Source organism: Typopeltis vanoorti, chromosome 1, assembly GCF_054136105.1.
Source record: "Typopeltis vanoorti isolate ZY-2024b chromosome 1, IOZ_Tvanoo_1.0, whole genome shotgun sequence".
NCBI classification, from domain to species: domain Eukaryota; kingdom Metazoa; phylum Arthropoda; class Arachnida; order Uropygi; family Thelyphonidae; genus Typopeltis; species Typopeltis vanoorti.
The window spans coordinates 57,659,963-58,692,724 of NC_143549.1; the positions used below are offsets into that span (position 1 = coordinate 57,659,963).

Below are 1,032,762 nucleotides of genomic sequence, written 5' to 3' on the forward strand. Positions count from 1 at the left end.
CTTCTCTTCCCCTCAACTTTCCCTTGTAATATAGTTCTTGTCAGGTGTCCCGAAGAACCTCTCAGAAGATGTCCTGCAAATCTAGTCTTTCTTTGCATAATATTCTTTAATAGTGTTCTTTCCATCCCAACTCGACTTCTTGATTTGATATTCTTTCTGTATAGCTAATCTTTTCCATCTATAACACCACAACTGTGGTGTTATAGAAAGAAGGAAAAGACGACTAAAAAAAAAAAAAAAAAGAAAAAAGAAAAAAAAAAGACGCATAATACATTTTATTTCAAGCAATTAACTTAGCAGTTGTTATTCCATCAAACATTTCATAACACAAAATAATAAAGCAATCAGGTACTCAAAATCAACCCATTACATTCTAAAAGATTTTACCGTCGCCTGTATTTTCTTTAAGAATTCTTCGTTTCCCTTTATCGACTGATTGAACTCTTCGCACAGTTCAGCAATATTGCATTTTGTGATTATCACAGCCTTCAGAGTGTCGACCTTTAGTTGGGTTTTTCAGCCCACGTATTGTTTATTATGGAAAATACACGCTCTGTTGCTCCCGGTAAGCACAGACACAATTCAATCATTAATTTTAAAGAATTAAAAGAAACATGATTACTCCGAAAATGGGAAATAATTTCAATCAATTTCAGTTTTATTCTCGGACCATTGTTGAATTTTTTTTCAGCTGTTACAAATCTTTTTTAATTCATCTGAATACAGGGTAATAAATCGAACACTGTCGAGTGTAACCTTTAATCGGCAAAGAGAATAAGGCAGGATAACATTTTTTACAATTGCTTCAATTTTTGTGCGAACATAAGAAATTTCTGTTCGAACAAAGATTTTATAATTATAGACGTACAGTCCATTGATCTGAACGTATGATTGTGATACACAGAATGAAAAGAAAAGACGGCTTCGGCTAATTCAATCTTTCTTTCTTCATCGTTAAAAGTTTTTGTGAGAACAAATTTAAGAATATTTTGAACCTGCAGCTGATTGTATAGCCCGCTTACGTCTGTCTGATTGAGTGTGTCTTGTATCATCGATCTTTGCACCAGAAGAAATTGAAAATTCTGAATTACAAATCATACACTGAACATTTGAGTCCAATTTGACTTTTTTAATAAATGGAAATTCTTTCGAAAGTTCTTCATTAAATTTACAGGCTCTTTTCGTAGAAGCCATTTCTGAAATTAATAAAATTAGAGAAAAAAATATTTAAACTCGAGTTATTAACATTTACTCGATTATTTTTTAAAAGTATTCATTTTGTATTGGAATAGAAAAATAAACGGGGAAACATAATTACAATAATAAAATAGACACTTCTATAAAATCGTTGACCTTTCGCTGCGTCGCTGTGTGTGAAGAATGAAACTTGAATATTGTGCTCCTTTTTACTAAAAATTTCACTTTTAAATAGTGCAGTCTGAATAAAGAATTCATATTTTCAAAATAAATAAATAAATAAATAAAAGAAACAACATTTAACGGTACCCGCACAAAAGAGAATACAAATAAGCTGTCAATTGGCAAGTTTCTCCTTTCCCAACCCATTACCTATACACGGTACTAATGTACTATAGGTTGATCAACCAACCTCTCGTGTATGGGCACCCAACATAAAAAAAAAAAAAAAAAAAAAAAAAAAAAAAAAAAAAAAAAATCAGCGTCGTCCGCAGTGAACGAGTTAAGGAAGGCCCACTTTTCAAGAGTCGAATAATTAGGCTGTTTATTCGATGATTGTAAAGGCGTCTTAATAAGTAAACATAAAACTTACCGATAAATCCACGTTACAGCACTACCAAAATAAACGTTGAAATTGCAAACACAAAAGTGCGCCTAAATTATGTGAGAGTTTATTCAGAGAAGTCTAATCTAACTTGCAACACACTGTAGCACTAGCAAAGTTCACATCCTCTATTTACAAAATCCGAGACTATTTACAGAATCCGGGAAATTTTCCGGGAAATATACTGAAGTGGACACTGCGCTAAAATCTGGGACGTCTGGTCATCCTAAATATACAATAATAAAGATAGAGTTTCTGTAATGGCAAAATATTATGAATGGCAAACAGATCGTTGGTTGCATATGCGAAGTCAGTAACGGCTACAGCTGTAATTATTATATTTTGTATTCGTATCAGAGGAAGCAAATTGTTGTAGTGTCTCCATCCCAACAGGTGATACTACATTGCAGTAAGATATTTACCAAAGAATGGTATAAGCATCATAAGAATGCTGCATTTTCAAATTTTTTTAACATACTATATCCTGTTAATTACGAACCTCAACTTGTTTGTTAAAACTGATCTGTGAATTCCATTTCAGATTGCTATCAATATGGAGGACCAAATACAGTACTTGATTTTTTTTTTTTTTTTTTTTTTTTTTGACTTAGCTACAGTTACTATTCTGGATATCACTACATTTCGTTTCATGCTATTTATGGCTATATTGTGATCTAGCTTACCTATTAACGTGAAGTACATATATCTCCTTTTATTGTTATTATTATATTCAGTTTTATCATGAGTTTATCGTTTCAGTATATACTAATGCCGTGCCATCAGCGAACGATATCATTTTGCAAAAAATGGGAGGGAGGGATGAAATCTCTTCTCTTAGCTACACGACTGGCCCCGACATCATTGAATATTCTAACGAAGTGAATAATTGGTACGTGAGTATTCCATAAGTTCCTAAAATTATTCTTCAAACTTTAAAGAAGAATTTTCGTGCTGGCAAAAGTGTCTTCACAGCAAATTCAAACTGAATGTTTGAATAAAATAAAATATATTAATCCATGGGAGAGATTCCTCTACCTCTCGGGAAATAGAAGCAAAGTAATATTGTAAACTTTCGGTTGAATAATAAACAGATTAGCGACAAAATGCAGTAAATTATATTAATAAAATTTTAAAAAATAGAAAGCTAATAATTATTTATCAGTCATACTCCTTCCTCAATATCTCATTAGCAAACTCAATAATTATCAATTGTTCCTTGATTGGAAAGGAGGAGTTTCCCAGGCTTCTCTCAACCAAACCTAGTTTCTCAGAGAGAGAGAGAGAAGTGACAGTTTTTTCTATACAAAAATGTGTGTATTAGATTTAGATTTCTTCGATTTTCCATGGTACTTTAATATATATATATATATATATATATATATATATATATATAATAGAAAAAGTTTCCGTTAGCTACACAAAATATAGAACACGATTAGCCGTTTTTTCTTCCATCGAATTCTGAATTGAGTGATGAAGAGTCCATCAAATATCAATTTGTGGTTTTGAACTCTAACAAAAGAGGATTTTTGTGGTTTGATTACAATTTCGGTCAAAATAAATAAGGCTACGATATTAGTATATTGTAAGAGGGTGGTCTGAAAAGTTCTTGGCCTCAACCGTAGATGGCAACATTATCACCAAGATTTCTTTTTCTAAGTTGGTACACCTGTCATAAGCATCAATGCGAAATTGCAAGTCATTCTATCAAGTAGTTTGTTTTATACAGCTGTCTGAAGCAAAAGTGTTGTCTGCATCCCTTGAAATGGATAAAAGTAAGTATCGTGCAGTTATAAAATTCTTTCTAAAAGAAGGTTTAACGCCAAAAGAAATTCATAAAAGTTTATGGGCGCTCTTCTCCTTCGTTTTCGACAATTAAGAAATGGACCGCCGAGTTTAAACGTGGCCGTACAGCCTTGAAGATGAACACGTGAAGGATGTCCAAAAAGTGTAACAACACTAGAAATCATTGATCAAGTACATGATATGGTATTGGATGACCGGCGAGTCAAAGTATGTGAAATTACTGAGACTATGGGCATTTCAAAAGAACGTGTAGGATATATTTTGCATGAAGAATTGCAAATTCCATTTGCAATTCTTCATGCAAATTTCATGCATAAAGCTTTGCGCAAGATGGGTGCCACGCTTCCTCACAGCAGATCAAATCCGCACTTGCATGAAAATCTCTGAACTGTGCTTGGAGCGTTTTAACAAGAATAAAACTGATTTTGTGCGTCTATTTATTACTATGGATGAGACTTGGATTCCCCATTACAAAACAGAATCCAAACAGCAGTCAAAACAGTGAACAGACGCCGGTTGTTCAGCGCCAAAGAAGACAAAGTCGGTTCCATCAGCAAGAAAGGTCATGACATCGGTGTTTTGGGATGCCAAAAAGCATTTTGTTTATTAATTATCTTGAAAAGGGTAAAACAATAACCGGGGAACATTATTCCGATCTTTTAACCAGACTAGACGAAAAAATTCGTGAGAAAAGACTCGGTTTGCAGAAGAAAAAAATCATGTTTCATCAGGACAATGCACCTGCCCACAAAAGTGTTTTGGCAATGAGAAAATTAAGGGATCTGCATTATGAATTGTTGGAAAATCCACCCTATTCCACCAGATTTGGCTCCCTCTCACTTCCATCTCTTCCCGAAACTAAAACTGTTTCTCTCTGGTCAGCGTTTTTCTTCGAATCAAGAGGTGATTGCAGCTGTAGGGGGGGGGGGGGGTATTTTGTCGATCTTACTGAGAACCACTACAGGGACGGGATAATGACGCTGGAGCAAATGTATTAGTCTTGAGAAAGATAATGTTGAAAAATAAAAATAATTTTGAAATTATAAATTCGTTTTTTCATTGTTAGGCCGAGAACTTTTCAGACCATCCTCGTAGTGGTATTATCATCTGCGGGCAGTGGAAAAGTCCGCTGTATGAAAACAGCTAACTCACTTTCCACTGAAAAGTGCTAATAGAGATTTCTCATGTATTACACTACATGGATTCCAGTCTTTCTGACTGGAAAAAAATGTCACCTTTTCATCTTCGTCCAAACTCTACATGGACGTTCTTGGTTGGAGTAATTCCTGAAAGAAACAGTACATAGTAACTTAAAAGGAAATCAGAAACCACTAACAGTGGACAGAGCAAATAACTAGGTGTGTGCATCATTAAAAAATGTTAATGATAAAAGACATAAGAATAAGCAGATACTTGTGAAATGTTTATGTACATTTGTAGATGTACATAAACGTGTTGTAGAGAATAATTTAGAATTTATGTTTATAATAGATTCTCAAAAATACCAAATTTGACCTCAATACTCAATTTGACATATTTGTAAACATGAAAATTTTAAATAAAAGTTCTTTACTTATTGTCAGGGTTGGCCCAACACGGTAAACAAGATAAACATTGCAGGAAATCGCTGTCGTTCTGTGACACGGAAACGAAGTATTTAAAAAAAAAAAAAGAAGAAGAAAGGAATAAAAAATGAGAAATTAAAAAAAAAGTTTGATAACATTACGCTTAATAATTGCTTTTAGATAATAAACTATTTGATACAAAGCAATTTCTATCATACTTCTTGTATCAATAACTATACTGGTGTTTCTAGTTAATTTGGTTTTGTTTATTGCCGAAAGGCCATGAATGGTTGAGATTGTCAACGGAACCACAAATCACAATACTGTGAAACACGGCTAGTGCCATGTTTCCCAGTATTGTGATTTGTGGTTCCGCTCATTGTTGTTTTATACAACCTCCATTCAATTGAGAGCGCTTCAAGATAAATTATTATCTTGCTGATAAAATGGAGATCATTGCATTCGAACTGTGCCGATCATTGTTTGTATGTATGTACTTCAAAAACCTGTTTTAAGTCCGAATTGTGATTTTTATAATCTTTATGAAACACTTCAATTCGCTCAAACACTTGTGATTCCTGAATTTGAATATTGCTGAAAATTCTTGTCAGCCTTTCCAGTGGGAGGACGGTCATTTTCGCTATTAAAATAAATAAAAAAATAATGTTGAAATACAAGCTTCTTATTATACATTCAATTGGAGAAAAAAAATTAGCATTGCATGAACAAACTAAAAGTTCATAAAGGGTTTCGGGAAAAAAAAGAAAGAAAGAAAGAAAAGAGCTACATAGCTCACCACAGTGGCACACCCAGAGAGGGGGCCCAAGGGGCCCTGGCCACCCCCCAAAAGAAAAAGAAAAAAAAAACAATAGAAAATTTTCCAAAAATCTTTTCCTAATTAAAATTTATTTTTTATTTATGTTGTGTCTTCTATTTCTATACTACTTATGAATTAGCGGCCACATAAGGTGGGAATACCCTATAGCTCTCGGGAATCCCGGCCGCTGTGAATGCAAGGCGAACGAAGTAGTGCTCTTTGGAATCAAGCACTACTTCGTTCGCCTTGAGGAGATTCACGGGTATCATGTATTGGCGATCACTGCAGATGCTCAGTCATAGGTCGTATGCAATGCTTAGTGCCTATTCTCAAATCGTCTACTCAACTCGCCCCCCCCCAGATTAATTCATGAGTGCCCTCCCCCAAGCTACTGGCTCACCATTAATACGTGCATCAGGGAAGAAGGGTGCCGATTTATAGATTGCAGAGTTGAGGGTGAAGCCATAGATCCGAGCATCGTAACTACTCCTTGTGACCAGCCATTGCTATTTATTGTTTGGTCTCACTGAATGCAGTTAATGTTTTAAATTCTGAATTCAGCATGCTTTTCACATACTGAATTCAGAATTTAGATGCCGAATATGCATTTACAGGATTCAGCATGCATCAACACTAAGTCTATAGACTTAGTGTTGATGCATGCTGAATCATATCGTGATATGATAAAATCATATCGTAAAAGCAGTGTTTTCAAGATAGAATTTTTGTGCGTTTCGTAGAGATTTCTAGAAAATGCGAGAGAAAGGAGCAATTTCATAGCATACAGTTCAACATGATAACAGCTTTACAACGAGAAAATATTCTTACGGCAGTGAGTGTAGCAGAATCCTCATGTGAATATATGAATTATCCATGCTGCGTAAAGCGTGTTCAGTATACAAAGATGGGAAATTTTGTATTTGGCTCAATGCCAATACCGACTGTATTATCACATATTGCTCTGTGATGAAGCTCATTTCGCCTATGAGTGTGTCATTACACTTATATTTCATGAATGATTACAAACAATCATGCTCTCTGCAAAATAATTTTCAACATCATTTCAACGTCAATATGAGGCTTTTCTATGATTTTGTGACAACACCTATCCCAAAATATCATAAATGTCCCAAATCTCAAAACCCAAACAGTTTGGAATTTTGTCTTGTAAGTGGAGGAAAGAAATGGTATACCAGACACAATTGCTCTTGCATTCTGAATGCGGTAGCCTGCATCAAGTCCTACATAAAGATTTGAATTTTGTAGTTTTTTTTTTTCATTAAAAAAAAAAAAAACTACAAAAATTCTTTCTTCTTGGTGTAACTGATCCTCTGGTGCAGTTGCAATATCAACTGAAGTAAATTCTTATTGAGAATTTTCATGCTTTTCCGCATGAAAATAAAAAATGCTCCTCTGGAGCAACCAACTTCTTACCAAGAAGAAAGAGAATTTGTTCCACTGAAACAACGTCGACTCCTTCCTCTTGGCGCCGCTGTTTCAATACAGTAGTTGCACCAAGAGGAAAGGGACAAAAGGATGCTCTTACCCAGAACAGCAAAGTCTGAAGTGTTAAAAAAACAAAAGCTAATATACTAATCTAAATATATAAATGAGCTTTTATTTTTGTATGTTTTGGGATCAAGTTGAACTAACACATACATATAAAATCAGTTTGCTTAAACTGCATGCGTAATAATAAATTACAACTGGAGAAAATTTTATTATTACGCGTGCAATTTAAAGAAGGAAATAAGACAAAGACAAAAAAGTATATTGGAGAAGTCTCGCGGTTTGAAATTAGCTGAAGATAATACTATGATATAAAAGATTCAATTAATTAAATATTGATTTTATTGCAATTTCAGACCTACTTCAAAATTTCGATTTTCATCATACTGACAATTCGTAACTGTTTCAAATTTAGAGGATATTTAGCTGCTGGATTACTTATCATTATTACAATTTTCAGTTCATCGTTACGCTGCAAAAATATCGCTGTTATTTCTTCTTACTTGCGCAATCAATCACTTAACTTTATTCACAGTAGCATTAATAGAAAATCATTACTCATGAAGTAAACATATTTTTTGTTATATAACTCTGTAATGCTTTCGCGCGCGCGCGTGCGCGCACACACACGCACATAGAGAGAGAGAACAGTTGCTGCAACTTATAAATCGATATTTCTTGTGCGTCTTTTGTGCTTACTTTGTAAAGATTGTAAATAACAGATGACCATCCTGTCCACAAGTGGTTATTTTGTTCAATACGACAGTTTCTGGTGATCTGTTCTTAGTATTTCATTCTTTTCAACATGAAGAATAAATATTGATGTGTGTGTTGGTTGCACAACTTTTGCGACCAATAGTAACCACAAGTTGTCAAAAGCAAAAGTAACTTTTGCTTTTGTGCTTTTTATTTTCTTACTAAAACTTGGTTAGTTTGCAGATTATTTATGACGCTTCACCGCTTATCAATGAACTAAAGAGTCAAGTCATAAATCTGGAAGAATCAGGTTTTATCTCTTAATGTGGATCAATGACCTAAAGGAAGTGGATTCACCGCTTGTCAAATAGAAGACTAATAACAGCGTTGATCAATTTATTATAACTAGGACTATAGTTGTAAAACGCATACTGTTATTTTTGTATAAGTAATTCGGATGCACTATTTAATTAAGACAGGTTTTGTGGAGTACTGCTATATATTATTCTGTACTACAATGCAACGGATCGAGACAATGCTATTGGGGGTGGGGGGGATGAGAAGGAGCGAAGGAGAAAAACTGAATTAAAACACCAACAACGTTGCTTGTTAATATTGTTTAACTTTTTAATTAAACAATATTAACAATATTGTTTAATTTTGTTAATATTATTTAACTTTTAAATCGCTTATATAATAACCTTCAATAAATGTATCTTTCTAATTTTCAAAATTAATGCTTTAAATCGTGTTTAATTTGAGAATTTCCTTCCTTCCCCCACTTCGGATCCGATCATGACTCAGCCCAGATTATCAAGTTGAAAGTGCGGAACGATATATTGTGATATAGCCAAGACTGAATTGCGACATGCACAACTCGGCACAAGGTCATAGTCGGCAACTACTAAAAGTAATCACTCTTCCTTCGAGCAACGAACGCTTTACCCACACAGCTGACGTGATCGTTTCCCCCCCCCCCCATAGTTGGAAGGCCATATTCCCTCAAGCATATCACACTTTCCCTCTGCGGTAACCCCTCTCCTCTGAAAACTTAGGATATCCTTTATGACAAGGCGTATTGTGAATCTTTTAGCAACAAATAATATCTGTCTCTCCTGCGGATATCTACACAACATTGTTCAAGTTTCATTCCTTACCACTATCTGCTCAGTATTGGGATGATAAATAGTATAAAATTATACCAAACTGCTTCTTGAGTTGTAGACTAGATCATGATTTGAGTTTCTAGTATGGACAAACACTCGGCCTTAGAATTTAAGGCGACACAATGAGGAACTGTCAGTAATATTTCGCGGTCGGACTTTAGTTTCGCAAGAGTCAAGTGGAATGCGAGGAGATGGCTTTAGTTTCACAATGTAACTATATTTTCTGCTTTCGGAAGTAGTTTTTTAATGATTATTACCCTTTAGCTCTTTTAGTGTCTCTCTGAAGGGCTCCACCCCCATTATTATAGTTTACCTTAGTGTAGTTACGCCACTAAAGAGTGCAACTTCCCCCCCCCCCCCGCCTTCTGGTATCGCTGATCACTCGATGCGATCCCATTCTTGACTTTAGACAATTTCATTGTCCAGGTTTTCACCTGGGAGGAAAGTAAATAAAATGTTAGTGGGCGCTAGTGCCGCGTTTAAGTGCACCGTATTTTTACTGGAATGCGAGATAATTTCTTCGCGTTTGACCTATGCTAATTGTATTATTAAAATTGCTTAACCTATTGTAACGGAGTTGTGGCTCAAGTTCTATTTTTTTATCACTTTTCGGAACTCCTCCCCCCAAGCCCACGTGATATTGGCCATATATAGTCATTGACTGAAATATTTGCAGCCCTCGATTAAAAGTGTAAATATGAAAAAAATAAACAAATCGTTTGAATTCAGACGAAATGCAATAAAATTCTCTGACCTAGAGAAATACTTAAACGGTGTAATATTTTCTTATACATAAATAAATAAAAATTACCAACATTTGGAAACTAGTGGGCAATCGATCTCCATTCGTTGTGTTACTAATAACTGAGCTCATCAGTACCGATTTTAAAGGCATCGGGGCCAGATTGCGATAATTGACTTCGGCCATCTAGTGATTCTAAACTATAATGTTGGTTAGTTGCCAGAGATTAAAAAACAAAACACAAAAACAGTTCTGACTATAAAAAAAAAAATTGCTTGCATCAAAATCAGTTAAGTCCAAAATCAAATGAAATAAAAGCTCAGAAAAAGTTTCTTTAGTGCGAGTAAAATTAAGCCTGTGACAGAAAGGTTCCCACAAGGTTACACTACACAGGCACTTTTATAATAACAACATTATTATTATTATTATTATTATTATTATACACGTGCTATTTTATTTTTATTTCGTATGATGATTCAACGGCCGTGAACCCCTTTTACAGGGAAGTACGGCACCATCTCAGTCTCCTCCCCCCCATTCTTATCCGGGCTCGAGACCGGCATAATCTGAAGATTCAGACCTATGGCTGGAGGGACCGTGTTAAGTATTCCGTGTGCGTTTAAGGGAAATTTTTAGCAACGATTTGAATAAGGAAGTAATACTGATGAAGGTTCGAGAGTTTCATAGCTCAGCCGGTTTCGACGATGCCCTTCAATTTGAAAGACCTGGATTCGAATCCCATTTAAGGACACGAATAACCTTTATCAGGGCTTTTCGAGTGAAGGTGAGTTAGCGATCTCATTCGGAGGGATCGGGTTTATACTACTGGAAACTCGTTTTTCAACAGGCAAGCTGGCCAGGAGAACATACGCAATTTGCATACAAAATATACCATACGGCTGACCACTATTATCCTAGAAACATGATTACGAAATCCAAGAACACTTTGGACGGTTATGGGCGCTTAAGAACCCCTATAAAATCCTAGAAGAAGACTTATGAAGGCTGACATTTTAGGAGGACATGTGGGGGAGATATAGCCAGAACGAAACCGATCACAAAGAATTCGGCATTTTAGCAAAATGTATTTTTATATTACAAATATGGCACCTTCATATATTTAAACGCATAAAAGCCGTTTAAAAATATCTGATCTGATTTTTCCTTTCAGTCGTTTCCAACCGTAGGTGACTTTGTAGGCATTGCCCACAAAGTATTCCTGGTGAGATTTTTACAGGGTAGTTCACCATTGCTTTTCCCAACTCCCCCATTTTATCCGGCATATGGCTGGGACGTATTCATAACTGTAATCCATGTGTGTTTATGGGGCCGGTTTACATGTTCTAGGGGGACGAAAAACCCGAGTTTCCGTGTGAAAAAACTCTACTTCCGCATGAGACCGGCTAACTTACCTTTGATCGAAAGAGACCAGATAAAGGTTCCTCACGTCACTGACGGGAATCGAACACAGGTCTTTCAGACCAAAGGGCTTCGTTTATACTGACTGAGCTACGGTGGCTTCTTCGAAAATATGCGCAACAGAATTATATTTTAGACTTCGCGGAAACAAAACGATCAAATAAATATTCTATATTCACCAAGATTAACTTATAAAAAATGCAAGCAATAACTGAAAATGAATAAATCAAGTTATGGAAACAGAACTGTCCGTAGCGTGACTGGAATAGCAATTGTTATAGGGATGTTCTACAGCTACAGGAAAATTCCTCTTACATCAGCTACAACAAGAGGAAATGTCTGTTCCCCCACCACCACCACCACTACCAACATATCTTTGACTGCCTGCACATCGATAAAGAAGGACTACTGTCCAATACAAAAGAAGTCTATTTCACAAAGTAGATCTAAAAAATAAATAAACAAAAAATGATAAATAATAATAAAAATCTACTAAGTGTGCTGATATTATATGTAGATTAGATAAGAAAAAATAAATAAAATACTTGAAAATCTGGAAATGTTAAAAACAAAATTTTGTGCATTTGAAACATCATTATTATTACTTTTAAGTCGACATATTTATGAAAATGGTCGAAGGATCTTAAAAAAAATAAATAAAATAAAATAAGCTTGAGAATATGATTTAGATGATCTGTGGTAACATCAACTGGTGATGGTCAAATCATAATATGTAATACGGAAATAAATAATATGTTTTTTGAGCAAAGGCTCCCAACTGCAAAGAGTTAATGAAGATCCTTAATGATAAAATAAATCATAGATAATAACTTAATTACAAATATAAGACAACAAAAGCAAAGTTAACGCAAACACTTCTAGGCTGTTTGTTGATTTGCATTAGACTTGCCAATTACACGCATAATAGAAGCACTTCCTGCGTTTGGCATAGCGTTCGAGATTTCGAAATCTAATGCCGTATGCTAACGCTCTGAATATTTATTTTATTTGACATGTCAGCCGAAGTGTGGCGTTTAAGACAACCACCACCTTGCTCGACTTTTCTCTCTACGACCATACTCTCTGCACATTGGACAGTTTAGGATTATCTATCAGACCGAGTAGATTAGTGCTTTATTCAGTATGGAAACGGGAAGAGATAACGTGCAATAAAAGTGTGATAACTTATTTTATTTTATAAAATGTGCGTTTTTAAAAAGTCGGAGAAAGAATCTAGAAGGTTTAACAATTTGGCAGGTAAAGCTATGAACCTTACCTATCCTCTTCGCTCCCTGCGGAACATAGGGCCTCAGCCATTGACTTCCATCTAACTCTATTCAATGCTTCTTTTTTGATCTCTTTCCAGGAATATCCCAGCCGCCTTGTCTCTATTTCTAGTTCTCTTCTCCATGTTATCCTGGGTCTACCTCTTTTCCTCTTGCCTTGGGGATTCCATTCTAGTGCAATTTTTGTTATTATTTTTTTTTTTTTTATCTGGGTTCCTGATTGTGTGACCCATCCAGTTCCATCTTCTTTTAGTGATTTCATTTCTGATGCTGGTTGGACTTTTTCTCTCCCAAAGTTCTATGTTTGTTATTTTATTTGGCCAGTATATTCCTAGTATCTTCCTCAAGCATTTGTTTATGTAGACCTCTATTTTATTTATGTTTTCCTTTGTTAGTGACCATATCTCAGCTCCGTATAGTAAAACTGGTTTAACATTAGTGTTGAAGAGCTTAATTTTGATTTTTAATTTTATTTCTTTGGACCCCCAAATTTTCTTCATCATACTGAATGCAATCTGTGCTTTCTGGATTCTATTTTGAATGTCCTGTTTGGTTCCTCCTTGTGTACTGATCACTGATCCCAGGTAGATAAAGTTATCTACCTGTTCCAGTGTTTTCCCTAGCATTTCAAACAGTAATTCTTGTTTGGGGTTTATTTTCATTACTTTAGTCTTGTTAGGATTTATTTTCAATCCACATTTATTTGATTCCTGGTTTAGATTATCTATTTTATTTTGGAGGTATTGATGTTTTTGTGCCAAAAGGGCATATCTCGTCTGCAAAATCCAGGTCACTGATTTTATTTGACCATTCTCATTGAATGCCAGTTCTTTCTTCAGATGTTTTCCGCATCATCCAATCAATAACAATAAGAAAGATTGTCGGGGGGAGAGTATACATCCTTGTCTTACTCCTGTGCTTGTTGTAAATGTTTCTGATAGTTTGCCATTATTTATTATTTGGATTTTCTGTTTTTTTATGAGTTCTCTTTGTTATTTTTAAGATTTTCTGAGGAATCCCGTGGTGCTTCATTAACTTTCATATAGTCTTTCTGTCTATGCTATCAAATGCACGTTCAAACTCGATGAATCCCAAATATAGGCTACTCTGCCACTTTATTGATTGTTCAACAATTATTCTTAATGTCTGGTCAATACAAGATCTGTTTGGCCTGAACCCAGCCTGTTCTATCCTCAATTTTGTTCCAATTTCTTGTTTCAATATTGCTAGAATATCTAGCAATATTCTAGTAAATACTTTACTTAGAACATTTAGAAGTGAAATCCCTCTCCAATTTTTACAAAGTGTTATATCTTCCTTTTTTTGGTAATTTCACCAGGAGTCCTGTATTCCAATCTTCTGGCCTTTTTTTGATTAAATAGCGAGTGTAGAATTTCAACAGTAGTGTTCATATCTGCTTTAAGTAGTTCAGCCTGTATATTGTCACTCCCAGCTGCTTTATTATTTTTTTGTTTTCTTTATTGCCTGAGTTATTTTTGATTTAGTTATAATTACTGTATTTATTTTAAGCATTTCTTCTTATGGTGTTTCTTGTATTTCTTGTTCTAGGTTTTCTATTTCTCCATTTAAAATTTCTTGGAAATGTTCTACCCATCTTTTTTCTATGTCTGCTTCATTTCTGAGTAACTTTCCTTGTTTATTTTTTACAGATCCTTCTCTTTTAAAACTCTTCCCAGCTAAGTTTCTTGTTGTCTCAAACAACCTCTTTGAGTCGAAATTTACTTGCTGCTTCTTCGGCTTCTTTACACATTTCCTCCAGGAAAACTCTTCTATCTTTCCTTGCACTTTTTTTTTTACCTGTCCGTTTTTAAGTCTGTGTCTTTCATTTATCGTATTTCTTTTGTTTTCTTCCGTACTCTGTAGAAGTATATTCCATATAGCTTTCCTTTCTTCACATAATTTGATGTTTTTTCAGACATCCATTGTTTGCTATTCCTGCTCTGCCTTCTCAGAACTTCTTCGGCAGTACTATTAAATATATTCTTTATTTTTTTCCAGTCCTCTTCGATGTCTATTTCCTTATGTTGTTCTATAAGGCTTCCATATTTATTCCTTAATGTTATTTTATATTTGTCTTTTGAGTCCTTGTTTTTCAGTTTGGATATATTGTATTTAATTCTTTAATTCTTACCTTTAAATATTTTTCTTAGTTTCATTTTTATTTTTGCAATCAATAATAAGTGGTCGGTAAAGGCATCTGCACCTCTCCAAACTCTTACATCCATCAAAGAGCTTCTCCAAGGTCTGTTTATTAAAATATGTTCTATTTGGCTTTTGGATTTCTTATCAGATGATATCCAAGTCTGTTTATGGATGTCTTTATGTTTAAATAAGGTTCCACCTATGATTATATCAATGAAAGTGCAAAAGTCTTTTAGGATTTCCCCATTTTCATTTCAGTTTCCTAAACCTTTTCCCATTATTCGTTCATAGCCCACGTTACTATCTCCTACTTTTGCATTCATGTCACCTATAATTAAAACATGTCTTTACTTTTCACTTCATCTACTTCTTTTTTCAGCATATCATAGAAGTCTTCTTTCTCTTCTGTTTTTGCATTGTTTGTTGGTCCATATATTATTATATGGACCAACATTTATTATAGTCACATTTCTGTATTTAGTTTTAAATCTAGCTTCGTTTCTTTCAGAAACTGGTTTCCATTCAATTAGTGCTCTTCTAGTCTGTTGTTAGCATGAAAGCTATACCTTTGCTATGTGTGTCATCTTCGTTCTGTTTTCCAGAATATAAAAAGTATTTGTTTGTTGTTAGTTGGATTTCTCCTCTACCGTTCCATCTTGTCTGGTTTAGACCTAGTATTTCTATTTTGTATCTGTCCATTTCTCTCACTAGTAAATTAGCTTTTCCACTTTCGTACAAAGTCCTAATATTCCAGCATCCAATTTTGGTTAAAAGTTTTGGGCCAAAGAGGTTTTTTTCTTGGAGTTCCCCAATGGGGCTTTCACTGGCTTGCTTCATTTTCTCCAGTACTTCTCCCTCTTGGTTTTGTTCGTTTTTTTCCAACAATGGTTGAGGTTTCTGTAGCAAATGTTTTTTTTTTTTTTTTTTTTCATATTGTGGTTGCTAGCCACAAGTACATCCCATCTTCCTTTCTCATCCGGGCTTGGAACCGGCAATGGAGGCGTTTGAAAGGCTGTTAAAAATCCATGATTCTTTCAAAGCCAAATATTTGAAACTTCAAAGTTTCGAAATTGATTCTGATGACCAGTTTGTATTCTCATAAGCTCTTCAGTCAATTTCAAAACTTTTTTAAGTATTTGGATTTGAAAGAATAATGGATTTTCAATAGTCTTTCATTCAAATGCCCTTTTCTGTTTTATTATTATTATTTTTTAAAATTTATAATCAATGCATTATCATAACAGTGAGTAGCTGGAAACATTATTACTTTCTTCACTTACAAGTTAGCTATGCCTCTTTTCATTTTTGGGCACACTGGCATTATTAAGTAGTTTGATAATAACTGAACTGCACATACCGGCCATTGAATTAGAAACCATTATGCAGATGTACGTAAACGTCGCTTACGCAGCGTATATGCAAAATATTTGGTTATGCGCCACCACGTGTTCTAGGCAACTATTTAAGAATGCTGCTGGTCGGTAATCGTCAACACACACACCGACTACGTCACCACCAAGGCCAACCAGGCCATAGCACAGCTGTACCCACTCCTAAATAGGAAGAGCTTCCTAAACCAAAACAACAAAATCCTCATATACAAAACAGTAATAAGACCCCAACTAATCTATGCATCACCAGCCTGGGGACACGCGACAGAAAGAAACATTAAAAAATTGCAAACAACTCAAAACAATGCCTCAGAATAGCACTAAATGCACCCTGGTTTGTCAGAAACACTCAACTTCATCGCGATACTAAACTACCAAGCATCAAGACACTCATGAAAAACGTCGCAGAAAAATTCTTCGCAATAACAGAAACCACCAGAACTAATTAGTAAGACAGGCATCAAACTACAGCCCAACAGACCACTTCAAACTCAGAAGACCGAAAGCCATCTTAAAGTAAAAACCAACACAAAAGCTCACAAAGAGCGGGTGTAATACCCACACAACAATCCCAAACTCAAGTAAAATAGCGATAAAGGGATAAAGAGCCAAGGGCGCATTCCATCTGCCACAGAAGTTAACAGTTAACAGTTAATCGTCAACAATGATGATAACAGTGGGAAAAACAAAGGATCTTTCGGAGTTCGATTAACGGTGACTGTGGGTGTCCGTCTAGTTGCAGCCACGATTCTGAAAATAGTAGAGCTGACTGGTTTCTCAAAAAGTAAGATATCCCAGATATTTAATCAGTGGAAAAATAACCCACTCTTTGTCTAAGAAGTGTACCTGCGATCCTAACACAGTCTGTCTGTCTGTCTCTAACGAGATCGCCGTCGTCTGAGAAGGAACCAACGAATAGAGTTCCTGCGTGCAGCAATTGCCCGAAGCATTTAATGAAGGCTGTTCCCGACCCATCTCGCCGAACTATGCGCAGGGAATTGAAGAGGATTAGTATTGGCAGTCGCCTGCCCATACGTAAAATAAGAGTTTCTAATTTAGCGGCTGGTATCGGTAGAACAGTCTTATAAAACTGCCTATCAGTTAAAATAATGCAAATATTGTTTAAATTTAAGTAAAATAAAGTCTACTTAAAGTATAAGTAGAGTATTATTGTGAAGATAAATACTGAAGCATTCTTAATACTGAAAATATGTAAATATTCAGAGTGCCTTCTTTGTACTTTCTGATAAGAGCCAATAGTTGAAAAACAATTTCAGACCAGTGAAAAAGGTGAATATACAAGTCCTTGGTAATTTTCGTGTTTTTTAAATAGTACGATATCAATGCAGTTCACATCGAAGATTTACATTTGTTCACCTTTTGATCACCCTTTCGAAACGTTTAGAGGCAAAAAATATTTGCCTACTTGGATCTAAGATTAGAATAATTTCATTAAAAGAAGATTATATCAAAAATTCCATATTCTGTTAACTTTCCTATAAGAAAATATTTTTATTCTAGCAAAAGTTTAGTGTCTATGCTTACAATAAACTTTACTGAAAACAGGAGCTGCAGATTTATTATCAAGAGCGTGGAACGAGTGCCTAGAGTCCTGTTCGCCATCAGGAGAGGCTCACGTTGTCGAAAATCAATAAACATCATATACTGATGTTTTGGCAGCCTGATCCCATGCTTAGTACCTCAAATAACTAAAGTCGGTGTTGACTTCATAATACCTGATGGGTTCAATAGCAGCTCGTCATTAGAGAGACAAACGGCCACGCACCACCAGAATTTCGATAATGTGTATTGAGTATTAAAGATTAGAACAAATATATTTATAAGCACATTATTTATAGAAACTCATTCCCGAAGTATCTTATCTTCTTTGTTATGTCTTCAATACTGAAAAAGTAAACCAATATTTTCTAGGCGGTGGATGACTTTCATCGCCTGGTGAAATACTGCTGCCCTGCTTATTGGAGGCTTGAAGTGACTGTTGTCATGTTTTGCTTATAAAACAAGATTTTCGCTTTCTGTATTCCTCTTACGTTGTTTACATGAAGTGTAAGTGACACCTTTCACGAACATACGTAACACACTGTAATTAATACCGCCTTAATTCAAGAGTAGAGCAATAAAGTGGTTCTATAGGCAAGCCACTAGATAATTCAATGGACCGAATTTCCACGTGAACGAGAGAAGGCTTCCTGACCAGCTATGAAGAATCTTGCTCCCACTGATATTCCTGTGCTAGATCTTACTTGTAGAGTCCAAGTACAGCAATATGCAGGAAGCACTGTCAAGGCCACTGATAGACATGAAAGGGAGCACTTTCAGTGGAAGAAAATGCTCACGAGTCTTTTACATGGAATGCTCTTACTCTGTAAGTTTCTAACATCACAATTCATAAAATACATCTTAAAAACAAGGCATTATGAATTTTAAAAAAAATTCTTCCCCAAGAACAGTGAAGAAATAATTTTAAAAATCTTCAAAAAATAAAAAATAAAAATAAATAAATAAAATAAAATTAATAAAAAACTTCCATATTCATGTTAACATTAGTGGCTTGAACGCAAATATAAAATCTGGCCTTCTATGTCAGAAAATGCCAATCCTGTAACCCCTTCTTTGTGAATCTGGTCTGGCTCAAAATTTCTGCGCCACACTTTTTTTTTATATTCATTTGCTGTATTCATCACTCAACAAATCTGATGGCCACTTTGACATTTTTAATTATTTATCTCTTGAAGCGTGGTTTTCTATAGCCTAATTACCCGAACAGTATTTCAATGTTCATAATACAGGACTTCAATGTCCATAAACCAAACCTGATTCCCTTTTCTAACTCTGATGATCAAGCTGAAAGAGATGCAGAAGTATTTCCAGTAATAATCTCACTCAAATATAGTAGCTCATCTTCCCCACCAAAATACCAGATAATCCTCATCATCCTACTATCACCATCACTCATCTCCTCCCTGGATCTTTTCTTAATATACTCCTAAATATAGTGTAAACATCAGGCCTCCTCATGGAAACTTGGATTAAAAAACTTGCCCATATTTCGTTTCGTTTCTATGGCACATCTTTCTACCAGATGTGTTCGTTTGCTGGCACCAAACTAGATGATTGCATTGATTTTTATGCCTTGTATCCATGAAATGATTATCATTTACATTCTACTGACCTAAATACATGCTCCTATAGAATAAATAATTCTAGGTACTGAATGCCTTTATCCCTATTCTACTCAAAATATCTGAACATTGCCTATACGTTGGATCTCTGTGGCAAAGTTATCCGAGATAAAAACTCGGCATATTGCAGGTAATTCGTTTAAAATCCCTCCTATATATTCACTCTACATTCTAGTCTGCAACATCTGTAAAAAAATCCATCCTGAAATCCAAATTCAGATTTTAAAAGAGCAGACTGGGATTGGCTAAGTGGATAACATTGTGCTCTTCATAATACTAATGTGGCTCGAATACTAATGTGGCATGGATGATTGTGGATATTTTTAAGTGGCAGACGTTTTTGTTGCACTATGCGAGATTATCATCATTTTGTTAACTGCAGAACCTGAAGTCATTTGAATAGCACTATGTTGGGTCTCTAGGTTTGGATTTCCATAAGTATCTTCTCACGTTAGGCTACTGAGCTTAAGTGCTGCCTTTTCGCTTCCTATCAAATCCACATGGCACTATCGTGATATCATCCAAAGATAAGGCGGACTTCCTGGCTTAAATAATTTCTTCAAAGTATTGGATTAGCGACATCTCAATAGTATCAACTATAGATGACTAGGAAAAATCACTTCCCATATGGATCATTGGTTTCCTCCTGTGATATTTTACTAGAAAGATATCAGAATAATATTTACAGCTTAGATATCAACAAATCTTTAGGTCCTGATAGTATCTTTCAACCAAAATTGGGCTAAAAATTTGTGCTCTAGATTTAACACTCATCTATTAGGGCTTTGCAATTTTTTCATACTCTGTCTAGCAATTTATCGCAGAATGAATGAATATAAACTTACAGCCATCTGTACATCCTATCCCTTGATAGGAGATAAAAGTCGGCTACCAAACTATCGTCTCATGATCCTCTCAGAAACAATGAAGAAAATCATTAACAGCGAATATCTTCACTACCTAGAGGCTAACAAATTAATTAGTGATCACAATATGAATTCCAGCATTTGGTTTCACAATGGATCTCATAGCTAACACATTGAAGATACTCGGATACGAATATCAGAGTATCTCCAGGATTTGTACTTTCTCTCACGCTCTTCTTATTATACATTAATGACATCTCTCACGTCGAATCTTATCCATAGTTTCCTTGACAATATTAACTCGATTTTTCTTCTTTATTTGACAGAACCTTATATTGTTTGAATAATCCGAACTTCAAGATCCCCCATAATCAATGTCTTAAACACGGATCTTTTTGCCACTTCCCAGTGAGATGAGAACAATCTAATAAACTTCAATACTCTCAAAAGCGTATTTTCGTTTCTGATATGAATGATTTCACTTCATATCGTCTAAACTTACGATAAAGCTCAGATATTCGGTCATAGTCAGATTTCATTTCTTATGTACTCTAAACTTTCCTGGCACAAACGCATCGCAATTATCCATATCTTCATTAATATCGCTTAGTCTCTACCAAACTTTTCCGTGTCCTTTTCCGTTCAAAGCATTAATTCTCAGCTATACAACTCTTAATACTACACAACTTTCAACTTCTCGTGACCATTCATGCTTTCTAGAAGAGGTGATCTCTCTCTCTCTCTCTCTTTCTCTCTCTCTCTCTCTCTCTCTCTCTCTCAAAAACTTGCTTCAAATACTTTCTAACAGAGACGTTCTGTTTCTGTTTTAAGCCTTTTTCATGGGTATTTTCATAGGTGAATAGGTGACAAGAACTGTTCTACTGACGGGCCATCACCAACATTCCTCCATTTTTACTTTGAACGTGTAAAATCACCAATAATACATAACATTCACACATAGCTTGAAACTTCAAACCAACTTTTCATTTTCCTTTTTCATCCCACTTATCACTGATCTTTTGACCAGCCTCTGTGTCTGTTGTGCACAAATTTGCTAACATCCTACCAAATCCGTAAAGGCTAACTAACTCACTTTCAGTTTAAAAAACAATCATACGGACTATCCACGTTCTAGATGGATTTGAACACAAGTCTCTTCAGCCAAAAGTCATCTTCATTATCAGCTGAGCTAAGTAAGCTCAAAAGTCATCTTCAAGTTTTGTTAATGAAATTTAAATAATTTTCAATTCATATAAAAGGAGGCAGAATGTAAGTATAATACAAAAGCTTTTCGTCAAAATATATTAAAACGCAAAGAACAATTTTTATCAACTTTCTAAGATGTTAAATTTTTATGTCTTCAAATGTTTTAGATGGTATTGTGCTCAATAAACATTTCGATGCACATGCATTTATTAAAATTAAGTGTTTAATGCTAGTTTAGCCTTCGGCCAGCTGGCTCAAGGCTATCAATTATTTCATAGGCGTCTGAGGAGATATATATTATTTATTGAGATAGAGTGAGCTCTACGATTCCACGTTCTTGATTTGTGGGTTATAAACCCGAGTTACTGGAAGAAAAAAAAAATCTCTTCTTAACTGTGTCAAAGGTCCACTAACTCGAAAACCAGCTGAAAGAGGCATAGAAAGGGTTCCTCTAGTCGAAGACTAGAATGCAACTTTTAACCAGCTACTTACCGATTTACAAAAGTAAAAAGTAGAAGAATTCCTGCTACTCCCTTTGGGAAATTAAAAAGGCCCTGGAGGTAATTAATTTTCTAGTCTAAAATATAAAAGTAAAGATTAATCAAAAGAATTGATTATGTGACATAAATATTACAACTCACATATCTAGAGATGAGGCAGTCAGAATTTAAGTAAATTTCAAATGAATTACCAAAAAAGAAAAATAAAGAAAGAAAGCAAAAAAAATCCGCATAATATTTAGATTATGACATCAGAAATCGAGACGCGGAAATAGCGTGTAGCAGTAGGAGAATATTTAAGTTATTAAATTATTTAAGGACGCCTCCGTAGTGCAAAGCTTTTCGGAAAGTACCAGTTACCTGGAAACGAGACAGCTTCATTTGTGGCTGATGGATAATATATCTCTTTCACTACCGACAAGATATGGGTTAGAATCGCACTGTGGCATGAATATCATAGATTCATTGAGTCTCGCCTGTTTTACTTACTTGAAGTTTGAAGTGAAAAAAACAAGCAAACCATGTTTGGCTTTGGAGCAAAGCAGGATTCTCAGCTTAACGATTACTAATTTGAGATAAGTTTCCAACCTTTCGTCGGTAGAATTCAAATTAAAAAACAAATCTCCTATCCGAATTAGAAAAACCAGCTACTCGCCATAACACACATACCATGGGCCTATTTTCTTTAAGGATTCCATAATTCAGAAATTTTGCTCTAAAGATGAAACACGGAACTTTTTCAAGTCACGTTTGGCTTCAAATAAGAAGAGTAATGGTTTATCACCGAGTTCATCTACTACGAGTATATAATGACATTTGCAAAACATCCGGATACATAGTGGGATCCGCACTCACAACCTATTGGTTGGAAGGCAAATATGCTAACCACGGGGCCAACCATGCCGGTTATCCAAAATTAAATTGGTACTTGTATGGATCAGACAGATTGTGCATGAGGTATAGACCAGTGTGCTAATGCCAGTAGGGATTAAACTTCGCGGCATACATACACTGTGTTATAAACTGGGAATATACAAAAAAAGCACAGAAATCAGAAATAATCCAACCGACTGATTTAAAAGTTGTACAATACTAAGAATGATAATTGTACTAAACTATATTTAGAATTCTGGGATCTTATTTCCTCTATTTCTTCAGGGGCTAGAGCGGTTTTGACAATAGTAAATCCAACCCGATGTTGATAGAGAAGGTTTTATACTGTCATATATTATATTTGCATTTTAATGTAAATTAAAACAATAACAACAACAACAAAAAGGTTTCACTGTATATATGTACGTTTGAAGCAGAGAGAGGGGAAATGAAGTGAGAACTTACTGTAAGTGACATTAGAGAAACTCCATTACAGCATTAGTATATTTCTCCTTTTACGTTTCCTTTCTTCGTAAATAGATCTTGCAGCTGAGATAAGTACAGTAGTTGACTATTTTCAGAAAGCCAATCAGCTAGTTCTTTTCGTATAGCTCAATTTTACAGAATATTATACATGTATCTGTATTTTGCAAATACAGAGAACCAGGGCTCCAGAAATACCACTTAAATATAAGTGGTATTTCTTAGTATCCATTTCAAGTATGGTTTGCATTCCATTTCATTTATAACATTCAAATTCAAATTAAATATTTTGCAATACCAATTACCAGTCTTCTATGAGAACTTGTTCATTTCACACCCTCATCTATCGAAGTACGCTGAGTTTTGGAGAGGAATCATGTCAACAAATGCCTCCGCCGATATTTTTATTTATGCATTTCATATAAGGGGCGATCGCTCCTCATTTGCAATATCTGTAGAAACATGTAGAAAGAGACTCGCTCCTGGATTTTTGATTTCCTCAACTAATTTTTGTTTGACATCAGCAGTAACTGACTTTAAATTTCATGTCATTTTGATACTATTCTACTACCGGGTCTATGAAGCTTTTTTTTTTTTTGAAGTCAGTAAACGGTTTATTGAATTTAGCTTTATAACAGGCTGTATTAAAAACACACTTCAGATATTCAAACATTTTCAAATCCATCTTTATTTGAAGAGCAGCTAAGGATGTTTCCCGGGAGATTTCTGGTCAAGTCTACGTCATAGCATTTTTTGTGAAAATTGAACTGATGGCCTCGAAAACATTATAAGAGTTTCTGTCAGCAGTCCCAGAAGATGTTTTATTACGTTACAGAATGCAACTTCGTATCATAATCATCATAATCACTTGAATTCCTTGAACCATTTGTCTTAAAAGCAGGTTCTCCAGAGTTTTTTTTTAAATATTTTCTTTCACGTTTACTTTATTCACGTTCAGTTTTGTATTTTCGAAAACTGAAAAGCATGGTTTGCATTCCATTTCATTTATCGTCCATAATGAAGGGTCAATTTATATAACTTATTCATAAAAATAAATCAATAGGAAAGACAGATGATAGTTTGCTAAAACAACAGCAAATGGTAAACGCTAGCAACGGAGATAGACTAACTTATCACGATGTTATGTCAATAATGAGATCAGTTTCCGGCTAGTCTTTGAAAGAAAATTGTCGTTTTTTAAATGTTAAAAAGCTATTTTTTTTTTCATGACGTATGTTCAAGTACATACATCGAGCTAATTCATGTTTTGAATTCTTAAATAAGCTTATGCTAATACTACAATACAACTGTATACCTACTTAAGGCTTCAAGAAGGTCAACGTTGGTAGCATAGTGAAATAAATGAAAAGCGGTCTTGTAAAATAAATTTTAAATGTATGTCTGATACTCTTAAAATTGAAGTTATGGGACCAGTTGAGAAATCGTGGGAATATGACAAGGATTCGTACATCAGTTTTATAGATCAGTAAAAGGCATACGACAAGGTGCCCAGAGAAAAGCTTTTCAAAACACTACAATTATATATATGTGGAACATTATACAGAACAATACCTAATCTACACCCTCGCTCCAAAAAGAAACCGAACTTTTCTAACATAGAAGAAACTAGTGGAGCCACCTATTGTATCTTTTTGTTATCAAAAGCGGGAACCTTCATTAGTGTTGTGTCAACTGTTTATGGCATTTGTTTCATTAGAAGCCGAGTTATAGTGCCTAGAGTGACAGTGTGTTTTGATGAACGGTCGCAAAATGAGTTTCAAACAGAGAGCTGCGATTGACTTTTGTGTTAAACTTGGTAAAAGTTTTACCGAAACGCATCAAATGCTTCAAAAAAGAATACGGTGATGAATGCTTATTTCGTACTCAAGTTTACGAAATAAGCATTTCGTAAACTTGATGCAATGATGACAATATTGGAGTTCTCACAAGTAATAGACTGATTTGGAGGGAAATTGTTGATAGGAGATTAATAATAATGTAAACTTAATCATATAGTGCTGTCATAGTAACCTGAACACCTCTTGAGGAAGTACATATCAGGAAATTGTGAAGATGATGATGATGGTATCTCTGATTTTTATAAAAATGGTGATCACATGCAAGTTTCGCAAAATAAAATGGTGTTTGAGAATACTTCATTATTTAGCTCAAAATTAATCTGCGGATGTAGGGAAGTTTTAATTTTTATAACAGGGGTGAGAGATGATTAGTACTAACTGTTGTCATAGATTTGAATTACTTCACATTTGGTAAAACACATCATCAACGTATATTTGAGAATATCTTCGTGCAAGCTAACTTATGGTAGAAACGAGTAGTCTACGAAGGAATTAACTTTTAAATTAATTACATAAAATACTATCTCCTGTTGAAAATAACAGTTCTTTATTATATTAGGTTGAAACAGTCCATGATCAAATAGTATGATAATGAATGAGATGATATTTTCAAATGAAAAAATTTGTAAATTATGCAACGAAAATAAAGCAATGCATTTAAAACGAGGTTGAAATTTCACTTGCGATTTGGCTTTGATAACCTGCCCGATGAGAGATAATTTGATTTCTGGAGCCCTACAGATAACCCTTCTTCCTTTGTGCAAGATTTTTATCTGACTTAGGCCTGATTTCCTGCAAAGATAGAATATTTGAGCCAATATCTGTTTTTCCACCTGAGTGTACCCGTTACTAATACTGAACTGGGTTAATGTAGGGTTCTGGTATACATTTTTAGAAGCTCCCTTTTAACTGTTTTCCCATACATGTGCTAGCATACTGTTTTAATAACCGCTGTTAAAAGGCGTATGATACGCCCTTCTTTCTTAAAGCGAGGGGCCTTGGTGATGGCCTGCTTCATCCTCGTAAAAGAGAGTTTGATTCTGATATGTGTGTGTAGGGGGGGAGGAACAGAGCACGATTCAAGGAAGAAAAGCCCTTCCGCTTCCGTATGAGACCAGTTAAAATTTTCTTATATTGAAATATCTCGCATAAAGCTCTTTAAGTCAGATTTAAAATCTAACTTAATCGAAAAGTCACGTGACCTTCCACTTCGTCATCACGGAAGCATCCGATGCAGCTGTCATCAGACGACAGCATCATATTCAGGGTTTGGATAAATAGAATACTGTACTCAGAATCTGCTGTAAATGCATAAAAATGTTTTTTGTCCTAAATGGGATTTGAGCGCAGGCTTTTCCAATGAAAGAACATGTAGCATTCTTTTAATTGCGCTAAAAGTCGTTGACGACTTTTAACGCATTGAAAGGTCTTTTTTACTGACTGAAATGACTCGTCTTCATTCCGGTGGGAAGTTAGATAAGAATCGCAGAGTATTTGATACCATATAGTCTTCCAAATGCACAGAGACAATTACGGCTGAGTCTACTGTAGCAAATGTAACTCGTTTCATTGGATTGTCTTCTCTGGACGTCTTCAAAGCTTTGACAATTTCTGACTAGTACCGCCACTACTTTTCAATCACAAAGTTTGACACCTTCAAGGCTAACTGCCAAAACTATCATTTAATTTTTCTACCATGTTTCGGACGTGCTCCTAAATTGATAGCTTGATTTGTTCATTACAAGAATCGTTTCCCTCATTTTCAGATGACGAAGACATCAAAGTGGCCTGTTGAAAGTGGCTAGCCTTCTCTTGATTTTCTTTTTCTAAAACTTTCTGTTCGCTTCTCTGCTGCAGCTTCTATTTTTGCAAGTGCCCTCTCTATATTTCCAATGTTTCCTCTGCGATGTATCTCTCTGTCCCAATAAAAATTCCTTATCTTCTGGAATTTTTATTATGTCCAAAGCATTAGCATCGACTATATCAAAGAGATATTCGAGACTTTCTTTCCACTCGTTTTCCTTCTTCTTTAACGCCCTCTGAATTCTTCGTCTTGTATTGCTCTTTCCAAGATTTTCCCACTCTCCAAATACGCCTTCGACTTTGTCTACAACGTGCTTTTTTCAACTTTGTAGGTATATAAGAATATCTGGGTATTCTTATCTGATTAAAAGCAAGAACTTTTACCCAGATCGAAAACATATCACTGGCTGTGGAATGAGTTGTCTCCCTGTTGTTTTTTTAATTGCCTTTTTTGTAATGAAAAAAATAACGCCATGACTTCTTCTGTGGAGATGATTGGGGCAACGTAGCTGGCATCTGCTCAATAAGCCATATTTCAACTGTTTTCCGGGTAGCAATGCTGTTCGCCGATGATCATGCCATTTTTATACCGTAACTGAAGACTTTTTTTTTTTTAACAACGTCAAGATTAGACGTTGTTAACGTCTAATCTTGACTTTAACAAGTCAAGATCAGACTTGGTAAAAGATGTTTGGGTTGGGGACATGCACTTGTAGTTCGCTTATTATTCGCTTATTATGCTATTTCAATACGCAGACTTTGAGATCTCATCACGAACCCATGAACATTCAAAGAATTTGGTAAAACATTTTATTGTATTTTTGCTTATCATACAGAAAAAAATTAAATGATTCCGCTTAGAAAAATCTAAAGTTTGAAAATAAGGAGCACCCTTACGGTTTGCCAGAAACCGGCCAGTGGTTTCCTTGGGTATCCTGATATAGAAACTATTCTCATGGACATTACTGGGTCCTCTCATCGCAACTAAACACACCTTGATGCTAATTCTTACTTAGGGATTGTTTCGAAAGAGTTATTGCCTTACATGGAGACAGTGTGGCCTGATGGATCTAGACAGCAAGACAACTCGTGTCATGAGGTCAGCATGACACGAGTTGTCTTGTCATGCTGACTACCACTCAGTAGCTGAATACCCCAAGGCATTTTGTCTAGTCGGTCCAGTACACCTCCGTGGTCTAGTGGGGTCAGTATCAAACGGGTGTTAGTAGATATCTCGGCCAAAGAAGGCCGAACACGCTGCTACATAGGTGGTCATAAGGTTTTCGCTCGTAGGTGTGTATTGCTAATTTTAATATTTCTTCTAACATCCTCTCTAAACTACTTATTCTACAAAGGAATAACAATGAGGGATGTGAAATCGGTTTGTTGTTGTTGTTGTTGTTATTATTATTGCTTTGAAATGGCGACCAAACTACTAACTCATGAGGCCACTGTATTATGTTAAATTGGGTGTGTTATTGTGACTAGATTGTCTGTTTTACAGGATGAAAAACAGTTTATAGGAGAGGAAGAGGTTTCGCGTTGTAGACAGGATTCAAACCAATTCTTTCGAACCACAGACCATCGTCGATACCAAACCGGTGGTTTGCGAAATGAGAAGTAGGCCATTTTTTAACTTAATTTATTATCACTGCTCCCCCCCCCCCCCCACACACACACCCTTTGTGGCGATCAATCACTCAAGTCTACATTACATTCTACTCTAGCAGATGATATTGATTTCCTTTTCAGGTTATTTTCATTTTATTTATTTTATGTTTTACTTATTTTACATATATGTTATTTTTTTAGAGAGCAGTATAAATCAATATATTTTATGGTGTATTCTCGTTACATAATTTTCCGTCCGCGAGATTGTCATAAAAAAAAGTAACAGCTTATGACGTCAGTTTAAAAAAGACGTCAAATAAACATCCGTTGTCTTTTTCATAAACAGTATACATCGTTTAGTGGATACTTTAAAATTTTTTATTACAATAACTTTAACTTAACGTAATCAGTTTACAGTTTTAAATACTTTTTAAAATTACTATAAATAATTTAAAAAGTTATTTAAAACCGTAGAAAAGTTTTAAATTGTTGACAACAGCTGCAAAATGAAAGGCGCTGATATAATAAACACCAGCGCCTTTTATTTTGCAGCTGTTGTCAATGACGCTCTTTTGTTGGAAAGACCTGGATTTAATATATATATATATATATATATATATATATATATATATATATTAAATCCAGGTCTTTCCATTCTTTTATTATATATATATATATATAATAAATTTTATTGAACTTAGATGATACATGCTCAAATGATTATATCTGAAGAAGTTTGAAAAAGCTAAATTTGCCTTCTCATGTCTGGCTGGGATGTAAAGATTATTTATTGTAGCTTTTCAGCCGAAGGCATGTTTCGGAAAACGGCTTTTTCCTTCTAAAAAAACCAAAGGATTTCCCAAGAGAACACAGATAAATATGATGGACTATGGCAGCTGGATCAACGTCCATCACAGATAATTTATTTGTTTGTGGCCCTAACGTTTTGATAAAAGATTAATGATAGGGTAATAAACCTTAAAATAATAAATTTTATTGAACATTAGATGTTACATTCTCAAATGATTATATCTGAAGAAGTTTGAAAAAGCTACATTTGTCTACTTATGTCTGGTGGCTTAGTGTATCTTCAAAAGATTAAAAACATAACTGAAATTGTCGGGATTACTTTCTCCAGCAGCCGAGACTCTGTCACCAATTTATCATGTCTTATCTTGTGTGTCTTCTGGCAGATTTGCCTGTATTCCAGAATGAAAAATCACAGCAAGGAAAAACCTGCCACTTTCATGTGAGATCGACCAATTCATTCATTTCCAACTCGGGAATCTGACTGGTCTTTCCAATCAAAGGGCATGATCAATATTGCTGTGCTTTGTTACTTACCAAACAGAACAACACGAAGTCCCGCTTTCGGGGTACATGATTGGAGTTTAATGTTTGGTTTAGGGTTCAGTTTCATAGCGCTAAAATGTGTCTTTTGTTGCTGTTGCGGCTGCTTATTGTGTCAAAGAATTTTAAATTGATGTGTAACACTTTTTCGTTGACCTCAGAAGGGTTTCCTTGGGTCTTTTACTTCAGTGCGCCCATTCGTCCCGTTTTCACAAAATTGCCCAGGCATTCATACTTTCCGGACAGCAAGTAGCAAGTATCCCGTTTTTCGATATCCGATTACTGAGAGGAAATGTTGTTATTATTTCATGGCACCTCCAAGGACTCATCACAGAAGGCACTCATATATGGATTTATTTCCATTATCAAAATATAAGTTTTTTTTTTTTTTTTTTACTTAAATATAAAGAGCCAATAGGCAAATATAAAGAGACAATATAAATATAGAACTCTACAAAAATGCAGGTGAAAAATTTAATGAAAGACTTTTGAAATTTTTTAATATGGTTTGGATGTCCGGACAAACCCCTAACTCTTGGAAAAAAGCACTGGTCATCCCAATCTATAAAAAAGGAAATAAAGACAATTGCAATAATTATAGGGGAATTAGCCTGCTGAATACAGGATATAAAATATATGCAGGAATATTAAAAGAGAAACTAAGCAGCATTGTAGAAAACAAATTACTAGAAGAACAAAATGGCTTCCGAAAAGGCCGATCCTGCATAGATCCAATTTTTACTTTAAAATTATTAATAGAAAAGAGAAGAGAATTTCAAAAAGAAACACATGTGGCGTTTATTGATTATGAAAAAGCTTTTGACAAAATTAGTCGACAAAAATTGTTTAAAATATTAACCAATTTAAACATACCAAACCAACTTTTACAATCTATTCAAGAAATATATACAGGAAATAAAATAGCAGTTAAATTAGAACACACCTCAGAATGGAAAGATATATCAAGAGGAGTACGACACGGATGTACCCTCTCACCTCTGCTTTTCAATATATATATAAATGAAATATTAACAATCTGGAAACAGCATAACCCATTTGGTATACAAATGACCCCGCAAATGAAGATAGATACACTACTATTTGCAGATGATCAAATAGTATTAGCTACATCAGAAGATGACTTACAAAGATCATTAAAATCATTAAATGATATCTCAAAGCAATATAATATGACAATATCCAAAGAAAAAACAAAAATAATGGCATTCAAAGGAGAAAACCCAATAAGAAGTAAAATAGTGATAGATAATAAAATACTTGAACAAGTAAACACTTTCAGATATTTGGGATGTGATCTATCATACGAAGAAGAAAAAGACATAGACACTAAAATATCAAACTTTGTCAAAGTAAATGGCATAATAAACAGTATATTTAAGCCATCCCTGGTACAAAAACACACTAGAATCAGACTATATAATGTCTTGTCAAAACCAACTCTACTATACGGAAGCGAAACATGGACCATGAAAAGGAAAGATGAAAAACGAATTCAAACAGCAGAAATGAAGTTCCTCAGAAAAACAGCTGGATATACCAAGTGGGACCACAAAACAAATGAAGAAATCTTACAATCCCTAAAAATCAAACCAATTAATTACTACATAAGACAGTATAAACAAAAATGGCTAGAACATTTAAATCGAATGGACAACAGCAGACTACCAAAAATATTATACAGATACAAAATAAGTGGAAAAAGAAGAATCGGAAGACCAAGAAAGAGATGGCATGAGACCGGAACAGGCCACATGGCCTATATTCCATGTTAGGAAGAAGAAGAAGAAGAAGTTTTTTTTTTTTTTTTAACCTTGTAAGTGCTAACAAAGATATTGCTGTTGCTGACGAAAACAGTGAGCGCAGTGTCAGCTATCGAAGCATAGATAAGTAATGTTTTACTGACAGTATTAATAATGTTTGTTATGGATATGTTGTACTTTTGTATATTTCAGAGTTACGTTTATTGTTACAATTACTACATGATTGGTCATAAGAGTCATGTCCAAAAGAAGATGTCATGAACATACTAAATGACATTTAAGTAGTTCAGTGCGTATTCTATCAGGCATAAAAGGATTCATTAACTGATATTTTGCAACATATCAAAATCAAATTCAAATAAATTCAAATTCAATCAACATATCAAATTCGCTACTATTTAATAGAAAAACTAATCCAAATAAAAGTGTTGAAATTTACTAATTTACCTAGAGAAACATCTGATTTAATCCCCGATCATGTTTTAAATCATTTGTATAGATTCCAGAGATCTAAAAATTATCGGTTTCTCAGCATTTAACACTAATACTAAGTTTTGGTGGTTCCAAAGGAAAAGGAAAGGCTTAAATTAACCATTGAAAAAAAATTATCGGCTCCTCAGCGTATAACAAAATGCTAACTTTGATGGTTCCAAATGAAAATAGATCATTTTTGCGAAAATTTGGGAACACAAACAAGGAGAAATGTCATTGGAACAGAGTATACATTGCCATAGATTGTTAGCTAATCGATTTTCCAACATTTTCGCAAAAATTTATTATTTTAATATTTAGGCCGCAAAGGGTGAACAACTAAAATCGTTTTTTGTGACTTTATTGATGGTGGATATAAAACTACATAAGGACAAAGCAAAACACGTTGGTTATTTTTATTGCCTGTTTTATGTTTTAAGGAATTAAATCTGTGTGTGTGTGTGTGTGTGGCCATAATTAAAGAGGATGTGTTCACAGCCCCTGTAGCGAAAAATGTATTGGACCAAATACAACCAAACTTGACGAAACTCTAGAGAATGGGGTTTTGATTTACATAAAAAAAAAAGTACAAAATTCTGCCATCATCAGACAATTGGCACTAGAATTGCGTGATATGTTCATAATATCACTGTTTCTACTGACGAGTTGGTGGATATAAGGAAGATCGAAACGGATTCGCGTCATTCTGATAAAAATGAAGTGCTATGGATCTCACCTTACTGGAACGTGCGTTGCTAGTCAAATTTTACCATTAACAAAGCGGTAACACTAATGCCGCGCTTCGAGAATTCTGGCGTTTGAAGAAAAAAATAAAATTTCGAATAACAAATCTTAGAAAAAATGATTTTACTATTTGAAAATAGCCGATCTTTAGGGGTGAAGCCAGGACGAAGGCACAAACAGATTATTCCTCAACAAGATGACGAAGTTGCAACCGCCGTCGTAGAACACGAAATGAACAACGCCCAGGGGTACAGTAGTGCTTGGGAAATATCAAGGCAACTGGACATGCATACTCAACTGTGTGGAAAATCCTGCGTCAAATGCTGAAGTTTTTTTCCCCTACAAGTTCTCCCATATTCAAGCTTTGCTTCATGGTGATGAGGAAACCCCTGCAGTTTGCCCTGACGTTCTTAGCTCGAATGGTGGTGGATGAGGCATGGCCGTAGAAGATCTTGTGGAGTGACGAGGCACATTTTTATCTGAATGGTAGTGTGTCGGTTCGTACTTTTTTGAAGAACTTCGCCCGACAGGACCAGCGACTTGTATCATCTCTGCCCACTCCTCCTTCAAAACAAGGAACCCCTGTTTGTTTTTTTGGAGGGGAATTTCGAGCAGCAATACGTCTCCCTATTGTGTCCCAAAAGTGTTCCATGGGATTGAGATCTGAGAAACGTGCTGGCCATTCGATTCGATTAATGTGGTTGGTCTCCAGAAATATCTTCACTGCTCGTGTACGATGTGGTATGGCACTATCGTCCATAAAAATGAATTCTTCGCCTACACCACAACGGAACAATCGAACATGACGTTGCAGAACTTCGTTGCAATATCGCTTGCTAGTCACAGTCCCTTTTTCTAGCATTTGTAGCTCGGTGCGTCCTGTCCACACTATGACCCCGGCGCCGCCGAATCTATCCCTTTCAAGAACATTCTCGCGATGGTAAGCAGTGCCACTTTCACTCCAGATCAAGTCTCGTCTAGAATCGGAGGAAAGACTCATCTGTAAAGTGTGCATTAGTCCATTGGTGCCTTGCATAATTTTTATGGATACAACACCACTGAAAATGTGCTCTACGATTAGTTGTGAATAAAGGGACACAGATGCAAGCAGATACAGGTCTTCCAGCCTATAGGCCTACTTCTGGCAGACGCCTTGCCACAGTTTGTCGAGCTATCCGTGTACTTGTGCTTGAATGGAGCTGACTTGCCGTGGTGCGTCGATTACGTTTTGCTGTTATAACCAAAACTCTGTTTTCATGCTCCGTGGTAGAAGGAGGGCGACCTCTTAGCCAAGGTCTAAAACACATTTCATTGGTTTAAACGCTGCACAGAGCCTGGATAGAAGGCTATGTAAGATTTCAAAATTCCCTGGCAACATCCGTAATTCTGCGGCCTTCTTCAAGCTTTCCAATAATTCTTCCCCGCGTGAAATCATGTAGACAATATCCTTATCACATTACAAGACATCCAAGTTTGCAAAAGGCTACCCTTTGCACGCGATTCGAAAATTTGAATGTGTACCCGCTCTCTACTCGAAATCGTCAGTTATACAAATTGCCACAAGGTGATTCGTCTGTATTTGCGGTTGTAATCTTCAGAAATAATGTTCTTCCTTTGGTTTTGAACACCAGTATATGAGACCAGAACACTCCAGCTGCATCAGCCACTACAACAAAATTTTAAGTAACAAATACTAGGAGTTCAGATTCAACAAGAGAGAGTCATTTTGACTACTTATTTTGCATTTTGCTTTAAATTTCCTTTCTTATTATTTTAAAAATGAATGCAATTTAATTTTTTGATTTTATTTACTATTTAATTTATCCCTTTATTAATTATTTAATTAGCTACTACGAAGACACAATTACAGTACTTTGTATGAACTTACTGTAGCAGGCGAACAAGGTACCTATTTAAAGTACCAAGTTTCGTTCCGATTTGCATTAACGATTTTTTGCAATCAAAAAAGTGAATCATTTTAGGTAGGTTATTGAAAATAATTTACCTTTTTTAAAGAAAATTTCGAAATGCCCCTTGAAAGTTGTGCTGCCTCACCCCCCTTAAAAAATCATGGTCATCGTACCTTACTCAATATTTTAACTGAACCTCTGCGCTTTCTCCTCCTTCCCATTATCCGATTTTGTACAGAACAAGAGGTACGTCATTTCATTAAACCTAGCACGACTGTCTGTCGTGTTTTATATATTCGTATTTTACACCCGGTCATACATAGTAACTTATTTCGATTTTTTTTTTCAGTGTATTAAAAATTACGCAATATGCACATTCATGAGTTAAGTTTCAGTATGATAAATATGTTACGAGCAGAAGAGATTTTCCATAAACTTTTGTAATAGGTGTACATTTATTTCACATTTGCAATGTAATACAATGTATATTTCTTATGTAATTGTTAATTGTATACCTCTCTCTCTCTTGATAAGTATTTGACTCCAGGAGAGTTGATGTAATAATAATAATAATACCTTTTCCTCGCAATAGAAACTTAAAACCCTCCACCAAATGATCGCTGTACTTGAAATCCAATTCTGAACAACATTTTACATCCTGACATTCTTCCTTCAACTAACGGTGAGCTAGCTGATGGTGGTAGTTTTTATTTTACTTTTATTTATTTATTTTTAGCAAACCGCAACAATTTACGCGCATAACACACCCGTCTTACAACCTTAGTTGTTTTGGCATAATCTAAACAAGTAACCAGTAGTGGGAGGTTTGAAGACGAGACAGATCAAGCACTGACAGGATAGGATTGCCCACGATGAATATTCATTTCCGGAAAGAGTGAGTTGATCCTTTGATTTTATCTGCAGACGTTTATCATTACGCAGTAATAAATTACGAATAAAGTTAAATTGGAAGAATCCACTTATCTAATCATCATTTGAAAGTTTATTTATTACCCTAACAAACTAACACAGTCGTTAAAAAAAAAAAAAAAAAAAAACCAGCAATACAATAAATCACAGGCTCTGATCTTGTCATGTTCATAGTTCTTGCTGTACATAATTCTTTTAAATCAATTGAATGCCATGCTCAAACTTTGTCTTGCCAGTGTCAATATACCTCGAATTTAATTAACGAGAACCATTTTGGAAGGCAGAAAAATTATATTTCGGACTAAAGCGAGTATTCGCATTTGCGGTGCTCAAGATGATTTATATTAAAATAATAACGACGACTCCTCCTTTTTTTTTTTTTTTTTTCATCACTTTTCTTAGTGGAAACTTGATGATTGTTGTAAGTTAATTTTTTCTCATTGTAGTAAAAATCTCCACATTTTGCTTTTTATCTGCCTTGCAAAAAATACCAAAAATGTTTAATTTGGCAACGCTACTATAAGCATCATTATAGTACTATTACCGCTATTTATGAGGTATTTCTGCTTAAATGCATGATTTAGGCTCTTTTAACAGCAGGTGCGAAAAGTATTGATCTGATAATATCACTAATATTCGAATGCTTTTTCGCAGAACAATTACTATTGAAACTATGCAACACCATTTCTTATCAATTTTAGTACATTCTATATTTCATTGCAAAATATAGATTTTAATTTATCAAACGAAGTGAAATGAAACTGCAATGCAGAACTATTTAATCGGCTACAGTACAACGCGTAACTATATCCGGGGTCAGTGCCTGAGTGATGCGGCCCCCGTGTATTTTCCGCCATTACAACTGAACAATCAAGTTTGATAGTATGGTGCAGTGCAAGTAGTTTTTTCGGGGGATTTGATTATTTATTGTGAATCAATTTGTTCCTTAGTGATTGTGGAATATTCCTTATATCCCAGAGAATGCCGTACGGATAATGTGCATAGGAATTCTGCGACCACAAGAGAGTGATCGCCATGGATAGTGACCCGAAGCAACGAAATCAAAGGCACAAACGCCGAGACAGGGCTGCAAGAATGCTAAAGCAGAAGCAAGCGGCCCAGGATCGTCGTCGAGGTGATGTTGTAAGTGCAGACGAAGGAGATGATTCTCCTATTCGAGAAAAACGGCCCCCTAATCGCAAGAAAAGGATTAAAGAGCCACTTTTTCAAGAGGATATTGTTGATGGATTTGCATTCCTCAGCTTTAAGACGTACGAAGATTTAGAGGTAAGGAAACGGTTAACCATGCTATAAATTGAGTGACGTTTCTGGTCAACGGCCTTACTGAGAGTAATGTTTAGCAACTTTGAGTGCACTAAAATTCTTATAACGAAATGCAAACCAACATCTAACACTTGAGCTTTAGCTTGCTTTTCATCTTCTCTACAAAATAAAGTTCGATTTCTTTTACTTCTTTAAAAGATGGGTTTGAGTGGTTTAATATAGAAACAAACAAACAAAAAAAAAAAACGACTTGCATTCCATTCCTTGGGGGAATCTGAACTGTATTTACTGAATTATACATTAAAATAGTCTTAAATACAAGAGACTAAATCTTAATAATGTAGATTGATGCTTACCTGCTACCTGTTTTAATTCCGCAATATTCTCCTTATTTTTTAAAGTGTACTTTTTAATTTTTATAATCGAAGAAATGAAATAGTTTACCGTTACTGAAATGATTTAACACTAGAAATACTGAAGTATTTAAAGTTCATTTTCATGTCTACCATATTAAATTCTTTCTTTCGTGGATTGGCATAAAAACCAATCAAAAATTAGTGACTTTTCGGAAACATCACATGTACACTCACTACCGTTTTATAGCAACTTTTCATAGTGCATATATCATATGTGAATTTGTATATGTTATTCGTTGTCAGACAAACTAGAATTGGTAATTAAATAGCATTACGTGTTGGTGCTTGACGTAAATGACAATGTCTGCGGAGCTGCCATACTAAATTACGAAGCTGGGAATATTTTAAAACTGTTGAGTAAGCGAAATGAAATCAGTAATTTACTTTGCATTCTGTTAGATCTAGTACATAATAGCAATGTATTATGTATTTGTTTACTGGAAAAACTATCTTATTCGAAGTCTTATTTCAGACATCCTCTTTTGTTCATTAAAAAAAAATTAGCCGTGTTCACTTTTCAGTATGTAATTTTGTAATAAGATAGCGTATTAATCATTATCTGTACACAATGATCGATTTTGCCAAGAAACATGCAAATCTTGATTTATTTATCGGAATGATTACTACACTAAGTGGCATCCACTTTTTGTGGTAGCTATGTTTTTGTACAAATGCCAAACATTATTTAAATAATACACAAAAGCAAGGATATGAACAAAAATAATTTGAAATGACAATGTTAACTGTTTGTTAAAAAAAAAAAAAAAGTGTTTCCAGTTTTTATATAATTCAGGAATGATTCGAATCTACGATAAATTCTATTGTATTTTCATCCTACTATAAAATGTATGTGAAGCGTTCAGTCAGTAATTGCATTTTCTAGTATAGAACCAAGCCGGATACGGCTTAAACGTGCTTATAATTAGTGTCTAAGGGGATCGTAATATTCAGAACTCATCCTCTTGAAATACTATCATTAGACGTTCTATGGCATCTGATGTATGATGTGGAGAAGTCGAATTTCGAAACAATATTTTACATAAAATTCATTCAGCAGAATTGTCTGTTTTCAATTTGGATCCAGTTTTATTTTCAAACAACTAAATTTATATCAAATCACAATATTAAGAATTTGGAATCTGACAGTATGAAATTCAGTTGATACTATCACATTCTAAATCTGATTCCATAAACTTTTGTGGTCTTGAGTTATATGAAATTTTTCTCTGATTGATAAAATAGCTCAGTATGATTGTAGATTAAATCAGTGATTAATCTTTTAGTCTGATTAACTATTATTTTATTGACTTTAGCAGTCAATAAAATAACTGGCAGCATCTTTAACTTTTTGAAAAATATATCTGTACCCACAATGGAAGTCCAGGTAAAAGTCTGAAAAGATAACTAATATATTAATGGAGAGGGAACTACACTCTAAAATGTTTCAGATTTTAAAATCAGAAATGATCCTAAAGAATGACTAAATTTAACACACGTGAACCACAGTAGCAGGTATTTTTTATTACGTAAATATTTCGTCCTAGGTATCTTGGGACATCATCAGTACAGTAGAACAATACTAGGCATACCTAGTATTGGTCTACTATATTGATGATGTCCCAAGATACCTAGGACAAAATATTTACGTAATAAAAAATACCTGCTACTGTGGTTCACGTGTTAAATTTAGTCATGGTTTCTCTATATAATCAAGATCCTAAAGAATATAATTAGAAAGCTCTCTTCTTAATTTCCCAAAATAATTATTATAGATACTTTGTAATGAAATGAGTGGTTACCTCCTTTCAGTAGATCTACTACATGAATTTTAATTATGTGCAATGATAGTATTTTGAAGAATAATATTTTAGTATTTATATCTGATTAGACACTAAAAATATGGGCTATTGAATGGTTAATGCCAGATGCTGTCTGTATTCTGTAAGTTTCAAAAAAAGCTGTTGTATACTTGCCTCCCCCCACTTTATAGCAAATTAGACCCAGCATTACTCTGCTAAGAGAGTGATTATGAATCATGATGGTATAGAGAAAAGTGCAGTTACACCCAGTTCAAAATGTTAGGTCTGTTTTAGTTGTCAAAAAAACTAAAAAAAAAAAAATTAAAGTAAACTCAAAGGTAGGAAAACAGATAAATATTGTTTGTTGCTATTTTTGATAGCTTGTTAATCTAAAGTATCGAGCAGACTTTCCAACATGGTGTTGAGAATAAAATATGCGGTTTTTTATTTTTTTATAGATTTTAAATATTTTTGCCCGAAAACAACAAGCTACATCTTATAGTTGCAAGTCTACTTATGTTGGCATTCTGCTTGTTCTGTTAAATTTAGATGTACCCACAGGGAAAAAAAAAACAGTGAATGAGGATAGTGCTAACTTGCTCACACTTTTTTTAATAGACATCAACAAATTCCTGATACGTATTCTCAGAGAGTGTACAAGATAGTACTACATGAAAGGCTACATCAGTACTTTCTATCAACAGTTTTACTCCAAATTAATCTGTTATCTGTCAAGACTCCTGACTTGTTGAATTTGCATAAAATGGAGCCTTCTTTAATTGAATTAAAAATTAGGCACTTTTTTATATCTTATACTTAAAATATCCCACTCTTGTGGGAGGACATTTTATTATCTGGGAATGTATTATTTAGGTGTAAATATCAGCACACACTTTTTTACTTAGTATCGTGCATAATGCCACTCTTATTGAATAGTATCTAATCCTGTAAGCAGCAGAAACAACAAAAACTGCAATTGGTTATTGGTGTTCAATGCAAAGACTGACAAATTGATCTCTTGCTTCTGCAATAGATTTCTAATTGCATTATATAATAATGCTTTAGATATCAGATGTTTAAAGCATTGATTGAAATATTAAATATAGCGTTAAAAATTGCTAAGGTGCACACATTGGAATGCTGTTGCCATTGCTGACAAGTGAACAAAACATGCTTGTCAGCAATGGCAATTTATAAGTCTTTTTGCACTGTATTTCAGATAAACTGCTAATTTGGTATTATTAGTCCATTTTGATTAAATTAAATTCAATGTTTGTGTCATCTTTAGTTGGTAGGGAAGTGTATAATTAAAAAAAAAATTTAAAAAAAATTTTAGTCACATTGCTTGCAGACAAGTTGATTGGAAGAATTTGTATCTGGAAAGAAAGGAAAAAAAAAAACACTTTCAATATAATAGGGTACTTATTCATGTTGAAAAATTAATTCACTTTATATATAATTCTTTTTTTTTTTCTTCTCGTGTTTCCCTTTTTTTCCCCCTTTGCATGCTTATAGCAACTTTCAGGCTAGATATTTAAATGAAATTTGGTATTTAGAATGTTTTAAGTTTCTTCAAGTTTTTTGGTTTCAAGGACTCATCGCAGTAGGGCACTATATCTCTACACAACTACATCCACCAGTACATTACATAATCCACCATCACTATAACATCTTATTATTCTTATTGCATGACACCTCTCTCTACCCTCTAATTTTATTTTTGTCTGTTAATTGCATGTGTTCTCTTGCCTATTTACCTCTATGTAGGATGAAAAAACCTAAGGTTTGAGATCAGCTAACACCTTCATTTGAAAAAGGGAACAACTTGAAATGATACTCAGTAATAAACTTTTCTTGCAGCATTTTACGAGCAAAAATGGCACAGGATTCATTTATTGTAAATGCTACTTTCTCAACTGACTGACTAGTTTGTCTGATCAGTTTTTCAATAATAGTAGTTGTGTATATTATATCTAGGTTGTGGCAGAAGCTCAAAGAAAATGTGATTCCCATTTCCATACTTTTCGTCCCTCTCCTCATACTATTTTATAAAATAGCTAATTTTGTTTACATACTTTTTCATAGTTAATGAATTGCTGATAATTTGACAGTAGAAAAGTACTGCATATATATCATTACAGGCTAGCTCAGTAAGAACCAAAATTCACTTGTGTATAAAGGAAATGTGTAGTCAGAAAGATTACATGAATAATCAAAGCATCTGCAGTTATGACCAATTTTTCAAAATTTTAAACTTATTTTTAAAATAGTCAAGAAAATTCGAATTTTAATATCTGTTTTTTTTTTTTTTACTTTATTAGAGACTACAGTAAACTCATTCATTCTATCTTTTTCTTTCTTTCTTTTAAGAAGGATAAAATATTCATTTATTTTTATCAAGCTAGCAGATTGATATTTTTGCTGAGAAACTGAAGAGTTTCTGAGATTGATAGCATTATGCCAACTTATGTGCTATTGCATAATGTTTGGCATGAGTTACTTGGTATTGTGTTACTTGAAATTGTATAAATAAATACTTGGACTGATTTGTAACAGTTTCATCTTGAAGCTTTTCCATCAGGATCAAACATATATTAACTTAATTTTATGCATGCTTAATTAATTATAATGCTTTTGTTTATGTATTTAATAAGTAGGAAAAATAATTTAAAAAAGTTCTGCTTTTCTAAATAACAGTGTACATGGGGACAAGATGTACTTAATACTTTTACTAACCATTTTTTTTAAAGGAACACTCGAATCAAAAGTAACTTAGAGTGCCACGTTGATTAGTTTTCAGTTTCATTTTTGTTTAATCACTATATCATGGTATAATGGTTAGTTTATTAGGAGATGTACAACTATTTGCAGATGATGCGACGATTAGAAAAATGAAGGTTAAAAATTGATATGATGAAACTTTAAAATGACTTTATCTTGAGTATGCTGTAGCTTTTCATTAGAATCATAACCAATAGATTAGAAACAAGACTTGATTCAATACAACCCTCTGAACAAGCTGGTTTCAGAAAGAACTTCATTGCAATAGATCATGTTCAATCAATAAGCCATCTTATTGAAAATTGCAACGAATACAAGCTTCCTCTTCACGTGGCTTCCATAGGTTTTAAAAAAGATTTTGATTGCATAAAAATATCATCAATAATAGAAGCTCTGAAAGATTATGGCATTGAAAAACAATTTATTGACATAATAAAATAAATTGATGGAAATGCTACATCAAATATCATTCTTAATGAAATAAGCAAAAATCAAGGAATAAGGCAAGAAGACACCATTTCTCCCAAACTCTTTACATTAACACTGAACATATGAGTAATTTAGAATGGCCCAATAAAGGGGTCAATATTAATGAAATTAAATAATCTATGATTTTCTGATATTCTTATTGCAGATGATGTGGAAGATTTAAAAGAAATGATAGATCTAATGACTAAATCGGTAGAAATAGGATTGACATTAATTCTGAGAAAACCAAAATAATGACAAAGAAAAGGATGCGATGAAAGACACAACATTATTAAGGTAAACAAAGAAATTGGGGTGCGTAAGGGTCAAAGCTGTATAACTGAGAGGAGACCTCCACATAGCCTTTAAAGGAATGCAGAGAACCGACCAGGGCTTCTGATCTAATGTCCAATCCTCACCTTCTCGTGGTGCACCCTGTTGGGTATCTACCTGGATAATGAACGAACGAGGATGGGCTGGCAATTTGGGATTTAGCCGACCAAATTGTATTCTTATTGGTTAAACCAAAATACAAAATGATGGTACAACATGACAAAATTTCATGCCGGCTGAGGCGTCGCCCGGTTAAACAAGGCCCCTGTTGTTTTCGCCAGGGAACCAGGGCAAACAGCGAAAAGTCAGCTACTGGTACAAATCTGAAAACACACCCCAACTCAACATCACCAGAGTTAAAGATCGGTACTATCAACATAAGAAGCCTGAATGGCAAAGAAATGGAGCTAGCTGAGGAATTAGATAAGTACCAGATTGACATAATAGGGGTGACTGAAACAAAAAAAGACAAACTGGCGATCTTTCTGAGCAATAAATACAAAATGTTATATTCAGGCAATGACAATCAAGGAAAAGGAGTAGCCATAGTATTCAACACAAAATACGAGGCTAATCTTCTTGGTTATTACTAACACCATGTTCCAAAATGAATGTGCACAAATTCACATGGAGAGAAGAGGCAAAGAATAAGAAAAGTCTCATTGACTATGTTGATAGTGATGTTTTCTCCCTGGTGCAGGACACCAGAGTGTACAGAGGATTTGAAATTGGAAGTGATCACTATTTAGTCTTGAGCAGGATAAAATTGAATTTCATATTGAAAAGAATAACATTTTAAGAAAATTTTAAAGCAAATTAAAGTTGAGCATCTCTCAGATGTGAACTTTAGACTAAAATACACAAAAATGATTGAAGAAAAAATGAAAGAGTTTGAGAACAGGAACCAATTTTTCAAAGTAATTACTCCATACTTCAAGGATATCTTTTTCTCCCATTTTCATGTCACCTCTATCATCTCTAACTCCATTTACAGCACTCTTTCCTCCATTCCTAATTGCCACTGAATCTCCAAACCTTGGAGATCAGTGGCAATCCTTGAAGAAAACCCTGATTGATTCAGCCCGAGAGGCATGTGGTGAGGTTGTCTGCAAGGATAGAAAAATTAGAACTCCATGGTGGACACAAGAAGTTAAAGAGGCAGTGAAGGAAAAGAAGAAAGCATATCAAAAGTTCCTGGCAAATAAGTCTGCTTGTGTTCTTAGAGAATACAGAGACAAATGTAAGAAAGCTAAACACTGTAAAAACTAGCTGAACAAAAGTCATGGGAGGACTTTGACAAGAACATAGAAAATAAATATCAAGAAAGGTGGCAAAATATTCTGGAGGTTGTTGAAGATTAGGAATGGAGGAAAGAGTGCTGTAAATGGAGTTAGAGATGATAAAGGTGACATGAAAACAGGAGAAAAAGATATCCTCGAAGTATGGAGTAATTACTTTGAAAAACTGCTAAATTAAACAAGGAGTGATGACAGCAGTGATTAAAAAAAAAAAAAAAAAAAAAATGACCAGCATGCAGTCAGGAATACATATCCATACTTGAAGTAGAAAAAGCCATCAAAGGCTTGAAATGTGGATAGACAGCAGGTGTAGATGATATTGAACCAGAAATGCTGAAGTATGGCAGTATAAAAGTCTTACAGTGGCTGCACTGCATAGAATACCTGGACAGAGGGACAAATTCCAGATGATTGGAGTAGAGCTCTCATAGTACCCATATATAAAAAGGGAAATAAAACTGAATGTGAGAATTACAGAGGTATATCCCTATTGAGTGTTCCTGGCAAGATCTATGCAGGTATACTTGAGAAATGGTTGAGAAGAATTGTGGAAAAAAAGCTTGGTGAAGAACAAGCTGGATTCAGGTCGAATAGAGGCTGTCAGGATCAGATCTTCACTTTATGACAGATAGTGGAGAAATCATGGGAATATAACAAAGATCTGTATTTAAGTTTTGTCGATTTGAAAAAGGCATATGAAAAGGTGCCAAGAGAGAAGCTATTCAATACGCTGCAGTTATATGGTGTCAATGGGGCATTATATCAAGCAATACTTAGTCTTATTTGAGTTGTAAGTCAACAGTCAGAATTGAAGGAAGTACAGGAAGATGGTTTAATGTTAAATCTGGTTTGAGACAAGGATGTACATTATCCCCTCTGTTATTCATTATCTATATGGATCCCATTATGAAGGAAAGTGGTATTAAACTTGATATCAAAATTGGAGATGTTAATGTCAGCTCTTTGCTTTGTGCAGACGATGTTATACTTCTAAATAAATCCGCTACAAGTCTGTGAGAGTCTCTGACTAAATTGAATAACTGTTGTAATAGATATGGTACGAAGGTCAGCAATAAAAAGACGATGAAAATAGGCAGAATCATTGAAAATGTCAACTGTGTTGTGAATGGAGAACCTGTAGAACAAGTAAAACATTTCAGCTACTTAGGCACTATTTTTAGTGAAGATGGTAAATTAAATAGACAACAGAATCAACAAAGCTGGTATGGTAGGAAGTCAGTTGAATTTCAATTTCATATGGAATAAGAGAGAAATTAGTTTGAACACTAAATTAGCTATATACAAGACGGTGGTCAAACCAGTTTTAACTTTTGGATCTGAGAGCTGGGTCAGAAGTAAAACACTTGACCAAAGACTAGAGACTGCAGATATGAGAGTCCTGAGAAAGATAGGCATGAACAAATGGCATCAATGGCAATATCATATTAAAAATGAGGATATTAGGAAAGAACTTGACATTGTCAGCATCCAGGAATGTGTTAACAGAGCTAAACTCAGATGGTATGGTCACTTAAATAGAATGGGCAAGGAAAGATTAGCAAAACAAGTGTTCTCTGCCAGGTTGGCAGGAAAATGACCCAGAGGAAGACCAAGATATAGGTGGATTGATATGGTACAAAGTGCCTTAGACGATAGAAATATAAAATCTGATAATGTTGGAGTCTTTACAAGTAACAGACTGATTTGGAGGAAAATTGTAGATAGGAAGTTATTAATGATGTAAATTTTTCATATAGTACTATCATATCTTCTATACCCCTTGAGGGTACATGGCAGGAATTTGATGACGACGACAAAGAAATTGAAATAGTAGACGAGTATGTATACTTGGAAAATTGTTAACAGTGAAGAAGTGAAAAGAAGAATATGAATGGGATGGTCAGCTTTTAAAAAATTAAAGAGATTTTTAAACAGCAAAATAAAGCCTGAGGATGGAGCAAGACTCTTCAACCAATGTGTATTACCTGTTATGACATACATAGCAGAAACTTGGCAATCAAAAAAAAGGAAATAATAAATAAAGCGCAAAAAAACCCCCCAAAAAACAGAAGAATGGAAAGATGTCTGCTAAACATAAGACTTGGAGATTAAATGAAGAAATAAGAGCTAAATCAAAATTTTTAGATATTGGAGAAAACAACATACTTCTGAAGAAATATAAATATATGGGACACATTACAAGACTTAAGGACAATAGATGGACAAGTTATACTGGAGTGGTGGCCAGGTAAAAGATTAGCTGGAAGACCTGAAAGAAGATGGTTAGATGATATACAAAAAATGATTGGAACTCTTTGGCACCAACAAACTCAGGATAGAAACAGATGGAAAGAATTGGAAGACACCTATAACCAGAAGTAGCTATAAAAAAAGGGTTAGAAGAAGATGTTACAGTGTAAGTTCATAAAATACACTTTGATCATCATAAGGTTCAATCAAAGAACTAGAAAGAACTTGACATTATTAATATTTAAGAATGTTTAAGCAGATTAGCAAAACATTTGCTTGAAGCAAAAATGACAGGAAGAAAGACTTGCAGGCAGACTAAGATATAGATGGGTCATTGCATTATAAGATGTATTAAAAAATGGGGAAAATAATAGCTGATCAAATAATACATCTGATGATAATGCTGTTCATTCCATTAAACCACATGATGAGATCTAGCCAGCACTTAAGTCTGCATGTACATGGATTGACCAATTTATTAGGTTACACCTATTGAATAACAAGTATAATGTAAATGATATGTGCATGCAGTCACTAACACTAAACAAATATGGCTGAACTAGGACCGACTTCAGTTGTTTTCTTCAGCCATATTTATGGATTACCAATGTATAAGTTTATCTAAAAGATGCTTATATTGGATGGAAATCCAGTATTCTGCTCAGTCATTTGAAAATCTGGTAACTGAGCAATCCCTCGAAGTAATAAACCCACTTGCATGCATTTTTTTTCTCAAGTGATATATCCTTGTGACATGAGGGATTATCCAGATACATGGAACTAATACTACAGGAATAAACTGAGTATGAAGGGCTGCACATGGTAGGTAGAAATAAGGGGTGAATATTCAGGTTGTGCTAGGTGTACGCTGCTCATCCACTGAATAGCAATATCATCAATATTATATTTTTGCATTTATGAATGAATGAATGCAAATATTTTTGCATTTATGAATGAATGAATGCAAATATTTTTGCATTTATTCCCGTTAAAGACTCCCCTGATTGTTTCCAGACTTCGCATGATTTATAAAAGTAAACACAGTATACTAATACTTCATGAAGAGGACTCTTATCGATGTGTAAACATTGCATCACATTAATAGCCGGATGTGCATTCAAAATACATACACCTTTCAGCCCGTTTGAAAAGATTTACTGATGGCACAGTGGGTCAAATTCTTAGTATTCTGATAATTTTTAAAAGGTGAGGCAGGGTGAGCTCTGAGACAATAGTACCTAGAGGCCATGATTGGTTATTGTGTCAACCGATCCAATTGAATGTTGTCATTTGTTATGAGTTGCTGTTTTTTGTTTTCTGAGTTTCATCTGTTTTGCATGCTTGAAGTGTGAATTGGTATAGACAAGTTTTTATATATAATATACACAAGCATTTAATATATAAGTTTTGATAAATTTATCACTTCTTTTGCCCATCTTTACAAGGAGAAACAGTATTGTAGTCGAAGGAGGTAATCCTCGTCCTCTTCCAAATTTTACACCTTTTGAGTAATTCAAATATACCAACCAAACATAGCATTCTCCTTCATTATTGTTTTCTAATATATGGTATCCTAAAACAAATGCACATTATTCCCCACTTTGCAACAGATTTGGTTACAATCAGTGGTGAGCTATGGAAATTTTAACAAAGGGCTCGCATCATGGAGCAAAAAAAAAAAAAAAAGCTAACTTATCTCTTGTAATACTTATATTGCGACTTTGTAGAGCTTCTGACAGATGTGATAATTCCCGTAGGATATCAATCATTAATGCTAGATCTTTTTAAAAAATTCCAAATTGAGAAGTCTGTTTAAAAAGCCCTTATATTTATCGTTCAATGCAAAATGCTTGCATAAAGCTGGGTAATTTCTCCACAAAGCAAGAGCCGTTTGTAAACTGCAAGCTGCCCATCGTATTCCAAACACACGGCCGATCTTTAAAATTTCAATACCAAGGTCTTTTGCAAGCATTTTTAATTTTTGGTGATTGATGATAAAAAGCATATAATTTATCCATAAATATTTCAAAATGATTTATTTCTTTAATGTACTTTATCGAATTGTCTAATGCTAAGTGTAAACGATGAGTGCAATGCCAAATCAGAACGTTGGAAAATTTTTTTAGAAGTTTGATCGACACCTGATTTGTTTCCTAATATTACACTAGCTCCATCAGAACAAAATGCAATGAGATGATTTTTTAAATAGTTATCAGAAAATCCATATGAATTTCAAGTAGCAATTATAGTAGCATGTATACATTCCTTGGTGGTATTTTCTAGTTCTACAAGATTATTAAACAAGAACAAGGGGCTTGCAAATTTCAGAAAAATTTAACAAAGGGCTCCTGCGAGCCCCTATAGCTCACCACTGGTTGCAATTAATTAATAAATTAAAGTATTCAAAGTTATCCTACAATTAATTGCATTAGACCAATTAAGATGAGCACTGTGCTATACACTTAAATTCATACACCGATAGAAATGCAATCATATGGTCAAACTGATGTGAATTTTGTAGCGTGGGTTGCATCAGCCACGACAGCACACCCCACCAAAATGGGCACACGACACCGTTGGAGACCTAATGCATGCTATGCCATACTACCAACTTACTGTTTTTCCACCTGGTATGATTCATACTGTCCATACCTTGGTCCTGTCAGCTGTATCTAAGATAAGGTAATCCTTTCTGCATCTCAAGTGTCATTTGTTTTGTATTGTCATTCCTGGATCCCCATGGCCGTTTTTTTTTTTTTTTTTTAGCTAACAGGAGTAGAACTCTGTGGTCATTAGCTATTTTTATCCCATTTGTGGATTTGGGTATGCTACTTTGTTGATTACTATTGTGTTTCCATTTGACCAGTTGAAGTCTGCAAGTTCACTTTTCAGGTGGTGCTCCATCACACCTTTTTCATGTCGGTTGCTCACATCAGCAAGCCAGACCTCTTCAATCACAGGAATACTGCTTACTTTGTATTTTTCTTGCTAGCAGCTTCTGTGTTACATTCTACTTATGTCATGGTGTTGATTAATAAATGTGTAAATCACACACATATACACAGCTTTAGTTTATTGTAGGTTTTGAAACATGTATTGAAGTGATATATAAAAAAAAAAAAAAGTGGACATCAATCAATTTTCATTTTGAATATGCATAGAATTACAAGAGGCCAGAAGTTCAATTACATAAGCAATGTTGCAGTTATTGATTGTTTTGAAGAAACAGTTTCTTTTTCATGCAAAAATCTGAAATTTTTGCAAAAGGCATGGTACCTTTTTTTTTTTTAAACAGAATTATTTTCACGAAAGTTGCTGGAATTGGTTACAAACCACAGATCTGAGTTGGTTGCACAATACACCAATCCTATTTATTGTGATCCTCTTGCAACTTCCATATATCTTCTGTAACTCTGCTGCCACATCGCTTACAAATGTTCTTTCCCTCAGTAATTTATATTGCAGTCAAATCCTTTTCTGCATTTTTAATATATCAGATAGTCCATAAGAAATGACTCCATAACCATGCAACTTTATATGTATTATTACAACAAAGACCTGAGTTTTGAATCCTGTCTAGAATGCAAAGAATCTTTTTAAGAGCTTTTCATCTGGAGGTAGGTTAGTTGGTCTTATCTGGAGTTGGCAGGGTTTTTTTTTTTTTTTTGCCCAGAAACTGATTTTTCATCCTACACATAGACAAACTAGATATGAGAACAGTTCTACAGACAAAATATATTCCAAAGGAATAAGACTAACCATACTTTCCTAATAAGGTTAGGAAAGCCAAGTACATGTGGCAGTCAAGGGCTGTAAGTACTAGTGATGATGGTGAGGATTATAATAAACTTCTGTAGTCAAGATAGTGTGAAAGTCTCATTCATGTCTAATATATTGAAACTTACAGGCTTTCATGTTCCAAGCATTCACAATGCATTTTAGCAATACATTCCACTTACCCACCACTCTTCATGGAAAAATCTGCTTCTTGTTCCCTTAACTATTTTTACACAACTCATTTTATAGTCTCTTGCCTTTGACTTCTTTGTTCTGCATTAATCTAGTAAAATGTCCTCATGGAGTTGTTTAAAAATCAAAGCTAGATAACCGGGAAGACATTGCCACATAGCCTTTAAACAAATGTGAACGCTGGTGCTTCTGACCTAATGCCAATCCTCACCATCTCATGATGTGTCATCCCTTTAGTAGGTATCCATCTAGATACTGAATATACAAGTATCTAGAATTTAGCCAACCAAATTGTATTTTTATTGGCTTGAACCAAAATACAACATAATGGAACAGCTTGATGGAATTTCATTCTGGCTGAGACACTGCTAGTTAAACAAGCCCCCCCCCCCCCCACACACACACTGTTTACTTCAGGAACCAAGGTGAACAGCAAAAATTTGACTACTGGAACAAACTGCACAAATTCTAAATTACCATCAGCAAAATTCAAGATTGGCATAAGAGATCTCAATAAAAGAGAAGTGAAACTGGCAGAAGAATTTGAAAAATACCAGGTCAGTATAAGTCAGCATAATTGATGTTACCAAAACAAAAAAAAAAAAGTCTCTCTCTCCACCCACAATAGGTTATAAACCTATAGTACATTTTGTACTGTGGGTGAACTAAGAATTTCTTTCCTCCCATTTTTATTAATTTTATATATTTTTTGTAATTCTTTATTTTTTGTAGTCTGGAAACCTTGCTCTAGAGACCAAACATGAAACTTTTTCAAGCTGTTTCTTCTCCAATAAGTATAATAGAGATTCTTCTAAATAACTATTACAAGATGTTATATTCAGCATTAGTGATTCCACTCCCTTTCCAAGGGAGCAGAAAGAGGACAAAATTCTTTTTGCATAAGAGAGGTTCTAAGACTGCAATAGCCAATCAGTATCTCAGGAGTGGTGGTAAAAGTACTGAAAAAATTGGTCAAAAAGAGAATTCAGGAATGGGTGGATAGGAATATGATACTCTGTTACTATTATTATGATTCGGGCCTCCATTGAGTCAAAAGATTCATTGTGGGAGGTCCATCCTAGAAAACAGTATCATATCACTTCTTGAAATCATTTGAGTGTTCATGCTCTCACCACTCTATCAGGCAATGAATTCCACGGTTCAATCGCCCTTCATGCAAAGAAACCACTTCTCGCCCACTGTGAGGGACATGGCTTTGTGAAGGGTCAGTCTTGCCTTAGTAATGTAATTTACTGACTTTTCATAATGGAGTGACAGCTGATTTGGATAAGGGAAATGGCTACACGATGATTCTATTGGTACAGTAGATTCCACTTATTGTGATCACGGATAATATTATCAATCGGCTATTGTTATCAAAATCAGTTGGTCCCAAAACACACAATTTAAAATGAATAAAAAATAATCCGTGTATTATAATCAAAGTTCAGATTATTGTTATCAAAATCCTCGAGTGTTTGGCCTTTAGTGTCTCAGAATTCTAAGAAATGCAAGTTAATCAGGAGAAAATTTGACAAGGAATATTTGTCGAAACCTGACTTTTTTGTTTAATCTTATTCTTCCAGGAAAATGCAGGTGTGTGATCTTAATCTTTGTTTGATCTTAATGTTCTGTAAATCTTAAATCTTCCAGACAAATGCAGGGCAAGTACAGTCCGATTGTAATTTTTCGAGTTTATTTTTGTGCTCTTTTTCAGTAAGTGAATTTGACTTTAAGTACTCGTTAAAACAACCCTTAGCATTGTAAAGATTTATCTTTTCAAGAAAAGCAAAGAATTTTGGAGTGATAAGTTGCCCGAAATGAGTCGGTGTACATTTAAAAATTTTACAACCATTCTTGTGTAAGATCTTGAAAAACAGATCAAACATTGAAACTTCAGCTCTTACTAATGAGAACATGGATTGGATGAGAACCTGATCTGGTAAGGATACCCAAGTTTAAACAGCATTAAAAATTTTTGGTTTAGTAATGTTCGTGAAAAGAATGCTTCGATTAATGAGCCTTTGATGCATCAAAAAGCAGAAGAACTTGCAAAAACAATGGGCAAAGAAAATTTCACTGCAACTGATGGATGGTTTAACAGGTGGAAAAAAGCGAGAGAATATTGTGTACAAGCGTATTCATGGTGAAGAAAAAAGTGCTGAATTTTTATCAGCTGATGTATGTGTTAAGACCAAGTGAGCAAAAATTATTGCTGGATATTTACAATGCAGACGAAACAGGACTATTTTCGTGCAATGCCTGAGCATACTTATTTGTTTAAAAACAAAAGTACTAAAGGATTTAAATCTTCAAAAGAGCCAATGACAGTTCTTTGTTGTGCTAATATGAAGGGTGAGAAACTGATTGGAAAAAGTAAAAATCCTCGGTGTTTTAAAGGTATTAGAAGTTTTCCTGTTGACTACTGTTCTAGTGCAAATGCTTGGGTGACTAATGACAATTTTCAACAATTGGTTAGTTAAGTGGAATCTTAAATTAAAATGAAAAATTGTCTTGTTAGTAGACCACTGCACATGCAAACAATTTATCATTAAAGAACATCAAAGTAACTTGCCTTTGAACATTGATCGTTAATTCAACCATGTGACCAAGGGGCATCATATGAGCTTTTAAAGCTTATTATCGCAGGGAAGTTCATGCGAGAATTATAGCTGAATTTGATTATATAAAAGACCAATCTGATGCAATTGCAAAAAAGATTTTCCTTCTTGATGCATTGCATTTGGTAGCTATGTCATGGCAACAAGTCTTAGAGAAGACTATTGAAAACTGCTTCCAAAAAAGGTGAATTTTTAAGACAAACTCTGAAACTCCTTCTTCCAAAGAATTAGAATAGCTTACAAATGAAATTTTTGATAAAACCCCAGACAATGTGTCAAAAGAATAATTTGAAAATTGGTGGGATATTGATAACAATGTTGAAGTGGTGGCTACAATAATGTCAGAAATATGTTAAGCTGCTTCCACTGAGAACTTTAAACTAATAGAACAAAGTGAATCCTTTCTTTTAAGCTTACACGGTGATCCGAATGCATTATTGAAAATTATGGAGACAACTACCATGTTTGAATAAAAACTTTAATATAACTAAAATCTACATTCGATGTTTCGACCTTTATGTCAAGGTCATCTTCTGGAGCATACAACTATACACAGAAAACAAGCTGCACTACAATCAAACTGGTTTGTTAAAGACACTGACCAACGCTACAACAATTGTTGGCCTGACCTCTGGTGGGAAGAAAAAAAAACAAAAAAAACCAACACTAGAGTCCTATTATTAGTGTTATCTGTTGGTTGTAGAAATACATTGGGCTAAACAACAAGTATCTATCTACATACATATATTAACATCATGCACATTCCAGCCATTTGGTATGGAATGGTTTCTAATACTAGCTGAAGATTGGCTAGAGTCCTGACTTATGCTGGATCTTATATATTAGGTAGGCTGAATGTGTGCCATCTAGATCCTTGGAATTTTCATGCCATCTTTGTTGTTGATATTTGGGTGGTTTATCAGGATTTTGCAGGCTTCCTTACATTTCCTTTCATACCAGGTTTTTGTGCGGTGTAAAGAGCAGGTTGCTTTTCCTTTGATTTGGTGTAAGGTGTTGAGTGCATGGTCTGAGAGGCCTGCTTCACCATAATGGTTATATTTAATGTGTCTAATGTGTTCTTTCTCATTAGACACATTAAATATAATCATTATGGTGAAGCAGGCCTCTCAGACCATGCACTCAATACCTTACACCAAATCAAAGGAAAAGCAACCTGCTCTTTACACTGCACAAAAACCTGGTATGAAAGGAAATGTAAGGAAGCCTGCGAAATCCTGATAAACCACCCAAATATTAACAACAAAGATGGCATGAAAATTCCAAGGATCTGGATGGCATGCATTCAGCCTACCTAATATATAAGATCCAGCATAAGTCGAGACTCTAGCTAATCTTCAGCTAGTATTAGAAACCATTCCATACCAACTGGCTGGAATGTGCATGATGTTAATATATGTATGTAGATAGATACTTGTTGTTGTGCCCAATGTATTTCTACAACCAACAGATAACACTAATAATAGGACTCTAGCGTTGGTTTTTTTTTTTTTTTTTTCCACCAGAGGTCAGGCCAACAATTGTTGTAGCGGTTGGTCAGTGTCTTTAACAAACCACTTTGATTGTAGTGTAGCTTGTTTTCTGTGTATAGTTGTATGCTCCAGATTTTAGTTATATTAAACTAAAGTTTTTATTCAAATATGGTAGTTGTCTCCATAATTTTCAAAAATGCAGAAGAAAGTGAACTTAATACAAGTATAGAAGAACAAATTTTAGAAGCTCCTCCAACCAATGCCCAGATGCAAAAAGCTCAACAAATACTTTGTTGAAGTGTGCAACATAGAGCGACAAACTTCGAAAGGCATTATGAATATGAGCAATTTATTCATGAACTACTATATTCAAAGACAGGCAAATACATACTTTTGCAAATGGATATCTCTTGCATATTCCTTGAAAATATGTCATGATATACTGTATATTGTCCATTTCTCCAACTTTATTAACATTTAGCTCAGTCAACATTTGTAGTCAGAGGTATACCTCTGTTCTAATCCCTATATATCAGTTTCTTCACTTATTAGGTGTTTCACAGGATCATTTATATATGATATACACCGATAAAGCATGAAATACATGTGCTACATCCTTCACAGTGGTCATCGTACTACTATTGTTCCATCTGCCAATGTTGCCTTTCCATAATTCTTCCTCTTGTTTGTTACATATCAGAATAATTCCAGTTTTCTTTGACTAGACTGGCCCGTCTCTTCTCATACTGTATATTCTCTTTTGTTAAACATGCTTGTCATTTTTCTGGCTTGCATTTTATGTCCATGTATCTGATCCACATAACAGGCTATGTAGAAGAAATGTTGTCTTCCATAACATCTTTTTCCACACTGGTTTCCTGTTCATCCATTTCATTTCTGCTCTATGTATTCACCTAACTGTTATTCTGGTAGATAGGCTTAGCATTGTTTCTCAAAATTTTATTTTTCAGAAATAACATATACTAAAATATTAATTATACTTTTGATACTTTTCTGTTAGTCAAAATGCTTGCTTATAGGAAGAATGCTACTAGAAGTCAAATTGCATGGATGCAGATTTACATCAAAAGCTTATTGATACTTTCCATTTTTACAGATCCATGAGAAGCCAAACAGTGCATAATTGCATACAACTGAAATTGAATGTAGATCAGGAAAGTTAGTAGAAATGATTATTCTTAGAAATTAATAGCTCTGTGATGAAGAGCTATAAAATTTATTGACAGAAATTTAATCCTTTGGAAACATAAACAGTTTATTTTTTAGTGACATGACATGGGTGTAAATATTGCACAATATTTAGTATCAGAGATAAATACTTTTAAACAGTTGGTGATTAAATGTCATCTAGAAACTTTTGGGTAAAATTTCAAATGAGAGTTTGAAAAAGAGGATACCAAACAAATGATGCTTTTGCCATTTCTGGAGCCATATTACTATCTTGATTGGCTGAATGGATGGCATCTCCACTTCCTAATCTAGGATGTGTGGGTTTGAATCCCACTGTGGTACGGATATTTGTGAATGTCTTTAACTGGTCTTTATGAAGGTATGGAAGTGTTATGGGGGGGGGGAAATACTGCATTCGGTCTCTAGAACAAGATTCCCAGATTAACTAATCCTTGGCTTACTTACAGTACTAATATGCTGTGATTATACAAGCTTCTTTTCAAAATGGGATGGTAATAAAAAATGTATTATAATAATGCAATAATTAGATTTCTGAAATATAATTTCATGGCTCCAATCATTTGATAATATGTAATAGCCAAAGCTTAGTGGAAATTTCTAGCCTCCTATATTGGTTATAGGAACAGCTCCACTCTGCAAGTAATTGTTATATTAATTATTATATTACTTCCTCCATGCAGTCAGCAGACTCATCACAGGAAGTTCATTGAACTGGCAACATATTTATCATACTGAATCTTATAAAATCTAAAATAACTCTGGATTAACAGCTTATTCCAGTAAATGTGTTCCATTCACCCACAATTCTCCATGTAAAAAAAAAAAAAAAAAAATCTACTCCTCTTCACCACACCCTTACACAACTTCCAGGGATGACCTCTGATTCTTCCCTTCTCACTTTCTACTCTTTTTATAATCCCCTCTGGATTAATCCAGTATAATCCTCTCACTAACTTAAATGTCTTTATCATAGAATTTTTTTAGAAATTTTAAAATTATAGAATAATTTTTCTTGAAATGTCTGTATTTACTTTTAAAAAAAAAAGTGGTAATTTTCTTCCATTAAACCAAAAAGCATCCAATAAATGTTTACTGTGTAATACACTTATTTTGTGAAATTCAGGTTTTTATTAATTTGCTTTCTTTATTTTATTGGACTTTTTTAAAAAAAAACATAAAAAAAATCAGTTTGTCTGCAGTCACTGAAAATTATAACATTTTTTAAAATTAAAATTTTAAATTAAATTAAATTTAAATATAAATTTTTTTTAAATTATAACACTGCATTCTGGATCAGTCATTCATTCTAGCTTAAATTTAGTTCTGCTCCCTACAACATATTTGAAAACACTTATTATGAAGCATATGGGAAATTACATTGATTGAAAACTAATCAAGGCTAGATCATTTGATATAAGCAAATATTAGCACAAGCCTAGCAGTAACATAATATTGTCTTTCCTATTGATTATTGCACATTCCAACATGGCAGTGAATCTGTAACCTTGCTGCTAAAATCATAATTACACATTATAATTTGTTCTTACCAGTATAAATTCTGAATGTTAAGGAATAGTTCCCTACTTGCTGTACAGTTTGCATTTCATGATTGTGGTGGTGGGTGTGAGGGAGGAGAGAAACATGGAATTATTCTTCATCTACCAGTCAGAATTATTTAATAAAATGGTTTTGCTAGGATCTCTGCTAACTCCCACAAATTGAACCACTTATTACAGTGCTAAGAAATAATGTATCAGAATGAACTTCAGGAGATGATTTTCTGTCACCCCTATGGGTTCAGACTGGTTATTGGAGGTCTGAAATGTATAAGTGTATAAACAGCTTATTTTCAGTTCACTAGCATGTTATCTAATTCTGTACAACATTACTGACTTGTCATGTAACAATCTATTAAACACCTTTTGTAAAACTTAAATTTATTACTGTATATTTTCCTTGTCTAATACTTTTTTTTTTACTATTGCTTCCACCCACAAACTGATTTTTTTATTGATCTGTAGTACATCTGTACTGTTGTCAAGCTAAGAATGATTTTATTTTATTAAATTATATATATTTTTTAAAATTCATTTTTTTTTTTTTTTGCGTAGTCCAGAAATCCTGTTCAAGAGATTAAACATGGAATTTTTTTCAAGCCATTTCAGGTCTCTAATGAACAGAGTGGTGTTGGTGATGAAATTCATCTCCCATCTAAAGATAATCACAAGCATTCATGAACACAGTGGGATTCAAATCCACAGCCTCTTGATTGCAGAGCAGATACACTAACTACTCACTAGACACCCTTTTGTAAGACATGAGTACAGGAATCTCAATTATCCATCCACAGTAGGTGAGAAATTTGCTGGTCAGAATAATTGAAGGGATGGATAACTGAAGGTGCAGTTACATAGCATTGTACCAGAAGTCGGTTGATATACTAACCCATTCAAGGGTCAGATACTCAATTGAAGTTAATATTTGAGGGATCACTCTATGGAACAAGACCTTCCTTTAACAAATCCCATGCTGACCATCATATAGAATTCTACTAGTATGAACTCGCTGCTTGATTTTATCCCTCAAAAAATCTTTCCAGCATGTCAGCAATAACCCAGAGTCAGTAATTTAAACCCCCATTTACTTCTTCAAGGCTTACACTGTTGCTCTCCAGGCTGGCATTAACTCATTGCAAGATACAGTGATATGCCATTTAGTCCTATGCTTTATGTTTATTTAAATTATTGTACGCCTCCTACTTGCTCACTACCAGTCCTTTTGCCATTCTCATTACACAAGCTCTGCTTGATATCACACATTTTTGTAAATGAAACACTTTGATGAATTGTTCATTAATCTAGAAATCTTCATCCATTTTTATATCTATTTTGTTTAATTTTTATATCTATTTATATCCTGACCTTTGTAATACATTGATATTGCTGTGGTTAAATAGTTTTTGACCAGTTCCCAAACAACATTGATCTTCTATGTTGTTTGGGATTATGCTGTCCATTGATTTAGGAACTCTTAGGCTTAAGAGTTCTTCCTAAATCAGTTTCTCCAAAAGACAATTTGACAATAACATTTTGTATCTTAGAAATGGCAGTCTGAATTAACCGTATTTCCCAAAATTTCTGAAATACTCAAGTCTGTTCCTTACTGATAGCTTGTGTGCTCTTCTTATCCTGTTTATGCTACATTCTATATACACTGTAATTGTATTCTTGTCTTCTATAGCATTTACAAACATTCATTCCAGAAGTTAACTAAATTAAAAATTTAAGATCAGAACAATTCATTTGCAATCATTTTATATATTGAAAATGAAACTGGGCGGTATTTGAATTGCATTAATATTTCTCCAATGCTTATTGCTTATGGCAAAATAGCCGTAATTTTTTTTTTTCTCTTTCATCACATTAATCATTTATAATTGTGATATTTTGTTGCTCTGAACATCAGTTTCAAAATTGTGTAATGTTTTTGAATTAAACTTAGTTTATCAGTTTTAATATTCTAAAATCACATCTATTTAGTGCTTTCTGTGACATCAGTTTTAAAATAATATTTGTACAGGACATAATTTTCATTAAAATTTTCTGGTGATACATCACATATAAACTATCTGTCTTGTTTTTATCAATAAGTAGAAGTTTTCTATGATGAGGAGATATGGAAAAATATAATTTGTTCTTGACTCGGAGATTGCAGAGGTTCAGCTATCCTTGTTTGTCCATAGCAGTGCTTCTTGTAGGAATATGAGACTGCATCAGTTACTGGGTTATGACAGTGAAGAAGGGGTCCTTGTTAAATGGAAGGAATACTGAGATGTTCTTGGTTGTTTGTAGGTTATGTTCTCAGAAGCTTTTTTTTTTTTTTTTTTTTTTTTTTTCCCTCTTCATATGTTGGGAATAGTAACTTTTGGGTGGGGAAGCGATTGTGATGCTTCTAGATACATGATTTTACTATTTTTTTTATTTTTAAGAAAGGTACTTTATTTCTGCATTGTAGTATTAAACTACTAACACTTAATCCTATGTTTAATTAAATTGTCACTGTATTAATATTCCTATTTTTTCTTAAAGGTTATCAAGGAGTTCATTTTGGAAGTAGTGGATACTCTAGTGAAAGCTTGGTGTCCAAAATTATTTTATCCAATAGCTTTGTTTTTCATGTAATGAAAATTCCAAGAATTTAAATTTAATAATGAATAACTTCTGCCTTTCAATTAATCAGCAAAAAAAAAAAAACTTTTTCATCTAGTATAATCCAGAAATACTGCCAGTAGGTGAGAATGAGGTATTGGTTTGGGAGCTAGTCAGAGTAGAAGATTATTATGAGGGGATATATATGTGAAATTATAAGGTAGATGATTATGGGAAGCTCTATAGTCAACTGGCATTAATGCTGTGGACTGATGAGCTGGAGAGAAAAAAAAAAGGTTGATAGAGTGAGAATTTATAAAGTATATCTGACATAAGCAGGATACAATTGTAATACTAGAGTTAGATGAACAGATAAAGTAGGGATGAAGTGATTGTATTAGGCAAGCAGTGTGTGAAATGCTGCTATGGAGAACATTCAAGACAGTCAATAGTGATCAGATGTGTGTAGCATAACATGAAAGCTTGAAAACTGACAAGCATAATTAAGAAAGAAAACATGCATTATGAAAAAGCCACAGAAAATTCAAGGGAATTCTTGCGCTATGTGGCAAGTTAAATAATTATTTAGCTTGTAATTATTTTGAGACCAGATCATGCTGAATTTAGAATTTGGATAAATGTCATGACACTTCACATATTGGCTCCTAACCAATGCAGAAACATTGCATTTTTCACAAAAGTGCAGCTGTCTAATACTATTCACCCATGTTTTTGTTTCCCTGATTTTTAGCCACTGTTTTGACTGATTATATTGAGATATCAGTTGTAGTGTATTGGGATGAAAGTGCTGGGATGAAACTATCAAACAGTAAATTTAAATAAGACAGTTTCTCAGTTTTTTTTACTAGTGAGGTTACTTTTTCAATTTGCATGTGTTTTTTCTTCATAGTAGATTTCATTTTCTCCATGTGCCTTGGCTTGACAGCAGATGATGTAGTTACAGGGATTGAATATGAGGGGGGGGGGAGGTTCAGTATTTTCAAGGAAGATAGAGAAAATAGGATGGAGGAGGAGTACTGCTAATGACAGCAGATGAATTGTAATAAAAAAAGAATAGGAAACAGGCAGGAGGGTTGCTGTTCATTTTGAAGTAATCTAGTGTGAAATTAAGACCAGTAAGACAAAATATACAGTTGATTGTTGCTATAGGCCAGAGAGTTCCGCAGATTATCTGGAAGACATGCATCACCAAATTAGTACAATGAGTACAGGTTGAGTGATTATTATGGGGGACTTCACCTATGGAGATAGACTGGAAGGAAGAAAGATCACATGGCAGAAAGGAAATAGAATTTATATGCCTGCTGAGAGAGAGATAATTACTTAAGGCAGCATGTGATGGAGGGGGGACTTGGGTGAGAGAGTATTGGACCTGGTCATAGGATCAGAAGAGCTATCCATAACCAAGTTGAGAACATTGCCTCCAAGTGGTGACCGTGCAGTTGTAACTTGGGAGATTGTAAAACATGAGGAATGTTCTATCAAGAATTAGTATTTGTGGAACTACAAAGCAAGTGATTATGACGTGCTTAGAAAGAAACTTAAATCTATAGCATGGCATGAAACACTGAAGGGTAAGGATGTTAGTAGTGTATGGGATATATGGTTAAGGTTTGTCTAGAGGAAGCCATATTAAATTGTATACCTAAGGTAAGGAGGGTTAACTGGGCAGGAGTTAGATGGATGAGTAATATCATTAAGCACGAGCTGCACAAGAAGAAAATTCTGTGGAGGTATATAAAGAGAAAGGTGACCAGCATGGCAAGGAAGGCAAAATCAGATTATGAGAAGAATCTAGCAGGAGGCTACAGGAAATCCCAAAGAGTTCTTTCATTATGTGGCAAGTAAGAGGAAGAATGACTATGGAAGATTAACCTTAATGAATGATGATGGTCATAAGGAGACAGAAGTGGATAAAATAGTTCAGGTACTGAGTGACCGCTTTGCAAGGGTATATCATCCTAGTGAGGTTACTGTTTTAACCTATGTGACGGACACTAATGTGAGAACAGAGGTGGATGAATTGGAGGTTCTTAAGATATACTGCAGGATCACAATATAAATACAGCTGTGGAATTAGATGGGATATCAGCTAGGATTTTGCAAGAATGTGCAAGGGAAGTGATGCAAGATGGAAATGCATTTGACTAGGCTGTTTAATTTAGGTCTCAGCTCTGCTAGAGTTCCAAGGGAGTGGAAAGAGAGCACAATTATTCCTCTGCATAATGGAGGTTCTAAGACAACAGCAGCAAATTACAAAACCAATCAGTATCTTGGGCATCATGTTACCACCAAGTACTAGAAAAATTAGTAAAAAAAGATAATTCAAGAATGGGTAGATAAAAATATTATACTGTATGAGGGTCAACATGGCTTTGTGAAGGGTCAGTCATGCTTTTAGTAATTTATTAACTTTTTATATTAGAGTAACAGCTGAGTTGGATAAAGGAAATTACTATATGCTGATTTTGTAAAAGCATTTGATAGAATACCACATCTAACTTAAGCAAATTAGAACAAATTGCACAGATACTGGTTAAGTGGATAAGACAGTGGCTGCTGGAGAGATATCAAAAAGTGGTATATGGATGGGCAGAATAGAGGCAAAAGCAGGTGACTAGTGGTGTACCATAAGGACCATTGCTGTTTAATTTATACATAAATAATATAGGAATTAACCTGAAAGGAAATATTCAGTTGTTTGCTGATGATGTAAAATTAGGTAGAGTAATAGTTAATTAAGGCAATGTGGAGAGCTTGCAGGATGATTTAAATAGGCTGTCAGTATCAGTTAATGGTGTCAGTTTATGCATTTTGGGATAAATAGATTACAAGCTATGTATCGCATTGATGGCACTGTACTCCAGGAAATAGATGAAGCTAGAGATTTAGGTATGGTGGTAGACAGAGTTAAAGTTTAGAAGATATATTGCTAAGGTTGCCCAAAAGATTACTTTGCTGTCGAAGAACACATTAAGAAGTAGAGAAAAGGAAGTTATTTCTCTTTATAAGGCCTTGATACATCAACATCTGGATTACTGTGCTCAAATCTTGTTTCTTGAGGAAGAGGTGGAGAGGCTTAAAGGGTTTTATAGGGAAATGTTTCAGCACTTGGCTAGAGGGCCCAGAGCAAGGGCTCAAACCCCGTAAGTTGAATAAGGGTGTGGTCAGTAGGGGTGTGAGGACTATATTTTTTGCTTGGGGAGCAGTGAATGGGCTGCCAGAGTTGGTTGTGAATGCTTTGTATGTTGAAGGAGAGGTATGATTGGGTCTCCTGCAATCTCTTCAAACTCCGTGGAGGATCTCGTATAATAATAATAGTAGTAGTAGTAGTAGCTGTCAGTAATAGCTTTTTGTTAGTCTGCATATTGGAGTATGTTACTTGTTGCTAATATCTTGTTTTCTTTGATACACATAGTATTGACTTCTGTTTAGATGTTAGATTGGGGCATGTTTAAAACATGCCAGTATTTGTCGTCATCATAAGACTTAGGATACAGACCATATTGACTTGTTCTTGTCACATTTTCAATCTAATATCCTCTTTTAAGAGGCCTGTGTAGCTCAGTGGAAGTGATGCTTTCATCCTCTGCACTAGGTTGCTTGAAGTTAGACTTAGGTTCAAGTCTAGTCACTGACTGGAGGAACTTTTTCTAAGCTTATCTTCGAACTGTTCCCAAGTTAGTCAATCTCTGGCAGGGCAAGCGGGTTTTTCATCCTGTAAACTCAAGAAAATTGACTGTAGAACACGCATTATTTCAGACAGTAACATATCCTGTTAGGTACAAGAGCTGGCAGCACTTGTTTGCCGGTCTCTTCATCAGTGGCTGCTTACAATTAGTGATTAGTCATGGGCCAGCTATCTCTAATTGGCTACTGGTGGATATTGAACTGCTCGATAGATGAGGTTAAAAGGCCTTGCTTATTCCTTATAAGGGAATAAAAGGTGTTAGCTGATTTATTTTTTAAGCTGATTTTTATCCTCTTAAGTTCTGCCTGCCTTACTTTCCCATTTGGTTTATATTTTATTATTTGTTTAGGATATTGGGTGTTGGCCATTCATTTTAAATGTTCTATCTAATATTGTTTGTATTTCTTTAGTTTTTCTTCTTTTCAATTCTTCGATTGGAAAAGGCCCGAGTTTGATTCTTGTTGCGACGAGAGGAATCTTTATATTGACTTTTCAGTTAGGGCATGGGTATACTGATCATCTTGCTGTTTATGTTCCTTCAACAATGCTTTCGTTTTTTTTTTTTTTTTTTTTTTTTTTCAGCTCCTGCTTTATATTGTAAGTCATCCACTTAATTCCTTCTTGGTTTGTCCTCTTGATCCTGTGTATGCACTCTGATACTGCCTTGCTCAAGCAATCCTTGACCTAATATCCTTTCCATGCACTAATAGAATTCATTCCATGTTGTTTTTTATGCCATGGTCACTTTCCTTGATCAGAGTTAGTTGTTGCTGCAGTTATAGATAGCTCTTCTGATGCTATTACCATATCCAAACTCTCAAACTCCTGGTCCTTTCCATCATATGCTATTTCAGGTAATTATCCTTTAGTAACTGTATAAATTCCATTTCCATTTTACCATGTGCCCTTTCCTCTTTCCAATCTTTATCACCATAGTTGAAGTCTCCCATGATCATTGCTTGGCCAGCACTCATTGTGCTAATTTGCTGATGCATATTGTCCACATCTTCTTCTGGACCACCAGGTCTATAGCAGCAACCAACAATATATTTTGTCTTGTTGGCCACATGAGACCGCCTCAAATGAACCATCAGATCCACATCTTCCTTAACTTCTATTTTTGTTGGTTGAAGCTCTTCAGCTATCATTAATAATATCCCTTCTCCTGCCCTCTTTCTTCTATTTTCTCTGAAAATATAGAGAAGATATCCTGTAACTACATGTGTAGAGGCTTAAGTGCTATGAGGACATCATGTTGTGGAGGCTTAATGGATTATATAAATTCTGTTTTAATCTTTTCTGAGTGCTGTATACAATCCATTAAGCCTCCAACATGAGATCCTGTAACTACATCATTCTCTGACAACCAGATCTTGCTGATGCCAGTAATTTTTGGTCAAGTTGAGCTGACTAATGCAAAAAAGCTCTTCTCCTTTATTTCTGATATTTTGGACATTCGTGTATGTACATTTCCACATTTTCTTGGGCTCAGTTATCCTTACATAATGTCATTACCTGCCCATTCAGATTTGAAACCTGGGAAACTGCATCCAGCTTTTCATAATCATTCCTGCACTCATATATATATATATATATCCTAGTGGTGGCTATTTCTGCACAGTCATTCCTGCACTCACACTAATTTTCCTGGGGGGTGGCTAGATGCATGCTTTATTATTACCCTCTAATATCTAGTTTCCCTGGTTTTTGCACTTCCAACATCTCACTGAACAACACTTTTTCCAAGCATCTAACTCCAAAATCATTTAAGTGCAGTCCATTAGTTAGGCATATACACAGTGGCATAGCTCGGAGTGGGGGGGGGGTGGTCTTCCCCGGGCAGCACTTTGAACCTTATCCTATATGTCATTTTGACCTTTTGTAATTTTGTATTGAGAGGGACGGGAAACTCGGGGACCGGGTCGGTCCCTGAGGTTGTCATCTCATATACAGGTTCTTATGTCCATCAAATCCACTGCACCATTCCTCCTGCACAATCCTCTGATTGGCAATCATGGCCTTTCTCAGTTCTATCCTATCATACTGAGGCATCAGGCTCACAAACATTACTTTCTTACTCTTTATTTTTACTTCTAAGAACTTTCATATTTTCACTCATGTTTCTTGCCTTTCAAATCATTTGTGCCTGTCAAAACAATTAATTCATTCACTTCTTTCTTTTACAAACTAAAAGCTTTACAACATCTTTATCTTTGCACCTGGAAAACATGCTTTTTTCACTTTCTCATTAAGTATATCTCTTATCACTGAATCCCCATATAATACTATCTCTTTTTCTCCCAGTTTCTTGCATTTTTATGCTTTTCCCATTCACTCTTTCTTTTATTCATCATCTTTTTGTACCAAATGCCAATCATTTCTTCATGATACTTTTGGATTTTGCTACAACTTTTGACAGAATACAGCATGGTAGACTGTTGCATAAGTTGAAGAAAATGGGTTTGGGTTATATATTATTAGCATGGATAAGAGGATGGCTGACTGACAGATATTAAAAAGTGCAAGGTTTAAGGTAACAAGTAGTGTAGCCTAAGATCAGTGTTTGGTCCACTGTTATTCAGTCTGTACATTAATGATATGGGGAAGGATTTGACAAGCGACATACGGTTATTTGCTGATGATGCAAAGATAGGTAGGGTAATCAGGAATGCTGCTGATATGCAGTCTTTGCAGAATGATTTGAATAGGCTTGAATTGTGGGAATGAGAAAATGGGCCTCAGTTCAATGTGAGGTAAATGTAAAGTCGTTCACTTTGGCATGATTAGATATCTAATGTCGTATTGTTATATTGGGATTAGGCTAGAAGAAACAGGCTAGGGATCTTGGAGTGTTAATAGATAGGAAGTTGAAGTTTAGGGCCATGTGGCAAAGATTGCAAATACAACTCAAAAGATAATTGCAATGCTGAAATGAACATTCATTAAAGATAAGGATGTTATTTTGCCTCTTTGCAAGGCCTTGATAAGACTTCACTTGGACTATTGTGCTCAGGTCTTGTCTCCTGATTTCTGTTGTGATTATGATATATTGGAGAGAATATAAAGGAGAGTGTTAAAAATTATGAAGACAGATTGAGAATTTATAGACTTCAGACTAACAAATAGGAGAAAGAGGGGTGATATGATCGAGACTTACAAACTTCTGAAAGGATCATACAAGATTTCAATTGATGGAATTTTTCAATTTATGGAAGGTGGGAAAAGAACGAGAGCATCCTTGGAAGCTGAGAATGAATGCCTCAAGGAGGGTGTGAGAAATAGATTTTTCTCTCAGAGGGTGGTGTGTGATTGGAATGGATTGCCATTGGATGTTGTGAGTGCAAGCAGTGTGAATGAATTCAAGAATAAGTATGGTAGCTGGTGTGTGTGTGGCATGTGGCCTCCCTCGATGAGTGTGACTACCTGGAGGTCTCTCTTAATAATAATATTGAAGAAGTACAGCACCTGGAATAAAACACTATTAAAATCAAATATATTGTGGATTTTGGCCAGTAATTTTTTTTTTGTGAATGACACTGATGAATGGTTATAAACCTATAGAACATTTAGTACTGTAGGTGGATAAAGGTTGGAATCCTGCTCTAGAGAGCAAATGTGGAAAATTTTCAAGCCATTTTAGCCATCTATAAGCAGGCTGCTAGTCTCATCATAAGCAATAAAATTCACTTCCCACCTAAAGATATTCATATCTTATGTAGGATAGGATTCAAATCTACAATCTGTTGATTGGTACTGAGTGGGCTGTTTACTTAGTTAATCAGGTCAAAGAAAATGTTTTAATGCTATTATCTATGTATTGTATTGATGCTGGTAAAGATGAATGTTTGGAAATATGGCTATATCCATGTTGATACTATGTCCATGCTGTTACTCACACAATACTTCTCATATCGCTTTAAATTTATGCACTGAAAAATGCATACACAACAACCTCTTGCAAATCCTTCAGCTCCCATGCAAAAAAAAAAAAAAAGAAAAAAAGTCTAATGCTCTTGCTGAACTTCCACTCTTACACAACTTCAAGGTGATGATTTCCCCCCCCCCCAACCTTGATCTCTCCTAACCTGTTATCTGTTGCAATATTTCTTCAGCATGTACTCTATATAAGAACCCTTTAGTGACTTATGTTGCTATTCTTTTCTGTCTTTCAATTGAACTTTGTAACCCACAAAACCTTCATTTCTATCCTCATAGATGGGCTGAAGGTTTGTGCATTCCACACATCATCATTTTGGTCTCTTACCTCTGGATCCTCTTCAATATTTCCAAATCCTCACAAATCTGTGCAACTAGTCTATCTGATGAGGTTTCAAGGTCCTTATCAGGTACTTCTTATCATATAAGACAGTGCATGAATCTTGATTAACTGTTAATATACATTAGTCATGACTCAAAATCATCAATGAAGAAATATTAAAGGGTTTAGTAGTGTGGTTGATAGAAATTTCTGTTCAAACAATTTAATAAAATAGCAAGAGGGGGAATTCAGGAACTCTTCTCTTCATCTTGTTAATTTTATATTTTTTCTTACCATGTGAAAAAGGCCATCTTGAATAACGGGATCATTTCATTGCATCTGGTATGAATTCTTTCCTCAGCAAATTTTCATTTAGTGAATTTTTCGAATTTAGTTTAACCCAAGTTTCTTATTTAAGATTAGTCAGTCAAGATATTAAATTAGTTTGCTAGCTTATGAGTGGGATGATGATTTCATCCTTAAACCTTATCAGTGCAAACAGGAATGTAAAGAAAAAGTAAAAAATATTTAGTTAACCAAATGTATATCTGAAATATATATAATTCTTTTCAATGTTAGTTTAGGCCTATCTCTTTTTCCTTTTATCTTCTAGGATCCATTGTTAAGTTATCCTTGAAATTTCTGTTCTGTCCATTCTCAGTATGTGACTAATTCACTTCGATCTGTTTATTTCACTAAAATACTTTTTTTTGCTTTGTCTGTTTATATAATAATTTTTGTTTCCAAAATAGTTTTAATATTTTATGAGTTGTTGTTATAATAATACTTTGAAAACTACTTGTCTTCTTGTTTTCCATGTCACTGACTCAATATAATATGCCATAGTGCTATTGAAGGTCATTATTTTGGTTTTATGATATTTGGATTATTTCTATATATTATTCAATCTTCTGAAAGTAGTTTATGCTTTCATCAATCTTTCTCTTATATCAACATCGGCTTTCAAGTTTTTTGGTCAGTTTTTAATTTCATTCTGGCATTTCTTGTTCAATTTAAAAACTGGTTTGATTCATATTGAAATCCAACTTTTCAGCTGCTTTCTACACGTCATCTGATTTTGCTTGTGTGTTAGTATTTTGGTGATATTAAAACTGTCACTGCCTAATTCAGATCTTCCAGCTGTGGTGTGGGATTTCATTCAGTTCTCCCGTTATACTTGTGACCATTTTGATAATCGGTGACTATGCTAAAAAAAAAAAAAAAAAAAGAAAGTAATTTGGACATTATGCAGCTTGTGCTCACACTTGGATAAAAGATTAAACTAAATTTATTATAGTCCAACCAAGTGCAAAATAAACTTCCAATAAATTTACTACTGTGTAACACCAATTCTTATCTCTAGCTATTCTGATGCTGCTTGCTATTCAGTAACACAACTTTGGCCTTTTTTTATACATTTCTTTTATTATTTTCATATTTTCAGGAATTCCTTAGCTTTTTAATAATCCATAATATTTCTCTGTTGATAATGTCAAAAGTTTTGGCAAAATTTATAAAATTTAGATAAAAGGAAGTTCTAATGTTACTTTAAAAAAAAACATGTAAAGGAAATTAAGATTTATTTACAACTTCTATATACGCTGCTCGGAAAGAAGTCAACGAACATGCATTGTGTTTGTAGCTGGTATAAATTGGAGGAATATGATACTCCCAAGTCAGTGCAACTGTTACCAGTTGAAATAGTTGTGAGAAGGGAACTGATGTAGTTTGAAAGAGGCATTGTGATAGATACCATGTTGCAGACCTATCTGTTTGGAAAATTGTTCACAAATTGGGCCATACCAGCTCAACAGTCAGTGATACCATACTGAGATTGAAGTGCAGGTGCAAGTGCTACCCACAGTGGACAACCCAGCACACTCACTGGATCTGACCATAGGGTGCTATGAAGGATAACTGCCATTTGTTAGCCAACGTGTTGAATGTGGAGTTCCAGCATTGACTGGAACATGAATCTGCACAAAAACATTCAGAACCGAAGCTCACAACATGGTTTTTCATGGTAGAATTGCAGTATGCAAGCCCAACTTTAATGAACCAATATTCAGTGTAGTCTAGTCTTCAATAGTGCAAAGAGCATGTCTAGTGGGATGCAGAGGCTTGGAAAGCTGTGTTATGGAGTGATGAATCACTCTGCACCCTCTAATGAGCAGATGGATGAGTATGGGTGTGGAAGATGCCTGGGGAAACGTCTCTTAGCAAAGTGTGTGTAACCCCAACTCTGAAATTTGGAGGTGATAGTATGGTCCTGTTTTTCCTGGTTTGTGCCATGAACATTGAACTTTGAGAGGTATCTGAATATTCTGAACAATGCAATGCTCATGAGGCTGCTGCTGTAACTGTGTGGTTTGTGGACATGAATGTAGTCAAGTTGACAGGCCTCCACAGAGCCCTGATCTCAACCCTATTGAACATCTGGGATAAACTGGAGTGACAGGTGAGGTCAACAAACACCCAGTAACAATCCAGGACCTCATTACATGCCCACAGGAAGAATGGTCCAAAATTCCCATTGATTGCTATTGTCTGGTTGTAGAAAGTGTGTCCTATAGGATTGCTAGCAGTCATTGCAGCGAAAGGAGGCCCTACATCTTATTAAGGTAGGCACCATAGTTGTTTGTTCCTCACATTACGGTGTCCATTGATTTTTTTTCCAAGTAGTGTATATGTATTTTTCAAAGTGCAGAAAGTGACATTTCATTTTGGTATGCCTGGAAATTTTATAAAGATGTAGTGAATAAGAGAGTGATGAGAACATTTTTTGTTTCAAGAGTAGTGAACTAATGATGTTGCCAAAAAGGATGATTAATTATGCAGATCACAGTTGAATACATTTTCATTTAAGATCTACTTTATAGTTAGATTTATGAGCTTGTTGACTGCTACAATAATATACTTTTAAAACATGTTTATTATTATTAGGGGCTACTCCATGGAGTCATTCAGTCATGGCACCCACAACAGATTTTGGCAACCTATTCCACTCATTTGCCACTCTCCAAACAAGTTCTAACATCATTGCTAACTACTCTTGATCAGTTTCCAAGGATGGGCCCCTAGTTCTCTCACCACTAGACCTGTTCTGAAAAATTTCCTCTGTATTTATCTTATAAAAACCCTTCAGTAATTTGTATGTCTCAATCATGTCCGCCATTATTTGTAATCCACAAATTTTCAACCTGTTCTCATGAGGTTTATTCCATAGACTTGCTACCATCTTGATCACTTGCCTCTGGATCCTCTTCCTCATTATCAAGAAACCTAGGTAACCAGATCTGCATGCAGTATTCAAGATGGGGTCTTATCAAGGCTCGATAAAGAAGAATAATAACCTGCTTGTTTCTTTTCCAAGTATTCTTCAGTTACCAAGTAATCCGATGAGCTGCTTTAGCCACTTTTGCTATGCATCTTTTAAACTTTAATTCCCTATCCAAATTTCTTGCTTTGTCAATTTCCTGGCATAGAGCTGGTAATCATTTCACCCCAAAATGCATAACCTTATGCTCTCTCACATTAAACTGATATCCATTCTCCTTCATCCAGACTGCCAAATTATCTTGCAAAATTTTAAAATCATCTGTATTAATTATTGCCCTACCCAAATTTGCAGCATTGGCAAATAACTGAGCAGTTCTTCTCGGATTCTTTCTTATATTATTAATGAACAGTAGCAGTCTAAGAACAGAGCCATGCGGCATGCTACTAGTCACAGACCTTCTTTTGGACTCTACTCCTGAATAAATTACTCTGATATCTCTCCATCAACCACCGTTTTATCCATCTCACTAACCCTATATCCATCCCCCATGTGCTGCAGTTTACTGATTAGAATTCCATGTGGTGTCCTGTCGAAGGCTTTTGCAAAGTTCAACAGTATCACTGTAAACTCATTACATTTATCCAACTGTCACTATTATAAAACGTGAGCAAGTTACTGAGGCATGACCTACCCTTCACAAAAACCATGTTGCCCCTCCCCCCATACAGTATGCCATTTCCATCTGTTCATACTTGTATTTTGCTCTTGACCAACTTCTCCAGTATCTTGACAATAATTCCTGATTGGTTAGTAATTTGCTACATCAGTCTTGGAGCCTCCTTTATACAGTGGATCTATTTTACCCTCTTTCAACCCATCTTGGGACTAACCCAGAGCCGAGACTTAAATTAAACAATGTGGTCAAAGGCATTGACAATTCCCTAACACCTTCATGTAAAATTTCAAACCTCTATACCATCTAATCCCATAGCTGTATTACATCAAAGTTCTGTAATATGCTATATACCTCCATTTCATTTACCTCACTTCCCAATAAGTCTTTTCCTCTCTTATTACTGCAATATCTCCACCTGGATAATATACTCTTGCAGAGTGTTCACTTAGTACGTCTACTATTTCAATTGATTCACTCGCCTCCCTACCATCGGCATTCATTAAAATTATTCTGTCATAAACATTCTTCCTTTTACTTGCAGCATATTGAAAGAACTGTCTGGGATTATCTTTGGCCTGCACTGTTAATTTCTTTTCATACTGTTTTTGCATTTCTTACCACACTGGTTAGAAATGCAAAAGTTCTGGCTTGTGCTTTGTAGTGCTCATCTACCTGCTGGTCACCTTTCTTCTTGAATTTTCTGTACTATTTTTTTTTTGTAGCTCCATCCTTAAGGGTGATATTCATCCATTTAATTTCCACTTCATTCAATCTCTTGACTCTTAAGTATGCAGTTTGTCATTACTTCCCTAACACTCCTTTACCACTTCCCATGCACCATCAACATCCTGCCCTTGCAGTTTCATATGCCATGTCACTGATCCAAGCAATCTCCTAAGCTTATACTTGCCAGCCATGTAATGCCACTCATACCCCCCCCCTTAACTGAATGAAAGTTCCACACATTTAGTCAAGATCATATGATCACTTTCACCATTTGGCAGCAACAATGATCATATGGGTTACAGACAAATTCTCAGATACAGTTACTAGATGTAGCATTCTCAAAACCCTAGTATATTTTATCACATGTCTCAGGTAATTATTCCTCAGTAACTGCATAAATTCCTCTTCTCTTTCCATGCCATGTTCCCATAGTTGAAATCCTCTCCCCCCCATAATAATTACCTCCCCTTTATTCATTGAGCTTATTTGCTGATGCATACTATCCCTGTTACTTTTTCTATCCCCTGGTCTATAGTAGCATCTAACTGTATATTTTGTGCTCCTGGCCTCTATCTCGCACCAGATTGCCTGAAAGGTGCTATTTTCACTGGCATCAGTTATCATCAATAACACTCCCCCCTTCCTTCTTTTCTCTATATCCTCTCTGAATATTATACCCTTCACGTTTCTTCCCACTAACTATATCATTTTCTGTCAGCCATGTCTCACTAATGTCAATGACATTTGGCCACGATAAACTAGCCAATGCCTAAAACTTCTCATCCTTGTTCTGAATACTCTTGGCATTAGTGTACATAAAGTGCAAAAGCCCTGTAGGCCTACTGCTATTCTGACATTTTATACTTTTGCATACCAAACTCGCTCCACACACACACAAACCCTCATTATTCTTCCTGCATAACCCACACATAGTCATTTGCTATTATGGCCCTCCTTTTCAGCTCTACTCTACTAACAGACACTATCTTAACTCTCTCACTCTTTTCTTTTGCTACTTCCAATAATTCTTTCATGTTCTCTCTCATGCCATACTTTTCTCCTTTCAAATCATTCATTCTAGCCAAAATGATCAACTCTTTCACTTTACCCTTTTTGCACTCTAATAACCTCACTAACATCATTAATTTTTGCACGTGGAAGCACAATTTTAGCAATCGCTTGCCAGTTACACCTCTTATGATGGAATCAGCATACAAGACTCACCCCTTCATTTTCTATTAGTCAATCATTCATTTCTCTTTTCTTGCACTTCTTTCTGATACCAGCTGACCCACTTGCCAGATGTTTCTGTATTCATTTCAGCTCCCACTTCATCCTGTGTATCACTCTGCATAACCAAGCTATCTCCAATTCTTCATTCTTTACATACATCATACTACTACTATTCTTTCAATCAAAACTTTTGTTCTCTACACACAACAGGAACTGTTTTTGCATACAGTAACCAAGGAAACAGTATACAGGGCAGAGTGAAACATTTTGCTGCATATGCCTGTGGAAAAATGTGTTTGAAGGGACTGAGAGATCTTCAAGATTTGCTTCCTTCTGTCAAAAGCATTGTCATGCAATAGATACTTCCTTGGCTCACCCATTCAGTTGATCCTACATATATATAATACCAGCATGGCCATAGATATTGTTATTTGACACCTCCAGGGAGTCCAAGTAAAGATATGTGCACAAAGTTTTGAAGATGTGATAATATATTCTTCAAAGGAAAAGGGGATGACATGCAAAATAAAGAGTGGAATTGTGATGAGTTTGGTAGCTGTAATAAATTATGGAAAATAAAAGCAGAAAACATTTATGAAAGAACTTATAAAAATGGATGTTAATAGCTTGAACATTACAAGGAAATGAAAGGGATCTGTAAAAATGCTAAAGTAAACAAACAAAAAAAAAAATGAGAGTGGACTTGTTTGTGCTGCTGGGATAATATAAGTGCCAAGGTAAGTTCTGCATGACACATGGCTCATTTGTGCAGAGTGGAAGAGAGAAAATGATCCATAGTTTGAATGGTTGTTATCATGGTATTAAGTTATCAGAGTAGTGATGTGGATTGACCTTACACAGAAAAAAGGTTGGTTATTCTGAATTGGTAGAAACTAATTGTTTTTGGGTGAAAGGAAAAAGTTTTGATGGTATATTGCATGCTGGTTTATAGGAGTAGCAGTGAGAAATTCTTTACATGTTAGTCAGTCTAGCCTTTGTTCTTTGTCTTGCAAAACTCCCTCCACATAATTTTCTTCATATAAAGCTCTTGCTTAATGAATTTATTCATCTATTTTACTCTCTTGATTTGTTTTCCAAACTCTGGGAATGCACTCGCACATTTCTTCTCCCTTACACTGCTTATTTATTTCTCTTGAAATGTTTGGCATCATGGCTCTGCTTCTAAATGTTTCTAGAATTTGTTATAGTTTTGTGCTTTGCAGTAGTTCAGTTTATATATATCCTTAGATGCATCCCCACTATTTCTATATAATTTACATCGCTGAAATAAAGCTATGGTTCTTTCTTTATTAATTATTTTATGTGCCGACAGAGCTCACTTATGAAAAATAAATTTCTGTGGCATTGGATTTCTTTAGTACTGAATCAGAGTTTTTGCTCTCTTTTTAAGCTTCTGCTGAAGTGTTCTCGATCATTGCATTCCATTAGATGCTTACCTCTGGTATGGCTTCTACTGATATGGCCTTTATTGGGCCCTTTAGTTGGATTTTTCCACAGAAGATGAGCAATTCTGCTCAGTGGTAGGGTGAGCATCTCACTGAGTAGAACCGTCACTGAGTATCTTTGAGTTATGAGTTAAAATGATCCTTCAGGTCACTCATTGAGGTTAGAGTGATCTTCTAATTTTTGGAGAGGACACTTGACTTATATGGTGGTCTCCGAAGAGAACCAACCAGTTTGTAGCAGCTGTCACACCAGTGAAATCTTTATCATATTCACTAAAATAAAGGAAGAATATTTAGACACTTAGGGAGTGGTCATGTTTTTTCAGTAGTGTAAGCTAAAGCAACTCCAATGCTGAGAATGTATCATAAGCTCTCTGGTCAAAATTATGAAACTTTCATAGTTTCTACAAATATTCAGCTTTGAAATAATGTTGGATCTTTAATATCCACTATTTTTATGTAATTTGCATTGGCAAAATGAAGCTATATGGCTCTTTCTTTATTAGTATGAAACTATATTTGGTATCATCTTCAACAGTGAAGTTCAATCTCAATAAGTACAGTATATTAGTGTACCCAAAATTTGCAAGACATTTTAAGACCACATTCAGCCAAAGGTCAGGCCGCAGATTATTTTGTTTAGCCCCAGAAAGTTACATGATAGTGTTAGTTTTTGTTACAGTTTGAATTGTTCCTGCAATTAGTCAACTGTAGTGCCATATGTTTTCTGTGACAAGCATTTTTATTCTCCAAGCATATTTCTTTTGTTGTTGCATGGTATTTTGAGCCAATGTTATCAAAGTTAATATGTAGTGAAAAAGAGTTTTTTTTTTTTTTTGCTTTGCAGTTGATAAATGAGTGGAATTCATTGCCAGAGTGGGCAGTGAAGTCTTCAACACTGAATGCATTCAAGACTCATCATGGGAGGCAGTGATAGGTCGTTCATAAGGGCTGCATTGAATGCAGCTCCAGCACTGAGTATACTAGCCAGTACTGCTTGCTAGTATACTCAATGCTGGAGCTGCATTCAATGCAGCCTTTATGGATGAGCTGTCACTGCCTCCCATAATGAGTCTTCTGGTGCCAATGAAGACTTGATAATAATACTAATATGAATAAGATTTGTATTAGCACTATGAGAATTTTGAGTACTTTTTATTTTTTTAAATGATTGCATTTGCCAAAGACTATAAACTTTCATATATTTGTACTTGTGGATGAGCTAAGAGGTAATTCAGAAGCCCTGATCCAGACATCAAATATGGAACTCTTACAAGCTGCATCAGGCTTCTGATAAGCAAGGTGGTAGTCTGTAGCAGGTAATGAAATTCATACACATCAGTGCCAGCAGTGGATTAAACCTGTGACTTATTGGTTGGAGCGTGAAAATGTTATGCATTTGAGCCCAACCAGTGCAACAAGGATAGATTGGAGGAGCAGAGTTTGTAATAGTTGGAAAATATGAGGAGTGGGAGATATGATTGAGACATAAATTGTGAGCCATTGTTCTTCCAATTTCTGCTAAAACCTACAACATGAGCAGCAGCTACTGCTGCTTCCAACATTTATTTCCAGTTCAACTTGCCACCCCACAGCACCCTTTAGTTCACTCATCTTTCATTACCATTTCATTTATCTCAAGCATTTTTTTAAAGAAGCATATCTACTAGACAAGTTTCTAAACATGTGCACAACTAATGCATGTAGGAAAATATAGAATATATTTAAAATCTCCAATATGTTTCGTCCAGTGTAATGTGGACATCATCAGGGAGAAAAGAGATCAGTAACTAGTTCAAAACATGAATCATAAGATAGTAAGCACATGCTATGTGACTCGTATCTCAATCATAGTTAAGTTGACAGAATATACTATGAGTTCAAAGGAACCAATGGAATAGCTTTTGCAACTAAAATTAAACTAATCAATATTGTTAAAAAATCGTGAACAATTTCAAAGTTTTAATAGTAATTACTATTAAAACTTTGAAATTGGCATGCAATCAGAACAATTAAGATTCATACAATTTCATAATATTTCAAAAGTTTCAAGAAAAAGATTATCAGATTTGACTCTTTTCAAATAAAGAATCTTTGTTGGGTTTCAAAGAACTGTCTATCAATAGCATGGAAAGCAAGGACAGACTTGTTGGATTTTCTAAAAATGCAATATAATCCTGATATTCTTGATTCTAATCACCAGTTGTTACTGGTTGTTGTTACTGTCCAAAGTAACAACAAAAGTGACATAAATAGGGCACTTGATAGGCACCTGGTAAAGAGAGGGAGGAGACCATTTGTCCTTGACAGATGGTAGAAAAGTCTCCCAAGTCTCTGGCTTCATCAATTTCCTGGACGGAGTAGACCTACACTTTTTACCGTGTAGGCATTTGGAACTGAAATCCTACGGAATAGATTGGATACCTCCTTATTCCTGGAGGTATCTTATGACTGTAGCTCGTGTGTTTATGGGGCTGTTTGCCTGCTTGCAGGATGAAAAACCCCAGATAAACTGGGGGGGAGGGGACCCTACTGTCCATTCCCAAGGCCGGCTAACTTGGTTATGGATGAGGAGGATCCTTATGCTCCTCCTGTCATCGACGGGAATCGAACCTAGGACACTCCTTCCCCAGGCATATGGTTATCTTTCCACCCCAAAATGCATAACCTTGCGCTTTCCCACATTAAACCATTAAACGGATATCCATTCTCCTTCACCCAGTCTGCCAATCTATCCAAATCATCTCCTGCAAAATTTTGACATCTGTATTAACTATTTGCTCCACCCAATTTTCCATCATTGCAAATAACTGAACAGTTCTTCTTAGATCCTTTCCTGTATCGTTAATGAATGAAGTAAACAATAGCAGTCCAAGAACAGAATCCTGTGGCACAACACTAGTCACATGCCTTCTTTTGGACTCTACTCCTGAATAAATTATTTTCTGATACCTTTCCACCAACCACTTTCCTATCCATCTTCATGTGCTGCAGTTTACTGATTAGCAAGTCTGTAGTATCCTGTCAAAGGCCTTTGCAAAGTCCAGCAACATCACTGTAAACTTATTACCTTTTTTATCCAACTCAGATGTCACTGTATTATAAAATGTGAGCAGGTTACTGAAGCATGACCTACCCTTCACAAAACCATGCTCCCCCCCCCAATAAAGTATCCCATTTCCATCTATCCATTTTCTTGTACTTTGCTCTTGACCAACTTCTCCATTACTTTGTCAACAACTGTTGATAATACTGATTGGTTGGTAATTTGGTACATCAGCCTTGGAGCTTCCTTTATGCCATGGAACTATTTTTTCTCCTCTTTCCATCCTCTTCTAAGATCTTCTAGAACTGATACTTCAATTAAACAATATGGTCACGAGCACTGACAATTCCTTCACTGCTTCACATAAAGCTTGAGCTGGTATACCATCTAATCCCACAGCTGTATTCATGGTTCTGTAATATACTATGCACCTCTATTTCACTTACCTTGGTTCCCATTTAAGTCTTTGGCTCTCTCTAATATCACCACCTGGATGATATGCTCTTGCAAAGTGTTCACTTATTAATTCTACTATTTTGACTGATTCATTTGCCTCCCTACCATTGGCATTCATTAAAATCCTTCTATAAATCATCCTAAATAGTTCATGTCATCTCAGCTGTGACTGAGAAATGAGTTAGTGAGCATATGCTATGTAATTCATATCTTATGTGTTCAGTTTTGAATCTAATTACTGCTTTTCTCCTTGATTATGTTCATGTTCATTAGATGAAATATATTGGAGTTTTTTTAATAAATTCTATATTTTTCTATGCATGTTAAATATTTAAAAATATCAAGTTTTCTGTGTTCTCTGGAACAACTTCCCCATAGAATATACCTGAGATTACAACTTTCTGCTCTTCAAAAATACAACAGATTCCTTCTTTCTTAATTCCTTCTCACACATGGTTATCAATTTGCTGTGTGTGTGTGTGTGTGTGTGTGTGTGTGTGTGTGTGTATGAAAAATAATGTATTTTACTAAACAAAATTCATAACTGTTCTTTGAATTAGAGGCTATTTTCTTCATTTTATTTTAAAATATCAGATTAGAAAAATCATATATATTTAAGGTGCTCCAGTTTACCCTTGGTGTGTGTGTGGGGGGGGGGGGGGGGGCAAACTGAAGCCCCTTAAATGAGATAGTCAAAAATATGACTAATCTAGCACATTTTTTTTTTTTTTTAAGTGATTAAGATATAATGCAATAGCCACCTCTGCTGGACTTATGTCCCTGTGGAAGGTGAAAATAGTTAATAAACTACTGGAACAGTAGTTTAGATGTGACACATTCCTAACTGTTTTTACTGTGTAGTATTTACTATTTCCAATTTATTTATTTTAATTTCTGTAACTTCCACCCATGAAATGTTGTATATCAATAAACATTAAATTAATTATGAAATAATATAAAAATATAGAATAAAATAATGTAAACATTAGTACTGTGGATGAGGTAAAGAATTTTTTTTTTTTCTATTTTTATTAATTATTTTTACATGATCTTGGAAACCTTGCTCCAGACTAGACAAGGGACTTTTTTTAGCCATTTCAGGCTTCCAGTAAGTGGGGCAGAGATCTCACCGTGGGCAATGAATTTTGTAATCTGCTTGATAATAATCATCCACTTAAACGCTCACAAACATCCATGTCCAGTTTAGACCAGATAAAAATGGTTATCCCTTTTGTAACATAGAGAATAATCATTATTGTATAGGAATGAAAAATTTATTTGAAAAACAAACTATATGGCTTACATAAAATTTCTATTTCACAGTGAATTATATAATCATATTAATAATTTCTGTTGATTTGAAAATACCATAATTATATGCAATTTATTCTTGCTTATCTTCATTAGAAAAGGCATACACATTTAGGCAGAAAAGCCACATTTAACAGATATAATGCTCTCTCCTAACAGATTGACTGTCTTATTATAATACTACACATCCAGTGAGCTTCATTAACATAATTTCATTCTCTAGGCTTTTCATATTAATAAGGAATGTGATTTTAGTCTTATATATAATTCTTTTCCAATCCTCTATTCATTGTTTTGTTTCTCAATTTCATATTCTGCTGTGCCACTAGTGATTTTTAAGAAGTTGATGTCACAATGGAAAGGATTTATAAAATAATCTATTTAATGTTTTTATAGGTTTTATGTATTTTCCTTTAATTGTATTTAAATATAAGTTTCCAATTATATATTTAGTTTAATCCTTTATCCAAGTGTAAGCAAACACAGTTTGTGCCTGAAGTATTTTCATGGCTGGGGCAAGGGCAACTCGTGGCAAATGTGGTATAACTTCTCATCACTTACTTGCCTTAGCATCCTATAATGCAAAGCACATTTCCTTGCAGACATGTATAACGCTATTCATTAAGGGAAGGGTCACTATCCAGACCGGTTTCGACTTTTATTGAGGTCTCATCAGTGGGAGCCAGACCCAGAGGTGGTGGTGATACTAAGGCAGAAGTAATGGAGAAGTCCTATTTCCATATACCAGTTGCCAAAAGGTGTCACACCTTATTATTAAAATTCTATGGATTAGAGATAAGTTGATGGAAGTTTTTTCACTTGGCTATGCTACCAATTATATATTTAGTTCAATCCTTATCTAAGTGTAAGCAAACAGTTTGCACCTGAAGTATTTTCAGGGCTAGGGATGAGATGTTATTTGTTCTCATCACTTTCCTTAGCATCCCATAATGCAAAGCACATCTCCTTGCAGACGTGTATAATGCTATGCATTAAGGGAAGGGTCACTACCCAGAGGTCTCACCCTGGGTAATGAATTTTGTAATCCGCTTGATAATAATCAAGTAGACCTAAATACAATTTGTGTAATTTTAAATGCATGACATTTTAAAGTTGTGTAAATGTGGTTTACTTTAGCCTGCTTTCTTATTTATAATTCTATAACAAAAATTAGTGGAAAATTATTCATCCATTTGTTGTGGTCTGTGGCACATGCAGTATTTGCATTAACATTATTAGCAGTAAAAAAATTTGTGATAAAACATCACCATAGCACAGATTGTTTTTATACTAGATGGTTTCTATTAGTAATTTCTAAAAATTACTAATATACAAAGTTATAAGACATTCCCATTATTTCATGCTTTATGAGGGTGGTCTGAAAAGTTCTTGACCATAGATGGGAACACTATCGGGAAGATTTTTTTTTTTCCCCAAGTTGGTACATCTGTCAGAAGCATCCATGTGAAATTGCAAGTCATTCTATCAAGTAGTTTGTTTTATACAGCCATTTGAGGCAAGTATTATCTGTATCCCTTGAAATGGATAAACTTGAGTATCGTGCGGTTATAAAATTCTTTGTAAAAGAAGGTTTAATGCCAAAAGAAATTCATTCAAAATTCATAGAAGTTTATGGGCACTCTTTTCCTTTATTTTCGACAATTGAGAAATGGGCTGCCGAGTTTAAACATGTCCATACCAGCCTTGAAGATGATCCATGTGAAGGATGTTCAAAAAGTGTAACACCACCAGAAATCATTGATCAAGTGCATAATATGGCATTGGATATGACCGGCGATTCAAAGTGCATGAAATTGCTGAGACTATATCCATTTCAAAAGAATGTGTAGGATATATTTTGCATGAAAAATTGCAAATGAAAAAGCTTTGCACAAAATGGGTGGCATGCTTGCCCACAGCAGATCGAAAACTTCTAGTAGCAAGGCTTATACGTTGGTCATACATAACTGTACTGGTTTCACCAGTACAGCCGCTCTGGGCTGGCAGACCATGCCTTAGATACCCACCATAGAATTCATTGGAAGAAAACAAAAATAATACACCGCAGCAAGTTTAAATACGAGAGATTATTCAAGGAATCTTCAGCAGCTCTAAAAAACGTTCCTAACCTCAACAAATTTGGGTGCATGAAACTACCCCAAATTTGGGAGACTTACATTTTGAGAACTTCAGCCCAACTGCCAAGTCAACCAAATTAGCCCAATAGAGGGCATCATTAGGACTTTAGGAACAATATTAGTTTCTTGCTTTCTTCATTTGCTTTTGTTAGTGCCTGCGTGCACATACCATATCTTTATGTTCCTGAAGATGGCAACGTGACGTTGCCAAAATATAGAAGTTATGTATTAAAGTTACCTTTAATTAATATACTTTATATGCATTGTTAATTCCGTAAACTAATTACCAGTTAAAGATCAAAAACTTACATGAAAATCTCTGAACAGTGCTTGGAGCATTTTAACAAGAATAAAACTGATTATGTGCATTGATTTGTTATTATGGATGTGACTTGTAATCACCATTGCAAACCAGAATCAAAAAGAGTGGACAGAAGCTGGTTGTTCAGTGCCAAAGAAAACAAAGTTAGTTTCATCATCAGGAAAGGTCATGCCATTGGTGTTTTGGGATGCTAAAGGCATTTTGTTAATTATCTTGAAAAGGGTAAAATAATAACTGGGAAATATTATTCCGATCTTTTAACCAGACTAGATGAAAAAATTCGTGAGAAAAGACCTGGTTGGCAGAAAAGAAGAAAAAAAATCATCTTTCATCAGGACAATGCACCTGCCCACACCTCCCTTTTCTGTTTTGGCAATAGAAAAATTAAGGGATCTGCACTATGAATTGTTGGAACATCCACCTTATTCCCCAGATTTGGCTCTCTCTGACTTCTATCTCTTCCGAAAACAAACTCTTCCACGCTGGTCAGTGTTTTTCTTTGAATCAAGAGGTGATTGCAGCTGCAGAGGGGGGGGGGTATTTTGCAGATCTTGCTGAGAACTACTACAGGGACGAGATAATGGCACTGGAGCATTCCTGGAATAAATGTATTAGTCTTAAAGGAGATTATGTTGAAAAATAAAAATAATTTTGAAATTATAAATCTGTTTTTTCATTGTTAGGCCGAGAACTTTTCAGACCACAATCATACATATTGTTTTCTGGCATCCCCATTCTCAGCAGATTTCATGTATACATTTTAATTAAGAGTAATTAATAACTTCTAAATGAGAAAAGTATATTTTTAATGACTGGAACAACTCCTATCCAGAATATTATCTATAACTATAGCTTTGATATCTAAATATTGCAGCTTATTTAGATGTCAATATAAATATTCTGCTAAGGAATACTTCACTAGCCATGTAATTCTGACAAGTAATAAGTGCCTTATGAATATGCCTTCACACTCATTATTACTAAGATACTACATACTTGGAAGGTATCCATAGCAATGTCTAATCCATTGCTATTTCCAAGATAAGTTTTCACTTATCTTGATGTAACTCATTAAATTTAGGAATAATTTCAGCTCATAAAAATAAACTGAATTTAAAGAGTTTATTTAAATTTAAGAAATGTTTACTTTTTCTATATTTATTCAGTGCAGATTTCTTTTTTGTAACTATTTTTATTTAAAAACATGGTGATTTATAATTTTGATATTGAACATTCTTCCGTATCAGTCTTCATAGGTATTACTTGAGAGATTATTATTGCATGAACACCTCCATGGAGTCCTAAGACTCATCGTGGGAGACCCTGACTATCAACACTATCTATTCTACCTCTCCTTGAAACCATTAACAGGCAAAACACTTAACTGACTCAGGCAACCCATTCCATTCATTCACCACTCTCTAAGTGAAAAATGTAGTCTTCACACCCTTGCTAACCACACTCTTATTCAATTTCCAGGGATGATCTTGTTCTGCTCCCTCTAGACAAATGCTGAAACATTTTCCCTGCATCAGTCCTATAATATCCTTTAAGTAACTTAAATGTTTCCATCATATCCTCTGTTTTCACCTATAAACTAACTTTTGCAATCCACAAACCCTATCTAGGGGAGCATTCCACAGACCACTCTCCTCTGGATCCTCTCCACTTCCTCATCCCCAAGGGATGAGGAAGTAGAGAGGTCACCTAAGCACAGTAATCCAGATTTTGCTGTATTAAGGCTTTATAAAGAGGAATGATAACTCCTTTATCTCTGTATATAACCAAGTAATCCCGTGAGCTACCCTAGCTGCTTTAGCAATATGCCCTCAAAGCCTCAGTTCTCTATCTGCCTACCCCCCAGTCACTAGCTTCATCAGTTTCCTGAAGTATAGTTCCCTCAGTTGGTGCACAGGTTGTAATCTTTGTATCCCAAAATGTATAACTTTACATTTTTCCACATTAAATTAACATCCATTATGTTTTGCCCATACTGTCAGCCTATTCAATTCATCCTGCAAGCTCTCTACATCACCTTGGTTAAGTTTTATCTTACCCATCTGCATCATCAGCAAACAATTTAATATCTCCTTTCAAACTAGTTCCTATATCATTTATGTACAAATTAAACAGCAGTGGTCTAAGCATAGAGCCCTGCAGCACACCACTAGTCACCTGCCTTCTGGATCCTGCTCTTCCACATAATACTTTTTGGATCTGTCCATCAGCCACCCTTTTATCCATATCACCAGTTTCATATCCATTCCCATTTGTTGCAGTTTGCATAATAGAGTTCCATGTAGTATTCTGTCAAACACATTTGCAAAATCCAGCAGTTTCGTCATGTATCCAACTCAGCTGTTACCCTGTTATAAAAAGCCAATAGATTACTAAGACAACCTACTCATCACAAAGCCATGCTGCCCCACCACTCAACCACTTCTGAGATGCTGATTGGTCTATAATTTGCTACTACAGACTTAGATAATTTTTTTTGGTCCTGTAGCATTATTACTCACGCATTCTTTTAAGAGGTTTTTCATGCTGATTTCAAGAACGTTTTGCACATTTCCATGAAACTTGTCTGCACATCTGTTGATCAGGCATAAATGGCTAATAGGGTGATATTTACAATTGTGTTATGTATTAACTCTGAGTATTTGAAAGTCACTCCTCCCCACTTGATTGATCACCTTGAATGTTATTTTTCTGCCAGAGAGGCTTGAAGTTTATGATAGCCACATATCTTATTCTGAGGAATATCCATTGCTTAGAATCGGCCAAAAGACTGATATGATGCCTTAGTATTTATGTCTGTTGATTGCTTATTTTCTTTTGGCCAGTTTGCATTTTTTTTTGCATAAGAATTGTCATGGCATTAATGTAGTTAAAAGATTCAATTTTAGTGATATCCACTAAAAATAGTAGCTTTTTATTATGTTAAATAGCATTCCTCATAGTAACTTTGGAAGATATGTTTCAGCCAGCGTGATTCAACATTAGAAATTAATCACAAAATATTTTATAAAATATAATATCAAGTGATTAATTTCTAATCCTGTAGAGGCATCTCATTTATGGTATTTGTATTGTTATCTTTCATCATCATATCAGGAAAATATCTACAGAAATCTGAATTTGCTTTGTTATTCTTTTAAGAAATATTAGCATAATTTTATGCTGCTGAATCCAGAAATTATTAGAAGTTTTGTATTTGACTGTGCTCATTATGCCATTGGCATTACCAGCACTATAGAGTTTTTATGTGATGTGTAGCTTATAATTAAACTATCTTAACAGTAGATTACAAGTCTTAATACACTGCAGTTTAGTGAATCTGATTATTAAAAAAAAAGTGTGAAAAAGTGGATATATCTAGAAAAGAAATTCATTTCTTTATTTTCTTACTTTCTTTGGAAATCTTATTTGTTACATTGCATTGTTTGTTGTAACCTAGGAAATTTCTACCCCCCCCAGGATTCTGATGTAATCATGCTACGGTAGGAGTGAACGTTTACAACAATAATTTGTTGTAAAAGTTATTACTTTGGTTAAGTAATTTTGTATAACTTAGCCAACCAGTTAAACAGTTAATAGTAAGCTCTGAGGTTCAGCTAGGAAAGTTGGGTCACCCACACACAGATATGACTACTGACCTTAGGCTTACTTGCAGTCCACAAGCTGTTAATAGGGTTATCATCATGTATGATAAATATATGCCCTTCATAGATAGGTGAAATTACTCAAGTGCTCTCTCTCAGTGAGGAATAGTTTTGTTTGTGAATTTCACTGAACAATAAAATAAGTTTTTTTTTTCTTTGTCATAACTGGTTATGCTGATGCATTATTTTGCTGCTGATTATTATTAAAGGAGCAATTCTCCTCTATTTTCTCTTCTATTCATAAGAAGAAATTTACACTTGCATTGTTTCATAAATGACTTAGCTGATACAACATACCCTAAATTAGCAACTTGTTATATTGTGGCAGCAAACATAATGTATAATCATAACACATCATTATGTTTTGTTTATGCAGTTTACCATTCACCCAGTCAGATTACTTAATTATGCTTTAATAGATTGAATATTAGCTTTAGTTTCCCAACTCCCCCTTTTAGGATTTTTGTTTTTTAATATTATGGAAGTTTAAGCCTATGTAATTGTAATACTCAAATTATTTATTTCATTTTTTTTTAATGTATGTATGGTATAAAATAATATATTATTATTATCCTGGCATCAAAGACTCATTGTAAGAAGAGTTTCAACAAATCTTTATAACTTATTACAACAAATTATCATTGCAACAAACTTCTATGAAGTCCTCAGATTCTTCATAGAAGGTCTACTTTAGTTGACAACATATCTTTCATACTTAAACTTATTTACTCTTATCAATCATAATACTTTCCACATGAAAAACACTATATTCACCTATTCTTGTTCTACCATTGGTGTGGGGAGGGGAAGAGATGGAGAGACTTTCTTGCATTTATCTTTCGACAGCATAAACATCTCAATCATATCACTCTTTATTGTCATGCAGCGCTAGAAACAAAATATGCAGTTTAAAAGTATTGTACAGAATATAAAAATTACAACATACTTCTCAGTTTGACTTGGAATTTTGGAAACATGCAGTGGGGGAATGGGACTTAAATTCTTCTTCCACCTACCAGACTCTGCAGATTTATGCCCTTAATCTGGCCTCATACCAAACATTCCACACCTCTAAAATTATTTTTTTGTCTCTGTATCCTCTCAAATCCTGATCAGTTGAGCACAGTGGTGTCCTTTTAGAGCAGTAGCATTCTGAATTGTCTTCCTATTTTTGCAGTATCTTCCTTGAATTTCAAATTTCTTTTGAAATTTGACACTATTAGTTTGTGGGTAACTGGTAATTAGTTTACGGAATTAGTTTGTGAGGTTTGGCATTTAACAAATCCCTCAAATAAGAAGTTGCAAAATCTGTAACATTAGTGCTGTGTGCAAGCACTGAATTTATATTGGTGTCTGCAAACAGATTTAATATTTATATCACTTTATTTAATTTGATATTCACATTTTTTTTTTAGATAATCCTTAAATAGAACATCAGTGATTATTTTTTTACTCTCCCCCTCACATTTATATATCAATGGATTATTATTATTATTATTAGACACCTCCAGGGAATCCAAAGACTCATTGAGGGAGGGCACCTGTTCTTCAACTCGGTCTCCACCATTCAATTGCCAACATCCATGCCCACAGTGGGATTCGAACCCACAGCCTTTAGGCTGGAGAGTGGCTACGCTATCCACTCGGCCAAAGTTCCTCCTCTGACTGAGGCTTATAGCTCATTAATGCAACTGGATCACCATTCCTTGCTGCATCCCTGAGGGCAGTACTTCTGACTGGACAGAATTTGCCTAATTATTAGGATATAAAAAAAAAAAAATCCCCTACCTCTGTGTGAGACTGGCTAACTCACCTTTCATCAAAAGAGACCAGATAAACGTTCCTCGTGACAATGACGGGAATTGAACCCAGGTCTTTCTGACCAAAGGGATTTGTCTGTACTTACTGAGCTATGGAGTCTCTCTCTCTAATATATATTTTTTATTTTTTTAAAGAATTGAATGACTAGAACCAAGATTTAAGTAAAAAGGTTTTAATATAAAAACACAACTAGTTTCGGCTTGTAACAGCCTTCATCAGGTGACATTATAAAAGAAAGAAAAAAGAAAAAAACACTGAAGCTTAAATAAACTATGAACATCATAGAATCTCTATACATAATTGACATTAAATCGTTATGATTGTATTTAAAGCTGTTCCTTCATTAGTTGTATTGTTGGGAAAGTGCGTGCTAGTAGCATCTTGTAAACGCCAGTACATGATTACAACTGAATGACAATCTGGGAGGTTGTAGCTCAAGTTATTTAGATGAATAGGATTGAAGATGATTTCTCTAGATTCCACGATTTTTCTCTCTAGTTCATCATTGCAACGGAAGATGTTAGTAGATTTTTCCCAGCAGACTTTGACTTTGGTTTTCATCATTAGGATTAGCCAAGAAAAGGATATGACTTGATAATGCACTGTCTCTTGTAAGTAATGTCCCTCGTGTTCTTCCATACGCAATTAGACAGATTTGTCTGTCTGCCCAAAATAAGGAATATCACAATCGCACAATATTTTATATACACCAGGGTGTTTGAGATGATAAGTTTTTGGGTGACTTATTAAGAAATGGATTTTTGGAAGTGGAGTGAACAAGGTTCTGATATTGTATTTTCTTAGAACTTTTGCTAATTTATGTGAAACTGTACTTATGTAAGGAATAGATATATTGCCTTTGAATCTATTTGTTTCTTCTGAGTGTCTAGGAGGATTAAGAAGGAATCTTTCAATGATTCTCTTGGAATATCCATTAACTTCGAAAGAAGTTTTCCCTCTAGTTCCATATATATATAAAGATTTTATTATTAAATTTCAAAGTAATATTGTCCTTTTAATTAAATACATTGTATTCGTGGCAAGTAAAGTTATCTAAGATTCATCGCTAATGGAAATTCCTATGATCTACAAAACAGCATTGTAGAAGTAGTTTTAGTATTCAACACTAAATATGAGGATAATCTTCTTGAATGGCAGATATTACTTCTGTTTGATTAATGTTCTTAATTTTCTTTTAAGAAGGAATGGAAAAAAAAGAAGAAAATTCCAGAATTTTGACATGGAAAGATTTTTTTTGAAAGATAAGTGAAATTCATTGAATGATTGTGTCTGAGCTTCAAATCTATCAAAAAAAAAAAAGAACTTTTGAAATCAAGGGTGGCATCGATGAAATTTTGCTGTGGGTCATTATCTTTCATATTTGCTTATAATTCTCTTCTCATTTTTAGTAGATGCATTCATAAAATCCATATACAGCTAGTATATGTATTCTATAAAAAGTCCTTAGACTTGCATGACCTGAATGTACAGAGATTGTTTTTCTTAGCAAGTAACAGAAGAAATAGAAGATTCTTGACATCATATTCAGTTTGGTTGGTTGATAAAGAATTTTGTTTGCATGGTGATGGTAGCTTTTTACATCTGATGTAGAAATTTCTTTTGAATAAATTTGATATAAGAGTACTATATTTCTATTAGTCTATACATAAGAGACTTGAGAGAATTGTGAATGAAATAGAAAACTTTGAAAAGTCACTCAATTTTATACACTTTATGAGTTGACTGCTTGAACCTTTCAAAGAAATTGAATGAAGCATGCATTTTCTGCATTTCCATTTAGTCTTTTCCTCTTACAAAATATTAGTGATTGCTACCACCAGAAAATAAAGTTGGTTCCATTTTCTGGAAATATTGCATATCATCCAGTTAGATGATATCCATATTTTTAGCAGACTGGTACTGGAATTATAAGGTGGTTCTTAGAAATGCAAGTTATTGGCTAAAAAATTTAAAATTGAGGTGTTGCACTGTTTGGAGGTCACTTTAGGATCAAAGTAGGATAACTGGCACAAGACCTCAACATAATCTTTAAAGGCTTTCTAAAACATTTGGGAAAACCTTTAAAGACTATGTCTGGTGATCATTTCCTACTTTACTGTTTGACTCTCCAAGTAGGACCAACTTGTTGGGGATAATGAAGGAGAGTGTGAAGGAATGTGAAGAACTGACCAGGTTTGATTTAGCTGACCCAATTGTATTCTTATTTTCTTAAACCAAAATTAAATGATAGTACAACATGACCAGTTTCCATTAGGGAATCGGGGAACAGCAAAAAACAGCTATTAGAACAAATCCCAACTCAACAGCAGAGTTCAAGATTGACACTAACAACAGAAAAGAAATGGAACTAGCCAAAGAATTGGATAAGTACTAGATTGACATAATGGATGTTATCAGAACAAACAAGGGAAAATTTTTTAAGCAACAAATACAAAATGTTATATTTAAGCGGTAACAACCAGGGAAAATAAGTAGCTATAGTATTTAGCACTAAATATGAGGATAATCTGTTTGAATGACAGGCAATATCAAGTAGTGTGAAATGGACAAATATTCGAATATCAGAATAGGGAAATTGGATAATAAGACTTATGCCTACAAAAGGAAAAGATTCTGCAAAGAAATGAGTGGAGGAATTTTTTGAGGCATTAGAGAAGGCAGATAACACACAAAAAAAAAAAAAAGATTTGGTCCTTGTTGCAGATCCAAGCAGCAAAGGACGGAAATGATTATCAGACATGTAGAAATCTTTTTGGAAAGATTCTAGAAAAGATCAAAACTTCAGGACAAACGGATCATTAAGAACACCATTCAAACATATATATGCACAAATTCACATGGCAAGATGACACATGAAATAAGAAAATCCTCATTGATTATGTAGCTGATAGTGACATCCACCCATTGGTTGGATACACAAGCATACAGAAGATTTGATATAAGGAACACCATTTAGTTTTAAGCAGGATAAATTTGAATATCATTGAGAAAAAAAAGTGTGTAAGAAATTTATGAAAAGAATTAAAGTTGAGCAGTATTCAGAGGTGACCTGTAGACACAAATATTCAAGGATTTCTATTTCAGTTTTGTAGAGCTGGAAAAGGCATGTGCCAAGAGAGAAAATTTCAAATTACTGCAGTTATATAGTGTAAATAAGACATCATATCAAGGAATACATAGTCTTTATTTGAATTTTAAGTCGGCAGTTAGAATTGAAGGAGGTACAGGAAGATGGTTTAAAGGTGAAAGAATCAGAGGTGTATCAAGTGTTGCCTGAGTTAGTTGTTAATAAGGCTGAGGAATTATTATTATATGGGCACCTGTATGGAGTCTGAAGACTCATCGCGGGAAACCCAATCTATCCACATGATTGATCATACCTTTCCTTGAGCCCATTAACAGAAAGAATACTCACGACTGACTCTGACAACCCATTCACCACTCTCCAAGCAAAAAATCTAGTCCTCACATCCCTACTGACCACACCTTTTATTCAACTTCCAGGGATGACCCCTTGTTCTAGTCCCTCTAGCAATGCTGAAACATTTCTCCTTCATCTATCCTATAAAATCCTTTAGGCAACTTAAATGTTTCTATCATATTCTCTCTTTTTCTCAAACAAATTTATCAACCAAATTCTGTAATCCATACACTTTTTTATCCTCATAAGAAACATTCCATAGGCCACTCATCTTGGTCACTCACCTCTGAATCCTCTCTACTGCTTCCACATCCCAAGAAATCCAGGGAACCAGACTTGAGCATAGTAATTCAGATGTGGGCATATCAAGGCCTTATAAAGAGGAATCACAACTTCCTTATCTTTGCTTGTTAATGTGTTCTTCACTAGCCAAGTATTCTTATGGTACTACCATATCAATATGCCCTCTAAACTTTAACTCTCTATCTACCACCACCTCTAAATCTCTAGCTTCATCTATTTCCTGGAGTGCAGTGCCATCAATGTGATAAATTTCTTGTAATCTATTTATCCATACTGACATCCTATTTAAATCATCCTACAAGCTCTCCACATTGCCTTAACTATTACTCTATCTAATTTTGCGTCATCAGCAATTAACAGAATATTTCCTTTCAGGTTATTTTCTATGTATAAATTAAACGGCAATGGTCGAAGCACTGAACCTTATGGCACACCACTAGTCTGCTTTTGCCTAGATTCTGCCCCTGCGCCTACTATTTTTCTTGTGTGTGCGATTAATGTTCAGCGCTTTTCCAAAAAAGTTTTTTTTTTTTTAATAAAGTGTGAATAAAACGAACAGGAAATGAAAAACAAATGAAAACCGATTTACAGTATAATGTTGCCTATGGATTAGTCCTGCTTATACAATTTTTTTTTACACGGAACCCAACAATTAATCATAAGTTGATTTATGATACATCAAAAAATAAAGAACTATTTTAGGTATATTTTCGTAAATTTTAATCAAAAATTACAGTGATATAATCGGGTCCAGGATACAATTTCAGAATTTATTTGTTCGTTTCCGGGAAGATCTGAAGGGGCCCGAACGGAAGACGGCATACATTCATAATTATATGTACCGTTCGTTTAAACTCTTATCTCATATTTTTTGACATCTTTTAGGTGCCTTTTCTTCTGCAGTGCCTGAGTATATTGCACACTCCACCAGCCGGGCCTGCCCTCCATATACCACTTTTTAATATCTCTTCAGCAGTTACCCTTCTTATCCACTTAACCAGTGTCATATCCATCCCCATTTGTTCTATTTTTGCGTAACAGTGTTTCATGTGGTATTCTGTCAGATGTCTTTGCAAAATTCAGCAAAATCATCACACTCATTTCCTTTATCCAACTCGGCTGTTATTCTATTATAAAAAGTTAGTAAATTACTAAGGCATGAGCAACCCTTCACAAAACCATATTGATCCTCATACAGTATCATATTTTTGATATGACATTCTTGAATTCTTTTTTACCAATTTTCTAGTACTTTTACCACTATGCCTGAGATACTGATTGGTCTGTAATTTGTTACTATAGTTTTAGAAACTCCCTTATGCAAAGGAATAACTTTGCTCTTTCCACTCCCTTGGAACTCTACCAGAGCTGAGACTTCAATTAAACAGCTTAGTCAAAGGCATTGCCAGTTCTCTTGTGCCTTCTCGCACAACTCTAATTGGATATCCCATCTAATAAGTGTCAGAAATGGAATGGATGACATGTCATCACATATTTTTAAAGAATATGCAAAAGAGTTAGCAATGCCCCTGAATTGGTTATTTAATGAAAGTCTTGCAGTGGGGAGGTTCTTAACAAGTGGAAAGAATACCTCTCCATATGCATTGTTCTGGGACAGAAGTATTAGATTATAGACCAGTCTGTATATCTGCAGTTATGATGAAAGTGTTGGAAAAATTGGTTAGAAATAGAATACAGGATTGGGTTGATTGACATAAGATTCTCTGATGGACAGCATGAGCATGAGGGGCAGAATGTGCTTTTGTCAGGTCTAACATTGAGTCAAAAGTTACTAAACATCGAATCCCCTTTATATCATCTGTTCTGGCTTAGGATTTCCTTTGAGCTCTCTTCAAGATTCTCTCACTTTATTGCCTTCATTTGCTGCTCTCCTAATTCTTCTGATTATATGGATCTCTTTATTTCTGTGAAAGTTGATTTGAATACGGTCTAATTACTCAAATCTTCCTGAGAGACTTTAATCATTCGTAATTCAAATGAGTTCATCTCTAATTTCACATTTCAAGTGAAAAGTAAAATCGAAACAAATCAATGTTAGCTGTTCATCTTTGCAACTCTGGCCACAGCCTTTTCCACGTTTCGTTTTCTACAAATCAACCTTCACCAGGTCTTGGCCTAGTGTCCTAAGCTTCTTTTCCATGGTTTGGTTTTTCCATTCTTTGCTCCTCCATCCAAATAACTGAAATAAAGCTTGCATGAATGAGGGCATTCATTCTCCACTCAAAACCCCAGATCCCTATCCAAGGTTCATATCCTTCAAGTTTGCTGACACATCTCAAGATGAAAATTTGGTGTGCATTTAGTGCTCAAGTCAGTATCCGCAGATTCTTACTCAGCCTGCAACAACTGTAAAATAAATTCAAAGATAACTTCATGAGTGGCAAATGCAGAAAAAGAAAAAATCCCCCCCCCCTTTTTTTTTTTTCTGTATTCAAAGCCATCATTAGAGAATGATGGTCATTCTGCTCAAATGGCAGTCATTCTTTAATCCATTGCTAAGGCTTTTGGACATAATTTTTGTCCTTCCTTGTTTCCACCCCTCTCACATTCTAATTACATTGTTATATCACCTAAAGATAAGACAGAGCAGCACCTTTTTATGTTTTTTTTTTCTCCATCTTTTCCTTCAACCCTGGCATAGACAAAGCAAATCTCTTCCTGTTATACCACATACAGCTCGTAGCATGCCTCTTTGATCTTTTGCCAGAAGGACATCAGAAAAATCCTCATTAGTCTTCAGAATTAAAACCCATCCTGTATTGCTTTTACAACCTACATACTCATTGTCTATCCAACTGCATGAAAGCAACCTTTATCTGGCATATCCCAAAAAATGGGGATAAAAGTCAGCCATCATCCCATTATCTTCACTTCTGTATTCTCAAAAGTAATGGAGTCATTACTATCCAGTTTCTTTTTCCTGTAGGCTCATCAATTAACTGGTGAACACCATTGTGGATTCCACTACTCTTATTCATAGTAAATCTCCTAATGCATTCACCTTTGCCATGGAAATGGCAAAGGTTGGTGTGCTACATACTATGGAAATGCTTGTAGAAACTCATCAAATGTGGATATTTTTAAGGGGTATTTGACTACATCTGGTATAGAGGCCTTCTTACCAAGCTACAATCTTATGATCTATCTGCTACCTTTTGTGATCAGAATTGCCAACTTCCTCTCTGGTTTCTTAATGGAATGGTAGACCATTTCATCTCGTTAATTTTGTATCAATGCTGAGGTATCGTAAGGCTGGCTCTGTGCTCTTACCACACTCTTCCTCCTATATATCAGTGATGTTCTCTCACATAATCACCATCCTTTGGTCTGCTTGTCATCCTCTTTAATTTGGGTGGCTTTCTCTCTTCATCAGTAAAGATGCCAATAGGATTAGTGGTAATTAAGAGCTTTTTCATGGCCAAGTTAGCCAGTCTTAGGCATGGACAGCAGGGTTTTTCTCCCCATTTTTATCTGGGGTTTTTCATCCCTTAAGCAGGCAAACCATTCCCCCCCCCCCCCCAAAAAAAAACACACACAGGCTACAGTCATAGGATATAGTACTTAATCCCTCATTAGGAGGGCTCAACCAGTCCTAAGGGGTGGTCGAGGAACGGGGTAACCCCACATGAATAAATACAGAGCTTTTTCTCTTATACATAAATGACCTACTCTTAATCACCACCAATCCTATTGACATGTTGGCTTAAAAAGATCTAGACAAAGGTCTAGAAGAAGAATGGGAAACTAATGAAGATAATTCATAAAGCAACCTTGTACTTGAAAATAAAAATTATTAAAAAGAAAAACATTTAAAATCTGGAACACAGATATAGAAAATGCAATAAAAGAAAACCAATGGCAAACATTCCTTCACTGACTTACAAATCCAATGCATATCTATATACACAAGTATACACAAGCTGTGTATTTCTGTTTCCTTTGTATAACCATCCAAAGGAAACAGTAGAAATATACAAAATCAAAAGAAAAATAGCTAAACCCATAGTACAGAAAGCTCACCAAGATTCTTGGGCCATATTTATTAATAAAATAGAAGACATACATGGAAGACAGGACATAGCCTACAAAATATTAAGGAAACTAATCAATGAAGAAAGGGATACAGCACAAATCAACATGATAAAAGAGAAACAATGGATAGAACATAAGTATGGAATGATCCAAATTTAATAACAAATAATAATGAAGTTAGTAGAGATATAAAACTAATTAGATTAGAACTAAAAGAAGCAATAACGATATCAAAAGATAGAAGGTCAATGCATTAAATTTCATAAATGCAGAGCTTTTGAAAATATGGTTGAGAATTTTTTACGCATATCAAAAGAAGAAAGCATATCAAAAGTTCCTGGCAAATAAGTCAGCTTTTACTCTTACAGAATACAGAGACAAATGTAAGAAAGCTAAACAGTGTGTAAAACTAGCTAAACAAAAGTCATGGGAGGACTTTGGCAAGAATATAGAAAATAAATATCAAGAAGGTGGCAAAATGTTCTGGAGGTTGTTGAAGAAGCTTAGGAATGGAGGAAAGAGTGCTGTAAAAGGAGTTAGAGATGATAAAGGTGACATGAAAACAGGAGATAAAGATATCCTTGAAGTATGGAGTAATTACTTTGAAAGACTGCTAAATGAAACAAGCAGTGATGACAGCACAGTGATAAAAAAACACTGACCAGGCATGCAGTCAGGAATACATATCCATACTTGAAGTAGAAAAAGCCATCAAAGGCTTGAAATGTGGAAAGGCAGCAGGAGTAGATGATATTCGACCAGAAATGCTGAAGTATGGTGGTATAAAAGTCTTACAGTGGCTGCACTGCATTGTTCAGAAAGCCTGGACAGAGGGACGAATTCCCGATGATTGGAGTAGAGCTCTCATAGTACCCATATATAGAAAGGGAAATAAAACTGAATGTGAGAATTACAGAGGTATTTCCCTACTGAGTGTTCCTGGCAAGATCTATGCAAGTATACTTGAGAAACGGTTGAGAAGAATTGTGGAAGAAAAGCTTGGTGAAGAACAAGCTGGATTCAGGCCAAATAGAGGCTGTCAGGATCAGATCTTCACTTTACGACAAATAGTCGAGAAAGCATGGGAATATTCACAACATAGATCTGTATTTAAGTTTTGTCGATTTGGAAAAGGCATATGACAAGGTGCCAAGAGAGAAGCTATTCAATACGCTGCAGTTATATGGTGTCAATGGGACATTATATCAAGTAATACTTAGTCTTTATTTGAGTTGTAAGTCAGCAGTTAGAATTGAAGGAAGTACAGGAAGATGGTTTAATGTTAAATCTGGTGTGAGACAAGGATGTACATTATCCCCTCTGTTATTCATTATCTATATGGATCACATTATGAAGGAATGTGGTATTAAACCTGATATCAAAATTGGAGATGTTAATGTCAGCTCTTTGCTTTATGCGGATGATGTTATACTTCTAAATAAATCCGCTACAAGTCTGCAAGATTCTCTGACTAAATTGAATAGCTGTTGTAATAGATATGGTATGAAGGTCAGCAATAAAAAGACAAAGACAATGAAAATAGGCAGAATCATTGAAAATGTCAACTGTGTTGTGAATGGAGAACCTGTGGAACAAGTAAAACATTTCAGCTACTTAGGTACGATTTTTACTGAAGATGGTAAATTAAATATAGAAATAGACAACAGAATCAGCAAAGCTGGTATGGTGGGAAGTCAATTGAATAAGAAAGATATGGAATTTCTTTCATATGGAATAAGAAAGAAATTAGTCGGAACACTAAATTAGCTGTATACAAGACAGTGTTCAAACCTGTTTTAACTTATGGATCTGAGAGCTGGGTCAAAAGTAAAACACTTGACCAAAGACTAGAGACCGCAGATATGAGAGTCCTGAGAAAGATTAGAGGCGTGAACAGATGGCATCAGTGGCAATATCATATTAAAAATGAGGATATTAGGAAAGAACTTGACATTGTCAGCATCCAGGAATGCCTTAGCAGAGCTAATCTCAGGTGGTATGGTCAGTTAAATAGAATGGGAGAGGAAAGATTAGCAAAACAAGTGTTCTCTGCCAGGTTGGCAGGAAAACGACCCAGAGGAAGACCAAGATATAGGTGGATTGATACGGTACAAAGTGCCTTAGACGATAGAAATATAAGATCTGAAAATGTTGGAGTCTTGACAAGTAACAGACTGATTTGGAGGAAAATTGTAGATAGGAAGTTAGTAATGATGTAATTTTTTTTCATGTAGTATTGTCATATCCTGTACACCCCTTGAGGGTACATGGCAGGAATTTGATGATGATGATGATTTACACTTTAATTACGAACGTTATTTACGCAGTCGGCTGCTCACCTTCATCACGCGATGTATTTTAATCTTTAGCGACAATGCTTCTGTAATTAAATGCAGTATTAACAAAAGATCTCGCGGCTCAACAACAAAAGCAAGCCGACAATTGTTCAGTTAAAATGCTGGTTCTCTTCAACCGAATTCCAAAATATCTGAAACTGCCATAACAACGTTCACTATCTATTTCTTAAAGTTTTAAACTTTTTCGTGTGCGAGGTATATGCCAAACTTTTTAATTTTTTTTCCTTAAAGTAAAAGTAGGGGCGCAAGATATACGCGAGGGCGAGTTATATTAGAGTAAATACGGTATTAGTCATACCGACATTATACGACTTTTCATTTCGTAGTTTTGTATGTTGGTATTCGAACAAAAGATTCCTGGTTACGGACATGCATTGCAGATCTGGACCCACCGTGTTAACAGCGTAATAAAATGATCAAATAATAGTTCCTACACTTCAGATATTGGTTGGAATAAAGGTAACGATATAATTGAACCACTGTAGGTTTTGTTACTCATTTGAAAGTTTGAAGTGCCTGAACGCCTTCCGTTAAGTAAATACCTTAAGTCTCCTTTTATTGGCATTCTTCAGAGTATGGTGTGGCCAATAACTTCTGGCAGCCTGCCAGACATTTCGTGTGTTCATCGTATGAGAAACGAAAATCTGCACAATAAATTTTTCAGAAACATTATTCCTTTAATCTATTTCTTGAGCCATATTGTGCTTCCCATCCCCCTCCATTCTATACTTCGAATTAATTTCTTTTGATTAGCTTCGACAACATATACTGTCTGTCATCTTTCTTTACTAAAGAAATATATACTTGAAATAATTCATGGGGTGTTTTTTGTTTAAATGTGTGTTCTTTCTGTATTTTTTTTTTATAGAACCGGTATTTTGAAAAAAAAAAAAAAAAAACTCGGGTAGTTTTCATTTATTTATTTATTTTTATTTTTTAACTCATTCTATTTATAATACTTTGAATAGTTTGTAACTATCAAGAAAACATAAGTACAAGAAGAAACTTTTGGAATTCGTACATTGAAATTTGCGCAAGTTGCAATTTTCAGGAAGTGCATGTAAATAAAATATGCTGCGTATAGAAATAAAATTAAGACGGGTCAAGAAAAAGAAAAATTAGCTTAGCGAATTTATAATATTCAGTAATAGTAACTTAAATGAATGACATATACAGGGTTGAGTAGTTCGATCTTCCTTCAAGCATTACTTAAAATGGCGATTTATACTCATGTGAGATATATATATATCTATATGTATTTCTTTTTGTGAAACAGAAGCGATATTTTTTATTACTGGCATCATGGGATCCAAAAAACTACTTTTCACCTTTCCCTCTCATGCCCTCCTTATAGTTTCCAGGAATGGTGTTAGCTTGTGATTATTTGATCATTTGTAATTATATTAAAACGGAATGTCACAGAATGTGACATTCTTTGATAAAAGAGAAGTTACATAAATGTTCTAATCAAGTAGTTTCGTTGTAAAACTAGTTTTACAATGTCTATAAGGATAAATATTACATAGATCAACAGTGCTGTTTTCTTTCAGACCGGAAAAAAAATAAAAAATAAATAACGATACCCAGCGCTCTCTACCGGCACAAATGGGCGTTACCAACGTTAAATTCATGTATTGCAGTGTGTTTCAAGAGCTGTGTTAAATAATGCATTAATATTAGAAAATTGCTTAAATACGCACGACGTAGTCCAAAAGAAGGCCTGTGACTAGTGGAGTAATGCCAAGATGTCTATATGACATTATACAGACATCTTGGTGATTCATTTTAAATTCTCTTCATTACTTAGAGTACAGATTTCAATATCGTAATTTCAGTATCATAATCTAATGTAAGTGCATTAATGCTAAATGGATAGATTCTTTATCATTGATAATGTTTTACACACAGAGAGGGGAAAAATATTTATTGAGCTCATTAATATTTTGCTGGTTTTCTAACCAGCATCGTCAGAGCTTGAGCAGCATGCATATGCTGAACATCCGTTATATCGACACGGGGAAATGGTTACATTTTAGCATAAAGATCAGTGCTTTTGTGAGTAATGCTGTTGATTAATTGCTGGCAAGTTTTTTTTTTTTTTTTTTTTTTTTTTTTTTTAACTACCTTCATAGCTCTGATTTTATTTTTAATTTTATTAAATTGCGTGATTACGTCCTGTTCCTTAAAGTCGGCCTGGTTGGCCGAGTGGTTAGCGTACCACCCGTTCTCTAACCAACAGGCTGTAAGTTGGAATCCCGCTGTAGATGGATGTTTGTGATTGTCTTTAGGTGTGAGATGAATTTCATCGCCCTGTGTGGGACTACTGCTTAGTGGAGGTCTGAAAAAGTTCCATGTTTTGTCTCTAGAGCTCGGTTTACGAATTATGTTAAAGTTGTAACAATTGTTAAAAAAAAAAAAAAAAAAAAAAATCCTTAATCCCAACCACAGTACAGAATGTACTATAAGTTTACAAAAAAAAATTAAATATTCTTACTGCATAGTTAACCTAAAACTCTTTTGTATTTTGACGAATTTCGTCTTTTATTTCACCAGTTACGTCTTACATCGGATCCATTCTTCGTTCTTTAAAATCATTTATTTGAACTTTACCTGAATTGTAATATCCCTATATCAGACTGTTTACATTTGACGTCCAAGGCAAAAATGGAAGAAAATATTTAATATTTTTACTGCATGGTTAACCTATACAACCATTACAAAAGCCCCGCCACTGAAATATCACTATATGCTCCACAGTTGAAGCACATCGTTAAAATCGAGATCATCACCATTATTATGATTTCAGAGAAAACGAAAAGTAAATTACGCTGCTCTGAATATATCGCAATGCGAATCGACCAATACGCAGTGAACACCAAAATATAACTGTTCTAGCTCTCATGTCAACTAAATAAGATAAATTACAACCCCTTTACTCTCAAACCAACCCAATTCCATCTGATATCTTTTGTTAATAACCACGAGACACGTTCACACACACAGGTTATCACTTTTTTCTATCTGATGAGTTCTCCGTTACGGTCAGCACACCGTCATATCGCTAGCTTTTAGTCATCAGCTCTCCTTTTAGTATTTATAATTTTCCATTATTGTGTATTAGTTTGTTTTATTTTTATTTATTTCTCTAATATATTTAAGTTTTATCTCTCCTTTACTAAAGTTTAGCATAATCGTTACCTCCAAATTTCAGAATTGTTTTAGTTTTCACTGTAATATAAAAATTTACAATTAGCAATTATTTCATTAGTGTGATTTATTTTGCAAAAAAATAAAAAATAAAAAAGGCTATTCTTAGGGAACTAATCTTTGGAACAACATGAAATAATTTTCAGAAATACATAATTCTTGCCGAATTGTACTGATTTTGATTGATATATACTAAAAAAAAACCTAAAGGTTTGAATCCCTTAGGGAAATCTGCAACTAGAACTCTCTGGGGAATGCCATGTAATAATAATGGCTCGCAGACAAAAGTTTCAGAACCTTACCAGATAAGTGCCATATGCGAGCATGTGTTAAGAGAGAAGGAATTTATTTTATTTATTTTCTCCTCTCTCGAATAGTGAAAGGTTATAACTGTACCATGCCAGCTCGTTCCGTGGAGTTCCTCTCGGCGATTTAATTTTAATTTAATTCTAATAATCATTTGACTATGTTTACATGAATCAGGTCTAAAATTCGATATTCTCTAATTTCGGTTATATGGTGAATATTACATAACATAGCCCAGATCTGAAGAGGTAAATTCAGTTAAAATCTTGAGCACTGATTTCTTCTCAGTTTTAAATGTCCAAATTTGTTTTTATAACGGCTCGGAAGGGTTCCTTATTCGCTTGATCGGACTGAAATGGATTTTTGGTGCGGGTCGGTAGTCTTTCTTTGTCGACACTTTACAGGTCTCATCATTCTCCTAAATTCAAGAATTTAATCATAATCAAATATGTGCCCTCAGGGGATGGGAGGTGGATACATAGCATACATTAGCTGTTAAAAATAATTCTGAAATTCTAGAATATAGCGAAGACCAATAAGTATTGCTTTTTAAGTGTGGAAGATCATATCAGTAAATTAGCTGCTCCTAAACTGCAGCCAGATTCCTGCTTCATCACTACCACTGTCTCACCTTTGTTTTTTTAATGCATTCGTGATTGTATTGTTTCTAGCAGCAATCATGAAGTGTTTGCTGTCATGTATATTGTACTGATGTGTACTCCACTAATATGAAACTATTAGGTAAACTTTATTATTATTGCATGACACCTCCAGGGAGTCCAAAGACTCATCGAGGGAGGGCACCTACTTCACAATTCTCCATTTCTACCACCAACTGCTTTCGTCATCAACGCCATCTACCGCCGACCACAACCATTAGTATTTTCATAGAAAATCACCAACATCAATGCCCACCGCAGGATTCGAGCAGCCTTTTGGCTGAAGAGCGGATACGCTAACCACTCGGCCGGCCAAGTGGTTAGCGTAGTTTGTAGTTTTCTTATGCACTGTTTTAGCTTTGATATATTTACTAGTATGATTATTTATCATTGATTCATCGGAGAGCGAATAATTGCTTTACTTCGCAGTACTTTTTTTTTTAAAAAAAAGTACTGCGAAGTAAAATAAAATATATAAAAATAAAATATTTTTATTTTTTGGTGATAAGTGACTTATAATATTGCAATGGTAGCGCAGTATATTTTTATTTTAGATTCATTGATCAAATATTTATGATCTTCACGATATGTTTATCACCAGAAAACCAAACAATATATATGTACTGAACGACTTTCTTTTATCTCATTTTAAGTTGAAAATAACCTGGCTTTAATGGCAATTAAAAACTTCTGAACTTAAAAATATATATAATATATAGTGCTTTTCTATTATCCAAATTAAATTCAGCTGAGAGGCGTTGTTCAAATAAGAGAGCAAATTCCGAAATCATCATAGTCAGCGGTTTATTTGACAGCATTTTACGTTTGAGTGACAATTAATGGAATTGCACCCAGCCCTGCACGATGTGCATCTTCTACATTGCATCGTATAAGAATTGAAATGCTTTTAATTATCAGTAGCTTTCTTTTTTATTACCATATAATGTTATACAATTGAAGATCGAAATTTTCTGAAATAACCAAGTTTAGTGCAATGCAGTTGCTTAGCTACCTTAACATTCTATTAGTAGTCAGTTGATTTTTACCGAGATAGTCATATCCTGAAGAAAACATTGATTGATTCAGCCAGGGAGGCACTTGGTGAGGTTTGTAAGGATAGAAAAAATCGGAACTCAACGGTGGAAAGTTAAAGAAGCAGTCAAAGAAAAGAAGAAAGCGTATAGAAAGTTCCTAGCAAGTGAGTCAGCTTGTGCTTTTAGGGAATGCAGAGACAAATGTAAGAAAGCAAAGCACTGTGAAAACTAGCTGAACAAAAGTCATGGAAAGACTTTGGTAAGAACATAGAAAATAAATATCAGGAAGGTGGTAAAATATTCCGGAAGCTATTGAGAAAGCTTAAAAATGGAGGAAAGGGTACTGTAAAAGGAATCAGATGTTAAAGGCGACATAAACACTGAAGATAAAGATATTCTAGATGTCTAGAGTAATGACTTTGAAAGATTGCTAAATCAAACAAGCAGCATCAGCACAATGGCAGAAAACTACCAACAGGAATGCAGTCAGGAATACATATCCATACTTGAAATAGAAAAAAGTAATCAAAAATCTGAAATGTGGAAAGTTAGCTGGAGTAAATGAAATTCGTGCAGAAATGCTCCAATATGGAAGTATGAAAATTTTTACAGTTGCTGCATTCGATAATTCAGAGGGCCTGGTCAAAGGGTCAAATTCTTGACCCTTTGAAAACGCTACAGTTATATGGTGTAAATGGACATTTTATCAAGCAGTACATGGTCTCTATTTAAATTGTAAGTCAGCAGTTAGAATTAAAGAAGGTACAGGAAGATGGTCTGAAGTAAAATCACATGCGACAAGGGTACACATTATCTCTACTGTGATTCGTTATCTACATTATGAAGGAAAGTGGCATTAAATCTGATATTAAAATTGGCGATGTTAATCTTAGTTCTTTACTTTATGCAGATGATGCTGTACTCTTAAATAAATCCAGCACAAGTCTGCAAGATTCTCTAAATTGAATAACTGTTGTAATAAATTTGGTATAAAAATCAGCTATAAAAAGGCAGAGATAATGAAAACATCAACTGTATCCTGAATGGTGAATCTATAGAACAAGTAAAACATTTCAGATATTTAGCCACAATATTTAGTGAAGATGGTAAATTAAATATGGAAATAGACAACAGAATTAGTAAAGCTAATATGGTAGGAAGTCAGCTGAATTTATATGAAATAAGAAAGAAATTAGTCAAAACACTAAATTATCTGTATACAAGACAGTGTTCAAACCAATCTTCACTTATGAGTCTGAGAGCTGGGTTAGAAATAAAAGACTTGATCAAAGACTAGAGACATCTGATATTAGAGTTCTGAGAAAGATTAGTGGAGTGAACATATGGCATCAATGGCAGTATCATATTAAAAACGAGGATATTAGTAAAGAATTTGATATTGTTAACATTCAGGAATGTATTAGTAGATCTAATCTCAGGTGTATGGTCACTTAAACAGAATGGCAGAGGAAAGATTAGCAAAGCAATCTTTCCTCTGCCAGGCAGGAAAAAGACCTGCCTGGCAGAGGATTGTTGGCAGGAAAAAGACCCAGAGAAAGACCAAGACATAGATCAGAGGCGAATCTTGGTCTTGAAATTCACGCTTGCTCTTGTTATCATTCAGGGAGTGATTGAAGTCTGATTAGCGGGATAATGAATTACAGACCATTTATATATTTAGAAATTTATGTACTTTTAATCATACAAATACAACATTTATTTTACAGATAATATTCTGTCTTTTTCAATTTAGCTACTTGAATGCAAATTCTACCCTACTATTCTTCGATGTTATTGTTAAAGAAGAATCGTCTTCTTTAACAATAACATCGTCATAAAAAGTTGGTTGTAACTTAATTTTCCCAAGCAACACGCACAGCTGTAAAGGCTGCCTGAAGCTCACTGGCTAGAGGTACTTTCACTGCGTATGGCCTGTGTTTAAGACGACGTGAAGGGATCGGAAATGACTATGCGCGCGCTTGAAATCACAGTGCTGTAGCGAGGATTTGGAAGCTCACACAACCGAGTTAACCAAGGTAGCTTTGACTAAACGAGCAAGCATCGGCCTTCGATACACAACGCAAAGCTCAATTATTGCCTCGCAAGCTTAAGACATCTTCTGTCTACAAAATTAAAAACCTAAATGGAATGCTTATAAATGCATGCATTTATTAACAAATAAATATTACTTCTTTCTCAAGTAATGAGCTTGCGCAGCAAGCATGGAGAATTCGTCCCTGATGTAGATGATTGATACAGTAACAAAAAAGCACCTTAAAAGACAGGTGCTTTTAAGATCTGATAATATTGGAATCTTGACAGATAACAGATTCATTTGAGGAAAATTATTGATCAGAAGTCAGTAATGAAGTAACTTTTTCATGTAGTACTACCATAATTATCCTGTACAATCCCTGAGGGCACATATCAGGAAGTTGATAATTTAATAAAATAGTCAATTAAATATGAAATGTACGAACATTTAACAGCTGTTTTTAGACCATTTATGAAAAGTTAAGAGTTCATTACAAGTTTCATTCACTCCATTCGAATAAAATCCAATTTATTCACGTGGTGAATATTACTCAATAGTGAATAAAGTACTTATCGGGATTTGCAAGCATTCAGCAACACCAAAAGTTCACTCGTGGTTGTCCTTTAGTGCTCTAAATCTTGCATATGGTGTGGACGTAAACTTGAAACACGTATTACTCGGAGAATATCCGCACATCTCGAAGTTCCTGAAACGCCTTTTTGATTAATTTCAACTTAGCACCATATTATAACACCATATTATCCAGTGTTATAATATAAAACTGGATAATCATGGTATAACACCATATTATCCAGTTTTCAGCAGCCGTTGATATATATGCGGGATATTAATAAAAGCTTCTCGAATAAGAAGAATACAGATGAGTAATTGCTGTCAGCATCTTATCAGTAAATGTACACAATTATTTACAAGCCCCGAGAATGCATGTAAAAACTAGACTGCGTTATTAAACTATGGTATATGTATCAGAGTTGCAGTTAGCAGTCACATCACGAAATGACCAGTATATGCCACCAATTCAGAATTATGAAAACGCCTGTTTCCTTGAATAGCGCATTTCCTGCTATTCAGCATGGAGACAAACCATGCTGAATAGCAGGATATAAAGAGAGGAATGCAAACTAAATAACTGCATTTGCGTACACTACTTGAAATAGGGAAGGGGTATTTGTATTTCACTGGTCTATACTTAAATGAACGGTTTTGAAATTCCAGCTCTCACTCTCAAAGATAAGATTTAGTGGCTTTCCAAAAATAGCTTGGAAATACTGTTATACTGTAATTATTATTACAACTCTTATCAGTACCCTATTCTGAATATCAACACAATTTCATTCTTGACTAGAGAAAATAGTAATTAAGGTTTATCTGCGAAATTCCATCAAGCAACATGCATTTGATGAAAGCAATGACTTGTAGACGTGCATTCTGTATACTTTTTTGTTGAGCCAAATAACAATTCGTATATATTCTTGTTAAAAATGTAATTTTGTTAATAGTTATAGACGAAATTTTCCACACTTGAGAATTGGTCTATTTCAAACCTACATTGTACGTTTCTAATTATATAAATTAATTTTAGTAAAAGCATTATATCTAATTAAATTTTGATATTTGCAGATTTTTATTATTGCACCATTATTATTTTTCCTTGCAAAAGTGTAAAATTATGCATTTTGGAGCGAAATGATCCCCATCTGTGTACCACATTAATGGGACTGTAAACCAGGGATTGAGGGTGTTGGTGGATAATGAGATGAAATTCAGAGGGCATATTGCAAAAGTGGCTAAAACAACTCGTAGGATTAACTTGTTATTGAAGAACGCCCTGACATGCACAAATAAGAAATTTGTTATTTCTCTTTAAGGAAATTGTTATTGCGCACAGATCTATTCCTGGATTTCTTGAAGATGTGGGTGAGACGGATTCAGAAACGAGTAACTAAGATGGTGGCAGGACTTTGCAATGCTCCATATGAGAAGATTTGTGGGTTACAGAAGCTGGTTGAACGTGATAAGGGAAGGATATGATAGAGACGTAGAAGTTGCTTAGAGGGATTTATAGGATTGATATGGACAAAATATTTCAGCATACGATTAATTTGAGGAAAACTAGAGGTTATCCATGGAAATTGAGTAAGAGTGTGGTTAGCAAGGGAGTGGGGAACAAGATTTTTTTTTTTGCTTGGAAAGTGGTGAATGAGTGGAATAGATTGCCAGAGTCAGTTGTGTGTGTGTGCTTTGTGGGTGAATGATTTCAAGACAGAATATGACATATTGTGCAGGTATTGATGATTGTTAACGTTTTTGAAATGGATCTCCTGCTATGAGTCTACGGACTCTAAGGGAAGTGCCTGTATAATCATACTATTTCAATCTTTCCCTTGCTATAGACAGAAACTTAAAGATATGTGTTTTAAAGATCACAATAAACATACTTTCCCTAATTTGTAGGAACTTCTAACAACAATGCTTTTGTACTGTTTCTATGGAAGTCGTCCTTCTCGGTTTCTAGAATTGTCCGCCAAAACAGTGATATGTTGACTAGTTGTTTATTATTATTAAGAGAGACCTTCAGGGAGTCAGGAACTATCAAAGGAGGCCATACTATTCGTATCAGCTATCATACCTGTTCTTGAATTCATTCACGCTACTCGCACACAACATCCAACGGCAGTCCATTCCAATCACAAACTACTCTGTGAGAAAAAAAAATCTAGCCCTAACATCCCTTGATAGCATTCATTCTCAACTTCCATGGATGCCCTCGCGTCCTTTTCCCAACCTCCATAAAATGAAAAATTCAATACTATGTCGGTTATGTTATCCAACATCGTATTATTTGTGGGCATGTGAAAATGGCTTACATTTATTAACATTGAAGTGACAGCCATTTTCACATGGCCGCAAATCCAGCCTATTCAAATCATTCTGCAAGTACGGCATATCACCAGCCATCCTGTTTACCCTACCTATCTTTGCATCATCAGTAAATAGCTGTATGTCGCATGTCAAATCCTTCCCAATGTTATTAATGTACAGATTGAATAACAATGGACCACAGACTGATCCTCGAGGCTCACCATTGGTTACCTTGAATCTTGCAGATTAACACCTCCCATATAGGACTTTTTGATATGTCAGTCAGCCATTCTCTTATATTTTACAATCCACACCCCATATTCTCCAATTTATGCAGCATTCTTCCATGCTGTATTCTGTCAAAAGCCAAAGGTTTATCCATTCTCCTATTTTATTTTAATAGGAACTGTCTGTCTTCAAATCAGTGTCCTGCTTTAGATAACAGCCTTCCCTTAGTAAGCCCATGCTGCAAGTAGAGATTCTCTGTCAACCACTTTCTGAATGCGAGCCCTCACCAACTTTTTCCAAAATCATCACCACCACTCCAGAGATACTAATAGGTCGATTAGCTGGATATATCAGTCTTTGCACTACCCTTGTGCAATGGGATTACCATACATTCCACTCCTATGGAATCTTCCCTATTCTGAGATTCAAATTATATAGCCTGGTTATGTGGTGGATTAGAGGAAGGGTCTGGGCCTAACGCAGCCTTCGGGTTTACTTGCCAGACACTTTCCTATTAAAAAATCAAGATTTTGATATTTTAATAGGAACTCTGTCTTCAAATCCATGTCCTGCTTTAGATAACAATCTTAAATAATTCTGTAGATTGAAGTCTCTCATCCTTTAGATATCCACCAGGGGCAGATGCTGGTCTTGAAATTCACACTTGCTCTTGTTATCATTCAGGGAGCGAGAGGTGTGGTTGAAGTCTGATTAGCGGAATAATGAATTGCCGACCATTTATAACTATATATTTAGAAATTTATCTACATTTAAGCATACAAATACAACATTTATTTTACAAATGATATTCTATCTTTTTCAGTTTAGCTACTTGAATACAAATTCTACCCTACAGTTCTTTATGAACTGGTCAATAACATCGTCATAAAAAGTTGGTTGTAACTTAATTTTCCCAAGCAACACGCACAGTTGTAAAGGCTGGCTAGAGCTACTTTGACTGCTTATGGCCTGTGTTTAAGACGACGTGAAAGGAGCGGAAATGGCTATGCGCGCGCATAAATTCACAGTACTGCAGCGAGGACCTGGAAGCTCCGACAACCGAGTAAGCCAAGGTGGCTTTGACTAGACGTCCAAGCATCGGCCTTCGATACACAACGCAAAGCTCAATTATTGCCGCGCAAGCTTAAGACCTCTTCTGTCTACAAAAAAAAAAAAGCCTAAATGGAAAGCTTATAAATAAATATTACTTTTTTTCTCAAGTAATGAGCTTATGCAGCAAGCATGGAGAATTCGCCCCTGAATCCACTCTATATCCACTCAAGCCTCTTACAGAATCGGAGACGTCGAGCTAGAGAATAAAGATAGTTATTTAAGGCAGGACATGGATTTGGAGACAAAGCATTCCTATAAAAATATCAAAATCTTCCTATTTTAATAGGAACGTGTCTGACTAGCTAACCTGAAACTGCACGCCGACTCGAACTGCCGAATGCAATGCACAATACAACGCAGTTCAGAAGTGTACAGTTGCGTTATATTATATCTTCTTTCTAATGACTATCCTAAACTAACTTGTAGCTCTCTGCAATGAATATTGGTAATTTAACTATCGCCCTAAAGTGCGACGAGCTCAATACTTGGTAAATACACCAAATAATACAATGCGACTCATTGGAGAGGGAAACAACCGTATTTTAATATTACCTGCCTTTATATATCTAAATAACGAACACCTTTTACGAAATACCTTATAATTTTCAATTTGAAATCAGTCCAATAGCAGCAAGAAGCTGTTCAATTCCTATCCCTATGGCTTTAACGGGCCTTTAAGGCCCACAACCCTCCAAGCATGCTTGGATTTCGTAACCGAAGTACGAGAATAGGATGGTCATGGCTCTAAGTATTCCTGGCTGTATCCCTGTGTGTTCACGGGAACGGTTTTCCTGCTTGCGGGATGAAAACCCCCAGCTAAACTGGCGGAAAAAACCTTGCTGTCTACGCCCAAGACCGGCTAACTTGGCTATGGCTGAGGAAGATCCTTTAGTTCCTCACGTCGGCGACGGGAATCGAACCTAGGACACTCCTTCCCTAGGCATATGGTTGTGAAGCGCAAAGCCACTAGGCTAACCGCTCGGACTGGTGTTCAATTGCTTACGGCAATTTACATCACAATGCGAGTCATATCCCGTGACTGCTGTGCCTTTGTTAAAGTTCATCATAGGTGAACAATACTGCATTTTCCCTGTAGAAGTACAGTTTGAAAAGAAGTATACATCTCTCAACGTATCTAATCTTAGAACACACGTTAAGTGTGCTAAACTTATTAAGAATACAGTACAACAATCAATCTTACGTCAATTCAAGTAGCACTGAAAGTACACGCACAAGTATAGTTATCCTATTTTGCTTTGAATTACACATTCACTAGGCCTGTCAAATGTAATTCTTCATCCCATAGAGGGGCATGCTTATCCCTGCTGGATTGATCAAATTTCATATAAAATATGATGCAAAATGTAACTTTTCAATATATGCATAAATGGTTTAATAGTTCAGTGTGTGGGCGAATGATTTAGGAAAAAATAAGGAATACTCTATTGCTGTATTTCTTGAACAGCCGGATGTGTTCATGTGGGAAAACGGGAACTGGATGTTGACCTACAGCTGCTCGTATGTTTTTGTGTAGTTTGTAGAGGAAAGTCCTTTCTTAGACTTTTCTCATTCTGCTATAACTTCTTAGAAAAGACATGTAGGAACTGAGCATCTATGAGAAAGTGATTGGTTGGAGTTGGTTTTCGAAACAGAGAGAGAGAGAGAATGAATGAATCATCTGGTAAACATATTTTCCTCTTCTTGATAGCATGAAGCATTCGTAAAGAGGTTTTTTGGAAACCATCCTAAAATTGAAGTGCATAATGTTTTGGCTTTGGTTTCAATTCTGAGGAAGCAAATTCCAGCAGTAAGCTGAGTCATATAGTACTGTTGAACTGCCTTATGTACTTGTATATACAAGTGCACAAGGCAGTTCAGCAGACTTAAAACCAGTTTGCTAAACTGCCTGCTTCTATTCTTATCATTGTGTGCGCGTGGCGCGCACTTATCTGGTTGAGTTGTCTGATAAATTCGATACATTTAGTAAGTTATTACAGGTATCCAATTTCAGGCTTTAGATAAAATCGGATATTCAGACGATATATGCTGTATTAGAGGATGTTCATCCAAAATGCTGTCTGTAGGTACTAAGTGGCATAGGAATTCTCACTTTTTTTTTTTTCCATTTTTTATATAGCTCCCATCTACGAAAGGTTTTATATAAGTTTTTATAGTACAGGGTGTCCACATTGGACCTACCTACTTTTAAAGAACGATAAAAGATCAAAATGTGGAAATATGTAAGGTTTGATTTATTCAAACGTTCCAGACACTACAAGTTTCAGCCAGAATTTTTTTCTGCGTCGCAATGCGGTGGCGCTGCTGGATAGAGCTGTCGTAGTTTTGGTACAGTTTTAAACATGGCGTCAGGGGCGGAGAAAGCGCAAGTTGTGTGGTGGAATTTTTTATTTTTTTTCCCTCCTTGGAAAGCAATATCGACGGGATGATTTACTTCGACATGCTGGAAAATTTCATCTTTTCACTACTCGAAGACTCGCAAGCGCACATCCTCTTTCAACACGATGGTGCCCTGCCACACTGGCATTTGGAGGTTCGTGCAACTCTGACAGAGTCTTCTCCCTCAGCGGTGGACCGGACGTGGAGGAGGACCTGGCCACCATGATCGCCGGATCATATCCCATTCGATTTTTTGTTGTGGGAGCGGGGTATGTGAAGGACACGGTCTACGCAACTAAAGTGGACAACCTAGAGAACCTGATACATCGCATTTCTGCTGCTGTGTGTCCTCCATCACCCCTGACATGCTTCAGAGAACCTGGTCGTAGATAGACTATCGACTTGGCATTGTGCATGCTACTAAAGGAGCACACGTGGAAGTGTGCTTTTTTTTTTTACAAAAACTTGAGTGTTCTTTCTCATTTGTACAATTTCGATACCATGGTTGATACAGTTGAGTAGTGGTAACACTTTGAAACTAGGGAGGTTCAATGTGGGCACCCTATACATTAGTACCGTGGGTGGGCTAAGAATCCCCCCTATTTTTTATTAATTTTATATTTTTTATTTAATTTTTACATACTTAGAAAATCCTACTATAGAGACCAAACATGGAAATTTTTTCAGCCAGTTGGAGGTCTCCAGTAAACGGAGAGATGATTTCACACGGGCGATGAAATATCTCCCACCTAAAGACAATTGCAAACAGGTACGCACGGCGGGATTCGAACTCCGCAGTTCTAGGTTGGGGAGCAGATACGCTAACCACACGTCCAGCTAGGCTGGTGTGACTTCGAAAATTAGTAGCTAAGGTGATTTAAAGGCAGTTTCGGAAGTACTTATCTGAAAGAAAATAATCAAATTAGGAAGCGAATTCAATATTGAATGAATGAATCATCTGGTAAACATCTGGTACACCCAAATCCCGTAATACCTTTCATTTCCCAGCGGGGATAGGCAGCATACTTTTAGCCGGTCTCTTCTTCTCATCATTGTCGAAAACTTCCACGGTGTACTTTACCGGAAGTACACTGTGGAATTTTTCTGATCTCGGACCCTGTTATGTACACTGCTTGGAAAGAAGTCGATGGCATTTGTAGCTGGTATGAACTGGAGGAATATGCTCCCAAGTTAGTGCACCTCTGTCCGGGTGAAATAACTTAGAGAAGGGAACTGTCGGAGCTTGAAATTGGCGTGTGATAGATTACCATGTTCCAAGCCTATCTGTTCGGCAAATTGTTCACAAATTGGGCCACCCCAGGTCAACAATCAATGATACTATACTGATGGATGCGCAGGGAGACAAGTGCTACCCGCAATGGCTGACCCGCCACTGTCACCGAAAGTGACCGTAGGATTCCACAAACGATAATATGTAAAAAAAAAAAAAAAACTGCCATTTGCCGGCCGACACGTTCAATGCCTCCATGCATCGACTGGAACATCGACTCTGCACAAAAACATTCAGAACCAAGGCTCACATAATGGGTTTCCACGGTAGGACCGCAACATGCAAGTCCCACATTACTCGAGCCAGCATTCAGCATCGTCTTCAGTTGTGCAAAGAGCGTATACAGTGAGAAGTTGGAGGTTGGAAAGCTGTGTTATGGAGCGACGAATCACGCTACAGGAGACAGGTGTGGCGGATGCCGGCGAACTTCTCTTACCAGAGTGTGTATCTCCAACTATGAAATTCAGAGATGGCGGTGTAGGTATGGTCCTGGTTTTTTCCTCGAATCCCTGTTTGTGGTACAATGGTACCACGAACATTGGACTACGAGAGATATCTGACAATTCTGGACAATGCAAATACTTCATACTTTGTTCCAGTTTTAAGGAACTGACTATTATCTCTTTTAGCAAAGAGACAATGCATTGTGTCATAAACTGCTGCTGTAACTGCATGGTTTGTGGACATGAATGTCACCACACTTGACTGGCCTCCACAGAACCCTAATCTCAACTCTATTGAATAGTGTTGAGATCAGGTCCATCCCTCAGTTAATGTGTGGGATTAACTGGAGCGTCCCTCTTCATAACAGTCCAGTACCTCATTACATGTCTACAGAAAGAATGGTCCAGAATTTCATTAATCGCTATCGTATGGTTGTGGAAAGTATGCCCACCCCCCGTTGTATTGTTGCAGTCATCGCAGCGAAAGGGGGTCCTACAGCTTATGAGTATTAAGGTGAGCGCCATGGCTGTTTGTTGCTCACACTATAGTGTCCATTGACTTCTTTCCAGTTTGTAGTTTGAGTATTGTCAAATTTTTGAACCATTCAAATCTCGTTTGAAATGTTCTTTGCACATTTTAGGGCGAAGACTACTTAATTTTCAATGCAGGATGCTTTCTCCTTGAATCGCTAGTGTTTTCTTCTCCTGAAACAAACAAACAAAACAAAACAAAAAAAAAATTAAAGGGAAAAATACAGACTTACTCGCGTAGTACCCTTATGGATGTCGCTAGTAGATTAGGATCGATTAATTTCTTCACATTTAACTAACACATCATGAAGAGAGGGGGGAGAGGAAGCCCAGTAATCTCGGTTCCTTGTATTATATAGATATATCAAAGAGGGGAGTAAATGGTATTAACGTATTGAATATATTGTGGAGAAAATGCACACCCCTTTAAGTCCAAAGTTCTCTTTGGCGTTTCTCTCCATTTTACAAGACATTAAGAGAATGTCGAAGTTTAAAGTCTTGTAATGATTTAGTTCGTTATTTGTTTGTTGTATATTCGCAAAACTGGAATAATTCCCTATTGTGGGATTGGGTTGTAAGTAATCGCTAGTGCTCTTATATACTTTTCCTTTTTATGACTCGCAGTTTATTTCATATTCCTTTTTATGTGGATTACAGTTTTTACTACATTGTAACCGTCTTGACAGATTCCAGAATGCCTGTTTTAGAACTACGTAAACGATTTCTTCCTTATCATGACCTGCGGACTCGGTATTCTGGAAGATTCTAAATTACTTATCATAAAATATTCAATTTAAATTGCATCTTGAAACTTCTTTCAGAAATTCCCGAAATGTTCGTAGTTAATAATTAATATTCTCTTTAGAAATATTTTTGTAGCTGCATTGTTAAACAGACGTATACAGAAAAACATACCTATTTCGATTATTTCTTTGTCAAAAAGTTTTAAAAAATATGCGTATAACGATATAAAATATGGAGTGAGTGAGATGTGCGGTAAGTTATGTTTATTTGCTATATGAAAAACAAGCTGCAATACTAGTTGTGTCTGGTATCGATTTTTAGTTCCCTATGCAGCAAGAAGAGAATCTTTGCTTTTCATGTTCTCATGGCTGGAGACCGCAGTTCATCAAACTTGTATGTGTTGGCGAGCAGCCAGTAGAGAAAGGAAGGTTCCTCTGCGCTGTCTACTATCATAGAAGCGGGTTTTACTTGGATTTTATTTTCTTTGGACATTTGTGCGTAAAATGCAACTTAGTTCTTATGTGAAACAAGAGTGACACAGTTGCAGTATCGTAAGAAATTACAATGCATATATGGCAAGCTTACCTTTTAGTCATTAAATCAGGGATGTTTTTTCCTTTGTTGGAGTTTATATTTTAGAAAGTAATCTAAAATGGCCATACATCGTATGCAGGTAGCACATTATACTGAGTTTTTCAAGCTATTGAAACCTAACCTAAATCATTCGAAGATTATATATTCAGAGGACGCAGCCAATTCCATGAAACACACGCATACAAATCCCATCTTGATCAAATTAGATACTTAAAATATGCATGGTATAGATAATGTAATGAATTTGGTGTCTGAAATCGTATTATCGCATCTACAAGCTTTGGAGGGACGTGTGAACTGAGTTGTAGCCAACAGTCATTAGACTACAAATGATTATAAAAGACTAGGTTCTGGACGATTTTCACTGTCTGTAGCGAGATCACCACCTCACTTATTAAAAATCTCCTACGCGACTTGGAAAAAAGAAAAAAAAAAGTTGTCTGTAGAACTTGGTCCTTACTTCGCCCACAATACTAATATGCTACATGTTTGCAACTTTGCATGTGTGAGATTATCATTAAAAGTGCAATTGCAAGAATAGTTAAGAATAACTATTAGGCATCCAGTAAGCTGAATTTGTTGACTTTTCGCTTTCCATTTTTGGATTTTATGGTCGCTTGTTTACTGCTCATTTACGAACAGTTTAATTTTATGCTATATTGCATAGATAATTTCATCTTTGGGACTTTCTCATCTTGAATTCTGTCCTCTCTTTTACGTATATGCTTACAGAATAAGTATATCTTTCTATGTTGTGTGTGTGTGTTGATGCAAGCTTTCTCAGCTGATAGTAGTAGTTTATATGGCTTAACTCCGAAGGAACCAAAAAATTAAGGTCAACTATTTTAATATAAGAATAGTTAGACTAGTTTAATACTTCTGTCAAGATCAGGTGCAATATCTAGAGGATGAAAAATTCAGAGAAATGCAGTAATGTCTACTCTGGGGGGGGGGTATTTTAAAATGTTCTGGACCTGTTGATTTTGTGGGTTTCTTTCACACCATAGCTGAGTCATAGCTGAATAAAAGCAAGGTTTATATTCAGATGGTTCGGGTTGAGCATAATTTTATCCAACAAATTATGGGTTTGATCATAGTGCGATATGATATTTGAGAAAGTCTTTAGGTGGTAGATGATTTTATCATTCACTGTGAGACCACTAACTTGCTTAGGCCAAGCGGCTTGGGTAGCGTGGACAAGTTAGGTCTCTAGATCTGAGTTCCATGGTTATTCAAATCCTTAACTCAATCGGGATGTTAAATTGAACTGTAGATTTTCAATATTTACTGTTTTCTAGGACTGCCATAAAAACTCTTGCTCAATAACTTTCATTGAATGAAGGGAGTTCGGGAAATTAAGATGACCTCCATTAAAGTACAACAGATACGTAATTCTTTTAACATCAAAATATCAACACAGGAAAACAAAAACAGTATTAATTGCAAAAGAACCAATAAGATGTAAATTGAAGCTAAAAACTGAAAAATATTAAACATTTATGAATTTAAATTTCTTGGAATAACTGTTAATAATGAAATATAACACACAAAACAACAATTCTTGAAAGCTGATAAAATATCAGTATGTTTAAATTCAACAAACAACACGAAAAAAAAGAAGATCGAACAACGAGTATGTTGTGCGAAATTATAACATTACGAAAAATAGTAATAATAATGAGTAAAGAATTAGTGAGCTAAAAAGTGAAAGTGTGAGAAAGATTCGAAAAGTAATCTCATTGAAGAAAAACTTGAAATAGTAAAGAAAAATGAACAAGGTGAGTTCAGAGCAAAGATAGGACAAAAACGCAAAATGGGTGAATTAACTATAAGAGCAATTTTAAGCAAAGCTGCTGAATACAAAGAGAAAGGTTAAGGCCGCTTCAATTTCATCATACATGCAGACCACTTGAAATCAAAGTATTATAATGATTGAATTAGAGACTTCTTTCTATATGGATCGAAGATTGTAAAAAAAACGGATCCCTCTAAGCACTGACTTTTTTAAATCAAAAGCATTAAGTCTCTTTGCAACCTTGAAAGAAATGATTATCAATGATGGAAAAGAAGAATTCCACGCCACTGGTTGGAGCGTTTCAAAAAGAGAAATAGCCTACATAATGTTCGAAAATCACAGGCGAAGCTGCAGGTGCAGATAAGGAAGTGGCCGCAAATTATCCAGAGATTTTGAAGAAAATTGTGGAGGAAGGGGATTATTATCACCAACAAATATTTAATTTGGATGAAACCGGCCTTTTTGGAAGCGAATGCCTTCCAAGAATTTTCTGGCCAAATCGGAGAAATTTCAGTCTGGTTATAAATCATTAAATTGGAATGGAATTACTGCTAGCAATACAATCCGAAGCGTTCTTCAACGTTGTGGAAATGATTTTAGAAGCTTCTCAAATGAAATGGATGTTGTTGAGGAAATTGCCGACATCGGGCGTGAAATGGGTTTTGATGAGATTGACAATAATAACGTCCAAGAGTTAATTAAATCTCATTCTGAGAAATTGAGTGATTTCGACCTGCTAAAATTAGATGCACAGCGGGAAGATTCTGAAGAATATGAAGAAAATTTAACCACTGACAGTCAGCCAAGAGAAATTTCACAGAAACGGTTTGAAAATATTTTTGGTACAGTCGAAGTTTTTAAGCAGCAATGCTTCGAGGCTGACCCTCATGAAGAGAGAAGCAGTAAAATTTGCAGACGAGTAGAAGAGGCAATAGGGCTATACCGTCAGTTGTATGAAAAAAATTAAAGAAAAAGAAAGAAACAGAATGCCCGCCAAACTACGTTAGCTCAATTCTTTGTTAAGAAGTAGAATAATAAATTTATATTCTGAATATGTTTTATTTTCTTTCAGCTTCATGGTTTCCTTTAACTAGGCACCGAGACATTATAATTCTTTTGTAAAAAAATAAGGGTCAAAAAATTTGAGGAACGAATACTTTTTTCCATAAGTTATTATATTCGATTAGTGCGTTTTAGATTAATACGCCGGTTTTAAAGAGCGCATTAATCGAGTGATTGCTGTAATTTGCAACCATTAAATGAACGAATCAAAAGAGATCGGAATAGAATGAGCATATTAATAAATGGACTCCAAAAAGAAGAGCTGAGTTAAATCAGTCAGTTTTAATTGAGGTTGAATGTATTATGAAACATGGAAATTCCTATTATAAATCTTTGCGAAATGAAATTCTTAGGCTGTTAAATTAAGTTTTATTTATTTTATTCAGGAAATTCACTGTGCTGGCAATTTCAGAATTTTCCTTTTAAATCAGCGCAAAAGACTGGTTTTTCAGCTGTGTAGAGGAATCGACAACTTTGTAGAAATGCATAATTTATCTGTTTGTAGGTCTCAATCTATAAAATTGCTCTATCAGTTGCATCTTATTACAAACGTGTCAACTTTTCCTTGAAGCGACCTCTTCCAGGAGAAAAGGCTTTTATTTATGTTTATTAATGCCGATATTTCCTTGAACGAAACTTGCCCTTTCTTCGAGCAGTTCTATAGATCGAGACCTACAAACAGATAGAATATGCTTTTTCCACAAAGATGCCGATTCCTGCACACAGCTAAATATGACTTGAATAAAGACTGTAGAAAGAACAACAGGAAAAGCTTTTGCGCTGATAAAAAGGAAAATTCTGAAATTGCTAGCACAGCGAATCTCCTGAATAAAATAAACTTAATTTAAAATTTAAGAGTTTTCATTTCGCAACAATTTATAATAGTCATTTACATGTTTCATAATACGTTCAGGATGGTTTTCAATATAGGAAAACCATCTTTATAATTAAGACAATAATTGTAAAGTTTTGTGATTAACTTATGCACAGTTTTCTGTGCAAAAGTATGTTTTGCTGAGTTTCAAAAACAGGATGTAGTTAGCGACCCACTCGCTTTGTGTTCTTCACTGAGCAGAGATTGTAGAATAAATATCGAGAATGTTGAAGAAAAACAGTCGCTAGAAATGACCGACCTTTACTGAACTATATTTTACATACAGTAGGAATTTGATTAAATAATTAATGATTATCAAATGCCAATCATTTTCTATTTTTATGTTCTATCATATGAGAAATTTTTATTGTACTGTTTCCTGTGAGGTCTTCAGCCAAGAAGGATGTTTATCATTTTCCAGAGATTCCTAAGTTTAAGCTTATTGTTACTGAGGAACTTTATAGAAAATCTCATAGAAAGACTTTTCAATCCAAACGGGGTGGGGATGTATTGTTTTTACCTGATACGCAACAATAGAATCATATGGATTGGAAATTTAATATTTTTAAGAAATATAAAAAAAAAGACTCAGTTTTACGAGATTCATATTAAATGTAATGCAGACTTCACAGAATCCATGTAAAATCACGCAAATCATTTTTATATTTAATTTGAATTATTCCATAGTGTAGAATATAGTCTGTGTTCTGTTTGAGATGGATGACAGAACAAAATATTCCGTCTGGTCAGGTATAAGAACGTGTGTTTTTGAATCAGCTACTTATAATTAACTTCATTAATATATCTCCTGAGCTTTTTTACGCATTCATGAGAAACTCGTAACATTTTCTTTTTGGTTGGAAAGACGATTCGAATCTCGTCTAGGAGAGAAGAATCTAAGTATTTTTATTTTCAGCTGAAGGCGATTTAGCCATTCTCCTACGCGGATGTGAGGATTTTTGTCATTGCAAAACAAACAACCAACAAGAGAACACACTCAATTAATATGCATAATTCTGGCTCATAGTAACTTCAGCCTATAATCCCAATCCTTGGGAAAGTTCATGGTTTTTTCGCTGATGAGAAGTTAAGCGAAAGTTTTTTCATTCAGAAGAAAAGATTTGCTTTATGAACTCCTCTCTGCAATTTTTTGTATTAAATTTGTTATTACAGAAAAAACGTGTGTAAGAAGATTCATTTTTAATTCGAAAGTTATTACTGGAGCGGAATTGTACTTAAAATGATATGGAATTATTGCATCTCTCTCTCTCTCTCTCTGTGTGTGTGTTACTACTGTTAAAAACATTTGCGGGATCTAAAAAAAAAAAAAAAAAAATTCATGTCATTGCACAGTTTGACTTTTTTTGGAGAAAATTGATGGCATTTGTCGCCTATGTTTCACATATAGCGAACTCTCAAACGAGTTTTTGGAATTACGTGATGTGGTTGTTAACCATGCTGGAATGACCTTTCTCTCTTAAAAGTTGGTTGCACGAATCTGTCACACCTAGTCTAAAAATCTTGACCTCCAATTACTCTTCAGTAATTAATATTCTTAAACATTTTGTTAGTTTTTCTTGTTACTGTTCAGTAGTGTGCGTTTTATCAGTGCTGTAATTATCAATTTTATCTTATTCTCCTAGCTGGGATGGGGAAAGGGCGGACTGAGAATCCTAATTTTCAAGTAGCTCTTTAAATTTTATGAGCTTTTACACAGTTTAGCTTCCGTCGTTTTTTCAGGGATTTGAAGATCTTATAATAATTCATACGCATCATTTTGTAGAAAAATATCAACCACGAAGACCAGCTGTATGTCGTAAAGCGAAACCAGTTTGTCATTTTAATTATTTTGAGATATACCGTAAGAGGATTCTTTAATTTTAGTTTTAGCATGTATTGCATATTTCAGTAGTTTTAATATGATAAGTTTGTTTATTTGTAAAGAAGATCCGATCATAATCAGGTCTCCCAAATGGCAACCGATGTCAATCTACTGAATGTATTTTATTTTATTTTGAAGAACTTATTTATCCTCCTTGAAATCACACGATTCTGAAATTACTAATATGCCATTTGTAGCTTCGTCCATAGCTGCGTCTTCGTTGTTAATCATATCCACTTTAATTAAATGTTCATAACATACATGAAAGCTGAAAATGTTATGTCTTGGAAACAATAAAAATGGCCAGTTACTAGTCGTTGGTTATCCTACTGTACGCCCACAGATGCGAGACCCTTCGACACTTCTGCGCATGGCAAAAGGAGAATCCATTCCGATAATAGGATGATCAATCCGTCTTGTGGGAATGAGTTGTTTATTATTACACGTCGGAAAATTAACTTTTCTTTTATGAATATTGTAGTTTTTAAAGCGGTAACTATTTTGCTTGTATAACAGTTAGAAAATCGTACGTATAAAGCACGTGATTTTACGTGTTGGTGACCAATTCGTACATCAGCTTATTTCTGTTTCCTCCTTCAACATGAATTGACTCTCCTTGGCAAGTTGCCAGACTAGGGTCTCGGATCTGTGGTCGTACAATACGACTAGTAACTGGCCATCACAACAGTGGAGTTGCAACTCCGTAAACGGTGGTGTTGCAGTACAAAAGTTTAGAGAATTGAGACGATCGATACTAGTACGAGACGTCCTTGACCATTGTAGAGTGCTTGATTCCTCTATTAGTGCCGTTTTTAAGGTCATTCTTATTTGCAATGTTCCTGAAATTTTACTGATGATCTCAAGATAGACTTGAACACCTGATGAAAAATAAAAATGCGTTTTTTTTCCCCCGTTTTTGAAAGTATCAGTTTAGTCTTCTGCACTAGAAGATTAAAAAACGTTTCATCAAAACATTTAAAGGCAATTACAGAGAAGTGCTTCGAAAGAGACCACAGATATTATATTCGCTATTGGTTTCTCCATCATGAAAATATGCCTGCATTCTCTGTGCAATAGATTCTTCCAAGGGGGGGGGGAATGGTAACGCAAACCCGAACTAGCATTTGTTTTTGGATTTCAAATTCCTCAATTCGGAAATAAAAGTTTCCGAAAATGAAAATCAAGTTACAGAGCTTCATTTTAACAACGCGATCCTTTCGGAGACAGCCATTGTTACTAAATGATATCCCATTGTAGATTTCAGAACGGTTTTCAACACTAGGTACACCAGCAGCGAAGGAACTTTTATGTGAATTCATATGGAATAGTTCCTGTTGCACTGGTAAGACTACCACAAATTATAACTTTTTAAAAATTAAATTTTCAAGCTAAATTTTTGACGCAGGTTTAGACCCTCCTGTAGTAAATGTGAAGATTTCTCTGATTTTCACCTCTGTAGACCTATTGTTAGCCTGGGAATATTTTCTAGTTATAGCTATGAAACTGCCATACTAAACAAAACCACCTGAAAGTGAGCAGTCAACAGCAGGAAAACGTCCAGGCCATATCTCCTCGGTCACTCACTAGGTAAATGACATCTCCTGGAGGCGTGCTTTGCATTAAGGGTAAATATTAAGAATAGTGATCAGAGCTTATCCATCTTTTACCATGAGTTGCCTTGGTCTTGCACTACGTGTGGGATCACCTAGACCTGCAATACTTGCAGGCGCAAACTTGACTTACTTATCTGTTTGCTTACTTGGGAAATGGAGTGAAACCAGGCTCCTCCTGAGATTTTTATTTAATAAGGTCAAAACACCTTATGGTGGCTTGTTCTGGTAAAATACTTATAAGCTCTATATTACTAAAATCTTGGTATTTCTAGCTTGGCTCCCACTGATGAGACCACGATGGGGATTGGAACTGGTGGGGACTGGGCTTTGAGAGGCTCTGCTTGGAGATAGGTTTTTGCCTGTCTCTGAGTAGGGCCACGCTGAGATTATGGCTCTGGCTGGTGGTGGGGTGAGCCTGCCACTGGGTAGAGCCAACGCCGAGAAGTTCTTCTCGGTGACGGGGTGAGCCTGTCACTGAGTGGAACAACGCTGAGTTGGACGGTCTTTCGGCCACTATGGAGTGGTCTAGGGATCGCCCTAATATTTAGAGGTGTCTTTACTTAAATACACCTCAATAAAGATCGAAACCGGTCTGGGTAGTGGCCCCTTGCCTTTAATACATAGCATCATACATCTCCTCCAGGAGATGTGCTTTGCATTAAGGGTAAATATTAAGAATAGTGATCAGAGCTTATCCACCTTTTACTATGAGTTGCCTTGGTATTACACTACGTGTGGGATCACCTAGACTTGCAATACTTGCAGGCGCAAACTTGACTTACTTGTCTGTTTGCTTACTTGGGAAATGGAGTAAAACCAGGTTTAAAATAGCTTGGTATCTTTAACATATATAAGTAATCCTTAGCCCACCCACAGTACTAATATACCAAAAGTTTACAATCTTTAACGTTCATTTTATTGAAGCATCAAACCATCTTTGGCTAGAGAATAATTTTATTTATTTATATGTTTACGTAATTTTATCACTTCGAATGGTCAGATGGAAATCAAAATTTAAGTGACTGAAACGATGTCAAACACGAGCGTTTGACATGAACTTACGGGAACATACATCATTAAAAATAATGGGAGATCTTGAGCGAATACTTTTTTTTTTTTCGTATCGAGTAGAATTTTGCATGATCTGTCAACCCCTGATCATTATCATTCGCAATCAAATGTGAATAGGGAAATATATACAGAAATATGCATATAGCTCAAAGTCTTAAATGAAGGTGAGCCAAGTTGCTCTGTTATGTGTTAAGTGGTAAATGTCAGATAGTTCATGAGTCATCTTCAAATAGTTTTACTTGTGTATTACATTGTTATTTTCTTGGCTTTTCTTACTGAACATAAGTGAGGGTGGGTGTCTAAGTTGATGTATCAATCACCTCAGCTGACTTTTCTAAATTTTCTGTTAGATGACTTTCGTCAAGAATGACAGTATTAGGAATGTAATATTGCTATGTATACCCTAATATTGATTGAAGTTATGGTGTTCCACATCTATTGATAATATAAACTACATGCCGAGAGTGATGTTGCATGTAACTACTTTCACCCGTCGTAGGTATCGTTGTTTTTTCCTCTCCTCCTCACTTGATATGCTGTGTACTTTGTCGTCCCCCCCCCCCTCAGAATATTGATGATGGTGCGATGTAGCAAATAGGTATCATTTTTGTTGGCTTTCTTTCTGCATGCTAAATATGTAATTTTGGTTTGGCTTGAGATATGGATTAGTACATATGCTCGAAAATGGAAACCTGTTGTTTTCTGGTTAACCTGTACAACTGATTCTAGGATGCAAAACTGTTTTAATAGTAAATTCAGTAAGACGGTCCTTGGATCTTGGCCACTTGAGGGAAATGTCAACATATTTGATACTTTTTCATTTCACCACTAATAAAACGAGTTCTTAAAGATAAGAGATGAACAATTACTACTACCATCCTGTTTGGTTGTCAGCAGCTCTTGCCGAGTAGAAACGTGGCTGCAAATTAAACATTGTTACCGACACACATATATATATATATTTTTTTTTTTTTTTTTTTTTTAGCGCAAAGAAAATTATTAGAAAATTTTAATTTTATTGTTTAAAGTTTAAAGAAGTTTACAAATTAATTTTAATTAGATTAAAGGTAATTAATTTTTATTTAAAAAAATTCAGATGAAACTTATTTTTATTTCACATAAAAATGCATTTCTGGATAAAAATATTTTATGAAACATAAGCCAGGAAAGGAACCTTGAAACAGCTACTAAATATCTGCAATATAATTCTATCTACGTTCAACATTTTATCGCAATGGAGGCAGGTCCTAATAATACCAAAAGAAATAATCTGAACACCCCAGAAAATTACAGAGAATTCGCACTACCCCCTTTCACACTAAAAATAATGTAACGAATTGCTTCTAAACCGAATTGAACCATATATAACCATAACTTCCTTTGCTCAAAAAATCAGACAGGTTTTTTTTTTCAAAAATGAGGCATTGTGTCGAGCACTTCCACTCTTAGAAGGATCAAGAGATTAAAACCTTTCTCTACCCTTCATAATTTCTCAAAATGCACTCACCCAGAAGCCTTAGATTCAATCAAGACAAAGGATGATCAAAATTCTCAGTTATTATGGCATAATTATGAAAATAATTAAATAGCAGAGCCGTACAGAATTACCACACATAATGGACAGTGGAAAGTTAATAGTTCTACTGTTTCCACTGAAGTTCTTTAGGGGAGACTTTGTCATTATGGGCCAAACTTACATAAACAATCTTTGTTTTGCAGATGATGTGCTAATCGACTCTAACACTCAGATTGCCCCACACCACCTAAATAATCTATGTATACATGCATTCAACAGCAGTAAAATAAAGTCCTAAAAATAGAAGCAAAGGAAACATTAAGCTAAACTATAAAACCACACTCCTTGAAGTTAAATATTTTCAGTACCTTGGTTCCTACATAGATACGCTAACATAGTGAAAAAGAGAGGACAGTACTCTTCAATTTCATAAAAGCCCAACTAATATCTGTAAATCTAAATTATCACAAATATCATAATTCGTCTGAACAAAACTATTAGTTAAGCCATATTTATAATTCATATGATTACCAGCCATGGAACATTACTGCTCAGCAGTAATTAATATCATCAATAGGTTTAGAACACCATGCCTCAGTCATTATTAGAATTTACATAGCAATATTACATTCCTAATACTGTCATTGTTGACAAAAGTCAGCTGAGGTGGTTGATACAACTTAGACACCCACCCTCACTTATGTTCAGCAAGGAAAGCCAAGAAAACAACAATGCAATACATAAGTTAAAACTACTACTTGAAGATGGCTCATGAATCATCTGACATTTACCACTTAGCACATAACGGGAGCGACTTAACTCACCTTCATTTAAGACTTTGAGCTGTATGCATATTTCTGTATATATTTCACTATTCATATTTGATTGTGATGATGATCAGGATTTGACAAACCATTCAAAATTCTACCCGCCGCGAGAAAAAAAAAAAATGTATTCTTCCAAGACTGCACACAATCGCATGTATGTTTTCCGTAAGTCAAAGGAGTTCCATAAAGCGATTTGTGTTGTAATGTTATTTGGAGAACATTTCTTTTGTGTAAGAACCATTCCAAGAAGAAGTCAGTGATAAGAATAAGGAGGAACAGTAAAAACAAAATTGCATTGATTTTTTTGGGAAAATATTATTTGTTACATTAATTTTTTGTTACTATTATTGGCCTTTATATTACGCATATTGTTATGTGTTTTCTTAATTTTCTAAACAAAATCTTTTTTTTAACTTTATTTTTTTATTAAATAACAAAACATCTATTTGTCCAGTCTGCAGCTACTCGCCACGGGGTGAGTGTATTTGTCGAGCCGTGATCTGATGATGATGATATAGCCATAGATTTAGTATAGAAAACTATCAGAGCAAAACAAAAATCATTTAATATATCTCGGGTTCTAATCGCGATCATCTAGGATGTAGAAGTTTAGTGTCGATGAAAAATCTTTGCCAATTAATAATACTTTCTTCATAAAAATTCCACATAATCATGTTGCACGAGAAGCACAATGAAACTCTCCCATTGCATGTTTTTGAACTGTGTTTAAACTGAACACAAATTAAGAGTGTTTGTCTTTAAGGAATAGCGTGCTTGCTTGCATATGACTTACGAAACGTATTTAAATAAGTGCATATGTAAAATGAATATGTTACACAAAGTATTCCTAAAGTCCTTGCTCCTGGTGAATTTTTAATAACTTCGCTTCTATATAAGACAACCTGCAAAATTCAAAAGAAATGGAATTTATTCAAGGTTTAAATAAAAATGTTACTGAGTCATTTGTTTTAATTTTCTTTTATTTTCCAGGTAATGAACTTCATTATACTGAATGAAGAAAAGATCAGTGTTGTCTGGCTAGCTGAGCTGAAGTTTGTATCAGCCAGAAGAAAATTTAGGACTCATTACAACAAGGAAGTGTCCTAGAAATTCATTTGCAAACTGTAAGGGGGGGATTAAGAGACCAGTTTCATTAATAATATGCCACGAATCGGAAAACTTATGAAGCTGCCTGTAGTGTTGTCTGTAGAACAAACGTTTACAAACAGTCCAGAAAATCAAGAAGACGGACTTTATTGGAACGGGTATTCCATCAGCGAGCGTACGTGATTCCCGTCCACTTAAAGTTAGAAGCAAGCTGCCATGCAAGAGATTAGCTTGCTATTTTTTGCCATTTTAATCACGAAGTTGAAAATAATGCATCACTTATGGACAAATTATTGTTTAGTGATGAAAAATTCACATCAGCAGCAAGATTTAATTGCCATAGTTGCCTTATTTGTGGGACAGAAGCCACAAGCAGTTTGGGAACATGAAAGATTTTCTTTAGGTGAACGTCCAGCATGCTCTAGGAAAATCACGCACCTTTAATCCATTCTTATTTGAAGGGACTCTTGTGCTTCAGAATTACTTTATTCCTGAAATGAGGCAATTGATAAGTCTCGATCGTTTATTAAAACTTAAACTTCGCCTGCAGTATTCGAGAATTTTTAATTTATATTTTCCCCCCACGATAAATGGATCAGAAGAGTTAGGTCAACATCTTGGTCAGGTCTCCCCTCTTTTTTATTCTAGACTTGTCCCCATTAACTTTTTTCCTGTAGTTGTGGGGGCATATTAAACCTAAAGTTTACTCAACAAAACCTCGTCCTCTAATCATTCTTCATGTTAGGATAACAAATGTGAACACAACTTCAAGAACATTTTGAAGCATAGCATTTCAAAATCATGCTATGCTTCACATCCATACTGATGGCGGATATGTTGAATATGAGCGTTCCTACAATTAAATAAGCTAAATCTTGAATAAATTTCATCTGTGTTGCACTTTGCCGATTGTTTATATGAAGTGAAGTTATTAAAACTTCACAAATATTTTATAGATATTATTTATTAGTAGCCCTCAAATCTTGACTTAAGGTGGTAAATAATCATTTACACCTTAAGTTAAGATTTGAGGAATCATTGAGCTCCCAATACATTTTGATATATGAAAATGTATGGGAGCTCAGTGGCTCTAGTGTACGTAATGAAAAAGGTATTAATCAGTATTAATATATATATATATATATATATATAAATAAATTTTTTAACTTGGGGATATTGTATATTAGGATAACTAAGTAATTTTATAAACTTGGTTATTTTAACTCCTAATCCCAAGTATGCAAACAATTAAGTTTGTGCCTGAAACAAAGTTCAAGTCTAAAGATAGTACAACACCAGGGCAACTCATTGTAAAGGTGGGTAAAGCTCTGATCACTATTCTTAGTATTTTCCCATAATGTAAAGCACATCTCACTAGAAGATGTATACTGCAATGCATTATGGGTGGGGTCACTACCCAGATCAGTTTCAACCTTTTGCCTATCCCGTTTTTTCCTGAAGGAAATGTTTCTTGCATTTTTTTTTTTTTTGCTGATTAATAACTCATTTATCCCTTCCCATGTTTATTTTTAGTACCATTCACTGCGTGCATATTATCCACATTGAGTAATTCTTCCCATTTCCGTTTTCAGAAGAAAATTGAGGAAAATGTTTCTGTTTAATTCAAATCATGTTCATGCTGCTATCGCGGAAGAATCACTTCATATCCTAGTCAGTCATATGTGCGCAATGCAGATTTAAGTTGTTTATTTCCTAGGAATATACTACTGAGAAAACTGTTATGTGAAAATTTGCGCTTTGTATAAGTTATGTCTTCTCTTTCGCTAGAAATATCGTGATTTCACACATGATGCAATTCCTTAATGATCACACATATATATCTTCATTTTATAGGATGGTCACGAGACAAAAAGCAACATACTGAAGTACATTAGATTTATTGATACATTGCTTAATCATTTTTGCGAGATTACTCCCCGTCAGGTTCTGTGAAAGATTAGATCTAGGCTATTTCCAAAAATCCGAGAATTTTAAATCGGGGGGAGGGGGGGGATATTTCGAAAAAACTTTAAGGTCTCGCAACCTCTGCGACCGTAAATAGTATGTGATCTGCTCACATGCTTGTCATACCGTCAAGGTTAGAGGGTTGTACTTGTTCCCCTTCGTATTACAGGTCTATGATCGTCTAGAGTTGAACGCTTTGTAGTCAAATTCTAGCTACAGAAAGCAATAGGCAAAATTCGCTCGCTATGCAATAAATTATTAAACGCGCACTCTTATTATATATATATATGTTAAAATTTCAGAGCGAACCTGCTGATTGTTTGGATAGTCGCAATTGTAGTGGTTACCAAACTTGCATAAATGCAAATCTCAGTGACATACCAGCTGCCGATCAGTTCTTTCACCTTGAATTATCAATGTTCAATATTCACAGACGCACGATTTTCCTGATTGCAGCAGCGACCTTTCACTAAAGAGAGATCGTTCCACTACCCCATCTCAAAACTCGAAATCTTCCGGTTGGTTAGAAAATCAGTTGAAGAGAATGAAACTTCGAACCACTTATGAAACTAGTGTCGTTATTATGAAAAACTAATAAATATTCATTATTTTTATAGCCCAGTAATAAACAAGGTTAGTCTTCTGAGACATGAAAAAAAAAATCGGAAGTGATCAAGAGCTCGATCGCTGTATTCAGATTTTAGTAGTACTTTTGTATAAGGATTTCACTATTTTAGGATAAATTATATTTTAGAAAAACTGTTAATACCACGTTATGGTAAATCATAATAAATCATCAGTGTTCTTTCATCCAATCTTATAGTACTGAATTAGCCACTGAAACGCCCCCCCTCCCTAGAAAGTATTTTTTCCCCCATAAAACAAACAGGAGATAAATTGAGGTCTCTCTCTGGTGGTAAGTTGAGATATTTCCTGATATAGACATATAGTTGAGATGATATATGAACATCGTCTATATTGACATATATAGACGATGTTTATATTATTAACTAATATAATACAGACTTTTATTTTTATTTCGAAAATGTCAATAAACACATTTCCACATTGTGTACAAATTCGATTAAACAAGTATGTATACAAAATGATTGTTTGAATTCTATGTAATGCAAAATTTTTAATCCTGAAAGAGTTTAATAACAATATATCGACGCTCCCTATTATAGAACCAGCGTCTCAGCAGATAACAGATTACATTTCAATAGGTAGTCGTATCCCCCCCCACACACACACACTAGATACATAGTTAGTTAGTTTTCCTGTTTCAGCTTTTATTTAGTTCACTTATACTATATTGGACATTGGACTTTTGTTTTTCTCTGTAGATAGGTTTCTTTTGAGCACATATTCACTGTTGTGATAATATGGAGAATCGTCGTAGTTACACAGAATTACATCTTTAAATATGTACTTAGTTTAGTTTAAATATATCAAATTGAAAGCCAGTGGATGCTAAAGAGATGAGCCAAACTGTATTGCTTCTGTTGGCGCTTATTTTATATAATAATTATGCTTTTGTTGCAAACAAGTGATACTCGTTTATCTGGATATACGGTATATTTTAGATTCTAATTTCCATTAATCCATCCAGCAGTAGCCGTGGAATGACCAGTATAATGGACAAAGCAAAAGTCTAAATAGGAACGTTCGATTTTTGGGAAAAAAATAAACAAAAATCTAGCGTTCCAACAATCTATTAAGCTGTTTAAAAGTAGTGAGCTTTGGAATTAAATGGCCTATATTCCGAAGCTCGCAACCAAAAGTTGTAAGCTTCGGAATTCACAGATTGTTGGGACTCTAGTTTTTTTCCTATTTAGATTTTGCTTTGCCCACTAAAGGTCATTCCACGGCTATTGTTGGATTGATTTTTGTTGAATTTTGGTATCTAGAATCTAAAATTTATCAGGTCATTTCGGTTTGGGTTAGGAGCATTTATAGTGCAGAATTATTCGAAATCATAGTTGTACACATATACTACAAAGTAAGGAAATGGTAGACAGTTTTTTTTATTTTTTTTTAAGATGATTGCGTAAAACATTTTTCTAGTGACACTGTTCGTCATCCAAACAGCTGGACTTAGAGAGCCATTTTTAGGTATACGTTGCAAAATAGTTAAGAACTTATTCCGTTCGTTTGGTCCAATCTTTTCTTATACAAGTCGTTCCTGTACTCTAGTAAGACGAATTTTACATGGTTAGATGACATCTTGACAGAAATAGAGATGTTCGGATATTTTCGTAAAGACAAACAGGGAAGAAATGAAGGAGGATTACTATTGATGGTGGCAGACGAATTGTGCCCATCTAAGTTGGATTTACAAGGTGTAAATAGTGGCCAAGGTTTTGAGGCAGTATGGTGCGAGGTAGGATGAAATTTTTTGTTGGGTGTTGTTATAGACCTGGTAATATGGAGGGTAATGAGAAGGAAATATATAGGTAAATTAGCCTGGCTAGTAAGAAACGATGAATCATTATGGGTAACTTTAATTATTTTAATATAGACTGTAATCAAGATACTGCACCTGGGAGCGAAGAAAATGCATTTCTGGAGTTTTTAAGAGACAGTTACCTCAGGCAGTACATAACGGGAATTGGATTTGATCTTCTCATCAGATGATGTTATTATAAAAAGCAGCACAGTTGGTGAGTGACCATGAGATAATCTCTTGCAGGATGACCAGTCATTTGAGGACGTCTGGTAATTATGAAAAGCTCAGGAAACAGCTTGCAGAGCAGTAAATTGGAAAGAGGAACTGGATGGTAAGGATATCAGTGCTGCTTGGGGCCTACCCAAGAACTATTTGGAGGCAGTATCAGACTGTATTCAAAAGGTTAAGAAGGTAAATAGATCAGGTGTGAAATGGATGAATCAAGAGATAAAGTATGCAATCTGGAAGAAGCAGCAGCACAAGATGAGTGGTTACAACAACCAGATGCATGAAGAGCAGGCGAGGAAGGTGACTCGCTTGATAAGGGTAGCAAAATGCAGCAGCGGTTAGGTAATGCGGCAAAAATCTTAAGGAATTTTATCGATATACGGCCACTAGAAGAATGAATGATTATGGAAGGATGGCATTGATTGATGAAAATAGAGGAATGATAACCGCGTGGAGGTATAGTTAGGGTATTTAATGAGCAATTTATAAAGGTATTTCATTCTTGTGAATGTGACATCATGCGAACTTGAATGCAGTGGAAGAGGAACTGTTAGTAAGTGAGCAGGAGGTATATGAGGAATTGAATGGATGATGGAAATAAGGCTGTAGGACTTGATGCTATTTCATCACTTGTTTTGAGGGAATGTTCCTAGAGTTAACAACTATTACATATCTTTTTAACATTAGTCTTGCACTGGGCCAAGTTCCAAAGTAGTGGAAAGAGGATAAAATTGATCCAATTCATAAGGAAGGTGATATGAATAGGGCTTTGAATTATAGGCCAGTCTGTTGCGGTTAAGGTGTCAGATGGACACGGGATTTTTCCCTTCAATTTGGTTTTTAATACCGTTCACAGTGATGGCACTGCTTTTGCTCCAACTTGCTTTGCTCGTGAAGCTGTACTACCTAAACGAATCCAATGCTGTTGCTGCCCTCCTCAAATTTTGTCGCCTGAACAAATGTTGACGAGGTCCACTATCTCCATGTGTTCTGCGACGAATGATTAGTTGTTTTGAAGAAACGAGATCGTTGTGAGTTTAAACCTGGAGGAGGTCGCAAACCCATCAGTTCACAACAATGGAATGGAGTTGTTACTGCCGTTGTGGAGCAGGCCATGAATAACAACGTTGGTTTCTGCAGTGAACGTGCTCTATCAAGACATGGATGTGCCTTTACACAACTCTTTGGAAAAGTCTACGGAAGATTCTGCATTTCTACGCATTCAAGATAACTCTGACAAAAGAGTTGCGCCCACACGACTTTGAAAGTCGACTGACACTTGCTTTAACATTCCCTGCTCGAGTGTCGTTGGCCACTGCTTGGCTGTGGATGATTTTGTGGGGAGATAAGGTTCACTTTCACCTGAACGGAGCTATGAAGATCCACAATTGCCAGGTATGGGCCACGCAAAACCTGCATGCATTCCAACAAATTCCTTTGCATTCACCGAAAGTTACTGTCTGGTGCGGGTTTACAACTTCGTTTATCATTGGACCATTCTTCTTTGAGAACATTCGGCATTACGGTCCTGTGACTTGCTCAGTTACTGTCGAGTTGCATTATATGCAAATTCCATACTTTTGCTGTTTCCAACGTCCCTCGTGGTGGAACTACTCCTTCCCCTCAGATATCTATTCCACATGACACACAATGTATTCATGCAAAGTTTCTCAGCATTTGGATCACTGGGTGGCCCTCCGCAAGGCCTTAAATAGGGATAATTTAATTTTGATCATCTTGTAAATATGGCCAAATACCCATTGAGTTAGCAGGCTCATGTAAATATCTAGCTTGAAATCCTACAGTTGAATTTTCGATTGTCGATATTTTCATTTTCACGAAAACTGTGTGTGAGACCGATATACGGTACTCATAGAGTTCCGGTTACTGGACTTTTGTAATAACAAAAGTATCGAAAGTTATAAATTAGTACTCACTTTTGATCCAGAAACACTGAGTGTTTCTGGAGCTCTAGACTTCTTATTGCATAAAGATAACTTTGTGAGTCTGAATATATTATGCACCTTTGGTAGCACTGCTTAAGTATAAAATTCACTCTGTCTTTACTTCTATATCCTGATTATTCCAGGCTTCATAAATTTTGTTGAAATTGGTATTTAGAGTCCACTGGAAAAATTGTCATGCTAACTCACTTTTTGTTTCATTCAGACCAGTTGGAAGGGCCAAAAGTATCGAAATTATATATAGCAATAATACCGGCCTATCTGGAAGTAATTTAGGATATACTTTGCAGTCCACTGTGTTCAATTTTGGTTTCATTGAGATCATTATTGGCATAACAATTCCAGCTGATATTGATTCCAAACTGACTGGATGTAATTCAGTGAAATTTATCATGTAGGGTCGCATTTAAAATTTGTCTCGTGATTTTTATCGGAAAATTTGAAGTAGCATAATTATCCAAAAAAGTCGACGCTATCGAAACACCGCTCTAACTTTTGAAATGATAGTTAACTTTTTACAGCAACATTCACCTTCAACAGAGCTCTTTGAATAAAGTAAATTTGTCACAGATATTTTAGTAGTTCTCTCGAAAATAATGGAATTATCAAGGATCTACTACTGGAAATCGGTTGATATATTTCATCATATGTACACGCTTGCAGTATTCACTTTTAAACATTCCTTTATGAATATTTCTTTCACCCCAAAAGGATCAATTTTATTGGTAAAGTGGCTTGAAATTATGATAATAAAACCATCTGTTAGTCTGTGGAATTTAATACTTAGGATATATTGATTAAAATTGGCTGTGATTTTCAATTTGGTTTTGAATCTGATCATTTCATGTAGAATTGGACAAAACTGCAATATACACAGGCGCCGCAACGAATGGTACATATAATTATGAATGTACGTCGTCTTCCGTTCGGGTCCCTTCAGATCTTCCCCGAAACGAACAAATAAATTCTGAAATTGTATCCTGGACCCGATTATATCACTGTAATTTTTGATTAAAATTTACGAAAATACATAAAAAAATAAAGAACTATTTTAGGTATATCATAAATCAACTTGTGATTAATTGTTGAGTTCTGTGTAAAAAAAAATTGTATAAGCAGGACTAATCCGTAGATAACAGTATACTGTAAAGCGGTTTCGTTTGTTTTTCATTTCCTGTTCGTTTTATTCACACTTGATTCAAAAGAAACTTTTTTTCTAAAGGCGCCGAGCATTAATCGCACACACAAGAAAAAGACTAGGCGCCGGCGCTGAGTATACAACATATTCAGTATGTCTGCAGTATACAAATAGTTGGTAATACAAGAAGGCTGTTACTAAGTGTACCATTTTATGATTGTATGCTTTCATTTCTAGTTGGATTATGTACTGAAATAATACTGTTTTGTCTAATGTAGTCGCTAGCAAACGGTCCGATTGCAGTGACTAGAGGGATTGTAATAGAGATTCTAAATACCAAATTCTATACAATCGCATGGTTTTCACCAAAAAAAAAAGCCGGTAAGGTAAAAGAAAGTCGAAATTGAATCACGTGGACACTGTATAGGTTCCAAATTTTATTCATCTAGTTGGAGCGAATTCATTATTATATTTTGAACATTTTTACAATTTGCTAATTGTATAATATCGAAACAAACATTGATATCAATTCACGGATAAATGGGCAACGGATCTAGACTTGCTTACTCACATACGCACGAATATTGTCCCTAGGTTTAGTTGAGTTAATGGTAATAATGATGCTTATTTTGTCCTTATATATATATATTTAAATTTTTTTTTTTAATCAAGATTCTTTTGACTCCCCCAACTGTCGGGGGAGTCAAAAGCGTTCCGTTTCTTTTCAAAGAAACGGAACGCTTTTGACTAGGAATAAAATGTTAGTGTATGGAATAAATCTGAAAGAATAGTCCGGTTTTCTTATGAAAAAAGGTGAGCCTGTATAATATAGGCTTTCCATATTGGATCTCCCTAGTTTCAAAGAACGGCAAAAATGTGTAAGGTTTGGGTTGTTAAAACGTTCCAGAGGCTCTAAAAGTTCCTCGGTAAAAAAAAAAATAAATAAATAAAAAATTACAAAAATTTGGTGGGTGTTCCTTCTCATTTGTACAATTTCAACACCATGGTCCATACACTTAAGTAGTAGTAACACGCTGAAATTAGGGAGGTCCAATGTGGACACCCTGTGTATTAAATCAACACAACCCAGGGACGATGTTCTGGTGCGTCTGCGAGGTAAGCAGTCTTTAGATCCGGTTTCACATCTGTCCTTCAATTCATCTAAATTTTTGTTTCGATATCATACAGTTCGCAAATGTAAAAACGTTCCAATATATAGCATTGACTTCGCTCCAACTAGATGAACTTTAATAAAATTTGGATCCTACAGTGTCCGCGTGATTCATTTTGAATTTTTTTCCCCTCCTTTTTTTTCTTTGTCAAAATCATTCGAACTGGTAGTAATCATCTCGCACCGGCTTGGTATTTCGAATCTCTATTACAGTATGTCGAGTCGTAATTGAACCGTTTATTAGTGACTACATTAGAAAAAACAGTATTATTTTCAATGCATAATCCAACTAGAAATGAAAGTAGACAATCATAAAATGGTACGCTTAGTAAGAGCCCGCTTGTATTACCAACTAGTTGTATACCGCTGAATAGCTTCCTTACACAAGGCTTAAAATAAGGTTAAAATTTAACTTTTTCTCAATCAGTTAACTCACTATTCAATGAGCAATATTCCACCTCATAAATAGCATACAGCTTTGCAGATAGCTACAGTTTTGTTTTCGTTTCAATTATTTGGATTTTGTTTATTACCAGAATAATTATTCAGAATAATTCAAATTTTGGGTATATCATTAATAGGATCTGTTTCTTTGATTTGTCGCATTATTATTTAACATATTTAACACGGTTATTATTTAACACGACTTCGCAATTACAAGAACTGACTTTGTGTTAGATTAGTAGATACTATCTAGCATCCAAATCGTTGGTGATTACTAGCAAAGCTGAAATAATCGAACGCCTTGATTTTACCGAAAGCGTGCTTTGAATTAATGTTGAATTAGTCTTAAAATTGTTTTAGTTCGAAATATCCAGATTCGAATTCAGTCTAGGACACAAGAATCATAAGGGCATTTCAACTAGAGGTTAGTTATCCTGGTTCATACAATGGAGGAAGGAAAGGAGGATTAGGGAAGTGTGCACATTGGTCACGTTAAGGAAAATTTATCAATTATTAGCAAAAACAAAACATTCTAGGAGTATTTTTAATTATGGTTGCACGATAGACAAATGCTAATAGAAAATTTGTACAATATTAATTTTCCTTTATAATAATTGAAGTACAATTTAAAAAAAAATTCACTATGACAGGAATGAGACTCTGTGCCTCCCACATTAGGAGCGTATCGTATATTAATACTGTCGGTGGGGAAATGATTTCGATAACCTGAGATCCCTGCTATGGAGTCCGAATGTAGTACTTTTTTCAGTCTATCCGGGCCTCTTAATAAGCGAGGTAGTTATTCGGTAAGGAAAATCATCTGCTACCTTAAACTTGATTAACATATCGGTAAAAAAAAAATAAATAAATAAAAGTCGAAAAAAAAAAAACGTTTTCCATCAAACAAATACACGTCTCCCCCCCCCCCCTAAATTTCAGTAAATTGTCTCTAGTTTGAATATATGAAATAGGTTTGGAGAGTTTCTCTTAGTTGAATAGTATGTTATACTTAACAAAATATTATTTTCATCCACACTACCTTAGCTTAGGATGCAAAACCGTATACGTGAAATATACAAAGTAAACGGATATTATATTATGTGACGAAATCATTTGCGTTCAGAATATAAAATAATGCAAACAATAAAAGTTTCATATACAAACTTTTATTTGCTTACACTATGGTAAAATTTGTAAACTGATAACTGCTTGTCAGGTATAATTGAAATTGCATTTATGATATTTAAGAGTATAACATGCTCGTTTTAAGCTTATGAATAAATATGAATGAAGTAATGGTTTTAATCCTTTACTTAAGTGCGTGCATACGTATGTATATCTGTATTTACTGATTGATAAGTAGAAAATAACTGCGCTATGAACTCAGCTTAGTCAGCCTGATTCTCGCATCATTACGTAGGGTGTTAAAAGTAAACTAAACAAATGAACTAAAAGATAAATCGCATCCGTCGATTTTTGTGATTTAAAAATAGAAAGTGGTTGATTCGTGTTCACTGATCGCATTTGAAATGCATGCTGTTGTAGCAGTTTCGAGTTTTGTATATAACCTGTATTTTTTGTATAGGTTAGGTTATTTTGGAATAACGGCCGAGTAACTCAGATTACAAGGCCAGTGCATTATGTCTATTAATTGCGTGTGTTCTTATGGCCAGTTTGCCTATTTTACGGAAGGAAAAAACCTTGCCACCGCCGTAGGCGAGATTTTCCTACAGTTAATTCACCTACAGTTGAAAAGCCCCGATAAAGGTTCTTCGCGTCCTCGACGGGATTCAAACCCAGGTTTTTCCAACCATTGTAACCAACTGAAATACGGACCTTCTTTTTTGTGTTTAATGCCAACACTGGTTCCAATCCAGCTTTGAGAGAGTAGATGAATTTCATCGCTCGTTTTGTGCCTACCAAAAACTTTTTGGTAATCAAGTAATTTTGTAATCAAGTAATTTGGTAATCATTGGTAATGAAGGATCAGAAACCCGAGGATGGTTTGTGGGTCGAGGGTAGAAAAACGTTTTGCTTTTACCGCTGCAGGTTAACTTTTCATGGCGAGATTCAGTTATACATACATATAATATACGAGGGTGGTCTGAAAAGTTCCCGAATTCGACCATAGATGGCAACACTATCGGCAAGATTTTTTTTTTCTAAGTTGGTGCATCTGTCATAAGCATCCATGTGAAATTGCAAGTCATTCTATCAAGTACTCCTAAACCTCTTTTTATGCGAATTGGGATATCAAAAATACTTTTTTTTTACGCGATTTTTATTCGCTTTTACGCGACCAACCTAAAGTCTAAGTTAGGAAAAAATCCATAATTCAAGAAAATTCTGAGAATTTTGAAGAATTGCATTCTCGTTTCAGTTAAGAAAATTCTTACGAATTTCATTTATTGGGAATTCCCCGAATTACATAATTGACTGCGCATAAAAAAGCAGTTCTTAGCAGTTTGAATTTGGTGTTTGAGTAGACAACACAGTTACCGCATTTTTTGCATTTTTTAAGTGAAATCAAAATAAAAATTGCATTATAAAATTAATAATTTTGCCAAGAAATAATAAATGATAAGCTATATGTAATTTTCAAACTTTCATTTTCATTAACCGAAGATTTTAATCCAGCCTTCACATGATGTTGCCGATAAAAAAAAAAAAGGAAAGCCGTTTCCTTGGATATAAAAATTCAAATTTTAGATCGTCTTCAAACTGGGGAAGGTGGGACGGCTGTGGGTAAGCATTTTGGAGTCCGTGAATCAACTGTCAGATCTATAAAAAAAAAAATGAAGAGGCTATTAGAAAAGCGGTATGTTCTGGTACAAAATCGAGTGCGAAATTATCATCATACACAAGAAATGTTCTAGAAAAGGGCCGAAAAAAAAGCTTTAGTGATGTGGTTAGAAGATAATGTACAAAAAAGAATGCCAGTTGACGGAAATTCCATCAAGCAATCAGCATTGAGATTTTATGAACAGATTAAAAAACTGCAGCCAGATACTTCATCTCAATCGAGGAAAAAATATGAATTTCATGCAAGCAATGGTTGGTTGGCTAAGTTTATTAAAAGACATACTCTTCATAATATAAAAATTAAAGGTGAAACGGCTTCTGCTGATGAAACAGCTGCTAAAGCATTTCCACAAAAACTTGCTAAAATAATTGAAGATGGAGGTTACACTCGTGAACAAGTTTGGAACATGGATGAAACCGGCCTTTTCTGGAATAGAATGCTAAACAGAACTTACATATCAAAAATGCAAAAAACGGTTGGTGGGTTCAAAGCAGCAAAGGATCGCATAACACTCCTATTTTGTTCGAACGCTTTAGGAGATCGGATGTTAAAACCACTGCTCATAAATCGATCATTAAAACCACGGGCAATGAAAGGCGTAGATTTTCAAAAATTGCCAGTTCATTGGATGGCCAACATAAAAACTTGGGTGACCATTGAGATTTTCACTGAATGGTTCCAAACATTTTGTGCCAGAAGTTAGACGCTATTTGAACAAGGGTCTCGAATTTAAATTGCTTTTGATTCTTGATAATGCACCCCGTCATCCTGCCATAGAACACCCAAATGCGCATTTTTTTTTTTTTTTTTTTACTGTCGCCCAATACCACATCATTACTACAACTTCTAGATCAGGGTATAATTGCGACTTTTAAAACATTATGTCGGACGAACATTTCAGTACGTTTTGAACAAGCTAAATGATGATGAAACACTGTCAGTTATGGATGTGTGGGAAAAAATTTCAATTATGGATTGTATTGATCAGGTTCGATTATCGTTATCTGAATAGAGACCAGAAACTATGAATGCATGCTGGAAATCTATTTGGCCCACATGTGTTAAAGAGAATGCTCCTGTTCCCCTCAATCATACTGCAGAATTCCCCAATATAATAAGTTTGGCATGTGAAATTGGCGGAGAAGGATTCGATGATCTTACGTCGGCAGATATCGAAGAATTGTTAATTGATAAACCTCTTAGCGAAGACGAAATAGTGAAGATTGTTTCTAAGACTCCTGAAAGAGAAGAAGTTAATAATAATGATCATGATAATCCTACTTTTATTGCTGATATAATTAAAATAGGTCTTAAACTGGCCAGTAATTTAGGCAATTATTTTGCCCGACATGATCCAAATGAAGAACGTGCTGGGAAGTTTTCACGTGAGCTTAAGTTGTTAATGTCTTCATATAGAGAATTATCGCGACTTATATAAAGCATCAACACAGCGATTAATAACTGAGTTCATGCCTAAAACTACTGAAACAACCAGTGGTACTTTTGCTCAAGACATGACAAGAATAATTCCACAAGTTGAGGCAGAAGTCGATGACGATAATACCATTATTATTACAGTCTCACGAAAACTTTCGCGTTTATTGTCAGAAACTGATATCGAATAACATAATTTTTTTATAGAATCCTTAGCAAACAACTGAAACGAATGTTTTTTTTTTTTTTTTAAGTTATTAAAATTCATTATGTATGTGTGTTCTCCATGAAATGTAAATAAAAATCTTATGATCCTACCGAATTTAATGTTTGTTTTTTTTCCATTATTTTGCTTATATTTCAGGTTTGGAACCAATCTTCACTTTTTCTATGGAGTCAGTAGTTCTTTTTACGCGTAATTTTTAGGAACGTTTCTATCGCGTAAAAAGAGGTTTAGGTGTAGTTTGTTTTATACAGCTGTCTGAAGCAAAAGTTGTCTGCATCCCTTGAAATGAATAAAATTGAGTATCGTGCGGTTATAAAATTCTTTGTAAAAGAAGGTTTAACGCCAAAAGAAATTCATTCGAAGTTCATAAAAGTTTATGGGCACTCTTCTCCTTCGTTTTCGACAATTAAGAAATGGGCTGCCGAGTTCAGCCTTGAAGATGATCCACGTGAAGGACATCCAAAAAGCGTAACAACACCAGAAATCACTGATTAAGTGCACGATATGGTATTGGATTGACTAGCGAAGTCAAAGTGCGTGAAATTGCTGAGACTATAGGCATTTCAAAAGAACGTGTAGGATATATTTTGCATAAAGAATTGCACATGAAAAAGCTTTGTGCAAGATGGGTGCCGCACTTGCTCACAGCAGTTCAAAAACTCACTCGCATGAAAATCTCTGAACAGTGCTTGGAGTGTTTTAACAAGCATAAAACTGAATTTGCGCGATTTATTACTATAGATGAGACTTGGATTCACCATTACACGCCAGAATCCAAACAGCAGTCAAAACAGTGGTGAGAAGCCGGTCGTTCACCGTCAAAGATGACAAAGTCGGTTCCATCAACAGGAAAGGTCATGGCATCGATGTTTTGGGATGCTAAAGTTTGTTTATTAATTATCTTGAAAAGGGTAAAACAATAACCGGGGAATATTATTCCGATCTTTTAACCAGACTAGACTAAAAAATTCGTGAGAAAAGACCGGTTTTCAGAAGAAAGAAACTATTTTCCATCAGGACAATGCACCTGCCCACAAAAGTGTTTTGGCAATGGGAAAATTAAAGGATCTGCACTATGAATTGTTGGAACATCCACCCTATTCACCAGATTCGGCTCCCTCTGACTTCTATCTCTTCCCAAACTAAAATTCTTCCTCGCTGGTCAGCGTTTTTCTTCGAATCAAGAGGTGATTGCAGCTGTAGAGGGGTAATTTGCAGATCTTACTGAGAGCCACTAAAAGGACGGGATAATGGCTCTGGAGCATCGCTGGAATAAATATATTAGTGTTAAGGGAGATTATGTTGAAAAATAAAAATAATTTTGAAATTATAAATTCGTTTTTTCATTGTTAGGGGTCGAGAACATTTCAGATAACCCGCCTTTATACACGTATATATAACAACGTGAAGACTGAGAAAGACTGAATAAATCCATGCTGGAAGTTGGCTTCTAATTTGCTTCCCCCCCCCATCTCCCTTCCAACTTAGCATTGTATTTTTTTATGAAACATCACAACTCTTAAATAAGAATTCTAGCAAAATAAATTCCTCTCCCCGGTCACTATAGACAGAGATTATCTGAAGATACTATCTTCAGATAATCTGAAGATATGTTGAAAGTTGACAGCTTTAATTTGATTTTCTTCACTACTCCCTAACGAGACACTAGTGATATGATACATATTGCAGTTGTTGCAAATATGTATATCTGAAACGGTCAAGGCTTAATAGTTCTTCTCTCTCTTAAACCGAAGTCATGCTTGAATAGCTGATTGTGATTTTGCATTTTATGTTAATTTTCACTTTTTGATATAATTTTTTTATCAAAGGATTTTGGAATTTTTTATGGGGAATTTTTATTCTTAATACGTAATTAACATATAAAATAAGGAATGACTAAGTTAATGTAATTGATAAATCCATGTTTGTATTTAAAACAGCTGTTATATCTATTGACATTTTCCTAGAACTGCACTTAGATTAACATTAGATGAATCCGTTTACATAATACGTTATCTTCAGTACATATCGATCTGCTTACGACGTCTGTACCATATTACTGCCTTTTGCGATCAGTAAAACCAGTCTGGTTATAGTCAAGTTATATTGTGCACGTGATAGATAATTGTCCATAGAAATGCTTAAATGATGTCATAAAAATACACATACACATTTCATGGACTTATAATGGCGTTTAATCTTTTATCTTCACTTACTATAATTTGCGATAGACTGAGTTTCTAAAGTAGATATGTGGAGTAATTTCTTAGCAGTGTAGATTTCATACAATTCCAACTATGGATCACGAAATGCTGATGGCACATAAGAGTTCATTGCTATTAGTTTTGTAATTGCATTTGCGGATTTTGAAAGTGATGATAAATGCTGTTGATAATACATCGAAACTTCTAAATAAGATGCTAAAATATCTCTAGATTAATATAATCGTTGCCTTCTGGAACAGCACTTAATTGGACTACTAACATCGTTTTACTCATAATTAGAAGTTTTTGTTTTATTTATTTAACTCTTATTTTGTTTCCTGACTCCTGTAAATCGCATCGCATCTCATTCGCGCGCAGACAGATAAACACAAACACACACGTTTTGCTGTGCACTTGTATTTTGAAGAGGTCATGTCAACCCAAGGAATACGTGGATGTAATTAACACGTGAAGACGTGTTAAATTAAATTCGGCGCAGTGGTGTAACTGTCGTTTCCCGAAATACATTACTACGAAGGGGAAAGTTCTAGTCAAAGTTTGGGAATTTTGGTCCTTTAACGCATTAAATGGATCCAAGAATGTGTCCGATTAATACTCTCACGATACCAAAGATAATATGTTGCCGGAATTGGGAAACATTACACTCCTAATGGAATCATGAGTATTTTTGTAATTCTTGATTGCTGTGCAGTTCTCATCTCTGTGAGTTCGTATTTCGAACAGAAACAGTTCATTATTAACTGATTATGATAATTATCTCTACGAACAAGGTAATTTATTTTCCATTCAGCATCATAATCACTTCAGAATATCATGAATGAAATAGTTTTAAAGCTTGAATAAATTGATTATCATAATTTGTGATAGCTGAGCTATCACATTGGCTTTGGAGTACTTTCTCAAATGATCTTTCAAATTTCTGAAAGAGTAGCTGACTTTTGTAAATGAGCTTTTAGTCTGAAGCCATAAGCTGTTTGTTGGAGGGCGTTTTTGAGAAAACAGGTTTAGTAGGTTCCGGTTAGGGAATGTTTGTGAGAGAGAGGGAGGGAGGGAGGGTTCCCGTATTAGGCAATTGTTTGCCTGTAACGTTCTCAAGGGTTTAAAAAGTCTTCTGCCCATCTCCTCCTCCATCTCTTCCTCTTGATCGGTGTCCCTTTGGTTTATATTTCCAAGCAGTGGTGAGCTATGGAAATTTAACAAAGGGCTCGCATCGTCGAGCAAAAAAAAAAGAGGCTAACTTAGCTCTTACAATACTTATATTGCGACTTTGTAAAGCTTCTGACAGATATGATAATTCTGTAGGATATCAATCATTAATGCTAGATCTTTCAAAAATTCCAAATTGAGAAGTCGGTTTAAAAAGCCCTTATATTTATCGTTCGATACAAAATGCTTGCATAAAGCTGGGTAATTTCTCCACAAAGCAAGAGCGTTTCCCGAATTGCCATCGTGGTCCAAACGCATAGCCGATCTTTAAAATTTCGATACCAAGGCCTTTTGCAATCGTATTAATTCTCGTTGATTGTTTGGTGATTGATGATAAAAAGCATATAATTTATCCATAAATATTTCAAAATGATTTATTTATTTCATGTTTTTTTATCGAATCGTCTAACGCTAATTGTAAACGATGAGCTACGCAATGCCAAATCACAATGTTCGGAAATCTTTGTAGAAGTTTGATTGCAACACCTGATTTGTTTCTTAACATTACACTAGCTCCATCAAAACAAAATGCAATGAGATGATTTTTTAAATAGTTATCAGAAAATCCATATGAATTTAAAGTAGCAATTATAGTAGCATGTACACATTCCACGGTGGTATTTTCTATTTCTACAAGATTATTAAACAAGAAAAACAAGGGGCTCGCAAATTTGAGAAAAATTTAACAAAGGGCTTGCGCGAGCCCCTTATAGCTCACCACTGTTTCCAAGTAATATTTGGCCATCTGTCCTCATTCAATCTTTCTATGTGGTTTTTCCAGTTCTTTCTATAGTTTGTGATGTCTTCTGTTATGTTAATTATGGATAACTGTTTTCTTATTTCTTCATTTCTTATCTTGTCTATTCTTTTATAGCCTGCAAGCGGTCTTAGGAACGTCATTTCTGCAGCTTCCACTTGTCTTTTATCTCGTTCTCCCCAAGTCCAAGTTTCACTGCCATATTTCAGAATTGCTCTGGCTATTATTTTATATAGTTTTATTTGGGTTGTTCTAAACATCTGTTTACTGAAATGTCTATTCAAAGTTCCAATGACTGCTAGGAATTTTTGCTTTTTATATGCAATGTCAATTTCTCCATTGGGGCTTATGTAATTTCCTAGATATTTAAATTTGTTCACTTGCTCTATTACTTTGTTGTGGATGACTAGTTCGTATCTTTTAATTTCTTTACCTTGAAATGCTATTGATTTCGTTTTATTTATTGAGATTTTCATGTCATACTGTTCTATTGTTTTGTTCAATACGTACAGATTTTTCTGTAATTGGTCTTAATTTTCAGCAAAAATAACTTGACCGTCAGCATACAAAAGGCTGGTTAATTCAATTCCTATGATTTTGTTTTTCCTCCATTCTCTTGATTTTTTCCCCATATATATATATATATATATATATATATATATATTGAAGAGTATTGGTGATAATCCACTTCCTTGAATGAGACCTATTGGTTTTAATTTTTTTGGTTGTTTCATTATTAATTTTAATATAGCTTTCTTCCATTATATTTGTTATTGCTTTTGTTGAGGTGGAGCTTTCAATTCATTCAGTATATTGATTAATTTTGTTCTGTTGATTTGATCATATGCTTTCTAATAATCTAGGAAGGCCATATATGTTGGCAGGTTAAATTCTATTCTTTTTTCTATAATTTGTTTGAGTGTAAATGTGGGATCTGTGCAGGATCTTCCTTTCCTAAAGCCGCATCGTTCTTCTCCGATAATTTTCTCGGCCCCATGGCGTTAATTTACTTTTATTTTATAGCATGTATGGCATGTATTTAATAAGGATATTCCTCTGTAGTTTCCGCAATCCTTTCTACATCATTTTTTGAATAAGTTTGACTATTGCTGCCTTCCATTCTTGTGTGATGTTTCCTTCTTCCCATATTCTGTTTAGAAATTTAATTAATCGTAATTGAAATGGTTTAGAGCTGTATTTGTATAGTTCTGAATTTATTCCATCTTCTCCTGTAGCTTTTCTATTTTTTAGTTTTTCCAATATTTTCTTTACATCATTTAACTGTATTGGTTCTTCATTTGTTTCTTGACTTATTACTTGTTTTATTTCAATTTTATTATTATTGTTTAGAAGCCGGGTGTAGTGATTTGTCCATTCTTTTGTGGAGGGGCCTTCTAATAGTAGATTATCCTTTGTTTTTTGTCATTTTTTTAAATTGTTTTATGACTCTTTAGTTGAGGTCCATTTATGTCATGCTCTAATCTTGATACAAATTTTTCAAAGTCTTATGATTTTCCTGGTTTCTCTTGTTATTGCTGTGATTCTTTTATATTCTATTTTGTTTCCTATGGTTCTGTCGTTTAACCATTTAAGGTTGATTTCTTTTTTCTTTCTTATTAAAGATTCTGTGAACAGAGTAATACTGAACAGAATCCAAAACACTCTCAGAGACGACTCCAGTAGAGAGCAGGCAGGATTCAGAAGAGGCTTCTTCACAATAGATCATATCCAGGTCATTTCACAACTAACAGAAAAATGCAGAGAATACCGAATCCCTCTGTTTCCTCTTTATTGATTTAAAAAAAAAAAAAGCATTTATCAGTGCCTTACTGGAAATAAATTGGACCCTACTTACATCCACATGATAAAAGAAATTAACAAAAATCAGACCACACAAATAACCCTATTTGATCAACCTATAAATATAGATATAAAGAGAGTGGTGGGTCCGCCAAGGCGATGTGATCTCCCCTAATCCATTTACCAGCACGTTAGAATACATTCTGAAAAAAAAATAGACCTAAACGGAGGAATAAGCATAGATGGTGAAAAACTACAAATCCTTGTTTTCCGATGATCTAGTACTGATATCCCACACCCCAAAAGACCTAGAAGAAATGGGTGAAAAAATATACTCCAACTGCAGTAAGATAGGCTTAGAAATGAATCTAGAAAAAACAAAATGGATCAAAAACATTCTACACAAGTGACAGTCACCTATGTATTAATAACATCCCTATAGAACAAGGTGACTACTACAATTACTTAGGACAAACAATAAAAATGAATAAATTTATCTGAAGAATTAGCAAAAAGAAAGAAAGCTGCATGGCTATCATTCAACAGACTAAAAGAAACATTTACTGAATCCAAATCTTGACATCTTTGCGAAGGCAAAACTATTTAATAGTGACATTCTTCCATCACTCACGTAAGGATCAGAAACATGCTACACGACAAGAAAAGAAGAGACTCCCAGAATAACTCAGCGTGCAATAAAACGTAGGATTTGAAACATCAGCAAAATGGAACATGTTAGAAACACGGAACTAAGAAAGAGATCAGGCATAAAAGATGTAGTAACTGCAGTATATGAAAGCAAGATGAGATGGGCAGTTCACATAGCCAGACTCAGGGATAACAGATGGACATATAGAATACTGAACTGTCAACCACAAAGACCACCTATAAGATGGGAAGATCCACTAGTGAAATCTATGGTTATAACATGGAAGAGAGAGAGGCTCGAGATCGTTAGAGGCATCTTTGTGACCTGTACTCATGGAGAAATCCTGGGTCCATCAAGGTAATTAAAGATTCTATTTCTGGGTTCCAGGTTCTTAGTCCTTTCCTTTTTCTTCGCAGTTTTGTTCCTATGGCTTCATATTCTGCTTGTTTTACTATTTGTTTAATGTTTTGCCATTCATTTTCTATATATGCATCTTCATTTATTTTCTTTGTATGATTTGTAAGTCTTCTTTATAGTTCTCTGATACTATCTTGCTGTAACAGTTCTATCTTAAATTGCTCCTGCTTTTTTTGTTTATTTCTCTTGTTTGGGATCTTAATAGTACTGATTAATAAATAGCGGTCTGAGTAATATTGCATCCTCTGTATACTCTGCAATTTCTTACCAACTTCTTTAGTTTTTCACCCATCATATAGTCAATGATGCTTTTGTATCATCTGGCTTCCCATGTATATCTTTGTTTAAAGAAGCAGTTGGTGATTTTCAAACTATTATAGGCCATAAATTCCCTGAGTTCTCTTCCATTGTTATTTATGGTGTTATCTCCTTGATTACCTATTAAATCTTTAAAATGGTTTTACTCCGATAGTATCAGTTTCATTGTTCTCAGTTAACTTAGAGCAAACTATCTGACCGTAAATATCACTCGACCGATTCTAATTGAATATATCATGTATATATTATAATTTTTAAAAGAGCAAATAACAGGTCTTTGTGTCTAGATATTATTTACGTATTACTTTGTTTCACGTTACCTGTATACATATGCCAAAAATGAAACCCGTATGAATATTCATATCCACAAACAAAAATGCAAATATTGTCCCCCCTCTATGGGAGGCCAGAACTTGTATTAGCTTAATGCTTGCCTTTGGAGGATCAAAGATTAGATAAATTGGAATTCTGATGTAGAGACCAGAACATGTTTTGATATATAGTATTAAAAATGTTAAGTACCTGATCATTGTTGAAGGAAACTAGTTTCCTTGTGGATATTTTACTTCTTGTCTTGCATGTACATACGGTAATAATATGCGCCTAGCAGTAATATTTTAAGAACATTGTTTAAATACTGTTCTTAAAATATCATTGAAATATTATTCGTTTTTTTTTTATTTATTTTTGACTGAAAAAAATTTTAAGAGATAGAAACATCCATTTTATTGAATAAGTTAATATTTTCAGCATCTAGTTTACCATAGTTTTTCATTAGACCAGTGATCCCAATTTCACCTCATGGCTTACTAACCTCATATATTACTTCATACTCTTTCGATAATTGCATATGTGATGTAGGTCACAGCCTTAATGGCTGCTGTTCTAAATCAAAATACAAGAAAGTGTGTGCTGTTTTGCTTCGAGGTGGGGAGGAACAGTACTACAGGTTTATGTAATTTAAAATTGATAGGCCTTCACCTGTGCATTAACTAATAATACGAAATGTTTGGTTTCGATTACTAGTATTAACATTTGTTGAATGAGAATTTGTAAATTATGCCCAATTGTAAATTGAACTCTTCTAGAAGGAAATCTGTGTGCGCGACTTTATCAATATTTACTCTTATTGTAAATCCTACAAGAAAACATGCTGTGGTTCTAATTTAAATACTAGTTGCATATGATAGAATCTTTGCAGTGATGTGGTGGTGAAGATATAAACGTCTACATACGTCATCATATATCTTTGCCTTAATCATACTTCAAATGACCTTTGGGATTTCAGAGTTTCGTCTTATTGATCCATCAAAAAGCACCTCAACAGCTTAGACGTTTTTACAGGCACAGTAACATCAGTCTGTGTAAATCTGTTTGTCAGTCCTATCCATGAAATGTAAATGTATAGCACATTAGTATCATGGGTAGTTTGAGGATTAGGTAGACCGGCTAGAGACCAAATACTTATTTTCAACCAAACCACTTCATATAGAATGAACTCGCATCGGACTATGAAATCATCCACTACCTACAACATTCTATACGCTCTTTGGATTCGAACCCCACAGCCTATAGATTAGAGAGCGGAGGCGCTTTTTCACTCGGTCAAACACGTTAGCTATTAATCATCCACTTCCTTTTTGCTGAAAAAATGTTCACTAGTTCTTTGTCTTTAGATTGATATAGCTGATAATCGCCCAATTTCTGTCTTTAGCATAGTTGAATATGGTATCTACTCCAATTATATAGTGTAGTGATTATCCCAAAGTAGGTTTTGCCATTCGTCTATGAATGTAATCAAAATTCATTACTTGGCAATTCTTTTCGAAACATTTGTCCTATGCCATCTTAGTTGGTCGAGTAGATAGCATAACCGCTCTCCAATCAGTAGGCGTGAATTCGACTCCCTCGTCTTCAGAGGGAGTCGAATTCAGATCCTACTGACATGGATGTTTGTGAATGTTTTTGTGTGGTAAGACGAATTCGCTCAGTTTGAGACCATCGTCCTGCTTATTGGAAGCTTGAAAGAGTTCTGTTTCTTTGCTAGAGCAGGATGTCCTGATTATCTAATAGTCCGCCTGTGGTTCTAATACTAATGTACTATTACATATTACAACCTTTAGTAAGTAGATCGACATAAAAATATCGTTTTAAGATCAGCCACATACAGGGTGTTCGGGATAAATTTGACATATTTATAATTAATTATATTTTTCCGTAAGTTACATGTATTAACACACACTTCTCTTCATTTAAAAGTTTGGACCCTTCTTCATTCATATACAAGATGTCAGAAAGGATGGATAGCTGGAACCCACCTGAATCATGGAAGAGAATAACTTGTATCATGATGATTCGTGCCCGCCATCAAAATAAGGATATTACGACTGCTGCCCAGTGCTCCCTGAATACAGTAAAAACAATCAGGCATGAACTAGAGACTTGCAATGGTGACTACGAGGATGTAGCAAGAAGAAAGATCCCTAGCAGACGATCTGATTGCGTTCGTACAGCAGAATTCCTCGCAAATCTGCAGGAACAGGTGTTGAAGAACCCTGGCATTGGAATTCGGGCTTTGTTCGTGGAGTTGCTAACTGTAGTCAAGCCCTGGATAACAAGGGTAGCCAATGGTAGGCCGTATGTATGGCAGCAGGATTCGGCCCCTTGCCACACCTCTGGGAAAAGTCAAAAATGGTTGTCTGAAAATTTCTACGACTTCACCAGTCCAAATGTTTGGCCTCCAAACTCCCCAGACCTTAACCCCATGGATTATTTTGTATGGGGCGCAGTTGAAAAAGACACCAATCGCACTTCCAGTAATACAAAAGCCCAGTTAATGGATAAAATTAAAACAGTTTTTGCGGCCCTTCCCAGGGAGACTGTAGCATCAGCTTGTTCGAGGTTCCGAAGCAGAATTGAAGCTGTGATCGATGCTAATGGTGGTTATTTTGAGTAAATCTTGTTGATAGTATTGTAATTAACTCTGCCTGTAATGTTTTTTTGTCAATTCATTAAATTTAATAGATACAAAGAAGATTTTCTTTTTCCTTACGAAACTGTCAAATTTATCCCGAACACCCTGTAATTTTTTAAGTTTTCGTTCTCCATCATTCTCTTTTATCTGCGATGGTGTATTCGTCTTCGTCCAGCATGTTCCTTGACATATTTATATATCAATCCTTCTCCCAGACACATAAGCCGTTGCAAAGCCTTATCCAATGTGCGGACAGCGTCTGTGATGTACTAATCCAACTGACATTCGTAATCTAATATATATATATATATATATATATATATATATATATATATATATATATATATATATATATATCTGAAATTTAAACTTATATAAAATTAATAATATATTATTAATATGTCAAGCTTATAGAAACTGAATTCTCTGATTTGAAGAACTGAAAATTTTGTTTTAGAGCAATAAGCGTAGGTTTAGATTTACTTCTCTCTTCCCCTCCATCAGAAGATTTCAATCCATTTGGCAGTCATGGCAACCCAACTTAAGCTAAATTGTTTAACACACACACACACAACTAAGGTTTTTGGACCTGCAAACTAGTTACGATTTCATTTGAGAGTAATTTACAAGCTTTCTTTTTACTTGTTTTTTCTGATGGTAAAAGGCTGTTTGGCTCTTTTATAAATTACATTTATTTATCGCATGATGATGAATATGTACTCGTATACTTCATCCTGTTTAGTGTTGTTCATAGCTAGAGATGCTCTAGAAAGTCTATAATGTCAGTAGTTGGGGGGGAAAAGATCTTTTATTTTCCAGGCGTCTCTACGGATGATGCAATTATGTCTGATATGAATGTTGATTATGTTTGTTATGATGGTTATGTCTGATATGGAAGCAAATTTAACACTGACATATTTAATTTGCATTGCAATGAGAAAAGTATACTTCCCGAGAGGTGAATTGTCTTGCTTGGAGATATTTATTTTCCCCCTTGATTTCTTTCCTTTCATTACTTTGTAGACAAATTTCTAATTTCAACCCAGTTTCATATGGTTGAATCAGTTTTTCACCACAAAATGTATGCGCGCGCACGCACACACTTCATAGCTTTAGTTGCTATGTGTTAAATATAAACGACTAGATAATTAACCATCTTCAGACTTATCGACTAATACAGAACCATATCAGTGTTAATCACATATTTTGGCTTGTTACTGTCATTCAAATAACAGGAGTAGGAGGGAGGGGGATTTCAATTTAATTGACTTTAATGCAATTAAAACGAAAACTTGCCTTGTTGCTTGCCAGGAGTTCAAAAATTCTCGAACTTACGCTGTGCTCGTTTCGAGTCCCGTGAGAAGACGCAATTAACACAAAACAACTCGGTGACCTATTCCTCTCTCTCTACAATATTATTTTTAAAATTATTATAAAATTTTAATATAAATTAATTTAGCTTAGTTTTCTATAAACAGTAAACATACACGATATTAGGCTAGTCAATTAATTATTTGACTACATGCCTAATATCGTGTTGCACTGCATTTCTTCTGCTAGATGCCTTGACGTATGCAAGGTGCTCCCATTGCACCTGAATGTGGAAGGGACGTGCGGTGTTTACGTTTTCGTTGTTTTAGCTAGAATGGGTGTTCGATTGGCTCGAGATCCAGTGAATTCACCGGCTGTTCTAGTTGGATAATGTCCTTCTGTTCCTTGACCCAATGACGTGGCACATTATCGTTCTGGATGACTCTTTGTGGGAACAGACACAACACGACAAGTCTGCTACTAGCTGCCAGTGGGTAACACTTAGTAATACGTTGAACAATACGGAATTGAGGAACGAATTCTGACCTACAGAACAGACCATAATGTCACCATCAGCCTGGATGATGGAAACTATGAGAGATCCGTCGACTCGTGCTGTTTGTTCCATATGCTTAGCCGTTCCTCTGCACGTTGCAGCAAGAACTTCTACTGGTTGTACCAGTATACTCTTTTCCGTTCAACTGCAGTTGGATACGGAAAAAGGCGTGCTGCTTTTATCGATGATCTTCGTTTCGCGAATCGTATATTTGCGAGTGCTGCTCATGCTCATTTGTAGTATTGTATTGCAACAAGAATGGCAGTAACATCAACTTGTCCAATAGCACTAGGTATTGTACCTTTCCGCTCACCGTGAGCATTTGTTTTTTCTTTTATTATTTATTTATTTTTTTATTATTATTGGTTCATCGAGCTCTCATAGTCAGACGATCACACCCCTTTTCGACTTCTGTAATATCGTTGCTTTATATCATGACTGCAAATTTATCACTCTGTCTTGTACAGTCTTACCCAACTACTCGAGTATATGCGGCGCGTATACGTATGCCAGCATGGTGTAGTTGACATAATAACTAGTCTCATTCCCTCTGGATGAGGGCGGTTATAATCCAACATTATGTGAGTGTATTTCTTCAGGATAACATCTGAAATTCAACCTAGAACAGGAACTCATTTCTAAATGAATAAAAGAAGTATACTTTAAGCGACTGATAGCAGTTTCAAAAAAGAATGCCCATTCTTCTGTACATTACCGCACTTAAAAAGGTAATTTCTTATTCTAAGTTAAATCTTCACCTTTTTTTTTTTTTTAAAACTTAAATCCATTCTGACTAGAAGTGTGGCGTTTTGCTTAAAATGGATTCATTTTGCTTAAGGACTTGAGTGCTAAGTTTATTAAAAATTCAAACTAGAACACACCAAAATGAAAAGAAGCACATTCATTGGGCTCTAATGATGTACAGTGAAATCTCCACGAGAATAGCAAATTTCTGCTGTTTATCATAAAACTTTTTATAGTACTTTCACTCACAATTAAAAAAAAAAAACATTATGAACTTTACTATAATCAGAAGTTGGTCACTTAGGGTTTTCAAGAAAGTAGCCAACTTTATTATATTGACGGTAAAATTTTGTCCCTCGTGAAAGTCGTGGTCCGAGTCGGTATTTGGGAAGGTGGTTCCAGATTATTTTTTCACGGTCATAGTTTGCAAGTTTGCCACGTATTTATAAAACAGGCGTAGCTAACACGGGCTGATTTAAATTTTTTTTGCGAAGAAACGGTGGTCCGACGTTTTGTGAACCACAGTGTCTACATAGCCAACAGACCAGGATAATATCATTTATTACAATGATATAATTAATCTGATAGATGTTTTATTCGCAATAAATGGTATACTGTGCCACTAAGTAAAAAATTATCTTAGCGATTATTTAAATATAAAGAGCCAATAGGCTTCATTTCGGCGATATAAACATTATTTAAATTAAGGGGATATTAAATCCCACATTGTTTTAAAACCGAATAAGAAACTCAAAGATTGGAATCAGAGTTTCATGCCGAATATAGTAAACTATAAAATTATCGGCGATTACTAGCGTGAGCTAATGCAAGTAGTCCTAGTACGTAGTATAATACCGGGCAACTTGCAGCAACGGTAGTAAAGTTCTGATCGCTATTCTTGGTATTTTCTATAATGTAAAAACACATTTCCTAGGAAATGTATGCTGTTATTACATTATGGCAGGAGGTCACTACCCAGACCGGTTTCAGCCTTTTTTGAGGCTTCATCAGTGAGTAGCTAGACTAAATTAATACCAAAGGGTATAGCGAAAAGAACTTGTATACTCTGCTATACGAGTTGTCAAACAGGTACACCCATTAAGTTACTTAAATATAAAGAGCCAACAGGCTTCATTTCGGCGATATAAACATTATTTAAATTAAGGGGATATTAAATCCCACATTGTTTTAAAACCGAATAAGAAACTCAAAGATTGGAATCAGAGAGTTTCATGCCGAATATAGTAAACTATAAAAATATCGGCGATTACTAGCGTGAGCTAATGCATAGTTAACTATATTCGGCATGAAACTCTCTGCTTATGTTTTTATTTTATCGAAAATTTTATGTTTTTACATTATGGAAAATACCAAGAATAGCGATCAGAACTTTACCACATTTGCTGCGAGTTGCCCGGTATTGTACTAGGATACTTGCATTAGCTCACGCTAGTAATCGCCGATATTTTTATAGTTTACTATATTCGCATGAACCTCTCTGATTCCAATCTTTGAGTTTCTTATTCGGTTTTAAAACAATGTGGGATTTAATATCCCCTTAATTTAAATGATCTTAGCGATATTATTTTCATGTGTTTTTCATTTCCCTGTATACTGGAGAACATACACAATTGACAGAAATAACTTCATAACCTGATTTTCTTGGTGTAATGTAACCAACAATATTTCAGCATCCTATCCTTCTCATCCGTCTAGGACAGGTTGAGTCCCCTCCTAATGAGAGGTTACTGGCTTATTAATGCAGCCTGCTGCATCCTTTAAGGGCGATATTCATGACTGTATCCGTGTGTTCAGGGGGACCGGTTTGCCTGCTTGCGGGATGAGAAACCCCACATAAACTGGTGGAAAAAACCCTGCTGTCCGTGCCCAAGACCGGCTTTGGCTATGGCTGAGGAAGATCCTTAAGCTCCTCACGTCGTCGACGGGAATCGAACCTAGGACACTCCTTCCCCAGGCATATGGTTGCGAAGCGCATAGCCACTAGGATAAACGCGCGGGCATTTCAGTATCACAGTTATATATATTTTTTCTCTTTGTATGTCCTCATACTTTTTTTTAAGACGGGAATGTATTATCAGGTAGTTAAATTTGTCAAGAGACAAGGTGTTTTGTGAACTCAATGACGCATATCTATTGGCAATGCTGGAAGAGATGTACGATATATAAAAATCAGTACTGTAACATCTTTGATCTAATTAAGAAAAGAAAATTCTTTACTCGTACACTTTGCAACAAATGAAAACGAGTTTAGCATTTTCCATAATGCATCTGTTTATGAGAGGTGGCTTAATTTTTTTTTTTTTTTTAAATGTGAATCCCTCCCATTTAGTGTATTTATTCATATGGAGTTTCCTTCCTTTTCTCCCCCGTCCCTATTGGGGCGAGTTGAGCCCCCTCACGGGGGGTTAAGTATTTATGGCTGTAGATCCGTGTGTTCACGGGGACGGTTTGCCTGCTTGCGGGATGAAAACCCCCAGATAAACTGGAGGAAAACCCTGCTCTCCACCCCCAAGATCGGCTAACTTGGCTATGGCTGAGGAAGATCCTTAAGCTTCTCATGTCGACGGAAAATCGAACCCAGGACACTCCTTCTCCAGGCATATGGTTGCGAAGCGCAAAGCCACTAGGGCTAACCGCGCGGACTATCCCACCCATGTGAGGTGGTAAATCTAACATACACTAGTATCCTGAGTTTGTTAGGGATTAGATAATCCGGAATGCTTTAGAGCCAAATTTTTCAAGCCACTTCAGCACCGCGGTTCCACACCGGATAATGAAATTTCTCTGCCATCTTGGGTTCGACTCATAAGCATCGACATCCGCACAGGATTCGAACTCATGGTCTATTACACAGCGGGGGCACAGTCTTCTCGTCCAACCAGACCTTATACTACCATTTACATGAAGAAAATTATACGAGAGCTGCTTCTTTTATCGAGAATTTCGAGCAATTTGAGAGAACTAGTTTCTTTGTATATGTATATACGTGGGCTGTTCAATAAGTAATAAGACTAATTTTACTGTGGCGAAACCACTCATCACAATATTAATTTCTGTGGAATAAAGAAATGTTGCTGTATGTATTAACAAAAGAGGTTGATAGATGGCGTACACGGGCTGATGAGCCAGAGTGTCATGTGATTAAACGCAAGTGCTCATCGGCGCGCCTACGAGGTGCGACCAGTCTTCGAAATGGAAGCGTCCTTGGAACAGCGTTATGCGATTAAATTTTGTGTGCCTTTGCAAAAATCGGCATCGGACACTTTTAACATGATACGCGAAGCTTTCCACGATGAAGCAATGTCGAGGGCAAGTGTTTTTCGCTGACATAAAACTTTTAAGGAAGGAAGGCAAAATGTGGAAGATCTTGAACGTGAGGGAAGACCTTCAACGTCCATCACAGAGACAATGATCAACACAGCAGCGATTATAATCGCTGCTGTGTTGACGTGCTTGATGATAATTATCATCAAGCACGTCAAAAGGAAGCGTCCATTGCTGCAGAATGGCTTCTTATTGCACCACGATAATGCAAGGCCACATATTGCTGGTTGTGTAGTGGACGTTTTGCAGAAGAACAACACAGATATCCTACTACACCCTCCATACAGTCCTGATCTCGCACCGTGCGATTTCTGGCTGTTTCCTCAACTCAAGAAACCACTAAGAGGCTGCCATTTCGAAAGCAACAAAGCATGTGTAAAAGCTGCCGAGGCGGTTTTGAAAGAACTCTCAAAAAACGGACTCTCACATGTGTTTTAAGAAGTGGACGCAACGTTGGGACAAATGCATCGCCTCTCACAGTACTTACTTCGAAAAAGACCATGTAAATGATGACGATTAAAGGTAATCTGTTTTCTGTATATAGTCTTATTACTTATTGAACAGCCTACGTGTATATATATGTGTGTGTATATATATATATATATATATATATATATATATATATATATACATACATACACACACACCATGTTTATTTAATCATTTTATATAGCCGAGTAGATCCGTTGCATCAAATATATGTAGGTGTCCAAAAGCTAAGGACGATCTACATTTTTACCTGCGTGTGTATTGCAAATTAAATTGCAATGTGTTTGGCTAAAGTTACAAATTTCTTAAGGACGAAGTTAAGGAATTAATATACACTGCTTACAGAAAACCATTCGGAGACATATTCAATATGGAACATGTCCGTCCCGAACTGCGATGCAGCTCTCACACAACGTCGTACCATTCTTAGCACCACATGATTCGGGAGTTCTTAAGGCAAACTGGCCCATTCCTCCTTCAGATCAAGGATAAGGCCTTGTTTGTTTCCTGGAGGGGAATTTCGAGCAGCAGTGAGTCTCCCTATTGCGTCCCAAACGTGTTCTGTCGAGTTGAGATTTGGGGAGCGTACTAGCCATTCGATTCAATTAATATCCTCGGTCTCCAGAAGTATCATCACTGCTTGTGTACGATGTGGTGTGGCACTGTCATCCATAAAAATGAATTCTTCGCCTAGAACAATGGAACATGACGTTGAAGAACTTCGTTGCAATATCGCTCACCAGTCATAGATCCTTTTTCCAGCACTTTAGCTCGGTGCATCTATTAAGCATAATGTCTCCCCACACCATCATGATCCCCAGCACCACTGTATCTGTCCCTTTCAAGAACATTCTCGCGATGGTAATCAGTACTACTTTCACGCTAGAACAAGTATCGTTTAGAATCGGAGGAAAGACTCACCTGTAAAGAATACATTGGTGTCTTGTACAATTTTAATGGATATAACACCATTGAAAACGTGCTCTACAATGAGCTGTGGATAAAGGGACACCGACCGCAGGCCTTCGGGTGTATCGACCTACCTTTCGCAGACATTCATCTTGCCACAGTTTGTCGGAATATCCGGGTACTTGTGCTTGAATGGAGCCGACTTGCAAGCTGACCTGCCAACGTTGATTACGTTTTGCTCAGTGGTAGAGCGAGGGCGAACTTTTAGAAAACCTCTAGAACACATTCCATTGGTTTGAAACGCTGCCCAGAGCCTGGATACAACGCTATATGAGATTACAAACTCTTGCAATATCAGGAATTCTGCAGCCTCCTTCTTGTTTTCCAGTAATTCTTCTTTGTGTGAAATCATCTAGATGCCTTGAGACATTACAAGACATCCAAGTTTGCAGCTTCATTCCTTCACGAAAAGAGCTTCTTTCAAACACAGTTTCGCTTAGCGCAGTTTTTTGCCTTTTATCCTGTTCAGTGATACCACGTGACCCCTTTGCGCGCGAATCGAAAATTTGAATGTGTACCCACTTTCTACTCGTAATCGTCAGTTATACAAATTGCCACAAGTTGATTCGTATGAATTTGCGGTTGTAATCTTCAGAAATAGTGTTCGTCCTTAGGTTTTGGGTACCTGTGTGCGTGAATAAAACGTGTATATACTGTGTGGACGGAAGAAAGTTGTTTATAGGAAACCTCCCATGAAATATTGTGTTGGATCATTATACTAGAAATTGTTTTTCGGCCATCATTTTCCCATGATAGTGATTTGGGTTCGACTCGAATTTTTCATCTTTAGTATGTTAATTTGGGTCAGCCTGACGAACACCCTTACCATGTTTCAGATCTTCATATATAAATATAAGTCTTCTCTTTGCTTTTTTTTTGTAATTTGAGTGGACTATATGTGGAATGTATTTCTAAACAAGCTTTCCGATTTGAGCGGTACGAAGATGCCCATTGTCCCATCAGAAAATAACACCCTTGCTACCATTCAAAGAAGCACGTTTCAGTGCGGTGCAGCGTTTGGACTTTAGAATTGCTAGCAGTGGAAATTTTGATTTTTCTGGATTTATTGACTTGTTACAGCATAAACCTGCCCAATATCCAACAAATCATCCGCTTTTAATTTTCGTCAAAGTCTTTAGTGTAATGATTCTGTGACCAACTGTTGATGGTGCTTAACGTTGTGATAAAACACACACCATTCCAACTGATGAGCTGATTCAAAAACTGCGTTTTAAAGTTAACAGTAAGCAAGGTAGTGAAGCTTAAATGTATATTCTAGGATTATCTGATGACATCATATGGGAATCCACTTTTCAAGTTCTGACATTTCCCAACCGATAAAAAGCGAAAACATCGAGTCGAGCTTCTGACAAATATTTGAATAGTTGTAACAGGAGTAAGTGTGCAACAGCGAAATATGATTGAACTGTGAACAGGTTTGCCGGAGCGCGCCTCATTGATTTTAAGCTGTAATCACCAGACTTTAACTCAAGAACCACTGGTGGCATTTCGTTCTTAAAGTTTTCGCATTATAAACATTTTAAATGTTTTTTGTTAACTGCGATCGCGTTCTCCTTCTTTGTCTTATATTATATGACTAATGCTTTCTGCTTGCATATCTCTCTCCCTCTCCCCCCGTCTGTCGGTCTTTATGAATTTATGAAAATAGAATATCTTACTCTTCAAAACCTACACTAAAGCTGATGTCTAAGAGAACACACACAGCATCATAATTAGTATTTTGTGCAGTGTATGCATGTACGGGAATAAATTTATTTGGCCACGGGAAGGAAAAAAAAGAAAAAAAAAAACATTTCTTATAAGATAATCCAATACCAACATTTTGAAAGTCATTGTTACAAGTAAAATTTTGGTCCACTAATACATGCCGATTTAGAGTACATAAGTTTGCTTTCAAAATTTAATCATAGAAGGTAATATAGAAGAACAAAGTAGTTTTATAATTTCATATGTACAGTTGAATATTATTGTTATTGAGTAATCAATAATATTGAACGTCCTACAATTTATAAATAAAGTAACGAAACTACAATTGTCCCGCAGTTTCATGAGAATTTCCACATGAGAAATGTTTCAAATGCATAAAACGGCTAGAAAATGTTTCAAATAACGATTTGAAACATTTTCTATTCGTTTAAAGCTCTTTTCCACGGTGGTTTCGCATCGTGGAAACGAGCATTGAGCTGAACCGAAGTTCAGCTGCATCAGGAAATTGAGTTTATTGGATCTTATATTCCATGCTTCAGCTTGAACACAGTTAGTCGTCTTCTTCTTTCATCGAACAGTTTGTTCTATGGCCCAGCCTTCTTACCTAGTGTTTCCCAATGACTCTGATTTCAAGTTGTTCAAGGAACACAAATTCGTTCCCTCCTTTTAATCATTTGCTCACATACGGCACTATATGCTATACGTTGTTCAACTTATCTTCTGCGGAGTTGTGTAATTTAGCTGCCATAAAGCGTTCTAGTATGCAGGTGCTTATAGAAATAAAATTAGTCGCTTCCGACATTTGTCCTTTGATTATAAAAAAACCCGAGTTCGTCTACGATGCAAGGAATCTTTCAGAGGGCTTTTAAAATTGAATATATGAATTAACTGATCTGATACGGAAGCAGTGGGGTTTTCCTCCCGCCAGAAAACACACGCAGTTATATACTGGCCTTATAACTTCAGTTGCTTAGATCGTAATTCTGACTACTATTATTAGTGATAGTAAATTGTGTTGAATATGAAAGAAAGAAAAACAAAACTAAAGTTTAGGTAAATATACGGAAACATGCTTAAGTATAATGAAAAGGTTCAATATTTATTGCAGAAATATAATTATGCGAACCATTGTTGATTTATTGAACCAAATAAAGTTTAAAAATTCGAACCCAAGTTAAGGAAATTATCATTGCTGCGGAATATATCACCTCAGCGATATTGAAATTTCCTTGGCACAAACTCACAGACTGTTATCTTTTGTGTATCCTGAGTATAAGAAACCGCTCTCCCCACCACCAAAGCAATTATCTTATTCTCCAATTTCAGTTGGAAGTGGTCGCAAAAAAGATGCGACAGCTATTAACGGATAGAGAATTGTAAACTTTATAAGTCTTAAATAAAGTAACTTATTTTACTCCTTTAAATAAATGAGTAAAATGAAACCCTTAAAATGTTCAAAAACTTCAGCTTTAGTGACAGTTCGTGAATCGCGTCTAAAAAGTTCTTAAGGCGTCTTGGAATAGTTCACTCACACACATAATAATAATAAGGTGAGAGGTAATAGATTATTAGCTGGCAGGTGAAAACCACCTCGTTGTTTTGTTTACATATGAAGTGTGCTTCATCATTAATTTAATTAAAAGTTGCTCCGCTATCATTTTTAAACATTATATAACTTTAAATAATTGTTTTGCGACTCTAGTTTAATTTCGGAGGTCATTTGTCCTGCGTCAGGCAACCCCCGTAACTCTTTGGAAGGTTGAAATTTTATTACCGAACTTAGTAATATGAAGTCTAAAGATTGCATTTCCTCCAGATTGATAAATAGGCTTTATTGAATATTTTCTCGATTGGCAAAGTGGATTTCCTCTTTACACAATAAACAATGATCGGCAAAAGTATATGTAACGATTAAAATGCTACTTCCTGTTTTAATTGATTACATATGCTGAGTTATGTATCTTTGATATCTCATTTGTTCGTTAAAAAATAAATAAATAAAATAAAATATGAAATTAGAGTACATTAGCACTGTGCTCTTTCTTTAAAGAATGTAAACAACTGTGTGAAGCTTTGGTTATGATTCGCTGCTTATTATTTCCTCGTCCACCTGCTTTGGAAATGTCGAAAAGTGGGTTGTTACATGAGTCGCAGTTACTTTTACCATCGTGCTTTCGTGTCATCATTGTTTCGCCACTAGGTAGCGACACACTAATAATTCGCTATTAATTTCACGGTAAGTATACTTTTCCGTTTCAGTGTAATATATTTGGTGAATGCCTTTCGGTACTTACTAGCGCGAAAAGGAATCTGGAGAGTAAGGATACAAAATTTTATCTTCCACGATAATGAAGGATAAAACATATTTAAGGAAGATTTTATTTTTTCAAAAAAATAAATAACAGAAATAAAACGTAAAGATTTAGAACATGGAATATAATCATACAAGTTTTGGAAACTGGTTTTAATTTGAATTCCATATGTAATGCATTGTTTTCATCTTGCAAAACAGTCAAACCAGGCCAAGAACACAAACACAAGTAATATACATATAACCCATTGCCTTTATGACTTCGGTTTTCGTTAACTCCAAAACAACAGCAGGAATGTGTTTCAGTAAAGAATATATAATGTTTTCAATATAAATGAATAACAAACTGCTGACCGTAGAACCTTACTACCAGAATCTTACTGCCGGCCTGGTTGGCCGAGTGGTTAACGTATCGTATCCGCCCTCCAGCCAAAAGGCTGCTGGTTCGAATCCCGCCGTGGGCATGGATTTTGGTTGTGAAAAATACCATTGGCGATGATGGGCAGTAGATGATGGTAGTTGCGGTTCGTTGAAGTTGGTGGAGACAGTTGTAGAGTAGGTGCCCTCCCTCGATGAGTCTTTGGATACTCCCTGGAGGTGTTATGTAATAATAATAATAATATTTTCACCCTAAACCTTCATTTAATGTTGCTGACTTACGTAATAATAAATCACAGTTGATCAGAAGTATCTTGATGGGAAGTTGTATTATTGTCGAATCCTATTACTGACAAGCAAGTTATTTCAATATTTTCTAATACAATTTCCTGTTAGGAGTAATAAACAGTAATGTGTGGATTGGATCTTTAAGTTATTATTATCTTTTTTTTTTCTTTTTTTTTTTCAAATCGCTCTCGAAATATTAGCCTCTCTCCATTGAGACCTCGGATAATAAATAAAATAAAATAAATGCGATTATTGTGATTTGACAACCTTGATTATTTTGACATGAATTTCATGTTCTTATTTTCGATTGATGATTTAAAATGCCACTGTTATCAAGTTGACATTCTTAGTCTACGAAACTAAATAAGAAATAGAATATAGCTTCATATTTATTTATTTTTAGCGTCATAAAAAATATACATTCTGAGTTATTCAGCATAAGAGATATGTAAGAGATTTTGTTTCGCACTTACATATTAAAATCTAAATCCTTATTTCTCAAATGTAAAACTCATTCTGAAAGATGTAAAGCTTTCTTGCTGTAATCATTGTTCACGAAGGAAATCAGTTGTTGGAGGCGAATGTGGCAAACTACACATTACCATCTGATTAGCCGTCTAGAAGTCCAGATATGAATCTGTTGGACTTCAAATTGTGGTCAGAGCTTGAGAGTAGCTTGCAAGAAACGATATCATAGTATTGCCAGCCTGAAGGGGGGATTTGGTGTGAGCAGTGGCAGCCTTAGTTTCCGTTTGGATTGGATGTTTTGCGTGCCGCCATTGATATGTGGCCTCACAGACTTCGGGCATGCATGAAGACAAAAGGGGGACATTTTGAACATTGAGTGCTGCTATATGCACATTATATATGCGGTTTGTATGCGTACTGGAAGCTGTAAATGATTTACTGATAGTTAAAGGTTTATGTACTGTTTCAAGTTGTAACTGTTTTTACGTAATTTTGTAACTGTATTTATGGCTAGACTAGGTATATATTGACCCTGACCCTCATTTTACGTTTAAGCCCAGTGGTTTTATTCTAAACTTAAATTTCTAATATATATATATAATTTGTTCCGTTTTTCTTATTAATGTTTTTCCATTACGTTTAATTTAAAATGATTTATTATTATAGCCAAAAAACAACAACAAAAAAACAGTCCACTATTGTAGGGAGTCCCATATTTATTAAAGTTGTGTTTGTCATTTCATATTTAAACCCAAAGGAACTGCGTGAACCACAGGTTCTTATATACTACGAAGTTATTATTTTTTTAATATTGGAATGATAGGATAATGAATTATATAGTTTGCTATACAAATAGAATTGCTCTAGTTTCAGGATACAAAAGTTTTTTTCATCACTCTGTACGAAGCCAAATAACTTACTTTCAGTTGAACAAGTCCTTCAGTGTTCATGTGATTCAAGGAGAATAGAGGCTTTTCGAATTCCGGTCTTTACAATTAATTAGCACCTTAGGTACGATGACAATATAAAAATCATTGATTATTATGAAATTAATTCTACATTATACAACCAGAATATTAAAATAAAATTTCTTATTCGTTATTAAATTCTAAAATATAAGTCCTTATCGGTAAATGTTTTGTCTAGTGTAACTAGTTGCGGATTAGCGATATGATATGGTTATATCTTTGACTGTGCTGAGGAATATAATAGAGGGAAAAATTCGCACCTCAAAGAATACTTCCGCCTACTCTAGGTTGTAAATAGTATATTAGTACTGTTGGAAGGCTGGAGTATACGGGTGAAACCCCTACCAATAGAGATCAGACTGATAGTTATGCAAACTGTTTCAGACTCCCCCCCAAATGAGCAGTTTTCATTTCATTGTGGTCTCACGCCGGGCGATGAAAATACTCTATCACCTAAAGACATTTTATCCTGTAGTGGGATTCGAACTCACAGCACGTTGGTTGGCGAGTAGATGCACTCTGTTTAAGCAGTGTGCACCCCGTCCTGATCCCATGACAGTTTATTGTAACCTATGGTTTACATTCATATTATAACACGCTTATTTTTTTTTCTTGTTTGTAAAATTAAATTAAATTGTTAATGACTTGTTTTGTATATACCTATATACTCAATGGCCACTGTATTAACTACACCTTTCATCGCACATGGAATCAACATTTAGTTAGACATCCCTCGTGTTGTCCTTCCAAGCTGTATAAAGCAGATTTAGGTAATTATCAAATGCGCGTTTGCCTGCGCAGTACTACCCACCCTTTCTCTTATACACACACATTAACAGTTCGAGAAAACTCTCATAGTTCGAAAGCGACTTCATCATACGTCACTGTCTGCTTAATCTTCAACCCACTCCATTTTAGCATCTGTCGTACGGGAATATGTTGGCATCCATGTAGAGGTTCTGTCACCATATGGAGTTCATGAGTCAAAATGGTTCTGAGGCCTACTCACTTCTAGGCAATTACCTAAGAAACTTTTCGCTCATTGCAGATATATGGTATTGCATTTCAAAATTGAAAATGGATAATTTATACTTATATTTAAAGTTGGTAAATATATTTTTTATTAAAATTTTATATTATTACATTTTAGAAAGGCCATCTGTTAATAGTTCTTATCTTGTACATTTTTGTAGTTTCGTTTCCTCTCCATCATAAACGATTCTGACATGCACAAAAAGCTGGTGAAAATACTATATTTTTGTGCGTGAATAAATACCACCTTCAGCAGCATAAAATATGCTGCTTTTCAAGATAAGTTTACAAATTATTGAATTTCTTATATCATGTAGAAATATGAACTTATTTCCTTTTGTTGAGAGCATCTTTAAATTCTTCATTACATCCAATTGTTTAATATTTAATTTCTGCGCAATGAGAATTGAAGTGCATTAACTAAATTGGGTATCCATACTTACATTCGGTATTTATTATTGATGTTAATTCAGTTAATTCTTATGCTGTAGTTACTTGATATAAGAAGCTCCTCTTCCGAGATTTAATTCTTTAAATACAGTCACACCCCGACTTACGCTACGCGAATCCGTATTTACGTGGTTTCTTATATGTATTCCCTTCACGCCTCACCACTAGTCGTATCTTTCAGGCGCCGGCCGCATTCGTCAGTGTCGTACATGCTGTGAACAAGTACTGACGTGTTTCGCGCGGTCTCCATTCATACACGATTTTTATAGTCTACAAACCTTGCGATTGTTTAATGTTATGTTCTTGATAAAAATTTTACCACATAAAAAATAATAATGTCGTCCAAAAGAAGCAAGTCCGATTCTTCTCCTGCTAGCAAGAAAAGAAAAACATTGACTTTGGAAACAAAACTCAACATTATTAAGGATTTTGAAGGCAGAATGAAAATTTGTGAGCTAGCAAAGAAGTTCGAACTACAGGAATCCACAGTAAGAACAATCATAAAAGAAAGGTTTACAGATTTTGGGGAACATAGATTCTAACGAGGAACGAATTCTAGCCACAAGGCAAGGAATAAAAACATTAGGTTGCTATGAAGAAATTTTGCGTGACAAGAAAAAGACATGCCGTTAGACGAATCTATTAGATTTTATGAAACCATCGACATCGAAATAACTTTCTTTTTTTTATGTACGAAAAACTACAATTATGATTATATTTCTTAAAAAATATAGATGTTTTTGTAAGCTTTTGGTCCGAATTGTATGTTTGTATATATAAATTACATGCAAATTATACCCCGAGTTACGCGAATTCGACTTACGCGCTTTTTGTTGGTCCCACCTACCGCGTAATTTCGGGGTTTTACTGTACTTTGTTAATTAATATTATACAGCTTGAGCTACACGTACACCTTCTGTAGTTTATTATCTATAATCAATTATAGTGTGTTGGATGTTTCTTTTCTACACGTACACGCTGTAATAACAATTTCTAATATTATTGCATTAATGAACGGAAGGCTAGTCTTCGTTGTATTTCACTGTTGCAAGAATAAATTTCAGATATAAATTCTGATATAAATGTTTCATCGTTTTTAGTAATCTTAGGTATTGAATAATTAAAATGAGGCAAACTAAAAATACCACTTTTCAAACCCATTTTTCTGATCTAAGATGTGCGTGGATGTTTATCCATTTCGCTAACTTCATTATGATAAGATGCAGTTTATTTATTCAAAATCAGTTTTCTTTATTGATTTCCTATTGTTAAATATGCATAATTAAAAAGTTTAGAAATACTTAAAGTTCCAACTGTAATATAGATTTGCCTTTTTTTTTTTTTTTTCAGCAGTACACTTTTTCAACATTTGTTGATACCCACATTTATTTGAAAACATGATCAAGTTTGATTTATTTGTTAAAATTGTTGATTTCCTTCGTAGCTAAGAAGCCTTTGAGCGAGAATGCGCTAATGTTGAAAAAATGGGGAGGGGATATTGTTTGTCTTTTGTTCTTCGTGCGACGCTACCCACAGTTCTAGGTTTTGAATATAAATATCAACTTAATTAGGATAGTCTTCATTGCAAGCTGTTTAACAAATTTTCACTCGCATCTGTTTCAGTCAATAAATTAGCATTTTCAAACTAGCTGTTTATAGCAACTTTGAACTAACTTCATTATCATTTTAAGTGCCTTTTAAAAAACGCGAAAGCCCATTAGATTTAACCTCCCTCCAGGATGGTTTACACTGAAATTTGGTATTTGCAATATTTAAAAATTTTTTTTCAAGTAATCTGGAAGTTGTTTTAAGTCGGACCATTTTTAGTAGTAAAATTTCAAACAAAAAATAATGATTGAAACATTGTATGTGGCAATAAATAAACTATGCCTAGCACATTAAGCCAAAAATAGTTTTCTAAGTTCAGTTGCTTGATAATGAATGACATCATATACGATAATGTTTTTATGAAATTTGCTTTGTATGATTGTTTCGAATCGTTTTCATATCCCTCCCCTTTCTGTTATAATAAATAACAGTTGCTCAACAGGTAGGCCATTGCCTGCGGCTTGATTTTGTCAAGCCTGTGATTAATGATGGAGGTTACAATCCTCACAATTAATTAATGCAGTTGGTTTCTGCATTTAATGATTGCGGACTCGGTTTACGCGATTAATATGATCTGTATTTTAGGTGCTAGAGGATTGTCATCGCCCACTATTAGGCTACTCAGTTACCTGAAAAAGTATTATGCTCTTGAACTCTACAGTAGTAATCTGCGATTATCGAAATCCTTTTTAAACCATGGTATTAACGTGCTTTACAATATTCATGGTTAGGATTGACAAAAAATTAAACTGTAAAATAATGTACTACTGTTTTGTGTTTATTTTATCAAAAGCTAACACTTTTCTTACTATCATGGGAATTACTTAGACATCAATAAACGTGCTGCAATGCAAAAATATTTGTTAAATTCATTTTCTTGGCAATGGTTTCGAATATATTATTTGTAATATTTATTACAAATATATTATTTGGAAGATCATTTATATATGGCTATCATATACGAGAGAGATAAACCAAGGGGTCCGACAGGGATGTCCCCTCTCAGCAACTCTTTTTAATATTTACCTAAATGAAATAATAATAAAACGGAATAAAAATTTCCATCAAGGTATTAAACTTTCTCTTACTGTGAACTTAAACACTCTCCTTTTTGCCGACGACCAAATAATAATTACAAATTCTGAAAATAACTTACAGAAAGCTATTTTAGATCTAAATGAGATATCCAACGATTATGGTATGATAATATCAATAGAAAAATCAAAAACTATGGCCTTTTACAGGACAAGAACAGGTGAGTTCGTTTAACTACCTAGGATGTATGATCACATATGAAAATGAAAACAATATAAATGTAAAAATTGCAAAATATTTAAAAATAACAGGTGTAATTAACTCTATATTTAAACCAAACCTAGTTCAAAAACAAACCAGACTAAAAGTATACAATACATTAGCCCTACCAGTCTTATTGTATGGAAGTGAAATCTGGACAATAAAACAAAAAGACAAACAAAGATTAATAACAGGAAATGAAGTTTATGAGAAAAACTGCAAAGTATACTCTATTTGATCACAAAAGAAACGAATAAATTATGAAAGAATTAAACCGAGAATCAGTAATAGAAAAAATTAAAAAATATAAACATAAATGGATGGAACACGTTCAAAGAATGAAAATAGAAAGAATATCAAAACAAGCCTTAAAGTACAAGCCATTAGGAAAGAGAAAACCAGGACGTCCTCTTAAAAGATTCAACGATGACTTCTAAGGCCGGAACAGGCCATGCTAGGCCTAAATCCTTGATAGGCATGATGATTTATATATGGTTATGATTCGTAATATTCGCTATCTAGATAACCTGCGAATATTGCGAATCATAACTATATATAAATGATCTTCCTGATGCAGGAAGACCCTGCATAACGCAGACTATTTTATTGAAAAACTTGGATTCGATTCTCTTCTTAGTAGGAACGTTTATGAGGATTCTTCATTTGAAGTTGCGGTGGTTGTGGAGTTTTCCCCTTACGAATCCTTATCAATCCTAGAGAGCACAAGTAATACTTGTATTATAGCCTTGATTGCTTTGGCGCAATCTAAATTCTAGATTATAGAATATTTTTAGAAACGAAAATAGTGGTGTATATGAGACATCTGATAAAACATTTTTAAGCTTTTCAATTGAAACTGGGTTAGCTCGTCTTAGACCGTTTCTTCTCTGAAAATAAATATCAGGAAACGAGTCTTAACGGATGTATTGCACTCGCCTCATGACTGTAGATGCCCCGATGAATTCTAATTCTAACAACTAACCCAAGCTGTGGGGGGGGGGGTAAGGTTGGTTAGTCGGAATAATAATCAGAATCCTTATTCTGACCAATAATTATAGGCGCAAGCTGCAATATGACATCCGATTTTCAATAGAAAATGAGGTAGTAGTGGATCTATAGTTAATAGAATGCTATTAACTTCCAAGAATCTGCACATTATAAAAATAAATAAATACAAATTAAGCAGTTTGATGGTGAATTTTTATGGGGGTGAGCGATTTGTGGCTGCCTTATAAATAACAAAATTAGAGAATATATCGTCCCATAATAATAGTTCGAGATATCTCATAAGGCATTCATAAGGTAGTCTTGGAAGAGACATTTCCTTTCGTCTAAAGCAGAAATGTACCCAACTTCCTCAACACTTAGCACGAGTAGAATCAAGTCACATTACATAATCTGAATGCTGAGACTAGCTCAGCATTCAGTTACCCTTGGTGGAATGAAATATTGAATAAGGAACCAAGCAGCAAAATCATACCGTGAAACCACACGATTCAGTATGAAATAATGATTTGAATTATTTTATTTTACTAGATGTGCATCCATTGGAAATATTTACCAGAAAACAATCTACTAAGCCTTCTGTACTGCAATCGAAAGAATATGATGCGTGCATTCTGTATTGAAGTTCTATCTTTTAATCCCATCAAGAACGATAGGAGCAATTTCCAGACAGACCTTTGCAACTGAAGCCGTTTCTAGTGTCAGACGGATGGACAATTTCAACGTACAAGGCGTGTTCAAAAAAAAAAAAAAAAAAAAACACTGAATTTTTACTGCTAATTTTACATTTTAAGCACTGTCCCCTTCAAAGTAGTTCCCTCAACTGGTGAGACACCGTTCCCAACATTTCTTCCATTGTTGGAATGCTTCCTGGAACGCACTTTCTATAATAGCCCGCAGTTCTCTTATCGCATTTTTCTGAATCTATTGTATGGTTTGGAAACGACGTCGTTGCAAAGCGTTTTTAAGTTTGGGAAACAGGAAAAAAGTCTGCTGGGGCTAAGTCCAGAGAGTAGGGTGGATGAGGCACAACGGAGGTCTGATATTTTGTTATATAACTGCGGATGAGGAGCGGCGCATTGTCGTGGTGCAACATCTGAGTCTGGTTTTTCCACAATGTAGGCCTCTTCCTGCGCACAGTATCCCTCAAACGTGTTAAAACTTCCTGGTACAACTCTTTGTTTATCATCTGACCACGTGGTACAAATTCATAATGGACAATGCCTTTCCAGTCAAAAAGTACAACCAGCATCACCGTTCTGCTCTTTTTGAAACGCTTAAACCACGAATAGCACTGCGTTTGGCTCATACAGTCCTCCCCGAATGCTTGGTTAAGCAATTGAAATGTCTGTAAATTTTTATCAAGTTTGCAGCGAAATTTCACACGTTATTCTTCAAGCTCTTTCATTGTCAGTTTGTTACTAATCCGACGAACAGCATGTACACGTGCTCACTTCAGCGATTGCAACTCGGCGACTAATGCTCATAGCAGAAGGGGAAAATGGCAGTTTGTTGTCAAAACCTGCCGCTAGGTGCACTCAGTAGCTGCAGCGCGCTCTCAGTTACGGTTGGCGCGCTATTTAAAAGTTCGGTATTTTTTTGAACACGCCTTGTATACCGCAAAATAAACTGATTGGTGAATATACAGCTGACGAACACCATATACTTTCGCCTTATGGTATTAAGCTGCCTTGCTTAATTCTGAGTAATTCGATAAATCCGAACTTCTTTCGAATGGAAATTGCTTTCTGAATATCATAGGAAGCCAGTAGAGTATTGAAAGTATTACGCCTGTTTTAGCAATCAAGTATGTGGCACGAAATTTAAAAACAAATTATATTTTAATTGTTTACATTTTATTTCTCGACAAGACACACATACAATCGACGTACCCGTTAACTTACGGATTAGCCGACCCAAGAGCTTGAGTATTTGAAAAAATAAAAGCATGAAAGTGTGAAATTAACTGCATCTGATTCTTTGAGAATTTTATATCTGTATTAAGTACCTACCTTCTGGAATGGGTTATAGCGTATCCCAGTTTTCAATATTGTAGCATTTCTAAACTATTGCCATACCGGCGGTTAAGAACACCCTCAACACCTTTTTTTGTTCTGGAAAACCAGATTTTTCATCCCATGAAAATATAACACATAATTCACTTATAACATCATAGTTTTTTCGTCCGTACTTCAGAACAACTCAATTCAACCCTGCCCAATCAAATTGGAATATAATTTTGATAACGTTTTAATAAATCATGCCTTGTCGTCTTAATTATATGCTGAGAAGGTATAAATATGAATAATTTCGATGTGAATTATTCATAAACTTAAGAGTCTGAATTCGTGAGCTGGAAAGCTTGTAATCTTAATTATCATGTATTTAATTTAAATATTGTGAAAGAAGGGCACATTTTGTGTTCTTTTATGTGCATAATGCATTACTAGGAAAATGAAGTCGCATTTTTCATTATCAGTATGATTTCTGCTGTCTGCGATCCGATGGAGTGTCCTTGAAGCGATTTCGCTCTTCTGATTAAATAGATAAGGAAAGTCGCACACATAATGAAAACGTGTTTTATAATGGCATTTTTGTTTAATGACTATTTGTTAATACAGTAGCTAAATTGGAGCCGTTTTTTTATTTATTTTTTATTTATTATTATTTTTTTTTAAATATATATACAACAGACATAAATTTGTTTAGGTTCATTTTTCCATTAAAATGTGACTCGACAAATGTCGATACCGTATTTCATTAAATTCGATCAGCCCAGAAAAGAATTGTTTCGAATAGTTTTACCAAGAAAAGTGGAATTATAACTTGGGAGGAGGGAAAGCTTCCATCGGACTGGTTTAGCAACAAAAATTACTTTGCACTTGACTAAATATACACTCCACTTAATAGGCTTTAATTATTTACATAGAGTATATTTTGAAATTGTTCAGAGCATCGAACATTGATGTTCGATATTTCTGTTGTTTTCGCAAGAATTATCCATGATATCTATGGTACATTTTATTCAAAGAGATCGATCGATCGTTCATACTTTTTTTTTTTTTTATTTACAAAAATTGACTAGTTTGTCAAAAATTATAACGCGTTTATTAAACCACAATGAACCCTGGACATATAATGTTCTTTTGCCTGATTTGGCCAAAAGATTCGACTCAAATTAAAAAGATTCCATCAGTTTAGAGCAGTTCCTACATTCCAGATTTCATTGTTCCATCCAACCAAAGTGGAGTTATTGTATAATTTCAATGCATTTTGTCTCTTGCTAACTCGTAACTTGTCCGATTAATACTGACGAGAGAAATTTTTTTATAGACATTTCTAAGGATTTCAAATGCTATATTTCAATAAGATCTTTTCAGTCAGACTCCCGGGATAAACTGTGCGTACTGTCAGACAAAATGAAACTAACGATTGCTAATTGATTTTGGGAAATGAAAATTTCCCAAAATCTTTTTGTTTCTTTCTCGCTCCTTCTGTTATCAGAAAAATAATTTGATGTTGACTGTCGCATTAATCGGTCAACAATCAAAATATGATTGACCATGTCATAATAGTTGACTCTTTCAAAAGCAGCCATATTAAGTAATGCAAAAAGTTGACCAATTTGAACTATATCTTGAGAAGATGATGGGCCTTTACTATGTCCATCTGTTGTTAAAAAAAAAAAAAAAAAAAAAAAAAAAAAAAAAGAAAGCTTAAATAATATTTTACGATTGCTTTGAGTCTGGTCAAGGACGCTTTTACTAGATCCATTTCTTATTGAGACTAAGTGGGTTTCATATACAAATATGCATAATTTCTAGGCAAACGGATATATCTTATTTACCCGTACAAGTTCAACTTATCGTCACTCATCAGAGAGCAATTAACTTCCCAGTTTCTCCATCGTCTTAGCACTGTTGCAAGGACTTCGTGACATATGATCTTCATTTCGAAAGACTGTGCTTCGAATCCCGTCTGTGACGCAATGAATTTCACAAGGGTTTTTCTGCTGAAGATTGTTACTTTGTCTCATAGAGTGAGAGCAGAATTTTTCTTCCCGCAAAACAGGCAGACTAGCCAGAAAATACAGACAGTTATCAGTCTCGTAGCCTTTAATGCTTTGGCTATGAGTCACCCAAAATAGGAATGAAGCCTAGAAACATGAGAAACACACACACGCGCGCGCGTGTGTGTGTGTGTGTGTGTGTGTGTGTGTGTGTGTGTGTGTGTGTGTTTTCCCGACATCAATCCCACACCATAGATTACAAGATCTATAAGTATACAAAAGAGCCTTAGGTAGGCAAGTTAAAAAAAAGTTCTTGAGTTGCTGGAGACTGTAGTAAATAAACCAAGAAAATGATCAGAGGAAAGACCATTCCAAAAAACGGCAATAGAACCTTTTTTTTTTCCAGTTCATTTAATCGTTCATGAGTTTTTGAAGGTACTTGTGTACGGACGTTGATCAGTAGCACTCATAGTTTCATGCTGAGAATGAAGTACTGGAATGATGGTGACTGTACAGTAGAGTACCGGCAATGAAAATACTTAAACAGAACCTCTGTGATAGTGATTGGAGTTAGATGGAGCCTCCGTAGCTTAGTCGGTATAGACGAAGCCCTGGGTTCGATTCCCGTCTATGACGTGAGGAACCTTTATCTGATCTCTTTTGACTAAAGGTAAGTTAGCCGGTCTCATATGGTAGAGGGTTTTTCGGCCCTCAGAACAGGCAAATTGGCTTCGTGAACATGCGCACTAATCTTCAATCATAAAAAATATATATGTACTTAATCCCCTATAGGCTCAACCAACCCTCTTTAAAATATCTTTCTTATGCTTAATCCAGAAAGTTATTTAAAGTGTTGTTTTTGAAATCGGAAGAAATCATAAATTAGAAGACGCTAAATGAAAGCAAAGGTGGATGTGACATTAAATTGTTAGCCTGAGCGCAAGACAGTGACTACGTCTATTAACACAGATTCTTATTAAATCCTCAATGCTTCTCAGTAAGTTGATGAAGCAACAATGCTTACTGATTTTCCAAAACGTTTTCCAAGATGGGATAGAAATCAACGCGCGATAAGTCGCTCGCGATGTTAAGCTTTCCAATAAATATATGGCTATCCTCTTGGAGTTGAACAAACAAAATATTTGAAAATCAATACATGATTTGTCAACTTCTAGATCGAGAAAAAAAATAAGTACGAGGTAATTATTTATCCTTTATAAAATACACTAAAATTTCATAACATACACTGATAACTTGCATAGTGCACTTTCATGGCCTTGGCTGTCTGGACGTTAATTCAAAATAATCGTAATAGAAGTTGGACTGCTGCCTTTTTTTTTTTTTTTTTTTTTTTTTGTTGCTACGAAATACAACTTAGTTTTTCCAGGACACAGAGACTCATATTTATTGCCTGCACTCTCTCTCTTGTATGAGAGAGAGAGAGAGATTACTGGTATTTTCTTCATACAACTAGAAAAGCATATCTAACTTCATCGCCGCCCAGACCGTCGTATACAGCATGTAAGGAGTAGAGAAATAATTGCATACAGACTCATGATTGAGTTACATATAAAGGATACACTGAAAACTAAAATTTGGAACATTAGAACTTAATGATTTCTATTTTATTGTTATTTTCTTTCTTTTTTTGAATATTAATATATTTGTGCTTTTCTTCTATAAGTTCATCCCCCCCCCCCAATATAACAAGTAGATTTGTTATGACGGGAAATGGATATGTATGTTAATTACGTTACTAGGAAAATCCTCCCTTTATAACTTTCTTTATCACTTTATATTTTGCAGCTTGTGGTGTGATATTTTGCTCTTTTCAGATTCTTCTATTGATTTTCGAAACCTGTTTAATCTTCTTCGTTCTTTGTTTCACAGTGATGCTGTAACCTGATTTTGCATCTTTAACTGTGCTGTCGTTTATTGTAACTATGCTTCCCGAGCAGTATAGCAGTGGTGATTGACGAAAAATGTGACGAATACCAGGCCAAGGTTGACATTGCAAATCAATAATTTCTCATTTCCGTGCCTGCCAGGTGAATTCCATATACTCAGAAGTGAGATGAATAGTTCGTTCTGCAAATTAATATGCGTATCATGGGATGAACGCATTAATTCTCGCAATGATGATACAGAAAGTGAGACGCATTTTCAACTTATATTACGGATGCGTCAGCTATATAAAGAAGAATATTACTGACTGTTGAATAGCCACCGTTAGTCATTACCTTGTCATCTTTCATAATTGGTGATAACCAGTATTTACTTTAAATTTAATATAATAAACTATAACTGCACTTTTCCGTTTTTATGTAGATAGATTAATTCCAGATTATATTGTCCATTATGAGAAAAACTGCAAAGTATACCCTATTTGATCACAAAAGAAACGAAGATAAAAGAATTAAACCAAGAACCAGCAATTGAAAAAATTAAAAAATATAAACATAGATGGATGGAACACGTTCAAAGAATGAAAACAGAAAGATTACCAAAACAAGCCTTAAAGTACAAGCCATTAGGAAAAAGAAAACCAGGACGTCCTCTTAAACGATTCAACGATGACTTCTAAGCCCGGAACAGGCCATACTAGGCCTAAATCCTTGATACGTATGATGATGATTGTCCAGGTGATAATTTTCAAGTGGGGAAAGGGACACTTTTTGAGGAGACGTTTCTTTATATTGCTTCTGGTAATATTATAACTTTCTCTTTACACAGGTATTTGGAAGACAACTTTTATATATTTTCTAAAAATATTAATTTTTTCTTTTTCTTGCTTTACCCTTTTTCATTTTAGGGGAAGTCACAATTTTCTTTTTTCTCTCTTTCTTTTTTTTTTTTTTTGTTTTGTTTTTGCATGATTCAAAAATAATACCCACGTGTGTGTGTGTGTAATAGAAAGTATATATAAAGTTCCCTTGTTTGCATATATTGTATACTTTGTTTAACTAAAATGATTTTGAAGTCTCACCATCATAATGAATACTTATAAGCCGTTTAACGGCTTTCTTACAAAAGGGAAAGGAATGCTTCTCTTCCTTCAAACTGCAGTAATGTTTACGAGGGCGAAGTTGTTTAGTGAAGGTAATCCTTAAATGAAGAATTGCTCCAGAAATAGAATTACAATGAAGAAGAAAAAAAAAAATTGAAGTGGCATAATGCGTGTAATATGCCAGACAATTATTTTGTGAAAGGATTATCTTTAATCCATTGGAATTAGGGTCCTCATTCTCCACTTCAAAATTTCATCCAGTATCCAGTCCACTGGTTTTCAAAGGGTTGCCAGGATAGTAAATGTGTGTGACATATCGTCATCATCGTATGTTACGCTTTCGCGCAGGCCTACACATTTTACCGCATAAACTTTCGTAACCGATGATCCCGCAAAATAGATTGGTTGCTCCTTATTCCCGGTAATATCCCATGTCTGTCAAGGCGTGTGTTCGCGGGGCCGGTTTGCCTGCTTTGCGGGATGAAAATCCCCAGATAAACTGGCGGAAAAAACCCTACTGTCCACGCTCAAGACCACTTTCATGTCGTCGACGGGAATCGAACCTAGGACACTCCTTCCCCAGGCATATGGTTGCGAAGCCTGGGTCCACGCAAAGCCACTAGGCTAACTGCGCGGATACGCGCGTGTGTGTGTAAAATCACTTGAAGGATTGAGGTTGAGGTAAAACTATGTTCTAGGTGTTTATCATAACTTTTCAGTCCATTGCAAAAGCTTTTGAGCGCTATTTTTGTCCGTTTGTGCTCTCATTCACCCAGATAGCAGTATTACAACTTCACCTGAAGATGAAGCTGATCTCCTCGCATCATTCCTTCCATCCTTCTCTTGCATAGCTTACCGGTGATCATCTGTGCAGATGGATGGAACATTGCATCCTATAGCCTTCCGGCAGAAATTCGCCAGATGAATCTTGAACAAGGTGTTTATCATCAAAATGTCGACCTATTGCTCCTACATCAGTGCTGTCTAAACTAATAGAAGTCATTAACGGCCAACTTCACAACCCGGAAAACTCAACTAATCAGTGACCTGCAATATGGTAGTCACTGACGATGTTCGAGAGGACAGTTCGGCTAATTGATAACTCTCTTCAGCCTCTTTCTCACAGACGGTCAGTTTACGCATTGTTTCTCTTCTACAGATATTTCGATAAGCGTTATTCAGCAGAATTAGCATCCATCATGTTCCCCCCCCCCCTCCCCATTTCTGCTAAAACTAACAGCTACACCTTATTCTTTTGCAGTTGAATTCCGAACTCATCGAGACTGCTACTTACTCTCATTCATCTTCCATTTCACTACCTCACTTTTGTGAAACAGATCCACTTCCCCAAAGTATTTTCGAAAAACTATAACCTCATGCTTTTCTAAAAAGAATATTTAACGGATTACTCTTCTGTTTCCCTCCTGCGATTTATAGGCTTAGCAGCTTCTGGTGTGTTTGTGTGATAGTATATGTACGCGCGCACACATCTGAATATACTGAACAGTTTTCGAAAAACATATATGAAAATTTGTGCATTTTTATTTTTATCAACGTACTTCCTGTAAAGTGTCGTTTCCATCCCCAAGATATTGACTGTTATCGATCGCCATATATTTCTGTCTTGGGCTACTCTGTTGCTTTCTGCTTAGTTCTGGCCCAACCGATGGTTTGTGTTTGAACCATGTGTGTGTGTCTGCCTTCCTTTCTTTCGCTCTCCTTCAATTCTTTCCTCTAATAAATCTTCTTGGACTTTCCGGTTTCAGTATGACCCATATATGACATTTTTCTTTTCTGTATGTTCTTTATTAGTTTATTTTAGTACTCATAATCTCCAAAACTTCTTTTGAATCCATTAGATCTTTAATAGTCTTCTGTACGTCCAGTCTCAAAAGCACCAGTCTGTCTTCTTTGTACTGTCTTCTTTGTTTCTGCTCCATGAGAAAAGCAGAGTTAAATAAGGCATTTAATTATTCTTAATGTAAATTTTGCTTCTGTTAATGTTGATATATTTTTCATTCTGTCGAAGATTGATTTTCTGTTCTTGATCTATTTTTCATTTTCCATCCTCTAATTAAATTATCTACATAAATAACATTTCCTTGTTTTGTATGGTTTTTCTACTTAAAGATTTTATCTATGTATATATGTATTTTTATTTACATAAAATACATGGATATGTCTTTTTCTCTGCTTACTATTATCATGACTTGAGTTATTTTGGAATTTAATGTAAGACCGTCTTTTTCATTCTGTGTAGTTATTTGCTCTGCTAACTTTTACAAGTCCCCTCCCCTCTCTTTCTCAGCAATCAGTACAGTATCCATCTCATAAACGAAGATTTATATTTTATGTTGTTTTCTATATGCATTTTTGCACTGCCCAATTGCAATTAAGATGGTTATTTATTTTCTTGTACTCAGCATGCTTTTTATTTGCTGAACCCCAAAACTTCATATGCTATAAAAGTTGCTCATGTTTGTCAATGTAAATAATAATAAAATATAAATTTTTATTACCGACATGAGCAAATTTTATAGCATGTGAGTTCGCCCCCCCCCCACCTTTTGTTTCAATTTGGTGAGCTCTAAATTCAGATTGTGTTTCATCATGAAAATGTTCTCAATATTAAAAAAAAAAGTTTTATATTATAATAATATAGTGGTATTGATTGTATTAGTGAAATTTATTATGCAGTTACTACATGCCAACTGAATGATATATATTAGCAGAAATGTAAATATTTCTACCAGTCTTTCTAAAATTTGTAAAAATAATTTACATTTCAAATTTATATTTCCGACTAATTACTTACACGGACGGTAATATAAATTAAAAGTAATTTATATTTCTAACAGTATGTATTTTAGCACTGTCTTTCTAAGCGGTCTTTAGAGCAAATAGCAGAAACAGACATGCTTATTGGGCTGCAGCTGGAACGCATAAAGGTATTCAGCCGAGTGAGATGAGGTGAGGAACCTCACTAGGAAGCTCGAAAGAACAGGTGGCATTGCCAGCGTCCAGCTGCTGCTTTAGGGGGCTAATCGTAAAAGTTGCCAAGGTCATTGGTAGCTCAGAACACCATGAAAAATTTGACCTACCATGCAGAGAAAAAGCTATATTATTTGCATTCAGAGTCTAACAGACTTGCAAGAATAGAAAAGAAGGCTTTGCTGGAGAAAACTTCATTCTATTCGAAGGATATTTTATCTGCATATCGATTGTCTTTATCTTGTTTCTGTAATAGCGAGTGGGCATTGATTATTTTATTTTCTGTCCGAAGTCACTCATAAGACTACCGTACAGAGGTTCACTCTTTCAGGATTATCCATAGGCTAATGCCTTCAGAAACAGCTTAGTGTAGAGTGACAGATGAAGTTGATTGTTTGTCAATCGGAGGCATCTAATAGAAATTAAAGTACAAACCTTTTTAAGAACCTTTGGTAAGTCTATTTCAGCGAAAATCAGTTCAAGAGTGAAAACATTCTGTGTGATCACAGAATTGGGGTAAAGTTATTTTTAGTGATATGCTAATATGATATGTGATTATGATTTTATTTTTCAGCATGGTAATACACTTCACATTGTAACAATGTTGTCAAATGGCTAGCAAAACACAGTATCGTCGTCTGACCTAAACTTATTAAAAGAAAATCTTTGGCATGTAGTAGTATTTCAAGGTAGCTGAAAAGAAACTATCAACTCGACAGCAGTTGACTGTTCCAGTCGTGAAAGTTGTATCATGCGATTTCGTCGATTATGTGAAATTATTTATCAGATCTACACATAAAATCTGCCTCCTTTAGCAGTAAATTACTCTGTAAAGATGTTATTTCCTTTTAAGAACATTCATTACAAAAAAAAAAAAAAAAAAAAAAAAAAAAAAACCGTGTTAGTAGTAAATTAGTTTATGGCTAAACATTTCAGATCCGCATTGTTTCAATTAATTTGCGCTTCAAAAAGCATATTTAATTAATTGAAATCATTTTAATATTTTAATTATGAATTATAAAGATGTAATGCAGTGTGTACAATAAAATAGTCAGTATTTTGGATACTTACCGAGATATGGACTTTCAAATCTTTTTAAAAAACAAAACAAAAAGAAATAAAAAAGAAATCACTATTGCAAATGAGCTCCACAATATGTATACATGTTTTTATGCCTCTTGGTGTAATGGTTTCGTTATGAGCTACTTGGTTGGAAATAAACCTTGTGCTGAACTACACTTAGAAGAGAAAAAGGTTGCCAGTCGTCGTGGTCTGACGGAACTATTGACTGAGAGTTAAACGTTAAAAACTGAATGAATGCTTCTGTAATGCTGAAATCATTACCAATTGCATTTGAGCTGAGAACAATATCATTTTTTTTTTTTTTTCATTCAAATTAAGTGGATATTGAAACCAACATTATTTCAAAGCCGAATAGAGAAACTACAAGAGTTTCATGCCGAATATATGTAGTTTCTCTATTCGGCTTTGAAATATGAATCCAATATCCACTTAATTTGAATGATTTTACATCGCTGAAGTGAAGCCTTTCGGCTCTCTTTTTAAGTCTTTTTTTTTTTTTTTTTAAATTACAGAAAAAGGGGAGGGATCGGGAATGAAGTTTATGTAAAATTCAAATTAGCTGTCAGCCACCAATAATAATGGCTACCGGACTTGCCGGTCCGTTATTTACTCCAACAAGCTATTCATAGCCCCCCCCCCCCAACACACACACACACACACACACACACACACACACACACACACACACACACACACACACACACACACACACACACACACAAATGTAGCTCGGACAATGACTTTGAGTCTCCTAAATGCCTTTCATCGTGAGCAGAAGGGGGAAGATTTCCCCCTCCATAACTCCGTCGCTAACGATATCCTTTGGCTCAGAAAACCTTGGATTCGAATTCTGTCTGGGACACAAAGAACCGTCATACTTTTTAGCTGAAGTTTTACCGGTCTCATACGGAGATGGGCGATTTTTTTTTTTTTTTTTTTTCATTCAAACTTGAGTGTTTCATCTTACAAAACAAGCAAATCCCCCAGAAGAACATACACACAATCAGACCTAATAACCTGGCCTCACAACCTTAGTTACCGCTCGTATGTCGGCCTGTAAGATGATATTCGAAGTTACAGAAAATTATTTGCTGAAACAAAAGATTGTTTTATACTCTGGTAATAAGATCTGCACCTTTGAATTCGGCAAGAATCGTTAGATAGATAGATAGATAGATAGATAGATATCCATTAACGGAACCGGGCTCGCGTAATTCTGTGGGCACCGCTAGGATGTGTGGAAGTTGTAACAGTATTTATGCCAGAAATTGGTATGCACTTGATATCTCTCTCTCTCTCTCTGCATGCATTCCTGAAAGGATAGTGAAACCAAAGTTTCCGACGTTGGTTTCATGGTGCTTTAGAGAATACATTGTTTTTAAATTAAGAACACTGTTAGGAAGCTGGAATAGGCAGATATTAATATTTGCTTAAATAGGAGAAAGCAAGAATTAAGGGAATCATGGCAAAAGTTAAGACATAATTAATAAATACAGCATACAGATTGCTAAAAAAATAAAGAAAAAAATAAAGAAATGAATATGCTAAGGCGTATTGCATTTCGCATATGAGAGAGTCGGTGCAGATCTAGTGTGTTAAAAGTTTGTAGTTCTTTGAAAACAAAAATGAGGCCTCGATCTTTTGAATAATTTTTGTTCATTATTCCATCTATGATAAATAATTGTCACACAGATAAGAACGATCTTACAATCATTTCAAGAACACAATAATTGTTACGTAATAGCATCCTATAAAACTTTAACTATTACGGATAAGAATCCAAAGTAACTTAGAAGACAAAGCTTTTATAATAATATCACAAAGTTCTTCTTTTCTTGCAACATAGATTAAATGCCAAAAGTTTCATTTTATCCTAAGAAAGATATCACTGTCTTATTCAAAGCATTTAACTGTCTTCAAAATTCCCCAAATATGAAATGCAAAGTATTTTTCATCTTCAAAATTGATCCTTTCTTATGACTGTTCTGTTATTCTGTATGAATGTAGTGGAAAATATTCTGGCAACTTTTCTTATTTATTTCAGATAGAGCTGCTATTATTCAGTTGAAGGGGGGGGGGTACTTTCTTTTAAACAAATATTACAAATAGAGGATCTCATGATTACGAAGGACAATATTAATTATACGAAAAACTTCCCTAAATAAAATCATTCAGAGGGCATAGCCATTCATATCTCCTATTTTTGTGTGTATTTCGTTTCATGGATCATTTTGAATATAAGCTGCCGGAAGTGGCACGTAGGTTGTATTACACTGTGAGATGGGAAACATAGGTGACTGCCATTTTCGGTGAAGTGGATAGCTCAATGTTTCAAAACGTGTGACGCTTGCTTCGATTTTTGGCAAAAAAAAGTCTGTAATAGTAGATATAACGTATAAATATCAACAAAAAGAAAGAAAGAAACTAAAATCTAAACATTGTACAGTGGAAGAATATGTATTGTTTTCTGTGTCTGCATAAATATACTTTCATATTCTGCATTTCTGTGCATGTATGTACAAATATTTTGGAGTCTGAATAGTCGAGCGCTAAAGATTTATGTCTAAATCGTTTTTTAGATATAAAGGCACATAAATCAGTCGAATGTAAATATGAAAATGCAGTCTTTTTAATTAAAAAAGTTTTTACAAGCTTGTAACAACCTTTCAGTGAAATACTAAAATTAATTCAGTAGGGCAGTTTTCTCAAACTTCAGATATCTGCATACCCCTTCTTAAATTTTCATTATTACCAAGTATCCCCTTATCAAAATAATAATAAATAAATAAATAATATTTCATTGTAAATGTCTATTTTATTTGAATTTATATGTTCATGTAAGCAAAAAATGATTTATTTTTAATAGAACAAAGTTTGGAATAGGTTCCTCTTCATTTCCCGTCCATGAAAATCCACATTTCAAGTAATTCATATCATACTTATGAAGATTTTTTCATCTTCTTCCTAGTTGGTTCTCTAGAGAAGTCAGACGACATACTCTTATCAATTTCATTTGATCCAGATGCAATATCAACGTTTTCTTGTTGCTTACAGCTACTTGTATTTACTATATTGCTCTCTTTTGTTGGTTTTATAAATCCAATCTTTAACCAACGATCCATACTTAAGAATTTGAAAGCTAAAAAAATTCCCGTATTTACTCGAATATAACTCGCACTTTTTTCCCAAAATTAAAGCTAAAAAATCGTGGTGCGAGATATATGCGGGGATTTTCGGAAACTAAAGTTTTCAGAAAAGAACTGAAAACGATGCGACTTACCAAGAAGCTTCTATTCGCTATCGCCACTTTTGGCATCGAGAACAGTTTCCTTATGTGCATCGTTAGTCATCTACCCAAATAGCTTCATCTTCTTTCCCATTCTTTCAAGCAAAAATTACCAGTAATTTACAAGACTTGAGATATGTAATGAGCAGTCCTTCACAAATGACTAATGAGAGGTAAAAGCAGAGCGCGAAACAGACAGCAGTGGTAGGCCCAGTAGAGATAGAGCAGCTATGAAGAAGTGCATATGATTGGTGCGGTATTAACAAAATATCGCGCGAACCAAAGACAAAGGCAAGCCAACAGTTGAGTTAAAATGCTAATTCTCTTCAACCGAATTCCATCATATCTGAAACACATTTACTATATATTTCTTAGTTTTAACACGTTCACGACGGGGTGGTGTCAGGCAAAACCATATGTTGCACTGGCAACATATGTTTTTGCTTGAGTGTATACAGCAGTTTCCGTTGGAGGGGATATGTGATTCATTAGTTAGTGCCGTTTTTATTCCAGCTGTCTCTAATTGCATTATTTGTGGAGAAATATATCACACAAACTGCAAATGTCTCTGTACCTTATTCAATGATACAATAAAACTACTTGTTTTTCTTGCGTTTTCAGTATAGTGACGCTGTTGGGGCGGGCGTGTTGTTTACTGCAGGGAGCAAGTTACTATCGCCAGGATGTGAACGTCGTGGCGATAGTAACTCGCAATTTGAATAGGAGAATTCATACATAATATATAATTTATTGAGAAATATATAGTTTAAAATAATTCTTTTTTTTTTCTTTCTTAATCCATGCGTTAATGATGCATAGCCGAAAATTGCCACGTACCCCATGAAAACCTTTCGCGTACCCCCGGGGATACGCGTACCACACTTTGAGGAACACTGCAGTAGGGTATTGAGTAGTGGCATTTTTTTATTTGGATCGCAAATGGATTTTTATTGTACTAAAATGTTTTGTTGATCATCCGAACAAAAAAAAAGCTGTGCAATGTAAAATGACCGATGTTTCACGAGACTCTCGCAATCTGTGCTCGGCGGTCTTGATGAAGGTATGAACGTAGCTGTAGATATATAATAATACTATTCAGGGGCCTCCAGGTAAATCTGTCATTGAAAGAGGGCTTCTTTCAAGTCGCATAATACCTTATTTAAGGTATAACTCCAAGTTTTCCCTTCACATGTGAACTGTAAAATCTCACTTGTTTCTATACTGCAAGAAAGTTTTGTAAGAAAGATCCTCTTACCAGCTTTATACCTTCTCTATTTTCTCTAACTCAAACTTTGAAGTCTTTATTCTGTCCTCATATTCAGAATTTCATGGGCACTTTGTCATCGAATACCCTCCTCTGGATCTTTTCATTTGGCTCTTCATCTGCCCAGACTACCATACCTGAGCATGGTAGTCGAGATGTGATCTTACTAAACATTGTACAATGGAAGAATATGCATTGTTTTCTTTTGTCTGTATAAATATTCTCTCATATTCTGCATTTATGTGCGTGCATGTACGAATATTTTGGAATCTGGATGAAAAGAATGAGTGCTAAAGAATGTCTTCTATTCTAAAAAAATCAATGAATGTTAAGACAAAATACTTCTAATGGTTGACAGTTACACTAAATTTACTTGAATAGAAGGTGTTCTTAGTACCCAAATATCATATTTATATACTAAATATCGGATTTTTTTTATTTCGAAATAAAAAGAAATATTTATATTCGAGATATAATTTTCATGTTTTCCTAAACCTCTAGTGAGCCTTTGGTGATGATGGGATAACTGTTTGTAGCTATCATGATATATCACCATTCATCTCATCCGCTTGATAATGGGTTGAGTCCACTAAGAAGAAAGGTTCTCCACTTATCGCGATCTTTAGCCATCTCAATCATGACTCTATAGCTGGGTGGATGGGAATGTTCTTTCAGCAACTTTATCCAAGTACTTCTTGGTCTGCCTCTAGGTCTTTTTCTTCCTATATATCCATTCAGAGCTAAATATGGGAGCCTATGAGGGGGCCATTCTCTGAATATGACCAAACCATCTCAGTTGATGCTTCATGACGGTGTCTATTATATTTTCTGGGAAGTTTAAATCTATTCTTACTTGATCATTAATTGCATTGTGTTGCATCCAGTGGGTGTTATTCATTTCAAATGCTTGAAGTTTCTTGATTGGTTGTTGAGTTAATCGCCAGGCTTCTGAAGCATAGGTAGCCGTTGGGATAATATTTGTTTTATATAATTTTAATTTTAGACTTGTTGGGATTTTTTAATTTTCCATATTTTGTTTAGTTTATTCATGTTGGTCCAACCTAGGTTTAGCCTGTGTTTTACTGTTTCCTTATTGTTGAGATTACTGGATATGACTGCCAAGATAAGCATATTTATTAACTTGTTCCAGCAGGTGATTTTCGAGATTTATAGAAACATTTTCTTTTTCTCTACCTATCTTCTTCATTATTCTTGTTTTTTGAAGATTTATTTTCATACCATAAATTTTAAGAGTCATTTAAAATATTAATAGTTTTTTCTAGCTGTGGTTTAGAATCTGCTCAAATAATGATATCATCCGCGTATTTTATGTGATTAATGTTGGTACCATTTGCTTTTTACACCTGGTTCATCAGCTATGGTTTTACAGACTTCTTCTAGGAAGATGATAAAGAGTTGAAGGGAGAGCATCCCTGCATTACACCTTTCTCGACTCTGAAATCCTCGGTTTTAATGTTGTTCGTTTTAAAGAAAGCTTTAGTGTCTCCTTAATAATTTGTAATAAATGTTAAAATATCAGAATCCATTTTCACGTTTTTTAGGATAGTGATCAATTTTTTTCTATTAGCTGAATCAAAGACTTGCTTAAAATCTATAAAACAACAGTATATGGGCAGGTTGTATTCCCAATATTTTTCTGCTATATTATTAATGGTGAAAATATGGTCTATAGTGGATCTATGTGGCCTGAATCCTGTTTGGTTTTCCTCTACGATTTTTTTCTGTAAGCACTTCTGTTCTCTTTTGTATAATTCGAATGAATAGTTTATAACTATGACTTAAGAGTGTTATGGATCTATAATTTTCACATATTCTTTTGTCTCCTTTTTTGTGAATTGGTATAATAATTCCTGTTTTCCAGTCAGTTGGAATTACTCCAGTATAAAGAATTTGATTAAATAAATTCATTAAGAAATTAATGGCTTCCTTGCCACCATTCTAAAGTATTTAGAATTTCAGGAGTTATCCATTCATGATTTGGTCTTGTAAAATTCATTAAGAAATTAATGGCTTCCTTGCCACTATTCTAAAGTATTTAGAATTTCAGGAGTTATCCATTCATGATTTGGTCTTGATGTTGTACCAAGTATGTTTCTTGCAGTACTTGTAACAATTTTTTTACCTTGATTCCATGAATTTTCTATGTTGTCATAGGATAATCTTCTAAACTCATTTCCTATTAGTGTCTGATAGTTATCTTACATAGATTTCTTTTTCAGTTTTGACAGGTCCACTTTGTTGATAGGAGCTCGTGATTTACGATATTTGAATTTTAGTTTAATTTTTGCTGCAAGCAGTTCATGGTCAGTGTCGAAGTCTAGAGTTTTTAAAGTTCTAACATTTTGCACTGATGATTTCCAATTGCGTTTGATTAGAATTTAATCAATATAGTTCTTCATTGTACCATCTGGTGAGGTCCATGCGTATTTGTGGGAAGGTCTATGGATAAAAGGATATTACAGATAAATAGATTATTTGCTTTACAAAATTCTAATATTCTTTCTCCTCTTTCATTTCTGTTATCAACTGCGAACCTGCCCATCACATCCTCCATGCCTGGGGTGAACTTCCCAATTTTGGCATTAAAATCTCCCATCACTATTAATATATCTTTCTTATTGGTCTTGTCTATTAGATCTTGCAACTTATCATAAAAGGTATCGATTTCTTCATCTTCATGTGATTGGTCGGGGGGGGGGTGGCGTAGATTTGAATTATTGTAAAGTGAACATTTTTTCTTTACCTTTTATCTGATAGCGATCATTCTTGGGCCATGTGGTTCTATGGCCATGACTGCATTTTGTAGACTATTATTCACTAAAATGGCGACTCCTGTATGTATATTGTCCTTTCTGCGCGAGTAGAATAGTTTTCCTGAAAAGAACTTGCTAGGATTAAATGGGACCTACAATGTCCCATTTAATCCTAGCAAGTTCTTTTCCATCAAATTTGTTTTCCCAGGTTTTTAACGGTGTCATTATATTTAAGGTTAAAGAGATGCGAAACTCTATTGGCTGACCACAACTTCTCGACTGCTCCCTGTGATCTAGGATCAGTCGCGTCGGTGTCCTCGGATGCAGTGACATTCTCTTGACACAGTGGAGACTCCTGATTCATAGGATTGAGTGGCAGCATAATGCAGCCGGCTTGCCACTACTACTAACCACTACTAACCATCCTTTGGTCCACGACTCCTTATTCTTTATTTGGAGCAACCCGTTGGGGTTTCTTTCCCTCATCCGCCACCTGAGGGACGCGCCTGGTAGGAGTCAGGTCTCCCCCAGGCATGATATATTATCTGTGAAATTAAAACATGCGTTAAAAAAATTCGCCATTTTTTTGGCAAATTATGCTATTGTGCAACTTTCTTTCATTCTCTCTCTCTCTCTCTCTCTCTCAGAGGCTTCAGCTAAAGAGAATTTCAGGAAGAAGGTGGTTGCTTTGGAATTACGGCCGAAACAACAAAGAACTGACGCCAGAGCATTGTGCCAGCATGAATTATGTGTGTTCTGGCTGGTTTTCTGTTTGGAAAGTCCGAGTTTTGATAGAGACAACCCAACCAGCCAACTCCGTATGTTTGGATAAGGCTCTTCGCGTTCTTGACGGAATTTGAACTAAAATATTTTTCCAACAGAAGATAAAAGGTATCCCTTCGTACGATGTCTCGACACGAGTCTTAATAGTGAATGCCTTTAGCCTTTGAGCATCGCCATTTTGTAGCATTTCATCTTGAACCTTGCGCTGTCGTTTATAATAGTCGCGTTCTTAAGTATCTACCGTTTTAAGTAACTTTCATCTTAGAAGTTTAGCTGATCAGCTGTTGGACAGCAATGGCGCCGAAATTAACAGTAAGAAGTTATTAAACCATCGACAGTGACAACGCCGTTATCATGAAAATAAAAATATAGCATATGATCGGAGATCAGTAATAACATCAGTATTAGCCATAACAAATTATCAATCATATTTTTCCCGAGAGCAGTTCAAATCCTTCAAGATTGTCTTACTGCTTCCAGAGATTTTTTTTTTTTTTTTTCATGATTAGGTCTTGCAGATTTCATCAGAGCCCAAACCTTTTTAAGATGCTTTAAACTGAATTACCCAGCAGATTAAGATAAAAACCACCCATAAAGAGATAAAATCAGAAAAATTGTCTCTGATCATATCTTGAATGATTCGAGCTGTAACAGTTCAGGCTTCTGTTAGAAATCTATTTTGGTTGGATGTTTTCTGGTTTTTGGACCATTCTTGATTAACTAATAATACACACACACAGTATGTGTGTGTGTGTATTATTAGTACACACACACACAGTTAGGAAAAATTCTTATAGGTTGTTGGAAGTTTATTTTGCACTTGGTTAGACTATAATACTTTTAGTTTAATCCTTTATCCAAGTGTAAGCAAACAAAGTTTGCTCCTGAAAATATCTTCAGGACTGAGGTAAGGTGGTGCAACACCAGGCAACTCCGAGCAAAGGTGGACCAAGCTCTCATCACTCCTTGTCTCAGTATCTCCCATAATGCAAAGCACATCTCCTTGCGGACATGTATACAGCTATGCATTAAGGGAGGGGCCACTACCCAGACCGGTTTCGACCTTTATTGAGGTCTCGTCAGCGGGAGGCAGACCCAACCGTGGAGATACTAAGGCAGAAGCAATAGGAGAGGTCACCACCTTATCTCAGTTCTGAAGATATTTTCAGGCGCAAACTTTGTTTGCTTACACTTGGATAAAGGATTAAACTAAATTTATTATAGTCTAACCAAGTGCAAAATAAACTTCCAACATCTTTCTCTAAATCCAGAGTAATTCAATAATAAGGTGGTACACCTGTTGGCAACTTGTATAGGTAAATATGACCTCTCCTATTGTTTCTGCCTTATTATCTCCACGTTTGGGTCTGCTTCCCATGCTGGATATATATACATGAGAAGCTCTGCTTGGGGTAGGTTTTTGCCAGTCTCTGAGTAGAGCCACGCTGAGATTATGGCTCTGTCTGGTGGTGGGGTGAGCCTGTCACTGAGTGGAACAAAGCTGAGTTGGGCGATCTTTCTGGATCGTCTAATTTTTAGGGAGGTCTTTACTTAAATACACCTCAATAAAGGTCGAAACCAGTTGGAAGCTTGGGTGATGAATGAGAGTGCTGTAGCCCGTGAAGTTTTAATTGAGACTCGGCCGTTGCTGTCACCCAGGGCCTGTGTGGTGGGGTAATGAATGGCAATAATGGCCTGTGAAGTTACTGATACACGGCTGTTGCTGTTACCCTTCCAGATGAACAAATGAGTATTTGACCTTCTGATCCTGTGGGTCGCTCATTATTGGGTGATCCGGGGGATTTTACGAGTTTTTGGAATGGTATTCCCGCACTTAAACAAAGGGAAACCAGTCTGGATAGTGGCCCTTCCCTTAATGCATAACAGTATACATGTCCGCAAGGAGATGTGCTTTGCTTTATGGGAGATACTGAGACAAGGAGTGATGAGAGCTTGGTCCACCTTTGCTCGGAGTTGCCTGGTATTGCACCACCTTACCTCAGTCCTGAAGATATTTTCAGGCGCAAACTTTGTTTGCTTACACTTGGATAAAGGATTAAACTAAATTTCTTATAGGTTGTGTTTAATCATTTTTATTTTGAGGTCTGGGATTCCCGAAAGACTTTTATTAGACTGGAAAACAGATACGAAATGCAGCCCTCCTTACAGCATTACTTGCGTTGACCGTTATTTCAGTAAGCCATTGAGAGATTAAAATTTCGCCCCTGCATTCTTAATGGAGATGAAAATAAAGGAAGGTAAAGCACGCTGTTCTTACTTTTAGGATTAATCAGTCGTCTTAAAGCCTACTGTATTTGACTTACAGAAGCTAGGATATTGTTAAGAAAATTAAAAATGAAATAGTATCCAAATAGCTCGTCTGCAATGACGTCAGTGTCGCACATTCTTAACTACTCCTTTCTCACAAAGTATGCATAAGCGAAAGGAAGATAAAAGGCTTTTGTCGCCTCACATGTTCTTTAGAAAGACATGTGTCCATTGAAAATATTGTTCCATCTTGTATTTTTGAAAACAGTATTTAAAGTTGAAGCAGATCTTGTTCAAATTATACGTGCTTGTTAGTTCATGATTCTGGCTAATTTATTGTTGCGAAATATTAAGATTAATACGCACTCTACATAGATAAGAATAGTCTTTATTGATTAGGTTGACAGGGTTTTCTCCCTTTCGGAAAGCTGTGTTTTTCATTTCTTCCAAAATGGGTAAACTGGTCAGAACACGCAATTTAGACATAAATATACTCATCTCATAGCCTTAATAAGTTGTGTGAACCAGCAACGTCATGGAACGTTTGCAGCATATCTTGGTCACTTCCGACGCATCACTTTCTTTTGAGTGTTAAGAGGTACTGATCGCTGTTAGGTATGTGAGTGCCTAAAACTTCCTACTCTGTGTATGAGTAATAAAATTTAAAGGAAAAAAATCACATATTCAATTTTTTTAATAAATTTTTATAAAAGATATATATACTTAAAACCATATTGATTTCAGTTGTTTGTTTAAACTTAATGAGGTTGCAAACTTGAAATTCTAAAATTTGAATGCCCTGTGGTTGGAAACGCCTGTGTTCAAATCTTGTCTACGACGGGATTCATCTTCACTTCTCGTCGCGAACTTTTATAAAGGTTTTTCAGCTGTAAGTGTTAGCCATGCTCATACGGTGGTTCTTTCTGTTTTTTCCCACCCAGAGACTTGTTGTTCATCCCATAAAACAGATAAACCAACCAGATGAGCACACACAATTAACAGACACTGGTCGCATAACCATAATTTCTTCGGCCGTAATGCAGGGTGGCCATAATTAAAGATTAGGTGTTCAGAGCCTTGTAGCGAAAAGGGTATTGGACGAAAATTAACAGAACTTGGTATAAGTACACTCTGGAACATGGGGTTCTCTGGAACATTTTAATTTACAAGGAAAAAAAAAATTCTGCCAGGAGCAGACAAATGGCGCTAGAATCACGTGATATTTGATCTCACTGTTTCTACTGACGAGTTCGTGGATATAAGGAAGACCGAAATGATTCGCGTCATTCTAATAAAACTGAAGTGCTATGAATCTCACCTTACCTGAACATGCGTTGCTAGCCAAGCTTTGCTATCAACAACGCAGTAACGCTAATGCCGTGCTTCGAGAATTCCTGCGTTTGAAGTCCATTTCAAACGCAGGAATTCTCAGTCAGCAGAAAAAGTCCACTGACAATAACAAATCTTGAAAAAAAAAATGAGCTGATCTTTAGCAGTGAGGCCAGGACAAGGGCGCAAATGGATTATTCCTCAACAAATTGACGAGTTGCTGCCGTCGTGGAACACGGAATGAATAATGCACAGGAGGTAGGTGCTCAGACAATATCAAGGCAACCGGACATGCCATTCTCAACTGTGTGGAAATTCCTGCCTCAAATGCTTTTTTTTTTCTCTTACAAGATCGCCCATATTCAAGCTTCGCTTCATGGTTTATTTATTTATTCGTATGCTTCCCCCTCCCATTTTTTTTTTGGGGGGGGGGTTGAGCCTTCCTATGCGGGATTAGGTGTGTGTGTGTGAATATATATATATATATATATATATATATATATATATATATATCACATCTTATGACTGTAAATCCGTATGTTCACGGGGCTGGTTTGCATGTTCTGAGAGACGAAAAACCCGAGTTTCCTGGCGGAAAATCCCTCTACTTCCGTATGAGACCGGCTAACTCACCTTTAGTCAAAAGAGACCAGATAAAGGTTCTTCACGTCATAGATGGGAATCGAACCCAGGTCTTTCCGACAAAGGGCTTCGTCTGTACCGACTGAGCTACTGAGGGGTTCTTTGTTTCATGATGATGCAGAAACTGGACTTCAGTTTTCCCTGACGTTAGCTCGAATGGAGGTGAATGATGCATGGCCATGGAAGATCTTGTGGAGTGCCGAGGCACATTTTTATCTGAACAGTAGTGTTAACTCACAGTTGCCGCATTTAAACTGCGATTAACCTTTATGTATTCCTTCAGACCTCTTTATACTAACCAAAAAAGTCACAGTATGGTGTGGTTTCACTGCATCGTTTATTATCGTTCCGTGCTTTATGGAAGAACTTCGCCCGACAGAACCAGTGAGTTGTACGTCTCTGCTGTTAGGTATCGAGAGATGCTGCTCAATTTTGTTGTTCCGCAACTGCAGCAGCGAGGATGCCTCGACTACCATATTCATGCAGAATGAAGCACCACCTCACATTGGATTGCTTGTACAGCGAATGTTACGAAAATACCAGTCGTGCATTTCCCACTGCATGACCACCAAACGTATACCTCTCCGCCTGATCTCATCCCTGTGACTTTTGGTTGTGGAGCCATCTGAAGGATATGTTCCTCATTTAGCAATCTTGAAAGACAGAATGACGCAGCATGTGAGGCAAATCACTGTAGATCTGTTGCGTTTCGCTCTGTCATTCACAGAATGAATGCAATTCTTAGAACATCTGAAAGGAGGACATATTGAACCACATCTGTAAGTTATACGTAAACGAAAATTGATTTGTTGTTGTCTCTTCTAGCCATCACTGTTTACTTAATCCTAAACCACGCGCTTATAGCGCCAGATGCTGCCCCCCCCGTTGCAGAATTTTGTACTTTTTTTTTTGTCTTCTGTAATTAAAAACTCCATGTTCCAGAGTGTACTCACACCATGGTTGAATTTCGTCCATTACATTTTTCGCTAGAGCTGTGAACACATCCTCTTTAATTATGGCCACCCTGTACTAAATTACAATCTAACAACGTGGTGGAGGACGGATAATAAAATAAACGTACCAAACCCTACAAAAATTTCAGTCTGTAATTAGCTCATGCTTACAGATACACAAGAGTAATAGTCTTAAATCTTGTTCCATAAATGCACTTAATAAATGCAATTTTTTAAACCTGCCGCATTTAACATAAAGCATTGTTGAATTGGAAAAATTACTTAAAAATTTAAAATTCCGATTATCGCCACATTTTTAAATATGAATCATATTCACGAAATTATCTTATTAGGTGCGTTTCGCAAAATTCGTAAGAATGAATCTGTTAGATTCCTATGTCTGCTTTGATACAAGTTATTTTGAAATGTCAGGAAGAACGGATTTTATGGAAATTTTGTATTTTGAATCCTAACAAAAATTTGACACGCTATCTTACTAAAATTTTACAGGGTCACAAATAGGCAAAACTTGTTTAAATCATACGTATTGCAGTAACTCTGTCCTGACTGTAGAGAAGTTAATAAAATTTGATTTTAGGTGAAAGCATGAACATTGTTATTACACCTCTAAGCATTCATTAGGAGCGCACTCCATTCCACCTAGATTGATTAATGTGTTATTTATTAATGTGCTACAGTCTTCATTTCTATATTCTCCATATGCTCATAACGGCTCAATTCACTATCAACAAGCGACGCTAGCTATCGCCCATCAGTAACATCTTTTTATTGTGTGAATGAGCCGAGTTTCCAGTTTGGAGATAACTCTGAGATCGGCTAACTCACCTTCAGTTGGAAAAAAGTCCATGTAAAAATTCCTCTCGTCATGATGAGAATCGAATTCGGGTTTTTTCCACTTAAAGGAGCGCAGTGTTCGCCGTTCTTCCAACTGTGCTACAATGGTGCTTTTTAAACTTTTTTTTTTTCTTCTTTATTTTATTTCAAAACGATTCTAAAATTGATATTAAGAGCTCGCTGGCTTTGAATTTCATGACATTTGATGTTTAGTTTATAATCTGTTAAAATTGTAGAGTCTTCTCTATTTTCAGTTGACCATTTGTAGTGGGAAATTGTGAGTGGGGGAATATGTCTAGCGCATATCATACTCAGAAACGGGTCAGCGTTTTGTAAACATGCTGTAACTTTTGACACACTTCGTGTTTTTAATAAATGAACTCTACTCACTAGAGCTCTTCGAATAACCAAGTGTCACAGAATTTTTTGAAACCAATATAAATACCATAATTTAAAATTCAACCCAGATTCAGTATCATTTTACTTTCGTAAAAGCTTTTTTAACAAAAAGCTCTTTTTAGAACAGTTGACAATATTGACAGTTTCCGAGTTACTTCTACCCTTCCAATATTATCCTACAGTCATGCTTTTTCCCTGTATTTTTCAGATCACGTCCTTTTCCCCATGTCGATCCACAACTTTGAATGAACACTGCGTCACACACACACACCTCCAGTATCATATACTTGCTATCACCTTGATACGACTGCCAGTGGTTGATTAATGTGTTATTTTTTTATCTGTTTATTTGGCAAAAGGCTCATCCTAATTACCATTTGGCTTGATACAATTTAATGAAATTTGGTTATTAAAATCATTCTTAAAAATTGTTTCACCTAATGTCAAAATAGAATATTATGTATAATACGAAATGCTTATCTTTGATTTCAACCATTTCGTTTGTTATTTGATGAGTTTGTTGTTTATTATAGAATTAATGTTGTTATAATTATTACATTAATTATATAATGTTATAATTAAAAATTAATAATTATAACATTATATAATTAATGTTATGTACATTAATTAACATTTCGCTCTTTTCTGAACTATTTTAGGGTGTAGCATCCCTTGCATCAAAACGTGTTCTAGCTATATGCAGATAGGGACAGATAATGTGACTTCTTAATGTTCATTCTAGAATAAGTTTGCTTGCCTAATGAAAAGAAAATCCTTATCTATTTCTTTGTTCAAGATTAACTTAGCCTTTCTTGAAAAGACCCAAAAAAATTGCTCTTGTCGCAAATATGATTTCATTCCTGGTCTCCCTCTCTCCTAGCTGCACGAAGCGTGGTGAAATTACGGAGGTGACGAACCATCAATTAACATGTTGGTTAACGTTAGTGATTGTGCCGCCACCTAGACATTAAAGTAAGTTTCAGTCATGGCGTCATCATTCTGCCTAACAACGACCATCCGATTGCTTTGCGTGTCATCCAGTTCTGATGTTATCGTCAATCGTGACATCAGCACTACTGACAAAGCCGCAGAAGTCTTTGATAGAGATCAAATTCTTTTGTTTTGCAGCGTTTTCACGAAGTGCTTTTATGAATATTTTGCAACACATTTAGTATCCACACCATTTCTAGCATTGGAGTTTTATTCATTTAATTTTATTTTATTTCACTGATTTTGTCACTTTCGTTCTTCCCCCTCCCCACTTTTCTCAAATTATTTATTGAATGGCTTTCAAGATTGTTTTCTTTTGCTTATTTTTTATTGCATTAGTTTTTGAGATTATAGATTTATGCTATTTTAACGTTAAAATACTCTGTGAGGAAGTCAAAGTTTTGTCATATTTCATCTTAATCGGATCTCATTTGTGAAAACGATTTAAAAATGTTAACTTGAAATGAATTTTCTTAAATTAAAACGTTTTCAGTAAAAGCTGTTATTAGAAATCTTGGCGCACATAAATAGGATATATTTTCCTATTTACTCATGTCAACCTAATGGCAAATTCATTGACTTTCACCAACCGATTTATGTATAGCATGTTGAACTGATGGACCAAGCAGAATATGTAGAAAGCATTCAAATTCTGTTTGGTCTCTCAGTTATCTGAATTCATGAACCTGTCTGAAATAGGAAAAACCTTGACATTTGCTAATTTTGGTCCGTTTGGAAAGGGGGGAAAAATCGATCATAAGACGTCTTAACTAGGAAATAGAATTAAATGATAGAAACTCTGCATTTGTTTACAATTTTTTTTTTCCCCAAAAAAAGTGATACTTTTTTGAATAATTTAAGAAAATGCATGAAGCAGTTACGAATTGTCTGTATAATGATGGACAGCGGGGTGTAGGTAGATCAGATGAAATTTACATTCACATTCCTGTTCCTGACTGGACTTCTGAATAGAATAAAGGGTTTTAAAGAACGTTTAAAAGAACTATTATAAATATAGGAACATATTTTTAAAATAGAATGATTGTGGGTTCTATATAAAGTTGTACAAAGTAAATGTCATTAGAGAGAAAGGTGAGTTTTTATGCCCAGTAATTATTTAAGGAATTATTTGTTTGAAACCGTCCATTGCGGAGCGTAGATTTTTGAGTTAGTATTGCTCCGGCAATTCCTTCCCTTTCTCGAAATACCTGAAAGTCAGGAACTTTATATACATCAGGAGGAACATTGGTTCATCTCCTGTTCATTTTTGAGTTTCTCTTCGGATACACAACAACATTTTCCGGGATAGTCTCAGCAGAAGAATCAGCAGCTAAAGCGTCCACAGTGGCTATAGATTCCGCATTTGTTTCTCTTTCTCTTAGTTCTTCATCTAATTGTGATATATATTCTTCAGCAACATCGTCAAAAAGCTGAGAAATCGCTATCAAAAATATCGTTTTCTAATTCCACATCTGAATCATCATCTGATGAAGCAACTGACGATACTTCCTCTAAAACAGCGATTCTCAACCTTTTCCAGTGGCGTACGACTATATTTAATTCAAGATATTAGATGTACCAGTAAGTATGTGTTTTCGTACCACCCGGTAGTGGCTCACGTACCATAGGTTGAGAATCCCTGCTCGAAAAGATCTCTCAACTCGGAACTGGTACATCTTTTTTTTTTTTTTTTTTTTTCCTGTCATAATTATCTAAAATATCAAAAGAAAAAAAAATTCTATGAAAACTACAACAAAACAAAACTTACAAGCTTAGTAGCAATAAGTAGTAGTAAAATAAGCAGTAATGAAGAAAAACAGCAATAAACACAGCAGATAATAGTTCGTAATTCGCAAGACAATACCAAATACGAAAACCATAAGCACTTACCACAAATTCAATGAAAACCATATCTTACTTCTTTGAAACACAAGCAAAGACTGAACTGAAACTGCATCAAATCATTTTAGATATAATGAAATTACGCTACAGTGCACACCAGTAAGCTGAACAAAAAATGACTAAAAACGAAGAAAAATATACATGCTCATACAACGATATTTGCTACCATATTCACTTTGGAACACATTCTACTACATTCAGATTCACCGATTTCAATGAATTTTTTTTTTTTTTTTTCTTTTTTCAAATTGTGTGTGAAACATATCATAGATAGCATTCCTAAGAAAACTTTGGAAAATTTCCATTCGGCAACTTTTTATTTATATTTTTATTAGCCTGGGGTGCGTTGCACCCCTGTACACAGAGAGAAGGTTAAGGTCACTTTTAATATTATTGATGTTAACCTGATTATTTTCCAACTTTTAAAAAATCCTGTGAATTTTTCAAAAGTTGGAGAAGATACATTTGAGAGCATAAAACACCGGCCACTATTACATTCATTGTGCTAGAATAAATCAGATAACATTAAGTTACAAGCTAAAAAATTGTTTCGATAAACGTTAAGAGAGGAGTCTGGTATGGTGTTCTCATATCTTCTCCCTTTTTTTTTTTGAGGAGAGGGAGTGGACATTTGCTCAAATCTTTAAAGAATTTAAATTTTTTGGATAACATTATAGTTCATAATAAATGAGCTGAATAGGAAAGCGGTATTAAATTAAATTATCAGAGATCGAAGTTACGTTTAATTCAAATCCATGTAGGATAATATGGTATAAGAATAAATAATGAAATACACCATGTCAGGATTTTAAAAAAAAAATTTTTTAATTAAAATTTTTTTTAAATATGTTTTTTTTTTTTTTTTTAAGGTGACCTCAGCCACTTACAATAACATTTTACTGCAATAATAGCAGGCGTTTAGCGAAGAGAAATAAATTCGAAAAGTCATGCGCGTATTAACATAAACCTGCTTAAATGACCAGATCATTAAAAGAAATGCAATAAATATTTAACCAGCAGTTTTGTTTCAAACGTTAGGTGCATTTTCAACGAAGGCTAATTTAGCGAGTGTTACACAACGCAGGAACACATTCTTCCGATGGTACACACACTCAGCGCAGAAGCATGAAATTTACAAGGTCTTAGTTGCCGTTGCATTATGTTAATAACATAGAAGTTAAAAAAAAATGTTCAGGGCAGAATTATTTAAAGAGAAACTTGACTGAAATACTAGTTAAATATATTTTCTTATGTAATATGGTAACTTAATTATTTAAGCTACAAATGACTTTGGAATAAAATAGAGCTAATAAGAAGTATCTTATTGTTTTATGAATTACCACTTTATTTCAAATTACCAGGACTTCTAATTACTGTCAGCTAATATCGTAAAGTGATTTTAAAATGATAACCTTTTTTTTATGATAAGGCCATTAATGAGATTTTCTTTTCTCTTATATCGTGTACATCATGTAATGCAGCAAACCGTATAGTTCAGCATCCTTGTATACAACCGTGTTCTTTCTTTTCTTTTTAATCTAATGCATTTTGTGTTACACACACACACACACACACACACACACACACACAGCCGTGTATTAGATTTTCCAGTCTTAATTGTCAGTTATAACATCTGCCGAATAGTACTAAGAATGATAATTCAATTTTATAATCACATTTAGAAAGATAAGTTCATTTTAAAGTCGATGTCAAAATAAGTAATACAAACAGTTAATTACATATATATATATATATATATATATCGTTAGTATTAATTATGGGAATCTTCCTCAATCTAGAATTATTTGTGCATGTCGTAACACGCGTAGGCATACTCTGAGTGAATGCTATATTTATTTATTAATAAGCTTTAAGCATCAACAACATGCAAGCTACTTTAGATCGATTTCACCCTGCACATACAGCAGGATCCTTTCTGTCCGAACTTGGATAAAAGTTTGATAATTGGGATGTTTACTATTATAGCGAGATTTGATTTTAGATTGGCTTAGGGAACCTGTGGCCTTTTTTCACTACTAGTGCGACCTGATACACTTCGTTTTCTTCATTTTTCAGATAATTAACTAATAATGTTAACGATTATATAAATATTAACTTTTAAAAGTATTGTTATATAAATATTAACTTTTAAAAGTATTGTTATATAAATATTTATTGGCATTATAACATCCCACTTGAATAGGATATGGTCTACCGATTAAAAAAAAGTTCTCTAATTCTGAGGTAACTAATAAATTATATAAAAAGATAAACTATATGAAGCAGTATTATACAAACTCAAGACATTTAATTTGCAGTTGCTATGTTGTTGAATATTATTCGATGTTTAAATCATATATACTTTTATAATATGAGAGAAAGAGAGAGACTGCCTATAAAATGTCCCACCTGCTGGACTACACTGGAACTATTTACTCCATGCCTGCGAGAAATTATTCTTGTTGGAGCTTCCCTTTTGAGTAGATTTTATTTTTCTAATTTTCCATATTTTGAAACTTAACAGGTAAGGTTTTTCAACGTTGATATTTATGACTGTATTCCACATATGTTTAATCGCTCTTGGTCTATAGAACCAAGACTGAATTTCAATTCTGTTTGCACGTTTCTTTTGGCTCTCAGTTCATAGCTACGCCCACGTAATTTCACAATGGGGATGTTGAGTATTGTGGAATAGTGAGTATTTCATATGGAATGTTTAATACGAATACTTGATATTTCAGCTGGGTGTCAAAAAACTTGTTTGTGATTTTCACAAGTAGGCTTGGTTATTTTTGTCTGGGATTATTATTCCACACTACTTCCCCCCAAATATGTATTTTTGAAAATCTTTGAATAAAAGAAATGTACTCGAGATAAAGGTAATTCGTAAACAGCAATTGAGATAAACCATTCTGGGCTATATCTTAGTACAGAGAGAGCGAGAGATTTAAGTTTTCATTTTTATCTTGCAGAAACAAAATGGTAATCCGTATTACCCGAAGTCTCTCTCTCTATAATGCACTTAAGTGACAAGAATGTGTCTTTTTTCTTTTTGTTCTTACGTTACTTAAATATCCTAATAGTATCCTAGCTAATAAAATGTTATCTTCTGTCGATTTAGTAATAAAATTTTCTTATGACTGATGTTAAATCACGAGTAAATTATATATATATATATATATATATATATATATATATACATACATACATAGTAATAGATACTGCGTTGTTGGAAACCAACAAGGGAATAAATTCGCCTCAGTAGTAGTAATGATTTCTTTGGCATATTTCTTCAGTCTTGTGCATTTATGTAACCGAACAATGTCGTCTGTTCGCTTATATTGCTGCGAAAAGGTATCCTTGAAGAAAATATGCACTCTTCCTCGATCGATATTTCTTGGAAATGGGCGCTCGCAAAAGAGCAATTCTCAGATAACAGTTTAGATATCTATTAGCAGCAGCCTAACATTAAATATCGTAGATTACGGTATTCAAAAGTATAAAGGTATCAGTTCTTATACAGTGAAGATACTGTTTAATATATATGGTTGTCATATTGAAGAATTACTCTCTCACTGATTTTAAGAAATTTCTTACATTTCTTTTAATGCTGCGGTTCTTTTGATTTTGAAAGAAACAAAAATTTTGAACCATGGATGGATATCTAACTGGTATATCATTTAAAACTATTAATTGTAATAATATTGAATGCATAATTGAACTTGGCAGTTTAATAAGTTGTGTATGTTAGGTGTGTGGAAGAGAAATTCTTAATCATCACCAGCAGCCATTTTCTGTCAACTGCTGGATGAAGGCCTCCCTCAAAATTCTCCATTCATTTCAATCCTGAGTTTTTCTGTGCCATTGAATTCCAACCATCTTTTTAATCTCATCCTCCCATCTTCTCTTTGATCTTCCTGTGACTCTCTTTCCATCTCTGGGACACCATTCAGTTATTAACTTTGTCCCTTTTTGAATGTTTGCAATATGACCTTTCATTGCCATTTGGATCTTAATGGCTGTTATAATGTCTCTCACCCTAGCTCTGATCAAAGTATTACGCTTTCTATTTAAAATGGTAATATCGAGTAATATTACCATTATCTTTTAATTTTCCTATGGGTAATCCTCAACTTGTTGGTGAAGTTTATTTATTTTTTGTCAAAGTCCACGTTTCATTTCCATATGTCATGACTGGCAGTATACAACAGTCGAATATTTTTCTTTTAGAGCGGATAAGCATGTTTCCTTTGAGTGCTTCATGGTGTTTTCCAAAGGCTATCCAACCAAGCTGAATTCTACGTAATCTTCGTCGCAGTTTTCCTGTCTATTATGATCTTTGTCCTAGGTAAACATAGGAGGTTGCTATATCAATTTTCTGGTGTTCCATTTGTATGTATGTTTGGTGATGTGTTTATTATATGTTATTTTTATTTTATCTTTGTTTATATTCTTTCTTTTTACTTGCTGCATTCAGTGGTCATTTGTTTTCTTATTAAGAAAGCCTAAGCAGATACTTAACACTATTTTCTTCTATAAGTCTACACTCTCTCTCTCTCTCTAAGCCAAGATGATAGCTAATAGTCTGGTATCTAAACTGATACTAGGCTAATTATTGGACTGCACTGCCTTGTATTGTCTTTTTTTCCTCATGCATATACTGTTTTACATTCCGTTATTGGCTACTATTCCTCGAATGGTAGCCAATAACGCTACCATTTTGCTTCCATTTTTCTACCTTCTATTTTCTCTCTCTCTCCCACATCACAAAATCTCCGCTCCACACACTTGTAGTTTGATCCTTCGTTGTTTTATACGCATGCTATGAGTGAGGATATTTTTATATCATTTTGTTGCAGGGTTCTTTTCCATTGTATTCAGCTGTACTAATGCTTTAAATGTCGCTTTACCTTATTTTTCTAGTCTCCTTCTTTGCTTCTCATTTGTTTACTATTCCTATGTCGTTTTCCTTTCCTTCCTTCCTTTCTTTCTTTTCTTTTTAGTGTGTGATTTCAATTTCCCTTATCTCTTAATACTCCATTGTGACACACACACACACACACACACACACACACACACACACACACACACACACACACACACACACACACACACACACACAATCTTCATCGTTCACATCATTATTTGTTTCATTCTGATCTGATATCTTTTGTCCATCTGCATACCCCAGTTTGACTCCCGAAGTTTTCGTCCATCACAAAGAGTTCCGAATATATAAATACTTGAATGAATTTTTGTTACTACATCGTTCAGGGTTCAGGAATAACTTATGTTCGTTAGCACATAAGTTATTCCTAATCTCGTCTAGACAGGTGTTGGAATCCTTTATTCCCTTTGCACTCCATACCATCGGCAAGAGTGCAAAGGAGTGAAAACCTATAAAAATTACATGTCGCAGTAACTGCTTTAGGATCTGCGCTAGAAAATGACTATGTACTCAAACGTTAGTTTTGATCGGATCTTTTTTTTTTTTTCTTTTTTCAAAAAACGATTCTAAATGATAATCATAATTTCACATTGGCTGAACGGAATTTAATGAAATTCGGCATTTAGAATCCCTAATGAAATTTGCTGTCATTTCAATTTGATTTCTGTCGGACCATTTTGGTGGCAAAACTGTGCGACACATTAAATAAGTATTTGATCGTAGACAATCGTAAAAAAGCATTTCGTATGCATGTATAGTGATATTCATTATCGCACCTGGAGCTGTTTTGAAACATATGCATAGACATCATTTTGTTTTCCTAATTTTGTCATTAAAAGTGGTTCGTTTGAAATTGCTCCATGTATTTTAATAGTGGTCCTAAATACCATATTTCATTAAATTTCATCAGGTAAGAGAAATTGTCATTTCGAGTACTTTTTGCAAATAAAATCTGTACATTTACAATAAGACAACAACAAAAACTATCATTTCACATTATTTCGTCAATAAAAACAGAATTATAACAAAATATATATTTTTATTGAACTGTCTGGATCATGAGATTGAACCGACGGAAATCTGCACTAAAGTGTACTGAATAATTAGCTTTTGAATTGCAGGCATGAAGATGCCTGCAATTCAAAAGCTAATTATTCATTTAATGAATCACTTTTTTTTTAATGAAGTGAGTAAAACAGTAGTGATTGTCAAAATTGGTTGAACGATGTTATCTGTAGGTAAATCCCCGATTTTTACTTTGTTTCATTTCCTTCTGACTCAACTCTGTCGAAAATGTCAGAGGATTACGCAACACAAGAAACAATTATGTTCTTAATTGGGTCGAAATCTGCTGAAAGATGCGATCTTTATAGAGTCAGAGGAAGGATCTCTCTCTCTCGCACACACTTTCTATAAGCTATGTGAAATATGTATATTCCACTTCGATCAAAATCTGTTGGACGATATAACATATAGAAGTATCTACAGAAAGTATCGCTCACTTTCATTTTAATCTGATATGAATGTATTTTCAGGGGAATTAAGCAACCAGAAAAACATCCATATTCCAAATTTGATCACAAGCCTAACTCTTTTGGACAGGCAGCTCGAATCCCACTGGGGACATGAATGTTTTGTGAACTAGAAGGCATACGCAAGAAGTTGCAATCCTGAATCTGATTCTTCTGCTGTTTCTGAAGGCAATTAATTCTCTTGTACTTTTCATGTTTGTATCTGAACATGCCGAAAATTGTTTGTCACGTGCCGTATTTGTGAAATCCTCTGCGCTCTTCCTTCCAAATTCGATTTCATTTATTACCAGGTAGCAAGAGTAGTCTCTACTTATTGGTCGTATTGTGTAGACCAGTGATTCTTAACCTTTTCAAAGTCACGGAACACTTTTGATTATAAGAAAAATTTGGGGGGACACCGAGAGCATTATTAGGGCCATAAAACTCTAACAATAAAAATATGCATGGACTTGCCTTTTATAAAAATGGAACTTATTTTAAAACCGGTGATATCGGCTTTCAGCAATATCAGATCTAATATGTGATATAGCTACCCTCATCTCCTTGTCGACATTAGTAAGTCTTTCACGCGTTTGAGTTTTTATATGGGTTAATATTGAGAAACCGAGCTCACACAAATATGATGTTGAAAACTGTAACAAAATTTTTTAAGTGCTCTTGTGGAGAGAAGTTGGGTATTCGGCTTGGACAAAAGTACTGAATTCCTCAAGAGTTATTTCAGAGAATTTCATTTTTAGAGATCCGTTGACAAGGTAACTAATTGTTCTTCTTCTTGTAACGAAAATTCACAACTCGATGTATTAATTGTGTCAAATGGATTTCGTATCCAGTCATAATTGTGTGTATTGAAGGAGGGAAAGTAACTTGAAATCTTTTCTTCCAAAATAGTTAATTGTTTTGTTATAACGGAAATAATTCCCTCGACATTTTTGTTCAGAGTAGCCAATTATACTCAGAACTATGTCATGTGACATCTTTTACCTGCAGAACGCTTGTAACCAGTTCGCGAAACACCGGTTAAGAACCACTGGTGTAGACCTTTTTCTGTGATTTGTTATTTACTGTTTATAGGTAGCTAAATGGTGTATGATTCATAGGTGAATCAGATCCATTGTCTGAAATGAAAACGATATATTATGACCCCTTTTTTTTCACCCTAGGATCCGATCGACATATTCTTTTCTTTGTAATTAACTAATTTCTACTTCGAAGAAATCGACTGTTATCTTTACTCCTTATCTTGAACCTGCCAGTTACAATTGAATTGTTCCCATGGTACCAATAGTGTATTATCCTGCTAAAAGGATAAAAATATGACATGTTTTCTATCAAAACAGCCTTTATCTGAGTTTGTGATTACTTTAGCTTTTATTAGTAGCAGACGTCTTCTGCGATATATATATATATATATATATATATGTATATATATATATATTTTTTTTTTTTTATTTGATACTTTTGTTTTTATCTGTACATGCATAAACATTTAATTCGGTTTTGTGAGGAATTTCTGGTCATAAAACCGAATTGAAGCAATCGTGGCAATATTTTCTTTAATACATACTGTGTATTGATATATATATGTTGGTTTTGTCTTTTCATCCAACCTGATATTTGCTAGCTTTTGGTTGATCCCACTTTCAAACATAAAGAAATTTTTTTATTATATTGCGCCACTCTATGTTTGAAATCCCACAGTTATTGTGAAGGAATCAATCATCAAATAGCACAACAGCAATGTGAACTTACTACAAAACCGAAAATTTCTTACTTATACATAAGGTTTCCCGCGAGATTCGTATTTTAATGAGCAGTGCAATGAAACTGAAATTAGGCAAGCACAAGAATCAAGTTAAACAAGATATTTAATTCTCTCACAAAATTATTCTTACATAAGAAACAAGAACTCTATTAAGATCAATGCAATTAGAAAATAATTTATGCATTCTATAAAGTATTTAGATTCTACTCAGCTGAGTGCATCATTTACTGCTAGAACATATATATATATATATATATATATATATATATATATATATATATAAGGCTTTCACAATTCTCATCCGTTAGAATTTCAACTTAGTTTCACCTTAAACAACATCAATATTCAGGAAAACACTATGAGACTAAAAAGAATTAAAAATTAATTCTTTTTAGTCTCATAGAATAATCACAAACTTCAATTTTATCAAACATTTAGCTGGCATCATCAATATCTATCAGAGGATTAAAATAGTTCTTAAAAGGCTCAATTTTGAATTTACATATACATTGTGAGATAACACATTCAAACACGAACTAATTCTTCAATGAAGTTTCTCACATTAGTTTCACAAGGAAATGTTTTATAATATCACTCATTCAAGCTTGACTAGCTGGCTCCAGCAACACGAAATTAGATCAAGTTCGGCGGACAGCAACACTATCACACGTTAGCTATAGAATAGATATTCTTAACCGGTATGTGATCGTCATAGCTTGCACATTATGGAAAACTCTTACAACACTTCTAGGCTCTCGATAATCTTCCACTATAGGCAACACAAAACTTCTAGTATCCCTGAGTTCAATAACTTATTTGTTAAGACTGGAAAATGTATTTTCTTGCTCGTAATAACTTGTCTTACGATAAATCTCGATCATATTATTATCCTTTAACTCAGGTAAATTCCTTTACAAGGTGACAGGAAACTATAAATAAATATGAGTTCGAAGTAAGATTCATTAAAATAGGAACAAGTTTCCAAATCTTTATTACATCGTACGATCCCAGGTTAGATCACATCTCACGACATTCCTACTCTCTCTCCATTTTCCTTCTGGTTCCTTTCTCCTATATCCCATAAATCCTCTCTCTTTTCCCCGCCCAACATTAAGTTGTAAAGTTCCCAACATAAGCACGCGCTATCTCAAAATAACTTGGTTTTCTGACATCAGCCAATCAAATCACAAATACTTTCACTTTCAGTAACAACAAATAAAATGCATATATTACAGTTTGCTTAGGATACATTTACAAGTTAATATAAAGAATTTATATAAGATAAATAACTAAAACATTTACAATTATTATTTCGTTGAACACAGTAAGCGTTTAAATTACAATTTACTTAGGAGCACACTTAGCTCAGGAAATGCAATTCATGTTAAATCATGAATGAAGTATTAATAATCATAAAGTTCTTCATTCACAATTTACAAGTACTAATGTACTGTTGGCTGACAGTACTTTACTCAGTCTCTGTTGGACTGACTAAACCCTGCTCTAGAGACCAAATTTGGTATTCATTCCAAGCCAACTGAAGACTTAATAGTTATATATTTTGACATTTTCAAGTTCATTGAAACCTTGGAATAAAAAAAAAAAAAAACTTCGATGAAGGTGGAAATGTTTTAAATTTAAAGCATTGTGCAAGATACTTATTATATGAAATTAAAAGGAAAGTAATGGCTTATCATTAAGCCCATCCTATAATATATCCAATCTCTGAAGAAAGAGTGGAAAACACAGGGTTCTTTTTTAATTTCCTTGTCGTCCGAATTTCCTATATTATAGTCTCACACCCGTAGTATTTTCCCGATATCTTTCCGTGCCTTATATGTGAGCGTTTTCAAAAGGTTTTAAACTGTTTAAGAAAAACATTAGCAGGTCTGTTCTTCCAGATGTACTAATGGTTTTACGACCTCTCTTGCTGTGGGATTAATATTAACATATGGATAATAAATTTTTATGGTTTATTTTGTTTCTCTACTATGTTGCCATTATGTCAGTAATTCATTTCTTTGCTCATCGTCTACGACATCGGTTCCCAACCGGTGGTACGTGCTGGACCATTCCTGGGTACACGAAAAATAATCAGTAATGGCGGGAAAACGGATTTAAGATTGTATCTTACATCTTTTGAGACACTGAACAAAACTGTCGGTATTTAACAACTATTTTAAAACAAGGGGTGCAATTTATAGAAAGGGATACACAAGTGGAAAAAGGTTGCGAACCACTGGTCTACGAGATTCTGAGTTTGAATAAGTGAAGAATGATCCCTGATTCCAGTGAAATACTAAAGATATTTGCATCAACTGTTTTATCCCCATAGGACAGTTAGAAAAACGATGCGACATACTGCATACTCCGGTTAGCATGATCGTCACAATGTGAAAAATCTTCATATGGCTACTCTCGTGGATGATCAGTTAGCTGGTATCATTAAGAAATATTGTATACACATTCTTTCGTTGCTTTCTGTAGTTATTATTGTAGTTAATGATGATTCAGCTACAACAGAGTTGAATCATCACCATCCTAATCTAATCAAAATTGTAAGTCTAACATTTGACTTATTATTTACAAAATTTTACTGTCATCACAGAAAATCGGTTTTCTTTTAGCTGTAACTTTTACCTGAAACCAGCCTCGAGAGCCCCTGTAGCTCAGGAAAAACTCTCTTCTTTCCAGGGAAGAAGAGTTTTTCTTCCCTGGAAACTCGGGTTTCACATCCCTACAGTTAAGATATGCGTAGAGAGAGTAGACAGATATTTAAAAGTTGTATTTAGATATAGTTGTGGAGGGGTGGGGGTATTCCATGAAGGGAAAAATATTGTCTGTGTGTTAATATTACTGTCATTATTTATTAAATTTACTTACTGATATAAGTATGCAGTCTAAATTAGATTTATTTTTAAAACAAGTCTTTTTGAATGTTTGTTGAGTACAATATCCTGCATATAACTGTGCATTGTCATAATTTCTTTTCCTTTAATTTGTTACGAAAATTTTCTTAGGAATTCCGCACTCTCAGAATGTTTAAGAAACACTGCATCAGAATGTATTTTTGTTTTATTACATGCATTTACATTACATTTCTAACAATTTCAGAAGTTTGATTAGAATGAAATTAAACTGTCAACAATACACTATGGCACATTATAGCCAGGGCTGACGTTATATTGAGTTAATCTTGGGATTATACCCTACTTAAAAGAAAAGTGTATCACTTTTTCATTCTGGCTTTCTTTTGAATGTATTTTTAGCATATTAAGCTAAAAAATGAAACATATAAATGTGAAAATTAATTTCTGTATTTAATCCTGTATTATTCAATAAAGCCTTCCTAATAATATACAGGAATTTAAAAAATAATATCGATTTAATACGAAAACATTCTATGTTTTCGTAGTGTCGGTGATGAATGTTGTCGGTGTAACCTCAGCATCCATCTGATTAATATCTTGCAGTATTATTAGGTCTCAAAAGGGGACACTTATGCTAGGATAACCAAATAATCTCGAAACGAAATATTTTGTGAAAAATAAAGGTGCAAACCATAGGATGTTGTTCGATTCACACTCTGGCATGAATATTTGTGAATGGTGTCAGGTGATAGATGATTTTCATTGCACAATGTTAGATCCAGAAATGCAAACACAAAAAAGTACAATGTTTGGTATGTAGAGAAGGATTCAATAATATCTCAGTCCTTCCTGCCACATGTAACTAATGTGCTGTAGATTTCCAGCCTTTAATAGATGGGATAATCATAAGTCATTGTGTTTACAGATTTACAATAAGTGCAGTCGCCTGCGTGATTTTTATTTTTTTCGAGACGAGGTTAATGCACCTGCTGGATGGATTGGCGAACAGTTGAAGGTGTTACTAAGATAATGATGCTATCAGGAACATACTCGGGCTTTGATACCTCGTGCCAGATATATTTTCTGAAATATGTCAAGTGCATATTCAATTCGTTTATATTAAAATATAAATAGGCATTTCAGAAAATTTTATGCTTCAGAAATAAATGAGATCGGTCTTCTATTATTTAACGATAATCAACGCTGCATAAGGGAATTGAGATTCCTGACTGACTGAGCTGAGTCTGAGGTATTAAGATTTACATTAATTCGTAATTAAATCAGGTGGTGTTCAGCAATTATGGCGCCAAAAAAGCTAAAATTATGAGACCAGTGTATTATATCTGCAAATTGTGTTCTGCTGAATAGTTTGCCTGATGATAAAACCCGAGTTAGCGAGAGAAAATCCTTGCAGCCCAGGTAGGCGAGTTAGGAAAAGGAAAACCTTTATAAAGGTTCTTTGTGTGTGTCCTAGACAGGATTCGAACAACCAAAGTTTTTCCAACCGAAGCGTATCTTCAATTCAGTGACTCTGAAAACCCAGGCAGTACAGCGCATGAAATATAAAAGACTGAAATGAATTAATTTTTTGTATTTCAACAATCTCTCTCTCTCTCTCTCTCTCCCCCTCTGTCTGTGTGTGTGTGTGTGTGTGTGTGTGTGTGTGTGTGTGTGTGTGTGTGTGTGTGTCGGGGTACGAACAGTGTCACAATGCAGGCCCGTTCTTAATATTAAGACCTTCAAGTTTGTATGGTCATTACATTCACGAAAGTTGTAACCTCTCATACCGAATATTATGGTGGTCTAAGCGTTAGCTAACCTGGAAGCCCTACGTGAAAAAGTTCCATGTTTGTGGATATAGATCCACAAACATGGAACTTTTTCACGCTTCCAATTTCGCACTCGGCAATGAAATTCATCTACCACCTAAAACATTAGCAGAGCTCCATGCCATAGTGGGATTGAACCGTATCTTCTAGTTGTAGATGCTATTCACTTGGCCAACCAGCCTCACCCATGGTCACTTGAAAACGCCTCGGAAAAGTTTAGGTTTACTTTGCTGGACACGATTAAATATCCCTAGTGAGCTATTAAAATCACCTTTTTAGTGCTTTTTTTTTTTTTACTGCCCACATACGCAGTACAAAAAAAAATTATTTTGGTCTTCATGTAAAGAGTGGTCGTTATTTTTCAATGTTTAAAGTGAAAACTATGGATTAAAAAAAACAACTCTTAAATATTAAGTTTCATCTGAATCAGCTCTGTTCGAAATGAACAGACGAAGTTAATAAGTTCTGTTCGTTTGCTAACTGGCAAACATCAATCAATACGATCCGCCTAGGAATTGTTTGGCTACTTTCCATATTTTCTGATCATTTCTTCTCCCTCCACAAATATATTCCTGCTATCACGAAAAAATGTCTGTATCTCAGTCTGTGAAGTACCTGAATGAATAGCTAGCATTATCTATCTCATCTGTTCCACTTTTACCGTAACAAGAAGCAGAAATCAATATATTTATTCATATATAATATTGGCGCCGTGCAGTGTAATCCTTGGTGCAGAGTGCCAGTTGTCCCCTCTCTGTAATCGTCTGCGATAGTCTCTTTCAAATGAGATTCACATGTTGTATTACTTGCATACTGTAGGTATTTTTTCCTTAGAATTTCACTTATGGCAAGAAGTGCATTTAAACATTATTTTATATTCTGCTCAGTAAGGGTCGATTAGCTTCTTTATTTAATGCAGGAATATTTAAGTTTCTTCTGTTCAGATTTATCTTCTATGAGGATCCGAAAGTGATGTCTCCGCGCCCACACCTTGGAACATGAGGCCTTCATGCTGTTGCATGCAGTAATATGATTTTTCCACAACTTATCCAAAAGATTGGATAAGTTGTGGAACATCCTCCTACAGCCCGGCTTGGTTCCATCGGACTTGGCTTTTTATCCTAAAGAAAATGTGAGTGCTATTGAAATTCATCCTCTGTTACAAGTTTTATGGTGAAGTAACTGTATATGTATAAGTATTGGACGTCGTTTTGCAAGAAAAACAAGAAACAACGATCGCGGAGTTGACTTTAATGTTCAATCACGAAATGATCGGCAATGAGCCGTAATTGATTTCAAGCAGAAAGCTGAACTCTAAATCAGTGAAAATCAGCAAATAGTGAGAGACAGAAACAGTGAATTAGCACGAGTTAATTGGTATCAATAGGCATCAGAAAGATTGGATAAGTTGTGGAACATCCTCCTACAGCTTGGTTCCATCGGACTTGGCTTTTTATCCTAGACAAGGATATCCAATTGTGAAAATAACGAACTGATTAAAACAGTGGTGAGAAAATTATTTCAGAAACAATCTTAAGAGTTTTACTACGACTGTTGTGAAAAAAACGTGTTACGCAGTTGAGAAAATTTATTACTACGCCACCTAGGACTCATTAGGGGAGAGCAGTCTACACCACAGCTACAACCCACTGTCTGCATTACTTAATTCTTCATGTTCACATTACACCATTGTTTGCCATCTACCGCCTACTAATAGTATTTTTGTCTGTTAATTGCATATGTTCTCTTTTCGATTTGACTGTATGCCGAATGAAAAACACCTGTATTTCCTCTCGTCACTACGAAAATCGAACTTAGGTCTTTTCCAGTCGAAGGGAGCAATGCCTGTCGTTCTTCCAACTGCGCTACTGAAACTGTATTGAACAGGCAGATTATGTTGAGAAATAGTGTTCAAAGTAAAGCCTGAAATTACTTTTTTTTTTAATTTTTATTTTTTTTAACTCTAATGTAAAATTAGTGGTAGTTGATATTCACGATTTTATTCTTGCTTAAGTTGGCGGCATAAATCATTTGGTCTTCTGAAGCAGGGTACCCGGCTTATCTAACAGTTGACCTCACCCGCGATATTGTATATAGTACTGAGATTTATATAGCAACCTTTTGTGGACGTGCATGGTTTTAAATTTGTTTAAATTGACCATCTCATTAAGAAATAGTACTCTAATACGCACGACAGTCACGTTTAGAAATGTTATTTAAAAGTTTTCCAATTTTTTAAGTATATTGCCATTTCAATGGCGGTTACATTTTTGTTTGTTTGTTGGGGATCTGAGCAGAACTTAATATTCAGAATATGAAGTTTTAATTATGATAACTTAATATTCAGAATAGTAGTCATAATTGACTCAGAAAATAATTAAGATTAATAAATTATTCGTACATGAATCTTAGACTAGACCGTGAACAGTACTAAGTCTGTCTTATGCGATGAACGAAGCAACACTAGGATATGATAACGATCTCATGGAAACATTCTGTCTGATCTCACTATGCCTTTTATTCAATGTGATGCACAGAACTGTTTAAGTTATGCAGTTCTGGGTGATAAATTGGCATTCGTTTGTGCACTACAATATGATAGACACGAAGAGAGGTGAGAGAGAAAGATAAAGCTCAGAAGTGGTAGTTACGAATGCACTATAAATTACACTGAATTTATACAGTAATAACACACGCCTAGCTATGAAAAATAATTCTGATGGGATTTACTAATGAAGATTAAACCCACTATCCTCAAACTGAAAACCGTTACTATAGAAGTTATTATAGCACTGGTTGCTTAAACAAACCATTAACTTTATTTATTTATTTTTTGACATATGCTCTTACACATGAAATACATCATCGAATTGCATAGTTTAAATTGACCATCTCATTAAGAAATAGTACTTTAATTGGACTTTGCAGAACTGACAGATTCCGGTCTTACTTTCTGGTACTATATCGAGTAGATAAGAGAAATTTGATTTTCTGTACATATTATCTCTGTCAACTCCATCTTTGTACTATCCTGTATCGGAACGTTCTCAAATGTTCTGCCCAGAAGAAAACGTTTTGATTCATTGATTATTTTTATTGAATATTCCGCTTTGTATTTCAAATATTAGTTGTTTTTTTTCCCCCTTTATGACTGCTACATGTTTGTGGAGTTGCTGTTGTAGATCTGCTAGGGTGTGAAACAGGAAAAAAACAACTTCGAATTAACTTTTACCTATGTTTATTAAAGCAAGACGTTTACCTCTAACTTTAATAAGCATCTTTTTTTCGTATTCTATATATTAAGAAAAATAATCTACGATTGGAATGCTACACAAAGTTCCACAGTTGCCTGTTGTTTATTTATATTTGCTAAGGAACTCACAAATGAAACATTGCTTATGTTTAAGTATACTACAGTGTTTTTCTTATTGATTTCTTTCCTATTTCATTTTTTATAGAACGATTGCATACTTAATCATTGTCATTCTTTCTAGACATGAGGGCCATTAACGGCCAAATAATTGTCATTCAAAATCTAATTTCGTAGAATTTTATAGTTAGCTTAGCATGGTGGCAGTAGTATGTTGTGCCTCTTAAATGTGTTTCGATATATTCAGAGACATAGGACGCGTGTTTTTGTTGAACAGTAAGATAAAATGATTACAGTTTTAAAGTTACTTATCTAATTCTGATAATTCAGATAGCTGTTTATCTGAATAGCGAATTAGATAATTCATTTAATCATTTCATAGTTTGAAAATATATAGAAACATTTTTCACAATGTCACCAGTCACTTTTGACTTTAACGTCTTTTGACGCCGTATAATGGTGAGTATTCATAGTTCCTTTGGTTTCAACAAGAAGTTCTTTGATCGGAAAGACCTGAGTTCGAATCTCGTGTAGGACGTGAAGACTCCGAGGGCTTTTCAGTTTGAAAATGACAGCTAGTTTCATATAGTGCGCCAGAGTTTTCCACTTCGGAAACCCCGCCGGCAGTTGAACACATGTAATTTGCATACGTGAATATAGATTTAGACATAGACGTAACCACCTTATCCTAAAATTATGGTTAAATAGCTAATTTGGGTATATCGTGAACCTTAAGAACCTATAAGCAATATTATTATTACAGTGTAATATTATTGCGCTTTATAATTGACCTATGTTGGAATTATACAGTATTGCATAGGATCTGTTTTATACTATTAGGTCACCTGTACTTATAACAAATACTATAATACTCGGTCTGACTGCATTTCATGATTTTAATATTTGCAAGACATTAAAATTTTCATCCTAACAGAAATTGCACGTGCACTTGCGATGATAGCTTTGAGTCAACTGCCAAGTGCCGCCGGCAGCCACTACCCACTGGCTGCTACATTTGAAAACTGGACAAAATCGAAATTCCAATCATACTAGGCTACCATCTGCTCGTGTGGCGGAACGAGCAGAAGTTCCGTTCTTCTTCCACTTGGAAGGGTCCCACTCCTTCCGAGTGAGTGTGTTGTTAGGTGGCGATTATAATTGTTTAGCTTTGTTTATCATTGCATTATTTAAATACATTATGATCATTAATTACAACTAAAACAATGTTATTTTAATATAACACTATACCGCTGTCGTTATTAGTACTACAGGAAAACCTCTCTTAACGCGATTAATTATTCCACCAAGTAATGCGCCTAAATCAAAACGCTTTAAGCCATTACAATAAACAATAGGAATAATTATAATTCATCCATTAATTAGCTTAAATTTGAAAAAAAAAAGTATAATCTATATTAGAGGATAAAATCAACAAAGTTAATAAAAATCAGTTTAAAATTTTATTTAATGTCTGAACATTTGATTGAGCGTAATAAAGATGTTTGAATAGTGCTCGACTTTTTCATCTTGTCATGCAATTTGCGATAGCTTTATCAAGTACAGGTGGACTTCGAAGCTTCGTTCCATCAGGATCAGCATCAAACAAAATTTCCTTAGCATGCTCAATGTGATTGAAAACTAGCCCAAGTTCTATTGCAGCTAGCTTTTTAGTCGTAACATTGTCTTCTTGTTCGCATTCCTTATCTCCTCCTTTATATGCACGCAGTTCTTCTAGTTGAAGATCATTCTCGTTTAACTGTTCTGAATGGGAATCGAGCAAGTTTCTCACATCTTCATTATCCAGTTCATTAAATCCAAGTTCTTTTCCAATTGTGCTGATTTATTTAATAATGTTATCGGCTGGGTTATTAAAACCAATGAAATCATTTGCACAGTGAGGTAAGACCTTGTGCACACAGTTCCTTTATACTAGCAGCTTTCTTTATCAGTCTTTCTCTTTTCCATATTATGGATTGAATATAATAAAGCCTTATAGGTATCTAAATTAAAACAAAATGAAGGAAAAGTGATTGAGCAAAAGAACAGAAATTGCACGTGCACTTGCGATGATAGCTTTAAGTCAACTACCGAGTGCCGCCTGTCACCACTGCCCACTGGCTGCTACATTGAAAAGTGCCGCCATTCGCTGCAGATTGCAAAAGAAATTTAGCATAGTTTAAAAAAATTGCGTTAACCGATTAATCACTCGCTTAAAGCGAGAAACGGCATAATTTCACTCACTCGCGCTAACTGATTATCGCGCATATCGAATTCGCGTTAAGCGAGGTTTTCCAGTACTTTATTTTGAGAAATAAACCGATCTTAATTTTTTATTTATTCGTGTGGGGGGTTACCCCGTTCCTCGACTGCCCCTTAGGACTGGTTGACCCCTCTTAATGAGGGATTAAGTATTATATCCTATGACTGTAGCCTGTGTGTTCACGAGGCCGGTTTGCCTGCTTACGGGATGAAAACCCCCAGATAAACTGGGAAGAAAAAACCCTGCTGTCCACGCCCAAAACCGGCTAACTTGGCTATGGCTGAGGAAGATCCTTAAGCCCCACACTTCGGTGACGGGAATCGAACCTAGGACACTCCTCCCGAGGTATGGTTGCGAAGCGCATAGCCACTAGGTATATTTTATTAACACTAAAGCATTTACGTACAATTCAAATAAATATATATACATTTGTACATAGAATGCTTATTCTAAATGGCATTTTGATTTACATTTCTTGATATCTTAATAATATATATATGTTATGTACAATTTATTTTTCCTTATTTTTAACATCATAATCTGCTCAGTGTCTGCTTCTTCCTACAGTCCTTTTTACGAGTTGAGCAGTATTTTTTTTTTAATGTAACATAACTTTACTATCCATGGAATTCTGTATTATGAATTTAAGTTACCAGTCACATTTCTATTTCCATAAATCATATTTCCTTTACAATTTTACATTTGGACTGTAAACATTTTGGATTGTACATTATACATTTACAGTTTGGATTATACAGATATAGTTTGGATTATACATTATTAACTTATCATGAAGTGTTAAGCGCTATTTACATATACCATATTTATACATACACATGTAGTTACTTTACATATCATGAATATTCTTAACATATAATTACTAAAACTTGTTTTTGCATATCATTACATGATTTATTGCTTCATTATTATCATTTTCAGATTGCAAATGTCTATATACATATGTAGTATTTGTTTTAACATAGAAGGAGAGAGTCATATTTTGAGTTACCCACCGGATCAGCAAAATGTCATCAAGTTCTTCCACTATATAAACTGTCATTGATATTTTTTGATACATAAAAATAAACTACAACCTCTATAATTGACAACTATTATGCACAGAACTACAACTAATTATAGCATAAAGCAATTAATGTACAAGTGGTTATAAAGCTTAATGAAAAAGTTTACAATATGCTTTTCTTTCGCTTATGTATATTTTATCGTGTATATGTGTATTTTATGCTTTTTTTTTTTTTTTATTTATGGTGGGTCCTTTATTTCTATGATTTGCAGTTGTTCTTCGAATTCTGAGATGAGACCTATTTGCCGCCATTGGTGTTTTGTTATTTTGTTTCTGTTTATGGTATCTGTGATTGTTTCTTTTAATATGTTGTTTATTTTCTTGAGCATGTCTGGTCCGCAAATTTTGTCGTATCTGTATGCGCATAGCCACTAGGCTAACCGCGCGGACAACGATCTTAATAACGTATGTATAAGGGCATTTCAAATTCGCGGCGATGTATTGCAGATCTGCTTACTTGTTGCAGCCAGTCACGAAATGTCAAGTTATGAGAATCACGTATAAAATTTGATGTGAAATACGCGAAGTAAAAAAGCAATAGTTATATTTAGTTAAATTTTTTATAACTACCCTCATTGATTGTGTGTAATGATGTGACATCTCCTATCATTAATTAGAAAACAGGCGGTCGACTGTTCATTTGTATCGTGTTATGACGGCATGGTGTTAGTTGAATATTATAATATTCAACTAACAACATGTAATTATAATAATATTCTTGATGAAAAGAAATAGCAATGGTGGAGTTTCAAATGCGTACAAATTTAGTAGCGGGGTCTAATTGAAATAGTTGTATTTTCATCAAATTTTGTTTTGTTGTTTTCAGGAATGGAATCATAGCACAACTGTCTGCCCGATTTAGTAGGTATAGCTTTCGGAAGTTTAGTTTTGTTTATCATAAGTTTTGTAAGCTTCCGAAAACTATACCTACTAAATCGGGCAGATAGTTGTGCTATGATTCCATGCCTGAAAACAACAAAACAAAATTTGATGAAAATTCAACTATTTCAATTAGACCCCGCTACTAAATTTATACGCATTTGAAAACTCCACCATTGCTATCTCTTTTCAATCAAGAATTAGGCATTTGCTTTTATCTGCTTATCCACTGGTAGTTGATATCTTTCTAGCTTATACAAATACTCATTCCATTTCTCCCCTATATATATATATATATATATATATATATATATATATATATAAGAATTTTTTTTACTCCCTTAGTCTTTTCATTTAAACCGTAAAAAATAACTAAATCTCTTCTGATATTTTACCAGCCGTTTAATGGAAACATGCGTGGTAGACATATTTTGAATTATTTTAAACTCTAATCTTAATCGAGCAGACTATAATTTTTATTTTTTAATTACATAGCTATACCTGTTTCCTAGGAACTTGAATAGTGTTTCCTCCTACTCGCTTAAGCTGCGATCTAGACACATGGAAGTATACACGTGCTATATGACTCGCTGTGTCCATATTTTAAATGTTGTAGCTAATTCTGCTTTTTCTCTTAATGATGCTGATTTTACATTGACGAAACATATAGGGGTATTTAATAAATTATAGTTTCCTCTACATGCTTGCAATCGTTATTTTAAAATAATAATATTACTTCTGATAGCTTCTTTTTATACGATCTGATTTTATGCATATTTTAATTACTTTTTAAAATCTCATTTCTGCAGCCTATATACTGTATTTAACTTTGGTCTTTTATATAGCAGTCCGTATTTCCGAACCATAGAACCCTCCTTTTTATTTATTTATTTAGTTAGTTTGGTGCCCTTTTAACTGTTTTACAGATTTTCAGAATTTTTGTTGTTTTTTCATCAATATTTTTTGTTTTTTAGATATGCTCATTATGCAACAATTAAATTTTCTCACTTGTTCTGTTATTTTATCTTTTATGACTGTTTTTGATCTGATATGATCTTTATGTTTAAATATGATCGTTGTATGTAAAATCTTTAGATTTCATTGTTGGCTGTTTTTTTATTTATTTATTTTATTTTAATTCATAAACGATTTATGATTGTCATCTTCATCATTTTGTAATATAATCTTATTATCTGCATATCCCATATTATCAGCAGTTCTTTTCGTTAGCCAGTGGTATTAATGTGAGGTATCAGATCCTCCGTAGTTCATTCGGTATAGATCAAGCCCTTTGGTTGGAAAGACCTGGTTTCGAATCCCGTGTAGGATGTGAAGAACCTTTATCAGGGTTTTTCAACTGAAGGTGAGTTAGCCGGTTCATACGGAGATGTAGGATTTTTTTTCCCCTTCCGGAAACTCGGTGGCTTTTCGTCCTTCAAACCGGCCATTAGAACACACGCAATTAATATACATAATACACTGCCTGTAGGAAACGATAGTTTAACCCCTGCCAAGCACCGTAAAACCAGGCAAAAACCATGGACAAATAGTCCAGCACCCACAGCAGTGTACTGGTTAAGGAGGGCCATCTCCTATCCAGTCGCCAGCTAAGGGATTTAAAAAAAAAAAAAAAAAAAAAAAAGTGAGGTGGTTCTGTTTGTCCATGAATTAACTAACTTCTCTTCCCCCCTCTTTTTTTTATGAATTGCTTGACACACGTGTACTTGAAAGTTTAACAACGCTAATACGGATGGATTGCATATATATATATATTCAAGATACCAAGTAATTTTATATAAACTTGGTTTTTAATCCTATTTTCCAAGTAAGCAAACAGACATGTCAAGTTTGAGCCTACACGTAATGCAAGACTGAGGCAACTCGTGGTAAAGGTGGATTAAACTCCGATCACTTTCCTTGGTATTTTTCCCCTAATGCAAAGCACATCCCCTTGCGGAGATGTATGATGCTATGCATTAAAGGCAGGGGGGGGGGGAAACACTGCCCAGACCGGTTCGTCAGTGGGAGCCAGACCTGAAATACGAAGATTGAAGTGATGCAGAACTTATATGAATTTTACCTAAACATTATTTAATAAGGTCAAAGCACCTTGTGGCAACTTGTTTGGTAAAATTCATATAAGCTTTGCATCACTTCAGCCTTCGTATTTCAGATCTGGTTCCCACTGACTAGACCTCAGTAAAGGTCGAAACCAGTCTGGGTAGTGACTCCTGCCTTTAATGCACATCATACATTTCCGCAAGCGGGTGTGCTTTGCATTAGGGGAAAAATACTAAAGAAAGTGATCGGACCTTAATCCACCTTTACCACGAGTTGCCCGGTCCTGCACTACCTGCAGGAGTTGCCTCAGTCTTGCACTACGTGCAGACTCAAACTTGACATATTTGTCTGTTTGCTTACTTGGGAAATAGGATTAAAAAACAAGTTTATATAAAATTACTTGGTATCTTGAATACATAATATACCCAAGTTAAAAACTTTCTATATATATATTATTGTTTTCTGCCATTTTTAACAATGTGAAAAATATGTGCTTGTATTCATGATAAGAAAGACAATCTACAAATCACCAATTTACAAATTTGCGTTACCAAGAGTGGTGAAAATAGATCTTAATTTGCTTTTCTTATTTTTCATGTAAAAATTGTACGTGCAGTTATAATCTCAAACTAGGACAAGCTTCATAGCAAATTAAACCGCAGTACTGTCGGCATCAGAGTGATAGAGCAGAATATACTTTTAATAAATAGTTGAACTTTGTATGTGTAGATTATTTGTTAGCTTGTAATTCGATGACCATAACTTGGCAGAGTTTATGATTACTATACCGTACATTAAGTAGCACCGTTGGTGGACTAAGATAAATGTTTCGGCTTCCATGCTAGATACACCACCAACCACAATACTTTTTAAAGCCTTCAATGCTTCCAAACAGATTGGTGGTCTCACACCTAGTGACGGTCGTCTGTCACCTAACGTCATTCTCAAATACCTTACGGCAGTGGGATTCGGATCCACGGCCGGTTGATTGGACAACTGCGGCCCTTTCTAGCTTGGTCAACCATGCTGGCTATTAACAGTAGCTGAATTTTAAAATAATTTATTTATGAGTTTTTCTGTCTTCGAATGGATTAGTAAATTTTATAATAAATTGGACAACCAAATAGTACTGTCGTTCAGAAGGAAACATACTTTCACATTTTAAAAATATTCAAGCATTGTGTGGATGTTTTCACTTAACTACATCCCATAACTAAACTTCAACAACAGACTTGCTTATGTCTTTTTCATTTTTCTGAAATATGTAGTCATAAGGAGGAAATTCTTGTAATTATTGAAGATGCTTCATGTTTTATTATGATTATAAAACATGGGCAGCAGTATTCATAGCGTGCTTCAGAATTAGTATTGAAATGCATATCATTAGAGGCATTTGAAACTTAATGCAGTGATTTTTGTATGAGATTCTTATCCACATTGGTTTTTTTTTTTTTTTTTCTCCCCAGTGATATGATTATATCAGTGAAATGATCAAAATTCAGTCCAATACTTAATTCTTTTTCTTTTCTTTTCTTTCTTTATCATTCTGTGCTTACTTTAAATAGTAACTTACTACAGATAAGCTGCATCTTAAGTGATATGAAGAAGAAAGTAAGGAACATAACTTGAGAGTTGTCTCGATGTCTGGGCTTTCATGATGGGGACGAAAGAGATTTGGCCTTTTCATTTAAGCGGTCCGATAAGTGTCGTTTTCGTGATTGTTGGACGTGTCACGCTTGCTGAAATTCGACCATTTGTTTTAGCCACATTTTCATTTGTAACTGTACATAAAGCATTTATTTACGATCCTCAGTACAATATATTCCATTTAAATTTTTTTTAATGCACAGTGATGTCATTTTATACTATTTTAAGACTGCAATTTCATTGCAGCTGTTTTTTTTTTTCAAGCAATTTTTTCCTCCTGTTGCTGTTCATTTGAAAAATCCTCCAATTTGTTTAAACAAATGATAAACAGTCATGGATACATGGATTGAAAATTTAAACGGTTTGGACATTAAAAATTGGTACCCTAGAAGCAAAGACGGACACGAATATCTCTGTTCAGCAGCGTTTGCTCATCGACCTTTTCTGGGATGGAGTATCGTGTTTTCGGAATGAACTCGTATACTCCAACTAGGACTGATCATTTCCACTTCAGTTGAAAATGCTTCAAAATTGTTCCGCGCACCCATGTCGAAATTCGAAGCTGGGTCTTTACAACCAGGGATAAAGTCCGCTGAAAATTACTAAACGTGATGGAATATATGTGGCATTCAACCGACTTTGTATCTCTTCTTTGGAAACAGTCTTTCATCAGTATTTCTAAAAGTTAGCTTATAGTTGCTAAAATTGTATTCGTTTTTTTTTCTCTTCTTCTCGTTCTTCAATATACTAATGTACTATAAGTTCAACAGCCATTTGAATTTTGGAATTACCACAAAAATACTTTTTTTTTTTTTTTTTTTGAGTAGTTCTTTTAGTAATCTACTGCTCTACTCAAGTCGTGTGGAAAGTCACTTGCAGGTAACGAGTTTTGCACACGTCTGAGATTTGATCCATTATATGAATCCCTTATTTATCCGGTAACTTTGATTAGATATTCCCTCATTACTTCACACACATGGCTAGCTTAAAGTTTCTGGTTCGTGCGCCTTTTTCTGATACACAGGTATTATAATTATTATACTTTATATAGACAGTTTGTTATTTTAGTCTCCTGTAGCATTTATACAGTTTAAAATTATGTTAATTTTTTTAACATAATTAAAAAAAATTAACAATTTTTAAATAATGTTAAAAAGCTGTTTTAAAAAGATAATTTACATACCTTGTGCTGTGGGCAGTTATGCAGAAACACAGCAGTTCATACTCCACAAGTGCATCCGCATTGCATTTACGAGGACTACTGGATAATTTGCCCTTCAGTGGGAAAACCTGATTCCCTTCTAAGATGGGAGGAATCTTTATCAAAGCTCTTCATCTGAAGGTGAGTTAGCTAGTCCCACATGGAAATGACATTTTTTTTTTTTCCCATTCTGCTATAAAATACACGCAGTACGCACACTACATTTCATCTTCGGTGCTTTAGCCGTAATTTCCAGCCAGTCCAATTCCACGCTTGCTCTACAGCAGTGTTTCCCAAACTGTGGTCCGGGGGTCCGCGGGATAGTTTATTTTCATTAAACTTGATCTTATCATGTTGCTCACACCTGGCCTAATTGATATGTTCATATTCTTCCGAATATCTCCATTTATAACAGTATTGCATTATCATAAATGACACATTTAGTGTTGTAAAATTGTAATTTATTACTTAAACTTTATGATATGTAAAATATAAAAAATTTCCCTTTTGGATTTTATGAGGGCCGCGACATATTAACATTCGCTACAGGGGGGGGGGGGGGTCCGCGACATCATAAAAGTTGGTAAACAAAGCTCTACAGTGTTGACCATGCGACCTGTCTGCTTAATTCCTCAATACATTATTTTGGTATATACGAAGTTCATACGAAATCAACTCCTGATAAAGAGTTCATAATTTAAACGTTTTTCATAAATATATTAAAGGCATACAAAGTTATAGCAACTTTTATTATGCAAGTTTTCTTAGGGATTAAATTACCTAAGAAAACAGAAAACTTCGGATTAAATTAAATCTTCTTAAGCCTGATACAGAATTAGTTTTTTGTCGCTCCTATTTCTGCAAGTTTCCAGTATATTACTAAGTAATCGCGTATTTTGAATTGTTGAAGATCAAATGCGCCCACGATAATTATTACTTCTTTCTGTTATGTGTGTTTCCAGTCAACCGTGTAAGGTTAGCCTTATCGGAATTACTACACTTGAGCCATTTGCGAGGTGAATAACCGCCTCAGTAGTCTCTCTCTCTCTAACAGTTACTCTTGCAGAGCGGGGCTGCCAGCTTTTTGCTCTCTCTCCATCCCTCCCTCCATCGCCTGTCTATTATATATATATATATATATATATATATATATATATATATATATATATTAAGACATTGTTCTTTAGTGAAACTCTGCAGAAGAACTTCAATAAATGATCAGTGAATTGAATGCAGAAAGAAAGAGAAAGGATTAAATATAAACAAAGACAAAACAAAATAATATATAATAAATACATCACCAGAAAGCTAATACAAATGTAACACCAGGTATTGATATAGCAACCGCCTATGTTTATCTAGGACAAAGATTATATTAGAGATAGAGACTGTTAAGAAGATATACGTAGAATTCAGCTTGGTTGGATAGCCTTTAGAAAACACCCATGAAGCACTCATCTGCCCTAAAAGAAAAATATTCGACAGTTATATTTTTCTTACTTCTTACTTCCGGTCATGACATACGGAAGTGAGACCTGGAATTTGACAAAAAAATAAAAAATAAAAAAAAATAAATAAACTTCACCAACAAGTTGAGGATTACCCAGAGGAAAATTAAAAGATTATTACTCGATATTACCATTTTAAATAGAAAGCGTAATACTTTGATCTGAGTTCACACTAGTATGAGAGACATTATAGCAGCCATTAAGATCCAAATGGCACTGAACAGATCATATTGCAAACACTCAAAAAGGGACAAAGTTAATATCTGAATGGTGTCCCAGAGATGGAAAGAGAGCTACAGGAAGATCAAAGAGAAGATGGGAGGATGAGATTAAAAAGATGGCTGGAATTCAGTGGCACAGAAAAACTCAGGATTGAAATGAATGGAGAACTTTCAGGGAGGCCTTCGACCAGCAGTGGACAGAAAATGGCTGCCTGCTGATATTTATTTGTACTTTTTGTTGTCACTGTAATACACGAATTCATATTTTTAGATTTGTTTATTCAAGCGATACTACATTTCACAGTCCAAAATCGATAAGCTCTTAAATTCCTTTCAGAAAATCGCAACCGGTATATGGTAAAGTGAGAACAATATGGATAGTAGAAGTAACTCGTTGCCCACAAGTGCTTCAGATTTTCTTAATAAGTATTAACAGAAGTCTACTTAATTTTTATTAATTGCAGTATCCGGTATTAACTTTTTTTTTCTGTATTTGTCTGGAAACTCGCAATTAACTACAGAATAAAAGTGTCAAGTAGTGATTGTTTCCTATTTTAAGATATAAATGAAATCTTAAATTTTTCAACTTGCACATAATATATTTACAAATTTAAAAAAAAAAAAAAAAAGTTCTGACATTAATAGCTAGTGTTATAAACCAGGAAGTGGTTGATCCCGTGATTTACAATTCATTTATGAATAATTTGAAGACTTCGGGAATGGATTTAACAACCTAGTTTTATTACGCTTAATGGCAGTAACTGATTCTAAAACTAAAATGGAAAAATTGAGAAATAATAAAGCCTCAAGTCGAAATACATTTACTGAACATTCCCTATTTGATTTGTAGAAAAATACACGCACTTCTGAAATTAACAGAAGCAAAATAAAAATAGCAGAACTTAATTTTAGAAAAATATATTTTAACAGAAGCATTTTGTAATCTGTCTTCATATTCACAAATTTATTCGTATATATTATTCGATGGGAATTCTGGTTTGCAACACGGCTGACTGTGTTACCAGTCTGTCAAAATTACGTGCTAGTAATTTTCATTAAGAAGATTGGGCAGCTGCCATACTGTAATTTATCACTTCGCCGTACATCTGGGATCTCAAAAGGTTTTCCGTCATACGGATAGATTGATTTAGAGAGAATAGTTCTTGCTGTCAAATCAAACACTGTTTCTTATGGTGGGAAAGAAGCAAGTGCTGTATTCGCTCTAGATACTATTCGGTACAGGAAATTTACATCATTTGTTAACTGATAAGTTATAGGATTATAGATTTTATCGTTAATTAAAATTTTTAAGGCTAGATTGTTTCATTAGTAAAGACCAGAGTATTTAATCTGTTAAGAACTGAATAGTATTATTCTTTCGTGTTATTTATAACATCTGTTTAATCACATTTCGGCTTATAAAGATCTTAGATTCGTTTTTTTTTTTTTGTTTTTTTTAAATTCATTTTCTGTTTCCATTCATAACACTCGTTTCAAAAATATATGAACTGTTTCCTTTGGATATTATTTAATGTAATGAAGATGTGTCCGCGCGGTTAGCCTAGTCGCTGTGCGCTTCACAACCATATGCCTGGGGAAGGAGTGTCGTAGGTTCGATTCCCGTCGGTGACGTGAGAGCTGAAGGATCTTCCTCAGCCAAAGCCAAGTTAGCCGGTCTTGTGCGTGGACAGTAGGGTTTTTTCCCCAGTTTATCCTAGGGTTTTCATCCCACAAGCAGGCAAACCGGCCTTGAGAACTCAACACTACGGACACAGGATACACCGGGGGCGTAGGTCTGACCACCTTATCCTGTGAACGGTTTGAGGTCCAGTGATTAATAAAACCCTCAATACCGCAAGGTATAAGAGGGAAAAAGGAAGATGAGATGAAGATGTTGTCTTTGGCTTCACTGTTGTCTAAAGATAACAGTGAAGCCAAAGGGAGTCGTCAGGAGTAGTCAAAATCTTTATCTGTTCATGTTCTTATATTTACAATCAGTACAGTCACCGCTTCCCCTTGCATCATATGCCACTTGGAGCCTCTGTTGCTGTCTTCTTTTCTTCTTTCCCAGATTCCATCAAGAACATCGGGAATCTGTAAATGCTTTATATCGGTTCCTCATGTTTGTTATTAGTCTTAGTTTAGCAAAACTCTTCTCACATTCTATTCAAGTATATTTCCTCCATGTATTTTTAGGACGGCCAGTCTTTCTCTTTCCTTGTGGATTCCATTCTAGGCCTGCAGGACAGATTTCTTCACGATCTTTCCTAAGTGTATATCCAATCCATCTAAATTTTCGTTTTCTGATTTCAAGGTTGACTTTTTGCTGATTTGTTCTTTTTTAGAGGTCTTCGTTAGTAATAATTTGGGCCACCAAATTCGAAGTATGCTCCGCAGACATCGGTTTATGAATGTTTGTAGTTTTCTTTATTTCCTTTGAAACCAGCCACGTTTCGCATTCATATAAAAGAACCAATTTAATACATGCGTTAAACATTTTTAATTTTGTATCTGTGTGAATATTTTTTATTTTCCATACTCCACTAAGTTTAGCATATACACTTCTTGCCTTTTGAATCCTTATGTCACCATTTCTAGTTGCTCCTCCATCTGCAGATAAAAGACTGCCGAGATATGTAAAATGTGAAACAGTTTCGATTTTTCCAATTTCAATTGTGCTTGGTGCCTTGTTGTTCACATTGATTCTCATTTCTTTTGGTTTGTTTGTGTTTATTTTCAAACCGACTTTCAGTGATTCTTCTAATAATGTGGTTAATTTGCTTTGGATATCTGCATGTCTGTGAACAATTAGACATCGTCTGCATAGTCTAGGTCATAGGTGGTCAACAGCAGGCTGCATGCGGCCCTTAATTTTATGCGGCCCGCAAAAGGATAAAATTATATTAAAATATATGTATTATCAATTTAGCTATTAGTTTCGACCGTAGATTTTCTGATTGATATACTAATCATATTCATTATTTTTGATGACGGAAACAATTTATATTTTCAACGCGGAATCAAAATTGCTTTAAAAAGATTACTCAATTTATAAAATCTACTGCTTCTCTGTGCGAGTTGTAGTTTTAGATTTCTATGCTGCACTCCAGAGTAACGCATCATTGAAAGTCACTTGCTCTGCACTGCTTACTGTGATCAGTTTCAAACTGAAACAATTACACAGTTAACAGTGTTATTGTTTGCGTCCACTGGTCAGTTACTTCAGCCTTTGTGTACTATGAGTAAGAAACGTAAGATCTGTGAAGTAAACAGGTCATTTCAGGAGAAATGGGAAAATGAATTTCTGTTTATAAACAATACAACAAACCAGTGCTTTGTATGTTAGGCTCCACAAAAATGCCGCGTTATATAAATCGCGTTATGCGAGATTCAGATCACATAGAAAAAGTAGTTAGGTTCCCAAATCATTTTTTTTTATTATAAGATTATATAAACAATGACATCCAACAAAAATATCTTTTTATTTAATTCAGGTAATTCATGTAAGTTAAGAAAACATATCATAGTATAAAATTATAAAAAATTACAAATTGTTCATAAATTTCATTTCACATAATGCATAAATGTTTTAGGCAAAATAAAATAAAGTGTATATTTTAATCGTCATCACTCTCTTCAAAACTAACATTTCGTAGATGTTCTTTATTTACGAATGGCCGGACTTCGTCATCACTCGAAATCTCTTGGACATCATTAGTATAATTCTCATTGCATACTTCGGCTGGTTTAGTTATCGAGAAGTCAGTAATAAGACCTTGTTTACCACTATGCTGCAATTATTTTTATTAAGTTCATAATATGGAGCTAAACAAATATCCAATTGTCCCGTGAATTTTCCGGAGCGCTCAATTGAGGGATCATTATCCGTAAAATAACTTCCTTACTTTCTTGCCAGGTCTAATCCTTCTGCTAATTTCTTTAAACTGAATTCTTTAACGGATTCATCATAATCAAAATCTTCGGCAGAACTTTCCCCGCCGTTTGGTTCGACGTCATCTATTAATTGTAGCAGTTCCTCCTTATTTAAATCTATTTGCCCATCAATTAATTCACTAATTTCGTTTTCAACCATATCGCAAACCCTCTTAGTGGCAATTACTATAAAATTAAAATTTTTACATAAAAAAAGCATTACATATTGTATGTAACTTACCAGAAAATAGTGCTCACTTGAGATTAACACACTTATGATTTTTAATGCGCTTTCCTGGCAAAACATGAAGACAACTTTCAACAATAAACCCTTTATACAGTAAACAATTGACGTACATGCGTGCTAAAGGGTATTTCCCCTTAATATAAATTCGTTACTTATAACTACATGCTCGATACGGGCAGACGCAAATTTAACGAAGATAAAATTTGATTTTTAAGTCGGCGGTGAAAAATATATGAAAAGATAAAGGATTACCACACTTTGTAGACCGTGTTTTTATCGAAACCGCTTTGTATAAGTACAACGTTGAACAAGCGTTACTACAATTTTGCTCCTCGTGTGATGACCGGGATAAGAATAGCCCCCACTGTAGCCCATGCATGTCGTATGAGGCGACTAAAATGGGTACCCAGGGAGGGCAATGCTGTAGCTAATCAAGTTTTAACTGAGGCTCTGCTATTGCTGTTACCCTCCTGCCATGATCAGAGCTTATAGAGCTATATTACTCCATCCATACATTTTCTTCTACAGATAACGGAGAATATGAAAAGCATTCTTGCTTCACCCACTAGCCAAAAAAAAAAAAAAAAAAAAAAAAAAAAAAACTTACAATTTTTAGACCGCGTTATATCGAAACCGTGTTGTATAAATACCGCGTTATACCAGGGTTACCTGTATTGTCTGTGCACAAGGAATATAACCTCAAACGCCGCTATATACAGCACCATGCCGCTAAATACCAATAATACGTTGGACAAGTACGTACTAAAATTGTCATCATCGTTGAAAATCGACTTTGAAACTTGTTGCCGCACATGAACGCTCACAGTGTTCTTATTAAGTTGTGTTACATGTAAAAAAAACCAGAAATATGTAATTAAATTTAATTTTGTAACTTATATTTAAATCAATCAAGTATTTTATAATGTTCTCCCAGTAGTAAAATGATTTAACAAATATAGCAATTCAATACATATAACTATTGCCTCGAAAAAATGCAGAGTTTATTTTTATTTAAGTTTTGTCTAAAAGTGTGCGGCCCGTGACGTTGGCCCTCGTATAGAATGAAGTTGGCCACGCCTGGTCTAGGTCACCCAAAGTTTTATTTTCCATGATATTCATTTGGCATGTTTCATTGTTTTAGAACGTGATCTAGCACCAGTATAAATAATAAGAGCGATAGCAGACATCCATGTCGCACTCCAGATACAGTTTGAAAGGGTTGACAAATTGGATATTTGTCACAACCCTTGGAATTGGAATTTGTTATATCCTTCCTGCGTGAGGTTTATTATCTTCTGTGACATTCCTTTGTTTTAAAGTGCATGACACACAATCTCTAGCAATGGAATCGAAGGATTTTCATAATCCACAAACAGCAAATATAAAGGAGAGTTAAATTCACCCGACTTTTCTGGTATTATTCTTAAGGTGTTAATGTGGTCTATACGTGACCTATTTGGAACCAGACCGCTCTCTTCTCATGCCCTCATCTAAAATATTAAAGGAATTTTGCTAATGACACATGGCAGGTTTATCATCATCATGGCCTGTTCCGGCCTTAGAAATCATCGTTGAATCGTTTAAGAGGACGTCCTGATTTTCTTTTTCCTAATGGCTTGTACTTTAAGGCTTGTTTTGGTAATCTTTCTGTTTTCATAGCAGGTCTATGCCCCTCCAATTATTACAGTTTCCACAAATCTCCTTTCTTCGGTATTTTTACTATTATTCCTGTATTTCAATCCCTATGGAATATTTCTTTTCCCCAGATATTCTCTTCCCACCATTCCAAGATATCATTGATTGTTGTGGTGTCAGAATTTAGAACCTCTGACGTAATGTCTCATGTCCTACCGCCCATTTTTCATTTCTTTAATAGCTTTTTTTTTTTTTTTTTTTTAAATCCCCAGTTTAGATGGTGGGCTGGTATCAATTTTTAATTTATCTACTCCATTTTTATTTCTGTTTGTATTCTATCACTGCTGTTGTTCAAGATTTCACTAAAATGTTATCTACACCTTTCCAATTGTTCTTCTGTTGACAATAGAATTTTTCCCATTGAGATCCATTACTGGAACATATTTTCCCTTAACTTTATTTTAAACTCATTCAACACTCATTCATTCATTTAAACTCAGATCATCACCTATTATTAGGTGATGATCTGAGCCAATATCAACACTTCTTTTATTTCGGACATCTGATAACATTTTCCTGCACCTTTGGCTGATGGCAATATGATCTGTTTGATTGTGTTTTGCCGTCTGATGAGACCCTGGTTACATTATGTATTCTCTTATGCTGAAAGATTGTGCCACCTATTATTAAGTTATATTTGCCACATAGTTCCACGAACAGTTCACCATTTACATTTCTCTCTCCCAAACCATGCTTGCCCATTAAATTCTTCAGCCCCTCGTTATTTGTACCAAATAAACATATACTTGAAGAAGCATACTCTCGTTACCATGTGTCGTCATCAAGTCATCGAATAGATTGTAAAACGTTTATTTTTACAAAGGATGCATTCTCAGTTGAGGCATAACACTGAACAACTCTTAGTCTTTCAAAGTTAGTTTTAAGATTGACAGTTATTATTCTTTCTGAAATTGGTTCCCACTCAATCATTGCTTGACTAAATATTTTGCTCATGAGAATACTAACTCCATATTGATGTATATCAGTTATATTAGGCATCCCTGAATAAAGAAACACATTCCCGCTGGGAAAATGTATTCTACCAGTCCCATTCCATCTTACTTCGCTAATCCCCAATAATTCAATTTTATATTTTTCCATCTCCTTTCTTAGTTGTGCTAGTTTTCCTGTTTGATAGTGTTTTAACATTCTATTGGCCGATTCGTGTCCTAATTTTCCAAGATTTACTTGATAGCAAAGAGACTGTCCGATTTCTGCATTTATTCGACTTGAAAACAGTGTTTAAATTTTCGGATATTTGCGAATTGTTAGCCCGCAGAGTTCCTGTTTTGGTATTAGGGCTGCTACCTCAGCATCCAGACACGCATTTTATGTACAAACATTTACTCTCATGTAGAAGTTTCGGTTATACCGCTGATATCCAGCACCAGAGCCTCGTTTGTGATAACACGTTCTACTACGAGAAGGTCAGGATGGTATTTGAGTGGGAGAGGCTATATGTTATTTCTTGAAGTTAAGGACTTTATAATATTACGCGATCACCACCCCCATAGAACCTCCGTTGCTCAGTCCGTATAGACCTGGGGTTGGCAAACTTTTGAGACGAAAGAGCCAAACCTGTCCCTCACAACAATTTAAAAATTATTCGAGAGCCATAAATATATTTTTACAAATAAGGAAAATTTTAAGTAATATTATAGTAAATTTATAGTAATATAAATTTATATTTATATTACTATAAATATAGTACAACAAGTTATAATGTTAATTATATCTTTATTAAATGAAGAAAAAATCACGCAAAAAATTGCTCTCATTGGTTTTAATCAGTGTGAGCAATGAGCTTGAATTCCTTAGAAAGTTTCTGTATGCCCGGTGTAAAACTAGTCGTTTTTAATTTAAGGCACGATTCTAAGTTGGCATCAGTAATTTGGCTCCTCAATTTACGTTTAATGAAATTCATGTTAAAAAACGATTGCTCACATAAATATGTAGACCAGAAGATACCGAGAACACCAAATGCAAATTTTTCCAACTCATGATATAAGTCCGGAAGACTATTCCAAAGTATTGAAAATCACTGAGTCTGCCCCTCCACGCTCGCTTTCCCCTCCCTGACATCACGCTTCGCGCATCTTAGTGCCACGAAGTTTTGCGAGCCTATAAAACAAATGAAATCACCATTATGTGAATAAAATCCTTTAAAAATTTTATAAATGAAACTATGATGGTTTTATTTTCATTTTCAATTTTACTTCAGAGCCACATGTACGTACCCAAAGAGCCGCATGTGACTCGCGAGCCGCAGTTTGCCGAACCCTGGTATAGACTAAACCCTTTGGTCGGAAAGACTTCGGTTCGATTCCTGTCTATAACATGAGGAACCTTTATCAAGTGCTTTCGTAATACAAACTTTCGACTAAAAGTGAGTTACTAAGTCTGATACGGAGGTGGAATTTTTTTTTTTTTTTCCCCTGAAACTCGAGTTTTTCATCCCTCAGAAACAGGTAATTCGGTCCCGTGAACACAAACATACAGACATAGAGCACTTCGGGGAATGATGGTCGTCTGAACTGGCCCTTACTAGGAAGTAGTAATTCTAATACCTCATCTTGGACCCAAATGCCAATACTGGTTTGGTCGAGCAAGAGCGTTTGACAACGCTCTCGCTCGACTTCCAAGAATGAACACCCTTCCTTTGTTCTTTCCTCCAAGTACGTATTGGAAAATATTCCCTTTATCTATTTTCTAAAATCTCTTTGACCTTCTCCATCATATTTCCCCTTTTCAGCATATTCATCTCTGTAATCCATATTCCCATAAATTTTGGTCGTATTCAACATTCTACTGTTTCCGCATCTCCCTGAGACCGAAACTTGCGTCCAAACTTGGATCACATTAGTTTAAACAGAATCGGACCAAGGATCTATAAAGAGTAGTAATAACTTCCTTTCTCATTAGTGTTCTTTTCAACGTAGCAGGCATCTTTTGCATCATCTTGATTCATTTTCAAATTCATTAAACTTCAATTCCCTGTCCTTATTCCCAACATTGTAGTTCAACCTTTTCATTCCAAAATTCAAAACCTTACGTACTGGCAACATTAAACTGATATCATTCTCCTCTGCCCACACTACTAATCTGTTCAAGTAATCTTGAAGATGTTGGAGTCATTTCTTATTTCAGTTCTCTCATTCAAACTATTCACAACATCATTAATATTCAAATCAGCAGGGATCTACGGGCACACCCCCACTTGTTACCTTCACTCTCGTTGATTCTCCTCACTTCTGATATTTTCGTATAGGCGCACTCTTATCAATATCTTTTTCAATACTAGCTTATTATTCATTGCCAACTACCGTAATTTTTGCAGTAAGTACACTGCAGTATTCTCTTGACGAATGACCTTTTAGCTCAGTAATATATGTGTAGTTAGTGCCTTTTATCTAACTCATTTTCGTTCCATCTATTCCAAGACGTCAACAATTACTCCAAAACGTACTAACTTTTTTGGAAAATTACAGACGTTAACAATTATTAACGTCTGTAATTTTCAGCGCGAGTTTATAATACAATATTATGTTGTAAACCGATTTTGTATTAGTTTTCTTGATTATTATTCCAGTCTTTTTTTTTTTTTTTTTTACTTCCGTATATAGAGACTTATTGAAAAATATATCAAGTTTTGCTTGCTACTTATGATTGTCATGAAGAATTTTTACCTTCAAGTGCGTGCCAGTTTTTCTTTATTTATAACCGTAGGAAGACATTCTCGGAAATGAAATACGGTAAAAATATAGAAGCAAAATTCTTTGATGAATCTGAGTAATCTTTTAAAAACAGTCACAACTTTCTTTATAGCAACTTTTGATTAGATTTTATCAAATAAAAATAACGTGGCATACTAGGTACGATTACTGTTTTTTTTTTTTTTTTTTTTTTTGCAATTTGCAATAACAATCTCTTGTGCATCATATAAGCACGTGGTATTAAAATGTTTTGATAGTTTTGTAATGTGTTTTCATTCCTCTCCCCAATAAGTTATACATATAATTGAAATATGTTTTTTTTTTAATTTCCTTTTAAGTATAATTCAGTTTTTAATATTAACTTATGTTTGTATTACTTTTCCTAAACGCAATGCCATATGTAAGATTTAAGCTGAAAATGATGTAAGTATGGTAATGATTCATGACAATCATAAAAAGATACATTTTTACAATAGCATTCTTATAAGAAATGTAATTGACAATGACACTTATTAGATTCGTTTTGTCCATCCTTATGTTATTGTATTGTGTTTAATCGGTATCGGGCATATTTAAATGACAAACTTCGAAGAGAGAGAAAAAAAACACGTTTTGCATATTTGGAGTTTGAATTATTATCAGTAATAATTCAACTCTGGATGAATGGAAATTATTAAAGTTTGGTATTTAAAATCTCCCGTGTTGCATTAACTCAATCTGGTTGCAGTTGGATCATTTTTACTAGCAACGAAACGAAATGGTATTAAAGCCAACATTGGTTATAATAACGGTTGTATTGCTTGTCTTATGTACTTTTATAATTTTATATTTTCGAATTGTGTTATTTAATTTTGTATTTAATAATACAAAAATTTTATGTTATTAAATACATCGAAAAATGTTAAATACGTTAAGGAATTTATTATAAATATATGTATTTAAAACCGTTAAGCGATAACTACTTTTAGACTGTATAAATCTTCTCTAAAGAATTAGTAAATATTACATTTTAATAAATAAAATATAAAAAACTTGGGCTCTCTTTTTTTTTTTTTTTAAGAGTTGAAAACGATGTTTACTTTGCTTGCGTTTCTTAATTACATAATTGTAAATCGTCAAGCATTAAGTCAGTATATTATGTGAGCATGTGCGTGCAATTTCATGAAACATTTAATCATTGCTGAGTTTTATAGCTTTGTGGAGTTTTAATAAAAACGTAAAGTGTAAGAAAATACAAAGAAAAAAAAAACGAATAAAGAAACAAATTCTTAGCACATTCGCGACTGACAGAATGCCCCGGCCAAAAAAATATAGCGGGGAAGAAAAAAAAAAGAAAGAAAAAGAAAAAAGAACACGAAAGCAAGGAGTAGTTTAGGTTGTAATTTCTACGCATAAGCTGTTTGTATATCGTTAAGGTTATATACGCCTATTAAGTTAAGTTCCTACGACTTAATAGGCGTTTGAAACCACTACAGGTTATTATTCCATGATTGTTATTATAAATCAATGTGTATTTAAGGTACTTGGATATTTCGCTTAATCACCTATTTGATTCATTTTGTCCGGCTACAAAGATGCATGAAATAATTCCGCTTGAGCTAGGCGAAGATTGTTGAAATTTAGCATTTGGGAACTTACTAAAATTTGCAGAGCCCGTCTTAGTTTCGATTTAAATCAAATCATTTTGATTGGTAGAAATTAGTCAAAAATAGATTTGAAATGATAGTAAATGAGTAATTCCTCTAAAGTTGATGATATACGACAAAACCGTATTTCAACTGAATTTTGCTAATATATTTATATTTTTCTTATAATTGTTACTGTTTTTAAGTGCATCATCATATAAGGGCGATTTTATAGATAATTAATAAAACGCCGAATCATAAATAGAAGGGATATGGTATATTCTTACGAGTATGTATGTATATATATATATATATATATATATATATATATATATTTTTTTTTTTTTTTTTTTTTTTTTTTTTTCCCTTTGAAACTAAATACCTTCTGATTCTTGGCATGACTGATCGCTGTTATATTTTAATGTTTTGCTATTATCTATTTATTTTATCAATATTTTAACCAGATGAATAGAACGAATCGAAACATTTAATTTCCTTTCTCACATTTATTGGAATGCATATCAATATTTTCCGAATGTGACGAAACGCTATGTAAAACTAATTATTTATTTGTGTTCATATTATTGGAATAAGGTGGCATTTTTAGACTGGTAATTAGATAATATTAATTTTTCAAATATTGTCTGTGGTGGATATTGAAACAGGTGCACACTTGTTTCGATATGAATTCAGACCAAGCAGGGAATCATAAAACCTACTGTAATTGTAAAGTTATTTAAGAATGCTCTAGATTTTAGTTAAAATTCGTCATTTGAGAATGGTGTTGATTAAACGCTTTATACTGTACTATAGTGTAATGTAGTGTAATTTTTATCCTGTTTTATCACAGCTTTTATCACATCTGCAAAAATATGCAAACCATTTTATAAAAGGAGTTATTTTGAGACTATTACAATCATGTCATTCCACGCTGTTTATTGACGAGTATTTCATTTGATTTTTCATTTATTAAGTTCGAAGTTGTGGTGAAAACCTGACTGAAATCCTGAAAAGTTTGTAATACAAAATTTGGCACATAGCAGTATTGTCAGCACTTTTATTTTTAGAAGTAGTTATATAACGTTGCATTTCATTTAACACAGGAAAAACCGAGCGTTGAGGACAAATTATATAACATTACGATGTGAAGACTATTCGTGCACTCTGTTAGTGGTAACAACGGATATTTAAAGTCTACAAAAGAAGTAAAAAATAATAATAATTTAAGGCCACTGATATCATATCAGCATCCCAAAGACTTCATATATCACTTAACAGTTGCTATATGTTTTAATAGCTGCACACTTAAGATAACTTCAGTAACTCCCGATGACTTTTCTCGTTATTTATCATTTATTTGCGAAAATTAATTTTACGCGCGCTGCTTTGAAACGATTAAGATTCCTCCTGGGGGTGGGGGAGGTATTTACAGATCAGATAGGCTACTATGAAAAAAAAAAGTAATGAAAATAAATAAAATGAAGTCTAGTTTCATTTATCTGTAATTACTGGTTCTGCTATTGCGAGTGATAAGAGATCATTTCAGCTGTTTGTCAGCTATTAACTTGCTTGGTCTGTGATTTGGAGAAACAGTTTCAAAGTATGGGATTAAATGCCCATGCGTATTACCTTTAAAGACAGTGGGGATTGTAAGTTCTTGCTTACAGCCGTATCGAGAGCGAAGTCAAAATCTTAAAAATCGCCAAATAATCGATATCTTTCACAGAAGGCAATGAACCTGTTTGCAGTCCTCGTCCACGATCATGAGATTCGCTAAACTCAAGAGTCCTATTATTCAGCAATTGATATTCATGTTTACAAAAATGAGTTGAAGACCGATACTGAAAACTACAAATTTGTAAACTTAACCACGATATTAAGAAATAAATAAACCATTTAGAAACCCTAACAATTTTCTCAGTCCGTCGTTATTATGAGTTAACTAAGGCTTTTGATGCAAGAACAGTCTCGATGCAGTCTAATTTGATTTTTTAACAGACCACTCTACATTAACTCCACTAACGTAAATATACTGAAATTGGAAAATTGTTCAATATATAGAAGGGAATATAATATAATCAGCAATATAGTGTTCCCTGATTAATAAAAAATAACTTAAAAAAAAAAACTTTCGGGCATAGTCCGAATGTAACGCGCGCGCTTGCCCTGTCTCCATTTCTCATGTTAATCACGAGATGAAACAGACTCGCGAACGAGCCTGTTTGGCTTCCAGAATTGATCTATTAGTGAGATTGCTGATTGTTGATTAGGCCATTGTATAAACCACATGACCTTCCATAGCTTATTTAGGAAACCAATTCTGTCGTCAGTAGGCATACAGAATTTTCAGTAAGATACATTTAATGTATATGTATTTGATGTTAATTTATTCTTTAATTCAACTTATTATATATTTTTAAAGGCTTATTTATAGGCATCTGTCATCCCAGTATTTTGAAATAGTAGACTGACAAATTGTAATATATTACCATTTCCTTTGATATATTTAGAGTTAGTTAATATATTAAAGTATTACTTGGGGTAGTGCTCTGTTTTATGTCGCGTGTTTTCTCTCTCTCCATTGTATTGAATGTGAGTCGCATCCCGTGGCGCATATTTGTGAGTCTTTCGGTAGTATTGTAGACGAGTTTCATCGCTGTTATGAAACCACCATTCTGCTTATTGGAGACCGAAGTGGCTTGAAATAGATCCACGTTTGATCTACAGGGTTTTCGGATTATCTAACACTCATTCCATTCGTACTAATGCACCTTAGGATATCATTTCATCAGTGGATTTACATTAAAAAATAAAGTTCACCTGGAGATGAGTAGTATTTACTTTTTAGGAAGCTTATCGACAGACGTGATCGCAAGTGTAAGTTCTGCCAATAGATGATATCAAAAGATCACAGACAGTCATATTTTAAACTCCTGAAGGAAAAAAAAAATTATTTTTCTAATAAAAGACGCTTTTGAATTGAATTGCTGACTGCTGGTTTACATGGTTTTTGTGGAAGAATGGAAAATGCTGACGAAATAAAGGAAAGAATGGCATAAAAATAAACGTGTGTGAAGTCTGATAGAAACTTTACGTCTTATTACAGATATCGTAACGATGATTTTTATAGATTATTTATTAATGAAAAGAATCGTAAAATAATCACTGGTTGGTATTCTTTTACTGGGAATTATATATGCAGAATCTCGTTTTTTTTTTTTTTTTTGTTTTTTTTTGGCGGGGGAGGGGAAGGTAGACCTTTAGGAATGTGTTGTCTTCTGCTTTCTCTTGATGGTTAGTTTCTTAATATCGTTAATAAATCGAAATAAGTACTATTTCGTAGCATCTCATTCTTTTTACTAACACTACTAATAATTTTAAGGAGTTAGAGCTCTTTAGGAGATCAAATTTCTCAAATCCTAGTGTTACAGAAACGCATACACATCTGCCGGCAGCCATCAGTATCCCTAATATAATATATACGACTGGTTAACAGTCGGCTACGATTTGTTTATCTTGCTACTTCCATCAGCATGGCTCAACTGAAATTGAGATTCTTGGGTGATAACACACTTACTCTGATATATTTGTGCTGTTAACTGCCATGGTACGGAAATTATTTGGAGCACTGTGGCATGTCTGTATGTGTGGGCACGCGCGCGTGCCCACACACACATACGCGCGCACAGCAATACCTTGCATAGCGCGAAAAAGTTCCGTGCTATGCAAAACCGCACGGTTCAAAACACTGTTATAATATGTCAGTATATACGTTCCAAACAGACAATAATTGACTGTAATTATTACGGTATTGGTGGGGGGGGAAATACTTGCGCATAATTTAGTTTAGTACAAGCTCACCAGAAAGAATAATTAATGAACACAGAAAAATTAAAAATAGTTAAAAAACGGGAAAAAAAGTACAGATTTTTATTGTTGATCACGAGTTTTTATTTTGAAAAATTATATTTAAGCAGTGTAGTCTGCACAGGGTTTTTTCTTCATTTTCTCTGAATGCATATCTTTGTAACAATGAATAGCGTTTTGTAATGTTTGCCAAACATTAGTGCTTAACATCAATGTTAGGATCGGCGTCCAGAAAATCAGAAGCGTCCTCTATTTTTCCAATAAAAGTCGAAAGCTTATTTAATGCAAATTCTTTTTGTAGACACTTCAGCAACAGTTTCATTTAATTTATCGTTCATAGAAACCTTGTTGATCCATCTCCACGAGAGTTTCCTCATTCATCTTATTTGGATGCGAATCAATGCATACGCGCACGTTGTCAGAACCCTCAAACTTCAAAACCTCCTTTTCCAATTAATTCTTTTAACTCATTGGGAAATTTTGCAGCAGTATCATTATCAGCACTAGCACGGTCACCTACAGTTCGAACGTTATGGACCCACCACCTGCCACGACTTGCTGAAAAAGTTTCTCCTTCATCTCCATTTTCTTCTACTGCCTTATAGAGACTTGTTGCTTTAGCTTGAATTACTGTCTGACTTATTGTGGAATTTTTTCTTTTTTTTTTTTTTTCTTAATTAGCGTTTGGACCGCTGATTGTACTTGCTATTTTATCATACGGATGCTCCTTCTTCATAACGCTTTATAATTTTAAGTTTTTGCTCTAGCGTTAGACATTTACGTTTCTTAAATTCACAAACCTTGTTATATTTCCTCTTCCCACCGAAAATTGCATACAAAAGGATATATGATAATTTTTTTTTTAAAAATGGAAAGCGACCACTACTTTGCTGCAAGAAATCGGTACAGTTTTAGTGAGGTCGGAATATCGATAATTTTTTTAACTATTAAAAATGATAAACTGTGCTATGCAGGGTATTGCTGTTACACTGTGTGTGTGTGTGTGTAGAAAGTATTTTACCTTGGGTATAATAAATGTTAAAGATACCAAGTTATTTTAAACCTGGTTTTACTCCATTTCCGAAGTAAGCAAACAGACAAACAAGTCAAGTTTGCGCCTGCACGTATTGCGAGTCTAGCTGACCCTCAAAGTAGTGCAAGTCAAGGCAACTCCTGGTAAAGGTAGAATAAGCTCTGATCACTATTCTTAATATTTACCCTTAAAGCACAGCCCATCTCCTTGAGATGTATGATGCTATGTATTAAAGGCAAGGGGCCACTACCCAGACCGGTTTCGACCTTTATTGAGGTCTCATCAGTGGGAGCCAGGCTAGAAATACCAAGCTTCTTTAACATTTATTATACCCAAGGTAAAATACTTTCTACATTTATATCTCATCCTGAGATTTTTATTTAATAAGGTTAAAACAACTTATGGTAACTTGTCCTGGTAAAATACTTATAAGCTCTGTATTACTAAAAGCTTGGTATTTCTAGCCTGGCTCCCACTGATGAGACCTCAATAAAGGTCGAAACCGGTCTGGGTAGTGGCCCCTTGCCTTTAATACATAGCATCATACATCTCCTCAAGGAGATGGGCTGTGCATTAAGGGTAAATATTAAGAATAGTGATCAGAGCTTATTCTACCTTTACCAGGAGTGTCCTTGACTTGCACTACTTTTGAGGGTCAGCTAGACTCGCAATACGTGCAGGCGCAAACTTGACTTGTTTGTCTGTTTGCTTACTTGGGAAATGGTGTAAAACCAGGTTTAAAATAGCTTGGTATCTTTAACATATATATTTCCACTGCCTTTGGGCTCAAATAAATAGTGTTTTTTTGTCCACATCTTTCGCTGTCTTGCTGTTAATGGTCCATTCTTAGTAAATTCTTGACATCTTACGAACTGTAGTTTTTGAATCCCCATTCAGCTATAGGCGCTGTTCATATAATAGTGGCAAATGCTTTTCTGTATAGTACAGTTATACCACATTTCAAAATCTGTTTAATCTCAACATTTACTTATTTTTCGTTAGAAAATGGCTTTTAAAAACTGCCTTGTTGTGTGCAATAGGTGTAACTGTTGCCGATAACGTTAAGTTTAAGCCATATCGTTTTCCTTACGTGCACAAGCTTAGGTAATGAAACAATATCCTCGAGTTACGAGTACTGTATATGCGTTTCCTTTCACAGGGGATAAAATTCAAACTTGAGGGGCAAAAAGTAGACTTGCACATTATACATAGGTAAAGATGTGAATGATTTAAAATCGTTAAAAGCCAAGAACCGACTGTAATTTCGTGACACTTCTTAATAATAGAATATGTTGACAAAAATTAAGTACCTGAATAGTTAAAAGTATTGCGAGTGATGTGTTTGTTTGGACAAAAGTATTTGTTAAAACAAATGTATCTGTATGTTGAAATTCCTGTATATAGAAAGTAACACTTTTTTGTTCCAGAGGGGGGGGGGGGGTTCAGTTGGCCCGAGGTAGACGAATTGATGTTTTCTCCGTTCTACAACCAGCAGACACTGGGTCTGAACTCACTGCGAGTGAATGTTCTTTAGGTTTTTATTATTTCGTATGATGATACAATGGCAGTGAGGCCCTTTTACGGGGAGGTACGGCACCATCTCAATCCCCCTATTTTTATCTGGGCTCGGAACCAGCATGGCTGACGAATCAGACCTATGGCTGGAGGGACCGTCTTAAGTATTCCTGACTGTAATCCATGTGTGTTCATTGGGTCCGGTTTGCCTGTTCTGCGAACGAACCCCCCCCCCCTCCACACACACACACACACACACACACACACACACACACACACACACACACACACACACACACACCTTCTTATGAGACCGGCTAACTCACTTTTAGTCGAAGGAGACCAGATAAAGGTTCCTGACGTCATAGACGGGAATCAAACCCAAGTCTTTCTGACCAAAGGGATATACCGAATGAGCTACGAAGCTCTCTTCTTTAGGTGGTATATGGTTTCATTGCCCGTTGTGAGACCACCTTATTTAGAGGATTGACGTGTCTTAAAAAAGGTCTATGTTAAAATCTTGAGTTTTGGATTATCTAAACCTGAGTCCATCCATCCATCCATAACTCTGGACCACCTGAAGGAACACCGTTATAGTGTCGATTCTCGTTGCCGACTCACACTATTACAAACAATAATATCAGTGTTAGGATTGAAGGCTAACAGATAGCAGCAGTTGTCTGTCGTACTTTTTACTGAAAGCCTTAGTTCCTTGATAGGTTCAGCTCACTATCAATGGTCACTTTGAAGGGTGATGACTAACTGCGTGCCTGTCATCGGAAGTTAGCGCTAGGAGTCTCGGCTGTTCCTTCTGAGGAATAAAATGCTTTATACGATTGATTTATTATTAGTTATTTATATATAATCGTTCAGTCGAGACTTTTCAAACGATAAGTATATTGAAAATCAGTTAAAGGTCATTTACGGTGTCTTTGGGTGCATAATACACTTCAGGTTTTTTTTTTCCTCTTCGACTAGAATTAGAGTAACCATATTTTAAAATTTTTTTTCTAACGTAACACTAGCAGAAGTTCGCTAAAATACGGATAAAACTTAACAACTACCTCAAAGCACTATTGCCAAGAAGAATTGGAGAAATGTATCACTTATTAAGCATTAATAAACCGAAATAATCTTATTTAAGAATTGAGCATTTTTTAAAAAATTAAAACAACAGTGTCACAATAGCCCTCATATTCCTCTCTAGCATTACAATATACTAGAGACTGAAGAGCTAGAATAATAAATAACTAGGTTTTAACTCGTATACGTTTTTTAGTTATTTATTTATTTATACTAGATGTATTTTCTCGACACGTTTCGTTGTCTATATGGCTAGTAACATCTTCAAGAGGTTGCTTAACATGAGCAAAAAACCGACAAAAATAAATAAACGTTTCCCAATAGCCGTAATATCTATAAAATTGAAAAGACTGGAAATTTACTTTAATCACGAGTATTATTGGGCATGTTAGTGCAGTCTCTACATTGTTGTATAAATTCTGTATGTGATTGCTGACATGGAGATGCCTTGAATGTTTCACATAGTAATTAACTTCCACATGTCGTGAATGATTATTTCTTGCCTTTGAGCGAATGACCTTGGAGGACTCTTTTAACAACCCGCCTAAGTAATTCTCTTCTAACTAGGGTGGATGGATGGAGGATGCTTGCAAATTTATTGTGTGATGTTCTTCGAGGATGTACGCTACGAGTCCCTTTTTGTTTTCAACATCGCCTATATGTTCTTTGTTGCAGATTTCAAAACTCCTTCCAGTTTGACCTGCATACATCTTTCCACAAGAACACAGAATTTTGTATACACTTGGATAAAATGGAATTTTGTTTTTTGGGAAACGTAGAAAGTTTCGTAAGATGTTGGCTGGTTTGAAAGCTGTTCTGTTCTCAATGTTGACTGCCTTTAACATTTGATCCATTTTTCTTGATGCATTTCCAACTTATGGCACGGATACCGTGCCTTTGTAATTAATTTTTGGGTTATCACGGGATGGTTCTTCAGAAAAAATTTCCTTGGGTACCTCTTTTTGAGTAGCCATTTTTGAGGATCTGATTAAATAGGATTTGAAGTTTTTGTTTTCCTTTGATTTCATAATTTTTTAAGATTTTTAAAGCTCTGTTTTTTTAAGGTTTTCATTATACCTAATTTTTGTTGAGGGTGATGGAATGAGCTTGCTTTTAGGTACCTGCCAGTGTTGGTTTCTTTCCTGTACTCTTCTAATAATAATCATCAGCGATGATTTTGTTGACAAGGATATATCGGAATAGTCATTTTCAGTTTTTTACTTCTAATGTGAATTTTATTTTCGGATGTACATTATTCAGAAAATATACAAAATCTTCAAGGACTTTGTGAATATATTTCCAAATGATAAAAATGATATCTCCACCATACGTGTGGTTTTAAGGTAGCCTGTGCTATAGCCTATTCTTCAAATTTTTCCATTTATAAGTTGCGATAGAGGTAAGCCCAGTGCTAAACCTTATATTTGGTAGTAAAAGAATGAAAATTTGAGGCAATGGCGGAAGAGATGTATAATGTCTGGAGTAATTAGGTTTTCAAGTATACATATTGATTCCTCCACAGAGACGTTGGTAATTAACGAAACTACATCTAAACTAGCTACCCCCCCCCCCCATATATATCTGATGAGGAAATTGAATGTTTGAAAGTTTATGTATAAAATTCGTCGAGTTTTTTAAGTTTGTATGTCCGATATGAGGAGGTTAAATAAGTATTTAAAGAGAAGACATGTTGGAGAGCCTCTGCCTTCAATTATTGGACATAGAGGGATGTCTGTCTTATGAACTTTAGACACCCCCTATAACCTTGGAGTGATCGAGTGTCTGCATTTCAGATGTTCTTTAAGGTATTCTGTAAATTTAAAAAGTACTGGAGATCAGATCATTAGTCTTTCTATATGACGACCAAGTAGAATCATGGTCCATTTTTTGAATACCTAGACGAATACATGGAGGAGATCTTGGTGTCATAGTCTGTACTATTTTAAGTGAATGTTGAATTCCTTTTGTTTGCTTTAAGTATCTTTTTCTAAAACCATGAAATTATTTTTTGGCTTTGGACTGTTTAGTAAAACTGAAGTTTCGAAATCCGCAATTAATATATAGGCGATGTTGAAAACAAAAGGGGATGGGTGCGAAAGCGGACTCGTAGCGCACATCCTCAAAGAACACCACACGGTAAATCGGCAAGCATACTCCACGTCTTACTGAGAGGAGAATTACTTCGATAGGCTGTTCAAGGAGTCCTCCGAGGTGATTTAGCTCTAAAGACACACTGAATGGAAACCAAGGGATGATCCTTTCACGACATTTGTAATTCATTAATTACTATGTGTAACATTCAAGACCTCTCCTATGCCAGGAAACACATAGTGTATATATATATATATATATATATATATATATATATATATAAATTAATAATAAAGAGAAACACGTATACGAGTTAAAATCTGGTTATTAAAATCTGATTCATGCGAATCTACTAATAGTGAATCGCATGCGAACTGAAGAGTTTCATAGACTATAGTTTTGCTTAATGTACTTGGACTCGTTTGGCGATTTGGTATAGTCGAACTAATATGTCGTTAATTTGTTGTTATAGGTTTTTTATTATTACTAACAGAGATTCTTACAAAGTACTGTTACGTTTCACAACAGAACCTTTTAAGTGCTAAAAATGTAGAGATGCTCGTTATTACCGGTGACGTATATATGTTACTGTGAAAGACCAAAATTAGAGAATGTCAGTATTCTACGGTGAATGTCGACACATACCAAATACGTCGGTGAAAGACCGAATATTTGGTTATATTATTATACATTGCAACTAATTCGAGAAGTGGAGGGCAAGGCTATACACGCTGTAATTGCAAAAAGAAATGTTCCACGACTAAATGCAGTTGTAAAAGCAAGGGACTCTTGTGCAATTCAAAGTGTCATAACAGTTTAAGTTGTTGTAATAAATAAGACTGTATAACGTTAATCATATAAGACAAAAATGCAAATGTTTAAATTAACGTAATAAAAATATTTTTATTCAACATTCACCATCAGTGCATGCTGAATGTCGACATTTGCCAGCGTAAGTGAGAAATAATAATATTTAGCAAATATTTCGTACATACACCAAGCGACTATGTGAATGCTGACATTCACCGGAGAATATCGACATTTGCCAGATATCGGTCTTTCACAGTAACATATACTTTACGTAGCTGAAATAAGGTTTGAGACTTTTTAATAATGTTTTACTTCGAAAAGTTATGCAAGTTTCCCTTTCATTCAGCACCAGGTCCATTTTCATAATTTTTTATTTTATTTTATTTATTTATTTTTATCTACGATATATTTATAATCTACGGTTATGGACTCAACAACAAACATAAAGAACATTAGAACAATGTGACTTAAGTCCATATTCTATACAACAGTGACTGCGAATCATGGCGTCTTTCCCATACAAGGAACACTGACAGAGTCCTTTGTTTCAAATATGATGTGATATAATGGTCCTTATGGTAAAGTCGCTTGTGCCGTTGAAGATCATACTCAGAGAGGAATAGATACCAATTATTGGTCAGTTAAGAATCTGGGTCTGTGTGCATTGAAAGAAAATGATCTGGAGTTGTATTTTTAGCTGGATAATTCATGGAGCAAACGGATTTTCTTTTAGAGCTCAATTTGATTCTCCTATCGACATTTTCTCTATCAGAGGAACTGCGGGTAATGCGGGATTCAATTTTTTGTGTAAAATGGCATTCTGTACTACCCGAAGTTCTCTACTTATGTTACAGTGTCCTTCTTAGTCTATTGAGACCCTCTTCCTACCTTCTGCCATTTTATATATATATATATATATATATATATATATATATAAAATGGCAGAAGGTAGGAAGAGGGTCTCAATATATATATATATATATATATATATATAAAATGGCAGAAGGTAGGAAGAGGGTCTCAATAGACTAAGAAGGACACTGTAACATAAGTAGAGAACTTCGGGTTCTCTACTTATGTTATTATTCCCAAGGTAAAAAAACTTATTTAACATAATATATTATACCTTGGGTATATATTATGTTAAAGATACCAAGCAATTTTATAAGCTAGGTTTTTTAATCATTTTTCCCAAGTAAGCAAACAGACAAGTAAGTCAAGTTTGCGGCTGCACGTAGTGCAACTCATGGTAAAGGTGGAGCAAGCTCTGATCACTGTCCTTTGAATTTTCCCCTAATGCAAAACACATTTTCTTGCGGAAATGTATGATGCTATGCATTAAGGTAATGGTCACTACCCATAAAGGTCTCGTCAGTGGGAGCCAATCTCATCCTGAGATTTATATTTAATATGAGGTCAAAGCACCTTATGGCAACTTGTTTAGGTAAAATATTTATAAGCTCTGTATTACTTCACCCTTGGCATTTTTTTAGGTCTGGCTCCCACTGACGAGACCTCAATAAAGGTCGAAACCGGAAATGTGTTTTGCATTAGGGAAAAATTCTAAGGAAAGTGATCAGAGCTTGCTCCACCTTTACCACGAGTTGCCTAGTGTTGCACTACGTGCAGCCGCAGAACTTGACTTACTTGTCTGTTTTTGCTTACTTGGGAAAAAGGATTACAAAACCTAGCTTATAAAATTGTTTGGTATCTTTAACATTATATATATATATATAATGTAAATAAGTTTTTTTACCTTGGGAATAATGTATATTAGGGTTACCAAGTAATTTTATAAACTTGGTTATTTTTCTCCTAATCCCAAGTAAGCAAACAGTTAAGTTTGCGCCTAACCCGTTTTGAAGCGTTATGCAAGCCATTGCTGTGGCATTTCTAGCTGGATAATTCAAGATTCAAAATGACGGGGAAAGTGAAACAAAATTATTTACACGTGTTGCATCATTTATTATTTATTGTGAAAACGTTTTTGCAAATCTGTTTCTTTTATCTCATTGCATTTGTTTCTCCTTTTGTCAGTGTTATCTGATTCCTTTGGCTATTACCCATTCCATTATATGCTTACTTTTTCGCATTTTAATAACTTTTAAGATATTTTCGTGCATTTTTTTATCTAAAAAACTGGAGTAGTCCCTTTTTGAAATTTTGTATTCTGTTATTAAAACTTGTCCTCATTGCATAGTTTAAGAGCCCTTTGGGGTGGAGAAGAGCTGATAATACCCTATAAAGTAAATGAAACTAAATTGTACGTAATAAATAACGATAGTATTTATTATTCGAACAGGTTCCACTGTACTAAATATTCGAATAGACCGTTAAATGGCATTCATACTCTGCGCTTACTCCAGCTTTTGTGACTATTAATATAGTGGAAGTAACGATGATGTGTACATAATCAGTTATGATTTCCATAACGGACTAATTCCATAAGCTGTAAAATTTCTTTGAAGGACGTCACGAAAGTTGATTGTTTCATACAGACTACGTATTAATCATTATAATAAAGCCGCTCTTCCTTTCATAGAGATACCGTTGTGAGGTTTGACACAGACAATAAAACCTAATCGACGAAACACTCTATCACTCCTCTCCCCGGACTGTAAACAAGCCGAGAATCCTATTACGGCGGCTCAATACGGTGCGCAAGGCCATAAATTAACCGCGTGCAGGCTTAGTCGGGCGAAGGCAAAAACTCAACCAGCCGGATGCACTGCGTCAAGTGGTCTACACTTGATGCAGAGAGGCCAGGCTTATAAATGCTGAGAAGCGACTGGTATTGACTTCCTACATTGCTCGTGAGTTGCGCATCGCACAAGGCTGTTTGCGTGGAGCGTACAACGGAGTTCCCTGTTAACTACAGGCTTAATAAAGCTGAATCACTGCATTAACGTTACGTTGGTTTGTTTTTCGTTGTCAGCAATAATCCAAACACTTGTTTGGTGAGAATCAAAAAGAAAAATTATCCAGTTACAATTTAGGGAGGCGTTGAATCTGTCACCGTTGAGGAAATGCTGCAGTTGCCGGGTGACATAAAAAGATATTTGAAGCTCCTTTAGTTAGCAGTTGTTAGACCATGCTTACCGAGGGATTTCGGGATTTGTACTAATTATGCTCAAAATTAACTCTGTTTTTGTCTTTCGGAGGCTGTTTATTAATGTGTGCATTTCGCTGAAAGTGGAATCCAGCATTAAGGAGGATGGCGATAGACCAGCGGTGGCACACGAGCCGATAATTTGCACCCGAATAAAACCTCAGTAGATTAGTGATTAAAAAAAAAAAAAACGTCAGCATATAAAATAAGTTATTCAGATATTCCTCCCGAGAAATGTAAGCATATCCTATTCCAGAGTTTTTCAAACTTTTCTGACCGCAACGCACAATATCCTGAGGGGGAATGAGGCAGTACAATACCAGGGAAACTCCAGCAGGGGTGAAAGCTCCAAATCCTTCGCCACCTTTCAAGAAACAAGTTATCTTGGCCCTCGTGGGGGCCCACATCTGATATCAATAAGACAAGAACATAATACTATACTTTGATCTTAGCCAAAATGCTTAGAATTAAAACGTATAGTATCTGTTCTTATCAGCTTGACATTGGATTCGCGGCCCCGAGACATTAAACTGATCTTTAGAAGACGGTGAAGTATTCGGAGCTTGTCATGCCTTTGCCGTAAGTTGCCCTCTAGAACCTCCTCACTACCCTAGAGAAGAAATGAAAAATACAAAAATAATCCAAAACATAAATTTAGAAAATATTTTATTTAATCCGGCTAGTTCACTTTCATAAAACATAAGGGATTCAATTTTTTTTTAAAGTACTGTCTTTCGTTTGTTAGTATATAACTAAATTCAACATTCTAACAATGTATTTCAAATTTTTAGTTACACAAAATACGTGGTAATCCTGTTTATAAATGCAGAAATCAAATTATGTAAATTTTTTTAAAAACAAATAAGATTTACATACATTTGAGATTTTTTTATATAATTAATACAATTCACAAACAATAATTTTAAGAATAATATGTAATCGATGATATTCCAACTAGCAAGCATGCCTGATATGAATTGTAAAAGTGCTCCTGTTCGACGCGGAAGGGACATAATATAGTCAACCGAAACGCGGAGTGTGACACATCCTGCGTGAGCACGCTACGAAATCTTTGAGATACTTAATAAAAAAAGGTTGTTCACGAGTCGCCAAACTGATTTCAGGATCCACTAAAGAGTCGCAACCGCAGTTTGAAAAACACTGCTCTATTTCTTGAGTGTTTTTACCACGAGTATTGTTAACAGACCGAGGTTTGTTCTTTTAAATTATGGCCGAAGCATCTGAAATTATGAAGGAATTCGTTGTTTACACCAAGTAAACATCGAATACAAAGTGTTTTAAATTACTGTATTTGTAAAACGTAGTGATTATCTGTGTAAGATTCTTTAACTATGTTTTGCTGCATTTTTTATGTGACTTCCATAAAAAAAAAAAAGTTTTCCTATAGTACTTTAGTACTGTGGATGAACTGAGGATTTTCTTTTCTATTTTTATTAACTGATGTTGTATTTTTGTTTTATTTTTTATTGGCGGGAAGTTTACTCTAGAGGCCAAACATGGAAAATTTTCAAGCCACTTGAGGCCTCCAGTAAGCTGGGCAATGAAATTCATCTTCCATCTAAAGATAATTACAAATCCATACCTATAGCAGGATTTGAGGCCACAGCTCTTAATTTGCCTGCCTGGTTGGGCAGCAAATTAAGAGCTTGTTCTCGCTTGTCTTTCTGTTTCTGCAATATATAACATTTAATAGGCTAAGGGTTGGATTTTCTTTGGAGTTCCGGTATAAGAACCACATAATTTTATGATAAAACTTTATTAGTTATTATTTCTCTGCGAGTTTCGTACACCTTTTAGTAACTTCTTTAGTAGAGTCCACTACATTTCCCTTTACAGTTTTACATTGTTGTTCCAATGTAAAACTATTTGCATTAATCCAAGGATTCGTAATCTGTTCTGTAGGTTTTTTTTTTTTTTTTTTTGTCATGAAAATAGTAACCTAATGAAAGCACGTATATAAGTCTTCACATTTATTTTAATATTTACATTCCTTCAAAATTGGGAAAATTATAAATATCCTCTCACATTCTAAATTGAAATTGTGATATAATGAAAGCGCATACAGTTCGACCACTTATTTTAAATTTTACTTTACCTTGATGGAGTAAGCAATGTTTCCTCTGAAAATTTTCCCATAATTTGCACAATTGCATAAAATTGACCGGTGATTGTATTTGAAACTTATGATTTATTCAAACCTGACAGACTGCTTACCTTAGTGACGAATTTGGAATTATCCTTGCTTCACTTCATCACACTGATTCACAACCTAGCAGGGTCTGCACCTGGTAATGCATGTAATAGGTTCATCATAAATTCTCAGGGCCGTACACACAGACGTGGCAGAGTTTGCAGGGCTGTTGCATTGCACAACAGCGCTTTTGTGGCCGAGTTGGTTGATAGTATTGTTTTTCACAATGAAGGTCTAAATGAAATGTTTGAAAATGGACATTATCATGTTTTTCTAAGCAGAGTTCCCTGGTGGACATTTCTGTTCTTACTCTCATAGCATTTTGATTTCTAAATTAAACTGAACTGGGTAGGATCAGCTAGCCAGCATATTATGAAAGATAAATAAATGAATAAATAAAACTTACAATGAACTTTTACGATGAAGCAATTAATTTAATATAAATTGGCAGATTGCATTAGTACGCCATGAGACTTCCTGGATTATGCTTGTCAGTTGTGTATTTCCTCAAGGTTATAACTTCATCACGAGACCTTAGTGCTGAGATCATAATTCGTCTCTGCTGGAACCCAAGTCAGGGTTAGACATGAAATTTATTTTTAAATGATTCGCTGATTATTTCTGTAATTATATTAACTATTATTTTCTTATTTATGTGGTAAAATATCGCTTTAATGTAATATCGTGAATTAAACATTTTGCTAGATAATTTTCCTACAGAAATTTTTCACTCTGTGACCTAACAAAATGTGATGTTTATATTTCACTGCATTTAGAATAGTGGCATTTGCCATGGTTTTTGCATATTCTCGAGATCCTACATTTTAGCGTCATGTCCTGCTGTAAAATAAGAATATACGTCACACTTATTTGTCTGTGACGAATCTTCTAAATGTAATACATTTCTCAGGGTCCTGTAGTCTTTATATTTACTGTTAATCCATTTACAGTAATGAATTAATGTATTTAGAACTTTTTAATGGTTGATGTGAAACTGATTTTTTTTTTTTTTGATTAAATATATTGCTCCCGCTTAAAAAAAAAGATTAAGAAGAGAAGGCTAAATTATTCCAGCGTGCATATTAACATGCTTTAACAGGAATAGTTTATAAATTTTTACACATCCTTTTGTTTATTATATATTATCATCCCCTTTGGACTTAATACAATCAGGAAATTACTGCTTAAAATCCACACCTATTAAAAGTATAAATATTATTACACTGCGTTCACACGATGTTAATATAGCAGCATGTCACCGATGATTGGCAATGGAAAATACGGTGACCTTCGTAGAACGCGGATGTGTGGTTCCATAGAAATGCCGCGTTATATAAATATTAATCGCGTTATGCGAGACTCAGATTATATAGAAAAAGGAGGGTTATGTTCCGAAATCGTTTTTTTTTTTTAATTATATAAACAACAACGACATACCCAACAAAAATATATTTTTTATTTAATTCAGGTAATTCATGTAAGTTAAGAAAACTTATGAACTATGAAACAAAATACATAGCATAAACTTATAAAATTACAAATTTTACGCAAACTTCATTGCACATAATGCATACATGTTTTAGGCAAAATAAAATAAAGTGCATATTTTAATTGTCATCACTGTCTTCAAAAATAACATTTCGTAGATGTTCTTTATTTACGAGTGGCCGGACGTGGTGATCACTTGAAATCTCTTGGATATCATATGTATAATTCTCATTGCATACTTCGGCTGGTTTAGTTCAAGAATTCAATAATAAGACCTTGTTTACTACTATGCTGCAATTTTTTGTTAAGTTCATAATATAGAGCTAAACAAATATCCAATTGTCTCGTGAATTTTCCTGAGCGCTCCATTGAGGAATCTTTATCCGTAAAATAACTTCCTAACTTTCTTGCCAAATCCTTCTGCTAATTTCTTTAAACTGAATTCTTTCACAGATTCATCACAATCAGAATCTTTGGTAGAACTTTCCCCTCCGTTTGGTTCGACGTCATCTATTAATTGTACCAGTTTCTAGAAATACAATTTTATTAATACAGACCAGTTTACAATAAAAACATTTATTAAAACCTACCAGTTTCGCCAGCAAACTGTCTGGCTTTTTCAAGGCGTTAAGGAGATATGAAAGCTAGTAAATGCAAATTAAAAGGAACATAAAAAACGTTGTAAACCAAACTAGTAGCTATGGTTACTCGTTTTGCGTGACAGAGATGACTTATTGTTCTTATTCATTATCACGCATGCGTGTTTGTTGTAGACTTGTAATGTGATTATCGGCTAGCTGTAGTTCAGATTGATTGAGAGAGAGAGGATCAAGTTTTTCTACGAATTGCACCCTGATTTCTGTTGAGGTTTCCGCCGGTTATTAATACTATTGTGGCTTCCTTAAATACACGATGCCTGTAGTCGTCATCGAGATATGGCATGGAGCTGTTTTGCCAATCTATCGTGTGGTTAGACGTGCAGAAATGATGTGCTAAGCCGGAAGAGATGCTTCTGTTGTGGTTTACATCACCAACATGTTCTTTTTGTCTAATTTCTAAACTTCGTGAAGTTTGTCCGATGTAGGCAAGACCACAGGAGCAGGGAATGTAATATACTCCTGGATATTTGTAGAACGGAACTTTATCTTTTGGAGATCCTAAAACTTGTCTGATGTTGGTGGTTGGTTTGAAGACCACTCTGATGTTGTGGGCTCTTAGTATTCTTGCTATTTGATAAGAAATTGACTTGATGAAGGTATCGCTGCTGTAGAAATGTGCTGACAGTGTGGGATTCTTCTTGTCTAGGGTTGTCATTGTTTAGATATTTTTTGATGATGTTTTGAGGATATCCATTTTGTGATAATGTGTTGGCTATTAGTGAGAGTTCATTCTGTGTAACCTCCTCTTCTGATATAAACTTTTTGGCTCTATGTTTCAACATGTGGATAATACTCAGTTTGTGTGTCTTGTGATGGCTTGAAGTATAATGAAGATATCTTCCAGTATCTGTGGGTTTTCTGTAAATGGATAATTTGACACTGTTTTTTTTGTACCAGTTTCTCCTCATTTAAATCTGTTTCGTCATCAATTAATTCACTAATTTCGTTTTCAACCATATCGCAAACCCTCTAAGTGACAATTACTATAAAAATAAATTTTTTACATAAAAAAACATTACATATTCTATGTAACTCACCAGAAAATAAAGTACTCAGCTTGAGATTAACACATTTATGATTTTTAATACCCTTTCCTGGCAGAAAACGAAGTTAATTTTCAATAATAAACACTTTATATGGTAAACAATTGACATACATGCGTGCTAAAGGGTATTTCGCCTAATATAAATTCGCTACTTATAACTAAATTTTATTTTTAAGTCTCACGGTGAAAAATATATGAAAAGATAAAGGGTTACTAATTGATAAAGATAAAGAGTTACAATTTGTAAATGTTATATCGAAACCGCGTTGTATAAATACCGCGTTATACGAGGGTTACCTGTAATTTTAAATCTTGTTAATTATAAAGCTCTTTGTGCAATTCCTGCACCAAATATATAGTGACTGCTGTTATTTACTAGCATAATTCCAAACAGGGTATATGTAATAATTGGTGGTTGTTAGGAGAAAATAAAGGCGGGGGGTGGGGTAAATTGTACCTGGCTGAGCCACGAATCAAATATTCATTTAAAACAGATTTTATTATTATTATTTTTTTTTTTTTCTTCACTACTGCAATCATTTGGTGACTAGCAATACAAAATATGGCCTTGTGCATATGGGGAGATTTTTTTTGTCTCCTCACTGGCAAGACAAAATCTGATTAAATGTAGTGAATAGAAATTGTTCTTTTCACTGTATAAAGAACAAATAAAATCCCTATATAAATCGTTTTTCTTATAGTAAAACGGGAGAAAATGAAGAAAAAAAAGGAGATTCTCTGTAATACAGTTATTTTTAAATAATAGAAAATCTTTCAAATACCGGCGTTCAGAAACGTTTTGTGCACATACACTTCTATGTATATGGTCAAAATGTAAAAGAGAACTTTTTTCTCTTTTAGCATTTAGTGCTTAAAAATATCCGACTGCAACGTCCTTCTGATATCACACTAAGCAGTGAGGGTTTAAATAAATCACCCGAGAAGAAGAAACATGCAACAATTAGTTAACCTCATTATCTACACTTTTCGATGCACAAAAGCCGTGAACAACGAAGTACTTGACTCGTTTTTATATCAGTCCCACACATAATTCTAAACCATCGTTACCATGTACGGGCTAATGGCATGAAACTGGAAATTGAATATTTTTTATCGGTCTTACTACCGTGATTTCACACAGAAGATATTTCTCAGTTATAAGAAACTGCTATTAATTGCTAATTACTAAGCATATTTATTGTTACTGGTTGTCATAGCAGCTTTTATCGCCAGATGCTGTCATTATGTTATTTTTCAAATCTTAATGAATATATGAATACTAGTATAAGCCTTTGCGAAACAATTTGTACGAAGGAACAACAGAAAAAAACATAATTAATTTGAGGGGCTCGATGTCAGAGAGGGCGGGGAACTACAGAAATTGGAGAACGTGTGACAAAAATATTACATGAATGCTGCTGTTTGCCTTTTTTATATATATATATATATATATATATATATATATATATATATATATATATATATATATATATATATATATATATATTCGCTTCCACGAACGAAAAATCAAGGTTACAGATAAAGGAAAAACAGGAAGGATACATCAACGAACCATTTGTTTCTTAAAATTAAAGTTTTCTTTATTTGAAAAAATTTCAACTCTGAGAACTACTTTAGGCGAGCAGCTCTTCTTAGCTTAAAGTAGGAATATGTGATTTTGTGGAAATAATGTGGAATTAATGGCATTAAAATACATTTTAATTAACGCTATATCTCTTTCTGAAGGAATCCCCCCCCCCCCCCAATTTTTTCATTACGCCCAGTATTGACCACTGGGCTGTGATCATTATTGTAATCAAACTATTGTGATGTCAATTTCAATATTATTTACAATATTAGTTAATGACGATGATTGCGCAGTACTTCCATAGCGACGATTTTGGCTAAAGATGCGTTAGCTGGTATCTCGGTTTTCCCTCTCAAACTAGGAGTAACAGACATAATACATTGACTGCATAGTATTAAGTGCTTTTGTCGAAATTCCACATCCCATTCTGATTGTTCACTGACAGTCACCACAAAGAATACAGACTTTTTCTCTGCAGTTTTTTTTTTTTTCCTAACTTGATTCAGCTAATTTAAAGGAGGAAGGGATACAATTCCGTATCGAACTTGCAGCCCAAAAATATTAAAAGATTTGCATTAAAATCGATAGAATTTCGTATTTTCTATAAATTTTGTAGAATTCTGGGAACTGTTCTTTTCTTTTGAGGGACAAAATAATAAAAAAAGAGCAGTGTTTGGATTAATAAAAATAATAAAAACTAATAAATAATAAAAAAAAAAAACAGATGTGCCCAAGACACTGAGAAATAATATCACATAATAAGAATTGTATTCTTTTCAATTATAAAAATCGACTTCAGAATGCATGCATTTATAGTAATTTTTTAAACATTGCATCTTAAATTGCATCCTCGCATAATCTAGCATGTATCTGTGTCGTTACGCAGTCGGCCTTTGGAATGTACTATACTTCCTGCAGTGTATGCATGATGATAAGAAATACAAACTGAGCATTGTGGAATATCATAGTTGGTTCAACAAAATACTACTTGCTTCGACATACCTTAGTTTAAAATATATACTTATCCCTTTAGCAATCAGAACCATTCACCAATTAAAAGTTTTGCAGTACTGAAGACATCTCGAAAATTAATTGTCCTAATTTAAAGTTTTAATTGCCATTCGAGTGAAAAGGTCAAGGGGATTCTTAAGTTGATTAAGGGGGAAAATTTAAGGGTATTTTATCTGGTGTCACATTATTCGCTGTTGAACAGGGTATGTCGTAGGAAACTCTAGACACGCTTTCCCCCTCCGTAGAAAAGACCGATCGATTTAGAAATTTGCAGTTTACAAACAGTACAGGGACCGGAGGTTTGCATAACGAAGTATCGTTGTTTTGTCGAAATCTAGTTTTCCCGTAATATTGAATGGGGGGGGGGGGGAAGAGCTTGGCGTATAAACGAATTGGTTTGTTGTCTCCTTCACTTGTTTTGAACCAGCAACAACAACAACAAAACTAAACAAATCACTGGAGGAGGAGGGGGGCTTCTGTGATATTGAATTTTATCATCTTTCTCTCATCATGTTCTCCTAACATAAATTGCAAAAATCTAATAATGAAACTAAAAATAAAATAAATTACGGAAAAATAGTAAAAAAAAAATTCAGCTTAATATCTGTTTATTTAAGTAGATAAATGAATAAAATAAGTATTTATTTATTTATATACTTAAAAATGTGTAAAGGATCTCATTTGATCCACATTTTTGCTTTTGGTACATTAAGAAAAACCACACTAATGTCTGCTTATATTTCTGTATAAATGTTTAATCATATTTGGGTCTGGGGAGAGTTGTGAGATCGGCGGTAATACATAAGAAAGGACGGGGGGGGGGGGAGATGAATCGAAGGGTGATGCCTGAGAAGTGTTTCCAATTTGTATATTAACAAAAGGGCACAAACACTTTTCAATATTATTATTATTGTATGGCACTTCCATGGAGTCCGAAAATTCATTGCGTGAGACCTCATTTATCCACACAGTCTATCATACCTCTCCTTGAACCCATTAACAGACAACTGACTCGGCCAACCCATTCCATTCATTTAAAACTCTCCAGGTGAAAAATCTAATTAATCCTCACGCCCTAACCACCCTTTTACTCAACTTCCAGGGATGACCTCTTGTTCTGCCCCCCCCCCCCCCCCAGCTAAATGCTGACACATTTCTCCTGTTTCGATCGAATTCTCTCTTTTTCGCCTATCAACCAAATTCTGCAGTCCACACATACACACCTTCAATCTGTTCTTTTAGACCACACATTATACTGGTACCAAATATCTTGGTTGCTCGCCTCTGAATCCTCTCAACTACTTTCCCATCCTTAAGAAACCCAGGAGACTAGACATGAGCAGATGTGACATATCAAGGCCTTATAAAGAGGAATAACCTCCTTATCTGTACTTGTTAGTGTGTTCTTCAATAGCCAAGTAATTTTACGAGCAACCCCAGCAATATAAACTTCAGTTCTCTGTCTACCACCACCACCTAGCTTCATCTATTTCCTGGAATACAGTGCCATCCATGCGATTCATGGATTGTAATCTATTTAACTCAAAATGCATAACTTTGTTTCTCCACATTAAACTGGTACCAAATATCTTTTGCCCTTACTGACAGCCTATTTAAATCAGCTTGCAAGCTCTCCACGTTGCCTTGATTCAACTGAATATTTCCTTTCAGGTTATTTCCTATATCACGTATGTACTCGTACAAATATAAACAGTAGTGGTCCTAGCAGTGAACTTTATGGCACACCGCTAGTCACTAGCTTTTGTCTGGATTCTGCTCCTCTTATACCACTTTTGATATCTGTCCAGCAGCCATCATCTTATCCATCTCCATTTGTTCTGATTTTCTTAACAGAGTTCTGTGTGTGGTATTCGGTCAAATACAATTTTAAAAATCCAGCAGAATCATCGTGTAGCCATTTCCCCTTATCCAACTCAGCTGTCACTCCATTATAAAAAGTTAATAAATTACTAAGGCATGACCGACACAAAGCCATGCTGTCCCTCATAGAGTATCATATCCTTATCCATTCAGTCCTGAATTCTCTTTTTGACCAATGTTTACAGTACTTTTACCACCATTCCTGAGATACTGATTGGACTATAATTTGCTACTGCAGTCATGTCATCGTACAAATTAAACAGGAAAGCCTTCCTTTCCTGTTTAATTTGTACGAGTATACATACGTGATACAGGAAATAACCTGAAAGGAAATTATTTTGCCCTCTTTCTACTCCCTTGGAACTCTACCAGAGTTGAGATTTAGAGCCTAGTCAGAGGCATTGCCAGTTCCCTTGCACATTCCCTCAAAACGCGAGCTGATATCCCATCTTATCCTACAGCTGTCTTCACATTGAGATTCTGCAATATCCTAAGAACCTTTAATTCATCAACCTCTGTTCCCTCATGTCTGTTACATATATGTCGCAGCATTAACTTCACTTGTATGTTATACGCTTGCGAAATGGTCACTCAGTAACCCAACTATTTTTATCTGCTTCTGTCACCCCGACAATCAGCACTCATTAAGGCTATTCTTCTATAATCATTCTTTCTCTTACTTGCCATATAGCGAAAGAACTCTTTGGGATTTCCCTTGGCCTGCTTTTAGAGAAAGAATGTAAGAATGCACTTATGGAGATCAGTGTTTAAGGCACTAGTTAAAGATCTTGTAGCTCGGGATGTTTGTGCCCTGTTGAATGAATAGGCAAACTGAAGTGCCAGTATCAGCAAAGCTGTAAATAGGATTTGTGGTGATGAGAGTTTTTATGTATAGGAGAAATAGAGAAATAGCGTACATGACGAACTCCTGCATTTTGGTTAAGCTGGAAGAGGGTGGGAAACCACCCACTATGACACGCAGTGAACAACCAGGTGTACATGCTCAAATGATCTTGAAATGTCTAAAGTAACAGCACATGTTTCTTGATTTTTCCATAGTATGTGCCTAATGGTGGATGATACAGTCTAAATGTTCCACTGTGTTTCTTAGAGTGTTAGATCCACACTTCTGATCATTGATTAACTGCTGGACCTCTAGATAGTTAAGAAGTTACTGCTGATCTCTATTATATAAGAGATGGGCATAGTTGTGGCGATGGGTTGGTAGTCTGATGCAGACAGAATTTTCTCTCATTTTGGAAAGCTTGGATATGTGCTTGCGTCCTTTTATTTGAGATAAGTGCCAACCGAGTATAAAAGAGTGTAGGGGCAATATGCAGGTGTTAGTTCTGGAACACGACCTTCTGAGTATAGTTCGGGGCGATACCACCAGGACTTTTTTTTTGCTATCGAATTATTTAAAATTCTGTCTTTTCCACGCGGAAAAGACAGAATTTTTTGCGGAAAGATGAAAAAGAAAGCTGACCCCCCCCGGGCATCATTCTTGAGAGAGCTGAAAGCATAGGTGAGCAGAAGTTGCATACGATAGTCTTTGCAAGGCACCAAGAAAGCAGTTTTCTGCTGAGAGCCTGTCAGAGTCAGATTTAATCTTGCCGATAGCTGTTTTGCATTTGGTTCATGCTTCAGTGTAGGTTGTGTATGAAGCTGGAGTTCTTGTCACAAGCTATCTACCGAAGCTGAATTTCTTTCTTGAACTTCTTTGGTATATCTGTTGTGAAATTGATGCTTGAAAAGTGGAGAAAAAGGCTTTCTCGCCGATGAGAATAATTTCCTTAAGCAACTCTCTGAGGCGTACAAGTTCTAGAGGTCGTTCAACTTGATATCCTCCTTAGTGCTATAGTTGTTCAGGACATTCAGTGAGAGTGGAAACTTGTACAAGATTATGGTGCAGTCCTGAGAGGTGAACCCTGCAGTATACTAGAAGTGGGAACTGGTTAAGAAAAGATGAAGGGTATTTGGAGATCGGAAAATGTTATTAGGTTGGAGATGATCGATTTTATTAGATCATTGCTTATAATAAGACTGACTGAGGTAGCCATGAAAAGTTTTTCTTTACAACCCGAACAACGAGGTCTCTTCAGCTGCGCAAAAGTAAGTGACCTTCTAATTTAAAATTAAACGTAGAGTTTCGGCGAACTGTTCCGATATAAAATAGCCTTGACGTTATTATTAATACGACCGGAGTGTATTGGCCATGCGAAATTCAAAATATAAATTTCGAAAAGGAATATAAAATTCATTTTTCATAATTTTTCTTCCACATTTAAAAAAAAAAATGATTTTTACTTTTATTTCTCATGACGGTTCGAGTGGATAAAAAGGGCGGTGGCCTCCAACCGGGCGATGAAATCGCCTGGTTCGAGGCCACCGCCCTTTTTATTGAAACCCGGAATGGTTTGATTTAAAAAAAAAAAGAAGTTCCGCATTTGATCAGGGTTTTAACCCTTGATCCATATTAATAATGTGTGATAAGGTTACAAACTTTCTTGGTCGGAATTCGTATTCATATTAAAATATATATTATAGTAGCATCTGCAATAAGCAGTGATTATCTCTGAGTCGAGGAAACTTCCTTACCTTTGATTGATGAAAGGTCAATGTGCCAGGGTTGAAGCGACCCTTGGGTGATTTTAGTACTGATATCAGTTTTATAACGGATATTACTCCCTAATGGGGCGTATATCCAAAGCATGCGGCAACATATACTCGGTGGCCTATTAATATTAAAGTAATTTTATGTATTTTTAACAGTTGATGAAATTGACACAAGTTTGCATTCAGCCTTTTTTTTTTTTTAACTACACAGAATATTTTATCCCCCCACCACAACCTGTTTGCTGCAATCGTTCTGTTAGTCTAGTTGTAGATTAACCGTTCTCAAATTCTTTGTGAAACATGAGTTTGATTATATCTTGCTTTTCAGTCGTTACGTAAACGATTCTCCGATATACTGTACATTTTCGTTGAACTAAATTTTCTGATCTTTAAATAAAGAATAGACATCCTTTTACTGCGGAAATGATGAAATTCACTTAACGAACTTGTCTTCTTTGAATGCGTAATTTGTAGTGACACCTGGAACATGAAATAGACTATTTCATCGATAGCTGTTTTCCATCGAATTTTTCTACTTTTGTTGCTAAGAACAGTAATGTTTTAACTGTCTTACCATTTTTCGTTTATCATAGTGTATTTCACTTATTTAATTACGACTCCCAAAGAAAAAATCCTCTCTCTCCCCCCCTCACCAGAGATGTCCTTTTGTTCATCCTTGATTCCCTCCTTCTTTTAAAAAGCATCTTTATTAATATGCTATAATCCCTTCACTAAATTATATGGTCTCACTCATATTATTCCTACTTCTCTATCCACCAGGATCTACGGATGGCGTTCCAAAAATATTACTTGCTCATCAAAACCAGCTTGCCACTGTGTGTTATCCTCGCATTTTTTTTCTTTCGAAACGTAGTCTCAAATATCAGATATTTGTCTAGCTTTATTTCCAGGTCTATCTTCCTTAATCTAGCTGAATCACTACATCCCGGCCTCGCTTTCGAAAACCTTCTGCTTTGTAACAGTGAAATTAGAGTCCCAATCATTGAGATACACAGATAATCTATTCAGATTCTTCTTGGAGAACATGTTATACTCCATATAACTCTATTCAGATTCTTCTTGGAGAACATGTTATACTCCATATAACTCTCCGCTCGTTGCATCATCTGCATATCCCACATAATTTCAGTATCATTAACATACACATTAAACAGTAATGGCCCTATAACAAACTTCCTGCAGCATCCCACTAGTGACTTTCCGTCTTCCGCGACACTGCTTCTCCATACACAACTTTCCGATACCTACCAAACAAGCATCGGTCTACGATTTCTCACACGCTTTCCTATCTCATTCTACAAACATTCTTTTGGATTAAGTGATTTTGAGCCTTTAAGGCATCCGGTATATATATTCTCTTCAAACTACATCCTCACACATCGGAATTTTTAGTATTGACTAGTAATCTTATTGAAATGTGTATGGCCTTTTTGCCACTGAATTATATTATCACAATTTTGCGTTATCTGGAATGCCACAATATGACGCTTATCACTGTCAGAACAGCATAATTCTCAAGAGTGAAATACCCTTTATGAAGTTAGCAGTCATCATTCCCGGGAAAGTATCTTTGTCAGACACAAGGGATAAGTTATACTAAATTAATATCCTCCAAATGTTTGTCCAGAGAACCATGAATTTAAGTATCTAACTCGATAATAATTGGACAGCTCTATTTTAGCCGGTCTGATTTAAAAGGGTTCACAATAAATCCCCCTTTAACTAAAATCAGTTACATCAAATAAAATAACTCGGATCAATTCTTCGTTGGTTTAAAACTTTTTTAGTATCTGTCCACGCAAAAATCTTATAATTCAATTTATAGAATCCCGTAATTGCTTTATATAAACATCGAATCTATAAAATATCTCTAATATTTTTTTTTTTTCAGAAGAGTTGGCCGCTCATACTATTTATTAATGCAGCCACTGTTATCTGCATTTTCTCTAACGTCAATTGAGCGATTTATCGATTTTATTTTATCGATTCATTCATCAGATGCTTTTCGGGTTTTCGACGATCGGTCGAGTATCCCTGTCTTTTGTAACCATGATTTTAATAGAATTATTATTATTACGGGCAACTCCAAGGAGTCCTTAGACTCATCGAGGGAGGCTCTAACATCATGTCAAGAACAACTATTCAGTATTCACACAGTATCTATCATATTTAGCCTTGAACTCATTCACAGTCATGGCACCCACAACAGACTCTGGCAGCTTATTCCACTCATTCACCACTCTCCAAGTAAAAAATCTAGCTCTAACACCCTTGCTAACCAGACTTTTGTCCAGTTTCCATGGATGACCCCTAGTCCTCCCACCGCCAGTCCTGTTCTCAAAAATATCCTCTGAATTAACCTTATATAAACCCTTCAGTAATTTGAATGTCTCAATCATATCATCCCTTTTCCGCCTATCAACCAATTTCTTCAACCTGTTTTCATAAGGTTCATTCCATAGACCTGCTATCATCTTGGTTACTCCCCTCTTCCCCTTCTTCTCATCATGCAGAAACCCTGGCGCCCAAATCTGGACACAGTAGTCAAGATGGAGTCTTATCAAGGCTCGATACAGAGGAACAATAACTTGCTTGTCTCTGCTCCTCAAAGTATTCTTCAGTAACCAAATGATTTGATGAACTGATTTAGCTACTTTTGCAATGTGTCCCCTAAACTTCAACTCCCTATCCACCCAACACTCCCAAATCTCTGGCCTCGTCAATCTCCCTATAAATATATTTTGTGAATAAATTGAGTGTTCTGCTAGTTCATTTACCCGTCGATCGCGGAGCAATTTTTGGTCGATCTCTTGTGTATTCCTCCTTACTTACAAATTTAATTAAAGCTGAAAACATAATATTTTATTTATCATAATTTTGTATTATTTTTAAATCTTAAGTGTATTGCTATTGTTTATTTATTTTTCATTAAAATTGTCAAATCAGTAATTTTCTTATAAGTCCAGGTAAGTGAATTAATTTGGATCAGTGGAAGTCAAACAGCGAGCCGAGTGAATACGATTATAAGCGAAGTGTAAAAACTCAATTGTAGCTTAAATAATAAATATTCCAAAGCACATTACATCGATTTTTTACTTAGGTTAAGTCCCATGTGAATATTGTAAAAAAAAATAAACTTCTTTTGTCTCGGTATAGTTTGTATTATATGTTTTTGTAAATAACTCTTTTGAAGCTAACTGTATATACTGCTTTTATAAGAATGTGTTAGAGCGTTAAAAACAAAGGCAATGTTTTTGTCGCCGAAGCTGTACATGGCGGCATTAGAAAGATTGTTATTGAAACTTGTATTTATGAGAAAGGCTTGCAGGCTCTAAGTGTAAACATCTCTGAAGTCAGTCAGAAAGAGTTCAAACAACTTTCCGATGGCCAGCAACCTTACAATCAAAAGAAAGCGGAGGAGAACAAAAGGCATCCCGAACTTGAAACTTAAGATGAAAGCCACATACCGATTCTTTGGGGGTTGCCAAACTTCATGCGAGGTGTTGTCAGAGGAGGCCTAATAAAAAGGGACTGAAGCAAGCAGAAGGGGTCCCGGTTCCAGAATTGCTGTCGGAGAGGAGGCCGCCTGGTCCAGAGTCGCCGTCAGAGAGACTTCCCGGATCCACGTTGCTTGAGAGAGGAGTTTCCCGCTTCCAGAAAGGAGCTTCTCGGTTCGAGAAGTCGCTAGAGAGAGAGACTACTTCTGGGCCGCAGAGAAGGTTTCAAAGGTTTGAAAGGAAGAGTTCCAATTTCCGGAGAAAAGTTTCCAGGCCAGGTTAATAATGTCAGACATTCACCAGTGTGTTGCATTTTCATTACAATTTGATGAATCAAACGACTTCACTGATATTGCTCAGTTAATGGTATTTATTCGCATGGTATTTCAAGATTATTCAAGTAAAGAAGAACTTTTGAAAATTATAACATTATTGGGAGGTCTAGGGGAGAAGACATTTTTTCGGCATTTGATGAATTTGTGAAACAACACAAATTTCCATTTTTTAAACTTCTGTCTATTACTACTGATGGTGCTCCTGCAATGATAGGTAATAAATCAGGCTTCATTTCATTATGTAAAAAGGATGACAAATATCCAGATTTTTTAAAGTACCACTGTATTATTCACCAACAAGTACTGTGTAGTAAAAGATTAAACACAAAAGATGTTTTGGATATTACATTTAACATTGTAAATTCTGTTCGAGGAAAAGTCCTGCAACGTCGGTTATTTAAATTACAGGCAAATGATGATAGGGAACTTCTGTTGTACAATAATGTTTGCTGGCTCAGCAGAAGTCAATTTTTAGAAAGATTTCTTGTATTAATTAACGATATAAAATTTTTTCTTGATGAAAAAGGATATATTTATCCATAATTGAGTGATAAAAGATGGTTATTACACTTATCATTTTTAGTAGATTTCTGTGCGAAATTAAGCAATTTAAATTTAGAGTTACAAGGTAGTGATAAAAATTTAATTGACATGTTAAGTTCAATAAAAAAACTTTCCAACAATACTTACTTTTAAAAATCGTTTATTTTTCTTGACCAAAAAGCTCTGGAAAGACTTTTAATGGGATTATATTGATCAAGTGCATATAATAAACAACTATGTTATACCAACTGGTTTCACCAACTAAGGCTGTTGGCATCTTCAGGGTACATGACTGATGTAAGGCACTGATTCTTAAGATCTCCAAAAGATAGCCATCCTTTCTCCAAATATGCTGGAGTTTATAATATACCCTGCTCGTGCGGCTTGAATTACATCGGCCAAACTTCAAGGAGACTTGAAATTGGGCAAAAAGAACACATAGGTGACGTTAATAATAACAGAGAAGAAAAATCGGGGTTAGCTTTTCATTTCTCAAGAACGAACCATACCATAGAGTGGGATAGAAGCACAATTCCTTACATCGAGGAGGACTTCCGCTCCCGAATTTTTAAGTAGACCACAACAGTTGCCTGCTGTATACAAAACCTTAACAGGAACCAAGGACTAATCTTGCCTGTGATCTGGAAGACCCTTATCAGATCCTTCAACTCGCTAGAACTGAATTATAGTGCCAACTATAGAACGTTCCTAAATAACAAGTGATATCATGCACACTCTATGCATGTATTGTGCGTGCTCTGTTCTTTGTTTAATCTGAAGACGCCAACAGCCTTAGTTGGCGAAACTAGCTGGTATAACATAGTTGTTTCTTATATGCACTTGATCAATATAATCCCATTAAAAGTCTTTCCAATACTTACTTTTATTAAAGAAAAATATAAATGACAACGAATTTAAACATCTCCCATATTTATTAAAATTTTTTGAATGAACAAAATCAAGAAATGCTTCGCTATGATTTAAAAGAATTTATTCGTGAAATAGAATTAGTTGAGAAAGAAATAAATTCAAGATTTAAAGATTTTAATGAAACTGAAATGCTTGTATCTTTTATTAATAATCCATTTCAAGAAAACTTGAACATCACAGAAATTTCAAATAAAATTAGTGGGTGTTTGATATAAACCAAGCTGAAGTAGAACTTGAGATAATAAACATTCAGAATAGTTTACATTTAAAATCAATAAACAATGAAACCATTTGGAAGTATGCACATGAAAAATTCCCAATATTAACTGATATTGCGTGAAAAATTCTGTCGTGTTTCGGATCGACATACTTGTCAGAATCCGCTTTTTCAAATATGACCGTCATTAAAAATCAATTAAGAAACCAAATTAGAAATGATCATTTGGATGATTCTCCCCGATTGGCGACTTCTTCATATCAACTTGACTGAAAATATTGCGAGGTCCAAACAATGCCAAATTTCATATTAATTTTTTTTTTTTTTTAATCAACCAGCATTTCCTGTAACTTGTGAGTTTGTAATCAATGTGTTGTTTTTTTCTAACTTTGGTTTTCCAAAATAGAGAAATATTTTATTCCAATATATTTTTTTTTTTTTTTGTTGTATTAAAATAATTAAAAGTGATAAATAAATTTTTAAATACACAAATAAAGTTTTTAGTTCTGTATTTTTTTTTTTTTTTAGTTGTTTATTTGTGCGTAATCAGATATCAGGTTGGGGGAACGTGATCTATATAAGAGAGTAGATTGCCGAATAACTTTTTATAGAAAAGTAGCTCGCGTAGTAAAAAAGGTTGAACACCACTGGTTTACCTGATTGCGAGATGGAAAAAAAAAATCGCATTTTCAGGGAGGGGAAAAAAAAAAACTGTGTGTGTAACTGGCTATCTCACCTTCGTTTGAAAAGCCTTTACAAGGGGTTTTTCATCTTAGACAAGATTCAAATACAGCTGTTTTCAACTATAGGTTATTATCGATACCGACTAAGCCACAGAGGCCCTGATCATTTTATACAATGAAATAATAAGGTGTATCTACTTGTAAAATTTCTACAAATCAATGAAAGAATTTCATTTCCATCACTGCGTCCATGCTGCACTTGAAGAATAAGCCATGGTCTTTGGTTGGAAGATATGTGTTAGTCTTGTCAAAGCTTGTGAATGACTGGCACAATGCATTCACTTCATGAACTTTGTTGGTATATTATTAGTTCTGTACTTACTCGTATGTCAAACGACCTGCAGTTGTACCGTGCCCTATTTAGAAAAGTTTGCCTCTGCACTATTGTTCCTTGACATTTTCCACCCCTTTAAGTTTAACTAATAAGCCCATCTTGTGTTTTTATTGTTCAAATGAAGACCATATTTTGAACTAATATATCTTTCATTTTCAGACCATTGAAATAATTGACAATTTAGATTTGTATGAAGCAGTGATTCTTACTTATCATGATGGTTTACTCTCCTTTACCACTTGTTTTATTGCCTGATAATAGTAGCAGTAAATTCCTCCAGCAATATAATTGATAAATATCAAGAACAGCAGTGGAACCCAAGTGATCCTTGTGTAATCTCCAATATATGCACCTCCTTAGCGCAGTCTGGAAAAACTGGCGTGGTGCCCTTTAATCATTGACCTGGGTTTTCATCTCCTCTAAGATGCACAACAGAACGGCCATTCTGATACCACTCGCAGTTGATTGACAAACAGTACATCTCATGGGTATTAAACACCTCACCAGTTGCACACAAGATGATAAAATACCTCCTCAATTAATTAATGCAATAAAAAATCTATAGGGAGAAGCAAAAATTTGCATCAAATTTGCAGGTGGAACGTTATCAGAACCTACAATTATAAATAAAGGAGTAAGACAAGGTTGTGGCTTATCCCCAATCCTATTCAATATTTGTATAAACAGAATCCTATGAGAATGGAAAACAACTGTCAAAGATGGAGTTAAACTAACAAATAATATACAGCTATATACAATACTTTATGCAGATCATCAAGTACTAATTTCAAATTCAGAAGATAAACTCTAAATTGGAACTAACCATCTAAATGAAATAGGAAAAAAATTTAAAATGAAAATCTCTAAAACAAAAGCTATGGCAATGTATGGAAACACCATTCAGAAAGTCAAAATTATGCCTAACAATAAAATAATAGAACAAGTTACAGAATTCAAATACTTGGGAAATATAATCTCGCAATACAATACTGATTCACAATTGGAAACAAGGCTACAAATTTACGATAGAATGAATGGCATAATTAAAAGAAATTTTGGAAAACAAATGACTAAAGAAACTCAATTAAGATTACATAACATGACCTTTAAACCATCTCTCAAATTTGGAAGTGAAACTTGGATTCTAAAACAGAGAAAGACTAGAAGCAGCACAGATGAAATTTCTAAGACCTTTCATGGGACTCACTAGGTTGGATGAAAGAAAAACACAGAAATAAGAGAACGTTATTTACAAAAAAAACGTCATACAAGAAATAGAAGAATATCAGCAAAATTGGCTACACCACATAGAAAAGATGAACAGCAATAGGATCCCCAAATTAGCACATAAATATAAACCTACAGGAAGAAAGAGACCACGGACGTTCAAGATTAAGGTGGAAAGATCGACTTCATCTGCTGAGCATGAACAGGACATGAAAAGCCTATATCTGAATTGCTCAGACGACGACCAGTTACATACCTCACTTATAGTGGCTCCCTCTCTTCGAGCTTCACCACAGATGCAGGAGTATCTCAGGGCTCTATCCAATCACCTATCCTGTTTCTTATGTACATAAATGACCTACTCACGCTCCCTTACCCTCAGTAATACCCAACTCACCAGACAAGATTAGACATCTCTGCTTGGACTAACATTCACTTCCAGCCTCTCCTTGCACAAACACATCACAACAATAGCTTCTTCGGCATCCATAAAACTGGGCATTTTCTTTCATTTAAGATGCTATTTTACACCTAACCAACTGTTAACAATATACAAATCCCGAATTCGCCTACGCTTAGAATACCGTTCACATGTTTGGGGACAGGGAGCATCTAAAACTCCTTTAAATTTTTTTCAGGCTATCCAGAGGAGAGTAATTCAGATCCTAGATTATTCCTCTCTTACAGATTCACTTCAACTTTTATCTCGCAGAAGCCGTGTTTCAGCTCTGTGTCTATTCTACAGGCTTCAGTGATTAGTGCTCTACAGAACTGGCAACCGTCATTCCTGCACTTTCTATTGCACCTGTTAATACAAGAGCAGCATCCCTTTACTGTGCAGCTGCAAAAACACCGAATCTGCTTTTCTTCTTCCTCTTTTATTCCATCTAAAAAAAAAGCCATCCTTACTGCATGAAAATTTCTCAAAAGAACGTAAAAAGCTTTTCATGGCATAACTCAGACAAAGTCCTCAAGGCTAGTACGATGCAAATTAAAACTATATAAGAAAACAATCGCATCGAACTATCCAAAATGTAGGCGAGGAGTAAAACAACAGAAATAAACGATAAAGATTTTTTGTCCCCCTATATTTTTTTTATGTGAAATTTCGCAAAGGTCGTGCATTAGGATTTGTACTGTGGGAAGCTATTCTTCTCTTCTGCTCATAGCAGGGAGAAGAATCTCAGCTCACACTCCCTTACCCTCAGTAACACTTCCTTACCCGGGTTGAGTTCTTCAAATACGAAGTTTTGCCATTTCTTTCTGTCTGCTGTCTTTTTATGAAGTTCTGTTATGGAGTTTAAGTGGATGCTTTCTTTAATGTTGTCAATCCATTTCTTGGTCTTCCTCTGCTGGGCTGTCCTTCAATTCTACCATTTAATAGTATGTTTGTTGGTCTTTCTGGGTTCATTCTAGAAACATGTCCAAACCAGCTTAGTTGGCTCTTTTTTTTAGTGCTGTAATTATTGTGTCTTTATCTTCTCTGACTTTGTCATTTGTTTTTCTTTCTGCCAGTTTGTTCTGTTGATTTCACTATCCGGAAGCCCTGCTCCAGAGACCACCAGAAGTTAATCTCACACCGGCGATGAAGTACATCTCCCACCTAAAGGCAATCCAATCCCAACATATGGCATCAGAGCCTGTTAGTTTGAGAGCCCGTACACTGTAAAAAATATTTTAAAAAAAAATTTACTGAAACTGAAATTAAAATATCAAAATCTGTTGTTATCGCAGTTATGATATTCACACTGGAAACAAGACAGATGATGTAGAGATTCCCGATGAACACGCATTTTTTTTTTTTTTTTTAAATCATCATCCAAGGGCAGTGAATATAAAATAAGCCAACAGACCGGAATTCCAAAGGCAGAAGAATAGTTGCAGAAACACCTAGAGAACAGAAATTTATCTAAGATATTTGCAAGAGACAGTTTCTTGCTGCACGAAGGAATATGTATATCTCTCTTACCTTCTTTATTGCGGTATTCTAATACTGTTTTTTGTTTGTTTGAAATATGGCAATATCACTCGACATAACGATGATGTTTTAGCTTTGTTTCAGTTAACATTCTCTTTTTCAGTGTATCTTGAGCACTGAGCTAAGTTTAATCTATATCACTGTAGCAAATTTATTGATTTTCTATTAAAATAATTTGCTCTATGCTGTTTTTCCAATTGAACAGTGATTGTATTATTCATATATGTTTCACAGATCACCTTCATTTCTTAGTCACTCCTTTTTTTTTAATACCCCCCATCTCCGGTCTCCTATAAATTAATACACCTACATGTATGCTAAGTAGGCTGAAGATTAGATAATCTAGGTCTCCTGTTCCAGAGACAAAACACTCCTTTCTCCCATCCCTTCCCAAATAAATAAATAAATAGCCAAACAGGATTGGCGGCCTCCATCGTCCACCACTTAGAACTTTCAAAAATATCGATGTGATTCAAAGTTACAATTTTCCGATGCCTTAATTTACCATATTAACCTTTGTAATTACTAATTCTGATCTATTAGCTTAGCCATCACATCGCATTGATCTTAAAAAAAAAAAAAATGTTGACATAATTCAATTTTCGGTGTTATTTCGACGTGAAATGTTGTCTTCCACTTATGTTCTGTTTTATTATTATTATTATTATTATTATTCCTGATACCTTCAAGGAGTCCGAAGACTCATCGCAGGAGGACATCTTCAACTGTCTCTACACCTTACCTCTACTACGAATCAACGCCATCTACAGCCCACCTCCAACACCACCACAACTAGTAATTTTTGTCTGTAAATTGCGTGTGTTCTGAAGGGCCGATTTGTATGTATGCGGGATGAAAAACCCGAGTTTCCGGGAGAAAAAACCCTGCTACCTCCGTATGAGATCGGAGGTAGCAGAGTTTTAATTGTATTACTCATATATGAGTAATACAATTTTTGACTTTAAAATATGCGTCTTCCATATAAGCTGCTTCTTCATGCAAATATATAATATTACAGTTATCGTATATAACGCAAAACTAATAATTATTCTGAGTTTCTCTCATTCCGCTCTCTTATCCTCCCCAGCATTCACGATTCATTCCACATGTTTTACTAGTCAAGTAACAAGTTTGCTGCATGCTATATTCGAAACTCGTTTTAATCAATAGTTGTATTTCTGTTAGCACGTTATGTCTTCATGAATAGCATGCTATCCAGCAACGTGGTGGTAGCAATTATGGTGTGAATTTTTTTTTTTTTTTTACAAACAAATTCTCGCTAAGTCCCTCAGGCGCTTTTAGGATTCTCTGGCATTATTTTGCAGGATTTTGTAGTATGACAATGAGATCATAATTTTTATTTTACATTCGTGTAAAGTGGAATTTAGCGTATCTGTCAGGGGCCAGTTTTATCATTAGGCGAACGCCTAGGGGCGTTAATATCTAGGGAAAGATATTGACTGAACAGATTTATGTAGTGAATTACAAATAATAGCAAGGCGAATTCCAGAAAATACTTCATTAGATGTCCTGTCATACATATGCAAAAATAATTTAGGAAACAGTGTTCCAAATATGTTTATTGCTCTGAGAATTTTTTCGACATTGCCAGTATCGGTAGCAAGTTCAGAAAGGAGTTTCTCGAAGTTGAAGCTTACAAAAACTTAACTCGCTCTACGATGGCGACTCACTGGTCTAGCAATAATATCTATAGAGCATGAAATTGCATCCAATCAATATAGATGAATTAATTCAAAACTTTGCCAAAGCAAAAGCCCGAAAGATTAATTTTTCATAATATTTGTATTTAAGATGTGATCTTAGATATTAGGAGTAATCATATATGTATACAAATGTATTGGTTTTGATTAATACTTTTTTTTAATGTTCATAATGATATTATTTTTATAAATATCCACATGTGTGCGGTGCTTGTGTGAGTATGACAATATATATATAGAGAGAGACAATGTATAGGGGCGCCTAAATTTTCTTTGCCTAGGGGGCATCATATAATATCGGAGACCGGTCCTGGTATCTGTGCGTTTTAAATTAACTGGAATGCAATTGAAATTCTTCTAGAAATCAATGTCTAATAAACTGACATTCCTTTGGATTGCAAGATTAGCTTAATTTTACGATTATCCTTATTTAATTGTGTCTCATATTGTAGAGATGAAAATGAATATCTTTCACTGTGACACTATCAGGCGATTCAAAGTTTGAATTTTGTTTACGCTTACAACCCGGAGTATATGACTGAACAAAATTGTAAGCTGAATAATCAAGTTTCCAGAGGAGGATCATTTAGGTCAGTGGTCGCTAGAGTGATCGATATCGACCCCCAGGGGTCTATATAACATTGTTAGGGGTCGGTTCGGGCTCAGGGGTCGATAGAAAAAATATAAGACATCATTGTGTTGCACCGAAACCATTTGGTGGCAAAAACTCTCAGTGACGAACTGCATGATACTCTAAGAGTGTGTATTAACTCTATTAATCAAATTAGAGCTCATCCTCCTAAATCGCGATTGTTTGCCAAACTTTGTGAAAAAAAAATGAAGTATCAAACCAATTACTCTTGCATACTGAAGTAAGATGGTTGTCTAGAGGTGCAAGTCTACAAAGGATTTGTTGAGTTGTTCGACTCAACCCTAAAATTTCTTACAGATGTTAATTATGTTAATTTGTTTTTGAGTGATGAACTGAAGAGAAATAAGAATCATATTTTCTACTTGGCGGACTTATTTTCAAAATTTAATGACGTACAGACCCGACTACAAGGTAAAGATGTCACGATTATTCAAGCTGGGACGATTCTTTTTAGACTTCCAAGCTAAATTAGCCTTATTTAAATCATCATTGTTAAGAAAAGATTTTCAGTACTTTTCGAATCTACGGCAATTGGAAGTAAAAGATGAAGACTTAGAAATATACAGAGGATGATTTTAAATTGCGAATTGCAGATTTTGAAAACATGCACATTCTAGATTGGGTTATCACGCCATTTTCTGCAGATGTTGAAAATATCGAATGTAACTTACAAGATGAACTTATTGAATTGTCAGTTGAACTTGAAGCTAAGACGCTTTTTAAAAATAGGACTTTAAAGTTACTTTTGAACGAATATAAATGTTGTAGAAAAATATCCAAAAACTTTCTGAAGTGGTACTCCTTTTTGCTTGCATTTCCAAGCCCGTTTTTACTGAAGATGGTAAATTAAATATAGAAATAGACAACAGAATCAGCAAAGCTGGTATGGTGGGAAGTCAATTGAATAAATTCATATGGAATAAGAGAGAAATTAGTCGTAACACTAAATTAGCTGTATACAAGACGGTGTTCAAGCCAGTTTTAACCTATGGATCTGAGAGCTGGGTCAGAAGTAAAACACTTGACCAAAGACTAGACACCGCAGATATGAGAGTCCTGAGAAAGGTTACAGGCATGAACAGATGGCATCAATGGCAATATCATATTAAAAACGAGGATATTAGGAAAGAACTTGACATTGTCAACATCCAGGAATGTGTTAGTGGAGCTAATCTCAGGTGGTACGGTCACTTAAACAGAATGGGCGAAGAAAGATTAGCAAAACAAGTGTTCTCTGCCAGGTTGGCAGCAAAACGACCCAGAGGAATACCAAGATATAGGTAGATTGATACGGTACAAAGTGCCTTAGACGATAGAAATATAAGATCTGATAATGTTGGAGTCTTGACAAGTAACAGACTGATTTGGAGGAAAATTGTAGGTAGGAAGTTAGTAATGATGTAATTTTTTTCATGTAGTACTGTCATATCTTGTACACCCCCTTGAGGGTACATAGCAGGAATTTGATGATGATGATTCCAAGCTCGTACATGGTTGAAGCTGGTTTCAGCCATGTTAATTCCATTTTAACAAAAAAGAAATAAGCTAGATATAGAATTCCGTGGCGATTTAAGGTTGAAACTTAATAATTTTAAACCCAATATTGCTAATCTTGTCAAGAGTCACGAATTGACAACTAACGTTGTCAATTCAACCTTCACATTGACAACGTTAGTAAATTGTATACTAAGTTAATAAAAGTCTTATTTTCATATAAAGAAGATTTTTATCTAAATTAAATTTTATATTTTATATATTATTTATCCCTCCTATCAAATATGTGATGTTAAGAAGGACGTCAAAAACGTATCCCTTTGACGTTAAGCCAATATAATAATATATACTATATTATACATACGATAAACACTGTAACTATAAAATAAGCAATCTAAAAACTCATTTAAGCGTCTTTTTTTGCTCGTCCTATTATAATTACGTAATAGTAAAATAGAGGGGAGTCGATAAAAAGTCAAGAAACTCTTGAAGGGGTCGACGGTCAAAATAGTTTGGCGATCCCTGATCTAGGTAAATTTGATAGTAAGAACGCTTCGTGTAATTGCTGTTATCAGCACACTTAGGTATTGGATACTCAGTATTTTTTGCTCCAGTGTTAGATGGGACAGTCGTCATTAAATCAGTAGTATGACTCTGTTCTTGAAATTCTGAATTCAAACCGCGTTCATTGTCGGTGGTATTTGCATTTTTAGCTTATTCCGACTTCGCTTATATACTCGTGATGTTCCTTGGGCGGAAAGTGGATGTCAATGGTTTTGTGGCGATTCGTGACTATCGTAACAGAATATATATTATCATCCAATATATATATATAGAATATATATATTGGATGTCCAAATATATTTCCGTTCGCCTAACTGTTTAAAAAGCAACATTAACTCTCCTAAAATGAAATTTATTGCTGGCCTGGTTGGCTGAGTGGTTAGTGATGTATCTGCTCTCCATCTGCAGGATTCGAATTCTACCATAGGTATGTTTGTTTGTCTGTCTGTCTTTAGGTTGGAGATGAATTTCATCTCCAGCTGTGAGATCACCGCGCTCCTATTGGTGGCGTGAAGCGGCTTGAAAAGTTTTTCGGATACTAATATGTGTGTGTGTACACTATCTACCAATAATTGTCTGGACACCCATGCTATTTGAAGTTATGGAACTTAAAAACTGGCGTGTATATAGTAGGAAGCAATATTTCATTGCAGCAGTTGAATACAGGTGGTATCACAATATGATGTGAACGCAGTGACTTTGAGAGAGGGTCATCGTGGACTGTCACATTGTTGGATGGCCATACATGCCATTGCCACTCAACTGAAACACCCAAAATCAACTGCTGGTGATGTGATCAACAAACGGATACGTTCTAGAATCACTAGTTCACGAATACATCTAGGGCGGCTGTCAAAAATGACTGACGGGATCAGGGGAGTGTTAAAACTGGTGCCACTAAAATCAGCACCGGCCATCCATGGTGAGCACTAATACTGTACGAAAAGAACTCCATTTACTGAGTTTCCATGAAAGAGCAGTGGCACACAAGCCAAACATCACAACAACGAACAAGGCTCATCTGGCCTGGTGCAAAGAGCATGTGAACTGGACTGGCCAGTGGTAGATGGTACTCTGGAGCGATGAATCAAGGTTTACCTGTTTCCAGTCTGATGGCAGGGTCAGGGTGTGTAGGCAGCCTGGTGAATGCTTGTTGCCATAGTGTGTTGTGCCCACAGTAAAGTTTGGTAGTGGAGGAATAATGGAGTGGGGTGCATTCAGCTGGCTTGGAATGGTCCACTGGTCATCTATGGTTCCATGAAGGCAGCTCAGTACCTTGATGTTCTGGATAATCAGTTGCTGCCTACACTGTGGATTTTTTAAGGAACAAACCTGTGTCACTATCAAGACGACAGTTCCCCATGCCACAAAGCTGCAGCTGTTATGGAATGGTATGAAGAGATGGGTGTTAAATGACCACCCTGGCCTGTGCTGAGTCCTGACCTCAATCCCCATCGAACACCTGTGGGACGAATTAGAGCGTTGATTGAGCAGCACCTCTCCTCAATCTGTTGCTGAACTCAGTTCTGCTTTGAGGAGGAATGGAGACAAATTCTACTTCTCTGCCGCACATTGTGGAAAGTCTCCCTCACATGGTGTAGGAGGCGATCAAAGCCAAAGGTGTACATACCTGATATTAGGGTTTGCCTGTTGTTATCAATTGCTAAAGTATCCAGACAAGTATTAGTATATATACAAAATTTTGCAGAATGATTTTGATATGGATTTTGGTAAGGTTATGCATTTTGGGGTGAAACAGTTATCATCTGTATACCACATTGGTGGAACTGTACTCCAGGAAATTGATGAAGCGAGAGACTTGGGGTGTGTTAGTGGATAGGGAGTTAAAGTTTAGCGGACACATAGCAGAATTGGCTAAAGCAGCTCATCAGATCACTTGGTCACTGAAAAATGCTTTGATGAGCAGAGACAAGCAAGTTATTGTTCCTCTTTATTGAGCCTTGATAAGACCCATCTTGACTACTGCTCGCAGATCTGGGTGCCAGAGTTTCTTGGTGATGAGGATTCATAGGCAAGTGACCAAGATGGTAGAAGGTCTATGAGATGAACCGTACAAGAACAGTTTGAAGATTTGTTAGTTACAAAACTGGTTGATAGGTGGAAAAGGGGATGATACGATCAAGACATACAAATTACTGATGGGTTTTTAAAAGATTGATTCAGAGGAAATTTTTCAGAACAGACCTGGTGATGGGAGAACTAAGAGTGTTAGGACTGGTTTTTTTGCTTGGAGAGTAGTGAAAGAGTTAGAATAGGTTGCCAGAGTCTGTTGTGGGTGCCATGACTATGAATGAGTTCAAAGTAAAGTATGATAGATATTGCTCATATGTTGGATAGTTCTTTGCATGTGTTAAGGGCCTCCCTTAATGAGTCTAATGATGACTCCTTGGAGTTGCCAATAATAATAATAAGGCAGTATCTGACAAAAGCAATGTATTACTGTATACCGAGAGTTAAGCGAGAATAGAGTGGGAGTGAAATGGATGAACAGCGAAATCAAGCAAAATGTTATGGAGCAGGTACAAGACAGTGGTTGTGATCAGATCCATGAAGAGTGTAAGGTGCAAGCTAGAAAGATGACGACCATGGTAAAGGTGCAGTATGATAAGAGATTGGCTGGTCAGGCCAAGGTTAGCTCATGGGAATTTTTCCACTACATGGCAAGCAAGAGGAAGAATAATTATGGGAGACTAACATTGATGGATAGTCAAGGCAGCAGACTAACAGCTGCAAAATATATAGTGGAATTATTGAACGAGCACTTTATCAACGTATATCATACTGGTATAAATTATCCGGTACAATATATAGAAGAGAGAGGCAAATGTTAGGAGAATTGGAAGTGAAAGAAACAGAGGTGTATCAGATGTTGGTTGGGTTAGATATGAATAAGGCTGTGGGAACGGATGACATATCACCATGTATGCTTAAGGAATGTGCACCACAATTGGTTATGCCCTTGACTTGGTTATTAAAGTTGTGCAGTGGGTAGGGTTCCTAAGGAGTGGAAAGAAGGCAAAATATTACTCCATAAGCATGGTTCTAAGACTCCAACTATGGAGACATGGTCTCCAACTATAGGCCAGTCTATATAACTGTAGTTGTAGTCAAGGTGTTTGAGAGATTTGTAAGGAATAGAATACAGAATTGGGTTGATGGATATGGCATTCTTTATGATGGTCAGCATGGATTAGTAATTTACTTGCATTTTATGATATGGTGACGAGCGTGTCAGATTAAGGAGAATCATATACAGTGATATTCTTAGACTTTCAAAAGTGTTTGATAGATTACCACATGATAGATTACCATATGATAAATATTTAGCATATTTATCATATGCTAAATATGATAAGTTGATGTACAATCTGCAGAGGATGGGAATAGACAGTATATTGGTTAGATGTATCAGAGATTGGCTCTTTGAACAATACCAGCAGGTTGTGTATGATGGAGCAGTGTCTCAAAAAAGAAGGGTAACCAGTGGCATGCCTCTGGGTTCTGTTCTTGGGCCCCTGCTGTTTAACTTGTTTGTAAACGATATATCATGTGGACTGACTGAGATTCTTCAGTTATTTGCTGATGAATCAAAGTTGGGAAGAATTATAAGTAGTGCTGCTGAATCCCTTCAGGAAGATTTGAATACTCTTTTTACTTGGACAAAAGAGTGGGGTTGTAGTTTTAATATCAATAAGTGCAATTGATATTTTGGAATAATTTTGGAGTGCAGAAATATAAGGCTGTGTATTATATCGATGGTGCTGTACTGCAGGAAGTGGATGAGATTAGAGATTTGGGAGTGATGGTTGACAGTAGACTGAAGTTTAGAGGGCATATTGCTAGTGTTTTGAAAGTTGCACATATACATGCAAGGATAAGGAAGTGCCACTGTATAAGGCACTAGTCAGAACACACTTGGGCCATTGTGGCTCGGATCTGGCCACCTAGTTTTCAATGTGATGTGGAGACATTGGAGAGAGTCCAGAGATGAGTGACTAAGACGATATCAGGAGTTTGGAATGCTGGCTATGGAGAGAGGTTGAAGAAATGTGGATTGTAGAGTTTGGTGGATAGGAGAAAGAGAGATGTTTAAGTTAGTGTGAGGATTTTATCAGATTAATCCAGAGGGGATTATAAAAAGAGTAGGTGAGAGGGGAAGAACCAGGGTTCATTCCTGGAAGTTATGTAAAAACATGGTGAAGAAGGGTGTGAGGAGTAGATTTTTTACATGGAGAATTGTCAGTGAATGGAATGCATTACCAGAATGTGTTGTTAATGCAAGGAGTGTTAAAGGCTTTAAGATTCTATATGCTAAATATGTTGTCAGTTGAATGAACCTCCCATGATGAGTTTGTCGACCCATAGAGGGTGTAATAATAATGATAATAATTACACGCACAATTTATTTGCATAGGCAGAAAAACGTTTTGAAGCCACTTCAGGCCACTAGTATGCACAGCATAATTAATAGAAATGAAATATCTTTAGCCTACCCATTGTACTAATATACTATAGGTTTACACAAAAACATTTTGTGCGCAGAAACCAAACCCATAGGTATCATTAGAACGAATTTATGGTTTGATGAACTGCATAAGGAACCTGGTCTAATACAGACTGTTCATGTATCCGATATTCACTTAATGATTAAACTTCTTTTTGATGGATCAATAGGTATAATCAGTGGCAGCTTGTGGGTTGAAATCATGGGGGTGCTGCAACTTCGAAATATACACACACACCGTAAGTACAGTGCATGTGTTTGGATAAAATATCAAAATTATGGTAGAAATTAAAAAAAAAAATAATAATATCAATAAGTGCAATTGATATTTTGGAATAATTTTGGAGTGCAGAAATATAAGGCTGTGTATTATATCGATGGTGCTGTACTGCAGGAAGTGGATGAGATTAGAGATTTGGGAGTGATGGTTGACAGTAGACTGAAGTTTAGAGGGCATATTGCTAGTGTTTTGAAAGTTGCACATATACATGCAAGGATATGTTTTGAAAGTTTCACATATACATGAAAAAATATTGTTTATTATCGATAAAATTATACAGTTTGGTATAATTCAAAATTACTTAAAAATAAATATATTCTTCTTGTTTTGTTTCATGAAAAAATATTGTTTATTATCAATGAAATTATACAGTTTAGTATAATTTAAAATTGCTTAAAAATAAAATCCATTCCTTTAATTATAATTAAAGGAATGGATTTACAATTTCTGGACATTACAATTAAATCCTTTAATTGTAATCGGGGCGGCTCGTTCATAGGCACTACAGAACTGTAGCACTAACAATTTTTCTCGATATATAAATATATTTATGAATTTTTTTATATTTGCTTGTAATATTTAATTTTATCATCAACAATCCTATACAATTCTCTTATTTTGTATAAAAAATAATAAAATCCATCTTGTAGCACTTAGGAGGGTGAAGGACGCTAGCACCTCTGTGTTTAACACAGTGTCATATTGCTATGTGCGCAAGCATATGCACATCATAGTGAGATGTGAGCTATTAACGTAATGTGGCACTGTCCATTGCGCAGTTCCACTGTTGTTTATATGCAGTTTGTGCCAGTAGTAGAGTGTTCGTAGTTCTTATCATGTTTACTCTGTCTCTTTAAATATTTGGACATTACAATTAAAGAATTTAATTGTAATGTCCAAAATTTGTAAATCCAAAAAAAAATCCATTCCTTTAATTGTAATTAAAGGAATGGATTTTATTTTTAAGTAATTTTGAATTATACTAAACTGTATAATTTTATCGATAATAAACAATATTTTTTCATGTTTACTTTTTTAAAAATTTTTCCATAATTTTGATATTTTATTCAAACACGTATACACTGTACTTACAGTGTGTATGCATATTTCGAAAGTTACGGCACCCATACGATTTCAAGCCATGAGCCGCCACTGATTGTAATGTCCAAATATTTAAAGAGAAGGAGTAAACACGGTAAGCACTACGAACACTCTACTACTGCTGCAAACTGCATATAAACAATAGTGGAACTTTGCAATGGACAGTGCCGCATTATGCTAATATCTCACATCTTACTATGACGTGCATATGCTTGCTAGCGTCCTTCACCCGCCTAAGTGCTACAAGATGGATTTTTATTATTTTTTATACAAAACAAGAGAATTGTATAGGATTGTTGATGATAAAATTAAATATTACAAGCAAATATAAATAAATTAATAAATATACAGGTAACCCTCGTATAACACGGATGTTAGGTTCTATAGAAATGCCGCGTTATGTAAATCGCGTTATGCGAGACTCAGATTACATAGAAGAAGTAGGGTTAGGTTCCGCAATCATTTTTTTTTTAAATTATATAAACAACAATGACATACCCAACAAAAATATATTTTTATTTAATTCTTGTAATTCATGTAAATTAAGGAAACATATAAACTATGAAACAAATATATAGTATAAACTTATAAAATTACAACTTGTACGTAATCTTCATTGCACATAATAAAGTGCATATTTTAATCGTCATCACTGTTTTCAAAACGAACATTTCGTAGATGTTCTTTATTTACGACTGGCTGGAAGTCGTCATCACTTGAAATCTCTGGGACATCATTTGTATAATTCTCATTGCATACTTCGGCTGGTTTAGTTATGAAGAAGTCCGTAATACGACCTTGCTGCAATTTTTTATTAAGTTCATAATATGGAGCTAAACAAATATCCAATTGTCTCGTGAATTTTCCAGAGACCTCGTTGAGGGATCATTATCCATAAAATAACTTACTAACTTTCTTGCTGAGTTCAATCCTTCTGCTAATTTCTTTAAACCGAATTCTTTAACGGATTCATCACAATCAGAATCTTCGACAGAATTTTCTCCGTCATTTCATTCGACATCATCTATTAATTGTACCAGTTCCTCCTAATTTAAATCTATTTCTCCATCAATTAATTCACTAATTTCGTTTTCAACCATATCGCAAAAGCTCTCTAAGTGGCATTACTATAAAAATAAAATTTTTACGTAAAAAGCATTACATATTGTTTGTAACTCACCAGAAAATAAAGTGCTCAGCTTGAGAAGAACACACTTATGATTTTTAATGCGCTTTCCTGGCAGAAAACGAAGACAACTTTCAACGATAATTAACCACTTTTACATGGTAAACAATTGATGTACATGCGTCCTAAAGGGTATTTCCCCTAAAATTCACAACTTATAATTACATGCACGATACGTGCAGAAACAAATTTAACGAAGATAAAATTTGATTTTTAGGTCACGTGGTGAAAAACATATGAAAAGATAAAGGGTTACTACAATTTGTAGACTGCATTATAGCGAAACCGCTTTATACGAGGGTTACCTGTATTTATATATCGAGAAAAATTGGGGTGCCGCAGTTCTGCGGTGCTTATGAATGAGCTGTCCCTGGGTATAATAAACGGAAAATATAAAAAGAAGAAATTACTATGAATATATTATTAATAAATTTTATTATAATGAGATATTTAATTTTATTTAACCAGATTCATCACTCTGTTGCAAAGTCTAGTCACCTCTAATGAGAACTCATATTCTGCGATATCTCCTACTGATTTCTCAGTTCTAATGCTGCAAGAAATCGGTAGGAGATATCACAAAATATGAGTTCTAAGAGATAATCAGATTATTATAAAGATCATAGAATTGAAGGAGAAGCCTGAAATATGAACCTTAATCAGTTATGAGAGTGAGAAGTGGGGAATTAGCATTGACACTAAAGGATAGAAGTCTGTAGAGAAATTGGTGTTTGACATAAATCACTACACTATTAATGGACATCTACATGTAATTGTGCCACTATTGTTGTAGATGTGAACATGAGAGAGAGAGTGGTCAAGGTAAAGAGGATCAAATGACAGAGTGATTAAGATTTCAAAAGGGTAGATTAAATATCATCAGTACATATGAACTTCAAAACTACTACAGGTATTACTTCAGAATGAGGACAGCATCATTGGAATGGATCTCATTGGTCTTGTTTTTTTTTGGGGGGGGGCATAAAGGAATTAAGTTTTGGATGCATCTTAGCATCAAACTGAATAATCACTTTAAAGAGAGAGAGAGAGAGATGAACATGTTATTGCATATAAAACTAGTGATGCAGCAATCTAGAAAGATTCAATTCAGATGAACAGATGGGAGAAAATATCAAGAACTGTAAATCCCATATAGGCACTATCGAAAAGGCTAATAACATCCTAAGTAAAGACAGGTCATTTACAAAGAAAATATATTGATTGTTGTGGGATGTGGACAGAAAGAAATAGTAGAAAATAAATCGCTCTATTAAAGAAATAACACATCTAAAAGTTAGATAAATGTAGCCGAGAAGAAAGTTGACCCCCTGATGAGTGGAAATACGTAACTATAAGAAAACTTGTACTGCATGAAGAAGTAATGAAAATCTGAGGGAAGCGATATTTTTAGAGGCTTTTAAGCGAGGGAAACCTACTGAGAATGAGTGATAACATTGAAACAAATATAGAAATCATATAACGATATCACTAGAAGAGGTAGAATATATTTTAGTTGCTAATTCTTTGGAATTATGACCAATGCATCCAAGGTTATAATAAATTTAGTTTAATCCTTTATCCAAGTGTAAGCAAACAAAGTCCACGCCTGAAGTTTATCACGAGTTGCCTCAGGACTGAGGCAACTCGTGGTAAAGGTGGACCAAGCTCTCATCACTCATTGTCTTAGTATCTCCCATAATGCAAAGCACATCTTCTTGCGGACATGTATAATACTATGCATTAAGGGAAGGGCCACTATCCAGACCGGTTTCGACCTTTATTGAGGTCTCATCAGTGGGTGCCAGACTCAGAGGTGGCGATACCAAGGTGAAAGCAATGGAGAAGTCATATTTACCTATACGAGTTGCCCAAAGGTATCTCACATTATTATTAAATTACTCTGGATTTAGAGAAAGATGTTGGAAGTTTTTTCCCATTTGGTTAGACTATAATAAATTTAGTTTATTCCTCATTCCTGAAGATATTTCATGTGCAGACTTTGTATGCTTACACTTGGATAAAGGATTAAACTAAATTTATTATAGTCTAACCAAGTGGGAAAAAAACTTCCAACATTTTGCTCTAAATCTAGAATAATTTAATAATAAGGTGAGACACCCTTTGGCAACTCGTATAGATAAATGTGACTTCTCTATTGCTTCTACCTTGGTATCACCACCTCTGGGTCTGGCTCCCACTGACGAGACCTCAATAAAGGTCGAAACAGGTCTGGGTAGTGGCCCTTCCCTTAATGCATAGCATTATACATGTCCACGAGGAGACGTGCTTTGCATTATGGGATATGAAGACAAGGAATAATGAGAGCTGGTCCACCTTTACCATGAGTTGCCTCACTCCTGAATATACTTCAGGTGCAGACTTTGTTTGCTTACACTTGGATAAACGATTAAACTAAATTTATTATAGTCTAATCAAGTGGGAAAAAACTTCCAACAACGTCCAGGGTTATGAAGACGGTACGACTGTTAGATGTGTGTTCTCTGACCAGTTTGTCTGTTTTATGGAATGAGATGCCCAAGTTTTGTAGAGGAAAAGCCTTACCACTTTCTTATCAGATCAACTGTCTTGACGACTGTTTAATTTTCTTTGTATCCAATTGAAATTACATGATACAAACATCGTATTGTGTAATTGAAATTTTAAGATTTCAGATTGAAAATGAATCGAAAGCGTAGTTTCATTGCACAATATACAAGCATATCACGTAATGAAAAGCTTCATTAGAGGCTTTCGATATTGTTTTTGAACATTATTTGCAAACATTATAGATGTTTATAATGTTATGGAATTAAATTACTCATGCATATACTTATTAGTCAGCATTGAAATTCAAGGTGACAATTGTTTATTTGATCATTGAGTCCTCCTCACTATTTATGAAATTTTTTTATTAACCTAATTAATTGTAGCTGAATTAAATTCATTTACAATTTTCTCTGTCTGTGTGTGTGTGTGCATGTGCATGGGGGTGGGATGGGGGGGAGAGATGTACTGAATTCAAAACATTTTCTTTACATCATGTCAATTTAAAAAAAAAAAAGGTAAATTTCATATTGTGTTTTAAGAGCCATCCTTAACTGGTGACACTCTTGGAATGTGGATCAGAACTCTATAATAAAATGTATGGATTATCTTTCAGTCCAAAACGGTTGCTTAATTAAATTCATTAATCTGCGAAACAAGGTTAACTAGTATATCATTTGTAAGATTTCAGTTTTGAATATAACGTGTTTCGTTTACCCCTTCACTGCCTTTTTGCATTTTATACATTTCTCCTATTATTAAGATATTTTTATAACTTCACATATTCATTTCTTCCCCACCGTTATATTCCCCCTCATCGAGGAATATAGTGTGTGGGGAAGAACTATGCAACTGTTGAAGGGGAATACAGCAGTGAAAAAAAAAAACATGATTTTATTTCAGAAATAAAACTTGATTGTCAGTTGACATTAAACTGAATAAATATATTTATTATGAGTATTCACCCTGTCCAAAAATTTAGGATACAAAATGTGTGATAAAAGCCACCAACTAAAGATTGATTGTTTTAATGCGGTGCCCATGAGACTTTACTGTGATTTGCAGCGGTCCACTCTCTTGGAAATCGCCTATTTGTTATGGGGAAGAGGATTAATAAATTAAATAATTCTATTTTGCAACTCTCCCTCATCCTCCTCTTACATTTTTTATGGTTTTTAATTAAGAATATACTGAAGTTCAAATAACATATGAAAAGTTAAATTTAAGGCTTTAATTTAAAAAAAAAATGCAGTCTAGTATTAATGTATTTAATTTGCACACGTTGTTAATATTTGCAGATAAAAACATTTTAATTAGATATTGTCATTTTGTCATATAACTTTGATTATTGATTACCATATTATATGAACCTTCTAGTATATTACTTATTAGAAAATATGTAAAGTTCTTTTTCGCTTGAAGTTGCAATAGAAAGTGACTTTTAAATATATTTGTGGCCTGGCATTGCGACTGTTTTTGTATGAATCTTGAGAACATCTTAGAAAAAGAACAAAAATTTCCACCATTATCTGTTTTCTAGCAAATATTTTTGACAAAAGCAATTGCACTTTTACATTTCTATTTATTGAACAATCCTCTGTAGATCTAATGATTGTTTATAAAGTGTGACGCTTATTGACACAGCTAAAGATTGACGTTTCCGCTGACACAGTCATTAGCTTGTTTAAAGATCACAAGTATATGTATAATAATTACAACATTGAAAAGCACATCATTAACAAATAAAGCCGGTTCAGAAATCATTAATGTATTAAGTAATTCAGTTAATTAATCTAAATTAATATGACAAAAGCATTGATAATTATGATCATAAGTATATGTATATATATATACAGCTAAGTGACTTATAAAGTGTGTATCAGATATTAGGAAATAAGTCAAAATTTTGCAGGAAGGTTGCTTTGGTGAGCAGCCAACGAGGGAGGAGCTATTCCAAAACCCCCCAAAATTTTTGACTTTAAATAGTTCTTTTTAAATTTTCCAAAAAGATCCTTCTTCCTTTAACCTTAAAAATGCTTCAGGATACTTGAATGGTACTGTTTTCTGTTTTTGAGATTTAAACAGCAAAACTCTTCCATATCATAATAAATGAATAGCTATTCTTGCCATATATATGACAGGTTTTGCTTTGGCAAATTTTGCCTTTCAAATGATATGATTAAAATCAAAACATAAACCATAGAGCATCAGTTTGCAAACTTTTTGCCATCACACCTCCCTTTAGTGTAATCTTAATGTAGATACCTTCCCTGATAATCCATACAAAATGAATACAAATGACACGTGCACGTAGGCACTACAACACAGTAACTGAGAATGAAGTGATGAAGCTATTGTTCTCCTAAAAGTCCTGATGGTGCCCCCTAGCAGGTTAAATATGTGTTCTTGGCCATTGGGCTGAAGGTCCTGATGTAAGCCTCCCAAATTTGGGGCAGTCTCATACAACCAAGGTTTGGAGAGTTTCTTAGGGCTGAGGCTGATTCCATGAATAGTCTTTTGAATTTGTATTTGCTACAGTGTATTACTGTAGCTTTCTTCCACCGTATTCTGTGGCGTGTATCCAGAGCATGGTCTGCAACATTGAAAAGTCAATACGTGCACGTGCCTTTTTTGTAAGTTCCTTTTGAAGATGGCAATGTGACATTGCCGAAATATTGGAAATATTTATTAAAGTGTAATTTAATTTATATTCTTATCTACGTTGTCAATTCCTTAAGTGATTTAGTAATAGTCTATGAGAACAAAGGAATAATGAAAACAATACCTTTTTAATAAAGATATCAAAAATTAAAATGTTCAAATGAAACAAAAATAATTATTTATTCTAAACAATTATAAAATAATTATATAATTCTGTAAATAATTATATAAAACCATACTACTCACTTGAAACTAGTATTTTGGGATAGATGATTTTATTTTAATAATTGTCCAGCTAAAGGTCCCCCCCCCCAAGACTGTCTGTATCTCCATTGGGGGGGGGGGTACAGAGTCCCAAACTGTACTCCTCACAGTTTGGGAAACTCTGCCATAGAGGAATTATGTTAAGTGTCCATTTAAATTTTTACTTGCTTTCACACTGGATTGTTTAGTATCCTTTATGTATAATGTGAATTTTTTTTTGTGATCAGAAAATATTGGTTTGAAATCCAGCAAAATATCTGTAGCTTCATAAATACTGCTATTTATTTTATACTTGTAGTGCTTTGTGTTACCAGCTTCACATCTATTTACTTCAGTTTACCTAATAGATTATTGTGTTTACATAATATGTAAACTTCAGTTTACATAATAGATATCCTCTCATACATCATGCAAAGTTTAATATTATGGTACACACTTCCATGAAGTAATATATTCCCATAGTATCAACCAATATCTGAATTCTGTAATTTTCCACTTCTTTAACCACCATTCCTGAGGTACTAATCAGTCTGTGATGTGCCTCACCTTGCCTTGGCCATGTAAAGGAACTTTTCACTCCCTTAGGATCCTGTCAGTGCTAAAACATATTATACATATCTTGTAAAAATATTGAAAAGGCATATGATAAGTTGTCAGCAGAAATGCTGTTCAAAACACCATAATGATATGGTATACATCTGTAGCATTATACAGAACAGTATTACTGTATCATCTGCTCAAGTTGCAAGTCAGTTCTTAAAGATGATGACTGATATGAAATTTGATTGGATGGATTAAAAGATAAGGGTGCCTGCTATATCCAGTGTTATTCATCATCCATGTGGATCACATTATGAAGGAAAGTGGCATTAGACCTAATATCAAAATTTTATGCCCATGCTATTATATCCTTAAGTAAATTTAGTACTTATCTTCAGGATTCTTTAACTAAATTGAATAACTGCTGTAACTTATTTATGAAAATCAGAAATAAAACGACAAATACCATGAAAGCAGGAAAGTACTGAATTCTTACTGAAGAACCTATAGGATATGTAAAATATTTTAGCAGTTTAATCCCAATTTTAGTGAAGATGGAAGATTAAATATGGAAATAGATAATAGAATAAACAAAGCTGATTATCCCAGGGAGCTAGTTAATAGCCTTATATGGAAAAGAGGGAGACTAATATTAACTCATAGTTCTGAGAGTTAGATTAGAAATCAAACAGTTCATTGGCTGAAACCACAGATATGAAAGTTCAGAAAAAGAGAAACAAAATGGGAAGAGTGAACAGGTGACATCATGGCAGAAGCATATTAAAAAATGAAATTATTAGAAAAGAACTTGACATTATTATTCAAAAATGTATGATCTAATATCAATTGGTATGATTACTTGAAACCAAATGAAAGAGGTAATGTTAGTAATACTGGTGTTTGATGCCAGGATGATAGATAAATAACCTAGAGAAAGAGCAGGATCTAGGTGAGGTGGATTATGCACGTTTAGTAGCCTTAGAATACTGAAACATTAGATATTGGAGGTTGGCAAATAACAGATTAATTTTGAAGAAAATCACAATAATATATTGTGATTTAATAATCACGAAAAAAATAGTAATAATGCAAACATAATTTTATAGTACTATCATAATATCATCTACACCCCTCCTCTCCCAGAAGGTATATATATCACCAATTGATGGATCTTGCAAAATAGTTGTACTCATGTTATGTGTACATCTTCACAAGAGATCTCCTTGTGCGACTACTTGATATCAGTCAGTCAAGCTGCTCTATATATAAGCATCTTAGCTGTAAGGGAAATTCACATGAAAGTATTTCTTTGCTTACACTGAACTAATGAAAAACATGAGTATAATTACTTATCAAGTGTAATATATTTCAGGTTGTTTGCTTGTAGTCAATTTCATTGTAATATTGTTCAATATACATACATACATACGAGGGTGGTCTGAAAAATTCTTGGCCTCGACCATAGATGACAACACTATCGGCAAGATTTTTTTTTTCTAAGTTGGTACATCTGTCATAAGCATCTATGTAAAATTTTAAGTCATTCTATCAAGTTGTTTGTTTTATACAGCTGTCTGAAGCAAAAGTGTTGTCTGCCTCCCTTGAAATGGATAAAATTGAGTATCGTGTGGTTATAAAATTCTTTGTAAAAGAAGGTTTAACGGCAAAAGAAATTCTTTCGAAGTTCAGAAAAGTTTATGGGCACTCTTCTTCATCTTCGACAATTAAGAAATGAGCTACTGAGTTTAAATGTGGCCGTACCTGCCTTGAAGATGATCCACATGAAGGACGTCCAAAAAGTATAACGCCAGAAAATTTTGTACACTATTTATTACTATGGAGGAGACTTGAATTTACCATTACACATCATTCAAAACTGTGGACAGAAGTCGGTTGTTCAGTGCCAAAGAAGACAAAGTCTGTTCCGTCAGCAAGAAAGGTCATGGCATCGGTGTTTTGGGATGCTAAAGGCATTTTGTTTATTAATTATCTTGAAAAGGGTAAAACAATAACCGGGAATGTTATTCCGATGTTTTAACTAGATTAGACAAAAAATGCGTGAAAAAAAAACCCGGTTTTGCAGAAAAAAAAAAAAATCATCTTTCATCAGGACAATGCACCTGCCCACAAAGGTGTTTTGGCAATGGCGATCTGCACCATGAAATTAAGGGATTTACACCATGAGTTGTTGGAACATCCATCCCGTTCTCCAGATTTGGCCTCCTCTGACTTCTATCTCTTCCCAAAACTAAAACTCTTCCTCGATAGTCAGTGTTTTTCTTCAAATCAAGAGATGATTGCAACTGTAGAGGGTTATTTTGCAGATCTTACTGAGAACCACTACAGGGATGGGATAATGGCATTGGAACAGCATCACTGGAATAAATGTCTTAGTTTTTAGGGAGATTATGATGAAAAATAAAAATAATTTTGAAATTATAAATTCATTTTTTCATTGTTAGGCCGAGAACTTTTCAGACCATCCTCATAGAGTAGCCATTTAAAAGTACAATTTGTTCTTCTTTTACATATGAGCAAGAAATGAAATGAGGAAGAGAGAAATACTCTGGCAGTTTGTTAGGCAACTGATATTCCTCTTTCATGTTACTGTCTGTGTGCAATTTGTAAATGGTATGAACTATTGATGCAATTCGTTGAGATAAATTGAATTTTTTATTTTTGATATAATTGAAGTTAAAATGATTAGAATGAATATTAATTATCAATTTATATTGCATCGTATCCTAATAGCATTCAATTCTTTGTCTTATTCAAAATTAAAGGAATCTTTTATTTTGTTTATTCATACCTGTTTGTGTCTGCAGGCATATTTACTTACCGTTTCATCTGTAATTTTAGAAAACAGTGAATAAAGTGGAAAAGAAGGATGTGGAGATTACTGAAGAAGTTATCAACAATTCTCCTCCTAAGGAAGATGCACAAAAGATGAATTGTAATAAGAACAAGAATGATGACCAAAAGGTGAAGAAAAAGAACTTCTTAAATAAGGTAAGTTTCCCCCCCCCCCCCATTTGAAGGTGAAATGGTTGAATCCAGTTTATATCCTATTTTATGCCTTCTTTGTGTATCTTTTTTCTTAATCCTTATGGGGTCATTGTGATAGTTAAGTTTTAACAAAAATAATCTTATCCATTTATTTTAGGCTTACACAGTGATCAGAATACATTTTGGAAAATTATGGAGACAACTACCATGTTTGAGTAAAATTTTAGTTTAATATAAACCAAAATCAACATTCAACGTTTCGATCTTTATATCTTTAGGCCGAGATGCTCCAGAAGATCATCTTCTGGAGCATATACATTATTGTAAAAATATCTTTATTTTATTTAAAACGTCTTATTAAAATCTTTTATTATATCTTATTTTCTTTTATTTAAATCTCCCTTTAAAATCCTGCTTTATCTCACTTAAACTTTCCTTCTTTACCTTGTTATACATCTGACTTATGGCCACAAATAATATAAAGCTCACGTGTGCAAAACTTACAGAACAAAGAAATCGCCTCAGGCCAGAGCCAGTCTCTTTGTCTGACCCACTGGTGTTTATTCTTAACTGAATTTGGAAAATTTAGTTAGTTTCTAGCTGCACCACGAAATTCATGGGGGGGGAGTTGAATTTCCCTCCGAAGAAAAACACAGTAAAACGTACGGAACTTTCCTCTCTTATCTATCACTAAATCTATCAACGTATATTTACTAATCTACAGTCGTGGCAATCTAACTTTAGGACACGCAGATTTGAATTAATGAGTAATGCATTGGAAATAGAAATCAGGCAAGTTATTTAAACATGAAAACAATTTATTTATCATCAAAGAAATGTACGAAATGTCAATATTAAATTCCAAGTAAATCAGGTTCTATGCTTCAATGACAATTCTCTATACCAATTACAATTACTACTCTTATGAAGACAATTCTTGTATGATGACCACGTGTCTATAATATTTCCGTGGTTAGCACCTTATCACACTTAGAGCAATCTCACTTAAACAAACTCAGGCATAGCTACTAGCAATAATATTAAACACGCGATATTTCAACCTTAAAAATTAGCTAAGTTTTCTCTCAGATATAATTTAACAAGACCATTCAAAGGTTAGTATCAAGCCTAAAGTCCTCAAGTATCATAACAAACAAACTCTACAAGTCACCTTCATAATTCTTCTATAGCTAAAACAATAGAAAGATCTTACTTTAAAACTGTTGTCTGGTCCTCTCTGATTGATCCTTGGAATCATTTCCTTCTATTACCTTCCGACCTTAAGCAACGAACACGGGTACTTTCTCCGGGATTATTGAGATCTCCTCTTACTTTTTTTCGAGCTTCGGGAACTTGAAGGCATTGAAGTCCAGTATCTACTTTTTTCTAGGAACAACTTAAATTAGTTATTTCGCACTTCTGGCATCTAATGGCTGATATGCAGGTCCTGTTGCCAATTTTGAATCATCTTCTACGATGATTAGCAAAACTCCGTCGCCGTAATGTATATCTTATCCCAGTAACTGCTTGATTCGCTGACCTTGTCACCTTCTCAAACCCGTATCTTCACGTGACCTCATAACTTCTCGCTGACCAAGGAACCACTAAAAAGCCCCCTATCGCCATAGCAAACCCCCTCTTATATCTCTCCGATGACCTTGGGTTCTGTTACTTATTAATCCCCTGGGTATTACATTGTTCTGCACCCACCACCTTTTTTTTCGGTCATTGCATTAAGGTGGGACCCCCCCCCCCCCTTGCAATGTTGACCTTCGAGGTTACAGTTTCCCCAGGTCATTAGTTAATACCTTAATCCGTCTAGAATTACTGGTGACTAAGAGGTTTCTTTTGACAATTTATCTTACACCTATATTCCTTTGTTCTTTTACAAAAATCCTTTGAGGTGAAAATATTCAGTAATATACAAAAATATTATTTCCAAATTAAAAAATATGAAAATTTCTTTATTAACCCACAAGTATTTTTAGTGAATTTTGTTTACCAGTAAAATCGGCATATAAGGTATTTTTGTATAAAAATATTGATTTATAATGATTTAATGATAAAATATATACTTTTTATAATGATTAAAAAAAAGATTTATTGGAATTAATTTTCTCTCTAGGAAAACTCAATGTTATAACTCACTCATCTATAGCATGGTTTATTATAGTCACCATACCAAATAACTTCTTTCTTTTTACTAACAACGTCACTTACTTGATTTCTGTTATTTCCTGATTTATCTGTTTCCTTGCTTTGTTGATTCTTATTTTCCTGTTTAATTTAATTTTCTTTTTCTCCCACTGTTTATTTAAACGCCCCTTGACTTTTTGCAATTCCTGCATCGTCTCTCTGATGATCTTCTTCAACTTCGCTATTTTGGAGGTTAATTCATTTTCATTATTTGTTTAATCTATACATTAAACAATAACCATTATTGTTTAATCTATACATTAATAATATTTCAAAGGAGCTGACAGGAGATCTTCCCAATACTGCAGCATTTAAAAGATGATTTCAATAGGCTAGAAGTGTGGGCAAAGAATGATGGTTGTCAGTTCAGTGTTAGTGATATTTAACACCATATTGGGATTATGGTGTTAAATATCACATTTAACACCGTAATTAAATAACATTAAATATCACATTTACCACCATAAAGGGTGGGATTATGCTTAAAGTAACCGACAAGGCTAAAGATTTTGGAGTTATGGTTGTTAGACAGTGACCTGTAAGGAGCTGGAGGTCATTTTGCCTCTTTGCAAGGCTTTGATATATGACTGCACCATGGACTACTGTGTGCCGATTTGATCTTTTGGGTTCCAATGGGATACAGAAGCTGTGGAAAGACTACGAAGAAGAGTTAAAAAGATGATTTTGGAATTATGCAATGTAGATTGCAATTGAGAATATACGGGCTGCAAACACCAGACAAGAGGAAGAAGGGTGATATGATCAAGGTTTATACATTTTGGTAGGGCATTATGGGATATCAGGTGATTTAGATTTTTCGTTACATGGAAGATGGGAAGAGAACAAGGGGGCATTCATGGAAGTTAAGTTTGCATGCAGTTAAGAAAGGAGTGAAAGCTAGATTTTTTTCTCATAGAACCATGAGTGAGTGAGTGAGTGAACCAGTTTGCTTGTTAAAGTAGTGAATATATCTAGTGTGCATGAGTTTAAGAGAACGTATGACAGCTGGTGTGGTTGATGCATGGCCTCTGTTGATGAGTCCTTTACTACTCCCTGGTAGTCTAATAATAATAAATTCTTCTTCCCTTGTTTTTTCCATTTTGTTTCTCTTAAACCCTTAACTTCTTAATTTCAAACACTTCTTCTTCCAAACACTTAATTTCTTCTCCATGATAACATCTGCTAACTCTTGTTTTTACCTCTAATTATCTACGTGTTTAGTGTTTTTATTCTCAGTTTCCTTTCCTTTCCTTTCCAGTACACATTGTTTACCATTTAAATCTGCCTGCCTTTGATTCCTTTGTTTCTTTTTAGCTTTAATAAATCCACTACTAGCTTACTCAACCTATTGTAGTTTCAGCCTACTTAAGTAAGGCAAACAGCACATGAGAGAGAGAGAGAATACAGACTCTCACCCAAGAGATGAAAAATAGGAAAGATTCACCTATGGCCTTTGAAATATTCTAATAGCATTGGGGGAGGGGAAGAGAAGAGAGTAGAGACTAGTTCTACATATAACAGATGTATATTACACAAAGTAAGACATGGTCCAGCATATTGTTATAAGACACAATCATATTAAGGTTTGAAATGAAGTCACAACCAGAAGTGGTAATGTTGCAGAGGCCTTTTCTGCAGAATGGGTGAAATGCCCATTACTGCCAGTGATCTATGGTTTATTCTTTATTCAAAGTGGCCCTTTTTAGAGCTGATCCCATACTTCATCTTAGGAATGTGCTAGTGAGAGCAGGTTCTCTTCCAGGTAGGACATATGCTGGCTGTTATTATTGTTATTATTTTACTATAAGAACTCACTACACTATAATAGCAAAATAATGGGTTTATTAATTTTACTGAGATTTTATTAGATTCAAACCAGAATCTGAGCATAAAGTTGTCAGAAACACATAGGCACTATAATCGAGTATGTAATGGAATAATGCAAATTGTAACAGAAGAGCAAGAACTGAAGTCTTAGCAATTACTCTTTGTGACTAGATATAGTTTTTGCTTTAGGTTGAAAGTGATCTTAGAATTTTTGTATTCTAATTTTGGGTAACTTAATGCAACCATACTTTTTCAGATGAGGGGAAGTGATATGATGCATTGCTGCTGCTGCTGCTAACTTCAAAAATTGATATAATGGCTTTCATTTAAGATTGCTCAAGATGCCAAAAAATATTGATAATATTCAGCCTGTATCTTCCCGCTACTGTGTGAAAACCTCTCCCATTGCAGAAAGGTTGGGTCTTCTTCTCTTATGATGACCCACTCTGTATTAGGAGAGTGTATATATGTTTATATATATATAACTAGGGGGGGGGGGACTCCGCCCCGCCTGGTGACTACGGCGCCCAACCCCCCGAGTTCCGGACTGGTAGGCCGGTTCTCCTTGAATTCTGATGACTCGAATTTTGAAGACTCGACACTCAGGGTAGCCCCTGAGTTACAAAATGTTTTAAATAACTTGACAAAAAACATTACAAAAAAGCTTATCATTTTATATTATAGGGTAGATAATCATTCAGCGGTAGATGGTGTTGGTGTAGATGATGAAGGTAGTTGCAATTCATGGTGGAGATGGAAAGTTGTGGAGTAGGTGTCCTCCCTCGATGAATCTTTGGACTCCCTGGAGGTGTCACATAATAATAATAATGAATGTATTAAGATGAAAGACAATCACAAACATTCATGTCCTAGGTAGGATTAAAACCAGCAACCTTTTCATTGGAGAACAGATACACAAGCCACTTGGCCAATCAGGCCAAGAAATTATTGTTTATATATATTTTTGTTTAATCCTTTATCCAAGTGTAAGCAAATGCAGCTTGGGTGTGAAGTATCTTCATGATTAGGCTGGTTTAGAGGCCAGTGACTTCACATTCATTACCATAGTATCTTATAATGCAAAGTGCACATCTTTTTTGGGTGTGTATAATGCTATGCATTTATGGAAAGGGGCACTACCCAGACCAGCTTCAATCTTTATTAAGGATTCTACATCATTACTGATGAGATGCTAACATCATTACTGAAAATGCTACCAGTAATGATGGTATCATTTTATAAGAGTTTAATAAGAGTTTTGCAACAGCACAGGTTCCAATGGAGTGGAAGGGGGGGGGAATAAAATTGTTCCACTATATAAAGGTGATGATAAGGCTGTAGCTTCAAATTATAGGCCGGTTTGTATATCTGGAATTGTGGTGAAGGTCCTGGAGAGATTGGTGAGAAGTAGGATACAGAAATGGGTTGATAACAGCAGTATTCTCTGTGGTTATCAGCATGGGTTTGTTAAGAGGAAATCATGTTTCACTAACTTACTTATGTACTATAACAAGGTGACAAATACCTTGGACAAGGGAGATGCATATACAGTGGTGTACTTGGCTTTTGCAAAGGCTTTTGATAGACTGCCACACGACAAGCTCTTAAATAAATTGAAACAGATGGGATTGGATAACAGACTTCTGTGTTGGATCAGTGACTGGCTGTTGGATAGGTATCAGAATGTTGTATATGGGGGTGCAGTATCTCGAAAGAGAAAGGTCACCAGTGGTGTGCCTCAGGGGTCAATTTTTGGGGCCATTGTTGTTCAGTTTATATGTTTAATGGTATTGGGTTGGGTTTAACTAGTGATATCCAGCTGTTTGCAGATGATGCAAAACTGGGGAAAGCAATGCACAGTCAGGCTCATATTAATGGCTTACAAGAGGACTTGAATAGATTGCATGAATGGACAGATAAGTGGAACTACCAGTTCATTGTTGCCAAGTGTAAGGTTTTGAGATTTGGTAAGCAACGATGGGATGCAAAGTATACACTTGGTGGAGAAACTTGAACAGAAGTAGAGGAGATGAGAGATCTAGGAGTGATGGTGGACAAGGACCTGAAATTCAGGGGTCACATTGCACAAGTTGTGAAGACATCACATCAAATAATGGCAATGATGCAGAGAGCCCTGACATGCAGAAATAGAGAGGTTATGATTCCTTTTGTATAAGGCCTTGATCAGGCCCTCATATCGATTATTATGCACAGATTTGGTCGCCAAGTTTTCATAGTAACGAGGATATGTTGGAAAGGGTGCAGAGAAGATTCACAAAGGTAGTCAGTGGTCTTTGGAATGTGGAATATGAGGACAGATTAAGAGAATGTAAGTTTCAGAGCCTTGTGAATAGGAGAAGGGGGGGGGGATATGATTGAGACATATAAGCTGGTCAGGGGTTGTTATCAGATAGACATGGAAGAGATTTTTCATAGAATGGGAGAGGGGAGTAGAACAAGAGACCATTGCTGGAAACTGTATAAGGAGGGGTGTGAGAAGCACTTTGCATGGAGGGTGGTTGGTGAGTAGAATGCATTGCCTGAGTGTGTCGTGGATGTGAACACATTGAATCCGTTTAAGATGTGGTTGGATGAGCATTGTATGCAATAGTGAGTACCTCCCATGATGAGTCTCTGACTCCATGGAGGTCAAATGTTAATGATAATAATAATAATTTTATATTTTTTATTTTATTTATTATTATTATTATTATTTTGTGACTGTCCCCCATTGTAGGTTGCACTGTAGTACTTTAGTATCATGGGAAGACTAAAGGTTGTATAATCCAGGAACCCCCCCACTGTAGATACCAAACATGAAACTTTTTCAAGCTACTTCAGTCCCTTAGTAAGTCTCACATACCAGGTAATGAAATCTATCACCTACAGAGACATTTCTAAACATCTGTGTCTATGGCAGGATTTGAACCCACAGCCTGTTGGTTGGAGAGTAGGTTGGCTATCCACTCAGCCAGAGCATGGAGGTTGGTTTTAGTTGAATTCAATAAAGGTTGTCTCTTTGATGTGTAGTTTTAAGTTGTGAAGATTATATTTATACCAACCTTAAGTTATCTTTTTCAAAAATACTTTAAATACGTAGGGTGGATTTTGTTTTGTTATTGCTTTATATATCAATGAAAGGATCAATATTTAACATAAGAAAAATATGATAATTTGTGTGTGTGTGTGTGTGAGAGAGAGAGAGAGAGAGAGAGAAACGTTCTGGATGGTTGACTGGTAGTTATGAACCACCGACTTGAAAAAGAGATCACCTCAAAACCTGATGATGAGTAATTAAAATCTTTCTGTGAAAGATTTCAATTGCAGTGTTGATTGTTGATTTTGAGAACTTTGATTTTGTTTGACAAGCTTTGTTGACAAGCATCATAGTTGCTACAAAAATTCTGAATACCGAAAAAATATTAAAAGGTATGGTAATAATTTAGTATAGCGATAAAAGTTTTTTTTTTTTAGAAAAAGAATTTAAATGTGATCAAATTAAGCTTGCTAATCAAGGTAAAAATAGGAATTTCATCAACTGTAAAGTTCAGATATTCTCACAAAAAATAAAAATTTTGAATTTACAGTAATAAAAATAGCAAAAATTGTCATATTTATGGAATTACAACATGGATCCAAATATAAATATAAAACGTTTCAGTTTGCAGTAACATGCATAGTATGCCTCCCAGGTTAACAGAATCGGTAACGTATCTGCTCTCCAACCTCCCAACTTTAGGTGAAAGGTAAATTTTGTCTCCTAGTGCGAGACCACCTTACTTACTGGGGGCCTGGGATTCACATAAAAAGCATATAGGATTAATTCAGTTCCAACTTTATCACACAATTATTAAGATTTAATCAACTCCAGCTTTGATTTTTTTAAGTTGCAGTAATAAGCATAATAATTGCAGCTTTAGTTAAAATGTAGAGGCAATAAATAGTAACGATAACTTGCTAGGCTCACTAACATCCACTTTTTTACTCTACATTTTACCCTAAAATAACTAGCATCTTGATGCACAAAAAATGAACCGAAAAATCAATTTAATTTCAATTTCAATTTAAAATCAAAATAATAATAAACTTGAAAATGAAATGGTCTGTTTATGTGATATAGAAACTGCTCTTACCCAACTGATTAATACAAATAACAAATAGCAGAAGCATACAGAAAAACCTCTGTTATCTCAGGAACGTGTTTCAAAATGATTGCAAGTTCAATACTCAGCGATCTGTTCTTTCCTAACAGGATTCTGAGAAATCACAGGGTGAAATATTCTTAAGAACTTTATGGATTAAACTTTATGAATTAAACTGACCATATATTTAATCTCTGCATTAAACTGCTAAGTCACTCAGTGGTTGGTCAACACAAGTCAAATTTACTAAGAGAAAATTTCCAGAGAAGGAGATTGGAATTTAGTAATATTGATAAGAACAATAGTCTAAAAGTCCAGGTAGTCCAGAAGCGAAAACCATCTGTGACAAAATGAAATTAGTTTATTTAAGTAAAAACACAAAAATACAACCAATTTATTAAGTATATCTTTATAGAGTTCATAATTAAAAGGACTCTAATAATAATAATAATAGATTTCTACAGATGTATCTCATCTTGTTTTGGTATTATCAAAATTATCAAGTTATTCTGAAGCATTATGAATTTTGTTATTTTATTATTATGCCTCTAATATTTCTTCAAATGCGACACTTTTTACAACAAAACTAGTTAAGTTATGTTGAATATATCTATTCACAAATATACTCAAAATCCCTTTGACCTAATAAAAAGGTAGAATGCTGATGAAACTTCATCAGCATTCTATCTGTTAAAATGCAATTACTTCCCCCCCCCCCCCCCCCCCACCGTTAACAGATTGTCTTTAGGTGCACTGTATTACTTGGAATTTCCTTTACTTTCCCACGATATTTGACCCTTTTTTGCTGCACAATTTATTTATTGTGCTGCAAAACATTCTTACATTTCTAGCATTTGTATACAAACATAACAGCTCATTTCTGGATCCATAGCAAGTTTCACTGATACCACTTATTAGATGTGACTTCTTCATACTTAACTCGAGCTGTTTCTGTTTCTTCTTATTCATCTTAGAACCTTCTTCCAATCCAACTATTTCCCCCCTTAATCCTAGGTCATCCTCTTCCCTTTTTGTCTACATACACTTCCACATCCTCTTGGAGCATCAACTTTTTCACAGTGTGTTCTCCTGTCCACCCTGAGCCTCCTTGTTTCCCTGTTTGTCTTGCACACTTGTTCTCTCATTCTCTATATTCATGCTACCCACCACACGTCTTCATTCATAACTACCACTTCAGTCTTTCCTTTCTTACTCTCCTGCTCTTTCACATTGCTTCTTACTTGCTCAGATTCATTCTCTGCACTAATTTCTCTACCATACATCAGCAGTGTTGCCAAATGACTTACACCAAAACCATTCAAATGCAGTCCATCACTCTTATATAGTTCAATTCATCCTTCAAACTCATATCACACATTAACAAACTACACTCCTTTCTCATCATACCTTATTTCATCACTGTCATATCTGGGCAACATACTGACTCACTTTCCTATCACACTATTATCTTTTATCCTTCTCAACAACCTCCTGATATCCAATGTTATGCGTTCCTTGTTCTCAATCAAGTCATTTGTCCCTAATACCACTACACACTCTTTTGCTTGTTTTCTCCTCATATCCAATGTCTCAGTCACTCTATTCATTTTACCTCCAGGAAAACAAAAGTTATGCATCTTCTCATTTACCACACCTCTAATATTTGAATCCCCGTACAATGCTACTTGCAGGTCTTTCGTTATCTCTTTCATACCAATATCATTCATTTTCTTCATTTTCCCTCTTCCATACATACGAGGTGGTATCAAAAAGTTTCGAGGCTAGGTTTGTAACACACCAACAGATGGCAGCACAAGGCTGCATGCACAGTCACAGGGAGCACCTACCTTCATAAGTCAGTGTGCTAAAAGACATTGTCCCGTGTACGTCGGGAGCTGTGCAACTGATGTTATTCTGACCACCTGCGTTACCACATCTGCGATTTCATCATGGACAGCAAGTTAGAACAAAGAGCAAATTTGAAATTCTGCATGAAACTGGGCAAATCTGCCACAGAGACATTTGACATGATTTGGCAAGTTTACGGCGATGCTGCAATGAGTCGTTTGAGGTATTTTGAGTGGCACACATGCTTCAAGAGTGGAAGAACATCACTGGAAGATGATGAGAGATCAGGAAGACCTTCAACGAGCTCAACCCCCAAAAATGTCAAAACAATTCGGCAACTTGTGCATGAGGATTGTCGGAGAACACTCCACAACATTGCTGCCATTGTCAGTGTGTCATACGGAACAGTCCAGGCAATCCTCACGTGTGATTTGAACATGCATTGTGTTGCTGCCAAGTTCATCCCCAGGCTGCTGACCCAGGAGCAGAAGGAACACCGCGTCGAAGTCTGGCAAGAACTCCATCAGCGTGCAGTGGATGACCCATCCTGCATGTTGAGGATCATTACCAGTGATAAAACTTGGGTGTACGAGTACAACCCTGTGACGAAGCAACAGTCTTCACAGTGGAAGAGCCCATCATCTCCACGACCGAAAAAGGCGAGGCAGGTCTGTAGCTCGACCAAGTGCATGCTCCTCGTCTTTTTCGACATTTGCGGCATTGTGCATCGAGAATTTGTCTTCAGGGGCTAGACCATCAATAGCGAGTTCTACTGCCAGGTTTTAAGGTGTCTGAGGGAGGACATTCAGCAAAAGTGACCAGATCTATGGCGCACGAAAAACTGGATGCTCCACGACCACAATGCACCCTGTCACCGAGCTCTCCTCACACGAGTTTCTCACCAGAAACAACACGATCTCGCTTCCACACCCACCCTACTCACCAGATTTGGCTCCTGCAGACTTCACCCTCTTCCTGAAGATGAAGATCCAGCTCAAAGGTCACCGTTTTGACACCATTGCGGAGATCCAATGCGAATCGCAGAAGGTGCTTGACATGCTTTGAAAAGAAGACTTCCAGGACACATTCTAGAAGTGGCAAGAACGCTGGAAGCGCTGTATTGCTATGCAAGGGGACTATTTTGTAATTTCTCGTAAACAGAGCTAGTCTCGAAACTTTTTGATACCACCTCATATCTTGAATTTTCTTAATTTCACTCCATACCCGTTTTATCTCTTGCCTCATCTTAACCGACTCAGCTTTCACTCTCTCAAAATTTTATTGCTAGCCATACATGCTTGTTTGCTGTCAACACCGCTCACCACCACCTTACCTTTAATTGCACTATTTTTTCAACTTCTCCTACATTCATATCGCTTTCGTCTTACCATTTATTCAATTGTCAAGTTCATCATATTGCTCGTTCACTTTTACCCAAAATAATATATATATATATATATATATATATATATATATATATATAATTATAAAATGATATATTAAAATTATAAAAAGCTTGATTGTAATTTGTGCCTTTGCAAGGGTAAGCATTATTAATTTTACCCTTAGGTTTACTCAAACCACAAAGATACAAGCTCTAATGATGAGAGCTCACGCCCAAGTGAAGATATTAATTATTCTCCGTGCAGTGTTTCCAGGGACCAACTGAGTGATGTAAGTTATTTTTATACATCTGTATTTAATTCGAATATGAATTTACCATATTTTGATGTTACTAAAATGCTGTTTTTATTATTTTTTATTTATTGACTTCTACCCATAAAAGACAGAAAACCTATAGTGAGCTAGAAATCTTCCCCCTTAAAATTAAACAGACGTTTGCAAACTAGAATAAAAATCAACAAGTAAGCAGAATGGAAAATTAAATGATAAAGAAGGATAAAAAAGGGAAGTTGACATTGTTAGTATTCAAGACTGTGTAAGCAGAGCTAATCTTAGGTGATATGGCCACTTAAACAGAATGGGAGAGGAAAAGTTAGCAAAATAGTTATTTGATGCCAAGATGGCAGGAAAGAGACCTAGAGTAATACCAAGGCTTAGGTGGATTGATTCAGTCAGAAGTGCATTTAAAGAATGAAATATTCAATATGACAGCAGTGGATTACTGACAAGTAATAGACTAATTTGGAGAAAAATTGTTGATAGGCAACAATTAACAATAATGCAAACTTAATTGTGTGTGTATGTGTGTGGTGCTGTCATAGTAGCGTGAACAACACCCTTTTAGGGTGCATAACACGAAATTGATGATGATAAAGGGAATATATAGAATAATATATATATAAGTATATATAACATGTGTTTATGTCTGTGAAAAATGCTTTACATGTATCATGAATTTTTGTCTTTTATGATAAACACAGTAAAAATCCAAAATTACCTTGAGAAAAGCAGCAAACAGCCCCCCGAGCTGAGATTTGTCCATTACTGATATGCGTCATTTCATTTTTCCTTTTGAATTATGCTCAGGTGCCTGTCACAGCCAAGTAGCTCAGCTTATTAGAAACTTTATTACTTCTTATCATAGGACAGTTGATTCTGTCTGCATCATCTGTTATGTCTGTAAATTGTGTATGTTCTGATTGGTTTGCTTATTTTGCAGGATGAAAAATCCAAGTTTTGGGAGGAAAATCTCTTCCACCACTGTATCAGACCAGTCAATTCATTTCTACTTGGAAACCATTATAAAAGTTCGTTGTGTCCTAGCTAGGAATAGTTCTTTCCATCTAAAGGGTACCATTGATATTGACTAAACTATCAACTCTTTTACACACTCTTAACTTTGAAATTGTATTTTTCTCTACTAATATTATAAACACCTAAAAAATTTATTATGAAAGGACCAAATACATGAAATTTTTGAACTAAAAATAATTAGAATAGAAAATAAATAGACGAAATAGAAATCATTCTTTCTTGTTCATTGCTAAAGACGTTTTTTTGCTTTACTTTTTGTCCAGTTTTGATATTGATGATTAACCTCTCTACCGGCCGTGGTGGATGAAATAGTGAGACTAAATTGCACCAAAAACATTAAGTGTTGCAAGTTTTGAGTGGAAAAAAGTACCCTTAACACCCTAACCGGCCATGATGTCCAGGGTACTTTTTTCCACTCAAAACTTGCAACACTTGTTTTTTTCTCCAGCACAAAAGGATTTGTGTGATTGATTTTTGGGATATCAAAATTTCTCTTGCTCTTAATGGCATTTGTACAGTTATTCTAAAATTTTATGCTTGAAAATTTACACCTATTTTGTATCACTATATTATACTCTCTCTATTCCACTGATATTTAGCCATCAGTTTGGAAATTAATCCTTATGGTTCTTCTTAAAAAGACTTAAGCAGAAAACTGCTGTACTGTTTTTCTTTCTTTCTGTGTCATGGAGAAATTCATTAATAGTCAACTCTTTCACTTGTCAATCTTTTCTCTCTCTCTCTCTCTTTTTCTCTCTCTGTCAATATGGTTATGGCTGAATCCCTTCCTGCTGCTAAGTATTTATGAATTTGGTTACATTTGATCAACAGAGACGACAACCTGCTTATGTCATTGTCAACCGCTTTTGGAACAAATGCCATGAAAAAATTGGAAGAAACCCTTGATATGATTGGATTTGACAAAAGATCGGCCACATAAACTCATCTAGTGGACTCTTTTTGCAAGTTGTTGGAACTGGATTGCTAGCTTTCTGGTTACATGTTAGTTATAATGGATGGATTTTTATCTTTAGACTTTGCTAACTAATATGGGATATGATAGAGCCTCTTTCAACTGTTCTCATTCTTATTTTTTTATTAGTGACATTTGCAATCAAATTTCTTGATGACTGTGCATTGTACTTCTCTTTTTTTGCTTGACAAGCTTTGCTATACATGGTGATAGTGCATAAAGATATACATGTTACAAGTGCATGGGAAATGATAAGGCAGTATCTAACACAAGCAGTGCATAATTGTATATCAAGAGTTAAGTGAATAAATAGAGTAGGAGTGAGATAGATGAATGGTGAAATCAAGATAGTGGTGTTTCAAATGAAGTTGTCAAAGCTAATCCAAGGGAATTTTTCTACTAGGTGGCAAGCAAGAGGAAAAATTATTATGGCAGGTTGATACTAATGGATAGTTATGGTAGCAGAGTAACCATAACAAATGATATAGTGGAATTATTTCATGAACACTTAATCAGCATATATTGTAATGGTGTGAATGATGCTGTGCAACATGTAGAAGGGAGACAAGAAATAGGAGAATTAAAGGTGAAAGAATCAGAGGTGTATCAAGTGTTGCTTGGGTTAGATGTTAATAAGAATGTGGGAATGAATGAAAAAGAGCATTGACATGTAGGGATGAGGTGGTGGTGGTTCTGTATAAGGCATTGGTCAGACCAGATATTATGCTCAGATTTGGTCACCTAGTGTTCATTGTGATGTGAAAACACTAGAGAGAGGCCAACAATGAATAACCAAAGTAATATCAGGACTCTGGAGTGTTGTTTATGAAGAGCATTTGAGAGATTGGTGGATAGGAGGAAAAGAAGAGATATGATAGAGACCTTCAGGTTAGTTAAGGGATTCTATTAGATGAATGTAGAAGAAATTATAGAAAGAGTAAATGTTAAGATATGGAAGAATGAGAGTCATCCCTGGAAGTTATATAAAGATGTGCTGAAGAAGGGTGTGAGGAGTAGATTTTTTACGTGGAGAGTTGTTAGTGAGTGGAATGCATTACCTGAGTACGTTGTGAGGGCAGGTAGAGTAAATTACTTCAAAGTTCATTATGATAGACATGTTTCTGGTTGAATGGGCCTCGAACAATGAGTCTGTTGATTCCATGTAGGCTACCAAATAATAATAATCAGCAGATCTAGAATATCTCCTATAATTCTAAATTGTGATCACAGTGCAATCCTGTCTTCAGTGGAGTTTTCATAATCTTGTTACCTTCACTGCTAAAATAAACTGCCATGTCTTTTCAAAAAAAAATAAATAAATAAATAAATAAATATATATATATATATATATATATATATATATAGCCGACCTGGTTGGCCAAGTGGATAGCGTATTCACTCTCCAGCCAAAAGGCTGTGGGTTCAACTCCCACTGTGGGCATCAATGTTTGTGATTGTCTGTAGAAATACCAGTGGTGGTCGGTGGTAGATGGCATTAGTGTAGTTGTGGTCAGTTGGTGATTGAATGGTGGAGACAGAGTTGTAGAGTAGGTGCCCTTTCTTGATGAGTCCTTGGACTCCCTGGAGCTGTCAAATAATAATAATAATAATAGCGCGCGCGCACACACACACACACACACACACACACACACACACACACACACACACACTCAGCAATCCCTTGATTAATGCACCTAATGCGTTCTTTGAAACAGGCGCATTAATCGAAAACACATTAATTGAATATAATAATCTATGGGAAAAAGTATAATTCGTTCCTCGAAAATCTTTTTTGAGGAACGAATTTTTTTTATAAAAGAATTAGGGTATGTTTCAGGGCCTGAAAGACAATAAAACATATTCAGAATATAAATTTATTATTCTACTTCTTAACAAAGAATTGTGCTAGCATAGTTTGGCAGGCATTCTGTTTCTTTTTTTTTTTTTTTTTTTTTCCATATAACTGACTGTATGGCTCTATTGCCTTTTCTACTACTTCTGCAAATTTTACTACTTCTCTCTTCATCAGGGTCAGCCTCTAAGCATTGCTGCTTAAAAATTTCAATTGTACAAAAAATATTTTCAAATCGTTTCTGTGAAATCTCTTTGGGCTTGTCAATGATTAAATTTTCTTCATATTCTTCAGGATCTTCCCACTGTGCATCTAAATTTAGCAGGTTGGAACCGCTCAATTTCTCAGAATGAGATTTAATTAACTTAGATTCATTTGAAAAGCCTCTAAAATCATTTTCATAATGTGGAAGCATGTGCTTGCAAATGGCTCGCAAATTGTTAGCAGTAATTTCATTCCACTTTGAGACTTTAATACCAGGCTGAGATTTCTCTGATTTGGCCAGGAAAGTCTTGGAAGCTTCCAAAAAAGGTTGGTTTCATAGACATTAAATATTTATTGGTCACAATAGCCCCTCCCCCCCCCCCCTCTACAATTTTCTTCAAAATCTGTGGATAATTTGCAGCCACCTCCTTATCTGCACTTGCAGCTTTGCCTGTGATTAGAACATTATATAGGCTATTTTTCTTTTTGAAATGCTCAAACCACCCAGCATGGAATTCTTCTTTTCCATCATTAATAGCCCTTTCTTTCAAGGTTGCAAAGAGACTTGATGCCTTTGATTTAATAAGGATAGCGCTTAGAGGGATCCGTGTCTGGTTACAATCTTCGATTCATGTAGAAAGGAGTCTCTAATTCAGTGATTATAATACTTTGATTTTGAATGCATGCATGAAGAACTTGAAGCAGCCTTACCCTTTCTCTTTGTATTCAGCAGCTTTGCTTTAAATTGCTGTTATAGTTGATTCACCTATTTTTGTGTTCTTGTCCTATCTTTGCTCTGGACTTGCCTTGCTCATTTCACTTTATTATTTCAAGTTTTTCTTCCAGTGATATTACTTTTTGAATCATTTTCACACTTCCACTTTTTTGCTCAGTAATTCTTTTACTTATGATGAAAGGTTGGGAAAATACTTCAAAATAAAAAAAGTAAGGAAAACAATTGCAAAGGAGGCACAAGATGTGATCATCAAAATGCTATGTAATTAGCAGACGACATAAATTTTGGTGGTAAATTTGGAATATAGTGTACATGGAAATAGTGTAGTACTATATGCCATTCAAAAATAACTTTGTAAAATGTTTTAAATAAATCGGTAACTAAATTATTGGACCCCTTCTAACTACTAACCACGCTCAAACTTACTTAACTGAGCCATTAGTACCAGAGGCTCTACCAATCGACCAACCTTTGCTGGCAATTATTCTTAACTAGTTTTTATAACACTAAGAGAGAGAGAGTTCTAAACTTACAATCTTCTGATATAAACATATCACAAATATTGCCTCATCAGCATAAAAGTGCTTTTATTTGTCATTAACTTTATTGTGAGTAACATGTCTTGTTTTTCTTTCATTTTGTGTAATGGCAAAATTCATTACTTTTAACTCGGAGATCTCTCTGATCATGGAATACTTACTTCATATGAGAGATTGTCTAATAGCTCTCTAAAAATTCTTGACCCTATACAGAAGAAAGCAGTTCAGTTGATTAATTACTTGTCTCTCACCAGTTTACTCCATTTTCTTTTGTGCAGATATTCTGATTTATTATGAGCATTCCTATAGATATTGCTATGATCACCATTTATCAAAATTATTATTGGTACATACATATTATTATTATACATACATACATCTTCAAGGTCCCACCTTTCCTAATTGGGTTGTAGGGGCATCAGCTGCAAGAGGAACTTGCAATGGTGACGATCCTCCGCCATCAAGCTCAGGTGTTCTGGTGGAACTCCGAAACGTGTCCACCCAAGGTTTTGGATATAATCTATCCAGCAAGTCCTTGGCCTTCCATGTGGCCTCCCACCCTCTGGCTTGGCAAAGAATGCCTGCTGGGGGAGCCTTTCTTGTGGCATTCTGACCAGGTGCCTGTACCAACGTAACTGTGATCTTTCAACACGGAGAAGCAACAGTTGAGTATTGAGGATTTTCCAAATTGCAGAGCTTCTGACTCTGTCGAGTCTTGTCAGCCCCTCAACCCCTCGAAGGAACCTCATTTCAGCCGCTTGGATTCGTGTCCGCATTCTTTCAGTCATTACCCAACTCTCATGACCATAGGTGAGGATAGGGACATAGACTGTATTGGAGACAGCCAGCTTTGCTTCTGGCTTAACTTCCGCTTCAATACTACCGAATGGCCAAGCTCCCGCAATATTGCACTTGCTGAGCCAATCCGAGTATCTAGCTCTACGTCCCACTTTCCATCATTCATGAATATGGACCCAAGGTATTTAAACTTTTCCACCTGCCTCAGTGGGACCCCACTCACATGTAGAGTACACTGGGATGGTTGTCTTCAGACCACAAATGTTTCAGCTTTGGCCACACTGATCTTCATTCCAGCTTCTGCACAAACAGTTATAAACCTATCCAGGGTCTGCTGGAGGTCATCTATGGAAGAGCTAAGCAGAACTAGGTCATCTGCAAAGCAGACGTCCAATGCTACATCTTCCAATTCTGACACACTCACTGCCTTGGCTGTGCCTATCAATCCAGTCCATAAATATTATGAAAAAGGAGGGGTGACATGCCTTTGCCGGTGGCAAATGGAGACTGTGAAAGGTTCAGACTTTGTGCTGTTTACCAGGCATTCACACAGGGACTTGATGGCAGCTAATAGTTGGCCATCCATTCCATACTCCTGTATTACTTGCCAAAGCTTATCCCGAGGAACCCGGTCATATGTCATCTCCAAGTCCACAAAACATGTGCAGACATTCTTGGCATATTCCCAACATTTGTCAAAGACTTGCCTTAAAGTGAAGATTTGGTCATTTGTGCTTCTACCAGGACTAAAGCCATTGTTCTTCCTGTAACTTTGACTCAACTATGCTCCTGCACCTTCTTTCCAAGCACCTAGCCTATACTTTCCCAGGCAGGCTGAGCAGAGAGAGAAAGAGATGCCACGATAGCTACAATCTCTCTGGTCTCCTGTCTTGAAGACTAGTATTATTATGCCTGTCTGCCATTGCTTTGGTGCAGCCTGACATACTCAAGTCATCCAGAGAACTCTGTCTTGATTTAAGGCTTTTAGCATTTCGGGCCGAATTTCATCATCACCAGCAGCCTTGCCCGATTTTATTGCTAAATGGACCTCTTCTGCTCTGAGACTAGTCATCGCCCCGATCTGCACCTCTTGGATGTCCACAACTGCTGGGCCACCTGGGTTAAGAAGGCTCTCAAAGTATTCCCTCCATCTGTGGAGGATATCCTTCTTGGTTGTTAAAAGTGCATCATCAGAGGCCTTAACTGCCCTTGGTGTGCACGATTTCCTCCCTCGAAGGCGGTGGATGGTATGCCAGCATACTTTGTTTGCATTTGCATAGGATGAGTCTAATCTTTTTTCAAAGGATTCCCAAGCTTTCTGCTTTGCTGTCTTTACTGCCTCAGCAGCAGCTTTTTGTGCCTCGGTGTACCGGAAATGCAACTCAGGTGACCTGACCCAAAGCCATGTTAGGTAGGCCTCCTTTTTTGCCCGGACAGCTTTTTGGACCCTCTTGGTTCCACCAAGGTGTCCTTTTCTCACTGCCCGTCGCCATGCCGAGCCGCTTTCTGCCACAGCATGAGAGTGCAGAGGCAGTGACAACAGTTCTGAACAGCTTCCACTCCTCCTCAACATCTGCAGTGTTATTATTGGTATTATTATTATTGATTACAGTATTATTATTGGTAATTATCCCAATTTCTTTTAAAGCTTTTAAAACACATACATCAGCTTAGACATGTTCACCATCTTTTCACACTTCAATCCATACTGTTATACAAGAAATTTTTCTGTTCCCAAATTCATTCTTTCTGCTACTTATTTCTTAAAATGTACAATCTGAAATTCTTCAGATTGCAATTTTAACATGTTTTTGCTTTTCATTGACTTTTTCCCATCTACAGTGCTATCTGTTATAGGTTGGAACAGGTTTTCATGTGAAGATTACTATTAAAAAAAAAAAAAAACCATAATATTTCATTCATTTCTGGATGCTTCGAAGGATAGAGATGGTAATTAAAGAATGAATAAAGGTTGCTAGATTAATTTTGAAGTTTGGGCAAAAAGTGGCCTGTGTAGATTATATCTCAAGTTAGCTAATATCTTTTCAAATGCATTCTAATTACTATAGACACCACAAACTCACTCACCAAAATAAACTAATTTATTTATTTATTTTGTTTCCCCCCTTCCCTTTTCTCAACTGTCCCTTAGGACTGGCTTAGTCCTCCTAATGAGGGATTAGGTATATTTTATGACTGTAGATCCATGTGTGCTCACAGGCCAGTTTGCTTGTTCTGAGGGACACCCAAGTTTCCAAGTGAAAAAACCCTCTACCTCCGTATAAGATTGGCTAACTCACCTTTCGTCAAAAGAGACCAGATAAAGGTTCCTCACATCAAGGACAGGAATCAAACCCAGGTTTTTCCGACCAAAGGACTTTGTCTATACCGACTGAGCCACATAGGCCCTCAATAAACTAGTAAAAAAATCTTAACAAAATATCATTAGTTACAGTGCTGTGCTAAAATCAATTCACTATAGCAAACTCTCCACTTTAACAAACTATTCCTATGGTTTGTATATAAGTTTGCTGTAGTAAGAATTAACTGCGTGAGGGATGGGAATAATTTTTACTATGATCCTTTTGTTCAGGTAAAAAAAAGAAAAGAGGATTATCTGTTTTATGAAGACTGTTGCCATTGATCATAAAAGTGTGATGGTTATAAATAATTGATCTTAATGGACATAGTTGTGACATTAATATTAACATATAGGACACTAAGACTATTTGCTCATTAATGTAAATAGCTGTAGTGTGTGTGTGTGTGTGTGTGTGTGTGTGTGTGTGTGTGTGTGTGTGTGTGTGTGTGAGTGTGATTAAACAGAAAAACAAGTTAGTTATTTTTAATATGTATAATTAAACTGTCTAGGAAAGGTTAACAATTTGTGTCTTTTTCTATAGTGAAATGTATTTCTAGATGCTGGCTGTTTAAATTCACTACAAATATATCTAATATATCTGTGCTTATTATTCACAAAAAATCAGATAGAAGAATACAGCAGTACTATAAATCTGAAACTCTGTTTTAAGAGTTGGTTATTATAGTTTTTGGTATCTCATAACTGATAAGTTCTTTAGTCTTCCAAGGATGTAGTGTAAATCCAGCAGAATGTTAGCAGACTTAAGAAATTCATAATTTATTTTCCCCTAATATGCTGTTAATTATGTATTCCATTAAGTATTCGAACATCTAAGTCTTATTACACACAGAACTTCTTCAGAGATTAGAAAGGTAAGGGCTTTTATATAAGGATTTAATCATTTTTAGGACCAATATGGAAGAAAATTTTGATAAGAATTGATGATGAATTCTTTGTTTGAGCTATCATACTATCTTACACCACACCACTTATGCACGTATTATCATCGAAGACCTCCATGGAGTTGAGTACTCATCAAGGAAGGCCATACACCATCCACACCAGTTATCATACCTTCTCTTAAAACTCACTGACACTAAATCCATTCACTCACTGTTCTGTGAGTGCATCGTTTTGTTCTGTGAAAGAAAAAATCTAGCTCTCTCACCTCTTTCTTAACAGTGCACAAACTTAACTTCTGCAGATGCCTTTTTTGTCCTCTTCCCACCTTCCACATAAAGAAAATTTTCATCAGCTGATTTCCTATAGCTCCCTTTCAGACATTTATAGACCTTTTTTTCCTGTTTATTCTTTTTTTTTTTTTTTTCTATAGTCTACATACTCACAATCTGTCCTCAAAATTTGCATTCCATAATTCCAATATCATCTCTGTAACTCTTCTTTGCACTCTTTCTGCAGCTGCTTTACTCCCTTAGAACCCAAAAGACTAAATCTACACAGTAGTCCAAGTGAGGTCATATCAAGGACTTGTATAAAGGCAAAATGACTTCCTTATCTTTACATGTCATTGTTTGTTTCAGCATTGCAATTATCCTCACCATAACTCCAGGATCCCTAGCCTCACTACTTTCTCAAGCTTATCAATATACAATATGCTGTTGGAAATCTTATCACACTAAAGTGTATAGCTTTCCACATACTAACATCAAAGTGATGATCATTATCATTCTCCCACCATGTTCAAATAATTTTGGAAGTGCTGTACATCTGTAGCATCCCTCATTGCCCAGCTTATCAGGGAACAATTGAACATCTTCCCAGTGGTCCAAGGACCGATCCCTTTATAGTAATGATCACATTAAATCTGGCATATTTCCATTCCCCATATATCACTTTCTGACACCTGTCCACTACTTGCTTATCTAAGTCTATATCTAAATTTATATTTCATCCCCATATTTTCTAATTTATGCAGTAGTCTTTCATATTGTATCCTATAATGCCTAGCAAATTCCAGCATTATTGTATCCATTCCTTTTATCAAACTCTGCTGTAACATTATATAAAATGAGCAAATTGCTCAAACATAACCTTCATTGTTATTTGCAAAGTATGGATTGCCCATCAACGTATTTCTGTATGTGAACTTGTACAAACTTTATCCAAAAATGGTTGGTGGTTAGGCATATCAGTTTTTGCACCACCCTTGTACTGTGGCACAATCCATACATTCTTTCCATTCCTGTGGGATCTTTCATGAACTGAGACTCAAGTTACATAAACATGTCAAGGGCCTAGCCAGTTCAGCTGGACATTCCTTTAACATCTCTTTAGGAGATGCAAGAAAAGTGGAGTTTTTCTGACATGATGAAAGGCAACAAAAATGTCCATAAGTTTTCCAGGTGTTATCTCACAATAGCTACTAAGGGTGGTGCTTTTTAGAATTTTCAGTTATTGTTTTTGTATTGAAGATGCCTTTGAAATTTGGGCAAAAATTTGACAGAGACATCAAGCTTTTCCATGTGAGCTTGCTGTTTCTTGTATTTTATTCTTAGTATGCCTAGTCATGTTATTCCAGTTCTGAAATAAAGATCTCTTCTTTAGCAAAGTTGCACTTCCATTTCACTCCCAATGTATTTGTTCTTTAAACTCTGGGGGTCACATGCAGATACTGCATCATTTAAGCATCTTCAAAACTTCCATGCAGTACTGTTATACTTCACATTCAGTAAGAGATAGCATGGGACCTAATATAGTATTCTTTTGAGTTTGTCATAGCTTCTGATGTTCTGTTTCAGCATGTAACCTGTCTTAATTGGGACTTCCATATATTTGGCTACTTTCTGAGTTAATAGAGCATGATCACTGTCACCAACTGATAGCAAAACATTCACATTCTTAACTGAGACTCCTTCTGATGATATGGTCAAATCTACTACTATAACTTCAAGTTCCTTTGTTTACATGCTGCTTCAGTAGATTGTCTTGTAACATCTCAGTAAATTCTCCTTCATTATTATAAGTTTTCTTAGCTGCCCAATCAGTGTTTGAATAATTTATGTATTCTATAATCATTCAGTGCCTATCAGGATAATTTGGCAGTGCATTTCATCATCCCAACCAACTGAATTGTCAGGTTTGTAATATATTTCATCTTGTTAGCCCCTACTTCACATCAGATAGCTTCAAACTCACTGCTACATAGGATATTATTAATGTTGTTGCTTTCATGAGTTTGTACTCTAACTGGACTTAGACCATTAGTAGACTGGACTGATATCATTGAAGTAGGCCCCTTCCTTTACTATCTCTTCTGTTCTTTCTAGAAAGACTTCAGTCACACTATTTATACTCTATTCCAGTTACTACATCTGACTCTGAGAGTCAGGTTTCACCAATGAGAATAGTCTTAGGCAAAAACTCATTCTCCAAGGCAACAAACTCAATACTGTTTTTCCATATGCTCTTTGTTGTGTAATAGATATAACAGATATGTTCTGGGTGTTTTTTTCTATATACTATACTTGCACCTGCAGTCTGCTTAGCCCAGTTGAGCAACTATTTTTTTCCCTTTCCTCCTCCATTCACACTCAAAAAGCCTTGACCCAAAGTGCACAGGTTTAACCCTTCATCAGATTCATAACCATGCTTATCGACATTCATATCATTATTATGTTTGTGCATACTTTAGTAGAACTTATACACGTTCTCAGCATGGTGTGCTCATTTGCCATGTATTTCCTTCTGGATATTTCTATCTTGGGTGGTATTTCTTGATAAATCTATCATTCGGATCAGTAATAGCACTTAAATTTATTGAGGAAAAAATTGAATTTTGTCTTACAGAATTTCATGAAATGACATTATATGTATTCATAATTCTTTAGTATGTAATAAATTTTTACCTTAAAGTTGCTAAGAGAACAGTGCAGTTTTTATACACTCTCCAAATAATTATCTCTTGTTATACTAGAAATAGTGCACCAAATTCTTCTTGGTTTTTTTTTTTTTTTTTTTTGCCAGAAAGATAGTAGCATACTTAAAAGTTGTGTTTTGGAACTAACATACATTGTTTTTTGTTATTTGCTATCCAGAATTATGGCTGAAACAGCCAAGGCTCTGAGGTCTGTGAATTCCATAAGTTCTTCTGGCTGAGTTGCATATTTTGCAGGATGGAAAACCCAAGTTTTTTAGAGGGGGTGGGAGACTTGTCACTCATCATTCCACCCTTTTTCAGTTTTGTGAGAAAACTTTTCTCACACATGGTTTCCTCACAACTATGCACCTCAGCTATTCAATAAGAATATCAATAGGTTCCTTCTCCCCACTTTGACTGTACACAGAACTCAAGTTCTAGAACCTCTCATATGCAGGATTATGTTATATACAGTATCCAAACAAATTAATCCAAAGAAACCAAATTTTTGTCTAGTTTTTGATTTTTGCTTCATTTCTGGTTTCAGTTTTAGTTCACTATTTTGGTTGTGTGCTGTGTGTTTTAATTGTCTCTACAATGTTTATTAATAATGTTGTGCATTTTAATAGTGTAAACAGCACCTTAGGGAAACAACCACCTTCTCTCTTGACAGAAATGGAAAATGTGAGTGAAAAAGGAAAACTGCACTTACTAGTTAGGAAAAGCAAAATGACTCCAAGATTGTCTGTTATGGACTTAAATCTTGGACTCAATCTCCAGATATTTCGTGTGGCAGCTAGTGGGATTAATGTTTCTGATATGACAGTCCATTGAAGATTGTTGGAAGCAGGGAAAACTGCCCACAGACCAAAAAAGAAACAAATGTTGACAAAGGCTATGCAGAAAAAGAGACTCCGACAAGTATACAAAAGTTCTGCTGTTAAGAAGTGGAAGAACATATTCTCAAATGGGAGACATTTCTTTTCCAAGGAGAGCAAGTATCCTATGTTTGCAAATCAGCAGCTGAGAAGATTTCTCCTGCCCACCTTCAACAATCTCCTAAACACCCAACTAAAAAGATGTTCTGGGATTGCTTTACCCATGACAGTTCAGGATTACTTTTGCCTGCTCAGAGGATGATGAAAAGTGACCAATATACAATAATATTAGAGAAAAGAGTGGTTCCAACGAACCAGAAAGACAAATTACTCCTCTTCCTGTTGGAAGGTGAGTTCTTTGTCTTTTTTGAGTTCCAACCAATCCAATTAAACATTGTTATTTGTCATGGGTTGCTGTTTTTGTTTTCCAAGTTTCATCCGTTTTGCGTGTGCGAAGTGAACTGACATGTTTAGGCCACCAATATACATCAGTTTTTATATATAATTTTCTATAAATAATTTATAAATTTTTTCATATTTATGAATTTAGGGACACAAAACACTTGTTGAAAGGTTATTTTACTTATTATTAATAAAATAACAATTGACGTTTTGACTCCTGTATTGAGGTCATCATCAGAAAAATACGTGTGTATATGAAAACAAGCTACATGCTCTTGCACTCTACAAAGGTAAATTGAATCTACGCTGTTAAAAAAAGGTCAAAATTGTTTTGCCACATGAAATATCTGGAGCAGAGTACGTGGACAAAGAGGCCGTGTGGAAATATGTTCTGTAGAAGCATAATGGTATCATTGATCGGGATTGATATCATTGATCTATTATGCTCCTACAGAACATATTTCCACACTGCATCATGGCCCTCTTTGCCCACTTACTCCGCTCCAGATATTTTGTGTGGCAAAACAATTTTTACCTTCAAAAAGAAGGTACAGCCATGGGCTCACCACGTTCCCTCCCAATAGTGAACTTTTATATGGAAGACTTTGAGTAATGAGTTCTAGAGTCACATACCTAAAGCCCAAAATTTGGCTCAGATACATTGATGATATTTTTGCTATTTGGACCCAGCTTGTGAAGCGCTAAATACATTCCTTAGCAACCTGAACAAACAACACAAATGTATCCAGTTCACCATTGAAATTGAAAAAAACAACTCTCTTCCTTTCCTAGACACACTCGTCACACGTCTTCCCTCGGGCTGATCTCTCCTTCTCAGTCTACTGCAAACCTACACACACACACACACACACACACACAGGCCAGTACATACACAAAAATTCTTACCAGCACAAAAACTAGGTGTCATAAGCACCCTTAAACACCGAGCTCAAACTATTTGTTCAAATGAGCAAGCTCTAAACCAGGAATACTAGATCATCAACCATACATTTATAAGCAATGGATAGATACAGTAAAACAGTGCTGTAACGAGGGTATGAAGCGCCTGTGGCAAGTGTCTAACTTGCATCCCCCTAATCCAAAAATGACAAAAATTTTGAAAAATTTAAATGTAACAAGTTAAATTTTACTAAATGCAATATGTTAAATACTTACTATTAACCCCATCAAAATGAATTGGATGTAAATCCAATTATGTATTTGTATAAATAAATGATGTTTAAATAGGAACAAATTTTTATTCATGTTCAATGACAAATAAATTAAGAAATACACGACATAGGTATAATATAAAATAATATAATAAAAACATAAATAAGTTCAGCATATTTTATAAAGAAATTTTTCTAGCTTTTTCATTTGCAAAGACATCTATTATATCATCATAATTTAATGTTTTTTGCAATATCTTTTTCAATTGATATTATAGACATGTTTGTCAATCGCTCTTGTCCAATAGAAGAACGAAGATACAATTTTAAATTTGCTAACCTAACGTTCGCAGGAAGCTGTTGTTACAGGCATTGTTATGAAAATTCTTAATGCTACGTCTAGATTTGGATACGTGTTTTGTAATGAGAGTTCGTAATTTTTTTGCAAGATTTGAAATGCGTCCATGTCGCCTAAATTTTCAAAAACTTCCATGGCTTGATATTTGAATCTCTCAATTTCACATACAAATTCTGGAGCATCTAAGTCGCTATTATATTTCAATGCCAGGTCAGCTGTGCATCGTTTGAGATCATCTAGCTGCATAATTTTTAAAGAGTGTCCATTTAAAAAACTGAAGTCGTTTGCGACCTCTTGTAAAGCAGTAAATCTATCATTGAGTTGTATGAGTATTAGATCTAAAACTTCACACATTTCTTTTTTTAATAATGCAGTTTCATTCATGGCAAACGAATCATCGGTAGCTTTCTCACCAGGCATATTTTTTATTATGCGCTGTCTCTTTTCTGGAATGTAAGTTCTAAACTTTTTTGCAGAATCATGAAGTGAATTATCATTAGGAACTGTTTTGAAAAAATCATTTCGGTACTGTTAAATTTCATTTTTTAGAGCTTTTATCATTTTCACAGCATTTTCGACTGTTTTTTTTTTTTTTTTCTTGTAAAAGTAAATTTACTTTATTTATCTTTCCTAATATTGTATCCCAAAATATTAATAGTGCAACAACATTAAATTTTGTTAATAATTTTAGCAACATTCGAGCATGTTACAGAGTCTACTATATACCTTGTCTTTTTCTATCACACATTTCATTAAGAAGTTGTATTATTAAAGGCATATGATTTTGTATGGCTTTTACTGCATTAGTTTTCGCTGACCATCTCGTGTCACTTAAATCTTTAAGATGAACAGATAATTTTTCCTTTAAAAGATCCCATCTACTAGTGAGATGGGATCTTTTAAAGATACATTAATTTTGGAACAATTGTCGAATTGTTCCAAAACATGATTTCATTTGAACAGATGTTTGTGCAGTATGAATGCCTATTAAATTAAGGTGGTGAGCAGTGCATGGAACAAACCTCGCCATATTGTTTAAACATAATATCCTGGCTTGCACCCCTTTGTATTTACCTACCATATTCGCTCCATTATCATATGACTGTTCTTTTACATTTCTAATATTTAATCCGTCTGATATTAACTTTTTTTCGATGTCATTCACAAGTGCTTTGCCAGTTTTTTCATGTGTCACAATAAAATCTATGAAGGTTTCTTCAATGCTACATTTATTCGTGCTAGGATCAATGTTAACATAGTGCAAAATTTGAGTTATCTGTTCCTGGTGAGAAGTGTCAGGTGTGCTATCGAATAAAATAGAAAAATATTTTGCTTTTTGAATATTTGAAATAATATGCTGTCTAATTTTTGAAGCAACTATATTAATTATATCATTTTGTATTATAGGAGAGAAATAATTAACTTAATTTTTCTTATGACTTTCAATATGTTGTGCAATAATAGGATCGTAATGACTAATTAATTCTATCGTGTTCAAAAATTTTTCACAAGTTCCTCTCAGAGTGTCATTATTTTTTACGCAGCTCAGAATGGCATCCAAAATAACTTTTAAAATATGCCTCTACTTTTTTTATTTTTTGCATTATTATTTTTGCATTATCAATATTTTCTCTAATTTAACATCCACCATATAATTATCATTATTACATTTGCTTCTCGATTTCCTGGTTTTGATGTTCAATTCTACTTTTCTCTTCTGTTTCAATTTCACATGAAACATGACTACTTGTAGAAGGCAGATTTAATTCAGTTGTTAAGCTTGAATGAACTAGAGGTGTAGATGAGTTTTTAATAAAAATATCAATTGGAGTTATATTTTTCTTTATATTTTCAATCTTCTGTTCTCTTATTTTTTTAAACTGTGCACCGGAAGGTTTTTTTAGTGGCATATTACCCTAGAAGTGTTTATTTAATTTAAATTTGTGTTTTTATTAATATAATTATTTATAGTACTTACTCAGTATGTTGTATATAAAGAAAATTATTTGTCTTTTCCAGTATGTTTTGTTCCACAAAAGAGCGAAAATATTGAACAATAATTATGACACAGCAACAACACAACTGATCTTATGAGTGATAACAAGACTAATAATAATTACATGATTTTTGAAATTTTCTTATCTACAAAAAGTAGAGATGAATGGAAATATTGAGGATGGGAAGATTGTGATTCTCATTGGATCCTGGGTTTGATGAGTATAAATAAGGGTTGGTGAATAATTTTTGTGGGTGGGTTATGAAACGAGGGAATCATGTAGATGGAATGATATCGAAGGAGGTCATAAAGGGATTCAAATTATAATATGGAAGATAATAAACTTGGGATGGGTATTAGGAGGATATTGGAAAAATATATTAGATTATCTGTGCAAATGTTTAGGATTAGATGGGAATTTGGAGATACAAAATTCTACAAAATCATAAAATGGAAAAATACATTCATTAATAGTTAATGGTGCAATGCAACAATTTACTTGAGACAAAAATGAGAACAATTGCAAAGAAATGTTATGTTCAAGTTGTGATATTAGGCGCTGTTTTTGCATCTAACTCGAGACGAATTGGAACTCACCGGTGTTACCAATGTAGCGGAATTCCACTGTGTTGCAGAATTTGTATGTCTAAAGCGGTGTATTGCCGAAATTTAAAAGTACAATATGAAATAGCAGACTTTTATATCTATTTATTTATTTTTATTTTTTACATTTTGTACGTTTTGCGCCCGTGACGGACGCCTCTTTCACCACACCCTCGTTACAGCACTGCAGTAAAAAAACTATTCACAAGATCCTCCACAGAGACACCACTAAAAAAAAAAAAAGATTTCAGGAATACCATTGCCATACTTTATGTTAGAGGCATTTCAGAAAAAATAGACAGAACACCACACACAAATACACCATCAAAACCAAACCCCCAACAAAATCAAGACACCTACTCAGTTCTTCCAAAGATCCTCTTCCACACCTAGTCCACTAAGGGATTTATGAAATACGATGCACATGTAACCTACTATACATAGGGGAAACAAGGTGGACCATCCCAATTAGGAAGGACGTACACAAAACACATTAAATACTTCCATTTTGGAAAAACCGGTCTTTCAGACCTTGCACTCTAGACATACCACAGAACTGACTAGAAAGGTACCAAGTCCCTACACCACACCAAAACCTGGTTCTAGAGGAAATTTAATGAGGTATATGAAATGTTCAAACACAATCCTAACCTGAACAAAAATGACGGTCTAACCATTCCAAGAATGTGGTGGAGCCATTGTAGCAACCAGAACAAGCCAAAGAAAAATCTCAATACAAGAAGACTTGAAGTGTTTTTTATTTTTATTTTTTTTTTAACTTTCAATAGCAACCTGAAGTGTACAAGTCCAGAAAAAAAATTGTAGTATAGCAACCTGAACTGTACCAGTCCAGAAGAAAATCTTAGTACAGAAGGACTGTAGCAGGGTTTATTGTAGTTTTTTTTTTTTTTCACCACTAGCGGTCAGGCTAAGTAAAAGATCAATTAACAGCGTAGATTCAGTTTACCTTTGTAGAGTGCAAGAGCATGTAGCTTGTTTTCATATACACATGTATTTTTCTGATGATGACTTCAATATAGGGGTCAAAATATCAGTTGTTATTTTATTAATAATAAGTAAAATAATCATTTCAACACGTGTGTTTTGTGTCCCTAAATTCATAAATATGAATGCCAATCACTGTGTAACCTTAAAAAAAAAAAAAAGAGTAATAACTTTTTTGTCCATATTTACAATGGGAAACAGTGTTGACAATCTACTGAATGTCCTGTTTTCTGTCAGAGCTTTTGTGAATAGTGTGATTGTAGTCGAAGTAGGTAAACCTTGTCCTCCTCTCCAAATTTTCTATTATATTTACATCTTTGAGTAATTCAAATATGCCAACCAAATATAGCTTTCCCCTTAATTATTATTTTATAATATATATCTTAAAACAAACACATTATTGTCCCCCACTCTTTGCAGATTTGTTACAATTAATTGCATTGGACCAATTAAGATCAGCACCAGTGCACTATGCACTCTTAAACTTCCATACAATGATAAAAATGCCATATGGTCAAACTGATGTGAATTTTGTAGCATAGGTTACATAAGCCACACAGCACAGCACCCAACTGAAATGTGTATGGAACGTCACTGTATGTAGTATTGCTCTGTTTTTTTTTTTTAATTTATTTATTTACTTTACTTTTGTTTATGTTAAACCGATGCTCATTCTCAGACATCATGTAATTCTTTTCTTTATAGTTCTCACAATGGTCCCTCTTGACACAGTCCTTGGTCCTCTTTTCTGCCTTCCAGGGTTGACCAGTTCATAATTCTTAATGGCCATCTTTCTTTTCTTCTTCTTCTCTAACAGTATGCTTTGAAATGGTATCGAAGAAGAAAAGTTCTCCTTTCAACTTCGATACCTGTTCTAATGTATACATTCCAAAAAGTTTTTTTTGTTTGGGGTAGTGGCCCCTTGCCTTTAATACATAACATCATACATCTCCTCCAGGAGATATGCTTTGCATTAAGGGTAAATATTAAGAATTGTGATCAGAGCTTATTCCACCTTTACCAAGAGTTGCCTAGACTTGCACTACGTATGGGTCACCCAGACTCACACTAATTGCAGGTGCAAACTTGACTTATTTGTCTGTTTTCTTACTTGGGAAATGGAGTAAAACCAGGTTTAAAATAGCTTGGTATCTTTAACATATACATTCCTGTTTTATTAAATTCTTCTTCTTCTTTTTTTTTTTTTTTTGTAATATATCCTGTATAGTCTTGTATTTCAAAAATACTATATATATATATATATAATTTTTTTTTTCAATGTTTATTTGTATTTTTAGGTCAGTAGCCATGAAAGTTTAGAAAAGGGATACATGGTGAGTATATTTGTATGTACATTTTCTATATGAAGATGACAAAATGCAAATTAAAGAACATCTGTGCAAATTATATATTTTACATTCCCATTGATGAAATGCATCATCAAAGAACATTTGCACAAATGTTCTTTGATCTCCATTTTAGGTTTCATTAATTTATTTAATTCTAAGGTAAATGTATTTCATGATAAGGTGTTCAAAATTACTCACTGTGAATAAAAGATGGATTAGATCTCTTTAGCACAAAGCATTTGAAATAATACTAATAATCTTTGCTAATTACAGACTAAGTGCTCCATGGATCCATTACTGAAATGTTCCCTCTTTTTCTTTGCTTCTATCTCAATAGAAACTTTATGCAGTGTTTTCATCTGCAATTAGATTTCTGTAATACATTTGCCAATTACATAATCCTAATTCTAATTCTTGTTGTAATTGTAATTCCTGTGTAAATGTTTGAACTCATTTTAAGCTTATGTTGGATTTTTTTTTCTTTCCTGAACTTCTATATACATGATTATTAATTCGCTTAAGGAATTTAACGTACACTAGAATATAAATTAAATTAAACTTTAATATATATTTCCAATATTTCGGCAACGTTATGTTGCCATTTTCAAAGGAACTTACAATAAAGACATGTGCACGCAGGCACTACATACAGTAAATGAGGACAAAGTGAGAAAGCTATTGTTTCTCCTAAAAGTCCTGATGGTGCCCCCCCCCCCCTCCCATGGGGCTATGTAGGTATTCTTGGCCATTGGGTTGAAGGTCTCCTGATGTATGTTTCCCAAATTTGGGGCAGTCTCATGCAACCAAATTTGTTGAGGTTTGGCATGTTTCTTAGGGCTGAAGCTGATTCCATGAAAAGTCTTTCAAATTTGACTGTCAAATTTTGTCAGTCTTATTCCCCGGTGTATCCTATGTCCTGTAGTGCTGAGTTCTCAAGGCCGGTTGGCCTGATTTGTGGGATGAAAACCCTCAGGATAAACTGGGGAAAAAACCCTACTGTCCTTGCCCAAGACTGGCTAACTTGGCTATGGCCGAGGAAGATCCTTCAGTTCCTCACATCGCTGACGGGAAACGAACCTAGGACACTCCTTCCCCAGGCATATGGTTGCGAAGTGCACAACCACTAGGCTAACCGCGCAGACGATTTAGATTTCATTATGAACAATAAATTAGATGATAACCACAGTAACACAGATAACCAACTTTAATGAAATTATAGATATTTCGTACTGAAAATAACAGTACATCATCAGTGCATAGAAACAAGCAAAGAAAATCAAAGAAACTGGAATACAATGTACATAGCAGTTGGTGGTTTACCGATTAAGAACTGATGCTACTTGCTAGAAATTAATATTAATAAATAATATTATTAAAAACTATTTTTAATGGTTATATAAAATAAGAATCTCCCAAACTTTTGGGGGGAGAGAGACAATCATTCTGATTGTCTCTCTCCCTTGGCTGATGTAAAAGGACTTTGCAACTTTCTTTGAAAAAGCGTTCATATTTAAACCTGCTTCTATAGAGAAGACGAGCTTCATCACACTGGACACTGTGTTTAGTGTTAATACTATGTTGTGCCAGACCAGACTTTTGAGGTTTCATGTATTCAATATAATATTGATGTTCGTTAATTATTTTTTTCACAGAATAGCTTGTCTGCCCAAAGTATGTTACATTACATTCTCAAGGTATCTGGTAAATGCCAGCTAATGATACAGGTGACAGTTTGTCTTTTGTAGATGGCAACAGATGAGAAATTTTGTTGATAGGAAAATATATGAGAATATTTCCCTATTTCCTATGATAAAAAATATATGAGAATGAGGTGATACTTCTTCAAAATTCTACCAGTTGGTTTAGCGATGCCAGAAATATAAGCAATTGGAACCCTGTGGTCTGTTGAAGACTTCTGAGGTGTTGGAAAATAGGAGTCTTCATAGTATTGGAACATCAATTATCTGCTGGATTTGATTAGATTTGTAATCATTAAATTCCGTTAATGTTTTGTTAGTGAGAAGTTCTTGTTGTAAGCTTGAGGGAGAGTAGCACACATTATGTGCTCTATTAATTAAAGACTTGATAACACCAATTTTTTGAGAGGTGTGATGAGCAGACTTTTGATGAATGCATCTGCCAGTAAAAGTAGGTTTTCAATAAACACCAGTTGATAAATTACCAGAGGCTATTCACATATTGGACCTATATTGTTTAACCTTTATATCAATGACATTGCCAGTGAATTGCAAGGGGATATTCAGTTGTTTGCAGATGATGCGAAGCTGGGAAGGATTATTAGTAATGGTGCAGATGTGGTAGCCCTGCAAGAGGATTTGAATAAGCTAGATAGATGGGCAAATGAATGGGAGGGGATGTCAGTTTAATGCAGCAAAATGTAAGGTCTTGAGGTTTGGGAAACATCAATGGGACACTGCATACTCTATGGGTGGAGTTATACTGGAGGAAGTAGGGGAGACAAGAGATCTGGGGTTGATGACTGATAGAAACCTGAAATTTAGGGGACATATTGCAAAGGTGGTGAAGGTAACACAGAGGATTGCTGCAATAATGAGAAGGACACTGACCTGCAGAGATAAAACAGTTATCATTCCGTTGTATAAGACCCTGATCAGACCACACTTAGACTATTGTTTTCAGATTTGGTCCCCAGGATTTGAAGGGGATAAATTAACTGTGGAAAGGTACAAAGGCAGATAACAAAGATGGTTTCAGGACTGTACAATGATAGTTATGAGGATCCGCTGAGGGAATGTGGACTGCAGAGTTTGGTGGATAGAAGAAGGAGAGGTGATATGATGGAGACTTTTAAACTGTTGAGAGGTGGTTACAGGGTTGACACTGGGGAGTTCTTTTGCTTGGTTGAACAGTGGGAAGGAGTGATGACAAGAGGCCATCCCTGGAAGTTACGAAAGGAAACTGTGAGCAAGAGGGTGAGGAGTGGTTTCTTTGCATGGAGGGTGGTTGAACCATGGAATGCATTGCCTGATGGAGTGGTGAGAGCAAGAACGGTCAATGAGTTTAAGGAGTGGTATGATAGACTTTGTGTTTCTTAGGGGGGGGGGACCTCCCCTCGATGAGTCTTGACAGACTTTATGTTCTTAGGAAGGACCTCCCACGATGAGTCTTTTGACTCCATGGAGGCCTGAATAATAATAATAAAGAAGGATGTCCAAGAACATCCTTGGACATTCTTCTTACGTGCACAGCCTCCAGTAACTTATCAGTGTTCTGAATCGGAACGATTGTCTCTCTCTCTCCCAAAAGTTTGGGAGATTCTTATTTTATGTAACCATCAAAAATAGGTTTTCATAATATTATTTATTAATATTAATTTCTAGCACGCAGTTTTTAATTGGCAAACCACCAACTGCTCTATGTACCTTATATTCTTGTTTCTTTGATTTGCTTGTTTTTACTATGCAGATGATGATGTACTGTTATTTTCAGTACAAAATATCTGTACTTTCATTTCATTAAAGTTAATTACTGTGGTTATTGTGTAATTTATCGTTTATAGTCATATCACAGGTATCCTTTAAAGATTAGATTTCATTATGTAATTATTAATGCAAAGTAATATAATAAAGTGTAAATAGTGAGAAAAGAAGAAAAATGTTTAATTTGGCTATTAAACCTTCTATATGAAATTCTGAAGAGATTACCAAACAGTGGCTTCTTTCTTCTCTTCATAAAGATCTCGATAACAGGCTAAAAACATCATCTATTTCTCTTTGGTCTTTTAAGACCATGAGAGGTGTGATGAGCAGACTTGCCTTAGACTCCATTTTAAAGTTACATTGCCCACTTTATGCTATCTTGATGTTAAAACTGTCTTTAGTATTATGCATTAATTTCACTCATGAAAGGGTGTTACATTATGGCAAGACTTCTTTGTTGAGTGATTTGAATTTACATGATTTTTGTACAGTGCACATTTGTGTGTATGAGAGAGAGAGATGTATTCAGCATGAAAATTAAAGGATTTATCGAAGTAGAGTGAAAGTAGTGAAAGAATAGTGAGAAGGCAGACACGTATGTAGTTTTTTTGACAACGAGTGCCACTTAGACCAGTAGCCTCCAAACTTTTTTGATCGCATATCTCCAAGACAGAAAAAATAAATAGCGCATACCCCCAATTGATTGAGCAAAAATCTATTGTTAATAAGTTTTATAAAGAGGAAATATGCCTTGTATCATCATATAATAATTAAAAACGCTAGATATTTTTACACATTATTTTTATTATTACAGCTCACAAACACATTTATTACAATATTTAATGTGAACAATGGCCTTGCATTTCTTTCATAATTTCTTGAAATTCTGGTTTGATGGCTTCTGATACTGCGAAACGAAGGTCTGGTTCCAAGTTTAATTTATTTCGATATTTGGTTTTAATACCTGTCATTGCAGAAAATGATACCTCACATAAATAAGTAGAACCAAATGGTAAGAGTGCATCATTTGCTGTGTTTACTAAATTGCTATACTCGGACTGAAGTTGAGTATAGCAATTTAGTCCACAGATGCAATTTAGCACACAAAATCGTCCACAGACGATTATGTGTGCAAAGTCTCCCAATATGCGCTACTCGCAAATTTAAGTGTAAAGGATCTTTATAATGTCTTTGTATATATTAGATATATGTTTAATTGATGAAAGAAAGTAATATTCTATATCTTTAATTAATTACTTAATTTTTTTCCTTTCAATATAAAACTTTTTTGACGTACCCCCACATATACGCATACCAACTTTGGAGACCACTGACTTAGACGACAAGAATGAAATGAATGTTAGTAGAGTAGACAGTATTGAAGGTAAAATGAAAAATGGTAATGTAGGAATTAATATTAAATGTGCAACTGTGAAAATGCAGGATAATGAAATAGACTTAAATAAGGAAATAATGTGCTTGTATGTTATCCTTTATGGGACAAAGCACGAAATTGAAAAGTTTCAGAAGTGGCAAGAAATTAGTAGGACTGAGAAGAGAAAGAAACATTAAGTTAATTTAAGTTAAAGAAACATTTAAGTTAATTAAAAGCTTTTATAGGATTTTTTCAAGGGAAATGTTTCAGCACTTGGCTAGAGGGGACAGAACAGGAGTTTAGCCTTGGAAAAAGTGTAGTAGTGGCAAGAGAACTAGTTTTGTACTTGGAAAGTTGCTAATGAATAGAATGGGTTGTCAGAGTAAGTTTTTGCCACTTTCTTTGTTAATTGGTTGAAGGAGAGGTATATGGGAGTGCATGGAGAGTTCGGATCTCCTGCAATGAGTCTTCACACTGCATGGAGGTGCCCTTACAATAATAATGATGATAATAATACATAGCATGAGGAATTTATGGTAAAAATGTTTTTAACACAAAAACACAAAAATGTTTTTAATACAACAACACAAAAATCAACTTCATAAACTTTTAAATATGTGGAAGAATACAGTATTAGTACCTGGTACTGGATAATTTTTTTCTTCTTTGTCATTTTCATTTCCATTTCTAGATGAATTTTGATTCATATATGCTTGGGTTCACTTTTACCACCTCTATTCCTTTTTCCAGTCATGACTGAACTTTATTCCATTGCACATACAAACACTAGAAGTTACCAGTGTATGATTGCAAATATACAGAATGTTCATGTTCAGTAGTAAGGTAGATGCACGCATTCACTTCATAAGCTGCTGCCTGTCAGACAACTGGTGGTAGGTGGTGTCTGAATAATGTATGCACAGTAAGCAAAATTTTTATAATTCAAATTTTGTTTTATAATCCTTTTAGGATAATTTGCATAAGTATGAATTTAAGTATGACTTATAGAAAAAAGAAGAGAATTTAATTTGGAAACTCATCTTTTGCTTATAGATTATGAAAAAGCATTTGACAAAATAAAAAGATATATACTGTTTGATATATTACAAAGAATAAATATGCCTAATATTTTACTACATGCAATAAATAAAAATAAATGAAAAGTTGTCTGAAAAACAATCTATAAACCAAGGAGTAAGACAGGGATGCCCTCTGTCTCCAACACTTTTCAATATTTACATTAATGAAATATTAATATGGAACACTTTAAACAATCAAGGTATAGAAGTTTCCTGGAATAACAAAATAAATACACTATTATTTGCAGATGATGGTAATAATATCAGATAATGAAGGCAATTTACAAGGAGCAATATATAATTTAAACATTATAATAGAACAGTTGGAAATGAAAATTTCCATAGATAAAACTAAAACAATGGCATTTTGTGGGCAAACTCCAGTTAGAAGCAAAATAGTTATTAATAATAAAATAAAGAACAGATAAATACTTTCAGTTATCTTGGATGCGAAATATCATATGAAGAAGAAAAAGACAAAATTAAAAACTTCAAAATTTTTACAGATTATAGGCCTGATAAATAGAACACTCAACCCAAATATAGTACAAAAAGCAACACACTTGAAAATATACAATACTTTAGCAGTGGCCACATTATTATATGGCAGTGAAATTTGGACAATAAACAAACAAGATAAACAAAGAATAAAAACAAATGAAATGAGATTTACGAGAAGAACTGCAAAATACTCATTATTAGATCAAAAAAGGAACAAAGATATTTTAAAAGAACTAAAAACAAAATCAGTAGAAGAAAAACTAAACAATTATAAATAGAAATGGATTGAACATGTAAACCGAATGGCCAACACCCGACATCCTAAACAAATACTAAAATATAAGCCAATTGGAAAGAGAAGGCAGGGTAGACCTCAAAAAAGGATATTGGATAGATAATGAGACTGGAACAGACCAACATGGTCTATACCCATAATTAGTGTTATGATGATGATGATGATGAATTTACATAAGTCATGGACTGCCTGTATTCGGCCTACCCAGTGCATTTTTCTGTTAAAAGATCCTGTGTGTGGGATTGATATATTAAAGAAAAAATGTTTTTTTAGTTTGCTCTCCTTTAATATCCATATTGTCCTGTATTACCATATTGAATTGTATACTCTGATTTTATTACTCTTTTTGAAAGAAAAGATAAGTAATAGCCATTGTTATTTTATAGCCAAGTAGAAGTGGATGGCACTTAATTGTATCGGAGAGCTCTGATTCTAATAAGAAAGAGAAGATGCTATACCTGAGATCGTGTGGTTAGGCTGGCTAACAGAAAGAGGAATTGAATTATACATTAAGTGGAAAGAAGAGTGATATGATGTGGGGGGATATGTTATGGAATTAGATGTGTGTGTGTGTGTGTGTGTGTGTGTGTGTGTGTGTGTGTGTGTGTGTGTGTGTGTGTGCACGCACGCACGCGTACACACAGTAGAATCAAGTGGGTACAGAGGACTATATCCTTTAGTGTTGTAGCATTGTCAGATTGAGTATAAATGAAAAACAAAAGCTTTGTACTGGATCCTATGTTATTTGTAAAATCAAAACTTGGAGTGGGGGGGGGGGAGTGGCAGGATGTTAGAATACTTTAAAATGAGAGGGATTGGATAAATGTTCTGTTGTTTTGAAGATTGGTTGAAAACTGACACTGGCAATGGTTATTTTATTTTCATGGGTAGGGTATTTATGATTTACGCTATTTCCTTATTTCTGAGTATTTCATGATGGATTTATGGCAGCCAGGCAGTGTTTGTAGTAACTTATAATTTTTCATATAGCTACCATTTTTTATTTGATAACTGTTGTGTGTTTCGGTTTGTGGAAGGAGAAAGTTTTTTTTTTTTTTTTTTTTGCTTTCTTTATTTGTGATAGTGTTGAGGGATAGGTAAATAGATGCCCTGAAGTGTTTAATGGCTCAGAAAAGAAATTCCTTTGAATTGAGCCAAATGAAGATTTAGCTTAATTCAAATACCCCTGAAGATGTTAATCTTAAGACTAATGAAACTTGTCGAGTTATTTTTAGTACTTGTTTAGTTTTTTAAAAACAGTTCTCTAATAAACATGTGATCACAAAACCAGAATATTTCTATTGATACCTTATTTTTCTTTCCTACTTTACTAATAGTTTTATTTCAGTAAACATGCCATGCTAGTGGGCACTACTAACCGAATATGTATTGTTTCGTTTTTGAATCTTTAAAGTTTTAAAAACTATTCAGGAACATATGATACTACAAACTTTGGCATGAGTTGCCTACATTGCATTACCCAGAGCAGAGCCCATATATTTTCTTATTGTTACTTCTTTTGTATAAGGATTTTACTGGACTTACAGCTGTTTTAAACTGTCCCTTCTTATCAGAAAAACAGGCAGAAATTCTTGTAATATTAGTGTAGCAAAAATTTGATAACATTTTCTCTAAGTGAATTCTTGATTGTTACTTATATCATAAATATTGAAATACAGAGCAAAAAGCAATTGAATTTGATGGATTTTACTTAATAATTTATCTTTCCTTTTGTTTCTACTTTATTCTTTCCTTCCTTCCTTCCTTTTTCTTCTTTCTTTCTTTTAATAATTTTCAGTGCTAAGTTGATATGATATATATCCTCCAATTCGTATTTTTCTTGTGGAAACATCCTTCACACATGAGCTACCATTGTAAATCAAGGGTTTCATCCTATTTTCTGATGAGAACATACCAGTTCAAAAATGGCCTGGATGAGAATTTAAACTGGAGTACGTGATGAATGTTTCTTTATGAATAAAAACAACTGTTTTAGTAATACATTCAGTGCAAATGTTTGGATCAGAAGAGAATGGATATCATGTAACTTATCCACTTTGCATTCTTCAATTATCATACAACATGTGGATGAGAGTGATTGCATGAGAATTGTTCTATGGAAGAAGAAATTAATAGTAAATAGTGGTCTGAATTGTCTGATGACAACAGCAACAACAATAAACCATTGCAGTATGTTTAGAAAGGTGGGAAGAAATCAAAGCTGCTTGAAGAGTGGTTTGGGTTATATGGTATTCTGGTAGACAGTCTGTGTAAGGATCATTGCTGGTATTGCATTTCTCAGCACCTCTACCTGGTGGATTTGTGATTTGTGTACATGGAAAAGAGAAGGCAGTTGGTGGTTGTAAACATTAAAATTTTCAAAAAAAGGGACTTCACGGTTAGGAAAATTAAACTGGAGAAAATCACTATTTAAAGAAAGAAAATCAAAAACTTCGTGGTGGTTGTTCACATTATGATAGGGATAGAGACAGAATTATAGAGCCTCCATAGTTCATTTGGTTTCGACAGAGCCCTCAGTTGGAAAGACTCGTTCCAATCCCACCTATAACAAGAAGAACTTTTATCAGGACTTTTCAATCAGAGGTGAGTTAGCCATTCTGATATGGAGATGGAAGGTTTTTTCCTCCTGGAAACTTAGGTTTTTCATCTCTCAAAACAGACCCAGTGAATGCTCATATCCAAAGACAGAATACTATTGAACATGGAAGGCAATGCAATACTGCCTTGTTCTATAATTCCCTATTAAAGTAGCGTTGCTACTCTGCCAACCACTAGGTTGAGGGAACACACACATAACATTAAGACAGAATGGGACAGAGTGATTTTATTATTATTGTTGTTATTATTATTATTATTATTATCTGAGACCTCCAGGGTGTCAAGGACTCATCAAAGGAGGTTATATATCACTGAAACCAGCTGTCATACCTCCCCTTAAATTCATTCACAATACATGCACTCACTATCTAAAGACGAACTATTTCACACACTCACTGATCTGTGAGAAAAAAAATAGCTCATCCCTTTCTTGACCGCAAATAAACTTAAATTCCACAGATGCCCCTCAACTTCTCTTTCCACCTTCCATATAATAAAAATTTTCATCAGACAATATTATCCTGTTTTGAATTCAGTTCCTATTGTTGTTCAATCATTGTACTGATGATGAGACATAAGACAAAATATTTGTATAATAAAAAGTTAACTATGGCACATGTGTTATTCTATAGTTAAGCTCATCTGAGAATGACCCTGGTTAGTTATTGTATATTGGTTTGATTTCTAAGTTGAAAGTAGACTAACGCTTGATAGATTTGATGTTTACCACAGCCATAGGTTAAGAAATTTACATACATGCATGATAACTAGGAATGCCATAACACATTACTAAACTAATATATAGCATTTCATTAAGTCTACAAGTGTGTAGGTTACATATTTCTCACTCATAGTATGGCCTTAAAGCTTTTTTTAGGCTACTGTAGTTTGTAAGATGTCTTCAAAAAAGGTAGTTTATTTAGTTATCTGGAATGTAGAAAATCTGAATGGCCTTCTTGTAGTGATTATTATATTTATATGTGATATAATTAGTTGTATGAGGTCTTGTTATGTGGTATGTATGTCTGGCTATCCGGTAGTCGGCATCAAAGTAATATTTTATCCTAGCTGCATAAGGGTTTTGTTGTTAGAATTTGATGTTCTGACATTGCAGTATGTACAAAGTCGGTATCATCTCTTTGTTCCCAAAAGATCAGCTTTATAATTTTGTAATGTAATGATATTAATCTATTTAGGTTGTAGTGTACACAAAATGCGTACGTTGTTATAGCATATCTTAGTATATTTTTGCATAGTGCTGTATATATTAGTTTTTTTATGCATGTAGGCACTATGTCTTTTAACTTATAGAGTTTAAAATCATTTAAACTATAAGTTTAAATGATTTTAAACTTATAGAGTAAATTTATAAACTTAAAGAAGCGCACAAGTTTGATGACATGTGCTCTTCCGGTCAATATCTGCATCAAGGTAATTTTTCCAAGGTATTGTATTGATGGTAGTGGTTTTACTGTTGTGTGTATGTGTGTTTTGTATGTTGAAGAGTGGATGTTCGATGGTTATATATTTATCAATGCAGTGGATTTTTGAATGTAATTAATTTTATCTTATCAGAGTTTAAGTGTGTGGAGTTTTGGTGAGCGAGTCAGTAAGCAGATTTATGTCATGTTATATTTCTGGGCTATGCTTGTATTATTATGGATGGATAGATAGTATAACTGTATCATCTGCATATTAAAAGATGGATTTTGGATGGTTATATATTTATTATCATTTGGTTGACTCAGTGGATTTCTGAATATAATTAACAAGTTAATAATAATAATATTATTATTATTTGCACTAATTAAATTGTAAGCTTGTTTAATTCCAGATGACCGGAGTTTGTATAATGTGAAATCTCTAAGCAGATTTCCACACAAAAATGAATTGCAGATTATCAGTAACATGTTAATATGTGATTTTGCATTAATTGCTAGAGATGAGGAGCTTCCTTGATGTAAAATCAACTGTGAGATAAGTACACAGTATATCCACTGTTATTCATCATCTATATAGATTACACTATGAAGTTAAATGGCATTAAACCTGATATCACAAATCGAGATGTTAATCTCAGCAGCTACCATAACAAATTTAGCACAATTAGCAGGGAAAAGACAGATCACGAAAATAAGCAGGAATGTGGATAATATTAACTGCATCCTGAATGGAGAACATATTATCATCATTATTATTATCATCATCATCAAATTCCTGCCATACCCTCAAAGGGTGTAACAGGATGTGATAGTACTACATGAAAAATTTACATCATTACTAACTTCCTATCTACAATTTTCCTCCAAATCAGTCTGTTACTTGTTAAGACTCCAACATTATCAGATCTTATATTTCTATCGTCTAAGGCAACATGTTCTCTCTCCTCAACTTCTCTCTCCACCTTCTATATAATAAAAATTTTCATCAGACAATATTATCCTGTAACACCCATTCAGAAGATAGATCTCTATCATATCACTCCTCTTTCTCGTGTTAACCAGACTCTGTAATACACATACTCGCAATCTGTCCTCATAATATAAATCCCATAATCTGGTTATAATCTTTGTAACTCTTCTATGCACCCTCACCACAGATTCTTTATCTCCTTGGAATCCAGGAGGCCAAATCTGCACACAATAGTCCAGGTGTGATCTTATCAAGGTAAAGAGGCAAAATGACTTTGTTATTCTTGCATGCCAAGGCTTGCTTCAACATTGCAGTTATCCTCTAAGTTGTATTTGCAAATTTTGCTATTCAAACTTTGAACTTCAAATTCCTATCCACCATTACACCAAGATCTCTAGCCTCATCAGTTTCTTGTAGCATAACCCTGCTAATATAATATGCCACTGGAAATCTCATCACCCCAAAATGCATAATTTTACTCTTACTAACATCAAACTGATAGCCATTTTTGTTTGCTCAAATTTCCAGCCTATTCAAATCTTTCTTTAAGTGCTGGATATCAGTAGCATCCCTAATTGCCCTACCTATCTTCTTGTCATTGGCAAACAATTGCACATCTCCTATTATACCCTTCCTAATGTCATTAATCTATAGATTGAGCAACAGTGGCCCAACGACTGAACCCAGGGTACACTACTAGTAAACAAATCTGGCAGATTCACACCCACCATATACCACATTTTGATATCTGTCTGTCAGCCATCTGCTTATCCAAGTGAAGAGTTTATATTCCAATTCCATATTCTCCAGTTTACACAACAGCCTTTCATGTAGTATCCTATCAAATATTTGCAAAATCCAATATTATTATAGTGTATACATTCACTTTATCCAACTTGGGCATAAGATTCTTATAAAATATGAGCAAATTGCTGAAACATGACCTTCAGTTAGTAAACCTATGCTGCTCCTTGCAGAGTATAGCTTGTTTGTGAACACATTTCTGTATGTGAGTTCTTAACAACTTCTCTAAAATCTTCACCATTATTATTATTATTATTATTTGGCCTCCATGGAGTCAAAAGACTCATCGTGGGAGGTCCTTCCTAAGAACATAAAGTCTGTCAAGACTCATCGAGGGGAGGTCCCCCCCCCTAAGAAACACAAAGTCTATCATACCACTCCTTAAACTCATTGACCGTTCTTGCTCTCACCACTCCATCAGGCAATGCATTCCATGGTTCAACCACCCTCCATGCAAAGAAACCACTCCTCACCCTCTTGCTCACAGTTTCCTTTCGTAACTTCCAGGGATGGCCTCTTGTCATCACTCCTTCCCACTGTTCAACCAAGCAAAAGAACTCCCCAGTGTCAACCCTGTAACCACCTCTCAACAGTTTAAAAGTCTCCATCATATCACCTCTCCTTCTTCTATCCACCAAACTCTGCAGTCCACATTCCCTCAGCGGATCCTCATAACTATCATTGTACAGTCCTGAAACCATCTTTGTTATCTGCCTTTGTACCTTTCCACAGTTAATTTATCCCCTTCAAATCCTGGGGACCAAATCTGAAAACAATAGTCTAAGTGTGGTCTGATCAGGGTCTTATACAACGGAATGATAACTGTTTTATCTCTGCAGGTCAGTGTCCTTCTCATTATTGCAGCAATCCTCTGTGTTACCTTCACCACCTTTGCAATATGTCCCCTAAATTTCAGGTTTCTATCAGTCATCAACCCCAGATCTCTTGTCTCCCCTACTTCCTCCAGTATAACTCCACCCATAGAGTATGCAGTGTCCCATTGATGTTTCCCAAACCTCAAGACCTTACATTTTGCTGCATTAAACTGACATCCCCTCCCATTCATTTGCCCATCTATCTAGCTTATTCAAATCCTCTTGCAGGGCTACCACATCTGCACTATTACTAATAATCCTTCCCAGCTTCGCATCATCTGCAAACAACTGAATATCCCCTTGCAATTCACTGGCAATGTCATTGATATAAAGGTTAAACAATATAGGTCCTAGTACTGAGCCCTGTGGGACCTCACTTGTAACCCTCTGCCTCCTGAAACTGCTCCACCATACACAACTCTCTGATACCTATCAGGCAGCCAATCCTGAATCCAGTTGACCAATCTGACATCCAGACCCATGTGCTGCAACTTAAATATCAGCTTATCATGTGGCACCCTGTCAAATGCCTTTGCTAAATCTAAGAAAATTGCAGTATATGCCTTTCCCTCATCTAATGTTCTTGCATATTGCTATAACAAGAGTGCCCTTTCACAAATCCATGTTGACTCTCACAGATAACATTACCCTCATCCGCCCAATGCTGTATACGGTCCCTCACTACTTTCTCCAAGATCTTAACAACTACTGATGACACACAAACTGGCCTATAATTAGACACTTCCAGTCTGTTACCACCCTTATGCAATGGCACTATCTTACCTTCCTTCCATTCCCTGGACACCTTTCCCGCGGCCAGACTTTCATTGAAAAGCCACGTTAAAGGCACTGTCAGTTCCCTAGCACATTCTCTCAAAACTCATGTTGAAATACCATCCAGTCCCAAAGCTTTACTGACATCCAGAGTACTCAGTATCTGAAACACACTCTCCTCCTGTACCTCTAAACCTCAAACCTGCCCTATCCCCTCTAGCATTAAAACTGACTCCTCCAGAATGAAATACTCCAATAAAGTGTTCATTGAACAATTCCACTATGTCCTCTGCATATTTATCCTACAATATCATTCTTCCACAGTCATTTCTCCTCTTACTGGCCACATAGCTAAAAAATTCCCTAGGATTTTCTTTGGATCTTAGGGCCAATCTCCTCTCATATTCCAGTTTCGCTTTCCTTACCCCACTAGTCACTCTTCTGGCCTGTGTCTTATATTCTTCATGCATCTTCTCTTCACCTGTCTCCTTATATCTCTTCCATAGCCTCTTTTTCACATACAATTCCTGCTTAATATTGTTTGTCATCCACTTTACTCCAAATTGTGTCCTCTTTTCACTCGTGGTATACAACTTACCATTGCTGCTAACAAATATTCTTTCACAATTTCCCACGCACTAATGATATCCCGGCCTTCCAATTCCTCCCTCCATTAAACTTCCCAAAGTTGATCTAAGACTTATAATCACCTGCTTTATAATTCCACATAAGTTCCCGTCTCTTTGATACTCCTGCATGTCTATTCATTTTCCAAGTCAAAACCATATGGTCACTCTCTCTCCAACTGGTGGGAGAGATGTCATCTCAGTTATTATCAACTTTTCTGATGCTATAATCAAATCCAAAACTCTTGAACCTCTTGTTCCCTCTGTTACATGTTGCCTAAGACTTGTCCCTCAAGAATTCTAGAAATTCCATTCCCCTATTGCTACATGCATCTTCCTCTCTCCAATTTATACTACTGTAGTTAAAATCTCCCATAACAACCATTCTTCTTGCACTTGCCAAACTTAACTGTCTAAACATCTCCTGGTTCCCATCCTCTGTGCTCCTGGGTCTGTAGCAACACCCCACTAAATATCCTGTCTTGCCCACCTCTACCTCACACCATATGCTCTCAAAATCATTTGTCTCACTGCCTTCCTAAGCCTCCACTCTTAGAGGACATAGGTCGTCACTTATCATAAGCAGTACCCCCACCACCACCACGCTTTCCCCTCCTATCCTGCCGAAAAATGCTGTACCCAGCGACTTCTATTTCTGTTATTATATCCTCTTCTGTCAACCACGTCTCAGTGATCCCAATAATGTTTGCCAGGCTGATGCTATCTGCACCACCAATTCCTCTCCCTTATTCCGGATACTCCTGGCATTACTTTAAAGCATATAAATGCCATTGTTTCTATACCCAGCATTATTCCCTCTAGACTCCACTGGGCTCAGTGTTACCTGATGTCGTATCACCTTCTCACAAGTATCCATTCCCACAAGAGGCCACCTCTACTATCATTCTCCCTGGGACACACTGACTCGTTCAGAACAGCAATCTCTCCAGATGCCTACGTCCTTCCTCATTCAAATGTAAGCGCGGTCTCTACTGATAGGTTAGTAGTTAGACACACAGTTTTTGCACCACCCTTGTACAATGGAACTATCATACCTTCCTTCCTTTCCTATGCTATCGAGCTGAGACTGAGACTCAATTTATACACACATGTGAAAGGTCTAGACAATTCAGCTGAACATTCCTTTAGCTAATGTGCCAATATTCCATCTGTCCCTATTGACAAATTCTTATCCAGGTTAAGCAGCAGTTCTTCAATCTCATTCTCATGCACTTCTAGCTCTTCATCCAATGCAGTCGTAGCACTGTGCACTATGTTATATACACTTGGCTGATATATCTTAGCAAAGTGAGCACTCATTAATTGAACAGTCTCTTTACCTTCTGACACTAGAGTTCCATCTGCATTCATCCAAATTCTTTCTTTCTTTTTGCTTATAGCATAATGATAAAATTCTTTTGGATTGCCTTTAACCTGCATAGCTAATTTCTTTTCATACTCTGATTTAACTTTCTACACAGTGCTCATTGCTTTTCTGACCTGCACTTTATATGTTTTGTAATCCTTCTCACTTTTATTCTAATGATATTCTTTCCACATCATCTTCTTCTTGTTGATTTCTTGCTTAATAAGGTTGCACATCATTTCACTCCCACCCTATTTATTCTTCGAAACACTAGGGATGCATTCAGATACCCCATTTAAGCACTTTTTCAAAGATTCCCATGCATTGCTGACATTTTCCCCCATTCAGTAACTGATACCATGGGACCAAATATAGTATTCTCCTATATTGATCATAATTTTCAGCTTTGTAGTTCAACATCTAACCTGTTCTTGAACACCAATATAATTAGATACTTCCCAAGAAAGCATTGCATGATCAGTGTTCCCAAACAGTGGTAAAATAGTCATATTCTTAACAGAGACCCCCTTCTGATGATATGAACAAACCTAACACTCTTTGACCACATGCTGCTTGAGAAAGTTGTCTCACAACTCACAGCATTTCAATAAATTCCTCTTCATGCTTATCAGGAGATTTCTTTCCTACCCAATCAATGTTTGGATAATTAAAATCACTTATAATGATCACTCGTTGAGCATTCAGGCTAAATTGGTGATACATTACACATTACATCTTCCCCTGCAACTGAACTGCCAGGTCTGTAGCAACACCCCACCATATATTTCATTTCACATTGCTAAACTCACACCATATAGCCTCAATCTCACTGCTACATGCAACATTATTACCATCATTGTTTTCTTGCTTTTCTATCCTATTTGGACTTAAGTCATCTGTTATCATTATTAGTCATCTGTTATCCCTAAAAATAGTATACCTGTTTTACTCAGTCCCAGTTACTGTATCTAATTCTGATAGCCAGTTTTCAGTAATGCCTTAGGCCTCGTTGTTGAAGTTAAAAGTTAAAGAAAAGTTAAAGTGTTAGTTATTTTTTGACAACAAGTCTGACGTGTTGTCAAAAAATAACTAACACTAGGTTTAACAGGTCGTAATAGATATATAATTAAACCTATTAGACATAGGCAGACCCAGGAAAGGTTGGCAAAAGGAAATTAAAGAAAAATTGGAAAAGAAGGGAATTAACTGGAAAGAAGCAAAACAACAAACCTTGGACAGGATGGCATGGAAATCTCTTTGGCAAAATCTCGACGCTTAAAAGCATAAGAGATCATAGACGAAGAAGAAGACATTTTACCACATATGCTAGTGGCTTCTTCTGAGTTAGGAAGAACAAACAAATATACAATAAGCTTTAACTTTTCTGCCAATTATTGTGCACACCTTCTGAGCAATGACTGACCTGTTCCACCTTCCATACTCCACATGTTTCGGTTTTTTATTTTTGTGTAATACTTCCTACATATTTGGCTTTTAGTTATGTAATGGTTCGTATTTACCACTTATTGTATATTTGTTCTTCATAACCCAGAAGAAGTCACTGGCATATGTGACAGAACTAGTAGATTTAATTAAATATCTATTATGACCTAACCTAGTGTTAGTTATTTTTTGTTACATTCGTTTTTTGGTCGATAAAATCAGCATACTCATCACTTTGGTAAGAATGTAGATGACAAATACCAAGAACATGGCTAAGTGTTCTGAAAGCCATTGAAAAGTTTAGAAATGGAGGAAAAGTACTGTAAAAAGAATCAAAGATGATAAAAGTGACATCATAAGGATATCCTAGGTGTCTGGAGTAATTACTTTGAAAGACTGTTAAACAAAACAAGCAGTGACAGAACAGTAGCAGAAAATTTTCGAGTGGAATAGAAACAGATGTACATATCAATATTTGAGATAGATAAAGCCATCAAAACTTAAAATGTTGAAAGGCAGATGTAGATGATTGATATCATCTACATCTGCCTTTCAACATTTTAAGTTCCAGAGATGACATCCAGAAATGCTTAAATATGGAGGCATTAAAAAAAAGAAAAAAAAAAGATGAGGACGACATCCTGACAGGAATTTAGATGGAAGGATATGATGTGTTTCGTGAGAATAGAAGAGGTAAAAAGGGAGGAGGGGAGTGCTATTGATAATAGAGAAAGAGTTATGTCCATACAAGTTAGAGATGCCAGAGGGAAATAGTGCCAGTGGTTTTGAGGCACTATGGTGTGAGATAGAGGTGAATGGAATGAAATACTTGGTTGGATGTTGTTATAGACCAGGAAATGTGGATGGTAGTGACTATGAAATGTATAATCAAATTAGCTAAGCAAATAAAAAAAAGAGTGATCATTATGGATGATTTTAATTATGGCAGTATAGACTGGAATGATGAGATAGCAACTGGAAGTAAAGAAAATGAGTTTCTTGAGTTTTTGAGGGATAACTACCTCAGACAGTATGTAACAGAGGGCACACGAGGATTGAGGGTCTTGGATGAGGTGACTATGATCATCTCATCAGAGGATGTAATTATAAATGAAGTGTCAAATCACCCACCAATTGGTAAGAGTGGCCATGAGGTGATTACCTGGGTGGTTGCCAGCAGTGTAAGAAAAGGGTATATGCTTTCAGGTGTAGCATGGAATGAGTAGTTAGCTGGAAAAGAGATCAATGCAGCTTGGGGGATTTTCAAAAACTGTCTAGTGGATGCAATGTCTAAATGTATTGAGAGGATGCAACTTGCAGAGTCTGGTGGACAAGAGGAGGGGGAGATATGATAGAGACCTACAAGTTATTAAGGGGGTTGTTATAGGATCAATGCTGGAGAGGTTCTACAGAAAATAGTGGGAGATCAGGGGAGAACCAGAGGTCATCCCTGGAAACTGTATAAAGAGGGTGTGAGTAGGGGAGTGAGAGGCAGGTTTTTTTCATGCAGAGTTGTGAATGATTGGAATTCCTTGCCTGAGAGTGTGGTGCCTGCAGAGAATTTGAATGTGTTTAAAGCACAGTATGATGAGCTGTGTGTTGATAAAAGGACCCCTAGATGAGTCTTTGACTCCATGGGGGTCTTGGATAATAATAATAATAATAATAATAATAAAAGTTTTGCAGTGGTTGCACCACATAATTCAGATGGGCCTAGTCAGAAGATCAAATTCCAGATGATTGGAGTAGAGTTCATATTTCGAAAAAAAGGAATAAAGATGAATGTGGAAATTACGGAGTAATTTCTCTGTTAAATGTTCTAGGTAATATTTATGCAAGTATACTTGAAAAGAGGTTCAGAAAAATTGTGGAAGAGAAACGTGAGAAGAACAAGCCAGGTTCAGTCCATATAGAGATTGTCAAGCTCAGATTTGCACTTTAACACATATAGTTGAGAAGTTGTGGGAATATAACAAGGATCTAGGTTTTGTAGATCTGGAAAAAACATATGAGAAGTTGTCCAGAGAAAAGCTTTTCACAACACTACAATTATATGGGATAAATGCAACATCATACAGAACAATACCTAATCTATATTTAAATTGTAAGTCAGCAGTTAGAATTGAAAGAAATACAAGAAGATGGTTTCATGAAAAATCGGGGCTAAGACAAGGATGTACATTATCTGCACTTTTATTCATCATCTATATGGATTACATTATGAAAGAAAGTGGCATCTGATATACATTCAGATACCACCCCCATTTAAGCACTTTTTTTCAAAGATACTATAATTGAAGATATCTTTTGAAGTTAATTCTTTACTTTATGCAGATGATGTTATACTCCTAAACATATCCACTGCTAATCTACTGGATTATCTAACTAAATTGCAATGCAGCTGTAACAAATTTGGCATGAAAATAAGTAAAGACCAAAACTATGAAAATAGGCAGGAGCATAGGAAACCTTCAGATGCATTCTCAGTGGAGAATGGATGGAACAAGTAAAATATTTCAGGACAGTTTTTGGTGATGATGGCAAATTAAATTTGGAAATAGACAACAGAATAAGTGAAGCTGGTATGATTGGGAGCCAGTTGAATGAATTTGTATGGAATAATATAGAAATTAACCAAGTCACTAAACTAAACAGTATACAAGAGTGTTCAATTCAGTTTTAAGCTATGGATCTGAGAGTTGGATTAGAAATAAAGCAGTTGAGCAAAGATTAGAGACCACAGATATGGAAGTTCTGAGAAAAATTAGGGAAGTGAACAGATGGCATCACTGCGGAATCATATATTAAAAATGAAGATATTAGAAAGGGATTGGACATTGTTTTCATTCAAGAATGTGTGAACATTGCTAATCTAAGGTGGTATGGCCACTTAAACAAAATGGGAGAGGAAAGATTAGCAAAACAGGTGTTTGATGCCAAGATGACAGGAAAGAGACCCAGAAGAAGAACAAGGTCTACGTGGACCAACTCAGTACTGCCTTTAAAAAGCACAAGATGTTAGATACGACAATATTGGCGTGCTGACAAGTAATGGACTAATTTGGAGTAAAATTGTGGATAGAAGATTAACAATGCAAACTTATTCATGTAGTGTTGTCATAGTAGCCTGAACACCCCTAAAGAGTACATATCAGGAAACTGATGATATATATTAAAGAAAGTTAACTTAGCGTTTTGGGAAACAGTTATGAGTGCTATATTAGTTTCATATACACTGCTGGCTAATACTGCAAGAAAATAACTCTGTATTCAGCTCTGTTAAAAAAAAAAAAAAAAAGTGATTGCTCTTACTTCATTTTTTTCACAAATCATGCAGAAATCAACAGTAAACATTATCACCTGGAGATCCATGAACTGATTAGAGTGATATGAAGTTGAAAGTTTTTTTCCCTTGATTATACTATAAATTAAAGATGCCAAGAAATTATATTCTTGGTTTAATCCTTTATCCAAATGTAAGCAGAGCTTGCGCATGAAAAATACTAAGACTGAGATGTGAAGTCATTAGCCTCTATATAAAAGTAGCCCTGTCATTAAAGAAACTTTGTTTGCTTACACCTGGATAAAGGATTAAACCAAGAATATAATTTCTTTGCATCTTTAATTTACAGCAATATGAACTTGTCACTCTCAATCCACTGCCATCATTACCCACTTTTGGACACAAGCCAAAATGAGTTGGAGAAACTCGTATGACTGTGCTTCTAACATTTCTAGGAATTTATATATATATGTACATATATAATTTCACTAGAAGGGAAAATGATTTCTCTCTTCAGATTTTTCAACTAATGCTGGAGTACCCAAGGGTTCTGTGCTTTTACTTACTCACTTCCTCCTGCACATAAATGACCTCTAATTGACCTCAGTACTCATGGCTATGTTAATTACAGTATACTCCTCTCCTCCATCATTTGATAAACCTTATGTTGTACAACCATTAGAAGCATTAAGATCTTCCATAAGCAGTGCCTTAAACTCTGATCTCATTGTTATTTTTCAGTAGGGTGAGGACCACCACATCATTACCTCAAGACATTACTTTCATCTGTAAAATCTGCTGACATTGTATCATTCCGAAATCTGTGTGTGTGTGGAGAAGGTATTCCAGCCTTGGAATACCTTCTACACACACACACACAGACACAGCAGCTTAAACATTCTTAAGAATGCTTGATGATATTCAGAAGGGAGAGCGAGATCTAATTATTTAATTCATGAGTCAAAAGTCATTAAAACTTGATGACTTTTAATGATTGGTGACTTTTTTTATTTTAACAGATTCAACCTAACCACATCATTATCTATTTCTGCCTTCTGTAGGTATTTCGATGAGCACTAGTCTTATAAACTGAACATTATTATTTCTCCTTTCTTTAAAATCTCTAACAACATGAGCATCATTTAATCAACATCCATTTATAGTTCAGCTTCAATCTCACTGTTAACCTCTTCCATTTTATGTACTTCTGCTCTCTGTGATAGGCTTTCTCTATCTCATTCTTTCTCTCACAGATTCCTTCTTCACCTTGCCCACATGCAGTACTAATATGTTATAGGTTTTGCAAACTTTCATCTCTGTGTCTGATATAAAATAAAAAATAATATACATACTCTTGTAAAAGGAAGTATTTTTACTCTTTTTGCACATTTGGCCTGTGTATCTTATCAGTGGATCACCTTACATTTTTTATATATAAACAACCCATCTGCATATAAGTGTATATCATCTTATATGCTAAGATATATCAACCAGATGTATGTAACATGGTGCACAGTGCTACTGCCATTGAATGAAGAGTTTGAGGTACATGAAAACAAGTTTGAAGAGCTGTTGCATAACTTGGATAAGAATTTGTCTATAGGGACAGATGGAGTAGGAGTATCAGCCCGTTTGCTAAAGGAGAGTTCAACCAAATTGGCTAGGTCTTTCACATGTTTGTATAACTTAAGTCTCAGCTCAGGAATGGAAGAATGTATGATAATTCTGTAGTACAAGGTTGGTACAAAAATTGATGTGTCTACCGACCTATCAGTATCTCTGGTATGATAGTGAAGATTTTAGAGAAGTTGTAAAGAACTTGCATACAGAAATGGGTAGACAAACAAGGTATAGTCTGCAAGGAGCAGCATAGGTTTACTAAAGGAAGGTCATGTTTTAGTAATTTGTCATATTTTATAACAATGATATGGCTGAGTTAGATAAAGGAAATGGATATGCTATGATAATGTTTGATTTTTCTAAGGCTAGGATACCACACAAAAGACTGTTGCATAAACTGGAGAATATGGGATTAGAATATAAACTCTTGATTTGGATCAGGGGATGGTTGACAGACAGATATCAAAAAGTGGTATACAGTTGGTGTAAATCTGCTAGATTTATGATGACCAGTGATGTACTTCTGGGTTCAGTCCTTGTGCCATTATTGTACAATCTATACATTATATCAGATGTGCAATTATTTGCCAGTGATGCAAAGATAGGCAGGGCAGTCAGGAATGCTACTGATATTCGGCAATTACGAAATGATTTGAATAGGCTGGAAATTTGGGTAAACAAATGTTAGCAGTTTAATGTTAGCAAATGTAAAGTTATGCACTTTGGCTCAATTAGATTTCTAGCTGCATATTATTTTAGCAGGATTATGCTACAAGGAACTGAGGATGCAAGGGATCTTGGGGTATTGGTGGATACGAATTTGAAGTTCAAAGTTCATATAACAAAAATTGCAAATACAACTCGGAGGATAACTGTGATGTTGAATTTAGCCTTGGGATGCAAGGATAAGGAAGTCATTTAGCCTCTTTACAAGGCTTTGATAAGACCTGGATTATTGTGTGCAGATTTGGTCTACCAGATTCCAAGGGGACAAAGAAGCTGTGAAAAGGGTGAAAAAGATGAGTTACAAAGATTATATCTGGATTATGGGATTTAGATTATGAAGACAGATTGCAAGTATGTGGATTACAGGAAGAATGATAACGGATAGTGTCTGAAATTTTTCATTATATGGAAGGTTGGGAGAAAACACTGGAGCATCCATGGAAGTTAAGTTTGTTCACAGTCAAGAAAGAGGTAAGAGCTAGGTTTTTCTCTCACAGAGCAGTGAGTGAGTGGAATAATTTGCCTTTAGGGGTAGTGAGTGCATCTAGTGTGAATGAATTTAAGGGAAGGTATGACAGCTGGTTTGGGTGATTGATAGCCTTCCTCGATGAGTCCCTGGAGGCCTCAGATAATAATAATAATATACACATATAGCTATTTAGGTAGTGGATGAAAATCATCTACTTCCTAAATTATCTGATATCACCTGAAATTGAAAATATCACAAAATATGCACTATTTAAGTAATATTATAGCAGTAAATAATGGAATGCATAATAATTCTGGTTTAATGTTCAATTTGTTTCTGAAAATACATGTTCATTTTCACTTTTCAGTGTGACAGTGAAAGTGGAAATGAAAGGGTGAGTATATTTTAATTTCCATAACTAAATAAACAGAATAGCAGTTGAATTGAATAATATTGTATAATTGAATATTTAAAATGATTAGAGGATTTTTATTTAAAAAACTTCTTAGTAAAATAAGAAATATATTCCTTCCGGTAGGGATTTTAAACATAGTATCTATGAGCCACAATTAGAATTGCAAACACCTGGTATGGATATCTGAATTTTTGTACCAAGGAGCATATGAATAAAATATTTTCCCTTGTTAAGGAGTTACCCCTTTTTTATAATGTTATTTGCTTTTTACTCAGTTTTTAGGGCATTACTGATGTTTTAAAGACAGATATATGAAGAATATATATAGGAAGAATAATTTAGACATATGTTTATAGGATGTTGCTGGTTGTCTTCTTATTCAGCGGCATCCGGAGTATGATGATATACATTTATCTGCTGTTAAAGTATGACTGAAAGGAAGGGGGTTGGAAAAGTGGGGATAGAGAGATATGGGAGAATTTTCAGTTAATGCCATGAGGTTCAAGATGTTTTGAATCAAAACTGTTACATCTATACGTTTTTTATAATGTCATTATAATAAATATATATATATATATATATATATATATATATATATATATATATATATATATATATATATATATAAAACTGCATTCCCAGCAGAAATGTTTCATTTTTTTCCCCCACAAGAAAATCAACAAAATAAGCAATGAAAACTAAGGAAAATATAGGTATTATTTCTAGAAAAAATTCCATGTTACTCCTCTAAGTAAATATTCTTTTTATGGCTATTTAGCCTATTTTTGTTAAGGAGTACCTTAACAAAAATAGGCCTTAAAAGCATTACTGGGCATGGCTTAGCGCATGTCGGAACATCGGCCGGCACGAGTTAAAACTGCCGCAGAAAGTCACGCCACACAACAAAAGAACCAATTACAGTGTGATTTGTGTGATCACATGCTAATCATTCGCCGAACATGTTTTATGAGCAGTGACTCATTTATGTCGGCTAAATTACTACAGTGTTTTTCCAACATATGATGGCCTATTCGCCAAAATTTGTTTAAGATAACAGAAAATTAATAACAAAAAATACCTGTTAATTTAATTATAAGCAAATCTTGGTTAAAAGCATTTTAAAATTAACAGGGTGTTAATTTTCACGTGACATACGGACCGGAAATTTTGTTCGTTAAATCAAGTTCCATAAAATCGAGGGTTTACTGTAATTTCAGTTACAGTTCTTATATTGTTTAATTGTAGTTTTATGCTCCAAATTTAAGTAAATAGCATTCTTCGTGAATTATGAGTTTTGCTTGTGAATTCAAATTCTACTCATAAAATTAACACACCTTTATAGTTTACATGGTTGCCACATTATTGCTCCCTTTCGAAAGACTGGGGGTACATATCTCATTAGGGATGTGAGGATTTTTTTTTTAAAATTTATTTTTAACGTAAACTGGAAACCCTGCCTTAATTAAACGTGAAACTTGTTTTTCAGACCATTCTAAAAAGACGGTGGGCTCACACTGGATGATGAAATTCATCTGCTACCTAAAGACATTCACAAACATCCATACTTACAGTGGAATTTTAACTTGCATCCTGTTAATTAGAGAGCAGGTATGTATTTCAGCCACCCATGCCAGAAGGTCACTAGGGTTTTTCAGTTTCAGTATGCAGAACAGGAAGTATGATCAGAAGACAAATGCAGTTATAATATAGACTCTGCAGACTGTGTTATGTAGGATTAATTCCCACTATATTTACAGTAATTAGATTTGTATGAAGGCCAGTTACTTGGTCATCAGAGAACAGTTTATACATATCCTGTTTAGGGGAAGATGAAGTGATATGAATTTTTTAAACGAGAAAAACCTACAGGGTTGATACTGTTCACCTAGCTCTTGTTCTTTTGATATTCAGTTTCCCCTTCAGAGGCATTAACTTTGTGGGAGAACACCATTGTGAGAGACTCCTGCATTTGTATATTTAGAAGATTAGTAACCATCCACCATCACCCAAAACAAGCACTGAGTCAGAAAGCTTGTAGTCCAACTGCAGGAGACAGACCAAATGATGGGGGTTTATTTAACAGGTCTTTGTGCCAGATTCTATTTACCCTGGTTACTCTTCCTATTCTGAACATAGTGAATCCTTCTGCTACTGTTCCTTTGTAGCAATTATCGTCTGTTAATCATATTTTACTGATATAGTGATCTTTGAACAGGCTTAGGCTGCCATTGCCACCATTTCATTTTCTTTATTCCTGATACTCCTGACATTTGTATAGCAAAACATCAGAGCATTATCATTACTCTGACATAGTCTCACCTGAGGAAGTAGTATTTTAGCTGGCCTGGTTGGCCGAGTGGTTAGCATATCTGCTCTCTATCCAAAAGGCTGCAGATTCAAATCCTGCTGTGGGTATAGGTGTTTATGATTGTCTATGAAAATACTAGTGGTGGGCAGTAGATGTTGGTGTAGATGATTCGTTGTAGTTGGTGGATGGAGTGTATGAGTGAGAGGTGGAGACGGAGAGCTGTAGAGTAGGTGTCCTCCCTCGATGAGTCCTTGGAGGTGTCATTTAATAATAATAATAATAAATACTCCTGTACTCATTATTATTTCCCTCATGCTTCATTTTACTCTGCAATATACCATACATTAATCTCAACAAGCAACCATTCCCCACAAGAGGAACCATTGTCCATCCTGGCAATTCTAGCTTCCCTTGCTTGTTCAGATAACAACACTCTCTAAATGTCTGTCCTCCATGTTCACGTGTAATCCATCTCCTACATATGTCTCCTTTCTTCTACATCAAATACTATTCTAGCATCCACATATTTCTCAGATCTCTCTCTCTTATGACAATTTCTTGCTGTCATATCATTCATTAATTCATTATTGCTGCTCTTCTCTTCAACTCTGAATTATCTTATCTGGAGAGTATAGTGACTGTTTTCTGTCTTAACACTAATCTCAAATCTCTCACTAACTGATTCACACTACCTCTCAGGCCATTCATATCAACCAGTTGCACTGGAGGGGTAGGGGGGACTTGCCCCCCCCCCCCCAAAAAAAAAAGGAAAAAAAAAACACTAGAAAATTTTCCCCAAATCTTTTCCTAATTAAAATTCGTTTTTTTATTTATGTTGTGTTGTGTCTTCTATTTCTATACTACTTATGAATTAGTGGTCACATAAGATGGGAATATCCTATAGCTCTCAGGAATCATAGCCGCTGTGAATGCAAGGCAAATGAAGTAGTGCTCGGGCGGACTGAGCTACTTTGTTTGCCCAAGTCGGGCCAGAGGAGATCGCAGGTATCATGTATTGTCGATCACTGCAGATGCTCAGTCATAGGTCGTATGCAATGTGTAGTGTGTATTCTCAAATCGCTTACTCAAACCTCCCCCCCCCCCCCATCCCAGATTCAATCCTGAGTGGTGCCACTAATACCAACCATTCATTCACATTCACACCTTGCCTCATTCTTTTGTTCCTTCATGGAAGCACTTCTTCAATATTGTATTCACAAACAGTGAATCATTGTATCTCTATACATCACACTACACAGCTTTGTTCATTCTTTCTTTCCTTGCTTCCATTCCCGAGTCTCTCCTTGTTTTCTTCTTTCCTGTCTTCCTCTTTATCCCTTACTTATGTACCTCCCTGCTTCCTCTCATTTCTTCTCATAACTTTCTCTCACTTCTACTTTTTGTTCACTGCACGTCAGTTAGCCTGTGCTTCTGATTCTTCTTCCTTCACTATCCTGAACTCATTTTTCAGCTTTCCATGCTTTCTCTCTCACTACCTCTTTTTTCTCTTTCCCTCTGTTTTCAGAATTCCATTTAAATAATTTTTTTATTATTACTATTGAATGGCTTTTCATTTCAAATTGAATTAGCTGGTCTCATACAAAGGTTACAGGGTTTCCCCTCCTGGAAACCCAGGTTTTTTGTTCCACAAACTGGCCAGAAGAGCACACATTATACACCATACGTATTGGGTTAACTGTACTATCAGATCATTAATTAAGTTTTAAACAAGCCAAATTACTTGGCTATGATGGGCCATTCAGTGAAATGTGAAAAAGAAAATGGGAATGAAATTCTCATCATTAAGTGATATGCCTCTCATGCAATTAATTTTGTTTGGGAGGAGGTGGAGCAGATTTTCCAGAGCCTTATGTTAAAGACCAAACATGTTTCTTTTTAAGTAAGTTCTGGTCTTCAGTAAGCAGGTTGGTATCTCACACTGGATTTTGACAAAATCAATTCAAGACTTCACAAATCATCCATGCTGCAGTGGGATTCTAACTTATAGCTTGTTAGTTGGAAAAGAGACAATATTAAGTTGGCTTACCAGACAGGCAGCTACACAAGTAACTTATTTATACATATATTTTAGGTGAAAACTTCTATTTGTTTATTCTAGAATAAAATATGTAATATTGTAGCATAACATAAAAGTTTAGAGATAATATTGCATAAAATCTACTGTAGTTTATTTAATAATTTATTAATTTAGTCTTTGTTACCTGTTTTACATTATATTTATAATAATTTTAAAGTAATCTAATATAACTATTTGTACTAATGTGATTATGATGAGAAAATATAAGAAAAAGATGATAAATAATGGAGGCATATGAAAGAATAAAATAAAAATGGTTCAAGAGCAGCACTATATAGAGATTCTATATAAAAGTTGTGGATGAGAGGGTGCACAAAAGTCTGTTTTCCAGGAGGGAGGATGAATATGGTGATTGATGTTCTTGATATGAGAAGTAAGCATGCAAGGGAGTTAGTGGTTGGGCATAGGGAGAATGTGAGGATGGATATTAGGAGATTATTGACGAGAGAGAGAGAGAAAGAAAATAGTATAGCTGGTGTGTTGTCAAGAAGAGTAAAGACTCTTCCCATGAGTCTTTGCTCAAGTGCTGCTGATGATAGCAGGAGAATTATGTCCACACAGGGTTGAAATACATAGGAATCACAAAGTGATTACCTATGTTATCACCAGTCATATGAGAACTTTTGTGAAGTTATATATGTGGAACTACAGGATCAGTGATTGTGAAAAGCTTAGGAGACATCTTGAAGCTATAGCATGGAAAGAGGATTTGAATGGAATGGAGACAGATGCTGCTTGGACAATAAATAAGAACTATTTAGCAGCAGCAATAATTGAGTGTATTCCAAAAGTGAAAAGGCTAAATTAACGAGTAAAATGAATGAATGAAGGAATTAAGCATGAAATTTGGGAGAATGTACTGTATAGGTCACACAATGAATGTTGGTAATAACTGGTTGCATGAAAAAAATAGGGAGTTATGAAGGTAACTGGTTGGTAAAGCAGCAAAAGTGCATTATGAGCAGAAATTAGCCAATCAAGTCAAGAAAAATCCTAGTGAGGTCTTTCAATATGTAGCAAGTAGAAGAAAGAATGACTGTGAGGATGATATTAGTTGATGACATTGATAGATTGATAATTGATTCAGAGAATGTATTAAAGTATTCAGTGGGCAGTTTGTCAAGGTATTTCATCCTTGTGAAAGTGACATCATGAGAAGCTGGAGTGGAGAGCGAATGTTAATAAGGCAGTAGAACTTGACAATACATTACTATGTGTTTGGAATGAATGTCCTAAGGAATTGACTGCACTCTTGGCTCACCTGTTTATCATAGTCTTGCTACAATGCAAGTCCCTGTTGCAAGTAGAAAGTGGGAAAATTGTTGCATTTCACAAAGGAGGGGAATAAGACTGGGCCTACAAATTACAGGCTAATCTGTGTGTCTGGAGTTGTTAAGGTGTCAGAGAAGTTGAGTGAGGACTAGAATTCAGAATTGGATTAATAATAGCAGTATTGATGAAGAAGTATTGATTTTGATGAAGAATTGGTGGAGGGATCTAGAGGCGAGCGACAGAGATTGTGGCAAGTCTGTGGAATGCTTTCGATGAGAATAGATTGAAAGTCTGTGACTCCAAAAACTAGCTGATAGGTGTAAGAATGGATATATATGATAGAAGCATATAAGTTAAAGGGATTTTATAAGATTAACACTGACTTTTTTTGGTACTGTGCACGAGGGGAGAGAATGAGGATTACCCTTGGAAATTGTGTAAGAGTGTCGTTAATTAAGATGTTATGGGTAATTTTTTTTTTTTGCTTCAATGGTGGCGAATGGGTAGAATGCATTGCCAGAGGCAGTTGTGAGTGCTTCATCTGTGAATGGGTTTAAGAAGAGGTATGATAGGTATTATGTGAATAAAGAGTTTCTCGTAATGAGTCTTCTGACTCCATGGAAACACCTGTTATAATAATAATAATATTGTCTGTGATGGTCAGCATGCATTTATTAGGGAGAGGTCATGTTCTAATAATCTGCTTATGTAGTACAACAAAGTGACAAATTCACTGAATAAGGGAGATACATATATAGTGATATACATGGATTTTTCAAAAGCCTTTGATAGATGCCATATGACAAGATGTAACTATATTGAAATGGATGGGATTGGATAAGAGACTGCTGAGTTAATTGGCTGTCAGATAGGCATCTGTAGGTTGTTTTTTAGGATATTACTTCCTGCAGGGGAAGAGGGGTATCCTAAAATAGAGGAAGTTAACTAGTTGAGTATCTCAGGGGTCTCTCAGGGCCATTATTGTTTAACTTGTAATGCTAATTATATTGGTGCAAGCTTAACTGGAGATATGCAGCTGTGTGCTGATGATGCAAAGTTGGAAAGAACCAAGTGGAGCATAGCAGATTTTGTGGTTATGGCTGTCTTATGAGACATAAGATGAAATATTTGCATAATAAAAAAGTTATTTACTGTGGCATACATGTTATTTTATATTTATGGATACTCCATAGGTTTCACTATATAAGAAATCAGATAAGCTTAAAATCTTTGAGGATGCAAGCTGAGACATTAAGCCTCAATTGGAATCGATACAAAGAAAAAAAAATCCATTTATTATAACTACAGCATTTAAGTGCTTTAAAAATAAATAAATAACCACTTTAAAGCAAAATGTGTGTGTGTGTGTGTGTGTGTGTGTGTGTGTGTGTGTGTGTGTGTGTGTGTGTGTGTGTGTGTGTGTGTGTGTGTGTGTGTTATAAAGAAATTATATTTATTGTTACTGTATATATACTGCAAAAATGTATTTTTATTCAACTGCAACTGTAAATTACCAATTACTGTTAGCAATAAACCTCTCTCTCTCTCTCTCTCTATATATATATTAGTTATTCATTGTAAAAAAAATCTGTATAATCATCATTGTTAATATTATAATAATGTGTTGTAAATACATAACCAATACAGCAATCCCTCGATTAATGCACCTAATGTGTTCTTTAAAACAGGCGCATTAATCGAAAATGCACAAATCGAATATAATAACCTACGAGAAAAAAATATGATTCATTCCTCATATATCTTTTTTGACCCTTAATTTTTTTTATAAAAGAATTAGGGTATGTTTCAGGGCCTGAAAGACAATAAAACATATTCAGAATATAAATTTATTATTCTGCTTCTTAACAAAGAATTGAGCTAACGTAGTTTGGCAGGCATTATGTTTCTTTCTTTTTTTTTCATACAGCTGATGGTATGCCCCTATTGCCTCTTCTGCAAATTTTACTGGTTTTCTCTCTTCACCAGGGTCAGTCTCTCAGCATTGCTTCTTAAAAACTTTGATTGTATGAAAACTATTTTCATATTGTTTCTGAGAAACCTCTTTGGGCTTGTCAGTGATTAAATTATCATATTCTTCAGGATCTTCTTGCTGTACAACTAAATTTAGTAGGGTCGGAATCACCCAATTTCTCAGAATGAGATTTAATTAATTAGATTAATTTGAAAAGCCTCTAAAATCATTTGCACAATGTGGAAGAATGTGCTTCCAAACGGCTCGCATATTGCTAGCAGTAATTTCATTTGACTCTGCGACTTTATAAGCAGGCTGAGATTTCTCTGGTTTGGCTAGAAGAGTCTTGGAAGGTATTCGCTTCCATAAAAAGGCCTGTTTCATTGACATTAAATATTTGTTGATCACAATAGTCCCCTTCTTACACAATTTTCTTCAAATTCTCTGGATATCTCCTTATCTGCACTTGCAGCTTCACCTGTGATTAGAACATTATGTAGGCTATTTCTCTTTTTGAAATGCTCAAATCACCCAGCACTAACGTGGAATTCTTCTTTTCCATCGTTGATAGCTCTTTCTTTCTAGGTTACAAAGAGACAATGCTTTTGATTTAGTATGGCCAGTGTTTAGCGGGATCCGTTTTTGGTTACAATCTTCGATCCATGTAAAAAGAAGTCTCTCTAATTCAATCATTATAATACTTTGATTTCGAGTGCATATATGATGAACTTGAAGCAGCCTTACCTTTCTCTTTGTGTTCAGCAGTTGATTCACTCATTTTTGTGTTCTTGTCATATCTTTGCTCTGGACTCGCCTTGTTCATTTTTCTTTATTATTTCAAGTTTTTCTTCCAATCAGATTACTTTTCGAATCATTTCAACACTTCTGTTTTTTGCTCACTAATTCTTTTACTCATGATTAAAGGTTAGGAAAATAATTTAAAATAAAAAAGTACGGAAAACAATTGCACGAGATATGATCAGCAAAATGCTATATAAAGCAGATGACATAAATTTTGGTGGTAAATTTGGAACATACCATACATGGAAATAGTGTAGTATGCCATTAAAAAATAACTCTGTTAAATGTTTCAAATCGGTAACTAAATTATTTCATCCTGGTGAGTGATTTTTTAAAATAGTTAGCCATAAAAAATGTATAGATCGAAAATTTTTAAAATCTGTAACATTTATTTTTAAGATGTATATAGGCTCACAAATCGAATTTTAGAGGTGCACTAATCGAATTTGGATATCGAAAAAAAAAAAATGATGCACTAATCCGGGGTGCATTAAACGAGGGATTGCTGTATTAGTATCTGACATCTCCATGGAGTCCAAAGACTCATCGAGGGAGGGCATCTACTCTACAACTCTGTTTCCACCACTCAATCTGCCATATCTAATCATGTTTTAGTCCAGAAGTTGTAAACAGTAGAATTTTACCTAAGTTTCATGCATATAAGTTATTCTTTATGTTCTTGTATGCAGATATGTACATTTGCATATAATGTAAGTAGTAAGGTATTGATAATAAAATATAATAAAAAATAACAAAAACAAAGTACTCAGCAATGAAACGTTTTTTATCATAGTGTTAAAAAAGTGTAACTATTCTCGAAGATCAATAAGATTATTGTAATTATTGTTATTAAAAAATTTATTATTATTATTTTACATACGAGTTGTTTATCTATTTTTGTGTACATATAATTTCTCTAAAAGAGAATAAATACTAAAAATAATGATAATAAAATAAATTGAAATATTAAAGAAAAATCAGACCTCCATGGAGTAAAAAGACTAAGTGCAGGAGGTCCACTCCCTCAAAAAAATAAAAAATAAATTTAAAAAAAATAATAAAATTATAATAAAATAGTAAACATTAACTCATTTACAGTTTCTGCACTCATCATACTTTCAAACAATACATTCCACTCAAATACAACTCTCCATACAAAGAACCTCCTCTTCAGTCCCCCTGCTCATACTTTCCTTATACAGCTTCTAGGAATAGCCTCTTGTTCCACCCTTATCTCTCTCTCTCTCTCTGCTCTATGAAAAATCTCTTCCGCATTAATCTGGTAATAACCACTCAATTTTTTTTTCGATCTCAATCATATCCTTTCTCCTTAATGTTCTGCAAGTGAACCTTTTCTGGAGCCTCTCTAATACCTTCTCATTCCCTTGAAAACCAGATCAAAGAAAGTCATCGTCATCATACATATCAAGGATTTAGGCCTAGCATGGTCTGTTCCGGCCTTAGAAGTCATCGTTGAATCGTTTAAGAGGACATCCTGGTTTTCTTTTTCCTAATTGCTTGTACTTTAAGGCTTGTTTTGGTAATCTTTCTGTTTTCATTCTTTGAACGTGTTCCATCCATTTATGTTTATATTTTTTAATTTTTTATATTACTTGTTCTTGGTTTAATTCTTTCATAATATCTTCATTTCTTTTGTGATCAAATAGGGTATACTTCGCAGTTTTTCCGCATAAACTTCATTTCTGCTGTTGTTAATCTTTGTTTGTCTTTTTGTTTTATTGTCCAGATTTCGCTTCCATACATTAAGACCGGTAAGGCTAATGTATTGTATACTTTTAGCCTGGTTTGTTTTTGAACTAGGTTTGGTTTAAATATAGAGTTAATTACACCTGTTATTTTTAAATATTTTGCAATTTTTACGTTTATGTCTTTTTCATTTTCATATGTGATCATACATCCTAGGTAGTTAAATGAATTCACCTGTTCTAAGATCTTATTATCTATTACTATTTTAGTTCTTGCTGGATCTTGTCCTTTAAAGGCCATAGTTTTTGATTTTTCCGTTGATATTATCATACCATAATCTTTGGATATCTCATTTAGATCTAAAATAGCTTTCTGTAAGTTATCTTCAGAATTTGTAATTATTATTTGGTCGTCTGCAAAGAGGAGAGTGTTTAAGTTAACTGTAGGTGAAAGCTTAATTCCTTGATGTAAATTTTTACTCCATTTTATTATTATTTCATTTAAGTAGATATTAAAAAGAGTTGCTGAGAGGGGACATCCCTGTCGGACCCCTTGGTTTATCTCTCTTGTATGTGATAGCTCATAATTTAATCTTATTTGTATTTGATCATTTTCATATATATACTTGTGATAGCTTTTAAGATATTATTTGGTATTTGTCTTTCTTTCAATATGTTAAATAATATGTTTCTTTTAACTTTGTCAAATGCTTTTTCAAAGTCAATAAATGCAATATGTGTTTCTAAATTATATTCTCTTCTTTACTCTATTATTAATTTTAGGCAAAAGGCTGGGTCTATACATAATCGTCCTTTTCTAAATCCATTCTGTACCTCTAGAATAAATTTTTCGGAATATTTCATTAGTTTGTTATTTAAGATTCTGCTATATATTTTGTAACAGGAATTTAGTATACTGATACCTCTATAGTTTTTAGGGTCATCTCTATTACCTTTCTTAAAGATAGGAATCACAATTGCTTTTTTCCATTCTATTGGGGGACTACCAGTTGAGTAAATTTTATTTAAAAATAATAAGAGTCTTTCTTTGAATCTTGTTCCTGCGTATTTATATAGTTCTGAACCTAGCTTATCTTCTCCAGGTGATTTTCCGTTTCTTGTTTCTTTCAGGCTGATTTCTAATTCTTCTTCAGTTATTTCCTTTTCATTTTCGTTAATTGTTTGCCAGTTGTCTTTTTTAAAATATTTGTCTGTCCACAGTTCTGTGTAGTAATTTAGAAATTCTTCTAATTTCAATTCAGTGTTTAATTTTATGTTTTCTTTGGTTTCTGCATTTAGGTGTTTCAAAATCTTATATACATTGGGTCTTATTTTATATAAATCATGTTCTAAATTAGAAACAAATTTATTCCATGATTCTCTGTCTTTTTCTGACTTCTCTTTTAGCTATGGCTCTTATTCTTTTATATTCTATTTCATCTTCTAATCTTTTGCTGCTTAACCATTTGTGATAGGCTTCTTTTTTCTTTTTGATTATTTCTTTCATTGTATCATCCCAGATCTTCAGTTTTTTCCTTTTATTGAATTTTTTGGTCTTTCCTAAGCTTTCATTTGCTGCTTCATTTAGTGTCGTTTTTATATTAAGTCATTCTATTTCTATTTCTTCATTTTGTTTTATTTTATCTAGATATTGGTTAATTCTTTGTTCATATAGCCACTGTACATTTGTGTCATTCAATAGTCTAGTTTTATAAACAAATGTTTCGATTTTTCTTTCTGTTCTTGTTACTTGTAGCCATTTATTTGGTAATCTTAATTTTATTTTGATAAGGAAGTGGTCACTGCTTATTTCATATCCTCTGTGAACTCTAACATCTAGTGAAAATTTTGATGTCTTTTCATTTAATATGAAGTAATGTAATATTGATTTCCATCCTCTTGCTGCCCAAGTATATTTATGTAAGTCTTTATGTTTATAGAAGGAATTCATTATTTTTAGGTTATTATAAACTACAAAGTAAATAAATTTTTTACCATTTCTGTTTAAAGTGTGTTCTCCATGTATTCCTATATTATTATTAATTTTCGTGTTTCCAATTCTTGCATTTAAGTCTCCTGCTAAAATTATGTAATAATTTTCATTTATTTTATTATATATGTTTTGCAGCTGATTATAAAAATCAATATTATCCTGTTCTCTTCCTTCTTCTGGGGCATATAAACCAATTATTGTTAAATAGCCTCTATTTATTTTTATTCTAGCTTCTATTATTCTTTCATTCCATAATTTATAATGTTTTAATTGTTTTGAAAGGGAGTTATGAATCTAAATCATGACTCCGGCTTGTGCTCTTTGGTCTCTGTCGACTCCACTGTATATCACATTAAAATTCAAAGAAAGAAAAAACACCAAAGAAAGTGCTTAAGCCTTACTTCATAGCCCTAATTTTAATCAGAATAACTGTCTCACTATTCCAAAAGATTTGGAAATTGTTATCCTCAGTTGTATTATATAAATTTATCTGTTATATTTTAATTTAATGTAATTAGTTTTCCACAAGCATGCAACTGTATACATAGAGGGATTCCAATTTAAGAATGTGGGCTACTGTTTTTTGAATTCAGTTCCTATTGTTGTTCAATCATTGTACTGATGATAAGACATAAGACAAAATATTTGTATAATAAAAAGTTAACTATGGCATATGTGTTATTCTATAGTTAAGCTCATCTGAGAATGACCCTGGTTAGTTATTGTATATTGATTTGATTTCTAAGTTGAAAGTAGACTAACGCTTGATAGATTTGATGTTTACCACTGCCATAGGTTAAGAAATTTACATACATGCATGATAACTAGGAATGCCATAACACATTACTAAACTAATATATAGCATTTCATTAAGTCTACAAGTGTGTAGGTTACATATTTCTCACTCATAGTATGTTCTTAAAGCTTTTTTAGGCTACTGTAGTTTGTAAGATGTCTTCAAAAAAGGTAGTTTATTTAGTTATCTGGAATGTAGAAAATCTGAATGGCCTTCTTGTAGTGATTATTATATTTATATGTGATATAATTAGTTGTATGAGGTCTTGTTATGTGGTATGTCTGGCCATCCGGTTGTCGGCATCAAAGTAATATTTTTTCCTAGCTGCATAAGGGTTTTGCTGTTAGAATTTGATGTTCTGACATTGCAGTATGTACAAAGTCGGTATCATCTCTTTATTCCCAAAAGATCAGCTTTATAATTTTGTAATGTAATGATATTAATCTATTTAGGTTGTAGTGTACACAAAATGCGTACATTGTTATAGCATATCTTAGTATATTTTTGCATAGTGCTGTATATATTAGTTTTTTTATGCATGTAGGCACTGTCTTTTAACTTATAGAGTTTAAAATCATTTAAACTATAAGTTTAAATGATTTTAAACTTATAGAGTAAACTTATAAACTTAAAGAAGCGCATAAGTTTGATGACATGTGCTCTTCCGGTCAATATCTGCATCAAGGTAATTTTTCCAAGGTATTGTATTGATGGTAGTGGTTTTACTGTGTGTGTGTGTTTTGTATGTTGAAGAGTGGATGTTCGATGGTTATATATTTATCAATGCAGTGGATTTTTGAATGTAATTAATTTTATCTTATCAGAGTTTAAGTGTGTGGAGTTTTGGTGAGCGAGTCAGTAAGCAGATTTATGTCATGTTATATTTCTGGGCTATGCTTGTATTATTATGGATGGATAGATAGTATAACTGTATCATCTGCATATTAAAAGATGGATTTTGGATGGTTATATATTTATTATCATTTGGTTGACTCAGTGGATTTCTGAATATAATTAACAAGTTAATAATAATAATATTATTATTATTTGCACTAATTAAATTGTAAGCTTGTTTAATTCCAGATGACCGGAGTTTGTATAATGTGAAATCTCTAAGCAGATTTCCACACAAAAATGAATTGCAGATTATCAGTAACATGTTAATATGTGATTTTGCATTAATTGCTAGAGATGAGGAGCTTCCTTGATGTAAAATCAACTGTGAGATAAGTACACACTATATCCACTGTTATTCATCATCTATATAGATTACACTATGAAGTTAAATGGCATTAAACCTGATATCACAAATCGAGATGTTAATCTCAGCAACTACCATAACAAATTTAGCACAATCAGCAGGGAAAAGACAGATCACGAAAATAAGCAGGAATGTGGATAATATTAACTGCATCCTGAATGGAGAACCTATTATCATCATTATTATTATTATTATCATCATCATCAAATTCCTGCCATACCCTCAAAGGGTGTAACAGGATGTGATAGTACTACATGAAAAATTTACATCATTACTAACTTCCTATCTACAATTTTCCTCCAAATCAGTCTGTTACTTGTTAAGACTCCAACATTATCAGATCTTATATTTCTATCATCTAAGGCACTTTGTACCGTATCAATCCACCTATATCATGTTCTTCCTCTGGGTTGTTTTCCTACCAACCTGGAAGAGAACACTTGTTTTGCTAATCTTTCCTCACCCATTCTGTTTATGTGACCGTAGCAGAGATTAGGTCTGCTAATGTATTCCTGGATGCTGACAATGTCAAGTTCTTTCCTAATATCCTTGTTTTTAATATGATATTGTCATTGATGCCATCTGTTCACCCCTCTAATCTTTCTCATGACTCTCGTATCTGTGGTCTCTAGTCTTTGGTCAAGTGTTTTACTTCTGACCCAGCTCTCAGATCCATAAGTTAAAACTGGTTTCAACACTGTCTTGTATACAGCCAATTTAGTGTTCCGACTAATTTCACTCTTATTCCATATGAATTTATTCAATTGACTTCCTACCATACCAGTTTTGTTGATTCTATTGTCTATTTCCATATTTAATTTCCCATCTTCACTAAAAATCTTGCCTAAGTAGCTGAAATGTTTTACTTGTTCCACAGGTTCTCCGTTCACAACACAGTTGACATTTTCAATGATTCTGCCTATTTTCATTGTCTTTGTCTTGTTTTGCTCACCTTCATGCCATATCTATTACAACAGTTATTCAATTTAGTCAGGGAATCATGCAGACTTCTAGTGGATTTATTTAGAATTATAACATCGTTCGCATAAAGCAAAGAGCTGAAATTAACATCTAGTCCTGAAATTGGAGCACTACTCCAATTTTGATATCACGTTCAATACCACACCACTTTCCTTCATAATGTGATCCCTATAGATAATGAATAACAGAGGAGATAATGTACATCCGTGTCTGACACCAGATTTAATATTAAACCATCTTCCTGTACTTCAGTTGTAACTGTTGACTTACAGCTCAAATAAAGACTGAGTATTGCTTGATATAATACCCCTTTGACACATATAACTGTAGCGTTTTGAATAACCTCTCTCTCTCTCTCTCTCTCTCTCTCTCTCTTAGCACCTTGTCATATGCCTTTTCCAGATCTACAAAACTTAAATACAGATCTTTGTTATAATCCCATGATTTCTCAACTATTTGTTGTAATGTAAAAATCTGATCCTGAAAGCCTCTATTTGGCCTGAATCCAGCTTGTTCTTCACCAAGCTTTTCTTCCACAATCTCCTTTTCAACCATTTCTCAAGTATACTTGCGTAAATCTTACCAGGAACATCAGTAGAGAAAATACCTCAGTAATTCTCACATTCAGTTTTATTTCTCTTTTTATATATGGGTACTATGAGAGCACTACTCCAATCATCTGGAATTCGTCCCTCTGTCCAGACCTTCTAAATTATGCAGTGCAGCCACTGTAAGACTTTTATACTTCTATACTTGAGCATTTCTGTTCGAATATCATCTACTCTGCTGCCTTTCCACATTTCAGCCCTTTGATGACTTTTTCTACTTCAAGTATGGATATGTATTCCTGACTGTATGACTTGAGTGTTTTTTACCACTGTGCTACCACTGCTTGTATACCATACTTCAAGTATATCTTATCTTCAGTTTTCATCTCACCTTTATCATCTCTAACTCCTTTTACAGCACTCCTTCCTCCATTTCTAAGCTTCTTCAACAACCTCTAGAATATTTTGCCACCTTCTTGATATTTATTTTCTATGTTCTTGCCAAATCCTCGTATGACTTTTGTTTAGCTAGTTTTGCGCAGTGTTTATCTTTCTTACATTTGTCTCTGTATTCTCTAAGAGCACAAGCTGACTTATTTGCCAGGAACTTTTGATATGCTTTCTTCTTTTCCTTCACTGCCTCTTTTACTTCCTGTGTTCACCATGGAGTTCTGATTTTTCTTTCCTTGCAGACAACCTCATCACATGCCTCTCTGGCTGAATCAATCAGGGTATTCTTCAAGTCTTGGCACTGAATCTCCAAGGTGTGTGGTTCCTGTTCTCAAAATGTTTCATTTTTTCTGGGATAATCTTAGTGTATTTTTGTCTACAGTTCATATCTGACAGCTGATCAACTTTTATTCGCTTTAAAACTTTCTTACATGTTCTTCTTTTCAATATGAAATTCAATTTTATCTTGCTCAAGACTAAATAGTGATCACTTCCAATTTCAAATCCTCTGTACACTTTGGTGTCCTGCACTAGTGAGAAAAAATCACTTTCAACAATAACATAGTCAATGAGACTTTTCTTATTCCTTTCCTCTTCTCTCCATATGAAAATTATTATTATTTTATTCACATAATTGATCATCATCATCATCATGCGTATCAAGGATTTAGGCCTAGCATGGCCTGTTCCGGCCTTAGAAGTCATCGTTGAATCTTTTAATAGGACGTCCTGGTTTTCTCTTTCCTAATGGCTTGTACTTTAAGGCTTGTTTTGGTAATCTTTCTGTTTTCTTTCCTTGAATGTGTTCCATCCATTTATGTTTATATTTTTTAATTTTTTCTATTACTGGTTCTTGGTTTAATTCTTTCATAATATCTTCGTTTCTTTTGTGATCAAATAGGGTATACTTTGCTGCAAGGTATATTTCATTTCTGCTGTTGTTAATCTTTGTTTGTCTTTTTGTTTTATTGTATAGATTTCGCTTCCATACATTAAGACTGGTAGACCCAATGTATTGTATACTTTTAGCCTGGTTTGTTTTTGAACAAGGTTTGGTTAAATATAGATTTAATTACACCCGTTATTTTTAAATATTTTGCAATTTTTACGTTTATATCTTTTTCATTTTCATATGTGATCATACATCCTAGGTAGTTAAATGAATTCACCTGTTCTAAGATCTTGTTATCTATTACTATTTTAGTTCTTGCTGGATCTTGTCCTTTAAAGGCCATAGTTTTTGAATTTTCCATTGATATTATCATACCATAATCTTTGGATATCTCATTTAGATCTAAAATAGCTTTCTGTAAGTTATCTTCAGAATTTGTAATTATTATTTGGTCGTCAGCAAAGAGGAGAGTGTTTAAGTTAACTGTAGGAGAAAGTTTAATTCCTTGATGTAAATTTTTATTCCATTTTATTATTATTTCATTTAAGTAGATATTAAAAAGAGTTGCTGAGAGGGGACATCCCTGTCGGACCCCTTGGTTTATCTCTCTTGTATATGATAGCTCATAATTTAATCTTATTTGTATTTGATCATTTTCATATATATACTTGTGATAGCTTTTAAGATATTATTTGGTATTTGTCTTTCTTTCAATATGTTAAATAATATGTTTCTTTTAACTTTGTCAAATGCTTTTTCAAAGTCAATAAATGCAATATGTGTTTCTAAATTATATTCTCTTCTTTACTCTATTATTGATTTTAGCAAAAGACCGGATCTATACATGATCGTCGTTTTCTAAATCCATTCTGTACTTCTAGAATAAAGTTTTCGGAATATTTCATTCGTTTGTTATTTAAGATTCTGCTATATATTTTGTAACAGGAATTTGGTATACTGATACCTCTATAGTTTTTAGGGTCATCTCTATTACCTTTCTTAAAGATAGGAATCACAATTGCTTTTTTCCATTCTATTGGAGGGATACCAGTTGAGTAAATTTTATTTAAAAATAATCAGAGTCTTTTTTTTTTTAATCTTGTTCCTGCATATTTATATAGTTCTGAACCTAGCTTATCTTCTCCAGGTGATTTTCCGTTTCTTGTTTCTTTCAGGCTGATTTCTAATTCTTCTTCAGTTATTTCCTTTTCATTTTCGTTAATTGTTTGCCAGTTGTCTTTTTTAAAATATTTGTCTGTCCACAGTTCTGTGTAGTAATTTAGAAATTCTTCTAATTTCAATTCAGTGTTTAATTTTATGTTTTCTTTGGTATCTGCATTTAGGTGTTTCAAAATCTTATATACATTGGGTCTTATTTTATATAAATCATGTTCTAAATTAGAAACAAATTTATTCCATGATTCTCTGTCTTTTTCTGACTTCTCTTTTAGCTATGGCTCTTATTCTTTTATATTCTATTTCATCTTCTAATCTTTTACTGCTTAACCATTTGTGATAGGCTTCTTTTTTCTTTTTGATTATTTCTTTCATTGTATCATCCCAGATCTTCAGTTTTTTCCTTTTATTGATTTTGGTCTTTCCTAAGCTTTCATTTGCTGCTTCATTTAGTGTCGTTTTTATATTAAGTCATTCTATTTCTATTTCTTCATTTTGTTTAATTTATCTAGATATTGGTTAATTCTTTGTTCATATAGCCATTGTACATTTGTGTCATTTAATAGTCTAGTTTTATAAACAAATGTTTCAATTTTTCTTTCTGTTCTTGTTACTTGTAACCATTTATTTGGTAATCTTAATTTTATTTTAACAAGGAAGTGTTTTCACGGCCTATTCATATCCTCTGTGAACTCTAACATCTAGTGAAAATTTTGATGTCTTTTCATTTAATATGAAGTAATCTAATATTGATTTCCATCCTCTTGCTGCCCAAGTATATTTATGTATGTCTTTATGTTTATAGAAGGAATTCATTATTTTTAGGTTATTATAAACTACAAAGTTAATCAATTTTTTACCATTTCTGTTTAGAGTGTGTTCTCCATGTATTCCTATATTATTATTAATTTTCGTGTTTCCAATTCTTGTATTTAAGTCTCCTGCTAAAATTATGTAATAATTTTCATTTATTTTATTATATGTTTTGTAGCTGATTATAAAAATCAATATTATCCTGTTCTCTTCCTTCTTCTGGGGCATATAAACCAATTATTGTTAAATAACCTCTATCTATTTTTATTCCAGCTTCTATTATTCTTTCATTCCATAATTTATAATGTTTTAACTGTTTTGAAAGGGAGTTATGAATCCAAATCATGACTCCTTCTTGTGCTCTTTGGTCTCTGTCGAGTCCACTGTATATCACATTAAAATTTTCAGTTCTCATAGATCCTTTTAATTTCTTTTTTGTTTCAGTGATTACTTCTGTTTTAAAATTTCTTTCATTTAATAACTGGTCTAATTCTATTTCTTTATATGCTATTCCGATTACATTCCAGTTTGCTATGTGCATTATATTTTGTCGCTTCCATTTTTGTTTTACCTTTTCCATTCCAGCGTCGTTTCCCATAGATTCAATCCGATTTTCTTTTTCTTATTCCTTTCCTCTTCTCTCCATATGAAAATTATTATTATTTTATTCACATAATTGATACACAGTCAAGATAAGATATCATATAAACAAAAATTTGACTGATGATATAGAACAATTCATATTCTACCCAAGAATCTAAGAATAGTCTGTCAGGTAGCATTGTAAAATACGGACTGTTCCAAGTAATGCTGTTTTTTGTAGGTCATATGGGATCACTTCGTTGATGTTTAAATAGTTGGATAGCTTCTTTGAAGTTGCACCGATAACTGTTGGAATGACTTCGGTGTGTTTATGCCACAGTCGGCCAACTTCGATTGCCAGATCTGATATTTAGTAATTTTTTTCCACTTCTTTGTTGTTAATGTTGTTAACACTGGGTACTGAGATATCAATAATCCAAATCTGCCGATGTTCGAGAATTGTGATGTCAGGTCTATTGTGTTCCAAATGCCGATCAGTTTGTATTCTAAAGTCCCAGGGAATTTTTGCTGTGTCTTTTCCCAGTACAGTCTCCATTTTATGTTGCCACCAGTTATCAGAAGTAGGAAAGGCATATTTTTTGCATACATGCCAAAGAATTATTTTGGCCACTTGACCATGGCAGTATTTATAGTCCGTTTGAGCTATTTTGCTTCAGGCACATATTAGATGCTTTACAGTCTCATATTTCTGATCGCATAACCTGCATTTGCTGTTATTATTGATCTTGAAAATTTTTGCTTTGATTGCATTAGTTTGTTATGCCTGTTCTTGAGCTGCTAGAATAAATCCTTCTGTTTCTTTTTTTAATGCATCCGTATTGTTGCCATTGCCACGTCTTGTTCATGTCAATTTTGTCCTCAGTATCTCGAAGATATTGGCCATACCAGGGTTTATTTTTCCAGCTCACATATCGGTTATTTTGTTGTTCCTTTTTGTAATCAGATTTGTTTCCTATTGCTTTTAGAAGACCCTCTTGTGTAATTGCTTGAAGCAATGGCTCAGAGCTATTGTTGATGTAACTTCTTAAACTAATTTCTTCTTCCACAGTTTGTCTCACTTGCAGCGGACCCCCATCCATCTATTCTCCTTGGTAGGTACAACTGGTCAACATCATTTCGTGGAAGTAATGCATGATGCATTGTCATTAGTTTTCTAGTTTTGTAGTCCAGTTTGTCCAGGCCTTCTTTTTTCCAATCTATTATGCCAGCTGTGTATCGGATCACTAGTATTGCCCAAGAATTCATTTTTCTAATTGTGTTTAATTCATTTAATTTTATTTTCAGAATATTTCTAACTCTTTTGGTGTATTCTGATGTTGTCTGTTGTTTAACTTTTGAGTGGAGGAATATCATTGGCTTCTAATATTCCTAGGTATTCATAGTGTTCGTCAGCTGAAATTGCTTTTATATATTTCTCTTGATCAAAATTAAAATTGCTTGTGTCATTAATTTTTTCTTGTTTAATAGATAAGATTGCGCATTTATCTAAACCAAATTCCATTTTGATGTCCTGACTGAAAATACGAACTATATTCAATAAATAATCTATTTGCTGGGCCGATTTTCCATATAGCTTCAAGTCATCCGTATACAACAGATGGGAAATTTTAATATTACATTAAATTAAATTTAATTTAATTTAATGTTACATTACATTACATTACATTACAATAATATTACATTACATTACATTACAATAATATTACATTACATTAAATTTTAATATTAGAAATTTCATATCGAAGTTTTGTGTTCTTCAGAATCATAGACAAAGGTATCAAAGAAATGTTGAAGAGCAATGGTGACAAGGAATCACAATGGAAAATTCCATGTTTAATGCTCATATTATCTCGAAATCCTTCATTATTCACTGTTAATGTTGGTTTTCATGATTTCATAGCAGTAGCCAGAAACGAACATTTGTTTTTTCTAATTCCAAATATTTTTAGTGATTTTAGGATCCAGGAGTGTAGGAGAGAATGGAATGCTTTCTTGTAGTGTATCCATGCCATGTTTGAGTTAGTTTTTCATCTTTTTGAATTTCTGAGAATCATTTTATTAATAAGGATCTGGTCTTTTTTATCTCTAGATTTTTGAAAATTGCCTATTTGTTCAATTGGATAAATCTGATTTTCTGATAAGTAGTGGTGTATGGAATTTGCTATGATTGCAGTGAGCAGCTTAAGCATAGTTGATAGGCATGTTATTGGACGATAGTTCCTTGGGTCTGCACCCTTATCCTTCATTGAAGAGAAAAGTGCGCCCAGATATCATCCAATCTTCCACTGAGCCTGACTGCAACAAATAATTAAATTTTTCTGCCATTCGATCATGTAGACTAGTTAGATGTTTTAACCAAAACCTATGTAGCTCGTCTTTGCCAGGTGCACTCCAGTTTTTTAATTTTCTAGCTTGAGTACTGACCATTTCTTTAGTGATAATAACATTTTGCATTTGTTTTTGTTTCATTTCTAACTCTATTTCCTTAATCCATGAGGCATCCTTATTATGTTCAATAGGATTATCCCAGATTGATTTCCAAAATTTCAGTGTTTCTTCTTTTCCTGGTGAATGATGGTTTGTATTTGTATTTCTCTGGAGAGACTGAAAGAACTGACGTTGGTTCTGTCGAAATTGCATATTTTGTACATATTGGTTTATTCTTGCTTCATATCTTTTAATTTTCTGTGCAGTCACTGTTATTCTTTGTTTTAGCTCTTTGGTAACTTCAGCAATTGTTTTGTTGGCCAAATCCTTAAATTTGTTGGCCGATCTCCTTAAATCTGGCAGATCACACCTGCCGTATACCACTTTAATATCTGTCTGTCAACCATCCACTGATCCAAGTCAAGAGTTTATATTCCAATCATATATTCTCCAGTTTATGCAACAGTCTTTCTTGTGGTATCCTATCAAATGCCTTAGCAAAATCCAACATTATCATAATGTATTGATTCGCTTAATTCAACTCGGCCATAATATTGCTACAAAATATGAGCAAATTGCTAAAACATGTGCTTACTTTAGTAAGCCCATGCTGCTTCTTGCAAAGTGTGGCATGTTTGTGTACCCATTTCTGTATGCGAGTTCTTACCAACTTCTCTAAAATCGTTACTACCACACCAGAGATACTAATAAGTTGGTAGACACATCGATTTTTGTATCAACCTTGCACAATTGAACTGTCATACATTCCTTCCATCCTGTGATATCATTCCTGAGCAGAGACTTAATTATACAAACATGAAAGGCCTAAACATTCCTTTAGCAAACTTGCTGATATAACCACTCGGCCAGTCAGGCTGGCCGAGTGGTTAGCATATCTGCTCTCCAGTGAAGGGGCTGCGGGTTCAAGTCCCGCCGTGGTCATGGATGTTTGTGATTGTCTGTGAAGATACTAGTGGTAGTGGTCGGCTATGGATGGTTTGGTGTAGATGAAGCTGGTGATGAAGACAGAGTTGTAGAGCAGGTGCCCTCCCTCGATGAGTCCATGGACTCCCTTAGGGTGTTATGTAATAATAATAATAATAATATTCAATCTGTCTCTATTGACAAATTTTTATCTAGGTTATGCAACAGCTCTTCAACCTGATTTTCATCACCTCTAACTCTTCATCCAATGTAGCATCAGCATTTTACATATCCCTGGTTGATATACGAAGCCTGACACAGAAAAAACGAGACCATGGCTGTATCTCTTTTTATTTAACAAATTGAGAAAATCAACTACAATCTCCTTCAAAATAGTTCCCTTCTGAGTTGACACACAGCTGCATAAGCTGCCATGCTACTCGGGCATAGTTTGTTACCATACGCCAAGCATTTTCACTTCTTCAAGGTCAGTACGGGTAATCTTGTTGCTGGCGGTAAGCGTCATATGAGAATATTCGTAGTTGGCTTGTGATGCTCATATACCAACTACGAGTATACTCGTAGTTGGCAGCGAACGTGTTAAAGACCTCTACCGTTTTCGCTTTCACATCTTCTACTGACAAAAAATGGGTTCCTTTGAGCACTGACTTGATCTTTGGTAAAAGGTAGAAGTTGCAGTGAGCCAGGTCTTACAAATAGGGGTTGTGCTCAAGCACAGTGATGTTATGATTAACTAAAAACTGCTTCACAGACAAAGCACTGTGGGCTTGTACATTGTCTTGGTGCAAAATCTAACCGTTTCTCCACAATTCTGGTTGTTCTCAAGGTTCGCACAATTTCATCAAGACTTCAAAGTAATACTGCTGATTTACCATCTAGCAGCTAGGAACCTGCTCTGCCATTACAAAACCCTGGATATATATATAAAAAAAAAAAAAACAATCAACATGGCCTTGAACTTTGAATGACTCATTCATGCTTTTATCGGTCTTATAGATGTTGCTGACCTCCTGCATTGATTGTCACTTGGTTTTTGGATCATGCATAAATATCTAACTTTCATCACAAGTAATTACCGAAATCAACAAATCTTGTTCTTCTTTAATCATTGCAAAAGGTCCAAACACAGTTTCTTGCGACATTCTTTTTGTTCATCTGACAACATTTTTTGAACCATTTTTGTACAAACCCTTTTCATGCTCAATTCTTCTGTTAAAATACATTGAACACTTTCCCTGTTAAAATGAACTTTCTTGGCTCCTGCTTGAACACCTGTCCTTCTGTCTTTTTGAATCATATCTCACACCTTTTTTTTAATGTTGTCATTTGTAACTGCTGTGCATGGGCAGCCTGGGCGATCATCGTCTTTCATGCTTTCTCTGCCTTCCGAAAATAATTTGTGCCATTCAAAAAAGAGTGCACGAGACATGCACTCTTCACCATTACTTCAGTTAATAATTGAAAAGTTCCTGTCACAGATTTCTTCAGTTTCACAAGAAACATGATGTTAACTCGCTGTTCACTCTTGCACTCCAACATTTTCTGACCAAAGGTAGGAAAACGTCAAAACCAAGGTGACAGGTTAGAACATGCTCTATAACCATCTCTTTGTCTCTCCTCTCGCATTCTCCGTTCCCAAGTTATAGGGTTAGTCTCATTTTTTTTGTGTGTGTCAGATCCTGTATCTTAGCAAAGTGAGCACTCATTAATTGAACAGTCTTATTAGCTTCTGACACTAGAGTACTATCTACATTCAATAAAGTTATTCTTCTGCATTCGTTCTTTCTTGTGGCATAACAATAAAATTCTTTTTGGATTGCCTTTAGCTTGCATAGCTAATTTCCTTTCATACTCCGATTTAGCTTTCCACACAGCGCTCATTACTTTTCTGGCCTGAGTATTATAAATTTCAGACCCCCCCCCTCTCTCTCTCTCTCTCTCATGATATTCTTTTTACATCATCCTCTTCTTATGGATCTCTTGTTGTTTAATTAGGTTGCACATCCATTTCACCCTCTATTTATTTATTCTTCGAACCCTAGGGATATATTCTGATACCATCTAATTTAAGCACTGTTTCAAAGATTCCCATGCATTGCTGACATTTTTTCATTCAGTAACTCAGCATTTCCCAAACTATGTTCCACAGAATACGTGTTCTGCAGAAAGTGAATAAGTGTTCCATGAAAAATTATCAAAATTAATATGAGACTGGAATGGTTTTAAATGCTGCGACATCTTTAAAGATGTTTGAAAATCAGGTGCTCCTCACTTTGCGTGTGGATTGTGCTATTAAGACCAGTGCACGCTGGTCTTGACTCAGTTGCTGGCTGACAGTTGCCAGCGGTTGTCGACACCTCCGAGCGTGAGTGAAGTACAGAGGTATCTATTCTAGGAAACGTGTGGTCATGAGCAAGGTCAATGCAATGCGCTTCTGCCTAGCACTCCTGTAGTGTATGCTCTTGCATTTTTGCAATGCGAAACAGCCTATTGCAGTGATAGTGTGCACTTAGCTTTACATTGAATATGAGACCAATGATATTGGACTCTAACGAAGGTGTTCCGTTAAAATTTCAGGATTTGTTAAGTGTTCCGTCGTAGGAAAAGTTTCAGAAACCCTTCAGTAACTGATACTATGGTGGTACCAAAGATAGTATTCTAATAAGTTGATCATAATTTCTAGCTTTGTAGTTCAGCATGTAACCTGTTTTAATCGGATCATCAATATAATTAGATACTTCCCAAGAAAGTACAGCATGATCACTGTCACAAGTTGGTGGTAAAATAGCCATATTCTTGACAGAGAACCCTTCTGATACTATGAGCAAATCCAACAATCTTTGACCTTGAGTTCCTTCTTTTACATGCTGCTTGAGGAAATTGTCTCACAACAATTCAATAAATTCATCTTCTTTCTTATCATGAGATTTCTCTTCTACCCAACCAATGTTTGGATAATTAAAGTCACCCGTAATAATCACTGGTTTAGTACCCATAAGGCTAAAGTGGCAATTCTTTTCTTTGTACCCTGCAATTGAGCTCTCAGGTCTTTAGGAACATCCTTCTATAGGTTTCATTTTGTTAGCCTCCACTTCACTCCAAATGGCTTCAAACTGACCATCATCATTGTTTTCTTGCATTTTTACCCTAATTGGACTTAAGTCATCTGATATCATTACAAGTACTCCTCTCTTCTGCTATTCCTAAAAATAGTATACCCATTACACTCAATCCCAATTACCATATCTGATTCTGATGGCCAGGTTTCATTAATGCCAGCAATCTTAGGCCACATTATATTCAATAAAGCAATGAACTCAACCCATTTGTTTCTACTGCACTTGACATTTGTGTATAGAGATAACAAATTACCACCTAGGTTATTCTTATAATTAGATATGCAATCTATTTTGCCTTGCTTGTTGTGGAACTCTTTTCTCTCTCCAGACATGCTCAAAAGGTCTGAACCCAAAGCATATGCTTCCACCCCTTCGCTAGACACATAACCATGTTTGAAGCCATTCATATCTTTATCATATTTGGATGTTGCTGAACTTTATCACATATTTTTCTCATCCTTTCCTTGATGATCTAGTTTCTCTGAATCTCTGCATTGTCTCATATCGATAATTAATTTTTCCAGTCTCCTGATGCCAGCCCTCTTATACAAGTCTTTTCTGTCTAAAAACCACCACATGTTAAAAACTCACCTCCATTTTTTCTACACAGCCTGCACATGGAATAATTTCCTATCATTGCCCTTCATCTTAACTCGGTACTGTCATATCTGGGTAGCAAACATACAATTTTTACCCTCTCTCTCTCTCTCTCTCTCATGTTTCTTTCTCTAATAATTACAAGTCTCATTGACACCCCCCCCACACACATGTTTTGTTGTAATCTTGCGTAATGTTAGGTATTGTTGCTGCACACTCTAAAACAGTATTCAGCAAGAAAATTACTCTTTTGGTGAATTATGAAAGGAAATCATCAAAAAATTATTCGCAAATTGTTTTTCAATCAGTTGCTGATTATTTTTGCACCGAATTGTCATAAGTGATAAATTGTTGTTTGATTAATCGTTTATTCAGTGAAATGCCTTTTCAATAAATTGTCATTCAGTAAATTGGGGTTGAATGAGTTGTTTATTCAATGAATTGCTTTTTTTCAATGAATTGTAATTCACTGAATTGCCATTGAGTAAACTCGTCTTTCAGTTAACTGTTTTTGGTAAGCGTCTGTGTGGCATAATTGGAAGAATGATATTGTATTGTGTCCTTCTATTGGAAAAGGCCTAAGTTCAACTCTCTTTGTTACAATATACTTCCACCATATAAAGAGAAATCTTTATATGGGCTTTTTCATTTGAAGGTGAGTTGTCATATAGAGGTAACAGGGTTTTTTCCTCCTGGAAACACTGGTTTTTCATCTTACATACAGGCAAATTGGCAACTGTTTGTGGTGGTGATGGGTGGTAGATGGTAGTTGTGTATGTGGTAGGAAAATTAAGTAGGGGAGACAGATGTGTGTAGAAGAGTGGAGTGCCCTCCCGTGATGAGTCCTTGGAGGTGTCGCATAATAATAATAAATTTTCTTGGAATCCCTATCTATGGCTTTGCTGATGACTGTACACTCCATCCCTTTATATTCTCCTTTGCTTTTTATGACAAACCTTGTGCAATTCATTTTGAAGCTGTTTAAAGATCTTACCAGTACTTTAAACTCTGATCACTTTGATATCTGATATTCTTCACTTGGGTGAAAATAGTCTTGTGAACTTTATTGCTACTAAAAACACAGTTCAGTCTTATTTCTCACAAGAAAGAAAGATCTTGTTTCAGTTCTACCATATTTACTCAAAGATAACTTGCACTTTTTCCCCAAAATTAAAGTGTGAAATATATGTGGGGATTTCAGTATTCATTATAATTTATAATTGCTTGCATTATTTATAAAATAAATGCATTTAAATTTTATTTATCAACATTATTTACGATTCGCTGCTCACCTTCATCATGCAATATATTTGAATCTCGAGCGACAATGCTTCTGTAATTAAATTAAAACAAACAGTTTCATTATTGTTTGTCCTTTTATCATTTTGGAATCATAAGATCATGATTAAAAAAAAAAAAACGAAAATTAGTTTCATTTATCAAGAATATTCTATTTGCTATGGGATCTGGAAAAGTCGACCCCCAGCATTTCGCCCCCTGTAGATAGATAATGAGTAAGCTATAAAAATGTAAATAACACACCTAATTTTTTAATAATTCTAATTTATTTTGTTTTAATAGAATAAATGCACATTATTATTGTTTAAAACTCGAAGTTGCATGCAATACCTCTAAAGTAATCAATTACATTATGATTTTGAAAATCTTGGACTGTTGTTTTGATTATAGCAGAAATTGCAGCATACGTCTTGTTTCATTGATTGCCTGAATTACCAGCAATTAGTTGTGTAATTTCGAAATTGTGCAGCCCTTGTTGTTTCTTTAAAGAATCAATGAATCGGTAAATATTTGGGAATAAAGTAGCACAAGTTTCCTGTAATCCCCTATGCCATCCCTCCACGCTGTTGTTGGTACATTGCTGATCATTCAGTGTTTGTGTGTAAACATTCCACAATTCGATGGCAAAAATGGGTAATTGCCAGCCTCTCTGTTGTCTTCTTCCAATATATGTATCTTCAAAGTAATTTGCAATCACCATAGGTTCAGTGGGGAAGTCATCAGCTTCAAGTAAATCTTCGAATGCTTGAATAATGCTAGCAGGTGGAATAAATGCCAATGCCGGAATCATTCGAATCCAATGAGTAAATTCATGGTCTTGTTCGTATCGAGCTTTTAAACCTTCATTCTGTACCTTTCGCCAAATGCTTTAGGGAAGATGAAAAAAACAACCAGTATTTACAATACCAGGAAATTCTTGTTGGAAGGCATGCATGGCACTTTGTTTGAAATCTGTCATAAGTTGCTGGGGTTGGAGACCCGGTTGTAGATTTTTAACTTCTTGAAGCAACTTGACGTATGTGGCACGAGTTTTGTTTGGCAGAAGTGTGTAGACCACTGGAATAACTGCATTAAATTGAACCACATGAATTGTATAAAGCTACTGGAAATGAATGAGTACTGTGCTAAAAGTTGCATCAGAAAACCACTCCTGGCTAAATGCTAATAACTGAAGATTGTTACTAGTGGTAAAAATAAGCACGTGACCCTGGAGCAGTTCGTCCTGAGAATCATACATCAGAAACTGTTGTACATTGCCATCGATGATAATTTCTTGATAATTTTGTGGAATTACTAGGTCCTGGAGATTGCTCGGTAAAGCAGGAGTACCATTGTTGCATCGAACATATTTTTTTACATTTCCTGCTATTTTCACTTTTTTCCATCAGTCCCTTGAAAAGTGTAAAAAAGGAGTTTTACTGTAGTTAGAATTGTGAATGCTAAAACTCTTCAAGTAAGATGACATGTCTGTTAGGAAGACTTGATTTGGAAAAGTAGCATTTAAAGAAAGGAAATCAGAATTCCAGTGGCATTAGAAAAGCAAGAGAGAGAGAGAGACAGCAAATTCATTTGCTAGAATGGGCAGAGAGATTTTTAGCCAAAGGACATGGCATAGCAGAGCAAGCATATGCATAGATACCACCTTTGAAAAGGATCAAAGAGAGTATAATTGCCAACTTGTGGTTAGCATATCCTCTTTCCAATCAGCAGGCTGTGGATTAATTTCCCTCTGCTGACATGGATGTTTGTGATGGTTTTTAGATGGGAGATAAATATCTCATTGCCCCTATCAGCCACACTTCACTTATTGGATGACTGAAGTGACTTGAAAAGTTCCATATTTTGTCTCTAGAGCAGGGTGTTTCTGGACTAGTTTGAAATAATGAATAAAAATACAAAAAAAAAAAATTATTTATTTATTATTATTATTATTACATGACACCTCCAAGGAGTCCAAAGACTCAGAGAAGGCACCTATTTTACAGGTCTCAGTCTCCACCACTTGATCTACCAACTACAGCGAATTGCAACTACCATCTACTGCCCACCCACCACCTCTAGTATTTTTTGTCTGTAAATTGTGTTTTCTCAAGGCTGATTTGTTTGTATGCAGGATGAAAAACCCAAGTTTCCAGAAGAAAAAAACCCTGCTACCTCTGTATGAGATCTGATAACTCTCCTTCAATTGAAAAAAAAAGACCCATATAAAGATTCCTATCATCATGATAAGAATTGAACTTAGGCCTTTTGCAATCAAAGGGTGCAACTCATCATCATTCTTCCAATTGTACTATAGAGGCACTTATAAAATCAATAAAATAGTTTAAAAAAATCCATAACCCACAGTACTGCAATAATAAATTGAGTTTAATCCTTTATCCAAGTGTGAGCAAACAAAGTTTGCGCCTGAAAGTATCTTCAGGACTGGGGTAAGGTGGTACAACACCAGGGCACTCCTTGCAAAGGTGGAGCAAGCTACCAAGACTCCTATCTCAGTATCTCCCATAATGCAAAACACATCTCCTTGCGGATATGTCTAATGTTATGCATTAAGGGAAGGGCCACAACCCAGACTAATTTCGATATGGTATGAAGGTCAGCAATAAAAAGACAATGAAAATAGGCATAATCGTTGAAAATGTTAACTATGTTGTGAACGGAGAACCTGTGGAACAAGTAAAACATTTCATGGGTAAAACATAAAACAATCGTGCCTACTTAGGCACAATTTTTAGTGAAGATGGTAAATTAAATATAGAAATAGACAACAGAATCAACAAAGTTGGTATGGTAGAAAGTCAGTTGATTAAATTCATATGGAATAATTTTTTACTAAACAATTTAAGGAAATTACAACATCAACTATACATTAAAATAAATATACATTAAAATACATTAAAATAAGGATATACATTAAAATAAATTTTAATATACTTCAATATTTCGGCAATGTCACGTTGCCATTTTCAAGAAACTTAAAAACAAGACACGAGGCACAACAAACAGTAAGTGAGGAAGAAGCAGGAAGCTATTATTTCTCCTAAAGTCCTGATGGTGCCCCTTAGCGGGCAATGTTGGTATTCTTGGGCGATTGGGCTGAAGGTCTTCAGGTTTCCCAAATTTGAGGCAGTCTCATGCAGCCAAATTTGTTGGGGTTTGGATTGTTTCTTAGGGCTGAAGCTGATTCCATGAAAAACCTTTCATATTTGTATTTACTATGGTGTATTATCATGGCTTTCTTCCACCGTATTCTATGCCAGGTATCCAGTGCATGGTCAGCAAGACCAAAGTGGCTGTATTGGTGAAACCAGACATAGTCCTTGTGTTCTGAAATTCTGATATTTGCTGTCCTGCCTGTTTGGCCAAAGTAGGACAGCTTACAGTTGCAAGGGACCTGTAGGTCTAGGGGAGGGGGGGATGTTGGTCTTTAGTAGAGCGGATAAGGGATGCCAATTTTTTATATGGTCTGTAACAAGAAGTTAAGTCATGTTTTTTTAGGATTTTTATAATTTTTTCCAAGTTGCCTCGGATATAGGGCATGTGATGGATTTAGAGTAATCCTTGTTGTGAGGGGGGGGGGTTACTGGTTTCAATATTTTTTGGATTTTTTTGGGGGGTAGCCATTGGCTGAGAAAGTGTTGAGTGTGGTTTAGTTCTGTGGTTAGGGCATTGTCATTTGAACAGATAAGTTTAGCCCTGTTGTGTAGTGTCTTAATGACTCCATCTTGTTGCGAGGAGGGGTTGTGGGATTGTTGGTGAATGTATCTGCCTGTATGGGTGGGTTTTCTATAGACTGAGAAAACCAAGGTTCCATCAGGCTGGTGGGTGACTAGTGTATCTAAGAAAGGAAGGCAGTTGTTTTTTTCTTCTTCCAGGGTGAATTTGATTCTGAGGTGTTGGTTGTTTAAGTGTGTGTTAGGAAGGAGAGGAGTGCATCGGAGCCATGTGGCCAAATAGCGAACACATCATCAACATAGTGAAGCCATATGGTTGGTTTTTGTGGGGCAGAGTTTAAGGCTTTCTCTTCAAAAGTCTCCATATAAAAGTTGGCCAAGGGTGGGGAGAGTGGAGAACCCATGGCTGTCCCCTCTATTTGTTTGTAGAATTTTCCTTGCCAAACAAAATAGCCTGAGTTCATTGTGAACTGAAATACGGCTGTGATATCGGGAGGAAATTTAGCTTGGTTTAGCTCGGTTTAGCTCTAAGGATTCTTTGAGTGGGACATTTGTGAATAAGGAGGAGACATCAAAACTGACCATTATGTCAGTGTGTTTGAGTGTAAGGTTTTCTATGCTGGCTTTGAAGTTGGGTCAGTTTTTTATGTGTGAAGGTGTGTTGCCAGTATAGTTTGAGAGCTTTTGGCCAAATGTTTAGCTAGTTTGTATGTGGGGGAATCAACTATCCACTATGGGATGTAATGGCACATTTTCCTTATGTGTTTTTGGGAGTCCATAAATACAGGGGGGAGGGGATGTGGAGTTAAATGGTTTTAATTTGTTAGTGATTTCCACAGGCCAAGCAGTGACCTTCTTAAGGAGCCTGTGGAGTTTTCTAATTTGTGAGTTGGTGGGATTGTACTTGATAGGGAGGTAAGTAGCCTGATCTAACAATAGAGCTTTCAGCTTACTTGTGTAATCATTTTGGTTAAGCAATACTGTGGCATTCCCTTTATCAGCTTTGGTGATTATTATTTTCTTGTTTTTCTTTAATTCTAGTAGAGATTTAATTTTCTAACTGGGCATGTTGGCTTTTGGTGGTTTAGCTTTAGTCAGAACACAAGCCACATCCAGTCTAATATCGTTGGTGACATGGTTTGGAAGGTGTCATATCCCGCATTCAGTTCGTATCATAATATCTTCAGCAGGTATTCTTCTAGGCGCAATGGCGAAGTTGTGGCCATGTGCGAGGGCGTTGAGTGCTTCAGGTTTCACACTAAATGACGAAAGGTTGACTACCGTTTCGGTAGGAAGTTGTGGTTTTGAGATTGAGTTCTTTTTTTAAATTTTCAAATTTTTTGATGTGTCGATCTTGTACTTTTTTAAATTCTTTCTCCACTGCAGTGCACGAGATGTCATATAAAATAGACCAAATTTTGTGGCTTAAGGTGCTTGAGAGGTCATCTTCGAGTGCCTGGATAGCTAAGTTAGCATCATTCAGGAAACGGTGAGTCGTGGTGATTTGTATCTGGAGCAAGGTTTGGCTGGCACGGTTATAAATATGAAGAGCTTTTTGCGAAGAGAAATGGTGCTTGAATTTGACACAGTTAGGAATTACCTGGTTATCCCGGCAGTGTTTTAGGAAGGCGAGACGATTCAGTTGTCTTGATAGCTTTATCTTCATTTTACTGTAATGGCGTGCTTTACGCATGCGATATCATCTCCATGGATTATCGTAATTCTCGTGGAAAGGCTTAGACGTTGGTTATGCATTTTTTACTAAATAATTTAAGGAAATTACAACGTCAACTAAGATATACATTAAAATAAATTTTAATATACTTCAATATTTTGGCAATGTGACGCTTGCCAAAATATTGTTGTGTAATGTATAATCTTTAATGTATATCCTAGTTGACGTGGTGATTTCCTTAAATTATTTAGTAAAAAATGCATAACCAATGTCTAAGCCTTTCCACGAGAAAGACATATGGAATAAGAGAGAAATTAGTCGGAACACTAAATTAGCTGTGTACAAGACAGTGTTCAAACTAGTTTTAAAAGTAAAACACTTGATCAAGGCCACAGATATGAGTCCTGAGGAAGATTAGGTGCATGAACAGATGGCAATGGCAATATCATATTAAAAACGAGGATATTAGGAAAGAACTTCACATTGTCAGCATCCAGGAATGCACTAGCAGAGTTAATCCCAGGTGTAGGGTCACTTAAACAGAATGGGCGAGGAAAGATTAGCAAAACAAATGTTCTCTGCCAGGTTGGCAGGAAAACGACCCAGAGGAAGACCAAGATATAGGTGGATTGATACGGTACAAAGTGCCTTAGACGATAGAAATATGAGATCTGATAATGTTGGAGTCTTGACAAGTAACAGACTGATTTGGAGGAAATTTGTAGACAGGAAGTTAGTAATGATGTAATTTTTCATGTAGTACTATCATATCCTGCACAGCTCTTGAGGGTACATGGCAGGAATTTGATGATGATGATATAATCAGGACTGAGGCAACTCGTATATAAAAGCTAATGACTTAACATCGCTTGCCTTGGTATCCCATAATGCAAAGCACATCATACCTGTAAGGATATGACCCTTCCCGTAATGCTATGTATTGTGGGAAGGGTCACTACCCAGACCAGTTTTGACCTTTATTGAGGCCTCATAGTGGGAGCCAGTCCCAGAGGTGATACTAAGGTTAAAGTAATGCCGAAGTCGTATTTTCATATATGAGTAACTAAAATGTGTTGCACCTTATCATTAAAATACTCTGGATTAGAAATAGTTGTTGGAAGTTTTTCCTTAGTGCTGATTATATTTTAGGCACAAGCTTTGTTTGCTTACACTTAGACAAAGGATTAAACCAAGTATATAATTTGTTGGAATCTTTAATTTATAGTATAACCAACTGGAAACCAAGTATAACCCGTCCCATAATGCATAGTATTATACATACCCGTAAGGATATGTGCTTTGCATTATGGGATACTAAGGCAAGTGATGTGAAGTCATTAGCTTCTATATACAAGTTACCTCACTCCTGATTATATTTCAGGTGTTTTGCCTCATTCCTGATTATATTTGTTTACACTTGGATAAAGTTATTATTAAAACACTTAAGGAATTGAACAACGTAGTTTAGGATATAAATTAAATTAAACTTTAATAAATATTTTCCGATATTTCAGAAAATATTTATTAAACTTTATCCAATTATTAAAATATCCAATTATTAAAATACTCTGCCAACTACGAGTATACTCGTAGTGGGTAAACCTGCTTCACAAGCCAGCTACGAGTATACTCGTATAACGCTTACCGCCGGGAACGAGATTATTGTAGTGACCTTGAAGAAGTGAAAATGCTTGGCTTGTGGGGCTAGCATCAAATCTGTGTATTCTCATAGACCGTATATGCTCTGTACAAGCCAACTACGAGTATACTCGTAGGACGCTTACCTCCGGTAACAAGATTATCGTACTGACCTTGAAGAAGTGAAATTGCTCGGCGTAGGGGAACAGACCATGCCGAAGTAGCGTGGCAGCGAACGTGTTAAACCAAGTATATAATTTCTTGGTATCTTCAATTTATAAGATCATGTATATTTATGATTGAATCTGAAAAGTTTGGCACTTTACCTTTTTAATCATATAATCTTTTTTTCATAGTTATTTAAGAGTTGAAATTGGGTGCAAATGAAATATACAGTAATGGGTTCCCGTTACTCCACACGAAGAATTTTTTCCAAATCTTATCCACCATTAGGTTTTGTTCAGTATAATATCTTGTGACCATTTTGCAGGATAATTCTTCCCTTATTGTACCTTGAAAAGAAGGTTTTGCTGCCCAAAGAGCTCCCTTTGTGCAGCGAAATATTCCCTTGAAAATAAGAAATGGTAGGTCTCTTTATGATGATATCCGATGTACATGTGAAAACATTACTCAATATTTGCATGCCGGAAGAAATGGAAAAACTACGACCTTGCAATACTGACACAATTACCTAATGGCTCATTATACTTTTCCATTTATAAAAAAGAAATGATAGTGATGATGGTGAAAGTTTACTACATTCATGACCTTCATCAGATTTGCAAAGCCGGTTGGAGAATGGATATTAGCATATGGATTCTAATCGTAATTGGCATGGATGTCAGCAATTGCCTTTAGGTGATTAAAATAAAAAGATAAAATATAAAAAAATCTAACCCTGACAGATGCTGACTTTATGGTCAGCTTTGACATTACTTCACTGTTCACTAATGTACCTTTGACAGAAACTCTTGACCTTGAAATAACCATTTATTCTGGTTATTTCTTATGGAAAGTATACAAACAGCTGAATGCAACTGAAACGAGCCCCCCTTCTCTCCTCCCCCATTAGCCAACTTCACTTTGGAATATTTTGAAAACAAGCACTCAAAACAGTTACGTTTAAACCAATAATTTAGCTGTGGAATGTTGATGATATTTTTGCTATTTGGCCTAGACACATTGGATAAGTTTTTAATGCAACTTTTAACATTGAACATAAAATAAATGTCAAAACTTCATGATAGAAAAAGAAGGTATCAATTGTCTCTGATTATTAGACACTTTACTGACACAGCTATCTAATGATTCATTATCCTTTTACATTTATAGAAAATCCACATACACATGAAGGTATTTATAGAAGCAGTCACACCACTACCACCACCACCACCTATCCCAACAGTATGGCATCCTCAAAATACTTACTCACCCCTCCAGGGCTATTTGTTCAAATGACACAGCCCTTGAAACTGAGCTCAGATACCTTCACAACACTATACAATTCACAATACATCAGATACCTTCTGCAGCCAATGGCTACAACCTCATTAAAATAGATAAAATACTGCATACATTCCCATTCCTTTTGCAAATAACACAAATGACCATGGCAAAACCTTTCCCCCATCCCTTATATTCAGGATGCATCAGAGAAGATAGCTAAAAGTTTCTGCAAATATGATCTCCATGCTACTTTTAAAGCCCTTCAATCTACTAACTACCCTCATCCATTCTCCTGAAGGTCAGCTTCCTTCTCTTGCACATCTTGGAGTTTATAAAGTTCAAGCCAGTTTTAAGTTATGGAAGTTATGGATCCAAGCATTGATTCAGCCAGAAGTGCCCTAGAAAACTAAAATATCAGATAAGACAATATTTGATTGCTGACAAGGAAGATTGTTGATGAGAGATTAGTACTAACGTAAACTTAATCATGTCAGGATCATGTTACATATCAGGAAATTGATGATGATGATCAGAAAAGTTCTCCCCACATATCGTCCCCATACTATTTTCAAATTTAATTTAATACTTTCAAACCATTCAATCAGCTAGCTACTTCCATTCATTTTCCTAAAGAGCAGCTTCATCTTCTTGTACATCCTGAAATGTATAAAATTCCTTGTACCTGCAATTTACCCACTTTGGTCAGACTGGTAGATCAGTTAACACATGCCTCTAAGGACACAAAAATTACATTGGCAATCATCTATATTGCAAGTCTGAACAGGCAGACCATAGTCTGGATACTCCTTCAGGCAGACCATAGTCTGGATACTCCTTCACATAGCATTAAATGTAAGAAAACATCAGTATTACATGGAAGTTGCCACATCTCTGTGAGAGAGAGGGAAAGAGAGATTAATTTTTTGAATGAGCATCGCCTATGAAACCCCAATCCCAACCAACATGGCTGCATTAATTTGCTCTGGAGATCTGGGAGACAGTCATTCTGAGAGCAGATAACCTAACTTCTACAAATTAATTTTGTTATCTGACCCATAGAGGGTGCTATGTTAGGACATGAGTTCGTATACAGTTACAATTTGAATTGTTTCTATATATAGTTGAGAAACTGTGTTCTTGTCACAGTTGTAATTTGTGCTCCAAAGATGCCAGATAGTAAATAATTGAAATATTAATAAGTTCAATAAATTAATTATATTTTTTCCTGTCTTGGTATCGTATCAGGAAGCACTATTATGAATAATCAGCAACATCTAAGCCTTTCTATATGTATATGTTTCTTCTTAGATTATGAACTTGTTTTCCTTATAACAATACTGGTTAAAGCAAGTCAAAAGATAGGATATTATGGTTATGTTCAATTGTGTCTTGAAGTGCATGTGCTCACAGATTTGTTTCCCTGTCTTTATATTTTCATAGTTTTTTTAATACCACACAACAAGTATAAGAACTGATATCACACACACGCACATATATACACACCCTCTATCCAAAAAGAAACCGAACTTTTCGAAAACAGAAGAAACTAGTGGTGCCACCTGTTGTACCTTTTTGTTGTCGAAAGCGCTATTTATGACATTTATTTCGTTAGAAGCAGAGTTATAGTGCCAAGAGTGACTGTGTTTTGACGAACGGTCAGAAAATGAGTTTCAAACAAAGAGCTGCAATTGACTTTTGTGTTAAACTTGGTAAAAGTTTTACCGAAATGCATCAAATACTTCAAAAAGCATACGGTGATGAATGCTTATCCCGTACTCAAGTTTACAAGTGGTTTAAGTGATTTCAAAGTGGTCGTGAGACGCTTGAGGATGACGAAAAGCCGAGCCGTCCAAAAACTGGACTGAGCAAAGTTAACATCCAAAAAGTGCGTGATTTCATCAAAGAAAACAACCAGAAATCATCCATGAGATTGATTGAATATGAATTGGGGATTCCAAAATCAACTGTGCACAATATTTTGACAGAGAGTTTGGGCCTTCGTAAATTTAATTCGTGATTTGTTCCCCACAAGTTGACCAACAACCAAAAAATGTATTGAATTATACCGACACTGCAAGGGCCTCATTAAAACTGCTTGTAAGGACTCAAACTTCCTTGAAATGGTCATTACTGGTGACAAAACATGGTGTTTTGGGTATGAGCCTGAAACAAAGCGTGCTGAGTGGGGACCACCAGAAGAGGGGCATCCGAAAAAAGTCTCCTGGAGAAGTCAAAAGTAAAGACAATGCTGATTTGTTTCTATGATTCCAAGGACATTATCCACAAACAATTCGTTCCACCTGACCAAATGATCAATGGTGAGTTTATCTCGAAGTTTTGAAGCGATTGATAGTGAGAATTGATCACGTATGGCATGAAATATCGTGATGCAGGCAGCTGGTCGTTTTTGCACGATAATGCACCATCCCATCGTTCGAACATTGTGAGACGGTTTTTGAGCAAAAACCAAGCTTATGTGTTGAATCACTCGCCGTATTCACCTGATCTAGCACTCTGTGACTTCTTTCTCTTCCCCCGACTTCATTTGCCAATGAAAAGAAAGCGATATGACACCATCGAAAACCTTCAAGCGGCAGCAACCATGACCCTCAACAGTATCCCAAAAACCAATATAAAAAAACTCATTTAACGAATTAATTGACCATGCCAAATGCTGTATTGAAGCCGAGTTGATTGAAATAAATGATTTGAATAATTGTAATTATTCAAATCATTTATTATTATTATGTTTCCTTTTTTGTGTATGGAATGGAGTATTCTTAATTATAATTAATTCTAGAATTTTTTTTAAAAAAAAATTGCCTTGACATATACTGTATGTGTACAATAAAGTTTAGATTATTGATTATATTTCTGTTTATTTTTATATCAATTTCTTATTATTTAACATTAATTCTCTCCATTTGTATTTTTAGGGCTCTGATGCTGAGTCAGATTTATTCAGTAATAATCCTACTGAAAGTGAGTTTTACCTATTCTGCTATTTTTTCTTTCTTTTTTTTTTTTTATAAAATTTAATACTTTCAGTCTGGAAATACAGTATAAACCAAAAGAAACAACATCATCATTATTGATATTAACAGCTAGGAGTAGTTGTGAATAATTCTAGATATTCACAATATAGAACAGCATATGTTCTATATGCGGTCCAAGATGTTCATTTCCAGCTCTGGTGTTAATAGATTTCTGACAAGAACAAGTTTTTTGTAGTTCAAAAATGTACAAAATATGTAGTTCAAAATGTAGTACAGTATATTTTTTTCTTTTTAGATGCATTTTTTAATATGTAAATACTTGCTTTTGCCCATCTAGCCGTACAGATTTCAGTTTAATATTTGGGATTACTAAAATTTTTAAGCCCATTTTGTTTGAAGTTAGTTATGTTTGTACTGTAATTATAATACAAAATACTGTAAATTTAAATTCTGCTATACTAATCAAATTGGTAGCGCAGTAACTCAAGTCCAACCCTGCTTAGTAACTAGTTAATGGCAGGTTAGCGACTGCAATCTGATATTGCTGTAGTGACAGGTTGGCAGAGCAGTTTGTAACACAGGCTGAAAATGTGTGGCCATATATCATATGAGTTATTGTAGCTTGGGAGAAACAGTTATGTTAAATATATGCAAGGCGTGTTCAAAAAAAAGACTGAACTTTTGCAATAAAAGCTTTATTGCTCATCTTATAACATTTTAAACACTGTTCCCCCCCCCCCCCCCTTCCCAAAGTAGTAACCTCCACTAGTGATACACCATTCCCAATGTTTCTTCCATTGTTGGAATGCACTTTCTGTGATGGCATACCAAGTTTGCAGTTCTCTTATCGCATTTTCCTGAATCTTTTCTATGGTTTGGAAGTCCTTTCAAAGTGGTTTTAAGTTTGGGAAACAGGAAAAAAAAATTAGGTTTTTTGCTGTTTGAAAAGTAAAAGTTATCATTACCATTTTCATTGGCAAGCAGTTCCTGACTGATTTCAACATGGTTCTCTTTCTGATTGTCAGTCAGCAAACACAGCATGAATTTTGCACTGATGTGACGCATCTGAAGTTTTTCGATCAAAATTTGATGGCAAGATCCTATGCTGGTGACCCCTTCATCAGCAATTTCTCGGACAGTTAAAGGCGATTTTCACAATTCACAGCACAAACTGTCTCGCATGGTTATTGTCTCTTGATGTGGAAGGTTGTCCAGGCCTGGGATCTTCACCAACTGACATTCTGCCCTTTTTAAAATGCTTAAACCACTCATAGCACTGCGTTTGGCTTATACAGTCCTCCCTATATGCTTGGTTAAGCAATTTAAATGTCTCCGTAAAATTTTTACCAAGTTTGCAGCAAAATTTCATGCACACACGTTGTTCTTCAAGCTCTTTCATTGTTACCTTGTCGCTAATTCAACAAAAACCTTGTGCACGTGCTCACTTCAGCAGATGTAACTCAACAACTAATGCTCATAGCAGAATGAGGAAATGAGAATTTGTTTATTGTCAAGACCTGCTGCTAGGTGTGCCCAGTAGCAACAGTACTCTCTGTGTTGATTGGCATACTATTTATAAAGTTCAGTCTTTGTTTGAACATCCCTCGTATATACAGTTGACCTAACACAGGAATTAGGGGCACTATATATGTAAACAATGCAGAGATTAGGGGCACTGGCCAACTGCGGTGTTCGAAAATCTCTGTATAACTTTTGACTCCCCCAAAAACTTACCTACTAATAGCCTACTGTTGACCAGAAGCCTTACCGATAACATAAGCAGTCGATTAACACATATTTTATATCATTTGTATGTGTTATATACTGTATTCTTACAATAAAGTAAGCTAGAGAAAAGAAAATTTTATTAAGAAAATCATAAGAGAAAATACTACGTTACAGTGCAGTACTGTACTGTATTTATCGATACCCTAAGTTTACATCGTCTGTTTACACGATAATTCATAAGTCTGTCAGTACCTACATCAATATTGTCTTATATGATAGAAAACACTGTAGGCCCTATGCATATTACTAACACTTGACATCAAAAGATAATGTGAAAAAGAAATTCATATTTATTTACAGGTATAATGATTCATGCATTGATATCAAAGAAGTAGCAATACGATTGCTTCATGGTAGCCTAGCCTATACACTAATGAGTTTATTATTATTATTATGATTCAGGTCTCCATAGAGTCAAAAGTCTCATCACGGGAGGCCTATCCTAGAAAACAGAGTGTATTATAACTCCTCGAACTCATTTGAATCGTTGGAAATTGAATGAATCATTATAAAATTTTTATTTTATTCTAACTAATTAAATAAATATAACTAATTAATAACAATTAATTTTATGCAGTTATGATTTACGTTTCTTTACCTTTCTCTCGACTACAAATGGCACCATGTAAGTGTTTGTGTGCATTAGTTTTGATAAATTTTAACTCTTTATAATAGATTTGTGTATATTTTATGGTAGTAAATGATAAAAATACTCTAGTATCTACATATATTTTATACATTCATGACATCCTTTGGTTGGAAAGATCTAGGTTTCAATCCCTTCTTGGACATGAAGCTTTATCAGGGCTTTTCAACTGAAGGTGAGTTAGCCAGTCTTATGATACATGACATTTTGCAGGATGGCTTTCATCCTGCAAAACTGGCCATTAGACAAAAGCAATTGACAGGCATAATACATTGGCCTCGTAACCTCAGTTGCTTCGGCTGTAAATCCAAAACAGCCAATCATATCTGTGGTCCCTGGTCTTTGATCAATTGTTTTATTTCAAACCCAGCTATCATATTCATAAGTTAAAATTGGTTTGAACATTGGCTGCTGCTAGTTTAATGTTTTGGCTAATTTCTCTCATATTCCATATAGTTTTATTCAGCTGTTTCTCCATCACACCAGCTTTTCTTGTTCTGTTGTCTATTTCAGTATTTAATTTGCCATCTATATTAAAATTGTGTCTAAATCTGAAATATTTTACTTTTCTATAAGTATTCTGTTGAGAAGACATTTGAGGTTTTCCATACTCCTGAATATTTTGATAGATTTGTTTTTTTTTTCTTTTTTTTCTGATTTTTTTTTCTGAAGGCAGGTGCCCTCCCTCGATGAGTCGTTGGACTCCCTGGAGGTGTCGTGTAATAATAATAATAATGTCAAATTCATCATCATCAATTTATTAGTATGTTCCTTTAGAGGATGTACACGATAATGTGATACACGATAGTAGTGCATGAAAGAGCTACACTATTACTAATATCAAAAATTTTCCTCAAAAGAATCTGTCAAGACTCCAATGTTGTCAGATCTTATATTTCTGTCTTCTAAGGCATTTTATCAATCCACCCACATCTTGGTCTTCTTCTGAGTCTCTTCCCTGCCAGGCTGGCAAAGAACACTTGTTTTGCTAATCATTCCTTTCCCATTCTATTGAAGCGACAATATCGTCTGATACCATCTGGGTTTCAATCCCAGATCATGAGATTAGCTCAGCTAATACAGTATGGTGTAAAAAAAAATTAATAAAAAAAAAAATTTAAAAAAATACTGAATAACTATAACAATACGTGTTAATGGTGTAAAGGTTTATTAACAAAGAAAGAAAGAATTTCCATACCCTTCACATTCTCCTGATTCTGTGATCTCCAGTCTTGGATCTAGTGTTTTAATTTTAACCTTGCTCTCTGCTCCATAAGTCAAAAGTTTCTTTCTTATTCCATATAAATTTATTCAGCTGACTTCCTACCATACCAGCTTTATTAATTTTGTTTTCTATTTTCACATTTAATTTCCTTCAACTAAAAATATTGTTGAAGGATTGGTTATTCCATCACGTGACCTGCCTTCAAACCTTGATAAACTCGGGGATAAAATAGCATGATAGGTCCAGATTGTGCTGATTTTCATTGACATATCCCATTCTGATCACCAAAAATTTATAATATTATAAGTACTTACCAGTGAATGCAGACTTTTTCTCCTGTGTGCTGATAGTTTTCCCCTCCTTTTGTACATCTTGGAGATTGCTTTGTAGGCTGGTGGTGGATGAATCACTATCTGTTGCATAACAAACATCTTCAATAAGAGATGTTTAGGTCTATTACTTTTAAAAAAATCACGGCACTACAGTTTTGAAACAAGCACTTTCACACTACAATACGAACTTGTGAAGAAAGTATTCAGTATTACTAGATCTGAGAACCGGATACAGACTACCTTGATCTTCAGTTTCCGTGGAAGAATTTTCTTTATACTTCCTTGCTGATTGGTCACTAACATTTGCAACACAGATGTTATTTCATTCAGTTTTGAGAACAGAGGATTTGCTGCCCATTGTTGTAATTGACTTGCAGGCAATTTTTATAACTGGTCATAAACAGAAGTATTCCCTTTCCCGAATTTGAAAGGTTTCGTGTGAAAATTAACGATAATTCATGAATACTTCCACGTTTAAAAATACATGGCTTGGTCACTAACATTTGCTACACAGATGTTATATAGACGTTCTGGGTCTGAGCTTTTCGACATATTCATGAATGTTATTCTCCTCAGAATATTTCCACTATAACATATTTATTAATGAAATATGCTTAGAAAACTAAAATGACAAATTCCAGGAGAACTTCTTGCGTAATACTTATTCACCTTCTGAATATGTGTTTATGGATTGATTAACCCCTGGAGTAATCAATCTGTATTTGGGATGAGTTGTTTATTATTACACGGCTGAAAATTAATTTCTCTTTTATAATCATTGTAGTTTTTAAAGTGGTAACTATTTTGCTTGTATAACAGTTGGAAAATTTTACCTATAAAGCACATGATTTCACGTGTTGTTGACCAATTCGTTCATTGGCGTTATACATAATGAACAGCGTGTTGCAGCACATTCTGGCGTAATGTGATAACGTGTAAGCAGTTAGTGTTCGTGAAGTTTAATTTTGCATGTGGGTAAGTGTTTGTCTTTTTATTATCGAAAGTCTAAATTTTGCTAATTGTTATTTTAAAGATTTAATTTGGCCCAATGGAGAAAAAAAGCACCAAAGAAAAACAATTTCTTTGGAAATGAAAATTGCAATTTTAGATCGCATAGCAAAAGGAGGGGGATCTATGGCGATTGGTAAACATTTTAATTTAGGCGAATCTACTATAAGAGCAATTAAAAAGAAGGAAGTCGCAATAAGAAAATCTGTCATTTCTGGCACAAAACTAAGTGCCAAATTATCTTCGTATTCAAGAGATGCTTTATTAGAAAACACAGAACGAGCGCTCGTAATTTGGATTGAAGAATTAACTCAAAGAAGAATTCCTATAAGTGATTATTTAATTAAACAAAAAGCTCTTCAGTTTTATGAACAGATGAAGCAATTGGAGCCATCTACTTCCGCTTCCCAGGCTGATAAAGAATTTTTGGCTAGCAAAGGATGGTTAACCGAGTTTTTAAAAAAGAATGCACTTCATAATATGAAGATTACAGGCGAGGTTGCAGCAGCTGATGAAGCAGCCGCCAAAAATGTTCAAGGGAAGTTAGCCAAAATTATTGAAGATGGTGGTTATTGTCCTGATCAAGTGTTTAACACTGACAAAACAGAATTGTTTTGGAAGAAAATGCCTAGTCGAACTTGCATCACAAAGTCTGAGAAAAAAGCAAGTGGGTTTAAAGCAAGCAAAGATTGAGTAACGTTGTTACTTTGTAGCAATGCATCAGGAGATCGAATGTTGAAATCCCTCCTAGTAAATCGATTTCTAAGACCACTTGCTCTAAAAGGCAAAGAACTAAAACAGCTGCCAGTACATTGGATGGCTAATACAAAGGCCTGGGTAACAACTGCTGTATTTACTGAATGGTTCAATAATTGCTTTGTACCAGAAGTGCAAACATATATAAAGCAAAAAGCTCTCGATTTTAAAGTTTTATTAATTGTTGACGATGCACCAAGTCATCTGCATTTAGAACATCCAAATGTGCAGGTCGTGCTTTTTTCACCCAATACAATAAGCATTATTCAGCCATTAGATCAAGGCATAATTGCTGCTTTTAAAAAATATTACGTTAAGCACACTTTTCAATTTATATTGGATAAACTAGAAAATGAATCATTAACAGTAACTGATGTTTGGAAAAAATTTTCTATTTTGGACTGCTTAAATCATGTTGCATCTGCTATCGCTGAAATAAGACCACAAACTTTAAATGCCTGCTGGAAAGCAGCTTGGCCTGGATGTGTTGCTCTGTTTGCAATAGTGCAACACATTTATAATGATAATGTAGATGTTTGCATGGTTGCAAACATCTATATTATCAGCTGAAATCATTACTTTGGCACATGAAATTGGTGGAGAAGGTTTTGATACATTTAGTCAGAACGATATAGACGAATTGCTTGTGGATAATGCCTTAAGTGATGATGATATTATTGGATATCGATTAACTTTAGATATCGTCGAAGACCCAGAAAACGATAATGAAGCGGAAGAAAAACCTGTCCCCCTCACTGCAAATATAATTCGAGAAGGTCTTGAACTGTGCAATAAATTGGAAAATCATTTTCTTGTTAATGACACAAATTCTGAACGAGCCTTTAAATTCCAATGTGAGCTGAAGAACTGTATGTCTGGATATTGCGAGCTATATAAAAAATTAGTGAAATCATTATCGCAAAGTTTAATCACTGATTACATTGTCAGAAGAAAAAAATCAGCACAGAACAAGGGTGAAGCTAATTCTGTTTGTGAAGAACCATTGCCTTTACCATACAGATCTGATGCACTGACTAATCTCTTCTGGTGATGAAAGTGATTTTGCACCAGTTCGCAAACATTGCCGAATATTGTCTAATAGCGATGATAATTCTGATGAGAAAATGTAAAAAAAAAAAAAAAAATTTTTTTTTGTTACTTTTCGATAAAATTAGATGAATAAAGCTTTAAAACAAACTTAGGCATTCTTATTTTCCTGAATTTTCATAAACTTTTTTATGCGATTTTAGGTTTATTTTAATTCATTGCTTCGGTTTTATGTGGTTTTAGAAAATTATGGAACGTATCCCTAATTTTTCAACGTAAGTTAGGCCTTTTTTGTGCGATTTTTTATAATCAGTTTTCTGTGGAACGTATCTACCGCATAAAAAGAGACCCGACTGTATTTTGATCTAATATCCCTATTACACCATGTAACTGTAGCATTTTGAAGAGCTTTTCATCTTGGCACCTTGTCATATGCCTTTCCCAGATATACAAAAATTAAATACAAATCCTTATGATATTCTCAAGCTTTCTCAACGATTTGCATTAATGTGAAAATTTGATCCAGACAACCTCTATTTGGCCTGAATCCAGCTTTTTCTTTAATTAGCTTTCTTTCCACAATTTTTCTTAGCCATTCCTACAAGTATACTTGCAAAAATCTTATCATGAACATTCAGCAGAGAAATTCCTCTGTAATTCTCACATTTGGTTTTATTTCTCTTTTTAATTGATGAGTACTATGAGAGCTCTGCTTTGATCTGTTAGATCTCCATGGTTTGGTTCTTGTGTTCAATCTCTTTCATTTTTTTTTTTTTTAAATGTTTGTGTATTTGAGTCTAGAGTTCACCTCTGAGAGCTTTTCAACTTTGATTTGTTTCAAAGCTTTCTTATGCACTTTTCAATATGAAATTCAATTTTATCCTGCTCAATGCTGAATAGTGATCACTTCCAGTTTCAAATCCTCTGTATAATCTTGTATGCTGAACTAGTGAGAAAACATTGCTATCAACAATAACATAGTCAATGAGACTTTTCTTATTTCTAGCATCTTCTCTCCATTTGAGTTTGTGCACATTTTTAGACTGGACCATGGTGTTAGAAATAACTGGTCCATGTCCTGATCAGAAATCCAGGAAGTACTTACTGCTATTATTAGCTTTGCTCTTTTCTCTAAATTTCCCCCAGAACATTTTTATATGTTTGGTAATCCTTTCCTACTCTTTCTCTGCTGTTTAGAACTTCAACAAGGACCAACTTTTTCATTATGTTGGCTGCCTTCTCTATGGTATTGAAAAATTCCTCCATTTCTGCCTCAGGTAGATTCTTCTATGGGAATAGGCACAAACAAGTCTCATTGTTCAGTTTCCCATTCTGATATTTGCCCACATCACTCTACTTGATATTGCCTACCATTCAAGAAGATTATCCTCATATTAGTTTTGAATGCTATAGCTACTCCTTCTTTTCTTCTTCTTATTCCTTTCCTCTTCTTTTACCTTGTGGTGTCAAGGATTTTCTATTCACTTAACTGCAACTATATCTCAAGGATAAGGTGGTTAGCCCTATGCCTCCCGGTGTGCCCTATGTTTGTAGATGCATGTGTTCATAGGCTGGTTTGCCTATTCTGGGGGACAAAAAAATCCGAGTTTCCAGGTTAAAAAAAAACCCTACTGCTGTATGAGACTCGCTAACTCGCCTTTAGTCGAAAGAGACCAGCTAAAGTTTCCTAACATCACTGATGGGATCGAACCCAGGTCTTTCCGACCAAAAGGGTTTCGTGTGTACTGACTGAGCAATGGAGGCTCATTCCTTCTTTTCCTTGTTTGTTATTGCCTGAATATAGCATATTGTATTTGTTGCTTTAGAAAGATCTCATCTGTTTATTATCTTCTTTGTTTCAGCCACTTGTATTCTCGTACTTATACAATTCTTCTGCTAGTTCCATTTCTTTTCCATTGAATTTATTTGTTTCCTTTACAAAATGTTGCATACTTGTATAGGATTCATTTAAGAGTAAAACACCATCTGCATAAAGTGAAGAATTGAGATTAACATCATCAGTTGTGATATCAGATGGGAAAGTTCGTGGATGTGGCTTTGAATGTATTACTCCCCTATCAACAATATGGTATCATTAAAATACTATCCAATAGATTTTTTTTTTTTTTTTTTTTTTTTTTTAATCCTATGTTGCAGTGAGTCCACTCTTGCAGCAGAACTTAATGATATACATCATAGTATCAAAAAAATAATCAATCCTTCCACCTCATCCTTGATCTTTTCTTCAGAAGGATTTTAATGCTATCATCATTACCTATGTTCTAGACACTTCAGAAAAAATAGCCATAATCTTAAAGAAGTACAACCACTGTATGGGTTTCAGGCCCCCACTTGAAACTAGCTACCTTTATCCACTCCACTAAAGAACAGATCTCTCTGCTCTCAAGTCCTGGAGTATATAGTTCCTTGTTCCTGCAAGTTTGCCTACTAAGGACAGATGTTGGAAGTTTTTTTCTACTTGGTTAGACTATAATGAATTTAGTTTAATCCTTTATCCAAGTGTAAACAAACAAAGTTTGTGCCTGAAATATCTTCAGGACTGAGGCAACTCGTGGTAAAGGTAGACAAAGCTCTCATCACTCCTTGTCTCAGTATCTCCCATAATGCAAAGCACATCCCCTTGCAGACATGTATAATGCTGTGCATTAAGTGAAGGGCCACTACCCAGAACGGTTTTGACCTTTATTCAATGTTCAAGTACAGGTCAAACTCCAAAAACTCAGCATTGTTCCCCTCAGTAACAGGCTCACCCTGCCACTGAGAAGAACTCTCAGAACTGGTTGACTCTACACCATGGCAGGCTCACCCCACCACCAAGCAGAGCCTTTCATTTGCTCATATCTCATCCAGTGTGTAACAGCAACCGAGGCACTGCTGTTAACTTCATGGGCTACAGCATTGCCATTCATTACCCACCCAGGACCTGGGTGACAGCAACAGCCGAACCTCAGTTAAAACTTAATGGGCTACAGCATTGCCATTCATCACCCAAGTTTCTAACCGGTTTCGACCTTTATTGAGGTCTCGTCAGTGGGAGTGGGCATACTTAAGGCAGAAGCAATGGAGAAGTCATATTTACCTATACGAGTTGCCAAAAAGTGTACCACCTTATTATTAAATTACTCAGGATTTAGAGAAAGATGTTGGAAGTTTTTTTCCACTTGGTTAGACTATAATAAATTTAGTTTAATCCTTTATCCAAGTGTAAGCAAACAAAGTTTACACCTGAAGTATCTTCAGGGGAGGCAACTGGTGGTAAAGGTTGACCAAGCTCTCATCACTCCTTGTCTCAGTATCTCCCATAATGCAAAGCACATCTCCTTGCTGACATGTATAATGCTATGCATTAAGGAAAGGGCCACTACCCAGACCGGTTTCTGGGATTAAACTAAATTTATTATAGTCTAACCAAGTGGAAAAAAACTTCCAACATATTTCTCTTAATCTAGAATAATTTAATAATAAGCAACTTGTATAGGTAAATATGACTTCTCCATTGCTTCTGCCTTAGTATCACCACTTCTGGGTCTGGCTCCCACTGACAAGACCTCAATATAGGTTGAAAACCGGTCTGGGTAGTAGCCCTTTCCTTAATGCATAGCATTATACATGTCCGCAAGCATATGTGCTTTGCATTATGAGAGATACTGAGACAAGGAGCGATGAGAGCTTGGTCCACCTTTACCACTAGTTGCCTCAGTCCTGAAGATACTTCAGGCACAAACTTTGTTTGCTTACACTTGGATAAAGGATTAAACTAAATTTATTAAAGGACAGAGAGGAAGATCAGTCAATATCTGCATGGAAGAACATAAAAAATACATCTGCAGTCATGACTGTGGTCAATTGGGCCTTGCAGGCTATGCTCCATCACAGTAAATTTAGAAGAGAAAGACTGCTTTTAGAATATGCAGTTGCTCTCAGAAATTAGTCTAATTTGAATAAATATGGTTGCATTATCATCATCATCATCATCATCATAACGCTAATTACAGATATAGACCATATTGGTCTGTTCCAGTTTCGTTATCCATCTAATATTTTTTTGTGTCTTTGAATGTATTACTCTCCACCAACATACACATACACAATATGTATCAAATAGTATCAAAACAATAATCAATCCTTCCCGTAATCCTCGATCTTCTCTTCAGAAAGATTTTAAAGCTATCATCATTCCCTATGGTTGAGACACTTCAGAAAAATTAACCATAATCTTAAAGAAGTACAACCACTACATACCTGGCCTTTTCTTTCTAGTTGGTTTAGATTTTATTATTTGTTTAGGATATCGGATGTTGACCATTCAGTTTACATGTTCTATCCATTTTTGTATATAATTGTTTAGTTTTTCTTCTCTTGATTTTGTTTTTAGTTCTTTTAAAATATCTTTGTTCCTTTTTTGTTCTAATAATGTGTATTTTGCAGTTCTTCTCATAAATCTCATTTCACTTGTTTATATTCTTTGTTTATCTTGTTTGTTTATTGCCCAAATTTCACTGCCATATAATAATGTGGGCATTACTAAGGTATTGTATATTTTCAAGCTTGTTTCTGTTTTTACTATATTTGGATTGAGTGTTCTATTTATCAGACCTATTATCTGTAAAAATTTTGAACTTTTTAATTTTGTCTTTTTCTCCTTTATATGATATTTCACATCCAAGATAACTGAAAGTATTTATTTTTCTCTTATTTTAATATTAATAACTATTTTGCTTCTAACTAGAATTTGCCTACAGATGCCACTGTTTTAGTTTTATTTATGGATATTTTCATTTCAAACTGTTCTACTATAACGTTTAAATTATATATTGCTCTTTGTAAATTGTCTTCCTTAATTGATATTATTACCTGATCATCTGCAAATAATAACGTGTTTATTTTGTTATTCCAGGAAATTTCTATACCTGGATTGTTTAATGTGTTCCACTGTATTAATATTTCATTAATATAAATGTCGAAAAGTGTTGGAGACAGAGGACATCCTTGTCTTACCCCTTGGTTTATAGATTGTTTTTCAGACATTTTTTCATTTATTTTTATTTCATTATCTTTGTATATATTCAATATTGCATGTAGTAGAATTAGGTATACTTATTCTTTGTAATATATCAAACAGTATATATATCTTTTTACTTTGTCAAATGCTTTTTCATAATCTATAACAAAAGATGAGTTTCTAAATTGAATTCTGTTCTTTTTTCTATAACTAGTTTTAAACAAAAAGCTGCATTCTTTTGTTTTATTGTAGATTCTATACTAAAATTGAAAATATACATTCACTGTATATTTTCAATTTTTCATTAAGTATTCTACTATACATTTTGTAGCATGTATTCAATAAACTAATACCTCTGTAATTAATAGGGTTTGTTTTATCCCCTTTTTTAAATATAGGTATCTATTGGTATTTCTCCATTTGTATATATTTTATTTAAAAATTTTAATAATCTCTGATGAAATTTTTTCCATCAAATTTATTCAGTTCAGAGTTTATCCCATCTTCTCCTGCTGATTTGTGATTTTTTATTTTACTTTGGTCGTTCTTTAATTCTTTCATTCTTATTATATCCTTTAAAGCATTTTGTAAGTTATTGGTGTAATTTTTCTTTATGTTATCCATCCGAAGATTGTGAAGTAATCCAAGAATTCTTTTACATCTATTTCGCAATTTATATTTGAAGTTTCTTTTATATCTATAATCATGTGTTTTAGTATTTTATATGCATTGGGTCCTATTTTATATATGTCATTTTCTAGATATGATACAAATTTTCTTAGCTTTCTCTGTATCTCCTTGTTTTTTGCTACTTAATCCTTTAAAGGCCAGCTTTTTTATTTTCAATTATTGTTTTTATTTCATTGTCCCATACATGTATTTTTTATGATATTTTTGTGTGTTTCCGGATTTTCATATGCTGCTGATGTAATAATTTCTTTTATATTATTCCATTCTTTCTCGATGTCTTCATTTTCTTGTATTTTTTCCTAAGTAGTTATTAATCCTCTGTTGGTATAAATTTCTTATACTTGAATCATTTAGTAGTCTTACTTATTAATTAGATTTTGTTTATCCAGTTTCTTTTTTTTTTTTGTATTTTTTGTAACCAGTTTGGTGGGAACCTTAGTTTTGGCTCCACTAAATAGTGATCTGTGTCAATTTCTAGTCCTTTTCTAACTTTAACATCTAAGAAGAGGTTTGCTGCTTTTTCATTTGCTATGAAGTAGTCTATTATTGATTTTTGTTCTCTTGCACATCATATATTTTTATGTTTGTAGAATGTATTCATTATTTTTAAATTATTATATTATTATTATTATTATATTATATAACCAATGAGTTTGCTTTCCATTTTTGTTTACTGTTGGTTCTCCAAATTTTTCTATATTATTATTAATTTTTTTCATTCCTATTCTGGCATTAAGATCTCCAGCTATAATTATATGATCTGTTTTATTTAATTTTTCATATATTCCTTTTAACTGTTTATAAAAGTAATTTTCTCCTTCTTTTCCTTCTTCAGGGGCATACACTCCAACAACTGTTAAATTTTCTTTATTTAATTTTAATAGCACTTCTAATATTCTTTCATTCCAGTATGTATGTATGAGTTATTTTTGCCTTAATTGATTTATGGATCCAAATCATTACACCAGCTTTTGCGTGTATTTGTTTGTCCACTCCGCTATATATGATATGATAATTAGAAGTTTCTCTTTTGTTTCTGTAAGAACTGCAATTTCTATATTTATCAGGCCTTAAACTTCCCAAAATATGGGAAGCAGTAATACTTGGAGATCCTGATTTACACTCCAGGCTGCCAACAGGTGTCCACGGAGGGCACCCCACCTAATGAGGACTCTAGTCTTTTGTACACACGTGTTTCACATAGTTTTGTGTTGCCTTTGTGTATTACAAGTCTTATATTGTACTCCCTGTGTATATCTAAGTGACTGAGATGAAATATTGGAAGAATTGAATATTATTTTTAATTCCTTCTCGGTGCCGTTTTGTCCCATTAAAACTGTAACGTGAGTTTCTCCCAGCATTTAAGCAATTACATACAAATTATAGATATGTATCTGATTGAATTCTTCTTAAAGGTTTTCTACCATTCCTCTGCACTGCTTGTTCATTTAACAATCTTAAGAAAGTAAGTACTCCAGATTTCCAGAATAGTGTGTTTTCGTGTCACCCTTATCTCTGATTCTTCTTACTGTATACTTTTCTTCATGTCTAAGGTTTTTTTTTAGTATCCCTGGACATTTCGTGACCTTCCTGATATTTATCTTCTATTTCTTTCCAAAGTATTCCTGTGACTTTTGTTCAACTAATTTTAGACTTAGTTTGGCTCTCTTACAGTTTTCTCTAAAAATTCACAGATATACCATAATTAAATTTTAATAATATGTAGATATTTTGTCTTAAGTATCTTAAGACATCATCAGTACAGTTATTACAAACAGTACTAGGAATTTTGTCTCTGTATTCTCATAGGGCATCTGCTGACTTACTTGCTAGAAACTTTCGGTATACTTTCTGCTTTTTTCTTGCATCCACCATGGAATTCAGAAATCCTTGCAGACATCTTCAACACATCCCCTTTCTAGCTGAATCATTCACTGTTTTCTTTACAGTTTGCCACTGAGACTACAGTGTTTGATTGTTTTCAAATATTTTCATGTTTCCTGAATAATATTTGGATATATCTGTTTATTTTTTTTTAAACTTTCTTACATATTTTTCTTTTCAATGTGGCATTCATTTTTTTATTTTGCTGAAATGATTCCACTTTCACAGTTTTCACCTATATACAGGAATACCTTGTATAGCGCAGTTAATTGGTTCCAAGAAGTGTCCGTGCTATGCAAACCCGCATTGTTCGAGGTCTATATATAAAGGTTTTCAATTTAATTTGTTTATTACAAAAATTTAGGATAATAAAAATGTTCAAAAATGAAAAAAATTGTTATTTTTATTAACTAAATAACAAATAAAATCCTTTTAAACTGATATAAAAGTTGTAGAAAACAAAACAAATATTGCTTCAATTTTAGCATACAGTAATTTACTTTTTACTAAAATAGTCTTTTAGTGTTCGTTGACCCATCCTTGTCTTCTTTATCTCTTCAAGTACTAGATCTCTGTAGCATTTGATGGCATTATTGAGACTTTGTCTCACTTTGATGCTTCTTTCCAAATTCGGGTCGGCATTTATGAGAAAGTCAGAAGCTTCGTCGATTTTTCTCACAAAAGTTGAAAGATCAGCAAAGGAAAATTCTTAAACCATGGCATCAGTGGGGTCATCTTCATCTTCTTCATAGTGTTTGCCATTAGCAATGACTTAACACAGATTATCAATCTCCCTACCAGAATACCTGATAACCCCCCTTCCAGTTTGCCAACACACTTGATCTCTTCCTAACAAGCTCTCCTTACAAGTATACTGTAGATGTCAGTTCTCTTGGTAACTCAGATCACAACCTCATACACGTCTCTTTTGCCACAGAACAACCTTCACCTAACAGTTCTCATTGTCCTGCTCTTTGGCACAACAAGGGTGCCAAATAGAATGACCTTTGTGACTCCTATTTCTCCTTACCATGGTCCAAATATACTGCTTCAGCCCTCCTGATGCAAACACTTGCTCACACTGAATAAGAGAAATCATCCTCACAAGAATGAAGGCCTTTCTACCTTATTCTATCCCAAATTCACAGCCACTACCCTTTTTTTTTTCTCAAAAAAAAAAAAAGAAGTGTATGAATGCAGCAAACGAAAAAAAACCTCTGCCTACCACAAATGGCTCAAGATCAAAACTCCATCTTCTCACTCTGCCTATATTGCAGTTCACAACAGCTGTAAAAGAATCATCACAAAATCCAAATCAGACCCTGAAAAGGATTCTGCAAACTTGCCTGTCCAAATGGCATTTGCGTCTTCTGGTCCCAAGTGCCCATTGGGCACAACTTTTTCCTATCCTAATTTTCACCACTCTCGCATCCACATGGCACTGTAGTTACCTCACCTAGAGACAAGACTGGCTTACTGGCATCACTCTTCTCTTCCAATTGAACATCTGGGCAATCCACCAAAAACTGTTCTCCCATAGTCTTTCTTCAGAAAGACTATGGGAGAACAGTGGCACTGCAACTTGATTGCCAACTTTCTTGCTGGTTACTCACTACGTGTCATGGTGGATAGTTTTCTCTCCTTAGATTTCCCAGCAATGCAGGAATACCCCAGGTCCTATTCTTTCATCCACTCTCTTCCTCTTGTATATAAATGACCTGCTCTCACAGACTTCAAATCCTATCCATAGCCTTGTCAATGACGCTGCACTACATTCTTCCTTTTCATTTGTAAAACAATGTAGTACTCGCTTGTTAAAATCCCCAAGATTCACTATAGCAGCACCCAGCAATGTATTTTGTCCTATTTATCCTATCTCACACCAGACAGCCTCAAATGAACCATCTCCCTCAGACCTAATATCCTCTTTAACTTCTGATTTTTTCAGTTGTAATTCTGCAGCTATTCAGCAATACCCCACCTCCTGTCCTGTTCCTTCTATCCTCCCTGAAAATACAATACCTTTTACATTCTATCCCTGTAACTATATCATTTTCAGTCAACCAGATCTCATTGATGCCTATAATTTTTGTCCAAGTCGAGTTTACCAATGCCAAAAGCTGCTCACCTTATTCCTGATACTTCTTGCAATCATGTACATGCATTTCAACGCCCCTTTGTACCCATAGTTCCATAGTTACTCTTGTGTAATGTCATTACCAACACATTTAAATTGGAGACCTGTGAAATTCCGTTTACCATTGCATAATCATTACTATACACTTGCTTATTCATCACTGGGGTGGCTAGACACATGCTTGATTTCATCCTCCTTAATATCTCTAGTAAAAATTCCCCTTCTTCTTCCTTAGTAAAACTTTTTGTGGGGCAAGACCATAGGACAAATGAATTTCGTTCTCCAATTCCCCATTTTGAAATTTGTCCACATAATGCTATTTCAAATTCCAGCCAATCAAGAAGTTTATCTTCTTGTTTCCTCTTGCATGTTATTGCTACTCCTTCCTTTTTCTGATTACTGTTGTGTGAATATAACATCCTATATTTATTATTTAGCAGAATTACACCTGTTTGTCTTCATCTCAGTATCACCAATATGTTCACCCAGTACTTTTAGTTCTTCTGCCTTTTGATTTTTTTTATGTTGATACTTCTTATGCCTGTCTCTACTTCTGCGTGTTGGGGTTGAAATTGTTTCAGTAGTTGACTTTTCATTATCTACTCTGGTTCCCTGACAAAAACAGCTGGGATTTTGTGTAACTGGACATACTGAATGCTCCATTTGGCAAGTATTTTCATCATGTTGTACCGTCCTGTTTTTCCAGTTTAACTCATACGTAGAATACATTTTTGTCAGCTACATCATCAAGTTCTAGCCCATTTTCACTCGTTCAGTATGTCCCATTAGCAGATATCCAGGCAGTGGTGAGGATTGGACATTAGGTCAGAAGTCCTTGTGAGTTCTTCTCATTCTTTAAAGGTTATGTGGAAGTATCTAATTTATCTAGCTTTGATTCACAAATGCCTCCTTAACCTGTTCTATAATTACATTTTTCTCTTTCATTTTTAACTTTTTATATGTTTTTATCATCATTGCTTCCTATCATTTGGTAAAGCATTATATCAGTAAATATATATATTTGTATTGTTCTGTTAATTTTTGCAGATTTCTCTCTCTCTCTCTCTCTCCCCCGCTTCTTGAGTGATTATTTATTTATGTATGAATAGTACATCAATAAATGATCACTGAAATATATACAGAAATATCCATATAACAAAAACTCATGGGGGGTACAGTCTGTTAGATGAAAGTGAACCAAGTTGCTCTGTTTTTGTGTGAAAGGGTAAATGTCAGATGGTTCATGAGCCTCATCTTCAAAAAGAAGTTTGCTTATGTATTGCCAAAACTGCTTTCTTGGTCTTCCTCTTCATCTGTGTCCATTTGCTGGCCTGCAGAGAGCGAGTGCACTGAACATAGGTCAAGGTGGATTGGCATCCCAGCCATCTCAGCTGACTTTTTTGAATTGTTTCTATAAGGGATATTTGCTGGCTTTCTTCAAGAATGGCAGTATTAGGAATGTGATCTTGCTGCGTACATCCTAGTATTATTCGAAGGCATGTTCTCCCAAAGCTATTGATGATATAATTGCTTGTTGAGTAGTCCTGTTCCATGGCTGGGCACCATATGTAAATATGGCTTGATGGATCTTTTTGTACAGACAAACTTTGGTATTTGTGGTGATGAGGGTGAATTTCCAGATATCAATGAGCCTTTTATGGAACTGAAGAGTTTTTTGCTTTCTTCTCACTATGTCATTGATAGTATTGATGTAGGAACCAAAGTACTGAAAATCGTTTACTTCTTCAAAAGTGTGGTGGTCATTTAGGCATAATATTTCCTTCTACTCTGTTCTTTAATGACTTTAGTTTTACTGCTGTTGATTGCCAATCCAATGAGTGCTTCATTTTTACATAAAGTATCTAAGTAGTTTTGGGCAGTCGGAATGTTAGACTCAATCATTACCACATAATCTGCATAACAAAGACTGCTTATGTGCACTTATCCTGTCAATTCTTCAAGAGTTGTTCCATACCCATTTCCTGAGTCTTGATACATAGTCAAGGATAATAAATAGAGATGGTGGTAAACAGTCTCCCATTAATGATTAATCTAGTATGGTTTTCTTCTATTGCTTTATTTTTAAAGGTATACCATAGAGAATTTTGCACATTCTTTGTATATTGATTGAATCAAAGGATTTTGAAAAATCTCTGAAGTTTATGATCAAGATTTTTATCACTTGCTTCTTCTAAGGCACTGGATGTGTTCAACACTGCTTCTGTTTTTCAAGAAACCTGCTTGATTTTTGAGTAGAAGTGTTACATATGATTCATTTCAGTTCAGATGCTTCTGAACTGAAATGAATCATATGTAACACTTCTACGTTGTAAGAAGTAATGTACTTCCTCTGTAATTTTGTGGGTTATTTGGATTGCCTTTTTTTTGTGAATTGATATTATTAGACCTTCTCTCCATTGTGGTGAAATGTCAGATATAGCTAGAGGTGTATTACAAATATTTAACAGTTGCTTCCAAAGCCCTTTTTCTCCATGTTTAATACCCTTTGCTGTTACTATCTAATCCAGGTGCTTTTTCATGCTTTTGGATTTTTAGTGCAGTCTCAAATTCTTGCATTTTAAAATTGTTACACCTAATGGGAAGTTCTCTTTGGATTATTATTTCTGACAAATCATCTGTTTGTTCATGATTTATTCATCATTTAGTTCTTTTAAATGAGTATGTAAATTGTGCATCTTCTGATTTCTGTATTGCTGCTTAATGCCATTGAATTTCTTTATCAGTTCTTCAGTGGTGTGTTAAACCCATTTCCTTTGAGAACATGAAGTCTTGGTGACTTCATGTTCTCAAAGTTTTTGCTACTGCTTCATGGATGGATTATATAATATGAGAAAAGCACTGGGATGGTTCTTCAGGGCATTGGGCTTTCTGTTAGTTTGTTTTATAGTGCTTCTTTATATGGAGTTTGTAAAGAGCTAGGTCATTCCAATGATATTTATTTGTTCTTGTTTTATGGCTTAAAAGTGCTGAGACAAAATTTTATATGTGCACTTACTATTCTATGATCGGAGTTTAGTTCTACACTATTATAAGCTCTAAAATTTTTGAGCTGATCTCACCCACTTTTCCATTGATTTAAATATGATCGATTTATGATCTTGTTCCATTTGGATGTTCCCAGGTCCATTTTCTTCCAGATTTGTGTGGAAATTTGCTCTGCACATTGACAAAGTTATGATTGTTACACAGTTCAGCTATAAGATATCCATTTTCATTTGTTGTTGTACATGAAAGGCACTATAGTTTTTGTGATTACTGAAACATCTGATCCTATTTGTCCATTAAAATTATGACCGTACTGATGACCATACTGGATATGGTCATCAGTATCATCTTTAAGAATCTCCTTCATTTTCCAGTCCTTTTTATATCTTTAATTTATTTTCAGTTTCCATTTCCTATTCTAGATGAAACTTCCTAAGATGTTCAATACAAACATATTTTAATATTATTTGTTGCATATTTGTGTGTATTGCACTCATTCTTTGGTAATTGATGTCTATATTTCTTTCCTTAGTTCTCTATTTTAGTCTTCCTTTTAATTATGAAATAATTGGGATATGGTTTGAGCTAAATATCTTTTCCTAAATATGTTCTTGTTGTTTTCATAATAATGATTATATAATGTCTTATTCCTGATTTTACTCTGGATTTCTCCAGATTGTTACTATTATATATACAGGGTGTTCGGGATAAATTTGACAGTTTCGTAAGGAAAAAGAAAATCTTCTTTGTATCTATTAAATTTAATGAATTGACAAAAAACATTACAGGCAGAGTTAATTACAATACTATCAACAAGATTTACTCATAATAACCACCATTAGCATCGATCACAGCTTCAATCCTGCTTCGGAACCTCGAACAAGCTGATGCTACAGTCTCCCTGGGAAGGGCCGCAAAAACTGTTTTAATTTTATCCATTAACTGGGCTTTTGTATTACTGGAAGTGCGATTGGTGTCTTTTTCAACTGCGCCCCATACAAAATAATCCATGGGGTTAAGGTCTGGGGAGTTTGGAGGCCAAACATTTGGACTGGTGAAGTCGTAGAAATTTTCAGACAACCATTTTTGACTTTTCCCAGAGGTGTGGCAAGGGGCCGAATCCTGCTGCCATACATACGGCCTACCATTGGCTACCCTTGTTATCCAGAGCTTGACTACAGTGTTTAGCAACTCCACGTAGCCATCTGAAGTCAACCTGAGGCCCTCTTGGAAAAAATGCGGAGGCATCACATTGCCTTCAGAGGATACACATCCGAAAACCATCACAGTTTGGGGAAATTTAGTCTGCATTACACGAGGAATGTCCTTTGTACTGTATGCAAGCCATCTGTTATTCTGCGTGTTGTGTTTTTGATCCTGGCAAAAGTTTTTCTCATCGGAAAAGAACCAGATCGTTTGTGGTTCCGCAGGATGTTTCACTTTGCTTAGAAGTTTCTTCGCGTTTATCAAACGTTTTTCACGGGCCTTTTCTGTAAGCAGCTGACCTTTGCGGCGCTTGTATGAGTAGTAGCGGAGGTCTTCATTGAGTGCAAGCTTCATAGTAGAGGCTGCAACATTCATTTCACGTGATAAAGCCCGAATTCCAATGCCAGGGTTCTTCAACACCTGTTCCTGCAGATTTGCGAGGAATTCTGCTGTACGAACGCAATCAGATCGTCTGCTAGGGATCTTTCTTCTTGCTACATCCTCGTAGTCACCATTGCAAGTCTCTAGTTCATGCCTGATTGTTTTTACTGTATTCAGGGAGCATTGGGCAGCAGTCGAAATATCCTTATTTTGATGGCCGGCACGAATCATCATGATACAAGTTATTCTCTTCCATGATTCAGGTGGGTTCCAGCTATCCATCCTTTCTGACATCTTGTATATGAATGAAGAAGGGTCCAACCTTTTAAATGAAGAGAAGTGTGTGTTAATACATGTAACTTACAGAAAAATATAATTAATTATAAATATGTCAAATTAATCCCGAACACGCTGTATATATAGTTGTAATTAGGATTGACTCGGGATGTATACATTTATAAAAGTAAAATTTCACTGACTTGAACCCGAGAAAGTATAGCAAAAAACTTTAATAAATCATGACTAATTTCATCGGTGTTTCGACTTCTTCAGGTGAGTAAGAAATAACATAAGACTTATACAAATAACAAGGTAAAAAACATGGACTTTCCAGCTTAATAAAAAGAAGCAGAATAGTAACAGTCATATTTCAATAGGTGACCGCATGCTACTGTTGGCATAAGTTGAATGTGTGTGACAGCTAATTTTAGAGTGCCTGTATTGGATTACTGCGCTATGGGAATCAGGCAAATTGTAGCTTAGATTATTGTTCAAGTGTGAAGGGCCCAGAACTATTTCTTTGGATTCTATAATTCGTCTTTCAAATTCATCCTTGCATATATATAAATTGGTTGTGTGGTCCCAATCAACTTGGTGTGGCCGTTCTTCGAGGTTAAAGTTTACAGAGAAGAGAACATGACTGGAAAGGGTGCTCACTCATGTTCTATTGTTGGAGATGTCACATCTATGTTCATCAAGACGAAGTGAAATAGATTTATCTGTCTGTCCAAAATAAGGTCGACCACAGTCGCATTTAACTTTATAAATACCACGAAAATGCAGTTGGTTGTGTTTTGGTTTTGGTCGACTCAGAAAAGAACGAAGTTTTGGCAGAGTAGTATAGTCGGTCTTTATGTTAAATTTCTTCATAATCCTAGATAGTTTTGGGGTAAGAGAGCTGATAAATGGTAACTGTATATGAGTGATAGGGTTGGATTCATCTTCTTCTCGAGGTTGTTGGCATGGTCTCAAACGTAGCATAGCGTTTTTTTTTTCCCCATAGCGCAGTAATCCAATACTGGCGCTCTAAAATTAGCTGTCACACACATTCAACTCATGCCAACAGTATCACGCGGTCACCTATTCAAATATAACTGTTACTATTCTGCTTCTTTTTATTAAGCTGGAAAGTCCATGTTTTTTACCTTGTTATTTATATAAGTCTTATGTTATTTCTTACTCACCTGAAGAAGTCGAAACACTGATGAAACTAGTCGTGATTTATTAAAGTTTTTTGTTATACTTTCTCGGGTTCTAGTCAGTTAAATTTTAATTTTATAAATATTTATATATATAGAGAGAGAGGGAGAGATTATTGTTAGTGGAGCTGCTGATTTATAACATATCTCTTGCAACTCAAGTTCAGTAAATATTTTGTTTCAGAAAATAAAATTCTTTTGGTCCATTTGTTCTATTATTGCAAATTCTGGGTTTTCAAATCATGTGCATATGCTTTTTTTAAAACTCCATTTTTCTGGTGTTGACCTATAAAAAACATTTCATAACTTCCTTGTTTTCTTCAGTTTATTGCTTGTGCCTAGAATTCCCAACATCTGATGCAGTCCTTGATGACCCAGATGTTGAATGATTCGGTATGGATTTCTATTTGCTTTTCACCATTAAAATGGTGGATGGAACATTGTTAGCCTGGATCCTCCATCGATGTCTCAATGGAGTGACCCCTACTGGTAACTAAGCTACTGCCAGCATAGCTCTAAGCATCACTGAAGCATACAAGTCCCCTGCCATGATAACGCCGAGTACCTTGGAGGAAGAGGGATTATAATTATTATTATGTGACACTTAGAGCCATACTTACACTTTTCTCAAGGTGGATGGGGCCCGAGGCACTAGAGTGTTCTGGGGACCCCCCCCCCCCTCATTGTTTGGTCCCTTAAATTGGCTATAATTTTTCTGGGACCCCAACTAGAGCCTTGTGCACCTGCGCATAAGTACATCCCTGGTGACATCTTCATTGTATGTAATATGAATGTCTTTAGTCATTTCATTTAAAAAGTTTGTTAATGAATAATTTAGCAATTTTGTTAATATATAATTGCTAATAATTTAATTTTATGTACTGAACATTACATAAATTTTTATAGTAAGACATTTCTTGTTTCCAATAGTTATATACAATCATATTTGTATAGCAAATTATTAATTCATTATCTTAATAATTAATCATTTTATTTTTATTTCTTTCAGAAAAAGTTTCCATTTTAGAAGTGCTTCCTACCATTATCACAAGTAGCCATAATCATTCTCAAAGTTGTAGGTCACCACCTGTATTGCCACCCATACCACCACTCCAAAATGATCCATGTCATCTAGAACCCTCCATGGGAGTGGCAGCAGTAACTGCAACAACTAGCCCTACTAATACTTTGGCCGCTGTGGTAATAAGTGCCACTAGTCCACAAGAGCCTCAGGTTGGTAGTCCTGCAATGGCACCTCTAAAATGTTCTTCCCCACCATCTCCACCAGGTGGCATTGTTCCACGTGTATCACCTCCATTCCTGCACAGAGGAGAGCCACCTTCCTCTTCTGCCTCTAAAGACACTGCTTCTACTAGTAAGTTTGTAAGTAATGGCTATGACTTTGTCTCTAATCATTCAACACCAGTGAATTTTACCAATAAGCTATCTCCAAACAAATTTCTTCATAAAAGGTTACCACCTGTACCAGCCAATAGAGAAAATAATTCTAATGTGTCTGCAATTAATGTGTATGATTTTGTATCAGATCATTCTGCACCTTCATCTCCAGATGGTGTTGTCTTTCTTTCTCAGTCCAAATTTCACCACAAAGTGGTGCCTCCACCCATTTCTAATACTGGCAAGGAGACTATTACTGAGAAAAACAAAGTAATCAATGGACAGACTGTCATATCATCTCACACAGTTTCACCAGTGCCTGTGCTGTCCACTTCTCTTAGCCACAATAATCACAAAAACTTAGTCGAAACTATTAGCAAGCCAGTGACATGCATTAAAAATGACGTTTCTGTAAACAGTGTGCCCATCATAAGTAATGAACAACATCAACATCGACAGATTTCTTCATCTCAGGCAAGGCTGCATTTTTCCATCCCTGTTTCTACCTCACAAATGCAAAGACCACCATCTCCCTTAGCACCTCGTTTACATGTATCTCTACCATCGACAGTAGCAACAACAGTATCATCATCTACATTGTCAGCGTCATCATTATCATCGCTATGTGTATCTAATGTCATGACTTCAGCAACTGTGACAACACCTGTTAGTACTCGTGCTTCCATCACTAGCTCATCTACAACGATTACTTCTACGTCTTCCCATGCTGTTCTTGGAAGGAACAGCAGTAGTCCTGTTGTAACAGTTTCACATCCAAACACACCAACTCCTATTCCAGCACGAGACACTCATAGTTCACATAGTAACAGCAGTCTTTCTAGCCTTAGTCAGTTAAGCACACCAGTTCATAAAGATGCCAGCAGAGAGGGTGCAACAAGTCGTAGCCGCAGTAGTTCCAGGAATAATACTCCTTCTGTTAGTGCAGCATCGGTATCAAGTGGCGCTACTTACAGTGCTAACAGCAATCTTACTAGTCTTGTCTTTTCAAAATCGCATAATTGGGTGAGGTATGTATAAAATATTATTGAAATGTGATTTTTCTTTGTATTTGAAATTGTATAAATATATAGAAATTATATATATATATTTTTTGTCTTTATATGCTCATAGTCAAAATGTTGCATAATTTGGTCTGGATGTAAGGTCTGTAAAAGGAACATGAAGTTCCATATAATTAGTGAGAAGGTTCTTTCTGCTAGACTCAGAGGCTTACATTGTTAAGTATGGCACAGCAAACCTAAGATATCTGAGCTAGACCAGATCTTACTTCCTACATATACATTCATTTGCCGTGTTTTATATGTAGCCTAGCCTTCTACCTTTCTTTCCTGTACTTTCTTCTACTTCTTATTCCCCTCACCCCAGTATGCTATCAGTGGAATTTTGATGGTGTGAGGATGACTCTTGATGGTAGCCCTGATAGGATACCTATCATCATGCTAGTAACTTGACACAGGGAAACAAATATTACTTTCCACTCTCAAAAATATCTTAACTGGACAGAAAACATGGTAAAATTACATAGATTAGAAAAAGGTTAAGAAACTGGAAAAAGAAAGATGTGATGAAATATGTCATATGAAATATTAGAAGCATATTATGGTACATAAAGAAAATGAATTAAATAAAATTTTAAATGAGGAAAGCATTGCAATTCTTGTAGATTAAAAAAAAAAACTTGAAGAAACAACTAGCTATCATGTCATATATATAGTGGAGAGTAGATAAACAAACATGTGCAAAAGCTGGTATAATGATTTGGATCCATAAATTAATTATAGCAACAAGTTGTTAGGATGTATGCTCCTGAAGAGGGAAAAGAAGAAGAAAATGATGACTTTTGCAATCAGTTATGAGGGGATATATATGAAAAAATAAATAAAGCAGATAATATAATTATAGCTGGAGATCTTAATGCCAGATTGGGAATGGAAAAAATTAGTAATAATAAATATAGAAAACTTTGAAGATTCAGCAATAAACAAAGATGGAAAATGACTCATTGATTAGATAGTATAATTTAAAAATCATGTATACATTCTATAAACATAAAAATATGCATAAATTTACATGGTGTACAAGAGGATAAAAATCAATAATACATTACTTTATAGTGAATTAGAAAGCAACAAGCCTCTTCCTATTCATAATTCCTAGATGTTACAGTTAGGAAAGGACCAGAAATAGATACAGATCATTATTTAGTTTAGACAATGTTTCCACCAAATTAGTTACAAAAATTACAAAAAACTAAAAAGAAACTATAGAAATGAAATCTAAATATAAAGTAAGATTGTTAAATAATTTTAGTATAAAAATTTATACTAAGAGAAGATTAATAACTATTTAGAAAAAAATGCAAGAAAATGAAGACATAAAAAGAATGGAATGATATGAACGAAATTATTACATTGGCAGCCGTTTAGGTTAACATAAAAATTACATATATGGGATAATGAAATAAAAAAAAAACAAACTGGTCTTTAAATGATGGTTAAGTAATTAAAAAAACAAGAAGACAAAATTGAATATATACAGGGTGTTCGGGATAAATTTGACATATTTATAATTAATTATATTTTTCCGTAAGTTACATGTATTAACACACACTTCTCTTCATTTAAAAGTTTGGACCCTTCTTCATTCATATACAAGATGTCAGAAAGGATGGATAGCTGGAACCCACCTGAATCATGGAAGAGAATAACTTGTATCATGATGATTCGTGCCCGCCATCAAAATAAGGATATTACGACTGCTGCCCAATGCTCCCTGAATACAGTAAAAACAATCAGGCATGAACTAGAGACTTGCAATGGTGACTACGAGGATGTAGCAAGAAGAAAGATCCCTAGCAGACGATCTGATTGCGTTCGTACAGCAGAATTCCTCGCAAATCTGCAGGAACAGGTGTTGAAGAACCCTGGCATTGGAATTCGGGCTTTGTTCGTGGAGTTGCTAACTGTAGTCAAGCCCTGGATAACAAGGGTAGCCAATGGTAGGCCGTATGTATGGCAGCAGGATTCGGCCCCTTGCCACACCTCTGGGAAAAGTCAAAAATGGTTGTCTGAAAATTTCTACGACTTCACCAGTCCAAATGTTTGGCCTCCAAACTCCCCAGACCTTAACCCCATGGATTATTTTGTATGGGGCGCAGTTGAAAAAGACACCAATCGCACTTCCAGTAATACAAAAGCCCAGTTAATGGATAAAATTAAAACAGTTTTTGCGGCCCTTCCCAGGGAGACTGTAGCATCAGCTTGTTCGAGGTTCCGAAGCAGAATTGAAGCTGTGATCGATGCTAATGGTGGTTATTTTGAGTAAATCTTGTTGATAGTATTGTAATTAACTCTGCCTGTAATGTTTTTTTGTCAATTCATTAAATTTAATAGATACAAAGAAGATTTTCTTTTTCCTTACGAAACTGTCAAATTTATCCCGAACACCCTGTATATATATATATATTAAAATAAAAAAAAAGATTAGCAGTGATTAAAAGAGAAACCAGAAAGAGACACAAAGAAAAGTAAGAAAAATTTATACCATATCTGGAAAATAATGTATAGAAATTAAGACTCATTACCTATGATATACTAAAGCATATGAATGCAGACATAAGAGAATCGGCATATATAAGTATAAAGTAAATTTAAAAGAATTCTTAGATTACTTATAGATTTTTGGACAGATAATGCTAACATTAAAAAAAAAAATAATAATAATAAAAACTTACAAAATGATTTAGGTTATGTAATAACACTGAAAGAATTAAAGGATAACCTAAGTAAAATAAATGGTAAATTAGTAGGAGAAGACAGGATAAACTCTGAACTGTATAAATTTGCTGGGGAAAAAAATGTTCATTAAAGAGTGTAAAAAAATTTAAATGTGATATATATAGAAGTGGGCAAATACTGATAGAATGGAAGACAAGTACAGTAATACCAATATAATAAAAGAGGATGAAAGAAAACCTACTAAATACACAGGAATTAGTTTACTAAGTAATGTTACAAACTATATGGTGGAATAATTAACAAAAAATTAGAAATATATAGTGAAAAAATTACAAAATGGATTTAGAAATGGACATTCTACAAATGAATACAGCAATTTGTTTAAAAACCTTATGGAGAAAAGAAGGGAATTTAATTTAGAAACTCATTTTCTGTTTATAGATTATAAGAAAGCATTTGATAAAGTAAAAAGACATATTACATATTTTATTAGAGGTAATATTAAATATATACAAAGATAATGAAATGAAAATTTAATGAAAAATATCTGAAAAACACTCTATGACAACTACATGTGTCCCCAGTCTCCAACACTTTTTAATATTATTATTATTACTCTTCCAGGGAGTCAAGAACTCATCGAGGAGACCATATATCACCCAAACCAGCTGTCATATCTTCTCTTAAATTCATTCGCACTAGATGTACTCACTACTTAAACAAGCAAACTCTTCCACTCACTCATGGTTCTGTGAGAAAGTTTAGCTCTCACCACTTTCTTAACTGCACACAAATTTAACTTCCATGGATGACCCTTTGTCATCTCTCCACCTTCCATATAACATAAAATATTATCAGTTGATAACCTATAACACCCTTTTAGATGTTTATGGACCTCTGTCATATCATCCCTCTTTCTCCATTTTTATCGATGTCTGCATACTCTGTTCCTCATAATCTGTATTTTATAATCCCAATATCTTCCTTGTTACTCTTCTTTGCACCTTTTCCAGAGTTTTTTATATTCCTCCTCTGAATCAAATCTGCACACCGTAGTTCAGGCACACCCATATCAAGGACTTATAAAGAGGCAAAATTACTTCCCATATCCATACATGTCAATGTTTGTTTCAGTATTGCAATTATCCTCCAATCTAACAGATAAGCTTAGGTGTTGATGGTTATTCATGACTTATTTTTCACAGTATTAACAACACCACAAACACTTTTATAAACAAAAATGTTTTATTAACGCTTATATTTCGCTGATTTTCAACTCAGCATCATCAGAGCACAACACACATGTAAACGCGACAGTGAGTGAGTGAAACAATCAATATAATTGCAAAAGACAAAAGATCTAAAGTCCTATTTTTGGCGCCCTCTAACGAGGAAAAAAAAAAAAAAACACATCAGTTATCCAGGAGTTTTTCTTAGGATAACCGTCTCCCAAATTTTCGGCAAATTAACGCAACCATATTTGTTGAGGTTGGGAGAATTCTTCAAAGCCATTGCTGACTCAAAAAATAATCTTTCAGATCTATAACGACTCCTAAATAGCACATTCGTTTTCCTCCATCTAATCCTGTGTGAAGGAGTGTCCAAAGCGTGGACTGCCAGTCCCAACTTGCCATAGTAATAGTAGCGAATGTATCTTTCATGTTCTTCCAGGTGGATGTTCACTGATCTTCCTGTTTGCCCATAATAAGCCAAGTCACAGTCACACGGAACTTCATACACTCCTAGGTGTGCTAAAGGGTGAAGTTTATCCTTAGGCGAGCGGATCAGAGTTGCCTGCTTGACATGAGGTTTGAAAGTGGTGCGAAGGCCATGTTTCAACAATACTTTGGCTATCTTTTCGGATGTACCTCTGATATAGGGAATAGAAATGGTCATTTGTATTCTTGTGTATTAGGGGAGGGCAGAGTAATGGGCCTATGTAGTATTTTATCTATTTTGTAGGGATTGTAGCCGTTGGCTAAGAACGTATGGTGCAGGTATTGGAGTTCAGTGGTCAGAGCTGTATCGTTAGAACAAATGGCTCTGGCTCTGTGTGTAAGTGTTTTTAAAATGCCGTACTGTTGGACTGGATGATGATGTGATTGTTTATGTAGGTATCTTCCTGTGTGTGTGTAGGCTTTCTGTAAATAGAAAAAGATAGTGATCCATCTGAAAAGCAGGTGACTAATGTGTCAAGAAATGGTAAACAGTTATTTGATTCTTTTTCTACTGTGAAGTGAATTTTGGGGTGTTGGCTGTTTAGGTAGGTGACAAAAGCATCTAAAGTGCCTTGTCCATGGGGCCAGATGGCAAACACATCATCTACATAGCGTAACCACACTTGTGGCTTGTATGTAGCTGTGGTAAGTACTTTGTTTTCAAAGTGTTCCATGTAAAAATTTGCTAACGGGGGAGAGAGGGGGGAACCCATAGCAGTACCATTAATCTGTTTGTAGAATTTCTCAAACAAATTCCTAAACTAGAAATTATGATGAAAGTAGGACGGGGTATCCACGATCTTCTGCCAGCAATGGCCAGTAACGTGCAACTAGATATAGCAAGTATTATAAACAAGGCTAAGCCTCCAAAAAGCAATATGCCATGTAAACAAATAACTGTGCTTAAAAAGTTATATAATAATAAAAATATTATTATTACAAAAGCCAATAAAGGAAATGCAACAGTTATCATGAATAAAGAAGAGTATAACAGAAAAATGAAAGATCTCATATGCGACAGTTCCACATATCAAATTATACATCGAGACCCTACAGTGTCTCAAAAGAAAAAAGTCCGAAAATTACTGAAAAAAGTGACATCATGGCCCAAAGAAATCATCAGGAAAATAAAACCAATTCATGTTAAACCACCCCATGTTTATAGATTACCAAAAATCCACAAAACTAATATTCCCCTATGCCCCATAGTTGATAGCATAGATAGTCCCACATATAAACTGGCCCGGCATTTGGCAAAGTCGCTTGCTCCCCTTACTGGCAACTCCTCTACTTTTGTAAAAAATTCATTCCATTTCAAAACACTGGTTAAAAATCTAATCCTAAAAGATTCAGACATAATGGTTAGTTTCGATGTCACCTCCTTATTTACCAATGTACCACTTATAGACACTCTTGATTTAATCAAGTCTAAATTTCCCCCAGATATTTTTGAATTATTTCAATTTACCATGAATGCAGGTTACTTTACATGGGGGGGGGAATTCTACAAACAGATTAATGGTACTGCTATGGGTTTCCCCCCCTCTCTCCCCGGTTAGCAAATTTTTACATGGAACACTTTGAAAACAAAGTACTTACCACAGCTACATACAAGCCACAAGTGTGGTTACGCTATGTAGATGATGTGTTTGCCATCTGGCCCCATGGACAAGGCACTTTGGATGCTTTTGTCACCTACCTAAACAGCCAGCATCTCAAAATCAACTTCACAGTAGAAAAAGAATCAAATAACTGTTTACCATTTCTTGACACATTAGTCACCCGCTTTTCAGATGGATCACTATCTTTTTCTATTTACAGAAAGCCTACACACACAGGAAGGTACCTACATAAACAATCACATCATCATCCAGTCCAACAGTACGGCATTTTAAAAACACTTACACACAGAGCCAGAGCCAGAGCCATTTGTTCTAACGATACAGCTCTGACCACTGAACTCCAATACCTGTGCCATACGTTCTTAGCCAACGGCTACAATCCCTACAAAATAGATAAAATACTACATAGGCCCATTACTCTGCCCTCCCCTAATACACAAGAATACAACATGACCATTTCTATTCCCTGTATCAGAGGTACATCCGAAAAGATAGCCAAAGTATTGTTGAAACATGGCCTTCGCACCACTTTCAAACCTCATGTCAAGCTGGCAACTCTGATCCGCTCGCCTAAGGATAAACTTCACCCTTTAGCACACCCAGGAGTGTATGAAGTTCCGTGTGACTGTGACTTGGCCTATTATGAGCAAACAGGAAGATCAGTGAACATTCACCTGGAAGAACATGAAAGATACCTTCACTACTATTACTATGGCAAGTTGGGACTGGCAGACCACGCTTTGGACACTCCTTCACACAGGATTAGATGGAGGAAAACGAATGTGCTATTTAGGAGTCGTTATAGATCTGAAAGATTATTTTTTGAGTCAGCAATGGCTTTGAAGAATTCTCTCAATCTCAACAAATATGGTTGCATTAATTTGCCAAAAATTTGGGAGATGGTTATCCTAAGAAAAACTCCTGGATAACTGCTGTGTTTTGTTTTTTTGTTTTTTTTCCTCGTTAGAGGGCGCCAAAAAATAGGACTTTAGAGCTTTTGTCTTTTGCAATTATATTGATTGTTTCACTCACTCACTGTCGCGTTTACATGTGTGTTGTGCTCTGATGATGCTGAGTTGAAAATCAGCGAAATATAAGCGTTAATAAAACATCTTTGTTTATAAAAGTGTTTGTGGTGTTGTGAATACCGGGAAAAATAAGTCATGAATTATCCTCCAAGTTGTAATTGCAATTTTTACCTATGTAACCATTGAATTCTTGTTCACCATAACTCCAAGATCTTTTAGAGTCCAGTTACTCCAAGCATAATTCCACCAATTTAATGTGTCGTTGGATATCTCATCATCCCAAAGTACATAACTTCACACTTACTAACATGGAATTAATAGCCATTATCATTTGCTCACGCTTCCAGCCTATTCAAATCATCCAGTAAATGCTGTACATCAGTAGCATCTCATCTCTGATTGCCCTGCCTGTTTTTGCATCATCAGCAAACAATTGAGGATCTCCTGTCTGGTCCTTTCCAGTATTATTATTATATTGATTAAACTACAATGATCCATGGACTGATCCCAGTGGCACACTACTAGTCACCTTAAATCATGCAGATTCACAGTCTGTTTGTCTGTCAGCCACTCACTTATCCAAGCCAATAATTTATACTCCAATTCCATATTTTCCAGTTTATGCAACAGCCTTTCATGTATCCAATCAGATGTGTTGGCAAGGTCCAAAAGTATCATAGTATATCCATTCCCTTTATCCATCTCAGCTATAACATTATTATAAAATATGAGCAGATCACTGAGATGACCTACCTTTAGTAAATCCATGCTGTTCCTTGCAAAGTATATCTTGTTTGTCTATCCATTTGTGTATGTTAGCTGTTACTAACTTCTCTAAAATCCACATATTCACTCCAGTGATATCAATCTATCGGTATCACTTCAGTGATACCGATAGATTCTGATACAGCTGGATACATCAGTCTTTGCACTACCCATGTGCACTGGAATTATTATGCATTCCTGTGGGATCTTTCTTGAGCTTCAGAGCCTCTTTTTTGTGTAATTTTGCAGTTTACTTCACAGCACCAAAGGAACAAAATAAATATGATGTTTATTTATTTAGCTGTCAATGTTTTGTTGGTTTTATACACAGCATCTTCGGAGCAAAACTAGTTTGTCACATTGTGCTGACACTAACATTCAGTTATTACAGAGAACAGCTTTTAAAAACTGTACCAGAACAAAACAAAAAGTAAGTCTTAATTTAGTACCATCTATTGTTAGTCATTTTAAGATCAACTTAAACTTTATCTATCTCCTGTCTCTAAGATTTTTGATAAATTAAAGCAGTCATACTTGTTGAAGTTTTAGGAATATTTCATAGCTTCTGCTAATTATAAAAACAGTCTCTCCAACTTGTACTGACTTCTGTATAGCACTTTTATTTTCTTCCATCTAATCCTATGTGAAGCGGTGTCTCTAAAGCATGATCTATTATAACAGTGTGATAACTGTATTTGTTATATTCTCTAATATGAATGCTAACTGACAGACTTCCTAAATTAAGGGGATAAAAATCCCTTATCATTTTACAGCCAGTATGCAAAACTCTGAGATCGAAAACTACGATCTAAGAGTTTCATGCCGAAGAACTATCGGCGAATCCAGTAGGTCTAACCTACTCACTGATGAGACCTCAAAAAAGGTTGAAACTGGTCTTGGTAGTGACCTCTCCTCATAATGTAAGGCAGTATTACATCTCCTAGGAGCTGTGTTTTACATTATGAGAAAATATCAAGGATAGTGAGGGAGCTTGCTCCACCGTTGCTTCGAGTTGCCTTGGTGTTGTACTACCAGGTGTTCACTTACACTTCGATTCGACGATAGTTCTTCGGCATGGAACTCTTAGATCGTAGTTTTCGTTCTCAGAGTTTCGCATACTGGCTATAAAATAAGGGATTTTTATCCCCTTAATTTAATTAACTTCGCCAGAAAAAGTAGCCGTTTGGCTTTTTATGACAGACTTCCTGTTTGTCCATAGCAATCTAGTTCATGAGTATAGGGTACTTCATACTCTCTTTGATGTTTTAGATGGAGCTTGTCCTTATCTGAATGGATGAGAGTTGCTAGTTTGATATATGGTTTAAATCTGGTATGAAGTCTATATTTTTTAATCACTTGATCTGTCCCTTCAAATACAGTGCACTTATATGTGTAACCTGTGTATGTTAGTTTATATAAATAGAAAAAGCTAACAAATCACTTGAAAGGTGTGTGACTAGTGTATCTAATGGAATGGCACACAGTTATTTGATTTTATTCTATTTTTAAGTGTATTTTTAGATGTTGATTGTTTATAAATGCATCCAATATATGTGCAAAGATCATAAGATCAGATAGTAAGCAAATACATCATTTACATAGCACAATTAAATCGTCCAAAATTATCACACATAATGTGCATCCAAAGCTGGCAGTGGAGATTCAGATAGGCCGTATATAATAGATTAGTTTACAGGTGTTCATGCCAAACATGATCAGGTGTCTTTGATATATGGGAGGGGGGCATTGAGATGCCCCAGGGTTTTCTGCAGTGTTAGTCAAAAAGTGGATAACATAAGCAACAAGATTCTCCTGTTATTTACAACTTCAGAATCCATTACTGGCAATACTTTATTGAGAGGTTTCTGGGTAGAATGAGTTGTTTGTTAATTACTTACTCCATTTACTTTGAAAAGAATTGTGAGAAAGAAAAGAAAGTCAGAGAAATCAATAATGTAATGCCAACATTTTGTTATTTTTCTTAGGAAAAGATTAAATATGGACTAATTTCCAAAAGCTGCAAGATACAAGGGTGGTCTGAAGTTCTTGGCCTAACAATGAAAAAATGAATTTATAATTTCAAAATTATTTTTATTTTCAACATAATCTCCCTTAAGACTAATACATGTATTCCAGCGATGCTCCAGTGCCATTATCCCGTCCCTGTAGTGGCTCTCAGTAAGATCTGCAAAATACCCTCTGCATCACCTCTTGATTCGAAGAAAAATGCTGACCAGCAAGGAAGAGTTTTAGTTTTGGGAAGAGATAGAAGTCAGAGGGAGCCAAATCTGGGGAATAGGGTGGATATTCCAACAATTCATAGTGCAAATCCTTTAATTTTCCCATTGCCAAAATACTTTTGTGGGCAGGTGCATTGTCCTGATGAAAGATGATTTTTTTCTTCTGCAAACTGGGTTTTTTCTTACGAATTTTTTTGTCTAGTCTGGTTAAAAGAAATATACTTCTAAATAAATCTGCTGCAAGTTTGCAAGATTCCCTGACTAAATTGAATAACTGTTGTAATAGATATGGTATGAAGGTCAGCATTAAAAACACAAAGACAATGAGAATAGATAGAATTGTTGAAAATGTCAACTGTGTTGTGAACAGGGACCCTGTGGAACAAGTAAAACATTTCAGCTACTTAGGCACGATTTTTAGTGAAGATGGTAAATTAAATATGGAAATAGACAACAGAATCAACAAAGCTGGTATGGTAGGCAGTCAATTGAATAAATTCATATGGAATAAGAGAGAAATTAGTCGGAACACTAAATTAGCTGTATACAAGACAGTGTTCAAACCAGTTTTAACTTATGAATCTGAGAGCTGGGTCAGAAGTAAAACACTTGACCAAAGATTAGAGACTGCAGATATGAGAGTCCTGAGAAAGATTAGAGGCATGAACAGATGGCATCAATGGCAATATCATATTAAAAACGAGGATATTAGGAAAGAACTTGACATCATCAGCATCCAGGAATGCATTAGCAGAGCTAATCTCAGGTGGTATGGTCACTTAAACAGAATGGGTGAGGAAAGATTAGCAAAACAAGTGTTCGTTGGCAGGAAAATGACCCAGAGGAAGACTAAGATATAGGTGGATTGATATGGTATAAAGTGCCTTAGATGATAGAAATATAAGATCTGATAATGTTGGAGTCTTGACAAGTAACAGACTGATTTGGAGGAAAATTGTAGATAGGAAGTTAGTAATGACGTAAATTTTTCATGTAGTACTATCATACCCTGTACACCCCTTGAGGGTACATGTCAGGAATTTGATGATGATGATGGGTAAAAGATCAGAATAATATTCCCTGGTTATTGTTTTACCCTTTTTAAGATAATTAATAAATAAAATGCCTTTAGCATCCCAAAACACTGATGCCATGACCTTTCCTACTGATGGAACTGACTTTGTCTACTTTGGTGCTAAACAACCAGCTTCTGTCCACTGTTTTGACTGCTGTTTGGATTCTGATGTGTAATGGTGAATCCAAGTCTCACCCATAGTAATAAATCAATGCACAAAATCAGTTTTATTCTTGTTAAAACGCTCCAAGCACTGTTCAGAGATTTTCATGCGGGTGCGTTTTTGATCTGCTGTGAGCAAGCACAGCACCCATCTTGCGCAAAGCTGTTTCATTTGCAATTCTTCATGTAAAATATATATACATGTTCTTTTGAAATGCCTACAGTCTCAGCAATTTGATGCACTTTGACTCACCAGTCATCCAATACCATATCGGGCACTTGATCAATGATTTCTGGTGGTGTTATACTTTTTGGACATTTTACACATGGATCATCTTCAAATCTGGTATGGCCATGGTTAAACTTGGCAGCCCATTTCTTAATCGTCGAAAACGAAGGAGAAGAGTGCCCATAAATTTTTATGAATTTCGTTTGGCGTTAAACCTTTTTTTACAAACAAACATTTTATAAACAGTTTTATAACCACACGATACTCAATTTTATCCAATGTTATATTTTAAAAAAATCGTGTCAATAGTGTTGCCATCAGTTGTTGAGACCAAGAACTTTTCTGGCCACCCTCGTAGATACCAGTAGAACAGAAGTCACCTGTATAGCACAGACCTTAGAAAAACTTGGAAGAGGTTATCAGTACAGAAATATATTTGTATTATTAACACCAGGCATCCATGAAGTCAAAAGACTCATTGTGGGAGGCATACACTGTCACAGACACAACCCATCAAACCATACTTTAAATTTATTCAATGTATTTGCATTCACCACAGTATCAGGCAACATATTCCACTTTCCATGCAAAGAACCTGCTCATGCCCTCTTTATACTGCTTCTAGGGATGGCTCCTTGTTCTATCTCCCCATTCAATGAAAAATTTCTTCCATGTTTCTTCCATATTAACAACCCTTTACAAACTTAAATGTTTCACTCATATCTTTTCTCTTCTTCCTATTCACAAGGCTTTGCAAACTGCATTTCCTCAATCTGTCTTCATATCCCACATTCCAAAGACCAGTTACCACTTTAGTCAGTTTTTGCTGGACCTTTTCCAGTATATTCTCATCACTCTGAAAACCAGGGGACCAAATCTGCACACAGTAATCTATATGAGGCCTGATCAAGCCTTATACAATGAAACCAGAACCTCTTTATTTCTGTATGTTAAGATCCTCCTCATCATTGCCATTATCCAAAGTGCAAGCTAATTCATGGTGTTTTTATCAAGAATAGCTTTATAATTTCAAATGATGCACATGACTTCATACCTTCTGTGAGCATATTAAGTTCAGGCTACCATTAAATAAGGGTGTTGATTTGTCTACTGCCTTAGATAAAACATTTTTTGTATTTAAAAAAAAAAATTATCTTGCAATGACATGGGTAAAGGGATGAGGGAAATAGAGCACTAGTAATGAAAAATGACAGCTTCGAGGAAAAACTTGAATTAAGAGAGATGAGTGTGTTGATAAGAAAGTAAAAATTGTATGTGTGATTTTGGACTGAATGTGGCAATAGTGTGAACTGTTTTGAAACAAGTCAATGAATATAGGAAAAAGGGACAAGTTACATCAACCTCAGTGGCTCTGCAAGCCACTAGGAATCAAAGTAACAAAACTATTACAATGGAGTGACTTATCAATTTTGATTGATGTCTGATAAAAAAAAAAAATTCCCCTTAGTACCTATACTGTTAAAATGAAAGCTTGAAATATATTTTCTGCATTTAAAAAATTTATTTGCAAAAAAAGAAAAATCACAACATAGTTATAAATCATCAAAAGATGAATAACAGTTTTAATGGGTGGTAATACTGAAGGTGATTTCAAACTAAAGCCCATACTTGTTGACTGTATGCAAAAGCCAAGGACATTTTGAGGCTATTACAGCCAGCAATCACTACCTGTCATTTGTCACGCTAATAACAAAAAACATGAATGACTGTAAAATCCCTTTGAAGACCGTTTCGGTAATTGTTTCTATCCATCAGTTGAAAGGTATTATAAAAAAATAATCGTAGTGGTAAAGCTCTACTGGTTTTAGTAATTCCCCCCAGCCATCCTGTTTCTCAATATATTTTAAATGAAAATGTGAAGTTGATGTATTTACCACCAAATACAATGTGAATGCTTCAGCCTATGGATCAAGAACACTTGCAACTTTTAAGGCTTATTACATGAAAAGAACTTTTGAACAGGCAATTCAAGCAACTAAGTGCATCAAGCCAATTACACTAGTGGAGTTCTAGAAAAATTATAATATAAAAAATGCCATTGAAAATACTGACAAAGCATCACACCAAGTGATATCAAGTAACATGAGCTGTTTTATTATTATTATTATTATTATGTGACACCTCCAGGGAATCCAAAGACTCATCGAGGGAGAGTGTGCCAACAGCATGCAACAATTGATCCCCTTCCAAATACTAACTGCATCAAAACTTGCATAACTTTCTGCTTGAGCCATTAGTAGCAGAAGCTCTACCAATCGACCAATCTTTGCTGGCAATGGAAAAAAAAATTCTGCCACATTGTGTGAACAATTTTGTAGGCTGTATCTAACAGGTTGACTCTTTCCCATTGTTGTTGTTCTAACATTGGGAAAGCACTAGGCTAAATGAAATGGGCACTGTAAAGGCTTGGGAATTATTAAACTCAAATTCAGAAGAATTTAAAAGAATTTGAATAATTGTTCTAAGCTGTTGTAATATTGATCCCAACCTTGATTGCAGTATGCAAATCCACTGGAATGTTGACCAAGGTATGAGCTGTTATCTCGAGATGTACATATACAGAAAAAAGCAACAAAAGCTATTGCAAAGTACCTTGTTCAGATATTTCTCATAGTTTTCTTTTCTGTTATGCAAGATGTGTGCATCTCACGATAATGGCTCATAGCTTCACTAAATATTGTATAAAATTATCAATACATGTTACACAGTATTTAATAAACTTTCACTTGTTTTAAATATTTTATTATCTTGTACATATTGGCAATAAAAAAAATGTATTTTTTTTTTTTAGAAAAGTGGAAAAATTTTGGCAGAAATTTTTTTTTTCCCCATTGCTTATTACATTTAATTAACATATGAGCCTGGTGTTTCATGGGATATGTTAACCATGTAAAGTGAGAGATTCCTGCAATTTGAAAGTTAGTTTTAAATACTATGTGCAAGCTAAGCATTGTATAATCTAGGAATCCCATTCTTGAGATCTAAAATAATGCTTTTCAAATCAGTTCACACTACATCTCCAACAACAACAACTCTCATGCTAGATACAATGAACGTCATCTAACTGTTGTTTGAACTTTTCTATATATAAAAATGATAAAATGTACACTCTGTAAATCTCGTGGATTTGCACTTATTAATATTATTGTGAACATTATTAGCATTGTAAATGTTATATAAATGATATAAATGTCTTTGTTAATTTGGTACCTTTTCTAGCTCAAGTGCCAACATTTTATCAAGTTCTGGTTCACACATCACTCCACCTCTTCCTACATGTCCTACTTCTCCAGTTTTGAGTTCTACTATAGCATTACCACCATCAGTTCATTCTTCACATCACTCTGCAACATTCAGTACTCATCCTGCACCTCCACCACCACCTCTTCTTCCTGTGGCTTCTCATCATGGCATGTTTGCTTCTCCAATTCCTCCACCTGGTTCCTTGACCCCAACACTTCCTTTGGAAGCAAGTGCTGGACCTTCAACTTTTCGGAGCGAATCTATCTTTACACAGCCAAGTGAGTAGTTTTGTTGTAAATATTTTAATATATTTACAGTAGTTTTAATTTAAATTGCATTAAATTATAGAACAGTATTATTGATATTAATAGAACAGATCTAGACAAAGCATTTGTCTACTAAAGCATATGTCTAAGTTGAGTTAGAGGAAATTAATGTTTTGATATACTAATTACTTGTATATAATATTATTGAAAATTAAAATATATAGTGATGTGAACTTGAAAGTGTGGTTTAGCAAGTCCCAAAGAAAAATGGATGTTGTTGAAGTGAATTAATTTATTTGGAAATTAGCCTTGAATGATGCCATACTTTTAGTGGAGAGATCTGCAATATATTTTTTGTGATGAAGATGGTGAGAGATGTATCTAGAACAACAGGGCTTTCCAGTTGCGTGGTCCATAGTCTAGTCCCCTAAATATATGCATATGCTTCTGTATTTGAGCAGAGACTTTTTCAGACATCTTCTCTCTTAATGTTTCTCTATTTAATGTAATAACTAAATAAGCATTTTTTCCATCTTGAAAAAAAAAAACCGTTTGATGAAATTAAAGAGCTATACAAATTCATCTAGAGCAGACTTTACAAACATCCATGCCATATGTGGATTCAAACTCCCATCCTTGTAGTAAACAAAATAAATTATGGAGTAGGATTATAAAAGTAAATGGTTATCTGAATCCTCAATCTTTTTTGAAAGAATGTTATTCTCTTGCTGTCTTTTATAATTCAGTGAAATATTTTACCTTGCACTTTACTCACTACATCAATATTCTCAGGAAATATTAAGCTCATATCCAGCTTAATTATTCAAATTTCATTAGTTCATTTCAACTGTGCATTTGAAATCAGCATGAAAAAAAAAACAAAAACATTATTGGAAAAATATACTGATTTCAAAACAAAATCAGAAGATTTCAAAGTGAAATCAAGAATGAAAAATTTCCTGATTTTGCAGTTTTTGCATTTATCAGTCATGTCTGATTCATTAACAAATAATTTCATTATCGTAACTTTATATAAAGGGGTAAGGCAACTTTATTTAGATTTACTGAACTTTTATTGTTTAATGTTAAATCTGGTGTGAGACAAGGATGTACATTATCGCCTCTGTTATTCATTATCTATATGGATCACATTATGAAGGAAAGTGATATTAAACATGATATCAAAATTGGAGAGGTTAATGTCAGCTCTTTGCTTTATGCGGACGATGTTATACATCTAAATAAATCCGCTACAAGTCTGCAAGATTCTCTGACTAAATTGAATAACTGTTGTAATAGATATGGTATGAAGGTCAGCATTAAAAACACAAAGACAATGAGAATAGATAGAATTGTTGAAAATGTCAACTGCGTTGTGAACAGGGACCCTGTGGAACAAGTAAAACATTTCAGCTACTTAGGCACGATTTTTAGTGAAGATGGTAAATTAAATATGGAAATAGACAACAGAATCAACAAAGCTGGTATGGTAGGCAGTCAATTGAATAAATTCATATGGAATAAGAGAGAAATTAGTCGGAACACTAAATTAGCTGTATACAAGACAGTGTTCAAACCAGTTTTAACTTATGAATCTGAGAGCTGGGTCAGAAGTAAAACACTTGACCAAAGATTAGAGACTGCAGATATGAGAGTCCTGAGAAAGATTAGAGGCGTGAACAGATGGCATCAATGGCAATATCATATTAAAAATGAGGAGGATATTAGGAAAGAACTTGACATCGTCAGCATCCAGGAATGCGTTAGCAGAGCTAATCTCAGGTGGTATGGTCACTTAAACAGAATGGGTGAGGAAAAATTAGCAAAATAAGTGTTCTTTGGCAGGTTGGCAGGAAAACGACCCAGAGGGAGACTAAGATATAGGTGGATTGATATGGTATAAAGTGCCTTAGACGATAGAAATATAAGATCTGATAATGTTGGAGTCTTGACAAGTAACAGACTGATTTGCATGAAAATTGTAGATAGGAAGTTAGTAATGATGTAAATTTTTCATGTAGTACTATCATATTCTGTACACCCCTTAAGTGTACATGGCAGGAATTTGATGATGAACTTTTATGGAGAATATTTGGAAGGACAACTGCTGCAAATTCTTTAGACAAAGTAATTTGCCAACTAAAAGGAGTGGTATATGGAAGCAAAGTGAGTAATTTTAACTTTAAATATATTTTTAATATAATGCCTTCTTCCAGACTGCATAACCTTCCCTCTTTATTCATCCATTTCACACCTGTTCTATTTATATCCAATGATGTAACTGTAAATGATGCATGAACATCATCACAAGACAGTGAGAGTGTTATGGAATGCATGAGTTGTTATACTGACTTTCAAGGTAGCCAAGCAAAGAAAGTTCTGTCAGAAAAATGAATATATTTGGAAACTATAAGGTGAGTCACTGAAATATTGTAGAGTGATGAGCTACAAGAGAAGATTGATAAAATATAGGAAATTATTAAAACACATTTGGAACATGCTTTTCAGTTGAAGGTGAGTCAGCTAGTTTCATGTGGAGATGGCAGGAATTTACATCCTGTAAAACAGGAAAATCAGCTGATATGACCACAGTTTACAAGCATACCAGACAATGCATATAGATTTAATTGTCCTCTCATAAGTGATGATGAGGTCTCTAAAATGCCAGTTTACTTGTCATTGAGCCTAATGAAAGGAAGATGGGATTTTAAGTGTGTCGTATACAACTGGCAAAGGGTCAAGTGGATAAATAAGGTATAAGTGAAAGTATTATCATTATTGCATGACACTTTCAGGAGCCCAAGAACCATATACTGTTGGTGTGTGTGTGTGTGTTCTGAAGGCCAATTTGCTTGTATGCATAATGAAAAAAAACCTTAGTTTCAAGGAGAAATAAACCTTACTGTCGCCATATGAGATTGGTTAACTCACCTTCAAATGAAAAAGCCCATGTAAAGATTCCTCTTATAACAACGAGGCCTTTTCCATAATCAAAGGGTTCAATATACTGTCATTCTTCCAATTGTGCTACAAAGGCACTATTAAATTAAATTAGGCAAGCAATTATTATTATTATTATTATTATTATTATTATATTACACCTCCAGGGAGTCCAAAGACTCATCGAGGGAGGGCATCAACTCTACAACTCTTCGTCTCACTACTCCAGTCATCTAACACCAATGCCATCTACCGCTGACTACCACCACTAGTGCTTTCACAGACAATCACAAACATCCATGCCCACAGCAGGATTCGAACCCGCAGCCTTTTGGCTGGAGAGGGGATACACTAGCCACTCGGCCAACCTGGCTGGCAAACCATAGAAGATGCAGGCAAGGTAAAGAAAGAATAAGTGCAATATAAGGGGGAGAAAAAACGTGTGAAGGAGTGCCTGTGCCTTTGTCGTGGGTGTTTAACTAGTCTTGCCATAGTTTTAATGATCTGACTTTAATTTTTTTTTTTATTTTTTTTTTTTTATTTTTTTTTAGGAAATGACAACATATACTAAAATATTAATTAAAACACTTTAATCAGTACCTTCCTATATTTCGGCAATGTTACATTGCCATCTTATAGGAACATAAAACTATGATATGTGTGTGCACGCATTCACTAACAACAAGCAAATGAGTTTTTATGTTCCCAGAAAATGGCAATGTAACATTGCTGAAATATAGGAAGGTATTGATGAAAGTTTGTTAATTAATATTTTATTATACATTGTCATTTCCTAAAAAAATTTAAAGTCGTGTGTAACCAATGTATAAGTTTATCTACAAGTTTATTATTATTATTATTTGGAGGGAGTCCAAAGACTCATCGAGGGAGAGTGTGCCAACAGCATCGAACGATTGGTCCTCTTCCAACTACTAACTACTGATCTGTTTATCTGGAGTTGTGATATAGGTGTTGGAGAGGTCTTGATAGGTATAGAATTAGCAATGGTTTGTAAAGTGTCTTAATTTAGCCATAGGAATTACATTACAGGGCAGGTTTGTATGAAGTTGAATGAGATCGGAAATGAATAAGATCAGGTTGGTAATATAAGGTTCGTGTGGACTGCAGTGTCCCAGAAAAGAAAGGTAACTGATGGCTTGTCACAAGGCCACTGATGTTCACCTTATTTAATTTTAATATAACCTGTGGTTTGACAGGGAATATTTAGTTCTATGACAGTGGGATGATGATGATAACAAGAATTAGTGATGATGTTAAGTCACTCCAGATGAGTTGGATTTCTGTTAAATGTTGCTTAATATAAAATATTACATTTTACGTAATTTTCATAATGCTATATTCAGGTAATAGATGATATGAGGGAACTTGGAGTGATGGTTAACAGAGAAGTTCAGGCAGAAGGTTGATGTGATTTAAATAATTACATAGCATATTCTGCTCTGGTGGAATGGATTAACTGACAAATAGAGATAAGGAGGCATTCATATTTGTAGATTTAGGGACACAAAGTACACGTTGAACAGATTATTTTATTAATTACTAATAAAATAAAACTTGATGTTTTGACCTCTGTATCGAGGTCATCATCAGAAGGATACAAGTGTATAAGGAACCAAGCTACATGCTCTAGCCCTCTAGCGAAAAGTCAAGTTTTATTTTATTAGTAATTAATAAAATAATCTGTTCAACACGTGTGTTTTTGTGTCCCTAAATCTACAAATATGAATGCTGATCGCCGTGTAACCTTAAAAGAAAGAGATAAGGAGGCAATTTACCACTGTCTAGAGTCATTGATGAAGCCTTAACCAGACACTTGTGCATAGATTTTGTTGCCAACTAATTTCTGTGCTGTTGAAAAACCCTTCATCACCTGCAATGGATCTTCTTTCTTATGGGAGTCTCTATAACTCAATAGATAATGACATTGTCCTTTGATTTTGTTCAAATCTGGTTTAGGATGTGAAAAACTTTCAAGGGAAGATGAGTTCCCAAATGAAGGTGTGCAATGTTTTTTTCTCCTATTTTTCCTGGAATGCCTGTTTGATATTAAATGGAATGAAAATACAATGAACTCAGTGTTATCTGAATAGGTTGAGAAATGGCATTTTTGGATAGTGGAGTCTTCTGGATGATAGAGGTTACTAGAATGATGCTTTTCCACGGTATCTTAAAACTGCATGGCATCATTTTAGCATGTGCTAAAATGGCATCATTGTGTGTCAGATATGTGAATTTCATCATCACAGTGTTCTTTGTCATGTCACATGTCATAAAAACTATTAATTACAAAAATAATGAAATTATTGATGGAAGGGGAAGAAAATTACTTCGACACCGCAAGGTAAAAGAGGGTATAAAGAAGATGAGATGGGGAAGAAAATAGTGATGACTGAACTGTACTTTTGTTTGGAATGTGAAATATTAATTTCCTAAAATTAATACAGAATGCTTACAACATTAAATATACACATATACACAAAGGAAACTGAGGCACAAAACACATATTGCTTTCATCTTCTTTTGCATTTGGCAAAGTAACAACATACCAAAGTTTGCAATGTGAAATGGAGAGCTTTTTCTCATAGCACACAAATGACAGTTATCGCTGGTAACTCACTGTTTTTGTCAATTTGTTTTTGCAAATTAAATGCAGTTTTTGTGTACTTGACACAAGTTTATAAAATAAGAATACATGTATTTCTTATCCAAATACTGTATGTGCAAACAGTGGTTTCTCTGTATGTATATTTATTTGATGTTGTAAGCATGCTATATTAATTTTAAGAAGCTAATGTTTTACATTCTAAACAAATGTACAGTTTAGACTCATTCTCTCTCTCTCTCTCTCCCCCCCCCCCCATCAGGTTTTCATTTTTTTCTTATTGATAGAACAATGATCATTGATGTGAAGTTAGCGGCCTGTATATACAAGTGGCCTGTCATGAAAATGCTTTGTTTGCACTCTTTGTTTGCTTGTGCATGGGTATAGGATTAAAACAGGAATATAAGTTTTTTTTGTCTGTAATTTTGTCTTTTATAATTTATTGGCAAGTAGTTCTTCTTTTTTCTCAACCATCAGATGATGGGTTGAGTCTCCTATGTGCAAATCTTTGCCATCCAGTTCTATCTCTGACAATTTCTGTCATCTTTCTGAAGCTTGGTAATCGTGACCTTTCCTTCAGAGACTGTAGCCAAGTTCTTTTTGGTTTATCATGTTCCTCCAATGATTTCCTTCAAGACTATATTTCGTAATCTTTGAAAGGACATTCTTGAATTCTGCAAAAATAATAATATCATCTGCATATTTGATGTGGTTGATATTCATGCCATTTATTTGTAGACCTGATTCTTCAGCTATGGATTTGCATATTTCTTCGAGATAGATAATAAATAAATTTGGTGAGAGTGGGCAATCCTGCATGACTCCTTTTTCTACTTTGAATTTGTCTGTTTTTATTTTATTAATTTGACAGTTGCTTTGGTATTTTTATAATAATTCGTAATAATGGTTTGTAGTTCTGAATCTTGATATCATAGATTTTAAGATGTTTATCATTTTGTTCCTGTCAGCAGAATTAAATGCTTGGTTGAAGTTAATAAAACTGCAGTATATAGGTAATTTGTATGCCCAATACTTTTCAGCCAGCCTATTAACTATAAAAATATGGTATATAGTAGACCTTCTAGGTCTGAATTTTGGCAAGTGGTTATAAGATGCAAAAATATATCTGTGGGTTAATTCTATAAGGCCTTGATATGTTGCCATCTGGATACTCAGGTCTGGTTTCCTGGGTTTCTTAGGGATGAGGAAGGTGTGGAGAGGATTCAAAGGCTAACAACCAAGATGGTGAGTGGTCCTTAGAACATTTCCTATAAGGGTTGATTGAGAGTGTGTGGACACTGTAGAATTTGTTACTAGACAAAAAAAAAAGTTGCTTAAAGGTTTTTATAGGATTGATGCAGGGGAAATGTTTTGGCACTTGGCTAGAGAGGACAAAACAAGTGGTCATCCTTAGAAGTGTGGTTAATAGGGACATGAGTACTATATTTTTTGCTTGGGGAGTTGTGATTGAATGGAATGGATTGCTGGAGTCAGTTGTTAGTGCTTTTCTGTTAATAAGGAGAGATATGATAGATTGTGTGGTTAGTTTCAGTCTCTTGCAGTGAGCCTTCTGACTCCATGGTGGTGCTCCTACAATAATAATAAAAAAAAAACTTGTTTTTGATATTATATATCTTTAATTTTGGAAATGGATCATGTTTAAATATTATTAACATTTGTATTACTTAGATCCTGATTTACTACGACGAGAGCTGGATACTCGATTTCTTGCTTCTCAAGATCGTTCAATTCCCATACCTCCTCCTCCTTATATGCAAAGTGAAGTTCATCAGCATAGTCATCTACATCAGCAAAATACTTTTCTTACACCAATTGGAGGATCTCTTGTGTCTCAACCTTCTCCACATTTGGTAGGTTTCAAGATTTCTGAACAGATCAATTAGAATGTGTGAATTTTATTAGAATGAAGGATAATTAATATCCTCTCTTTTTAAAATACCAAGCTGGTAAATGATGTTTTCACTTTGATAGACTGAAAGTTTTAAAATGCTTTATTGTTAAAGAGTGAAATAATTAAGCAGGATGTAAAATGTTAAATCATTTTATCAACTAACAACTATTATTTGCAGTCTTCTTAATTCTTAATATCCTAATTAAGAATATTAATAAGAACAAAAATAGTTTCTGAATACAATCTATACATATAAATGAATGTTTATTTGTCCACTGCACAAATTTGCACTAGTGAACTCTTGCCCATAAGGTTTGAAAGGTTCCTCCCCCCTTTTTTTGACAAGAGAAACATTGCACAACATGCTGAAAGCTGTATCCAAGTTAGACAAGTGTTGAGTTGAAAAAATAAAATAATTTTAGATAAATGAGCAATTAGAAGTAATTGTTAAAAAGATATGCTGTGTTAACAGCTTTATCTTTTAAACAGTGCTAGCAAGTCTTTTTTTTTTTTTTTTTTTTCTCATAGCACTAATAATTAACAAACTTGGCGCTCTTTTTAATAGTGTTATCCTTGTCAACAAGAAAACATAAATATGTAAAAGTTCACTATCATTTTAAGTGAGCATACTGAAACTTAGTATTGCTGCTCATTATAGTTCTCTTAAAAAAACAATAATTTTTTTAAATAATGGCATGATATTTTTAATTATTCCACTGTTTCACTGATAGTATGATTAGCTCTTTCAAGAAATTACTACAGATTAAGTCATTACAAAAATTAACATGAGTATAGAGAATAATCATTACAGTTCTGTTTCAGTTATTTATGATTAGAGATACCTGTGCTACTGTTCTGACATTTCCAAGGCATTTCATATTATTCGACATTGAAGACTTCTCAGCAAATTGCCATCTTTTGGTTCCCACTCCCATAATTGGATTGCCAGTTTTCTCTCTGGTTGATCATTACATATAATGGTGAAGAAGCTGTGTTACTTCACCCACTCTCTTTTTTTATACATAAATACCTTCTCTTATCAGCTTCAAACATCTCTCACAGATTTGCTCATGATAGCACTCTCTTCACTCTTCCTTCAGATGATAAACTTTGCAGTGGTCAATCAGCTCAGGCTTCTATATCATCTACAACAAGTGCTTTAAACACCCATTGCTACCATCCTTTAGTGGAGTGATAACAATTACTTTCAGTGCTTCTAAGAGAAAATAATTTTTTTTACTTTTCTTTCTCTCTCTTCCCCCCCCCCCCCACCCTGTGCACACAAATAGGAACTTAGTTCTTTTCTCCATACCTTTTGATAATGCTCAACTTAACAGTTAAGACCAGTGGATTAATTCCTACTTCTAATCTTTCTTTCCTGTCACAAATATAGCACTTGTATAGCATTCTTTGCCTCCAAAAGACTTGACATCCTTTTTTTGCTCAAGATATTCCAGGTACTGTTCAGCAGAACTAGCATCCACTATTTCCCATTTCTTCTAAAACTCATAACAACATTAGTCCAACATCTTTTACAGTTGTTGACTGATCAAACTTGCTGCTACTTCTGAAGTAGCAAGTCCTTTCTTCTAAAGAGCAAATATTGCTTTGTGATATGGCATTTATTCTTTTGTCTTCAGCCTCTCTTGTGGGGAGTGGTATTTATAAAAAAAACTTATTTCACTTATGCATGATTACTTTGTCAGGAAATTACTACACATTAAGTTATTTACAAAAATGGGTTAGTTAACATGAGCGCAGAGAATAATACCTGTTACAATTCTGGTTCAGCATTTACAATTAGTGAATCAGCACTTATTTTAAATTTGGAGTACCACCTTCACTATTAATTTGACTTACATAATGCACTTCATATCCTATGTCCTTAAGCTGAAGCTTTTTTTATTCAAGTTTGAGTACCTGTTGTTGAGAATCATTCTCTATAGCTTCCTTCAAGTGCTTAAACACAGACTATGGAATATATATTTCATTGTTGTTTCAAATCGAACTATACAAAAACAAAAAGCAAAGCTATTTTTGGTGATGGAGCACTTGTTTTTTTTTTTTTTTTTTAAAAAAAAACATATCTTACTAAGTTACAGAAATTCTAAATAAATTGGATTATATTAAATATGGATTATTAATTTGACATACCCATGTGCATTTTTGAAGGAAAGTTAATTTGGAGGTGGTTGAAGATGACCGATAGTCCGAACTTAGATATACTTATCAGATACATGATGGGTACTGGCCATCATGTTGCTATCTTGAAACCATGATACAAACTCCTAAAACCATGAGTTTGCCTCATGGTTTAATGAAACCATGTATTAGGAGGAGTTGGGGTTGTGGATAAAGAGTTCAGAGAGTTGGAGCATTTGGATGGTTTGAGAGTGGAGGGATTGTAATTTATTTTATTTAATTGTTAATTTAATAAATAATTTAATTTATTTAGTTGCTGCCTTGCCATGTACATAATTGCCACAAGGGAGAGAGTATGTAGGGTCTTTTTTGTGTTGATGGCATATTGGGTGGTTCTTATAGGTAGTGATTCAGGATAATATTTGGTTTCATTTTCTTGGAAATTGATAATAGTGACCTCAATTTCAGGAGTTCTGTAGAAAGGCTAATCATAACTAGTATTTTTCAGGAAATAATGTGTACTAAATATTGATTATAATAACTGTAGGTAATACTTTCCTAATTTCAGCAGCATTGCATTGCCGTCCTCAGGGATCACAAAATTACTACATGCATAATGTTGCATTTTTGCTGTTTCTGAATATACCTAAGCGATAATTCATAAACAGCAAAAATGTAACATTATTATGTGTGTAGTAAAAACATGGTTTGAGTAAATCCCACACCAGGAGTAGAGAATTGGAGGGTAAAAGGAAGTTTATGATAGGTATAGTATGCCCACAAATACGAGACCCTTCGACACTTCTGCACATGTCAAAAGAAAGAGAATCCATTCCGATAATAGGGTAATCAATCTGAATTGTGGGATGAGTGTTTATTATTACACGTCAGAAAATTAACTTCTCTTTTATGATCATTGTAGTTTTTAAGTGGTAACTGTTTAGCTTGTATAACAGTTGGAAAGTTGGAAAATTTTACATATAAAGCATGTGATTTCGTGTGTTGATGACCAATTCGTACATCGCCTTATTTCTTTCTCCCCTTCAACATGAATTGACTCTTCTTGGCAGTCTGCCAATGATAGCTCTCGCTTCTGTGGTCGGACTATATTCTGCATCCTTTTCTGATATCTCGCACTTAGCTTCACATGCCTAAATAATGATATTTGGTTTAATTTTTTTGGAAATTGATAATAGTGACCTATGTGCCTGTGTGCACAATGATGTGTGCATACAGGAACTAACACAAAATCTATCCCCATTCCATATGTCTGAGGGCACATCCGAAAAATTAACAAAAATCCTATAGAAATACAACCCTACAACCACTTACAGACAACATAAAAAATTGTCTCCCTTATCTGTTCCACCAAAGATCAGCCACATTTCCTAGACCTACCAGGTGTCACCCAGGTCCCTTGCAGTTGCAAACTGTCCTACTATTGTCAAACATTCAGGACAGCCAATATCAGAATTTCTGAACACAAGGACTACATCCAGTTCCACTGTTACAGCCATTCTGGACTTGCTAACCATGCTTTAGATCATCGTTTCCCAAACTTTTCCTACAATGGAGCACTTCACAAATACTGAAATTTTCACGGTTTTGTAATATATTAATTAATAATTAATTCAAAAGATGTATTTCGGTCATTACACCACATTTTTTATTATTCAGTTATGCAAAATACTGAAATAATAGTTCCCGACAAGTTTCGTAAATCATAGGATTTACATCTTCAGGGTGTAAATAGTATAACTTTGAAGTTTATAAGTTTAACTTTATGAGTTTAAACAAGAGAATTAATAAATACAAATCATAACCGTCTGGCTATTCATAAACTCAAATAACAGAATGCAGATATAAAACGTTATTGACATTGAACAATACTGGACGATGTTACGTGTTCTTGTTCTCATTCATACAGTCCGAGCTCAGATTGAGGTAGATTTTTTATTAGAGCTGACCACACTTGATGGAGAGTTAAACCTTGATTTTTATTGCATTGGGTTGGGTTTTTTAGCATATTAGCAGCTTCTTTAAATTTTCTTATATAACTGTTGTTTTCTATGTATGGCATCGTCGTTTTTTGCCAGAGTACATCGTGTCCAGTGGAAGTGGTATGGAAAGCAAGACCTGTTTTTTGTTCTCTTTTGTATTGTACGTCTTTTTGGTGTTCAGCCATGCATATTTCTTTAGATCTTCCTGTCTGTCCTACATAGCAAATTCCGCAAGAGCAATGGATTTTGTAGACTCCTGGTTTTTTTAAGAGGATGATGAGGTGGTTTTGGTGGATGTAGGAATCTTGAGATTTTTTTTTTTTCCCCAAGATTCCTACATCCACCAAAACCACCTCATCATCCTCTTAAAAAAACCAGAAAGAGCAAAATCCATTGCTCTTGTGGGATTTGCTATGTAGGACAGACAGGAAGATCTGGAGAATTACGCATAGCTGAACACCAAAAAGACGTACAATACGAAAGAGAACAAAAAAATGGGTCTTGCTTTCCATACCACTTCCACTGGACACTCTGGCAAAAAACAACGATGTCATACAAAGATAACAACAGTTATATAAGAAAATTTAAAGAAGCTGCTAATATGCTAAAAAACCCAACCTAATGCAATAAAAATCAAGGTTTAATTCTCCATCAAGTGTGGTAAGCTCTAATAAAAAAAAATCTACCTCAATCTGAGCTTGGACTGTATGAACGAGAACAAGAACACATGACATTGTCCAATATTGTTCAATGTCAATAACGTTTTATATCTGCATTCTGTTATTTGAGTTTATGAATAGCCAGACGGTTATGATTTGTATTTATTAATTCTCTTGTTTAAACTTTAAGTTATACTATTTACCCCCTGAAGATGTAAATCCTGCGATTTATGAAACTTGTCGGGAACTATTATTTCAGTATTTTGTATAACTGAATAATAGAAAATGTGGTGTAATCACTGAAATATATCTTTTGAACCAATTATCCACAGAAGTCTATGCCTGTAATAATTAATTGTTAATTTAGCTGATTTTTTATTATTAATTAATAATTGATCATTGATTATTAATTAATAATTGATCATTGATTATTAATTAATAATTATTTAAACATCATTAAATTAATTTCTGCTGATTTTCATTGACATATCCCATTCCGATCACCAAAAATTTATAATATTATAAGTACTTATGAGTGAATGCAAACTTTTTCTCCTGTGTGTGGGTAATTTTCCTCTCCTTTTGTACATCCTGGAGATCGCTTTGTAGGCTGGTGGTGGAAGACTCACTATCTGTTGCGTCACAAACATCTTCAATAAGACATTTTTTAATACCAAAATTAATCACCTTACCGGCCGTTATGGATCAAATACCCATCCTCATATGCTTCGTATCCATCATGTTTCAATGTGATGTCAATGGTATTACAATTTTAATATGCACTTCGCATCCAGTGCTACCAGCCAGAACATATATATGTCCTGGCTGGTAGCGTGGTTAAACAAAGTCCCTTGTCTCTTATTCATATTAAATTGAAACCTGCAGGCCTATTACTTTCAAAAAATCGCGGCAGTATGGTTTCGAAACTTTCACTCTACAATACAAACTTGCGAAGAAAGTATTCAGTATTACTAGATTTGAGAGCCGAATGCAGACTACCTTGATCTTCAATTTTAGTGGATAAATTTTCTTTATACTTCCTTGCTGATTGGTCACTAACATTTGCAACACAGATGTTATTTCTTTCAGGTTGAGAACATAGGATATGCCGCACATTGTTGTAATCGGCTTGCAGGCAATTTTTATGATCGATCATAAACAGTGGTGTTCTCTTTCCCGATTGTTGAAAGATTTTGATGTGTGAAAATTAACGAAAATTCATGAATATTTCCATGTTTAAAAATATGCCACTAGGTCACTGACATTTGCTACACAGATGTCATTTCCTTCAGTTTTGAGAACCAAGGATACGCCGCCCATTGTTATAATCCGCTTGCAGGCAGTTTTCATGACCAATCATAAACTGCAGTATTTCCTTCCCCAAAATGTTGAAAGGTTTCGATGTGTGAAAATTAACAATACGCAGATGTTAATAGGCCTCTGGGTCTGAGTTTTTCGATATATTCACGAATATTATTCTCCTCAGAATATTTCCACTATAAAATATTTATTCATGAAAAATGCTTAGAAAACTAAAATGACAAATTCCAGGAGAACTTCTCGCGAAGCACTTATTCGCCTTCCGTGGAACACAGTTTGGGAAACCCTGCTTTAGACACCCACCACAGGATATGCTGGAAGAAGAAGTAGAAGACCACTCTATTGCACTGCAGCAAATACAAATATGAGAAACTATTCGCTATTCTTCAAATCTGCCTCATCCCTTAGAAACTTTCCAAACTTCAATAAATTTGTGCATGAAACTTCTATAAACTTGGGAAGCATCATCCTTGGATCTTCAGCCAAGGACCAAGATTGTCCACTCTGGGATGCATTTAGGATTCTAGGCTCGACTTTGTTTGCCTTTCTTCATCCTCATTTGTCCAGTGTTAGTGCCTATGTGCACATATCATTGTTTTGATCCCTGATGATGACAATATAATGTTGCTGAAATATAAGAAAGTATTAATATAACTAATATAATAACTAATATTTTTAGTATTTCCTAAAAAATAATAGTTATTAATTTCAAGGGTGTGTTTGGAATGTATTGCATATGTGAATATCTCATTGGTGGAATTTTTGTTGTGTCTTTTTTCAGTGGTGGTAAGTAGGTAGTCTATTATGGGCATTACTCCCCTAACTCTCAAACCAAGGAAATGCTCCAACACTCTTATATCAGTTAAACTAGTGGCAAGCTCATATTTGGTTATCCCTGATGACATTTTAAATTGAAACAGCCAGCACCTGTCATATTGCTGGATTGCCATATACTTAACAGGTTTTATGTTCCTTTTTATTCTTAATTTTCAACTCTAATATTCTTAGCTGTTTAATTAATTTCTTTGTTATTGGTTTATTCAAGTTCTGGCTATCTGATAAGTATATCTATGCTCAGACTATCAGTTATCTTCAACACCTCTGAATTACATACCAACTCTATCTAAACTAGTCCTGGTCCAAAGTACTATATCATCCTTACCTTCAAAAATGCACATAGGTGTGTCAAATTAATAATCCTTATTCATTGTCATCATCAAATTCCTGCCATGTACCCTCAAAGGGTGTACAGGATATGATAGTACTACATGAAAAATTTACATCATTACTAACTTCCTGTTTACAATTTTCCTCCAAATCAGTCTGTTACCTGTGAAGACCAACATTATCAGATCTTATTTTTCTATCTTTTAATGTACTTTTTACCATATCAATTGACCTATATCTTGATCTCCCTCTGGTTCTTTTCCCTGCCAACCTGGCAGAGAACACTTGTTTCACTAGTCTTTCCTTTCCCATTCTGCCTGGATGCTGACAATGTCAGGTACTTTCCTAATATCCTTGTTTTTAATATGATATTGTGTTTGATGCCATCTGTTCACATTCCTGATCTTTCTCAGGTCTCTCATATCTGCAGTCTCTAGTCTTTGGTCAAGCGTTTTACTTCTGACGCAGCTCTTGGATCCATAAGTTAAAACTAATAAATTTAGTTTATTTGTAAGTGGAGGTTTCTGTGGTTTAGAAGTTCATAAGGCATATTCCAGTAATTGGACCAGTTTTTTTTTATTATTATTAAGCTAAAAGCACAATAAAGAAATAAAACCCGACAAGTTTCATAAGTCGTTTGATTACATCTTCAGGGGTAAAAGGTAACTGAAAATTAAGACAACAAAAAAGAGAAATTAATAGTTCATACTATACAGTTGTAGCCATCTGACTGTTTATAAAATTAAAAAATCAGAATACAGATTCAAAGCAGTGCTAAGTTTAAACAATGCTGGATGATGCCACGTTCCGTTGTTCACGATCATAATGTCCGAGGTACGACTGAAGTATATTTTTTTATCAAAGCTGGCCAAATTTGGTGTAGAATTAAGCCTTGGTTTTTATTGCATTGTGTTGGAATTCTAAGCATGTTTGCAGCTTCTTTAAATTTCCTTATGTAACAGTTTTTTTTCTATATAAGACATGTTTGTTTTCTGCCAGAGTACATTGTGGCCGGTGGAAGTGGTATGGAAAGCTAAACCTGATTTGTGTTCTCTCCTGTTTTGTACATCCTTTTGGTGTTCGTTCATGCATATTTCCCCGGATCTTCCTATCTGTCCTACGTAGCAGATGGCGAAAGAAAAATAAATTTTATAAACACCTGGTTTTTTTAAAGGATGATGTGAAGGTTTTGGGGAATATAGAAATCTTGAAATTTTTTCCAGTGGCAGAAAGGCTACTTTGATGTTATGTTTGTTTAGTAATTTAGCCATCTTGTCTGTAACATTCTTGATATATGGAAGTGTGACGGCGTTTTTGAAATCTTGTTTCTGTGGGATGTTTGTTGGAGGATATTTTTGATAGTCTTGGGTTCATAACCATATTTTTTTTTTTTTTTAGGATCTGTGTTAAATATTCCAATTCTTCATTTCTCTGTTTTTCTGTGCTGGAAATATTATAAGCTCTGTCCCTCAGGGTTTTTATTAGATCTCTTTTTTTGTGAAGGGTGGTGGTGTGAGGCCGCATTAAGAAATCTTCCTGTGTTGGTTGGTTTTCTATATATTGAGAAAGAAAGTTTATTATCTTTTTCTAATAGGATGTCAAGAAAAGGAAGTTTTCTAAGTTCTTCTTGTTCTAAAGTAAATTTTATATTCTTATGTAAATTATTCAGGTAATTTTTGAAAGCAATGAGTTCATCTGTTGTTCCTGGCCAAATGATGAAAATGTCATCTACATAGCATAGCCAAATTTTTTATGATAATTGATGAAAGCATTATTTTCAAAATGTTCTATAAATAGGTTAGCTAAAGTTGGAGATCCATAGCCAATCCTTCTTTTTGTTCCCAAAATTTATCTTGATACATGAAAAAAGTATTATTTATACAATGTTTATAAAGATATACGATGTCAGGAGGAAAGAGGTCTTCAAGGAGATTCACAGTTTCATTTCTTGGAACATTTGTAAATAGGCTGATAATGTCCAAACTTGCTAAGATGTCTGAAGATCCAATGTAAATATCTTTTACCTTCTCAATAAAATGTGTACTGTTCTTGATGAAAGAAGATGCTTTTCCTGTGTGAGGTAAAATCATGTTAGTGAGATGTTTTGCTAAATTAGAGGTCGGAGAGTCTCTTCCATCCACTATCGGTCTTAAGGGAATACCTATCTTATGTATTTTTGGTACACATAAATTCTTGGAACTAATGGGTGTTTTGATTGTAGAGTTCTTTTAAGGTCTTCAGTCCAATTAGGCATCTTTTTAATTAGATCATTGGTTTTATTGTGAGCATGCCATGTGGGATCTCTCTCTAAAAGTGTATAGGTATTAGAATCTTCAAGAAGGGTTTTCATTTTATTGTTATAATCTTCGGAGTTCAAAACTACTGTTGCATTCCCTTTATCTGCTTTGATTATAACGATATTTTTGTCTGATGTTAGTTCTTTGAGGGATGTGTATTCTGTGTAAGGAAGGTTGGTTTGAGGTAATTTGCTTTGCAATAGTAAAGCTGTGCTCTGTATGCGGAGGAGATCTGATGTATCACCAGGTAAATTTCTTATTCCTTTTTCTGTTTGAGTCATTATGTCAATTTTTGGTAGGAAACGTGGTGTTAAGGCAAAGCTGAAACCTTTCACGAGTATATTTTTTTCGGTTCTTGATAGGACTTTTGAAGAAAAATTAACTATTTTGGAATAAACTAGGTGTTTTCTTTGTTTTTGTTTTTCATGAAGAAGTAAGTTAAATTTTTTGATTAAGGTATGCTTCTTCCGATCAGAAATTGCTGCAGCTTACTCATCATGTAGAGAAAATGTATCTCAGCTCATTTGTACTAATTCTGATCTAGTGGCTGAAATTCTTTCTCTCAGAATCGCTAGTTCCGTTCTTTGGTAAATTCTGTTAGTTTTATTTGTATGGAATGCACACTTGATTTGGATGAACTTATGTATGATTTCGTTATTTCTGCATCGGATTAAGAATATAAGACGGTTGATGAAATTCAGATGTTTAATACGTAATTTCTCTAGTTGCGTAACTTTATACCAAAACACTTACTATGAGCATTTAATTGTAAGTGGAAGTTTCTGTGGTTTAGAAGTTCATAAGGCATATTCACGTAATTGGACCACATTTTTTTTTTTTTATTAAGCTAAAAGCACAATAAAGAAAAAAACCCGACAAGTTTCGTAAGTCATTTGACTTGCATCTTCAGGGGTAAAAGGTAACTGAAAGTTAAAACAACAAAAAAGAGAAATTAATAGTTCATACTATACCATTGTAGCCATCTGACTGTTTATAAAACTATGAATTACACGATGAGTTAGCCACATCTCTTCCGTGAGACCTGTGGAACAACATAGATATCATCACATATAACAAAGCTGCAGCAATTTCTGATCGGAAGAAGCATACGTTAATCAAAAAATTTAACTTATTTCTTCATGAAAAACAAAAACAAAGAAAACACCTAGATTATTCCAAAGTAGATTATTAACCTTTCTTCAAGAGTCCTATCAAGAACTGAAAAAAATCTACTCATGAAAGGTTTCAACTTTGCCTTAATGCCACATTTCCTACCAAATTGACATAATTGTTCAAATAGAAAAAGGAATAAGAAATTTACCTGGTGATACATCAGATATCCTCTGCATACAGAGCACAGCTTTACAATTGCAAAGCAAATTACCTCAAAGGAACCTTCCTTACACAGAATACACATCCCTCAAAGAACTAAAATCAGTTTTAGTTCTTTGAGGGATGTGTATTCTGTGAGGGAATGCAAAACTACTGTTGCATTCCCTTTATAACAGTAGTTTTGACTCTGAAGATTCTAATACCTATAGACTTTTATATAGAGATCCCACATGGCATGCTCACAATAAAACCAATGATCTAATTAAAAAGATGCCTGATTGGACTGAAGACCTTAAAAAGAACTCTACAATCAAAACACCCATTAGTTCCAAGAATTTATGGTCTACCAAAAATACATAAGATAGGTATTCCCTTAAGACCGATAGTGGATGGAAGAGACTCTCCGACCTCTAATTTAGCAAAACATCTCACTAACATGATTTTACCTCACACAGGAAAAGCATCTTCTTTCATCAAGAACAGTACACATTTTATTGAGAAGGTAAAAGATATTTACATTGGATCTTCAGACATCTTAGCAAGTTTGGACATTATCAGCCTATTTACAAATGTTCCAAGAAATGAAACTGTGAATCTCCTTGAAGACCTCTTTCCTCCTGACATCGTATATCTTTATAAACATTGTATAAATAATACTTTTTTCATGTATCAAGATAAATTTTGGGAACAAAAAGAAGGATTGGCTATGGATTTCCAACTTTAGCTAACCTATTTATAGAACATTTTGAAAATAATGCTTTCATCAATTATCATAAAAAATTTGGCTACGCTATGTAGATGACATTTTCATCATTTGGCCAGGAACAACAGATGAACTCATTGCTTTCAAAAATTACCTGAATAATTTACATAAGAATATAAAATTTACTTTAGAACAAGAAGAACTTAGAAAACTTCCTTTTCTTGACATCCTATTAGAAAAAGATAATAAACTTTCTTTCTCAATATATAGAAAACCAACCAACACAGGAAGATTTCTTAATGCGGCCTCACACCACCACCCTTCACAAAAAAAGAGATCTAATAAAAACCCTGAGGGACATAGCTTATAATATTTCCAGCACAGAAAAACAGAGAAACGAAGAATTGGAATATTTAACATGGATCCTAAAAAAAAAAAAAAAAAAAAAAAAAAAATGGTTATGAACCTAAGACTATCAAAAAAATCCTCCACACACCTCCTACAAGCATCCCACAGAAACAAGATTTCAAAAACGCCATCACACTTCCATATATCAAGAATGTTACAGACAAGATGGCTAAATTACTAAACAAACATAACATCAAAGTAGCCTTTTTGCCACTGGAAAAAATTTCAAGATTTCTATATTCCCCGAAACCTTCACATCATCCTTTAAAAAAACCAGGTGTTTATAAAATTTATTTTTCTTGCGCCATCTGCTACGTAGGACAGATAGGAAGATCCGGGGAAATATGCATGAACGAACACCAAAAGGATGTACAAAACAGGAGAGAACACAAATGAGGTTTAGCTTTCCATACCACTTCCACCGGCCACAATGTACTCTGGCAGAAAACAAACATGTCTTATATAGAAAAAAAACTGTTACATAAGGAAATTTAAAGAAGCTGCAAACATGCTTAGAATTCCAACACAATGCAATAAAAACCAAGGCTTAATTCTACACCAAATTTGGCCAGCTTTGATAAAAAAAATATACTTCAGTCATACCTCGGACATTATGATCGTGAACAACAGAACGTGGCATCATTCAGCATTGTTTAAACTTAGCACTGCTTTGAATCTGTATTCTGATTTTTTAATTTTATAAACAGTCAGATGGCTACAACTGTATAGTATGAACTATTAATTTCTCTCTTTTTGTTGCTTTAACTTTCAGTTACCTTTTACCCCTGAAAATGTAAGCCAAACGACTTACAAACCTTGCCGGGTTTTATTTCTTTATTGTGCTTTTAGCTTTTTAAAAAAAAAAAAAAATGTGGTCCATTTACCGGAATATGCCTTATGAAATTTAGTTTAATCCTTTATCCAAGTGTAAGCAAACAAAGTTTGCAAATGAAATATCTTCAGGACTGAGGCAACTCATGGTAAAGGTGACCGAAGTCTCATCACTACTTGTCTTAGTATCTCCCATAATGCAAAGCACATCTCCTTGTGGATATGTATAATGCTATGCAATAAGGGAGGGGCCACTACCCAGACCGGTTTCGACCTTTATTGAACGTTGAAGTACAGGTCAAACTCCAAAAACTCATTGTTGTTCCCCTCAGTAACGGGCTCACCTTGCCACTGAGAAGAACTCTCTGCATTGGCTCTACGCCGTGACAGGCTCACCCAACCACCGAGCAGAGCATTTTATTTGCTCATATGTCATCTGAGCAGTAACAGCAACAGCCGTGCCTCTGTTAACTTCATGGGCTACAGCATTACCCACCCAGGACCTTGGTGACAGCAACAGCCGAGCCTCAGTTAAAACTTCATGGGCTACAGCATTGCCTTTCATCACCAAGCTTCCAACCCGTTTCAACCTTTATGGAGGTCTCATCAGTGGGAGCCAGAACCAGATTTGGTGATACTAAGATGGAAGTAATGGTGAAGTCATATTTACCTATACGAGTTGCCAAAAGGTGTCTCACCTTATTATTAAATTACTCTGGATTTAGAGAAAGATGTTGGAAGTTTTTCTTTCTACTTGGTTAGACTATAATAAGTTTAATGTAATCCTTTATCCAAGTGTAAGCAAACGAAGTTTGAGCGTGAAGTATCTTCAGGACTGAGGCAACTTGTGTCCGCAAGGATGTGTGCTTTGCATTATGGGAGATACTATGCCACAGCATAGAGCCAACGCTGAGAGTTCTTCTCAGTGGCAGGGTGAGCCTGTTACTGAGGGGAACAACGCTAAGTTTTTGGAGTTTGACCTGTACTTGAACATTCAATAAAGGTTGAAAAAGGTCAGGGTAGTGGCCCTTCCCTTAATGCACAGCATTATACATGTCAGCAAGGAGATATCCTTTGCATTATGGGAGATACTAAGACAAGGAGTGATGAGAGCTTGGTCCACCTTTACCACGAGTTGCCTCAGTCCTGAAAATATTTCAGGCGCAAACTTTATTTGCTTACACTAGGATAAAGGATTAAACTAAATTTATTATAGTCTAACCAAGTGGAAAAAACTTCCAATAAGTTAAAACTGGTCTGAACACTGTCTTGTATACAGCTAATTTAGTGTTTCGACTTCTTACAATACCAGCTTCGTTGATTTTGTTGTCTCTTTCCATATTTAATTTACCGTCTTCACTAAAAATCATGCCTAAGTAGCTGAAATGTTTTACTTGATTTATAGGTTCTCCATTCATAATGCAGTTCATATTTTCATTGCTTCCACCTATTTGCATTGTCTTTGTCTTGTTTTGCTGACCTTCATACCATATCTATTACAACAGTTTTTCAATTTAGTCAGGGAATCTTGCAGACTTCTAGTGGATTTATTTAGAATGTATTCACATAAAGTAGAGCTGAGATTAACATCTCCAATTTTGATGTCAGGTTCAATACCACTTTCCTTCATAATGTGATCCATGTAGATAATGAATAACAGAGGGGATAATGTACATCCATGTCTGACACCAGATTTAATATTAAACCATCTTCCTATACTTCATTTCTAACTGCTGACTTACAACTCAAATAAAGACTAATTATTGCTTGATGTAATACCCCATTGATACCATATAACTGTAGCGTTTTGAATAACTTCTCTCTCTCTCTCTCTCTCTTTGCACCTGTCATATACCTTTTCCAGATCTACAAAACTTAACTACAGATCTTTGTTATATTCCCATGATTTCTCAACTATTTGTCATAAAGTGAAAATCTGATCCTGAAAGCCTCTATTTGGCCTGAATCCAGCCTTGATCTTCACCAAGCTTTTCTTCCACAATCTCCTTCTCAACCATTTCTCAAGTATACTTGCATAAATCTTACCAGGAACATCAGTAGAGAAAATACCTCTGTAATTCTCACATTCAATTTTATTTCTCTTTTTATATATGGGTACTATGAGAGCACTACTCCAATCATCCGGAATTCGTCCCTCTGTCCAGGCCTTCTGAACTATGCAGTGCAGCCACTGTAAGACTTTTATACCTCTATACTTGAGCATTTCTGTTCGAATATAGTTTACTTTTTGCTGCCTTTGATGGCTTTTTCTACTTCAAGTATGGATATGTATTCCTGACTGCATCCCTTTTGAGTGTTTTTTATCACTGTCTACCACTGCTTGTTTCATTTAGCAATTTTTTGAGGTAATTACTTCATACTTTAAGTATATCTTTTCTCCAGTTTTCATGTCACCTTTATCATCTCTAATTCGCTTTACAGCACTCTTTCCTCCATTTCTGAGCTTCTTCAACAACCTCCAGAATATCTTGCCACCTTCTTGATATTTATTTTCTATGTTCCTACCAATGTCTTCCCAACTTCTGTTTAGCTTGTTTTACACAGTGTTTAGCTTTCTTACATTTGTCTCTGTATTCTCTAAGAGTGCAAGCTGACTTATTGCCAGGAACTTTTGATATGCTTTCTTCTTTTCTTTCACAGCCTCTTTAACTTCCTGTGTCCACCATGGAGTTCTGATTTTTCTATCCTCGCAGACAACCTCATCATATGCTTCTCTGGCTGAATCAATCAGTGCTTCAGGACTTGCCACTCAATCTCCATGGTTTGGTTCCTGTTCTCAAACTCTTTCATTTTTTCTTCAATAATGCTTGTGTATTTTAGTCTACAGTTCACATCTGAGAGCTGATCAACTTTTATTTGCTTTAAAACTTTCTTCAATGTTCTTCTTTTCAATATAAAATTCAATTTTATCCTCTCACGAATAAATGGTGATCACTTCTAATTTCAAATCCTTTGTACACTCTGGTGTCCTGCACCAGGGAGAAAACATCACTATCGACAATAACATAGTCAATGAGACTTTTCTTATTCCTTGTCTCTTCTCTTCATGTGACTTTGTGCACATTTTTATGTTGGAACATGGTGTTAGTAATAACCTATCCTAATCTTCAAAATACGAGGCTAATCTTCAAGATTAGCCTTGTCTTTTCTGTTCAATATTATGGCTACTCCTTCTTTTCCTTGATTGTCATTGCCTGAATATAACATTTTGTATTTATTGCTCAGAAAGATCTCACCAGTTTTTGTCTTTTTTTTTTTTTTTTGTTTCAGTCACCCTTATTATGTCTATCTGGTACTTATCCAGTTCCTCAACTATCTTCTTTTCCATTCAGGCTTCTTATGTTGCTAGTACCGATCTTGAACTCTGGTGATTTTGAGTTGGAGTGTGTTTTAGGATTTTTTTCCAGTAGCCGACTTTTCGCTGTTCGCCTCGGTTTCCTGGTGAAAACAACATTGGCCTCGTTTAACCAGGCTTGCCCCAACCTGCCTGAAATTCTGTCATGTTGTGCCATAATTTTATATTTTGGTTTAAGCCAATAAGAATACAATTTGGTTGGCTAAATCCCAAATTGCCAGCCCATTTTCTTTCGTTCAGTATACAGGTAGATACATAACAGGGTGCACCACGAGAAGGTGAGGATTGGACATTAGATTAGAAGTCCTGATTGGTTCTCCACATTCCTTTAAAGGCTATGTAGAGATCTCCTCTCAGGTATACATCTTTGACCCTTAAGCACTCCCTAATCCTTATTTAATATTATTATTAACACCAGGTTTCCATAGATTATATAGACTCATGATGTGAAGCAAACACTATTACACACCAACTCCATCAAACTAAGCTTTAAATTCATTCAATGTATCTGCATTCACCACAGTGTCAGGCAAAGCATTCCACTGATCAACCACTCTTCATGCAAAGAACCTCCCCTTTTTTTCTCTGCTCCCACGCTAATTATACAAGTCCAGGTCTATCTCTTTCCCCTCATTCTACAAAAAATTTCTTCCACATGAACCTGCTAACAACCCTTTATCAACTTAAATGTCTCGATCATATCCCCATTCTTCCTCCTATTCACAAGGATTTGCAAATGGTATCCTCAGTCTGCCCTCACCTCCCAAAGACCAGTTATGACCTCAGTCTTCTCTATATACAACTTGTCCTCATCACCATGAAAACCAGAGGGACAAAGCCTGTGCAGAATAATCTATACGAGGCCTGATCAAGGCCTTATACAATGGAACCAAAGCCTCTCTATTTCTATAATTTAAGGTCCTCCGAATCATTGCCATAATCTGATGCAATGTCTTCACAACCTGCGCATTGTGACCTCTCAATTTCAGATCCTTGTCAGCCACCATTCCAAGGGCTCTTATCTCGTCAGCTTCCTCCAAAATTTCCATACCAAGTGTATACTTTGCATGCCATTGTTTCCTACCAAATTTCAGAACTCTGTGCTTGGTAACATTGAATTGACAATTCGTACTGTTATCCACTCATACAATCTATTGAAGCCCTCGCGTAAGGCCACAGCATCTGCTTGATTCCTCATCACTCTTCCAATTTTTGCATCATTTGCAAAAATGGGAAGAGTGATGAGTTGTATAACACTATTTTGTGTGTGTGTATATATATATATATATATATATATATATATATATATATATATATATATATATATATATATATATCACTATTTAAAGCTATCCAAATATCCTTAATATGCAAATTAAATAACATTTGTCCCAAACCTGACCCTTGGTTTGGGACCAATGTTATTCTCTTTCAGTATAGTGCCCCTGCATACAAAACATGCTGATACCTATCCGATAACCATTCACATATTCAACTTACTAGTCTGTCATCCAATCCCATTTGCTTCAGTATAGTGACCAACTTGTGTGGTATGGCAGTCTATTACAAGCCTTTGCAAAATCTAAGTATATCACTGCATATTCATCTCCCTTGTCCAATACATTAATCACCTTAAGAAAGTTTTTAACCTTGGGTATAATATATGTTAAAGATGCCAAGCTATTTTAAACCTGGTTTTACTCCATTTCCCAAGTAAGCAAACAGACAAATAAGTCAAGTTTGCGCCTGCATGTATTGCAAGTCTAGGTGACCCGTAAAGTAGTACAAGTCTAGGCAACTCGTGGTAAAGGTAATAAGCTCTGATCACTATTCTTAATATTTACCCTTAATGCAATTTGTCTGTTTGCTTACTTGGGAAATGGAGTAAAACTAGGTTTAAAATAGCTTGGCATCTTTAAAATTAATCACCTTGTTATAGTACATAAGCAAGTTTGTAAAACATGACCTCCCTTTTACAAACCCTTGCTGACAAGCACAAAGATTATCACTATTATTGACCCACTTTTGTATCCTATATCTCACCAATCTCTCCAATACTTTAACTACAACTCCAGATATATAGATTGGTCTATAATTTGTTGCCTTTGCCTTATCTCCACTCTTGTGCAGTGGAACAGTTTTGCCTTTCTTCCACTCCTTTGGGACGTGCTGTTGCAGTCCTTGTTAAACAGGTAGGCCAAGGCTGATGCTAACTCCCTTGTACATTGCCTCAAGACAAGTGGTGATATATAATCAAATCCTGTTGCCTTATTGACATCGATTTCCTTAACTCCTCATATATCTCTTGCTCACTCGGCATTAAGTCTTCTTTCATTTCATTTTCCTCACTTCAGCTTCTGATTTAACTGAGGATGAAACACACTGATGAAGTGCTGCTCACTGAATACCTCAGCTATGTCCTGTGCAGAAATCACCAATCTCCCACTTTCATCCATTAACAGTATCTTACCATAATTGTTCTTCTTCTTTCTACTTGTCACATATCGAAATAACTCATGAGAATTTTTCTTAGTCCAATTTGCTAATTTCTGCTCTTTATACTCTTTATTATATATATATATATATATATTTTTTTTTTTGCAACTTATTCTTATCACAATTCATCTTATGCTGCTTACTAAGTGTCCTCTTCTTCTAGATCTCATGCTTAATCCCCTCATTCATCCATTTTACACCTACCTCATTCAGCCTTCTGACCTCCAAAATATTCACACTGATGCTGTTATTCCCAAGCAGTATTTATTTCCTTACTGCTCAACTCCTCATTCCATGCTATAGCTTCAAGCCATCTCCTAAACTTATCATAATCACCAGCCTTGTACTTCCATATATATCCTGTCCTCACAGAAATCTTCATAATCCACAACCCATGTCATCATGTTCGGCAACACGCTGACAGCCTTTCCCAATATACCATTATCTTTCATTCTCCTCAATAATATCCTGATATCCGCCCTTACATTCTCCTTACATTCACTTAAATCATTTGTCTCCATTCTTCTTCTTCTTTTCAGCTATTTTCTGTCCACTGAACTAGACGAAGGCCTCCTCCAGTTCTTCAGTTCTTTCCACCTTTCTCTGTTCTTGGCAATGGTTGACCAATTTTCCCCAACAAACTTTGACAATTCATCACTCCACCTTCTTTTAGGATGTCCTCAGCCTCTTTTCCCTTCTTTAGGAATCCAGTTCGTTAGTATGGTGGTCCATCGCTCATCTCTTCTGGATAGATGTCCAGCCCATTTCCATTTTAATTGCTTGTGGTGAAGAATGATGTCAGTGATGCCAGTCTGGCTTCTTATCCAGGTGTTTCGCTTCTTTTTAATGTGATGCCTAGCATCAACCTCTCCATTTTACTTTGAGTTTTTGTTAATTTATTTGCCAGTGCTTTTGTTAGCGACCAAGTTTCACAACCATATGAGATGACTGGAAGTATATACTGGTTAAATGTCTTCCTTTTTAAACAGACTGGGACATCATTATTTTGAAAAATGCTTTTCAATTTTTTGAATGCACTCCAGGCAAGTTGAACTCTCCTATTTATTTCTTTTTGGAGTCCACAGTTTAGATCAATGAGATGACTTAAGTATGTATATGAAGAGACTCTTTCCAAAAAATTGTTTTCTATTATTATGTTTTTTGGTGATACAAAATGATTAAACATGATTTTAGTTTTTTCTCTGTTTATCTTTAGACCGACTTTTCTGCTTTCATGATGTAGGTCTTCTATCATACGGTAGGACATCTCGAAAGGACCATCTCCCCTGGTATCTAACTTCCCATCATCGTCGGAACTCTTTGCCGGCAGGAGTGTGACTCTCCTTTTCCTCGGAAAAGGCTTGGCACTGGAAACAACTTTGAAGCGAGAGCCCTTTGGCCCTAAAGCTCTGCCTTTTATCCCATTCTCCCAACCTTGGCGCTTCTTCTAGATTTACTGGAGGGTTTTTCTCCACCACCCATGCTATTGCTGGGTTTTGGCAGGAAAACTCGTAATCCGGTGACCTTCACGATTGTCACTAGCCTCAGGCCTATTTGTCTAATCTTGTCTGAGCTTATTCTTTTGTTTTGTTACAATTTTAGTGATTCTTATTTAAACATTTCTAACAATTTGTTACCAGATTTAATGCAACAAAGTGAGTTATTACATTAATTTAATTACAAGTATTTTATGTAAATTTTAATTCTTGTGTAAAATCGATATAGAAAAAATTTATTTCTAATTTTTACTCTATACGAGATTTTACAGAGGCCTGCTCTCTCTAAAAAAATTTTTTTTCACAAAAAAAATTTTTTTCTTAACCCCTTGCCTGCACATTTTCTGGAGAAGACAAGGCTAATTTCACCCTTTCACCCTCTTTGCCTCAAGTGTACCGCGTTTGAACATGTTCTCTATTTTTGGCATTAAACTTATTTCTCTTTATTGAAGGCCTTGAAGCTAAACAAAAAGCTATTAAACTAAATATAAAGTTTGCAAACACAGTAAGTATGCAGCATCTGTAGCAATAGCTAAACCCCGAGCTAACAATCCTCCCACTGTTCCTCTTATCATAAAAAGAAAACAGAGGATACTGGTAAAATTAAGCCACCTCTGAGCTTGGTTATCAACCCCATTTTCTCTTTGCCTGTTCCACATTGGTTGATTATAAGAATTTTTGAATCTTCTAGGTGTTTCAATCATGTTTATCTCGATTTCACTCTATTTACTTTCCCCTAAAGGCTCTCCCATTTCCTTCTGAATATTTCTCTCAGTCTGTTCAGTAAGATTGACCTTATTGTCACTCTTTTATTCTCTCTCATCACGTGTTTTCTCTCTACTCGATTCTTTAAAACACTGTTCCCCTTTCCTGAACATTTGTTACCCATTAGGAACATCTCATTTCAAGAAAAATCGCAAGAAAACTTGTATTTCTCTAGAAAGTCAGTTCCTAAAATTATTTGTACGCTCGGGCGAGATGTCCTAGGGAGGACCAATAGCTCTTGCCAGACACACAAATTAAACTCTGGTAAGTATAATTTTACTCTCACTTTCCTTGTATAAATATATAAATAAATAAATAAACTAATACCCTTCCATGCACGACATTTTATTCTTTGAAAATAACTTCCAGTTATGACAGAGGCCTGGGAAACGGTATCTAATAAAATATCACAAGGTATTCCTTGAACTTTTCCCTTTAGGGTCATTTTAGACTTCCTTTGGTATTCTCGATTCTTGTTCTTTCTTTTCCATTGTTTCTTTGCATAACCATTACCATGAGGAGTATGCACAAGATTTGACTCATATCTAGTATATCTGTTGGAGGGGGTCTCTTATTTCTAAAACAGTTGTGAGCCATGTGCCCATATTTGTCACAAACAAAACATTTGGGAGGCTCCTTTCTGTTCTTTGCTTCATTATGCCCTCTTTTTGAGGTGGAGTTAATTCTGAGGCCTTTGCTGTTAATCCCCCCAACTACTGAATAACTGCATCAAGTTGCTACATCATAGGCTGTTGTAGCCTTTCTACTTCTTTTTGGTAGGTAAGTAGGTTCTTAAGTCCTTCGGGATGGTTATCTCACTGTCAGTTATTTGTTTAATGTTGAACGAATTTTCTCCTTCTTTTCTTTACGATCTTTAATTTGCTTTCCCTTATCCTTGCTTGAGTCCTTCTCACATTTGCTTTCACAAGAGGAATCATTTGCCTTTTTTATTACATTAATTTAGTAGAATTAATGTTAATAGAAGCAGGATGAATGTCTCCAAGCTTCTCCTCTCTCTCCTTCACAGCAAGATAACATTCCTCAACATTTGTGATCCTCTTCTTTTTTCAAGGTGAGGTTTATCTTCCTTGGAGACAATTAGACTGTTTGCAATGGTCAGTAGTCTGTTGTAAAAATCTGTAATGCTTACTTTCTTATCCTGAGCACACCTCTGCACAATTTCCAAAGGTTAGGGCTCAATCTTCTTACTTTTGGAGAACTGGAAATCACGGTTTCCTTAAACTTCGTGTTTTCCAAGGTGTCCCTAAGTATTGGGGATGAATACAGGAAGTTCTTGGCCTTCCCAACCAGTTTGTTCCTAAGTAGAATTAACAGGTGGAAGTCTGGCCACCTTTTAAACTTTATTAGCTCTTCGACGAAGCTAAAGAATGCTTATACATTGTCATTTTCATCCAGAAAATTGCGAGATGACAAGTTGAGGGGTAATTTTATGAAAGAATTCTACGTTATTCTTGTTGAGAGGCTTATACGCTGGTTAAACATGATAACTAATATTTAAGGAATTGACAGCGTATACTAGAAATATAGATTAAATAAACTTTAATATATACTTTCCGATATTTCGGCGAACATCACGTTGCCATCTTCTTGGGAACTTACTACAAAGACACGTGCACACAAGTACTAATAACAGCAAATGAGACTGAAGCTAGGAAGCTAGCGTTTTCCTAAAGTCCTGATGGTTCCCCCTGGCGGGCTATATTGGTAGTTCTTGGCCTTTGGGCTGAAGTTCTTCTGATAAAAGTTTCCCAAATTTGGGGCAGTCTCATGCATCCAAATTTGTTGAGGTTTGGCATGTTCCTAAGGACCGAGGCTTCGGCCCTTAGGAACATCGGGAGCAAATTACTTCATGAGCAAATTACCGCTACACGCAGTTCCCTAGCTGACATAAACAGAGCTATTTCAAAGGCAGAAAATGAGCTTTCACTTACGCTGAATCACGAGCTTTGGTCAGTCCTACATGACGTCTCGTGTACGGCAGCTAGAAAAGAATTTGAACGAGTACGGAGCCGACATATCAACAAGTTTGATAAATTAATAAAGAACTCGGCGTCCAAACCTAAACTACAAACCAACACTGTTGTTAACCTTTCTTCAGCTACCTTAAAGCCTGAAGCACTCCACGCTCTGTCACGTGGTCACAACTTCGCCATTGCTCCTAAGAAATTACCGGCCGAGGAATTAATGATCCAAATTGAACGCGGGATTCGCCAACTTCCAAACCACATCGCCAACGATATTAGATTGGATGTAGCCTGTGTTCTCAATAAAGCAAAACCTCCAAAATCCAACATATCCATTAGTGAATACAAGGCACTACAAGAATTGAAGAGAAACAAAAAAAATAGTGATCACCAAAGCGGATAAGGGGAACGCCACTGTGGTACTCAATCTTAAAGACTACACAGGTAAGCTCAAGGCTTTATTATTAGATCGTTCCACTTACCTCCCCATTGATTACAATCCCACCAACTCACAAATTAGAAAACTCCATAGGCTCCTTAAGAAGGTCACTTCTTGGCCTGTGGAGATTACCAACAGACTAAAACCCTAGAACTCTTGACCCCCCCGCATATATGGGCTCCCAAAAATACACAAAGAAAATGTGCCATTACATCCCATAGTGGATGGCATTGATTCCCCCACTTACAAACTAGCCAAGCATTTAGCCAAAGCGCTCTCACACTATACTGGCAATACACCATCACACATAAAACACTCAGCCCACTTCAAAGCCAGTATAGAAAACCTTACACTCCAACATAATGACATAATGGTCAGTTTTGATGTCTCCTCCCTATTCACGAATGTCCCCCTCAAAGAAACCTTAGAGCTAATCCAAGCTAAATTTCCTCCCGATATCTCAGTCCTATTTCAGTTTACAATGAACTCAGGCTATTTCGTTTGGCAGGAAAAATTCTACAAACAGATAGAGGGGACAGCCATGGGTTCACCACTTTCCCCACCCTTGGCCAACTTCTTCATGGAGACGTTTGAAGTGAAGGCCTTAAACTCAGCCCCACAAAAACCTACCATATGGCTTCGCTACGTTGATGATGTTTTCGCTATTTGGCCACATGGCCCGGATTCACTCCTCTCCTTCCTAACACACTTAAACAACCAACAACCTAGAATCAAATTCACCCTGGAAAAAGAGGAAAACAATAACCTCCCCTTCCTAGACACACTAGTCACCTGCCAACCTGATGGAACCTTGGTTTTCTCAGTTTATAGAAAACCCACTCATACAGGCAGATACATTCACCCCCCATCACCCCCCCTCACAACAATATGGAGTTATTAAGACATTATTCAACAGGGCAAAAATAATCTGCTCTAATGATCAAGCCCTAACCACTGAACTAAATCACATCCGTGACACTTTCTCAGCCAACGGCTACCCCCTCCAAAAAATCCAAAAAATACTTAACCCAGTTATCCACAACCCACCACCCCCTCCCCTTCACAAAAAAGATTACTCTAAATCCATCACCATTCCCTACATCCGAGGCACCTCAGAAAAAATCAATAAAATCTTAAAAAAACATGACTTGACCACTTGTTACAGACCACATAGAAAACTGGCATCCCTTATCTGCTCCACCAAAGACCAACCGCTTCCCCTAGACCTACCTGGTGTATACCAGGTCCCTTGCAGCTGTAAACTGTCCTACTTTGGCCAAACAGGCAGGACAGCAAATATCAGAATCTCAGAACACAAGGATTACATCCGATTTCACCAGTACAGCCACTCCGGGCTTGCAGACCACGCTCTGGATACTCGCCACAGAATAAGATGGAAGAAAGCCACAGTAATACACCACAGCAAGTTCAAGTATGAAAGACTATTCATGGAATCAGCCTCGGCCCTTAGGAACATGCCAAACCTCAACAAATTTGGATGCATGAGACTGCCCCAAATTTGGGAAACTTTTATCAGAAGAACTTCAGCCCAAAGGCCAAGAACTACCAATATAGCCCGCCAGGGGGCACCATCAGGACTTTAGGAAAACGCTAGCTTCCTAGCTTCAGTCTCATTTGCTGTTATTAGTACTTGTGTGCACGTGTCTTTGTATTAAGTTCCCAAGAAGATGGCAACGTGACGTTCGCTGAAATATCGAAAAGTATATATTAAAGTTTATTTAATCTATATTTCTAGTATACGCTGTCAATTCCTTAAATATTAGTTATCGAATTCTACGTTGTCCATTTTTCCATTATTAGATTGGTCAATACTTGTAACTTCACAATCCATTATTATTTATCAATTTTTTTTTTTTTTTTTTTCCAAAGTTAAAAATTGTAACTGCCTGAACTGTTACCAAAACTGTCTCAAAAATCCACAATATTTTCTGTGTTATTAAGTGGATTTAAATCCTGTCGGCTGCAGCATTGTAATAATTATCTATCTTTTAATTTTTTTTATTGATATTATTTTGTTATTTATTAATATTTAATGTTGAACTGCACGTTTGTAATATCCTCTTTTTATCATGTTGTTTATTATTTTAACGGTATAATAGAACACAGAAACTAAGTAAATAATTAATTTATTAACTTGATGCTGATATTTCGCTGGTATTATAACCAGCATCTTCAGAGCACAAAAACACTGTTTGTCACAATACGCGAGACTAAAACAACATGGTGTACATTAACAAAATTGTAGCAGCAACACAAAGACTAGAGTCCTGATTTTGGCGCCCTCTATCTGAAAAAAAAAAAAAAAAAACAACGCTATCATATATTGCTAGAGTCCTAGAAAAGTGCTAGTTTTTCCTTAATATGACTGTCTCCCAGATCTTCGGCAAGTTAATACAGCCATATTTGTTGAGATTTGGGGTGTGTTTTAGGGCTTCTGTCGCCTCTAAGAACAATCTCTCTGATTTATATGGGTTTCTATGTAGTACTTTTGTGTTTTTCCAGTTGATCCTGTGTGCAGGGGTATCCAGAGCATGGTCTGCTAGGCCCGACTTCCCATAATGATATTTCCGGACGTATCGTTTATGTTCGCTGATGCGGATATTCACAGTTCTTCCTGTTTGACCGTAGTAGGCTTGATTGCATGAGCAGGGTACTTGGTAGACTCCTGGATGTGATAAAGGAGGAATGCTGCCCTTGGGTGAGCGGATGAGGGTGGCTAATTTGCTACATGGTCTGAATGTAGTGCGTAGTTTATGTTTAATGAGAATTCTTGAGATCTTTTCGGATGTGCCTTTAATGTAAGGGATGGTGACTGTTTTGTTGTAGTTCTCTGTGGTGGATGGTGGGAGGGGTTTCTTAGGAGTGTTTAGTATTTTGTTTATTTTTTGTGGATTGTAGCCGTTGGCCAAGAAGGTGTGGCGTAAGTGAGTCAGTTCAGCAGTAAGAGCCTTGTCATTTGAACAGATTGCTCTCGCTCTATGGGTTAGCGTTTTTAAAATGCCATATTGTTGAGAAGGATGATGGTGTGATTGTTTGTGTAAGTATCTGCCTGTATGTGTGGGTTTTCTGAAAACTGAAAATGATAAGGAACCATCTGGGAGACGTGTAATGAGTGTATCCAGGAAGGGCTGACAGTTGTTGGCTTCTGGTTCCATAGTAAAGTGGATTTTTGGGTGTTGGCTATTTAAATGTGCTAGGAATGTTTTCAATGTCTCAGGGCCATGTGGCCAAATGGCAAGCACATCATCAACATAGCGTAGCCAAAGTGTTGGTTTGAGAGTGGCTGTATTGATTGCTTGTTTTTCCAGGTGTTCTATGTAAAAGTTGGCTAGGGGGGGAGAAAGGGGGGAGCCCATGGCTGTCCCATCAATTTGTTTGTATATTTTCCCTTTCCATGTGAAATATCCTGCATGTATTGTGAATTTGAATAGTTCAAATATATCAGGGGGGAAGTGTGACTTCAGTAGATTGAGGGTTTCTATTAGTGGTACATTTGTGAATAGTGAAGTGATGTCAAAGCTTACTATTAAGTCTGAGCTTTTTAGGGTGAGGTGTTGTAAGATGCTTTTTAGGTGTGCTGAATTTTTGATAAAGGAGGGAGAATTGTTAGTGAGCGTGGCTAGTAGCTTCGCTAAATGTCTAGCCAGTTTGTATGTGGGACTATTTATACTGTCCAAGAATTCTCATTAAACATAAACTACGCACTACATTCAGACCATGTAGCAAATTAGCCACCCTCATCCGCTCACCCAAGGACAGCATTCCTCCTTTATCACATCCAGGAGTCTACCAAGTACCCTGCTCATGCAATCAAGCCTACTACGGTCAAACAGGAAGAACTGTGAATATCCGCATCAGCGAACATAAACGATACGTCCGGAAATATCATTATGGGAAGTCGGGCCTAGCAGACCATGCTCTGGATACCCCTGCACACAGGATCAACTGGAAAAACACAAAAGTACTACATAGAAACCCATATAAATCAGAGAGATTGTTCTTAGAGGCGACAGAAGCCCAAAAACACACCCCAAATCTCAACAAATATGGCTGTATTAACTTGCCGAAGATCTGGGAGACAGTCATATTAAGGAAAAACTAGCACTTTTCTAGGACTCTAGCAATATATGATAGCGTTTTTTTTTTTTTTTTTTTTTTTCTTCTTTTTTTTTTTTCAGATAGAGGGCGCCAAAATCAGGACTCTAGTCTTTGTGTTGCTGCTACAATTTTGTTAATGTACACCATGTTGTTTTAGTCTCGCGTATTGTGACAAACAGTGTTTTTGTGCTCTGAAGATGCTGGTTATAATACCAGCGAAATATCAGCATCAAGTTAATAAATTAATTATTTACTTAGTTTCTGTGTTCTATTATACCGTTAAAATAATAAACAACATGTTCGACGAACACATAAGTCTGTCCACACTCTTTTTATCAGTTGTAATACCGAGTTTATCGTCGTTGCTTGAGCTAATTTTTCATGCATAAAACTTGTAATTTTTCTTAATCCTTTAGTCTATTGTTTTACCCCCCCCTTTTTTTTTTTTTTCCAAGGTCGTAAGTATGCTATTTTACGTGCTCAAAGTGTAGACGCAAGATAAGCTTCTGGTTGGAACCAATTCCTTAATCTACCTGGCTGTATTTTTCCTGCATTGATCCTTAAAAATTTATTTTTTTATTTCCACTGTGCTATTAGAGATTGTGTAAAAGAATTGTTTTTCCTTCCCGTAGATGCAAGAGAAACATTCAGCTAAGCACAAAAAAAAAAAAAAAAAAAAAAAAAACCTCTTAAATTAACTCTAGTTCAAGTAACTCCAAAAATCTTATTATCAATCAATTGTGGCTATCACTATTCTCAGGGCACACAGGTTCTATAATTTCATGAGACAGTGCATTGGTAAGACAAGATCAGGCAAGCTATTAACAAAACAGACATGTTTATTTATTCAAAGACAAAGTAAATACGAAAGTTAAACTGCACATATCAAGTGTCTGGTTCTGACTAATTCAACTAGATAACAATGGAGACAATACAAATCACGTGTCTAATTCTCCACACAATTATATAAGCATTTTTGCTTAAGCTTTAAGACCAAGACAATATATACATAGAACTTTTCAAACACGCGGATAGACTTAAACACACTTTAACTTAATGCAAGCTATAAACAGGAAAAATTTAAAGCTTTTTAACCACATTCAATAATAATCAACTTTCTATTTCACTGCATTACACAACACTAGCAATTTCCCCAGAACTCTATATACTGCTTATTTGCATTCAAACAGAAGTACGGCTTTCCGACTTCACTAATACTTTCTATGTTAATAGACAACAGAACCAACATTTGTAGCTTAAATTTCACAATCTAGGAATTTTACATAAATCATCTTACTTACAATCTTATTATATAAAGTCCTCGATCCTAAGGTATACAGGCACCTTCCACTTCTTCCTAAAAATTTCTGATCTGGCTCTAGGTTACCACAGCACACACATATATCATCGAAGAATCATACGGTAGAACATCTCAAAAGGACTGTCTCCCCTGCTATCTAACTTCTCATCATCGTCGGAACTCTTTGCCGGCAGGAGAGTGACCACCTGCCCTCGGAAAAGGCTTGGCACTGGAGACTATCACTGGGTTTTGGCAGGAAAACTCCTAATCCAGTGACCTTCGCAATTGTCGCTAGCCTTAGGTCTATTTATCTAATACTGGCTGAGCTTATTCTTTTGTTTTGTTACAATTTTAGTGATTCTTATTTAAACATTTCTAACAATTGTTTCCATATTTAATACAGCAAAGTAAGTTATTACATTAATTTAATTACAAGTATTTTATGTAAATTTTAATTCCTATGTAAAATCGATATTGAAAAATATTAATTTCTAATTTTTATCCATATGAGATTTTACACTACCATCCATTCTTTTTTTAATACTTCCTTGAGGCATCGTGGGCTGCAAGAAATTGCCTTGTGGGCCCCTGTTTGACACCCCTGACATAAACCATTCTTCTCTCAAACACAGGAAAATAGAAATGTCATCTTGTGTAATAACACAGAGGTTCTCAGTTCTCTTCTACCATATACACATCAAATATTTTCAGATGTTATCACAGTTAAGCAGTTATATCAGAAATAGGCCAAAGAAATGTTGTTTAATGGAAAGGATATCGACAGTGTGTGAGAAGTGCTTGAAAAATACTTAAATGATGCGATATCAGAATGTGTTCCTAGAGTTCTAAGAATAAATAGAGTAGGGGTGAAATGGATGTGTAATCTAATTAAGTAAAGGATTCTTAATTAAGCAAATTAAGATAAGGATGTGTTGTACGGAAAGCTATGTCTGAGTATGAAAAGAAACTGGCCTCAGGTTAAAGACAACCTCAAAAAATTCCATTTTTATTCTGCAAGTAAAAGAAAGAGTGAATTTGAAAGAATAACTCTACTGAATGCCATCGGCAAGTGGGTGACTGATGCAAAGTGGTTCAACTAATGAGTAACTGTTTTGTTAAAAAAACTATCAACCTGGTATATGCAACATTGAACTAACTGCACCTCTTCACTGTATGAGGAAAAAGTACTATAGAACTGTTAGACAAACTGAATAAGAATTCTGTAATAGGAACTGATGGGATATCAGCAAATATGCTAAAAGAGTGTTCAGCTGAACTGGGTATTCCTTTGTTTAGGCTATATAATTTGAGTCTCAGAACAGGAAAGATTCCACAGGAGTGGAAAGAATGTACAGCAATCTGATTACACAAGAGCAGTGCAAAGACTGATGTATCCAAATGTTGGCCAGTCAGTATCTCAAGAGTCATGGTGGTGAAGATTTTGGAAAAGTTGGTTAGAGCTTCCATTCAGAAATGAGTTGACAGAGAATCTCTACTTTGCAACGAACAGCATTTTGACACAGTATACCATGGAAGACTGTTGCATAAATTGGAGAATATAGGATTGGATTATAGACTATTGGCATAGATAAGAGGATGGCTGACTGACAGATATCAAAAAGTCATACGTGAATGTCAGATGTGAATCTGCAAGATTCAAGGTAACCAGTGGAGTGCCTCAAAGATCAGTCCTTGGTCCTTTGTTATTCAATCTGTACATTAATTTTTGTTAAAGCTATCAACCTGGTGATCGCAACATTGAGCTCACTGTTACTTCTTCACTAGATGAAGAAACGCAAGTTGTAAAGCCTAGGTTTTAGAGCTGTTGCACAAATTGAATAAGAATTCAGCAGTAGGGACTGATGGAATATCAGCACATGTGCTAAAAGAGTGTTCAGCTGAACTGGCCATTCCTTTGACTAGGCTGTTTAACATGAGTCTCAGAACAGGGAAGATTCCACATGAATGGAAGGAATATATGGTAATTCCATTGCACAAGGCTGGTGCAAAGACCAATTAGTATCTCAGGAGTGGTGGTGAAGATTTTGGAAAAATTGGTTATGGCTCACATTAGGAAATGGGTTGACAGTGAATCTTTACTTTGCAATGAACAACATGAGTTTACTAAGGGAAGGTCATTTTTAGCAACTTTCTCACATTCTATAACAATGTTACCATTGAACTAGACAAGGAGAATGGATATACCATGATACTTTAGGATTTTGCTAAAGCTTTTGACAGAATACAGCATGGTAGACTGTTGCATAAATTGAAGAATATGGGTTTGGATTATAGAATATTGGCATGGATAAGAAGATGGCTGACTGACAGATATCAAAAAGTGGTATACGGAGGCATCTGGGTCTGCAAGGTTTAAGGTAACAAGTGGTGTACTACAAGGATCAGTGCTTGGTCCACTGTTATTTAATCTGTACATTAATGATATTGGGAAGGATTTGACAAGCGACATACCTATCTTTGCATTATCAGCAAATAGCTGTATGTCACTTGTCAAATCCTTCCCAATAATCAGGGTAATCTGGAATGCTGCTGATATGCAATACTTGCAGAATGATTTGAATAGGCTGGAATTGTAGGCACAGGAAAATAAGTGTCAGTTGAATGAGAGTAAATGTAAAGTCATTCATTTCGGCATGATTAGATATCCAATGTCATATTATATTGGGGGGATTAGGCTAGAAGAAACTGATAAGGCTAGGGATCTTGGAGTGTTAATAGATAGGAAGTTGAAGTTTAGAGGTGATGTGGCAAAGATTGCAAATACAACTCAAAAGATAATTGCAATGCTGAAATGAACGTTCACATGTAAAGATAAGGATGTTATTTTGCCTCTTTACAACTGGTTTCTGTTGTGATTCTGATATATTGGAGAGAGTACAAAGGGGAGTGCTAAAAATGATATCAGGAATGTGGAATACTGATTATGAAGACATTGAGAATTTGTAGACTGCAGACACTAGCAAACAGCAGAAAGAGGGATGATATGATTGAGACTTACAAACTTTTGAAAGGATCATACAGGATTTCAATTGATGGAATTTTTCAATTTATGGAGGTGGAGAAAGAATGAGAGGCCATTCTTGGAAGCTGAGAATGAAGGCTGCCAAGGAGGATGTGAGGGATTTTTCTCTCAGAGGGTGGTGCATGATTGGAATTGATTGCCTTTTGATGTTGTGAGTTGAAGCAGCGTGAATGATTCAAGAATAAGTATGATAGCTGATGTGTATAGTATGTGGCCTCCCTCGATGAGTCTCTGACTCCCTTGAGGTCTCTCTTAATAAAAATAATAACATTGGGAAGGATTTGACATGCAGCATTCAACTATTTGCTGATAATGCAAAGATAGGTAGGGTAATTAGGAGTGTTGCTGATATGCAGTACTTGCAGAATGATTTGAATAGGCTGGAATTGTGCATGTGAAAATGGCTATCAGTTTAATGTTAATATATGTAAGGTCATGCACTTTGGTGTGATTAGATAGCTGGTGTCATATTATATTTGTGGCATTATGCTAGAAAAAACTGATCAGGCTAGGGATCTCGGAGTTTTAGCAGACATGAAGTTGAAGTTTAAGAGTCATAAATAAATAAAGTTGTAAATACGACTCAGAGAATTATTGCAATGCCGAAATGAACTTTGATAGATAAAGATAAAGAAGTCATTTTGCCTCTATACAAGGCCTTGATAAGAACTCCCTTGGGCTATTGCAGACAGGTCTAGTCTCCTGGTGTCTGTACAGTAGAGCGATTGCAAAGGAGAGTTTCAAAAATGATAGCAGGATTGTGGAAATATCGATTATGAAGACAGATTGAGAATTTTAAGGCTGCAGACAAGAAAAAGAGTATTGATATGATTGAGACTTACAAACTTCTGAAAGGGTTGTACAGAATTTCTGTAGATGGAAGTCTTCATTTTATGGAGGGTGGGGAAAGGACGCAAGGGCATCCTTGGAGGTTGAGAATGAATGCCATCAAGAAGTGGGGGGGGGGGGAATTTTTCTCTCATAGAGTGGTCCGTGATTGGAATGGATTGCCATTGAATGTTGTGTATGCAAGTAGCATATATGAATTCAAGAACAGGTATGACAGCTGGTGGGAATAGTATGGTCACCATTGATGAGTTCCTGACTCTCTGGAAGTCTCTCTTGACAATAATAATAATTTCCTGATATGTACCCTCAAGGGGTGTTCAGATTATTATGATAGCATTACTTGATTACTGTTGCATTCATTAAGAAAATAGCTTGTAATTCCACATGGAAGTCTAATCTGTAGCCATTCTTTCTTCTCCTCTGTTTCTACTGTTGACTTTTTCTTCTATCTCCTACTGTTGTTTTCCACAATGGCTTCTTCTGTGAACATCTACTCTCCATTCTTTTTTTTTTTTCTACTATCTCCTCTCATTTTTTCTTGAGGCATTTGGCATTTACATTTCCTGCCCTTGCATTCTCATCATTTTTACATACTAATAGCTAGACCAAATCTTGCACACATGCTTGGATTAGTTCCATTTGGTAAAACTTTAAGTGAGAGTGTGTCAGTAAAGGTTATGCTTCATTTACATAAGTTCTAGCATTATCCATGGAAAACTAAAGTAATTTGAAAAATTAGAACATATTTATTATTTCAGCTTATTCCATTTTTTTTCTGTGATATGTGTCATTTGTGATATTATTATAAATGACATATATAATGATGTAGTTATTTCTGTTTGCTCATTATTTATTTTTATGTTGGGCCCATACACAAGAGGTTGGTTGATCGACCTATATTGCATTAGTACCATATATGGGTAGTGGGTTGTGAACAGAGAAACTTGTTTACATTTGATTTAAGACATAAATGCCTATTGTTCTATGTCATAATCACATTGCTGTAAAATTATTTCTTTGTGCATAATCTTATGGGACTGAAGAGGTTTTTACTCAATAAGTATTTGATACTTATTGAGCATTAGATTGAAACTAGAAAATACTTACGCTTGACTGCAGCATTTATAACTGAAGCAGTATTTGTGTGCACGCATTTTCTTTTATGTATTTCATTCTTGCTTCCATGTTCTGATATCAAGAGATGAACTGCAGGAGTTACTTTGTTTTCAAAATTTCTTTGACTAACTGCTTATTCAGCATTATACAATTCATTACGTTGGTTTTTGAAATTTTTCCTGTTTCATATTTGCAGAGCACGAAACAAACAGATCTTGTTGTTTTGGTGATTTTGCTCCCCCCCCTCCCCTCACATATCAGCCTTGGCTACTTTATTGTTTCACATAGGAATTGTAAACTTTGAAGTTTAACAACTATTATATATATTTAGTGATAATTACAAATTGGGATGATTGACCACATGAAGGCACACTCCATCATTGGAAGGCAAAGGTGTTTTCCCATCCCTTTACATATTTCAGAAAAAAAAGGAGAGGTTTCATGTTATAAATATTATGGTTATGATTTGTTGTAATCATTGTTTGCATTTTATTTATTTATTTTTTTTAAAGTCAATAGCTTCTTCTTTTCTCTTCCATCATCTATGTGGGTGATGATGAGGCCAAATGAACTCTTTCCACTTCTGTCTGTCCCAGGAGAGTCCGAACAATTCTGTCCAGTTTGGTGTCGCTTGTTGTGATTTGGTTTTCAGGTCCTCTTTTATTTTGTCTATTTATCTAGTTCTGGGCCATCCTTTGGATCTTTTACCTTCCATCGTTGTTTCAGGGCTTTAGATGGTAGTCTTTCTGTTCCCATTCTAGTCACATGGCTAAACCATTGCAGTCTTCTTTCTTGGATTTTGTCTATTATTGTTATTTCTTGTTTTAGTCGTTTCCTTGTGTCTTCGTTTCTTAGTCGATCCAGCAGAGATACTCCAAGTAATCTTCTTAGCCAACCCATTTCAGTAACTAATAATTTTTTCTCTTCAGCCTCTTTGAGATTCCAGCATTCACTTCCATAGAGGAGTATTGGGAGGACCATTGTTTCATAGATTATTACTTTTGTTACTTGTTTGATGTCTCTTGACTTCCATATTTTATTAAGTCGTCCAAAAGTTTGGGATGCTTGACTGATTCATCTGTTTATATCTTTTATAATTTCACCATTGTACTCAATAACTCCTCCAAGGTAGGTGAAGTTTTCTACCTGCTCTATATTCTTACTATCAATTTCAATTTTCAGATTGGTGCTTCTTTTACCTATTTGCATAATTTTTGTTTTGTCTATGTTTATGTTTAATCCAGATTTTATACACTCCTTTATTTTATCAGAAATTCGCTGTAGATTTTCTTCTGTGCTTGCAAGTAATGCAATGTCATCTGCAAATTTTAAATTTGTTACATTTTTCCCATATATTTTGATTCCGGAGTCTTCATTGTTTAAGGCCTTATCGGTTTCTTCTTACAGTGTAAGATTGAACAGATCTGGTGACAGATTGCATCCTTGTCTTACTCTGCTCTCTGTGTGGAACCAGTTGGTTAAGGTGTCCTCCATTCGTACTGCCCTTTCAGATTTCTCATACAGATTCTTTATTATTCTTATGGTTTTGTTGAGAATTCCAAATTCTTCCATAGTTCTCTTCTACAGATTGAATCAAATGCCTGACGAAAATCTATGAAATTTATGTAGCAACTTTTTATGTTGCAAATTTGTACTCTAGTGTCTTTTCTATTAGCTGTCTTAAGGTGAATAGTTGATCAATTGTGCTTCGCCCTGATCTGAAACCGGCTTGTTCTTCTCCTAGTGCCAGTTCTATATATGACTTAATTTGTTTTTGGAGTACTTTTGGAAAAACCTTACTTGGGATACTGAGGAGGCTAATGCCTCTGTAATTATTGTATTCTGTTTTATCTCCTTTTTTTGTATATAGGAGTTATGATTGATTTGGTCCAATCAGTAGGCACTGCTTCGTTTTTGTAGATCCTTTCAAATAATGTTTTTAATGGTTCCAAAAGTTGTTCCTTTCCTGCTTTTAAGAATTCTGCATGTATTTGATCAATGCTAAGTGCTTTCCTAGTTTTGAGTTTTTCTATGCTGTGTACTATTATTTCTTTGGTAAAGATATTTGTTTCCATCTCTCATTTCAGTTACTGGAGTTGTAATATCCTGGGAGCTGCTTTTATTATATAAATCTTTGAAGTATTCTTCCCATCTGGCCATTCTTTTTGTTTTACTTTCAATTAGTTGTCCCTCTTTGTTTTTGATCATTATAATTTTTGTTGTCCGTGTCTTACTAATTTGGTCTATTTGTTTATATAATCCATGAAGGTTATTTTCTTTTGATAGCTTTTCTGCCATTTTGCATTTTTCTTCTAACCAGTTATTCTTGTCTCTTTTAACTAGTTTTCTAATTTCTCTGGATCTATTATATTTATTTCTGTTTTAGTTCCATGCTTTTCCTTTGATCACTTAACCTTTTTACTTCATTCGAGATCCAATCCTTTCTATGTAACCTATTGTTTTTTCTGCCGAATTTAGTATTATTTCCTTTAATTTGCACCAATGTCCTTTGATGTTTATATTCTGTTTTGGTAGTTCCCTCGGGTTTTTATCTAGTTCTAGTTGATATTTTCTTAGAATATTGTTGTCTTGTAGTTTGTTTACATTGTCTCCTTTTGACTCTAAAAGTGCTTCCAGATTTTAACTTTATTCTTGGGTTTGCTAATACTAGCTTATGGTCTGATCCACAATCTGCAGAGAAGGATCTGCAGTTTAGGATACTTGATTTCCATCTATGGTTTACAATAATGTAGTCTATCATATTCTTGGTTTGTCTGTCTATTGATACCCATGTCCATTTTCTTTGGGGTTTTGGATGTTTAAAGAGAGTGTTGGTTGTTGTTAGTCTATTATTTGAGCAGAAGTTTAGCAGTCTTTCGCCACGTTCATTGCTTTCTCCATACCTGAACTTTCTGATTACTCTTGGCCAGGTATCCCAGTCTTTGCCTACTTTTGCATTTAAGTCCCCCATTACAATTAGGAGATCTTGACTTGATGTCTGCTGTACTGCTTTTTGCAAATCTATATGGAACTCCTCAATGTCTTCTTCTGATGATGTCGAAGTTGATGAGTATACTGGAATAATAGTTAGTGATCCAATTGATGTTTTAAATCTTGCTTTCATTATCCTAGGTGAGATAGGATTGTAGGACAATAGTGAGTTTTGAGCCTTTGGTTTTAATATAAGTGCTACTCCTTCTTGGTGTTTGTTGTCCTCCCTGCCTGAAGTTAAGATTTTGTACTGTCCATGGTGGAATTCTCCTTTTCCAGTCCACCTGGTTTCGCAGAGTCCAGTCACTTCCCATCAGTAGTTGTCTAATTCATGCAGTAGTATTTCCAATGCTCCTTCCTGGTGAAGAGTACTTTCATTCCATGTTCCTATGCTTGTTATGTTTTTCCTGTCTATTAGGTGATGTTTTGTTCCAATAGCATATTTTTTGTTCACTATTTTGGTTCCCTAATAGTGGGCACGACCCTTGTTTGACCGGGCGATGGTCGAGCCGATATGTATCTTTAGTCAATTTTTAGAAAAAGTCAATAACTAAAATATTTTAAATAAAATTTTGTGTTTCAGAGGCATTGACACTATAATACAGCAAGAAATTTAGTAGATCTGAGATGAATGATGACTTTCATATTTTGTGCAATACTGAAATGAAAACATTAATAATTCTAATTTTTTTAATACAAGAATTGGAGATTTTATACTTCTTAGTGAGTGACTTTCAAACAAAGTATCTTTGTATTTATAGAACATTAATCTGAATATCAAGTAGTACTTAATTGTTAAAAAAGTAATACAGGTAACCCTCCTATAACACAGAAGTTAGGTTCCATAGAAATGCCCCATTATATAAATCATGTTATGCAAGACTCGGATCGCATAGAAAAAGTAGGGTTATGTTCCGATATAATTTTTTTTTTTTTTTAATTATATAAACAATAATGACATATCCAAAAAAATATATTTTTATTTACTTCAGGTAACTTATGCAAGTTAAGAAAACATAAACTATGAAACAAATACATAGTATAAACTTATAAAAATTATGAATTGTACACAAACTTCATTGCACATAATGCATAAATGTTTTAGGCAAAATAAAATAAAGTGCATATTTTAATCATCATCGCTGTCTTCTAAACTGTAGATTGTAGATGTTCTTTATTTACGAGTGGCTGGACGTCATCATCACTTGAAATCTCTTCGACGAAGTATGCAATGAGAATTATACTAATTCTCATTGCATACTTCAGCTAGTTTGGTTATCAAGAAGTCAGTAATAAGACCTTGCTTACCACTATGCTGCAATTTTTTATTAAGAATAAAAAATTTCAACTAAAATGGAGCTAAACAAATATCCAATTGTCTCATAAATTTTCCAGAGCACTCCATTGAGGGATCATTATCCATAAAATAACTTCCTAACTTTCTTGCCAAGTCAAATCCTTCTGCTAATTTCTTTAAACTGAATTCTTTAATGGAATTCATCACAATCAGAATCTTCGGCAGAATTTTCCTTGCCATTTGGTTTGATGTCATTTATTAATTGTACCAGTTGCTCCTCATTTAAATATGTTTCCCCATCAATTAAATTCACTAATTTCATTTTTGACCATCGCAAAAGTCCTCTAAGTGGCCATTACTATAAAAATAAATTTTTTACATAAAAAAAGTATTACATATTGTATGTAACTCATCAAAAAATAAAGTGCTCAGCTTGAGATTAACATACATGATTTTTAAAGACAATTTTCAACAATAAACACTTTATACGGTAAACAATTGACATACATGCATGCTAAAGGGTATTTCCCCTAATACAAATTCGCTACTTATAACTACATGCGCGATATGGGCAGATGCAAATTTAACGAAGATAAAATTTGATTTTTAAGTCGCGCGGTGAAAAATATATGAAAAGGTAGAGGGTTACTACAGTTTGTAGGCAGTGTTATATCGAAACCGCATTGTATAAGTACTGCATTAAACAAGGGTTACTACAATTTGTAAACCGCGTTGTATAAGTACCGCATTATAGAGGGTTACCTGTACTTATTTTTGATAAGCTACCATCATCATTACCAGCAGTACATTCAAGGAGACTACATATATTATCCACACCAATTGTCATACCTATTCTTGAATTCATTCAACACCAACTGGCACTCACCACCTCCAAAGACAAGCCATTCCAGTCATGCACTACTCTGAGAGAAATATTTAGCTCTCACTCCTTAGAATCTATGTTCTACTGTATCAGTATCGCTTAACTCTCCTCAATTTCCATATTTCCCCTCTCATCCTCTTCCTATCCCCCTTCCCCCCATAAAATTCTATATGACTCTTTCAGGAGGTTGAAGGTTTTTTTTATCATATCATTCCTCTTTCTGGGTTTGCTACTGTCTGCAGTCCACAAAATTTCCATCTCTACTCATAATCTACATTTTACAGTCCCGATATCATTATTAACATGATTCTTTGCAATCTCTCCGCTGTATCAGTATCACCTGTAAAACTCTGAGACTGTTGTGCACAGCAGTCCAGGTGAGGCCATGTCAACACCTTGTAATGAGTCAAGATGACTTCCTTAACCTTACATATTATTGTCTATTTCAGCATTGCATTTATACCCTGAAGTGCATTTTCATTCTTTGCTATATGGCTCCAAACTCCAACTTGCTATTTACTAAAAATCTCTAATCTGATCAGTTTCTTCTAGCATAATCTCACCAATATAATATGCCATTGGATATCTCATCACATGAAAGCATAACTTTATATTTAATATTTTATCATAGCCTGTCTAACTTTGTGTTATGAGCAAATAGCTGTATCTCCTTCCCAGTATCCTGTAACTAGTGCAACAGCTTTCCATGCTGTATCCTGTCAAAAGCCTTAGCAAGTCTAAAAGTATCATGGAGAATTGCATTGAATTCCTTTTTTCAAACTCAGTTATTAAAATTAACATTATTAAAATGTGAGCAAGTTACTCAAACACTACATACCCTTAGTAAATTGCTGTTCATTGCAAAATATAGATTCTTTGTCAATTCATTTCTGTATGTGAGCTCTTATCAACTTTCCAATATCTTCACCATCATTCCAGAAATACTGATAGGTAAAGAGTTAGACACATCATTCTTTGCACCATCCTTGTGCAATAGAATTATTATACATTATTTCCACTCATGTGCAATCTTCCCAGTGCTGAGAATTGATTATACGTGCAGCTCAAAGGCATAGCCGATTCATTTAAACACTTGGTTAGCATCCATGTTGATCTCCCATCTTGCTGAATTTTTAATCAGTTTATACATCATCTCTAATATCTCCTCCTCCTCATACACCTGAATTTCCACATTTAGTGTAGAGGTAACATTGAGCTCCATGTTGCATAGTACATCATATTGACAACTCTTAAGCAAAATAACAATCTCTTTTGCATCTGCCACCTGCTTTACCATTCACATTCAGTAACGTTTTCTACATTGACTCTTTCTTTTACTTGTAGCATGATGATAGAATACCTTTGGGTTTACTTTAGTTGCAGTTTCTTTTCATACTTGGGGCTTAGTTTTTTATACAATAGTTGTAATTCTGCTGGCCTGTCTCTTATAATTTTCATAACAGATGTCATCCTTATGCATACGGTATTCCTTCCATGTTGTCTTTTTCTCATGAATCTCTTGCTTAATTAGATTACACATCCATTTCACTCCTATCCTATTCGTTCTTTTTACTATAGGGATTCTCGTTGAAAGGCTTATACGTTGATTTTACATGATTATTAATTAACTTAAGGAATTCACAATATACACTAGAATATAAATTAAACTTTAATATATATTTCCAATATTTCGCATGTTGTCACATTGCCATCTTCAAAGAAACTTAAAATAAGGACACGTGCATGCAGGCACTACACACACCACAGTAAATGAGGAAGAAGCAAGGAAGCTATTGTTTCTCCTAAAAGTCCTGATGGTGTCATTGGGCTGATGGTCTCCTGATGTATGTCTCCCAAATTTGGGGCAATCTCATGCAACCAAACTTGTTGAAGTTTGGCATGTTTCTTAGGGGCTGAGGCTGATTCCATGAAAAGTCTTTTAAACTTGAACTTGCTATGGTGTACTATTGTGGCTTTCTTCCACCATATTCTGTGTTGTGTATCCAGAGCATGGTCTGCAAGACCAGAGTGGCTATACTGGTGAAAACAGATGTAGTCCTTGTGTTCTGAAATTCTGATATTCGCTGCCCTGCCTGTTTGGCCAAAGTAGGACAGCTTACAGCTGCAAGGGACCTGGTATACACCAGATAGGTCTAGGGGAAGTGGTTGGTCTTTAGTGGAGCAGATAAGGGATGCCAATTTTCTATATGATCTGTAACAAGAGGTCAAGTCATGTTTTTTAAGATTTTGGTAATTTTTTCCGAGGTGCCTCGAATGTAGGGAATGGTGATGGATTTAGAGTAATCCTTGTTGTGAAGGGGGAGGGGGGTTGTGGTTTACTGGTTTCAATATTTTTTTGGGGGGGGAAGGGGATAGCCATTGGCTGAGAAAGTGTTGAGGATGTGATTTAGTTCAGTGGTTAGGGCATTGTCATTTGAACAGATTAGTTTATCCCTGTTGTGTAGCGTCTTAATAACTCCATATTATTGTGAGGGGGGGGGGATTGTTGGTGAATGTATCTGCCTGTATGGGTGGGTTTTCTATAAACTGAGAAAACCAAGGTTCCATCAGGCTTGCGAGTGACTTGTGTGTCTAGGAAAGGGAGGTTGTAGTTTTCCTCTTTTTCCAGGGTGAACTTGATTCTGGAGTGTTGGTTGTTTAAGTGTGTTAAGAAGGAGAGGAGTGCGTCGCAGCCATGTGGCCAAATAGTGAACACATCATCAACGTAGCGAAGCCATATGGTTGATTTTTGTGGGACAGAGTTTAAGGCTTTCTCTTCAAAAGTCTCCATAAAGAAGTTGGCCAAGGGTGGGGAGAGTGGTGAACCCATAGCTGTCCCCTCTATTTGTTTGTAGAATTTTCCCTGCCAAACAAAATAGCCTGAGTTCATTGTGAACTGGAATAGGGCTGAGATATCAGGATTAAATTTAGCTTGGATTATCTCTAATGTTCCTTTGAGTGGGACATTTGTGAATAAGGAGGTGACGTCAAAACTGACCATTATGTCAGTATGTTGGAGTGTAAGGTTTTCTATTCTGGCTTTGAAGTGGGCTGAGTTTTTTGTGTGTGATGGTGTTTTGCAAGTGTTGTGTGAGCACTTTGGCCAAATGTTTAGCTAATTTGTATGTGGGGGAATCAATACCATCCACTATGGGACAATGGCACATTTTCTTTATGTATTTTTGGGAGTCCATATATACAGGGGGGGGGGGGTATAGAGTTAAGCAGATTTAATTTGTTAGTAATAACTTCTACAGGCCAAGAAGTGACCTTCTTAAGAAGCCTATGGAGTTTTCTGATTTGTGAGTTGGTGGGATTGTTCAATAGGGAGGTAAGTAGCCCGATCTAATAGAGCATTAAGCTTACTTGTATAGTCCTTTTGGTTGAGTACTACTGTGGCATTTCCCTTATCTGCTTTGGTGATTACTATTTCTTTGTTTTTCTTCATTTCCTGCAGAGCTTTATATTCACTATTTGTTATGTTGGTTTTTGGTGGTCTTGCTTTGGTTAGAACACAAGCTATATACAGTCTAATATTGTTGGCTATGTGGTTTGGAAGGTGGCAGATCCCGTGTTCAATCGAGATCATTATATCCTCGGCCAGTATTTTTCTGGGAGCAGTGGCGAAGTTGTGGCCACGTGAAAGAGCGATGAGTACTGCAGGCTTCAACATAACTGAAGAAAGATCGACTACAATGTTGGTTGGAAGTTTTGGTTCGGAGGTCGAGTTCTTTCTTAATTTCTCAAATTTCTTGATATGTCGACCCTGTATTTTCTCAAATTCTTTATCTGCCGCAGTGCAAGAGACGTCATATAAAATTGACCAAAGCTCGTGATTTAATGTGTTAGAAAGCTCTTCTTCAAGCGCCCAAATAGGTTTGTTTGTGTCATCTAGGAGAACGCGTGTGGCGGCAATTTGTTCCCGTAGCATAGCTTAGACTGCATTCGTTTTCACCACCAGTATAGCCACTCTAGTCTTGTAGACCATGCTCTGGATACATGCCCAATTTACAAAAACCTAGTGAAGAATCACAGAAAAAATTTCGTTTCAAAATCACAATTGATCTTGAAACGAAATTGCAAGTTCAGTGATAGTGACGAAGCAACAACAAGGTTTTATAGGTGATGGGAAAAGCTATTTCCAGAGGACCTGAACCAAAAGCGCATACCGCTTAGCACTATGATCATAACAACTAAGGCACTAAGTCTCTTCAACATGTTGATGGAGAAAGTAGGGCCTGATTATGACTAAGAATTCAACACTTCTGGTTGGTTCATGAGATTCAAGCAGCGTTTTGCGCTATATAATGTGAAAATGTGTGGTGAATCTGCAAGTTACGATGAGAAGACTACCAAGGAGTTTGTGGAGAAATTGGATAAAATTATTACGGAGGAAAATTATTTGCCACAGCAAATATTTAATATGGGTGAGACCACCTTGTTTCAGCAAAAAATGCCCGAGTGGACAATTCATCCACAAAAAGCTAAAATCTATGCCTGGTTTCAAAGCTCTTAAAGACTGTGTTATGATTCTGTTAGGGGTAATGCGGCTGGATATAAACTGAAACCATTTGTGATGATATGGCACAATGAGAATCCACAAACCTTCCAAAACATTAGGAAGCATACTCTTCCAGTTCATTAGCGGAGATAAAAGAAGTCGTGGATGACTCAAAAATTGTTTATGGATGCCTTTATCAGTTGTTATACGAGTGAAATGGAAAGATATTGTATGAAAGAAAATGTAGAATTTAAAATTTTATTAATTCTAGGTAATACACCAGGTCATTCGTCTTATATCAGTGATCTTCACCAAGTTCAAGGTCATATTTCTCCCTCCAAATCCAACTGATGGATCAGGGAGTTCTAGTAGTGTTTAAGGTTTATTATCTATGGAGAACTTTTTCACAAGCCATTTCTGCTAATGAAGGGAATGACCAGACTCTCATGCAATTCTGGAAAGCATTGCATATTTATCATGCTATTAAAAATGTTGCTGTAGTTTGAGAAGAAGTGACCTCTCAATGTATGAGTAGCATATGAAAAAAAACATTAAAAAGGTTTGTACATGATTTTGTAAGTTTTGAAAAAAAATGAAGACCTTTGTAAATTGAGTGAAGAAATAGTGGGCCTAGCACACAACCTGAATCTCGAATTGAATGATGACGACATAGTTCAAACTCATAGGAAGTCCCCCTGAAGAGTTGACCAACGAAGAATTGGTCGAACTGGAGAAACAAAGTGTTTCAGAAGAGGAAGAAAGAGAAAAGGAAGAGGGAAAAGAGAAACAAGGAGAGGTAGTTAAACAATTCACAGTGAACTGTCTTGCAGAAATGTTCTCTGCCATTAGCGATGTTCTCGAAATAGTTAATGACATGCACCCCAATGTTGAACACTAAAATACTTGATGCATTTGCTTGCTATAAACAAATTTATGATGAAAAGAAGAAGAGTAATAAGCAAAGCACATTGGACATTTTCATCACAAAAACAAAGGTTACACCAGAAGAGCCGCAGCCTGGTCCTTCACATAAGGTAGGTAATGAAGATGTGATTGTGGAGGAAGATTTGGGTGATTATTCTCCTGTTTTATAGTGGCAGTAAAGCACAATACAGTTTTATAATAAGGTTTAAAAATTAAAATGACAGTATACTTATTACTGTTAAGTTCCTAACCTCTATAACTCTGTTGATTTAATGTATCGACTTATGTCCTGCCTGATGGAATGGAACCCGGACGTAAGTCAAGGGATGACTGTAATGGCAAAAAAAAAATCAAAAATAAGATTAGGAGGATGAGTATAAATCAACAATTGCATGATTCAGGAAGTTTAAATCCAGCATTGAAAAGGTCAGGGAACCAGAGAAGCAGGGGCAGCTCATACATAGGCACTGCATATCTGCAGCACCTCCAATTTTTCTCGATATATAAATGTATTTATTAATTTATTTATATTTACTTGTAATATTTAATTTTATCATCAACAATCCTATACAATTCTCTTATTTTGTCTAAAAAATAATTAAAATCCAACTTGTAGCACTTAGGAGGGCAAAGGACGTTAGCAGCACTGTGTTTACCACAGTGTCATATTGCTGTGCACGCAAGCATATGTACGTCATAGTGAGATGCGAGCTATTAGCGTAATGCAGCACTGTCCGTCGCGCAGTTCCACTGTTGTTTATATGCATTTTACGCAGTAGGAGAGGTAGTGCTTATCGTGTTTACTCCATCTCTTTAAATATTTGGACATTACAATTAAAGGATTTAATTGTAATGTCCAAAAATTGTAAATCCATTCCTTTAATTACAATTAAAGGAATGGATTTTATTTTTAAGTAATTTTGAATTATACTAAAACTGTACAATTTTATCGATAATAAACAATTTTTTTTCGGGAAACAAAACAAGAAGAATATATTTTATTTTTAAGTAATTTTGAATTTTACCAAACTGTATAATTTTATTGATAATAAACAATATTTTTTCATGTTTAATATTTTTTTAAATTTTTACCATAATTTTGACATTTTATCCAAATACGTATCACTGTACTTACAGTGTGTATGTATATGTCAAAAGTTGCAGCACCCCCACGATTTCAATCCACGAGCTGCCACTGCAAAGAAGCAACAACAGCCCTTGATAAGAGATGGAAAAAAAAAAAAAAAAACTTAGTTTCAAATTAAAAAAAAAAAAAAAATGGCAGGAGACAAATAAACTTAGAAGAATGCTAGCAAAAGCAAAATCTCTCTAAAAAAAGTTAGAATTTCAGCAGATATGTGACTGGCGTGTGGTTAGCAGTATTGAGTTAGCCACCCTTTTGGACAAATGCATATTATTTTGTTATTTACTAAACCTCATTTACATCATCATGGAAATAATTTTTAACTTTATAGATGATGGAAAGAAACAACATGCTCAGAGAATTAATTTTTTTTTTTTGGTTTGAATCAAAAAAATTCTTAATTCTGGTTAAATATGTAGAAAACATGCCACATGCACAAGAGGTGGCAAAATTGATATTCCATTAGTGCTCTGTGCAGGCAGGTTCCAGAAGAAGGAAGAAACTCCCTTGATAATTTTTGTCAACTAGTGGAAATTATTATCTTTAGAGAAAACTGCATGGGAATAACTGTTCTAGAGCATAGATAAATGTGAAAAATGAAGAGAAGAAGTTGGTTATACGTTTGGAGCTGGACAGTGAATAAATGTTGATTAGCAGCTGTTCAAGAATTTATGGTTTTAGGGAAAGTGGAGGAATAGTGTTGGTCATTTTCCTCCATTTTCCCTGATAGAATCTTAAAGCAGAAGTAGTACATATGTGAAAATGACTGAAGTATGTTAGAGAAGAATCTCCAGTTACCCTAATTACCCACTTCTGGATAGCATCAAGCATTTTCAGAGAGATTTTTGGGTGATCACACACACACACACACACACACATATATATATGAAATATTATTTTAGGGTACGGCCGATTGCTACAGGATGCATGGCATACTTAATCAACAGAAAAGATTATGGTCGATATTGCCAAGTGGAGAGCTAATGGCAGTATATTGGGAAGGATAGCTGGTTTAGAAAAGGTAATGGGTGTTGGAAGAATGATAAGAATTATCTGATATTTTATGTTGGCAACCAGTTTATGTCAAATCATTTCTAATAAGAAATTGTTCAACTTCTTCCAGCCTGATCTGTGATATTAGAGAAGGGCTGCCTATTTGAATTATGAAAATTAGTCTTCAGAGGAAGTTGATCTCACTCTGTGGTTGATTAGATAGTGTGAAATTAACTTTCAGAGATCAGTAATCAAAGAGATCATTACAATCATCTGAATTAGAACAGTGTTAAAGGCAGCAAAGGACTGCCACAAGGCATTGAAAGAGGATTTAAATATAGATTTAAATTTCATATTGAAGGCATCATGTGTATATTGAAGTTGGGATAGTTGAAGGGGTTCAGTGAGGAATAGCACATTGGGTTTTGATGCTTGTAGGTGAGGTACTTATCATTAGTGTCACTATTGATTTGATGCATTGGATGTTGGTTAAATGAATGTGGAAGTGCTCTTTATTGTATGAAATTTTGAAATTATTTTGGGTGTTTTGGGATATATGCTTTAGAGATCCAAAATGCCCTCTATTCAAGGATTCTACAGGTTGGCTTTTAAATAGCACATAAAATGGAACTTAACAATGCACCAGGCTGCTTTGTGATCAACTAGTGCAGTCCTACTGCTATTTACTCTCTGATTGTCTCTGGAATTTATGTGGTATAGTGGAAATGGAGGGAGGGAGAACTATCAAAGCCATGTTATGTTAATGAAGATGCATATTCTCTGCATAGGCAACAATCTGACTCTCACTTCTCTTAAATCACCGTGGAAAACAAGAAATTGCAGTACCTGCAAATTGAAAAAAATATGCTACTAAAAATCCATAAAAGCGTTAGAAATCTAACCAGAAATCATAAGCAGCAAATATATGTACAGGAAAAAAAAAAAAAAAAAAAAACATACATTTCACCACTATTTGTGGACATCTAGACCTAACTTTCTGTTCCTTTCTGAATTCTGAACTCATCTTACATCAACAATCACTGTCTATCTTAACTGTTGTAACTACACTCTACATGATTCTCTCCTCCTCAAAGGTGGTGACAGTAGTGGTATATGTGTATTCACATTAATTTGCTGTCTTATCCTGAGCATGGTTTCTTGTTGTCCAACTATTCAAAAGTCATTCGCATTTCCTTTGAAACCTTAATGATTACAACTCCAACTGGTTTCCTTTCCAATACTACAGACCAAGTAGCATGGTGCAAGAGTATGAAGATCGTTGTCAGTCATGATCTGGAGCAGCTATAGTTGAACAGATATGGCTGCTTTAGAGGTGCAGACCATACCATTGAAACAGACACTATTGGCTTCAGCAGGAAAAAAAATCCACTCTTATTATACAGATGTAAAAATATAAATCTGACAGACTTGTGTTTAGAATCTGCTGCAACTCTACAACATCCATAACCTGAATAAATATGGCTACCTCATCTTACCAAAAATGCAAAACTATCATCATTATACTATGAACAGAATCATCACTGCCCCCCCCCCCCCCCCCCCCACTAAACCCATAAGTTAGAACCATAGGATCATGTTATTATGTTGATTTTAGTTTATATAGGAATATAAATTAAAATCAATTCCCCCTTCACGCTTCAATTCCCCCCCCCCCCTTTCATTTGGTTGGATAGGTGGTTAAAAGTTTTATCATAGTTTCAGTGCATAAAAATCATTCATTAAAAAAAGTTTTCAAAAATTATATAGCATTCTACCATTTATTTGAGCCCCTCTATTTCATCCATTAACTATGAACTTATGTTTCTGTTTGAAAAAAATAACTTTAAAAAATGTCAAATATATAGAACATCTGGGTGATTAAGAGTTCTCATTTATACCTTATTTCTATTTTGTCAATATCACTTTGAAAAATCAGGAATCTCTTTTGCAGACATCTTCAGATCAGATCAGATACACTTGCTGATCAAACTCCAATTATTAAAACATTGTAATGAATAATGAGGGTTTATTAGTTAAATTATATCATATTTTTGTAAATGCCAGACAGTATATCTTGGAAAATACTTTTAAAGTGATCTGATTTCATATTTGCTGAAACAAACTTTTAAAACAAATTTCAACTTTTGTATGTGCTGTCGTCTGTTGTGAATATAATTCTGTTCATGTCAAGCATTTCCCTGTCTACATCTACTATATGGAGGAAAATATTTGTAGTGATGCACATAGCAGAAGAAAGCTATTAGGTCATTCTTGGAAGTTGTGTAAGAGTGTGGTTAGTAAGGGTGTGCAGACTAGATTTTTTTTACTTGGAGAGTGGTGAGTGAGTAGAATAGATTGCCAGAATTAGTTGTGAGTGCCCTGACAGTTAATGAATTTAAAGAGAGGTATGATAGTTGTGTGTATAAAGGTTTGTGTTCATCTCCTCCCACAATGAGTCTCCTGACTGTATGGAGATACCCATATAATAATAATCTCTTGGATGATGGGCCACATGGCCTGTGTCTTCCTGGGGATAGTAAAGATAGGGAAGGTAATGTGCACTCCCAATAGTGAAGCATATATGTGCTGATCATATGCCATGAAAATTTCATGAAATCATTAAGAAAGAGAGATAGGAAGATTAATCAGATAATAAAAAAAAGGAGCCTCACTGCATAATACAACACATAAGAATATGGCAGTTGACAAGTTATACATAAATTCTGTTGAGTGTGTGTGTGTGGGGGGAGATAACTTTGAAGTAGTACAGAGTTTGTTTTTCATCTCCTGGACATATCAAACACTGTATCATGTAAAATCAGGGAAAAACATGATACATGCAGATTTTCAAGTGATTCTCATGAAAGAAATTTTTAACAACTTCCATACATTGAGAGTCACCATTAAAATGGGATGTCCATCTCCTGGTGACATATTGAAAGAAAGACTTCTCCTTCCTAGTTCCACCTGCACCAAAAAGAGAGAAAAATCCCAAATGGTATTATCACATGTTTTCAAACACTTTGCTTGAAGAAAAATGTCATACATTGGCTGAATTTTTAAAGGATGATTGAGATTTTGCATAATAATCAGTATTGCATAAAAAACACTGAGCAAGACTTTTAAGGAAATATTATTTAGGAGCATCACAATTTTGGTTAACCTTGATTTGATGACATAGCTTAAAGTTTAGCATATTATTTTTTACTTTAAATTATAGAAGAATATTTAAAAATAATTTGAATTAATTCAAATTCTCTCTCTCTCTCTCTCTCTCTCTCTCTCTCTCTCTCTCTCTATATATATATATATATATATATATATATATATATCAGGGACGAATATTTAGGGTGAGGTGTGCAGTGCTCATCCACCGAATAGCAATATCACCGATATTATATTTTTGCATTTATTCCCGTTAAAGATTCCCCTAATTGTTTCCAGACTTTGCATAATTCCTAAAAGTAAACACAATGTGCTAATGCTTTATGAAGAGGACACTTTTCAACACATAAACATTGCATCCCATTTACGTTAATAGCCCAGTTGTGTGTTCAAAATATACCTTTTAGCCCTTTGAAAAGATGTACAGATGGTGCAATGGGAAACAGTATTATGGTCAGAGGTAAGACTCATCCTCCTCTTCCAAATTTTAAACCTTTGAGCAATTCAAATATACCATTCTCCTTCATTATTGTTTTCTATTATATAGTATCTTAAAACAAACACATTGTCTCCCCACTCTGTGTAGATTTGGTTACAGTTAATTGATAAATTAAAGTATCAAAATTATCCTGCAATTAATTGCATTGGACCAATTAAGATGAGCGCTGATGTGCTATGCACTTTTAAAACTTTCATACATAGATAAAAATGCAATCATACGGTCAAATTGCCATGAATTTTATAGTGCAGGTTGTATAAGCCATGACAACACACCCAACCGAAATGAGCATGCGATGCCACTTATATATATGTGTGTGTGTGTGTGTGTGTGTGTGTGTGTGTGTTAATATAAATATATGTATATTAATATAAATATATGTATGTATGTAAGCCTGTGTTTTATTTATTTATTTTTATTTTTAGTATGAAAAATATCCAAAGCTTGATTCTTCACTTTATGGAAGGCCATCTGTAAGTATGCAGTGGTTCTCTTTTAATTGATTAAATTGTATGTTAAATATTTTATATTAATTATCATAACACTCAGATCTGAAACTAGGAGGATTGAGGGATTTTAGTTTTATACTTGTTATAGTGATGATGTACTAGATAAGAGATTTTTATGTGTGGATATATAAAAATAATACAAGGAAAATAGCGAATAATATATATTTTTATTTAAAAGCCATATATTTCATGAAAAGTACAGATAATCATCAATGGCACCAACTAGTTGAAAACAAAATGGAACATGAACAGTGGAATATTTAAAACAATAAGAGCTGCATGATGTTCATAGAACGACACTGAGGAAACATAGTATTATTCATTTAAAAAAAAAAAATTAATGATGTGTGATTAGAATAAGCATCTCCCATGTCTTCAATAGTAAGAGACAGTCTTTCTGATTTAGGTTCAAATGATGTAAGGCTGCAGTGCTTTCTTTAAATAAACATTAAAACTTATAGGCAATGATAGAGTAAGCACATTTCAAACCATAAGATATTGTGGTTGGAATCCATTCCGTGTTGTGCAAGGCCAGAAAACCTAGCTTTATTGGCCTCTGTATTCGACAGCAGCAGTCTACTCACATTCTTCTCAGAAGATTGGAATTATCAAAACTTTATTACAGCAAGCTCACATTATATGCTCTACACTGCATCACCTGAAGTATAACTTCTGAACATCAATATATGAATCTCAATGACTTCTCAGGGACACACCATGCAACATATTTTTGATTCTTATAATCTGAGCTCAAACAGTCCCATACATTTCTGGCATCTTGGAACCAATTTCTGGGTGGTCCCTTAAAAAGTATAACTAGTGGCAACATTCATTCATTTCAACAAATTGTCAGCTTGGTTCCTATCTAATAAAGATAAATGACCCCCCCCCCCCTCCTCTCACATTGCCTGGCATCTACCATGTTCTATGTGATTGTCATCTTTCTTACTTCAGACAAACTGGACATTCAGTGGAGAAAAGGATTCAAGAACAGCAATCTTGCATTATTAATAGGAAATGTGAGAAATCTGGCTATGCACAACATGGAATAGATGCTGACCACAGTATCCTATGGTCTGAAATGTGCTTACTCCATCATCATGATCAATCAATTTCCTGATATGTACCCCCTTCCCCCCCAAGGGATGTTCAGATTACTATGACAGTACCACATGATAAAGTTTACATTATTGTTAATCTCCTATCAATAATTTTCCTCCAAATCAATGTATTACTTGTGAGCACTCCATTATTGTCATATCTAACTTCTTCTAAGGCAGTTCTGACTGAATCAATCCACCTAGACCTTGGCCTTTCTCTGGGTCACTTTCCTGACTGAATCAATCCACTGAGACCTTGATCTTTCTCTGGCTCTCTTTCCTGCCACCTTGGCATCAAACACCTGTCTTACTAACTTTCCTCACTATTTAAGTGGCCATACCACCTTAGATTAGCTCTGCTCACACATTTTTGAATGTTAACAATGTCATGTTCTTTCTAATATCTTCATATTTAATAAGATTCTGCCATTGATGCTATCAGTTCACTCTAATTTTTAGAACTCTCCTAATTTCAGAACCCTCATATCTGTGGTCTCTAGTCTTTGATCAAGTGCTTTATTTCTAACCCAACTCTCAAATCCATAACTTAAAACTGGTTTAAACACTGTCTTGTATACTGCTAATTTGGTGTTTTTGAAATATTTTACTTGTTCTATGGGATCTCTATTCAGAATGTAACTGAAGTTTTCTATGTTTGTGCCTGTTTTCATAATTTTGGTCTTTTTATTGCTGATTTTCATGCCAAATTTTTTACATATATTATGCAATTTAGTTAAAGAATCCTGGAGACTTGCACTAGATTTGTTTAGGAGTACAACATCATCTGCATGAAGCAAAGAGCTAAGTTGGACATCTCCAATTCTAATATCAGGCCTAATGCCACTTTCTTTTATAATGTGATCCATATAAATGATGAATAAGAGTGGAGATAATGTGCATTTTTGTCTTACCCATGATTTTACATCAAACCATCTTCATGTATTTCTCTCAATTCTAACTGCTGACAGCTTTAATGTAGACTATATATTGATCTGTATAATATTCCATTCATCCCATACAAGTGTGGTGATCTGAAAAGATTTTCCGTGGACTCTTTGTCGTATGCCTTAAGAACAGATCCTTGTCATATTCCCCATGATTTCTCAACTATTTGTCTTAAGGTGAAAATCTGCTCTTGAAAATCTTTATTTGGCTTGTTCTCTAAGTTTCTCTTCCACAATTTTTCTCAGGAATACCTCTTTTTGAATATGCTGGAAATATACCAAATGTTTCCAGCTAAGATTTATTGCATAAATCTTAGCTGGAACATTTGGTAGAGAAATTCCTCTTTAATTCTCACATTCAGATTTATTCATTGTTTTTATTTTATTTTATTTATTTATTTATTTATTTATTTTTTTATAGATGAGTACTATGAGAACTCTACTCCAATCATTGGGAATTCGATCTTCTGTCCAAGCCTTCTGAATTATGCAGTGTAGCCACCACTGCAAAACGTTTATAATTCCATACTTAAGTATTTCTGTTTATCATCTACTTCAGCTGCCTTTCTACATTTCTAGTTTTTGACAGCTTTTTCTACCTCAAGTTTTGATGTGTACTCCTCTTTTCATTCCTCTTGAAAATTTTCTAGTATGGTTCTGTCACTGCTTGATTCGTTTAACAGTCTTTCAACATAATTACTCCAGACATCGAGGATATCCTTATCTTCAGTTTTCATGTCACCTCTATCATCTTTGATTCCTTACCTTAGCTCACTCACATTTTTCTGTGTATTCTTTTAGTGCAGGGATTCTCAACCTATGGTACATGTACCATTGGTGGTACGTGAGCCACTGCTGGGTGATACGAAAACAGATTTGCTTACTGGTACATCTAATATCTTGAATTAAATATAGTGGTATGCCACTGGAAAAGTTTGAGAACCCTTGTTTTAGGGCATCTGCTGATTATTTGCTAGGAACTTTTGGTATGCTTTCTTCTTTACCAGGACTGCTTCTTTAACTTCTTATGTCAACCATGGTGTTCTTATTTTTTTATCCTTGCAGACAACTTCGCCATATACTTCCCTAGCTTAATCAATCAATGTCTTCTTCAGAGTTTGCCAATGAGACTCCAAGGTTTGATTCTTGTTTTCAAACTGCTGCACTTTTTTTCATTAATGCTTGCAAAGTTGAGTCTACAATTTCCCATGAAAGCTGCTCAACTTTAATTATTTTTAAACTTTCTTGCATACTGTTGTTTTTCAACATGATATCCATTTTTATCCTGCTTAGTAATAAGTAATATTCACTTTCAATTTTGAATCCCCTGTACACTCTTATATCCTGAACCAACCTTATGATATCACTATCAACAATGACACAGTTAGTATTTTTCTTATTTCTTGTGTCTAATCTCAATATGAACTTGTGCACATCTTTATGTTGAAACATGGTATTAATAATGACTAGTCCATGCCGCCGAAGTCCAATAAATACTTACCATTAATGAAATAAAGAGCCAAAAGGCTTCACTTCGGCGATGTAAAAATTATTTAAATTAAATAATACTTACCATTATTATTAGCTTTGCCCTTTTCTCCAAATTTTCCATTCCTATATGCCTGGTGAGATTAATTTCTTACTCTGTTGTTCAGGTCTCCAACAAGGACTACTTTTTCCATTTGCTTTATGTCAGCTCCTGTTCTAATGATTCAAAAAATTGCTCCACTTCTTCCTTCCTTCTGTGGGACCATAAGCACAAATAAGTTTCATTGTCCATTTACCCGTTTTCAAGTTTGGCCACATAACTCTACTTGAAACTGCCTTCCAAGCAAGAAGTTTATCTTCATGTTTGGTGTTGAATGCTATTGCTACTCCTTCCTTTCCTTGATCATTATTGCCTGAAAATAGCATCCTATACTGTAATTTAGTAATATCTCACCTGTTTTTGTTTTCTTTGTCTCATTAATGCCAATTATGTCCGCACCATACTTTTCCAATTCTTATGCAAGTTCGATTTTCTTTAATACTCTCCTTATATTGATAGGTCCTATCTTCAATTCTTCTTCTTCTTCTAGAGGTTGAGTTGGAATTTGTTCCAGTAGCTGACTTTTCATTGTTTGCCCTGGTTCCCTGACAAAAACAGCAGGGCCTTGTTTAACCAGGTGACACCCCAGCTGGCATGAAATCTCATCATATTGTACCATCATATGTATTTTTGGTTTAAGCCAATAAAAAGTACGATTTGGTTGGCTAAGTTCCAAATTGCCAGTTCATCCTCATTCATTCAGTACTCATTAGATACCTACTAACAGGGTGCACCACGTGAAGGTGAGGATTGAACATTAGGTCAGAATCCCCAGTTGGTTCTCTGCATTTCTGAAAGATGATGTGGAGCCAAAAAACCAAATAACCAAAAGTCAAAGCCAAATAACCTCCCAGTTATTTGGTTTTGATCCTTAAAAAGCCTGCTGCTATAAGTTTGAACTTTTATTTAAAGAAAGCACCAAAGCCTTATGCCATTGTTCAAACCTAAATAAGATATTTAGGTTTGATAAATAAATAACTGCCTCTCACTATCGAAGATATGGCAGAGTCTTATTCTAATCACACATCATTAATTTTTTTTATATAATTAATAATACTATGTTTCATCAGTTATTCCTTTGTGTATAACATCATGCGGATTTTGCTGCTTTAATCCTCCATTGTTCATGTTCTACTTTGTATCAACTAGTTGATGCCATTGATGATAACCTGCAATTTTCATTTTGGAATATCTGGCTTTTAAATTAAAAAAAAAATATATTGTTTCCTCTTTTCCTTGTGTCAGCATGTTAATTTTTGAAACATAACTTATGGCACAAGTATCACTAAAACAATATTATTAGTAACAAGGCTATTGAGTATTTTTCTGCTATCTTTCTGATGAAAGCTGCAGGTAGTTTGTGGATTAGCGGGAGGAGATTTGTCTGGATCATCTAAACAAGAGTTTACAGAAAAGACTGATGCCAGGAGTTCCATTTTATCCTCAGGCAACATTATTGTTCCATCAAGATGAGAGAGGGAGGTTGAAACATGGTAAGCTTATGGTTTGCTCAGCAGCCTTGGCAAGGGACTAGAAGGCTCAATTGCCATTTGAGCAGAAGACTTAATGCACCTGGCCTTTACAAAGTTAACTTTGGATTGGTTGATGATTTTGTTCCAGGCTGCTGTAGAATAGAATAGGCTAAGTGAGAACTTGAGTTTTTGTTTGAGACATCGAAATATGTGCTGAATTCATCTCTTGGACTACTTTGGCACATTTGTTAGAGAACATGACTTGCTTAGAGATTGGACATTTACATTGGAGTTTGGAATAAAAGTCCACATTCCAGTAAGATTATTTGTTATTTGGTCGGAGAAGGTGTTTGGATTGGATAAGCAGAAGTAGTAATTGGACCATGGAAAAAAGGCATAGAGATTGCAAAGTTTATCCTGATTGGCATTGTTTTAATGACATAGGATACAGAGCTGAGATTGTCTGGTTTAAGGATGATTTTTAAGAAAAAGAAACATGGAGAAGATTGTGGTCAGAGTTGCCAACAGGAGAGCTAACATCAGAGGTGTATTTGGAATAAAAGCAGATGAAGAAATGGTCCAAGGTGTTTGGAGAATGATGGAGATTATCTTATATTCTGGTAGGTTGGTGAACAATTTATGTTTTCATTACTGACAGCAAAGACTTCTGCTTTTCTTACAACGCGATTGGTGAAGTTAGAGAAGGGGGAATCAGTATGTATTATGGATGTTGAAGTCCATGGAAGCTTATTTCACTATTTTTTGGGTAATTAGACTATATATGATCAACTTTCAAAGACAAATAATCAGAAAGATCAGTATAGTCATCACAGTTTGGTGAATGGCATTATAATTGAGACAGAGAGATCTTGAACCATAGATCATATATAGAGCATTCCAGTCTGACCTTTGGTATGCTTTTGGTTTGTCAGGTCTGGTATGCAATACCAAATGTATACTGAATACTATAACTAACTCACTGATATTCACATATATATATATATATATATATATATATATATATATATATTTCTTCTTCTTCAACTTTTTTGGTTCTGTCCATTGCTGGACGAATGTCTTCTCATGGTTTTCCAGACCACTCTGTTTTTTGCCTCCCATCCATCTCACTCCTGCAACTTGTTAGAGTTCATCCTCCACCTTCTTTTCGGTCTTCCTCTTTGTCTTGCTCCATTCATTGGTCTCCATTCTGTTGTTTTTCTAGTCCATCTCCAGTTGGATCTGGCAATATGGCCAGCCCATCTCCATGCCTGTTTAATGTATTTTATGATATCCATGACACCTGTTTGAGATCTTATCCAGGTATTTGTCTTCCTATCTCTTAATGGTATTTTTAGCATACTTCTCCCCATGCTGTGTTGTGTTGTTCTCAGCTTTTTGTTTAGGGCTTCTGTTAAAGTTCATGTTTCTTCCCTGTATGTTAGGACAGGAAGTATGCACTGGTCAAAAGCTTTCCTTTTTAGACTCATAGGGATATCACTTCTGAATGTCTCTCATTTTCCCATAAGCTATCCATCTATCCACTCTATTGTTTTGAAATATATATATATATCATATACAGATTTTAATAATAAAGTTTTGAAATAGTATGTGTGTGATTTTTATTTAAGTGTTTGAAAACTTAATCCTGAGCTTAAGTGCAGCTAGTTAATCGTTTATTATATAAGCCTAAGAAGCTGTTTAAATGCTAAAGTGGAAATTATAAATGAACTTTTTTTTCTTTTTTTCTTCGAAAGCATATAAATATCAAAAAATAGAAGAAAAATTTCACAGAATTATTATTATTATTATTATTTTTTTTTTTGAACAGAATTAATCAGAGTAGTTTGAGTAATTAGAGAGAGAGTAATTTTGAAGCTGCCAGGTGAAGTTCTGTGAATTATAATGTCTGGTTTTGATATCTGAGAGTGGTGATAAATACAATTTATGATTTTGTTAAGCCATTATGGAGGAAAATGAATGTAGAAATGTTTTGTTTGGATTTTTGTTGTGTGCATATGAATATCATCTGCATACAGACAGTATACTGGGATATGGAAAATAAATAATTTTCCTGAAAATAGTCTGTGAGAACCAACATATCACTATTGTGGAGCATTGTGACACTCGTGTTTCTGCTAGTTTTAAGTATTGACATTTTCATATAAGGTTTTGCCTAATACATTTTTTTAATGATTCTAGTGTTGTTACAGTATGGATGGAAGGGTCAAATTGTATTCAAGTTCTATTTTTTTAAGTTTATATATGTGTGTCTGTATGTGCATATGTATATGGTTATGTATATTATCTTTCACCTTTCATAGTTGGGGTTATCAAGTTATCAGGGAATGTCGCCCCTTTTTGCCCGAGCAGGAACTGGTACATCTACGCCGTTTGTACCTCCTGGCCATCTTGCAGGGTTGCAACCTAAAGTGAGTAAACATTTTTGCATTTTCATCTTTTTTTAATTTTTTTAAAGAAAACTTATTTTCATTGTGAGATTTTATCCCATAAAAACAAAACAAAACAAAAATGCTTTACAGCCCTACACTGATGTTTGACTGTATCACTTCTTATCTTCAAGTTTGTGATATGTACTACATAATGAGTATTAATTGCTCAAAAAATAAATTTTTGCCAAAAAGAGTATTTGCATGATGATGATGGTAGTGGTGATGATGATGTGTCAATGTATTTCATCATCAAATTCCAGTTATGTACCTTCAAGGAATATGCAAGCTACTAAGCTAATACCACATGATTAAGTATGCAATATTACTGCCAGTTTTCTTCCAAATTAATCTGTATTTGTCAGGTCACCAGTATTGTCAAATCTTATACAGTAGACGTCACTTATTGTGATTACTTTGGAACAGTTGCTTTTCGATAACAATAAACGACTGATAACATTAAGCAAAGGATATAAAAAATTGCAATATTTATTTCAATTTATTGTTATGAACATAATTTATTGTTATAAACAATTTTTTAATAAGTAACAACATCAAATTTATTTTAAAAACTTATCTAGTGTTGTCTGTCGTGTCTTTCAACGTAGTAGTTCATGAATAAATTGCTCATACTTATGATGCCTTTTGAAGTTTGTTGCTCTATGTTTCACACTATGATGAAGTATTCATAGAGCTCCTTGCATCTGGACATTGGTTGGAGGACCTTCTAAAATTTGTTCTTCTATACTTGTATTAAATTCACTTTCTTCTATTAGTTTGAAGTTCTCATCAGAAACAACTTGACATATTTCTGACACTGTCATTGTAGCCACCACTTCAACATTGCTATCAATATCCAACTGGTTTTCAAATTCTTCTTTTGACACATCACCTGGGGTTTTATCAAAAATTTCATTTGTAAGATATTCAAATTCTTTGGAAGAAGGAGTTTCAGAGTTTGTCTTAAAAAATCCACCTTTTTGGCAGCAGTTTACAATAGTCTTCTCTGAGACTTGCTTCCATGACATTGCTACCAAATGCAATGCATCAAGAAGGGAAATCTTTCTTGCAGTTACACTTGCATCAGATTGGTCTTTTATATAATCAAGTTCAGCTGTAATTCTCACACAAACTTCCCTGTAATAATAAGATTTAAAAGCTCGTATGATGCCTTGTTCACTTGGTTAAATTAACAATGTAGTGTTTGAAGGCAAGAAAATTACTTTGATGTTCTTTAATGATAAATTGTTTGTGTGTGTGCATTATAGTTGTTGTCTAGTAACAAGACAATTTTTTGCTTTAATTTGAAATCCCACTGAACTAACCAATTGTTAAAAATGTCATTAGTCATCCAAGCATTTGCCCTAGAACAGTAGTCAATAGGCAAACTTTTGTCACCTTTAAAACACTGAGGATTTTTACTTTTTCCAATCACTAGGAGCTCTTGTTTCTCACCTTTTATATTAGCACAACAAAGAACTGTCACTCACTCTTTTGAAGATTTAAATGTGAGCAAGAGGGTGAGGAGTGGTTTCTTTGCATGGAGAGTGGTTGAGCCGTGGAATGCATTGCCTGATAGAGTGGTGAGGGCGAGAACGGTCAATGAGTTTAAGGAGTGGTTTGATAGACTTTGTGTTTCTTAGGGGGAACCTCCCCTCGATGAGTCTTGACAGACTTTATGTTCTTAGGAAGGACCTCCCACGATGAGTCTTTTGACTCCATGGAGGCCTGAATAATAATAATAAAAATCCTCTAGTACTTTCATTTTTAAACAAATAAGTATGCTCAGGCATTGCACAAAAATAGAGTCCTGTTTCGTCTGCATTGTAAATATCCTCAGGAGAATATTCAGCAATAATTTTTGGCCACTCGGTCTTAATCCACGCACCAACTGATAAAAATCAGTAATTTTTTCTTCACCATGAATACGCTTGTGCACAATATTCTCTTGCTTTTTCCACATGTTAAACCATCCATCAGTGCAGTGAAATTTTCTTCACCCATGCCCTTGCAAGTTCTGCATTTTGACTCATCAAAGGCCCATTAATCAAAGCATTATTTTCAGGAACATTACTAAACCAAATTTTTAATGCTGATTCAACTTGAGTATCCTTACCAGATCAGGCTCTCTTCTGATCCATGTTCTCGTTAGTAAGAGCTGAAGTTTCAATGTTTGATCTGTTTTTTAAGATCTCACACGAGTGGTTGTGAAATTTTTAAATGTACCACCACACTATGCTGACTCATTTTGGCAACTTATCATAGCACTCCAAAATTTTTTGCTTTTCTAAAAGATAAATCTTTTATATTTTATATTATATTAAATATTTTATCTTTTGTTTTACTTGTTTCTGCCATACTGCTAAGGGCTGTTTTAACAAGCACTTAAAGTCAAATTCATTTACTGAAGAGAGCATGAAAATAAACTCAAAAATTCACAATTAGATTGTATTTATACTCCACCCCTGCATTTGCCCTGAAGATTTAAGATTAATACTGATTCAACTTGAGTATCCTTACCAGATCAGACTCTCTCTTCTGATCCATGTTCTCGTTAGTAAGAGCTGAAGTTTCGATGTGTGATCTGTTTTTTAAGATCTTACACAAGAGTGGTTGTGAAATTTTTAAATGTACCACCACACTATGCTGACCCATTTTGGATTTGCCTGGAAGATATAAGATTTCTGGAAGAATATGATTAAAGGAAGATTAACAAAAAAAAAGTCAGATTTCAACAAATGATCTTTGTCAAATTTTCTCCTGATTAACCCTTATTTCTTAGAATTCTGAGATGCAAAAGGCTAAACATTCAAGAATTTTGATAACAACTGTTGATAATATTATCCACAATCACAATAAGTGGATTCTACTGTATTTCAGTCTTCTATAATGTACTAGAGCCTCAGTTGGTTTAGACATGCCCTTTGGTAGGAAATGACATTAGGAACTGTTATCAGCTGTTTTCAAACAGTAAGTTCGCCTGTCTCACATAAAGATGGAGGTTTTTTTTTCTCTTGGAAACTCGGATTTTTCATCCCTCGAAACAGGTAAACTAGCGAGAAAAACAAACACAATATATAGATATAAGACACCACTGGAATAATTATTAACCACTCTATTCCATCAGATTTAGTTTTGAACACCTTCATGGTATAGTGTGGACCTATGCATAAGCATAATTCAGTAAGGAAAATGTACAACTGATTATAACAGTTTGTCTAGATATTGGTCAACCTCTGGATCTTTTTTTTTTCCTGCCTTTCTGGTGTGCTTTACTAAGCTTTCCTCTTCTGTTCTGTTCTGTTCTGTTTAAGTAATCCTACCACCTTTACCTGTTCATACATTCCACAATGTCAAGTTCTTTTCTGTCATCTCTTCTTTTTTAATATGATATTAACATTGATATGTTTACTCTCCTGAGTTTTCCCAGAACTCATATTTGTAGTCTCAGGTCATTGATTACCCCCCCCCCCCCCCCACTGAGCTCGCAGATTGATATGTTAAGATTGGTTTGGAGTTTTGTCTAATTTCTCTCTTATTTGTTTAAATTTATTTATTTATTTTTATTTATTTTTTATGTTGGGCCCATATATGAGAGGTTGGCTGGTCAGCCTATAGTACGTTAGTACCGTATATTCATAGTGGATTGAGAAAGGAGAAGCTTGTTTACATTTGATTTAAAAGCCAGTATATTGTATTCCTTGTCTTCCTTGGAAAATATGTCGGGGGGGGGGGGGGGTAACTGTTCCACAGTACCGCAGTAGCAGCGATGAAGGAGGAGGAAAAGAAACTTGTTCTGTGGGTTTCAAGGCGTGCTGTAAAAGGATGTTGGGCGGCACCTGTACGTGTTCCAATTGGCTTAGTATAGAGTGGGGAAATTATTGATGCTGTTTCAGATGAACATTTCCCATGAAATATTTATAGAATATACAACTTCAGAGACCAAATGTCTATAAGTGAGAGAGCTTTAGGAGTCCCACTCCAAATGCAAGAACAGTATTTGATAGATTGATGGATTTGTGGTTTGTATAAGGTTAACAGTTGTTTAGAGGTAATGTCTTCGGCGAAAGAGAAATCCTAATTTTTTGAGCTGAGGATGCAATAGTTGTGATGTGTTTATGCTAGGAGAGGCCTGCTGTCAGGGTAATTCTGAGAAGAGAAATCTCATCTTGTCTGGGAATTTGAGTGTTATCAAATATATTACTGGGGGAATATGGTTCTTTTTTGCAAGAAATAAGACAGAATTGGGTTTTACTAACATTGAATTCGATGAGGTTATCTGAGCCCCATTGGAGGATAGCTTGGAGGTCAGAATTAAGGAAGTGGTGGTTGATGTTCTGTGGGTTGAAGTAAGTTGTGTAAAGCAGGGCTTGTCAAATGAAAGGGAGGAGTGCAGTTTTGCTGTCATCTGTAAAACTGTGTATTTGGTTGGAGGTCAACTGAAGTAGGTCATTGATATTATTATTATTACCCCAAGACCTCATGGAGTCAAAGACTCATCTGGGAGGTCCTTTTATCACACACACACACATACCATGTGTTAAACACACTCAAACTACTTGCAGACACCACACTCTCAGGCAAGGCATTCCAATCGTTCACAACTCTGCACGAAAAAAGCCTGCCTCTCACACCCTCTTTATACAGTTTCCAGGGATGACCTCTGATTCTCCCCTGATCTCCCACTATTCTCTGTAGAACTTCTCTAGCATTGATCCTATAACAACTCCTTACCAACTTGTAGGTCTCTATCATATCTCCCCTCTTCCTCCTGTCCACCAGACTCTGCAAATTACATCTTCTCAATTTTTCCTCATACTCAACATTCCAGAGGTCAGAAACTACCTTAGTCAGTCTCATTTGGACCCTTTCCAACATCTCTTCATAATTCTGAAAACCCTGTGACCAAATCTGGGTACAATACTCCATATGTGGCCTAATCAAAGCCTTATACAATGGAACAAGAATCTCCCTACTTCTACACGTCAATGTCCTCCACATCATTCCCAGAAGCCTTTGTGTTGTCTTCACAATTTTGATGTGTCCCCTAAATTTTAGATCCTTATCCACTATCACCCCCAGATCTCTTATTTCCTCTACCTCCAACAATATATTCTCATCAAGCATAAATTCTGCATCCCATCTTTGTTTTCCAAATTTTAAAACCTTACATTTTGCAATGGTACATTTTGATATAGTACAAAGTGCCTTAGACGATAGAAATATAAAATCTGATAATGTTGGAGTCTTGACAAGTAACAGACTGATTTGGAGGAAAATTGTAGATAGGAAGTTAGTAATGATGTAATTTTTTTCATGTAGTACTATCATATCCTGTACACCCTTGAGGGTACTTGGCAGGAATTTGATGATGATGATGACATTTTGCAACATTGAACTCGCATCCCCATTTCCGTGCCCAATCACTCAATTTATTCAAGTCGTCTTGTAAGGCCACAACATCTTCACTACTCTTTATGGTTCGTCCCAACTTTGCATCATCTGCAAACAACTGAATATCTCCATCCAAATTTCTGCCAATATCATTAATATATAAGTTAAACAGTAATGGCCCTAAAACAGATCCCTGAGGCACTCCACTAGTGACTTTCCTTTTCCTGGATATTGCACCCCCATATGCAACTTGTTGATACCTATCAGATAGCCAGTCTCCAATCCAATGCACTTATCTAATATCCAACCCCATCTGCTCTAGTTTGACTGTCAACTTATCATGAGGTACTCTATCAAAAGCCTTTGCGAAATCCAAGTATATTACTGTGTATCCTTCTCCTCTGTCCATGGAAGCAGTCACTTTATTATAATAAGTAAGTAGATTACTAAAACATGACCTCTCTTTAGCAAATCCATGCTGTCCGTCAAAGATTATACCATTGTTGACAACCCAACTCTGGATCCTAGTTCTCACAAGGTTCTCCAACATCTTAACCACAACACCTGACACACAGATAGGCTTATAGTTTGATGCTTGAGTTCGATCACCTCCTTTATGAAGTGGCACAATCTTGCTCTCCTTCCACTCCTTAGGAACTTGACCAAGTGCAAGACTCGTATTAAAAAAATATGTCAAGGCAGGTGTCAACTCCCTGGCACATTCCTTCAGAAGATGCGGTGATATATTATCAAGTCCCACAGCCTTATTTGCATCTAGTTTACTTAACTCCCCAAACACCTCTTGCTCACTTACAGTCAGTCTCTCCTCCCCATCATCAACTGCTCTCAATCTCTCCATGAAGTCACATTCACAAGATTGAAAGATCTTTATGAACTGCTCATTAAGTATCTCCACCACACATTCTGCAACAGCTGTCTTTATACCATTTTCTCCAATCAATGTCATCCTTCCATAATCATTCTTTCTTTTGCTGGCTACATATTGAAAGAACTCCCTAGGATTCTTTTTGGCTTCATTAGCTAACTGCTGTTCATACCTCTCTTTAGCTCATACATCATACTCATCATAGCTCATAGTTCATACATCTCTCACCAACCAAGTCACCCTCCTTGCCTGGTCTTTGTAGACCTCATAAAATTGGTTATTTCCACTTCTCTTATGCTGCCTCCACAATGCCCTTTTTCTCTGTATCGCATGCTTAATCTCTTTATTCATCCATCTCACACCTACCTTATTTAACCTTCTCACCCTTGGTACATTCAGACATTGCATCTACTAGATAGTTTCTGAAAATCCCCCAAGCTGCATTGATCTCTTTTACATTTAGACATTGCATCTACTAGATAGTTTCTGAAAATCCCCCAAGCTGCATTGATCTCTTTTCCAGCTAACTCCTCATTCCACACTATACCTGCAAGCTGTCTCCTGAGCTCTTCATAATCACCCCCCCCCCCCCTTGTAGTTCCACATATACCCTTTTCTCACAGGGGTCCTTGCACTGCTGGCAACCACCCAGGTAATCACCTTATGGTCACTCTCACCGATTGGTGGATGGTTTGACACCTCATTTATAATTACATCCTCTGATGAAATGATCAAATCTAAGACCCTTAATCCTCGTGTGCCCTCTCTTACATACTATCTGAGGTAGTAGAAACTCATTTTCTTTACTTCCAGTTGCTGTCTCATCATTCCAGTCTATATTGCCATAATTAAAATCATCCATAATGATCACCCTTTTCTTATTTGCTTGGCTAATTTGACTATACATTTCACTATCACCACCATCCACATTACCAGATCTATAACAACATCCCACCAAGTATTTGATTCCATTCACCTCTATCTCACACCATACTGCCTCAAAACCATTGGCACTGTTTCCGTCTTGCATCTCTACTTTGTAAGGAAAGAGTTATGTCCATCAATAGCACTCCCACCTCCCTTTTTAATCCCTTCTATCCTCATAAAACACATCATACCCATCCATCTCTATTCCTGTCAGGATGTCATCCTCTTCCAACCATGCTCACTTATTCCGACAATCTTTGGGTGAACAGACGCAATTAGTACAACCATTTCATCTGCCTTGTTTCTTATACTTCTAGCATTTGTTTACAAACACAACAGCTCATTTCTCAACAGCTCCCATACAATGGATCTACAGCTAGTTCCACTGATACCACTCACTCGATGTGATATCTCCATGCTGGACTGGGGCCATTTCCCTTTCTGCTTCTTCATTTTAGGACCATTTTCAATTCCAACTGTTTCCTCTTGATCCCTAGTCATCCCATTCCTTTCCTGCCTACACATGCTCTCACCTCCTCTTGGAGCATCCACCTTTCTCACACTGTGTTCGCCTATCCACCCTGAGCCTCCCCATTTCCCTGCTCCTCTTGCACACCCATTCTCTCATTTCCTATACTCATACCACTCACTTCTCCATTCATATCCACTTCTTCAATCTCTCCTGTCTTACTCTCCTGTTCTTCCACATCACTCCCCTCTCGATCTGATTCATTCTTTCTATTCACTTCTCTACCTTCCAGCAGCAGTCTCTCCAAGCGACTCACACCATAACCACTCAAATGCAGTCCATCGCTCCCATACAGCTCACTTCGTCCCTCAAACTCATTCCACACATTAATAAACTGTACTCCCATCTCCTCACACATTTCAGCCAGCATATCATTCATAATCCTTGCTCTCTGCCTCATTTCACCACGGTCATACCTAGGCAACACACTGACTACCCTTCCTGTCACACTATTCTCTTTTATCCTTCCAAGCAGCCTCCTGATATCCATTCTGACATGCTCTTTGTCCTCTCTCAAATCATTTGTACCAATTAATACTATTAACTCTTTTGCTCGCTCCCGCCTTATATCTAATGCCTCAATCACTCTACTCATTTTACCGCCTGGAAAACATACCTTATGCATTCTATCCTCTAGCACACCTTTAATAATGGAGTCGTCATACAATGCCACTCACTCATCTTTCGTTAACTCTTTCGTGCCTCTTCATTGTTTTGACCTGAATTCTGTTAATTTCATTCCGCATCCATTTCATTTCTTGCCTCATCCAATCCAATTCAACTTCCAAATCTCACGACACCTTCTCTCTATCATTCAATCTTTCTAACTCTCGACCCCCTCTTCTCACTTTCACTCTCATTCATCCTTCTTTGTTTCCATACTTTCGGTCCAACATACATCCAACTTTCGCTATCATTCTTCTCATTTTCACTCTCATTCATCTTTCTTTGTTTCCGTACTTTCAGTCCAACTTTCGCCATCATTCATTTTTTTTTTGCTGTCATTCATTCTTTCGATTTTTTTCACTTTCAATTTCTGCGTCATGCCATTTCTAGTTTCATTCATTCTCTCAATTTCGTTTCCTTCCACCACTCTTGCCTCACTTTCATCCCTTTTAACATCCGTTACGGTTTTCAAATGGCTCTTTTTCTTTTTTACTGATTTTTTAATATTTTTTCATCTCTCTTTCAAACGTGCACTCATTTTCCCCGCGACATTCTCGCTACTAACACTTTCTGTCATCAATTTATGTGGGACCCCAGCATTAGTTGGATGGTGAGAGGATAGGGAGCCATCTACCATCTCACATAGTGTACATCCCGACAGAAAGCTAGCAATCCGTCTGCAGAAGTCCTGAGACAGTCCAAATGATGGGAGTTTGCATAGTAAGCCTTTTTGCCAGACTCGGTCAAAGGATTTAGAGATATTAAGTGCAACAATTTGGGATTCGCGAAAATTTTTCATGGTATTTGTCCAGAGATGGATGATATGTAGGAGAGTAGTTTTCCTGTTGATCAGCATCGACAGAATCCATACTGGTTGTCACTTAATAGCTGGATACCTTCAAGGTAGAGTAGGAGTTGAAAATTGATGGTTTTTTCCATCACTTTAGATACGACTGAGGTGAGTGTGAGATAGGGCAGTAGTTAGATAGCAGCGATTTGTCACCCTTTTTATGAATGGGTTGAATATAGGCTGATTTCCAAGCTTTTGGATATATACCAGTAGAGTAAGAGAGTATGTACAGATGGCATAGGATAGGAGTTAGTTCTGGTGCACAGACCTTCAGGACAATTGGAGGAATGCCATCAGGGCCAGGAGACTTTTTTTGTGTCTAATTTAGACAACAGGTTTATGATCTCTTTCTGGTAAAACGATACAGGGGGCATTGTATGTTGGGCATTTGGAATGACTGTAGGGCATTTGCCACTGTCAGTTATGAATGCATTGGAGGCAAAGTGTGAAGCCAGGAGATTAACTTTTTGGTGGTGATGTTGCAATTGAGCCATCTGGGTATGATAGGGGTGAGAATAGTGTAGGATAAAAGTTACGACCAATTGCTTTGGCAAGAGACCAAATGGCATGGCTGCCATTTGGCAGTTTGCAAGTTTCCTGCTTTTTGCCCATTGAAATTCCATTTTGGAAGCATTGATGATTTTCTTGCATTTGCTTCAGGATTCAATATAGCCATTGAAGGAGGATGGAATTCTTGATATTGAGCCAGTTGTGCCTGATTTTTCATTTGTACAGCCTTGGCACATCTTTTGGAGAACCAGGGTTTAGATAGGGGACAGCAGTTCAGAGAAGTGTTGGGAATGTATGTCAGTGAGGATTACTTTGGTGATATGTTTGGATTGGAAGACTGGAAACAATAGTCCAACCATGGGAATGAAGCATAGTAGTCTCAGATGGTGTGCCATTTGTCACTGTTATGATGCCAAACTACTCTTTTGTGGGAGTGACTGTAAGTGTTGATGCATGAGGGGAGTGGGGAGAGATGAGCACTCAGTTGTGGTCAGAATTACCCAGGTGGCTCACTACATTCACTGCATTTTTGGAAGGGTCATTGGTAAGGAGGAGATTTAGGGTATTTGAGGAGTGGTTCAGGTTATCTGGTATTCTGGTCGGTTTGTGAACAATTTGTGTAAGGTCGTTACTGATGGCAAATGTTATAGCATCTCTGCCTGTAGGATCTGAAGAAGTGGAAGAAAAAAGCCAGTTGGTGTTATGGACATTAAAATCACCTAGGAGGATGATTTCACTGTTAGGAGAGTGGGACTGGAAAAAATCAACTTTTAAGGAGAGCAAATTAAAGAGCTCAGAGTGGTTGGTGGTATTAGGAGAGCAATGGAGACAGCAGATGAATTTGACTGAGTTGGGGGGGGAGGTATATTTTCAACCAAAGGAAGTCGAAGTTGGACGATTCTAGGTTAGGTGCTCTCTGGCAGGGTATGTCAGAGCAGATATATGCCCAGACGCCACCCTTGAGTTAAGGAGTTAAATAGTGTATAGTTTGGAAGGTGAGATTTGAGTTTCTGTTAAAAAGAGTAGGTGGAGTTTGGTGGACTGCAGATAGTAGTGGACACTATTACTTATTATTGGTTTCTGAGTATACCAGTTTGGTTTATACTGTTATCTATTTCCATATTTAAAATACCATCTTTCTTAAAAAGTTCCCAAACATTTCTGTATTTTGGGAAATGTTGATAATATGTACAAATTTTGGAGATTACAACCGTGTTAGCAATAATTACTTCAATTTCCTGACATTTCAGCCTTTGTATTAAGGTCACCATCTGGAGTATGTGCATATATATATATATATATATATATGATTAGTACTGTTAACTCGGGGTTGGGATATGTTCATTTTTCTAAATTAACTGACTTAAAACCCGAGAATTATAACACAATGACATTTATTTGAAAAAAAACGCAACATGTTTCGTCAAGAATGACTTCATCAGGCGATAAGAACATAGAAAGATATTAAAAGACACGAAATTAACATTGACACACTCTAAAGCTATACAATTATAAAGCCATAATATTCGACTGTAAATTACAGTTATTATGAGCTTGAACTACAGTCCGAGTTAAAGTTCTATTGTTGTACACCTGTGCGTGTGTGGAATCACGCGATCTCCAGTATCTAATAGTAGAGTTGAAAGAGTCAGCCAAATTATAGCTAAGATTGTTATTCATGTGAAAAGGGTCCAAGATGATTTCTTTTGGCTAATGACCAGCGTGACATTGCTTATAAGAGAACCAGAGCAACTGCTCTGTCAAGCCATGTCCTGTTTTCAATAAACACGAACAACGAAAGCCACCAACATGAAATAAACTGGCCATCAACTTCAAACCTACACATCTCCCATGATGAAGTAGAGCTCTGCATTGTCGAGTCAAAAGAAATCATCTTGGACCCTTTTCACATGAATAACAATCTTAGCTATAATTTGGCTGACTCTTTCAACTCTACTATTAGATACTGGAGATCGCGTGATTCCACACACGCACAGGTGTACAACAATAGAACTTTAACTCGGACTGTAGTTCAAGCTCATAATAACTGTAATTTACAGTCGAATATTATGGCTTTATAATTGTATAGCTTTAGAGTGTGTCAATGTTAATTTTGTGTCTTTTAATATCTTTCTATGTTCTTATCGCCTGATGAAGTCATTCTTGACGAAACATGTTGCGTTTTTTTCAAATAAATGTCATTGTGTTATAATTCTCGGGTTTTAAGTCAGTTAATTTAGAAAAATGAATATATATATATATATATATATACACACACACACAGAAACAAGCTATACTACATTTCAAACAGTAACAAAGAGACAATGCTTATTCTACTGGTTCAATGGTTATTCTACTGGCCTGACCTCTAGTGAAAATAAAAAATAAAACAAAATAACTACATCAAAGCTATATTCTATTTATAACATCATCAGAGAACAATTTCATATAGGTAGTTTTATTAAATCAAAAGTGGTGTCCTAATTTAACATGAGAGTTGTTATATTAGAGTTAAGATCCTGGATTATGTACAGTCCTATTTATAATTAACTGGTTAATTATAAATGTGAAGGTCAAAACATCAGGAAAAGTAATTATTTTTAACATGTTGTAGTCTCCATAATTTGTCTGAAATGATACTGATCACCATCTAACACTAAAGGAAAGGATGTCTGGTAATAATTTCCTACTTTGCTGTTTAGATCTGCAACAGGGACCAATCTTTTTTACATCATCTCTATTTTCTAATGACTCAAAAAGTTCTTCCACTTTTTTAATAGGAAGCACAAATAAATCTTTGTCCAGTTTACTGTTTCCACATCACTCCACTTGAAATTGCCTGCTTGTAACTGGTGTATCTGCATACCAGTTAACCATGGACCCACATTGGTATAAACGTTTTTTTTTTAAATCACCCAAAGAATCTTCTCCTCCCATAATGTTGAGCAGATTCCTACGTCTGTTATGAAAAAAAATGTATTGCACTATTAGTTTTCTCTTCTATTCTTATATACAGATGCACTTTTTTTTTTAAGATTTGTTTTTTAAAATGCTGAAGTAGCTCTTAAATTCATTTTGTATTTCCATCCATGTGCATGTTATTTCTCATCTTGTGAATAGATTTTTTTGAAATTTGGTATTTGAGTTATAATTTGATAAACTATCTCATTTTTGGTTTTGGTTGGACTGTTTGTAGCAGCAAAAGTTGGTAAGACAATTTTGAAATTATCTGAAATTATGACTGTCTGTCTCTATGAAAATCAATATATATATATTTTTTGTTTCAAAACAGGTAGACTGACAAGAGAACATAATTCACAGGCATGTTGCAATCAACTCTCACTGTAACAAACTCATAGGGCTCAAAAATAGTTTATTGTAGAAAGTTTGGTATAGTATATTCCTTTGAAATGGCATTTTGGCTATGGAACCTTTGTTAGGACTTTTCAATAGTTTATTATAATGAGCCAGTGTGGGTGGCTGAGTGGTTAGCATATCTGCTCTCCAGCCAAGAGGTTTGCAGATACAAATCCTGCAATGGACATGGATGTTTGTGACTGTCTTACTAACTCTCTGTGGAAAGGGAATCTGCTACTCTACCACCTCTTCTAGCAGAAGGCTTCACTCCTAGACCCTATGAGGTGAGGCAGTGACCATATGACATCCAGTGATGTCAAATGACATTTGACATCACTGACTCCTGACTGTTTTCATGAGCCAGTTTGTTGTGATGGTATTTGCTATAGTGTAAACATCATTACAACAAGCTGCTAGTCTTATTGCCTTAGTTGTGTTGGCCAGCTGTACTTATGGAAATTATTTATTTCCATCATTTAAGGAAACGTTTTCACTAGAATTTGTGCCTCAATGGAGTAATTTCACTGCTGAGAATGAAGTTTGGTGTTTTCTATATTCCTGCCTGCTTTCATGGTATTAATCTTTTCTTGCTGATTTTCATATCAAATTGTCACAGCAATTATTTATTTTGTTTAAAGATTCTTAAAGACGTATGGAAAATTTTTAAAAGTACAACATTCTCTTCATGGATTATTCTCACAGTAAAATTCATAGCCATCCTTCACATCTGGGGCACTTCACAAAGCTAACCTCATCTGTTTACTAAATATCATCTCCATCACCTAAATCATTCCAACATCTCTGGTATTCCTTTCTCCTGCACGCTACATTTTGGTCAAACTGGAAGAACCAACATTCAAATGGATGAACATAAAATATGTCAAACATTTACACTACAGTGACTCAGTACCAGAGTCACTGTAGTGTATATATACACAGATCGCTGAGCTAAACAAATTTGGCTGCCTCACTCTACCAGAAAAATCTGGCAGACTATTATCTTGAAGATGTCACTGAGAGATCAAAATCCCCTTACCACACTCATAGAGAGCACCAGTTAGGATAGGGATATGATGTTTCGAAATGATTTTGTGTTTGCCTTCCTATGCAAACAAACATGCATGTACTTATCATATTCCTGTGCTTATGAGAATGTGTGATAGAGATGAAACATCAGTAATAGTTTTATAAAAAGTTATTTAATTATTATCTCTAGATTTGTGTTTTTTTCTCTGAAGCAAAAACATGAGGTGATAATCAATATTTAAGCATCCGTACCAGCTTAGTGATCCTCTGCATAGAGTGAAGAACTAATCTTAATATCTTCTATTTGAATATCAGTTTTAATACCACTTTATGTAATAACATGATTATAAATTATAAATAAATGGAGCATGTGGACAATCTTGCCTTATACCTGATTTAATATATCTGTCTGTACGTCTCCTTCAATTGACAGAATTGACTGTAAATAAATAAATATATATGACTTTAAATTTTTCAGGAAATGACAATGTATACTAAAATATTAATTAAAAACTTTGGGAAGCTTGCATCCTAAGAACATCAGCCCAAAAGCCAAGAAAACCCAATTTAGCTTGCTAGGGGTCACCTTTAGGACTCTAGGACCAATGCCAGTTGCCTTCTTCAACCTCATTTGCTCATTGTTAGTGCCTGCATGCATATCATAGTTTTATGTTCCCATGTCTTATTTATAAACATAATTTATAATTGTGTTTATAAATAATAACAATGCTTACAGCATTATATAAACGCAATATTGGAAGGTATTGATTAAAGTTGTTGGAAGTTTTTCCGTTTGGTTATACTAATAAATTAAAGATACCAAGAAATTATATACTTATACTTGGTTTAATCCTTTATCAAAATGTAAGTAAACAAAGTTTGCACCTGAAATGTAATCATGACTAGGGCAACTCATATATAGAAACTAATTACTTCACATCACTTGCCTTAGTATCCCATAATGCAAAGCACATATTCTTATGGGTCTAATGTATAAATATGTATAATGCTATGCATTATGGGAACGGTCACTACCCAGACCGGTTTTGACCTTTATTGAGGTTTTGTCAGTGGGAGCCAGACCCAGAGGTGATAAGTTGAAGTAATGCAGAAGCCATATTTTCATATATGAGTTTCCAAAAGGTGTCACACCTTATTATTAGTCCGGATTATATTTCAGGTGCAAACTTTGTTTGCTTACACTTGGATCAAGGATTAAACCAAATATATAATTTCTTGGTATCTTTAATTTATGGTATTGATTAAAGTTTTTGAATTAATATTTTAGTATACGTTGCCATTTCCTGAAAAATTTAAAGTCGTGTAAATAATGTATAAATTTATCGACAAGAAATAAATATCTTAATTAATTAACTGACATAATTTATTTGCTCCAAGCAGAAGCCTCAGTGGCTCCAGTTGTTTAAAATGAATTACTTTAGTTTTGAAGTGAAGTGTCATTTGTTCAGTAAGGTAAGTAAGTGTGATGTTTTCATTTGGGCTTTGAAGAGCCAGCAGATTTTGATTGGAAAAGCATCAGACTTCCCAAACACTGTTTATGGATAATCTGCAAAACCAGGCGTGATCAGAGATGCTATAGGTCAGGTGTGGCCAACTTCATTCTATATGAGGGCCAATATATGATGAGTGGTAGCGTCAAGGGCTGCACACTTTTAGACAGAACTTAAATAAAAATAAACTCTGCATTTTTTTCAAGGCAATAGTTATAGGTATTGAATTACTACATTTGTTAAATCATTTTACTACTGGGAGAACAATATAAAATACTTGATTGATTATTATAATTACAGCTATTTTGCCTGCTTCAGTTTAGGAGTACCCCTGTATTTAAAGTACTTGATTGATTTAAATATAAGTTATTAAATTAAATTTAATTACATATTTCTGGTTTTTTTACATGTAACACAACTTAATGAGAACACTGTGGTTGTTCATGTGTGGCAACAAGTTCATCAAAGTCGATTTTCAACAATGATGATGACGATATTCATAACAAATCCTGAAGGTAGTCACCATCAGTCAGCTTCTTTGTGACAATTTAACCACCCTCATAGTTGAGAAAGTGCATTCACATATGTATGTGCTTCCAAACATAGATGCAATTCTCAAGCTGAAATCACTCAATGCAGGATATTTTTCTCTTGGTACCAGTTTCCAAAGTCAATGCCTATCTCCACCCTTGACTGGAAAAAGGGGTCACTTTGAAGGTCACACAACTCCAATTGAATAGTGTCATGCTGCTCTGAAATGTCGAATTTCATTGGGTTGTTAAATAATGTCAGTTGTGGCCGCATGTCACTGAAGTCAGAAAATCGCATACTGAATTGCTCCAGAAGTTGGTCTAACATTGGCACAGAAAACTTGAAGTCAATGTCATGGCTCTCCTTCATCAACTCCCTTCAAGAAGGGAAATGTACCAAGTTTCCACTGACTAGGGCGAATTTAAAAACCTTCAGTTGACTTATGAACCAATCTAGGTGTCCAACTAAATCTGAGATTGTTTGGTTACGTCCCTGTAACTTCACGTTGAGTTCATTCATTTGGTGTGTGTGTGATGTCTGTTAGAAAGGCGAGTAAACTGTTAAAGTGAGGATCACATAGTTTTTGATTAGTTCTTTGTTTGTCTTCTTGTGTTCCTCTAGAACACGAGAAGACAAACAAATTTTTTCATTTTTTCCTTGCAAGGAAAAAATGAAAAAATTAAATTTTGTTTGGGTTTATAAATTATAACAACAATGCTTACAACATTATATAAATGCAATACAACATGTTAAAGATTACAGTTTATGTTTCGACATTGATTGAATGGTTAATAATTGGAATTGTTCGATTAATGCTTTAGATTATGAAGCAAATGCACTGCGATCTAATACAGTGTCAGAATTATCACATTCGGCCATTTGCAGCTAGACTCGCTGATATTCTTTGTGCTTCTCAATGCACGTAACAAGTGAATCTGACACTGCTCTCTGAGCAGTGTAGCTACAGATAAATTGTATGCATGCACACGTTATTTCTGTGAGATACGAAACTTTTATTATTGGTGTGTGTTAGTGGTGAGGGTGAAATATTTTTGGTAAATCTTATTTTATTCTGTTAAAATAACATATAATTATTTATTTATTATAGATACTAGGCTGAATTATGATGACTGTCACTGTTGAAAATATGAAAAGAATTATATTTTTTCAACTATCATTACATGAAAAAATTACTGTAACACAAAACAAATGCAGTTCGATTTAATGCAGTGTCGGAATTACTGTGTTTGGCCAATTGCAGCTAGACTTGCTGATATTCATTTGCACTTGTCACTGTATGTAACAAGTGAATCCGACACTGCTCAACGAGCAGTGTTGCTACAGATAAATTGTATGCTTGCGCGTGTTATTTCTGTGAGATACAAAACTTTTATTATTGGCATGTGTTTGTGGTGAGGGTGAAATATTTTTAATAAAGCAATTTTTTAATATGTAAATCTATTTATTAATAAATTGGTTACTGATTAGGAAAAAAAGAATTTTTTTTATTTTGTATATGCAGCAGCCCCACTTAAAATTTTCACTGGCCGCCACTGATAGTTGCTGAACTTATGAAGGACATCTGCCTTGGCTAGCACCAATGAATATGGACAATCTGCATTGGATTTGATAGGAATTTAAATATGTTTAATGTTTAGTATGTCGCTTAAAACTCTTGAGTCTCTTGTACACCTGTAGAACTCATCAAAATTTTGATAATTGTCTCTTATTTATGGTACTTGATTATTGCTATGGAATTAGTTCTATTAGAGATAGTAGCATTTCTAATAAGTCAGTTTTTTACTTTCTTTTCATAAGTTTTTAATTTTTTGTAGGCAAGTACCAATGTGAAGAATAAGCATGTGGTAAGTAGTTACTTCCCACTTTGTGTATTATCTGTTATCATTCAGTGTAAAAAAAAAGTTTTTTCTTTTTTTGTTAAAAATTAGTTTTTTTTTTTTCAGAAATATTGTTGCAGAAAATTGTGAGAAAATATTGCTGTTAATTTTTCAAAAGTTTTTTTTAGCCTGTAATGTAGATTATATACTTTATCTATTTAATAAAGTGCTTGTATAAATTGATCTAGTTCTTTAGGCAGTTCTCATGTTTTGGACTTCATTGGTTTCCAGAACATTGTTATTAATGTTACGTTAATGATATTAATATTATTTGTGTTATAATATTAATGCAAGGACTTGATAAATCTTACTGTCCAACCACAGATGCCAGATCCCTGACTGGTAGATTGCCAAGAAGAGTGAGTTCTTGTTGAAGGAGAGAAAGGAATAAGGCGATGTAGGAATTTGTCACTAACACAAAATCACGTGCTTTATCACATAAAATTTTCCAACTGTTGTACAAGCAAAATAGTTAATAATTTAAAAACTAGAATTTTCATAAAAGCTAATTTTCCAATATATAACAATAAACACTCATCCCGCAGAAATATTGATTACCCTGTTATAAGAATGGATTTGCCTTCTTCTGTCATGTGCAGAAGTTCGAAGGGCTCTCATCTGTGGTTGGACAGAACAGTCACACCTCATCAAACTGTTCTTTAAACTCGGTCACTGTTTTCACACCCACGACAATCTTATATAGTAATTCGCTTTCCTGCTCATGTTATCCTTATATACATCTTCCAGGGATGGTCTCCTATTTTGTCCCTGTCTTGCTTTCTCCATTCTGTTAATAATCTCTTCTGTGTTAATTCATTAATAGTACCTTACATAACTTATATGTCTCATTCATATTATATTCTCCTTATTCTGTCCACGTGTCTGTGCAAAATTTCATTTCCTCAGTCCCCTTTTTTTTAATCAAAATTCCAGAACTACCTTATTCAGTTATCTTAGAGACCCTTTCCAGCATATATCCTTTTTCCCTTTGAAAACCTGCATACCAAATCTGTACACAGTAATCTACAGACAAACAGATCAATAATCTAAAACAAGAGAACCATAGCCTCCTGACTCTTACACTCCATTGTCCTCAATGTCATTGTCAAAATCCTTTTAGTAACATATTCCCTAAATTTTAGGCCCTTGTCTATTCTCCCCACCACCTCAGATCCCTTAACTCAACCTCCTGCAAGATATTCCCCACTAGTTGTGCTCTGAACTCCATCCTTGCTTTTCAGTTTCTCTTGTAAAGCCACGGTATCTGCTTTACTCCTTATGGATCTCCTTAGCTTTGCATCATCTGTAAATAAATGCATAACTCCATTAAAACATTATCCATTAACATGCATGCTAAACAGCACTGGCCCCACTGCCATTTAGCAATCATGTACTAACTGCTGTCCTCCTCCTCTGGGACAATGCACATTGCTGATGCCTCTAAAACAGCAAATCCCTAGTTTCTAATCTGTTATCTAAGTCCATCCATTCCAGCTTAATTACCAACTTCTCATATGATATATCAAATGATATATTATCATTTGATATGAGATATATCAGATTCTAAATATATTACTGTATATCCATCTTTTTCATCTAATGTATTTGTAACCTTGCCTGTAGTACTTAAGGAGATTGGTAACAAGCTTTTCTTTAACACACCTCATGCTGACTATCAAAAAAAAAGTCCTCTCCAACATCCTAACCACAACTCCAGTCATGCAGTTTGATCCTATAATTCAAAGCCTCGATCTTACCACCTGAAGTGGAACAATTTTATCTCTAATTTTATTTTGTATTATTCTTTTAAAATGGATATTCTCCTTATTCTTATTATTACTTGTGTATCTCTATGAAAAAACACAAATGAATGTGGAGACAACTGCAACACACAATCCCATCATGTATGAGGTTCATTTTGTTCACCTGTCTGCATACATAAAACAGCTCTATTCTTGTCAGATGGATTTTGATGAAACTTATTATGTAGATGTTTATTAAAATTTGTCACGCCATCTCAGTTCTGATTTAAATTGAGCTAATTTCAGTTTCAACATGAGGGATGAATAAACCAGGATTTGGGCCCAAAAATACATAGGCCAAAAACAGTTCTGGGTTAAAAAGCAAGTTAACTTACTCTTTATTATTTTCATTTCATTTGTTCTGTTCACATTTTGTAATAGTCCTCCAGAATTTCCTTTTCTTGTTTCATTAAAAATTAGTTTAAAACAATACTTCATCAGATGCACCAGTCTGCACAACTTTTTTTTTTTTTTTTGTATATTTGCAGAAAGTTCTATGAGTTTTCTTCAAATTCAGCTGTTGTGTGTCTATTCTTCATTTTGTTCATTATTAGTAGAATGTCCACAGTTGACATTCTGTATTGGCAATAGTCCTCTTCTCCTTTGCAACACTACTTGAAAGAATATTACATACTAACATTTGTCATTATACTATTATGAAATATATTCTGATTATGATGATAAATATATAGGGGACATCTTTTTTTTTTTTTTTTCTTTCTTTCTTTTTTAACCCAACCATTAAAGGTTTTTATTAAATGATCACTATACATGAGATGCATATCTTCATCCCCTACTTTTTTTTTTTTTTTGGATTAAAAATCTTCTCTCTTATTGTATACACCTTTCTACATGATTTATTTATTTTTTGTCAGTATTATTTTTGGTATATACAAGAAAACATAACTGATTTAAAAAAAAAATTATCTGTAACTTTCATTTTATAATTTTATGCTGACCTGCATTTAATACTAACTGTTGATCTTTCATACTTTATGTTGCTTGTATATCTAACTGCGAAGTATATTTCTTGACATAATATCTTCACTTTTAATTCTTTAACATATTTTTATATTTTAATATGAGTAGTTGGTCTTCAATATCAGCAATTAAATTTGCTGTATCTTATTTTTTTAAGCTGTCTTATTTACATATTACACAAGCTGCTTTCAAAACTCTTTTCTTTAATATGTACTTCTTTATGATATCATGTTGTTCCTGCACATGAAGATTAACTATCTGTTGAAATTTCTGCTAAAACGTCTCTTAGAAAACATTAGCTTTAAAAAATTCCAATCATGTTATCTGTCATTATGCCAAGAATGCAAAAAATAAATATAAGTCCTTTAATTTTGCTATTAACATTAACGCCCATTTAAATCTGTTATTTTAATTATACTGTGATTTAATTTAATCCATAGCTATTTGCCATTTCTAACATACTTGTTTTTTTCTCTCTTCTTACTCATTATCTTAATATAAATTTAAACTAAATAAATTTTAAGTAATGTTTCTTTATTATCATCATCATCATCAAATTCCTGCCATGTACCCTCAAGGGGTGTACAGGATATGACAGTACTACATGAAAAAAATTACATCATTACTAACTTCCAATCTACAATTTTCCTCCAAATCAGTCTGTTACTTGTCAAGACTCCAACATTATCAGATCTTATATTTCTATCGTCTAAGGCATTTTGTACCGTATCAATCCACCTATATATTGGTCTTCCTTTGGGTCGTTTTGCTGCCAACCTGGCAGAGAACACTTGTTTTGCTAATCTTTCTTCGCCCATTCTGTTTAAGTGACCATACCACCTGAGATTAGCGCTGCTAATGCATTCCTGGATGTTGACAATGTCAAGTTTTTTCCTAATATCCCCGTTTTTAATATGATATTGCCATTGATGCCATCTGTTCTGACCTCTAATCTTTCTCAGGACTCTCATATCTGCGGTCTCTAGTCTTTGGTCAAGTGTTTTTCTTCTGACCCAGCTCTCAGATCCATAAGTTAAAACTGGTTTGAACACTGTCTTGTATACAGCTAATTTAGTGTTCTGACTAATTTCTCTCTTATTCCATATAAATTTATTCAATTGACTTCCTACCATACCAGCTTTGTTGATTCTGTTCTCTATTTCCATATTAAATTTACCCTCTTCACTAAAAATTATGCCTAAGTAGTAGCTGAAATGTTTTACTTGTTCCACAGGTTCTCCGTTCACAACACAGTTGACATTTTCAATGATTCTGCCTATTTTCATTGTCTTTGTCTTTTTATTGCTGACCTTCATACCATATCTATTACAACAGTTATTCAATTTAGTCAGAGAATCTTGCAGACTTGTAGCGGATTTATTTAGAAGTATAACATCATATGCATAAAGCAAAGAGCTGACATTAACATCTCCAATTCTGATATCATGTTTAATACCACTTTCCTTCATAATGTGATCCATATAGATAATGAATAACAGAGGGGATAATGTACATCCTTGTCTCACACCAGATTTAACATTAAACCATCTTCCTGTACTTCCTTCAATTCTAACTGCTGACTTACAACTCAAATAAAGACTAAGTATTGCATGATATAATGTCCCATTGACACCATATAACTGTAGCGTATTGAATAGCTTCTCTCTTGGCATCTTGTCATATGCCTTTTCCAAATCGACAAAACTTAAATACAGATCTCTGTTATATTCCCATGCTTTCTCAACTATTTGTCGTAAAGTGAAGATCTGATCCTGACAGCCTCTATTTGGCCTGAATCCAGCTTGTTCTTCACCAAGCTTTTCTTCCACAATTCTTCTCAACCTTTTCTCAAGTATACTTGCATAGATCTTGCCAGGAACACTCGGTAGGGAAATGCTTCTGTAATTCTCACATTCAGTTTTATTTCCCTTTTTATATATGGGTACTATGAGAGCTCTACTCCAATCATCGGGAATTTGTCCCTCTGTCCAGGCATTCTATGCAGTGCAGCCACTGTAAGACTTTTATACCGCCATACTTCAGCATTTCTGGTCCAATATCATCTACTCCTGCTGTCTTTCCACATTTCAAGCCTTTGATGGCTTTTTCTACTTCAAGTATGGATATGTATTCCTGACTGCATGCCTGGTTTTTTTTACCACTGTGCTGTCATCACTGCTTGTTTCATTTAGCAGTTTTTCAAAGTAATTACTCCATACTTCAAGGATATCTTTTTCTCCTGTTTTCATGTCACCTTTATCATCTCTAACTCCTTTTACAGCACTCTTTCCTCCATTCCTAAGCTTCTTCAACAACCTCCAGAATATTTTGCCACCTTCTTGATATTTATTTTCTATATTCTTGCCAAAGTCCTCCTATGACTTTTGTTTAGCTAGTTTTACAGTGTTTAGCATTCTTGCATTTGTCTCTGTATTCTCTAAGAGCACAAGCTGACTTATTTGACAGGAACTTTTGATATGCTTTCTTCTTTTCCTTCACCGCCTCTTGAACTTCCTTTGTCCACCAAGGAGTTCTGATTTTTTTATCCTTGCAGACAACTTCACCACATGCCTCTCTGGCAGAATCAGTCAATGTTTTCTTCAGAGTTTGCCACCGAATCTCCGAGGTTTGATTCCTGTTCTCAAACTCTTTCATTTTTTCTTCAATAATCTTTGTGTATTTTAGTCTACAGTTCACATGTGAGAGAGCTGCTCAACTTTTATTCGCTTTAAAACTTTCTTACGTGTCATTCTTTTCAAAATGAAATTCGATTTTATCTTGCTCAAGACTAAATAGTGATCACTTCCAATTTCAAATCCTCTGTACACTCTGGTGTCCTTCACCAGGGAGAAAACATCACTATCAACAATAACATAGTCAATGAGACTTTTCTTATTCCTTGCCTCTTCTCTCCATGTGAATTTGTGCACATTTTTATGTTGGAACATGGTGTTAGTAATAACCAGGCTATGTCCTGAGCAGAAATCCAACAGATATTTGCCATTATTATTAGCTTTGCTCTTTTCTCCAAATTTTCCCAAAATATTTTTGTATGTCTCACAATCATTTCCTACTCTGCTATTTAGATCCCCAACAAGGACCAACTTTTCCTTTTTCATTGTGTCAGTTGCTTTTTCTAAAGCCTCAAAAAATTCCTCCACTTCTACCTTAGTAGAACCTTCTGTGGGACCATAGGCACAAATAAGTCTCATTGTCCAGTTCCCAATTCTGATATTTGCCCACATTACTCTACTTGAGACTGACTGCCATTCAAGAAGATTAGCCTTATATTTTGTGTTGAATACTATGGCTACTCCTTTTTTTCCTTGATTGTCATTGCATATAACATTTTGTATTTATTGCTCAGAAAGATCTCACCAGTTTTTGTCACCCCTATTATGTCGATCTGGTACTTATCTAATTCCTCAGCTAGCTCCATTTCTTTGCCATTCAATCTTCTTATGTTGATAGTACCAATCTTTAACTCTGGTGATGTTGAGTTGGGGTTTGTTTTCAGATTTGTTCCAGTAGCTGACTTTTCGCTGTTTGCCCTGGTTCCCTGGCGAAAACAACGGGGGCCTTGTTTAACCGGGCGACGCCCCAGCCGGCAGGAAATTTTGTCATATCGTAACATCATTTTTTATTTTGATTAATTCCAATAAGAATACAATTTGGTCGGCTAAATCCCAAATTGCCAGCCCATCCTCGCTCGTTTAGTATCCAAGTAGATACCCAACAGGGTGCACCACGAGAAGGTGGGGATTGGACATTAGATTAGAAGCCCTGGGTCGGTTCTTCGCATTCCTTTAAAGGCTATGTGGATGTCTCCTCTCAGTTATACAGCTTTGACCCTTAAGCACCCCCTTTATTATTATTAGTGTAATTATTGTATTATTATTATTATTATTATTATTATTATTATTATTATTATTATTGCAAGTGCACCACCATGGAGTCTTCAGACTCCATAGATGTGTTATTGGGTTCAAGTTATGTCATTATTATGTTAATGGGTTCAAGGAAAGGTATGATAGATTGTGTGGATTGTTTGGGTCTCCGGTGATGAGTCTTCAGACTCCATGGAGGTGCCCTTGCAATAATAATAATAATAATACAATAATTACCACCTTTATTATTATTAGTGTAATTATTGTATTATTATTATTATTGCAGGGCACCTCCATGGAGTCTGAAGACTCATCACAGGAGACCCAAACTATCCACATAATCTATCATACCTTTCCTTGAACCAATTAACATACAAAGCACTAGCAACTGTAACCCATTCCATTCAATCACAACTGTCCAAGCAAAAACATCTAGTCCTCATACCCCTATTAACCACACTTTTAATCAACTTCCAGGGATGACCTCTTGTTCTTCCCTCTCCCTAGCCATGTGCTTAAATATTTCCCCTTCATCAATCATAAAATCCTTGTTTCCATGTTTCTGTTTTATCCTTTGTTTTGCCAATCAACCAACTTTTCTACAGTCCACACATCTTCAATCTATCCTCATAGGACATGTGCCATGCCACACACCATCTTAGTTTCTCGTCTCTGAATCCTTTCCACCACTTCCTCATTCCAAAGACACCCAGAAGACCAGACCCCGAGCCCAGTAATCCAGACTTAGTTGTGTCAAGACCTTATAAAGAGGAATAACAACTTCCTCTTCTCTACTTGTTAGTGTGGTCTTCAATAGTCAAGTAATCTTATTAGCTACCTAAGCAATATGTCAACTAAATTTCAACTCTGTCTATACTCACCCATAAATCCCTAGCTTCATCTGCTTACTGGAGTACGATATCACCAATGTGGTACATGACTTTTAATCTGTTTATTCCAAACTGTATACATTTCTCTGCATTAAACTTACACCTATTTTCTTTTGCGCATACTGACAGCCCATTTAAATCATCCTGCAAAACTCTACACATTGTCATAATTCACTATTGCTCTATGTAATTTTTCAACATCAGCAATAACCTTTCAGGTTATTTCCTATATCACTTATGTACAAATTAAACAGTATTGGTCCTAGCACTGAACCTTGTGGCACTCTACTAGTCAGCGGCTTTTGCCTTGATTCTGCTCTTTGTATACCATTTTTTGATATCTGTCCAGCAACCATTCTCTTATCCACATAACCAATGTCCATTTGTTTCATTTCATTTGTTCTATGAATTTTCAACTCAGTATCATCAGAGCACAACTTACTTGTATACGCGACAGTGACTGAGTGAAACAATGTAATTGCAAAAGACAAAAGATCTAAAGTCCTATTTTTGGCACCCTCTACCAAAAAAAAAAAAAGCTATACAGAAGTTTTCTTAGGATAACTGTCTCCCAAATTTTTGGCAAATTAATGCAACCATATTTGTTAAGGTTGGGAGAATTCTTCAAAGCCATTGCTGACTCAAAACATAACCTTTCAGATCTATAATGACTCCTAAATAGCACATTCGTTTTCCTCCATCTAATCCTGTGTGAAGGAGTGTCCAAAGCATGGTCTGTCAGTCCTGACTTGCCATAGTAATAGTAGCGAATGTATCTTTCATGTTCTTCCAGGCAGATGTTCACTGATCTTCCATAATAGGCCAAGTCACAGTCACAAGGAACTACATACACTCCTGGGTGTGTTAAAGGGTGAAGTTTATCGTTAGGCAAGCTGATCAGAGTTGCCAGATTGACATGAGGTTTGAAAGTGGTACGAAGGCAATGTTTCAAGAAAACTTTGGCTATCTTTTCCGATGATATAGGGAATAGAAATGGTTATGTTGTATTCTTGTGTATTAGGGGAAGGCAGAGTAATGGGCCTATGTAGTATTTTGTAGAGATTTTAGCTGTTGGCTAAGAATGTATGGTGCAGATATTGGAGTTCTGTGGTCAGAGTTGTATCATTAGAACAAATGGCTCTGGCTCTGTGCGTAAGTGTTTTTAAAATGCCGTACTGTTGAACTGGATGATGATGTGATTGTTTATGCAGGTATCTTCCTGTGTGTGTGTGTAGATTTTCTGTAAATAGAAAAAGACAGTGATCCATCTGAAAGGTGGGTGACTAATGTGTCAAGAAATGGTAAATAGTTATTTGATTCTTTTTCTACTTTGAAGTGGATTTTGGGATATTGGCTGTTTAGGTAGGTGACAAATGCATCCAAAGTGTCTTGTCCACGGGGCCAGATGTCAAACACATCATCTACATAGCATAACCACACTTGTGGCTTGTATGTAGCTGTGGTAAGTACTTTGTTTTCAAAGTGTTCCATGTAAAAATTTGCTAACGGGAGAGAGAGGGGGGAACCCATAGCAGTACCATTAATCTGTTTGTAGAATTTTCCTCCTCATGTTAAGTAACCTGCATTCATGGTAAATTTAAATAATTCAAAAATATCAGAGGGAAATTTAGACTTCATTAAATCAAGTCTAAATTAAACAGCTTTGTGAAAAATAGTATGTGGTGGTGTTAATACCATGAAAAATAAGTCACAAATAACCATCAACACCTAAGCTTATCTATAATTTGATACGTGGAATAGGAGATCTTGCATTTTTCTGTTATACTCTTCTTAATTCATGATAATTCTGGTTGATGATTCTGCACGGAGAAGATATAGTATACAAAGTGCGACGGTTCGGTAAGTCGAAACTGAAATTGTCTAGAAAATTGAACAGGTTAGCCTTCCTTAAACGATGCCGCGACCACAATATCATTCCTTCTTTTCTGAAATTCAAAGAAAAGTTACACTTGGTAAAGGCACATCGTATTTATCGACAGGCGAGTTTAGTGCTTCTCCGAGAACAAATCGCCGCTACTCGCTTAGAGCTTAGTAAGCTAAACAGCTCTACAACAAGAACTAATCAACATGTTAAATCCTGAAATGTGGACTGTCCTACAGCACATCTTCGAAGTTGCAGCAAAAAAAGAATTCACAAAAGTAAAAAGCAAACACCTAAAGAAATATGAACTCCTACAACACCGCCAACATACAAAGTCCCGACCGCAACTTCGACTAGAACATGTGGTCGTAAACCTGTCATCAGAAACACTCACTGAAGAAGCCAAGAATGCTCTCATTCTGGGACGTAACTTTGCTGTCACGCCCAAACAAATTCCTAAACTAGAAATCATGATGAAAGTAGAACAGGGTATCCACGATCTTCCACCAGCAACGACCAATAACGTGTGACTAGATATATAGCAAGTGTTCTAAACAAGGGTAAGCCTCCAAAAAGCAATATGCCACATAAGCAAATAACTGCCCTAAAAAAGTTATATAATAATAATAAAAATATTATTATTATTAAAAAAGCCGATAAAGGAAATGCAACAGTTATCATGAATCAAGAAGAGTATAACAGAAAAATGCAAGATCTCCTATTCCACGTATCAAATTATATATCAAGATACTACGATGTCTCAAAAGAAAAAAGTCCGAAAATTACTGAAAAAAAGCGACATCATGGCCCAAAGAAATCATCAGGAAAATAAACCAATTCATGTTAAACCACCCCGTATTTATGGATTACCAAAAAGCCACAAAACTAATATCCCCCCCTACGTCCCATAGTCGATAGCATAGATAGTCCCACATATAAACTGGCCCAGCATTTAGCCAAGTCGCTTGCCCCCCCCCCCCCCCCCCTACTAGCAACTCCTCTACTTTTTGGTTAAAAATCTAATCCTAAAAGATTCAGACATAATGGTTAGTTTCGATGTCACCTCCTTATTTACCAATGTACCACTTATAGACACTCTTGATTTCATCAAGTCTAAATTTCCCCCTGATATTTTTGAATTATTTAAATTTACCATGAATGCAGGTTACTTTACAAGGGGAGGAAAATTCTACAAACAGATTAATGGTACTGCTATGGGTTCCCCCCCCCCCCTCTCTCCCCCGTTAGCAAATTTTTACAGGGAACACTTTGAAAACAAAGTACTTACCACAGCTACATACAAGCCACAAAGTGGTTATGCTATGTAGATGAGGTGTTTGCCATCTGGCCCCATGGACAAGACACTTTGGATGCATTTGTCCCCAACCTAAACAGCCAGCATCTCAAAATCAACTTCACAGTAGAAAAAGAATCAAATAACTGCTTACCATTTCTTGACACATTAGTCACCTGCCTTTCAGATGGATCACTATCTTTTTCTATTTACAGAAAACCTACACACACACAGGAAGATACCTACATAAACAATCATATCATCATCCAGTCCAACAGTACGGCATTTTAAAAACACTTACACACAGAGCCATTTGTTCTAACGATACAACTCTGACCACAGAACTCCAATATCTGTGCCATACGTTCTTAGCCAACGGCTACAATCCCTACAAAATAGATAAAATACTACATAGGCCCATTACTCTGCCTTCCCCTAATACACAAGAATACAACATGACCTTTTCTGTTTCCTATATCATCGGAAAAGATAACCAAAGTTTTCTTGAAACATTGCCTTCGTACCACTTTCAAACCTCATGTCAATCTGGCAACTCTGATCCGCTTGCCTAATGATAAACTTCACCCTTTAACACACCCAGGAGTGTATGAAGTTCCTTGTGACTGTGACTTGGCCTATTATGGGCAAACAGGAAGATCAGTGAACATCCGCCTGGAAGAACATGAAAGATACATTCGCTACTATTACTATGGCAAGTCGGGACTTGCAGACCACGCTTTGGACACTCCTTAACACAGGATTAGATGGAGGAAAACGAATGTGTTATTTAGGAGGCATTATAGATCTGAAATTTTATGTTTTGAGTCAGCAATGGCTTTGAAGAATTCTCCCAACCTTAACAAATATGGTTGCATTAATTTGCCAAAAATTTGGGAGATGGTTATCCTAAGAATAACTCCTGCATAGCTGTTTTTTTTTTTTTTTTTTTTTTTTTTTTTTTTTTTTTTTTTTTGTTAGAGGGTGCCAAAAATTGGACTTTAGATCTTTTGTCTTTTGCAATTATATTGTTTCACTCACTCACTATCGCATGTACAAGTGCGTTGTGCTCTGATGATGCTGAGTTGAAAATCAGCGAAATATAAGCATTAAAAGATTTTTTGTGAAAAAAGTGTGTGGTGTTGTTAATACCGTGAAAAATAAGTCATGAATAACCATCAACACCTAAGCTTATCTGTTAGATCCATTTGTTCTAATTTGCATAACAGAGTTTCATGTGACATTTGGTCAAATGCCTTTGCAAAATCCAGCAGAACCATATTGCTGCAATTCCCTTTATCCAACTCAGCTGAGGCTTTATTATGAAAAGTTAGTAAATTACTAAAGAATGGCCATTCCTTCACAAAGCCATGTTGCCCCCTCATAGACTGTCATATTCTTATCCACTCTTGAATTCTCTTTTTATCAATTTTTCCAGTACTCTTACCACCAGTCCTGAGATACTGATTGGTCTATAATTTGCTTCTGCAGTCTTAGAAACTCTCTTATGCAAAGGAATTATTTTCCCTATTTGAACTCCTTTGGAACTATACCAGTGCTGAGACTTAAATTAAAAGAGCCTAGTCAGACACAATGCCAATTCCCTTGCAGATTCTGATAAAATGTGAGCTGATATTATTATTATGATTGTACAGGCACTTCTGTGGTATCAAAAGAATCATTGTGGGAGACACAAACTACCCACACAATCTATCACACCTCTCCTTGAACCCATGCTAAAAACTGACTTCAGCTACTCACTCCATTCATTCACAATTCTCCAAGCAAAAAATCTAGTCCTCATGCTTCTACTAACCACACATTTCCTCGACTTCCAGGGATGACCTGTTATCATCCATTAATTACATAAAACCTTTAAAGTAATTTACATGTTTCTATCATATCCTCTATTTTCTCCTGTCACCCAACTTCTGCAATACACACACACACACCCTCAATCTATAATCATAGAGAACATTCTACACCCACCACTCACCATCTTGGTTGCTTGCCTCTGAATCTTCTCCACTGCTTCCTTATCTGCAAGAAACCCAGGGAACGCTCCTGAGCACAGTAATAAAGATGTAGACATATCAGGGCTTTCTAAAAAGGAACAACAACTTCTTTATCTCTATATGTTGGTGTGTGTGTTCTTCAATAGCCAAGTAATCTTATGAGCTATATTATTTTGTATAGGCAGCCCCCCCCCCCCCACACACACACACTTAAAACTTCACGGACTGCCACTGGTAGAGAGAGAGCTGAAGTCTGTGAAGTTTTAAGTGTGTGTGTGGGGGGGGGGGTGCCTATACAAAATAATAATAAAAAAAAATTATTTTTTTCGTAATCAGTAATCAATTTATTAATAAATAAATCTACAGATTTATATTAATAAATTGGTTACTAATTACAGAAAAAATAATTATTTTTTTTATTATTTTGTATAGGCAGCATCCCCACTTAAAGCTTCACAGGCCGCCACTGCTCCCTACATACCACCACCCCATCCCTAGCTTCATCTATTTCCTGGAGTACAGTTCCATTAGTGTGATATACACAGCTTGTAATCTGTTTATCCCAAAATGCATAATTTTACATTTCTCCACATTAAACTGATTCTTATTATCTTTATCCCATACTGACAGTCTATTTAAATCATCCTGCAAGCTCTACACATTGCCTTGATTCACTATTACTCTACCTAATTTTGTAACATCAACAAACAATTGAATATTTCCTTTCAGGTTATTTCTGTATCATTTATGTACAAATTAAACAGTAGTGGTCCTAGCACTGAACCTTATAGCACACCACTAGTCATCAGCTTTTGCCTATATTCTGCTCCTCCGTATACCAATTTTTGATATCTGCCCAGCAGCCACCCTCTTATCCACATAACTAGTATCATATTGATTTATTCAAATGCTTTTGCAAAGTCCAGCAGAATCATCACTTGCAGCTATCCCTCTATCTCAGCGGTCAATCTATTTTTAAAAGTTAGTAAATTACTGATGCATGACCAACCCTTTACAAAGCCATGTTGCCTTTCATAGAGCATCATGTTCTTATCCGCCTTCTTGAATTCTCTTTTTGAGCAATTTTGTCACTACTTTTACCACCACACCTGAGATGCCTGGTTAGTCTCTAATTCGCTACTGCAGTCTTAGAACCTCCCTTATGCAAGGGAATTATTTTGCCCTCTTTCCACTCCCTTGGAATGCTACCATAGCTCAAACCTAAATTAAATTATCTATCCAGAGGCATTGCCAGTTCTCTTGCACATTCCTCCAAAATGCAAAGTTAATATATCCCATTTAATCCCACAACTGCATTTGCATTGAGATTTTGCAATATCCTAATAACCTCCAATTTATCCACATCTGTTCCCACATAAGTCTGTCACATATGCCAGTGCATTAACCTCACTTGTGTGATACTTCAAAGTGGTCACTCAGTAACTCAACAATTTTATCTACATCTGTAACTTATTGGCCTTTATCACTCATTAAGGTTATTCTTCCATGGTCATTTTCCCTCTTACTTTCCACATAATGAAAGAACTCTTTGTGATTTCCTTTGGCCTGCCAGCTAGTTTTTTCTTGTAATCTGATTTTGCCTTCCTTTCCATACTCGTCACCTTTCTTGCCTGACCCTTGTACTCTTCATAGGTTTTCTGGTCATTTTTCTCCTTATATACCCTCCACAGCAATTTGTTTTTTTATGCTCAGGCTTAATGATATTATTCATCCATCTAACTATTACCTGATTAACCCTCCTTACCTTAGGTATACAGTTTAATATAGCTTTCCCTAGATACTATCTCCTTAGCTATCTCCCTTAGCTATCTCCCATGCACTACTAACATCCTTCCCTAGCACAGCTTCAAGCTTCCGCCTAAGTTTGTCATAATCACTTACCTTATAGTGATTACCTTATACCTTCTTGATAGAATATTCCTCATTTTTTACAATCTCCAAGGTCAAGACTTCATGGTCACTTCCCCCAATTGGAGGCAATGTGGCTATCTTAGTTACAGATAGCTCTTCTGATCTCATGACCAAGTCCAGTAGTACTTTTGCATCTCGAGTCCTTCCATCACATGCTGCTTCAAGTAATTATCTCTCAGTAGGTGTATAAATTCCATTTTCTTCTTTTCATGTAATCTCTCTTCCTTACAGTCTATATCTCCATAGTTGAAGTCAGCCATAATAATCCCTGAAATTCATCCACCTCTGTTTCCACATAAGTCTCTGTCACAGCATTAACCTCACTTGTATGCTATACCCTTGTAAAGTGATCAGTCAGTAAATAACTCAACATTTTATCTGCTTCTGTCACGTCATAACCATCAGCACTCCTTAAGGTTATTTTTCCACAGTCATTATTCCTCTTACTCCTCTGATCACAGAGACTGTACATAATTTTCTACTTACCTTGTTTTTCTCGTTTGTTCACATGCTCTCGATTTTAACTCAGACCACCTGCTTCTCTCTCTTCTCAACCCCTCCTAATCTCTTGCTGCTTCTGCATTTTTTTCAATTTTGCACTTTGTCATCATGTGAAGGATAACATGCAATAAGGATTGCACACTATATCTTTATTTGGGTCTATTTCATTCTCCTGTATTTCCACCACACACTCAGTGTTAATTCTAATATTAATGTTGTCCATTTTACCTTCGTTACTATCTACTCTATTAACATTCACATCATTCTTGCCACTAACTGGCACTCATTGTCGAAACAGTTTATGCACACTCATTCACTCTCCTTTCATAAATATTTTAATTTTCTTAAAGAATACATCTCACATACACTGCACTGTACTAAATCACATAAATTCAAATCACTGAACAATGACATCTTTGCCGCCATTATTCTACCACACGTTGGTCCATACTGACAGTATCACATTTAAACAAAAAAAAAATACAACTTATAAACTAAATAACTCAGTCAATGACACACCCATCTAAAACAAAACTACAATAAAATTAAGTAAAATAACTATTTAAAATTTTCCATGAACATTTTTGGAATGAAAGTATTGGAAAAAAATAATTTAATTAAAGATTAATCTTTAGTACATACTTTATATTTCATTGTGGTGTCTTTTTCTTTTTCCTTCAAAGCTTCTTTTTGAACTTTTTCTGCGAAATTCTTTTCCCCGATCATCTCTTTGCAACATCCAGCAATAGTCTGCCATGTTGACATTCCACCTGCCCTGATACCTTTTTTCCATCTCCTTGATGTCTTGGTGGAATCGCTCTCCTTGCTCTTCGCTGACAGTTCCCAGATTCTCAGGAAAGTAGTCTAAATGAAAGTTGAGAAAGTGCACTTTAAGAAATTAAAGCTGCACTTTAATTTCTGTAGCATGTCTTCACACAATCATTTTATAGTTGGGGGTGGGGGGTCCTTGTGATTTCCTAAAAATTTGGTCACCACCTCTTTCAAAGCTTTCCCATGCTTCTTTTTCAACAACAGCTGCCATTTTTTCTTCAAATAGTGCCCATTGCTTATCTAAGTCACCAAGTTTCATCCCAAAATATGCATAGTACAATTTTTTCATGAAATCTGTAATGTTTCTTCGTTGTTTTTTTACCACTAACTGCCCGCATATGTAGCAGAAAATGTTAGGTGAATTTTTGCAACCTCTTGAAGCCATTACAAACACCACTTAAACACAGTTAAATGAATTTTAACGAATGACATCAACACTATTACATGACACTATGTAAAAACATTAAAAAACCACAAACACACTAAATTAAATCTTCACACTAACTTAGAAAATATGCCAACTTTCAGAAATATGATAACCTTAGTAGTCAATGACTAAAGTTCAACTAAAGAATCACACAAGAAGATGTGACAACAGGAAAGTCATCTGTTATCTCGGCGAATCAGATACAAAGTAGCCACCTGCTCTTTTACCTGCATTCCTCCCTCCCCTATCTTAAGAATGAGAATTTACCATAAAAAAGCGCTTCAAAAAAAGCACTTATACAACTAATTAGCTGTAAATAAAGGAGAATGAAAATGAATACCGATGTACTGAATTTAAATCAAAATACTACTAATGAAAACGATAAAATTAGAAATTGGGTAAAATTGGTGGATGATGGAATTTTTTTACATTTTTTTCTGAACTCAGCAGCATCTAAAAATCTATAAGAATCAATTATCACTTCTCAGACAACTTTTCCATCGCAGGCCTGTGTTATTAACTAAAATTTGAAAAATGACTTTCAGTAGTGCTGTGCTAATATAACAATAAAATTCACCTATGTGCTAATTAACACAATAAAATTTGCCCTATCACATTCTTTTTTGTGAATAATTTGTATTGTTTTTAATGCTCTCAGAAATAGTCCAGTCAACTAACTGTATTACTTTTATTTATTTTCCACAGTTCTATGGTCTTTTTTTTTCCATAACATTTTTTTTTAAAAAATTGAAATCATCATTGTTTTAAGGGAGGAGAAGTTTCATTAATGAGATCTTGTTAGTAACAATATCTTGAATTGTGTATGTCTGCGCCAATATCAATTTTGTATTTCATGCAACAGCAATTTTATTTTATTTTCCTTGCTGTTGTTAGAATGTTTTGTAATGCTGATTCCTTTAGTCTCTGATAACTGGCTGGTGTTCTCCTACTGCTGATCTAATTATGCTAGTTCCAGTTGTACTGCAGTGGTCATACCAGTAGCAGAAGTTTCATGTATATAAGTATTGAAGTGTGTTTGAAAGTTTAAAGACATATAGCATATTCAGAAAACTAATAAAATCAGTAAATGTGGAATTTGATAATGCACATATCATTATAAACTCTCTCTTTCTCCATTTGCACAACAGTCTTTAATGATGTATACTCCTCATGTTGGCTAGCCGCAATTCTTCAGTTAATCAGTATACTGTCAATAATTCTAATTTCTTCCTGAGTACAGGATCGACTTTGAAAGGTACACCAAGTACCTTGAATCTCACCTTGTCAATTAATGTTGAGAAAAACTCAACTATCTCTCATACAGATTGTGGCTGTTTTAATTCTTAGCTAGCATTAATACTAATTATTTATGCTTGCATGCTTGAGTTTTGATGGCTTGCCCATGGATAACATCACAACTATCTCTACCAGGGAAACAGTAGGAGTGGGTGTGATGCACATAAGAGAGAGTCTGACAGCAGTGAAGCAGATTCATATACAGTAGTTGCGAAGGTAACATTTGCCTTTTGGTTGATTGGAAAAAACATAGGTTTGAATCTCACCTTGTCAATTAATGTTGAGAAAAACTCAACTATCTCTCATGCAGAATTTAATTCTTAGAAATGCAGTTTTGAATCTTACACACCAACCAGAGAACACATGCACTTTATAGGCATGAATAGGATTCAGCCTTTTCTACACTACCCATGTAATGTCTTACAAGCTAGGAGAAATTTTTTACACTTTGGCTCTTTTTTTTTTTTTTTGTAGGTGGTATTTGAACATCACTGCTCAATATGAAACCACTAACTATCCTTCTTATTGCAGTGTCTTAAATGGCTCGAGAAAGTTTCATGTTTGATCTCCAGAACTGGATTTCTGAATTATTTATAATTACTAATATGGCCTTCCATACTCAATTTATTCCAGGATTCTGACCAAATGTATTTTGATCAAATTTTTTATGTGGAATCCTTATAAATTAAATTTGTCAAACTATTGCAATAACTCCATCTGATTGGATGGAATGCACAAAAATTTGGGATTTGGAGATATACACAAAATGCTGTCCTTGTGGTTAAACTTTGGTTTCAGTTGGTCATTCTTACTGGTGAAATTCAGCACAATGATTCCAACTAATATTAATAATTATTTTGGATCGTCTTATTGGAATTGAATGAAGTTGGTGTTTATTTATTTTTACATTTAGCATCTCTAATGTAAGAGGGAGATGACACACACACACAATCAAGAATATATATATATATTTAATACTAAGAAGGCAAGCCTCCTCTTATTCAAAAAATTTCGTATTATGAAGGCTAAAATCAGATAGAAAAGATTCTGTTTTGCAAGAAATGGGACTGGTTTGAGATTTAAAGGGATTACAATCGTCAACTGGATTGTAATTTCCCACTGAAAAATGAGGCATTTAAGAATATCAGGATTTTTCTTTGTGTGTGTGTGTGTGTGTGCAGGTTTTGGAAAAAGTACGTAGAACTAGCTTGAGCAAAACTATGAGTGAGGTTTTTTTTTTTTTTTTTTTAATGTTGGGCCCATATACGAGAGGTTGGCTGATCAACCTATAGTACTTTCGTACTGTATATAGGTGGTGGGTTGGGAAAGAAGAAACTTGTTTACATTTGATTTAAATGCCTGTATGTTGTATTCCTTGGGAAACACGCCTGGGGGAAGACTGAAGACTATTCGACAGTACTGCAGTAACAGGGATGAATGAGGAGGAAAAGAAATTTGTTCTGTGGATTTCAAGGTGTACTGTGAAAGGATGTTGAGTGGCAGCTGTACGTGTTTCAATGGGCTTAGCAGAGTGGGGGAATTATTGATGCTGTTTCAGATGAACATTTTCCATGGAAATATTTATAGAATATACAGATTCAGAGACCAAGCATCTATGTGAAAGTGAGGGGAGTGAGTTAGTGAAAGATGGGTCATTTGTCAGTCTAATTGTTCTCCTCTGTATTGAGACAAGCATTTTGCAGGAGCTTTTAGGCGCCCACTCCAGATGTGAGAGCAGTACAGTAATCCCTCGATTAGTGCACCTAATGCGTTCTTTAAAACAGGCACATTAATCGAAAATGCACTAATCAATTATAATAACCTATGGAAAAAAGTATAATTCATTCCTCAAATTTCTTTTTTTACTCTTGATTGTTTTTATAAAAGAATTAGGATATGTCTCAGGGACTAGTTAAAGGAAAAATATGAAGCTGAAAGACAATAAAACATATTCAAAATATAAATCTATTATTCTGGCAGGAATTCTGTTTCTTTTTTCATACAACTGCTCTTCTGCAAATTTTCCTGCTTCTCTCTTCACAAGGGTCAGTCTCTAAGCATTGCTACTTAAAAGTTTCAGTTGCACGAAAAATATTTTAAATTTGTTTCGGTGAAATCTCTTTGGGCTTGTCAATGATTAAATTTTCTTCATATTCTTCAGGATCTTCCCACTGTGCATCTAAATTTAGCAGGTCGGAATCACTGTTTCTCAGAATGAGATTTAATTAACTTAGATCCATTTGAAAAGCCACTAAAATCATTTGCACAATGTGGAAGAATGTGCTTCCAAATGGATCGCATATTGCTAGCAGTATTTTCATTCTACTTTTGACTTTATAACCAGGCTGAGATTTCTCTGATTTAGCCAGAAAAGTCTTGGAAGGCATTGGCTTCCAAAAAAAAGGCCAGTTTCATCGACATTAAATATTTGTTGGTCACAATAGCTCCCGTCTTAAACAATTTTCTTCGAATCTCTGGATAATTTGTGGCCACCTCGTTATCGGCACTTGCAGCTTTGCCTTTGATTAGAACATTATGTAGGCTATTTCTCAAACCACCCAGCACTAACGTGGAATTCTTCTTTTCCATCATTGATAGCCCTTTCTTTCAAGGTTGCAAAGAGACTTAATTCTTTTGATTTTATAAGGTCAGTTTTTAGCAGGATCCATTTTTGGTTACAATCTTCGATCCGTGTACAAAGAAGTCTCTCTAATTCAATCATTATAATACTTTGTATTCAGCAGCTTTGCTTAAAGTTGCTCTTATAGTTGATTCATCCATTTTTGTGTTCTTGTCTTATCTTTGCTCTGAACTCGCCTTGTTCACTTTCTTTATTATTTCAAGTTTTTCTTCCAATGAGATTACTTTTCGAATCGTTTTCACACTTTCACTATTTCACTCATGATGAAAGGTTGAGAAATACTTTAAAAAAAAAATTAAGGAAAATAATTGCAAAGGAGGTATGAGATATGATCAGGAAAATGCTATGTAATTAGCAGATGACATAAATTTTGGTGGTTAAAATTTGGAACATAGTATACATAGTGTACATGGAAGTAGTGTAGTATGCCATTAAAAATAATTTGTAAAATGTTTTAAGTCAGTAACTAAATTATTTCATTCTGGTGAGTGATTTTTTAAAATCTGTAACATTTATTTTTAAGATGTATATAGGCCCACTAATCGAATTTGGGTATCGAAAAAAAATGATGCACTAATCGGGGGTGCATTAATCGAGGGATATTGAATACAGCTGGGCGAATTTGTGATTTGTATAATGTTAACAGCTGTTTAGAGGTGAAGTAGTGTCTTGAGCAAAAGAAAAAACCTAGTTTTTTGGAAGCTGAGGATGCAATGGTTGTGATGTGCTTATGCCAGGAGAGTCTTGATGTCAGGGAAATTCTGAGAAGAGAAATTTCATCTTGTCTGGGAATTGAGTGGTATCAAAAACAATGATGGGGGAAAATGGTTCTTTTTTGTGAGAAATAAGACAGAACTGGGTTTTACTAGCATTGAAGTTGACGAGATTATCTGATCCCCATTGGCACATGGCTTGGAGGTCAGAATTAAGGGCAGTGGTGGTTGATGTTCTGTGGGTTGAAGTGAGTTGTGTAGAGTAGGGTTTGTCAAATGAAAGGGAGGAGTGTAACGTGCTGTCATCTGCAAAACCGTGTCTTGGATTAGAGGTCAGCTGAAGTAGGTCATTGATATGTAGAAAGAAGAGGGTCAGTAAGAGAACTGAACCTTGTGGGATGTCAGCATTAATTGGATGGTGAGTGGATAGGGAGCCATCTACCATCTCACATAGTGTGTATCCAGACATGAATCAGGCAATCCATCGGCAGAAGTCCTGAGACAGTCCAAATTATGGGAGTCTGCTTAGTAAACCTTTGTGCCAGACTCAGTCAAAGGCTTTAGAGATATCAAGTGCAACTACTTGGGATTCACCAAATTTCTCCATGGCGTTTGTCAACCGATGGGTGATCTATGAGAGTAGATCCCCTGTTGAACGGATTCAATGGAATCTGCACTGGGGGGTCGCTTAATAGCCGGGTACCTTCAAGGTAGATTAGGAGTTGAGAGTTGATGGTTTTCTCCATTACTTTAGATAGGGTGATAGTTAGATGGCAGTAATTTGTCACCCTTTTTAGGAATGGGTTGAATATAGGCCAGTTTCCAGGCTTTGGTATATATATATATATATATATACAGGGTGTCCCTGAATTCATGGCCCAAACATGAGGGGATGGTAGTACACACCGAAACCACCAATATTCATAATAGAATATGCGACTGCAAATGCAGTGAGGAGTTGAAAATGAAGGACAGACACAGTTTTCCAGAGTGACATTTATTGGAGAGCATTACAACAAATGCTCGAATGTCCGCACACCAACTTTGATACACACGGCACAACGGCGGAGTAGTGATTGGCGTACCTGCTCGTAAACACTGAGCTTGTCGCACACATCACCGGCTGCGACGGACAGTCAGGCTACCAGATCCTCTGTGAACTACACAGCATCTCTTACACAACACTCTTCAAATGTCCCCAAAGAAAGAAATCAAGACAAGAAAGATCGAGCGATCTGGGGGCCACGGGATAGGACCACCGCGCCCAATCCATTGGTTCCCAAATGTGTCATTAAGATGCTGATGCACGTCCATGCTGAAATGGGCAGGTGCCCCATCGTGCTGGAACCACATACAGGTGGATGGCGACTTGAACATCCTGAAGCAATTCCGGCAAAACCTGTTGCAGAAAAATATCATATGTTTGCCCATCGAAGCAGTCCGACAGTAGGTAGGGTCCATTTAAGTAGTCATGCACGATCCCTCTCCAGACATTGACGGCGAACTGTTGCTTGTTCAACTGTGGACGTGTACCATGGGGGGATTCTGGGCCGTCCACAAATGTGCATTATGGACATTGACTACGCCTTCACGTGAGAAAGTTGATTCATCCGTAAAGAGCACATGAACGGGGAAATCGGGCTGTACAACACTTTGCTGCAGGAACCACTGGACGAAATCCATGCACAGGGATTAATCAACAGCTATCAATGCCTGCACTCACTGTAAGTGATAGGGGATGTAGCCCTTCTTCATGCAGTACTTGCCAGACATTGTTCCGATGCACACCCAGGCTCCGAGCGGCAGTTCTCATACTTGTACCTGGGTTATCTGTCACCATGCACAAGAAGTCCTCGCTCATAGCTGACATTCTGACCGTTCGTGCTCATCCACCATTATGTCAACTGACGTGGAAGGTGCCTGCCTCACATAGCTGACAGTGCAGTTGGCAAACATTTTATGATCGGGCACACGGCGCATAGTACATTGCTCATGGCCAAACCCCGGCATTCTCGATGCTGAGAATGCTGGGGATTGGCCGATGCAGTGCTTTTAAGCCATGCCGCCTCTTCTGCACCCACTACTGGCACAGGGCTGCATTTGCGGCCGCATCTTCTATGATGAATATTGGTTGTTTCGGCGTGTACTACCATGCCCTCGCGTTTTGGATATGAATTCAGGGACACCCTGTATATACCAGTGGAGTAAGAGAGTGTGTACAGATGGCATAGGATAGGAGTCAGTTCTGATGCACAGACCTTCAGGATAATTGAAGGAATGCCATCAGGGCCAGGAGACATTTTTGTGTCTAATTTAGACAACAGGTTTGTGATATCTTTTTTGGCAAAATGATACAGGGGACATTGTATGTTGGGCAGTTGGAATGACTGGAGGGCATTTGCCATTGTCAGTTATGTGTGCATTGGAGGCAAAGTGTGAAGCCAGGAGGTTAGCTTTTTCTATGGGTGATGTTGCAATTGAGCCATCTGAGTATGATAGAGGTGGGAATAGTGTGGGGCAAAAGTTATGGCCAATTGCCTTGACAAGAGACCAGAAGGCATGGCTGCTGTTAGGACAGGCTGCAAGCTTCCTGCTTTTTGCCTGTTCAAATTCTGTTTAAGAAGCATGGATAATTTTCTTGCATCTGTTTTGGGCTTCAGTATAGGCACTGAATGAGAATTGGGTTCTTGATTTGAGCCAGTTGTGGTATGTCTGATTTTTCATTTGCACAGCCTTGGCACATCTTTTGGAGAACCAGGGTTTAGTTAGGAGAATGCAGTTCTGAGTAGTGTGGGGAATATATGTTTTCATGTCAGTGAGGATTACTTTGGTGATACGTTCGGTGTACATGTTTGGACTGGAAGACCGGAAACAGTAGTCCAACCATGGGAATGAAGTATAGTAGTCTCGGAGAATGTTCTATTTTGTGCTGTTATAATGCCAAACTACTCTTGTGTAGGAGTAACTGTGTAAGCATTGTTGCATGGGGAAGGAGATGAGCACTAGGTTGTGGTCAGAATTACCCGGGGAGGGGGGGGGGCACTACATTCACTGCATATTTAGAGGGGTCATTAGTAAAGAAGAGATCTAGGGTATTTGGGGAGTGGTTCAGGTTATCTGGTATTCTGGTCGGTTTTTGAACAATTTGTGTAAAGTCATTGGTGATTGCAAATGTTTCAGCAACTCTGCTTGCAGGATCTATATAACTGGAAGAGGAAAGCCAATTGGTGTTATGGATGTCTAAATCACCCAGGAGGATGATTTTGCTGTTGGGAGAGTGGGACTGGAGAAAATCAACTTTTAAGGAGAGGAAATGAAAGAGCTCAGAGTAATTGCTGGTATTAGGAAAGTGATAGAGACAGCCAATGAATTTGACTGAGTGGGGAGGGATATCTTCAACCAAAGAAGGTCGAAGTTAGGCAATTCTAAGTTAGTTGCTCTCTGGCAGGGTATGTCAGAGCGGATATTTGCATAGACACCACCCTTGGGTCAAAAGGAGTTAAATAGTGTATAGTTAGGAAGGTTGAGATGAATGGTGCTGGGGGAAAGTGAGTTTCTGTTAAAAAGAGTAGGTGGGGTTTGGTGGATGCTATTAAGGTTGGAGTTGAGGCCACAGATGTTGGTGAAGTGGATATGCAAGGTTCTGTTAAGGCATGGATTTGGCCCCAAGGGTCTTGCACATTTCCTATGCAGTGCCTGCATACTGGTGTTCTTGGTGGCTACTAGTGGTGTCACTTGGTTTTTGCACTAGTTAGGTTTGTTTTTAGTCTATCATCCAACTGTTGTCTTCATTTTGGCATTTTTCTTCTAGTTGTCTTCGGAGTTGGCATCTTTGTTCTCTCTGGGCAAAGGTTAAATCAGGTCGGGCACATATTCGTGACTGGGGGCAAGTGTCCTTTAGCTTGTTGTTTATCACTGTTTTAAATTTGGTTGTGTTTGTTGGTGTGTCACAGGTCACTTTCACGAGACGTGAATAGTTTGTTCTGTCCTTTCTTTTGTTTATGGGTCCGAAACGATGGCATTTGACGATATTTCTAGGATCTAAATTGCATTCTCCTGCTAGTTTGCCGACATCTTCTTTTAAGGATTGACCGTTTCCATCAGAAAGTTCAGGATAACGGCATTGAGTTTCCTATTTTCAGCCTTGACAACTCGTACCATTGTTGCGATTACTTAACGAAGTTCGTTAGCAGGCACGGGTGCACTTGAGATCGGGTTCTGGTCATCGAGCATCTCAAACTTAGTTTCCAACTTTCCAATTCTGGAGGAGAAAGTATCAATCATAGTATTTAGCTGTTGGTCGAGGTTTTCAACTCTTTTGCCTAGGTGTAGTAGCTGTTTTACGGAAGGGAGGCACATCATACAGAAATAGGGCTGGTTAAGATCGGTAAATAGCTTGTGCGGCGATTCATTTATATTCAGGAAATATGTAGCCAGTTGCAACAGAAATCACACAGTATACTTATTTTCTTATTTGCTGTCATCATTGAAATAAAGCTGTGATATACAACTGTTCTAATTTCAATATAAATGTTGCTCATGTCGAGCATCATTTAGCATATTTCTTTTCTGTGATTAAACATTTTATTAGTGACTAAATCAGAAATTCATTATATATCATAATTTTCTTTTGACACTTTATAATAATGCTTTCTAAGCCTTTAGATATCTTTCTTGATATTTTTACATGAATACAGATTAATTCAATGTATTTTTATATATTGGAACTAAAAATAGCAATAGAACAAACTAAAGCAGGAAAGTCCCCAGGGATTGATGGAATCAGAGCAGAAGCTTTCAAAAATGCTGGGTATAATACATATTTCAATCTTCTTGCCATAATAAATCAATCTTTAAACACTGGAAGAATATCTCAACAATGGCTCCACTGTACATCGTTTTTTCAGAAATCCAGCTTGGTTTTTTTCTCTCGAGTATCATCCTATTGTAGATTTTAACTGTGGTTGATAGCAAAGTAATACCTCTGTAGTTATCCATTCTATTAAGATTGCCCTTTTTGGGTAGTCTTAATAGAATAATAATAGGGCCAATAAGACTACCCAAAATCTTGCAAAGTGTATAGTAATTAGTAATTCTACAGTTTTGCCTGATTTAGTTACCTCCTTACCACTGGCATTCATTAAGATCATTCTGCCATAAGCATTCTTCCTTTTACTTGCAACATACCAAATTCTTTGGGATTATCTCTGGCATACACTGCTAATTTCCTTTCATACTCTGGTTTTGACTTTCTTACCACACACTTACCTACCCTTACCTACCTACCCTTCTGGCCTGTGCTTTTTACTGCTCATGAGTTTGTTGGTCACCTTTCTCACTGAATTCCCTCCACAGATTTTTCATTTTTTTTGTAGCTCCAGCTTAATGATGATAACTCCCACATGATTTATTCTCCTGACTCTAAGGTATGCAGTCTGCTATTACTTCCCTCAAACTGTATACACATTTTCACATTTATTCTCTGTTCCATCCACTACTTCAATCTCATGACCTAATTCACACTTTTGATTCTCACTTTTGTAGCATTATGTCACTTCCTATGCACTATCAACATCAATCTCTTGTTGTTTCACATGCCATTGCACTGATCCAAGCAATCTCCTAAGCTTTGTCATACTTACCAGCCCTGTAATTCCATATATACCACTCTTAATTGAAAATTCCACACATTTAGACCATATGATCACTCTAATCAAGGTGGCATCGTGGTCATTTCAGTTATAGACATTCTCTGATGTTACTAGATCTAGTGCACTCAAGCCCCTGGTACATTCTATCACATGCTGCTTCAGGTAATAATTGCTTAGTAACTGCATAAATTCCATTTCTTTCTCCCATGTGTCCGTTCCTCCTCCTAATCTGTGTTCCTATAATTGAAGTCCCCAATAATAATTACCCCCCCACACACACACACACTTTCATTGAACCTATTTGCTGATGCATACTATTCCCATCATCCTTTACATTCCCCGGTCTATCAAGAATCAAGAATCAACCAACTTTATACTTTGTTCTACTGGCCACTATCTCATTTATCAGCCATGTCTCACTAATGCTAACTTCTGGCTAGAATGAACTAACCAATGCAATAAATTCCTCCTTGTTCTGAATGCTTCTGGCATTAGTGGACATAAAGTGTTAAAGACCCTTAGACCCACTACTGTCCTGACACTTTATACTAACCATCCCATTCTGGTTTATTACCAGGTACTAACTTAGACATTTTATGCTCGTTCTTATATTCAGCTGCCTTACTGATATCTGTGTGCCTACTCAACCCCCCCCCATCTCCCCAAAAAAGCTCTAGTTTCCCTGCTTTTACCCATTCACTTCATTCAACAACACACTTTCTTTCGGATATTTCTGCATTCATTGCAGCTTCTGCTCTGTGTATCACTCCATGTAACTGAGCTATTTCCCTCATTACAGCCAACTCTTCATTCTTATCCATCATACTACTATTCTTTCAATCAACACTTTTACTCTCTCTCTCTCTCTCTCTCTCTCTCTCAATCATGTCACTTTTAATCTCTCTTTCAATCCTATCTGCTGTTACACCATCATACACATTTTCACATTTATTCTCTGTTCCATCTTCAATCTCATGACCTAATTCACACTTTTGATTCTCATTTTTGTAGCATTTTCTGGTGACGCATACATCTTCCAGACATTGCTGTAGAAATCCCTTTGGTTGAATTCTTTAAATAATGATGCCATAGACACCATTGTTCAGCTTACATCAGTGTCATGTGCTATGCTATGAAACTTAACCATGCAGAAAGGCTATGTTAACTACATTTAAATAAAACTTAAATCTCATTACTACCACAATACAATCTAATTCTAACACAAATTTTAACTATATCTCTATTTTTACTAAACTAAACAACTTGGCTTTTGGAGCTCTCCAAACATAGGTCACCTGATGGCAATGTCAAACATGGGAGGAAGGAAATGCAATTTATACAGTTACTAAGGAATACTTACCTCAGGCAGTATGGGATGGAATATGCAAGCAGTTTCAGAGTGCTCGATTTAGTAATTGCATCATAGAATTTGTCTATAACCATATGACCTCATCACCAATTGGTGAATTATCTTTGAAATTATCTTTTCACTGAAACAGTTTATGGTGTTGCTTTAAGAGACTTAGTTAGATCCTATAATATTGCTGTAATATGTACTATTTCTATTTATATACAGAATGCATTCAATGGAGTGTTGAAAATTCTTTTCATAATTCTAGAAACCAGGAAAATGGTGTGCAATGCATGTACGCATTGCATGGGAGATCTATAATCATCAGCAAAAGCAGAAGAGAGTGGAAGTTCATAAATCAGGCTTACCATTATCAACTGCTACAGTCAAGCCACCATCAGATTCTTTACATCCAGCTGGTCATATATTTACCTCACTTCCAAGGTCTCATGATTTATCTCCATTTTCTACTACACTCCTTGGGACAACAGGTATTTCATAAATAGTAGCTATTGCCTTTTGGAAACTCTTTTCATTTCTTTGTTTGCATACTTCGAATTTTTATGAAGGGATTTCATTTTTCTTTATATCATTTCTCTAGAATATAGTATTTTATATTTATGCATTTTTATATCATATTCTTATATGTATACATTTTTGATATCATTGTTATTATAGTAATCATTTTTGATATCATTATAGTAATCAAAATTAAAGAATGCCATAATTGGCAAATGGCTGTTCTATCCTTAAATTTTTCTCAGACTACAATAAACAATATAGACTCCACCTATTTCATATTACTAGTTTTTCTGATGACTTAGTTTTGTATTTGTGACATTTAAAGGGGTGGGAAGAGGGGGGGTTAAGATTGATTTATAAGTGACAGGCATCTTACCAACTGACTATTCATATACAGATCAGAAAAAAAAAAAAAAAAAGAGATATCAGTTGACTACCTCTTACTAGGTCAACTAATATCTTTTAATATTAGTTGACCTAGTAGTCATCTGATATCTTTTGAAATCATTGCATTACTGGCTAAATTTCACGAGATATTTAGCTCATTCAGAGTTAATTCACATTGGATGGAATATTAGAGCTTAGGTGAAATAACTGTTGATTTTATTGACTTCAAAATCAATGAAAAGTGAACTTAGGATTGTGTCCAATTGACTGCTTGCAAAGAAACTCTTTCCTCATTAGAGGAAATGCCAGCTTGACCTACTCTACATTTATCATGGTGAAACCTCACCACCACCATCACCTTGCTTATTAGAGATTTGAAATCGTTGATTCCATATATGGACAGAATAAGCAGAAATTTTAGCTTCTATACCTGCTTCTTTTCATGCAGTATAAGTGATTACCTCATCAAGAGCATACCAAATTACTATACTTTGGTGACCCAGAACTTCTCTTTCTGAGAGTTAAAATGCTATAAGCAGCCACCAGAATAGTACTTAGGATTGAACTTGACAATAACATCTGAAGGCATTCTGATCAGTTGCATATAAGCCATTTTTCTGGCCCATGACTGGAGGATACACGAGTAGTGTAGAATGCATAAAATACCCAATTGGAATAGTAGTGTAGAATGAGGAGAATACTACGGTCAAGGACATTATGACAAACAGATTGTTGTCCATACCACGCACTTCCTATAAGAATGACCATGTCCGAAGTCTATCTCTTCTCACTGCATTCAGAGTATGTTAACTATTCATCTGTGCCAAAAAATAAATAAAATAAAATAATAATAATAATAATAATAATAAAATATATATATAGGAAAAAGGATTGTTATTGTTACTGTTACGTGACACCTCCAGGAAGTCCAAAGACTCATCAAGGAAGGCACCTATTCCACAACTCTCCGTCTTCACCACTCCATCCACCAACGAATCATAATTACCTTCATCATATACACTAAGTATATAAAATTTTTGGTATCTTTAACATATATATATATAAACAAAATGCCCCCCTCCCCTCCCCCAAATTTTTTTTTTAATCTTAATTTGTTTTAATAATCTGTTAAGATTATTAAAACGAATTAAGATTAAAATTTCTATGCTGTTAAGCATAGAAACATAAACATGAATAATATAATGATATCACCAGTTAAAGATCTATATTCTTGTAGCAAGGCTTATACGTTGGTCATAACTGATAATTAGCTTAAGGAATTAACAATGCATATAACGGATATTAATTAAAGCAAACTTTAATGAATATCTTCAATATTTCTGCAATGTCACATTGCCATCTTCAGGAACATACAAATATGGTATGTGCACGCAGGCACTAACAAAAGCAAATAAGGAAGAAGGCAAGAAACTAAAATTGTTCCTAAAGTCCTAATGGTGCCCCTTAGCAGGCTAATTGGGTTGTCTTGGCTGTCTTGGCTGTTGGGCTGAAGTTCTCATTATGTAGGCTTCCCAAATTTGGGGTAGTTTCATGCACCCAAATTTGTTGAGGTTTGGAACGTTTTTTTAGAGCTGCTGGTGAATCCATGAATAATCTTTCGTACTTTAACTTGCTGCGGTGTATTATTTTAGTTTTCTTCCAATGAATTCTATGACGGGTATCTAAGGCATGGTCTGCCAACCCAGAGTGGCTGTACTGGTGAAACCGGATGTAGTCTTTGTGTTCTGAAATTCTGATATCCACTATCCTGCCTGTTTGGGCAAAGTAGGACAGTTTACAGCTGCAAGGGACCTGGTATACACCAGGCAGGTCTAAGGGGAGTGGTTGGTCTTTGGTAGAGCGGATAAGGGATGCCAACTTTTTATATGATCTATAACACAAAGTCAGGTTTTTTTTTTTTTTTTTTTTTTTTTTTTTTTTTTTTTTTTCCGGATTGGTTATTTTCTCAGAGGTGCCCTGGATGTAGGGGACGGTGATAGATTTCGTGCAATCTTTATTGTGGAGGGGGGGGGGGGGGTTACTGGTTTTAATATTTTTTTTTTGGGGGGGGTCATAGCCATTGGCTAAGAAAGTGTCGAGGATGTGATTTAGTTCAGTGGTTAGGGCATCGTGATCTGAGCAGATTAATTTTGCCCTGTTGAATATTGTTTTTATAACCCCATATTGTTGTGTGTGTGTGGGTGGGGGGGGGGGGATTGCTGGTGAATGTATCTGCCTGTATGGGTGGGTTTTCTATAAACAGAGAAAACCAAAGATCCATCAGGCTGGCGAGTGATTAGTGTGTCTAGGAAGGGGGAGGGTGTTGTTTTCCTCTTTTTCTAAGGTGAACTGGACTCTGGGGTGTTGGTTGTTTAAGTGTGTTAGGAAGGAGTGGTGTGTATATGAGCCATGTGGCCAAATAGCGAACACATCATCCACGTACCGAAGCCAAATAGTGTTTTTTTGTGGGGCAGAGTTTAAGGCTTTCTCTTCAAAGGTCTCCATAAAGAAGTTGGCCAAGGGCGGGGAAAGTGGTGAACCGATGGATGTCCCCTCTATCTGTTTGTAGAATTTTCCTTGCCAAACAAAATAGCCCGAGTTCATTGTGAATTGAAATAGGGCTTAGATATCGGGAGGAAACTTGGCTTGGATGAGGACTTGGGTTTCCTTGAGTGGGACGTTGGTGAATTGGGAGGAGACGTGAAAACTGACCATTATGTCAGTATGTTGGAGTGAGAGGTTTTCTATACTTGCTTTGAAGTGGGCTGAGTTTTTTATGTGTGATGGTGTGTTTCCAGTATAGTGTGTGAGTGCTTTGGCTAATTTTTATGTGGGGGTATCAATGCCATCCACTATGGGACATAATGGCACATTTTGTTTATGTATTTTTGGAAGTCCATATAATCGGAGGGGGGGCGGTCTAGAATTATAAGGTTTTAGTTTGTTAGTGACTTCCACAGGCCAAGAAGTGACCTTCTTAAGGAGAGTGTGGAGAGTTCTAATCTGAGAGCTGGTAGGATTATATTCAATAGGGAGGTACGTGGTACGGTCTAATACTAAAGCATTAAGCTTACCTGGGTAGTCTTTTTGGTTGAGAACCATAGTGGCGTGTCCCTTATCTGGTTTGGTGATTACTATTTTTTTGTTTTTCTTCATTTCTAGTAGAGCTGCATATTCGTCTTTGGATAATTTGGATTTTGGAGGTTTTGCTTTGGTGAGAACACCGGCTACATCCAGTCTGATGTTGTTGGTGATATGGTTAGGAAGGCTGCGAATCTCACATTCTATTTGGATCATGATTTCCTCAGCAGGTATTCTTTTAGGAGCTAGGGCGAAATTGTGGCCACGTGAAAGTGCGGTGAGTGTTTCAGACTTTAAAACTGCAGAAGAGAGGTTGACAAGGAAGTAGAATTCTTAATCAAGCGCTCGTATTTTTTCAAGTGCCGACTTCGTATTTTTTTTAATTCTTTCATAAAGAATCGTCCAAATATCATGGCCGAGAGTATCTGAAAGCTCTTCTTCTAGCACCCGTAAGGCTTTGTTTTCGTTGGCAAGGAGAGAGAACTCATGTCAGGGTGATTTGTTCTCTTAATTAGGCGAAACTAGTGCGGTTATAAATACGGAGAGCTTTCTGTGAAGTAAAACGGTGTTTTAATTTAACACAATTTTGGATTATCTTGTTATCCCGGCAGCATTTTAGGAAGGCCAGACCATTTAGTTTTCTCGATCTTTGGACAATTCTTTATTACATCTCATGCGCTTCGGCAACAAAAGAATTCGAAAAAATACGTAGTCGGTACTTGAAAAAATATGAGAGCCTGATAAAGAATTCTACTTCCTTACCACAGCCAACACTCAACACAGTTGTCAACCTCTCTTCTGCAGTTTTAAAGCCTGAAGCACTCACCGCACTTTCACGCCACCACAATTTTGCCCTACCTCCTAAAAGAATACCTGCCAAGAAAATCATGATCCAAATAGAATGTGGGATCCGCAGCCTTCCTAAACATATCGCCAACAACGTCAGACTAGATGTAGCCGGTGTTCTCACCAAAGCAAAACCTCCAAAAACCAACTTATCCAAAGACGAATATGCAGCTCTACTAGAAATGAAGAAAAACAAAAAAATAGTAATCACTAAAGTGGATAAAGGAAACGCCACTGTGGTTCTCAACCAAAAAGACTACACAGGTAAGCTTAATGCTTTAGTATTAGACCATACCACGTACCTCCCTATTGAATATAATCCTACCAGCTCTCAGATTAGAACTCTCCACAGACTCCTTAAGAAGGTCACTTCTTGGCCTGTGAAAGTCACTAACAAACTAAAACCTTATATAATTCTAGACCCCCCCCCCCCTCCAATTATATGGACTTCCAAAAATACATAAACAAAATATGCCATCATGTCCCATAGTGGATGGCATTGATACCCCCCACATAAAAATTAGCCAAACATTTAGCCAAAGCGCTCACACACTGTACTGGCAACACACCATCACACATAAAAAACTCAGCCCACTTCAAAGCCAGTATAGAAAACTTCTCACTCCAACACACTGACATAATGGTCATTATGTTGGAGTGAGAGGTTTTCACTCCATCAAAACGGACCATAATGGTCAGTTTTGACGTCTCCTCCCTATTCACCAATGTCCCACTCAAGGAAACCCCAGACCTCATCCAAGTCAAGTTTCCTCCCGATATCTCAGCCCTATTTCAATTCACAATGAACTCAGGCTATTTTGTTTTGCAAGAAAAATTCTACAAACAGATAGAGGGGACATCCATGGGTTCACCACTTTCCTCGCCCTTGGCCAACTTCTTTATGGAGACCTTTGAAGAGAAAGCCTTGAACTCTGCCCCACGAAAAACCACTATTTGGCTTCGGTATGTGGATGATGTGTTTGCTCAGATACACACCACTCCTTCTTAACACACTTAAACAACCAACACCCCAGAGTCCAGTTCACCTTAGAAAAAGAGGAAAACAACACCCTCCCCTTCCTAGACACACTAATCACTCGCCAGCCTGATGGATCTTTGGTTTTCTCTGTTTATAGAAAACCCACCCATACAGGCAGATACATTCACCAGCAATCCCCCCCTCCCACACACACACACAACAATATGGGGTTATAAAAACACTATTCAACAGGGCAAAATTAATCTGCTCAGATCACGATGCCCTAACCACTGAACTAAACCACATCCTCAACACTTTCTTAGCCAATGGCTATGACCCCCCCCCCCCCCTCCACAATAAAGATTGCACGAAATCTATCACCATCCCCTACATCCAGGGCACCTCTGAGAAAATAACCAATCTGCAAAAAAAAAAGACCTGACTTCGTGTTATAGATCATATAAAAAGTTGGCATCCCTTATCCGCTCTACCAAAGACCAACCACTCCCCTTAGACCTGCCTGGTGTATACCAGGTCCCTTGCAGCTGTAAACTGTCCTACTTTGGCCAAACAGGCAGGATAGCGAATATCAGAATTTCAGAACACAAAGACTACATCCAGTTTCACCAGTACAGCCACTCTGGGTTGGCAGACCATGCCTTAGATACCCGTCATAGAATTCATTGGAAGAAAACTAAAATAATACACCGCAGCAAGTTAAAGTACGAAAGATTATTCATGGATTCATCAGCAGCTCTAAAAAACGTTCCAAACCTCAACAAATTTGGGTGCATGAAACTACCCCAAATTTGGGAAGCCTACATAATGAGAACTTCAGCCCAACAGTCAAGACAACCCAATTAGCCTGCTAAGGGGCACCATTAGGACTTTAGGAACAATTTTAGTTTCTTGCCTTCTTCCTCATTTGCTTTTGTTAGTGCCTGCATGCACATACCATATTTGTATGTTCCTGAAGATGGCAATGTGACGTTGCAGAAATATTGAAGATATTCATTAAAGTTTGCTTTAATTAATATCCGTTATATGCATTGTTAATTCCTTAAGCTAATTACCAGTTAAAGATCTATAGATTTGATTTCATTTTTCACTGGACCTGAAATATCAGCTACAACAACATACATTTTGAATCTCCAAACTATCTTATATATCTTCACCATCAGGTGAACAAGTTGTCTTTTTATTTCCATCAGAACTGCATCTATAATAATCTTTTAACCTTTGCTGACTGAAAACCACTCTTTCCTCTATGATTTCTTATTTCCTTTGCTTGATTTTCTGCAGTTCAGTCACTCAAACAGTGAAGTCATCTTAGGTATCAATTTTCATAACTCCAGCTGACTTTGCTTTTCCATTTCTGTCAACCATTTAAACTGTCTGTAAGCTATATGGAAATATTTATTGTAAGTAGTGATCTATCACAGGTCATCCATTTACTAATCTGGATATTAAATAGCTCTTTCCTTTCTCCCAATACTTTTATCTTTTTTTAACCAGTTCTCCATCCAGGTATATTATAGAGGTCCTCTCCTCTCATCTTTTTATTTTCTACATCTTTTCTACAGAATGTTCCCTTTCTCTCATCTTCATGTCCTTTGGCACTGCATTGCTGTTAAGTGAGGTCGCCTCTTGGGCTTATGGTCAGACTACTGTTTCCATTCTCCTCTTCCAGGCATCTGTCCCAAGCAAGTTAAAGAAATTATTCTTGCTGCAATGAAGACTTACAAACCTCCATTATAAATTCCTAGTCTTTCTCTCTTGTTGATTTTACACAACTGAAAGAACACTTAAAGCTGATCTGGCATTTCAATTTCAATTCCTACATAGATAGTTAAGGCAAATTATCTCCTACCATTCAAGAAAGTACATATGCTTCATGTGGTCTTTCATTAGAAAGACATTAAAACAATCTTAAGTTTACCAAAAAAAAGTCTTCCTGATAGTACCCCCCACCCTCCATCCAAATGCACATAAAAGTTTTTGCTGCAGAACTTAAACCGTCCTGTATTGTCTCTGCAATTTGATACTCAGCTGATATCCTTCCCACAGCATGGAATCAAGCTTATATTCAGCCCATTCCAAAAAATCGATTATTCTGCCATCAAACTATTCACCCATTGCACTTCTATTTCAGGCATCTCTAAAATAGTTAAGAAAGTTATCATCGGTCAACTTCTTTACTACTTGGAACTCCACCAGTTAAACAGTAACCAACAGCATGGATTCCACCTCCTTCTCCTGCCTCCAGGCATGTGCATGGAAAGAGATATTACTATTGCTCTTGTCATTTCCAGACTTCCTGATCAGCTAGCAAATAATCCAGCTGCCACTTATTATCATCCCTGAAGGGAGTCTGATTATAGGAGTATGCAAGAGATACTGGTAAAGTGAAGTGTAGACAAAAGGCTGGATGATTCCTTTTGTGTTAGAATTATGTCTGTGAAACTTGCATATCTACACTGTAATTAATCTAACTTCTTTTTATCACCATTCTAGGAAAGATATCATATATAAATGTTAGCATTGCTGTAGAAACACAGTAAAAAAAGTCTCCACTAAATCAGCATCCACCCACTCTTCCTCCCCCCCCCCCCCCAAAAAAAACAGGAAAAGAAACTAGCGCTCATCTTGGTAACCTAGATCATGATCTTGCCCAGTTTTCATACTATACGAAATGTCCTTCAACCAATAACTCTCATTCCTTTATCCTTTGGCACTACATTAGTGCATAATGGAATGACTCATGATTTCTACTTCTCTCTGATTACTGTTGACCTCTCCTAACCCAGGCAATTGCACTGGCTACACAACTGAAATGCTCCACTCCATCCAGAACTACTCTGATTTTCCAACAGCTATGTTAAGGCAATGTTGGAAAAAAAATTTCAGAATGTATTAATCATCTTGTTGGAATTTGAGCTTTTTGTTCTCTCACTGAAGCTGTTGAACACAGTTTCTGCCCTACCATGCTTCCTCATTTCTTGTATCTTGATGGAACCATCATAACATCATCCAGAGATGAGGCTTGCATGACATCATTCTTCTCCTCTCTTCTTTTCCCGAGAACAGCTTGCTGCTTGCCTCCTTTGAGCATTTGTCACAAACATATTAGAAGAATTTTTGAGTAGATGGATAGTGTATCGGGACTTACAAAAGAGATATGAAGTCAGCCATCAAACTACTGTCCCATTCCTTCACTATGGCTCGCTCAGAATTAATGGACAAGATTATCAACAGCATATTCTTCATTTCCTGGAAGCCACTAATTAATTAGTGGCTTTCAGGAATGGAATACATATTGATTACCAATATGTATTCCTTCACTCTCAGTGCACCAACAATATCACCCACTTTGGACACAAACCATGAAAAAGCTTGAAGAAACTTATGTGATTGCACTTAATATCTCCAAAGCATTTCATTAGATCTGATATAGTTGCTTCCTTCCTAGATTATTATTTTGTGCAATTCAGTTGCCAGTTTCCTTTTTGGTCAATCACTATGTCACAATGAAGGCTTCCTTTTCCAATACCAGAATACTCTAGGGTCCTGTATTTTCATTTGCTCATACTCTTCCTCTTCTGAATAAATGACCTTCTCTCAAACCTGAAATTCTGTTATTTGACTCCCACCCACAAAAGGTTATAAACCTATAGTTCATTAGTACCATGAGTAGACTAAGTTTTTTTTTATTAATTTTATTTATATTATTTTTTTATTAATTTTATTTTATATTTATTCGTGTTTTTACGTTATCTTGAAACCTCCTTACTCATTCTTCATATTCCCCAAGTGTCACAAGTGTTATACACTTGTTACAATGCAGCAATCCTCTGAGAAAAAAAATATTTCCCTTGTTGCACAAACCAGTCATTGTTGTTCTAGGTGTCTATCTTTGACCAGACTACAGTGCCCCAAAGACTAAGATCCTGACATAGCTTCCTAGCAACTGTTGAACCACCTAAAAACCCTCCAGAGACAAGACTTCAACAATGACTTGCACTATACCCTGAGAATAATACTGGTATTCTAACAGCCAAATTTCTTCCACATGGTCCCACTTGGACTGGAATAATTGGAAAATCCTCAACAGACTATGAACGACAGGATGCTGCAAACAAAATCTCATCAAATGAGGCTACCTCACTGGACAAGATAATTGTGAGTGTGGAACAACCCAGTCCAACGAACACCTTCTTTCTTGTCCCCTTCTTCAATTACCTTGCACAAAAGAGGACCTTATAGCACAACTGCACAGAAAGAGCTTTGATTGTACAAGATACAAAAGGAACATCTGACCATATTTATTCTATATAACTTATGTATAGTTTCTTTTTTTTATGTATAGTTTCAATATTTTACTTATTATTCCCTTTATAATTTACTTACCAAATTTAAGCTGTTCTCATTTGTAATGTATCCTAATTTGTTGTAAATAATGTTGTACCAATTACTGCTGTACCACTTGTGTTTGGATATGAAATAAATAAATAAATAAGTCTCTATCTGAACTTTTCAGCCACCCTCCTCATATTAGACATTTGTCATCATTTTATAGCTAAATGAAAAAAACAAAAGTTTGAAATTTTATCAGAGACTTTACGAGAATAAACGTTCAGTATAGAGTTGCCTTTGCTTGCACTTCTTAAAATACATAGACTATGCCTGGCAGCTGTTCCAATATCTTCATTAAATATTATCAATCTCTCCAAATTGCAGCCTTTTAGACTACAATTTGGAAAGTGAGATAAGGCTTTTTCCTTATTTATTTTTAGAAATGTCATCATCATCATCAAATTCCTACCATGTACCATCAAGGGGTGTACAGGATATGATAGTACTACATGAAAAATTTATATCATTACTAACTTCCTATCTACAATTTTCCTCCAAATCACTCTGTTACTTGCCAAGACTCCGACAATATCAGATCTTATATTTCTATCGTGTAAGGCACTTTGTACCGTATCAATCCACCTATATCTTGGTCTTCCTCTGGGTCGTTTTCCTGCCAACCTGGCGGAGAACACTTGTTTTGCTAATCTTTCCTCTCCCATTCTGTTTATGTGACCATACCACCTGAGATTAGCTCTGCTCACGCATTCCTGGATGCTGACAATGTCAAGTTCTTTCCTAATATCACCGTTTTTAATATAATATTGTCATTGATGCCATCTGTTCTGACCTCTAATCTTTCTCAGGACTCTCATATCTGCGGTCTCTAGTCTTTGGTTAAGTGTTTTACTTCTGACCCAGCTCTCAGATCCATAAGTTAAAACCGGTTTGAACACTGTCTTGTATATAGCTAATTTAGTGTTCTGACTAATTTCTCTCTTATTCCATATAAATTTATTCATTTGACTGCCTACCATACCAGCTTTGTTGATTCTGTTGTCTATTTCCATATTTAATTTACCCTCTTCACTAAAAATCGTGCCTAAGTAGCTGAAATGTTTTACTTGTTCCACAGGTTCTCCATTCACAACACAGTTGACATTTTTAATGATTCTGCCTATTTTCATTGTCTTTGTCTTTTTATTGCTGACCTTCATACCACATCTATTACAACAGTTATTCAATTTAGTCAGAGAATCTTGCAGACTTGTAGTGGATTTATTTAGAAGTATAACATCATATGCATAAAGCAAAGAGCTGACATTAACATCTCCAATTCTGATATCATGTTTAATACCACTTTCCTTCATAATGTGATCCATATAGATAATGAATAACAGAGGGGATAATGTACATCCTTGTCTCACACCAGATTTAACATTAAACCATCTTCCTGTACTTCCTTCAATTCTAACTGCTGACTTACAACTCAAATACAGACTAAGCATTGCTTGATATAATGCACCATTGACACCATATAACTGTATCGAATTGAATAGCTTCTCTCTTGGCACCTTGTCATATGACTTTTCCAGATCAACAAAACTTAAATACAGATCTTTGTTATATTCCCATGCTTTCTCAACTATTTGTCATAAAGTGAAGATCTAATCCTGACAGCCTCTATTTGGCCTGAATCCAGCTTGTTCTTCACCAAGCTTTTCTTCCACAATTCTTCTCAACCGTTTCTCAAGTATGCTTGCATAAATCTTGCCAGGAACACTCAGTAAGGAAATACCTCTGTAATTCTCACATTCAGTTTTATTTCCCTTTTTATATATGGGTACTATGAGAGCTCTATTCCATTCATCTAGAATTCATCCCTCTGTCCAGGCTTTCTGAACTATGCAGTGCATCACTGTAAGACTTTTATACCAACATATTTCAGCATTTCTGGTCGAATATCATCTACTCCTGCTGCCTTTCCACATTTCAAGCCTTTGATGGCTTTTTCTACTTCAATTTTAGAAATGTTTATATTTTTATTGTATTTTTAATTCATTTTTATCTATTTCAGAGACCATGCTCTAGAAACTAAGCATGGAATTTTTCAAGCCACTTCAGGACTCCAGTAAGCTGGAAAGTGGTTTCACACTAGATGATGAAGAAAGTTTATTTTTCACTTGGTTAGAATATAATAAATTTAGTTTAATTCTTTATCCAAGTGTGAGCAAATAAAGTTTGCACCTGAAAGTATCTTCAGGACTAGGGTAAGGTGGTACAACACAAGGTAGCTTGCTCCACCTTTGCAAGGAGTCGCCCTGGTGTTGTACCACCTTACCCCAGTCCTGAAGATACTTTCAGGCGCAAACTTTGTTTGCTCACATTTGGATAAAGGATTAAACTAAATTTATTATATTCTAACCAAATGCAAAATAAACTTTCAACATCTTCCTCTAAATCCAGAGTAATTTATTAAAAAGGTGGCACACCAATTGGCAACTCCTATAGGTAGAGATGACCTTGCTAATGCTTCTGACTGGTATCTCCATTTGGGCCTGGCTCCCACTGAAGAGACCTCAATAAATGTCGAAACTAGTCTGGGTAGTGGCCCTTCCCTTAATGCATAACATTAGACATATCTGCAAGGAGATGTGTTTTGCATTATGGGAGATACTGAGATAGGAGTGTTGGTAGCTTGCTCCACCTTTGCAAGGAGTCGTCCTGGTGTTGTACCACCTTATCCCAGTCCTGAAGATACTTTCAGGTGCAAACTTTGTTTGCTCACACTTGGATAAAGGATTAAACTAAATTTACTAGATGATGAAATTCATCTTCCACCTAAAAACAATCTCATACATCAATGCCCATGGCAGAATTTAAATATGCAGCTTGTTGGTTGGTGAGCAGACACACACTAACTACTTGGTCAACAACCAAGCCAGCATTAAATATTGCCTGTTTTGCTTTCTGTCTTTGTGCCTATAAATTCTTCTCCAGAGCTGTGCATAACGAGCTATTACTGAGAGAAACCATTACTGCTATGGCTGAAGCCACAAGAGATTTCTCTAAATATATTTGAATCTCACTGCTTTTTGAATTTATAGAAATCTCTTTGGCTAGGATATCTTCAAAGTTAAAAGTAAAATTTAAAAAAAAAAAAAAAAAATTAGGATACAGGTATATAACCTGATAAAAGTTCTAGACTTGCTTGATGCTTTTATTGAGGTATTATATAAGATACTTGTCTGCATTGGTATTCAAGTTAAACAAATAAACCAACAAGACTGTATTATTGTATACTTGTTGCACACAGTCTAAATTCATTTAGCTTGTTGGTTTATTTGTTTCAGTACATTTTTAGAGATGGCTTTTCTTACCTTTCAATAGTAGTAGATATATTATTATTATTATTATTATTATTATTATTATTATTTCAGGCGACTCCAGGGAGTCCTTAGATTCATCGAGGGAGGCCCTAAACATTGTGTCCACACAACTATACGACATTCTCACAGTATCTATCATACTTTGCCTTGAACTCGCTCATCGTCATAGCACCCACAACAGACTCTGGCAGCTTATTCCACTCATTTACCACTCTAAAAGTAAAGAACCCAGCTCTAACACCCCTGCTAACCACACTCTTGCCCAGCTTCCACAGATGTCCCCTAGTTCTCCCACCACCAGTCCTGATCTCAAAAATATCCTCTGAATTAATCCTATAGAATCCCTTTAGCAATTTGAATGTCTCAATCATATCTCCCCTTTTCCATCTATCAACTAGTTTCTGCAACCCACAAATTTTCAACCTGTTCTCATATGGTTCATTCCATAGACCTGCTATCATCTTAGTCACTCGCCTCTGGATCCTCTCCACCTCCTCCCCATCAAGAAGGAACCGAGGTGACCAAATCTGGGCACAGTAGTCGAGATGAGGTCTTATCAAGGTTCGGTACAGAGGTACAATAACTTGCTTGTCTCTACTCGTCAAGGTATTTTTCAACAACCAAGTGAGTTGATGAGCTGATTTAGCTACTTTTGCAATGTGCCCCCTAAACTTCATCTCCCTATCCACCAACACTCCCAAATCCCTGGCCTCATCAATCTCCTGGAGTACAGTTCCACCAATGTGGTATACTGCTGCTAATCTTTTCACCCCAAAATGCATAACCTTACATTTTGTCACATTAAATTGACATCCATTCTCCTTAGCCCAGAACTCCAATCTATCCAAGTCATCCTGCAAGATTTTGACATCTTCTGCATTCACTATCGCCCTACCCAACTTTGCATCATCAGCGAACAAACGAACTGTTCCACTTAGATCCTTCCCTATATCATTAATGAACAGATTAAACAGCAGTGATCCAAGAACAGAACCCTGCGGCACACCACTAGTCACAGGCCGTCTTTTGGACTCTACTCCTGAATAAACTACTCTTTGATATCTCTCCATCAACCACCCACCTATCCATCTCACCAACCCTATATCCATTCCCATATGTTGTAGTTTACGGATTAGAATTCCATGTGGTATCCTGTCAAACGCTTTTTCCAAGTCCAGCAGCATCACTGTAAACCCATTTCCCTTATCCAGTTCAGCCGTCACCTTGTTATAAAACTTGAGCAGGTTACTGAGGCATGATCTACCCTTCACAAAGCCATGCTGTCCTCTGTACAGTATCTCATTTTCATCAATCCATTCCTGTATTTTTCCCTTGACTACTTTCTCCAAGACCTTGACAACGACTCCTGATATGCTGATTGGTCGGTAATTTGAAACCATAGTCTTGGATCCTCCTTTATGCAGTGAAAACTATTTTCCCCTCTTTCCACACCTTCAGGACTAAACCAGACACAAGACTCAGATTAAACAACATGGTCAAGGGCACTGATAATTCCTTAGCTGCTTCATGCAAGACCCATGCCAGTATACCATCCAATCCCACAGATGTATTCACATTAAGGTTCTGTAATAGACTATTCACCTCCACTTCATTCATCACAATTCCCGTATAAACTAATGGTTCCTTCATTTTTTCAATGTCACCACCTGGATGATATACTTTTGCAAAGTGCGTGCTCAGTAACTCCACTATATCGACTGATTCGGTGACCTCCATACCATCGTCATTCCTTAAAATCATTTTGCCGTGTACAGTTTTTTTTTTGCTTGCAGCATATTGAAAGAATTGTTTGGGATTCTCTTTTGCTTGCATAGCTAGTTTCTTTTCATAATCCGCTTTTGCTTTTTTTACCACATTCATTACCCTTCTGGCCTGCACTTTATACCGTTCATGTGCCTGCAGGTCACTCCTTTTTTTAAATTCCCTCCACAGTTGTTCCTTTTTTTGCAGCTCAAGCTTAATGGCATTATTCATCCATTTAACCCCTACTTGTTTTACTATTCGGACCCTAGGTATACAATCAGCCATAACCTCCTGTAAATGATCCGTGACCACTTCCCATGCTCTATCAACGTCCAGCCCTTGCAGTTGTACATGCCATGGCACTGATCCAAGCAATCTCCTAAGCTTGTCATACTTGCCTGCACAGTAATTCCACATATACCCTGTCTTAATCGAAAATTCCACACCTTTAGCCACCTCCCAGGTCAAGACATTATGATCACTCTCTCACCAATAGGTAGCAACATGGTCATATTCATTACAGTCAAATTCTGAGATGCTATTACCAGGTCAAGCACTCTCACACCCCTAGTATTTTCAATTACATGCTGTATCAGATAGTTATCCCTTAATAATTGAATAAAATCCATTTCCTTCCTCACATGTGTCCTCTCCTCCTTCCAATCAATGTTACCATAATTGAAATCCCCCATAATAATTACCCTCCTTTCACTCATTGTATCAAAATATATAATAAATATATATTTTGCACCTTCACCAAAAGTTTCAGAAGTGGCAAAAGATTATCAGGACTGAGGAGAGAGAGAGAGAGAAGCAGGTTGTCTGAAGTAATAATAAAGACCAAGCAAACAAACAAGAAAAAACAAGTTAAGGAGAAAATTATGTATTGGGGACTCAATGATCAGGGGAATACTTTATGGAAGTGTAACAAAATAGTGTTTCCCTGGCCCAAAAATTCATATTAGTGACACTATCTGGATGTAGAAAAAAGTAAGGTGAAAGAACTAATTGTCTTGGTTAGCACAAATAATCTGAGAGGAAAGAAGTATTCTATAAGGGAGGATGTAAAGTAGTTATTAGACAAAGCAAAACTGAAGAGCGATAAGGTGAAGATTGTAAGTCTCCTGCCACTTCTGCCTGTATGAATTAATACATAGGTTATGCAGAAGAAATAATGTAGGATTTGTGGATCTGTGTTTGATGAAAAGATTTGTATAATGCTGATGGACTGCATCTAAATGGTTTTGGTGTTAGGTGTTTAGAGAGAGCTTTGTTCACCAAGCATGCTGAAGTACAAATTCAAGAAAACTTAACCAATTAGGTTGGAAGCAGGTGAGTGTGTGAAGGATCTATGAGGTGAGTGAATGTGAGAATGACCAAGTGTGGAATCTAGTCTCTCAAGCAAAAATATTGAATAGGGTAGTCAATTCAGGAAGTAAGGGTGATTGGAGGGGTCCTAAAGGAATGCTTCAGTTTCTGTATAAGAAGGAGTTTTTGGCACTGGTTAGTGTAACCTTGCCAAACATTATAGGCATTAGAGAGACTTGGCCAACAGCAGATGATGTAGTTATAGAGAGATTGTGAAGGGTATAGTATTTTCAGGGAAGACAGAGAAAACAGGATTGGGGAAGGGGGTAATGCTAATGAATTACAGCCAAAATGAATAAGAGATAGGCAGAGGGTGGCTGTTCATTTGCAGTCTGGTGTGAGATCAATACAAAATATATATTTAGTTGCTGCTATAGGCCAGAAAATCTGAAAAGGATAAAGTGGGATATTATAGGAATCTCAGAAACTCACTTGACTGAAGAAAGATACCTGAACATGTTAGAAGGCAAATTATTCTATTCAGGAAGAATAGACAATGCACATAGAGAAGGAGTTGCAATTCTAATAAAACAATCTTACTGCAAGTATAAGAGATATTAAGCTTATCTCATCCAGAATAATAGGAATTACACCAAAAGCCAAATAAAAAGGACTACACATAAAGGTTATTCAGATTTACACATTGAATGTAAGTAGTCACAGTGAAGAAGACAGTTAACTATTCTACAACAATCTCCAAAAAGAAATAGATAATACTAACTCCAGAGACGTCTCTTTCATAATCAGAGATTTCAACTCTAAGATCGGAACTTTCAGAGAAGAGCTAAAATATGTAATTGGGAAATTTGGAATTGGAACTGAAAATGAAAGGAGAGAAACTATGCTCAATTTCTTTGCAGAAATTGAGCATAGTTTTAACAAACCAACCTTTTCATCTCATACAATGTTTTACCATAAACCTAGTTTTAAATACACCTGGAACCTCGCCAGTTAGAGAAATATGAAATTGTATAGATTATATCCTAATTAGAAATAAATGGAAAACCTCAATCAAAAACATAAGAACACTCAAAAGCCTAGAGCTGCATACTCCTCTTTGCAACAATGCGGATGAAATTCAAAGTCAACTATAAAAGAAATAGGATTGATGAACTCCACACAGAAAAGTTAAAAAAATAACCAAATAAAATTAAACTACATTAGGAAAATTGAAGAAATAAATAGGACTCAAAGAGATGAAACCGAAAACATTTGGAAAACAGGAAACAAAATTTTTACTAAAATAAAGAGTCAAAAGGCTTCATTTCAGTGATGCAAAGTTATATAAATCAAGTGGATGTTAAATCCAGCATTATTTCAAAGCCAAATGCAGAAACTATGAAAGTTTCATGCGAAATTTGACCAGAGATCTTATGGGAATACACTCGCCAGCATTTACGAGTTGCCCTAGTTTGGCCCTTATAGGAGACATGATCGCTTTGTCTAAGTGTCCATATAAGCATTCACTTATCAAAATGGATCAGTAGAAGAAAATATATAGGGCAAAGCAATCATATCTCCTATAAGGACTGCACTAGGCAACTCGTAAATGCTGGCGAGTGTATTCCCGTAAGCTCTTTGGTCAAATTTCATATGAAACTTTCATAGTTTCTGCATTCGGCTTTGAAATAATGCTGGATTTAATGTCCACTTGATTTATATAATTTTGCATCACCGAAATGAAGCCTTTTGCCTCTTTATTTTAGTAAAAATTTCTTTTCCTGTTTTCCAAAGGTTTGGATGGGATAGACCATCCTCTTATGTGGATAAGAGGATGGTTGCTGAACAGATATCAAAAAGTACTATATGGAAAGTAGAATCAAGATAAAAGCTGCTGGCTAGTGGAGTGCCACAAGGTTCAGTTTTAGGACCACTACTGTTTAATTTATACATTCATGATATAGGAAATCACCTGAAAGGAAATATTCAGTTGTTTGCTGATGATGTGAAATTAGGTGGAGTAATACTTAATAAAGGTGATGTGGAGAGCTTACAAGATGATTTAAATATGCTATTAGTATGGACAAAAGATAATGAGTATCAGTTTTAATGTGGAGAAATGTAAAGTTATTCATTTTGGGATAAATAAATTATAAGCTGTGTACCACATTGATGGAACTGTACTCCTGGAAATAGATGAAGCTAGAGATTTAGGGTAGACAGAGAGTTAAAGTTTAGATCACATATTGCTAAGGTTGCTCGAGTAGCATATAAAATTATTTGGCTATTGAAGAACACACTAACAAGTAGAGATAAGAAAGTTGTTATTCCACTTTATAAGCCCTTGATACCTCCACATCTGGATTATTTTTCTCAGGTCTGGTCTCCTGGGTTTCTTGTGGATGAGAAAGTGATGGAGAAGATTCAGCAAAGAGTGACTATGATGGTGAGTGGTTTGTGGAATATTCCCTGTGATTATAGATTGAGGACATTTGGATTGCAGAAGTTAGTTGATAGGAGAAAAAGAACGAGGGGACATAAGTTATTTAAAGGGTTTTATAGAATTGATGCAGGGGTAATGTTTCAGCACTTGACTAAAAGGGAACAGAACAAGAGGTCATCCCTAGAAGTGGAATAAAGGTGCGATTAGTCGGGTGTGAGGACTAGATTTTTTGCTTGGAGAGTTGTGAATGAGTGGAATGGGTTGCAGAATCAGTTGTGAGTGTGCTTTATCTGTTTATGGGTTCAAGGAGAGGTATGATAGATTGTGTGGATAATTAGTATCACCCGCAATGAGTCTTCTGACTCCATGGAGGTGCCCGTACAGTAATAATAATAATCTCTGAAATTTTTATCATTTATCATGAATTATTCAGATGTTATTTGTATAAATACACAGTTTATATGATTGATAGGTCACATACTGTATATAAGATTATAGTTTAGTTTTAAATCCGACTTGAATTCTAAAAAACAAAACTTTTTTTTTTAGCCTCTTCACATCCCAGAGCTCCTTTTGAGTCATCCCCACATCATGGTGGATTCTTGAATCCATCTCCTGCACATTTAGGTAAGTTGCTATAAAGATAGTCGAATAGTGTTATAATTAGTAAGTATATGAGAGAGAGAAACCCACGAGAAAATGAATATTTTTCATCTATATATATTTGTAGAAGGTTTTTCAGCTTGGTTATTATTAGTATTAAGAGAGTCCTCCAGGGAGTCAGGGACTCATTGAGGAATGCTACATGCACCAGCTATCATACTTATTCTTGAATTCATTCACACTGCTTGCACTCACAGCTTCCAATGCAATCCATTCCAATCAGCACCACCCTATGAGAGTAAATCTAGCCCCCCCCCCCCTTAGCGGCATTCATTCTCAGCTTCCAGGAGGATGCCTTCTTGTCTTTTCCCCACCATCCATAAATTAAAATTTCCATCAACTGAAATCCTATATGACCCTTCCAGAAGTTTGTAAGCCTCAATCATATCTCCCCCCCCCCCTTTCTCCTGTTTGTTAGTGTCTGCAGTCTACGAATTCTCAATGTTTTCATAATCAGTAATTCACAATCCTTTTATCATTATTAACAGTTTCCTTTGCACTCTTTCCACTATATCAGAACCACAACTGATGTCAGGAGACCAGACCTGACCTGTGCAAAACAGTACCTTATCGAGGCCTTGAAAAGAGGCAAAATGACATCCTTATCTTAAATTTAGTTTAATCCTTTATCTAAGTGTGAGCAAACAAAGTTTGCACCTGAAAGTATCTTCAGGACTGGGGTAAAGTGGTACAACACCAGGGCATTCCTTGCAAAGGTGGAGCAAGCTACCAACACTCCTATCTCAGTATCTCCCATAATGCAAAACACATCTCCTTGCAGATATGTCTAATGTTATGCATTAAGGGAAGGGTCACAACCCAGACTAGTTTCGACCTTTATTGAGGTCTCTTTCAGTGGGAGCCAGGCCCAAGTGGAGATACCAGGCAGAAGCATTAGCAGGTCATCTCTACCTATAGGAGTTGCCAATTGGTGTGCCACCTTTTTTTAATAAATTACTCTGGATTTAGAGAAAGATGTTGAAAGTTTATTTTTCACTTGGTTAGAGAATAATAAATTTAGTTTAATCCTTTATCCAAGTGTGAGCAAACAAAGTTTGCGCCTGAAAGTATCTTCAGGACTGGGGTAAGGTGGTACAACACCAGGGCGACTCCTTGCAAAGGTGGAGCAAGCTACCAACACTCCTGTCTCAAATAAACTTTCAACATCTTTCTCTAAATCCAGAGTAATTTATTAAAAAAGGGTGGCACACCATTCGGCAACTCCTATAGGTAGAGATGACCTGCTAATGCTTCTGCCTTTTATCTCCACTTTGGCCTGGCTCCCACTGAAGAGACCTCAATAAAGGTTGAAACTAGTCTGGGTTGTGGCCCTTCCCTTAATGCATAACATTAGACACATCCGCAAGGAGATGTGTTTTGCATTATGGGAGATACTGAGATAGGAGTGTTGGTAGCTTGCTCCACCTTTGCAAGGAGTGCCCTGGTGTTGTACCACCTTACCCCAGTCCTGAAGATACTTTCAGGCGCAAACTTTGTTTGCTCACACTTGGATAAAGGATTAAACTAAATTTATTATACTCTAACCAAGTGAAAAATAAACTTTCAACAACATCCTTATCTTTGGATATGAATGTTTGTTTCAGCATTGCAGTTAGCTTTTGAGTTATATTTGCAATCTTTGCTACATGGCACCCTAAATGTCAATTTCCTATCTACTAATATTCCAAGATCTCTTAGCCTCATCAGTTTCTTCTAGCATAATCCTACCAATATAATTCGACATTTGCTCACCTTGAACTGACATCCATTTTCCCATGCCCATAATTCCAACCTATTCAAATCATTCTGCAAATACTGGAGCATCAGCCAATAGCTGCATGTCGTTGTCAAATCCTTCCCAATATCATTAATGTACAGATTGAATAACAGTGAACCAAGCACTGATCCTTGTGGTACACCACTGATTACCTGAAATCTTGCAGACTCACATCCTCTATATACCACTTTTTGATATCTGTCACAGCTATCCCCTTATCCATGCTAATATGCTATAACCCAAACCCATATTCTCCAAGTTATGCAACAGTCTACCATGCTGTATTCTGTCAAAAGCTTTAGCAAAATCCAAAATTATTATGGTGTATTCATTCCCCCTTGTCTAGTTCAATGGTAACATTGTTATAGAATGTGAGCAAGTTGCAAAAACATGCCCTTCATTTAGTAAACCCATGTTGCTCATCGCAAAGTAGTGATTTGATTCACTGTCAACCCATCTCTGAATGCGAGCCCAAAGCTATTTTTCCAAAATCTTCACTACCACTCCAGAGATACTAATTGGTGCATAGTTGGATATATCAGTCTTTGAACTACCCTCATGCAATGGAATTACCATACATTCTTTCCATTCCTGCAGAATCTTCCCTGTTCTGAGACTCATATTAAACAGCCTGTCAAAGGATTAGCCAGTTCAGCTAAACACTCTTTTAGCACATGTGCTAAAATTGCTGAATTCTTATCAATTTGTGCAACAGCTCTAATACCTCATCTTCATACACCTGAGTTTCTTCATCCAGTGAAGAGCAGTGAGCTCAATGTCACATACACCAGGTTGATAGCTTTAACAAAATGGCCACTCATTAGTTGAACAACCTCTTTTGCATCTGTAACTTTCATGCCATCTGCATTTAGAAGAGTTATTATTTCATATTCATTCTTTCTTTTACTTGCAGCATATCGATAGAATTCTTTTAGGTACACAATAAATAACGGAAAAAACTCACGTAGAAAGATTATTTATTAGTATAATTTTCGCCTGTGTGTCACAGGCATCTTCAGTACATTAAGCTCAAAATTAAACACTAACTGACAATTCCAAAAAGCGCCACCTAAGTAGCTGGTGTAAGATAACTAAAAAGGTCAATAACTTTCCTTTAAAAAAAAAAAAAAAAAAATTAATACAATAAAAAGTTAGGAAAGATTAGCTGATTTGTAAAGTACTATCTCCCATAAAGGGGATAGACGTAAGCCGTCGGATCTGTTTAAGTTAGGAGAATGAAGTAGAGTTTCACATGTTTCTTTATAAAGGCGTTCCATGAGAAACTGACTTTTGTGAAGAACTCCTGTCTTTCTCCAATGAACTCTGTGTCTAGTGAAGATGGCATGTTCAGAAAGTCCAGACTTTTCAGGTTTAAAGTATTCAATATAAGATTGGTGTTCTTCTGGCCGAATGGAGGCAGATCTTCCCGTTTGTCCGAAATAAGATAATCCACAAGAGCACGGAATCTGGTAGACACCTGGATGATTAAGATATGGAAGCTTGTCCTTAGGAGAAGTGAGAAAGGTGGAGATTTTTCTAAACGGTTGAAAGGCAACAAAAATATTCAGTGGTTTTAAAACTTTTGCTATACGTTCACTGATGCCTTGTACATAAGGAATAGTAATGCGTGTTATTTCCTCTGTGTTTGAAGAGGAAGACATATTAAAACTACTCAAAGTTCTTTTAATGAAGCAATTCTTATAACCATTAGATAGAAAGGAAGAAGTTATGTATTGTAGTTCTTTCTGTAAAAGATCGTCTGTAGAACAAAAGGAGTGGGCCCGATGAACCAGTGTTTTAATAGTTCCTGCCTTTTGACTGGGATGGTGATGAGATTCCACATGGATATAATGGCCTGTATGAGTCTTCTTTCTATAAACTGAGAAATGTAGGTTACCATCTGGTTGGCGAAGAATTAGAAGATCTAAAAAGGCTAACTGCTTATTTGATTCTACTTCTAGGGTAAACTTGATCCTAGGATGAAATACGTTTAACTTAGTGAGAAATTGTTGAAGTTCATCAGAAGAGCCATTCCATACAGCAAAAATGTCATCGACATATCTGAACCAATGCATAGGTCTGGGAGAAATATTGTCAAAGATACGTTGTTCAAAATGTTCCATAAAGAAATTGGAGATAGCAGGAGAAAGAGGATTACCCATTGCTGTTCCTTCAATTTGTTGATACAACTTATTTTTAAAGGAAAAATAACCAGAATTTATTACAAAATCAAATACGTTTACAATGTCCGAAGGAAATTCCTGTTGTAGTAATTCAATACTTTCCGAAAGAGGCACATTTGTAAATAAAGAAACAACATCTAAACTGATCATGATATCAGAAACGTCCAAATGAAGATCTGAAATTTTATTTTTGAAATCCAAAGTATTTTTTATATAAGTATCAGTTCTTCTAGTTGAAGAGGAGAGTAAATTAGATAAAAATTTTGAGATTTTGTAAGTGGAGAGCAACCTATACAATCTACGACTGGTCTCAACGGAATGCCTAGTTTATGAACTTTCAGAAGACCATACAATCTAGGTGGACGACCGAAGAAGGTTTTAAGTTTTTTCTTTTGATCTTCATTCCATGTAGATACATTATCTATAAGAGAATTAAGTCTCTTCAATTGACTCTGGGTAGGATCTGATGTAAGAGGCCTATAAGTTGAATAGTCGCGAAGTAAAAGAGACATTTTTCTCTCATATTCCTTCCTATCTTGAATCACTATAGCCTTCCCCTTATCAGCTTTTTGGCATGAAAAAGAATTTGTGCACATTCAAAACGTAATCTGTTGGCTGTTTTTTGGGATAAGGATCGAATACTCCTGTCTATGTTATGAAAAAAATCCATAATTGGCACCTTATTCGACGTAACAGCGAAATCATATCCTTTTGATAAAACAAAACGTTCACAGTCTGTTAGTGGACGTCCAGAAACATTTATGACTACTTTATCTATATCAATAGTATTATTACTGGATCTAGGTAAGCTGACTAGTGATTCAAATTTGTGTTTTAGCTTGTCACGAGAATCATTAAAGACCTTTAAGTAAGAATTCGAAGATATGCGCATTACAGTAGTAAAAGTTTCAACAGTTAAAACAGATTCCAGAGCATTTTTTATATCCATTTCTTTATTTAAGATGGCAAGAGATTTTTTAGCTTCGTGTAGCAGAATATTTAAAAGAGACTTACTAGCTTTGAAGTAGATCCGATGAGCTTTTGGGACATTAAAAACTTCTTTTATTTTACAACAGGTTGTAATAACCTGGGCCATCTTACATCGTTTAAGGAATATTAATCTGTTAATGCATTTGGCCTTCTTTACCAATACTTTACCGTATCTAGCAGATTGTTTGGAAATAGACTCTCCGTGAAGTCTAGCAATAAGTTTTAAAAGAGGTAAACCGTGAGTAGACATATCGGTACACAATAAATAACAGAAAAAACTCACGTAGAAAGATTATTTATTAGTGAGTTTTTTCCGTTATTTATTGTGTACCAATATGTCTGTCTGATTCTGATAGCCAGGTCTCACTAATACCTACAATCTGAGGTCCCAACATATTGACTAAGGCAACAAACTCCACCCCTTTGTTTCTGATAGTCCTAGCTTTGGTGTACAGACATAATAATCTACCTGCGTGTTCTTTTGTATACTCTTATCTGCAGTCTGCATGACACAGTTGGACAACCTGCAGATCTCTGTTCTTCTCTAGTGACTTATACATGTAGACAGCTTTGCACACATTTTTGATGGATCCAAAAACCTGATGAACACAAAGTAAAAATCATTCTCTCCTCGTCAACATTTACATGACAAAGCCCATTCCTATCATTAACCCCTTAACGTACCAATTAAAAATCAGAAAGTGGTCGTTTTTCTGCCAATTTTTTGGGCGAGGGTGATTTGCTGGATCAAATTCATCATTATTTGAAAAATAATGATGAATTTGTGCAAATGCAAACGAAATAGCCGATACACACTGTTGGCAACTTTTCTCGGCTGAAAGGAAATAGGCACAAGATTGTCTGGCATCTATATTCGGTTGTATTTATATGTGAAACCAAATCAGATGTTTATTGCACCAAAATCAATTTTGGTGCAATAAACAAAAGACGTTTCACAGACATCTTTGTATGTTAAAGGGTTAACACAGTTATATAACATTGTCTCTCTTACACTTACATTCTCACCATTCTCCCCTTTATAATTTAGTTTCCTTGACTCTCTGCATTAGGTTTCATACCAATTGTTAGTTTTTCTAGACTCCTGATACCAAATGCATTCAGGTGTAGGCCATTCCTCTTATACAAATCCAATCTTCCCTCAAACTCACTCCACACATCCAAAAACTCGCATCCATTCCTTCTATACAGCCTACGCATTGAATCATTTGCCATCACAGCTCTTCTTCTTAATTCATTTTTATCATATCGAGGTAAAATATCAACGATTTTTACTTTCTCACTCTTCACTCTCTCGTACTAAACTTATCACTAGTTAAGTCATTAGTACCTACTACAATTATGATTTCGTTTACTTTTCTTTTCTGTTTTTGAATTGCTTCCTTTATGTTCTTAATTTTCGCTCCAGGAAAACTCAAAAGTTATAAATTGCTCATCAATAGCATGTTTTATTATAGAGTCGCCATACCAAATAACACCTTTCTTTTTACAAACGACTAGACTTACCTGTTTCCGTGCTTTGTTGTTTGTTATTTTGCTGCTTAATTTTCTTTTTTTCTTCCTATGCTCACTTAAACGTTTCTCGACTTTTTGTAATTCCCACATCATTTCTCTGATAATCTACTTTAATTTTGCTGTTTTGGAGGTTAATTCATTTTCATTCAACCCTTCTCCACATCTCCAGTAGCCTCGTTAGCAGAGATATCTGTTTTGTTCTCTCCTGTGGTGCTCTTCTTAGCATTACATTTCTAATGTTTTTGGTGCCATTTTAAACTTATACTTATTATTGAAATATCTTAATAAAAATATTTTCAAAAATACTAAATATACTAAAAACACTAACATCTATCCTAATATACTATAAACCACTAATTTTCTTTTGGAAAAACACAATAAAACAGACAAAAATCACCAATTTTACACAAGCTAAATTCGTTGACCAACCATAGTGTATCCTATACATGACAAAACATTATGTTCTTATTTTAATCCTTTACTCCAGTGAAAGTAAAGAATGTTTGCATGTGAAATTACTTTACATCTATTGCCTCATTCATGCTGATGTTTAGTAGAATAAACACACCTGTATAGATAATAAATACTAACTAAATTTATTTAGTTAATAAATTATTATGCCTATATTGCACCTTAGTTACCAAGGCATCTTTAGGGACACACACAGAGAAACTGAGCATATGAATGCAGGCACAAGCAAGAAAAGAAACACAGACTGAGTGTTTATGTCCAGATTCTACAGTCCTAACTGGTGCTCTTTATGGATGTGATGATTGAAACTTGCTGAAGGTCTCATGATGGTCTCCCAGATCTTTGATATGGTGAAGCAGCCAAATTTGTTAAGATTTGACATATATTGTAATGCTAAGGTAGATTCTAGGAATAATCTCTCATTTATATCTATTCCTATAAGAGGGAGATTTTTCCACTGAATCTATTGATCCTTGTCTAGAATGGTAGCAGTGCTGTTAATGGACACTAAACATCAACATGAATAATAATAGTCTAAACATCCATACTAGGTTGGTGAGCTTACATGGAAGTGATATCGTGTGCAAAACATGCGGTTTCAGTAAGTGCAAACTCAGATTTAATGAGATTACCGAACAGATTGGCATTCTGAAATGTCACAATCAAGCCCAAATTTAAGTCTCATATTGTGTGCGCTTTTTTAGCCAGTGGCTTTCCCTTTCAGAAAATAGACAATACTTAGCTCAAAAAACACTCACTGCATTTTACCATCATATTAGCTTCACTCTTTTACAGTAGAAAATTAATGTTCCACACATCATGTTTGCTGACATGAACAACACTATTCAAGCTCGGTAGGATCAGCTGTTCAACACACTGAATACCGAGCTTTTTACAATTCTTTTGAATGTCCTCGACACTCCAGTGCATAAAGAATTTTAAAAAAGTAAAGACACATCATGTCCAGAAATTCAGTAATTTACCCTGGAAAATGCATAACCTTCATTTGCCTCCAGAACAAATTGTGATAAACTGTTTCAGCTAGTAAAGAAGTTATCAACATACCCTTACCCTAGCTGCAAAACAAGTAACTAATCTTTAAATTGCAGCAAAAATAAAATGAGCTCTCTACAGCCCTCCTTCCCATATTGCCAATAACTGTCAGACTGAACATAGCCAACATTTCAAAATCTGAAACGCCTTCAAAAAGGAACCTATCCTACATGGAACTTGCCAGACTGAGAAAGCTATGCCAGAACCAGAATATCATCATCACTAAAGTAGATAAGATAATACTACAGTAGTACTACTTCATCACTCTGAGTATGATCAAATAATGTTAATCTTACTCAGAAATAGATCTGTTTACTGCTTAATTGATGCCAACTGGACCCAAAACATAAAACACATTCTAGAAATTATTAGATAATTATATCCTGGCCTCCTGAAATCTTCCAGAAACTTAAACCTCGTAATCCTAGGCTTCCCTGGATTTATTCATTATCAAAAATTCACATGCAGAATATGCCCTTGAGACCATAGTAGATAGTATTGGTTATTTGATAAAGTGGCCTATTTATAAAGTGAACAAAAACTTAGCCCAATAGTTCTCTCTCTCTCATTACAGGCCACACTTCCTCCTGCATTAAAACTTCTTTACACTTCAAATCTTGCTTGCTAGACCATGTTCTCAAAAATGCTGATATTATACTACTAATGTGCCCCTAAAAGAAACTTTGGAACTCCTGCAGCCCCCCCCCCCTGACATAAGCAACCTTATTCAGTTTTATAATGAACCCTATTTTACCTGATGGTGGTGAAAAACCTACTGCAGATTGAAAGTACAGCTATTATTTCCCCCCACACTCTCCGATCTCTTTATGAAACATTTTGAAAATCAGGCCCTAAACTCAGCTCCTCTCAAACCCCATAATACGGCTCTGCTCTGTGGATGATATGTTGAAGTATTTTTACCACACATCAAACAGCCAGCACTCAAGGTTCCATTTCACCATTGAAAAGGAAAACAACTGTCAGCCCTTCTTTGACACTCTTGTTACCTGATTACCAAATGGAACCTTATCTTTTCTTCTACAGAAAATTTACCCACACTGGAAGGTACATCTATCACATCACCATCAAAAAATCAATAAAAGTTTTACTTCATCCCCAAAACCCAATCTCCCGTGTCCAAAATTCAGAATACAATACAACTTCTGTTATCATTATAACAGTTAATCGTCTGATACATAAACATCCTACTGATTTTTTTTATGTGTTTTTAGTGTGTTGAAAATAACAGGCAGCTGCATTCCAACCTTGCGAAATGCTATTACAGCAACATGGTTCTCATAATCTCCCCACTGCATGTTAACCTGTGCATCTAGGCAACTCTCTTTCTACTAATAAACATGCAAATGTTGGCTGCACACAGCACTACTAGCGGAGCTGGGCTCACGCAATTCTGTGGGGATGTGCTGAAGTTGCAACAGTATTTATGAGAAGACTGTATATGATTTTTGGCAAAATTTCACTAATCAATGCTTCTCTCTCATTTCTGATTGTAGAACTTAAAGACTGTGCATTCACTTTTTATTAGTGCTTTTGATTAAAGATTTTAGATCTGATTTCTTCCATACTGTTATCGTTGAAAACCAAACAGAAATCCAGAATATGTACAGTAACTCAATGATAAAAGTGTAATTAATGAAAAAAAATTACCAGAAAATGTCAATTGTCAGTCTTACAAAAAACAACTTTGCAGATGAGCTATAAATTTCTCCCTAATCACTGATGAGAACCAACAGTTCAAAATAGCTATTAGATTACTAAAACCATTAACCAACAGCACTGAAGTTCACTCTCAAAATATTATTATTACTATTTATTTTATTTTATTTTTATGATGATGATGATCCCACACATGAAAGGTCACAAGACCTATAACACTGCAGTGTCATGTGTGGGCAAGTGATTAAAGCCAATTGATATGTTTATTAAAAAATTGGGCCTTTTTGCTCAGTGGGGAAAAAAACAGTATGTGGAAGATTGTTCCAAAGAACAGAGGTGGATGGAATGAAGGAAGCTGATGAGAAGTTGTTTGATGTGTTCAAATCTGGACAGTATGAGTGTTGGCTCGTGGCTGCTATAATTCTGTGGTTAGAAGGAAGTGAGAAAATGGTAGCAGCCATTTCAGAGAAGCAATGCCCATGAAAGTACCTATAGAACAGGCATGGTGCTGAAACAGCGCACCTATGATAAAGTGGCTGAAGGGAGTCTGTGAGGGAAGGATCATCTATTAAGCGGATTGCCCTCTTCTAAATATCATCAAGAATTCTTAGAGAAGTGTATGGAAGGCTGTTGTGTGATCCACCCCAAACAGAGAAACAGTACTCCAAAGTTGGATGGATCTGAGACTTTTAAAGTGTTAGGAGTTAAGAGGAAGAGAAATAATGTTTAGAACGGAAAAGAACACCAAGCTTTTTAGAAACTGTGTAAGTGATATATTTGTGCCAGGATAAACTGGATGTGTGACAGTCAACTCAAGAAGTGAAAGTTAATCTTGAAAGGAAATTGGAACATTATCCAATAACTTGTCACTGGTTATGGGATATCAGATGTCTCCTGAATGAGGAAGAGAAATGAAGAGTGCTGTTGTCTGTGAAGCTGTAGGATTTGAAATCAGAGAAAGGTGATCATTGATGTAAAGGAGGAAGATTGTAGGTGAGAGCACAGAACTCTGGGACACTCCAGAATTAATGGAGAAATCTGATAAGAGGAAGCCATCCACCATGACATGCAATGAACAGCCAGTGGATAATCCAATCACAAGGTGCAGGAGGAAGGCTGTAAGATGGCAGCTTGCTCAGAGAGCTTCAGTTCCAGACACGATCGAATGCCTTTTAAATATTGAGAGCAAACATGTGTTTCTCCTATTCTTTCCATGGCCTGTATCCAAAGGTAGATGAGATTAGCTAGGAGATCAGCTGTAGAACAAGAAGTGACTGCTAATTAACTGTTGAGTCTCCAGGCTCCATCATTTGAAAGTGCTGAGGTGAGAGCAATGAGTCAATCATTAAATGGCTGACTTTTGTGTCCCATTTTAGGTAGAGGCTGGATGTAAGCTTGCTTGCTGTTGGTTAGATTCCAGTAGAATGTGATAGTTTATATAGACAATATAGGTTATTAGAATAACCTATATAGGTTTTTTTTTGGTTATTCTTTATTTGCCGAAATGAAATTTTAAACTTTGTGATATAGATTTAGCCTGCCTGGTTAGATAAGTGGTTAATGTACCTATTCTCCAGCCAACAAACTGCTGGTTTGCATCCTGCCATGGGCATAAAAGTTTGTGATTTTAGATGGAAGTTAAATTTCATCACACATTGTGAGATCACCACCTCATTTATTGCAGGCAAGAAGTACTTGAAAAAGTTCAATGTTTGGAGTCTACAGTGAGATTTCCAGTCTATATAAAAAAATAAATAAATAAAAATTTAATACTGACTTATATATATTTATCTTAAATTTATTTTAAAATACTAGTTATTCTTTGCAAATAATTGAATAATAAAATTACTTCTTAGGCGTCAGCACATATGCCCGTCCAAGCTACCCAGGATTTGGTACACCTGGAAATAGTTTTACAGGACTGGGAACTTTAGGTAAGTCTTTCTCTATAGGCTTAAAAATATTTCACCATAATCTGATATTTTATTTATAATCAAAATTGAGGTAATCAAACTAACAGAACTCTTTTAAAGAAATGAATTTTAATATTTAGGACTTTCTGAAATCTTTAGTGTGTGTGTGTGTGGGATGGGGGAACTTTGTATTCTCTGTTGAAATTAATTTATATTTCATTCATCCACCATTCTCTGCATGTATAAATACTCTCGCCTTCTCTCACTTCATCCTTATATATCTTTGAGGGATGGTGTCTTGTTCTTGTCTCCACTTCCATTCCCACTTTCTGAAACACTGAATTTTTGTTTTGTTAACTCTCTCTCTCTCTCTCAGCATTCTATTTCTTTCATATGATCCCCTTTCCTCACCCTATTCACAAGACTACCAATCATTCTCCCTTTTTTTTTCTCTCTTTTTTTTACATCTCTCTCTCTCTCTCTCTCTCAGCATTCTATTTCTTTCATATGATCCCCTTTCCTCACCCTATTCACAAGACTACCAATCATTCTCCCTTTTTTTTTTCTCTCTTTTTTTTACATCTCTCTCTCTCTCTCTCTCTCTCTCTCTAAACCCTTAGAGCTTCAACTCTCAAAACCTACATACTCAAATATGTGCAAATATGTAGTCCAGAAGAGATGTGGATTACAGAGCTTGGTGTATAGGAGGAAGAGAGGTGATATGATAGAAACAAGCCTGACCAAGAATTTATACAGTGAAATAGAAACTTCCTTGTTTCTGCCTTTCATTATTCTTAACATGCCACTCACCACCTTTTCATACATAACCTGTATTTGAATTTTTATCCACTATTATCTGAAATCCCATACCATATCTACTCATAGTGCAGTCTTCCAATATAATACCTAGGCTTAAAATTCCAAAATGTAAAATCATACATTTAGCCCAAAATAAAAATCATAATGTTAACATAAAGGTTAAATAGCGCTGTCCCAACAGAGGGACTCAATAGATCACCCTCACACACTTGTTATCCTTCTGTTTGATGTTCTGAGATGCATGCTTCTTCTTTATGCAGCTCTTTGACATTTATGGCAAAAGATCATCTAGCATATGAGAGATAGATGACCTAACCAAACCCCTTAACACGTTCGCTGCCACGCTCCTCGGGCATAGTTTGTTACCGCATGCCAAGCACTTTCACTTCTTCAAGGTCGATATGAGTAATCTCGTAGCCGACTTATCAGGCAGAATTTTGTTTCATACGCCAACTACGAGTAATCTCGTAGTGCATAAATTTAAAATAAAAATAAATAAATGATGGGAAACACGTTATTATTGTCCTGCGTGCCAGGAAAAACCACCATTGTGCATGGAAAATTGTTTTAAAGTGTACCATTCGTAATTTGATTTACAAATTACAGGTTAACTCGTGCTTGGCATAGGAGGTCGGTAATCGACATAAGAGTATATTCGTAGGTGGCTTGTGAGGCTCATATATAATATACTATACTTTTGCTGAAATTATTTTCCTTCTACCAAGCCCCCAGACGTGCTCTCTGCTTTACTCACAAGCCAAGGGTCCAAATTAAGGTGCTTATACTACAGGTTAACTCGTGCTTGGAATAGGAGGTCGGTAATTGACATATGAGTATATTCGTAGTTGGCTTGTGTGGCCCATATACCAACTATGAGTATACTCGTAGTTAGCAGCAAACGGGTTAAACTTTCATAAAAAAAAAAAAAGTTTGCAATATTGGAAGACATCATATATGCTTATTGCATACAATACCAACCACACAACAGCAATACAACTTTATGGCTTAGCATAAGTAAGTCTTTTTATTATTTCATTTGAATTTTCCATTAGTAATGCTACAGCACATAATTATATGGAATTATAACTTTATATATAGCACAGAAAGATTGGGAGAAACATAATTTCTTCATTTCATACCAGTCTTTCCAATAAACCTTACTGCTTATTCCCATTTTATTCAGATACAGACCATCTCTGATATACAGTTCCTTACTCCTTTCAAATTTATCCCATACAGCTGATATATTCCAAACTCCCCACTTCTTGCTTACTTCATCATCAATGCCCTTCCCTACAGCTCACTGCTCTCACACCTAGACAGTATATTGTCCTTGAAATCTAATTTTTCATTCTCATTATTTATAACATTTCCTAAAAGTCTTTTGTTGTATGCACTATTTTCTGCATCATCTATTCTAACCATCAGTCCTTTTATTTGATTTATTCCCCCCCACCCACCCCCACCCAATAACTAGTTTGATAATTTGCAGTTTTCCTATTGACCAACATTTGTTTAACACTTGTATAATTCATTCTTTAGCATTTGTTAGTTGTGCATCTCTCTCTCACACACTCTTTCTTTCTTCTGTCCTTTCTTTTCCTCGTATTTCACTTTGCACTTTGCACTCAATATCGCTAAATCTTTTCCATTTCACTCTCCTCCTACTTACCTCCACATACAATTTTACCTTTTATACCTTGCTTTTTATCAAGCAATTATATACTCCACAATCATAGTTGGTTATATGGTGAGGAGTCATCATTAGTAGTCAGTGTTTGCAATGCAAATTTAAAGTTACCAGTAATTTTCCTCATTACTGAAGTTTAGTCATTGGCAACCTGCTGTTATCTGTCAATGAGGTTCATCTGTTTTAGCATCAGTTGATGAGTTAGTAGTTTCTAGCTTGCTGTTATCGTGCATATGTACATTTCCTAATTTATTTTATTTATTTTTTTTTTTTAATAGAACACAGTTGCTTGATTTTTAAGCCTACTAATACTTTATAATTACTTATTTATTTTATTCTTCCATTTTATACTCAATGTATAAGGATCCTCTACAAAGAGAGAGTGTAGTACTGAATATTAAATGAAATTTAAGACACAGGTTGACATATTTCTTATCAATAAGCATTTTTAATATGATAATGGTATCCACTGTAGATGGTGCAGTGCACTCTTCCATGATATTGTAATAAGTCCAAAATAAGTCCAAAAACATCTTCTAGTCAAAACTGTTCCAATGAGAGTTGTAGATTTTACTAATAATTGCTTAGATAAAGAACAGCAAACTTTTCCTGACACATCCAGTTACATCATTTGATAACTACTGCAAACGTCCAGAAACAGATAATAGAGGACTTTCAGAAGACACCACTCCCCATCTGATATAAGTTACAGTGCAAGTAAGAAAAATGGATAATTAAATGACTAAAGAAGAATAAAAAAAAAGGAAGTGGACATTGTTAGCATTCTAGGTGGATTGATTCCATCAGACATGCCTTAGATGCATGAAATGTTACATATGATGATATTGAAATGCTCACAAGTAATAGACTGATTAGGAGGAAAATTGTGGATAGGAGATTAATAATAATGTAAACTTAATCATGTAGCACTGTTATAGTAGCCTGAATACCCCTTGAGGATATATATCAGGAAATTTATATGTTCTGTGATGATTATGAAGAATAAATTAAATATTAACTGTGTTCATAGACTGTCACACTTGAATAAGCACTAGAAGCAGATGAATGGTGGATTCAGAGTATCAGAAGAGGATAGCAGTTGTGGATAGTTTTATGCTGATATTCCTTGTTGCTTTACAAGACTTGTATCTAACATTGTCATTTTACTAATACTGTTGAGAAGGGTGATGGTGTGATTGTTTGTGTAAATAAATTATTTGTGCAAACGATTACACCATCACCCTTCTCAACGGTATGGTATCTTAAAAATGCTAATCCACAGAGTGAGAGCAATCTGTTCCAATGACAATGCTCTTGCTGTTGAACTGACTCACTTATGCCACACCTTCTTAGCCAATGGCTATAAGATAGACAAAATACTAAATGCTCCCAAGAAACCCCCTCCCACTATCCACCACGGAGAACTACAACAAAACAGTCACCATCCCATACGTTAAAGGCACATCGGAAAAGATATCTAGAATTCTCAATAAATATCAACTATGCACTGTATTCAGACCATGTGTCAAATTAGCAATTCTCATCCGTACACCCAAGGACAGCATCTCTCCTTTATCACATCCAGGAGTCTACAAAGTACCCTGCTCGTGTGATCAAGTTTACTATGGTCAAGCAAGAAAAACTGTGGACATCCACATCAGAACATAAAAGATACATCCGGCACTATTGCTATGGCAAGTCAGGCCTAGCAGACCATACTTTGGATACTCCTGCACACAGGATCAACTGGAAAAAAACACAAGTACTGCACAGAAACTTTTACAAGTCAGAGAGATTGTTCTTAGAAGCAACAGAAGCCTTGAAACATATTCCGAATCTTAACAAATATGGCTGCATAAATTTGCCTAAGATTCGGGAAACAGTCACCTTAAGACATAACTAGTACCTGCTTTCTCTCTCTCTCTGTTTTTTTTTTTTTTTTTTTTTCCTTCACATAGAGGGTGCCTATTTAGGACTTTAGTCTTTGTGTTGTTGCTACAATTTTTCAGACTAGTCCCATTAACCATGTTGTTGTAGTCTTGTGTACTGTGGCAAACTGTCTTTTGTGCTCTGAAGATGCTGGTTATAACACCAGCAAAATATCAGCAATAAGTCAATAGATAATTATTTACTTATCTTTCTGTGTTCTGATATATTTCTGTCAAAATTAGTCAACATATTTCTAACCCAGTTCTCAGATCCACATTTAAATTTGTTTTGACTACTGTCTTGTATATAGCTAATTTAGTGTTTTGACTAATCTCTCTTATTACATATAAATACTGTACATTCATTTTACTTGCCATCTTCACTAAAAATTGTGCCTAAATAGCTGAAATATTTTACTTGTTCTATAGGTTCTTCATCAAAGTTACAGTTGATGTTTTCAATGTTTCTGCTTATTTTCTTTGTCATTGTCTTTTTTTTTATTTATTGTAGATTTTCATACCAAATTTATTACAACAGTTATTCAGTTTAGTCAAGGAATTCTTGCAGACTTGTACTGGATTTATTTAGAAGTATAGCATCATCTGTGTAAAGTAAAGAGCTGAGATTAATATATCCAATTTTGATATCAGGTTTAATACCACTTTCTTTCATAATGTGTCCATATAGATAATGAATAACAGTGGAGATAATGTGCACCCTTGTCACTAACCTGATTTAACATCAAACCATCTTTCTGTATCTCCTGTAATTCTAACTGCTGACTTACACCTCTGATAAAGACTGTATTGCTTGATATAATGTTCCATTTACACCATATAACTTTAGCATTTTGAAGAGCTTTTCTCTTGGAATCTTGTCCTAAAAGTCACTGCATATATTGGTGAAACAGTGTGATTTTCAAATAAATTTCATTATGATAAGTATATTTATTCTTTTTTACATAAAACATAAGTATTTGTGATGTGTTAGAGATGTTTTTATAATTTTCATTAATTTTTTAATGTTTTCTTTACAGACCCATAAATCATGACGAATGTTCAACAGCAAATTTTTGTTATAACATCCTCATCAAAGGAATGAGATGTTGTGAAAATGTTTTTAAGTAGATTTCAGAGAGATGGGTACCTACAGCTAATGTGATTAGAACATTGTTGAATAAATTTAGAAGAACTGGGTTTGTATGTGACAAAGAGAAAAGCAGTTGCCAAGGACATCATGTGAAAGCATTGAATCAGTTCATTGAAAAGATTGACAAAATCAAAAATTTATGGCCCTTTCTTTTTTTGCAGAAGTCACAGGAACTGTGTGCCTTGATATGCTTCGGCGTTTTTTGAATCCCAACTTCGTGATAATGTTTTTGAAAGTGTAATATTTCGAATAGATCACCATGTCATTATGCTCGAACTGTAGAAATATCTCAGCTTTCTGAATTGGTAGATAGGGTGTGAAGGGACCTAGATCTTGGGCAGCACATTTTCCTCATCAGGCACATACCCAGCTCTTATAAACTTATTTACCAGTGTTCCGGGTCTATGAAATCTCCTTGAAAAGCTTTGTCTAATTTCACAACTTTGTTCCTTTGATGCAGAATGTTATGACAAAAATTTGCTCTTGAATATCATGAATTTTGGATCTGAAAAGAAAACATTCAAAAAGTAATGAAAATATAAATAAATGGAAATTATAATTTATTTGAAGCATATGTACCTGAATATATTTCTGTTTGCAAAAAATGTAAAATAATATTTTCAATATGTTTATACATTCAGTAATAAGCTTTTATGTCACTTTTTAACACTTATAAGGGTTTAATTATCGTCTGAACATGAAATGTTCAGACGATAATTAAACAGTCTATATCTATGATACCTCTCCTTGACACATTAGCAGACAGAGCATTAACAATTGACTCTGGCAACCCATTCCATTCAAGCACAATTCTCCAAACAAAAAATTTAGTCCTCATGCTCCTACTAACTACACTTTTGCTCAACTTCTAGGAATGACCTCTTATTCTGCCATCTCTAGCCAAATGCTGCATCAATCCCATGAAATCCTTTTTCTCTGTTTATATTATATTTCCTCTTTTTTGCCTATCAACAAACTTCTGCAATCTACACACACACACCTTCAATCTGTTCTCATGGGAATATCTGATATGAATATTATCAATATAAGATACTTCCCAAGAAAGCACAGTGTGATCACTGTCACCAACTAGTGGTAAAATAGTCATATTCTTAACAGAGACCCCTTCTGATCTATGAAATTCCTATCATAAGATGTTCTTCATTCCTACCATAAAGGTTTCTCTTCTACTCTCAGTGTTTGGATAATTAAAGTCACCCAATAACAATCGCTTGTTTATTACCTGTAAGGCTAAATTGGCGATGCATTTTTTTTGTCCCATACAACTGAGCTGCCAGGTCTATAGCAACACACCACCATATATTTCATTCTGTTGGCCTCCACTTTACACCAGTTAGCTTCAAACTTACTGCTACATTGTTTTCTTGTGTTTCTACCTTAACTGGACTTAAGTCGTCCAATATCATTAGCAGTATTCCCCCTCCTCTCATATCTCTTCTGTCATTCCTAAAAATAGTATTCCCATTACACTCAATCCAGTTACCATATCTGTTTCTGATAGCCAGGTTTCAATAATACCAACAATCTTAAGCCTCATCATGTTCAATAAAACAACAAACTCAACCCCTTTGACATAATAAATTACCACCTAGTCTGTTGTTATAATTAGATATGCAATCTATTTGGTCTTATTCTAGAAGCTTCTCTTTACCCTCCCCAGGCATGCTCAAAATGTCCTAATCCAAAGCACAGTTTTCCATCCCTTCACCACATACATAACCATGTTCAACGACATTCATATCCTTATCATGTTTTCATGCATAGTTAAACTTTCACATACTTTTCCCATTCCTCCCTTGATGATCTAGTTTCCTTGACTCTCTGCATTAGGTCTCATTCCAATAAGTAATTCTTCTAGGCTCTTGATGCCAAATGAATTCAAGTGCAGGCCATCCTTCTTATACAAGTCCTTTCTGCCATTCATCAAACACACTCCACATATATAAAAGCTTGCATCCGTTTCTGCTACATAGCATATACTTATATCTGAATAAGTATATGCAATGTAGAAGAAATGGATATCTGAATAGTAACATGATATCTAAAGCTTTGCATATTTCTGCTGCTTAACACCAACAAGTCTTTTGTTCTTCCTTTTAAGTTCATATGCAGCTTTCAGTGATTGCACTTTCTACTGACAGCATGATTTCCAGTCTCTTCTCTTTCTTCAGTTTTTCTCTAATAGGAAAGGATCATAAATACCTCCTATTACTAGAAATGATGAACTGTGACCATATTTGTCGAACCTTAATCTAATATTCCCTTGCACACTGACACTTTGTAAGGCAGCAGGAATTTTTGATGACACAGTATGCAGAATTGCAACTACTACTATTATCATGCAGGCTCCACCAGAGAGGTTAAGGACTTATTGAAGAAGGGACCTTTTCTAGCCATGTTTTTCTAAATACCTATTGTATTTCTCCTTGATCCACCAAAGGTACATTCACAATCCCCAGTGGTGGTCCATTTCACATACTTCCAAGCCTTGCTCATCTTCCTGGGATGACTGTAAGCTACAAACTTTGGCTTATGTAATCCTTTCTTTTAGTGTTACACAGTGATCAGCATTCATTTTAGACAAACTATGGACTCTATAATTGTGTTAGAAATAATTATTTTAATTTTGCGATGTGTCTACCTTCATATTAAGGTAATCATCTGGAACACACACACACACACACACACACACACACACACACACATCTATATACAAAGACAAGCTATTATGTTGGAGGTTTAATGGATTTTTTACAACACTCAAAAAGAATTAAATTAGAATTTAATACTTCCTATATTTCGTCCTAGTCACTAGGACATCTACGGGGATTACAAAAACAATTAATGTAACAGGCACACAAAAACTTACAATACTAAGCCCGACCACGTGGGTGACACTAAAGTCCTATCTAGGTGGAGCGCCCTCTAAGGGCGGTAGTAGGTGGCCTGGAATGTAAGGTGGGACCTCTGGTGATGAGTGTTTCCCAAATCTTCGGAAGCTTAATGCAACTGTATTTGTTAAGATTTGGTTGGTTTCTGAGAGCTGCTGCTGCTTCTAAGAAAAGTCTCTCTTTCTTGAATTTGCTGTGGTGGAGCATGGTGGTTTTCTTCCATGATACTCTGTGGGTGGTGTCCAAAACATGGTCAGTCAAGCCTGAATGGCCATAGTTGTGTTTAACGATGTACGACTTGTGTTCCTCCAGGCAGATGGATGCTGATCTGCCTGTCTGTCCAAAGTATGCAAGCTTACAGGAACAGGGTACTTTGTAAACTCCAGGCAGAGAGAGAGGAGGGAGCTGATCTTTCGTAGAACGGATAAGGGTAGCAAGTTTGCGGTAGGGCTTATATGCTGTGTGTAGGTTATACTTTTTTAGTATCTTGGCTATTTTTTCCGAAGTGCCTCGGATGTAAGGTATGGTGATGGCATTTTTAAAATCTTGTTGATGAGAGGGACGGGGAATGGGGGAGGAATTGATTATTTTTTTAATACTGTGTTCGCTGTAGCCATTGGAGAGGAAAGTTCTGTGTATGTGGTTAAGCTCAGTAGTGAGGGCGGTTCCACTGGAACAAAGGGTTTTAATGATGCCATATTGTTGTGAGGGGTGGTGGTGGGAGAGTTTGTGAATGTATCTGCCTGTGTGTGTGGGTTTTCTGTATACAGTGAAGGCAAGTGTATCATTAGGCAGGCGCGTGACTAAGGTGTCTAGGAAGGGTAAACAATTGTTCTTTTCCTTTTCCATAGTAAACTGGATTCTTGGATGTAGGCTATTGAGATGACCGAGGAAGGAGTCTAACGTGTCTGGGCCATGAGGCCAAATGGAGAACACATCATCTACATATCTTAGCCAATAGAAGGTTTGAGTGGGGCTGAGTCTATGGCTCGTTTTTCGAAATCTTCCATATAGAAATTGGCAAGGGGGGAACCCATGGCGGTTCCTTCTATCTACTTGTAGATTTTGTTATTCCAAGAGAAATACTCAGAGTTGATGGCAAAGGAAAAGAGATCTAAGATGTCAGAGGGGAAAACGTTTTCTAAGAGAGATAAAGTGTCAGTTAAGGGAATATTGGTAAACAAAGAGGAGATATCAAAGCTTACTAATATGTCTGTATTGTTCAAGGTTAAATTTTCTGTGAGGGCTTTAAAGTATAGTTTAATATTTCTATTTCACTGTATATAGGAAGCTGAATTTCCAGTGAGGGGGGACAGAGAGTTGGCCAGCTGTTTAGACAGTCTGTAACAAGGTGCATTGGTGGCATCTACTATAGGTCTGAGTGGGGAATTGGGTTTGTGGATTTTTGGTAAACCGTATATTCGGGGGGGACGGGAGCGGAAAGGTTTAAGTTTTTTCGTGACGTCAGGGGGCCAGGAGGTTACTTTTTTAAGTAAAATTTTTAAAAAAGTTTAAAAAAGTTATTTAAAAAAGTAACCTCCTGGCCCCCTGACGTCACGAAAAAACTTAAACCTTTCCGCTCCCGTCCCCCCCGAATATACGGTTTACCAAAAATCCACAAACCCAATTCCCCACTCAGACTTATAGTAGATGCCACCAATGCACCTTGTTACAGACTGTCTAAACAGCTGGCCAACTCTCTGTCCCCCCTCACCGGAAATTCAGCTTCCTATATAAAAAACTCAACCCACTTTAAAGCCCTCACAGAAAATTTAACCTTGAACAATACAGACATATTAGTAAGCTTTGATATCTCCTCTGTGTTTACCAATATTCCCTTAACTGACACTTTATCTCTCTTAGAAAACGTTTTCCCTTCTGACATCTTAGATCTCTTTTCCTTTGCCATCAATCTGGGTATTTCTCTTGGAATAACAAAATCTACAAGCAGATAGAAGGAACCGCCATGGGTTCCCCCTCTCACCCCCCCTTGCCAATTTCTATATGGAAGATTTCGAAAAATGAGCCATAGACTCAGCCCCACTCAAACCTTCTATCTGGCTAAGATATGTAGATGATGTGTTCTCTATTTGGCCTCATGGCCCAGACACGTTAGACTCCTTCCTCGGTCATCTCAATAGCCTACATCCAAGAATCCAGTTTACTATGGAAAAGGAAAAGAACAATTGTTTACCCTTCCTAGACACCTTAGTCACGTGCCTGCCTAATGATACACTTGCCTTCGCTGTATACAGAAAACCCACACACACAGGCAGATACATTCACAAACTCTCCCACCACCACCCCTCACAACAATAAGGCATCATTAAAACCCTTACCAAGAGAGCCCACAATCTTTGTTCCAGTGGAACCACCCTCACTACTGAGCTTAACCACATACACAGAACTTTCCTTTCCAATGGCTACAGCAAACACAGTATCAAAAAAATAATCAATTCCTCCCCCATACCCCGTCCCTCTCATCAACAAGATTTTAAAAATGCCATCACCATACCCTACATCCGAGGCACTTCGGAAAAAATAGCCAGGATACTAAAAAAGTATAACCTACACACAGCATATAAGCCCTACCGCAAACTTGCTACCCTTATCCGTTCTACGAAAGATCAGCTCTCTCCTCTCTCTCTGCCTGGAATTTACAAAGTACCCTGTTCCTGTAAGCTTGCGTACTTTGGACAGACAGGCAGATCAGCATCCATCCGCCTGGAGGAACACAAGTCGTACATCGTTAAACACAACTATGGCCATTCAGGCTTGGCTGACCATGTTTTGGACACCACCCACAGAGTATCAAGGAAGAAACCACCATGCTCCACCACAGCAAATTCAAGAAAGAGAGACTTTTCTTAGAAGCAGCAGCAGCTCTCAGAAACCAACCAAATCTTAACAAATACGGTTGCATTAAGCTTCCGAAGATTTGGGAAACACTCATCACCAGAGGTCCCACCTTACATTCCAGGCCACCTACTACCGCCCTTAGAGGGCGCTCCACCTAGATAGGACTTTAGTGTCACCCACGTGGTTGGGCTTAGTATTGTAAGTTTTTGTGTGCCTGTTACATTAATTGTTTTTGTAATCCCCGTAGATGTCCTAGTGACTAGGACGAAATATAGGAAGTATTAAATTCTAATTTAATTCTTTTTGAGTGTTGTAAAAAATCCATTAAACCTCCAACATAATGTCCTCACAGCACTTAAGCCTCTACACAAGAGACAAGCTATATTACATTTCACACCGTATTTGTCTCTTTATATAGCTTAATATCTTAATATAGCTTGTCTCTCTCTCTCTCTCTCTCTCTGTGTGTGTGTGTGTGTGTGTGCGCGCGCGCGTGCGTGCGTGCGTGCGTGCGTACTCCAGATGATGACCCTAATATGAATGATGAATGTCGAAATGTCGGGAAATTAAAATAATTATTTCTAACATGGTTGTAGAGTCCATAGTTTGTCTAAAATGAATTTGATTTATCTACACCATAAGATTCCTTAAAACATATGTTTTTATCATGTCTCTTTTAGCTGTTTTCTAGTACATCTAATACTTTCTTGCTATCCACATTCACTATTAATTCTTCCATGGCCATTCTTCATGTTACTTGCCAAACTTTACAGGTTTTGCATGGCATATTCAGCTAACTTCTTTTAGTAGTTCAATTTTACCTTCCTCATCATTGCTGTCACTCTCCTGGCCTGATTTTTATAATTCTGAATCTGATCATCACTCTTCTCCCAATGGACTTGCAACATTTTCTTTTTCTGCAACTTTTGCTTTGAAGTTTTATTTTTTAATTAACCCCATGTAGTTTATTCTCCTGATGCTATTCAACAGTAATTTTTTTTTCAAACATTCTTTGACTACTTCAGATGCTAGTGATTCCACTATGATTTCACATACCTTATAGTTCATGTATGTCTGCCTTAGTCAAATCTTACATATGTATTGCCATCTCTCTCTAGTCAAAACTACATAAACATGCTTACCAGTTGGAGGCATAACAGTTATCTGATTTATGGACAAAAATCAGATACCATTATTAAATGCAATATTCTTTCACTACAAGTCCTTTTTCATCACATGCTGCTTAAGGTATTAGTTTTTTTAGTAACTCTATAAATTGCGTTTTTTTTTTTCTCCTTGCATGCTTACTCTCCCTCCTGTTAATATTCCATAATTGAAATCATCAATAATGATAATTATTACTATATCCATAAAGTTCATCTATTTATCAGTTTACATTCCTCTTAAGATGATCCTAGTTTGTAGCAGCTCCTAGTTACGTATTGTGTCCTGTTTTCCTATGTCTTGTAGCAAACAATCTTGAACCCATTGCCTGTTCTGCCACCAAGTGGGATTTCTTCTCTGGTCCAATATAATTCCTCTGTTATTACAGCTCCTTTCCCTTACTCTTCCTGTTTTGTCTGTCCTCCCAGAATATTACACTATATGAAGGTTGTTTGAAAAGTTTGGTTGAAAAATAAGTTAAACACATTTTTTTGGGGAAAAAATCACCTTTATTTCTCAACATAGTCTTCATCTAGGGCTACACATTTGGTCCAGCGAGTTTCCAATTTTTTCATCCCATCTAAAAAGTAGGATTTGTCAAATTGTGCAAAATAGTCATCAACATCCTTGATGACATCCTCATTTAAAGAAAAATTTTTCCTACTGAACCAAATTTTTAAGTTTAGGAACAAGAAGAAGTCACACGGGGCCAGGTCCGGAGAATACGATGGATGTGGAACCAATTTGAACCTCAATTCATGCAATTCTGCCATTGCAATGGCCGATGTGGGACAGTGCATTGTCTTGCTGAAAGAGCACTTTTTTGTATGCCAATCTTGGCCAATTTTTCTTCAGTTCTTTTTTCAAGCAGTCCAACAATGACACATAATAGACTCCTGTTATTGTCTTACCCTTTTCCAATAGTCTATCATGATAGTTCCTTGGGAATCCCAAAAAATGGTGGCCATCACCTTCCCAGCTGACAAAACAGTCTTCAGTTTTTTGTGCTCTTTCACTGGGCATTGTCCACTGTTTTGACTACTGCTTGGACTCAGGTGTATATAGTGGTGAATCCATGTTTCGTCTACAGTCATGAATCGATGCAAAAAATCCTGCAAATTATGATTAAACATAGCCAAACACCTTATTGAAATGTCTTTTTGCATGTGTTTTTGATTGACAGTCAACAGTTGTGGCACCCATTGCACACACAGCTTTTTTTTTATTCATGTGCAATTTTTCGTGCAGGATATTATACATCCATTCAGTTGAGATGCCTACAATCTCAGTAATCTTGTGTACTTTCACTCGACGGTCTTCCATAACTATACCATGGATTTTGTCAATCATTTCCTTCGTAGTGATCTCAGTTGGGCATCCGGAGTGCGCTTCATCTTCGATGGACTTACAATCACATTTAAACTAATTTATCCAAAAATAAATACTCTTTAATGCTGGTGCGGAGTCCAATGAACTGAATCTAACTCAGCTTTCATCTTCACGGCCAACCACTTCTTCAAATAAAAGTCTTCTATCACTGCACGAAACTCGTTTTTCTCCATTTTTATGAAAAATGCGAGCACTGTCATTTTAAATGTTTGCCAAACGAGAACTACCTGTCGCACGTGACTAAAATTTTGGCAGGGGGTCATGAAACAGATGATACATGCCAACATGGTATGAATGAACAAATTGAGTAGCATTTATTACAAATTTACCAAACTTTTCAAATAACCATCGTGCACATAATATTCTGTTCCAGTAAGGATGTATCATTTTCTGTTAACCAGGTTTCATTAATGAAAATAATCACATTGTCAAGAACTCTTTTGTGAACATGTGCCTGGTGAATGATATAGCCATTCACCAGGCCAATTGAATATCCATTCACGTAACTCTTAAAACCTGGCCAGTTCAAATAAGTAGCCCAGATTGACTCTTCGGCCAAGTTCTTTATTCCAGTGCCATAGTCACTTTTCATGCCAGACAAAATTAGTCCTAACATTTGGGGTTATCCCTGTCACTCTCTCTTTCTCTCTCTCTCTCACTCACACACACACACACACACATTACCATTAAAATTCTGATGCCTGTACTTTGCACAATTTTTTTTTCTTTTTTTTTAAAATATATAATTAAATATAGTTTTAAATTAAGCAAATATGGTAATGAAGGCTAGAATGAAAACAAAATGTAATTTCTTGCCAAGTATAATTTACAGGAAAATGTGCTAAACAGATTCTGGTACTACTTTTTCAGAAAATTGATGATGACTAATTTTAATCAATTGCATTTCATCATCTCCCAACTGGGCTTGACATATAAATGTCAAAATTGAGGTCTGTGTGAAGAACATATTACAATTTTAATATCATTGATATTACTTTGAAATATCATGGATACAAAGTATATGGGGTATGAATTTCATCCATGTATATCTAGAGCCTCTGTTCCTCTGTATAGATGAAGCCCTTTGGTCAGAAAGACCTGGGTTTGATTCCTGTCCAAGACATGAGGAATCTTTATCTGGTCTCTTCTGACTAAAGGTGAGTTAGCCAGTCTCATACAGAGGTAGGAGGTTTTTTCACCCAGAAACTTGTTTTTTTTTTTGTCCCCCAGAACAGACAAACTGGTCCTGTTAACACACACACACATCTACAGACATAGGACACACCAGGAGACTTAGGGCCAACCACCTTATTCTTATCCTATGGTCATAAAGTCCACACCTAAAGAACTTCAATGGTTCGTGAAAAAGGTGAGTTAGCCAGAGTCATACAGAGGTAGGAGGTTTTTTTTTCACCCAGAAACTTGTTTTTTTTTGTCCCCTAGAACAGACAAACCGGTCCTGTGAACACACACATCTACAGACATAGGACACACTAGGAGACATAGGGCCAACCACCTTATTCTTATCCTATGGTCATGAAGTCCACACCTAAAGAACTTCAATGGTTCATGAAAAGCTTAAGACAAGACAAGGATGTATATCTGGTTAATATTGCTTTTCTTCTATTTCATTTTAGGATTGCCTAGTAGCAGTGTATTAGCAAGTGATTTGGGAGTTAGTTGCTTACCTCAAGATCCTTGGCCTCAGCATGCACCACTAGCCTTTTCTGGTGCTGCGCCATGGGGAGGATTAAAAGAAGAGACAGAGCGAGAACGGTTGCAAAGGGAACAAGAACGCAAAAGAGAGGAAGAAAGACAAAGGAGAATAGAACTGGAAAGGGAACGTGAGAGGCGTGAAAAAGAACTAGAGAGAAGTAAAGAATTGGAGAGGTAAAGTATTTTGAGTATCAGATATGTATATTTTGTTTTCACAAATGCTATAAAACATTGATTATCTATATTAATGGTTAACTAAATTAATTAACTAAATCAACTAAATCCCCTGACATGAAGAACATAATCCTACTTGTAAGTTGGCAGAAAAAGATAATCGGATGAATCTATGGGAAACGACCCTGGAATGGAAAAGGTAAAACAAAAATGGAAATGACAAAATATAATACACATAGCAAACTGGAATGTAAGAGGAATAGCATATAAAGAAATAGAATTAGACCAGTTATTAAATGAAAGAAATTTTAAAATAGCAGTAATCACTGAAACAAAAATGAAATTAAAAGGAATTATGAGAACTGAAAATTTTAATGTGATATACAGTGGAGTCGACAGAGACCAAAGAGCACAAGCAGGAGTCATGATTTGGATTCATAACTCCCTTTTAAAACAGTTAAAACATTATAAATTATCGAATGAAAGAATAATAGAAGCTAGAATAAAAATAGATAGAGGCTATTTAACAATAATTGGTTTATATGCCCCGGAAGAGAACAGAATAATATTGATATTTATAATCAGCTACAGAACATATATAATAAAATAAATAAAAATGATTACATAATTTTAGCAGGAGACTTAAATGCAAAAATTGGAAACATGAAAATTTATAATAATATAGGAATACATGGAGAACATACCCTAAACAGGAATGGTAAAAAATTGTTGATGTTGTAGTTTATAATAACCTAAAAATAATGAATTCCTTCTATAAACATAAAGACATACATAAATATACTTGGGCAGCAAGAGGATGGAAATCAATATTAGATTACTTCATATTAAATGAAAAGACATCAAAATTTTCACTAGATGTTAGAGTTCACAGAGGATATGTATGAAATAAGCAGTGACCACTTCCTTGTTAAAATAAAATTAAGATTACCACCTAATGGCTACAAGTAACAAGAACAGAAAGAAAAATCGAAACATTTGTTTATAAAACATGACTATTGAATGACACAAATGTACAATGGCTATATGAACAAAGAATTAACCAATATCTAGATAAAATAAAACAAAGTGAAGAAATAGAAATAGAATGGCTTAATATAAAAACAATACTAAATGCAGCAGCAAATGAAAGCTTAGGAAAGACCAAAAAATTCAATAAAAGAAAAAAACTGAAGATCTGGGATGATACAATCAAAGAAATAATCAAAAAGAAAAAAGAAGCCTATCACAAATGGTTAAGCAGTAAAAGATTAGAAGATGAAATAGAATATAAAAGAATAAGAGCCATAGCTAAAAGAGAAGTCAGAAAAAGACATAGAGAATCATGGAATAAATTTGTTTCTAATTTAGAACATGATTTATATAAAATAAGACCCAATGTATATAAGATTTTGAAACACTTAAATACAGATACCAAAGAAAACATAAAATTAAAAGCTCTGAATTGAAATCAGAAGAATTTCTAAATTACTACACAGAACTGTGGACAGACAAATATTTTAAAAAAGACAATTGGCAAATAATTAACAAAAATGAAAAGGAAATAACTGAAGAAGAATTAGAAATCAGCCTGAAAGAAACAAGAAACGGAAAATCACCTGGAGAAGATAAGCTAGGTTCAGAACTATATAAATATGCAGGAACAAGATTCAAAGAAAGACTCTTATTATTTTTAAATAAAATTTACTCAACTGGTATCCCCCCAATAGAATGGAAAAAAGCAATTGTGATTCCTGTAGAAAGGTAATAGAGATGACCCTAAAAACTATAGAGGTATCAGTATACTAAATTCCTGTTACAAAATATATAGCAGAATCTTAAATAACAAACTAATGAAATATTCCGAAAACTTTATTTTAGAAGTACAGAATGGATTTAGAAAAGGACGATCATGTATAGACCCGGTCTTTTGCCTAAAATCAATAATAGAGAAAAGAAGAGAATATAATTTAGAAACACATATTGCATTTATTGACTTTGAAAAAGCATTTGACAAAGTTAAAAGAAACATATTATTTAACATATTAAAAGAAACACAAATATCAAATAATATCCTAAAAGCTATCACAAGTATATATGAAAATAATCAAATACAAATAAGATTAAATCATGAGCTATCATATACGAGAGAGATAAACCAAGGGATCTGACAGGGATGTCCCCTCTCAGCAACTCTTTTTAATATCTATTTAAATGAAATAATAATAAAATGGAATAAAAATTTACATCAAGGAATTAAGCTTTCACCTACAGTTAACTTAAACACTCTCCTCTTTGCAGACGACCAAATAATAATTACAAATTCTGAAGATGACTTACAGAAAATTATTTTAGATCTAAATGAGATATCCAAAGATTATGGTATGATAATATCGATGGAAAATTCAAAAACTATGGCCTTTAAAGGACAAGATCCTAGAGCAAGAACTAAAATAGTAATAGATAACAAGATCTTAAAACAGGTGAATTCATTTAACTAAATTCATTCATAATAAAAATAGTAACAAATATGAAAAATACAATAAAAACTTTCCAAAAAATAACAAAAATATAAAATCCAAAATAACACTAAAATTTCATCCTATAAAAACTACTTTACATCCATTTGGTGTCTGCAGAGAATTTGAATGTGCTTAAAGCATGGAATGATGAGCTGTGTGTATGACAAAAGGGACCTCCTAGATGAATTTAACTCCATCGGGGTCTTATGATAATAATAATAGCCTTTGGAATCCCCGCTTTTCAATCTGCTCTGTCTCAAGATTTCCTTACCTAACTTTATAGCTTTTATTTGTTATCTTTGTCACTCTCCTAATTCAGAAAATTGTGCTGTTCCCTTTTTTGTCTAATAATCTTTAAAAATTTATTCACAGAGTCTAATTATTCAGATTGTAAGATTAGCTTTCTGGGAAATGCAGTTGGGCATGTTACGAACATAAGTTGGCTCTCCTTAGAGCAGCCAAAATCATGTGCTATAAGTCATGATCTAATATATATATAGTTAACTTACCAACAAGAATAACAGACAGTCTTCATCATTCTTCCAATACTGGACCTTTTCCCAAATACACAGTAGATGTCTACTCTTCAGACATCTCTGATCATAATTTTATCGATGTCTCCTTTTCCACAGATTGATCTCCTCTCAGACTTGTACCCTGTGTATGCAACAATACAATGGGATGACCTCAAGATGTCTCCACATCTTTTCCACGGTCAGATAGTTTTGCTCCTCTCCTGATTCAAATATTTGCTCTGATCTAATAACCAAAATAATTCTTACTAGTATAAATTCCCAGTATCCAGAAAATCCATTGAAAGACAATTTATCGAACAACAATTTACTGAAAGGCAATTTATTGAAAAAAACAATTAATCAAAAAACAGTTCATCAAACAACAGTTACTTGAAAAATCAATTAATCGAAAGGCGGTTCCTCAAAAAAGTAATTCATTGAATAAGAGTTGATTGAAAACACAATTTACTGAATCACATTTCATCAAAAACCAACAATTCATCAAATGAACAGTTTGCTGAAAATGAATTATAAGATGTGAAGTGTGTGTTTATCAAAAAGAACTGCAGTTTTTAATGGATTAACTTGTAATGTAATTGAAGCTTAGCATGATATTCCCTTTATATATGTTATGCAGATATGGCTATTTTGAGAAAGGGAGAGAGTCCTTTCAGTCAGTATATATGTTTCATGTATTTTATGTATTTTACACAATCTGGAAAAAATTTATTTAAAAAAAATCTTAGTTATTATTATAATTATTATTTCCTCAGTCTCCTCTCTCCTCAACCGAATGGTTGGTGAGTTAGCAATACTATTTTACTAGGGAATAATTAAAGAACCGGATGATCTCTCAGATTGTCTTCCTTATCTGGTAAGTGTTTTATGCCCATAGATATGTGTGTTTATGGGGACCGGTTTGGCAGTATGAAATGCCCAAGTTTCCTGGAATAAAACCCTGCCATCTCCATATGAGACCAGATAATTCATCTTCAGTTGAAAAGGACTGATAAAAATTCTTCATGTCATGCATGGGACTCAAACTCAAGTCTTTTTGATTAAAGGGCTTCATTTACTACTGACTGAATTACAAAGGCTCTACACACCAGTTATATGGGATGAATTTTATTTCAATTTGATATTTGAACATTTTACAAATACTGTTCCAGTTTTCAGTTCAACTATATGCAGGGCTACAAAGGGACAACAAGTCGACATTTTATATTGCAATAACTCTCTGACTTAGTGGAATATGCCAGATTTTGTAAAACACACAAGAAGTCTGTATGGTTTTAGTTCCAACAGGATCACTTTTATTAGAAAATTTTGCCAAAGAAGTTATGAAAGAACGTGATGAACTGTCATTCAATGAATTACATGCAGTCCCTGGGATATGGATGAGATACATTCCTGAGAACATCTTTAGGTCAGATTTATATGTAACTTGGATCCTTGATGAATAGTGCATATACAGTAACAGTAATAATAACTATACAGCTAATTCTCTTTTTACAACTTTTTTTACACGATTTTGAAATAACACAGTTTAGAAAACAAAAGCACTTCTCTTTTTCCTAGTATATTTTGATTTTACATGGTTCAAATGGTGCTTATTTTTAAAATTTCTGTTTGAATTCATTTCTGTTAAAAGGGTGTTTCCATTATAATTATCATTTCCTAGAACAGTACATATGTACTTAAACATGAATTTTTACCCCCCCCCCCCCCCGATGTTTTAAATATCAGGGATTACTCTACGCTACAGAATGCAGACAATTGTGTCGACAAAAAAAATGCCAAGTAAAACTTATATAGCAAAATCACAAAAAAAGTGTTGGTGGCTTTAAAGCAGCTAAGGATCATGTGACTATTATTTTGCAGCAATGCTTCAGGAGATCATATATTCAAACCATTACTCATTAATCGATCCCTAAGAATGCGGACAATAAAAGGTGTGGATTTTAACACGTTACCAGTGCACTGGAAAACAAACAAAAAAAGGTTGGGTAACAAAAGAAATTTTTAATGAATGGTTCCATCAATGTTTTGTTCCAGAAGTTAAACGCTATTTGATGGGAAAAAAATCTGGACTGATTATGGACAATGTGCCTGACTATCCTGTTTTAGAACATTCCACTGTGGAATTTTGTTTTCTGCCACCTAATACAACATCCTTAATACAACCACTAGACCAGGGTGTGATCGCTACGTTCAAAACTTAATACATAAGAGATTCTAATACATTTTGGATAAACTAGATATGGATATTTGCAGGCGTAGACTTCTGTGGCTAATTGGTTCAAAAGATATATTTCGGTGATTACACCATTTTTTATTATTCAGTTATACAAAATACTGAAATAATAGTTCCTGACAAGTTTTGTAAATCGTTGGTTTTTTTTTTTTTTTAAACCCAACCCAATGCAATAAAAATCAAGGTTTAATTCTCCATCAAGTGTGGTTAGCTCCAATAAAAAATCTACCTCAATCTGAGCTCGGACTGTATGAACGAGAACAAGAACACGTGACATCGTCCAGTATTGTTCAACGTCAATAACGTTTTATATCTGCATTCTGTTATTTGAGTTTTATGAATAGCCAGACGGTTATGATTTGTATTTATTAATTCTCTTGTTTAAACTTTAAGTTATACTATTTACCCCCTGAAGATGTAAATCCTACGATTTACGAAACTTGTCAGGAACTATTATTTCAGTATTTTGTATAACTGAATAATAAAAAATGTGGTGTAATCACTGAAATATATCTTTAGATATGGATAATTTACTGACAGTTATTGATGTGGGGAAGAAATTTTCTATTTTGGATTGCATCAAACTTGCTAAGTTGGCATTAACAGAATTGAAAACCTCAACTTTAAATGCATGCTGGAAAGCTACTTGGCCAGAATGTGTGAAAAAGAAAAACCCCGTACCTTTGCATACAACTGAATATCCCAATATCATCAGATTAGCACATGCAGTTGACGGAAAAGGATTTCATGATTTTTTGTCTGCAGATATTGAAGAATTGATGGTTGACAAGGCTGTTAGTGATGATGAAATAATAGAAGCTGTCCTTGAGAATCTCCATGAAAAAGAAAAAAGTGTTGATGATGATGATAATGATGAGATTCCACTCACTGCAGGATTAATTAAAGAAAGGGGCTTCACATGTCTAGTAAATTGCAAAGTCATTTTCTTACACATGATCCAAACACTGAACAAGCTGAACAGTTTAAACATGAACTGAAGTCATGTCTGGTGCAATATGAAGAATTATACAAAGATCTAGTCAAAACGAGACCTCAAAAATTGATTACAGAGTCCATGGTAAAAAAAAAAAAAAAAAAAAAATCAACCTTCAGAATTAATGGAAATTAGTGCTAATTTAGTTCCTTTTACCAAAGAAAACGTTTTGCCATTGCAGTACGAAAAGGATGGCCAAAGTATATTGGCATATAGATTCTTCTCTGCAGCATAGTTACCTTCTTCTGTTTAATTCTGTGTTAAAGACTGTCCAGAATATGGTTTGCCAGTTCTGACTTGCTATGCTGATGATAGTGAATCTTTTGTTATTCTTTTTTTCTTTTGTTCTCCATTGCATATTTTAACAGCTCTGCTGATCTGTCTTACATATTTTAATAGCTGTACTGGTCTGTGTAACATATTTTAACAATTCTACTGGTCTCTCCAAAGTAGGCTCAGTTGCAGGCACAAGCAACCTTATACACTCCAGGATGTGCAATAAGATGAGGCTTTGGAGAAATGAAGGTTGCTAGCTGGATGTGTGATTTGAAAGTGACATGAAAATTATGAAGAACTTGAGTTATATTTTTACATGTGCCACAAGTATAGGGAATGCAAATAGCTTTGTTGTGTTTATGTGTGGGAGGGATGGGAGGCATGCAGTATATTGTCTGTTTTGTAGGAATTATAACCACTGGTTAAAAACATGCCTCAAAGATAACTGAGCTCTGTGGTAAAGACTGTGTCATTAGAACAAATAGGGCTTGCTATGCTGTTGGGATGGATGATGGTGTGACATGACTACTTATGTACGAGGGTGGTCTGAAAAGTTCTCGGCCTAACAATGAAAAAATGAATTTATAATTTCAAAATTATTTTTATTTTTCAGCATTATCTCCCTTAAGACTAATACATTTATTCCAATGATGCTCCAGCACCATTATCCAATCCTTGTAGTAGTTCTCAGTAAGATCTGCAAAATACCCTTCTACAGCTGCAATCACGTCTTGATTCAAAGAAAACGCTGACCAGCAAGGAAGAGTTTTAGTTTTGGGAAGAGACAGAAGTCAGGGGGAGAAAAATCTGGGAAATACAGTGGATGTTCCAACAATTCATAATGCAGATCCCTTAATTTTCCCATTGCCAAAACGCCTTTGTGGATAGGTGCATTGTCCTGATGAAAGATGAATTTTTCTTCTGTAAACCGGGTCTTTTCTCATGAAATTTTTCATCTAGTCTAGTTAAAAGATTGGAATAATATTTCCCGGTTATTGTTTTACCCTTTTCAAGATAATTAATAAACAAAATGCCTTTAGTATCCCAAAACACTGATGCCATTACGTTTCCTGCTGATGGAACCGACTGTCTTCTTTGGCACTGAACAACTGGCTTCTTTCCACTGTTTTGACTGCTGTTTGGATTCTGGTGTATAATGGTGAATCCAAATTTCATCCATAGTAATAAATCAATGTAAAATCACTTTTATTCTTGTTAAAACGCTCCAACCACTTTTCAGAGATTTTCATGCGAGTGCGTTTTTGATCTGCTGTGAGCAAGCGCAGCACCATCTTGCACAAAGCTTTTTCATATGCAATCCTTCATGCAAAATACATGTTCGTTTGAAATGCCTATAGTCTCAGCAATTTCACACACTTTGACTCGGCGGTCATCCAATACATATCGTGCCCTTGAGCAATGATTTCTGGTGTTACACTTTTTGGACGTCTTTCGTGTGGATCATCTTCAAGGCTGGTACAGCCATGTTTAAACTTGGCAGCCCATTTTTTAATTGTCAAAAACAAAGGAGAAGAGTGCCATAAACTTTTATGAACTTTGAATGAATTTCTTTTGGCGTTAAACCTTCTTTTACAAAGAATTTTATAACCACACAATACTCAATTTTATCCATTTCAAGGGATACAGACAACACTTTTGCTTCACACAGCTGTATAAAACAAACTACTTGATAGAATGAATTGCAATTTCACATGGATGTTTATGACAGACTTACCAACTTAGAAAAAAAAAAAAATCGTGCCTATAGTATTGCCATCTATGGTTGAGGCCGAAAACATTTCAGACCACCCTCGTAGGTTTCCTGTAAACAGAAAAGAATAATGATCCATTTGGTAGTCATGTGCTAGTGTCTAGGAAATGAAGATCGTTGTTTCTTTTTCTTTTTTAAAAAGTAGTGAAATGTGATTTTGCTTACTTGCTGCCTAAATGCATTAAAATTGTATCTGTATTCTAGGCCATGAGACCAAATATCAAACACATCATTGATATAGTGTACCCGGACTGTTGGTTTGTGTACAATAGTGTACAATAGTTTAAGTACTTGGTTTTCTAGAAATTCCATATAGAATAGTGTAATATGAATAACTATCAGCACTTCAGCCTATCCTTACATTTCCTTAATTAATATTAATAGTAAATATTAATGCTCACTCCTCAATTTCTTGTTCCTTATGATCTAAAACATCATAATATACAGATCATAACATTTAATTGCATAATGCTTTTTTTGCATGTAACACCTTTGAGCATAACCATGCTATGTTGAATTTCTCATTTTCTAACACATTCGGTAATGGTTAGTCACACGGCTTTTTTTTCTAGAAATATATTTTTCTGTTTTTTTAAGAAATTCATCCTCAAGAATTCTTTCAGTTTGCTGGTTTTAAGTGATGTTTATCATACATAGGCATAAATACTGCACATATAATCTAATCTAATGCAGTACAATTTATCTGTTCCCACATTATGTAAGTCATGTTGTAACATGGTCATTCTTTAAGAATAAAGAATAAATAAAATTTAATTGAAGTCGATGCATATAGGCTATGGTTACTATAGTTGTGCTTTCTTGAATCAAGAACACTAAACTCATAAATTAAAACATCATTTAAGCATTTTATTTTTACGAAAATTGATTGACTTAATTCTTTGAGAACAAAATAAAACACACCAAAGAAGTATAAAATATCACAAAGACAAGTTTATGGATGAAAACAGATCAGAAGAAAATTGTCCATCATTTTGTTATGCACCACAAATTCATTATGGTGAAGTTGGATGTTAATTTAAAAACTTAAATTCCATTCCATTCAGCCACATTGTAGATTTATTATTATTCACATTATGCTAGCTGTTTTGATTAATTTATACTATAAAATTAGTCTCAGGTATCTGCATTTTTGTGTGTTTTTTGCTTAAATAAATGAAAATATCAGTCATTTCTTTATGTTATAACTTTATTAATATGTCATCACAAAAAAAAAAAATCACTATGTACATGCATGTTGAAAATATTCATACTGTAACGCATGCACTTCTTTGGTGCCATGGCAAACCTCAGCAGTGATTCACTTAGGACTGTCCTGATAATCACATATAATGGATAATTTAATATTTTGCTTTGAAAAAAATTGCTATTCAGTTAAGCATTATGTAAATTATATGTAGTTATCATTTAAAATGATCTCATTTCAAAATGATCTCCTCTCTCTCTCTCTCTCTCTCTCTCTATCATTCTTATTCTTCATCATATCATATAATTATTACCTCAGAAATATCACCATTATTACAAAGTTATTGAAAGAAGAATTTTGAAAGATTATCATCGTTCATACCAGCTCTTTCTATTCTAATAAAAAAAAAAAGTCATTTTTTCATAGTCAGATTTATAACAATTTTATGGTTATTTAAAAGATCATTTATTATTCAGTAATGCTGAATAATATAATAGTGAATATCAAAAAATCTATAATAAATATTCACCTATATTTAAATTAAATATCTATTATGTTTTCTTCTCCAGAGAAAGAAAAGAGCAAGAAAGACAGAAAGAAAGGTTAGTTGATGATTAAGTTATGAAAGATAAATTACTTTCTGGAAGCATGAGCATTTTTTTTTCTTTTTAAATTATGATTTTCAGTGTCATTTCATGATTTAATCATTTGTAGAGCTCATGTTTTTGTTTTTGTTTTCTTTAAATCATACACAACATTACTTATTATTTGATATATAAATACTTGTAGTGCATTGTCCTTAATTGGAAATTAGGACAACATAATTTATTCCATCTATTCATCTATTTGAGATGGGTTGAGTTTCCTAATTTAGAAGTCTTTTAGGCAATTAATCAGTGGCTTATTCATTCTCCTAACGGTGAATATTTTATTTTTGTTGATATCTTTGCTAATGGCAACGATTTGCATGTTTTAAGAGATGAAAAACTTCAGTATATAGGAGGAAAATTTTTACCTTCATATGAGATCAGTTAATTCAGTTTTAACTGAAAATTCCTGATAGAGATTCTTCACATCATAGATGGAATTCGAATCCAGGTTTATTCAACCAAAGGGCTCTGTCAAAACCAACTAAGCTACAGAGATATCAATAATTTATTACCAAAAATAAATTATTACGCTCAACTAAGATTTCAACATCACTTGTTATATATATATTTTTAATTCAGTTCTTTTCACTGTTAGTTTCCCCCCAGGTTCTGATGTTGCAGAAAGTTTATAATGAATGTGCTTCCTGTTGTATTATATCCCAACACTGCTCCATATATCACCAGACTCAAACCAGAATAGTGACAACTGAAGAAATGCTCAGGTTCAGAAAGAGGTGCAGAAATACTTTTTTCTTAATGGGCTCTGTTAATAATACATTCTATCAGTTCTTTCTTCTGTTGCCAGAACTACACAACTAGATCATTAGATGTGACCCCCCCCCTGCAACAGTAGGAGGCAAGTCCATCTTGCAGTTAATAAACAGAATTATCACAGTTGACTGGTTACTTTGTTATAAGCTTTTTTTTTCCCCTATGTATACTGAATATATCTAATGAAGATGGCCTCAGTATGCAGGCTGAAACATTGAGTGTGGTAGTTCATTTTTGTTAAAAAAATTTCTTTTGACAGATAATAGTTTAATCTGTAATCTCTTTCGATTATGCAGCATCCATTTATGTTTCATCAGCAATAGTTGAACTTCCAAACATAATCTGTGCATAGGCTAAATTCAGAATACTTCTATGGAATTCAATTTTCCTGTTAAGAGGTAATCTATAAATTAAATGTCTTCTAGGTTTCTTTATATGTTACTACATTATATGGTCTTATTTCATGATACATCATTTTAATGTGCCGAATAATATAAACTTAATGTATTTTAATATTTTAATTTTAATCACACAAAGGACATTGGATTGTGTTATTTTACATGCGCATGTAAAGTAATTTCACAATAGGTGGAGATAGAAGACTTCACATAAAGTTCTTATTTACTTTTACTTACATCATTTGCATTTGTGCTGGACAAATGTAAATGCACTCAAGTAAACAAGTACTTGAAACTATTTTTGAAAGTAGCGTAGTTTCAAAACCAGTTGTCTGGCGGTCTTCACACACCTACAAAGCAGACAACTTGAAGTTCATACTTAACATAAAAAGAAAGTTGCTAATAAATTATATTTTTATCTTTTACTTGAACAGGAGCCTATAAAATAATTTCATAAGTGGTTGCAGATGACTTCACATTAAGTAAATTATAATTGCCAAAATTATATTGTTGTTTAATTCTTTATCCAAGTGTAAATAAAGTTTGCTTATGAAGTATCTTCATGACTAGGCTACTTGTATGTAGAGGCTGTTGACTTCATATCAGTTGACTCAGTATCCCACAATGCAAAGCTCACTCTCTTCTGAATGTCTATATTGTTATGCATTATGGGAAGGGTCACTATGCAGACCACTTTGGGCCTTTATTGAGGTGAAAATCAAACACCCTCTATATACAGTTAGCATGGCCATGAAGATACTTAATGTATGAACACTTGGGTAAAGGATTAGGCAGAATATAATTTCTTGGCAAGTATAATTTATTTTGTAACCAAGTGAAAATATCTATGATCCAGATTATTTTAATAATAATGTGATGCACCTTTTTTTGCTACTTGTGTATTCTGCATTAAACTATTCTTTAGTTTGGTGAGAACTAAACCAGTAGTAGAAGTTATCTTTCCATATATAAGCAGAAAATAATGTATTACATTATTAAAATAATCTGGATGACACTTATAGAAACATTTTATGGCGGTGGTGTGCCATTTTCCTGCTTGTATATGGAAACAGAACTTCTATGATTCATTTAGTTCTTCTCAGTATCTCCACAATGCATTGCAGCGTGTATTTGAAAGGAAGCATGTTGTGTATTATTAGATATTAGGGCAAGTAGATTTCCTCCTCATTTGCGCTGGTATCTTGCTGTGAAGTACTTCATATTCTTGAGATTGTTTAAAGAAGAATATAATTTCTTGTTAAGTATAATTTACTTTGTAACCAAGTTATTTAACATTAAAAAAGCACTCCACCCACCCTTAAAAACAATACATGTGTATATTATATTATATAAAAAAAAAACGGTTTTTTTCAAATTAATTCTCCCACATTGCCTAAGCCCCCCCCCACTCTCCTTTTAACACCATAACAACAGAAGTATGCACACTGCAGAAAGAAGACAGGCAACAACATCCAAGAAAAGGTATGTGCGAATTGTCTTCTATTATGCTACATATATTTATCTCTAAAATACATCTGCAATGCCCTAAAAATTCTTGATTAAAAAAGCCAGTGACATTAAAAAAGGGGGCACTCCTAAATAGAAGCAGGCAAAATAGCCATAAAAATAATAGTTTTTAAGAGGAGTAACATGGGAGTTTTCCCAGAAATAATACCTATACCCAGGGCCGCCGAGAGGGGGTGACATCTGAGACTTTTGTCACGGGCCTGGCATCGAAAAGGACCTGATGTGTCACATAATGCATGGTTTTAATTCTCGTAATAATACAACAATGATAAATAATAATGGCATATCGAGAATGATGCTGTGTTTTGTTTTAGACAGGCTACGCTCTTTATATCTCGCCGTCAGTGCCCGGAAGACACTGATTCTCTCAGCGCGGATTGCTGTAGTTATAGCGGGTGATGACGTCAATAGGCATTCGTGCAAGGTTGTTTTGCAGTTGGCTGCACTAGCTAGTAATTGCATTCACAGTAATGTTCCCTGCCAGAATGCTTTGTTCTTGTTATTATTTTGATAGACGAAGGTTTTGTCATTGTTTGTAAAGTGTGCAACTGTATAGTGTAGGCCATGCGCTAAAAAAATTAAATTACGTATTCTTATTAATTTGATTTTTTAATTATTAAAATTATATTTTTAATAATAAAAATTTGACCAACAGAAATGTATCATCATAAATCAAAAACGAAGGGAGAAAAGGGATTGTGAGAAGGCAAAAGAAGATTTAAAAAACAAGCATTTACTACTGAAATATTTGAAGACAGAAAAACACCAAGATATTGAAATTTCAAGTAAACAATGTTCTAATAGTTTAACTGCTGACAAAAGTAATAAAGAATCTTCTTCACCTGGACCTGCAGCAGCTAACTCTGAAGTGAACACTGAAATAGATGCTAGGGACAATTTAAACCTTCAAGATAAAGAAAAAAAAGTTGCTTGGACCTGGAATTGAAGCAGTAATCAGCACTACAACCGATGCAGTTGGTAACAACGATTTAATATATGAAGAATTTACATCAGCTGGAGGTGAAGCTGAAGCAACCACCAACTTAGAAGCTACCGAAGTTATAAATTACAAAGATCCAGGTACTTGGCTAGATTTCTTTAGTGATGTAAATCGGCAATTAATAATTGTTAAAGGACTAAAATCCGAATCTGAGTTAAATGACATGGTCAAGTTAATGCCAAAAGATTGTAAAGGTAGAAAATTTTCTTCATATTTACTTTATTCTCAGTTATCAAATGACCTTGATCAGTTAGTTCGAGACTGGTTACGCTGGAGTTCAAGCAAACAAGCCTTATATTGTGTTACCTGCCTATTATTTAGCAATGATACAAAGAGTAAACTTGTCAGCGATTTAAGTAAATCAGAAGGATTTTGTCCTCTAAAACAAAAGTGGCAAATGTTATATACATAATCAGGCAAAATTTGCCTGATTATGAAAAATCGCGATCTCATAAAGATTGCTACTTATCCTGGAGGCAATTAGAACAATATCTAACTGGTAACGGAGTAAACAACAAAATGGAAAATTTAGTTATTAACGAAACAAAAAAAATTTATGAATTGCTTAAAAGGTTGCTTCATGTAATTTTATTTTTAGTGTCCAGAAATTCATCATTTCATGGTGCTAATCAACAAAATTGGTAATCCACATAATGGGAACTTTCTGGGGATATTAGAATTTGTTGCGCATTATGATCCCATACTAAAAGAACATTTACAAAAGGTAAAAGAATCACAAAACACCGGCCAACGACTTCAGGCCCATTATTTATCGTGGCAAACTCAAAATGGATTCATTGACATTTGCAGTAATTTTGTATTAAACAAAATTTTAAGCGAAAGAAAGAAGTCCATTTATTATTCAATAATTTGTGACTCAACTCCAGATTCGTCACATATCGAACAAAATCTTTTAATACTACGATATGTTTCCAGAGATTCTTTAATTCAAAATTGGATAATTCTTGTAAAGGTTTATAGAATTTCTTGATTTTTATCATAAAACTGGAAAAAGAAATAGCAAAAAAAATTATTAGAATGCTTCAATCAACTAGAAATTGACATACAAGACTGCAGAGGTCAGGGATATGACAATGCTGCAAATATGAGTGGAAAAATAAAAGGTGTTCAGTCTTTTATTGAAAAAGAAAATGAAACTTCTGTTTATTCCCCATGTGCAGCACATTCACTGAATGTAGTGGGCGTAAATGCAGGCTAAATGTTGTTCGGAAAGCACAATATATTTTGGAAACTTGGAGCGTTTATTTGCATTTTTTAGCTCAAGCCCAATGAAAGGGCAAATTTTATTAGGAAAAAACTGGCTGTTCTCTTCATGGTCTATCTCAAACTCACTGGAGTTGTAGAATCGATGCGGTTAGACCGGTTGCTCAGAAGCTTCCAAGTGTTTTAAAAGCTTTAGAGGATGTAATTTGGACTGGGAAATTATCAAATGAAGGTCATTCTGAAGCTGTTGCTCTAAAACGATATTTTTCAAGTTTCAAAGCAATACTTTTTGCAACAATTTGGTTTAAAATTTTAGCTTCCATTGACGAACAAAATAAAATATATTCCAATCTAGTACCATATCGATTGATATTGCAACAGCAAATGTTGAGTCTCTTCTGAAAGAACTTTTTAGAAATAAGTGGCAAGATGTTCTCTCTGAAGCTACACTTGTTGCAATCGAATTGGGTATAACCCCAAATGTCCAAAAATGGTCGAAAGCGAAGAGAATAAAGCTAGCAGATGAAGAAAGTGCGGATGGGTATGATACACAAGGACATTTTAAAAGAACTGTATATTTTGTTATACTGGATATAATTATTTCGCAACTTCACATGCGTTTCACATCTTTAAAAAACATTCAGAATTTATTTTCACCATATATTAAATTTTCAAACAATGAATCATCAAGAGATTTCTGACTCATACAATAATTTAATAAATAAATATTCGAAAGACTTAACATCATCTCTGAGAGACGAAATATATCACATAAAAAAGATTTATAATGCCACGTTTAAAGATGTTATACCAGGACTAGATTTATTAAATACCATTTATAAACTTCACGGTGTTTTTCCCGAAATATGTACTTCAATCAGAATTTTTTGCACAATACCAGTAACAGTTGCCAAAGGTGAAAGAGCGTTTAGTAAACTTTCAGCAATAAAGAGCTTCTGTAGATCATCAATGCTCCAGGAAAGATTAAACAGCTTAGCTTTGCTATCAGTAGAACATGACCTGGCAATGAAAATTGATTATGACGAGATGATTAAAGATTTCGCTAACCATAAAGTGAGGAAGTGGATGAGGCAATAAAAATTTAAGAATTCTCTTTTTATTTAATGTTTGTATTTTGTATGGTATGTAATGTATCGAATTTTGAATTTATTGTACACTTTTTTAAATAAATGTTTAATGTTATACATGATTTTTTTTTATTAAACAAAAGTGATGCACTTTTTTAAGTGGGGCCCGGACCACAGACTTGTCACAGGTCCGAAGGTTTCTCTCGGCAGCCCTGCCTATACCTATTTAATATTATTTTTTTTTATAATTATTAATATTTGTTAAAGTATTATGTAGTACATCAATACAGTAAAACATCCCAAAATTGGTTTTCATTCAAAAACTATTGTTTTGGGATGAATACCAATTTTGGGACTTCTGTTTCTGCACGTTTTGCAATTAACCGTTAAATTTATATAAAAAATACAAATTTTATTTTAACATTTTTTCCCTCCTTTTTTGCTCTAGAATGATTACAACCATATCATCCCTTATAAATAAAATCTGGTGATGGAAGAATATCTGTTCAAGAAGTTTTTTAAAAACAAACTTTGCTAATGTCTCTTCATTAACAAACTATTATTAGTGAACAGTTTGAAGAGATAAAAAAAAAGTATTACTCGTTTTGACATGCATAAATACTGAAGTAAACTGTTTATAATAGTTAAAAAAGTTGCATGATAATATATCAGATTTGCATCAAACTCATGTAGTAACTATATAGTAAACTACAAAAATGCATCATTTTCTGTTATAGATTCATAACACAATAAAATGACAAAATTATCAACAATTAAATAACATGGGCCAGTGTTATTTTATCTTATTTTATATGGGTAATTCATAAAGTAGGGACCAAACTGCAAGTTTTTTTTTTCCCCTTCTCTCTCTCTCTCTCTCTCTCTCTCTCTGAAGATTAATCTTCTCAGAAGAGGAAGAAGATAAGTGCAAATATTACTGCATCACTGAAGTTACTTGTAATGGTAACAAGTTTCATGATCTCTTTGTTCCTTTATCAAAAAATTACTTTCTGAGATTAACAGAGCATTTATCCCTTTGAAATATGCAGGTGTCCAAACAAAAACATGAGTGCAGCATACTATATCTTAGTCACAAATAAGAATTACATTGACGTATGAGCCAAACAGCATACTAGTGATGTATAGTACAAAAGAACAAATGCAACAAGATCACCTACATCAGAGAGCCACAGGAAAGACAAACGTGATCTAGTGTTTGTATAACAAAATAGAATGAAGAGCCTGGAAAATCTAATCTAATTTTCACACTACTCGAATCAAGAACTGTACATTTTTTCTACCTCAGATTATTCAACTCATCGGGTTTCAGATTCTGTTCTTTTTTCTTTCTTTCTTTTTTTTTTTTTTTAAATCTTATTTTCGGAACATTTGCCGGCCTGGTTGGCCGAGTGGTTGGTGTATCCAGTAGTTGGTGAATTGAGCAGTGAAGACAGAGTTGTAGAGTAGGTGCCCTCCCAGATGAGTCTTTGAACTCCCTGGAGGTGTCATGTAATAATAATAAAAACATGAAGAAATGCTTTCACAAAATATTTGAAAGTCCATTAAACATGAAGATCCTAACCATTGTAAATTCCAATTTGTAAATGTTGTTAAATCCCTATCCTAAAGTAATCCTATGGTATTCTTAATCTTTTAATGATTCTCCTATTAATCTAGTTTTCTCCCAACTTTTGAACTTTTCCAATTTTTTGTAAGGAACTTTAGAATTTAATTTCATAGGTAAGCTATGCAAGTCCCACTTGCAACACAATAAATTCAGCATAACACCTACAACAGTACTTTGTATATCACTGGTGTAGTGACATGAGCAATTCATGAAACTATTGGGAAAAAAAATGGTATTGAAAGTGGACCTTTGACCTTTAAAACAGTCTCCATGCTTTGGGACACAGACTGTGAAAAGCTGAAAACATCACAGAACATGTGCTGGTCCTGTTGCTCTCAGATTTAACTGCGATGTCAAATCTCTGTAGGAGTCACCTCATCTTGCATATACTCAAGTTATTGAGGTTCAGTGACTGAGCAGATCAATGAAATATAGTAAAGTCCTAGAATCTTTCCCAGTTAATCATAATGCATCCACATGGTATTCTGCCTAATACTATGGTTACCAGGTGAACTGTGAACTTTAAAAGATGCACCTGGTTGGCAATAATATCAAGTAAAGTGTGGCATTTGAATGTTGTCCCAGCAGCATCCAAGGCCATAACATGTCTCCAAATAAACTCTCTATTATTTATTTTGCATACAGCTTTTTTATACAGTTTGAGAATAGGAAGTGCAATGTAAAATAGAATGAAATACATTATATTTTATTCACATGTATTGTGTTTAGTCATACATATTTTATATCATATGTGATATTAAACAAAAAAAGTGATGTATCACAACTATTCATTACTAAATGTAGCTTCATCTGTTGTCTGGTATATGCTTTTAGTAAACATCCAGTGGCATGGTTAATAGTTTGGCATGGTGAACCACAGTTCACATTATGTTATTAACTATTATTATTATATAGGCATCTTCATAGTCCAAAGATTCATCATGGGAGCCCACACTAATCATTATTCATACAACACTATCATACCTCTCCCTGAACTCATCAATGATAAAGATACTCCTCAAAAATATACTCCTCATACTTCATATCCTGGAAATTGTGTAGGAGCATCTTTCTTAGTCACACTCCTACACTGATTAATCTATAATTTGCTACTTATGTCTTTCTTAGAAAATACACAGGCTGATATCCTATCTAATTCCATGGCCATATTTTGCATTGAGATTCTGCAATATTCCAAGCACTTTCAGTTGACCTATCTCTGTTCTGGTATCAGTTTTCATTACATTTGTTACTGCATCATCTCTTCCTAGATTGATATGCTTCACAAATTGATCACTCAGTAACTGAACTGTTTCTTCTGCTTTCATCTCACTACCAACAGTATTCATTAAAGTTATCCCTCTAGTCATTTTTCTTTTTAGGCCATATAGGGAAAGAGCTCTTTGGGAAGCCCTTTGGCTTGCTCAGTTAATTTCCTCTTATAATTTGATTTTGTCTTTGCCTGTGCTTTGCACTACTCATGAGCCTGTTATGATCTTTTTCCTTATATGCTTTTATGCTCCACAGCATTTTGCAGATCCTGCTTAATGATTCTACTTATCCATCTAGCTCATACCTGATTTATTCTCTTGACCATAGGTATACGTTCTGATACTGTTTTCTTCAAACACCTCTTGACTATTTTCCATAATAATCTCCCTTGCAGATTCTTATGCCAGGCACTGCTCCAAGATGTTATGTTAAGGAAGTCATAACATCTGTTCTGTAGTTTCACATGTACCCCCTTTAATGAAAATTCCACATTTGGTCTCAAGAGACAGCATACTGATAAATAAATAAATAAATTCCGTGTGATGATACTGTGTTCCCCCCCTTTTTACGGAAGTTTACAGTACCATCTAATCCCCCCAAATTTTATCCGGGCTCCGGAACCGGCATAGGCTGACGAATCAGACCTATAGCTGGGTCAGTATTCCTGACTGTAATTCGTGTGTCATCAGACCAGTTTGCCTGCTTGCGGGATGAAAAACACCAGGTAAACTGGTGAAAAAAACCCTGCTGTCCACACCCAAGACCGACTAACTTGGCTATGGCTGAGGAAGATCCTTTAGCTCCTCACGTCGTTGACGGGAATCGAACCTACGACACTCCTTCCCCAGGCATATGGTTGCGAAGCGCAAAGCCACTAGGCTAACCGCACGGACAGCATACTGATGATTCAGTTTCATTTATTTATTTAATGAGCATATCTGTGTCCACTTATTAATCTGTTTAATTTATTTCAGTATATGAACATAAATATAATAAGATCTGGATATTGAAGAACATATGGTCAGTCGTTTGGGATTAACATTAATTGATGATTGTTGTAAGATTTTTTTCACTCCATTAGTGTTGCTGCTAGAATTATTATAGAATTGTTTGAGACTAAATTCCTGGTGAGTGCTTCTTGTGGGAGGGAGGGGAGGGGTAGCATTTTTTTAAACTTATCAGTTGATAATATCCTCATGTAGTGCAAGATTTCGATGGTGTATACACTGTTGGAAGTTTTTCCACTTGGTTATACTATAAATTAAAGATACCAAGAAATTATGTACTTTGTTTAATCTTTTAACCAAGTGTAAGCAAACAAAGTTTGTGCCTGAAATATAATAAGGACTGGGGCAACTTGTATATAGAAGCTAATGACTTCACATCACTTGCCTTAGTATCTCATAATGCAAAGCACATATCCTTACAGATATGTATAATGCTATGCATTATGGAAAGAGTCACTCCAGACAGGTTTAGACCATTATTGAGGTCTCATCAGTTGGAGCCAGACCCAGAGGTGATACTAAGGGTTGAAGTGATGAAGTCATATTTTCATATATGAGGTAGCCAAAAGGTGTCACACCTTGTTTCTCCCCCCCCCCCCATTCCTGATTATATTTCAGGTGCAAACTTTGTTTGCTTACACTTAAAGGATTAAACCAAGTATATAATTTCTTGGTACCCTTAATTTATGATGTATACGCTGCTTAGAAAAAAAAAAGTCAATTGACACCATAGTGTGAGGAACAAACAACCATGGGAAGGCTGTTTGTTCTCCACCTACCCACCCACCCTAATAAAATGTAAGAATTCCTTTCACTGTAATGACTGCAACAATTGTACAGGACATACTTTCCACATGCATATAATATCAATTAATGAGAATTTTGGACCATTCTTCCTGTAGGCATGTAATAGACTCTTGTGGGGCAGATGTCCCTTCACCTCACCCGACACTCCAGTTCATTCCACAGATGTTCAGTAGGGTTGAGATCAGGACTCTGTGGAGGCCAGTTAAGTGTGGCGATGTTCATTTCCACAAACCCTGCAGCAGTTGCCCAATGACACAGTGCATTGTCTTTCTGAAAGAGACAATAGTCAGTTCTGTAGAAATGCCACAAAGTAAGAAGCATTGCATTGTCCAGAATATCCAAATACTCTTCAGTGTTTGTGGTCCCACAAACAGAGGTCCAAGGCCAAACCAGGAAAAACAGGACCATACCATCACACTACTACTTCCAAATTTCATAGTTGGCATTATGAACTCTGGTAAGAGATATGCACTGGGCATCTGCCATACCCACACCCATCCATCTGCTCTGTAAAGGGTGCAGTGTTATTTGTCACTCCATAACAGAGCTTTACGAGCTTCTGCATCCCACTGTACGTACTCTTTGCACCACTGAAGACAATGCTGCATATTGGTTTGGGTAATGTGGAGCTTGCATATTGCAGTCCTACCATGGAACCCCATGTTGTGAGCCTAGGCTCTGAATGTTTTTTGCAGATTTTTGTTTCAGTTGACAACGGGAACTCTTCATTCAACTTATCAGCTGATGAATGACAATTTTCACATATTATCCTTTGTAACACCCTACAATCATGTTTGGTGAGTGTGTTTAGTACTTGCAGTTGACTCCTTGCACTTACATCTCAGTATGGTTTGAAAATTTGCTGAAGAGATAGGCCTGCAACATGCATTCTATCAAAACACCTCTTTCAAATTCCATCAGTTTCCTTTTCACAGTCATTTCAACCAGACACAGTTGCACTGACTTGGGAGCTTCATTTTCCTCCAATTTTTACTGGCTCCAAACACTTGACTCGTTACATGGCACAATGCACCTTAGGGGTGTCCATTGACTTCTTTCCAAGTAGTGTAAGTGTATTATATTCTTTTAGCAGTGCACCCACACTGCGAATTTGTGCAAGTGTAATGTTAGATGACCAGAGTAAAATATTCTGTCTGACATGGTCATGTATGAAGGATTTTCAGATTTGTGCAAGTTTTTCCTGTAAGCTTGTGTATTATATTATTTCTGGTTCTTATCTTACTTGATAAGAACCAGATGCGCATATTAGGCATGACTTTTCCAGTCATGCCTAATATGAAAGAATTTAATCCAGTATCACCTCCAAATACATGGGCTGCATTTTATGATGAACTTTTGCACTAATAAAATTGACTAAAATTCTCGTATTTACTGTGCTAGAATTCAAGTAGTTGCATTAGAATATAGTCTCCATTTCCCAAAATACTCAGTTTTTCAAAAAACAAATGAGGATTTTTCTTTTTTAGTGACATTATCTTATATTGTTATAGCATACTGTCTGCAGAAATAAATTTTTAGAACTATGTATAAATTAAACAGTAGAGTTGCCCAACACTGAACTGTAAAGGGAGTCAGTTCAGTTTTTCTGACTATATTCTATGAATATTTTTCAGTTGTTCTACCTGTTCAAATAAATCAATATTTTCTTACCAGGAAATATTCTAAATAGTTTTTTTTTGTATGTCCATGTCTTTGAAGAACATATATAATTTACAGCCATAGCAGACAATGCTCATCGAATTACTTGCCCTTTTGTAAGAATTAATCAGGTTACTTTGTCATGGCAGCCCATCGGGCCTGAATTGATAAGATGTCTTTGACAGCCGATGCATCATATTAAGCTGTAAAAGAAATGTTCAGTGTTTATAGTACATTAACATAAATTATGTTTAATAACATAATTTGTTTCTAGCTTTTATTTCATTCAGCTTTCCACATATCAGTAACAGCAATATCTTTGCTCTTAGCATAGTTTGTCCAGTCTCAAAGATATTCAAGAAAAATTTAGGAAACCATTTTTTGGTGTTTTTTCTCTCAGATCTTGAGGAAATATGGCTATGCTATCAACCTCAGCTACTCTATCAGGTTCAACAGAATGCAAGGCAGTTTCCACTTTTGTTGTGGTAAAGCAGTGGACATGCTCAAATTCCTTTAGGCTTCTTAATGATGGTCAAATTATTTTTGTGTTATCATGTAAATTCCTGATAGGTTTCTGTTACAGTTGACAATTACATCTGGACTTGTATCATTTTTAATGTCACTGATTTACTTTCTCTTTCCAGTTTTCATAATAAGCTACTCAGTTTTCTTATTAAATGTTTAAAATCCATATTCTGTAATTTCTATCTATTTAATGCTGGCTGCTGTATTGAGTGAGTATAACTCATCAGCTGATTAGTATTGTTCATATAATTATTCATTCTTGATGTTCTAGTGAAGGATATATCATCATCATCATCAAATTCCTGAGGTGTACAGGATATTGTAATAGTACTACATGAAGAACTTACATCATTACTAACTTCCTATCAACAATTTTTCTCCAAATCAATCTGCTATCTGTCAAGACTCCAACATTATCAGATCTTATATTTCTTGTGTTGTTAATATTTCCACCTGAGTGGAAATATTAACAAAAGTGACCATACCACCTGAGATTAGTTCTGCTAACACATTCCTGGATGCTAACAATGTCAAGTTCTTTCCTAATATCCTCATTTTTAATATGATATTGCCATTACTGCTATCTGTTCATGCCCCTAATCTTTCTCAGGATTCTCATATCTGTGGTCTCTAGTCTTTGGTCAAGAGTTTTTGTTTCTAACCTAGCTCTCAGATCTATAAGTTAAAATTGGTTTAAACACTGTCTTATATACAGCAAATTTAATGTGTTGACTAATTTCTCTCTTATCCCATATAAATTTATTCAGTTGACTTTTTACCATACCAGCTTTGTTGATTCTGTTGTCTGTTTCCATATTTATTTTAATGTCTTCATTTCATTGTTTCTGCCTATTTTCATTGTCTTTATCTTGTTATTGCTGACCTTCATATCATATCTATTACAACAGTTATTCAATTTAGTCAGGGAATCTTGCAAACTTGTAGCGGATTTATTTAGAAGTATAACATCGTCTGCATAAAGCAAAGAGCTGACATTAACATCTCCAATTCTGATATCATGTTTAATACCACTTTCCTTCATAATGTGATCCATATAGATAATGAATTACAGAGGGGATAATATACATCCTTTTCTGACACCAGATTTAACATCAAACCATTTTCCTGTACTTCCTTCAATTCTAACTGCTGACTTTCAACTCAAATAAAAACCAAGTATTGCTTGATATAATTCTCCATTGACACCATATAACTGTAGCGTATTGAATAGCTTCTCTCTTGGCACCTTGTCATATACCTTTTGCAGGTCTACATAACTTAAATACAGATCTTTTTCATATTCTCACAAATTCTCAACTATCTGTCATAAAGTGAAAATCTGACTCTCACACAAATATCATCTACTTCTGCTGCCTTTCCACATTTCAGGTTTTTGGTGGCTTTTTTCTACTTCAAGTATGGATATATATTCCTGATTGTATGGATACCTGTCAAGTGTTTTTTTACCACTGTGCTGTCACTGCTTGTTTCATTTAGCAATTTTTCAAAGTAATTACTCCATACATCAAGGATATCTTTTTCTCCAATTTTCATGACATTATTCAATTGGAGTTGTGTGACCTTCAAAGTTGTGTGAGTCAAAGGTGGAGATGGGCATTGACTTTTGGAAACTGGTACCAAGGGAAAAATATCCTGCATTGAGTGATTTCAGCTTGAGAATTGCATCTATGTTTGGAAGCACATACATACATATGTGAATGCACTTTCTCAACTATGAGGGTGGTTAAATTTTCACAAAGAAGCCGACTGACTGATGACCACTTTCAGGATTTGTTGAAATCTTGAAGGCGTCATCATTTTTGATGACCACTTCAGGTGGTTATCAAAAATGATGATCACCGATTCATCGTTTAAAATCGACTCTGATGAACTTGTTGCTGCACATGAACGCCCACAGTGTTCTCATTAAGGTTGGTCGATTGGTAGAGCCTCTGCTACTAATGACTCATCCAAAAAGCTAAGCAAGTTTGAGCGCAGTTAGTAGTTGGACAGGGCTCAATCATTTAATGCTGCTGCTGGCACACTCTCCCTCGATGAGTCTTTGGACTTCCTGGAGGTGTCACATAATAATAATAATAAGTTGTGTTACATGTAAAAAACCAGAAATATGTAATTAAATTTAATTTAACAACTTAAATTAACAACTTACATTTAAATCAATCATGTATTTTATATTGTTCTCCCAGTAGTAAAATGATTTAACAAATATAGTACTTCAATACATATAACTATTGCCTCGAAAAAAATGCAGTTTATTTTTATTTAAGTTTTGTCTAAGTGTTCTGTGATGCTACCACTGATCATATATTGGCCCTCGTATAGAATGAAGTTGGTCACACTTGATCTAAATTATCCCAATGTCTAAATATTTCTATAATATTTGGTCTACCAAACCAACATATTTTGACCAAACAGCCAATATCTGAATGGATATATGCAGAAAATATGTGCAATATTTACACTATGGCTACTGTGGGGACTGCAGACCATTGTAATGACACGGGGTAGAAAAAAAATCTCTTTATTATACAGATGTAGATTTAAATCTGAATGACTATGTTTTTGGAATCTGATACAACTCGGTAGCATTCTCGTATACTAAATAAATGTGACTGCTGTCCTCAAATCTGGAAGACCATTATCACAAGACAATCAGTTGCAATTAGGTTTCCCTATTGCACCTGCAGAGGACACCACTTAGGACTACAGGAATGCACCATTTGCAATCCATCTGAGTATATTTACTATTGTCGTGTCTGATATAATTTTGCATATTTTTGTGCCTACAAAGATGCATGGTGACCAATGAGAGAATAAAGGAGAAAACTGGTTTAGCAATTTAATAACTAAGTTAGTTAATTATTATTCCTACATGCCTGCTTTTTTTTTTAACAAAAAATGGACAAAATCAAACATGGGCATAGATATACCAATACTGATAATTTTCAGGAATGGAAAAATGCAGGCTGATGGCTGTGTGATGATGACGCAAGAAGAGTTTTGTGAAAATACTGATCCAATGATATTAGCATTTTGGTTGATAGAAATGTCTTTAGCCTCAAATCACCTCAGCTTTGAGGCTAAAGATGGTACATTTCATTCTGTAAGCAGGTACAAAAAATACAGCCCAGAATTATGTTTCGTTACATTTACATGCAATTAAAAATGCCTAGAAGGCTAAAATATAAAATATGACAATATGGGAGTCATGGTAACAGATTAATTTGGAGGAAAAATGTTCACAGGATGTATTAATATTAATAATGAAAACTTTATCATATACAATAGCTTCCTATTATAGTATTCTGTGCACACAGCTAAAAAGGAATACATATCAGGAATCTGATGATGATGGTACATGCCAGCAGTTAAGTATTAAACCAATTTTGAGACAGTTAACATATTAAATATTGTCTAATCTTTAAAGATACCTGTGGCATAACTATAAATAATAAATTACATGATAACCACAGTAATTAACTTTAATGAAATAAAAGTACAGATATTTTGTACTGAAAATAACAGCACGTCATCAGCGTAGACAACAAGAAATTCAAAGGAATGGAATACAAAGTACATAACAGTCGATGGAATATCAATTAAAAACTGTTGCTGCTTGCTAGGGACACAAACTGCAACAATAACACCATTAACTGTGAAACTGAGTCTCCGAAACTGATCACTGTGACCAGAGCAGAGCAAATGACTTTCAATGATGCATTACTCTGGAGTGCATAGAATTCTACCACTCCCACTATTATAACTTGCACAGAGAAGCAGTAGATTTTATAAATTGAGTAATCTTTTTAAAACAATTTTGATTCCGTGTTGAGAATATAAATTGCTTCTGTCATCAGAAATAATGAATATAACTAGTATATTTAATCAGAAAATCTGCAGTCGAAATTAATACCTAAATGGATAATACACATAATTTAATATAGTTTTTATCATGCCGCAGGCAGCACAAAATCATGTTACGGGCCACATGAGCCCCGCAGGCCTGCTGTTAGCCACCTATGATTTTGATGTTAGAGAGGATGTTTTTGATAAAGCTTGAAGAAAGTTTGAATATATCTTTCAAAACATGAATGAAGAATGGGTTTTGAAGAATGTTAAGTTTGGGAAATAATGTAGTGTTCTGTTGATTTTGTAGAGGAGAAAGCTATTGGCTGAAAAAGTATGATGGATATAAATTATTTCAGTGAAGAGGCTAATATTTTTTATTATTTTTTTAAATGTTGCTCCCACCCATGGAAGTTATTTGCAAATCTATAGTATATTTGGTACCATGGGTAGGCTAAGGAATGTTTTCCTATTATATATATATATATATATATATACACACACACACACCCTCTGTCAAAAAAGAAACTGAACTTTTGATAGAAAATAGAACATAAGCCAATTATAATTATTCAAATAATTTATTTCAATCAATATACTCTCCCTCAGCTTTGATACAGCGTTTTTCACAGTCAATTAATTCGTTAAATGAATTTTTTATATCAGTTTTTGGGATACTGTTGAGGGTTGTGGCTACTGTCTCTTGAACGTTTTCAGTGGTTTAATGGCCCAAACTCTTGGTCAAAATGTTGTGCACAGTTGAGTTTGGAATCTCCAATTCATCTTCAATCAATCTCATGGATGATTTCGGGTTTTCTTTGATGAAATCGCACTTTTTGGATGTTAACTTCGCTCAGTCCAGTTTTGGGACAGCCCGGCTTTTTTGTCGTCCTCAAGCATCTCGTGACCACTTTGAAATCACTTAAACCACTCGTAAACTTGAGTGCAGGATAAGCATTCATCACTGTATGCTTTTTGAAGCATTTTATGCATTTTGGTAAAACTTTTATTAAGTTTAACACAAAAGTCAATCGCAGCTCTCTGTTTGAAACTCATTTTCTGACTTCGTCAAAACACACTGTCACTCTTGGTACTATAACTCGACTTCTAATAAAACAGATGTCATAAACAGTTGACACAACACTAATGAAGGCTGCTGCTTTCAACAATGAAAAGATACAACAGGTGGCGCCACTAGTTTCTTCTATTTTTGAAAAGTTTGGTTTATTTTTGAACAGAGGATGTATATATATTGTATTTTTAATTTATTTTTACATAATCTGGAAACCCTGCTCTAGAGATGAAGCTCTTTGCTTTATTCATGGTCACCATGAATAAAGCAAAATGGCAAAATGACATATTTTGATTAAATGGGAAGAGCATGTCCAGTAGTACAGACTCTGGGGTTATGAGACCATGCCTTTGCACAGATCATTAGATTCCTTGGTAGAAATTCCATTTTGTTATTATACAGATTAATATGTAAATCTGAGAGACCGTTTTTGAAATGTCTCACTTTGCTAAACCTTTATTTATTTTTTTTTTTGAAACAACTACTGTGTTAGAGTAAAACTTTAGTTTAATATAAACCAAAATAAACACTTGATGTTTCGACCTTCACATTAAGGTCACCATCTGGAATTTACAGTGTATACAAAGAAACAAGCTGCATTACAATCTAATCGTATGCTAAAGTTATTGACCAACAGTCAACTATTGGCCTGACCTCTGGTGTAAAAAAAAAATAAAAAAAAAAAAAAAAAACAACTTACTACATCAAAGCTAGAGTCCTGTTATTATTATTATTATTATTATTATTATTATTATTATTATTATTATTATCTATTAGGTTACAAAATTAAATTTGTAGAGAGCAACATGTTTGCAAAAAGAAAAATAAATAAATTAATAAATAAAATAAATAATCACCTACTATATAGTATACATATAAATTACAACACACACTGGTATGGATAGTGGCCAATAAAAATTGAAAAATTGCTTAGAACCCTAAAGTTAGGGTTTACTGGAAAACTAAGTGGGGCTGAATGTGTGCCATCCAAATTCTTGGGATTTTTATGCCCATTATTGTTAAGATTAGGGTGGTTAGTCAGAATTTTCCAAGCTTCTTTAAATTTCTGTTCATACCAGGTTTTTGTATGATGTAAAGAACAAATACTTTTCCAATCAATTTGGTGTAAGGGTGATCTGAGAGGCCTGCTTCACCAAAATTGTTAAATTTAATGTGTCATTTGTGTTCTTTTTTATGGATAGGGATTGTACGTCCAGTTTCCCCAATATAAGGTAAGTTACAGGTTCAATAGATGCAATAAACTCCAGAGTGTGCCAATGGGGAGAGAAGATCCTTAGAGGAGTTGATGTTTTTTAATTTTAAAAATTGAAAATTTAATTTTAATTTTTGGTTTAAAAGTGGCATTAAGATTATAATAGTGTAGGATTCTATAAATTTTTTTCTGATAACCCTTTAATGTATGGGATAGCTATGGTTTTACTGTAATCTATATTACTTTTTATCAAGAACTTTATTAATAGTATTTTTGCCATACCCATTATTTATAAATGCATTGCTAATGATTTTTAATTCTTGTTTAAGAGTTGTTCATTAGACCAAATTGTTATAGCTCTGTTTTTGAGGGTGTTAATGACTCCAAATTTTTGTGAAGAGTGGTGATATGAATTAGCATATATATATTGGCCAGTATGTGTAGGCTTGCAGTAAACAATGATAGAGTGCCTGAGGGAAGACACGTGACCAGTATCCAGGAAAGGAAGTGAGTTCTGATTTTCAATTTCAGTAGTAAATTGTATGCGCTCATGTTGTTTGTTCAGGTGGCTGAAGAATGTGTTAAACATTTGGCAGCTGTGTGGCCAGATAACGAAAACATCGTCAACGTATCTAAGCCAAACTGTAGGTTTTAGAGTAAAGGAATCAAGAATACGTTGCTCAAAAGCTTCCATATAAAAGTTAGCAATTGGGGGGGGGGGGGGATAGTGGTGAGCCTATGTCCATACTTTCTTTTGTAGGTAAAATTTATTTTGCCACATGAAGTAACTGGAACATAGTAGATGGACAAAGAGAGCGATAATGTCGGGCAGAAATTCGTTCTGTAGGAGAAGAATTTTGTCACTGATTGGGACATTTGTGAAAAGGACAGAAACATCAAAACTGACTAGTAAATCATCTTTGCCATGGGTTATGTTTTTAATTTTGTTTATAAAGTGTTGTGTGTGTGTGTGTGTGTGTGTGTGTGTGTGTGTTCTTTATATAGGAGGAGGAATGACCTACCAACTCCTTGAATGGTGATGCTAATTTCTTGGCTAGGAAATAATTAGGGCTGTCTATTCCCTCAACTATCGACTGACACAGGACATTACGTTTGTGTATCTTGGGAACATCATATGTTCTGGGAGAACAGGCAGAATGGGGTTTTTTTTAACAGTGTCTGATAGTCAAGAAATTATTTAAGTGACAGACTTAAATAATTTCACAGTTTTTTTTTTCTTTATCCTGTTAGTCAGATTAGAATTCACAAGCTGATAGGTACTGTTATTGGAGACTAGTTCATTCATCTAATGGATGTAAGTTGATCTTAAGGACGACTGTGGCATTACCTTTGTCTGATTTTGTTATATTTATATCTTGATTGCTGCTAGTTCTGTGTTTGTAAGATTGCTACATATGGTTTATTTTTATTCAAAAGAAAAGAGTATATTTGTATTTAGCTGAGAGAAGGTGGAATTTGTTAAAGTATACTGCTACTGTATCCCATGTGTGACTTGGCTGATGTATATATTCTGATATACAAAGATTACTGCTATATTGTTCTGGCCTTTAACTAATTATGGCTGGATGTATGTTACAATTCTTTTAAGTCATCGGTCATTCTTTTACATACAAGCTGTCTCTGGCCAGTACCAACATTGACTGGATGTTTCTACACTGACACCAGGAAATTAATTTTTCTGTGTCCTTTTGCCCCTGTCTTAAATGTGCTTTCCATTCCACATATTGTAAAATGCTTTTTTCAACTTTCAAATTCTTTTCCATTGAGATCAGTAGACCTCTGAATAGGTGACCCATGTGGTTCATGTGTGTGCCACATGATAATATGAGGATTTCATTGTCCTGTTTAAAAATAATACTCTTGTGTTGGTCAAGGAGTGAAGCTTTTCTTGCAGTGTGGCTCAAACATTGGAATTGCTGGCATAGAATCTGAACTCGGGTTTTATGACTGTCACAGTTCAGAATAATTGTACCATATATATTCCATCAACACACATCAAAATTTTCCCAGGGTTATGAACTGTGGTGTTGCAGATTTCTTATCATTAACTTACTGTTGGCATTGCTCAGCATTGTGATGAAATGCTATCTTCTAATCTTCACCAAAACTGGGATTTTTCATTCTGATAAAATGCAAAATAGTAGGACACACAATTTACTGATATATGGTTGCCTCATAACCTTTGTTGCTTTTGTGTGTGTCTAAACAACTGACCAAATAATGAATCAATTCAAAAATGGTCATAACTATGGCTCCAGAAATCACCCACTTGCCACAGGTGAGTGACTTTTCAGCTTTGTTCTAAATGTTCAAAATATGTTATTTTCTCTTCATAATTTGCATTTTGTTATTTATAATCATAATCTCATTCACTGTCAAGTTATTTGATCACAGGTAGCTGCCAATGAAGTAATTAAAGAAGTCTTATTTCCAGAGAGTTTCAAATCCAGAAGTTTCATTTCCAGTTGGAAATGAAACTTCTGGATTTGAAATCCTTAATTTGAACATTACAGCATTCCCTTTTAAAGAATCACAGAAACACTTGCAATTTTAGTTGCTAATTTTCTCGAAAAGTCATAATATAATGCAGTTATCTTCACTTTCTTTGGTCCTTTTATCTCCTTTTTAAGGTTTAGAACTTTATTTTTTCTTTTCTATGAAAGATTACAAAAAAAACCAGTCATTAAAAAATTCACTTGTCATATCTTCTTTCCCCAACATTTATATCATGAATTAATTAAATTAATTACAGTTATCATTTTTAGTAAATAAATTTTGAATCATATTAATGCATTGATTTTGTTCAATATTAACCTTACACACACATATATAGTACACACGCCTTATGTAATAGACAATCTATTATTTTTAAAAAAAATTAATTGTACAATATAATTTCATTAACAAAATAAACCAGTAATTATAAACACAAAAATGAAAATAGATACAATCTACTTTAAATACTATAGTACATCTATGTATCTCATTCTTCCAACGTCTCTACTCCTTAAAGTAGGTGTGCAGTCATAATATAGTATTGTCCTGAGCTTATTTTTACAGCTCACAACATGAATTAGCTTAGTGTAGTTAAATACCTGAACATTTTACATAATGAAAATGCTTCTTAATGCTGTTATTTAAAAAAATATAATTAGCTGCAGAGACAAATCCAAGACCTGATCATATGGCTGAGTACATCATGAGAAGTGAGTCTGGCTCCACAGACAGTGTTACCTACTTTCTTGTTTTCATAAATTTTATTATTTCTTTCTTATTAAATTATTCATTATGATCTTCTTCTTCTACTACGCGTTATTCCCGCTTCCCATGCAGGGTCCGCGTGTTACTTTAGATGCGACTTCTTGTTAGTACTACTCCCAACCGGCCCGTTGCCTGGTCTGCCGCTGGGGGGGGATATATTTTTGACTGTAGAGGCGTATGTTCATGGGGCCGGTTTGCCTGTTTGCGGGATGAAAAACGCCAGATAAACTGGTGGAAAAACCCTACTGACCGCGCCCAAGACCGGCTAACTTGGCTATGCCTGAGGAAGATCCTCAAATTCCTCACGTCTACAACGGGAATCGAACCTGGGACACTCCTTCCCCAGGCATATGGTTGCGAAGCACAAAGCCACTAGGCTAACCGCGCGGTTCAAATTATTCATTATGATAATTTATATAAATTCATTCCTCATTATGAAAAGTAAACAAAAGATAAGCTGAGTTGTAAAGTTGTGTTACAGCATACATGTTATACCCACAGTCAAGGAAAGCATATTTCTGTGTAATTATGTGTGATGTATAGTGAAAATTAAAGAATACATTACTCACTTCTGTTTTATCATAACATTTAGTTTTTTAAAACATTACTTATAACAATATTTATATAAAGTAGGCTTATACCTTGGGCAATTAAAATTTTTTGTGTGGCTAGTAGATTTTAGTTGTATTTCTGAAGCTCTGTCCATAAATACAGAACCTTACAGACTGGATAAACATTTGCAATTTGACAGCACATTTGTATACATTGAAATGCAAATGTTTATTCGGTGTGTGTGTGAGGAAATGCTGGCAGAAGTTCTAATTCAGGTTGGTAACTGGAACATATTCACTGAAGTACATTTCTGATCAGTTTGGTTATGGAACTTGCCATATCTAAGACTTTTTCCAAATATTTCAAGTGAGATGAACTGTGCAGTGGTCCATATGAAAACAGTTACAGCAAAATATATTATTTTCAAGTGTAATCAGCATCCCAAACTTACTTGTTAAGTTCTTGGCCTATCACACTTGGAACTTCTGAAATCACTGTTGGCATTTCCTTAAATTTCGAGACTCCTTAGCATAAACATCTTAAATGTTTTTGTAGCCATCTTCACATTATTCCCTTTCTTGAAATTATAAACATATGCTCAACATATTCTTCTGTCACCTGCATCCTTTCTAATGTTCAGCTTTTAAAACTGGGAAAATGTTAACTCATCTATGTTGAAATTTAACTGTAATATCCATGTACATTAGCATAGACATATTCTTAGTGATATGGTTGGCTGAGTGGTTAGCATATCCGCTCTCCAGCCAAAAGGCTGTGGGTTCGCCTGCCGTGGGCATGGATGTTTGTGATTGTCTGTGAAAATAGTGGTGGTGGTGGTCAGTGGTAGATGACGCTGGTGTAGATGATGAAGGTGGTTGCAGTTTGTGGATGGTGGAGGTGGAGAGTTGTAGAGCAGATGCCCTCCCTCAATGAGTCTTTGGACTCCTTGGAGGTGTGAATAATAATAATAATATATGCTGAAAAGCATCATTACTTTGGAATGATCTGAACAATTATCATGCCCTGTGCTAAACAAATGCACTTGCCCATGACAAGTAGATTTTACCAACTGGTGAGTAGCTGCAGACTGGAAAAAATATAATATATATTTTATTTAATAAAAAAAAAAAAGAAGAAAAAAATAATTTTTTTAAACAAAAATCTTTTGATTTTAAGAAAACACAAAAGTACAGTTGTTTTTTTTTTTCCAAGTTCACAAAGAAAATACAGAAGAGTGTGTAATATAAAGACCCAAGGGCTATACTATAGTAGTAACAAAAATTAATTATATTTTCCAAAAAAAAATCAGTGCAGTTTTTACAGGTCTTTCTATTCTTATTATCTTATTATTTATTGGCTTCTTCTAGGAAATGTTCTCCAAACACTTCACGGTATGAAACTCCTACTTATTAGGATATAGTATTGCAAAAAATAAAATAAAATACTTGGGGGGGGCGGATTTTAGAGATTAAGTACATTTTTTTATCTTGATGAGAGGATAATAGGGTTTTTCTTACAGAAACTGAGATCCCTCCCCCCCCCCCCAAAAAAAAGACCAAGAAATGCATGAAGTTAACCGATATAATAAGCTCACTTTATTGCATAATCCATAATGAATACTAGCTAGGGGAAAGAAGTTAACTGAAAAATTTGTCATTTGTTTTTGCTTTTGCAGTACATATTCTAAAATTGAAACAATGTAGAAAAGAATAACATGACCCCAACACGAAATTATGAATTGTTCCACTTTTTTTTCCCCCCCATGTACAGTTCAATTTGTAGGTTCTATATCTTCTTGTTCATGTGTGGGAACTTTAAAAGAAAAGACATAAAGTATTTTGCAAGTTATGCTTCATCTATAATCATAGGATATATTTTTCTTTGGTGACACAACTATAAAAAATTATAAGTTATTGTACTTAATTAAGTACAGTAAAAAAAATACTTTCTTGATTATAAATATTAAAGTTCAACTTCATATTTTCACAAAACTGTCAGATTTATGAAACAGTATTAATGCTGAAAGGACATTGTGAAATAAGTTATATTATTGCATTGAGGGGGGGGGGGACGTTTCAGTCTGCTGTTGTAGTAAATGTGCATCCTATGATTTGAGGATTACAAAAATTTTTAAATTAAATTTATTTGAAGTTGTTGTTATTTTCCTTTAATTTTTTTCAGAATTATATATTCAGATATGTTATTTTTTTTGAAGTAAACTGAACATCATTTCATATCCTTCAACTGGGTTACATCCATCATTTAGTAATTTTTCATATATCAGAAAAAAAAATTAACTAAGAAAAATAAGGAAACTGATATTTATAATAGCAGGTGGTCCCATTGAAACAAAAAAAAAATTTGGACATTTCCTGAAGCACTGTATTTTTTTATTTTTTTATTTTTTTGAAATTTGTCTTACAACAGTTTGCTTAAAATTGGAAACGTTTTGAAAATTTCATCTGTTTTGCTCCTTTCTTTGCTTTTTCAGTGTCATAAGTAATATATATGAAGTCCAGAAGATGAAAGTTGATATGTAATTTTTTCTAATTGTTTATGCTTGTCTTTTTCTGTCTTCATCATCATCATTTTCTGGTGTACCAGATATTATGACAGTTCAGTACAGTAATATATCATGATTAATTACAATACAACAACTTCTTTCCAAATTAGATAGTTCTTCATAGGTTGAGGTTGTTTCAGGTAGTGGACTCTTCGCTCTGGTTGTCATCAGAAAACAGCAGAGTCCTTGTATAACTGAAGAAGATCATGCCTAGCTGGCATGATCTTCTTTTGCCATCATCTTGCATTGTAGTTTCAGTCATTACTGAATGCAGTCTTAGTTGACTGAGTCCCAGATTACTGACTAATACCCATTTGGGAATGATAGAGTTGAAAGTGAAAGTGATATTTGATAGTAAATTGTATCTGAGAGATACCGCGAACTCCGATGTCAGTATAGTATTGGTTTAGTTGTTGTTGTTTTTCTTTGTTCAATAATTTCTAGATTGTAAATAAATAAACCTGAAACTGCAAATAAATAAACCATCATCATCATCATCATCATCATCAAATTCCTGCCATGTACCCTCAAGGGGTGTACAGGATATGACAGTACTACATGAAAAAATTACATCATTACTAACTTCCTATCTACAATTTTCCTCCAAATCAGTCTGTTACTTGTCAAGACTCCAACATTATCAGATCTTATATTTCTATCATCTAAGGCACTTTGTACCGTATCAATCCACCTATATCTTGGTCTTCCTGCCAACCTGGCAGAGAACACTTGTTTTGCTAATCTTTCCTCTCCCATTCTATTTAAGTGACCATACCATCTGAGATTAGCTCTGCTAATGCATTCCTGGATGCTGACAATGTCAAGTTCTTTCCTAATATCCTCATTTTTAATATGATATTGCCATTGATGCCATCTGTTCACGCCTCTAATCTTTCTCAGGACTCTCATATCTGCGGTCTCTAGTCTTTGGTCAAGTGTTTTACTTCTGACCCATAAGTTAAAATTGGTTTGAACACAGTCTTGTATACAGCTAATTTAGTGTTCCGACTAATTTCTCTCTTATTCCATATGAATTTATTCAATTGACTTTCCACGATACCAGCTTTGCTGATTCTGTTGTCTATTTCTATATTTAGTTTACCATCTTCAGTAAAAATTGTGCCTAAGTAGCTGAAATGTTTTACTTGTTCCACAGGTTCTCCATTCACAACACAGTTGACATTTTCAATGATTCTGCCTATTTTCATTGTCTTTGTCTTTTTATTGCTGACCTTCATACCATATCTATTACAACAGCTATTCAATTTAGTCAGAGAATCTTGCAGACTTGTAGCGGATTTATTTAGAAGTATAACATCATCCGCATAAAGCAAAGAGCTGACATTAACATCTCCAATTTTGATATCAGGTTTAATACCACATTCCTTCATAATGTGATCCATATAGATAATGAATAACAGAGGGGATAATGTACATCCTTGTCTCAAACCAGATTTAACATTAAACCATCTTCCTGAACTTCCTTCAATTCTAACTGCTGACTCACAACTCAAATAAAGACTAAGTATTGCTTGATATAATGCCCCATTGACACCATATAACTGCAGCGTATTGAATAGCTTCTCTCTTGGCACCTTGTCATATGCCTTTTCCAAATCGACAAAACTTAAATACAGATCTTTGTTATATTCCCATGCTTTCTCGACTATTTGTCGTAAAGTGAAGATCTGATCTTGACAGCCTCTATTTGGCCTGAATCCAGCTTGTTCTTCACCAAGCTTTTCTTCCACAATTCTTCTCAACCGTTTCTCAAGTATACTTGCATAGATCTTGCCGGGAACACTCAGTAGGGAAATACCTCTGTAATTCTCACATTCAGTCTTATTTCCCTTTTTATATATGGGTACTATGAGAGCTTTACTCCAATCATCGGGAATTCGTCCCTCTGTCCAGGCTTTCTGAACTATGCAGTGCAGCCACTGTAAGACTCTTATACCACCATACTTCAGCATTTCTGGTCGAATATCATCTATTCCTGCTGCCTTTCCACATTTCAAGCCTTTGATGGCTTTTTCTACTTCAAGTATGGATATGTATTCCTGACTGCATGCCTGGTCAGTGTTTTTTACCACTGTGCTGTCATCACTGCTTGTTTCATTTAGCAGTTTTTCAAAGTAATTACTCCATACTTCAAGGATATCTTTTTCTCCTGTTTTCATTTCACCTTTATCATCTCTAATTCCTTTTACAGCACACTTTCCTCCATTCCTAAGCTTCTTCAACAACCTCCAGAATATTTTGCCACCTTCTTGATATTTATTTTCTATATTCTTACCAAAGTCCTCCCATGACTTTTGTTTAGCCAGTTTTACACACTGTTTAGCTTTCTTACATTTGTCTCTGTATTCTGTAAGAGTAAAAGCTGACTTATTTGCCAGGAACTTTTGATATGCTTTCTTCTTTTCCTTCACTGCCTCTTTAACTTCCTGTGTCCACCAGGGAGTTCTGATTTTTTTATCCTTGCACACAACCTCACCACATGCCTCTCTGGCAGAATCAATCAATGTTTCCTTCAGAGTTTGCCACTGAATCTCCAAGGTTTGATTCCTGTTCTCAAACTCTTTCATTTTCTTTTCAATAATATTTCTGTATTTTAGTCTACAGTTCACATCTGAGAGCTGCTCAACTTTTATTCGCTTTAAAACTTTCTTACATGTTATTCTTTTCAATATGAAATTCAATTTTATCCTGCTCAAGACTAAATAGTGATCACTTCCAATTTCAAATCCTCTGTACACTCTGGTGTCCTGCACCAGGGAGAAAACATCACTATCAACAATAACATAGTCAATGAGACTTTTCTTATTCCTAGTCTCTTCTCTCCATGTGAATTTGTGCACATTTTTATGTTGGAACATGGTGTTAGTAATAACCAGTCCATGTCCTGAGCAGAAATCCAACAGATATTTGCCATTATTATTAGCTTTGCTCTTTTCTCCAAATTTTCCCAAAATATTTTTGTATGTCTCACAATCATTTCCTACTCTACTATTTAGATCCCCAACAAGGACCAACTTTTCCTTTTTCATTGTGTCAGTTGCTTTTTCTAAAGCCTCAAAAAAATTCCTCTACTTCTACCTTAGTAGAACCTTCTGTGGGACCATAGGCACAAATAAGTCTCATTGTCCAGTTCCCCATTCTCATATTTGCCCACATTACTCTACTTGAGACTGACTGCCATTCAAGAAGATTAGCCTCGTATTTTGTGTTGAATACTATGGCTACTCCTTCTTTTCCTTGATTGTCATTGCCTGAATATAACATTTTGTATTTATTGCTCAGAAAGACCTCACCAGTTTTGGTCTTTTTTGTTTCGGTCACCCCTATTATGTCGATCTGGTACTTATCTAATTCCTCAGCTAGCTCCATTTCTTTGCCATTCAGGCTTCTTACGTTGATAGTACCGATCTTTAACTCTGGTGATGTTGAGTTGGGGTTTGTTTTCATATTTGTTCCAGTAGCTGACTTTTCGCTGTTCGCCCTGGTTCCCTGGCGAAAACAACGGGGGCCTTGTTTAACCGGGCGACGCCCCAGCCGGCATGAAATTTTGTCATGTTGTACCATCATTTTTTATTTTGATTTAACCAATAAGAATACAATTTGGTCGGCTAAATCCCAAATTGCCAGCCCATCCTCGTTCATTCAGTATCAAAGTAGATACCCAACAGGGTGCACCACGAGAAGGTGAGGATTGGACATTAGGTCAGAAGCCCTGGTCGGTTCTCCGCATTCCTTTAAAGGCTATGTGGAGGTCTCCTCTCAGTTATACAGCTTTGACCCTTGATAAACCATCATGTATTATATTTGCAGAATGATATAATCACGTAATCACAAGAAAGATATTTATTTAACCAAATATTTCGGTCTGGAAATAGCAGACCATCGTCGGTGGTATTACAAGAACAGTTTAAAAAATATACAAGCTAGAATACTAACAATAGATCGTTGAAATTAGAACATGCCGCGTGATGTTATATCACTAAGTATGAAACGAAATATTTTGAAGTAGAAACATGATTGAATTTGCTATTAAAAAAAAAAAAAAAAAAAAAAAAAAAAAAAAAAAAAATTAATGAGTAATCTTGATTAGGCTTTCCCAGATTTTTGATATAGATATGCAGTCATTACGATTCAGGTTGGGATGATGGAGCAAGGCCTCCACGCTTTCCTTGAACAAACGTTCGAACCTATAACGGGATCTATGTAAGAGGCGCGTTTTGGACCAAAGGATGCTGTGGTCAGTTTCAATCCCGTGTTGAGCCAAACCAGACTTTTCAGGTTTATTGTGAAGAATGGATGATTGATGTTCTTGGATTCTTTTTTCAAGAGAACGTCCAGTCCAGTCTTACATAGATCCCGTTATAGGTTCGAACGTTTGTTCAAGGAAAGCGTGGAGGCCTTGCTCCATCATCCCAACCTGAATCGTAATGACTGCATATCTATATCAAAAATCTGGGAAAGCCTAATCAAGATTACTCATTAATTTTTTTTTTTTTTTTTTAATAGCAAATTCAATCATGTTTCTACTTCAAAATATTTCGTTTCATACTTAGTGATATAACATCACGCGGCATGTTCTAATTTCAACGATCTATTGTTAGTATTCTAGCTTGTATATTTTTTAAACTGTTCTTGTAATACCACCGACGATGGTCTGCTATTTCCAGACCGAAATATTTGGTTAAATAAATATCTTTCTTGTGATTACGTGATTATATCATTCAGTCTTATGTCGCAAGTATCCTTAAAACAACAAATATTATATTTGCAGTTTTTTTTTTTTTTTTTTTTTTAAATTTCATTTTAGCACATACTAGTAATGGATGTATCTCTCAGATACACACGACCTACGCTGCAATTTTTTTTTGACGGCGACCTCCTCAGGGTTAAATGACAGTTTGTAATTTTAGAAGCTTCAGTATTGTTTTTATTATTTAGAAAAATAATTAATTATATAATGTCTTTTTAATTTATGTTCCTTTAGCATCATTCTTGAACCGATATTTTTGAAAAACAGTAATAAACTTTCTGCCAAGAATTAAAAATTCCATTCTTGTTATCCCTTATTCACACTTCATTTTTTTCTAATTCATTGTCAGAAATAAAATCAATGAAAAATCATTCATGATATAAAGCATCCATTTAAAAATGTTTGTTAACTACTAAATATGTTCTTATAATTAAGTGTTTGCACTGTGACAAATTGTCACATGCCCCTTGATACATCACCTGGAGATAATGCAGAGTTTGGAATAAAGATCTCATAATAAAGACCTTGAATCTGACCAGTCTGTGATATACTGAAAATTTATTCAAAATAAACACAAAAAAAAGAATTTTGACTTGGTTTAGATTATTTATGGCCATTATTTGTCCATTTCTGATGTAGACTTATCTCTTGAATTCAATAATAAACAATCTTCATTTCAAAATATTCTCTACATTTTTAGCTTGAAAATGAAGTGGAAAATATCATCTCCTAGAGTTGAACACAAAATTTTATTCACTCTTTAATAACTAATACTTTTATTGCACAAATTCTAACTGTAATGGTAAGCTCAACTTTCTTTCCCCTTTTTGGTTGGTTTTAACCATTAGAAATATAATTAATAGGTATTCTTTTCCCATCTTTGTTCTCTCTCTCTCTCTAGTACTTTTAAAGTTATGTTATAGACTGATTGTTTGAAGTATTATTTTTATAATTGTTGTTATTATTTTATTTCACAGAGACAGAGATGCTCGTTTATTACATCAAGCAAGGACTGCTGCAAATCTTCAGAATGGTGAAGTCAGAGAATGGGATAGGATTAGAGAAAGAAGAGAAGTAGCACGATCTCCAGTGTTTGGAATTCATAGTGGCACCTCCAGGTATGACGGTGCTCTTCCTAAATTAGACATTAAAGTGAAACAAGAAAGGAGGGATGATGACATTGTTAAAAGCAACAGCAAGTTATATGTTGGAGAACGTAAAAGAACTGGAAGCACACCTCACACCGAAATTGAAAGTACTACATTAACTAGGAACATTACTCACAACTCCATGACTTTGAATACGCTGGAACGTACTCATGCTGTGGGACCACTCGGATTAGTTCCAAAAGACCACCCACATTCTCAGGTGTCAGCACCATGGGGTCCTCTTGTGGTATCATCACCAAGTGCTACTACAACTGTAACTGGTGCCACCGATCACTATCGTACTAGAGATCTCTTGCAAACCAGAAATCTAGAGCAAGAACGTAGATATGAATCTTTGCAAACTGTGATGCCTGTGTCCTCTCGAAGTTGCTGTGGTAGTACTGAATTAACTAGACAACTAGCTGGACCACCAGTAACTGATCTTGATCGTCAGCTAATTGACCGGGAACATCAGGTTGTAGCTTATGACCGCACCAAGCTACTTCCTCCTCCCCTAAGAACAAATGATCCTCCATACATAGCTCCGCCACCCTCTTCAACGTTACCCCCTGCCTCAGTGTCCGGTTTCTTTTCTCCTCCAGTTAGTCCATATCTGAACAGTTTGTGTACCTCTGCCGTTAGAACCAAGACTACAGCACCTACTGTTGCCGTCAATGGCCTTCCTCCACCTCTGATCCCATGCACTTTCCCTGTACAGAATCATGCAAATTTCCATGGCAACAGAGTCCCTTCCCCTCTTCCGCACAAACTTGGGGCCATCACGGGCTCTAGTATTGCGAACTTACACGAGGCATACTTTCCAAAGGATAGGCGAGAAATGAATGGACATCCTACAGATTTAGACTCACATTTACGATTATGACAGATGTCTAACGTGTTAGTAGCTGGTACATAAAAGTTGTGTATATATTTTCTTTCTGTATGTAAAATATGCACTGACAATAGAATCATGTCTGAAGTAAGTGGGTCTCCTTGATGTTTATCCTCAGTCACATTACAAAGAAAAAATTACGTAAGTTGCTGTGCCGACATCGGAAGTACTTTCTTTCAACCTATGTGCCTTGTTATGTACAGTGATGAGTCTTCAAAACTTAAAGGCATGTGGATTGAAAGATCTGTTTTATATAATTTATGTTAAATGGTTGAATTGAATCGTTCATCGCAGTTGGTTTTGATAAAAGATGTTGGTAGCAGAATATAATTTGCAGAATCATTTAATTGTTGTGTGTATATTTCCTGTATTTCTTATTACAAACACAAACATACATGAACACGCATAAAAACAAATATTGGAATAACTTATTTTTAATCTCTAGTTTAAACATTGCACATACAAAAGCAAATACTGGTTCTGTATTTTGAAGAGAGGTTGGAACTTCAAATGCACCCAAATTAAAAATGGATAAGCAACATGCTAAATTATGTTAATTTTCCATAATCACTAATAAGATATTCTTCATACACACACATATAATAGCTTTTTTTTAATGTAAAGTAATTCATTTTCAGTTATGAAATATATACAATACATTAAGGCCCATTCCTTGAGATTATATGATATAACTGATTTCAAGAATGTTGTTCTTAAAATCAGGGATATCATTTATCGGTTATCTTATAGATGTTGAAGGATTTTCATCCTCCTTTTCAGTGATTCACAGATAATTATTCCAAACTTTGCTTGTAAATGAAACATTATTTCACATTCTTGAAAATTATCTGACGTGATTGCTTTTATGTTTTATAATTTTTTTTTCTTTCAGAAACAGTGTGTGTTTAGCGGAGATAGATTTTTAGTGGGAAAAACATTCTTTTACTGCTAGTTGTAATTGTCATATTCTCTCAAGACAGCATTAAATGTGATACACATATCCTTTAACCAACATAGTGACATAATTTTGTTTCTTTCTACCAGAATATACTGTATAATCTTCAACAAAGCTGTTCGACAATTGGACCAGTATGTCATATAATTTCAGATTGGTAAAAAATATGAAATACTAAAGAAATAATAATTTCATAATATATTATTTTTTAAGTTTTAATTGCATTACTCATCATCACCAAATTCTTATAATGCATCCTCAAGGCTTACGAGAGGGTACCCTAAAATAACCAGAATCTGAACTTGTCATGCATGCATTTTCTAGCTGACCACAAGGAACTGTGTGTGTGTGTGTGTGTGTGTGTGTGTGTGTGTGTGTGTGTGTGTGTGTGTGTGTGTGTGTGTGTGTGTGTGTGTGTGTGTGTGTGAAATTTTGTTTTCTTTTGGGCTATTGTTATGCTTCAGCAAGCCTTTAAGGATGATGCTTTAGGGTAAATGCAGGTTTACAAGGGGTTTTTCCCATTTCAAAAATGGGGACGTGTCAGTTGAAGACCAACCACAATCTAGCTGACCTTCAACAAGCCAAAATTATGAAAACATTGTAAAGGTTTGGCAGCCAATAAATGAAAATTGTTGAAAGACCATTGAGCAAGTTTCTAAAGAGATAAATTTGTCACAGAGTTTGTGCCAGCTAATTTCAACAGAAGATTTGTAAATCAAATTTGAAAATTCACTGAGACCTAAGAAGGCATGTCAAGTTTGATTAAATTTCAAGAAAATGTTGATTTTTTTTTTTTTTTTTTTTATGTGAATGGAATTGTGCACGAAGAATTTGTTCTTCCTGGACAGACAGTGAACCAACATTTTTATCTCAGTGTTTTGAGAAGATTGTATGATAGTGTGCAACGAAAACAGTCAGAAATGTGGAGTGTGGGGAGATTGGTTGCTGCACCATGACACTGTCCCAGGCCACATGGCCTTGTCTGTCCAACAGTTCTTTATGTAAAATAACATGGCAGTTGTTCCCCACCCTCCCTACTCACCTGATCTCTCTCAATGTGATTTTTTTTATCCCCACAGATAAAGAAAAGTTACTCAAGGCCATAAACAATATTCCAGTTGTTTCCATCAGCAGAAAAAATGTTGGGACAAGTGCATAGACTCACATGGAAAGTACTTTGAAAGAGAATAGAATATGGTATTATAAACTTTAATAAATTTAAAAAATAATAATAATTTCGGTTATTTTTGGGTCCCCCCTCATATACATGCTACTACAGTAGTACTGAAAGATGTTTACATTATTACTAACTTCATGTTGACAGTTTTCCTCCTGATTGATCTACTACTTGTCAAGGCTCTAATACTGATATATATTAGATTTTGGCCTCTAGATCTTTTTCTTCTTCTTCTGGATTATTCTCCTGCCATTCTGGCATCAAACAACTGTTTTGCTAGCCCTTTCTCTCCCATTTTGTTTATGACGCCATGCCATCTTAGATTAGTTCTACTCATATATACCTGAATGTTATGTTGTGTGAGTAGGCATATTCTATATTACTTTTTTTTTTTGAGCACAACTCAGTTTGTATTAATATGTGTCCTAATAGATAATGATGATGATATGACTTTTAAACCAATTAAAATTGGTTTAAAATGGGGGGGGGGCAGAACTTTCTCTTGTGATAGTCCTCATAGACTATGTGTGATTGGAATGGATTGTCATTGGATGTTATGTGTGCAAGTAGCATGAATGAATTCAAGAACAGGTATGACAGCTGGTGCAAATAGTATGGCCTCCCTCGATGAGTTCCTACTCCCTGGAGGTCTAATAGAATATCCTCTACTTGTACAGGTGTATTAATTACTGTACTTCATCGTCCTGATGTTATCAAAATCATTCAGTCATGCTCAGCATCCTTTGCCATTTTTCATTGTGTTTCACTCATTTGCTTATTGGAATCATTACTATCTGCAAAGAATTTCAGTATTTTGTCCCTTTGCTTCTGTTTATATCATAAGTAGCAATGAATTAATACCATACGTATCACAGTTTCCACACAGAAGTGTTGTTAGGTTTCAACAACACTTCCACCTTATTGTATCAATATAGACCTATGAATACTGTTGTCACCACTGTGAATCTTGCTCAGAAGCCATAGTTGGGATTAAATGTTACCAAAATAAGCTGAGATAATGCTAATGCTAAAGGAGGTGCCAGACCATCCAGAAAAATAAAACCTTTTTTTTTTAAAAAAAAAAAAAAAAAAGCAGCTTCTCTTAAAAACCAGCCTAATACCAAGATATGAGAAACCATTGTTCTTAGAAGACCTCAACAACTAAAGCCTCTTGCTAGAATGCAGAGAGGGTTCACTTCCTAGGACTTCAGGCTTTAAGTCTAATTCTTTCTCTTTTTTTTTTTTTTTTGGAGGAGGGGGAAGGGAATTGCTGTAAGCATGTCACTTTTTTATATTATTACATGACATTTCCAAGGACTCATTGCAGGAGGGCACGCTATTCTACTGTCACACATCTCACTGCCTCCCCCCTACTACTTAATTCTCCAAATACACACGACACTATCACCATCAATGCCATTACTGCCCATCAATAACACCAGTATTTTTTGTCCATAAATTGTGATAGGCATTAAATTGCTGAATGAATGAATTAAAAACATTTAATTCAAACTGGCAAGAAATTATATTCTTCATTTAATCCTTTATCCAAGTGTAAACAAACAAACAGGTAGGTTATGAGTTTGTGTGTTATAATATAAGCAGTGTGAGGAATAAAGGGATGAATTTGTACCAATAAAGATGTGTGCCTAAAATTCAGTATAAGTGAAACATGATTGATTGGGAATGGTGTACTGACAAGAATAATAGAATCCTTCCTTATTGATAGGAAGCATCAGAAGTAAGGAGAAATGCCATTGATTATTGAAGAATGGTACTCACTTAGGGTGGAGATGCAGGGGAAGTAGTGCATTTGAGTTACTGTAAAAGTGAACCGGATGAGATATTTAGGGAAATGTTATAAATCAAGAAATGTAGGTGATGACAAGGAAGTGTTTACAGATTGGTTTAGTAAATAAGAAGGTAACCATTATGGATCATAGAATTTAGAATGAATAGAATTGGGAGCACAGGAAATGCATTTCTGAGCATAACTACTCTACTTAGTGTGCAACCCATGAGGATCAAGAATCTTGGATTTCATTATTGCATCAGTGGAGTGGATATTATTATTAAAATTATGTTTAGCTAGTGAATAATAGGAGTATCTAGCAATGTTTAGTCATATGAATGATAACATTCCACATGCATCCTTTCTTCAAAGAAGAAAGGATGCATGTGGAAGTATATGGTGAGTATATGGAAAGCTCAAGAGGCAGCTTAAAGCAGTAGTTTTCAAGACTTTTAAAAACATCTCCTTTTTTGTATAAAAATAAAAAAGTGCCTCCTGCTCCCCCCCCCCTACAATTTCATAAAACTATACTGACCTATAGTTCCCTTAACATATATTTTTATTTTCTAATAATTCTAAGATATTCTTAGTCTTTTGATAGTAGTCAATTTTACTTATAAACCAAACAAGTGAAATAGCAAATAGATATTTATTTTAAAAATTAGAACTTTTAAATTTCTAACTTAGTATATTAATGACGAGTATTTTTAATGCCATATTATATTGAAATAAATGGATGGAATATCCAGTAAATGCTGGAGTTCTGCTCAAAAATAAACAGTATTGGCCATTGCATGTGCTCCCCTAAAAAGGAGTGTACCCCCAACTATTTGAAAACAACTGGCTTAGACAGTGGTGTAGCTGGGGGGGGGGGGGGGTCTCACGTTTTTTTCACGGTTTCTCACTTTTTTGGGGGTTCACGTGAGACAAAATTTTATTTGTCGACGATTCTTTTATTTATGTTAACTTAGTAATTTTTATTACTTAATTAATAATTAGTTTTTAACAACTATACTTACAGCTAAAATAAATAAAATATAAATATAATAAAACCATTACATTTCCTTATCATGCTATAATTCAAATTCTTAAAAATAAAACAATAAAATGCATGGCAAGGCAATTGGTTTATTGCTTATGTTACCGCTAAAGTGCAGAAATCAGTTATTCTGCAGATTATCTAGGTATTGTGCAGATTAACTACGGTGATCCGTTAATGTGCGGAAAATTGTTTCATTTCTAGTAGGTAATCTGCACATTACCTACTAGGCACTCGTTAAAGTGAAAATAAGATCTTTGCTGGAACAACAGCAACGTTTCTGTACGCTTAAATTAACATGATGTTATTTATTTTTCGATATCTAAAGAATCAAGTTAATACAATCAAACAATCAACAAATTAGTTGATAGAATCAATCATCAATCAATTAATATAATACAAGGAATCAAACGGTTTAAAATATTATTACAATTAAGAAAAAAAACATATGATAAAATTATGTTTACTTATTAAAAAACCAAACTAAAAGTGGAGGGAGAGGGGGGGAGGAGTAGGGAAAGGAAATGAGAGAAACAAACTTTTGAACTTTAACGATACGGAAGCCGTTAATGTGCACATTACCTAGGTAAAATGCGGAAAACTCTTGATTCCGCACGTTAACGGAGCAAATCAGTTAATCTACAAATTAGCTAGGTAATGTGCACTTTAGCGGTAACACTTATACTCTGGCGGCTGATTCTCAGCAGTGGGCACCGCACAGTCAGTACACATTTGCGAAAACGATTTTTTTTTTCTTCTAATTTTACTTATAACTAAGGCCATCAACAGGATTTTAGGGCCCCGGTAATAATATCTCTGTGGTTCCCTATTATATTAGGGTTTTTGCTTAACCCTTTTGATGTGTTTATGCAGTGTATAAAAATTAACAAACATGATTCCGTTTTTACCCTAAAAATACTAAAATGCCTGAGTCATCATTAGTTTTTTCTAATCTGTTACACATTTATATCATTTGGCTCGTTATCGAAGCCATTGAAAAAATATTTATTATATTCTTTATGTATGGTTAGTCTAGAGCAGGGGGTGGACAACCCTTGGCATGTCTTCCAAACTTGACATGCCAACAACTATTTTATGGCACGCAATCCAGGGGTCATCTTAAAAAATAATTAAATAAAAAAATACATTTCAAACATCTTCGCTGAATTGCATATTTTAACTTAATATAATACAATTTTATTAAGTACAGCGATACCAAATAAAAATACAATAAATAAGCAAACCCTACAAACTGTTTTAGTAGTAAGAAACAAACATCCTATTTCCAAGCCATCTATCTATGCGATATACTGATGTACAAGTTTCGTTTCAATTCAGTTGTTGCGTCATTCATCAGGCTTCCAGACGTGGCGTGACTCCTTTACCATCATTTGATATATCTTTTCATGTTTCATAAAGAACATATTAATTTTCTAGAGTGTGTATATATATATGGATTTTATTAAATCGTAAGTCATTAAAATATGGATTGGAAGTATTTATTGTCAATTATTTGTTTAGCTTATTAGTTATAAAAGCAAATTTCCTTTACATTGCCATAAACATACCGTATTTGCTCGAATATAATTCACACTTTTTTTTCCAAAAATTAAAGCCAAAAATCGTGGTGCGAGATATATGTGGAGATTTTCGGAAACTAAAGTTTTCAGTTTTTTTCGTAAAATCCACGCAAACATCTCGCACCACAATTGCTATTTCCTGCCTAGAGAGCAGTTTCAGTTTCCTTGTATACATCCTACCCAAATAGCACCATCTTCTTTACCATTATTTCAAGCGAAAATTAACAGTAATTTACAAGAGTTGAGATACTTAATGAACAATCCTTCACGAATGACTAATGAACAGACAGCTATGGTACTAGGCCAGTAAAGATAGAGCAGCTATGAAGACGTGCATATGATTGATGCGGTATTAACAAAAGATCGCGTGAGTAAAAGATAAAAGCCAGCAGACAATTTTTGAATTGAAATGCTAATTTTCTTCAACCAAATTCAATATCTAAAACTGCCATAACAATATTCACTATATATTTCTTAGCTTTAACACGTTTAAGAATTTTAACACTTTCCATTGATTTTTATTGTTGCTTTGCATTTGAGCTGGAGGAACAGACTCCCACACATCTGGTTTTTAGTGTTTGCTGGTGCAGCATATGGTTTTGCTTGAGTCTAAATAGTATAGTTTATGTGGGAAGGGGACATGTGATGCATTGGTTAGTGCCATTTTTATCCCAGCTGTCTAATTGCACTATTTGTTGAGAAATATATTACACAGACTGCAAATGTCTGTATTATTCAGAGATACAATAAAACAACCTGCTTTTACTTGCGTTGGCAGTCACTATTGCCTACTGGGGAGGGCGAGTGGTTTGCCACGGGAAGCGAGTTACTTAAATCGTAAGTAACTCGCTTAAAACCTGTGCGAGGTATACGTGAAACTTTTCAATATTTTTTTTGCAAAGTAAAATCAGGGGTGCGAGTTATATTGCAGTAAATATGGTAAGTTATTTTTAAAGCTATGTGAAATGTATTATCAATATTCAGGATTATGAAGTGTTATCTGCTCGTGATTAGATTGCATGCATACCCTTCTCTTTCATTTGCATATGTGTTCGACTTATAATTGTACTAATTTTTGGTTTGCTTACACTTGGTATATATGCAGAGAGTGATTATGATGAGATTTTCCGAGTCCAAATTATAATTTTTATCAGTGCTATATGTCTGTCCACATTTTTACATCCCATAATCTGATTTTCATTAAAGTCAAAAGCTGTATGAATAAAGCAATTATTTAATTGTTTTCTTATATATCTATATATTCATTGGCGCACCCAGGGAGGGGCCCTGCCGCATAAAAAAAGGAGAAAAACGAAAAATTTTAAAAATTCGTTTCCTAATTAAAATTCTTTTTTTTTTATTTTTAAATTTATGTTGTGTTCGTGTCTTCTATTTCTGTGCTACTTATGAATTAGCGGTCACATAAGGTGGGAATACCCTATAGCTCTCGGGAATCCTGGCCGCTGTGAATGCAAGGCGAATGAAGTCGTGCGCGGGCGCTACTTCGTTTGCCCGAGCCGGGCTGGAGGAGATCACGGGTATCATGTATTGGTGATCACTACAGATGCTCAGTCATAGCTCGTATGCAGTGCGTAGTGTGTATTCTCAAATCGTCTACTCGACTCTCCCCCCCCCCCCCCTTCAAGATCTTGAGTGCTCGACAGATTAAATCCCGAGCGCGCCACTGTATTTATTTGCTTCCTGCTCTTTACAGATTGAGCAGAATGACCAGCAACCACAACCACCAGCAAAGAAATATAGACATTCAAATGAAAAGGATATTAGACAAGTTAAAGAATACTGGACTGAAAAATGTGGCATGATTAAGAAAGATAATAAAGCATTATGCATTTTATGTTACGAATCAGTTGTTTGTAAGACTTCTGTAAAGAGATATTTTGAAACTGTTCATAAGAAATTAAGGTAACAAAAGTAAGCAAGAACAAAGAGAATTAATTTCTCGTGAACTGAGCAAGACAAAAAAAACAGTCCAATACTTTGATGAAATTTATTTCAAGTAGGCCTAGTTTCAACTTAGTTGCTGCTAGTTTTGAGGTTTCAAAAGTTATTGCCCAATGTGGAAAACCACTCAGTGATGGGGAGTATATTAGAGAGGCATGGCTAGAATGTGCTCCTTTCCTTTTTGACAATCTTTCAGAAAAGGTAAAAATTATTCAGCGCATTAAAGAATTGTCTGAGTAGAAAAACAATTAAGGATGGAATACTTAGGTTGGAAAGGAATACAGCAGAGCAATTAACAAAAGATTTGGCTTCATGTAAGTTCTTTTCTATTTGTGTTGATGAGAGCACAGACATTACATCATCAACTAGGCTGGCAATCTTTGCTCGATTTTTTAGGAATGACGAAGTATGCAAAGAGATGATTAACCTTGTAACACTACCTGAGCGTACGTGGAGTTGAAATATGTAAAGCAGTTAGGAACGAATTATCTATTCGGCAAATTGATATTTCAAAAGTGGTATCGATAACAACAGATAGTGCACCCAGTATGATTGGTAAGGAAGCAGAATTTGTAAATCTGTTTGCAAAACATGGTCATCCACTAATAGGTTTTCATTGCATCCTACATGAGAATTTATGTGCAAACGCTGGCCTAAAGGAACTTCAAGAAGTGATGCAAACAGTAACCAAGGTTGTTAATTACATTTCTGCACTTGCTTTGAATAAAAGACAATTTCAGAACATATTAAATGAAGTGGATTCGGTGTACAAAGGACATAATGTTCGTTGGCTTACTCGAGGTTTTGTTCAGAAATGATTTGTTGAATGCCTGAATGAGATAAATCTCTTTTTTGACTAATCAACAAATGTCTCAAAGAAATGTATGACAAAGTGTGAGTTTGTAAACTGATGTTTATTACAGATTTTGGCGAACATTTAAATGACGAACCTCAAACTACAGGACACGAAAACATCTTCAAATAAACTTGCAGATGATTTTGAAATGCAGTTGATGATTTTCAAAGTAACTCAATTTGGAGGCAGAAATTTGTTGACTTCAAAGTTGACTTGGCAAATATTGAAAAAGATCGATTAGAGACTGGAGTAACAGAGAGAAGTGCGGAAAAAGGAGGTACTAAGAACTTGGAATGCTATTCCCGAAACTTTTGCATGGTTAAAAACCCTTGCAACTACATTAATATCAATTTTTGTCTACATATTCTTGTGAATCATTGTTCTCAATGATGACGTTAAGTCTCGTAACAGGAGTAGCCTTGCAGATGAAACTAGAAGCGCATGCATATCTCTAGAGGTTACAAAATATAAACCTGATATAAATTAATTGTCATCAGTGATGCAGCATCAGAAGTTTCATTGATGCTAAATAAATAAAATGTCCACTGTTTTTCTTTCTTTTCTTTCTCTAGTTTTGATTTGATGTTTTCTGCTAAATATGGTAAAGATTAACTTCTGGTTATTATATTATGTAGGTAAAATAATTTATTTTGTTTGTAATTTTTATGTATTACTCGTATGAGATTAAGAAGTAATACAATTATATCTTTAATTTTGTTTTCTTTTATTGTGCTTGTAATGACTATAGAATGATCAGCCTAATGAGTCACATTTTCAAAATGTTTCTGAAAATAATTCAAAAAAGAATATACAGAAAATGTGAAGACACCATCAGTGATACCCAATTCGGCTTTAGAAACGGCTTGGGAACAAGAGAGGCCTTTTTCTGTTCTCAGATCTTATTTCAAAAATGTATTGACCAAAACAAGGTAATATTCATTTGCTTCATCGACTTCGAGAAAGCATTTGATAAAGTCCAGCATGCTAAAATGATTGTACTATTAAAAAGAATTGGATTAGATGGTAAAGACATCAGGATCATTGAAAACTTATATTGGAACCAAAAGGCATCTGTTCAAGTTGATGACATTATTACAGACTCCATTAACATCAAACGAGGAGTAAGGCAAGGATGTGTGCTGTCACCTCTTCTTTTTAACATCTGCTCAGAAACCACATTTCAAGAAGTCTTGGAAGGAAGAAAGGAAGGGATTAGTGTAAATGGTGAAATCATCAGTAACATCCGATATGCCGATGATACAGCTCTTCTGGCTGACAATATTCAGGATCTTCAAAATCTTTTGGAGCTAATAAATGCAGAGAGTGAAAAAATGGGATTAAAAATAAATATCACCAAAACTAAATTCATGGTCATAAGTAAGAAACCAATTCTTAATTTAGCACTTTCTTTAAATAGGAAACAAATAGAAAGAGTGGCAAAGTTTAAATATCTCGGATGCTGGTTAAATGAAGATTGCAATCCAGAAATGGAAATAAAAGTTAGAATTGAAATGGCAAGAAAAATTTTTCTCTTGATGAAATCAACCCTGTGTAACCGCAGTTTAAACTTAGAACTTAGAGTACGCATGGTTAAATGCTATGTATGGTCTGTACTGCTGCACGGTGCAGAAACTTGGACCTTGAAGACAACATCAATAAAAAGACTTGAAGCCTTTGAGATGTGGTTATACAGACGAATGTTAAAAATCCCATGGACAACAAAAACGTCCAATCAGGAAGTACCGAAACAAATGGGGAAATCACGTGAACTTTTAGATACCATTACAAAGAAGGAAAACTGCATATCTTGGTCACCTACTTCGTAATGAAAAATATAAGATGCTTCAATTGATTATAAAAGGGAAGATAAATGGAAGAAGAGGACAAGGAAGACGAAGAAAATCTTGGCTGGCAGATATCAGACAGTGGACTGGTATGAACTCTGAGAGACTGCTCAGAATAGCTGAGAATCGCTCAAAATTTGCCAAGGTGGTCGCCGACCTCCGATAGGAGATGGCACTCAAAGAAGTGCTTTAATCAAGTAAAACACTTATGAGATTGTGCACTGCAATATATTGGGAAAACTTGAAACAACTTATGTCTGATTGATCTTTATAAAAAAAAATCAGAATTATTGTTTACTCTTTTGCTGATGTTAAAAATTGCGTCTTTAAATTGTGTAGCTTTTTATGGAAGCTAGAATTACACTTAAATGTAAATAAAAAATATTCACGCTATCAACAGGGTAGAAGGACTTTTAAGTAAAAATTCAGTCACTAATTTTTACATTCATTCAATCTTTACAATAATCACTCTTACAATATTCTTTGATTTTACCATTCTAGTGTGATTTTTTATTATTTGAAAAGGTCTTCTCAATACTTAAAAGACACCAAATAATAATATGTTCCTCAAAATTTCGGTTGGCACATGAGAAAATTTTTCATCAAAGATTTGGCGATTTGGGCATTCACAAGTTGCCCATGGTCTAGAGTCTAGATTTAAACAAATCTATCATACTTCTGCGCGTTTGGGAGTTTACGGCGATCAGGGAGCCTGAGGCGAAAACGCCAGCCAATCTTACCAGCGGTGACGTTGACTAAGCCTCAGATTGTCAGATATGCTGTGTCTTTTTGGCTTTTTTGTAGTATTTTTGGTATGTATTGAGAAGGGCGGCAAACTCAGGGACCGCCCCAAAAGCTCTTGCTACGCCACTGGACTTAGAGCAATAGTATCAGTACCTACTTGTGTAGAAGGCTGGTGAAAGAATATTTAAGGACAATGTCAGAATGCATTCTAAAGGTTAGGAGATTAAATAAGATAGTTGTAAAATGGATGAGTTGTGACCTTAAGCAAGCAATGTGGTAGAAGAAGAAAAAGACAATAAATTAGTTTTGTGAGGAATATAAAGAATGAACTATCAATGGACACTTTTGTTAAGGAAAGACCTTAGTGTGTAGAAAGTTTTTTTTAACTGGGTATATTATGTATTAAAGAAACAAAGTAATTTCATATAAACTTGGTTTTAATCCTATTTCCCAAGTGAACAAACAGACTAGCATGCCAAGTTTGCGCCTGCACCTAGTGCAAGTCTGAGGCAACTCGTAGTAAAGGTGGAATGAGCTCCGATCACTTTCCTTAGAATTTTCCCCTAATGCAAAGCACATTACCACGAGTTGCCTCAGACTTGAACTATGTGCAGGCGCAAACTTGACTTACTAGTCTGTTTGCTTACTTGGGAAATAGGATTAAAACCAAGTTTATATAAACTTACTTAGTATCTTTAATAAAGAACTTAGTGTTTAGGCCAATAAAAATCTCAGTGACTTTTTGATATTTGTCAGGTAGATGATATTAGAGGATGGAAATAGGAGATTAGATGGGAAACTACTGCATATCCTGAAATAATTCTTAATCTTAATAATTCGAAAGGTCTTATCATTGGCATGAGGTTATTTTGGAAACATTCATATTTTAGCAGTTTGCTTAGCTACTACAAGATATACAGCCATCCCTCGACCTATGTCCTCTAGAAGATACGGCTGTGATATAAGGGAATAAATAACATTTTCGGTTATACTTTTCTTTATATCTTCAACAATTACTCTGTTGATTTTGTGTTAGAGAAATGTATTATTTGTGTATTTATCGTTAAATATTTCGCGATGTTTTGTGCAACATGGCCCCTACACGCACAATCAAAAAACCTAGTGAAGAATCACAGAAAAAGAGGCGAGCAATTGATCTTGAAACGAAGTTGCAAGTTATAAAGCAACATGAAGCTGATAAGCGTGATCGCACATGACTTTGGTGGTCTCATTCTTCAGTGACGACCATTTTGAAAAATAAGGATAAAATCGTAGAGGCTGTGAAAGGATCTGCTTCCATTAAATCGACGATAGTGACGAAGCAACAACAAGGTCCTATCGTTGATACGGAAAAGCTACTTGTATCATTGATAGAGGACTTGAACCAAAAGCATATACCCCTTAGCACTGTGACCATAACCGCTAAGACACTAAGTCTCTTCAACATGTTGAAGGAAAAATCAGAACCCGATTACGACTACGAATTCAACGATTCTTCCGGTTGGTTCATGAGATTCAAGTAGCGTTTTGCGCTGCATAATGTGAACATGTATGGTGAATCTGCAAGTGCCGATGAGAAGGTTGCGAAGGAGTTTGTGGAGAAATAGAATAAAATTATTACGGAGGAAAATTATTTGCCACAGCAAATATTTAATATGGATGAAACCTTGTTTTGGAAAAAAAATGTGCGAGCGAACATTCATCCACAAAAAGCTAAAATCTATACTTAGTTTCATAGCTCTTAACGACCGTGTTACGATTTTGTTAGGAGGGGTAATGTGGCTGGATATAAACTGAAACCATTTGTGATACGGCACAGTAAGAATCCGCAAATCTTCAAAAACATTAGGAAGCATACTCTGAGTTCATTATCGGAGCAATAAGAAGTCGTGGCTGACTCAAAATTCTTTGAGGATGCCTTAACTTTTATGCGAGTCAAATAAAAAGCTATTGTGTGAAACAAAATGTAGAATTTAAAATTTTATTAATTCTAAATAATGCTCCAGGTCATCCGTCTTATAGCAGTGATCTTCACCAAGTTCAAGATTATATTTCTCCCTCTAAACACTACTTCATTGATCCAACCGATGGATCAGGGAGTTCTTGTAGTGTCTAATGCTTATTATCTACGGAGAAATTTTTCACAAGCCATTTCTGCTAATGAAGGAAATGACCAGACTCTCATGCAATTCTGGAAAACATCCAATATTTATCATGCTATTAAAAATATTGCTGTGGCTTGGGACGAAGTGACCTCTCATTGTATGAGTGGCATATGGAAAAGGACATTAAAAAGGTTTGTGCATGATTTTGGAAGTTTGTAATAGTGGGCCTAGCAAACGATCTGAATCTCAAAGTGAATGATGACGACATAATTCAACTCATAGAAAGTTCCCCTGAAGAGTCGACCAACGAAGAATTGGTCAAACTGGAGGAACAATTGTTGCAGGAGAGGAAAAACGAGAAAAGGAAGAGGTAGTTAAACAATTTACAGAGAAGGGTCTTTTGCTGAAATGATCTTTGCCATTAGCGATGTTCTCAAAATGGTTGAAGACATAGACCCCACCCTAATGTTGAACGATACTTAATAATAGAAAGGAAAGTACATGATGCGTTTGCTTGCTATGAACAAATTTATGATGAAAAGAAGAAGAGGAATAAGCAAAACACATTGGACATTTTCATCAAAAAAATAAAAATAAAGGTTACACCAGAAGAGCCACAGCCTGATTGTTCATACAGGGAAGGTAATGAGTGACCAAGATGATAGCTGGTCTATGGTCTATAGTCTTATGAGAACAGGTTGAAGATCTGTGAGTTACAGAAATTGGTTGATAGGCAGAAAGGGTTGATATGATTGAGACATTCAAATTACTGAAGGGTTTCTATAAGATTAATTCAGAGGAAATTTTTCAGAACAGGTCTGGTGATGGGAGAACATGGAAACTGAGCAAGAGTGTAGTTAGCACGGGTGTTAGAACTAGGTTTTTTTACTTGGAGAGTGGTGAATGAGTGGAATAAGCTGCCAGAGTTTGTAAATGAATTCAAAGCAAAGTATGATACTGTGCGAATGCCGAATTCTTGATATGATGTTTAGGACTTCCCTCGATGAGTCTAAGGACTCCTTGGACTTGCCCATAATAATAATAATAATAAAAGATGTGATTATGGAGGAAGATTTGGGTGATTATTCTCCTTTTTTATAGTGGCAGTAACACACAGTACAGTTTTATAATAAGGTTTAAAAATTAAAATGACAGTACACTTATTACGGTTAAGTCCCTAACCCCTATAACTCTGTTGATTTAATGTATTGATTTACGTCCTGCCGTATGGAACGGAACCCGAGGGATTTGCATTTAATCGTTTCTTCAGTGATGTTATGGTTACCAGGACTCTTGCGTTTTAGCCGTCCTATTGCTTTTTCTACCTGTCCGTGCGGTTAGCCTAGTGGCTTTTGCGTTTCGCAACCATATGCCTGGGGAAAGGGTGTCCCACGTTCGATTCCCGTCGAAGACATGAAGAACTTGAGGATCTTCCTCAGCATAGCCAAGTTAGCCGGTCTTGGGAGCGGGCAGTAGATTTTTTCCTCCAGTTTATCTGGCGTTTTTCATCCCCGAAGCAGGCAAACCGGCCACGTGAACATACGCTTCTACAGCCAAAAATATATCCCCCCCCCCCCAGCGGAAGACTAGGCGACAGATCGGTTGGGAGTGGTACTAACAAGAAGTCGCATCTAAGTAACAAGTGGACCCTGCATAGGAAGCAGGAATAACGCATAGTGAAAGAAGAAGAAAATTGTTTATTCTACCTCTCCTCTTAAAATGTTCACATCTCATACTGATTACCTGGTGATATCTGCTTCAATTCTTCAATCACCTTCCCAATGCTATCTAAATCTAGTTTTTCTTCATATAACTCACTACAGTATCTTGTCCATCGCTGTACAATTTTATCGTTATTCATCAATACTTTGCCTTTTTCATCTTTAACTGTGGTATGTTTTGGTTGCCACTTTCTATTAATGGTTCTAATAATTTTGTACACCTACCTAGTTTTATGCTCTCCATAGTACTGTTCCATATTATTGCATTGGGCTTCTAATCATCTCATCTTATCCCTTCTGACTGCTTTTTCATCTCATTACACTTTCTTCTATATTGCTCCTCTATTTGTTCTGATGTATCCCTTCTTATCTTCAACATTCATTTCTCATTTACTAACTTCAGTGTTTCTTGTCTAATCCGTTTCTTTTGATCTTCTCTTCTTCTGGTACTGTTTCTTCAACTGCATATTCTTTATTACTCCTTTCACTCTTAGATTCGAAATTTTTTCTTTGTACAGACTTTTAAGTTTCTCCTCTAACACCGTTCTGTACCTTCTTCCTATTTCTGTTTCACTTATTCTTGCTGTATCTCTTCGTTTCTGATGATGGCGTTTATATTTTCTTTTAATTTCAACTTAATGTTTGCAATCACTAAAACTATGATTCCGAGTCTATAACCGCTCCTTGAAAAGTTTGACACTGCTGTACAGATGTTATCCATCTTCTTTTAAATGATCATAATGATACCAATCATGTTCTTGGTTTTCTCATCAATTGATCGCCTCGTCCATTTTCTACACTACTTTTTCTGGAATCTTGTGTTACAGATCATCATCTCGTGGTCCACAAAAAATTCCACAACAAAGTTTTTCACCTCGTTCATTTCATTCACAAAAAACATTTTTTTCCATGCCTCTTTCCCAACCATCATTATCTATTCCGACTTTGGCATTCCAATCCTCTGCAATAATTAGTTCATCTTGCTTTGGTATTGTTTCTATTATCTCTGTCATATCTTTGTAAAATAAGTCAATATTCTCGTCTGTGCTGTTAGATGTGGGTGCATGTATCTGGATTATTGATATGTTGAATGGCTTTGCCTGAATTCTTGCTGCTATGATTCGTTCATTGACTGGTTTGTAGCCAAATAGTGCCTCTCTTGTTAAGAAGGAAGCCAACTCTTGCTTCGTGCTTGTGTCATGCCCTGACCATATGACTTCGCATACATTTATCTCTCTCTTGATGATATCCATCGCATCGCCACCAGTCCTAGTATATCACAGCGATATCTCTTCATTTCCTCGCGAAGTAATTCTAGTTTTCCTGACATCCAAAATGTCCGCACATTCCATGTTCCTATTGATAATAGTTCTGTTAGTTTCAGTTTCCTTTCGGTATCCCACTTTTCGATCCAACCCCGATCGCTCGATTGGTATCGGCGACCTTGTTGATCCAGGCGACGTCCGAGAAGGCATGTTGTAGCTGTTGATCGAATAGGCATCAGATAACAATCGTGTTTTTTTCTTTGCGGTCAGAGCATCGGCGCTCATCTGACCGACCCTCCTCCTTTATCCAGGCTTGGAACTGGCATGAGACTCCTAAGGATTCCATGGCGGCTTTTTGCTTTGCTCCCTAGCAAATCAGAATTAACTTACAGCAGATGATTCAGTGCCTTAAAGGGCTTAACTTCATCATTAGATCCCGAAACATTAATGGTGGACTTCGAGAAAACAACTAGCAATGCTTTTTCTAACATATTTACATCAACAACCAGTGGGGTTGTTGATGTAACTTTACTTTAACATTACTTTAACAGTAAATAACAGATTGCCACAAGATAAATTGATATTTTAATTGGAGGGGAGGATTGAATTGATCATTGAATTGAACTGAGGAATGATCAGTAAGTTGGGCAGATTTTGTATCTGAGAGATATCAATAAGTTGTGTATGGAGAGAAGAAGGGAACTTATGTGCAATAATGAGTGGTTTAGGAGCATTATCGTTTAGCATGTTAACGAAATTGGGCACCACATTAATGAGATTGTGTGGTTGCAGATAATGCAAAGTTTGAAACTGCTACAAGTAGTATGTGATGTCCCAGGTAGACTTGAATGGACTTCCAATGACAATGTCAGGTTTTGAATTTAGAAGAGAAGATTGAATGCCCTGTATACAGTTGGGTTAAATTGAAGGAGGTGGAAGAGAACCTTTAAGTGACAATAATGTTCTGAAATTTAGGGATCACATTTTATGAACTGTGCAATGGATTATGACAGTATGAAGAGAGGAGACATTGGCATATGAAGAGAGAAATTAAAGTTTTACTGTTCAAATCTTTGAGTTAGTTGCATCCAGGATACCGTTTATAGAATTAGGCACCTAATTCACATTGACAGATTGAGGGAATACCATTTGAGGAGTCATGGGTAGGTAGGAGAGTGAGTGATTAAGATATAAGTTGATGACGGGTTGTGTACTAGGATTGATACAGAAGAAAGTAGCGGGAGAAAGAGCAAATCCTCTGGAAAACTATAAAAAAAAGATATATGAGAGTGAGAAAGAAAATTTTTGCTTCGAATACCCAAGTGTAAACAAATAATTTTGCACATGCAGTATCTGCTAAGTATCTTGAATACAAGAGTGTCTAGCAGGTTGCTTGCTACGTGCACAGTACACTCTGCACAGGCTGTGTATAATGCCATACATAATTGTATGTTATTTCCTGGATGTTATGCGGTCTCATCTATGGGAGCTAACCTGTGGGATATGCCTGTTTGAGAATACTTGGTATTTCTACAAGACTAGCTACCACTGACCAGTCCTCAATCAAGACTGAAACAAGTTTATGAAGGGAGCCTACATGGAATCTTGACAAACTAAGAAAACACATTTCTTTCTAATTGCTTTGTTCCATGATAGAGCAAGTTTGAGGAAAAGAGAGTTTGTGCTGGAGAAAAAAGCTGTTTGTAATAAAGCCATCGGATACAGTAAACGCTCAACTCATGACAAGTGACAACATTCAATTGGATTGGTTGACGCAATAACCAATTACAGCTGCTAGGTGAGCTCAAAATTTTAGCTTGCCCAGCCCTGCCTTCTCAGCAGTTTAAAAATATTAAAAAGCTAAGAATTTGATCCACTGCACCCTCTTTACATCTTTTCAAAGGGTGTAAAGATGTATGCATTTCGAAAGCACACCCAAGCTATTAACGCGAATGTGACGCAATGTTTACGCGGCGAAAAGTGCATTCTTCAGGAAGCATTAATGCTTTATTACCCTCGTGGAGAGGACAATGAAGCATTAATAGAATATATTGTGTTCAATTTTAGGAATCGCGCGAAGTCTGCAAACAACTGGAGGAGTCTTTAATGGGAATAAATGCAAAAATATAATATGGGTGATACTGATATTTCGTGGATGAGCACCGCACACCCGGAATATTCGCCCCTGATATATATATATAAGATGTTTACAAATAATAGACAGATGATGGGAATAAAAAAAAGATAACGTCCCTGTAATTCGTATTAAAGTGCAGAAAGCAAGTGAAAGTGGAGAGCTGCAGTAGCACACATGGTGAATAATTATGGAATGCTACATAGCATCAGTAATGAATGATATAACAATGATTCTATTCATAATAGCACTGTATGTTTTGTGGAGCCTCCTTGGCTGAGCTGATATCGATAATAACCTTTAGCTGTAAAGACCTGAGTTCAAATCCTGTCTAGTTGTAGAATACGAAAAACCATTATACTGGTTTTTCGAGTGAGGCGGGGGGGGGATTATCCAGTCTCATACAGTAGAGGTAGGGTCTCTCCCCTGGAAATGAGGGATTTGAATCCCACGCAGCAGACACTGAACAATCGATTAACAGACATAATACACTGGCATGGTGCTTAGACCATAAATTTCAATAACAACCACTTGCGTTCACAACTACAGTAGTTTAGTGAAACAGTGTGATGCAAATGTCCTTGCATCACACTGCTACACCAACTCTCTCAAGCAGTGGCCCTTCTTCATCCGACTTCTTTTCTTATCTCAATTTCGCTGCAAAGAAATTTGTCCAAGTGTAATTCTACTTGCACAGTCTTTTATAGAATTTAAAATGCCGTTAGTTAGAGTGGGTCATCTTGAATAATCACACTTCTGTAATAGCAACATTCCATAGCTACTTTAATGTGTTAGGGGGATTTCAAATGGACATTGATTGGTGCAAGTTTCTCTCTAATTAAACTGGGACTGAGTTTAGTCAGTTGACATTTCACATTATACACTGTATTATGATTACTGAGGCAATCCATCACTAAAATATAGGTAATAAAGTGCAGAGATATTTCTTTGTATGGGTGCCGCAAACGCTTCTGTTCCATTATTCTACCAAACAGTCATGAGACTGGAAGTAATCACTGATTGGTTGCATTGTAGAAGCCGTTTTACTAAAACCGGGGATAGTCCCATCGGGGAACTTTGTTAAAGAAAATGTTAGAATATGAAATACCATTAATGAATAAGAAGATATTATGTGATTTATATGTGTCCTTGTATAATTCTCTGGAATACACGATTAGAGCACTACCAAGAAATTGCTTTGGTTATTTTGTATTTCATAAAACAGCCTTCAAACTATAGAGCGCTATTTCGATGTCTTCGCATGCACCATGAAGCACTGAAAGGATATTCGGCGTTTCACAAAATAGTCTTCCATTTCTGTTCTCTTTGAGCCATATGTTTGCATTTATGCTTTGTGATACGGAGCATTAACTGTGCTGGAAGGTGTAACAGAAGGACCATCAAATTACCACAGTGCAGGATATACACACAGAGTGGCGCACTCAGGATTTAATCTTGGGGGTGGGGAGAGACTCAAGATTTAATCTTCGGGGGGGGGGGGAGAGTCGAGTAGACGATTTGAGAATACACACCAACACATTGCATACAACCTATGACTGAGCATCTGCAGTGATCGTCGCTAATACATGAAACCCGTGATGTCTTCTGGCCCGGCTCGGGCAAACGAAGTAGCGCTCGCCTTTTTTTTTTTTTTCCGTTCGCCTTGCGTTCACAGCGGCCGTGATTCTCGAGAGCTATAGGGTATTCCCACCTTATATGAACGCTAATTCATAAGTAGTATAGAAATAGAAGACACGACACAACATAAATAAAAAAAAAATAATTTTAATTAGGAAAACCAGGATATCTTACAGCTCCTGTAAGATATAAGTGTTACAGTTGTGATATGTGGCGTAGTGACGAGCAAGCCTGAACTATGTGAACTTTCTCAGACTTACCATAAATTATGAAACGCAACATTCGACATGGGAGTTACCTGCATATTGCACTATTTAAAACACAGACGCTCTGTTCAAGAGCCTCTAAGTTACTCTTTTATTATCGCTTTCGATTAAGATTTCACTGATCCGACAACTTTTTTGTTTTTCGAAATGTTGATTGTCACCAGAGATTACACAATTTCGAATGAGACCAATCCAAAAATAATAAGTAGCTTAATAGGATACTATTATTTGTCTGGAGCAACCGGTTTACTCGATGGTAGGCAAAATCTTGCCACCGTGCCAACCTTGGCTTTATGCAGCAGCGGAGAAAAATCCACGACGCACCGAGCATCCACTTTTACTCGACTGGCAGTGTGCAAAGACACGCCGTTCCGCTCCGAGACCAAAACATTTATTCAGTCCAGTCCAACAGAAAAAAAAAAACATAAGTAATCCAAATGGATCGCTCTCTTTGTTCTGCACCTGGATCACTGCAGGATATTTTATCTCTCGCACATTTTGGCTGTGGCCAAGAACCAGCTCTGCTGGGCGGCAGATGGAGCAGCCACCGCATAAGAGACCATTAAAAGTTTGCTCAAACGTTGGGATTCCTAAAACTGAGTGATATAGAAATATCACTGCCTGTTATTACTCTAAAACTGGATCGGATCACTCCAAGTTATGCCTTATGAATCTTGCACTGGTTTTGGCGAAACACTATGCCAAACTTCAACCCTGCACCACGAGCAAAGTGTCAGTTGTTTCTTGCCGTTGAGCAGAGCCTCAAGAGCAAGAAACAAATGACAAGATTGTTAACGGCAAGACTGTTCTGATTGGATGATTGGACCTTGAGTTCTTTTATCCCTTTGTCAGACCTGAAGGAGGATAGGTGTTGAGTTAGGAGTGAATTCAAAACTTACTTGCTTTGTAAGATTTTTTGAGATGTTTGTGTTAAAACATACTGTTGAACTCCCGTGGTAGAGAGTTGAAGTTTTCATAAATGGACTCTTAGTTGATGCGTAAATTACAATGGTTGAAGAAAAAGCCTAGAAGAATTGGATTTTGAACATTGGAAAATTATAGACGTGTAGGATGTTACAAGTTCATTACTTCGTAGCTAAATTTAATTTGAACCATTCAAAATCGACAATTTTAAATTCTTCAACTATGAAAAATCTGTATGTCTAAGTGAAATCTATAACACTGAGCTCAAAAATGAGAAATATTGTAATTTCCCGGTAAATTGAAACCGAGAGTTTTGTCATGATGTTGATGATTGTATTCGATTTGTTTTCTTTATTAAACTACGTTAAAAATGTTTACCGATTTCATTTTCGCTGTTTTCCTTGATTATTTATAAATTATGTGGTGCATCTCGGATTACATACGGTAGTTTTCTGTCAAATTCTATTGTGCTCTAATTCATTGCTTCGAATGATTTTCAAAAAAATTGTTTGACAAGATTAACATAATTTTTAGATTTTTTTTTATTTCGTAATTTCTTTTAAATAGTCTTAAAACCGTTCTGTGCCTGAGCCAATAAAAATCTCCTATTTGATTTTAGCATCGCCAATGTTTTGAATCGTCTCAACTAAATAAACATTCACCTTCTTTGTTCGTTGCTTTTTAACACGTTTTTCTGATTCCTGGTTTGATGTGCGGTGGACCTAAGAAAATTTAAATATCATCGACTTAAAGAGATTGCTTCATAACACATTTCACTTTTGTCTAGATCTTGTCTTAACATTTCTTTGACAATGACCAAGATTGGTTAGCCTGTACCGTTTGTATAAAAAAAAAAAAAAAAAAAAAAAGTCACGGCGGACTTCTCGCACTTACAAAAATATGACTTTTATCAGTCTACATTTCATATATCTTCATTTGTACCGCATGGGCGATGGACACAAAAGAATAAGCGGCGTTTCTGTCCTCTAAACAATTTCGCTGTTAAACAGTAATGTCAAGTTGATCCACTAAGGCTAGGCTGCAACATCACCAAGCGCTAACATAGTCCATTATCAGTGGCCATTGGAAAGTGGAAAAAAAAACAATAATTGTCAGCAATATGATCTGTTCGCGTCAAACGCCACTGAACGAATTGTATATCCTTGATCCGTTGTGTAATGTACATGTGAAGAATCCAATTTTTATCTTGGTCACCAGGTCTTATTCAAAAATAAAGTTCGTAAGTTTTTTTGTTTTTTTTAAATCAAGTAAAATTTTATGTTTGTAATTTTACGATAAAGTTTTCCATACATATGCAGAAAAGGCTGGAAAGAAGTGGGCGGGTTTACACATTTACATCAGCTGCTATGCCACGTTCTGCTGCTTGATGAGAAGGGAAAAGGCAGTGATAGATTCCGCAGGCAAGTAGTATTTTTCCGTGTCGTATTTCGTCTGCTCGTTCGTGATTAGAGTGAGTATTTTTGGTTGATGAGAAAGATAAAAAGAAAATCAGTTTTTTGTGCTTTACCTTACTTATTATACTTAACAAACTCATGTTTTGTCGAGTATTATTTTTGGAATAAGCACTCATTTTATCTTTAGAGAGAACTCGAGTATACCTTGAAGTGACCATTAACCAACTGATATCGACACAGTAATAGTAATAACAAATATCCGCAGCCAAGAATTTAATTAGTTCATTTCATACTCAAAAGGTGGAATGTGGAAAAAGAATTATTTGTTTTTTTTCTTTTATTTTTCTCAAAATATTTAATTTCTTTATATTGATTCTGAAATCTAAAAACGTAGACTGCTGTTTTATCAGTTGCTGCCGTCGTAAGACATCGTAAGACTATCCCTATCCATCCGCTAAAGTTTAAATGCAATAAGAGTTCAGAAAACCCATGTACGGTAGCGAACAAATTAATGAACACTCATATTTTCAAGAAAAATTTTAATTTTGCAAGAAAATGAGTAAAAAAATTAAACTTCAACTGTTCCTAATAATCTATATGTACTCCTCTGATCATTCGCTTAGGCGTGGATTCTACCAAACTAGGACACATTTTTTTTATTATTATTATTATTTTTGCATCTCGAAACCATACTTTTATATTGGATTATATTAAGTTATACTTTGTACCACAATTTAATTTTCCAATGATCTTTTTCATTATGGCCCACAAATTTTCTATTGGGTTAATATCAGGAGAGGTATCTGTTCACTGAAGCAATTGGATGTTGTGATTTTTGAGGAATTCTTTCACTTTCACTTTTTTTTTTTTTTAAGTGTGGCATGGAGCGAGATCCTGTTGGAACGATGAGTTCTTTGTCTTTCTGGACCTGTGGGACTATTTTTTCCAATATTTGTATGTACTGGTCACTTTTCATACCGTCAATAAGCACAAGTGGTTCTGGACCGTCATGTGAAAAACAACCACAGAACATTTTTTAGCTGGGTGTTATGGAGCTTGCATAAAGTGAGCAGGATAATCTTCTCGGCCGTTGATTGGCGAACATGGAGTACTCGTTCCTCTTGGACAAAGAAATTGCTCTCATCCGAGAATATGACCTTATTCCACTTCTCAACAGTCCAATCATTATACACTTTTGCCCGCTAGAATTTTTTTCCTGCATAGACTTCGTCAACAGTTGTTTCATTCTTTTTTTCATCATCAGAAACATTAATCCCACTAGCTGCCAAGTCTCTGATTCATCCCCGCTCCCAAACAACACAAGATCCCAGTCTGACACCTGGGGAGTGTGATATTGCCTGACTGGTGAGTCAGCACAAATTTTTTTCAAGTCCTATAAACAAATGGAACTCTTTTAGCTATAACGTCTGGGAATCGGTAGACAGTTGGGTTTAACCCTTATTTATAAATTATAGATTTACAGGACAAGAACATGGAGGGAAAAACTGTTGCCATTCTTGTTTGGATGAGTGATAATACTGCGTGAAAGTTTGTGAGATATGCGGTCAATTTTACTAAGGTTTCGGTGCGAAAGAAAGTTTCTTGCTTTAAAGATCGACTAACTCGGAAACTGGTGGAAACAAAGGTCTGAGAAAGAGCACCTTTATATTTAAGCTATCAGACTCCATTTCTGACCAAAAAAAAAAAAAAAATGAAAATGGAAATCTCGTAACTACAACACACACACACACACACACACACACACACTCTGCTGTGTGTATGTGTGTGATTTTGAAAACCATCCACCCTTCATGATTTTTTCCAGTAGTTCCCGAGATATTCAATCCTTTGCACGTTTTTCTCCCACAAAGTGTTCAGATTAGTGTTAGGAGCACGAGATTCAAATTAAGACTTGATCGCGCTAGGTAATTTCGCTAGTATATAATTAAAATTATGAACGATTTTACAGACACGAATTAATTGTGAAAATTAAATTAAATTTAACATAAATATAGAAAATTACCTATTGTGGAAAGATGATGTCTTCGATTTTTTTTTTATTATTCTTCAGCAAGCAAAAAAATACCGTATGTATGTATTTAATGCTTTCGGAGGTTTCGAACAACAGGTTATGATTATTTTTCTTGACAGGGACAAAGTATTCTCAGAATACAAACAAACCGAAAATAAATAAAAAAATTGCAAGATTTATTTTACAAAATTTATTGCTCATACAAGGCGCCAGCACCTAGTTACATAAAACAAGTATGCCCAAATACACAACATGGGTGCATTTTATTTAATATAAATTATCTGCGTCATGAAATATTATAGAAACAAGAAAGATCTGTAAAGCGTGTTTTTATATTCTACAAAGGAATGGTCGAGTGGAATGTGTCATTTTAATTCGGTCCTGCATAAAGGACTCCAAAAGAGCTACATTAGCAAACATTCGACAATCGGAATCTACCAATCATCAGAAAAAATGAAAAATATACTATGTATTAAAAAATCAATCTAGGAAACTGTATGAAATTCTGCAAATGTGACAGCCAAAAAAGCCACTGGACAATCCAAATTCTTGGACAATTTTAAGCTCAGTGTTGTAAAGTTGCACTGCAGTTTAAATTAAAATGTGATGTTGGCAATCAGACTTATTACCTCTCGCTATTTACAGTGCCGTTTAGCGAATTCATTCTGTACATCTTTTGGCCCCTAAATTGCTCAACAAGTTTGGAACCATAATCTCAAAACCACGAAAACAATCTCTTTAATCTCATCATTCGAGATCTGTACACATTCGCCTCACTGGAATGAACAAGTATCCTAGAAAAAAAAAAAGTACTCTAATTTTTTGTACTTTGACATTATTCCAGGTCGTAAACAAGATGGCAGCACTTTATTAGTAAAAATATTCCAGTTATTGGAACTGATCATGCGTATTGTTGGATTTATCCAAGTGGAATAAGTTAACGCTTGCCCTTGAAATGCACAAGTACCACATGATGACTGTCATTCAGTGGCACAATTGGCTATGCTTGTCATATTTAACGTGCGTGTTTTTCTTTCAATTCTGTACGTGCCTGCTTAATATAAACGCACACGCAATCTAATGAGCTATCGAAATTGTTGGGAGGCGTGGTGTTATTTTAATTATAGATATCTATATTCTGAATTAAGTAGAACTCGCGAGACCAAAAACCTTTAAAGAATAAAGCAGTGTAAGATATATTCTTGTAATATCTCTGATATCTATAATTCTCAACTATCGCGTGCTATTTAATGAAATGGACTTTTTAATCTCGCAAAATAGTTTTAGCAAACCTATTATTTCTGCTAATGATTGACAATAAAAAGGCTAACCGATGCACCGAACAAGGCATTAAAAAAAAAAAAATGTTTTTGCAGTTAGTATCTATCAGGTTGAAACACTGATAGCTAAACAATAGCAGCACTTTTTATTTCGGGCAACAATATTTTATTTATTTATTTACTTCATATTTTACATATCGGGTGGAAACGTCACCGGTAAGTTAAGCTAAAAAATTCTCAATCGGGACAGTAGTTCATTGCTTATGTCTCTTTTTTATTTTGTTATGTTTCAAATGTCATCCAGAACATTGGTAATCCGAAATATGTAGTGCGGTTTCTGTATTCAGTATTCAATCCGCATCACAGATTGGGCTGGCTCCGTTGAGAAAAAAGGTGAAGCGGGGGTAGAGGGAAAGAAGGAATTCTAGCTGTGGGGTAGTATGAGTCTAGGAAGAGTTTATGCTGAAGATATTGGAACCATCCAGACTACACTGCATACCATGGGCTCAAAACTTGCCGGACATATGTGGCCCTCACATGTGTGACCCACCATTATCTTCCTCCTCCTCCTTTAAGCCAATACCATAGTTCTTGGATATACGAAGAATTTCAGAAAAAAATCTGCTCAATCAATTGCCATCGCAGACATCTGCAAGGCACGGAATGAATATGACTGGACGACATATTTCAGTTTCACGTCCCTTTTTTGTATGCAGAGTATCAGAATGTGCGTTAAATGTCCCCACCTGGGGTGAGTATACATCAATGACAATTAGTTTTCAAGTAACTGGAATGCGATTAATATTCTCGGTATTTACATCTTACGGTGCATAAAACATTCAGACTATGAAATACTCTCCAAGAACAGAAATACTCCGTCACACACACACATCATACATACAAGCGCGCTATTATGTGCCCCGATGAAGGAACAGTTAAATCTCATTTTCATATCAATATCCGGTAAGAACATGAAGACCTTTCTTCAGTGATGGAGTTCTGCAACTCGTCCACACCCATTGATCTCCTTGTCGGAACCCGTGCTCCCTTTAGCACTGTCATTACTAAAGCTTCGTTGATACTGAGGAGCTCGAATGAGAGATCCTGGAGTGCCTGGAGTACCGGGTCCCATTCCAACGTAACGGCCCAGTGGTCCGTCACTTCGGACATTCATTTCTCCTCTCATGAAGCGTTCCAATTTATCCACACAGGCATCCTGGTAATCGTGGATCCACCTGAAAATCAGAAAGAGCACCATGCAATGGTAGTAATCAGGATTGATAATGACAGAAGCGGAACAGCACATCTAAAAAGCCTAAGTTAATCGGTTTATAATTAGCTCGTGTTATAAACATACAACACTGATATCAAATGTAGGATTAAAAGCATCACAACTTATTTGAAAATAGAAATTATTTTGAAACGTGCAAATAGAACTTTTAAAGATTTGTATTAGCTATCTGGTACGTACAGCCAGTTAAATGTTCGGGTCTCATTAGTCCCATTGATTTACTAGCATGCGAATCAGTGAATTATTTTCCACAATGATCTAGAAGTTCTAAAACTTTTTTATCCTTCCGAGTTCCTGAAAACTCAGATTTAATTTTCAAGCGCTCTCTCATATCTTTAAAAATCCTTTAAGAATTTTAAATGAATGTATAAAAAATATTTAATAGTTGATAGTTTAATGCATATAAATATTGTAATTAATTTATTGTAAAATTTTAAGATAAATTTATGATTAAAATTATAAATGCAAAATTATATTATGGATGATGAAAGAAAAACTTTATCAAAACTGTGGTGATTTCAAAAACAAAAAGTAGTCTGTTGACAACTCCCTTTGGGACTTCTTTCCAATAATTCATGAAAAGTCTTCAATTTCCTACACGCTAGCAATGAAGGATACCTTCACTGCTTGATCCTTACTCATAATAGTGCGTGGAACAAAAAAGCCAAAGCTTCCACCTTAATAAGATGTAGGACCTCCTTTTGTTGTCATGACTGAAGAAATCCTACGTGACATACTTTCCACAAGCGTATGAGATCGATCAATTGGGAATTTTCGCCACTCTTCTTGTAGGCATGTAATGAGGTTCTGGACTGTTGTGGGGCAGATGTCCCTTGACCTCACCCGACGCTCTAGTTCATCCCACAGATGATCAATAGGGTTCAGATTAGGGCTCTGGAGGCCACTCAAGTGGGTTGACGTTCTTGTCCACAAACCACACAGTTGCAGCAGCCTTATAACACCGTATGTTGTCTTGCCGAAAGATACAATGGTCAAATCCCTAGAAACGCTACAAATTAGGAAGTATTGCATTGTCCAATGTTCAGATACCTCTCGTAGTTCAATGTTCGTGGCACTACAGAGGTCCGAGGCCAAACCAGGAAAAGCAGGAGCATACCATCACATCGCCACCTCCGAATTTTATAGCTGAGGTTATGCATTCTGGTAAGACATGTTCACCAGGCACCCGCCACACTGACATCCGTCCACCTGCTCGGTAGAGGGTATAGCGTGATTTGTCGCCCTATAACACAACTTTCCAAGTTTCCACGTCCCACTGTACATGTTCTTTGCACCACTGAAGACGACGCTGCATGTTGGTTGGTGGGGGAGTAATGTAGTTGTTGCATATTGCGGTCCTATCATGGAAATCCATGTTGCGAGCCTCGATTCTGAATGTTTATGTGCAGATTGGTGTTCCATTCGATTCCCGGAACTCCGTATTCAACGTGTCGCCCGATGAATGACGGTTTTTATCTATTATCCTTCGTAGCACCCTACGGTCACGTTTGGTGAGTCGTCTACTGCGGGTGACACGTGCAGTTGATTCCCTGCACTTCCATCTCAGTATGGTATCACAGATTGTGACCTGGGATGGCTCAATTTTTTCAATAATTTGCCGAACAGATAGACATGCTACATAGCATCCTATCAAAACCATTCTTTTTCAAACTATGTTTTCTTCATGTAGCCATTTCGCATGGCATTGATTTTTTATACCAATATAATGGAAGAAAAAAAAACAATAGAAAAGTTCCTCTAGTTAGTGACTAGAATCGAGCCCGCATTAATCTTTCTTAGTGTCATGGGCGTCATCATGGGGGTTATGAAGGCACCAGTTAGGTTGTCAAGTAAACAAACAAAAAAAAAAAAAACTAGTATAGATAATTTTCATCATTCGGTGGGACACTACCTTTGCATAAGTTAAGCCTAAAGGAATAAAACAAACTTATGCTTGCTCTTTGATGACTCGCTAACCCTTGTTCCACTGGTTGCACAGTTGTAATTGAAATCTTTCGTAATGGATGTTAAAAAAGATGTTATCCTCAAAAGCAGTCTTACATCGACGAGAAAAGATACGGCCAGCAGAATGAGCAAAAAGCATGAGTGACAGAAAGGGTTCATTATTTTGGATTATTAACGAATTGTAATAGAGTCGTTGCTTGCCAAAAGTTTCAATCCTACTAGGGCATGGATGTATGTGAATGACTTTAGATAGAAGATGACTTTCAATACCCGCTATTAGTTCACCTTTCTGCTTATTGAAGACTTAAATTGGCTCGAAAAAGACGTTTGATCTGTGGAGCAGGATTTGCGGAATAATATCTATCCTTTAGCTAACAATCGATACTAGTCCTACAGGTCTACAATTTTCCGTTGGTTGAAGTGAAAAAAAAGAAAAGAAAACTTATGTGAACGAACTTCCGGAAAAATATGTACCGAAATCCAGTCTTTTCGTTGATAAAACTACGTGAGAAAAAAATAAATGTGTTTGTAGGATAAGCAATCGGTATGGCTCCTAACAAGGCTGGAAATGTGCCAATGATACAAACTAAACGATGAGCTTTGTTTCAGAGGTAACGGTGCAGCAGTACGCAGTGCTTGATAAATGTACAGTTAAAAGAAAATTACTGAACCGAAAAAAAAAAGCATAAAGATACACACCTAACTCCATTAAAGTAACAGACTGCTCTCATATCTTCTGGAAGCATCTCAGGGTCTGGCCACTGGAAACTGTCTAAAATTGGAATGATATTACACTGGCTTTGAAGAGCTTCCACAATTTCCTGTGAGGAAAAAACAAAACGGGTGAATGGGAAATCAGAAATTCTTTATAGTATTAACAATAAATATAAAAAAAAAAAATCTTATATTCGAGATTAAGGGACTGCACCTGCGGCTGCTTGTCACTTCTTATACAGGATTGTGAGGTTCGTTCACGTGAGGGAAACGAACCTTCCTTCATGTTTTACGCATGCGCGTAAACCCACACGATAACACATGTTTTCGAGACCAGATTCGATGAAATAGGTTGGTTAATCCTTATTCTTGTAGGGTCCTATGTCTGTATGTTGCACGTGTTCATATGATTTGCAGGATGAAAAACGTACCACCCCCGTTTGTAACCAACCGAACTACGGAGTCTTGTAGAAACCAAACATGAAACTTTCTTAAAGCCACTCCTGGTGGTCTCGCAGGAGAGAATAAAATTCATCTTTCGTCCAAATACATTCAAAGACATCCATGTGCACAATAGAAGTAACGCACAACTTATTGGTTAGAGACTAAAGTCGCTGTCCACTATGCCAACCAGGCTGGCATTGCAATACATTTATAGTAAAGGTGGGTAATCAGAAAAAAATCTTTTCAAAAGGCTCTTAATAAAATTATTTGAAAGTTCCAGAGAAAAAAAATTACACAAAATCGTTTTTTTTTTAATTGATGAACCCTCGATAATACAGATAATCATCATAAGAAGCACATTCTTACCTTATGAACCCAGTCCTTACATTCTGAATCCCCGATACATCGATCCAATGCATTTGGAGTGAGGACTAACAGAAAGTGTTTGGCTTGTTGAACACTGTTTAGAAGATTGTTGTCGAACTTTCCCGCTTCTAACCGCTCCACGTCAATAAAAACAGAAAACCCTCTTAGCTGCAGATGGACTTTTAATAAACTGTAGAAAGAAATAACGGAAAAAATTTACAAAGAATAACATTGGATTCAGAAATACATCAATCATAGTGACCTCATTTTTCCAGCTAAATATAAACTATTCTGATAGTGCATTGCTTAACCACCGAATCGGCCTTGATGTACGTAAATACACGTCAATAATTACATGGATGCGAAGTGTCCATTGAAGTTAATATAATATTTGAATACTACTGAAATAGCATGGATACGAAGCGTAATTTTGGATATATTTTATCCGTCAGTTTATTTGGGCGATTAATAAGCTTCATTAAAAATAATTAATTCAGATTTTTATTTAGAATATAGAATTATGTGTCCAGGAAGCATTCCGATCTAGTCATTAGGAAGAAACAGTGATTGGTTACTCGTGGGAAGAACATGATACATTTGTAAACATTTTTAGAGATAATAAAAGTTGGTTATTAGTAGCTTGCATCTGAACTCCACGTCATGCTCTTCCCCAGAATAAATGGACACTTCTAATATCAGGTACCCTGCTACTAGGAAGTGTCCGGGCTTTGCAATACAAACATTTCTCGCTTATCATTCTAAAACAGCATGTTTTCCCATTCATCTCCTTTTTCACAGTATTACAAACTAAAACAATAAATCATACAAAGATAATTACTAACTAGCTTATATTTTGCTGAATTTCAAACCAGCATCTTCAGGACACAACTACCGCAGGAACGAAACAACGATTACGTGAAACAATTAAAATTGTCAACGGACAAAATAAGTCAAGTCCACACTTGAGTCCTCTAATGTTGTATACGTGTTTTTACAGTTGTTGGGTTGAAGTTTGTCTGAATATGACTGTCTCTCAAATTGTTGGCAAATAAATGCAGCCATACCAGATAAGGTTAGGAGAGTGCTTCATAGCCATTATTATTATTATTATTATTATTTTGGTGGAAGGTTTGTGTCTTAATGCAGTGAAAAGGATATGAATAGTGTTAACACTTAAACCTATCTGCATCCTTTCCCATACAATGCTACAGGAAAAGTATATACTTGCTATTAAATATGACGCTTCTGTTAACGTTAGGATTCAGGTTTTTCAGTGCTTAATTTAAAACTAACCTGAACATTAATTAATAGATTGCACACGTATGTAACTAAAAATAATACTTTTGTAGAGCAAATACGTATTCAATAATCAGAATCGCTGACAGTTTATGGTGTTAGTGCAATCTGGATTCTTTACAGGGCAACCATCGTCATATGTAGGTGAATTTTTCCACATGATAGGCTTCGAGTAGTCGTGAGATCTTTTCACTGTGAAGATATCTAAATGATGATATTCATCATTTAGATATCTTAAGAAGATGCTTGAGCTCTGATAATATGCACATTCTGCGAGCAGAAAATTGCGATCTTTGATAATCACGTGACAAGGACATTATTAAATACCGCAACCAATCGTTTATAGTTAGCTAGTTGTTTTAAATTAGACAAGAAAAGTCACGTAACATCGACGTGTTGCCACTCTTCATTAGATGTGCTCCCATATTAGTTTTTACTCTTTTGTGTATGTGTGTGTGTGGGGGGGGGGGGGAGCTACAGTCATAAGACGAATGTATGATAGTCTTAGTCTTAGTTCGTATAACTGTCAAACGACCAATTTGTCCGACTGGATAAATATTAGATTACTGTCTTACAGGCCATAGTATTGCTGTGAATGCCTTTAGGTGATAGATGATTTGTTCATCGGCCGGTGCGAGACAACCCTACTTATTGAAGGAATGAATTCATAGGAAAGACTAACATAGAAAAATATAACTTCGTTTCTTTTTCTAATGCACCCTATGAACTTCGACTTAGATCTAGTGATGTACAAAGGAGGAAATTTGTACGAGCAATCACTAACTTTTTTTAACAGCATCGCGTATTTCTTTTATTTCGCCTCATTATCTTAGAAAAGTAAAAGATGGATGAATCGCTAAATAAAAAAAACGTTATAGCGTGTTCGGAAAGAGGTAAATGGAAGATAAAAGTGACTGAAATGGTGTTTACCTAGCAAGCTGAGAGCCGTTGGACCTCCTATACGAGATGAAGACATCGAGGCACTTAGTTTTATCATTTTCTTCCCCGCCTTCCAAGAACTGGGAGAGACCTGCAAGGGAACAATCACAAAATCAGTCCGTACACACACATTACACACATTACGGCGCCCTTAGCTCTCAGTTCTAACTACATTTATTCGTGCGTGCGTGTGTGTGTGTGTGTGTGTTTACAGATCTCTTACGTCTCAATTAAGACGATTACGTCACCAGCTGCTCTAATCATGACTACGGATGGTTGTAGCCACAGTGGGAAGAGAAAAATCGATACGTCTTCACGTAGATAGCGAGAATGTAGCGGTGTCTCAAACGATTCTTTCAGCAGAATTGTGTGTGTGTGTGTGTGTGTGTGTGTGTGTGTGTGTGTGTGTGTGTGTGTGTGTGTGTGTGTGTGTGTGTGTGTGTGTGTGTGTGTGTGTGTGTGTGTGTGTGTGTGTGTGTGTGTGTGTGTGTGTGTGTGTGTGTGAAAGAGAGAGAGAGAGATGTAAGATTCATACAGTTTTCGTGGATACATCTTTGAGACAAGAAAGCTTACCGACGGAATGTGACGAGAATGAATGGCGCTGATGAAATTTAAAATTCGGTTTGAGCTCATAAGAGAGAGATTTCGCTTAAGAAAATTCTCTAATAAAGATTAAGAACCAACAATTTTATTTTATTTAATTTTTTTATTTGGTGTGCTACAATATCGTCTGCTTTGTTTTTACCTGTGTGACATTGATAGTGCGCTGCATGACAGCGACAAATATACTCTAGTTAGCCATCTAATATACAGTACATTGAAGCAGATCTTATGGTTGGCATGGAAACGCAGAAATATAACGTCAAATCCATCTTATAATTAAACACGCTATTGTATTATTAGATAGAGAGTGTTAAACTAATAATTCGTTTTTATTTCATTTAGTTAGATGAACATTTTAGAAACGCAAAAGGAAAAAAAAAATCAGTGAACTTCAGACGGTATTTACCGAATTTACATCTTTCCGTATACATTTTGTTTTGTAACATCATCGAAAATAGTATATTAAACTGCATGAGAAACATCATATTTTGAGTTAAACTAGGTAAATTACCAAAGGATAAGTTTGATGTCATTATTGGAAAATTAAGGAATGCAACTAAGGCAACGACGTCGGCATATTGTGATTCTTAACTGCGTGTGTTTACCGGTAGATTTGTCTGTTCAGAGGGATACAGAAGACACTAATGGAAATTGGTGACGTCTAAAATTAGAACAAGGCAAACATGTACACAACAGGCAGTGTTATCATGGTGAAACTCCTTTCACCGATTAAGACAGCCTTGCTTGTGTGCCTTGAAGTTATATTAATCTTAAAACGAAGACTTCTTTTAAAATTAATTTTAAGACCTTCAAAGAAAGCTGAAAGAAACCTAAAATGATATTAAGACAGGAAGGTTTTCCATATCTTGAAACGTAAAATGAAACCTCACCTCAAAGATCCTCTCTCTCTCTCTCTCTCTCCACTCTCGACCACTACTTTAATCCTTCCCCACCTTTTTTTTTTCCTAAAGTGATACGAACCTGGATCCACATCACCAACTTTCAAAATGTAACTGTTTTCTAAAAAATATCGGGATCTATAATACTGCTAACCTAATTATTGATATTCGTAAAAATGAACACTGTTGAGTTTACGTTCTATAGAATCAACAGCAACTGCTTTCCTTTTATCAACTATGAATAACAGATTCCAGGAATCCTTTTAACATAGTGTGCGGTTTTCGCTTCCATGCTTTTCAAATCATTTCACTTTCTTTACTGTTTTAAAGTATGATCTCATTTTTAACATTTATTCTTTTTTTTCACTCACGCACTCTTTTGTACTACATTCTTAACCGTCATAACCAGGTCATCGGCTAACGGCAGTTTCCATTTGTCATTCTCTCACTGAGTACGTCCTTAATCATAATAAAAAATGCAAGTTCTGTGTTGGCGTACATGAATGATACAGCTGTTGTGAAAACAACTATTCCATTCTGTTCCGAGAATTGGTAACTTGGGAACGTTACGGTAACTTGGCAATTTGCCAGGTTGCAATAAAAGCTAAAAAAATATTTATCACTTGTAAATTATGTTGAAGAACTAAATCCTATAACCTTGATTTATCGCCACTGTTGACAATTTCTCAGTTACGTATGAAGTAGAAAAACTTGATCGAGCAAAAGAGAAAAATGATCAGGCAAAAAGAAAAAAAGGTGGATATAAAATAGGAACCAAAAATTGCAACCACTTGCAGGAAGTTAAAACTTGTAAACCTGCCAGACATTCCATATATGGCTTTTAAGGTTATCTCAAGATGATAGCGCACAACATATTTTTCGATTTTACCAAAGAACGGGTGGATGATTTAACTTTTTTTAATTATCATTTTCCATGGATACCTGCGTAGCCCTGGGAAGAAGCTTTTGCTTCTCTAGCGCTGTGCTGTCCGACGAAAAACCGTCATACATGTGAATTCGATTCTAATCACCGACTACAGGGACTTTTATATTAGGTATTTCGTCGGTCATTTCCCCACTCAGTCGACTTTTGGAAGGGGTGAGTAAGATTTTCTCTTGGAAGTCCTGTTTTTAACTCTGCATCTCAAAAAAAGAAAAAAAACCTATAGAGCTCATACTATTACAGACAATAATAAGAGTGTTTAATGTTTAGGGACATGAGTTGACAGCAGCTGTCTGCAGTACTCTCTCTCTCTCTCTCTCTCTACTGTAAAGGTTTGATTCATTGAGAGTTGTTTAAGAGATACTTGTGTCATGAGAGGTTTCTTCAATTAACACGAAAAACCACAAGAGATAAGTAATACTCTTTATTTTAGACTATATATATTTCAGCCTGAATATTACAAGCCAAAATCAAATAAATAAATAGTATTACTCATCCCTTGCGTTTTTGCGTATTAATCGAAGAGATGTTCATTGATAGCTTGAGCCCACTATCTGTGAAGGCTTGAAAAGATGGAGATTTCCTACTCAACTGTTATTAAAAGTTAGTTTAGGCTAAAAGAGCTCCATCTAGTTCCTCGAAGGGGGGGAGGGGGGAATAAAAGGCGTCAGAAGATTTATTTATTATATTTTATCACTTTTCTATTGGCATGCTATAAAATAGTTATAGACATTCATTACAGTGATCATAACAAACTTCTTTACTGATTTTGATGAACTAATTTTTCAAATTTTTCAGACGATAGATAAACGACAGTCTTATCAGAGAAGCAAGATAAACCAATTTCCTGAAGATAAAACTTGCCTCATCGTCCTCCTCCATCTTAAACTAAATAACTCGGCTTGTTTTTTAAAATTTGAATGACAACATAACTAGGAGTTTTTCACGATCAATTAACAAAACGGAACATTATTTCAAATCCAAAATTTATTTGAAAAATGTTAAAGAAAATTTCAGATCTGGAAACACACATATATACATGCGTGCTAGATGTATAAAACTTACCCCTTATCGTTTGAAGGATTCTCTGCCGATGAATGCTGTTGTTGACCCCGCACTCTGTTGCTAACTGTTCCTCGTTCAAATAGCGAACCGTATCCCTCCTGACCCCACTGAGCAGCATCTGGTAAGTGTACTGACAGAATTCGGTTCCCAAAGACGATAGAATTTCGTTCACGTATGTGGAATCACAGGATGTATAGTCGGCTAATCTTTTAAGTTGATTTAACTCTCTCACGAACCTTAGAGATGTCGAAAAAATCAGTTTAGGCCCACAAAATATTTACTTATTGGTAATAATTAAAGAGCTTCTTTTAGTTTAGAAGGAGGAATTCAAATCCACTTGGAACTGTCCTAGAAGCACGAGTGTTTGTTGGAAGACTGATACTTTGGATTTTAAATGGGCCTGTTCTGTGAGTCCAATTTAAAATCAAATGAATACTCTAGTAACTATATTTCCAACGAATTAAACACATAAAAGAATTGTTTTTGCCTAATCTGTTTTATTTTTATTTAAATTAGTTTTATTTCCAAGTGGTTTGAATCTTTAAAAGGATTGGGAATTTATCTATCTAAATAATAATTGGCCCTATGCTCACCTTCTCCTAAGGATTCCATTTTTGATTCCAATATCATCACTCAGCATTTCCTCTGTAATTTGCAGTAAAAGATCTCCATCTACTCGGCTGTTTACAAACTCCTGGCTGTATCCACCAAATCCAATCTAAAAAAAAAACATAACAAAATCCACAAATAAGTGCCAAAAATAAATGCAGGTAAAATGCAAATACTTAGAATATCCTCAAGTATTTCGATACTTCAGACCGTGTTTATACTCTCACCGAAAATTCCTAAACATCATTTTTTTAAAAAAATTTTCACTGTAGAATAAAGCTGCTAATCGCAGACTTCCGCAACACCAACTTCTTTTTGTCACAAAGTACTCTTGATTATGGAAGCATTTTAATAATGAATTTTTAAAGTGAAGTAATAGTCACGAATATGACATATTAATAAACAGTTAGCAAACTAATCTGTTTAGTTGTTGATGTTCAGCTACCACACCATCCAAACTGGTATAGTAGGGAAGCAACTGAATAAATTTATATGAAATGGGAGAGAAAGCAAAAACACTAAACTTGTAGGATACAAGACAATGTTCATACCAATTTTAACTTATGGATCTGAGAGATGAGTTCGAAATAAAACACTTGATCAAAGGCTGGAGACCACAGATATGAAAGGTCTGAGAAAGATTAAGGGAGTGAACAGATGGCATCAACGGCATAAATCATTAAAACAAATATGTTAAGAGGGAACTTGAATTTTTAGCAACAGACCTAATCACAGGTGGCATGGTCACTTCAACAGGATGGGAGAGGAAATGTAAAGAAAGCAGGTTTTTCTGCCATGATGGCAGGAAAAAGTCTAAGAGGAATAATAAGATGTAAGTGGAATGATACAGATTGATAACAATTTCTTTAGAAGACCGAAATATAATATCCGACAATATTGAATACCTGACAGATATCAGATTGATTTGGAGGAAATTATTGTTATGATATTAGTAATAATGTAATCCTTTCATGTATTTTACTATCATAACATCCTGAACATCCCTTAACACTTTCATTGCCAAGCTGAAAATTGGAATTTCGTGTGGTCGCCAAATTATTTTAATTTGGCGACCACACGATTACAAAATCATGATTTAGGAATATTTGCCTATCAATACTAAGACTATCAGATTTCAAAGAATGTAGAGATTCGCATTGTTGTTGATTCCACAGGATGACAGAATCATCTTAACGGATACTTGTTTTGTTGGCTGAGTGAGTAAAATCAGCGTTTTCCATGACAGCAGTACTATTTAGCGACATAAAAATTTTTGCGAAACACTAAATCAGAACTCTGCCATATCTAACCCTGAATTTCTTTATGGTACTAATATGCTACAATTTCTAAACATACTGACCTTTTGTGAGTGGAACTGGCGTAAAAAATATTGTTTCTCGAAAATAACAAATGCTCTCTCAATTGCGAGATGTGGGACTGTGAAGATATTTAAAACACCTGACTGCTAATTTAGACTAATACTACACTATGGAATGATACCTATTTGGCTGGAAACAGACAATAATACAAGTCAATCACTGCTTATACAATAATATAAGCAGTGATTCACCTGTTATTAATAATGTTATGTGGATAATATAGTTAGGAGTTAGTTGAATGTATTATTATGGGAACAAATGTGTTTTTCAGAGAAATGTTCTATAGGATTATACCTGCATTGCTCGTATATTACACGCAATCGATCTGCAGATCGATGCTTCTGAGCTGCAACCAACATGATATAACTGGAATCTGTACTTATCATATTTAATAATGAGAGCATTGTAATTGTGTCTGAAATTGTGTTTCCGGTATTGCAAGATAAATAAAACTCTTTCGGGAGGAAAATCCTTCCACTTCTAATGAGACCGGTTAATTAATCTGTAGCTGAAAAAACAACCTTATAAATGTCCCATCGCATCTCAGATGGGATTCGAATCCAGATCTCCAAAGGCAACGTTGATACCAAAAGAGCAACTCTGCTTCTGGATTCATCAAGATTGCTTTTTTTTTTTCGCAACTTCATTTTGCTCTTTGTAGGCGTTGTTTTCTATTTTGTACAGACATAAATGTACAGACCAATCGAATGCATAGCGATATCGAGGTCGAAGAGAATTGTCTCGAGGACGAATATAGCTGATAGTACTGCTTGTCACGCATGTGCGTTTCTCTGGATGGTTCTTTTTTCTTCTTCCCGTGGACCATTTCTGCCACGAACCCTGTTTCATTATTTGTGTCACCTACCCACCTTCAACCAGGAATAGTGTTTTCATACAAGATCATACCAAGTTCAAAATCACTTAAATTCCCGTTTTCACCTGTCCGTTCGAAAATATCTTGTAAATTTTTGCTAGTCTTTCTTAGGTCGTAACTATGACAATAATAACTTACGTTCTGTAAATATTCATTAGTTATAATAAAGTTTGTTTCATAATAAAGTGATCGATGAGGCATAAGTTGTCTTATAAGGTATCTGTTTCACGATCTAACAAACTTCCTAGAGTATTACTACATTTTGACATTATGGTATTAATTCAAACTGTTATGACTTTTCTACATACACACTAATATTCCTATTTTTGCGAAGACAATTAAATATAAAGAGCTGTCTCAGTATTTATAATACTGAGATTCCCTTATAAATGAAGCGCGTGTTCATTTATATTTGAACACCGACTCCAGCGTTATATATACAATTCTGCTGTATATATAACGAGAGAGAGAGAGAGAGAGAGAGAGATTAGAAAGCCTAAAGAATATTCTCGTAGAAGCTCATTTCATTCCAATTCGTCGTTTGCAACTGGAAAAATTATGTAACCTGACTCAATTTTAAAGAATGCACCAGAATATCTACAATAAAGGATTTTCTAAAAAAAAATCACAGGTAAACATGATAAGAGTGAAAATGAGCCCTGTAAATGAATGAATAAGTAATAGAATTATTATATAAATTTAGGATAAAATTAAGTATACTGCGATTCATATGATTCTAAGCTTGAGTTCATTTGCTATCCTAGTTGGCCGAGTGGGTAACATACCCACTTTCTAACTTGCCTTCTGGTTCGAATGTTACTGTAGATATGAATGCTTATGACAGTATTTAGAATCTAAATTTTAGATGGTCAGCGATTTCTCGTTGCATCCATCCTGTTTATTAGAATTCTGAAGTAGCTTGAAAAAACTTCCATGTTTGGTCTCTAGAGCAGTGTTTCTCAAAGTGTGGTACGCATAACCCCGGGGGTATGCGAAAGGTCGTTAGGGAGGTACGTGGCAATTTTCGGCTATGCATAATTAAAGGCGTCATTATATTTTTCAACAAACAGTGCAATTAGAGACAACCGGGATAAAACGGCACTAATTAATGAATCACATCCCCTCTCCAACAGAAACTGCTGTATAGACCAAGCAAAACCATATGTTGCCGGTGGAACATATGGTTTTGCTTGACACCACCCCCGTCATTAACGTGTTAAAACTGAGAAATATATAATGAATGTGTTTCAAATATTATGGAATTCGGTTGAAGGAATTAGCATTTCAATTCAACTGTTGAAATGCTAATTTGTCTTTGGTGTTCGCGCGATCTTTTGTTAATACCCACCAATCATATGCAGTTCTTCGCTGCTCTATGTATCTCAAGTCTTGTAAATGATGACTGGTAATTTTGCTTGAAATAATGGGAAAGAAGATGACGCTATTTGGGTAGATGACTTTGACGATGCACACAAAGAAACTGTTCTCGATGCCAAAAGAAGTGATAGCGAGTAGGAGCTTCTTGGTAAGTCGCACCATTTTCAGTTTTTTTTCTGAAAACTTTAGTTTCCAAAAATTCCCGCACGTATCTCGCAACACGATTTTTAGCTTTAATTTTGGGAAAAAAGTTTGAGTTATATTCGAGTAAATACGGTATTTTTTTTTAGCTTTCAAATGCTTAGGTATGGATGATTAAAGATATGGTTAAAGATTGGATTTATAGAACCCCCAAAAGAGAGCAATATAGCAAATACAAGTAGCTGTAAGCAACCAGAAAACGTTGATATTGCATCTGGATCAAATGAAATTGATAAGAGTGTGTCGTCTGACATCTCTGGAGAACCAAAATTTAAAAATAAATCATATTTTTTTGTTTAAATAAACATATACTGTAAATTCAAATAAAATAAATATTTAATTTTAATTAATATTTTAAATTAATTTATTAAGTGTAAGTAATTAATTTATTTTTAAGTAACTTATTTTTAATTAATTAATTAATTAATTAGTTTTTACTAATAAATTAATTTTTTATTAATTAATTAGGGGGTACTTGGTAATAATGAAAATTTAAGAAGGAGTATGCGGATATCTGAAGTTTGAGAACACTGCTCTAGAGCATCGGTTCCCAACCGGTGGTACGCGTTATTGACGTTACATTAAGATAGGCACTGAACAAATGTGTCAAAAACAAGGAGTATAATTTATAGAAATGGGTTTAAAAGGGGTACACAAGTGGAAAAAGGTTGGGAACCACTAATCTAGAGAAAGGTTTAGTTGACTGCTTAATCCTTAGCCCAAGGTACTACAATAGGTTTGTGAACTTTTATAGATGGAACAAAAACAACAACAATAATAATAATTAATAAATAAAACAGAGGTGTTACTGAATGGGAAAAAATGTTCTCTTTTAACAAGTCTGCTATAACATAATTTCGCAAATGGTTCAAGAAATTTAAGAGGAGACACAGAAAGCCACCCTAATCTTATTGAGCGGTGCCTTCCAAATATCAGTTTTCATGAGAATTCGTCAATTAGTTTAGTTGTAGTTGTCATCTCAGAGATGGACAGATGTACCATCTATATAAGACATTCTTTTGTGCTGTGCTGTGGGTAATACATAAGACTAGCAGCGGTGATGCAGTGTGTACAGGACGGGAATAAGGAACACGAATACCCTGTACAAGTATCTTCACTGCACAACACACAATCATTGCAGAGTCAAAGAGTGTTCGGCAATGTGGTTTGCGGTTTAGAAAAGTGTGGCTTCTCTTAACAATGTAGTACTTGATAAATTGCTTGGAAACAAGTCAACAGGCACCATAGTTTGAGGAATAAACAGCCACGGCGCCCACCTTAATAAAGATGTAGGATCTCCTTTCGCTGCGATGACTGCAGCAGTCCTACGGGACACACTTTCCACACACGTACGATAGCGATCAGTTGGAACTTTGAACCATTTTTTGTGCAGGCATATAATGATGTCCTGGACTGTTGTGGACCGGAGGTCCCCTGACCACACCCGACGCTCCAGTTCATTCCACAAATGTTCAATAGGATTGAGATCAGTGTCGTAAGGCAGCAGCCTTACGACACGTCAGTTTCGTATACATGGTTTTGCTGAGAGAGAGAGAGAGAGAGAGAGAGAGAGAGAGAACAGTCATTTCCGTAGAAATGCCACAAAGTAGGAAGCATTGCATTGGCGAGAATGTTTAGATACCTCTCGCAGTTCACCGATTGTGATATTTCAGAGGTCCGCGATCAAACCACGAAAAGCAAGACCATACCATCACACGGCCATCTCCGAATTTCATAGTTTGGGTTGCGAACTCTGGTAAGAAACGTTCACCATCTTCTTGGTAGATGGTGTTGCCTGGTTTGTCGCTCCATAACACAACTTTCCAAGCTTCACGTACCACTGTACATGTTCTTTGTAGCACTGAAGACGACGTTGCATGTTGGTTTGGGTAATATGGGGCTTGTATATTGCTGCCCCTATTATGGAAACTCATATTGTGAGCCTCAGTTCTAAATGTCTTTGTGCAGATATGCTTCCCAGTCGATGCCTGGAACTCTGCATTCAACGTGTCGGCCGACGAACGGCAGTTTTCCATATTATCCTTCCTAGCACCCCACGGTCATGTTCGGGGGGGGGGTGAGTCGTCTACTGCGGATAGCGCTTCCAGTTCATTGTATCACTGATTGTTGATTTGGGATGGTCCTTTTTGTCAATAATTTGCAGAACAGATAGGTTTGGCCTGCACCGCCTCTTTAAAACTCCGTCAGTGTTCTTTTCGCAGCCATTTCACCCGGAGACAGTTGCACTGACTTGGAAGCATCCTGTTCCTCCAATGATATGATCATATGATTGGATATGACTACAAACATATGATCCCTTACCTGGCACGATACACCTTACCCATGGGAGTGTCCGTTAATTTCTTTCGAAGCAGTGTATTTAACAAGACTACTGAATATTTTGTGAAATAGTATAACTTAACTAAAATTCTTGAATTTTGTTTGAGCTTTAAATATAAAATAACAAACAATGACAATTACTAAACTGGACATAAATTCGTGTTTACTCAATACATGCCATTAATTTCCATTTTAATCTGCTTACCCTGCATTGAAAAGGTCACAGAAACCTACTGTAATGTAGGGGCTAAGGGTCAGATAATCCGAAAATCCTTCTCTAGAGACCACCCATGTGAGTTTATATGAGTGTCACGCAGATTGGTGAAATTTATGTACCGCTTAACTTACATGATAATAATAATAATTTTGTCAAGAATAATTTCAGCACTGTTTAAAACTAGACTGTTATTATTTAAGTGAAAAAATAAGGGAATATTAAAATAATATTCATAGTAAAGTTTTGAAATGAAATTAATGCAATTTGTTAAGAACCTTTAACAAAAGCAATCTTTTAAAGACAAAAGTTCACGCATTTTATGAATATCTGCATCACACACAAACACACACGGTCATGTTTGATGCATGGCTTATGTTCCTGGAAAGAGCACGTAAACAAAGACTTGTACAAATTAAGACAATCCCACGGAGATAAATTAAGAGAAATAAATACAGGTTGCATGCGTTAGCGAATGCGTATTTGAAATTACTATAGTTGTAATATTTTTATCTGAATATTTGATGAATACTGCTAAAACTTTAACGTTAGGGCTTTAATCGTCTGGAAAAACTAGGACTATCCTGTAATTGAGTTCTGTAAGAACTATAGAGTTACGATCCTGGAATGAGCTAGAACAACCAAAATCGTAATGCAGCTCTTCTTGATACATTGTGTGATCGTGTATTCTATTGATATTAATGACTTTTCTTATGACGAGTCATTAATATCAATATCATAATTCAGTTATTAACGACGATGCCTTTTGAATGAAATATCCTGATTGAAAAGATGCAAAGAATCATTGTAAGGGGTTTTAACCGAAGACGAATTAACCAGTCTCCTGCGGTAGCGGCAAGCTTTTTTCTCACTGAGATTCGGAGGTGGTTTCGTCCCGCAAAACAAACGACAAATCACACACACACACACACACACACGTGTGTGTGTGTGTGTGTGTGTGTGTGCGCGCCTGTATTTATTGATATTAAGAAGATTCGAGTTTCCGGCGGTTCCCGCCTTCTGAAAACTCGAGTTTTTCATCCTGCGAACAAGCAACTAGGCCCCGTGAACACCCGTATCTACAGACATAAAATACTTGCCCTTACAGAGATACAGCAGAGGAATGGGAAGCTGGCTGAATTAAAATTATCTAAACACTTTATCGGGGGGGGGTCAACCCGTCTCGGACTGACAAGAATTGGATGAATATCACAAATGATTTTTTTATAAATTTTTATTATAATAAAAGAAAGCAAAAACATCACTTTATAAATGAAAATATTATAACTCCATTGCACAGACGAACTCGCAGAATTTGGCATTTTAGGTAATTACTTTGTGTACATAGTAACTGGTAGCGAGAAACTTCACTGAGATTTTTTTACTTCAATTTTACTATTATTATTATTATTACGTAACACCTCTAGGGAGTCCAAGGACTCATTGTAGGAGGGCGCCCACTCCGCAGCTCTCCGTCTCTCCACCACCCACAACGAACCGCAACTACACTAACGCCATCTACTGCCAAAAGCGTTATTTTACCTTATTATCATTTTTCAACCCTACGTGAACGTATACCATGTTAGTTTAATTTTGCTCACTCACGCACGCGCGCGCGCGCGCGTGTGTGTGTGTGTGATTTGTCGTTTGTTTTGCGGGACGAAACCACCTCCGAATCTCAGTGAGAAAAAAGCCTGCCGCTACCGCAGGAGACTGGTTAATTCGTCTTCGGTTAAAACCCCTTACAATGATTCTTTGCATCTTTTCAATCAGGATATTTCATTCAAAAGGCATCGTCGTTAATAACTGAATTATGATATTGATATTAATGACTCGTCATAAGAAAAGTCATTAATATCAATAGAATACACGATCACACAATGTATTAAGAAGAGAGCTGCATTACGATTTTGGTTGTTCTAGCTCATTCCAGGATCGTAACTCTATATAGGTCTTCCAGAACTCAATTACGGGACAGTTCTCGTTTTTCCCGACGATGACAGCCCTGACGTTTAAGTTTTAGCAGTATTCATCAAATATTCAGATAAAAATATTACAACTATAGTAATTTCAAATAACTAATGTTCAGAATAAACACGGTAAGTGATTGCATTTACCTGAATTAGCCACTCTTTGACATCTTCTACCGTCCACAGAGGAACTTGCTGAGAGAGTTTGTGTGGTAGTTCTTCGCCTATCAGCTGGAGAGTCTGAGCAGCAAATTTCGATGCGATAGCGTTTGGAGAGCTTGCTACTTTCCTCAGCACTTCAACGGCGCCGATCTCATAAAATATCTATAAGAAATGAAGGTAAAGATAGTATTAACTGATAAAGATAACATGGTAAGAGGTATTGTTGAAAAGAGAGGAGCGACAAAACTACACCAACCACAGCTTTTTGCTGTTTAAGCTGAATTTATCTAATACTTGAAATTAGAAATGAACAAGCAAGGAGATGATCAGAGACGATAATAAAACAGATGCTTTTATGAACAGGATATCGTGTAGTGAACAGGTCAAGGTTCAACACAACTGAACCTTGAACTGTTTTAGGCGTGCTTCACAAACTGCGTAAGCACCTATCTGATTCTGTGTACATATTATACATCTGTGTACACACACATACACATGGAGAGAGACGTCAGTTATTTCATATCCTATCGAAAAATTTATATTTATTCATATTTTCGTTAATACTCTACTTGTCTCGCTAGGAAGTTTGGATAGCGCTGTGGAAATGAAGTTTATCTCCGTAGTGATAGATTGCCAGAAGACCATTATACGTTTCAATAATTAATTATTAATGATTAATTAATTAATCAGCAATTAATTCTAATGTCTATCTTAAAATTTTACCATTTTGAATAAGTCTTCAGAGTATTATACAAACGTGATTGAATTCTAATCGCTAAAGAAGGCTTCAAACTAAAATAATTTAGAGATGATGTGTCCCATAAACTCTGATATTGTGGAATTTACCGTTTGTAATTATAGGAAGCGTTATACAAGGCGTTGGTTTAGGTAATTATCTGAAATATCACATATTAAAACTTTTCGTAAATGGATTGGTTGCCAATAAACTTCAATATATGATACATAACGTCGAGGAATGCAAGCAGGTGACTGATATTTCGCAGTCATGACGTTTAGTAAGAAAATTATTATTGTTTGCACCAAGAAAACTGCGATTAACGATTATTAGAGAACTTCTGATTTTACACCTAGTTAACTGAGCTTATTTTGGAAAATTCTTTACATCTTTTCCTGGATAATGATTCCAAATCATTCTATACATATTTATAAAACGTTTCGCAGTTATTTTACGAATACATCTTACTTGGTCTTCAACCAGAGACATTATACTCTTCTGAGAGCCACTGTTTGTCTCAACCGCTCTTCCATTATGGAAAAAAATGTCTACTTGAAGTGACATTTCATTTTGTAGGAAGAGCTAGAAATCGCATATAGAAGGATCTGGTGAGTACGGAAGGTGTAAAACTGTAGGCAAATGGGATGCCTAAATGCCTTTTGAGTTTCAAAAGTCTTGATATCACCTTCAACGATTTAAAATGGTCAAAATGATATCACCACAAGACCACATATAGAGAAATGTGCAATTGAAGCATAAAATGACTCCAGGTGATCTCGGATTTTTCTTGAGTGTAACTAAATATTCATAACATGAAAATGACATGAATACCATACAGCACAGCACTTACCATAGTATAGCCTTGTCTTCTCTTGATTCCCGCTTCCATTGCGAAATGAAAGGCTGCAAGACTTCTAGCTTCTTCCCGTTTACTGTTCAGCACCGGGACAAGACGGTGAAGCCAATTTTTAGACTGTCCATGTACGTAAGCGACTGTACTGTTAGCAAATTCTTCTGGATTATGACTAGTCACGAAAGGTTCGACAAGCTCCAATGTTCCCGACCTCAACACGGCAGCCTCGATTTCCTTGTTAGCAACCAAAGTAGCAATGGCCAAACAGGCGTAATATTTGATGTTGTCGTCGTTATGGAATGCCAAAGGAAACAGCCACACTTGTACCTGGTGCATGATCATCACTTGTTGGTTATCTGGACCTCCATACAGCGACAGATTAGCCAAAGCAGCTGCACAATGCCGGAGCGTTTCGACATCAGAATTGCGACAGTTGTAGAGGATGGCCTTTAGGCCACCCATCCGAATGATTTCGCTGCAGGTGGCTTCGGAATGTTTGAAAAGATGCTCCAAAATCCCGGTCCCAATGCGAGAGTGATCCACTGAATAGGTAATACTGCAAGTACAAGCGACTCGTACAACCTTTTGTAAACCGTTCTGGACTACGTAAGCTCGATTTTCGGTGCAAAGGCATTGTTCGAGCAAGCAGGCACTGCTGAATTGTAGATGCTCGTCATCCGACACGCAGTTATCGATGAGGATGTCCAATCCTCCGTTGCTTCTTAGAACGCTACACATATTGGATCCTAGGTCGTAGCCGTAAGTCGGCACAGCCCAGGCTTTCCGTATGATGTCGTTCATGGTGGATAAAACAATGACGGCTTCATCATTTCCTGCCGCTTTCAGAATTTGTAAACACGAACGCATGCGACTTAGTAACCTTTCTACAGCAGCATCTTTTTCCGATGGCGTTGGTGAGCACTTCAAAATGTCAACGTCTTCGTCGAGATGTTCCAGGATTTCGGTTATTTTGATTGCGGAAGCCACCGTTTCAGTAGTTGTGCCATGTATTGAGCCACCTCGGTTTCTTGAGGGTGAACACTGAACGTTGTGATCTGCTGTAAAGTTTGGAATCCCACAATGAGGACCCTTTAAGGAGACGCCTTTGGCAGAGACCATCTTGGAAGAATTTCGCTCTTCTTGGACTCTCTTTTGAGAGAATGCGTGTCGCTCCTCTTGCCTCGATTTCAGTTTCTTCTGATGGGAGATTTCCTGGATGATTTTGCTTTTGTCTCCATGGTCTGCACCCTCCACATTTGGTCCATCTGACGTACGATTTTCATCTTTCTCACTTTCTTCATTTGTGTCGTCATCTTTGACCCAATTCTGGCACTCCTCTTCAGAAGTAATGATTATTTTCTCTGACATTACACCATCTTTATTCGTCATTCGGTTGGATGATGTGGTGATCCTCTTACAGATCTTCAATTCCTGTAGAGAAAACAAAATCAATCAATCAAGAGAGTGCCTACTACTAAAATTAATTCCAAATTGCAAATAACTAATTAAATAGAAACAAAAAGCAGTATTTATTAATTATTAGTAAATTAATAATTTTTATGAATTTTTTGAACTATCCGATATATATAATATATACAGTATATTAATATATTTATTAATAATATATAAACTATATATAATTGCCTACCGTGATGCTATTCATTGGTTGCAATCAATGCATATCCGTTCCTAAATCTCTAAATAACAAATAGAAAAGAACTAACATTCATTTTGGGAATTTTAAAATCACTAGAAACCTCTCAAGTTTATAAAATATTCTCTAACTGATCACTCTTTAATTTTCTAACATCCTTCAATTTCATCTAAATGTTCCAATGACACAACTGATTTGACACTGGAGAAAAAAAAGTAAGGCATCCTCCACAGTTTAGGTTACGAATGGTCCTGAAGGAACTGATAACAGCACTATGCTTCTGCCACTGCATCTCGAGGAACACCATACTTACTAGGATTATCCTGACTGTCACAGGCATCTATGATATCAAAATATCGCAGATGTCTGTGACTGTCAGAATGAATATGACTTATTCATTCTGTCCTAGGGCAAACTGCAACAAAAAGGAAATACCTTCAGGTATCCTCTCGGCTACTTAAGATTAGCCTACTCAAGATAGCCTTATCGGAAATTGAGTTTCTTCGAGTTATTTCGGTTGGTCGAAATCAGGATCCGGGATGCGGGAAATAAAAAAAAAAGAAGAGACTGAGACAGAAAAGAGTGATGAGAAATGGAAAGGATGATTCATAGATTGCCTATTGGGGATGGAATAAGCTATATTCTAATAGGTAATTACAGAGAAAAGTACTTCACAGAGTAAATAGAAATAACGAAGTTTAATTAAACTGAAGATCCTTTTAAATTATTATGTGAATGTCAGCGCGGTTAGCCTAGTGGCTATGTGCTGACGTGAGGAGCTTAAGGATCTTCCTCAGCCATAGCCAAGTTAGCCTGTCTTGGGCGTGGACAGCAGGGTTTTCCCCCAGTTTATCTGGGGTTTTTCATCCCGCAAGCAGGCAAATCGGCTCCGTGAACACACACGGATACAGGCAGGAATACTTCAGACAATCCCTCCAGTCATAGGTCTGAATTGTCAGCTATGCCGGTCCCGAGCCCGAATAAAAATAGGGGGGATTGAGGTGGTGCCGTACCTTCCCGTAAAAGGGGACTCATGGCCGTTGAATCACCATACGAAATGAATGAATTATGTGAATCACAATTTAAAAGGACCTTGATCACTTGATCCTAAGATCGGAAATGATAAAACTATCACTGCTGCCATATACAGTATATGGCACACGTACAATCTCACGTTGTTGCTATTGTTTATAGAAATTGTTTCTACTATTTTCTTGACCCTCCATGATTATTTCTATTTTTTTTAATTCAGTACTTTATTATTTTTTTTTTTAAAAAAAAGAACTTTGTCCATAATTCTAAATATTAAATTCCAGTGGTTCTGATAATTTTCGTCGTAATTTTATTCTCCGTCAAGTGCTTTGAATGCTTTTTACACCCAAGCCATTATTAGATAGTTTATTGTACCACTTGAAACACTAGCATGGAATGAACCAAATTCATCACAATCGATTCTTTTGGATTGTATATCGTCATCAAATACATTTAAACGCTCTAGATTCAATGAATGATCAATAAATATGTATAAATATCAATATCTGTTGTGGCGGTAGATATTAATAAGAGCCTTCAAGGACACATTTATAGAACGATGCGAACCACGCCTACAACGTTTTTTGATAAAAAAGCATCGAATAATTTCTTCAACTACATACTCTTTAGATCACAATAAACCGTGTCGAAAATATTAATTAATGGATTGGTCTTTGGAGAACGACTGCGCCATTTGATTGCGGAGACTTCGATTTCATTTCTATCTAGGTGTGGAATATTTATGAGCGTTTTTCAACTGAAGGTGAGTTAATTGGTCTCATACACACTAGTGATAGGGGGGGGTTTCTTCACCCCAAAGATTAGGGTATAAATATTACCTTGCAAAAAAAAGTAAACATTAAACCGTCCACACAACATTCAGTTAAATGACAAGGAATTTGCCTTATAAGTTGCTTTGGTATGTTCCTGAACAACCACAACTAAATTCATTAGCCAACCAAAATACTTAAAGCTCATCAAAAAAAAAAAAAAAAAACATTAGTTGGGTTTGCAGCATCTTGTCAAGCTCTCAGCTTCTTGGAGTGCACAAAAAAAGGATGTGATGCCTTCCGTTTTTATCGTATTATATATTCGTTATTTTTGCATTTTGATAGAGCACCTATTTAATTAGCTAACACAATTCGTTATACGATAATTTCATCGTTTTTATCACTGTACCCCAGAACAACAACAAGAAGTAAAAGTGTCCTAATTTCCTTACCTCGTCTAGCACACTATCCACAGATACTCTCCTTTCGGTCGATACGGTCTGCAAGTTCGACTCCGTACTGGTATCACACAAACTGGTACTATGGCTAAAATTACGAAAGGATTTGTCCTGCTTTAACTCCTGAGTGGAAATGGAACGTACTTCGGACTTCGAATTCACTACCGAACTGGTTGAGGAAGCCATTTCGAATTGTAGTGGTAGAAGCAACGAAAGAGTGAGTCATAGAAACACTGGGAGCTTTTGTTTTGAAGTGGTACAGGGCCATCAAACATCAGAGGAACATTTATGGAAGAAGAAGAGGAAGGAGAAGAAGAACGCTTCACGGGATCCCGAAAAAAATCCGTAATCTAAAAACAAAAGAAATATTCTTTTAAATGAACATTCTTTAAATTCAATACTATATGGAAAAATTGTAATTTGATTTTTAAAGAATAATTGTGAGAAATGATGGTATTATCTGGTTGAAGTAATTAGTGGTATGTCAATAATTGACAGAGAATTGATCCTAGATCACAAGATCATTTGAATTTCGGTATTAACATCTGATGTTAATCTGATGTTAAACGAATTTTAAGTTTGTTTAAACTCTTAAGAGCAGTTCATACACTCAAAGTTCTTATTCAAGTTCTTGAGCTTTGGGATCAGATTTTTAATTTCATATTTCTAATTTATATATGTTCCTTATAGAACTGTTCCTAATCAGAGCACTGGTCTGTGGTACTGATCTTCTTCCTCCCTCTCCTTCCTTGATCTTTTAGAGAAATTCCTATCCGAGACGTTGCCACGACAACACTTTTTTTTTTTTTAGCAATATGCTCTAACGTTACACCTTTGCTTTCAGACAACACCACTACTGCAGTTCCCTGATCCAAGTGGTTTGAACCCTTTATGACATAATTTTTACGAGAAATTATGCACTTTCATCGCCTATTGGCTACAACAGCTGCTACTCGCATATTGCTATTCACTAATCATGTTGTTCTTCCTTAAAATACAAGTTGCTGTTACAACACATCTTGAATAAAACTATAGCATAGATCGTAACACACACGATTTTTTAATATATCAACCCGACATCTAAATACGTGCAAAACTGAAAAGAATCTTGTATTACGCACTAACCAACTATCATAAAGAGCGTGATTAAACAAATATTAGTGATTCTAGCCTCTTTTCAGCAGTCGGGAAGAACGATACATGATCTGTGGTTGAAAAATATATGAGGTTTGAATCCTGAGGAATGTATTCTAGGAATGCCAATGAATATATTCTAGGGTCTTTTGAAGTAGTGCTGAGTTTTCAGGTCTGACTCAGTGTGTTGGGATTTTTTTCCTGAACTTTGTTTTTTCCCTTCCTGCAACACCACCACAACAAAATAACCCGTTGATGAAACATGCAACTAACACATAATATACTCACTACGTGGTGTCTCTGTCTCCTCATGCAATAATATTATTTTACATATACAGTATATTTATTTTCTTAATGACAACCCCATTCACAGTAGGATGTAAATTTTGAGTACATAAGTAATGGACGGACTATAGGTTAGATAAATTGAAAATCCTATCATACAAACTCCAGCATCTTTTTAGCAGCTCCAGACCCCCCCCCAGGCAATAGTTTAACAAAGTGTTGGTCTCATACAGGACAAAGCTAATGAGTTAATATCAATAAAAGTTTGAATTATTTAAATGATTTTATTATAACTTATTAATATCTCGAGTAGCATTTATGAGTAGCATTTTGAAGCGTATTTATTTTTCTTATATTTTTTCTAAGGAAACTTTTTTGTTTGTTTCAAACTCTTTAATTACTCAGACTCATGGGAACTGTTTTTCCTTTCCGTCCTATCATAGTTAAGTCTTGCTATACGACAGCTACTCAGATAAACTATTCACACTCGTGTATTATTCTACAGTATTATCCTTCCTTCCTGTTTTATGCTTATGCAGGCTTTCGAAACCAGATACGACAATATGAGGATGGTTAATCCTTATTCCCGTATATTGTGTATCCTTTTGGACGGTTTGTGGAATAAAAAACCCGAGTTTCAGGGGAAAAATCCGTCTAACTCAGTATGAAACCGGATAACTCACCTTTAGATGAGAAGCCTTGATAAAAGTTCTTCGCATCCTACACGGAATTCGAATCCCGGGGGGGGGGGGGATCGTCTAAACCGACCGCATTCGAAAGTTCACTATTCTATTATAGAAGAAAAATTCTGGGATTCACTATATAAATTAACATAAAATGCTACATTATTTGCCAATGACATCTCATCTGGTCTTTTTAATCAAAAGAGAAATTTTTCTCTTTCTCTCTAACCAAGCTATAAACAGATCTCACACCAGTAACTTGCTTATCAGATGTGCCGGAAATGTAGGGAAAAAAAAAACACCTTCCAACGCCAAAAAATGTTCATGATCGGAGTGATGTCTGTCTCGAGTAATGTAATGTTGTTTATAAAGTTTTGTTGAAGGCTTCTGCTAGTTGTTGTGGTTCTGGCCGAAATTGTTGCCAATGAAGTCTTGTGGGGATATTTTACGTTCCGTGTTAAGCAATTCGCTGTGTCGACCATGTTTTTTTTTTTTTTTTTTTTTCATATGACCACTATCTGCAGAAAATTTCTGGAAGTAATAGTTTCTTTTTTTTGCAGCGCGTATTTTGGTGTTAGATTTCGTGTCTATTTGTATAGTGTTTGTATTTGGGTGTCATTAGTCATTAGGTGAGGATTTTTTTAAATACTAATAATGCTTCGATCAGCCTCTACCGTGCCATTCTGAATACAATTATCAACTACTTATTTTTAAGCGTAATTCGTTTTTTTTTTTTTTTTTTTTGCCTTAAGTCTTAATTCCTAAATTTATTTGACAGCGTGCAGTGTGGAAAGTGTTTTGTTATTTAAACAATAATGAGAGAAAGTAAAGTTTGGTGACCTCTTCTATGAACAGCGATGATTTTAAAATGACAATTGCTCGTGTATATATATAAACAATGAAACCACGCAACTTAGACTGAACTTCATATTAACTAAACTGACTTCATATGCAATCTTAAATCTACAAAACAACTCTCTCAGGTGTGACGGCAGAGGGCAACACTTTACTGCATATACCACTACTTTATACCTGAATAGAGTGATTATCGGAAACAAGTTTGGGGAAGAGAAGTGTAGAAGGCTTGTACGCCTACTGCGTATGTGAATTTAAAAAACATGCACTTTGCCCTCAAGGGAACACTGACTAGCAAAGAGCATAAAAATCTTGCATTACTGTGATTGTAACATTATTCAATTATATGTTCATTACATTCGTTTTTTCCCCAAAGGATTTATGCCTGTTTTACTAGAACTTATACCCTAAGATAATATCTGAAATCTGTTATCCATTGACTGCTACGATCTTTTCATCGCTTCGCTTTAGCTCTTTTTTTTTATCAAAAAAAAAAAAACTTATGATGTCGAGTAACTAAACAATTATGGCACAGTGTCCTAACCGCGGGACTGAAGATCCCAACGAATTCCCACGTCAATGTAGGTCACTGGCTTAAGAAACAGGCGTGGCTCTTTTTCTTTCTATCTTTCTTTTTCCACTCATGGCTGAGCAATACTTTTGCATTGACACAATTTTCGTAGACTCCTTAATTACTTGTTTATATATTCACATACTTTTCTTCGCCACTAATGACGTAAATGATGTTACAAAAGTTAAAGTTACATCGAATTTTTCTTTAGATCAAAGAACAAATAAATAAAAACTGAGGTTCATCATAAGCCTTGGACTCAATATAGAACTTTCTTTTTTGCACGCACAATATTTCTGGTTTCGATAAGCTTAATAAACTAACGCCTATCAATCTGCCAATCTAATGAATTATAATGTGAAAATGTCACCTACAACCATCACTCTAAAAAGAGGGGACGATGTTTTCATTCAAATTATGTTTCCTCTAGCAACGGAGCTCACTAGACTTTTCACTATACTGCTGGACTACTAGCGCTGGTAATCGCAAAGATATCATTACTGAGGGAAGGCAGTCTACCGCACTAAAAAGGAATTACGGGTAGTAATAAAGCTAATGTGCCGTACATAAGCGTGAGATTTTGGTTATTAGAGTTCTGTAAGGTGGTAGTGGTAGAGGAAGAGGGATTTACCGCACTATAAAGTACGGTAGAAGTGCGATATTAGAGCAAGCAAGTACAATAATTTTTTAAAAAAAAAATGCTTGTTTTAATAAGACTGCTTGAGAGAAGGGGAGAAATTTAACTGATGGTTTCGGTAATAAATATTTTGAAGACTAATTTTTTGGTCTCACACTTACGAAACATTGTTCACCTAAAAGAATCAGTAACGTGGACGAGCTACGGAATTTCTTTAATATCTTTTTTTTTTGTTGTTTTTTTTTTGCAAAATCCGGAAACCCTCATTTAGAGAACAAACATAGATCTTTTTAAAGTACTTCATCCACAAAAAAAAAAAAAAAAAAAATCGAAAACATCCATGCCCAGGGCAGGATTCGAACCCGCAGACCAGGTACATCAACCACTCAGCAGCAAATTAGGCCAGCAAATTCGTCCATATTGTCCATTAAATTTTACTTCATCAGATATTTCTTTCATAAACTGTTAGTCTTCTTATCCACAATGAGAAGAAATATTCAAGGAAAACATTTTTTGCAGCTTATTGGTGTGATATTTTGACGCAGAACACATTAGTGTGCTGCATCAAAATACAACTTCGTTCATTTCATGTTCTGATGAAAATTAAAATTTTATAATATGGATAAAGGAAGCCACTCGATGATCATATTTACGTATTTATACGTAATAGCATACAGACGTATTTATGAACACTTTGCATTGTGCATTAAGTAACAGCGCACATAAATAAAAAGGGATAGACATGATGCTAACCCTGAAGTACGGCATTCCTTCACACAGAGATATGCGAGATATTAATGCAAGGTTATGTAAGGCAGAAAGTTTCGGTGATAAGAACTGCAGTATCAAGCTTACCGTCTCAGTAGCTTTGTCATAGACATCCTTGACCTAAAATGGATGACTCATGAACTATAAAGAAGGTCAATAAAGACGAAGTAAATGTCGCAGTTTTCTGATAATCAATAAAAAATGGCAAACATTAAAGAACCGGTCCAATATTGACATAATGAAAGTTAGACTGTTTTTATTTGAAATAAAAAAGTAACTAACTTATTTGTAATAAGATTTTTTTCTCAATCTTATGACCTATTTCTTCCCTTTTCCACATAAAAAGTACATAATTAAGAGGTACAGTACTATAATTGAGAAAGACTACATTCTAGTAGTATTTCTTAATTATCGTTTGTCTTTCTGTATATCTTCCCCGCCCCCCCTTCCTCCACTGAACCGTTTTGAGCCTATCAACCTATTTACAACATCCATTTCCTCTGAACAGTTTATCATTCGCAGTTGTTTAGAAAACTGAATTTTTGTGGCCTTTATGTTTCTTGCCAATAATAAGTCAATTAAAATGCATACATAATCGATATTAGGTGGAATCATTGCATTTCCATACCATACAGAAAATTACGAATTCGATATCCTTGACCTATTCGTCCCTGTGAAAGTGGATACTAAATTATGGGAGTAGCACTTCTGATCAAAAACTATCCGTCTATAATACAGGGCTTCATCCAATATAAACCAATCTATCACTCTATATATATTATGCTACTGCAAGAGTTTATTTGATAGAATCTATTATTAAAATGAAATATTTGTTCACAAGAATACATCTAAAGAGGTTATCTAAAAGAGAATTTTACTCTTTTTTTCATGTAGATTAATAAAAAAAAAGCGCAAATAAAAAATGAAATATAATTGAAAACAGACATCAACAATTTAGGTCAACAGTTCTGAGTAGCTGTAATAGACAAAACCTATGTTATACCTCTTGATACGTTTCTTAGCGGTTTTTACAATTAAAGTTTTGGTTCTGATAATTTATAGGACCAAAATTCAGATAAGCGTTTGAATATTTACGAACATTCTAGATACTCGAAATGGGCAGACAGAAGTTAATCAGTCAGCAGATTACTGCTTAACAATTCGAAATTAAAGGCTACGTTGGGAATTATGGCAGAAGGTACTAAGGCTATGAGACCAATATGTTATGTCTGATCGTTAATTGCGTTCGTCTGGCTGGTTCGCCTGTTTTATAGGAAAACCCGAGTTTCCTGGAGGAAAAGCTTGCCAGCTCTGCTTGAGACCGGCTAACTCACTTTCAGTAGAAGAGCCCTTATAAAGATTCTTTGGATCCTAGACAGGATTTGAACTCAAAATGGAAGGCTTAAATATTTAATACACAGTGGTGTTTTCGGATTCCGCGTAGCATAATACAGAAATATTGTTTTTCGTACAAAGTTGTTATTGTTGGTATTCCAAATGGTTGCCATCTATGTATCACGAACTGATGTCATGCATAAATTCTTCTGGTGTAGTGAAAGGAGGTCCGTTGCTGCTTGTTTAAAAAATAAAATAAAATGAAATAATAAAAAAATACTTATGTTACTTGAGTATTCTGTGCACGAAACCTGTGGAAACAATAACAAATGGTATTGCCGTAAATTTACACCACACAAAAAAGTTAAGAATATTTAGAAATATTTTTAGATTCTGTTAGAATTCATCTTCCCTCCGATTTTCGAGAAGAAGTAAGTGCTAAGAAGTTTTAATCTGAAGAGAACAGAAGACAAATTGATTCCAGTTCCTCACCTTAAAATAACAACTATGTGGGATTTTTTGAGCGATCTGCGAATGGATTTCTTATACGTATTTAGTAAGCTATAAGATTGTAAAATGAATTACATCCTTTATTAGCAATTATAGTTAACCTCACTTAGCTTACTAATAATTATTTGACCAGATTAGCAAGAAACTAATACCAAAAGTAATTATGGCGTTTTAAAGAATACTGTGTTTGGAGAAAAAAGACAGCAGAAAAAAAAAACTTTTTTTCTTCGAAAGTAACTACGATGTCAACTCATTTTCTATAGTTTTCCTAAAACAAAATAAGATAAAATGAATTATCCTTAAGCAAACACAGAGTAGTGTATCAAAATATTTTAAACGGGATATGTGTTCATGAAATGGATGAATCGGTACAGGATGAGTAATAACGTATGCACAACATTTACTTTTGCCTTTTAAGGCTCGACCAATTTTGCAGTAATATATCTGAATTTCAAATAATCACACCTAATTAAAATAGTTTAATTAGATGTGGTTAGATCGGAAATTTCTCGGGGAACACGCGATTACTGCCTTAATTCGGTTTCGCACTTTCAATTCTCGTTTTTTTCATAGGAATAAGAGGTTGGAGAGAGAGAGAAGATTTTTGCTCTACCGCAGAATCGAGCCTTGAACTCCTTGTATTTGTCGTCTCCAACCTTGCTTATCCAAAACCTTACTTCTCCAGTTTGAACATTGTAATATGATGTTGCTATCTTGACTAATGGTAGCGATCCATGCTGTTCTGAGTTTTCCTTTTGGTCTTTTACCAAACTTTTTTTAGTTAATATAGACTATAATTGCTGTTTATAGTCTTCCTAGGAATGCAGCTATTTTAAAATTAGGAAAGCTCAGTATCATTTCTTCTTAAAAGGTGTTGGCGTTCGTAATTACGTAATTTTTTCTTTCATTTAATTTTTGGAGATTAATGCAACGAAAAACAGCCAGAATTATTGGAGAATAGCCAAATGGCCATTTCTGACAAGCAGAAATGGTCACTGTCATTTTTGGAGTACACAGCTGTATCAAATAGAAGTGAATGTATTCATATTAAACAGCTCCAAGTTATTACGCGAAGAAACTGTCTTACCCTCATTTTCAAACATAGGTGGTAAGGTAATGTTATTGCTGATAACCGAGTTTGCACCAATTCTGCAAGCTAATCTATTGCTCAGTTAGCAACATCTTATTATGGTAGAAACTCCAAGAAAATCATTTCGAAAATAATTCACTATAGTTTGCGATGATCATTCATTAACCATCGGTTTCATTCATACGCAAAAAAAAGATAACCGCTGCTTCCTTTTTACAATGTACTTTGATGATACCTATTGCCAAACTCTGGACAACCAGTTATCAATGGTGCAGCCTCAGCTGTAACCAGCTGTGCCATACATTATCGCTTAGAAGACAAGAAACACTAGTTAATGAAGGTGTGAATTAAAATAATGGATGAAGAAATAATGTGGTCCTTTTCGTTTACTTTTGCAAGTTCTCTCTGGAAGGAGACAAGACCTCCTTTCTTCTGAAGGAGCTAGGAAAGAAATTATTTAGATGCACTTCACTGAAAATTTTGCAAATATTATGTATCCAATATACCATGGAAAGGAGAGAGAGAGAGAGAGAGAGAGAGAGAGAGAGAGAGAGAGAGAGAGGCTTTCCGATTCCAAAATCGTTACAATTTTTGTCCGAAAAATAAGTACTGTAAAACAAGCAGGGTTTGATTACATCATCATAAGCCTGATTCATGAAGTTTTTTATAGATGAATAATTCTGCAGTTACCAGAATAGCACTGCCAAGTAAGGTTGCATGTTTATAAAACACGGCATAAATGTTTTCGGAAATGCTTTGAAAATATTTTTTGAAACAGTCAACATAAGTAACAGATTTGAATTGTCTTCATTTGAAACGATAATTATAGCACATAATAATAGTATTGTAATAATAATGTAGTAATTTAATATTGGTTTTTAAAAAATTCGAAATCTATGCGAAGCTTTTGCTACAATTCACCAACTATATACAATTCAAAACATTTAGTCGCTGTGAATCTAGTTCGAGTCGCCTACAGGGCAATCTTTAGGCATTAAAGTAACAATAAAATTAAAATACAGTGAAAAATTCATGTTAATTCATGATTAGTTTTATACATGGTGTATACTACAATCTTTAGTCTATAATATGTCATTTAAAAAAAAAACAATCTCCCGCGTTTATATTGTAATAAATTTAAATAAACATAAGCATTTCATTCCGATAGTTTAGAGGCAGCATACAAAGTGAATGATGCAATAAAACAACAGAATCAAAATACATAGTATAAAATATAATTGTCGATATCAAACTGCAATGAAATAAGGAAATGAATAATTTGATTATTTCAGAAAATAAAAGGAAATACTGTATATATCTGTGCATTATCAGAAAGTTCAAATATTAAATTCGAAAAGTTTATCGATATTTATACTAGATATAAAACTTACAAAGAAATCTTAGCACAGAGCCCCAAATCAAGGAACAGCGCCTCTCCCAAAGTTAAAATCTCCATTCAGGTAAAATAAGAATAATATTTTATTTATTAATATTATGCGTGTCTTACAGTACATTCAACTTCAACCAATAAACAACAACACACTGTTATGATATACACTCGTAACATTCTGTAAAATACCGTATTACTTTTGGTAATATAGTTCATATTACAGGTGTGTAGTACGAAAACTGAGAAAGTGTTTCGACTTCACTTCGACCCATCCCGTTCTTCCCCCACCCTAGATTCGGCACTCGATACTTATCCTTCTTCCAGGTTCTCTTAACAGAGCTGTTGACTTTAGTAGGAGTGGCCTAAAACAAGTAAAACCGGAAGAAAAACATAAAGTGAAGATTTGTAAACAAAGAAGAGATAAATGCCTTCTACTTCGAATTAACAAAAACAATAATGAATAAATAAATAATATAAAATGCATTTCTGATATAGATATATTTATCACACAACACCGAAAAATTTGGAATTAATCGGAATTTAGTAGTCACTATAAAATACTGTTGTTACTGTTAAGTGAAAGTAATACAAATAATACATTAATACACGTAAATAGGAGAGTACACACGGAAGGAAATTCCTTACTGAATGAAGTCAGAATATCGTTAAATGTTTCTGGGTAAACCTAAACAACATATTTATAATTACATTTAAAAATGGATATAATTTTGTTCTCCTCCACTCTCTCAACCATCTAGTTCAAGTCATTTATGGCACACGTGAAATTTTTACCCAATTACATTTTAATAATTAAATATAAACATGTTTTATATAAAAACATAATAAGCCATGTCCCAGGTATGTCTTTAAAAATATATATATACACAAGTAACAAATACTCTTAAACACACTCCAATTTTCTGCTCCAAAACCACTGACATGTTGAACGGAAGCGGCATGCAGTTTAATCGTATGAAATGAAGTCAAGCCTAGCCCTACTTAACTAGGACTAGCGACACATACATAAATTTATTTACTTACCACCTAACATCGCTAATTTTGATTTGTACGCTTTGTAGTTTAATGACGGAGGTAGATAAAAGAGATAGCATCAGTACCACTTGAACTACAAATATCACCGTGTTTACACATTCTCCCAGTTCACACATTTATTCCGAAAATATCCGCTTCAGCCAACTTATCTCTCCGGCATCCTGGCAGCTGAGAAGATAATACCCGGAACGCCCTCTCGTGAGGGCATAAAAAAAGAATAGAGTCCAAAATTGAGAATATGTATATATTTTTTATAGTTCTATAAACACTTTGGAAGCATAATTTCAAATAATCATGAAATATCGAAGTATAAATAAAATGCAATTTGATATCGTCAAAATATTTTATTTTGACTATATTAAAGAGTATTTTTAGTTTGTTATTTCAGGAAGTAGTTTCTGGAAATTTACATTTATTATAAAATATGAAAAATATTTTTTTTTCTCAATGATAGATAATTTTATCATCGAATTGATTTTGTAGATATGAAATAAATGTCGCTATAAACAGCATTATGTGCAACTAGAAATATTTGCATTCTAACTTTGCTTAAACTTTTAATATTTCATTAATAATAATTATCTTATTTTAAAAAAAAAATACAAGTAAACGAAATTAATCTACCCCAAAAAAATTAGTTAAACGAAAACTTGTTTTTAATCTTCTAATTATTTTTTTAAATTTTGATAACACACATTCGTAGCGCATGACAACAGTCTAAAATTCTCAAAAAAATATCTAAAATAAAAATTAAAAAGTGAACCATCATAAACCTTTTAATCGTATTTTGTGCTGTTGTATGTGCAATATTTTATAACTAAAATCACGTGAATCTATTTGCTGGCATATAGACTTATGGAAATTTCTGTAATTATAAATATTCGGTGGCATTGAACTTTATTCCGAATTCCGCCGCATTCTACTACGCTCTGCATTGGCGTGTAATCTTTAAATTTGTCACGTGCCATTGAAACAATGTCTGAAGAAGAGACCCAAGCTTCGATCTATTCTGCAGCCTGCTCTAAGCAGCTGATACCAAACGATGCTAGGGACTGAAAGCGCTCTCTTAATCTAATGTATTAGTGGATTTTACATATATCAGCTAATAATATGTGTAAAACAGGTCTTACACTACTGATTTAACTAACAAGGCTTACTTTACTTGTTAATTTCCTACTATTTAGTTAACTAAATGAACCAGGTAATTACATGTATCTCTTGTTATTTGGATCATACAGTGATAGAAATAATTCGTACTAGCAGTTTTAAAACAGTGTTATTTGAAATTAAAAGAAACTGGATAGGGATATGTATCTAAAAGCCTTAAACTATTAAATTATTATTATTATGAAATGATAAATGCTTGAAGCGAAACTTACTGTACGTTCTTTGATAGAAATGTATACATAGTACATATACATTTTTATCGAAATAAGAGAAAAGCAAGCGATTAGGATGAAGAATACAAAAAAAAAAAATATAGGCACGGTAGGGTAAATAATATGTACACAAAATTACATATTTCTAAATATAGAGAATTAATGAAGATTCGAACAAGCTGCAGATTTTATTAATTCTCCATCTATTCTTGAATTGTATTGTATATTGAAAAGTAAATAAGAGACAAAAGATTGAGCAGTTGATATCTCGGTGTAATATTTTATTGTTACTTGAGTTAGTCTTTTAGAGACTGGTTAACACTTCCAGATCAACTCTAGAGAGATTAGCCTACTTGATAAGGCATTCTGATTCTAAATTACGAATGTAACACATGAATGTGGTTTCTAACCTTTGGAGCATAAAATTATCTTCAGGTGCGTTTACTAATCAGCAAATAAATCTGTTTATTTATTCCACTTAATTAAAGCAAAACAACCGCACAAAAAGGAATTAGCTCGGCCTGCGGGGCTGTACATTCGCCTTTTATAAGTATTTCATCATCATCATCATCATCATGCATGTCAAGGATTTAGGCCTAGCATGGCCTGTTCCGGTCTTAGAAGTTATCGTTGAATCGTTTAAGAGGACGTCCTGGTTTTCTTTTTCCTAATGGCTTGTATTTTAAGGCTTGGTTTGGTAATCGAAAGTGTTCCATCCATTTATGTTTATATTTTTTAATTTTTTCTATTACTGGTTCTTGGTTTAATTCTTTCATAATTTCTTCGTTTCTTTTGTGATCAAATAGGGTATACTTTACAGTTTTTCTCATAAACTTCATTTCTGCTGTTGTTAATCTTTGTTTGTCTTTTTGTTTTATTGTCCAGATTTCGCTTCCATACATTAAGACTGGTAGGGCTAACGTATTGTATACTTTTAGTCTGGTTTGTTTTTGAACTAGGTTTGGTTTAAATATAGAGTTGATTACTCCTGTTATTTTTAAATATTTTGCATTTACGTTTATATCTTTTTCATTTTCATATGTGATCATATATCCTAGGTAGTTAAATGAATTCACCTGTTCTAAGATCTTGTTATCTATTACTATTTTAGTTCTTGCTGGATCTTGTCCATTAAAGGCCATAGTTTTTGATTTTTCTTTTGGTATTATCATTCCATAATCTTTGGATATCTCATTTAGATCTAAAATATCTTACTGTAGTTTATCTTCAGAATTTGTAATTATTATTTGATCGTCGGCAAAGAGGAGAGTGTTTAAGTTTACTGTAGGAGAAAGTTTAATTCCTTGATTTACATTTTTATTCCATTTTATTATTATTTCATTTAAGTAGATATTAAAAAGAGTTGCTGAGAGGGGACATCCTTGTCGGACCCCTTGGTTTATCTCTCTCATATATGATAGCTCGTGATTTAATCTTATTTGTATTTGATTATTTTCATATATACTTGTGATAGCTTTTAGGATATTATTTGGTATTTGTCTTTCTTTCAATATGTTAAATAATATTTTTCTTTTAACTTTATCAAATTTTTTCAAAGTCAATAAATCCAATATGTGTTTCTAAATTATATTCTCTTCTTTTCTCTATTATTAATTTAAGGCAAAAGGCTGGGTCTATATATGATCGTCCTTTTCTAAATCTATTCTGTACTTCTACAATAAAGTTTTCGAAATATTTCAGTAGTTTGTTATTTAAGATTCTGCTATATATTTTGTAACAGGAATTTAGTATACTAATACCTGTATAGTTTTTAGGGTCATCTCTATTACCTTTCTTAAAGATAGGAATCACAATTGCTTTTTTCCATTCTATTGGGGGGGGGATACCAGTTGAGTAAATTTTATTTAAAAATAATAGGAGTCTTTCTATGAATCTTGTTCGTACGTATTTATATATTCTGAACCTAGCTTATCTTCTCCAGGTGATTATCCGTTTCTTGTTTCTTTCAGGCTGATTTCTAATTCTTCTTCATTTATTTCCTTTTCATTTTCGTTAATTGTTTGCCAGTTGTCTTTTTAAAATATTTGTCTGTCCACAGTTCTGTGTAGTAATTTAGAAATTCTTCTAATTTCAATTCAGTGTTTAATTTTATGTTTTCTTTGGTATCTGTATTTAAGTGTTTCAAAATCTTATATACATCGGGTCTTATTTTATATAAATCATGTTCTAAATTAGAAACAAATTTGTTCCATGATTCTCTATGTCTTTTTCTGACTTCTCTTTTAGCTATGGCTCTTATTCTTTTATATTTTATTTCATCTTCTAATCTTTTACTGCTTAACCATTTGTGATAGGCTTCTTTTTTCTTTTTTGATTATTTCTTTGATTGTATCATCCCAGATCTTCAGTTTTTTTTCTTTCATTGAATTTTTTGGTCTTCCCTAAGCTTTCATTTGCTGCTGAATTTAGTATCGTTTTTATATTAAGCCATTCTATTTCTATTTCTTCACTTTGTTTTATTTTATCTAGATATTGGTTAATTCTTTGTTCATATAGCCATTGTACATATAGCCATTGTACATTTGTGTGATTCAATAGTCTAGTTTTATAAACAAATGTTTCAATTTTTCTTTCTGTTCTTGTTACTCATAACCATTTAGGTGGTAATCTTAATTTTATTTTAACAAGGAAGTGGCCACTGCCTATTTCATATCCTCTGTGAACTCTAACATCTAGTGAAAATTTTGATTGAATACTTTTCATTTAATATGAAGTAATCAAATATTGATTTCCATCCTCTTGCTGCCCAAGTATATTTATGTATGTCTTTATGTTTATAGAAGGAATTCATTATTTTTAGGTTATTATAAACTACAAAGTCAACAATTTTTTACCATTCCTGTTTAGAGTATGTTCTTTATGTATTCCTATATTATTATAAATTTTCGTGTTTCCAATTTTTGCATTTAAGTCTCCTGCTAAAATTATGTAATCATTTTTATTTATTTTATTATATATGTTTTGTAGCTGATTATAAAAATCAATATTATCCTGTTCTCTTCCTTCTTCTGGGATATATAAATCAATTATTGTTAAATAGCCTCTATCTATTTTTAATCTAGCTTCTATTATTCTTTCTTCTATTATTCTTTCATTCTATAATTTCTAATGTTTTAACTGTTTTGAAAGGGAGTTATGAATCCAAATCATGACTCCTGCTTGTGCTCTTTGGTCTCTGTCGACTTCACTGTATATCACATTAAAATTTTCAGTTCTCATAGTTCCTTTTAATTTCTTTTTTGTTTCAGTGATTACTGCTATTTTAAAATTTCTTTCATTTAATATTTGGTCTAATTCTATTTCTTTATATGCTATTCCTCTTACATTCCAGTTTGCTATGTGTATTATATTTTGTCGTTTCCATTTTTGTTTTACCTTTTCCATTCCAGGGTCGTTTCCCATAGATTCAATCCGATTATCTTTTTCTGTCAGCTTACAAGTAGGATTATAAGTAGGATTATATAAGTATTTAAATTAGGCTTAACTGGCCTGACACATGTTTTGAACTATTGGTTCTCATTAGAGACCTGACAGAAACCTGAAGAAAATAAAAAGTCTCTGTTCAGTATACTTTAGCAATCCTACGTCAGAAAGTCATATTGATTATACACCTACTGAGAGTTCAGTTATGACGGGTAAAGTAGTGAACAGTCTGGTTTCTGATGAGAACCAACAGTTCGAAACAGCTGTCAGGCCAGTGAAATGTAATTTAAGTACTAATAAAGAGCGAACATATGGATGCTCCTGAGCAAAGCTCTTGCCTTTTAAGTAGTGTCCAAGATTTCAATGTCGAAGGTCGTTTGTACATAAACTCTCTTATTTATTTCTCGATACTTTTAAGTTTCTTTTTATACTTGGTGTGAAATATGAATTTTTCCATAATATTCTTCATTTTAATATATAACTTATACCATGTTGAAGCCATTCGGCTTCAATTTAGCAATAAATAATTTTCCTTGAAAAGAAAATGTCTTCTCCCCATTGCATTTGAAAGAATCATGAATGTTAGTAAGTTGACACCAGTCAGTGTAATGCATATATTTTCCATCGCACAATTAATTGACATATATTTTAAATGCTTTGGTGTAGATAAGAGCAGGTTTATGTATCATACATAGATAAGAAGCATATCACTATAATACTTGAGGTTAAAGTAAAACATATACGCTTTGTTACCAGCATGCTTTGGGTTCGGATCGCAGTAGTTGCAGATTTGATTCTAGAGGAAGTTTTTACCTTTTTTGGTTTCGGTCTGTTCCTAATTTGGTCATCTTTGGCGTGGCAAGTAGGATTTTCCTCCCTTCTAGAATAAATTCCGTTATTAAATTTGCTAACAGAACATACCCGACCTACAAATAACACTAGATGGTATTAAAAACACGGTATGGGCATGGCAGCTGTATGTCATATTTCGTCACTTTCCTTCCATCTAATCCTATGACAAGAGTACCCTCATGTTTCGATTATTAAGCATGAAGTTTGGCGGATGTCACTTACTCCACTGGTAAATAAAAAAGGAATTAGAAAATTTATATATATATATATATATATATATATATATATATACTAGGCCTATATATATATATATATATATATATATATATATATGTATATATATATCAAAAGACAAATCAAAACCTATGGTCTTTAAAGGACAAGATCCAGCAAGAACTAAAATAGTAAGAGATAAGATCTTAGAACAGGTGAATTCATTTAACTACCTAGGATGTATGATCACATATGAAAAAGATATAAATGTAAAAATTGCAAAATATTTAAAAATAACAGGTGTAATTAACGCTATATTTAAACCAAACCTAGTTCAAAAACAAACCAGATTAAAAGTATACAATACATTATCCCTACCCGTCTTAATGTATGGAAACGAAATCTGGACAATAAAAAAAAAGACAAACAAAGATTAATAACAGCAGAAATGAAGTTTATGAGAAAAACTGCAAAGTATATACGCTATTTGATCACAAAAGAAATGAAGAAATTATGAAAGAATTAAACCAAGAACCAGTAATAGAAAAAAATTAAAAAATATAAATATAAATGGATGGAACACGTTCAAAGAATGAAAACAGAAAGATTACCAAAACAAGCCTTAAAGTACAAGCCATTAGGGAAAAGAAAACCAGGACGTCCTCTTAAACGATTCAACGATGACTTCTAAGGCCGGAACAAGCCTGCTAGGCCTAAATCCTTGATACGCATGATGATGATGGCATATATACATTATTTTATTTATTTATTTTTCATTTATGTTTTTCGTGATTGGGATTGCCATGAAGCTACCGGACAGTAAAACTGAATCGTGGAGATAATGTCTTTTATTAGGATATTAACTCAATTATAATTACATTACTTTGTTGTTTATTGCCTATGAACTTGCATCACTAGTCAAACGAATCGCATAACAGGAGTTGGAAGACATTTGAGATGATGACGTTTTGAGAAGTGTTGAAGTATGTTCATGATCCAAATTGAACTCTGTACGGAGCTTGTCAGTGTTGTACTCCTGTTTCATTTTGCAACTATCATTTCATAGCAGTGTATTTTACAGAAAATGCATTTTCTCTTTTTTGGGTCTTCCTTTGCACTGCAGTATTGTTCTTTCGCTATAATATCCTATAATAAACAGCAAAAACGCAATATATAGTAAATCCAACCAGCAAACGCGACATTGTTTAAAATCTCCGGTATATCTATATCGGCTAAGAGAATTTCTTGTATTTCACTACTTTTAATACGAGAATGTTTTTCATAAGTTTTGTTCATATCGACAGAATTAGCAAAAAGTACTGAAGCCTTTCTTCCGGTTGGGCAATAAAACTGCCTTCAAATAGTAAATTGATTAATCAGTAAATAGTTTTGAATTTTTCAGGTTCGTTTCAAATTCTAGCTCCTCCATCAGTCATGTTTATGGTCTAGGAACACATAAAAGGAATTTAAGAATACAATAAAAACGCGGATAACTTTCGCGCTTCACTCTTTATCAGTAAATTTCATTCCAACAGTCTGATTCTCAAAAGTTCCACTTATTGGTTTGACAGATCAGAAAAATGTACTTAGTCATTTCAGCTTACTTAGCTTAATTAAGTGTGATTATTGGATACTCTGTGGAATGTAATTTGAACGGTGGGTGAATCATCCATATATGCACTCGTTGTTTTTTTTAGTAATCAGGAACAGTACCTTTCAATAAGATAGTGAAAGGACAGTAGAACGAGCTCAGGACGAAGGTATCATGAGAGGTGAGATACTGGGTACCCTGGTTTTATTTCTGTGTTTAATTTGGAAAGCATCTACCTTCGCGGAACAGAAAGAAAAATCTCGAGGTAGTTGGTTGGAAGAATGGCAGATCATAGAAACATGTCTCGTTTATCATAAATAATGATCTCACACCAGCCGATGAAAATTATACTACCTAACGATATTCAGAAACGTCTATGATACAGTGGAATTTGAACTGAATCTATAGTATGCAAGTTGGAAAACAGAGGTGTTATCTATTCGGCTAAACAGGTCGACACCAAGGTAAGGAAATTTGAAAACAATCACATGTTCACTGAACCCTTTCTTTACTTTCATGTGTTCAACACCTGCAGTGGAGCAGGTGGAATGGACGTATCTATTGATATGTCTGAAGGGACAACAAAATGATATCATATGTTTAAACAACATATCAGATCATGTACATCCCGTAACCCTATTCTAAATTTCGAACTAGTGTTTCAAGGAGCTCACAAGGAACGTCTATTAGCGTTAATGGTTATTGCAATCTGAAGTCTCAGTCAAAGGTATATGTTGAAAGTGCTAAGCATGCTTTCTGAGGAAGAAGTCCAATACCATTATTATTATTATTCACATATTTGATACACAGTCAAAACAATATATCATTTAAACTAAAATTTGACCGGTAATGAATACTTCAGATTCCACCCAAGAATCTAAGAATAGTCTGTCAGGTAGCGTCGTAAAATATGGACTGTTCCAAGTAATGCTGTTTTTCGTAGGTCATATGGGGTCACTTCGTTGACGTTTAATTGCTGTAAATGGTTGGATAGCTTCTTTGAAATTGCACGAAGTGCTCCGATAACTATTGGGATGACTCTGGTGTGTTTAAGCCAGAGCCTGCCAACTTCGATATTTAGCAATATTTTCCAGTTCTTTGTTGTTAGTGTTGTTATTACTGGGTACTTCGATATCGATAATCCAAACCTGTCGATGTTAGATGGTCTATTGTGTTTCAGTTTGTATTCGAAAGTCCCAGAGAATTTTCACTCTTTCGTTTTCCAGTTCTGTCTCTATTTTATGCTGCCACCAGTTAACAGAAGTGGGAAAGCCATATTTTTTGCATATATGCCAATGAATTATTTTGGCCACTTGATCATGGCGGTATTTATAGTTAGTTTGTGCTATCTTGCTGCAGGCACTGATTAGATGTTCTACAGTCTCATATTTCATCGCATAATCTGCATTTGCTGTTATTATTGATGTTCAGAATTTTTGCTTTCTTTGCATTAGTTTGTAATGCCTGTTTTTGAGCTGCTAGAATAAATCCTTCTGTTTCTTTTTTTAATATAATCATATTGTAGCCATTGCCACGTCTTGTTCACATCAGTTTTGTCCTCAGTATCTCGAAGAAATTGGCCATGCAGGGGTTTATTTTTCCAGCACACAGATCGGTTAGTTTGCTGTTCCTTTTTGTAATCGGATTTGTTTCCTGTTGCTTTTAGAAGGCCCTCTTGTGCAATTGTTTGAAGCATTGGCTCAGAGTTTTATATATCATTAATGTACATATTAAACAGTAGCAGCTCAAGAACAGAGCCCTGCAGCACGTCATTAGTCACAGACCTTCTTCTTCTTCTGTATTCTAATCCTCAATAAATTGCTCTCTGATATCTCTGCATCAACTACCCTCTCATACATCTCACCAACCCTATATCATTCCACATGTGCTGCAGTTCAGTGATTCAAATTCCATGTGGTATTCTATCAAAGGCTCTTGCAAAGTCCAGGAGAATGACTGTAAACCCATTACATTCATCCAACTCAGCTGTTACTGTATTATAAAACGTGAACAAGTTACTGAGGCATGACCTACCCTTCATAAAACCATGTCTCCCCCAATACGGTATCCCATTTCCATCTATCCATTCACCACCGAAAGTCCAAGAGGAAAGAGCAAGGTTTTTAAATTACCCAAACATACATGGTCTCAATCAATTTTTTACAAATTTTCCTGTCAGAAAGTGTAAGTGTATTTTCTAAGTTTTTCTAAGCTTATACTATACTTGTACTAAAAGAAATTGGTTGTCCTTAACTCAATAGAAATGGCTTACTTTTGCAAAAACCAGTTAATGGAAGTATTGTTTGCACCTTCTGAAATATGTGCCATGAAGAATAGTATGATGTTATAGCTTTACTTGGAAAGATTTCTCCAGGAAGTTTAAGTCCCTCTAGCAAAGTAGTCATACCTACTGGAAAACACATATGACCCCCTCTTCCCCCATGATGTTGGTTGACTTGATATAATTTGAACCAACCAACCAACGGAGAATGAGGTAAGTTAATACGAAAATGACTTTGCAGACATTATTTAGTCATCTTTAGAAAGAAAAACTTAACAAAGGAATTTCTTTTTTTTTTTCAATGTTATATCAACATTCCTTCTTCTTGTTCCTTCCCTTCCTCCTTTACCTTGCGGTAGTAGAGGAGTTTTCTACATTTAATCGCTGCCGTAGCGAGGATAAGGTGGCCGGTCCTATGTCTGTAGATCTGTATGTGTTCACGGGCAGGTTTGCCTGTTCTGGAGGACGAAAAAATCCGAGTATACGGGTAAAATACCCCTACCCCCATATGAGACCGGCTAACTCACCTTTCGTCGAATGAGATCAGATAAATGTTCCTCATCTGACGGAAATTGAACCCAGGTCTTTCTGACCAAAGGGCTTCATCTATACTGACTGAGCTGCGGAGACTCGTTATATCACTTAAAAATAAATAAACATAATAAGTCCTTCCACCCTAGAAACAGCTATTTCAGCAATGGAAAAGAAGAAATTCACCAACAACGAATGGTTCTGGAGAAAATTATTTCCTCCAAATTATAAAGGAGCATGTTCACTCATCTGTTCACTCGACCTGTATAAAATATAATTAATACCAGTTTCGAATGAAACAAACAATTCCTGGTTTTCTGAGCTGAGTCCGTCATTCTGGTTAACTTTCGTCAATGCATAACTAATTTCTTACGTTTCCATTAACCCAGATAAGCAAAATGATCTCATTTCTTTACATTATGAGATTCTGGATTAAATTCCAAAGATGAATGTCATAATTTTATTGTTTATATCTCGCGTCCAATCGGTTTTCTATTAAAATTATCCTTTATTCAAATAGTATTGATTTCTAATGATGCAAATATCAGCCATCATTGGCTAATGTTTTGAAAATTACAAACTCCAGTAGTGCCTAATCGAAAATTTCCTTAATTACATATGGATACACTGTAACTTATAATTTCTAAAGTGTTTCTACAAAATGTAAATGAGATTTAAAGCATCTCTTCCGTATCCAATAAGAATTTTTTTTTAATTCGTCCGTTATTTTAGTTCTACAAAAATCAACGATGAATTGCCAAAATTTCTGAAATTTTATTTTATATATATATATGTAGAAAGTTTTTTACCTTGGGTATAATACATTAAAGATACCAAGCTATTTTAATTATAAACCTGGTTTTAATCCATTTCCCAAGTAAGCAAACAGACAAGTAAGTCAAGTTTGCGCCTGCAAGTAGTGCAAGTCTGGGTGACCCGCATGTAGTGCAAGTCTGGGTGACCCGCATGTAGTGCAAGTCTTGGGCAACTCGTGGTAAAGGTGGAATAAGCTCTGATCACTAATTTTAATATTTACCCTTAATGCAAGCACATCTCCTTGAGGAGATGTATGATGCTTTGTATTAAAGGCAAGAGGCCACTACCCAGACCGGTTTCGACCTTTATTGAGGTCTCATCAGTGGGAGCCATGCTTAGACATACCAAGGTTTAAGTAATACAGAGCTTATAAATATTTTACCAAAACAAGTTACCATAAGGTGCTTTGACCTTATTAAATAAAAATCTCAGTACATCTCAATATTATATATATATATATTATTATTATTATTATTATTATTATTATTATTATTATTATTATTATTATTATTTTATTGTTATTATTTATTTATTATTTTATTTATTTTTAACTTCTGTCATCGATTCAAATAATACTAGCGGAGCTTATCATGCTAAACATAAGATATGCCTGTAAAAATGAATGGACATAACAGAAGAGGAAAGAATGCTTAGGTATTATTTCATTGAATAACCGGAACTCAGGAGATGATAAGGATAACGTGAGCATACAAAAGATGTTGTCAATACTTGACCCTTTTGATAAGATTATGTTACTTCCTCGTAGGAAGACTAGATAGCCACCTGTGGAATATACATTTGGGAGGTAACTTTATTCTCTCACTTTTCAGTGTACATTTATTAAATTAGATGTACAGAAATGATGAGAGAGAACCATAAAAACTTCTGTCTATATAAATATATATATATATATATATATATATATATATATATATATATATATATATATATATATATATATATATATACGCATTAAAATAGAAGTCCTTATATTCGTCTTTTATTATTAAAAGATTAAAATAATTAAAAGCCCTGAGGGCTTTTAATCTTTTAATAATAAAAGACGAATATAAGGACTTCTAGGCAGAGTCCGTGTCTTTTTAAGTAGTGCAAACGAAGGCAATTCCTATTGCCGAAGGTTATATTTTCATAAACTGTCTGGTAAAATTCTAAACTTTTTAGTTCCAATATATTTGGATATAAAATGATGATGGAGCTTTAATACCATCGTTAAGTGTAACTCTTTTTAAATTCAACTTGAATAAACAGCATCATGTCAACTTCTTTTCCAGAAATGTTCGCTGCATGTCCAGTACCACGATGACGAAACACGATAATCTCATCTTAAAGGTATTCTAATATATAACCTGCTGCGATTGTCACAAAACTTGCTTTTGATGCTTCTACAAACAGTATTCCCACTGTTGGTGGTTACAACAAGAAATTGCGCAATTTCCTGTTGTGATGAGAATGATGTCACTGAGCAACATGTTACTGCTCTGTTAAGACAATATGTATACTCATCACAAAAATTCCAAGATTTTCTAGGTTTGTTATAACAAAATAGTGTCCGATTTTTGAAGTTTAATAAATATGATTCTTGTAGTATGATTTTTTATTTAAGTAAGATACAATATTTATTTCTTTATTATTTCTTCCAAATTAATAAATTTGGAAGAAATAATAAAGAAATAATTTGGAAGAAATTTGGAAGATAAATTAAGAAGTAAATCTGATATTGCAAGTCTGTCCTAAAAAAATTCCGAAATTCCTTAGATATCATACTTGTTTCTTTTATGACGAAACACTTGTGGTATTTAAGATATTTGCTTGATCTAGTATTACAAAACAAAGCATCAAAAAAAAAAAAAAAAAAGCCGAAATGTAGGATTGTGCTTAAAGAAACCTGCTAGGTCTGGCCTTAAAATATCAACAGTTAATGAATGTTTCATTAGTTAATTAAATTATCATTAATTGAAATTTTAAATATATTATATAAAGTACAAATTTGAACGCACCTGGATATCTTGAAGGAAGGGATGATTTCAATATACTATATTAGTTTAAAACTGTGCCGAAAATTAGTATATTAAAAAAAAATGTGGAGGATAATGAACTAATAACTGTGCTTGGAAATATGAAATGGGAAGAATTAAAATTAAATAAATAAAGTCCCTTATATCCGAGGTATGGTAAAAATAAAAACTTTATAAGAACATTACTTTTACATTTTATAGCACACTTATGGAATGCAGTAATTGAAAAACACGGCATTTTTTTGTTTTTAATATTAATAAACTTCCATTGTTTTGTAGCCAAGTAAGCACATTGTTTACTTTCTGAAGCTTTCTGGAAATACATCAACGAGAATATAATTTTCTGTGTGTGTGCCTTTTACTCGTGATTTTATTAAGGGTTTCGATGGCCTGATAGTTGTTTTCGATGCTGGGTTTCAAGTTGTGTTCTGAATGCTAGCTTACTTTTGTAAGGTGTATATTTTTGGGAGTGAAATCGTTATCAGTGTCCAAATCTGCCTAGTTTCCATTCTTTGGTTCTTTTCTTTAATGCTATTAATATTTCCTTAATTCTGTCCGAACTCCATAACACAGTCGGTTAAATGAACATTGTATGCTTTGTGAGGAAATATTTTCGTTCGTATTCTCGCTTTCTAAAAGCGAGAGAGATTTATAAACGAGCTTAAACTAAAGCTGAGATAGACGTTTTTTTCCTTCTCCCCCCCCCCCAGAAGACTGAGATTTTTCCTCCTGAGAAACAAATAAATCCATCGGTAAACAAAGCAAAATATCGTCTTCACAGTCTATCATGCTGATTCTCTTCGTAGTCTATAATTTTCAGTGTGATAAACATAGCAGACTATGAAGAGGGTCAATCGCCCGATCATTAATGAAATTAATAATGAGGCCAATCTTCGGAAACGTCATTCGGGCCAGTTTTAGCTGGCATATAACTATACGCTTGTTACTTTTGCTCATTAGCACAGAAGTTCCAAAGTGTGAGTGTGTGGAGTGGGACTTATTGAGACACTTTTTTAGCGACATGTGCAGGAGCACTTTAAAAATAATTTTCTTGATCCGGGTAGCAATTTGAATCACAGAGATTGGAATAATTTAAAATAATTTGATAATCTCTATGACTCTCCATAAATTTTAATAATTGGAATCATATGAAAATGAATCAAATTCTGGGAATTTGATTTCTTAAATTTAATTTTTTTAATTTTAATTTTATTTTATTTTAAATTCGCTGGAGATATAACATGCAATGATACTTAATATTCGAAATATCTATATTTAACTTTATATCACAAAAATAAGTATACCGGTAGCTAATTTTCATATCATGTTCTAGAGGGACGTAAAATTGATAAAATATTTTAAGGGATGCAAAGTATACAAGTTTGGGAACATCATAAATATACCTTATTACCAGTGAATGCTGGTGGAAAAGCAGAATTAATTAGTAACAGTATAGGTATAACAGCATACCGAATACGTAATTTTGTTGAGAGATATATTAACTTAGTTGTTCATTATAAGCATATGATTCCAAACAAAACCACTTATCGTAACAGGAGATATAATTGAAAGTAACAGGAGATGTAGAAAGGAAAAAAGCAACTGGTAATAGTTGATATTGGAAGAAATAATATTACAAATCATTAACCATTACCTACATCGGTTCACAATTCAATGCTGAAAGCCGTGCACTGAATCCATAAGCTGATTTGGCAAGAAGTCAATTGGATTCACGGATAATCCATTTACAAATCGAACAGTTGCGCGTTGTTAATGCGACAAAACAAGTGGTCGGAAATTGAGATTTTTCTTTCGAACAGCGAATTGACATAATATTCTTTTTCTCTGTGACTGAATAGGAATGCGTAAACAAGGCTCTGTAGAATTTTTTTTCTTTTTTGTATTATTTTCTTTCATTCTAAATAACTTTTCAGGTCAGTGACTTCAAGGCCTTTTACGTGCAAAGAGAACGCAACTCTTCTTGTATTATTCAGAGCAAGGCTTTCCGACAAACATATGGTGAGTGGGTGTATACCGCCAAGGGTGTTTGATTTCATTTACGTAACTGGTTATGTAGGATGGAAATTTCCCAACGTGCAAGATATTTTGAAGAGAAATATTTAGCCAAATTAGATTACATAAAATTGTCAAAATACTGACAATAAAAGTTAGTTATAAATGTGATTTAAATCAAATGTAAAAAAAAAAAAAAAATTACAAATGCAAGTGTTCAGCAGCTTTGAGGTATCAAATTATTATTCGATATTTTCAAAAGATATTTGTCAGTAATAATAACTAATTAACTGAATAATATATCTCGTGAGTCCATGAACTTCTGCTAATGAAATTTATTATTCAAGAATAGTTGAAATTTTTCATTAATGAAAGTACTTCGGTTTAGTTTTCGATGTTAAATTAACAATTAACATCAGTTATATGAATTTTTCAGCCGTAGTTATAGGTCGGGTCAATGTACGTTTTCTTACTTTTATTTATCCGATAAATAAATGACAAATGTGTTTGAGTTCCATACCTTCTGAATCCACTGTTTTCATGTATAATACTTCGTTTCTTCTTCTTTTCTCTTCAAAGATTAGGCATTTGCCTGTTCTGACTTCACTGATTTTTCTGTTTTGTAAATTATCTTTTTCTTTTCCCCTTGAGTCTGTAATTATCCACTTCTTTTGGTATCCGATATCTTTCCATTCTATACAAATGCTCTTTCCATTACCTGTATATTCCTTAATCTTTTCAGTTAAACTATAAATAATTAAATTTCTTCAAATGTCTTCATTTTTTACAACTTTATCCAACCATTAACATCTTAAAAAGATCATGTCTGTTATTTTATTTTCCTGACAAAAGTTGTTGAGTGTTTTAAAGCAAAAGTTCATTTTGCCACCATGGAATCAGTGGATGTGCAAGTGTCAAGATAAGATATCATCATCATCATCATCATCATGCGTATCAAGGATTTAGACCTAGCATGGCCTGTTCCAGCTTTAGAAGTCATCGTTGAATCGTTTAAGAGGACATCCTGGTTTTCTTTTTCCTAATGGCTTGTACTTTAAGGCTTGTTTTGGTAATCTTTCTGTTTTCATTCTTTGAAATGTGTTCCATCCATTTATGTTTATATTTTTTTAATTTTTTCTATTACTGGTTCTTGGTTTAATTCTTTCATAATTTTTTCGTTTCTTTTGTGATCAAATAGGGTATACTTTGCAGTTTTTCTCACAAACCTCATTTCTGCTGTTGTTAATCTTTTTTTTTTTTTATTGTCCAGATTTCGCTTCCATACATTAAGACTGGTAGGGCTAATGTATTGTATACTTTTAGTCTGGTTTGTTTTTGAACTAGGTTTGGTTTAAATATAAAGTTAATTACACCTGTTATTTTTAAATATTTTGCAATTTTTAAATTTATATCTTTTTCGTTTTCACGTGTGATCATACATCCTAGGTAGTTAAATGAATTCACCTGTTCTAAGATCTTGTTACTTACTACTATTTTAGTTCTTTCTGGATCTTGTCCATTAAAGGCCATAGTTTTTGATTTTTCTTTTGATATTATCATACCATAATCTTTGGATATCTCATTTAGATCTAAAATATCTTTCTGTAGTTTATCTTCAGAATTTGTAATTATTATTTGGTCGTCGGCAAAGAGGAGAGTGTTTAAGCTTACTGTAGGAGATAGTTTAATTCCTTGATGTAAATTTTTATTCCATTTTATTATTATTTCATTTAAGTAGATATTAAAAAGAGTTGCTGAGAGGGGACATCCCTGTCAGACCGTTTGGTTTATCTCTCTCGTATATGATAGCTAGTGATTTAATCTTATTTATATTTTTGATTATTTTCATATATACTTCTGATAGCTTTTAGGATATTATTTGGTATTTTTCTTTCTTTTAATATGTTAAATAATATGTTTCTTTTAACTTTGTGAAATGCTTTTTCAAAGTCAATAAATGCAATATATGTTTCTAAATTGTATTCTCTTCTTTTCTCTATTATTAATTTTAGGCAAAAGGCCGGGTCTATACATGATCGTCCTTTTCTAAATCCATTCTGTACTTCTAAAATAAAGTTTTCGGAATATTTCATTAGTTTGCTATTTAAGATTCTGCTATATATTTTGTAACAGGAATTCAGTATACTGATACCTCTATAGTTTTTAGGGTCATCTCTGTTACCATTTTTAAAGACAGGAATCACAATTGGTTTTTTCCATTCTATTGGGGGAATACCAGTTGAGTAAATATTATTTAAAAATAATAGGAGTCTTTCTTGGAATCTTGTTCTTGCGTATTTATATAGTTCTGAACCTAGCTTATCTTCTCCAGGTGATTTTCCGTTTCTTGTTTCTTTCAGGCTGATTTCTAATTCTTCTTCAGTTATTTCCTTTTCATTTTCGTTAATTTTTTGCCAGTTGATTTTTTAAAATATTTATCTCTCCACAGTTCTGTGTAGTAATTTAGAAATTTTTCTAATTTCAATTCAGTGTTTAATTTTATGTTTTCTTTGGTATCTGCATTTAAGTGTTTCAAAATCTTATATACATTGGGTCTTATTTTATATAAATCATGTTCTAAATTAGAAACAAATTTGTTCCATGATTCTCTGGTTCTTATTCTTTTATATTCTATTTCATCTTCTAATCTTTTACTGCTTAACCATTTGTGATAGGCTTCTTTTTTTATTTTTGATTATTTCTTTGATTGTATCATCCCAGATCTTCAGTTTTTTCCTTTTATTGAATTTTTTGGCCTGTCCTAAAATTTCCTTTACTGCTGCATTTAGTATTGTTTTTATATTAAGCCATTATATTTCTATTTCTTTATTTTGTTTTATTTTATCTAGATATTGGTTAATTCTTTGTTCATATAGCCATTGTACATTTCTGTCATTCAATAGTCTAGTTTTATAAACAAATGTTTCAATTTTTCTTTCCGTTCTTGTTACTTGTAGCCATTTAGGTGGTAATCTTAATTTTATTTTAACAAGGAAGTGGTCACTGCCGATTTCATATCCTCTGTGAACTCTAACATCTAGTGAAAATTTTGATTGAAAACTTTTCATTTAATATGAAGTAATCAAATATTGATTTCAATCCTCTTGCTGCCCAAGTATATTTATGTATGTCTTTATGTTTATAGAAGGAATTCATTATTTTTAGGTTATTATAAACTGCAAAGTCAACAGTTTTTTACCATTCCTGTTTAGGGTATGTTCTCCATACCCTAAACAGGAATGGTAAAAAAATTATAATTTAAAATTTATAATGCTAAACAGGATTATAAATTATAAATTATAAATTATAAATATAAATTTTCGTGTTTCCAATTTTTGCATTTAAGTCTCCTGCTAAAATTACGTAATCATTTTTATTTATTTTATTATATATGTTTTGTAGCTGATTATAAAATTCAATGTTATCCTGTTCTCTTCCTTCTTCTGAGGCATATAAACCAATTATTGTTAAATAGCCTCTATCTATTTTTATTCTAGCTTCTATTATTCTTTCTTTCCATAATTTCTAATGTTTTAACTGTTTTGAAAGAGAGTTATGAATCCAAATCATGACTCCTGCTCGTGCTCTTTGATCTTTGTCGACTCCACTGTATATCACATCAAAATTTTCGGTTCTCATAGTTCCTTTTAATTTCTTTTTTGTTTCAGTGATTACTGCTATTTTAAAATTTCTTTCATTTAATAATTGGTCTAATTCTATTTCTTTATATGCTATTCCTCTTACATTCCAGTTTGCTATGTGTATTATATTTTGTCGTTTCCATTTTGTTTTACCTTTTCCATTCCAGGGTCGTTTCCCATAGATTCAATCCAATTATCTTTTTCTGTCAGCTTATAAGTAGGATTATGTTCTCCATGTCAGGGGACTAGCTTGACGATGGAATAGTTCAGTGGTAGTGCTGCTACCTTAAGGCTTCTGAACTAGCCTTCTTCCGAATTTAAACCCATAGGAGGAATAGGGTATATTGAAGGGGAAAGAGTAGATTATAGAATAATTATAGTAAGGTTTATAGAGAGAGCATAATTGTAAGGCCAGAAATGAAAAGACTCCATGGCTCTCGAGTATTCTAATAGCATAAGGATCATAAAATAAGAAGAGTTGGCTGATAAGGCCTTATAGGAAAGATTAAAGTAAGTGGATCTTCCTCAAAGTAGAAGGAGAGGATTCAGATCCAGCTAGGGATCCATGGGAGTGCCGCTTCCCTTACAATCAAGATGATTGCCCCTTATGGCCCTGTTGGTCCACCAGTCCTTATTCAGTATATTCGGACTACCCCACCATATATATATATAAATACACACACACACACACACACACACATGGTGGGCTCCCCTAGCCGCCACCCAGGACGCGCTCTTTAAGGGTTACAGGGTCCCCCGAGAGAAGATAAGATATAAGGCAGAAAATTACTAATACTCCTGTTTATCTCTTGGAGGTTTGATGTATTTTCTTGGTACCATCGTCCGGATCGTGAGAATAAAAACGGTCTCTTTACTGCTTTGGGTCAATTATAAATATCTCTGATCGCATTGACTTCGCTGTGTACTACTCACGTTGAACTTAGTCATAGATGTGCCATACGTATCTCTGTTCTACAGTAATTGTTTTATTTTTTTCTCGGTATGTATTGTTATCTATGATTACCGAGGTGTTGCATTTGTTCGCAGGATAATCTCCTGTTTAATTTTGTCATATGCTGCTGAGTATCTTTCTTTCTATTTTGATAATGTTATGCGGTAAGAATAATTGGTCGAAGTAAGAGCAATAGGACGATACCGAAATACACTATTCTAACACTTGCGACGCAAAACAGTGTTTTAAACAAATATGTGCAAGAACGAGTATGTTGGATCGCACAGAAAGAATTGTAGTAAATAAGGGTTAACGAAATATTATTATTATTATTACGTGACACATCCAAGGAGTCTAAGGACTCATCGCGGTAAGGCACTCTACTCCATACTGCTACACACATCTAACCGTTTCCCCATTACTCAATTCTCCTACCACGCACAACGACCATCAACGCCATCTACCGCCCATCACCACAACTAACAGTATTTATTGTCTGTAAATGTTCTGATGGTCGATTTTGCCTGTACGTGGGATGAAAAACTCGACTTTCTGGGAGGGAAAAACCCTGCTACTTCCATATGAGATCGGCTAACTTACCATCAATTGAAAAAGCCCACATAAAGATTCCTCTCGTCACGATGAGAATCGAACGCAGGCCTTTTCCAATAGAAGAGTGCAACATACCGTCATCCGTCGTTGCAGTACGGAGGCACTTAAATATGCTTATAGTAAAAGTTACAATAACAGCATCGTTATTCAAAGATGTTTATCCAAATTCTTCAAAGAAGCCCGATGTATTATATTGCAATATATAATCTCATCTCATTTTCTTTTCCCTTCTTTCACCTTATGGTGGCGAGGGTTTATTAATCATCGGACCTCAACGTTCACAGGATAAGGTGGTCAGCCCTATACCCCGGTGTATCCTATGTCCGCAATGGTATTGAATTATCGAGGCCGGTTTGCGGGATGAAAACCCACAGATAAACTGGAGAGAAAACCCTACTGTCCACGTCCAAGACCAGCTAACTTGGCTATGGCTGAGGAAGATCCTTCAGCCGCTCACGTCTCCTACGAGAACCGAACCTAGGACACTCCTTCCCGAGGCATATGGTTGCGAAGCGCAAAGCCATTGTGCTAACCGCGCGGACAGCTCGCAATATAATATTTTAAATAGCATGGAATACTTTTTTTAAAGCTTTTTTTATAGCTTGTTTATTGAACATTTCATTAGGGTATTTCAATGTACAATATTTTAACAATACAATTCAAGTTGTACAATTCAATGTACAGTATTATATAATACAATTCAAGTATTACTATAATTTTCTGTTGGTACTTACACTTATTTTTGGCTATTTATTTTGTTACAGTTAATAAATGTTTCCTTATATATACAAATAGAGTAAAATACATTTTAGATAGTTTTCGAAGTTTATAATAAGTTACTGGTTTTAGTGATAAAGTTAGTTTGTGTATTTATGTGTAACCAAGGGCCGTATCCATACTGGTTACTAGAAAAATAATTAGCTCGAAACAGTCACTGAGAGTTCAGTGACCGCATCCATGAGGGCTCACCTTACATGGTTTGATTTGATGTACATATTAATATATTAGTCTCCTAATTAAATGAAATAGTATATTGGTACCTTAATTGGATATGATATGCGAGTTCTAATGATCTCTTATACTATACGCTTAAAGTAATTGTTTAACAACATTGTTTAGTCCCATGAGGTAGTCTCTCATTCTTTTTCTGAATGCATATTCTGAGGTTATAGATTTGATTTCAAATGGGAGATTATTTTAGCTGCTTCTCGCTAGGTATTCGAAAGAATTATAAAAAATTTCTTTGTTTACCTTGGGTATACCAGCATGTTCCGACCGCAGCGTAATCCATGGTCTACATCAGTGTTTCTCAAACTTTTTTCGACTAGGAACACTTCACAAATCCTGAAATTTTGACGGAACACCTTGTTATTTTGTAATGTATAAATTAATAATTTATTGGTAATTTAGCTGATTTGTTATTATTAATAAATAATTGATAATTAATTATTGATTAATAATTAATAATGGTTATGGCTCTAATTACTCTGTTTTGTATTCGTATTAATGGAAGCGATTGTTGTAATAATCTCCCCCCCCCCCAACAGGTGATGCCGTATTGCAGTGAGGAATTTACGAATAGTATGAGCATTTTAAGAATGCTGAATTTACAAATTTTTAAACATAATATATTCTATTAATTATAAAACTAAACTTATTTGTTAAGAAAGTGGTGCGGTAGTTCCACTTCATATTACTATCGATATGGAGATCCAAATCCTTGACTGATTTTGTTTTTTGAGTAAGCTAAAGTCGCAATTTAGGATGTCACTACATTTCCTTTCATGCCATTTTATGGTTATACTAGGGGGATACGCCCCCCCCCCCCCGAGTTCCAGACTGGTAGGCAGGTTCTTCTTGAATTCACTCACTCACTCACTCTCTGCTCTGTATGAGAAAAATCTAGCTTTCTTCCCTTTATTAACCGCACAGAAACTTAACTTCCATGGATGCTCCTTTGTCCTCTCTCCATCTTATGACATAATCTTGTTAGTGTAAGGATAAAGAGATCATTTTGCATAAGGAAGGTCATTGGAAGTCCTTTCCCCATCGCAATTATCCTCAGAGTTATATTTGCAATATTTGCAAAGGGACGTTTGAACTTTTTCCTGCCGGTCATTACTCCAAGATGCATTGCCCCATTCGTTTCTTGATGCATAATCCCAAAAATATAACAGCATTTGAAATTCCATCACTGCAAAGTGCATAACTTTACACTTACTAACATTGAACTGATAGCAATTATCATTTACCTGCTGTTCTAGTTTATTCAAATCATTCTGTAAGCACTGAGCATTAGAAGCATCCCTGATTGTACTGTCTCTCTTTACGTCATCATCAAACAATCGAACATCTTATCAGGTCTAAGATGAAAAACCAAACGGCTATTTTTTTCTGGCGAAGTTAATTAAATTAATGGGGGAGGGATAAAAATCCCTTATTATTTTACAGCCAGTATGCGAAACTCTAAGATCGAAAACTACGATCTAAGAGTTTCATACCGAAGAACTATTGGTGTTGTACTACCAGGCGGTCATTTACGCTTGGAATCGTCGATAGTTCTTCGGCATGAAACTCTTAGATCGTAGTTTTCGATCTTAGAGTTTCATACTGGCTGTAAAATAATAAGGGATTTTTATCCCCCCCCCCCTAATTTAATCTTATCAGGTCCTTCGCAATGTCATTGATGTATAGAATTATTAATGCCCAAGAAGTGATCCCTGGAGAATACTACCGGTCACCTTAACTGTGATAGATTCATATCCACCATACGCCACTTTCTAACATAACCACCCACTAATCCAAGTAAATAGTTTATATTCCAACCCATGTTATCCAATTTATACAACGTTCTTTCCATTCCACTTATCCAACTCGGCCATAACATTATTAAACATGAGCAAAACATGACCTCCCTTTAGTAACGCATGCTGTTCTTTTCATAACAGAGCCTGTCGGTAAACATATTTTGTATGTGAATTCTTACCCATTTCTCTGAAATCTTCATCACCACTCTAGAGATACTGATAGGTCGGTAGTTAGACAAATCGGTTTTCGCACCACTATTGTTCAGCGGAACTATTATACATTCTTTCCATACCTGGGCGATTTTTCCTGAGTTGAGACTCCTGTTATAGAAATAAATAAAGGGCCGCGCCAATTCAGCTCAACATTCCTTTAGCATACGTGTTGATATCCCTCTGGCACCTCTGTCTCTTCATCCGGTGTAGAGGTATCACTGTGCACCCTATTACATACCCCTGGTTGATAGATCCAACTCGGCTGAGTGCTCATTATTTGAGCAGTCCCATTTTATTCTGACACAAGGATACCTTGTGTCGTTCATTCTGCATCCACTAAATTTATTCTTTTGATTTTACTTGCAAGATAGCGATAAATTCTTTTGGGTTGCCTTCGCCTGCATGGTCAATTTCTTTTTTTCTTATGATTTAGCTCTCCGTACAATACTCGAAACTTTTCTGGCCTGCGCTTTATAAACTTCATAATTTCTCTCACATTTTTTCTTATGATATTCCTTTGACATCATATTCCTATGGTTCACTTGCTTAATAAGGCTGAATATGAATTTCGCTCGTACCCTGTTTACTTTCAAACATTAAGGACACATTCATATACTGTCTCATTTAAGCACACCTTTTCAAAGCTTCCCATATACTGCTGATATCCTTCCCATTCAGTAAATGATAGCATTGGAATGAAGATAGAATTCTTCAGAGTGTCGTAATTTCCAGCTTTATAGTCAGCATGTAATTTGTCTTAATTGGAACATTCATATTGTTAGCTATTTCTCTAGGGCAATGCCGCATGACCGCCGTCAACTGGTTGGTAAACATTTACATTCTTAACTGAGACACCTTCTCTCTCTCTCTCCTTATAGGAATTAATCGCTTAGTGCTCATCAAGGTAATTTGGCAATTCATTTCGTTTTCCCAGCAGCTGACTTACCGGGTCTGTAGCAACAGTCCACCATATACATATTTATCCAGTCAACTCTCAGTTTCACATCAGATAACCTCACACTAACTGCTATATGGGACGTTATTAATATTATTGCGTTCATGAGTTTATACCCTAACTGGACACAAATCATCTGATATCACTAGTGGTACCCCTCTACTCTTTTTCCATCTCTTCTATCCTTTCTAAATATACTATACCATTACACTCGATTCTTGTTACTACATCTGACTCTGTATAGCCAGATTTTTACCAATACCAATAATCTTAGGCCAAAATATATTCACCAAGGCAACAAACTCCATCCCTTTGTTTCTAATGCTCCTGGCATTTGAGCATAGGTATAACAAGTTACCTCCAAGCTTTTTCGCATACTTATATCAACAGTCTGCTCGGTCCGATTTGGAAAGTTTCTCTCTTTCGTCCATAAACATACTGAGAAAGTCTGAACATAAAACGTACATTTCCATTCATTCATCAGAATCATAACCAATGATCATTGACATTCATATCATTGTCACGTTTGCATACCATAGCTGTTCGAAGGCAGCACCTTCGAAATTGTGAGTTCAAGGCATATACCTTGTTTACCCAGGCTTGAGACACTCCTTGGAGAGAGATAAAGAGTTTTTTTTGAGACATGATGGATTTAGAAAAATTATTATCAGCCTTACTTACAAAGCCTTAACTTGGAGAATGGATATCTTTGTAATGCTACGAACGGACTGGGTTTTTATTGCGAGATATGCTTGAGCGAATCGAGAGAATTACGTGTTCTAGGATTCTCCCCGTATACTACTTTTACAACGAATAAGGAATGTTTTATATTTCAGACTGCTACTTATGGATGAAAAACTTTTGCAAATAAGTTTCGGTTCGTGTAAAAATAACAAAAATCGATTAGAAATTCTATAAGTTGTATTCCACCCTAGTTTATCCAGTTTTGTGCTAGCCAATGCTGGAATTTTGTAAAGCTGTTTGTAGTCATCAAGTTATAAAGCGAATAATTCGAATCAATTAAATAAATTCAAGTACTGCTAGTTGTGGACGAAATCCAAAGCCAGCCGGAAAAAAACATGTCGAGGAAAAGAAAATGAAAGATGTTATTCTCGTGAGTTGTAAACAAACGCCCTACTTTGTATACACAGTAAAATACTCATTTAGGTCATTTCTTATAAAGACTTTATTGTTCCGATCTTTTTTAAATTACTCAGTTTCTTCCAGTGAGTTTTAGATTTTCATTAGATTTAATAAATGTCCTCTTTCAGCTGCCTTTCATTTCATTTGTAGCTTCTAAACAGCTGGAATGCATTACTGAATACAATTATCTTTTCCAAAATATAATCTAAACATCTGTGGGTGTAATTTATTAAATAATTTCTAGAGTAATACAATTACCATAATGTATATACTATGAAAACATTATCCTAAAACCCCGTAATCACGCATACCAGAATATAATTAAATAGGTTAATTAGCATAAATTAATTAACATTTTATTCAACATCTGGTTTCATTCGACATTAGCATTTCCTTTTCCACCCTAATAGCTACGAGGAAAGGCACTTACTGTGAGGAATAACAAAGTAGTTGTAAAGTATACGAATAGGATCCAGATGTCCTTTTTGTTCATTTATTTTATTTATTTATTTTTATTTTATTTTATTTTTTTTTTTTCAAGGAAATATCCAAATCTCCTCCTTCATTCCTATTGGACAAGACACTGCAGTTGTTAAAGTCATACTTGAAATAACGGCTAGACTAAAGACGCTTTAAATACTTCAGGAATTAGTTTCTGTAGGATTTCTGTTCAACTTTGCCTTAGAGGTTTTACTCGTTCGTAGGGAGAAATAATTAACATAACGATTCTACCTCCTAACTTTCAAGGGCTAATTCGTGATAAATTATTCTCGCAATGAAATTAATGCTCACAATGGTGGTAATTTTGCTAATGGCATTGGTAAGTATGCCCCTCTTTGTTTATAATCAAAGTAAAATTGTAAAATTAGACCTTTTATTATTATTATTATTATTATTATTATTATTATTATTATTATTATTATTATGTGACACCTCCGGGGAGTCCAAAGACTCATCGAGGGAGAATGTGCCAACACCATCGAACGATTAGTCCCCTTCTAACTACTACTTTTGTTCGGAATTTAATTACGATATACTCAAGGTGTATTTACGTACTTTCAGCATGATTGCTTTCGATTTTTTATTAAATAAAATTACTGTTACTGAATTACTGTTGTGGTTTACAGTATATTTATTTACTGTTTTTTTCTATACCGAATTTGCTAGATCTGTAAAAGAAACGCAGAACTTTTATTTTTCCTGTAAATAGAATAAACAATAATTGTTTATTGAATTTTTATTATGACCTTTTTCTTGATTACTAGTATTAATGAATTTAAGACTTAATTCTGTATGTTGGTCAAGTAAATATTAGTTTAATATCCAACGTTTCACTGACTGATATCTCTCAGCCTTTTCAAGGAATACACTGGTAAGCAATAGAAAGTAACAAAAACTAGGAAACTAACCGACAATTCTAAATATTATATAAAGTTATCACTGTGCGTGATACAATGATATAATACGCGTGTCGCAAGCGAAACGTTTTATTTGTTCAGATATTTAATGTAATTTTCATGAAAGTTCATTTCTTTTTGGTTAAATAATCTGATTAGAGTTTTCCATATATCTAGTAAGATTAGGCCTTGGTTCTTATTTAAGTTACCTGTTGAACGGGCGACTGTAGCAGCTTCTGGAATGGTAGTTGTCTTCTATGTAGGGCATATGACTCATATCCCATTCAATATTATGGTTAGTAGAGGCAAAGTGTGAAGAAAGGCCTGATATCCTGTCTGTTATTCCTTACATAGCCTATGTATTCTTTCTTTCTTGTATCAAAACTTCTAGATGTCTGTCCGATGTAATTAATACCGCAAGAACAAGGTATGCTATAAACTCCAGAGTATTTGTAGAAAGGATGGCTATCTTTCGGGGATCTTATAAACTTTTGAATGGCCTCAATAGGTTTGAAGGTTACTCTGATATTGTATGGTTTAGGAAGAAGAGCTAAGTTTCTGGATATGGCATTAACAAATGAAATTGTTATAGAGCTGGTGTATTGGGTTTCATCTCGTTGTCTTTGCGGTATGTCACTAAAGAGAATCTTCTTGATGATTCTTGTAGGGTAGCCATTTAGGGATAGATCTCTGGATATTTTCATTAATTCTTCTTGTAAGTCGCCAGGGTCTGTGGTACACTGTATAGCTCTTTTTTTGAGCATATGGATAATGCTGAGTTTCTGGGATATGTGGTGAGACGAGTCGAAATGGAGGTAGCGTCCAGTGTTAGTAGGGTTTTCTATATACTGACAGGTTGATGCTATTGTCAGTTTGTTTCTTAATAAGGACGTCTAGGAATGGAAGTTTATTATCTTTTTCTAGTTCCAATGTGAACTTGATGGTGTTGTGTAAGCAATTAATTTTGTTTAGATAATCTATTAATTATTCTTTTTTGTAATTCCAAATGATGAAGATGTCGTCAACATAGCTAAACCATGTGGTTGGTTTTGGGGTAATTTGGGATAAAATTTGAGTTTCTAGATTTTCTAAGAATATGTCGGCACATGAAGGAGAGAGAGAGAGAGAGGGCTACCCATGGCTAATCCAGTGAGTTGTTTGTAGTAGGTATTTTTGCCATGTAAAATAATTTGAAGTTAAGCAATGCTTGAACAACTTGGTGATGTTGGGTGGGAACAAGTTTTCTAAGATGTCGATGACTTCTGAAACTGGGATATTTGTGAACAGAGATGTGACATCCAGGCTAGCCATAATATTATCTTCATAGCATACCTTGTTCTTGCGGTATTAATTACATCGGACAGACATCTAGAAGTTTTGATACAAGAAAGAAAGAACACATAGGCTATGTAAGGAATAACAGACAGGGTATATCAGGCCTTTCTTCACACTTTGCCTCTACCAACCATAATATTGAATGGGATATGAGTCATATGCCCTACATAGAAGACAACTACCATTCCAGAAGCTGCTACAGTCGCCCGTTCAACAGGTAATTTAAATAAGAATCAAGGCCTAACTTACCAGATATATGGAAAACTCTAATCAGATCATTTAACCAAAAAGAAATGAACTTTCATGAAAATTACATTAAATATCTCAACAAATAAAACGTTGCGCTTGCGACACGCGTATTATATCATTGTATCACACACAGTGATAACTTTATATAATTTTTAGAATTGTCGGTTAGTTTCCTAGTTTTTGTTACTTTCTATTGCCCCAGTGTATTCCTTTGAAAAGGCTGACAGATATCAGTCAGTGAAACGTTGGATATTAAACTAATACTTACTTGACTAGCATACAGAATTAAGTCTTTAATTTATTGTTTATTGAATTATTGATATTAGATAAAAAAAATTAACTAGGAGCAAAATTATAATCCTCACATTATTTAAATGTAATAAAAAAAATAAACACTGCAAAAATGAGAAGAATAAAAAGTTATTTTTTCCTTGGATAGCATTATTATTTGAAATGACGGTTCAGAATGTTAAAACTTGCTTGATGAACATTAATGGCTCTTAACCATTTGTTGCTTGTTAACTTGGATTAGGATTTTTAGAGAGATTAGGATTTTTAAAAAATTTTCCCAGCTCCTTTTTTTGCATTATCATACCAAAAGTTTTGCAAATGTTGCACAAATATCCTGGATGGTGTGAAGTTATCGACGATGCATGTACGATATGAAAAAAGTATTGCACTTCTTCATAATGTACATGCACAGACGCAAACAACAACAACAAAAACAAAAGTTGCTTTCCTTCATAATTATCAAAACTTAACAAAATAGAATATATTTAAAATAGATACAATAAATTAAATTCTCTAACGCCTTTTTATTCCTCAGCTGGAGTAGGCGAGACTCTTAGCATTAAGTAACGTTTCGAAAGTGGGAAGCGATCTCCATCCTCAGCGGTCACCAATAGCTACCAGTAAAGTTGATACTATGGACAGCATACCACCATCTCATTATCCTATTACTATTAAATATGGGCACCTCCATGGAATCCATAAACTCGTCACGGGAGGTCCATTCCATCAACATTAACCATCAATACCTGTCATATTTTACTTCGAACTCATTTCACCGAGAAAACACTCACAACTGACTCTGGCAATTCGTTCTACTCATTCACTACTCTCCAAGCAAAAATTATAATCCTCATACACTTGCTAACTACATTCTTACGTAATTTCCATGCAGTGGCACACCCAGGATTTAATCTTGGGGGGGGGGATGGCGAGTTGAACGGATAAAAATATTTTTAATACAATGAATTTGCATTAAAAATATTTTTATCCGTTCAACTAAAATTCGTTAAATTTCATTCATTAAATAAAATTCATTAGGTGATTATAAAAATTTATTTAAAGAATAAAATCCAGTTTTCTTTTATTTTTACAAAGCTCTTGAATTATTTCAGTCGTGGTTACATTGATATCTCTCTCTCTCTCTCTCTCTCTCTCTGTGTATATATATATAGCAAAGCCAGTCCGTTCGATCGTGATTGTGTCATGGTAGATCTTATATAGGTTTTTTTAAAGGCATAAGTTAGAAAATGACTTTTCACTGACGCATGTTGTTACCGGAAGCGTTGCAAATATTTTTAATAAGTTATAGATGTTAGGATATATCATTTTGTCACACTTTGAAACTGCATTAACGGCATTTTTGAATGGAGCTATTGCAAACGGTTTTTCAAATTTCTTATACCACAACTTGAATTCGGCTTTCAAAATTGCTGGATTTGTATAAGGCAAATCACCTGCATAAAATTCACATAATTGACGAAAATCTTCCATTGCACTTGTTGTTGGGGTATCTTTTCCATTTGGTAGAAGAGAAAAAAATATATTTCAAAATGTTGCTGTGCCGAGTGAAACGTTCATGAAGTTGAGTCAATATTTGGTGAATAAATGGAATGAAATAGTTCTCCTGAAATACGCTTCTACAGAATCGGCTGGAACATTGGACCTTAATGTTTGTTTTGATGAAATCCTTGGCTTTTTAATGTCAATATTAAAATTATTGGCTTTTATGCATGCTTCATCGTAAATATCTTTAAATCAAGAATCTGGTGTTTTACGAACGGTATTTAATTGAGCCACAACATCATCAACAAAATTTAGGGCAATTAAGAGGTCACTGTCAGATTTTTGCATTATTTTAGACAATGGTAAGGTGCACGCAAATATTTTCTGAAAGTTAAATAAAGATATTATAAATCTTAAAAGATATTAATATTATAATATTATAAACAACAAGGACGTCCTGTCTTTTAGGGGTATTGAAAAAATTGTGTACCTTTTCAATCATGCCAATGCAATTTCTTATTTTTCACAGATATAGCATTTCCAAGTGCTAAATTCAAACTATGTGATGCACAATGAACATATAAAGCTTGTCGATATCATTATTACATAACACCTCGAGGTAGTCCAATGATATATCGAGGAAGGGCACCTACTCTACAACTCTCTGTCTTCACCAACCACAACTACAATCATCATCATCATCTACACCAACGCTGTCTACCTCCGACCACTACCACTAGTATTTTCACAGACAATCACAAACATCCATGCCCAGTGCGGGATTCGAACTCGCAGCCTTTTGGCTGGAGAGGCGGCCAACCAAGCCGGATATATAGATAAAAAATTAAAATTTGTGGATAAAAATTAAAACAAAGTTTAAATTTTTATTAAACAAATAAATAATATGATATAATTATGTCACTATTTACTTTTAATGAGATGATTCAGCTTCTCGGCCTTTGCAGAGTTGCTGGATATCTGGCTCAATATTGGTCACCTTCAGTCGAAGATCGGCACACACACACACTAAGACGAATTCTGTATTTTGTTTTTATTTGAAGGAGCGATGAAAATCGTTTCTCGCAAAGATAGGTTGCAGAAAACTGCATGACGATTTTCAACCCTTTCAAATAATTCGGGAAATTCACTTCTCACTGAAGGCGAAATCCAGAATCGAGCCAAACCACAATCACGGAATTGCATTTTAAGCCCGCTGTCACTTCAAAGCTCAATTAGCTGCTCTTTTTTCGATAACGAAAGGTCGTTCTCGTGAGTGAAAGCCTGAAATGGATCGTGAAATCACAGAAATTTCTTATAAACGTTATTCGGAAAATATGTTTCCAAATTCAGTTTCAGAGTTTTGAGGTGGACACAAACCCTTTCCCAGTGGTTAAATTCTAAACTAACAAGTTTCGGAGCCCTATACAAAATAATCAATTGTATTTACCTTTTGAATACTATCCGGGGAAAGCTCCAAACCTCCCCGTCCCTTTCATCACGTGTTCATAATCAGGCGACTGTCGATATCGACTTTATATAACACATTCAAAACTGTTAACAATTGTTGAATAATAATAATAATAACAAAGTAATGTAGGCATAATTATCGTAAAGGGAGAAAAAGTCACAAAACAGAAAAATGTTTCTGCAAACTAACCAATTGTTTTTAACTTTGAATACGATCCACTGGTCGAGTGTCCAACAAGTCAGCAAATCTTTCCTTTCGTTAAGCATATTAATATTATCGCATTGCAACTGATGTGAATTCTGTGCTTCTGCGGATTCGTTACAGATCTCTTTCTCTTCAGAAACTACACACAAACTCGTTTTGTATTATCACTGTCATCAGAGATATTTTTCCGTTTAAAGAAAGTACCAATGTACTTATCCATAATTGAAATACCGTACTTACTCGCATATAACTCTCAGCCCTGATTTTACTTTTCGAAAAAAGAAATTAAAAAGTTTCGCATATACCTCGCAAATGAAAAAAAGCTGAAACACGTTCAGAGCAGGGCGATAGTAACTTGCTGCCACGGTAAACAACACGCCCCCCCCCCACAACAGCCACTATATTGCAGAGGCAAGAAAAACAAGTACTTTTGTTGTCAACGAATAAGGTATGAGCAGTCTGTGTAATATATTTCTCAACAAATAGTGCAATTAGAGACAACTGGCATAAAAACGACACTAATTAATAAATCACATGCAGAAACTATGCTGTTTACATAGACTCAAGCAAAACCATATGCTGCACCAGAAAAACACAGTATCTAACTTAAAATATTTGTTAATTAGATTGTGTGAGTTTGCTCGGCAGCAATAAAATTCAACTGAAAGTGTTAAAATTCGTAAACATGTTAAAACTAAGACACACACACACACACACACACACACACACATATATACATACATATATATAGTGAATGCTGTTATGGCAGTTTCACATATTATTAGAATTCGGTTGAAGAGAGTTAGCATTTCAACTCAATTGTCAGCTTGCTTTTCGCGCGATTTTCGAAAAATATATAAATACTGGAGTTAACTCACAACACATTTTGTCTAAGTATTATTTAGCACTTCTGAAGATATATTGACCCTTGGTTGAAGGAGGAAAACCTTCAACAATAAAAATCAATAAACAACAAGCAATTGGTTGAATAACACATGTGGTGTTATTCAACCAATTGAAGTGAACATGTGGATAACACGTGTTCACTTCAAATCTGACAAAACAGCAAGGGAAGGTGGAAGCAATAAAACCATATTGTTTTTCACTTCACCATTCTTTATTACTCATCATTCTGTCGCAACAATAGTGGCAGAATGTTCATGGAATGAACATTCTGCCGCTATTTTTTTTTTTTTTTTAGTGTTCATTTTATTTTAATAATTTTTACTTACTTATTCAATTTTAATTTGTTTTGTTTGGATAATTAAAATATATAGATTTATTTGGTTAATTTAAGCCTGTGGACCACCTGTCCCATCGTCGCGGATCACCTGTGGTCCGCGGACCATAGGTTGAGAAATACTGCTATAGGGTTCTCTCATCTTATGTGACCCCTAATTCATAACTAGTATAGAAATAGAAGACATGACACAACATAAATAAAAAATGAATTTTAATTAGGAAAAGTATTTTGGAAAATTTTCTAGTGTTTTTTAACTTTTTCGTTTCGGGGGGGCCCTTGGCCCCCTCCCTGGGTGCACCACTGTTTCCATGGATGATTCCTACTTTTCCTCATTTTATTCATGTACTGACATACACGCTTGGAAAGAAGTCCACGAACACCTCCCATGGGCAAGGTGCATTGTACCATGTAACGAGTCACGTGTGTAGCCGGCATAAATTGGAGGAATATGAAGCTCCCAAGTCATTGCAACTGTGTCCGAGTGAAATGGCTATGAGAAGGGAATTGATGGAGTCTGAAAGAGGCGTTGTGATAAGAGGCCATGTTGCAGACCTATCTGTTCGGCAAATTGTTCACAAATTGGGTCATCTCAGGTCAATAGTCAGTGATACCATACTGAGATAGAAGCGCAAGTAGTCAACTGCAGGTGCTACCTGCAGTGGACGACCCACCACACTCACTGGACGTGAACGTATGGTGCTATGAAGAATTACCGCCATTCGTCGGCCAACACGTTGAATGCGGAGTTTCAACATCGACTGGAGCACGAATCTGCACAAAAACATTCAGAACAGAGGCTCACAACATGCAGTCCTATCTCATATGCAAACCCCATATTACCCGAACCAACATGCAGCTTTTCTTCAGTGGTTGTCTAAAGAGCGTGTACAGTGAAACGTGGAAGCTTGGAAAGCTGTGTTATGGAGCGTTGACTCACGCTACACTCTCTACCGAGTAGATGGACGTGTGTGGGTGTGGAAGATTCCCAGTGAACGTCTCGTAGCAGAGTACGTAAACCCAACTATAAAATCGGAGATGGCAGTGTGATGTATGGTCCTGTTTTTGTTGGTTTAGCATCAGATCTCTGTGATGCCACGAACATTGAACTGCAAAAGATATCTGAACATTCTGGACGATGCAATGCTTCCTTCTTTGTAGCATTTCTACAAAACTGACCAGTGTCTCTTTCAGCTAAAAATAATGTACCATGTCATATGGCTGATGCTGTAACTGCATGGTTTGTGGACACATGATGTCACCACACTTGACTGGCCTCCACAGAGCACTGATCTCAACCCTATTGAGCATCTGTGGGATGAACTGGAGTGTTGGGTAAGGTCAATTTAGATCCACCACACAACAGTCCAGGACCTCATTACATGTCTACAGGAAGAGTGGTTTAAAATTCTCATTGATCGCTATCGTATTGTTGGCGGAAAATATGCACCGTAGGATTGCTGCAGTCATCGCACCGAAAGGTGGTCCTACATCTTATTAAGGCGGGCGCCATGGCTGTTTGTTCCTCACAAAATGATGTCCGTTGACTTCTTTCCAAGCAGTGTATTTCCTCCACATCAATTCTATAATCCCTACTCCCAAGCAACGTATATGGTCTGTTATATTCTTCATTATCCGCCGATCAACCAACCTCTGTAACCAACAAATCTTAAATCTCTTCTCATATAGAACATTCCACAGACCTGCCACCATCTTGGTCACTCGCTTCTGAATACGTTATACCTCGTCCACATCGCCAAGAAACTCAAGCGACTAAATCTGTGTATAGTAATCTAGAGGAGGTCTTATAGAATAATAATAACCTACTTCTCTCTGCATGTCAAGATGTTCTTTAATAACCAGGTGCTGTTTTAGCTACTTTTGCAATATGCCCTCTGAACTTCAACTCGCTGTCCACCAATATCCCCTAATTCCTGGTTTCATCAATTTCCTAGGATATACTTCCATTGAAATGTGAAAGCTGGTAATCTTTTCACTCCAAAATGCATAACCGTACACTCTATCACATTAAATTGACATCCATTCTTCTTTGCCTATAATACCAATGTATTTAAATTCTCCTTTAAAATATCAACATAATCTTCATGGACTATTGCTCTATCTAATTTTGCATTATATGCAATCAACTAAATGAACAAATTGAATACAAATTAATGTACCAATTAAATAGCAGTGGCTCAACCACAGAGCCCTGTGGCACGTCAACGTCGGCTACTAAGCCTTCTACGGGATTTTTTTCTTCAATAAACTAATGTCTAGTATCTCCAACAACCACCCTCTATTACATTCATATCCGTATCCATAAGTTCATATCCATACTCATTTTCTGTAATTTACATATCATTTATATATGTCAAATGCTTTTGCGAAGTCCATCAGTATCACCGTACAGCCCTTACTTTTATCTAAGTGAGCTAAGTGTGGGATGAACTAGAGTGTTGGGTAAGGTCAATATAGGTAAGGTCACTTTATCACAAAAAGTAAGTTTCTGAAACATGACTTACCCTTCGCAAAACCATGCTTCACCCCAGTATCCCATTCGTATCTACCCATTTCTGAATTTTGCCTTTACCCCCACTTCTCCAATATCTTGAGCACCACTTCTGAAATGCTAATTGGTCGATAATTTGCTACTCTGTCTTGGAACCTCCTTTATGCAACGGAATTATTTTTCCCTTAAATTTCCTTGGGACTTCACCATAGTTGAGACTCAGATTAAACAATCGACTCAATGCACAATTCTCTAGAGTTTTCTCGTAACACACGAGCATATCCCATCCAAATCTATAGCTGTATTAACATCAAGATTCTGTAATATCCTACCTACTTCACCTTATTCTATTCCTATGCCCATATTAACCCACAATTATATCTATTACAGTAGTACTTTACCTATGTTCTTTTGGCCAGCTGGCTTGTTTTGCAGGAATAAAAATCCAGTTTCCGGTAGGAAAAACAAACCCTTCCATCCCTGAATGACATCAGCTTTATAAGTAAGCTGATAAGCCTTATAAAGGTTCTTTCCAACGAAAGAACCCCATTTATCGACTGTCTTAGAAAAAGAAAGAGGCGCAAGTTGATTTGTCATAAAACAATAAGCTCCGTGAAAAATTAGCAATAACTTAAACAGCGGTATTTTAGAATAATTTCTTTTTGAAATTGCTTTACCCAATGAGTATAATACATTAATAGTATTAATTGTCTTAAAACTATTAAGCAGATGTATATAGGAAGAAGAAAGCCGGAAAATGACAAGGACAAAAGAATTTCATTTCATCATTGTTATTCTGGGGACGCTCATGTTTTTTTTGTTTGTGGGAGGGGGGGGGCTGTGAAAAAGTAATGATATAATGTTTCTGTAAGGTTGTCCAAAATGGAAGCATCTTCGTTCTCATACCCACAGAATATGGGCATAAACCCTGCTGTGACGTATTAAGGACTTTAGGTGTTAGATGCATTGCATCATAAGATTTGAGACCATTGTCCTTGCTTATTGGAGGTTTGAAGTTGCTTGAAAAAAATTACTTGTCTAACACCGAAAGTCCTTAATACGTCACAGCAGGGTTTATGTCCATATCCTGTGGGTATGAGAAAGAATTCTAGATTATGTAATCCTTAAGCTAAGGTGTGCATACGTTTACAACTTTTCAAGGAAGGATTATGATAATAATAAAAAACAAAAAAAGAGGAGTTAAATGGACTAGAATTGTGTTACGATAAATGAACGTGGAGAGCAGTTCAATTTACACTGTCTCTTGTAAGTTGCAATTTTGTAATTAAAGATGGAGGTTGCTTACTCTTCTCCAAAGAGTAAGCCAATTAACTCCATATCCGTTATTATTCTTAAAAAAAAGTGGAAGGTGCAAATTTAAATTGTAACAGCAGAGAGATACGGAGTTGCAGTTTAGAGGACAGATTGCAGAAGATTTGCAAATTTTACATACCCAGTTTTAATCCAATGAAATGCAATGATACAGACGTACTGTTTGCTATTCAAATTGTGACTAGGCAAATAAGAAATAGCAAATGAAACTTTCCTAATCATATATGGAAAATGTAATCAGAAACTGAAAGCTGCAGAAAAGTGGACGAGTTTTGAGTTTTAAGGATAATAACCGATGAATTAATTTTGAGGATAAATTGCAAAAGTTGTAAAGGTAGCACAGGGGATACCGTAGAAATGACCTTGACATGTAGGTACAAGTCAGTGATTGTTCACCACCAGCAATTATTTTATAAGGGCTTGATTAGATCGTCATGATTTCGATATGAGTTGTGGGGAAATGTTGTTAAACATCCATAAACCAGTAATTAAAATAATATCAAATTATGGAGTGCTGGAAAGAAATAAGCATCACTAGGAGAGGTTGAAGGAATGTCAATTAGAAACTTTGTTACGCAGATGAAGAATCGATATGACCAAGACTCACAAATCGATGAGAGAAGTTTATCGAATTAAATCGGATGAAATGAAGTTATTTGCACAATATAAAAAGCATAAGAATGAGATAATCATGAATAGTTCTATAAAGACATGACAAAGACTGCATATTTTACATAGACTGCAATAGGTGAGAGAGTGTTGCATGAAGGCAGAATGAATATGAACTCCGTGAAAGAATTTATTACACAGTATGACGGACTGGTTTAGAATTGAATTACGATCGAAACAAAAGGCTATAAGACCAGTGTGTTATGATGTATATTAGTTGCTTTCGTGGCCTTCTGGCCGATTTGTCAGAAGATTAGCCTAAGTTTCTAGGATAAAATCGCTACGACCTCCATATGAAATCGGATAACTCGCATTAAAAGCTTTTATACAGATTATTCACCTAAACAGAACTCAAACTTCAGCATTTCCACCCAAAGGATATTATCGATGTAATGACGAATATAATGGTAGTTAGGAATATATTAAGCAGACCACCCACGATGAATCTTGTGATTCCGGTGTCTGTAAGACTAATGACAATTAACAGCCACTGATTCCGAAGAATAGTGCAACCGTATTATGTAATATTTAGATATTGTGGCGGGATGACCAGTCAACTAAGTCGGCTTATGTTTATGTCTGTTAATTGCATGTGTGTAAGTCTTCGGCCAGTTTTTTTTTTTTTTTCCGAAGGAAAATTTAGATTTCCCGAAGGAAGCGTTTCCAGCCTTAGCTTAGTTGAAAAGCATTTAGAAATATTACTCGCATTGAAGGTGGGATTCGAACTCATCTCTTTCGAATTAAAGGTTACACAACATTCTGACTGCACCTTTGAGGTGCTGTGTTATCTATGTGCTATGCTATGTTGGTACCGAACCTTAACAGGATACGTTTTTGTCTGAAGTAATGTTGATTCTACGGTATATTTTCTTCAGTTTACGGGACGAAAAAACCGAATTTCCGGGGAAAAAAAATTCGTGCGTCCGTGCCAGAGTTAGAGTAACTCAGGAACCGGTCGATGAAAGGCTTAGAAAAAGTTCCTCCAGTCGGAGACTAAACTTGAACTTAAGTCTATCTTCGGGCGGCCTAGAGCAAAGCATGCAAGTGTCACTTCCAGCAAGCTGCACAGGCCGGAGTGGGTCAGATAAACTCGATAAATCACGTGATTTTAAACAACTAGAATCACATGCAAGAAGTGTCTGTAGTTGCTTTCAGTCAGGTTTTCCTTGAACAAGCAGCAGTCTAAGTCATACAGTTCTAAGTTTTGCAGTGGAAGATGAGTTCATTGATGAGTCCATGCTCTCGAACATTTACTTATTTTCATGTTTTATTTTTATTTTATTTCATTTTATTTTATTTATTTATTTATTTTTTACCAAGGAATGAATCAGGGAAATGAAGAACCTTGACGGTACTGGAAACTGAGGGAAACAATGCGTTTAGTGACATGGAATTCATTCTCTAGCACATGGAGGACTGTAGCGAAAGAGAGTCCCAAGCAATTGTATGGAAGATCTTGCATGAAAATTATCCATACTATTCCGCAGTGGATTCAAAAGCTTTTACCAGACGATCACAGCCTTTGCTTTTTTGTCTCAGTTGTATTTCTACAACAGAGAAATAGGACAAACTATTTCTCTCAGGTGTGTTTTATAGGCAAGACGATGCTCACTGGAGAGGAGATTCGATCATCACAACAACCACACGTGAGCCAATCAAAATCCACATTCTGTTATTCAGTCAAGACATCAACAACAATTCTCCATTAACAACTTCTTCTGACTCCAACAACTTTGGAGTCAGGTTTATAAGGGGAAGCGTATGTTTGACAAACAGACTTATAGGACTTTTATACTGTGACTTCTTGCAAATTCTGGTAGAAAATATTTTCCATGATATGCTCGATGACGTTCCCTTCATTGTAAGAGAAATATGGTTAATGTATAATGGAACTCTTACTTCAGACACGAGGGTATATATCTTGATCAGAGGTGTTCTGAAAGACGAAATGGTCCAAGTGATCCAATTATATGGCTTTCTCGGTAGCCCTGTGATATAAACATTTGATTTTTATTTGTGGAGCACTTGAAATTATTGGTACTCTACCCAAGGAATGATAGTCATAAATTGAAGGAAGTTGATTAAATATGCCTGCCCTGCCACCCGACACTATCCAGGATCGTTAGAGCGCGTGAGGCTGTCAATGGTGAGATATCTAATTTCTACGTGCTGGCAACGGAAATCATTTCGAACGCCTGTTATAAGGTACGTTCGTTCCATATTTCTTTGCCAATTACTAAGGGACTTCTCAATAACTTCTGCCATCTACTCACATTGTAGGTTAGCGTTCGTGCTGCCGCTACAGAGGGCTGTACTCAAAAACATGAGATTTCCGGACCTGTGTGTATTAGTACTTTCCGTTAGTTTTGAAAAGGTAGAATATAAAATAAATACGCCTTAAAGTTTACGACAGGGGCGTGGAATCATCCTCTATAATGTAATTAAAATAAAATATAATGAGGTTACTTTTACAAACATATCCAGATGTATTAGAATTGGAATTGAGACTTTTAGGTCAACAAAGAATTTCCAATTTTCCAGATCATCTTGTTATCGGTTGGATTGGAGGGGGAGGGGTTGTTGAATAAAATCATGGCGTTAGTAGATTCGGGTATGATTTGCCTGTTTTGTATGATTAAAAATCCGGCTTATGTGGAGGAATAAGATCAGCTAACTCACCATTAGTCGAAACGCTCTGTTACGCATTGGATGAGGATAAAGAATATTTGCTTAGGATGTGATATTACAGCCCCCCCCCCATGTTCAGGATTTCATGGATTACAACTAACCTCTAACTATGCTGCGTCTTTTCTCTCCGGAAACGTTTTGTTGATATACTCACATGTATCCATTAGGTGTGTTATGAGCTATTTAGAATTAATACACAGCACAGGAAGTTAAAGACATGATAATATTTGGACCTTCCAAAAGTAAGAGGATCACGATTCAGTTTAGTATAAATGAAATATTTATAAGGGATTTGCAGTTTTTTATCCTGAATAACTTGCAAAAGTGCCAGAATATATATTTATAATCATACAGTATTTGGCGTAATCTAAACAGTCCAGCTGATCAACCAATTACTCTAAGCAATCAACGTAATACAAAGGAATATTACAAAGGAAACTTAATATAAATGCGTGTTGGATGATATTATAGGTTGGTAGTTATTACAACAAGCAGAAAGGCAGGTAGCCAAAAGGTGCGCTTCAAATATTGAAAAAAAAAAAAAAACTTATCTAAGAGTTGAAAATCTAGAAGTGATAAGCTGTTTTCTGTATGCAAAGTCCAAAACTTAAGTTTAAGAAAGAAGTAAGTTTCTGTGTAGTGTAGCGTATTGCAAAATGGACATGGAGACTTGAATGACAAACCACGAATGAGTACCCTGCACACAAACTTGTTTCCTGCTCACCGTGAGTTCGCCATGTACTTGAACAAAGTCAGTGTGAATTCAAGTCATTGTTGCATCCTTAGCATATCGAAATAATAATCATATTTTTGTATTGGTTCAGCTCTCTATTTGCTCAGCCATTTTGTTGCAATCGTCACATTGGAAAAAATACATAGGAAAGCTTGAAGTCTTTTTTTTTTTTCCAAATATAAAGTAGCGCGAGTTCACAGCAATATATTGGTCACCTTCAAAAGACACTAAATTAAGATATTTTCGACCCATCAGGCTAGTACAGACCGAAAACGAGTTTATTTAGTATTTTCGCACTCTTTGCGTATTCAGGCTCTTCGTGTGTGTGTGTGTGTGTGTGTGTGTGTGTGTGTGTGTGTGTGTGTGTGTGTGTGTGTGTGTGTGTGTGTGTGTGTGTGTGTGTGTGTGTGTGTGTGTGTGTGTGTGTGTGTGGAGAGAGCCTTTGTAGCTCAGCCAGTATAGACGAAGCCCCTTTGGTCGGAAAGATGTATTTCCCATAATGTAAAACACATCTCCTAGGAGATATATGATGTTATACATTATGGTGGGAGGTCACTACCCAGACCGGTTCCGATTTTTTTTGAGGTCTCATCAGTGGGAACCAGGCTAAGAAATACTAAGTTTTAAGTAATACAGAGCTTATAAATATTTTACCAACATAAGTTACCATAAGGTGCTTTGACCTTATTAAATAAAAATCTCAGGATGAGAGAAAGAGGTAGAAAGTTTTTTTACCTTACGGCACTTCTTTGCTCGTCTCTTCATCGGTGCGCCTATAATTAGTGATAGGCATGGGCCGGCTATTTCTGATTGGCTACCGGTAGAGAGAGAGCTGCCCATTCAGTCTCCGAAAGCTAGATAGGGTTTAAAGGCCTCGCCTACTCTCTATGAGGGAACAAAAAGGCGTTAGCTTATATATATATATATATATATATATATATATATATATATATATATTGTTGAAATTAGGATTTACTCGGGATGTATACATTTATAAAAATAAATTTAACTGACTAGAACCCGAGAAAGTATAACAAAAACCTTTAATACATCACAACTAGTTTCATCGGTGATAAGACATAAAATAACACGGTAAAAAATGAACTTTACAGCTTAATAAAAAGCAGAATAATAACAGTCATATTTGAATAGGTGACCGCGTGCTACCGTTGGCATGAGTAGAATGTGTGCGACAGCTAATTTTTGAGCGCCAGTACTGGATTACTGCGCTATGGGAATCGGGTAAATTGTAGCTAAGATTATTGTTTAAATGTGAAGGGTCCAGAACTATTTCTTTTGATTCGATGATTCTTCTTTCGAATTCATCCTTGCAAATATATAAATTAGTAGTGCGTTCCCAATCAACTTGATGTGGCTGTTCTTCAAGGTTAGAGTTTGCCGAGAAAAGGACATGACTGGAAAGGGCGCTCGCTCGTGCTCTACTGTAGGAGATGTCACGTCTATGTTCCTCAAGACGAAGTGAAACAGATTTGTCTGTCTAGCCAAAATAAGGTCGACCACAGTTGCACAAAACTTTATAAACACCAGGAAAATGCAGATGGTTGTGTTTTGGTTTTGGTCGACTCAGAAAAGAACGAAGTTTTGGCAGCGTTAATCAAACAAATGTTGTGATTAACAAATCCTCTCACACACTTTCTCCTGCAGAACTTAGTGTGCTCTCAAAGGGCCTTAACTTCGTTCCTTCTCCGACCTTCATTCCTAAAGAACTCTTTCTTACGAAAGTTGAGAAGGCAGCTGGACAATTACCAAAACAAACTGCGAATCTACTTAGGATCGATGCCATCTTTACCATTAACAACAGTCGTCGTCCTACAGATAATCTATCGCCGACAGAAAGGAAAGCAATACACCAACTTCGTAACAACAATGACATTATTATCCTACCTGCTGATAAAGGGAATGCAACTGTAATCTTAGACAAAGCTGACTACCGTTGTAAGATGAACAACTTGTTAAGTTCTAATACGTATTCTATGCTAGAAAGTGATCCCACAAGAGAACTTCATAACCGTACAAACAATCTTCTGAAATCAACTTCTGAACTTCCTAGACATACAAGACTATCTCTCCGCTCTCTCCATCCCCTCATTCCTCGGTTGTACGGCTTGCCTAAGATCCATAAGGTTGACACCCCTTTAAGACCTATTGTGGAAGGGATTGACTCACCTACATACAATCTGTCTAAATATCTTGCAGCTTCTTTAAAACATTTAGTTGGCAATTCTTCTTCCTTCATCAAAAACTCTGAAGATTTCATCTCAAAAATAAAAAATTTGAATCTTTTAGACTCGGACAGAATGGTGAGTTTTGACATCGTATCATTGTTTACGAATGTTCCTACAGATGAAGTTCTGAGTCTTCTTAAGGACAAGGTTTCTAAAAAAGTGTTCGCTCTTCTAACTCACTGCATCAATTCCGGCTATTTCTGCTACGAAGAGAAAATATACAAACAAACTAGCGGTTTAGCTATGGGCAGCCCTCTATCTCCAGTCTTAGCTAATTTTTTTCTAGAAGATTTTGAAGAGAAAGCTATTTCCTCAGCTACTTTGAAACCTAAACTGTGGTTACGTTACATCGATGACGTCTTCCTTATTTGGGGACATAGTTTAGAGGAACTGCAAAACTTCCTAAACCATTTAAATAACCAACATCAAAACATTAAATTCACATCTGAACTAGAGGTTAACGGCGTTCTCCCCTTCTTGGATCTAAAGATCAGTAGATTTCCTGACTGTCTTAAATTTTCAATTTTTCGAAAAACCACCCACACTGATAGATATTTACATGGTTCTTCTCATCACTTCCCACCTCAGAAACTGGGCATCATCTCCACCCTCGCCCATCGAGCAAGATGTCTCATTTCCACAGAAGAAGACCTTCAAACAGAGCTTAACTTCCTGAAAAACACCTTCTTCAATAATGGATATTCGTCTCGTAACATCACTAAACGCTTGAGACCACGCCAACATCCTCGACAAGAAGATGACTCCAACCCTATCACTCATATACAGTTGCCTTTTATCAGCACTCTTACCCCAAAACTAGCTAAGATTCTGAAAAAATTCAACATAAAGACCGACTATACTACGCTGCCAAAACTTCGTTCTTTTCTGAGTCGACCAAAACCAAAACACAACCATCTGCATTTTCCTGGTGTTTATAAAGTTTTGTGCAACTGTGGTCGACCTTATTTTGGCCAGACAGACAAATCTGTTTCACTTCGTCTTGAGGAACATAGACGTGACATCTCCTACAGTAGAGCACGAGCGAGCGCCCTTTCCAGTCATGTCCTTTTCTCGGCAAACTCTAACCTTGAAGAACAGCCACATCAAGTTGATTGGGAACGCACTACTAATTTATATATTTGCAAGGATGAATTCGAAAGAAGAATCATCGAATCAAAAGAAATAGTTCTGGACCCTTCACATTTAAACAATAATCTTAGCTACAATTTACCCGATTCCCATAGCGCAGTAATCCAGTACTGGCGCTCAAAAATTAGCTGTCGCACACATTCTACTCATGCCAACGGTAGCACGCGGTCACCTATTCAAATATGACTGTTATTATTCTGCTTTTTATTAAGCTGTAAAGTTCATTTTTTACCGTGTTATTTTATGTCTTATGTTTTTATTTCTCACCTGAAGAAGTCGGATCACCGATGAAACTATATATATATATATATATATATACAGGGTGTTCGGGATAAATTTGACAGTTTCGTAAGGAAAAAGAAAATCTTCTTCGTATCTATTAAATTTAATGAATTGACAAAAAAACATTACAGGCAGAGTTAATTACAATACTATCAACAAGATTTACTCAAAATAACCACCATTAGCATCGATCACAGCTTCAATTCTGCTTCGGAACCTCGAACAAGCTGATGCTACAGTCTCCCTGGGAAGGGCCGCAAAAACTGTTTTAATTTTATCCATTAACTGGGCTTTTGTATTACTGGAAGTGCGATTGGTGTCTTTTTCAACTGCGCCCCATATAAAATAATCCATGGGGTTAAGGTCTGGGGAGTTTGGAGGCCAAACATTTGGACTGGTGAAGTCGTAGAAATTTTCAGACAACCATTTTTGACTTTTCCCAGAGGTGTGGCAAGGGGCCGAATCCTGCTGCCATACATACGGCCTACCATTGGCTACCCTTGTTATCCAGGGCTTGACTACAGTTAGCAACTCCACGAACAAAGCCCGAATTCCAATGCCAGGGTTCTTCAACACCTGTTCCTGCAGATTTGCGAGGAATTCTGCTGTACGAACGCAATCAGATCGTCTGCTAGGGATCTTTCTTCTTGCTACATCCTCGTAGTCACCATTGCAAGTCTCTAGTTCATGCCTGATTGTTTTTACTGTATTCAGGGAGCATTGGGCAGCAGTCGTAATATCCTTATTTTGATGGCGGGCACGAATCATCATGATACAAGTTATTCTCTTCCATGATTCAGGTGGGTTCCAGCTATCCATCCTTTCTGACATCTTGTATATGAATGAAGAAGGGTCCAAACTTTTAAATGAAGAGAAGTGTGTGTTAATACATGTAACTTACGGAAAAATATAATTAATTATAAATATGTCAAATTTATCCCGAACACCCTGTATATATATATACACACACACACACATATATAAATAAGCTTTCCATCACATATACACATTGACTTTTAATGTGAGAACCTTAATAGAGATTAAAAGAAAAAGAAAGAAGGAAAAAAAGAAAAACAACAAAAAAGAAAAAACCTTGACAATACATCAGAAATCGGACTTCATAAAGTACATTCTTTACAATAAAAGACTGTTGACATAAAAGGCTGTCCAAATTATTAGATTTTCATACAATTACTTTATATTATCTAACATGGAAAAATGGGAAACAAAAGTATTTTGGGTAATTTTGATACTTTCTACACTTCTAGGAAGTATTTAATAATCTGACATGACTGAAAACCGGCGATGAATTATCAGAATTTGACTATACTTCCATTCATCATCTCGCTTATTTCCAGTGCAAGTAGAGAAACTCCAAACAATCTTAGAGGACACGTTTTTCTGACTTCTAAGAATAGTATCGATTGTAATTGCGTTGATTTCTCGATTTGCCGAAAATCGGTAGACTCAAAGAATGGTTAGGATTACGAGCAAGCCATTATAGCCAATGAAGTCAGTATATTGTGACTGTCAACTTTGCTCATCGGACTTTTTTTTTTTTTGTCTGATTTATGGGATATAAATCTCTGTATGAGACCAACTAACTAACCTACAATTCAAAAGTCCTTATAAAATTCTTGCCGTTCGATATGAGGATTTACGTTCAGGTGACAAGCGCAAGGTTTTCTATGGAACGTTTTTATCAGCTGCGTGCCAAGAACATTGTCATGATTCAACCACTGGTCATCACCGCAGGTCTGTTCAGCTGTATCAAAATTGCACGTTTCAACAATAAAAACAAAGCAATCATTTGCATATTACATATTATTTTCATTCGTCTTAGTCTTTTCTTGCAGTTTTGTTACGTTAGCTTACTGTAAGTCTATAGCTCTACATCTCTGATTGTCTTCGCTATATTCACTCTAAAAAACATAGCAACTTCTATGAATCAGTAAATTGACTCGGAGGATTTATTTATTTATTTTTGCTGACTGGTTAGACTGAGTTCAAAATAGATATTCTTAATTATGTCTCAGCTAGTTACCAATTAGTAAACGATTCTTAAAATTCAATATAAGTCAATATTAAGAAAATAAAAACATGTTTTCTGATTTATGTTTCAGCATTTTCCAACTTCCCGGATGACTACCGGCTTCCTGCTTAAACTTAATTCGATGTGTCCTTCCTTTGCGGCAGTATGTTTAGCACCCATGACTTCAAAACACAACAATCCACTTTATACACAGTACTTACTAAATACTTCGTTTGTAAAACGAAAGAAAAAAAAAAACGTTTTAGTGGGAAGAGAGAAAAAGAGAGAGACAATCGCTCTAATTACTCTACATCAACTGTGATGACCAAAATGCAGTGAGCATTCTAATTGTGGCTATCAAAATCTGTATGTCGGGAATGAAAAGAAATAGCCATAAAGCAACAACAACAACTAAGGAATAGAATTTTTAGTATTTTATTTATATTTATCATTTAGAGTTTTTCCGTACGGCACAGTGATTATGTTCTTTTGTCGCAAAAAATCAAATTTAAATCCTATTTAGTATGTCAGCTGTATTTACAGTTTGACTGAAACTAGTGAGTCGAGTTAGTACTTTTCCTACACTACACTACATGGATGTTTACCTTTTTTTACCATTACATGGATGTTAACCTGATACATATAAAAGAAAATCGTATGAAAATCGGATCAGCAGTTCTCAAGTTTTAAGCGAACAAACAGATAGATACAGAAACACATTTGCGTTTTATTATGCATCTAGTATAGATTTTTGAAGTTTGAAAATAAGACACCTTGGAACTGAAATTTCAAAACTATTTATTGAAATCAACAAAAGAAACATAAATTGCATGTAAACACAAAGCAAGTTGAAGCTGAAAATTTAATAACACTATTATAATTACGAAAACAAAAAAAACAAAAATAAATTGCACCTATGTAAAAATCGCACATAAAATAGTAAACGATCAGTAATATTAAAAACAATTACAATGAGAAGGATGATGCTACCAATTTATTGATATTTGGCTCTATATTTGTCAGCAACATTCTTAAATCACCGCGATCAGCTATTTGCAGTCGGTTTCTTTTTTAGTTAAAATATTTGTAACTGCACCGAACCAACGTTCCGTTAAATATGATGATGGAAATACGATTAAAAACTTTTTTACTGCCCACAATCCAGGATGAAGTATGGACATCTGCTTTTGCAGCCAGAACTGTTGGTACCCGTTTTTGAATTTTAAATTCAATATTCTCATTTGTTGTTACTTCTATCAGTTCTTCTTGTAATTGTAAAGATTCTTCTGTGTTTTGTACTTGAAAACGGGTCCAAAATCCAATCGGGTATTTTCATTTCAAGAATATCTTTCAATCGTTGGTTGAAATAACGATGGAGAGCCTCTAATTACTGACAATAGCTGAGCACGTCTACATCACATTTTATAACTGTTGCTAAATTTGGCTGAACATCTGATAAATCTGGCTGATTCTCATCGTCCTAAGTTTCGTTTGTACAGGACAAGTTTTGACACAAATGCAGAAATGACAGCTTTTGTTTTTATTAAATTCAGCTCATCTCCTTGGAGCTATAGATTTGTTTCATTAAATTTGTTAAAGAAGTCGGTCAAAAATACTACTCGTATGTCACTTTTGAAATTAATCAAGTTGGCTCGTAAAGAATCATCTCTGTTTTCTAAAAACTGTAGCACTGAGTCAAAGAGTTTATAAAATCGATTCCAACAGGCACCCTTTGATAGCCAACGAACTTCTGTATGGAGCAGCAAGCGACTGAATTTTTCATCATTTTCAATACAAAGTTATCCAAACTCTGTCATTCAACGAATGACTTTTGATTTTGTTGACTGCTGTAATTACGTAATGTAATGACCTCTGTAGGCGATCACTCAGGTATTTGGCAACTACCTGAGTGTACAGAGAATGCATTTGGTACCGCCTCTATGAAATATGCAATAAAACCGCTAAAGCACCCTATCATCGCTGGAGTACCATCGGTAGTAACTGACAAGATATTATTCAAAGGGATTTCTTTTTTCTTTAAATAAACTCTTCCAATGCATGAAATATCGATTCTCCTTTAGTGCTAGTTAGCAAATTTTTAGCAAATAATAATTCTTGGCAATTTTTTTTTCTTTTATCGTACATTAAAAATAGGGATTCATTTCCTGATAAAGTAGATAGAAAGCTGGGTTGTTTTTAAATACTCACATAATGGGTCTTCAACATCCTGGGCCATTTCATCAATTCTTCGTTGCACTGTATTATTGCTCAAAGGAATTTTCTTGATAATATCTAAGGCTGGATTGTGCATTACAGTGCGCATGACCTCACTAACGGCTGGTAGAATAAGTTCTTCACCAACATTATATGGTTTTCCCGATTTAGCAATCAGTAAGGAAATGTTGTAAGAGGTGCGCAACCCATCATCATCTAGTTTGGATGTTGCTGAAAACATACCTGCCAATGTTGGTTGCTTCAAAAAAAGTTTCTTTAAGTGCTTGAAAATACGATAAATCCTTTTTTTATCAGCATGAACTTTTGTCAAATGTTCTTCTAGTATTGAAGGCTTCATAGATTCATTTGAAAAAATTTTTTGGCAAATCAGGCACATTGGTAATGTTTTGTTTGTAGGCGACAGAATAAAGCTGTATTTCAAATATTCGATATTATATTGTCTACATTTCTTCTTGGGTTCAGCCATGATGTTATCTGTAAATAAAAGTTAACTTTACAAAATTGCTAGAATGCAATTTCTCACGTACCTAATCCAAATTATTTTTACAAGAAAAGGGGAAAAATACTCACTTGAAACCCGGTGTTTTATTGGAAAAACAATAATTTGCTTTGTGTGTAATCCGTGTAAGTAAAGTATCGACTAGGTATCGATATGATATCGATGTCGATATCAATAAAATATTTATGCACTACATCAAATTGCATACTGCTTGTCACACGATTCAGAAACAATCTAAAACTGATTTCATCCGTCTCACGTATTTATTGTATTATACAGGGAACAAGTCATAACATGCACATGTTCCTGCCGATGCATAGTGGACTTGTAAAATCCCGATCACTTGAAAATGCGTACACGCCAACACCTTGCTTGTTAAGACCTGCCGTCAGACTTCAACGCCGATCGGCTGTAACTTGCATTTTGTGCGTTTCCTTGGAAAATATAGCAACCATTACGAGCTTTACTTACGTTATGCAACAGTCATATCATAAAAAAAACTTTAACGATAATTTTTTTCTGCACCTAATGTTTGTCCTTTATGCTTTCCCTGCCCCCTTATTTCAATTCAACGCTCCCTTTTGCTTATGAGGCCAATACGGCACTCCCCCCCATGGATCGTTCCAGCGCTCCCAAGGGGGAGGGGTGGTGCTGCCCACTTTGGGAACCACTGGTCTAAATCTTAGCACGAATTCGGTTTATAAGCAAGTGAGTTACTTGGCAGAGTAGATCATTGAGTCCGGTTACATAAATGAAGTTGGGTCGATATAGACTTATTTATTTATATATTTGTTATTTAGTTAAGATTTTTTTAAACTCTAGATATATATTTTCGAGAGTTATTTGATCCTCGTTTCTTTGATGAATAATTTCTTCGAAAAGAGAAAATTTGCTGTGTAGCTTCTTATCTAGCAAACGTTTGGCGTCACGTTCTGACGCTCTGAGCTTCTATACACATTGTAGTGTTGTACTTTTTAAAACATTAACAACTATAACCATTCAATTCGGACACAGAAGTCTCTAATCAAAGCATAAAGCTACGTAAGGATTTGGTTTGACCCTTAAGTCTGGAAACATAACACTGAGGGAATGGTGTTATCAATAGATTCAGATTACTCGATTTGTATCAAAAGATCATCTATCCATTTGAGTTTCAGTGTTTGAAATTCCTATGATTTGAATGATTTTGAAACAAAAGTTTTTCCAATAGCTATTTTTATGAAAAGCTTCGTTATTTCGAATATAAATAAAAAGAATAGATAATAATGTAACTTTGAGATCCATAAGTTAAAATTAGTTTCTTTGTGGTCTTGTACAGTATATCACTAGTTCAGTGTTTTGGCTAATTTCTCTCTTATTTCATATAAACTAATTTGTCTACCTTCCCAACATACCAGCCTAAAAAAAAACTCCACATGGAGAAGACAAAGCCGTTTTAGCCCTAACTTTTGATACCTGAGAGGCAGTTAAACTCCACCGTTAGCCAAGAGACTATCACTAATTTTTAAAAAGCATCAGGTGAAGAGATGGCAATCAAGTACCGCCATCTCCTGGTCGCTAATATAATATATATTATTGCTTGAAATGGTGTGGATCGACGGTCGATTTTCTTGAATTTACAGGACAAGAAAAAACAGATTGCTGGGGTCAGTGATCGACTAACTCAGGAGCCTAGCAAAGCGTTAGAAAAGTTCTTGTCCGCGACAAGAACTTTTCTAACTCTTGGAATGTCTTTCTTTGAATAACCTAGTGCTATAGATGCAAATGTATTTCCACATGGCTACACCATCCTCCATACCAGCCTTATTTATTCTAGTATATATTTCCATATTTAATATACCATCTTCACTAAGAATGTGCCATAATAGTTTCTAGGGTTGTTCTTCTAGGATAATGCAGTTAAAATTTTCCATGTTCCTGCATATTTTCATAGCTTTTATCTTTTTATTGCTGATTTTCACGCGAAATTTGTATCAGTTAAGTTAAACAATCCTGGAGACTCACAGTGGATTTGTTTAGGAGTACAATATCATGTTCATACTCATGTTCAAAGTTATCTCCCATGATATGAGAATGGGAGATAACTTTTATAGCTCCCATTCTCATATCAGGTTTAATGCTATTTTCTTTCATAATACGATCAATAGACGACAAAGAGAATTGCGCTAAAGCTCACCTTATCATACACCTGATTTTACATCAAAGCCTTTCCCTTAACTTCCTTTAATTTCAAATGCTGAATTACAACTCAATTATAGACTATTTATAGCTCAACATCATGCCCTCTTTACACCATATAGTTATAGCATTTTAAACAGCTTATCTCTTAGTAATTTGCCATATGCTTTTCCCCAGATCAAACTTTGAGTACCGATCATTTATATTCCCACGATTTCTCGAATGTTGATCATAAAATGAGGTTACTATTGATCCTAGTAACCTCAGTTTGGCCTGAGCCCAGCTGGTTCTTCTCCAAGTTTCTGTCATGCTTTCTCAAGTATGCCTGCATAAATCTTCTCTTTATGCCTTCTCAAGTATGCTTGCATAAATCCTCCTTGGAAAAGTTAATAGGAAATTCTTCTGCATTTCTCGTATTCAATTTTATTTCCATTTTCTGAAGATGTATTTGATTGTATTCCAGTTATCGAATTCGATATTCAGACCACGCCCTCTGAATTATGCAATGCATTTTTATTGTAAAACTTTTATACCTCCATGTTTGAGCATTTCTGATCAACCATCATATACACCAGCTGTCTATCAATATTTCTAGTTTATAGCTTTTCTACCTCAAGGATTAATATGTTCTTCTGAGTGCATTCTTCTTGAAATTTTAACCGCTGTTTTCTGCCGCTACTTTTTCATTCAATAGTCTTTTAAAAATAATTAGTCATTATCTAGAATATCTCTGTCTTCAGTTTTTATATCACAATTATCATATCTGATTCCTTTTACTCCCATTCTTTCCTCCATTTCTAAGTTTTTTAATAGCTTCCAGAACATTTGTCACCTTCCCATGACTTGTTTAGCAACTTTTATACATAGCATAGCTCTCTAACATTTTCTTTGAATTCTCTTAAGACATCTGCTGAATTATTTGCTAGGAATTTTATATGCTTCTAGGAATTTTACAGAAATGCTTCTAGAATTTCTTGCCTCTATGAAGTTCTTATTTTTCTATCTTTGCAAACAACTTCAACATAACTTCTACCTAGCTGAGTGTCAATGTTTTCGTCAGTCTTTTGCTACTGAGACTTTAGGGTTTGGTTCTTATTTCGAATTCTTTCATTTTTCTTCAATGATATTTGTAAAGTTCAGTCTACAGTATCTGTAAAAGCTACCCAGCTTTAGTTCTTTCTAAAACTTTCTCAGACAGTTTTCTTTTTACTATGATATTATTATTATTATTATTATTATTATTATTATTATTATTATTATTATTATTATTATTATGGGCAACTCCAAGGAGTCGTTAGCTCATCGAGGGAGGCCCTAAACATCATATCAAGAATAACTATTCGGCATTCAAAGCAAAGTATGACAGTATCTATCATACTTTGCAGAATTCATTTACAGTCATGGCTCCCACAACAAACTCTGGCAGCTTATTACACTCATTCACCACTCTCCAAGTAAAAAACCTAGTTCTAACACCCTTTCTAACTGCACTCTTGCTCAGTTTTCATGGATGGTCCCTAGTTCTCCAATCACCAGACCTGTTATGAAAAATTTCCTCTGAATTAATCTTGTAAAATCCCTTCAGTAATTTGAATATCTAAATCATAGAGAAGGGGTCTTATTAAGGCTCGATAAAAATGAACAATAACTTGCTTATCTCTGGTCGTTAAAGTATTCTTCAGTAACCAAGTGATCTGATGAGCTGATTTAACCACTTTTGCTATGTGCCCCCTAAACTTCAACTCTCTATCCACTAACACACCGAAATCTCTGACTTCGTTAACCTCCTGGAGTATAGTTCCACCAATCTGATATACTGCTACTAATTTGTTCACCCCAAAATGCATAACCTTACACTTTGCTACATTAAACGGACATCCATTCTCATTAGCCCAGACTACCAATCTATCCAAATCATCCTGCAAAAATTTTAACATCATGTGCATTCACTATTGCTCTTCCCAACTTTGCATCATCAGCAAATAAATGAACATTTCCTCTCAGATACTTTCCTATATCATTAATGAACAAATTCATTATTATCCTACTAAAACTAAGTGATAATCATTTCCGATTTCAAATCCCCTGTATACTTTGTATCCAGAACCATTTGAAGATATTACTGTGAACAGTAATATAGCCAATAAGACTTCTTTTTTATTGTATCCCTTACCAAATTCGCTCCCTTTTTTTAATGTGGCAATTTCGAGAAGTGATATCATGTCACTGAACCCTTGGCAATTGCTGCAATGCCACAGCATTCCTATGCCTCTGCTTGCATCCACTCTTCATGCGAATTTATCAACATTTTATTTTGAAATATGGTGTTAGTGAACAGGAATACAGCAGACACTTATTACTGTTATTCTCTTTTCTATTAATTTTCTCAAACAATTCTTCTATATGCCTAGAATGTTCCTATCCTGTTGTTTAGATCTCCAACTGTGTGACAAGGTTTTCCGCTTTCTTTATGCCAGCTGCCTTCTCCAGTGACTCGAAAAATTTCTCTACTTCTATCCTAGAAGAACCTTTTGTGGGACAATATAGGCACAAATATATTCCAATTTTAAATTACCCATTTTGAAATTTGCTCACTTAATTCTACGGGAATTTGTGTTTAATGTTGAATAACATTACTACTCCTATTTTGCTGATCACTATTGCCCCCATTATAATATCTTATATTTATCATTTAGTATGATCTTACTTGTTTTCTTCGTGTAACATCAGTTACGTCCATGAAGTAACATAAACTTGATAAACTACAGATAAACTTCTTTAGTTTTTTGTCAGTTGGAGTTCTTTTTTTCTTTGATACTTATGTTGATGGTCCCCGTCTTCACTTTTTTCGGACATCCTAGCCGGCATAAATGTTTCCATGTTGCACCATCATATTTGTTTCTAGTTTCCAGCCAATGGAAACTAGAAACAAATAATGGAACACACTACATGAAGTTGAGTATATCATAGTTTTTTTTGGGGGGGGGAGGGGGGAGCCCTTGGCAAATGCGTAGCTGTCCTTTTGTTTAGTGTGATGATTTTGATAAATTGTAACATCCTGCAAGTGGCATCTTTCTGATACAGGCTCCTTGAAAACGGTCCAACGCCACAGTTCCTAAGCCATTTGAAGGTAAGGACTGGCATAGTCTTAGCTCAGAAGCCCTAGTTGGTTCTATGCATGCCTTAAAGGCCTCCTCCCAGCTATGTACTTTTCACCCTTAAGTGATCCCGCAGCAATTCATATCTCGAGTAAATATAAATTCCCGACAACATAAGCTTATAACTGTTCTAAGAAGGGACTATTCTATTGTTTGTGAATATAAGCTTTATTATTATTATTATTATAACATCAAGGAGATATAATACATTAGACTTTATCAAAAAGAATGATCTAATAGTTCGCATTAACTGATGGTTACTAAATGTATTGAAGCATGCGTACTTTAAACCTTATTTCACTATCAGATATTCAGAACAAGATGCTGTATTTGGAAATACTTGATTCGAATAAGTTATCTAATGAAACTTATAAAAAATCAGCTAATGCCTTTTATTCCCTTAAGGGGTAGGCGGGCCCTTTTAGCCCTAACTTTTGTAGACTGAGTGGGCAGTTTAATCTCCACTGGTAACCAATGAGAGATAACTGGCCCAGGACTGTCACTAATTTTAAGCAGCAACCGATGAAGAGACTGGCAAACAAGTGCTGTTACCTGGTCCCTAACCTTAACTGGATATGTTATCGTCTGAAATAGTGTGAGGTCTATGGCTGATTTTCTTGAGTGTCCGGGAGAATAAAACTGCTTGCCTGTGCCAGAGATCGACTAACTGGGAACCTTTATAAGCCTTTTCAATGGATAAGTTAACTGATTTCATAGGGATTACGGACCGTATATGTGGACATATGACCATAATTGATTTACTCTTAATATTAAACGAAACTACTGCCTCATTTCTTTGGAATTCTCGTTCTGTATCCAAGGCATCTGTGATCTTTTATTTTCTTAAGTCATCTTAAAAAAAAAAATCTTCTCCTCACAATAAAATTTAAACCACAGTCTGTTTCAGATCTAAGTAACATGTGCATAAATCATTTATCAAGAATGGATCATTATCATAGGAAATATCTCATCAAGGAAAATAAAGAACAACAGAAAACAGGAAGAAAAAAAAACAATTTAAATGCAGGAATTTTCCTACTTCTTATTCTTCCGTAAATCTTATATCTTCCAGGCAAATGCAGGTGGATAATCATAATATCATCGAACGGTAGATGAGCTAATTGCTTTTAAAGATTATCCGAAATCACCTTTTTCATTTTTCAAGACAAATATTGAGAACAAAAAGGACTTGCCATAGGTTATCCCCTTTTCTCTAGCTCTAGCCAACCTCTTTATGGAAAATTTCGAAACAAATACATTAAAAACTTATCAGAAAAGACCAAAAGTTTAGCTAAGTTAGGTCCATGATATTTTCGTCATTTGGTCGGGAACGGTAGATGAGCTGATTGCTTTTAAAGATTATCTAAACAACTTGCATCCCAATATAACATTCACTATTGAACTGGAACAGCACAAAATATTACCTTTCTTTGATATCCTTGTTAAAGTAAACGAAGAGGAAAAAAGGTCACACTTCTCCGTATACAGAAAATCCATCACAACAGGGAGATTTTTAAATGTCGTTTCATGCCACCGTCCATTGCAAAAAAAAATAGACATAATTAAAACTTTGTGGGACATGGCATACAGTATATATCCAGCACACCGATTAAAAGAAATGAAGAATTACACTATCCGGCACAGAACCTAGCACTTAATGGTTTTGAATCCAAGACAAACAAAAAAAATATTTTAATACGGCTCCTGCAAACTCCCTTACCTAAACAAGATTTCAAAAATGCGCTCACGCTGCCGTACATAAATGTCACGGAAAAAGTGGCTATGTTTCTCCACCAGTACAACATAAAAGTGGCTTTTCTACCTTCACAAAAAATATCAAGATTCCGATATCCACCAAAACCGCCACATCATCCCATGAAGAAACCAGGCTCCTATGATATTATTATTATTATTATACGGGAACCTCGATGGAGTCCGAAGACTCAACGTGGAAGACCCAATCCATTCACACAATCATACCTCTCCTTGAACCCATTAACAGAAAAAGAACACAACTGACTCTTACGACCCATTCCACTCATTCACCACTCTCCAAGCAAAAAATCTAGTCCTTATACCCCCTACTGACCACACCTTTATTCAACTTCCAGAGAAGACCCTTGTTCTGATCCCTCTAGCCAAATTCTTAAATATTTCCCCTGCATCTATCCTATAAAATCTTTTAAGCAACTTTCTATCATATCCCTCTCTTTTTCTCCTATCAGCCAACTTTTGCAATCTATCATCATAGGGCACATTCCACAGGCCACTCACCTCTGAATCCTCTCCATGACTTCCACATCACCAAGAAAGCCAGGGGGACTAGACTTAAGCACAGTAATCCAGATGTGGGCGTACCAAGACCTCATCATCATCATCATCATCATCATCAAATTCCTGCCATGTACCCACAAGGGGTGTACAGGATATGATAGTACTACATGAAAAAATTATATCATTACTAACTTCCTATCTATAATTTTCCTCCAAATCAGTCTGTTACTTGTCAAGACTCCAACATTATCAGATGTTATATTTCTATCGTCTAAGGCACTTTGTACCGTATCAATCCACCTATATCTTGGTCTTCCTCTGGGTCGTTTTGCTGCCAACCTGGCAGAGAACATTTGTTTTGCTAATCTTTCCTCGCCCATTCTGTTTAGGTGACCATACCACCTGAGATTAGCTCCGCTAACGCATTCCTGGATGCTGACAATGTCAAGTTCTTTCCTAATATCCTCGTTTTTAATATGATATTGCCATTGATGCCATCTGTTCATGCCTATAATCTTTCTCAGAAGTCTCATATCTGCGGTCTCTAGTCTTTGGTCAAGTGTTTTACTTCTGACCCAGCTCTCAAATACATAAGTTAAAACTGGTTTGAACACTGTCTTGTATACAGCTAATTTAGTGTTCCGACTAATTTCTCTCTTATTCCATATGAATCTATTCAATTGACTTCCCACCATACCAGCTTTGCTGATTCTGTTGTCTATTTCTATATTTAATTTACCATCTTCACTAAAAATCGTGCGAAAGTAGCTGAAATGTTTTACTTGTTCCACAGGTTCTCCATTCACAACACAGTTGACATTTTCAATGATTCTGCCTATTTTCATTGTCTTTTTATTGCTGACCTTCATACCATATCTATTACAACAGCTATTCAATTTATTCAGAGAATCTTTCAGCCTTGTAGCGGATTTATTTAGAAGTATAACATCATCCGCATAAAGCAAAGAGCTGACATTAACACCTCCAATTTTGATATTATGTTTAATACCACTTTCCTTCATAATGTGATCCATATAGATAATGAATAACAGAGGGGATAATGTACATCCTTGTCTCACACCAGATTTAACATCAAAGTATTTTCTTGTACTTCCTTCAATTCTAACTGCTGACTTACAACTCAAATACAGACTAAGTATTGCTTGATATAATGCTCCATTGACACCATATAACTGCAGAGTATTGAATAGCTTCTCTCTTGGCACCTTATCATATGCCTTTTCCAAATCGACAAAACTTAAATACAGATCTTTGTTATATTCCCATGCTTTCTCGACTATTTGTCGTGAAGTGAAGATCTGATCCTGACAGCCTCTGTTTGGCCTGAATCCAACTTGTTCTTCACCAAGCTTTTCTTCCACAATTCTTCTCAACCGTTTCTCAAGTATACTTAGATGTCAATTTAATGTGGCAAAATGTAAGGTTATGCATTTTTGGGTGAAAAGATTGGCGGCAGTTTACTGCATTGGTGGAACTGTGCTGCAGGAAATTGATGAGGCACGATATTTAGGATTGTTGGTGAATAAGGAATTGAAATTTAGGGGACACATTGCAAAAGTGGCCAAATCAGCTCATCAAATCATTTAGTTACTGAAGAATACGTTGACAAGCAGAGATAAGCAGGTTATTGTTCCTCTGTATCGAGCCTTGATAAGACCCCATCTCGACTACTGTGCCCAGATTTGGTCACCTAAGTTTCTTCTTGATCTGGAGAAGGTGGAGAGGATCCAGAGGCGAGTGACCAAGATGATAGCAGGTCTGTGGAATGAACCTTATGAGAACAGGTTGGATTTGTGGGTTGCAAAAATTGGTTGATAGGTGGAGGAGGGGAGATATGATCGAGACAATCAAATTACTGAAGGGTTTCTATAAAATTAATTCAGAAGATATTTTTGAGAACAGGGCTGGTTCTGGGAGGACTACGGGACATCCATGGAAACTGGGAAAAAGTGTGGTTAGTAAAGGTGTTAGAGCTGGGTTCTTTACTTTTAGAGTAGTGAATGAGTGGAATGCGCTCCCTGAGTCTGTGGTGGATGCTGTGGCAGTGAATGAGTTTAAGGCGAGGTATGATAGATACTGTATGAATGTCGAATAGTTGTGATGAATATGATTTGGGGCCTCCTTCGATGAATCTAAGGACTCCCTGGAGTTGCCCATAATAATAGTAATACTTGCATAGATCTTGCCAGGAACACTCAGTAGGGAAATACCTCTGTAATTCTCACATTCAGTTTTATTTCCCTTTTTATATATGGGTACTATGAGAGCTCTACTCCAATCATCGGGAATTCGTCCCTCTGTCCAGGCTTTCTGAACTATGCAGTGCAGCCACTGTAAGACTCTTATACCACCATACTTCAGCATTTCTGGTCCAATATCATCTACTCCAGTTGCCTTTCCATATTTCAAGTCTTTGATGGCTTTTTGTACTTCACGTATGGATATGTATTCCTGCCTGCATGCATGGTCAGTGTTTTTTTACCACTGGGCTGTCATCACTGCTTGTTTCATTTAGCAGTTTTTCAAAGTAATTACTCCATACTTCAAGGATATCTTTTTCTCCTGTTTTCATGTCACCTTTATCATCTCTAACTCCTTTTACGGCACTCTTTCCTCCATTCCTAAGCTTCTTCAACAACCTCCAGAATATTTTGCCATCTTCTTCATATTTATTTTCTATATTCTTGCCAAAGTCCTCCCATGACTTTTGTTTAGCTAGTTTTACAAAGTGTTTAGCATTCTTGCATTTGTCTCTATATTCTCTAAGAGCACAAGATGACTTATTTGACAGGAACTTTTGATATGCTTTCTTCTTTTCCTTCACTGCCACTTTAACTTCTTGTGTCCACCAGGGAGTTCTGATTTTTTTTATCCTTGCAGACAACCTCACCACATGCCTCTCTGGCAGAATCAATCAATGTTTTCTTCAGAGTTTGCCACTGAATCTCCAAAGTTTGATTCCTGTTCTCAAACTCTTTCATTTTCTTTTCAATAATCTTTCTGTATTTTAGTCTACAGTTCACATCTGAGAGTTGCTCAACTTTTATTCGCTTTAAAACTTTTTTACATGTTATTCTTTTCAATATGAAATTCAATTTTATCCTGCTCAAGACTAAATAGTGATCACTTCCAATTTCAAATCCTCTATACACTCTGGTGTCCTGCACCAGGGAGAAAACATCACTATCAACAATAACATAGTCAATGAGACTTTTCTTATTCCTAGCCTCTTCTCTCCAAGTGAATTTGTGCACATTTTTATGTTGGAACATGGTGTTAGTAATAACCAGTCCATGTCCTGAGCAGAAATCCAACAGATATTTGCCATTATTATTAGCTTTGCTCTTTTCTCTAAATTTTCCCAAAATATTTTTGTATGTCTCACAATCATTTCCTACTCTGCTATTTAGATCCCCAACAAGGATCAACTATTCCTTTTTCATTGTGTCAGTTGCTTTTTCTAAATCCTCAAAAAATACCTCCACTTCTACCTTAGTAGAACCTTCTGTGTGACCATAGGCACAAATAAGTCTCATTGTCCAGTTCCCCATTCTCATATTTGCCCACATTACTCTACTTGAGACTGACTGCCATTCAAGAAGATTAGCCTCGTATTTTGTGTTGAATACTATGGCTACTCCTTCTTTTCCTTGATTGTCATTGCCTGAATATAACATTTTGTATTTATTGCTCAGAAAGATCTCACTAGTTTTGGTCTTTTTTTGTTTCAGTCACCCCTATTATGTCGATCTGGTACTTATCTAATTCCTCAGCTAGCTCCATTTCTTTGCCATTCAGGCTTCTTACGTTGATAGTACCGAGCTTTAACTCTGGTGATGTTGAGTTGGGGTTTGTTTTTAGATTTGTTCCAGTACCTGACTTTTCGCTGTTTGCCCTAGTTCCCTGGCGAAAACAACGGGGGCCTTGTTTAACCTGGTGACGCCCCAGCCGGAATGAAATTTTCCATGTTGTACCATCATTTTTTATTTTGGTTTAACCAATAAGAATACAATTTGGTCGGCTAAATCCCAAATTGCCAGCCCATCCTCGTTCGTTCAGTATCCAAGTAGATACCCAACAGGGTGCACCACGAGAAAGTGAGGATTGGACATTAGGTCTGAAGCCCTGGGCGGTTCTCCGCATTCTTTTAAAGGCTATGTGGAGGTCTCCTCTCAGTTATACAGCTTTGACCCTTAAGCACTCCGTATCAAGACCTTATAAAGAATAATTACAACTTCTTTATCTCTATTTGTTAATGTGTTCTTCACTTGCCAAGTAATCGTATGTGGTACCTTAGCAATATATCCACAATAACTCTCTGTCTACCTCCAATAAATCTCTAGCTTCATCTATTTCCTGGAGTACAGTGCCATGAGTGTGATAAACGGCTTGTAATCTATTTATCACAAAGTACATAACTTTACATTTCTCGAAATTAAACTGACACTCATTACCTCTTTCCCATGCTGACAGTTTATTTAAATCTTCCTGTGAGCTCTCTCCACATCGTCTTAACTATTACCCTACATAATTTCGCATCATCAGCAAAACTGAATATTTCCTTTAAGGTTATTTCGTATATCATTTATGTATAGGCCATTAAACAGCAATGATCTCAACACTGAACCTTGTGGCACATCACTAGTCATCTATTTTTGTCTCGATTCTGCCATGCCCTATACCACTTTTTTGATATCTGTCCAGCAGCCACTCTTTTATCCACTTAACCAGTGTCACATTCATCCCAATTTGTTCTAATTTACATAAAAGTGGTATTTTGTCAAAGATTCATTGCTCTTGTGGTATTTATTATGTAGGCCAGACAGGAAGGTCGAGAGAGATCCGCATGTCTGTGTAAATGACCTCGAAAAAAGAAGGGAGCACAAATCAGGTTTAGCATTCCGCTGGTCATCAAATACACTGCCAACAGACCAAAATGTCATATATTGATAACTGTTTCACAAGAAAATTTAAAGAAGCCGCACAAATGCTTAGGATCCCTACACAGTGCAATAAAAATCAAGGCTTGATTTTACATTAAGTGGTCTGCCTTCATCAAAAATTTAACTGCCACAGACCTAGGATATAGCACACATTAACCACAGAACGTGACAACTAGCAATGTTCCAATACCCATACAGTAATATATCATTTGCATTCTGGTTTCTCAATTATTTAACAGTTGTGAAGTTATAAAAAAACATCTATTTGATTAATATTTGATCAATAAGCTTTTGTTGTGTAAAAATTTTATATACCATCATCTCCTGATGATGCTTACGACACACGAAACTTGTCGGTTTTTTAATTGCTTATTTTTAATAAACTCTTTATATTACTATGTGGTAAGGCCTGTGTATCTCAGTGGAAATGCCGATTGGTTGCTCGAAGTCAGACTTAAGTTCAAGTCTAGTCCCCGACTGGAGGAACTTTTTCTAAGCCTTTCTTCGACTGATTCCTGAGTTTGTCGATCTCTAGCTTGGGCAAGAGGGTTTTACTCCCATAAAATCAACCATAGTACCCACATTATTTCAGACAGTAACATATCAAGAGATGGCAGCACTTGTTTTCCAGCTTCTTCATCGGTGGCTGCTATAATTAGTGATAGACACCGGTGGAGATTGAACTGCCCACTCATTCCAAATGCTAGATAGGGTATAAGGCCTCGCCTACTCTCTATAAAGGAATAAAAGGCGTCAGCTGATTTTTTTACATTTTTTTTTCCAGATTACTATGTGGTCTCAATACCAAAAACCACCTACAAATATTTATTTTGAAAAGGCAGACTGCTGATACACCCAGAATCGCCTCGCCATTCACTGAAGAAGAGATTATGATGACTGTGAAAGAAATGAAACCAGGAGTCTCTGGGATTTGATGGTGTTCATCCAGATTTTTTTAACCCATTGCGGTAAAAAGGGTAAATAAAGTGGCAACTGATTTCTTCAAATATTTTAAACAAGAATATTACCAGTGAAGTTTAAACGAGGGAAAATCAGTCATATTGAAACCATGGAGAACTGATGATCAACCAGAAAGCTATACGCCAATATCTCTTCTCAGCATTTACTACAAGTTGATGGAAACTTTTTTATAATAGAGTTAGCACTTTGATCTTCAATACTCTTCTACCTGACTAATCAAGGATCAGGTTCTTGCACTTACTGCATACATCAACGGATTTGAGGAGCGTTTAAAAACTGTCTTCATAGACTTTACTACAGTTTATGACAGTTTGGAGAAAGGGGATAATTTAATTCTTGAAAATTATAAAATGCAACAAGATGACCTGCCCCCACTGAACAAGCTTTCTGAAAGGATCATCCAGGTCATGATGGGTAATGAGACTAGCAAACACAGAAGAGTAAATAACAGCCTTCCAAGAATCTGTGTTATCCCATTGCTATTTAATTTGTATATAGCAGACCTGTTTCAAACATGCTTTTGGCGGTTCGCCAATGCTGATGACACTGCAATTGCAACAAAGCGCGTTAGAGGTGGAGGCTTTGGAGAAAATCTTGAGCGAGGACATGGACACATTGAGTCAGTATTTTAGGAAATGGAGACTTACACTGAGTGTAATGAAGACTGAGTCCTTTTTGCTTTCATCCAAATATCAAGATGGTTAACCTCATTTTAAATATTTCTCCAAATCGGACATCTTTACCTTACAATCCCACTTCCAAATATCTTGACATTATTTTGGACAGATCATTATCATATAATAAACATCTAATGAATGTCGCTGCAAAACTGAGAACAAGGAATAATATTTTCAGCAGGCAGGCTGGTACACCCTAGGAATCATACACATCTACTCTCTGTGCTTCTGCACTGGGATTAATATATTTGACAGCTGCTTCAGTTGTCACTGAATAATGATAACTACATATTATATTAACATAGACTATATTAACGATTAATATATTCGACAACTGTTCAGCTGAACAGGCGATACACAAGTAAAATCATATAGTTTTAAACCAGACAAAGCAAATTATAAGTGGTACTATTAGGAAAACACTTTATTTTGACTCCCAGTTTTATAAGGAGAAAGAGAAACCTACTATGAAAGTTCAATAAAATATTGGAGGATAAATCTCTTTATATTCACCATTATATAAATACTGGATTTGGTCAATTAAAATCAACATGAACACTGGTTGAATATGCTAAGCAACTTGCTTCTGGCAACTACAATGAGCTAGCTACACGGTACTCAGAATGGATTGACAGGAATCCTATTGCATGGTAGCCTCTCCTCAGTGGTCAACATTCTGCAAAAGATTTGAACTTCCCTGTAACATCTAGATTAACCTCAACAGAGTACAGAACAGTCATGATCGATGCAGTTATTCGCTTCATTGTGGGTCAGATTCGATCCACAATCACTATGGGTTTTCTGACCCACTGTGATTGTGAGTCAGAAAACCAGACTATTTATCACATTACCAACAAGTGCACATTTAGAGCATTCAAAGATAATCAAGACTTTTTTACTTGAACTGCTTCTCCTGAGGCAGTTCAGTGGCTGCAACATTAAGCCTCCCCCCCCCCTCCCCTAGAAAATTTGACTTGTTCTTATTTTGTAATTTAATGTCCTTTTTAAATCTTGTGAGCTTTGTATGTGCTATAAATTAAATAAATAAATCAACTATACCCTTTTCAGCTGATTTCCCAGTGCATCAATCTTTTGAACAGACAAGGTTTCTCACTCTGAAACTCAGAAAAAATTCACTGTAATGTTTGCATTTGCAAAACATGTTAAAAATAATAAAAAAAAGGAAACATTTCTAGGCTTGCCCATAAGATAAGTTAATGGGTGGGAGAAACAGCAACAAAAAATCTTAATTCTCACTACCAGTTAGGATTAGGACTGCAGGATGTATCTGTGGTATTCTAGCACTTGCTTCTGCATTTACTCATGCAGATCACTAATCTCTTATGAATGATAAGAACAGATACTGGCTGTCAATCAGTTTCAAAAACATTAGGGTGAGAGAGTGGCACCTACTCCTAGAGAATAAAAGCCAATTATTTGTTTAAATTTTTTTTATTATCATTATTATAATATCATTCATAATATTATAAAAATATTATGAATAATAGTTTGGAGTCGATTTTGTTTCCTATTTGTGATGAATTAGTTCAATGTGAACTTCATGTGAATTTTGGCATCCTTCCATATACACCGGTGTCCAAAACCTAAGGACTAACACACTATTTCTGAAGATTACAACTGCAAATTCAGCCAAGTCAGCTTGTGGAAATTTGTATAACTAACGATTTCAAGAAGAAAGAGGGTACACATTCAAATTTTCGAATCGTGCACAAAAAGGGGTCACATGGTAGCACTCAACAGGATAAAAGCCTGCACTAAGCAAATTGTTTGAAGGAAATTCTTTTTGTGAAGGAATAAAGACTGCAAAATTGGATGTCTTGTAATGTCTCAAATACATCATCTAGATGATTTCATGAGGAAGAATAATTGGAAGGCTTGAAGGAGGCTGGAGAATTATTGATATTGCCAGAGAGAGCTTGGAATCTTACATAGTGTGGTATCCAGGATCTGGGCAGAGTTTCAAACCAATAGAATATGTCCAGACATTTGCTAAGAGGTTGTCCTCACTCTACCACAGAGCACAAAAGAGAAACTTTTGGTTATAACAACGAAGTATAATCAACACATCATGGCAGGTCAACTCCATTCAAGCACAGGTATTCAGATATCTCAACAAATTTTGACAAGTGGGCCTATATGCCCAAAGGTGGTAGTCTATGTCCCTGTATCCAGAGCTCATCATAGAGCACATTTTCAGTGGTGTTGTAGCCATAATAATTGGACAAGACACAAATGGGCTAATGTACTCTTTACAGATGAGAGTTGTTTTAGTCTTTCCTCCAATTTTAGACGACACTTGATCTGGGGTGAAAGTGGTACTGCTTACCATTGCAAGAATGTTCTTGAAAGAGATAGATAGTGATGCTGGGGTCATGGTATGGAGCAGCATTATGCTTAATAGACACACCAAGCCACACGTGCTGGAAAAAAGGGACTATGACTGGTGAATAATATTGCAAAGAGGTTCAATGTCATACTCGACTGTTCTCTGGTGCTGTAGGCGAAGAATTCATTTTAATGGAAGACAATGTCACATCACATGTGATGTGGTAGCATTGTACCAAGCATGATACAACACAGTGAGAGCTGAATTGCAGTTTTTGGGGGTGGACATATTCCATACTGAAATGTCTCTCTCTGCATAGTTTTCTGTAAGCACTGTACTTAATTCATTAACTATGTCCTTAGGAAATTTGTAATTTTTGCCAAAAAACTTATTGCAATTTGTACAAAATTACAACATATTTTTTGTGTAATATAATTTATCAGTATGCAGGTAATAAATTTCTGTCCACATTTAACTATAGTCATGAAAATACAGGTAAAAATGTAGTTGATACTTTGCTTTTGGACACCAGTGTATAACTGAACTTTGGCCATGTGCACTACTTCAACCTTCTCAGTTTACCTGTACCAACCATATATCCAATTTTGTCTTTTATCTTCTGTAGTGAAATCACTTAATATATACACTCTCATTATATGGTTGGTCAAGCTACAGAACTGAAAATTTTTTCCTACCTCATGGTCATGACCTTCATTAAAAATATTTTAAGTGAAGGTCATGACCGTGAGGTAGAAAGAAATTTTCAGTTCTGTAGCTTGACATTTCTCAAAATTTTCAGTAACTCAACGCCTGATAAATTTATCATCAGGTGATGATAAATTCACCCTCACCATCTTGACTGACTGATTAGAATGGGTAGGTGCATATATAGTACACAACTCTCTGAGTACATGAAAAATTATTTTGAAAAATATGAATAAAATAAATAATCTAACACCTTTTCCCCCTCAGTGGGAGTAGGCAGATGGCTTACACCATTGCCAGCTGTCAATGAGGAATGTTTTTTTTTTTTTTTTGAGTTCTGGGTAATCGCATTGGAATCCAACATATGATTTTTATATGCTAGTATAGTGTCACAGAAAACACGACCATGCACATATCGTTTGAAATGCCAACATTGTTTTGCAGAAATCCTATATATTTACCTTACATTCATTGAACATCATTTGATTCAATTATACACAGAAGGAAAAATATTTATTTTTCATATGAAATATTTACTTCCCACTCCTTTGTGAGTTGCACTCTTGCTTAGTTTCTAAAGATTCCACACTTCACTTTCATGCAATGAAAACATTATTTTAGATGATCCTCTCACCAACTTATCTCTATCATATTCCTCACTCCACACCATACTTCATTCCTGAGTAAACCAAGATGGCTAAATCTATGCACAATAATCTGGATTAGGAGGTCTTACCCTTATAAACAAAGGTGTAATAACATTCTTAGCAGAAGCAGCAGCATTACTGCTGATAGTCAAGCCAGAAAAGTAGTAATGTGAGCCACAGACCACAATGATTTTGCTGCAGTGTTTACAGTTTAATTTAGTCTTCAATACATTTCATGTAAAGTTTGGTGTGCACTTTTGTTTTATTCTGATTTTTGAGATGGTATTCTAGAATGATATGTATATAAATCTACAAACACTGTGTTAAGTTTGAAGTAAAATGTTGATAGAGCAGAGCTTAATGACTTCAGGAGAGAATAACAAGAGTTCATTCTCAGCAAATGGGACCACAGGTACTAAAACTACACAAAAACTGGATTCTGGATAATATGAAGCATAAAATTTGATTAGTCTGTTTCACGAATGGGAGAACTTGCATGGCTCTGGCAACAACCTGGTGAATGCTACAAGCAGGATTGCAACTGTAAAGTATAGTGGTGAAATAATAAATTTAGTTTAATCCTTTATCCAAATGTGAGCAAACAAAGTTTGCACCTGAAAATATCTTCAGGACTGTAGCAAGATGGTGCAACTGTTGGCAACTCGGAGCAAAGGTGGACCAAGCTCTCATCACTCCTTGTCTCAGTATCTCCCACCATGCAAAGCACATGTGCTTTGCATGGTGGGAGATACTGTTGCACCACCTTGCTACAGTCCTGAAGATATTTTCAGGTGCAAACCATGTTTGCTCAAACTTAAATAAAGGATTAAACTAAATTTATTATAGTCTAACCAAGTGCAAAATAAATAAACTTCCAACATCTTTCTCTAAATCCAGAGTAATTTAATAATAAGGTGGTATACTGGTTGGCAACTCATATGGGTGAATATGGATATGACCTCTCTATTCCTTCTGCCTTAGTGTCACCACCTCTAGGTCTTGCCTCCTGCTGACGAGACCTCAATAAAAGTTGAAACCGGTCTGGGTAGTGGCCCTTCCCTCAATGCATAGCATTATACATGTCCACAAGGACATGTGCTTTGCATGGTGGGAGATACTGAGACAAGGAGTGATGAGAACTTGGTCCACCTTTGCTCCGAGTTGCCAACAGTTGCACCACCTTGCTACAGTCCTGAAGATATTTTCAGGCACACGCTTTGTTTGCTCACACTTGGATGAAGGATTAAACTAAATTTATTATAGTCTAACCAAGTGCAAAATAAACTTCCAATATAGTGGTGAAAGTGTGATAGTGTTTGTGGAATGGAAACTAGTCTACTGTTTCTTATCAGTACTACAGAACAATGAGGTATATACCTCTGTGTCCTTTCTAATGGCACAGTTATGAATTTATTCAGTGAAAGGCCATATCTGTTTGAACACAAAAAAAAATGTTCCTTATCAGAGAGTCTGCTATGAGAGTTTGAAAATAAAGTGTCTCTATTGGCCAGTTCAGAGTCTCAATCTAAAGCTGAGTGAATACCAGGATGGAGTGGAATGATGTGAGAGAAATCATCATTAGACAGCAACATCATTGGAAGAACTCAAGTATCTTTGTGAAAACTGGAGACTAATTTCCTACAAAACTTGTCAGAAGTACATGGAAACTACTATATATACACACACACACACACACACACACACACTATGCTGAAATAAGAACTGGAAACTGCACCTCATATCATAGACCTCTAAATTGCACACACTAAAACAGTATGTATAGGCTCTGCTATGACATCTATCACACACATCATGGTACTCTCCACCAGTTTGTGATCACATGAGTCAGCACAAATCTAGCTTACATCCAATGTTCCAGTTTATCCTAAAGGTATATTATTAGGCTGAGAATTGGAGTCTGTGTAGGCTAGCATGTTTTTCCAAATAATTTTCTTCATGTGCCATAATAGTAATTGCAGTATGACATTGTGCACTGTTATGTTAAAAAAAAGACAGATCTGTTCTGTAAAACTGCTAGTGTAGAAAGTACTATATTATCCAGAAGCATTGCATATCCATTGATATTCATCTCCATGTCTACTACCAAACTTCATAATTATGATGATGCACTCTGACACATAAGATGTTTCCCCAAGTATTTACCACACCATGAACTATCGTGAAAATGGGTGTAGTATCACTCATCTATTTAGACTTATATACTGGTTGGAACTCATAAGGTTTAATGGAATAAATACAGCACATAAAAAATAATTAAACACATTTAATCAATCTTATATTTCATCTCTTTCACTGAGGCATCATCAGGGAAGCAAAATATTAAAATTGAAACAACATACATAAAATTGCATAAAACAATAAGTGGAAAACATCAGACTGAAAGCCTAAAGTCCTATGAGGGACAGCACCCTGTATGAATATGCTGGCTAAGTCTTAGCTGCTGAGTGGAAAGCCTAAGAATTAGGTTCCCAAATCTTGGGAAGTTTAATAGAACCAGATTTATTACGATTTTTAAATCTCTTGCTGATTCTAAAAAAAAAAAAAAGGTCTTTCAAATTAATGTTGTGGTGAAATAGTAGTTTTCTTCCATTTAATTCTGTGCAAGGTATCCATGGCATGGTCAACTAGACCTGACTGACAATACTTATAGTGGCAGATGTACTTATGTACTTCTAGGTAGGTGTCTGCAGATGTCCCAGTGTTACCACAATATTATACATTGCAGAAACAAGGAACATTTTAACACCTGGAACAGAGAGAGAGAGAGAGAGAGAGAGAAGGTAGAAGATCCTTGGGAGAGTAGATAAGGGCAGCCAGCTTCAGATGAGGTTGGAATGCAGTGCAGAGATTGTACTTTTTTTTTTTTTCTGAGTTGGAACTTTTTTTTTTTTTCCTGAGTTGGCCCGGATATAAATGATTGTTATTGTCTGAATATAACATTTTGTATTTATTGCTTAGAAAGATCTCACCAGGTTTTTGTCTTTTTTTTGTTTCAGTCACTCTTATTATGTCAATTTATACCTATCTAATTCTTCTGCTAGTTCCATTTCTTTGCCATTCAGGCTTCTTATGTTGAAAGTACCGATCTTGAACTCTGATGATGTTGAGTTGGGATGTGTTTCAAGATTTGTTCCAGTAGTTGACTTTTCGCTGTTTGCCTGGTTCTCTGACAAAAACAACAGGGGGTCTTGTTTAACTGGGCGATGCCCAGCTGGCATGAAATTCTGTCATGTTGTACTATCATTTTACATTGTGGTTTAAGCCAATAAGAATACAATCTAGTCAGTTAAATCCCAAATTGCCAGCCCATCCTCATTTGCTCAGTATCCAGGTAGATACCTAACAGAGTCCACCATGAGACGGCAAAGATTGGACATTAGGTAAGAAGTCCTGGTCAGTTCTCCACAATCCTTTAAAAGCTATGTGGAGGTCTCCTCTTAGTTATACAGCTTTGATTCTTACAACAGTACAATATTATTTTGAAAATTATTAAAAGAAATGTTTAAAATGACCATTCTTTTTGATAACTTTCAATACCATAATGAAGCTTTTTCTCTTTCCTATAATAATTTGAAAATATGTTTTTTAGGAGTTTCATGGGGAAGGGGGAAATGAAATGTACTGATTCACAAAAATTTTCCTTTTTCTATCTTAGGTTGTAGATGAGTGTGCTGGTGAAACTAGTAATAAAAAGAAACACGTGCAAATAGCTAAACCAACCACACGCTACCAATCTCGTAGTAACAGTAATCCTGGGAAAGAATTTCGAGAGAGTTGTCAGAGAGAACCAGGTTGCCAATGGAAATGTCAACGAGGTTCTGGATGCAACTGTGTTTGTCTTTCTGTTGCCTCTGCAAAGAAATCTGGAGTAGGATCCAAGCCACAATGAAAGAGTTGATTTGTGATTTACTTTTGCATAATGTAAAATAAGTGAATGTACTTTAGTTTTTTAATAAAATATTTCACTAAAACAGCTCTGGTATACTTATTTAAAGTGGCAAAAAAATTTAAATTCGTTTGATAAAAAAAAAAAATAAATAAAATAATAACATGATATCATTAAGTACTATTTTTCAGCTTAAAAATGAGTAATTGCTATGATGTGAGTTATTATTGTTGTTGCTAGATCTAAATGAAGTCAAAAGTAATGGGGAATCCTGACTATCAGACAATGCTTATCAAACTATGCAAGTTTGATAAGCATTGTGACTCATCCAAGTGTAAATGTAGTCTGTCCTCTAGACAGTTTAGGCCACAATCTCATGCAGATCTCTTCCCTCATAAAACCACATGAACACAATCAATCACATCCGTGCAATGTATTACATTACAAAGAAAGCCAAGTGTGATGATCTATATTAACTACTCCGCCACATTTCCTTGGATGGATTATTACTTCTGGCCATCTGACCCAAACCTACATGCTGAATGTATTGCTGAAATAATTCTTATTAGCATGGAAACATTTATTCTTCATTCCATCCTAAGTTTCTATCCCTTATTTCTCGTTTCTTCCACAGGTGTGCCAAACTGCCATAACCAACATCCAAAACTCCATCTACCTATACTGATTATACGAAAGCCTGGAATAGCTGCAAGAAAACTGACTTTGTGAGAGTTAAGAGCAGAAAACTTGCAAGCTAAAGAAAAATGGCAGCTAAGCATTCTGGTCTCTAGCCAAAGCTATTGGTCAATTTCTGAGCAATGTTATTCCCACACTATTAGATTCTAATGGTTCTGTCACACCATCACACACAGGAAAAAAATCAACCTCTTGGTTTTCTACTCCTCCAATTCTTGCACTACTGATTTCAGTGAATGTCTCTCAGTCATCCCAAACAATCAACACTCAAAACAAAGTATGTTCTTTTGCCAAAAAGAGATTATAAAAATTTTGCTCAAATTCAATATCAAAACATCTCTCATTCTTATTCCACTGGTATCTATCCTTGCAGTCTTGAAATTAGCCCACATTTAACCAATTGCTAAAAAATCTCCACTGTATCTACATCACCTTGAAAACCAGATCAGATCACAGTGCAAATCTGAGGTAGTATTGAGGCATTGTAAAGAGGTTAGATGACCTTCTTATCCTTATATGTCAATATTCACTGCAGCAAGGTCAAGAGAGCAGCGAGAGTGGTCCACTCACTTCAGTATAAACATGTTAAACTAAATAAAATGCCATGAGAGAACTCCAAATCATACTGGAAATGCTATACACTTCAGTGGTACTTCCAGTGGTAGGAAAGTTACAAAAACTAGTGTCAGTTAAAGGATTTTAATGAATGGCTTAGTTAGTTAATAAGGCTAAGAAGACCAGGATATTACTTCTGTTAATAGCACTTTTTTATGACTGTAAAACAAACAATGGATGTTAACCAGCTGCCTGCTGGTCAACATCCATTTACTGTCTAGCTGTAACATAAACAAATTAACTTCTATTTCTATTCTTTCATTCCATCTATCTCTGCACTTTGGAACAATCTCTCTCTCATCATGTCTTCCCAAAATACTAACCTTCAGCTGTTCAAGAAACACTTTTTTCTCCTTAACCTCTAACCCACACATGGTACTAACGTGCTGAAGGTTTCACAACCTTTCATATGTGAGTTTCATATAAATAAATATATACATACACACACACACATATACACTCGGGTCTCTTTTTATGCAGATTTGAAGTTATGCGGTGCATGCCAACAGATATGATACCCTTTGACACCTCTGCGCATGTCAACAGAAGGAGAATCTATTCCGATAATAGGGTAATCCAGCGTTTCCCAAACTTTTCCTATGATGGAAACACTTCACAAATCCTGAAATTTTCATGAAACACCTTGGTTATTTTGTAATGTATTCATTAATAATTAATTGTTACTTTTTTTTATTATTAATTGATCTTTAATTACTTTGGAAATTAAAATTGCAATTTTAGATCGCTTAGCAAAAGGAGAGGGATCTATGCTGATTGGTAAACATTTTAATTTAGGCAAATCTACTATAAGAGCAATTAAAAAAAATGAAGTTGCAATAAGAAACCCTGTCATTTCTGGCACAAAACTAAGTGCCAAATTATCATCATACTCAAGAGATGCTTTATTAGAAAACACGGAACGAGCGCTCGTAATTTGGATTGAAAAATTAACTCAAAGGGGAATTCCTATAAGTGGTTATTTAATTAAAGAAAAAGTTCTTCGGTTTTATAAACAAATGAAGCAATTGGAGCTATCTACTTCTGATTCCCAGGCTGATAAAGAATTTTTGACTAGCAAAGGATGGAAAACCGGGTTTTTAAAATGGAATGCACTTCATAATGTGAAGATTACAGCCGAGGTTGCAGCAGCAGATGAAGAAGCAGCCAAAAATTTTTAAGAGAAGCTAGCCAAAATTATTGAAGATGGTGGATATTGTCCTGATCAAGTGTTTAACGCTGACGAAACAGGATTGTTTTGGAAGAAAATGCCTAGTCAAACTTACATCGCAAAGTCTGAGAAAAAAGCAAGTGGGTTTAAAGCAAGCAAAGACCGAGTAACATTGTTACTTTGTAGCAATGCATCAGGAGATTGAATGCTGAAATCCCTCCTAGTAAATCGATTTCTAAGACCACATGCTCTAAAAGGCAAAGATCTAAAACAGCTGCCGGTACATTGGATGGCTAATACAAAGGCCTGGGTAACAACTGTTGTATTTACTGAATGGTTCAATAATTGCTTTGTGCCAGAAGTGGAAACATACGTGAAGCAAAAAAAAAGCTCTCGATTTTAAAGTTTTATTAATTGTTGACAATGCACCAAGTCATCCGCATTTAGAACATCCAAATGTGCAGGTGGTGTTTTTTCCACCCAATACAACAAGCATTATTCAGCCATTAGATCAAGGCATAATTGCTACTTTTAAAAAAATATTACGTTAAGCATACTTTTCAATTTATATTAGATAAACTAGAAAATGAATCATTAACAGTAACTGACGTTTGGAAAAAATTTTCTATTTTGGACTGCTTAAATCATGTTGCATCTGCTATCGCTGAAATAAGAACACAAACTTTAAATGCTTGCTGGAAAGCCGCTTGACCTGTGTATTGCAAATAGTGCAACCATGCAAACATCTTGTGGATAATGCCTTAAGTGACGATGATATTATTGGATATAGATTAACTTTATATATCGTCGAAGATCCAGAAAACGATAGTGAAGGGGAAGAAAAACCTGTTCCCCTCACTGCAAATATAATTCAAGAAGGTCTTGAACTGTGCAATAAATTAGAAAATCATTTTCTTGTTAATGACACAAATTCTGAAAAAGCCTTTAAATTCCAACGTGAGTTGAAGAACTGTATGTCTGGATATCGCGAGCTGTATAAAAAATTAGTGAAATCATCATCGCAAAGTTTAATCACTGATTACATTGTCAGAAGAAAAAAATTAGCACAGAACGAGGGTGAAGCTAATTCTGTTTGTGAAGAACCATTGCCTTTTACCATACAGATCTGATGCGCTGACTATCTCTTCTGGTGATGAAAGTGATTTTGCACCAGTTCACAAACGTTGCCGAATATTGTCTAATAGCGATGATAATTCTGATGACAAAATGTTAAAAAAAAAAAAAACTGTTACTTTTCAATAAAATTAAATTAATAAAGCTTTAAAACAAACTTAGGCATTCTTATTTTCCTGAATTTTCTAACGTAAGTTAGGCCTTTTTTGTGCGATTTTTTATATGCGGTTTTCTGTGGAACATATCTACCGCATAAAAAGAGACCCAAGTGTGTGTATATATATTTAAAACTGTCATAGTATCCTGTACCTTTTCACCCACTGAGGATATGAATAAATATGATAATGAATAAATATCCATTATTGTTCTATAATATTCCAGTGAAAAATAATGTTTCCTCTAGAACTTAAAAAAGGTTTCAAAAGTCACTAGGAGCTAAGCTCCAAGTTACTTTTTGAAACCAACACTGTTTTGTCACTTGGCTAAAAAAAACTCTATAATGGATATTTATTATTTATTTGAATAATTTTTTAACTAAGTGAAGGGTTAGAGCTTTTTATCATATTTTTTATGCAAACCCAAATGTTGTAAACTTTTAATACCCCAGTATTCCAGGTTAGCTAATGGTTAGATAATCAGGAAATCCTACTACAGAGATCAAACATGTATGACCAAGTAGTTGAAATTCATATATCAACTGCCTAAAGACATTCAAGGTAATAGATAAATTAAAATGCTGGCTAATGAGCAGGCAAACTATCTGGCCAACCAGGCTGGTTTATTCATATGAAGAATTTTTGTGCATCACCTAAACATGTTAAGTGATTTTACATGAATAGTCAAAATAGCAAAATAAGAGACATGCTTTTAAAAATATGAAATTTATTACAATCATATTAAAAAAATACTGCACAATTTTTAAAATTTACTCTGCCATCAAATAACTTGCTAACAACACATTTGAGTTACCGCTTGCTTTTTAAAACAAGTTTTCATATTTCAGGATTCAATGGATTTAAAAACACAAATTTACAAAAACAAGTTAGTGATAAAATGTATTACTGATACCTAAAATGATTTAAACCGAATGCAAGCAAGTAATGTGCAGCCCATTTTAGTTTCATCTGGATTGTGATTATTTATCCTAAAGCATTGTTTTACTGACTATATTAGTGGCACTGTGTGTTATCATAGAAAACAAAACAAAATTATTGTAAAACAGTCCAAAGGGAACTGCTTAGAATCTTTGATACTAGGCCACAATGGATTGAATACATTTAGCAGTATCAGTGATATACAAAAATATATGGACCAAAAGTGTCATGATTTAGTTACGTATATAGTCAAAGTTCTGTGCTAGAACAGCACAAAGTCACAAAAATGACACTATTTTCAGTAATGAACAATGTCTGTTGTATTCATTCATACCTGAAATGACACCATTTTTCTAGTTACATATATACTTCCATGACGATCCAATAGCTGACCTCAATTTGTGAAAATCAAGAAATTAAAAAAAGACTATTTTCCGTATATTAGCTAACGCTACTAGTGTGATACCTGACTAGTGCAATAAAATGGAGGTGATGAGAAAATAAGTTTAATACTAATACCTTTCAATATATATATAAACTACTTTTAAATAAAAATTTTAATATATAACACCAGTAATTATCATTCTTTCTTTCATCTTTCCAAGTCTGACCATCATTATTTACATAAAATATAACTATAAAATTACATTACTGCATTTATGCATTGTTATATTAAGCATATCACATTGTTGTTAATGAAATTAAAAAAACAAGCAATAGGGATATATAATCTTTGCTGCTTTATTCTACACAATCTGTATTCTAAAGTTAAGCCAGAAGATAAATGAAGTTTTTTTAAAAAAATATGAATGAAAGTTTACAGTAAATTTTTTGTTTCATTCTGAAGAAAATAAAATACAATATAGAATATCAGAAACTATCAAACTGATCTTATTTGTACACACACACACACACACACACACACACACTTCTTAGAAATATATTGCTCTTTTCAGCACAATTGCAGTCTTCAAAACAAGAACATTGTTGCAATATACTCTTGTCAGCATACTAGTTAAATGAACAGTTTGTAAAGTTGCAAATATTTTTCATTTTCACAAAAGAAACATGGACAAAATGACATAGGAGAAGAAACACTTCTGCTATTTCCAAAAGCTTTCTTTGGGTTTGAAACATTGCAAATAATAAGCTCCATAAAAGAATTAGTCTTTCTAAATGTTAAGAACTATTATCCTGTAATATCATTTTTAGCCAATTTCTACCCATATTTTTAAATGTTTTGTAAGTTGACTAAAATTGTTAAAAATGCATTATCAGAAATAACAGCACAGAACAGATCATCTTAATAATTGTGATGTAGTGTCCAAGTATTAAATGCAATGTTTCTTGTTTTTTTTAAGCAGTCCAAGCTCTTTATTTTGGCATTGCATACCATTTTTATTGGATTTTTTTTTTTTTTTTTTTTTTTTTTTGGCATCACTAGATTTACAAAGCTGTAACTGAATAACAAACATTGTTTCTTTCTAAGAAACGTTTCTCAATTTTTAAATACACGTGCAGTTATTGAAATTAATTTTTCTGAAAAAATTTCTTGGAAAGTAAATCTTAAAGTATTCTTTCTTTATTTATTTTTTTAAAATATTCTTAGTGTTGTAAACACTGATTTAATTTTTTTTTTTTTTCAGTAATAAGTCAACAAAAAGTTGGTATGTTTCAGTGCACATAATTAGATCAGTACTAAACCACATGCAAAATATTCACAAGTAATTTTTAATGCATAAACATAGATTTATGTGTTTTTCAAGTGGATCAACAGGAAGTACTTGTACTAGTGCACATACTTATGTCAGTACTACACCATAGCTAAAATATCCATTTTAAAAAGAATCATTCACTAATATTAAATTCCTGAATATTAATATAAATACCAAATTTTAACTTTTTCATTTCATGTATTCATCTTAGTCTGAATCCTCATCTGGTGCACACTGCAAAAAAGGAGACCAAGTGCTTAGCATGTGAGAGAATCTATTAATCTAAATAAATTCAATATAAAACTATTAAGCATTTTAATAATACAGTATTACTTTGCATGAAGAAAAATTGGATGCTGTACAGAGAAGTTTCAAGTGTAGCCTGCTCACAAATCACATAGTATTTCACAGATTATACGATACTTTCCAAGACATGGAGCTCTAAATAATAACTATAGTAGTTGTAAGTTTGAATAATCACAACTTTTTTGTATAATATTTTGGACAGTTTATTTTGATGATGTGGAGAGAATGTATCTATAATTAATTATAAATTTAGGATACCAGGCTTAGGACACTAATAATTATTATTGTCCTAAGCTTAGTATCATCATCAACATCATCAAATTCCTGCCATGTACCCTCAAGGGGTGTACAAGACGTGATAGTACTACATGAAAAATTTACATCATTACTAACGTCCTATCTACAATTTTCCTCCAAATCACTCTGTTACTTGCCAAGACTCCAACATTATCAGATCTTATATTTCTATTGTCTAAGGAACTTTGTACAGTATCAATCACATATATCTTGGTCTTCATCTGGGTTGTTTTCCTGCCAACCTTGCAGATAACACTTGTTTTGCTAATCTTTTCTCGCCCATTCTATTTAAGTGACCATACCACCTGAAATCTGCTAATGCATTCCTGGATGCTGACAATGTCAAGTTCTTTCCTAATATCCTTATTAGGTATTGCCATTGATGCCATCAGTTCACACCTCTAATCTTTCTCATGTCACTCATATCTGCAGTCTCTAGTCTTTGGTCAAGTGTTTTCCTTCTGACCCAGCTCTCAGATCCATCAGTTAAAATCATTTTAAACACTGTCTTGTATACAGCTAATTTAGCGTTCCGACTAATTTCCCTTTATACCATATGAATTTATTCAATTGACTTCCTACCATACCAGCTTTGTTGATTCTGTTGTCTACTTCCCTATTTAATTTACCATCTTCACTAAAAATCGTGCCTAAGTAGCTGAAATGTTTTACTTCTTCCACAGGTTCTCTGTTCAAAATGCAGTTGACATTTTCAATGATTCTGCTTATTTTCATTGTTTTTGTCTTTTTACTGTATGACCTTCATACCATATCTATTACAACAGTCATTCAATTTAGTCAGGGAATCTTGCAGACTTCTAGTGAATTTATTTAGAAGTATAACATCGTCTGCATAAAGCAAAGAGCTGACATTAACATCTCCAATTTTGATATCATCTGAAATCCCCTCTGTTATTCATATAAATAATGAATAACAGAGGGGATAATGTACATCCTTGTCTCACACTAGATTTAACATTCAACCATCTTTCTGTACTTCCTTCAATTCTAACTGCTGACTTACAACTCAAATAAAGATTAAGTACTGCTTGATATAATGTAACTGTAGCATCTTGAATAGCTTCTCTCTTGGCACCTTGTCATATGCCTTTTCCAGATCGACAAAACTTAAGTATAGATCTTTGTTATATTCCCATGCTTTCTCAACTATTTGTCATAATGTGAAGATCTGATTCAGAAAGCCTCTATTTTGCCTGAATCCAGCTTGTTCTTCACCAAGCTTTTCCTCCACAATTCCTCTCAACCGTTCCTCAAGTGTACTTGCATAGATCTTACCAGTAATGAAATGCCTCTTTAATTCTTACATTCAGTTTTATTTCCCTTTTTATATATGGGTACTACGAGAGCTCTACTCCAATCATCAGGAATTTTTCCCTCTATCCAGGATTTCTGAACTATGCAGTGCAGCCATTATAAGACTTTTATACCACCATACTTCAGCATTTCTGGCCAAATATCATCTACTCCTGCTGCCTTTCCACATTTCAGGTCTTTGATGGCTTTTTTTATACATCAAGTATGGATATGTATTCCTGATGAGTGTTTTTTACCACTGTGCTATCACTGCTTGTTTCATTTAGCAATTTTTCGAAGTAATTACTCCATACTTCAAGGATATCTTTTTTTCCCGTTTTCATGTCACCTTTATCATCTCTAACTCCTTTTACAACACTCTTTCCTCCATTTCTAAGCTTCTTCAACAACCTCCAGAATATCTTACTACCTTCTTGATATTTATTTTCTATGTTTTTGCAAAAGTCCTCCCATTACTTTGTTCAGCTAGTTTTACACAGTGTTTAGCTTTCTTACATTTGTCTCTGTATTCTCTAAGAGCACAAGCTGACTTATTTGCCAGGAACTTTTGATATGCTTTCTTCTTTTCCTTCACTGCCTCATAAACTTCCTGTGTCCACCATGGAGTTCTGATTTTTCTATCTTTGCAGACAACCTCACCACATGCCTCTCTGGCTGAACCAATCAAGGTTTTCTTCAAGGGTTGCCACTGAATCTCCAAGGTTTGGTTCCTGTTCTCAAACTCTTTCATTTTTTCTTCAATAATTTTTTTTGTATTTTAGTCTACAGTTCACATCTGAGAGCATTTATTTGCTTTAAAACTTTCTTACATGTTATTCTTTCAAATATGAAATTCAATTTTATCCTGCTCAATAGTGATCACTTCCAATTTCAAATCCTCTGTACACTCTAGTGTCCTGCGCCAGGGAGAAAACATGACTATCAACAATAACATAGTCAATGAGACTTTTCTTATTCCTTACCTCTTCTCTCCACGTGAATTTTTGCACATTTTTATGTTGGAACATGGTGTTAGTAATAACCAGTTCATGTCCTGAGCAGAAATCCAACAGGTATTTGCCATTATTATTAGCTTTGCTCTTTTTTCCAAAGCATGAAATTTTTTCCTCTAAAGCATGAAAACATTTCACGCTTTAGAGGCACAAATAAGTCTCATTATCCAGTTCCCCATTCTCATATTTGCCCACATTACTCTACTTGAGACTGACTGCCATTCAAGAAGATTAGCCTCGTATTTTGTGTTGAATACTATTGGCTACTCCTTCTTTTCCTTGATTGTCATTGCCTGAATATAACATTTTGTATTTTTTGCTAAGAAAGATCTCACCAGTTTTTGTCTTTTTTTTTTTTTAGTCACCCCAATTATGTTGATCTGGTACTTATCTAATTCCTCAGCTAGCTCCATTTCTTTGCCATTCATGCTTCTTATGTTGATAGTACTGATCTTTGTACCGAGCTTGGTATCATTATTTGCATAATGCATGCAATATTTAACTCTAGATAGCAGAAAAACAAAGCAGATGTCTTAAATATGTTGGAAGTTTTTTTTCACTTGGTTAGACTATAAATTATATATTTAGTTTAATCCTTTATCCAAGTGTAAGCAAACAAAGTTTGGGACTGAAGTATCTTCAGGACTGGAGCAACTCGTGGCAAAGGTGGAACAAACTTCACATCACTTGCCATAGTATCCCATAATGCAAAGCACATCTCCTTGTGGACACATATAATTAGACTTACAATATTTTTTTTTTTTAAATCAAACCGGGACATTTTTGAGAGTTTGTTCAAAACAGAAAGTAATGCCTATGTTAAGTATTTATGATTCATAAGGCTAAATAATAGAGTGGTTAACAAAAAACAACATTTTGTAGTAATAATTTTTAATTACTCTTAACATAAATTATTATTAAAAAGTTATTAATATTTATCACTAGCATGAACTTTCTTTAAAATTCTTTGTTCTTTTTAATCGCATCGAAAAATGCACTACAATTTAGTTCACTATTAAGTTTGCAGCGTGATATAGCTTTTATTGTTGATTCAGCCATTTTACCTCTTTCTTCAGACCATATATAATTCATTATTGAGAATATCCTTTCAACAGTGTGCCTGGCAGGCTGAAAATGTATTCTATAATTTGAACAAGATTGGGCAATGAAATGCTCTTTTCTTTGAAATGAGTGAACAGTTGTATCCATTTTTCTTCGCAACTTGTTTTTTTCAAAATGTCATAGTTTTCCAACTAAAAAGCTTTTGCAATCACCACTTCATCAAACAGTTCATCCATGTTTATTGCATTATTTGCAAGATTTTCATTAATTTTTTCACCTGAAGCTTCAATTTCTGACCAAGTCAATTCATTGTTGTTTATCCAAGTAAAAGATTCTGCTCCACCAAAACTGTTTCCCCAAAGCTCAATGTAAGAAAGGCATCGGTCATAAAATTTTGTAAACTCTTGTAGTATTGTATTAATGTTAATACCTCCATTATTTTCCAGTATTCTAAAAAGCTTTTTTGCTTCTTGAGGTATAAATTTATTATCATGCCTTTCCTCAAGATTTGTTTTTAATTTTCTAAGTTCAATGACAATATCTGTTGCTCTCACTTTTGTACTTTCCATAATCAATTATGGAAAGTATATAATTGATATAGTTTTGTATTCTATAAATATTGATATAGATTTGTTAAACAATTTGAGTTGCCTGTGCACAAACCACAAATACATTTCACTGCAATCATTATCAAAGAACTGTTTTATCATCACTGGGTGTTCTTTTGAAATAAAATATGATTTCAGTCCGTCATAAATTTCAAGTATTCTGTCAATAGCTGGAAGTAAGTAACGAAAGAAAACGGGTGTTGCCATGTTAAAGAACCTTTTTATACTCTACATCTACAAATTCACAGAACGCTTTTAGTTGAGTGACTCGAACCGTGGAAATATTTATAAATTTTGAGTACTAAATCTTCTATTTCAATAGGTAGGACATCAACTGCAGTTTGAAGACAGTTGTGAATGATGTGAGCACCACAACCAATGCCCACAATATTTCTTCCTAGTTCCTTCTTCAATCGACGGTAAATATTGTTTTCTCCTCTCCGTTTTACACCTCTAAAATTGGTATTGCAGTTATCTCCACAAAATCCAATAATTTTTTTTTATGAGTTTTCATAACTGACATTAAATGGTTTGTCAGTATTTCTGCAGTTTCACCGGGAACTGACTGAAAGTCTAAAAGTTTAACTTTTATTCCACAATCTGGTGCAAAATACTGCACAACACATGGCACAGTTTTAATTTTTTTCCTGTTGGAAGAATCAATTGATATCGTCACAAAATTTGTTTTGTTAAAATCTTCACAAAGTTGCTGAAACAACAGTGGCTCAATCACATTAACAATGACAGCTTCACATTTTCTTCACATTTTCCAAAAATCTTATTGGAAAAGAAGATTTTTAGATCTTCTTTTTCAATAAGATCTAGTACTTCACCACACCAGTACTTCACACACGGGTTCTATAGGTTCTTCTACCACTCATGTATGGGATCAATATATATATATATATTGATTTATATAATTTATACATATATTTACATTTATAAACAATATATATATATATTGTTTTACTATTAAACCCCCCTTTTTTTACCTAACTCTCGGTTTAAGTCATTCAACTCATTTTACAATATATATATATATATAAATATATATATAGATGAATAAAATATTTATACGAGCCACTTTACTTGACCATGAACAGGTCAATGCCCTACTCTATAAGTGGCATCACTTCACACTACATATTATTCCTTGAAGAAAAGAGCAAAAAAGAAAGCATAATAATAAATATCCAGATATTTTATAGCCAAACAGAGAAAGTCTGAGAGGCATCATAGTGTCTTCTGATAAATAATAACTACAAGAAATTTTGGATAGAAAAATGTACACTGAGGATAGGACACAAAGGAACTGGCAGGAAACCATACAGTGTGGACAACACACAAGATTTATCAGAAACTGTACAGTTCCTGATAAATCCTGTATAGTATCAGGAACTATATAATTCCTGATAAATTAATAAAATAAAAATATAAAATATAATTTTATACTTTATAGTATCAGGAATTGTATAATTCCTGATACTATAAAGTATAAAATTATCCTGTATAGTATCAGGAATTGTATAATTCCTGATAATTTAATAAAATAAAAATATAATTTTATACTTTTTAGATGTCCTACATATTTTTATATGCTGTATTTAATGTCCATAAAGGATTTATCAGGAACTATACAGTTCCTGAATACAAAGAATAAATACTCCCTGGAGGACAACTGGCCTTCAAGCAATGTTAGGAGACCTGTTCCATACTAATAGACCATGACACCAGCTTTGTAAATACAACTCAAGGTGGATTCATTGCTTCTCAGGTCTTCCACCAAACATTCTGCCTACTGTCAGTAGAGAAAAATGTATTGTGACTTTTGTCCAGGCATGGTGTTCCTGACACTACTATAGAGAATCTAAAGAAGACTATCCAGTTCTTTGCAAGAAATTGGAGTTTTCTGTATGGGCATGCAACCGCTGATACCAATCCTCTTCAATTCTCTGCACATAGTTCAGTGAGATGTGGATCAAGTACAGCCTTTGTTAGATGCTTTAGTAACTGCTGCACACAGAACGTTCTGTTTGTCCATACAAGTCTTCTCAGACAACGATGTTCTCTTTCCTGACAGACTGCCTTAGGACCACAGTTACGCCTCTTAGACAAGCAATGTGGGTTATTTTTACACTGATTAAACACCTGGAATAGCTCACCTTTTGAGAAACCAGTCATCTCCACTGTTAAACAGGTACCCACAATAAGCCCTTTATCCAACTCAAAAAGATCCTTTGTTTTTTCCTTTTTTCCATTGTGATCAATACTAATGACAATTACTGATAAGCAGCATTCTTAAATAGTTGCATAGAACACATGGTGATGAAAGCGACCAAGTAGTTTGCATATACATTGTGTAAGTGACATTTACATACATCTGCATAAAAATTTCTAATTCAGTGGCTGGTATGTGCATAACTCTATTGTAATAATGCTTCTTATATCATTTCAAAGCAACCAGTAATTCTGGGATGTAGCCATGTTATTTTTATTATTAAGGAATATTCATGAATTCATAAGAAGTAATGTTATTTAAATAGATTATACTATGATAATGCTTTTCCCAGTATACTTACAAAATATTCCACAAAGCAAATATTTCCATCTTCAGTCTTAATCATATACTGCAAAGAGAGAAAACCTCGATCATCTGTACGAATGGATATCTTCATTGACTGATTAAGAGCTTTCACAGATGGCTTCAGTAAATTAATCTTATATCTAAGGGAAATAAATCATATTCAAATGATAATGTAGAATATCCTTTTAATCTTATAAGAAATAAGATTAAAAATATATTCTACATCACCATTTGAATATTATAATTCGATGTTTAATGTTCAATCATACCAATCACAATGCCTGTCATGTTAAGCCAAACTGGTATAACATAAGATGCCTGCATTTGTTTTGAAAGTCTTAACTCTTAATTAAATGTGTAGGCTACTTCTCCCTCCCTCCTTACTATTTCCATTTAAGATAGATTAGAGAGAGAGAGAGAGTAAGGAATAGAAAAGAGAGTATTGCAGCAACAGTTGCAAAGTTTAAGAATAGAGATCAACCTACTATGTAATATGTGACCAGAGAGAGCTGAAATGAAAGCTAAACACAGAGATTAGATCATAAGATGGAATGTTACTTAATAAGCTTCTGAGCAAACTGGGACAAATACCTTAGAGATAGCAAGAACACTCGAGATTTTCCAAGTACATAGTGTGGAAGTTGGTTGGTAATGAATTTCTCCACTATTTTAAAAAAATCGAAATGAAAGCTAAAACAGCCAGTATCCAAAAATACACTTCAATAGATAAAATGAATCAAATAGCTGTCCATCAACTCTCTAGATGCCTTTCAAATGGTTCAATATCATTCTATATTTACTGAAAGCCAACACATACATAGTATATATATTAAACAATCACACCACCACACTACAATAATACTTTGTTGAGTTGGGTGATGTGATTGTTAGCATTTTAAATACTCTCATCATAATTCATTAGATGATAATTATTTCAATATTTTTAAATGACTGATTTTGTGCTCTTGATTGTGAGAGTAAATGCAAGTAAATTTCAAACATTACTTTGCTACTGAATATTATTTTTGAAATTTTAAGGTAAGACAATGTTTATTATGTTAACATCATAACATCAAAAAATGTTATTTTTCAATATAAACTATTCCTAATGAATTATGATGAGAGTATTTAAAATGATACTAGAATCTTTTATAAAGTTTTTTTTAAATTAATTTCAGCAGAATGTTGTTTAAAATAATAGCCATTATATATATATATTGTTCTTTAAATATATTATTTTCATAACAGCCATTCTGTCTGAATAATATGTGAGAAAACATGAAAATGCCATCTATTGTGAAACAAATATGACAATACCTGTTAGTCTGGGTCTGAGTGCACTGAAAACACTCTGTCATATCAGATTCTTTGGAGTAATCAATCTGCAATAAAATTAATTTAAAGGAATAGACAAAATATTAATATAACCAGTGGATAACATAACAGTATATATAATAATAAATTAATGTAACAAAAAAAATTATAATAAAAGTGTAAAAGATTTATTTTTTAATGAGCGGTTGATAACCCATAGAACATTAGCACGATTGGAGGGCTAAGAGTTAGATAATCTAGGAATTCTGCTCTACAGACCAAACGAAGAACTTGATCAAGCTACCTAATAGTTTTAATATACTAGAGATCTAAAGGAATGCACAATAAATATTATTTACCACTTACATTTTCACAAGCATCCATATCACAGTGGGATTTGAACTTACAATGCTGTTGTTAAAGAGAGAAAATCCAGCCAGACTAACAGATGTAGATCTATAATTTGTGATTTAAATATATATATATTTTACCCAAGGTAAAATACTTTCTACATGTATACATATATATATCCTTTCTTTTAGTGTTACACGGTGATCAGCATTCGTTTAAAAATTTTATGGAATTTGTAACTGTGTTAAAAAACTTTTTTATTATCCCGATGTTTCGATCTTCGTATCAAGATCATCATCTGGAGCATACATAAATATACAAGACAAGCTGAGTTACATTATTAACTGCAAGCTAGAGAAGCAATGATATGATCACATGTTATTCTACTAGCATGACCTCTAGTGAAAAAAAAAAATATTTATAAATTACATCAAGCTAAATTCCATTTATGATGACATGATTAAACACTCCTTTTTACAGATGGTTTTCTTTCAGAAACAATGATGTCCTATTTAAATTATACATATTTGGTCATAAAATACTTAAAAAACAACTTTTTGTGGTTATGAGACCATAGGTTCTTTAATAATACATATATTAGTATAATCCTGCCTACAAGTTTCGCTAGCGACTGTCTAGCTTTGTCAAGGCTCGAACAGTGCACACAAGAAAATATGAGAGAATACAGAAACGTTGTTAACTGTTAGGCAGTTTAACATATACGTGACAATGTGTGCATGTGTTGAGAAGCTTTAGTCAGTATCATGGATACCTGTTATATGCACATGTGTTACATGATTTTTCACATATTGTAGTTGCGTTAAACTGAGTGAGTTGATTAAGTTTTTCCATATATCTTTCAGTATGGCACCCTGATTTCTGTTGAGGTTGTTACCCGTTCTTAATACCACTGCCACTTCCTTGAAAATTATGTAACCGTAATCATCATCTAAGTATGGCATAGAGCTATTTTCCTAGTTCAACTGCATGGTTGGAAGTGGAAAAGTGAGGTGCTAAACCTGAGAAGACTGTCCTGATGTGATTGACAACATGCTCCTTCTGTCTGATTTCCAGGCTTCTTGAAGTTTGTCCAATATATGAAAGACCGCATGTACATGGAATTCTATAAACACCTGGATATTTGAAAAATGGTACACTGTCTTTAGGAGATCTTAATACTTGTCTGATGGTAGTAGGTGGCTTAAATACCACTCTGATGTTGTGATATTTTAACATTCTCACTAATCTTGAAGAGACTGAATCAACATAAGGGATGACTACTGTTGAAGCATACTGAGCAACTGTTTCTTGTTGTTGGGGGTTGTCTTTATAAAGGAATATGTTGATGATGTTTGTGGGAAACCATTCTGCGATAGTGTTATAGCAATTTGAGAAAGTTCTGTCTGTACCTCTTCTTCGTCTGAAATAAACTTTTTGGCTCTGTTCCGTAACATGTGAATGATGCTATGTTTTTGTGATCTATGATGGTTAGAAGAATAATGTAAATAACGTCCAGTATCTGTAGGTTTTCTGTATATAGAAAGTTTAAAATTATTCTCTTGCCTTTTCACCAGTATGTCTAGGAAGAGGAGTTGTCTGTTTTTTTCAACTTCTAGAGTAAATTTAATTTTGTTCCCTTTCCTTTTGTATCATCCTTTGAAATTTCTAGAGGTTAGGTCATACATTTTTCGCCTTAGAAAATTGGGAAATTAGGATTTCCTTAAACCTCTGGTAATTCAAAGTTTCCTTTAGGATTGGCGAGGAGTAGAGGAAACCTTTTACCCTTCCAACTAACTTACTGTGAAGCAGAATAAGCAGCTGGAAGTCACTCCATCGCCCAATCTTTCTAAGCTCTTCTATATATTCAAAAAAAGACCTGACATCATCTGTGTTGTCTCTGGAGAACTGAGGAAAAATCTGTTAGGGGTTTAAAGTTCTAAAAAATTCCGTATCGTTTAACTCGGAGCTAGATGGAAGAGACATACCTGTACTTTTAGCTTACACTATTACACAAAAGTGAGTTTTCAAAGTTACCTTTCCAAACTTTTCTGATTGTTGTGCATGAGACTAAGACCAACTCACTGTGCTTGATCCAATTCCTTTATTTTATGGATTAAACGCATCCTGCCGACTGCACCATTGTTACGTTGTTGTTTTTCTATAAATTTCTTCTACTATTATTTCTCTTGTGCCTACTAAGAATATCTCTCAACATCTCTCTCTGGGACCTGTATCCTTTTTCAAGCTCTGATGATATTTGTTTGTTTTAGCTGTGCCAGTCAGAGCTTTAGGACAGAAAATTCTTGTCCAAAGAAACTTTCCCAGAGGTCAAGTGTTACCTATCTTTATTAAAATAATTAAGTAGCTTAAAGTAATCTTAGCATACAGTCATGGCCAAAATACTCTTAACTCTCCTTATGCATAGGTCCATAATGTTGTGAGTGGTAAAATCAGTCTCATGCTCAGATAAAACTCAGGCTTATATAGAAAAACATATTTATTAAATGCTAAAGAGAATACAATTAAGTTTAACATGTCAAAGGCAAATCATTGAAATCATTACTAAATCACTAGTTAAGCAAATAAGAAATATTCAAACCGAGAAGTATACTATTCACATTCCATGGGTGAATTAGGTTCACACATAGCACAAAATATAAGATCAATTTCTAAACTAAACATTCTGTCATTTTGACCCCTTTACATTAAATTAGGAACTGCACAATCTTAAGTTCTCAGACTACCAGTCCAACACAGTCACTAAATCACTGAGCACAAAGTTACTTTAAAGTTCTTTTTCATCCTAGTCAGAATCTTATTCCTTCTTTCCTCTAAAGTTAATTATTACACAGGTAAAAAGTTTCAGTACTTTACCACCTTGATGTGAAGGTGTGGTTCTTTCATCCGTCCTTTATGAGGGGATATCTTTCTGCTACGGTAGATTGCCACCACGTAGAAGTCACGTGTTTGTTACGAAATGGCCACTTTTCTTTGCTGGACACTCACTCATCTCATGGTTTGCTGTCGTTAGCTCGACCGCCATCAAAGGGGAATTCTTTGCTATCTCACATCGGCAAAAGCTTTACCGATGGCCCAATTTGGAGAATTGCCGTCATCTCACTTATAGCATGCCCGATTCCTTCAGTTAGCAACCGGGAAGGAGATTGCCATCCAGCACCGTCGATTGGTCAGCATTGCTGGTCCACACAAGAAAAACCAGGGGGGGGGGAGTTCAAACCCAAGTGAACTCCATTTTATTGCCCTTCATAGCGCCCTCTTATCGTATCGGAGGATCTCTCATTGCGCTCTCCTATTCACCCTTATGTGGTTGCGTCACACTTCTGCTCCTCGAAGAGCACCTTTTTCGCAGAATGCGAGTCCAGCTCGTCTTCCACAAATGCAACCTTTGTTCGCACTTAGACATACATTTTTACACAGAGCATTTTAAAATACCACAATTTCTTAGACAATATATTTTTACTTAGATATACAAATTTCACTTCTATTTTACTTCTTTCTAGGGTAATTCTAACATGTTTTCTTTTTGCTTTCTTGACTAAAAGTACAAGTATTTCTAGCTCAGAATTTTGTTTCTTGTTAAATCCTGACTGAATGACCCTTTTGATAAAAATGTCTTCATTCAGAATCTAATATTGGGGAGCGCGCGTAATGCAGAAATAGTTTTTTGACCGTATCTTCGAGCCATGTGGTAATTGACTTAAGTAGTTTCTCTGTATAATAAATTTAGTTTAATCCTTTATCCAAGTGTGAGCAAGCAAAGTTTGCACCTGAAAGTATCTTCAGGACTGAGTTAAGGTGGTACAACACCAGGGCAATCCTTGTTCCACCTTAACCCAGTCCTGAAGATACTTTCAGGCACAAACTTTGTTTGCTCACACTTGGATAAAGGATTAAACTAAATTTATTATACTCTAACCAAGTGAAAAATAAACTTTCAACATAGTTTCTCTGTTTTGTTTTTTCCGTTGGTTGGGTTGTAGTTAACTAATTGGTATGTGTTATTGTCAGATACCAGCAGAATCATTTTTTCTACATAAGTGGTACGGTTTAAAATAAGGGTTGCATTTCCTTTATTGGCTCTGGTACTTCAGATTTGTTTTAAGTGATTTTATCACTGTTAATTCATATTTAGTTTGTTGGCAGATTTTTAAACGTATTTTGTCTGCTATGTTATTTGGGATGAATCTTAGGGCTCTTTCAATATTACAAATGAATTCAAGTTTCTTTATCGATTTTGGAGCTATAGCAAAATTTAAACCTTTGTTAAGTATAGAGATTTCGTCTTTGTTTAGAGCATGGTTAGATAAGTTGACTACGTTATTGATACCTGTGGGCGATTGGTGGCTCCTGTTGTTTCTTGCTTCTGGTTGGTTGTTGTTGTTGCCATATTCAAAGTTCACTGTGGAGAACTTTGAATATGGCGGCTGGTGTTGTTGTTGTTCTTTTAGTCTTTGGAAATTAAGTTTTCTTTCTTCATTTGGAGGATGTGGTTCACTGTGTTGTCCATAATCTTTTCTAGGATTATCCAGATATCATCGTTTACGTAGCTTGAAAGTTCCGTTTTTTTTTTCCTCTTCCCCCCCTTTAGTAGCTGGTTTTGTGTAGCGGCTAGGTTCTTTCGGGTAGCTGGGATCTGCTCTCTGAGTAGTGCTTTCTCCATGCGGTGGTACATTAGACAAAATAAACAGCGTATACTACAAAAAGACAACCTCAAAGCCACCTTTAAACCTCCTGCAAAATTAAAAAGCTTACTCAACTCATCCAAAGACCCACTCTCTCCACTAGCCCACCCAGGAGTATACAGTATTTATTGTACTTGCAACATACCATATATAGGAAAAACAGGATGCACAATTCTTATCAGATAAAAAGACCACAAATGACACATTAAATATAATAATTATGGTGAAGCTGGCCTTTCGGATCATGCCCTGAATACCTTACTCAGAATTTACTGGAAAAGAACTAGCTGTCTACATCGCACCAAAACATAGTATGAACGGAAATTTAAGGAAGTCTGTGAGATCATTATCAACCACCCCAATCTGAACAATAATGATGGTCTAAAAATCCCAAACATATGGAAGGCATATATTCGACCCACTGAACTTTCTCACTAAGAACAACTATAAACAGGACTGTAGAAAATCCAGTATCTTAAATAACAACTGTATTACTAAAAATAGGACATCATTGTTTCTGAAAGAAAACCATCTGTAAAAAAGAATGTTTAATCCCATCATCATAAATAGAATTTAGCTTGATGTAATTTATAATTTTTTTTTTTTCACTAGAGGTCATGCCAGCAGAATAACATGTGATCAAATCATTGTTTCTCTAGCTTCCCCCCACCCCCCCCCCCCCCCACCCCCCCCCCCCCCCACCCCCCCCCCCCCCCACCCCCCCCCCCCCCCACCCCCCCCCCCCCCCACCCCCCCCCCCCCCCACCCCCCCCCCCCCCCACCCCCCCCCCCCCCCACCCCCCCCCCCCCCCACCCCCCCCCCCCCCCACCCCCCCCCCCCCCCACCCCCCCCCCCCCCCACCCCCCCCCCCCCCCACCCCCCCCCCCCCCCACCCCCCCCCCCCCCCACCCCCCCCCCCCCCCACCCCCCCCCCCCCCCACCCCCCCCCCCCCCCACCCCCCCCCCCCCCCACCCCCCCCCCCCCCCACCCCCCCCCCCCCCCACCCCCCCCCCCCCCCACCCCCCCCCCCCCCCACCCCCCCCCCCCCCCACCCCCCCCCCCCCCCACCCCCCCCCCCCCCCACCCCCCCCCCCCCCCACCCCCCCCCCCCCCCACCCCCCCCCCCCCCCACCCCCCCCCCCCCCCACCCCCCCCCCCCAGGTAGAGCTGTGCAATAACTTTGGAAGTCTTGGAGCCAATGAGATTGATGTGTTTGTTAAAAAGGAGTTCTTGTCCAACAGTACCCCAAGGTATCCCAACAGTACCCCAAGGTCAAAAGATGCCATGGAATCTTTTGACCAGAGAGCAAGATGTCTTCTTTAATGCAGACCTTTCTTCTTGAGAACAGCATAGCTGAGCTTTTGAGGGGTTTACCTGAATCCTCCAGTTGGTGAACCAGTTTTCTAGCACATTGATACTTCTTGGAGTCTAGTGATTGCTAGGAGAGGGCTGAGCGACCTTGCTAGAATAGCTATGGAGCCATGGAGTGGTGTCGTCGGCATAGAGGGCCGTAATGGTTGTTCTTGAGTTAAGAGGGATGTCTGATACATAAGTTGTGAAAAGTATTGGGGCCAGGAGAAAACCCTGAGGTACTCCAGTCAGGATTTTGTGCATTGATAACACAATTCCATTGAGTTTTGCTTGCATGTATCTTTCACTAATGTATGAGTATATAAGTTTCACTAGTTTAATTAGGATATTGTTGTCAATTAGTTTGAAGATAAGGCCTTGGCAACATCTAAAAAATACAGCAGTAGTGTGAAGGTGCCAGTTAAAACCATGGGTGATATGTTCTGTTAGTCAGTGAATTTGTTGCACTGTGTTGTGAGCTTTGCAAAACCCAAATTGCTCATTTGGAATTGTTTTCTGTTTGTCCACTGCTGATTGTAGTCTTATTAGGATGACTTTTTCTGTTACTTTGCCAAGGCAGGAAAGAAGACTGATGGGCCTGTAGCTTTGGGAAAGTTGTGGGTTATTACCAGGCTTTTTCAGAGGTATAATGTCAGCGATTTTCCAATCTGTGGGAAAGTACTGGAATCTTAAAATGGAATTGGTGATATTAACTAGATGAATTATGGCTTTCCTTGGAAGTAGCTTTATTATTCTATTGGTAATGCTGTCGGGGCCAGGAGCCTTTTTGTTCTTCAGATGGGATATAATATTGATTATTTATGGAGATGTGGGAGTGATGATTTCTGAATCATCTTTAGGCTGTCTTGATGCTTTTCTAACTTTACGATGAACTTTGTAAATGAGATTAATATTTAAGTTTTCACAAGATGGGCTGCATTGATTTTCCAGATTGTCAATTAGGGCTTCTGCTTTTTCTTCATCTGAGTGTGCAATTCCAAGTTTGGTCTTCATAGGGGAAGGGGTTGTCTTTTGGTATGAAGAGATTTTACAAATTTCCACATGGAGTTATCTTCTGGGTTGAATTCCGTGAGTTTGGATTCCCATTTGGAATTGCCAGTGCCGCGCCGTGGGTAGGAGGCGCCCTTATGCAAAACTTTTTTCATCGGCCCTATAAAATAAGTTTCCATGAAAAATTTTTGCGAAAAATTTTACTTTGTTAAAAGTACAAAACAGTTTATATGCATACATAAAAATAAATTTTATTTAACAGTAGTAGAACATTGTAATCACTGAAATTTATTAATAAGGAATTTTTTATAATAAAAATTTTCAAAAATGTTTATTCCTTGATATATAAATACAACAGAATATATATATGTGTGTGTGTGTGTGTGCGCACGTGCACGTGCAAGAGAATTAGCAACTCCTCTAACCAGGATGTTTAATTTAAGCCTCAGTTGGTAAAGTACCAATAGAGTGGAAAGAGGAGAAAATAGTTTCATTGCACAAGGGAGGCTCTAAGACTGAGGTTGCAAATTATAGACCAATCAGTATATCTGGAGTGGTGGTTAAGATTTTGGAGAAATTGGTAAAAATTAGAATTCAGGACTGGGTGGACAGCAATATGATACTTTATAAGGGACAACATGGTTTTGTGAAGGGTAGGTCTTGCCTAAGTAATTTGCTTACTTTCTATAATAAAGTAACAGTGAAGTTGGATAAAGGACATCCTTACTCAGTGATACTGCTTGACTTTGCAAAGGCTTTTGACAGGATTCCACATGGAACTCTGTTGCATAAATTAGAGCAAATGGGTTTGGATCCAAAGATGGTGATTTGGATTAAAGGATGGCTGGTGGACAGATATCAAAGAGTGGTTTATGGAGGAGCTAAGTCCAGGAAAATGTGACTAGTGGTGTACCTCAGGGCTAAGTTCTTGGTCCTGTGTTGTTTAATTTGTACATCAACGATATTGGAAATACTTTGAATGGAAATATCCGCTTGTTTGCTGTTGATGCAAAATTGGGAAGAGCGATAGTCAATTCAGATGTAAATATCTTACAGGATGACTTAAATAGGCTGACGGTATAGACTGAAGTAAATGGCTGTCAGTTCAACTTGGCTAAGTGTAAGGTGATGCACTTCGGGAGGATGAGATCACATGCTGTTTACTATTCCATTCCATTTTATCACCAAGAAGTTGATGAGACAAGAGACTTGGGAGTTATTGTGGACAGAGAACTTAAGTTTAAAGGGCATATTGCAAAGATTGCCAAAACATCACATCAAATTACATGGTTGTTGAGGAACACACTAACAAGCAGGGATAGGGAAGTTATTGTTCCACTCTATACGGCATTAATAAGGCCGCATTTGGACTATTGTGCACAGATCTGGTTGCCAGGATTTCTTGGTGATGGGGAAGCAGTGGACAGGATTCAGAGGCGAGTTACAAAGATTGTTGCAGGTCTGTGGGATGTTCTCTATGAGGATAGCTTGATGATCTCTGGGCTCCAAAAACTAGCTGATAGACCTAAAAGAGGAGATATGATAGAGGCATTTAAATTGTTAAAGGGATTTTACAGGATTGATACTGATGATATTTTTAAGATCAGTGCAGGAAGTGAGAGAACAAGGAACACCATCCCTGGAGATTGTGTAAGAGTGTGGTTATCAAGGATGTTAGGACTAGATTTTTTACTTGGATTGTTGTAAATGGGTGGAATGCTTTGCTAGAGGTGGTTGTGAATGCTTCAACTGTCAATGAATTTAAGGAGAAGTATGACAGGTATTGTGTAAATAATGGTTAGTGTGTCAATGTCAGGTCTCCTGCGATGAGTCCTTTGGCTCCATGAAGACACTGTTACAATAATAATAATAATATAAACAAAAATTACTTTTATTTTAATATAAAAAGAAATATTACAAAGAAATATTAAAAGAAACAAAGATAATTTGGAGATATGCTTTTATCTATATAACAATTAAGATAAATGTAGATTTATTTTATATATTTATCCATCTTGCTTTAGCCGCCACAAAATTTTTGATAATATCTTTATGTCTAATGAATCCATAATATTATTTTCAGTTGATATAATATGATAAATCCATTAGACGCTCTCCAGACATTGTTGACTGCAAATAATTTTTTATTAGTTTCAGTTTTGAAAAACTTCTTTTCCCTGATGCTATGGATATTGGGAATTTTAAATAAATACGCATCACAATCGCAGTATTTGGAAACATGTCGGTTAATTTATTTTCGTTTACAGTATATAATTTCAAACATCCTGAGGAATCGACTCTTTTTTAATAAAACATTGCAAAGTTTTAACTTCCTCAAATAAAGTCATACCATCGATATTGTAATTGTCGGAATCTTGATTGTCATTCAGTTTTAAGTCCAAATCTTTACAATGTTTCATTAAATCTTCATCGCTCCAATCTTTTTGCTAATGTCTCTTATAACTTTAGAGTCCTCACTATGTTGTTTTAAGAGTGCCTCTTAAAATTGCGAAGAAAAAATTTATTTTAAAATTTTGTTTAGGATCATGCATTGTCTCATCTGATGCTTCATAACCAAACATTTTTATTCTTATTCTTTTGCGAATGTCTGGAAAAATGGGATCATTTGCTATTTCTTTTGCAGTTCTAAAAATATTTTCAAAATATTGGTCTGTTTGGCGAGTATTTAATTCTTGTATAACATAATCAAGATTTTCTGTAATTTTTCCTATATCAAATGTCGGATTCTGCATTATTTTGCTTGCAACATTTACGAGACTTAAGATTTCGTACCAAACACGAACAGAGCAAATAAATTGAAACGAATAAATCTTTGAAATTAAGTTGTCTGCCTGAACTCTAGAATCAATATCTTTAGTTTCATCTTTGTAACATCAAATTCTGCAATATCAAAAAGAGCCTGGTAAATTTTCCTTGTTATTATTTTTAAGCGGCTTTATTGCTTCTACTGTACTTTCCCACCTAGTAGCAGAAAGTGGTTTCAAATTTAAAACACAAATATGTTTTTTTAATATAGCCCAATGCTTCACAGATATTGAAAAATAATTATATAATTCCTGTATTACCCCAAAAAAATTTAGTTTCACAGGATATCTAAGCTGCATCATTAACTACCAAATTTAATGAATGAGCAGCACATGGAATAAAAAAGCCCTTGAATTTATTTCAAGGATTTTTTTCTGCAGTCCATTATGTTTGCCTCGCATATTTGAACCGTTATCATAAGCTTGGCGGCGTAAATCTGAAATGTTAATTTCAATAATTTTAAATAATTTTTTATAAATTGAAATAGTCCTCACCTAGTGATATCTTCTACAGATTTAAAACTCAAAAAATGTTCATGAATTTCTGCGATATTTGTATCTTTATTTTAATTAACAACTGTGTGGCTTATATCCGCAGTAGTGTCAAGAATTAATGAATAATATTTCGCCTCTTTAACCATTTCTAAAATTTTTTGTTTTATAGCTTTAGAAATAATACGCATGATTTCATTTTGTATTATATCACCTAAATAATGAGCAATGTTCCTTTTTTGTGATGTTTGGATGCGATGCAAGTCTTCTACCATTATCGAATCAAATTTAGTGACAGTTTCTACTAACTTTAAAAAATTGCCGTTCTAAAAGCTATACACTGTCTTGATAAATATTGTATTATGTAGATTAACTGTTCTATAACAGATTGCCAATATTTTTCTCAGTTTCGTATAATCTTTGTTGTGTGCAATCAATGATGCATTTCTTAATCAACGACATTTTAAGGTTGCTGAACTGTATTTAGAACAGTTTTTAATGTGTGTGGAACTTGTCTCGTGTATTTTTAGTATATGACTCAAATGTTGCCAATAGTTACAACTGTATTCGTTAGTAAGTTGGGAATTTTGACTACCAAATATTTTGCGATAATAACAGAAAACCAAATTTCATGATTCTGAATAAACTAAATAACTTCGTAAAAGTTTTTCTCTAAATTTGCTAAAGTTCAATAATAGCATGAATCGGAAAACTTGCGGCCAGATTCATCTTTGGAAAATTCTTTATTACCTACTTGACGTGGCCAATGCTCAACTAAACAATCTCTAACTTTAGTAGTTATATGATTCGGCCAAGTACCTGGATCATTAACATTCAAATTTAAAGTAAAATTTGAAATTTCATGTTTCACTCAATCGGAATCCAATATTTCTTTGGCTGCAATTTCTGTAGACAGTCCAGTCAGGCCAGTTTCATTTTCTCATGTAACATTTGTTTCTTCATAGTTATCTTGTGTCCTCTCTTTTTCTGTAGTAAAGCTACATGGAGTAATTTCTTCGTCAGAACTTTCTGTTCTTCGTTTTTTATGTGGTCCTGAAGTTAAAAATTTATTCAGCGATCCAGCCAATTTATGTTCCAGTTGTACTCGTTGCAATTGTCTTTTTCTGTTTTGTGCACCAGATAACTTCTTTAGCTTTTTTTTTCCCAACATCTGGGGGTTAACACACTTGGTTAGACTTCAAATTAAGAAGGGCGTTAAAAGTTGTCCACCAAAATAAATAATAATTTCTGAAATTTTCCCTTAAACTTATCTTTTAATCCCTTAACTGACTATTATTTTTAAGGTGAATGGCCCAAGACTGACTGTTTTTTTTTTTTTTTATTATTACAGAATTTGATTTTTCAGAGGCTTTTAATAATAAATTTGCTTACAATTTAGGCATTTATTGAAAATTAACATGTAGAGATATTAGCCACTGATTGATTTCTCAGTGATATTTATTTAATATTTTTTACATTCTGGTAATTGTTTAATAATTCAGAAATTTCTAGAATATTAAAATTATTTATTAAAGAAATTAGTAAAAGCACCCCAACCCCAATGTCTTCCAACCAGAACAAGAACAAATATATAAATAAATCTCTTATTGAAAATTATTTATTTTCTTAGACGTCTACCCAACATAAGATAAAAATCTTTTGTTTTCAAAATAAGATAATTAACTAAAATGAAACAATTTAACTGATTTTCATCATCATCATCATCATCATCATCATCAAATTCCTGCCATGTACCCTCAAGGGGTGTACAGGATATGACAGTACTACATGAAAAAAATTACATCATTACTAACTTCCTATCTACAATTTTCCTCCAAATCAGTCTGTTACTTGTCAAGACTCCAACATTATCAGATCTTATATTTCTATCGTCTAAGGCACTTTGTACCGTATCAATCCACCTATATCTTGGTCTTCCTCTGGGTCGTTTTCCTGCCAACCTGGCAGAGAACACTTGTTTTGCTAATCTTTCCTCTCCCATTCTATTTAAATGACCATACTATCTGAGATTAGCTCTGCTAACGCATTCCTGGATGCTGACAATGTCAAGTTCTTTCCTAATATCTTCATTTTTAATATGATATTGCCATTGATGCCATCTGTTCATGCCTCTAATCTTTCTCAGGACTCATATCTGCGGTCTCTAGTCTTTGGTCAAGTGTTTTACTTCTGACCCAGCTCTCAGATCCATAAGTTAAAATTGGTTTGAACACAGTCTTGTATACAGCTAATTTAGTGTTCCGACTAATTTCTTTCTTATTCCATATGAATTTATTCAATTGACTTCCCACGATACCAGCTTTGCTGATTCTGTTGTCTATTTCTATATTTAGTTTACCATCTTCAGTAAAAATTGTGCCTAAGTAGCTGAAATGTTTTACTTGTTCCACAGGTTCTCCATTCACAACACAGTTGACATTTTCAATGATTCTGCCTATTTTCATTGTCTTTGTCTTTTTATTGCTGACCTTCATACCATATCTATTACAACAGCTATTCAATTTAGTCAGAGAATCCTGCAGACTTGTAGCGGATTTATTTAGAAGTATAACATCATCTGCATAAAGCAAAGAGCTGACATTAACATCTCCAATTTTGATATCAGGTTTAATACCACATTCCTTCATAATGTGATCCATATAGATAATGAATAACAGAGGGGATAGTGTACATCCTTGTCTCACACCAGATTTAACATTAAACCATCTTCCTGTACTTCCTTCAATTCTAACTGCTGACTCACAACTCAAATAAAGACTAAGTATTGCTTGATATAATGCCCCATTGACACCATATAACTGCAGCGTATTGAATAGCTTCTCTCTTGGCACCTTGTCATATGCCTTTTCCAAATCGACAAAACTTAAATACAGATCTTTGTTATATTCCCATGCTTTCTCGACTATTTGTCGTAAAGTGAAGATCTGATCCTGACAGCCTCTATTTGGCCTGAATCCAGCTTGTTCTTCACCAAGTTTTTCTTCCACAATTCTTCTCAACCGTTTCTCAAGTATACTTGCATAGATCTTGCCAGGAACACTCAGTAGGGAAATACCTCTGTAATTCTCGCATTCAGTTTTATTTCCCTTTTTATATATGGGCATTATGAGAGCTCTACTCCAGTCAACTGGAATTTGTCCCTCTGTCCTGGCATTCTGAACTATGCAGTGCAGACTTTTTGTAAGACTTTTATACTACCATAGTTCAGCATTTCTGGTCGAATATCATCTATTCCGGCTGCCTTTCCACATTTCAAGCCTTTGTGATGGCTTTTTCTACTTCAAGTATGGATATGTATTCCTGACTGCATGCCTGGTCAGTGTTTTTTATCACTGTGCTGTCATCACTGCTTCTTTCATTTAGCAGTTTTTCAAAGTAATTACTCCATACTTCAAGGATATCTTTTTCTCCTGTTTTCATTTCACCTTTATCATCTCTAATAACTTTTACGGCACTCTTTCCTCCATTCCTAAGCTTCTTCAACAACCTCCAGAATATTTTGCCACCTTCTTGATATTTATTTTCTATATTCTTGCCAAAGTCCTCCCATGACTTTTGTTTAGCTAGTTTTACACACTGTTTAGCTTTCTTACATTTGTCTCTGTATTCTGTAAGAGTAAAAGCTGACTTATTTGCTAGGAACTTTTGATATGCTTTCTTCTTTTCCTTCACTGCCTCTTTAACTTCCTGTGTCCACCAGGGAGTTCTGATTTTTCTATCCTTGCACACAACCTCACCACATGCCTCTCTGGCAGAATCAATCAATGTTTCCTTCAGAGTTTGCCACTGAATCTTCAAGGTTTGATTCCTGTTCTCAAACTCTTTCATTTTCTTTTCAATAATATTTCTGTATTTTAGTCTACAGTTCACATCTGAGAGCTGCTCAACTTTTATTCGCTTTAAAACTTTCTTACATGTTATTCTTTTCAATATGAAATTCAATTTTATCCTGCTCAAGACTAAATAGTGATCACTTCCAATTTCAAATTCTCTGTACACTCTGGTGTCCTGCACCAGGGAGAAAACATCACTATCAACAATAACATAGTCAATGAGACTTTTCTTATTCCTAACCTCTTCTCTCCATGTGAATTTGTGTACATTTTTATGTTGGAACATGGTGTTAGTAATAACCAGTCCATGTCCTGAGCAGAAATCCAACAGATATTTGCCATTATTATTAGCTTTGCTCTTTTCTCCAAATTTTCCCAAAATATTTTTGTATGTCTCACAATCATTTCCTACTCTACTATTTAGATCCCCAACAAGGACCAACTTTTCCTTTTTCATTGTGTCAGTTGCTTTTTCTAAAGCCTCAAAAAATTCCTCCACTTCTACCTTAGTAGAACCTTCTGTGGGACCATAGGCACAAATAAGTCTCATTGTCCAGTTCCCCATTCTCATATTTGCCCACATTACTCTACTTGAGACTGACTTCCATTCAAGAAGATTAGCCTCGTATTTTGTGTTGAATACTATGGCTACTCCTTCTTTTCCTTGATTGTCATTGCCTGAATATAACATTTTGTATTTATTGCTCAGAAAGATATCACCAGTTTTGGTCTTTTTTGTTTTAGTCACCCCTATTATGTCGATCTGGTACTTATCTAATTCCTCAGCTAGCTCCATTTCTTTGCCATTCAGGCTTCTTACATTGATAGTACCGATCTTTAACTCTGGTGATGTTGAGTTGGGGTTTGTTTTCAGATTTGTTCCAGTAGCTGACTTTTCGCTGTTCGCCCTGGTTCTCTGGCAAAAACAACGGGGGCCTTGTTTAACCGGGCGACGCCCCAGCCTGCATGAAATTTTGTCATGTTGTACCATCATTTTTTATTTTGGTTTAACCAATAAGAATACAATTTGGTCGGCTAAATCCCAAATTGCCAGCCCATCCTCGTTCGTTCAGTATCAAAGTAGATACCCAACAGGGTGCACCACGAGAAGGTGAGGATTGGACATTAGGTCAGAATCCCTGGTCGGTTCTCCTCATTCCTTTAAAGGCTATGTGGAGGTCTCCTCTCAGTTATACAGCTTTGACCCTTAAGCACCCCAACTGATTTTCAAACTTAGCAAAAATATAATAACCGTACTTACTTTACGTGAATAATAATCCAAATTCACAAAAAAATTTACTAAACAACAATAAATATATTTTATAAAACAAAAGGCAGCTGCACAGTAACACTGTAATGCACAAAATGAAATGATGCAAAAATACACCAAAAAGTATCAAGAGAGGGCCAATTGCAGTATATGTAAACAAACTTAGATCATCTAAAGAGTTTTATAGCTCATAAAAAAAAACCTATGTTTATTAATTTGATTCGATCTGCATCAGCCTGATGCACTGATAGTCTACCCCGCATATATACGGGATTTTTAGCCATGGTCTTTCAGCTGATTAATATGTTTATAATTTATAAACTATTATCTTTAAAATTTTATTTGTCTATCAAAAATCCAAAAATAAGTACACAATTAAAATCAAAGTCAAAAATTGTCCAGTCACTTAAACACAGAATACACAATACACTCGATATGTTTCATATTCAAAATTGAAATGACGCTGAAAAAAAAGTGCATACTTGGATAGACACTATTTCATCTATCCAAATTCGAAGCGGAATTTAAGAAAACGAACATTGTAATATACACCTATGTTTCAGACTAAATATTTGGATAGATCAGTGTTTCTGAAACTTCAGATATCTGTGTATCCCTTCTTTAATTTTCATTATTGTCTAGTACCTTTTCAAAATAATAATAATAACAACAATAATAATAAATAAAAATATATTTCATTGTAAATGTCTGTTTTATTTGAGTTTGGATGTACATTTAAACAAAAAAAAAATGATTTATTTTTAATAGAACAAAATTTATAAAGATACTATACATTTTTACTTAATATAAATAATTTATCATCAATGAGACAAGTGAAATTGCCTATTTCTATATATGCTGTATTGCTCTCTTTTGTGCGTTTGATAAATCCAGTCTTTAACCAATGATCCATACTTAAGAATTTGAAAGCTAAAAAAATTATCGTATTTACTCGACTATAACTCGCACTTTTTTCCCAAAATTAAAGTAAAAGATCGTGGTGCTAGATATATGTGGGGATTTTTGGAAACTAACGTTTTCAGAAAAAAAAACTGAAAATGCAATACTTACCAAGAAGCTTCTATTCTCCATCACTTCTTCTGTCCTTGAGAGCGGTTTCCTTGTGTGCAATCAAAGTTATCTACCCAAATAGTCATCTTCTTTTTCATTATATCAAGCAAATTACCAGTAATTTAAAACTTGAGATACATAATGAACAATCCTTAACACATTACTAATGAGAAGTGAAAGATGTGCACGATTGTAGGCCAGTAGAGAAAAAGTAACTATTAAGAAATGCATATGATTGGTGCAGTATTAACAAAAGATCGCGTGACCCAAACAAAACAAGCTGACAATTGAATTGAAATGCTAATTCTCTTAAACCGATTTCCATAATATCTGAAATGCATTCACTATATATTTCTTAGTTTTAACACGTTTATGACGGGGTAGTGTCAAGCAAAACCATATGTTGCACCTGCAACATGTAGTTTGCTCCAGTCTATACACCAGTTTTTGTTGGAGGGAAGATGTGATTATTAGTTAGTGTTTATATATATTCCCAGTTGTCTCTAATTGCACTATTTGCTGAGAAATATTTACACAGTCTGCAAATGTGTGTGAACCTTATTCAGTGACATGATAGAACTAATCGTTTTTCGTGTTTCTGCAGTATAGTTGCTGTTATGGAGGCATATTGTTTACTGCAGGGAGTAAAATGTGAAAGTCAGGGGCAATAGTGTTTCGCAATTTGAGAATTCATGTATAATATAATTTAATATATATATATCGACTATAATAGTTTATGAAATTCACATCATATGATACTTTATGGGTTGTTTCCTTAAGTATGTAATAAGTGGGTTCTAAAATGTTTAGTTTTAGTATGCATGACTGTAATTTTTTTATTAATAAAATATAATAAGCACATATTTAACTGTCAATGGGAACTGCGCCTTTTTTATTTGCTAAACTAAATGCTGTATTTTTGTAAAATATTATGTTGCCGTAATACAGCTGAACGAATGCCCTTATTAAGCAGCGCAGTGAGGCAGGCTGCCTCTATGCTACACCCTGTCGAAGGCACTGGGCAAAGCACAGGGTAAGAATGAATTCACAATCTGTCTTAAACTAACAATTTCCACTAAAAATATAATAAATAATTGAGAATATTTATACAATTTTTGCTGAGTCGATGCTTACTCTGTGAAATAAAATCTGTGGTAATATTGATAACGTCTCACTTCAAACAAATTTTTAAAAAATGGTGATGTATTAAGTTAAAAATGTTAGATTATTAAGAATTCATAATAATTTGACTGATTTAAAATTTCATTTTTATTGCATTAATTATAATTTGTAATTGTGATATTTATATAGTACGATATAATTCAAGAATAAGAAAATTTATATATATTTTTTTTATTATTTGCCGTGGTGAAATGGCGTCCCTATCTTCAAGCGCCCTTATGGGCGTACAATTTGCACAACCACACAGCTCGGCCCTGGGAATTCCTGTATATCTGGAGGGCTCCTCGAACCTGCCTGTTCAGGTTGTTTAAGGTTGTTTCGTCCTGCAGAGCTCTAGTGTTGTGATATCGCTTTCTGGCTTTGTTTTTGGACCTAATCAGGTCCATTATCTCTCCTGGGATCCATTTGGATGTACGGAAGACAGTGGTTTGAGTGACTGATGCTATTGCTCTGCTGATTTGTTTAGTTAAATTGCTTACAGCTAGGTCTATGTCTTCTTTTTTGTGAATGACGGGGGGGGGGGTGATGTGGACTTGGAGAACCTTAGAGAGCTTGTCATTCCATGCTAAGAATGAATGATGGGGGAGAGAGAGCTGATCCTGGAGTCCTGACTTGAGCAGGATGGGATTATGATCTGAGTTAAGCTCTTCTAATGCCTCCAGCTGGTATTGATATCTGATGTTCCCGAGGATAACTATGTCTAGTACATCCGAACTTCCTGATGGGCTGTAGTGGGTGGGCTCAGTGGGTCCAACTACTATTGATGAGTTGAGTGATGTGTAGTTGAATAAGGTATGGCCTTTGGAGTTGATTGACGAACTGAACCAAGCCATATGTTTGGAGTTCAGGTCTCCTATTATAATTATGGAATCCATGGAGCCGAGGATGGAGTCTAAGTCTGTTGTCAATAGTGAAATGCCGGGAGGATTGTACACTGCGTAGATTTTGAGTTTGCCTGCGTTATTTGTGTGCACCTCTACACCTGTCACTTTGAGGTTTAAAGTTTGGGGGCTGGTCAGTGCATTGTGGCTCAAATAATTTTTAATAAAAATAGCTGTGCCACCACCACTAGAGTTAAGTCTGTCTGTCCTATATAGAGTATAACCTCTTAGTCTTGAGTTGTTTGATGGTCTGAGGTGGGATTCACTGATTAAGATTATGTCCGGATTGTATCTCTTTGCAAATTCTTGCAGCTCAAGAATTTTATTTGTTAAGCCATTGGGATTCCATGCTGTTATCGTGAGGGAATTCGGTTTGAATTTTTTAAACATTATATAGAGCTGTTGATATGAATTGGGTTTCTAGATAAAATCTCTTTCTGGAAGATGGTGAGGTGCTTGCTTTGCTGAATTTGTGCAGCATTGTTGCAAATGAAGAGGTTAGAATTGATGTGAGTTTGGAGCCTGTTTGCTCTTACGATGAAGAAGTCCGAGTTCTTACCACCTCTGCATATGATTTGGACATGGATGAAGGTCGAGTGCCTTCCTGTGCTGCTGAATGTGAGGTATTGTGATCTGGAGGACAACCTGCTTGACTGTTTATTGTGCCATTGCTTGGAGGAACGTGGTTTGTTCTTGTTGATCCACAGTTTTTTGGATGGAAAAGGCATCCCTTGTAATTAGTGGGATGTGGTCCTCTACAGTTGGCACAGCAGGCAGGAGTGGATCTGGGCAGGATGCAGGAGTTGGTTTGGTGACCCTCACCACATTTCAGGCATCTGTAGGCAGCTCTGCATAGCTTTTGGGCATGCCCAAAACTTTGGCATCTGTGACACTGCCCTGCCAATGCCGCCTTCTTCCTTATAGATTCGGTTGTAATTTTGAGCTTACAAATGTCAATTGCTTCATAAATTCTTTTTTGTGTATTGTTGATTTCGACCAACACCAGCAGCATTGGCCTTTTATCTGACCTCAGCATCCTTCTGACTTTAATTGGGGTCAATCCTTGACTGATGAGGTCTGCTGTGATCTCATCATTTGAGATGCTCTCAGCAAACCCTCTTAGAACCACTTTTAGATTTTTCTTGCTTGCTAGCACGAAGGTGTGGAAGAGCAATTTGGAGTTGTCCAGCGTTTTCGTCATTGTGCGATAATCTGTAACAGTGGTAGGATGAATCTTTACATCCTTGTCATTATTTCTTGCCCAGGAGAAATTGATATTTTGTTCCCCTAGGGACCTTGAGACTGTGGTCTATTTTTCTTTATCTCGAAGGATAACTGGAGGGATCTTTTCTTTTCCATCGTGAGTGTCGTGTGTTATTACATCCTCTTCCATTTCATCTACAGCTCTTCTACATCTTTTATTAGATTGTTCCTCCTGCAAACAATTGAACTGTCTGAGAGTCTTTGTAGGTGGAATGTCCCCTTCCATGTCCACATCATCTTCTTCCGTGTCATTAACTTGAGTGAAGAGATTTAGACAACCAGGATATTCTCTTTCAAATTTCTTTAGGATGAAAATAAGAATGTCAACTGACATATCTTTGTTTAAATTTTGAATGGCATCCTTTATGTCTTTTATGTTCTCCATCCTTGCACACCATTTGTAATCAAGGCATATTCCAATGTCTTTAAATATTCCTGTCTACCTTACAGGGTTTACTGACAAATCCTGTAGACTCACACACAATCTACCAGCTAAACAATATATAATCGCAAAAAGAAGAATAATATTTAGAAGCTTACCTCTAAATATTATTCGGAAATCCCGAAAAAATATCAGACTAATCAAAACGCGAAACTAATAATAAATACATGTAAACACTAACTAACACCATTCATAAGTGATACCATATTTGAAGTAATGCAGGTCATATTTCCATATAGAAGTAGTCAAAAGGTATCACATCTTATTACTAAAATACTCTGCATTAGAGATAGATGTTGAAAGTTTTTTTCACTGATTATACTATAAATTGAAGATGCCAAGAAATTATATGTAAAGTAAATTCACTTCTGGAGTAATTTCACAAATATATCAAGGCACATTCTTTCAAAATGTGTGGTGATATATCAAGTCCCACAGCCTTATTAACATCAAATTTGCTTAATTCCCCGTATACTGCTTCCAAAGTCTCCATAATGTGACATTCACAAGAATGAAAGACCTTTATTAACTACTTTAAATATCTCAACTATTTTCTCCACAGCAGTTCTCTTTGTACAGGTATCTGTTGATTAACGCGATTAATTAATCCCTCGATTTTACCGTCTGTATCAAAATCGCGTTAATCAAATATAATAATCAATGGTAAAAATTACAATTCATCCATGATCGATTACTGTATTAATAATTCGTTTTATGTGGTACTCTTTTAGGAAAGATAAAAAATGAATGCAAAGTAAATGTTTAATACATGCTTGTGCCCAGATTAGTTAATGCAATTTTTTATCAAAAAAAGTTGTCAATAGTCATTTGAACCGTTTTAGTTTTTTCTTATCAGCATAAATTCTATGATAACAAGCAAAATGACTCTCTGAACCTCGGCAAACAAGCATTCTTTGATTTACATCTGGATCCATATCCATTACTTGCTACTTAAGCGATTCCAAACTGAAATATTCCATCCAGTTTTTTCATTGTTATCTCCTTTGGAACCTCATCTTCACATTCCTTTGGTTCGTTGTCTTTATATGCACGTTGTTGTTCTGTTTGAAGAAAATCATTGTCACTGAAATCTTTTGAATATGAATCCAATAATTCTTTAACACCTTCTGCATCAGCACCATCAAGACCAAAGTCTTCACTAATTGCAACGATTTCTTCAACCACGTTGTTCACAGGATTTTGAAAACTACCTAAGTCATTATCGCATTCTGCAAAAAGTTTTTCCAAACAGTTCTCATGCAGTTAGAAGACACTTGTCTTCTAGCCCCCACGAATCATGAATGTTTTCAATTGCATGTTTAATGTTAAAATTTTTCCACAATTCTTGGAGTGTAATTGCATTTTCTCCTGTTGTTGTTGTTTCTACTGCTTTTGCAAATGTCTTTTTAAGAAAATAGGCTTTGAAAGTTGTAATGACCATGGGTTGTAGCAGTGATGTTGTATTTGGTGGGAATAAAACTTTCACATTCTCACACAGATCATTAAGAGAATTTGGATGAAATATACAGAGAACATAATTTGTAAATACAGTAGAACAATTGGAGCTTGTAATACAACCATTCTTAATGCCTAATGTAATGACGTCATCATGCTCACAAATTTCTTTCTTTCTCCCAAGCAGCATTGATCTCCTTTCCACCATGAACTCCTCATTCCATGCTACAACTGCAAGCTGTCTTCTCAGCTTCTCATAATCACTAGCCTTGTTGTCCCACATATATCCTTTCCTCACAGAAGTCCTCACATGGTTAGCAATCACCCGGGTATCACTGGGTGATTGCTTAATGTAATCACTCACGCTCACCAAGTGGAAGGGGATTTGACACCTCATTTATAATAACATCCTCTGATAAGATGATGAAATCCAAGATTCTTGATCCTCGTGTGCCCTCTGCTACATACTGCCTGAGATAGTTGTCCCTCATAATTTCAAGAAACTCATTTTTTTTACTTCCAGTTGCTATCTCATCATCCCAATCTATATTGCCATAATTAAAATTGTTTATAATGATCACCCTTTTCTTATTTGCTTGGCTAATTTTAATCACTACCATCTGCATTACTACTTTAATAATATCTGATAAGTATTTCATTCTATTCACCTCTATCTCACACCACACTGCCTCAAAACCACTAGCACTATTTCCTTCTAGCATCTCTATCTTGTATGGACATAATTCTTTCTCCATCATCAGTAGCACCTTTTTTACTCTTTCTATCTTCATGAAATACATCATACCCTTCCATCTTTATTCTTGTCATGATGTCATCCTCATCCAACCATGTTTCACTTATTCCAACAATTTTTGGGTGAATAAACTCAATCAAGGCAACCATTTAATTTCCCTTTTTTCTGATACTTCTAGTATTCGTATATCGTATATAGAAACAACAGCTCATTCCTGGATCTATGACATTTCTTTTATATTACTTATTAGATGTGACTTCTCCATACCTTCCTCAAGCCATTTTTTTTCTTCTTACTCATCCCAGAAGAACTTTCAAATCCAACTGTTTTCCCTACCTCCCATGCTATATATTCTCTTCTTGTCTACACACGCACACATGCTCTTTGAGCATTAACCTTTCTCACTCTGTGTTCTCCTATTCACTCTGAGTCTCTCTGTTTCCTTGTTTATCTTACACATTTGTTCTCTCATTCTCTGCACTCATGCTACCCACTTCTTCATTCATAAACACCACTACAGTCTCTCCTGCCCCTCTCCTTACTTACTCAGATTCATTCTCTGCACTCATTGCTCTCCCCTCCAACAGCAGTCTTTCCAAATGACTCGCACAAAAATAATTCATATGCGGTCCATCACTCTTATACAGTTCATTCTTCGAACTCATTCTACACATTAACAATCTGCACTCCTTTCTCTTCACACATTTCTGCTAACATATCATTCAGAAAACTTACTCTCCACCTCATCTTATCACTGTCACACCTGGGAAACACACTGACTACCTTTCCTATCACTATTATTTTTTATCCTTCTCAACAACCTCCTGACACCCAGTCTTATGTTCTCCTTGTTTCCAGTCAATTCATGTGTCCATATTACCATTACTAATTCTTTTGCTTGCTTACTCCTCATATCCAATGCCTCAATCGCTATTCATTTTACCTCCCAGAAAATAAACCTTGTGCATCTTCTTGTTTACCATGCCTCTAATAATTGAATTCCAATACAACACCACTCATGAGTCTTTCGTTACCTCTTTCATACTGACACCATTTGTTTTCATCTTTTTCACTCTTCCATACATATCTACAATTCTCTTCATTTCATTCCTCATCTGCTTTCAAATCTTATCATTTTTTTGCTATCATTCACTCTCACTATTTTATCACCAGTCACATATGCTTGTTCTTCATCAACCCCTCTTGCCACTTAACTATTATTTGCACTCTGTTTTTCAACTTCTGCTACATTCATATTGTTTTCATTATTCTTGCTGCCGTCGATTGTTTCATTCAGCAGATCACTAAATGAACTTTTTTCAAAACTTTTTTACTGCTCTTTGATAGTCTCTCTCTCTTTGCTATCAAATGAGCACTCAATCTTCTCATTATTATCATTCAGTTACCGATACATTACTATCCATCATTCCACATTCAAATCACATTTTGCACACACCTTCTTTCCATCTGCCTTAAAATTCCATAATTTAATGAATGACTAAAATCAAAATCTAACTCTTGTGAAGACAAATCTGCTGCCATCTTTCCTTCCTCGGTTACTATACTTCTCTCTAAGATTAAGAGTCAATCTGCATACACCAAGTACTGATAATGGGTGAATTACATCTTTTGGATAGTGGATAAGGGAAGCTATTTTGTTAATATTGGCTAATAATAATTTCTAATTGGCATTTATTTATTTTTAATTTTTTTAATTTTTTAAAAATATTCCTTTAACATCTGCTTTTTTTTTTTTGAATGATTTAACAGCTCTGCTGCTAGATACGTCGTTTAACATATTTTAGATTTATACACATCATTGGTAAAAAATTTTGAAACCTTTGTAGTCAAAATATTTGTTTGAATTTATGTGATTTTGTACAGTGCAATGTGTGATATGTATTTGTGGTGAAAATTAAAGGATTTATGGAAGGAGAGTGAAACTGGTGTGATAAGTGTTTTGACAATGAGTGCCAGTTAGGTGGCAAAAATGAAGTGAATGTTAGTAGAGCAGACAGTAATATGGAAAATGTTAATGTCAGAATTAATATTGAGCATGCAGCAGTGAAAATACAGGAGAATGAAATAGACTTAATGGAAAATTTCTGAAAGACATGCATCAACAAATTAGTACCATGAGTGCAGGTTATTATGGGAGACTTCAACTATGGAGATATAGATTGGAAGGAAGAGAGATGACATGGCAGGAAGGAAATGGAATTTATACACCTACTGAAAGATAATTACTTGAGGTAGAATGTGATGGAGGGGACTCGAAGTGCAAATTAGACCTGGTGTTAGAATCAGAACAGTGTTACCAAGGTGGCCATGTTGCCTCCAGTTGCAGAAAGTGATCCTTCCATCTTGACTTGGGCGAGATGTATTCTAACCCTAACTATCTCCCATGCACTACCATGTATGGCAGTGCATGGGAGATAGTTAAGGGACATCTAGAGGAAGCAATGTTAAATTGCATACCTAAGGTAAGGATGATTAATATCATTAAGCATGAGCTGCAGAAAAAGAAAATTCTGTGGAGGATATATAAGAAGAAAAGTGAGAAAACTCATGAATAGTATAAGGATCAGGCAAGAAAGGTGACAGGTATATTAAGTCAGTAAGGCAAAATCATATTATGAGAAGAAACTAACTTGAGCAGGCCAAAGGAAATCCCTAAGAGTTATTTTACTATGTGGTAAGTAAGAGGAAGAATCGCTATGGAAGAATAACCTTAATGAGTGCTGAAGGTTATGAAGTGACAGAAGCAGAGAAAATAGAGTTACTGAGTGACCACTTTGCAATGGTGTGTCACAAGTGAGGTTAATGCTGTGACATGCAGGGGGTTGGACAAAATAATTGAAACATTTGTTATACATATACATTTCTTTATTAATATGGTGCACCATCTTTTGCCTTCAGTTCATCCTGAATTCTTCTCGGAATGGGCTCATAAGTTTTGAATAGTTTCTGGTGGAATTTTGTACCATTCTTCTTGAAGAACATCTTCAAGTTTTTTTAACAATGGTAGAGATGATAATCTGTTTCTTATTCTGGTCTCCAAAACTCACCAGAGTGGTTCAATAATATTCAGATCTGGTGATTTTGCTGGCCAGGGAACATACTGAATTTCACCTTTATGCTCTTCAAATCATGAATGTACAGTTCAAACTCTGTGAATGGGGGCATTGTTATCTTGGAATACTGCGTTGGTGTTTTGAAATAACATTTGGATCATGGGATGCACTTGCTCATCCAAATGGCCAAATGATCACTTGCAGTAATTCTGCCATGAATAGTAATAATAATGGGACCAACAAAATACCACGATATTGCTGCCCAGACCATCACAGAATTGCTCTTATTCTTTACTATTGTAATCATGCATTCTGGATTGTAGGCTTCCTTGGGATTTTCCAAACATAAACTCATCCTAATGTAGGAAACAGCTTGAAGGTCAACTCATCTGACCATATCATGTGTCCAGTTTTCTGATGTCCAGGTTTGGCATTTGTGATACCATCATTTATGCATCTGAGCATTCTTTTCAGTAATCAGAGGTTTAGCAATTGCAGCTCAACCTTCAACATTGGATTTGTGAAGCTCACTGGACAGTTTTTGTGGAAACAGTTTCTGCACGATGAATGTTCAGTTCAATAGTTGCACTGTGCTGCAGAAGTTCTGTGATTTTTCAAAACAATCCTTTTCGATATCCAATGATCTCTTTCTGTCATTTTTGATTTTTTGCCCACTGTTTCTTTTTGATGATGTCTTGCCGTGATCTGTGTATGCCAACATAACTTTAGAAACTGCCAGTCTCAATACACCTAATCGTGTAGTGGTTTTTATCACTGATGTTCCAGCTATGCACACACCAACAATTTATTCTCTTTGAAAGTCAGACATCTCCCATTTTCCAAATTTTTAACACAAATTATCACTCAGTACAGTCACTAATGCACTTGCATGAGAACTACAGAGTGTAAACAAAACAAGAACATTTGGTGCTGCCATGAGTTTTTTTCAATATAGGCAACACAAACGAATTCTATTCCAAAATATAATTTTTCCATTATTTTGTCTAATCCCTACTTGTCACAGCATTAACCTCACTTGGATGATATACCCTCTGGTAAAAGATGAGGATGAATTGGAGGTTCTTAAGATATTGTAGAATCTCAGTGTGAATATAGCTGTGGGATTAGATGGGATTTCAGCCTGTATTTTGCAAGAATATACTCTGAGGGTCAGCATGGCTTTGTGAAGGATTGGTCATGCCTTGCCTTTGTAATTTAGTAACTTTTAATAATAGTGACAGCTGAGTTCTATAAAGGAAATGGCTACATGATGATTCTGTGGATTTTGCAAAGGCATTTGACTGTATACCACACAGAACTCTGTTATGCAAATTAGAACAAATGGGAATGGAAATGACATTGGTTATGTGGATAATTATTATTATTACTATTAAACAAGACCTCATGGAGTCAAAGACTCATCTAGGAGGTCCTTTTATCTCACACACATCTCATCATACCGGGTCTTAAACACATTCAAACTCCTTGCAGACACCACACTCTCAGGCAAGGCATTCCAATCATTCACAACTCTGCACGAAAAAAACCTGCCTCTCACTCCCCTACTCACACCCTCTTTATACAGTTTCCAGGGATGACCTCTGGTTCTCCCCTGATCTCCCACTATTCGCTGTAGAACTTCTCCACCATTGATCCTATAGCAACCCCTTACCAACTTGTAGGTCTCTATCATATCTCCCCTCTTCCTTCTCTCCACTAGTCTCTGCAAATTACATCTTTTCAATCTTTCCTCATACTCGACATTCCAGAGGTCAGAAACTACCTTAGTCAGTCGCCTTTGGACCCTTTCCAACATCTCCTCATCCTTCTGAAAACCAGGTGACCAAATCTGGGCACAATAGTCCATGTGTGGCCTAATCAAAGCCTTATACAATGGAACAAGAATCTCCCTACTTCTACACGTCAGTGTCCTCCTCATCATTCCCAGAAGTCTTTGTGTTGTCTTCACAATTTTGGCGATGTGACCCCTAAATTTTAGATCTTTATCCACTATCACTCCCAGATCTCTTATTTCCTCTACTTCCAACAATATATTCTTACCAAGCATAAATTCTGCATCCCATCTTTGTTTTCCAAATTTTAAAACCTTACATTTTGCAACATTGAACTCACACCCCCATTTGCTTGCCCAATCACTCAATTTATTCAAGTCTTCTTGCAAGGCCACAACATCTTCACTACTCTTTATGGTTCTTCCCAACTTTGCATCATCTGCAAACAACTGAATATCTCCATCCAAATCTTCGCCAATATCATTAATATACAAGTTAAATAAGAGGGTGGCTGCTGGACAGATAGCAAAAAGTGGTAAATGGGGTGGGCGAATCCAGGCAAAAGTTGTACCGCAAGGTTCAGTGCTTCACTAGTGTTTAATTTGTCCAATCTGAAAGGAAATATTCAGCTGTTTGCTGATGATGCAAAATTAGGTAGAGTATTAGTGAATCAAGGTTATGTGACAGCTAGCAGAATGATTTAAATAGGCTGTCAGTATGAGCAAAAGATAATGGGTATCAGTTTAATGTGGAGAAATGTAAAGTTATGCAATTTGGGATAAATAGATTACAAGCCATCTATCACATTGATGCAACTGTACTCCAGAAAGTAGATGAAGCTAGGGATTTAGGGATGGTGGTAGGTAGATGGAGATGTTTAGTTTAGATGAAATATTGCTAAGGTAGTTCATAAGATTACTTGGCTATTGAATAACACACCAAAGTTGCTATTCCTTTTTATAAGATCCTGATATGCCCCTGTCTGGATCACTGTGATCCTGATCTGGTCTCCTGGGTTTCTTGGGGGTGAGGAAGTGGTAGAGAGGATTCAGAAGTGGGCAACCAAGTGGTGATGGTCTGGAATGTTCCCTATGAGGATAAATTGAGAGTGTCTGAGCTGCAGAAGTTGGTTGATAGGTTAAAAAGAAGGAATATGAAAGTAACATTTAATATACTTAACAGTTTTTTTTAGGATTGATGCATGAGAAATGTTTCAGCACTTGGCTAGAGAGAACAGAACAAGAGTTATCTCTGGAAGTTGATAAAAGTATGGTTAGGAGGAGTGAGGACTAGAATTTTTGCTAGAGTTGTGAATGAATGGAGTGGGTTGCTTTGGATTGTTTGGATCTCTTTTGATGAATCTTGTAAATGCTTGTATAATAATATACTGGTTCTGATTCATATTACTTTGCTTGCTTTTGTTATATCTATCCTTGAAAATACCTCTTACTACAAGGCAAAATATTGGATATGAAAGATGCAATTTTTTTTTACTGTATTATTCATAAATCATTCATAGAACTTTGAATAATTACACATAATAATAGTTTGATCAAAATGAAAATGGGACTGAGTGTACATTCTAAATCCCAAATTTTATTTTAATCCATTCACCAAGAGCATACTGCTTCTATAATTTCAAGATAGATTTTCATGTTTTGTCCCTGCAAATGTTCAGATTAAAATGAAAATTGAGATATTCAGCAAATATTTGTCATAAGCCAAATTTTAATAGGAAATCTAGCTGCAGTTGAGGAATAACTTTTTTATACAATGGCTAAACTGAAAAATGAACAAAACAAATCTAACAGATAATTATCCTTAACATTTTGCATAAATATATAATTACAATCAACACTATTAAAGTTTTGTCAATAATGTTTCATGCGAAAAATTTGATGATTTTTCGCATGAAAATTATTGATGAATGATGATGAACTGCAGTTCATCAGCTATCATCAGTTATTGATGATAGCTGATGAACTGCAGCCAAGGAGAATTGAAGTATTGCAGGATAGTGAAAGGAGCTCATTTGAGGCTATTTGGTGTGAGATTGACACTGGCAGAATAAAATATACAGTTGGGTGCTGCTATAGACCAGGTGATGGAATAGATGGTGGAGATGGTATGCATAAACAAATTGATGAAATGAGTGGAAGGAGGGTAATTATTATGGGGGATTTCAACTATGGTAACATTGATTGGAAGGAGGAGAGGACACATGTTAGGAAGGAAATGGATTTTATTCAATTATTAAGGGATAACTATCTGAAACAGCATGTAACTGAAAATACTAGGGGTGTGAGAGTGCTTGACCTGGTAATTGCATCTCAAAATTTGACTGTAATGAATATGACCCTGTTACCACCTATTGGTGAGAGTGATCATAAGGTCTTGACCTGGGAGGTGGCCAAAGGTGTGGAATTTGTGATTAAGACAGGGTATATGTGGAATTACCGTGCTGGCAAGTATGACAAGCTTAGGAGATTGCTTGGATCAGTGCCATGGCATGTACAACTGCAAGGGCTGAACGTCAATAGAGCATGGGAAGTGGTCAAAGAGCATTAAATAACATGACTGATTACAAAAATGTGGTTTATTATAATATAATACAACTAACAGTTAATTCTCGTAGACAGGCTTATACGTTGGTTATGCATTACTAAATCATTTTTCACTGAATATTTTCCTCAACGTGTTGAGAATACAAGGTGTGGCTATTAAATAACGTGACTGATTACAAAAATGTGGTTTATTATAATATAATACAACTAACAGTTAATTCTCGTAGACAGACTTATACGTTGGTTATGCATTACTAAATCGCTTAAGGAATTGACAATGTAGATATGAATATAAATTAAATTAACTTTAATAAATATTTCCGATATTTCGGCAACATCACGTTGCCATCTTCAAAAGGAACTTATAAAAAAGGCATGTGCATGTAGGCACTACAACACAGTAACTGAGAATGAAGTGATGAAGCTATTGTTCTCCTAAAAGTCGTGATGGTGCCCTCTAGTGGGCTAAGTAGGTGTTCTCGGGTGTTGGGCTGAAGGTCTGCTGATGTAAGCCTCCCAAATTTGGGGCAGTCTCATACAACCAAATTTGTTGAGGTTTTGGAGAGTTTCTTAGGGCTGAGGCTGATTCCATTAATAGTCTTTCTAATTTGTATTTGCTACGGTGTATTACTGTAGCTATCTTTCACCGTATTCTGTGGCTTGTATCCAGAGCATGGTCTGCAAGACCAGAATGGCTGTACTTATGAAAATGGATGTAGTCCTTATGTTCTGAAATTCTGATATTCGCTGTCCTGCCTGTTTGGCCAAAGTAAGACAGTTTACAGGCTGCAAGGGAACCTCGTATACACCAGGTAGGTCTAGGGGAAGTGGTTGGTCTTTAGTGGAGCGGATAAGGGGATGCCAATTTTCTGTATGGTCTGTAACAGGAGGTCAAGTCATGTTTTTTTAAGATTCTGGTAATCTTTTCCGAGGTGCCTCAGATGTAGGGAATGGTGATGGATTTAGAGTAATCCTTGTTGTGGAGAGGGGGGGGGTTGCGGTTTGTAGGTTTCAATATTTTTTGGATTTTTTTTGTTGGGGGGGGTAGATTGGCTGAGAAAGTATTGAGGATGTGATTTAGTTCAGTGTTTAGGACCATGTCGTTAGAACAATTAGTTTAGCCCTGTTGTATAGTGTTTTCACTACTCCATATTGTTGTGGGTGTGGGGAATTGAATGTACCTGCCTGTATGGGTGGGTTTTCTGTAAACTGAGAAAACCAAGGTTCCATCAGGTGACTAGTGTGTCTAGGAAAGGGAGGCTGTTGTTTTCCTCTTTTTCCAGGGTGAACTTGATTCTGGGGGTGTTGGTTGTTTAAGTGTGTTAAGAAGGAGAGGAGTATATCAGAGCCATGTGGCCAAATAGCAAACACATAATCAGAGAAGCCATATGGTTGGTTTTTGTGGGGCAGAGGCTAAGGCTTTTTCTTCAAAGGTCTCCATAGAAATTGGCAAAGATTGGGAAGAATGGTGAACCCATAGCTGTCCCCTCTATTTGTTTGTAGAATTTTCCTGCCAAACGAAATAGCCTGAGTTCATTGTGAACTGAAATAGGACTGAGATATCGGGAAAAAATTTAGCTTGGATTAGCTCTAAAGTTTCTTTGAGTGGGACATTTGTGAATAAGGAGGAGACGTCAAAGCTGACCATTATGCACTATGTTGGAGTGTAAGGTTTTCTATGCTGGCTTTGAAGTGGGCTGAGTTTTTTATGTGTGATGGTATGTTGCCAGTATAGTGTGTGAGCTCTTTGGCCAAATGTTTAGCTAATTTGTATGTGGGGGAATCAATGCCATCCACTATGGGACATAATGGCAATTTTCTTTATGTATTTTTGGGAGTCCATAAATATTGGGGGATATAAAGTTAAATGGCTTTAATCTGTTGGTAACTTCTCAACACTATTTGGCCACGTGGCTCTGATACGCTCCTCTCCTTCTTACCACACTTAAACAACCAACATCCCCCAGAATCAAGTTCGCCCTGGAAAAAGAGGAAAACAACAGCCTCCCTTTCCTAGACACACTAGTCACCTGCCAGCCTGATCAAACCTTGGTTTTCTCAGTTTATAGAAAACCCACCCATACAAGCAGGTACATTCACCAACAATCTCCCACCCCCTCTCCTCACAACAATATGGAGTAGTGAAAACACTATACAGCAGGGCTAAACTAATCTGTTCTAACAACATGGCCCTAAACACTGAACTAAATCACATCCTCAACACTTTCTCAGCTAATGGCTACCCTCCCAAAAAATCCCCAAAATATTGAAACCTACAAACCACAACCCCCCCTCCACAACAAGGATTACTCCATCACCATTCCCTACATCCGAGGCACCTAAAAAAGATTATCAGAATCTTAAAAAAACATGACGACCTCTTGTAACAGACCATACAGAAAATTGGCATCCCTTATCTACTCCACTAAAGACCAACCACTTCCTCTAGGCCTACCTGGTGTATTCGAGGTCCCCTGCAGCTGTAAACTGTCTTTGGCTAAACAGGCAGGACAGCGAATATCAGAATTTCGGAACACAAGGACTACATCCTAAAAAAGATTATCAACCACCTAAAAAAGATTATCAGAATCTTAAAAAAACATGACGACCTCTTGTTACAGACCATACAGAAAATTGGCATCAATTATCTACTCCACTAAAGACCAACCACTTCCTCTAGGCCTGCCTGGTGTATTCGAGGTCCCCTGCAGCTGTAAACTGTCTTTGGCTAAACAGGTAGGACAGCGAATATCAGAATTTCAGAACACAAGGACTACATCCGTTTTCACAAGTACAGCCATTCTGGTCTTGCAGACCATGCTCTGGATACATGCTACAGAATACGGTGGAAGAAAGCTACAGTAATACACCGTAGCAAATACAAATTCGAAAGACTATTTATGGAATCAGCCTCAGCCCCTAAGAAACTCTCCAGACCTCAACAAATTTGGTTGTATGAGACTTCCCCAAATTTGGGTGGCTTACATCAGCAGACCTTCAGCCCAACACCGGAGAACACCTACTTAGTCCGCTAGAGAGCACCATCAGGACTTTTAGGAGAACAGTAGCTTCATCACTTCGCTCTCGGTTACTGTGTTGTAGTACCTACATGCACATGCCTTTTTTATAAGTTCCTTTTGAAGATGGCAACGTGACGTTGCCGAAATATCGGAAATATTTATTAAAGTGTATTTTAATTTATATTCATATCTACATTGTCAATTCTTTAAGTGATTTAGTAAAGTAACTAACAATTAAGTTGTACAATTGTACAACTTAATTGTTATCCCCTTCAACATACTCCCCTCCTCTATCTATACACCATTGCACACGAATTTTCCACTGTTGGAAGCAGTGCTGCAAGTCATCAGGTGTTATCTGCTTTAGTAGTGCTGCTGTTTTTCTCCTTTACCTCATTCAGTGACTGAAAATGTGTGCCCTTCAATGCGGATTTCAACTTTGGAAAAAGGTAAAAGCACGGAGCTAAGTCCGGTGAGTAAGGTGGATGGTCCAACACCGGGATCTTCTTATCAACCAGATACTGCTTTACAGACAGTGCACTGTGGTCTGGAGCATTGTCCTGATGGAAAATCCAAGTGTTGTTTTTCCACAGATCGGATCTCTTCTTCCTCACTTGTTCTCTCAGCTTGGCCAGAACCTCAAAGTAATAATGTTGGTTAACTGCGTGGAAATTCATTATGTTGGTTAGCTGTCTGACCCTATGGTACTCATTCAACCATTACCACGCCATTGATATATAAAAAAGTCCTACCAGTATTACCTTCAGTTTTGACTCTCATTCTTGCTTTTTTCATTCTCGGTGACGTGGGAGTTTTCCAGTGCATCGATTGTCTCTTTATTTCTAGATCGTACTGGAAAATCCACATCTCGTTTTCTTAGAAAATTTATGGTTTTCTCCTGCAAGTCCAGCTCTGCTGTCAGCCGTTCCTTGATGTCAGTGCACATTTGTTTCCGGACATCTTTCTGCTCCTGACACAAGGTTTTGGGAACCATTTTGGCACAGACTTTGCTCATGCAAAATTTGTCGTACAGTCTCCTTATCAATGTGCACCATGTCTGCTATCATCTGAATGCTTAATCGACGATCGTTGCGGACAATTTCATTAATTTTTGCAAAGTTTTGTTTGGTTTCTGCCATGACAGGGTGACCCGGTCGTTCGTCATCTTTAACGTTTTCTCGAACTTCTGCAAAGGGTTTGTGCCATTCAAACATTCATGCATCTAACATTACGTTATCACTGTACACCTGCAAGAGTTTCAAACACTCGATCAGTGTTTTCTTCAATTTCACAAGGAATTTGAGATTAATGTGCTGCTCAAGTTTAACGTTAGACATTATTTGGACAAAGCGACTTCATGAGTGTTTCTTTTATACAGACTAACTACAAGTGACAGCGAACAATGCTTATCTCAACTGCTTCTAGAACCTTCAAGTCATTCATGGAGAAAGCGCATCCCACTGCTATGAGTACATGATTCACAGCGCACCTTGTCTCGTTATTTAAAAGCCACACCTCATATAGTTGACATTGGTCAACTCTCACTATAGCATTCGCTTACTATAACAAACTTCTGAGCAGTGCTGACTAAAACATTAGCGTTGTTCAAAGGAAGTTCACTATTGCAGATCTTTCAAGTACAGTACTTTATATCTTGGAATATTTTGGTGTTTATCAAATAAATAAATCTTATAGATATGTAGTTTAATGTCTTGAAAAATGTAGAAGAGGAAAGGCTGACCAAATCAGAATCCCTAACAAATATTAGGACAAGATTTAAGAAAAAATTATTTGTAGAAAACATATTTGCATCATTATTGTTTTAAAATTGTCAAAGTATCTTGTACAACTTCCTAGAGATGATTATAAAATTTTTAAATCTATTCCCATTTTATTATTATTATTATTATTATTCAGGCCTCCAAGGAGTCAAAAGACTCTTCGAGGGAGGTCCTTCCTAAGACATAAATTCTGTAAAGACTCATCGAGGGGAGGTCCCCCCCTGAGAAACATAAAGTTTATCATACCACTCTTTAAACTCACTGACCATTCTCGCTCCCACCACTCCATCAGGCAATGCATTCCACGGCTCAACCACCCTCCACACAAAGAAACCACTCCTCACCCTCTTGCTCACAGTTTCCTTTCGTAACTTCCAGGGATGGCCTCTTGTCATCACTCCTTCCCGCTGATCAACCAAGCGAAAGAACTCCCCAGTGTCAACCCTGTAACCACCTCTCAACAGTTTAAAAGTCTCAATCATATCACCTCTCCTTCTTCTATCCACCAAACTCTGCAGTCCACATTCTCTCAGCCGATCCTCATAACTATCCTTGTACAGTCCTGAAACCATCTTTGTCATCCGTCTTTGTATCCTTTCCACAGTTAATTTATCCCCTTCAAATCCTGGGGACCAAATCTGAGAACAATAATCCAAGTGTGGTCTGATCAGAGACTTATACAATGGAATGATAACCCTCTTATCTCTGCAGGTCAGTGTCCTTCTCATAATAGCAGCAATCCTCTGTGTTACCTTCACCACCTTTGCAATATGTCCCCTAAACTTCAGGTTTCTATCAATCATCAACCCCAGATCAAAAATTTTCCCTTGAATGTCAGTCTCAATGGCATGGTGAAGTAATTTCACTTGTTTGAAACTTGTATTAAATAAATTGTAATTGGCTAAATGAACTCTGCACTACGTATGCAAAGAAAAAATGCAGAAATTTGCATTTTTCTTGAGATGACTATATATTAGGATGATATTGTAATGTAATTGCTAGAGCATGTAACAACACATGTTACTTATGTTGTTAGAAATTCTTTTACAAAATATTAGTAAAAAAAGATTTCATTGATATATTTAGTTAAACTTAGGATTCCTCATCCAAATTAGCACAACAGCATTTTTAGGAAAGCAGCTTATGTGTTATTTGGGTAGAAGTATTCAAGTTAAAAAAAATGTTCATGTTGAAGAGAAATTAACAGTGTAGGTGCTCATTAACAGTTTCTCTTTTGATCAAGAATTATTTAAAGTATATATATATATATATATATATATATATGGTACCCCCCCCCGAGTCCCAGACTGGTAGGCCAGATCTTTAATTCTGAAGACTCAAAATGGGGTTCGGTCACCCTGGTGCATACCCCTCCCCCCCAAGTTCCAGACTGGTAGGCCAGTTCTTCTTGGATTCTGATGACTTGAATTTTGAAGACTCAAAAGGGGTTCCCCCCCCCTCCCAGAGCCTACGCTGACCAACCCCCCAAGTTCCGGACCTGGTAGACTGGTTCTCCTCGAAAATCTGATGAATCGAATTTTGAAAACTCGATACTCAGGGCAGCCCCTGAGTTTCAAAATGTTTCAAATAACTTGACAAAAAACGTTACAAAAAACTTATCATTTTATATTATAGGGTATATATATATATATATATATATATATATATATATATATTCATTTAAAAAGTTTATGGAATTTACAACCATGTTAAAAAAAAACTTTTTTATTATCCTGACATTTCGATCTTCATATCAAGATCATACATAAATATACAAGACAAGCTGAGTTACATTATTAACTGTAAGCTAGAGAAACAATGATTTGATCACATGTTCCCCCCCCCCCCACCCCCCCCCCCCCCCACCCCCCCCCCCCCCCACCCCCCCCCCCCCCCACCCCCCCCCCCCCCCACCCCCCCCCCCCCCCACCCCCCCCCCCCCCCACCCCCCCCCCCCCCCACCCCCCCCCCCCCCCACCCCCCCCCCCCCCCACCCCCCCCCCCCCCCACCCCCCCCCCCCCCCACCCCCCCCCCCCCCCACCCCCCCCCCCCCCCACCCCCCCCCCCCCCCACCCCCCCCCCCCCCCACCCCCCCCCCCCCCCACCCCCCCCCCCCCCCACCCCCCCCCCCCCCCACCCCCCCCCCCCCCCACCCCCCCCCCCCCCCACCCCCCCCCCCCCCCACCCCCCCCCCCCCCCACCCCCCCCCCCCCCCACCCCCCCCCCCCCCCACCCCCCCCCCCCCCCACCCCCCCCCCCCCCCACCCCCCCCCCCCCCCACCCCCCCCCCCCCCCACCCCCCCCCCCCCCCACCCCCCCCCCCCCCCACCCCCCATAGCCCATATGATTATATGTTAAAAAGCTTTATGTTACTACTGTTAAAGTAACATGAACATTTTTTTTTAACTTGAATACTTCTACCCAAATAACACATAAGCTGCTTTCCTAAAAATGCTGTTGGCAAGATTGTATGGATCATAAAGGAGGTGACAGAATTCAAGCATCAAATTATTGGGCAATCTGTGTGTTCAGGTATTGTGGTTAAAGTGTTGGAAAGACTAGTGAGATTCAGGATCCAGAATTCGGTTAACAAAATGGTATTATATTTGATGGATAGAATGGATTTAAGGGGGGAGGGTTATGTTTTAGTAATCTACTTACTTATTACAATAAGGTGACAGCAGCATTGGATGTGGGAGCTACAGCAGTATACATAGATTTTACAAAGGCTTTTGATAGATTACAGCCTAAGTTGATAGTCAAAACTAGAGTGGATGAGGTTGGATATTAGACTAGTGCACCGGATTGGAGATTGGCTATCTGATAGGTATTAGCAAGATGAATATGGTGGAGCAACATCTCAGAAGAGCAATATCCCATTGCTGTATAACCTCTTATGTTAATGATATTGGAGAAAATCTAGATGGGGATATTTAGATGTTTGCAGATGATGCAAATTCGGGGTGAACTATAAGGAGTAGAGCAGATGTGGTGGATTCACAAGAAAACTTGAATAGATTGAGTGAATGGACAAGAGAGTGAGAATGGCAGTTCAATGTTGCAAAATATAATGCTTTAAAATTTGGAAAAGAAAGATGGAATGTAGAATTTAGTGGAGATATATTGTTGAAGGTAGAGGAAATAAGAGATATCGGTGTGATAGTGGATAAGGATCTAAAATTTAGAGATACATTGCCAAAATTGTGAGGACAAAGTCTGATAATGATGCAGATAACATTGACTTGTAGAAGTAAGGAGATTCTGGTTCCACTGTATAAGGCCTTGATCAAGCCACATATGAACTACTGTGCACAGATTTGGTCACCTGGTTTTCAAAAAGATGAAGAGATATTGGAAAGGGTCCAGAGGCAACTGAGTAAGGTATTTTGTGATCTCTTGAATAATGAATATGACGGACAGTTGAGAAGATGCAATTTACAGAGTGTAGTGGATAAGAGGAAGAGGAGTGATATAATAGAGAGATCGGAAAATACCTTAGTCAGTTGCCTCCCCTTTCCAACATCCCACCATTTTGTGAAAGATTGAAATTGGGGGAGAACAAGAGGTCATACATGGAAGCTGTATAAGGGAGATGTGAACGAGGGAGTGAAAAGCAGGTTTTTTGCATGGAGAGTTGTCAACGATTGGAGCGCATTGCCTGAGGAGAGTATGGTGTCTGCAGAGAATTTGTGTTTAAGGCATGATATGGTGAGCTCTCTGTATGACAAAGGGAGACCTCCTTGATGAGTCTTTGACACCATGGGGGGGGGGGGGCTAAGGATAATAATAATAAACACTACAGTTATGAACCAAGGAACAAAGTAGATTAGAAGATCATGTGACTTTTACCCTAAATGCAGTTAGATGCAGGAAAGAGTCCTGAAGGGCTCTGCATCAAAAGTGAACAGGCTATTCAGAGAATCTGCTTTTAAGTGACACTCATAAACTAAAGAAATATATGATTATTAAATTACTTAAGGAATTCACAATGTAAACTGGAATATAAATTAAAATAAACTTTAATATATACTATTATTTAAATTAAGGGGATATTTAATCTCACATTAATAATGTGGAATTAAATATTCCCTTAATTTAAATAATTTTTGCATCGCCGAAGTGAAGCCTTTTGGCTCTTTATTTCATTAATTTAATATATACATCCCATTTTTCGGCATTCCTATATTCCCATCTTCATGGGAACTTAAGATTAAGACAAGTGCACGCAGGTGCTAAAAACAGCAAATGAGGTCGAGGAGAGAAGACTACTGTTTTTCCTAAAATCTTGATGGTGCCCCTAGCAGGCTATATTAGGTATTCTTGGCCATTGAGCTGATGTTCTCATGATGTAAGTTTCCCAAATTTGGGGCAGTCTCATGCATCCAAATTTGTTGAGGTTTGGCATGTTTTGAGGGCTGAGGCTGATTCTATGAATAGTCTTTCAAATTTAAATTTGCTACAGTGTATTACTGTGGCTTTCTTCCAACGTATTCTGTGGCAAATATCCAGACCTCAATTGCCGTTTTAGTGCCTGTGTGCACATGTCTTAATCTCATGAAGATGGCAACGTGATGTTGCTGAAATATAAGAAAGTATATATTAAAGTTTATTTTATAATTTATATTCCAGTTTACGTTGTGAATTCCTTAAGTAATTTAATAATCATGTGCAGCCAACGTATAAGCCTTTCTACAAGAATTAAATAAATATAGATGCAAAAAAGTTCCCAAAGGTTACTGCAAGATGAAATATTGGATTTAAATTGTTCTGTGTTGTTAATAAACCATTGGAGTTCTTTATTAACATGTATAAGCAATACATATATATGTACATATTTGTACATATACAAATCTAAAGAAGTGTGTGGTAAGTCAAATTGTCTGGGACTGTTTGAATCTGAATGATGAAATATACTTATTTCATATATAATTATTAATAATATATGTTCTCTAATTAATCCCTGCTTTTTCTTCTCTGTGTCATGAGGAGTCTAATTCAATGCTATTTCACATGAAAGCACATGTAATTTGAAAGTAAAATAGGTGAATTTTTTTTATTTAATAAGTTTTTTTAGATTACTTAGTGTATTTTAACTATATCAAAATAACCTTTACTGTGTATATTGTATTCAGTAATTGTTCTGATATTTTTTAAGGCATACTAGCAAAAATCCTGAAGAGCAAGAGCTGCATAGAAAGTTAAGGTAATAATAACATGAAACCCAGTAAATGGAACCTTTATATTGATGACATAAATGAAGAAAAATTAACATATGAAATCTTAAGATTAAAAGGAATTTTTCAAAAATCAACCAGGGAGTTGAAGAAAGTAGAAGGTTCACAAGAATTAAGATAGTTCTTGTGAACATTCTACAAGAACTATCTTCTTCTAGAATATTCTACAAGAACTATGTGAAGGAAAAGAGAACTGAAGAGAAAAATAACAGGAAGGAAAGCACAGTAATTCATAAGCTATTAATGAATAATAATAATGGCAATGATGATGATAATAATAACAGTAACAAGGAAGTCAAATTAAAATCTTAAGAAAAAAGAAGTCATATGGTAGGATGATTTGAAATTAAATTTGCATTTGACAAAGGAATAACTATATTGAACTTTAATAATAAATTTAGTTTAATCTTTTATCCAAGTGTAAGCAAACAAAGTTTGCACCTGAAGTATCTTCAGGTCTGAGGCAACTCGTGGTAAAGGTGGACCAAGCTCTCATCACTCCTAGTCTTAACATCTCCCATAATGCAAAGCACATCTCCTTGCAGACATGTATAATAATAATAATTATTATTATTATTTTAAGTTAAGGGGATAATAAATCCCTCATTATTTTAAAGCCGGATACGAAACTCAGAGATTGAAATCTAAGAGTTTCATGCCGAAGAACTATCGGCGAGTAAAAGCATAAGTCAACACCTGGGTAGTACACAACACTAGGGCAACTTGGAGCAAAAGGTGGAGCAAGGTCCATCACTATCCATAATATTTTCTCATAATGTAAAATGCAGTTCCTAGGAGATGTATTACTGTTTTACATTATGAGGAGAGGTCACTACCCAGACCAGTTTCGACCTTTATTGAGGTCTCATCAGTGAGTAGGTAGACCTGGAATACCAAGGTTTAAGTGAACCGAACTTACATATACCCCTACTAACGAATTGCCAGACCAGTGTACCCATATATTATTATTACTACGATAAAGAGCCAAGAGGCTATTTTTTCAGCGGCGTAAATTAAGTTAAGGGGATAATAAATCCCTCATTATTTTAAATGCCGGATACAAAACTCGGAACTCAGAATAATAATAATAATAATAATAATAATAATTATTATTATTATTCTGAAAATCATTCCGACCTCTTTAACACCACACCTATTAAGCCTGATTTCATACAATCCAAATTCCCTACCAGAGAAGACATCTGCCTTGGTGACTTTAATGTCCACAATTCTAGCTGGCACACTTTTTTGAATTCACTGACCAAGTTGGAAGAAAAGAAGCGATATTTGCTGCAAGCAATAATTTTAAAATAAGTCATCTCCTCACCAGAATCAATGACAATCCTCTCCACTCACCTAACACTCTGGATCTTTTCTTAACTAGTTCTTTCCAAGTACAGTGACTGCTCCTCTTCGTAATTCAGATCACAATCTATCCAAGTTTCATCTCTTGCAGAACATGCAGTTTGCTACAACAATGACCAAGCAAGAAAATCTCTGTGACTTTTACTCCTTCTTTCCATGGCTGACTACTGCTTCTGTTCTTAAGATTCAGATACAAGTATCCCTCGATTAACGCAGTTAATTAATCCCTCAATGTTACCGCGTATATCAAAATCTAATAATCAATGGTAAAAATTACAATTCATCCATGATCGATTACTGTATTAATAATTCATTTTATGTGGTACTCTTTTGAGAAAGATAAAAAATGAACACAAAGTAAATGTTTAATAAATGCTTGTACCTACATTATTTACTACAATTTTTTTTATCAAAAGAAGTTATCAAGAGTCGTTTGAGCAGTTTTAGTTTTTTTTTCTTATCGGCATAAATTCTACAATAACAAGCAAAATGACTCTCCATACTTCGGCAAACAAGTAATAAAACATAAAGAAAAAAAAAACACTGCAAATATAATACATGATGGTACAAATTAAGTGGATATTGAATCCAACATTATTTCAAACGAAAAAAAAGAAGCTACTAGAATTTCATGCCAAATATATAGAAACTAAAAGTTTTGGTGGATGCAAGCATAAATAACCTTATGGACAACTCATAGTAAAGGTGGAGTAAGCTCCAGATCACTTTCCTTAGTATTTTCCATAAATATAAAGCATATCTCCTAGAGGACATGTATGATAATTAAGTCTTTGGCTCTCTATTGTAATACATCATGGTTTATTTATTTTCAGTTATAATCTAAAAATTATTGAACAAAGAATTAAAAAAAAAAAAAAACTAAACCATACTATACTGACATCGGAGGTCGCGGTATCTCTCAGATACAGTTTACTGTCAAATATCAAAAACCTTTACATAACATGTGTTAAACCAAACTGACAGCAAAAAAAACAGTGCAGAATATCACTCATAACATGTGAAAGCACAGCTACTCATGACCTCCAAGCTATATAATGAACTGTGTAAGAATATTTATATTAAACATTTTGCTTGTATCTCTCAGATCAGCTGTGAGCTCCTCAGAGTTAAAGGTGCGTTAATCAAAACTCCTGCCATGTATATCAAGGGATAGCAGCAATTAATTTCGCAGCGATAATCAAATCCGCATTAAGCAAAACTGCTCTAAGCAAGGGATACCTGTACTTGTGATCTTGTTAAAGAAATTATTCATGTTGGAATGGAAGTTTCATTCCTCACTCTGTAAATTTCCACCCTATATCCAAGCCATGATTTTCCAAAAAGATTGTGCTAGAGCAGTCTAAGAAAATAAAACATGGCTTGAGACAAAGTTCCAATTTCATTCACAGCCTACACTGAAGTTCATAATACTTGCAAAACCATCATTAAGAGAACTAACTCTTAATTATTTTGCAATTATTACCTGTGTGAATGGCAGTCATGTCTTCTTCTGGCCCCTAACAAAAGACGTTGGATGTATTGTTATTATTATTATTTTTTTTTTTTTATCTATCTGTGCTTCTACCTCATTCTCACTCAAATGGTAGCAGTGCAACATCATTTAAAGAGAGGGATGACCTCCTGGAATCCTGATTTGAATTTCACAAGCATTTTTAGATTTTCCTTCATGCCAAGTTTTGATGTAAGGAAAGGGTACCTTTCCAATTAGTTCTGCTAGTGTCCAGAATATAATTATTTTAAATATATTGATATTTTTAATGCGAGAATTTGATCTCTGGCCATAAAAAGCAGGACTATAACTTTTATGTATTGTTTTTTAACCAGAGGCACAGCTAGTGAGATAATGGTTAACCAAATTAGTGATACTTTGGAACAGTGTCTAAATTGTTTGAAACATAATGTAACTTGTTTCTGTGCATGTATGTATACTTATACAACAATAATGTCCATAAAAAGCAGGACTATAACTTTATGTAGTGTTTTTTAACCAGAGGCAGCTAGTGAGATAATGGTTAACCAAATTAGTGATACTTTGAAATAGTGTCTAAATTGTGTGAAATATAATGTAACTTGTTTCTGTGCATGTATGTATACTTATACAATAATGACCTTAATATGAAAGTCAAATGTCAGAAATTAAAGTTATTACTCTAACATGGTCTAAATAGTCTCCATAAAATAGTCTCCATAATTTTACAATAATGAATGGTGATCACAGTGTAACAATGAAACAAAGGATGCTAATACTCCAATTATTAAATATTTCATACATTAATATTTGAAGATATCTTTAATTTTTGACTATCTTTTGTGCAATATAATAAGAAATTTTCAGTAATGTTCTTGGAAAATTGTATTTGTCTGTCTTTTGTTAACTTATTTTTTTTCTCTTCTGGTCTTTGTCAAAATCTGTGCACAACATTACTGGTAGTTAGGCTTCTTAAAAAAGACACTACAAGAATCAATCTCAGTTCATTATAGGATTTGTGGGGTGTTACACATTATTCCATATATTCCACAAGTGTTATATGCTTGCTTGCTGCAATGCTGATGCATCATTTGCAATTCTCTGAAAAAAAAAAGTCTTTCTCTGTTGCACAAACAGTCATTTTTGTTCTAGGTGTTTAGCAGAACTTTTCAGCCCCCTCCCTTGTTGTACAACATGCCCTGAAACTGTAGTGTGCACAAAAGTTTTAGGCAAAAAGAGCCTTAATTTTTCCCTGAATATTTCCTGTCAAATCATTTCCTGTATCGTTGATGCACAAATCAAACAACAGAGGACCAAATATTAAGTCCTGTGGTAGCACTTGGTTTTCTGCCTTCTCCTGGACTCAAATCCTTCATAAACCACTCTTTAATATCAGTCTATCAGCCAACCTCGATCCAAATCATCAGATTCATATTCATTTACTCCAATTTATGCAACAGAGTTCTATGTGAAATCCTGTCAAATGTCTTTGCAGTGTAGCAACATCACTGAGTGGCCAATTTCCCATATCCAACTCCATTGTCACTTTATTATGAAAAGTAAGCAATAAGAAGTATCAAGAAGTTACACTGTTGTTACTATCAAAAAATATAATTCGTTCATAATATAATTATTATTATACATCAATGATTGTGTTATAGTACTTGATTTTGCTGATTCATAATGAGCATCATAAAGACATATACCAATACAATAATAATCCAAGTGTTAAGGCTTAAGTGATGGGAGGACATCACGATGGAGGTTTAATGGAGTATTGACAGTGCTAGGAAAGGATTAAAAACTAATTTTAATGCTTCCAATATTTATCACTTACAGTAATAATCACCTAACCTATTCTAGATTATCACAAAAAAGCTTACATGTATGGTTCCTGCAGGACTCACAGTAGAGAATCTGAGGTAAGGTATCTGAGGTGACATATAGATCTCAAGGGTGTCACTACTCATGTCCAAATCATTCCACATCTCTTTCATTATTTCTGACTGAAACAAAAATTACAATTATGTCCAAATCTCTTTCATTATTTCCGAATGAAACAAAAATGACAATTATGTGCAGTCATACATTACAATATGTCCATATTAACTGGTTGCTATATAATCTTCAGTCTATACAGGATTAAATTGTTGACCATAAAAAATAAATAAGAAGCAAGGAATAAGAAAAGTCTCATTGACTATGCTATTGTTGATAGGTATATTTTCTCACTGGTGCAGGATAACAGGGTGTACAGAGGATTTGAAATTGGAAGTGATTACCATTTAGACTTGAGCATGATAAAACTGAATTTCATATTGAAAAGAAGAACATGTAAGAAAGTTTTATAGCGAATAAAAGTTGAGCAGTTCTCGGATGTAAACTGTAGACTAAAATACATAAACATTAATAAATTTAGTTTAATCCTTTATCCAAGTGTAAGAAAACAAAGTTTGCGCCTGAAGTATCTTCAGGACTGAGGAAACTCGTGGTAAAGGTGGACTAAGCTTTCATCACTTGCCTTAGTATCCCCCATAATGCAAAGCACATCTTCATCTGGAAATGTATAATGCTATGCATTAAGGAAAAGGCCACTAAAAAACTTCCAACATCTTTCTCTCTAATCCAGAGTAATTTAATAATAAGGTGAGACACCTTTTGGCAACTTGTATAGGTAAATATGACTCTTCCATTACTTCCACCTTAGTATCACCACTTCTGGATCGGGCTCCTACTGATGAGACCTCAATAAAGGTTGAAATTAATGCATAGCATCATACATGTTTGCAAGGAGATGTGCTTTGCATTATGAGGGATACTAAGACAAGTGATGAGAGCTTAGTCCACCTTTACCACGAGTTGCCTCAGTCCTGAAGATATTTCAGGCGCAAACTTTGTTTGCTTACACTTGGATAAAGGATTAAACTAAATTTATTATAATCTAATCAAGTGGGGGAAAAAAAACTTCATACACAAACATTATTTAAGAAAAAAATGAAAGAGCTTGTGAAAAGGAACCAAACCTTGGAGATTCAGTGAGAAGCCCTGAAGTAAACATTAACTGATTCAGTCAGAGAGGCATGTGGTGAGGATGTCTGCACGGACAGAAAAATCAGAACTTCATGGCAGACAATGGAAGTTAGAGACAGTGAAGGAAAAAGAAGAAAGCATATTGAAAGTTCCTGGAGAATAAGTCAGCTTGTATTCTTAGAGAATAGAGAGACAAATGTAAAAAAGCTAAACACTGTGTAAAACTAGCTAAACAAAAGTTAAAACTGGTTTGAACACTGTCTTGTAAACAGCTAATTTAGTGTTCTGACTTTCAATTGACTTCCCACCATACCAGCTTTGCTGATTCTGTTGTCTATTTCTATATTTAATTTACCATCTTCAGTAAAAATCGTGCCTAAGTAGCTGAAAAAACGTTTTACTTGTTCCACAGGTTCTCCATTCACAACACAGTTGACATTTTCAATGATTCTTCCTATTTTCATTGTCTTCGTCTTTTTATTGCTGACCTTCATACCATATCTATTACAACAGCTATTCAATTTAGTCAGAGAATCTTGTAAACTTGTAGCAGCTTTATTTAGAAGTATAACATCATCCGCATAAAGCAGAACTGAGATTAACATCTCCAATTTTGATATCATGTTTAATACCGCTTTCCTTCATAATGTGATCCATATAGATAACGAATAACAGAGGGGATAATGTACATCCTTGTCTCACACCAGATTTAACATTAAACCATCTTCCTGTACCTTCCTTCAATTCTAACTGCTGACTTACAACTCAAATAAAGACTAAGTATTGCTTGATATAATGTCCCATTGACACCATAAAACTGTAGTGTATTGAATAGCTTCTATCTTGGCACCTTGTCATATGCCTTTTCCAAATCGACAAAACTTAAATACAGATCTCTGTTATATTCCCATGCTTTCTCGACTATTTGTCGTAAAGTGAGGATCTGATCCTGACAGCCTCTATTTGGCCTGAATCCAGCTTGTTCTTCACCAAGCTTTTCTTCCACAATGCTTATCAACCGTTTCTCAAGTATACTTGCATAGATTTTGCCAGGAACACTCAGTAGGGAAATACCTCTGTAATTCTCACATTCAGTTTTATTTCCCTTTTTTATATATGGGTACTATTAGAGCTCTACTCCAATCATCGGGAATTCGTCCCTCTGTCCAGGCTTTCTGAACTGCAGTGCAGCTGCTGTAAGACTTTTATACCACCATACTTCAGCATTTCTGGTCGAATATCATCTACTCCTGGGGCCTTTCCACATTTCAAGCCTTTGATAGCTTTTTCTACTTCAAGTATAGATATGTATTCCTGACTGCATGCATGGTCAGTGTTTTTTACCACTGTGCTATTGTCACTGCTTGTTTCTTTTTAGTTTTTCAAAGTAATTACTCCATACTTCAAGGATATCCTTTTTTCCCGTTTTCATGTCACCTTTATCATTTCTAACTCCTTTTACAACACTCTTTCCTCCATTTCTAAGCTTCTTCAACAACCTCCAGAATATCTTACCACCTTCTTGATATTTATTTTCTATGTTCTTGCAAAAGTCCTCCCATTACTTTGTTCAGCTAGTTTTACACAGTGTTTAGCTTTCTTACATTTGTCTTTGTATTCTCTAAGAGCACAAGCTGACTTATTTGCCAGGAACTTTTGATATGTTTTCTTCTTTTCTTTCACTGCCTCATTAACTTCCTGTGTCCACCATGCAGTTCTGATTTTTCTATCTTTGCAGACAACCTCACCACATGCCTCTCTGGCTGAATCAATCAAGGTTTTCTTCAAGGCTTGCCACTGAATCTCCAAGATTTGGTTCCTGTTCTCAAACTCTTTCTTTTTTTCTTCAATAATTTTTGTGTATTTTAGTCTACAGTTCACATCTGAGAGCTTTTATTCGCTTTAAAACTTTCTTACATGTTATTCTTTCAAATATGAAATTCAATTTTATCCTGCTTAATAGTGATCACTTCCAATTTCAAATCCTCTGTACACTCTGGTGTCCTGCACCAGGGAGAAAACATCACTATCAACAATAACATAGTCAATGAGACTTTTCTTATTCCTTCCCTCTTCTCTCCATGTGAATTTTGCACACTTTTATGCTGAAACATGTTGTTAGTAATAATCAGTCCATGTCCTGAGCAGAAATCCAACAGGTATTTGCCATTATTATTAGCTTTGCTCTTTTCTTCAAATTTTCCCAAAATATTTTTGTATGTCTGACAATCATTTCCTACTCTGCTATTTAGATTCCCAACAAGGACCAACTTTTCCTTTTTCATTGTATCAGTTGCTTTTTCTAAAGCATCAAAAAACTCCTCCACTTCTAGCTTAGTAGAACCTTCTGGGGGACCATAGGCACAAATAAGTCTCAATGTCCAATTCCCCATTCTGATATTTGCCCACATCACTCTACTTGAGACTGCCTGCCATTCAAGAAGATTAGCCTCGTATTTTGTGTTGAATACTATAGCTACTCCTTCTTTTTCTTGATTGTCACTTCCTGAATATAACATTTTGTATTTATTGCTCAGAAAGATCTCTCCAGTTTTTGTATTTTTTGTTTCAGTCATCCCTATTATGTCGATCTGGTACTTATTTAATTCTTCAACTAGCTCCATTACTTTGCCATTCAGGCTTCTTATGTCGATAGTACCGATCTTTAACTCTGGTGATGTTGAGTCGGAGCGTGCTTTCAGATTTGTTCCAGTAGCTGACTTTTCGCTGTTCACCCTGGTTCCATGGCGAAAACAACGGGAGCCTTGTTTAACTGGGCAACGCCCCAGCCGGCATAAAATTTTGTCATGTTGTATTTGTAAAGCATTTTCTAAAAATGGTTTAAGCCAATAAGAATACAATTTGGTTGGCTAAATCCCAAATTGCCAGCCCATCCTCATTCGTTCGGTATCTCCAGGTCAAAAGCCCTGGTCGGTTCTCCTCATTCCTTTAAAGGCTATGTGGAGGTCTCCTCTCAGTTATACAGCTTTGACCCTTAAGCACCCCTCCCCATTTCTTTTTTCTGTGAAAAAGGAAAGAAAAAATGATGCAGATGTGCTTATCGTGGTTACAGTTACAATTAAGTGGAAAGTGCACAAAATAAAGTAGTATTATTTTATATTCCAATCAACTAAAATACTTTCACTTTCCACTTAACTCTACCTACAGGAAATGCGCAACTTCCTCATAAAAATCTTTCTCCTCCTTTATCTACATCTGAGGACAATCTTCAAGATCGCAACAGACATCAAGGAATACAGAAGTATTTCCTTTGCATTTTATCATATTCAATTGTTTGTCTACTTTGAAAATAGGTTCTAATTTTAAAAATTCTAAAGTTAGATACATCTTTTTATTTAAACAAATTTTAAATGTACAAATTTTATGGTTCTTTGTAAAGCATTTTCTGTCTTTCACTGGTCTATTTAAATTTATCTTTACATCATATTTGAAATTATTAAAATAATTAATGAAAATATGATCTCCTATAATTATATACACAGAACTTAAAAGGTTTGTTTAATATGTTCACAAATCACTCATGTTACTCATCAGGTCACAACTTGCTTGATCATATATTATGTCCCTTCTACATTGTGTGGCTACATTTTTACAAAGTTTTCATTATATATGGCATGTCAGTTTCAGTTTTTGCTATAGAATTTTATTTGTAAAAATTCTTCTTCTAAGCCCTTTTTTATAATCATTTATGGTTTTAGCCTTCCTTCATTTGTTTCCATTTGTAAAATTAGTATTTGTGAATCACCTTAATATAGAAAATCTCAAATACAATTCTGTTTGATTTCAAGTTTATATATAAATATTTATTTCCTTTTTAAAATAATCATCTCCAGTGGATGTTACAGAACAAAAAACTTTCACTTTGCTAATCAATTATCAATGTTCATTAAATACTTCAAGTGGTTACATGTTGCCAATTTCCATCAACTAACATCATCCCTCTTATAACTATCCCTTTTTTGATTGACTGAATTGGAAAAAACTAGGATTTTTCTTTGCCCAACTGGCTAAGTGTTGCACTTCCTATTTTATGTATCACCTTACTGGCTTGCTCTTTATACACCTCATGCAACCTCTCATCCTACACTGCCTCCATAATGTCATCATCTTACAGACTACCTGTTAATCTCACATTCGTGTTAGAAAGATAAACAGGATAGATATAAAATCGTTTACTGCTACTATTAAATATTCCTTGACCAGTTTCCTATGCAGTATCAATCTCTTTTCTTTCCAGTTCCACATTCCAAGTTATAGTTCAAGCTGTCTCCTGGGATTTCAATAGTTCCACATATCTTTGTAGTGTGGAACGCCTTGTAGTTCCACACATCTTTCTTCACACAAGCTCTATGACAGGAGACCTACCCAGATGAGTACTTCAAGGTTACTTTCATAAACTGGAAGTAGATTCAACTCATTCACAATAACATCCATCCTCTGATGATACAATGAAATCTAAGAACTGACTCTTAAGAACCCTTTGATACATACTGCCTAAAGTAATTAAATCACATCTCCAGAAACTTGTTTTGCTTTGTAATGATTGTCCTCACTATGGATGGTTTTTCAAATAAAAGTCAATTACTCTTTATTGGAAATTTAGAAAAAATGCACCAATCACATTTGTTTTTTTATGTACTGCAGAAAGCAGTTGTGATGATCACACCCTCGGAAAATTCGATGTAGCTTAAAATTTTTACAAGCGCTTTACATCAATTTTTACAGAAGTCACATCTAAAAAGTGTGTTGAAAAAAATAACAGTGTATAAAAGAATGTAAATAATCCTAAAGAAAACATAACTTGCCCAAAACTGTAGTAAACAAGAAAGGTTAAAGTTAGTAACAAAGGAAAATGCTGTGTCACTAGAAACTGCATATCTTTGTTTTAACTAAGTGCTTTGAAAACCTTTGTTTACATGCTCTGTATATGCCAACCGTCAAGGCCATACTTAAAAGGGGTCGGCACGAATCACACAAAGTTCTGGTGTCCGACTAATTGGATTTGTGTAGTACACCAGGAGAAGAAAGAACGGGTCGGCCTAAACAGAAGCTCAAGGAGTCGCGCCGAATTCTTCGAGAGTTTCAACCCTTCATGCAAGGTCCCAAAGAACGCAAAATAAAAAGGGACTGAGGAGAACATCAAGATCGGCAGTCGCAAACAGGACACGACTATACGGCTAGGGCACGCCAGGTAAGGGAGAAAGGGAGGCCGATCCACCCGAGGCTGTTTTGATCTTGGATTGGGCTGTGGAAGATTACTGGAAGCTAATAATCGAGGAGAGGACTTCAGTGCCTGGAGGAGAATGCATTGCCTTCTGAACGAGACTGCATAAGTTCCGCATGCTGGACCCTCCATCCAAAGCCCAAGAGTGCCAGAGATCAGCATTCCAAAGCCCCGCCAATCTTTGATGAGGCACAGGTGAAGCAAGACACTGCAGAAAAAAAATCTAAGACCCGAGACGGAAGAAAGGTCTAAGACTCTAGTGAAAAATCCTTCAAAAGGTGTGCGACCCAGGCGGCAGAGCATATGCGAGTTCATTCTAATTTTTTTCCATGTTTCTTTTATGTAATATAGGAGAATTAATTTAGATGGACTGTTAAGATATAAGGTACTAGGAATTAGCAGTGTCTATAAAAGAATCCTTTGATTTGTTAATAATTGGTGTGCAATTTGTGAGATAACTTGGCATAGCTAGCTAACCTCATTGTGAGTAAACTAGAGTTTAAATAATTTGATTTAATAAGCAGAGAAGTAATTGAGTAATTGTATTGTAAAGTTAGTATTTAAAAGAAAAATTTGTTTCTTTATGCTAAAAGTCTAATGGATAGGTAGAGAGAGTAACCTCCCCATCATTTAATTAATGTATTATTGTATTAATGTAAATAAATGTGTTTTGATTATATGACAACAAAGTGGCGCCTGATCTTTTAACTCACAATGCACTGTTCCCAAATATACGTGGACCTGAGAATGGGAAACAAATAAGGCAGTAAACGCGTGGTTTAAGTACTTGAGAACCATGAAAGTTTGTGTAAACTATATTGAAGGAATTTACGCTAAAGAGAGAGAAAGAAATCTACCAGCCATACTATTGAGTCTTATGCCAAGAAAACAATACTGGTGGCACAGTCGAAACAAAAATAAATTTTCCAGTATTCACTGGCATACGACAAATAGTGTGAAAGGTGGAATAGATTTTTATATGAAGGAGTAAGGTCAATAAGGATTAAAGGGAGAATAAAATAAGGTCAATAAGGATTGAAGAGAGAATAATAAAATAAAAGCAAGGATAAAAGAATAAGTAAGAAATTATGAAAGCACAATAATATAAAGAATAAAACATTAAAGAAAGAGTTAAACATTATACATCACAGAAGGTTAACAATAGAACATACCACCAACGTTTTACACCCTAACTATAGAACTTATCAGAACCACATGAGGAAGGGTTGAGTGTTGTCTTAATACTGAGTCATTTATTATATATACTGTATGTAACAATAATGTTTAATACCTTCATTATGACTTTGTTTACCACATTAGCAGCAGAAAAATCAAAGTCTAAAATATCATCAGGTTCCTGAGTTTGAATTTTACAATCAGTAAGAACTCCTCCTTCTTCAAGGCTAAGAAAAGAAAAAATAAATAAAAAAATCAACCAATTTATACATGTTTACTTATACAAGTACACATGATATGCACAATAATGTAAACTAAATAAACAATGTATATGTAAAAAAAGCCAAACTCAAAGCAAATGCAATGATGTGGTTTTGTGATAGGAAACACCATATTGATGTGTACTTGATAATCTAGTGTATGATAACAATGTTACTGCAAAGCATTCTCAAAAGAAAACAGTGCCATTAAGATTATTGCAGAGTAAACCCTATAAAAGCTGTTCATAGTCTATAAGATGATCTATATCCTTTTATAGATGATCACAATATTTAGGTTCCTTTACCTAAATATTGTGATCATCGTTGCAAGTTTTTTTTCACTTGGTTATATTATGAATTAAAGATGCCAAGAAATTATATTATTGGTTTAATCCTTTCTCCAAGTGTAAGCAAACAAGGTTTGAATGTGAAGCACAGGAAAATCCTGCTTAACGCGAATTCTATACGAGCAATAATCAGTTAGTGCGATTGAGTGAAATGATACCATTTCCCGCTTTAAGTGAGTGATTAATCAGTTAATGCAATTTTTTTATGCTATGCAAAATTTTTTGTTGCCAATCTACCGTGAGCAGAAAAGCTGGAAGTTATTAAGAGACATGAAAGTAGCACTAGTAATACAATGATTGTGCAAGACCTGGGATACAATAAGTATACAGTTTATATAAGAACAAAGAAAAGTTGCTACTGCTTCTTTAAGCATGCAGATCACCTGAAATAGAAGTCATTTCTCATGGAGTGTCTTCTATCACTCTGGATTGAGGATTATAACTGAAAAAGAATACCTCTTAGTACAGGGAATATTCAGGCAAAAGCTCTCTATATTTTTATCTCATTGAAAGAGACCAAATTTCAAGAGGAATGTGAAAATTTTACAGCAGTTTAGGATAGTTTGACCGTTTTAAAAATTGAACTGGACTGTATAATGTAAGAATAACTGGGGAATCTGCTAGTGCTGATAAAGATTCTGCAGCCAAGTTTTGTGAAGAATTGCAAAGGGCAATTCAGGAGGGTGATTATGACGATCAGCAAATATTCAATGTCGATGAAATTGGTTTCTTTTGAAAGCATATGCCAACACAAACTTTCCTAGCTAAAACTGAAGCATCTTAACTGAATACAAAGTATCTACAGATCATCTTACGCTCTTATTCAGAGGCATAAGGCGACTTTAAACTCAAGCCTATGTTAGTTTAATCGTGCATGAAATCCAAGATTTAATATTTTGAAGAAATCATTACAATTGGAAAAGAACTTGGATTTAATGAACTGGATAATAAAGATGTGAGAACTTGTTCAATTCCCATTCAGAACAGTTAAGCGAGCATGACCTCCTTCAACTAAAAGAACAGTGTGCATATGAAGAAGAAAATAATGAGTGCGAACAAGAAGAAAATGTTACGACTAAGAAGCTAACAGTGAAAGAACTTGAGCTAGTTTTCAATCACATTGAACATGCTAAGGAAATTTTGCTTGATGCTGATCTTGATATGGAACAAAGCTTCAAAGTCTGCCAAAATCTTGATAAAGCATTCACCAGTTATCACAAACTGCATGACAAGATGAAAAAGTCAAGCATGATTTAAGCATCTTTACTTAATTTTTTTGTAAAAAAAAAAAGTAGCTCAATCAAATGTTTAGACACTGAATAAAAATTTAAGCAATTGATTTTTATTAACTTTGATGATTTTATCCTCTAATATAGCTTATACTGTAATTTTTTTTTCCAAATTTACACTAACTGATGGATGAATTAATATTATTCCTATTGCTTATTGCATTCACTTAATGCGATTTTGCTTAGAGCATATTAATTGATGAAGTAATTAATCGTGTTAAGTGAGGTTTGCCTGTATATTCTCAACTGGACTACTTGTATATAGAGGCTAATGACTTCACATTAATAACTTAGCTTTGCATTATCCCATAATGCAAAGCACACATCCTTTTGGATGTGTATAATGTTAAGCATTATGGAGAGGGCCACTAGCTAGACCATCTTCAATCTTTTATTGAGGTAGATTTGAGTGCAGGGATACATCTCCAAATGAGTGATCTACAAGATCACTCTTAATCTCACTAAGGTGACCCTAAAGGATCACTGCTAAGCTGATTACTCCTGACTGAATCACTCCAGGACAATAAACTTAGCAGTGGTTCCACTCAGTGATAGGCAAAAACCCATCAAGTAGAACTTCTCTTACTCTCCAGGAAGTAGGCAAACCCAATGATGAGCATTAATAAATGTCATCAGCAGAAACCAGCCACAGAAGGGATACCAAGGTTGAAGTAATGCAGAATTTATATATTTCCCACATACAAATGGTGAAAAGGTGTATCACTTTTCACCATTTGTATGTGGGAAATATAAAGGTCGAAATGGTCTGGGTAATGGCTCTTACTCTGGATCAGAGATAGATGTTGAAAGTTTTTTCACTTGCCTATACTATAAATTAAAGATGCCAAGAAACTGTAACCTTGGTTCAATCCTTTCTCCAAGTGTTTGCATGTAAAGTGTCTTCACAACTTGGCTACTTGTATATAGAGGCTAATGATTTCACATTAATTGCCTTAGTATCTCATTAATGTAAAGCACATATCCTTTTGGTTGTGTAATGCTAAGCATTATAGTAAGAGCCATTACCCAGACCATTTCGACCTTTATCGAGGTCTATCAGTGGGATGAGAAATACATATGACTTCTGCATTACTTTGACCTTGGTATCTCTTCTGGGTCTGGCTCCCACTGATGAGACCTTAATAAAAGTTGAAACTGATGTGGACAGTGGGCTTTTCCATAATGCTTAGCATTATACACACCCAAAAGGATGCATCCTTTGCATTATGGGATACTAAGATGACAGATGTGACATCATTAGCCTCTATATGCCAGCCTTGTTTACACTAAGATAAAGGATTAAACCAAGAATATAATTTCTTGGCAACTTTAATTTATTGTAATTCACATGTGGAACACATTCTTTTTTTCCCCTACTGAGGCTTATAGCAATGAAGAACAGCACAAAATTGGACTAAAATAAAATTTTATAAAATTTATCTTACTATTCCAATCACTTTGGACCAGGGTACAAAGTTAAATTAAACACTAAACAAAAAAAGGCAGAAAGAAAGTGCACTATCAACTCGTTAAAACCTCTTATACATGGTTATGGCAACCTAGACTAATGAAAATTAACTATAAACTGAACTGTAAATAAACACTGAACACAGGTTTAAGAGTTTCAAAAATTCAAACTGAGAACTTATAATAATACAATCCTCAGCATCAGAGTTGCCTTAGCTCTTGCGCTACTTACATAAATGCTGCCCAAGTGTCCATACACACACACACACATTATATTTACCAGAATGAAGCTATATGTTTCTCTTTTTGATAATAACTGAATTAAATTTTTAATAAGTAAATAAATATAATAAGTAAAAATTTAATTACTGTGGTTTATGTGTGAACGTTTAGTTATGAATACTCCAGGCTTCACTATATAATAGGATCAGAAACAATATGTTAATTAATCTACAGGTTTTTTGATATCCCCCTCTTTTTAGAGAAAAAAGTTTCTTAAATCTTAACTCAAACTACATTCAAGCATGCTCATAAACTGGATTTCTTTATCCATTCTCAAATGAAACAGTTTTTTAATCCTTTCCATTTCTTGTCTTTGTAATCAGCACACTATGGGTAATCAGAAATATTCAACCGCCAAAAGAGAAAATCAGATAAAAGATGCTCAAAATTTAACAGATATGGAAAAACTAGTTGGCTAATCATGCTCTCACACTTTATAGTCAAGAAAGACTTATTTTGTGAATCTGAAAAGCATGCCTAATGATAATAAACAATGTGTTCTGGGTTATTCACAATTTGGAAACTGTTATTAAATAAAAATATGACTCCAACTTTTCGTATAGTTACATAATAGGATTTTAGCCAGATTTCTTTCTCGCCTTTGTACTCAGTGGTGAATTTAACTTTGTACGTTGACAATGTCACAGAAAATACTGATGAAATATGAGTAAGAAATTTTATCTTATTCCAATTCTGCTCTTAATGTCATTAAGCAATACAATGAGCAAGGAGCATAAAACAGTTCAATTCTAGTTATGTCCTACAAAAGAAGGTAAACAAAATAAAAAAAAAATATCTGTAATGGTGAAAATCTGTTCATAGTTGACTTAAAAAAACACTTATGAAAAGCAATAGTGCATATATATTATTCAAATTAAGTGGATATTGAATCCCACATTATTTCATAAACCAAAATTTCCATCAAATTTCCAGGAGAAAATCCTGCTGCCCTCTTAGAGAATGGCTAACTCACTTGCAATTGAAAAGCCTTTATATAGATATTTCAGCTCCTAGATGGAATTCAAGCCTACATATTTTTCTCAAAAGGCATCATTAGAAATAGTACACACACACAAACACACATGGCCATTCTGATAAGATACCATATTTTCTAATAGTATATTTTAAGATTAACTGACTAAATTATTATTTCAATCTTTCCTGGACTTCTTCCACAGCAGTAGAAACCAAGAATTGAGCCAGTAGATCAGGATTACACAATGACTGCACTATATTTGTCAGCCTTAGTGGCTTAAATAAGTATTATCTTTGTTCTGCAACCTACAGACTTCAGGTTCAAATTCCCCTATGGCATGGTTGTTTATGAAAGTCTTCAGATAATAGATGAATTCCAATAACTAGTCTGGAACTATTAATTAGAGACCTAAAAAAAATTAAGTACCATATTTGGTTTATTAATCCTTGATTCACCCAGTGGAATCTAGCTTTTATTTCTTTCTCTGTGTTCTTTACACACCTTCAAATGAAAAATTAAAGACTATATCCCATAACATCCATTCAGAAGTTTATAGACCTGTATAACTTCACCCCTATTTCACATGCTTACCAGTGCCTACAGTACACATACTCTCAATCTGTCCTCATAATCTACATTCCATAATCCAAATATAACCTTTGTATCAGGATTATAGATTATAATCTTTGCAACCCTTTCCATAACTTCATTGTCTCCCTCTAAACCCAGGAGAACCCAAATCTGTGCACAATAGTCTAGGTGCAGTTGTATCAAAGCTTTATTAAACTTTGATACAACTGAAAATGATACAGTGAAATGAACAATAACATCCTTACATGTTACTGTTCATTTTGATACTACAATTATCCTCTGAATTGTATTTGCAGTTTTTGCAATGTGACCTTACTTCAAATTCATATCTGCCATAACTTCAAGATCCTTAGACTTATCAATAAGTTTTAAAAGTGGTATACTGTGAGTAGACATATCAATACAAAATTAATAACGGAAAAAACTCACGTACAAAGATTATTTAATAGTATAATTTTCGCCTGTGTGTCACATGCATCTTCAGTACATTAAACTCAAATTAAACAATAACTGACAATTCCAAAAAGTGCCACCTAAGTAGCTGTTGTAAGATAACTAAAAAGGTCAATAACTTTCCTAAAAAAATAAAAAATAATAAAAAAAAAATAAAAATAAATAAAAAAATCAATACAATAAAAAGTTAGGAAAGATTAGCTGATTTGTAAAGTACTATCTCCCATAAAGGGGATAGACGTAAGCCGTTGGATCTGTTTAAGTTAGGAGAATGAAGTAGAGTTTCACATGTTTCTTTATAAAGGCATTCCATGAGAAACTGACTTTTGTGAAGAACTCTTGTCTTTCTCCAATGAACTCTGTGTCTAGTGAAGATGGCATGTTCTGCAAGTCCAGGCTTTTCAGGTTTAAAGTATTCAACATAAGATTGGTGTTCTTCTAGTCGAATAGAGGCAGACCTACAAATTGGTTCAGATATGTCGATGACATATTTGCTGTATGGAATGGCTCTTCGGATGAACTTCAACAATTTCTCACTAAGTTAAATGCATTTCATCCTAGGATCAAGTTTACCCTAGAAGTAGAATCAAATAAGCAGTCAGCCTTTTTAGATCTTCTAATTCTTCGCCAACAAGATGGTAACCTACATTTCTCAGTTTATAGAAAGAAGACTCATACAGGCAATTATATCCATGCAGAATCTCATCACCATCCCAGTCAAAAGGCAGGAACTATTAAAACACTGGTTCATCGGGCCCACTCCTTTTGTTCTTCAGAACAGAAAGAACTACAATATATAACTTCTTCCTTTCTATCTAATGGTTATAAGAAATGCTTCATTAAAAGAACTTTGAGTAGTTTTAATATGTCTTCCTCTTCAAACACAGAAGAAATAATGCGCATTACTATCCCTTATGTACAAGGCATCAGTGAATGTATAGCAAAAGTTTTAAAACCACTAAATATTTTTGTTGCCTTTTGACCGTTTAGAAAAATCTCCACCTTTCTCACTTCTCCTAAAGACAAACTTCCACATCTTAATCATCCAGGTGTCTACTAGATTCCGTGCTCTTGTGGATTATCTTATTTCAGACAAACGAGAAGATCTGCCTCTATTCGACTAGAAGAACACCAATCTTATATTGAATACTTTAAACCTGAAAAGTCTGGACTTGCAGAACATGCCATCTTCACTAGACACAGAGTTCATTGGAGAAAGACAAGAGTTCTTCACACAAACAGTTTCTCATGGAACGCCTTTATAAAGAAACATGTGAAACTCTACTTCATTCTCCTAACTTAAATAAATCTGACGGCTTACGTCTATCCCCTTTATGAGAGATAGTACTTTACAAATCAGCTAATCTTTCTTAACTTTTTATTGTATTTATTTTTTTATTTTTTTTATTTTTTTATTATTTTTTTATTTTTTATTTTTTTTTAGGAAAGTTAGTTACCTTTTTAGTTATTTTACAACAGCTACTTAGGCACGCTTTTTTTGGAATTGTCAGCTATTGTTTAATTTGAGCTTAATGTACTGAAGATGCCTGTAACACACAGGCAAAAATTATACTATTAAATAATCTTTGTATGTGAGTTTTTTTTTCCTTAGACTTATCAGTTTTGTGTACCATAATCCTACCAACATATTAAGGAAATCTCATTACACCTAAGCAAGGTGCATAACTTTGCGCTTACTACATTAAATTGGTGACCATTAAAATTTGCTCACACTTACAGCCTATTCAAATTTATATGTAAATGCTGTACATTGGTAGCATCTCTAAATGTTTTGCCTATTTTTCATTTGCAAACAACTGCACATTTCCCATCACATCCTTCCCAATATCATTAATTGAATAATGGCCCAAGAATTAATCCTTGGGTTATACTACTGGTCACCTTACATCTGGCAGATTCATACCCACTATATACCACTTTCTGATACCTGTCCATCAATCATCCACTTATCCAATTCAAGAGTTCATATTTCAATTCCATATTCTCCCAGTTAATGCAATAGCCTTTCATGTGGTATCCTATCAAATACCTCCACCATGGGATCCTTAGGGATTTCATGCCAGTCCCAAGCCTGGATAAAGGAGGAGGGTCGGTCAGATGAGTGTCGATGCTCTGACCATAAAGAAAAAACACGATTATTATCTGATGCCTATACAATCAAAAGCTACAACATGCCGGCTCAGGCATTGCCCAGATAAACAAGGCCTGCGATACCAATCGAGCGATCAGGGGTTGGATCGAAAAGTGGAATAGTGAAAGGAAACAGAAACTGAAACTAACAGAACTGTTATCAGTAGGAACATGGAATGTGTGGACACTCTGGATGTCAGGAAAATTAGAACTACTTCGTGAAGAAATGAAGAGATATCGGTGGGATATTCTAGGATTGGCAGAGATGAGGTGGACATCATCTGGAAAGATCAATGGATGCGAAGTAATATGGTCAGGACATGACACCATGCACGAAGCAGGAGTTGGCTTCCTCCTTAGCAAAAGAGCTCGAGAGGCACTGTTAGGCTACAAACCAGTTAATGAACGAATCATAGTAGCAAGATTTCAGGCAAAACCATTCAACATATCAATAGTCCAGATATATGCACCCACATCTGACAGCACAGATGAGGATAGTGACTTATTCTACAGAGATCTGACAGAGACAATAGAAACAATACCAAAGCAAGATGTGCTAATTATTGAAGGAGATTGGAATGCCAAAGTTGGAATAGATAATGACAGTTGGGAAAGATACAGTGAAATGTATTTCATGGGAAAATATGGTTTCGGAGAAAGAAATGAACGAGGTGAAAAATTGTTAGAATATGATGTGGACCACGATATGATGATCTGTAACATGTAACACAAGATTCCAAAAAAGGAATGTAGAAAATGGACATGGCGATCAAATGATGGGAAAACCAAAAACATGATTGATATGATTATGATTAAAAGAAGATGGATAACATCAGTACAGCAATGTAAAACTTTTCAAGATGCAGATATAGACTTGGACCATAGTTTAGTGATTGCAAACATCAAGTTGAAATTAAAAAAGAAATATAAACTCCAACATCAGAATAGAAGAGATACAGCACAAATAAGTGAAGCAGAAATAGGAAGAAGGTACAGAACAGTGTTAGAAGAGAAACTTAAAAGTCTGTATAAAGAAAAAATTTCGAATCTAAGAGTGAAAGGAATAATGAAGGTGATAGAATATGCAGTTGAAGAAACAGTACCAGAAGAAGAGAAGATCAAGAAGAAATGGATTACACAAGAAACACTGAAGTTAGTACAGGAGAAATGAATGTTGAAGATAAGGGATACATCAGAACAAATAGAAGAGCAATATAGAAGAAAGTGTAATGAGGTGAAAAAAGCAGTCAGAATGGATAAGATGAAATGGTAAGAAGCCCAATGCAACAATATAGAACAGTACTATGGACAGCATAAAAGAAGGGAGGTATACAAAATGATCAGAACCATTAATAGAAAGTGGCAACCAAAATAGACCACCATTAAAGATGAAAAAGGCAAAGTATTGATGAATAAAGACAAAATTATACAGCGGTGGACAAGATACTGTAGTGAATTATATGAAGGAAAACTAAATTCAGATAGCACTGGGAAACTGACTGAAGAATTGAAGAATATATATCACCACCAGGTAATGAGCATGATATGGACATTTTAAGAGGAGAGGTAGAAAAAGCAATAGGACAGCTAAAACACGACAAGAGTCCTGGTAACGATAACATTACTGGCGAAATGATTAAATATGGTGGTGAAAGTATGGTTACAGAAATGCACGAACTATGTAATATGGTATGGAAAGAAGGGAAAATGCCAGAGGAGTGGGTGAAATCAATATTAGTAACATTATACAAGAAAGGAAATAAGCTAAAATGTAAAAATTATAGAACAATTGCCTTGATAAGTCACCTTGGTAAAGTGATGGTGATCATATTGACAGAAAGATTGAGAACACAATTGGAAGCATAGCTTGCAGACGAGCAAGCAGGATTTAAGAAGGATAGAACTACAATCCAAAAGATTTTCACAATGAGGTTAATAGCAGAGAAAGCTAGGAGAAAAATCAAAAACATATATACTTGCTTTGTTGATTTTCAGAAAGCATTTGACAGTATTGACCAGAACGTGACAATAGCAGTTCTGGAATCCTATGGAAGTGATAAAAAACTAATAGCTATATCAGGGATTCTCACCTATGGTATGCGTACCACTGGTGGTACGTGAGCCACTGCCTTCTGGTACAGCTAATATCTTGAATTAAATATAGTGGTATGCTACTGGAAAAGGTTGAGAACCCGTGAGCTATATTAAAAGATGTTTATCAGAATACAGTTGCAGCAGTTAGAATAGGTGATGATTTGAGGAAATGGTTTAAAACAAGCAGAGGTACTTGTACTAGACAGGGAGACCCAATATCACCAAGCATTTTCATCGCACATTTAGAAAGAGCAATGGACAAACTGAAGGAAGATGTCAAAGGAATATCTGTACATGGAATGAGAATTAATAATCTGAGATTTGCAGATGACATTGTTATTACTGAAGAAGATGAAAGAGAACTACAAAAAACACTGAAACTGTTAAATGAGGAAGGGAAGCGATCTGGACTTGTTATGAACTTGGAAAAAACAAAGACAATGGTATTTGGTGAGAAGAACATGAAAAAAAAATATATAAGTGGATGGAACTAAAAGAAAATGTAGAACAATTCACATATTTGGGAAGTAAACTGACATGTGACTTGGACTGTAAAAAAAAAAGAAATAAAGGATTGCAAAGGGAAGAACAAATCTGAAGGCAATGGATAACATCTGGAAAAGTAAAGTGATCAACCTGCAAATAAAACTAAGAGTACTGCAAACATGCATCTTCAGCAGTATACTGTATGGATCTGAAACGTGGGTAATAAATAAGGAATCAAGAAAAAGAATTTTGGCATTTGAAAGAACTTGTTACAGGAAGATTCTAAGAATAGGATGGGTACAGAAAATCACCAATGAAGAGCTCTATCAGAAGATACAACCAAAACAGAATCTAATGCAGAAGATTATAAAATGAAAGCTGCAATTATTTGGGCATATCTGTAGAATGAGTGAGGACAGGAAGATAAAGACATTTATGTTTGGTATTTTGGATGGTTTAAACAGAAGAGGTAGACCATACAGAGAATGGATAGATGATATAAAAGACTGGTGTGGAATGGGTGTACAAAATCTGCGACACTGTGCACTGGACAAAGAAAGGTGGAAGAAGATAGTGAAGCAGGAATCAGACATCAACGGGCAGTGAGCCCATGGTTCGTGATGATGATGATACCTGTCCATCAGTCATCCACTTATCCAATTCAAGAGTTCATATTTCAATTCTATATTCTCCAGTTAATACAATAGCCTTTCATGTGGTATCCTATCAAATACCTAAGCAAAGTCCTACAGTATTACAGTGTATCCATTCCCTTTATCTAACTCAAGCTGTGACACTCTCATAAAATATGAGTAAACTGCTAAAACATGACCTCCCTTAAGTAAGTCCATGCTCTTCTTGCACAGTATAGCTTATCTATCAACCTATTTTTGTATGCGAGTTCTTACCAACTTCTCTAAAATATTCACCACCACTCCAGAAGCCTCCGTAGCTCAGTCGGTATAGATGAAGCCCTTTGGCCAATAAGAAGACCCTGGTTTGATTCCCATCTATGACATGAGGAACCTTTATTCTGGTTTCTTTTGACTAAAGGTGAGTTAGCCAGTCTCATAGGGAGGTAGAGGGTTTTCCCCTCCTGTAAACTCAGGTTTTTCATCCCTCAGAATAGGCAGACTGGCCTGTGAACACACATGGATCGACAGTCAAAAATGCATGCTTAGAAGTCCCTCATTGGAGGGCACAAAGAAAATGAAGAAAATTGAGGGGGGAACCCCACACAGCAACAACAACCACCACCACCACCACTTCAGAAATACTGGAGTGGTGATAGGTCAGTAGTTAGGTATATTGTTTATTGTACCGCCCTTGTAAAATGATCCCCTTTAAATTTGTATTGTATCCCCTTTAAATTAAGGGGATATTAAATCCCACATGTGAGATTTAATATCCCCTTAATTTAAATAATGTTTATATCGCCGAAATGAAGCCTATTGGCTCTTTATATTTAAGGAACAATAATATATTCTTTCCATTTCTGTGGTATCTTTTCTGAGGCAAAACTCATTATACAAACATGTCAACAGGGTAGCCAATTTAGCTGAATGTGCCATTAGCATAAGTATTGATATCTGTCTCTATTGCTAAATTCTTATCCAGATTATGCAACAGCTCTTCAACTTCATCCTCATGCACCTCTAACACTTCATCCAATGTGGTAGCAATGTGTACTATGTTATATACACCTGTTTGATGTATCTTAGAAAAGTGAGCATTCATTATTTGTAAAATCTCATCAGCTTCTGACACAGGATTATCATCTGCATTCAGTAAAGTTATTCTTTCATATTCATTCTTTCTTTTCTTTTGAATTGCCTTCAGCCTACACAGCCAATTTTTTTTCATATTCCAATTTAGCTTTCTGCACAATACTCAGAAATTTTTTGACCTGCACTTTACATATTTCATAACTCATCTCACTCTTATTCTCACGATAATCCTTCTACATCATCTTATGGATCTCTTACTTAATAAGGCTGCACATCCATTTCACTCCCACTATCATAGGGTGAGAGAACAAATAGTTATTCTTTGAACTCTACAAACATATTCAGATACTGCCTCATGTTAAGCATCTTTTAAAAGCTGTTATCTTTGCTGGTGGTATCTTTTCAGTTCAGTAAATGATACCAGGAATCAAAAATAGTATTCTCCTGGGCTAACTGTATTTTTGAGCTAACTATACGAATGTTCCTAATTGGAACATTCATATAGTTAGCTACATACAGAATGATCACTGTTATCAACTAATGATAAAATAGTCATATTCTGACCTCAGACTTCTTCTGATGCTATGATCAAATCTAACACTCTTTGACATTGATTTCCTTCTTTCATGTGCTGTTTCAGAAAGTTGTCTTGCAACAGCTCAATAAATTCTCATTTATTCTTATCATGAAATTTCTCTTCTACCCAATCAATGTTTAGATAATTCAAATCAGTTATAATGGTTACTCATTTTAGTACCAATAGGGTAATATTACAATGCATTTCACCATCTCTAGTAACTAAACAGCCAGGTCTGTAGCAATGCTGCACCATGTATTTCATCTCATTAGCTGCCACTTCACTTCAGATAGCTCAACCTCACTGTTACATGGGACATTTTTACTGTTATTGCTCTCATGCATTTTTACCAGAAATGTTTTCAAATCATCAAATATCAATTAATGATACTCCCTCCTTCCTGTGATGGATTTATCTATGGTCATATGTGGAGCATGTCAAGGCTCCCAATTTAAGGGGCTGTCAAAGACTTAAGACTATCAAAAGAATTAAAAAATAAACATCTAAAGATTAAAAGAATGCATTTTAAAACTGAATATTTAAGATAAATTTATAATTACTTTCAAAAGTTTTTATAATTCAATGAATATATTTCAATCATGATTTCTTATACAAATTTTTATCATAAAATGTTAGATTTTTATTTATTCTCATATCAATTCAATTGATGGATACTTATTCACTCCACACAAAGATGTTATTGCCTTTTGGAAGTATCAAAATACTACCAACAGGATGAATAGCAGCAACTAGCAAGCAAACATTGCAACTTCATAGACATAATTCCTGGATATAAAACCTTGAACATCATTCACACATGAATGTGCTATGCATTCAGTAGTATACGTGCTAGATTTTGATGCAGAAGTGTTTATGATATGCACTACAACAATGCAAGCAGTAAAATTCGTGACGCTAATAATTTTATTTGTTGAGTACTTATATGTGGTGCCCAATAATATTTTTCAAAAATCTGTCAGTAATACAATTAATCAGTTTGCATATATTTTATTTTTACATTTTTCTATATATTTGGGGTGAGACCTAATGCAAAGAATCAGGGAAAGTAGATCACCATGGGAGGAATAGTGGTGTGAAAGTTCAGCTATGGTATGCAAATGTGATAAAGATGAAAATGACACTGAAGATGGTTATGCAATTCACAAATGGGTGGAAATGTACATTTTGGGTTGGGATCATTTGAATGTGCTTGGGGAGGGAAAAGAAACATGTACAACACAGCCAAGAAGATTGCATATCTGAGGATAAGAAAAGGTTAGGCAGTTATTTGTTGTCTATACACAAATGCCAGGAGCATCAGGGATAAAGAGGTTGAGCTCATTGCTTTATTGAATACATTGTGGCCAAAGATTATTGTCATGCAAAACATGGCTATCAGAATCAGATGTTGTAACTGGAATTTAAAAGGGTACGATATTTTTAGAAATGGTGGAAGAGATAGGAGAGGAAGCAGGGAAGTACTACTACTACAATGATATTAGAAAACTTGAGTCCAGTTAGGGTAGAAACACATGAAAGCAATAACTGTAATAATGTCCCATGTAGCAATGAGTTTGAGGCTATCTGGTGTAAAAAGGAGACTAACATCATAAAATATATGGTGTAGTGTTGCTACAGCCTAGATTTCAGTTTCAGAAAACAATGAAATGTGTTACCAAATTATTCTGATGGGTACTAAATCCAAACACATTGATTGGGGAGAAGAGAAATCTCATGATAAGAATGAAGCACAATTTACTGAGTTCTTGCAAACAACTTTCTCAAGCAGAATGTAAGAAGGAGCTCAAGGTTAAAGAGTGTGAAATGTGTTCATAGTATCAAAAGAGATGTCTGTTAAGAATATGACTATTTTACCACCAGTTAGTGACAGTGATCATGCCGTACTTTCTTGGGGAGTTGATAATTAAATCTAACTAGAACAGGTTACATGCTGAACTACACAACTGGAAATTGTGATCAACTTAGGAGAATGAAAATGTTTGGTTACATGGTATCAGATACTGAATGGGAAAGATATCAGCAATGCACAGGATACTTCTAAAAAGTGCCTATGTAATATTTTTTGCAATTTGTATTTTATGTTTAATATATTGTTTATTACTTTACTTTCTAACTCGATGTGTTTCCCCTCTTACTTCATTATTTTTCAAAGTTGCTTGAGCTTGCACAAAATGCCAATATGCTACAATCTCTAACTCACATATAATACTATCATTTGACTTTATTCCTTTCATAATCTACGTAGCTTTACTTCTCCCCCTCCCTTTTAAGGCCATAAAGTATAGTCTCACACGTGCTAGTATCGTAGACTTAGGAGAAGCCTCTGGCTGGGACCAAATCCATAATCTACATTGCTATAATTCAAATGTATTAATCCTTAAAAATTTATTTTTGTTAACAGCTGCATCATTAAGGATATCATGTAAAAGAAATTTCTATTCTTTCTATCTGGTTCTCCGCCAACCACGATGTTCGGCTCAGTCCCTTTTTTATTTCACGTTCTCTGGGACCTTGCAAGGAGGGTTGTAATCCCCGAAGAATTCAGCACGACTCCTTGATCTTCTGTTAAGACTGACCCATTCTTTCTTCTCCTCTGTGCACTCCTTTAATCCTATCTTGTTGGGCAGCGGAAACTTGCCGTTCTCTTCAACACTAACCTTTGAAAGTGTTTATGTGCAGAGCTCGCAAACAACTTTCTTATACACTTAAATCGTAAGCAACTTTCTTCTGCCCTTACATAGAGCTATTATACAAAGTTCCGGTAGCATTGCCTTTGTTTTTGACATTCTAGAAATTTTTGTTAAAGCAGTAAGTACAGTCAATTCCCATAGGGTTATTTACATTAATATTTGGCATAAAATATATAGAGACAAAACAAGGTTATTTTTGTAACAATCTCACGAGACTTGACCTCTGTAAAAATCAATGTAAAGTGCTTTGGTATTTCCAAGCTACATCGAGTTTTACACAAGCCCCCATTCCTCTTATATCTTGCACTTCTTTCTTTCTGATATTAGCTGACTCACTCACCAGATGTTTCTACATTCATTGAAGCTCTTGCTTTGTCATATGTATTATTATTATTATTATTTTCGGGCTACTCCAGGGTGTCCTTAGACTCATCGAGGGAGGCCCTAAACATCATGTCCACACAACTATACGCCATTCTCACAGTATCTATCACACCTTGCTTTGAACTCGCTCACTGTCATAGCACCCACAACAGACTCTGGCAGCTTATTCCACTCATTTACCACTCTAAAAGTAAAGAACCCAGCTCTAACATCACTGCTAACCACACTCTTGCCCAGCTTCCATAGGTGTCCCCTAGTTCTCCCACCACCAGTCCTGATCTCAAAAATATCCTCTGAATTAATCTTATAGAATCCTTTTAGCAATTTGAATGTCTCAATCATATCTCCCCTTTTCCGCTTATCAACCAGTTTCTGCAACCCACAAATCTTCAACCTGTTCTCATATGGGTCATTCCATAGACCTGCTATCATCTTAGTCACTCGCCTCTGGATCCTCTCCACCTCCTCCCCATCAAGAAGGAACCGAGGTGACCAAATCTGGGCACAGCAGTCAAGATGAGGTCTTATCAAGGCTCGGTACAGAGGTACAATAACTTGCTTGTCTCTGCTCGTTAAGGTATTTTTCAACAACCAAATGAGTTGATGAGCTGATTTAGCTACTTTTGCAATGTGCCCCCTAAACTTCATCTCCCTATCCACCAACACTCCCAAGTCCCTGGCCTCATCAATCTCTTGGAGTACAGTTCCACCCATGTGGTATACTGCTGTTAATCTTTTCACCCCAAAATGCATAACCTTACATTTTGTCACATTAAATTGACATCCATACTCCTTAGCCCAGAACTCCAATCTATCCAAGTCATGCTGCAAGACTTTGACATCTTCTGCATTCACTATCGCCCTCCCCAACTTTGCATCATCAGCGAACAAATGAACTGTTCCACTTAGATCCTTCCCTATATTGTTAATAAACAGATTAAACAGCAGTGGTCCAAGAACAAAACCCTGCGGCACCCCACTAGTCACAGGCCGTCTTTTGGACTCCACTCCTGAATAAACCACTCTTTGATATCTCTCCATCAACCACCCACCTATCCATCTAACCAACTCTATATCCATTCCCATATGTTGTAGTTTATGGATTAGAATTCCATGTGGTATCCTGTCAAACGCCTTTGCCAGGTCCAGCAGTATCACTGTAAACCCATTTCCCTTATCCAGTTCAGCCGTCACCTTGTTATAAAACTTGAGCAAGTTACTCAGGCATGATCTACCCTTTACAAAGCCATGCTGTCCCCCCGTACAGTATCTCATTTTCATCAATCCATTCCTATATTTTTCTCTTGACTACTTTCTCCAAGACCTTGACAACAACTCCTGATATGCTGATCGGTCGGTAATTTGCAACCATAGTCTTGGATCCGCCTTTATGCAGTGAAACTATTTTCCCCTCTTTCCACGCCTTCGGGACTAAACCAGACCCGAGACTCAGATTAAACAACATGGTCAAGGGCACTGATAATTCCTTAGCTGCTTCACGCAAGACCCGTGCCGGTATACCATCCAATCCCACAGATGTATTCACATTAAGGTTCTGTAATAGACTATTCACCTCCACTTCATTCATCACAATTCCCGTATAAACTAATGGCTCCTTCATTTTTTCAATGTCACCACCTGGATGATATACTTTTGCAAAGTGCGTGCTCGGTAACTCCACTATATCGACTGGTTCAGTGACCTCCTTACCATCGTCATTCCTTAAAATCATTTTGCCATGTACAGTTTTTTTCTTGCTTGCAGCATATTGAAAGAACTGTTTGGGATTCTCTTTTGCTTGCATAGCTAGTTTCCTTTCATAATCGGCTTTTGCTATTTTTACCACCCTCGTTACCCTTCTGGCCTGCACTTTATACCGTTCGTGTGCGTGCAGGTCACCCCTTTCTTTAAATTCCCTCCACAGTTGTTTCTTTTTTTGCAGCTCAAGCTTAATGGTATTATTCATCCATTTAACTCTACTTGTTTTACTATTCGGACCCTAGGTATACAATCAGCCATAACCTCCTGTAAATGCTCCTTGACCACTTCCCATGCTCTATCGACGTCCAGCCCTTTCAGTTGTACATGCCATGGCACCGATCCAAGCAATCTTCTCATACTTGCCAGCACGGTAATTCCACATATACCCTGTCTTGATCAAAAATTCCACACCTTTAGCCACCTCCCAGGGCAAGACCTTATGATCACTCTCACCAATAGGTGGCAACATGGTCATATTCATTACAGTCAAATTGTGAGATGCTATTACCAGGTCAAGCACTCTCACACCCCTAGTATTTTCAATTACATGCTGTCTCTCAGATAGTTATCCCTTAATAATTGAATAAAATCCATTTCCTTCCTCACATGTGTCCTCTCCTCCTTCCAATCAATGTTACCATAATTAAAATCCCCATAATAATTACCCTCCTTCCACTCATTTCATCAATTTGTTTATGCATACTATCTCCACCATCTATTCCATCACCTGGTCTATAGCAGCACCCAACTGTATATTTTATTCTGCCAGTCTCAATCTCACACCAAATAGCCTCAAATGAGCTCCTTTCACTATCCTGCAATACAACTTCAATTCTCCTTGGCTGCAGTTCATCAGCTATCATCAATAACACCCCTCCCCCCATTTTATTCTCTCTGTCCCTCCTAAACACACTATAACCTACACATTCTATCCCACTAACTATATCATCTTTCGTCAGCCATGTTTAACTAATGCCAATAACCTGTGGCCAGGAGGAGCCAATCAAGGCCAAAAATTCTTCCTTCTTATTCCTAATACTCCTGGCATTAGTATACATGAAATGTAGTGATCCCTTTGTCATCCCACCCTTATCTTGATGCGTTATTCTAAATGTCCCATTCCCATTTTTTGTCCTTAGTGCTGGCTCAGGTACATTATATACATTTTTACACTCAACTGTCTCACTGATGTCTGCATATCCACTCCCCCTCCCATCCTTGGTAGTTCTAGTTTCCCTAGTTCTGCACATCCATTTTCACTTCATTCAGCAACACTTTTTCCGGTCTTCGCACACCAAGTCCATTCAAATGCAGGCCATCCATCTTGTATAAGTCCTTTAGCCCATCAAACACATTCCACACGTCCACGAATTCCACACCACACCTTCTGCATAACCTGCGCATAATGTCATTTGCGATTATGGCCCTCCTAAAATATCATTCCATGTAACTGAGCTATCTCCCTCATTACAACCAACTCTTAGTATCATACCACTATTCTTTCTATCAATACTTCTACTCTCTGTCTTAATTGTGTCACATTTAATCTATCTTTCAATCAATCTGTCATTACTATTCTATCTATCATTATTATATCACTTAGTTTTAAGCAAAATAAAAATTAATATCATATTGAAAATAAAAAATATGTAACAAAGATTTAAAAAGAATTAAAGTTGTGCAACTTTTAGAATGAAGTTGCACAACTTTATATTTATACAGACTCAACTGTATAAATCATTCAAGAAAAAAATGAGACTTTGAAAACAAGAACCAAACCTTGGAGTCTCAGTGGCAAACTCCAAAGAAGACATTGACAGATTCTACTAGAGAGGCATGTAGTGAAGTCATCGGCAGACAGAAAAAACCACACCTCAGTAGTGGATACAAGAGGTTAAAGAGGCAATTTCTGAAAAAGAAGGATGCAGATTGAAAATTCCTAGCGAATAAATCAGCAGAAAAATGTAGGAGAACTAAATTATGAGTAAAAGTAATTCAAATAAGTTATTGGAAGACTGTTGTTTAGCTATAGATAAGAATACGAATCATGAAGGTGGCAAAATATTTTCTAGGCTATTGAAGAGCATTTCAAAATGGAGAATACAATACTGAAAAAGATCAGAGATAATATCAAAACTGTGGACATTCTGGATATCTGAAGTAATTAATTTGAAAATTATTAAATGTGGTAAGCAGTAAACAAATTACTCCTGTAGTCTCTACAAGTGTTCAAGGGTACAAGTCAGCTATATATAACCATTCTATTACTAAATCAAACATTCAGTATTTTTTTTTTTTTACTTTTTATTTTTATAGCACAAAAAGGTCTAAAATTAACAAAATTGCTGCAAGTATAGAATGTAAATGTATCCAAGGTCATATAATAACGAACATGCTTACACTAAAATAAGTGGACATCCATATCCACCATAGCACATCTTTAGAGCAGTTGTTATACCAGGAATGTTACTATTTCCAAAAATGTTTAAGCATTCCTATAACAGAAAAATAATAGTAATAAAAAAAAAATCAGAAATTAAGTATAAATTAATTAATTAAAACAGTGAATCCTATTTTAAAAACAAATAAGTATGAAATAGTAATAATGCACACACACACACACACCTGAAGATACACCAAATTAACTGTGAAGCATTAATTTTTAAATGATATTCATTTGCTGAAATACACATTACTTACTACTCAAATAGAAAAAAAAAAAAAATACAATTAGAAAGCATGAAATTAGTTTCCATATTTTTACAAGCAGTACAGAGAGGCATTTAGATAAAAATTAAGAAACTTTCAGCTTTTATAAAACTATTTTAATTAAAATTAGGAATTTAAATGCCTAACTACATCCTCTTGTAAAAAAAAATTGGAAACTAATTTCAAGCTTTCTAATTGCATTTTTACCAATTCATTATGTTTTATCATCATCATCCTTCCTTCTGTCTAGTGTTTGCAGTCCACATACTTTCAATCTATCCTCATAATCTCAATATCATCTTCATAACTCCTCTTTGCAGCCTTTGCACAGCTTCTTTTATCCCTATGCAACCGAGGAGACCAAATCTGCACACAACAGTCCAGGTTCAGTCATATCAATCCCCTGCAAAGAGGCAAAATGACTTCCACATCCTTACATGTCAATGTTTGTTTCAAAATTGCAATTATCCTTGGAGTTGTACTTGCAATTTTTGTTATGTGATATTTGAATTTCAACTTTCTTCTTCTTCCTTCCCTCCTCTTTTACCTTGCAGTGTCGAGGATTTTTCTACACTTAACCACTACCATATCAAGGATAAGGTGGTTAGCCCTCTGCCTCCTGGTATGTCTTATTTCTATAGATGCATGTATTCACGGGCTAGTTTGCCTGTTTTAGGTGGACGAAAAACTCGAGTTTCCAGGTGAAAAAAAAACCTTATCTCCATATGAGACTAGCTAACTCACCTTTAGTCGAAAGGGACCAGATAGAGGTTGTTCATGTCACTGATGGGAATCGAACCCAAGTCTTTCTGACAAAGGGCTTCATCCATACTGACTGAGCTAGGGAGGCTCAATTTCAACTTTCTATCCATCATAACTCCAAAATCTCTAGTCTCGTCAGTTATGCCAAGCATAACCCCACCAATATAATATGCTGTTGGATATTGCATCATACCAAAGCGCATAATTGGAATATACACTAACAAGATTCCAATCCTATATTCCCTGATTTATGCAACAGCTTTTCATGTGCTATCCTATCAAATACTTTAGCAACAGTATCACAGTGTATCCATTCTCTTTATCCAACTCAGCCATAACATTATCACAAAACACATGAACAAATTGACATCACCTCCCTTTAATAAACCCATAATGTTCCTTGCAAAGTATATTTTGATTGTGCATTCATTCCTGTATGTGAGTTCTTACCAACTTCTCTTCTAAAATCCTAACAATTAGTAAAGAGATTGCACCACCCTTGTGCAATGAGATTATTATAGATTCTTTTCATTCCTGTGGAATCTTTCCTGAGCTAAGACTCAAAGTATGCAAACAAGTCAAGATCCTAGCCAGTCTGGTTGAGCATTCCTTTAGCATGCATGCTGACATCCAATCTGTCCCAAATGCCAAATTCTTATCCAGGTTATGCAACAGATCTAGAACCTCATTCTCATGCACCTTTACCACTTCAGCCAATGCAGTAGTAGTAGTAGTAATAATAGCAGCACTGTGCACTATAGTATATACACAAGTTAACACCAGGTGTTTGTACCATCTGCATTTAAATAAAGTTCTTTCAGATTCATTCCGTCTTTTACTTACAGCATAACTATGAAATTCTTATGACTTGCCTTTAGCCTGTGCAGCCAATTTCTTTTCATATTCCAACTTAGCTTTCCATAAAATACTCATAACTTTTCTGGGCTGAGCTCTATATATTTCATAACTACTCACTGATATTCTCACAATATTCCAAATCATCTTACAGATCTCTTGTTTAATGAGGTCATCCACCCATCCATTTTACTCCCATTCTATTTGTTCTTTGAACTCTAGGGACACATCCAGATATTGCCTCATTTAAGCATCTTTTCAAAGTTCCCATGCACTGCTATTCCATGGTATCAACAACTGATACCATAGATCCAAAGATAGTATTTTTCTGTTTGTAATAATATTCATATTTGTAGTTCAGTAGTTTATAGCCTGTCCTGATTGGAACATCCATACATTCAGCTACTTTCCAAGTCAATACACATTATGATCACTGTCACCAACTAGTGGCAAAATGGTCATATTCTTAACTGAGACCCCTGATGCTGTGATCAAATTTAACATTCATTGTTCTCAAGTTACTTCTTTCACATGCTTCTTGAGAAAGTTGTGATGCAACAGCTCAATAAATTCTCCTTCATTCTTATTATTTTTTTTTGATACCCAATCGATATCTGGATAATTCTCCTCTGAGTATGGCAATGCATTTCTTCATATCCATCAAATGAAATGCCAAGCCTATAGCAACACCCTGCCAAATGCTTATTTATTTAGTCACAGAATTTGTTTACAGTAGTATAGTTGTATGTTGAAAAACATTCACATTCATTAAGGACAGTCAATGATAGCAGCCATTCTTATCTTATGAAAAATAATTCATTTATCATATCAGCTGTGTACTGGAGACAGGAGGAAAAAACTTATTCAAGAAGATTATTAATCTTCTTGATTATTCAAGCTTTCAAAGATTATCCTCATATTTAGTGTTTAATACTATGGCTACTCCCTCTTTTCCCTGATTGTTTTTGCCAGAGTATAACACTGTGCATTTATCGCTTAGAAAGATCCCCTGTTTCTATCTTCTTTGTTTCAGCCATGCCTACTATGTTGATCTCTGTACTTATTATTCTGCTGGTTCCATTTCTTTTCCATGGATGCTTCTTACGTTGATAGTAACAAATCTTGAACTCTGTTGATGTTGAGTTGGGATGGGTTCTGGAATTTGTTCCAGTAGCTGACTTTTCACTGTTTGTCCTGATTCCCTGAGAAAAACAATAGGGGTTGTTTAACTAGGCAACACCCGAGCTGGAATGAAATTGTCATATTGTACCATCATTTTACAATGTGGTGTAAGCCAATAAAAATACAATTTGGTCGGCTAAATCCCAAATCATTAACCCATCCTTGTTCATTCAGCATCCAGATAGATACTTAACAGGGTGCACCACAAGAAAGTGAGGACTGAACATTGGATCAGAAGTTCAAGTCAGTTCTCCGCATTCTTTAAAAGGCTACATGGAGGTCTCCTCCCAGTTATACGTTCGACCCTTAAGCACTCCATAGTTGTTTTAAATTTAAAAAAAAAAATCACTGTTTTATGATTTTTTACATTTCTTTTTTGGTCCTATTTAACTAGTGTTCTTCACTTATCTGAATATTATAATACAGTGAGCTCTCAATTATCAGAGATACAAATGAATGAACCTTTATTTAATTGTTTATTTTTTAACGGTATATATTAGAACACAGAAAAATAAGTAAATAATTAATTTATTAACTTATTGCTGATATTTCACTGGTAACCAGCATAACCACCATCAATGCCATACCCTTCTCAACAATATGGCATTTTAAAAATGCTAACCCACAGAGTGAAAGCAATCTGTTCCAATGACAATGCGCTGGCTGTTGAACTGGCTCACTTACGCCATACCTTCTTGGCCAATGGCTATAATCCCCATAAGATAAACAAAATACTAAATGCTCCTAAGAAACCCCTCCCACTATCCGCCACAGAGAACTATAACAAAACAGTCACCATCCCATACATTAAAGGCACATCCGAAAATATTTCAAGAATTCTTAATAAATATGAACTACGCACCACATTCAGACCATGTGGCAAATAAGCAACCCTTATCTGCTCATGCAAGGACAGCATTATCCCTTTATCACATCCAGGTGTCTACGAAGTACCCTGCTCATGTAAGCAAGCCTACTGCAGTCAAACATGAAGAATTGTGAACATCTGCATCAACGAACACAAAAGATACATCCGGCATTATCACTATGGGTATCCAGAGAGCATGGTCTGCTAAGCCTGATCATGCTCTGGATACCCCCTGCACACAGGATCAACTGGAAGAACACAAAAGTACTACACAGAAGCTCTTACAAGTCAGAGAGATTATTCTTAGATGCAACAGAAGCCCTGAAACACACTCCAAATCTCAACAAATATGGTTGTATAAATTTGCCTAAAATCTGGGAGACAGTCATCTTAAGAAAAAACTAGTACTGGTTTTTTTCTCTGTTTAGGATTCTAGTCTTATGTGATAGCTGCAATTTTTTTTTTTTTTTTTTTTTTTTTTTTTTCGGATAGAGAGTGCCAAAATCAGGACTCTAGTCTTTGTGTTGCTGCTACAATTTTGTTTAACTAGTCCGTTGATTACACCATGTTGTTATAGTCTTGGGTATTGTGACAAACTGTGTTATTGTGCTCTGAAGATGCGGGTTATAACACCAGCAAAATATCAGCAATAAGTTAATAAATTAATTATTTACTTATTTTTCAGTGTTCTAATATATACCGTTAAAAAATAAACAACATGTACGACGAACACATAAGTCTGTCCACTTCATTTAATTGGTCAATGAATGGGTTAGTGTGTCCACTGACTTTTAGTACATCATGTAATTGTACTTTCAGTTATACAATTATACAATCCTTCAATTATCCAACCAGCAAACTGCTCTCTGAGAAAAATGGGCTGATTTCTCAGTGGTTGGTTGTTTGGATTCATCATACATTACTTTTCCAGAAAGGAGATCTGGGTTGAAATCTCATTTAAGATCAAAGAACTTCAGCATTAAAGAAAGAGCACTTTTTTTTTGACTCCCCCCCCCCACCTCTAGGTTGGGAGAAGGCAAAAGGTTTCTCTTTAGTGCAATACCCAACTTACATATTTAGTAGACATGGCAGAACATGAACACATCTGAAAGAACACATCAGACCTGATCACATTATTCTGCCTCATCATCATCATCAAATTCCTGATATATACCGTCAAGAGGTGTACAGGATATGATAGTACTACATGAAAAATTACATCATTACCAACTTTCTATCTACAATTTTCCTCCAAATCAGTCTGTTACCTGTCAAGACTCCAAACTATTCTGCCTATTATAACTAAAACAATTCATTAAATTAAAACTGAAAGAATTGTAAGAAAACAAAGTTTATTCATGAAATATCTTCATGAATAAACTTCATAATCAAAGCAATTCCTTTCAGATGTGCATAATACTATGCATTTTGGGAGGGAGGGCATCACTTGGATCAGTTTTGACCTTTGAGGTCTTATCAGTGGAAACCATATACAGAAGAGAGACCAAGGTTGAATTAATGAAGAAGTCTTATTTCCAATATACATCATCAATTTTCTGTTATGTATAGTCAAGGGGTATTCATGCTACTATTATAACTATTATAATAATGCATACTTAATTATGACACTAGGTAATTAAGTATACATTATTAATCTCCTATCCACAATTTTACTCCAAATTATCTACTAGCAGTCTATTATTTGTGAGCACTCCAAAATTGTTGTGTCTAATATTTCATGCTTTTAAAGGCACTTCTGACTAAATTAGTCCACCTAGACCTTGGTTTTCCTCTAGGTGTCTTTCTTGCCATCTTGGCATCAAACACTTGTTTTGCCAAACCAATGCAGATTAGATCTGCTTATACATTCTTGGATGCTAACAATGTCAAGTTCCTTTCTAAAACCTTCATTTTTACTAAGATTCTGCTACTGATGCCATTTGTTCACTCCCTAATTTTCACAGAACTCTCATATCTATGGTCTCTAGTCTTTGATCAAGTGCTTTATTTCTAACCCAACTCTCAGATCCATAAATTAAAACTTATAGGAACACTGTCTTGTATAACTGCTAGTTTGGTATTATGGCTAATTTCTCACTTATTCCATATAAATTTATTCAGTTAGCTACCATACCATACCATCTTTGCTTATTCCATTGTTTATTTCCAGATTTAACTTGTCATCTTTACTAAAAACTGTGCCTAAATAGCAGAAATATTTTACTTGTTATATAGGCTCTATAGGCTCCATTCAGAATGCAGTTCATGTGTTCAATGTTTCAGCCTATTTTCATAGTTTTGGTCTTTTTTATTGATGATTATCATGCAAAATTTGTTACAGCTGCTATTCAATTTATTTAGAGAATCCTGGAGACTTGCACTAGATGTGTTTAGGAGTAAAACATCATCTACATAAAGCAAGGAGCTAAGTTTGATATCTTCAATTCTAATGCCACTTTCTTCCATAATATGATCCATATAGATGAAGAATAACAATGGAGATAATGTGCATCCTTGTCTCATCTTTGATTTTACATCAACCATCTTCCTGTACTTCCAAGATATGCTATAACACCCATTCAAATGTTTATAGACCTCTATCATATCACCCCTCTTTCTTCTGTTAAGCAGAGTCTGTAATCCACATATTCACAATCTGTCCTCATAATCTAATAATATAAGAAGGGAAGGTGATGATAGTGATTATAGTGGAGAGAATAAAAGAATGAATCATCTGAAAGAAAATGTGGTGAAAGACAGGTTGTTAACTGATCTATTCTCTCTTCGGTAATGAGTTAAAGATTTTGACTTGCTTCCCCATTGTAAGAACATCATTCAGAAGTTGGATGTGATCTGCATTTTCTTCATATTTTTTTTTTATTGTGAATCCTACTTACAAAAGCTTATTATAAATTTATAAGCTATTAGTATTAGTACTGTGGGTAGGAAGGCTAGATAAAAGTCCTATTAAGATGTTTCATATTTGGTCTAGAGACTAAACATGAAAATTCTTCAGGTGACTAAAGTCCTCCAAATAAGCAGAGTGGCAGTCTCACAATGAAATTCATCTCTCACTTAAAGACATTCACAAATATGGTGGGATCTAAACCTAACAGTTCAGCTAATGTCTTCCCCCCCCCCCCCCTACAGTGAGTAGGCAAGGATGTTTCAGCCCCAACTAATGTTTGGAGACTGAGTGGGCAGTTCAATCTCCATTGATAGCCAATCAGAAATAGCTGGCCGAAGACTATTGCTAATTTTAAGCAGCATTCAGTGAAGAGATGGCTAACAAGTGTTACCATCTTGTGGTCCTTAACCCTAAGAGAATATTTTAATATCTGAAATAATGGGTTCTGTAGATGATTTTCTTAAGTTTAAAGGGTCAAATCTATAAACTGTTAATTTACTGATATTGAGGAGTGATGCTATTTTTTTTAATGACTCCTACCCATGAACATTACTAACATAACAGTATTAACCTATAGCAGATTACTCTTGTGAGTGGACTGAAGTTTTTTTAAAATATTTTTTATTTTAACATAATCTGGAAACACTGCTCTAAAGATCAAACATGGAACTTTCTGCCACTAAGCTACTGACCCAGTTGCAGAAGGCAAAATACAGACCATAACAGGCCTCTGAATATATACCTTGGAAATCTGCTAAGAATGATAAAGTGCAACTGCTTGATAGTTTCAAATTTTCAAATTGTTTCAAAAGTGTATGATGTAAATAAAAAAATTCTACTGTTGATCTGCAATAGTAGAATTCATGTTAGCTATTGCTTATTGATTGATAGGTTCATTTGTAAATATAATTTGAAGATTATTATTTGGCTACGTTTTCCAATTATGTAAAGAGATTTTGGCATATATATAAGTACATTATAATGTAATAAATATTTAAAAAAATATGCTAATAGGAGTGAGAGAGAGAAAGAATGACTACAGCCTTGCTCATCATTAACTTATATTCATTGTAAATGACTTATTGAAAAATCAACAGAACTCTCTTCCTCCACAAATTCCCCCCTAAAAAAAAAAAAAAAAAAAAAAAAAAAAAAAAAAAAAAAAAAAAAAAAAAACGGAACAGTGCAATAAAACTTACATGCAGGGAGACTAAAAAAAAATGTCATGCATCGTTGAAAGGTATAAGAAATATACCTCCTTCGAGTCATACCAAAAATTAATTACCTTTATCAGCTTACATGAAGATGCTCTTCACTTAGATCAGTGGTTCTTAACCTTTTTTTGCCTGACAGCCCTTTCAACTTTTTGTATGGCCTGGCACCCCTACTCAATTTTATACTAGGTTAATGAACTCAATAAGATAATTATAATATATTATTAGGCAAACCTAAATTATATTTGAACATATTTGAACTGATAGTTAATTAAAAATTAATGACTTCGATACAAATTAATTTTACTCAAAAAAGATGTAAACTTATTGTATTTAATAAGCCAATCATTAATAGCTATCCTGAGCCTGATGAGATCCTGCTAATTTTTCAATATTAGGTTCAATGTTTGACAAACGAAGTCTGAAATCTCTTTCACTTATTTGCAATCTATTTTGCTGCTTAGCTAACAATTGCAACATGACGTTGAATCCTTTCTCGACCAACTATGAAGAAGGAAAAGCAATGAGCAGTAATTTTATTTCTTGCCAAAGCTGAGGATACTTGCATTGCATGTTCAGTCAGAATCTTTCATACATGCTGCTGAAATTGTATTTGAGCTTCAAAATCTTTTTTTTTAAGTCAATAAATTCTCCACACAAATTTGGATGAACAGAAGTGGCATCAGAAAGAAATGGATTTATGACCCAATTGGGTATTTTAAGCTCATCGAAGTCTTTGAATCTGATCATCAAGTTTTCTTTCAATGTCAGAAGATGGGAACAATAACAATCCAAATCTGTATCTAATATCAAATCATGATCTATTATTTGTAGACTACTTGGGAAATGCAGAAATCTCGTCTTGCAATTAAGTCCAGAACAATTTTTAAATTTAGTCTTTAATTCACAAACGTACTCCACATTCTTTTTTGCTTTATTTGGATGCTTTTTTCTTAAATGCTCAATCATTCTTGAAGGCTTCATTCCTTTGTTTCAGAAAGTTTTTTCACATATTAAGCACACTGGTAGCTCATTATTTATAGATGGAATAACTCCATATTTTAATTATTCACTTGCATATTGATGACACTTTCTTTTTTTTTCACACATTTTAATGGGCTACAGTGCTTCACAATATCAATGAAATGCACCACATGATAATCACTGGCTAGATGTAAACTGCAAACCAGGGTTGTAACGTGGGCATTAGGAAAAGTAGTAGATAAAGCTAATAATAGTAGTGAAAGTGAATTCTGTTAAAAATAGCCCAAATTAATTATTTTCATAATTAATTTGGGTTATTATTAAAATGTAGAAAATTTAAGACCAAAAAGTAGCCGAATTACTTAACTTTCAATGTAAAAATTCTAAGAAATAAGTAACAACTAAATTTGAACAGTATTGCCTGATATACAATATAAATAGGGATGCTAGATTAAATATGGAATTTTTGCTTTTTATTATATTAGTAGTATTATAATACTTACAGCCCCCTCCCTCAGCATTCACAGCAGCTCGGGGGGGAGGGTGCTACCACCCAGATTAAGAACCACCAACTTAGATCATACTAGGGATATCCCTAGTGTTTCCAATCCAATATCCCTTGATCTGCAAACTAACATGCTTTGGACAAAGTGGAAGAACAACTAATATCCATCTAAAAAGAACACAAAAACTAGCTTTCCAGATTAGAAGAACAAACCATGACCATGGATACAACTCCCTTTTATACAAAGGCAGTTATAAATCTGAAAGACTATTTTCTAAACAAATTCAATTACCTTACATTACCAAAAATATGGAGACAATCATCTAGCAATCTTCAGCTAAATTTAACCACTGCACAGATACAGAGCACCAGTTAGGACTGTAGGATCCTGCCTTCTTGCATGCTAAGTGTATATCTGTGTGCCAATAAAAATGCTTCGATGACAGGATGATACAGCATATAAATTAATAGCTAAATAAATTTTGTTAGTTAATTATTATCCTAGATGCATGTTTGCCTCTAAACATCAGTATGAAAAACAGACTTTAAATTATTCAATTTAAACAATTTAAGCCATTTCAGTTTTTACACACACACACACACAATGTAAAACTGTCTTTGCTGTGTGTGTGTCAAAATTAAAGCATTTTAATAGCTTTAACCAAGATCTTAAATTTTTATTATTATTATCAAGGCATCCATGGAGTCAAAAGACTCATCTTGGGAGGTTGTTTATAGGAAACACAAAGTTTATCATACCACTCCTTGAACCCATTGACCATTTCCGTTCCAACCACTCTCTCAAGCAATGCATTCCAAGGTTCAACCACCCTCCACGCTAAGAAACTACTCCTCACCCTCTTGTGCACAGCCTCCTTTCATAACTTCCAGGGATGGCCCCTTATCATTGCTGCTCCTTCCCACCATTCCACCAAGTGAAAGAACTCTCCAATGTCTATCCTGTAACTGCCTCTCGACAGTTTAAAAGTCTCGATCATATCACCTCCCCTTCTATCCACCAAACTCTGCAGTCCACATTCCCTCAGTCGATCCTCATAACTCATATTGTACAGTCCTGAAACCATAGCCTCTGTACCCTTTCCATAGTCAATTTATCCCCTTCAAATCTTGGAGATGAAATCTGTGAACAATAGTCTAAGTGTGGTCTGATCAGGGTCTTATACAATGGAATGATAACTCATTTATCTCTGCAGGTCAGCGTCCTTCTCAGTATTGCAGCAATCCTCTGAGTTACCCTCACCACCTTTGCAACATGCTCCCTGAATTTCAGTTTTCTATCAATCATCACCCCCCCCCCGATCTCTTACCTCCCCCATACCTCCTCCAATCGGGTATGCATCCTCCCATCAATGAATCCCAAACCTCAAGACTTTACATTTTGCTGCATTGAACCGACACCCCCCCATTCATTTGCCCATCTGTCTAGTTTATTCAAATCCTCTTGCAGGACTGCCACATCTGCACTATTACTGACAAACCTTCCCAGCTTCATATCATCTGCAAACAACTGAATGTCCCCTTGCAATCCATTGACAATATCATTGATATAAAGGTTGAACAATATGGGTCCCAGTACTGAACCCTGTGGAATACCACTTGTAACCTTCTACTTCCTTGATAATGTCTCACCATACACAGCTCTCTGATACCTATCAGTCAGCCAATCTTGAATCCATTTGACTAACCTGACATTTAAACCCATGCGCTGCAACTTAAATATCAACTTATCATGTGGCACCCTGTCAAATGCCTTTGCAAAATCCAAAAAAATGGCAGTATATGCCTTTCCCTCATAAACTGCTCTTGTCACTTTATTATAAAAAGCAATCATATTCCTAAAGCAAGAGCACCCTTTAACAAATCCATGTTGATTCTCACAGATAACATTACCCTCATCTGCCCAATGCTGTATACAGTCCCTCACTAATTTCTCCAAGACCTTAATAACTACTGATGACACACAAACAAGCCTATAATTAGACACTTCCAGTCTGCTACCACCCTTATGCAGTGACACTAGCTTACCTTCCTTCCATTCCCTGAGTACCTTTCCCGCAGCCAGACTTTTATTAAAAAGCCAGGTCAACGGAGTCAGTTCTTTAGCACATTCTCTCAAAACTCGTAGTGAAATACCATCCAGCCCGGCTTTACTGGTATCCAGAGTACTCAGTATTTGGAACACACTCTCCTCTTGCACCTCTAAACCTTGAACCTGCCCTATCCCTCTAGTATTAAAACCTCCTCCAGAATGAAATACTCTAATAAAGTACTCATTGAACAACTCCACTATGTCCTCTGCATCAGTCACTCTATTCCCATTTTTATCCTGCAATGTCATTCTTCCACAATCGTTTCTCCACCTACTGGCCACATAGCTAAAAAATTTCCTAGGATTTTCTTTGGATCTTAGTGCCAATCTCTTCTCATATTCCAGTTTTGCCTTCCTCACCATTCTGGTCACTCTCCTGGCCTGCGTCTTATATTCTTCGTGTATCTGTCCTCCACCTCTCTCTTCTTATATCTCTTCCATAATCTCTTTTTCAACTGCAGTTCCTGTTTGATATCATCTGTCATCCACTTTACACCAAATTGTGTCCGCTTCTTCACCCATGGAACACAGCTTACTATTGCTGCTAACAAATATTCTTTCACAATTTCGCAAGCACTAATGATATCCTGACCTTTCAATTCGGCCCTCCATGGAACTGCCCCTAGTTGATACCTAAGACTATTATAATCACCTGCCTTTTAATTCCACATACGTTCCCTTTTCTTTGATACACCTGCATATCTGTTTATTTTCCAAGTCAAAACCACATGGTCACTCTCTTCAAGTGGTGGGAGGGATGTCATCTCACTTATTATCAGCTCTTCTATGACCAAATCCAAAACTCTTGAAACTCTTGTTCCCTCTATTACATGCTGCCAAAGACATTTGTCCCTCAAGAATTCCAGAATTCTATCCCCTTCTTACTACTTGCATTTTCCTCTTCCCAGCTTATATTGCTATAGTTAAAATCTCCCATAACAATCATTCTTCTTACACTTGCCAAGTTCAACTGCCTAAACATCTCCTGGTTCCCACCCTCTGTGCTCCCTGGTTTATAGCAACACCCCACTAAATATCCTGTCTTGGCCACTTCTACCTAACACCATATGCTTTCAAAACCATTTGTCACTGCCAGCACCGGCGCCTAGTATTTTTCTTGTGTGTGCGATTAATGTTCAGTGTCTTTCCAAAAAAGTTTTTTTTGAATAAAGTGTGAATAAAACGAACAGGAAATGAAAAACGAATGAAAACCGCTTTACAGTATAATGTTACCTATGGATTAGTCCTGTTTATACAATTTTTTTTACACGGAACTCAACAATTAATCACACGTTGATTTATGATATATCAAAAAATAAAGAACTATTTTAGGTAAAAAAAAAAAAAAAAAAAAAAAAATTTTAGGTATATTTTCATAAATTTTAATCAAAAATTACAGTAATATAATCTGGTCCTGGATACAATTTCAGAATTTATTTGTTCATTTCCAGGAAGATGTGAAGGGGCCTGAACGGAAGATGACGTACATTCATAATTATATGTACCATTCTGTAACATTAGTTGTTCGTTTAAATTCTTATCTCCTATTTTTTGACATCTTTTAGGTGCCATTTCTTCTGTGGCACCTGTGTATATTGCACACTTTGCACACGCCAGGCCTGGTCACTGCCTTCCAAAGACTTCACTCTTAGAGGACATAAGTCATCACTTATCATAAGCAGTACTCCACCACCATGTTTTCCTTTCCTATCCTGCTGAAAAATGCTGTACACTGCCACTTCAATTCCAGTTATTATATCATCCTTAGTCAACCACATGTCAGAGATCCCAATAATCTTTGGCCAGATTGATGCTATCGGCACCACAACATCTCCTTTATTTTGGATACTCCTGGCATTAGTGTAAAGCATAAAAATGTCACTGCTTCTATACCTATCATTGTCCCCTCTCAACCCCCCCCATGGGGCTCAGTGTTACCTGATGCCGCCCCCCCCCAAGCACCCATTCCCACAAGAGGCCATCCCCTGCTACCATCCACCCTGGGAATTCTAGTTTCCCTGCATTGACACACTGACTCGTTTAGAAAACAGCACAATCTTTCCAGATGCCTTCGTCCTTCCTCATTCAAATGCAAGCAGTCCCTAGCATACAGTTCCCTTCCGTCCTCAAACGCCCTCCAAGCATCCACGTATTCCAATCCTCTCTTCTCACACATTCTGGCTATTATGCGATTCAGTATTGCTGCTCGTCTGGTCAGCTCGTCCCTATCATACCTGGGCAACACACACACACACACACACAATCTTCCCTCTCTGCATTTTCTTTTGCACAACTTCAAGCAAGAATCTCAGATCTCTTGCCGCCCGATTTACACTGCCTCTCAAGTCATTCATGCCCACTATCACAATCATTTCATCCATCCTTTCACCCCTCTTAATTGCCATAGTAACATTTTCTATCATCCCTCCAGGCAAACACACCTCTGGCATCCTATCTTGCACACCAGAGATCATTGAGTCTCCGTACATCACACCTCAAACCACTCTGTTCCATGATTGCTCACCTGCATCCCTCACTCTCTCTCCTCTAATCCTTTCTCTCTGTGTTCCCCTACTTATCTGCTGTCCTCCCATCACTCTGTCTCTGGTTCCAGCACTCCCTCGCATTCTTCTTATTTCCTCTCTCTCACTGTTTCCATTCTCCTCTCCTCTATCATTTTGATAACTCTCTCTCACTCCCTCTCTTCTACTGTTTCCATTCTCTCCTCTTCTATCATTCCCATATGGCTCTTTCATTCCCTCTCCTCTACTGCTCCTATTTTCTTCTCTTCTAGCATTCTCATACCTCTCTCTCTCATTCCATCTCTCCTAGTGTTTCTATTTTCTCTTCTAGCATTCCCATACCCCTCTCTCTCATTCCCTCTCTCCTACTGTTTCCATTCTCTCCTCTTCTATCATTCCCAAAACTCTCTCTCCCCCCTACTCTGATTCATCTTGCATTTATCTCTTCCATTCTCCTAATCTCATCTTTCATACTTCTCATCTCATTCACCAGACATCCCACCTCCTCTTTCAGCTCATCTCTCTCTCTCTGCAAGTCAGTCACTCTTCATCCAAATTCATTCTCCCAAACAAAACCATCTCCGAAACTTTACAGTTACTTACGCCTTCCACACTATCAACTATTATTTTCTCATTCATATTTTTTTCTTCATTCTCTCCTATCACACTACTCGTCTTCCGATATCCATTTCCCGTTCCAGCCACATATCCGACTCCCAAGATGCATACATCACACAAAGCCCCTTATTACGTATAATAGAGTTCTTAAATGGCAGAGGACTTGGTGACACGACATTTGCGATTACAGCTGAATCCGCCATCATTCCTTACTGCCGAGGAACTACTAAAGTAATTGTTAATTATATATAAATGCTATATAAACACTGTATTATATATACACACACATACATACATATACGCACACACACACACACACACACACACACACACATATATATACACACACACACATGTATATATACACACACACACACACACACACACACACACACATATATATATACACACATGCATACCCACACACACATATATATACACAGGTATCCCTTGCTTACACACACACACACACACACACACACACACACACACACACACACACACACACACAGGTATCCCTTGCTTAGCACGGTTTTGCTTAACGCGGATTTGATTATCACTGCAAAATTAATTGCGGCAATCCCTTGATATACATGGCAAGAGTTTTGATTAACACGCCTTTAACCCTGAGGAGCTCGCAGCTGATCTGAGAGATACAAGCAAAATGTTTAATATAAATATTCTTACACAATTCATTGTATAGCTTGGAGGTCATGGGTAGCTGTGCTTTCACATGTTATGAGTGATATTCTGCACTGTTTTTTTTGCTGTCAGTTTGGTTTAACACATGTTATGTAAAAGTTTGTGATATTTGACAGTAAACTGTATCTGAGATATACCACAACCTCCGATGTCAGTACAGTAGGTTTAGTTTTTTTTTATTCTTTGTTCAATAATTTTTAGATTGTAATTGAAAATAAATAAACCATCATGTATTAAAATAGAGAGCCAAAGACTTATTTATCATACATGTCCTCTAGGAGATGTGCTTTACATTTATGGAAAATACTAAGGAAAGTGATCTGGAGCTTACTCCACCTTTACTACGAGTTGCCTATAAAGTTATTTATGCTAGCATCTGACGAAACTTTTAGTTTCTATATATTCGGCACGAAATTCTAGTAGTTTCTTTTTTTCGTTTGAAATAATGTTGGATTCAATATCCACTTAATTTGTACCATCATGTATTATATTTGAGGTATTTTTTTCTTTATGTTTTAATGCTTGTTTGCTGAAGTATGGAGAGTCGTTTTGCTTGTTATCGTAGAATTTATGCCGATAAGAGAAAAAACTAAAACTGCTCAAATGACTCTTGATAACTTCTTTTGATAAAAAAATTGCAGTAAATAATGGAAATACATAATACAAGCATTTATTAAACACTTACTTTGCATTCATTTTTTATCTTTCCTAAAAGAGTACCACATAAAACAAATTATTAATACAGTAATTGATCATGGATGAATTGTAATTTTTACCATTGATTATTAGATTTGATTAATGCGATTTTGATATACGTGGTAACATCGAGGGATTAATTAACCGTGTTAATCGAGGGATACCTGTATATATATGTGTATATATATATATAAACGTTAAATGTATACATACATATATATAAACGTTAAATGTATACATACATATATATAAACACTATATGCATCTATACCAAATATGAATAACTTATCTTTTTTTTCTGCTGCCAATACTCCCGACTTTAACCTTGCATTCTCGGTAACTCAAAAATAACACAATATCTAGCAACAAAACTCGAAAGCAGAACCACCAAACAACACTTGTCACTGAGAAAAAAATGGAGCACAATTCACAAAAGAATTCACACTATACACCTTTTATAAAATACTTTTTTTAACAACAGCTCAAATCCACAGCTGCGTGCTTCAGTGACGCTAGCGCCTTTTAGATCTCGATCTTGCATAAACTTTTTTTAAACTGTGATTTATAACAATTAGATGACGAAAACATCTTCAGCTAATAAAGTCTTCTCAATTCTTACAAGCTGGGCTAATTCAGACAAACCAGAAGATCTAAAAAGATTAAATTAGAACCACCTTTATGGCTAAGTTATGAGAGTGCCATTGTATAAGAAGTTAATCAGTCCATATCTGGATTCTTGGACATAAATGTGTTAACCTGGATATCTGGAAGAGATGAACTAAGAAAACGGTCTCAAGACTTTGGAAGGGAGATTAAGGGAATGTGTGTTATAAATAGAAGAGGGAGAGATATGACCAAGACACAAGTTGGCGAGAGAAGTTTCAGATAGATATAGAAGAAATATTGAACAGAATAATAGCAAGGGAAAATGAAAGATAATCCCTGGAAAAACTGTATAACTGTTATGTGAATAAAGAAGTAGCAAGTATATTTTTTTGCATGGAAAGTGGTAAACAAGTGGAGTGTGCTGCTAAATTGGGTGGTGAATAACCCAATGTTCGATGTGTTGAAAGTGAGGCATAATAGTTTTGCCTGCCCACGGCAAGTTGTAATTCCACACAGGCTGGAAATACATAATATATATATATATGTTATGGAAATATATATATATAGTATGTGCTATATATACATTTTAAATACTTACTAAGAGCACTGTTAGATTAATTTTGAAAGCAATTGTATCTTCTTTTAGAATAAACTTCTGGAAAATTGATGCTTGAATAAAAGCATTGGCCTGAACACATTTGAAATCTTCTACTGTAACTTTTAATCCATGTGAACTTGCAAACACCGTGGCTGTCTACGAAAATAAAGGATAAAGTATTTTACTTAATAAGAGTTAAAATTAAATTAAATATAAGAATACTTTTAGTAACAAGCATACACTTAACTATTAATTTAAATTATTTCATTCAGTGAGAAATAGCATGAAAAACAATTAACATTTCTTGATTATGATTAATATGTATTTTGTTCATAATATTATGTAGATGTCACTTGCAAATCAATCCTCACAGAAGTGGCATTTGCTAATTGGCAGCATAGGCAAATCACTCATCTCCAAGCATTCAATTTGACCGAAAAAGAAACACCAAGTCAAGTTTTATATGTACTGAGTCAGGTAAATTTCATTAGAGATCAGTACAATGATGACTACTCATCTAACATGCCGCAATGCTTAGACACCAGAATACCAGCTTACCAAATATTATTCCCTCACTTAATGTTGTATAGATAGCTGAGTACATTCTTTCATGGCTAGAAACAGGGCTCTTTTGCTAAAAATATCTCATCAAATTCGCAACAAAAAAGCTATTCTTTGCAAAAAAAAAAAAATCTTAAATAAATCTTAAATCTTAAAAAAATCATTAACAAAATTATATTCTTCTGCTCTTAATAAACAAAACAGCTAGCTAGTGCTATAATGAAAAATGGTTTAATATCAAAATATTTTATTAGAATATACTGATAAATTCAGAGGCTAATATGGAAAACAGTTCATAATAGAAAACACTCTTAGTGAATTGCGACATTTTTGTTCTGATGCAAGGTTGCATTACAGTCAGTGGAGAATACATCTGCAGTTTGTTAAAAACAAACTGCAGATGTATAAACAGAACAGATGAGATAATTTCTGTTCTGTTTCTCTTGTACATAATTCTCCCCAAATGAAATAAATGATATGAAACATATTTTTTCCCTTCCAAGGCTTATTTTACAATTTCAGTAAAAAGGAAAAAAACAACAACAATACACTTCTTTAAAAATGTTAATAACAGCAGTATCTAAGTTACAGTCAGAAAAATGACTCAACTGCTTGGTTAGAGAGACCGACTGAATTCCATAAAGAACAATAAAAAAAAAAAAAACATTATATAGTCTTTTAACCAAAATTAAGTTATGTCTGAGACAAGGATTGCAGGAAATTAAACCTAAGAGTGCACATTTTAATAATAATACTACTATGTGTAGTTTACGTGGCTATATTATTATTAAGAGAGACCTCCAGGGAGTTAGAGACTCATCGAGAGAGGCCATATACTACACATGCCAGCACTCATACTTCTTCTTCGTCTATGATCTCTTATGCTTTTAAGTGTCAAGATTTTGCCAAAGAGATTTCCGTGCTCTCCTGTCCAAGGCTTGTTCTTTTGCTTCTTTCCAATTAATTCCCTTCTTTTCCAATTTTTCTTTAGTTTCCTTTTGCCAACCTTTCCTAGGCCTGTCTATGTTGCTTTTTCATATTTTCTGGCTTTCATATACAGTTTTGGCTATTCTTCCTTCTTCCATTTGATTAGGATGTCCAAACCACCTCATTTGGGCTTGTGTTATGAATTGGTTCAGAGGTGCAACTTGAAGGCTGTCTCTTATAGTTTGATTTCTTATTCAATCTAGTCTTGTTTTTTATGCCTCTTTCTAAGATATTTCATTTCAATTGTTTGTAGTTTATTTGTGTTTCTGGTTGTTAAACACAAATTTAAGACTCGCAACTGTATGTTAATGTTGGTACAAACGCTGAACGGTACACTGCCATTTTGGTATTCTGGCTAGCTTCCTTCTTATCTAGGAGTGAGCCTTTCATTGCATTGAATAGCTTTGTTCCCCCAGTTGTCAATTTCTGTGTCTAGTCTACCATCTTCTTGTGTATATGATCCAAGTATTTAAAGGAGTGAATCTGTTCCAGTTGATGGTTCTCTATTTTTTTTGTGTGTGTGTTTTGATTGGTTTCTAGATATCATCATTGTTTTAGTTTTATTCATAGTCATATTTCTTTTCTTTGTTTCTTCATACCAAATGTCGATGTTGTACTGCAAATCTTCAGCTGTATTTGCTAGAATCACTACCAGTGGCAGCTGGTGAAAAACTTTAAGTAGGGGTGCTGCATATACAAAATAAAATAAAATAAATCTTTTTTTCCTAATCAGTAACCAATTTATTAATAAATAAATTTACATATTAAAAAACTGCTTGATTAAAAATATTTCACCCTCACCATGAACAAACACCAATAATAAAAGTTTCGTATCTCACAAAAATAATGCGCAAGCATACGCTGCGATCGAAACATGCAATCACAAGCGCAAATATCGGTGAGACTGACTGCAATTGGTAGGATGTGATAATATCAACACTGCATTAGATCGCAGTGTATTTGTTTTGTAATCTAAAGCATTAATCAAACAATTTTCCAATTATTAACTATTCAATCATTGTCGATTGAATAGTTAATATTGTCGAAACATAAGCTGTAACCTTTAACATGTTGTATTGCATTTATATAATGTTGTAAGCATTGTTATTATTTATAATAACAATGCTTACAACATTATATTTATTATTTATAAACAGAAACAAAATTTAAAATTTTAATTTTTTTCTTGGGAGTGCTGCAGTGTCGCAGTGCTTATATATGGGACGCCACTGATCACTACATCATCTGCAAAAGCCACGTGTGAAATCCTGGTTTCTTTCAGTTTCCTGTATCCTAGGTGGAACTATGTCATCAGCAAATAGCTGTATGTCGCTTGTCAAATCCTTCCCAATATCATTAATGTACAGATTGAATAACAGTGGACCAAGCACAGTTCCTTATGGTGTGCCACTAGTAGTTACCTTAAAATCTGCAGACTCACATCCACCATACACCAATTTTTGATATCTGTCCATCAGCCATCCTCTTATCTATGTTAATATTATATAATAAGAACCCATATTCTCCAATTTATGCAACATCCTACCATGCTGTAATCTGTCAAAAGCCTTAGCAAAATCCAAAAGTATCATGGTATATCCATTCATTCTGCTTGTCTAGTTCAATGGTAACATTGTTATAGAATGTGAACAAGTTGCTAAAATATGACCTTCCCTTAGTAAACCCATGTTGCTCATTGCAAAGTAGAGATTCACTGTCAATCTATTTCTGAATCCTAACCAATTTTTCCTAAATCTTCTTCACCACCACCACCCCTGAGATACTAATTGGTCAATACTTGGATAAATCAGCCTGTACACCACCCTTGCAAAATGAAATTACCATACCTTCTTTCCATTCCTGTGGAATCTTCGTTGTTCTCAGACTCATATTAAACAACCTGGTCAAAGGAATAGCCAGTTCAGTTGAACACTCTTTTAGCACATGTGAATATATCCCATCAGTCCCTATTGCTGAATTCTTATTCAGTTTGTGCAACAACTCTAATACCTCATCCTCATACACCTGAGTTTCTTCATCCCATGAAGAGGTAGCAGTGAGCTCAATATTGCATACACCAGGTTGATAGCTATTAACAAAATGGGCACTAGTTAGTTGAACCACCTCTTCTGCATCTGTAATCCTCACACCATCTGCATTTAGAAGTTATTCTTTCATATTCATTCTTTCTTTTACTTGTAGCATATCAATAGAATTCTTATGGGTTGTCTTTAGTACAGAGACGGTTTCTTTTCATACTCAGACTTTGCTTGCCATGCAACAGATGTGAATATCCTAGTGCCTGCTGCTTATAATTTTCATAACAGACATCACCATTACGGTATCAATGTAACGGACATCAATGCACATGGTATTCCTTCCCCATCATCCTCTTCTTACAAATCTCTTGCTTAATAAGATTACACATCTATTTGACTCCTACTGTATTTATTCTTCGAACTCTTGGGACACATTCTGATATAACATTATTTAAGTATTGTTTAAATGCTTCCCATACACTGTCCATATTCTTCCCATTCAGCAACCGATCGCAATCCACTGAACTCATTATATGTCTCAGTTGGTCATAATTTCCTGTTTTGTAGTTCACAGCATGTAACCTTTTCTGAATGTACATTCATAAACTTAGTCACTTCCCAAGTGAGTACTGCATGATCACCAACCAGATGCAGAATATTTACATCTTTAACAGAAATGCCCTCTGACACTATAATCAAATCTAACACTCTTTGACTTCGAGTTCCTCCTGTCACATGCTGATTAAGGAAGTTAATTAGGAGTCCAACGACTCCAGAGGTGTCAAATATTAATAATTAGTCTCCATCATGATTACTCTTTTTGCACTCATTCTGTTCATTTTGGTGATGCATTTCCTTATTGCTAGAACTGATCCACCAGGCCTGTAACAACACCCCACTGTGTAACTGATCTTGTTAGATTCCACCTCATACCAGATGGCTTCAAACTCAGTGCCACATGAAATACTGTTAGTAGTAATACTACAATCATAGGTCTCTAACTGGATTCAAGTCATCCAATATCATTAGCAGCATGCCCCTTCCTCTCCTATCCTCTCTATCCTTCCTAAAAACACTGTACCCTTTACACTCGATACCAATTAGTATGTCCGATTCTGATAGCTAAGTCTCACTAATACCTACCTACAATCGGAAGTTTCGACATATTGACCATATCAACAAACTCTACCCCTTTGTTTCTGATATTCCTAGCATTCATGTACAGACATAATAATAATCTACCTGCATGTTCTTTTGTATACACGTCTGCAGTCTGCATGACATAGTTGGACAACTTGCAGATCTCTATTCTTCTCTAGTGCCTTATACATGTAGACATCTTTGCACATGTTTGATGGGTCTGAACCAGACAAACACAAAGTCGAAATCATTCTCACCTCATCAGCATTTCCCTGATAAAATCCATTCCCATCATTAACACAGTTATATAACAAGATAGATGCTGTGTATATAATATATATAAACTTACAATTACATGTGAGCGCAGAGAGAAAATTTCTGAATTACCAATGTTATGATGAGATCTGCAAAAATATTTGAATTTTACAGTAAATATTTTTGGAAGCTTTTGAAAAAATTTTGCCAGCATTTTTAATGCTTCTTTCTAAGAAGCCAAGCACTTCTAATAATAGAAAAGTAAATTTTTTGATCTACTTTTAAACTATTAATAGGCTTACATATTATAAATAACTACACTGATCACTGAACTGGTACTGTGATTAAAAAAAAAAAAAAAAAAGATAACGGAAGTTCAATGGTAAACTTACTACAACAGCTGTATATCCAATGATTTTTTTGTGAAATTAGTTCATTCTTAAGTGATGCTACCTCTCACATGGTGACATTCTTCGTATTTTCCCTCCTCTCCCAAGTCATTTTTAAAGAAAAATTTAATATGCATAGTTTTAGTTTTATCATTTATAGTTTTTTTAAAAAAAAAAAAAAAACCTCCATATTTTCATATTCTGAAATCATAATATAAATCAATTACTGTTGTTTATATTCTGTAATTTTCGAATAATTTCGCGATTTTCTTCTCATAAAGAACTTTTTTTTTTTTTTTGGAATGCGATTCAATTCTCTAGATTATTTAATTCTCTAGATTATAATGATCTCTATAATAATATTCCGGACCATGCTGCCCTCCTTCCTTAAAAAGTGCAACTGCATTTCCTTAAATGCATTTCACTTTTCAGTATTTTGAATCATCCTATGAACTTAAATTGAAGCATATACATATTATCTTAAAGGGGGGGGGGGGGGGAAATATATATATATATATATATATATTGTAAATTGTAAAAGTTGGCTAAATTTTGTCTTATAATAATCACACTTGTCGCGTACTTCTTTAAAATGGATAGCCTTAAGTAGCTGAGAAACATTTCTTGCGTCGTCTATGTTAATAACAAGAATGTATGAATCGCTGTCATCGCTTTCCTGGGTCTGAAGACTTTGCGGCATCTCTCACTACAAACACTAGCCATCAGATATTTACACGAAGAGAACAAATTGTTAATTTGAACATCTTCTATTACTCAGCTGTTCAAACTAGCGGTTAAAGAGAATCTCAAGTACGATTGACAATTGTTCATCATGATAACCCTGAATAGCTAATAAAATATACCAAATACGCCTGATACATTCACATCCACACGCTTATAGATTACAATACTGATTACAAGTTTAATTGTGGCGTCTCTCAATCGTTCTCCGATTAGTGCCCCCTTTAGACATTAACTATCTGTCCCCGTTTCCTTAATAAACTATTAATATTAATCTTATCTAGATTTAAAAAAAAAAAAAAAAATCAGCTAACGTCTATTATTATTCAACACCTCCAGGGAGGCCAAAGATACATCGAGGGAGATGTGTGCCAACCGCATCGAACGATTGGTTCCCTTCCAACTACTAACCGTGCTCAAACTTACTTAACTGAGCCATTAGTAGCAGAAGTTCTACCAATCGACCAACCTTTGTTCCCTTATAGGGCGATTTAATAATAATGATAATAATAAATTTGACAAAAAACGAAATAATTACGCAAATCTATTATGAATCGAATCCAGCATCAAAAGGATATATATCAAAAGCAAATGGATGAAATTTATAAAAACAAATCCCAGATTAATACTGCAATCACTGAACAGCAGCAGATGGACGAACAAGATTTATTGTACGAAACAATGTTTTCGGTGATGTCAAACTAGAATTGCCAATACATACTGCTATAGTTCGCCCACCGTTTGTAGATCTCTCCTTGGCATTTTGCCGATAATAGTCGATTCATGCTGAAGGGAGAAAGAAATGAAGGATGTATGAATTGGTCACCAACATGCGAAATCGGGTGCTTTCTTCTCTGTCACTGTACTAGTGTTAGCTTGATTTTTGTTGTCGCTTTTTTTTATTATTAATTTCTATGATGGATCCAGTACAGTCAACAAGTTATGCTGTTAAATGTTTCAGTAGGTCTTGCAAAAGAATATTGAATAATGTGCTGACATTCTGCGAAAAAGAATCGTCTCCTTGTTCCTCTTTCTCAAGTCATAAAACGTGCAGGTGCAATTGCGGGCGTATCGGGGTCGACTGTTAAAAGAATTCGTAGGGAATCAAAAGGTGAAGGTAAGCCAAATATTTAAATCTCCTTAAAAAAAGCGCCAGAGTAAAGAAAACCATCGAAATAGCTTTGAATGATTTTGATGTAGACGTTATAAGAAGAACTATTCACGAATTTTACGTGGTCGAGAAAAGAGTACCAACTGTTCCGAAATTGATTCCTGTGCTGAAAGAAAAAATTAATTATCCTTGGAAAAGAGAAACTTTAAGGAAAATACTTCATGAAATCGGATTTTGTTTTAAAAAGTCCCAGAATAAAAGGAAACTTATCATGCAGCGAAGTGACATTGTTTTATGTAGAACGCAGTATAAGACGTTTCAGGGAGGAGAAAAGACCGATTGAGTATCTAGATGAAACTTGGATTGATGGTAATTTAACTTATGGAAAATGTTGGCAGTCTAAAGAAGAATGTGGAGTGCTACAAACCCGAAATGCCTCGCGGCGCATAATAATTTTGTGTGCGGGTGGAGAAATGGGTTTTTTACCGAATTCAAACTTACTATACAAAGCCAATTACCATAGGCAAATGAATTCTATGGACTTCGAAGAGTGGGCAGAAGAAAAACTGATTCCAAACCTTCCTAAAAATACTGTTGTTATAATTGATAACGCTTCATATCACTCTATTCGATTAAACAAAGTTCCAAATTGGTCTAATAAGAAGCAAGTTCTTATGGATTGGCTCTCTGCAAATAACATTTCTCATTCCCCAGATATGCGAAAAATTGAATTGCTTAATTTGGTCAAAAGAAACTCGCCCATAACTAAACTATTTAAATTCGGCACGATGCTCAAAGAGCATGGATTTCTAGCTTTGAGACTACCACCATATCATTGCGATATTAATGCTATTGAGTATGTTGGGCAGAAGTGAAAAGTTTCATTCGCCATCTCAACGTAACTGGAGATATTGACATATCTCCAGTTACGTTGAGATGAAAACTGGGGAAAATATTGCTTTCATGTCACCTCATTGGAAAATATGTATTGGGACAGAGACGGAATTATCGAAGAATTATGCGAACCTTTGGTGATCAGTTTAAGTGAAAGTGATGGCGATTCGGACACCCATTCAGATGATTATGAAGATTAAAAGGATTTGATAATGGTATTTTTTTCCAACCTTTTTTTTGCATGGGTTTGTTAAAAGAGTTACAACAAGTCATAAATAATTAATCGGTTTAGGACATTAAAGTGTCTCAGTTCTCTCAACTGTAAGTTTAGAATATCTAAGTTCATTTGAAAAAATTTCTGTTTTTCTGTATAATTATTTTTATTTTATAGAAAACTTTCTTAAAAATAAACTTAGTTAAATTTTTGTTCTATGCTATATAGCTTGTTTAATTTTGTTAATGTTAATACTCTACGTTCATTTTTTCAACTGTTATACAAACAAAATAGTTACAATTTAAAAACTACAATATTCGTAAATGAAAAGCTAAATTTTCCGACCTGTAATAATAAACAAATACATCCCAGAAGACAGATTGATTACCCTATTATCGGAATGGATTCTCATTTTTCTGACATGCGCAGAAGTGTCGAGGGACCTCTAATCGGTGGGCGAACTCTACTTAACCTCAACAGAAGCTTGAAGCAAGTAAAAAGCGATAATTGAGCGTAAAAAGCAAGTAAAAAGATCTAAAATTATTAAGGTAGATTTGCTGAATATAAATCATCCGAAGCAGTGGCGCACCCAGAGTGGGGGGAACAAAGGGCTCTAGAAAACACTAGAAAATTTTCCAAAAATCTTTTTCCTAATTAAAATTCATTTCTTAAATTTATGTTGTGTCTTCTATTTCTATAATACTTATGATTAAAAGAAACACACGTATTAACTACAGTGAAAATGATTTAATTGTAAATATTTCATCCTAAGTATCTTAGGACATCATCAGTACAGTAGTTTTAAACAACTTTAAAACTACTGTACTGATGATGTCCTAAGATACTTAGGATGAAATATTTACAATTAAATCATTTTCACTGTAGTTAATACGTGTGTGTCTTTTAATTATTATCGCACCACAGGTTTCGTTATTTAAAATAAAAAATATATATATATATATAAGGCCTCGCCTACTCCCCGTATACGGGAATAAAAAGGCGTTAGCTGGTTTTTTTTTTTTTTTTTTTTTTTTTTTTTTTAAATAATACTTATGAATTAGCGATCATTGCAGATGCTCAATCACAGGTAGTATGCGATGTGTAGCGTGTATTATCAAATCGTCTACTCAACTCTCCCCCCCCCCCCAAGATTAAATCCAAAGCGCGCTACTAATTCGAAGAATGGCCAACAAGATGATTTAAACTCTAGACAACATAAACGAATACATGTAATTATAGAACAAATGCAGATCTCAAAAAAAAAAAAAAAAAAAAAAAAAACACTGACACTAAAACAAACCAGAACACAAGATTTAGCCAAAAACTGAGAACTTCATTAACTTGATGGTCAAAACAATTTCAACAAAAACAATTGCAGAAACAAAGCAGCTGATGCAGTACTGTAGTTCATCTTGGTTATGAAATGATATAATAATAATAATAATAATAATAATAATAATAATAATAATAATAATAATAATAATAATAATAATAATATTTTTTATTGATTTCTAAAATATTTACACAATTACAATAATCATCTTTAGTGACATTCCAACTTGTAATTTTTACAAAATTCAGCACTAAGTGCTGCATATGTGATTCAATTTCTACATTGCATTTCAATTAAAATTTTGATAATAATAATTTCTTGCATCTATATTTACAACACGTTCTTCTAATATTAACAATGAAGATTACATGGAATTTTTGAATAATGGATTTTGAGAAAGAGTGATTATTCATACAAATTTCTGAATTTGCTTATAAGGCTTACTTGTAGATGAGTGAGGCAAGTTAATCCCGCCTACTTCGAAGCTTGGGTTAGCTTTTATGAAGAGAGTGGGATTTACCTTCTATTTGTGTTGTTGCTAATGTTTATGTACGGGATGTAGGCATTGGATGCTAGTGTTTTATGATGTGTATATTAGTGTTAATGGTTTCTTAACTTTGGTATATTTTCCAGAGTTCATTTTTTAATGTTCTGTAGTTATCTACGTGTTTTAGCAATGTTGGTAGGTTGTTGAGTTGTGTGGGTATCTGATGTGATCTCACAAACCAACTGTATGTGTTATTGAAGGGTGTGGGGATGTAGAGAGTTGTTGTAGGTCGTGTTATACGATATGTGTCTCTGTTTTTTCGGTAGGTGATGTTCAAATAATTCCTTGTTAATGTCATGTAGTGTTTCAGGTTTTTAATGCTCAGAATTTTGTGTATCGCCATGTGCTTGTCGAATATTGGTTGTTGCGTGTAAGGTGTCCAGATCACTGTTGGAACGATTTTCCTGTGTAGTGTTTCTAATTTTGTTAGGTGGCTGTTTGATGTATTTGCATAGACTGTTATTCCGTATCTGAGTAGATTCGCAGATACCGTGATATAGGAGTTTTTTTATGTTGGGTGGAATAATATCTTTAACTTGGAAGAGTTTTGCTGTGATGATCCGGAGTTTGGTGTGTAGGTATTCTATATGTTTTGTCCATTTAAGGTGGGAATCTATATAGAGACCGAGGTATTTTGCGTGTGTTACAGGTTTGATTTCGGAACATTGGCAGGTATTTTTGCTGTTAATGCAGCGGTATATGTGACAATGTATCGATAGTGATGCAGGGCGTATGATACTTGGGTTGTGTATTATCAACATCTGTGTTTTGGTGCCGTTGATTAGAATTGCGTTTTGGTGGAAGTATGTTGTTATTTCATTTAGGTCCTCTTGTGCTTTTGCAGAGAGCTGTGTTAATGTCTGTGTGGACTGCTAGTAGTGCAGTATCATCTGCGTATTGAAATATTTGACTTCTTATGGATATGTTATGAACATCGTTGATGTGTATGTTGAATAGTGTGGGTGATAATAGCAAAAAAAGATGTTGTGCTGTATGGGAATTCTATAATTAAGGGTGTGAAGGATGGTAGAGTAATTAAAGCGTGTTATCCAGGGTCAAAGATTAAGGATATAACTGAGGCTGTGAAATTGCAGAAAGATAGAGTGAGTGAGATTATTGCAGTTATAGGGACGAATGATCTACGTCGCGAAAGATTTTCTGTAAGACGGGATTTGAAGGAGTTAATGATAGCAATGAATGCAAAGAGTGAGAGTGGAAAGATCATGAGTGTGCTACCACGATTTGATTGTGATGAAACGAACAGAAGAGCAATTATAGTAAATGGAATGGTGTCAATATTGTGTAAAAGATTTTGCAAAGAAATGAAACTGAATATTCATTTTATGAATGTCTGGGATGAGTTTGATAAAAGGAAGGAGTATTTTAAGAGAGATGGTTTGCACTTAAATGGATTAGGAGCTTGGCATTTAGAACATTTATTGATAAAGGACAGAGTAAAGGGTCATAAACAGGGAAATGGGATATGCTAGGGAGGCAGGTGATAGAGTCAGCTGTAAATAGTACTAAGGTCATTAATTGCTGTGAAATTGGGATTAATTGTTCACAGAATGTTAACAGTATACAGAGTGGGGTAATTCGCACACCGGGAGATTATGGGAGGAAGGGAGTATTGCAGTTTATGTATACTAATGCTCGAAGTATTAGGAATAAGTGTGAAGAATTTTTGTCATTACTTAGTACAACATGACCAAAAATTATAGGAATTAGCGAAATTTGGTTAACCAAGAATGATATAGTTATTGGGATTGAATGTAAGGGATACAGTATTTTCAGGCAGGGCAGAGATAACAGAATGGGGGAGGAGTTTTATTAATGATAGACGAAACATTAAAGCCAAAAAAGATAGAAGTACCTCACTGTGAGGGCAGTTCATTAGAGGCTGTTTGGTGTGAGATAGAGATTAACAAGGCGAAATATGTAATTGGTTGTTGCTATAATCCAAGGGGAATAAGGGAGAATGTAGATAGCATGTATTGGCAAATTAGCACGATGAGTGAAGGTCAAGTAATTATTATAGGGGATTTTAACTTTGGGGACATAGATTGGGGGAAGGAATGGTCACAAGGAAAAAAGGAAATGGAGTTTATACAGTTGTTAAGAGATAATTACCTGAGACAGCATGTGATGGAAGGGACTAAAGGTTCTAGAGTGTTAGATCTGGTCATAACATCGGAGAACATATCAATAAGTAATTTAGTTACAATGTCTCCACTTGGGGAAAGCAATCATGTGGTCTTGACCTGGGAGATTGAAAGACGTGCTGAATATTCTATTAAGAATGGGTATATGTGAAATTACAAGGCTGGTGATTATGGCAAGCTGAGAAGTCAGCTTTCAGCTGTACTATGGCATGAGGAATTCAAGGGGAGAGATGTTGATGGTGCGTGGGAGATTCTCAAGGAGTATTTGAAGAAAGCTGTATCAGACTGTATTCCTAGAGTCAGAAGGAGAAATCAAGTAGGAGTAAAATGGATGAATAATACTATTAAACAGGAGTTGCAGATAAAGAAAAGGTTGTGGAGGACGTATAAAGAAAAAGGTGATGAGCGTTCCAATGAGCAATATAAGGTACAGGCAAAGAGAATAACCGGTATGGTAAGGAAAGCCAAAGCTAATTATGAGAGGAAGCTAGCTGATGAATCCAAAAGAAACCCTAAAGAGTTCTTTCGCTATGTGGCTAGTAAAAGGAAGAATACCCATGGAAAGATCACTTTAAAAAGTGTTGATGGTAGGAAATTACTGAAGCTAATCAAATAGTTGAGTTGGTTAGTGATCATTTCGCAAAAGTGTACCATCTTCGTAGTGATAGTGCAGTGTCAGATGTGCCATTGACTGATGAGAGTATAGAGATAGATGAAATTGAGGTGCTTAATATATTAAAGAACCTTAATTCTAACACTGCCATTGGGTTATATGGCATATCGGCCCATGTGTTACGAGAATGTGCAAGAGAATTAGCAACTCCTCTAACCAGTTTAATTTAAGCCTCAGTTCTGGTAAAGTGCCAATAGAGTGGAAAGAGGGGAAAATAGATCCATTGCACAAGGGAGGCTCTAAGACTGAGGTTGCAAATTATAGACCAATCAATATATCTGGAGTGGTGGTAAAGATTTTGGAGAAATTGGTTAAAATTAGAATTCAGGAGGTGGACAGCAATATGATACTTTATAAGGGACAAGCAAAGTAATTTGCTTACTTTCTATAATAAAGTAACAGTGGAGTTGGATAAAGGAAATCCTTACTCAGTGATACTGCTTGACTTTGCAAAGGCTTTTGACAGGATTCCACATGGAACTCTGTTACATTAATTAGAGCAAATGGGTTTGGATCCGAAGATGGTGATTTGGATTAAGGGATGGTTGGTGGACAGATATCAAAGAGTGGTTTATGGAGGAGCTGAGTCCAGGAAAATGTAAGTGACTTGTGGTGTACCCCAGGGCTCAGTTCTTGGTCCTCTATTGTTTAATTTGTACATCAATGATATTGGAAATACCTTGAATGGAAATATTCACTTGTTTACTGATGATGAAAAATTGGGAAGAGCGATAATCAATTCAAATGATGTGAATATTTTACAGGATGACTTAAATAGGCTGACGGTATGGACTGAGATAAATGGCTGTCAGTTCAACGTGGCTAAGTGTAAGGTGATGCACTTCGGGAGGATGACATCGCATGCTGTTTACTATATTAACGGAACTGAACTGCAGGAAGTTGATGAGACAAGAGACTTGGGAGTTATTGTGGACAGAGAACTTAAGTTTAAAGGGCATATTGCAAAGATTGCCAAAAGATCACATCAAATTACATGGTTGTTGAGGAACACACTAACAAGCATGGATAGCGAAGTTATTGTTCCACTCTATACGGCATTAATAAGGCCGCATTTGGGCTATTGTGCACAGATCTGGTCGCCACGATTTCTTGGTGATGCGGAAGTGGTGGAGAGGATTCAGAGGCGGGTTACAAAGATTGTTGCAGGTCTGTGGGATTTTCCCTATGAGGATAGATTGATGATCTGTGGGCTCCAAAAACTAGCTGATAGACGTAGGAGAGGAGATAATTTGATGGAGGTATTTAAATTGTTAAAGGGATTATACAGGATTGATACTGATGATATTCTTAAGACCAGTGCAGGATGTGAGAGAACGAGGGGCCATCCCTGGAGATTGTGTAAGAGTGTGGTTAACAAGGGTGTTAGGACTAGATTTTTTACTTGGAGGATTGTGAATGGGTGGAATGCTTTGCCAGAGGTGGTTGTGAATGCTTCAACTGTGAATGAATTTAAGGAGAGGTATGACAGGCATTGTGTAAATAATGGTTAGTGTGTCAATGTCGGGTCTTCCGCGATGAGTCTTTTGACTCCATGGAGACACCGCTAAAATAATAATAATAATAATAATATGGCACCTTGAGGTATACCGTGCTTTACTTGTATACTCCGACTGTGACATGTACCTATTTTTGTTACTTGTGTTCTGTTTGAGAGGTAGTTCTTGAACCATGTATGCAGTGTTCCTCTTATACCTATTGAGTATAGTTTGGTGAGTAGTATGTCATGTTCAAGTGTGTCAAATGCTTTGGTTAGGTCCAGCATTATAAGGACGGTGTACTTGTTTTTGTCGAGAGCCTTGTTTATTGTGTCGGCGATGCCTTCTAATAAAGTAATGGTGCTTTTTGTTTTCTGAAAGCCATATTGGTTTTGTGAGATGATGTTGTACTTTGTACTTCTGTAAATAGTTCTGTAGTCTGGTGTGTGTTATTTTTTCTAGAATTTTTGAGATGACTGGTAGTGTAGCTATTGGTCTGTAGTTCTGAGTATCGTTTCTTTTGCCGTGTTTGTATATTGGCGTAATTACTGCAGGTTTTAGTTGTTGTGGAATAATGCCTCTGTCGAATATTATGTTTACTAGTTTCAAAAGTATTGGATTTATTTGTTCAAAATGTGTTATAAGGTCTGTGAGTCTTATTTTGTCTATTCCTGGTGTGGTTTTTGGTTATAGTTGTAGGATTGCTTCTTTCAGTTCCTGTTTTGTTATGGGTGGAAAATACATCGTTTGTTGTTGACTTTGTGTCGGTAGTTTTTTGTTGATCGTTGGTAGTTTGTCTTTTTTGAGTTGTGTGATGTTGTTTGTGAAAGCATGGTTGAATGAGTCTGCTAGTACCTCTTGGTTTGTGTCCTGACCGAAGCTTTTTGCAATAAAATCTTTTGCTGAAGTTTTCTTTTTTTCGGTTTACTAATTCGTTGAGTGTAGCCCAGTTTGCTTAATGTTGTTGTTATATTCCACGAATTTTTGGAAGTAGTATCGTCTTTTTGCCCTGCGAATGTTTGTTGTTAGTTTATTTCTTGTGTTTTTGTATAAGGTTTGAAAATGTGTGTTACTGGGTGACTTTTTAAGTTTTTTCCATAAATTTTATTTTTCGGTAATAGTATTTAGTATGTCGTCATTTATCTATGGATTGTTGTCTGTTTGTCGCCTCGTTTGTGTAGGTTTTGTTGCTTTTTTGTATATTTCTGTGAACTTTAGTTGAAAATTCTCGTATAATGTTACAGGATCGTTTATTTTAAGTAGGGAATTCCAGTCTGTATTTTTTACTTGGTTATCGACAATGCTCTTTAGTATGATCGAGTTTTGTCGACTTTGTGGCGGTGGGAGGGGGGTAGGAAACGTGATAATACGAAGTTGAGACAAAGTAGTGATCGGCAATTTTTACGTTAATTACTGATGATGTATATGTATGGATGGGAGCCCGTATATTGATATGATCAATGCATGATTGTGTTAGTGAGTTATTGAGTATTTCTTCTCTTGTTGGGGAATTAATGGTAGGGTTTATGTTGTACTGACTTAGTATATCAAGATATGTGTTAGTGGTGTACGAAGCGTGGTCAAGAGTATTTATGTTAATGTCTCCTATTAGGATGAGCCTGTGTGTTGTACGCGGTTCGATACCGCTTAGCCATGTTTCTAATTCGTGAAGAAAACTGAGTGGAATAATAATAATAATAATAATAATAATAATAATAATAATAATAATAATCAGCTAGCGTCTTTTATTCCCTTATAGGAAGTAAGCAAGGCCTTTTAACCCTATTTAGCTTTTGGAGACTGAGTAGGCAGTTTAATCTCCACTGGTAGCCAATCAGAGATAGCTGGCCCAATATCACTAATTATAAATGGCAACCGATGAAGATAATAGTGGCACACAAGTGCTGCCATCTTTTGGTACCTACCCCAGTGGTGCACCCAGGGGTGAAAGGGGACCCTGTCACCCAAAAAAATAAAAATAAAAATAAAAAAAATAGAAATTTTTCCAAAAATCTTTTCCTAATAATATTTTTTTTTTTAAAATATTTTTTTTTATTGTTCTTTTAAATATTTACATATGTACAATTATCTTCTATTCAGTATATTATTTTACAAGGTTCAGCACTTTGTGCTACATATAATGAGATTTTTTTTATTGTTCTTTCAAATATTTACATTGTACAATAGTAATGATGATAACAATTTTTTTTTATATAACAATCATAATAATAATTTACAATTATATTGTTCAGAGTTACATAAGTTGTATAATATTACATGTTGTGGTTTGCTATTTTTTTTTTCAAGTTTGAAAAGGTGTGATTATATAACAGTATTTACACATATGCAATCTGAATATTATGTGTCCTTATTTTCACAAACATACGGTGTAAACTCATGATTTACTTTTAAAATATATTTTTTTACATTGCATACATTTGTTACAGTTATTATATACATTACATACATTTTTTACAATTATTATATACATTACATTCATTTGTTTACATATGATACATTACTTACATTTGTTTACATATGATACATTACTTACATTTGTTTACATGTGATATTTACATTACGTACATTTGTTTACATGTGATATTTACATTACGTACATTGGTTTACATATAATACATACATTGGTTTCTTGTGATACGTACATTACATGCATTTGGTTACATATGATACATCTTGGATGAGAACTAATTTTTTTTTCCTTTCATCCTCGAAGCTTAAATGTAAGCTTATCTGAGGATGACACCAGTTGGTTATTATGTATTTTTTTTTGCTGTGTTAGGATGCTACGGAATCAATAATAATAATAATAATAATAATAATAATAATCATAATAATAAAATTAATTAAAATTCATTTTTTTATTAATGTCGTGTCATATCTTCTATTTCTATACTATTTATGAATTAGCGGTCACAGAAGGTAAGAATACCCTAAAGCTCTCGGGAAATCACGGCCGCTGTGAACACAAGGTGAATGAAGTAGTGCTGAGGAGCACAAAGAGCTACTTTTTTTTTGCCCAAGCCGGGCCAGAGGAGATCATGGGTATCATGTATTGGAGATCACTTCAGATGCTCAGTCATAGGTCGTATGCAATGCGTAGTGTGTATTATCAAATCGCTAATCAACTCGGTCACCTCCAAGATTAATTCTCAAGTGCTTTCCCCCACACCAAGATTAAATCCTGAGTGCGCCACTGACTCCTCTTACAGGATATGTTCTTGTCTGAAATAGTGCGAATTGTGCGGTAGATTTTTTTTAATTAACGTACGAAAAACCCGAGTTTCCGGGAGAAAAAACTCTCTTCTTCGTACCAGAGATCGACAAATTCGGAAACCAGTTGAAGAAAGTCTAAGAAAAAGTTCCTCCAGTCGAAGACTAGACTTGAACTTAAGTATATTTTCTAGCGGCCTAGTTCAGAGGATGCAAGCGTCACTTCCACAGAGCTACACAGGCCTTAAATAAACCAACATGAAGCAACAGAAGCATAAATTGAGTTTGGAATAAAAAAATAAACATACCTTGATTTGATGTCAGCAATTTAAGAAACTTAAAATGTGAAAACTTGGGCAAAATCAAGGTCACTCATGTCAAACATAATCTTGAAACAAAATAGATGGCTGAATATCAGAAGAAACAAAGAATTATTGCGAGAACCAAAAATATCATTCGATAAGAAAACAGAAAAAAATAATATAGATAAAGCATTCAGTTCAAGACAGACTAGATTAATTATTTTATTTATTTATTTTTTTTAAATACTGATGGAAAATTCCCGAGATTGTGTTTAATACCCGAATCCAGAAGAAACAATGAAGTTCTGGAAGCAGCTGTAGGATAATGTTATGTACAAGTAGGAGGAAGAATGAAGATGGAAGGATATTTTTGATGAGTGCAATTGGTAGAGAGGTAGCATAGACGGACAAAATTGTTGCGCTACTGTCTGTTCATTTTGCAAGGATATATGATCGAAGTGAAGGTATTGTTTGACAGAGTGAGCAGGCAGTGGCGTAAGAACGGAGGTTGAAGAAGTGGAGATAGTTGGTATATTGCAGAATCTGAATGCAAATACAGCTGTGGGATTGGATGGGATATTGTCTCAAGTTTACAACAATGTGCAGGGAAACTGGCAATTCCTTTGACTAATCTGTTTAATTTAAGTCTGAGCTCTGGAAAAGTCCCAAGAAGAGTAAAATAATCACTTTGCATAATGGAGGGGCTAAATCCGTCATAGCAAATTATATCCCAATTAGTATCTCAGGAGTGATGATAAAAGTACTAGAAACGTTTATCAAAATAGAATTCAGAAATGGGTGGATAATAATAATATGATTCTCTATGAGAAGCAGGATGGCTTGGTGAAGAGTTGGTCATGCCTTAGTGGTCTACTAACTTTTTTAATACAGTAACAACTGAGTTGGGTAAAAGGAATGGTTATACGATGATGCTACTGTAATTTTCAAAGGCGTTTAACAGGATACCACATGGAACTATGTTATGTAAACTTCAACAAATGGGTAGGATATGAAAGTGGTGAAATGGATAAAAGAATGCTTGATGAACAGATACCAAAAAGTGATATATGAAGGAGCAAAATCCTTGAGAAGCTGATGATTAGTGGTGATTCTCCTGGCTCGTGCTTGGACCACTTCTGTTTAATTTGTACATAAATGACACAGAAAATCATTTCAAGGGAGATATTCAGTTGTTTCCAATGATAATGATGAAAAGTTGGGTAGGGTCATGTTAATCAGGATAATGTTGAGATCTTGCAGGATGATTTATGGATAACAATTTAAAGCAAAATGTTAAAAGTTGCACATTTTGGGATACAACGATTATAAGCTGTGTGTCACATTAGGGAACTGCACTCTAGGAAACTGATGAATCCAGAGATTTGGAGTAGCAGTAGACAGAGAGATGAAGATTAGAGGGCATATTGCTAAATTAGCCACACTAGTTCACAGGATTACTTGGTTGTTGAAGTAAACACTGATAAGCAGAAATAAGGAGTTTTCAGTCCTCTTTATAAAGACTTGTTACGTGCATATCTAGAATACCTGCTCAGGAATGGTCACCTGGGTTTCTTTGAGATGGGAAATTCGTGCAGAGGATCAGATGCGAGTGGTCAAGATGTTCGGTCGTCTGTTGAGTGCTTTGTATGAGGATAGACTAAGGATTAGTAGGCTGCAAAAAGGGGTGGATATGAGAGAAACATTATTATTATTATTATTATTATTATTATTATTATTATTATTATTATTATTATTATTATTATTATTATTATTATTATTATTATTATTATTATACAGTATCTTCCTGGCATAGGCAAGCAGGTTTTTTCTCTTGGAAACTCGGATTTTTCGTTCCCTAAACTTCAAGAAAATCAGCTGTCGAGCCCACAGTATTTTCAGACATTAAAAATGTTGTGTTAGGGTTAGGGATTACGAGATGGCGGCACTTGTTAGCCGACTTTTTCACTGCATTCCGATTAATTAGTGATAGCCTTGTGCCAGCTATCTCTGATAGGTTACCAGTGGAGATTGAACTACCCACTCAGTCTCCAAAAATTAGATAGGACTAAAATGGCCTCGCCTACTCCGTACGCGGGAACAAAAAAAAAGGCGTTAGCTGATCTTCATGGAGTGTGGAGACTCATCAGGGGAAACCCAAAGTGTAATATAACTTACTTAAGTTTGCTCGTAATATTTTTATGATTTGCATAATGTGGAATTCATATAACAGAATAATAACGATCACAATAATCGTTTGCAAACATAGTTCAGAGTTACACAAGGTAGTTAATATGATTACATGCTGCATTTTACATTTCATTATATATATTTATTTATTTCCCTTTTGTTATTATTTGACAAAGGGTTATCATTATCATATGGCTATTTTCATTTAGACTATTATATTTTAGGTTTAATTTAATACAGAATGTTATAATACAGGATGTCTCAAAAAGAATGACCCAATTTCAAATCGCATGCGGCTTGAAATCGGATCATTCTTTTCATTTCATGGTACAAGTCGCATTCATTTGTGGTTCGTGGTTGCAGAGATATACAATTTTCAAATCGGGACATTCTTTTTGAAACACCCTGTATAATAATAACAATAATAATAATGAACCTGTGTAGCTCAGTAGAAGTGGCTTTGGCACTCTACAGCAGGGGTGTAGTAGGGCCAGAGCGCGTCAGAGCGACTCCCTGGGACTTTTTTAAAACTATCAAAATTTTTAAATTCATTATAATAAATTAAGAATTATAATGAGATTTATAATGCATATCCAGCTTTTGGTCAAAAAATAGCAGCTTGCCGCTCTTGTCATTTTTGTTTCAGAAAATAAGGCAATATTTCTGTCATATGGTCGTCGCAATAATAATAATAATAATGCCGAACTTCGTGCTCTGGATTTTTGTTTCCTAAATAGAGCCCTGGCATTATTTCTTTTAGGACTACACTCCTACTCTGCAGTGTAATTGCAGTTTGACAGCATGACGAATGACTTAGGTTCAATTCTAGTCGGCAACGAGAGGAACATTTTTTAAGCCTTTTCTCGACCGCTTTCCCGAGTTAGCCGATATTTGGCAAGAGCAAGCAGGTTTTTCTCCCGAAAATTCGGGTTTTTCAACTCATAAACTCAATAAAATCGGCCGTCGAACCTACAGTATTTTTTAGACATTAAAAAGATTGTGTTAGGGTTAGGGACCACGAGTTGGCGGCACTTATTGAGCCTTTCCTTCACTGCGTGTTATTTAATTAGGGCTTGCCTTGAGCCAGCTATCTCTGACGGGAATAAAGGCGTTAGGTGATTTTTTTTTTTTCAATTTAATAATATTAATAATACCAGCGAGGACGATGATGCGCCAAAATAGATAAAAATTGAAGAAATTCCAGAGATTATTCGTATATATATATATAAAAAAAAGAAAGAAGAAAATGGGAATTGTAGTGATACTCGGAAGATTACCTTTATGCTTCTGGTGTAAGAAAATCGGTCCCCTGAGAAGGCAATACGTAGAACCAAAATGCTGAAATTTCCCCCGCATCGCACACACATATGACTGATAATTGTATCGGAAGTAAATATGCCTCTGTATTAAGGAGAAAAGTGGAAGCTCGTCAAACAGATGAAGTGGAAGAAATGGAAGAGGATGCGCAAGATAATGAAAGAGAAACATCATAAACACAAGAAGAAATTATTCAAAATAGGGAAGTCATATCACAGAAAGGTAATCAGATAAATTCTTCTCCTTTTACAAAATGCAATGGGGAAAATTATGGGAAAATTGAAGCATAGGATGATAAAAATTGTCTGTGTGTTAGAAAAGAAAATAATAAAAAATGCTTGGAAACAGAATCAGGACGAGGGATTAAAAATTTTAGAAAAACAGAGGAAGAGTTAAAAAAGGGAGTAAAAAAGTATAAATACACTGGAAACAGGATCTGCACAGGAAATTGAAATGAATGAAATTGGGGGAGTGGGGAAATGAAGAAACAAATGACATACCTGCAGCTAATGCTAACTTTAAATCGCAAAGAGGAACAACGTATATATATTGCTAGTGATAACAAGTGGCTTTTGCAATCCAAAACAGAGAAGGATGAGCATAAAAGTTACTTCAAATATCACCAGAGTAAAAATTAAAAAAGGGCAATTAAAAAATCACGAGGAGAATATTATAAATAACACACAATATGAAAGTTATGAGCCTAAATTGTAATGATCTAAATAATAAATTCTCAAAACTTGGTAAATCGAATATTTAAATCATTTACAAAGAAACAAAACAATTGCTCTATAGAACCCATACAACAATTAGAAAAAGAAAATAATAATAATAATAACTTGCAGTTATATTTTAATCTACGAATTAACAAATAAAAGTAATAGTGGTGGATCAATAACATTAATAAAATGTAACCATAATATTCAGTTACTTTCTTATGAGGTACCGATAAGGCCTAAAATGTTAGAAGTTGATATAGTGTTGGAAAACAAAATATATAATCTTATTAATGTGTATATGGACCAACAAAACCTAAAGAAAAAAGAACGTTTGGGGAACAAATAAATCTTCATGTATTGCAAAAAAAAAAAAAATTGTCACAGTAGCAGAGAACATAAATTTCATAGAAAATTAGATAAAGAATGAAGAAAAAATGAAGTACCATACGAAAGAAACACACTAACATCTTTAAAGATCGAGGACTTACTGATGGGTTTTAAGTTTTTATATCCGATGAAAAAAGGAATTCATGCACTTCGCTCCAGGCAATGCATTTAGAATTGATAAAATCTACATTCCAACCTACTGAAATATAACTGGTAAAAGCATTAACTTTTTTATCGGTTATTTTGTTGTTCCTTTTTGTAACGGATTTGTTTCCTGTTGCTTTTAGAAGACCTTTTGTGTAATTGCTTGAAGCATTGGCTCAGAGCTATGTCGATGTAACTTCTTAAACTAATTTCTTCTTCTTCCACAGTCTGTCTCACTTGCAGCAGACCCCGTCCGCCTATTCTCCTTGGTAGGTACAACAGATGAACATCACTTCATGGATGTAATACATGATGCATAGTCATTATTTCTAATGACTGGACAAACTGGACTGCAAAAGTTTTGCAGTCCAGTTTGTCCAGGTCTTGTTTTGTCCGGTCTATTATGCCAGTTGTGTATCGGATCACTTGTATAGTCCAAGAATTCATTGCTCTAATTGTGTTTAATCCATTTAGTTTTATTTTCAGAATATTTCTAACTCTTTTGATGTTATTCTGATGATGCCTGTTGTTTAACTTTCGAGTGGAGAATATTACTGGTTCCTAATATTCTTAAGTATTTATAGTGTTCGTCAGCTGAAATTGCTTTTATATATTTCTATTGATCAAAATTAAAATTGCTAGTCATTAATTTTTCCTCGTTTAATAGATAAAATTGCTCATTTATCTAAACCAAATTCCATTTTGATGTCCTGACTAAAAATGCGAACTGTGTTCAGTAAAGAGTCTATTTGCTTGGCCGATTTTCCATATAACTTCAAGTCATCCATATCCTCGTAGAACAGATGGGAAATTTTAATGTAAATTTAGGAATTTCATATCCAAGTTTTATTTTCTTGAGAATCGTAAACAAAGGTATCAAAGAAATGTTGAAGAGCAATTATGACAAGGAAACACCTTGGAAAATTCCACGTTTAATGCTAATATCTCCAAATCATTCATTATTCACTAATAAAGTTGTTTTCCATGATTTCGCAGCAGCAGCCAGAAACGAACATATGTTTTTGCTAATTCCAAATAGTTTTAGTGATTTTAGGATCCAAGAGTGTGGAAAGGAATCGAATGCTTTCTAATAGTCTATCAATGCCGTGTTTAAGTGAGTTTTTCGTCTTTTTGAATTTTTGAGAATCATCTTATTAATAAGGGTCTGGTCTTTTGTTCCTCTAGATTTTTGAAAATTGCCTTTTGTTAAATCGGATTAATCTGATTATCTGATAAGTAGTGGTATATGGAATTTGCTATGATTGCAGTGAACAGCTTAAGCATAGCTGGTAGGCATGTTATTGGACGATAGTTACTTGGGTCTGCACCCTTATCCTTATCATTCATGAAGAGAAAAGTGCACCCAGATATCATCCAGTCTTCCACTGACACTGACTGCAACAATTAATTAAATTATTCTGCCATTCGATCATGTAGACTGGTTAGATGCTTTAATCAAAATCTATGTGGTTCGTCTTTGCCAGGTGCATTCAAGTTTTTTAATTTTCTAGCTTGTGCACTGACCATCTCTTTAGTGATAATGACATTTTGCATTTTTTTCCTGTTTCATTTCTGGTTCTATTTCCTTAATCCATGAGGCATCTTTATTGTGTTCAATAGGATTATTCCATATTGACTTCCAAAATTTGAGTGTTTCTTCTTTTTCTGCTGAATGACTGTTTGCATTTGTATTTCTCTGGAGAGACTGAAAGAACTGACGTTGGTTCTGTCGAAATTACATATTTTGTACTTACTGAGTTATTCTTGTATCATATCTTTTAATTTTCTGTGCAATCGCTATAATTCTTGTTTTAGCTCTTTGGTAACTTCAGCAATTATTTTGTTGACCAAATTGTATGTGTTAATCATTTTGTTTTTGATGTTATTATTTTTCAGCTGTCCTTTAAAACTCTTTAAGTTTCTCTCATCAGCTCGAAGTTTCTTGACTTTTTGTTCCAGCCGAATTTTCCATGGTGCAGATTGTTTCATCCTCGGCGTTTGTTATTGCTGTTTGCAACCAAGCTTCGCTTATATTATTATTATTACAAAGCACTGACTCTGGAACCCCATTCCACTAATTCAAACTCCCTACCAAACAATCTATTGCTCACACCCCAACTAACCACACCTTTATTCAACTTCCAGGGATGACTCCTTCTTCTGATCCCTCTAGCTAAGAGGGATCAGAAGTATTGTTTATCCCACAACTTAAATGTTTCCATAATATCTCCTCTTTTTGTCATATCAACCAACTTCTGCAATCCACACACCTTCAATCTATCCTCACAGGGAACATGAAGATAGATCTGGATTACTGTGCCCAAGATACCCAGGGGATAACAGACTTGCGCAGTAATCTAGATGTGGGCATATCAGGGACTTATAAAGAGGAACAACAACTTCCTGATCTCATGGTCTACCATGAGATCGTAATCTTATGGTCTACCTTACCAACCATAGCAATATGTCCTCTAAACGTTAACTCTCTGTCTACCAGTGTCCCTACATCTCTAGATTCATCTATATCCTGGAATACAGTGCCATCAGTGTGATACACGGCTTGAAATCTGTTTATCCCACAATGCATAATTTTACATTTCTCCACATTAAATTGAAACCGATTAACTTTCGCCCATACTGACAGCCTATTTAAATCGTCCTGCAAGCTCTCCACATCACCTTGATTACCTATTGCTCTACCATTGCTATTTCACATCATCAGCATACAATTGAATATTTCCTTTCAGGTTATTTCCTATATAATTTATGTACAGAGCCTGTGTAGTTCAGTTGATGTGGCGTTTGCACACCACGGCGCTTGACTGCACGAAGGAAGACTTAGTTTCGAATCTAGTCGGCGACCAGAGGAAATTTTTCGAAGCTTTTTTCGACAGGTTCCAGAGTTAGTCGATCTCAGGCACGGACAAGCGGGTTTTTTCTCCCGGAAATTCGGGTTTTTCGTTCTGAATTTAATGTCTGAAAATACTGAAACCACAGTATTTTCACACATTAAATATATTGTGTTAGGGACCACGAGATGGCGGTACCTATTAAGCTATTCTTTTTACTGTGTGCCGCTTAATCAGTGGAGATCGAACTGTCCACCCAGTCTCCAAAAAAAGTTAGATAGGACTAAAACGGCCTCGCTTACTTACTCGCTTACTCGGGAATAAAAAGACGTTTGCTGATTTTTTTTTATAATTTATGTACATATTAAATAGCAATGGTCCCAGCACTGAACCTTGTAGCACACCACTAGTCACTTGTTTTTGCATCGAATCTAATCCCCAAACTCTTTGATATGTCCAGCAGCCAACCCTTATCCATTTAACCAGTGTCATATCCATTCCTATTTGCTCTAATTTGTATAACAGAGTTCCGTGTGGTATTCTGTTAAATGCCTTTGCAAAATCTAGCAAAATTATCTTGTAGCCATTTCTCTTATCCAAATTAGATATTACTCTATTATAAAAAATAAGGGGTGCTTAAGGGTCAAAGCTATATAACTGAGAGGATACCTCTCCATAGCCTTTAAAGGAATGCAGACAACCAATAAGGGCTTCTGATCTAATGTCCAATTCTCACCTTCGCGTGGAGCATCCTGTAAGGTATCTACCTGGATACTGAACGAACTAGGATGGGCTGGCAATTTGGGATTTAAACGATCAAATTGTATTTTTATTGGTGAAACCAAAATTAAAAATGATGGTTAAACATGACAGAATTTCATGCCAGCTGGAGTGTAGCCCAGTTAATCAAAGCTCCCATTATTTTTGCTAGTAAACCAGTGAGAACAGCATAAAGTCAGCTACCAGAACAAATCCTGAAACATACCCCAACTCAACATCATCAGCAGAGTTCAACGTTGGTACTATCAACATAAGAAGCCTGAATGGCAAAGAAATGGAGCTAGTTGAGGAATTGGATAAGTACCAGTTCGATATAATAGGGATGATTGAAACAGAAAGGCAAAAACTGATGAGATCTTTCTGAGCAATAAATATAGAATGTTATCAAGCAATGACAATCAAGGAAAAGAAGAGTAACCATAGCATTCAACATAAATAAGAGGCTAATCTTCTTGAATGGCAGGCAGTCTTAAGTAGAGTCATGTGGGCAAATATGAGACTGTGGAACTGGAAAATTAGGCTTATTTTTGCCTATGGTCCCACAGAAGGTTCCACTAAGGTAGAAGTGGAGAAATTTTATGAAGCTTCAGAGAAAGCTACTTACACAATAAAAAAAATGAAAAGTTGGTTCTTGTTGGGGATCTAAATAACAGAGTAGGAAATGATTGTCAGAGATAAAAATCTTTTTTGAGAAAATTTGAAAAAGGGAGAAAAGCTAATAATAATGGACAATACCTGTTGGATTTATGCTCAAATCATGGACTCTTATTACTAACACAATGTTCCAACATTAAAATGTGAACAAATTCACATAGAGAGAAGAGGCAAGGAATAAGAAAGTCTCATTAACTATGTTATTGTTGATAGTGATGTATTCTTCCTGGTGCAGGACACCAGAGTGTACAGATAATTTGAAATTGGAAGTGATCACCATTTAGTTTTGAGCAGGATAAAATTGAATTTCATATTGAAAAGAATAACATGTAAGAAAGTTTTAAAGTGAATAAAAGTTGAGCAGCTCTCAGATGTGAACTGTAGACTAAAATACACAAAAGATTATTGAAGAAAAGATGAAAGAGTTTGAGAACAGCAACCAAACATTGGAGATTCAGTGGCAAGCCCTAAAGAAAACATTGATTGATTCAGCTAGAGAGAGGCATGTGATGAAGCTGTCTGTAAGGATAGAAAAATCAGAACTCCATGGTGAACACAGGAAGTTAAAAGTGAAAGAAAAGAAATGTGTGAAAGATGCAGTGAAAGAAAAGAAGTAAGCACATTAAAAGTTCCTGGCAAATAAGTCAGCTTGTGCTCTTAGAGAATACCGAGGCAAATGTAAGAGAGCTAAACACTGCGTAAAACTAGCTAAACAAAGTTCTTATCGAAGTCCTCATAGTAAGAATTTGGTAAGAACATAGAAAATAAATATCAAGAAGGTGGAAAGATATCTGGAGTTGTTGAAGAAAGCTCAGATATAGAGGAATGAGTGCTGTAAAAGGAATTAGAGATGATAAAAGGTGACATGAAAAACAGAAGAATAACAGATTCTTGATGCGTGAAGCAATTTCTTCAAAAAATTGCTAAATGAAACAAGCAGTGATGACAGCACAGTGGTGATAAACACTAACCAGGAATGCAGTCAGAAATATATATATATCGATAGTAGAAGTAGAAAAGCCATCTAAAGCCTGAAATGTGGAAAGGCCCCAGGAGTAGATGATATTCGACCAGAAATGCTCAAGTATGGAGGTATAAAAGTCTTACAGTGGCTGCACTGCATAGTTCAGAAGGCCTAGACAGTGGGAAGAATTCCAGATGATTGGATTAAAGCTCTCATAGTATTCATATATAAAAAGGGAAATAAAACTGAATGAGAGAATTACGGAGGTATTTCCCTGCTGAGTGTTCCTTGTAAAATATATGCATGTATACGTGAGAGATGGGTGAAAAGAATTGTGGAAGAGAAGCTTGGTGAAGAGCAAGCTGGATTTAGGCGATATAGTGGCCTGTCAGGTTCAGATTTTCACTTTACAACAGATAGTTTAGATATCATGGGAATGTAACAAAGATCTGTATTTTTAACTTTTGTAGATCTCGAAAAACCATATGACAAGGTGCCATGAGAGAGAGAGAGAGAGAAACTATTCAAAACTTTACAGTCATATGGTGTCAGTGGGGCATTATATCAAGCAATAATTAGTCTGTATTTGAGTTGTAAGTCAGCAGTTAGAATTGAAGGAAGTACAGGAAAATAGTTTGATGTTAAATCTGGTGTGAGACAAGGATGTACATTATCCCCTCTGTTATTCGTTATCTATATGGGTCACATTATGAAGAAAAGTGGTATTAAACCTGATATCAAAATTGGAGATGTTAATCTCAGCTCTGCTTTATGCGGATGATGTTATACTTCTAAATAAATCTGCTACAAGTCTGCAAGATTCCCTGTCTAAAGTGAATAAATGTTATAATAGATGTGGTATGAAGGTCAGCATTAAAAAGATGAAGACAGTGAAAATAGGCAGAAAGATCAAAATATTAACTGCATTGTGAATGGAGAACCTATAGAACAAGTAAGCATTTCAGCTACTTAAGCATGATTTTTAGTGAAGATGGTAAATCAAATATGGAAACAGATAACAGAATCAACAAAGGTGGTATGGTAGGAAGTCAACTGAATAAATTTAAATGGAATAAGAGCGAAATTAGCAAAAAGCCTAAATTAGCGGTATACAAGACATTATTCCAATTTTAACTTATGGATCTGAGAGCTGGGTCAAAAGTAAAACACTTCACCAAAGACTAGAGAGACCACAGATATGAAAGGTCCTCAGAAATATTAAGGACATGAACATGTGGCATCAATGGAAGTATTCATATTAAAAACGAGAATATTAGGAGAGAACTTGATATTGTCAGCATCCAGGAATGTGTTAGTAGAGGTGGAATGGTTACATAAAAAGAATAGGAGAGGAAAGATTAGCAAAACAAGTGTACTCTGCCAAGTTGGCAGGAAAAAACTCAGAAGAAGACCATTATATAGGTGAATTGATAGTAAAAAGTGGCTTAGAAGATAGAAATATGAAATCTAATAATGTTGGCGCCTTGACAGGATAACAGACTGATTTGGAGGAAAATTGTAGATAGGAAGTTAAGTAGTAGTCCAGACGGTTTGAACAAGATCAAGATCAAGATAAGATAAGGAATCGTGATGTGATTGGTTGATAAGAAGATGACGTCATTGTGGGCGTGACGTCATGAGATTGGAATGTTTTGAATTTCCCTGGGGGCATATGTGTCAGTGAGGTGAGTTCTTGTGTTTTGGTTCGCGTATGTGATTATGGGTGATGGTAGAGATAAGGGTTCATGTTGTGATTGGTGGTGCACTTCTGACAAGATCAAGATCAAGATAAGATAAGGAATCATGACGTGGGTGTGTGTTGTTATGAGATGTAGATAAGGGATGTAATTTGTTAGTTGTAAATAAGTGACGTTAGTGTTTTGAATGGAATGAAAGATCTATTAGATATAAGGAATCATGTGATTGGTGGGACACTTCTAACAAGATCAAGATAAGATAAGGAATCGGGACGTGAATGTTTGCTGTTATAGAGTTTGGAATGTTTGGAATTTTGCTGGGGCCCTCGTCTGTCAGGGAGATAAGATATCTTGGAATTTTCCTAGGGTGACACACATCCATCATTGTAGTCATGTTTTCTATTTGGTTGGCTATAGATGGGTGTACTAATTTTCCACATACATTTTAGGGTATTTCTTTCCTGTTAAAGGGTGGGAATTCTTAGAGTAGAGTAGAGTCTTGTGGCGGCCGTGTTTCGAGGTTTTCTGAATAATTTAATTATATGCTGATGTCACTCAAACATACAGTTTATTTTTTTTCTATAGATGGCTGTACTAATTTTCCAATACATTTTCGGGTATTTCTTTCAAGTTAAAGGGTGGGAATTCTTAGAGAAAATCGTGATGGGAGTGTTTCGAGCTTTTCTGAATAATTTAATTATATACTGGAATCTCTTAAACACACACTTTTTTTCCATAGCTCATCCGTATTTTCTTTTATATTCATATCCTAATTCAAGTTCATATTTTATTCATATTTCATCCGAATATTTTGATTTGTCTAAAATTAAGATCTTAAAGTTCAATAAATGAATAAAAAAACAAATCGTGTGTGAATTCGCGGTGATTTCAAAAGTGATAGGAATTTAGAGACATCACTACTGTCTGTGAATGGAATTGTGGGCGATGTTTTTGAGATAAGATATCTTGGAATTTTCCCAGGGTGACACATCCGTCATTGTCGTCATGTTTTGTGTTTGGTTGTCTATAGATGGGTGTACTAATTTTCCAATACATTTCGGGGAATTTCTTTCCTGTTAAAGGGTGGGAATTCTTAGAGTAGAGTAGAGTCTAGTGGTGGCTGTGTGTTTCGAGATTTTCTGAATAATTTAATTATATGCTAGTGTCTCTACAGCATTAAAAATAAATTAAAATAAACGGACAGTTAAATTAATTACAAAACCTTTTGTATGTATTCTAGAAATTCTAATGATAATTTAAATTATTTACTATCTTTCCAGAATGGCTCTTCTAAATGCGAATATTCCAAAATAGTTCAATTTTATATCCACACCACAACACAAACACAAAAACCAGAAAGAAAGAACGAAATTTCTGTAAATACTGTAACCTGAAATAGTCGAGTACTTCTTCCTTTAGATTTCAGCCCGTTGGATCATGCTATGTTATCGTCATGAGTAATAATTCCCAGCGAACTGTTACTAAAAATCGCGGTTTTCTTCAAATGGGTCTTTTCATGAAGATGACATGAGTCATATCTGTAAATAGCAGTATTGTTTAAAAAGTATAATTTTCCCAAGTTTGGATGTTTCTCAAATACTTAAATATGACTAAGTGATTAGCATTCACATGATTGTGATGACACATATCCTAAAATTATTCATTCCTGATTAAGGATTTTATACAGCTATTGTTTTCAATTACATTTTGTGTAGCTAGGAAACAAATTTATTTCAAATGAATATTAGCTCTGTAATCTCCCTTATATGGCTCTGTAAAATAGCCAAATTCTAACAGTAACTTAATTTTAACTTAATTTTTTTTTTAATTACAACAAATTGTAACTTAATAGTAATGTAATTAAAATAACGCGTTTTTTTATTTTTTTTTCCACCAAAGTTTTCAGTATCAGTTGGAGGTGATTCACTAAAAGATATCTGCAAACGAGGAGCATGCTCATCTCCACTAGCCTGAGCAGACATCTTCTGGGAGAGGGGGTGAGGGGGAGTATTGCATGGAAGACCTCTGTCACCCTCTTGATTACCCTTTCACTTCTACCACCTAATGCTATTTTTTTCCCTCCAAAGTTATCATTATCAGTTGGAGGTGACATCACTAAAAGATATCTGCGAATGATGAACTAACTCATCTCCACTAGCCTGAGCAGACAACTTCTGGAGGAGGGTGTGGAGAATAGGGGGATGATTGGTTTAGGGGATGGGGTGGGGAGCAATGCAAGGAAGACCTCTGTCACCCTCTTGACAACATTTTCATTTCCACTACCAAATGCTATTTTTTCCCATCACAACAATTTCGGACATATGAGTGAGAGAAATAGTCACATGGTGTAACATCGAAAACACTTTTTGAAGATTAAATTCTTTATATAATAAGGACAAATAATATAGAATACCCTTCGAGCCACAGAGATAAGATTTTCCCCATGATGTCTCAAAGTAAGATAATCTTAAATCAGCATCATATCCAACAGCATGTAGAAACATGTCCGTGAATCATCTGCATGAAAGTTTCATTTTGGAAGGAACGGTCAGGGTTAAGGGTCAAGTAAACAGTACTATAAGGAAAAAAACGAGTCAAGTGTCTTTGCAGTTATGGCAATTTGTTCATCCCATGCAGCTATCGTACTGTGTTGTGGTGATTGGTATACAGGAAAGTAAAATAAAATAATGGGTGAGCCACAGAAGTCATTGAAATTTTCTTTCTTAAGGAAAATAGCATGAGACAAAACTCCTCACATAGCTCTAAAAGGATGGAAACTGATTATTATTTTAGAAGACACGTACATTGTGATATATTTATCCAGTACCACATGGGAAAAGTTACTCAAGAAGTGGTCTGATATCCTCGGCTACTTGCAAAGAAGAGTTGACTACGAAATGGACCTCAGTGAATGTTATATTCTGAAAGGGTAAGATGGGGAACTAATACTTGATGATACAGGAGCTGATGGAAGTAAAGTTTTTTCTATTAGTTGTGAAGAAGCTGAGAGATTTTCACCAAAAATGTACGACATTGATAATCATTTACTATTTTTGGAAACTGAATTACCATCTATTCGTATCATGGGGGAAAATTATCGCTAATCATTTAAATTCATCAATGGTAAAATTAGACTTTCAAGATTTTATTCCAATTCGATAAAGATTCTTTATTTTGGGAAAATTTACAAACATTTTGCAAAAACTGTTTGTGGATATTTGCTGACAAATGAATACACAGAATGTTTAGGGAGGCATGGTGTCATTTCCAGACTGACAAAATATCAAATGTATCGAAGTGTGGTTACCATGGTATCTGATTTAAAAACTCTTTTGTGTGACCACTATTTTGATGTAATGTAACCAAGAAACAGTGAGTAACAAAAATTTTATTCATTGAACTCTTTGGAAAATGTTAAGAGTCTAAACTAAATATTGTGAAATATTTTTAGGTAATTACATGTTTTGAATTTTTCTCAGTGAATATACTTGTAAATAGTATTTCAGTAAAATAAAGTATGCATTTGTAAACTTAAATGAACAAAGATATGTGCTTTTGTTGTTGTGTTTTTCCACAGTGAATTTTTTACTGTTATTCTGATTACAACTTGATATTTAAATCCACAACTTTATACCTTAATGCAATTCTGTTTAATTATTTTTTAAAAAAATCACTACTGTGAAATTAATGCCAGGAACAGGGGAAAAGTGCTGAAAACTGATATCCATGTACTGATTATTTTAGAAATTGTCTAATGCTACCTATTGACATTGTTTGAGTTATCTGAAAACAATTCGTTCACATAATCAAAAATCCGAACTGTTAGAATTTGGTTGTTTTACAAAGAGTAGCAGATAATTAACTCAAAACCTGACTTTAACTCTTAACGTTTGGTATAGAAAAAATGTTTGTACTCTCTAGATAACTCATACAAATTTTACCTTTCCTCACACAAAGTAAGATAAAAACACACCAGTATATCCAGCAGCATGTGAAAACATGTTGTTGAGTCATCTGTGCAAAAGGTTCATTTTTGAAGGAACAGTCAGGGTAAGGCATGGTAAGTGTAAACAGTACTATAAGAGAATACCATAGAGTTGAGTGACTTTGGACTTAAGGTAATCGTTTATCCACTGCAGCGGTTGGTTTGTGTTTGGTAATGTAAAAATAATGGGTGAGCCACAAAATTCTTCGAAAGTTTCTTTGTTAAAAGTTCTAGTTGTTTAGAATTTTGTAACATAAAGTTAAAATAAAATATAAGATTAATAATCAGTGTAATAATAATAATAATAATAATAATAATAATAATAATAAATTACTATTTATTTGTGGTGCCATATGAAGTAATCTAAGAAGAAGAAGAAGAATGAAGAAAAACGATTATGGAAAATAGACAGTGGGTGAAAAATACGAATTTTCAGTTATCATTGGGATAATTGATTGCAATTTCTTTTGAATAAGACTTCAAATTTATTTCGTAAAGAAATTTGTATTTCTGATGGAATTATTGTAAGATATGATTGAGAAAATCACCTTGTAGTTGGAAAGAATTACCTGAAAGAGTTAAGAAACAGAATTCTTGGTTAATAAAATATAACCATCAGCTGAAGTGGGAAATTGGTTCACTATATCTAGACAAACTAAGAAATTGGATGATAGAATCAACATGCAAATATCAAATATTACTCGCCAAAGGAAGAGAAAAATCAAAAATATTAACGAGGTTAATAGGGAGGCCTGTTCTTGATTTAAATGAAATTGGATGCCCAAAACGTGAAACATAACGTGTACTTTTAAATTCTTTTGGAAACATAACGTGTACTTTTAAATGCTTTTGGAAACATAACGTGTACTTTTAAATGCTTTTGGAAACATAATGAAAGATTCTGTGCTTTTAATAATTCTCAGAAGTATATGTATTGGTTTCAAAAAAATAAATACGCAACCCTTAATTTTACTAGTAATAAATTCCCAATGATCACCAGATGAAAATTAACTTTCAGATGAGAATCACATTGTCAAAAACCACATGATCGCAATTCCACAAGCATGGGAAGAAGCTTTGAAGAACAGTACAAATTTAACAATAAAAAATTAAGGAACAAAAAAAATACATTGTATTTTCACTTTATTTATTTCTTTATGTTAGATTCATTAAATGCAATTTGTAAATAATATTTCATTCATATAAAATGTGTAAATTTAAATGACGAAATTGGGTGTCATTGATGTGCTATACAAATTTAAGTAAGACCATAACATTTTTTTTTTCTTTGTGAAATTTCATGCCACAAACTTACCAGAGACTTTTTTTTTGACTCAGTGAATTAAAAGTCTTATTTGTTCATGCAAACCCTCAAATATTTCAAGAAACTGTCAACTCTTGGAAGCAAAAGGAATAATCAGGTATTAAATTAATAGCCAGAATTTTAGTGGAGAAGATTTCACCTGAAAAGTTACAATACTGTTAGAATTTGGCTATTTTACAGAGCCATATAAGAGAGATACAGAGCTAATACTCATTTGAAATAAATTCCAGTTTCCTTACTACACAAAATGTAATCAACCAAACAACCATCTACTTGAAAACAATAACTGTGTAAAATCCATAATCAGGAATGAATGATTTTAGGATATGTGTCATCACAATCATGTGAATGCTAATCACTTAGTCATATTCGAGAAACATCCAAACTTGGGAAAATGATACCTTTTGAACAATACCACAATTTATGGATATGACTCATGCCATCTTCATGAAAAGACCCATTTGAAGAAAACCGCGATTTGTAGTAACCGCTCGCTGGAGAATAGTACTCTTAATTAATAGTAACTGCTCGCTGGAGACTATTAATTTAAATTATCATTAGAATTTCTAGAATACATACAAAAGGTTTTGTAATCCATTTAACTGTCCGTTTATTTTAATTTATTTTTAATGCCGTAGAGACACTAGCATATAATTAAATTATTCAGAAAAGCTCGAAACACACAGCCGCCACTAGACTGTACTCTGCTCTAAGAATTCTCACCCTTTAACAGGAAAGAAATTCCCCGAAATGTATTGGAAAATTAGTACACCCATCTATAGACAACCAAACACAAAACATGATGACAATGACGGATGTGTGTCACCCTGGGAAAATTCCAAGATATCTTATCTCAAAAACATCGCCCACAATTCCATTCACAGACAGTGGTGATGTCTCGAAATTCCTATCACTTTTGAAATCACCGTGAATTCACACACGATTTGTTTAATTATTCATTTATTGAACTTTAAGATCTTAATTTTAGACAAATCAAAATATTCGGATGAATTATGAATAAAATATGAACTTGAATTAGGATATGAATATAAAAGAAAATACGGATGAGCTATGGAAAAAAAGTGTGTGTTTAAGAGATTCCAGTATATAATTAAATTATTCAGAAAAGCTCGAAACACTCCCGCCATCACGACTTTCTCTAAGAATTCCCACCCTTTAACAGGAAAGAAATACCCCAAAATATATGTGGAAAATTAGTACACCCATCTGTAGACATCCAAACACAAAACATGACGACAATGACGGATGTGTCACCCTGGAAAATTTCCAATATATCTTATCTCAGAAACATTGCCACAATTTCATAGCCAACCAAAACACCATGTTATATCACAGAGAGACATATGATCTCCAGAAATTTCCAAACTCATAACATCACGTTTCTTATCTCTAAATATCAACCACAAGGCAAGAAATGAACCAAACATACCACGTGATGTCCCTGACAGACGAGGGCCCCTGCGAAATTCCAAACTCTATAACAACAAACATTCACATCCCGATGCCTTATCTTATCTTGATCTTGTTAGAAGTGTCCCACCAATCACGACACGATTCCTTATCTCTAATATATGTCTTCCATTCTAATCAAAACAATAACATCACTTATTTACAACTAATAAATTACGTCACTTATTTACAACTAACAAATGACTTCACTTATCTACATCTCATAACAACACACACACTCATGTCACGATTCCTTATCTTATCTTGATCTTGATCTTGTCAGAAGTGCACCACCAATCACAACACGAATCCTTATCTCTACCATCACCCATAATCACCTCACTGACACATATGTCCCCAGGGAAATCCCAAACATTCCAATCTCATGACGTCACGCCCACAATGACATCATCTTCTTATCAACCAATTATGTCACGATTCCTTATCTTATCTTGATCTTGATCTTGTTCAAACCGCCTGGACTACTACTAAGTTAGTAATGATGTAATTTTTCATGTAGTACTATTGCTGACCAGTCGCGAGGCTGCGGCTTCGAATACCTCAGTGGGCATGGATGTTTGTGATTGTCTGTAGAAATACTAGTGGTAGTGGTGGTGGTGGTGGTGGTCGGCGGTAGATGGCGTAGTTGCGGTCAGTTGGTGGATTGTGAGTAGTGGAAGCAGAGTTGTAGAGTAAATGCCCTCCCTCTATGGGTCTTTGACTCCCTGGAGGTGACAAATAATAATAATAATAATAATATCCTGTACATCCCTTGAGGATATATATCAGGAATTTGATGATGATGATGGTGGTGGTGGTGGTGGTATGACCGACACTTTACAAAGCCATATTGGCCCTCACACAGTATCATATAGTCTATCCATTCTTGAATTCTCTTTTTTACCAATTTTTCTAGTATTTTTACCACCATACCTGAGATACCGATTTTCTATTATCTGTTACTGCAGTCTTAGAACCTCTCTTATGGAAGAAAATTATTTTGACCTCTTTCCATTTCCTGGAACTCTAGCAGAGCTGAGACTTAAATTAAGGTTCCTAGTCAACGGCATTGCCACTTCACTTGCACATTCTCGCAAAACCCTTGCTGATATCCTATGTAACCCCCACAACTATATTTATACAGCAGTCCCTCGATTAGTGCGCCTAATGCGTTCCTTAAAACAGGCGAATTAATCGAAAACGCACTAATTGAATATAATAACATATAGGAAAATATATAATTCGTTCCTCAGGTTTCTTTTTTGACCGTTCATTTTTTTTATAAAAGAACTAAGGTATATCTGAGGGCCTAGTTAAAGGAAAACCATGAAGCTGAAAGACAATAAAACATATTCAGAATATAAATTTTATAATTCTACTTCTTAACAAAGAATTGAGCTGACGTAGTTTGGCGGGCATTTTTTTTCTTTTTTTTCATTCAACCGATATGGCCCTATTGCCTCTTCTACTCTTCTTCAAATTTTACTGCTTCTCTCTTCATCAGGGTCAGGCTCGAAGCATTGCTGCTTAAAAACTTTGATTGTACGAAAAATATTTTCAAATCGTTTCTGTGAAATCTCTTTTGGCTGACTACCAGTGTTTAAATTTTCTTCATATTCTTCGGGATCTTCCCGCTGTGCATCTAAATTTAGCAGGTCGGAATCACTCAATTCTTCAGAATCAGATTTCATTAACTTTTGGACGTTATCATTTTCAATCTCATCAAAACCCAGTTCACGCCCGATGTCGGCAATTTCCTCAACAACATTACCCATTTCATTTGAAAAGCTTCCAAAATCTTTTACACAATGTGGAAGAATGTGCTTCCAAACAGCTCACATATTGTTAGCAGTAATTTCATTCCAATATTGATGAATATTTTCAATAGCAGTTTTAACATTAAATTTCTTCCAGAATTCTACTAATGTCATATAATTCTCACTAGATGTTGCTTCTATTGGCTGTTTAAATGTTCTTCTCAGGTACTATGCCTTAAAGGTTACGATAATCCCTTGGTCCATAGGTTGTATGAGAGAAGTTGTATTTGGCGGTAAAAATTTGGAACATAGTATACATCGAAGTAGTGTAGTATGTCATTGAAAATAACTTTGTAAGATGCTTTAAATCGATAACTAGATTAGTTTATTTCATTCTGGTGAGTGATTTTTTAAAATAGTTAGCCATTAAAATGTATAGATAGAAAATTTTTAAAATCTGTAACATTTATTTTTAAGATGTATATGAGTGCACTAATCGAATTTTAGAGGCGCACTAATCGAATTTGGGTATCGAAAAAATGATGCACTAATCGAAGGATTACTGTATTGAGAATCTGTAATAGAACCTCCAATTCATCTACCTCTGTTCCACATTAGTGTCCACCACATAGGTTAAAACAGTAACCTCACTAGGATGATATACCCTTGCAAAATGATCTCTAATTAACTCAATTATTTTATCTGCTTATCTCACCCCGTGACTAGCATCACTAATTGATCTTCCATAGCCATTCTTCCTCTTACTTGCCACAAGAACTCTTTGGGATATCCCTTGGCCTGCTCAGCTAGATTCTTTTCATAATCTGATTTTTGCCTTCCTTGCCATGCTGGTCACCTTTCTTTCCTGGGCCTTGCACTTTTCATGAGCTTGCTGGTCATCGTTCTCTTTATATACCCTCCATAGCATTTTTTTCTTCTGCAGCTCGTGCTTAATGATATTAATCATTCATCTAACTCCTACCCGATTAACCCTCCTGAACCTAGGTATACACTTTAATATTGATTCCTCTAGATGGCTGTAAACTATATCCCACGAACTACTAACATCTTTACCCTGCAGTATTTTATGCCATGGTACAGATTTAAGCTTCTTCCTAAGCAGGTCATAATCACCTGCCTTTTAGTTCCACAAATAACCATTGTCGACAGAATATTCCTCATGTTTTACAATCTCCCAAGTCAAGATCGCATGGTCACTTTCACAAATTGGAGACAATGTTGTAAACTTGGTTATGAATAGCTCTTTTGATCCAATAACCAGGTCCAATACCCTCCCACCACTCGTCTCTTATATTTAATAATTTTTGTAAATCATTTTCATTTTCTGCTACTGATATGATATCAACATATCTAATTTTTCTCTGTTTGTCATAATCATTCCACATTTTGTTTATTTCTCTTATTTCATCACCATCATTATCACCATTATCATCATTGTTTTCAGTGATAGGTCTAGTGACCTGTTGCGGTCTCAAGTCATCCCTTGGCTGGTCGCCCAGTAGTTTCCTTTCCGTACTAGCTCCCATGTTTAATTATGATAGGCCAGAGATACGAACACGCTGGCATACCATAGTTGCTACCCTCCAAATTGGTGAATGCGGGCATTTTATCTTTTAATTATATACATACAAATGTTTTAATTAAATCTAAAAAACACGTATATAAAGAAGTTACCATATTTCAATTATTTCTATATCTTGTGCTTTATACAAGCGTCAGATCTATTGTTGATTAGCATTTATTTTTTAAATTTTTTATTTTTTTCTATCCATACTGTTCATCAGATAATTCAATGAAATTATTTCTTCTCTTTTCAGTTATTTTATGCTTAATTTTAATGTTGGGCAAAGAAAATTTATTTCTCTCTAATTCCTCGGTTTGTTCTTTCTATTTTTTGAAAACTGTTTTCGTTAGACTACTTGTTCGTCATTGGTGATTTTCTTTCTTGAGTACAGTATTTAGAATATCACTTAATTATGTTGTCAATTAAATATGGAAAGGAAACAATCTATTCCAGGTGATTTACTGCTTTTAGTTCTTTAAGGGTTTTTTTGGTATTAATGTTCACTAAAATTGTGTCAATTTTGTAGAGTATAAAACTTCCTTTTTGTTACACATGGTGGAGCACGCTGCGTCATATCATTGATTTTGATTTTTGTGCTTCACTAAAAACGTCATTCTCACTTTATTATAATTTCGAATGCTTTCAACGCTTTCTGTAATTCACCAAAAGTAGGAATTTCGAAACCTTTTCAACGGAACACAGAAGGTAAACTTGCGGTTTAAAAAATGCTTTAAATATTGACATTAAAATATACAATCAATTTATCCTTCAGCGTTCATATTCGAAAATCGAAAACAGCGATCAAAAGTTTATATTAGTTGTTATGTCACTTGAAAAAATCACTCTTTAATTTTGAAATGGGTCTCATTCTTATATTAATTTAACACTCATATAACGGCTATATATATGATCTTTATGAAAGATGAATATTTTATACTATATTTACCGAATGTACTATAAATCGAATACCATTGCCCATCCATGATGGAATTCAGATTCAAATTTACATATGATTCTCCCCCCCCACACACACACACACATCAAAAAAAAAAAAGAAGCCAGTGCAGATCAAAAATCACTTTTTTCTTGAGAAGCCAAAATCCTCCATCACATCCATTTCATAAAACCAACTGTCAACACAAATTACAGACGTAATGCATTGCCCGCATATACAGTAGTTGCTTCAGCTGTAATTCCAGTATCAATAACAATCTTCTATCGCAGCGAGCCTGTGCAATTTTCTCCATGTAGTTGGATCCTTTCGAAAATGGAAATATTAAGGTCAAAGCTGTTTAAAAATGTCTCTTGTGATGCGTATTATAACAAGATAAATATAGCCTAGTTTCGGCAAATCATTCCTGATTTTTTAAGGAAACATTAATTATCTTTATGATTTTGTCTTATGATTGTAATTTTTGCCATTTACATATTTCATTTTCAGCTATTAAAAACAAAATATATTTCGTCATTTTAAAAGGATTACTTGATAAACAGTGCTTTTAACTCATTGACTATTTGCTGTCTGAGTTACGTTGTCTTTATTGCTTTTGGAATTAGGGCTATGAAGGTATCGTGTTATGCCTATAAAGTGTGTATACAGTATTTGAAAACAAACAAACTTTGATTTGGGTTGTGGTAAACTTAGTCGTAATTTATGATCAGTAATGAAAATTGGCCTTAGGATCTCACGTGTGTCTGTGTGTGTGTGTTCTGAAGATTTTTTTTTTTTTTCAATTTTAGCATTTGATTAAGGCAGTGTTTCTCAACGTTTTTTGGATCATGCCTTACCTCAACGTCTCAAACATCTTGATGCCCCCCTCTAGCATAATAATCAGCCAAGTTCTGAAAAAAGTATAATATAAATATCTATAAATATGTACATTTTCTAATTGTCCCCCAAAATATTCAAATCCCCCCCGTGGGGGGTACGCCCTACGTTGAGAAGCACTGGATTAAGGGTAAGAAGGAAATATACTATACCACACAGAATTACCAGAGAGATTCACATTAAAAAGTTTAAAATGTATATTTTTAAGAATGTTTAATCATATTTAGAATGTATAAAATGTATAAAATAGTCTGATTATAATTCAATATTTTACGAAAAGAAGATTGTATCTAAAAGTTATTTTTTATATTGTATATTCTATATAAAAAGTTGTATATAAATTCAGTTCGCTAGATGTCCTAATTAAGTATTATTAACAACGAAAAATAACCCATAATATAACATTTCGATTTTTAATGTTGACATGTCTTTGATGAAGTCAGCTAAAAGTTTTTGATGCTGTTACGAGTTAATTGCACAAGAGGTAAAGGTTTCCACCTTTACCTCTGGAAATGTCGCCTCAGAACATGGGCTCATTTAGAGGAGATTTTGACACGTGGAAAGGGTGACGCGTGAGTTAATTTGAAATATTTAGGGAAGTTTCAGAATATATAATTTTCTGGAATATTCTACGTACTGAGTTTTACTTCTCCTCTCCCCTCGTTATACTTTCAGAGATATTCTGTTACTGTTTACGAAAGTCCTCGCCTGCTTACAATTTCAGAAACGAGGGCCTGGGATTTTGCACAACTCACATTCTACTCGCACTTGCAAAGGAGATTCCTTCCGCTTTAACTGAGGAATCAAGGAAGAGGCGATGTCGGGGAAAGGAAATGATCTCATCGGGGGGGGGGGGGAGAGACTTTTGTTTTTTCCAGGAAATTAAATTATACAATGATTATGATAATAGTTTTATTGTAATTACAATAATAGTTTTAGAATATTTGAGAGAATGGGAGAATAAATCCTAGATTTATGATTTGATTTGCATCTTTTATTTTAACTATGGCAGTCAGCTAATTAATGAGTACAGTAGATCCGAACCTATGTTTAATAAATTTTAATCATTTTATAGGAAACAATAAGTATCCAGAGGATGCTTATTGTTTTCACATCTTCCGGAAAAAAAAAAAAAAAAGAGTGACTGGCCAAGCAAAGCCGGTGTTTATCTTGTGAACTAGGGAAGATTTAATGGACTTATATATATATAATGCGAAAATTATTTCCACAGTTTGTTTCTTATGCATTATGGAAACTGTTCGAATGTAGCATTCCATTGCAAATATAGAATAAATTTGCTTACTGAGCGGGAAAATCAGGTTTTTTTTCCTTTACTGTTGCGATGTTTATATATATAATTCATTCTTATTTTTCATGTTATATGCCCAGTTATTTATTGCTGTACTACAGTATTTTCCTAGTATTGTTTCAAGTTTCTTTCTGAAGAATTAACCATCGCTGTAATCAGATATTCAATATTAAAAATATGAATGAATGAATGAATAACAGTGCAAAATTTTTTCAAGATTTATTTATGGTTCATATCTAAGAGTATTAACCATAAAAATAAATTAAAAAGAAGAAACTTTTCGTGTGTGTTTGTGCAACCTCTCCCAAAAGGTCGGGTTGGTACACATATTCAGCTCAAATAATCATTTCGTAATAATTGCCGTATCTTATTCTAGGAATTTTTAGGTTGGTCTCTTAAGTCCATGCACTGATTACCTAACCATTAACTCATTTGAATAAGCTAATGATTCTGATGGTTGATTACTAAATGCATTTAGTAAGCACCCATCAGAAGCAACATACGATGCATCTGTTTATAGTTGAACGGACTGTGAACTATTTAATTTTTGACACATAAATTAGTGACCTTATTCGGATACAGCGCATAATCAGTTACTATAACATATAAATGAAATAAAAATCCATTTAAAGTAAACGCGCACGCGCGCACACACACACACACACATATATATATATATACAGTTGACCCTTGAACAACGCGGAGGTTAGGGACGCCCACTCCCGCGTTATTCGAAAATCCCCGTATAACTTTTGATTTCCCAAAAACTTAACTTCTAATATCTACTGCTGATCGGAAGCCTTACCGATAACATAAATACTCGATTAACACATATTTTTGTATGTTGTATGTATTATGTACTGTATTCTTAATAATAAAGTAAGCTAGAGAAAAGAAAATGCTATTAAAAAAATCAAAGGAAGTGAAAATACATTCACAGTATTGTACTTTATCGATACCGTAATACGTCGTCTGTTTACAAGATGAATCATACATGTCAGTACCTATATCAGTATTGTCTTATATGATAAAAAGCACTGTAGATGTTATACGTATTACTAACACTAAATATCAAAAAGGAAAAGATAATCGAAAAAGAAATTATTCATATTTATTTATAGGTATAACAATTCCTGCATTGATAACGAAGAAGCAGCAATATGATTGCTTTTATGCAATCGATACGATTGCTTTGCGGTAGTCTAGCCTATACACTAATGAATAAATCGTTATACAATTTTTATTTTATGCTAATTAATTTAATTAATCAACTAATTAATAACAGTAATTTTATGCAGTTATGATTTAATACCGCATCTTTACGTTTGTCATTTCTCTCTGCGAATAGCGCCATGTACAGTCTGTAAGTGTTTGTGTGAGTAAGTTTTAATACATTTTAAGTTTTTATAATAGGTTTGTGTATATTTTATGATAGTAAATGATAAACTTGACTAATATCTACACATATATTTTATGCATTCATGACATACCTAACTTTTTCTTAATGCTTTCGATATTTCTAGGCTACGCGGTTCGTCTGCGAGATTTTTCAAATTGTCACAAATCTGAAAAAAAAATTTCCAATATATTTATTCAAAAAAATCAGCGTATAAGTGGACCCGCGCAGTTTTCAAGCCCGCGTTCTTCAAAGGTCAACTGTATATATATTAGTTTGTTACCGTGTCAGAAGTCATGGGACAACTATGTTGAATCATACTTGTGATTTGTTTCTACAAGTATTATTATTATTATTATTATTATTCCGGGCAACTCCAAGGAGTCGACAGACTCATCGAAAGAGGCCCTAACATCATGTCAAGAACAACTAATTGACATTCACACAGTATCTATCATACCTTGCCTTGAACTCATTCACGGTCGTAGCACCCACCACAGACTCCGGCAGCTTATTCCACTCATTCACCACTCTCCAAGTAAAAAACCTAGCTTTAACACCCTTGTTAACCACATTCTTGCCCAGCTTCCATGCGTGGCCCCTAGTCCTCCCACCACCAGTCCTATTTTCAAAAATATCTTCTGGATTAATCTTATAGTAACCCTTCAGTAATTTGAATGTCTCATTCATATCACCCCTTTTCTGCCTATCGACCAATTTTTGCAACCCACAAATCTTCAACCTATTCTCATAAGGTTCATTCCATAGACCTGCTATCATCTTGGTCACTCGTCTCTGGATCCTCTCCACTTCCTTCCCATCATGAAGAAACCTTGTGCCCATAACTGGGCACACTAGTCCAGATGGGGTCTTATCAAGGCTCGATACAGAGGAACAATAACTTGTTTGTCTCTGCATGTTAAGGTATTTTTCAGAAGCCAAGTGATTTGATGAGCTGATTTAGTCACTTTTGCAATGTGCCCTCTAAACTTCAATTCCCTATCCACCAACACTCCCAAATCCGTGGCCTCATCAATCTCCTAGAGTACAGTTCCACCAATGTGATATACTGCTACTATTCTTTTCACCCCAAAAGGCATAAACCTTACACTTTGCCACATTAAATTGACATCCATTTTTCCTAGCCCTGTCCTCCAACCTATCCAAATCATCCTGTAAAATTTTGACATCCGGCGCACTAACAATTGCTCCACCCAACTTTGCATCATCAGCAACCAGGTGAACACTTCCTCTCAGATCCTTTCCTATATCATTGATAAACAAATTGAAAAGTAGCGGTCCAAGAACAGAGCTCTGCGGCACACCACTAGTCACAAGCCGTCTTTTAGACTCAACTCCTGAATAAACCACTCTCTGGTATCTCTCCATCAACTACCCTCCTATCCATCTCACCAACCCTATATCCATCCCCATCTGCTCCAGTTTACTGATTAGGGTTCCATGTGGTATCCTGTCAAAGGCCTTGGCAAGGTCCAGTAGAATCACTGTAAACACATTACCCTTATCCAGTTCAGCCGTCGCTGTGTTATAAAACGTGAGCAAGTTACTGAGGCATGATCTACCCTTCACAAAACCATGTTGTCCCCCATACAATATCCCATTTTCATCTATCCAATCCTGTATTCTTTTCTTGACTAATTTCTCTAAACCTTGACAACGATTCCTGAAATGATAATCGGTCGGTAATTTACAACAGCAGTCTTGGAACCACCTTTATGCAGTGGAACTATATTCCCTTCTTTCCACCCCCTCGGAACTAACCCAGACCCGAGACTCAAATTAAACAAAATGGTCAAGGGTACTGAAAATTCTTTAGCCGCTTCTCGTACGACATGAGCTGGTATACCATCCAATCCCACAGATGTATTGACATTGAGGTTATGCAATAGCTTACTCACCTCCACTTCATTCACCACAATTCCCGTATAATCTACTGGTTCATTCATTTCTGCAATGTCACCACAAGTATGTCGAATCAAATCACAGGTATGTCACTTGCGAAATAGTTGAAGTATGATAGCAACTCACCGATCACGGATCATAGTCCAGAGTTTCCCAAACTGTGTTCCACGGAAGGTGAATAAGTGTTCCGCGAGAATTCGTGGAATTTGTCATTTTAGTTTTCTAAACATTTTTCATGAATAAATATTTTATAGTGGAAATATTCTGAGGAGAATAATATTCGTGAATATGTCGAAAAGTTCAGACTCAGAACGCCTAATAACATCTGTGTAGCAAATGTTAGTGACCAAGCCGTGTATTTTTAAACGTGGAAGTATTCATGAATTATCGTTAATTTTCACACATCGAAACCTTTCAACATTTGGGAAAGGCAATACCGCTGTTTATGATCGGTCATAAAAATTGCCTGCAAGCGGATTATAACAATGGGCGGCTTATCCTCTGTTCCCAAAACTGAAGGAATTGACATCTGTGTAGCAAATGGTCAGTGACCAAACGGCATATTTTTAAACATGGAAATATTCCTGAATTATCGTTAATTTTCACACATCGAAATCTTTCGATCTTTCGACAATCGGGAAAGAGAATACCGCTGTTTAAGACCGATCATAAAAATTGCCTGCAAGCCGATTACAACAATGGGCGACGTATCCTCTGTTCTCAAAACAGAAAGAAATAACATCTGTGTTGCAAATGTTAGCGACCAATCAGCAAGGAAGTATAAAGAAAAATTTTCCACTAAAATTGAAGATCAAGGTAGTCTGTATCCGATTCTCAAATCTAGTAATACTGAATACCTTCTTCGCAAGTTCTTATTGTAGGGTGAAAGTTTCGAAACTGTAGTGCTGTGATTTTTTTAAAAGTAATAGGCCTGCAGATTTAAATTTTAATATGAATAAGAGACAAGGGATTTTGTTTAATTTTAGTGTTAAGAAATCTCTTATGGAAGGTGTTTGTTTGTGACACAATAGATAGTGATTCATCCACCACCAGCCTACAAAGCGATCTCCAGGATGTACAAAAGGAGGGGAAAACTACTAGCACACAGGAAAAAAAAATTGCATTCACTCGTAAGTACTTATAATAATATTATACATTTTTGATGATCAGAATGGAATATGTCAATGAAAATCAGCACAAATTAATTTAAAGATGTTTATGTTTAATTGATGTTTAATTATTAATTAATAAAAAAATGAGCTAAATCAACAATTAATTATTAATTAATACATTACAAAATAACCAAGGTGTTCCCTGAAAATTTCAGGATTTGTGAAGTGTTCCGTCTTAGGGCAAGTTTGGGAAACGCTGGACTATACTATGACGCGACCATGCTAACGCAAGCAGTAAACTGTTCAAAAGGAATTAAATGGGTGCTCATTCATTATACCAAAGGCAGATACAGACCGAAACAACGAATGAACATTCTCTTTGCTTTCATGATATTTTAAAGGGGTATTAGTATGATTCTTCAGCCCTCCACGAAGTCACAAGATTCATCATCAAAATAAAACTGTCCACATGTCAAACTCCCTTGACTTTACTCGGATCCGTTTCAGAAATGCACAACAACGTCAGAAAGTTTTGTGAAGTCGACTTTTAATTCACTGATAGAAGTTAATACGTTTTCAGACATATTTAACTTTTGCTTTTTAATGTTTGTAGATATTGATCCAAAATCATATTAGGTTGAACGTATTTATGTTTTATTACAGTTTCTATGAGATGGAAAAATAAAAGGCGAAGAGGAAAAAACCAAAAAAAGTAATGACTCCAAAACTTGTCTTCATTTATGGTATTCGAATCTTGTTCGTGTTGGGAACCATTCAGCTGGGGACAACAGTAGAGTCCAATGAAACAGATTTGGGTTTTCCGCTCCAGGAAAACTTCACTCGTGCAGAATTAGAATTAGGTACGTTTGGAGCTTTTTTAGAAAGTTGCTTTTTCACGAAAACTCTCTGAAAGTGTGTGTGTGTGTGTGTGTGTGTGTGAGAGAGAGAGAGAGAGAGAGAGAGAGAGAGAGAGAGAGAGAGCTTTATAAAGCTGATATGAGGTATAAACTATCAATTTTCTTGCATAAGTTAATATTTTTAGGAATTAGATGATGTAAACGATATAGTAACTGAATAAAATAAACAATAGGTTTCCAGCATTATGTCCAAGCATAGAGACATACTTTCCACCGTTAGGCTTACAATTTGAAAATGAGTTTCCCGAATATGTAGTAGTTGCATGCAGCCTTATTTGTGAAATTATAGAGCTCAGAGCAGAGGTCAATTCTTTAAAAACAGTTACGTTCTGTTTCATCAATTCTGCCGCTAGTGTTCGGCTGGATGAACACTCGTCATAGGAAATCAGTTGGGGGGGGGGGGGGAAGCTATCCTACTGCATAAAAGCAATATGAATTTGATTCTCTCGTGAATCTACTTCCGCTCTGAAATACATAACGTAGATAGTTAAAGCATTCTGATTTTTTTAAAATCTTTTAACGACATTGGAATATGCTTATCTGCTCAGCTAAAGTTCGTAGTTAGTCTTTTTATAAGAGGATTGTTTTGTTGGTCTGAAGTAATCACGATTCTTCCAAAGGGAACCAGGAATCAACTAACATGGCCTCAGTTAGTTAGTCATTTGAGCAATAGATTTTTTAAATATTAAGTTATAAAAGCTATAACTATTTTCTCATGAAAGAATAGCAAAAGGGCGAGTTGCTTACCCGTGCTGAATTGGCTGCTACTACTGTTGTCTGGAAGTGATTTGTAGGTGGGAGGGAGACATTTTAAAGACAATGAAGGAGAAAATTAGACTTGATTTTTGGAGGATTGTAGTAAAATAGATTCGAATTGGAACAGTTTAAAGCGAAGGTTCAGGGTTTATCAGAATGCGATCACTTGTTTCTTGCGGGCCTCTGGATATAGAGGTGGAAAGGTTTTCGTCCTTGAAACCTGAGTTTCAAGGACGAAACCTTTTTTTGATATTCTGATATTCAAATCTCAAACACTATCAAGCATCAGTAGATTTATCGAGACTGTTAGTGACGAATTGCCGGAAAAGAAAGAAGCCGGAATATTAGTTTTTATTTTTTTATTATTATATATATATATATATATATTTTTTTTTTTTTTTTTGTAGATATTGATTTAATTGAGCCATGTGCATGTAGAAAGATATGGCTGGCAAAAATATTTGGATAACAGTTATTCAAGGCTCAGATAAGGGATATTCAGATATTCTTGTAGGTATATGTTTAACTTATAAAGAACGTTGTTGATAGCAAATGCTAAGCTATCTGATTCGTACTTGGAAAAGGATAGCTAGTTCCGTTAGGACCTTAAAATCTCCGAGGAAGATGACTTCGCAGTTAGGAATGCTTAACTGGAGAAAATCAAAATATTGAAAAAAAAATCTAAAACTGAAATAAATGCACGAATTTGACAGAATGGAGTAAAAGAGATTTTTAGCAAAAGACAATTAAAAAAAGAACACGAACATCATGCATATGGAAGAATGACACCCTGTGAGACGAAACTAGTCCTAAGTGTCAACTAAAAATTAATGTTATGGATTCATGAAGCTAATAGTTGAATTTCTGTTTGAAAAAAAAATCTGGATCGATAACCGATTGGAAGCGAGAGTGGACTTGCTGAGATTGGAACCAAGACCGCATTGAAACAGAACCGCAAGGTTTTGGGAACGCTTTTTTTTTCTGCATGCAGCCTATTTCTTTTGATTATTTTTTCATGGTTGTCTGTTTACGATAAACTGAAATTAGAACATGGAATATGTGGTAATATGGAGATTATTTTACTTAACTTCCCTTCAAAAGTGGATCTGAAGTTCTTTGAAAAATTCTCTCATAGTTTTCTTCGCTGCTACTGTTATTCAATATGTGTGAAAGGAGCAAAGAACACGGGGGGGGAAATCTTTCTTCCTTTTATATTTCATATTTAATCTGCGGAACTTTTATTCACAATAACTGCAATGTTTTTCCTCATAGTGATATATGTTTTCACGAAGATGAAAGGAAAGGCTTAATTACATTCTTTCTCCGGAATTGGGAATATAAGAGCGTCTTTCTCTTGACCTTGAACTATGGTATACGGATGTGAAAGGAAACATTGGAAAACATTTTCCATCTTGGAATATATTTTGCGGATGGATATATTTTTTATGCATTTTTCCAGAATACACATTTTAGATATTTAAATCCATTAGAGGACACACACACACACACACACACACACACACACACACACACACACACACACACACACACACACACACACACACACACACACACACACACACACACACACACACACACACACACACACACACAGTCGACAGATATAATGCACTCATGCCTCATCGATATTGTTTACCTTAGTTTCCTTAGTACCAATTTAACTAGCAACTAAAGTTGACTCATACTATATTCAGAAAATGAGTAGCCGGTATTATGGACACAAGTGCAGTAATTATGAATCAATTATAATTTTAAGCTACATGAAATAGCCTATATAAATTGTAATATATCTGCTTATGATAAGTCAAACTACTCATATTTTCTACTCTTTTCTCTCAGGCAGACGAGATGGAGGTTTCTTTGGGACCATGCTGCATTTTACTCATTTCGTCGTCACTTTGCTACTTAGAGGAGCCAAACAATCCCATTCATTTCCTAACAGCAGCGCACTGATTCATAACTACAGTGGTCACCTAAACGAATCCGATGTGGGTTCTGCTGCACGATCTGTCCCTCTAGACATTCATGTACAAATTAGCACACCATGTCCCACTGTCAACGATAAATTTAATCTAACAGGATTTCTACGATCACCATCCACTTCATCAAAAGAAATAGTGAACGAAGGTTTTGGCAGTAATTCCGACAAAAAATTAAAAACGGATGCCAAGAGATCTCATCTCAAACGATTCTTTTTCATGGTTGGTCGGATGAAACCGAACTCAAGCAAGCACATCTTTATTCATCGAATACACCGACAATCTCATCCTAAGTACCAGGATTTCGTGTGCAATCGATCGCTGTGTTACAGCGTTTCATCCCACCAAGGCCGACCAGACACTGATGACATTGATATGATAGGTGATTGTTTTTACTGCAGGACAAGTATATCCTTATTCTTGTTTTTTCTTGGACTTCTTCTTTGCTGGTTGTGCTGTCAAAAGCGCAGAAGACATAGAAAACGATCTACCGTTTCCATTAAAGCCCGTGTTAAGAGTAAAAATGACTTGATGCGAGATATAGAAGGCTACCCACTTTTGTTCAGGAAACCTGAATTTCAACCAACAGTTTTACGCTATTCTGAATTCCAACCAACGCTCACTAGTCTCTGCAATAATGACTTACCCCAAACGTCAACAATAAGTGTCCCTCTTTGGTGTTTCACCGAACCAAAAAGCCCTCAATATTTTCAAAATCAATCAGACACTGAGAACTTGGTGTGAATATACAAAATAATCATAATTGTAGTTGATCAGGGCTGTAATTAAAAACGTGATTTGGTCTCTTAAATTAATTTCATTTTGTAACTGTTACGTGTGTTGCAAATAAAATTAATTGCATTATTAATTTGAACTCCTAAGATATGTCCATTTGGAATATTAATAATAAAATTAAAAAGTAATAAAAAGTTACCTCTTTTTAAATCATCATTTAGTGTTTTGTTTTTGTTCAACCTGTTCAGAACAGTTTCATACATGCAATACTATTTAAAAGTGAGCCTTTCCGATGTATCTGATTGGCTTGGACATTAGTCAGGCCTATTAAGTACTGACACGCATACGCGAAGGGAGTGAAAGCTTGACCTGAGATGAGTTAAAAATGGGGCAGATCGGATGCCTGACAGAAAGAGAAGGAGGGAAGAGAGAGAGAGAGAGAGAGAGAGAGAGAGAGAGAGAGAGAGAGAGAGAGAGAGAGAGAGAGAGAGAGAGACTTTCTACAGGCCTGATAGCGTCTGCACTTTTTGGCCAACAGGATGTGATTCTTATTGTACTGTGGCGTGGATGTTTATGAATGTCTTCAGGAGGTGGACGATTTTAGTCGTCTGGTGCCACCGTGCTGCTTACTGGAGGTCTGAAGTGGCTTGGAATAAATTCATTGTTTGATCTGTACAGTAGGGAACCAGAATCATAGCTATTCCAATGAGGTTTCTATATCAAGCATAGCTTATGGCAGGGAGAAGTAGATTGTAATAGTTACTGTGGCATTTCGTGAATCGATGAAAATCACTTGTTTATTGTTTGTATATCCGTCTTCAGTTATGATGTGGCTTTGCAGTGACCGTGTTCTTATTCAAACAAGAAGACAGCTCTTTAGCCATAAAGGAAGAAAAGACATTAAACCGGAGATCAGATTTTACTGGATATCAGCTAATGCAATGTTTCCGAACACATGGACGCATTGTGATAGCTCGCCGATAAGACACATAAAAATGGTGGATGAATCCATCGTCATATTTTTTGGTATCAGTCCCATCCACGAAATATTGAAAATTTAATAGTATATTTTAAATATTGTTGGTTGGTAGATAATCTGGAAATCCTTCATTTACATAGTACTTTTCAAGTCACTTCAGACCCCCAATAAATTGAGTGATAGTCTCGCACCGGTTTGGTAAACAAAACATTACAATGTCCAAAATAATAGAAACTATAACAAAAGGGTAAAATATGTGTACATTTTCCAATAATTAGCCAAGAAAATAGAGACTAGTTTACAAATGCAATTTGAAAAATATATGTTTATCATATCCAAAAAAAAAAAAAAAATTTTTTTTAAATCTCAGAGTTCGAATAGAGTAAGCAAAATACTTTTTTTTTTTCATTCTTTTTGGAGCGTTGCTATTTTCCGAAGAGAGGAATTGTGTTATCCTATTTAATTTTGATAGATTATTTTTTACGATGCTTATAATATTTTTGTTGTACTGTTTCTTACTATCGAAATAATATGGTACAAACTGTGTGATTGAAGAAACTAATGGATCAACACGATTTGGGCTGTAAAAAGAGATTTTTCAACATGCGTTTTTTTTCTTTCAAATCATCATGTCATAAAAAAATCAGATATTGTTAACTTCTATAACTTACATGTTAATTATATCGAGAATAGTTTGTATTGTGGCATGCAGTTGTTTCCAGGTAATGCAAAGTTGGGAAGAACTATGAAGAGTGAAGTAGATGTCGTGTATTTGCAAGAGAACTTGAATGCGTTGGTTAAATGGAAAAGTGAGTGGAGTTACTGGTTGAATGTAACGTGTAAAATTTTAAACTTTGGGAAGCAAAGATGGGATGCAGAGTATACAGTTAGTGGGAATATCTCGGAGGAAGTCGTGTAGATAAGGGATCTTGGAGTGATTGTGGACAAGGCCTAACATTTCAGGGATACGTTGCTAGATTCGTGAGGACAACATAGAGGATTATGATAATGATACACAGGATACTGGCGTGTAGAATAAGGATGTTATAGTTCCATTATATAAGGCTGTGATCAGGTCACATATGGATTACTGTGCACAGATTTGGTCACCTAATTTTCAAAAGGATAAAGAGATATTAGAAAGGATCCAGAGACGATTGACTAAGATGGTTTCTGGTCTGTGGAATGTTGAGTATGAAGACAGATTGAGGAAGTGCAAATTGCATAGACTGGTGGATAGGAGAAGGGGATATGATCGACACATATAAGTTACTAAGGAATTATTACCAGATTAATGTGGATGAGGTTTTACACAGAATGAGAGGAACAAGAGGTCATCCCTGGAAGCTGTATAAAAAGGGTTTAAGGGAATGGGGAGCAGGTTTTTTGCAGGGAGAGTGGTGAGTGATTGGAATACATTTCCTCAGAGATGATGAATACAGCGACGGTGAATATACTTAAGGCACGATATGGTGAGCTGTATGTGTGATAATGGGACCTCTGCGTTGATTCCATGGAAGTCTGATAATAATAATAAAAATAATGCTAACCGTAATTTAACAAAACATAATTTTGGAAATGAAAGCCAATTTAAGAAATTAAATTACAGCTACATTTTTATTTTGTAGTAATTATTTTATATGTATTACTTACAGTGTTAGTTTTATATTACTTTTGAATTATTTTGCCTAATTTCTCACTAAAATTAGTCCGCTTAAATCAAAATTAAAATTGAGATAATTCATCCGTTTTCATAAAAACCTTAAATAACAGTATCATCTCATTCACAGTTCGAGCCGAGAAAATTTGTAATGTGTGTACGAACAGAATGAGCAAAAAGAATCTAATCGGTGCTTTGAAATGAAATGGACGCAAATGGCTTCTTAAATATCAACGTATATTATTGAGATCATTAAAATATACCACATAAAAAATTTATTTTTGAACTCAGTTAAGTAGACGTTATTCTGTTCGACCGTAATTAAAATAGCAAGTATAAATCAGTCAATAAAAAAAAATAAGAAAACCTGTTTATATTGAGATTACTCTAAAAATACTTTTAGTCGTTTCACTTTTAAAGTATATCTGACAGAATATTTGAAATGGGAAGTCACAAAACCTATCACCCAAGATTGTCGAGCAGTCAGTGGTTAAGGAAAAACAAAAAATCTATTCGTGTGTGTGTGTGTGTCTTGAAGTTGTAGTCATCGGAGGAAAACGAAGTGAACGGAATGAAAGCCAATGAGAATTTGGTTCGATAATTTTGCACCTGAACTATGCATGATGTTAATCGGCAGCTGCTGGTTTTCTTACATGTTATAGACACAAATGGAGGAAGGATAGCGGCCAGTTCGGTGAAACAGCGCCCATGAAAAAATACATATTAAAAAAAAAAAAAAAAAAGATAAAATGCAGAAACAGAGGAGCTATTATAAAACGATTTAAGTGTATTAAAAAGAGTGTTATCTTCCTATACGATAGAATTCCAAAGGCAGTTTTGGGTTCGCCACACTCAAATGTGAAAATAATACTCTTAGGACGGGCGGATTTGAGATTTACGAAGTGTTAGTAATTGTGAAGGTACGAAGCAGTGTTTTGAATAAAAGCGGACAATTTTTTGCCAGGACGAAAATTAATCCAAGAAGAGAAAAACGATCCTTGCTGGAGATCGAAATATTATCAACAGTAAGGGAGAATGAAGAAAAATCTTTCTTCATTCTCTCTCTCTCTCTCTCTCTCTCTCTCTCACACACACACACACACACACACACACACACACACACACACACACACACACACACACACACACACACACACACACACACACACATGACCAGATATGAAAACTGGTGACCCAATCGTAAAGGATGAAGGAAAGTCCACAGGATGATAAATTGATGAGAAGGCTTCTATTCCATTTCAAATCAAACGTCTCGGAAATGCCAAGACTAGCCACATGAGTTTCTTCAAACTTTTCCATGATGTGCCAACCAAGATGCGTTTTCTTAGTCAACCTTCCTACATTGTAAAGGTGGGTAAATTTGAGGAGAATTAGAGCAATGGTATCCATATTGATGATTGCTAATTAATTGGTGAACCTCTGGGCAGTGACGAAGTCGGCTTTATGACTTCCATTGTTTTCGAGGGGATTAAGATGAGGCAAGTGGTATGATAGTTTGATGGCTGTCATTTATCTCCGTTTTTAGGAATGGACTAGACATAATATTGCTTCCGTGGTATATGACAACTTCAGTAGACTATATGGGATGGACGCTAATTTCTGGTGCAAGCCGTTTTAGCACATTTGGGCGAATAACATCTGGATGAGGAGATTTATTAGTATCTACGTTACTGAGGACTTTTCCGACGTTCTTCTTGCGAAGTATCAGAGAAAACATTCAGTGAGTTGTTCATAGTAGAGCGGGAGGTGATGGTTCTTGATTGTTTACACAGCAGTTGGAAAAAAGACTGATTCCGAGAGAACAATGTTACCTTTAGGTGATGCTACTTTGATACCATATGAATGTATATGTCTGTGTGGGTGGGGGGGGGGTTCTGTGAGAGAAAGAGAGAGAGAGAGACGTAAGCATAACTGACGTTTGAGTCGGAAACTTTTTTTTTTGCACTTGACGCTTAAAAATCTGATTTTAATTTGTTAATTTTTTTATAGCTGTTGCGGACTATACATCCTCTGTCCAAAAAGAAACCAAGCTTTTCAAAAATAGAAGAAACTAGTGGCGCCACCTGTGGTATCTTTTTGTTGTCGAAAGCGGCAACTTTCATTAGTATTGTCTCAGCTGTTTATGATATTTGTTTCATTAGAAGCCGAGTTATAGTGCCAAGAGTGACAGTGTATTTTGACGATTGGTCGGAAAATGAGTTTCAAACAGAGAGCAGCGATTGACTTTTGTGTTAAACTTGGTAAAAGTGTTACCGAAACGCATCAAATGCTTCATAAAGCATACAGTGATGAATGCGTATCGTGTACTCAAGTTTAAGATTGGTTTAAGCGATTTCATAGTGGTCGTGAGACGCTTGAGGACGACGAAAAGCCGGGCCGTCCAAAAACTGGACCGTGCGAAGTTAACATCCAAAAAGTGCGTGATTTCATCAAAGAAAACCCGAAATCGTCCATGAGATTGATTGAAGATGAATTTTGGGGATTCCAAAATCAACTGTGCACAACAATTTGACCGGGAGTTTGGGCCTTCGCGATTTGTTCCCCACAAGTTGACCGACGACCAAAAAATTGAACACTGCAAGGACCTTATCAAAACCGCGTGTTTTAATGAGGTCCTTGCAGTGGTCAATTTTGGTTCAGTGCTCAAAATTGGTGTTTTGAGTATGAGCCCGAAACAAAGTGCCAGAGTGCTGAGTGGAGACCACCAGAAGAGGGCCATCCGAAAAAATTCGCTTGGGGAAGTCAAAAGTAAAGACAATGCTGATTTGTTTCTACGATTCGAAGGGCATTATCCATAAGAATTCGTTCCGCTTGGCCAAAGCTTGGTCAATGGTGAGTTTAATCTCGAAGTTTTGAAGCGATTGATTGCGAGAATTCGTCGCATACGGCATGAATATCGTGACGACCGACCATTCGTCAAAACATACTATCACTCTTATAATTAATTATAGCACTACAATATGGCTTTTAATGAAACAAATGTCATAAACAGTTGACATAACGCTAATGAAGGTTGCCGCTTTCGACAACAAAACGATACAACAGGTGGCGCCACTAGTTTCTTCTATTTTCGAAAAGTTCGGTTTCGTTTTGGACAGAGGGTGTAGTATAGGCTAAGTGCTGACCATATTTCCTTGAGACAAAAACGGAACATTGAGATGGCAAAAACGGGCGGGGGTTAAGTAATATTTTGTATTCATGAAAATGTAAGACGATAAAAAAAAATGTTACATAAAAATATTGAGCTTACCATTATTCTTCAGTAACAGAACCCATACAAAAATTTAGGTAGACGTAGAGGGGGGGAGGATTGTATTTCAGGTAAGGAAATAAACTCTATAAATTTGTCTTGAACACTAGAATTTGGCAAAAAGTACCACACAACAATTGGAAAAAGTTTGATGTCGTTTTTGTTTGATGCATCTAAACTGACTGTAATGTGCTTTTTGTTTTATTCAAATCCTCTATTACTTTGTCTAATATGTTTGGTGGTAAAACGTTGCTAATTATTGCTTCTGATTTGGCACGCGCAGAAGAAATTTTGGTTCATAAATGTTATTTATCAATGTCGACAAGCAGTCATTTGCGCGGAAACGTTGTCCCTAACGCATAGTATGATAAGCAACAAGAGCTTCACATGCTGCAATTTTATGGTTTGCACTATCACCATCACGTCTCACCATAAACGAGCTGACGTGTTTAACTGAAACCAAAGTCTTTTCAGCATCCTTATGTTTCTGGCTACGTAGATGTCGGTTGATGTCGCTTCTGCCTCCATGAGCAACGGAAAAATGGACAATACAATGTTGGCATACCATTTTTGTTCCATCGCTACACAGCTTGTCCAGTTTAATAAATTTGAATTCTTTCTGGAGATCGTCATTAAAACCGCAGTTCGCCTCTTTGACATTGCAAGGATAGACTTAAAGTTTTAAAAAATAATACTTAAAACTTTAAAAAATATGAAATTTAAACCACCGGCATTGAATAACAAAGCCACCGGTTAGCAAAAACTAACGCTACAGCAGAGCAGAGGCCGCATCTGAGACGAACAAGGGCTGCCAACATGTATTTCTTATTTTCTCTGAATAAATCACTACAGATATCGATATTTGGTATCGAACAATGCGACTCCATGGTTATATAAATTACTAGTATCCATGATATTGATATGCGATTATAGGTTATGAATAATAATTTATGATTCACCAATATTAAGTTTTTTATTAAAAACGGGACAAAACTGATATTTATATTAAAACGACGGGACGGCCGAGAAATATGAAAAAAACGGTACTGTTCCGTTCAAACCAGTACGTATAGTCAGCCTAGCTAAGTGCGAAGCTGAGTTTCTGACTTGAACCTTTTGAGATATGCTGAATTTTTATTTTGGATTGCTTTGACACTTTTGTTAGAAAATCCAGGCTTGAATAGTGATCGTGCGATTTGTGTGAAGTGAGGATTGAATGTCCTCATTCTAGAAAAGATTGTTTTTGCTATTCGATTGAAGCAAGTGCTTCAATCGAATAGCAAAAAATGGGAAAAGATGAAACAATATTCATTATATGAAAAAGAGATGTAAAAATATCAGGGGTTGTCCCATCTAGTGGCGTTTAGTACTAAGGGACACGAGGCTGAGATTAGCTGGATAAAAGGAAACGTGAACATAGTATGATCTGTGTTGCCAAGAGGAGACCTGATGTTTGCGGTATATTTGGAGCGAGGGAGAGACGGCTAAGAAAAGGGTCCAGGATACCAAAAGAATGATGAGGATGATCCGATATTCTGGTTAGTATACGAATAATTTATGTTAGATTGTTGCTGATAGCAAATAATTCCGCTTCTCTTTCAGTGTTCAATTAATCAGTTTGTCATGTTCCACCCAAAGTAAACCTACTGCAGATGTAGTTCCTTGAGTGTGGCAAATGATTAGATAATCTAGGAATTTTCCACTATAAACTAACACTGGTATTTTTTTCAGCAACTTCAGGGCTCTAGTAGAATAATGATCTCACACCAGGCAATGAATATTATCTAAAGATATTCTTAATATATGCAATATAATGGAGATTAAATACTGTGAGTATGCATATTCTTCTTATAATTATAATTTTCGCTTGTCCTACATATTTAGACAGAACATGCTTATCATCACCAGATGTGACACCACTATTTTGGACACCTAAAGTGACAAAAATGTTTGGCCAAATAAACACTGTTTGGCTTCCAAGACAGAATTGTCGATTATCTGATAGTTGGCAGCCCACACTTGGTCATCAAGAATAGTGAAGCTTAGGTGTATCGATGATTTGTAAGATTTCCGAGGGAGTGGGGGTGTCACTTTCTAATGACCTTAAAAAAATGTCCAAAAAAGTGTTCCACTAGTCAACGATTGAACTCGAACCTGTAATGTGGTTTTTCTTCTGGTAGTTTAGCATTAGGGAACAAGCAACGTTTCCACCCGTTTATGCAAGCCTCTGTTAAAAATAATAATAATAAATAAATAAAAATGAATGAATTTTATGATCGGTGTGCTCCTCTCTAATTTAGCCTTTCTGAACTCCCAGTGAGAAGAAAGAATACGACAATCGACAAATTTCTTGTAAAATATTTCTTGTAAAAATTATGTTTTATAATTTCATTCATAGTGTTTATTCCTAATTTTAATGTGAAATAAATAGCATATTTATATTTTCAGTTTGTATTGTCATTCAAAAAAAAAATCTGGATCCACAGGGATTTAGATATTCCGGATAATTTGAGCTGCGTCTGGAGTGCTCTTTTTCAACTTCACGCTTGAAACATATTTGATGCTGCAGATAAATTTTAAGTTTTTTAGAAATAAAAATGAGTGTTTTTATTGTAATTGGAAATACTTGTTTTTAAGTTACTGCCAGTATTGGAAATCGGAATACTGAAATTTAGTTTAATATTGGTGGCACTTTGTTGAAGTTTTATCAAAATAAAAATCAGGTATTTGAAATCCTTTGGTATATTTTGATTGGGTCCCGTCTTCTGCACGCAAATAAAAACTTCTTTATTTTCTTTTCTTTAATAAACTTTTTGAAAATCACAGTGAAAACGCTATTTTAAATATTAAAATAAAAATGTAAAGAAATAAATGAATAATCTGAGAGCAATTTTAATTTATAATTGCGGCATGTCTATAAAAGAAGGAGACAGTTTGATTTAAACGATAAAACGGATATTGCATTTCGTTGAGCCTAATTACTGCTCAGATATTCGTCAATAGAATCTGACAAGGAAGACTTCGCAGAATTTTTCTAATATTGTCCAGCTATTTGCATCCAAACCAGTCTTCGGCTGCTGATCGAGGAAACTTCTCATCAACTATTATGTCATCGTTGTTAAAACGCCAGTATCGGTTTCCTTTAAAGAAGTATGTTTGACCTGAAAAACAGAATCAAATCTCTATTTAACATAATTTTAAAAAAGTAGAAAAGTATTTGTAATGCGTAACTTTATTTTTATACAAATTACATCAGGGATTTTTTTTTCTAAATAGTAATTTATAAATGACTGCATATTGGTTCATCATTTTTCACAATGTTTCATATCATACTGAATCGAAGCCCTTCTGTGTATTTATAAATTAAGGCATTGGTATTTTATTATATTCAATATCTTTTTCTACAATGAGATGTATTATAAATAAATGATCTCTTGTTTTTTTAAGGAATCCTACTTAGTTCTCTTAAAGTAAACTTTCTAGTTTCCTCTCTATCTTAGAGAATAAGATTTTTAGGAAAATTTGCTGGGATGAATAATTAGACCGATAGTTCAACTGTACCGATAGTTGCTATATTTTGTACTATTCCCTTTTTTTAGGAATAGGAAACAGAACAGACGTGCACCAATGATTAGGCCATGATTCATTGTTCTACACATCTTGATAAATTTTGAGTGTAGCATCTATAATAAGTTCTTCTCCTGGTTTCAGTAGTTTGAGTTATTCCATCTATGCCCGGCGTTTTTTCCACCTCCAAAATATTGAACTGCAGTTTCTACCTCTTCTCTTAAATTAGGGAAGTCTCCTTCATTCATTGTCATTTGTATGATGTCTTGAAGGTTTTCATTATTAATACCAACTTTTGAGAAACGGTTAGCTGTGTAATCATGCTAACGTTGTAAGATTTTTGACCCTTTTCGGTCAAAAGTGTTTATTTTCATCCCCACTCGACCAATTATTGTTAGTGAAGGATTTTGTTATCTGCTTATAGTTTGGAAATCATTTCTGAATTTGTTTCTTAACTATAATGAGGTCTACATCTATTTTCTCGATGACTTACGAACATAAAGTATTAGTAATTGGTAAATTATTTTGAATAGCAAAATCAATGTTTATATCCTTTGTCATTGGTTTTACCAAAACGAGATACGCCACAATCTGGAGGAGAAGTTTCTTCCAATATCTGTCCGATTTTTGAATTCCTTGAACAATGACAGCCTTTATTTGGAATTTGTTTGATCAGTGAGTTAGTTTGTCCGTAGAGATCATTAATACACTCTTAATCGCGTAACGATGTACGTGCATACATCTGTATTATTAATACGCTAATCATTTTTTTTTAAGTCTGACAAGAGCTATTCCATTATTTATAGGTAGAATAGCTCTCGATCAGCTGTGATTTTGAAAGGAAATCTTTCGTGCTAATGTTTGGTATGCGAGTCAACCAAGAATCAATAACAGGAAAAAAAAAATCGATTTAGGATGGTATTGGCCTAAAATGTCTAAAAATTAAAAACTTCTGACACTCACTCTTCAACATCATCATGTTACACCGCTTTCTATTCGACGCAACTTTCCACAATGATTTTGAGAAATATTCCTCCACTTTTGATGCCGAATCACTTCCACTTCGCCAACATTCTAAACACTTTCTCTCTCTCATGGAGGGGTAGTATTTTTACTCCCGAAGACTTGGGTGTTTCCTCTCCAGAATAGCTAAACCCAATTAACAGATTATTATTATTATTATTACATGACGCCTCCAGGGAGCCCAATGGCTCATCGAGGAAGGGCGTCTACTCTACAGCTCTGTCTCCACCACTTATAATTTACCAACTACAACGAACCGCAACTACCATCGTCATCTACATTCTACACCAACGCCAATTACCGCCCACCACCATCATCACTAGCATTTCCACAGACAATCACAAACATCCATGCCCAAGGCAGGATTCGAGCCCACAGCCTTTTGGCTGGAGAGCAGATACGCTAACCACTCGGCCAACCAAGGTCGGCAATTATTATTATTATTATTATTAATTACCAGAATTCCTTTGTGAGATCACGAATGTAAAGGAATTCTGGTAATTATTATTATATTATTATTACTGCAAGGGCATCTCCATGGAGTCTTAAGGCTCACCGTGGTAGACCCAAACTATCAACACAATATCTATCATACTCTTGAAACCATTATCTCACAACTCACAACTGACTCAGGCAACCCATTTCATTCATTCACCTCTCCAAGCGAAAAATGTAGTCCTCATGCTCTTGCTAACAACACTCTTACCCAACTTCCAGGGATGACCTCTTGTTCTGCACCCCCCCAAGCCAAGTTCTTAAATATTCTTTTAGGAAATATTTTAGAACTTATATTAATCCTATGAAATCACTTAAGTAACTTCGTTTTTCTATCATATCCCCCCCCCCCGTTTTCTGCTATCAACAAACTTTTGCAACCCACAAATCCTCAATCTGTCCTCATAGGGAGCATTGCACAGACCACTCACATGAGCTTGATAATCTTTATTAACCCTTCTTGCTTGTGATGTCCGATCTTACAATCTTTGTGCCATCTCACATTTTCTTTTGTTTCTGGTGACAGAAATCAAACTGAAAGTTTCTAGCTTTAACGAGCAGAATAATTCTTTCAGCACTACAACGGTTCTTCGTGGTCTCTCTCTCTCTCTCTCTCTCTCTCTCACACACACACACACACACACACACACACACACACACACACACACACACACACACACACACACACACACACACACACACACACACACACACACACACACACACACACGCACACACACACACACACACGCACACACACACGTCGGCTGTGGTCCGTATGAATAGATTAAACGTTTGCTTTCAAGTCTTCTGAGATTCACAACTTCATAAACCATGCACGTGTGTATATATAAAGATTTATTATTGGTGGGTGGGGTATAATGATTACAAATGTTTAAAAAATACAGTATATATGTGTATGATAAATGTATCAATAATATACCACACCACGATACTCTCAGCTTATATAAATTTCGAATTACGACATTATTCTCAAATAATAAATTAAAATGAATAAAATACGTCAGTATCCCTAGAAATATTCATAATCATTGATGCAATTCTTCCCCCTCCCCAGAAAAAAATTCTCATCAAAATCTGTGTGAAGTCTAAAATTAAATGGGAAAGGATTTGCTGATGGTTAAGCTTACAGAATCTCGGATTGTCTTTGACGATGCACCCACAGTACACACAGTATAATCTCTCAAAATTGACAATAGAGGGAGCATTTGTAGAGACAGAACCTTCGGATTTTCAGAAACACGTCCTAATTGTATTGTGTAGTCTTATGTAGTTATTATTATAGTTGACTGTTGAATCTATCCTACATTTAAGAATATTAAATACCGGTAAATATAAAAGAAAAAATGAAATGAAGAAAACGTAAATTATTTCAAAAAGTGTATTTTAACTAGACAAAGATCACATAGTGCCACTCGAAGATGAATGATAACCAGATTTCAGGAAGTAATCATCTCTCTCTCTCTCTCTCTCTCTCTCTCTCTCTCCATATCCATTTGAAATAGATTCGTTTGATCTAGGTGAAATAGCATCAAAACGAAGTGTTATTCATGACTCATAGAACAAAACTGGATCTTGATCCCAAAGTAATATTGCATTGTGAAGTATTATGGTTCGTTATTTCACGTTGCGAATTGCTGTTTGCGAATCAAGGCAAGCCTTGTTGTTTTTTCTTAGCATGAGAGAATTAATTAAACCATGAATTGCAGAGTAACCATTACAACCTCTATGTTTAAAATTATACAAATCTGAAGCGAGTAATTTGAAAGATTCAAAAGAATGAAAGAAAAATCAAGAAATTACCTTATACTTCTTAAAACACTATAATTAGGGAGAAAGAATAAATAAATAAATAAAGCAAGAATGCCATGACAAGAATAGAGAATATCAAAACACCGAAAGGGCCATTAACTGAACTCCAAGTTATTCTTTCTGTTACTGTATTTTAACCACGCTACCGGCCAAGACATCTATAGACGTTCAAGTTATCATGGATGCGAAGTGCTTATTAAAATTGTAATACCATTGATATTACATTGAAATATATGACGGATATGAAGCGTATGCGGATGCGTATTTGATCCATAACATGCAAATTACGTCTGGCATACTTAAGGGTCAATGCAAATAAAATTAAATACAACTTACCATCTGACCATGTGAATACTGAGTCGAGTTCCTCCGGAACACCTCTCCACCGTTGAATTTTTTCAGGATATCCTTTCTCCATGACACCTGTTGCATCATCATACCTCCAGTATTGATCACCTTTAAAAAAGTACGTTTTTTTGTTTTTGCCCCATACCATAGCAGCATCCAAGTTGGTTAATTCTGGTGGAAGACCCAGATCACTTAAGGGCTTTGGACTATCCAATGTGAATTTATTACCATCAAATATCCAGTAGTATTGCCCTGAAACATAAATAAAACCATATTAGGGAAAAAAAAACACTGGATCGAAGTCATAACTTGTAACTGTATGCGTGCAGCATCACGATTTTTTTGTCAAATATTTTCGTAATGATTCATGGTATACCGAGGAATTGTAACATTTAACAAATGGTGAATTTGAAGATCTTGCGACTTTCGGATCCCTCTCTGTATGTTGCTCATGACATTTGAGGTAGTTTCATGCCTGTTTGGAAGATTCTCTTTGGATGTTCTTTGAAATATTCTTACGTGAAAACTTTTGATGAAATTGGTTTCATTTTTATTCGCCCAGCAATGCGATCACAACACATTTGTTCTTTCCTGAGCTGGAAACAGAGTGGGTATATGTAAGACATGTTTCTTGTTCTGAAGCGGGAGGTTGAGAGGAACAAATGTAGTTCAGAATTTGTCAATGGTATTGATGGCTGTCTGCTCAAAAGAATCCGCTAACGCCTTTTATATTATTTTATTGATGACTGTGGTGTGTGTGTGTTGGGGGGGGGGGGGATATTTGCCTACATGCTTTCCACGTTCTTTCATGATTCTCCAAATATCATTGTGAATTTTTTGTATAAGCTTTCATCTTATTCCCAACAATTTTTCATACTTCTAAACTAGAATATTGTCTGGTTTAGATCTGTTTTTCTGAAATCTTGTAAAATAGGATCAATTTGTTTGTTTGTTTGTTTTCGGTAGTTATTTCAAATATTTATATGCAGGTTAACTTTTTTCCTCTATAACTACTGAAAATTTGTCTGTAACTTTTTTAATTTATATTTTGATACATTTTTCGTAAAACTTTTTAACTATTAAAAACTTTTTCAACTGAAGGTAATGTAATCGGTCTCATATATAAGCAGCAGTATTTTTCGTTCCAGAAATTTTATTCCGAAAAATAGGTAAATCAAAGGTTGGTTGCATGTAATTAACAGACATAATGCTTACTGAAAGCCTTGGTTGCTTTCATAATTCTAAATGATCCAAGCGCCAGCCTTTGTTCCGGTCAAAAAACTAACCATCTAATTAAACTAAAGATCAATTTAAATAGATTTTTTAACCGTTTTGCTGAAATTTATTTGGTATTTGTGTTGCAATTTCATCATCACTAGGGATTTATGTTTGTTTTCACGTTTTCTAAATGAAAAACAAAAGAATACAAAACAAAATCTGCTACCGCTATATTAACTGCTTAGTAAGCAATGGTTTTGAAAGTTATCCAATACATTTTAGTTTGGTAAACAATTTGCACGTTAGATACATCACTAAATTTTAAAGTGTCATCCGATTTGATTATCATTAGACAGTAACATCATCATCAGCATCATGATTTCTAGATATGTATCCTAAGAATGCAGTAGATACAATGACAGTACAACACAATTAAGTTTACATTATTAATACTAGCTTCGTATGAATTAATTAATTCATAATTAATTCATAATTAATTCAATACCAATTAATTCACTTCCAAATTAATTTTACATAGTTAGCATATGGGTTAAAGCTAGAATAGCGGTAGGAGACCATAGAATGTGGAGAATCTATTGGAGCTTTGGACCCAGTCGCAAATCGTCACCTTCCCATCTGGATACTGAACAGACGAAAATAGGCTGGCAGTTTGGGACCTAGCCGAAAATGATATGCTGCATTATATAAAATTGCAAAGACTTAAACTAATTCGTTAATAATGTTTGGACCCAAAATTTTTACATCTAGTGTAGCTTATCTATTGCTAAATCTGTCCGTTTCTTGTTTTATGTCATCAACCCACCCACAAATTTTGGAAATCTATATCACCTTAATACCATGAATGGGGCTGAAGATTAGATATTCCGGCAACCCTGCTCTAGAGATAAAAACACATGTGATTTTTTTCAGTCCACCTCAGGCCTCAGGTAATGAGGATAGCATCACCCCCGATGTTTGGGTTGTTGCAAACGAGAGACGGTGCGGACATTTACACATGACCATGTACAGGTTTTAGTGGTTTTAAACTTATAAGTATCACGAAATCCGACTGCCGTAGAGGTAGAAGTATTTTTTTTTTTTAATGTACGCGGGTGTTCTGAAAAGTTCTCGGCCTCGACCATAGATGGCAACACTATCGGCATTATTTGTTTTCTAAGTTGGTACGTCGGTCATAAGCATCCATGTGAAATTGCAAGTCATTCTATCAAGTAGTTTGATTTATACAGCTGTCTGAAGCAAAAGTGTTGTCTATATCCTTTAAAATGGAAAAAAATTGAGTATCGTGCGTTTATAAAATTCTTTGTAAAAAAAGGTTTAACGCCAAACGAAATTCATTCGAAATTCATAAAAGTTTATGGGCACTCTTCTCCTTCGTTTTCGACAATTAAGAAATGGGCTGCCGAGTTTAAACGTGACCGTACCAGCTTTCAAGATGATCCACGTGAAGGACGTCTAAAAAGTGTAACAACATCAGAAATCATTGATCAAGTGCACGATATGGTATTGGATGACCGGCGAGTCAAAGTGCGTGAAATTGCTGAGACTATAGGCATTTCAAAAGAATGTAGGATATATTTTGCATGAAGAATTGCAAATGAAAAAGCTTTGCGCAAGATGGGTGCGGCGCAGATCAAAAACGCACCCGCATGAAAATCTCTGAACAGTGCTTGTAGCGTTTTAACAAGAATAAAACTGATTTTGTGCATCGATTTCTTACTATGGATGAGACTTGGATTCAGCATTACACACCAGAATCCAAACAGCAGTCAAAATAGTGGACAGAAGCCGGTTGTTCAGCTCCAAAGAAGATAAAGTCGGTTCCATCAGCAGGAAAGGTCATGGCATCGTTGTTTGGGAATGCTAAAGGCATTTTGTTTATTAATTATCTTGAAAGGGATAAAACAATAACCGGGGAATATTATTCCGATCTTTTAATTCCAGACTAGACGAAAAAATTCCCGAGAAAAGACCCGGTTTGCAGAAGGAAAAAAAATCATCTTTCACCAGGACAATGCACCTGCCCACAAAGGTGTTTTGGCAATGAGACAATGAGAAAATTAAGGGAGCTGCACTATGAATTGTTGGAACATCCACCCTGTTTCCCCAGGGTGAAACAGGGTGGATGTTCTCTGACTTCTATCTCTTCCCAAACTAAAACTTTTCCTCGCTGGTCAGCCTTTTTTCTTCGAATCAAGAGGTAATTGTAGCTGCAGAGAGGTATTTTGCAGAGCTTACTGAGCACCACTACAGGGACGGGATAATGGCACTGGAGCATCGCTGGAATAAATGTATTAGTCTTAAGGGAGATTATGTTGAAAAAGAAAAATAATTTTGAAATTATAAATTCGTTTTTTCATTGTTTGTTAGGCCGAGAACTTTTCAGACCACCCACGTATCTTTATCTGTTAATCAATAAAGGACAGAGATGTGGGGGGGGGGGGGAAGCCACTTACGGGATAGCAATATCTCTTATTTTCTAAATATTGTGCTAAAAATGTGTTTTTTCTTTTCTTTTCTTTTTTTTTTTGTTTTTGTAAATTTGAAAATTTTAAGAAGAAAATGCTTCGAATTTATTCAAAATTAAAGTGGGATGATTCGCTGTAGGCAGCTTTTAATATAAGAAAACGTTTAGCTTAAACATGTCTTTTGAGAAATTAAATAAGAAAAATAATTAATTATCCAGGAAACGTCAGACTTGGAAACTAAGTTTATTTTTAAAAAAAAAATAAATAAAAAATAATTAAGTTGAGAACAATTCGAACAAAGATGGCTATATTTGTATATTTTTAAATATAGCATTAGGCTACTTTTGGCTTGAAGGACCACATAACTATAACTTATGAAACATACTTTCATTGTACATTTTTGGGATATCAAGTATTTTAATATACTCAGTGAGGACAGCTTTCATTGGCATACTTACATGTTACTCCAGTTCTCTTAAATGTTTGTTGGGATCAAGATTTCATATCTAAGCTGAACCAACTTGTAGAATATTTTTGAGTCGAATTGAATATTAAACTATATTGAATTAAAGTTCCTAAGCATCCAGGGAACTTATGGAAACTTGAAAAGGCTTTCACCAAAAATTGTATCAAAGGAACAGTACTACTGGGATGTTATTAATGTTAGAGAAGGACACCAGTGCATTGTTTCAGAATTACATACTGTAAAACTCAATTGCAGCTTAAAAATACCAAAGCGCTTTACATCGATTTTTACAGAGGTCAAATCTCATGAGAATGTTACAAAAATAACCTTGTTTGTCTCTATATATTTTATGTTAAAGATTAACGTAAATAACCCTATGGGAATTGATTGTATTCACTGTTTTAACTAAAGTTTATAGAATGTCAAAAACAAAGGCAATGCTTTGCCATCGGAAGTAATGTATAATAGCTATGTATAAAAGCACAAGAAAGTTGTTTACGATGAAGTGTGTGAGAAAGTCGTTTGTAAGCGCTGCACATGAACACCTTCAAAACTAGTATCAAAGAGGTCCGCTACTTTCAGAGAAGTTTCCGTTGCCCAACAAGACAATGAAAAACGAGGCACACGGAGGAGAAAAAAGAACGGGCCGGCCTTAACAAAAGGGTCAAGGAGAACTGCCGATTTCTTCAGGGTTTACAACCCTTGGTGCAAGGTCCCGAGAAGGCGAAAATAAAAGGCGACTGAGCCGAACATCGAGAGGAGAGTCCAGGTCCAGTTGCCGAGAGAGAAGAGGCGAAGCACTATTACCGAAGAGAGCCAGAGAAAAATTGGGAGAACAGCCGATGCCAAGTGCTGGTTGGATGTCCTAGTGCTGCAGGAAGTCAACGGAAGCCAAAAGCCGCAGAACGATCTTCAAGCCTGAATGCTGAAACTTCTTGCCTGAACTTTTTGAGCACCAGGAAGATTGCAGTCCAATACCCGCCAAATATTCTGACGAAGCTCCCCCTGAAACAAGACTCTCCTGATGGAAACCTAAGGTTTGTGATGATAGAAAAACCATAGTGACTTTGATGAAGGACCTATGGAAGGTGTCATGATAAAGAGCCTCTGTAAGTGTGTCCAATCTCTAATGTACATTATTTTTGTAATCTAGGTGATATGTCAAAGATGGACTGATAAGAAATAGTAATAAGAAATATCTATAAGAGAATCCTCTGAAGTGTTGTTAACTGGAATATTAATTGTAAGATAACTTGCCATAGCTGGCTAATCCCTTTATGAGTAAATTAGTCTTGGCAATTTATTTTTTTTAAGCAGAGAAGTAACAGAGTAATTATATATATTGTATAGTCATTTAAATTTGAAAAGGGAAAGTTTGTTTCTATATGCCAAAGGCATAAAGTAGAGAAGAGTAACCTCCCTATCGCTTATTTAATGTACTTTATTTTAAATGTAAATAAATGCGTTTTAATTATATGTCAATAGAGTGCCGCCTGATTGTTTATTTTACGATGCACTGTTCCTAAAAAAAATCGGACTTGTGAGCGGGAAACCAGAGATAGCCGAAGCGTATAGTTTAAGTGCAAATAGACCACGACTGCTTGTGTAAAGTTTTACTGAAAGAATTTGTGTTAGAGAAAGAGAGAGAGAAATCAACCGGCCATATTACTAGTTTTATGCCAATTAAAAGATATTAGTGGCGCAGTCTCAATAAAAATAAATTTTCTAGTATCCATAGGCATAAGACTCGTAGTGCGAAAGGTAGATGAACATAGTACGCAATAGTATAAGCAAGAAAGGTTACGAGAGAGAAAGCGCGCGCACTGCTAATTAGAAATAACGGTATTTCAAAGGTGCAGTAACCAAGCAGGCTTTATAAATAACAAGTAATAGCAACACATATTACAATACTTGAACACCATCCTTCAACTTGTGTCGTCATTCATATACAAATTGAAGGTGGGGAAGAGGAAGAGAATAGAAAACGAAAAAAGAGTGCCAATGAACTGTTTTAGCAGAAGGTCAGAATACATTTTATACACAAGGGACTCACTTAGAGAAGTTAAAACTTCCGAAATAAATGTGTAATATTGCATCTAACCATCTCTCTCTCTCTCTCTCTCTCTCTCTCTCTCTCTCTCTCCCTGCCTCTCTCCCCTTGTAGCTCACTTGTTAAAGTACACAAGATGATTTCTGAAATCTTATGTGTCCCGCTACCCCAGTAAGCAGAGCCTGTATTTGTATGTCATGTCCTATGTCAAGCATAGTCTTAAGATCATGTTTAGTAATTAGTTATTTTTTGTTTTTTGCGCTCATTTGGTACCGAATATATATCCTTTGGTTGAAAAAACTTGGTTTTGAATCCCGTCTAGGAAGCGAACAACGTTTTTAAGGATTTTTTTCTTTTAAATGAAGGTGAGTTAGTCGAACTCATTCGGTGGTGTAGAGTTTTCCCTTTTTTGCATAATGAAAAACCTGAAACTCAGGTTTTTCATTATGCAAAAAACAGGAAAACCGGCCAGAAGAATACACATAATTTACCTGAATGAAACACTGCTCTCATAGACTTAGTTGCTTCGTTTGTAATTCCATAATAACAACAATTTCATTCTTGATTTTGTAATAAGAAAATACTATAAGAATCATATTTTATTGGATTTATGTCCCTTGCCTTAATTCATGTTACAAGCATCAAATATAATGCCTCTATCAATATCAGATAAGTCCAGTTATCGTTAGTGTATTTTTAATTAAAATATAACATAATAAAAATATGAAATATTTAACTGCATTAATAAATAGAAAAATAATAATTATATGCATTTCTTTACCTGTGAAAAATACAATTTGGTGATCCGTCTGGCGTTCATACACTGCATCAATTTTCTTGACGGCCCACGGGAAACCATGGAAAAAGACATGAAAATACACAGGATATCCTTCTTTAACTATACCCCTGTCTTTCATACGCCATGTGTACTAAAATTGGTAGCATATAACAAATTAGTATTACATTCTTTCAAGAAAAGAACAGAAATTAAATTAATAGACAATACTTTGTTTAGCAATGCTTAGTTTATATAGAGCTTCTTCAACACAATTCAATCTTAAAGGGATAATAAATGTACTACTAAAGGTTTAAAGTTTTACTTATTTAAATTTTATTTTAGTAATGAATGAAGTTTATATATTTTTTTTTTAGTGTTTGATGTCTATCAAATGAAAACTGTCTCTTACAGACAATCGCAACTTCGATAATCATCAGCCTATTTGTGGCAAAATAGAGGTTTTACAGATTCACCCATCTTAAGGGTGTTTAAGGGTCAAAGCTGTATAACTGAGTGGAGACCTCCACATAGCCTTTAAAGGAATGCGGAGAACCGACCAGGGCTTCTGACCTAATGTCCAATCCTCACCTTCTCGTGGTGCACCCTGTTGGGTATCTACTCTGATACTGAACGAACCAGGATGGGCTGGCAATTTGGGATTTAGCCGACCAAATTGTATTCTTATTGGTTAAACCAAAATAAAAAATGATGGTACAACATGACAAAATTTCATGCCGGCTGGGGCGTCGCCCGGTTAAAAAAGGCCCCTGTTGTTTTCGCCAGGGAACCAGGGCGAACAGCGAAAAGTCAGCTACTGGAACAAATCTGAAAACAAACCCCAACTCAACATCACCAGAGTTAAAGATCGGTACTATCAACGTAAGAAGCCTGAATGGCAAAGAAATGGAGCTAGCTGAGGAATTAGATAAGTACCAGATCGACATAATAGGGGTGACTGAAACAAAAAAGACCAAAACTGGTGAGATCTTTCTGAGCAATAAATACAAAATGTTATATTCAGGCAATGACAATCGAGGAAAAGAAGGAGTAGCCATAGTATTCAACACAAAATACGAGGCTAATCTTCTTGAATGGCAGTCAGTCTCAAGTAGAGTAATGTTGGCAAATATGAGAATGGGGAACTGGACAATGAGACTTATTTGTGCCTATTGTCCCACAGAAGGTTCTACTAAGGTAGAAGTGGAGGAATTTTTTGACGCTTTAGAAAAAGCAACTGACACAATGGAAAAGGAAAAGTTGGTCCTTATTTGGGATCTAAATAGCAGAGTTAATGTCAGTTCTTTGCTTTATGCGGATGATGTTATACTTCTAAATAAATCCGCTACAAGTTTGCAAGATTCTCTGACTAAATTGAATAGCTGTTGTAATAGATATGGTATGAAGGTCAGCAATAAAAAGACAAAGACAATGAAAATAGGCAGAATCATTGAAAATGTCAACTGTGTTGTGAATGGAGAACCTGTGGAACAAGTAAAACATTTCAGCTACTTAGGCACGAGTTTTACTGAAGATGGTAAATTAAATATAGAAATAGATAACAGAATCAGCAAAGCTGGTATGGTGGGAAGTCAATTGAATAAATTCATATGGAATAAGAGAGAAATTAGTCGGAACACTAAATTAGCTGTATACAAGACAGTGTTCAAACCAGTTTTAACTTCTGGATCTGAGAGCTAGGTCAGAAGTAAAACACTTGATCAAAGACTAGAGACCGCAGATATCAAAGTCCTGAGAAAGATTAGAGGCGTGAACAGATGGCATCAATAGCAATATCATATTAAAAATGAGGATATTAGGAAAGAACTTGACATTGTCAGCATCCAGGAATGCGTTAGCAGAGCTAATCTCATGTGGTATGGTCACTTAAATAGAATGGGAGAGGAAAGATTAGCAAAACAAGTGTTCTCTGCCAGGTTGGCAGGAAAACGACCCAGAGGAAGACCAAGATATAGGTGGATTGATACGGTACAAAGTGCCTTAGACGATCGAAATATAATATCTGATAATGTTGGAGTCTTGACAAGTAACAGACTGATTTGGAGGAAAATTGTAGATAGGAAGTTAGTAATAATGTAAATTTTTCATGTAGTACTGTCATATCCTGCACACCCCTTGAGGGTACATGGCAGGAATTTGATGATGATGATGATGAGATTCGCCCATGAAGACTTAAATGTGCTGGCTCATTACAATAAGTTAAATTCATTGTTTCCATCCCGGTTATTTAAGCAGCCCATCAAATAAATAGTTAAATGTCATAAAACTCTCTGTACTAAAAAATTCTAATAACTATTCAAATTCAACAAACCAACAGTGAACCGTGACCCCTTTATAGTAATTTTTTATAATCTTTTTAAAGGTGTTTCGCAGACTGGGGAATGATGAGTAGACATCTGTTATCTTAGATCTCTAATCATATAGCTGGTAACCGAATTACTCGGGTTGGAGATGCAGTATTCTGGCCTCTGTATACTAAAACATATTGCGCATTTCGGTTTTGATTTTAACTGGATTTGATTTAAGCCGGATAGCTGTGATTTTGATGGTTTCTACTTTATAATAAGTTTCTACTTAATATCTACTTTATAATATAAAATGATAAGCTTTTTTTGTAACGTTTTTGTGTCACGTTTTTTGTAAAGTTATTTGAAACGTTTTGAAACTCAGGAGCTACCCCCTGAGTGTCGAGTTTTCAAAATTCGAGTCATCAGAATTCAAGTAGAACCGGCCTACCAGTCCGGAACTCGGGGTGAGGAGACATAGGTGCGGGGGGAAGAATCCCCCCCCCCCTTCGAGTTTTCAAAATTCGAGCCATCAGAATTCAAGGAGAACCGGCCTACCAGTCCTGAACTTCGGGGGGTTGGGCGCCGTAGGCGTCGGGGGGGGGATCCCCCTAGTAGAGAATATAAAAGTTTCGGCGGATACAAGCTTACTAGGTTAGGTACATGAAAGGTTGGGGTACGCTTGTATCAGCCGAAACTTTTATATTCTCTATATTCGGCATGAAACGCTTGTAGTTTCTCTGAAACTCTTGTAGTTTCTATATTCGGCTATGAAATAATGTTGGATTCAATATCCACTTAATTTGAATAAATTTGCGTTGTCGAAGTGAAACCTCTTGACTCTCTTTTTCAGTATATATTTTTCAGTAGATATTTTCAGTATATAAAGAAGTATCGTAAGCCTACTATACTTCTTTATAGGTATAATGATACATGGCTATTATTACTTAATGATAGCCTTGATTACATTTACCACCCCACAACCATCGTTAGGCTACTTGACCGTGGGAGAACAAATCAGAAATCAAGAGAGAAAAAAAAAGTGTTCAAAGCTATAAAACAATATTAAATACTCTGCTACTAAAACTGCATCAAAATAAATAAATAAAAAGACTTCATTACTTCCTAATTAAATCATATATGCGTTAACGAAAAATATTTAATTAATATTTAATATTTCAAATAATATGCTTATTTTTTTCAACAGCAAAAAAAATTCTCTTTAGAAACTGCATTCCTTACCAGGCCTTTAAAGACAAACAATTCACTTCTTATAACAGACACAGCATCAACTGAACCCTCACATATATTGGGAATTTTTGGTGTTGCTTTCGGTTTTCTTGTGGTGTTATCACTACCAGATGGAATGTAGATCGGCGTCTCTTGTGTGTAAGTGTCTTGAGTAGGGGGTATAGTGGGAGCCTCTTCATTCTCTTTGTGTTCTTCTTCATCATCTTTTCTTGAATCAGGCAATGTGTCTTCTGGAATAAAATAAACATAATATTTTCTGGAATGATGATTTAAAATCAAAATCTTACATAAATCCAAACACTTCATTATTTTTTTTATTATTTATTTTATTTTTTTATATGGAGAGGGTGAGTGAATGGAATTCATTGCCTGAATACCTGAATATTGTGAATGCTATGAATATTAATGAATTTAATAATCATTCGTCGTCGTTCGTCGTCCGGTAGCATCCTCTAGCAAGAGGGTTGCAGCAGATGAGCAGCTCTTCTCCATTTCTATCTGTCTGTCGCTTCCATCATTCTGAAACCAGTCCATTCCACTATGTCATGAAACCACTCTCTAGTTGGTCTTCCACGTCTTCTCTTCCCCTCAACTTTCCCTTATAATATAGTTCTTGTCAGGTGTCCCGAAGAACCTCTCAGAAGATGTCCTGCAAATCTAGTCTTTCTTTGCATAATATTCTTTAACAGTGTTCTTTCCATCCCAACTCGTCTTAAAACTTCTTGATTTGATATTCTTTCTGTATAGCTAATATTTTCCATCTTTCTATAACACCACATTTCCAATGCATTAATTCTTTCCATATCTATCTTTCTTAGTGTCCATGAATCACTTCCATAACTTGCAATACCCCAAACTTTAACTATTCAAATTCTAACGCCTATTTTAGTGTTCTTGTTTATTAAAATTCTCTTCATTTGCATAAATGCCGATTTAGCTTTGCCTATTCTATTTCTAATGTCCAACTCTGAGGTTCCTTTCTCTGAGATCCAGCTACCTAAATATTGAAATCTTACCACTTCTTCTAAAATCTTTCCTCCACATTTTATCTTTACATTATTTCCTATTTTTCTACCCATTATCATTATCTTGGTTTTTTTTGTGTTAATTCTTAGTCCATACTCTTTACAAGAGTTTTCAATTCTTTGAATAATTTGTTGTAACCCATTTTCACTTTCTGCCATCACTACTACATCATCTGCATATCTTAAGTTATTAATGATTCTTCCGTTTATTTTTATTCCTTCTTCTACATCCTCAAGTGCCTCTCTAAACATTTGTTCACTATAATAGTTAAACAATAATGGTGGTAACTTGCATCCTTGTCTGACTCCTCTCTCTCTACCGGGAATTCTCCTGTTTCCTCTCCATTTACACATACTGACGCTATTTGTGACAAATATAATCTCTTTAAAATTTCCAAGTCATAAGAGTCAATATCAGTATTTTCTAGAATGTCAAAAAGCCTTTCATGTTTCACTGTATCAAATGCCTTTTCAAAATCTAGAAATCCCAAAAACAACTTTCCACCATGGTTTAGTGTTTTCTTAGACAAGTTATAGCCTCTCTAGTTCCTCTGTTGGTTCTGAATCCAAACTATTCCTCATTCATTTCTTTTTTTCTATTTTATTCCTAATTCTCTCTAAAATTATTTGCACCAGAATTTTTGCTGTGTGAGTTATAAGACTTATCGTTCTAAAATTGTTACAGTCTAAAACTCCCGTCTTTTTTTTAATGGGGATAAAAATTGATCTTCTAAACTCCTCTGGTAATTCTTGTCCTTCATAAATTCCGTTAATAATTTGCCATAACACTTCCATACCTTTTTCACCTATATTCCTTATAAGTTCTATCTGTATACCATCTATTCCAGTGGATTTTCCTTCTTTCATCTTTTGAATTGCTAGATTCAATTCCTCCCTCATGATATATTCTAATATATTGGTCCAATATATTAGAATAGACCTTTCATAAATGACTCTTCTGTTGTAATATTTGATACTGTTATATTTGACATGAAATTTCTCTCTCGATGGCCTCTAATTCCAGGTTCTAATGTTCGAAAGTCGTCAATGTTAACATTCCTTAGTTATTGTCAACATTAACTGAATCATGTCGTTTAAGTACGAAAAAAATATTATTTCTCACTTTAACTAATTAATGTTCACAATTAACGGGAAGAGCAGAATATATGCCTGAAAAACCGTTAAAATAAGCTGCTCATGCACGTTCGTCCACGTTCCTCGCCCAGATTCCCAGCGAACGCCGTTAAAAAGTAGAGTTAACGAGTTCGAGTGTATATTGCAGTTATTAAAAATATATAAATATATATAAATAAATATATATAAAAATATAAAAAAACATTTACCCTTATAAAAATGGAAGCGATGAGTTCTGTACAAGCAGACTTGAAAGAAAAGTTTTATGCTATATTTTTAAAGCAAGATCTCAACTTAAATAGTTTGTGATAACGAAAGAAAACTGTTGGTCGCTGATAAAAGAAGTTAAACGAATCAAATCCACGAGTAAAAAGGAATCTTCTCGGGACTACAGAATAACGGTATGATATACTTTCTATGCAAGGATCCGTAACCTAACCTAACCTAATGAGATAAAATTCGAACTTTATCTAACGATATTTCGTTAATGTGTACATTAACTAGTTACTTTACACATTATCTAGTTAAAGTGTAGAGCGCATATTTATTTATAAACTTTAACTGAAAGGTACAGGCAATGTGAACATTAACTAGAGAATCTGCAGATTAACGGAAATTCGCACATTAGCGATAACACATACATAATATACAGTCTTTCTCGTATCGAAAATATGTCGCTGCTTAACGAAATAAAGATCTCAATGTCTAATCCGGTAAAGTTTAAAATTTATACTAGAAGAGATGGGTATTCACGCATATCTTCTAGGGCAGTGGTTCTCAAACTGGGTGCCGCGAAATTTTGAATCGTTTATTTGAAAAAAGCAAAATATTCAATTGCCACAAATAACTAAATCAAAAACAAAAAAAATATATTTTTTTTTATTTTAATGGATGAAGCGTATATAAAAATTATCATTTTTGTATCACTCTTATATTATACCCTGAGATTTCATTAGCTCATCGCGTGTCGTAGTAACTAGATATGTGACGGCACATAAATACTGGAGAAAATGAACTAATGAATGGTTAGTTGTCCTGCTGTCTGTTTTAATATTTCTCTGTTCAGTGTGACAAATATTTTGACATCTACAGATAAAATTAAAGCTTTTAAAGATAAAATAAAAATTTGGAAGATAAAATTAAGCACCAACAATGTAGACATGTTCCTTAAAGTTGCCTCCAGAAAATGTAAGAACACTGATCTGCAAAAGCTTATTTACAGTCATTTAACATCGTTAGAAGAAAAAATTGACCATTTATTTTCCAGACATTTCAGTCAATTTATACAATTGGATTCGAAATCCATTTGTAGAGCCAACATCAGCAATGAGTGAGTTAAGTCTTATAGAAGCCGAAGAATTAATTGATATAAGTAACGATCGTACGTTGAGATTGAAGCATTCAGAAATGTGTCTGAATTCATTTTGGATAACTATGAAGGAGTACCCCAATATAGGATTCAAAGCACTTAACATCTTATTGCAATTTTCTACATCTTATTTGTGTGAACTGGGTTTTTCTGCACTCGTAAATATTAAAACAAAGAGGAGAGAAAAACTAAAGGCCCTTGAAAATGAGATGAGAATATGTCTCTCAAAAACAAGGCCTAATATCAAAGAAATATGCAAACAACACCAGGCACATATTTCACATTAAGTTCATATTTTATTATCTGAACCTTTATAATAGCTTTTGTTTTGTATGTTTGGGGGTTTTGAAAATAAACCGATTTAGTTTAAATAAAATCCGTTTTCTTTTAAAAACATGTTTTCCTTCATATCTTTAGTATCTGTAATATCAATTTATTTATGGGTTATATATGCGAGTCTTTCAGAATCAATTAATCGGCACTTTATTCTCTATAAAAAGCAAATAATACTAGGGGTGCCGTGAAATTTATTTATTGATTTTAGTGTGCCGCCAGACAAAAAAGTTTGAGAACCACTGTTCTAGGGTAGTGCTTCCCAAACTTCTGGATGTCCGGGCCCCCTTTGCAAAAATTAAAATATTTCACGACCCCCTCGAAAAAAAAATCGTAATAGAAAGATATTATTAAAATATTTATTGTATTTATATTCAATACAAAACATACACAGCGAATATTACAAAAATCAAATGCATATATTACATTTTTTGCCTCTTACCGTTTGGTTCTGAAGACGATGCGGGCTGTTCTGGTAAAATATGAAATACTCTCCTTTTTTTGAGTCTGCTTCTGCTTCTTCTGATTGTTCGCTGGATTTTTTTTTTATCAGCCACTTATCCATCTCAGGATTAAATTTTTTTAACGTAGAATAGATCAAATAATATCACCACTGGCACAGCACAGACTGATAACATGAAATTCTTCGTCTATGATCTCTTATGCTTTTAAGCGTAGAGATTTTGCCAAACAAGGTTTGTTGTTTTGCTTCTTTCCAGTTAATTCCCTTCTTTTCCAATTTTTCTTTAATTTCCTTTTGCCAACCTTTCCTGGGTCTGCCTATGTTTCTTTTTCCTATTTTCTGGCTTTCGTATACAGTTTTTGCTATTCTTCCTTCTTCCATTCGATTGAGATGTCCAAACCATCTCATTTGGGCTTGTGTTATGAATTGATTCAGAGGTGCAACTTGAAGGCTGTCTCTTATGGTTTGATTTCTTATTCGGTCTAGTCTTGTTTTTTGTGCCACTTTCCTGAGATATTTCATTTCAATTGTTTGTAGTTTATTTGTGTTTCCTGTTGTTAAACACCAAGACTCACAACTGTATGTTAATGTTGGTAGAAACACTGAACGGTACACTGCCATTTTGTTATTTTGGGTGACTTCTTTCTTATCTAGGAGTGGGCCTTTCATTGCATAGAATAGCTTTGTTCCCCCTCTTATCCTGTTGTTAATTTCTGTGTCTAGTCTACCATCTTCTAGTATATATGATCCCAAGTATTTAAATGGACTTGTTCCAGTTGGTGATGCTCTATTTTTATTGTGTGTTTTTGTTGGTTTCTAGATATGACCATTGTTTTAGTTTTATTTATATTTATGGTCATATTCCTTTTCTTTGTTTCTTCATGCCAAATGTTGATATTGTACTGCAGATCTTCAGCTGTATTTGCTAGAATCACTATATCATCTGCAAAAGCCATATGTGAAATCCTGGTTTCTTTCAGTTTCCTGTATCCTAAGTGGAACTTTTTTGTTTTTGTTTGGCATGCCTTTAAAATTTCATCCATTACTACGATGAAGAGAAGAGGGCTGAGGATACAACCTTGCCTCACTCCTACATTTGTTTCAAATTCTTTTGATCTATTATTACAGGTTCTTACATAATTTCTATTACTTTTGTAGAGGCTTTGTATGGCTGCTATTAAGTTATCTTGTATCTTGTTTTTCTTTAATGTTTGCCAGATAACATGAAATTAGTGAATATTACCTGAATAAAGAAATCCCCGAACCAGGAACATTTTTCTCTTTTGTGACTTTTCTCCCTTTACGGTAATTAAGCCTAACGCGAAACAGACAGCAAAGGCAAGTTATTAAAACGTGCATATGATTGGTGCGGGATTAACAAAAGATCGCGCAACCGAAAGATAAAAGCATAGCTGACAATTGAGTTGAAATGCTAACTCTCTTCAACCGAATTTCATGTGAAACTGCCATAACATTCATTATATATATATATTACTTAGTTTTAACGCTTTTACGAATTTTAACACGTTCGGTTGAATTTTATTGCCGCCTTAGGAAATCGAACTCACACACACATCTAATTAATAACAATAGTTTTTAGTTAGATACTGTGTTTGCCCATGCAACATATGGTTTTGTTTCAGTCTATACAGCATAGTTTCTGTATGAGGGGACATGTGATTCATTAATTAGTGTGTTTTTATCCCAGTTGTCTCTAATTGCACTGTTTGTTGAGTACTTGTTTTTATTGCCTCTGCAGTATAGTGGCTGTTAGGGAGGGGTGTTGTTTACCACTGCAAGCGAGTTACTATCTCCACACATGAACTTGTTTAAGCTTTTTTTTTTTTTCATGTGTAAAGTATAGCGAAACTTTTATTGGTAAACAGAAAACTAGCTCGGATGACAGTGATAATATAAAACGAGTTTTGATATGTATATAAAGTCAATATCAACAGTCCCTGATTACGAATGCGTGATGAAAGGGACAGGAAGATTTTGAGCTTTCCTGGAGAGCATTCGAAGTAAATACAATTAACCACTGCTTTGAAATGAAACATATGAATAAGCAATATTTACTAATATTCATTAAGCGCCAAAATACGCAGGAAGCAAAGTTTGTGAACCAATATCAATGTGTGAATTTTTCCATTAAAATATAAAAAATAACAAAAAAGAAATAATAAATAATAAAAGTTACATACGTTTCTTTTAAAATAAAAAATCTATTTAGTCTTAAAACATTTTAAATTTGTTTTCATTATTTCACCGCCCCTCTCAACAAAACCTACGTCCCCCAAGGGGGCCGCGGCCCACAGTTTGGGAAGCGCTGTTCTAGGGGATAGAACAGTGGATAGAACATCTTTCAATTATAGAAGTATAATGCTTCGGCTCAGTATAAAAAATACAGGTTCATAACGGTTATGAATAAAATATTTTAATGTAAATCGTTTTAATAATATTTTAATTCGTCTTAAATCGATACCGCGTATCGCTTTTAGACGATTTAATGTGGGAATTCGAAGGTGCATTATCCTCTTTTTATTTCCATCACGCTGACTGTGACGTGTAAATTGTACTTTTCAGGACGTAAAGGTCAAGTTAAGGTTGTTCTGTAAACTTTTGCGGTTTCCGTCAAGAAGGACATCCGGTCCTGGAACTCGATTTTGATCGCTAACAGAGAATTCCCACTCTCTCTCTCTGAGGAAGTTGGGGAGGTGACTGCCCGAAAATAAGATACTATTCTTTGTGTGAGCTTTCCTACCACTTGGAGTTACTAAGATTACACAGAAATGTGCGCATTCAGAAGTGAGTCATTTCTTTTGTAGAAAGGAAGCACAACAGGAAAAGAAAGTATCTGGGAAACATCTGCTTACCAAATGGCAAGAACAGTTACAGAAATAATTGAGTAATTTAGCTATTTTTTTTTAATAGGCTATTGTCGTGTTCTCTCCAAAACAGAAAAAGCTCTTTTTCTGTTTTGGAGAGAACTATATTTGCCAACAGAATGCAGTTGGCAAACTAATAGTGTGTGTGTGTGTGTGTGTGTGTGTGTGTGTGTGTGTGCGTGCGTGCGTGCGCGCGCGCGTTGTTTAACAAAAGTAACAAATTTACTGTCCACTTTTTAATTTTTTTTTAAATTCCAGTCACGAAAGGTTGGAAATTTATAGCGCGTCTGATACTGCTCCATGGAGTAAGGATTAAAATCCAGGAGAGTTACATTTACAAATATGATACTCTTTCATATATATATAAGTCCTCAAAAAACAAAGATCAACAAAGATAAAAAAAAATTTTTTAAAAAGATGTTTCTACCCATAGAAACAAAACAACTCACTTGTTGTAATATATTTAACAGTATTGATATGAACACAGATGGATAAGAAAATAACCATTTATTAACTTAAAAGCTAATATTTCGCTGGTATTATATCCAGCATCTTCAGAGCACACAACACAAAGTTTGTTATGGATAGGCTTATCCACGCGTTTAAAACAACTCACTATTCGACATCCATCCTGCTATACACAAACCATTGATCCTAAAACCACAACCATCACACAGGTAAAAACAACACGTTATCACGGGCTTTATTTCGATGCTGATCAAAGTTGGAATAGCCAAACAAATTATCTACACAACAAACTCAGAATGATGGCAATCAAAACTATATCGATTAAAAGCCATTGCTCCAACACACACAAAAATACTAATCTATAAAGCATTATGTGAAAACATTTTAAGATACGCAATTACATCATACGCATTCTGCGCAAACTACAAACTTAACAGGTTACTATGGTTGCAAAATAAAATGATAAAACTGATATTCTTGGAATAAAGAGGAGAGCCCACACTCACAGCAAAGACAGAACACAAAATATTTAAGGTGAAACACTTATGCCACCATGCTATCATGTTAAAACATGATAGCATGGTGGCATAAGTGTTTCACCATAAGATACAGCCCAACCTATAGAGTAACCAGAACAACATATCAGATAACAAGACCACAGTCAACAAACTACATAACATATAAGTATAATAATCACTACGGAAAAGCCACCCGAAATTTCTACATACCTGACATGATAAACAAACTGCCATTCGACAAGAGAAATCTAGGAACTTACAGAAAGCTGATATGTAATGTAAATGTATATGGATATAGACGTAAATAAAGATATAATGCCAATGTATAAGGAATGGGTGCCTCCTTAGCACAATTGGAAGAACATCGGAACATTGCACCCTTCGATTTGAAAAGACCTGGGTTCGATTCTTGTCGTGACGATGGGAATCCCTATAGGGCTTTTTCAATTGAAGCAGTTAGCCGATCTCATACCTAGGTAGTAGGATTTTTTCTCCCGGAAACTCAGGTTTTTCATCCCGAATGCAGAGAAATCGGCCTTCAGAACACACGCAATTTACAGACCAAAATTAATAATAATAATAAATACTCTTGTTGGTGATGATGGGCATTTGATGGTAGTAGTGTGGTAGTAGGAGAATTAAATGGTAGTGGAGAGGGTGAGATGTATTCAGTGAAGTAGTGTAGAGTGCTCTCCGCGATGAGTCTTTGGACTCCATGGAGGTGTCACGTAATAATAATATATACAATACATACTTGTGTTAAAAATATATATATTATTACTTTAGAAAAATTATAGGAATATTAGTAGTACGTTTAAATATCTGAATATAGATTAGTGTTCAAGTATATATTGTAAATATTAATGTAAGCAGGGCTTTTTTTCTGGCGGTACGCAGTACCGGCACCTTTTTATTTAAGTTTTTAAAAATTTGCGATTTATTGACAGCAAAATGTATTATAAATATTCCGGTAGATGACACTGTGTTCACGAATTGAATTTTCAGTTTTGATTACTCATAAGTTGGTATCCTGCTTTCCTGTTTCATAGGTTGGTACACAACCGGAAACAGGTCAGGAAGTTGTGTTCACTTCCGATTGCTTTCAATATCAGTTTGAGTTCTATATTCACTCTGCAACAGGCAGGTGTTCACGTGAGTTTTGAATTACTCTAAGTTAAATTAGTGCAATCATTGTTCAACATGAGTAAAATAAGTAGTTACTTTATGCTAATGAGTAAAAAAAAAGGGGAGGCTGAAGAAGCAAAAATTGTTAAATCTACTTGTGATCCTGTAAAACAGAAAACTAGCACCGAAAATACACTTGGTGAAGAGTATCACGAAACCAAGAACGAAGATCCACGTGGTCAAAAAGGAAGCAGATTCTGATAATGATTGTTAGACATTTTTGCAGAAAAATGACTTCTGCGAGAGAAACGACTGGCTGTATGTCAAGAATAAAATGTTGGGCTGTAAAGTGTGTCGTGATGTCGGAAGTCTTGCTGTCGATAAACACATGGAAATGAAAATTTCAGCGGACTGGGCAAATGGTAAAATCAGTCATTTTGGAGAATCTCGCAAAGAACAGTTAATGTTAATGTCAATAAGAAAAAAAAAAAAAAGATTTACGATCATAAGTAGAGTGAAGCGCACAAAGCGAGACGACGAGAGTATATCGGAGGATATGTTAAAAGTGTGACATATATTATTATAATATTTATTGTATATATTTTTGTATAGATAGATATTACTATCTTATTAGTCTTAAAACATTTTAAATTTGTTTTCATTATTTCATGCCCCCCCCCCTTGGGAGGGCCACGGCCCCGTTTGGGAAGTGTTGGTCTAGGACACAATGATTTTTTAAAGGCTTTTACAACTGAAAGTGAGTAGCCAGTTTTATATAAAACCTGGCAGATTTTTAAATTCTGTATTACAAACAAACCGGCAAAGAAAACAGGCTGGAAAATACATGCAGTTGATAGATATATTATACTGGCATATTGGTAGAAATAATTATACATAATAACCCCGTTATCCGTTCTCAAGACACTGGATCTAGCCTACATCATGTTTAATCTCTAATCAGTATAAACGAAAACCATATTCTGGACTAGAGCCCAAACACGAGCCACATGAGGTCTCCAAGAACGTCATTATTTATTTTTGTTGTTAATAAATAAATAAATAATAATAATAATATTTTATATAATATAATATTGTGTTAGGGTTAGAAACCATAAGATGGCGGCACTAGCTTGCCGCCTTCTTCACTGTGTACCGATTAATTAGTGATAGCCTTGTTGCAAGCTATCTCTCTGATTGGCTACCAGTGGAGATTGAACTGCCCACTCAGTTTCCAAAAGTTAGATAGGGTAAACGTCCCCGCCTACTCCCTATGCGGGAACAACATAGGCGTTAGCGGATTTTTTTTTTAATATTCATATACTGTATAATATTTACTATTAATAATATAATAGGTATCTTTTTAAATTGAAGAATTAGGAATATCGCATAATTTATTGTACGTGGGTCCTGATTAATATATTTCTTAACAAAATCGATATTTGTTACAAGTAAAATTTTAGTGATGAGTTTTACTTTAAAACAAAATTAATTTTATTGTACTGCAGTGAACCAGAATTAGCATGCTGGAAAAAAAATTGATGAAATATTAAACATATTATCTATAGAAAATCTTTTATCTATGGGCTTATTAATGCTATATGAATATGGATTTCGGAGAAACTCTATATGTCGTCAAGCAATTATTAAGCACTTTAAGCATTATTGTGGCCATATAAGAAACTCTAACTTATTTCACATCTGATGACGACTTAAGAATTGTTGTTAATTTGCAAACAATTATATATATCCTTATTTACAAGATCTTCTAGCGTTTTTTTTCATTCCGTCAAGGAAGTAGTCAGTACCCTTTTCATCTCTAATTTTGGGGAAAATCGCTAGGTAGATGGTTGTTCGCCTTTCACTAGCGATATTCTTAATCCTAAGTACTACTTATGAACACCAAAACCCTAAAACACGAAGTAGTACATGATTTTGAGATTGTAAGGCAAGATTCTGAGTTGCAGGATTCAAAACCAGGGTTTCTTTCAGTATTTAAACAAAATAACTGTTTTGCCGAAGAACCACTGCAAAACGTCGTAGATAAAACTCCTCTAGTTGATGACTAGAATCAATCCATAATGGTCTTTTATTTTTGCCCTAACGTTATAGAAGTTTTACTATGAAGTTATGCAAGACATTTGAAAATGACATGAGAGAATTTTGAAACGTATTTGGTGCCCAGTTTGTGCATCTAATTTTAGAGCAATCCTGTGCACTAAAATGTTCATGACAAAGCAGTTTATTTGTTTCTCAACTAAATACTTTCGTTAATATCCATGTGCTAAATTAGAATATATTTACAGTATATTCTCGATTCTTCGAGATAATGGAGGAAGAGAAAGAGAAGAGATTGCACGAATAATTGAAAAACGTTGATAATTCGAACTTTTATCATTTATTGTGTTTTTCAAATATAACAATTATTTTAGCTATAGTGACTCTTAATGTCATCATCATCATTATTAGTCATTGTCGATCCACTGCTGGATGAAGGCCTTTCCAAGATTACTCCAAGGCTGTCTGTCCATAACTCTCCTTTTCCATGTCACTCCTGCAAATCTGATATCATCAATCCACCGTGATTTAGATCGGCGTCGTGGTCGTTTTTCCTCTCGTGGAATCCAATCCAGTACTTCTTTTGTCCATCGTTGATCTTGTCTTCGTGCAGTATGCCCAGCCCGAATCGAGAATATACTGTAAATATATTCTAATTTAGCACATGGATATTAACGAAAGTATTTAGTTGAGAAACAAATAAACTGCTTTGTCATGAACAGATGCCACTTCAGATGTGTCATTCTTCCTATGATGTCAGAGACTTTAGTTTGGATAAGAAATCGAACCAAAGACTCTTAATTATATATTAATTCATATATACATTAATAATTAGATAGCCTGTAATTTTTGCTTGTGTTGGAGAATGCTGCATGAAATGTTTCCTGATAATAGTACCAATAATTTTACTTTATATGTATAGATTGGTAGAGAGAGAGAGAGAGAGAGAGAGAGAGAGAGAGAGAGAGTATTTTCCCCCGTTTGTTTTTGATTGAATAGGTTGGGATTGTTTTCAATTACAGCCAAAGAAACTGAGGCTATGAAGTCAGTGTATTATGTGTGTTAATTGCGTGTGTTCTTCTTCCAGGTTTGTCTGCATGTAAAACTCGAGTTCCCCCCCCCCCTAGAAAAAACAAACCATTCACTACCGTGTGCGACGTGCTAACTCACCTTCAGTTGAAACCTTTATAAAGGTTCTTCTTGTCCTATAGGATTCGAGCCTAGGTCTTTCCAGCAGAGGGCATCGCTACTGAGCGAGATATTTCTTGATTAAATCATTGAAGTATGGAAGAATCTTTAGGAGATGCCTATTTCATGCTCTTTCGTTTGAATGAACCTATGCCACTGCCACATTCTCTTGCGAATTTCATCAGCTTCGTTTTGTTGTTTATATCTCGGACAGTTTGAATCCCAATGTCATATCTTTATCTGCAGGCTTTGTTGCAGATTCGTCTTTTTAATTAAATTAATTTCAATTAACTTTCTTTTTTTCATACGTTTTCCTGAGATGTATACTCCGATAAATCACGTATTACGGAGATCAATTACCACTCTAAAATATGCATTCACCAGATAAAGACTAAGAGAAATACTCTTCTCACATGCATCCCTTTCCCCCCCCTTCCCCCCACACCCCCATACGTGCTTGCGAGCGCGTCATATGAATCCCACAAAGACGCAGCATTTTTATAAATATTCTGTGTATATATTTACAGGAAGTAATTTTATTAATCAAATCGTACGGATAATCCGCAAAATGAATAATGTTCACCTGGATAATTGAGAGTACACTATACACGTCGGTTTTTTTTTTTAATTTACGGTACTTCTAATTTAGAATATTTTCATGATTTTAATATTCAATGCTAGTTTCGAACGTATTTATATGATTTTTGGCTCATGTAATCATTTTCATATGTATTAACTCTTCTCACAATTGTCATTAAAAATAATTACTGAGCACAAACCTTTTCTTCCGGTATCATTAACTATATACAAACCTTCTTCATCATTGGGTTCATCAGGATCTGCAGGTGCATTTCGATTATCATCATCATCGTCATCAGCTGGTTGCTCTGTTGTAATGTCAGATTCTTCATAGTCATCATTATCATCATTTTCTTTATCGTCATATTCATCAATGTCAGGATTGTTGTGTTTTGTGCCAGAGTCATCATTCCGATCATCGTCATCATTTGTTCTCTCATTATCATTATCATCACTTCTATCATTATCATTTGTTCTGTCATTATCGTTGTCATCATCCGTCGGGGAATTTCCATCAGAGCTTTCATCGTTATCACCAGCGAGATTTCCATTCAAAACTGAAATAAGAAAAAAATACTTTAAGAATTACAGAAATATACTTTATCATTGAATATTCCAGTATCGTATATTAAAGAAATAATAAGTTAAATTTAATTAATTAATTAATTAACAATAATGGACTAGATGAAATTCTCCAGTCCTATATGAGAAGAACATTCGAAATTATCTATCTTGAAGCTATTTGCAGCTTTGAGTACTCTTAAATGGTCATGGCCTTCAATTTTGTTGAAGATGCACAGCTATCGAAAACTATGACCTACAACATTTTACATTGACAGGTTAGTCATATTTCAATAGCGATATTGGAATTTTACATAGTTCAGTGACATAATATAATATAAATAATAATATTCGTATTATTATTTATTATTAAAAAACTTTTTTTTCAACTGAAAAAGCTGAAAAATGGAAAAGCAACAGTGTATTAATTTTTATAGTTAAAATAACATGTTGATAGTACTGCTTTTTTTTTATTTGAATCCTACATAGGTTTACAGCATAAGCCCAAAGTGGGGTGACTGCGCATTAAAAAGTTACCCTTTACAAAATTAACGTTATTATCGAATAAAATAACCAAATAATCATAGTTTTACAACAAACAAGATGGATATGTTATTAAAAGTTCTAAATATGTTCAGATGACAATTTTTTTTAAAAAAAGGTTCCGATGACTAATAATATAGATTTAATGTGATTATTATTAAAATAATATTTTATATGTAATATTCGGAAGAAGATTCATTAGCTCTACCAGCTTTCCAGGCAAAACAATGTTAACAATCATTCTGTTTCCATTATTACTACTACTATTCGTATCTTTAATTCTTGAGCTTCCGTAGCTCAGTGGGCATAGACGAAGTCCTTTGGTTAGAAAGAGCTGAGTTCGAATCCTGTCGAGGACGCAAAGAACTTTTTCAGGAGGTGAGTTAGCCATTCTCATACAGAGATGGCAGTTTTTCCTCTCGCAAACCGGCAACTCGAACACACGCAATTTACAGACAAAAGAATACTTATAGGCATAGAGCTAACTACCTTATCTTCGAATTACGGTTACGAAACCCAAGGATACTTTGGAAGATCGTGGACAATTAATGATTATTATTAATTTTAACCTTAGCATAGAAATAAATCTGAGATCTGATTCTGAGATCTCAAACAGTATCCTATGTTTCAGCCCTTCCATACCTTAGCTCATAGTTAAATATCAGATAACTTAGCAATAAACTACATTGCTAATAATTTCATCAAAGAAACGGAAAAAAATCATTTATTACAATGAAGATTTAATTTAACTCATTACTTACCATATAACTGATACATAGCTGAGATATCATCGTAATCCAAGTAAAAATTTGGGTTGTAACCTTTGTAATATGGAAACATAACGGACCCAGGAACTGCAGAATGTGCTAAACCAAGACTATGTCCTATCTCGTGAGTAGCTACAGTGAAAAAATCATATCCTGTAGGGAAAAAATATATAAATAAAAATTGTGAAATTCTTGGTCGCAGTCTTTAGTCAATAACTAGTAAATTCAATTGGACAGTTAAAATGGAAAAGACGAAAGTCAGGTGGGGTGGGGATACTAAGGATTAACAATAACAACAGAAGAAAAAAATTCAAGATAAAGATATTATTGTTTATTTATATATTTAGCGTACTGCATAATCAAGACACATGACATTAGAATATATAAATACATGTTTGTGCAGACAATAAAAATGAAACAAGCAATGCACATATACAAATATCAGGTAAAAAAATATTAAAAAAATAATAAAAATAAAAGTCTAAAATTTTAAGTCTAGTTCAGATAGTCAATTAAGAGCTGAAGGATCTGCCTCAAAAAAGTCTCTCTAAAGCTCACCAGGGTAGGCTCTTTATGCTGCAGTTCTCCACAATGTGCCGGATGGTTTGATTTATGGCCCCACAGACACATTGGGTTGTAGGTGATCTTCCCCACTTGTATAAGCTGTCTGCATATGCGTATCCTATTTAGGCTTTTTCCATAGATGACGTGGAAGCTCAACCCCTTTCGGATTTTGGTTGGGAAGGAGATATACTTGTTTAAGTCTGGTGGCGATTTTTCTTCCCAAGTTTCTAGCCATTTAAAATTAACATTGAAATTGCTATTGACTAGTTCTTCAGCCAGTATTAGTGGAGACCGTCGGGATTTAAGGCGATTCATGTTTATATATGGGAGGTCTTCATGTATCGACAACAGGGGATTGCTGTTTATTTTTTTGTATTCTTTTACTAGAGAATTTTGTCTGAGTAAGTTCAGTGGTGCAATATTGCTCAAAGTTGGAAGCCAGTAGAGGGGGATGGATTTGACACAACCTGTTATTGTCCCCATCGCTGCATTTATTTGTGTGTCGATTTTCTTGATATGAGGACTGTTTACCCATACTGGTGAACAATATTCTGCCGCAGAATAGACTAAGGCCAACGTGGAGTATCGCAGTGAAATAGCAGAAGAACCCCATGTAAAACCACACAGATTTTGTATGATGTTATTATACAAAAAGGTGCTGCAGCATTGTGTTGTTAAAGCTGACCTGAAGTTTTCTATTTGCCAATTCGGTGTTTAGGTGAAAAGATCTTACCTCGGTCTTATTGAGATTTGGTGTTAGTCTCCATTTATGAAAGTATTCCCCAATGGTTCTAAGGTCATTTTTGAGAATATCTTCTGTTACTTCAATGCTCTTGTGTTGGATGGCTAGGGCTATATATCATCAGAATAAGCAATTTTTTTGACCTAATTGCCGGTAGATCAGATGTATATAAGTTGCATAAAATTGGTGCTAATACTGAGTCCTGTGGGAGAAAACTGAGAAAGCTGAACAATGTGCCCATTGTTCAGTTTTCTGTTTGCTCATTTTGTTTCCCAGTATCACATGGAAGAACCTGTCAAGAAGCATTTACCAATAAGTCTTATGATGGATTGGCATGGTATGACTTGTATCAGTTTATATAACATCCCCTCTTTCCATACCGTGTCGTATGCAGCAGTAAGGTCAACAAACACAACAGAGGTTTTCAAACATCTCTAGAAGCCTGCTTCGATATGGGTAGTAAGGCTTAGTACTTGGTCCGTACAACTACGTTGAGTCCTAAAGCCTGCTTGCTCAACAGGGATAACTTCAGATATTTTTGGCCCAATTCTGTTAAGGAGGAATCTCTCGAGGAGCTTATAGCAGCAACTGAGCAGCGCAATTGGGCGATAGCTCTCTACTTGATTTTGAGGCTTGTTGGGTTTTAATATGGTTATTATTTTGGTTCTCGTAAAGGGTGTTGGAAGGTTTCTGGTCCTTAAAATGTGAGAACAGAATCTTGATAGCCATTGACGAGCATTTTTTCCACAGTTTACTAAGAATCCAGGGTGAACATCGTCAAAGCCTGGTGCTTTGCCAGTTTTCACCTCATTCAAGGCCTCAGTTATTTCGTCTGTGGTTAATTCTCTCGAAAATTGAGGACTGCCATCTGCACTTTGTCGTAAGATTTTGAGTGTTCGTTTAACTTCCGGTGTGTGTTGATGATCTCGAGGGGCTCTAGACAGCGAAGGTATTCGACAGGCAATTTGTTCTGGAGTCACCAAAGGATCTTTATGAGTAATTGGGTTACTTCCACCTAACTTCTTTAATAGGCTCCATGCTTTTCTACTTGGTTTTTTACAGTATAAGTCCTCTATAGTTTTTATCCATTTTTCTCTGCGCTCATTATCAAGCTTCTGGAGTAATTCGTCAGCTATGTCACAGTCACCAGATTCTAAGTAGACTTGGTATAGCTCTTCGAAGTCTTTATTCCAGCCAGGTATGTATTCCTTTCGGAAACCCCTTATTATTATTATTATTATTATTATTATTATTATTATTATTATTATTATTATTATTATTATTATTATTACGTGACACCTCCAGGGAGTCCAAGGACTCATCGAGGGAGGGCACCAACTGTACAGCTCTCAGTCTCCACCACTCAATCCACCAACTACAACAAACCATCATAATTTATAGTAACGCCGTCTACCGCAATCACCACCTAGTATTTTCACTGACAATCACAAACATCCATGCCCATCGTGGTTAATGTTAAACCACATTAATGAAATTAATGTGGTTTAACATTAACCACATTAATTTCATTCATTAACCACTCGGCCAACCAGGCTGGCTACAATATTACTGGTTACAATATAGCCAGTAATATTGTAATCTTGTAAACTATTCTTAAATTCTTTCTCATTCTTTCTGAATGCCAATATAAAAGTATTTCTTATATTTTAATTAACGATTTTATGCTAACGTATGATGCGAATGAAGTTCGACGATTGAGTATTTTTCTAAGTTCTGCTTGCCTGTAACGTATTTGAAGATCACTGTCCATGTGTTAACATGCTCGCGCGCGCTTGTGTGTGTGTTCTTCTTTTTTTCAGTAGAACTAATATTGCACAAAATGCAGCTACTCAAAGAACTGAAGGATATTGCAAATTTTGCGCAATTTGCGTGTCTGACTTGTGGAGTCTTTCTACAACAAAAGCTTAGAAGAATTCTAGTTACTTATAGCTTTAGAAATGAGATTATCGAGATCTGATTTCTTGGAATTATCAATATCTATAAGTTGTGATGTTGGCAGTATTCTGTAAACATTTTGAAATTAGTATTGAGGTGGATACAAAGGTAAACAAGATTCTTTAAAACTTCTGTCTGGAATTTTTCTATTATACTTTGATTGGAAATATCTGAGTTCATTTAAAGATGACGATGAAAATTTTGAAACATCGAACGGTTTTCATTCATTAATTGGCATTTCATTTGTATGAAGAAAAAAGCTAATTAATTAATTAATTAATTAATTAACCAATCGATGAATAAAAATCTTAATTTTTCATCATCTTAAAAACTTAAAAAAATGAATTATCGCAAAGTCGTCTTAAAATAATTAAAATAAAACACTTATTAAAATAAAGTGACATTACCTCAGTGAGTTGAACAATCTAACAATTCAATGAGAGAGAGAGAGAGAGAGAGAGAGGGGGGGGGGGGTTCTCACTCTCTGCTTAATGGATAAAGGATTTAAAATAACTCATACATAAAGAAATACATTGAGGAGAAAAAGATAATCTCCTATATATCACACAACTTTTGAATTTAATTTACTTTGGAATACGTCTAAGAGAAATGGTTTTACTCCTACCTGTCTCATCCCTTGAATTCCTAATGGTTCCATCGATCCAGTCTTCATCGTCATCAAAGTGAATATCTCCTCCGTATGGACCGTGCTCGTAAGGAAAGAAAGCATGGGCAAGAATGTTGCCAGGTCCATCAAAAGGATAGCCGTCTCGATGCTCACCGCGAGCGAAAGCAATAATGAGATCTGCCTCCATGCTTCTTTTGTGAACGAATTTCAGAGGTGTAATGTCCGACCAAACTTTAAATGCATTTTTCAGTTTCTTCATAGTAACTGAAGACTCCAATTCTGGAGGCCAGTTGGCCAAACTGAGAATTAAATGAAAAATAAATAAATGAAATTCCAGTTACTTGGAAAATAGGAAAAAATATATCAACTTCTTTAATTCATTGTTATGATTTGATTCCAGAATAGTCTCACTTCTGTTAAGCAGGTCTTTTGCATAAGCTATTAGATGGTGAATTTTAATAATTCATTGAATCTCAATTACATCACTTTAAAAAACAGGTTCAAAGTCTCGTATACCAAAAGAAAATAATTTTAGTAATTTTATTTTCGACATATCCGCTTAGTATTTACGGTTGAGAGTGTTTCCAAAATTCTAATTCTCTTTCGACTATGTTCAAGAGCTATGGTTTTTTTTTTTTTTTTGGCAAATTTTGTAATAATGCGTTTGCTCTATTATAATCGCCTATGTGTACGTAACGATTTACTTCTGGTTGAACGTAGTTCTTGATTATACTTAGTATTTGGCATTCTTACTAAAAAATTATGTATATATATATATATATATATATATATGTGTGTGTGTGTGTGGTGTGTGTGTGTTAAAGATACAAGCAATTTTATAAGTTAGGTTTTAATCCTTTTTCCCAAGTAAGCAAACAGACAAGTAAGTCAAGTTTGCGGCTGCATGTTGTGCCACACTAGGCAACTCGTGGTAAAGGAGGAGCAAGCTCTGATCACTTTCCTTAGAATTTTCCCCTAATGCAAAGCACATTTCCTTGCGGAGATGTATGCATTACGGTAATGGTCACTACCCATACCGGTTCGACCTTTATTGAGGTCTCGTCAGTGGGAGCCAAACCTAAAAAAAATGCCAAGGGTGAAGTAATACAGAGCTTATAAATATTTTACCTAAACAAGTTGCCATAAGGTGCTTTGACCTCATTAAATAAAAATCTCAGGATGAGAGTAAGATGTAGAAAGTTTTTTTATCTTGGGTATATATTATGTTAAATATACCAAGCAATTTTATAAGCTAGGTTTCTGTTTGCTTACTTGGGAAAAAGGATTAAAAACCTAGCTTATAAAATTGCTTGGTATCTTTATATATATATATATATATATATATTATATATATATATATATATAGCTATTTAAAATTCTGTAGAAATCGGACATTTCTAATATCTAAATAAAAGTCCCTCGCTCTTATCGTTAATTTTTTATTCGAATTCGAGTGGAAACTCGAACGGTTGTAAAACCATCCATTGGGTAGGATGAATTAGATAATGTATTAAGGAAACTCTATTCTGCTTTACTCTATGGAACAAACTTAGAAAATTTTCATGCCCTTTCAGGCAGTGTCCCTTCAGATAAAGGAGCTGGCTGACCGTACACCCTCCGGGGGCCCCAAAACTACAGTCGGCACTAGGGCCTTAAAGTCCGCGCTCTTTCCAAAAATAATTATCTATGCATGTGAAGTAATGTGTAAATTCATAGAAAAAAATGTTAACATTGTGCGAAACATTTTTTGTACCAAAATAATTTTTATTATCCTACGATAGCCATGAAATCCAAAAATTCCATCGATCATATGTGTATATGTATGATCGGTGGAAATAAATTTAAATAAATATAACTTAACCTTCACATTATAAATATAATATTACGTTATTTACTGTTAAATGCATTTGTAATGGAAAAATACAAAGTTGAATAAGATGTGACACGAACGTAACAAATGAAAATACAGTGAACCCTCATTTAACGGACTTCGGATTTAACAGACAAAATTTCCGATCCGTATGTCACATGTGAAAATTAACACCCTGTTCATTTTAAAATGCTTTTAACAAAGATTTGCTTATAATTAAATGAAAAGGTTATTTTTTATTAATAATTTCCTGTTATTTTCAACAAAATTTAGCGACTAGCCCATCATATGTTGGAAAAACATATGATGTGAAGAATGTAGTAATTTAGCAGACATAAATGAGTCAGACATGTTCATGAAACATGTTTGGCGAATGACTAGGACGTGATCATACCAATCGCACTGTAACTGGTTCTTTTGTCGCGTGGTGTGACTTTCTGCGGCACTTTTATTACATACATTTTCGTAATTTTAGGGAGTTCAAAAAAAAAAAAAATTGATAGGTTTTTCAAAGCAGGATTACCTAAACCAAGCGCCTCAACATCGAACATTAACTTCATATTAATAGACACTTTTCACACTTTTAACTTATCTAAAAATGTGAAAATTGTGTTAAAAATTGTGTGTAAAACAATTTGTTTTTGTTATTACAGTGCTAATATTGATAAAATTGCAGTATAATGTTACAGATATTTTTATTTTAAAAAATTCGCGATTTAACTGACATCCCTTAGAAATATTGACTGTTAAATACATTTGTCCGTTAAATCGAGGGTTTACTGTTTACTGTAGTTCTGTTAAATCCGAACATCAGCTGAACACAAACTTTTTATTATGTAAAATGACTCATGTTTATATAAAAGTATAAAAGTAAAACTGCTTTTGCATTTAAGGCATTAAATATATGACTAATCAATGCACTGACAACGAGAAAAGTGGTCAGTGCATTGATTAGTCATACTAGAACTTTTTTTTTCTTTGGATGTGTTATATTGTGTTTACGTATTTGCTTTCTGTTTTTATATTTGTTGCTGAAATTTATATTAATATTGGTGGTAAGTTTTGCATTTTATTATTTAGTCATTTTTATTATGTTATTATTAATTCAATTTTTTTATTATATACATTTTGAATTTTTGTCTCTTCAAAATGTCTTCTAAAAATTATCTGGAGTAGAAAACCGTAAAAGGAAATTAGAAAGAGGAAAATATTTTCTAAAAAGTGCAAAATATTTTTCTAACTTCCTAAACCAACAAATTCATCTAGTTCTACTTCAATTAACATTTCAATAGAAGAAGATACACCACACGATGGAAATTCTAGAGAATTTATTAACTTTGGTGATATTAATCTAAATGAAAAAATCATGCAAATGAAAATAATGATTCGCAAATTTCAAATTCAAAAATGACAAATGTCGAAGAAAACCCGAAGAATGTGATTCTCGTTTCTGAAAGTACTTTTCAGTATAATGATTCTACTACATGGCCTTTCCCATTACATTCTGCATTTCGCTATCCTATTTTATTGTCGAATTTATTAGAATGTACCCGTGGTGACGACAATGATTTCGTTTATCCTAGCGAATCAGAAAATCGATGTTTTTTTCAATATCAATGTACTGTATTATTGAATAACTACAAACGGTGAAAAATATTTACAAAAATGGCTTATTTATTCAATGACTGCCAATAAAATATTTTGTATTTGCTGCAAACTTTTTTTATTCCCATAAAGTGACTTCAGCGTTAGGATCAATCAGGGCGCGAAATTATCCTGGTGCGGCCGTGCCTTCAGACCTTTAATAATTATGGTTGTTGTCACACACTGGGCGATGATATTCATCATCTGCAACCTAATAGCCTTTCACAAACATTCGCTTCCGTATTGAGAGAATTCGGTTCCACAGTGGATAGCGTATCCTCTGTTGGCTGGACAGAGGATACGCTATCCACTCGACCCATCAGAACTGGTATCTTAATATCCAATATTCTGCAATATCAACAGTAATAGAAAGTTCAGTCTCAATATTATTCAGTTCATTTCATTAAAAATTCAGAAGAAAATACATATCTTCATTTCTTTTGTATCTGTGAATACTGTACTTTGGAATGTATTCTTAGTACATAACACACATGTTTTAACACGAACAAGCAAGGAACATAACAAGATTAATAATGAACCTAAGAATGTAATAAATTAAGGATAAGAAATCCCAGGAAATTAAAAGACAGGAATCAAAATATGACCATAGTATGGAATTTGTATAACTGGATGGGTTACATAGACCTTTAGACATATTCTTTCCATCCGTCTTCTCTCAAACTAGATCTTGGGAGGGAGAAGTGTCGCAAATGAATAGGAAGACATTCTTTCCAGTGTAGTATTATTAAAAACAATAGGACCACAACTACAATAAAAATAAAATAAAATAAAATTCAAGTATTTAATTGGTCTATTGACGTTTGCACAATGTCCTACGCTAATAGATATATTATACCAACTATAAAAAATGCATAAATAATGTTGAAAGTTTTCATTTGGTTATATTATAAATTAAAGATACTAAGAAATTATATACTTGGTTTAATCCATTATCCAAGTGTAAGCAAACAAAGTTTGCACCTGAAGTACCTTTCAGGACTGGGGCAACTCGTGGCAAAGGTGTATTTTACATCACTTGTCTTGGTATCCCCCTTGCGGACTTATATAATGCTATACATTATGGGAAGGGTCACTACCCAGAACGGTTTCGACCTTTATTGAGGTCTCATCAGTGGGAGCCAGATCTCTAATCCAGAGTATTTTAATAATAAGGTGTGACACCTTTTGGCAACTCATATAGGAAAATATGACTTCTACATTACTTTAACCTTGGTATCTCACCGCAGGGTCTGGCTCCTTGCTTACACTTGGATAATGGATTAAACCAAAGCATATAATTTCTTGGTATCTTTAATTTAGCATAAAGAATGGTTAAATATGCAAATATTATATACATTCAAATCTGCGATGATTTATGATTTCAAACTGAGCAATTTTCCATTTTTATCTCAGCAGTTCATATTTTATATTTAGTACGCAGTTTCTTAATATGAACTTAAAAGATATTAACAATGCAATATGGGGGAAAAATTAGCACTAAAATAACTTCTCATTTTTATTCTAAAAGTACATCTTAAGAATCTATTCTGATAACGAGTAACTATAGCCAAAAACTTGCTTGTTAGTCCAACAAAGTTGACTCTCCTAGAAACAGAGTTATGTCTGTCTGTAGGATTATTAAGAAAGTGAGAGGGGGGTAGGGCTCTTTCTAAGAAATCATTGCAAAAATTTTTTTGTTCCAAACCATTACGACTCCCTAAATTAACAGGGAAGAAAAATAGAATTTTACAGAGGATAAAAACTTTATTTTAGTTTTCTTCTTAAATATATATTTTAAACAAACTATAAACGATTCAAGAACTTACAAATAGGTAACTGTTCGTTTTCTCCAACCTGCCGCCCCTATCACATATCGCTTTGTCCGATTGCCGTGTTCGTTTTCAAGTTTACGGATCACATCCGGCACACCACAACGAGGTGAATTCATCAGTTTGAGGGTAGCGTTGTCCATTTCCCCCGTTTCAGGAAGTCCGCCAAACTTTTGCATATCTCGTATAGCTTGTTTGAAAGATACTTCTGTGTAGAGAGCATCTGAATCTGCTCCTGGATGTAAGTATCCGTAGTGTTTCATAAAAGTCACCTATCAAATAATATGAACATTTAAGTCTAATTAAGATCAAATTTTATGAAAACTCAAAAGTGACGGCATGAACTATTAGAAAATTACAATAAAATTAGAAAATCCCATTAGAAAATTATATAAAAACCAAAACATTGAAACAAAATTAACCAAAACGCGTAATTTTTAAGTTCATGATAATATATCATACGTGTTGTATTTTATGAGTTTGGCATTTTATGACAGTTATGTGCTCACTTATCATTCATACATATGCACTGCATAATTACAAACATTATCTGTTTTGCTTAAAATCTTAAAATGCGTAAACAAAAACCAAAAACAAAGAAGAAAAAGAGAGAATGAGAAGAAGAAGAAGAAGAGTAAACATACAGAGAGGGACAACAGTGCTCTGCTCTGAAAAGAATTTTGATAATAAATAACCATTTTACAGTTTGGTATTTAACCGAAATTTGTACTTTTCTTCCAGATAAACCATTTTACCCATTAGAATCGTGTACAGTAATTTACAATATGTGAAGTTTTGCAATTCGAAACCAAGGGATACAAGTGATCATGTAGTTGCACAAGTAAAGTTTAGGAAAAAGTAATATTGTTAGAGATAAAGATTGTTATTAGATTGTGCACTTTTTTTCTTTTTTTTTTTTTTGCACATTACAGAAGTTAACAGCCACTATCTGTAATTTATAATTATGATACTGTGCTACCATTATGTGCAAATTACAGGAGATAAAACAATAGTAAAGGAAAATTTAGGCTTAGGTGCTGGTTTGTACATTCATGTTGCTCTTCAACGGAATAATCTACAGAATAAAGAGGAATAATCAAACAACAGGTATAATCGATTTCAATATTTCGTTTTAATCACAGAGACAGCATCAGGAATACAATGATAAAATTTAACAACATATACACACACAAAAAAAAAGAAAAAAAAAGAAACATCAAGTGGAAGAAATAGAATAAATAAAGATTCAAGTCCTATGGGTGTGCTGTTGGCTAGCCTTAGATGTTGGGTAGGAGGCCTAAGAATTAAAGTTTTCCAAATTTCGGAAAGTTTAATGAAACCATATTTATTAAGCTTGCACGGTGATCCGAATGCATTTTTGAAAATTATGGAGACAACTACCATGTTTGAATAAAAACTTTAGTTTAATATAACTAAAATCTACAATTCGACGTTTCGACCTTTATGTCAATGTCATCTTCTGGAGCATATAACTATACACAGAAAACAAGCTACACTACAATCAAAATGGTTTGTTAAAGATACTGACCAACCGCTACAACAATTATTGGCCTGACCTCTGGTGGATAAAAAAAAATTATACATCAACGCTAAAGTCTTATTATTAGTGTTGTCTGTTGGTTGTAGAAATACATTAGGCACAACAACAAGTAACTACCTATATACATATAATAACAACATGATTATACCTGTACATTCCAGCCAGTTGGTATGGAATGGTTTCTAATAAAAGTTGAAGAGTGGCTAGAGTCCTGACTTATGCTGGATCTTATATATTAGGTAGGCTGAATGTGTGCCATCCAGATCCTTGGAATTTTCATGCCAACTTTGTTGTTGATATTTGGATGGTTTATCAAGATTTCGCAGGCTTCCTTGAATTTCCTTTCATACCAGGTTTTTGTGTGGTGTAAAGAGCGGGTGCTTTTCCAGTTGATTTGGTGTAAGGTGTTGAGCGCGTGGTCTGAGAGGCCTGCTTCACCATAATGGTTATATTTAATGTGTTCTTTCTGGCGTATAGGGATTGTCCGTCCTGTTTCACCAATGTACGGTAAGTTACAGGTGCAGCAGATGCAATAGACTCCAGGATGTGCCAATGGGAGGAGAGGATCCTTAAAGAATTGAATATGGTTTTAAGTTTAGTGGGTGGTTTAAAGGTGGCATTGAGATTATAATGTTGTAGGATTCTATTGATTTTTTCTGATAACCCTTTAATGTATGGGATGGCTATGGTTTTACTGTAATCTAGATTCGTTTTTGTTGTTATTTTGTGGAGTATTTTATTAATTGTATTTTTGTTATAGCCATTATTTATGAATGTGTCGCTGATGATTTTTAGTTCTCGTTTCAGGGTTTGCTGGTTAGAGCAAATTGTTGTAGCTCTGTTTTTAAGGGTGTTAATGACTCCATATTTTTGTGATGGGTGGTGGTATGAATTCGCATGTATGTATTGGCCAGTGTGTGTGTCGGTTTTCGGTAGACTGTGAAGGATAGACTGCCTGAATGAAGACGTGTGACTAGTGTGTCTAGGAACGGAATCGAATTTTGATTTTCGATTTCGATGGTAAATTGTATGCGTTTGTGTTGTTTGTTTTGGTGGCTAAGGAATGTGTTTAGTGTTTGTCGCCCGTGCGGCCAGATCGCGAACACGTCGTCAACGTATCTGAGCCAGTCTGTCGGTCTTAGCGTGGTGGAATCAAACACATTCCTTGGCCACCTAAACAAACAACACGAACGCATACAATTTACCATCGAAATCGAAAATCAAAATTCGATCCCGTTCCTAGACACACTAGTCACACGTCTTCCTTCAGGCAGTCTATCCTTCACAGTCTACCGAAAACCGACACACACACTGGCCAATACATACATGCGAATTAATACCACTACCCATCACAAAAATATGGAGTCATTAACACCCTTAAAAACAGAGCTACAACAATTTGCTCTAACCAGCAAGCCCTGAAACGAGAACTAAAAATCATCAGCGACACATTCATAAATAATGGCTATAACAAAAATACAATTAATAAAATACTCCATAAAACAACAACAAACATTAAAGGGTTATCAGAAAAAATCAATAGAATCCTACAACATTATAACCTCAATGCCACCTTTAAACCACCCACTAAACTTAAAACCATATTCAACTCCTTTAAGGAATCCTCTCCTCCCATTAGCACATCCTGGAGTCTATTGCATCCGCTGCACCTGTAACTTACCGTACATTGGTGAAACAGGACGGACAATCCCTATACGCCAGAAAGAACACATTAAATATAACCATTATGGTGAAGCAGGCCTCTCAGACCACGCGCTCAACACCTTACACCAAATCAACTGGAAAAGCACACGCTCTTTACACCACACAAAAACCTGGTATGAAAGGAAATTCAAGAAGCCTGCGAAATCTTGATAAACCATCCAAATATCAACAACAAAGTTGGCATGAAAATTCCAAGGATCTGGATGGCACATATTCAGCCTACCTAATATATAAGATCCAGCATAAGTCAGGACTCTAGCCAATCTTCAACTATTATTAGAAACCATTCCATACCAACTGGCTGGAATGTACAGGTATAATCATGTTGTTATTATATGTATATAGATAGTTACTTGTTGTTGTGCCCAATGTATTTCTACAACCAACAGACAACACTAATAATAGGACTCTAGCGTTGATGTATAATTTTTTTTTATCCACCAGAGGTCAGGCCAACAATTGTTGTAGCGGTTGGTCAGTATCTTTAACAAACCATTTTGATTGTAGTGTAGCTTGTTTTCTGTGTATAGCTATATGCTCCAGAAGATGACCTTGACATAAAGGTCGAAACGTCGAATTGTAGATTTTAGTTATATTAAACTAAAGTTTTTATTCAAACACGGTAGTTGTCTCCATAATTTTCAAAAATGCATATTTATTAAGATTAAACTGTTTTTTAAGTCTACTGTAGATTCTAAAAAGAGTCTTTCAAGTGTATTGGCTATGATGGAGCATAGTGGTTTTCTTCCATCTAATTCTGTGTAAATGTATCCAAGGCATGGTCTGCTAGACCTGATTGATCATAGTTGTGGTGGCGGGTGTATTTTTTGCTAGGCGGATGTTAGCAGATAACCCAGTCTGACTATAATATGTGCAAGATAAGGTGTGGCGAATAAAGGAAAGTTCCGTTGTAAGGGGAGTAAAAGCTTTCTTTTACTTGCCTATATAAAAAAAGGCAAGTAAAAGAAACTTTCACCTGACATAGACTAGATCTAATGAGAATTCTGAAGATATGACCAAATGTTATGTATTTAAGCAGCATTCATATAAATAAATCCTATATTCTATACTTTTAGCATTAACGTCATGGCCATCCTCAAAAAGTATATCGAGTCAATCCATCATGCCAATCCACTTCTCAGCGGCTAGAGTGGTAAAATTATCTATCTATTCTGGATTTCTTCAGTTAGTAACATACAAGAATCTGTGTCATTCACGGATGTATACGGACGAGGCATTCAGTGCTCTAATTGAGTGGGGGTAATAAAACTAGCCGGCCGCGAATTTTTTCAATGGAAATTTAGACAGTGAAACTAAAGGAATGACAAATATAAATAAAATTAATGAAAGTAAACAAATTATTAAGTAAATTGATAGGGTAAGATAATAAAGCTATTTAAATGAACAAGAAAGGTCACATAAGATCTACAATCATTACAGGATCTAGGATGAAACATGAAACCAGATATCCTTCGAGAAATTCCAAAAAAAAAAAAAAAAAAAAGACAAGATCAAGGATGATGAATTATTTTTGTTAGCTTCACCAAAAAAAAAACTCCCAATTTTATGTCAGACGAATAATTTCATAATTTAGAATTCATTATTGCGATTTAACCAGTTAAAAACTATTGACCTTGATTGGTAGTTCACAACCAGAGTGCCGCTTTGCTCATATTCAAGTGACGAGAGATTTTTTTCTAAATGTCTCTTTTTCTAATTTGATATAACAGATTTTTTTTAAAAGAATATAGCGTAAAAGATAAAACGTGAATTTTATGCTACTAAGCATACTTGGCGCCACCCTACTACATTCTTATTTCAACACTTATCAATCTCAGTACACCCTCTTGTTTCCTTTTCTGCGTTTTTTCAGTTATTTCTAATGGAGAAAACTTATTTTGGTGTAATGCGCTAGAAAGAGGGAGGGGGGCATTAAAAAAGGAGGGGGTTCTGTAATTTTTTTTAAAAAATGTCACAGGGTTTCGGAGGTCAAAAAGAAAAAGAAGTTATGAATTACTGATCTAGAATGGACAACACATTCCGTCTCTCCACATATGATTGTATATACCAGCAGCTAAATTGGAGTATCGCATGACGAAATAGCTCATTGTAGGAATACACTGCTTGGAAAGATGTCAACGGACACTCCTGGGCGAGGTGTGTCCATTGACATCTTTGATAATGGAGTCTGAAAGAGGCGTTGTGATAGAATATCATGGTGAAGGCCTGTTGTTCGGCAAATGTTGAAAAATCAGGCCAACCCAAGTCAACAATTAGTGAATCCATACTGAAATGGAAGCTCAGGGAGTCAATTGCAAGTGTTACCCGCAGTGGACGACTTACTACACTCACCGAACATGACCGTAAGGTACTGCGAAGGATAATATGTAAAAACCGCCATTCGTCGGCAGTAGATGATGCCGATTCCGGGCATCTACTGGAATACGAATCCGCACAAAAACATGCAGATATGAAACTCACCATATGGGTTTCCATGGTTGGACCGCAATATGCAAGTCACACATTACCTGAACCAATATGCAGCGTCGTCTTCAGAGTGCAAAGAGCGTGCAGTGGGACGTAGAAGGTTGAAAAATTGTGTTATGAAGCGACGAACACGCAACACCCTCTACCGAGCACGGCAGAGGGTGTTGCCCGGTGGATGCCCAGAGAACATCTCTTACTCTTACAGAGTGTGTAACCCTAACTACTCGTATGAAATTCCGAGGTGGCGGTGTGATATGGTCCTTTTTTCCTGGTTTGGTCTTGGACCTCTGTTTGTGGTGCTACGAACATTGAACTCTGAGAGGTATCTGAACATCCTAGACGATGCAATGCTTCCCACTTTGTGGTGTTTCTACAGAATTGACCATCGTCTCGTTCAGCAAAACAATGCATATGAAACTTGTGTGTCATAAGGCTGCTGCTATAATTGCGTGGTTTGTCGACGTGAACGTCACCACACTTGACTGGCCTCCACAGAGCTCTGATTTCAACCCTACCGAATATCTGTGGGATGAAATGGAATGTCGGGTGAGGTCAAGGGATGTCTTCCCCACAAAAGTTCAGGATCTCATTACATGACTACAGGAAGAACGGTCCAACATTCCCATTGATCGCTATGGTACGCTCGTGGAAAGTATGTCCTGTAGGATTGTTGCAGTCATGGCAACAAAAGGAGTTCCTACATCTTATTAAGGTGGGCACCATAGCTGTTTGTTCTTCACACTACGGTGTCCGTTGACTCTTATTTCCAAACAGTGCATATATATATATATATATTCAGATTATGCCTTATTTTCTGGACAAGAGTGTAAAAAAATCATATACCCAGTTATTGCAGTTGCCTGATCCATTTTTTTTTGTATCCCGAAACCGTTGATTTTTTTTATCGTCTAATATATCCATGCTGTTCTCCAAAGTGATATATTTTCTGAAGTCTGTGGCAGTCGAATCATATAATAGCCCAATGTTTTCCGAAAGTTACAGACTATATAAAATTATAGAAATTTAAGAAAAGAAAATGTAATATACAAAATGTCTTTCAGTGTGTGTGTGTGTGTGTGTGTGTGTGTGTGTGCTCATCCTAAAGACGTTGAGAGAGAGCATTTACTTTCTATGTAATTTTTTTACATATTTTATAAATATGGAAAAACATGATGGACCTGGTTATTCGCGAATGAGAACTTAAGACGCTTTATGCTAATGAGCATTCATGAACCTGGCAAGAAAGAACATTTTCAGTCCTCTAAGCAGTTTAGCAAAAAAAAAAAAAAAAAATAGAGGTTGTACTTCACGCTTTCGAGATTTTGCGTTGACATCGGCATCTCTGTATATATTTACAAAGAAAATCTACTCGTAGATGAACGTTTTTTTCCTCCTCATAAAATAAATATTATGCACTCCTAACCTATATTTTTTTGAGTAGGCGAAGAGAACAGGATGTAGCAATTATGCATTTGTTATGTTCCATAATTTGCTAATTAAACACGGACATCATAATTGCAGTTCGAGTTGTGCAATAATTTAGGAACTATGAGACATATAAAACCACAGTCTTCAGTGCTAATCAACGCACACTGATATTTATTAGTGTAATCTAAAAATTGTCCCTATGTTATATGCACATACTGATTCAGCAGTTAAATATTTTATAATAAGAAAAAATAGCTTAGCATTTTTTTTAGGTGCTAAGCTATTTTACAGAGCCGGGTAAAATGTTTTGATAACGATGCGGAATGATCAGAAAGCTTTATAATATAATATAATATAATAACGATGAGTCTTTGACTCCATGGAGGTTTTTATAATAACAATAATAACAATAATAATAATAATAATAATAATAATAATATATCAATACTTTTTTTACATAGTAGTTTTTCTGACAAAAAGTTAAAAACGTATAGTACCGAAGGTGGACACAAAATTGTAGAAGTAATTTGAGAAAACAGGGTTGTATTGGACAGTTTCTAGACAAAAATTAAATACAGGCGAGATTCCTGGCTCTCTCTCTCTCTCTCTCTCTCTCTCTCTCTCTCTGATTCTGATGAAGGCTGAATAACAGTAAAGGTAATACATACCTAAACCATAGACAAAATCCAGTTTAGTGCTATAGAATCAGCAGCATCCAATTTTAGATAAGTCAAATTCTAATAGGGTGATATTTTTACTTTTCGTGGTGTACACGAAACTTATCTTGGATACTTATGGACTATTCATAGATAGTTGCAGACAAAATTCCTCTACACAACATAGTGCCATAACAATTTTAACCACAAAAGAATATCATAATAGATTATAAAAAATTAGATTAAACAAATCAATGGAATTTGGTTACGAATAAAGAGTTATACATATCTGCTATATGATATATACTTTCGTACTGCTTCATTTCGTACTTCTACATGGCCTATGGAATGGGAAAAAATCAGTTTATATACCTTTATTGAAGAAAGGCGATGCAAGAGAGTGCGAAAATTACAGAACTATAGCATTGATTTCTCATCCAAGTAAAGTCTTACTTAACATCATTCAGAAAAGACTGGAACCATTCATGAAGAGAGAAATGTCAGATGAACAGGCAGGATTTCGAAAAGGCAGAGGAACAAGAGATCTAATTGCCAATGTGAGATGGATAATAGAAAGAGCACAGGAATATCAAAAGAATGTCTACCTTTGTTTCCTTGACTATAGCAAGGCTTTTGACTCTGTAGATCATGTGAAACTGTGAAATGTGTTAAGAACAATGGGAGTTCTAGAGCATTTCATTATCCTTCTGAGGAATCTTTATTATGAACAAGAAGCTACTGTCCGAACAGATCTTGGAGAAACTGAGTATTTCACAATAGGTAAAGGGGTGCAGCAAGGATGTATTTTATCTCCATACCTGTTTAACTTGTACAGCGAATACATTTTAAGAATGGTAGGGCTGGAGGAGTCTTCAGTTGGAATTAAAATTGGTGGAAAAAATATTAATAATTTGAGGTATGCAGATGACCATCTTGCTAGCAGAATGCAAAGAAGATTTGAAGGAACTTATTATGAAAGTTAAAGAAAAAAGTGCTAAATATGGTCTTAAACTTAACCTCAAAAAGACAAAAGTTATGGCAACATGTGAACTTAATGATTTTGAAGTAGATGGGGAGAAAATGGAAGCAGTTAACAATTTTGTGTTCCTAGGATCCCAAATAGATAAAGATGGTTATTGTACCGAAGAAGTTAGAAGGAGATTATTACTCAGAAAAAAGCAATGACAAATTTAAGCAAGATCTTTAAAGATAAAGATATTAGCCTCATAACAAAAATCAGAATTGTGAAAGCAATTTGCTTATCATATTTCCTTATCAGTCTTTTTGTTAATGATATCAGTATCTTTTATGAGTGAATGCGATTTAAATTCCAAAATAGCTAATTATACTTTATAACCGTAAAGATTTGAATAATAACATAATATATAATATTATTCAATGATTACTACTAGAATATATGTTAATATTGTTACAGAAAACGCACTATGAGAATATTCATTCAAAGTTCATTTGTAAGATAAAAGATGAGCACTTAAACATTTCGAGGCTGAAATGTCTTTCAGAATTCAACACAAAAATGATTTCTCTCTCTCTCTCTCTCTCTCTCTACAGTCGTCCATCACTCCATCTCAACAGAAAAGAAACTTTTTTTCGGAAGAAATTATCCTATTTGATAACCCTATCTATTCCCTCCTGCCATACAGTTGGTGGGGGTAGCTATATGCTACCATACTAGGGAGATGATTATGAACAAGGTGATTTCCCGTTGTCTTCATTGCTATAGTATATCCTATGGCTGTATCCTGTGTGTTCACGGGTCCGGTTTGCCTGCTTGCGGGACGAAAAAACCCCAGATAAACTGACGGAAAAACCCTGCTGTCCATGCCCAAGACCGGCTAACTTGGCTATGGCAGATCCTTAAGCTCCTGACGTCGTCGACGGGAATCGAACCTAGGACACTCCTTCCCCAGGTGTATGGTTGCGAAGCCCATAGTAGTAGGCTAACCTCGCGGACTCGATAACCGTGATAACTCTATTTGATAGCCTTCGATTTCTTGATAATTTCTTTGTTAAGTAACTACAAATCATGCAAATGACATTGAGAAGTCCACACTTACATTTGCACTATTTCCTTGCAGCTGTGATATGTATAAACCCTATATCTATTTTATACAAATAATTTTCTTTCAGTTAATCTTCGAGTGGCTACCATCGAAAATGGATGGTGCAGCATATCTGAAAATGAAATCCCGTTTCATTCTTCCGGTTTATCTTCAGTAACGCCACTGAAGTTTTAGTTGGTCATTTTCTTGGTCGAGATTGTTTTTCGATTTTTATTTGTTCGAAATATACAAGCTGTTTCACGTATTATCTGTTGTTGACAGAGAAGTACCGCAAATACGGTATTTCGTAAGATAAAAATGGGAAATTATCAAATTGTGGTTTGTTGACCTTTAAAATGAAATAAACATGAAAGGAATAATGATGACATTTTGTTCACACTTCAAGTTGACTTATGAGTCACAGTTTCCCCAACAGCTTTTAAACATTCTTATATTTTCAGATTATGCTACATACAAGTTCTCAGTAGCAGGATTCTTAGAATTATCCTAGCTTTTTTTTTCATATCCAACTTTTTAAGAGTGTGATAATTCTTTGTTTTTATCTGTTGCGCTAAAAAAATAAAATAAAAACGATCACTTTTATTACACGACTCATGTAAAAGCTTTTTTTTACAACAACAAAAAAAATTATCTGTATAATCTTTAACTGAACAATAACAAAAAAAAACCCAAAAAACTAACAATATCAAATATCTTGAAAAACTCATACACCAGAGATGGCGCATGTAAGTGTTTTTTTCAGTAAATTAATATTCGTCATTTGCAAAGGTTGTGAGTTCTTTGACCATTTCAAAATTGTCTTAGAAGATCTATATCTAAGAATAGCTGCAGCATGCTCTATTGAGTTTTGTGAACCTGTTATAAAATCTTGATATGTTCACCTAATTTATTGTTATAAGTAAAACGAGGTGAACTTGCCAAGATTTTACGACGCATTTACAAAAACTCAATAGAACTTGCTGCAACTAATTTTGGAGTGTATCCGATGCATTTCCGAAAAGTTTTGATAAAGTATTTAATAAATTACATTTAAAAAAAGTAAAACATGGATACTCCATATTCAGTGAATAGCTATTAACAAATGTGCTAGTAAGTAAACCTTCATGATCGATTTTAACTTCTAAGAGAACTGGAGATGAAGCGTCGGCACGTTGTTGCATCGTATATTTAAATAAGTTAAATTATTTTTAACTTATTTAAATATAAGGAGCCTCGGTGGATGTGGCGTTTGCACACCACGGCGCTTGGCCGCACGAAGGAAGACTTGGTTTCGAGTCTAGTCGGCGACTAGAGGAAATTTTTCTAAGCCTTTTTTTCGACCGGTTCCCGAGTTAGTCGATCTCTGGCATGGGCAAGCAGGTTTTTCCTCCCGGAAACTCGGGTTTTTCGTCCTGTAAACTCAAGAAAATCGACCGTAGAACCCACATTATTTCAGACATTAAATATATTGTGTTAGGGTTAGGGACCACGAGATGGCGGCACATTTGAGCCGTCTCTCTTCACTGCGTACCGCTTAATTAGTGATAGCCTGGGGCCATCTATCTCTGATTGGTCCCAGTGGAGATTGAACTGCCCACTCAGTCTCCAAAAGTTAGATAGGGCTAAATGGCCTCGCCTACTCCCGTATACGGGAATAAAAAGGCGTTAGCTGATTTTTTTTTTTTTTTTTAGCTGTTAAATTATTTTAGTATCCTTATCACGGAAATAGCCTCAGGCTAAAATTAAAGCAGACCTATTCCATTTGAGATAATATGATTTTTCCTTGATTACATCCTGTTTTTACTTTAAACATAAAAGTATATGGTAAAATGATTAACCGCCAGCATGGATGTTTGTGATTGTCTGTGAAAATACTAGTTGTAGTGGTGGTGAGCAGATGGCGTTGGTGTTGATGATGCTGTTCCGTGTAGTTGGTGGATTGAGTGGTGGAGTCGGAGAGTTATAGAGTAGGTGCCCTCTCTCGATGAGTCTTTGGACTCCTTGGAGGTGTCACGTAATAATAATAATAATAATAATAATAATAATAATAATAATGGCCTAGCAGTCTTGATGTTCTTATAAAAGAGAAAGATATATGCATCCTTATAACCACTTAATGGAAGATACGACCTTGTAACATTTTTACAATCGTCTTTTATTACCACTTCATTTTTAACTTGCGATGCTGCTGTTATCACAGAAACCTGTGATAACAGCGGTACCTAAAAGTACCAAGAGTTATAAACAATTCCAGTTATTTTAGGTGGTAGATGATGAGCAGCACTCGATGTCAAACTGCTTATTGGAGGACTGAAATGAAACTTGGAAGACCAGGTTTCAACCTGGTTTCGACCAGGTTTCACCCTGGCTTGAAAGAATAGTTTCGTGTTTGGCCTCTAGAGCAGTGTTTCCGGATTATCTAACCCTGACGCCACTCACGGTACTAATGAACTATATGTTTGTAGAGGATACACATTGTGATGTTTGTGAATACATTTTGATCTTTTAATATCCATTGAAACAAGGAAGATGTTGATAATGAAATCAACATCTTCCTTGTTTGAAGGGAAACTAACAAAATTTGTAAGTTTTCAAATTTTGTTAGTTCTCCTTTCTTATCCTATGGCACAAAATATTTACCATAACTCTCCCCTCTCTCCTGTATCTTAATAAATTAATATCACTCTACACGGCTAATAAAAGAATAAATAAATAAATAAATAAATCATTAATCATCGGAAAGGATTAAACCATTCTTACTAGTTAATTCTGAAATGTGGATTTTTTTTAAATCACTAATTTTAAAGGCTATCGCATGCAAATCATTAAATTATGATTTTTCTTTACTAATTCTAAAAACCTCAGCGAGAGCTACATGATTGTGAGTGTTTCAAAGCCATTTTCAAAACCAAAAATAAAAATAAATAAATTAATTAACATACGTAATGATTACTACTTTACTCTTACAGAGCATATTCTATTTGTACATCAGCAAAATGGGAGTTGAGCTGGACAGGAAAGAGAAGATGTTGATAAGCTACCTTATAATAAATGTAGGCTGTTACTGGAGGAAATACTACCGAAGAAAACTTATTCAGTAGGAAATATATAGCAGTCACCATTGTAGATGAACCGTAAATGGATTGCAACTAGTGGCCACCTGTGTGATGAAGAGTAACAAAGTTATACGAATATTATGAAAAGTGAAAAAATTGTAGTGCAAACAGAAATGTGCAATCCTATGAGAGTATCTAAGAAGACAGCAGTGCGATAGAGAGTGGAGTCAGTCAATCAGATAAATCGTTAATGAATTTGAGTGCTCAAAAACGAACTGAGGTCTAGCATTTAGTGACATTGTTTAAGGGAAATCTTTCCAAAAACGGAAGCATGATTCCATAGATGAAAAGATGACTGGCAGAGATGAAGTCATTCGAGTGAGATGGAATAGGACCTAAAGAGCAAAAGCTGTCTTTGGGGGGGGAGGGAGGTTAACGTTATTCTGAGAAGTGAAAATTCTTTTTGTTGGAGGAAGTGATTATGAGTGATAAGATTGCCTAGATATGAAAGAAGATTTTTTTTTAAAGATTAGATAGGATTGGATGTTGATGGAATGAAATTAATTTCATTAGTAATCTTTTTTTTTCAAACCATTGGAGCATATAGAGATTAGTATTTAAGGCGGTTGGTCATGGATATATTTGAATTCTTGTTTGTTTATACATTGCAAGGTTTCTGAAATTAGAGTGAAGGCGCTCATCGCAATTGGAGTATGAATTGTAGTGGGAAATGAAATTGGATAATAAAATATACCTGATTTATAAGAGAGAGCACTCGAAAGAGAACCGCCTTCAAGTACTGTAGCATTCAGCATTCTAAAAATCATTGGCCTCACCAGACAGGGATTGCAGTGTTTTGAGATTCTGATTCAAAATAAGTATAATAAATGCTTATTTTAGATATAGGCCACAAAAAATGTACACACACACACACACACACACACACACACACACACACACACACACACACACACACACACACACACACACACACACACACACACACTATTAAATACCAAACTGGAACGTTTTCAACCACCTTTCAGCACTCCAGTTAGCGAGGCGGTTGTCTCACACCATGTGATGAAATTCATCTACCACAAGACAATCACATATGTCAACATCGGGATTCGAGCCCGCAGGTTGTTGGACGGAGAGGGGATACGCTAATCACTCGGTCATCCAGGGCAAGCATGAACACTACTAAAAGGAAATTGGACACTTTTACAAAGTGCATGAAGAAGACCACAAGATAAGCAAGAGCACTTGCTTAGAATACTGTTTTACTTCAATCCGACGAAATGAGATATAAAGAAGAGTAGGCGAAATTTTACCTTCCCATAGCACTTGTCCGTAAAAACAAGTCATAAAAGCAAGATCTCCTGTAGAATGTTTCCGTTGAGAAATTCATGTGAATTTTTCTGATTAGGTGAGAAGGCTAGAGCTTCCAGTTGTACTGAGGCTAGCTTTAAGAGACTTCACTGTTTTTTTTTTCTCTTTTTAAAAGACTAAGCTGTGGTCAGTTACAGGAATATATAAAATTTCTTCTTTTATAGGAGATTAGCTGCTATATTTCCATGAGCCAGAAGAACTTATCATATCCAGATAGCGCAATATATTTTTTTCTCTCTCTCTCGTTCTGTGGTGATATATCAAGAGAGAGAGAGGGGGGGGGGGAGATTTAGTGCATATAATTTGAGAAGTGGCACAGAGAAAGTTTGAGGAATATTCGCAATCAACCAGAAAGTATGATAGCCATTTGGGGTGAAAGGCAGCTATTTCACTTTGGATTTTTTCAAAATTTTGATTTCGTTATGATCATAAGCTGTTGATGATAATCTTAATAATAATAATTTTGATGATAATATTAATGATAACAATTTAGATAATAATATTTTTACAGATATTGGAACTCCAGCATAGACAGAAAGGGAAACCGAGCATTTTGCTTTCGTCCAATTGTAGTTTTACTTTTAATGCGTAATTATATTCATAATTATAATATACGATATTGTTATATTAGTTATTATCATATTCGGTAATAATCTTTAACCTTCATTATCAATACTGAAATAGCACTACTACTACAATATTATTATTATCATTATTATTATTATTATTATTATTAGTAGTAGTAGTAGTAGTAGTAGTAGTAGTAGTAGTAGTAGTAGTAGTAATTCCCAGTTCAACACCAAATTAATTCTTGCTATATTTTAAAAGGAGAAAAGAAGGTATTAAACTGAAATGGTACTGAAACTAAGCCTGACTGTCACAAGGATAGAGACTGATAAAGATGAAATTGAAGACGACTTAAAAAAGATATTTAATAAAAACTTTCTTGAATATCAGTTGTGGAGAGAGAGAGAGAGAGAGAGAGAGAGAGAGAGAGAGAGAGAGAGAGAGAGAGAGTGTGTATGTGTGTGTGCTTAATGGACATAAATTTTGAAAGGAAAAAAAATGCTTAGGAACGGTTTGATCTGTTCTCTTCCTTAAGGCAAACATTTTATATAACAGTTGTAAATTATTATCGCTAGATTTTACATGTAAAATCTGGCCATATTTTTTTTTTCATACAGGAAAAAAAAATCAGGCAGAAATGTAGTTTTATGAATTTATATTTATGAAGATTTATGCAATCAAATATTATTGCGAGTGAAGTTCGTTGTTTTATGAGATCAGTGATTGATATAGAAAACAGCTGCTACTACTACCATTATTATTAAGTGAATTTTAAAGAGGAACATCACGTGCTACGAAATGATAAAAAATGATATCAAAGCAACTGATATAACCACAAGAAAGAAAAAGAACATTATAATTTGATGAAAGTTAAAGGAGGTCTTAAGATATGTTCTTGTGATTATATCAGTTGCTTTAATATCATTTTTGTTCTAGGTGTTTATCAGAACTTTTCAGTCCCCCCCCCCCCCAGTAATATATCTACAATGAGAATATTTAAGGTTCAACATTAGATTGATAACATCGAGCATGATTATATTAACATCAGTTAACATAATCGTTAGAGGACTTCAAAGATTAATCGGTCTTGCAGCAGAATTTTGACAGGTTTATTTATTTCATTAATTAATGAAAAATATGAATTTTATTCTATTACACGTGTGGAAACATTATTCTTCATTTGTTTAGCCTACATGAATCAGAATCTAGTCACCTTGTATTTAATAATATTGCATATTAGATGACTCTGCAGCAGTGAAAAATAAATAAATGAATAATAATATCATACTTAAATGTAAACGTCGGTTTTACTGTTTCATTAATTATAACTGTTAGTGATTAATTAGTCCTGCCTGGTGATTTCGACATCACTGACAAATTTCCCGATAGATACAAGAAATATGTGTTTAGCCGCCGTGATTTAAGCCACCGCGTTTAACAACTATCGATAATTATAATAAAATTATTTATTTACTAAATATCCCTTTCTCTCCTGTTACTAATATATCATAATATGTATAATATTATATATATTATAAAAATTGATATGCTATAAGATGATCTCGATTATTGTTCTTGAAAGTATGCATTAGCTTGCGCTTAGTACCTTGCATTTCGTTGTGCTTGTAGGTTAAAACTGTCACTATTCGAAGGAGGTTTTCTTACATAAATGCAAAAATCTCTTAAATAATTCAATATATGCTTTGCTGGAACCAAACAACAATAGAAATAATCGCAATAAGATAAATTTGAATATTTAAATATATTTACTTTAATTTCGAAAAATTAACCGCACAATATTTCCCAATTAGTAATATTTAAATAAAAACATGATTTACAGATATGTTTAAAATAAATATGTTTTTAAATAAATTATGTCAATATTTCGTGTACGAATAATGCACAGGAAAAGCATTTTATAAATTGATATATTAAAAAATATATAAATATAATTACATGGATATGAGTGGCCCCCCATTTTGTTAATCATGCATTGTTTAAGTTATTACTATAAAGCCACTCGACAAGACGCTGAAATAATTGGATGCTCTGAGACATATCACAAACCGTGCTATATGTTTTAATATGAAGTTAATATTCTCATCAGACTTTTCTCATGAAACTAATGATCTTGCATTTATTTTTAAGTTGTCACTTTAAATTCCTAATTAAACTTTACTTACCATTTCCTTTGGGAGTAAATTTGGTGTCGGAGCAGCATTTAAAAGGCCTATCAGAACAGTGAAAACAAGTGAGAGCATTAACATGCTTGTCACCATGGTTAATAATTTCAAACTTGTCTGACGCTCAGCTTGTCCAGTCGACTTGTGTAGCACGCGGGAGGACAGATTTCGTCTGCCAGTAGTAGGTGAAGTGAATTCTAAGAACAACAGATAATAACAAAAACCCTCTCTGTTCTTTGGAACGCCTTACAAAAAAAAAAAAAAAAAAAAAAAAAAAAAAAAAAAAAAAAAAACGTTGAAATCATGGTGGGATTACTACTAAATAGTAGTAACAACAACGGAAACAATACTAATGTTTCTTGCGCTAAAAAAAAAAAAAAATAAATAAATAAAAATTCGTCACTTATTACTAGTATCAGTCAAATATTGAATGACTAGAGAAAAGTATACATGAGTAAGCATCGAAAACTTTCTTTTCCTTCAAAAAAGAACAAAATTTTAAGAAATTAGAGGCGTCACTGTGATTCAACTTGTGAAAAAAAAGAAAAGGAGTGTATTTACAAACAGCGTATCTGTTATTTCGGATGTTCATTCCCACCTTATGAAATATGTTTTTCTTTGATGTTATCCGCAACAGGAATGATGACTTGCGATAATCAATCCTCTGCGATATCCAAAGGAAGTGTTCACCTTTTCCGCCGGACATAATATCACCTCTCAGTGGAGAAGTATGTCTTTCATGAAATCGAAAGGATTTCCTCATTGATTCATATTGCGGTTTTTTTACACATTCTTCATTCACTCACTTGACGAACGACCGTAATGAGAATTAGTGACTTTGATCGCTTACGAAAACAAATATAAGTTTAACCACGCCAGTGCAATTACCGTGTTTTTCTCCATGCTCAAACAAAATTTTAGTGCCCCCCCCCCTGTAGTTTTCATTACCTTTCTCCATTTAGTCCTTTCAATAGCCTGAGGAGAATTAAAAATTCACTAAGTCCTTGGTCAAATTATATATAATTATGCAGCAATGTTTTTAATGTTTACAGCATTGACGGCATTAATCTGTTTCTAACCACGGCCCCTCCACTCCATTTTTCCCTAAATTTGTCCAAGAGATAGGATTACAGAAGACCAGAAATCGATAAACAATTTTATTTATAATTTAAAATGTTTCAGTAGCGCGTAATGTTAAACTAGTGCACAGTTTTTGAATGAATTCATAAACCGTATGGTACATTATTAAAAGTTTTACTTTTAATTTAATTTAACTTAATTTAACGTTGTGAATGTCGATATATTATTTTCCATAAGCTTAAATAACAGAAATAGATGTATGCAAGCTTAGCAATCATATAATTCAAACAAAAATTATTTTAATTTTTAATAAATGCTCAACTGCTGACTCACTTAACATTGAACTGTTTTCTGACTTTTTTTTTTTTTAATTATTCTTTGTTTTCAGCTGCTGATTTTCCAGTACAGCTCGAATCCACTTTCCTAATTTAACCTCGTCTGGCAATCTAAATTACTTGATTCAGATTGCCTAAATTATCTCCTGAGCATCACGTGAATTCTTTTATAAACTGCTGACACTATTTGGTCCTATTACCTTGATTATCTTGATGGACCTGTGATTTCAGTCAGGATTTCTCCATGAATTCAGGTCGTAAAGAGTCCAGCTTTACGACCTGAATATTCCTGTCTTGGGCCTTTCTTCTCCATTTTCTTTCTACTTTCTTAATCATTGGGTCTTCCCACCTTAAAGCTGGTCTTCCAGATTTCCTTTTGGTATCTCTTGGATACCAGTTTGTAACTCTGACTGTCCATCTGTTGTCTCTCATTCTGGCGAGATGTCCTGCCCATCTTCTTTTGCTGTTGAAGACTGCTTTTATTACATCTGTGAGTCCAGACTTCTTCCTGATTTCTGTGTGTCTTACGTGGTCTATTTTGTTTATATTGCACATTCTTTCTATTGCACGTTGAATTGTTATTAAGCTTTGTTCTTCTTTTAAAGTTGTGTTCCATGTTTCACTGCCATAAGTTAATGCTGGTAAGATGTGACTATTGAAAATATGGACTCTTATTTCTATATCTATGTTTTGGTTGGTAATTGTTGATTTTATTTTGTTGAAGGCTATCCAAGCAGTTCTTTTTCTCCTTGCTATTTCATTTGATATGTCATTATTCATTTTTATGGACTGGCCGAGGGATTCTAGAGTGATTGTATAATCTTTACAGTATTTGTTTTTCATCCGTCTTGTTTTGTCCGGATACTTAATACTTTACGTTTCAGGACACCATCTAAAAATAAAATTATGGCCTTGCAATGGGTAATCCGTTGTCACCTGTATTTGCGAACATCTATTTAGAAGATCTGGAAGTTAAAGACATCATTTCTTATCCTTTAAAAACCAAGAATTTGGAAAAGCCATTAATAACATTTTCCTGATTTGGAGCCATGGCCGTGAATCGCTCTTGAACTTCCTAGAACATCTAAATAATCAACATCCGAACATAAAATTGATGGCTGAGTTTGAACTAATGGTTCTCTTCCATTTCTGGACATCAAACTGACCCATTCCTCAGAGAAATTAAAAATCTCGATTTACAGAAATGCTACCCACACCAATAGATATCTCCACGGTCACTCCCATCATTATCCACCTCAAAAGTTTGGAATCATTTCTACACTAGGACATCGTGCTCGCTCTGTTCTTGATGATGAGATAGAACTTAATAATAAAGAATTCAATTTTCTCAGGTCTACTTGTCGACTAAATGGTTATTCACAAAAAAAAAAAAAAAAAAAAAAATTGACGAATTCCTATTAAATCTACCCGCTCGCAATAATAAAGAAATCAATAGTATGAAAGGTAATATTTCTATTTCTATACCATACAAAAGTCTGTCTCACCAAATTGGCCAAGTTTCTTAGGAAATACAACATAAGAACTTTATTTGGTGCATACCATACTTTGGCTAAACAGAGAAAACAGAGAAAGGAAGAGATAGCCTTGGTTTCAAAATCCTCTAAGTAAATATTTGCGAGTACAGGGGATAAAGGATTACCCATAGCCAGTCCATGATTTTGTTTGTATATATTATTTAACACTTCCTTCCTTTATTTTAACCCCTAAAGTTTGAAAACGTTATGTGGATGATGTCTCCATTATTTGGAGCCATGGATATGAATCCCTTATGGTTTTCCTCGAACATCTCAATAGCCGACATCAAAGTATTAAGTTTACTGCTGAGCTTGAAACGGATAATTCCTTGCCTTTTCTTGATGTCAAACTGACTCTCTCTTCTGATAAACTAAAATATCGATATATAGAAAGCCCACACATACCAACAGATATCTGCACAGTCAGTCTCATCATTTCCCTCCTCATAAGCTTGGAATAATTTCCACCTTGGGACATAGAGCCCGTTCTCTTCTTGATGACCCAAATGAAATGCTTACAGAAATAAACCATCTGAAAACTTCTTTCGAAGTTAATGGATATTCCAAGAAAATCATTGACAAATTCCTTCTTAATCCCCCTAGACATCACTCAGAAGAAACAAACAGATTCAAAGGCAATATATCTATTCCTTACATAAGTACTGTTTCACACAAATTAGCAAAAGTTCTAAGAAAATACAATATCAGAACCTTATTCACTCCACTTCCAAAGATTCGTTCCTTAATTAGCTACCCAAAACCTTGTCATCATCAATTCAAATACCCTGGTGTATATAAAATATTATGTGACTGCGATATTCCTTATTTCGGGCAGACAGACAAATCTGTCGAAATGCGTATGAAAGAACACATGAGAGACATTACTTACAAGAGACAGCGAGCGAGTGCATTATCAAGTCATATCCTTCTCTCGGCTAATCCTAATGATGATAACCAAAGTCACAAAGTCTGCTGGGAAAAATCTACTAACATCTTCCGTTGCAGTGACGAAATAGAGAGAAAAATTGTGGAATCTAGAAAAATCATCTTCAATCCTGTTCATCTATATTCTGAACATTTTTACTCGGTAGAAAATATTATAAATTATTTTTTAAATGACTGATACCGAGAGATAAAAAGATGACATGGTTTTAAAAAGATACTACTAGTTTGCTAGTTTCGTTGAATGGATCAACTTCTTCAGGTATCATAATCAAAGAAATATACAAAAAATAACAGACTTAAAAATTGCATTAACAGTACTAGTCCAAAAAAATAGTAGTACATTTTGAAAACAGTAATGCGAGCTTGAGTTCCAAATAAAAGTTGACTACGTGCTGTCACGAGCGCGCTAGTATTGAACAGAGGCAATGTGTGCATCAGAAATATTGAAACTTAGGCTGTTGTTGATATGAGAAGAATCTAAGCTAATTTCTCTAGATTCGACAATCTTTCTTTCAAGTTCATCATAGCAAACATGGATATTAGAAGTTTGTGTCCAGTCCACAATGTGTTGGCGGCCTTCATCTGAGTTAAAGGAGAAAAGAACGTGGCTAGAGAGAGCGCTGGCTCTAGTCCTGTTGTAGGAAATATCTCTACGGTGTTCTTCCAAACGAAGAAGGATTATTTTAGTAGTTTGGCCATAGTATGGCTTTCCACAATCACATAAGATCTTGTAGTCTCCTGGAAACTGAGTTGGAAGATGTTTCTCTTTAGGTTTACTAAGCATTGAACGAAGTTTTGGGAGCGTAGTGAAGCAAGTTCTGAAGTTAAACTTCTTGAGAATTTTTGCCAGTTTTGGTGAAAGAGAGCTGATGTAAGGCAAAGAAATAAAGGCTCTGAGGAGAAGAGGGATGTTCAGAAGCAGTTGAGTGAAAGAGAGAAAGAAAATTTTCAATCTTATTAGGAGAGAAACCATTATTGATAAAAGATCCCTCTTTTTAAGAAAAAAAAAGGAGTTCATTTTCAATTTCTGTTTCTTCTGTTAGTAAAGATTTGAGCCGGTGTGCTAAAGTAGAAATAATACCAAATTTTTGCGGAGGGTAGTGATGGGAAAAAACATGAAGGAATCTGTCAGTATGAGTAGGTTTTCTAAAAATTGAGATTTTAGTATTTTCAGAACATCTGGTAAGCTTCAGATCTAGAAAAGGGAGGCAGTCATCGGATTCCAGTTCGAAGGTAAAAGAGATTTTTTCATGATACCTGTTTAGGTGGTCCAAAAATAAATTGAGGTTGTTGACACCGTCTTCCAGATGAGGAATATATCGTCCATATAACAATACCAAAATTTTGGCTTAAGGGGGAAGGAGTTAATAGCTTTTTCTTCAAAATCGTTAAGAAATATATATATGTGTGTGTGTGTGTGTGTGTGTGTGTGTGTGTGTGTGTGTGTGTGTGTGTGTGTGTGTGTGTGTGTGTGTGTGTGTGTGTGTGTGTGTGTGTGTGTGTGTGTGTGTGTGTGTGTGTGTGTGTGTGTGTGTGTGTGTGGATTAAGCTCCGGTCACTTTCTTAGTATTTAGGTAAAATTCATAAGCTCTGCATTACTTCAGCCTTAGCATTGTCAGGTCTGGCTCCCACTGACAAGACCTCAATAAAGGTCTCGTCAGTGGCTCAGATGCTATCGATGATATCTTTTGTTAGAAAGTCTTGAATTCGAATCCAGTGTACAATAAGAACCTTATAAGAGTGTTTCAACTGAAGATGAGTTAGCCAGACTCAAGAGACAGAAACACGATTTTTCATAAGAAAAAAAAAGGCAGTTAACAGATTAAATGCACAAGCTTTATAGTCTTAATTGTCTCAGATGTATTTCCAAGCACCAAGTTGAGACTCTATTATTATTATTATTATTATTATTATTATTATTATTATTATTATTATTATTATTATTATTATTATTATTATTATTATTATTTCGGCAACACCAAGGAGTCGACAGACTCATCGAAGGAGGCCCTAACATCATGTCAAGAACAACTATTCGACATTCACACAGTATCTATCATACCTCGCCTTGAACTCATTCACAGTCATATTTCACTGGCAGCTTATTTCACTCATTCACCACTCTCCAAGTAAAACCTAGCTCTAACACCCTTGCTAACCACATTCTTGCCCAGCTCCCATGTATGGCTCCTAGTCCTCCCACCACCGGTCCTATTCTCAAAAAAATCTTCTGAATTAATCTTATAGAAACCCTTCAGTAATTTGAATGTCTCAATCATATCACCCCTTTTCCGCCTATTCAACAAATTATTGCAACCCACAAATCTTCAACCTGTTCTCATAAGGTTCATTCCATAGACCTGCTATCATCTTGGTCACTCGTCTCTGGATCCTCTCCATCTCCTCCCCATCAAGAAGAAACCCATATCTGGGTACAGTAGTCTAGATGGGGTCTTATCAAGGCTCGATATAGAGGAACAATAACTTGTTTCTCTCTGCTTGTTAAAGTATTTTTCTGCAACCAAGTGATTTGATGAGCTGCTTTAACCACTTTTGCGATGTTCCCCCTAAGCCTCAAATCCCTATCCACCAACACACCCAAATCCCTCGCTTCATCAATCTCTGGAGTACGGTTCCACCAATGTGATATACTGCTGCTAATCTTTTCAATTCCTAACCGCCTACCATGCAATATCAACATCTAGCCCTTGCAGTTTTACATGCCATGGCACTGACCCAATCAAACTCCTAAGCTTGTCATACTTACCAGCTCGATAATTCCACATGTACCCTGTCTTAGTTGTAAATTCTACACCTTTAGCCACCTCCCAAGTCAAGACCCTATGATCACTCTCACCAGTTGGTGGAAACGTGGTCATATTCATTACAGCCAAATTCTCAGATGCAATTACTAGGTCAATGAATCTTTTACCACTAGTATTTTCCATTACATGCTGTCACAGATAGTATCCCTTAATAATCGCATAAAATCCAATTCCTTCCTCCCATGTGTCCTCTTCTCCTTTCAATCAATGTTACCATAGTTGAAATCACCCATAATAATTACCCTCCTTCCACTCAGTTCTTCTATTTGCTTATGCATACTATCTCCACCATCTATTCCATCACCTGGTCTATAGCAGCACCCAATTGTATATTTTGTTCTGATAGTTTCAGTCTCACACCAAATAGCCTCAAATGTGCTCTTTTCTCTATCCTGCAGTTCCACTTCTATTCTCCTTGGCTGTAGTTCATCAGCTATTATCAATAACACTCCTCCCCCCATTTTATTCTCCCTGTCACTCCTGAACACACCATACCCCCTCACATTCAATCCCACTAGCTATATCATCCTCTGTCAGCCATGTTTCGCTAATGCCACTAGCCTGTAGTCTGGAAGTGCCAACGAAGGCCAAAAATCCTTCCTTCTTGTTCCTAATACTTCTGGTATTAGTTACATGAATTGCAGAAGCCCATCCCTATTTTGATGCCTTATACTAACTATCCCATTCTGATTCGTAGTCTTTTGTACTCGCTTGGGAATATTACACACATTCATAGACTCAACTGTCTCCCTAAAGTCTGCATATCTACTTCCTCTCCCTCCCTTAATAACTCTAGTTTCCCTAATTCTGCACATCCACTTCCACTACATTCGACAACACCTTTTCAAGTCTCCGTACACCAAATCCATTCATATGTAAACTATCCATCTTATATAAATCCTTTCGCCCATCGAACTCACTCCACACATTCATAAATTCCTCTAGACAAGCTTTTTACAACAGTATTTAAATGATTTAAATAATATTTCAAATTAAGTTTGTCACTACCGGGATTATCGAACCAATGTACTAGTGGTTGAACATCTCTCCTTTATGCTATTACCATTAAAAAAAAAGTATCACATAACATTTACTGCTTAAAGGCTTTCTCAAACATCAGTTCTACAGAGGTGTTTAACATTTCTTCAGCCTGTTGAAAGCAAAGCACAGTGTTCCCATTTGATCACCCTGACGAGCAAAAAATTGATCTAAAAGTCTTTTTTTTTTCTTTTTTACAAAGTTTGAATACTGGAACGATTCCGACCCAGGAGATATTGGCAAATAGAGAATTAAAAAATGTTTTAAAAAAATCAGATAATAAGGTGATGATCATAAATTAGAAATACTTATTTAATCCTTCTTGTTCTTATTTAAACTTTAATTTTACACTAATGCATTTATGAAAAATTTCAAATATGATTCAAAAGTACATAAATAAGTTTTTGCTATGTAAATGTAAATGAAAATTCAAAATATTAATTTAGCTTTATTTCTTTAAGGGAGGAGAAATTTTTCTTTCTTATCTCTTACTCCTGTGGATCTGCACTGGTATGCAAAGATCAATGTTGTTCGGGTCCCCCTAGTTGCTTTAAAAAAACAAAAAAAGAAAAAGACATAACTTTGATTATAATTTGTAATATTTAAGCTTCTATTGAAGTTTTATAATATAACAAGGTGCCTGAACATCCATATAGTAACTTCCATAATGCTGGATTAGTATAAGAAAGACTTCGGTATTCTGGGCACCAACTAGAGAAATTTTTTCTTTCATGGAAACTCAAACTAATCAATGATGCACGGTATTTAGACATAATACTAGCTAAAATTAAAGACATAAGATGGCGCCAGTTATCTGTTAGGCTTCTTAGTCTGCCCATATTAATTGATAACACTAACATTATCTAATAATGTAGACACGGGGTAACTTATCAATTCCAAGAGGCGTTCAGTATTAAAGCCCCCTTTAAAAAATATATAAAAAATAAATACGCTAACACCTTTTATTCCCCCCTATAGATAAATAAAGATAAATCTTCTAGTGACTTTTTTTCCACCCAAAAGGAGAGTTCTAGCTTGGAATCTCGGCCTAAGCAATTAGGGTTAATGATGCAGGTTTTGTCTGTTAATTTCGTATGTTCTTCTGAACAGTTTGTGTTCTTTAGAGGAAAAAATCCGAGTTTCCTGAAGGAAAATTTAACGACTTTTATTAGAGGTTGAAGATTCTTTGGGCCTGGTTCACACTGATGGTAGCGTGTGTCCAGAGGAGTAGAAAGGCCATGTGTGATGGTTGGAATTTTTTTGAGCGCCTCCGTAGCGCAATTGGAAGAACGACGGTACATTACGCTCTTCGATTGGAATAGGTCTAAGTTTCTATTCTCGTCGCGACGGGAGGAATCTTTATTATTATTATTATTTGACACCTACAGGGAGTCCGAAGACTCATCGAGAGAGAGTGTGCTAACAGCATCGAACGAATGGTTCCCACTTCCAACTACTAACCGCGCTCAAACTTACTTAACTGAGCCATTAGTAGCAGAGGCTGTAAGATTTCAATCGAAGGTGAGTTAGCCGATCTCATACGGAGGTAGCAGGATTTTTCCAGATGTAATGGTTTCTGCCAGACCTCTGATGACCACTTTTAGGTTTTTTTCACTCTTGAGTTGAAATGTGTGATATGGGACATTCAGTTCGTCCATACGTCTGGTGATCACGCGGTAGTCCAACGCCCCTTGTTGAATTCGCATTCTGTCATCTGTGTTCTTAGCTGATATAAATTTGATGTTGCTGCTCTGCATTGTCTCCGCGATTGATGACCATTTTTCTTTCTATCTTAGAATAACTGGAGGAATCCTCTCTTTGGGTAGTGCTCCTGAGTCCGTCGCTCTTTCTTCAACAGGCTGTGCTGTTGTGTCCATTGGAGATGTAATTTCCAAGGACTGGGGTATTATTTCAGATCTGCTGTGGGGGACTTTTTCTTTCTCTTCTTCCTTCTGACCTTCTGAAAGCCACTGGAGTTTGAATTGGGGATGTTTTCAGTTGTTGTTGCTGGCTCGCTGACGTTGTCATGTGAAAAGGGGTTCAGAGGGCTAGAGGTCCTCTGTCTTCACTTCAACAACCTGGTGTTTTCCGATTTTATCGGGCCATTTTGTGTTTAGTATGTTGCCTAGATGCCTGAAAAGAGCCAATAGTTCTTTAAAAATGAGATCGTCAAAAGGCAAATCCATGTGAAGGCGAAAGCTTTAATGCGGCGGGTAAGACCTGTCTTGTCCCTTCTGACCGCTACCGGAAAAATTGCGTTACCGAAAAAGTCTTACCTGCTCTGCTGAACCAGCACGCTGCTGACGCTACAGGAGAGATCAAAACTCGGGTATAGTATCTATTTTCAGATTAACATATCTATAATATCATTTTTTCGAGATCATAATCAACAAGCACACACTAAACAAAAAGCCACTCCAAGCACACACACACAGAGCAACTTTCGACTGATCTAATCGGAATCAGATCACTACTATAGCTATAGTGACTAGTCATTATAACTATAGTCACCAGTCACTATAGGTAGTGACTACCTATACACCGTATATTTTGCGTCGTTGGTATATATGCAGCGTGGGTCTAAGATAGTCTGTCAGGAATGAACTCCATGTGTGCAGCAATTGATCGAACCCTACTCATACTATGTGCTGAGAATTGAAGATGATCAGTATAGGCAGTCGCATGCCTATACGGAAACCACTGATTTCTGCAAAAAAACTGAATAGTTTGTCTAAAATGGTGTCATGAACACCGTGAGTGAACACTGGAAAACTAGTAAAAAGTCATGTAGCGATGATTTACGGTACACCTTGTTCTGTACCGACAGTAGGCAGAGAGTTTGGCGGGTGTTCCATGAAGTAATGAACTCAGCTTGACTAGTAAACGCAACTCAAGTTTCTGGAGGTGGTGTCATGGTGTATGACATGTTCTGTTGAAATGGAACAGGTCTTCTGATATTTCTGGAAGGTCGGGTGTCCTCCAAGGAATATCTGAACATTGTTGCCGATCAAGTCCATCCTGCAATGTTGACTTTTTATTCAGCAGGTGATGGTTGTTTCATGAACGACAATGCTACAGTCCATCATTCAAGAATTGCACCTTCCCTGCCCACCACAAACCTGGATATGAACCCTATTTAGAAGGTATGGGACATATTAGAAAAACATATCTGGGAGCAAAGGCCTCTTCCATCAAATCTAAGTCATTTAAAGAACTGTCCGGTGAACGCCTGGTATGTTGCAGACGTAGATAAATCCAACGACGTGTGGAATCTATGACAAACCGAATGTGCTGTAATTCGGGCAAAAGGTTCAACACCATATTAAATAACAGTTTCTAATTCAGTAGTTAGTATGTACAGAACTGGGCGTATGGCCTTCTTTCTTTCTTTCTTTCTTTCTTCATAAATGTAGCCTTGTGGCAATACTTATGGAACTATAACATTGCCTGCACAGGCAGTGTTTTTATTATCCCTAGCTCATATAAACCACACGAAGTTAATATTAACAGGTATATACAATGTTCAGAGTAAATATGCCATAGTTTCGCTTGTATGGGTAAATTCAGAGAGGAGTGGATTCGAAAATTGGGAATAAACTAGGAATCTAGTTTATTGCCATATAGTGTCGATGGAATAGCAGCATTGCTGAGCCCCCTCCACACACACACACACACACAGATAGACTGGTGTGGGTGTGACGGATGTCCGTTGAACACCTCTTACCAGAGTGCGTAACCCAACTATGAAATTCAGAGGTGGCTGTGAGATGGTGGTATCGTCCTGTTTCTTCTGGTTTAGCCTCGGACTTCAGTATGTGATGCCATGAACATTGAACTCCGAGAAGTATCTGAACTTTCTGTACAATGCAATGCTTCCTACTTTGTAGCATTTCTATGGAACTGACCATTTTCTCTTTCAGCAGCACAATGCCCATGTCATAAGGCTACAACTGCGTGGTTTGTGGACACGAAGTCATCGCATTTGACTGGCCTCCACAGAGCCCCGATTTCAACCGTACTGAACATCTGTGGGATGAACTGCAGCGTCGGATCAATGCTCCACAACAGTTCTGGACCTCATTACATGTCTGCAGGAAGAATGGTCGAAAATTTCTATTGATCGCTCTCATACGTATGTGGAAAGTATGCTCCGTAGGATTGCCGCACTCATGGCAACGAAAGGAGGTCCTACATATTATTAAGGCTGTTTGTTCCTCAAACTATGGCGTCTGCTGACTTATTTCCAAGTAACGAATATGTAATATAGTTAGTTGTCTTAGGCATTGTTATACAGTACATGGTTCTAGTTACTATATCGTTAGCATTAAAGTAATGCTGAAGACGGCTTTAGGGGTCCTGGAGTCTCGATGCAATTTTAAGTTGATCACCCTTACTTTTTTTTTTGATGTAATTAAAATTTACAGTATTTTCGTGTCAATACATACATTGACAACACAGAAAACATACAAAAATGCACATAGACTACAATTTCAGATATATAAGTTGCCGATTACTGGCTAATGAGCTAATATAACTACAGATGCATAATGACAAGATTTAAAAGTTTACTTGTCTTGATTTTATGGAAGCAAAGTCATCCAATGCACGCAGCATGTAAAAATGAAAATCGGTAGTGTAAGCCGCTCTCTGTAACACGACTCCGCGGACCAAAGCCCGGTTCGTATAGTGCTTCTGCCAGCTCTATACTACACATAGCGAAAAACAACTTGCAGTTTTTGCTAAATGTTATCAAAACCACATTTAATAGACACTAATATTAAGGACCTGTGTAGCTCAGTAGAAATGGCGTCTGCACAGTGCTTTACCGCACGACGAAAGGCGTTCGAATCTAGTCGCCGACTAGAGGAACTTTTTCTAAGCCTTTTCTTTACCGGTTCCAGAGTTAGTCAATCTCTGGCACGGGCTAGCGGGTTTTTCCTCCGGAAACTCGGGTTTTTCGTCCTGTAAACTCAAGAAAATCGGCCGTCGAATCCACACTATTTTCAGACATTAAATATATTGTGTTAGGGTTAGGGACCACCAGATGGCGACACTTACTAGCCGCCTTCTTCATTGCGTGCTGATTAATTAATTAGTGATAGCTTTGGGCCAGCTATCTCTGATTGGCTACCAGTGGAGATTGAACTGCCCACTCAGTCTCCAAAAGTTAGATAGGACTTATAAACGGCCTCGCCTACTCCCTATACGGGAACAAAAAGGCGTTAGCTGATTTCTTTTTATTAAAATGTGTTTTTATTTTCTACTAACTTTAGCGCTCCTTGAAGAAAACAACCCGATGCGACGCATCGCCTACTTACCGTCGAATACCTGGCTGTAGCATAACTGCGTAAATGCATAGGTATTTTACCTGTTAATATTTCATGTGCTGCCATTGCATTGCAAATAATGCTGGGCATCATTCGTTGCTCCCAGAAGAACACCTTTATCATTTCTACTGCAGTGCATGAGACTGAAATGAGCAGTTGAGGTCAAAGACAATCACAAACAGCTTTTGTGGAATGTTGCAAGTAAAAGAAAAATGTTCATGGCAGATTGATTTCAATAAATGCCGATGGTAGGGACATAACTGAATCAGGTGAAATGGTGAAATTACTAAATGAACATGTTTCAAGAGTATATCATTCAGGTGGACATACTGCAGTAACAAGAGAGGCAAGAGCTTATATGGAAAGTGAACTGGAGGTGCGCAGCATATTACACGAGCTTGATGAATACAGCTATGGTATTAGATAGCGCACCAGATTGTATTTTACGAGAAGTTTCTAGCATGGAATTGGCAGTGCCTTTGACCACGTTGTTTAATCTCAATCTTTTCCCTGGGTTAGTCCCAAGGGAGGTAGAGAGCGAGAGAGAGGGGAAAATAGTTCCACTGCATAAAGGAGTCTCCAAGAGTAATGTAGCAAATAACCCCCAATCAACATATCAGGAGTCGTAGCTCGGGTGCTGGAAAAGTTGTTCAAGAGCCAAATACAGGAATGGATAGAAAGAAATGGTAGGAAACATGGTTTAATGAAGAGTAGGTCGTCACTCAGTAACTTGTTCATGGTTTATAATACAGTGACAGCTAAGTCGGATAAATATAATGGGTTTACAGCGATACTGCTGGACTTTGCAAAATCTTTCGACAGGATGTCGCATGAAATTCTAATTAATAAACTGTAGCAAATCGGGACGGATATAAAGTTCGTGAAGTGGATAAGAAGGTGGTTGATGGAGAGATATCAGAGAGTAGTTTATTCGGGAGTATAGTCCAGTAGAAGGCCAATGACTTATGTACTTACTTAATCCTCTTCACTCCACCCGGAAGAATAGGTCTTTTACCACCATTTTCCACCGGACTCTGTTTTTTGCTTCTGCTTTTATTTGGTTCCAGTTTTTATTAATATTTGTTATTTCTTTCATTTCATTAACAAATATTTTATTAATATTTGTTCTTTTCCATGTTTCTCTTGCCCTTCTTCGTCTTCTTTCACCCTGTGGGTTCCAATCTAGAGCCTGTTTTACTATTATTTTGTCTTCTTTCCTCAACACATGCCCCAACCATTTCCTTTCACATATCTGTTGCAACATGGGTTTCTGGTTTGTTCTCTGCCATAGTTCTTCATTTGATATTTGTTTTGGCCAATATATTCCCAGTATCATTCTTAAACACTTGTTTAGGAAGACCAGGGCACTGTTTACTATCTTTTTGTTTAACATCCAAGTTTCTGACCCATACATTAGTATTGCCTTTACATTTGAGGTAAATATTCTCATTTTAGTTTTTATTGACAAATTCTCGTTTTTCCAAATATTCCAAACTAAATATCCAAGTTGGTTGAAAGTTGAATAAGCCAGCTGTGTCCTATTTATATCTTCAGTAGTTCCTCCTTTTATCGATACTATTGAACCAAAGTATATGAATTGTTCTACTTCTTTAAGCAGTATTTCTTCTATTATTATTTGTTTATTTTGTTTTGCATTTATTTTCATCAACATTGTTTTATTTTTATTTATCCTAGTCATGCAACAAGGCTCTGTTCTGTTCTGCTGTCTAATTTGCACATTAACGATTTAAGCAAAGAATTCATTTTTATGGATGACAAGGCCACACCACATTGTACACTAGCAGGGGAGATACTTTTGGAGACCGATGATATTAATCGAATAGAGTGGCCAGAACGATCCCCAGACTTCAATCCCATAGAATATGTTTGCATTATCTCCCATAATGCAAAGCACATCTCCTTGAAGACATGTATGATGCTGTCGAAATCGGTCTTGGTAGTGGCTCTTCCCTTAATGCATAGCATTATACATGTCCGCAAGGAGATGTGCTTTGCGTTATGGGAGATACTAACGAGAGTGATCAGAGCTTACTCCACCTTTACCACGAGTTACCTCAGACCTAAAAATACTTCAGGCACAAACATGACTTATCTACTTGTTTGCTTACTTGGGAAAAATGGATTAAAATTAAGTTTATAATATTGCTTGGTATCGTTATCGCATAGTATACCCAAGGTAAAAAACTTTCTACATCTTTCTCTCATCCTGAGATTTTTATTTAATAAGGTCAAAGCACCGGGTGGCGACTTGTATAGGTAAAATTTATGAGTTATGCATTTCTTCAACCTTGGCATCTAGAGCGAAGTAAAATATCTCGGTGTGATGCTTCACAAAAAACTTCAGTTCACCAATCTCATAAAACACGTGAGTTCCAAGACATCGAAAGTAATCGTAAAATTCTACCTCATGATCAACAGAAGAAGCAAACTGGATGCCCTGAACAAACTACTCATATAAAAGATGGTAATATGCTCAGTCATCACTTACGCATCTCCTGCATGGAGCCACACCTCGCATACAAATATTCTAAAACTGCAGAGGATACAGAGCAAATGCCTGAGTATGATCCTGGATGCCCCGTGGTTCATTAGAAACTCTCAGATTCACAGAGAAGTCAACATTCCCTACATCACATCCTTCCTTCATGATCTAGCAGAAAAGTTCTTTGCCAAGACAAGCAATCATCCGAACACCCTGATCAGGCAAGCTTCAGATTACAATGAAGCAGAATTCTGCAAATACAAAAGACCCAAGTCAATTCTATGTTCAGCTGAACATAGCTAATCCCACTGCCCATCCAGGGATAGCTTAAAGTTCAATAACTCTCCACTCAAAGATCTTCCCTCTCAGACAAAGGGAAATATGAAAAGCATATACGCTTCACCCATCAAACCAACGTTCTGCGTTCTGCGAACCTTGGCATCTTAGGGACTGTCTTCCAATGACGTCTGGCTCCTACTGGCGCTTTTGTTTTGCGAGAGGATTTTTTCACTTGATTTGCTTGTTTACTTACTTGTTATATTGTGTTTTTGCTTAATAATATTTACTGACGTTGTTATATTGTGTTTTTCTTGCTTGTTATCATAACTACTAACCTGCTGATAGCGCTCTATAGCTGTATGGGAGTAGAGTCTCTAGACCAGTGCTTTCCAAACTTTTCATTTTGGTGACACACTTTTTAGACAAACATAATTTTGTGGCACAGTAATTCAGTATGATGTGCCTCTCATGGGTCACGTTGCCAGATCGGATGTAGTTTAAGTATATGCTTTTGCAATTATATTTTGTATTTTTCTTCTTTCACTATGCTTATCCCATGTTAAACGGGTTCGGCGCACCGATCTTTAACCTTCCTCTTCCAAGTTCTCCGGTCCAGGGCACCCTTCGGACTCCATGCTTTCTCCCTAAGATCCTCTGTCACTTTATCCCTCCACCTGAGCTTGGGCCTGCCTCTTTTCCTCCTTCCCTCCAACTCCATATACTCCACTCGTTTACCAACATACTCCTCACCCTGCCTCTCTACATGTCCGAACCACCTCAGCCTACTTTCTTGTACCTTCTTTCCAATTGGTCCCACCTGAACCGTCTCTCTGATGTAGTCATTCCTTATCCTGTCCTTCTTTGTCACACGACACATCCATCTCAACATCCGCATCTCCGCTATCTCCATCTTCCTCTCCTATGCCTTTGTTATAGGCCATGTCTCTGCGTCATGAAGCATCGCTGGCCTCACCACCATCTTATACAGCTTTCCTTTCCTCTTAAAACTCACTCTCTTGTCGCACAGGACCCCGCTCCTCTTCTTCCAGTTCATCCAGTCGCAAGTTATTCGGTGCTGTATTTCCTCATCCAGGTCACCATTCCTCTCGACGACCGACCTAAGGTACTTGAATTTCTTCCCTGAAATTAGCCTTTCACCCTGAAGTCGTATGATCATATCATCGTCACTCCCCATTGACATATATTCAGTCTTCTCCCGGTTAATTTTCATGACTCTCTCCCCTCCAGTACCTTTCTCTACTCTTCCAGGGTATTTTCAAGCTTCTCTCGGGATGATTCGCATAGAAAAATGTCGTCGTCAGACAGCATGCTCCATGGTGCCTCCTTCTTGACATCCTCCACTAGTACATCCATGACCAGGTCAAGGAGGTGGGGACTCAGAGCTGACCCTTGGTGTAGCCCTACGACAATGGGGAACCCTTCTCTCATGCCGACACTAGACCTGACCAGAGTTTCTGTTCCCTCATACATCTCCTTCACCATCCTCGCGTACTTCTCCGACACCCCTTCTTCCTCATACACCTCCATACCTCCTGCCTGGCCACTCTGTCGTATGCCTTTTCCAGGTCTATAAACACCAGGAGCAGCTCCACTTGCATCTCTCTATATTTCTCCATCAATCGCATTAGCGCAAATATCGCATCTGTTGTCCCTCTTCCTGGCATAAATCCAAACTGCTCCTCACCAATTTTCGTTTCCTGCCGTATCCTCCCTTCAATTACTCTTTCTCATATCTTCAATGTGTGTGACATCAGCTTGATCCCTCTATAGTTGCCACAGTCTTGAACATCTCCTCTTCCTTTGTAAATTGGGATGAGAACACTTTTCCTCCATTCCTCTGGTATCTTTTCCTGTTGTGCTATTTTCCTCATCAGATCCCATAACATATCCACGCCCTGCCCAAACTTTTCAACACTTCCCCAGGTATCTGGTCTGCCCCCACAGCCTTTCCATTCTTCATTTTTCTCAGTACCCAATCCACTTCCTCTCTACTTATGTCTTGCACCGGTCTCTCGTTTGCCTCTCCATCCTCACACCTCTCTCTCGGATTCTCCTCATTTAGTAGTTTACGGAAATATTCTTTCCATCTTCCTCTGATTCTGTCCTCCTCTTGTAATACTACTCTTGAGGCATCCTTTATCTGCTTGACTGATGTTATGTCTTTCGAGGCCTTATCTCTGGTTTTCGCTATTCTCAACAACTGAGCTTCACCACCGTTTCTCTCCAGTTCTTCATAAACCTCATCAACTGCCTCGTTTTCGCCCTTGCCACAGCTCTCTTTGTATTTCTCTTCGCTAATCTATATGCCTCCTTGTCGGCTCTAGTTCCAGTCATGTCCCATTTTTTATTTGCCTCTTTCTTTTCCTTGATCTCCAATTGCACCTCCTTATTCCACCACCATGCCTCCTTATCCTTAGGCGGTCCCTTTCCTGATGTTATACCAAGCACCTCTTCTCCAATTGTTCTAATATTCCGACTATTAACGTCCCACCATTCTTCCACATTCTCTGGTAACTTCATTTCTTTCAATACCTTTCCTTTAAACTTATTCCTTGGGCCCTCCTCTTCCAATTTCCACCATTCTCCTCTGTATCCGCCACTTCCATCTATTCTTCTTTTCCCCTTTTATATCACAGTCTACCACAACCAACCTATGCTACACTTTCTCCATTAATCACTTTACAGTTTCTCACCTCCTTCAGATGTTTCCTATGGCACATAATATAATCAATCTGACTCATTCTATCCCCACTCTTATAGGTTATCAGATGCCCAAATCTCTTCTTGAACCACGTGTTAGCTATAGCCAGATCGAAGGCCACAGCATATTCTATGATTCTTTTACCTTCTTCATTTCTTTCACCACTACTCCAACCCCCATATACCCTTTCTTCATCGCTTCGTCGCCTTCCTACATGCCCATACAGATCTGCTCCGACGATCACTTTCTCACCGTCAGGGATTCCCATTACTACTTGGTCAAGTTCTCTCCAGAATGTCTCTTTCTCCTCCTCATCACAACCTACTTGTGGGGTGCAGCCACACTTCTTCCCATCTCAAGCTTAATGCTCATAATCCGATCATTCTTCCAGCACACCTCGCAGACTCCACCCTTAAGCTCCTTATCGATGATAATTCCAACTCCTTTTCTTCCCTTCTCATTCACACCGCTATAAAACATATTATATCCCTCTGTCAACTCCTTTGCTTTATTGCTCTTCCACCTTGTCTCCTGCACGCACAAGATCTTCAGCTTCCTTCTTCTCATCATTTCCACTATCTCCCTACTCTTCTCATTCATCGTACCCACATTCAGGAACCCGATTCTTACTTTAGACACACTCTCTTTCTGTTGGACTCGCTTCTTTAGCCGAACCCGTCCCTGGTTCAGTAGCCCTAACCCACTTCTCATAGCCCTCGGGCGACAGAACTGCGCGTCGCTTACGGGGTACGCCCTGGGCCGTGGTCCTTTCTCTGTTATTCAACATTTCATCCTTGGTTTTGGCATTGTTTTTTTTTATGGCCGGATGCCCTTCCTGACGCCAACCCTCCCCATTTATCCGGACTTGGGACTGGCACCAAGAAGACCAATTTGCCCTCCCCAGCGGCTGGGTTTTTTATTTAATAAGGTTAAAACACCTTATGGTAACTTGTTCTGGTAAAATATTTATAAGCTCCGTATTACTAAAATCTTGGTATTTCTAGCCTGGCTCCCACTGATGAGACCTCAATAAAGGTCGAAACCGGTCTGGGTAGTGGCCCCCCTTGCCTTTAATACAAAACATCATACATCTCCTCTAGGAGATGTGTTTTGGCATTAAGGGTAAATATTAAGATTAGTGATCAGAGCTTATTCTACTTTTACCATGAGTTGCCTTGGTCTTGCACTACCTGTAGGATCAGCTAGACTTGCAACACTTGCAGGTGCAAACTTGACTTGTTTGTCTGTTTGCTTACTTGGGAAATGGAGTAAAACCAGGTTTAAAATTGCTTGGTATCTTTAACACTCGCCAATATTCGTTTGCGCTTGTGATTACACATTACAAGTCATACCGACACTGTTCAAACGAGCAGTGTATTGTATGCTTCCGGCGTTATTTCTGTGAGATACGAAACTTTTATTATTGGTGTTTGTTCATGGTGAGGGTGCAATATTTTTAATACAGCAATTTTTATCAAAAATCATCAGCTAACGCCTTTTTATTCTCGTATACGGGAAGTAGGCAAGGCCATTTAGCCCTATCTAACTTTTGGAGACTGAGTGGGCAGTCAATCTCCACTGGTACCAATCAGAGATAGATGGCCCAAGGCTATCACTAATTAAGCGGTACACAGTGAAAAGAGACGGCTCAAATGTGCCGCCATCTCTTGGTCCCTAACCCTAACACAATATATTTAATGTCTGAAATAATGCGGGTTCTGCGGTCGATTTTCTTGAGTTTACAGGACGAAAAACCCGAGTTTCCAGGAGGAAAAACCCGCTTGCCCATGCCAGAGATCGACTAACTCGGGAACCGGTCGAAAAAAAGGCTTAGAAAAATTTCCTCTAGTCGCCGACTAGACTCGAAACCAGGTCTTCCTTCGTGCGGTCAAGCGCCGTGGTATGCAAACGCCACATCCACTGTGCTACACAGGCTCCGCAATTTTTAATATGTAAATTTATTTATTAATAAAATGTTACTGATTAGTAACAATAGAAAAAAATAATTTTTATTTTTTTTTATTTTGTATATGCAGCAGCCCCACTTAAAATTTTCACCGGCTGCCATTGCCCCACAAACTAAACACTGGGCACAAGGATGGTTTTCATTACCAGAAAATGTGAATCCCCAATTTCATTAGTGCGGCTCTGCACAATTTAGCTTTTGTTTACATTTACTGTCACTCATACTTGAATGAATTATAGAAAACCCCAACGAAAACGAAACTGATGATGATGGTTGCATGCAAGTCGGTATAGACTTAGCGAGGGGTTCCGAGCGGTTGACCAAACATCTTCTTTAACGGCGCTAACTAAACGGCGTACCGGTACTCTGCGAAATGAATTCCGCTGTGGAAATTTTCAGCGATTATTCTGTTTAATGCTTTATGTTCGCGCGACACACCTTCACACAGCAGCCGACACACTAACGTGTCGCGACACACAGTTCGGAAAGCTCTGCTGTAGACTCTTAATTTCTTTTTTTTTTCTATTTTCAGAACGCAGAATCCAGTAACATGAGTAAGATGATCCTCCCCCCCCCCAGGACCAGGACATTCAAGGAGCTAATGGGAGTTAATAATATCTCCTTCCCCTTCCCTCCTACGGAAGAGGGCGATATTTGATTATAGTCAAGAACGTCGCATCGAGAGATAAACTTTTAGAGGGTTTCCCTGTCCATGGGAAGCAAGTGTTCTCAACCATGGTGGGATCACAAGTACGACAACTTAAAATCGAGTGCTTCTCCATGGAGTACTTAGAAACCGAAGACGACGTGCTCATCCAGACATTCAGCAAGTGGGGAGGGGGGAGTGAGCAACATAAAGAAGAGCGTCTCCAAGGAGGACCCCGCTTGGTACTCCGGAGAAGTAACTTTTAACATGGACATGCGACAACCAGTGCACAACCTCGTCAACATCGGCACGTCGCCTGTCATGGTAAGTTACCCCGGAGTGCAGAGACACTGTTTGGGGCCCAGCTCGGTGGAACATCTGGACATTGATTGCCCCCGAGCCAAGTGCTTCAACTGCGTCGCCGTGGGCCACATCTCCAGCTATACAACAGATATCACAGAATTTCCAGAAATTGCTAACACCAGCGGGAGAAAACATTTACCCCAGACAGTCTAGGGTAAAATTAAAAAGCGTCCTGCAGCAACAACAGCAGAAGAAACAGTTTCCTCCTCAGTTACTTCCACTTTACCACCAACGATGGAAGAACAGCCAACAACTGAGGGCACAGATGAACACAAGGTTAGCGTTGCACTAGCTACCACTTCCTCAACAACATCAGAGGATGCTTCATCTGTCGACGCTCCCAAGACCTCCCCTGCAGTAGCCAGCATCCCCCCCTGCACAAGAAATGAAGATAATGGAGGGGAAACAACAATTTCCACCCCCCCACACAAGGAACCACCGAAGAAGAGGAAGGAAGAGGCTTCTCCAAAAAAAGAAAAAAGCACAGAAGCCACTCTAGGAGAAGCACGGACACAACATCCGAGTCCGAAATGGAGGTGGATACCCCCCCCCCTCACCAACGAAAAGAAAGTGTTAACTCTAAAATAAGCAAATACACTGACTTTCAGTTTAATGGATATGACTACAAAACATCTGACAATAAGATCATCAGCTTCATAATAAAATACAGTTGACACGAGTTCGAGGTCCCCTCGAGCTCCTGTACGAAACTGAAATCCGGTTTGCAGGAGGGGGCTGGATATTCTGTCTCCCTCAAACAGATCGAATTCTTAATCGGGCTGCAAATTAAGCCGGGTATAACATCGTAAAGCCTCATAATGCCGCTACCGCCTTCTTTGATGCCTAACTCAACTTCAGATGGCTCCGTTCACCATCTAAACAAGAGGAAGTGTGGAAGTTAATGCTAGCTTTTAACATCAGGCTCTTGTTCCTGCAAGAAACACACTTTTTCCACTACAGGGATATGCAGAAACTGAGCCCAAAGTACCCCTTGACATCGTTCTGGAGCTTCGGCAATAGACACAGTGCCGGGGTAGGGATATTTATGCTAGCCCCCTCCTCGGAGCCTTCTATAACATCCAGAGGGACGCAGAAGGGAGAGTTCTCGCCATCGACTGGAAGTATCGGGGCTGTACCACTAGGTTCATCAACATCTACGCCCTGGTAGACCCACCATTAAGATCAACATTCTTCCAGTCGCTTTATACGTATTTGTATGGCGCTCATCATGTCATCCTCATTGGGGGACTTTAACTGATTGTCGGACCTGGCCTATGACAAAAGAGGGGGAATTTCCAACTTAGGCACTGTTATCTATAGGCAACTGGAAATTCACCTCAGGAATCTCCAGCTCATAGACATCTTGAGGGCTCATAACCCCTACTGCCGGGATTACACGTGGACAAGCTGAGGAATCGGCACAAGGCTTGACCGCTTCTATTTGTCACCATCGCTGTTTTCAGAGTCGAGGCAATAAGGCACGTCAACATCCGTTCTTCCATCTCTGATCATAAATTAGTTGTGCTCACGTATCAACATCTAGAAACAATAGAAATTGTTCTGGGCTCCTGAAAGTTACCACCAGACTTCCGATCCCTGTTCACGACCAAGCTTCTTCAACTCTCCTCCACTTGGAGCACTGCTGGTTGGGACTGGGACATGTTGGCACAACTCAAGATCTCCATTAAAGAACATATGATCAAATGGGGCAAAGAATGTGCCTTCCATCGAAGATCTTGGTTCTGTGATCTCTACAAGGAGAAAAGCGGGTTCGTGGCCAGCCAAAGCCAAGGCTTTCCATGTCACAATGCCATCCGTGACATTAATCTCGACATTGAAATGGACAGACAGAAACAGGTGGAAGAAAAGAACATGAAGATCAGGCTCCACCTGAGCTAGGAAGACAGGCAATCGGCTGCTTTCTACGGGCGCTCAGTCAATTTTCCACAGGAGAGAACCATCAACACCATCAGTGAAGGCAGGTGTACATACATACATACACCACAACACCTGACATCCTGAAAGCCTTCTGGGGGTTACTACAGTCAACTCTATCAAGACAACAGTGCCCCCAGAATTACTCCTGTTGGAACATTGACGTCCTCCCTGCACACATCCAAGCAGGGTTGGATGCATCAATTACAGTAGCCGAAGTAAATCAGCCTTCAAGCAATGCCAAACCAAGAAAGCACCTGGGCCAGACAGACTAAGCACAGAACTCTATCGTGAAGCGTAAGATTTCATCCTTCCCATTCTGTGGCACTCTATGACAACTTCCTTGACACCAGAAACGTGCCGCGAGAATTCTTGGAATGCCATACCGTCTTCATCCCAAAATCCAACAGAGACCCAGCCAACATCAAAAACTGGAGACCCATCAGTTTGTCGAACACGGATTATAAGATTCTCACCCGTGTTCTAAACGACAGACTGAAGGTCGGGATGAAGTATGTCATCAAGAGCAAACAGATGTATGGTGTTCCTGGCCGATCGATGGAGGTTTAATCTCATCCTCATCCGAGAACTTCTTCATCAGGTTAACATCAAAAAGTATTCCATGGTATTGTTATCCATCGATCTCAACCGAGCATTCGATAGCGTCCGGCACCTCTTTCTATTCGACATCCTGCAGAAACTCAGGGTCATCAGTGGACTACTTTCCATCATTAGAGGAGATTACAGCAACAGCTATACCCGCCTCCTCATCGACGGACATTTATCCAACCCCCATCAACATCCAGAAAGGGATCAAATATTGTCCTCTTAGTCTGCTGATATTCGCACTAGCCCTTGAGCCGGTCATACGGGCAGTTAACAACTCGCGTACCATCAGAGGGATTCTATTACCGCTCACCACGGATGACTCCAAAGTAATAGTCTACGACGTGGTGGCCACCCTCAAGGACAGCGACTCCATATGAAACTTCTTCAACACCTTAGAGAATTTCAACGTGTCGGTACTAACATCAAAACCCGGAAAAACTAAGATCAAGACGTATGTAGTCTGGGAACCAAATAACATCCCTATGGGTCTCGTCCCTACAGAAGACCCCTCCTCACCATCCTGGAGGTCCCATTTGCTGCACAGCTTGCACTCAACATTCAACATCTTATAAACACCACTACAGTAGAGAGCCTCAAGGACTGGTCAAATGGACAGCTGTCACTCTCGTTCAGGGTGACTGTGATCAAGACCATCGTATGCCCTACCTATGAGCACATCGTCAATATTACCAGCATCAGCGAGGATCAGGAAATCCGTCTCTACAGGAAACTCCTGAAGCTATTCTGGGACAATCTATGCCAAAAAGTTGACATTAAGATTCTTCAACTTCCGAAGAAGCTGGGGAGGGGGGGCGTTGGCCTTCCCGTCCTTAACATCAGATACCTAAGTAATATCCCCTTCCATCTCAGCAGGTTACTGCAAACCAACCATCCTTGCAGCTATCCTGTGCAGTATTTCTTCGGTTTCATTCAAGCTTCCACTGTTTGGGATCACAGTCCACCACAGACCCAAGGAGGATATTGTCTCTGAAGACTACAACAAACTTTGCCAACTAGTACAACAACTCAGCCCATCAGGTGTTAACACCGCCGGGATCCAGAACAGCAAGACCTGGTATGAACACTTCTTCAACATTCTCCGTACCGAAGTTCCGAATCCGGAGATGTTAAAGCAGCAGTAAACAGGAATTGATGGTGTTATTTCTGTTAGTGTACAGGATAGGAGGTGTACACCACTGGATGTTAAATCCTCTCTCTCTCTCTCTAGATGTAGAAACCTCCTCAAAGAGCTATAAAATTTGTAGATGACGACTCCAGAGAGTTGCAACAGACTGGGAAGTTTAGCATGGTTAGAAGATTTCTTCCTTACCTTCCAGATGTGGTATTTAATCTCAATAATGATGAATACCAGTAACTTCTGCTTGTTGGTGGCTGGTGGGGAAAACTGCAGGTGAATGACTTGTTCCTGCAATAGGAGGTTAAGCAACGTGCTCCGCATTACCCTCCTATTGCAGGAATAAGTCATCCACCTGCAGTTTGCCCCACCAGCCATCAACAAGCAGAAGTTACTGGTATTCATCATTAACGAGATTAAATATCACATCTGGAAGGTAAGGAAGAAATCTTCTAACCATGATAACCTTCCCAGTCTGTTGCAACTCTCTCGAGTCGTCATCTACAAGTTCTATAGCTCTTTGAGGAGGTTTCTACATCTAGAGAGAGAGAGAGAGAGAGAGAGAGAGAGAGAGAGAGAGAGAGAGAGAGAGAGAGGCTTTGGGTGACACCAGATTTAACATTCAGTGGTGTACACCTCCTATCCTATGCACTAACAGAAATAACACCATCAAGTTCTGTTTACTTCTGCTTTAACATCTCCATCCGCAGCATCTCCACTTCTGGCCATGCTTCTGGTCTTTGCATCCTCTATGAGGTCTACTTTGTTCCTTGGTCTCCCATGGGGTAACTCGGAGGAAGAACCTAGGCAGCACAGGACTACTCGAGGCGGTCTGCCCTGAATGAGCTGATCACCTGGGCGCCAGTTACCTCCATGGTTCCTTTGATCTTAAGAGACAGACAGGCATCTGGTTCGGGTGAACAGTTATCATCTGATAACATTGACTAGCAAGATGAGCATTATGATCTGAGAACTATTTTTTTTTCTTCTTCCCTATTCTCCACCTGCCCTTCCCATCCTATTTCCTTTCCTTAATGCATAGCATCATGAATGTCCGCAAGGAGATGTGCTTTGCGTAATGGCAGATACTAAGGAAAGTGATCAGAGCTTACCCCACCTATACCACGAGTTGCCTCAAGCCTGTAAATACTTCAGGTGCAAACTTGACTTAACTGCTTGTTTGCTTACTTGGGAAAAAGGATTAAAACCGAGTTTATGAAATTGCTTGGTATCTTTAATATATATATATATATATATGTATATATGTATATATATATATATATATATATATATATATGTAGGAAGTATTTTTACCTTGGGTATAAATATGTTAAAGATACCAAGTAATTTTAAACCTGGTTTTACTCCATTTCCCAAGTAAACAAACAGACTAAAAGTCAAGTTTGCGCCTGCAATTGATGCAAGTCTAACTGTCCATTTCCCAAGTAAACAAACAGACTAAAAGTCAAGTTTGCGCCTGCAATTGATGCAAGTCTAACGACTTGCATCAATTGCAGGCGCAAACTTGACTTTTAGTCTGTTTGTTTACTTGGGAAATGGACAGTTAGACTTGCATCAATTGCAGGCGCAAACTTGACTTTTAGTCTGTTTGTTTACTTGGGAAATGGAGTAAAACCAGGTTTAAAATTACTTGGTATCTTTAATATATATATATATATATATATATATATATATATATATATATATATATGTATGTATGTATATATATATATATATATATATACACATACATATATATATGTATATATATATATATATATATATATATATATATATATATATATATATATATATATATATATATATATATATATATATATATATATATATATATGTTAACTGTTAACTTCTGTGGCTTGATGGATGTCAATCCCGTGGATTCTGATCCCGTCATCGGTATGAAAAGACTTATTTTAAAGGTTAGCGAGCACTCGGCTCACCCTGATTAGGGCAATGCGGAAGCGCCTGAGCCGAAAGGTAGTGCAGCTCTCGGGCGCTTAGAAAACTCCTGAATGAGTTGCTTGGAATGAAAAGCTGCTTAGGTGAAAAAGTAGCGGTAGTGTTACGAAGCAATGTGGAAATATCTGGGATATCAGCATCGAGATGCAGGAGAGCATGTCATTGGGTGATCATGGAGAAGATGACTTGAGTATTCCTGAGGAATTTCTTAGTGTCGGCTTGGCTGGGGTTCATCTTGCTAAAGGCTATTAGCATCTCCCCTAATGAGGCAGCAAGAATCTGTGCAGAATTTTCACTGTAAGCTGTCAAGGCTACGGGTAAAATCCGCGGAGAGACCGCAGAAGCGTATGTTTTATCGGCGGGAACACTCCGCACTGTGACTTCCGGCGAAGGTTTCGTGCCTTGAATCTGAGTGGGCGGAGCCAAGGCCGCTCTTGTCTTCCGTAGGTTAGATGGGTGAATTGAGCAGCCTTTAAAATTTGCTGAATGGGGGCCGCCACAATTCGCACATTTAGCAGGTGTAGACGATGATTTTGTGCAAGTGTGCGAGGGATGGTTGTCACCACACTTTACGCACCTGTAATCTGCTTTACATAACTTTTGTGCATGCCCAAATTTTTGGCAGCGGTGGCATTGACCGGCGGATGCCTTTCTTCTGAGTGGTTCGGTCTTGATGACTAAGTTGCAGACTATAGTAAGGTCGTAAATTGCTCTGTGGTCTTTACTGATCTCCACTAAGACCAGAGGCATGGGGCGCTTGTCTGCGCGGTACATGCGCGAGATCTTAATTGGTTCAAGACCTTGTGATCTGAGGTCAGTAGCTATTTCATCAGTTGTTATGGTTTCTGCCAGACCTCTGATGACTACCTTGAGGTTTTTTTCGCTTTTCAGTTGGTAGGTGTGATATGGGACTTTCTGTTCATCCATAAGTCTGGTGAGCTGGCGGTAGTCCGTTTCTCCTTCGGGCTGTATGCGGACTCCATCATCGGTGTTTTTAGCTGATGAGAACTTGATGTTATTGTTCTTCATCGTCTCTGCAAGTGACGACCAGTTTTCTTTAGCTCTCAAGATTACTGGCGGAATCCTCTCTTTGGGCTGTGTCAATGTCCCTGTTCTTTCATCAGCTAGCGCTGATGTATCCATTGGAGCTGTAGTTTCCGGCGTCTGAGGTATTATTTCAGGATCTGTTGCAGGGGATTTTTTCTTTCTCTTCTTCCGTTTAACTTCCTGAAAGCCACTGGAGTTTGAAAGAGAGATGTCTTCAGTTGTTATTGCTGGCTCGCAGGCGTTGTCATGTGAAGGGTGAGGAAGTTTAGAGGGATGGGTATCCTCTGTCTCCGCTTCAAGGATCTGGTGTGCTCCGATTTTATCTGGCCATTTTTTATGTAGCAAGTTGCCTAAATCCCTGAATAGCGTCAAAAGTTCCTGAAAATTGAGATCGTCGAAAGACTTGTCCATGGCTAGGCTTACGAAAACGAATAGAAACTAAAAAGTCTTACCTCCTCTGTTTATCGAGTACGAACCTACGGTACAGTAGTAAACTCCGAATTCAAAACACATTAAACTGCAGCATGAAGAAAACACAAAGTCATAATCCAACTGAATCTCAATCAGAATCCGCCTCCAACCTCTGACTAAGATCAAGATTGGCCTCCAAGATCACTCTAAATCATTTACCCTCCCCTCTATATATATATATATGGATGAGGGAAAGATGTAGAAAGTTTTTTTACCATGGGTGTAATATACGTTAAAGATATCAAGAAATTTTATATACTTGGTTTTAATCATTTTCCCGAGTAATCAAAACAAAGTTTTGTGCGTGAAATATATTCACGTCTGAGCTACTTACTGTATATATAGAGGTTAATAACTTCGTATCACTTGCCTTAGTATATATCCCATAATGCAAAGCACATACGGTCCCATTATGCATAATTATTATTATTATTACTGGCAACTCCAAGAGTAATTAGACTCATCGAGGGAGGACCTAAACATCATGTCAAGAACAACTATTCAACATCCACACAGTATCTATCATACTTTGCCTTGAACTCATTCACAGTCATGGCACCCACAACAGATTCTGGCAGCTTATTCCACTCATTCACCACTCTCCAATTTAAAATACCTAGTTCTGAAACCCTTGATGGGCTTCAATTCGGCAACATAGCTTGTTTCGGTTGAGGGATATTATTGCATCCCATATTGTTTCGTGAACGAATGGAGGGCTCAAGGAGTTTCATGCCGAATGTGGTGGATATATGGAGTTGCTTTGACTTGCACTACGTGCAGAATCAGCTAGACTTGCAACACTTGCAGGTGCAAACTTGACTGACTTGTCTGTTTGCTTACTTGGGAAATTATGTAAAAAATCCAAATTTATATTTAAAATAGCTTGATATCTTTAACACACACACACACACACACACACACACACACACACACACACACACACACACACACACACACACACACACACACACACACACACACACACACACACACACACACACACACACACACACACACACACACACACACACACACACACACACACACACACACACACACACACACACACACACACACACACACACACACGTTAAAGCGAATGTATTGTTTACTTAAATCTATCCTTTCTTACCTAACCTTATACAATCAAAATCCTACCGGCTGCTCTATTGTTATATATTCACCTTTCGTTATTTTTTCTTTCTTCTCTTACTTTAATCTTATTTTTATATCTATTTTTTTTTTGATTGTTTCCTCTTCGGATACTGGCGAATTTATATTTTGCTGCGCCAGCCAGTATCCTATAGTGGAAAAGATCCTTACTCAGGGAGACAATACTAGATTCTTAGCTTTCTTACACAATATCTAATTTAAACTGCCGTATAGATTCAGATTATTGCAGTCGTGACCAAAATCTATTATTATATTCACTCTCTAAATCCTTCCCGCCAAAATAGATTCTATTTTGATAAGTGGTAAGTTGGAATCGTAATCAGGCAAGACTCAGGTTCAGGTAAATATGACATGTTTATTGGAATATCTAAAACACAATACAAAATTCATACATTCATTTATGCTCAATACTAAATAAAACTCGAACTAAGAGATTAACACATTCTGAACTAATTAAATCTTACAAGGCATGCTAAACACAGTAATTGAACATTGGGATATAGATAGCAAATGATATGACGTTAAGCTAAATTCCTTTTAGTAGTATTATTCGTAAGAGAAACTAACAAACATTCTAATGTTACTGTGATACTAAATTCTACTATTCTTATCGCATCAAGTTAATCCTATCACATACAAAATTACAAAAGATCTCTTCCAAACAATTCTTCTTACTCTCAAAGGAGGTTAACTTTCTTAATAGAGACTGTCCACAGAGTTCTTTAGAATACAGTTCTTCATTTCACATTCTTAAACAATCTTCTCTCTTCTAATGAACTTTCACACAAAATTAGAGTAATTGCACCTTACCGAGCTTTTTCCACGTCGTTCTGCACCATGTGTATGTCTGGATACTTCTCATCTATTGGCTGTCCATACGCCAACGTAGGGGTTATGCTATCTTCATTCCTTCTGCCGAAAAAGGACTCAAATCTCTGCATTTCAGGAACAACTCGATGGGACTTTTCAGAGACGTCTTGATTCTGCTAGGACTAATTTTTTACCTTCAGCTTTGCATAGAGGCCTACTTCATTTTAAGAACGCTCACAGTCCGACATCTTATCACAGACTTCACCCCCCCCCCCCTTACGTGAAATTGCCAGCTAACTCCCGAACCACCAAAACAGGAAAACGTTACGACCAGAGAGAGAGAGAGAGAGAGAGCCTTACGATGCAGGCTCAACCCCTTATATTCTTCTATAGAGCGCCCTCTTTTCTCAGTCCCCTATTTGCACATGGCGCTTATCTTTTCACCCCTTTGGGTTCATCCTTCGCTTTTACGACGCTGTTATACTTGGATTCACAGAATACATGGCAACGTAATTTTGCGAGTAAGCTATAGCCGCTAGCGTTACACTGCATGCGGGTAGCTTTATGCCTTCCAGGAATTATTACTTTGCAACTTTTTAGATGACTGACAGTAATTTTTACATTGCTTAAGTGAGGCTTAGATTTAAATCAGATTACTCTCTTTTTAGACATACTTAAAAATGAAATCTTAATATAATCACATCAGCTTAAATATAAGGCACTTGAAATAAAGAATACAAACTTTACATAAAGCGAAGAAATTTCACTCTTAATCACAGCTGATGTGCAGGTATTTCTCTTGGTTAGCAAGTTTTATATGTTAGATTCCAAATGAATGATTTCTTTCCAAGATCCCTTCATTTTGGGCCTAACAATAGAAGAGAGAGTAATTTCTATCACTACATTAAAACCTAAACTGTGGTTAGGATACATATATGACGTCTTCCTTATCTGGGAACATGGTTTAGTGGAACTTCACAACTTCCTAAACCATTTAAATAATCAACATCAGAACATTAAATTCACATCAGAACTAGAGATTAACGGCGTTCTGCCCTTCTTGGATCTAAACATCAGTAGATTACCTGACTGACTTAAATTTTCAATTTTTCGAAAAATCACCCACACTGATAGATATTTGCATGACTCTTCTCATCACTTCCCTCCTCAGAAACTGGGCATCATCTCCAACCTTTCCCATCGAGCAATGTCTCACTTCCACAGAAGAAGCCCTTCAAACAGAGCTTAACTTCCTGAAAAACATCTTAAATAATGGATACTCATCTCGTGACATCATTAAACGTTTGAGACCGCGCCAACAACCTCGACAAGAAGATGAATCCAACCCTATCACTCATATACAGTTACCATTTATCGGCTCTCTTACCCCAAAACTATCTAGGATAATGACGAAATTCAACATAGAGATCAACTATACTACTTTGCCAAAACTTCGTTATTTTCTGAGTCGACCAAAACCAAAACACAACCAACTGCATTTTCGTGGTATTTATAAAGTTAAATGCGACTGTGGTCGACCTTATTTTGGACAGACAGATAAATCTGTTTCACTTCGTCTTGAGGAACATTGACGTGACATCTCCTACAGTAGAACACGAGCGAGTGCCCTTTCCAGTCATGTTCTCTTCTCTGCAAATTCTAACCTCAAAGAACGGCCACACCAAGTTGATTGGGACCCCACAACCAATTTATATATATGCAAGGATGAATTTGAAAGACGATTTATAGAATCAAAAGAAATAGTTCTGGACCCTTCACACTTGAACAACAATCTAAGCTACAATTTGCCTGATTCCCATTGTGCAGTAATCCAATACTGACACTCTAAAATTAGCTGTCACACATATTCAACTCATGCCAACAGTAGCACGCAGTCACCTATTCGAATATGACTGTTACTATTCTGCTTCTTTTTTATTAAGCTGGAAAGTCCATGTTTTTTACCTTGTTATTTTTATAAGTCTTATGTTATTTCTTACTCACTTGAAGAAGTCTGAACACCGCTGAAACTAATCGTGATTTATTAAAGGTTTTTGTTATGCTTTCTTGGGTTTTATATATATATGACTACTACTATTAACTCGGGGTTGGGATATGTTCATTTTTAATATAAACTGACTATAAACCCGAGAATTATAACAAATTGAAATTTATTTGAAAATGTAACATCTTTCATTGAGATTGACTTCATCAGGCGTTAAGAACATAGAAAGATGTTAAAAGACACTGAAATAAACATTGAGACACTCTAAAGCTATACAATTATAAAGTTATGATATTCGACTGTAAATTACAGTTATTATGAACTTGAGCTATAGTCCATGTTAAAGTTCTATTGTTGTACACTTGTGCGTGTGTGGAACCACGCGATCTCCAGTATCTGATAGTAGAGCTGAAAGAGTCAGGCAAATTATAGCTGAGATCATTGTTCATATGAAGAGGGTGCAAAGTGATTTCTTTTGACTCTACAATGCGGCGTTCTACCTCATCATGGCAAATGTGTAAGTTTGAAGTTGTTGTCCAATTTGCTTCATGTTGGTGGCTTTCGTTATTCGTGTTTATTGAAAACAGTACATGGCCTGACAGGGCAGTTGCTCTGGTTCTCTTATAAGCAATGTCTCTCTGGTGCTCCTCGAGACGTAGGAGAATAGATTTCTTCGTTTGGCCATAGTAAGGTTTTCCGCACTCACATGTGACTTTGTATACACCTAGAAATTGTAGAAGATTGTGAGATTATTTATAGTTGCTGAAATTTGATCTTATTTTTGGAAGAGTCGAGAAGCACGTTCGTATGTTGAATTTCTTTAAGATTCTACACAGTTTTTTGGATATTGGTGGTTTTTTGGATAATGAAGATTAGTGACGTCATTTGTTAGTTGAAATTAATATATTAATATAAAAATTTTAATATATTTTAATATAATATATAGGTTTTAATATAAAAACACGACTAGTTTCGGTTTCTAACACCCTTCATCAGGTGACATTATAAAAGAAAGAAAAAAGAAAAAACACTAAAAGGCTGAAGCTTAAATAAACTATGAACATCATAGAGTGTCTCTATACATAATTGACATTAAATTGTTGTGGTTGTCTTTAAAGCTGTTCTTTCGTTAGTTGTATTGTTCCAAAAGTGCATGCTAGTACCATCTCGTGAACGCCAGTACATGATTACAACTAAATGACAATCTGGGTGGTTGTAGCTCAAGTAATTATTTAGATGAACAGGATTGAAGATGATTTCTCTAGATTCCACGAGTTTTCTCTCTAGTGCATCATTGCAAAGGAAGATGTTGGTAGATTTTTCCCAGCAGATTTTGTGACTTTGGTTTTCATCATTAGGATTAGCCGAGAAAAGGATATGACTTGATAATGCACTGGCTTGCTGTCTCTTTTAAGTAATGTCCCTCATGTGTTCTTCCATACGCAATTCAACAGATTTGTCTGTCTGCCCAAAATAAGGAATATCACAATCACGCAATATTTTATATACACCAGGGTATTCGAGTTGATGATGACAAAGTTTTAAATTGCTAGTAGTAGGGTAGCCACTAGTGACCAGATCAAGATCAAGATAAGATGAGGAATCGTGACGTGATTGGTTGTATATTTGATGACGTCATTGTATGAGCAGTTATGGGTTTGAATTTCCCAGTGTATGTGTCAGTGACACCAGTTCTTGTGTTTTGGTTTGCGTATGGAATTATGGGTGATGGTAAAGATAAAGATTCGTTTTGTGATTGGTGAGGCACTAGTGACCAGATCAAGATCAAGATAAGATAAGGAATTGTGACGTGAATGTTTGTTGTTATCAGATGAAGATTAGTGACATCATTTGTTAGTTGCAACTAAGAGACGTCATTTGTTAGTTGTAAATAAGCAAAACGTTATTGTTTTTGAATGGAAAAGGGAAATATATCAGTGGATAAGGAATCGTGTCGTGATTGGTGGGACACTTCTGACAAGATCAACACGTGTTCTTGATCTTGTAATGAAATATGGAATCATGATGTGGATGTGTGTTATTATAGAGTTTGGAATTTCGCTGGAGCCCTCGTCTCTCAGGGACATCATAAGGTAACCAAACATGGCATGTTTGGTTACCTTACGGCATTGTGGGTGATATTTAGAGATAAGAATCGTGACGTTTGTGTTTGGAAATTTCTGGGTAACATATGCCTCTTTGTGATATCACATGGTGTTTTGGTTTGCCTATGGAATTGTGGGCGATATTTTTAAGATAAGATATCTTGGAATTTTCGCAGGGTGACACACATCCGTCACTGTCATCATATTTTGTCTTTGGTGGTCTATAGATGGCTGTACTAATTTTACAATACATTTTTGGGTATTTCTTTACTTTTAAAGATTGGGAATTCTACGGGTATTGTCGTGGTGGCGGCACTGATTAGGCTTTTCTGGATAATGTAATTATATTCTGATATCCCTCAAACACACACACACACATTAGACATCAAAAGTCGCTAATGTATCCATGTTGACACTCTAATATGTACCCATGATTATTCTTATATAAAAAAAACTATTCAGTATTAGAATTCCGCTTACCAAAACATAAGATCAGTGATCATTGAAATTACAATTATCAATTGTTATGTTTAAGTTAAAAAAAAATTAACTTACATTTCTTGCCAGAATGGGAACATCTTGGTATCTAGGTTTTCTGAATATTCCAAATTATTGATCTTTAACATATATTCACAGCACAGAACACAAACACAAGACTGAAAATGCAGTTGCCTTTTTCATTATTGGTTAATGGGGCTAATGTATAACAACAGCACCAGTCTATTGGTGACTAATATATCCACCAGCGATCGGTAATTGTTGTGGCAACTTGTGAACTTTTCTGACTGGGGTGGGTGGGTGGGGGTATTGGAATTCTTCTGGTCTTACTTGAGTGTTTGATAATACTCCCCACACCACAATCCGAACGTCAGCTTTTTCATGACTCGCAATCTCCCTTTGATGTTTTGCGTGGTATTATCAGTTCGGGGGAAGTACGATTGTTTTTCTAGTGTAAAATTCTTATGACATATGTCGTAAAATTATTCATTCCTGATTAAGGATTTTATAAACTTATTGTTTTCAAGTAGATGGCTTTTTTGTTTGATTACATTTCGTGTAACTAGGAAACTGGAATTTATTTCAAATGAATATTAGCTCTGTAATATATATAATTTGTTAATTTCTCTGTTGCCTTTTATTTGACCGAAATATTATTAACCACCTTACCAGCCATCATCGATCAAATACGCATCCTCATACGCTTCGTATTCATCATATATTTCAATGTAATATCAATGGTATTACAATTTTAATATGATAACCTTGATAACCTTGATGTCTATAGACGTCTTGGCCGGTAGCATGGTTAACAAACTGTATTTACTGAATCTAACATACAGAAATTAAATAAAGTGAAAAAGACAGTATTTTTATTTTTCTTATTCTTCTGATTTCACATTTGTGCTGATGTTCATAGTGTATGATTTCACATTTGTGCTGATGTTCATAGTGTATGATTTCACATTTGTGCTGATCTTCATAGTGTATGATTTCCCACTGGTGCTTACATTTAATTCAAGTGATTTTTCTCCATGTAACATTTCACAACAAGTTGAACTATGGATTTTACATAGTCAATTATGTAAAACTCATATCTATTAGTTCCTATTGACTGTTGTCCTCTCAGACCAAGATTTATTTCACAATAGGGATATTTATATATATATATTTTTTAACACAATTATTATATCAGATATTCTTTCCAATACAAATATTTATGATTACAACAAACAAGAAATACATCACCCTTTCAAAGTTTTTAAATTCATGCACATATTGTTTTCATCATTTGGTATCATTTAAATGAAGAACGGGTCTGGCTATTAAGTTCGTTAATGTTTTTTTGATTTTTCTCTTCCAATGGCCAGTATTTTGTGATATATACATGTTGATTCACTTGTTATCGACATGCTACAATACCTTTTTATTTATACAACAAACTATTTAAGAGTTTAGTAACTTGGTGGGTTAAAATATCTAATGTCCCTTTGTAAATTACCAAATTCTAACAGTTGTACTTTAAGTGCAATTGTTTTTTCTAGTCTATTGGAGGTATCTACATATATAATAAATACAAAGAGAAAAAAAATGTTATGGTCTTAGTTAAATTTGTATAACACATCAACGACACCCAATTTGTTCATTTAAATTTACACATTTTATTTCAATGAAATATTATTTACAAATTGCATTTACTGAATCTAACATGCATAATCTATACAAAAATAAATAAAGTGAAAAATATAATCTATTTATTGTTCCTTAATCTTTTTATTGTTAAATTTGCACTGTTGTTCAAAGGTTCTTGCCATGATGTGGAATTGCCATCGTGGTTTTTGACATTGTGACTCTCATCAGAAAGTTAATTTTCATTTGGTGATCTTTGGAAATTTATTACTGTAGTAAAATTAAGGGTTGCATATTTATTTTTATGAAACCAATACATATACCTCTGAGAATTATTAAAAGCACAGAATCTTTCTTTCTGTTTCCAAAAGCATTTCAAAGTACATGTTATGTTTTTACATCTTGGGCATCCAATTTCATTTAAATCAAGAACAGGCCTCCCTATTAACCTTTTGAATGTTTTTGATTTTTCTCTTCTTTTGGCGAGTAATATTCCATATTTGCATGTTGATTCTATCATCCAATTTTTTAGTTTGCCCAGATATAGTGAACCAATTTCCCACTTCAGCTGATGGTTATATTTTATTAACCAAGAATTCTGTTTTTTAACTCTTTCAGGTAATTCTTTCCAAATACAAGCTGATTTTATCAATGCATATCTTACATTAATTTCATCAGAAATACAAATTTCTTTAGGAAATAAATTTGTGGTCTTATTAAAAAGAAATTGACAATCAATTATAGCAATTATAACCGATAATTAGTATTTTTCACCCACGGACGATTGTTCATATTCGTTTTCCTTCATTCTTCTTCTTCTTCTTCTTCTTCTTAGATTACTTCATATGGCAGCACAAATAATAATTATTTATTATTATTATTATGATTATGATTATTATTCTTTTACTGATTATTTGCTCTGATCTTATATTTTATGTTAACTTTCTGTTACAAAATTCTAAACAATTAAAACTTTCAAAGAATTTTGTAGCTCACTCGTTATTTTTTCATTAAAAAAACAAAAACCACCACAACACAAAACAGCAGCTGCAGTGGATGAATGATTACCTTAAGTCCAGAGTCACTCGACTCTATGATTTTTCTTATAGTACTTTTTACCCTATATGCCCTACTCTGACCGTTCCTTTGAAAATGAGCAGATGACTCAACGACATGTTTTTGCGTACAGTTGGATATACTTTTGGTGTGTTTTTATCTTACTTTGTGTGAGAAAAGGTAAAATTTGTATATGTGTTATCTACAGAGTACAAACATTTTTTGTTTGTACTCTGAATAAACCATTATTGGTTTATCATCTGCTATCTCTCTGTAAAATAACCAAATTTTAACAGTTCGGATTTTCGATTATGTGAATGAATTGTTTTCATATAACTCAAACAATGTCAATAGGTAGCATTAGACAATTTCTAAAATCATCATCATCATCATCATCATACGTATCAAGGATTTAGGCCTAGTATGGCCTGTTCCGGCCTCAGAAGTCATCGTTGAATCGTTTAAGATGACGTCCTGGTTTTCTTTTTCCTAATGGCTTGTACTTTAAGGCTTGTTTTGGTAATCTTTCTGTTTTCATTCTTTGAACGTGTTCCATACATCTATGTTTATATTTTTTAATTTTTTCAACTACTGGTTCTTGGTTTAGTTCTTTCATAATATCTTCGTTTCTTTTGTGATCAAATAGGGTATACTTTGCAGTTTTTCTCATAAACTTCATTTCTGCTGTTGTTAATCATTGTTTGTCTTTTTGTTTTATTGTTCAGATTTTACTTCCATACATTAAGACCGGTAGGGCTAATGTATTGTATACTTTTAGCCTCGTTTGTTTTTAAACTAGGTTTGGTTTAAATATAGAGTTAATTACTCCTGTTATTTTTAAATATTTTGCAATTTTTATGTTTATATCTTTTTAATTTTCATAAGTTATCATACATCCTAGGTAGTTAAATGAATTCACCAGTTCTAAGATCTTGTTATCTAATACTATTTTAGTTCTTACTGGATCTTGTCCTTTAAAGGCCATAGTTTTTTATTTTTCCGTTGATATTATCATACCATAATCTTTGGATATCTCATTTAGATTTAAAATAGCTTTCTGAAAGTTATCTTCAGAATTTGTAATTATTATTTGGTCGTCTGCAAAGAGGAGAGTGTTTAAGTTAACTGTAGGTGAAAGTTTAATTCCTTGATGTAAATTTTTATTCCATTTTATTATTATTTCATTTAAGTAGATATTAAAAAGAGTTGCTGAGAGTGGAGATCCCTGTCGGACCCATTGGTTTATCTCTCTTGTATATGATAGCTCATGATTTAATCTTATTTGTATTTGATTATTTTCATATATACTTGTGACAGCTTTTAGGATATTATTTGGTATTTGTCTTTCTTTTAATATGTTAAATAATATGTTTCTTTTAACTTTGTCAAATGCTTTTTCAAAGTCAATAAATGCAATATGTGTTTCTAAATTATATTCTCTTCTTTACTCTATTATTAATTTTAGGCAAAAGGCTGGGTCTATACATGATCGTCCTTTTCTAAATCCATTTTGTACCTCTAGAATAAAGTTTTCGGAATATTTCATTAGTTTGTTATTTAAGATTCTGCTGTATATTTTGTAACATGAATTTATTATACTGATACCTCTATAGTTTTTAGGGTCATCTCTATTACCTTTCTTAAAGATAGGAATCACAATTGCTTTTTTCCATTCTATTGGGGGGATATCAGTTGAGTAAATTTTATTTAAAAATAATAAGAGTCTTCCTTTGAATCTTGTTCCTGCGTATTTATATAGTTCTGAACCTAGCTTATCTTCTCCGGGTGATTTTCCATTTCTTGTTTCTTTCAGACTGATTTCTAATTCTTCTTCAGTTATTTACTTTTCATTTTCGTTAATTGTTTGCCAGTTGTCTTTTTTAAAATATTTGTCTGTCCACAGTTCTGTGTAGTAATTTAGAAATTCTTCTAATTTCAATTCAGTGTTTAATTTTATGTTTTCTTTGGTATCTGCATTTAGGTGTTTCCAAATCTTATATACATTGGGTCTTATTTTATATAAATCATGTTCTAAATTAGAAACAAATTTATTCCATGATTCTCTGTCTTTTTCTGACTTCTCTTTTAGCTATGGCTCTTATTCTTTTATATTCTATTTCATCTTCTAATCTTTTACTGCTTAACCATTTGTGATAGGCTTCTTTTTTCTTTTTCATTATTTCTTTGATTGTATCATCCCGGATCTTCAGTTTTGTTCTTTTATTGAATTTTTTGGTCTTTCCTAAGCTTTCATTTGCTGCTGCATTTAGTATCGTTTTTAAATTAAGCCATTCTATTTCTATTTCTTCATTTTGTTTTATTTTATCTAGATATTGGTTAATTCTTTGTTCATATAGCCATTGTACATTTGTGTCATTCAATAGTCTAGTTTTATAAACGTTTCAATTTTTCTTTCTGTTCTTGTTACTTGTAGCCATTTAGGTGGTAATCTTAATTTTATTTTAACAAGGAAGTGGTCCCTGCTTATTTCATATCCTCTGTGAACTCTGACATCTAGTGAAAATTTTGATGTCTTTTCATTTAATATGAGGTAATCTAATATTGATTTCCATCCTCTTGCTGCCCAAGTATATTTATGTATGTCTTTATGTTTATAGAAGGAATTCGTTATTTTTAGGTTATTATAAACTACAAAGTCAATCAATTTTTCACCATTTCTGTTTAGAGTGTGTTTTCCATGTATTCGTATATTATTATTAATTTTCGTGTTTCCAATTCTTGCATTTTAGTCTCCTGCTAAAATTATGTAATCATTTTTATTTATTTTATTATATATGTTTTGTAGCTGATTATAAAAATCAATATTATCCTGTTCTCTTCCTTCTTCTGGGGCATATAAACCAATTATTGTTAAATAGCCTCTATCTGTTTTTATTCTAGCTTCTATTATTCTTTCATTCCATAATTTATAAAGTTTTAACTGTTTTGAAAGGGAGTTATGAATCCAAATCATGACTCCTGCTTGTGCTCTTTGGTCTCTGTCGACTCCACTGCATATCACATTAAAATTTTCAGTTCTCATAGTTCCTTTTAATTTCTTTTTTGTTTCAGTGATTACTTCTATTTTAAAATTTCTTTCATTTAATAACTGGTCTAATTCTATTTCTTTATATGCTATTCCTCTTACATTCCAGTTTGCTATGTGTATTATATTTTGTCGTTTCCATTTTCGTTTTCCCTTTTCCATTCCAGGGTCGTTTCCCATAGATTCAATCCGATTATCTTTTTCTGTCAGCTTACAAGTATGGTTATGTTCTCCATGTCAGGGGACTAGCCTGACGATGGAATAGTTCGGTGGTAGGGCTGCTACCTTAAGGCTTCTGAACTCGCCTTCTTCCGAATTTAAACCCATAGGAAGAATAGGGTATATTGAAGGGGAAAGGGTAGATTATAGAAGAAATATAGTAAGGTTTATAGAGAGGACATAGTTGTAAGGACAGAAATGAAAAGACCCCATGGCCCTCGAGTACTCTAATAGCACAAGGGTCATAAAGTAAGAAGAGTTGGCTGATAAGGCCTTATAGGAAAGATTAAAGTAAGTGGGTCTTCCTCAAAGTAGAAGGAGAGGATAGATCCAGCTAGTGGTCCATGGGAGTGCTGCTTCCCTTACAATCAAGATGATTGCCCAGTATGGCCCTGTTGGTCCACGAGTCCTTATTCAGAATATTCGGACCACCCCACCATATATATATATATATACACACACTCACGCGCATGTACACACACACATGGTGGGCTCCCCTATCCGCCACCCAGGGGACGCGCTCTCTAGGGGTTACAGGGTCTAAAATAATCAATACATGGATATCACTTTTCAACACCTTTTTTTTTTCATTCCTGGTATTAATTTTACAGAAGTGATTTTTTAAAATAATTAAACATAATTGCATTAAGGTATAAAGTTGTGGATTTAAATATCAAGTTCTAATCAGAATAACTGAGTAAAAAATTCACTGAGGAAAAACACAACAACAAAAGCATGCATCTTTGTTCATTCAAGTTTAAAAATGCATATTTTATTTTGCTGAAATTCTATTTACAAGTATAATGTTGGTGGTTTAATGGATTTTTTACAACACTAAGAAAGGATTAAAAAGAATTTAATACTTCCTATATTTCGTCCTAGTCACTAGGACATCTATGGGGATTACAAAAATAACTAATGTAACATAACACAAATATCATACAATACTAAGCACAACCACGTGTGTGACACTAAAGTCCTATCTAGGTGGAGCGCCCTCTAATGGCAGTTTGTAGGTGGCCAGGAATATAAAGTAGGACATCTAGTGATGAGTGTTTCCCAAATTTTCGGAAGCTTAATGCAACCGTATTTATTAAGATTTGGTTGATTTCTAAGAGATGCTGCTGCTGCTTCTAAGAATAGTCTCTCTTTCTTGAATTTGCTGTGATGGAGCATGGTGGTTTTCTTCCAAGATACTCTGTGGGTGGTGTCCAAGACATGGTCAGCCAAACCTGAATGACTATAGTTGTGTTTACGGATGTAAGACTTGTGTTCCTCTAAGCGGATGGATACTGATCTGCCTGTCTGTCCAAAGTACGCAAGCTTACAGGAACAGTGTACTTTGTAAACTCCAGGCAGAGAGAGAGAGGGGGATCTGATCTTTCGTAGAACGGATAAGGGTAGCAAGTTTGCAGTAGGGCTTATATGCTGTGTGTAGGTTATACTTTTTTAGTATCTTGGCTATTTTTTCCGAAGTGCCTCGGATGTAGGGTATGGTGACGGCATTTTTAAATTCTTGTTGATGAGAAGGACCAGGAACGGGATAGGAACTAATTAATTTTTTTGATAATGTGATTGCTGTAGCCATTGGAGAGGAAAGTGTTGTGTATGTAGTTAAGCTCAGTAGTGAGGGCAGTTCCACTGTAACAAAGATTGTGGACCACACAAAAACACAAGTTAAAAAATTAAAAATCTTACTTTAAAAAAGTATCTTCCTGGCCCCCCGACATCACGAAAAAACTTAAACCTTTCTGCTCCCGTCCCCCCCGAATTTACGACTTACCAAAAATCCACAAACCCAATTCCCCACTCAGACCTATAGTAGATGCCACCAATGCACCTTGCTACAGACTGTGTAAACAGCTGGCCAACTCTCTGACCCTTCACTGGAATGGCCACTTCCTATATAGAAAACTCGACCCACTTTAAAGCCCTCATAGAAAATTTAACCTTGAATAAAGCAGACATATTGGTAAGCTTTGATATCTCCTGTTTGTTTACTAATATTCCCTTAACTGACACCTTATCTCTCTTACAAAAAGTTTTCCCTTCTGACATCTTAGATCTCTTTTCCTTTGCCATCAACTCTGCAAATTTACTAGGAAGAACAAAATCTACAAGCATATAGAGAGAACTGCCATGGGTTCCCCCCTCTCCAGTTTCCCCCTTACCAATTTCTATATGGAAGATTTTGAAAAACGAGCCATAGACTCAGCCCCACTCAAACCTTCTATCTAGCTAAGATATGTAGATGATGTGTTCTCTATTTGGCCTCATAGCCCAGACATATTAGTCTGCTTGCTCAGTCATCTCAATAGCCTACATCCAAGAATCCAGTTTACTATGGGAAAGGCAAAGAACAATTGTTTACCCTTCCTAGACACCTTAGTCACATCCCTGCCTAATGATACACTTGTATCATTAGGCAGGCGTGTTCTTTGTACCAGTGGAACTGTCCTCACTACTGAGCTTAACTACATACACAACCCTTTCCTCTCCAATATCTACAGCGATCACAGTATCAAAAAAATAATTAGTTCCTCTCCCATTCCTGGTCCTTCTCATCAACAAGAATTTAAAAATACCATCATCATACCCTACATCTGTGGCAAATCCGAAAAAATAGCCAAGATTCTAAAAAAGTACAACCTACACACAGCATATAAGCCCCACCGCAAACTTGCTACCCTTATCTGTTCTACGAAAGATCAGCTCCCTCGTCTCTCTCTGCCTGGAGTTTACAAAGTACCCTGTTCCTGTAAGCTGGCATACTTTGGACAGACAGGCAGATCAGCATCCATCTGCTTAGAGGAACACAAGTCTTACATCTGTAAACACAACTATGGTCATTCAGGCTTGGCTGACCATGTCTTGGACACCACCCACAGAGTATCATGGAAGAAAACCACCATGCTCCATCACAGCAAATTCAAGAAAGAGAGACTATTCTTAGAAGCAGCAGCAGCATCTCTTAGAATTCAACCAAATGTTAATAAATACGGTTGCATTAAGCTTCCGAAAATTTGGGAAACACTCATCACCAGAGGTCCTACTTTATATTCCAGGCCACCTACAACCGCCCTTAGAAGGCACTCCACATAAATAGGACTTTAGTGTCACCCACGTGGTTGAGCTTAGTATTGTATGATATTTGTGTTATGTTACATTAGTTATTTTTGTAATCCCCGTAGATGTCCTAGTGACTAGGACGAAATATAGGAAGTATTAAATAATTTTTAATCCTTTCTGAGTGTTGTAAAAAATCCATTAAACCACCAACATTATGTCTTCACAGCACTTAAGCCTCTATACACAAAAGGTATTTAAAAGTATATTCACTGAGAAAAATTCGAAACATGTAATTACCTAAAAATACTTCACAAGATTTAGTTTACACTCTTAACATTTTCCAAAGAGTTCAATGAATAAAATTTTGTTACACTGTTTCTTGGTAACAGTATATGAAAATAGCTGGTCACGCAAAAGAGATTTTAAATCGGATACCATGAAAAGCACCCTTCCATACATTTGATATTTTGTCAGACTGGAAATAACGCCACCTCCGGAAACATTCTGTATTCCTTTGTCACGAAATATACACAAACAGTTCTCGTAAAATGTTTGTAAATGTCCCAAAATAAAGAATCTTTATCGAATTGGATAAAATCTTGAAAGTCTAATTTTACCATTGATGGATTTATCTCGTTCGCTGCCACGCTACTTTGGCATAGTCTGATCTCATACGCCAAGCAATTTCACTTCTTCAAGGTCAGTATGGTAATCTCGTTGCTGATGATAAGCGTCATACGAGTATACTCGTAGTTGGCTTGTGCAGAGCATATACTATCTATGAGAATACACAGTTTTGATGCTAGCTCCACAAGCCAAGCATTTTCACTTCTTCAAGGTCAGTACAGTAATCTTGTTACCAGTGGTAATAGTCATACGATTATACTCTAGCTGGCGTGTGTAGCTGGTTTACCTACTACGAGTATACTCGTAGTTGGCAGCGAATGTGTTAAATGATTACCGATAATTTCCCACATGATACGAATTGAAGTAGAAAAAGCCACCAAAGGCTTGAAATGTGGAAAGGTAGTAGGAGTAGATGATATTCGACCAGAAATGCTGACGTATGGTGGTATAAGAGTCCTACAGTAGCTGCACTGCATAGTTCAGAAAGCCTGGACAGAGGGACGAATTCCCGATGATTGGAGTAGAGCTCTCATAGTTCCCATATATAAAAAGGGAAATAAAACTGAATCTGAGAACTACAGAGTATTTCCCTTCTGAGTGTTCCTGGCAAGATCTATCCTAGTATACTTGAGAAATGGTTGAGAAGAATTGTGAAAGAAAAGCTTGGTGAAGAACAAGCTGGATTCAGGCCAAATAGAGGCTGTCAGGATCAGATCTTCACTTTACGACAAATAGTCGAGAAAGCATGGGAATATAACAAATATTTGTATTTAAGTTTTGTCGACCTGGAAAAGGCATATGACAAGGTGCCAAGAGAGAAGCTATTTATTACGCTACAGTTATATGGTGTCAATGGGGCATTATATCAAGCAATACATAGTCTTTATTTGAGTTGTAAGTCAGCAGTGAGAATTGAAGGAAGTACAGGAAGATGGTTTAATTTTAAATCTGGTGTGAGACAAGGATATACATTATCCCCTTTGTTATTCATTATCTATATGGATCACATTATGATGGAAACTGGTATTAAACATGATATCAAAATTGGAGATATTAATGTCAGCTCTTTGCTTTATGCGGATGATGTTATACTTCTAAATAAATCTGCTACAAGTCTGCAAGATTCTCTGACTAAATTGAATAGCTGTTGTAATAGATATGGTATGAAGGTCAGCAATAAAAAGACAAAGACAATGAAAATAGGCAGAATCATTGAAAATATCAACT

At 35.3% G+C, this 1,032,762-nt stretch overlaps 4 protein-coding genes, 1 long non-coding RNA gene, 1 other non-coding gene and 1 pseudogene across 9 annotated transcripts; 3 read left to right on the top strand and 4 right to left on the bottom strand.

The window, feature by feature from the left end:
- The first annotated feature begins 36,846 nt into the window (after positions 1-36,846).
- Positions 36,847-631,118, top strand: LOC150110013 (uncharacterized). Its single transcript, XM_090390616.1, has 18 exons — positions 36,847-37,238; positions 293,753-293,902; positions 305,482-305,586; positions 325,684-325,719; positions 349,830-349,856; positions 389,304-389,349; positions 412,980-414,396; positions 429,206-429,507; positions 436,748-436,929; positions 487,636-487,683; positions 495,145-495,252; positions 513,293-513,322; positions 541,715-541,937; positions 561,068-561,145; positions 572,722-572,799; positions 588,327-588,579; positions 598,682-598,714; positions 629,965-631,118. Exons 1-18 carry the CDS (start codon positions 36,987-36,989, stop codon positions 631,016-631,018), a joined length of 4,422 nt encoding a protein of 1,473 aa, XP_090246742.1. The 5' UTR covers positions 36,847-36,986; the 3' UTR covers positions 631,019-631,118.
- Positions 251,320-251,508, bottom strand: LOC150110014 (U2 spliceosomal RNA). The gene has a single exon (XR_016549044.1). It is a non-coding gene; the product is annotated as a U2 spliceosomal RNA (small nuclear RNA).
- On the top strand, positions 623,313-623,406 carry LOC150110015 (U6 spliceosomal RNA; annotated as a pseudogene).
- Positions 631,119-656,631: 25,513 nt separating the features above from the next.
- LOC150110016 (NAD(+) hydrolase sarm1-like) lies at positions 656,632-708,078 on the bottom strand. 4 transcript variants are annotated; one of them, XM_090390639.1, is made up of 10 exons: positions 708,023-708,078; positions 682,905-683,260; positions 678,994-680,427; positions 677,393-677,569; positions 668,875-668,999; positions 668,282-668,517; positions 664,763-664,862; positions 662,537-662,726; positions 661,712-661,833; positions 656,632-658,991 (listed from the first exon to the last, which is right to left on the bottom strand). In XM_090390639.1, exons 2-10 carry the CDS (start codon positions 683,094-683,096, stop codon positions 658,742-658,744), a joined length of 2,826 nt encoding a protein of 941 aa, XP_090246765.1. In that variant the 5' UTR covers positions 683,097-683,260; positions 708,023-708,078; the 3' UTR covers positions 656,632-658,741. The 4 variants fall into 4 exon arrangements, with proteins under 4 accessions (XP_090246765.1, XP_090246755.1, XP_090246781.1 ...); XM_090390629.1 differs by lacking the exon at positions 708,023-708,078 and adding an exon at positions 693,210-693,342; XM_090390655.1 differs by lacking the exons at positions 682,905-683,260; positions 708,023-708,078 and adding an exon at positions 693,210-693,328.
- Positions 708,079-719,303: 11,225 nt separating this feature from the next.
- LOC150110017 (uncharacterized) lies at positions 719,304-764,688 on the top strand. The gene is made up of 2 exons (XR_016548125.1): positions 719,304-719,520; positions 764,372-764,688. It is a non-coding gene; the product is annotated as an uncharacterized LOC150110017 (long non-coding RNA).
- A 4,389-nt stretch (positions 764,689-769,077) lies between these two features.
- On the bottom strand, positions 769,078-875,880 carry Rad1 (Radiation insensitive 1). Its single transcript, XM_090390680.1, has 8 exons — positions 875,550-875,880; positions 869,596-869,751; positions 852,157-852,251; positions 832,316-832,427; positions 824,633-824,755; positions 779,526-779,590; positions 778,204-778,348; positions 769,078-771,258 (listed from the first exon to the last, which is right to left on the bottom strand). The coding sequence occupies exons 1-8, from the start codon at positions 875,664-875,666 to the stop codon at positions 771,232-771,234; spliced, it is 840 nt and encodes a 279-aa protein (XP_090246806.1). The 5' UTR covers positions 875,667-875,880; the 3' UTR covers positions 769,078-771,231.
- A 54,297-nt stretch (positions 875,881-930,177) lies between these two features.
- Positions 930,178-986,722, bottom strand: LOC150110019 (matrix metalloproteinase-17-like). The gene is made up of 9 exons (XM_090390694.1): positions 986,558-986,722; positions 969,437-969,711; positions 964,094-964,395; positions 960,201-960,359; positions 958,569-958,892; positions 945,185-945,423; positions 941,643-941,790; positions 934,630-934,893; positions 930,178-930,536 (listed from the first exon to the last, which is right to left on the bottom strand). The coding sequence occupies exons 1-9, from the start codon at positions 986,651-986,653 to the stop codon at positions 930,424-930,426; spliced, it is 1,920 nt and encodes a 639-aa protein (XP_090246820.1). The 5' UTR covers positions 986,654-986,722; the 3' UTR covers positions 930,178-930,423.
- Positions 986,723-1,032,762: the final 46,040 nt, after the last annotated feature.

Excerpts from the sequence above, each read along its gene's own strand:
- Rad1 (XM_090390680.1), bottom strand. The coding sequence starts at position 875,666 with ATGCCGCAAAGTCTTCAGACCCAGGAAAGCGATGACAGCGATTCATAC. Across the intron at positions 852,252-869,595 it reads TTAATCTAACAGTGCTCTTA|GAATGCTTAAACATTTTTGG; the intron begins GTAAGTATTTAA and ends TTTCTGTTATAG. Across the intron at positions 778,349-779,525 it reads ACTCAGACCCAGACTAACAG|ATATAAGATTAATTTACTGA; the intron begins GTATTGTCATAT and ends TATTTCCCTTAG.
- LOC150110016 (XM_090390639.1), bottom strand. The coding sequence starts at position 683,096 with ATGGCTTCCTCAACCAGTTCGGTAGTGAATTCGAAGTCCGAAGTACGT. Across the intron at positions 669,000-677,392 it reads TCAAAGAGTGGCTAATTCAG|ATTGGATTTGGTGGATACAG; the intron begins GTAAATGCAATC and ends TTTTTTTTTTAG. Across the intron at positions 662,727-664,762 it reads AACGGCTCTCAGCTTGCTAG|TTTATTAAAAGTCCATCTGC; the intron begins GTAAACACCATT and ends TTCTTTCTACAG.
- LOC150110019 (XM_090390694.1), bottom strand. The coding sequence starts at position 986,653 with ATGGTGACAAGCATGTTAATGCTCTCACTTGTTTTCACTGTTCTGATA. Across the intron at positions 945,424-958,568 it reads TGAACCCAATGATGAAGAAG|AAGACACATTGCCTGATTCA; the intron begins GTTTGTATATAG and ends ATTTTATTCCAG. Across the intron at positions 941,791-945,184 it reads TGTTTGTCTTTAAAGGCCTG|TACACATGGCGTATGAAAGA; the intron begins GTAAGGAATGCA and ends TACCAATTTTAG.
- LOC150110013 (XM_090390616.1), top strand. The coding sequence starts at position 36,987 with ATGGATAGTGACCCGAAGCAACGAAATCAAAGGCACAAACGCCGAGAC. Across the intron at positions 541,938-561,067 it reads TACACTCCTTGGGACAACAG|CCTCTTCACATCCCAGAGCT; the intron begins GTATTTCATAAA and ends TTTTTTTTTTAG. Across the intron at positions 598,715-629,964 it reads CAAGAAAGACAGAAAGAAAG|AGACAGAGATGCTCGTTTAT; the intron begins GTTAGTTGATGA and ends TTTATTTCACAG.